At 40.8% G+C, this 1,153,433-nt stretch overlaps 14 protein-coding genes, 4 long non-coding RNA genes, 6 other non-coding genes and 1 pseudogene across 39 annotated transcripts; 15 read left to right on the forward strand and 10 right to left on the reverse strand.

Annotated features, from left to right (window-relative positions):
* Window positions 1-79,363: 79,363 nt before the first annotated feature.
* On the forward strand, window positions 79,364-89,604 carry LOC122425514. The gene is made up of 3 exons (XR_006264889.1): window positions 79,364-79,508; window positions 82,742-82,931; window positions 89,381-89,604. It is a non-coding gene; the product is annotated as an uncharacterized LOC122425514 (long non-coding RNA).
* A 73,811-nt stretch (window positions 89,605-163,415) lies between these two features.
* Window positions 163,416-260,591, reverse strand: MIB1 (MIB E3 ubiquitin protein ligase 1). The gene is made up of 21 exons (XM_043444356.1): window positions 260,233-260,591; window positions 243,241-243,412; window positions 241,227-241,356; window positions 233,086-233,190; window positions 231,585-231,651; window positions 230,080-230,284; window positions 223,092-223,275; window positions 221,668-221,812; window positions 219,857-219,990; window positions 216,025-216,132; window positions 207,701-207,898; window positions 206,717-206,868; window positions 188,644-188,776; window positions 186,612-186,698; window positions 184,805-184,966; window positions 182,519-182,700; window positions 180,589-180,781; window positions 175,987-176,065; window positions 172,995-173,108; window positions 171,546-171,646; window positions 163,416-168,819 (listed from the first exon to the last, which is right to left on the reverse strand). The coding sequence occupies exons 1-21, from the start codon at window positions 260,459-260,461 to the stop codon at window positions 168,679-168,681; spliced, it is 3,021 nt and encodes a 1,006-aa protein (XP_043300291.1). The 5' UTR covers window positions 260,462-260,591; the 3' UTR covers window positions 163,416-168,678.
* On the forward strand, window positions 196,877-202,947 carry LOC122425758. The gene is made up of 4 exons (XR_006264990.1): window positions 196,877-197,192; window positions 197,649-197,757; window positions 198,894-199,125; window positions 202,906-202,947. It is a non-coding gene; the product is annotated as an uncharacterized LOC122425758 (long non-coding RNA).
* LOC122425754 (non-histone chromosomal protein HMG-14) lies at window positions 238,465-239,667 on the forward strand. Its single transcript, XM_043444358.1, has one exon. The coding sequence runs from the start codon at window positions 238,593-238,595 to the stop codon at window positions 238,896-238,898; it is 306 nt and encodes a 101-aa protein (XP_043300293.1). The 5' UTR covers window positions 238,465-238,592; the 3' UTR covers window positions 238,899-239,667.
* TRNAG-CCC lies at window positions 256,126-256,198 on the forward strand. The gene has a single exon. It is a non-coding gene; the product is annotated as a tRNA-Gly (tRNA).
* A 6,725-nt stretch (window positions 260,592-267,316) lies between the features above and the next one.
* On the reverse strand, window positions 267,317-295,503 carry LOC122425757 (putative 60S ribosomal protein L39-like 5). The gene is made up of 4 exons (XM_043444360.1): window positions 295,493-295,503; window positions 294,011-294,013; window positions 291,846-291,865; window positions 267,317-267,633 (listed from the first exon to the last, which is right to left on the reverse strand). Exon 4 carries the CDS (start codon window positions 267,618-267,620, stop codon window positions 267,465-267,467), a length of 156 nt encoding a protein of 51 aa, XP_043300295.1. The 5' UTR covers window positions 267,621-267,633; window positions 291,846-291,865; window positions 294,011-294,013; window positions 295,493-295,503; the 3' UTR covers window positions 267,317-267,464.
* LOC122425755 (40S ribosomal protein S29-like) lies at window positions 281,830-306,089 on the reverse strand. Its single transcript, XM_043444359.1, has 4 exons — window positions 306,079-306,089; window positions 295,493-295,505; window positions 283,483-283,493; window positions 281,830-282,022 (listed from the first exon to the last, which is right to left on the reverse strand). The coding sequence occupies exon 4, from the start codon at window positions 282,007-282,009 to the stop codon at window positions 281,839-281,841; it is 171 nt and encodes a 56-aa protein (XP_043300294.1). The 5' UTR covers window positions 282,010-282,022; window positions 283,483-283,493; window positions 295,493-295,505; window positions 306,079-306,089; the 3' UTR covers window positions 281,830-281,838.
* ABHD3 (abhydrolase domain containing 3, phospholipase) lies at window positions 288,197-344,958 on the forward strand. Its single transcript, XM_043444357.1, has 9 exons — window positions 288,197-288,486; window positions 288,969-289,132; window positions 290,373-290,555; window positions 309,148-309,193; window positions 334,708-334,820; window positions 338,674-338,847; window positions 341,093-341,141; window positions 341,221-341,386; window positions 344,093-344,958. Exons 1-9 carry the CDS (start codon window positions 288,325-288,327, stop codon window positions 344,269-344,271), a joined length of 1,236 nt encoding a protein of 411 aa, XP_043300292.1. The 5' UTR covers window positions 288,197-288,324; the 3' UTR covers window positions 344,272-344,958.
* A 12,977-nt stretch (window positions 344,959-357,935) lies between these two features.
* SNRPD1 (small nuclear ribonucleoprotein D1 polypeptide) lies at window positions 357,936-369,603 on the reverse strand. Of its 3 annotated transcripts, none has more exons than XM_043443888.1 (5): window positions 369,465-369,603; window positions 362,185-362,261; window positions 360,492-360,683; window positions 358,251-358,355; window positions 357,936-358,080 (listed from the first exon to the last, which is right to left on the reverse strand). In XM_043443888.1, exons 2-4 carry the CDS (start codon window positions 362,252-362,254, stop codon window positions 358,279-358,281), a joined length of 339 nt encoding a protein of 112 aa, XP_043299823.1. In that variant the 5' UTR covers window positions 362,255-362,261; window positions 369,465-369,603; the 3' UTR covers window positions 357,936-358,080; window positions 358,251-358,278. The 3 variants fall into 3 exon arrangements, with proteins under 3 accessions (XP_043299823.1, XP_043299821.1, XP_043299822.1); XM_043443886.1 differs by lacking the exon at window positions 369,465-369,603 and adding an exon at window positions 365,567-365,725; XM_043443887.1 differs by lacking the exon at window positions 369,465-369,603 and adding an exon at window positions 365,567-365,725 and having other exon boundaries at window positions 357,936-358,096.
* Window positions 369,604-369,840: 237 nt separating this feature from the next.
* On the forward strand, window positions 369,841-410,177 carry ESCO1 (establishment of sister chromatid cohesion N-acetyltransferase 1). 8 transcript variants are annotated; one of them, XM_043443881.1, is made up of 14 exons: window positions 369,863-369,990; window positions 373,443-373,550; window positions 376,166-376,222; window positions 377,564-377,665; window positions 379,169-379,271; window positions 379,708-381,806; window positions 384,897-385,011; window positions 386,512-386,572; window positions 387,495-387,609; window positions 393,779-393,910; window positions 402,317-402,406; window positions 404,245-404,388; window positions 407,292-407,479; window positions 408,697-410,177. In XM_043443881.1, exons 6-14 carry the CDS (start codon window positions 380,274-380,276, stop codon window positions 408,842-408,844), a joined length of 2,526 nt encoding a protein of 841 aa, XP_043299816.1. In that variant the 5' UTR covers window positions 369,863-369,990; window positions 373,443-373,550; window positions 376,166-376,222; window positions 377,564-377,665; window positions 379,169-379,271; window positions 379,708-380,273; the 3' UTR covers window positions 408,845-410,177. The 8 variants fall into 8 exon arrangements, 6 of the variants coding, with proteins under 6 accessions (XP_043299815.1, XP_043299820.1, XP_043299816.1 ...); XM_043443882.1 differs by lacking the exon at window positions 376,166-376,222; XM_043443883.1 differs by lacking the exon at window positions 373,443-373,550 and having other exon boundaries at window positions 369,917-369,990.
* A 777-nt stretch (window positions 410,178-410,954) lies between these two features.
* Window positions 410,955-415,745, forward strand: LOC122425584. The gene is made up of 2 exons (XR_006264917.1): window positions 410,955-411,761; window positions 412,725-415,745. It is a non-coding gene; the product is annotated as an uncharacterized LOC122425584 (long non-coding RNA).
* A 440-nt stretch (window positions 415,746-416,185) lies between these two features.
* Window positions 416,186-660,796, reverse strand: GREB1L (GREB1 like retinoic acid receptor coactivator). Its single transcript, XM_043444069.1, has 34 exons — window positions 660,690-660,796; window positions 533,534-533,641; window positions 522,594-522,753; window positions 522,185-522,382; window positions 510,600-510,776; window positions 503,008-503,184; window positions 501,044-501,166; window positions 484,040-484,162; window positions 480,523-480,639; window positions 479,803-479,922; window positions 478,644-478,781; window positions 476,908-477,093; window positions 472,211-472,537; window positions 470,947-471,075; window positions 470,266-470,400; window positions 467,430-467,627; window positions 451,415-451,595; window positions 450,014-450,206; window positions 446,349-446,482; window positions 442,036-442,375; window positions 437,892-438,007; window positions 436,565-436,809; window positions 433,235-433,806; window positions 432,700-432,802; window positions 430,039-430,194; window positions 429,403-429,542; window positions 426,996-427,157; window positions 426,663-426,867; window positions 422,056-422,221; window positions 420,649-420,876; window positions 419,596-419,737; window positions 418,015-418,215; window positions 417,578-417,716; window positions 416,186-416,379 (listed from the first exon to the last, which is right to left on the reverse strand). Exons 3-34 carry the CDS (start codon window positions 522,748-522,750, stop codon window positions 416,216-416,218), a joined length of 5,892 nt encoding a protein of 1,963 aa, XP_043300004.1. The 5' UTR covers window positions 522,751-522,753; window positions 533,534-533,641; window positions 660,690-660,796; the 3' UTR covers window positions 416,186-416,215.
* LOC122425891 lies at window positions 488,364-488,465 on the forward strand. Its single transcript, XR_006265045.1, has one exon. It is a non-coding gene; the product is annotated as a U6 spliceosomal RNA (small nuclear RNA).
* Window positions 494,241-494,370, forward strand: LOC122425936 (annotated as a pseudogene).
* Window positions 616,069-616,655, forward strand: LOC122425583 (60S ribosomal protein L17-like). The gene has a single exon (XM_043444070.1). It carries the CDS (start codon window positions 616,101-616,103, stop codon window positions 616,653-616,655), a length of 555 nt encoding a protein of 184 aa, XP_043300005.1. The 5' UTR covers window positions 616,069-616,100.
* A 67,985-nt stretch (window positions 660,797-728,781) lies between the features above and the next one.
* LOC122425545 (proteolipid protein 2-like) lies at window positions 728,782-729,174 on the forward strand. Its single transcript, XM_043444019.1, has one exon. The coding sequence runs from the start codon at window positions 728,782-728,784 to the stop codon at window positions 729,172-729,174; it is 393 nt and encodes a 130-aa protein (XP_043299954.1).
* A 16,626-nt stretch (window positions 729,175-745,800) lies between these two features.
* ROCK1 (Rho associated coiled-coil containing protein kinase 1) lies at window positions 745,801-864,764 on the forward strand. Of its 3 annotated transcripts, none has more exons than XM_043444541.1 (33): window positions 745,801-746,832; window positions 778,449-778,530; window positions 798,677-798,777; window positions 799,300-799,437; window positions 802,424-802,599; window positions 803,400-803,484; window positions 804,773-804,917; window positions 805,233-805,371; window positions 808,568-808,659; window positions 815,572-815,731; window positions 817,832-817,892; window positions 821,400-821,488; window positions 823,873-823,921; window positions 830,568-830,703; window positions 832,117-832,208; window positions 832,303-832,549; window positions 836,404-836,510; window positions 837,949-838,099; window positions 840,084-840,244; window positions 841,221-841,405; window positions 842,913-842,982; window positions 844,761-844,855; window positions 847,997-848,162; window positions 849,808-849,901; window positions 850,575-850,663; window positions 853,210-853,398; window positions 854,001-854,160; window positions 859,655-859,725; window positions 859,919-860,007; window positions 860,995-861,073; window positions 861,230-861,491; window positions 861,806-862,013; window positions 863,206-864,764. In XM_043444541.1, the coding sequence occupies exons 1-33, from the start codon at window positions 746,740-746,742 to the stop codon at window positions 863,207-863,209; spliced, it is 4,065 nt and encodes a 1,354-aa protein (XP_043300476.1). In that variant the 5' UTR covers window positions 745,801-746,739; the 3' UTR covers window positions 863,210-864,764. The 3 variants fall into 3 exon arrangements, with proteins under 3 accessions (XP_043300476.1, XP_043300477.1, XP_043300478.1); XM_043444542.1 differs by having other exon boundaries at window positions 746,521-746,832; window positions 821,403-821,488; XM_043444543.1 differs by lacking the exon at window positions 778,449-778,530 and having other exon boundaries at window positions 746,751-746,832.
* LOC122425949 lies at window positions 792,665-792,771 on the forward strand. Its single transcript, XR_006265091.1, has one exon. It is a non-coding gene; the product is annotated as a U6 spliceosomal RNA (small nuclear RNA).
* Window positions 818,067-818,139, reverse strand: TRNAG-ACC. The gene has a single exon. It is a non-coding gene; the product is annotated as a tRNA-Gly (tRNA).
* An 8,155-nt stretch (window positions 864,765-872,919) lies between the features above and the next one.
* USP14 (ubiquitin specific peptidase 14) lies at window positions 872,920-909,389 on the forward strand. 2 transcript variants are annotated; one of them, XM_043443905.1, is made up of 17 exons: window positions 872,920-873,221; window positions 878,133-878,278; window positions 879,738-879,770; window positions 887,903-888,007; window positions 888,901-889,004; window positions 893,108-893,166; window positions 893,732-893,862; window positions 894,767-894,847; window positions 895,225-895,310; window positions 895,968-896,082; window positions 898,570-898,635; window positions 898,779-898,871; window positions 899,810-899,938; window positions 905,022-905,082; window positions 905,441-905,548; window positions 906,413-906,590; window positions 906,909-909,389. In XM_043443905.1, exons 1-16 carry the CDS (start codon window positions 873,206-873,208, stop codon window positions 906,562-906,564), a joined length of 1,485 nt encoding a protein of 494 aa, XP_043299840.1. In that variant the 5' UTR covers window positions 872,920-873,205; the 3' UTR covers window positions 906,565-906,590; window positions 906,909-909,389. The 2 variants fall into 2 exon arrangements, with proteins under 2 accessions (XP_043299840.1, XP_043299839.1); XM_043443904.1 differs by having other exon boundaries at window positions 872,921-873,221; window positions 906,413-909,389.
* On the reverse strand, window positions 909,273-948,656 carry THOC1 (THO complex 1). Of its 2 annotated transcripts, none has more exons than XM_043443903.1 (21): window positions 948,036-948,656; window positions 945,543-945,616; window positions 945,389-945,449; window positions 944,099-944,165; window positions 940,154-940,272; window positions 939,665-939,713; window positions 939,158-939,253; window positions 931,965-932,047; window positions 930,960-931,033; window positions 929,409-929,517; window positions 928,059-928,190; window positions 916,570-916,670; window positions 915,155-915,221; window positions 914,907-914,957; window positions 914,750-914,820; window positions 914,314-914,409; window positions 913,670-913,735; window positions 912,129-912,212; window positions 910,964-911,111; window positions 910,213-910,237; window positions 909,273-909,681 (listed from the first exon to the last, which is right to left on the reverse strand). In XM_043443903.1, the coding sequence occupies exons 1-21, from the start codon at window positions 948,087-948,089 to the stop codon at window positions 909,386-909,388; spliced, it is 1,923 nt and encodes a 640-aa protein (XP_043299838.1). In that variant the 5' UTR covers window positions 948,090-948,656; the 3' UTR covers window positions 909,273-909,385. The 2 variants fall into 2 exon arrangements, with proteins under 2 accessions (XP_043299838.1, XP_043299837.1); XM_043443902.1 differs by having other exon boundaries at window positions 910,162-910,237; window positions 948,036-948,652.
* On the forward strand, window positions 947,701-982,163 carry LOC122425481. Of its 3 annotated transcripts, none has more exons than XR_006264866.1 (4): window positions 947,701-947,866; window positions 977,677-977,860; window positions 978,357-978,407; window positions 981,928-982,163. It is a non-coding gene; the product is annotated as an uncharacterized LOC122425481 (long non-coding RNA). The 3 variants fall into 3 exon arrangements; XR_006264864.1 differs by having other exon boundaries at window positions 977,677-977,823; XR_006264865.1 differs by lacking the exon at window positions 977,677-977,860.
* Window positions 972,631-1,152,578, reverse strand: COLEC12 (collectin subfamily member 12). Its single transcript, XM_043443901.1, has 10 exons — window positions 1,152,424-1,152,578; window positions 1,137,650-1,137,700; window positions 1,013,668-1,013,790; window positions 1,004,179-1,004,277; window positions 1,002,063-1,003,109; window positions 988,283-988,771; window positions 987,296-987,432; window positions 985,987-986,096; window positions 975,639-975,784; window positions 972,631-974,085 (listed from the first exon to the last, which is right to left on the reverse strand). Exons 1-10 carry the CDS (start codon window positions 1,152,428-1,152,430, stop codon window positions 974,066-974,068), a joined length of 2,229 nt encoding a protein of 742 aa, XP_043299836.1. The 5' UTR covers window positions 1,152,431-1,152,578; the 3' UTR covers window positions 972,631-974,065.
* On the reverse strand, window positions 984,258-984,330 carry TRNAR-CCG. Its single transcript has one exon. It is a non-coding gene; the product is annotated as a tRNA-Arg (tRNA).
* TRNAG-CCC lies at window positions 1,130,532-1,130,604 on the reverse strand. Its single transcript has one exon. It is a non-coding gene; the product is annotated as a tRNA-Gly (tRNA).
* Window positions 1,152,579-1,153,433: the final 855 nt, after the last annotated feature.

Genomic DNA, 1,153,433 nt, shown 5'->3' on the forward strand with positions numbered 1-1,153,433 from the left:
ACCCCTGAGCCAAGAATGACTCAAGCCTGATGAAGCCTCCTTCTTCAGTCACAGTGATGGCTACCCCATGTTCACATTCCACCACACACACACACACGTACAGAGGCAAAAATAGCAGTCATTAGTTGCTCTAAGAAGGGATATCGGACTAGAATGGAAAGAGTTGTAAAATAAGAACTTGGACTTCCAGTATAAGATGATAAGTCCTGGAGATGTAACATACAGCACGGTGACTGTAGTTAACGATATAGCTATTCGATCTGAGATCCAAATCCTATCATAGAGTGGCAATTATAATGTTACCTGAAAATAAAATGGTAAACGATGAAGTCCCTATGACCACATAACTGCTGCTTCCCCCTTGGCGTCATGCCATCCATTTTCTCCAAGGGTGGATGCTGGGCAAATGGACAACCCCACCATTCTAGACAATGGCTTAGTCATTATCTACCAGAGATGCAGATGTCCCCTGGCCTTTTCCCCAAATCCTGGGTCACTCATGTGTATGTATTTTTCTATTGCCTCTTGCACTCATACATAAATAATAGTATTACTTACAAATTTCATTTCAGGAAAAAAAAAACTTAGGCATCAGATTTTCGTTCTCTTCTTCCCCCATGTGCCCCCATACACTTTTCCATGGTGACTGGTTGATTTTGTTTACTTTTCTATTTTATGAGCCTTTCTGCCGCCCTCCAGAACACGGCCACAGTATGGTTCTCCTTCTGCATTTCCTTATAACAAGGATGTATTAGTTCCCCTCTTGTAGACACCTCAAACCACCAATGACCTGTTTCATCATGAGGGCTAACACTTTTATTTCCTCAAACTATCTTCTTGGGTTTGTTTTTTAATACTTCTTAAATCACAAAAAATTGAGTTACTAATCCTAGACATACTGTTCCTGGTGTCTATGTGTCATGTACCCAAAAAAGAAAAGGAAAAGTGGAGAGGGAGCAGATAGTAAGAGAAGTTTAATACCTAAGCACGAATGGGGTGTCAGCTCTTCTCATGAAGGGTTTAACATCTTGTTTCCAAAAATGCGTTCTCAAAAAAAAAAAAAAATGTGTTCTCAAGGGAGGTTAGCAGTAAATTGTCAAATACTTTTGATGCTCCTCTTAGTTAGCAAGTTCCATAATTAACCAATCGTATCAGGAGGGTTTATAGCCCACATTTGTTGCTTTAACTGTAATTTGGTTATTTCACACAAGTCAATGGCTCCAGTCTGCAAAGTCGACGGAGAAGAAGCAGGCAGCCATCAGTATCCCCGGCACCATCTCAGTTTGCTGTGTCACTCTGAGTAATTCACTTAGCTCGCTGGGTCTCCATTTCTTCGTTCAAAATGTGCTTTCTTCCTGCCTACCCACAACTTAGGGCCATTTCAGGATTAATCAAAGAGTGCTGACAAAGGAATGCTGCTTGAAGAAAGAAAAGGAAATCACTCATTCACTCGTTCAACCAGTGTTTCATGTGGATGCAAGTTGTGTGTAAGACATGTTGCCTGGCATAGGAATAAGGAGCTGTGTTGGGTCCTGGAGCCCTAGACGGTTTTGCTGAGACATCAAATGGGCCCCACACGTGCAGGGGGACAGCCACGGGGAGGAGCAAGGTAACCATCTAGCATGAGCCCAGTGATGAAGACTTGTGAGCAACAGTCCTGGGTTTAAACCCTCTGACTTTGTCCCTATGAGCATGCTTGTCTTGTCAAATGATTATCAAATAAAAATCCTCATTATCAATCTTAGATTGGGAAAACTCAGGCCCCGCAGCCTGAGAGGCGACTGTTGTGATTGTGGGGCCAGTCACCTTTGTAAGCCAAATGGAATTGATGACAGTCTATGTGGAATCATCTGTCAAGTTCCTCCTTACAGTCCCAACCTGTCCTGTGATGTGAAATAGCACACTTCTTGCTCCAGAGAAGAATTTGACTTGGAGAAGATGCTGTAAAAGATCCTCTAAAGTTATGATAGAGACTCATGGAAAATGCTTTTTTCATAATCCAGTGGGATTCTTTGCTATTTTTTTTTAAGTGATAAACTCTTTAATCATCTCTACTGGTGCATTTAATAATAAATCTAATCCACTACCAGTTATGGCATAGGTTTTTAGTTATGTCTACGAAGAGACTTTAAGATGCATTTAGACAAAACTTGGAAAAATTCCTTGGTGGTCCAGTTGTTAAGACTGAGTGATTTCACTGCCATGGTCCTGGGTTCAATCCCTGGTTGGGGAAATAAGAGTCCACATTTTTTTAAATTAATTAATTCAAAAAAAAAAAGAAGAAGATTTGGGACTTGCCTGGTGATACAGTGGCTAGGATTCTGTGCTCCCAGTGCAGGCAGCCCAGGTTCAATCCCTGGTCAGGGAACTAGATCCTACATGCTGCAACTAAGACCCAGTGCAGCCAAATAAATATATATATATATATAAGAAAAAACTTGAATAAAACATGGATGCTAGGGGTGTGCATGGGGGATCCCTTCTGACTGCTCATGAGAGGATTACTCCTAGCTGGTGTTGGGGCATGTGCACCGTCTCTGACCTGTCACATCCAGATTGAGCACACAGGCATGTGGGGAGCCAGGGAGAAGTTTCCTTTGGTCAGATCAGGGGGTCTCAGTACCCCAAGACCAAGGCAAAATTAGGAGGAATTTTAAAACATCAGGGGATTCCCTGGTAGCTCAGACAGTAAAGAATCTGCCTGCAATGCAGGAGACCCAGGTTCAGTCCCTGGGTCCAGAAGATCCCCTGGAGAAGGGAATGGCTACCCAAATCCAGTATTCTTGCCTGGAGCATCCCATGGACAGAGGAGCCTGGTGGGCCACAGTCCATGGGGTTGCAAAGAGTTGGACGCAACTGAGTGACTAGCACTTAAAACATTCTAGCATATTTATTCTGATATTATCTATCTACATATGTCTCCCCCCACCAGACTATCTCCTTGAGACTAGACCCCTCCTTCCTTCCTTCCTTCCTTCCTTCCTTCCTTCCTTCCTTCCTCCCCTCCTTCCTCCCTTCCTTCCTTTCTGCTTTCTTTTGCATTTACCTCTAATGTCTCCCTCTATTCCCAGGCATTCAGTAGCTGCTCAAAAATCACTAAGATGGACTGAGCCCAGATGGTCCCAGCAGATCTCCACGTCTGTCTTCCCTTTCCCCTCTCACTGATGCTGTAAGGAAGGGGCTGTCACCTCCCTACAGAAACTTAACTCCTGGCCATCCTGTGTCCCTCCCCCACCCCCACCCCCAGCCTCTCTAATCACAAGGGTTCGGCTGAGCTCCTGGAGAAAGGACTCACACCTCCCTGGCTCTGTGCCCCTACTCGTCACTCTGAATGCATGAGAGACTGTGGCCTCTGAAAGTTCTCCCCTCCTTTTTCTTCTGAAACAGATTCCGGTGGACACAGTGAGAAGCCCCATAACCTCAGTGCCCCTGGCAGGGCCGGCTACAGAGCTGACAAGGACCCCAGGCCTGGTTCCGCGCTCTGCTCTCACTCTCTTGAAACTCTTTTTTTTTTTAATTGTTTTTTAAGATTTCTTTTTTTTTTTTTTAATGTGGACCATTGTTAAAGTTTTCTTTGAATTTGTTATAATAGTGCTCCTGTGTTGGTTTTTTGACCTCAAGGCATGTGAGATATTAGCTCCCCAACCAAGGATTGAACCCATACCCCCTGCATTGGAAGGTGAAGTCTTAACCACTGAGTCCCTCTGCTGAAACTCTGAATAATTCTTGAACAGAGGGCTCTGCATTTTCATTTGGCACTGGGTCCTGGGGAATAGGTAGCTGTCCTGTCTCTCAGGCACAGGGCACTTACAAGGAGAAAATGGAAGGGTGAATCAAACTGTGTTTATCAAATAATGTCTCCCAGAGTTGGGGGAAAAAAGGCTCCATGTTAACTTTCATCATTGGTTAGCTTGTAAACAGGAAGTACCTGTAAATGTAAATTTGGGGCAAATGAGCCTTTTCTTGTTGGAGGAAAGGTGTTGAGGACAGAAGTCACATTCTTTGCTTCCTGTGACCCTTTCTGGGTTTGACTCAGAGGTTGGTTGGCAGGAAGCATGAAGAAATTTAAGTCGTGATGTTTGGGAAGTGGGGTCAAGGGAAAAACCATTTTACCTTAATTTTTTTTTTTTTAATTTACCCTAAAATCTTTTAAACCCTGAATTTAATGGTAAACAGACATTTTGGTGGAAGAGAATCCTAGGCTTCAGAGAGGAATACCTTACATAAATGGATGTTATCATACAGTGAACCTGAGCCTATAGATTCTTCCTATCATATTTTATCCTCTTCAAAGAAGAAAAATAAAAGATGATTATAGAGATGAGGGTCTAGGAAAACTTGGTTAGTTATATCTTTGCATATGTGGATGCTAAGTCACTTCAGTTGTGTCCAACTCTTTGCGACTCCATGGACTGTAGCCCACCAGGCTCCTCTGTCCTTGGGATTTCGAAGGCAAGAATACTGGAGTGGGTTGTCATACCTTCCTCCAGGGGATCTTCCTGACCCATGTCTCCTGCGGCTCCTCCTTTGTAGGCAAATTCTTTAGTGCTGAGCCGCCGGGGAAGCCCAGTTTTATCTTTAACCCTTATATTTTTAACCATTATCAAAAGTATTTTAAAGTGTTACAAGGAAAAATTACTTGAAATTTCTGGATGGATTTTGTTAAGATGTTGTTGTATCCACGTGTTCCCCCCCCCACCCCGCCCCGCCCCGGGTTAAATTTCTAGGCTACAGGAAAAAAACCACAACTTTCAATATCAAATAAAGGGAGATGGGAGCCAAATTATTGGGTGTTCAGTGTAAGAATTCTTTCTAGTCAGCCTCTTCCTTATACCTGTTCTTGTGGAGTGCCTTCTGTCAAAATCACCATAGAAATTTTCATCCCCTTCAATGGTGAATTTTGCAACATGTACTCATCTTCTAAAGTGAAAAAGTCACTCAGTCGTGACTTTTTTTTCGTGACTTTGCAATTATACAGTCCGTGGAATTCTCCAGGCCAGAATACTAGAGTGGGTAGCCTTTCCCCTCTCCAGGGGATCTTCCCAACCCAGGGGTCGAACCCAGGTCTCCCACATTGCAAGCGGATTCTTTACCAGCTGAGCCACCAGGAAAGCCCAAGAATACTGGAGTAGGTAGCCTTTCCCTTCTCCAGGGGATCTTCCCAACCCAGGGGTCGAACCCAGGTCTCCCACATAGCAAGTGGATTCTTTACCAGCTGAGCCACCAGGAAAGCCCAAGAATACTGGAGTGGGTAGCCTATCCCTTCTCCAGTGGATCTTCCTGACCCAGGAATCAAACCGGGGTCTCCTGCATTGCAGGCGGATTCTTTTAACATCTGAGCCACAAGGGAAGCCACCTTTTAAAACTTTGTTTGTAAAATAAACTTTTTAACGTTAAAATTATCTTTTTAATTTTAATCTGTATTTTTAAAAATTTAATTAATTGATTTGGCTGAGCTGGGTCTTCATGGCTGCACGCGGGCTTTCTGTAGTTGTGGTGAACAGGGGCTACCCTCTCGCTGTGCGTCAGCCTCTCACTGCAGTAGCTTCTTCTGTTGCAGAGCTCAGGCTCTGAGGCACCAGGGCTTCAGCAGTTGCTAGGCACAGGCTCCGTTTCCTCCCTGCATGTGGAATCCTCTCAGACTAGGGATGGAACCTGTGTTCCCTGCTTTGGCAAGTGGATTCACTGGACCACCAGGGAAGATCCTAAAATGGTTGTAGACTTACAAAATCGTTGCAGAGGTAGTACAGAATGTTCCCATGTACTTGGCGCTCAGTTCCCCTATTGGTAACACCCTCTGTCACCACGTACTTTTGTCATAACTGAGAAACCAACTGGTTTTCCCCCACATTTTGTATGATTCTATTTATATGAAATGTCCAGAATAGACAAACCCTTAGAAAGCAGATTAATGGTTTCTGGGAGCTGAGGGCAGGAGAGAATGGGGAGTAACTGCTTAACAGGTACGGAATTTCTTTGGGGGCACAAGGAAAAGCCTCAGAACTTATACTGTGAATGTACTGGAAGCTCCTGGTTTATGTGTTTTAACATGGTTCACTGTATACTGTGTAAATTTTATCTCAATTTTAAAAGAGTGTCCAGACAGCAACCTAGAAATTCTGATTTCACAGTTCTGGGACAAGGCTTTTTGAAAGCTTTCCAGATGTTTCCAAAGTGCAGTCCGGATTGACTGAAAACTACTGACTAACTGGGAATTCAAATAACAGTAACAGAGATAGGTATTACTGAGCACTCCAGGTGTGGTTCACACAAAGGGGATGGAACTTTGAAAGATGAAGGACCAACCCCACACTCTGTCACTTTGCTGCTCAACATTTGTGTTTCAGCAGCATCAGCTTCGCCTGGGAGCCTGTCAGAGAGAGGCTTTTCAGCCCCACCCGAGCTCCTGAATTATAAAGCTGCCTTTTCACAAGATCCCCATGGCTAAGAGGGCTTCCCAGGTGGCACTAGTGGTAAAGAACCCACCTGCCAATGCAGGAGACCTAAGAGACACTGGTTCGATCCCTGGGTCCGGAAAATCCCTTGATGGAGGAAATGGCAACCCACTCCAGTATTCTTGCCTGGAAAATTCCATGGACAGAGGAGCCTGGTGGGCTCCATGGGGTCGCAAAGAGTCAGACATGACTGAGCGACAGAGGACACGCACACCGTGGCTAAGAAACCAACATTGGTGAATTACTATCAACTAAACTTCATGCTTTTATTCTGATTCCTTTAGCTCTGTAACAGGATACCACGTTGCATTTCATTGACACGTCTCTTTAGTCTCTTCTGGTCTGTGACAGGTTATCAGACTTTTCTAGTTTGCCAATAACCTTGACAGTTTTGAGGAGTACTGGTCGGGTATTTTGCTCAAAGTCCCTCCATTTGGGTCTATCTGATAGTTTTCTTATGGGTGTATGGGTTGTGGGTAAGACCACCATGGAAGTCAAACATCCTTCTCACCACATCACATCAAAGTTAAAGCCATCAGCATGATATATCGCTGCTGATATTGACCTTGATCACCCAGCCAAGGTAGTGTTTGCCAGATTCCTCCAAGGTGAAGTTACTCTCCCTTCCCCTTCTACCCTTTGGGAGGAAGTCAGAAACAAGCCACTCTGCACAGCCCACACTCAGGTGGAATGTGAAGGGAGCTTAGCGCCACCTCCCAGTGGAAGCATCTATATAAATTATTTGGAATTCTTCAACAAAGATTTGCCCCTTCTCTCCTCATTTATTTATATCAGTATGGACACAGGGATATTTATTTTATGCTTTGGGTTATAATCCCATTTGTGGTTTATTGTTGTTCAGTTGCTCAGTCATGTCCAACTCTGCAACCCCATGGATTACACCACTCCAGGCTTCCCTGTCCTTTACTATCTCCCAGAGTTTGCTCAAACTCATGTCCGTTGAGTCAATGATGCCATCTAACCATTTCATCCTCTGCCACTTTCTTCTCCTTTTGCCTTCAGTTTTTCCCACCATTAGGGTCTTTTCCAATGTGTCAGCTCTTCGGATCAGATGGCCAAAGTATTGGAGCTTCAGCTTCAGCACCAGTCCTCCCAATGAATGGTGGTGGTTTAGTTGCTAAGTCGTGTTGACTCTTGCAATTCCATGGACTGTAGCCTGCCAGGCTCCTCTGTCCATGGGATTCTCCAGGCAAGAATACTGGAGTGGGTTGCCGTTTCCTTCTCCAGAGTATCTTCCTGACCCAGGAATCAAATCTGGGTGCCCTGCACTGCAGACAGATTCTTTACTGACTGAGCTATGAAGGAAGCCCCTTTCAATGAATATTCCAATCCAATACTACATGGTTTTATTGCTCAAATTGTTCCAGCTTTGGCCACTGGGAGCTCTCTCAGATTGGGTCTTGTGTCCCTTTGATGCGCCTCATCATTTTGTTTCATTTTGTTTTACTTCTTTATTTTCTGACACTGCAAGATGCTTCAGGCTTCTCCTGTATTTCTCTGCTCCAGCTTTCAGTTCAGTTCAGTTCAGTCACTCAGTCATGTCAAACTCTGTGACTCCATGGACTGCAGCATGCTTGGCTTCCCTGTCCATCACCACTCCCAGAGCTTGCTCAAACTCATGCACATTGAGTCGGTGATGCTATCCAACCGTCTCATTCTCTGTCATCCCTTTCTCCTCCTGCTTTCAATCTTTCCCAGCATCAGGGTCATTTCCAATGAGTCAGTTCTTTGCAACAGGTGGCCAAATATTGGAGCTTCAGCTTCAGCATCAGTTCCTCCAGTGAATATTCAGGGTTGATTTCCTTTATATTTGACTGGTTTGATCTCCTTGCAGTCCAATGGATTCTCAAGAGTCTTCCTCAGCACCACAGTTCAAAAGCATAAATTGTGTGAGGGTGGCAAAGTTATTAGGAAGCATCTATAACTCCATTTTCCAAAGAGAGAGGACCGAGGTCCAGAGCAGCAGACCATCTTTCCCAAGGTGACCCAGCAGTATAAATTCTGCAACCCTGCCATTCCAGACAGTTGCTTAGCAACCCATGCCCACCCCCCCACTCCCCGCCTCTCAATAACTTTATTCTCACACGACACACACAGGATGCATCTAGATAAGCAGGCAGTTCAAATATAAGATCAAGGAGTGATCAAATAAAAGATGGAAACTAGACTGCAGATTCCCAGAATCGAAGGTGTTCTCATGACCCAAATGTCACCACAACCCACTATTTACCATAAGAAGCCAAACAACCGTGCCTCTCAGTTATCAAGGCATGCACAAGTCACATTTCTCAGTGACCCCCTGGGGGAATTCATAACCTGCTAATCCCAGCCAGAACATTCTTGGAAATGTCACCTGCCAAAGCCAGCCGTTCTGAGAACAGAGGGGTGGGTCGCAGTCGTCGGTGAGGGAGCTGGAGAAGTTATTTAGGGAAGAGTGTTTCTGCGAGAACATTGGTGCCTGCTGAGCAACACCCTCCCCGCCACCACCACCAAGGGAGTGTTGCTCTGTCTGCACTTAGCACAGGCTTGGCAGCATCTCATATCCTGCTCTTTCCAGGACCTTGGCCTTCTCCCCTTGTCCTGTGGCTTTCTGGTTTTCCAAGAAGGAGGAAGTCCCAAAGCAGAACTTCTGACCCCTGGGAGCCAGAGTGCCTTCTCGCTCTCCCCTGCTCTGCTCTGACTCTTCGGGGTGTGGACAGTGGTTGGCCCTGCAGGCTGTGGTTCCCAGGATCTGAGTCAGCTGGCTTCTGTCAGACAAAACTGGGTCATTGGTAGTGAGGTGGATGTACCTAGAGTATGTCGTACAGAGTGAAGTAAGTCAGAAAGAGAAAAGCAAATATTGCATATTAACACGTATGTGTGGAATCTAGAAAAATGGTACAGATGGACCTATTTGTGGGGCAGGAATAGAGACGCAGACATAGAGAATGGGCATGTGGACCCAGGGGAAGGGGCAGGGGAGGGTGGGATGAACTGGGAGAGTAGCCCTGACATATATACACCACCAGGTGTGAAACAGATAGCTAGTGGTTGGGAGGGAGGCTCCAGAGGAGGGGATACGGGTGTACTTACAGCTGATTCACGTGGTTGTACAACAGAAACTCACACAACGTTGTAAAGCAATTATATTCCAAAAATAAATACATAAATAAAAATTAAAAATAAAACATTGGCTTCTGTCTGGGTTCAGCAAGGGCCCATGAGAGTTTCCAGTTGGAAATGGGAAGGAGGACGAGCATTTCTCCCCACTTCCCTCTTTGCCAGTAAAGGAGGCATCTCTCCCGCTCCACCTCCTACAAGATGGACTCACTGTGGTCCCAGCTTCTGCCAAATGACCCAGCCCTGCACTCAAGGAATGCCAGCTCCTTCTTTGGTCCCTCCAGCCTGGAGCAGTGGGGGCTTCCTGCTCCAGCTAACCGCTTGGCTGTCTCACTGTCCCCTCTTAGGCGTCTCAGCCGTTCCTTCACCCACACAACTGATTCCTGGCACTGAAGTCTATCAGCTGCAAATGCTCAGGATGGGTCCTGTCCTCACTGGCTGCACATTCTCCTGACAGGAATGGCAGATACCATCTCAGTGACCTTCTGTCTTGTTTTCATTGCAAAGGTCCAAAAGTGGGAAGAAATTGGTCTGAACGGAAAGAAACCATGTTGCAGACAAGCAGACCTTCCAGTGAAAATTTTCCTCACAGCTTCTGGCCACGGCTTCCCCAGGACAGGGGCACTGAGAACTAGCCCGGGCTTGTGAGCACCTCTGTTGTGCTCACCTCACACATGGCGTCATTTTATAACCCACCTGTGAGAACACGTGGCAAAACGTGTTCCATAAATTCTGTCCAGAAAGTCTAGGAAACCTGGGCATGATCAGTCCTGTGGCTGATTTTCTAGATAGTGTTAGTGTTAGTCGCTCAGTCATGTCTGACTCTTTGTGACTCCACAGACCATAGCTTACCGGGCTCCTCTGTCCATGGGATTCTCCAGGCAGGAATACCAGAGTGGGCTGCCATTTCCTTCTCCAATTCTAGGGAGACTTTCCCCCAAATTTAGTTCCTCCAGTATCCATCCCTGAGGAATTCCCCAATGGGGAATCATCTTCCCAAGGGATGGGTCAGACAGGGTTTGGCAAGTGTTCAGGGTGACCTCATGGAAGAGGAAGGAAGAGAGAGGACCCAGGGAGCCATTCACGACAGCAAGAACACTCCAGAGCCTCTGGAGGAGGGAGCAGGGCCACCATGGCATCTTCACTTTGCAGCCTCGAGAGCTGGACCTGAAGGAGGCAGGTGGCCCCGAGGCCACACTGGCGGCATGCAGGGAGACGGGCAGAGGCCTACCTGGTGGCCGAGGATCCCCTGGCCTGGGAGGAACAGGATCAAATGAGTTCACCTCCTCCAAAGTGCTCTGCTGAGTGAAGATGTTTGAAGCCAAGGCCCCAAGGGCACATTTGTCAAGCTCTCAAAAAATAGAAACCGGGATCAAAGCAGAAGCACTTTCCAAATATAAACATTTGTCACCTACATTCACTTTTGATGTGCTCCATTTTGAATAGTTTTCTCCTTTATAAGAAGGACAGCTTAATCTTTCCGTACACACACTTGGGTCCTTCAAACGAAGCCCAGGGACAATTTGGGGTGAGTGGGGGGAGGTGAGAAAGGAAGTGGCAGCCAGGCAAAATAAAAGACAGGAGGAAGGAGAGCCCCCCAGAAGAGAGACAGGAAGGAGAACAGGAAACCACGATTTATGGGGCCCCCGACATCCCGCGTGTCACTGCATATTTTCCTGCAGACTAACTCTGGGAAGAGGACATCAATAGGCCCACTTTATAAAGGGCTGCTCTGGTAGCTCAGATGGTAAAGAAGCTGCCGACAATGCAGGAGACCTGGGTTCAATCCCTTGGTTGGGAAGATCTCCTGGAAAAGGAAATGGCAACCCACTCCACTATTCTTGCCTGGAGAATTCCACGGACAGAGGAGCCTGGCAGACTCCATGGGGTTGCAAAGAATTGGACACAGCTGAGCAACTTTACACCACATAAAAAGTGTTAAGTCATGAATCCGAGCTCATAAGATTGGAGTTAGAATCTCTTCCCAGCCGTGTCTGACCCCGTGGGCCTTGCTGCCACCTGTAATAAGTGACCTCAGCTAAAGAGAGGTAAGTGGCCTCAGGTTGACGTACCGTCCGTTGGGCATTCAGGGCCCACTCACGGCTAGCTGTGCATCTGGAAGGGACCATGTTTTAGAGTTGAAAAGCACCCTCATGTTTCTCCAATCCAGCTCTCACCCAAGATCTGCTTGCTGCCCAATTTCAGAAGCACAACTTTTCTGTTTTTAATTTTTTGTTTTTGCCACACAACATGTGAGATCTTGGGTCTGCCGTGGTGGCTCAGTAGTACCAGGTAAAGTCTCTGCCAAGCAGGAGACTTGGGTTTGATCCCTGGGTCAGCAAGAATACTGGAGTGGGTTGCCATTTCCTCCTCCAGGGGATCTTCCTGATCCAGGGATCGAACCTGCATCTCCCGGTGTCTCCTGCACTGCAGATGGATTCTTTACCTGCTGAACCATCAGAGAAGCCCCTACATCTTACATTTGTTCTATAATAATTTTCATGGGTTAGCCCTTATTCTTTAATGGGATTGTACATGCCGTAAAGCAAGTGCAGCAAAGGGAACACTATTCAGCAAGGCACATGGGCCATTTTCTTCTCAGCATCAGGCTGTGTGATTAGAAGCCTCTGGAGTCACCATTAAAGGGACAGAACAATTAAGAGGGTGAGTGGGACCTCCCTGGTGGCCCAGGGGTTAAGATTCCACACTCCCAATGCAAGGGCACAGGTTCAATCCCTAGTCAGGGAATGAGGTCCCACACACTGTACGACTGGCCAAAAATAAATAAAATATTTTTTAAAAGAGAGTGACTGGTGAGGGGTCTGGCCCTCCTGTGAGTTCAATGGAGTCACAGACAGTGACTGGTTTCTCCTAGTGACCTAGGCAAAAGAAAAAGAGAAACTAGTGGTCTCTATCATAAGCCACGGACTTGAAAAGCCTCACTTTCCAAAAGCCACAGAGACAAGGAATTAGGATCCGGAAGGAGGAAGGTGGGGCAGAGGTCGGGAGGAAGATTCTTCCAACCGTCTTAACTGACCCAGCAGCAGTTTGGGTTTCCACCTTCCCAAACAAAAAACCTTCCCTGAAACTAGGAATCGGCCTATAGACTCGTTTTAAAGCCAACCTAGAGGGAGATTTACACTCCCTGAGTTGATCTAGTCCTTGAGATGAAACTGTGAGATATATAATGATATTAATAGCAAGAGATCAAGTCCAATTTAGAAAATTTGGTCATTGTTGAGCATGGTAAATCATCTTTCAAGCAAACACACTTACAGTCTCAGAGATAAAGTTCATTCCCCTGTGATGAGGTCGCTTGATGGAATGCTAGTAGGTCCCGGGCAGGGTTTCAAAGCCGTTAAGTGAGCCTAGGTGAGATAGAGCTGCTGGGATTTATGGGAATGTTGGCACCCAGGGGACACGCTGGATAATCTTTAACAGAGGAAGTCTGGCTGGTGCCTGCTCTTTGTTCCAGCTCCGCTTTCATATTTGAGAACCCTTGTGATATACTTGCTATTCACGGCGCATTTCAGTCAGTCACGAGCGTGGTCTGGCGTTGGATGCTGAGCAAATAAAGCCCTCCCCCTCCCCTGGCCTGAGTCTCCCTCCCAAAAGGCGGAGGGCAAGGGCAAAATTTGCTCTCCACCCAGTAATATTTTGCAGGGGGTAGTGGGGTGCATTTTCCAAAATGTATTTTGTAACTATTGCTTATTTTCTTAGATAAAGTAAGCATTTGGGGCTCCAAACGTGTTTTGTGGGTTTGGCTGCTGGTGTCACATGACATATCTATGGTATAGAGCAGTTTCTCCAGGGGCTTCCCTGGAGGTCCAGTGGTTAAGACTCCATACTTCCACTCCAGGGGGCATGGGTTTGATCCCAGGTCCAGGAACTAAGATTCCACATGTTGCACAGCCAAAAATAAATAATCTTAAATACATAATATATATTTAATTAACAGCCAAGTGTTAGCAGCCTAGGGGCTTCCCTGGTGGCTCAGATAGTAAAGAATCCACCTATAATGCAGGAGACCCGGGTTTGATCCCTGGGTTGGGAAGATACCCTGGAGAAGGGAATGACTACCCACTCCAGTATTCTTGCCTGGAGAATCCCATGGATAGAGTAGCCTGGTAGGCTACAGTCCGTGGGGTCACAAACAGACAGACATGACTGAGTGACTAACACACATCACTCACTATACACACACACACACACATATATATGTATGTATGTATTTTAAGAGTAGTTTCTCTTGGAGGATATAAACTTTTGTCCAGACAATCTTCTGAAGATTATTAATAGAGAAGGAAGCAGGAGATGAGTCAGTGTTTTCATAATCAATAAAAGACTTCGGAAAAGAGTGTCTAAGAAACCAAGAGATTTGACTGCAAAGTGTTGAGTCTTTCTCTCCCCTGCAGAGAGAAGCTCTTTGAGATACACATAGAGTATACACAGGAGAGGGTGGTTAAACCAAGAATGACTAAACCAACCATTGTGTTTCACCTATGCATTACCTAATCCCAGCTGGACATTACCAACTGCAACAACAATATCGAAGATGACTCTGAGGTCATTGACTTTCTCCCAATGCCTGCTGGAGAAGAAGAGTGTCTAGTCGCCATCATGGGGCCACTGGCAAGCACGCTGGGGTTGAATGACTCCCTTCCGTTTGTCATATTATTAATAGTTAACTGGAAGCTGAGATTCCAAGACTCCTTGGCACTGGAGTAGGACAGGTTCATTTCCATTTACTAATAAGTGATCAAAACGAAAGGCATGGTTTGGCTTGGTTTTGTTTTCCACAGACTCAAATGACCAGTTAACATCACTTCTTGCAACAAACATCTATTAAGTACTCACCGGGGGTTAAAGACCAGGATTCAGAGATAAATGAGACACAGTAACTGTCATCCAAGAGCTCCATGGGGGCAGGCAGATTGGGAAGCAGCTCTGAAAGAATTGCTAATAGGAAGTCCAGGCAAGGAGCCGGGAGGATGGCCGGACCCCTCTGCCCACTGGGAGAACATGGAGAAACTCACCACTGTGTTCTGGGGCTGAAGGGGGCTCACCCATCTCACAGAGGCGCCTCCGCTCACCCCCCACCCCCCCACCCCCAGCCAATCCCTCGACAGACAGCGTTAACAGAGCCTGAGGTTGGCTGCTGGTGCCAGTGGACAGAGCCAAGTGCTGTCAGCAGCCCCAGAGCCGACTGGAGCAGAAGTCTGCCCGTCACACTGAGTGTGTAAGCCCACAGCCTCGTGCCCTGAGCCCCTGGAAGCCAGCAGCATCAGTAGCACCCCCATGAGGCTCACCAAACACTCTCCCATGGGGTGAGACTTCGGGCAATGAGGGGGCAGGGACAAAACCTAAAAGTAGAATACCTCCAATGGATTAACTGCGCTTCCCAGCTGGCCCAGCACTTGCCAATGCAGATGTGGGTTCAATTCCTGGGCTGGGAAGATTCCCTGGAGGAGGAAATGGCAACCCACTTTAGTATTCTTGCCTGGGAAATCCCACAGACAGAGGAGGCTGGCAGGCTGCAGTCCATGGGGTCGCAAAAGAGTCAGACGCAGCTGAGCATGCGCGCATGAGGGATTAGCCACACTGTGAGACTCAGCATAGCCCAAGTTCACTAGATGTTGAACTGGACGCCTGGGGGGGAATAACAATCTTCCCCCAACAACGAACTTTCCATCAGTGACTGACTTTGCTACCAAAGGCAATGCAGACAGTAGAGGTCATTACAGAGGTGACTGAAGGATTTCTTTCCTAAAGGCATTTTCATTACAGCACCACGTTGCTGGAAAAATAAGTGAATTCCTTAATGTCTCCTGACACAGGTGAATCCTGAAATGGTATGAGATGAGGCTTTAGCTTCAGTGCCTTATGTGCAAAATGAAGGATTGAACTGGGTGATCTCTGAGGTCTCACATTTAATCTATTAGCTTCTCTGCCCGAACAAATCATTTCCCCAAACCCTCGATCAGCAAAGCCCGACACTGGCTTTTCATTCAACCACTATTTGTCTTCATCACGAAAGGCCTTTCTCAAAGACAAAGAAAACTTATAGGAAAGAAAAAGGAAGGAAAAAGGGGGAAAGACGCAATAATCTCACCCAGGTATTTATCCATCACGGTGCTTTATGTAGAGAGTGATTTTCCTGTTATATTTAGATTACAATCAAACTGTAAAAGAACTCTTATCTCCCTGGGCCTGCTTTTTACTTTAAACTCCAAGACCTTTGTCCCCCGACATTAGAGAAGCTGTAAATACTACAAGAGAATGTTTACATTTTAAAAATCCATTTTCCTTGATCATTTGTAGAAGGAAGAAAAAAATCTTTGTACTAACATGCCAATTCATCTTGACTCTGTAAAAACTGTTGCCCACAGAAATTAGGTTTTGTACAAACTCACCTGAAGGCCACCCTTCTACACAGCAACTTCATTCCTCCCAGCTTTTGTCATAGTTTTGCTATGTGCCTCTCTCTTTTCTTCTCTTGTCCTTGACAAGTCCCTGAGAGCTGAAAACACTCTCTGAGTTGGGAAGGAGGAAGGCAGAACCTGACCTTGTAAACTTGGGCCAGACCTTGTAAGGGACATGGAGCTTGGGTTTGTTGTATTCTAAATCTGCAGTTAATGTGAAAAGTGTTAGTCGCTGAGTTGTGTCCAACTCTTTGCAACCCCATGGACTGCAGCCCGCCAGGTTCTTCTGTCCATGGAATTCTCCAGGCAAGAATATTGGAGTGGGTTGCCATTTCCTCCTCCAGGGGATATTTCCAACCCAGGGATCGAACCAGATCCTGCTTGGCAGGTGGATTCTTTACCACTGAGTCACCTGAGAAGATCAAAATCAACTATACTTCAATAAAAATAAATATGGCTTGTGGTTTAGTCTCTAAGTCGTGTCCAACTTTTTCGACCCCGTGGACTGTAGTCTGCCAGGCTCCTCTGTCCATGGGATTTTCCAGGCAACAATACTGGAGTGGGTTGCCATTTCCTTCTCCAGGAGATCTTCCAAACCCAGGGATCGAACCTGGATCTCCTGCACTGCAGGCAGATTCTTCACCAACTGAGCTATCAAGGAAGTCTAAAAATAAATATATAAGATAAAAAATTAAAATCACTTCCTAACCTTCCATAGATATTGTGACTTACAGAGCCTTGATCAATCAAAATAGATCAATCTAGACTTTTATCCAGCAGAAAATTCATGCTGAGTTCACATTATTGAGAATGTTCTTAACAAGATCCAATTGTCACCTGGATTCTTATTGCACATGACCTTATGAAAAGTCCTATTCTTAGAATGAACAATAGAGGAGAGAGGAAAAGGAACAAGATTCAGCCATTTTCCTCAAGAAGAGAAAACAAAAATATAATATAGAATGAGATAAGTGAAGCTGGCACATATTTGGTGTTTAATAAATATTTACAGAATGAATGAGTGATTAAATAGTAAGAAAGTATCTTAGAAGCACAGATGAGAAGATTATTTCTGGTAGGGAACCTCCAGGAGCTGACATTTGAATTTGACCTTGGTTGGTAGACAGGATCTTCTCACTGGGCTTGGAATCCATTCCAGGTCAGGGAAGAGTGTGAGGAAAGAGTCAGCACTAAAAGATGTGCATGAGAGACTTCCCTGGTGGACCAGAGGTTAGCATTCGGCACTTTCACTTCTAGGGCCCGGATTGGATCCGGGGTCAGGGAACCAAGATCCCAAAAGCCACATGGCACAGTCAAAAAAGAAAAAAGTGCTTGGTCATAGCAAAGTGGCTAGAAGTCTGTTGAGATGGGATATTTTTAAAGTGGAAAATGGTGAGGGGTATGACAGCTGGTTCTCCGTTTGAACAAGGAAGCTTCAGATGCCAAAGCAATTGGGACTCGAGGAGACCTCTTTTTAAGGATAAAGTCTATGAGGTTCATGAGTTGATTGACTTTTTTGCCAGAAGTGTTCATTTCACCACTTTAACGTCTTCATATTTGTTGGCCTGGACCAGTCCAAGTGCATTCTAAGACCGTCAGAACAATCCTACAATTGATGTTTGTGTCCAACTGGACTTCCTGCAGTCAGTGTGAATGAGGAAAGGAGTCTAACTCTCTGACAACCCATCAGAATCCGAAAGCAGCTGAGGTTTCCAGGGCATTCAGTCTAATTAATAGTTATGAAACTCCCTCAGTACTCTGGGCATTCTGATCCATGCTACCAAGGGTAGTCCAGAAGCTGATGGCCTGGAGGAGACATTCATCTCAAATAAACATAATGAGCTGTCATGAGAGTGATCCAAACAGAGCACCACCCAGGATCACATGAAAGGACCATTTGGATTTGGGTCCCTCAGGAGAGAAGTTATGAAGTAGGTGGCACCTTTTAGGGAGGAGCTTGGATCCAGCAGAGAAGACTTTCTGTCAGGAGGAGCAGCAGAGGACTCAGTGATGGTTCTCTGCGGTGGCCGTGCATTAGAAGTAGCTGGGACACTCTGAAAATTACTCAAACCCAAACCCAATATGTGTACAAATGTGAGAGTTAGACCATAAAGAAGACTGAGTGCTAAAGAATGGATGCTTTCAAATTGTTGTGCTGAAGAAGACTCTTGAGAGTCCCTCAGACAGCAAGATCAAATCAGTCCATCCTAAAGGAAATCAGTCCTGAATGTTTATTGGAAGGACTGATGCTGAAGCTGAAGCTCCAGTACTTTGGCCACCTGATGCAAAGAGCCAACTCACTGGAAAAAACCCTGAAGTTGGGAAAGATTGAAGGCAAAGGAGAAGACGGCAGAGGATGCGATGGTTGGATGGCATCACCGACTCAACAGACTCGAGTTTAACCAAACTCTGGGAGATAGTGAAGGACAGGGAAGCCTGGCATGCTGCAGTTCATAGGTCGCAAAGAGTCGGACATGACTTAGGGACTGAACAACAACAAGAAGCCCAGCCCAGAAATTCTTGTCCAAATGACACCCGAGGCACCTGTATTTCTTAACCTCCTGGTGATTCTACATCACAGTCGGGGTGGAAAACGACTTCTATAAAGCAGGGACATGCTGATGACTTTGGGGGAGGCTAAACTGAAGCTGAGTTTAGGAGGCGAGTTGGGCAGGGCAGAACCTGCAGAGTTCAGGTCACACTGGCACCAAGGCCCTGTGATCCAGTCCGTAAGTATTGAAAGTGTTCTTCTCCTTGGACATGTCTCTTCCCTGTTGTCTAGGACAGAAAACAACAGCAGCTGTTTTATACATCTTCCACCCAGCACTCACAGTTAGGAGAGCAGAGAGAGAATGCAGAAGGATATTTCATTTTATCTTAGCAAAAGGAGAAATAGCATGCATTGAAAGGAGAGTTAGAGATGGAACTTCCCTGGCAATACAGAGGCTAAGGCTCCCTGCTTTCAATGCAGGGGCCACAGGTCTGTTTCCTGGTCAGGGAACTAAGATCCCACATGCTGTGTGGCATGGCCAAATAAAAAATAAAATAAAATGATAGAGGAGAGAGACGAGCATCCTGAAAAGTACTTTCCTCTCTCACTCACCCCCTGCCCCAACACCAACACCACCAAATAATGCATAATAGAGCCCATGTCCTCTCTTTCAAGTGGCTTGCGAGCCACAGACCATAGAAGTCAGGGATGTCTTCACTCAGCAAACATTACTGAGCATCCGCTCTGTGTGCCAGGCTGTGTTTTAGAGGCTTGAGGACATGGTGCTTGAGCAAGTCCTGCCTGCAAGAAGCTTGCCACCCAGCAGAGGAGACAGACATGTCCCAGACGCTAAGCTTCTCCTGGGACTGGGGAGCACAGGACTTCCCGTCACCAGGCGCGCGGGTGACAAACCCCAGCCAGGCGAAGGCGACCAAGAATTCGGACAAATGGGTGAGTGAGTGGGTGGGGAGGTCTTCATTCTCAGCAGCCAGAGCTAAAACATGTGAAACTGGCCAGAGGGGAGAACCAATTACAGGGACTAGGAGTTCAGTTAAAGGCAACAGAACTTAGAATTCCAAGGATGCGCTTATTTTTAAAAGCTGAGCCTGGAGAGAGAAGTGGAGTGGACTCTCAACTTTATCTGGGGCAGTGGGAGGCCAGGGGAGGTTTTCTAAGTAGGGAGATGATATGATCAAGGTTTGTGTTGGGAAATATAAGTCTGCGGTTTGGAGGATGGATGGAGACATGAGTGAGAGAGGGAGCAGTCAATCAGTTGGGGAAGAGAAGGAGGCACAGAGCTGACCGGCAGGGCTTGAACTGAGTGAGCACTTACAGGTGTGGGCATAGCGGGGATGCACAGGACCCATGGGGACTACTTTCAACGAGTCTACACTATGGGAGGAATGATTTGAAAATACTAAATAAATGATTACACAAGTAATTACTACAATTATGATAAATTCTAGGAAGGAGAGGTACAGAGTGTGGAGAAAAACAACCAGGTGGACCCAGCCTGGTGTGGGGTATCAGAAAAGGCTTCCTGAGTGGGACTTCCCTGGTGGTCCAGTGGCTAAGACTCCTCACTCTCAATGCAGGGGGCCTGGGTTCGATCCCTGGTCAGGGAACTAGATCCTACATGCTACAACTAAGAGTTCATATGCTGCAACTAAAGATCCTGCAAGCTGCAGCTAAGATGCATGCCTGTGTGCTAAGACCCTTCAGTCGTGTCCAATTCTCTGCGACCCCAAGGACTGTAGCCCACCAGGCTCCTCTGTCCATGGGATTCTTCAGGCAAGAATACTGGAGTAGGTTGCCATGCCTTCCTCCAGGGGATCTTCCCAATCCAGGGATCGAACACACGTCTCTTTACATCTCTTCCATTGACAGGCAGGTTCTTTACCACTAGCGCCATCTGGGAAGCCCAACTAAGACCCAGCATAGCCAAATAAATAAATACTTAAGAGAAGAAAAAACAGGCTTCCTGAGAAAGAGATCTTTTAACTAAGACTGGAAATTGGTTTGGGGCAAGATGAGGCACGCAAAGCAGTCAAGAGCCTGGTAGCAGGACCTGGTGGCCAGGTTGAGTGAAGACTGTGGTCTGTATTCTAAGAGCCAAAGGTGAGTTTAATGGAGGGATGGCCCAGTCAGATCTGGAGGTGACTTCTGCTGCTGGGTGAATAGAGACCCATGGGTCCTGGAGCTAGCTACTAAGGAACTTGGAGTTATCAGGGTAGGGGCTGGGACAGACCCAAGAAACAATCATACGGAAGGGACAGTGGGGAAGAGAAGCCCGTGAAGGAGACGGAGAGGCAGCAGCTGGAGAGGCAGGAAGAAAACCAGGCCAGAGGGAGAAAGTGTTAGTTGCTCAGTCATGTCCGACTCTTTGTGACCCCATGGGCTGTATCACACCAGGTTCCTCTGTCCGTGGAATTCTCCAAGCAAGAATACTGGAATGGGTTGCCATGCCCTCCTCCAGGGGATCTTCTAGACCCAGGGACTGAATCTGAGTCTCCAGCATCTTAGGCAGATTCTTTACCATCTGAGCCACCAGGGAATAGCCAGAAGGAGAGCCAGCCCCTAAAGGAAGAATATCACTGTGGAGTTAGGTTATTACAGGGACAGAAAAGCATCTATTTGAAGTTGCCCCAAGCAGGTCTTAGGTGACCTTGACCAGAGCAGTTCAATACCAAACTGTGGGTCCAAACCAGATTCCAGAGGTCTGAGGTGTAAATGGCAGTGAGGAAGAAAAGATTTGAGTGTAAACAACTCTTGCCTGAAGCAGGGAGATTAAAGGGAGGAGGAGGTAGTTTCCTGGCTCCTTGAGAAGGTCGAATGGGATACCCTGCGTGTGAAAGGGCCCAGAGAGCTCTGCTGCTCATTACAGGCTAGCTCATTAGTGTTGGAGCAGGAAGCAGGTTCCAGATCCACATGGCCAATCGCTGACTTCCTGCAAGCTGGGTAGAACTGAGTGCCCTGAGTAGGCCAGCCCCGTGAGATAGGGGCTATTGTTCCACTTTACTGATGACTACACTGGGGCTCAGAGAGGCATGGGTCCACATGGTATCAGTTTAGTTCAGTCACTAAGTCATGTCCGACTCTTTGCGACTTCAGGGACTGCAGCACGCCAGGCTTCCCTGTCCATCACCACCTCCCGGAGTTTACTCAAACTCATGTCTATCAAGTTGGTGATGCCATCCAACCATCTCATCCTCTGTCATCCCCTTCTCCTCCCACCTTCAATCTTTCCCAGCATCAGGGTCTTTTCCAATGAGTCAACTCTTCACATCAGGTCCAAAAGTACTGGAGTTTCAGCTTCAGGCATCAGTCCTTCCATGAACATTCAGGACTGATTTCCTTTAGGATGAGTGGTTTGATTTCCTTGCAGTCCGGGGACCCTCAAGAGTCTTCTCCACACCACAGTTCAAAAGCATCAAATTCTTTGGTGGCTCAGCTTTCTTTATAGTCCAACTCTCACACCCATACATGACCACTGGAAAAACCATAGCCTTGACTAGATGGGCCTTTGTTGGCAAAGTAATGTCTCTGCTTTTTAATATGCTGTCTAGGTTGGTCATAACTTTCCTTCCAAGGAGTAAGCGTCTTTTAATTTCATGGCTGCAGTCACCATCTGCAGTGATTTTGGAGCCCCCAAAAAAAGTCAGCCACTGTTTCCACTGTTTCCCCATCTATTTGCCATGAAGTGATGGGACCGGATGCCATGATCTTAGTTTTCTGAACGTTGAGCTTTAAGCCAACTTTTCCACTCTCCTTCTTTCACTTTCATCAGAGACTCTTTAGTTCTTCTTCACTTTCTGCCATAAGGGTGGTGTCACCTGCATATCTGAGGTTATTGATATTTCTCCCGGCAATCTTGATTCCAGCTTGTGCTTCTTCCAGCCCAGCATTTCTCATGATGTACTCTGCATATAAGTTAATAAGCAGGGTGACAATATACAGCCTTGATGTACTCCTTTTCCTATTTGGAACCAGTCTGTTGTTCCATGTCCAGTTCTAACTGTTGCTTCCTGACCTGCATACAGGATTTCTCAAGAGGCAGGTCAGGTGGTCTGGTATTCCCATCTCTTTCAGAATTTTCCACAGTTTATTGTGATCCACACAGTCAAAGGCTTTGGCATAGTCAATAAAGCAGAATAGATGTTTTTCTGGAACTCTCTTGCTTTTTGATGATCCAGCGGATGTTGGCAATTTGATCTCTGGTTCCTCTGCCTTTCTAAAACCAGCTTGAACATCTGGAATTCACGGTTCACGTATTGCTAAGCCTGGCTTGGAGAATTTTGAGCATTACTTACTAGCGTGTGAGATGAGTGCAATTGTGCGGTAGTTTGAGCATTCTTTGGGATTGGCCTTTCTAGGGATTGGAATGAAAACTGACCTTTTCCAGTCCTGTGGCCACTGCTGAGTTTTCCAAATTTGCTGACATATTGAATGCAGCACTTTCACAGCATCATCTTTCAGGATTTGAAATAGCTCAACTGAAATTCCATCACCTCCACTAGCTTTGTTTGTAGTGATGCTTCCTAAGGCCCACTTGACTTCACATTCCAGGATGTCTGGCTCTAGGTGAGTGATCACACCATCATGATTATCTGGGTCATGAAGATCTTTCTGGTACAGTTCTTCTATATATTCTTGCCACCTCTTCTTAATATCTTCTGCTTCTGTTACCAAGTGAGAGGCAAGATTCAAACCAGGTCTGTCAGCCCATGAGGCCTGTGCCCTTTCTATCACACTGCACTGCCTCTGTGTGTTATAGCATCTTCACACCGACATCTCCCCTAAACCCCCAGATTCCCATGCAACCGTGGCTACAGTGACTAGCTCTGTTCTTTGCTGTCTGCCCTCCAGGATTCGTGAACTTAGGCCATGGAGTGGTTACTGTTCAGTTGCTAAGTCATGTCCAACTCTTTGCAACTCCCATGGACTACAGCAAGCCAGGCTTCCCTCTCCTTCAGTATCTCCTGGAGTTTGCTCAGACTCATGTCCATTGGATCCATGATGCCTTCCATGGAGTGGTAATGCACATGAAATCTGGATACAACCAGACCTGCTTTGGGGCTTCCCTGGTGGCTCAGCGGTAAAGAGTCCTCCTGCCAAGGCAGGAGATACAGTTCGGTCCTTGGGTCGGGAAGATCCCCTGGAGGAGGACACGGCAACCCACTCCAGTAGTCTTGCCTGGGAAATCTCATGGACAAAGGAACCTGGCAGCGTACAGTCCAGGAAGTTAGGAAGAGTTGGACACGACTGAACAACAACAACAGACCTGCTTTTAACTCTCATTCTCTGTGAACTTTAATTTTTGTGTCACAGAGAAGGAAAATAAAGATTTTATTTTAATCTATAGGCTTCATGGATGAGAATTAATCTTGGCTTAGATGGGAGTGTGTATAGAAAGCGCCCTGTCTAAGGCAGACCCGCAAGCTCTTGTGAATGGCGGTGATTGGTATTTCCACATTTCTTCCCCCAGCACATACCTGCACATGAGCTCTTTCTCCCCAGTAGTGCGACAGCCGAGAATAATGTGTTGTTATAGAGCCTGAGACTCCTCAAATACAAGCTGCTGAGCCTCAGACCCACAAAGGCCATCTCAAGGTCACGTCAGGGAAGGCCCTGACCACGGGGCCATCACCCTATCCACTGCTGGGCTGTGACTTTGCTTCTTGGAAAACCTTCCCCATCTTCCAGAATCCCCTGTTTAAACACAATATAGGACCTCCCCGGTGGTCTAGTGGTTAAGAATCTGCCTGCCACATGCAGGGGACACGCGTTCGATCCCTGGTTCGGGAGGATTCCACATTCCACAGAACAACTAAGCCAGGTGCACTAAGTTCTGCAAAAAGAGAAGCCGCTGTGATGAGAAACCCCGAACCGAAACCAGAGAGTAGGCCTCACTCTCTGTGACTGGAGAAGGCTCATGTGCTGCAATGGAGATCACGCAGCTATAAATAAATTAATTAATTAATTAAAAAGGCAGGATGGTGACTGATACAGGCAGGCTGGTGACCGCAGACAGCCAAGGCAGAGAAGAGGCAGAGAAAAATCAATCATGTCAGTGCTAATAACGTTAGAGCTTTAAGGTCACTAACCCTATAGCGCCCTCAGTGGGCAGGGGTAATCCAGCACTCAAACCACTCCAAAGCACAGCAAGTAAAAATGACAATTCCTTCCACTCTTTTCTGTATCCCATCCCCAAGAATGAACCTGGTCTTCCATTGGATGTGTATCCTTCCAGATCTCTTCTTATAGACACTAAAAAGCTACATGCAATTTTTTTTTTCATTTTATTCATTCCCAATTTATTTATTTATTTATTTATTTATTTTATTAGTTGGAGGCTAATTACTTCACAACATTTCAGTGGGTTTTGTCATACATTGATATGAATCAGCCATAGAGTTACACATATTCCCCATCCCGATCCCCCCTCCCACCTCCCTCTCCACCCGATTCCTCTGGGTCTTCCCAGTGCACCAGTCCCGAGCACTTGTCTCATGCATCCCACCTGGGCTGGTGATTTGTTTCACCATAGATAATATACATGCACTACATGCAAATTTTTGAGGATTATCTCGTTCAGACTTTTATCCAAATCACTTTTTTCTCATCCAATACCATGGACATCCCATCATTGTAGACATACAAATCTACAGGCTACTTATAAATAGTTACATCATTTTCTGTGCTGTCAATTTCCCTGGATCTTTTGACCATCCATCTGCTCCAATACATTGTTCCCCAGACCTGCACTTAAGATAGAATCCTAGAGTAGAATTCTTCACTCAAACGCATCATTTAAAACTGTTAATACAAGCATGCCCGCTGAAAATCTTTTCTTTTCCAGGTCAGGAGTACAAGGACTTCAGGCCCCATGCCTTCTCCACAATACCCTTTATAGAAAAACAATTGAGCAGTTCAAAGATAGTTACATGTTGTCAAAACACTTTGTTTAAGAAGGTATATCTAATGCATACTGAAAGATTTCTACTTAAAATGACTGAGAAAACAATTACTGAGCACCTATATTTTGCCACCTCTGTAAGGTGCTGAAATAGAAAGACACATAAAATAATAATTTTTTTTTTAAAAAAAGAGACATAAGACATCATGCCTGCCCTCATTCACTCAAACTGGAAGAAAAGGCAGTTCTGGTCTCAGTAGAACAGTCATTCCAAGCTGTAGGATTGCGTAAGACAGCCAGAAACATGGAGCAAAGATAACCTGAATAAACTCGACATGCAAGTGGCACGGGATAAGGAAATGGGAGGGGGTTGCCAGATCCTCAAAGGCTCTGAATGTCATGCGATGGCTTTTTTCAAAAACTACAGTAAATTATCGAATCCTTCTCAGCTAGACATGCACCTTTTCCTTTCAGAAACTCACTCTGGCTGTGGGGTGGAGCCTGGCTGAAAGGACCCCTGACCAGAGATGAGGTGGTAGGCTGAGGTCCCAGAGCTCTGCATAAAGGGACCCAGGGAGGGACCTCTGGCCAAACTGGAGAGCTTGCAATGTCTAAGCAGGGTGCTGTGCCTTGCTGGGCTGGGAGTTAGGCGCTGAGGGAGAAAGATGTGAATGCTTGAAAGGATACTTTTTAGGTCACTGGGGAAGACACTGACTTCTCCAATGCTGTATGTCGCTGTTGATGAAGAGGATCAGGAAAGAGCTGTATCAGACTCCTGGGTTTGCTAAAAGAAAGTCCTGTAAGAATGTAGCAAGGAGCACCTCTTAGGGCAGAGCCTCAGGGTGAGCCCAGTTCCTGGAAGAAAGTGGGAGGGGATTTAAGAGTGACTCAGCTATTGAGCCCTTCGAGGGCACTGGCCTGGGGTCCTCTCTGACCTGCGGCTCTACCTCTGATCTAGCGTCTCTACTCAGTTTATAAGCCCTTTAGCCAGGTCAAAGGGCCTGAAATGCCCACAGCATTTCTGGAGGGGGAAAACTAAAACTTCAGCAAAACAACCGCTGGAGTTTTCCAGCATGAGACAACATTGCTATGATTAAAGTGACTTTGGAGAAAGGTGGGTTTCAGGCTCACAGATCTCGCTCTCAGAGGCATTTTGAAGGAACTCCTGAACATCATGCCCCTGCCCCCGCCCCCCACCCCCAATTTCCCAGGGACTTGGCTCTGAGAAACTCTGATCATCACAACTCATCACAAGAAAACCATAGGCTTCTCAATGAATCTGATGACTGAATTTTTCCCTCTGCCCCCCAGACCCAATCAGAAACTTGTTTTCAGAGGCCCAGGAATGAGCTCACCCACCAGGGATGTAACTCGGTATCACCCCAACCAAGGAGACTCACAGGACACCCTCAAACCTCTCGGCCCGGCGCTCCCCACACACCCCAGAGACTAACAGAGGCCAGCATTGTCACGCCCTCCCCCAGGAGGATCAGCGGGAGCCAGTGGCATAAACAGACCCTCCTCTGCTCCGCTGAGCCACACAGGAGCATCTAAAGGAACGGGAACAAGGATGCTTTGTGAGCCTACTGGCCGGGCGCCACCCAGCTTCTCACTCCCCAGAGGCGGTGCTCAGTGTGACTGCAGATCCAGGCGAGAACCTCACCACCCCTTGGGGAGGAGGCATCCACGAGCTATTCGAGCAGTTAGTTTGGGGCTGCAGGTTCACTCCAGGCCAGGATCAGAGTCCCATATTGTAGCCTGAGTGTCCTCTCTCTCCCTTACAAGGTCTCCCTTTTTTTTTCTTTTTTTTCTGTTTTCATATTCTGTCCTTTAGTAATACTGTGCCTCTTGAGTGCATGCATGCTCAATCATGTCCGACTCTTTGCAACCCTTTGGACTGTAGCCCACCAGGCTCCTCAGTCCATGGGATTTCCCAGGCAAGAATACTGGAGTGGGTTGCCATTTCCTCCTTTAAGGGTCTACTTTTTAATGCAAGTGAACTTGTGTCTGATCTGATGTGAATGAAAGGAAGCAAAAATGTTAGAGTGCAGTCAGGAAGCCTAGGAGGGGCGGCCTCCCGTGTCCCTTTCCACCCTACCAGCCTTGAGCCTGACACAAAGCCCCTCCTGTAGGCAGCTAGTCTGTGCCAAATGGGATCTGTTTTCACACCTCTCTCTAGAGATAAGAGGTAGTGCTTGGGAATCACATAACCGAGTTGCGAAATAAAGCTGATCAGCTAAAACTGACCATTTTAGGTGCCAAAGCGGGAGCTGGCTTGGTAGGTCCTCAATGGGGCCACTGTTTTCTTTCCTCCTCACCCTCAAGGAAGCCTCCGGTTGGCCGGCCCGCTGGCTACGGCTGAGGGCAGACAGGGACTTGTTCTCGGTCAAGTGCACTGATGCTCACGCACTGCCCTCCAGGAAGCGCTGGGGGCAGCTGACACATCAGGAAGCCCGCCCTCGGCCTCCCAGCAGCGCAGGCAAGTGCTCTGTTGGCAGGCGACACCTGTCAGAAGCTTGATCGCCTAGACTTGCGGGATTTTAGGGGACAAAGGCAAGATGGTGAAGGGCCCTGGGATCTCTAGCCTCCTAAGTACTGTCCACTAGGATGCCCACAACACAGAAAAGCATTATGTGTAAGAATTTTGTGCTCAAGACCCACTCCCATCCCTTACTTGGTCCACTTCTTGAAATAGGATGGGTGGGAGCCCAAATCCAGGTATATAAGCAGAAGCTGTGCGGAGCTACACCTCTGGGAGAGACCAGTGTCTCAGGCTGACTCTGCGCATGACTCTTTAAACCTAGTTATCCAGCCATCCCTCAACAGCACAGTTGTCTGCCCACCCCAGTCAGGCCCCTCTCCTCCTAATCAATCAGGGTTAGGAAGCTTGGTGGCTCAGATGGTAAAGCGACTGCCTACAATGCGGGAGACCCGGGTTGGATCCCTGGGTTGGGAAGATGCCCTGGAGAAGGAAATGGCAACCCACTCCAGTACCCTTGCCTGGAAAATCCCGTGGACAGAGGAGCCTGGCGGGCTACAGTCCTTGGGGTCGCAAAGAGTTGGACACGACTGAGCGACTTCACTTTTTCACTTTCAACCACTGGGACAAACACTGGTTAATTGCAGTTCGTCACTGTGGTTGCTCCAGTGTATAGTTTCATCATCCTGTCACTGCCCCTGAGCTGGTAGTGCAATGCTTAGGGCATCTTCCACTGCACAGACCTTGGGCTCAGAGATGGAGGACCCCAGGCCCCACAATACCTTGCACAAAGACATTTGTTGAATGACTGGATAAAATGGGTAGATGAAGTCTTATCATCAAAATTCAAAATTGAATGAGAGAGACTTCCCTGGCGGTCCAGTGGATAAAAATCTGCCTTCCAATGCAGGGGGCATGAGTTGATCCCTGGTCAGAGAACTAAGATCCCATATGCCTTGGGGCAACTAAGTCCACGCACCACAGCTAGAGAAGACTGGGCACTGCAACAAAGAACCAGCACAGCCAAAAAAAGAATAAATATCAAATCTTGATCAGAGATAACCTGAACGTGGCTGCTGTGGTCTGAGATTGCTGTGGGAGCAGGATGGGGGGGCGGTTCTAGGCTGAGGAGTTTGTACTTGCAAACATGTACATCGAGTGGGCAGGTTCCAACTGACACCAAATATAGAAGTGGAAGCCTGATGGAGACTCAGCACTCTTCCTAAGGTTGGTTACACATGGTGACTTCCACCCAAAGACAATCAGAAGTATGGTAGGACACCTCTGCCTTGCCTTCTTCTCTCCCAGATGCAGTGGTCTTGACTGTGACTCTTCCCTGGATAGAAGGCACTCGGCCAGGCTTCTGCCTCCCTCCAGTGTCTTTATACCCCACTACTTAGCAGAACTGCATTCTCCTTCAATTATTCAACAAACTTTTTATTTTTTAATATGTATGTCTTATAAATGGTCAGAGGATGGATCCTTTTAAATTAGAGAAACAAATTGTGAATCTAGAGCATTCTCATTATAAACAGCTTTTTTAAAAAATTTTTTTATTTTATTTTTTGTCTGCAATGTGTGGGATCTTCACTCCCTGTCTAAGGATAGAACCCATGCTCCCTGCACTGGAATCACAGAGTCTTTACCACTGGACCACCAGAGAAGTCCCTCAACAGACTTTTTAAAATAAGGGATCCCAATCTTTGTTCAGCCACTACCTTTTACTATTATTATTATTCCATGGACTCTATGTACTGAAGATCCTGCATACCAAACAAACTGCATTTACTAGGAAACACTTCTTTGCAATCAGCATAGATGGCCAGTGCTACCACCCTGGGTAGATAAAGTCCCTTCTCCAGGTTATCTTCCCAACCCAGGGATCAAACCTGGGTTCTCCATCTAACCCAAAGCTTATTATTCTTTATAATAAGCATCTTATCCTGGCTCAGAGCATTCATTTTTATGCAAATTTTGTTGCGACAAAATATTGAGAACTTTATATTTTTATATTCTGCCATTTGTAATATTGATATGATTTGGGGAATCCCCTCTCCCCCCACATCCATCCACCCAGGACCGTAAGTTAAAACTGAAGACATGAAGTTAAGGTTCTCTTTAAGGAGCAAAGGTTGTAGAGCTTACAAAATGGGAAGAATTCTTTTCTTCCAGTTTTCAGGAATCAAATAAGCTAATGGGCTGAGACAGATCTTGTCTCAACAAGCTTCTCAAGTCCCCAGCCTCAGGGTTGACCAAACCAATTTCTTTCATCCATCTGACTCCCTCCTGCTCATCCAACAAGGGCTGAGAGCTGAAAGGGGTCCCTCAGAGGTAGGCTCCTTCCACTCCTGTGTGCCCTTAAAGGGCCCCCTTTGCCCACTTCCTGTAGGAAGAATTTGTGCCTTGGGTGGGGGTAGTTACAGTAGCAGGGCTGTTAGCAACATCTAAGGCCCTCTTATCTGGCCCTAACCTACCTTCCCGGGGAGCTTATCTCTCCCCCACCCACACTACTTATTTTGCAATCAATGGTCTAGGGTTAGACAGTGGTAGGGAGGAGGGATTCCGACTTTCCGGGGAAGGGTGGGTGAAACTTGAAAAGCATAGTTTGTATGATAATTTTATGTAGGGGTGAGGTCAGGAGGAATGAAAACAAATCCCTCCACCCTTGTCCCAATAATAATTACAGAAAGAAAAACCGATAACATCTGGGTGAACGGAGATCCACAGAAGATAGCTAGGAGCCAGCCCCGATTCAGAGAGGTAAATGAATGTCTTCAGGACTGGTGTGTGGGTGTAGGGAGGGTATAAAGGTCTTCTGTTTATCCAAAGGGGGCAGGGTTGAACAAGATCACTTTCTCTAGCCATGGGGTCTCCTCCCAGTCCCTGGTCAGATCTTAGGTTCTCATCCCTCCAATGTTTATTCTGTTTATTTCATCCACACTTCCCTCCAGCCCTCCAACCTTCCTACCAGCCTCAGTTCAGTTCAATTCAGTTAAGTTGCTCAGTCATCTCTGACTCTTTGCAACCCCATGGACTGCAGCACGCCAGGCTTCCCTGTCCAAACCAACTCCTGGAGCTTGCTCAAACTCATGTCCATCGAGTCAGTGATCCCACCAGCCTACAGGCTACTTTCTGAGGCCCCTACCCTCCTCTGACCCCTGTATTGATATCCCGGCTGGACCTCAACATTCACTGGCCTGCTGGTGTCATCACTTCCACAAGCCATGAGAAGCTTGGACACTGTTACCCAGGTGTTCACGGTTGCTCTCAATTTGGCATCTACGTTTTTCAATATCTTAATCATCTCTGAAGTCCTATCAGTGAGACCCCATCTTAAGTCCTGAACTTTTCAAATGATCTGGTAGCACTTCTGTTACCTTTATTGCACTAATTTTGATAATTCAACTTTTTTTTTTAATTCAACTTTTTGGAACACTGATTTGTCTAAAGTTATCTCTTCCATCAGACTGCAGGGACTTTGTTTCAATCACCAGTATAGCAGAGTTAACAGTTACTGTTTACTATTAGCTAGCGTCAGTCACTCAGTCATGTCCAACTCTTTGCAATTCTATGGGCTATACCAGGCTCCTCTGTCCACGGGATTCTTCGGTCAAGAATACTAGAGTGGGTAGCCATCCCTTTCTCCAGGACATCTTCCCCACCCAGAGATCAAACCCAGGTCTCCTGTATTGTAGGCAGATTCTTTACCAATTAAGCCACCAGGGAAGCCCCACTGTTTAACCAAGCGCTTTCTATATAGACTCTGGATCAAGAAATGCATGCAAGGAGCTTTGCATACATGCTTCACACACAATCCTATTAAATTAATTAGATGTCACTTCCAATTTGTAAATTAGGAAATTTAGTCCTTAGAGGGTTAACCAAGGCCCCCGCCCCCCAGCAAATCTGTGTGGAAGAAGGACCAGTCCCCTGGCCCCAAAGTCTTTGCACCCCCCCACCCCCCCACCCCCCCGCACTATCTCTCATCCCCTTGGCTGTGTATAATGGGTTAGGTGACTGAGTGAATGAATGAAAGAATGAATGCTATGATGTTTAACAACTTACCACCCACATTCCCAGTGTGGACCATGGCACTTTCAAATTGTTTCTCTTCTTTATTTATTTATTTTTTTCAAGAATCTGATTCCAAATCATTTCCCCTTCTTAAACCTCTAAGGATACGTGTCTTTGTAAAATACATTGTGGTGTTTTATATACTTATTTTCTTCCTAATTGTTCTTATTTTTTTGGCTGTACCATTGGCTTGTGGGATCTTGGTTATCCGACAAGGAATCGAACCCATGCCCCCACCAGTGGAAACGCAGATGCTTAACCACTGGGCCCCCAGGGAAATCCCCATATTTTTCATCTATTTTAATTAATGATGGGAGTCTTAGAGACTTTGTTCTACTTCTTACTGTTTCAATTAACAGTATGCTTTTTAAATACATGCTGGTGTATCTATATCAAATTTCTCACTTCCAAAAGCCAGACAGAATTCCATAGTTTATATCCACCAGTGTTGACTTACCTTGGGCTTCCCTTGTGGCTCAGATGGTAAAGAATCCACCTTCTATGCAAGGGGCCCAGGTTCGATTCCTGGATGAGAAAGAGCCCCTGGCGAAGGGAATGACAATCTACTCCAGTATTCTTGCCTGGAGAATCCCATGGATAGAGGAGCCTGCCAGGTCCACGAAGTTGCAAAGTGTCAGACACGACTGAGCAACTAACACTCTCTAATTTACCTTGTCCCCTAGCGTTTGACACCTTGGTTGCCTCTGCTCCCCACCACCACATGTAACACACCGGCGCACTTTCAACCCCATAGGAGACAGGCTCTGTTTTTCTGTGAGCATGTCTAGTGGGTTGCATCTGGGAGTATGAGGCTGGGGACCAGGCTGCCCTCTGCCCTCTGACATCTTGGACTGTGACAGGCAACATAAGAAGTGGCCTAGCAGGGAGGGAGGTGGGAGGGGGGTTCAGGATGGGGAACACATGTACACCCATGGCTGATTCATGTCAGTGTATGGCAAAAAACACTACAATATTGTAAAGTTATTAGTCTCCAATTAAAATAAATTAATAATTAAAAAGAAAAAAGAAGTGGCCTATCAATTCCTTTTGGCTTTGAACTCAGAATCTGAGTCTCCAAGGACACCTTCATGAAGAATTTTCCATTACATGGTTTGATTTTTTTTACCTGTCCTATGAATACAAACCTGGCCTATATACTACTAAAAAGCACTATAACTTAGTAGTTATGTGGACAGATTCTGGAAACACATGACCTGGGCTCAAATTCCAATTTTACTACTTACCAACTGTACTCCATTTCTTTCTTTCTTTCTTTTCCTTTTGGCCACACTGCCCAGGGGGTGGGATCTTATTTCTCTGACCAGGGAACATTGGTCAGAGGAGTCTTACATTGGCGGCGAGGAGTCTTAACCACTGGACGGCCAGGGAACTCAACTGTACTCAGCTCCTGTGTCTCATTTTTCTCATCTATAAAATGGACACAGCAATATTAACGGTACCCACCACCCAGGCTATTACATTTAGAATAGTCTTGGCAGGAGTAAGTGCTTAATAAATGTGGGCCCTCACTATTTAAAATACACACAGGAAAAAAAAAAATACACACAGGATCTGAACCTATAAATCTGTCTACATAATTTCTGATACTGTCAGCATAGAAAATCTGGGATTTAAAAAAAATAAAGAAAATAAAGAGAAGCAGAGGATGTATCTGGCTACAGCAAAGTGATTCTCCTTGTAATCTCTAAGAGCCAGAGCTTTATAGGCTCATTTTGTTCTTCTAAGACCAAACAGCCATAAACAACAGAATCCACCCCCAACCCTCCACTCCCCCAGAAATCTGTTTCTTTCTCTAGGTCTAGCTCTGAAGGGTTTACAACCAACAAGTTCTGGCTGCAGGGGGACCCTGTTCCCTCCAGTGTATGAGACCTTATTGGTCACCATCGATTTTCTACTTCTTTGTCACTTTCCAACGCTGGAACCCGTAAGCATCAAAGCTGGAGAAGGAAGAGACAGGCTCAGCCACTGGGAGCTTGAGAGCTGACACCGTCTGTAGAGAAGAGCTTCCCTTTCATGTCCTTTGACTGCAGAGTGACTCAGTCCTGACAGCCTTGATTTGGGCCATATTTAGGAGCCAGCTCTGGTGGGGCTCAAGCCTGAAATTTATGGCTTGTTTGTCCTGGACCCATGCAATATTTTTTCCTGCCTTGAAGATGAAAGGGTTACTATTCTCCACACTTCCCCATCTCCTGCCTTTTGTGGGATGTGGGCTTCTGTAGTGTCTCTCTTATTTATCTGCAGAATTAACTTCTAAAGGATATACTCATCTCCCTCATCAGCCAGAGCTGAGGGCCTTGATATATACGACCCTAAATGGACCATTAGGCTTTCCAGGTGGCTCAGTGGTAAAGAATCTGCCGCCAGTGCAGGAGCTGTAGGAGACAAGGGTTCGATCCCTGGGTCAGGAAGATCCCCTGGAGGAGGAAATGGCACCCGCTTCAGTATTCTTGCCTGGAGAATTCCGTGGACAGAGGAGCCTAGCTGGCTGTAGTCCTTGGGGTAACAAAGAGTTGGCCATGACTGAGCAGCTGAGCATGCACACAAATAAGTTATTTAGAAAAGAAGTGTGCTCACAGGACCTGTCTTGAAGATGTGAAACCAGGATGGTCATGCCTGTGAGGGTACTCCAACACTTGAAGAGCTACACAAATATCTGCACTATTTTAAATCAGTAAACTTCCTATCTTCTCCAAAAACCAAAAGTAAAAAACCTGACATCATCCCCTTCAAAGTGCCTTATTTTTGTACAGGGCAATGTGATCCAGAGTTTGGCTAAATGTCAGGGCAAATGTTAGTCACTCAGTCGTTTTCCACTCTTTGCGACCCTATGGATTGTAGCCTGCCAGGCTCCTCTGTCCATGGAATTCTCCAGACAAGAATACTGGAATGAGTAGCCAGGGAGGTGATTTTGACGAGATGGACATTGGATACATCAACAGCAGCTCTGGTTCATATATTTAATCTCCATAGTCCATGATGACAAAAGTCATGTGAATCATGATGGAAGGGATGAGCGTCTTAAAAGTAGGTCAGATACTAGCCAGCCAAGAATAGAGAAAATTAAATACAGGCACAGAAGTCAGTGAATTGTTTGTGCTCTCCACCCTATTCAGTTAAAAAATAGTAAAGGAGGAAGGGAAGTGAAATCAAATGGACTTGCTAACATGCCCCCAGTCTTCTCCATTTCCTAATCCTTTTATAAATTCCATGGAGATGGGATTTGCTTTTAGACTGATTATGTGGCTTAAAAATCAGCATAATTACAAGATATTTGTTGAAAGGAAATTCCTCATCTTGGCTGTTTGGTTTCCTTTCCAGGTCTGAGAAGTGGATGACCTGGTTGGAACTAGTTTCATCTGGGACTTCCTCAAGCATCTCGGAGGTAGAGAGGACCTTCATGATAACCTCGCAGTTTTTAAATGAGGAAACCAGGGCTCGAAAGAAGGCAGATGATTTTCCCAGCCACTCATTGGCAAAGACAAGAATAGGGCTTTTTTCATTTGGTGGCTTAGTCACTCAGTGGTGTCCGACTCTTTTGAGACCCCATTGACTGTAGTCCACCAGGCTCCTCTGTCTGTGGGATTCTCCAGGCCAGAATACTGGAGTGGATTGCCATTTCCTTCTGCAGGGGATCTTGCCAACCCAGGGACTGAACCTGGATCTCCTGCATTGGAGGCAGATTCTTTACCGTCTGAGTCACTTGGGAAGCCCTTAACATTAATTATTGTTCATGTAAAGGTAGAAAATAAAATCTTGAAAAAACTAAGTTTAAATATAATATCACAGAGCCCGTATTTCAACAGTAACATGAGTCAGGTAATAAATCACCCCTTTTGATCAAGAATGGGGCTCTTGACCAAAGAATATTTTTGGAAATGAAAAGCACAGGCTTCCTTCATATCTCCACTTCCTTTTGGCCTCAGAATGGATCTTCTGGGATGTTCCAGGCCAGAATTTTTCTTGTTCTGCCTTTGGCCCTCCAAAAAAGTTCCAGAATTTCTGGTATCAATCATCATTATATTATCAACAACCACCACTTGCTGATTATCATAAGTGACCTTTGTAGGAATGAGATAAAGTAACCACTTTCACAGAGTTTGAGTCTGGAAAGAATGATCTGAGATTAGGGGAAACATTTATAAAAACAATAATAATAGATTTTATTAAGCCAACTATTAAAACACTTACCTGTTTGTCTCTTCTAGTGCTTTCATTAAACTCCCATACATTTTACAAATGAGCAAACTGAGGCCCACTCAAAAGTTAACAGAGTGTGAGTTACACATGTATATCTCACTCCAAAGCTTTTACCCACCTAAACGTTAATGATTAGGACCTCCCTGGCTGTCCAGTGGCTGAGACTCTTAGCTTCTGCTGCAGGGGGTGTGGGTTCGACCCCTGGTGGGGGAACTAAGATTCCCACATGCTGCACTGTGTGGCCAAAAAAAGAAAGAAAAAACAAAAACAAAAAACAAAACGTTAATAATCATCTGCAGGAGACTGGAATGCCTAAGGAAATGGAATAATATGTCCTTTTTCCTCAAGGAGAGTCCTAAAGTATTATGTATTATACATACTATTTTATAGTCATTATAATAATTATACCATCTCGTCTTATACCCCAGAAAACAGGAGTTTTTCTCAGCAAAGACACTTACTGGAAACAAAGCCTCTCTTCACAATACCCCTTCACGTTGATTGGATATTTTAATGTATTCATGTTCCCTTTGGATGCATAGATTCATCAAAGAGATGTTTAAATTTTCCTCTCATTCTGAACTAATTTATTGAATACATATAACATTTCTGAGTACCAGGCAAGCTTCTAGTCACATCATCCTCACAATCACAGTCAGGGAGGTACTAATCTTATGGCCATTGTACAGAAGAAGAAACTGAGGCACGGAGAGGTGGAACAACTTGTCCAAAGTTACACAGCTTCGCCATGATCCCAGATTCAAAGCCAGGCAGTCAGGTTCCTGAGTCCAGATTTGAACTATGACACCCTGTCACCTCAACCATACGGTACAAGTGCCTGAGAAAGATTGAGAAGCTAACTTGAGTTGATGCGGAATATGTCCCAGGTTTTACAGAGTTGTGTAGAGTTGTGAGAGATGCTTGCAGAAGTGCACAAGGGCTGGACTTCCCTGGTGGTCCAGTGGTTGTTGTTTAGGTGCTAAGTCATGTCCAACTCTTTGCAACCCCATGGACTGAAGCACATCGGGCTTCCATGTCCTTCACTATTTCCTGGGGTTTGCTCAAATATACGTCCATTGAGTTGGTGATGTCATCCAACCATCTTGTTCTCTGTCGTCCCCTTCTCCTACTGCCCACAATCTTTCTCAGCATCAGGGTCTTTTCCAATGAGCTGGCTCATCACATCAGGTGGCCAAAGTATTGGAGCTTCAACTTCAACATCAGTCCTTTCAATGAATATTCATGGTTGATCTCCTTTAGGATTGACTGGTTTGATCCCCTTGCTGTCCAGGGGATTCTCAGAGTCTTCTCCAGCACCACAATTCAAAAGCATCAATTCTTCAGCACTCAGCCTTCTTTGTGGTCCAACTCTCACATCCATACATGACTATTGGAAAAAGCATAGATTTGACTGTACAGACATTTGTCGGCAAAGTGATGTCTCTGCTTTTAATATGCTGTCTAGGTTTGTCATAGCATTTCTTCCAAGGATGAAGTCACCATCCACAGTGATTTTGGAACCCAAGAAAATCTGTTACTGCTTCCACTTTTTCCCCATCTATTTGCTATGAAGTGATGGAACCAGATGCAATGATCTTAGTTTTTTGAATGTTGAGTTTCAAGCCAGCTTTTTCACTCTCTTCCTTCACATTCATCAAGAGCCTCTTTAGTTCCTCTTTGCTTTTTGTCTTGAGAGTGGTCCAGTAATGAAGACCCTGCTTCCACTGTAAAGGGCATGGGTTCATTTGAGGTCCCTCAGGCCGCACAGTGAGGCAAAAAAAAGATTTTTTTTTTAAATAAAATATATATATTTAAAGTGACAAGGGCTATTGTTCTCACTCCTGTGGCCTCTCCCAAACCCCTTCAGAGTTTGGGTGTCTGGTTGGTTCTTAAGTAGCTTAGCTGAATGAGCCAAAATGTTGTGAAGGTCAGTGTTGAAAGAGGTGCCCTTGAGTGTTTCCTTTTACATGTTTCTTCTGGAAGTAAACAGATATTTGGGTCACAAAAATCATCTGGGAATGTGGACCAAGGACAGTCAGGGTGCAGAGAAAAACTCAGCATTGATGAGGTTGTTTTGGGTGGAAAACCTTTGGGGGTTTTCTTCCTTTTTTGGAGGAAAATTGCAAAATAATATACAAATGGGCCTTTTTCATTTTTCCCTTGTAATGCTCCAAATTTCCCACTTGATTTCTGGTCACTTCTAAAGGTTTGAAATCATTTCATCTTTATGGAAGAGGACTTTCTTATACATATTTTTAATCATCACAACTAACATATTTTTACACCTTAAGAAAACAACTTCACAGCTTCTAACAATTGGTAGACTGGGAAACTTTAAGATGATCAGAATATCCATGAACTGTTGAAGCAACATTTGAATACAATATTTTATGCACATTCTAACTCAAGTAGGAGAGGTGTGGGGACTTGGGAATGGCTAGTTTCCTTTCCATCTAAGCCAGAGACTGGGCGGAATGTGAGAGATAGTCATTTTCACCTATCCCCCCAACTTTATTCTCAGGACTCTGGAAGTGACTAAGACATCAGAAAGTAAAATAATACCTGGGAAGTTAAACAGTGACTTGTGTGTGCAGACTCTTATGAAAAATAGACAGCAGCACCCGAGAGGGAATTTGCTACAGCCCGGCCTCACCTTTTTATTGGCTTTTCAAAAGAAAGGTGTGGAATAGGGAGCGACGCAGAGGAATTCCAGCTTTAAGTGGATGCCTGACCATTTTCTCCCAGGGGAGAGTTGAATGGTGGAAGCAGGTCAGGACATGATGCACAGGTTAACAAATACGGGGAGGAATGATTTTTTTTTTTTTTTTTCACATGACATATATAATTGGGAGGGGAAAGAGAAACATTATGTTGAAGATGAAGGTTGGGATAGGTTTTGGCAAAAATGGCTGAGATAATTCCTCCATCACCGTCTTATACCTCTTTGGTTTGTTTTTTTGTTGTTTGTTTTGACTGCACTGGGTATTCATTACAGCTCAAAGTCTTCTCTAGTTGTGACTCTCCGGCTTAGTTGCCCCAGGTATGTGGGATCTTGGTTTCCTGACCAGGGATCAAACCCATGTCCCCTGCATTAGAAGGCAGATTCTTAGCCACTGGACCATCAGGGAAGTCCCAAGAAGTGTTTTCTCTGGAGGAGGGATATACTTGACTATGGCCAGAGTTGGACTTTAGTATATAAATCATAGGCCAAAAGTGGGCACAATAATTTCTCCCCCTCCTGCATGCACATCCCTTCTCAGAGGGACTTGGCTGTGTTTCACCATCAAGAGTTAAAGCCTGTTTACCTAGAGTCTGAATCTGATTCAGTTGTTTGTGGCAGAAGGGCAACATTCCAGTCTAGGCTTCAAAACGTCTTGCAGCTTCTGCTATTGCTTTCAGATAATGCTGCTTCCTTGGGGAGAACCTGGGCTTGTCTTCTAGAGGATGACAGACCGCAGGAAGAGACCCCTCACCCCACTGACCCACCAGCAGACCCAGACAAGACCAGGAGAACTGTCCGGCTGAGCCCAACCCAAATTACTGACCCACAGAATCACAAGAAAATAAAAATGGTTATTGTTTGAGGCCATTTGGAGTTGACTTGTTTCACAGTAATAGATAACTGATAAAAGAGGAAGCATCTATCTCAACACTAAAAGAAAACATTTTTTGGTAATCGAATTTTTAAAGCTAATTCTCTATTTATTTTTTGGCCACACCACCCAGCATGCGGGACGTCAGTTCACTAACAGGAATTGAACCCCTACCCCTCTGGAGTGGACATATGAAGTCTTAACCACTGGATCACCAGACAAGTCCCAAAAAGCTTTTTTTTTTTTTAAGTTTTCCCTCAGCATAATTTTTGGCTCACCATGAAGAGGGCAAAACCAGCCTGGGCTCTGGCCTGGGGTGGAGCTTGGATTCCTCTAACTCTTCCTGAAGGAGGGAGGAAGAGTAAGTCCTCTTGAGACCCAGGGCTTCCTCAATAGTGGGTAATAATAATGATTACAATCTGAGTACCTATTATGGTCAGACGCAGCACCCAGCATTTTCCTCGGATCATCTACTTTAACAACAGGCCCTATTGTACCTATTTGTGGTCGAGGTAAGTGAGCCTTGGAAAGGTTATCTTGCTGGAATTCAGACCTAGTCTCACCCTTGAGCCCTGACTACTGTGCTGAAGCTCAGACTTTGTTGGCAGGAGAATACGAATGTAGAGACAAATAGGAAATAGCGACTGGGGGTTCGGAGTTGCTGAACAGTGAAAATGGAAATGCTTTCAGACAGTCCTTAGCTTAGATCATCTCTGTTCTCCAGACTCCCATACCCCTAGCTTGATTATTTTACCAGTTTTATGCAACTGTGACATCTTACTTTGCACAAATTACTTTTAAAGCTTCCCTTCACGTTCATGAAACTCTGGGGATCCCCACTATAACCATCAGGTAAAGAGAATGCAAATCAGCCTGAACTGGCTCCAACACAAACTTCTCACCAAATCCTTATCACCCACTTGGCACTTTTGCTCCTGTCCAGCTCACCACCTGCTAGACAAATTGGCCATCATGCAAGCCTGCTAAGTCGCTTCAGTCATATCCAACTCTGTGCAACCCCACTGACTATAGCCCACAAGGCTCCTGTGTCCACAGGATTCTCCAGGCAAGAATACTAGAGCAGCTTGCCACTCTACTCCAGGGGATCTTCCTGACCCAGGAATCAAAACCACGTGTCTACCTCTCCTGCATTGGCAGGCAAGTTCTTTACCACTAGCGCCACCTGGGAAGCCCAAACAGAAAGATAGAAAAAGATAACCACCTCCATTTAATGAGCAGCTCTTAAAATCATGAGGTCAGTTCAGAATTTAGAACAGAACAAAAGTGGAGCCCGGGCACAGGTACTACAATAAACTCCACCAATCTCTCGTGCTGGCAGTCTTTATTTGAAAGAAACATGATATCTGTAATACTGATGCTTGTGGCTCTGCTCTAGGTAAAGATCAAGTTCTTCAGCTTCCAGCTTCCAGGAAGAGTAGCAAAGGAGAAAAAGATAAGAGGGAGTGAGAAAGTGTAATAGTGGGATGAGGAGAAATAAGGGGAAAATAAAAAAAGTAAAGAAGAAAGAGATGATGATAAGAAAATTAAAGAAGGTGGGAGCAGAAAGGAGCCATTTAAAGAAAATAGTGAAATGAAGAAATGAGAGAAAATGTGGAACACTGGAAGGTGCAGGAAGGGAACAGAAAGAAAACTTGTGTTTAGGTAATGTGATAACTTTAAAAAAAAATTTTTAATGAGTCATGGAGATGTAATGTACACTGTGGTTATTATAATCAATAATAGTACTGATTATACTAAATATACTCAGTATTGATTGTAATCAGTAATACTCAATACTCAGTAGTATATTTGACAGATGTTATGAAGGCAGATCTTAAAAGTTCTCATCACAAGAAAAAAAGATTTGTAGCTATGTGTGACGATGGACGTAGTGATCATTTCCCAATACACACAAATATTAAATCATTATGTTGTACACCTCAAACTAATATAATGTTTTATGTCAATTATATCTCAATAAAAATATTTTTTTTATTTTATTTATTTTTTGGCCACACCACACGGCATGCAGGATTTTAGTTTCCCAACCTTGGATTGAACCTGTGCCTCCTGCATTAGGAGGGCAGAGTCTTAACCAGTGGATTGCCAGGGAAGTTTCCAAATAATATTTTTTAAGCTTCTGTTGTCCACATTTCTCCCATCCCACCACAAGACGCAAGGCACAAGGCTCGATGAAAATATCAATCTCTACAGAATCAGCATCTTCCACTATCAACACCCACACACACTACAAACACTCCCCACCACCCACCCACCCACACACACAGTGCTGCCGGGACAGGAAGGGGTCAGGGAGCCAGATTCCGCAGGCATGTTTTGTGGTCTGTCCCTCCCTGAGTCCTCTCCAAGAGACCTATCGCCTTCCAGGCCTGCTTAGCAAAGGGCAGACACACCGGCCTCTGCTGGGCCTCTTCCCCAAACATCTTCATAAGATAGCAAGCGAGGGGCGAGTGTGTTCAAAGGGGGGATTTAGTTTATTTACAGATTTGTATCAGTGGGTGGCCAACTGAGTTTGAATCTTGTAAGGGGACAGGAAAACAAGAAAGCCGGCTTGCCTAATCAAAGATTTGCAAATACCCACTTGGAAAATATGGAGAGTTTTGAGGAAAATCCCAAACCTATTTTCAGCCGAGTCTGCCCCTCCACGGTAAGTTCCACATGACCCGCAATCCACCCCATGTCTCCTTCAGATTTGACTTTTCTGAGGCTTAGAACAAGTGAGAGAAGATTTTGCAACATTTATGAAGGACATTTTAACAACTATTTTTTGGTAATTTAAGGAAATATTTTTGTCCTTTGTCCTTAAAAAAAAAATTATTTTCCAAAAAAGAAATATAAGGACTTCCCTGGCAGCCCAGTGGTTAAGACTCCTCACTTCCACTGAAGGGTATGTGGGTTCAATCCCTGTTGGGAGAACAAAGATCCCACCTGCCTCAAGGTGTGGCCAAAAAATAAAACAACCAAAAAAAAATAAATAAAGAAATACAAAGATTTACATACTAAATTAGAGAGCTAAATACCAGCACCATCTTCTGACTTTTACTGTTGGCTTCATTTAGACACTTTTCATCAAAGAACAAGCCGTCAGATACCCCACTTACATTTTTTTTTTTTTTTTTTAACTTTCCAAAGGTCTGGAGGGGCTTCCCAGATGGCACTGGTGGTAAAGAATCTATTGCCTGCCAGTGTAGGAGATGTAAGAGACCTGGGTTCGATTCCTGGGTTGGGAAGATCTCCCGGAGGAGGAAATGGCAACCCACTCCAGTATTCTTGCCTGAAAAAAGTCCCATGGTCAGAGGAGCCTGGCAGGCTACAGTCCATGGGGTTGCTAAGAGTCAGACACAAAGAAGCACACACATAGGTCCAGGAAACACAGCAAACAAAATAAGAAACACTAACAAAAGAGCAATAAACAGTCTAGATGTCTTTATTCCACTGCCGCTTCCTCCCCCTGCCCCCATCCCCATCCAGGCTTCCCAGTAACAGACAGAGCAGGTCTGGCTGCTGAGTGAGATGCTGCCTTCGTAATGGAGCCAACAGGAAAGCGCTTCCACCATCTGGTTCTACCCAGAGTGGCCACTCTGCTGCTTGCGTGATGTCCAGGTTTGCCTTCAGCAAATCCGCTCACTCATTCACGCAAAGGCAGCAGAACTAGGTCTTCCTTTGCACAGGTGGAAAAACACAACCCTGGAGTCATCAGCAGCAGTGTTAAAAGTCACACACACAGTTGGAGCCCACACTAGTGGCAGTGGCCCAGACAGCTCTGGGGCCGGAACCCCAGGGTCCCTGGTACTGAAATGACCGCTTTCTAGCAGCGCTGAGATCCCCTGCTGCCTTACAAGTCCACACCCCGTGCCTCACCGCCCGCTCCATTTCCACAGTCACAGGGCAGTGGAACTTCAGAGTGCCCGGTAACTGAAAAGTACGAGAAGAAAGAAAGGGAGGGAGGGAGGGAGGGAGGGAGGCGCTGGCATCCCTCTGCAAGGCTTTTACATTTTCCCATGCCATATGAAACAAACGTTTTGTGTAATTTTCCAGTGGCCTTGATTAAAGATGTTATGTAACTCAATATAACTAAAGCTTGAAGAAACGAAAGGCCATGCCAGGCTTATCATTTGTTTGGACCCAGCCAGAGATCCAGATACATTAAGCCCTCCAAACGTGGCCAGTTTATTTCTGTGGAGTCTCGTCCTTCAGGAACTCGCCTCCTTTGCCTGATACTCAAGGCCTTTTATAATCTATCCCAGATCTCCCTTCTGCCCTGTCCCAGCCCCTGCCAACCCACACATGCCCTTCCCTCCAGCCAGGCGGCTGCCACAAACACCCAATAAGGGTCCTATACAGCCTTCCCACCCCATTTCCTCCTCTCTCTCATGCTCCCCACTGATCTGAATCTGGTTCTTTCTGGAGAATCCATCCACTTTCTGGGAGAAGACTTCCTTCACCACCCCATCCTCTGAACTCCAAACGCTTGCCCTGATCCAGGTCAGTCCCTTGGTGAATGCACGCATGCCAAGTAAGTCACTTCAGTCGCTTCTGAATCTTTGAGACCCCATGGGCTGTATCCCACCAGGCTCATCTGTCCATGGGACTCTCCAGGCAAGAATACTGGAGTGGATTGCCTTGCCCTCCTCCAGGAGATCTTCCCAACCCAGGGATCAAACTCGCATCTAGAAGGTCTCCTGCATTGGCAGGTGGGTTCCTTACCACTAGTGCCACCTGGGAACTCCCCAGTCCCTTGGCTAGGGAGTAGATTCAGGCAGTGCCACTTACCAACCCATAACTTGGGCATGACCTTGACCTCTCTGACCTACTTGTTCCCTAACATGAGCAACATGAGATTCTCCTGCAGGAAGTATTGTGTGAAGGTGACGTGAGACTGTTCACCTAAAGGTCCTAGCACAGAGCCTGGGATGTTGGGGGCCCCTATGAACACGTTTTCCTGTCCCTCATGCTAGACACAGCACCAGGCTGTGTCTGACATTACAAAAGCAAGTTTTCCATCTCCCTGAGCCTCACTTTCCTCAAAATCTTAAAAACGGGGCTGTTGGGACTTGACTGGCTGTCCAGTGGTTAGGACTCCGTGCTTCCACTGCCAGCGACACAGATTCCATCTCTGGTCCAGGAACTGTTACTAAAATCCTGCAAGCTTCATGGTGCAGCTGAAAAAAAAAAGGCAGGGGGCAGGGGGGCAGCTGTTGACGTATCTCCATTATAGTCTGTATTATAAGCTTAGAGGAGTTAATACCTAGAAAGGGCAAAGGTGCCTGGATGACAGTAAATGCTCAGTAAGTCTTAGCGATAATGCAGACGTGGGTAGAGGGGACCTCGTGGTGAACAAGACAGATGTGGTTTCTGTTTTCATGAAGTGAGTGGAAGATAAGACACAAGTTAGTTTGTCTACAATACAACTCTTCTGGCATTTGACATATGTTATCTCGAGTTGTTGGTTATCTATTTACATGTATGTCTTGTCTTCTATCAAGATGGTAAATTTATTGAGGGAGGAGGGCCTGGATCAATTCTGCCACGTCCCCTGCACTGCCCAGCACATCATGTATATAGCAGACACTCAATAATATTTATTGCTAATCACTGAAAAGATGGTTCATTCCTCTGCCATAAAAATTTTATTATGAAGCTCCTATTCATCAGTGAGGCTCTACAGCTCTTTCTCAGTGGTTCAAAACAATGCATGAAAAATTAACATATAAACACTATTCCCTGAGTACAGGTGCCTCCTACTTTCTTCCACCTGGAAATTCAGCATCATTTTGGTTCCCACACCTTGAGCACAGCCACTGTCACTCTACACCTAAGTTGACCATTCATGACCCAAACAAATCTTGCATTTTTCCAAGAAGTAGCAACCCCATGTGATCTCATTTCTCCCTGGCAACTATGAGGCAGGGACAGGTACCATCTACATTTTACAGGTGGGGAAACTGAGGCTTAGGGAGCTGAAGTTACCTGCTCAAGGCCACAAGTGAATGCTGGAGTTGAAACTTGATCCCAGACTGCCTGGCATGAGGCGGGGAGTGGGCAACCCTAAACCAGACTGCCTGGTGCCTAGCTGGACCACCTCTAACTGGAAGGCAGTGGCATAGAAGAGCTGGCAACAGGGCAGAGCCCTCTCTGCAGCCCCTGAAGGAAGATCTTTATGGCAGAGATGTCTTTACTCAGAGCCAGGTGAGAAAGACAGCCCGTGGGGCAGGTGGCTATTTTCTCATGGGGCCCGTGACAACTGGGCTGAGTCTGCTCACCTGGAGAACACCGTTCAGCCTCTCACCCTGGGCATTCCAAGGGACACCACCCCCAACTCTTCACCAAGGGGCTACCTACGGCCCTCAGTAGGCCCCATCCATGGCCCCGCTCCACAGGTCTCCTACTCAAAGCCGCTCACCCAAGACCCTCACCCAGGACCCCACCATGGCCCCCCTCTACAGCCCTCCTATCCAAAGTCCCCCTAGCCAGGGCCCTCACAAGCAAAGACACTGACCCACTTCTTCCCTCCTTCCTCTTACACTGCCTCTTGTTGGTGATTTTTTTTTTTTTAATTTATGATTTTCAGGCCAGCCGGTTGTTAGCCTGCTGTGTTTGGAAATGGTAGATGATTAAACCTCCTGGCCAGGTGTAAATGCAACCTTTGTCATCTGGAGGCTGGGAGAATCACCTCACTGGGCTGCAGCCTGCCTCTGGCTCCGAACTTTCTTCTCCAAGCAGACCCTCTTCCAGGCCAATGTCGGCGGGCCTCAGCCCTCCCCACTGATTTCCCTGCTCGGAGCCCAGCCCAGAAGCCAGAGATTTCAGAGGGACAAAGACAGCCACAAAAGTACTAGATAGATCCTTGAATTCAGGGGAAGCATCAAACCTTCTGTCCATCTCTCTCTCTCTTTTTTTTTAAGGGAATTTTTACCAGGTAAATAATAAAAATATGTAATCATTGACTAGGTCTTTCAATGTGAACCAAAGATATGTGTGCATTTCTGTTGCCAGGGCTTCCCTGGTGGCTCAATGGTAAAGAATCTGCCTGCCAATGCAGGAGACATGGGTTCGATCCCTGGGGCAGGAAGATCCCCTGCAGGAGGAAATGGCAACCCACTCCAGTTTTCTTGCCTGGGAAATCCCATGGACAGAGGAGCCTGGAGAGGCTACAGTCCATGGGGTCACAAAGAGTCAGACACGACTGAGCACTATTGCCAGCAAATTCTCCCATGACCCTTCCTTTGCCTCAGTACCACCCCCTGGCCCTCAGCATCCACTGTCCACATATCCCCTCAGATGTGGCTTCTGGTTTGAGCATCCATGCAGCTTCAGCCAGCTGGGGAGGGGCAGCAGTTGGAGCCACTTCTAGAAACAGGTTCCCAAGCCGCCTCCCTCAAGGAAACCCCAACCACAGGCCCGTGAGAAGGGGAGGCCGAGCCAGGATTCCCTTTACAATTGCTAAAGGGAGGACAGAAAGTCCCGGATGTGCGTTATGGGCATCAGTAGCCCGACGCTCCTGGGAAAGCAGCCAGAAGCTGTCTGTTGACTCTTTCAGGCCGAGTTCTCACCAACAGACATGTGCTTCAGGAGGGTTATTGCTGAGCAAACAGCACGTGGCAAGTGCACTTTCCGCACCACACGTCCCAGCTCTTGCAGCCGGGAGCAGCTTGAGGGGAGCTGGAGGCAGCCAGACCTGCTCTCCATCCAGCTGCTTCTGTTTGCCCAAGTTCCCTTTCAGGCAGGCACTGGAGGGCTTTAGCAGCATTTCAGTGCAGTTTGGGCAGAGAAGTAGGAGTCTACTTGGGAGTTCTCTGCAGGCAGTAAATAAATGTTTGTTGAAGGCAGAATGAAGAAATCAATAAATCAATTAAGGTGTGTTTAGTGAGCGGTCCCCTGAGCCCCACCCCAAGTCACACTCTGTGGGAGACCTGACGCCCCTCCGGCAGCTACAGACAGATGGGGAGGACAAAACTAACAACTGTGGGATCACTTGAAACAATCTGATGCTAAACTACCATCCCTGCCCTTAGAAATCTGCCTTAAGTTCGCTCCATTTGGATCTTTACAATTGATGTTACAGACCGCAAGCCTCTGTGAATTTTGCAAAGGCTTTTGGTTGAAAGTGATCTAGTTCTAACCAGTAGCAGGATGGTCACAGCCCAGAGCCAGGGCAGGCATGTTCCATGTGTAAGCAAAGCAGATGAGAGAATGTGCTGGATAGGATGGTTCATGGATGGTAGGTAGGATGCAGGCATGAGGACCGGAGAAAGGACCATCTCAGGTAGTGGAGGGGGCGGCTGCATGCAACGGGAACCCTCTGGAAGCTGCAGTGAAGGGATTCTTTCAGGGGGAGTAAGAACCCAGTGTGCAGAGTGAGAAGGAAGCACATCCCTGTCCCCCCCGCCCCGGCCCCCCGCTGCCGGGGGTTGACATTTCTTTAACCCAGGATGGGGCACCATTAGAGGGGTGTATTTGGAGGACTGGTGGTTACTAGAGGCAGAACCAATGCAGAAGAGCAAGATCAGCCTCAGTGATGGAAAGAGATGGGGTGGAAAAGAAACAGCTAATCTTAGAGACTTTTTTTTTTTAAACAGGTGAGGCAGAGGTTAATGACTCCAGCACTCTGGGTGGCCCCATGTTCTCTCTGCCTTCCCTTTTTTTTTCTGCCCGTCCACATATGGAATCTTACTTCCCAGACTGGGGATCCAACCCGTGCCCCTCTGCAATGGCAGGCCAGAGTCTCAACCACTGAACCACCAGGGAAGTCCCTTAGAGACATTTTGAAGAAGTAAGACAGAATGGTGACAGACGGGTGACAGGCAGGATGTGGAAGGTAGTGGCAAGGGGGAAAGGGGTGGCGGTGACCCCATCCTGAGAGATGGGCTGGGGGTGAACAGGATCAGGAGGGATGCAAAGGTCACCAGCGATCTGTTGAAATCTTGACCCCTGGGTTCCTCTGAGAGACTCCCATTTGTGTCTCCTCAGGATTTCTTTTTCTCCAGGTCCTCAAATTAGCCTCTTTTTGCCCCAGATTTCCCTCCTACTCAGTCTTTCTCGCTCCTCAAATGTCTGGTTGTTGATTTTTTGAGGAAGAGATGAAACTGTTGGGGAAAAAAAAAGATGTGCCTATGAGACCATTCTCCACATGGAAACCTGAGCCTTGGACACAGTGGGGAGGTTTGTCTGTGGAAGTTTCAGTGGTCTGTTTCCAGAAGGCCAGACTTCAGAGCACCTTGGGATTTTATACCGGGGAGTTCCTAGTTAAAGGAGAGAGAGGGTATTCTTTCTTAAAAACACATAATTTCTTTTATTTATGGCTATGCTGGGCCTCCATTGGTGCTCAAGGGCTTTCTCTAGTTTGGGAGAGTGGGGGCTACTCTTTGTTGCAGACCCTATGGAGCATGCAGATTTCAGTAGTTGTGGGACACTGTGGGCTTAGTCGCTCCGCAGCACATGGAATCTTCCCGGACCAGGGATCGAACCCACGTCCTCTGCATTGGCAGGTGGATTCTTACCCACTGCACCACTTGGGAAGTCCGAGAGAGGTTATTCTAAAGAAGAAAGGAAGAGGAAGGAAACACCCAAGGAGGTGTTCAGAAAGGAAGTCAGGGCATTGATGGCAAGCAAGAGAGTGGGCTAAGAATTTATGCTTGGCCCAGTCCCCAGGGATGGCTTCTGTCTGCAAAGTCGCTGCACCAGGTGGGAGACATTAGGAAAAACAGATACCAGCCTTGTAGCGAATGAATGAATGGAGGGAGGGAGGAGGGGGCAGCTTTACCACTAACTGTGCTGCTTGGGAGCATCTACCCAGAAAAAGAAGACAGAGACTTCCCTGATGGTCCATTGGTTGAGAATCCACCTCCCAGTGCAGAACACAAAGGTCCAACCCGCGGTCCAGGAACTTAGATCCCGCATGCCAAGGGGCAGCTAAGCCAGCGTGCCACATCTACTGGGCCCGATTGCCGCAACTAGAGAAGACCGAGCACTGCAATGAAGATTTGTGCATGTGTGTGTGATAAGTCGCTTCAGTTGTGTCTGACTCTGTGTGACTCTATGGGCTATAGCCTGCCAGGTTCCTTTATCCATGGGATTCTCCAGGCAAGAATACTGGAGTAGATTGCCTATTCCTTCTCTAGGGGATCTTTCTGACTCAAGGATCAAACCTGTGTGTCCTGCATTGCAGGCGGATTCTCTGCCACTGAGTCACCATGGTAAGCCTATGGGGTAGAGAGATGGTGGCAAAATAATGAATTCTGTTTGGAACAGACTTGTCTTTCATCACTAGCTCTTCATCCTCCTCCCAAAGCAGCCTGAATGACCCCCAAAGCCTTGTCACTTGATTTATCATAATTTCCAGACAGCAAAATGGTCAACTAAGCACAAAACAGGATTCTTCTCACTGATGGCATTTTCATTGACAACCGTTCTTCACTGCAGAAAATAACTCCAAGGTAGTCAGGATTCAGGCCTATCTTAAAACTCAGTCCTCCTGATCTTCAGTTTAAAATTATTAAGAGGCAAAGGGACAACAGGACATCCTAATATTGCTATAAATATGACATGTGATGGTGGACATTAAACAAATGTTTATCGAGTGAATGACCGGACTGCAGTGAGCTCATGCCAGGTCCTGGGCAATATGCTTCTATAGGCAAAATACAGGCCCTGCCCTCAAGCATGTCGCAGTCTAGTAAGGAAGACAGGTGTGTAAACATGCTGTTACAGTGAGATTGCGGTCAGACGGGAAGAGAAGCAGACATACAATAAGAGCCTTTTATTGCTAAAGTACAAGGGGCAACGGGGTGTGTAGCCCAAGCCTGTATCAGAACCCAGTGCCAGGCTGGAGTTGTTGCTGTGTTACTCAGTCATGTCCGACTCTTTGCAACCTTATGGACTCTGGCCCACCAGGCACCTCTGTCCATGGAATTCTCCAGGCAAGAATACTGGAGTGGGTAGCCATTCCCTTCTCCAGGGAATCTTCCGGACCCAGGGATTGAACCAGGGTCTCCTTCATGGCAGGCAGATGCTTTATTGTCTGAGCCTGCCAAGCTAGACAGTCTGATCTTAATCAAGGAGGCAACACAGAGCCACAGGAGTTTGAAGCTGAGAAGGGATGTTATCAAGACTGCATGCTGGAAAGATCACTTGGCGATGGTACAGGTGATAGATGGAAGATTGGGGAGAAGGGGAGCCACCTGGAAGGACATGTCCAATGTTCAGATGCTAAATGCTGCCTTTCTGAACCAAGGGAGTACCAGGAAGAGGTGAAAAGGAAGACATACGGTTAAGAGGGGCTGGGAAGGAGGATGCAGTTCAGCTTTGTGCTAAGCTGGTGTGGGACAAAAGGGAGGGCATGTCTAGGGGCTTCCTGGTTTCTTGTTTGGGCAGCTGGGTGGTTGGTGTTCAGTCGCTAAGTTGTGTCCGACTCTTCATGACCCCATAAACTGCAACACACCAGGCTTCCCTGTCCTTCACCACCTCCTGGAGTTTGCTCAACTTCACATCCATTGAGTCGTGATTCTATCTAACCATCTCATCCTCTACCACTCTCTTCTCCTTTTGCCTTCAATCTTTCCCAGCTCTTCTCTGGGTGGTTGGTAAAGCATTACTCACAGAAGATTCGAAATGGAGAGCAGTTGGGGACTTCCCTGGCAGTCCAGTGGTTAAAATTCCATCTTCCAGTGCAGGGGGTGCAGGTTCAATCCCTGGCTGGAGAACTAAGGTCCCACGTGCCATGGGGTGTGGCCAAAAATTAAAAAGAAACCAAAGAGCTAGAAGGGGTGGGGGGAAGTGAAGGGTGGGAGGGAGAAGAAGGAATCCCGACTTGGACACAGTGACTTTGAGAAGCTAAGAGTCCCGTCAGTGGACAACCTGGGAGGCAACTGGATATTCAACCAGAACACAGAATCAGGGTCTGTGGGACTCACTTGCCACATGACCGTGAAGAAGTGCCTTGGGCTCTCTCAGTCTTGCAGTCTCCATCTGAACAAGGAAGGAACAGATTTTTCTGTGATTCTGGGAGCACAGAAATGCATCCATGGGGTGCCGAGGGTGGCTGCAAACAGGCTTTCCTCACCTCCCACGCGGCCCTCCAGAACACCCTCAGTCTCAGGTGCCATCTTTTTTATTGTTTTTTAATCTTTTAAATTGATTTTTTTTTTTAATTTTGGAGCCGTGCTGCATGAGATCTTACCTGACCAGGGATTGAACCCACACCCCTGTATTGGGAGCTCAGAGTCTTAACCACTGAACCACCAGGGAAGTCCCTCAGGTGCCACCTTTACTGAGCCCCTGAAAGGTGCTCCAGGTGGGAGTCCTCCCTCTCAGCATCCTTCACTTCACATCTGAAGGTTGAGCAGGAGGAAGGAGGCTGGGCTCAGCATGACTTCCAAAGAACTAGAGACTTCCAGCAGCTGCCTCCAGGTCTCACCCCCCCTGCTCTCCAGCAGAAATAATTCACATTCCTTACTGATTTATTAAGTATCAGAAATCATAAGACATGCTCATGCTTCAACAAATAGAGCTGGAACAACTGAATATTCATAAGCCAAAAAAAAAAAAAAGAAAGAAATTCAACCCATCCCTTGCATCGTATACAGAAATTAACTCTAAACAGACCACAACCCTAAAGCTAAAGCTATAAAATTTCTAAAAGGAAACAGAAGAAAATATTTATGGCCTTGGGTTAGGCAAAATTTTTTAGGTAGGACACAAAAGCACAAACTGGTTTTCTTTTTTTTTTTTTTAAGTTCATAAACTGGACTTTATCAAAGTTTTAATGTCTTCTCTTCTAAAGACGTAGTTGAGAAAATTAAAAAACAAGTCACAGGCTGAGAGAAAAAGGCAGAGCCGATAAAGGATTGGTATCCAAAATGTGTGAAGAACTCTCACAACTCAATAATAAGAAAACAAACAACCTAATTTAAAAATGGGCAAAATATCTAAACATATACTTCACCAAAGAAGACATGTGAATAGCAAATGAACACCTTGAAAGATATTCACTGCTGGTGGGAATGTAAATTGGTGCTGCCTGTGTGGAAAATAGTATGGAGGTTCCTTTTAAGGAATTAAAAATAAGAACTACCATATGATCTAGCAATCCCACTCCTGGTCATATACAAAGAAAACTGCAATTTGAAAAGATACATCACAGCACTATTTACAATAACCAAGACATGGAAGCAACCAAAATGCCCATCAACAGAGGACTGGATAAAGTATATGGGGTACATATATACAAAGGAATATTACTCAGCCATAAAAAAGAAAGAATGCCATTTGTAGCAGACCTAGAGATTATCATACTAAGTGAAGTAAGTCAAAAAGAGAATGACAAACAGCATATGCTATCACTTGTATGTATAATCTAAAAATAATGGTACAAATGAACTTATTTACAAACCAGAAATACCTGTTCAAATGGCTAAACCAAAAAGAAAGGGGTAGGGGAGGGAGAGAAAGAAAGAAAAGGAACTTTGCCCATGTCAAGGGCTGATGAGAAAGCAAAGAAACTGGAATTCTCACACATGGGTGATGGGAATGCAAAATGACACGGTCACTTCAGAAAAGAGTTTGGCAGTTTATTATAAATTAAGCATACTCTTACCACATGACTTAGCAATTCTACTTCTAGGTATATACCCAAGATTAATGAAAACATGTTCACACAAAAACATGTGCAGCTGTTTATAATAGCCAGGGCATGGAAGCAACCTAGATGCCCATCAGTAGACGAATGGATAAGAAAGCTATGGTACATATACACAATGGAATATTACTCAGCCATTAAAAAGAATACATTTGAATTGGTTCTAATGAGATGAATGAAACTGGAACCCATTATACAGAGTGAAGTAAGCCAGAAAGATAAATACCAATACAGTATACTAACGCATATATATGGAATTTAAAAAGATGGTAAAGATAACCCTATATGCAGGTCAGAAAAAGAGACACAGAGGTATAGAACAGACTTTTGGACTCTGTGGGAGAAGGCGAGGGTGGGATGATCTGAGAGAATAGCATTGAAACATGTATACTATCAAGTGTGAAACAGATCACCAGCCCAGGTTGGATGCATGAGACAAGTGCTCAGGCCTGGTGCACTGGGAAGACCCAGAGGGATGGGATGGGGAGGGAGGTGGGAGGGGTTCAGGATGGGGAACACATGTAAATCCATGGCTGATTCATGTCAATGTATGACAAAAACCACTACAATATTGTAAAGTAATTAGCCTCCAACTAATAAAAATAAATGAAAAAAAAAAAAAAAAAGAAAAACATGTGCAGGAATGTTTATAACGGCTTTTATTCACAATAGTAAAAAGCTGGAAAGAATCTGCTCAGCTGGTGGATGGGTCAAATAAAATAACCTGTGGTATATCCAGGCTTACTGCCATGCTACTCCATCCACACTGCCCAGTGGTAAGAGGATGCACACAGCAAGGCGGTGAATCTCAGATGCTTTGTGTCAAGTGAAAAAATGTGCTCAGTCACGTCTGACTCTTTGCAACCCTATAGACTGTAGCCCACCAGGCTCCCCTGTCCATGGAATTCTCCAGGCAAGAATCCTGAAGTGGGTTGTCATTTCCTCCTCCAGGAGATCTTCCTGACCCAGGAATCGAACCTGGGTCTCCTATGTCTCCTGCATTGGCAGGTGGATTCTTTACCACTAGAGCTGCTTGGGAAGTCCAGGAGAAGTGAAAGAAACCAGACTCCAAAGGCTGCACAATATAAGATCCACTTATGAAACATCCCAGAAAAGGCAAATCCATGAGACAGAGCACAGATCAGTAGTTGCCAGGGGTTGGAGATGGAGCTTGATGACAGAAGAGCACAAAGGAACTTTTTTTTTTCTTTTTTGGCTGTGCCACAGAGCCCTAAAGACATGGAACCCTTAGTTCCCCAACCGGGGATCAAACCCGTGTCCCCTGCCCTGGAACCGCAGTGTCTTAACTTCTGGACCACCAAGGAAGTCCCTACAAAGAAACTTTTGATAGAAATGTCCTATGTCTTGATTGTGGCGGTGGTTACATGACTGCATGTGTGTATCAAAATTCAGAGAACCATATCTAAAACCGATGACTTGGCCTCTCACCTTCTGAGATGGTCCACACTCTTTGGAGTGTGTTTCTCTCAAATAAACTCACTTCTCATCTATCACTTTGTCTCTCACTGTATTGTTTCTGCAACAAGACATCAAGAACCTGAGTGTCACTCGTTATCGGCTATACTCCAATACAATGAAAAAAAAAGTTAAAAAATACATAAATTAAAACAGGTAAACTTTACTGTCTGTAAAGTGTATCTCAATAGACCCAACTTAAGGAGAAAAAATACACCAAAAAGCAGTTATATGTGATTTCTCTTTTCACTTCCAAGATAAAATTTATCCTGCGCATCGTTCTTCAAACTCCCCACTTCATTTGTAACTGTTTTGTATTCTTCTTTGCACAACAGGATAGACAAACGAAGAATGAAGGTCTAAGAGACGAACTTCAAGAGCCTGATCATAGCTCATTGTTCCTAGGTCTGCGCCTCTCTTCAGTTTATGAAGGCTCACATGTGAATGTGCACAGACACACAATACCGCACCAGTGATCTGGACCCAACCACCAAGAGTTAGCTTGGACCTCCTCTCATACACTGCCGTTGGAAATGTAAATGCAACTAGTATTGCGGAAGGCAATTTTGTGTTTAAAGTGCTAAAGTGCGAGGGACCTCCCTGATGGTCCAGTGTCTAAGACTCTGCACTCCCAATGCAAGGGGCCCAGGTTAGATCCCTGGTCAGGGAACTAGATCCCTCATGCTGCAACTAAAAATTCACATGCCACAGCTAAAAGAGCCTGCATGCTGCAACTAATATTTATTGGAGCAGCCAATAAATAAATAAAATATATATCCTTTAAATGCTTAAAATACTCATACACATTCACCCTGAAATGTTATCCTAAAGAATCAATTAAGTATAGAGGAAATAATAGTAAAGTCGTAACTTACAAGGTTAATTACAAGGGTATCAAAATGCCTAAAAGCACAGACTCAAGCTGAACTGGCTATCTGAATGCAACTGCATTGCTTATTAGCTGTGTGACCTTGAGGTTAGTTACTGAACCTCTCTGTGCCACGAAGTCACTATCTGTGAAATGGGGTTAGTAATAGTACCTACATCTTAGGGTTATTAAGGGATTAAATGAGATGACTTATGTGAAGCGCTCAGCACATTTTTTGGCCCATGGGAAGCCTTCTAAAAATGGGCTGGAGGATGTCCCTCACAATTTGCATACTGAAGTCATAACCTTCAGTATCTCAGAATGTGACTGTATTTGGAGATAGGGTTTGTTTTTTTTTAAACTTTTTATTTTGTATTGGAGTATAGCCAACTGACAATGTTGTGGTAGTTTCAGGTGGACAGTGAAGGGACTCAGCCATCCATATACATGTATCCATTCTCCCCCAAAACCCCACTCCCATCCAGGCTGCCGCATAACATTGAGCAGGTTCCCTGTGCAATACAGTAGGTCCTTGTTGGTTATTCATTTTAAATACAGCAGTGTGTACATGACCATCCCAAACTCCCTAACTATCCCTTGCCCCTGTCAGCCATAGTTTGTTTTCTAAGTCTGTGAGTCTCTTTCTGTTTTATAAATAAGTTCATTTGTGTCATTTCTTTTTAGATTCCACATGTAAAGGATGTCATACGATATTTCTCCTTCTCTGTCTGATTACTTCACTCAGTATGACACTCTCTAGGGCCATCCATGTTGCTGCCAATGATATTATTTCATTCTTTTTAACAGCTGAGTAATATTCCATTGTATATATGCACCATACCAACTCTATCCATTCCTCTGCCAACGGACTTTTAGTTTGCCTCCATGTCTTGGCTATTGTAAATAGTGCTGCAATGAACATTGGGGTACATGTATCCTTTTGAATTATGTTTTCCTCTAGATATATGCCCACAAGTGGGATTGCAGGATCATATGGTAGTTCTATTTTTAGTTCTTTTTAGGAACTTCCATTCTGTTCTCCATGGTGCCTGTACCAACAGCACAGGAGTGCTCCCTTCTGGAGACAGGGGTTTTTAAGGAAGTAGTTAAGTTACAGCAAAATCATTAGGGTGGGCCCTGATCCAGTATGATTTGTGTCCCTACAAGAAGAGGAGATTAGGACACAGACAGGACAGAGGGAAGACTGTGGGAGGACACAAGTTAAAGGCAACCGTCCACAGGCTGAGAACCAGAAGAAACCAGCCCTGCTGACACTTTCATCTGGGACTTCCAGCCTCCAGCATTCAGAGGAAACACATTCCTGTTGTTAAGCCACCCAGTCTGTGGTACTATGTTAAATCAGCCCTAGCAAATGACTGTAGCCATTAAATCACCAAATAGAGGAACTGGTTAAATGTATTTTGATACAGCCATTCAGGTGGCGCTAGTGGTAAAGAATCCGCCTGCCAATGCAAGAGACGCAGGTTCAGTCTCTGGGTTGGAAAGATTCCCTGGAGAAGGAAATGGTCACTCATGCCAGTATTCTTGCCTGGGAAATTCCACAAGCAGAGGAGGCTGGCAGGTACGCTCCACGGGGCCGCAAAGAGTCAGACACGACCGAGCAACTGAGCACACATTCAGTGATAATCTACACAGCCTTTTTTTAATTTATTTTTTGGCAGTGCCAGGCAGCTTGCAGGATCTTAGTTCCCCAACCAGGGATGGAACCCAGGCCCATGGCAGTGAAAGCGGGGAGTCCTAACCATTGGACTGCCAGGGAATTCCCTTTAAAAAGAGTGACCTTGGTATATATTAACTGGTCTATGATAAAATACTGTTTGAGGGAAACAGGCTATAAAATAATATGCACAGAATCATGCTTTTTTGCTTATACGTCTCTGTGTATGCATAAATAAAGTAAAATGTAGCAAGCATGATTATTTTTGAGAGAACCATGTAGGATTTCTTTTCTTTTTTCTTTTTTTTTTTTTTTTTTTGCTTGTTTGCAATTTCTAACTTTTCTGTCACAAACAAAGATTGCTTGAACATTACAAAAAAAGAAAAAGAGTAAGTGCTTTTAAAGTCAGTTCTGGTAGCTCAGTCAGTAAAGAATCTGCCTACAGTGCATGAGACCCAGGTTCGATCCCTGGGTTGGGAAGATCCCCTGAGGAAGAAAATGGCAACCCTCTCCAGTAAACTTGCCTGGAAAAATCCCATGGACAGAGGAGCCTGGTGGTCTATAGTCAATGGGGTCGCAAAGAGTTGGACACGACTGAGCAACTAAACGTCCACCACCACCCTGATGTGGGCCAGAGCTGACGTCAGTCAACAGGGATCTCCAGACTGAGCCAGAGGCAGACAGATGGGGTGAGTCGAGGGGTCAGTGCCTGACTTCTGGGCAAAGCTGTGGGCAGGTCATCGGCATCTGAAAAAACCAAATCCATCCATCCATCCCAGAGAATTCATTTCTGACCAGAGATTCCAGCAGAGACTCAAACCAGATCTACTCCTTATTGTCTTTTTTGCTGCCACCAGCCCCTCCCTACCCACAGCTCTTTCTGGGAAGCTCATGGGTTATAAACACACGGTGTGCCAGGCTCCAGGGACCAGGAGCAACCCCAAAGACATTTAGATTTGCCCCTGGGATTAATGACTTCAAGAAGCATTTGCCAGGAACTCTTCAAAGCTGGAAACAGAAGCCCTGGAGCATTAAATATAAATAAATACTCAGCCGATTGGTTTCTCCTTTGCTTTTCAAAGAGCAGTTTACTTCCTGGATTATCATTACAGTAGCCTGCTCTCCGGAAGCCAGGATTATTCAAGTGCGCAGCTCAGGGTTGGGGCAAAACGGAAAAAAAAAAGTAAAAATCCCCTTGTCAAAGATCTGCTTTCTGTTTCCTGGTTGTTCGTCTGCCTCTGGAAGCGCAGAAGGAGAAACATTATTATCTTATGCACCCCTGCCTAAGACCTGTCGCTTTCTTTCTTTTAAAAAAAATTTTATGTACTTATTTATTAATTTTTTGGTTTTGTTGCTGCACAAGGGCTTTCTGTAGTGCAGGCTCCTCATTGCAGAGTCTTCTCTTGCCAAGGAGCATGGACTCTAGAGTGCGGGCTTAGTAGTTGTGGTACACAGACTTAGTTGCTTCACGCCACGTGGGGTCTTAGCTCCCAGGCCAGGGATCGAACCCGTGTCCCCTGCATAATCGGGCGACCTATCCAGGCAGGTCTTGCACTGGACCACTAGGGGAGTCCAGGCCTGTTGTTACTGCAGAGCTTTTCTCCTTTTGAGGAATATAAATTCCATCTGAGAGGGAAAAACGTCCAGATTCTCTGTTAACAAGAAAGCAGTTGTCGCGATTTCCCTGATGGTCAAGGGCTGCACTAAATTTGAAAAATATAATCCTAAGTGGAACAAAATAAGGATTATTTGGAATAATAGCTATTCCTAAAAAACAACTACCCTAAGGGTTTCTTTCTCTTTTTTTTTCAAACTTTAAACTTTTTATTTCGTATTGGGATATAGCTGCGGTAATGCTGTGATAGTTTCAGGTGAATAGTGAAGGGACTCAACCACACATATACATGTATCCATTCTCTCCCAAACCTCCCTCCCATCCAGGAATCCACATAACATTGACCAGAGTTCCATGTGCTGTATAGTAGGTCCTTGTTGGTTATCCATTCTGAATATAGCCGTATATACGCAACCTTCCCAAACTCCCTAACTATCCTCATCCTTCCCCGCCCAACCCCCGAAACCATAAGTTTGTTTTCTAAGTCTGTGAACCCCTTCCCAGGGGTTTCTGATGACAGTAAATTCATCTGTGACAACTGTATGATGTCACCATCTACAAGAATACAACCGTCCTGTCCTGCCCTCTGGATGACATATCTTAAATGGAATGCTGGCATCTTGGCATTTTCCCAACAGAGGGTGGCTTAGGCTAGTGAGAGTCTGCAGACCTGACCAGTTAGAGAATTTTCATTCATTTGAATTCCATTCTATCCATTTGAAATGTCTTTGACCATTATGTGCCATGCTTTCAATCACAAAAACATATCATGAAAGGAGCACCAGAGTCACACCTGGACTCTAGAAGCCCTCATCCCTCTTCTACCTTTTCCCCATTTTCCACGCACTTATTTCCTTTTGACACACTATGTAATTTCCTTATTTGTTATGTTTATCGGTGTCAGTCTCCCCTTGCAGGCTTATCACCCCCATGAAGGCAGGGACCTTGGTTGGTTTCATTAACTGATGGAACCTGAGTACCTGGAACAGTATCTGGCATACTGTAAGGTACTCAATATATAAAGGGTAGAGATAACATGTAAACACATATGTCATATCTATACCATTTATATACACATATAAAACTGTATGAGCTCCACAGGTGGCGCTAGTGGTAAAGAATCTGCCTGCCAATGCAGGAAACAGCTGACAACCGTTCCATCTCTGGGTTGGCAAGATCCCCTGGTGGAGGGATTGGCAACCCACCCCAGTGTTCTCGCCTGAAGAATCCCATGGACAGAGGAGCCTGGTTACAGTCCATAATGCTGCAAAGATCGGACACAGCTGAACACGCACATACCTAACTCAAACACTATGACTGGAGTGAAGGAAAGAATGGTCAAGTCCATTAATACGGTGCCCACCAATTACACTATCTCCCCATTTCACAAAACTGAAAAGTGTGCCCTTCTGTATTTTTACCCAAGTTGCTAGCTACACTCTTGGAAAGTGTAGCACTAGAGATACACTGATGCACGTTTTCCAAGAAAGATGTTCAAGGCTCTTCATGGTCACAAGGTAGAATGTAGCAAAAGATTTATATGCACTTGTCAATGGATAGAGGTTCCTGTAATAGGTTCCTGAGTCTCATGCAGTCGTGTTTTACAAAGAATGAGACAGATCTATAGGTACTGATTTCACAGCATCTCCAAGATATATCAATAGATTAAAAAATGAATTTTCTTCTTTTTATGCCTGATTAAATCCTCCCTTTTAAAAAAAAATTAAAAAAATAAATTAAAAAAAAATAAAAAAAATAAAATAAAATAAATCCTCCCTTTTGCAGCAAAATGGATGGACCCTAAGGGCATTAGGCTAAGTGAAGTTAAGTCAGACAGAGAAAAGCAAATACTGAATGATCTCACTTATATGTGGAATCAAAAAGCCAAACACATAGAAACAGAGAGTAGGGAGGTGGTTACCAGGGGCTGGGATGGGGGAAGTGGGGAGACACTGGCCCAAGGGTACAAACTTCCAGCCGAGTAAGTTTTGGAGATCTAATCATGGCATGGTGACTATAGTTTATGACACTGTGTTACTTTAAAGTTGCTAAAAGAGTAGCTCTTAAATATTCTCACCACACACACACACATACATGTATGCACACACATACATGTACGCACACACACAAAAGTGATTCTATGAGGTGATAGAGGCGTTAACTGTATTGTGATCATTATTTCACAATGTATACGTCTGTCAGATCATCACGTTGTACACCTCCAATTTATACAATGTTGTATGTCAATTATAGCTCAGTAAAAGCTAGAGGGAAATGGAAAGTGCATAACAGCATTCATCATGCTTCCATGTGTTTTAAAAATCTGAAGGAAATTCTACATCAGCCTCACCCCTGCTTTAACTTTTTGCTTTGGTTTTGGTAGTTGCATTAATATTTATCTAACAGGTTTGTTTAGCAATCATTGAACCACCAAACATTACTTGAGCACCACAGTATTCCAAGCAGATGCTAGAACCGTCAAATACACTTAAATCTTAGGACATAGTGGTCACTGTTCCTATTTTACCACTGGGGAAATTGAGACCCGATGACTTGCCCAGGGTCACACAACTCCTGGATGAACTTGCCTTCCCATCTCAGCCCCTCTATCAAGGGCAGAGTTTGCCCACACTTTTCTCCATGTCTCCTCTGGTTACACAGATCACAGCCTTCAAGGCACTGTGGCTTCCTGGCTTCAGGGAGCCCCGCCTGCTCACCCCGGCCCCTGCAGAGGTGTGGAATGGCGAGGTATTGTCCCAGGCCTGTCAGCAAGCAGAAGCTCTGTCTCTCACCTGCCCAGGAAACAGAACCTTGCAGACAGGCTTGTCTGACTGCCCAGGCGGGAAAACTGTCACCAGCCTTGCGACTGCTGCAGGCGCGAGCCTGGCCCTGTGCAGTTCGCCCCCAGCCTCCCCGCCCTCGGCTGGGTTTCCTCTCCGCCTTCAGGGAGGAGAGGAGCCACATGCCCATCAGGAGGGCAGCCTCCGTATCAAGGCGAGCTCTGTTATGTCTAAGGCAGAAGGCCGGAATCTAGTTCATTTTATCATTGAGGTGATTCAACTGTTTTAATGAAGGGACCTTGGGGCTGGTGGCGTCACAGATAAGGAGTGTGGAGCGCGTCTGCAGATGGGTGACCTTGTTCCGCTTGTAACTGCCTTCCTTCCCTTCCCTCCTTCCCACCCCCCTCCCTGATTTCATTTTCTAGCCCAAGGTTTTAGCACCAGGAGGGGAAGGAATCATTAGCACAGCCAAGCGATGGGGGAAAATGCGGCTTCGGGCAATCCACAAGAGAAGAGCCAGCTCCTATGGCCGTCATTGGCCAGGCCCTGCGTCCCCAGGAGAGGAAGGCAGCAGCCTGGCTCCCCCAGGGAGGCAGGACAAGGCCGTCTGCTGGGAGCTACTAGCCCAGGTGGCTCAGGAAACGAGGAGGTGCTGCGAATTCTCAGAACTGCTAATTCAATCCAATTCGACACGTTTACTGAGAGCCTGTCAGGGACCAAATTCTCTGTTAGAGGCTGAGATTTGAAGAGGCTGAGATACATCCCTGCCAGTCACAAAACAGCCCAACAGGGGCCCGGACTGGGGTCAGAGGGAACTTTTTTCCTCTTTATTTTTTAAAACTGAATTGTAGTTGATTTACAAAGTTGTGTTAGTTTCAGGTCTACAGCAAAGTGATTCAGTTACATGTGTGTATATGGGTCTTCCCAGATGGCACAAAGGTAAAGAATCCACCTACCAATGCAGGACACACAAGAGACGCAAGTTCGATCCCTGGATTGGGAAGATCCCCTGAAGGATGAAATGGCAACCCACTGCAGTATTCTTGTCTGGGAAATCCTATGGACAGAGGAGCCTGCCGGGTTGCCAAGAGTCGGACACAACTGAGTATATACATATATATATTCTTTTTCAGATATTTTTCCATTATAGGTTATTAAACGATATTGAGTATAGTTCTCAGAACGGAATTATTGGAATAGATGAAGAGCAAGAAATGAGCCCAAGAGCCCAAGATGGAGAGACCAGGTGGCCCTTGGAAGCCCAAGTTTTGTCCAGACAAAGGGAAAAACCCGCATCAGGCAAGGACATGATTCAGGAAGTTCTATAGTGTAAATATCCTATTCCACTGCCCCCTTCAGGATATCGACACTTCTCATCTGATAGATCCTAATTTGTGGTTTGATAATAATGTTTTCCTGAGATAAGTGTCATGTGAGAGTATGTGTGTGCACATGTGTGAGTGTGTGTGTGTGTGGTGTGTTGTTAATATATTTGAAAACCTGATGTCTCTAACCGGTTCTGTCTTTGACTTACACCCTGAGAAGTTCATTCACCACCCACTGCAATTAATTCTACCCATCTCATGGGAAATTGTGCACAGTTTTAAGGTTCTGTACCCAACATGTTTAAAACATGAGATGACTTCATTGGCTTATATGTAAGGAGATTGTGATGTACCCTAAACATATTTAGCCAAAAACAATCATATCCCATGTGTAAATAATTTTTTAAGTCATCATTGGGGTAAACCCCTGGAACTTTTCAAATAAGGGAGTTTCATTTATCTGGCATTATTGGTTTATAATGTGTTTCATACAAGTACCTGCACAAAAACTTTGCTTCAGCTAAAATACACCTTTTAACAAAGTGTGCTACCTTGCCCCTGCCTGAACATTACCTCAATGACTCGGGGTATTATTAATTATATAATGGTTGTTCAACATAATGCCTCCAAGTGCTATGGAAGTGCACTGAGCTATTTTCCTTTACACCGACATGATTTTATTATTTTTAAACTTTATGCTTTTTAAAAAAAAATAATTCTTCCCTCTTTCTCTCAATGTTAGGCTGTAACTTTTAAAATTTGCTTTCAGCAGGGCAAGGGGGACATAAATCAGGAGATTAGGATTAGCATATGTACACTACTATATATACAATAGGCTTCCCAGGTGGTGCTATGGTAAGGAACCCACCCACCAATGCAGGAGACCTAAGAGGCACAGGTTCGATTCCTGGGTCAAAAAGATCCCCTGGAGCAGATGTCAATCCACTATAGTATTCTCACCTGGAGAATCCCATGGATAGAGGAGGCTGGTGGGCTACAGTCCATAGGGTTGCAAAGAGTCAGACACAATTGAAGTGACTTGGCACAAACGCATATGTAAACTAGATACCTAATAAGAATCTGCTATATAGCACAGGAAACTCTGCTGAATAGTCTGTAATGACCGATATGGGAAAAGAATCTTAAAAAAAGTAGATATATGCTTATGTGTAACTGATTTGCTTTGCTGTACACCTGAAACTAATACAATATTCTAAATCAACTATGCTCCATCGACAAAGGAGGCAAGGATGTACAATGGAAAAAAGACAACCTCTTCAACAAGTGGTGCTGGGAAAACTGGTCAACCACTTGCAAAAGAATGAAACTAGAACACTTTCTAACACCATACACAAAAATAAACTCAAAATGGATTAAAGATCTAAATGTAAGACCAGAAACTATAAAACTCCTAGAGGAGAACATAGGCAAAACACTCTCTGACATAAATCTCAGCAGGATCCTCTATGACCCACCTCCCAGAATATTGGAAATAAAAGCAAAAATAAACAAATGGGACCTAATTAAACTTAAAGGCTTTTGCACAACAAAGGAAACTATAAGCAAGGTGAAAAGACAGCCCTCAGATTGGGAGAAAATAATAGCAAATGAAGAAACAGACAAAGGATTAATCTCAAAAATATACAAGCAACTCCTGCAGCTCAATTCCAGAAAAATAAATGACCCAATCAAAAAATGGGCCAAAGAACTAAACAGACATTTCTCCAAAGAAGACATACAGATGGCTAACAAACACATGAAAAGATGCTCAACATCACTCATTATTAGAGAAATGCAAATCAAAACCACAATGAGGTACCATTACACGCCAGTCAGGATGGCTGCTATCCAAAAGTCTACAAGCAATAAATGCTGGAGAGGGTGTGGAGAAAAGGGAACCCTCTTACACTGTTGGTGGGAATGCAAACTCGTACAGCCACTATGGAGAACAGTGTGGAGATTTCTTAAAAACTGGAAATAGAACTGCCATATGACCCAGCAATACCACTCCTGGGCATACACATCAAGGAAACCAGATCTGAAAGAGACACGTGCACCCCAATGTTCATCGCAGCACTGTTTATAATAGCCAGGACATGGAAGCAACCTAGATGCCCATCAGCAGACGAATGGATAAGGAAGCTGTGGTACATATACACCATGGAATATTACTCAGCCATTAAAAAGAATTCATTTGAATCAGTTCTAATGAGATGGATGAAACTGGAGCCCATTATACAGAGTGAAGTAAGCCAGAAAGATAAAGACCAATACAGTATACTAACACATATATATGGAATTTAGAAAGATGGTAACGATAACCCTATATGCAAAACAGAAAAAGAGACACAGATGTACAGAGCAGACTTTTGGACTCTGTGGGAGAAGGCGAGGGTGGGATGTTTTGAGAGAACAGCATTGAAACATGTATATTATCTATGGTGAAACAGATCACCAGCCCAGGTTGGATGCATGAGACAAGTGCTCAGGCCTGGTGCACTGGGAAGACCCAGAGGGATCGGGTGAGAGGGAGGTGGGAGGGGGGATCAGGATGGGGAATACATGTAAATCTATGGCTGATTCATGTCAATGTATGACAAAAACCACTACAATATTGTAAAGTAATTAGCCTCCAACTAATTAAAAAAAATGGAGAAAAAAAGAAAAATAAATAAATAAATCAACTATGCTCCAATAAAAATTAACTTAAAAAATAAATAAATATTGCTTCTAGCGTCCCAATTTCTAGGATTAATTTGTTGCTGATATTATAATAATGACAACTAATGCTAATGTTAATAGCTATTTATTAGGCAGGTACCACACACCTGGCACTGTACTAAGCACTTCAGGATTAAATGAAGAAATTATTCCCCTATGAAGCAGGTATTGTCATTATCCTCCATTTACAGATGTGGACTCAGAGTCTTAGAGAGAAATCGACTTGCCCTTCCTCACACAGCTGGAGCCAAGAGGGGAAGTGATACTGTTGAATGCAGAGCTCATGCTATTCACCACTCTGCTTTACTGACTCCTGCTGTGGCCTGGTTACCAGACTATTAAGCCAGTTACCAATGTTTCTAAACTAAGAATTCCTAGGTTTCTAATGAGGACCTCTGAAGCTCTTCAATTTGGAAAATCCCTGAGTATCATTGGATATCCTTTCTTTGCTCACTTCTTTGTCCTTGACGTAGTTGAAATAGCTAAGACTGCTGAGAAAGTAAGGCTGACTAAGGTGGTTGGTTTTCCCCTGGAATAGCACCTTGTTTTTATAAAGCATCAACCCTAAAAATTTGTTCAGATATATACATGCTTATAAGTGAGGTTTCTCTAGTGGCTCAGCAGTAAAGAAACACCTGAAAATGCAGGAGACACAGGCTTGATCCTTAGGCTGGGAAGATCCCCTGGAGAAGGGCATGGCAACCACTCCAGTATTCTTGCCTTGAGAATCCCATGTACAGAGGAGCCTGGTGGGCTACAGTCCATGGGGTCACAAAGAATCGGACATGACTGAGCAACTAATAAACACACACATGTAAGTGAGCACCTTATTCATCTTTACAACATCTCTGTGATAAACTCTTGTTAGTAGACATTATTGTAACAGCTTCACAATTTTTTAATGAGTTGAAGACAGCAAACATCAAAACAAGACTCAATAAGGATCCTGTATGCTCATACTAGCCTCAACATTTCCTTGACCAATTGTCCCAAACTCTAGGGCCCTCGGCCCTCAGAAGCCCAAGACCTGCTCACATACCATTAAGCAAATGTTTGCTCTCCTTTTCTGCTCTTTTTCACCTTTTTCCATTGCTTCCACAGTGCTTGCTGACCACACTTGAGGCCCCATGCCAGGCATCAAAGATGCTTTCTTCCCTCCATCGCTTTGTGACTGTACCTGCTGTGGAGTCAGAAGGGGATGCAGACGTGGCCCAGGAGATGGTTTTGTATCTTCACGTTCTCAGCACATGGCTACTCCATCCAGCTAAATGTTCGGGCCGAGCTCTTGAAGTCATTCCTGCCTCCTCTCTTTCTCTCCTACACCACCTCCGATCCATGAGACAGCCCTGCCAGCTCCCCCTCCTCAAAATAGACCCAGAATCTGATCCTGTCTTACCACTCCATGGTCACCCCTGGTCCAAGCCATCACACCCTCCTATGCTATGGCGACGGCCTTCCAGGTGGCTCCCCTCCCCCGTCAGGACCCCTCAGTCTATCCTCCAGCAACAGCCAGAGCAGTTCTTTTAAAACATAAGTTAGATGGTGTCACGCCTCTGCTTAAAAGCTTCCCATGGCCCCCAGCTCATGCAGAACAAGAGCCAAAGACTTTTTGCAAGGTCTCCATCACCCTTAAGCTTGGCTCTCCCACCCAGTCCAGCTCCAGCCACACAGGTCTCCTCTAGGACACTCATTGATGACAGTTGTGTATGTATCTTTCTGGAGTCCAGGGTTTTGGTTTTATGGGTTTTTTTTTTTTTTTTTTTTTTTAATCTCAAGCTTCTGGCCTAAAAACAAAGAGGCCTTGGCAAGTGCTTGGCCTTCCTCATGGACCCAGCAGGGTGCCCAGCCTGGGTGCCCATCCTGGACACTGGGGAGTCCCCTCCATCAAGCTGGTGAGCCCGCCCCTCCCCTGCAGGCCACAGCAAGCATGGATGACAGCAGAAAGGACACACTTTCTTTTTCAATTCGCAGGAGGTGGCAGAATGCCTAGGACAGGCCCAGCATCGGCATTTTGGGGAGAAATTGCAGACTGCAGAGGCACCTAGAGAAAAAGGAGGCATAGAAACCCCTGCAGGTGTCAACACCTGCCGGTTTAAAGAGGCTGGGAACAGGGGAGGTTAACAGGAAGCTTGAGAGCTGGAGCAGGCCAAAGCAAAACCAATCAGAAACAAGGAGCTGGGCATTCACAGGCCAGCCCCCACCGGGGGTCAGTGTCTGGGTAGTTTTTTGCCTGACAAGGCCAACCTCCTCCTCAGTGACCAGGGTAGCAAGGGGACAGTCAGCGGCAGACCAGGGCTCCTCTGGTTTCCTGTCTTTCACACATCACATAGCACGGGCACATAGTAGGTGCTGGGCACACAGTAGGTGCTCCATGCCTGCCTGCTTCTGGGAGACGTGAGTTAAAGCTGGTTCTGCTTCCTGCCTCCCCGTCCGATCCCTTTCGTGTGATTGGGAATCCCGAGGCCCCACCTCTTCTGTGCTCTCCAGGCCCACTCGTCCAGCTCTGCAAACAGCCACTTCCCCTTCTCCCCTTGTCGGGGACACACAGGGGCTCTGCTCCCAGAAACCATGTCTCCTGGAGTCAGGAGAATTCCCGGAACGGGCCGGGACCTTGCTGGTAACAGAGAAAGGAGAGCTCTAGGTGAAGGCGGAGGCGAACAAAGGTAGTTCAAAGAGGGCCTGGATGGGGTCAGGGTAGGAGTGCTGGCAGGGAGACAAATGAGGCTGCTGGAGGGGTCAGCCGGGGGCCAGGCTGCCCGAGCACGGCGGCAGCGGCAGCGCAGGAGCCTCTCGGAGGAGACCGTCAGTGCAGAGGCAATAGATGGAGAAGATAACGGAAGGTGTAAATTAATGGAGAAAAGGACTGGCCAGAGATAAGGGGATCTCCCTGTAATTAAAAACGTACAGGCTTGCCATCGCCAAGGTTTGGGGGGATGGGAGGGAAGTCCCAGACTGTCCTGGGTCTGAGCTGGGGTGGGAGCTAAGGCCCGGGAGGCGCCAAACTCAGGCCAGTTAATGATTAGCTCCCAGCTGAAGGTTTCAAAGCTGACTCACCCTCATCACTGGGCAGGGGGAGAGGGGAGCCCAAGATGAGGGGAGTGACCAGCTTGGCAAGAGCCAGTGGGAACCCTGGGCTTTGACAGCGATCTACTTCTGAGGCCAGGATAGACCCCTTGCCAGTTTTTTAGGCTTTTGCTGTCTGATTGTTGTTGGTGGTGGTGGTGGTGATTATTTTTCATTTTGGCTCTAAAATTATTAGTTCTGTCTCAAATTTGAACTTGATTTTACCAGTTCCACCCCCAAATGGGGTGCTGGATAGCAATTTCAGTGAAGATCCATCTACCTACAGTCACAGAGCTAATCAAATAGTAGAATGGGAGAGACAATGAACTCTAGAGCCAGGCTGTCTGGGTCACATCATACCTAATCCACCTGCTACCTCGAGACTTAGGACAACATCCTTCCCTTCTCGTAGGGTATGGTGTGTTCCTGGCATGTAGTAAGCTCTCAACCAGTGCTAGCTGTCATCATCATTATTACCATTGTCATCATTTTAATTATTACCATCCTTGCCCCACAACCTGGAAGCAATGCTCTGAAGTAATGCTCTGTGGACCTTTTTTGAAACCGCCTCCCCATTTCCTGTCTAAGTGTCACAGAGCCTCTCAGTCCCTCCGCAGAGATGCACATGGACATATCCTAGGATGGCCAACACACGGAAATCAACATGCAATCAGATGCAAGTCGAGGGGGTTAGGGGAGGTGAGTACAGCACCCCCCATGGGTCCTGTATCCTTCTCCTTCACCCCCTCACACCCAGTCCTGCACAAATCCTGTCTAGTCTACCTCCCAAATAAATGCCAACTCCATCCACTTCTTTCCAGCTCCACTACTGCTCCCTCCAGTCAAAGCCACCCACATCAGGCTTCCCTGGTGGCTCAGTGATAAAGAATTGTCCTAGCAATGCAGGAGACACAGGCTCGATCCCTGGTCTAGGAAGATCCCACGTGCCTTGGAGCAACTAAGCCCTTCCGCCATAACTACTGAGCCCACATGCTGCAACTACTAAAGCTTGTGCCCTACAGCCCATGCTCTGCGACTAGAGAAACCACATCAATGAGAAGCCTGCACACCGCAACTAGGGAGTAGCCCTGGTTTCTATATATATAATATATATTAAATATATATTTTATGATTATATATTTATATATTAACATATATAAAAGTCAATAATTTAAAGTTATAATATAATAAATTATAATATAATATAAAATTGTAATATATAATAATAATATATATAATATAATGCACCCCTTAATCCGTTTTACACGAAACATGCACAGTGTTATTTCACAGTGTTATATTAAGCATGCACAGAGATTTTTCCAAGGCTGGACTATAGACACTATGTCACACTCCCCCAACCCCTACTCCCAATGGCTTTCTGTGCACTTCAGATAAAATGTCAAGATCTGAGCTGCCTTTAAAAACCCTGCAGGACTGGCCACGCCCACCCATGCAGTCTCATCCGGAGCCTGGCTCCTGCTTGTCCAACTCACTCCAGCATCAATGGCTTCCTTTCAGTTCTCCAAACACCCTTGCCTCCCCTTCAAAGGCCAACTCCATTTCAAATAGTAATGTCCATTTCTTCAGAGACGCCTTCCCTGACAACCCTCTCTAAATTCCTCCCAGCCACCCCCACCCCATTACTCTCTTCCTAGTATCATGTTCATTTCCTCCATCGTGTTTATTTCTATAACTAGAATATTTATGTGTTTGTTCATCTTTTCTCCTTTTTTTGTCTCTGTTACCATGCTGCACCAATATGAAAGAAGTGGACTTGCACAAACAAGAAAGAGCTGAGGAGGATAAATAATTAGATTTCCAATATTACTGGATTTTAATAAAGATAGGTCATAGGTCTACCTGGCCGTTAAGACGGTGACGAATCTGCCTGAAATGTAGGAGACCTAGGTTCGATCGCTGGGTTTGAAAGATCCTCTGGAGAAGGGAATGGCTACCTACTCCAGTATTCAGGCCTAGAGAATTCCATGGACAGAGGAGTCTGGCAGGCTATAGGCCATGGGGTTGCAAAGAATCAGACACGATTGAGCAACTAAGCACAGTTAAGTGATCTCTGTAAGACTGTTGTCTTCATATCCCATGCCAGAGTTTGAGATCTGCAGGAAGCTGGATGTGAAGTGGAGGAGAGCAAGGAACCCACAAGAATGTGCTAGAACCCATGAGGATGAGTTGAAACATGTCGATTCTCGCTGCCTCTGAGGCTGGCGTCCTGCAGGAGAAGCTGGAGCCCTCATTACACAGCTGAACACAGGATTCAGATTGGCTCAGAAGCCAGAAAATCTGAAAAAGGATCCCAAAGGAATGTGATTCACTGAGAGCAAGGCTGCAGCCCCACGCCTACGAGGGCAGCCAGCAGATAAGCAACAATATATTGAACTACCAAAGAGCTTCTGCTTCACATCCACCCTCCAAAGCTCACACAGTAATCTCTTTGGGGACCTACTGAATTGGAACGTAGAGGGAAAAAATTCTGAGAAATGTCATTCTGCCTAGCCAAGTTGACCCACTGCAGAGTTGCCAACCCTACGAAAAGGTACACAGTGAAAAATGGCTCCCTTGTGTGCTATGTCACTTCAGTCATGTCTGATTCTTTGCAACCCTATGGACTGTAGCCTGCCAGGCTCCTACAGCCTAGTCTTTCAATGTCCCTCCCCCAAGCAGCTGGTTATCAGCATCAGTCTCGTGTTTTCTTCCTGAATTAGCCCATGCACATACAAGTAGACACAAATTTCTAGCACTTGGTTTGTTTTACACAAAAGATCACATACTATACCCATTGGTTAACACTTTGCATTTTAAAATTATCATTTAATTAATTAATTTTTGACTGTACTGGGTCTCCGTTACTGTGTGAGGGCTTTCTCTAGTTGCAGTGAGCAGGGGCTACTCTTCACTGAGGTGCATGGGCTTCTCATTGCAGTGGCTTCTCTTGTTGTGGAGCACAGACTCTAGGCATGCAGGCTTCAGTAGTTGGAGCTCACAGACATGTCTTCCCAGGTCAGGGACTGAACCCATGTCCCCTACATTGGCAGGCGGCTTTTCAACCACTGGACCATCAGGGAAGTCTTTACTTTTTAATTTTTAATTAAACAATATGACTTGGAAATTTTTCCATATCAATATATGAAGATTTGAACTTTTTAAAATAGTTGCATTCTATTCTACTATGTAGATATACTATGATCTATTTACCTGATCCTTATTGATAGACATCGAGATTATTTTGAAATTTTGCTATTTTAAATCCTACAAAGAATAGCCTTGCACATGCATGAATGTCCTTATAATTAATGTTCATTGTCCATCTGCTGTGTGTGCTGTTTCTTTAGTCGTGTCTAACCCTGCAACCCCATGGACTGTAGCCCGCCAGGCTCCTCTGTCCATGGGATTCTCCAGGTAAGAATACTGGAGTGGGTTGCCATGTCGTCCTCCAGAGGATCTTCCCAACCCAGGGATCAAACCCACGTCTCCTGCATCTCATGCATGGCAGGCAGTTTCTTTACCGCTGAGTCACCAGGGGAGCCCGTCAATCTGCTGTAGTATCAGCTAAAGCTGAGGCCAGAACCGGAGACTAACGGTGCCTGCCAATCAGTTCACAGGGGCTGCAGTGGCAGTGCAATTTCTTTCGGATACTCAATCTATTTTAATGCCCACCATTTGTAAATTCATTTTACACCTGTTGTGCATCTTTGCCTTTTTCTGTCCCTGTCCTAGGTCATGGGCTGCATCCGAGACTGTTCCGTGAAGTTTCAATAAAGTAAGCTAACCAGTAATTTAGTATTTATGAGATAACCCTCTAAAATGCTCATCCGTAAATGCTCATGTTCTTAATAATATAGATGCAGTTTTCAAAAGCAGAATAATGTGAAAATTCATTGACAGATAAAACAAGTGGTTGACAAAGCTGAAAAGCCATTCACTGTTCTGCCATTTTAACATTACATTTTCCAATAGCAGACCTTGCAAATATCAGAGACAAGACAAGCTGTTTGAGTAAAGAAATTTGAGACCTACAAAGAAAGACAGATTGGCCAGTTTCTTTTCCTAAGGACATTTTCATTGATTTTTCCATTATTGAGTGTTTGCTTAAAGGCCCTTTCACCCTTCATTCCAAAGAGTTTTATAAATATCACCTTCACTCCATTCATGCTTTAAAGATTTAGCCCTCTCTAGAGAGGAAATAGTTTTGTTTCAGGAGTCATTTGTTTCAAAATATAAGCATAGAATGTCTTGACTCATAGCACAATAGGGGTGAAGTGAATAAGAACCATAACAAAAGTAGAAAACACAGAGTCACTTGAATGGGTGCCTGCATGCTAAGTCGCTTCAGTCGCTCCGACTCTGTGAGACCCCATGGACTGTAGCCCGCCAGTCTCCTCTGTCCACAGGATTCTCCAGGCAAGAATACTGGAGTGGGTTGCCATGCCCTCCTCTAGGGGATCTTCCAGACTCAGAGATCGAACCCTCAACTCTTAACGTCTCCTGTGTTGGCAGATGGGCTCTTTACCACTAGCGCCACCGTAGCACACCCCAAAGTCACTTGCTGTGTTGTCTGAAGAAAAACTCTCACAGAGCAGCAAGAGATCTGAGGAGGGTAACCTCACTGTCCCAGAACATTCCACCCTGTCTCCTTGAAGCGTCTCTGATCTTCCAGGTTCCTTCTGTCTCCAACAGCCTGTGATTTTGGGAGGCATTTATTGGAGAGTTTGCCCAGATTTCAGAAAGTCAAGATTTTGAGCCAGAAAGAGCAGTGTCAAACAATAGATCAGCGGCACTATTTACAAGAACCAAGACATGGAGGCAACCTAAACGGCCATCAACAGAAGAATGGATAAAGATGTGGTCTGTATACACAGTGGAATATTATCCAGCCATAAAAAAGAACAAGGTAATGCCACTTGCAGCAACATGGATAGACCTAGAGATTGTTATACTGAGTGAAGTAAGTCAGAGGAAGGCAAATATCATATGATATTGCTTGTATGTGGAATCTTAAAAAAGGGGGGGATGCAAATGAAGTTATTTTAAAAACAGAAGCAGAGTCATGGATGTAGAAAACAAATTTATGTTTACTAGGGGAGAAAAAGTGGGAGGCTAAATCGGGAGATTGGTATTGATGTCTACACACTACTATATATAAAATAGATAATTAATAAGAACCTACAGTATAGCACAAAGAACTCTACTCAATACTCTGTAATGGTCTATATGGGAAAAGAATCTTAAAAAAAAAAGAGAAAGAGAGCAGATGTATGTACGTAAGTGATTCACTTTTTTGTACACCTGAAACTAACACAACATTGTAAATCAACTAGACTCCAATAAAAAAAATTTTTTTAAACACACACACACACACACAAACGAAACACAGTGAAGTTCCTTTAAGACAGAACAAAATATAGAAGCATGAATATAGGAAGAATTAGGTTGGAGTCAGATAGGAGAGACTTTGAAATGCCAGATTTATAAGAAGAAAGTGAAGTTATTCCACACAAGCATAGTCCCCAAAGAGTGGCTGGATAGGAAAATACCTGATTAGGGACCTTGGGAAGGGACTCATTTTCATAACTGTTTTATAAATGGATACACTCACGTCTGGATGAGGAATATTAGAATCAGAACTTGAGAGTGGCTGATTTCCAGCTCTGTGCTTAAGCCATCTAGTAAGCTGGGCTACTTACAGAGCTCAAAAGATTTACAAACACATTAGGAAGGCTCAGCAGAGCCAAAAGCCAGCCATGCTCCCCAGCCCCAGGCTCGGGCTCCTTCATGGAAAGGCTGCAGCAAAACTGAACCATTGGACCCTGGCCACGCCATGAATCAACTCGAGTGAGAACACTTCATGAGCCAGGTCCAAACAAGCTCCCATTGGGGCCCCCAGACCAGCTCCTAATTAATAGGTTCTTGGCCTACAAGTACGAGAAAAAATGTTTGCAACAATAAAGGGAAGACAGTGATTACAATGGGGGAGGGGGTTAACGAAGCAAGCAGAAGGGAAAATTATGATGGGAAGATGGATCCAGGGCTAAAGTTAGCTGGCAAAGCAATAACTCAGACCCTTATTTATTTGTTCAAGTCAGATGTGAGCAACTACATAAATTTGATTCCTGGTTTTGAAATCCAGTCTGCATGGCAGGATATGAGAAAATGACAATGTTAAGAGGATTCAAAAATATAGACAAATCTCCATCTTTTTATATTTTGTGAGTGTCCAAATATTAATTGCTGTACTATTGGTGCAGTGACTGGGAGAATTCACACAATGGCCATAAATTGTAATTATTATTTTTTACATTTATATATTTATTTTTATTTTTGGCTATGCTGGGTCTTCGTTGCTGCACAAGTCTTTTCTCTAGTTGCAGTGAGCAGGGACTACTCTGGAGGTGCAGTGCTTGGGCTTCTCATTGCAGTGGCTTCTCTTGTCATGGAGTATGGGCTCTAGGGCATAGGGACTCAGTAACTACGGCTTCTGAGCTCTAGAGCACAGGCTCAATAGTTGTAGCACATGGGCTTAGCTGCTCCGAGGCACATGGGATCTTTCTGGACCAGGAATCAAACCCATGTCTCCTGCCTTGGCAGGTAGATTCTTTACCCCTGAGCCACCAGGGAAGCCCTATAGTTATTATTTTTTTAATCACAGTTATATAAATGTAGGCTTATCATCTTTAAAGTCTCAACCAAAAAAAAAATAAAGAAAAACAAAAAAATAAAGTCTCAACAAGCCAAATATAAACAAAGCACAGGAAATAAATTCAATTGTTAAAAGTTCTGACATAACTCTTTTACATGTTATATGGTATCCTAGGAAGAATTGTTGCAAAAATTAAAGTAATATTAGTAACAAAGTAGTATTAAAGGTAACAAAATGGATGTTTGGTCTTAAATGTAAATTCAAATGTAGAGTGTCTAAGATAACAGATCAAAGGGAAGTATATTTGCAATTTCTAACAGCAAAAATATAGTTTGTAAATACTGTATTCGTCAGTGAACTAAGGAAGAAGATCAAAAGTACAATGTTGGATAGCCTTATCAACCAGGTCACCTTTAAAGATAATTTTTCAGGATAGCAAAAATGAGCAACGATTAAGCTCTCCACATACAACTAAACCGTTCGTTGTTATACTAGAGCTAGTTCTTTTATTTGTAGAGTTAACAAATCAAAATGTAACAAGCATCAGTATCATAGGAATACCAAACATTATTTAACAACTACCACTCTTTACTTCTTCTCTGATAGACTAGGCTCACCAGATAGATGGAGAAATGAGTAGTCATGCCTGACAACAGGGCTTTTGAGCCCCTGATACTCTACAATTTCTACACAAGCCTTCTCAGAAGTCTTTTCTTCTTCTCTTCACTTTTAGAGAATGCAGGACCACAGAGGGGCTTGGGGTTGGTGTCTAAAACACTGGAAAATTATAGGAGAGAATGCCAAGACCACAGAAGATGACAGATTTATTGAGAATAATCAGGAACAAGACTTCAGAGAGTTTGGGATCTATCATCTGTTTTTACATTTGATGTGTTTTCCTGTTACTTACCTTTTAGCATAAATGATAGCACAGTCCAGCCTGATAATGCCCTTGGGTACCAGAGAAATTTACAATAAAGGAAGTCAGTCTTCAGAAATAGAAGTTGAGTCAGTATAGACAGCTACACAGACTTCTAGAGGCAACCTGTCAGTGCTCTTAAAATGTGTAAGCTGGCTTTTTGGAACCTATAACACCTCTAGTAACAGAAACAGTGTTACAAGTGGACTTTAAGTCCCAGCACTAGCTCACAAAGCCTATTTAATGACAAGTTCCTAAATATCCTCTGTGAATCTGCAAGAAAAAATATATAATACTGGAAATAACTTCTTGGCAAATCATGATGTTTTAACTATGGGTTACAGCTGAAGTAAAATTACAAAGGCTACCCTGGGAAATTAATTTGTTAAAGTGTTTTCAAGGCCAAAGGTGTTCTGAATTCCATCTTAGAACTTGGAACTTGGGAGAAAGTTATATACACACACAACATGTGCTGCTGCCCAACTTGCTCACTCAGGGAATACTTTTTGTTCTGGGGGATTCCAGGGGGGGAAAAAGCTGGTGTTTCTCATGTGTAGGATGTTTCCACATCAGGGATTTTTAATTTAGAAAAGAGCCTATTTCATTTCATAAGTGAAAAAGAACATTTTCTGAACTGATAACAGAAATTTTTTTAATTGATTTGTTTTTGGCTGTGCTGGACCTTCGAGGTTGTGTGCTGGCTTTCTCTAGTTGCGGCGAGCAAGGGCTACTCTGCATTGCAGCGCACGGGTTTCTCACTGATGTGGCTTCTCACATTGCAGATCTTGGGCTCTAAGGCACACAGGCTTCTGTAGTTGTGGCATGTGGGATCTTCCCAGACCAGGGATCAAATCTGGCAGGCAGATTCCTAACCACTGGTCCACCAGAGAAGTCCTCAAATGATAAAGGAAATTTTAAGTCAAATTCCTATCTTCCCTACATCAGTTCAGTTCAGTTCAGTTCAGTCGCTCAGTCGTGTCTGACTCTTTGCGACCCCATGAATCGCAGTACGCCAGGCCTCCCTGTCCATCACCAACTCCCGGACTCAAACTCACGTCCATTGAGTCGGTGATGCCATCCAGCCATCTCACCCTCTGTCGGCCCCTTCTCCTCCTGCCCCCGATCCCTCCCAGCATCAGGGTCTTTTCCAGTGAGTCAACTCTTCGCATGAGGTGGCCAAAGTACTGGAGTTTCAGCTTCAACATCAGTCCTTCCAATGAACACCCAGGACTGATCTCCTAAATTTGATATTACTGCCGTAGCAGCCAGGCTGACCCCAGGTCAGAGAGCTGGGTCCTACTCCCAGCTCAGCTCCTTGCCAGCTGTGTGACTTTGATGGGCACCCTCACCTCTCTGGGCCTTAATTTACACAAATTAAAAATGAAGATGGTAACAGCCAACATAGCAACCTCACAGAGCTGCGGTCAGCACAAAATGAAATAATAAGACAGCCTTCTTTCTGTGTAACCCTTTGGCTTTTTTAATGTGTTCACACATTTTACTCACTTGCCAACTCTGGCGGAAAACTCTTTAAAACCAACAAACTCCAAGAGGCCAAACCAGGAAAAAAAAAAAAAAATGTAAGACTCTCAGGGCATTTGGCAAGTCACACAGCCAACCCCACACCTCTGCCAGCTCCCACCCTTTGTGGCGCTAACACCAGCTGGTACCAGAAAACACCTTCTTTTTTTGCTTCTTCTTCACTCCTAATGAAAGTTCACAAAGGAGCCTAAAGTTTTGATAGTGGGGACAGTTAAGGGGAGTGTTAACCTCACTCAAATACTCTCAGAAATAAGTTTCCCTACATTTCTAGCGACACAAGTAGTATCTAACCCAGTTAGACTCATTCAGGTGTGTGTGTGAGTGTGTGTATGTGAGTGTGTATGTGAGTGTGTGTGTGTGTGTGTATGTTTAGTTGTGTCCAACTCTTTGTGACCTCACAGACTGTAGCCCACCAGGCTCCTGTGTCCACGGGATTTTCCAGTCGAGTATACTGGAGCGGGTTGCCATTTCCTTCTCCAGGGGATCTTCCCAACCCAGGAATCAAATCTGCCTCTCTTTCGTCTCCTGCATTGCAGGTAGAAGACCCATTCAGGTAGTACCTGTCGAATGGGTCCCTCTCCCCTCACTCGGAGACAACAATGCCCATCAGTCATTAATTTCTTGCCTGACTTTGTCTTCGGTCACTCTTGACTCACACCTCATGGAGACACACCAACCTCACAAAGGAGGCCTGACTCAAACAGCGGTCAGTGAGACCAAACTCAACAGTGTGGCCATTTAGTTAATCATAAATCATCTGTATTCTCTCCGACTCCTTCAGACCAGGGTTTGCCCTTCCCAAAGCACGTCCACGTCCTCTCTTTGAATAATGGGTTTGACAGTCCCAACTCAAACACAAGCCTGCCCCGTGCCCAGACTTATCAGAGCTGCTTGGAATGAAGGAGGCAAGGAGCAGAGGAGAAGAACAATGGCGCCCTGACTAGAGGGGCGGCGTTATCGGCCCGCCGTCGGAACAGGGCCGGCACCTGTTTTCCTTTCTGTGGAGCCAGCGAGCTGGTTCCAGGGTACAGTACCAGGTGGTGTCAAAGGCTGCTGCCGGGCCCCTCGGTTTCTGAGGGCTGTTGACGCAAGGTGGAGTCCATGTGATGTAGGCTGGTTCCCGCCCTATTTTTCTGATAGCTGTAAACGAGAGAAGCACTGTGGGTGGACCCCTTTGCCCAGAGCTTGGGAGTGGCATCTTTTTGGAGATGAGGCTTTGTGCATTGTGGGAAGAGCTGTGCTTGACCCTCTGGTGGAATGACACGTTCAGTCAGTGGAGAGAACACATTACAAAGACAAGATATTGTAGTGAAACATCACATACAACTGGTACCAAAGAAGAAAGGAAGGAAGAATTTATGGACTGTTACACAACTTGAGAAGGAAATGGCAACCTACTCCAGTACTCTTGCCTGGAAAATTCCATGCATGGAGGAGCCTGGTAGGCTACAGTCCATGGGATTGCAAAGAGTCAGACACGACTGAGCGACTTCACAAACAACTTGAAGTCTTCCCTGGTAGCTCAGCTGGTAGAGAATCCGCCTGTCATGCAGGAGACCCCGATTAGATCCCTGGGTTGGGAAGATCCTCTGGAGGAGGCATGACAACCCACTCCAGTATTCTTGTCTGGAGAATCCCCCTGGACAGAGGAGCCTGGTGGGCTCCGGTCCATGGGGTTGCAAAGAGTCAGACACAACTCAGCGCTGGCAACTAAGCATGCACAGCACACATCTTGAGGCTTATGGCTCTTCAGCCAAACCCTCATCTCATCCTGAGACCTAGCAGACACGGGAAGGGCCCGAAACCCGCCCCAGACCTTGCTTTGAAGGCCAGAAAGTGCCTTGAAATAGCCCCCATTTCCTATAGGGATTCACATGATCCATGGATTTGTGAGGGATCCAGCTACTTGGATTTTTCTGCTTTTAGTCCCTCTGGGAGTAATAAATATTCTACTTCAATTAAAGACGCCTCAGACCATTTCACCAGATTCAGAGCCCTTTCTTAGCCTAAACTTCTTTTTCCTACCTTAGTTTCCCATTGTCTTATAGTTCAGCTGATTCTATGTAAGCTACTTGAAATTCTTATTACAAAGGGATGAACCACAAGTCAAGAATAAATTAGGAGTTTTCAAGAATAAGACAGGAGTTTTTTTGTGGGTACCCTTCCAGGATAAGATTTCAGACAATTCTAGGGTAAGTTTCTTCAAATTATTTATAGATTTTTTTTTAAGTTTGTTAGGTTTATTTTCATTTCATTTATTTATTTTTGGCTGCACTGGGTCTCTGTTGCTGTGCATGGGCTTTCTCTACCTGTTGTGAGCGGGGACTACTGTTTGTTGCGGGACAAGGGCTTCTCACTGCGGTGGCTTCTCTTGTTGTGGAACACAGGCTCTAGGGCCCGCGGGCTTCGGTAGTTGCAGCTCACAGCCCCAGTAATTGTTGCTCACAGGCTCTGGAGCACAGGCTTGTAGTTGTGAGGCACAGGCTTAACTGATACATGGTATGTGGAATCTTCCCAGACTAGGGATTGAACACAGGTACTTTGAATCAGCAGGTGGATTCTTATCCACTGTGCCACCAAGGAAGTCCCTATTTGTAGATTTTATGATGGAGGATTTGGGGAGTGGAACCAGGGCTTAGGGACTTTAGGAAATTGGGAGGGGTGTAACTTTCCTTTAGGAACAAATACAAGTCATGAATCCAAGTCTTTTCTGAGCTTGCTTAGGCTCTGGTCTCAGGTTGAAATCCCAGCTCCTTCACTTAGTAACCTATAAAGTTGAACAAGTGGCTGAACCCCTCTGTACCTTAGTTGCACCCCCCTCCACCCCGTGAATACACTGGTCACATCCATGGAGGACCATGAACATTAATGAGATCATGTACGTGACTGCACCAGGCCCAACACACAGAGGGTTAACAAACATTCTTCCCCTTCTCCTCTCTGACTTAAAGCAACTCTCTCTTTATCTGCACCAGGGCTTTTTCTTTGAAACATACTAGAGAATCAGGCCAGAAAACAAACAGCATGTACATATGTTGCCACCCAATGGAAAGAACATTCTGTTCGTTGGTTGTTGAGCATGGAGCTAATGCAGAGTTTAAGAGAACAGTTTTCAGAGCACTTGGTCTGGATTCAAATTCCAACTCCATTTATAATCTCTGGGCCACAGGCCAATTACTAAATTCTCTAGGCCTCAGTTTCTTCATCTATAAAGTGGGGGTAGGACTAGCAACAACATATATGGTTGTAAAATCAAATGAAATAATCCAAGTAAAGTGCTTTATTTAGTGCTTGGCATATAGTAAACTCTCACTGTTGGCTGCGAGTGTTACTTATGACATCATATTATTGTTATGATTATTGTTTATTTGTTATAATAATCATCACCATTACCGAGATTGATAGCAACAAGAGATTTATTCAATTCCTAAAATCTTAAACTTTGTCTTTTTTTCTTTTTAAAATTTTATTGAAGTAGAGTTGCTTTACAATATTGTTAGTTTCTGCCTTATAGCAAAGTGAATCAGCTACACATATACAGATATCCCCTCTTTTTTGGATTTTTTTTCCCATTTTTTCCCATCTTTCCCATGTCATCACAGAACATTTAAACTTACTGTCTTAATATTTATTCATACTAGTAGTAGTATTGATGATGATTTTCCCCTCTTTACCTCCTGTAGGTCATTGGCTGTGGTAAAACTATGTGCTATTTAATTGGGAGCAGGCCTGTGCTAGGTACTATCCAAACCCTGAATCTGCATAACAACCTACGAATTCACGTATTTTTATTTTCTCCTTTCTACAGCCCAGAGAAAAGGTTTAATGATCATACTGCATGTGGCAGATGTGAAAATTCCTAAAACTATTGGGCTGCTGGGGCCACAAGCCTTAGACGAACGATGATCCCTAAAATTCCCTTCCAATTACAACATCTGTGATTCTCATCTGATCATAGTTTCGCTTTATTACCATCTCATGTATATGTGAAAATATCATACTGGATTGAGTTTAATGTATAAGCTATTGTGACTTTCATAAACATTTTGCTCTAGCAAATTCTGTGTGAGTAAGCTCATTTCAGTCAGTGTGTCTCCTACCTTTGCTCCCAAAGCCTCCAGAAAACTCTTCCTCCAGCTCACGTACCTCCCCTTTCTCATACCCTTCCTGCCTTTCCAACTTCTTCTTCCACCAACAGTCCACACAACCTCCATACCTACTCCCAGATCTGTCTGAGAATCTGGCTAAGGCTAAGTCTCTGAACCTTGAAAACTGAAGTGAAAGTGTTAGTCACTCAGTCGTGTCCAAATCTTTGTGCTGCCATGGGCTGTAGCCTGCCAGGCTCCTCTGTCCATGGCATTCTCCAGGGAGGAATACTGGAGTATTCCCTTCTCCAGGGGATCTTCCCAACCCAGGGACTGAACCTGTGTCTCCTGCATTGCAGGCGGGTTCTTTACCATCTGAGCCATCAGGGAAGCCCTCTCTGAGCCTCAAGACCCAAGTCCAACTAACACCGCTCTGAATCCAAAGACACCTCAGAAGGACTGAAAAGAACTCTATGAATGCTCTTCTCCTTCCCACATAGATCCATACCCTGATTATTACTTCCCTGAGAACAGGGATTCTTTTGAATTATCTGGGAATCTTGTTAAGTGCAAATTCTATGAAATGCAGATTCTGATTGTGGTTCTGAGGTGGGGCCTGAGAGTCTGCATTTCTACAAGCTCCCGGAGATGCTGCTGGACCCTGACCACACACCTTATGTCAATCATGCCTTTCAACGTCCCTTCAAGGAAAGCATACTGTCCATGTCTTACAGATGAGAAATGGGAGGTGAAGAGAAGGACCCACCGTCCCAGAGCAAGTGAGTAGCAGAGGAGGGATCTGAAACTAGCCAGACCTTTCTGACTTCATATAACAAAAAAGAAAAATGAAAGACAAGAAAAATAGATAAATATATGTATGTGTGTATACATGTGTGTGTGTACATGTGTAATGATACTGAAGATATTTCATTTCAGTAACATGAACACCCATAAACGGCAGGAGAAAACTTTAGAACCCTGCACATGGTTAGCACATAATAAACATTATGCCTGTAGGTGTGAGCAGGAACATTTGAGGGCCTGTTACATGAGAGGCCTGTTGCTTCTATTAAGAGCAGACCCCAGACAGGCCTTTCCAGAGTTGTTCCTTGGAGTTCTACACTTTACTTATGTCACTGATTAAACTTACTGACTCTAACACCTTTTCCCCTCTGGCAACCCAGTCCCATAGAGAACCTCAGAAAAACAGGCATTTCAGAATTAATTTGAATTATGAAAATAGGGTTTCCCTGATGGCTCAGTGGGTAAAGAATTCGCTTGCAATCCAGGAGACACAGGTTCGATCCCTGGGTTGGGAAGATCCCCTGGTGAAGGAAATGGCTACCCACTCCAGCTTTCTTGCCTGAAGAATCCCATGAACAGAGGAGCCTGGCAGGCTACAGTCCATGGGGTCACAAAAGAGTCGGACATGACTTAGCAACTGAGCGCGCATGAAAGCAAGAGTATGAATAATGGGGATCATGAATGGTGAGTCACCGATGTCTCACGGAGTAGGAGCAGGATGTCATAGAGTCAGCGAGAAAGGGACGCAGCCTTCACAGCTCTGAGGAGGAGAACATTTTAGCTGCCATAACTTAGTCTGGTGCTGGAGGCCTTTGGGGGCCCAATGACCTAGCTGGAATATGTGTGTAGGTTGGAAGGGAGGAACAGGAAGACACAATTAAACAGAACACTCAGTAGATAAAGCAGTGAATACAGCAAAAGATTGCCAGTGGGCAGCTGTCTAGAGGCCACAGGAGCCCAAGGGAGCAGGAATAATGAGGTTGGGAGGGAATGGTGTCCCAGACAAAGGCCCAGGGAATGGGGGAGTGAACAGAGGGTGTTCTCAGTGGGGAGAGGAGAGGGCAGGGGGACTCCCTGCCCAGGAGACAGAGCAGAGAAACGAGGTTGGTTGCCTTGCCAGGCAGAGGGCTGGTTACCTCGGGGTCTTTCCAAGCCAGGCCAAGAGTGTGGTCGCCATACAGTAGCGGAGAGGCTTAGGGAAGGCAGCAGACAGGGTGATGAGTAGTAAACGGGGCATCTACAGTCAGGAGAAGTAGCTTTGGATCCTGGCTTCACCATTTGGGAGCTCAAATCTGATGCTCTGTGACAGCCTGGAGGGGTAGGATGGGGTAGGAGGTGGGAGGAAGATTCAAGAGGGAGGGGACATATGTATACCTATGACTGGTTTATGCTGATATATGGCAGAAACCAACATAATATTGTAAAGCAATTATCCTTCAATTAAAATATATATTTTTTTAATGGAAAGAATCACACCTCTGTGAACCTTAGACACTTTTTTTTGGCAGCACCGCTCTTCTGTCTTTTGCATTGGCAGGCAGGTTCTTAATCACTAGCGCCACCTGGGAAGCCCATCTTTCTGTTGGCCTTGGTTAAAAATATTGCTATTGTTCAGTTGCCCAATCATGTCCAACTCTTTGTGACCCCATGGACTGCAGCATGTCAGGCTTCCCTGTCCCTCGCCATCTCCTAAAGTTTGCCCAAGTTCATTTTCATTGCATCAGTGATGCCACCCAGCCATCTCATCTTCTGATGCCCTCTTCTCTTTCTGCCCTCAATCTTTCCCAGCATCAGGGACTTTTCCAATGAGTCGGCTGTTTGCATCAAATGACCAAAATACTGGAGCTTTAGCTTCAGCATCAGTCGTTCCAACGAGTATTCAGGGTTGATTTCTCTTAAGATTGACTGGTTTGATCTCTTTGCTATCCAGGGGACTTTTAGGAGTCTTCTCCAGCACCACAGTTCAAAGGCATTATTAAAAATAATGATGGCTGAAAGTACTAAGTGAAGGGGATGCTAAAGGCGCAGAGGAGGGTGGGGTGACAGACAGCTGGCCTCCTGCCTGCTAAGACCCACAGGTCATTTTCAATGTGACAACTCACATCCTGCTCCCAGAGCTGAGCTGGAGACCCCCAGTTAGGGTCCCCAGGTCCAGTGTACTCCCAAGGGTGAGGGTGGGGAGAGGAGGTGGCAAGCTCTCCAGCGACAAGATTGGCCCAGGGCCTTCCTGGGTCCCGTCTGTACCAGAGAGGAAGGAACCAAGCCCATAGAGGCCTGAAGAGCTAGAGACATCAGACCCCTCTCCCCGAACCCCTGCCCCGGGTCTTCCAGAGCGGCCAGATAGGAGCAAGGCCAGGCACAGCAAACGGCCACTGCAGGAAGGACACGTCTTTTCTTTGTGGGACCCAAGCCAGGGGTTCAAGTGAAGGATATCCAGCTGTCTTTTTAGCTAATGGATTAGATGAACAAATACCACAAGGCCTCTCAGAACAACGGGCCTAAGAAAGGGCCCGGCCAGCAGAGATGGGAGTTTGTGGTTTCTGCTCCTAAAACACAAGGCCGAAAGGCCACCTGGATGGGAGTTCTGTGGCCAGGCTGGGAGTGACCTACTCCTTCCGGGTGGATTTCAAAGGCTGCTCTGGCCTCCAGGCTCAGAGCACTGTGAAACTTCAATGATTCATTATTCAGTACAGGGCAGATCCTATTTAGAAAACAAACATTTCCTGCATATCCATCCAAGCGGTTTGCATAATTACACTACCTACCATCACAGTGACCCTGTCATTTAGATATTTTTAATCCCCATTTTTACAAATGATGACATTAGGGCTCAGGGAATCTGCTCCAAATTCCAGGATTCATTCCCCAATCTCTCCCTAACCCAGCCCACCATTTTTTTTTCCAAAGACGCCACAGTCAAAGCTTTCTTCCTTCCCATTTTTTTTCATTGCCACAGGCAACATTTGGGAACTGGTACTCAGAGTCTCTGCTGCTGAGTTTGCCCGTCAGAACACACCTAACCTCTTTAGACTGTCCTCTGAGTTATTCCCAAGGAGAGCTATTACTACTTTAACCACAACTACTACTAAACATGGCTTTTATTCACTGAGCATCTACTATGAGCTCAGCACATGAGTTTATATATATATATATATGTGATCTTATTTATTTCTACGTTGTTGTTGTTTTGTTATTTAAACTAAGTCGTGTCCAACCCTGTTGCGACCTCACAGACTGCAGCCCACCGGGCTTCTCTGTCCATGGGATTTCCCAGGCAAGAATAATAGAGTGGGCTGCCATTTCTTTCTCCAAGGGATCTTCCCAACCCAAGGATTGAACCCACGTCTCCTGCTTGGCAGGCGGCTTCTTTACCACTGAGCCACCTGGGAAGCCCCATTTATTTCTATAATTATACTTATTTTATATGTTAGAATACTGAAGCACAGAAAGATAAATCCATTTGCTCAACATCACAGGGGTAGTAAGTTGTGAAAGTGGGATTTGAACTTTGAATCCAGAGTACACAATTTTCAGCACTGGACTTGATATACACACATACACACCCTAATCTGTCCTCCCTGTTTCCTTAATCATTTTGCAAATACTCACTAATAACAGGAGCCTGACATTTTGGAAACAATCAAAACAGGGAGGAAACACATGACAAACTTTTCCCAGGACTCTTCTACGGGAAATAGTGTTACCATCTACCCAGTTGCTCCAGCCAGATATCCAAGTCCTCCGTATTCAGTGTATTTTCATATATCTGTATATATTCTGATCATTAAGAAGCAGGGTCTTATTTAAACTAACCAGCAATTATTCTGTGCAACAGAATTTGAGTCCATTAAAATGGTGATTATTCTTCCTGAGCTCTGAACTATAGATATTAGTCCCTATTCAGTTTTCAGCCATGAAACTCATTATATACGTCATGAGAAATCTTAATTGTCTGCTGACAAGGGCCATCCCTCCTCTGAACAAGTGAGCTACCCAGCCTAAAATAAATAGAAACTTTTATGACTAGCCACATTGTTTTCACTTCTAAACAAACCTCCAGGAAAGAACCGCCCATTACCCGACATGTTTGTCCATTGTAAATGGCCATCATTAAAACCAACAAAGTTTAAACCTTTCCAGTGTTTGGAGTTCAGAATTTGAGGAGCTGGGCTGGGGGTTGAAGGAGGAGGTGGCATCCTTTAAAAGAGTAACTTTTAAGTTTAAAGGAGAAACTTCCCTGGTGGTCCAGTGGCTAAGACTCTGCACTCCCAATGCATAGGGCCTGGGTTCTATTCCTGTTTGGGGAAGACCACACATGCCATGGGGCAACTAAGCCCATTTGCTACAACTACTGAGCCCGCAATCTAGAGCCCATGCTCCAAAACAAGAGAAGCCCCCATCAATGAGAAGCCCAAGCACTACAACTAAAGAGTAGCCCCTACTCGCCACAACTCGAGAGCCCTCTTGCAGCAATGAAGATCCAGTTCAGCCAAAAAAATTAACAAAAATGAATTAGCAAAAAAAAAAAGTTAAAAGAGTATGAAAGGAAACTCCATCTAATCTAAGAATACTTTCCTAACCCTTTAAGGATCCATGTACGCCTTAGTGAGAAGAGTAGAATGCAAAAAAAAAAAAACCACTATTATCCTAAAATTTACCAGCATTACATTTTCACACAATGAAAACAGATGGAAAATCTGGCTCACCCCATCACAACTCAGATCCCCAGCTTGGCCAATTGGAGGTGCATTCCTGGGGTCCATGTGGTCTCCGTGGTGCGGATGGAGGCCAGCAGTGTCCACCTAAGAGCAGCGCTCACTCCACAGCCCCTCTGAAATCCCCAAGACTCACCCTCCACATCCTTTACAAACTGCAGAGCTTGATAAAAAAAGGACACTGTCTGACTCTCTAGTACCCTACTGCCAGCCCCACCGTGTTTACTTTTATCCATATTGTAAATATTCCCTTGACTTAGCCAAGTCCTTTCATTTTTAAGTGTTTGGAGCCAGGCAGCCTTCCGGTGTCAAAGACCTGAAGTGCTAGAAGAAGCTCCCAGCTTCCACTGAAACAAGCGTGGTCACGGTCTGATTTTGAAAAGCTCTTTGGCTCAGCGCTCAAGAAGCCCTCGGAGCCGAGGAGAATAGAGCTGCCAAATGGGATAAGAACAGTAGCTGTTCTGTGCTCCGCGACACCGCTGTTTGCTCTGTGGTTCGACGTGCCCATGAAATGGTCCTGGCCACCCAGAGTAACAAGAGTGGCTGGCCTTCAGGTGTGCACAAACCGGGGCTGCTCAGGAAGTATAGAAAGCCTTTTTCTCTGAAAGCAATGTCTTAAAGTATTCATCAAAAGACCACTATGAGTTCTTTCAACTGCACAAAGCCATTTTCACCTTAAGGAGATGTTCATGCTAACAGGGAAAGAGATGTTGTTCTATTAAATCTGTTATAAAATACTTGACTCTAACTTTTTTAAGCAAGTAAGTATAAGGGGCAATCTCAAAGACCCATGGCCAGGACTTCCCTGGTGGTCCAGTGGTTAAGACTTCACCTTCCAATGCAGGGCCCTCGTGGGGTTGCCATGATCCCACATGCCTCATGGCCAAAAGACCAAAACATAAAACAGAAGCAATATTGTAACAAATTCAATAAAGGCTTTAAAAATGGTCCACATTAAAAAAAATGTTAAAAAAAATAGCCATCTTCAAGAGGTGACAAGCACTCTAACCACAAATAATCAAAAGATCAGCAGGTTTTCCAGATATTAACATTTCTATCCTTTTCTTAATGCTTGTTTTTTTAGCTCAAGGTCTCTGTGTGTGATGTTCTATTAGCATATCGAAACAGAGTCCTTTGTTTTCTAACTTGCAGTGATGAGTTCTGCATTTTCATTCTTTCTGTAAGGGAGATATTTTGAGGATGGCACAGTGGAAAGAGGAAGGGTTTTCCAAACAGAAGGATGTTGTTACCTCTTGTTCACGTTTGACCATTTCATTCTTTGTTGCCTGGGCAAGTTAATTTCACCCCTCTGACTCCTTGTTGTTTTTCAGTGGCTAAGTCGTCCGACCCTGACACCCCCTGCACTGTAGCCTGCCAGGCTTCTCTGTCCTCCACAATCTCCCACTATCTATTTTTCTACAAACTGAAGTCCCAGGTTTGCACCGGTAGTAAAAACAAAACATAGCAGGGGCTGCCATGCAATAGGAGCCCCGACATTTTTCTAAACCTTTCCTGTGGTAAGCATCTCCAATAAGGAGTCACACCTAGTTCCCATTCTCCCCCAAACCCACGTGCCTCTGACAGGCGAACCTGGTTCAAGTGAGGCCCGAGGACTCAGGGAGATGCAGGTCAGGCCCCGCATTGCAGACATGCCTTCTGTTATTCCCAAATTCTTCTCATTTTTTAATGCCTTCTGTCCTTTCCCCTAGGTCAAAGGAAAGGGTATGATGGTTACAATAAAAAGCAGACACTTTGATTGGCCGGCCGGATGGCCCCTCTGCATCCTGAGAAATGACGTAAGCGCTGGGAAGAAATTCCTCCGCCAGCATTCTTACCTTTCCTGGCTGAGACCTGGGTTCGTCATCACAACTAATGACCCAACTTTTATGGGATTGTAAAATGCAAGATCTGAAAACAAACAAACTTCCCTGTGTTCCTGCTCCCCTCAAATTGTCATGATTAAAAAGAGATCATTGGTTTTAAGTTACATCTTCCCTGTATCCTATCCAGCCCTCTAGGGTTAGCATTCATATTTTGTAGACTTTGAGGTCCGACCTATTGACCCAGGTCCTGGAGTGCCCACGTCAAGCCGGAAGGGCCACCCGTCCCCCTGGCTTTGCAATCAGGCGGCTGACAGCCACCCAGCCAGCCACCCGTCAAAGTCCCTGCTGGCGACTGTCTCCCAGCAAGCAGCCTCCCTTCCCCCACTTTCCCAAACATCTTGGGCATCCCAAACAATCACAATTACACTCAGGTTGTTCAAACAAACAGCAGCCAGCAGCGCAATTCCCCAGCCCAGAGCCCCAGCGGAGGGATTCCCTTGAGTCCACTCTCACCGCCTCCTCCCCAACCCCAAGCCACTTTCAGGCAAGACAATGGCTGTGCGTTTGCAGTGGGTAGTTTTGCGCATCTAAATGTTTGCAGACACTTGGTTAAGTGTCCCTGGGCCAAGCTTCCAAAGGACAATACGCCCACGTTGAGTTTGTTTAAGCAGCGGATAATCCCAGCTAAGAGGCGGTTACCTTCCCTCTTCAAAAGCCAAGAATGCAAGACAGAGGCTAGGAGGGATGCTGCAGAAGGTTTGGGACAAATTCCACCGGATCAGGGAGTATCTGAGTCCCTCTCTTTACTCCCATTTTCTCTTCAAAGCCTGGACCTACGCTACAGAGAACGTGAAATTAGGGAGTTGGTAGGATTTTTTAAGTATTTGCCAAATAGACAACTGGAACTGGGAAGGGGGCTCCCCCGCCCCACACACACCACGTGGCATGTGGGATCTTAGCTCCCCCGACCAGGGATCAAACTCACATCCCCTGCACTGAACTGCCAAGGAAGTCCTGGGAAGTGTGCAACTTTCAATTCTGCAGCTGGGCTGGACCTAGGCGATCCACAGGTCCCTGTAGAAAGACTTACTATACCTCCCACTGTGCAGCCTAGGATTTCTCATGAAATGATTTCTCATTTTTCATGAATGATTTCTCATTCTCAATGTCCAATGCCTTGCGTTTCTGGTTGACAGGTTGAAAAGAAAAAGAACCTATCATTCTAACCTCCAAGTCTCTCCAGGACATTTATACAAGGGCTGTCCCAAACCTGTAAGGACCAACTGACAGACAGCTTGATGGGTACCATTGATAATTCATTTACTTACCCAACAAATATTTCTAGATTGTCTACTTAGACCGAATCCAGAATAGTACCGGGTAGGCAACAAAGGTGAAGCCTAGACTCTCACATGTGATAAAAGTGATATCTTAAGAGAGGAACAAACAAGGACACTGGGAGTTTATAGAAGAGATCACTTTGGCTGAGTGGAGGTAAATGGATCAGAGAAACTTCTTCAGGAAGGAGCCCTTTGGGTCAGTCTTTGAAGGCTTTGATCTGCTAGTAAGGACAGTTTTGTTTTTGTCTTTTTAATCTGTATGCCTTTTATTTCCTTCTCTTGCTTTATTGCACTGAGTAGATCTTCCAGCATGAATGAGTAGTCACAGCAGACATCTTTACCTTGTTTCTGATTTTAGAGGGAAAATATTCATTCTTTCATTGTCAAGTACGGGCTTCCCTTGTGGCTTAGCTAGTAAAGAATCTGCCTGCAATGTGGGCAACCAGGGTTCAATCCTTGGGTTGGGAAGATTCCCTGGAGAAGCGAAAGGCTACCCACTCCAGTATTCTGGCCTAGAGAATTCCATGGACTGTATAGCCCATGGGGTTGCAAAGAGTCGGACATGACTGAGCAACTTCCACTTTCACTATCAAATATAATGTCAGCTGGAGAGGTGTTTATAGATGTTCTTTATCAAGTTAAGGAGGTTCTCCTCTGTTGCTGGTTTGCTGAACAATTTTTATCATGAATGCAGAGAGACTTACCTGGTGGTCCAATGGCTAAAACTTGGTGCTCCCAAAGCAAGGGGCCCAGGTTCAATCCCTGGTCAGGGAACCACATGCCGCAACTGAGAGTTCACATGCTGCAACCAAGACCCAGCACAACCAAATAAATAAATAAATAATTTTGTTTAAAAAAAGAATGAATGTAGAACTCTGCCAAATATGTTCATTGATATAACTGATTGATACAATTACATGATTTATCTTCTCTAGTCTATTAATATTGTGGATTCCACTGATTAGTTATCTATTCTATACCAGATGAGTTGTGGTGGTCTGTATTTTTTGAGGAATTGGCATTTCATCTAACTTGTTATAGATATAAATTTATGGGTATAGAATGTTTATAGTATTCCCTATCATCCTTTTGATAGGTTCTTCTCTTTTCAGCTTGCCAACAGGATGTAATGGCAGTGCCTGTTTTACTCCTAGTATTGATCATTTGTATGTTATCTCTTCTTTGTCTCTCTTATTAGAGGTTTGTCAATTTTATTGACTTTTTGAAGAGTCAACTCTTTGACTTTCTCTACTGTTTTTCTATTTTCAATTTCATCACTTTCTGCTCACCTCCTCCCTTAGTTGTGAGTTTATTCTCTCTTTTTTTTTTAGTTTTTAGAAGTGGGAGCTTAGAGTATTAATTTGAGGCTTTTCCTCTTTTCTTTTTCTTTCATTTATTTCTGGCAGCACTGGGTCTTCATTGCTGCACTTGGACTTTCTCTAGTTGCAGCAAGTGGGGGCTGCTCTCCAGTTGTGGTGTGTGGTCTTCTGACCACAGTGGTATCTTGTTGTAGAGCACACATTCTAGGGCTTGTGAGCTTCAGTAGTTGTGGCCCACAGACTTAGTTTCCCGCATCATGTGGTATCTTCCCAGAGCAGGGATTGAACCCATGCTCCTTTCATTGGCAGGCAATTCTTAACCACTGGGCCACCAGGGAAGTCCTCTTTTCCTTTTCTTTTTTTTGGCTGTTCCACAAGGTTTGCGGGATCTTAGTTCTCCAACCAGGGATTGAACCCGTGGGCCCTGCAGTGGGAGTTCAAATTTCTAACCACTGCACCACCATGGAATTCCCTGTTCTTTTCTAATGTAATCATCTGATGCTATAAATTTCCCTCTCAGAACTACTTTAGCTGTATGCTTCCTAGGTGGCGCTAGTGGTAAAGAACCCACCTGCCAATGCAAGAGACTTAAGAGATGGGCTCAATCCCTGGTTGAAGAAGATCCCCTGGAGGAGGGCATGGCAACCCACTCCAGTATTCTTGCCGGGAGAATCTCATGGACAGAGGAGGCTGCTGGCTACAGTCCATGGGGTTGCAAAGAGTCGGACACGACTGAGTGACTTAGCACAGCACAACACTCAGATCTTGATATATTATATTTCCATTTTCATTCAGCTCAATATATTGGTCTTGTTTATTTTTGAGACTTCCAAAAAAGGAATTTTCTTTCTTTCTTTTTCTTAAAACTTAAAAAGGATTCTTCTCTTTGTGTTTAGCTTCCAAATGTTTGGAGATTCTCCTGTCACCTTTCTGGTGTTCATTCCTCTTTTGGTTCCATTATGGTCATAGATACTCCAAACGATTTCAGTTCTTTTAATTGCATCTTGATATGTAGCTCTACATGTATATTTTAATGCATTTTTAATGTATTTATATTTTGTAAATTGAGCTTACTTAAATGCTGTCTACCAATATTCCCAAGAGTTTATTTGTGAGTACTCCTAGCATTCTGTTTACTTGAAAACACTGTCCCTTTAGACTTTTTTTATTAGATAAGGTTTGTTTCCAGAGAATGCACTGGATCTTAGATTTAAAGGTCTTTTTCATCTACAATCTTGAAACCCAAAAATGCCATCAGCTCTAAACATTCACCATTTGATGTCACATCTTCTTGTGCCAGACTGTCCTCCAAATGAGAGAGAATTGGAAGGTGACTAAACTGAGGGGTCTATGGGAAGGTGAAGGTCTTTGCTAAATATAAGCTAAGGAGGTCTTAATACATACCCTCACTTTCACCTCTCTATCAATCTCGAAGAGCCATGCACAAGAAATAAAAAGTTTAGGATCATTCTTTTATAAAGCCCCTCTGTTGGTAAGGAATGTAAAACTGAGGAAATATTTTCCTGGAAAATTGGTAAGATCAAGAAGAGGAATAGATAGGAACAGGAAAAGTTTCCCATTGCTTCATTTTTTCCTAGTTTTGACTACCACAATTTCATAACAGTCAACTATTAAATCACTCTGGGCTCTGAAAATCCCTTGAAATTCCTGCAGCTCAAGTGAGCCAGGCCCCAAACATCTGTAATCTGTATTTCCAAAAGAACTTGTTCCTTAATTCCAATAAAAAAACAGAAGCCTGCATCCATACCTTTTACTGGATTACTCAGAGAGGGCTGGGTGCTGATTCATTTCCAAAGGCTCTCTGATGAGCAGGCCAGGGATGTTTTCCCAGTACAGACCCAGCCTTCGCCCACCCCCCAGCCCCTCCTGTTTCCCCCCTCCCAGGATAAACACAAAGCAGAGACCAAGCTCCCCGCAGGATGACCTATAAGTGACCCTTGGACTGACCTAACACTCTGGTCACTCTCACCGACAGGCTTGTTTATCTTGGAACCTCGGAGCCTCTGCACCCAAAAGCTTCGTCGAGAGACTCTAAGTCCTCCCAAGTGAGCTGTCAGTCACAGCTTAAGTGCGTGAGGGACAGTTGCACGATAGCCTGAGTTTATTTACCAAAACCTGGTGTTTATGCTGTTGGGCTACAGGGAGGGGCCACGGGATGCTGAATCTAGTAATGGGGTGACAACTAAACATCTCCATCAAGCATTAGTCCTCAGATTATAGAATTATCAGGGGACCTGATAGCGTCTCTCCCTGGGAGATTAAACGTTTCGAATTTAGCATCTCCAAAGGATAGGTGTGTGGTCAGGCCATGCCACTAGAGTTTATTTTATTTTAATTTTTTTGCCCACACTGCAACATGTGGGATCTTAGTTTCCCAACCAGGAATGGAACCCCCCTGCCCCCATGCCTTGGAATTGAGGAGTCTTAACCGCTGGACCACCAAGGATGTCCCTCTTAGAGCTTATTTTAAGGAGCCCACAACTGAGGCAAGGGGAAAGCTTCACAACACGATGTGGCTTGTTTGCTGGGACCAGGGGCAAGTTTACATTTGATAGTGGTATCTTGATATTTAACTGAAGGAAACATAACGGTGTCACTAATTTGGGCACTAGATGGAGGGATGACCAATAAATCCCCAAATAAGGATGGCTATAAAAATTCTACTAAATTTTTTAAGTAGTTTTTATTCTCCCAGATACAATCACTCAAGGAGTTCTGGCCTGAAACGTAGACGTCTGTACTCCTGCCCACATTTCAGTGGTAATCCCCAGGAGATTAAACCCATCCAGAGGACTGAATTCATTCTTTTTTATTATTATTATTATTTTTAATTTGGCTTTGCCAGGTCTTAGTTGGAGCATGTGGGATCTAGTTCCCCAACCAGGGATCGAACCCAGGCCTTTTGCATTGGGAGCATGCAGTCTCAGCCACTGTACCACCAGGGAAGTCCCTGAATTCATTCATGATCAGGTCCCGTCCTACAGTTTCTTTTCCAATAGTTCAACACAGCAAATATGAACTTTTAAGGTGAATGAGGCCAAATCAAGAAAGATGACAAGGTTGATCATAGAAACGGGCTTCCCCTCCTCCCCCTCCTAGTAGATTTCAAGTAGATCTGAATCTCCAAGGAATGCTTTTATTTGGTAGACCAGATGAGGAAAGCGAGACCGGTCCCTTCCAAGGGCGGTGCAGAAAGAGGACTCTCATCCCCTTTTATCCCATTAAAGCCCTGCTGCTCGGTCGAGAAGGCCCCTCTATTATCAGCCTTGGCTTAAGTAAACCTTCTGCCCCCGCACCCAGCCAGCTCCCTCGGTGCCGGAGGCCCCATCCATTACTGTCACCTTTGCAGAGCGGCTGCCATGACGGTTCACGATCATTAACCGGCCCTGGTGTGCTTCGCGTTAAAAGCTAAGACACTTCAAACGCAGGCGCTCCGCCGCTCCTTAAAGCTACAGGAGCCGGGGCTGCTCTGGGGCCGACGGCAACCAGGCTTGACGCCCGGTGTTGACAAAAGGTGAAAATGAGCCCTGGGTCAGAACTGCCTCAGTGTCCCTTCTCACCTCTCCCCAGTGCCACTCTCAGGGGCAGAAACCAGGCGGAAAAGACACAGCGTGAGGACTGGGCTAAAGGGCCCAGATAAAGAGAATGTGAGAGAAGGACAGAGCAACTCTGCTCCTTAAACCGCCCCTCCCTGCTGGGCTGGAGCCCCGCCCCCCCCTGCTGGGCTGGAGCCCCGCCCCCAGCGCCCCCTGCTCCCTGGAAGAACACCAGTAAAATCCCTCCCACTCTCCTTGGCACCCTGAAATGGCCTTCTGAACCGGTTCACAGACCTTCTTATTTATGGGCTCAAATCCCTGAAGCGAATGCAAATTGACAAGTGTCTCTTTCCATTCCACAAACATTTATAATCTATAAGTAACAGAGTGCACGAAAGGTATTTGTTTATTTGGGTGAGCCTGCTTACATTTCATGATTTTCTCTCTGGCCCCACTGTTGAACGAAGACATTTGCTTTTCTTATCAAGGGTTTTCTGCAACAAAGCCCAGCTTGGGGGAAATGACCTTGAGAGGAAGTTAGAGGAGGAAAAGGGAGCTGGCTCTGTCAACTAGTACATAAAAATTAAGTGACAAAAAAAGAAAAGAAATAAACAAGCAGCCCATAACACCCTGTCCTCAAAGCAAAGGAGTATGCAAGCAACTCTTTCTTCATTCAAACGACATTTATTCATTCAAATGACCTTTATTCTGTCCCTCCCATGCACCCCAGGGCTATAAAGAACAAAAAGTGGGCCATAATTCTTAAGGAGCTTAGAGTCTGTGAAGATAAATAAAGTATCTACAAATGGAGATAGATTCTGGGGGAGCAGTGCGGGGAGGAGAGATCAAGACAGGATGTCTCAAGAAGACCTTCCAGGGCATGTGGCCAATTCGGTTCAGTTCAGTTCAGTCACTCAGTCGTGTCTGACTCTTTGCGACCCCATGGACCACAGCACGCCAGGCCTCCCTGTCCATAGCCAACTCCTGGAGTTTACTCAAACTCGTGTCCATTGAGTCAGTGATGCCATCCAACCATCTCATCCTCTGTCATACCCCGCTCCTCCCACCTTCAATCTTTCCCAGCATCAAGGTCTTTTCCAGTGAGTCAGTTCTTCACATCAGGTGGCCAAAGTATTGGAGTTTCAGCTTCAACCTCAGTCCTTCCAATGAAGATTCAGGACTGATTTCCTTTATGATGGACTGGATAGATCTCCTTGCTGTCCAAGGGACTCTCAAGAGTTGTCTTCAACACCACAGTTCAAAAGCATCAATTCTTCAGTGCTCAACTTTCTATAAATCCAACTCTCACATCCATATATGACTACTGGAAAAACCATAGCTTTGACTAGGCAGAACTTTGTTGGCAAAGTAATGTCTCTGCTTTTTATAAGCTGTCTAGGTTGGTCATAGCTTTTCTTCCAAGGAGCAAGCATCTTTTAATTTCATGGCTGCAGTCACCATCTGCAGTGATTTTGGAGCCCAAAAAAATAAAGTCTGTCACTGTTTCCATTGTTTCCTCATCTATTTGCCATGAAGTGATGGGACCTGATGCCATGATCTTAGCTTTCTGAATGTTGAGTTTTAAGCCAACTTTTTCACTCTCCTCTTTCATTTTCATCAAGAGGCTCTTTAATTCTTCTTTGTTTTCTGCCATAAGGGTGGTGTCATCTGCATATCTGAGATTATTGATATTTCTCCTGACAATCTTGATTCCAGCTTGTGCTTCATTCAGTCCAGAGTGTCTCATGATGTACTCTGCATATGAGTTAAATAAGCAGGGTGACAATATACAGCCTTGATGTACTCCTTTCCCTATTTGGAACCAGTCTGTTGTTCCATGTCCAGTTCTAACTGTTGCTTCTTGACCTGCATACAGATTTCTCAGGAGGCAGGTCAGGTGGTCTGGTATTCCCATCTTTTGAAGAATTTTCCACGATCTGTTGTGATCCACATAGTCAAAGGCTTTGGCATAGTCAATAAAGCAGAAGTAGATGTGGCCAATTGGCGAGGTCTTAAGGTATAAGCAAGGTACTTCCCTGGTGGGAAAGGCTACCCACTCCAGTATTCTGGCCTGGAGAATTCCATGGACTGTATAGTCGCAAAGAGACATGACTGAGTGACTTTCACTTTCACTTTATGGTATAAGCTAAAGTTCACCTAAAAGAGGGAAGTGTAAGACATGCAAAGGTACCACATTGATGATAGCTAGCATTTACTAAGCGTGTACTAAAATCCAGACTACTGGATTTCAATAGTCTAAACTCCAGACAATTGAGCACTTGTTAGGAGGCTGTTCTGAATGGAGATTGTTAAGTTCCAGAGGGTTTCAACAACTTAGTGTAAAGAAAAGCATGTACGATATCTCAGTAATCACTTTTATATTGATAATATGTTGAAATAATCCTATGTTGGATACAGTAGGTTAAAGAAGATCTATCATTATTAAAATTAATTTCACCATCTCTCTTTTTTTAACAACACACAAATGCTTTTTTACTACATATACAGAAAATATTTTAAAAATTCTAACTCTCCTAATAAGTCAGTGTTTTTCTACTTTCTTTTCTTTTTTAAATTGAAATATAGTTGATAATGGTCTTCTTGGGTTTTTGTAATTAATTTTTATTGGAGTATAATTGCTTTTGGAGTATATTGGAGTGTTGTGTTAGTTTAATGGGTCAGCCTTACATATATATACGTATATGATCTTCCCTGTTGCCTCAGGTGGTAAAGAATCTGCCTGCGATGCAGAAGACCTGGATTCAATCCCTGGGTTGGGAAGATCCCCTGGAGACTCTATGGACTGTAGCCCACCAGGCTCCTCTGTCCATGGAATTCTCCAGGCACAAATACTGGAGTGGGTTGCCATGCCCTCCTCCAGTGATCTTCTCAAACCTGGGATGGAACCCCGGTCTCCTTCATTGTAGGCATATTCTTTACCACTAGCGCCACCTGGGAAGCCCCAAGGGAATGGCTCCCCACTCCACTATTCTTGCCCGGAGAATTCCATGAACAGAGGAGCCAGGCAGGGTACAGTCCACGGGGTCCCAAGGAGTCGGATATGACTGAGCAACTAACAGGCCCTATAAATATATCCCCTCCCTTTTGGACTTCTTTCCATTTCAAGTCACCCCAGTGCATTAGGCAGAGTACCCGATACTATAGGGCATGTTCTCATAGTTATCTATTTAATACATAGTATCAGTAGTGTATATGTGTCAATTCCAATCTCCCAGTTCCTTCCACCACCACCCCTCCCCCTTGGTATCTATTCGTTTGTTCTCCACATCTGTGTCTCTATTTCTGTTTTACAAATAAGATCATCTATACCATTTTTCTAGATTTCATATACATGCGTTAATATATGATCTTTGTTTTTCACTTTCTGACTTACATCACTTTGTGTAACACTTTTTAGGTCCATCCACATCTCTACAAAATGACCCAATTTCATTCCTTTTTATGGCTAAGTATATTCAACAATGGTCCTCTTGCTTTTTAAAGTGACTACTAAAAAAAATTGAAAGTACCTCACATTGTGGCTCTCCTTTGCGACCCCATGGACTGCAGCCTACCACGCTCCTCCGTCCATGGGATTTTCCAGGCAAGAGTATTGGAGTGGGTTGCCATTTCCTTCTCCAGGGGATCTTCCTGACCCAGGGATCAAACCCCGGTCTCCCACATTGCAGGCAGATTCTTTACCGACTGAGCCACCAGGGAAGCCCTTCTACTGTACACAGACTCTCTTTAGTCTTCCCAGCAACCATATGAGCTTTGTCTCTTCATTTTTCAGATGAGAAAGTGAGCACCTAGAGAAGTGAGCTCCGTTGCTATAGCCCACACCTGGTTACGTAGCAGGAAAGAGGAAGTTTGCAAGGGTTCAGTGCCTGTTGACAGTCTCTAGGGCTGGAAAGGGAAGAAAGCAAGAAAGAACACAGCAAATCAGCTTCCCTTGATACGTTTATGTGTGCTTGTTTAAAAATCTGAACAATATAAAGGAATAGAGCTGCATGTAAGGGTTCCTCCAACCCAATTCACTTGCTGCCGCCATTGCTTGATTTCCCTAAGAGGTACTCGAGACATAACAAGCATGTGTGAAACTTTTACTAAATCCTGTCTGATTCTTTGCAACCCCATGGACTGTAGCTCACCAGGCTCCTCTGTCCATAGCATTTTCCAGGCAAGGGTACTGGAGTGGGTTGCCATTCCCTTTTACAGGGGATCTTCTGAATCAAGGATCGAACCAGGGCCTACTACATTGCAAGTGGATTCTTTACCGCCTGAGTCACACACACATACATACATATATACATACATACATATATATATATATATGATATAACCTATAATACATGTTATACATATATGTGTGTTTAATACACATAGCAACTATATTAGTTCAGTTCAGTAGCTCAGTCATGTCCAACTCTTTTCGACCCCACGGACTGCACCACGCCAGGCTTCCCTGTCCATCACCAACTCCTGGAGTTTACTCAAACTCATGTCCACCAAGTCAGTGATGACATCCAACCATCTCATCCTCTGTCATCCCCTTCTCCTACTGCCTTCAGTCTTTCCCAGCATCAAGGTCTTTTCCAATGAGTCAGTTCTTCACATCAGGTGGCCAAATCATTGGAGTTTCAGCTTCAGCATCAGTCCTTCCAATGACTATTCAGGACTGATTTCCTTTAGGATTGACTGGCTGGATCTTCTTGCTTGAGAGTCTAAGAGACTCTCAAGAGTCTTCTCCAATGCCACAGTTCAAAAGCATCAGTTCTTTGGTGCTCAGCTTTCTTTATAGTCCAACTCTCACATCCATATATGACTACTGGAAAAACCATAGCTTTGAATAGATGGACCTTTGTTGGCAAAGTAATGTCTCTGCTTTTTAATATGCTGTCTAGTTTGGCCATAGCTTTTCTTCCAATGAGTAAGCGTCTTTTAATTTCATGGCTGCAGTCACCATCTGCAGTGATTTTGGAGCCCAAAAAAATAAAGTCTGTCACTGTTTCTATTGTTTCCCATCTATTTGCCATGAAGTGATGGAACCTGATGCCATGATCTTAGCTTTCTGAATGTTGAGTTTTAAGCCAACTTTTTCACTCTCCTCTTTCATTTTCATCAAGAGGCTCTTTAATTCTTCTTTGTTTTCTGCCATAAGGGTGGTGTCATCTGCATATCTGAGATTATTGATATTTCTCCCAGCAATCTTGATTCCAGCTTGTGCTTCATTCAGTCCAGAGTGTCTCATGATGTACTCTGCATATGAGTTAAATAAGCAGGGTGACAATATACAGCCTTGATGTACTCCTTTCCCTATTTGGAACCAGTCTGTTGTTCCATGTCCAGTTCTAACTGTTGCTTCTTGACCTGCATACAGATTTCTCAGGAGGCAGGTCAGGTGGTCTGGTATTCCCACCTCTTTCAGAATTGTCCACAGTTTGTTGTGATCCACATAGTCAAAGGCTTTGGCGTAGTCAATAAAGCAGAAATAGATGTGTTTTTGGAAATCTCTTGCTTTTTTGATGATCCAACAGATGTTGCAATTTGATCTCTGGTTCCTCTGCCTTTTCTAAAACCAGCTTGAACATCTGGAAGTTCACGGTTCACGTACTGTTGAAGCCTGGCTTGGAGAATTTTGAGCATTACTTTGCCAGCGTGTGAAACGAGTGCAATTGTGCAGTAGTTTCAACATTCTTTGGCATTGTGTTTCTTGGGGATTGGAATGAAAACTGACTTTTTCCAGTCCTGTGGTCACTGCTGAGTTTTCCAAATTTGCTGGCATATTGAATGCAGCAATTTCACAGCATCATCTTTTAAGATTTGAAATAGCTCAACTGGAATTCCATCACCTCCACTAGCTTTGTTCCTAGTGATGCTTCGTGAGGTCCACTTGACTTCGAATTCCAGGATGTCTGGCTCTAGGTGAGTGATCACACCATCATGATTATCTGGGTCATGAAGATCTTTTTTGTATAATTCTTCTGTGTATTCTTGCCACCTCTTAATATCTTCTGCTTCTGTTAGGACCATTCCATTTCTATCCTTTATTGTGCCCATCTTTGCATGAAATGTTCCTTTGGTATCTCTATTTTTCTTGAAGAGATCTCTAGTCTTTCCCATTCTATTATTTTCCTCTATTTATTTTCACTGATCACCGAAGAAGTCTTTCTTATCTCTCCTTGCTATTCTTTGGAACTCTGCATTCAAATGGGTATATCTTTCCTTTTCTCCTTTGCCTTTATTTTGTCTTCTTTTCACAGCTATTTGTAAGGCCTCCTCAGACAATCATTTTGCTTTTTGCATTTCTTTTTCTTGGCTATCGTCTTGATCACTGCCTCTTGTACAGTGTCACAAACCTCCATCCATAGTTCTTCAGGCACTCTGTCTATCAGATCAAATCCCTTGAATCACTTCCACTGTATAATTGAAAGGGATTTTATTTAGGTCCTACCTGAATGGTCTAGTGATTTTCCCTACTTTCTTCAATTTTTAAGACTGAATTTGGCAATAAGGAGTTCATGGTCTGAGCCACAGTCAGCTCCTGGTCTTGTTTTGCTGACTGTATAGAGCTTCTCCATCTTTGGCTGCAAAGAATATAATCAATCTGATTTGGTATTGACTGTCTGGTGATGTCCATGTGTAGAGTCTTCTCTTGTGTTGTTGGTGTTTGCTATGACCAGTGTGTTCTCTTGGCAAAACTCTGGTAGCCTTTGAATTGCTTTATTCTGCACTCCAAGGCCAAATTTGCCTGTTACTCCAGGCATCTCTTGACTTCCTACTTTTGCATTCAAGTCCCCTAGAATGAAAAGGACATCTTTTTTTGGGTGTTAGTTCTAGAAGGTCTTGTAGGGCTTCATAGAAAAAAATATATATATATAATATATATATGTAAATTTATATTACATATGTTTTAAACACTTAACAAGTGTATATATGTTTATGTGCATGTATATATAAAATCCCCCATCTTGTATAAATGGCCTGGCTCATTTTTTTTTTTTTTTTGCCACACCCCATGGCATGTGGGATCTTAGTTCCTCAACCAGGGATCAAACCCACACACTCTGAAGTGGAAACACAGAGTCTTAACCACTGGACCTCCAGGGAAGTCCCAGACTGACTAACTTTTCAGCTGTTTTATTAATATATATGGAACTAATAAGATTTGCTCGAAAATGGGTTCTTCTGCTTAAAAACCACTCTTAAAGCTACTTATTACAGAGCCTCTGAGGCCCCACTGAGCTCAAAACTCCTTTTGCTTTGGAATAGTATAATTTTATTGTTTGGTTCTGTTCTTTCACCATATTATCAGTCATCGGTATGATTTATTTGATGTGAAATTCTCGGCCAAGAGCAAGCCTCTTCATTGCAACATTGCTCCTGTGGGAAACGTGATTTACTTTCCAACAGGTCACTTTAAGATAGAGAGCAGCTCCTTTGAGAATAAAATGTTCACTTGTACTGTGTTTTTGCCTTGTATATCTATGAATACAATGGAAATTGAAAGAAAATTATTTCTTTTTACCCAAAAGGACAAATTAAGTTTCCCGTTGCTTAACCGAAGGATGACTTTTGCTTTACCCCATGCATTAACGTTTCAAATCTCAGCTTCAGCCTTTAATAGTTCAGTGGCCCTAAATACGTTATTTAACTTCTTAGCTGAGAAGTTAAATAGAACACAGAGATAATAATATCTGTCTTATGGGATGAAAGTGAAAGTGTTAGTCGCTCAGTTGGTCCAACTCTTTGCAACCCCATGGACTGTAGCCTACCATGCTCCTCTCTCCATGGAATTCTCCAGGCAAGAATCCTGGAGTGGGGACCCATTCCCTTTTCCAGGACATCTTTCCAACCCAGAGATCAAACCCTTGTCTTCTGCATTGCAGGCAGATTCTTTATCATCTGAACCATCAGGGAAGCCCACCTCATGGGATAAGGAGAAATAAATGCAATAATGTGTGTACAGATGCTTGGTTTAGCTCCCTGAATATAATAAATACTAAAGAAGTATAATTTACTTTAACTATTATTACTAGACTTATACTTATTGACCTTTACTATGTGCACGACGTGTAAATTGGGTAAATTTTACTGCCTATCTCATAGGACTATTTTGTCTCATAGGATTGAATGAAATAATACAAATCAAGCCCTCCTAGTACCAAGGACACACAAAGATTCAATATATTATATCTAACTTACATGGTGTAAACTATAACCTTTAAATTATAATGGTATGATGTTATAGTTGTATACTTAAAGTATTAAATGTAAAAATTAATTACATCATCAAGTTTACTTTCTTAATGTTTTTCTGAATTATTGCCAATTCTACTGAGATTTTATGCTCATAAAGGTGATATTTAATACCAAAGAACACGCACTATTTCTCCATCCCCCTCAGGTTTTCATGCCGAGCACCTCCTTAATTAAAAGCCTTGTCATGGGACTTCCCTGGTGGTCCAGTGGCTACATCTCTGAGCTCCCAATGCAGGGAGCCCAGGTTTGATCCCTGGTCTGGGAACTAGACCCCATGCACCAGAACTTACAGATCCTGCATGCCAAAATAAAGACTGAAGATCCCAAATGCTGCAACTAAGACTCGGTGCAGTCAAATAAATAAATAAAATAAAATATTTGTCATACCTAGGGCCAGATCAGTTCTTGACATTGTTTAACAAGCTAGAGAGACTAAGGGTCTGAGTCATCTCTGGACATATTTTAAATCTCCTTCAACAAGCCCTCAACCCAAACCTGCATCACCACAGGCCTCTAGGCCTGGAAAAGTGATCCTCAAACCCTGGCCCTGGTGTCACTGACTTCCAAGACAGCCTGCTTGTGGCTCTTGGTAGAACAGGGAAGAAACTGCCATCATTCAGGAGGTGAGCCATGGACCACACCAGGTCCAAGCTGGCCTGAGGAGCCACTGCCCAGCTCGGGGACCTGTGTATCAGCCTTGCCCATGGTTGTTGTTCAGTCACTAAGTCATGTCCGACTCTTGTGGCCCCATGAACTGCAGCACGCCAGGCCTCCCTGTCCTCCACTATCTCCTAGAATTTGCTCAAGTTCATGTCCATTGAGTCGGTGATGCTATACAACCACTTCATCCTTTGCTGCCCCTTCCCCTTTCACCTTCAATTTTTCCCAGCATCAGGGTCAAAAAGAGTTGGCTCTTGCCCAGGGTTTTGTGGTGCCAAGTGGCTCACACAATCACATCCTGACTTTGGACACTGGTATATTTTTACTTGGGGCTTCCCTGATGTCTTAGATGGTAAAAAATCTGCCTACATTCCAGGAGACCCAGGTTTGATTCCTGAGTTGGGAAGATTCCCTGGAGAAGGGAATAGCAACACACTCCAGTATTCTTGCCTGGAGGATTCCATGGACAGAGGAGCGAGGAGCCTGGCGGGCTACAGTCCATGGGGTCGCAAAGAGTCGGACACGACTGAGCGACTGACACACACATATTTTCACTTACCAGCAGGAAAACAAAATGCTCTAATTTCTATTCACTCTATTTTGAAAGGACAAAACAAGATCAAAGAATCAACTGCCCCAAGTTAGAGCCCCTGGAGCCAGCAGGGCAATGGGTGGACACTAGCTCTGCTTTCAAGCCCACAGAGGCTGGTACCAGGAGACCAGGTCTGCGGGAAGTTAGGGCCTCTCTAGGGTCCAGGCAAGTCAGTCAGGTGGGGCCACTGGCCAGCACTGAGGATGTCTGCCCCTAAATCTTAACAGAATTTACCCTCAGAGAGGCAAAGCTCTCTGTAGGAGTGATGAGCCAAACTTGATGAAAATGGTCAAGGTGGGACAGGGCAGAGTCTTCTTTTCTTTTTTCTTTTTTTTGGTCATGCCATGTGGCATGGGGGATCTTAGTTCCCTGACCAGGAATGGAACCCATGCCCCCTGCATTGGTAGCTAGGAGTCTTAACCATCAGACCACCAGGGAAGTCCCAAGAGTCTTCTTTTCTGTCATCAAGCTGCAAACACGGCTGAACGAATGAATGTGAGCTTGGGGAGGCAAGGCTGGGTGGAGGGGGCGGTGGACATAAGTTGCAGTCGTTTTGAAACCAAACCCTGGGAAGTTTGAATCTGAAAGCAGAGATGTCAAACTTCTGAATGAGTGACGAAGCTTTTATTGACATTGTGACTCTATTCCGGCCTCTCCCCGGTGCTATTATTTATGGAGCTGTACTTGTGAGCGTGAACTTCCGTATGTTTGCACCTTTTATCCCCAAAGGCATTTTCACAAATCCTAAGAACATCCACACAACTGGGGAGGAGACGGACTCTCTCGGGTTCCTAGCACTAAGGCCCTGCCGGTGGCCAGGGGCAGGGGGAGACAGTGACCTACTATTTCCAAAAGGAGCACAGAGTCACCAGCCAGGGCACAGAGGGGAGAGGTTAAAGGTTAGGAGTGAGCTGTACTCTCCCTTGACCCCTGGTCACAGAACCATTTCTCCTATGGGACCATCTCATGGAAAGCGAAGAAAGCATAAAAAGCTGGCTTCCTGGAACTTCCCTGGTGGTCCAGTGGTTAAGACTTCACCTCTCAGTTCAGGGGTGTGCAGGTTCGATCCCTGGTCAGGGAGCTAAGATCCTACATGCCTCATGGCCAAAAAACATAAAGCAGAAGCAATAGTGTAGCAAACTCAGTAAAGACTTTAAAAATGGTCTGCATTTTTTTAAAAAGTCTTAAAACAAAAGAACTGGCCTCCTGACATAGCTGACCATACCCACTATGACACATTTTGAGTGAGCCTGGAAACAGATATGCTATGTGAATGTCTTGTCAGTCACACCTGGGCTTCCCTGGTGGCTCAGACAGTAAAGAATCTGCCTGCAATGCAGGAGACCCAGGTTCTATCCCTGGGTGGGAAAGATCCTCTGGAAAAGGGAGTGGCAACCCATTCCAATATTCTTGCCTGGAGAATCCCACAGACAGAGGAGCCTGGCAGGCTACAGTCCATAGGGTTGAAAAAAATCAGACACCACTGAGCAACTAACACTTTGATTCAGCAGTTCTAGAAATTCACTCTCCTGGTATACTTACCCAAGTGTCTAAGAATATTCCCTATAGCATTTTATTTACTGTAGCATCTTTTTTGTGAAAGCAAAAGCTAGAAACAGTCTAAATGCCTATTCCTAAAAGAATAAAGTTAAATAAACTATGGTGCAGATAAATCCATGCAGCTGTTACAAGTAATGAAATAAATCTATAGAGAGAAGCTTGGGAAGGCAGTTGAGATGGTTCTAAAAACACATTCAAGACCCATAAGTCATAGCCTGTTGCTCCTGGGGTTGTATGTTAATAGAAGGCAAGGAAGGGTGTATGAAGCAAAAAGAAGTGGGTCTTGATGAGTGAAGTTTGCAAATATTCTCAGGCCAATATAACAAGCATCCTCAAACTCTCAAATTCACCATCTCCAATAAAAGCAACTCCATCTCCAAGCAACTGGACAATAACCCACATTTAACCAGATGCTTCTCTTCCTGTTCAACACACCCTCACTCTCCTTGTTGACTCTACAACAGTTCCTGATTTAACGGTGGTTGAGGAAGATCATATATGTATATTTTAAAGTATACATTTTTATTTTTACTATTTTTAGTTATTTTATTTATTTTTTTTTTATGATTTATTTATGTTTCATCTTGGTTTTCTTTTAGGAGTTTTATGGGTTTGGGTTATATATTAAGGTGTTTAATACATTTTGAGTTTATTTTTTTATATAGCGCTAAAATATGCTAATCTCATTCTTTTATATGTAACTGTCCACTATTTCCAGCATTATTATTTTTAGTTATTTTAAAAAGGCGTTATATTGTTTATAATCTTTCAGAATGTATTTCTTCACTTCATACATGCGAAGGTTCATGCACATTGTTACATATGGGTTAGTTCACACAGATGACTATTGGAGAATATGTATTCATCCGCTTTCCTGATGTTTCCTGTTTTCTGCTATTGCCAGCAGGACTGTTTGATCATTCTTGTGCATGACGGTTACTGTTACTGTTGTTGTTATGCAAGAATCACTCTTTGGTACATGTCCTGGAGAGGAACTTGTTCACAAAGTTTGCCAACATTCCACTTTAGGAACCAATGAAAGTGCACAGTTTTACTCCCACTTGCTTTGTATTACAGATCTCTCTTTAGATTTGCACCCTCTCCAACATTTAGTATGGGCTTCCCAGGTGGCTCAGTGATGAAGAATTCACCTGCAAATGTAGGAGATGTAGGAGATGTGGGTTTGATTCCTGGGTAGGGAAGATCCCCTGGAGAAGAACATGGCATCCCACTCCAGTGTTCTTGCCTAGGAAAACCCCATGGACAGAGGAGCCTGGTGGGCTACAGTCCATGGGGTGACTAAGTACACACACACACAGTATTTAGTAGTCAGACTTTTGGATCTTTGCCAATTGAAAGGATGTCTCAGTGAACTTGATTTGCATCTCACTGACCCCTGAGGATACTGGTTACCTCTTTATTTAAAAAAAAATTTTTTTTGGCCACATCTTGTGGCATACAGAATCTTAATTCCCCTAACAAGGATCAAACCCGAACCCCCTGCATTGGAAGTACAGAGTCGACCACTGGACGGCCAGGGAATTCCCTGGTTATCTCTTTAAATGGATCTTGGCCACACATACTTTCTGTGAAAAGTCAGCTTCTATCTTTTGCAGATGCTTCTCCTGGGTTGTTTGTGGTCTGAGTAAGCCTTGCTGGTGCCTGAAATGGAAATTCCAAGGGAAATATTTTTAAATGAAACTCGTTTTCACCTGCCAGGAGACAGGGCTGGAAGGACCCTGGGAATCACAGGAGGCTGGTTTGCAGAGGGCGTGCAGCGAGAGTCAGCGTGAATCCGAGGCAGCAGAGACCCCAGGAGGCGAATGAGGCTGGAAGCTGAGCCCAGCTGTCAATCTCTCCCCTTTCCTGCTGGCTACCTGCAGCAGCAGCAGATCCCCGGTGCCCTGGGCCAGGGGTTTCCCGCACTTTCCATGGCGCCTGCCAGGAGCCCTCAGCACGGAGTGTTTGCTCTCTCTTCCGGTGAGTGCAGAGCAGTGGGCTCAGATGACCACCCCAGTCATCTGGCAGCCGACATGATCACGGTAGATCTTCTCTCAGCCTTTAGGAAGCAAATTTCCCGAGGTTTCTGAGTAGTGAGGGAAGAACCTACGCAGACACAAATTTTCCAATTTGTACATCAGAAACCGCAGGCCCAGGTCTTTTAAGAAAATAGATTGAATTTCAAGAGGGGATAAATACATGGGAAGCACAGAGAGCATAGTTTCCAGGAGCGGCTGCCTCCAAGTTTGCTCTAGACCAAACCATTTTCAGCATCACAAATCACCCACAACCCACTCTGTGGTTGCAGTTTATCCACACTTCCAGGAGCCTTACAGAGCACCACCCCCACCCCACCCCCAACTCCAGCTGCCCTTGTTCAGGTGCAGAAGGGATCACTTCCTGTCCTTCTCAAGATCTCCTGTCCCAGTCATGTCTACCAGCTGCCATCTCTCTTTAATTATTGATTAATTTCTTTCTTATGACCTTGGAGGCCTTCCTCCCTGTCTTGGTCCCACAGACTCCCATGCTTATTCCTTCCCGCTTTGCCAACACCTGACATCAGCCCGTCTCTCTGGCCACAGATGAGCTGAGGTCAGGCCGACCTGCCTTTGACTTAGGTCCTGTGCACTGGGTCAAAGACCGCCTGCGATGGGCATGAGCCATTGAGAGGCAAAGGGAAGGTGAGGCTCAAGTTGAAGAAGTCTTTGGTTCTTCTAACTTTAAATGGAAATGATTGAAGAAAATGCTTTGACTAGTGATGTGTGTGTGTGTACATTTTTTTATTGCAGTAAACTATGCATAATGTATTTGGAGGAGGAAATGGCAACCTACTGCAGTATTCTTGCTTGGAGAATCCCATGGACAGAGGAGCCTGGTGGGCTACAATCCATGGGGTCGCAGAGTCAGACACGACTGAGTGACTAACACTTGCACTTTCATGCATAATGTATAATTAATCTTTTTTTCTAATTTTTTTCTTTTTTTGGCTCTGCCTTCTGACTTGCACGATTCCCTGACCAAGGGTCAAATCTGCACCCCCTGCAGTAGAAATGCAGAGTCCTAACCACTGGACAACCAGGAAATTCTCCCCCATTTTAACCAGTTTTAAATGAACAGTTCAGTGGCATTAAGTATTCACAGTGTTATGCAACGATCACCATCATCCAGCTCCAGAAATTTTTCATCGTTCCAAACTGAAACTCTGTCCCCGTTAAACATTAATTCCCTGTTCTCCCCTCCCTCCAGCCTCTTGGCAACCATCATCCCACCTTCTATCTTTATGAATATACCTCTTCTAAGTACATCATGTAAGTGGAACCATATGATACCTGTCCTTTTGCGTCTGGCTTATTTTACGTTTCCCACATTCATCTATGTTATGCATGTATTAGAATTTCATTCTTTTTTTTAAGACAATGATATTCAGTTGCGCATATATACCATATCTTGTTTATATATTCATCTGTTGATGGATATCTGGGTGGTTCCTACCTTTTGGCAATTGTAAACAATGCTGCTATAAACATGGGTATACAAATATCTCTTTGATGAGTAGGACTTTTAAACATTTAAAACCATATTTTTCTCCAAAGGCACAAACTACATTGTGCCTATCTAAAAAGCTAGCAAAACCTGACCAGCGAGCTAGGAAACCCCATCATAGTGAGATCAGTTTTAAGACAGGAGCCAGGGATTGTGAATTTTATGGGTTCTGCACAGTTCCCATCATGCTCAACACCTGGGGTCCACCCAGTCAGCATGGACTGTTGGCAACACAGGTAGTAGTTGTCACAGGGGTTCCTGCCAAGGCTAGACCTCACAAAGGGCCAGTGGGGCCCAGGTTATCAGTTTTTGCCAGGACTTGGCCTTATCAAAGGGTTATTTAGCTCTCATTTTGATTAGCCAAGTACTTTATAATCATTTACTAATATATATTTTCCATCATCATCAGCCATCACCCAGTATGTGGAAATATTTGGAGAGGGAGGGAGCCCATATCACTTTATTTATTTGCAAATATGGGCACAACCATAGAGACCAAATTTGCTTTGCTCTTGGGAAATAAGCAGAAATATTAAATTGGCTGTTCTGTTAGCCAAGCTGTAGTCCTGAGGCTGGCCTATGGACCTCTGCACCTGACCTATGGCATCCAAAAGGACAGCATTAGGAGCTGTGAGCCTTCACTAACTCCTCCTTATGCCCTTCCCAACCCTTAGAGCTTATAGTGGGAAGAGGACGGTAGGGTGAGAAGCGCAGCCCATAATAGCCGATTCCCAAGAAGGTAAACTCAGGTGATATAACTGCTGAGCAACCTACCACTGTGAACTCATAATACCATCTATCATTCAATAATGCCAACAGATGGGACTTTTAATTTAATTAATTTACTTATTTTTGGCCATGCTGAGTCTTCTTTGCTGTGCGCCGGCTTTCTCTAGTTGCGGTATGCAGGCTTCTCATGGCAGCAGCTTCTCTAGTCGCAGAGCCCGAGTTCTGGGCATGCGGGCTCAGTAGCTGTGGCCGACAGGCTTAGCTGCTCCACAGCATATGGAATCTTCCCAACCAGGGATCAAACCCATGTCCCCTCCATTGGTAGATGGATTCTTAACCACTGGACCACCAAAGAAGTGCGCATATGGGACTTTCAAATTCCATTCTAAACTGAAATTTTCACAATCTTTTACCAATCTTGGCTTGTGGGATTAACCAGAGTTTTAAATTCCATTTTCTCAAGTGAACATATGTTAAATGAAACAAATGTAGTGCATTTTATTTTAATTATTTTTAACACATAAAAGTCACTTGCACTGGTGGCCATATTCATTTTTATGCCACATATATTGCATCATACAATTTATATGTATAAAATATTTCACAAATTTAAGAGTTAATTTGCATGCATTAGCTGTACTTGTACTGTTATTTTTTATTGGTGGGCCCACAATATTTCCATTATACATTTTCATTCCTGTATCAAACTAGTGAATTTTCTGATGAAATCTGTTTATTTTCTTATTCATTCTCTGGCTTAAGAAATAGATCACCAGAAGTTAGTAAGCAGGTGCCAGAAAATTCACTTACACAAAAATGATGACACATTCTTATTCCCTATCTGAAACGGAAAACAAAAAGACAATAAAGAATAGTTACTTGATATCAGAGAATCTGCACTTTGCAAATGATGACTAGTCAAGTTTTTTTTTAATAATTGTACTTATTTATTTATTTATGGCTGTGCTCGATCTTCCTTGCTGTGTGGGCATTTTCTCTAGTTGTGGCGAGTGGGAATTACTCTCTAGCTGCAGTGTGAGGGCTTCTCTTGTTGTGGAGCTTGGGCTCTAAAGCGCAGGCTCAATAGTTGTGGTACACAGGCTTAGATGCCCCATGGCATGTGGGATCTTCTTGGGCCAGGGACCAAACCTGTGTTTCCTGCATTCGCAGGTGGATTCTTTACCATGGAGCCACGAAGGAAGCCCATGAGTAGTCAAATCTTAATGACCTTATTCAATACATTAATTTTTTCATTAAACATCTATCCAATGCCTTTTATGCATGAGATCCTGGAAGTGCTAAGGTGATCTCTTGGCTTGTGCGATCAGAGTTTTAAATTCCATTTTCTGGACAATGGAACTCTGCCCAAGGAACCTCACTGTCAACTGATTCTGTAAATTTGTGGTTGGCAAACACTGGTCCATGGAGCAAATTCAGCTCCAATTTTGCTTTTTGTAATTAAAGTTTTATTGGAACACAGCCTTGCTCATTAGTATTGTCTTTGATTGCTTTTATGCTGCAGTGACAGGGTAGAGTAACTGCAACCAAGACCATACCACCCATAAGCCTGATATTTTCTATCTAGCCTTTGACAGAAAATATTTGCCAAAAACCTTGCTCTTTTTTTACACATATTTATTTGGCTGCAACAGGTCTTAGTTGCAGCATGCAGAATCTTTAGTTCCAGCATGGAAACTCTTAATTGTGGCATGTGGCATCTAGATCCCTAGACAAGGATTAAACCCAGGCCTCCTGTACTGAGAGCGTGGAGTCTTAGCCACTGGACCATTAGGGAAGTCCCAACCCTTGCTCTTGAGGAAGAAAATAACCATGGACTCCTTACATTTTAGAAAGTTCTGAGACGACCTAGCCTCACTCCCAAATGCGTTGAGAACTCAGGAAAGACACTGCTGCAACTCAAAGTGTCATCAACAGACCCACAACATCAGCATCACCTGGGAACTTAGGAATGCAGAGTCTCAGGCCCCACCCCAGAACTACTGAAGCGGAAGCTGCAATTGAACAAAATCCCCAGGTGACTCACATAAAGAGTGAAGTTTGAGAATCACTGTTAGAGTTGAGTCAGGGTTCCCCAGAAGAACAGAACCAATAGGATGTGTGTGTGTATGTGTGTGTGTGTGTGTGTGTGTTTATAAATGGAGAGAAAGAGAGAGATTCGTCTTAAAGCTTTGGCTTTTGTGACCTTGGGGACTGGCAACTCTGCAGTCTGCAGGGCAGGTGGGCAGGCTGGAAATTTCAGTGAGAGCTGATGTTGGAATCTTGAGTTGAAGGCAATCTTGAGATAGGATTCTTTCTTTTCTCAAGGGCCTCAATCTTTTCTCTTTAGGCCTTCAACTGATGGGATGAGGTCCACTCACATTATGAAGGAAAATCTGCTTTATGCCAAGTATACAGGTTACAGTGTTAGTCACATATAAAGAATATCTTCTAGGACTTCCCGGGCACTCTAGTGATTAGACCCTGCCTTTCAATGCAGGAGATACAGGTTTGATCCCTAGTTGGGGATCTAAGATCCCACATGCCTCATGGCCAAAAAAAAACCGAACATAAACAACAGAAGCAATACTATAACAATTTCAACAAAAACTTAAAAAATGGTCCATATCAAAAAAATGTTTCAAAAATAAATGTAGAATAAGGCACATCTGCTCAGCAAGATCTAGACTGGCGTTTAACCAAACAATTGGGCATCATAGCCTAGCTGTGTTGACAGAAAAAATTAGTCATCACACCTTTCTAGATGGAAAAGTTAGAGGACTTGAACCATCACACTGTTCTAGGTGGAAAACTTAGAGGTCATGGAGGAAGAGTAGGATAGACCCATGATCAATATGTGAAGTTGGTGAAAGTGGGTCTTCTCTAATGGTGAAATATTCTTTCTAGAATCTACCTGAGCCATGTATGTATCCTCTCAGGCCGCATACCAGGTAGCTACACTGCCCAATGCCATAACCTCCAACTAAAAGTGGCTACTGAGTGCTGGACATGTGGCTAGGCCAAACTGAGATGTGCTCTAAGTGTAAAATACACACCAGATTTCAAATATTTAGTATTTTTTTTAAAAACTCAATAAAGCTTATATTGATTTTATGCAGAAATGAAAATATTTTAGGTATATAAGGTTAAAAAACTATTAAAATTTATTTTGCCCATTTCTCTTTTACTTTTTTTTAACATGGCTATTGGAAAATTTTAAATTATATATGTGATTTATATGTTATTTCTAGGGCCAGAGCTGCTCTAGACCCTTGCAATCTGTTATGGACAGATTATGAATTGTTATGAATTGTTCTGCTATGAATTGCTTCTTCCCTAAAATTCAGATGGTTTAGTTGCTAAGTCATGTCTGACTCTTTGCAATCCCATGAACTGTAGCCCACCAGGCTTCTCTGTCCGTGGAATTCTCTAGGCAAGAATACTGGAGTGGGTAGCCATCCCCTTCCCTTCTCCAGGGGAATCTTCTTGATCAAGGGATCAAACCAGGGTCTCCTACATTGCAGGCAGATTCTTTACCGATTGAGCCACCAGAGAATTCATATGTTGAAGCCTTAACCCGTCGTGTGACTGTCTAAGTCACCAGGGAAACTCAAGAATACTGGAGTGGGTAGCCTATCCCTTCTCCAGTGAATCTTCCTGACCCAGGAATTGAACCACGGTCTCCTACATTGCAGGCAGATTCTTTACCAGCTGAGCTACCAGGGAAGCCCCATACTTGGAGAGAGGGTTTCAGAGAAGTAACTGCAGTTAAATGAGATCATATGAATTGAGCCCTGACTTGATAGCATTAGTTTCCTTACTGGGAAAAAAAAACACAAAAAAGGAAGAGACACCTGATGCAGATGCACAGAGAAAAGGCCATGGAGAGAGTTCTTGCCAAAACCAAACCCTGCTCACATCTTGATCTTGGATTTCCAGTTTCCAGACTGTGAGAAAATACATTTTTGTTGTTCAAGTGCCCAGTCCATGATGCTTTGTCATGGCAGCTCTAGCAGGTTAATACACCACTCAAAGTGTGGTCTATGGATCAACAGAACTAGGATGACCTGGGAGTTTGTGAGAAATACAGAGTCACAGGCTCCACCCCAGACCATGGGAACCAGAATCTGCATTTTTCACAAAGTCCGCAGGTGCTTTGAGGAGCCCTGCCCTGGAAGATGTTTGTCAGGGGTTTCTAAGAAGGATGGGAAAAGGATATGGGGGAAGTGTGTGGTGGGGTGGGGAAATCAGAAGGCTTTGCCTGGTGACCTCTGCTCCTCAGGGAGAGCAAACATCTAAGAGCCTTAAAATTCAAATCCCCAGCCCAGGGAAGTTTACTCTTTTTGATCCCAATGATTAGAATCACTGTTTTCAGAGCTGGAGAGGATCCTTCAGAAAATATCGAGTTCACATCCTTAAGGGGTCACTGTGACTGATCCAAGGTCACTCAGAGGAGATGAGAGTCCTGGTGGCTCAGTGGTAAAGAAACTGCCCACAATGTAGGAGACCCTGGTTCAATTCCTGGGTTGGGAAGATCCCTGGAGAAGGAAATGACAACCCACTCCAGTATTTTTGTCTGGAGAATTCCATGGGCAGAGGAGCCTGGCAGGCTACAGTCCATGAGGTAGCAAAGAAGTTGGACATGACTTAGTGACTAAACACAATAGCAACAATAAAATAGGATCAGGGTCTCCCAACCTAAAGCCCTTTGAGAGCATGCTAAGTCACTAAGTCATGTCCAACTCTTCGAGACCCAGTGGACTGTAACTCACCAGGCTCCTCTGTCTGTGGGATTCTCCAGCCAAGAATATTGGAGTGTGTTGCTCTGACCTCCTCCAGGGGATCTTTCCGACCCAGGAATCAAACCCCTGGCTCTTACGTCCCCTGCATTGGCAGGCAGATTCTTTACCTGGGAAAGCCCTTTGCTACTGCTTAATTTAAATATGCATGAGAATTCTGACAAAAAGTTCCAGTTCCAAGAGGCTCATGGATCTGAGGGTGTTTGTTTCTTTGTTTGTTTAAATCCATAGAAGCCAGTCCTGAGCTTTCTGGAGTAAGGAGAGAAAGTGGACTGAGTCCTATGGACCTGCGGGGTGAACACACACTCTAATATCAACCACATGTTCTCTGCACATCTGATGCGGATCCCGCACTTCTCACCACGAGTTTTCTACTAAAGGTTACCATATGCTGTAGGAATGTTTCACCACCACGAACTGGCCATATAAGCTGAGCGCTTTAAATTACTGCACAGTCAGAGTGAGTTAATCTATGCCTTGATTATCTGTGTGTCTGGCTATCCAAAGACATCCCTGGCATGGAGCTGTAACTCATGACTAACTTGCTAATTTGAAATATAGATGTAAGCCTCCCTTGTAAACACACACACACACACACACACACACAGATGTACATTAGAGTGGAGTTTGCAAATGGATTGAATGCATTGAATCAAGTCTGTCCTCCATTAATTTCCATAGATGCATTGCTGCCTGGGAGCTGGAGAATTATCACGCGGTTGAAAGTAATGGTGGGGAAGCTTACAGAAAGGGAAAACGGGTGGAGAAGATGTTAGAGAGGGACAAATGAGAAATAGGTGAAAATTAAATAGCTATTGCAGCCTGAACTGTAAGTCATTTCAGAGTGGTCTGATTTCTATATAAATCTTAGCTTTGCCTCTTGAGTGAGTAAGCCTGGGCAAGCTGTTTAATCTCTTGTATACATGCTAAGTCATTTCAGTCATGTCCGACTCTTTGCGACCCTTTGGACTGTAGCCCGCCAGGCTTCTCTGTCCATGGGATTCTCCAGGTAAGAATACTGGAGTGGGTTGTCTCATTTTACTCATCAATAAGAATGGGAATAATAAGACTTTTCCTCTAAAATTTAGATGAGAAGATACAGAAAATGCACATGATATGGTCTCTGTTAATGCCCACATTCTTTCTTTCCTTCTGTCCTCCTTGTCCTCCTATTGAAACCAAGATGTTGGCAAGATGAGGTTCTTTTCACCTACCTAGTAAGAGGAGAGATTATGGACAGATAGAGTAAGATTGCCTTCAGGGACATTGATTGCTTTGATCTGATTGATTTATTGAGCTATTCAGCACTTCTCATGGTTATCAGAGTATATAATTATGACAAATGGTAAACAATGATGGTCTATTAATAAAAATCAGCAGAAGGAACAACAATAATAATATAATCATAGCTGTATGCTGGAAATACAAGCTGGTAACCTTTGTAGCTGAATGTTTCATATACTATAAATGGACATGTCAAACTCTAGCCATTTCTGTTGACATAAATTTAAAAGGTAGCACTTGCAGAGAACTTTAGAATCAGTAGGAGATTTCTTTTTCAAATCCCATCAGTATATTTTTAGAATGTCCTTGGCAAATGGGCCTATCCAGGTAAAGCATGTTAAAATATTGTTCTATTATTTCAGCTGTCAAGGACACTTAGATGAGAAATGAAGTTTCCCCCTGTATGAAGCGATCCTGCTGGATGGTAGTCAGCTTTGTAGCTCTTTGGGTTCAATTGAAGCAGTTCAATTGGACCAACAAGGGCCAAGGTCAAAGCCAGAGGAGAACCACTCGGCTGTGAGCCCATCCCTGGACTTGGGGATCCAGAAGGTCTCTCTCCAAGGAGTTTTCCATCGGCTTCTGCGATCTTGTCTCCTAAATTATCAGAAAATAAAAATTTCTTGTGTCTTAACTACATGCCAGAAATATATATCAACTCATTCAACCCTTGAAATAATCCTATAAACTAGGAACTATTGTATCATTATACAGGTTAAGAACTAAGACTCAGAAAGGCTAATTAACCTGCCCAAGTTCACCCAACAGAAAATGGTGAGCTGGGAATTGAACTCAAATATGGCAAGATGCTGCTGCTTCTGAAATCAGAGACATTTCCTCAGCTCCTTAGAGTTTTAGTTTGTATCTGGTTTACAAACTCATTCTATTTTCTTGGTATCTTCATTTCCTTCAGGTGAGAAAATATCCAAGATGCTTTTCAAAAGAGTATCAACATCTTCACCTAAATAAAAAATGACTATTCTCTTTTAGCTAAGAAACTTTGGTGATCTCATTCCATTTTGTAAACATTCTTGTATTTTTTTCTAATATATATATTTCATCCTCTTTCTCTCACGTTTCTAAACTCACAAAGCTGTTCCTTGGCCACCATCTGCTACAAATTCATTTCTTTGTTTGAATGTCCACTGAGGGTCTGCTCTGAGTCAGGGACTGTGTTCTTCCCTGGAAAGACAAATATTAATAAGTTCTCACTCTCAAGGTGCTCCCAGTCTAGCGGGATGACAGTCGTGCAAGTGGACAGTTTCAGTGGAGTTTTACACAGTTCTGGCCACTATTATACACTTCTATACACTCCAGTCAAAGTTGGAGAAACACATGGGATCCAGCAATGACATCAGTGTGAAGCACTGGTGAGGTATCAAGGTAGGAGGTGAGCATTTCAGCCAGAGCACCAAGAAGAAGAAACGGTAGGGCCTAAAGTATTTCAGCAATCACCTGTGTGACCCTAGAATGTGGGGAGCAGAGGGGCACAGGTGGTAGGAGAAGACTTAGAAGAAGTCCAAGGCCAGGTATGGCAGGCCTCATGTCCCCTGCTCGAGAGCCTAGACTCTACACTGTGGGCAAGGAGGTGCCACAGAAGTTTTGCAAGGGGGCTAACATGATAAGATTCTTCTTTTAGGAAGATCCCCTGGTCTCAGGAAGAGCTATTGTCTAGAAGAGAGAGATGAGAGGGAAACCGACAAGGCTATGCAGTAATCTATATGGAAGATGGACTTGATTTAAGACAATGAAGATGGAGCCACGTTTGAAAACATTTCTGAGTCAGCATTGTTAGGATGGAGAGTAGCCTGGATGTGCAGGGTGTGGGAGCTGAATTCAGGTGAACTCTGAACTGTCTTACTTGAGAATCTGTTGGATGGTGACAACAGTAAATGAAGCAAGGCATTTGTAGGAAAAACAGGTTTGGAAGATTGGGGAATGGGGTAAAGAGTGTAAAATATAAAAGAAAAAATGTAAATACTGATGCCTGGGTCCTACTCCCAGGAATTCTGTTCAATTTGTCTGGGATATAGCCTAAGGGCTTCCCAGGTGGTGCTAGTGGTAAAGAACCTGTATGTCAATGCAGGAGACATAAGAGATTCGGGTTTGATCCCTGAGTCGGGAAGATCCCCTGTAGGAAGGCAGGGCAACCCACTCCAGTATTCTTGCCTGGAGAATTCTATGGACAGAGGAGCCTGGCGGGCTACAGTCCATGGGGTCGCAAAGAGTCAAACACAACTGCAACAATTTAGCACACACACATAGCCTAGACATTTATTTAATCTCACGAGGTGATTCTAGTTTGAAGCCAAGTTGAGAACCACTGTTATGAGGAAATAAGAAAAGACAGAATTCTCAGAAATACCACAATTTAAAAGGCAAGAAAAATAGCTCAAGTGTCCCTTAATAGGGTACTAACCAAATAAACTATGTGATTCAAAACTCAGCCCCAGATTTCAGGGAAGATGGAAATCATACTCCACCTCTCTCTCCCCTTGAATGCAGCTATAACCTGAGCAGAATTCATGGAGCAGCAATGTGACTCTGTAAATAGTAGCAGATGGATTCAGAAGGAAGACCAGAGATCAAAGTACCTCTGAACCAAGGGTGAGTTTACCAGATTGTCAGTTTCAGCGTTGCCCAGTCTGGACAGAAGGTAGCCTGAAACTGGATATGGGCTCCTGGAGAAAGACTCTGGTTCTAGCTCAAGGAACAGGAAAGAGAAGTTTCGAAGAGAATGAGAGAATTTTCCTTTCTCTTTTCTGTTCTTCTTCTGGTTGTAGGACTGAGAAGGGAAGCCCAGGAACCAGAAGGTACTGAGGACATGGACGAGAGGAAGGAGTCTGGGGAAGTGACCTGATAAATTGCTTATAAATTCCTGGGCTCACTCTTAAGTGGCATATGTCTGAGCTTGACCCCAAATATTTGAGATGGAAATACACAGGGAGATGGACCACCACTCACATCCCACCCTGGCCACCAGGGGGCACACGTGCAGGAAGGCTCTGAAGGGCATTGGGAGACTGAAAGTGGAACTGACATTGAAACCAGAAACCGCAGAAGGCTGGCTGGCACTTGTGACCTGAACCTAACTGGGTCAGTTGCTTATTGAAACAAAACAATCAACATTTTCCAAAGGATTTAAGTAAGATCCAGAGATTCATAATATTTAAAATGTCCAGAATATGACACAAAACTACTTGTCATATGAAAAACTAGGAAAATCTCAACTAAAATGCTGAGATGACACCAATGTCAGAATTACCTGACAAAGACTTCAAAGCAGTTATCAAAATCCAAACATAGAAATAATTACATTAAATGAAAATAGTCTGAACAGATTAATTGGCAGAATGGATTTTTTTTTTTTTAAAGACTACCCATGGACTATAGCCCACCAGGCTCCTCTCTCTGTCCATGGGATTCTCCAGGCAAGAATACTGGAGTGGGTAGCCATTCCCTTCTCCAGGGAATCTTCCCAACCCAGGGACTGAATCTGGGTCTCCCACATTGCAGGCAGATTCTTTACCACTGAGCCACCAGGGAAGCCCCAAAATATAAGACATGACATCATAAAACTCCTAGAAGAGACCATAGGCAAAACATTCTCTAACATAAATTGTAGCAATATTTTCTTAGCTCAATCTCCCAAAGTAAATGAAATAAAAGCAAAAATAAACAAATGGGCCCTAATCAAACTTACAAGATTTGCACAGCAAAATAAACCATAAACAAAATGAAAAGACAACCTAAGGCCTGGTAGGAAATATTTGCAAATGATGCAAATGACAAGGGCTTAATTTCCAAAATATTCAAATAGCTCACACAATTCAATAACAAAAAAAAAAAAAAAATCAGAAAATGGACAGAAGACCTAAACAGAAATTTCTCCAAAAAAGATATACAGATGGCTAACAGGCACATGAAAAGATGTTCAACATCATTAATTATTAGAGATATTCAAATGAAAACTACAGTGAGGTACCACTTCACACTAGTCAGAATAGCTGTCATCAGAAAGTCTACACATAATAATGTTAGGAAGGGTGTAGAGATAAAACAACCCTCCCAAACTGTTGGTCAGAATGTAAATTGGCACAGCCACTATGAAGAGCAGTATGGAGGTTACTTTAAAAGCTAAAAATAGAACTACCCTATGATCCAGCAATCCCACTCCTGGGTGTATATCCAGAAAAGATGAAAACTCTAATTCAAAAAGATACATGAACCCCAATATTCATTGTAGCACTATTTACAATAACCAAGATGTGGAAGAAACCCCAGTATCCATCAATAGATGAATGGATAAAGAAGATGTGGTACATACATACAATGGAATATTACTCAGCGATTAAAAAGAATGAAACATGTCATTTGCAACATGAATGGACCTAGAGTTTATCATACTAAGTGAAGCAAGTCATACAGAGAAAGACAAATATTATATACTATCACTTATATGTAGAATATAAAAAAAATACACATGATCCTATTTAAAAACCAGAAACACATAATAAATTTATGGTTACAAAGGGGAAGGGAAAGAGAGGAATAAATTAGGAGCATGGGATTAACAGAAACACACTACTATATATAAAATAAACAACAAAGACTTACTGTATAGCACAGGGAACTATATTCAATGTCTGATAATAACCTATAATGGAAAAGAATCTGAAAATATATATATAGTTGAATCACTTTGCTATACACCTGAAACTAACAGAATATTGTAAATCAACTATAATTCAACCTGAAAAAAGAGAAAAAAGTAGATATGATAATGGGAGCAAAGGTCAAAGAGAGAGACTTGAAGGTGCTACAGTGCTGTCCTTGAAGATGAAGGACATGGGCCCTGAGTCAAGGAAGGCAGGCACCTTCTAGAAATGGAAGAGGCAAGGAAATAGAGCCTCCCCTAGAGCTTCGAGAAGGAATACTCTGCTGACCCTCTGAGTTGAAGATTTCTAATTTCCAGGATTATAATATAGTACATTTATTTTATTCTAGGCCACTGAGTTTGTGGTTCAACAGCCATAGCAAGGGCTTCCCTGGTGGCTCAGCAGTAAAGAATCTGCCTGCTAATGCAGGAGATGAGGGTTTGAGCACAGGTCAGGAAGATCCCCTGGAGAAAGAAATGGCAAACTGCTCCAGTATTCTTGTCTGGGAAATCCAGTGGAAAGAGGAGCCTGGCAGGCTACAGTCCATGGGGTCACAAAGAGGCCGACATGACTGAGCAATTAAACAAAAACAACAGCAAGCCATAGGAAACTAATACAGCCGCAACCTTTCTGCTCTCTCCAGTGCGAAGTATTGCCCAACAACCTCCTCATCGATGCTTCCCATCCAGGAAGCACAGCTGCCTCTCACATGTCTTCTAAATCGCTGTGGGGGGAAATGAACCACAGATGGCAGAGTTCCATTGTCCTGTGAGGTGTAAAAGATGTGCGTGGCAAAGTAACCCAAGATCTGTCTCCTCCGCACCTCTGGAGGAAATACTGAGTTCTAAGCCCTGTTGGATAAAGATACATGACAGAAAGGACTCGAAAGTCTTATAAAGGACGTAAGCAATCATTGCCCTTCACAGAGATTGAGCAAGATCTGCAGAAACCAAAGCCAACGAGCTTCCTCCTTATCCCCACTGGCAGTGTTATTACCTTTAGCTGGCAGCTGCAAGGCCGAGAAGTTTAAAAGCTGCCCCCCGCCTCCCACCGCCCCCGGCATGACCCCTCTCCCACAGCTTAGCGGTGACTGGCAGGACCTGCCCATCCACAGGTTATCCATCAGCCGAGATGTCTGCACGTGGTTTTGCTCCATGTCCATCCTCTTTCAAAGCCCCCAATATGCTTCACATCTAATACGTGTAATAGGTTTGCTCCAGTGGAGCTGGCCCACAGAGGGTAACTCCACGTGATAAAAGACCCCATAGCAGGTTGGGTGGCAGGTCCGAAGAGTTGAAGGTCTATAAATTTTTTCCAGCTCTTTCTACTTCAGATGGATGAGGATACCGCCATCACTATCACCACCTTCAGAGAAAAGACAGCTTTGGATCTCTGCCAGCTATGACATAAAAATCCACTTACAATTCATTGAAGAAGCACTTGAAGAATGTGGATCTCTGACTAGGGAACAGGTCGGAATAAAGCAGTGTAATATTTCTTAGAACCCCAAAGAAAATAGTTACTATTTAAAGCGGGAACTACTCAGGATCAGCTTCAAGTTAACATTCACAAAGGTGGGATTTCGTTATTGATAAGAGCAATAACAACAATATTTATTGGGCACCTGCTGCAGTGATCCTGTGGGTGTCTTGCTAACATGAGTTCTGTCCCCTTCCAGGCATGGAGTCTGGGTAGGATTCACCCGCCCCCAGCTCAAGGTGTGAGCCCTGGAGCCAATCGGGTTAGTTCATCCCCCACTTGCCACAGTGATTGGTTCATGGATAAGCCCCCCCCACCACCACCCCCCACCTCCCCACGCCCCCAACACACCCCACCTTGTGAGAAAGAGGGAGAAAGTCTAGCATGAGATCAACATCTTGGAGGGCCCCGGTGACCTGACTGGACAACTGGACAACAACCCTGAAGCCTGCCTGCTGGGTTTTCAATGATATGAAGCAATCAACTCCCTTGTTATTTAGGCCAGCATGTGTTGAGATTTTTTTCTGTTTACAGCTAAATGCATTTAAACCAATGTACCCACTACAGGCCAAGGGCTGTGTGAGGGATTTCTGAACGATCTGTCTCAGTTAATCTTCACCATGGCCCAGTGACAGAGGTGTCATTCTTCTCTCTTTACAGATGTCAGATGTTCTATGAAACTGCTGATGAGTGGTGGAGCCAGGATGCTCAGGTCTGTCCATCCCTCAAACCTCTGCTGTCTGCCAAGATCTCTTGGCTTCTGCTGTGATACCTGTGGGCACAGCTTTGGGGAGGAGTCTCTACAGTGCTGCAATAATTCCACAGATCAGCCCCAGGAGAGATGGTTCCTATCATCATACACGCTGCTATATTTTGTGTCTGGCATTATGGCTCAGTAGCTGGAAATTTCCTACAAGTATTGGTTGATATTCAGTGATTCAGTCGTGTCCAACACTTTGTGAGCCCATGGACTGTGGCATGCCAGTTCCCTGTCCTTCACTATCTCCTCGAGTTTGCTCAAACTCATATCCATTGAGTCAGTGATGCCATCCAACCATTTCATCCTCTGCTGCTCCTTTGGTGGATCACTGTAAAAACAGCAAATAACAAATCCTTCATGACAGAGGCACTGCAGAAAGATCTCAGCTCTCATGCACATTTTAGGCAGCAGAACTTAATTCCAAGATCTCAAAAGTAACCTTCTGTCTACTACGAATGGACCTAACCTTAAAATAAACATGCTATCTAAGAAGTCACTTAAAAATGACTGTTTTCCTATCTGAAAGCAGAGAGTTCATGACATGAATCTAATTCACAATGGTTCATTTCCTTTCCCTTTGAAGATTTTTTCCTTGTAAAAAATCAACCTTAATAATCACCACTTAAATTAGATCACTATATAATTTACTATTAATATTTATAACTCTTAAGGAAATTCCGGCGCAAAAGCTTATCAACTGTCTACTTTCTCTCAACCTTTTCATTCAACATTTCAAATATTAGCAGGGTCATATCTTGTCTTGGCTACAGTGGTAATGGTGGAGGATATGAATCGAGACTAAAACCGAATTCCAGGGACTTCCCTGGTGGTCCAGGGGTTGAGAATCCACCTTGCAATGCAGGGGATACCAGTTCGATTCCTGGTCTTGGAAGATCCCACACACCAAGTCTGCACAGCACAACTACTGAGCCCAGATACGGCAACTACTGACGCCCTTGTGCCCTAAAGCCCACGCTCCACGGCAAGAGAAGCCACCGCAACGAGAAGGCTGCACGCTGCAACTAGAGAGACGCGCCCAGTCTCCACAACTAAAGAACGCCCTCACACAGTAATGAAGACCCAGTGCAGCCGATAATAAATACATAAAATAAATAATAATTTTTAAAAAAACAACTGAATTCCAGGGACTTCCTTGGGGTCCAGTGGTCAAGCATCCACCTTCCAATGCAGGGAACTTGGTTCAATTCCTGGTCAGGGAACAAAGCTCCTACATGCTTCAGAGCAACTAAACCCGCACATCACAACCGCTAAGCCTGTGCACTGCAACAAGAGAAGCCCGTGCACTGCCGTGAAGACCCAGCACAGCCAATAAAAAAAATTGATTTGACTACTTTAAAAAGAAAACTGAACTCCACCTTCAAAGACTCCACTCAGTCTAGTGCAGTGGTCTCCTATCTGTTTCTGATCATTTGCTCCATCACTTTAAAAAGAGTCAGACCCAACTGAGTGACCAAGCATGAACACTTTATAGCACAGGGAACTATATTCAATATCCTCTGACAAATCATAATAGAAAAGAATATGTGTGCATGTGACTGAGACACTTTGCCGTATAGAATAAATTAGCACAACATTGTAAATCAACTATTGGTCGATAAAATTTAAATAAATAAATGAGGTATTTAAAAAAATCAAGCAGATACCCCCAGTTTATGTAAATTTATTAATCATATACATATCCTACCATATATAATATTGATCTGTTACATATGTGTATATATGTGTAAATGTAGATACACATATAATAAACATACTTATATTTATGTAAGTACATAAACTATTTGGGCTTCCCAAGTGGCGATCATTGTAAAAAAAGCTGCCTGCCAGTGCAGGAGATGTTAAGAGATACAAGTTCAACCCTTGAGTCAAGAAGATCTCCTGGTGGAGAGAACAGCAAGCCACTCCAGTATTCTTGCCTGGGAAATCCCATGGACAGAGGAGCCTGGAGGACTACAGTCCATGCGGTCGCTAAGAGTCGGACATGAATGAAGTGTCTTAGCACGCATGCACAAAATAATATATACTTCCACAAATAAAACATACACAATGTAAACAGGAGGCAATAAACAACATAAACAAAAATTATAATATTTTCTCCCCTTTCCCCACCATGAATCCTCTTCCTTACCCTCTGAGATGCTCAAATCTTTGGGGGTTTGGAAGCTATTGGGCTTGTGGATAAGAAAGACTTGTAAGCAAATAGTTTGCATACAATGTGAGAAGTCCTGTAATTGGAAAGTTAAAAGTGCACAGAAGTCAGGGCCTCTGCTGAGAAGGAGGAGGAGGAAGCCTTCATGAAGACGGTGACCCAGTGAGACTTGAAGGATGATGAGACTTTGCAGGCAGGCTTGGGGACTAAGGATGCTTTTCAGGCAAAGAAAACAGGCTTTTGAAAACACAGTATGATGAAAGAGGAAATAACGTCTGCAGAGAACCTGGAGCAACTGCATATGGTTTCAGCATAGAGTCCTGTTGGTAAAGGAAGAGTTAAATGTGGTGAGAAGAGAAGACTAGGAGTGCGGAAGAGCTGAAGCCCAGGAAACAATGCAAACCTGAACCTCGACCTTGTGCTCTCATTTACATATTAGCAAGGTCACTCTGATAGAGGAGGAAATTCTAAATGAAATCTCGGAATATTGAATTAAAGCAGTAAATTACAGTATAGATTAGTTTGTCCAAATAGTATGTGTTCTAGGATTACCCAGATGGTTTAACATTAGAAAATTTATTAACATGGGAATTTAGATTACTTTTTAATAAAAATATTCATCCCAAGAGATATTAAAAATCTATTTAATAGATTTCCAACTTAGAGAACTGGGACACTCAGACAATAAAGAGTATCTATCTTAAACACACAGCCCAACATCATATAAAAAGTGTTTCCATTAAAGTCAGAAATAAAAATACCAAACACTAGCATTATCATCTCATATTGATGGCTCAGCGGATAAAGAATCCACCTGCAATATAGGAGACATGGGAGACTCGGGTTTGATCCTTGGATCAGGAAGACCCCCTGGAGGAGGGCATGGCAACTTAGTATGCTTGCCTGGAAAATCCCTTGGACAGAGAAACCTGGCAGGCTACAGTCCACAGGGTCTTCAAGAGTCAGACACGACTTAAGCAACTTAGCAGGCACGCACACAATCTTGTTCAGCCAGCCCTTGCCCTCCGCTGCTGCAGACTATCTTCTGGAGAAGACCAAGGCCTTGAACAGGCATCTAAGTTTCCAGAGAGAAAATTCTTTGTGAGTCTTAACACATTCTTCAGACTTTGGGTCTGACACTTTGCCCTGATGCCTCCTGTCAAATGAGGGTGGAGCCTTGGGTACCTAAAGCTGCTGCAGTGGCTGGCACTGAGGGGAAGGCCCTAAACCCTCCTCGTCCCCATCTCAAAGGCCCCATCTGGGTGACATTCCACTCATGCCTAATTAATTCCAAATCTGTATTTGAAATCACCCCTTTGTTGAGGGCCTGACTTGGGATTTTGGCAACCGTTTCTGGTCATGAATTCTGTTTCTTCCTGGTCCTCAAGTCCCCGCGTGGTGAAGAACCTCTGGGGCCCTAATACCTGGAAGAGACCCAGTCTGTGGCCCTGGGTGTGGAACAGCAGCAGGACGGGTCTTAGGGAGGCGGTCAGACAGAAAAACATCCATCTCTTCCCCACCAGTCACTGTGCCTCCCGCCAGCCAGAGGCTCCTTGCCATCTGAGGTGGAGGAAGTGGGGTGGCCGGCAGAGTGACGAGCGGGAAAGGTAGACCAGAGGCCCCGGGAAACCAGGCCGGCTCTGAGGTGTCGCGGCTGGCTGGGCCGGGGCCAGCTCCTCTGCGCGGGTTTCAGGTCTCAGTGCCGCTGGCTCCTCCAGCAGGTGAGCCGGAATAATGGCTGAGGTGACTGCCCTGAGCCTGGCCGACCCTCTTCAGAGGGAAGTGGGGGGCAGGCTGCCTCCACTGCGAAGGAGCCTGTGTGACAGCCTCTAAGAGCACCAGCGAGCGCTCCCAACCACCTCCTCTGAGAAGGCCTCGACCCTCTGGGAGGCTCGGCGGGGGGCTGGGGGGGAGCCCCCCTCTACTGAGTTAGGGTTACACCAGCCGGAGAGGCTCGGCCCTCCCAGCCCCCTCCCCTGAGACACTGAGCCCATTGTTGACGATCTGGCAGTTACTCCAACGTGGCTCAAATCTGGCACATCCTCAAGACCTTTCCTGGTCAGATCAGGTGACCCGCTTCCCTGAGCCCACAGAGAAAGGAAGGATTAGCTGCCACCTCCCCTCCCCCTAAGCGGCAGGTGAGAGTAAATCCATTTAACTGACCAGTTTACAAATAAAACAGAAGCTATAAAAGCCGCCTTTGTTCCACTGAGGCAGCCAGCCTGACAGGGAGGTTAGATTAGCAATTTGCCCTTTGTCAGAGCCGTTAGCAGAGCCTCATTGTTTTCATGTTTATTTATCAATTTGCATCTTCTAACAGCTTCAGCCCAACTCCCAAGGCCCCAATTCTCCCGTGTCCCTGCTCATTTTACATCCTCTGCCAAGGGCCTAACAAACCTGGTTTAGGGCACCCCCCAGGGTGGAGCTCCAGCAAGCCCCCTACCTTTCCTTCTGTTCCTGTTCAAACTGTTTGGCCATCCCCACCACAAAGAGGAAATGACTGCCCAGGTAGAAAGAAGAAAAGATGGTTCATCTAGATAAAGGGACCCTTCTCCCCGTCTGTACACGTGCCATCTCTAATGCAGAACGCCGCTCTCAATCGAGATCGAGAATAAATAGAGTCCTAGTTTTGATGCCAGCTAGTCCCCGGGTGGCTGGGCAGGTATCATCACACCTGGGCGTTTCCTTTTGATCTCACCAAGGTTCTGGAGGACCTGAGACAGGGTGGGGAAGACCTCCGCAAAGCTGACACTATGCTGGACAGAGGTCTCTGGAGAGACTGACCAACTGTTATCACATCCTTCCCCAAAGATTATGTATTAAGTACCTAGTTGTACAGGGCTTCCCAGGTGACTCTGGTAAAGAATCCACCTGGCAATGCAGAAGATGTAAGAGACGCGGGTTCAATCCCTGGGTCAGGAAGATCCCCTGGAAAAGGAAATGGCAACCTGCTCCAGTATTCTTGCCTAGAGAATTATATGGACAGAGGAGCCTGGTGGGTCCATGAGTGGAAAGAGTCAGACACGATTGAGCACATATGCACCTAATTGTAGGTGAATCCTACAGGGAGAAATATACCATCTCAATACCTGCCCATCTAGGGTATTTTGGCCCAAGACTTTTACAGTACTACTATTTTTTCAAAGCTGTAAAATTATTTTTCTAAATGAAAGCTTACTCTGGGGGATAGTGAAGGATAGGGAAGCCTGGCATGCTGCAGTCCATGGGGTCAAAAAGAGTCAGACGTGACTTAGTGACTGAACAACAACAAGGGCCAAATTGCGTGAGATAAAATAAGCACCCTGTTCTCCCTGGTGCCCTCCCCTCACCCCCAAGGCATCTCAGAGGAGTGCTCTGCGCTGCAGGACACATTTGGAAACTTCTAGATGAAACTCTGGGGCTCTCCTGCTCTCCTCCACATCCTTCTCTCCTGCTCTCAGTCAGGTTGTTCCTCCTATACCCTTTTCCCCAACCTGCCATGAATCCCACAAGATACCAGTACTGGTCCCCTTTTCTAACCCCCTCGTTGCACTTTCTAAGCATCATCAGACATTCTGGGAAGACGTCTTTTAAGATTTTTATCATGTTACCTCTCCAGCTTTGGTAAGACTTTCAAAGTCCTTTAGAACTTGGCCTTAACTTAATATTTCAGTTTTATCTTTCACTGACTCCTAAACAAAACTTCCACCTCCTGCTAGTCTTAACCACTCACCATCCTTAAGCCATCCATTCATCACATTTGATGAATGAATGAACGAATAAAAGGCATCTATGTTCTCCCTTTCATAGAAAGATGACACTGCTTTAGAGTCACAGGGGTCAATTCTGACCCTCCTGATCCATCAGTCCTGTGACCTTGGGCAAACTACTTCTCTGCACCTCAGTTTTCTCAAGTGCAGAGTAGAGACACTCCCTGTTTTACATGGGCGTTGAGAGGAGGAATATGTCTTCCAGGCAAATGCCTGGCTAGTGCTTAGATATTATGCAGGTCTGGAGGACTCGCGGAATATTGGAGTGTTTTCTACTTAGTGATAAATCTGACACATTAAAAAGCTCATCTGTTATTAATTACAAAAAACCTTGCCAATATTTGTTAGCTCTAGACTAAAAGGAATACTTAGAGGAGCTACTAAGAGCCATCACAGTTTTTTTTTTTACATTGTATTTATTCATTATTTTTGGCTGTGTTGGGACTTCGTTGCTGTGCGAGGGCTTTTTTCAGCTGCGGCAAGTGAGGGATACTCTCTAGCTGTGGCTTGCGGGCTTCTCATTGCGGTGGCTTCTCTTGTTGCTGAAAAGAGAATCCAGGCACGCAGGCTCAGTAGTTGTGGCACACAGGCTTTGTTCCCCCACGACATGTGGAATCTTCCCGGACCAGGGATCAAACTCGTGTTCCCTGCTTTGGCAGGCAGATTCTTAACCACTGGATGCTCAGGGAAGTCTCACATATATTTTTAATTCCCTCCAAAACCTGATCATTCAAGTGTTACTCTTTTCTTTTCAGACAACTACATGGAAGGTAAATGACTCTCTAGGTTTACACATTGAGGCTAGATCTACTGGACCTGTGGCAGATACCATAGCTAGTTAGATGGAAGAAGTGTGTCAGTTACATCTGCAGATTCAACTCTGGCCAACTGGATTAGCCAGTCATAATGTGGAAATAAAAACAAAAGTACAACCGCAAAACTTCCCCCAGTCCAGGCCCCCTAGGGTTCACAAACATCCAGGCAACCTGAAGAACTCGAAAGCTGTGATAGAGATGGTTGTCTCAGCTTCTGCTTCTCTCAAAGATGTTGGCAAGGTATTTTGCCACCACTGATGGGAAACAAGAGAAAATGGAAGCAGAGATTAAAAAAAATCAGGGATCTGCATTTCCCTTGAAATCCAGACTAAAAAGTCAGATACCAGAATTAATGTACCACACTTATGATTAACCACATTAACGTGACAAGATGTATCAGCTCCCTAGTTAAGAGCATGGCTTCAGATGCAGGCAGCCCTGGCTTTGAATGCTGGCTCTGCCACTTTTTAGCAGAATGATCTGAGTTACTGAACTTCAGTGTCCTTGCCTATAAAATGGGTATAAGGATATTCATCTCACAAGGTCATTGTAAGAATTTAAGTGCAATATATGAGATGACCTTACTTGTGCCTGGCACTTTGTAAGCATTCAATGAATGGTAGCTATACGACCAACAATAATGATAGGGAACATAGGACATTTGAAGAACTTTGTACACATTACTTATTATTCACAGCATCCCTATGAAACAGACTATTATCGCTGTTTTACAAATGCAAAACTAAGACACGAAGAGGTCAGGCAACTTGCCCAAGATTACACATCTAAGCAGCAGAAATAGAATATAGACCAAGGATCCGCTGCAGAATCCCCACTTGCTAAATCACCTCCCAGTTCTGTCATTTGACCACTATCACGATCAGAGTCAATACCATTCAGTGGTAGTGACACTGAAGGAGCCAGAGACAGACATAGATGGGTTTTTAAGAGTTTTAAGTCCATCTGCTGGACTGAGGGAGTGCTCAGACTGAGCAGGAGACAGAATGAAAACCTGGTCACACTCAGTCAAGCCTCCAGAAAGTTCAGGGCCTCTAAGGCTGCAAAGAACCTACTTGCCCACAAATTAGATCTGTGCTCCAAAAAACATGAAACAGTTCCGAGCTCCAGAAGACTGCACAATCATCCGCATGCATTTGTGAGCAACCCCCTGGAGAAGGAAATGGCAACCCACTCTAGTGTTCTTGCCTGGAAAATCCCATGGACAGAGGGAGCTGTTGGGTTACAGTCCATGGGGTCACAGAATTGGACTTGCATGTGTCAGGTATTATGTTACACACCCTATGAGGTATCCAAAGATATGTATAACTAGGAGCTTCATCCTTGGAGGGGAAACATGCCATCAGCCATGAAAGTCAGTGCTCAGAGAAAACATCTTGGTGAAGATAGGGTCAAGCGGACCTTGAGCCTGGGAAAATAGTGGACCAATAAGAATGTTCGGTAGGCACTTGGCATGTTCCTTGTGAGCTGCCAGCTCACTGGCTTAGCTGAAAAGAGCTTCGGTTCACAGAGAGCTCCACTCAAGGCGGTAGCTGCAGGACAATGACCTTCGGCCTGTCCTGGCTCAGCCGAGTCCCCTGGTCTGAAAGAAATCCTATTTCTCACTCCCTTAAGAACATCCCTGGGAAATGCTCGGGTGAAAAGTTGATTTGGAATAGCTAGGTTTCTGGCCCTGGAATTTTTTGACAAGATGGGCTCAGGGAAAATAAATTAATCTGTGTAGCAGGGTCAGCTGTGGAATTGTGAAAGAATGTTGGCCTTCACTGCAGGAAGGGGAAAGTGCTCGAAAGCCACTTCCAAGAGGGCTCGGGGCTCCAGGAAACACTGTGTCTTGGCCTCTGCCCCTCCCCGCTCCGCCATGTCATTAAACTGGGGCGGGGGGTTGGAAGGAGGCCCCTCCACTTTCTCTCCTGCTCTGCTCTGGACAGCAGACACTCCTGTTTATGCTCACAGACGAAGTTGAGTCCTTATTCACCTAGAAAGAGTTAAGGTTGGAAATCTTTTGTTTCAGTAGAACTGAACCCAGATGTTGGCTCAGGCGGTAAAGAATGCAATGCCGGAGACCTAGGTTTGATCCCTGGGTCAGGAAAATCCCCTGGAGAAGGGAATTATACTTGGTTAAGGGCTTCCCTGGTGGCTGAGTGGTAAAGAATCCGCCTGCCAATGCAGGAGATACATGTTCCATCGTTGGGTGGGGAAGAGCACCTGGAGGAGGAAATGGCAACTCACTCTGGTATTCTTGCCTGGAGAATCCCATGGACCAAGAATCCATAAGGTCACAGAGTCGGACATGACTTAGCAACTGAGCACCCACAAGACACCTCATATAATTCTCCCTGCTAGACACCAGACAAGCTTTCACTACCTCCTCCTAATTATCCCCCCACTCGTTTTTACAGCCAGTCTTTTCTAAAAGTGTCCCCTTGCTTTCTCCACTTACAAATCTGCATATTATGCCTCTTGAAATTGATGTGTGAAGAAATCACAATTAACCTGAAATCTGAAGCCCAAGTACATTCTGCTAGGATAACAAAATCATTTAAATTGCGTAGGTAATTGAATGATCCATGTAAGATAGATTCAACATGTGTGTGAAATCAGTATTCCCCCTTTTTTTACGCTGTCCATTCCCATCCTATGTTACTTCTCCCTGCCCATATCTGTTCACTCAACAATGCCCCGAACACACACAAACATTGACGTTTGAAGGCTCAGGACTCATCATGTATAGCTGGGATGTTGCCTTGCAGATACTAGCTTTCAGTTTACTGTCCCAGAAAGCAAAACAAAGTGTCAGGAAGTGGGTATTGCCCATAAAATATCATATATTAGGACAGTATGAATTCTTTTTCTTTTTTTTTAAGTCAGTTTATTTTTTACTTTTTGGCTGGGCTGCTGGCATACGAGATATATTCGCTGACCAGGGATCAAATTTGCCTCCCCTACTGTGAAAGCCTAGAGTCATAACCGCTGGACTTCCAGGGAAGTCCCAGGACAGTATGAAATCTTGGGGGAAACAATGATTTTATTCCCAGTTTAAGTGCCTTTGAGACAATGCCTTTGGCCTTTGTCTTTTTCTGCCACCTACTGTTGGCAGCCTGGTTCACTATCAAGATAACAGCCCCTAGGAGCTTCCAGTCCCAGCCCTGCACTTCTTAACTCAGAAAAGTTACTTAACCTCTCCTGGCTCCAGTGTCCTTATCCATTGGTAAGATGACTAGAGCTAGATCATCTTTTTCTGATTAAATGAGATTCTGGTTTTAAACCTAACTTCAGAGGAAACATCCTAATTTATAACCATTGATCTTAGTGAATGAGGGCAATAAATGTCTTTCCAAAGATTTAAAAGAGTAAATGCTCTTTATTGTGCCAGTGGGCAAAGTAATACTTTCGTTGATCCATTTACAACTAATCAGAGCAAAGAAAAAAAAATCTGATGTCTGGTAACAGAGTACTGTTTTAAAAGGAATATCCAAATCTATTTTTGCATGCCAGCCACGGCTAAATTTTTGCTAACTAAATGCCAAACAGAATTCTAATTACTCTTTAATTCTTTTCGGTCATCACACCACCTCCATCCTTCATTTAATGAAATTTCCAAACTCCTCTCTAAAAGAAACTTCAACACACACACACATATATAAACACTTTAGAACTTGGAGCAGTATAAACTATGTAAACTTTTTCCTCATGATAATCTCCAATAAAGAGTTATTTCATAGGGTCTGTTCAATTTCCAGACTGCAGAGATGTGATTTCAAGAGACATAATTATTAGAACAAAATCCCATTACAACAATATCAGATATAGTTATGTAGTTATAGCTATATAGTTAGGTATAGATATAGTTACATAGACTTTGTATTAAGATTTCACCAGTCCTCATCAGACAAAATCCAGGACCTAAACATTTATTTGACCTTAGGATGACATGTAGAAAAAAGTTGAGCATTATCTGTGTTATATGAAAACATAAAATGTTAAAAATGTTTATATAATATATTCAAATCTGTTCACTTTTTTTTCCTTTATTATTTCCAGGTTTCCAAAATATCTTACATTTTCCCCCCTAACTCTGAAATTATATGAATGGTCTACTAACTTTTCTCCTGATATTTTAATGTTTACATTAAGTTATTGTAGCTGGAGATTACTTCTATACATGATATAAGAAAGGAATATAACTTTTCCCATACAAATATTACTAATTATGCCAGGATTATTTATTAAATAAACCACCATATTTGAGATATTTCTGGATTCCATTCATTGTAACAGATCCAAGGATATTTGTTGCAGTATCTTTTATATTTACAAAATCTAGAAAAAAACTAGCATGTCTATCAGTAGCAGAATGCATAAATAAATTATAGGATATTATCATTTACAAAACAAGACTATTTATTAGACAATAAAGGTAACTCGATAAATTCTATGTCTCCAACCATAATGTAATAAAAATAGAACTTAGAAACAACATATTTCCTTAAAAATACTATATGTATTAGAACTAAAGAGCATATTATAAAATAAAACTATGCTTTGTAACTTTTTTTACAGTTTTAAATAGCACTCAATTTTAAAGAAAATTAATAAATATTTATAATTAAAAGATAATGAAGCACCAAATATCAAATTCTGGAGGACACAGCTAAAGCTGTACTAGAGGGAAATTTATATTTTTAAACACATTTATCAGGAAATAAGAAAGGTTATAAGCAAATGAGATAAGACTTCAACTCAAAAAACCAGGGAAAGCAAAACAGAACAAATTTTATTTTAAAAAGCAAGAAGGAAGTATAATCTTGATTCCAATATCAGACAAAGACATAGTAAGAAAAAAAATTTATAATCCTCTTTCACTTATGAATATAGATGTAAAAATATTCAATAATATAATAGCTAATTGAATCCTGGTCAAATAAGGTTTATCCCAAGAATACAAGTATGATTCAGTTCATGCAAATTTATCAAGTTCATTCACCTCATAGTGGGCTACAGGAAGCAAACTGTATTATCTCAAATGATGAAGGAAAAGCTTCTGATAAAAATCATCAGTTGTGATTTTTCTTCACAAGCCTAGAAAATTGGGAAAAGAAGCAAATTTCTTAACTTTGTACATGTTATTTATATGAATGTCTTCAGTAATATATACTTAATTGAGAAACTGGAGATGCCTTCCCTTTAAGACAAGAACAAGATAAGGCTGCCCATTATCACTCGAGTTGTTGGTTATTATACTGAAGGTCTTGCCCAACCCCACAAGAATAAAAAAAAGGGATGAGAAAGAAAAAGGAAGATATAAAAATGCTATCATTTGCAAATGATCAGCAATGTACAAAAAACTAACAAAATAATCAGCAAAACCATTTGAAGAGCTGAAGCTCCAATACTTTGGCTACCTGATGCAAAGAGCTGATTCATTGGAAAAGATCCTGATGCTGGGAAAAATTGAAGGCAGGAGGAGAAGTGGTTGACAGAGGATGAGATGGTTGGATGGTATCACTGACTCAATGGACATGAATTTGAGTAAACTCCAGGAGATAGTGAAGGACAAGGAACCCTGGCATGTTGCAGTTCATGGAGTCACAAAGAGTCAGACGCTTAGCAACTGAACAACAACAACAACAAGCCATTAGAAGAAAAGAGCTCAACAAAGTTATAGAATAAACTGAAAATGTTAGTCCTTCATTCTATAGACTAAAATAGCAGCTCAGATAAATCAACAGCATTGTTCTGTGTCCAGAATTGGAAAACTAAGACCCTGAGGGTCTCAAATGCCCTCAAAAATCTGTTTTTATAAACCTTCACCAACTGAGAATAATTTTTACATTTTTTAAAGTTGTAAAAAAAAACAGACACACAAAGAATATTCAACAAAGATCTTATGTGACTACAAAACATAAAATATTCACCACCTTGTCCTTTATAGAAAAAATGTGACTATTACTGGTCCAAATCATGGGTAATCAGCTAGAAAAATCTAACTTTAAAAAATACAGCACAGGACTCTTCCCTAGTTGTCCAGTGGTTAAGAATCTGCCTTCCAATGCAGGGGACACAGGTTTGATCCCTGGTCAGGGAACTAAGATCCCACATTCCAAGGAGCACCTAAGCCTTTGCGCGGCAACTATTAAACCCGCACTCTAGAGCCTGCGCACAGCATTCCTCATGCCGCAGCTAATAGCTGACACAGCCAAATAAGTAAATAATAAAATTTTTTTAAGAGAATATAAAATTGCATGTTCAGGGGACTAAAAGAAAAGAACTCAGTTCACAACTGCCACAAAAACAGTAAAATATCTAAGAAGTAACTAAATCAAGAATCCATAAACCCTCTGTGAGAAATAAATTTAAACTCAAAGAATGCACAAAATTTTCCCCCAAATTAACCTACAAATTCAGTGTAACTCCAGTCAGACTTTTCAAAGAATTCCATAAGCTTATTAGAAAGCTTATATGGAATAAGTATCCACAGAAATGGCTAATGGCCTTTACACAGTATTAAAGAGTGGGATATAGTAAAGGGTCTAACATGTATTAGTGTAGTGTATGCACTCAGTCATGTCTGACTCTGTGCCACCCCGTGGACTGTAGCTCACCAGGATCTTCTGTTCATGGGATTTTCCAGGCAAGAATACTGGAGTGGGTTGCCATTTCCTCCTCCAGGGAACATATATTAAGATAACTTTAAATGCCAGTTTAATGAATGCAGTGTAATGTATGCATGAACAAACGGGCCAATAGAACAGAATTAGGCCAATGCATATGTGGGGACTTATATGATGAAGGCGGTCCCACAAACCAGTGGTGGAACACCTGGTTGTTATGTAGATGCCTGGGGAAAATTTGCTCACTATGGGGAGAAAAACAAAACTCGCCACCTAACACCACAAAGGTGAATTCAAGATGGATTAGAAACCTAGGTATGAAATGTAAAACTGCAAGTCAACGGAAGAAAATATGGGAGAAAATCTCTCTGACCTAGAGGCAAACCACTCTTTAAACAAAATTTTAAAACCATGTGGTATTAGGCATTGACAGAAAAATCAACTTAATTCTATCAGTATTGGCTTCCCTGGTGCCTCAGACAGTAAAGAATCTGCCTGCAATGCAGGTGACCCAGATTCAATCCCTGGGTCGAGAAGATCACCCAGAGAAAGGAATGGCTACCTACTCCATTATTCTTGCCTGGAGATTTCCATGAACAGAGGAGCCTGGAGGGCTACAGGCCATGAAGTCACAAAGAGTCGGACACTATTGAGCAACTAACACATGCACACACACATATTAGGGATTTCTGCTCCACCAAAGATACTATAGACAAAGTTTAAAGAATAATAAAATGGGAGAAGATATTTGCAGTGTCTCAAACCAACAAAGGATAAATATCTGTTTGCATGAGATGATATAAGGGAAGAATTAGATATTATCTAATATCTAAAATAAGATATTTATATCTCTTATCTAAAAAATAGAGATGGGCCTCCTACAGACCATGGGTGAAAATGTGACATTAAGCAAGAATTATGACTAACCTCACTCTGCATCTGAGGCCCATAGTAAACGAATACTGCATTTCACCAACTCTGAGCACTTTTAACTTGTAAGATGTCCCATCAGCTTATGAAAGGAAAGGAAAATTGCCAGTTTACACTATGACACAATGTTTTCTTATCATGTAAAATTTTATACTTTTGCAAGTGCTTCTAGACTTACTTAGGATGATTTTTTTTAATATTATCCTTGTCATACATAAAGAGAGAGAAAATACAAGTGAAATGAATTTGTTCAGGCATTGTTGAAACTTCTTTATATACTCAGAAGAGTCCAACTCTTCTGGATTTTTAATTTAGACTCATCACCACCCATATTTTGCACATAGTTTCCTTCTCATCAAGAATATTTGTGTTGCACTTTTCTTACAAAAGGAACCAAATGAAATGGCTGACATTTGACTGTAACCAAAATCGTGGCAATTTCATACAACTCAACCTTATACAGGAAAGCTCCATTACCTCCAGAATTTTCTTCCAAGTTGCTGATACTCATTCTGCAAGTTTTGACACTGGTGTTCTCTTGCTCTTCACAGAAGATATCAATGGAAGGAAATTTTTTCAGGCAATAATCAGGATATTACTTTTTCAAATGGTCCTTTTTGACTGGAAACATCAAGAGATTGCAGCTGTCCAGTCAGGCTACCAAGAATAATATTCAAGGTCATTCATGCACAGGGAAGGAAAACTCTATCACAACCACCAGCTGGCCAAGAGCAATTCAAAGATGGCCCGTGGATTATGAGTGGGGGTGTTAATTTTAGAAGTATAAGAATGAGCAGGCAGGGGTCTATCTTAGAATTGATGGGTACATCTTAGAATTGATGGGTACAGTAAAATACCAATAATAAAGAAATATTAATAGATTTATATCATTGTGTAGCCAATCTCCAGAACTCTTCATCTTGCAAAACTGAAACTGTCTCCATGAACTTCCCAATTCCCTCCCTACTCCTGTCCCTGGTAATCACCACTCCACTGTCTGTTTCTGTGAGTCTGACTATCATAGACATCTTATTGTCCCACTGTGATTGGCTTATTTCACTTAGCATAATGTCCTCAAGGTTCATCCATGTGGTAGCATGAGGCAGGATTTCCATTCTTTGTATTATTTCCATTGTATATATACCACATTTTGTTTATCCATGGATATCCATGGATGAATATTTGTGTTGCTTCCATGTTTGGTTATTATGAATAATGCTGCTATGAACATGAATGTACAAAACACTTGTTCTAGTCCCTGCTTTCAATTCTTTTGGGAATCCAGAAGTGGGATTGCTGGATCGTATTATAGTTCTGTTTTTGCTTTGTTGAGGAACCATGGTACTGTTTTCCATAGCAACTGCAGCATTTTACATTCTTATCAACAGTGCACAAGGGTTCCAATTCCTCTACATTCTTCCCAACACTTATTTTCTGTCTTTTTGATAGCAACCATCCTAATGGGTATGAGGTGATATCTGCCATGGACTATTTATTCTCTTCCCCACCCCCAAATTCAAATTCCTATGTTGAAACCCTAATCCTAATGTGATGGTCTTCGAAGATGGGGCCTTTAAGAGTTAATCAGAGACTTACTTGGTGGTCCAGTGACTAAGACTTCATGCTCTCAGTGCAGAGGGTCTGGGTTCAATCCCTGGTCAGGGAACTAGATCCCACATTGTGCAACTAAAGATCCTGAGTGTCACAAAGAAGATCAAAGAACCTACATGGCGCAGCTAAGACCTGGCACAGCCAAGTAAATACATTTTTTAAAAGAGAGGTAATCAGGTCATGAGGATGGAGCCTCACAAACGGGGTTAGTGCCCTCATATGAAGAGGCCAGAGAGCTAGCTTGAGCTCTTTTGGCTGTGTGCCAATCAGATGAGAAGACAGCCATCTGCAACCCAGAAAAGGACCCTCACTGTAATCTGACCATGCTGACAACCTAATCTTGGACTTCCAACATCCAAAATGGTGTGAAATAAATCTTTGCTGTTAATAAGCCACCCAGTCTGTGGTATTTTGTTAGGCTACCCTGAGATGACAAAGATAATACCTCACTGTGGTTTTGATTTGCCTTTCCTTAATGATTAAAGACGGTGAGCTTGTTTCATACGCTTGTTGCCCATTCTTCACATCTCCATGATTTTTGATAATTCTGCCCAACCACTGACTGGATTGCTACATGCATCCTGAGACATTCTGAACATCTCTGCTGCGTGTTGTCTTAGGAATAAAATCACTGGTTCATTTAACATTAATTAATTAAATTTAATACTTAAAAAAAAAAAAAAACTTGGGGGCATACCTCTTCTCCACCACAGATGGTCAGACATTATATAGAGAAACATCTGTTCCTCATAGCCCACACTGCAGTTCTTGGAGGCGCTGGAGGGAAAAGGAGCAGAGTTTGGGATGGGGAGCGATGAGAAGACTAATGGTGAAGAGAGGGGAAAGTTTGAGAGGTCAAAGGGAAGACTGGACAAGGAACAGAGGGAGAAGGCAGGAGAAGGCAACTTTGGGGTTCAAATCCTGGGAAAGAGGAGATCCACTCTTGGCGAGGACAGAAGAAAGAAGCTCGTGAACGCTTTGAGTCTGATGATGGCCGCACACTACAAGGTTCATAGATTGCAGCTCCCCAGAAGCAGGCACTGAAGTGAGGATTTGCGTCCAGGCGGTTTATTGAGGAGGTGCTCTCAGGAAGTGTCAGTCAGAGGGTAGAGACGAGATGCAGAGAAGAGAAGGAAGCCACTCTCGAGGGTGTTTGAGCAGGCTGTTGGTGGGGGTAGCTGGCCCTCCATCTCCCTGGGGAGCTCCGGGAGATGACGAAGACCTGGCCTCAGAGCTACTTGTCCTCCAACTCCCTCCACCCCTGGCTGACCGCTGCTCCCAGGGGTGTGAGCTCCTCACCATTTTTGGTCTGCCCTGTGCAGGCACAGACCGAACCCAGAATCCATCGGGAGGCATGTTCTGGAAAGTGGAGGGCAAGAAGCAATGGGTGCAACACTGACAGTGTCTACTGCACTCCAAAATTCTACTGAAAGCTTTCAAAATATATGATTTAATCATTTATTATTTCTGGGCTTCCCTGGTAGCTCAGCTGTTAAAGAAACTGCCTGCAATGCAGGAGATCCTGGTTCGATCCCTGGATTGGGAAGATCCCCTGGAGAAGGGAATGACTACCCACTCCAGTATTCTTGCCTGGAAAATTCCATGGACATAGGACCCTGGCAGGCTACAGTCTATGGGGTCACAAAGAGTCTGACACAACTAAGCGACTTTCACTTTCTCTTGAATAATACACTTGAAAATGGTTAAGATGGCAAATTTTATGTTGTATTTCACCATGATTTAAAATAAAAATAGGAACTTCCATGGAAGTCCAGTGGTTAAGACATCGCACTTCCACTGAAGGGGGCAAGAGGTTGATCCCTGGTTAGAGAATTAAGATCCTGCCTGCATGCCAAGTGGTACAGCCAAAAAAATAGAAAACAAACAAAACAAAAATAAATAAAGTAACAGAAATAAAAAAGCAATGACATTTTGTGAACTGGAAGAGGGGACAGGGAAACATTAAAAAGTCAAAACATTTCTTACCTTTTATTCTGTAATTCTGCCTTAATATTGATAGAAAAAAATATTAAATGAGCCATGAAATGCTCTCTGTGCGAGTTCTGGGCCAACATTTAGGTCTCAGTAGAAGCAGTAATGGGTTTCATTGGCAGCTCAGAAAGTAAAGAATATTCCTGCAATGCTAGAGACCTGGGTTCAATCCCTGGGTTGGGAAGACCCTCTGGAGATGGGAATGGCTACCCACTGCAGTATTCTGGCCTGGAGAATTCCATGGACAGAGGAGCCTGGCAGGCTACAGTCCATGGGGTCACAAAGAGTTGGACACATCTGAGTGACTAACACATACCCAGCAGCAGTAATAAAGCTCACAGAGCACAGAGCCCTTCTGAGTGGAGACTATTTCTTATGCTGGTTTTATGCTCCTGCAGCTCCTATGACTTACACACAATCAGAGGTGAATAAAGGTCACACAGGCTACTTTGCTTTTTTTTTCTTCTTTCTAACAGAAGAGGAAAAACTCATAGAGGAACAATGTCAAACACATTTGGTTAGAAATCTCTTATTAAAATAAAAGACTAAAGCAAACATCTTTTTTGCTATAATGATCCAGTAACATAAAAGGACACAAAATTAAAAGCACACAATGGCTTATTGGTGCCCCTAAGCCAGGGGTAGCGATGTGTACTGAATTATTAAATGAGCAATTATGATAACCTACGATATTGAAGACCGCTGTGTCAGTGAAGCCGGGTTTATTGTTTTCAAGGGAGCTGCCCATGAGGGTTGCCCTTATCCACCCCTTCACTGGCACAAATGAATCTGATCACACAGAAGAGCTTGTCCACAAGTGACATATTTAATACCAGAACAGCATCTATTTATTCCCAAAATTGTGTTAAAAAAAAATTAAAATGAAACAAACACTCTTGCATTTCCATCCCACCAGGGAATAGAGTTTTAATGAACCCACAAGCAACTAGGTGACACCTTTATCAGCCCTCATAAACCTTGATTGAACACACAGCGATAAGGCCTGTTTAAACTGTGCTCCTCCTGATAACAGGCCTGGAGTCCGCAACGGCCTTAGCAACCAGCCAGGAAAGAGGCCTCCCCCAAAACCAGAGCTCAGCCCTCTGGGCAAGGCAAGGAGCAAAAAGCCAGGGCTCCAGGCAGCTGATTGCTTTGGGGGTGAGGATAGAAGGGAGGGAGGTGTGTTAGGGCCCTTTCCCCCGGATTTCTCACAAGGGAACTTTCTCCCGAATCAGCTCTGGCCCCTAGGGCTGAAGAAGATGCTGGAGGGAAAAGGGTGCTTTAAACCCTGGTGACCTTTAGCATCTGCAAACACAGAGAACTCCAAAGGGCTGGTTTTAAAGGATTTGGGAAAAGCCAGCTCTGGTTTTCTTTCTACCAGCATCATAAATGCATGAAAGGTACAGACATCCAAAAAGGACCATAGAGCCCTGGGGTTTTGCTAAAAAGCTTCAGTCTGATTCCTACAGCCCTTCGCTTTAATGCTCCTACACACCCAATCACTACTGGCTTCTTCAGCCCACCCCTTTGCCTGCCCCCTCCAGAGAGCACAGTGACCCCCCACAGGCTGCCGCAGTCAGTGCCTTGATGTATAGTATATATGTATAGTATAAAGAATTCGCCTACCAATGCAGGGGATGAAAGAGACACAGGTTCAATCCCTGGGTCGGGAAGATCCCCTGGAGGAGGAAATGGCAACCCATTCCAGTATTTTCACCTGGGAAATCCCATGGACAGAGGAACCTGGCAGGCTACAGTCCACTCTGTGTGTGTGCTATGCTCAGTCAGGTCCGACTCTTTGCAACCCCATGGATCCACGTGTCTTACATCTCCTGCATTGACAGGCAGGTTCTTTACCATCAGCACCACCTGGGAAGCCCAAAAATCACCAAGAGGGCAAAGTATACAGTAGGTCATTTCCTCTATCACTAAGATACAAGTTTTCACAACAGCCTCCAAGACATGGGTGACTAAAGTTTCTCCTCTTCTCCTCTCGCCCCTCCCCTCATGTTGGACAAGCCTCCAATGGGGGCAAAGTCAAACCCCTAAGATGCCCTCCTGTAGGTCAGGAACCTAGAGCTTTGGCAGAACAAGGGTGGAAGGAAGTTTTTCAGCTGGGAAATTCCACTCTTCTGTGGAAAACACCTGGCCTCAGTGACATTCAGGGATTTGTATCTTCAGATGAGTTTGCAGAAGAACTCAAGCTCTTTTGACCCAGGAGGTAAATAGGAAGCAAGGTCATCTCTAGGGAAACTGGGTTTTAAGATAACAGCCTGTCTTTGGAGCTGTACCGAGCACATGCTCCATGCCAGCAATTTCCCTTGAACATTGGCATGGAATTTTATATTTGGAAAGTGGTTTTTCATCATTTTGCCAGAAGTCTACATTCCCAGAACAACACTATGGTTAATACTACTTGTGAGTTTGTTCTGTTTTGTTTTTACACAGAAAAGATTTTATGCACACACAGGGAGAAAAAGCGAGTGAAGTGACAAAACTAACAAATACTAAGACAAGGATTCTGGTCTTATAGGTGATAAACTTATACACATCAGTACACTGTGGATATTTTCCAAACCCAAAACTATCCATGAGATGTGAGGGCCACAGATGTGCTATTAAAAAAAAATTCATTTATTTTATTTTTGGCTGCATCAGGTCTTATTTGCAAAGCTTCAGCTCAGTTCAGTTCAGTCGCTCAGTCGTGTCCGACTCTTTGCGGCCCCATGAATCACAGAACGGACTGTGAAGAAAGCTGAGCGCCGAAAAATTGATGCTTTTGAATTGTGGTGTTGGAGAAGACTCTTGAGAGTCCCTTGGATTGCAAGGAGATCCAACCAGTCCATCCTAAAGGAGATCAGTCCTGGGTGTTCATTGGAAGGACTGATGCTGAAGCTGAAACTCCAATACTTTGGCCACCTCATGCAAAGAGCTGACTCATTGGAAAAGACCCTGATGTTGGGAGGGATTGGGGGCAGGAGGAGAAGGGGATGACAGAGGATGAGATGGCTGGATGGCATCACCGACTCAATGGACATGAGTTTGAATAAACTCTGGGAGTTGGTGATGGACAGGGAGGCCTGGCGTGCTGTAACTTTTTCACTCTCCTCTTTCACTTTCATCAAGAGGCTTTTTAGTTCCTCTTCACTTTCTGCCATAAGGGTGGTGTCATCTGCATATCTGAGGTTATTGATATTTCTCCCGGCAGTCTTGATTCCCGTTTGTGCCCACGTTTCTCATGATGTACTCTGCATATAAGTTAAATAAGCAGGGTGACAATATACAGCCTTGATGTACTCCTTTTCCTATTTGGAACCAGTCTGTTGTTCCATGTCCAGTTCTAACTGTTGCTTCCTGACCTGCATACAGGTTTCTCAAGAGGCAGGTCAGGTGGTCTGGTATTCCCATCTCTTTCAGAATTTTCCAGTTTATTGTGATCCACACAAAGGCTCTGGCATAGTCAATAAAGCAGAAATAGATGTTTTTCTGGAACTCTCTCGTTTTTTGGATGATCCAGCAGGTGTTGGCAATTTGATCTCTGGCTCCTCTGCCTTTTCTAAAACCAGCTTGAACATCTGGAAGTTGACGGTTCACGTATTGCTGAAGCCTGGCTTGGAGAATTTTGAGCATTACTTTACTGGCGTGTGAGATGAGTGCAGCTGTGCGGTAGTTTGAGCATTTTGGGGGATTGCAAAGCTTAGGCTTCTCTATAATTGAGGTGCCTGGGTTTAGTTGCCCCGGAACACGTGGGATCTTATTTCCCTGACCAGGGGTCAAAGCTGCATCCCCTGCATTGGAAGGTAGATTCTTAACCACTGGACCACCAGGGAAGGTCCCACCACGGATGACCTTCTGAGGAAGATGTGGCAGGATAACCCAAACTCCAGCTGCCTGGGTCAATCTCATGGAGTCATCAACACTACAGAGCAGACTTCCCTGGTGGTCAGTGGTTAAGAACCCACCTACCAATGCAGGGGACGTGGGTTAGATACTTCGTCCGGGAAGATAACACATACCTCAGGGCAACTAAGCCTGTGTACCACCACTCTGGGGCCCACTCTCTAGAGCCAGTGCCCAGCCACAAGGGAGGCCACTGCAATGAGAAGCCCGCTGGCAGCAAAAGAATTAAAAAAAAAAAAAAAATACAGGCGTTCTTGGGAAGCTAGATCCTGGGATTTACAGAGTAGAGACACAGGGGGCAGTCAGCACCCTCAGGTACAGAACCATCACAGCGTTCACACACAGAAAGGGAAAGGAGTTGACCTCCTGGGAGGACCAGTTAAGGAAATAGTGTCTGATGCGCCTCCTTGTACTCAGAGAGTCTGTGTCTTTTCACATCCTTTCTAGACTTACGGTGCTGATATCATTTACCATCCAAACGGGGCATTTGAAATGAGGACCCTATTAGTAATTATTAGTAATTACAGCAGGCATCAAGTAGGACCGGCCCAGGCCAACAGGACATCTGGTCACCCTATCAACACACCTGAAGGATCCTGGGACCCCAGTTCCCAGCCTATAGAAGTCATACCTCGCACAACTCAACCCAGATTACTTTTCCAGATTGTCCTCTTCTCGATGAAAATTTAATATGTCCAGGTCTGGACTACTCTATACATTTTTATTCACCCCTCCCAGGTGGTACTTGTGGTAAAGAACCTGCCTGCCAATGCAGGTAGAGCTAAGAGACACGGGTTGGATCCCTGGGTCAAGAAGATCCCCTTGAGGAGGGCATGGCTCCAGTGTTCTTGCCTAGAAACTCACTCCGGTATTCTTGCCTGGAAAATCCCATGAACAAAGGAGCCTGGAGGGCTATGGTCCATAGGTTTGCAAAGAGTCGGACATGACTGAAGTGACTTAGCACTCACACACGCCTCCAGCAAATATTTATTCATCCCCTGCTATAGACACTGTGGTATCTGCTGGTCTCCTCAAGGCTCTTGTAGTATAATGATGTGTAGACTGGGATTATAACCCTGCCTTCACCTTAAATACAGCACCAGCTTCTCTGAGCCTCAAGTTTCTTAATCTGTCAAATGGGGATAATAAAGTAACTACCATATAGGGTTATGGTGAGGATGAATGAGTCAGTATGTTACATGCCTGGCACAGAGGAAGTGCTATGTGTTACTACAATCCACAAAAGCCACGTGTTTCTGACATAACCATTTCGTTTATAGTGATTTTTCTCACTATAGATGTAGCTCAGTCCACAACATGCTCACCTCATTCATTCAGCTCACTTCGTAAGACCCTGGATGTGAGACCCTGGGGAAGACACAAGAAAGCAAGAAGCACAGAAACCTCTGCCTCTTGGGAATTTCACAGTAAATGGAGGATGGAAGGCATTCATGGATGGAAATGAAAAAACCATACAAGTATTACAAAATCAGTGCTTCCTAACTCTGACCACATATCTGGACCATATGAAAAGCTTTTGGAAAAAAGCAGGGGCCGGAGACTTCCCCGGTGGTCCAGTGGTTGAGACTCTGTGCTCCCAATGCAGGGAGCCTGAGTTTGATCCCTGGTCAGGGAACTAAATCCCTGCCAGAACTAAAGGTTCCACATGCCACAACTAACACCCAGTGCAACCAAATAATTAATTAAGTAAAATAAAAAAAAGAAATCCACTTTTCAATGCAGGGCACACAGATTTGATCCCTGGTGGGGGACCCAAGATCCCACAGGCCATGGGGCAATTAGGCCGGCTCCACAACTAGAGAGTCTATGCGCTGCAACGAAAGATCCCACATGACAAAACTAAGACCCAACATAATCAAATAATAAATAAATTAAAAAAAAATTTAAACAGCAGGGACCTTACCACTTACCAACTAAATGAAACTTTCTAGGAGGAAGGCAACACAGAATATTGATAAAAGAAGTTATCTCACCTGTCAGTGAATGGTACATGAATAAGCTGTGAAGCTTTTGTGATATCCAGTAACAGAGCAGCAGTGAAGCTCTTTTGAGCTTTTGTTATTTCCTGAGTATTGTATCAGGAGCTCCATGAGTTTCGGTTTGGTCCAAGACAGCTTCACTGTGAAGGATGGTAGGATTCAGAGAGAGAATGAAACCGGGCTTTCCATGATGCAAAGGACAGAATTTCAGTACTGGAGACGGAGTGTGCATTTTCAGATCAAGGACAAGTAAAACAATGAAGAAATTTAAAAGTAAAGCAAATTGTTTTTGTTTTATGTGTAGTGTACAAGTCTATCCTGTGTCGCTTGCATCTCCTGCATCAGCAGGCAGATTCTTTACCACTGTGCCACCTGGGAAGCTCTACTGAAAGGGATATTCACCCAAAAAAGAGACCATTTATATCTTGAACTGAAAAATGCATGGCTTCAAGGCATAAACAAGCAGGCCCACCTACGTTCTCACTTCACGGGGCTTTGTGTAACTGACTATATTCAAAACACAAGCTTCAGTGAAACTTTATGGAAAATAAAACAAGAGTGGATCTGAGTTCATTCCTTCCACTGTGCCTTTTCTTCATCCTGACCTCTGCTGTGTTCCATACAAAACCAGCATGGAGTTCTCAGGGATCAGCCTGGAAGCAGCACTTTGGAGTCTTCAATTTGACTTCGGGATAAACAAGAATAAAAGAACAACAATCAGAGACAGAGACAGAGAGATAATTAGATTTTCAGTTATAAAATAAAATCAAAACATGACTCCATGCAATGCAGACTCCCTTTCTCTCAGAGAGAACTGAACTGGGGTGTTACTTAGAAATGGAATGACTGCAGAAAAGCCAAGATTACACAGGTAGGAAATAAATTCATCCTGTTACTCCAGAGGATTTTAAAATAAAATTTCTTCATTGAGCTTTATTGCAGGGAATTTCAAATCTCCCTCCCCCTCCTCCACACACACAAGGCTGGATTAGACAGGTAGGCATTTCTCATTTTGTTGGATAGTTATTTTCCAGCCTCCTTCAATTATAAAACCCTCCAATAAGGCAAGGGGTGGAGAGAAAGAGACCAGCTTACATCCCTGTGAGATACTCTATCAGTTGAGGATTTGCATTCCTTTGGCCATTTTCTCCTGCAGCCTACATTTTTTTCCTACCATCTCACTTTGATTACAGTAACCCACTGGCAGTCCAATCCTTTGTTGATTTCACAAAGTTTGTGCTGATTCATAATTACCCTAAAGCCTCTATTAATAATGTCACCTCATAGATGACAACATCACTACATGGTCCTTCATCAAGCTGACAAATAAAGTATCCTCATCATCACCATTGTACCTGTGGGAAGACCGAGGATCAAAGAGGTTATGTGGATGGCTGAGGACCACTGATCAATTTGGCCCAAAGTTTTGATTTCAAATCCTACTTCTTTCTACTCAAGTATTTTTTCTTGCCTGTTTGGAGGAGCATTTCATTCACTCACTTTGGTGAGCAGGACAGAAAAAGAAGCCACATTTCAGGCAGTGCATTTTGTTACCATTGTTGGCTTCCACTAGCATCTCTGAAACCAGTACTAACAACATAAGGCATCTGAAAACTTTATCTCTGCTCGCATGCATCCATTCTTTCCCCAGCTAACATGGAGGATTGTGTCAGCTCTGCCTGCTAATCTCTAATAACCAAGCTTCCCCCAACTCTGGGGAGCAGGGCGGGGGTGGACCCTGTGGAGGTGATCCCTCGCCTCTCCCCACATAATGATGAATTGTCCCAGAGGTGCAATGGACCAATTTCAGGAGCCAAAAGAACAAAAACCCAGGGAATTTAGTAATCCTGCAACAACAACAAAAAAAGCAAACTCCAAGTATTATCAAGGGTCAGGCCCAAGCGTGGAGACACTCCAGACTCTTTCTGTGTGTTGGAATTCCCACTGAGACCTTCAGCCGTCCTCGCTGGGTTTTCAGTCTGTAATGCCTTACAGATTTCAGGCCTGGCCTCTGACAGCTCTGACATATCTGAACTGAGGCTAACCTCAGCTAGTTACTTGAAAGCCTGATAAGTTATACTGTACCTGTCAAAGCCTCTCTCCACCAAGATTCTCTCTCCTTCTCCAGAGGAGCAACCAAAAAAAAAGAAGAAAATGTATCCTCTTCATTGGACTGGCATAACCTCCTCTGTATATTACCACTGCTGGGAAAGATTGAGGGCAGGAGGAGAAGGGGGCAACAGAGGATGAGATGGCTGGATGGTATCACCGACTCAGTGGACATGAATTTGAGCAAACCTCGGGAGATACTAAAGGACGAGAAAGCCTGGTGAGCTACAGGCCATGGGGTTGCAAACAGTCAGACATGACTTATCAACTGAACAACAATAGTATCATCATTACTGTTCTATTACTGCAAACTCTAATTCATAAAAGAAAACATAGATCACTTAGTTGGCAGGGGGAAACATAACAACTTGATTTCTTTCAACTTTATAAGACATTGTTGGCTACTCTTGGAACATAAATTCCAGATTTGAGCTGGGCAGGAGACAGAGGAAGCAAAGTCCACATTGACAAGAAATGAGCCATGTCAATTTGCCCCTAAAATATTCAACAGGTTCTCTCTAATATTCCCCACAGTGGAAGTCGTTTCCGCATTTGGCACTGTGTCCACACAACATGTAACCGCAAATGCTTACCCACGACCCTAACACCACCCTTGGGGTCGTGACATTGGGGCCCCTGAGTCAGTCTCCAGTGAGGAACCCAGAGGAAAACACAGGGAATCTTTCTGTGAAGGCCCTAGAAGAAGAACCCGATTCTTCATGTCTCTGTCCCCAGTCCTGACTAGTAAAGAGGTTTCACTTTAGATTATGGAACATTTAGGAAAGTGAAGACTTACCCAGATCCCATCAGAGTTTACAACACTAAGGACTTTTGGAAAGGGCTTTCCTGGTAAAGGGAAGACAGTAAAGAATCCGCCTGCAATACAGGAGACCTGGGGTCGATCCCTGTGTCGGGAAGATCCGCTGGAGAAGGGAATGGCAACCCGCTCCAGTATTCTTGCCTGGAGAATTCCACGGACAGAGGAGCCTGGCTGGTTACAGTCCATGGGGTTGCAAAGAGTCGGACATGACTGAGTGACTAACACACACAAAAGACTTTTGGAAAAGCAACATATCACAAAGAACCTGAAAGCAAAAACAATTCCTAGCCTTTGCTAACTCTTTACTGTCATAAGACCTTGCAAAGATACTTTTCATCTTTTGTTTTAGTTCTTTACCTGTTTAAAAAGAGAGCAGGTGGCAACTTTGTCTCAAGGGTACTGAAACAGCAAGTAATTTTAAAGCACTGTCATAATACAAGGACCACATGAATGTCAATTCACAAAGGATACTGCAAATTTCAGTTCTCAGCAAATAAAATTACCCCAGTGAGACAAATACAGCTTCAAAAAGAAACCTGTCGAGAGGGCTTTCAGGCTGGGTCAGCACAAAAATACTGATGTACTACAGATATGGGGCTGCAGGACCCATCTCTGCCCTCTAGAAGCTTTGACTCAAGATACCTCACTTTAGGGGACTTCCCTGGTCATCAGGGGTTAGGACTTCAAGCTTCTATTGCAGCAGGCATGGGTCTGATCCCTGGTCAGGGAACTAAGAAGCCAGTGCAACCAAAAAGAAGAAAAAAAAAGACACCTCACTTTCATAATGCTATTTTATACTCTCATTTATACTCTCATTTAAAAAATTTAAGTAAAGAACTTTTTTAAAAAACACCCCACTCCTGGGACTTCCCTGACGGTCCAGTGGTTAAAACTCTGCACTTTCACAGCCAGGGTCAAAGGTTCGATCCTTTGCCAGGAACTAAGATCGCATGTGCCCATGGCACAGCCAAAATTAAAAAACACCCCACTCCCATACCTATTTTCTACTGGTCCCTTCCATCTTCCCAAATGTAACTCCTCTTAGCTATTTGCTGGGCTGTGTTCAGAGCATTTGCTTGCCTATGTGTATATTGTAACAGACTTTTAAATATACAGTTTCTTATTCAAGGATTAAGTATTTGACCTGAGGGACTTAAATATTAATGTGAACCTCTAGATTAAAACTTAATCTCTGTAGATTGATTGCGCCCTTTACACAATAGAAGCTAACTCCAGGGTAATTGTACAAGAAATCAGTATCGTAGTTAAATTTCAATTATCTGGGGACTTGATTTCCAGTCTGGGAACTCCTGAGTCCTCTCTGATGTTCCAGCTCCACCTGGGTAGCACGTTTGGGCTAGGTTATCTCTCCTCAGTGCCTAACCCAGAAAGTAAAATGGTTATAATGTAAAGACTCCGAGACTCGAGGCTGGAAGCGAGTGGATACATGTATACATATGGCTGAGTCCCTTCACTGTTCATCTGAAACTGTAAGACTGTTAATCACTACGAGAAGTGAAAGTGTCAGCTGCTCAGCTGTATCCGACTCTTTGTGACCCCATGGACTGTAGCCCGCAAGTTTCCTCTGGAATTCTCCAGGCAAGAATACTGAAGCGGGTAGCCATTCCCTTCTCCAGCAGATCTTCCTGACCCAGGGATCGAACTTGGGTCTCCTGCATTGCAGGCAGATTCTTTACCATCTTAACCACCAGGGAAGCCACATGAATGGCTATACCCCAATACAAAAAAAAAAAAAAAGAAAGAAAAGACTCTGAGTATAATTGTCATTACTTGTTACACTTTTCATTAGTGCATTCAAAAAAAAAAACAACCCAAAGAATTTGGAAATTAATTTTTCTCCAATTGCCTAAAATAAGGTTTGAGTTTATCAGCAGGCTCTGCTTACTCATGGCCCCACAGCACCCTTCCCCTCTGCCCGCAACCACGGACAATCAAGGTTTGGCTCTGGTTGAGATTTATAGGAGAACAGACCTAGAGTTCCCTCTCTACCCGGGCCTGCTCATGTCCAGTTGGCTGATGTTCAGGGCAAGGTTCCAGGCCTATATTTTGGGGAAGGATCATCCAGAGAGATAGAGGCGGATGTGATTTGGCGGCCGTGTGAGATCTGGCATGTGATTTTACGTGCTGTGGTGTTGTGTTTCTTAAATTCAGTACATGCACTTAGAAGGCTGTTCATCACCATCATGGAATATCCAGGCAGCATCCACTTGGCACTGGAGGCAGTCGGAATGTCTTTTTAAAACAACATTTTAGTGAGGGGCCCGGGAAATGCGCGATGGCGTGGCACCGCATGGTACTAACCTGTTATGCTGATGCTGGCGTTTCATGGGAAATTACGATATTTTCCTGTTTCTGACAATCAGCAAGAATTCTGGAAGGACATAGGCTACATTTTATAATTGTTTTCATTTATTCAGTGAAAGCAATGGCAAGCACATATTTTGAAATAAAACATTTCTAGAGTTAATAAAAATGAACTTTTATTAGAACTTTGTCTTCACTCTGCTTTTCTTGCTTTCTTATATAACTCACAAATAAGGAAGAACTTTTTTTTTTTTTTTTTGAATGGAGGAGAAGGATAGAGTTGCTCTATTACTTTGCCAGGCAAAGGGGGAACACAGTAGGCTAGTCCCTCAAGTACTGTGCCCCCAGAAGAATGCTTTTGTAAACGGATCTTCAGAACAAAGTTGTCTTGCCCATTGCCTACAATTCTCTCCAGAAATATTTTCCACCCTGGGTTGGGATTTCAGATTTGTGATGATAGATTCCACCCCCAGGTTTTTGGACGACCTACTCTATACCATACGGTAAAATCCCAGCACTTCATTTCACTGAGTATACTATTATTCTGCTGTCATCAGAACAGATACCCATGTATCACTCAAGGGAATAATGGGATCCCAAATATTTTTTAAAGGATCCAAGTAAAATACCTGAGGTCAGCTTTGCAGGAAGAAATTAGCAAAGGAAATGAGCGGTGGCCCCTTGTTCCTTAAAATCATCGCGTTAGCTAGCAGAGTTCAGGACATATTGATGAAGTGTATGGTTCATCTTCTGATTTGGGAAAAGGAGTTTGGCTAAGAGAAGCAATGTTGTCCCATCAGGAGACCGTCTTCCTGACGACTGAATGTCCTCCTGGGTCCAAAGAAGGGGGCCGGCCGATGACCCCAAAGTTCCCTTTGGAGCAGAAATTCTCTGCCTGCCAGCAGGGCTTTCCCTATTTGGCCCCTTTCCCAGCAATCAAGTTATTAGAAGATTAGGAGGGGAGAAGGGTGAGTGAAATGACAGGTCAGCATATTTCTGAAGGGCCCATTTACTTTACCCTGTGTCCTCGTGCAGAGCCCAGCCGAGTTCAGAGGAGTTGCTTCGGGAAAACAAGACACAAGTTTGACATCACAATGTCATGTTTTCAAAAAAAAAAAAAAAAGAATGACAAGTTCCTCCAGGTATGGGTTTATCACAGTTTAACCAACTAGTAACTCTATCTCCCTTCTTTCTTATCAATACCTATGCTACTAAGAAAACAATTTATTTGACTAAAACTCATAAATAATAATAGATCTCTCTTACACTGCTGTGCAAATGAAACAAGAAAATAATAGATACTAAACCCTTAACACCGTGGTTGGCAGTAGTAAACCATACGTAATTGTTAGCTATTGTTGCACTGGTGAAAACTCACTTTTGATAATCCCCTTTAATTTATGAAGCAATTTCATGTTATGGTATTCACTCCAATCTTTTAGCACATATTTAAGGAATGCCTACCGTGATGTGCCAGGCTCTGCTCTGAGAATACAGTTGTGTCCAGGATTGGCAGAGGCCATACCCTCCCAGAATGTATTGTTCTGGTTGCAGGAGAAAAACAGTAAACAAGAAAATAGGGTATGGGAGGGGATTTGCCCTCCCAGAAATGTGCCCTGAATCACAGCTGCTGACTGGTTTACTAGAGAAGGACAGTTGCCTCTGCTCTGAGCTGAGGAGTATGCAAGAGCCCATCAGCAAAGATGGGGGAAATACCATTAGAATTTCTGCAAGAGATAACACCACCTTCTCCACCCAGAGTCTCCAGTCTCCTTGGAGGAAACTGCCAAAAGGTTTGGTCCTCAGAGGGGAGACAGAACTGCATCAATCAAATGAGTATTTATTCAGTGCTGACATGCACAGAGAACTGGGATAGGCCCGTGAGAAACCCTCGTCCCTGTCACCAATTTGTTTATAATCTGGCTCAACCGAGATGGACTCACATAAAATGCTTTGTAAGCAGTACACGAAGGTTTACCCGAAGGCCATCCTGGAATGGATCCTTAACAAATAGTTGCTGCGGGAATTGCTTGTTAAAAGTTGTAGGAGGGCAGACAGAGGAGAGATTCAGGGCCTGGGAGTTCCCGGGAAGCTCCAGGGCTCTGGTTCAGGATGTGAGAAGTGTGCGGGGTGGACGTTTCAGGCCAAGGAGAAGCGCGTGAGCAGAGCTTTCACAGTGCGGCTCCTAGGAGAGTGGACCACACAAGATGGCGGCGCAGACTTACGTCTCCACCAGCGTGCTCACTTCCGCCATGCTTAGTGCGCGGGAGTCTCCCCTGACCTTTCTTCCTGATGTAATGACCCACAGCCTCCCCAAAATTACATTTCATTCCAATCAGAGTCTGCCAAGAGAATGGAAAGCACTTCAGGCATTCCAGAGGAAGATTTAATACAGGGAACCAGTTACAACTTTGTTGGGAGGGATGCAGGAGCAAGTCAGCTAGGGGCTGTCACCAAAGGTAAACATGTATAGAAAACGACCAAGTCCTTTGGGCTGCAGGACCGATGAGGGAGGGTGGTGCTCCCATTGCCTCTGGAACGCCTGGGGTCCAGGGTGGGGGTTGGTTTAGTCGTTAAGTCCTGTCTGCAACTCTTTTGTGATCCCATGGATTGTAGCCCGCCAGGCGCCTCAGTCCATGGGATTCTCCAGGCAAGAATACTGGAGTGGGTTGCCATTCCCTCCTCCAGGGGATCTTCCCAACCCAGGTCTCCCGCATTGCAGGGGAATCTTTACCAGCTGAGCCACAAGGGAAGTCCCTCTGTATATTTATGTTACTGCTAAGCCTTCCCAGTATGGTCATGGCTCCTAGGACCCTTCCCATCACTCTCCCTGCCTGGTATGATTGGAAAAGCAGGGCTGAAAGGAGTATCTTAATATTCCTGGGGCACTTGGTACCTAAGATACACAGACTGTGGAGGAGAAAAAAAAGGGGGTTGAAATGAATGCAGCCCTAGGCTGGCCTGTGAAAAATTCTTCCACTCATCAGACATGTAAATGGTAAACCAAAGATTTGGTTCTCATTAACACCTAGTCAAAATAGCCTGCTCTCCTGTCAAGATACTGCAGGAGTGAAGGTCAGAGGTCCCTTCAATAACAGAACGATCCTCCTGGCCCAGTGCTAAGTCCCATAGTGGTTAATGGCAGCAACGGGTCTTCAGCTCACTAAGAGGATTTTACTGACCCCTTGTGGAAGAGAGAAGGTGGTGCACTCATTTGTTTAGTAGCTCAGTCGTGTCTGACTCTTCGCGACCCCGTGGAGGGCAGCAAGCTAGGCTTCCCTGTCTTTCACCATGGGTGCACCCAGAGAGATCCCAGTTTGGGGAACTTCTTTTTCTACCGTCCTTCAGGGGAAAAAATCAAGGGGCAGAAAGGTGAGGTATGTTACTAACTCTAACTGCCCAGGTTCTTTCCATTCATCTTGAAATTCTGTTATTTCTCATATCAACTTTTTTCCCCACACACACATCAGGGCTCTCATCAAAGGCGGGAGATGTGTGATGTCAACTTGTGATGCTTTTGGTTTAAAAAAAAAAAAAAAACCACAACGATGGAGGGAAGGGTAGGGGGCAGATAAGAAAAAGAAATCCAATTTTGGATCCTAGCACAGCTACTGACTAAATCAAAGACTGTGAGCAATATGTTTCATGTCTCTGAGTCCCACCATCCTCACAGGTAAAATGAAACTCAGTGAATTTGATGTGCATGGTAGGTGCTTAATGAGATTTAGGCTGCTATCATTAAACTTAACGATGTCATATTTATTCATCATCTTTATGTTCACTGAACAGTCACTTCACACTCCTGTATAGAACATCTTTTAAAAAGAGAAGGAAAAAAAAAATCTAGAAGTTTCTTTTCAATGAACAATTTCCTCAGTTGGGACCAGGTCTGACAGAGCCTCTGACAATACACACAGAAAGAAAACACCTCTTGTCCAGGAAGCCTGGTTTCCCTGGTGCGAGCAGAATTCCAGAGCAGGGGGCACAGAGAGACCAGCCGCCCCCCACCCCCTGCCTCCCCAGCAGGGCCAGGAGGACTGTCCTGGGCTCTGGTGTGTGTCTGCGTTTATCTTCCCATAGGAAATGCCTGAGGTCCCACTCAGAAGTAAATGCTCTTTGCTGAAACTGAAAGGAGACTCCCCTGGCAGTGGGAGGGTGTGGGGTGAGAGGGGGGGCACGGTGCAGGACATCAGCTGGCCTGCTCTTCCCCCGAAGAAGGCTCCAGGGGCTGGGCGATGACTCCTCACCCTGCCCTTCTTCCTGGGGGGAGGGGAGATGAGGCTGGAGGATAAGATGCTGGATTAAACCAGAGTCTGGGGAGCGGGAAACCAACCTGCCTGGCTTAGGATCACTTGGCCAGAGCCCCAGAATAACGCCCACCACTTTCCAGGCCACTCTGACCTCCCACTCACTGAGCCAGGCAGCCCAGAAGCAGACTCTGTAGGCCACCCTCTCTCAGCTCTGGAATGACAGGCAACTTCTACTTTTCCTTTTCCTGTTTCCCTCTGCAGAGCAATTTTTCTTTTTTTGATCTTTTTATCTTGTATTGGGGTATAGCCGATTAACAATGTTGTCATGGTTTCATGTGAATAGCAAAGAGACTCATCCATATGTCAACATGTATCCATTCTCTATGGAGCAACTCTTTAAAAAGTCATTCTATATAATAAGATATTAAGTCATTTTTACTAAAATGTGAGAGGTTGGGCAGAGACCACACGCAGAGTATGCATATTTGTGTTTTTAAAAACAAGAGGGAACCAATATATATGTGTATTTTGTAGTATTAAAATAAAAACAGTGGAGGGAAAATAAACCATAATATTATTTATAGGAGAATGGAGGATGGAAGGGATAGGAAAGGAAGCTAGACTTCATGGACTATATCTTGCTTTGTGGAATTGACTTTGAAAAAATGTACACATTTCACGTAACTTAAAATGAAATTTAAAAAATTAATGATGAAGGCAATTCCTAATATCTGAAAGTGAGTTGATAGCGTAATGATATAGAGAGAGCTACTCCGGGGTCTTCAAAACAGTCATTTCACTAAAACAGCCCCAGTGGGATTTACTATAGTGTTTAAAAAAAAAAAAAAAACCTGCAAAAATATTTTAACTGTTTTCAGAAATTATACTGTTGGTGATAACACTGTGGCTGTGCAATAAAGCAAATACATTTATTAACTGGTTGAAAAGAGAACTAGACATAAAATCAATAAGGCTAAATAAACAGCCAGTGGTCCTGAATTTGAGATCCAAGATTCTTCCGTTTCAACTCATAGCATTTCTCTTAAAAATGTTCCTACCTCTTTCCACTGAAAAGGCCAAGAAGCAATGACCAACCCCAAAGCACTGACACCTCTAGCGCCCAAATTATGGCCTCTAGATATCACTTATCACTAAACAGAGTCAGGAGTCCTTGGAGAAATGTTCTATTCCACGTCTGTGCAGAGAATATACAGGACGAGACTGGAAACTTTGTCATTTCAGAAAGCAAGAAGACTCCCAACGAGGAACACATTTGAGTCAATAGAACTCAGGAGTCAGTTTGAGTAACTTTCCACTGACCAGAGATGGGACAGTGTGAGCGCCAATGAGTACGGTATAACTGCAATATACTATTAATAAAGCATATACAGTGTTTAAATCCATGAAATTAAAATATTGTTTTAAAAAAAAAAGAACAGGTCATCTTTGGAAGATGCAAAGAAACAACTCACTAATCAGTTTGTTCTTCGGTCTCTCAGTTGTGTCCAACTCTGCTACCCTATGAGCTGCAGCATGCCAGGCTTCCCTGTCCTTCGTTATCTCCCAAGTTTACTCATGCAATCAATCAATTATACCAGAAATAATTAGTCCCTGCCTTTCTTTAAACAGGTCTTCTGAGTAAATATACTGTGTCAAGGCAAAGTCTGGCTGCACTATAACTTCAGGGGGAGAGCAGCCATCTGATGGCTGGGAATGGGAGGAGCTGAACAAATCCTGGTTACCGGGTTGGAGAGGCTAAGATGATACTTAGACTCTCAAGCCAAACCGTCCGTTTCCTGGAGAAGAGCCTCAGCGAATGGGATCTCTACACGATTACTTATGGAGATCACTAATATTCTTTTCTAAAATAGAAATACAATTCACATATTATAAAATTCACTTCAAATTATTAAAGTTCAGTAGTTTTTAGGTAACTGTGCAACTCAATCCAGAACATTTTCATCTCCCCTATAAGAAGCCCCATTACAGAAGTCAGTCCCCCTTCACCCCTCTCCCAAGTCACTGGCAGTCACCGAAGTCTATTGTCTGTATAGAATAATGTCTGTATTCTGGGCATTTCATTTAAATGGACTCATACAGTATGTGGCCTTTTGTGTCTTGGCAGTTTCTCAAAAGGCGAAACATTTATGCTTGTTTGCCATATGTAATATATTCCTTACTGAGCTTTCAGTTCAAATCTTTGCTCATTTTTTTAATTGGGTTGCTTTGTTATGCTCAAGTTCTAGGGGTCTTTTAACATTCTGTATACAAGCCCCTTTATGTGTTTTGCAGGTATTTTTTTCCAACCTGTGGCTTACTTTTCATTTTTTCAAAAATGTCTTTTGCAAAGCATACGTTTTTAATTTTAAGGAAGACCAATTTAACAATCGTTTCCTTCATGTGTCATGCTTTTAGTGTGGTATCTAAAAACTTATAACTAGGGAGTTCCCTACAGGTCTAATGGTTAGGACTGGGCACTTTCACTCCCATGGCCCAGGTTCAACTCCTGGTAGAGGAATTCCTGCAAGCATGCAGCAAAAAAATAAAACAAAAAGGGATGGAATGAAATGAAGTAGAATAAAATACATAACACACTAAACTCAAGGTCACCTGGATTTTCTCCTGTTACCTTCCAGAAGTTTTGTATTTGGCATTTCATATTTAGCCCTATGATGCATTTTAAGTTAATCTTTGAGAAAGGTGTAAGGTCTGAATCTAGGTGTTTTTTTTTCCATGCATATGCCCAATTGTTGCTGAGGTTTTGTTTTTTTTTTTTTTGGTTTGTTCTAGTTACTAAGTCGTGTCTGGCTCTTTTCGAGATATCCCAGGCAAGAATATTGGAGTGGATTGCCATTTCCTTCTCCAGGGGATCTTCCTAACCTAGGGATCAAACCTGCTGACTCCTGCAGTGGCAGGATTCTCTACTGCTGAGCCAGTTGTTTCTGTACCATTTCTTAAAAAGACTACCCTTTCTCCTTTTCACTGCCATTATCAAAGATCTGTTGACTATATTTGTGTGGGTCTATTGGTGGGCTCTCTGTTTAATCAATCCACTTGCCCAATCTTTTGCCAATATCACAGTCTTGATGACGTCTTAAAAAACTGACATACAGTTATCTACAATGTCTTATTTTAGCTTTATAGTAAGTCTTTAGGCAGATAGTTTGTCCTATGACTTTGTTCATTTTTAATATTTTTCTAGCTATTCTAAGTCTTTTGTCTTCCCATATAAACTATAGTATTGGTTTGGTGATGTCTATAAAATAACTCACTGGGATTCTGTTTGGGACTGCACTGAATCTATAGATGAGGTTGGGAAGAACTGACATCTTAACAATACTGATTCTATCTATAGTCATGGACTCTCTCTCCATTTACTTAGATTTTCAAAAATTTCTTTTATCAAGAGTTTTATAGTTTTCCTCACATAGATCTTTCACGTGTTTTGTTATATTTATACACAAGTTTTTTTTTTTTTTTTGGTGCTAATGTAAGTGGTGGGCTTCCCTGATAGCTCAGTGGTAAAGAAATGTAGGAGACGTGGGTTCAATCCCTGAGTTGGGAAGATCCCCTGGAGAAGGAAATGGCAACCCACTCCAGTATTCTTGCCTGGGAAATCCCATGGACAGAGGAGCCTGGTGGGCTACAGTCTATGGGGTCAAAAGAGTTGCACAGGACTTAGCAACTAAACAAATATAGATGATATTATTTTAAATTTCGAATCTCAACTTTTCATTGTTGGTATATAGAAAAGCAGTTAACTTTTGTACATTAAGTTCTTATCTTGCAACCTTGCTATAATTGCTTATTAATTCCAAGAGTTTTCCTGTCAATTCTTTAGAAACTTGCAAATAGACAATTATGTCATCTACAGACAGTTTTCTTTCTTTCCAATCTGCATAGTTTTTACTTCCTTTTCTTATTGCATTAGCTAGGACCTTAGGAGGGGACCTCTTTGCCTCCTTCTCAACCTTATGGGGAAAGAGCACCTAGTTTCTAAGTCTCAGAGTAATGTCAGCTGTAGGTTTTTTGTAGATGTTCTTTATCAAGTTGAGGATGTTCTTTTCTGTTCCTAGTTTACTCAAAGTTCTCATCAATTCATTTGCCCGTTCATTCTTTTGCCATGGGCAAAAAAAAAATGGATTTTTTTTTTTCTTTTTTTGGCCATGCGGCATGGCTTGTAGGATCTTAACCACTGGGCCACCAGGGAAGTCCCAAGGATCCTTAAAAGTGGAAAATTTCAGGAAGCAGAAGAGGCATTGATTGTCAGCATGATGCAAAGTGAGACTCAGCTGGCCATTGATGGTTTTGAAGACAAACAGGGGCCAAGGAAAGTGGGCTGCCTCCAGAAACTAGAAAGAGCAAGGACATGGAACTTCCCTAAGAGCAACCAGAGAGCACTGACAACAGGTTGATTTGAGCCCAGGGAAACTCAAGTCAGACTTCTGACCTCCCAGACTCCTACTGTGTTAAGCCAAAACAGTCATGGTAATTTGCCACAGAGCAATAGGAAACTAACACAATACTCCTGCACTATTACATTCATACTAAGGGCATATAATCGTTGTGAACTTCAGTCTTTCTTCAGTGTGGTTTGGCCATGGTCAGCAGCCAAAGACACTCTGATTCAATTGTCTATTTTTGTATTAAATCAGGGTTAACTTCACCTATAAAGGCTTTCCCCAAACTGTACATCAATATTTCACTCAAGACATTACTTGTTGTTCTGTGGAAATAAAAGGAAGGTCAACAGTCTTAAATGTATGAGAAACAATATTTATACTGATTGAAAATCTGCCTTTCAAAGAGTTGCCATATCTAAGAGTGAGAACCTAACATGAAGGGGCATTTTGAGCATAAGTACATGGTATTTGATTATAACATCAGTGCAAAGGCGGCACTGCTCAGCAGCTACAGGGACATAGCATCAACTCTGGGACTGGTGGTCACTGTTCCAGGTCTTATCTTTTCATATAATGTTTATCATCTTTTTATCCTTAAGATAAAAATAAATCTCTCAACTAGTTTTGCTATAAGGAGAAAAAACTATTAGCCAGATGGTCATTCCTTAGCAATTAATTTATGGGAGAATCATTTTTGGTGTTCTACTTTAATCCATGCACTTGTTTTATCTTTTAAACTCCTATCACTGCCCTGCAATGTATCATTTAAAAGTTTTCATTATTAGTCAGTCTGGGAAATGCTACACTGTAAGACTAACAATTTTAATTTCTGTGAAGAACAAATACCTATCAATGATAAAAAGCAGAAATCAGATTTTCTAAAATGGGTTTATTTTAAAAACCTATACAGTTTCAATTTAATAAAAAAATATTGCCATGAAATGTCTAATTATACAGCAATAGAAATAAACCCCCAAATATAGTTAATTAGAGGTTATCCAAAAAAATTAATTCACAATTTTAAAGGTGAAATACATATGTTTTTCAAATAAACAATTTTAAAAGGTTTTTGTTTTAGATGGTTTTGCTCTTAAACATCTGAGTTATATACATACTTAATTTTTGAACTAAATTAGACAACCTCCCAGTAACTTCACAAATAAGTACTTCTATTAACTTGAAAAATAAAATAACCCACAAAACCCTTCTATTACTGATTTAGTCACAAAATGCTAACAAAGTCAAGTAAATCATTGTTTTAAAATGTGTACCTCTTCAAAATGAAATCTACATTGGAGTTGTGAAGTGTAATACACTTTTTATAGAAGAAGTTGAGTCTTTCATGACGAGTCGATTTATTTTCTTTCAAGTTTATCCTTTAGACTACTTTTACAATATCTCTTAATCCTGAGAATGTGAGGTGTTAAAATAAGAAAACCTTTGGCCCCATTGATAGAGAGGTACCTTAAATGTAAACAATTGCAATGAGAGCCTTCTAGACGTGGGCACCTTGTCTTGTATAGAGTTGGAGATGTATTTCCTTGTTTCTCAAAGACATGATAATTTCCTTCCCAATAAAAAGATTGATGTATTGAGATTTGTTTTCAAATTACATAAAGAAATCAAAATTCATGTATACATCTTTAAGGAATAGTTTCAAAAGATCAGCGAAAAGCATTATATAATGATATTATATCATATGCTTTATTAATGGTAAATGTTTGCATTTATTTTTAAAAGCTTAGCTCTCGCTAAGCATTTTTTAAGAGAAAGCTAATAAATGAGAATCATTTGCCATACAAAAACTATATTCACAAACAAGACTTTAATCAAATGAAAGCTAAAAAACACTGGAAAAAATACAAAGCAGAACACTGCTATGAGTCAATTAAACTGCCTTCTATCACTAAATGTAACGTATCTAGGATGACACAAGCGTACTGAACAGAACATTTTGTGAATTCAGTCTAAGTAAGACCAGCGTTAAAGAGTGATACTCAATTCATGATTTTCTTTAAAAAAAAGTTTTTTTAACCGAATCATTTAAACAAAAGGTCTTCTTTTCATTTGAGGGGAAGACAGTCTGTTTTCCAAATAGATTCTCCTTTTTTGCTAAAATAGCAAAAGGTATGAACTCTAGCTCCTCTTCCCAGGTGCTACTGATAACATGACTTGGCATAATGACTTAACATAGAAGTACTTTCCTGGTAACTGTGTCATGGCCATAAATAACCCATTAAAAAAAATGATCAAGTGCAAATCTAAAAAAACTTCCTTTAAAGAATTACCCAAACCCAGCACACAAGCAGTATCGCTATTACATGACTAAGAAATACAACTTATCAACGTGTGTATGATGATAAACGCACACCAAAGACCACCTTCTATAAAATTTTAGTAGTGTTGCCAAGTTAATAATTCTTTCAAGGCACTGAAGAATTATGTAGATGGATTTTCCAAAATATAACTAACAATTGCTTAAACTGTTAAAAAGCCCTGAGTCAGAACTTTCAATGACTTCCTGAAATTATTGATTTCAGACAAAATGGCACATTTGTTTATTCTATAGAAAATTACAAGACCATTTTGCTTTTTGGAGGGAAGAAGTCATGTTTATGAAACAAAACTAAATAGACTGCACAAGAAAAGTAATATATTCAGCAATATTATCTCTCTTACACATTTCATATTAATTGTAACTTGTAGTTACGGATTTAGGCACCAAATTGATGTGGCAAGTCACCTTTGCTTCCTCAACAAAATAAAAATCTCAATTTTAACCTCAGGTTTCCATCTCCTCCTTAGTCACAAATATGAATAAATGCTGGAAAATACTCTGACAGAAAAGGAGGTAGAAAATGCCAATGTAGCAACTTACAATTTTAATTCACCAGTTCTACTATCTAGTTCATATTTTTATACTCTAGTTTCACCACCAACCACTTACCAGCAAATTGAGGCTCAATCTAAAAAAATTTCCCCCTTGCTGTAGCAAAGCAATGTATACATGAGACAGCATTAAATAGCTTTTCCTCAATTTTAGTGTTTTAAAGAAGTACAACTGTTAATTAATACTGTTATAGTTTTACATATATGTAAAAGTTCCAAGGCTATACATGATTCATCAAGTAATATCAGTAAGCATTCCTATTATAATACTCAAGCAAATAAAATTAAGATGCCTTTTTGAGAGAAAAAAAATCTTGAAAACAGTTACAAGTAGACTTAAAGAAAACTGACATTTTCAACAACATGGCACACAAAATTTATGAAGCTCTAATACCTTCTCAATTTAGTATAAATTCAAAGCTAACCTAATTACAATGTTTAAAGTGTGTTTCTCCCCTCTGACTCAAAATGAAATAAACCCTTCTAATTAACAGATATTTAAAACCCCCTCAATTACGACTGATGATGACTGGGAGGGAGAAGAGAAATTCTGTCTTCCCCGAACTTGATTATTCACCATCACTGTAGGTCTTGCAAATACAAACTCTTAAGATATTCAGGTGTTTCTCCATTTATATTTAATCAAAATTCTATTCCACTGGAGGAGGGAGAAGAGGACTGCTGCTTAATGGGCATAGTTTCAACTCTTCTATATACATATATACTTCTATAGTTACCGCTTTGATAAAATCTACATGATCCCCATTTTTCTCTAAACTCAAAAACTGACTTTTCCTTTTTTTACTTGCTGCAATCCCTATCATCCCCTCTATCCAATTTCATCACCAATTCTCCAAGTTCATAAGTTTAAATAATTCTTAGTCCAAAAGGGTCCAAAATTCACAATAAACAAAAAACAGCACTGGACAACACATAACACTACAACACAAGACCGTCTATTTCTGCCACGTAAAAATGACCTAGCAAGCTTTGAAATTTGATTTGGACAAATCTTAAGCAGCATGCATTGCAATATGCTAAATGTTCTTACAGGCTAAAGCCATCAAAAACATAAATTTAAGAAAGTTATTTTCAACATTATCAATTAATTTTATGCCTCAGTAGCTAGATGGTCAATCTGCAATGTTTAAATTTACAAAAACCAAGCATAATTTGGCCAGCTAAACAAAAACACTTGTGTAATATAATATTCCAATACTAATACAACAAAATGATCTTCTCTTGAAAAACTTCCTTGCTCCCAACAAAATGAAATATGTTTATGGTATAAACAGTAAGAAGGTTAAATTATGGGAAAGAAAACTATTAGAATAGCACCATCTGGTTAAGTTGTATGTATGTTTTGGGTCACAAAGCTGACAATATTAGGATAAAAGAAAAATATGGTAGAGGTGAGAGGGTACAGAGAGGGAACCCTAATGACAGTTCTTCCAAAACATTAGGAAGAAATGTTATCAGTATCTTTAGATCCCTTCTTTTTGAAAAGAATACTTCAAATATGCAACGGCTGCATGATAAATTCTGTATGTGCTTAGAAGCTGACTATTTTTTCACTGTTGTGTTTCTTGCTCCTGAAGCCCAATAAATACATTTTTGAGTGAATGCATGTCAGTTTTGGTGGTTTCCCACCCCACCCCCCCCAACGATTCTTGGAAAAGCAAAAACTCCTTCGAGGCACAAGATAAAAAGATGATCATGACAAGGACACGTCCTAACGGGGAGCGCTGCTGAGACGTATGATAAGAGGTAGCAGTTTCATAGAATTAGAGGAAAGTCACTTAAATAATGAAGTTCTTAAACTTATTCTCTCTCACAAATCAAAAATAAATTTAAAATTATTTTTCAGGTGCTTAAAAACATGAATGAAAAAACATTTTCTTTTCACTAGACAAATTTCAAAGTGGTACAAATGGAGAAAATCCACAAGTGTACAACACTACAGTTACAGTGACTTTATGACTTTTATAATAGTTTACAGGTTATTATATTTTTAATATGGAGGAAATAAGCTAGTCTGGAAGTTGAAACTGCCTTTTAGGGATGTAAGCTTACGCACTGTAGCTCAGAAGATCTGTAACAAGAATTTAAGTGAAGTAAAGCTCCGGACTATACAATTCTCTGGTTGGTCAAGCTATGCACGAGTCAGCCAGGCGCTCCCTCCTTACAATTGACCTTGTGGAAAAGAGATGGGCAGCACGCGGTATGGAAGAGAAGAAAACCCCTGACTTACACTGTTTACAGATCTGAAAGAAAATAGTCTGTCTCTTTAAGCGAACATCACTGGACAGATGTGTTATCTTTTTATAACTTCAAAATATGGCTTCAACAACAGCCTCAGTAGCCTGTTATTAGGTAACTGAATAGAGTCAATATAAATTTTCAAATTTATAAAAATTTTTACTGTTCTAAATGGTAAGTCACTCCACTAAACACAGATATGGAATTACCAAGACTAGAAAGGCAGCAAAGTGCACCATTGCGCTCACCAGGACTTGCAGAGGCAGCAGCCATTAATGAGCCAGAAACATGATATTATGAGGGCTAGAGACCTTGTACTTTCAAATTTAATTGTTGCAGCAGGAGAACTGAAAGAAGAACCAGAGTCAAAGGGGAAAAAACCCACAAAAAAGATACTTATCCTTAGGAGTAAACTTATACACATATAGTAGATACTACTGTAAACAGCTGATATTTGTATAATCTAGCAGCAATGAACCCCAAAACACTTATGTGTATATTCATTCCAGATGTTGAAAGAGAAAAAAATAATTAGATGCTCCAGAGTAAAACAACACAAAAACACAGATAATCAGACATATTTCTGTAAATGTCCTAATCATTCTTTCTAAATTAAGTGTCTATCATCGGTTATTTACAAGGTCTTGGATATTGCCGACAGGTTAAATAATATCCCCATTGTTAGGTATGATGAGAGACTGTTTTCTTTATAGTCAGCTCTACTATCTGAAAGATAATGGAAGCGAGGCCTCTGAGGAAGATAGAAACAGTGACACTGGCAGAACTGAGGCAGAGGAGAAAGGACCATTGCCTTACTGAGGACAGTGCTTTTCCCTTCCTGGATTACTGCTACTCCACACATCGGAAAAGTTAAACTGAACCCCGGGGGCCCAAACAGGGTAATACCATTTCACTGGTCAGATCAAGCCTGAATAAGTAACCACAGGGGAAACTGTGGCCCATTTTTCAGAGTCATTTTTTTATAAGCTGGCTGAACAAAACAGTGTATAAATTAATGTAAGAAGGGCAATTATAACAGTTAATAGGCACCGGATGCCCCCACCTGCCCTGCCTTCACTTCCCCACTGTGATTGCTTATTTTTACTTTTCATGTCTCAGTCATTTTGAAACAAATGAAACAATTTTCCTCTGAATCCAGAAAATAAGCTAGATGCAAAGTCACTGTTCTCTCATTTTGTATTTCCATTCTCTGAGAACGTAGACAATCATTTGGATAACTTTATGTTACCTTATGAGGAGAATCCTCTCTTTAGTATTCCTTTAACCATGCAGAACCTGTACTATAATTTTATCATTTAACATATGAAACATAATGGTTTGATTTGCACCTTTCATATGATGTACCTCTCTGGGTACCTGTGTCAACTCACTGTAAAAATCATGATAAATTGAAAGACCGCTGACCATAAGGAAGTGTATCTTTTGAGGTCTAACAATGTTTATAAACTATGAGATAAAATGCAATGAAAACAAAAAATAAGAGGAGATCCTTAAAGGAGTTTCTCCCTTAGATGCAGAAGGCAAATTAAATATGAATTGCACGGATTTGATGTTTCAATTGAAAGGAAAACAAAAAACAAAATACACAGCTTCAAACACTGTTTTGTAGAGTTTTTTTGTTATAGTTGTTCTGGTATGTTTAGAGCCTAATTACACTCTAGTAAAGAAACTATGAAATTAAAAATTAATTCATTAGAACCTTCAACTAGCTTAAAAAGCTCACTAAGATCTCATGGCCAAAATATTTTAGCTAACAGAACACAGGGGGTTTCTTAGTTAATACAAAAGAATCCTCCGTTCGATAGCCTTTCGACAGATGGGACATTCACTCATCCGGTCTCCACATAGCTGGCACGTCCCATGGCCACAAAGGAAGATCATGTTCTTCAGACGATCCAAACACACAGGGCACATTGTCTGCAATGTGAGATAATAAACAAAGTAATAAATGCTGAGCTACTTTCTAGTTTGAAAGTGTAATCTGACAACTCTGTAACATCATTAATTTGGTTGTTGTTGTAGTCAAATAATCTTTGGCTGCTGGACATTTTTAAATTTTTGAATCTTTAAGATAGCATCCTTATAAAAATAGAAATACTGGCTGTACTGTCAGGTCAGTATAAAAGGCACTATATAAAATAAATAGTACATAAAATTAAAAATGCAAATGTCAAAATCTAATAGGAAAAGGATGAAAATAGCCCCTTCAGTCTGACCAGATTCTCCACCTCTAGGTACTAGGTTGTTCTTGTATGAAAATAACACAAAGTATTGCAGGAAGCAGTGGAGGATACTGCTAAGAACATACACACACACACCAAGCACTATGCTAGATGCGATCCAGGCCCAAGGCATATATCACTCTCATTTCAAAAGAGGAAACTGAGGTTTAGTGAGGCTAAAGGCATTAGCCTTAGTGAGGCTACAGATGAGCCAGAATGTGAGCTCGGGTGTATGTGGCCGCAGAGCTCTTGCTTTTAGAGATGAAGCTGCACTGCGCTGCCTTCAATACAGACCCTCTGGTTAAAAACAATTAACCTTAGCTATTGCTAAATGTAACTTCATCAACTTAGAAGAATTCAGGAGTATACTTCTATGAAATTTTCTAGAAAAAACCACACATACACTCACAAAACACATTTCACGTTTATAAAAACATAATATATCTTAATATTTCATTCTGAATTATACCTTTCCCAAATAACACAGAAATGAAATAATTAAATAAAAATGTACAGATTAATAAATCAGGCCTAAAATCTATAGGAAAATGTAATTACCAACTCTGACAATATCAGAAATCATCGTGAAGAAAACAATAGAAAAAAAGAACTACAGTATCACTTGCTGGCTCCATTCTTCCAAGGTAAATTTTCACATTTATCTTTGAAGTTTTGAGAAGAAAAGGGATAGAAAAATCAGTTTTTATTTTAAAAAGCCAAAGCAGCTTTTTAAAACTAAAATAGTTTCTTTTTCATTAAACTTCCCAGAGGTTTATGTAGTTAATTAATAACTCTTATTTCCAAAAGTAAACACATCTGTGCAATTGAGGGTAAGTTACTTTGGATTGATATAACCTTAATAGCATATAAAATAAATTTTTGTTTTTTAAAGAGACATTGGGGTAAGAGAGAGATTGGAGATTTAAAATTTAAGAAGAGACTTATTCAGATGCTTTCTCTTGGTAACCTTGAAGGGGTAAGAAACCTCAACATTCCCCCAAAAATGAGTTTTAACTATTTAAATACTTTAGTGATGAAATATGGCCATAAAGATTATTTAAAAAAGAAAAAACTTCAGATAGAAAAGACAAGAGTGGAACTCTTAACAACTGTATGGCAACACTGATGTGACTGCCAACTAAAGAATACCCATTGTGTTCAACCCTTTGAATTAAATCAGATTTAACTGCTGAGTCAAATGGTAAGATAAGAGGGAAAAAAGACTTTTTTTTTTTAACCAGAACCTATAAGTTTTAGGTAATTCTTCATTTTAATGCTGCTTTTATTAAATATTAAGCAGATATGAAAGAGCACTTCTGTTGGTACATATAATAAAGAAACAAATAACCACCACTCAGCTTAGGCATGAATATGCCCTTCCCACTCCTCACTGATAACCACTTTTCTGAATTTAACATTTATCTTTCCCTTGCCTTTTTTATGGAGGGCGTGTATGGGGGTGGTGTGTGTGTGTGTGTGTGGTGTGTGTGGTGTGTGTGTGTGTGTGTGTGTGGTGTGTGGTATATGTGTGGTGTGTGTGTGTGGTGTATGTGTGGTGAATGTGTGTGTGTGGTGTGTGTGTGTGTGTGTGTGTGTAGGGCGTGTATGGGGGTGGGGTGTGTGTGTGTGTGTGTGTGTTTGTGTGTGGTGTGTGTGTGTATGGGGGGGTGGTGTGTGTGTGCGTGTGGTGTGTATGTGTGTCCTTTTCTACTTTTCATTGAAGTACATCTATAGAGAAATGTGCACAGGTCATAATGTATAGTTTAATAAAAGCTCACAAACCAATCAAATGTAAGTAAACAACAGGTCATAAAACGGAACCATCACTACTCGTCAAACTGCCCCCATGTCCCAGCCAAAAACCACCACCATCCTTTGATTTTAAACACTATCTGTGTGATTATTTTTTCCAAGTTTTCATCCCCAAACAAAATCCTATTTAGTTTTATGCTGCTGCTGCTAAGTCACTTCAGTCATGTCTGACTGAGTCTACCAGGCTCCCCCATCCCTGGGATTCTCCAGGCAAGAGTACTGGAGTGGGTTGCCACTGCCTTCTCCAATGATGCCAAACTTTCCCAAAGTGTTTTTACTACTTAATATCCCCATCAGCACGGTGTGAGTTGCAGCTGCTATGTACTTTGCCTGAACACTAGATACTGACAGTTTCTAACACTTGCCTCCTCAATCTGACAGGCAGAAGTGTGATGGAGTGTTTTTTCATGTTGGGTGTGGTGCGTTTCCTATTTTGTCAAGTACTTGATGAAATCTTGTAATCAGATCTTGCTGATTGCAAATATTCAAATACTACAAGGGATACACTAACGTGAACCACGCTTGCTATAGACAACGCTAGTACTTTTTTAGAAAAAGAGGCACTGGTGGTCTTGGGAGTCGCTCTTCACCGTGGAGAAGCGCCATTACCTGTTCTTTGATGTCCTGTAGCTGCTGCTGCAGCTTTTGCACGTCCGCATTGACGTTGGTATTATCCTTGTCCTTCTGCAGCACCGGAATATTCCCACTGGCTAAAGCACACACAAAGAATCTTAATGTTATGACTGTTGTGAAGCAAAACTGATTTTTTTAATTTCAAAATTATTACTTTTATTTATTAAAAACATGATACTGTTATTCGAATGCTCTTAAAAAACTTTTTTCCCACGTGAACAACGGCTACAGCAGTGAATTCATGTTAAACTTCTTCATTTATAATCTTCAAAAAGGAATAGGTTTACACATTAATTTCTAATTATGTTTAACTCAGTGGGACAATAATCCACACTACGAAGAGACTTCCAGGTTTTCCAAGGCTCTCCTGTTGCTACTGATCTGAGATGAGGAACTCCGTGAAAAAAGGTCCATGATACCCACTAAATGGAGGGAAATTTACCACCTCACTTTTCCTCTTCTCCAGATACTTGGACTCATACTCTGGTTAATCTGTCCCCAGGATTTTTACCCTGCTCTATTGGTGATAAAAACAAAGTGGCTACGCTAATGTTATTCCTCATCCTACACAGAACAAAGAAATCAAAGAGACCAGTTTACGTCTTGTGCAGAGATGAAAACTATTTTTATACCGCTGTACTACAGGTGACCCTTGAACAACACAAGGGTTAACCAACAAATAACTTAGAGTGGCCCTCCAAATCCACGGTTTCTTCACATTACTGAACTCGACCAACCACACACGAACCATATAGTCCCACAGTATTTACTACTAAAAAATATCCACATTTTGGGAGTTCCCTGGTGGCCTGGTGGTTAGGATTCCAGGCTTTCAACTGCTGTGGCCTGGGTTCAATCCCTGGTTGGGGAACTGAGATTTCGCAAGCCACGTGATGTGGCCAAAAATAAGATTCACAGTGCAAATCTGTGATGTTCAAGGGTCAACTGTACAGAAACATTGAAGGTAAATAACTTACTTCTCATCTTTCCACTGTTCACTGGGTTACACTTCCGTTTATCTATAGTTACTCTGTCACAAATAAAGACTATTTCATAAAACAATTAAACACACTAGGTAAACCTATTACATAAAGGACTAAGGTTAATACATGTGTAAACTGAAAAAACAGTTTATAATACGATGTCCTCCTGCCCTGAGACACAATAAATTTCATCTTAAAAATAGCCAAAGTATCTTTAAGAACACAATACTTTTATAAAACACACAAGGATATTTCCTTAAAAGACTAATGCTTAAAGCTCCAAAATATTACAAGTTAGAAAAATACAATTTCAGGTTTCCTATAATATACCTGTTCCTTGTAGAGTCAAGTCATATACCTTCTGTTTTACAAGCAGACAGTACAATACACTATGAGAAGGCGTGTCTATGAAAGTCCCAACAAAGGAAGCAAACCCACTCACAGATCTCATCGGCGGCGTCCTCGGCGCTCTTCCCCCCACAGCACAGGATGAAGGGCACCCTTCGCTCAACCACCGCCCGACACTGCACACACTTCTTCATCAGACTGGCACAGTCTGCAAAGGGCAACACAGCACGTCTCACGGAAGAAAACATGAGTGGGGCCGCCTTGCTCCACTCATCTAACAGTGAGATAAACACTAAGTCACAGCGATACACGATTCTACCTTCTCAAGATGTCACCTACCGAAGAAAGCCTATTTTTCATTGGCAGCCTCTAAAGTAGAAAGCCCACCGTTATGAAAGTAACAGCATTTTCTAATGCACTGGAATAAACTGAGGGGAAGTTTCAAAAATTTTTAAAAATATGTAACATGAATATTTCAAGATCTCAAGGCTTAAGAATAAAGGAGGGAGAGACCTTTCATGAATTTAACTACTATAACAAGAATTATAAGGCTGCCAACCTTATTTTTAAAAACTACTTTCTTTTGTAAGTATTTTATCACTAGTCTCTTAAATTCCTAAAATATACTATACAATTCTCTTCCTCCTATCAAATTGATGCAATCTAACAAGGAAATTGCTTAGTGAATACTTTTTTAATGCTAGCAGTCAGGACAATTCATCATAATGGACTATCTTTCTAATACCTCTATATTAGAGGTAGAATGCTTTCCCATTCAAAGAAGAAATTCTCAGGCACAATTCTATGTTATGGACTATTAATGTTACACCTAAAGTTATTAATATAAAATAATACATAGTGCTTCAACACATTCTTTCCCATTAGCATTTATTATAAAAGTATACTCCATATCTTAGCCTATGGTACCAAGTATCTTTGTCAATTCAAAAACAGGAAAAATAACAAAAACTGTGGCAGGGTATCTTTATGATACAATAGTAAACCTTAAAGAAATAAAAAATCACCAGTGTGGACAAGGGGGTCATAGACTCTCAACCGTGCCGATGCTGGTGGACAGAGATGCTCTGTCAAGGTCGATCTTGTGCCAAGGCCTAAAAAGAGATGGGTCAGATGCTGGCCTAGGCAAGATGAACCAGGTAGGAGCTATTGCTAGCAGACAACTGGTTTGGGATTTGTCTTCAATCTGAGGACAGACTTTTTTCTCTTGAATTTATTTAACAGCCTGAGTATGTAATACGTAGTCACTATTATTTCAAATAGATAGCATCACCAAGTCAATGGGCAGGAATTTGAGCAAACTCCAGGAGACAGTGGAGGACAGAGGGGTGTGGCAGGCTACAGTCCATGGCGTCAAGAAGAGTCAGACACAACTTAGCAATTGAACAACAACAAATTATTTCAAATTCCCGTAACTATTAAGTTAGGTTGTCATATTATTGATAAAAAATCTTTCTTCAGCCTGTCCAAAGGGCTGTAGCTCCTCCTTCCTTGATTACTGTGCTGTGGAGACAGGACCAACTGCTGTCCTGCATACTCCTGGAGAAAGGGACATTTTTCCCGCAAGTCCAGCCTCCCTAGCAAATATATGTTTACCAACAATATATCTGTAAAATGGAGAAAGAAATCAACTTCTTAGGCTTCTTATGAAAATAAACGAGGAGATACCCAAAAAGAGATTACAAAGGTTGGCACAAATTAAGAACTCAATAAGATCAGCAGTTGCTCTCATTATATTCTAAAGCAAAAATAATGTAAAAACTTTGGGGAATTCCTGAGGGAAAATATTACACTAAGGCTCTAGAGTCCACATTACCAACTATTAACTATAACCAGCTTTATTACAGGGTCAGCAAACCACAGACTGCAGGCCAAACCCAACTGGTCACTAAGATTTTATAAATAAAGTTTTAATGGAAAACAGTCCCACCCATTTGCTTACATGCTGTCTAAGGCTGTTCGTGCACTACAACGGCAGAGGCAAGCAGCTGGAAAGGGTTGAGTTGTTACTGCAGAAATTACGGGGCCCACAAAGCCAAAAATGTTTTCTAGTTGACCTTTTACAGAAAATGTTGGCTAATTCCTGGGCTATGAAAACTTGCATAATCTGAGCTCTTTTTACTTAAGACAGAATTCTCTTTCTTCTTGGCCTCTGACAGCTGATAACCGCCATTATACCAGTCTCTGGTAAACAGAAACAATTAACTTGGAGCAGAATGTTACAGCAGAAAACCTTGATCATTTCTTAGTTGAAAAGCAGCCAAAAAAAAAAACCCTCAATGTTTATTTAAAGCAAATCTGTGCCAATGAGATTAATCTATCACACAGTTGTTACTTTGTCAGATTTTATATTAAAAACCAACACCTAAGTGACTGAACTATTTCATAAGAGGAAACACCATGTTTTAGCTTGGGCCCATTTAAGTATAAACTGTTAAACATGTTTAAAATCCTTCACTGACAAGTAAAAATTAAAAGGGAGAACATTAATACTAAATACATTAACTTGCAAAGAACAAGGAAGATATGTAAAAGCAAAGGTTAAAACGCCTCTTAAATTTTAATATTACCCCCATAAAGAAAAGATTCCTATAAGCTCTTTTGACATAGAGGTTAAGGAAGGTAAAGAAGGCCAGAAATTATTGCCCTGAATGGCTGCTGTGAGTGGTTCAGCAGTGGAGAGTGTACACAGGAGGAGGTTCCACAAAGGTGTAGAAAAATGAAGACGTGTTCATTTTATTCATGGAAAAAGGCCACACTAAATGTTTCAACGTTCATTTTTGGAAACAAATTTCTCCTGTATGTGAGAAGACGTCATTTTATTTCATTTGTGCTCACACACAAATGAAATAAAAAGCTGAGTGGGGGAATGCAGCGCATCCAGCCTTCGCTAACACTCAGGACTAAGGAGGGACAGTGGTGACACTTGTGCAGGGAACAAATGGAGAGTCCCAGAGGCCACCGACTCCTCTGTTCATGAGTTACTTTTTTAAAAAATTCAAAGGTATAATTTGTTTCGCTTTCTATTTTTATGATAATTCTGAGGAAGTTCTGTTTGGGCTACTTACTCTCACAAGCACACATGTGTCCGCACGGCTGAAAAAGAACAGCTGCTTTCTTGTCGGAGCATACCACGCATTCTTCAATCTGCGAAAAAGAGGGTACAGCATAAGCGTGAACATCTACAAATAAACTGAGTGACTCTAACAGCTCCTTTTGTATCCAAATGCATTGCTCCTCTGTAAGGAAACTCTTCCACACAGAGGAATTTACCACAGGCTTCTCCTTTGTCCTCTATTTGGTCTCTTGGTCATTTATTTTCACATTTTTTTAAACACCCCAGCTAAGCTGGCCTCGTCCCACTTCAGTCTCCCTACCTGTCCTAAAGAATGACACCGAAAATTCTACTTCCTCCAAGGTCAGGGAGAACAGACTAGACTTCAGTTTTCTTTTTTTTGCTTAAACTACTTTTGAAAGAAACATTAAAAGGACAAATGACTGAGATAAGATAGATATCTAACATTCATAAAAACCTAACCAGAATAGCCAGACTGCTAAAGCTTGAAGAGGAGGAGGGGTTTATTGATCCACATCCGAGGAATGCCACCTAGCACATCCTTTTCCAGAACATGGGCCCTCCCCACCCAGCCACTGGCTGAAGCCCAGAGCTCTGAACTAGTCTTTCCCCTGATCTCTAAAGCCACAGCCCTCCACAGAGTATTCATGATTTCCCTCAGTGTTTCTTCCTCTTCTCCACTTAATCTGCGTTCTGCATGTATAATGATTTCTTAAGCTTGCTCTGGTTCTCTGACCCCCACCTGCCCACCACCCTTGGCTCCACATTCACCTTTCCCTCATTCTCCTTCCTTCTGACACACATTCACCCCTACCTGTGTCACTTAACGATACTGTCCACCTCTTCACCTCAACAACTGAATACTGGACCGTCCCAACTTAGACCTTGCTGTGGACATACTAACTTCGTGGGAAGCAGTAAGACGTGGTTGGGCAGAATCTTAATGTTCCTGGATTCCAATTCCAGCTCTAGTACTAACAAGTTACTAACACTGTGGAGATGAAGCTTTTAAAAATTCTGAACAATAAAGAACAATCCTTCTTCACAAGGTAGTAAGAGTCAATTAGAAGACAGGGAGAGGAGTTAGGTGGCCCTTATTCAGGTATATCCTAGAAAAATTCTATCAGATTGGCAGCGGGGCGGGGAGCAGGGGGTGGATATCTGAAGTAAGACAGAATAAGATAGAGGAGAAGAATCAGGAGAAATATTTAAGAAGACTTGGTAACTAATAAAATGTACAGAATAGAGAAGAAGAAATCTAAGATATCTGCTAAGTTTCTAACTTGATTTAAAACAGTTGAAAGAAACAAATTTCAGCCTCCTACAGCTTATAAGATGCAAGACGAGGGTGGTCTTTCCAAGTCTACAATTACACATCTAGGCTTTAGGCCTGTTCAAGATGTGACTACAAAGAAGGAAACGATAACCTTAAGCCCCCAAGCTGCTAACACTATGCAGTACGTCAGCAGAACCACAGGAAGGGGAACAAAAATAGGAAGACTCTGGAAAAGTGGCTAACGGACCCACACCCTGGAGACAGGTATATTTTTCATAGCTCCCAAGAAAGTCTTTCGTTTCTCTAAAGGAAGGTGTGAGGACCATGGTAAGTTTCAAAGGTGTGCAAGTTAGCTATCTGCTGGCTGGTAAGCTAAAAAGAAAAGTAGGCACAATCTAGGTGAAAGAAGAAATGAAAATCCCAAACATCAGCAGCTAGAATTCTGACTGATACAGCCATCTCTATGTGAGGGGTATCTTCATATAAATATTGTAGGAATTATATGTGCTAAATAGTGGCCAAACATTAAAATGTGACCTTTGAAAAAAAGAGAATAAACTAGATACTATGTGTAAAGTGTTTAGTTCAATGCTTAATATATAATCAGTGCCTAACACATGATGATTCTCTGCTCCTCACTATATAAAAGATGTGCTGATTCCCAACACAACTGTCTATGTATCTGAATTGTTTATAAAGATGTTAAAATAATCTAGCAAACCAATGTAATAATCACTTACTTACCCATTCAGCTATTAGTTCTTTAAAAAGATCTTTGCAAGCATACATGTTAGCCCTTCTGGATTTTCTCCCCAGGTTACATTCCCAGGAGTGGAATCACTATATCAAAGCATGTTTATTGTAAAGGTTTGTATATATATTGTCAGGATGGTCTCTCAAAAAAAAAAAAGAAAAACGTGAACCCAGTGATTCAGCCAACTGCAGTGTTAAGAGAGTACTCATTTCCCACTTCCCTGGCCAGCAAATTTTGAAGTCTGTTTTTGCTAATTTGACGAGAATAGTTAATAATAGTTCATAATTTCACATTTGTATTTCTTTAATTGCTAAACAGACCAAGCTCATTTATTCTTCCTCATTCAAATATAGTTTTACAATTTATCTTCATGAAGATGTTCATGATCCTTTAGCCACTTGGGGTCACTATTTCCATATATTCAAAGGTTCCAAAACCAACCTGACAAACCTCTTGGGAGGGTATGTGTAAGTTTTTGCACTTTTGCACAGGAATGAAAATTCTGTAACTTAAAATACAAACAGAAAGCTTTCTGATTCCTGGAGTTCAGAACTGGACTAAAAAGGAATAACAACATATTCCTTCCTTTCTACCTTCCTGTTCTGTCAACCCTCTCTTGTAGACATTGTTTTTAATTTCGTTTGTATAGCGTAACACAGAGGAAAGAATAGGGACTTAAGAATCAAGAAAACTGAGTTCAAGACCCAAGTGTCACTGTACTTCTTTGAGCTTCAGTTTTTTCAACTGAAAACACCAGAGTGACTAGAGGATCAATAAGAGTTCTAAGATGAGACTCCGCTTTACACAACCCTGGGATCTGAGCTCACTTCACATCTCTCTTAAAGCACCAATGACATCCCTATACAGAAGAGTAGCTTTTACTCTTCAGTCATAGTTTGCCAAGAGATTACTAATTTATAGCAGGGAACTATCATATACATCTCTGTCTTGGTTATAAAACAAGTGCTCAAGAAACATTTTTGAAATAGGGTTTAATCTAACAAAAAGTTTCAAGCACAACAGCAGAATACACAGAATCTAAAAACAAGAGAATGGCTAAAATTTTTATTCTTTCAGATTCTTTCCCAAACTGTTCCTCTGTCAGCAGGTAACTAAAGCAAATTATAAATACCAAGTAAAGCGATTCAAATTAATTTATTAAAGCATTAATTTATTAAATTTATAAATTTATTAATAGATTTATAAATAAATTTAGTTAATTTATTAATTTATTACCGATGTAATGCATATGAAATGCCAACACAGTGCCTGGCACTCAGTGAGTGCTCCCAGTATATCCTCCTTCCCTTTATAAACAGATTAAACAAATGTTAAAATGTGTGAGAATAGAAAGAGAAATCTATCATAACCTATTTTAAGAGAGAAAGCTGATTAGTGTCCGTGTTCACTAAATAAAAATGTGTACACTAAATGCAAAAAAAATAAAATAAAATATAAAGATTAAACAATTACATACGTACTACTAATCCAATACCTCTCACCCAAAAATAACTCCTGGAACTTTTTCCTGTGCCTAAAATTTTACCAATGATATAGTCATTTGGATCATAAAAAACATAGTCTTAGAAGAAGCCCTATGAAAATGCAAGAAGCACTGACAAGATTTCACCTTTCAAGTCACTGCCAGCTAGTTCATCATGAGAATTAGTGCCAACTTGTTGCTAATAATGGATGTTAATGTATAGCTTAGGAAATATCTACAGAAAAATAAAAAGAATAACAACAAGGGAACGAGAAAAAGTGTATAACCTTCATAAATGAAGCCAAAGAAAACCACAGTATCTTTTGATTTAAGCTACCCATTTTGAGAGAAATTATTTGTAAGAACTTAAACCTCACTTCAGAAAAACTAAAGAAAATCAATTATTTCATAAACTAAAATGAGTAAGATGATAAAGCACTAAGTTACATGGGGAAAAAAAGAAAGAAACCAGAAACTCAGAAATGAATCTGCTTCTCAAAAAACAAAAGGAGTCAGATGAGATAAAGAATTACAGGATTATCAGACATCATCTGCCTAATGAAGAGTGGGACACAACATCAAATGAGTAGCATCATCTACAAAGTTTTCTTTCCAAAAATGTCCAAGTTGATACTAGTCAAGCCGTGAGATCTAACTTCCAGTTCAAAGAAATACAGAGGATACAGAAACAAAGAACACCATGACAACAATCAAATAAATCCAGACTATGTGCTTCTGCTGAAAAAAATCAACTGGTCTTCTACAAAGAGGAATACAAAACAATTCATGCACTCAAAAAAGGTGTAATATACAAGTAACTAAAACCACAAAGTGGAATTAAACACATCTTTAGGTGATTAGGGACTCTGAAAGCAAAATAGTAGACAACTTTATTTTTAACTCATCTTACATGTTTCAACTGGTGTCTTGATAAATGTATAAATAATACGTTCCCACGTTTAGATCTTGCTTAGGAAGAACAAAATTAAAACAGACACACGGCATCATATAATCTTACTTATCATTAATTGTAGTCTCAAAGATCAAAAAATAGTAAAATGTTGTATGAAAAACATACTACCTTGGTCCTGGACTGAACTTGCTCTTTACAGATGAGGCATTTCTTGACCCGCGGAGAACACAGGGAACAGGTAGCGATGTGCCCACATGGGCCAAACAGAGTGTCTCTCTTCATGTCAGAGCACACCATACACTCTTCTAAGGTTTCAGAATCATTACTAATCATAGAAGGACTTCGAGAACCCACCTGACCACTAATAAAAGAAAACAATTCTAATCAAACCTATCAGAATATGTTACAGATTCATTAATTAAAATGTTTTAAAACATTCAGAGCATCATTTGTTTGCATAAAAACTTTAGCTATGTTTAAAAACTAAGCTTTACCATCATATATGAAACACGGTATACATTACATTTTTCTACCTCTCTGCATTTTTTTAGTACATATAGCACGATTCAAATTTCAATTGAACAAATCCTCACCCAGTGAAAAAGGGTGAATCTTCTAACACAGAAGTCAAAAACATTAGCTTAAAAAAAAACTAACATGAACAGTTTCACTCAGAACCTTTTTTTTATCTACACAGAACCAGCTGAGGAAGACACAGGACATAGGAATAAAACAAAAATTAAAAAAAAAAACTAAAAAAAACAAAAATCCTACCTAGAGCCCATGTTAGTTGCCCTAAGTACAGACAGAAGGAAGCATCATCAGAGTCCACAACGGACAGGGAACTGTGAAAAATAGGTCACTGCAGCTGCTGTTTTGACATTTCTTTAAATTTATCCTTAAGGAGCATAAAGATTCTATTCCAGAAAGGCAGAACACATCCATAAATATATATATACGACACAGATACACATGCACAACCAACTACAGCTACAGAGGAGGGACATACTGCTTCTACTGCAATCTTCAGAAACTCATGAAAACGCAGGCTCACGTGTTCACACACAAAGTGGTTTCCCTTACAACCCAGTGTTTAAGTTATCACTGCAGTAATTACAGTGCCTTTACCTATATATTTTTAGATACATTCTCTTTCTCTAATAGAATTTTATGTTCCTTAAGAATATACTTAAAGATATGTATATACCTCTATGTACAACTACTTAGCCATTAAAAAAATAATAAAGTAATGCCATTTGCAGCAACATGAATGAACCTAGAGATTATCACAGTAAGCAAAATAAGTCAGAGAAAGACAAATATCATCTATCACTTACGTGGACTCTAAAATATGATACAAACTGAACTGACTTAGGAAACAGACATAGAAACAGACACAGAAAACAAACCTACAGTTACCAAAGGGGAAAGGGTAAATGAGAGGAGTTCGGGATTAGCAGGGACAAACTACCACATGTTCAATATAAAATACACAAGGTCATACTATCTATGGTGAAACAGATCACCAGCCCAGGTGGGATGCATGAGACAAGTGCTCCGGCCTGGTGCACTGGGAAGACCCAGAGGAATCGGGTGGAGAGGGAGGTGGGAGGGGGGATCGGGATTGGGAATACATGTAAATCCATGGCTGATTCATATCAATGTATGACAAAACCCACTGGAAAAAAAATAATAATAATAAAAAAATAAAAAAATAAAAAATAAATAAAATACACAAGGTCCTACTATATAGCACAAGTAACTATACTCAGTATCTTGTAATAAATCATAATGGAAAAGAATATGCATATTTATGTGTAAGTGAATCACTTTGCTGTACATCAGAAAATAACACTGTAAATCAACTATACTTCAATAAAAAATACTTCATTATATTAATTTCCCTATAACACAGCTCTGTGTATGGATTCCAAAGAGGTGTCATTTCATCACTACACATAAATTATGAGAAGAAAGAAAGTACAAGGTTCAAGGGACAACTACTAAAATGTTTAATGACAAGAACCAAGTCCTTAATTGTGAAACCACATGATACTTCATGCACAGATTAGGTTTTATGAAAATAAATAATACAAACCTGACTTTTTCTTTATGACACTTTGCCAAGGCTTTGCAGAGACTTGGATCAGGACAGAGATCAAGTGGCGACTGACCCTTCTTATTTCGGATGCTAAGGTCAGCACCGTTAGCCGCCAAAAAACAGGCAATAGATGCCGCACTCTTCTTCTCAGCCCCCTGGGTACCAAGGCCCATTATTAACTGAAATCATATGAAAAGAGTCATTATTCTCCCCCTGAGGAATCTGTTATCATTCCTTATCACCAAATATACATACGTACATATATGTGTGTGTGTGTGGTGTGAGTGCTTGCGTATATATGTATGCATGTATATATGAATATGTATGTGTGAATAAGAAAATGTCTGGGAAGAGCATACACACTATCGAGACGTGATGGACACTCATGCGGTGCAGTCCTAGTATCAGTCCCCTTCTCACCCATCCCCAGTGTCCTCAGGTGTACAGTATGAGGACTGACCCATCCTCCAGGTTCAGAAGTGAACCCAAAGAAGGTCCAAATCAGTCAGATACCCAGTTCATCCGTGCTTAGTTCAGGGGTGACACATAATCTAAATCAAGTCAATAAAGGCCCATAAGACTCAAGAATGGAACTTCTGATTGAGATATGAGGAAACAGTACTCCCTTTTCTAACAACTTGGCCCTGGAGCTGTTAGCAACCAATTTGAAACAATAAGGGGAGAGATAACTGAGAAAAGAACCAAGAGCTAGGAATTAAGACCCAAAGTGGAGAATGAGACAATTCAAGTTCTACTGTCATCTGAGCTACTGACTCACGCATCTTGTGTGAAAATAGTCATAATAATTGTTAACATTGATGGAGCATCTACAGTGGACTAAGAACTATTTTAAGCACTTTCCATGAACTAACTCATTTAATCCTTACAACCTTATGGAGGTAGTTACTCCCTTCCCCTCCTTTTAAAATGAGAAAAACAAGGCACATAGGAGTTAGAGTATTTACCCAAGGTCATACAGAAAGACAGGCAGCAATTAGCAAACACTTTGGTCTCAGAATCCTTTTACATTTTTAAAAATGATTCTAAAATTCATATGGAAAGATGAAGGACCTAGAATAGTAAAGCAACTTTGAAAAACAGGCTGAAAGTTGGACTGACCTCAACATTTATTATAAAGCTACAGTAATCAAGATAGTGTGTTGGCATTACAGAGCTAAAGACACAGATCAACAGAAGAGAACTGATTTTAGATAAAGGCACAACAAGCAATTCAGTAGAAAAAGAGTCTTTCTCAACAAAGGGGATTGGAATGATGATATCCACAAGCAAAAAAAGATGACCCATACTTCATATTGTGTATATAAAAATTAACTCAAAATCAATCACAGGCCTAAGTGTAACAGCTCAAACTTTATAAACTTCTAGTACAAAACAGGAAAAAACCTTAGTGACCTTAGATTTAGCAAAGATTTCTCAGGACACAAACAATAAAAGAAAAAAATTGCTAAATCAGACTTCATTAAAATTACTATTCTTCCACTCATAGACTTAGAAAATGAACTTCTGGTTGCTGGGGGTAAGGGATACTTAGGGAGTTTGGGAAGGTCAGGTACACACTGCTATGTTCAAAACAGATAGCCAACAAGGACCTACTGTATAGCACATGAATTTTGCTCAATGTCAGTACCAGACTGGAGGGGGGAGGGGATCTGAGGGAGAACGGATACATGTATATATATGGCTGAGCTCCTTTGCTGTTCACCTAAAACTACCACAACACTGTTGATTGGCTATACGCCAATTCAAAATAAATAGTTTAAAGTCTGGGGGAAAAAAAAAAAAAGCTATTGCTTCAAAAAATACCATTAAAAGAATACAAAGACAAGCCACAGACTGGGAGAATGTATGTGCATATCACATATCTGATATGGAACTTGATTCAGATTGGTAGTAGGAAAACAGCTCAACAACATGATAAATTAAGGTTTGAAGTGACAGCTTTGTCAAATATACATGGGTGGTAAACCTGCAAATGAAAAGATGTTCAATACCAGTAGTCATGAGGAAATGCAACCCCAAACCACAACAAGACACCACAGCCCTCCTATCCGAATGGCTTAAGTTGCATAAAGAGAACCAAATAACTTTTAGTAAGAATGCAAACAATACAGTCAGTACTGACTAGTGTTTAGCTCATAAACTAAATTCCTACATTTGTACTTCTGATGAAATATCTGATCAGATGCAGGTTCAGTGAGCCATAAATGTAAGACCTTGCATTAAAAGATGCTCCTCCTGGCACAGAAGTGACAATTATCTCACCGTGTTTTTGGATGGCTCCCAGGCAGCATCGACCTTCCCCACATCCTGCATATCTTGAAGCTGCCGCAGCTGAGACAGAGTGTGATGCCTCAGGGCTTCGTGCAGAGGAGTGTCCCCATCCTTATCCTGAATATCTAACTTGGCGCCTGCACGGACCAAAAGCTAGAAGAGAAAAATGTCTCTTTTTCCTAAAATATTCCACATACAAGAAATTATAATACATCTAAAGTAACAAAGTTTCAGTTACGTAAGATGAATTTGTTCTGGAGAGCACCCCCATTGCATGGTATTGTATCGTGTTCTTACAATTTGCTGAGAAGGCAGACTGTAAATGTTCTCACCACACAGATACACAAGCTCTGTGTGATGGTGGCTCTGTCAATTAGCTTGATTATGGTGATTATTTCACAATGTATACCTGGATCAAAATACGAAGTTGTACACTTTAAACGTATACAATTACCATCTGTCTATTATAACTTAATAAAGCTGAAAAAAATTAAAGTAACAGTATGAGAGCCCTATCTGACGGAGCTGCCACAAAAGTTAATTTATGTGTTTGCTTGCCACCACTCTGTATCCCTGTGACTCCTTACAAATAATGATGAGTTTGATTATTCAAACATACTGAATCAGGGACAGCAGAAAGAAACAAGAACCAATATGCAGCTTAATTATTCTACTCTAAGATCAAAATAACTGGAGGAAATTCAGGACATTTTTTCTCTCCTTTTAATTTCAGATATGTGAGTTGGTATATTTTAAGTATTTCCAATAGGACCAAATCACAATACTCAAAATTCTTCTATTATTTAAAGAAATATGCATTTATTTTTTTCCATTCCCTTTGGTCAATTTTCTCCAAATGTATGGTTATAAGGGTTGTAAGTCCAAACATCAGAGAAATGAAGAATTTCTGGCAAGAGAATTTTAAATAATTATAAATGTGAAGTGTTTGCTAAGTTAAAATCTCTTATGTACAATGCATAATTGATATACCTCAACAGACATTTTAAGCAGTAAACATAAAACTTTGCTTTAACGAGTTCCCTAACCTTTCTGCAAATGTTATCAGAGTTTGAGAAAAACACCATACAAAGAAATCAATCTCAAGCATACAGTCCTACCTGTTTTGGCAAATTACTATTTTGCTCTTTTTTTGTTCACTGTGTTTCAAAAAGATTATATAAAACGTCTCTGTAGGTCTGTTTCTCAAATTTAAATCTGCATCAGAATTACATGGGGGCCTGTAAAACCAGAGATTGCTAGTTCCCACCCTTGGGGGTTCTGCTCTGGTTGGTCTGAGATGGGCCCCAAGAATTTACTTTTCTGCCAAAGCTCTAAGTGATGCTATTGCTGCTGCTTCAGCCTCCAGACTTTAAGAATCACTGCTCTACAAAAAGTTTAAACAGATCATCTTTCAAGTATTTGATCTGGAATCACCAGATTAGTAAAATAAAAATACGTATGCCAGCTTCTTTGAAATGTCTGGCAAATGTCTAGCCAAAGCCTCTAATTACAGTTCACTCTCAATTATAAAAGTTAAAAGGGAGTATACTTTTTAAAAATGTATATGTTACTTTGAAATTCTCTGATTTAATATTCCAAGAATTTACAAATCTGACAACAAAATTATAAAAACTTTGAATGTAAGAGTTAAGATTTTTCCTATTAGAAATTAAAATCCTTTACCCAACTGATGTAAAATACTAGCCTAAAATCATAATTTTACCTCTAACTACGCCTTCTGAGAAGCCTAACAACATATCATTTAAAAGGGCAAGATTCACTTTAGTAGACACGTTACCCTCACAATCTGCGTGTGCTGCCGCTCCACAGCAAGGTGGAGGGCCGTCTGCTGGTTCACATTCTGGATGTCCAGGTTTGCATTTCCCTGAAAGAACAAGACTTACAGTTAAATGTGACAAGAGAGAAGCACATAAACTCTCTCTCTATGAGGAACCCATAACACTGGGCGCTGCAGACCACGCCCCCTCCAAGGGCTAGACCTTGGAATATATGGTAACAGATGTGGAGAGCAGGAAGAAGTGGTGGGACAGCAAACTTTCTGAAATAGAACGGCAAATTTAAAACTATTTTTACTGTGGTGATTCCACCTAAGGACAGTTATAGGACAAAGGACAATACAGAGTCAAACACAGCTCCCTTTTAATCACCATTACAGAGCCACGGACATAATCAGCTCATTTTAAGTAAGTACTTCCTGAAAATGTATTAATGAGTCTTCATATTGAATTTGGAAATTCAGAAGACCTAGAATGTTAAAGTAGGTCTGAGAAAACACAACAAAGTTAGAGAACGTACTCCAACTGATTTCAGTTACTGATTACCATAGTTACTACAGTTATTACTTCAGTTCAGTTACTGATTACTAGACAGCAACAGTACCCAAGACAGTGGGCTTCCCTAGTAGTTCAGCTGATAAAGAATTGGCTGATAAAGAATGCAGGAGATCCCAGTTTGATTCCTGAGTCAGGAAAATCCCCTGGAGAAGGGATAGGCTACCCATTCCAGTATTCTCTGGCTTCCCTGGTGGCTCAGCTGGTAAAGAATCCACCTGCAATGGAGGAGACCTGGGTTCGATCCCTGGGTTGGGAAGATCCCCTGGAGGAGGGCATGGTAACTCACTCCAGTATTCTTACCTGGAAAATTCCCATGGACAAGAGGAGACTGGCGGGCTGAAGTTCATTGGGTCACAAAGAGTCAGACACAACTGAGCGACCAAGCAAAACCAAGACAGTGTGGTACTGGCTTAGGTCAGTAGTTTGGATTTTGGATGAAAAGGAATTTATCATAGTTAACAACACTTCTAAGAGAATTAACTTTAATAATAAAGGCTTACAATGGCAGGGGAAAAGCAGTTTAGCTTTTGAACTTTCTTTCTTTAAATGTCTTTGTACAGACTGTCCATCTTATGATCTAAGACCTAATTACACATAATGTACTATCTACTAAATTTCCCTGCGACTTCATCTTCTTAACTAGACTGTAAGTTCCTTGAAGTCAGGAGTCACAGGTAATTCTTTGGAAACTTTAGAGCTTCCCTATGGCATATGCTTGGCTGAAGGATTTAAAAATTTTGCTGAATGTACCAAAACATCAAAATTGCAATCAATATGTTTCCCTCAAAATCCAAGCTCATAAAAATGTAGAGGTATCTTATTCCTAAGATAAATGAAATAACTAAGGTGAGCCTACCCCGCTATCCAGTCACAGGTTCAAGGGGTCCAGCAGTTGTTGAGAACTGAGTCCCTAGGTCCTAACTGCAGCCTGGTGTCACCTGGTAGCAACTCACCACACTGGTTTAGACATCAGCATACTGGTTCTTAATGATGTAGCTGAGTGACACTTCCACAACAGTGGCAGTGATTCTGGAAAATCCCTTTAAGTTGATGCCTATTTTGCTGGACCAACTCGGGAAGACTGTGCAGAGAGAATACTGGAGGCGTGAAGGATCCACACCCACCTTACCCACACCCCCACTACTACTTCCCTCCACTGAAGCACCACTGTTAGGCAGAAGACTAAATTCATACCACAGCTGAATTTGCATCATCATGGGATTTTACTGTAACCTACTAGTAAGTAGTTCAGTTCAGTTCAGTCGTTCAGTCATGTCTGACTCTTTGCGACCCCATGGGCTGCAGCATACCAGGCTTCCCTGTCCATCACCAACTCTGGAGCTTGCTCAAACTCATGTCCATCGACTCGGTGATGCCATCCAACCATCTCATCCATAAGTAGTTGATGAAGTAATGATAAACCAATGATTAGCAATGACCCAAAATTGTTAACAATTACTGAACTGCTTTTCCTACCTGATGCACCAACAGCTCAGCCACTTCTACATGATTATTAAGGGCTGCCAGATGCAAGGCAGTATAACCATCATCTTTCTTCTCATCCACAATCCACGGTCTCGGTAATTTAGACAGTAAAACACGCATTGCGCTGAAAGGCAAATTTATATTTATTTGATATTTAGTTAAATATTTTATTATTTTCTTTAAAAAAATATTCAAAAGAAACTCTAAAGAGCAAATGAAAAGATTCCTCTTTAAAGAAAATTATGCCCTTAAGAGACAAACAGAAATTCAAAATTTCTAAATCTCAAATGCACAACAGCCCTTTGACATTTTAAGAGGTAAACAAATTATCACTGTTTGGAGAGTAGAATCAAAATAGAATGGGAGTGCTACAACAGGGAACATTCTGAAAGGGAAAAAAAACAAAGGTGAAATATACCCTAATAAGGACATAGTTTGAATTTGTGAAATCTCTTAGGTTCAATTAGAGTAGTATATATTAATGAAAATGTTAATGAAGAACAACCAGGTAACAAGAGTTAACTGGGGAAAACAGTGTTAATTAAGACAAATTTTATGTGGTTGGCAGATTATCATGAATTCTGCAGAGTTAAAAACCTGATAAATGTCATTTAGTAGTGCTAAATCTAATTGATATCGAAACACACAAAATGGTACTCAAATATTTAAAATTTAAATATGATAACCAAATATCTCCAAAGCAAAAAAAGAAAAAGAAAGTAAGTTATCCTAAACAGCACCAAAGATTAAACCATAAACCATTAAACCATATTAGATCAGGGGAACTAATTACTGAGAAACCCTGCTTTGTAAAGAAAAGGCTAGCCTACCCTCAAAAAGGAAAGTAAAATAAGAAGCAACTTTTCTTACCATTCATCAGTAACTTCTCCTAACAAAGGTTTTGTGTAGACAACTCATAATTAGGAAAAAATCTAAAAATAATTTTTTTTTAATTTTTGAAAAGTTTGGGGAAAATTTCCCTTAATATCTGTCCACTAATTTTTTTTTTAAAGACTGACTCCTGAGATAATGAACGTCTTCTATAAACAGTACTGGACTTGGCACAGACAACACTGATATATGTATTAGATATTGAATGTTCCCCCACACCTAAAAAAGTAAATGCAGAAAAGCTTTTAAAATTGTGTCAATAGAGTATAAAACGGCAAGAAGTTAACAGTAAGGTACATATTGGGATAGTTTTTCCTAAGGTGACACACAGGAGAGAAAAATCTGAAACAGAAATATCTTAAACGTATGGAGAAACAGTCTGAAGATGCAGAATAAGAATGCGTGTAAAAGAAACTGTTGAATCTCTAAAATAATGAAACTAAAGTGAAAGTGAAAGTGAAGTCGCTCAGTCGTGTCCGACTCTGCGACCCCATGGACTGTAGCCTACTAGGCTCCTCCGTCTATGGGATTTTCCAGGCAAGAATACTGGAGTGGGTTGCCATTTCCTTCTCCAGCAGATCTTCCCAACCCAGGGACTGAACCTGGGTCTCCGGCATTGTAGGCAGATGCTTTACCATCTGAGCCACCAGGGAAGTCTAACGTGATGCAGAACATGTTTCCTTAATGGCAGTGGTCCATGAATCCCACGTAGGAGTCCAAGACATCTGAGAACATGCTTTGGAGGATCCACGAATCTCTAAAATTGTACTCATATCTGGAAGTTTATAGCTTTTATCAGATTTTCAAACAGGTTAATGACCCAAGGCATATTGAGAATCAAAACTTAAAAGACAGCCTTCAGTGGTTGTTACTGAAGTTAAAATCACTGTCCATGAATGACAGACTTTTTTGGAAATCTGTGAAAGGCCAGGAACTATTCCCTCCCCAAAAAATGCACATAAAAATCTCTACATATAATTTTGAGGGAATCCAAGTTCCATTCACGGACCTCATACAAAGCTGAAGATTCTTGCTTTAGTTCATTTTCAGTAACTGTAAGGACTTTAAACTTCCCCATTCAGTGGATTAAAATAAATTTTAGAAATTATGTAAATTTTGACTCAAATTCTTAACGGGGAAAAGTATATGGTACAACAATATACTACCAAGTGTTTTTGGATTTGGCACAACCATGAAGCTAAAGTCATACATTATCTACTACCTTACACAGCTGACCTTGTGAGAAACAGAATCTATAGTTTCAAGACTCTTTTGGAGTGTTTTGAAGATACAAGTATTAAATCATGTGAAAAAGTTGTATTAAAGACAAAATGTAACCATTAAAAATAATAAGGTAAAGGTATGGGGGGGCGCTTTTTTAGGTTCTTATTGTGGTTGAGCCCCATGGTATTAGAGATGAATCACAGTAATTTTTGATTTCCCATAGAAATAGTGTTATATTGGCAAATAAGGTGAATACACCAGATAATAATTAAGTAAATAAACAAATGGATAATTACAGAAAAAGAGATTTGTAGAAGAGGCGATCCAGAAGACAAATCGGGGTAATACATAGATAGAAAAATCATCAGAACAGAATTATAAGTAAAAAGATTAAAATCATGTCTTTTTCTTTTTTTGGAAAATAACTATTGGTTAAAAAAGAGAGTGAAGAATTATTCTCTATGAAGTCTGGAAAAAGAATGAGAAAAATAATCTATTAGTGTATCACCAGCTTTATCTGTAGAAAAAGTTCTGTGACAAGAACCTCAGCACCCAAATTTACCCTCCGAAAGAATCAGGAGAATGCTGTCAGTTTTCAGTACATCATCATATGAAAAATAATTTGACATTCTTATTAATGTTAGTGTTAGTCATCTCTATGGGCCTATATGAAAAGAGTTCTGTAAGCACTAAAATGAGATAATGTAGGTAAAATGTTTTAGTATAATCTAAAGCTCTTCAATATAATAGTGTTATTACAATTCTAAGTTTATAGATCTATGAAGTACACAATACAAATTTCCCTTTTCCCCTTCCCAAGAATTCCTCCTGTATTCTTGATTTTGGTTATTCTTATTATCATTTAACCAGCCACCCAAGTCAGAAATATGGGAATCATTCTAGACCCTCTCCTCCCTTCTCACTCCTGCATTCAATTTGTTCTGCTGACTTTCCCTTTTAAAACTATACTATTATTTCCTAGGGGCCCTAATATCTTTTATATAGACTTTCATTACCTTTCCTCTGAACATCTGTAACAGCCACCTTCCAAATCTAGCCCTTATACCCCTTTCATACAAATCTATCCACTTCACAATTTTCATAAATTCAAAGTCATCAGCATTCAAATAAAAAAAGGCTCCCTTTCACATAACTAAATCTTTTTAAGATTGGTCTTGACAAAATTTATTCTGAAATATACTTTTTGTTTTAATATACTTTTAAAAGAATATAAGACTAAACCTACCTTATGATAACTGAATTATAACAAAATCAACTCCTGATCAAATGCTGTAAGTTCTGGAGAAATACTGCAGATAGCGCCAAATCAAAATTAATGTGAAAGTCAACAGCTAGCTAGAAGTGGTCAGATTAGTTTTTGGTTTTGCCATTTTTAAACAAACTTTTAGAAAATTGTGAAGACAGTACAGAGTTCCTCACCCCTACTGTTAATACTGTACATTAGGATGATACATTTGTGACCATTAAGGAACCAGTACTGACAGTTATTAACTAAAGACCATACTTCACTCCAATTTCCTTAGTTTTATTTAATGTACTCTTTCTGCTCCAGAATACCACATTACACTCAGTTGTCATGGCTCCTCAGGCTTCCTTTCACTATGACAGTTTCTTAGACTTTCCTTGTTTTTGATGATGTTGAAGAGTACTAATCAGTACTATATGTTGAGGAGTACTAATCAGTAATATAATGCTCCTTATTTGTAATTTGTCTGATGTTTTCTGATGATTACAACTGGGATTATGAATTTTGAGGAGGAGGTGTCAAAGACAGTGTCATTTCATCACATCAAGGGTGAACACTATCAACATGACTTATCTGTCAACGCTAACCATGACCATCTGGTTGAGGTAGCATCTGTCCGCTTTCTCCACTGTAGAGTTGCTCTTTTTCTCCCTTTCTCTACTACAGAATAATAATCTACATTCTTTGGAAGGAAGTCACTACAGGTGGCCTACTCTTAACAGGTGGAAAGTTATATTCCACTTCCTTGAAGATAGAGTATTCACATAAATGATCTGGAATTCTTCTATACTGGAAATTTGGGGTAGCTTAATTTTAAGAGTGACCTATAACCTTCTCATCTTAATTAGAAAGCTGCTAATTAATGTTAGTTCTTGATCTACTGCCTTCACAAAAAGCAAACAAAAACAACACAACACCTCAAGAAAAGTCAATCTTTGGGCCCAGCCTGCAGTATGAGCTAAGAGGAAGGAAAGAACAGTCTCTGGTCCCCTCCCCTTCATGTCCAGAGCAGTTCTGAATGGTCTGTCTCCTTTCCTCCTATGGGGCAGACAATCTGAGGACCCCACAATATAACCAACGAAGGTCAGCTGTTCCCCACAGCACCTTAGCTAATTAAGAGGATTCTGTTGTTATGCTGCAAGCACTAAGGCTCTTAGAGTTGCTGGGATAAGGGTGTCACCAGTTCGATAAATCAATAATTTTACTAAGCCAACAGACTCTCACTGGTGGAGCACTGTATGAGGTTTGAAGATCCTTTCCCCAACGTTCAAACACTCTTCTTTATTTCTCAATCTGGTTGTTTTCCAAAAGGTTAAGGACATGGATGGTTTAAGGATAAGATCTTACTACCAGTTAAGCAGGCATTTGTGAATAGTGCCAAAGAAGCATTAAGTTCCGGAACAACTAATAGTGGTGCCGAGCATAATCCTTGGCACATGGTAATACTCAAACGTTTGCTGAATGATGAACAAATGAGTTCTAAGAAGCAGAGGGGACAAGCAGCTGTCTGCACTGGTATGTAACAGTCAAATGGCAATGGCTCCATTTTTAGGACCTGCCATGCTTTGCAATCTCTCTTCAGAGATGGGCAACATTTTTCCAAACAAACCACAGTAGCTAAACTGAGGAGGCCTTACATATTAGTATTACTGAATGTAAAAAAAGACATTGAAATAATAGCACATATTAGGGGTTCAATAAATTCTTTCTACTGAACAATCCCCCGAATATAATTTAAGCATGTTAGTACAGAATCCATAAAGGAACCTGCTAAGAAAGTTGGTAAATCTCAAGCAGAAGTTCTGTAGGCCACGCTAAGAGCAGGTTAATATCTAACAGTTTGAACACATCTTTATTCAATACACACCCACCCCAATCTAAATGGATGGAGACAAGCATGCTATCTGTAATAATTATTTTAGCAAATGAATATGGACAGTTTTTATTTTCTTTCATCTATTTATAGGGATAAACAGACATGACTCAAATGTTAAATTTTTTTGGTGTGCTTAATTTTGTTCCCCACAAACTTTTTTTTTTTGACAGATACTGTAATTAAAAGGTTCATTAATTTAGCTTAAATTCATTAACCAGGAATTTGGTAATGCAGTAGAAATTAGCTCAAAATGACAGATATGCAATGATAATACAGGCTGCAGGAGGGTTGTACAGGTGAGGACTCGATCATTCTTAAAATAGGACAACCAAAATTATCTCTTCTACACTGTAAGCCAGGGAAGCCATTTTACTCATCTTTATACCCCCTTTGTGCACCTAGTATGAGGTGCTCAAAATTTAGTTGAATGGAACAAAGGAAGAAACAATCAAATGAACGGTCATTTTTCTGCGCATACGGGGGCCAAGAATGCTCAACATGCCACATTTCTGGTGTAGGTTCCAGTCCCCTGGAGTCCAGGCCCTAACTGCTTGCATTATTCTAAACCACAGCAGTGTCAGACACAGGGGTAAAGATCTAAGTCTGAAGCCACAGCACCTGGGCTCACATTCTGGTACCAGAAAACAAAAGGGCTGGTGACTTGAGCAGGGTACTTACCTTCTATGCCTCAGTTTCCTCATCTATAAAATGTGTAAAGAATCACAAGTGCTATTTCATAGGACTATTACGGGGACTTTAAAGGCCTTAGAAAAGTGCCTGTCCTTTCATACACTATGTGAGTGTTTGCTTGAGAGGTGGGAAAGGAGGACTTTCACTGCTACAAAATGGTCAGGAAATATGAGGTAGTTTAGAAATTTTAAAATTAACCTTTCTTGTACTCTGAGATGCAACATTTTCTCACAATTGTCCAAGATTACTTCAGTATCTAGGAAAGCTGGCTCTATAAAACTGCCCAAATATCTACAGAAGCATGCTTTATGTCACTGTTTTAAAACAGCCATTCAAAATAATTAAACTGCTATGTTATAAAAAATGCTAAAGACCAAAAAGATGTCAAGGACGAACTTCCCTTGTAGGAGAATGAGCTCAGAAAACTGAAAATGGTTTTTTTTTGGTTCTTAACTGAATCAATGGATGTGAGAGTTGGACTATAAAGAAAGCTGACCGCTGAAGAATTGATGCTTTTGAACTGTGGTGTTGGAGAAGACTCTTGAGAGTCCCTTGGACTGCAAGGAGATCCAACCAGTCCATCCTAAAGGAACTCAGTCCTGAATATTCATTGGAAGGACTGATGCTCAAGCTGAAACCCCAATAATTTGGCCACCTGATGAGAAGAACTGACTCATTGGAAAAGACCCTGATGCTGGGAAAGATTGAGGGCAGGAGGAGAAGGGGACGACAGAGGATGAGATGGTTGGATGGCATCACCAACTCAGTGGACATGAGTTTGAATAAACTCCAGGAGTTGGTGATGGACAGGGAAGCCTGGTGTGCTTGGGGTCCATGGAGTTGCAAAGAGTCGCACACGACTTAACGACTGAACTGAACTGAATCAATACTTAAGAGGCTATATATGAATTAAGAACAAGGTATAGTTGGTTTCTCCTAGGCATTCTTAGGTTTGTTAGATCTTAAATTGTACTGCCATTTGTTTGCAGAATTTGATGTTAAATTTTTTTTTCTCCTTGGTTAAAAAAATAAATCTCAATATTAAAATTTATGGTGATATGCTAGTAAAGTTTAGAACAAAGGTATTTTCCCCCTACAACATGCGTTATGTGACAAAGTTACAGAAGGGCTTCCCTGGTGGCTCAGCAGTTTTAAAGAATTCATCTGCAATACAGGAGACACGGGTTCGATCCCTGGGTTAGGAAGATCCCCTGGAGAAGGAAATGGCAACCTACTCCAGTATACTTGCCCAAGAAATCCCATGAACAGAGAAGCCTGACAGGCTACAATCCACTGGGTGACAAAAGTTGGACTTTGTGACTGAACAGCAACAAGTTACAGAAAGGTTAATGACTATGTTGAATCTGTAACAAAGTGTGAAATGATCATGCCTAAATGCTATTTCGAAAAGTAAAGCAGAACAGCAATGTAGAAAGGAGAAAAAAACCACTTCACACTTGAAAATAAAGTAGAATTTAATTAATGCATTACAATAGTTATATAACTATAGTTTCAATAGAAAAGTAACACAATTACTAAAAAGCATTCCAGACCCTGTTTCTCACCTAAGCACTACTAAAAAATTTATTAAAACTGACACTGAATTAAAAGTTTTTTTAATTTAAAAGTTTTAAGTAGCGTTTCCAAGATTTCATTTACACATTCCTCCTTTCCTCCTGAGTGATCTCTTCACCTTCAATACACTGGTTCTACTTACCCTTTCTATGTATTTTTCCATTCAATTATTATTTATTAAATTTAAAAAGAATGTGTAGCAACGACGAGCCCTAAAGGTAACACTACAAAATCCCTTCAGGCCTTGAGCTATGTAAAATATCATTATCCTGCTTTTTTTTTCTTTGTTTACTGATTTAAAAAAAAAAAAAACAGGTTATGAAATATATTTTGGCAGCAGGGGGACTTTACTTGTCCCATATCTGTCCAAAGACCATCTTGCTACTAGCCAGGGTAATATTTTTTCTCTTTCCTTTTTTCGCTGCAGTGCTTCTAAGTATAGTGGCAGCCGCATCAGGCTTTCCTAGCCTCAGCGCAAGCTCAGTATAAATCTGGGATGTGTAAGTGGAAACATGAGAGACCGCTTTATTTGGCAGTGCTTTGAAAAAAAAAAAAATGCAGGACAAATGGCAAGGCAGTGTTTGGACCGCAGGATGAATAATCAATAGGCAGAGAGCAAGATAGAGGCTTCCTCAGCTTTTGGATCGACAATCGACAGCTGAGAGACTATTTTTTGCTATGGTTGACTAAATATGGTCAGGGAAGAGAGAGGCACAAGAGAGGCTGTTTGCCTGGGAGTGCATGTTTCAAATGCTTAGCTGCCTATAAAGCTGTAACAGTTCAGCCTGTGGCCACTGAGGGAAGAATATAAGTTAACCTCTGTAGTGACCATGTGGAAGTCCTGACCTTGCTTGCAGACTTGACCTCTGGATATGACAAGGTAGCTTCAATACAGATCTACCATCTAATCCTGGCAACTAAAAACAAACAAACAAAAATTCCACAGCAAGAAAGATGCAGAACATTTCCTGAGAAGTCAGAAGACCCCAATGTCCTCTGGTGGGCAAAGGAAACAGGGTGAATGTTTACAGTTATTTGGTGGGGGGGGAGTGAGGTGTGTTTTGGTTTTTGCTGGGTTTGTGTGTGTGTGTGCGTGTGTCTTTTTTAGATTGTAAAAGTAACCTCCTCTGCAACTTTTTCCCCATTTCTGAAGCATTCCATCTGAGCAATTAGTGAGGTGCATTTTCTTGGCCGTTGAAGCAACCTTTCCCGGTTGCTTCACTTTCTATACACCAGAGACAAGGTACTCATATTCATGCAATACCAGTAATAGGACATTCCAAATCAAATGGCCAACGCTGACTCAATTTTATTAAAGTTTTTTTTTTTTTTTTCCCTTAAGCATAAGGGAAGGCAGAGGGAAAAGATGGCTGATATACTTTGTTTGTTCACTTGTTTTCCAAATTTATATTAAAAGGTGGGGTCCTGTGTTCACTGGTAACTTCCCCTTTACTTCCCCTGGCTCATGAAAAGAAGCGCTGATTCAGCAAACAGAGTGAAGAGCCGATCAAGATGAGATGGCTGCTACTGGCGTGACTCTGGGTCATTCTTTCTCTCCCTGCTCATGACACTAAGCTTACAGGTAACAAACACAGCACCACAGGGCTGTACTTTAATGGAGGTTTACGGTTTTCTGCATGCTTACCTACTGTCGACTCAATACCTGCTTTTATTGTTAAATTCTACCTGGGCATAGCCGTTTTTTCACAGTTCAAGCAGAGACCTTATGCAGCGTAAAAAGGAATGCTGTTCAAATATCATGACAGATGACTCAATGTCAAACCTGTACAAGTCCATTCCTGTCTTTTACATTATTAAAGAGTCAGTCTTTACTGTTTCAGATTAAGTGCTGATTCTGTATCCCTAGGAAATGGCCACCTGCCTTCAGAGCAGGTTAAAAACTATTAACTCTTTCAAGGTTTAGTCAACCAAGAAACTTGGGAGATCACAAAATGGTTTTTAGTGCTTCCTCTGATAGCTGGGCACAAAATTAAACCAGAATATGGATGGTGAAACTCAAATGCTGCATTGCTGAAACTGCTGTAGTACTGGACCATCTCCTGCTACGTGGTCCTCTGCGCTCTATGAGCTACAGTCACTTCTTACAACGGGCTTCAGGAATTCTACTTTCCGTGTCTTTTATTACCCCTCCTCTCTCAGATCTGAAATTTTCTTATGGTCTTATAAATTAACTTCTTAATGCCACAATAATAAAAGGCAACTTTCATGCTAAAGGACGAAGCTAAAACCCAACTGCTCACTAGCTAATACCTTTCATTTCTTTTAAGTGTGACTTTGGAAAACTTGACTGTTCTGGTACTTATCCTTCCTATTAAAAAAAAAAAATCAAAGTATCAGAACAACTCAACTCACCAAAATTAGATATTAATTCCTCTATCTAAATTTATATTTAACCCAGACAGGACCACCATACTGCGAAAATCAGGTAAGTAACTAATAAGAAAGGAACAACACAGAGGTTTTCAAATGATCATGAGTTCTTATCTGTGACCTTTAAAACAAAACTAACAAAAAAAATAATCATTAAAAAAAAAATTCAGTTCATTCATACTCTAAAAAGATCCAGTTTTTCTCCTTGTTTTTTCAACTTTAGAGTCAACATCAGAAGTAGTACTAATTGGTTAATTATTAAGTCTTTAATAAGATATCTAGCTGGTAAAAAGAACATGCACCAAATTAATTACTGTCTACTTGTAGGTTCTAGAAGCAAACTAAAAAATAAGAAGAAATTTGCTCTGAAGACTATGAAGAAATACTAGGCTGATCTTACCAATTTCTGAAATACACTCTGTAAATCCCCACTGATTCAATGGATATCTCTCAAAAAGAACCAAACCAGGACAAAGTTCAACAGATAACTGGTCAATGTTTAGAAGTGTATGTCTACCAAGAACAAGGAACCATAAACGGCACTAATGCCATGCCTCAGGTAAATCTGTTATGAAGTTTAGTCTCTGATATTCTCTGCAAATGACCTACCATTGCTCTCCATCAGTAAGCTGAAAGTTTTACTAAAAAATGGGAAAATAAAACATGTCATGTTTTTACAGCTAACAACTTAGTAATACCTACTCAGAGTACATACTTCTTTATGTACCCATATGAACATACAATGCTATGGAATGTAAAGAAGTATGTATTTTTGGTAGGCAATAAACCACCATGAGGAAACTAGACTGCAGCTATGTGAATGACCTTCATATGTTCAATTGACCTATGAAAGAGATGACCTTTGGCAATACTAACACCAGAAAATGTACCTACTACTTTCAGATGGAAACTAACTGTTGCTGATTTATATATCATGAGGAAAAAAGTTCTACTGAAGTAGATTTAAAATTAACATGGAATTCCTTTTAAATCTTTTAAGTTTAAAGCATACTACATTTTACATTTTTAAATTAAGTACTCACATGATTAAAATTTGAATACAAAAGAGAAAACAGAGATACTAGTACAAAGAAATGATACACATGACCCATTTTCTGTCTCCACAATTTAATTTTAATGTATCATATTAGTAGGGCTGACATTTAACAAAAGCTGACTTCATTTGGATTTCAACAGCTATTCTTCATATTTTGATATGAAGAATAATTATAATTAACAACATAATTTAATTATAATTTAACAATATTAGAAGAATTCCTGAAGCAAGTTTCGGTGTTTTAAGTTTTCTTTCTGAAAGCTACAGACATAGCTATAATTTTTAAAGACTATCTTTCAAGTAAAATTCTACTCTCAAAGAAGAAAAAGTGGTCCCTGTCCTTCTCCCTAATCCAGTTTCCACTTTCAATGCTATGTAAGTATTTAGTTTAAATCAAGACATACAATTTATTCAAGAAAAATGATAAAATTCTGGGAGATAGGTATAAGTCAATAAGGCACATTGGTCACAGACTGCCAAATATTAAAATAAATTAACTTATTATCTATACTATCCTTGAATTTGCTTTCTCCAAAGAGGGCACATAAAATGAAACACTACAATCATGAAACCAATTTACACAGAAAGAATAACCATCTTTTATTGGTACTAGGCATACACTTCAATTTTTTATAAACATGATAGCCTACTGTTTATAGTATGCTAGAGATATTAAAATACATTTTACATTTTACGTGAAATGTATTTTGTACAATATATACTTATATAGATAAATATTATAAATGATAAAGCTCTTAGCAACAATTTATAAGTAGTACCTATTTTAAGCTACTATAATAGATTTGGAAAATAAATATTAATATTCATATATTCTAATAATTTCTTTTGATTAGAGTATTCAGACATATGTCATCACATGTCTAAACTTTTTGTCACAGTTGAATAGAAATGGTCATAAGGTTATTCATGAATTGTTAATTTTCTGTTTAATAAGACAACTAGATAATTGTCAAAAGGTGATTTTCATTTAATCAGCAGATTAAAAAGGAGAGAATGACTTACATATAAGCATAGAAGTTATAGAATATTTATTGGAAATTAAAGTTCATTAATTTTAAAATTTTACATTTTCAAAGAAAAAAAAAATCAGTTCAAAGCTTAACTCACTCAAGAATAGACCTTCTTCCTGACTATCCACAAAAAGGATGGCAAAGCTTCATATTCCATTCATTAAGTTTAACTATACATGCCCTAAACATCAAAAACTGACAATATACACCTCAAAAGTAGAGGTTCCTCTATGAAACTATTCAAAGGGTATTACTTTATCTATGTTTTATAGTAAGCAATTATATTCACCATTCTATGGGTATAAAAGTTTCTAATAATTATTTTAAAACATTCCAGCAACTAAGAATCTTGTTGCTACAATATTAAGAGCTTCCAAACCTTAGAAAATGACAGTATCTATTATTCATTTGAAAAAGTATAATTATACACTGATTCTAATGCTTACAAGTTAAACTTAACATATCTAAGAGTATTTTCAATCACTCTAAAATGTCACATCTATCACTTAGATCAGCTGTTCATTTTTAACTGAGTACATATTAAACTCTGGGCATCTGCTGACACTGGTGTAACTCAAACATTTCAACTGTCTCTCTGACAGGGATAACAGATGCTGACATTATCAAATGCTGTACTATTTTTTTTTTCCCCCCTGGCCTCTCTTGCCCCGATATGGCCAGTATATGAAACTGAACTGCCATCCAAAGCACACTTGAGCAACTGGATCTGCTAAACAGCTCCCATATAACTAGTAAAAATAGAAGTCAGTTTTATTGCTATCTTCAGCACTTAAGTCCAGGCAATTTAACACCTGTTTCTTTTCTATTAGAATAAATGATGGAAATAATTGTAGTTACATGAATTTCACCAGCAGCATGATACCCTTCAGCCAACAGATGTGGGATATACTTAATACTAGAAGTGTTTGAATATTGCCTGAATTAGTGTTGACCTTCTCCCAGTTTGGTTCAAAACACATAACTATTTTTTTACTAATATTTCAGTGAGAGCACTTACCTTACAGGCAAACTCTAACTGTTCAAAGTTTTATTTTAAAAAGGTATTTTCAGAAGACATCCCTTCTCAATACTGAAATTCCCTTATAACAAAAACTTGCTGTACTGAGTTTTAGCGGTAATTTTCATACTCAAATTCATGATTATTCCTAACCACAATGTATTATTAAGCAGATAATGAGAAGTAACCAGGCAATCTGTACCCGAGATGACAGAGAATTCAGTCAAGGAACTAGACTTTTAAGAGAGTTCAATTATTAACCTATGGTTAGTAACACTACATAAGCAAAAAGAAAGAAAAATAAGCTATCATGCAAGGCAGTTCCTTCAACACAAGTCTAAGCAATACACTGAATACACGTGTGATCTATTTATAAACCAAAGGGTACCAGAGGTACTTTTCTTAAGGCCATTCATCCTTCCCTCCCTGTCAGCAACCTGCTGTTAGTCTTTAAGCATTATGCTAAAAAAAGAAGTGGCGGTAGAAAAGTGTGACTGACTAGCAGTATTCCTCCCTAACCTATTTCACCTGCTTATTTGGTTTACGGCTCAAAGATAAATAGAAAACATTACTCTGATACACATCAAGGTCTATATGCTCTTTTTAAATGGTGCTGGTTTTGAAACAGGTCACTGTCTATATTTAAGAACTCACCAAAGTGTTAAAAAAAAATAAAGGTGTACATTGATAACTCCTTAATGCACTAACAATGTGCTAAAGGGTAAAGACTTCTGCACAACTAGAGTGGGAAACAGCAGGAGAAGTGCCTTCAGAAAATAAAGTTTTACAATTCATGGCTGAAATACTGATGTGAGATTCTCTTAACATTTGAGGAAGGATCATAATTTAAAATTCAAAATAAAAAAAATTTAACTGTTTTAGGTCCCCAGCTAGCAGCACGGCAATGCTTTGCTAGAGCTGGTAAAATGGAACCAAATCGCCTCTTCAATGGATTTGGTCCCCTTCAACCAGCTGTAGCTATGCATTGATTACTACAGGACAGCCAGCATTTTCATTTATCATTATCAATTACATGTCAACTAATTTCAACTTATTTATTCAAATTATGGTTTAAGTCAAATAATTTGTAACTGTTAATTCTACTTGAAAGAGCTATAGTAGTATATGATGTTAATAAACAGTTTTATGAAAAACTGTGTGAATGATGTAAGGCTTTCAAATAAAATTATTTTATTCATTTATGGTCTCTGTATTAAATTTCTTGTCCTTCAGAAAAGAAATGATATTGAAATGCAGACTGTGCCACAAAATTTTTAAAAAAACAAAACTTCTTTCAAAGGAAGAAAATATCTGAGAAGGTCACCTGAAACCGTAACAGGAATGCCACAGTGTGGACATGCACAATTTTAAATTAAAGAAAAGTATAACATTAAATGGGTTTTCCTGGTGGCTCAGCTGGTAAAGAATCCACCTGCAATGAGGGAGACCTGGGTTCGAATGGGTTGGGAAGATTCCCCAGAGAAGGGGAAAAGCTACCCACTCCAGTATTCTGGCCTGGAGAATTCCATGGACTGTATAGTCCATGGCGTCACAAAGAGTCGAACACAACTGAGTGACTTTCACTTCACTTCACTTCATAACATTATATAAAACAAAACTCCAGAAATGCCGAGTCACCACCCTTCATGTGATTAGCAATTAACTGACTGCTATTTATCAGAACATTGATAGGTAAGGTGGAAGAGGAGACAATGTAACTGTAGAGCCTTTGGCGGACAGACTTAAATGTAATTCTTCTGATACTGAACCAAAAAACTTTAATCCTCAAAAGAGGGACAAAATACTAAGCATTGCTACCTTTTACTTATATAGATATTTCAACTCTCCAAACCTGTTTCCTCAATTGTAAAATGAGAAGACCTTTTTTCTCTTAATTCTGAGTTTAAATGGTTCCTTCTGTCTTACGACATCACTGGTTAGTACCAGGAAAGAAAAGTCAATTTTAAGAATAAGAAATCTGATATAAAAAAAAAAAAACCTCAAAATAACCCAGTTTACAATTACAACAAATAAATAACTTGCAACATCTTCTCATATTCTTTCATGTTCAATTAAAATCATCCTTTATCTGACAATCTACAGTCACAACTGCATAAAATGTCTTAAGCAAATAGGAATAAAGAAATCATATACCTTTAACTAAAGCACCACTTTGTTGTAGAATCAAAGTGTTTATTTTTTTCTCTTTTTTTTATGTCACCTGACATCAATTATCTGGTTGGAGGAGTCACTGTTACAAATTTCCAGAGGAATTCTCAAGAATTAAAGAAACAGAAGTAGTATTTTTCCCCCTCCTTGGTTTAACATTATTAAATATACTAGCCTGCTCTCAATGTGCTCAATAAAGTTAAACAATTCAAAATATTTAAAAGTTACTCATCTCCTAAACACTTTAGTTTTTAATCTACCTTAAACTTTATAACTTAAAAATATTATATAACCTAAATTAAATTCCCTCAAGAAAATCTTTTTGTCAATTCTAACTTGAAATACTTGCTCTGTATGAACTCCTGACAATTTCTCTATAGAATTTTTATTTTAATCGATTATACACTCTTGTGATATCTAACACTGTCCTGTCAAATTAAGACTAACATGTATTGAGTCCTCACCTACAGTCAAGGCATTATGGGAGATACACAAATATTTGTGCCCAAAATTTTAACAGAAAGAAACATAAAAATGCACATACTAAGGGACAGCACAAAGAAGATAACTGCAGAAAACAGGAACACAGAACAAGGAAGTATAGGGCAAACGGAAAATAATTTCAAAGATGAAATCTAAGACCTCAGGGAGAAAGTCAGTTAAGGGCATCTTAAAGAAAGAAAATGTTAAATCAGTGAAGGAAAAGAGCAGAAACTTTTAGGGAGAGAGAGTAGTACAGTATAGCTGAAAGTCAAGGTGGGCAGAGAGATTTTAATTAGTGGGAGATAAACTTAAAAGATAGGCTCATGACACAGAAATCAGCTTGGTGTATTGGTATACTCTTGGTTAAATCATTCACTGTCCATGTGTTCTAGCCTTACCTCACATACAGCCCATAATACAGAGGAAATAATATAAGGCAGCTAAGATCAAATGACTCTAAATTCAAATAGACCATGCTCAAGTTCCAGCTGTTTCACTGGGCAGCTGCATGACCTTGAATACAAGTATTGATAAACTTCATTTCTGTATAAGCTTCATATTCTTCATCTATAAAATGAGGGTATTAACACCTGCTTCCTGCTTCAAAAAGCTGTTCAAGGGATTAAATGAGATAATGCATGTCAACTACTTGCATGTGGTAAATCTATCACCACCACCTTTTATTTGAAAGGCAGGGAACACATAATACTATTTTCTCTCCTTTACAATATCAACATTAAATATTTGGTGTGTTCAAATATTTAAAATCTGAAAAAACAAATCAAGACATAACCTAAAATATGGCCATTTATTTCATCCTAGATTATATATCTATTGTTACAGTACCAATAGCCAACTTCAATAAACTTCTTTTGTTCTCTGTGCTCACCCTCTAGTGGTGATCTTAAGAAGCTAAAAAAAACAGCAAAAAATTATTGTAAAAGGAAACATCTTGTAAAAATGCAATATGGAACCAAAGAATAAGAAATTATAGTGTCTACAATTAATAATATTGCATTGTATATTTGAAAGCTGCTGAGCAAATAGATCTTAGAAGTTCTTATCATAAGAAAAAAATTCAGAACTATGCATGGTGATGGATGTTAACTAGACATACTGTGGCAATCACGTCACAATATATACAAATATCAAATCACTATTTTTAATACATGATATTAATATAATAAAGTGAAGTGAAATGAATGAAGGTCACTTAGTCATGTCTGACTCTTTGCGACCCCATGGACTACACAATCCGTGGTATCCTCTAGGCCAGAATACTGGAGTGGGTAGCCGTTCCCTTCTACAGGGGATCTTCCCAACCTAGGGATCAAACCCAGGTCTCCCACATTGCAGGCGCATTCTTTACTAGCTGAGCCACGAGGGAAGCCACAAGGGACATTAATATAGTATCATATGTCAATTACATCTCAAATTTTTTTAAATTTTTAAATTATCAAAATAAACTTCCAAGTAAATATCTTCCTCAGTCAATACACGTGGCTTGATTCAACTATAAACACAAGACATCTAATGAAGAATTTTCTTTTTTTTAAAGAGTTTATTTTTTATTATTATTATTACTATTACTGTAATTATTATTTTGGGGCCTCAACACGAGGTAGTTCCCCAACCAGGACCTGAACCCAGGCTCTTAGCAGTTAGAGCAGAGAGTACTAACCACTAGATCCCTGGGGAATTCCCCAGAATTTTCCAAAATGCTTCTCAAGGTAAAGTTGTTTCAAAAAATTCATTCACAGAAAGTTCTTCATTAAGCAAAGCTAAGCAATTTTCTTTTCTGTGAGACTCTGCAGATCCTTTATGAATTTTATGACTTCCCAAAAGTCTTTCTCAAACTTCGCCAACAAGCACTTTTTTCAGTAGACCATTTATTACCCTAACAATGGTTAGAAGACATCTGTACTAGAAGTTCATAGTTAATTATATTATTAATAAAAAATTAGGTAACTTAAAAGTTTTTAGTCAAAAGTTTAAAAAAAAATTACTGTGCAAACAGACAACTTGGAATAAAAGAAAAAAAAAAACAGATAACATGAGGTTTTGGTAAGAGGACGCTTGAGAATGATCTTGAAGACACATAAATCTCCAGGTGGAATGCATTTTAATTAAACCTTTAGAATACAAGTATTCCTGATATTTTATACCCATATTTAACATAAATCTAAATAGTCATTTCATGATACTTGTATTAGTTTAACAAAAAAAAATATATAAAACTAATCTATTAAAGGCATAATTTCCTCAGATTTTAAAACAATTTAAAGTATTAAAATAAGCCAAAATCACTTCCTTATAAGCATCAGAAAAAGGGAGCCCGCAACAGAAACCTATTTTTAACTGCATAGGAAATAGTAAAAGGTGACATCTTTACCTGGGGTTTCCTCTCAGTGCAGCATGGTGCAGAGCATTAAACCCATTGTTGTTCGTAATGGTAACATCTGCTCCAGCTTCTAGAAGAACTGCCAGGATGTCATCACGTTTCTTACTTATTGCATCATGAAGAGGAGTATCGCCTTCCGAATCCTTTTTTTTTTTTTTTTCAAAGTTTTAAGAGATTTTCATTAGCTCTTCTTCAATTAATTATTATATGTAAAGTTAATTCTTATAATGATCTACTAAGCAAAGAAAAACAGAAGCCATATCCAACAACCAGTAGTAATAAAACATGCTGTGTGTTAAATTTCAAAATGCAGGCAAGAAATACTAGCCTCACTACAGTAAAGAAATTTCTAGTCAATCTAGATGGACAATACAATAAACATGCTAGAGTTTTCCAAAGAAAATAAAAGCAAGGAAGTATCCTCAAATACAATCAAAATTTTAATGAGACAGAAAGCTGACCCCCCCACCCAACTCATTAGCTTACAATGGGCCTCTATACCACACTCCTACCATTAACAGTTACACCCTAAAATTCCATATCTATTATAAAATCAATCCTAAAACTCCATATATATTTTCTAAATCAGAAAATCTTCCAAGACTAGATTAAGGACTAGACCAACGATCTAGGATAAACTAAGTTACAATTAAAATAATCTAGACTCCTCTGAAGTAACTATTATGAATTGCTAAAGCTCACTGTCATGGTCCATAAAGTTAAATCAACTCCTAGCTGATATTTTTACAAGTCCCCATCACCAACTCCCCCATACAAAATCAATTTACTGACACTTTCTTAACAAAGGCTTTTCTAAGAAGGAATAGCTGCCAATTTTATGGATACCTTTGGAATCATTCACTATGATCATACAGAAAGGACTGATAGCAAAGGAATGCTTGCCACAGAAACTAGTATTGCCATTTAAAAGAATCCTGGAAATACCTGCACAATATAATTCTTTAACAGTTTTACCTGAAGACTGGGATGACAGCCAAAGTCCAGTAACGTCTTCACCACCTGAAGGTGACCTTTATTGACAGCAATGTGAAGCGGTGTCTGCCTGCGCTTGTTTCTGGCGTTCAGATCAGCGCTGCCTCGGTGCAGCACTTCTATAACAGCTCCCTCATCTCCAAAAGCGGCATGGTGAACCGCTCTATCACCATCTTTATCCTAAACAGCAGCATTAAGTCTCAGTCAGGGAATGTTTCAGAAAGAAAAAAAAAGTGACGCTACTATAATAATTCATCAAGAACCAGATTAATGTAAGAAAAGGAAACAGAATGGAGCCAACAAGATAACTAGAAATTCATTTGACTAGGGATTAGCTCCAAAGATAAATTATGACCTGGATCATTATATCATGCACACACATACTAGACCAACAGTTAGATCAGAAGTAGTCTGATTCTTCAGTACTCCTAAATTATCAGCCATGATGGTAAGCCAACATTAGAAACATGTTAGATCACAACTATATGAAGTTTTTTCATCCAAAAAAATCTTACACAGACTTCTTAATAACATAGAAATTATACTAACCATTGAGTAATTTTTAAAAAAGAAGGAAGAATGCCAAAGAGTATGATCTCAACCAGCTTTAAGGGGGAGAAATACACCCTCATGTTAACACTGGTTATCTCTAGCTGATGAGCATACACTTTTCTATATATTCAAGAACAGAAAAAAGTTATTAAGCACTTCATTTAAAGATAAAAATGAAACACAAACAAGTGTAATTCTATACATACAAACTGCCAAAACTATTTTTGAGGGATCCAGTAGGTATGCCTCACCTAATGTTGGCGTATTTATGAGGAGAGGAGAGGTAGAAATTGCTTAAGTGTTTCTCAAATGTAAGAGACTGCTTTTTTAAAAAAAATGCTTATATTGAACCATAAAGATAATATATATAGTCCATACCAAAAAGAGTCTCATTGTTAGATGCAGATGGAAAAGGATATTATAAGGGTACTGCTTTACTCCATACGTATCTCAAATATTAACACCCAGAAGTAAGCAGACTCTCAGACTTTCTCCAACCCACGGTAGCCCTTGATGGACTCTAGTTTTTGCAAGTGGCTTGAAAATCCATATTGCACTTGGGCTTATCGGAACTACTTTCCAAAGATAATGCAGATAAATATCGTCATAGCTAAATACATTTTTAAAAAATGAACACAACAGTTGCTGAATTCAAAATAGTTTTTGGTCTTTGCATATTTTCTCAAATAGATACTATAAGTAAAACTGCTCAAGCAGGAGTCCACAATGGCTTGACAACCATTCTTAAAAGGCCAGGAAACCATAATTCAGAACCTCTCCTTTACTAATATTCCAGCAGTACAAGTTAGGAGTTTTTTTCACTTCTCAACCTTAAGCCGAAAGGAACCAGCAAACTACCACAGGAAAGATTAAGGATTCAACTCTTGTGCCTCTGAGCAGTATTATATCTAAAATTCCAGGAAAAAAAAAGCTTCTTACCAAAAAAAAAAAAAAAAAATATATATATATATATATATGTTTGTGTATATATTGTTAACTTCTCAAGTAACACATTTCAGTATTTCAGAATTTTAGATTTAAGATCTTCCTAACTTCCAGCCTAGATTCATTTTCTGTTATAATTTTTAAGCCTATCTAGTGGTACTCCTTCCATTAAAATGAGAACATCAATCCACTGACACTCACTGAATAAAGATAGGAACTATTTATGAAATGTACCATATATTGATGACTGTTGGAGAACTGCTACAAAAACAAAAATGCAGGTTCCATCAACAATTTGCTTATGTTAAATAAAAAAACTTAAAAATTACAACCCAAATATATATGTCAAAGGAAAATACATAAGGAAAATATAAAGATTTTGGAAAATACATACACACATAAGAAAACAACAATTAATTTCCAGATTTTTAGTCTAAATTAGAAAACCTCACTTGCACAAAGACCGTAGCTTTCAGGTTTTATTGCTTTCTTCCGAATTTATCTTACGTATTTCAAAAGGCTTCAAACAACGAGATATTTATTCTGTCTCTGATACTGCCACCAAACAAGTTGTTGAGGCCCAGCACAACAGCTCACTTCCAAAAGTTGATCTAAAGAGACCTGCAAAGGGGCCTCAAATTAAATCTAACAGTGAACTTGTTCCTTTCTACCCTCTTCCTCCCCTTCGCCTCCTCCTAACCTCTAAAACCTGCTCTTGCTCACCCTCCCCTCTACTGGCTGATAAAACCACAGGCTGTGCTGTCAACACATCCAGGACCCATCAGTCATGCTCATCTACTTCCTTTTGCTGAACCCCTACAAGCACGCACCAAATTTGATGGCTTTCACTCTTTAGTTTAGGCTCTATTCTCTCTTGTCCAATTCTACATCTAAGTGATTCAGGCCTTCTTTTATTCTCATTCACCTGACCTACTGCCATAGCTCACCCAGCCTTCTTATTCCAATCTATTTTTCATACAAAAAACAATTTTCTCTATAAAACACAAAATTTATGTTTAAAATTCTTTTATGTAACTCTATAAAGAACATTAAAGCCTACTTCTGTGGACCATTCCAGACTCATCTGCTGCCGTCTTCCCTCACACATAAAACTAACTCAACCAACTGACTTGACCCCATATGTTCACGTGCTGCTCTCAGACTTCAATGCTCTTGTTCATTATGTTATTGGCTCGAAAACACGCATTCTTTAAAACCCAGTTCAGGCAACTCTTCTCTTATGAAACTGCCCCTGACTCACAAAATTAGTTTAACTCTAATTTCTAATTTATTTTCAGAAATTATGTCAACTATTTTATTATTCTCAAATATAATAAGTAACATCACACCTCATCTTATTTTCTGTAAAACTCATTCAATTAATCAAGATGCTGCTAACCTGATCATACTTAAACCTAAACAGACTATGTGGATATGGTATATTCTGGTGTGTTCGTTCAATCATTCATTCAGTAATCATGGACTAGGCGCCCACTATGAACTCAGTGCTGTTCTGGACATAGAGATATAACAACAGGCAAGACAAAATTCCTGTCCTCCATTGCCACTCTAGTGGGATAAAGAGAATATTAAAAATGAAATATGTAAATAAAATGTAAATGTTTGGTAGGAGGAAATGCCAAGGAGAAAATATAGCCGGGAAGAAAGACAAGACAGCCAAGCGATGGCCCCTCCCAGGGAAGGTGTGAGTAAATAGTTGAGAGAAGTGAGAGAAAGCCCTGAAGACATCTGGGGAAGAGAAGTGCGAGGAGACAGCACAGTGGCAGCAGGAAGGATGAAAGTTGTGTGAATTCTGGATAAATTTCACAGAGCCAATGGGATTTAGTCATATTCCGAATAAGGAGTCTGGGGAAAAAAGAGGAGTCAGTGGCAATTCTTAAGACCCAACCTGTGCAACTAAATAAAGGTGCTAAAACTATGATATGGCCCCTTTAAAAATCTGAACTTTTTTGTTTGGGCAATTTCAGGTTGCACTCTGCCTTCCTGCAAAAGGCACCCTAAGGACTGTTTTCTGGGTCTTATATGAATAAATCAGATCTTTTCATGTTTTTAACAGTGTCAGTATTTTGGGGGAGGGGGAGTGTGTAGGGAAAGGGAAGTGGAAAAGCCTCTAGCCACAACCTGAACTAACATGGATCCCTAGGAAACCATGTATGCTAATTCCTAGAGTCATTCTAGAGGTTATTATTCTGAGTCCTGATCTGTTTTCCAAAAAAGAATTTCCTTGAATTGACTAGTCAATTATGATCTACCTAGACAGCATATTAAAAAGCAGAGATACTACTTTGTCAACAAAGGTCCATCTAGTCAAGGCTATGGTTTTTCCAGTGGTCATGTATGGATGTGAGAGTTGGACTGTGAAGAAAGCTGAGCGCCGAAAAATTGATGCTTTTGAACTGTGGTGTTGGAGAAGACTCTTGAGAGTCCCTTGGACTGCAAGGAGATCCAACAGGTCCATCCTAAAGGAGATCAGTCCTAGGTGTTCATTGGAAAGACTGACGCTGAAGCTGAAACTCCAATACTTTGGCCACTTGATGCAAAGAGTTGACTCATTAGAAAAAGACCCTGATGCTGGAAGGGATTAGGGGTAGGAGGAGAAGGGGACAACAGAGGATGAGATGGCTTAATGGCATCACCGACTTGATGAACATGAGCTTGAGTAGACTCCAGAAGTTGGTGATGGACAGGGAGGCCTGGCGTGCTGCGATTCATGGGGTCGAAAAGAGTTGGACATGACTGAGAGACTGAACTGAAAATCTACTTGCCCGTTCCTTTGCAGATTACAGTTAAATACAATGTTTTCTACAGTTTTGTTTTCATTAACCGGATAAACAGAATCAGATAGAAATAGCATCTGGGATTTGTTCATTGTTTTTGTTTTTTTTGAGAAACTGCTAGCCTTCACTGAAAAGAAAAGTGAAAGTGAAGTTGCTCAGTCGTTATCTGACTCTTTGCGACCCCATGGACTGTAGACTACACCAAGCTACTCTGTCCGTAGGATTCTCCAGGCAAGAACACTGGATTAGGTTGCCATTTCCTTCTCCAAACTTTCACTAGTTGGAGAGAAATGTTTAATAAGAACACAGATAATAATGAAACCTTAAATTTCCATGGTGTTCTATATTATAAGTGGTATCTTGTTTCCCTTACTCAACTCCCCACCCCTTCAAATTATTATCATAGATGATGAAACAGAAAGTTAAACCAATTAAACTTTTTGCCCAATATTATTTTAGACAGCAACAATACCATTCAAACTTGGGTTTTTTGACAAAGTCTAGTATTATTCCCTACTATTAATATTCTCCTTTCATTAGTCTTAAATAATAAAACCACTTAAAATTTGCTGATATCATCAGTATGTATTTGTACTATATTTGAAAAACTTATTGTAAAGAACTCACTTTTTAAAACTGGGCTTCCATTCAATCCTCCACAACTTTACTTATTATATTCATCAGTAGGAAAAAAAAAAATACTGAGTCCTTGGAGGATGAAAAATGAGCCCACCCAAATCGACATACCTAAGATCTCACAGTCCTCGGTGCCTCTACCTACACACTAAGAAGGAAACAGAATGTAACCCTACTGTATTCAGTAGGTCATACATGGAGACAACCAACTTTCCAAAATGGCTCTGAGTTTTCCCTAAGAAAAAGAAATAGGGAAAAAATGTAACCTTATCACATATTTGAAAGGTATAATATACAGCAAATAATTTAGCTTTCTAACAGCTTAAATCAACGAAAAAATCTGAAATAGTCATCTATACTAGGGGCCAGCAAACTTTTCTGTGAAGGGCCAGAAAGTAAATATAAGTTTTACAAGCTATATGATCTTTTATCACAACTACTCAGTTTTGCAGCTGGAGCACAAAAGCAGACTACACAATAAAATAAATGAATGACTGAGTTGTGTTCCAATAATACTTTTAAAAAGAAATGAAGGGCTGGACCTGGCCTTCGGGCTATAGATTGCAATCTGTGAGCTATACTATCCTGAGCTCACTTCTTGATGCAGAAGAATAAAATTAAAGGATGCAGAATGAGATTCCCACAGAACAAAATATACTATTCTCTTTATTCTTCAGCTAACTTCAAACTTTTAATAAAATTGGATTTAAAAAAATCATTATTAAATTATTGTGTCTAGGTGTGTTAAAGGTATAATAAAGGTTTTAAGAGAAGAGCACTTAATCTTCTAGGATACATACTAAAACTATTTACAGATGAAATAATATGATATCTGGATTTGCTTCAAAATAATTCAGTGGAGGAAATGAGAGTTAAGAGGGTACTGATAAGACAGACTTGGCCAAAAAAAAAAAAAGACAGACTTGGCCAGAAAAAATAACTCAAGTGGAAAAATGAGTACACAGGATTCATTAGACTATTCTATTTTTACAATTGTTTAAAATTCCCAATAATAATTAATTTACAAACAGATCGATCAATTTACAAATGATGAATCACAATTTTAAGTGCCTTTGAAAAATTAACATTTTCTCCCTCTTTTAAACCAGGATTTCCAGTCAGCATTGCTGACATTTTAGACTGGATAATTCTTTGCTGTGGGAACTGCCCTGTACATTCGAGGATGTTTAGCAGCATCCTCAGTTTCTATCCATTACACGCCTGTCAGTCGCCTGCTCCCCACCAAACAGTTGTGACAATCAAAAATGTCTCCACAAAACGTCCCCTGTGGGACAGAAATGCCCCCCAATTAAGAATCACTGTTTTAAGTAAATTATATTGCTATTTATAACAATGTTGAATCTCACATTCTAGAAATATGAAACTTTGCTGAACTTTTGCTTTATTCTTAGGCAATGAATTATATTTACATTTCAACCCAGTTTTTAAATGTAGTTTTCTACCCACTGGGAAACTGTGTTATTAACTTAATCAGATGTGTAAATACCCCTTTTTCACACTATCTCTACAAATTACATCTGCCTACAATGGTTTTTAAAACAGAAAATGCCCAGAATGAAAATACAAGAGGTGGTATGGTAGAAGGCCACACATATCTGTATAGTAACAGATGGAGTTTCCAAATTGAATGATGTTATTTACAAACTACTGACCTCGCCCCAACTCTAGTCTTACGTGGAGAGTAATAACTGTTTTGCTTATTTGAGTTCAATTAAGAAAGAAAAAAAAAAAGAAAGAAAGAAAGAAAGAAAAAAACCCTACTCTTGAAAAATAGTGCCAACTTCATTCCCAGCCCCCAGCTGCACCCCTACTCCACGCAACCTCTCATGTGAACAAGTCTATGGACAGTCTCACTTTGTAAGGTTTAGTAATGCTGAATCAGAAAGTATAGGTTTTTTTAGAAAACCAGACAAAAAAATTTTTGGTTTTTAAAGCCTCTCAGCTTATTTCCTTTAATCAGAAGAGTCTGGGGAATTCCTTGGTGGTCTAGTGGTTACTACTCGGCACTTTCACTGCCATTGCCCAGGTTCAATCCCTGGTCAGGAAACTAAGACCCTGCAAGCTCCAAGGCATGGCCAAAAAAAAAAGGTCAGAAGGCTTGTAATATTTTAGTTTGTAGTTTCTGGATTCATTAAATTAAAAAATGGGATGTTCAAAATGTAATATTTACAAAATATTACATTATACTAAGTCTATCTTGCATCACCAAAAAAAAAAAAAAAAATCCTTGTAACATATACTGGGCTCCTAAATTCACAACCAAGAAAGATGTGACTTAAAGTTACTCTGTAAACGCAAAGTCAAATTATATAATCCCATTCATAAATACATCACAGTAATAAAACTAGTGTACAGTTTACAAATGTCTAATATGCTAATTTAAAACTCAAGCTCTAGGCAAAAGAAAATGCCAACATCAAGGATGACCTAAAATACCACTGGTTCTTTAGTAGCTATTCATCAACTCAAGATATACACAAATGGGGGAAAAAAGCAAAAAGAATGTAAGACTTCTGTTTTCAAACATGTCTTTAAATTTTTATAATTAGTAAAAACAGACTGACCCACAAATTTCGCCCTCCAAAATTCAAATCCTTATTAAATAGCTTCCTCAGATGGGAGTGTCATTTGGACAAAATTGCAACATTTTGCCTAGTATGAATTTGATAGAATTGGCTTATTCCTAAGTAATCCTGCATCAGACTAAAACAAATACAATTCTAATATATTTTTAAGTGATGCAGTTATAGTTAACTGCAACAAAGGAAGCCCTCTACCCACACCAGCCAATGAAATTTCAATGCCAGTAAGAATCATTAATTTCTCCTTTAATAAGAACACGTTCTACATTAAATTAAGCACATATACACACATAGAGTGATAAACACACACTATAAAATCTTTAAAAACCCAAATTAAGGTTAAGAAACTGTAAGACTAAACAAATTCTAATTTACTGGTTCCCTCATGAAAAAACAAAAAAACAAGGAAAGCCCTCTGCGTGTCACAGATCAGGGAAAATCTTGCCCCATGTGATTTATATTCCTCTTTCCTCAATTTCTCCAGTATGAGTCATGGGTAAATACCACCGAGCTCTCAACAGCATAGTAGTCCTACCATAGCAAAAAGAAACTCAACCTTCTTCACTTAGGGTTATGCCTAGAATATCGAGAGAGCACAGAAATACACAAAATGCTTCATGCTGTCTTTTCTCAATTTTTTTCTTTTTAATCAGAAGAGCCTTGAGTTAATATTAAATTTCAAAATGAAAAAGCATCCATCTCAATGATACAGAAGGACCATTTCTAGGACATTAATTTTTACTTAAATATTTTTAAAACTCAGTTTAATTACCTCTGCTTCTACATCCACATTTTGTTTCAAAAGTAACTTCAAAATGTCAACATGTCCATTCTGACTAGCAGCTTGCATAGCTGTGTGACCAGCACATTGTCCATTCACCTAAATACAAAAAGAAAGGATGAAGAAATGTCACAAGAAGGAAAGAGCCAATACATACACATGGTGTAGGTTTAAACCCAACAAACTGAATGATTCTATGAGAACAATTTAGGTTGGTGTTCTATATATCCTGATACAGATCACCAGAAACTTGACCTGTATCACATTTCTAAGTTAGGGAGGGATTCAGGCACTCTAAGAGTCCCACTGTTAAAAGAGTTACAAAAGAACTTTTAGCCAATCTGCAAAGTTGAAACAGAAAAGGATGGGAGGGAAGGAGGGACAAAGGGAAGTTACATTTATTTTAAATATGTGTCTACTTTAAGTATTATTAAACCTCAGAGTCTGTTTCAATGAAAAAAAAAGTAATGAGGTGAATGGAAGACTTTTAGAAAAGATACTGTCCAGTATAGTATGCATAAATTCAACAAACACAGCCAAATGTCAATGCTAAGCAAACTACCACAAAGGATACGTAAATGAGTTACCAGAGAAGCTATACACATCTGTTCCACTGTTCTACTATAAAGCAGTAATATCCAATCTTTTCTTCATTTCAGATGTTGTGTAAATGGATATGGAAATGCAACATGGAAAAACAGACATTTTTTCCAAAGAAGACATTTCAAATAGCCGACATGAACATAAAGATGCTCAATATTACTAATAAACCAGGAAATGCAAGTAAAAACACAGTACCATTTACATTATCGCCCCCTAAAATTAAAAACTTAGGTATAACCAAAATGTGTATAAAATGTACATAAGGAATACTACAGAACTCTGATAAATGGAATTAAGAAACTAAATAGATGGAGCGATACTCCATGTTCATGCATAAGAAGACTCAATAATGTCAAGATGTCAGTTCTTCCCAACTTGATCCGCAGATTCAACATAATCACTATCAAAATCCCAGCGAGTTACTGTATGGAAGTTTAAATGGACAGGCAAAAGGCCCAGAACAGTCAACCCAATATTAAAGGAGAGCAACAAAGCTGGGGGACTGACACTACCGGACTCCGAGACGTACCACAAAGCTACAGTAATCACGACAGTGTGGTACTAGCCAAAGAATAAACAAACGGAAGAAAGGAAAAGAACAGGAAGCCCAGAACAGCCTCTCATAAATACACTCAAGTGATTTTTAACAAAAAAGCAAAGGTAATACAATGGAGCAAAAACAATCTCAACAAACAGAATACATGGAAAATCTCTGTATCTTTCAATTTCAGTTTATTAAAATCTAAAACTGCTCTAAAACTAAAATCTTAAAATTAAAAAATTATCCAAAATTTCCACATATGAAAGACATGATTTCCAGGATAAAAAGATCAAACATTAAAAGCAACAGATGAAGATAGATCTACATCAAGGCACAACACTGTACAAGTTCAGACATTGGTAAAAAAAGAGATCTGCATGCTTGAAAAAATAAAACAGATCACATGAAGGATCAGGGATCAGAATGGCAATTCTGAATGCTGGAAGAAAATGGAATTATTCTGAAGGAAAATGATATCTAAACTTGAATTCTCTTCCCACCTAAAATTTAACTGTAATGTTAAAAAAGTTATATACTGAAGGCCTATTTCTCACGTACCCTATTTCTGAAGAAGCTACTGAAAGCCATGCTTCACAAAAAATAGAATAAAATTAGAGACAGAAGGACAGAGGATAAAGAAAACAAGAAATCCAGCACAGAAGAGAGGGGAAAGGAACCTGGAGGATGATGACTAAGAGACATTCCAGATGGATCCCGTCAGAGGCACTAAGAGAAATCTCTCTCAGATGAAACGCATACAAAACCTGATGTGCTGAATGTCTTAAGAGATTACACAATTAAGAGAGAATTCTGGAGAAGAATTAATAGTAACAATACAGATTACTAACAAATGAAAACAAAAGTGTTTAGATTATGTCCTGGGGTTAAGAGAGACAAGTGAACCCTTTGGAACAATGGAAGTGTTCTACATCTGAGTAGGGCTGTGGATTATGTTGGTGTATGCATTTGTCAAAACTGACTGATCCATGTATTTCACTGTATGTAAATTACACCTCAGGCGGTTTCATTTTTTTTTTAAAGAACAATTATGAACACCAAGGAAAGCAAAAAGTTGTGCAAGAAAACACAATCAAGTATCCTCCACAGCTCAGATACGGATGCTATTTGAATGTAACATGCAAAATTAGTTCCAACATTAACAAAATTATAAAGCAATACCATATTAAGAACCTGGAAGAGGTATGCATGTGTGTGGAAAGGATGGGCTAAATGTGGAGAAGGAAAGTGGAATCCTCACCTTCACAGAGCAGTATCAAAACATAACTTCTAAAACCTACAAGTCAAGAAATAAACAATAGAAATTACTGAAAGATGAGGAGGTAACTGTATGAAGGAAATCAGCTCAAAGAGATGAAAACAGTTGCCTCTGAAGAAAAGGAAAATAGCACTGAGAAGGAGAAGCTGCTTTTCATAACAAATCTTGGAGAACTATTTTTCCCTTTAAATTTTTAGAATGTACTACATTCTAAAAAAACAACTGAAATAAATCTGTAATGAAGAAAAAATTAAGTGTAATAAAATGTAAATCTGCGTAAGTAAATATAAAAGAAGTCTGACTCTACATTCCAAACACAAAAAAACATTTGGTACTTTAATATCTGAAACTATTTGTGATATAACTCACAACCAATCAAGAAACTACTGTGCCATGCTGCTGCAACTGATCCCCAACAAACCTGAAATGCCACATGAAATCACAGGAATAAGATGTTATTTCAGGCTTCCCTGATAGATCAGCCGGTAAAGAATCTGCCTGCAATGCAGGAGACCTGGGTTCGATCCCTGGGTTGGGAAGAGCCACGGAGAAGGGAAAGGCTATCCACTCCAGTATGCTAGCCTGGAGAATTTCATTGACTGTATAGTCCATGGGGTCGCAGAGTCAGACATAATTGAGCATCTTTCACTTTCACCTTATAAATTATAGATCTGATCTCTGTCAAACTGTCCAGCATACTTACATACAAAGATATGGTAATGAAAGCCCTCCCTACACAGTGACAATGATTCAAAGTGACACTCAACCTACAATCCTTTGGCCAGCACTGACATCATATTGGTTCCAGAATAGTAGCGATGCTTAAGCCAGTGAACAACTAAGCAAGAACCAGAATTTGCAGTTTGAACCCATTTAAAATATGGCTTTGGTGAATGGTAACATTACAACATAAACTATTAAGATTTACAAAATGCATGACCCCTAATTCAACTGCATTATGAATCATGAAACAGTCAACTTTCACAAGGAGGAGAGGGGAAAGCTTAGGTTAAATGTTTTGAAAAGAAGGATGGAAAATTGCTTATAATTGCTTATATATTTTTAAAATATATTTTTAAAATATACTTTTAAAACATTATAACATTTACCACGAGAAAATTTCACTGAATTTCCCCAAAGGACACTAACTACTTAAAAACCTGAAAGTAAATTTTGACATCATAAAGTTCAAAAGTCAGTACTAAAATAAGAAAGTCAGTAATCTTCTAGAAATGCACAATGAAGAAATAATGCCCAGTGTCATCTTTAAAATACCTTAGGAAAACAAGGAAGAAGGAATAGATGAAGCACATGTGGCAATATCTTAATAACTGCTGTGTAAAAGGTTTGTTGTAACTATTCTATTTTTGCGCATGCTTCAAAATAAAGTTTAAAATGCTCACATCCACATCTGGTCTTTTTAGCAAATCTTCCACTTTAGCAACATCTCCATTGGCAGCAGCCTTAACTAATTCTTCATTGAGGTCACCAGATTCTTGGGTTTCAAATAATTTCTTCAAGAGTTGGGAGAGTCTTTCTGTAAAGCATCAAATAAAGCTGCTAATATAGGAGGATCTCAAATCGTAACTACTAACAGACAACCATTACCCACATGCCTGTAATATATACTTTTCCTGTTTTATTATGTCTGTCATTAATATTACTTTGGTACTAAGCTACAGATACTACCCATGCAAGTTACAATTACTACCATATAAAACTGCTTTAAATCTGAGCCCACAATTACTCCCGGTCTATTCCAATTCATGTATTTCAAGTTAAAATTTCAGAAAAAGAGAGTTACACACAAACTGTAATTCAAGACTTTGGAGTCATACCAAAGGTATTATAAATGAACACACTACCACAGGAGTATCATAATGATACAAATTGCCTTTCAGGTCTTGAGTGTATCTTACTGCTCTCAGACCTCAATGCAACAGATCAATGATTATGATACAAAAGCAATATAATCTCTATAGTCTCTGGGGAAATATTTTAGGGACAAACCAATTTTCAGTTGAAAATATTAAAATAAAATATTTCAAAGGTGCCAACTGACTGGTTCTGACTAAAACAAGAAAGAACCAGGTATGTGCTTATATAAATCCTTTCCTAAGGTTTGGTTTGGTTTTTTTCCCTCCAAATAGCATTGATCAGTAGAGAATCTACCCAGTTCTCCTCCTTAACTCTAGGATCTACTTACTGGAAAGCAAAGAGGTCACAAACTGAGACCCAACACCAAATCCACATTATCTGAGAGAAGGATATCAACAATTTTTCACTCTTTCAATATGTAACAGGTAGGCCAAAAAGTTCATTTGGGTTTTTCCATAAGATGTTATGGATGAAATTTTTGGCCAGCCTGATAAAAGTCAGCCTACTGTGATGCTATCTAACCACAAGGTAAGAATAAACACCACCTGATTTAACCTCAAACACATTAGCAAATTACAGCAGGAAAGATGGCCCAAGCAGAGGAAGCAGAAGGCAACACGAAATAAAACTGGAGGCCAGCCAATGTTTTCCTTCACTTTCTTACTGTGCACAGTTACGGCTCCATCTTCTCTTCTGGATGTCAGCTACATTCCTAGAGTAAGTTGTAACCAGTTGTCTAATGAACTGAGTGTGTACACAGAGCTGGATCATGAGAAGAAAAGCTCTGGGCCTGAGTCTACCCAAGCATCCAGCATACGCACATCTTAGCACAGCTCTCTCCACCCACTGTGGCCTGTACAATACCTCTCATAAAATGACAAGAGAAAAGGTGTGGCTGATACATAAAAATATCCAGAAAGAAAGCCATCTGCTAGCAATAATATTGGAAATTAAAAAAAATAAATAAGGCAGTCAAAGAGAGTGATGGTTCTGTGGCAGAAAACAAATGTTCTGACTAAAGAGTAGCATGTTGAATTTCAGGTATCTCCTATTTGACGTGGAGAAGCCCTTGATATATCTGAGAAAATGAACATGTTTATAGAATTTTCACAGGGCATACCTCAGCCAGTGCAAAGGTGGTTCGTCATATGAAAAAAGAAAAAAAAAAAAGACATTTAGCGCAAGTTTAAAAGGTAGTTAATATGCAAGTGAGGTAATGTGATCTTGGAGAAAATCAAGATCACACACAACATTATCTGTGTACCAGAACTGGAGAATGAGGAAGGGCTCTAATGTAAACCACATTGCTATTAAAGAAACACAAAACAGAACATACCACCAGACGCATTGCTAATGGCTGATCCTGCGGATGCCACCTTGGAAACTGCCGCTGGATTATACGTCCAAGATGTTCCACATACTTCCACCTTTAAATCGCTGTCTGAATAAATCTGCTGTACTCGGCCAACTTTACCTAAAGTCTTAAAAACAAGATTAGATTTATGTTTGATTTATTAGATTTATGTTTCCAAGTCTACACTATAGAAATCAATCATCAGTTTTTACATGTTTGAAGTATTAATTTTACTTGATTCCTAATTTAAAAAACTTTTAAAGGATAATCATATTCAAATGGATTATTTACTAGCGACAAACTTTACAGAGTATCTTTAAAAAATATTTTAATAAAACTATTACACTTCCACAAGAATATAAAAATAATCATGACAATCTTATTCAAAAAAGTAACCTTATAAGATACCTCTAAAAAACTTGTAACTCAAATAGTCCAAACTATCATTGATCTAGTCTAAAAAAAGAAAATCTGCTTTCTAAAAAAAAAAACTTAAACCAAAAAGGGCTCAAAGCTTACATCTATGTTTAAATCCTTTTTGGAATCAAGCCTAATTTCAAGACAGAAGTATGAAAGTCACTATCATCAGGAAGCCTCTTTGTCTCACCTTAACATTACATTTGCCACTAAAAGCTCTATCAAATTAGATTTATCTATCATATATTAACTATAGCCCTTTAGGGATCTTCCCAGGCTAATCGAAGGGCTTCCCTGGTGGCTTAGCAGTAAAGAATACACTGCAGGAGACCCGAATTCAATCCCTGGGTCAGGCAAGATCCCCAGAAGGGAAAGGCTACCCATATTTTTGCCTGGAGAATCCCAGGGACAGAGGAGCCAGGTGGGCTACAGTCCATGGGGTCACAAAGAGTTGGATACAACTTAGCAACTACACAGACATAGAGAATGGACTTATGGACATGGGGAGAAGGGAGGAGAGGGTGAGATGTATGGAAAGAGTAACATGAAAACTTACATCACCACAGGTAAAATGGATAGCCAACAGGAATTTGCTGTATGGCTCAGGAAACTCAAACAGGGGCCCTGTATCAATCTAGAGGGGTGGGGTGGGGCGGGAGATGGGAGGGAAGGTTCAAAGGGGAGGAGATATATGTGCACCTATGGCCAATTCATGTTGAGGTTTGACAGAAAACAAAATTCTATGAAGCAATCATCTTTCAATAAAAAATTAAATTAAAAAAAAAAAACTAAACAACAACAACAAAGTTACTCTAACTGAAGTAAATTTAGAAAATAAAAGGCATACAGATGCTAAGCTGCCAGTGTAGAGTACAGTTCTCAAAGGATTAAGCTAATTTATAGTTTCTAAAATTAAACTCATCAAAGCTTTTCAAAACTCCATAAGCAAGCTATAGTTCCGACTCCCAAAGGACTTTATACACACTTACTGGGAGCATAGCTTCTGCCCATTCTCCATGTCCTCTCTGTAGAAGTTTAATTCTCTCCAGATCAAAGCAAACTTGCACAAGATCACCCACTTGAAACTGAGAGGTGCCGCCCTCTGCGCCCTGCGCAGCATCCCCACTTCGGACAATGTTTGCTTTAGTGAGAACAGCAGGGTTGAAGGTCCACCTAAAAACCAAAGCAAAATTCAAAGTCGGTAAGTTTACTTAACTTCAGCACAACATTCATAGTTAACCACTGGAGGGAGAAAAGCATTATAACACATCCAAAGTGTAAAGCAATCCTTTATGATTACATCCTGAATGATCTGTATTTCTTTTTAGAATTTTGTTACACAAATTTGAGAGAAGAGTCATCCATAATCTCACCATACTAGTACGATACGCTTTTGTCTAGATTATCGCTTGCATGCTTTAAAAATTGTTATAAAAGTAATACACACTCGTTGTTAAAGATTAAAACATTTCAGAAACATGTAAAGTTTCATTGCACATAAACACACCTCGATCACCATTCTGCACCCCTCTACACAACAGTTAATATTCCATTGTATATGGAATGCAAATCTTCTATTAATATGCTGAGTGATGATTGTAACAGAGAGTTAATTTGCCCAGCTGAAATGATCACTCTTCTTTTGTACCTTCAGAACAGCCTGAATACTCACTTCTCAAAACTACTTACAACATTGCAATACAGCTATTTCTGACTTTATCTATCCAAATTTAAAGGGAAACTTCTTCAAAGTAGAAGACCATGTCTTAACTGTCTCTGTAATTCTAAAACTAATCACAGGCCCTAATACAGGATAAGTACTTAATAAACTGTTCTTAAATAAAGAATAATTTTTTTTTTCCCTAAAAGTCAAATGTTATGTTACTAATAACACTAGTACCCAAGAGAATTTGGACCAAGGAAGAATTCTGCAAGTAACAATCCTAACCTGTGTTAATTTACCATTTCCAAATAAGAGGCCATTTAAGACAACATATGTTAATACGTGCTATTCTGAATTTAAGATTTTTTTCCCTTCTTTATTAAGATGTAATTCACATACAATTCACTCATTTAATGTGTATAAATCAGTGGTTTTAGTATATTCAGTTGTATAACCAACCACCACTATAATAAATTCATTTTCATCATCACAAAAAGATACCCCCATGACAATCAGCAGTGACTGTGAAATCAACTCTCTCTTCCCAGCCTCTAACAGCCAGTAATAAACGCTTTCTGTTTCTATGGATTTCCTTATTCTAGACATTTTCTATAAATAAAATCAGATAGTATGTGACCTTTTGTGACAGGCTTCTTTCACTCAACAAATTTTTTCAAGATTTATCTATGTTGCAGCATATGTCAGTACTCCATCCCTTTTTATAGCCAAATAAAATGTTCCATTAGATGGATATACCACAACTTGCTTATCCATTCAGGAGTCAATACACATTTGGCTTATTTTCACATGTTGGCTGTTATGAATAATGCTTCTACAAACATCCATGTACAGATTTTGGTGTGGGCACATTGTAATTTTCTTGGATATAAACCTGGAAGTGGACATGCTGGGTAATACGTCAACTCTATATTTAACATTTTGAGAAACTACTGTTTTCCAAAGCATCTAGACCACTTCACCTACTTATCATTAATGTAGGAGGGTTTCGTTCCAGTTTCTCTATGCCCTCAGCAACACTTGTAATTATCCTACCTTTCTGTTCTAGCCATTCTAGTATGTGAAGTGGTATTTCATTGTGGTTGTGAACTGAATTTCCTTAGTAACTAATAACGTCCTGCATCTTCTCAAGGGTGAAACAGAATGGACTGACTCCCTCCAGAGTTCGCACAGTAAAGCTCTATGGCTCCAACGTAACTGTATTGGAGACGGGGCCTTTAGGGAGAAAAGTAAGGCTAAATGATGTCACAAAGGCGAGGTGCCACATGAGGACAATGAGGAAGCAGTCCTCTCCAAGCCCAGAAGAGGTCTCACCAGAAACCTACCCTGATGGCACCCTGATCTTGGACTTCTAGCCTCCAGAACAGTAAAAAAAGAATAAAAAAAGAAATATCTATTGTTTAAGCCACCAGTCTGTGATATTTTGTTAAGGAAACCCTAGCAGACTAACGCAATGCATTCATTGACCATTTCTGTACCTTCTGTGAGAAGCTTCCCTCGTAGCTCAGATGGTAACGAATTTGCCTGCAATGCAGGAGGCCAGGGTTCAATCCCTGGGTTGGGAAGATCTCCTGGAGAAGGAAATAGCAACCCATTCCCGTATTCTTGACTGGAAAATCCCATGGCCAGAGGAGCCTGGTGGGCTTCAGTCTATGGGGTCGCAAAAGTTGGATACAACTGAACAACATTAATATGTTCTGTTAAAAGATGTCTACTTAAATCCTTTGTCCATTTTCAACTAGGTTATTTACCTTTTATTGTTGAATTTTAAGAGTTCTTTACAGTGTATTCTAGACACAAGTCCCTAATCAAACATATGATTTGCAAATATTTTCTCCCATCCCACAGGTTATCTCTTCACCATTTTGACAGCCCCCTTAGAAATATTAAAGTTTTAATTTTGATGAAGTATAACTTATTCACTTTTTCTTTGGTTGCTTCTACCCTGGAGGTCATATCTAAGAAACCACAGTTTAATCCAAGGTCATGAAGATGTACAACTATGTTTTGTTCTAAGAGTTCTACAGTTTTACCTTTTGCATTTAGGTCTGTGATTCATTCCGACTTAATATTTATACATGGTGTGAATTAGGGGTCCAATTTCATTCTATTTCATGCCAATATACAACTGACATTGCATGATTTGGTTTGGGTGCTTTCTTTAACTGCAGCTTTATTTTTTAATTATTGCAAAATTGACATAAACATTAGTTAACACAAAATTAGATGAACATTGCAATAATTGAATATTTGTAAATACTGTCAGCACCATTTGTTGAAAAGACTATTGTTTCCCCCACTGAACTGTGCTGAACACTTATCAAAAATTAACTGACTTTAAATGCAAGGGCTTATTTCTAGACTCTCAATTCTACTCAACCAATCTATAAGCTGGTTTTAGAAAAAACAGAGGAACCAGAGATCAAATTGCCAACATCCGCTGGATCATTGAAAAAGCAAGAGAGTTCGAGAAAAACATCTATTTCTGCTTTATTGACTATGCCAAAGCCTTTCACTGTGTGGATCACAATAAACTGTGGAAAACTGTGAAAGAGATGGGAATACCAGACCACCTGACTTGCCTCTTGGGAAACCTATATGCAGGTCAGGAAGCAACAGTTAGAACTGGACATGGAACAACAGACTGGTTCCAAATAAGAAAAGGAGTACATCAAGGCTGTATGTTGTCACCCTGCTTATTTAACTTATATGCAGAGTACATCATGAGAAACGCTGGGCTGGAAGAAGCACAAGCTGGAATCAAGATTGCCGGGAGAAACATCAATAACCTCAGACATGCAGATGACACCACCCTTATGGTAGAAAGTGAAGAAGAACTAAAAAGCCTCTTGATGGGGACTTCCCTGGTGGTCCAGTGGCTAAGACTCTGAGCTCCCAATGCAGGGGAGCCAGGTTCAATCCCTGGTCAGGGAACTAGACCCCACATGCTCCAGCTAAGACCCAACACAGCCAAATAAATAAATAAAAAATAAAAAAAATAAAAACCCTCTTGATGAAAGTGAAAGAGGAGAGTGAAAAAGTTGGCTTAAAGCTCAACATTCAGAAAACCAAGATCATGGCATCCAGTCCCATCACTTCATGGCAAATAGATGGGGAAACAGTGGAAACAGTGCCTGACTTTATTTTTCTGGACTCCAAAATCACTGCAAATGGTGACTGCAGCCATGAAATTAAAAGATGCTCACTCCTTGGAAGGAACGTTACGACCAACCTAGATAGAATATTAAAAAGCAGAGACATTACTTTGCCAACAAAGGTCCGTCTAGTCAAGGCTATGGTTTTTCCAGTGGTCATGTATGGATGTGAGAGTTGGACTATAAAGAAAGCTGAGCGCCGAAGAATTGATGTTTTTGAACTATGGTGTTGGAGAAGACTCTTGAGAGTCCCTTGGACTGCAAGGAGATCCAACCAGTCCATACTAAAGATCAGTCCTGGGTGTTCATTGGTAGGACTGATTTTGAAGCTGAAACTCCAATACTTTGGCCACCTGATGTGAAGAACTGACTCATTTGAAAAGACCCTGATGCTGGGAAAGATTGAGGGCAGGAGGAGAAGGGGACGACAGAAGATGAGATGGTTGGATGGCATCACCGACTTGATGAACATGGGTTTGGATGAACTCCGGGAGTTGGTGATGGACACGGGGGCTTGGCGTGCTGCGGTTCATGGGGTCACAAAGAGTCGGACATGACTGAGTGAATGAACTGAACTCAACTGAATCTACATGTCTATTTTTAAGTCAGTAATAGACTGTCTTGATTACTGCAGCTGTGTAGTAAATTTTCAAATTAGGGAGTCCTCCAACTTTGTTGTTCATTTTCAAACTATTTTGGCTATTCTGGGTCCCTTCAGTTTCCACATGAATTTTAGGATCAGTTTGCCAATTTCTGTAAAAGAAAGGCAACAGGATTTTAATAGGGATTGTACGTATCTGTTGATTGAGGAATACTGTCATATGTTAAATGATGAATTATTTCCTCCAAAAACATATGCTGAAATGTTAATCCCCAATACCTGAATGTGACCTTATTTAGAAACAGAGTCTTTGCAGATATGATCAAGTCAAAATGAAGTCATGAATAATTAGCATGGGCCCTAAATCCAATGACTGGTGTCCTTAAAAGGTCATATACAACCATCTTTTCATCATTTTCTATGTAAAAGATTTTAGAATTTCCATGAGCTCAATTAATGTTCTTCTACACCTCCTTACGGTTCTTTCCTCATGGAGGGCTAAGCTACAAGTGCTGGCTTGATGAAAAGAAAATAGTGGGCCAGAGGATAGTTTATGTGGCTCTCAGTATCAGATAATCTCTGATACTGAACTTGACTAACCGGAGATTAATTTGAATGAATTTAAGAATAAAATGTGTGCCTCACCCCAAAAAAGAAGAAGAAGGTCATGTGAAGACACAGGGACACACAGACTCACTGGGGACAAGGTCAAGTGAAGACGGAGACAAAGAAACAAGGGATGCGCCAGCCGGCCAAGGCACCCCAGGGATTAGAGCAACTGTCGGCGCCAGGAAAGAGGCGCAGCACAGACCCTCCTCAGAGTTCCCAGAAGGAACCAGGCTTGCCAACACCTTGACTTTGAGCCTCCAGGACTGTCAAAGAAGAAACTTCTGCTGTGTGAAGCCACTCTGTGGTAATTTGTTGTGGCAATTCTAGGAAACTAATGCACCATCTACACAATATTAGATCTTCTGATCCATAAACATGAAACATCTTTCCATTTATTTAGGTCATCTTTAATTTCCTTAATAATGTTTTAGAGTCTTCAGTGTATATGTCTTGTACTTATTGGGCTAAATTTAATATTAAGTATTTTATTCTTTGATGCTATTATAAACAGAATTGTTTTCTTATTTTCATTTTCAGGTTGTTCATTGTAGTATAGAGAAATACACTTTTTATATTATTTTTCTGTATTAATATTATATCCCATGACTATGCTGAATTCATTTATTACTTCTAACAGTTTTTTTTGTTGATTCCTTAGATTTTTCTATGCACGAGATCACATCACATGTGAACAGAGATGGCTTAACTTGTTCCATTCTCTTACTTCTCCCTCTTATTTCTTTTTCTTGCCTAACTGCCACAGCTTGACCCTCTAGGACAAGATGGAATAAAAGCAGGGAGAGCAGACATTCTGGCTTTGTTCCTGATCTTAAAAGAGAAAGCATTCAGTCTTTCACCACTGAGGACGCTGCTCACTGTAGGATTTCATAAATGCCCTTTATCAGGCTAAAGAAGTTCCCTTCTGTTCTTAGTTTATTTAGTATTTTTACCATGAAGGATGTTGGATTTTGTCAAATGTTTTTTGTGCATCTCTTGATATGGTCACATATATTCTCCAGATCTGAAAACAATTAGAGTTAATTCTATACTTTGGATAGCAATTTAATGTTTATTTTTCTTATTCTATATATAATCCCTCCCCTAAAGAAATTTGAGAGAGTTAGTTTCTTTAAGTACATGGCAGTAATAAAGATTTGACAATTAACTATTGTTTTTTCTCTAAAATACTATAAACATATTAGTAAACTGGATACTTTTTGGCTCCTAGGGATAAATAAATAAAAGGCACAGGCCCAGTCTCCAAGAAACTTGAAACCCAACGATCAAATAAATAACCATTTTAGTGGATAATAGGAGGCTTAAACAGACAAATATTGTATGCATGTACCAGGGAGGGTAGCTGGAGAGAGGAGGCAAGCACATATTCAGTATTTACAGGAGGCAGAGGAGTTATCCGGAGAAGACGAAGACAAGGAGCATGGAAGGATGGAGTGTGCATGAAGGATGGTGTGTATGGAAGGTTACAGAAATGACTAAATGCACACAGTGCTGTGTTGCTGATACCGGTGAGTGTGTGGCAAGGGAGAGCTGCGTCACCGTGAGACAACAGGAGACAGAGACCAGAGGAGTTCACTGCTATTACCCTGTTCATTCAGGGTAGACTGATACAGTCCACCAGGAACAGAAAACTTGTTAGCTACACTTGGACCCAATACTGATACAATGTATTCTGCTCACTAAAGGGAGAAAAAAGTGCATAGAACATTGACTCATAAATACACACACACATACACAAAGTTCTTACTTGCTTCCTTCCACTTTACTAAGGTATTCTGGATTTTCTTCTACTACTGAAGAGTCAGCTGTAAGAAGTCTTTGTTATGTCACATTATTTGCTTTTTGTAAGGCTCAGAGTTCCTCTGTAGACAAATTTCACTTGCCATTACTGAAAATTAAGAAATAGAACCAACCTATTGCCGCTTGGATACTGTACTACAATGTCATGATCTTCATCAATTCCACAAACTGTTCCAGTTGTAGTCAAGGTCTCAAACATGCCATCAGTCCATCCGCCATGACCGTGCTGCAAAGACTGTACAATCTCAAGGTCCAGATCTATGTTGACCAGGTCACCAATCTGCAGCCCACCAGGATTCCTGTTGCCATTCTGCTCACCTGTAATTGCAGCGGGAGGTGACCAAGGGCGAGGAAACCACAGCAACAACAGGCAACTGCACTGTTCTCAATGTTTTTAAAAAGCCCCAGACAGTTGAGTTTCAGTTACTATCTAATCTTAAAATGGTTTGAGAATAAAATGTGAGTATAAAAATCTAGAATTATACAGCCTTAAAAAAGAAAGAAAAGAAAACAGACTCAAAAGCAGAAATAAAGTAATGATTTATAACAATGACTGAAGAGGAGCAGAATCTATAGATGACAAGGCACTGACTATCGAAACACGAAGCTCTGGGCGTTGGTAACTCACCTTTCTGCCTGGACGGCTTGTTCAAGAGTCAGGATAGCTAACTAAAGAATACCAAAGAGACTCCTGGAATTTTGTTATCTCTGAAGTGCTTACTATTATTATTTACCAAATGGTTTTTGTGATTTTTGCCTCAATAGCATTTTTAAATATTTTAAAAGCCCATTTCCAAGATTGTTTTCAAAGCTATTTCTGGGACAAAGGAGGCAAGATCATCAAACACTATGCTGAGGGATCCTAAACGTCTACGTTGATTCCACACTTTTCTTGTAAAGTCCAAATACAAAAGAAGAATATTTCTGAATGAAAGAGAGATGATCTCATCTCTCATCAAAACCATAAGATTTTCTTCCATATTCTCCTTTTTTCTAAAAAATTAAAGTATGCTGCAAGAAAACAGCACTTTGGGGCAGTAAGGGAAAACAAATGATTTGAAAAGAGGAACACAGAGTTCACACGAGAACAGCTAAATCAGAAGAGCCTAAAGGCTTAATTGGAAGAATGTGGCAAATGTCCATTGTAGCAACAATGAAGAATCTATAAAATGAAAGTAGTTTTGGTTTTCTTGTTCTTTATTTTAATCATACGTTAATTTATATTTATCATATTATCTTAATCTTGGAGCTGCTGTTATATTTTCACAGGAATTTATAAATATTAAATTGTTCGGTCTCATTCTCAGCAGTATAAGAGATATAACATTGGTAATACAACACAAAATTTTTCAACAAGTTCATGATTAAAACAAAAAAGTTTCACACAGTATTGGTATGCCCTATAAATGATGTATCAATTTAGCAAGACATGACAACTCTTTCAGAGATTAAATGAATCATTAAAAAAGAACAAATGCTTTTAAAACCAAACACAACCAAGAGCATGCCTTTAAAAATCTTTAATGGTAACTAATTTTCGTAAAGCCCAGTTGAAACGCTTTTCTGATTCCACGAACTCTGACCCACTATTCAGAAATTTTCTTGTCTGCTAACTCACCTAGCACAGGACAATGATCTCTGTAGAAAGAACCTCCTTTGGCATCCTGGACACACTTCAGATCAGACTACAAAAAAAGAAACCAAAAGAATCACCCTTAAAAGCTCCAAGTATAGCTCAATACCTAAAATAGGCAAAAATGTTCACTCAGAACATTATCCTCAACAGAAGTAGCTCTGGGTTAATAATCACACTAAACACTGCTTTCAAAAACACCCATCAAAAACTATAAACTTGATCTTCAGATACTTTAAGCTTTCTTTTATAGTTCAAAATTAAAATGTCTGGATCTTTACCACTGAAATATTTTCAAAAACACATGTTGGAAAAAAAGAACTACAACAAAAATCTTGTATTTAAAAAGTACATAATACATTCCATTTAAAAGATACTTTTACCAAAAAAGAGGTCATCTCATTTGATCTTTCTAACCAATTTTATCAGATATACAAGGTAGGCATTGATTCATTTAATAAAGGAAATTATCCAAAACTAGTCAGAAGGGAGAAAAAGAAAGTACCAAATCCAGTCTTTTGATTCTGTGTCCGTATAATTTCCTATTTATATCACTTTTAGTCCTTATTTTACCATAATTTAGTTAACTGAAGTTCCTTCCCACTTAGCTTTAATAAGAAATTATTTAAGTATCTATTTGAATGGGGAAGCAGTTGTGGTATAATGAAAAGTACAGAAAATGTGAAGTTAGATGAGAAACTTTGAGGGTGACTATGAAAATTCAGAACTAGATTACCTGAAAGTGCCTAAAAGTACCATATATATATATATATATATATACATACACATATATAGATGTATAAAGTGACCAATATACACTTACTGTATTAAGAAAATGAGCTCCTTTACACACATACACACAATCCAACTCTCTGTTACAGCCTCCTTTGCCACTGGAGTTCACATTTAGTTCAATCCTAGCCAAAGAGTCATGGGTCAAACTGTTTCAATGTGATACTTTAACCTACCAATTCCACTTCTAGGAATCTATCTTAAGAGAATATACTCATAAATGTACAAAGACATATGCACAAGGATGTATGTCACTGAAATAGCACTTGCAACAATGAAAAACAAAAACAAAAAGCCAACCCAGACACCCATCAACAGAAATTTCATAAACAATGGCATAACCATACAAGGAGTGCTACCCAGCCATCAAAAAAGAATGGGAATCAACCTACATATAAATACTACTCCTTAAGCACTTGAGTAATTCACAGTGTTTCTAGGTCAGTCATTTTCAATTACCAACAGTACACTTTAAAAATACAGGGAAAAAAACACCTTAAAAATAATGTTAACATCTATTATATTCAATTCTCACTTTACAGATGTTCCTTCCTACTGCCTACTCATGATTCAGATGACATTATGACAAAAGGAAATGACACAAGAAAAAATGAAAGATTACAATAAGGGCTATTTTTAATTTCCTTTCTTTCACCCACCCAATATTTTCATCTTCTATGGTTCTTAGACTTACCATGCCCTCAAAGCCAACTCTGTACAGGTTCTTAGCACCATTATCCCAGAGAACATAGGCTGCGCTATGCGGGCTTGATGCACTCCAGTCTTGGATCTCTGTTACCTAAGGGAAATTTTTGAGGGGAAAAAAAATCTTTAAGAAGAGAGGAGAGGCTGATTCTTTTAATTATATTCAAATCTTTAAAATTACTTCAGTTACAATCCTGTGTAACAGGATCATGAAAAACACTTACTTGCCAAATATATGTCACTTCTAACATACAATTGAATTAGAGATACTTTTCCAGAATATTATAAGGTTATTTCTAAAAGCACTGTAGAAATTTTATTTATTTGTTTTTGGCCACATTGCATGGCTTGCAGTATCTCAGTTTACTGGACCAGGAATTGAACCTGGGGCCACAGCAGTGAGAGAGAGCATGGAGTCCTAACTACTGGACCACCAGGGAAGTCCCTAAAACTACTGCAGAAATTTTAAATTGAGAGGCTTAGTGATTACAGTGATGATGGATTATCAGCAAATACATAATTCAAAATTTAAAATCTTTACTCTTAAAGGGTTCCTACTAACAGCAGTGTATCCTTTTAAACCTATTTTTTGATACAAAATTTAAAATCTTTGACCAAATACCCAGAACAATTCAAGATAACTCAGCTCTCTGGTCAGCTGAACGGGGATGAGCACAGGCTCAAAGGCCATGTTTAAAGAAGGCCTGAGAGATCTGGTTCCTCCAGCAGTGCCTCTCAGCTGCCCTGAAAAGCAGGCCATCCAAGCTAAAATGCCACGACTACAATGGAAACCCAGACACTACCTCCAGGCCCCACATGCCACCAGACGGATTCCTTAGAGCAGTCAATATTTCAAAAACAAAAAACAAAAAAAATAGAGTTGCTATTGATTTAGGGCCAAGAATCAACTACACAAAAATGACACACAGTGAGCACTGAACTTGGGGATTTTCAAGTGAACCAGTCTACAGCCCAGGCTGGGAGGCTGTGCATGTGCAACTCAGGACTCCTCCAACTTGACACTTTACCAACCACCCTTCATAGTTTCTCAGAATGCCAGGCTGATACTAAACATAATTTTTAAGGTATGCCCTTAAAAACAGACTACTATCTCAAATAAGATACATAATGATCACTTCATTTCCACCCTGTGCTAAAGAAACAGTTTTGCAAGCTACATATTTTACATAATGACTGCTTCATTTTCATCCTGTGCTAAAGAAACAATTTTGCAAGCCATGTAGTTTACAGTGCTTTTGTGAGATAAAAAGTTTTTATGCTTAGGATTTAATTAAATACTTGAATAATATTTCAAAGCATTAGTAAATGAGTTTATTCTTTCTAATTTTAAAATAAATTATGTTATAAAAATACAACACAAACTTTAAAAAAATAATTAAAAAATGAAATGAACATTAGACTAAGAAAAAGAAAATTACCAGTACTTTTAAAGTCCCCTGCATGCCTCTCACCAACCCCACCCACCTGCCTCCTAACAGAAGTAACCACCATCCCGACTGCGGAGTCCATTGCTGCCATGTTGGGTTTTATGATTTTCACAACTAACCACTGTATAATCTTCAAAAGCAAGAGTTTCTAACATTCTAAAGTGAAACACACAATTTGTAGGAAGGAAAAATCGCTTTTGATTATAATACAGTCAGATTCTATTTCATTTATTTTTAAAAATGCAGTACTAGATTAAATAAGCCTGTGTTTTTACGAGAGGGACAAAAAAGCATTTGATCAACTAAAAAAGACTACAAATTTTGTTTAAATTGAATTCATCCTAAATTTCAAATTACTTGGAATATAAGCAAGTTCATTACTCAAACTGTGAATCACTAAATGAAATCACTTCATTTGTTAATGTGATTCAGTTTGTCGAGTAGGAAGTAAAGTGGAAAGCATAAGAAAATAACTACATTAATTTCTTACTTTCGATTCTGATTAATAAATATGTGTGGAATGGCTACTAAAACATTAGGTAGAAGGTTGCTGAGAAATTCTGTGAAGATCAAACGGACAATATCTGCACTGATCAATCTTAACACCACTAGTAGTAGAATTATCAAGACTTTACATGCCTCCTTTATGTGCAATCTAAGTACACACACCAGTAATGAGGTACTCTTGCCAAAATAAACTTGAACCCGAATCTACTCATTTCTCTACATCTAACAATAGGTTTATAAGAAATACAACAATTAGAAGAACACGTTAAAGAATACCATAAAGAATCGATCAGAAAAATACAAAGAACTTGGTTTCTTCAACAAATAAATGGCAGTTTTTAAAACACTGATAAATTCTGAAGTTGGATGTTGGGTGCACGGGGATTTGTTATATTATACTTTCTGGTGTATGTTTGAAATTTTCCATAATAAAGTTTTTTAAAAAGAAGGAAATAGAAGAAGGAAATGGCAACCCACTCCAGTATTCTTGCCTGGAAAAGTCCATGGACAGAGGAGCCTGGCGGGCTGCAGTCCAAGGGGTTACATGACTGAGCATGTGTGCACGAGGGTGGAGGGAGATGGGCTGGTAGCAATAAAGTGGTAGGACTAAAAATAAAATAAAATAAAAAGAAGGAAATATATCTAGTGTATGTGTATGAGGCAATTAACATATATTTAAAGCATTTGTAAAATGAAAACAGTCTTGAAATACTAACATAGGTAGTTAAGACCATATTACACATTTCTATGATATCCTTACATCATGTCTGTCAAAGCCTGCACTTGACCTGCTTATTTGTGTGTTAACACTGTTGTCACATGCAAAAAACCACGGTACATGCAGGCATTTGACAGGCCATAGTAGGTGTCAGTATTAACACAATATCAGTCCAATTTGGAATCTATCCCTTAAAATGGCTCAAACTAACCATACAGTTGAGAACACATAGTAAGGAGAATGGGGAATCTTGAACCTCAAGGTAAAAAAGATAAGAATACACTACCACCTTCATGTGGGTTACACCAGGTTCATGTGGGTTACACCAGAGGACTGGGAGAGAGAAGCCAGCCATGAAGGAAAAGGGGAAATTAAAAACGTTATTCATTCACACACACAGTCAGAGTCAGACAAAAATTGTATTTCATTTCAAACATGTGCTTAAATAATGTTACCTTAAAGACTTCCTATTACATTAAGTTCCCTCACTCAGAGTCATATGTGCAAAATGGTTTCATTTATTTTTCTTTTTGTTCCTAAAATGTAACAAGTATTAAATCATAACAAACCAAAAATGTAATGCTGATGACTCAAAGCTTCAAAGTTGCTACTTTGCATTCCCCCTAAGAAGTGCCGATATAATACAAATCCCAGGAAGTACCATTTATGTGGCTTCAGGCTTTAGCAGCAACTGCTTTTGAAAAGGTGATGAAAAAAAGTTTTTTTAACCCTCTGACCACATAATTAAGTGTGAGGAAGAATATAAAGCTAAAACACTTTTCAGAATAAAAGTATTAAAAAACTTACTTCTCATGTACTCTTTCAAAAAACATTACTAGGACGTGTACTCCGTCAAAAGGAAGAGTAACTAAGGAAGATGATGTAATAGGATACAGAAAACACAAGATCCAGCCAGGAAAGAGACAAAGGCATCCATCAGAGGGGGCTGCCAAGATGCCTGCTGGGTACCAGGTGTCAAGGGCAATCCGACTGCAGCCACATGACTCACAGGCCAGACATGCTGAAGGCTTTCAATACCAAGATGTCCACTGCCATCATATTGCTTTATCGACCTAAGGACACACTGCCTGAGTGAGCCAGACTCAAATTCTCAACTGAACTTGGCTTACTAGACTATGTAATGATGAGGTTCCCACTCTCCCCTGCACCCCCCATTCCCTGCCACCTAAACCAGCCCACTCCATAGAATACTCTGCTTTGCCTTATTCCTAAAACTTTGAGGTGTAGCATGGTAAGTTTGGAAGCAAACAACACACGCGCTCTGACTACATTCCTGTCCAGCGTACAGCACGTGGTCCAGACTTCTGCCCTCCCTGGTGTCCTGCCCACGCTGAGCCCCATGTTTCCAGGACCCACTAGAGACCATGGCTACTGACTACCCCAGAAAGACTCTTACGAGCTCCCAGGGATGCCGTTATCCAGAGACTGAATTCAGTTTATCTTCTCCCTAGAAGCGTTCATCTAAAAGCACAGTTCTGCTGTCTTTACAAAGGCTAGGTTTCTGCTTGCTACTTGGTTTCTCAAAAAATTAAATACTAAATGTTGTAATACAGAGCACTAAGTCATACAATAATAAAGACAAACAAGGGAATAATGACAGGAAGAATTAGTTACCTTGCAGGGCTTGCAGCTGGGAAAGAGTAAACAGAAGGCTTTTAAAGGTATTCATAACACTCTTTTTTAAGCCGTAGAGTAGGAATAAAATTTACTTTTTAAAATTTCACTACTATTCTCCAAGCTTCAACATATGTTTTACACACCCCATGTGACACAGGATTGCTGTAAATGATTGCAGAAGCTGTTTACTGCACAAAGGGCCTTGCCAAAGAGGAAAGCAGAGGGTGACATCCAGGCCGAGTTCCACTCACCAAGACCCTCTGCACCGGGACAAGGCTGCCCCTGCTCTGCCACTGGCTTACCAAGCATGCCCCCACAGCACTCCATTCAGTCAGAGATGGTGCCTTCCCCAAACTCACACTGGTCTGCGGTCTAGTTTTGCTTCTAGAAACATGCTTCTCCTTATGGTTGCCCAGGGTAGGGGTGGGGAGGGGAGCTGAGGGATAGTTAGGGAGTTTGGGATGGACATGTACACTCTGCTGTATTTCAGATAACCAACAAGGACCTGCTGTATAGCATAGCACAGGGAACTCTGCTCAATGTTAAGTGGCAGCCTGGATGGGAAGGGAATTTGGGGGAGAATGGATACATGTATACATGTGACTGAGTCCCTTTGCCATCCACCTGAAACTTTCACAACATTGTTAACTGGCTATATATACTCCAATACAAAACAAAAAGTTTAAATAATAAAAAAGAAAGAAACGTGCTTCTCAAACTGTAATGTGCACCTGAGTGACTTAGGTATCTTATTAACGTGAAGATTCTAAATTAGAAAGTCTAGGAGGAAGGTGACCTATTACCTAGCATGCTTCTAACAAGCTGTCAGGTGACATTAATGCTGCTGGTCACAGAACTTAGATTTGGATTTCTGGTTCTCCATCTCCTCTAATGAGAACACAGGTCTCCGAAGAATAGGAGCTTTGCCTTTTCTGTTTATTCCTACAACCCTCACACCTGGAACAGAATCCTGCACCTAAGTGGTCAGTAAATATTTACTAAAGTTTTTCTTAAAAAGCATTGCTTCCTTAATAAAAATCAAAGTACTTAAAAGATAAAGACTAGGCGGGTCCCAGCAGCTCGGGCGGCGGGAGGAGCGGCAGCGGTCAGGCTACTCAGCTTCGCGAAGGCTCTGGGCGCGCCGCGGCCCTCAGGCACCCGGCTCTCGCCCGCCCCGCCGCCACGATGCCCAAGAGGAAGGTCAGCTCCGCCGAGGGGGCGGCGAAGGAGGAGCCCAAGAGGAGATCGGCGAGGTTGTCAGCAAAACCGGCTCCTGCAAAAGTGGAAACGAAGCCAAAAAAGGCGGCGGGAAAGGATAAATCTTCAGACAAAAAAGTGCAAACAAAAGGGAAAAGAGGAGCAAAGGGAAAACAGGCGGAAGTGGCCAACCAAGAGACTAAAGAAGACTTGCCTGCAGAAAATGGAGAGACTAAAAACGAGGAGAGCCCAGCCTCTGATGAAGCAGAAGAGAAAGAAGCCAAGTCTGATTAATAACCACACACTCAGTCCTGTCAGTGGTCCCTGTTTCCCTTCTTGTACAATCCAGAGGAATATTTTTATCAACTATTTTGTAAATGCAAGTTTTTTAGTAGCTCTAGAAACATTTTTAAAAAGGAGGGAATCCCACCTCATCCCATTTTTTAAGTGTAAATGCTTTTTTTTAAGAGGTGAAATCATTTGCTGGTTGTTTATTTTTTGGTACAACCAGAAAATAGTGGGATATTGGATATGGGAGGCTTTGATTGTCTTGGGTGTCAGCTTAACATTCCATAGATGGGGGGTAGCTTTATATCCTATAATACAAAAGCATACTAAATGGCAGTTTGGAGTCAGTTGTGCATTTAATGTCTTGAACACTTTAAATTACTTCTCTTCCCATTTTGTTTTGGTAGAATTATTTCCTACAGCAAACCACTTTTTGATCTTGGCTCTCCCGGTCAGAATTTTGTGCACTATACTATAACATCTTTGGTCGTGGTAGTCCAGTTTTCCTAGTAACTTGGTTAATGTGCTGTGAACGATTGACAGTTTGGGTATGTAGTGTATATGATATTAAATTGTGAATCAGTGGGACTTATGATGTAACAACATATCAATATTTGAAGATATTGGTACTTGATATCCTGTTAAGGAAAGTTGCTCCAAATTTTAAGCTGGAAAGTCACTGGAATAACTGTTAAGAATCACAACTACATGATATTTTAGATTTCTGGTACGTATGTGAAGAATTGTGTACAAATTGAAATGTCTGTGTAGTGATCCTCAAAACAACCAATAAAATCTCAGTTATAAAAGAAAAAAAAAAAAAAAAGATAAAGACTAAAATATTTGTCTGACTTTCAAACATTAAACATTAGACCTTATCATTTAAAAAATGAAATCAATACAGCAATACTCTGAATTTGGAAAACATCTTATTTGACAAGTGTTTAAAAATCTTAAATTCAAAAGAATCTATATAGCACAAAGTAGTACAAGAGGCCTTCAAGTTCCTAGGAGGAGTTCCTCAGAAGACACAGACTTTAAAGTCATCATTCCTTAATGCTAAGAACAATATTTTACAGAAGGTAACAGTGGAACAGGGACTGACGATGAAGTCTCAAAGGGAAATGCTGTTAATTTCAGCACACCGAGCAAAGCACCCAGAACACACACTTAGGACTTGCATATACACTCAGTACACCGAGCAAAACACCCCCAGAACACACACTCAGGATTTGAATATACACTCAGTACACCGAGCAAAACATCCCCAGAACACACACTCAGGATTTGAATATACACTCAGTACACCGAGCAAAACACCCAGAACACACACTCAGGATTTGAATATACACTCAGTACACCGAGCAAAACACCCAGAACACACACTCAGGATTTGAATATACACTCAGTACACCGAGCAAAACATCCCCAGAACACACACTCAGGATTTGAATATACACTCAGTACACCGAGCAAAACATCCCCAGAACACACACTCAGGATTTGAATATACACTCAGTACACCGAGCAAAACATCCCCAGAACACACACTCAGGATTTGAATATACACTCAGTACACTGAGCTAAACACCCAGAACACACACTCAGGATTTGAATATACACTCAGTACACTGAGCTAAACACCCAGAACACACACTCAGGATTTGAATATACACTCAGTACACTGAGCTAAACACCCAGAATACACACTCAGGATTTGAATACACATTCAGTTCACTGAGCAAAATACCCAGAACAAACATTCAGGATTTGTTGACTGAATCAATGACTGCATCACCAGCAGAAGCAACATGAAATCCAAAATAAGCAAAACCAACAACTCACTTACCCTGATATCTCTGGTTATCCCACCCCATTAAAGAGACTACAAAATTCCCTTCAGAGTAACTGCTGTAATTGACCCCCAGACCACTCTGCCTATGATCCCTCAGAAACACATGTTTGAGGGAATGGAACATAAAGCAAGTAAATTCAGATGAAATGTTAATAACAAGAAAGCCAAGAACATGAGATACTGCTTAAGAAGGACTGGCCCAAAGAAGATGTTCAGAAAGGCATTCTGAGCAGCAAAATGGCAACGCGAAGCCTAAAGGTGGAAAAGAAAAACCCACCCACCAATCTTCTCACCGAACACTAACGTGTACAGCAGAGAGGAACAATCATTTTTCTTTCCAGGGGAAAGAAAAATGAAAGTTTAAGAAACTGTTATTGGCCTTAAAGAAAATGGGCCACGAAATTCAATTACAGTAATTTTAACATTATCTGAATATACAGTATTCGAGAACAACATGATGGATCATAAACAACCTTTACCTTTCCCCTGCGTCCATTTCCTCCATCCTGATCTTCCCACTGCCAGTCCACTCCTCGTACCACTCTGGCACCTGCAAAGATCCCTCGGGCCGTGATCTTCTTCGATTTTCTACGAGACTCTAACAGAACCCTAAAAGAAGATTATCTATTTTCAAATTTATGTAAAAATAAAATTGGTAATGGGTGGCAATTTATTTTTTAAAATAAAGACTATATAAAAGGTTATTTTGAAAGTATAAAAGATTTTTCTTTGCTCTGGTTAACATTATAACAGCAAGTAACAGGAACACTTTCCTCATTCCCTAAGTTACACTAATGAAGACATTAGTAGTTGGAATAATAACAACACTTTATATTCACTTAGCTTTTCCTATACATAAAAATACTTAGAGATATAAACTCTGTTACCCGCCTTAAGATAAATGTACTATCTATTACATTGCTCATTTTACAAATGAGGAAACTAAGTCCCAAAGAGGTAAGCATCAATAACTTGCCCAAGGTCACAAAAGTTAAACGGGAATGGAATCAACACATGAATCCAGTCTAACCACTGCAGGGCGTCACTACAGCTCTTCACTACTTTAGAGATGGCATATACAAAACCCTCCAACTGCCAGGCACACACTACAAACGAGGGCCTGAGAGAGACTGCACCACAGCCATGACAAATGACAAATGGCACTTGACCTTGGGCAGAGGAAGACAATAAGGAGTGGTAGGGACTTTGGTGAACTCCAGAGGATGGTTTGTCCAAAGGGGCAGATGCTCCTGGGCTTCAGCCAACCGCTGCCAGGAACAAACGCAGGCCCTGTGTTGACAGCCTGGGTGGGGGCCTGGGCGGGGGGGAGTTAGAATTCAAAAACTTGATCTTTCTGTGAAATCACCTTTCACAGAAATTCACCTTTCACAAGTTTTACAAGGTAAGCAATTGTTCAAAAATTGAGAGCAAGTCAAGCAAAATACACCTGTGGACTGGATCTGACCTACACCAAACTGTCTCTAAAGCAGTATATACCTACAAAAGACCACGGACCTTGAAAAGGATGCTACATGCAGCTAGCTAGACAAGCATGATTCTCCAAGGCCTTCCATCCCTTATTTTCCTACAGCCTTCTCATTCCTAAAAAATCAAAAAGAATTGGGATTTTTAAATTCTACTTCATCTCATTATTCATTTTCAGAATGTCTTTACTACACTCCAACTTTAAAAGCTGTGAGCAAAAGACAAAACTAAATAATTTGTAGAAAATGACTCAACACACGGCAGGGCCAGGATTTGAACCAGGACAGTCTGACACAAAAATCCATCTTTCTATCACTCCTGTTGCCTCCCTTCACCGACTTGACTCTTGCTTCTCTGCATTAGTCACAGCTCCCTGAGAATACTCCATCAGCGAAAACTCTGCACTGACTCACACTCAACACTCCTCTCTTTGGTCCTAAGACACTTTTTACGTATCTCTATATACAGTCTGAAACATCACATGATAATCACTGCTGATCAAATAATCCCTTAACCTATAAACTGCTTAAGGATAACATGCCCTATTTATCTTCAGATTTACCCAAGTACAGTCTTAATGCTCTATAGTCTGAATAAATGTCTCTTGATTCCATAACTGTGACCTAGTGTTCACAGGACAGAATGCACATGGAGAAAACCATCAGCCTTCCTTGGGCCACCCTCACACATCCAAACACTGAGCAGGGCCAGGTCTCCATACGAGAGAACAAACAGCCCTGATTATCCTGGAAAACACACATAGCTCCTGCACTAGCTCTCTTCTCGTGATGTGATTATCCTGGAAAACACACATAGCTAGTCTGCACTAGCTCTCTTCTCGTGATGTGGTGGCCCTGGTCCTCATCTAGCCTGGTATCTGCTACTTCCCACTAAACCAGCTGTCAGAAGCTATTTCCTAGTCCTATGTTTAAGGCTGAATGGTACAAAAAATGTAACAGATACAAAGAATTGCAATTGGAAAAAAAAAAAAAAAATTGATTCCCATACCGCTCACTCCCTGGTGTGGTAATTCTATAAAAGCGATGCCTTAAATGATGTTTATCTCCATGATAACAAACGGTGCACAAGTCATAATTTGTACACTCCGCACACTTCCACCGAATGCCAATGATCGGCTGCTGGCGGCAGGTATCACACATGGTTCCATCGTGCTTGATGCCTGTTAAAGCAGAGATGCCATGCTGACATTAATTTCAAGTACTGTTTATTTTAACAGTAAAAAAAAAAAAAAAAAATAGGAACACAACATTTTACAAAATAGCTCAGTAAAGCAAGAAACAGTATTTCAAATGAACCATATACAGTTTCAAGCTAACAGGCAGCAAATATTCTAAAGAGTACAAATTACAGACTAAACCTTTCCTATTCCTTCTTTTCTCATTAGTAAGAACACTTCTCAGTAGCACTTTCCTTGCTCTCATCCAAACCTGAATGCAGGTTCAATCCAGAGAGAGAAGGAAGAATCCTTTATCATCAAGGAGATGTTTCAGACTAAAAACACACAAAACACTTTTTGAGGAACATGAACCTATTCTCCAGGTAAATAATTCCAAAGAAGAAGACAGTTTTATCCTCGTAATATCAGAAACAAGCTGTCAATTAACTTAAGCTTTTATCCCTAGGTATTGATAACTTATCGCTTCCCAGTTTAATGGGAAATAATACAGCTGAGTTTGTTGTGGGGTGTTGTGTTTTTTTTTCCCTTAAGGAAAAAGAAGTAATAAACACGAGAAAAATAAAACAAGCACTTGGTAAAACAATCTCCACCAAAAATACCACTACAAATTAACGAAAAAACTGGCACTGTACAGTAATAAGACAAGGGAATAATGCTCCTTTATTATTCTGTTACATTAAGACCACTTGTCCAAGTAAATTAAAACTAGGAGTTTTTTAAACAATGTGTGGCCTGTGAACATCAATGTCACTATTTCATGACATGCTGAATGGTCACACCGGATGATGACACACTCCTACATCAATTCTGGCTCTGTCAATAGCTTTCTCTGTGTCCACAAAAGTCATTTTAACTAAAATATTTACATGTAAAACTACAGTATTTATTTCAAAATACACAGTGGAGAGGGAAGGGAAGTATGGTGAGTTGAGATGAAACAAGACTGCTCACTTGAAGTTGGGAAACAGTTAACACAGGGATTCATTATACTCTCTATTTTGTATAAATTTAGAGATTTTTCCAATAATTAAACAAAAAATGAGTCCTATTAGTTCTCAGAACCTCATTCCCTTTGGAGCAAGTGATATGATCTTTAAAGGAAAGGTATGTTCTAAGAATAAAATGAGAATGTGCAGAATATGCAAGAACTATAAAAGTAGCACTTCTTAAAAAAAAAAAAAAGTAGCACTTCTGTAACTAAACAAGAACTAACACACTATTGCTACTTCCCGGAAAAAAGAAAAACTCTATTTAACTCATATCCATATCCAAGTTTAAAATCTCTATAAGGATGGTAACCAGATTCTAAATTAAGTGCCTAAGTTGAGATGGTTAAGATGTAAAAGGGAGGGAGGGATGGGGTGGGGAGAAACGAACACTGGAAGGAATGAGCCCTCACCAGGGAACCGAACTAGTCATCACCACTCTGGACCCGGACTACCTAGTCTCTGTGAGAAATCAATTCCTGATATTTACAAATCCCCCAGTCCCCCCAGTCTGTGGTAGATTGTGATGGCAGCCCAAGCAGACCAAGACAATATGGAAAGAGATATTGTAAAGCTGAAGTGATATAACAGGGGTAAACATACTTTGAAAGGCATTAGAGCAAAAAGGCAAATATAAGGAATTAGCACTTAACCTTAATATAGCTATATTAAATGTACTAGTCAACCATTTCTAACCATTTCTAACTTAGTGATCAAAGTTGTCATATATCCTTGGCAAATTCAGCAATACTTTATACAAAAATTAAAGAACAAATTTCTCAATTTCCCAGAGACTACATATGGAGAATAATCAATTAATTCATGTGTGGATGACCTTCATTTTAGCAAATTACCCGCCCTCTCCATTCACTAATTACTATTTTATCTCTGGTTTTTCCCCAAAGCTTATAGCTTCCCTGACCTATCCCCTGGGTTCTTTTCATTGTGTTCACTCCAGGATTGCAACAGAGGACACACCTGCCATCCGAGACAGGCCTACCCAAGGGTAGCTCATCCAGCCTTTCCCATCCTAGCCTACGGCTAATTAATTCTGACTGCATCAATCATGGAAGTGATCATCTGCCACAGGCCCAAAGGAGATTAGACTCCATCTTAACAGACTGTAAACTAAAATTAAAAACCAAGTTTATGGCTGCACAACTCAGAGCTACCAACATTCACCAGTACTACATGCTTTAGTGTTTTTAGGATATAAATCAGAAGGCCAAATGCAATGTGCATCTATTCTTTCTTTTGGGGTGTATAAGTGAGTACAGAGAAAAGGATTTGTTTGGTGTTTTTCAATCATATGAGGAGGTTTTTCTTTTTTTTTTTTTTATTCCCTAAGTAGCAAGGAATCCATAATCTGGCTAATCACAAGGGTTACTAAAAATCTGCTATATTTTTATTTAAACCAAAATATAACCTTTCCTTAAAGTGTTCATTTTGAAAACATAATTTTGTAAATATTCTTGTAATTATTATCTCCCAACACAAATAGCAAAAGTCTACAGAGTTAAGAAAGAAATTATGCTGGCTCACATTAAGATTTTAAGGTAAATTCTAAAACCTATCAACAGACAAAAGACTTTGAACAACTGTCATATCTGATGCAAGGCTACTAAAGTGAATTTTAAATTTTCATAAAAATCGCACTTTTTAATAAGAAACAGCAAAAATCATACTATGAGCAGTTTTTTAATTCATTGATTTTAATACTGAAATACAGATATACACCTGCTTTAAGATTTATATCAGTTACATTCCTGGAAAACTGAGTGTATACTTAAAATGGAGGAAAGGTGTGGCAGATTATTTTCTGAAGAAAATCTCACTGACTATATCCACCCCAAGTGCTCCCCTGACAACAGGACAATGAATGACAAGTGACCATCAACAGGCAGGTCTGTTTTCCTCCCCATGAACCAGAGGGGACATGTGCCTTGGCTAACAGAAGGCGGTCAGAGTGACACTGGGTGATTTCTGTGCCATTTGTCTGTCCATGTGTCTCTCTCTCCCCCTTTTAAGATTCACGCCGCCCGCCGCCCCCAGCCCGCCCGCCTTGGGAGCTCTTTCATAGTAAGTCTGGCTACCTGAAGCTGCCACAAAGGAGAGACCATTCGGAGAAGCCACAGAGAGGTGGAAAGACATGCCCAAGGAAGGCTGGCTGGGCCGGCCCCTCCACTGTTGACTCTTCTCACTGAAGCCCCAGACACTGGTGGAGCAGAGGCAAACCATTCCCCACTCAGCCTCAAGCATACAAATATTTTCCACAATGCAAAGTTTTGGGGTATTTGTTACACAACCATTGGAACTAAAACAAAGCAAGTTAAAAATAAGATACAATCTTTGTTAAATTATAGTTCTCTGCAGGACAGTGTAGCAAAAATAAGATTAATGAGCTAAATATGAAAAAAGAAAACCATAAAAGTGCTAGAAAAAACACCTGAACAGCATCTTTTATAATCCTGAGTCAAGTCTAAGCATGACACAAAATGTAGAAGTCACGCACATACCCATGTGAGCACACCCATGCAGAAAGTGTACAAACAGAGGAAACCAAGCCACTCCTCCCAACTGCACACAGTGGTCGAGGCGGCACAGATGAGGAAGGAGAGGGCACTTCCACATTTGTTTGCTGTTTGTACACTTTTGAATTATTTCATTTTTCGGTTTTTTTAATAATTTTAATTGGCAGATAATTACTTTACAATATTGTGATTTTTGCCATACATCGATATGAACCAGCCACAGGTGTGTGTCCCCCATCCTGAAGCCCCCTTCCACCTCCCTCCCCAACCCAATCCCTCTGGGTTGTCTCAGAGCACCGGCTTTGAGTGCCCTGCTTCATGCATCGAACTTGCACTGGTCATCTATTTTACATATGGTAATATACATGTTTCAATGCTATTCTCTCAAATCATTCCACATATGATAATTGTGCCTTCTCCCACAGAGTCCAAAAGTCTGTTCTTTACATCGGTGTCTCTTCTGCTGCCTTGCATGTAGGATCATCATTACCGTCTCTATAAATTCCATATATATGCATGAATATACTGTATTGGTGTTTCTCTGACTTTCTTCACTCTGTATGAGGCTCCAGTTTCATCCACTAATTTAAACTGACTCAGCCCCATGCATTCCTGTTTATAGCTGAGTAACAGTCTACTGTGTATATGTGCCACAACTTCCTTATCCATTCATCTGCCAACAGACATCTAGGTTGCTTCCATGTCCTGGCTACTGTAAACAGTGCCGCAATGTACACTGGGGTACATGTGTCTCTTTCAATTCTAGTTTCCTCAGTGTGTATGCCCAGCAATGGGATTGCTGGGTCATATGGCAGTTCTATTTCCAGTTTTTTAAGGAATCTTTACACTGTTCTCCATTCTGGCTATACCAGTTTGCATTCTCACCAACAGTGTAAAAGGGTTCCTTTTCTCCACACCCTCTCCAGCATTTATTGTTTGTAGACTTTTTGATGGTGGCCATTCTGATCAGCGTAAGATGATACCTCATTGTGGTTTGATTTGCATTTCTCTAGTAATGAGCAATGTTGAGCATCTTTTCATGTGTTTATTAGCCATCTGTATGTCTTTTTTGGAGAAGTGTCTATTATAATTTCATAACTTTAAAAAGAAAGTACAAGAGATACCAACTTTATCTTCCTGAATCAGCACACATTACAAATAACACATCTGTGTATGTGAAGATGGTGTCAAGAAAGTCAGTCAGCTGGATACTGTTGAGAGGGAAACATAAATTGATACAATCTCTACATAGAAGGTAACTGCAAAATGTTTTAAATGCGCTAAAAGATTCTGACCTCGCCTACAAAATTTTAAAAAGGTACACCCAATGATACTAAATTTTTTGTAGTAAATAAAAATTTAACATAACTGATGCTGAAAATATGGGACTATTTATGTGTGAAGTAGGGTAATCCATAGAGGAAAATTCTCTGCGGTTATTAAACTACATTGCAGAAGAAACATTACTGAGATGGTAAACAATATTATTATTTTATAAAGTAGTTTGCTAAGAATTACAATACAGCACTTTGGTAAATAAATTACATTATATGTATAACACATGTACATAGAAAAATTAGAAAGATAACCCCCAAAATGTGCTTGATGGGATTCATTCCCCTTTGTGGTTTTTCAAGTTTTCTACACTCAGCGTATATTAATTCTAGGAAGCAGCTTGGTAAGAAGGGGCATTTAACATGCAGTATAAGCATCAGAAATGCTGGTATATGTCCCTCACAATTAAAATAAAAGCTGAAAATAAAAATACGAGGAACTCCAATGATTTATAGAAACCAACTTTCAAATTGTTACATTAGCAATGTGGTACGTAACTACAACTCAAAGTTTTCTTCTTTTAACCCATAGTCTAACCTAGTTATTCCATGCTTATGAAAATAAAATGCATACCTAACACGTACACTCCTTAATCTGTCTTAACAAAGGAAAACACCAGGACCCAAAACTTCATAATATCAAAGAGCAGTAACAGTAAATGTCCACACAATAGTTACATTTCTGAACAAGGTCTAAGATAGGTCTCCTACACCATCACAAAAAGCCAAGCATACTAAACAAACTGGCCCACTACACGCTGAGAGGCACATCTAAACTATTGGTCCAGCTCTTCAAAGGAGTGTGGATTGATGAGAGGCAAAGGGAAAATGTATCCCCACCTGACCAAAAAAAGACAAGTCCAGGTTTCAGCTAGTTCCCTATTTACATATTTTTCATCTCTAAGTGCATTTTCCACATAGTACAATAATAACATTCATCAGCTCATAATCTGAGTACACGCTTTCTTTAAATGGAACCATTTAAACACACAATGATAACTGGTTAAAAACAAAAACGCTCCTACAATTCATGGTTTTAAGAATACTTCAGGAAAACCATTAATGCACACAAAAGCACATCCAAATCCTTTCTTGGTTCCCACAGTTCGAATGCCAACAAAGCTACTGAACAGCTGTGAGACAGACCGATGCTGAGAACTGGAGAAAGTCAACAAAGCAGCTGCCCCAACACCGAAATGAGCAGGAGAGAATTTTTAATGAGAATGCAATGAATTGACTTTAAAACAAAAGCTGATATTTAAAGAAAACATGAAAAAGGAGAAACAGCCTTAAATGAACAAGGCCAACATTTTACTGACCTCTTACTTTGGTAGCTGTTTTGTTTGCCCTTACTTCATCCACCCAATTCATTCTCACCTAAAACTGTTCTCTTCCATTCAAAACCTCCTCAGCCCTGGCCAGAGTTAGTCCTTAAAATTTCCCTTTCTTGAAATGTAATTCCTTAACTAAACCCATTAGTGCTTTTTCTCCTTATAGAATACCATATCACCCTAGAGAGTAACGCTCTTTCCCTTTGCTAAGCTTCATGAAGACATCTGCCACTGTTAAATGAACCACCTGACGCTAGCTTTTGACTCATTCTAATACTTAAATGACCATCTGCTCTACATTTAATGACATCTCGCCTAAACTCAGTAACTTAGAGAATTTACATAGCTTAAGTCTTTTTGTTGGCTAATTTTATGAGAACGGTAAAACATGCTAATTGGAATCAATAACCACAAGTTCTTAAAAGTGGCAAGGAAAACAGTTCAAATTCACAAAGCATTGATTTAAGTAAACTGCTAAATTTCTAGAGAGAAAAGATTGAAAGAAGTTTCTCACTATGAGCAGTTCATTATTTGAAGCAAAAGTAAATAAAATAAATGTTCATTAACAAGAGAGTGCAGACATATATTAGGTATATAATGGAGTATCTAAAATGAATCTTTAAGAGCCACACAATTTGACATGGATGAACCCTTCAACCATAAAGCTCCATTTTAAAATTATACAAGAATACAAAAATGTTGATTGTTTACAGATATATACAACATAGCATAAATGTAAAGAAATCCATAGGAACTACTAATTTCTACATAGTGGTAGCAGAATTTCTACATAGTGGTTACTTTAGGAGAGGAAGGGAATGAAATTGGGAAGAAGTACACAGTGTTTCAATCAGAAATGCTTTATTTTTTAGATAGGGGCGAAGGTATTTATTAATCACTCATGTACCTGGATACCTTAAATACTACGTAATAAACTTTTAAAATAAAAGATAAGCATTCCTAGTAGACTAGTACAGTGCCTAGTTAACCCTCCACTATCTTTTTGCCCTAATTAAAAGATTTCACCTAACAATAAAAAGTAATTTACAAGTTATCAACCAGTGTTTAAACACAATTATCTATTGTGGCGTAACTATTTGCTGATGTCATTCAACTAACCAGGAATTCCTATTTCTGATTTATGGATTCACTCAATTTTAACCCCAAATCAGTGTGACAAAAAGTTTACAGAGATTAAAGAGGGTTAACCAACTAGAATATGCATCTTAATCTCCCTGAACTATCAAAGTACTTATTGTTTAGAAATTGACTGAAGTGTAATTAAAATTCCTAATGAGGGTGAGGCCTCTGTGACCTGCCAGCTGCTTGGTATACTCCACATTCCTTACTCTTGAGAAACAGTAAATTAGTGAAAATAAGATTATTATTAATACTAACTACCACTTAAATCAGTACACCAAGCTAGGTGCTTCACATATATCACATAACCTTCCCAACAATATTAAAAGGTAGGCATTATTATCCTCATTTATAGATGAAGAAATTGAGTGGGCTCAAATTCAAACCATGTGAGTCTGATTACAAAGCTTGGCTTCTTATGCTCTTGACTCTATCTGGGTTTTTTCTTTACTTAGCTCTGATTTTGTCTGAAGAATAATTACATATCTAGGGCATCGAGTTTCCTATTTAATGTACTATACTCAAAATAAAAGTTATTGAATCCCATTCTAATAACCAAATAAATCTCAGAGAGATACATTTTAAAAACTGAAAAGACTGTCTGCATGCATGCTAAGTCACTTCTGTCGTGCCCGACTCTGCAACCCCATGGACTCCTCCCACCAGGCTCCTCTGTCCATGGGATTCTCCAGGCAAGAACACTGGAGATCTCCAGGGGATCTTCCCCATCCAGGAACCGAACTCTCGTAACTGAGGTCTCCAACACTGGCGGGCAGGTTCTTTACCACTAGTGCCCCCTGAGAAAATGAAAAAATTATCTATTTCTTAGTTAATTTCAATAGTGTAGTAGAGTGAAACACCATCAACTTCCAACCAACTCTTATTTTGAGTTAAGGAGATGTCTTTGAAAGTGTCTCACTCAAAATCTACGATTCTCTCATCTTTTCTGTTGGACAAGTTATTCTCTCATCTATTTTTTCTACTCTATTAAAAGCTTGCATAACAATCATGCCTCACACAGTTCAAACAAAAGAAACAAGGTAGGCAAACAACTAGGTACACAACTAGCAATTCCAGTAATATATTTGCTATTTTTAGCACTTGTTACACAAGAGTAGAAAATTAATGAAATCAAACAAAAATGAGAACTTTATCCACTTTTTTCCCTAACAGATAAAACTTCATTATTTCATTTTAGAAACAAAACAATCTATGTACCTTGACCTACTCCAACTTCATTTGACAGGCGAAGAATTAAAGTTTAAAGAGATTAATGTTATAAAGTATGGGGAAGGGGGGAAACTGACAAGCCTGGATGTGAACCTCAACCTCAACCAATTACTTATGAAATCTTGGGCAAACTTGTCCATTTCCCATAGCCTGTTTTCTCATCAGTAAAATGAAGGCTATCAAATAACACTTTTATGAGGACTAAATGAGATAAAGTATGTAAAAAGCTTAGCACAGTTTCTGACACGATGCGAGTTCAGTCAATGTCCGTCCCTCTAGTTAACAAGTCCACATGAGGAAATAGAGAATGAACAAACACCTTAACTTCCGTACTAACCCAGTGCATTTTCCACTACTCCATGAAGAGAGACTGGGAAAGGGAGGTAAGCAAGGCACCATTATGTAAAACATTACAATCTCAAGCTTTCATGATTTATTACTACTACTAGCCCTATAAAACTCCCAAAGTTCAAATAATGATTTTTTTTTTTTTAATATCAGAAGTTTCCACCCCATTTCTTGCTTTTTTAGGAAAAAAATTATCATCAAGACGATAAACCCACTCCTGGGGGAAAGCCATATACTCTTATCATGAGTATGCATACAGAATATAAACTAATCCTAACCACAGCAAGCATCTACAAAAGTAAATATGCTCCCAAAGTCACTCCAAGCCAGAAGTGAGTGAGTGGACTACCTGCTACGTTCCATTATCTCCTCCATTAGTTTAAACTCCACCTTATCTTAGTTGTGTTCTACAAGTTCATTTAAAAGCCAGTTGTTTAGAATTCAGGATCATTTTCCCTCAGAAATGAACTTATAAAAGTAACTTAGATACCAGACTATTTCATAAGAACCTATTTACACAGAGCTATCTATGGGGAAAAGATCAAATTGTTTCTGTGTTCCTAGTTCAGTCTGAGGAGGTGGTTTATTGCAATGCAAACATCCCAGTTTAAAAGGGGGTGGGGGGCAAGCTAAACTGGCCATGGGGACATATGAAAGTATATGAGCAGAGAAATGGGCTTAGGAGAATGACGAATGTTCTAAAAGAGCCATTTCCCTACAGATACTTAACATGCATAAGCTCTTGTCTGGTGACTCAGTACAACAGTTTCCAAAGTGAGGTACATGACCCAGGAAATACAGAAGAATGGTGCTTTGAAATGGAAGGGATACGCCCACAATCTCTTATCTATTCCAAAATCCCAAAAGTCTCAAGTTTTTTGTAAATGAGCGGCAATCCTGATCTGAATGAACAAAACGCTATGTTGTTGTTTTGTTCGGTCACTCAGCATGCCAGGCTTCCCTGTCCTTCACCATCTTCCAGAGCTTGCTCAAATTCACGTTCATTGAATTAGTAATGCCATCCAACCATCTCATCCCCTGTCGTCCCCTTTCTCTTCCTGCCTTTAATCTTTCTCAACATCAGGGTCTTTTCTAATGAGTCGGCTCTTCACATCAGGTGACCAAGGTACTGGAGCTTCAGCTTCAGCATCAGTCCTTCCAATGAATATTCAGGGAAAACCAGTAGCTTTGACATATAGTCAAAGACCTTTGTCAGCAAAGTGATGTCTGCTTTTCAATACGCTGTCTAGGTTTGTCATAGCTTTCCTTCCTAGGAGCATCTTTTAATCTCATGGCTGCAGTCACCATCCACAGTGATTTTGGAGCCCAAGAAAATAAAATCTGCCACCGTTTTCATGTTTCCCCCTTCTATTTGCCACGTAATGATGGGACCGGATGCCATGATCTTAGTTTCCTGAATGCTGAAGTTTTAAGCCAACTTTTTCACTCTCCTCTTCCAACCTCATCAAGAGGCTCTTTAGTTCTTCTTCACTTTCTACCATTTGAGTCATAACATCTGCATATCTGAGGCTGTTGAAATTTCTCCCAGCAATCCTGATTTCCAGCTTGTGATTTATCCAGTCCAGCATTCTGCATGATGTACTTTGCATATAAATTAAATAAGCAGGGTGAAAATATACAGACTTGATGTACTCCTTTCCCAATTCTGAACCAATCCATTGTTCCATGTACGGTTCTAACTGTTGTTTCTTGAACCACATACAGGTTTCTCATGAGGCAGGTAAGGTGGTCTGATATTCCTATCTCTAAGAATTTTCCACAGTTTGTCATGATCCACACAGTCAAAGGCTTCGGCATTATTCAGTGAAGCAGATGTTTTTCCCTTAGTATAATTATTCATACACTTTCTGCAGAAATACTGGGGTATCTGATATGACAGGTGCTGCTGTGGACCTGGAAGTGGGAGATATGTACTCTGTGGCAAATACTATATTACAGCTCTAAAATCCAAAAGTTTATAAACTCAGTCCCAAGCATTCTGAATAAAGGGTATGGACTTCCATTAAAACTTTCATATTTACGGTTTTTTCTAAAAATCTAAGAATGAAACTAGGTTAGTAATTATACATTACTCAGCTGATACTAGCACCCTCAGTGGGTCACTGAAAAAAAAAAAAAATCATATCACACACACAATACAAGGTGTAGTGAGGATGGGTGGGAGTTTGACAGCTGAGGGTCTAACACTGTTGCTCACTTCTGGCACACTAAGACATAGTTATGCAGACTTGCAGAATACATCTTACTGGTATAAAACCACATGTTGATTCTCTTGAGATAAAGTGCTTAAAAATCAAAATCAAAAATAAGTTTCTTTTTTTTCCTACAAAATAAGAGTAAGTATTCCCAAATTGCACACCTTTTCTAGAATGAAAAGTGGTTGCTAACAGTATGCTCCCTAGAAGACACATATACTTTTTTTAATTATACCATTTAATCTGTCCCTCCAGGTAAAGGTGATGTTTGACAAGAAATAAGAAAATAAATGCAGTCCAAAGGGAACTAGAGTAAGCAAGGTGAAAAGTGACATCTGGAGATACTTCCCTCATTATGTGGTCTTCAATGCTGAAACAATGTGTCACCAATAAACTCTAATATCTGCATCCATAAAAGAAAACCATTTTTATTTCATCTTAAATTCAGTGGATTCTGAATTCATTTATTCAAAATATAAAAGTGAAACACCTTCCAATTCGTTTGTAAGAAATGATCAGGATCAGAAAAGGTGGAAAACTACCAGCTAAATTTCAATAAAAATGTTTACTTAACTGGTAAATGAAATAGAAACATAAGACTGAGTTAGGTAAACACACTGCATTAATCAGGGTCCAGTCAGCAGACAGGAAACCACACCAATCCACCACTTCTAAAAATGGGAAAACAATGAAAAAACAGGATTATTTAAACATAAGAGGCTTAAAGGAGGGTCCCATAGGGCTGGATTACATGTTACATGTGGGATACACATACAGAAAAACCATTAATGTCCAACAATAGTGTTACACTAAGTTAATCAAACAACCATATCACAGACTAGAACAATTCATCTCAATTTTCTAGTCAACTTTCCCTCAGGAAAAGTAGTACAAACATTGATCATTTCTGAACTACTATGAACAGAAGAGAGAATGATGGGGAAAAGCAATGAATTCACTGAGTTTTCATCCCTATAATCTGCCATTCACCAGCTTTGGGACTGAACAAGTTTCTTCATCTCTCCAAGCCTGAGTTTCTCTTTATCTGTGTTAGGAATCCAACTGCACATCTAATGAGTTCAAAGCTCTTTGAAAAGAGCAATTTATTCAGAAAATACTCATCCAGAGCTATGGTTTTGCTAGAAAATGGAGATACAAGAACACACACACACACACTCCTTCCCCTCCAACTAATAATCTCATGCAAAAGCCAATCACAACCAGCATACCTGTGGCAGCAGAAAGGAGCATAGGGTACAGTGCAATCACACTGTCCAGCAGTTAGAGGAGGAGGAGGGAATCTGTGGGAGGCTACCCAGAGACACAGCCAGAAAGAAACATCTAATCTAACCACAGAGATAAGCCTCTAGTTGGTGGCTCCGTTGGTAAAGAATCTGTCTATAATGCAAGAGGCCTGGGTTTGATCCTGGAGAAGGAAACGGCAACCCACTCCAGTATTCTTGCCTAGGGAAATCTCATGGACACAAGAGCCTGGCAGGCTACACAGTCCATTGCAAGAGTTGGATACAACTCAGGAACTAAACCACCACCATATATTAAGACAGCATTACAGGGTACTTCCCTGGTGGTCCAGTGGCTAAGACTCTGTGCTCCCAATGCAGGGAGCCCAGGTTCAATCCCTGGTCAGGGAACTAGACCCCACATGCCGCAATTCAAGAGTTCACATGCCACAACTAGGGCTTCCCTGGCGGCTCAGACAGTAAAGAATCCGCCTGCCATGCAGGAGACCTGGGATCGATCCCTGGGTGGGGAAGATCCCCTGGAGGAGGGCATGGCAACCCACTCTAGTATTCTTGCCTGGAGAATCCCATGGACAGAGGAGCCTGATAGGCCATAGTCCACGGAGTCGCAAAGAGTGAGATACGACTGAGCAACTAAGCACATGCCACAACTAAGACCAGGTAAGCGTGTCCATGGGCCAGCATCATCTCCATCACCTGGGAGCTTTTAAACTACTCTTGCTGAATTCCACACTTAGTGAATCAGAATCTGCATTTTTAAAGGTTCCCAGGTGACCCGCATGCTTATTCTCTGACAAGTACTGATAGAGGGGTAGCTATTTCCTGAGAACTTCAAATTGATTTCTTGAGGTCCTCGTTCAACCAAGTTGCAATCTACAGGGAGTATTAATACTAGATGAAAAAAAAAAAACTAGATGGACTTTCATCATTTAAAACATCGCTTTAAAAAAAAAAAAAAAAACATCGCTTTAGTAGATGAAGATAAAAAAGGAAAAGGTATGTTACCTAAGTCTTCAAAATAGATAGCTGTTTAGGAAAATCAAGCTTTCCTTTCAGATGCCTTTGGCAAAAACCATCTCACAATATCTCATCCTTTCCAGGTCTGGCATCCTACTCCCCAAACACTGTTCATACAAGTCCTGTTTTTTCCCAAGGCTCTCTCCCTGGATAACACTCTTTTCTCCTGTAGTTCTAGAAACAGATCAGAAGAGAAATAAGGGGACTCAGAAAGGAAATGATGAGGCTTATTAATTGACTTCACTTTTTATCCAGAGTGAGCACTTCTAGGCCTTCAACTGAGTAATGACGTCTGAGGAGTTGGTCCACGTGTGACCAAAGAAGCACTCTTTGCTAGGGGTGGAAGAAAAGGACAAAGAACCACCCCAACACAGCCTGGACCAACAATACCAAAAGCTGATTTTAAATAAACCTAATAATTTATACTTCTTTCACTATCCATACTCAAGAGGGTAGAAAGAACTTTAATAGGCAACACAAATTATCTTCTCCAGTCTTTCTCTGGTAACAATACAACACTGAGGTCAAGTGACCAAAAAACGAGCACTGAGTAAAAATACATTTCTCCCCAATCCTATAAAGTCAGTACCCAAATGATAAAATGTTGACTATACATACTTGATTACACACTTCCCAAAATTAACTCCCAACGAATTCAGTAACATACATATTTCCACAATCCTCTTACTCACTATATAAATTAACCAAGTATATCTGGATACAAGAGAGAAATTATATCATTCAAATATACACTAAATGCTCCTCTTTTCAAAGCCTGACTATCCTAGCCATAAATTCAAACTTATCATATGACACCTGAAAGAAATAAGTTTGGCATTTATTATTACTTTTTGGTATACTTTTACCACATAAGCACATATCCTCAACTGGGGGCAATCCTGCTCCCTAAGAGGCACCTGGCACTATCTGAAATACTCTGGGTTATCATGTCTACAACCAGCGGGTAGAGGCGCGTGCACAGGGCAGCCCCCTCCAGTAAAGAATTATCTAATCAGTTGCAAACAGCAATAGTGCCAAAACTGAGAAACCTTGTCCCAAACAGTAAACAGGACTATTCTACATTTTAACATATCAGACGTTTTCTTCTTTAAGAAACTTTACTTTCTTGCTTTATTTGCTTAACACTAATTTTCTATAGGGGTTTTAAAAATGTTTGCTAACAGCATCCGATGAACAAGATGAACTGATACATACCAATAGATTAAATAATGTGTAAAATTATCTTGTAAACTAAGATTTTTAAACCTCTGAAAAATACCTGTTTTTACACAATATAACTATTTATAGGACAGATATATTCCATACTATAAAACATACAGGGAACAGGAATATCCCTTCAAAACCTGCTGCAGTACAGGATTTGATACACTTTACCTTTACCCTGGAGAGATATTTAAAATTCCCCATAAACCTATCATTACGGATCCCAAGATGTCTTCAAATTGTTGAGTTGTGGTCAAAGTTTAGCTTGCCCTAGCAGGATAAAATTTTAATTAAGAGTGTCCAGAAACAAGAATATGCCCCATACAGTGTTGTTAGGAGGGCAAATTGGTAAAAATGTCTCTGCAGGGCATTTAGTCAACATCTACCAAAATGTTACATATATGTACCCTTTAATGTGGCAATTCCACTTCTGAAGTGCTCCATACACCTGCATATACATGTTCAAGGACTTATTCAGAACACCATTGTAAATAAGACCTGGAACAATACAAATGTCCATCAACACAGCACTGGTTAAATAAAGTACTGCATACAATCATAGGAATATTATGCAGCTATGAAATAATAAGGTAGACCTATCTATATTTGCTAACATGGAACAATCACTAAGGGGCTTCCCAGGTGGCGCGAGTGGTAAAGAACCTGCCTGCCAATGCAGGAGACATAAGGGATGCAAGTTCGATCCCCGAATGGGGAATAGCCCCTGGAGAAGAGCATGACAAGCCGCTCCAGTATTCTTGCCTGGACAATCCCAAGGACACAGGAGCATGGCAGGCTATACAGTCCACAGGGTTGCAAAGAGTGGGACACGACTGCATCAACTTAGCATAGCACAGTATAACAATCAATAATAGGTACTATTAAGTTAAGAAGCAGAAGTACAGAAGAGAATAAAACAGTAGTTTCTTAACACTGTTTAAAAGGGTGGCAGATTTACAATACATTGATATTTACAAATGCTTGCAATGAGTGTTCTGTAGGAACACAGTGGTGGTCCCTTTCTGTACAGGGAAATCTTTTCTTTTGGCCCTGCACATAAATCTTCTGCAACATTTAAACAACCAGCTAAGAAACACAATTCCAGGCATTATCTATTCAATAACTGAATTGCCTTTGTGTTAATTTCCTTTCTACTGGCTGCTAACAATAACTATGCACCCATTTCAGGATCTGTTAGGTTTTGCAAAACTCAATCATAAAGCTTTAGAAATAGCTAAAGCATGCTGGAAACTATCAAATATGAAATCTGAAGCTATTTCCTACTGAACAGGGTCCCAAGGATAAATCTACGTGAAAATGAATTCGATTAAATTATTCTGAGAGCAAGCTTTCAGGTGATCACATTATAGAAAAATTCTAGAATCAGTAACCAACAGTTCCCTGAAACTTGGTGAATCGAGGACAATGACTCAGAGCCCTGTTAATGGATAAGTCCCTGCCTTAACCTTACAGATGCACTGAGATGTTAAAAGATACCTGGTGAGCCCTATGCCTATCTTCCACTTGAGAAAGTATTTAACACAAAGAAAGGGTTCAATATTGAGACTGTTTTTCCTTCTATTGCTATAAAGATACACAACGAAACAATTAAGATGAAAAAGCAGTCCACAGGGTACGAAGTGGCATTCAGCTACTGAACTCCACGTCTTTCTGCATGTCAGAGGAGGAAGAAAGGGAATCGCCAACAAAACCGAGGTACCAACGGCCCCACGGCAATTGTTACCGGCCAACGAAACACCATATGGCAAAGCAAGCCTCCCTTCAGACACTTATCACTCGGCGGCTGATTAATTTCAATGGCTTTACAGGACAGGCCTCTCCAGATCCCTTCCCTGGAGGAGGAGGGGAGGGGTCTGTTGTCTTCCCGGCGCTTTGTGCCTTCCAGGCTTGAAGGCATCCTTGTACTGGTGCAGCCATCATTTCCCTTGGGGACTGGGCGGAGGGAAGGGAAGCAGGGGGGTCTTTTCTCCTGGAAGTTTGTGTTTACCAGGTAAGGAACCTAAAATTCCCTCTGGCTCTTTCCCTAGCCGCTCCCTCCGGCCGGGCGCGGCGGGGGAGGCGTTGGACCTCGGGGCTTCGCCCAGGCCGCCCGACGCTCCCCGGCCCACCCCGCATCGCCCGGGCCCCACGCGCAGGCCCCGAGCCCCGGAGGCCGCCCTTACCCGTGGGCGCGCTGTCCAGGATGCGCAGATCGTAGGCCCCGGAACAGCGGTAGTTGGCGGCCGTGCCGTTGTCCCACACCACCACCACCTCCTCGGGGCTCTCGAAGCTCCGGACAGTGCCCACATGGCCCTCGCCGCCGTCCTGCTTCCCCCACTTCCAGTCCGGGCCGCGCACTACGCGGGCCCCGACCCCTTCCACCATCACCCGGTTATTCCTGGAGTTACTCATCGGGGCCCGAGCCGCGGGCTCCGCCGCCGCCGCCGCCGCCGCCGGGGGGCCCGTAAGGGAGTTGGGCCCAGGCCGGACTCTCGGCGCCGGCGGGGGCGGCAGCGAGCCCCGGGGAACGTGGGAATAACTCACGGGGGCGGCGCCGCGGTCCCCGCCGAGCCCGCAGCCGCTCCCTAGCCGTCGCCGCCGCCGCCGCGCCCCCCTCTCGGACTGGAGGCCGGACTGCAGCGGCTCGGAGGCTGAGGCGGCGGCGGCGGCGGCAGCGGCGGGCGGGCAGAGGGGAGGGGGCCGTGGGCGGGGACTCCCCCGCTTCCTCCGGGCTCCCCGGCCGGGCTACAGCGACGGCCGCCAGGAAACCACGCTCTCCCCCGACCGGGAGCGCGGGGAGCGGAGGGGACCGGGGGAGGCTCGCCCGGGGGAGACGGCGCGGGCGGCGGGGAGCAAGCTTAACTGCCGGCCTATCTTCTCCCCGGGGCCCTCGCCCCGGGGTGGACACCCGAGCGCCGGCGCCGCCTCCTCCCCCGTGGGCGGTGATGGTACCTCCCGGCGTCCGGCGAGTGCCCGGGCCCAGGGGCCCCCTTCTCTCTGCCCCCGCGCACGCCGCCGCGCTCCGCCCCGCCACAGAGTCCCCGCCGGGCGAGAACGGCTCCACATCCGGGTACTGGCACACCCAAGGCCGGAGCAGCACGTCCTTTGAGGGATTAGGAAAGGGACCCTCAGTAACACTGCGGTGTACGGCTTTGAGAAAGTCACGCAACTAGGGGGGAAAGGAAGAAGAAAATCCAGCCCTAATCGTCTCGCCCAGGCCCTGTGAGAGTGCGCGTGCGCGCAGCCTGGAGCAGGGAGGAGTAGACGCCCCGCCCCAGTCTGGGGCAAAGGAGGGGCGGCTCCCCGTGGTCGCGGCGGACCGGTGGTGCGGCGTGTCCCATTGGCTGTGACGGGAGGGGGCGGGGCACGACGTCTGGACAGCTTGGAGGTGGGGCTGGAGGAAGTGAGGCTCCGGATGCCGCCCGGGCTGCTGAAACGGAGTCTCTCTGGGTCAGTCTTAATTCATTAAGTTCTAGCGTGGCCTGATAGTACTACGTGTGAATTTGGGATTACATAACATTTTAGTCTTCCTTTTTACGAGGCGAGGAATAGGGCAGATTATGACACAGATTAAGGGAGACCTGTATTTTTGTTTATGTAAACTGAAAGCATTTCAGACCGCCGTGGGTAATCAGTGGTGTGTTTCTAAAATGAGCAGAATGGTTCCGAATGACGTGTGTCTTACCTTTATACGGAGTCAGAGGGGTAAGTAGACCCCAAGCAGCACAAGTCCCTGGAAAGAGTTTACAAGCACCTTACCCATTGTAACAACGCCTGTCCGTTACATAATTCGGCCCCCAGTCACAAAACACAGCAAAATAAGAGGGTTGTAAGAGTGGTCTGACCTGCCTCCTGAGAAACCTGTATGCAGGTCAGGAAGCAACAGTTAGAACTGGACGTGGAAAAATAGAGTGGTTCCAAATAGGAAAAGGAGTACATCAAGGCTGTATATTGTCACCCTGCTTATTTAACTTATATAGAGTACATCATGAGAGACGCTGGGCTGGAAGAAGCACAAGATGGAATCAAGATTGCCGGGAGAAATATAAATAACCTCAGATATGCAGATGACACCACCCTTATGGCAGAAAGTGAAGAGGAACTAAAAAGCCTCTTGATGAAAGTGAAAGAGGAGAGTGAAAAAGTTGGCTTAAAGCTTAACATTCAGAAAACTAAGATCATGGCATCTGGTCCCATCACTTCATGGGAAATAGATGGGGAAACAGTGGCTGACTTTATTTTGGGGGGCTCCAAAATCACTGCAGATGGTGATTGCAGCCATGAAATAAAAAGACCCTTACTTCTTGGAAGGAAAGTTATGACCAACCTAGACAGCATATTAAAAAGCAGAGACATTACTTTGCCAACAAAGGTCCATCTAGTCAAGGCTATGGTTTTTCCAGTGGTCATGTATGGATGTGAGAGTTGGACTGTGAAGAAAGCTGAGCACCGAAGAATTGATGCTTTTGAACCGTGGTGTTGGAGAAGAGTCCCTTGGACTGCAAGGAGATCCAACCAGTCCATCCTAAAGGAGATCAGTCCTGGGTGTTCATTGGAAGGACTGATGTTGAAGCTGAAACTCCAATACTTTGGCCACCTGATGCGAAGAGCTGACTCATTGGAAAAGACCCTGATGCTGGGAGGGATCGGGGGCAGGTGGAGAAGGGGATGACAGAGGATGAGATGGCTGGATGGCATCACCAGCTCGATGGACATGAGTTTGAGTAAACTCCGGGAGTTGGTGATGGACAGGGAAGCCTGGCGTGCTGCGATACATGGGGTCTCAAAGAGTCAGACACGACTGAGCGACTGAACTAAACTGAATTGAAGAGTGGTCTCTGGCTGCTTTTACTTAAATGACATTATGGTGTATGGGTTTTAAAATAAGTGGTTCACAGCCCAGCACAGATGTGAAGTCAGCTTGCTGTCACTTTTCCTGAGTGTCAAGGGATCAAGGAGTACTCCGGCCAAATCAAATAATGAGATGTAAGGTATAACCAATGAATGGTAATGTAGCGAAATAAATATTCTTACTTTTTCATGTTCAAAACAGGAAAATACCATATGGAATCCCAAAGACCAAACAGAGCTTATTTTAGAAAATTAACAGTTAAAGTGTTTGTTCAAAATAGACCAGCCTAATATCTAGTCTATTTTAAAGCATTTTCATCCTGAAAGTGTTAAATGTGCTATTCTCTCTCTGCCAACTCTCCTCTCTTGGGATCTTCGCTGGGTTCCTTCTTTTCTTTTTAACCAGTTAAATTAATCACATGACATGCATTCATAAGTTGATGAAAAGATTTTAGAAAAAAATATAGCCACAGCACAAGTTATACTGTGGTTGACTTTGTAAAGTAAGCTAACTCACGAAAAAGCCAACTGAGATGCTAAGACTCTTAATAGCACAACCTTGCATTTTACATCAAGTCCAATATATTGATAATGACTTTCCATATGTTTGATTGTGTTTATCTCACCCAGGAGTTTTATACTTATGAGGACATCATGTAGTATTTAGATAGGCATTTATTCTCAATACCAGAGATTAGTTATAATAGTTTTGAAATTTATTTGCCCTTAAAATGGAAATGGATGTTAAGAAGTGATCTAGCCCAGCGGTTTTCCTTTCTTCCTGTTCTTACCCTGTAGTATGACCTATAATGGGAGCTAAGTACCCTAGCTGACGTAATAGAGCAAGGCTGGAAGTCTTGTCTAGAGTCTTCCTGTAGTCTCCCTGCCTCCTACCTTTGCTCTATAGAAACTCATCAAAACTTTTGGAGTACCACTGAGCACAATTAATCAAATTAACCTAATCCCCATATTTGATAAGAAGAAATGAGACCAGCACTAATTAAATAACTCATCCAGGATTTCAGAGAAAGTTAAGAAAATAGCAAAAGCTATAACCCATGTAATACTAGATGAATTTCTATATATTAAACACTCTCCTATACATCCATTACCTTGTTAAATACACTGTGAATTTATAACACTATCATGTCACTAAGACTACTTCAAGGCCCTTAAATAAGTTTGCCAGTGGTCTCTAAATATTTTTGTTCATGGATCATTTTCAGTGCAAAATTTTTGAACATGTACTTCCAATATGTGTAATTATTACTGTATAACTTATATATGTGGTAGCATGTTATATGTTATGTAACATACTCAAAAATAGACATTACAAGAGGATAAGATACTGAATAAATAGAAAAGTTTTCATACTTTCTTTCACACCAGTGGATCATCTTCTGCATCCCTAGATGTTTAAATTAGTCTCCAAAGTAGGCACACCGCACTTCGGAAAACACTGTGTCATACATGTATTTGTCATGTTTAGAACATATGCACATCTCCAAATATGCCAGTCATTTTGCACATATGTAGGCTTATCTTCCCATTTGTTCAGAAACATTTAGGGTATTCAAAAATAGTACAATTTTTATTCCAACCATAAGTAAGGTAAACTAAATAAATCCTTGCTCCAGAAATGTAGTAATTTTGCCATTCACCTGCTGCTCTACTACTATGAATGCATTTGTGGCTGCTTTATAGTCAGCAAAAATGTATAATATTTGGAAAATAACTTTATCAGCTAGAGTAACACCATCTGCTATCATGGACACCAAAGCACATAAAGGTTCAAATACAATTTTTTGTTTCTCATTCATATAATAGCCTAATGCTTTCCTCCACATGGCCATCCAGAGACTTATTCTGTTATTCCACCATCCCCTGAAGTTATCTATGTCGCACTTAAGAAAGTGGAGGAAAAGTAGAGAGGGTTGCATACTCACTTTTCAAGTCTTGGACCCAAACAGCATATATCACTCAGTTATATACCATCACCTAGAAGTCAGCCACATGTAACTTAAAGGGAGGAAAAATGTAGCTTAGTTGGGTGCCCAAGAAAAGTGTATCAGCTAGTGTCCACTTAGGAAAACACAAAACATGCTAAATACTCAGACAAGGAATTTAATGAATGCAGTCAATTGTTTGCAAAAGTTTTCAAAGGGATACAGAAGCAAGATGAGATTAGACAATACTGGAGAACATTATCCCTCAGGACTAGAAGAGAAAATAATGTTACCAAGGACCCATGACCACTGTGCCATTGAAGCTATTGGTGTTGAAACAACTACTATTTTGCAGGAAGTCAGGGGCCCATGCTCACTGAAGCTGCAGGAGACCGGGAGCCCAAAGTCACCTACCATTGTACAGACACACTCTGCTGTTGCAATCCCTGAAACCGCACGGCTTGAGTAGGAACCCAGAAGCTGATGTAAGCTCCATCTCAGAAGCAGGAAACCAAAATGACTTCTCTCATCAGTGATCTCTCACAAATAATAATAGTCTACCCTCTGGGGTACTCAGCACTATTCTCACTCTACTGTACTTAAATACTTACAGGTAGCAAAGAAGTAACATCACACATCTGCCACACAGGATGCAACTATTCTATTGAACATGAAGATACCTGCACCGTCTCTCTCTCTCCCCCAAGAAGAGAAGACACAAATTCCCGTCTATTGCCATGTTTGTATCTGAGAGATATTAATTCCAGTTCAGCCACAGTTCCTCCTAGATAAACTGTAACCTACATTTTAATGTAAACAACCACCAATGAAATTCACATTTTCCTAGACAGACCAAGAGAAAAGAGAGAAGGCTCAGACAACCACCAATGCTTCCCAGGTAGCGCTAGTGATAAAGGATCCACCTGCCGAGACAGGAGACATAAGACACTTGGGTTTGATCCCTGGGTCAGGAAGATCCCCTGGAGAAGGAAATGGCAACCCACTGAAGTAGTCTTACCTGGAGAATTCCATAAGCAGAGGAGCCTGGTGGGCTAAAGTCCATAGGGTCACAAAGAGTCGGACACGGCTTAGCACATAGACCCAACAATACAACATGTGCTGTGCTTAGTCACTCTCGTGTCTGTGCAGTTGTGCAATACAACATAGCACAAGGTCAATTAATGGAGGAATGGATAAAGAAAATGTGATGTGTGTATACACAAACACAATGGTATAGTATTCAACCATAAAAAGAATAAAATCTCGCCATTTGCAACAACAAGGATGGGCCTTGAGAACATTATGCTAAGTTAAATAAACAGAAAGACAAATAATATGTGATCTCACTTATACATGGAATTTTAAAAAAAAAGAAGAAGAAGAACAAGTTCTCATAGTTACAGAAAATAAATTGGAGGTTGCCAAAAACAGTGATTGGAGGGTGGGTGTATTGAGTAAAGGAGGTCAAAGGTACATACTTCCAGTTATAAAATAAATGTCATGGGGATGTGATGTACAGCATAACAACTATGGCTTAATACCATATTGCAGGCTTCCCTGGTGGTCCAGTGGTTACGAGTGCACCTGCCAGTGCAGGGAACATGGGTTTGATCGCTGGCCTGGGAGAATCCCACATGTCTCAGGGCAACTGGGCCCTTGAGCCACAACTGCTGAAGCCCTCGTGCATCCTAGATCCCGTGCTCCTCAGCAAGAGAAGCCACCTCAGTGAAAAGCCCTCAGACCACAACAGGAGAAAGCCCACACGCAGCAACAATGACCCGGCGCAGCCAAAAATAACTAAATAAAATTTAAAAAATTTTTAAATATCGTGTTGCTTATTTGAAATTGTTAAGAGAGTAGATCTCAAAAGTGCTCATCACAGGAAAACTGTAACTGGATGGTGACAGATGTTAACTTATTTTGATAATCATTTTGCACCATATGGTCTTCCCAGGTGGCGCTAGTAGTAAAGAACGTGACTGCCAATGCAGGAGAATCAAGAGATCTAGGTTCAATCCCTGGGTTGAGAAGATCCTCTGGAGAAGGGCATGGCAACCCACTCCAGTATTTTTGCCTGGAGAATCCCATGGATAGAGGAGCCTGGAGGGCTACAGTCCATAGGGTCACAAAGAGTCGGACATGACTGAAGCAACTTAGCACACATTGCACTATCTACAAATATCAAATCACTAGGTTGTACACCTGAAACTAATATAATGTTGCATGACAAATAGACTTCAATAAAAAAAATTAATCTGGGAAATGAGAAGGAGGAAAATAATTGGTTTCATATGTAAGTGTTGCAGACTTAATTATGTCCTCCAAAAAGATAACCCCTGATACCTGTGAAACAAGCTTATTTGAAAAAAAGAGTGTTCATAGATGTAATCAAGTTAAGATTAGGTCATACTGGAATAGAGTGGGCCCTGAATCCAATGACTGGTTCCTTTTTTTTTTTTTTTCCAACGTGACGTATCATATTTATTACTGGTCTCAGACTGATAGTGAGGAAATAAGAAACATCAGGAGCCAAGCATTACAGTAGTGATGTTCTCACTGTGATATGGCTGCTTAAATAAGTGATCTTAACATGTGTGCCACTTTTTATGTGAGGCTTCTTATAGACCCAGTTTGGTTCTTCTCCAATGTCTTCTCTTGGAGTTGTACCTAATTTTATTGCCAGTTTTCATTCGAATCCATTGAGGAATGGGACGATTCTGCTTTTGCTTCTTGGCCAGGAATTGCTTGATCTTGAAAGTCTTGTGAGAAGACATGGTGCGGACAGAACTCAACCGCACATAGGATGGCGGAGAAGAGAAAAGAGGGACTGGTGTCCTTACAAGAGGAAGGAAAAGAAGATGTGGACACACAAATGTATGGGGAAGAAGACCATGTGACAAGAAACACAGAGGTTGAATGCAGTGATGCCCCTGTAAGACAAGAAGGTCAAAGGCTACCAGCCACCAGGAAGAAGCCAGCAAAGATTCTTCCCTACTGCCTTCAAAGAGAGAGCAGAGCCCTGACAACACCTTAATTTTGGACTTCTAGCCTCCAGAACTGTGAAAGAATAAATTCCTGTTGTTTTAGTCTACCAAGTTTGTGATACTTTCTTATGGCATCTCTTGGAAATTAATGCAACAAGCAAGGATGAAAATAAGCATAGCTGTTACTGTCCTCATTTCTGTTACTGGTCACAAGACCATAGTTGATGTTTATAACTCCCCTCTTTCCATTACACAGTTCATATTTCCTTTTCCCTCTGCCAACAAGTCAGCTGACTGTAGTCCCATACCTGGCAGGTGGTTCAAGTATTCATTTTTGAAGGACTTTGCTCTCAGTCCTCAGTGGGTCGTTTTACTGTGATAATTTTATGTGTCAGTTTGACTGTTGACAGGGGACCAGGAAATTTGCACAAACATTATTCTGGCTGTCTCTGTGAGGTGTGTCCAGATAAGACTAGCCTTTAAATCAGTACACTGAGATAAGCAGACTTCCCTCCCTAATGTGAGTGGGTCTCTTATAAACAATTGAAGACCTAAATAGAATAAGAAGTCTGAATAAGAGGGAACTCCTTTTGCCTTACTACTTCAGCTGCGATATTGGTTTGTTTGTTTGTTTGCTTTTTCCTGGTCCTTTAACTTAGATCAAAACGTCAACTTCTCTTGGGTTTTGAGTCTGTGGACTTTTAAACTGGACCTGACACATATCATCAACTTTCCTAGTTCTCAAGCCTTTGGACTCAGACTGAACACATTAACTGTCCTGAATCTCCAGCTTGCTGACTGAAGATCTCTGGGCTCCTCAGCCTCCGTAATCCATTGAGCCAATTCCTCATAATTGGACTCTTTATTACAAAGATGTGTATTTTATTATACATTGTCATATATTAATAGTACATTTTATATTTTTGTATATGTTATCTATATGAAGACAAATGTGTGTGTGTGTGTGTGTGTGTGTGTTCAGTCTCTCAGTCATGTCAAACTCTTTGCAAACCCATGGACTGTAGCCCGCCAGGCTCCCCTGTCCATGGGATTTTCCAAGCAGGAATACTGGAGTGGGTTGCCATTTCCTTCTCCAGGGGATTTTCCCAATCCAGGGATCAAACCCACGTCTCCTGCATTGACAGGCAGATTCTTTGACCCACCACACCCCTGAGAACTGTGCTATGTGTGTGTGTTTACATATATATACATCCTATTGGCTCTGTTTCTCTGGAGAGCCCTAATGCATGTAGTCTACCATTAAATTTTACTAGAATTTATGTGTACTATTTTGAAATATGCCTCAAAGAATCTCTTGATTCCAAACGCAGGTCTTTCTTAACCTTTTCTGTAGCAAGAATCCCATTTCCACTTGGAAATCGGAACCCATGACTCAGTCAACACAGTAACCCTCTTCAGTGCTTGTCAATTTGTTGTTGTTCAGTGGCTAAGTTGTGTCCGACTCCTTGTGACCCCATGAACTGCAGCATGCCAGGTTTCCCTGTCCTTTGCTATCTACCGGAGTTTGCTCAAACTCATGTCCGTTGAGTCGGTGATGCCATCCAACCATCTCATCTTCTGTCATCCCCTTCTCCTTTTGTCTTCAGTCTTGAAAATCCCCAAGTGTTCAAGTGTCTGTCTCAACCTCCAATTCAGTGGAGATATTTTTGGTATTTTCTGGTGGAAACATTCCTCACTTGAAAAATAAGTTCTTTCAACCAATAAAACACACAGATGTAGAAATGGGAATCAAAACAGTTTTTTGGGGGATGGTTATTTAATAGTGTAAAAATGAATAAAGCCATGTTGACACCTTGGTTCCTGAGCCTATTGAGTATGGGAGCACCATATGTTTGTCACATGTTCAAAGCATATATCTCGGTTTGTGTTCTATGGTCAAGCATTTCATTTCAACTACAACTCAGGATAAAGCAGAAGCTATTTCTCAAAAGGAAAAATATTTATCAACAGAAGAGGACTTAATTTTGACCTAAAACCTCAGAGTTTCGCATTGGGATTCTACCATTAACATTTTACAGAGGATCCATGTTGTATGACCGTCTGTGACGGACATGTGACAACACAGGCTTTGCTGGCTCATATGGCCCACGTGACAGAGAAGCTTGCCCGGCAAAGTTTTCTCTTGTTTTAGGAACTACTCAAGACTGGCTTATACAAAGCAATATAAATGTGATATATCTTGTCTAAAAGACAAAAAAGCTCAAGTGTTTCTCCCTCTTTTTTAGCAGCTAAAACTACCATTTGCCTTATATTTTAGACAGGATATTCTTATGTGCCGCAGACTACTAGACTCCTGGCAACTTCATTAAATTGATAAGATGTAAATTTTCCTAGAGATTATCTGCTATCCACTGGTAAGCATGTGTCTTACTAAGGCATCTAGGGTTCTTATCACTTCTGGCCCTCCAAATCAAATTAATGTAATGACATTATTGGAGTGGACCAGCACGATATTCTCTGTAAGGTGGTGAGACAATCAAGGTCTCTGTAAACTAGATTATAACAGAGAGCAGTAGACTTTACATAGCCCTGAAGAAAGATATGAAAGGGCTGCAGCTGCTCCTGCTGGATATGAGCAATGTGCTTGCAATGATGCTTGTCAAATGGTACCGAGAAAAAAAACTCTTTGTAGATCAGCAATAGTTGGAGTTACACAACGGTATGCTCCACTAGAGACCACATCTAAAACAGTAGCTACAGTTCAGTCACTACCTGGTTAATTTTATAATAATACACAAGAGGCACCTTCCTTTGCAGGCTAAAGAGCAACTTCAATAGAGGGGTGACAGGAATCACTGTCTCCGCCTTTTTTAAGTCTGATGGCAGCACTAATCTCTGCAGTTCCCCTAGGGATGTGATTTGCTTTGAGTTTATTGTTTTGACAAGGAAGGGCAGTTACAGGACTTCTGTTTGGACTTTCTTACTGTTATGTTGCACTCCATAGATCAGGCGGCCAATATGCATATTATTCCAGTCTCCAAGCCTGTCTGTTCCAACTATGTATTCAGGAACTAGGGAACGAACTATAGGTGGTTTGCTGACATATTTGTACAATGCACTCTACACAAGAGTGGATTAACCATGTGACATCCATAAACTACCGCTCTGATCAGTGGGTCCCAGTGTCCTCTTACTCATAGCCAATATATAGGAGTTCGTTAAAGAGAATTTTCCCTTCCCTAGTGCCCACTTGATTGGGAAAATGGCTGCTGGTTTTGGGAGGGGCAGTAGGGGAGAAAACAGTGGGGAGAATTATAAGATAAAATTTTGGCTGTTCCAGGGCTTTCTCAGGAAAATCCAACTTCCTCTTTATTCAAGAACCTGCAAAATGGCATATATCTGCACACTGGATGCAAGGCTGTGGCTTTTCACTGTGATGATTCATATCTGTGACTAGCAGAGCTAGAGACTCTCTGATTGTATAGATCTAGAAGTACTTAAGTGAGATTCCCAATCTATGCCCACAGAAGGGACTCTGGGCCCTCAGTGATGTGGTGTGATGAGTTAACCAACCCTTCCTTGCTTTTCTGCTTACACACTTCTTTTTCTATGAAGACATAAATATCTTTTTTGTTTAAGTTGCTTTTGGAACTTGAAGCTGAAAGCAACCCTAACTAATTCAAGCTCTTGACTCATAATTAGATACGATACTTTAAAATGTTATTCTCTAGTGACTTTCGTTCTCTTCCTTCCTAAAATTATTTTTAAACAATCAAAACAATGTTATATTAGTTGGGATCTTTTCATCTCAAAAGACAGAAAATTCAACTCGAATTGGCTTAACCAAAAGAGGAAATCTCTTAGATCATATTACTGGGGGGAAAAAAACCCACAAAAGTTCTAGACTAATATGTGTTTTAACTTAGGAAGTCAAACTACACCTTCCGAATTCAGTTTTTTCTCCAGCTCTCATTTTCTTTCTTCAGTTTTTCTCCAGCTCTCATTTTCTCCTTTTCTTGGCTTCCTCTGTAGTCAAAGTGGCCTCAAGCTCCTGTCTCCATTCATCCTTGCTGTTAGAAGTTCAGGCAGAAAAGAGGTTCCCCACCCCCTCCCAACAGTCTCAGCAAAAGTCTCCTTGTGGGACAATAACTCTATCCTTGAATCAAACACTGAGGTCATGATCCATCTGGGTGTCATGTCACTCATAAGTTAGATGTGGTGTCAGCCCTACCCAAAGCAATAAAAGCAAGGACACCAGTGCCAAAGAAAAATGGAATAAATACTCAAGAGAAAAGAGTGTTTTGGAAAATGAATACTAATGACTCTGTTGGAATGTATCATGCCAGTGCTTAAGCTGAAATGGTTTGAATTCTGAAACAGATTTAGAGGAAATCATCTGACATTTTAGATAGGGCCAGCCTTTTGAATAGAAACAATGTGATAGAATGAAATGAGCCCTGAACTCAAGGCACTGATTCAACCTTAATACTGAGGCTACCCGCTCTGTGAGCTTCAGTGAATCACCTAACTTCTCTGATTCAGTTACTTCACATGTAAGACAAAGGGGTTAATCATCTTTGTACATAATAGTGCTTTTGATTCTTTTTTAAAAATATATCCCAACATGCTTAGGTTTGAGAAGCACCAAAGGTAGGTGTCTGAGGAGTCAGCTCAAGTATTTCTGTGGCCAAACTTGTCGGAAATGCATACATATTAGGGACCATAATCCTTTTTTAAAATGTTTGATGTATTTATTTACCTTTTGCAGCGCTGTCTTCATTGCTGCACACAGGCTTTCGGTAGTTGCGGTGAGTGGGCTCAGTACCACACTTGTGGTGCACAGGCTTATTTGTTCCACAGTATGTGGGATCTTCCTGGATCAGGGATTGAACTCATGTCCCCTGCACCTGCAGGTGGGTTCTCAACCACTGGACCACCAGGGAAGTTCCAGGGAGCCAAAATCTTTGACCTGTGTGTCAGGCTGGGTTGAAGGCACTCTACTTGTGAGTCCCTACACTCACAAGTAGGGACACTATCAGCCCCCACACATCTGTTGCCAGTCAGAATCTGTCTTTGGGGGGGCATCCAACATGGTCCAGAGGTTAGGAATCTGCCTTGCAATGCATGGGACACAGGTTTGATCCCTGATCTTGGAAGATCCCACATGCCTTGGAGCAACTAAGTCTGTGAGCAACAGCAAAGACCCAGTGCAGCCAAAAATAATTAAAAAAAAAAGAAACAAAAAGTCTGTCTTTGGGACCTGAAGCACACTTGCATCTTTCCCAGGTCCCTTCCAATCCCAGCCAACAAATACCACTTCTTTTCCTTTGTCCTCCCACATTAGGTTCACCAACCGTGAGAACCTGAGTAAAGTAACAAGACTCTTGTGAAATCTTAAGATGTGTTTTGTTTTGCTTTTTTTCTCAGAAAGATGAGCGAGCAATCCTTACCTTCCTGTTGGCTTGGGAACATATAAATTCCAGCAATTCTTTGTGTTCCCATGAACCCTTTGAGTCCTCTCAAGCATTCCATCACAGAAAAAGTTGCCAATGGACAGTGAGTTCAATTATAATTCCAAGTGCTAAACTGTACAAACTTTGTCTTATCTGTTACTTCTCTACCTCCATGATCTACACTTACACTATTTCACTGGAAATTCTAACAGGAAGATGAAAATTCTAGAGGTAGGTGATGGTGATGGTTGAATAACAATCCAAATGAAGTTAATGCCACTAAAGTGTATAGTTAAAAATGGTTAGAATGAAAAAAAATGGTTAAAATGATAAATTTTATGCTATGTGTATTTTGACACAATAAAAAGAATTATAAATTGATAAACAGGAATTATAATATGATCCAGCAATTCCATGTGTGCGTGCTAAGTCACTTCAGTTGTGTCCGACTCTTTGCAACCCAATGGACTCTAGCCTGCCAGGCACCTCTGTCCATGGTTATTCTCTAGGCAAGAATACTGGAGTGGGTTGCCATGCCCTTCTCCAGGGGATCTTCCTGACCCAGGGATCAAATCCATGTCTCCCAACTCTCCTGCATTGGCAGGCAGGTTCTTTACCACTAATTCCAGCTGGGAAGTCGCCCAGCTATTCCACCTCTAGGTATATACCCAAAGAAATTGAAAGCCTTCACTCAAACAGATATTTGTATGACAATGTAATTTACAATATCCAAAAGGTGGAAACACTCCAGGTGTTCATCAACAGGTGAATGGACAAACAAGATGTGGTATACACATACAATGGACTATTATTTAGCTGTAAAAACAAGTGATGTTCTGATGCTATAACATGGATGAACCTTGAAGGTATTATAATGAGTAAAGTATGCCAGACAGAAAAGGATAAATATTGTATGATCCCATTTATATGAGGCACCTATAATATTCAAGTTAATAGAGATAGCAAGTAGATTAGAAGTCACCAGAGAGGTTGGTGGAAAAGTATTGAGGAGTTACTGCTCAGTGGTTACAGAGTTTCTACTCGGGGCAATGAAAACATTTGGGAAATAGAAGCGGTGATGATTTCATAGCAAATGAAATGTGCTTGATTACATGAAAATTAATTACATGAAAATGTAATTAATGTCACTGAATTTTACACTTAAAAATGGTTAATGTGACGAGTTTGTTTTATGTGTAATATATTGATAACAAAACAGCATATGTATTTACTATGTCAATTTATAATTTTTTCAAATTTATGATGTAATATACAAAAAACTATTGAGTTATACACTCTAAGTTGGTGAATTGTATGGTATATGAACTATACCTCAGTAAAACTGTTTTCGGCTCTCTAGGTAGCTTAGTGGTAAAAAATCTGCCTGTCAATGCAGGAGACTTGAATTTAGTCCCTGGGCCGGGAAGATCCCCTGGAGAAGGAAATGGCAACCCACTCCAGTATTCTTGCTTGGGAAGTCTCATGGACGGAGGAGCTTGGTGGGCTACAGTCCATGGGATTGCTGTAGGAGATAGATGGGCTCCAGGTTAGACCAACTGGCTTCCTGTTTACATTTCATGGAGCATGAATAAGTGGGTTTCACGCTGGATACTTAACGACTGTTAAAATTTTCTGAGGCAAGAGATGGGTAGGGTACAGTTAAGGCATTTTTGATCAGCCTCCTTTTTACCCTCTGAAATGGAAGTAACAACAGAAACAGCATAAATAGCCAGTGTTCGTCTCTTGTAAACACCTTAGGGTAATAGTTGTGGCAATAGTCAAGGAAACAGTCATGGCAAAGTCAAAGAGGGGCAAAACTCTGAGTAAAGGACTAAGGGATCTCCACTCCCCCCTCTTTGGGACAAGGGAGACACTACACATCCTCAGAAAGGATCCTTTTGGGTCAAAAGTGAAGGAATAATGCCAGGCCTTAATTGTCTTGCTCCTTGCCTTCACTTCGAGATCCATTTTTTGCTGAAGGATGCAAGCACATCCAGGGGAGTGTCCCGGGGAGGCGGGGTGGAAAAAGAAACCAGATAAGTGGCCTGAAGGAAGACAAAGACCCAGAAGATCTGCCCCGTATAAATGACTTAACCACCTCTTCACTGCACTCCTCCTCGCTGAGAGGGGACCCTTTTTTTCCACTGTGCATCTCTGCCTTGCTTTGGCCTTAACTAAAACTGTCTCTCCGCATGCTCTCTCACTTGTTATTGTGCTATGTCTCTAATCATAAACTTTGTACCTGCATTTACAGTTTCTGCCTCTATGATAAATGCAACCGTCCAGGGAAAAATAGCTTCTAGCCTCTAACCCTTGCTTGTCTGGAGGCTAGGATCCCTGGTTCTTATTCAGGCCTCCCAGGTTCAGTTCCCGGTCAGGGATTTAAGATCTCACTTCATACTACGGCTCACTACTGCCTCACTGAGATCAGGCTCACAAAGAGTCAGACATGACTTGGCAACTAAACAACAACAACAAAGCTGTTTTTAAAAACAAGACAGAGGTTGGCTGAGTGGAGAAAACAAACATAATCCACCTATAAGGGATTCATTTTAGTATCAAAGATACAAATAAGTGGAAAATGAAAGGATGGAAAAATATATTCCATGTATATTAGTTCTCTGTGACAAATTACCATAACCTGGGTTGCTGAAAACATTGGAAATAGATTCTCTTGTAGTGCTGGAGCCCAGGAGTCCAAAATAAAGGCACCAGCCAGGTTAGTTCCTTCCAGGTGCTGATGGAGACTCCATCGCATGCCTCTCTCGTAGCTGCTGGTAGCTCCTAGTATCGTTGGAATACCATGGCTTGTAGAGAAATCACATCAATCTGTGCCTCCACATCGCCTTTTTCTCTGTGTGTCTCTCACATTCCCTTCCCTTTCTCTTACAGGGACTTCTATCATTGGATTTAAGGCCCACCCTAAGATCAAAATGATCTTGTCTCAAGACCCTTAACCCAACTGCAGCAAAGACCCTATTTCTAGCTAAGGTCATGAACACAAATATCAGGACTGAGATAGATCTTTTTGTCATCATTGTTGAACCCACTACAACATATAAATAGTGACCAAAAGAGAGCAGAATAGCTGGACGAATGACTGACAAAAGCAAAACTTTAGAAAATGTCCTGGCAGTCCAGTAGTTAGGACTCTTTACTGTCACTGCTGAAGGCCTGGGTTCAAGCCCTAGTTGGGGAACTAACATCCCACAAGCTGCACAGTGTAGCAAAATAAATAAATAAAAACAAAAACTTTGAGTAAAAAATTATTTAAAAAACAAAGACATTTTATATTGCTGAGGAGGTCAGTCTTTCAAGAGGATATAACAATTATAAATACTGTTGTTGTTTAGTTGCTAAGTTGTGTCTGACTCTTTGTGACCCCATAGACTGCAGCCTGCCAGGCTCCTCTGTCCATGGGATTTCCCAGGCAAGAATACTGGAGTTGCCACTTCCTTCTCCAGGGAATCTTCCCTGACGCAGGGATTGAACCCAAGTCTCTTGCATTGGCAGGCAGATTGTATACCACTGAGCCAGCAGGGAAGCCCTATAAACATATATTCATCTATACAAACTAAATATATCAACCTAAAAGGTGGCAGAATTGAAGGGATAAACAGTTCTACAATAATCGAAGACTCCAATATGCTATGTCAGTAATGGATGGAACAACCTCACAGAAGATCAATAAGGATATATTCAACACTATAAGCCAAATGGACCTAACAGACATCTATAGAATACACTACCCAACAACAAGAGTGCATATTCTTCTCAGCTAAACGTGAAAAGGTTCTCCTGGATAGGTCTACATTAAGCCACAAAACAATCTTGATAAATTTAAAAGATTGAAAATCATACACAGTATCCTGTATGACCATGGAATGAATGGAATGAAACTAATAGCAGAAGGAAACTTGGAAATTTTGCAAATGTGTGGAAATGGATCACACTCAAACCTGTGAGTCAAAGAAATCCAAAGAGTAGAAAATAAGATATATGAAAATGTGTCAGAACTCATAGGAATACAGCACAAGCAGTGCTCAGAGAGAAATTTATAGCTGAAAATGCTCACATTAAAAAAGAAGAAAGATCCCAAATCAATGGCTTCCCTGGTGGCTCAGTCAGGAGAGAATCCGCCTGCAATGCAGGAGACCACCGCAGCACAGGAAACCTGGTTCGATCCCTTGGTCTGGAAGATCTGAAGAAGGAAATGGCAGCCCACTCCAGTATCCTTGCCTGGAAAATCCCATGGACAGAGGAGACCGGTGGGCTAGAGTCCATGGGGTCGCAAGAGCTTGACACTACTTAGCGACTAAACCATAACCACAACAATACCCCAATTAACTAAAAGAAAAGAGCAAGTTATACCCAAAGCTAGCAGAAGGAAGATAATAAAGATTAGAGCAGAGATAAATGAAATAAAGAATAGAAAAACAAAAGAACCAATAAAGCCAAAAGTTAATTCTTTGAAAACAAAAGGAACAAACATTTAGCTAGACTAAGGAAAACAAAGAAGATGTAAATTAACTAAAATCAAATTGAAAGTGGGGATCTAACAGAGGCAAAAAGTATTATTGAAATATACTATGATCAACTATGGGCTTCCCTGGTGGCTCAGCTGGTAAAGAATCCACCTGCAATTTGGGAAACCTGGGTTGGATCCTTGGTCTGGGAAGATCCCCTGGAGAAGGGAACGGCTACCCACTCCAGTATTCTGGCCTGGAGAATTCCATGGACTGTATAGTCCATGGGGTCTCAAAGAGTAGGACACGATTCAGTGACTTTCAGTTTCATGACCAACTATATGCTAACAAATTAGATAACTAAACAAAATGGACAAACTTCTAGGAAAACACATACTACCAAAACTGACTCAAGAAGAGAAAAATTGGGGGGAGTTGCTGGTGTTCTAATAGTTAGAATTTGGCACTTTCACTGCCCTGGCTAGGGTTCACTCCCTGGTTGGGTAATTGAGATCCCACAAGCTGCCTGGAGCAGCCAAAAAAAAGGAAGAAGAAACAGAAAAATGTGAACTGACTTATAACAAGTAAAAATTGAATCAGAAATCAAAAACTTTCTCCCCAAAAGAGCCTAGGGCCAGAAGGCTTCACTGGTGAACTCTACCAAACATTCAAAGAATTAACACCAAGCACTTCTCAAACGCCTACAAAAAATAAAAAAGGAAGAAGCATTTCCTAACTTACTCTGTGACCCCAGTTTTACCCTGGTACTAAAACCAACACAACAAAGGGCAAGTGAAAACCAATATCCCTTATGAATATGGATGAAAAAAATCTTCAACAAAATAGTAACAAACCTAACCCAGCAGCGTGCTAAGAGGAGTACACATCATGAACAAGTGGAATTTATCCCAGAAGACAAGGGTGGTTTAACTTAAGAAAACTATAGCACATTACCAGAATAAAGGGGGGAAAAAAGCACATGATCATCTCATTTAATGCTGAAAAAGCATTTGAAAATATCCAGCACCTTTTCATGATGAAAACCTTCAACAAACTAGGAGTAGAAGGGAATTTTCTCACCATGATAAGCGTCACTTATGAAAAACTCACTGCTAACATTCTACTCAGAGGTCAAGGCTGTACTTTTATCTGAGGCTTAAAGTCCTCCTCCAAGTTCACAAGGTTATTCAGAGAATTCCTTTTCTTGCCTCTTTAGAACTCATGGAGACTTGATTCTTAAAGGCCAGCAGAGGGACTTTCCTGGTGGTCCAGTGGCTGAGACTCCATGCTCCCAGTACAGGGGTCTGGGTTCCTTCCCTGGTCTGGGAACTAGATCTCACATGCCTTGACTAAGAGTTTGCATGTCACAACTAAGACCTGAAATGGCCAAATAAATAAAAAAAAATTTTTTAAAGGCCAGCAGAGATTTCTGACCCTCTTTTAAAAGGCTCATCTGATTTACTCTCGTTGTTCAGTCGCTCAGTTGTATAGGACTCTTTGTGACCCCATGGACTGCAGCATGCCAGGCTTTCCTGTCCTTCACCATGTCCTAGAGCTTGCTCAAACTCATATCCATCCAACCAGGATAATCTCCTCTTCAATTAACTCAAAGTCAACTGATTATAGACCTTGATTACATCTGCAAATTCACTTCACCTTTGCCATAGAATGCAACATAATCACAGAAATGACGTGCCATCATATTCACATGGGAAGGGAGTTATACAAGTCTGTGCACAGGCATACGTCATTTTATTGCACTTTGCTTTATTGAAACTTGCAGACCCTGAGTTCTTACACATTGAAGTTTTGTGGCAACCCTGCTTGTCAGGTGATGGTTAACTTTTTTTAGCAATAAAGTATTTTCTAGTTAAAGTATGTACATTATTTTCTTTAGACATAATGCTATTATTGCACAATTAATAGACGACAGTATGGTGTAAACATAGCTTTCATATGCACTAGGAAATCAAAAAGTTTGTATGACTTGCTTTATTGTGATATTTATTTTACTGCAGTGATCTAGAACCAAATGCAGTATCTCCAAGGTAAACTTGAACGTATGGGGAGGAATCTTGAGAAGAGGACATCCTAGAATTCTGGATACCATAGGTTATGATCTTTGATGAAGTAGGAAAAAAATCATTACCTTCACTTGTGTTTGGCTATCATCATCCCCCTCCTAAGCCCTCAAAGACTATCAATCATACACATGTGAATGCGTATACAGGTAAGTTTGGAGATTTCAACTAAGAAGGTAAGAATATACTGTTCTCTTTTCCTTTTTTTAAATTTAACTTAAATGAGTTGCCTTGCTCAAGGACTTATTTTAGCACATCCTTGCAGTGTTTCTCATGACCACTCCACACTTGCCTACTATGGGTACATTAACTTGTAAACAAGCTATTTGGGAATTAACAGGGCAGGGTGTTTTCGCAGATGTCAAGGTGGCCAAAAATATTTCTTTTTCCAACCACATGTGATCAGAAAGCTGCATCTTTGCATGGAGGGTAATTATATTGATGTTCTATTAAGATGATTTTGATTTCAACCATTTCTCTTGGAGTCCATACAATAATTTCTCTTTCTTTCTCTTTCTATCTGTCTGTTAGTCATTCTATCTTACACAGAGTGTGTCTTTGGCCTCCCCCTGGGGAAGGAGGAAGAAGAAGCATCAACTTTATGTTCCTCCAGTTAGGTTAGAGCCTGAAAATTAATCTGCTCCATAAGAAGGTATTCTCAAATGACTCTAGTTACCTTGGAGGAAGCAGGCTAATTCATCTCCCTATTGTGGATACTACTTGGCTGCCATTTTCTGAATCTAATAAACACAAATTAACCTTGAGGAAGCTTTAATCATCACAGTGATAAATCTAAACAGTACAGGCTGGGCTGTGGACCAGAGACTCATCTGCCCCCTTGACCGCTTCCTAAGCTTTCAAAAAGTGCAACTTGCTTCTTGCCTAGACCTCCACAGGGGGTCCCACGTGTCTGTTCATCCTTTCCAACACTTTTTGCCTGTTACTTAGCCCTTCCTTATTTTAGCTCCTTTTCTCATCCTCAAGTCTCCTGCTTCAGTTCCTAGGGGACAGCGCATCTCCCAAAGAAATCGATCACTTAGAAGTCAGATTGTTAGTGCTTAGGTTGGACTTTGTTAGTTTTAGGGATTGTTAGTGCTAAAGTTAGGGCTGCAATCAATGCAATAAAAATTAAAACTGAGGAATTTAGGGCCAGAGTGGTTTATTAATAAATAATTTGGCAACCATCTGCAATTTTTAATAACAATCGGTATAGAGCGACAATATTTTTTTAATTGAATGTAACCTAAAATTTTGTGTTTCATTAAATCTGTGTCTTATGATTTGCAATTCTCAAATTCGCTGTCAGTGTAAACCATTCTGTCCTCTGAGTTCTGTGGCTGAAATGCCATGTAATTGAGGAGGTTAAGGATTTATGTTGTTTCCGATTATAAGTAGAATTTTTGCTTTAACCAAAAATTAAAGGGGAAAAAAAAAAAACCAAGCCAGAGATATTGCTAAGAGGTTTGAAGTCGCTCAGTCGTGTCTGACTCTCTGTGACCCCATGGACTATATATATAGCCCACCAGGCTCCTCCGGCCGTGGGATTCTCCAGGCACGAATACTGGAATGGGGTTGCCATGTCCTTCTCCAGGAGATCTTCCCGACCCAGGGATCAAACCCGGGTTTCCGTATTGTGGGTAGACGCTTTACCCTCTGGGCCACCAGGGAAGCCCTGAGGTTTAAGTTCTCCTAAAACCATCAGGGAGTCCACATAAAAGAGTTATATTCTGAATTCACCTTTATCTTAATGTAAATACAGAGGGATAGACACAGAAATAACTGTATCTATCTATCTATCTACCTACCTATCTATAACCATAAACAAGGACCCAGATCTTGGTTTCTAAATACTGTTCCTTAACAACAGGTACAAGGCACATTACACAAAATTTGTGAAGATGCTTTCCTACTTATTTATTTTTTTTGAACTTTTGAAAACTTTTATTTTATATACAAAGAGCTAGTATTATTTCCACCTAAGGTTGATGTGCTGGATGAGCCATCTAGGAAGATGGCTCTAAGGAAGATGGCTTCTAAGGAAGTTCAGTTAGTCCAACTTAATGAAGCCAATGTCCTTCGCATACTGGCGGAAACACTGGCGGCATGTATTGAGGCCGTATTTCCGGATCAGACCGTGCCGGTTTGAGCAGACCCGGCAAGAGCGAGGACCCTGGCCGAATTTTCTCGGATGGCTCCAGTAGAGCTGCTGGTGACCCATGTTGCTTTCTCAGCTGCAACGAGGTAAAAGGGCGATGCTTTCCTATTTAAAACTTGTCTTCATTTATGTCTTAGAATGTTTTAGCCTATCTTACTTTTAGCTTTATATCTTTTCCTGTGAGTTACTCCTTTACAATTAGGTTCAAATTTAAATATATGTGTATATATATATATGTATGTATACATACATACCTACCTATGTACATAATATAAGTTTTTTAATGTTTAAAAAGGAAAATGCTCAGGGCTTCCCTGGTGGCTCAGTAGTAAAGAATCTGCCTGCCAAGGCAGGAGACAAGTTCAATCCCTGGTCCGTGAAGATACCACATGCCCCAGGGCAACTAAGCCAGTGGGCCACAGCTACTGAGCCTGTGCTCTATAGCCCGGGAGCTCCAGCTACTAAAGCCTGCATGCCCTACGGCTGGTGCTCTGCAACAAGAGAAGCCACAGCAATAAGAAGCCTGCCCACTTCAACTAGAGAGTAGCCCCCACTTGCCATAGCTAGAGAAAAGCCACCCAAGCAATGAAGACCCAGCACAGCCAAAAAAACTTTTTAAAAAACTTTTTAAAAAGTAAAAATTCATTGTGACAATTTTAAAAAGAGAAGTATAAAGAAAAAAAATCTTTCAGTGGGTTTCTTAGTTTTGACTATTGATTGAAGTAGCTGAAATCTTTATTTTAAACATTTCTACAATAAATAATGAGCCACTGATATTTATTCATCTTTGAATGATTTTTTAAGACCATTTTATATTCTCTACTTGTGTTCTATTGCTACATAACAAATTACTACAAAATGAGCAGCTTAAAAGAATATGTTTATTTTCTAACAGTTTCCTTGGTCCAAGGGTCCAAGCACAACTTAGCTGAACCCTCTGCTGGGGGCTCTCACAAGGCTGCAATGAAGATGTTGGTCAGCTGTGTTTTCATTTGGAGGCTGAACTGGAGAAGAATCTGCTTTCAAGCTCATTCAGATGTTGGTGGAATTCCTTTCCCTGAAGGTGTAGCTGGTTGTCAGCTAGAGGCTACCCATAAGCCCTAGAGACCATCACTACTTCCCTGTCATGTGGCTCTCTCTATGGGCAGTTTATAGGGCTGTTGGCTTCCTCAAGGTCATCAGGAGAACTTTTAGCTCCGGTATGCTAAGCTAGAGGCTTCCCTGGTAGCTCAGCCGCTAAAGAATCCGCCTGCAATGCAGGAGACCCCGGTTGGATTCCTGGGTCGGGAAGATCCCTTGGAGAAGAGATAGGCTACCCACTCCAGTATTCTTGGGTCCCTGGTGGCTCAGGAGGGAAGGAATCTGCCTGCAATGTGGGAAACCTGGATTCAATCCCTGGGATGGGAAGATCCCCTGGAGGAGGGCATGGCAACCCACCCTAGTATCCTTGCCTGGAGAAAGCCATGGACAGAGGAGCCTGATGGGCTACAGTCCATGGGGTCACAAAGAGTTGGACGTGACTGAGCGACTAAGCACAGCACAGTATGCTAAACTCAGTTCAGTTCAGTCACTCAGTCATGTCTGACTCTTTACAACCCCATGGACTGCAGCACACCAGGCCTCCCTGTCTATTACCAACTCCCGGAGTTTATTCAAACTCATGTCCATCGAGTCGGTGATGCCATCCAGCCATCTCATCCTCTGTCGTCCCCTTCTCCTCCTGCCCCCTAATCCCTCTGAGCATCACGGTCTTTACCAATGAGTCAGCTCTTTGCATGAGGTGGCCAAAGTATTGGAGTTTCAGCTTCAGCACCAGTCCCTCCAATGAACACCCAGGACAGATCTCCTTTAGGATGGACTGGTCGGATCTCCTTGCAGTCCAAGGATCTCTCAAGAGTCTTCTCCACCACCACAGTTCAAAAGCATCAATTCTTCAGTGCTCAGCTTTCTTTATAGTCCAACTCTCACATCCATATGTGACTACTGGAAAAATCATAGCCTTGACTAGACGGACCTTTGTTGGCAAAGTAATGTCTTTGCTTTTTAATATGCTATCTAGGTTGGTCATAACTTTCCTTCTAAGAAGTAAGCATCTTTTAATTTCATGGCTGCAGTCACCATCTGCAGTGATTTTGGAGCCCCCAAAATTAAAGTTTGCCACTGTTTCCACTGTTTCTCCATCTATTTGCCATGAAGTGACAGGACTGGATGCCATGATCTTTGTTTTTTGCATGTTGAGTTTTAAGCCAACTTTTTCATTCTCTTCTTTCACTATCATCAAGAGGCTTTTTAGTTCTTCACTTTCTGCCATAAGGGTGGTGTCATCTGCATATCTGAGATTATTGATATTTCTCCTGGCAATCTTGATTCCAGCTTGTGCTTCCTCCAGCCCAGTGTTTCTCATTATGTACTCCACATATAAATTAAATAAGCAGGGTGACAATAAACAGCCTTGATGTACTCCTTTTCCTATTTGGAACCAGTCTGTTGTTCCATGTCCAGTTCTAACTGTTGCTTCCTGACCTGCATACACATTTCTCAAGAGGCAGGTCAGGTGGTCTGGTATTCCCATCTCTTTCAGAATTTTCCACAGTTTATTGTGATCCACACAGTCAAAGGCTTTGGCATAGTCAATAAAGCAGAAATAGATATTTTTCTGGAACTCTCTTGCTTTTTTGATGATCCAGCGGATGTTGGCAATTTGATCTCTGGTTCCTCTGCCTTTTCTAAATCCAGCTTGAACATCTGGAAGTTTACGGTTCACGTATTGTTGAAGCCTGGCTTGAAGAATTTTGAGCGTTACTTTGCTAGCATGTGAGATGAGTGCAATTGTGCAGTAGTTTGAGCATTCTTTGGCATTGCTTTTCTTAGGGAATGCTAAGCTAGAATCATATAATACAATGTAATCACAGGAGTGGTAACATTGCATCACTTTTTTCCTATTCTATCAGATAGAAGTCAGTCACAGGTTGTATCTGTGCTCAAGGAGAAAGGACTATACAAAGGCATGGGCACCAGGAGGAAGAGATCACTGGGATTGTGTTGGGGTCTGAGCTTTCATTTCCTCATCTAAATTGGAAAAGAAAGAAAGAAAGTGAAGTTGCTCAGTCGTGTCCAGCTCTTTGCGACCCCATGGACTGTAGCCTACCAGGTTCCTCCGTCCATGGGATTTTCCAGGCAAGAATACTGAAGTGGGTTGCCATTTCCTTCTCCAGATCTAAATTGGAAGTAATAGGGAATTTCCTGGCAGTCCAGTGGTTAGGACTCCATGCTTTCATTGCTGAGGGTCTGGGTTCAATCCACGGTCAGGGAACTAAGATACCACAAACTGGGTGGTGGAGCCACAGAGAAAAAAAGGAAGTAATGGCTTTTTTTTTTTTGTAATTGGAGTATAGTTGCTTTACAATGTTGTGTTAGTCTCAGCGAAGTGAATCAGCTATCAGTCAGTCAGTCAGTTCAGTCGCTCAGTCATGTCGGACTCTTTGCGATCCCATGAATCGCAGCACGCCAGGCCTCCCTGTCCATCACCAACTCCCAGAGTTTACTCAAACTCATGCCCATCAAGTCGGTGATGCCATCCAGCCATCTCATCCTCTGTCGTCCCCTTCTCCTCCTGCCCCCAATCCCTCCCAGCATCAGGGTCTTTTCCAATGAGTCAACTCTTCGAATGTGGTGGCCAAAGTATTGGAGTTTCAGTTTCAGCATCAGTCCTTCCAATGAACACCCAGGACTGATCTCCTTTAGGATGGACTGGTTGGATCTCCTTGCAGTCCGAGGGACTCTCAAGAGTTTTCTCCAACACCATAGTTCTCTATACATATTCATATATCCCATCTTTTGGGGGTTTCCTTCCCATTTAAGTCACCTATACTACACAGTATAGGCACAGAGTTCCCTATACTACACAGTAGGTTCTCATTGTGTGTGTTAGTTGCCATCTCATCCAACCATTTCATCCTTTGTTGCCCCCTTCTCCTTTTGCCTTCAATCCTTCCCAGTATCAGGGTCTTTTCCGATGAGTGGGCTCTTCGATTCAGGTGGCCAAAGTATTGGAGTTTCAGTTTCAACTTCAGCATCAATCCTTCCAATGAATATTCAGGGTTGATTTCCTTTAGGATTGACTGGTTTGATTGCCTTGCTGTCCAAGGGACTCTCAAAAGTCTTCATGCTTGTATGTCTATCACCATCTCCAAACTCATCCCCCTGCCTCCCCTCCCCTCTTGGTGTACATACATTTGGTCTCTAGCTCTGTGTCTCTATTTCTGCTTGGAAGTAATGGCTCTTTTCTTAAGGAAGATTCTGAATGTGCTTCTTACAGGAAATGTTGCAGGGAGGAAGCCAGTTCTGACTCCACGGTGGAACTTTCTTTGACTTGCTTTTCATTGCTTTTGTTTTATAATGATACAGAGTGGTTTGCCTCAGAGAATCCTGCCCCTCTGCCTGACTGTCAAACTAAAGTGCCTTTGTTCAGAACCCTCTTCACCAGTGGATGACAGGAAAGAAGAAATTAACACATCCTCTGCCTGAGGCTTGCCATTCTAGGAGATATTTGCAAGATTAATGGCCTTTTTTACTTTACTTTCCTCACCTCCCCTCATCTCTAATATGTAAAAGAACCTGACATCCAGACCCCAATAAAATGGTTCTCTTGGGGCACTAGCCTGCCATCTTGTTGGTCGCCGATACTCCAATTATACTCTCCTCCTTGCCTCAAGACCTCCTCTCTTGGATTCATTGGCCTATTGTGCAGGGAGCAGAGAGTGAGCCTGGACTTAGTGACAGAAAGAAACTTGGGCCTCTTCCATTTCAACCATTTTATTTTAGAGACTAGACATTGGAGGCTCTGAAAGAGTAAATGATCTAAGCTTGGTGGATGAGTTCAGAATTGCTTACTTGCAGGTAAGCACCTTTTCTGCACACTGGGATGCCAATGAAGAATTTTATATTTTTCACTTCAAACTTTAGCAAAATGAAATACACATGTATCTATTGGTGGGGCAGGGTAGAAAGCAGGAACAGGCATTGCAAAGAATGCAGCAAGTAAATTGTCAAGTATGGCAACCATCATGGCAATCACCACATGCCTTTGCGTTTCTGGGTGTGTTCAAGCACAAGAGTCAGTGACTGAAAGAGAATTACTTACATTCAGGTGGAGGCCAACACATACATTATTTCATTTAGTCACCTTAATAACTCTATAAGGCAAAAATTACTGTTCTACAGACTGAAAAACGATAACAATTATTCTGAGTAATGGCAACCATTAAGTTGCAACGACCAAACCACAGCCAAACAACATAAACTGCTCATTCTTGCCCAATCCATTTCCCTCTCACTTATTTATACCATTAATTTACAATTCTGTGAACTCTGTCATAGTCTACACAGCCCTTGCCTTTTTCCCTTTGCATTCTTGGTACCTTCTGGTGCAAGGAGCTCATAACAACGGATTGTTAAAGCTTCTAATCCCTTTAGATGCATGTGAGCAGCTCCTGGCTTTAGTCATGTTGCCATAAATAAGCCTAGCAGGGGCTACTTCATAAATGGTTTCTCCTCTGTACATTAGGTAACTCTCAATTTCCATGTGTCTATAAGTTGAAAATGTTAAAGAACCACAAATAAGCTTTTAAAAATGTTGAATCCCAGTTTCTACTCTTGATCTCATTTATTTTCAAGAACCACTTCTCATTTAAGGCATACTCAGCTACTTAAAGGATTCAGGGAGATTTAAAGTCACTACGAGTGCCCTTACTGTTGACTTGTTTGTAGACTATTTTTTCTCTTTTGATAGTTTTCAGGAGGTAACACAGCTTCCTCGGGGGATGTAGGATTTTTTTTTTTCACTACGTAGGGCATTCTCCCAACATGCTTGAACTTCCCAAATCTTCTAACTCCAGGGTATCCTTCCCCGGCACCCTAAACCTGCTGGTTCATTATATACAGGGCTAACCAAGACCCTGCCGGAATCGGTCAAGGTCATCGGGGCAGGTGCCAGTCGGCCAGGACCTGAAAGCGCGCTTCCAGGCCCATGTCCATCTTCGCTCTCCCGCTCCCACCCCGACTCTGGGGGTTCGCTCCGGCTGACGGCGACTTGGTCCGGAGACGCCTCCTCCGCCCTCGCGGTGGCCCTGCTTGGCACCGCGCCTCTGGAAGCTTCCTGAGTGGCAGGCGGTGGGGGCGGCCCGGGGGAAACCGGGGCGGAGCCGGCGGCGGCCTGGGGGCCGGGCTACGCCTCCGTGGGTTGATCGACCGCGCCCGGAAGCCGCGCTCAGCCGGGCTGCAGCCGCTCGGGCGGAAGGTCCGAGGCATCCCCGCGCCCGCTGTCGCCGGCTAGCCGGCCTCCCGCCCCAAGACCCGCGCTCCCGCGGTCCCCGCGCCATGCAGCGCCTAGCCATGGACTTGCGGATGCTCTCCCGGGAGCTCTCGCACTACCTGGAGCATCAAGTCCGGGTGGGTTTCTTCGGTTCAGGCGTGGGCTTCTCCCTGATCCTGGGCTTCAGCGTCGCTTACGCCTGCTACTACCTGAGCAGCATTGCCAAGGTGAGCCGGGGGATGCCGCGGGCGCCTTGGCGCAGGGCCGCGGGCAGCTTTGCCGGGAGTGACAACAGCAGGCGAAGCCGGAGGTGCCGCTGCAAGCCAAGGGCGAGTGGCCGGGGCTGTCCGGGGGGCCCCTTTCCCCGGCATCTGATGGATGCCCTCCGAGAGCGCGGGACCCTGCTGACCTCGGCGCGGGTGGCGCTGCCCGGTCACCTTTCGCTAACCCGGCGGAGCTGCCCCAGAGATGCTCTCTTAACATTTTTCAGGGTGACTCCCGGGCGTCAACTCTCGCCTTTCCCTAGAGGGATTTAATAAACCGCTCTTAGGTTCGTTGTGTTTGAAGAACTTGCATCAGGCTTCCAAGAAGGATGTTAATCAGACTGGTCTCGCGCGCTGGGGGACTAGTCTGCGCTTGTTACTGGTTTACGGTTGGCAGAAACTTTGCTCTGTTCTGGGCCCTTCGCTGATACTGGCTCTCTCCACAGAAGCCCCAGTTAGTGACGGGGGGTGAGAGTTTCAGCCGCTTCCTTCAGGACCACTGTCCCGTGGTGACAGAAACCTACTACCCGACCGTCTGGTGCTGGGAGAGTCGAGGACAGACGCTGCTGAGACCTTTCATCACTTCCAAGCCCCTGGTGCAGTACAGGAAGTATGTAAATTTCCATTTTTCAGTCATTTCTTCAAAGTCACAGTGTTTTGCATACTTTCAGTGTTTGGTTCATAGAACCTCTGGCTTAGGAAGTATATAGAAGAGCAAGGAGGGATGTAGGTGGAAGGTATGTGTGCCACACACGCGCAACTGCAGGAAGATATTCACGTGTCACCTTTCATCACTGTGCGGGGGAGGTGCTCCGGTGTAAACGTTTGTTTCTAAGATGAGAGGTGCTTGGGACTTACTCTTTTCCCAATTTGCCCTGCATCTGGCTCTGAGAACCTAGTTTCTTTGATGATGTACATTGAGCTGGTGGTGGGGGTGAGATGGGTGCCAGTTAATTTGGACTTTCTGTGATGGACCCCAGTAAAGTGCTTATCATATTGATAAGCAAATGGGTTTCGATGCTAATGTCCTTAAGGTGTTAAAAGATGTGGTCCAGAATATATTAGTAACCAGGAGATTTAAATGGTGCCTATTATTAATTTTCCTGAGTCATCTATTCCTTTCTGGAATTTCTTTTGTTGCCTGGAACTTGCACTATTTATTTGGGAAAATTCTTCAAGGTTGTAGATACTGCGTGAGAAGTACTTTGAAACCTTTAAGAAGCCAATTTTGTAATATGCACTATGAGGAGACTGCATTGTAGAGTGAAGACAGAAAGAGCAGTGACCAGTTCAGCAGTTTACTTATTCATCATTTCCGTGTTGAATTATTTGGGTGACCTCAATCAAATAGGGGCTAAATGCTGGGTATTTCAGAGTAATGAGGAAATGATTAAAATAAGTATGTGAAGTAGTGGGCTAAATGCTGGGTATTTCAGAGTAATGAGGAAATGATTAAAATAAGTATGTGAAGTAGTTTGAAGTTCATTTTTATATACTACCTTTTACTCATCTTGCTGAAAATACTTATTGTAGTAATTTTGTGACATCCATGCAATGGAAGAAAGTGACGTGTGTGTCAGTGGATGCATAAAAAAGTTATTTTAAGATGACTAAATAATGTCAGGTATATATACAGAATTAAGAACTAACATTAAGACATGACTTGCGGGACTTCCATGGTTGTCCAGTGTTTAAGTGCCCTTCCAATGCAGGGGTTGTGGGTTTGATCGATCCCTGGTCAGGGAACTAAGATCCCACATGCCATGTGGTGTGGCCAAAAAAAAAAAAACAACAAAAAAACCATGACTTGAAACACTAAAGGAGTATATCTTTTATATTATTTCTTTCAGTGAACTTATTAAAACTGCAGATGGAGGACAAATTTCCCTGGACTGGTTTGATAATGATAACAGTAAGCGTTATATGGATGCCAGCACCCGACCTACTGTCTTATTGTTGCCTGGCCTCACTGGAACAAGCAAGGAATCCTATATCCTTCATATGATCCACCTCAGTGAAGAACTAGGATACAGGTACCCATGAATGATTTCTTTTATTTTTCACTTAATTCATTTTAAATGAGGCTTCACTGTGTCTACATGTTTGTTTCTGAAATACTTGTTATTTCTTCCATGGATTAAGTAATCCCCTAAATTATTATTTTTCCCTGCTTCTTCCTTCCTCTTTGTTCAGGAAAATGCGTAACTGAATCATTTCACAGAAAATAGCACTTCGTCACTGAGTAACAGATTTTGGCCAAACAAATGAATTAAATTAGAATCACCTAGGAATTATAGGACCTAGGCCTGAGAAGCAGTACGTCACAGTGAAGGGATTGCTAGGAGAACAGCAATTACAAACCCTTGAGAGACCACACAGGGGTCCTCATGTCAGACTTCATATTTGAACCCTGGGTCCCCTAGTCTTCTCTCATCAGATCAAATCGATCCCAATATTCAGAGTCAGCTTGTAGATCATCCTTATCTTTCCAAAGGTGATCTGTGCCTTTTCTGTCCACCTGAGTTTGCAGGTGCGCAAGGCCAGGGCCCAGTTAACGATGGTGCAGCATTTTTAAGTAATTATTATTCAACTCAGTCACCAGATACTATTTAATTTTTCTGAGCAACTTAGCAACTTTAAGTTTCTGGTTGAGCTCTAAAATTTTAAAGCAGAGTCATGTGAAAGGTACTGCTGTTTTGAGCCTTAGTCTTTTTTTGCCAATGATACTTATGGTTGTGGAACACTGTGAGTTGCAGTTAAAGTAGAGTTGTTATCTTTTCTTAAACTTAGAGACTTGTTTGTATAAAAAACTGATGTTGACTTTATATTAATAAAAACACTTTGATATAAAGAAGAAAATGCAAAAAAAAAGAGAGAAGAGAATACCATAATAGCTGATTCAATTTTAATAAGTTGACTCTGATTTTTTTTATAGATAAAGCTGATTTTGTTCATGAGGTGACAGTCTCTTGGAAGTTTTAAGATGGTATTCCAGAATTATGATTCCAATTAAATTTCCACTCAGAAATAGCAGGAATTTTATTATTATCCCATGTTTAAGCACCGTCTAGTTAGTTCTGAGGCTTGATTCCAATTTTCTTGCTGAAACAGTCATGCTGAAAAAGTACAGATCATAAAACCTTTTGTACATATTTAAATTTCTGATTCTATACTTTGCCTGAAGTGTCACCCAAGATTTAGAAAGTGCTTTTGAAAATAGTGACTTTTAAAAATGGTTTACATCAAAAAAATCTTAAAAAACTGGAATTAGAACTGCCATATGACCCAGCAATCCCACTTCTGGGCATACACACCAAGGAAACCAGATCTGAATGAGACACGTGCACCCCAGTGTTCATCGCAGCACTGTTTATAATAGCCAGGACATGGAAGCAACCTAGATGCCCATCAGCAGACGAATGGATAAGGAAGCTGTGGTACATATACACCATGGAATATTACTCAGCCATAAAAAGAATTCATTTGAATCAGTTCTAATGAGATGGATGAAACTGGAGCCCATTATACAGAGTGAAGTAAGGCAGAAAGATAAAGACCAATACAGTATACTAACACATATATATGGAATTTAGAAAGATGGTAACGATAACCCTATATGCAAAACAGAAAAAGAGACACAGATGTACAGAACAGACTTTTGGACCCTGTGGGAGAAGGCGAGGGTGGGATGTTTCGAGAGAACAGCATCAAAACATGTATATTATCTATAGTGAAACAGATCACCAGCCCAGGCTGGATGCATGAGACAAGTGGTCAGGCCTGGTGCACTGGGAAGACCCAGAGGAATCGGGTGGAGAGGGAGGTGGCAGAGGGGATCGGGATGGGGAATACATATAAATCCATGGCTGATTCATGTCAATGTATGACAAAACCCACTACAATACTGTAAAGTAATTAGCCTCCAACTAATAAAAATAAATGAAAAAAAATTAAAAAAAAAAAAAAACAGTTTACATCAAAAAAATCTTTGAAGAAAAAAAAATGGGGAGGGGACTTCCCTGGCACTCTAGTGGTTAAGACTTTGCCTTCCAGTGCAGGGAGTGGGGTCTGATCCCTAGTTGTGATACTAAGATCCGACATGCCTCTTGGTCAAAAAACCAAAACATAAAAAGAAGTAATATTGTAACAAATTCAATAAAGACATTTAAAAAATGGTCCACATCAAAAAAAAAAAATCTTTAAAAAATAAAAACAATGTAATTGTAGGGAGATGGGGAGGAAGAGGGATGGACTGGGAGTTTGGGGTTAATAGATACAAACTATTGCATTTAGAATTGATAAACAACAAGGTCCTACTATATAGCACAGGGAACTATATCTAGTCTCCTAAGGTAAGCCATAGTGGAAAAGAATATAAGAATGTATACATGTATGTGTAACTGTACACATAAATAGACAAAACACAATGTAGTGAAAACTCAAAGACTGAATCTCATCAGCTGTAGAGTTGCCAGTAGGTGTGGCTTTTTCCATCACGTGTAAAAATTTCCAAATTTTATTACCATGGCTATCATTACACTGTGCTTCAAAGCTGTGAATGTGAAAAAGTGAAGTTGCTCAGTCGAGTCTGACTCTTTGCGACCCCATGGACTGTAGCCTACCAGGCTCCTCCGTCCATGGGATTTTCCAGGCAAGAGTACTGGAGTGGGCTGCCATTTCCTTCTCCAGGGGATCTTCCCAACCCAGGGATCAAACCCGGGTCTCCTGCGCTGCAGACAGATGCTTTAGGAAGGTTCTAGTTTCCCTAAGGGCTAAAATCTCTTCTACTGATTTAGAAATTTATTGAGAATGTACAATAAGGAAGGCTTTACACTGTGAAGGGAAACAGAGTTATGGCCAATTGCCCTTATGACAAGGAGCTTAGAGAGGGACAGGCTAGACCAGTTCACTGTTGGCTGCTTGAAGACAGCTTATTTGGGTTTCAGGAACTCTAATGCTGAGTCACACTGGGTTGAAGGTAGCAGAATGTATGAATAAACAATGACCAGTAAACTTTTCAATAGCCTTTGGGCCTAACCTCATTTGTTTTTAACTGCAAGGAATCTCTGACCCTAGGTTGAGAGGGCTAGCTTTTGTTGTATAACAAATTATCCCCAAACATAGTAGCTAAAAACAGCAGCATTTCTGCTCACAATTCCGTGGGTCAACAAAAGTTTGAGCTGAGCTCCGCTGGGTGGTTCTTCTGGCCTTGGCTGGAATGATTCATGCATTTGTGGTCAGCAGCCAGGGAAACTCTGGACTTGGGAGTCATCTGCAGCGATGGCTTATGTCAGCTCCACATGATCTTTCACCCTCCATCAGGCTCACCAGTGTTCACTGGGTGGCAGAGGGTCCCAAGAGTCCAAAAGTCAGATCTCCCTGGCGGTCCAGTGGTTAAGAATCTGCATGCCAATGCAGGTGTCATGGGTTTGAAGAAGATCCCACGTGCTGTGGGGCAACTAAGCCTGTGCACCACAGCTGCTGAGCCCTGCTCTAGAGCCTGTGCTCTGCAACAAGAGAAGCCACAGCAATGAAAAGCCTGCAAACCACAATGAAGAGTAGCCCCCACTCGCCACAACTAGAGAAAACCCATGCACAGCAATGAAGACCCAGCACAGCCAAAATAAATAAATTTAAAAAAAATGTTTTTAAAAAGAACCTAAAGTGACAACTGCAAGTCTTCTTTAGGCCCATTCCCTGGTGGTGGCTCAGACAAGTGAAGAATCTGCCTGCAGTGCAGGAGACCCAGGTTCGATCCCTGAATCAGAAAGATCCCCTGCAGAAGGGAATGGTAACCCACTGCAGTATTCTTGTCTGGAGAATTCTATGGACAGAGGAGCCTGGCGGGCTGTAGTTCATGGGGTCACAAAGAGTCAGACATGACTGAGCAACCAACACTGCAGTTTAAGCACTCTCATAATATTGTTTCTGCCAGATTGTAGTCAAAACAAGTCATGTGGTCAGCCTTAAGTCAGAAGGTGGGAATTTAGACTCCACCTCCTATTAAGTATGTTTGCAATCTATTGGAGACAGTGAGGTGGTTTCAGTGCCACTGACATTAAAAAAAAAAAAAAAAAATGGATCCTGTTCTTTGGTACAAGTCTAGACTGAGTCCTTAGGCTGCAAAACAGATCTAAGTCACTGATGATCCCTTGCATGGGATGAAGCAGATAACAGAGCTTAGGGAAAGGTGTGTAACGTGGGGGAAAGTGCATGTGCTTTAAAGCCAGGTCTGGGTTCAAATGTTGGAACTGCCACTTGCTGAGGGACCCTGGGCAACTAATTTTTAGCTTCCCCAATATAGCTTCTCACTTACTACAGAGCTGAAATGAACTAGAGTGTATCAGGTGGTTTCATGCCTTGAACAAAGCAGGTCTGTAGATATGTTTGTCTTCCTTCATGAGCTTTTTATTCCCTGAGAACAGTAGAACAGTTTTTTTAATAGTTTAAAGATCAAGTACAAGCAAACCCGCTTCTTGGGAAACATCTAGTTTCCTCACAGGAATGCTTGTACATTATGATAATGTTTTCTATACAGTAGAGTTGCACAAGCACCCAAATATCAGGAGGGTGCATGTGCCTTCAAGCCTTAGTTACTATCTTATGTAAAGTTCAAGTTTATAGGGAGGGTTGTGCATTCTGTCAGGTCACCAGGGAATCACTGATGTTTCACTGGTGAGATATGATTTAGAGGCAACCTAACTCCTTTCATGTGTTACTCTTAAGTAGATGTCTTTTCCTGTACCCAAAAACTAAAAAAGAGGCAGAGCTTTTCTGTTAAAGTTCACTAATTCAAAATTAATAATGAAAGGAAACTAAGCTAAGGGTCATGTAAGGTAATTGTGAGCAAAGGAGGGCAAAGGTAAATGAAACTGAATGGGGAATACTTGGCTTGTCTTCACTGACAGAGTGCACCACGTACTCCCTGAATTAACTTGTCTCTGGGAGAAGAGAATTTGCTGAGTCAGACAACTCCAGTCATTCTTCCAAATTGTATCAATCAGAAAAGTCCATCTCCCAGAGAGCAAATAAGGTAAGAAGACCAGGAGGCCAAGAGTGTATTTAGAGAGAAGCCCTCTCAGAAACCAAAGTACTGAAGAAAAAATTATTCCCTATAATAAGTTATACCCATATAATTGATAAAGTAGCTGGAAATCTCATTCATTTCTCCAAGATTTCTTTTTTAAAAAATTCTATTCAATAACACAGCCTAAGAGGTATTATTTTGCATACAAGGATAATATCCTGTTTTCTTAAATCTTTTTCTCATTCTCTGAAGAAGTTCCAACACTTCCCCAGTGGCTCAGTGGTAAACAATCTGCCTGCCAATGCAGGAGACATAGGACATTCAGGTTCGATCCCTGGGTTGGAAAGAGCCCCAGGAGGAGAAAGGGCAACCTACTCCAGTATTCTTGCCGGGAAAATCCCATGGACAGAGGAGCCTGGTGGGCTATAGTCCACGGGGTCTCAAAGAGTCAGACACTATTGAAACAAACAGTATACTGTATACTACTTCAAGTAAGGTCAGAGAGAAAAATGGTAACTCTAAGAGCATCTTAATCATCTTCTGTTGAGACCGTTCATCTATTTTATGCCACCCCCAACTAATATTTAAAAAGAGTGACCCATCCAGAATTGTGCAATAATAAGTTCATTGACATCTAGGTCAGTTATTAAGTATTTTGGCACAATCAAGTACAGTATCAGAACCTCTGTTCTCAAAGAGCATAAGCACAGTCTAGTGGAACTGGCAGAGAATATTCAGGAATAAGGAAGAAATTCATTAGAGAGGACCAGGATTGGCTCCAAGTGACAGAATACTCAAAATAACAGTGACTTAAACAAGATACAGGTTTATTTCTCTCTCATGTGAAAATCTAAGAAGGTGAACTGAGATTCTGTAGCATCAGAAGAGCAAGTTTTGGGACTTTCCCAGTGATCCAGTGGCTAAAACTCTTTGCTCCCAAGCAGGGGGCCCAGGTTCAATCCCTGGCCAGGGAACTAGATCCCACATGCTGCAACTAAGAATAAATAAATACTCAGTCGAATGGCTGAGTCGAATAAATAAATGGCTCAGTCGAATAAATAAATACTTTAAATAAATAAATAAATACTTTTTGAAAAAACGTAAGTATCTTTTATCATGTTGCTTCATAACTTATGGCTGCTTCAGCTCCAGCTGTCACATCTACATTCCAATCCCCAAGAAGAAGAAAAAAGGGAGACTAGAGAAGGCACCATCTTTTTTTTAAGGATGCTTTGCAACACATGTGCTTGTCAGTTTTGCTTTCCTCACATGGGTCTGCTCTTTCTTAGCTGGAAAGGATGTTTGAGAGTAAAGTCTTTATTTGGGGCAGCTATGTGTACCCAGAGGAAACTGGGGGACTCTGTTACTGAGGAAGAAGGACAGGGTGGATATTGAGAGATCCGTGACAGCCTCCAGCACTGACTGATCAAGCATTGCAAATGCCAGGATTCTGTACTACCAGGAAGCAAGCGAGACATTTCATAGAGGGAAGAAATAGGTCAGCATGGTTGGATGCAACTGAAAGGGCCAGGAGAATGAGGGTAGATAAAGCACAGTTTGAGAAGATGTAGTAGGGCGGGAGGAAGGAAGCCCAGCTGCTGGGCAACAAAGGCCTCAGGAGACAAGAGTGAGTCACACATTTGTTTGTTTTTTTGGCTGAATGGCTTCCAGGAGCCTAGTTCCCTGACCAGGGATTGAACATGGGACCCCTGCAATGGAAGTGTGGAGTCCTAACCCGTGGACTGCCTGGAATTCCTGGGTCACACAGTTAAATTTTGACAGAGAAATGAGAGAAACAGCAGAAGAGGACAAAAGGATCAAGTGAGGAATTAGTCAAGATTGCAGGCTTATGTTTCAAAAAATTTGCTTCTTGCCACACTTAAAAAATACTCACAGGGACTTTCCTGGTATCTTAGTGGTAAAGAATCCTCCTGCCAATGCAGGAGACCCGGGTTCAATCCCTGACCCAGGAAGATCCCACATACTGTGGAACAACTAAGCCCTTGCACTGCAGGTACTGAAGCCGGTGTGCCCTAGAGCCTGTGTTTGGCAACAGGAGAAACCACAGCAGTGAGAAGCCCCCACAGTGCAAATAGAGAGTAGCCGCAGCTCACTGCTTCCATGGTGGTAAAGAATCTGACTGAAATGCAGGCGACCTGAGTTCAAAAGCCTGGATCTGGAAGATCCCCTGGAGAAGGTAATGGCTACCCACTCCAATATTCTTGCCTGGAGAATGCCACGGACAGAGGAGACTGGCGGACCATAGTCCATGGGGTTGCAAAGAGTTGGACACGACTGAGCACCTAACACCCCTAACACACAAGCTGCTCACTGCAACTTGAGAAAAGCCCGCAGCAAGGAAGACCCAGCACAGCCAAAAAGAAAGAAATTAAAAAAAAAAAAAAAAAATTTAAAAGATCATTAAAAAAATAAAGAAAGCCTGATTTTCTTCTGTGGTTTGACAGGACTGACATCTCCTGTCCTTCATGGCAGAGCCCACTTTTGGGAGCAAGGATGTCAGTGTCCATCATTTATCTTTCTGAGATATTTGAAGTGGGCGATGATTTATTTTTTAAATTTTAAGATGTTTAATAGATGTATGAAGTGGACAAAGAAGTAAAGGTCAAGTGGATCAAATGCTTCAGCAAATGTCTTTTCAACATGAAGGTAATGCAGAAATACAAACAATTTCAGTGTCAACCTTTGACCATCAATAACTCTTTTACCTATCAGAAAGAAGAAAATTAGAGATATTTGTTTCCTAGTTTAAAACTTGCCATTATTGTAACTCTTTGAGCTATAAATGTTTCAGGAAGAATAAATACACATCACATGCAGAGAACTCAGAATTTCTTGATAACACCACATAGTTGCTAATATAGATACATCAACCTAATATTTATGTTATCTCCTTTTATCACTTTTTGAATTTTTTCTTTTTAATTTTCTCTATTAGCTACTGTAGATTGTTTTAGCCTAAGAGCTACTCCTTTATTCTCCTTTCCCTTAAAGTGGGAGATGACTTTAAAGAGGTTAAAATTTGACTAATTGCAAATGTTCCTTCTCTTTCCAGTTTGGAGTTTGGGCTTGCACATTTTTTTATGTAGAGGAAGTAGCACCAGTGGAGGTAGATGGTTAGCTTTTCCTGAAGCATTAAGAGCACAGTGGAGGGCTCTCCGAAGACTCTTCTCGAGGGAGGAAGGAAGAGGAGAATGAACTATTGAAAATCAGGCACAAAAACGAAAGGATGAGTTTGATTACTAGTCAAAGCTATGGTTTTCCCAGTAGTCATGTACGAATGTGAGAATTGGACCGTAAAGAAGGCTGAATGCCAAAGAATTGATGCTTTTGAACTGTGGTGCTGGCGAAGACTCTTGAGAGCCCCTTGGACTGCAAAGAAATCAAACCAGTGAATCTTAAAGGGAATCAACCCTGAATATTCACTAGAAGGACTGATGCTAAAGCTGAAGTTCTGGTACTTTGGCTTCCTGCTGCAGAGAGCCAACTCGTTGGAAAATACCCTGATACTGGGAAGGATTTTGGGCAGGAGAAGAGAGTGACAGAGGATGAGATGGTTGGATGGCATCACCAACTCAATGAACATGAGTTTGCGCAAACTCATGGTTTTGAGCTTTTGAGTTTTGAGCAAACTCAAGGAGATGGTGAAAGACAGGGCAGCCTGGCATGCTGCAGTCCATGGGATCGTAAGAGTTGGACACAGCTTAGTGACTGAACAATAATCTAAAAGCAGTATCTTAGATAAGACATTGTTTTAAATTAACATCAGAATGTTTTTTATCTGAAAGTATGTTTATGATCTGTTGTTAAAATAATTTCATTTTTGAAGTTTTGAGAATGAGTCAGTTAACTTGATTATTCATGAGACTGGCTAGATGAGATAATGCTAAATGTTAGAAAGCACTGAATGAGGTACTTAGCTTGTTTAATGGCAATTCTGAGAAAGGATATGGTGGATGCCAACAAGTAATCCTGTTCTCTAGGGAACTCGCTGTTAGATGTTCCACTATAAAATGATACCTTAATTAACAAACTCTCAGGGACAAAGCTCTTTTTATCAGAGCTGACGTGCCCTCAAAGGGTACTCTGTGTTCAGAGCACCCATCTTTTTGGAAAAAGAGACTTTAATGTTACTAGCTTAGATAGCATGGGGCAGCATAGTGAGCTGGTTAAGTGGATCACTAAGTCAAATCTGCCTGCATTCAAATTCCAGCTTTGTCACATACTACCCGTGCTTCCATGACAAATTATTTAGTTAATCTGTGCCTCCATTTTCTCATCTGTAAAGACCACCTATACTTCATAGGGTTATAAGGATTGCGTGTAATGTGTATGAAGAACCTTGGCCCATGATGAACATTTGTTAAAGCATTAAGCTAGGAAAGTTAAAGGAGTGAATCAGGCCATGGTCTGGCTTAGAAAAGGCCCTCGGACTTCCCTGGCGATCAAGTGGTTAAGATTCTGCACTTCCAGTGTAAAGGGTATGGGTTCCATCCCAGGTCAGGGAATTGAGTTCCCACATGCCTCACATTCTTTTAGTCTGTTCAGATGGAAATGAGGTACTTACTGCCTTGGCCCTATTACCAGCTGAGAAACCATCCTAGGAGAGCCCAGAGACAGCAGTGTGCCTGGCCAGGCAGTGGGAGGAACAGGGAGAAGGAAGGTGAGATCTGGCTAAGGTGGAGCAGCCGTTGGAATCTACATCTTAGAACACATACATGTCTCTGACTCGGTTTGGGGAGATAAAGTTGCCAGTAGTGAGCTGTGATGTAGAGTAATTCCTGTTAGTTCATTATTATTTTTTTTTATTAAGTTATTAATGTAGAACTCTTTTGTTCTTAAATAGGATTTTCTGTAGGTTAGTTCCACTGGGTCTTAAGTTGACAGAAATATCAAAGAGACCCAGCTAGAATTCAAATGAGTAAGATAAAATATGAGAACGTCAGAAAACAACTGAGTAAATGTTGGGGGAAATGGGAGCACTAATGGGGAAGAAAGATTCCAATAAGACATTTTCAGAGTTTGTTGAAAGAGAACTCTTGACACTAATGGTATAATAAGGTTTTCAGCTTCCTCACATCAAAGATAACTGACGTTTTCCCCTTGCGGCCCTGGTTTTAAAATATTTAGCCTAATAAATTGCATTTAGCTAAATGTTAACTTGTTGGTCTTTTTTTGTTTTAAATTCACAAGGGCACTTAGAGCTTGTGATCAGCAAGAAATAATTAGAGTTGCTATTTTTGTTTACTGTAATTAAATTAAGCTTTGTTGAGTGTCTGCCACATAATAGGTGCTATACACAAGTTATTTTATTTAATATGAACTCAATTGCAAGATATATATTACTAACCCCATTTTACCAACCAAAAACAGAACTATGGTGTTAGTAATTTCACCAAAATTAAACAGTGTGACAGGGTTAAGTTCCCACTATGCAGCCTTGCTGCAGAAAAATGCATGAATTCAGTTCAGTTCAGTTCAGTCACTCAGTCGTGTCTGACTCTTTGTGACCCCATGGACTGCAACTCTCCAGGCTTCCTTGTCCATCACCAACTGACTTCTGTTAGGCTCTTTGACATCTTGGTCATTTTTGAAAACTCTCCTTTACTACATTTTCACATGGATGTCTCAGGCTCCCAACTTGGGAACAATTAGCTCCTCAAGTCCCGTGACTTTTGCTTATAGAGATAATGTAGACCTGTAATATCATAGGATTCAATTTTATCAGGAAACTGAAGACACGACAGGCAAATAAGTCATGTTTCCTACTCAGAGAATAGATTTTATAGGGAAAGAGTTGAAACAAGAGAGTGAGAGAATGAGGCTCATGATTTATGAATTAACTTTCATTGTTCTCCATTACCATGTGATAATCAGCAGCTAGGCATTAATACAGTCAGTAATATAGTCTTGTTAATTATGTGTTTGATTTCTGATGCTTCATATTCTAGAAGAAAGTATATGAATTATATTTGTCTGTCTTGATGTCTTTCTGATCTCAGTGAGGCTGGAAATATTCAGGTATTATCATTTTTTAATAAGAATGTATTATGCTGTTGGATGTAATGTTATACAAATGTAAATTGGGTTAAGATAGTTGATTAGGTTATACAAATGTGAATTAGGCTAAGATAGTTGTTAGTGTTATTCATATACTTTATATCTTTACTAGTTTTTTTGTCTAGCTGATATGAGGATCTTAAAATCAACTATGATTATGGATTTTCTATTTTCCCATTTAATTCTATCAATTTTTATGTCATGTATTTGGAACCTCTGTTATTAGTCACATGTACATTTATGATCGTTAATCTTCCTATGAATGAACTCTTACATCATTATGATATGTCCTTCTTTGTCTCTGGTTGTAACATCTATCTGATATTACTGTATCCACTCTGTCCTACTTAGGCTTATCATTTATGTGATATATCTCTTTTTATACATGAACTTTCAAAGTATCTGTGTTTATTTGCAGGGCACTGCTTGTAGATAGCATATAGTTGGGTCTTGAAGGTTTTTATCCAGTCTGACAACATCTGCCTTTTAATTAGAGCTTTTAAGTCCAATCACATTTAATGTCATTATCAGTATGGTAGATATAGATTTTACTGTTTTACTGTTTTATGATTTTTTTATTCCCTCCTTCCCCTGTCACTTTTCTCTCTCTTTTTGAGTCTATGAATTGTGTCTTTTAAAATCAAATTTGTAAAAATTTTGGCCATTATTTCTTTAAATATTTTTTCTGTCCTATTCTCTCCTCTCCTTCTGGATCCAAAATTACAGGTATGTTAGATCTTTTGATAATGTGCCCAAATCAATGAACTTTTATTCATTTTTTCCCAATCTTTTTTTTTCCTCTCTCATCTTGAGATTGGAACTGCAATTTGTAAATCCAGTGAATATTTTTTATTCCAGTATTGTATTTTTTCAACCTAGGTTTTCCATTTTTGATAGGTTTTATTGTTCTGCTGATATTTCCTTTAAAAGAAAATTCATTACAAGCTAATTTTCATCTATGGCTTTGAGGATAGTTTTCAAAACTGCTTTAAATCCACACCTATTAATTCTAACACCTTGGACTGTCTCAACTTCAGTTACGTTGATTATCTTATCTCTTGAGTTGGGCCACATTTTTCTGTTTCTTCAGAGTATAGTAATTGTGGATTTTGTTCTGAACAGCTTGAATGATCCATTGTAGAGACTCTGGATTCTGTTATGTATTTCTAAAGAGTTTTCTAATGACTGATTTTTGTTTTTCAGGGAGATAATTTGGGTAAATTCAAACTTAAAACTCCGTCCCAGCTGCAGTAGACAGCAGCTGAAATCTCTGTACAGGTTTTCATCCTTCACTGGGCTGCTTGGGACCCATGTCACAGAAAACTCAGTCAGAGCTTTGCACCCAGTGTTTTTATACAGAATTTAGGCCTCTGCCTCTGTATCTTTCTCTTTTCTGAGATTTCCCCCCTCATTTTCTCTTATAGTTGCAGCAAATTCTGTTTTCTGATTTTCAAGCCCACGAGGCTGAACATTTTTTTTTTTTTTGAGACTGAACATTTTTATTTGACCTTTATCTATTACTGGATAATGCCAGCTGGTGCCTCCCCTCAGGCAAAAAGCTGTGAAAGGAGACTTACCCAATGCCATTTTTTTCCTTCCAAGTGTCAAGTCCCATTTAGTTTCTGCCTGCTTTGGTTGTTCTCCATTGCCTTTATAATTTATCAAGCATTTAATTATTATTCTATGGAAGGACTGGCCTTGCAGGATCTACCATGACATTTCTGGAAGCAGAACTTCCTTGTCATCTTTCCTTAACCTGGCAGTCTGCACCCTAAGCCTATTTTGATCCTAACTTATTTTTTTTTTAATTTTCTTTAGTTTCTATCATTAGCCTAGTATATAGTCATGTTTCAGCTAACACGATCTATTTTCTCATCCCTTAGAAACTTTTATACATTCCTACATGGTGGCTCAGATGGTTAAGAATCTGCCTGTGATGCAGGAGGCTTGGTCTTCCCGATCCCTAGGTCAGGAAGATCCCCTGGAGAAGGGAATGGCAACCCACTCCAGTATTCTTGCCTGGACAATACCATGGACAGAGGAGCCTGGAGGGCTACAGTCCTTGGGGTCACAAAGAGTTGGACACGACTGAGCAGCTAATACTTTCACGTTTTCTTCTTGAGGCCAGGAATCTTATATCTTTATTTTGTTTTTCTCCTACAAGCACTAACTGAATCTTTAATTCAGTAGCTTGTCTGTTCAATAAATTTTTGAATGAACGAGTCATTCCAATATTAATATTCATGTAAAATGCCTAGAAGATGATCTAGCACACTGATAAATATTATCTGTTGTTATTACCTAAAATAAAAATGATGATCTCTGAATATTCTTCTCACTCCAGCCTTTGCTGGTTATTCTTTTCATTCATAGACTTAAAGACTCGTGGAATCTTAGAACTGAAAAACAAAGTTATATGATAAAAATTCCTTTGTTCTTGTGGATCACTGGGCTTGAGCAGATTCAAGGCTGTCTGACCCATTTCATTGTAATAGTGGTTCTCAACCAAGTGGTTCTCAATAGCCCCCCTACAAAGAGGTACTTGATCCAAAATGCCCATGGTGCCTAACGTTGAGAAATCCTGCCTTGCGGGTAGCTCTCTGCCTCTTAGTTCACCTTCATTAAGAGCTTTCCTAGTTAATGTGGTCTGTTGTCATAGAAAATTCTCAATCCCAGATTTTATTTATTTAGTGTCTCCTCTTTATTTGTATTTTACCTGTTTTAAGAAGAAAATTTATATAGTTAAAATGCGTAGGAAAAATAAGTTTTACAGAACAATTTCCCTCATATACATACCCTTTAAAATTACTTGGGGGGGAACTTCTCTGGTGGTCCAGTGGCTAAGACTCCATACTCCCAATGCAGGGGGCTTGGTTTGAATCCTGGTCAGGGAACTTGATCCCAGATGCCACATCTAAGAGTTTGAATGGATCCTGCATGTCACAACTAAGACCTGGTGCAGTCAAATAAATAAAACTTTAAAAATACATAGATAAATAGTTTGGGAGAAATTGTGAAAATAATTTAGATAGAGCAGTTAGAAAGTTAACAGGGGCCTATCAAATGTCTTACGAAGAGTAGTTCTTTTTCAACCAGTCCTTTTCATTTTGCTAAAGTGTCCCCTGACGATGGTGAAGGCAGAAAAGGGGTTAAATGAGAGCAGCTAACTGATTGTCACCAATTGGATGGGAGAAGGGAGCCATGGGGAAGCCTTCAGGCTTCCTGCCTCCAAAGCTGCTCTGTCTCATCCTCCTGTATCTCTCCACCTCATTCCCAAGGCTAGAGGTAGATACAGTGTTGAACGCATATCTTAATCCATAGAAGTACATACAGATGATTGAACAGGGTCAAGAACAAAGGCCTGTGGAGGAGTCAGGACACTTTCTCCTCTAGTGAGAGGTATTGGAGCTGTGAGCCACTGTTCAGAGTTGCCTAAAAGAAAGTGCAGACATCTCTGTCTGCAGTTTGGAAGAAAATCCCAGGTTCGTAGGCTGCTCTTGCCAGAGTGTGCAGATCATCACTTTCTTTTCTCTCACTAGCTCTGTCCCCTTCTCTCAGGGGACAGTCACATGATGATATCTTACCCTGGAATCCAATTTTTATCCTGAAGTCATGTTTACATGCTGAAAGTGGTTCTTTTCTGAATGATGGAAAGCTTCAAGGTCATAATTAAATTTAGCCCCAATTCCTGTGTTATTTAGGTGCTTATGCAATAAATACAAGTGGCTGTCTTGCCATTCTTTTTTAGCAAAGACTGACCATGCAGCATTTTAACTTTCCTGCGGGTTTTTGTAGTATATTTAAAATCTTTCTCTGAATAGTCAGTAAAATGTAATATTTCTAGCTTTTTCTCAAATCAGAATTTTGTGATTTTAAAACATATGTCTTCTTTAAGTTCAGTTCAGTTGAGTTTAGTTCAGTCACTCAGTCATGTCTGACTCTTTGCAACCCCATGGACTGCAGCACTCCAGGCTTCCCTGTCCATTACCAACTCCCAGAGTTGACTCAAACTCATGTCCATTGAGTCAGTGATGACATCTAACCTCTGTCCCCTTCTCCTCCCACCTTTAATCTTTCCCAGCATCAGAGTCTTTTCAAATGAGTCAGTTCTTCGCATCATATGACCAAAGAATTGGAGTTTCAAATTCAGCATCAGCCTTTCTAATGAATATTTAGGACTAATTTCCTTTAGGATGGACTGGTTGGATCTCCTTGCTATCCAAAGGACTCTCAAGAGTCTTTTCCAACACCACAGTCAAAAGCATCACTTCTTCGGCACTCAGCTTTCTTTATAGTCCAACTCTCACATCCATACATGACTACTGGAAAAACCATAGCTTTGACTAGACGGACCTTTGTTGGCAAAGTAATGTCTCTGCTTTTTAATATGCTATCTAGGTTGGTCATAACTTTCCTTCCAAGGATCAAGCATCTCTTAATTTCATGGCTACAGTCACCATCTGCAGTGATTTTGAAGCCCCCCAAAATAAAGTCTGTCACTGTTTCCATTGTTTCCCCATCTATTTGCCATGAAGTGATGACACCAGATGCCATGATCTTCGTTTTCTGAATGTTGAGTTTTAAGCCAACTTTTTCACTCTCCTCTTTCACTTCCATCAAGGGGCTCTTTAGTTCTTCACTTTCTGCCATAAGGGTGGTGTCATCTGCATATCTGAGGTTATTGATATTTCTCCCAGCAATCTTGATTTGTGCTTCATCCAGTCCAGCATTTCACATGATGTACTCTGTGTATAAGTTAAATAAACAGGGTGACAGTATACAGCCTTGACCTACTCCTTTCCCTATTTGGAACCAGTCTCTTGTTGCATGTCCAGTTCTAACTGTTGCTTCCTGACCTGCATACAGATTATCAAGAGGCAGGTCAGGTGGTCTGCTATTCCCATCTCTTTCAGAATTTTCCACAGTTTGTTGTGATCCACACAATCAAAGGCTTTGGCAGAGTCAATAAAGCAGAAGTAGATGTTTTTCTGAAACTCTCTTGCTTTTTTGATGATCCAGTGGATGTTGGCAATTTGATTTCTGATTCCTCTGTGTTTTCTAAATCCAGCTTAAACATCTGGAAGTTCATGGTTCACGTACTGTTGAAGCCTGGCTTCGAGAATTTTGAGCGTTACTTTGCTAGCATGTGAGATGAGTGCAATTGTGTGATAGTCTGAGCATTCTTTGGCATTGCCTTTCTTTGGAATTGGAATGAAAACTGACCTTTTCTAGTCCTTTGGCCACTGCTAAGTTTTCCAAATTTACTGGCATATTGAATGCAGCACTTTCACAGCATCATCTTTTAGGATTTGAAATAGCTCAACTGGAATTCCATCACCTCCACTAGCTTTGTTCATAGTGATGCTTCCTAAGGCCCACTTAACTTCGCATTCCAGGATGTCTGACTCTAGGTGAGTGATCACATCATCATGATTATCTGGGTCGTGAAGATCTTTTTTGTATAGTTCTGTGTATTCTTGCCACCTCTTCTTAATAACTTCTGTTTGTGTTAGGTTCATACCATTTCTGTCCTTTATTGTGCCCAACTTTGTATGAAATGTTCCCTTGGTAGCTCTAATTTTCTTGAAGAGATCTCTAGTCTTTTCCATTCTATTGTTTTCCTCTATTTCTTTGCATTGATCACTGAGGAAAGCTTTCTTATCTCTACTTCTTATTCTTTGTAACGGTGCATTCAAATGGGTATATCTGTCCTTTTCTCCTTTGCCTTTTGCTTCTCTTCTTTCATAGTTGTTTGTAAGGCCTCCTCAGACAACCATTTTGCCTTTTTGCATTTCTTTTCCTTGGGGGTGGTCTTAATCACTGCTTCCTGCACAATGCCACAAACCTACGTCCATAGTTCTTCAGGCACTCTGTCAGATCGAATCCCTTGAATCTACTTGTCACTTCCTCTGTATAGTCGTAAGGGATTTGATTTAGGTCATATCTGAATGGTCTAGTGGTTTTCCCTACTTTCTTCAACTTAAGTCTGAATTTGGCAGTAAGGAGTTCATGATCTGAGCCACAGTCGGCTTCTGGTCTTGCTTTTGCTGACTGTATAGAGCTTCTCCATCTTTGGCTACAAAGAATATAATCAATCTGATTTCGGTATTGACCATCTGGTGATGTCCATGTGTAGAGTCTTCTCTTGTGCTGCTGGAGGAGGGTATTTGCTATGACCAGTGGATTTTCTTGGCAAAACTGTTAGTAGGGCCTTTTAGTAGGGCCTCTTCTTTCAGTAGGGCATAATAAAGCTGTCTATATGACCTTTCAGATGCGAGAAAGAATTCCTTTGCAAAAACATCCTGAAGTAAAATCTAAACCCCCTGAGTCCTTCCAAGTCATGAATATTTATTAGTGAATATTCAATTCATTGGTGCTAGAACCCATACGGTGATCAACAGTGCTTTGAAAGAAGGCAATTAGAGTACATACAAAATTGCTCTATATATTCTTAATTATAGGCTTTTTGTATTTATTTCTTCTGTGTTAAATACATCATGAAAACAAAGATAGTAAATGCTTTAAATACGCAAAAGGGATGTGGGGTTAAATTAGAACCTTAAATAATCTTGATTGATTAGTTAAGTCGATAGACAAAAAGAAAATGAATTTTAATTGACATGAATATAGATTCGGTAAGCCAAAGAGAACCCATGCAGACACAAGTCAGGATTTTGTTTGAGGATGGCAAAAATACATATTTGGGGTTATGGTTGATGGAAAGTTTTGTCAGTGCAGAATGACTGTGTAAAGGTAGCGTGGTGCTGCAACTACCATTGCTACTGATTAGCTAATGGTCTTTGTATAGTTACTGTGAACCAGTGGTACTCTAAAGCCCTTCACTTATGACCACCCACCCAGGACAGGCAAACAGGACTGTAGGACACAGAGCTATTCTTTCCTCCCCTAGGTCAGCCGAACACCAAGCAGTAGCATAGTGGGGACCCAGCCATCCAGCTCAGGTCCCATGTCCCTCGCAATTCTACCTGCCGTGATGTTTTCACCGCAGGTAAAATTCCAATCTATTTGCTGAGCTTTAAGGGGACAAGAGCTATTTCTCAGGATAGGAATAGATGCTCATTACCTGGTGGGTCAGATGGTAAAGAATCTGCCTTCAATGCAGGAGACGTGAGTTCAATCCCTGGGTCAGGAAGATCCCCTGGAGGAGGAATTGGCAACCCATTCCAGTATTCTTGCCTGGAGAATCCCATGGACAGAGGAGCCTGGCAGGGTACAGTCCATGTGGTCTACCTAGGAAGAAGTTGTAAAGATTCTGGCTTTGGTAGGAAAATTTAATACCATTTTGATACATAGTTTTCTGGTTTGAATCCATATGTTTACGTTAGAGAACTAGAAATGTATTTTAGTGCATTTAATGACGTTATCAAGCATCCTTGTTTCTTTGGAACAGATTTCTAAGAACCTTTTAGTGCTCTAATACAGGCCCAAGAAGAGGATTTGAATATTATATTGTTAAGATCATGCATGAAAATAACAAAAATTATTTTCTTGGTTTTTAGATATGTGGTTTTTAACAACAGAGGAGTGGCGGGAGAGAATCTCTTGGTAAGTAAATGTAAGTTAATGACAGCAGCTTAATTTTTAAGGAAATCATTTCCAGCTTTATAACAAAAAGATACTCTTTTTGATTTAAGATAACTTTTTATATCAATAATACAAGTTCATTGTGGAAAAATACGGGTAAGGGGAGAAAAAGGAAACTTGTAAAACCCATAATTATTCAACCAGGGGAATCCTCTTAGTCTGTGTTCATCCAGATCTTATATTTAAATTTTAAAATGTTACATATTTCTATTTTTAAAATAAGGCTTTATTTTGTAACTTAACTTTTATGCTTACTGTAGGTTAGCATCAACAAATATTTATCAACATCATTTTTAATGAAAAACATATTTTCTTTAAAAATTAACTAGTGCCAAAAAAAATTAACGAATAGAGTAATACTTGATTTACTTAAGAAATTTATTGTTATTGTGAAACAGATTGACTGCATGTTATATGCTTATTTGCCTGCCAAAGTTTACATAGAGGAGATATTATTTTAAATCAGTTTTTTTCCCCTTTTCTAATCCCTAAGCTTTTGCTAGGATAGAATTTCTTGCATCTCTTGGAAAATCATCACTATCTGGTGTTTTACCTGTGAGCTGGAATGAGAACTATTACACTCACTGAAATTTTCTTGAAGCTTTTCAACTGTTAGTCCCTCACCGCTTCCAACAGGTCAAAGGCAATTCTATCAGAATAGAAAGAACCATTTTTTTTTGAATCATTGCTAGAGAATGATATTAAGACTATAAATAATTAAGTCATGCTGGAAATAAAAATTTACGATCATGTCACTATGTTGGTACATTATGAGAATGTGGGGGGAGAAAAGAGCTCTTGCACTTTGCTTGATAAATCCTGGCGGGGATCAAGATCAACCTGATTGCGAAAGCTAAAGTTATAAAGTGTTTACGGTCTTACTCTAGTTCCTTGTGAAGGGGAAGATTCTGCTTTCCTTATTTGGTCCAGCCCTGTGGGAATCTCATAGGTAAGTTTGTAGGTACTCTAAAAGGAAAGATTTGAACCTGTCACTGGCTCTGGACCAAGCCAGTCATTTCTGAGCAGCTCCTGTCTGCTGTGTATCCTTCCAGATGCTTCCAGGACACAAAGCTGGGAAAGGCATGGTCTTAGGCTCTTAAGAAAATAATGCGCTGAAAAGTAAAGGCCGTTTGGTCCCATAAAATGAGAACAAAGGATCTGTTTGTTCAGCAAAGCTGTGTTGTATGCCTATTAAATCAGGTACCTGTACAAGGCCATAGTGAGGAGTGCACACATTATTACACACAGCCCTAACCCTTTCTTAGGAAACTTGAGTTGCAAGAGATATATAAAAACATATCCAGTACGGTGCTAATTGTGACCACAAAAAGGTGTATTAAGGCTACAGATATTAGAGGGAAGGAGTAACTGAGTCCCGGGGAAGGTGGGAGAACATGACAGTGGTGGTGGGTTTGAGCTGCATCTTAAAGGTTATGGTGTTGAACCAGCAGAGGGGAGAGAGAAGCTTTCTCAGCATAAAGAACGAGATGTTAAAGAGCGCAGACAGCAAGTCCTTATTTGTGGAGAGATAGCGATGGAGATCATTTTCTCTAATGTTTATTGAGTCCTTAGAATATATCAGTTACGTCTTTTCCTATTGATGTTCAGCAATAGAGACAAGCCTGTGATTTAGGTGGGCATAGCCACCATGATCCCCATTTTCCAGATGAAGAAAATGAGGCACAAGTAGGCTAAGCATGTGCCCTCACCAAGAAATTCAGAGCCAGGATTCAGACCAGGTAGGCTGACTGTGTGCTTATGTTTTTACGTTTGTTCTGTACTCCTTCTTATTGCTCAAGGAGTGCTAGGAATTCTCCCAGAAAGGGAGGGCGAGATTTTGAAGAGTCATGTGTAAAACCCCAAGGAACCTAGTGTTAAACAATTGACTCTTTCTAAAGTTTCTTTTATGGATGTATAATTGACATATAAAATAACTTAGTCATGTTTTAGAAAGAAAACCACAGCAGAAAAGTGACGGAGGGGAAGGAGGCTTGGAGGCTTGGCAATTACTAAAGATCTATCCGGAGTGTGAAGGGCTTCCCTGGTGGCTCAGTGGTAAAGAATCCGCCTGCCAGTGCAGGAGATGCAGGTTCGATCCTTGGGGGTCGGAAAGATCCCCTGGAGAAGGAAATGGCAACCCACTCCAATATTCTTGCCTGGGAAATCTCATGGACAGAGGAGCCTGGTGGGCTGTAGTCCATAGGGTCGCAAAAGAGTTGGACACCAAACAAGAAATGTCAAGAACATAAGCACACAGTCAGCCTACCTGGTCTGAGCAACCAAACAGCAACAATCCAGAATGTAGAGGTGAATGTAGAGGTAGGGGAAGAGAACAGAAATGAAGGGTTTTTCTGGGGCAGAAAGAAAAGTATTCATTGTATTGTGGGAAGTGGAGAGAAGGGAGTCAACGTCAGCATGTCTAGTTTTGCTGAATTGTAAAAGGCTAATATGGTGAAGAGTAATATTTGCCGAAAGAGGAAATGTAGGAGAATTTACAAGATTTTGGTGTTATCAAAATAACAAGTTCAGTTTTAGATGTTGGGGGTGCTTTGATGTCATCCAGGTGGAAATTTCTCATAAACACTCAGATGTACTAGACTGGTTATCAGAAGAGACATACAGGCTGGAGAAAGGCACCATGGATTATGGGTATACAGTGGAACCAGGAGGTCAGGAGTGGATGACATTGCTTAGGAACCGTTGGTCTAGCAAAGGATAGACTCTTAGAACACGACAAACAGGAAGGAGGCGAGAAAAAGGTGAAGAGGAGGAAGCTTGGGAAAACTTCTGCTCTGAGCATTTACATTTAATTGGAAATTTACTTTGAAAGAGGGCAGCAACCCAGTAACGTTGAGCCATAAATTTGCATCTACATGCTCAGTCATGTTCGACTCTGCCTGCCAGGTTCCTCTGTCCCTGGGATTTTCCTGGCAAGAATACTGGAGTGGGTTGCCATTTCCTCCAGGGGATCTGCCCAACCCAGGGATCAAACCTGAGTCTCCTGCATTGCAGATTCTTTAGCAAAGAGCCACTGGGAAAGCCCCATAAACTTGCATAGATTTTTTAAAAAAATCTCCACAAGAATACTTCAGGAGATTTTACAAAGGGATAGTAATTAGATATTTTTTTTTTTTTAACTTTTAAAGAACTCACTGAGTTCTAAACAGGAGGATGAGAGAAGCTTGGTCTCTGGCATCTTTTACAGTGCTTTGGTTGAATTCTGATGAACTGATACCCCCAGCAAATATCTGTATCCTAAAGGCTAATTTGATCTAACTTTAAAAAGAATAGGCTATCAAATGACTTAAATGTAATGACTAAGATCATGGCATCTGGTCCCATCACTTCATGGCAAATAGAAAGGGAAAAAGTGGAAGCAGTGACAGATTTTATTTTCTTGGGTTCCAAAATCACTGCGGATGGTGACTGCAGCCATGAAATTAAAAGATGCTTCCTCCTTGGAAGAAAAGCTGTAACAAGCCTAGACAGTGTATTAAAAAGCAGAGACATCACTTTGCCGATGAAGTTCATATGGTCAAAGCTATGTTTTTTCCAGTAGTCATGTATGGATGTGAAAGTTGGACCATAAAGAAGGCTGAGCACTGAAGAATTGATGCTTTCGAACTGTGGTGCTGAAGAAGACTCTTGAGAGTCCCTTGGACAGCAAGGAGATCAAACCAGTCAGTCCTAAAGGAAATCAACCCTGAATTGAAAAGATTGATGCTGAAACTGAAGTTCCAATACTTTGACCACCTGAGGAGAAGAGCCAACTTATTGGAAAATACCCTGATGCTGGGACAAATTGAGGGCAAGAGGAGAAGGGGGCAACAAAGGATGAGATGTTTGGATGGCATCACTGGCTCAATGGACGTGAGTTTGAGCAAATTCTGAGAGACAGTGAAGGACAGGGAAGCCTGGCATGCTACAGTCCATGGGATCAAAAAGAGTGGGACATGACAGTGATTGAACAACAAAAAATGAAATATAATTTAATATATATTTGTACCCAAATGGATCACAAAAATGCACTGCCAATATTGATTGTTAGAGCTGGCTTTGATATTGAGAGCTCTTGAGAGCCTTTCTTCTTTCTGCCTTAGAGCTACAAACAATGACTGTTTCATACTAGAGGAACTCTATGAGTATTTATACTTCCCCTGTTCCAGAAAGGACTGAATATAGCCCAGACCCAGAGTAAGACTTTAAGGGTAGTCATAATAAAGAACAAGAGATGAATCAGCAAAGATCAAACAGGGAGAGGAACTGACTCGAACTGAAATTAATCTAAGAGAGCTAGCGAAGGTGACATGGAATTTAGGGTAAGCCATTCTCTTAGGGGTGGAAGAAAAGCAAGAGGAAAAGATTTGCTGAAATAAGTTGGTGATATACTTAGAATTTATAGGGGTGGTTATGGCCCCTGCAAAGCAGAATAAGAAAGTAGAAATCTTCCAGCACCATATTGTCCTTATTTCTAGTTAGTTTTTGCAGGATTGAGAGAAAGCCAGAAGCCTTGCTTATTGGGAAATGAGAAGCCTGCACTTTGCCCTCTCTGGGCCTCTGAGCTGTGGAAGACAGAGAATCCCAGTCTTAGTAGACTAATCCTCAGATATCCCTGCAGGCACCCTCAAGGTGGATGGTGCTTTTTCTTGGTTTTCTGCAGGTTGGTTTTCAAGGTCAGGAATCCAGGAAGCCAAGTTATACACGAACTTCCTCACCTTTTGATTACTTTGGGAACTGTCAAGTTTCCTGCTTAGTTTAGGAATGATGATTTAGAAAGAACTCAGTGAAACCTGATTTGTTAAAGGTTACACTCCCTCTCCTTTGATTTACAGAGTTATGCAGGTTTCTATGTCCCTAAACCCAACCAGAAAACCCTCTCAGCCACTTTGGAACATATTCTGGCAGTTTCTCAAAAACTTAAAAATTGAGTTGCTGTATGATCCAGCAATGCTGCTCCTAGGTACATATACAGGAAATGAAAATATTTATTCATACAATAACTTGTACGTGCATATTTATAGCAGCATTATTCATAATAACCAGGCTTCCCAGGTGTCACTAGTAGTAAAGAATCTGTCTACCAACGCAGGAGACACAAGAGATGAGGGTTTGATCCCTGAGTCGGGAAAATCTCTTGGAGGAGGAAATGGCAACCTAGTCAGTATTCTTGCCTAGAGAATCCGATGGAGAGGGGCGCCTGGTGGGCGCATGGGATCGCAAAGAGTCGGACACGACTAAGCACACACACACATTCATAATAACCAAAAGATGGAAGGAAACAGATGTTCATCAACAGACAAATGGATAAATAAAATGTGGTACAGCTAGGTCATGGATTACTATTCAGCATTAAAAAATGAATAAAGTGCTGATACATGCCACAATATGAAAGAGACTTGAGAACATTATGCTAAGTGAAAGAAGCCAATAAAAGATCACATACTATATGATTTCATTTATACAAAATATTCCAAATAGACAAATCTGTAGAGATGGTGTTATAGCCACGCTTTCCGGGAAACAGACTCACTCAGAAGGACAATGCAGACAGTGAAGTGCAGTTTATTACGCCGGCGGGCCCAAGGCAGAGTCTCCTCTTAGCCAAGGACCCCGTCCAGCATTTGTGAAAATCTTTTATACCCCATGTGTACGTGTCCAAACCCACTATCCCAATTCCCTTGAGACTTACATAAACAAAGGAAGGGTAAATACAACTACAATAACCCCATCATTCACGTGTTATGTGTTCAAACAGTCAATAATCAATAAGCCCGCAGTTACATTCCAAATAGTTAATAACCGATAAGCCTGTGCTTACATTCTGATAGATAGTGTCCGGAGGCAGGGGTGATTAGTGTCTGTTTTCTCTTCTTCAAGATTCCCCTGCCCAGAGAGGGGTCTTATCCTTCCACTGTCATTCCCACAGGCGCTAAGCACAAAGTTCAGAGTCCACTGGAGAGGTGGCCACGCACGATCAGCACAGACAGGCCTGAGATGGAGTCCAGGCCCTATGAATTCCTTCTTCAATGGAAAGTAGATTAGTGGCTGCCTTGGGTTGAGGAAGGGGGAGTGACTGCTAATGGTGGAGGGTTTCTTTGGGAAGTGATGAAAATGTTCTAAAATTGTGATGATAGTTGTACAATTCTAAATATACTTAAAAAAAAAACCCACACATCTTAAATGGGTGAATTGCATGGTAAGTGAACCATGACTCATAAAGTTCTTAAAAAGAAAAGCCTTAGGACTTTCCTGGTGGTCCAGTGGTTAAGACTCTTTTCCTATTGCAGGGAGCCTGGGTTCCATTCCCTGGTCAGGGAACTAGATCCTAAGTGCTGCAATTAAGACCTGACATGGCCAAATATAAATAAATATTTTAAAAAAAAAAAGAAAGAAAGAAAAACCTCCTTCAAGTACTTTCCAGTTCAAGTTAGAGCTGGTTCAGTGGGTTTGGGGGAGGGTCAATGGTGTAGCAGAAGCCAGAAAATACTTTGAAATACTTTGAGTGAAAGTCATTCAGTCATGTCTGACTCTTTGCGACCTCATGGACTGCAACCTGCCAGGCTCCTCTGTCCATGGGGATTTTCAGGCAAGAATACTGGAGTGGGTTCCCATGCCCTCCTCCAGAGGATTTTCCCAACCCAGGTCTCCCGGGTTGCAGGTGGATTCTTTACCATCTGAGCCACCAGGGAAGCCCAGAAAATGCTTTAAAACCATGCTACTCCAAATGTGATCTCTGGGCCAACTTCCAGTTTTCAAACTATCTGACACCATCGCTGACAGGATGAGAGAGTGTGAGCCAACTTCAGCTCCAAGCACACTGCTGAGGTGAGCTGATTGTTTTTTCTTTCTCATAGAAACACTCTCCTGGTGAGAGAAGATTTACATTCTGACATCAGCCCCTTATCTCACCCTGGCCTGGCACTTTAAGTAGCTCTGCTTCAGGGATCCTCTAATCCAAAAAAAAAAAAACCAACAACCCTCATTTAATGGATGAGGACACCTCTGGAGAAGTGGGCTGACAGGCCTGAGGTTGTAAAGCTGATTAATGGTCTTAGGGCAGGAACTCCGACTGTCCAGTGTCTTTACATTTCAGCTCTGGCTTTTGGTCAAGTCAGGCTGAAAAGCTGGGGGTTGAGATAAAGAAGGTTTTCAAAGAGAGGGGTCTTGCCTCAATCTCCGATGCTTTGGGTGGTTAATTAAGGACTTAGATCTAGGGAAATCTGCTCTCGTTCCCTGCTGAGCTTTTCCACCTTGGAAGTTAATCGGGTAGGGAGGGATTTAGGAAATTCACAAGGGATAAAGGACTTGCTGGTCTGAGGGAGGAGGAACATACAGTGCAGGGCTGGCCAGGGCACAGTTCAGACCTCAGAGTCTCACCTTCAGGCACCGCCTTTCCCATACCCAGCCATTGTTTGCCACCCACGTTTGCTCTTTCCTAAATGCTTCCCCAGATAGCCTCTCCCGCTAGCTATCACAACAGCCCCAGAAGGTCATCAGTCACCTGTGGATATGACTGTGTTGAATCCTTTAGAATTTCCTTCTAGCACTGATAGGTGCAGTTCAGTAATATCTTGTAATATCTCAGTATTATCTATGTTATGAGGTGATATCACTCACTAATATCAACTCTTGGTGGGTGTGCAAAAGACTGTACACTTCTCTACATTTAAACAATTTTCAGTAAAATATCTAGAGGGAAGTTGTATAACACAGGGAGCTCAACCTGCTGCTCTGTGACAATCTGTTGTTCAGTCTTTTTTTTTTTTTAATATTAGTTGGAGGCTAATTACTTTACAATGTTGTAGTGGTTTTTGCCATACATTGACATGAATCAGCCATGGATTTACATGTGTTCCCCATCCTGAACCACCCCCCCACCTCCCTCCCCATCCCATCCCTCTGGGTCATCCTAGTGCACCAGCCCTGAGCACTTGTCTCATGCATCAAACCTGGACTGGTGATCTGTTTCACACTTGATAATATACATGTTTCAATGCTATTCTCTCAGATCATCCCACCCTCACCTTCTCCCACAGAGTCCAAAAGTCTGTTCTATACATCTGTGTCTCTTTTTCTGTCTTGAATATAGGGTTATCGTTACCATCTTTCTAAATTCCATATGTATGCGTTAGTATACTGTATTGGTGTTTTTCTTTATGGCTTACTTCACTCTGTATAATGGGCTCCAGTTTCATCCACCTCATTAGAACTGATTCAAATGTGTTCTTTTTAATGGCTGAGTAATATTCCATTGTGTACATGTACCACAGCTTTCTTATCCATTCATCTGCTGATGGGCATCTAGGTTGCTTCCATGTCCTGGCTATTATTAACAGTGCTGCGATGAACACTGGGGTGCACGTGTCTCTTTCAGTTCTGGTTTCCTCAGTGTGTATGCCCAGCAGTGGAATTGCTGTTGTTGTCTCTTAAGTAGTGCCCTACTCTTTGTGACCCATGGACTGCAGCATGCCATGGCCTGCAGGACTGTGACAACCTAGAGGGGTGGGAAATCCTATGGACAGAGGAACCCGACGTGCTGCAGTCCATGGGGCTGCAAAGAGTCAGATACGACTTAGCTACTGAACAACAACTAAGAGGAGTGGGATGTGGGGGTGGGATGGGAGGAAGGTTCAAGAGGGAGGGGATATATGTATACTTATGGCCGATTCATGTTGTTGTATGGCAGAAACCAACACAACGCTGTAAAGCAATTATCATCCAATTAAAAATAAGTTTAAAAAAGAATTTTAGGAATGGTATATCTTTAAGGAATAACAATGATAATTTTAGGAGTAACAATGATGTGACAACCCACTACCATTTATTGAAGGCTTCATCTGTGCCAAGTGTTCCCTTGTGCCGTGAGTGTTAGTCAGTCGTGTCTGACTCTGTGACCCCACGGACTGTAGCCGGCCAGGGTCCTCTGTCCACGGGATTCTCCAGGCAAGAATACTGGAGTGGGTTGCCATTTCCTTCTTCAGGGGTTCTTTCTGATAGAACCCAGGTCTCTTGCATTGCAGGCGAATTCTTGGCTGTCTGAGCCGGTTTTGCTGTGAGCAGTACTTCGTGCGCTGCAGGCGATCCCTGTAGGACTAGACGTTCCTCTTCCCCTAGGTAGGCTTTGTCATTCTTGTCACTGCCGCCGCCTCCTCTCTTGGCTCGGCTCTCACCCTGGTTCTTTATTCCCTTTAAGCAGTTGGTTCTCAGCCCTGGCTGCACAGCAGGATCCTCTGGAGACCTTCGAAAAACCTCTGATCCCTGAATGCCATCCTCCAAAGATTCTGATTCATTTGACCTGGGGTGGAGTCCCCGGGTCTGGTCTGCGGCCATACCACCCTGAATGCGCCCAATCTCGTCTGATCTCGGAAGCTAAGCAGGCTCGGGCCTGGTTAGTACTTGGATGGGAGTCCCCGGGTCTGTTTTTGTCCTATGGCCCTCTTTCTTGTCTGTAGGCCGGGCTGAAAATCGTGGTGAGGTGGTGGGGAGTCCCAGGTTTCTTAGGATCCTGATCTGAGAAGTCCTGTCTGTGAGACTGGCCTGCTCTAAGCCACTAACAAACTGTGCTCATTTATCGGAGTCGCTTTGCAGCATGACTACATAAGCTTGTGCGATAGCCATCCAGAATGTTAGCAGGAACACGGCATACAGGCTATCTTGGCCTCAGAGTTGGCCAGGATATTTCCCGGGGCCCTTTGTTTTGTGGTTGGTTATTTTAAATAATTAACGAATTCTCAGGCATATTTAGCTACCTGGTCATTTTGAATGTCTGTCCATGGAGGCGAAATGATTATTCATTACAGAGCTGGTTTTGCTTAGAGATGCACATACATTTGTTTTTTCTGACTCCTTATTTAACAAACTCAGCTTCCAGAAATAGGGTCAGTTTTCCTAAGAATGATTTGGGCAGCTCACTAAGTACTGGACTGGGAGTGGGTTGAGTGAAGACAAAAACAACACAACAACAAAAACCTGGAGAGCAGTTAAAAAGTGTCAACTAAAAAAGATGTACAACTTTAGAGTTGTGAGTTAAGTTTTATTTGGGGCAAAATGAGGACTGCAGCCTGGGAAGCTGCATCTCTGAGAGACCGCTCCAAAGCAGCTAGTGGGGGAAAGTCAATATATAAGGTTTTGGTGAAGGGGGAGTTTAATACAATGAAGCACTCATTTTACAAAGGGTTTTTTGTTAGTCATGAGGCTCTGATATCACCATGAAGGGATTTAGTGCTTCTCTAGATATGAGGAGATGCAAGGATTGAGATCATAAAATCTGTTTCTAAAAACATCCAACTATCTAAAGTCCTGTCCCATCAGATTCCCTGGAGCCCAGAGGGCCTCACTCCACCCTGACCTCCCTCAGGGGGTGTTGAAGGTCAACAGCTATAGCAGCATGGGGTTCAATCTCCATAGAGGCAGTTGGCAAATGCTTTTGTTGTTCAGTCATTGGCAATGCTCTTGGTAAGTGCCAATTTGTAGTTGACAGAAGCATAGTTAGCCCTATTAGAAATGGATTATCCCTTTGGGGGTAGCCTACATCCACGCAAGTTTTCACAGAGTTTATTTAAGCATCATCTTATCAAATATTTAAGTACAGACCTTTAAATACTAGTAAGAAGAAGACTGTAAAGTGAAATATTTTAAGCTCTTGATGTTTATCAAGACATTAGAGTAAATGTGAAATGTAAGTGATTTTTAAAAAGATATTTGTGTATCTTTTCCAGTTTTATTTTTTTCTGGACAGAAAACTGAAATCTTTTTATGAGCTGGCCTGGTTCAGTGTAGGATAGGCAGCAGGCATTGAGAGAAAGGTCCCGGGTTATGGCTTTTTCTGCAGATTAGCAAATTAATCTGCTCCCAGAATAGCTAGGGAGAGTCAGGCTATCCGATTAACAGGGTGAATTTTAATTTTTTCTATACTCCCCCATTTTTAAAATGAAATTTGCATTTTATAAAACAAATAAAACAAATGACTTCTAAATCAGGACAAGAAAATTCTCTTTCGGGATAAGGAGAAATCACTGTGTCTACTTTTTTGGAAGTTATGGGTAAATTAGATATCATTCATAGATAAATATAAAATATATGCTTTATTCTTTTCTGATCTATTATGTGTAAATAATTTAGAATTAATTTTACTACATTTTTCTCATCAAAGCTTTTTTTAAAAACTAACTTCTGACAGTCATGTACCCACTGCTTTATTTAAAATGGATAACTAACAAAATCCTATTGTATGGCATATGGAACTCTGCTCAGTGTTATGTGCCGGCATGGATGGGAGGGGGTTTGAAGGAGAATGGGTACTGTTTACATATGGCTGAGTCCCTTCCCGGTTCACCTGAAACTATCACAACATTGTTAATCAGCTATATCCCAATATGAAATGTTTTGGTATTTAAAAAGAAAAAGAAAATTAACTCTAATAGCCATTTAAGAAATTACTATTGTTTCTCTACTACTTAGTTTCAATACTATTCATATTGAACCATATGAATAATCTTGGTTTGTAATTATCATCAAATTATTCTAACTTGTAAAAATACTTATGTCCAAAAAAAAAAAAAAAAATACTTATGTCCAATGTCCGCTTGAAGGTTATCTCTCCTTTAGATTTTTCTGCATTTTTTAAGAATACCTTTCTCATCCTCTTTTTACTATAAAAGGAGATCATCACTCAATTGAATCCTACCAGGTCATTCTTCCTTCCTTTAGTGATTAGATGTGGCTTACTTTACCTCTGTTCTGGAAGCATGAAATAAGGCAATGATTACTGCAATATGATAGTCGCTAGTGATAATATTAATAGTAGCCCCTAGCAACTGGGGCTTGCCTGGTGGCTCAGATGGTAAAGAGTCTGCCTGTAATGCAGGAGACCTGGGTTCAATCCCTGGGTTGGGAAGAAGAGGATTAACTAACATGTTTTATCTAAAAAGATGTTAATATCATTTATTAACACATATATGTGGAACCTAGAAAGATGGTACTGATGAACCTGTTTGCAGGGCAGTGAAGGAGACAGAGACATAAAGAGCTGACTTGTAGACACAGAAGAGAAAGGAGAAGGTGAGGCAGATGGAGAGAGTAGCACTGAAACGTATACATCATCATATGTAAAATAGATAGCCTGCAGAAATTTGCTGCATGAAGCTTGGAGCTCAAATCTGATGCTCTGTGACAACCTAAGGGTTGGTATGGGGTGGGAGGTGGGAGGGAGGTTCAAAAGGGAGGGGGCATGTGTATATTCATGTTGATGTATGGCAGAAACCAACACAATAATGTAAAGTAATCATCCTCCAGTTAAATTAATTAAAAAGATGCTATAAAGTTATATCTTCAAATCTGAAGAAAATTTCTGCCAGACCTACCAATTTGATGTATTATCCCCCCATGTCTTCGTTGTGTGTCCAAGATGAATTCTTTCTTTAGTGGGACTGAAGTCCTATGAAGAAAGCATATGATGTTTCCTGTTGGAGCCCTGTCAAGTAGTGAGAGGTTGTGTGATATACAGTTTTGCATATCTGAAGTTACCAGGTCATCTCACTTTCCATCCTGTGTGTTTCCATGTAATCTAACAAGTGTTTAATGACTGTCCGAGATGGAGAGGAGCAAGATACTAAGAGAGAGAGCCTTACCTATATCGTAAGGGCTGGGAGCAGGCTGGCCGGGACAAGTCGGGATAGAATTGGGAAAGGCTGTGAGTTCCTCAGTCTGACCTTTTGTCTGATGTTTATTGAATCAGTTCAAGGCATGATTTCAACAGGCAGAGCTGACCGTGCAGGCCACGTGGCAGAAGTTTACACAGGTGACAAGGGTATTGAGAGACTTAGTGGACAAGAGATGGGCAGGATCCATGGACCAGAATCCATACAGATGGAGGAATAGTGACACAGGGCTGGAAAGGTGACTGGGCATATTATGAAGGGCCTTAACAGGGAACTTTGTATTTAATTCAGTCAGCAATGGAAAGCTAATGGAGCGTTTTAATCAGAAACTCTGTCCTGATTAGAGCTGGAAATGTTATCTATTAATCTCGCAGTGAGTGGGATGTGTGATTATAGATGGTTATTAGCAAAGGCTGGGAGTTAACCACATCAGAGGGTATCACCTCATGGTCCAAGTGAAAGGTACAAAGGTCTGGGAGCTGAGAAGGCTGGTGCCACACCCCTCCCACGACTTTTTCCTGTTGACACGTACCATGCCCATCTAGCCTACCTGATGGCTTCCCACTACAGGCACTCACATCTCCAATGGGGGTGGTGGGGAGGGCCTCCTCTAGCCTCAGAAGGCTGCTGAACCTGTATGAGGACAGACCAGGTGCCAGGGGGTTAATCTCCACGATGCCTTCCACCAATGGTGAAGTTAACTGTGCGTGCTTAGTCGCTAAATCGTGTCCACCTCTTTGCGACCCCATGGACTGTAGCCTGCCAGGCTCCTCTGCCCATGAGATTTCCCAGGCAAGAATACTGGAGTGGGTTTCCATTTCCTTCTCCATGAAACTAACTGGTGGATCAATAACCCTTGCCACTCGGTTGAGATAACTTTGAGCTTTGTTCAACAGTCTCCCAAAGTGCCCCAATGGGATTGAGTCCCAGTCATGCACAGCCACAAACTGCTGGCTGACATTCTTGATTGCTTCCTACCCTTCCTGACTCACTCACCACTACCCTGCTCCCACTTGCTGCTATACTTTCAAATGAACCACTCATCTTTGTCCCAGGGGCCTTCTTAGAGAATCTAACATACCAGGTCTTTACTCGAGTAGAAAGAAGGGCTTGCCTGTGTGTCCTGCAAAGATTCTGGAGAGGAAGAAGCTATAGGACTTAGAAGTGTATTGACTGTGGGTTAAGGGAAATGAAGACGGCAATGTCACCTACAGTTTTAACTAAGAAAATGCAGACGTCATTCATAGGAAAATGGGAAGTTAGGGGAAGCATTAGGAATTTTCATGAAGAGATAAAAGGGTTTGCTCTGGGGCATTTTGAGTTTGAAGTACAAACAGGACTTTACTTCTAGAACTTTGGAATTTGCATCTGGAGCTCAGAAGAAGGAAGACCATGGAGATTCAGGTTTAGTTGCAGCTGAAGGCAACAGGAGAAGGGGCAGCGGAGGATGAGATGGTTAGATAGCTTCACCGACTCAATGCACATGAGTTTGAACAAACTCCAGGAGATAGTGAAAGACAGGGAACCCTGGCATGCTGCAGTCCATGGGGTCAGAAAGAGCTGGACACTACTGAGTGACTGAACAGCAAGAGGTAGTTGATGAAGCTGTGAAGGTAAACAGGACCTCCAGGAACTGGGTGTGGACCAGAGAATGAGCAGATGCAGGCCTATGACAGAACTTCCAGAACTGAATTCTCCCTTTTGGGGTGGTAGGGAGAATGACAGGAACTGGCAGGAAATGGAAAGCCAGCAGCCAGAGGAGGACGGGACACAGTCATCATGGGAGCCTAGGAAAGGGCTGGCACCAGGCAGGTGATGCCAGAAAAGCTCTGGGTGTGCTGAGTTTCAAACTGCTGGGAGCTTTGATCTGTTAGGGGAGTGTAATTTCCTCGGTTTTGTCTCATCACAACAAAAATTTGAAGTGATGGACGTTAAAGCCGTTGGCGCATCACAGCTCTCAGATAGTGTTACAGCACAGTTTTATTTAGATAAAGGAAAATATATCCTTGAGGTGTGAGGGCATGCATACCCAAAAGATGCGCAGAGAGGAGAGAGAGAGAGAGAGAGAGAGAGAGAGAGAGAGCATGCATGCGTGGGAGAGAGACCCCTGGCCCTTTGGCTCCTCTTTTTATATGTTTTTTCCTCCCCTTGGGCCTGCCCTATGTAATTGGACTAGCCAGGAGTGCTGTTTGTTCTACCTGAGGTCCTCACTCCGGTTCTCGGACCTTCCTTTGTTCTATTTTCACGGGCTTTTCCCTTCCTTGTCTTTTAGCCACCACCATTCTGGACTCCTTTTTTCTATTCTAACTACCTAACATTCCCCCCTCAAGAGATGGGAGGCCCAATTCTTTGGGAATAGGGGCATCTAGGTCTTTCTGGCTACTTCCTGCTGAACTGGGATGGCGAGGGCCATTGGACCTCCCCCTTTTTCTAGTCTCAGGCCTCGGAGTCCTTATAGTGGTGTCCATCTAAGGGTCAGTGATATTTTCCGTGGTCAGCAGTAGTTTTATATATCCTTGTTGAACTGGCACTGCATGTTGTAGCTTGTTGACCTGGGCAGAGACAAAATGGGTTAGACAATTGATAATACATGGAACAATCATAAGCAGCATCAATATGGCATAACAAGGACTAGTAGGGGCATTAGTCAACTCCAAATTCCCATTGCCAGGATGGCTCAAGTCCCTTCTTATTCAGGGATCAGAAGATCTATCTGTTGTCTGTTTTGGAGTACAACCCCTGCCAAGCTGTTGGCTCTTTAGAGCTGTCCTGAGAAATCTTATCCCCAGAAACTAGATTTTGGGGGTGTTCATCAGAATGGCACTCATTTGTAGTTCTGAATAGGTATCTGAGATTTCCCAGGGACTCACAGGTGTATTGAGTGTCCTCTTCTGTTTTCTTCCACGGCTTGACTCGTGAGTAGTGAATCCAGGAGTCATGTCCTGGTACTTTGACTGCTGTAGGGGTAGAAAGTATTACAAGGTAGGGACCCTTTCCATGTGGGTTGGAGTTGAGCCTTTGGGGACCCATCTTTCCAGACTTTAATTAAGACTTGAGTCTCTGGAGCATATAATGGTGACTCCTTAGAATCTTTTGGGTCCTGGTTCACACCCCACAAGTGTATATCCTGTTGGAATTGACCAATGGCCATGGTATAAGACTGGAGAGTCTGAGCCTCTGGACCTAGGAAGAGGTCATTGACATAAACAAAAGGTCTCCCATATAGCATTTCATAAGGACTAAGACCAACCTGTTCCTTAGGGGCAGTACAGGTGTGGAGGAGAGCTATTGGTATGGAAGCTCCCTTCCATCCCAGGGAGGTCTTCTGGGTTATCTGTTTTATCACTGATTTTATGAATTGGTTGGCTCTTCCTACTTTTCCTGAAGACTGAGGCCTCCAGGCACAATGGAGATAATAAGTAATGCCCAATGCTTTAGAGACCCCTTGGGTAACCTTAGAAGTAAATGATGTCCCATTGTCACTTTGTAATGACCTGGGCAGACCAAATCTTGGGATGATTTCATGGAGCAAATTTTTTACCACCTTCCTCAGTCCTCTCAGTCTGGGTGGGAAAGCCTTCAATCCATCCTATGAATGTATCTATCATGACTAGTAGGTATTTATACCCTTGAGAAACTGGCATCTGGGTGAAGTTTGTCTGCCAGTCCTCTCCTGGGTAGGTCCCACGTCATTGGATGGTCTGGGCCAGCTGTGGTCTTTGAGCTCCTTGGGTGTTGTTTAATTGGCAAGTGGGATAAGAGGAGACCACTTGCCTTATAGTCATATAGTTGGACTACCTTCAAGTCTAAGGATTTGATCACCATATTTGATTGGGGACCCTTGGGTGGTCAAGTGGCCTCTTTCTTTCCAAATAGCAGCATGTGCATGTAGCACCAGAAAGGGATACTTGGAGTCAGTGTAAATGGCTATTCTTTTTCCTTTTCCCAGCTCTAAAGCTAAAGTCAGGGCTATGAGCTCAGCTAATTGGGCTGAAGTACCTGGTAGCAAAGGTTTAGCCTCTGGTCTCAAAATTGGAGACTACTGCATATCCGGCTCTTCTTTTTCCATCCAAGACAAAGCTGCTTCCATCAGTGTACCAGATTTCCTCAGGATTGGTCAGAGAATATTCTGACAATCCCTCTCAGGGTTTTGTCCATTGGTCCAAGGTTTCTAGGCAAGAGTGAAAAGGGAGAGAGCCCTCGGGGGTAGGCAGGAGGGTGGCTGGGTTAAGAACCTCACAAGGGGATATAGTGAGGCCTGGATTTTCCATCAGTACTACTTGATATCTGAGGATTCTTTGATCAGACATCCATAAATGGCCTCTCCCATTTAGGAGTTGTTTCACTTGGTTGGTGGTAAAAATAGTTAGTTTGCCCTCAAAAGAGAGTTTTAAAGCATCTTCTATCAGGACTGCAATAGCTGCAAGGATTCAAAGGCAGGGAGAGATTTCTTCCCAATAAGGGAGGAGGACAGTCAGGGACCACTAGAAACTGGTGGGAAAATATTTGTTCGTCCCAGCAACAAAGTGCTCAGGTGAATCTTTTTGTAACTGTTTTTTCTGTAGCTCCCAAAATGGTACAGGTTTGGGAGGAGAAGGCTCCAGAGTAGGAGGTCAGGACAGAGTAGGCGGCCCCTGTGTCAACCAAGAAACTCTCAGCCCTACCTGCCACATCCAGCTGCACCCTCGGCTCCAGCCCCGTGATGGTTATCTGTGACAGACGGGCTGGTTGGAGCAGGCCACGTCAGTCCTGTTGAACCATCCTGAGGGAAGGCTCGTCACTTGACCTTGAGGCTCTTGGGTCCCAAGGGCAGAGTGCTGCCCAATGTCCCAGTTGATAGCATTTATAGCACGCCGTTTTAAGAGACTTGTCATGGTTGGGACACTCTTTGGCCCAGTGCCCCGTCTGCCTACAGATTAGGCATTTGCCTCGTGCCTTGTCCTTCAAGGACTCGGGGTTTGCCATAGGGTTTCCCTGGAAGGCAGCCAGCATGTGGGCATGCCTTGCTCTTTCCTTTTCTCCCTCTCCCGAGCCTTAGCCTCCTTCTCCTGTTCTCTGTTATAAAAGGTATTGGTGGCTGTCTGGACCATCTCATCTAAAGAGGCAGCAGAGTCCTGCTGCTGTAGCTGTTATAACTTTATTCTGATATCTGATGCACATTGGGACAGGAATTTGTCCTTTAAAATCACCTGTCCCTCGTAAGAGTCTAAGTCCAGATTGGTAAACTTTTGGAGGGCCTCTTTTAGCCTTTCCAGAAAGGCAATGGGGTTCTTGTTGGGATCGTGGGTTATTGCTGAGACTGGGCACAGTCCTACAAGTAATAGGCTTCCTTCTATTTCCATGGGTGGACTTCCTTACGGGTGAGTCTTTCTGAAGCTTATCCTACCCAGTACTGTTGCAACCTGAGAGCCAGGCGTCCCTGGGTCAGGGTGCAGATCCCCAGGCAGACTGAGGCATGACAGCCTCCTGGAGACTGAACCCCTGGGCAAGGTTGAGGCAGGTTGGTGCCTCCTGAGAATTGGGTCCCTGGGCAGGTTGAGGCATGAAGACCTCCTGGGACCCCTGAACTGGCAGATCCCCAAGCAGGTTGAGGCGTGACAACCTTTTGAGACCCAGATCCCTGGGCAGGTCAAGGCAGGTTGACCTCCTGGGACCTCCAGGCTGGAGTTGGGCATCCCCAAGGTCTCCAGTGTGACCAGTGCTGGATAAGATTAAGGGGTTGTAATTTTAACTCATTGCCAGTTTGTTCACCACAGATGGGAATAGGTATCATGATGTAAAGCAATCCAAGCCTGTGCCCTGAGACTCGGAACCTGGTGAAGCAGTCATAAGCCTTATCCTCTTACTGCTCTAAGGGATTGTAAGTCACTGATTTCCTGCCCCCCCACCCCCACCCCAGTCCTCCATAAGAGCAGGTTAGAGTGTCTCCAATGGTAAACATTTCATTGTCATAGACCCACTTTAGGTAATAACAGAAGTAATGACAAAGGAATGGGTTATCTGGCCCTGTTAGGGGCATTAAAGTATTTTAATAATAGGCTGGGTGGAGCGATGTTGCCTACAGGGGGCAGGGTCCTGGTTGTAGGAGTTAATAATTGGCTTAAGAACAAATTGGTAAGAGGCAACAGACCAGATGTTCCATAAAAGTGGAGTGAAGATTTGATCTGGAGGTATGTTTGTAACTTTAGGAGAAGGGTGGTAAGGGTTTGGGCCCAAACGGCTTGCAGGGTTAACTCCCAAAGTGGCAAACATTATCCTGGGAAGCCCAACTGCCTTTGAAGGGATGCCAACTGATGGACTTCTAGCAGGCATTGTGTGCCTGTCGCCTGCCCTAGCAGGTTCACTGAGAGATGCTCATGTTGCACATGTTGTAGGAAACATGGAGGATGAAGGGCTGGAAGATGGAAGGTGGAAGATGAATATCTAGAGGGATTGGATATTATACAGTATTTCCCTCCCAAGGGTCAGCTATCTTCTCCAGAAGACTGTAGAGGCAACATTGTGGGCCTGGACGGGGCTCTGGAAAAGAGTATGAAACAGCAGGGAAGGGGTCCGGGCACAACTTTTGAAAGAATGACATAGCACAAGGGCATAACATCAGTCAGTCAGTCAGTCAGTCAGTCGCTCAGTCGTGTTCGACTCTTTGCGACCCCATGAATCGCAGCACGCCAGGCCTCCCTGTCCATCACAAACTCCCGGAGTTTACTCAAACTCATGCCCATCAAGTCGGTGATGCCATCCAGCCATCTCATCCTCTGTCGTCCCCTTCTCCTCCTGCCCCCAATCCCTCCCAGCATCAGGGTCTTTTCCAGAGAGTCAACTCTTCACATGAGGTGGCCAAAGTATTGGAGTTTCAGCTTCAACATCAGTCCTTTCAATGAACACCCAGGACTGATCTCCTTTAGGATGGACTGGTTGGATCTCCTTGCAGTCCAAGGGACTCTGAAGAGTCTTCTCCAACACCACAGTTCAAAAGCATCAATTCTTCGGCACTCAGCTTTCTTCACAGTCCAACTCTCACATCCATACATGACCACTGGAAAAACCATAGCCTTGACTAGATGGACCTTTGTTGACAAAGTAATGTCTCTGCTTTTTAATATGCTATCTAGGTTGGTCATAACTTTCCTTACAAGGAGTAAGCGTCTTTTAATTTCATGGCTGCAATCACCATCTGCAGTGATTTTGGAGCCCCCCAAAATAAAGTCTGACACTGTTTCCACTGTTTCCCCATCTATTTCCCATGAAGTGATGGGACCGGATGCCATGATCTTAGTTTTCTGAATGTTGAGCTTTAAGCCAACTTTTTCACTCTCCTCTTTCACTTTCATCAAGAGGCTTTTTAGTTCTTCTTCACTTTCTGCCATAAGGGTGGTGTCATCTGCATATCTGAGGTTATTGATATTTCTCCCGGCAATCTTGATTCCAGCCTGTGCTTCATCCAGCCCAGCGTTTCTTGTAATGTACTCTGCATATAAATTAAATAAACAGGGTGACAATATACAGCCTTGATGTACTCCTTTTCCTATTTGGAACCACTCTATTTTTCCATGTCCAGTTCTAACTGTTGCTTCCTGACCTGCATATAGGTTTCTCAAGAGGCAGGTCAGGTGGTCTGGTATTCCCATCTCTTTCAGAATTTTCCACAGTTTATTGTGATCCACACAGTGAAAGGCTTTGGCGTAGTCAAAAAAGCAGAAGTAGATGTTTTTCTGGAACTCTCTTGCTTTTTCAATGATCCAGCGGATGTTGGCAATTTGATCTCTGGCTCCTCTGCCTTTTCTAAAACCAACTTGAACATCTGGAAGTTCACGGTTCACATATTGCTGAAGCCTGGCTTGGAGAATTTTGAGCATTACTTTACTGGCGTGTGAGATGAGTGCAATTGTGTGGTAGTTTGAGCACTCTTTGGGATTTCCTTTCTTTGGGATTGGAATGAAAACTGACCTTTTCCAGTCCTGTGGCCACTGCTGAGTTTTCCAAATGTGCTGGTATACTGAGTGCAGCACTTTCACAGCATCATCTTTTAGGATTTGAAATAGCTCAACTGGAATTCCATCACCTCCACTAGTTTTGTTTGTAGTGATGCTTTCTGAGGCCCACTTGACTTCACATTCCAGGATGTCTGGCTCTAGGTGAGTGATCACACCATCGTGATTTTCTGGGTCATGTACATCATTTTTGTACAGTTCTTCTGTGTATTCTTGCCACCTCTTCTTAATATCTTCTGCTTCTGTTAGGTCCATATCATTTCTGTCCTTTATCGAACCCATCTTTGCATGAAATGTTCCCTTGCTATCTCTAATTTTCTTGAAGAGATCTCTAGTCTTTCCCATTCTGTTGTTTTTCTCTATTTCTTTGCACTGATCACTGAGGAAGGCTTTCTTATCTCTCCTGGCTATTCTTTGGAACTCTGCCCTCAAATGGGAATGTCTTTCCTTTTCTCCTTTGCTTCACTTCTCTTCTTTTCACAGCTATTTGTGGGGCCTCCTCAGACAACCATTTTGCCTTTTTGCATTTCTTCCATGGGGATGGTCTTAATCCCTGTCTCCTGTACAATGTCATGAACCTCTGTCCATAGTTCATCAGACACTCTATCAGATCTAGTTCCTTAAATCTATTTCTCACTTCCACTGTATAGTCATAAGGGATTTGATTTAGGTCTAGTGGTTTTCCCTACTTTCTTCAGTTTAAGTCTGAATTTGGCAATAAGGAGTTCATGATCTGAGCCACAGTCAGCTCCCGGTCTTGTTTTTGCTGACTGTATAGAGCTTCTCCATCTTTGGCTGCAAAGAATATAATCAGTCTGATTTTGGTGTTGACCATCTGGTGATGTCCATGTGCATAACATAACATAAACCGATTAAAATCATTTGGGTCCAAGATGACAAATCAAATTCAAGTAAACCTTAATCCCCAATCTGTAAGCTAAATGACACACCCAGAGGTGGCAGGACAGCTCCAAGGCACTGTCAAAAGACAGAAGAGTGGATGGTTCCCCAATGGTTGGGGTGATCCTCCCACTCATTAGCATATGAATTCACCTAGCTTGCAGATCCTCGCCAGACTGAATTCCATGGTGGAAGCACTTGCTGTCTGCAATGGCCCACACTCTTTAGAGTGTGCTTCTCTGTGAATCCTAACAAATCCACCTCTTACCTATTGCTGTGTCTCTCACTGAATTTTTGCAATGAGACATCAGAGCCTGATTTTCATTAGGTCCTGAAGCCAGGCATCATAGGTTTCGGCCAGGTTCAAGTCCCAGGAGAGAGGAGCTGAGGAATGGGAGGAAAAAGCAGTGGAAAAAACATGCCAAGGAATCCCCTTCACAGCCTGCCAGAAAATCTGCTGAATACCTGACCTGTGCTCAGTTTTCATTGGCTTGATCCTTGGCACAAAGAAGATTAAGGACAGAAGAACCCCCAACAGCTTGGGTACCAGCTTCTGGGGCTCAGCAGAGAGTGGAGCCTTTGGGACATACTGAGAATTAGCCTCTCCAGAGTCCCTCAGTTATGCCCACTGCCGCTCGCCTGCTTGCGGGGGGTTTCGAGGAAACAAGGAATGAGAGATTGTAAAGGAATTAAGATTTCCTTAGGCATATGTCCCTCCCGCCACAGGAGCGAGGACCTCCTACCTTAACCGGAGGTCTTCTGGAATCTGAGACTGAGCCATGTGAGCTTTCTGCTGAGTTCGTTTTTCACTGTTCCGGTTTCCAGCTCGCTGGGCTTCTTGTCCCCTGTGCTGCGTTTTCTTCGCGTTCCGCTTCTACCGTGGGAGCTTTTGCCAAGTTGGGCTCCTGCTTTGCTTGGCCTCCTCCTTGTGGGGCCGTGCCGAGGTTGTTTCAGCCAGGTTAAATCCGAGTCATGGCACCATAGATGTTAGGGGAATGTGTAACTTCCTCGGTTCTGTCTCATCACAACAAAAATTTGAAGCGACGGACGTTAAAGCCCTCGGTGCATCACAGCTCTTGGACAGTGTTGCAGCTCAGTGTTATTTAGAAAATAAAGGAAAATACATCCTTGAGGTGTGAAGGCATGCTGACCCAAAAGATGTGAAGAGAAGAGAGAGCGCACGTGCACAGGAGAGAGAGAGAGAGAGAGAGCATATGCTCGTGGGAGAGAGATCCCTGGCCCTTTGGTTCCTCTTCTTATATGTTTTTTCCTCCCCCTGGGCTTGCCCTATGTAAATTGAGCTAGCCAGGAGTTCTATTTGTTCTACCTGAGGTCCTCACTCCGGTCTTCGGACCTTCTTTTGTTTTATTTTCTCAGGCTTTTCCCATCCTTGTCTTTTAGCCGCCACCATTCTGGACTCCTTTTACCTATTCTACCTACCTAACATTTCCACACCAGGGTTATTGGTTTCCAACTCAGTGTAATCCATTGGGAGAAAAACATTAAGGGAAAAAGAAACTCCTATCTCTGAGGGTCCCAGATATCAAATTGATTATTAAATATCTCATGGAATCCTAGTGCTTTATGAGAACTAGTTTACTTACTACAAACATAAACCCTGAGCTTTGCTACTTTGTGACTTTTAGCAAATTTCCCAAGCTTACCAAGCTTTGGTTTTCCCACTTGTAAATAAGGAAGCAGCTGCTATCCACAGGCATTCCTGGCACTAAGATCCTAATAATTTTCCCTAGGCCATGTTTATCATACCCTAGCTCCGTGTGTGCTTTCCTGGTGGCTCAGTGGTAAAGAATCCACCTGCAGTGCAGGAGATGTGGATTCGATCCCTGGGTCAGGGAGATTCTCTGAAGAGGGAAATGGCGACTTATCCTGGTATTCTTGCCCGGAGAATTCCATGGACAGAGGAGTTTGGTAGGCTACAGACCATGGGGTTGCAAAGAGTCAGGCATGACTTAGAGATTAAACCACCCCCACCAACTCTGTGTGTATGTTCATGTATCTGTGTGTGCAAGTGTATATACCCACTTACACACTTACTTCACTTGAAGCCTGAATAACAAGAATATGTGTTGGTAACTGTTTATATTAAATAATACAGAAATTTTAAAGCTATGCAGTGTGAATAAACACAAATACAGTGAAAATGCTAAAGAAGGATATTTTTTTCACCTGAATTCTTTTGACAAATTCTGCAGTTACTATGAATAAGCATGGTAGTAGACATTGGTCTGTTTAGATTTTACATTGAATTTATGCCCCTCAAATGCATTTAATCACAAAGTATTTTTGGAAGTATCTCAGCTTCATCATGTGTTAGCTGTTCATGAGTTTACAGGAATTATTTAACCTCTCTAAACTCAATTTTCTATTAATAACTCAGTTTCCTAGATATAATAGGATCTTCCTTGGGGTTTTGTGGGCACAAATTTAATTATTCAATGAATGTTAGCCATTGTAAATACTGTCAGGTTAACATTTATCTTTTGGAGAGTTTTATATTTGCAGATCTCAAAAAGATGGTAGTAGGCAATAGGAGTGTTTTAACCTTGAGTTTAGTTGGAGGGATTAGTGAAAATTGCAGTTTTCTCAGACTACACATTAGTGATTGAATGGTGGGTGACACATAACCTTCCAGTCATGTTTTATTGGAATGTTACCATCCGGTTTGTACAGATAACTGGTTTCAGCATTTTTTATTAGGGCAGTTACCAGATTTATCTCTTTGTTGTTAAATTTCTAGTTATTTTATCTCATGCATACTTTATTCATACACACACTCACACATATATTGTACACACAGGATTGCCCTCTGCTCCCAGATCTCAAATAAAGCATCTGTGAAGCTTTTCTGCTGGAAACAGAGGCCTTATTGATGGGGTTCACATGAAAATCATTTGTTTTAATGCATTATGTATTGAGGCATAATCAGCTTTACATATTTTAACATTTTAAGTGTCTGTTTTCAGTGTAGCGCAGCTGGGGTTATATGGAAGTATTATCAAAAAAGAAAATATCTAATTAATAAAGCAGACTGCATGTTGCTTGATCTAGAGTGAAGGCAGTGTCAGAAAAAAAATCACACTCCTTCACTGGTAGACAGCACTCAGGTTATACCCGAGCAGAAAGGAGTTCCGGTTTAGATTTTTTTGTGGATTATTGAAAACCTTTTTTTTGCTTGATTGTGTGTTTTTTGTTTTTTTTTTTTTTAAATAAGAATTACTTTGGGGCTTTCCTAGTGGCTCAATGGTAAAGAGTATGCCTGCCAGTGCAGGAGACAAGGATTTGATCCATGGTCCAGGAAGATCCCACATGCCATGGAACAGCTAACCGCGCCCCCCCCCCACCACTGCCGTATGCTGCAGCTACTGAAGCCTGCACGCACCTAGAGCCTAGCCAGATTAGCCCCTGCTCGCCACAACTAGAAAAAAGTCTACACAGCAACGAAGACCCAGCACAGCCAAAAATAAAAATAAATAAAATTATATATTAAAAAAAAACAATTGCTTTGGCTTTGTCAGGCCTAAGTTGTTGGTTTCCTATAAAAAAGTGTCATTCTCCACTTTTTCTTCCTAAATTGACTCCGTTCTTTAGTTAGAGACACATTTGAATAGAGTACTGCATATCTATCTAATTTAAGGTATTTATATTGGTCTTGTCCCGTTTCCCTCCAGGCTTCCTTCTGTGATCAGAGTCTTTTGTTAGTGCCAATTCGGGTAGTACTGACTCTAAATGGCATAAATTTGAACTGCAAGACAGAAATTGAAAATTATCCTGACTCATATAGTATGTGCAAACAAAGGTCATTTTCTCCTAGTTATGACTTTTTGCTCTTTTTTACATTTCTGTGTTATACAAATGATTCCCCTCCCAATTTTAATTTTTGTGCTTTACCTGTCATTGCTTGCAGACGCCAAGGACTTACTGTTGCTCAAACACTGAAGACTTGGAGACAGTCATTCACCACGTCCACAGTCTGTACCCTTCTGCTCCATTTCTGGCAGCAGGAGTATCAATGGGAGGGTAAGATTTTTCCTTTCTAAAATGTCCTGGAGGGAAGTGGTCCTAGTGCCTGCCTCTTTCAGATGACCATAAGCTACATGGACATTTAAAAGCAAATGTTTGTGTTTCTCATATTTCATCACATGTGGTTGGATGAAATGTTAGTCGCTCAGTCGTGTCTGACTCTCTGCGACCCCATGGACTGTATGTAGCCCACTAGACTCCTCTGTCCATGGTATTCTCCAGGCAACAATACTGGAGTGGGTTGCCATTCCCTTCTCTAGGGGGATCTTCCCATCCCAGAGATCAAACCTGGGTCGCCCTCATTGCAGGTAGATTCTTTACCATCTGAGCCACCAAAGAAGCCTAGCCTCATTTGTGCTAATTTTTTTTTGTGTTTTTTGTGGTTTTTTTGTTGTAGTAATAGTGAGCTTTAATAAAAAACAAAATTTTTATTTTATGGCATTTTGCTGTGCTTCGAGGACCTAAACCATTGTCCAAAATCAGCAAACACATGGAAACAAAAAATATTTTTTCTTAATTTTGTAGTCAATTTATCTGTCAATTTTCAAAAGGTCTTAGGAGCGTGCTTACTTGAAAATGAACAGCTTTACAAATGATAGGCACTGAAAAATTGGCTCGAACCATAGTTTTTTAGATTCTGATAAACATAAAACTAAGAAGGAAAGAATACGTTTCTTACATTAGCATGGAAGGTCGGACTTGACCTACTAAAAGGGAAGAAATCTGAATCAGTGCAGAAAACCCAAACAAAAATCTGTGAATTGTGCTGAAAGGAAAGTATTTCACTTTTTCCTTTGCCCCATAATGAGAATCTTAAAGGACAGGGTGGCAGCTGAACTTTCTTCCCTTAATCATATAAATTCTTGAATTTTTAAAAAGCCAGACTTTATGTAAACAGGCCCTGATTCTTTATTCAGAGGCTCCTGGGAAATGCCTATTCTTGTCGAGATGAAGTCTCATTGCCTGAAGGCAGAACTTGACCATTAGCCTTTGCAGCTGGTTGAATATTAATGTCTTGTAAATTGTTGAAAGGGAAGTCCCCTTTCTAGTTGCCTAGCACTGTGACATGTTCCCAAGTGGGTTTACCACTCTGGGATGTGGTTTACAGCTTGACACATTTTTTTTTCCTTTTGGAGATGCAGCAGACAAAAGCATCTAAGACCCTTATGCCCAGACTGGGTAATCCCCACGCCTGTTATGCCTGGGACCAAGCAGCGGTTTGAGCCAGAACTAAGTCTCACCAAGGAATCCACACTGCTCGAGACTTGGTCACATTCCAGTCTCCTAATGGGTTCCTAGACTAGCTTTAAAAATGTTCAGAAATTTCCAAGTATATATAAGAATAGAAAGAGTATAATGATTCCTCATATATATTCATCACCCCAGCTTCAGTGACTGTCAACTCAAGGATAATTTACCCTCCATTCCCTCGACTCTGATTACATTAAGATAATTTTTAGACATCATTTATAGAGATTTCTGTGTCTCTGACAGGTACAGTCTCTTAAGAAACAATAACAACCCATCATAGTATATTATTACACCTGAACAAAGCTAACAGTAATTCCTAAATGTCATCGAATATTCAATGTCAGTATTTCATTTTACTGACAATCTGTTGGCTGGTTTTTACAGTTTGTTTGAGGCATAAGCCAGATAAAGTCCACATATGGACAGATTATGTCTCTTAAATCTCTTAATCTGTGAGTTCTTTATTTTTTTTTCTATCTGCCTTTTTTTTTTTTTTTTTGGTGAAAAAATGGAGTCTTTTTCTTATCAAAGTGACACGGTCTTTTTATGGGGTAATAACTTGACATTATTTTACTCCTGAGTAATAACCAAGAAATGTCCCACCTACTCGGTCACAGTTATTCCTGGTGTCTCCTGCTCCTGTGAGGTTCATTTCCAGCTCTTTCAATTTGCCCATTACTCCAGCCTCACAGAAACCTCTGACTGCCAGCCAAAGAATTGGGCCACCACAACTAGACCCTGGAATGACCCCATTGCAGGAGAGAAGCATTATCCCTTAACTAGCTTAGGGAGCCATGTACTATAAAAAAGAGAATGTAGTCATTATGAAGAGTTGTTCTCAAAAGGGAAATCTCCAGCCTAAGGTCTCTGCTCTGGATCAGGAAATCACTGAAGGAGATTCTGACATGATGGAAATGCTGAAGCTCTTGGTTTTTGGCATCTGTCCAGCCTGCAGGTCACTCAGCTATAGCTGGGATGAATTTCAAAACACAGCGTGGAGCCATTTGTGTCTTTCTGCTGTAACATTTCCAATAAACCTCGTCCAACAACAGCAAAAATACCCCCCAAAAACAGCAAACCCTGAAATCTCCATTTTTGATCTAGTATCTTATCTCATTCACTCTGTAAGCCATCTGGGTTGGAAAAAAAAGAATGAGAGAGAATTTTTACTCATTTCAGAACCTGGGCAATTGGAGAAATAAAGAATGGAAAACAGGAGAAAGAGAATTTATACTATTATCCTTTCTCGTAGTTGTCAGTGTCAAACTTGGATTTCTGGTGTCCTGTGTTAAATTCCATTCTTGTCCCTTTTACCAAAGTAAAACTAGAGTAGAATCAGGAAAAATGAGAACAAAAGGAAATGAGGAAAATATGTGAAAGGAGATAAGGAAACAAACAGCAGGAGGGAGTAGGAAAAGAAAACAAGTGACTTTAGGGGTTGATTGTGCTGCCACAATTCAGGCAGTCTGACTCTGGACAAGGGGCCCCGAGGCACTGCTGTAGGGAGCAAGGCGTGCCTGTGTGCCCAGTGGCTTCAGCCGTGTCCAACTCTGCGTGACCCCAGGGACTGAGCCCGCCAGACTCCTCTGTCCATGGGATTCTCCAGGCGAGAATACTGGAGCGGGGTGCCAAGCCCTCCTTCAGGGGATCTTCCCGAACCAGGGATCAAACCTGCAGCTCTTAAGTCTCCTGCATTGGCAGACCAGTTCTTTATCATTAGTACCACCTGGGAAGCCCAGGGAACAAGGATGCATAGACAATTGGAATGGCCACCCAGACCAATTACTCCAAATCTCCAGGTGAGACCCAGAAATCAGAGTTGTTAAAACTCCTCAGGTGATTTTGGTGTGCCAACACATTTAAAAACCACTCCTTGTGATCTCTCCCCTGTGCCAAAGCATTGGCAAACCACAACCCGGAGGCCAAATCTGACTGTTTTTGTGCAAGAGCTAAGAATGGTTATTATATTTTTCAATGGTTGGAAAAGAAGAATTATTTCACAACATGTGAAAAGAATATGAAACTCAAATTTCCATGTCCATATATAATATTTTATTGAAACACAGCCATGTCCATTCCTTCACGCATGTCCACGGCTGTTTTAAAATACAGTCACAGGGTTAAGTATTGATGGTTGTGACTGAGATTTTAGGGCCACCAGAACCCGTTTGCTTTGTGGCCCTTTATAGAAAAAGCTTGCCTGAAACACCCCTCCCATAGTAAGTTAAATACTCAGCTAGGGGGTGGGGGGCCAGGGAATTGCAAATTTTTAATAAACCCCAATATAATTTTCAAAAAAGAAAACTACTCTTACGATGGGTTTTCCTGATGTTTTACCTCAAAGAAAGATACACATTTAACTAACAACTGTATGCTTTGTCCCGTTCTCAAATTCCCAATCCATATTTATCCATTCTCAAGATAAATATGTGAATAGAAGGAAAGAAGGAAGATATTTTCATGGTTTTCCAAGATAACAGGGGTTAGACAACACTGGTTTCTATGTTTATTCTCTGTAGTTAAAAGTCCACAATTAGAAATAGGATGTCTTGTGATATAGAACAAATTCATCACTGTGTTTTGTTTTTCCTCATTTTAGAATGCTGCTTTTAAATTATTTGGGCAAAATTGGACCAAAAACTCCTTTGAAGGCAGCTGCAACTTTTTCAGTTGGTTGGAATACCTTTGCTTGCACGGAGTCACTGGAGAAACCACTGAACTGGCTGCTTTTTAATTATTATTTGACAACTTGCCTCCAGTCTTCCGTGAATAAGTAAGTCATTTTAAACACCTAATGTCACCAAATTTTTTGGAGTACGTGCCACAGTAAAATGTCTTAAAGGACAACACTGCTAATGTATATATATATATTTGTTATATGCACTATTATGTTATATACTGTAACAAAATAATCCTTCTATTGTCAATATGTACAAAAATAAAAAGATTTTATGTATAAGCTAAAAATATAGATAAGAGCTCTGATGTTTTCTTTCTGTACCACGAGGTAGCTTGTACAACCTCTAGGCTCTGTGCCCCATTTTGAAGATCATCATTTCATCACTGTTCTAAGTTATTCTAAAAGAATAAAAACATTAGTATTGAATGTGTTGAATAACTATGGGCTATTTCCCTGGATTTTCTGCTTGTCGCTAATCTTATTAGTACCTAATTCTCCCCTGGGTAGTAACTAATGTGTTAAAGTGTTTTCAGAGCTGAATACTATGTTTTTTAAAGCTTGTGTTATGAACATAGTATGTTTTAGAGATTTAGGAGCATGCCCATAAAATATGGATATTCTCAGCCCCCACAGTTCTTGACATTACCAAAATATTATCTGTGAATTAGTTTCTTGCGAAATTGTTTAGGTATCTTCTAACAGTTAAACAGTATGATAACAAAGAACATGGGATGTTTCTGTTTATTTTTTGATGACCATTACTGGGCATTTTAAAGTGAATTGACAACTTTAAATAAGAAGTAAATTTGCACATAACTTAATTGAAAACCATTGTTATCCTGAAAGTTGACATGAGACGTCGTCAACTTTTTGGGGAGTTCCCAGGCAGTCTAGTGGTTAGGATTCTGGGCTTTTACTGCTGTGGCCCAGGTTCAATCCCTCATCAGGGAACTGATATCCTGCATGTCTAGTGGCACAGCTCAATTTTTTTTTTTTTTAAATGAAAGAACAACGTACATACTTTAATTAAAAATTACTTTATTTAAAAAAAAAACTTAACCTATTCATTTTTTTTTTAATTAAAAAAATTTTTAAAGAACAACCTCTTTGTTACATCACAGATGTTGACTATAAAATATTGCTAGGAATACTACAGAATTATATTTTTATTCATGGTCACTGAAACGGAGGACAGTAGCAAGAAAAGTGAAGAGGAAGATTTGGATTAAAATAAGGGTTATACAAGAAAAATGACCAACATTTAAAAACAGGTACACAAAAATATAAATCCTAATTTTCAGTACACCAATTTAAAGAGGACGATAAATCTTCAGTTGATTTACCCAATTGAAAGCTTCTGGCTTCAGTGGGGGCCTTTTTGGCCAAATTGGCTTCATGGCATCAGTGTACAGGTACAGTTTGTTATGAAACAACACTTTTGTTTACTATTGCACAACTGGTCGCTTCTTCCATAATTAAGAAAAAAGTACCTTTAAAAAAATGTCTTCAGGTGCTTCAGATGCTGTATGGTATCACTTATGTACAGAATCTAAAAAATACAACAAACTAGTGAATAAAACAAAAAAGAAGCAGACTCCCAGAGAGAGAACAAACCAGTGGAGAGAGGGGCGGACGGAGGGGCAATACAGGGGTAGTGGACTTTTAAAAAGATGCAGGAGACACAGGAGACGCGGGTTCAATCCCTGGGTCCAGGAGATCCCCTGGAGGAGGAAATGGCAATCCACTTCAGTATTTTTTTCTCAAAAAATCTCACAGGCAGAGGAGCCTGCAGGCTACAGTCCAAAGGGTTACAAAAAGTTGGGACACAACGGAGTACACACAGTATTATGTATAATGAAATCATATGTATGAAACTTTTCAAAATGGTAAGGCACTATAGAATTTAAAAGACTCATTCAATAAAAGAAATAATCTTTAAACAAGAGTCTTCAGAACAAATACCAATATATTCCTGTTATGTCTGATTAAGTAAATATTAATATTTTGTTGTTGTTTATTGTTATTTAGTTGCTAAGCCATGTCTAATTCTTTGCAACCCCCTGGACTATAACCCACCAGACTCTGTCCATGGACTTCCCAGGCGAGAATACTGGAGTGGGTTGACGTGCCCTCCTCCAGGGGATCTTCCCGATCCAGGGATCAAACCCATATCTCCTGCACTGGCAGGCAGATTGTTTACCACTGAGCCACCAGGGAAGGTCAATAAATATTTTATTGAGTAACAACTTTATGTCCTGTGCTAAGTTACTTATTATTAGGTGTGTTTGAGATGGGAATGACCTTAATTTTTTTATTTTTGAAAAATTTTTTTTTCCAGGCACCGGCATATGTTTGTAAAACAAATTGACATGGATCATGTCATGAAGGTAGGAGAGAAACTTTATGTAATACTTTTATTTCCTCTTTTGATTCCAAGAACATATATAGTTGGTTTCTGTTTTTCAGGCTAAATCCATAAGAGAATTTGATAAGCGATTCACTTCTGTCATGTTTGGCTACCGGACAATTGATGACTATTACACCGATGCCAGTCCAAATCGTAGACTGAAGTCAGTAGGGATTCCAGTGTTGTGTCTGAATTCTGTGGATGATGTTTTTTCACCCAGTCATGGTAAATTAACATCTTTGTATACATTTTGACATGAATCAACTGTTTAAAAATAATGTTCTTTGTGGGAAGATACAGTAATAAGAAACAAAATGTCACTCATATACTGTTTTACACTGTGATAAACAGAAAAAAAAAATAGCTTGATACTCATAATTTAGTATCTAAATGTTTCAGATCACAACATTTTCATATATTCTTCTCTAGTCTACTGTGAGAGCCTCAGAACAAATTATGGCTCTCAGTATTTTGCTTGTATTCATTCTTACAACCTTTCCTTCTTATCAAATACCTGTTCTTTGGACAGGCTATGTTACAGTATCTTTACCTCAAGAGTACATTGACATTGTTTGCCTTTTCTTCCTGAGGTTCTTAATCAGAAAGCTTTGGAATATTTCTTCCCTTTTAAACCTAGAAGAGAGGCTTGAGACTTTATTAGTAAGATGTCCTTGGATAACTCAATGAATGTAGCACATTCAGACAATAAAGTCATATTCGAAGGGAAAGAGTTTGTTTCCCCCCTGGATACTGTATAGAAGAAAATTATGCCCAAGTTAACTTCCTCACTCTCTTAATTCAAGATATATAGAATTTTGTAACAAAGATATACGTGCCTGTGTTCATACATTAAAGCAATGTATGATGCCTAGCAGTAATCACACCCTTCTTAAGGATCAATAGATTTGACCTCTAATTTTTTTCTAATGAAATTTCACAAAGCTTTTTATAAAACTTTTTCTCCTTATTTCTCCCCTAAATACTTTAAAAACATTTCCCCCAAGTACTTTATTAAAATAAACTATTCTGAGTAAAAACACAGCACATATGTATTGCCAAAATTTCATAAAATCCCCAAAGTTTTTTTAAAATGTCACTTTACCATCTCTCTAGGGGATATCATTGTGTGATTTATGATTAAACCACAAGTGGTTTTAGATGGCTGGAACTCTTGGTCTTTGACCACAAATCAGAAAATTAAACTGTGACCTTTTTTTTTTGGCTAGGTTGTGCAGCCTTATGGGAATTTAGGTCCCCAAACAGCAATTGAACCTGGGTGCATGGCAGTAAGCACATGGAGTCCTAACCACTGGACTACCAGGAAATTCCCTAAATTGTGAACTTTAATATATCAGTTGAATAACATGGAGATTGTTTAGTTTATTTTCATTGGATTAAGGAAGTCTAGTATTTCTCCATCTGTTTTTATATTTCACAGGTCCTTCTTCCACCAACAAAAATTTCCCAGCATTTAACTTGTTTTGACCTTCCTGGTTGAAGTTTAGACTCATTATTTCTTATTCTTTCCCAAGCCACACTGAAAATAGTGGACAATTGTCTGCATTCTTAGAACACAGGCAGCCAACATCTTTCACATGACTCCCATGGCCCAGCCTTTTGTTCTTCTGACATGACTGTAACTATCAGTGTGTTAGAAATTCCTGAGTGTATCCAGAATGTGAAAGTGGGGCTCTTAATAATTCCATCAGAGATGAATGAAGCACTTTAAATCTAAGCCCTTAATATAAGATGAAAAAGGAAAACCAAAAATAGTATCAAGTCATTTCATCTGCCCCTCCGCTGAAGTTCTCACATCTGATCCCAAGATAGATGTTCTGTTTTAGGTGTAGCTGGATGGATAAGGATCTGAGTTCAGGACCCATTTAGGACAAGGACTTGGCTTCCTAGGCCTTGATTTAGGGTCTCTAGGTTTATTCTTCAAAGAATGTAGTGAAAGGTCGGTTTAGAGCATCACCTAAACAGGCAGTTGGGGTCCTCCGGCAGCCCTTTCTTGAACTGGTCTCAGTTGTCCCCCAGTAAAATTACCTTCTGTTCCACTGAATTTCCCTGGTGGCTCAGACGGTAAAATCATCTGCCTGCAATGCAGGGCACCTGGGTTCGATCCCTGCGTCGGGAATATCCCCTGGAAAAGGAAATGGCAACCCACTACAGTATTCTTGCCTGGAAAATCCCATGGACGGAGAAGCCTGGTAGGCTACAGTCCGTGGGGTTGCAAAGAGTCGGACATGACGGAGTGACTTCACTTTCACTTTCCATTGAAGAGTGTGGAGTAGGGAGAGCTTAACTATAAATAAAAATTCAGAGAAGAAAAAATATAATCACCAATGTTTTACCACCCAAAGATAAACACTGTTACCACTGGGGAGTATTTTATGCCATTGTTTTTTTGCTATCTATATATGTTTTTATAAATCGTATCTATAATTTTGGATTCTTAACAGAGCCACCAATTGGCCTCAGGAATCTAACTTCATGTAAAGTTAACCAAAGTCATACATAGTGAATTTATAACTCTCACAAAGGTGATAAGATTTGTTTGTTTTTTTCCCTTGGTGTAACGCCTAAGTGGGAATCTTACAATGGAAGTATTCACAATTTCCTGAATTCTTTAATTTCTCAAAAGAAGACTAGGCCTGTACTTTTGTTATAACCAACCGATCGATTCTTCCAAAAATGATCCAGTACATGAAGGTGAACATGAACTGTTAGAAGAATATGGGTGGTTGATATTAACGACTTATTTGATTAGCCATACTCATTATGAGTATTTGTTTAATGGTGTTTTGGTTTAAAATGATTAGAAATGATAAAGGTGCACACTTTTCCTGACAACACTGTTAACATATGTTTTTCTCTCTCCTTCCCTTCTCTTATCCACCCTCCGCCCGACCACCCCCCATTTCCATCAAGCTATTCCAATAGAAACTGCAAAGCAAAACCCTAATGTTGCTTTGGTCCTTACTTCTTATGGAGGCCATATTGGTTTTCTGGAGGGAATCTGGCCAAGGCAGTCCACCTACATGGACCGAGTCTTCAAGCAGTTTGTGCAGGCCATGATTGAACACGGACATGAACTCTCAAGCAAGTAGTTCTTCAGGTGCTCTTTGTCTGAACTACCGTATGTAAGGGCAGCTCGGCTTAGTGCACAACTCTTGACTACTGTATATAAAGCAAATAAGCCAGCAGGTGGTGAAGAGGTCCAGAATGACATGCAAAAACTACTTTTTTTGAGAAACAAACAACTTTCTCGCAAGAAATAAAATATAGATTTAGATGGTAACTTACGTAGATTTTATTTTTACTATGCCTTACCAAGTATGACCTTAAATAAAGTAGTACAAACATGGAATTGCACTTAACCAAAACTATGGTGTATGTAAAAAGATTTTAATTCCTCAGGGTTTTAATTTAGGCTAGTATTTTTTTAGATTACTTATTTTAGGTGATTTATCGTACTTTAATAATTATAATAGGACTTTGATTATTTGAATGTAAGTTATAAGTTGGCACATTCCTAAGGGTATTTATACCTAATGATGGTAACATGAAAACTGAAATAAGATAAAATACAGTGTGCTAAATCTTTTATGTATCTTAACTTTGAAAGGCAAATGCAAAAATGTTAGACTGACTTTACATGCTCTTTTACTCTGATAATATTAAATTAAGGCTGACTTATGTTTTATAATGATTATAGTTCACATGATTATTTTTTAAATAGTATATGTGCATACATATATATCATTATATGAAATAAATTCTACCATTTTAAATTGTTCATTTGTGAGTTTTTATCCAAAGAAAAGTAATCCCTAGAAAGTAATTTATGGTCATTTCATAAGTGTGTTAGTAACAAATATTAAAACTGTTTCATTTCACTGATTCCAGAATATTGGGCTCCCATCATTAGTTCCAATTAAAAGTACTTTCAGCTACAGGAAACCCATCTGACACTGATTTGGGAATAATAATATTTAATTATCTTGCATCACAAGAAGTCTCCAGGTAAGCAAGGCAGGGCTGATACAGATGTTCATCAGTGTCATCAAAAAAAACAGGCTCCTTCTGATGCCACATCCCTGGCAGTCAGGATAGCTAGTTATCTCCTAGACACAAGATATAAAATGAACTCTGAAATTCATATGTAGGCAAATGACTGCGATACACTCAAGCTACCAGACCTTAATGTTGGGCTTGCCAGGTGGCACTAGTGGTAAAGAACCTGCCTGCCAATGCAGGAGATGTAAGAGACACAGATTCAATCCCTGGGGTGGGAAGTTCTCCTGGAGGAGGGCATGGCAACCCACTCCATTATTTTTGCCTGGAGAACGCTATGGACAGAGGAGCCTGGCGGGCAATAGCCCATGGGGTTGCAAAGAGTTGAACATGACGGAAGCAACTTAGCATGCAGACACAAGATGGCAGCTCACACATCACGTTTGTATTCTGAGAAGGAAAAGGCAGGAGCAGGGCCAGACACATTAAATTACAAGAGAGACCATGTTGAGGAATCTATCCTATAGAAAAGCCAGCACAGGTTTGTAAAGATACAGACTTGCTGCAGCTTTGGACATTCAGGATAACCTATTTCGTAAAGGAATGGACAAATTATGACATCCACACGGTCAGTATCAGTTCAGTCGCTCAGTTGTGTCCGACTCTTTGCGACCCCATGAACAGCAGCACGCCAGGCCTCCCTGTCCATCACCAACTCCCGGAGTCTCGGCAAACCTATGATGCCATCCAACCATTTCATCCTCTGTCGTCCCCTTCTCCTCCTGCCCTCAATTCCTCCCAGCATCAGGGTCTTTTCAAATGAGTCAGCTCTTCGCACCAGGTGGCCAAAATATTGGAGCTTCGGCTTCAGCATCAGTCCTTCCAATGAATATTCAGGACTGATTTCCTTCAGGATCCACATGGCAGAGCCATCAAAAAATATGAGGTGGCCCTATATGTAATAATTTATAAAGATATTTCTGACAGGTTATTTGTGGCCAGTCCAATATAAACAAAAATAAAATATAGCTCTCCATGCCTGTGATAGTGTGTGTGTGATCATAAAGAAATGAGCCTTTTTAAGTGCTGATCTGGAGGGTAACATTCTCCCCAGTTGCTCCACACTCTAATATGCTCTGAGAAAGAAAGGCTGTCATTTATTTCTACACGCCAAGCACTTAGCATATTGCCTGGAACAGAGCAGGTCAACAATAGTTGAATAACAGAGGTTTGTATAAGAATGAAAATAATACCTTCTAAGCCAGATCTCTGATTTGAAAAGTTAATTTGAAGTATACCCTGGAATTTTTTCTAGCCGTCTCCTCAGTTTCTGTTGGTTATTATCATCATTAAACATTTATTCAAAGCCTCACAGAGCATTGTTTTAGAAATGGGGATACAGAGGATACACTGACTTTTTCTTTCATTTCTGACAATGTCCTACACTACACATTTTGTTACATATTGAACCCAGTGCTAACACATATATTTTGTTACAGATCCTCCCCAGCTGGTCCCCAAAAAGGTACCTTCTGCCTGGTGTCTTTTGAATCAGTAGATCAAGACCGAGTGTGGTTCAGTTTGCTGCCAAAGAAAAGTTTTAGTCTTTGATTAGAGAGCCAAGAGATGAAGGTCCTGGCCCTGACAGAAGGGTACATTTTACATACAGATCAGGTTGGAAAAAAAAGGGGGGTTTTGCAACCTCATTCCAAATCAGAACATCTATTAAAGCAGTGTCTGTTTCCCCTGCAGACTTCAGTGCCAAAATGGCAATAAAAAATCTCACTGTTGCTCTGAACCTAAGAAAATGCTGGTCATGAGGTAAGCAACCAGCTTCTTGGAACTTAATTTGGAGTCAGTGAGGCCAAACTGCAAGGTCAGGTAATAAAGAATACTTAGGAAACATGCTATTTTAATTCCAGTTCCCACTTAAAAGACAGTCTTTCAGTCCTAACCTTTTCTATAAACAGGCCAACATATACAATAGAAGCTGGTGTTTCTTGTCCTAAAACATGTTATATAATCTTGTCCTAATGATATATTGTTGATATCAATACTGATACCTAAAGAGGTAAAAATTATTGTATATTTGATTTTATTCTTTTAAATTTTATTTCTAAATATTTACATATTTAGAATATATAATATTTACATATTTTATTTCTTGAATATATATTCAAGGCCTTGTGATAAAAAAGTTTTCACTTTTGTCATATGCATTATCAAGCTGTAAGTTATTCAACCGTGGTGTTTATCTCTATTCTAAAATTAAGAGAAGCTTCTTCCAGTTCTATCCTCCAACCACTTAAATGTGGGAACTACTTTGAAAAATGTAAATGGTAAGAATTTGACAAGACCAATTTACCTCACTGAGTATCTCTTTTAAATAAAGACAGTAATTTGGACCAAGTAAGAAAGACTTCACTGTCAGTTAAGACGATGACTCACTATTAACTTATTACAGGACAACTGTTTATTTGTGCCCTCTATAGAGGGTTGTCTTCCCCCGGAGTTAGATGCTGGTACCCAAATTTTGCAAGCAGTACAATGATCATATCTACACCATCTGTACTTTCAGCTTATTGTTAATTATATTATCAAGCATTCAGTACCAACCGCATATGAATAGACAGGCTGTCAGTATATTAACAGAGCAGAATGATCACAAAAGAGCATTACTCTCTTTTAAACTGTCAACTTACTAACTGGTTTCTGCAAGTTTTAAATATCTTATCTGCTTTACTCTACCTATGGGCAGACAGCTTCAGATTTTTTCCCCCTACTTTTCCAGCCTCAAAATGGAACATGCATAGTGCTTAATTCCTGGACTCTGATGGTGGTTTTTTTCCTTCTAATGCCATACAGAAGCGATGGCTTTTGAAGCCTCTAGGTTTTCTTACTAGAATTAAAGGGACTCTGAAAAATATGATGAACAATAAACTATCATATGTTTTCATATATATATTCTAGAATATATGAATAGATATTATAGATAAGATATATAAATATCAACATATGAAGTAAAAATGCCTAATATTCTCTATATTTACCTTGAACTCTTTACAATCATTAATCATCAGTTCAGTTCAGTTCAGTCGCTCAGTCGTGTCCGATTCATTGCGACCCCATGAATCGCAGCACGCTAGGCCTCCCTGTCCATCACCAACTCCCAGAGTTTACTCAAACTCATGCCCATCGAGTTGGTGATGCCATCCAGCCATTTCATCCTCTGTTGTCCCCTTCTCCTCCTGCCCCAAATCCCTCCCAGCATCAGAGTCTTTCCCAATGAGTCAACTCTTCGCATGAGGTGGCCAAAGTACTGGAGTTTCAGCTTCAGCATCAGTCCTTCCAATGAACACCCAAGACTGATCTCCTTTAGGATGGACTGGTTGGATCTCCTTGCAGTCCAAGGGACTCTCAAGAGTCTTCTCCACCACCACAGTTCAAAAGCATCAATTTTTCAGTGCTCAGCTTTCTTCACAGTCCAACTCTCACATCCATACATGACCACTGGAAAAACCATAGCCTTGACTAGATGAACCTTTATTGGCAAAGTAATGTCTCTGCTTTTCAATATGCCATCTAGGTTGGTCATAACTTTCCTTCCAAGAAGTAAGCATCTTTTAATTTCATGGCTGCAATCACCATCTGCAGTGATTTTGGAGCCCAAAAAAATTAAGTCTGACATTGCTTCTACTGTTTCCCCGTCTATTTCCCATCAAGTGATGGGACCAGATGCCATGATCTTAGTTTTCTGAATGTTGAGCTTTAAGCCAACTTTTTCACTCTCCTCTTTCACTTTCATCAAGAGGCTTTTTAGTTCTTCTTCACTTTCTGCCATAAGGGTGGTGTCATCTGCATATCTGAGGTTATTGATATTTCTCCCAGCAATCTTGATTCCAGCTTGTGCTTCCTCCAGCCCAACGTTTCTCATGATGTACTCTGCATATAAGTTAAATAAGCAGGGTGACAATATACAGCCTTGACGTACTCCTTTTCCTATTTGGAACCTATTTGGAATCATTAATCATAGTTCCTACTATTTTAAAGATCATTTCTTGGGAAAGAAGTTTGGGCTTGAATTCAGAGCATATAAGTTAAATAAGCAGGGTGACAATATACAGCCTTGACGTACTCCTTTTCCTATTTGGAACCTATTTGGAATCATTAATCATAGTTCCTACTATTTTTAAGATCATTTCTTGGGAAATAAGTTTGGGCTTGAATTCAGAGCACTTGAGGTTGATTCTTGGCTCTGCTATTAATTTACCATTTGACCTGAAGGAAATCATTTGTGCTGTCCAGACTTTGATTTCATCTAGAAAATGCAGATGGTTAAAAAAAAAAATGTAGATGGAAATATCAATGTTACAGAGTTATTATGAGAATTAAAGAAATATTAATAACATGTGAAAATACTTTATGAACTGTGACAGTGCTATATATAAAGTACCATGTTGCTATGAAAAGGTGTTCACTATTATAAACCAAATCAAAACCAAATGACATTTTATTACTAATATAGCTTTCTCTATCTAAAACGCATTGGGTTTAGGGTAGGGGGAAAAGTACATGTTGATCTGTGTGGTGATGTTAACTTTGATCCCTTGGCTGAGGTGGTGTCAGTCGGGATTCACCACAGAGAAGTTACTAGTTTTTCCTTTGTAATTGATTCAGGAGTGGGGTAGGGAGGGGAGGAGGGCCTATTTAGAGACTATGCAAATACCCTGTTGGTTTAAATTTCTTTCTACTCATTGGTGGATCTTATCTTGCCTGTAGCAAGGTACTGTTGTGTTCTGATGGTCTTTTTCTATTTCTCACATTCCTTCTGTGTTTATAACTGAAATTCTTATGAAAGAAAATGCCGTCACTTTTCTCCCCCACTGGCCCCATTTCTTTGTTTAGGTGTTCACATCAGTATAGATTCATGACTATTTTTCTTCGGCTTGTAATTAAATATCAATACCATCCTTATTTTATTGTTCAAGTTGTTTCAGTTTGGGCATTCTGGATGGCTTCTATGTCCCTTCGATATGCCTTTTTTTTTTTTTTTTTTAAAGTGGGTTGGCACCACCATCTTTTATTTTCTCCACTCCAGTCCTGGAATCAATACAGTTCTTCAAGGAGTCCTGATTTCTTTTATTAAAGAATGGCATTTAAAAACCAAGATATTGGAACTTTCCTTAGCGGTTAAGACTTTGCCTTCCAGTGCAGGGGTTGTGGGTTTAATCCCTGGCCAGCGAGCTAAGATCCCACATGCCTCAAACTGCCCCACTGCCAAAAAAAAAACAAACCCAAAACATAAAACATAAACAATATTGTAACAAATTCAATAGACTTTTAAAATGGTCCACACCAAAAAAAGAAAAAACTTAAATAAAAAATAAAAATGAAGATCTGGATATAGATATGCTCATTGCCACATTGCTTCTAAGCCGTTTTCAATGGAGGTAGGAAAAAATTATATGTAAATATAATGCATGCACATGTCTATATTTATCTATCATCTATAAGTAAAGGAGTCCATCCATACTGACACCTCTGACTCCAATTCAGCAACAGAATGAATTACCATTTCTTATTTGTAATTTCTTTCTCTAAGTTAGAAACCTGGCTCTGATAGTCTACAATATATTTACTTATTTACTGAACAATACAAATAAAAGTAGATAAAGTCGTTTAAGAATTTCTAACCTATACTCCTGTGAGAAATTTACTTAACTTCACTCAGTGTGGTTATGTGACTCACTTGTAATACACTTAGATTCATTTGTCATTATCTGTATTCCATCCTTCTTACCACATCCTAATGGATTTATAAAAATTTATGTAAAGTTTACTCTTTGTGTTGAACAAGTCCATGAATTTGAACAAATGCACAGAATTGTATGTCCACTACCACAGTTCCCTATTCAAACTTACTATCACCTGCCTAATTCCCCCATGATACTAATAGAAACCCATTCTCTCCATCCTCACAGACTCTGCCAACCACCAACCAGCTAATATCAACTAGCTGTGCTTTCTGAGGACCAAAGAAAGGAATTTTTTTTTTTTTTTTCCAAAGAAAGGAATTTATAGTAACTTTTTTTTTTTTTTTTTTTTGCCATGACACACGGCTTGTGGGATCTTAGTTTCTTGACCAGGGTCAAGGCAGTGAAATGCCAAGTCGTAATCACCAGGCCTCCAGTGAATTCCCTAAGATTTTCCCCTTTCAATCACTGAGTCATACTGTTTAAGAAGCTGTGAAAAACATAGCAATGAAAAAGAATACCATCCATGAAAAATTGAGAAAAAATTAAACTTGAAGCAGGTGAACTTCAAACCCCCAGTTTATAGGAAGTTCAGGGGTCAAAGAAACATGTTAAGAGACCAAATGGGGTACAATCAGTAAAATGAAGAAGTCAGGAAACGTTACAAGTTGCATGGAAAAAAAAATGGGGTAAGAAAACGTATCAACTGCAAAAATATCATTTATAAAACTTTATTATTTTTTTGCCACACCATGTAGCTTGTGGGACCTTAGAAACTTGACCAGAGTTTAAATCTGTGTCCTTGGCAGTCAAAGTGTGGAGTACAACCCTAACAATGATCCTGTGGTTATATTTTTAAAAACTGCCCTTATTTTTCAGGAATACACACTGAAACATTTATAGATGAAATAGCTCTACTTCAAAATAATCCAGTGGGTCATGGCAGGGGGTGAAGGTGGGGAGATGGGTGGCAGTATAGATGAAACAAGTTTGACCATAGCTGACAACCGTTGAAGACGGGTAGTGACTATATGGGAGCTCAGCGTACTAGTCTATTCTGCATATGTTTGAAAGGTCAAACAGAATGAAAGTGGAATATAATTCCACTACCAAACCACTTCAAAATCCTGCTGAGAGTAGTCAGTACAGCAATACATTGCAAACTTTTAATCAAGTAGAACATTCCCGGTTTTTACAGGTGCCTCATTCCTGAAAGCAATGGAGGATACATTGTGACAACCAACTTGCCCGGCTATAAATTCATAGGCTCTTTGTCACATGTGTAGACTGGCCAAATTCCATTTTAAACCTCTAATAATATGTAGAATTGTTACCTTTACAATTCATCCTGTCCTTACCAAGTCAACTGAACAAAGCAGGAGTAACATTGTAGCACAGGGGCTAAGTGGTCTCTTTCATTAGAAACTGTATCCCACAGGAATGGCATTTGGCAACAGATAATACAAAAAGCAGTTTACTATAGTTTGTTCTAAAGGGGTATTTTTTTCTTGCAGAACAGTAAGTTCAGGGGAAGACAGTTGGTGGCCCTGATTAAACACCTTAAGAATGTGAAGGTCTAGGTCTTTAATTCTCTTGGACTTTTCCTCATTATATAAAATAGCTGCCTTAGCTGCAGTTATCCAGGGAAGAAGGTGGAAGGGATATAGAATAAAAGACCCAAGACAGATGATTCTGTTTTTTATCTGAAAAGAATGGTTTTTCAAAAACCCCTGTGAGAGATTTCTATTTACGTGTCATTAATCAGAACTAGGCCAAATGGATCCTGATAAGCCCAAATTGAGTGAGAAAATAAAGCTTTTAGAGCTCAACTCATTTCTATTCCCCTGAAAACTGGGCTCTTGTAAGAAGAGAGCGTGAATATTGAGTTGGTGACTAACCATGTATGCTACCAAACCGATTTAACTTGAGGTCTTCAAAATTTCAGATTTTTTAAATTTCAAAGATGACCATACCTCATCTTTGGGTTTTGAATAAAACTGAGAAGATGGGTAGGTTCAGATTACCTACTTTATTAGTGGTTAAGAGAGATTAAAGAACATAACTTGGGTTGGAAGATAAAATTAATGCTTTTCTTCCGCTGAAGCACACTTAGAACAAGCTTATGGGAATAAAGAGCACTCTTACTCAGTCCATGGATCACAAATAGAAGAGGAAGTCATAGGGTGGAGGAACTCTTAGAAGATGCCTCTAAGGGATGTCAACAGAACAGTCTTCCTTGGGGAGGTAAACAAAACGGCCAAGCCTCTTCAACCCTCAATATCTGATGAAAGTGTTGCTCAGTCCTGTCTGACCTTTTATGACCCCATGGACTGTAGCCCACCAGGCTCCTCTGTCTATGGGATTTCCCAGTCAAGAATACTGGAGTGGATTGCCATTTCCTTCTCCAGGGGATCTTCCCAACCCATTCCTCCCCAAAGCAGGAGGATCAAACTCCTGCATTGCAAGTGGGTTCTTTACTATCTGAGCCACCAAGGAATCCCAATGGCCAATATTTTATGGACTCGAGCAGGAACATGGAGAGAGGAAGAGATACCCTACCCCTCTATGAGAGATAATCTTTAGGTTTTCACTTTCAGGGACACTCCCTGAGAGTTATTTATGAGAACACTGAGTAAAGGTTGGCAGCCTATTATAAAAATATGATTAGGAAATTTAAGCACATTATTTCTTACTGAAAGATAAATCTGAAGTAAATCACAGTATAAGATCCTGGTTTAAATAAACCTGCTTCTCACTGAAGCACAGTATGTTCTAAGCAGACTATTTGGTTTTTCTAAGCTGTGTGCCAACAAGAACATCAACACATGGACTGTATCAATGTTACCCAAAAGAAGTATAAATATACACAGAAGATAACTCCAAAAGGGAAGACTACAGCTTAATGAATGCGAGAAACTGGATTTGAGGTGAAACTGACTAGCAGAAAGGCATAAATACAAAAGTGAGAAGAATAAGACAGATGTAAAGCCCTGTTCTCATGAGGCTGATTTTATGCTCAAATTGACTGGGTTATACGTGCACGGGTATTTGCCTGAACATTACTTCTGGGTGTGTCTGTGAAGATGTTTCGGATGACAGTAGCATTTGAGTTGGGGGATTAAGTAAGGCAGATTGCCCTGTCCAGTTCAGGTGGGAACCATCCAATCTGTCGAGGGTCTGAACAAAAGAAAGTAGAGAAAGACAAGAGTTTGCTCTGTGAACTGGACTGATTGATATGAACTCATCTTCCGCCCTCAGACTGGAACTTCCAACCATCAGCTCCCTCAGTTCTCAGGACTTGGGACTGCCACCGTTGATTCTTAGGCTTCGGGCTCAGATGGGAACTTTCTTGGGTCTCCAGCTTGCAGAAGGCTGATCATTTCCGGTTTTCTCAGTCTTTGTAATTGTGTGAGCCAATTCATTGTAATACATCTCTTTGTATATGTAAATATCTTTTAGTGGTTCCATTTCTTTAGGGAACACTAATACAGTTTCCCAAGAAAGAGGAGTGCTTCCCTTTCACCTATAAATGCATTAAGATTCATATAAGCCAAATCCCTCAGGTGATGTTTGCTATTTCCAGCAAGGAAAAACAAAAAGCAATTCTCATAAGCTTTATTTGTGTACAGTTAAGGGGAAAATACCCAATAAAAACAAATGTGAAAAAAAAACAAAACAAATGTGAGACCCCAGCTCAAATCTTAAAACTACAGAATGAAATACACATTCAGATTGTGCAAGCTGTAGATCAGTCTGTGACGCAGAGGCTCTTATTGGGCAAAAGCAGCAGCCAAGGGAACATTAACCTGCCCACGGGCCCAGACACAAAACCGAGGCCCCCGTCTTGGAACTTCTTGTCACTTGCCTTTGAATATTTTATTCTGGCTTCTTTGTTGTTGTTTAGTCACCAAGTTGTGTCTGACTCTTTTGCGACCCCATGGACTGTATGGAGCCCGTCAGGCTCCTCTGTCCATGGAATTTCCCAGTCAAGAATGCTGAAGAAGGTTGCTATTTCCTTCTCTAGGGATTGAACCTGGGTCTCCTGCACTGCAGACAGATTCTATACTGAGCCACCAGGGAAGCCCTTTGTAAACTAAATCTCATATTATATACTAATCTTACTCAAAATATAGGAAATACACAGAACTTTAAAACTTTTACTTAGGGGAAAGACTGATTCAGATAAATGGAACACTACCATGGTCCTGCACAGAAAATTTTTTAAAAATGCAAAATTTCTCTTCCTTCTCAAAAGTACACCTCTCATTTTGTGAATCCACAAGAATTTTCACATTAAATAGAGACCAATATTAGACATATTCTTTTGTTTTACTTGGCATGTCTCTAGAAATGACTGTTGTTGGTTAAAGATAGAAAATTCTTCCTCAACATGATAAGCAAAGTCCATTTTAGGTTTTTAGGAATGACAATTGTGTTAAATGTTATTCTGATATTATGGAAGACCATGTGAATTTTGACTACTAAACAGATTATTACATTTCAAAATACTAAACCATCCTTGCTTAACCAATCTAGTTGTAGTGAAACAAAACATGCTGTGAAATATAATTTTTCTATTAGCTCACTTACAGTTTTCTACCTAAACTCATTAATTTCTTTAAACAAACCCCCAAATTTCACAAAATCTTAAGCTTTAAAAGATATCAAATTGGGAATTCCCCAGCTGTCCAGTGGTTAGTGCTCTGTGCTTGCACTGTTGATGGCTTGGGTTTGATCCCTGGTTGGGGAATTAAGAACTCACAAACCAAGTAGTGCAGCCAAAAGGAAAAAAACCCACTCCAAAACATAAAAACAGAAGGCAATCCTTTTCGTAATACCACATGCCTGGTGAAGCCTGCCCTTGAAAACCAAAGGGAGTAGGACAATGAGCAAAGTTCTGAGGTCCAACAGGCCAGCTTTGCTTGAACCCAGTTACTTCAAACATCTGGAGATGAAACCATCTGTTGTCCCCTGGGGAGCCCAGCCAATCAGAAACTGTAGTTACCCAACCAATGAGAGGCCTTTTCCTGCAAAAGACTCTGCTTATTATTGCCCCTCCCAAGGCCTCCCTGCCTCCTTCCCCCATGCCCTATAAAAAAACCAAGGCCCGCTTCCTGGTTCTCTGGATTTGCCTGTGGTCTGCCACAGTTTGCACTGTCAAACTGCAATTCTCTGGCTATTCTCAAAGTCACTTGTGCTGATAAAATAACTGGCTATTATTAAAGTTGACAAATTCAATCCAGTACCCACTAGGTTTAGCCTTACATTTAATCTGTGTTCCCAGACTGGTTTCACACTACAAACTTTGAAACATTAAAATTCACAAAATAAGACACAGTTAAGGGACTTCTCAGGTGGTCCCGTGGTTAGGACCCCACACTTCCACTGCAGAGGGCACCGTTTTGACTCCCTGGTCAGGAAACTAAGACCCTGCGTGTCATGTGGCTAAGCCAAAAAAATTAAAAAATAAAAAGACACAGTTAAAACATTTTTTTGTTATTGGCATTTGAAAAGAGCTTCCACAGCTTTTAAAACAGACAAGATAATACAAAGTATTATCAGAGTATTCACAATTTGCAATTGTATATATGTTTTCCTTTCGGCCTGTTAGTACCATGAGGTCTGGAGTCATCTTATGTTTATTCACAACTTGTGCTTTACCGTTTGTCCCCTTCAAATCTCCCCACCTTGAGGAACACTGGGTCCCTTTGCCTTCTGCTTGCATTCAATTAACAGGAACAAAAACAGAGGATGGAAAAGAATGAGCACACATACACACATGCCACACACAAATGCTGTGGCTATCTCAATTTACCTAACCTCCCAGAAGGCCTAAATCTCCTTGTTTGGTAACAATCTTTGCAGAATATCTCTTTCTTGTTAAATAAACAAACCCACATACATGATTAAATCAAAATACAGAATCTAGTTCTCTCCAATCCTCGGTCAGGTTTTTGTCTTAGTATGTAAACAGACAGCAGTAAACTAGCTTTATAAGAAAACTCTGTACTGAGAGGTACGTTCTTTAGGGCTTCCCTGATGGCTCAGTGGTAAAGAACCCGCCTGCCAATGCAAAAGACATGGGTTTGATCCCTGTGTTGGAAAAATTCCCTAGAGAAGGAAATGGCAACCCAGTCCAGTATTCTTGTTGGGAAATCCCATGGAGAGAGAAGCCTGGTGGACTACAGTCCACAGGTCTGGCACAGGAGTCACATAGCGACTAAAACATTTTTCTCTAAATCTAATCTATTAAAACAATTCAATAAATCCTTATTAATGATAGGAAAGAGTCCAGTTATGCTGGCAAATAAGTCAGTTGCCTTTTTTTCATTCTTAAAGAACTCCTTATAAAAGTATTTGGTATAGGAGCCAATGATAGGTACATCACACATTTACAAGTTTCAACACTGCTCATAACAGATATCTAGTGAACACTGTTTACAGTTTCAACACAGAGAATGTAAAATAGAGACTTCCCTGATGGTCCAGTGGTTAAGACTCTGTGCTTCAAATACAATGGACATGGGTTTGATCCCTGATTGGGGAACTAGGATCCCACACATTGTCTGGCAACCCCCCCAAAAAAACCCCCACTAACAATGACAACAAATCAACGACTCCCGAATTAGAAGATGAGCATCAACTTTTACTAAGAAACTACGTCTCCATGGACCAAAACTCAGGAAAAGGAGAATCGATTTTAGACCTCATTCCACAGGACCTCAGTTTCTGAAGTATCAAAAAGGACTTATTTCACTTGTAGGAAGGTTCCACGGAATGGAATCAAGGTAAAACAATAAAACACGCCAGTGCATGTGAAATAAAAAGGTATATATTCTATATACATTCATAAAAGAAATATTTTAGTTCAAAAAATTAAAAGCCTGATCTAAGACTAAATTACTGTGGGACTACCTAGCAGTAATGCTTGGCTCTTACTGTGCTGATATCAAGTATATACACATGAACTTTAAAAACTTAATATGATATAGTCAACAGACAAATGTGTTACATCTATGTTTATTAAAAACTGCTACAAACAAACAAAGCCTGTACAAAAAAGCTCCAGGTACATTATCGCTTAGGACCTCCAACTCCTCTGCCACAGCCACAGTCTTCCTCTGTCATGGATTAGTCTTCCTTCCCCTCCTGCCATAAACAAAACCAGGACAAAAAATTCCCGTAATTCTTATCATTCTGAAACAGTAATCGTGAAAGACATTATCACTTAGGACTCCCTCTTTCTCTGCCTTGGCCACGTCCTCTTCCTTGGCTGCCATAAATGAAACTTGTACCAAAAAATACACCGTAATACTTACTACTTTGAAATAGTAGTCTTGAGAGACATTATCGCCTAGGACCCCCTCTTCCTCTGCCTCGGCCTCGGCCACGTCCTCTTCCTCGGCCTCGGCCTCTTCCTGCAACTGAGGGAAGAGAAAAACAAGGTAAAGTAAATTCTCTTCTAAGCTGACGTGACCTGGACACCACCAACAGCACCGACAGTAAAGAAAACTTTGACTCAGCTTCTCTCAAATGTAACCTCAGAGTCACCTCTTCCGATACTTTATCATACGGAACCAAAAACTACTGGCCTAATACCTTAATATTTGTTTCATTTGACTTTATTTATTGAGAAATTCATCAAGGTTTAAAATATTTTCTTTGTATCATGCTGCAAATTCACCACAAAATGAAACACAAATGATCTGAACTTCACGTAAGATGAAAGAGATTTCGTACTAAAGGAACAGAACACAAACACTATGTGCCAGTTTTGTTACTGAAGAGCATCCAAGTAAGTTAATTCATGTCAAGAAAGTTTAAGATACACTGCATCAAACAACAACCTCATGATTTTTCCGAATCTTAAATCATCTGATCCAACCATAATCTAGTAGTTTAATCCAGTAACAATATCCATGTTAACCTAGTCATCCTAGCTCTAAACTTCCTATTTTCAGTTATCTATGAATATTTTTAAAACCCTGACATTTCTACTCATCATTCCGAGTCTTATCATTCAAAGCAATAGAGTAAATCTACCATGTCTCTTTAAGCAAGGCAGATTAACCACACTTATCTCCGATTTGCTTTGAGGTACTATTTATGATAGAAAAGGAAGAAAAATGGCAAATATCCATGAAGGGAGGGCACAGAAAAAACACAGTAGTTTAAAAATTTCAACAAATTTCTAAGTCAGAAAACCAACTGAGAACAACAAATGTTTAGTAAAGGAAGAATAACCTCAAAAAGACCTAGGACCTTGGAAGCCAGGGGTAAGATGAGGCAGGAGGCTGAAAACATAGAGGTAAAGGCGGACAACCCTTACGTAGCAGTAGGCTGGCTAGTCCTCTTCCCATCCTGCAAAGATAATGCTTATTTCCCCGACAGCTAGGTAGGAAAGAAAAGATAAAATTAACCGAAAGACCTTGAAGCAAAAAGGGTTTGGATTTGAAAACAGTTGCAAAGTGGATGGCAGCAAAAGTCATAGCGCCAGAGAGAAGAGAGGGATCAAGTCAGTGTTTTTCGAGCTACGTGGTACAACCTGAACTTTTTTTTTAACTGGAAGAGAAGAGGACAGGAAACTTAAGGGCATCTGCACGTATTAAACTGTTCTAACAAAGACTAAACAGTTCTTTGTGAAACTTTGAATGAAGAGGTCATGATGCAAAAAGTGTATTTCTTACTGTGGGTGGGAGGAAAAGTCTCAAAATCATTGTGGTTAAGTTCAGTACCAGTCCCTTTCTCCTGTCCTGCTCCTACGATGCTGGTTGCCAGACATGTCTCCCATCTGACTAGAATCTGTTTCTGAGGAAACCAGCTCCAGAAAAGATTTCCAGATCCTAAAATTTTGGGTCGCCTTGGTGAAGAAGCAAATTTATTTTGAATCCACCAGCTAAGGAGTTCAGCCTCCCTTCCCAGAAATTCTTTTCAGGGTCCTTCTGAAAAAATGGATGCCAAAGTGCAAGATATACTACAGTAAAGCCTTCAACATAAAGAGCATATTAAGAAATTAAATACGAAGAGAAACCAGAGACAACACCACCAAGTTCAGAATAAAAGAGAGAAAACTAAGAGAAAAGACTCAGAAGGAGTCAGTCAGAAAACTCAATTATTAAGAATTCAAGGAAGAAAGACCAGAATAAGCAAAACAGAAGAAATTTATCAAAGGTACACAAGTAAATTTCTTAGCTCTAAAACACAAGAATATCCATACTGAAGGGTCTGCCAAGTACCCAGAACACTGAAATGGACAAAAGGCTAAGTCATTAAGACATTTCAGAATAGCAGGAATGAAGGGTTCATCCCCAAATGTTCCGAAGTGTGCAAGGAATGGGGGACCGGGCCGTGCGCAAAGGACCAGCAGGTAAGAACGAGCAGCACTGGTCTTCTGAACAGCAATACCAGGAACCTAAGAAACACCGGGTGTACTCACAGCGAGTACAGGCAATGAAAAGAACCAACCAACCTGTGTTGTTTGCAGATTAAACATATTTTGAAAAATGGATTAGGGTATAAATATACCATACACAAAAATGTTTATAATCCTTCAAACTTACCAGCTTCCCTTTTCTTAGACTTCACCTTCGGTTCCACATCCACGAGCAGGGTGTCCAGAGGTAAGCTGTCTGGCAGAATGAAATACCGGATGTTATTTCCTCGGATACTCAGTGTCTCCAGCTGTACTGGCTCTCTGTTCTTCAGGGTCATTTTCACTGCTTTAAGATGCGTATTCATACTGACATCTACACCTGGAGGGAAAAAAGAGGGCAACTATTAGCATAAAAAGCAAGGCAACCAATTTATCTATTAGGCCACAGTTGGTACCATATCAGATTTACGAGCTCTCTGTTCCAAGAACGTTAGGCTAAGGCATTTTAGTTTACTCCTCAATGCCCCTCTGGTGAATGGTACGATTATCCCTACTGTGAGAGCTGAAGTATATAGCCAGGATATAAAAAACCTAACAGTGGTTGTCAGTGGGGGGAGAGAACTGGATTTTTACTAGAGTTTGCTCCCCCAATTTACTAAAATTTATTAAGTGCCTACTATCTGTGAGGCAAATCTTTCATTGTACTACTTTTGTCTTCCATCATTGTATCTTGAATTTGTAAAACCCAGGAAGAACACTAGGCCTCCTCCACAACATGCAGCACAAAGCCCAGAAGTGAAAGTGAAAGTCGCTCAGGCCCGTCAGACCCTGAAACTCCACGGACTATACAGTTCATGTTTCTCCAGGCCAGAACACTGGAGTAGGTAGCCTTTCCCTTCTCCAGGGTGTATTCCCTACCCAGAGATCAAACCCGGATTCTTTACCAGCTGAGCCACAAGGGAAGCCCAAGAATCCTGGAGTGGGTAGCCTATCCCTTCTCCAGCAGATCTTCCCAACCCAGGAATCAAACCAGGGTCTCCTGCACTGCTGGCGGATACTTTATTAACTGAGCTAGAGCAGACTAAATCATTGTTTAAAATCACAGAATTTTAACAGCGAAATTATACTTCCTTAGATACAATCAGTCTGTATCAAAACCTTATACTACATGGATCTCCTCTCACAGCATTGGTGTTGCAAAGTTCTAGCAAACCCACAAAAATCACCAGTTATGTAAATATTTCAGCGAGTAGAATGGGGCCATCTGCCAAGATAGCATGTTCTTTCATCAGTTCTTTTAAAAATCTGCCCTTTGGTAGGGGTGGAGGGGTGTAACATCTATTATTAGTGAAGAATCATAGTGGCTTTAAATATAAAACTACATATCATACATCTTATATCACTAAAGCAAAGAGACATCTAAGAAAAATAGACAAAGAAAATATTCAAAAATGTTATGCTTAGGTAAAATTATGATTCCTTATCACCCCCTCCCCATTTCCCACATATGTTTTACCCAAGATAATCAGATATGGAAACCCTGTCCTCTATCTTCAAAGACTTTAATTTACCATTGAACAGGGGACACAAAATTCTAATAAAAGTAATATGTGTTTTAGAAGATGTAACACTCTAGAGGGCACATACAGGCAAAAGTGGAAAAGGCATAAATCAAGAAAACAGTGGTTACATATAGAATAACCTGAATCCAGTCTGGTCTTAGCACAAGAGCTTAAGGGGAGACATATGTAAGAAGGTGCATGTGATACTCCAGACAAAAGGAATGAAATCTGTACTATATAAAACGTTATTAACCAAATAAAGAATTCTGGCCTGCAGGTCAAAGAGACAGGGGGAAAAAAGTGTTACAACCTCCATACCTGTGATTGTTCCATGGACCTGTGTTCCATTCTTTAATTCAATGGTTACAGTTTCGTGACTCAATTTCATCAAAAATCTATAAAGACATTAAGAATAAACAGTAAGTTTTTACTTTTACTACTCCAAAAACATGTTTATGAAATCAAAGTGGAATTTCTAGATGTAGAAAACGTGCTCTGGATGCTGTCTGCACCCATTCCCCTTAACAGTGTGCATTATAATTTCCCTAGTTGTATAGAAAGGTGCCTCAATAACCTTTACTGAATAGTCATCCATTCTTCATTTTATCTATTCTCTTCTCCAACTTATTATGAAACATTGCAGAGGAAGTTGAAGAGTTCACAAATTCACAACCACGTCTAGGAAAGTGAACAATAATCCTACAGTATGATCTAATATGCAACTCATATTCAAAATTTCTGGTCTATAGTATAGTATGTACTCTGTATACCCTACCACAGCATCAATCACAACTGCAGGATTCCAAAAACTAGAGGATTCCCTATGTCCCCACACCTAGTCTATTTGAGTGGGAGGATCAGGAGCTTTATATCTAATCCTGGATTGTAACAAGCACTAACAGTTGGCCAAAATGTTTCCATGATTAAAGGCAAGTCAGCCTTAAAAATGCAACTTTTTAAGTGACAATGATAGCCATCAAAAAAGCGGAAACTACTTGATCTTGTATAAAAGCAAGTCTCAAACCTACTCTCACATAAAGAAAAACCCATGTGCTAAATCCCTTCCCTTTCCATATTTGCTGTCAAGGAAAAAAGTCTCTCTTAATGAACTGAATCCGAATACATTTTATCCAATCCAAGAATATTTCTTTGATAAATAATATGTGCCATTCTATATTACCTGGTACTCCCTGTGCTTAGTAATGAGTGTTAAAAGTGAGCAAGACTAAGCCTCCAAGGAGTTCAAACTCTAGGAGGAAGAAGAGACACATAAATTTTTTTTTTTTTAAGTAACTACATAAATTTAAAGCACAATGGAGATACGTACAGGTTTTTATCATGAATATACTGTAGCATGAGTAAGAAGTAATCAGATCTTAGTGGACTTCTAGTAAGAAGTCTGAAAGGTTGGTAATATATGCAGCAAGAGAGATACAAGCAAAGATATAGTAAGAAACAGCGCGATATACACAGAAACTATAGGTATTACTGCTGGAATATTAAGTCTAAGAAAATGAGTAGAGAAGAGCTGCCTTTCAGGGAATGTCCAAGCTCTGTTAAAGAATTCTCCTACAAGAATAACTGAAGGGTTTTCATCAATGGAGTGGAGCATCACATTAGATGACAAAGTAGGTGTCTTCTAGAGAATATAGAGATTAAAGTTTACACAGCTGAGAAACAGAAACAACAAACCAACCAATGAAACAGATGAGAGACCAGAAGTTCATTAGCCAGACAGGGGTGTGGATTTCACAGGTGTATACGTTTTTCAAAATTGGGAAACGCATGCTACATTTCATTGTATGAGACATTTACCTTTTAAGAAGTGAGATTAAAAAAAGTGGGTGGGAAAAAAGGAAGTCTGAACAGCTTAGTGGTGTGACAGGTGTGGCAGGGAGGGTTTAAGGAGGGCAGGAGAAATAAACACTACCATTCAAGCCAGGAACCAAACAAATTAAATTTTTTTGATAAATCCTTCACTATCTGAATTCCTTCTGCTTACTAAAATTCAGATACTCAGATAATACTTAAATATTCAGGTAGAATGGGATCCTTCAGTATACCAATGAAATGGCATCCAAACCCACACTATTAAATTAAAAAAAATCAAAGAGAACAGAATAGTGAAAGATACTTATTAGGTACTTAAATCTGCCAAAACCTGGCAATTTTGTCAGATTATTAGGATCATCAAGAGGAATAAGTCATGGATGACTCCCAGGTTTGTGACCAGGGTGACAGTAAAATAATAATAGTGTCACCAACTGAGATACTGAAAGAAGTCAACCAAATCTGCAAACCACTCAAGACAAACTACCATTTTTCCTGGGGCAAAATACATTCTTCAGGTATTAGAAATTTTGTTCCTATAGTCTAAGACATGGAATAGGATTCAGTACCTCCATTAAAATTTATAGGACTATTCTGTCACAACACGGACTATCTTTAAATGAGACAAATTGATTTCAAAGAGTATTACATAAAACTTAACTGTAGATTCAGGTTGGCAGCTATTGACCACACACCAGTTATATCTCAATATAACTGGAAGGAAAACAATATACAAAAAGTAGACCTTAAATGCTCTCTCTAAAATGCCACCCTGAATATAACAATGAGCATTTTATATGTTATTTCAAATGTACTAGAAACTATCTACTTGTCTGCCTTCACCACAAAACATAAAACTTCAACAAGGTAGGGACCCTGCCTTGGAAAAAAAAAAAAGAAAATAATCCATTATGAACGTACAGTGTAACAGGTGGCCAAAAACTAGTCGACGCTGACAATCCTTGACTGAACAGACAGGAAACTAGCTAATTTAGTTCATAACTGTCTGCTAAGACATAAACTTAGTTATCAGAAACCTCTATGTTCCACCTCTCAGTCTCAAGCAAAACCACCAAACCCAATCTATTTGCAGGGAGTACAGAATGAATTACTTCAATCAATAAGTACGTCTTCAGTATGCAAAACTAACCCGCCAAATTTAAACACAGATACAAACCAGAAGAAATCTCCAGTATCTGTGTAATTAGTCAAAAAATACAGCAAAGAGATTCTGTCCCATGTTGGGAGATTCTTCCTAAATCAAAAGCTTATTCTACAGGGAAATAAATGCTGACTGTATAACGTAAAATCTAGGGAGTAACAAGAGGGGAAAAAACACACCAAGGGGGAAAAAAAAAACACACCAAGAAAACTTACGAAATCAAAACAGTCCATCCCTGACTTGAAACATTTCGGAATTGGGTTTTATTACTTCTTGATAAACCTCTGCAGCTTCTAAGTACTCTTTTGCCGGCTCTGCATGCTGAGACAAGGCAGAAAAGTAACCCAGACTAGAGCACAAGTTCGACGCCAATCAAAGTCTATCGACTTTCACCGAGAGTTAAGCGCTTGGGAGCCTGGCGCTGCACCTCTAAGGCCTCTACGACTCTAGGTGGGAACACCCGGTACGGTCTTTATTTCCACCTCTAGGAAGACAGGCAGGACCCCGCCACGAGGCAGTCTGAAGCCCAGGCCCGAGCGCCTACAGCGGCGCGGGCCAGACCCGGCGGGAGCGGCGGCTGCCGGAGGCCGTTGGCAGGCCGCGCACGCACGCGGCTTTCGCGCCTCCTGCATCGGGAGCAGCCCGGCCTCCCGCTCCGGGCCCAAATGGGCCCCTCCCAGCCCCCACTCAGCTCGGTCACCTCCTCACCTCACGAGCTTCATCCTAGCGGTGCCGTCACCCTTTCGGCCCGATAGTACACAAAATCCAACCACCGACAGCCGAGGTCGGGCGTATGAATGGCCGGAAACACTTACTCTCTGGGCTCCGACGTAGAGACCGCGCCGAGCGCAGGGACGCGCGGCGGAAACGCCGCGGCTGCGCTTGGGCTACTCTCCCTTCCGGCTGCGTGAAGCGCCACTGCGGCCCCTGGCGGTTGGAGGTGTGCCTAGCAACTGCTGAGGGTGTTTAGGGCGGGTTTAGGAAGAGACTTTCTGTGTGAAGGAGATTTGAGGAGATTACATCCCCTTAACCGGCAGGGCAGGGCTCCGCGTAGTATGCAGCACCAGATGTACTCGTTAATGAAAGTTAGTTCTGGGAGAAGTCCAGAGGATTATGCTAATTCTGCTCCAACAGCAGGAACCTCAACATTATGTGCCTGAAGAAAATCACACAATTTAACTGATTATTTTTACTTTAAATTATGGTCACAAACCTCAAAAGGTGCCCAGAGATCTAGAGATCATGTTACGCTTCTCTAATGGATACTTTCTCCTTTAGTCCAGGTGATCTCCAAAACTAGGGCTTTAATTTGTATCGCCAGCTTGGACTTCATCCCTGGTCATCAGAATTCTTGAATATTGTGAGGTATTGCTCATCAAACATCAATGTCGTTTGGAGGAAATATTAGAATGAAATTCTGATTCTGTCAGCATGGGGTCTGAAATTCTGCACTTCTAACAAGCCTTCAGTTGATGAAGATGCCCCTAGTCCATGGATCTCAATTTGAGTAGCAAGACTGTAATGGACTTATGTGTGCTACCTTCTCAACATCTATCCCCCTGTCTTCCCAACAGCTCCTAATAATCTCCTGGCGATTCAATGTGGACCAAATGGCCATCATTTTTATTTTCTAGCTTGAAATTTTTAAAGAATTTTTACTCTCTCATAGTATAAAACCATCAAGAGTCCTGAAATAAAGTCAGCAAGAATGGAGCAGCAAAGAAAAAGCTTTTATTTGCTGCTAGCTGGAGGGTCAGTCTGAAAATGAGACTCCTCTGTCTTCTTGGAGTTAGCTGAGGTTTTGTATATTACAAGTATTTAGATTAGCCATGAGAAAGAAAAGAATAAGGAAATGAGAATGCAACCAGCAGGGCAATACAACTGTTCCATTATTTTTTTTTTTTTCAACTGTTCCATTATTAATTTTTAGAGGCAGATGTCTTAATGATAAGGGCTTCCCTAGTGGCTCAGTGGTAAAGAATTCATCTGCCAGTGCAGGAGGCTCTGGTTCTATCCCTGAGTCGGGAAGATCCCCTGGAGAAGGAAATGGCAACCCACTCCAGTATTCTTGCCTGGGAAACCCCATGAACAGAGGAGCCTGGCAGGCTACAGTCTTTTGGATGCAAGAGTCAGACATGACTTAGCAACTAAACATTCAGTTCAGTCAGTCAGTCGTGTCCGACTCTTTGCGACCCCGTGAATCCCAGCACGCCAGGCCTCCCTGTCCATCACAAACTCCCGGAGTTTACTCAAACTCATGTCCATCAAGTCGGTGATGCCATCCAGTCATCTCATCCTCTGTCGTCCCCTTCTCCTCCTGCCCCCAATCCCTCCCAGCATCAGGGTCTTTTCCAATGAGTCAACTCTTCGCATGAGGTGGCCAAAGTATTGGAGTTTCAGCTTCAGCATCAGTCCTTCCAATGAACACCCAGGACTGATCTCCTTTAGGATGGACTGGTTGGATCTCCTTGCAGTCCAAGGGACTCTGAAGAGTCTTCTCCAACACCACAGTTCAAAAGCATCAATTAGTAGCATGCAAACCCCCACCAAATTCACTTATGCAAATCTTCACCAACACTAACTGTCACCAATCTTTTTATGGACAATTTGATAGGGGCAAAATTAGACTAGCAGGCTACAGTCCATGGGGTTGCAAAAGAAGTGGACACAACTTAGCAACTAAACAATAACAATGAATTCCTTATGTATCAAAAATAAATACACATGATTTTATACGGTGTAACCTTTGTAAGGATTCCCATGTTCCTGACTGTGGTCAATACAAATACAGTGAATAGAGAACTCAGAAGCAGAGGCTCTGGAAATTCCCTGGTGGTTCAGTGGTTAAGGAGCTCCATGCTCGTAATGCAAGGCTCAGGGAACTAGACCTCCCGTGCAGCAGCAAAAAGATCTCACATGCTGCAACTAAGACCCAGTGTGGCCAAATAAACATCTTTTTTAAAAAACAAAGGCCTATTTTAGCCAGGACCTGGAAGCAACCTAGATGCCCATCAGCAGACAAATGGATAAGGAAGCTGTGGTACATATATACCATGGAATATTACTCAGCTGTTAAAAAGAATTCATTTGAATCAGTTCTAATGAGATGGAAGAAACTGGAGCCCATTATACAGAGTGAAGTAAGCCAGAAAGATAAAGAACATTACAGCATACTAACACATATATATGGAATTTAGAAAGATGGTAATGATACCCTATATGCAAAACAGAAAAAGAGACACAGAAGTACAGAACAGACTTTTGAACTCTGTGGGAGAAGGTGAGGGTGGGATGTTTCGAAAGAACAGCATGTATATTATCTATGGTGAAACAGATCACCAGCCCAGGTGGGATGCATGAGACAAGTGGTCAGGCCTGGTGCACTGGGAAGACCCAGAGGAATCGGGTGGAGAGGGAGGTGGGAGGGGGGATCAGGATGGGGAATACGTGTAACTCCATGGCTGATTCATGTCAATGTATGACAAAACCCACTGAAATGTTGTGAAGTAATTAGCCTCCAACTAATAAAAAAAAGGCCTATTTTGGGGGAATGGAAACTTATAAATATAGTTTATGTAGGTGTGTATGTCAGAATGAGTTATTACAAATAAAATGGTTTACACACAAAATTCCACCAATTGTCTTGACAATCTAAAGGTGCAGGTAAATGTATTAATAAGTCAGATATTTTATCAGTAGTAGATAACCAGCTTTAATCAGGTTGGCAGTCTACTCCCTGGATTAGGGGCACAGACCCTCTGCTAAGTGGAAAATCCATGCCTAATTTACAGTTGCCCATCGATATCCTGGATCCTACAAACTCCCAACAATCAATTGATGAAGACTGTTTAGTATTTACTACTGAAAAAAAAAATCCCCATATAAATGGGTGTGTTTAAACTTGTGTTGATCAAGGGACAAATGAATGTGTCAAGGATTGAGGATGTGGGGGTGAGGGGTGGCAGACAGGTTTTTGCCAATTATCACAAGATATGGTGATGTGGCCAATGGCCTCACCCACCAAGACCTCTCGTTTTGGTTTTTAAACCATAGCACCTCTCCAGACTAAACTGACAGGCAGCTCTATAAAGTTTTATGGAAGATGATGAAAAAAAATCAGGCTTCACCAACTTAAGAGGGTATTTTGGGGTGGACTTGGCTTCAAAAAAGGAGGGCAGTAAGAAACATAGGGAGAATCCACTTATGATCACCTCTTCAGATTCTCAAAGGCAAGAGGACTCATTTACCCATGCTCACAGTCCTACAAATAAGCAAAGAGAAGCACAGAGGGCGTGTTCAAAAGCAGTGTAGAATCAAGAATCCTAGGATCCTGGATTCAATCTTTGGAGGCTTCTAAGAGCCAAAGCTTTGTCTCAACACACGCCGTGACTAAATTTGGTGAAACTTCCAATTTCTTGTCGACTCTTGTGCTCTGATGCCCAAGGAGGAAAGTGTGCAAGGAGATGCTGAAGCCCTGCATTTTGGGGAGATGCTGGAGTGCAATGCCGGGAAGGAGGGAGAACGGATCAATCGCCTCCCCTTTTCTGTACATTGGCCCGTGTGGAGGATGAGAGGTATCTGAACTGGAAGTCGCCGAGAGCGGTACCTGCAACCAACAGAAGAACGGCTGGCGACGGATCTTCAAGACAAACCTCCACCGCTGGGGGCGTGGGTGGCTTTATTCCGAGACGACCGGGGGGAAAGAAGGGAAGCGGCCGCTGCTTGGGGTACAAGGCGCCCACCCGTGGAGGCGCGCACGCGAGGCCTCCCACCGCGCCTGCGCTGCGGCCGGACGCGGGTTCGCCTCTCCCAGACGCCCCGCCGTCCCGGCAGGGGTGAAAAACGGCGTGACACGCAGCGAGCGTGGCCGCCATCTTCAGCCTCTGGGCACGTCAACGGAGCGGGTTCGGGCAGAAGAAGAGCGTTGCGCAAGCGCGCCCGAGACGGTCTCAGGTAACTCCCATCTGACGGGCGAGGCGTCGCCGTCGTCGCCGGAAGTTTGGCGTTTCTGTGCCGCGGGAGAGGAGGCGGCAGCGGCAGCGGCAGCGGCAGAAGCAGCTGAGTGTCTGCCGATACCCGGATGTGAGACGGTCTGCTGGCTCGCGTCGGACCCTCGGCCGGGAGCGAGGAAGGTAGGCGAGCGTCCCGCCCGCCCCGCCGCCTCTGTCGTCCTCGTCTCCCTGCTGCCAGCCCCTCCAGAGAGCCGAACGCCTCTCCCCTTTCCCGTCCCATCCTCTGGGTCGCGTCGCCTCGCACGCCTTTCCTCCTCCTCGGGTCCCGGCTCCGGGCGCCCCCGGGAGGGAGTGGGCGGTTCCGGGACGCGGTCGCCTGAAGCAGGCAATCAACCTGCGCGGCTCGGCTGCTCGGCCGCCGCATCACCTGCCGCGGCCCGCTGGGCGGTCGGAGGTATTGAGGGGCCGTGGCCAGGGTCTCGCCTGGGCTTCTGGAGCCCCGTGGCGGCGTGCAGCCATTGCGGCGGCCGGGGCGGTGTCGGCCCGCAGGTAGCCGGGCCTCGTTCCCGTCTTCTCCCCCGAAGCCGCTGCTCCAGCCTCGGCGGAGCTGCGGTCCTGCGGCTCGCTCTGCTGCCCGCAGCCCACCCGCTGACCCGGCGTGAACCCCGAGGCCTCTGCAGTCTGCGGTTGGGCTGTGGGGATCCCGGCTTCACGATCCTTAGCCTGGGAGGGGAGCGGTGGCCCTGGTCCAAGGTCAGAGAGGGATTCTGGTTGGAACCGAGGATCTGGGCGCAGGCCGGGCTGCTCTGGAGTAGAAATTGGGTTTGTTGAGGGCCATCGCGAAGTTTGTAGAGATAGATGCGAGCAGAAAGGAGTTGGGTCCTCGATTTTGATCCCTGTTCATGAGATTATTTTACAACGAGGGTTTGTTTTCCTCGGGCAGAATGGGAGAGATAGCAAGTCCAAAAACTGGAGAAGACTCCCTCTCCCACACCCTCAAGCTTCCCCTCCCCCACCCCCAAATGTTTTGTTATTGAAAACCCACCTCATACTGTAGGGCTTCTCTGGTGGCTCAGATGCTAAAGAATCTGCCTGCAGTGCAGGAGACCCAGGTTCGATACCCGGGTTGGGAAGATCCGCCGGAGAAGGGCATGGCAACCCACTCCAGTATTCTTGCCTGAAGAATCCCATGGACAGGGGAACCTGGCGGGGTACAGCCCATGGGGTCGCAGGGTCGGACACGACTGAGTGAGTAACACACGCACAGTGTTTTCCAGGAGAGGGGGCGGGGGAGGGGGAAGGAGTAAGCTTTGAGGTTTGACAAGTACTGTGAACCTTGTTTTCCGGTAGCCTTTGGATGGCTGAAAAGGGATTCTTTCAGCAGGAAGTAATTGCAGCACAGAGTATTTAGATAGTGTTGTCAAACGCCGTTTCACTAAATAGCCTTTGCAGAAACCAACAGAAGAATGCTACTTAGCAGAACAGTAGGATGTGGGTGTGTTTTGCTTTCTTACCTTCTCAACATTTTTTTAAAAGCTGGGTAAAGCACGAGTTCAGTTTAAAACATTTTGAATGCTGTGAATTATGCTATATTCAGCGACTTCTGATCAGGTCTTTAGTATCTGCTGTATGCCGGGCACCAGCAGCAGTGGAACTGTTTTTAGTTTGAAAAACTTAAAAAACCCATGGACAGAGGAGCCTGGGGGGCCGTGTCCATGGCGTTGCAAAGAGTTGGACACGACTGAGCGACTAACACCACTAAAAAATCTCTCCGTGGAATTAGACCTGAGAGTAGGATGAAAAGTGCTTAATTTGGAAGCTGCAAATTCAGGCCTAGAGCATGTGCGGAAGTGAGAAAGCTGTAACACAGACACTTCCCCTTTTTAGGCAGAATGCAATATATGCCCCTACGTCAGATGTGTGAATTTGAAAGTACCCGTCTTAGAAGAAAACTTGCCCTACTTTATGCACATCTGCCCATCTTACTATTTCTTGGGTAAAGAAAATTCGTTGATTAGCATTATGATTTTGTAGTGAAAAAGTAATTGTTTTAACATCAGCTCCGAGCAAGATTTTGTGTTAGCCCTTTAAATCAATACATTATGCTTCCAGAAGAACTGGGAAAAGGCCCTAATTAATGAATGTCATTAACCCCTTTTGCTGGGTGGCCCTTTTTAGCTTGGTCATTCATTACAGCACAAAGCTGACTGTAATTATTCTAATAATGAAGGAGACTGGCATTGCACAATGGATTTTTTTAATAGTTAAATGTTTCTCATGAGTTTTGTTACCTGATTTATATTACACTTTGAGTAATTTGAATAGCCTCAGCTGAAGGTGACCAGAAGTTGAGATGGTGGTTAGAAACTAACACCAGTGAGATTTTAACCATACATCATGTGCTTAAGGACTCCTTTACACCCCTCTCCCCAAGCCCAGACTTTAATGTTTTTCTGTGCATCCTTTTTTCTTGGCACAGTAAAAGTTCTTTGGCTCGCTTTCCGCCTAAGTTCTGTATATCAACTACTGTGGTTACTTTTGACAAATAACATCATTCTGTTGACCTGACCGCCCTGTCTTCTTTTTTTGAGAAAGCTACATCTTATGCTTAGGTGCATTATAGTACACCCGAAGAAATCAAGATTTATGTCATCTGCTCTCTTCAGCTTAACTCTAAAGATTTTTGCTGTGTACGTGAAATTCACAAGAGATAAAGCTCAGTATATAAATTAAAATGGGGTTTAAGATGTTACTTTTTAAATTTTTTTTTATCGGCCACATCCTGACCAAGGATTGAACTCTGGTCCTGGCTTTGAAAAGGTGGAATCCTAACTTCTGGACTGCCAAGGAATTCTCTTAAGTGTTACTTTAATTATAATGGTCTCGAGCTTTTTGGTCAGGATCCCTTTACATTCTTAAAATTATACAGAACTCCAAATAGCTTTTGTTTTGTCTGTTATATCTATTGGCAGTTACTATATTTGAAATTAATTTAAATATATTTAATTATATATATATAGTATATAATAAATAGCAAATAATTACAGGTTAATACAAATAACTTTTTAGAAATTTATTATTTTATTCTCCCATACATATTGTATATGAGAACCTTAAGCATAGTATCTTTTTTTTCAAACTTTAAACTTTTTCTTTTGTTTTGGGGTACAGCCAGTTAACAGTGTTGTGGTAGTTTCAGGTGAACAGTTAAGGGACTCAGCCATACATATACAGGTATCATTCTCTCCCAAACTACCTCCCATAAATAACTTTTTAAATGCAAAACTACTATTCCCCATGCCCCCCCCCCCAAAAAAAAATTAGGGAAAGAATGGCAACTGTTTTACATTTTTGTAAATCTTATTGTTTGACCTAATAGAAGACAGCTGGATTCTCCTATCAGCTTCTGCATTCAGTCTTTATGTTGTTCTGTTTGAAGTGTATATTCAGCTGCACAAGGATGTGATGGGAGGAGTAATTGAATAACATTTTGAATGTGATACTCTTCTTTGACTTTACAATAAAACTCAACAAGTGGTAATTTCTTAACAGTTAGTTGTGGTGTGGAGTCTGAAACTATACCTATATCCTTTTCATACACTGTTCCTTTAATTTCATCGGTCTGTTTGCAGTTTGAATTGATCTTTTACTGGTATATGATTGTAATCTCATGAGCCCTTGAAAGGGTCTCTGGAATCTGCAGGATCCCTGTACCACACTTTGAGAACTACTGCTTTAAGGTAAATAATTTAATAGTTTAGAATTAATGTAATTACTGAAGCTGAAAGGGATAATGGTAATATGAAAAGAGTTGACAAGTAGTTAAGTGAAATGAGGCATAATTAAGATAGACATTTTCTTTTTCATGCTTTCTTTTCATAAAAAATGTTACATCAGTACGTTAATTATTACAGCTAGTTATTATTATAACTAATACTTAACTGCTTATGGTTCTAGGAACTTTCTAAGGACTTGGTATTAGGAAATGAAATGTTACTGTTGTCATTGTTGCTGTCATATTAATTTTTTTTTTGGCTTTATATTCTTGATGTGGGTAGATGGTAGTATAATAAATTGTGGAGAATGGCAACAGTGGAATGACTTGACTGACAGCTGAATTTAAGCTACCTTTAAGACATCAGGATGTATATGTCCAGTATGTTGTTGGATATCTGAGTAGCACTAGGGATGGAAATTGTGTTGGGCCTATTCATTTGTATGTTAGTGGTCTGCAGGTGGTAATCGAAAGTATGAGTATAAATGAAATTAGTTAATGTGTGTCTTTTGTGGTAAGAGACCAGACCTTGGGGAATACTAATTTGTAAGAGACTGGTGGAAGAAGAGAATTTAAAAAATGAAATTGTCCATGTCTGTCTTAAGAGTTTTAACTAATGATGTTGAGAATAACATTGTTTTACTGAATGTCTATTATAAATCTAGTGTAATAAAGGGATTTTTGTCTTTGAATGTTTGGAAAAATTTATTAGGGACAGTACCTTGTATTACTGTATGTTTCTGTTGCATTCTGTGTTAATGGTTTATTGTTGCTTTGGTTGTAACATTTTATATGTTTTGGCTAGTAGTAATTCATTTAATTTTATGTTAAGGAAACATGTTTTTTTAATTTCTAAGTATTTATTGGGCATTTTAGAACATGAGAAACACTTGGATTACCCTAAATAGGGGATAATGAATGGATTGGCAGGATACACAGGGAAATAAGGACAAAAAGACTGTATTTGTAGAGCCAGATCTTGTGGAAGGAGAAAACAGGAATCACCAACACTACGCCTTACAGAAATCAGAAGTTAGTTCAGGACTCAGAAGGTTGCTGAGAAAAGGTGCAGCTCTGGCATTTGGCTTACTTACAAGGTAAGCCAAATGTTCATCCAGGGGTGATTTTTGCTTTCCAGGGGATATTCAGTATTGTCTGAGAATATGAATATATTTGATTGTAAGAACTGAGGGCAAAGTGCCACTGGTATCTAGTAGGTATAGACCAGGGATCCTGCTGCTAAAACATCCTCCATGCCCACACCCCCATACTCCCTGTCAAAGATTTTTATTTGCTCCAAAATATTAGTGGCAAGATTGGAAACCTTGCATCATAGTGACTGTATTGGCTGCTTTGGGGTCAGGAATCTGCTGGGGAGCATAGGGACAGGAGGTTCAGAATATAACTATTTATGAACTCCCTAAAGGCCCCACCTTTGTTTTTTAAAGCAGGTACTTGCAGACATGGTGAATTTTCAGAGGAGGTTGTGAACTTGACAAGCCACTAGTCTTAGACATAGAGTTTCCATATCGCCCAGCAGTTACATTCTTAGGTATATACCCAAGAAACTTGAAAACACATGTTCACATGATAACTCATTCAGGATTACTCATAGCATTGCTCATGATAGCCAAAAGGTAGAGACATCCCATTAAACAACTTATCTCCTGATGGATAGGTAAATAAAATGTGATATATTTATACAGTGAAATAGTATCTGCCCATAAAGAACAAGATATTATAGATACATGCTGCAACCCTACTGAATGGAGAAGGAAATGGCAACCCACTCCAGTGTTCTTGCCTGGGAAATCCCATGGACAGAGGAGCCTGATGGGCTACAGTCCATGGGGTCATAAAAGAGTCGGAAACGGCTTAGCAACTAAACAACTCTACTTGAGCCCTGAAAACGTTAATGTTAAGTGAAAGAAGCCATCCACAAAAGGCCACGTGTATTGATGGTTTCATTTATATAAAACAACCAGAATAGTGAAATCCATATCCACGGAAAGTGGATTTGTAACTGTCAGGGACTGGAATGGGGTTGGGGATAGGGAATGACTACAGATGGGCTTGGGGTGGTGAAAAGATTCTGGACTTAGTGACAATTATTGTACAACTTTGAACATACTAAAATCCACGAAATTGTATAATTAGGTGAATTTTGTAGTCCATCTCAAATTATATCTCAGTTAAAATTTTTTTTTTTATTCCTGATCACACTGCTTGTGGGATCTTAGTTCCCTGACCAGGGATCGAACCTGGGCCCTTGGCAGTGAGAGCTTGGAGTCTTAACCACTGGACTGGCAGAGAATTCCCAATTGTAAAATGATTTTTAAAATATCACTTTAAACTTAAAATATATTGGGTGATATAATCTAAATGTTTTAATGATTAAAATTTGAATATATTTTATTATAATGTACAATTCAGAAATTGGATGTTCTCTTAAATTCTCAGGTACTTTCTGACATGTGTCTTGTAAATTATCTTTCTATATAAGTGTTGTGGATTTTCTGAAGTGATCGTTTTATGTTAAGTTTGATTATTGTTTTTTGGCCCCAATATTGATTTTATTAGAATTCTATTAATAAGCTTGCTTTGGCTTGTGGAGGGATCTTGCCAATTTGTTAACAGGTGAGAGAATGCATTTTTACAAGATTTTATTTAATAGAAAGGGATGTTATTAAGATATATAATGCTAGGTTAATAATGATTTAACATATAGGGCAAACTAATCCTTAGCATACCTGAACAGGTGAGTGACAAATACTGTAGATTTGTGTATCCATTAACCTCTTTGTTCTGTTAGGGCCCAACTCCCAGATGTTAAAATATTTAGAAATTGGGAGGAAAAGGTGTAACTCATAATTTTTAAAATTAAAATTTTTGGTGCTTAAGTAATAAAGGACATTAAATGAGTTTTTTCAAGTTATTGTACCTCAGAGGTTTGTGTCTGTGTGTGTGCATGCACAGTTGCTCAATCTTGTCCAACTCTTTGCCACCCCATGGACTGTAGCCTGCCAGGCTCCTCTGTCCATGGTATTTTTCAGGCAAGAATACTGGAGTGGGTTGCCATTTCCTCCTCCAGGGCATCCTGACCCAAGGATCAAACCTGTGTCTCTCTGCGTTTCTTGTATTGGCCGGCAGATTCTTTAGCACTGTGCCACCTGGGAAGATAAACCTCTGAGGCTTAATCTTGGGTAAATCTGGGGCCTCCCAGAACATTTAACTATAATATGTATTAGTCAGTCATTATTGTATGAGAAACTCCCCCACAACTCAGGGGTTTAAAACCGTGTAAGCAGTTGTTGTTGATTACACATCTATAAGCTGCTGTGGGTTAGGTGATTCCCGTTGAAGTGTCTTGAGTTCGGCTTTGCTGTGGGTGTGGGTGGGCGTGCTGCCTCATTAGGGGTTTGGCTCCGGTTTACTGTTTGTGTTTCTTCTGGAGCCTAAGCTGAAGAGGCCGCATCTACCTGCTGAAACTCTTCTGGTAATGGCAGAGTTAGCAAGAGGGCAAGACCAATTGCACAAAGACATTTTAGATCTCTCTGTATCTTTTCTGCTAACATCCCATTGGCTAAGTCATCAGATGGCAAAGCTGTAGGGGCAGGGAAGTATGCTCTGTCCACTATGAGGCCAAAGTAAGACATATGGTCAATCTGAGCCTCTGATGGGAAGGAAAATAATATACTCCTTCCATGGAGGTGGGATTTGGGGTGGAAGGTAGTGATTATTTTAAGAGAAAAACCAAATTTATTATATGGTATAAGAAAACGAGATGTGACCATATTGAATTGCAAGATTTTTTTACATCAAGTGAAAAATTATCACTAAGCCATTGTTAGTCTAGCTTAGTCCAAGTTGTTCTAATAGTTAACAGACAGTTAATAGATGATACTGTTTTTGTATTCTCATGTTTTTTAATGGATTGTTTTACTTTAGCTATATAGAATTCTTTTTTTTTTTTTTAAGATTAACAGCCAAACACATGGAAGTTATTAGAAGCATCATTCATTAGAAGCATCAACTATCAACTTGAAGAAAAAAATTATATGTAATTTTCATTTCAATAAGGTAAGTAGCTTATATTGTTATAATTTAGTGCCTTCAAAGATAATTGGTCAGTATGCCAAATACACTTAAATATTCAAAGAAATGTAACTTTTTTGGACAAGATTATATGTTCACATAATAAAATGGAGTATATAGTGAAAAGTACGCTGTTTTTTCCCCACACTTCTTGCACTCGGTCCCGTAGTTCTCTTTCCTAGAAGTCTTCACTGTTACTAGTTTCTTGGACTTCCTTCCAACCTATTGTGTGCACAGGCAAGCAGACGTTTCTATACCTTTCCTTCTTCCCACTGTCTTCCTTTTTTCTTTTTATGACAAGGGGAAGTCTGCCCTGTTATGCACCTTGCTTTATTTGGGTTAACAGTGTTTCTCGGTTGTAGGTCCATATCAGTTACTTACAGTTCTATTTTTTGGGCAGACTTATTAAAGCATAATGTATGTATAATAAACGGCAGCCTTTTAAAGTGTACAGTTTGGTGGATTTTGACAGATTTGTACATTCTTGGAACTACCATCACAACCATGATAGAGATCATTTCCATTACCTCCAAAAGTCTCTCTCTCCCTCTACTCCTACCCCAGGCTGTGACTCATCTATTTTCTGTTAGTGTAGATAAGTTTGCCTTTTCTAGAATTTCATAAAAGTAAAATACTTTATGTACTCTTTGTGTCTAGCCTTTTTCATTCAACATCATGATTGTGAAGTTCATTCATGTGGTTCCAAGCACTTTGTTCCTTTTGATTGCTGAGTGTTCTGTTGTATTGAACCACCATATTTATCCCCATTCACCCGGGTAATAATTGGGATGGCTGTGTGGGGATCTTTCCCCTTTTGTGAGTCCCATTTTCTCCCCATCTCGTGGTACTACCCATTTCTGCTTCTTGAGGGATTCTCAGGTTTAAGTAGAGTTGCTTCTCACTTGGCTTTCCTCAATTTCCAGTTTAGGATCAGGTTTCTTTCGAGTTTGGAGGTTATTTGTCCTTCTTTGTAGCTTCTGTACTTTTAATTTTTATCATCTACACTTTTGTTCTTTATCCTTTGGATTTATGGTTTTGTCTTGCTTCATTTTAATCTATTGCTTTTTTTTTTAAGTATTACATGAGAATAGACATAAATGTTGTGTATTTAAATCTGTCTTTTTAACTGTGTCACTATTTTTCTATGAATATAATTATTTACGTGCACTATTTTTCCTCAGAGTAGGATTTTGCTTTACTAGCTTAACCACTGTGTGTCTGTATTACGATTTTTTTTTTTTTTGTATTACAAAGTTTTTCTAAAGTGTAAAATTGAAATAGAAGAGCTAACTTCATTGGATGCATGTGCCGTAATTTACTTCAGATTAGACATACTATACTTAAGTGTTATGTGTAAGTGGAGCTCTGAAAACTAATGTTAGGACAGGGTAAAATTATGGAGTATTGATTAATATATCAATTAATAGATGAGATGTAAATAATTCCATCTTTGTACTTTATAAACATTTTTCAATATTTTACTTTTAGGTGCTGTATAATGTGTTAAAAGGAAATTATAAGGAATGATTTTGTCAAATTCTTATGAGTTATGGTGGCTGAAAGATCAAATGTTTCTTGTGGGAAAGGAAATGTAAGTAACCTCAAGGAGTAGATTGATTTTCAGCTATTCTCTGTTTATTTAAGACAGGTTTTTGATTTATAAGACTATACTTAGGATACTTTTTTTCTGTTAACCTTAAGTATGCTGCCCCTTCAGCTTGGCCCCAGAAGAAACACAAACAGTAAAATGGAGCCAAACCCCTAATGAGGCACTGTGCTACCCACACCCACAGCAAAGCCGAACCCAGGTCACCTTAACATCAATCACCTAACCCACAGCAGCTTACAGATGTGTAATCAAGAACAATTGCTTATACAGTTTTAAAGTGTATTCTAAGTATACACACTAAGTAATTGAAAGAGAGAAGTAACATTTTTTGTAAGTTGTGGTCATTTCTTTGTAGTGTTAGCATTGCCAAATTTCTTGGGTTGTACAAAATTTAATGTTTGTTTTTTTATTTTTCCAGAAATGGCAGCACAAAAGGAAATCTGTATTAATAGAGTATTTTATTAAACGGAAGTGGTTAAATAAGAACTTTAAATCAACAGACTCTGCAAACAAGGAAAGAAACGTGTTAGCTGTAAGACATGTTTCTGATGAATCAAAGTCCAATAACTGTAGACTTCAGAAGAAAAAAATTTTCAAAAACTTTGTCAAAACAGACAGGTCAGTGATAAATAACTTCTCCAGTCATAGGGCTAGGCCTGAAAACGAATTTAATTGAAACATTAACAAAACAGATCAAACTTGAATTAAAATTTTTGTCATAAAAAGTTCTGGAAATATCAGCTTAGATTTAAATTTTCCTCAAATATCTATTGCCTTGTCCAAAGTAAAGCAAATATCATTCAGCCTTCATGCCATAAGGATGACAGAAATCTTAGCAGACTAGTACTTTTGTTGAAAATGTGTGTCAGTATCAGTTGATTTTTTTTAGACCTGCTCAGTAATAATACTAGACATTCAGCATTTATTATTTACTAGGACACAAAAATTTCGAAAATACTCAGAAAAGGAGGACCTTACTCAGGAATGATGTCCATTCAGGAGAAATCAAAAGAAAATTCCTCCAGTGTTATTAAAAAGAATGAAGATAAGAATTTAGAAACACAAGTTCAAGGTTCTCAAAAGAATCTAGCAAAAAAATCAGATCCAAAGGAAGCTATAAAATCACTGGTTAAATCTTCCAATGAAAGTAAAGTAAATCAGCCTGAATTAGGAACATGCATGAGCACAAGGTCAGCATCCAGTGATCAAAAAGCTAGTAAATCTATTAATAAAACTATGGTGACCGTAAAGGGACATTCACAACAAGAATCTACAAAACAGAAGAAAATATCTCAGAAAAAATCAGTGCATGAAACCCCTAAATCAAATGAACACCTGAACCGGAGATCACAAAGACTACAACAGTTAACAGAGGTTTCAACAAGATCTCTGCGTAGTAGAGAAATTCAGGGTCAGACTCAAGCAGTTAAACAGAGTTTGCCACCAACAAAAAAAGAGCACTGTAGCAATACTCAGAGTAAATCTAATAAAGCTAAAACAAATCAGAAACATGTGAAAAGAAAAGTATTGGAAATAAAGTCTGATTCTAAAGAGGAAGAAAATTCTGTAACTAATGAAGCGATCAATTCCCCCAAAGGAAAAAAGCGCAAAGTGGAGCATCAGACGGCTTACGCTTCTAGTTCTCAGTGCACAAAAGGGTCTGAAAAGCGTCTGCAGAATACCAGGAAAGAAGAAACAAAGTCTTCTTCTGAGATAAAAAGATCCAAAGTGGCTACTTCAGTGGTCTCTAAAAAGAAGGAGATGAAGAAGTCAGTTCCCACACAAGTGAATACTAGTGCAAAATCCCAAAAAAGTCCACAGCCATCAGTGCCTGAACAAACTGTAGACAATGGGCTAGAGCAAGCAGGAACAAGCAAACGGGGGAGCATTCTCCAGCTCTGTGAAGAGATTGCTGGTGAAATTGAGTCAGATACTGTAGAGGTAAAAAAGGATTCTTCACAAATGGAAAACATAAAGGAGGAGAAGCCTACAGAAATAAAACCGGAAGAGACAGAGACTGAAAGACAAACACTTCATCAGAAGGAAGCGAATCAGGACGTTCAGTGTAATCGTTTCTTCCCCAGTAGAAAAACAAAGCCTGTGAGATGTATACTAAATGGAATAAACAACTCAACTAAAAAGAACTCCAACTGGACTAAAATTAAACTCTCAAAATTTAACTCTGTGCAGCAAAATAAATTAGACTCTCAATTTTCCCCTAAATTGGGCTTATTACGAACCAGTTTTTCACTACCTGCGTTAGAAACGCATCAGCAAGTGACTCAAAGTACATTTTTAGGGTCAAAACCATATGGTGATAAAAATAAAGCTTGCCAGCAGGAAGAAATGAAAGAAGTTAATTCTGAAGCTGTTAAACCTAATGATATTGCAGTTGAAATGAATAAAATCCCCAAAAAGACTCCTGAAAATTGTCATTTGGGTAATCAGATAAAACCACCTTCTGACCAACCATTGGATAAGCAGAAGAAAGATTCTTTTGAATCAACACCGGATAAGGTAATCTATTTTCATTATGTACCTGGAGGTGTCTGAGTATTTTCTGATAAGAATTAAGTGTTTATAACATACTTTAGCTTAAGAATTAAGTTGTAAAAGTTGGAAGAGTCATTTGGTAAGGAATTAGCGAGAATTTCATTAACCCAGTCTTGTAGTGAGTGATAGAACTTACTGACTCCTTTAGATGGCTCATATTTACATGAATGCTTGTCATTGTTTCCTTATTTTCACCCTTCATTTTTATTTTATGTGAAGCACAAACCTGTCAAACTCTAGCTTTTCATTTTCATTTAACACACTGGTTTGTTTCCTTTTTCTATTAATTATAACTGAAGAAACTTTAGTAAATGACTAAAATGTGGAACTTGAAATTGGGCTCAGTTCTGATCAAGTTGTTAAAATAACTTCATCTGGCACAAGTCAGCTTTTCACCACCTGATAAAACTTGAATGTTTCTAGCAGAGATGCCTTTTGCTTTGACTTGTGCAGCCATTTTGAACAGTTGGCAAATAAAATGCCTGAGGGATGTAAATAATTCAGTTCTCAGGCTAAGAATAAAATTGTAGTGGGCAAAAATTTTGTAAATGGGAAAGTAAATTGAAAAATTTACTAAATAGAATCTAAATAGCTGGAAGAAACTTGATTACCTAAGAAGTAGTTTTGAAACTTTATAAAAGCAGCTGAACCATTTCTTTCCAAATTAAGATGTAGTTAAAATATCAATATATAAAATCAGTAGGCAGAACTTTAGCACTCTATAATACTGATTTTTAAAACTCCGCCAATTTTGTTTCAATTATTTAATTTTATAATGAGAAAGCTGAAAGCAGTAGAAGAATGTGGGTTAGGCCATGTGTTTGGGGACACAAATAGATTTGAATTCAGGTGTCCCGATTTTCAGTCCTTAATTCTTTCTACAGTGACATACCCTGGGTATAAGAAGATCATTTGAGAAAAAAAATCATGAATAGAGGAAAAACAGTCACTTTAAAGTTTTACAAGTGATTTAAAGTTCTCTTTCGAGGCATTTAGGTCTGGAAGCAAATTTGAGTGAGTGAGGAGTCAGGGTTTGTGTCAGAAGCCCCCAAAATAGATTGTTGTTTATTCTCATTGATACATGGGTATATTAATAGTTGTAAAAAAAAAAATGCCACACTTTATTTATGATTTCCTCTGTGAAAGTCCTTTTACGTTGTTTCCAACTTTTTCACTGATACCAACAATGTGATTACTATCATAAGAGTCGTTAGATGTGGTGGTGAACATATCACTTCAAGACATATCGAGTGCCTGCTGCATTCGAGACACCGTGCTAATAAGGCTATATAAGATGGTTTGTGTCCTGCCTTTAGTGAACTTACATTGTACTAGGCACTTAGAGATTTCTATTCTTCCGATAAATACTGTTTAGTGAAGCCATCATAATAGCTTTTGTTTAATGAACACCGCTTCTTTATTAGGCAAAGGAGAGCTTCATATAATTGTCACCACATTCTACAGCATGAGTTCTATTACTCTCCACGTATTACAGGTGAGGAGAGTGAGGCTTAGAAATTTAAGTGAAGCTTAGAGATCTGTGTAACATGTAAGTGATGGAGCCAGGCTTTAAACTGAGATTGACTGGCTTCAGAATCTAGCTGGATTTATACTTAGGGAAGTAGAAGAGTGTAAAAAAGCAAACCTTACACCATTTGAAAACTTTTTCTGTGGCTGTCTGTAATTTTTCTTCTTTTTATTACATGGTGTCAGTCTCAAAAGTGCTGAAAAATGATGATGGTAAGGCTAAGCATCTGTCTGATAGGCCTGAATTCTTCAGGCCGAATTTAAAGTATTTGGATTTTACGAATTTTAAAGCTCAATTATTTTATGATTTTTTTTTAAACTAGTAATTCTAGCTTCCTAATGGAGATTGATTACTAATGTCATTATTTTTATTGTTTTTAATTTTTCTGCCTTTTAATGACAAAAATGTTCATATTTCAAAAATGTAATGTTCAAGAATAATGTTATGTGTTCTTTGTAACAGTTACAGTACAGATAGATACAGACACACACACAAAAGTTATCTGTTCACCACCACATTTCCATTCCTCTGAGATAGCTGATGTTTGAGTTTGCACTATTTTCCTTTGTTAGTTATTGAGTATCTACTTTGACAGAGTTTTGATTGAGGAGTTCTTAGAAATACAAGGATAAATATAAAAAGTCTTTGCTCTTAAGAGTATTAGGAGATATACTTGAAACTATATACTTAAGTATATATATACAACAATACACTTGCATATATACATATGCATATGTACTTAAGAGTATATAGTAGATTAATAAAAAATAAGTAATTCAAAATAGAAAGTGATAAGAGCATGAAAGATGGATGAGGTAATTGGGAAACTTGGGGAAAGGGAATGGGAAATTTGGGGAAAAGAATGGAAAACTTGGAGATTTCATGGAAGGGGTTAATATTTAATGACTTGAGTTTATACAGGGGTAGCGTGTTGTAGATTAGCACTGTTCAGTAGAGATACAGTGTGGGCCACATAAATTGTTCAAAAATTTCTGCTAGCCACATTTTAAAAAATTGGTAAAGTTAATATATTTTACTTGTCATGTAAAAATAATGGTTCAATGTGTCATGAGTTTTAAAAATTGAGGTGTTTTACTTTTTTTTTTTTTGGTACTAATACCTCAAAATCTGGTAGGTGATTTACATCTGCAGTAAATCGCAGGTCAGTCATATCACATTTTAAGTGCCCAACAGTGAGCTGTGGCAGTGGCTATTGTAATGGACAGTGAGACTTAGGTAGATGAAACCCAGAAAAAGCATAGAGCCGGCAGATATGGAGTGTATCTGTGGGATAGGTAAAGTTTTCAGTCTAGCATGAAGGGGAATAATATGAGTTGATGCTGAGATGGAGGGTAGCTTGTAGGGAGATCATAAAGAGACTTTTTTAAGGCATATCTTGTGTGAATTACTCCATATATGCTCTTAAATTTTCTTAGTATAGTGCTAAAATTCACTGAAAATATTGTAGTAAGACCCAAAGGTTGATACAAAAGTGAATATTAACATTTTGAATTATATGTGCTTAGAATTGCAGCCTATGTTTGGAATCTAAGCTTGAAAACAATCCAGTGGAAAATGCCACTACTGTCTCAACTCTGCTCAGTCAAGCAAAAATCAATACAGGAGAGAATAAATTTCCAGGTAATACTTTGAAAGTATTGTTTAGATTTCACAGTGGTCAGAGATTTTTTTGGTCAGTATAACAGAAGACTATATCCACTATCAAATAAACCTGTTAAATCCTTCTTTTAACCATTGCTTATGTTTTTCAAATGTTTGATGATAACTATTCTTTGAAGGGGGAGAATTGCGTCTGTTGATTGGGTTGTGTACAGTACTTAGGGTGATTGTCTGACTCCCTACCAAAACTACTTTGCTTTTAAATCATTTATTTTGTTTGTGAACTTACTTTCTGGAGAAGTGTTATTTAATGAATTGCTTAAATTAATGATTACAGTTTATTTCTCAAGTATAAATGACTAGTTTACCAAGTTCTTATCTTTAACCCTTAATTACTCAGTTTTCCATCTTAGTAATTGTATCTTTGAATTAAATCAGTTCTTACATTCTGTTCACTTTTACCATAAAAAACTTTATTTTTGTAACCGAATGAATATTTTGAGGGTAATTCCCTGGCAGTCTAGTGGTTAGGACTCAGCGCTTTTTCTGCAGCGGCATGAGTTCAATCCCTGGTTGGGGAATTAAGATCCCACAAGCTGAATGGCGTGGCCACAAAAATTGGGCAATATGTTCTTTGAACTCTTGAATAGGGATTTGTTCACCTATATCAGATGAAGCACCAGGAGATACAGAAGAGAAATTCCTAAATATTGAGTTCATATAATTGATTCACTTAGGAGTGCTTAGTTGCTAAAGTGTGTTTGACTCTTGTGACCCCATGGACTGTAACCCACCAGGCTCCTTGTCCATGGAATTTCCCTGACCCACCAGGGACGCCCTTAGTGGGGAAAGGGGAAGTATAATATGAATACCAGAAATGCATTTATTCGTTAGAAAATTGTTATTGCGTTATTTGATTAGTAATATGATTAAAGGACTTCCGTGGTGGCTCAGAGGTAAAGAATCTGCCTGCAGTGCAGGAGACTTGGATTTGATCCCTGGAGAAGGAAATAGCAACCCACTCCAGTAGTCTTGCCTGGGAAATCCTGTGACAAAGGGGCCTGGTGGGCAACAATTCATGAAGACAAAAGAGTCAGACACTGTTTAGCACTTGAACCACCACCAATGTGATTAAAACTCCAGAGACTACAGGTTTTTTTAAGCTAATGTTTTCCTTTATTTCTGTTTAGAGACTGAATAATTAATTATGAAAGCCTTATTATGAATAATTATGAAAGCATTTAAACAATTTCCTTTATTGTCCAGTGCTAGTAATTATTGCTGAAACTAGAGACACACTGTTAATCTACCATTAGATCTCTCTGCAGCTCTGTAGAGCTTTTTTGCCTCTTCTCTGAAGAGAAATTCCTAGAAAGGTGACTCTAATTTTATCAAATGGTATTTATTAAAAATAAACCATTTAGTGCACTGAGGTTGTTTTTCTTTATGATAATTTTTAACTGTTAGGTGGAGGGCTAGTACAAAGCTTAGTACATAACCCATCTTTTTATTAAATCACAGGTTCAATTCCCCAACAGCACAGTATATTCTGTAATCAGACATCTAAGACAAGTGATAACAGGTAAGGTATTAGTTTAATTCAGGTATAAATATGAGAACTTCAGGATTTTATACTTGTAAGTTTTGAGTTTGGGGAATTTTTTCCCTTGAAAGGTTGCATTAGTAATCATGAGTTTTTCACACAGATGTGATAGAAATTCTGTTTTTAGTGTACTTTTTTTTTTCTGTGTCCACACAGTGTTTTGCAGCTTTTAGTTTTTTCTCAATGTGTTATAGAAGATAGAAAAGACGTTTTCTACCTTCCTTCCTCATTCTTTTAAATTCTGTATTAGATTTCATTGTGCACATTTTCCATTGTTTATTAACAGTTCTCTATGAAACCTTGGTTGTTTCTAGTTTATTTCTATCAGAAAAAAAGTCCTGCAATAAACACTTACCTTTGTCCACTTAAGTGGCTCTATCTAGGATAAATTCATAGCTATAGGATTTAACCTGCCTTGCCAAATTTTCCTTGCAAAGTGGTTGCGTCTTATACTCCCAGCAACAATATATGAGAATGCTCCTTTTGCCCAAAAAGCCTCATGATATATATTAGCAACATGTAAAAGTATTTCAGTAGATTAAAAGCTTTTTGTTCTGTCTTTACTTTCAAAATAAATTAGTATGACTTTTTTGCTTTACTGATTACTGAAAACAATATTTAGGACAAACTGTAGTGACTCAAATTGCTGAAACTATGAAACTTAAAACTTACTCATACTATAGTAGGTACTACATTTTTTTATTTTTATGTTGCAAATGAGTTGTTTCTTTGGGTTTCCTTTTGGTTTTTAAAAGGTTATTTCCCTGCCCCCACACCCCTTGGAATTTTATTTGTCATAGTGTTGTATAGAAAAGCCTAAGTATTTTTCTGCCAGTGATTTGAAGTGATATGGATCTATAACATTTAATAGTTGTCTGGTTGGTTGGTTGTTTTTTAAAAGGGAGATATCACCAAATCATTCTTGGCCCAAGTGTAATTCCCATTTGGAGATAACAATTCCAAAAGACTTGAAACTAAAAGAAGCAGAGAAAGCTGATGAAAAACAGTTGATCATAGTAAGTATACAACTTGACCTTTTAGCTAAAATGTTGCTACACCATCTTATTTATACACATTGTCCAGGAATAAATTCATTTTTTTCCCCTACAGAGCCTTTTTGTCACTGTAATTCTTCATTATGGAAATATTCTTGGTATTATGACAGCCACTCTCTCAGTGATTCCATCCTGTAACAATAAAAATTCAGATTTCCTTCTAGTTTTATTTACAACAGATTGATACTTTATTTCACATATTTTCTTAAATGTGTCATTTGATCACTACCTTCTTTTAGTAGTTGGTTTAAATTTTAAAATAACATGGAGCTTAATAAATACAGATGATTTTAAATATGTGTATTTTAGTATATGTTGTAATTGTAAAACTACATTTTACAGGAAGATAAACCAGTAGTTAATTTGAAATAGAAAATAAGTGCAGTTTGGTGGCAAGGTAGAAAACAGAGGGAGATAGTTTGACTGATGAAAAATCGAGTTTGAATGAGTGAGCACAATATAAAAAAAATGAAGAAACCCAAAGTAATAGGAACATTTAATGTAGTTCCAGTTGACACAAGTAATCAGATTTTTTTGGTACTGGATAATTGGTTCTAGCTTTAATCAGTTCAGTTCAATTCAGCCGCTCAGTCGTGTCCGACTCTTTGTGACCCCGTGAATCCCAGCACGCCAGGCCTCCCTGTCCATCACAAACTCCCGGAGTTTACTCAAACTCATGTCCATCGAGTTGGTGATGCCATCCAGTCATCTCATCCTCTGTCGTCCCCTTCTGCTCCTGCCCCCAATCCCTCCCAGCATCAGGGTCTTTTCCAATGAGTCAGCTCTTTGCATGAGGTGGCCAAAGTGTTGGAGTTTCAGCTTCAGCATCAGTCCTTCCAAATGTTAGGTAGTTAGAATAGGGAAAAGGAGTCCAAAATGGCAGTGGCTAAAAGACCTGGAAGGGAAAAGCCCTCGAAAATAGAGCAAAGGAAGGTCCGAGGACCGGAGTGAGAACCTCAGGTAAAACAACACTCCTGGCTGGCCCAATTTACATAAGACAGGCCCAGGGACAGAGAGACATATAAAAAGAGGAGCCAAAGCCCTCTTTGCTCGCCCGCTCTCCGGCGCGATGGGGCGATCTTCTCTTTGCATCTTTGGATCGACGTGCCCTCATGCCTCGAAGATGGATTTTCCTGCTATTAACTAAATAAATAGAGCTGTAACACTGATTTATTTAAGAGCTATAACACGGTCTGTCCTCCAAGAGCTGTGAACCTGCTGAGGGGGCTTCAATGTCCGTCACTCCGAGTTTTTGTTGTGACGAGACAAAGAACCAAGGAGCATACACTCGTGTCACACAATGAACACCCAGGACTGATCTCCTTTAGGATGGACTGGTTGGATCTCCTTGCAGTCCAAGGGACTCTCAAGAGTCTTCTCCAACACCACAGTTCAAAAGCATCAATTTTTCAGTGCTCAGCTTTCTTCACAGTCCAGGTGTCACATCCATACATGACCACTGGAAAAATCATAGCCTTGACTAGACGGACCTTTGTTGACAAAGTAATGTCTCTGCTTTTTAATATGCTATCTAGGTTGGTCATAACTTTCCTTCCAAGGAGTAAGCGTCTTTTAATTTCATGGCTGCAGTCACCATCTGCAGTGATTTTGGAGCCCCCCAAAATAAAGTCTGACACTGTTTCCACTGTTTCCCCATCTATTTCCCATGAGGTGATGGGACCAGATGCCATGATCTTAGTTTTCTGAATGTTGAGCTTTAAGCAACTTTTTCACTCTCGTCTTTCACTTTCGACAAGAGGGCTTTTTAGTTCTTCACTTTCTGCGATAAGGGTGGTGTCATCTGCATATCTGAGGTTATTGATACTTCTCCCAGCAATCTTGATTCCAGCTTGTGCTTCTTCCAGCCCAGCGTTTCTCATGATGCACTCTGCATATAAGTTAAATAAGCAGGGTGACAATATACAGCCTTGACGTCCTCCTTTTCCTATTGGGAACCAGTCTGTTGTTCCATGTCCAGTTCTAACTGTTGCTTCCTGACCTGCATATAGGTTTCTCAAGAGGCAGGTCAGGTGGTCTGGTATTCCCATCTATTTCAGAATTTTCCACAGTTTATTGTGATCCACACAGTGAAAGGCTTTGGCGTAGTCAATAAAGCAGAAATAGATGTTTTTCTGGAACTCTCTTGCTTTTTTGATGATCCAGCGGATGTTGGCAGTTTGATCTCTGGTTCCTCTGCCTTTTCTAAAACCAGCTTGAACATCTGGAAGTTCACGAATTGCTGAAGCCTGGCTTAGAGAATTTTGAGCGTTACTTGACTAGCCTGTGAAATGAGTGCAATTGTGCGGTAGTTTCAGCATTCTTTAGCATTGCCTTTCTTTGGGATTGGAATGAACACTGACCTTTTCCAGTCCTGTGGCCACTGCTGAGTTTTCCAAATGTGCTGGTATATTGAGTGCAGCACTTTCACAGCATCATCTTTCAGGATTTGAAATAGCTCAACTGGAATTCCATCACCTCCCCTAGCTTTGTTTGTAGTGATGCTTTCTAAGGCCCACTTGACTTTACATTGCAGGATGTCTGGCTCTAGGTGAGTGATCACACCATTGCGATTATCGGGGTCATGAAGATCTTTTTTTGTACAGTTCTTCTGTGTATTCTTGCTATCTCTTAATATCTTCTGCTTCTGTTAGATCCATACCATTTCTGTCCTTTATCGAACCCATCTTTGCATGAAATGTTCCCTTGGTATATCTAATTTTCTTGAAGAGATCTCTAGTCTTTCCCATTCTGTTGTTTTCTTCTATTTCTTTGCACTGATCTCTGAGGAAGGCTTTCTTATCTCTCCTTGCTATTCTTTGGAACTCTGCATTCAAATGGAAATATCTTTCCTTTTCTTCTTTGCTTTTCGCTTCTCTTTTCACAGCTATTTGTAAGGCCTCCTCAGACAACCATTTTGCCTTTTTTCATTTCTTTTCCCTGGGGATGGTCTTGATCCCTGTCTCCTGTACAATGTCACGTCCATAGTTCATCAGGCCCTCTGTCTATCAGATCTAGTCCCTTAAATCTATTTCTCAAGTCCACTGTATAGTCATAAGGGATTTGATTTAAGTCATACCTGAATGGTCTAGTGGTCTTCCCTAGTTTCTTCAGTTTAAGTCTGATTTTGGCAATAAGGAGTTCATGATCTGAGCCACAGTCAGCTCCCGGTCTTGTTTTTGCTGACTGCAAACAATATACTCAATCTGATTTTGGTATTGACCATCTGGTGATGTCCATGTGTAGAGTCTTCTCTTGTGTTGTTGGAAGAGGGTGTTTGCTATGACCAGTGTGTTCTCTTGGCAGAACTCTATTAGCCTTTGCCCTGCTTCATTCTGTACTCGAAGGCCAAATTTGCCTGTTATTCCAGGTGTTTCTTGACTTCCTACTTTTGCATCCCAGTCCCCTATAATGAAAAGGACATCGTTTTTGGGTGTTAGTTCTAAAAGGTCTTGTAGGTCTTCATAGAACCATTCAACTTCAGCTTCTTCAGCATTACTGGTTGGGGCATAGGCTTGGATTACCGTGATATTGAATGGTTTGCCTTGGAAACAAACAGATCATTCTGTCATTTTTGAGACTGCATCCAAGTACTGCATTTTGGACTCTTTTGTTGACCATGATGGCTCCTCCATTTCTTCTAAGGGATTCCTGCCCACAGTAGTAGATATAATGGTCATCTGAGTTAAAATTCACCCATTCCAGTCCATTTTAGTTCGCTGATTCCTAGAATGTTGACATTTACTCTTGCCATCTCCTGTTTGACCACTTCCAATTTGCCTTGATTCATGGACCTAACATTCCAGGTTCCTATGCAATATTGCTCTTTACAGCATCAGACCTTGGCTTCTATCACCAGTCACATCCACAACTGCGTGTTGTTTTTGCTTTGGCTCCATCCCTTCATTCTTTCTGGAGTTATTTCTCTGCTGATCTCCAGTAGCATAGATTTAATATGGGGAGATTATTTTGTAAGAATTGTCTAGAAATCTTTTTGAGAAAGATTAGTGAGGGAAAAAGTTGTTTCATCAAATTTAATACTGTTTCTGTAGTCAAATCAGTATGATAATGAAACAAGATTAGACAAGTAGAATCTAAAGCTACACCATCTAGTGTTGTAGCCACATATGACTGTTGAGCACTTGAAATGTCACTCACCAGAATTGAGGTATGCTCCAAGTGTAAACACACATGCTGTGTTTCATAGATGAGTACAAGAAAGCATGTAAAGTATCTCACTAAGTTTTACAAATATTGTATGTTGAAATTATAACGTTCGGTATATGTCTTGTTAAATAAAATACATTATTAATTTTACTGGTTTGCTTCTGCAGTCTTTAATGTGGCTACTAGTAAATTTAAAATTACCTTTGTGGATCACATTTCTGTTGGATAGTGCTTGTCAAGAGTTGATGGTAATGATGATGTTAATGATCACGATAGCAGCTAATATTTTTCAATGCATTGTTCCATTTCCTCCACTTATAGTAACTAAGTTAAGCCTTAGAAAAAAGTATGAGATAGGTACAACTGTTATTTTCCATTTACCGGTGAGTAAAAGAAACTGAGGTAGATACTTAGTCATTACTAAGAAAACTGCCTGCTTGAAGAGGTTGTTTGTACATCTGTGTTTATTACTCACAATAGCCAAAAGGTGGAAGCAACTAAAGAGTCCACCAGTGGATGGCTGGCTGAACAAAATGTGGTGTGTATGTAGATGGTGGAATATTATTCAGCCTTAAAAAGGAAGGGAATTTTGACACATACTATAATATGATTGAACCTTGAGGACATTATCTGAGTGAAATGTCAGTCACAAAATGATGAATACTACATGATTCTACTTATGAAAGGTGCCTAAAAGAATCAAATTCATAGAGATAGAAAGCAGAATGATGGTTTCCAGGAGCTGGGGAAGAAGGAGGATTGGGGAACTGTTTAGTGGGTATAGAGTTTAAGGGGTTTTTGTTTTGTTTTGTTTTTTTCACCACTCCTCACGGCATGCGGGATCTTAGTTCCCTGACCAGGGGTCAAACCTGTGACCCTAGAGGTAGAGGTGTGGAGTCTTAACTAGTGAACCACCAGGGAAGTCCCTAGAGTTTCAGTTTTGTGAAATAAAAGTCATTCTGTGGATTGGTTGCACAACAGTGTGAGTGTACTTAATACTACTGAAATGTACACTTAAAAATGGTTAACATGAAAAAAAAATGGCTAACATGGTAAATACAATGTTTTGTATCTTAACCATAACTCAGGCAATTTTTTTTAACTCCCTGAATTTTCAGGTAATATTTTGTCAATAGTTTCAGTCTTTTAGAATGAGCTTGCCTTTAGTTTTATATGAAATCTCTCATTTACCATTTGATTTCATTTTGGTCTGTGGCCCTAGCTATAAGACACTAGGATATAGTTATCTTAGAGTCTTTTTTTTTTTTTTTCCAGTAATTAGTTGAAATTTCCCAGTTTCAGAGCAGCAAGAATAAAGGAATTGTGCTTTTAAAATTAATGTTAAAGTTAGATCATATTGCTGTAATTTGTCTTTTTAAATGAGGATAAGTATAGAAAACCTTTTGTAACCAGTTACTATGCTACAGCGCAAGTATGAATTACTGGAGTATAGGTGATCTTTCATACTTACTTGATATAAGGAAAATAGAGAATATTTAATTTTACCTTTGCTCAAGAGTTTCTGGTGACATCAAAATACTCTTTTTAATATAACTAGAATAAAACTATTAAAGAGAAAAGAAGACATTATAAAAAAAGTCTATGAAGCATTTCTTCTAAACTTCAGTGGTGTAATTATCACAGATACAAAATACATACTAGTTCTCATTTATAAGTATTTGCCATTTGAGGCGTTAGAACTAAGAGTGTAGTGTTAAAGATACTTTCTCAGTTCTTTTCAGTTGTTATTAAATGGTGTGGAGTGGATGATTACTAAAATAGAAAACAGTTCTTCATAAAATTACATACAGATTTCGAAAGTTAGCATCTTCATTTTTGTCATCAACATGGAATGTTGTTTTAAACACTTCTCATTCTATGTTCACCTTATAACTTTAGAGACTGATATTCTCAAATTATTCTTTTGTGGGGGGAAAAAACCCTTCTGTTTGTTTTTTATAAATAGGATGCAGGACAAAAAAGATTTGGAGCAGTTTCCTGTAATGTTTGTGGCATGCTTTACACAGCTTCAAATCCAGAGGATGAAACACAGCATCTGCTCTTCCACAATCAATTTATAAGTGCTGTAAAATACGTGGTAAGTAGAATTCATGACTTCTAAAATGCAGAATCAGATCATTAGAGATGAATTGTCAGATTCAAGTCATTGAAAAAATTTTGTCTTTAGAAAATAGCACCATATACAAAGCCCCTGTAGTATATATACAGACTTACTTTAAAACAAAACCAAACATAAAACCCAGCAAATTCGTTCTGGCTGGTGTATGTTGTGGGATTTTTAAAATTTTAAATTTAACTTAATTTTCAAATTGTTATATTTTTAAAGTGTTGTTGTACCTCTTCTAACAAGTGATGCTCTTCAACTTGAGTATTTTTTTAAATTTCCTTTGATTTTAATTGTTAACTAGTATTCATAGTAGCTTGACACAGCTTTTTTGGTGGAATTGATAGTGGTATATATTATACCAAATAGATTGTGTGGGGATTTCCTTTACCTTCTCTTTGCTAACATAAGAGTTTTTCTTATTAAAGTTAAAGAACAATTCCTGATGGTTGAAACCTCAGACTTTGTAGTATACTTAAAAAAAAAAAAATCCCACAAAGTAAATATGTTTTAGTATATATATTTTAATGTATGTGCAGTTGAGGCATAATGGGTATTATTTATATTTGTTTTTGGAAGTAGCAAAATTTTAAATAATTTTGAACCATTTCAGATATCTTGTGAAAATAGTAATTTAATGTAATTGCTGTTTACCCGTATCTGAAATGGAATTTATTTTATACATGTTACCTTCAGTACTGTACACTCACATTAATAAGACCTCCAGGATATCTGAACTGAGATCACCAATTCATTTCATATAGGCACTAGATTTTTTAAAGATTTTTATTGGCTTCAGTTAAATTTGTATCCTTATCTTTGGTTGAAGAATTCATATTTGTGGTTTTATTTATTCAATTACTTCTTCCCAAGATAGGTGGGGTTTTCCTTTTTTGGTTTCCTGCTGTGGTAATCCTTTGTATTCCTTATTTCATCTGCTTTTCCCCACACATACCCTTTTCCCACTTAACTAAATAAAATATAAGGTATGTGGATATAGAATATCTGTAGCTAGATATTTATTTGTCATTTCAAATTTGTCCTTTTCCAGTTTGACTCTGCTAATATCCTTACAACTTGAAAAGAAAAATAGGCCTATCAAGTAGCTAAATTATGGAATACTTCTGGGGCAGAAATATTTATTTTACATCCATCAATCTGGTAGAATTGTATTCTGCTCAAGTTACATTATTTGATTCTTGCAGCCAATTTCCAAAAATTATAAAGAAGTTTGCTTTAAAAGACTTAATTATTTTAAGAGAAGTTCTTAATTTCTGAGACCAACTGTAAGGAAATCAACCAGGAGATAATGTACTCTGCTCTTCCACAACACCAAAGGAAATTAGTTTATGGAACAAGGTGGAGGCATCACTTCTTAACAAATCCTTCTTAACAAATCCTGGCTCTTGCAAGTCCGTAAAGCAGCAGAACAACTTAAGGAAGACTGATTCCTGCCCCAGACCTCTCCCCCCACCCCCTGCCCCCTTCTTGATGGGACAGAGCTACAGGTTATTTTATTTACTTTTGAAATAAACTCAAGAGAAGGAATTGAGTTTAGCAGTTGGCCATCCTTTGCTAACATCAAAGTTAACGTTCTTTTTGTTTTTTCAAACATAGATATACATAGACTGTAAGGTAGAAACTCCTCCAGAACTTTGTAGCATTCTTTTCTAGTGTATGGAGAGGATAAAAAAGCACACCCACATTAAAGATGTTCTGCTGTGATCACAGCTCTGGATTCTGGGTTATCACTTAGTGAATCTTCCATTGGGCACCTAGTGGTGTGCCTTTGCATTAAGTACTCGTGTTTGATGAAACACTTAATTTTTTAAATGCCAGTTTATCTGTCGTGTCTGTTTCTTGGAGAGAAGCACATAGAACTAAGAAGTCATTTTGTGCTGTGGCTTTTGTGTATATTTTTAATTTTAAATGGGCAGTGTGCAGGGATTGGGAATACACTTCTTTACTGCTTAATATAGAATTAATTCTGTACTGCTTAAAATAGAATAAATTAGAATAAGTTTTACTTCTTTTATTTTAATCAAACACTGCCTACAACGTAAGCAGTTTTTCTTTTTTTTTCTTTTTTAATTTAAATTATTTATTTATTTTACTTTACAACATTGTATTGGTTTTGCCATACATTGGCTTGAATCTGCCATGGGTGTACATGTGTTCCCCATCCCGAAACCCCCTCCCAACTCCCTCCCTATCCCATCCCTCTGGGTCATCCCAGAGCAGTTTTTCTTTACAGTAGAAATTTTTTCTTATAATTATTTCATGATGATAATCTATGACAGGTAAAAATGTCTGAAGTCTTCTTTTCAGAAGATTAAAATAATACATAAGTTATGTAGTCATAGTAGAAATTGATGCCACAGAAACTACTTTTGGTTGACTAAAATACTTTATCCTTTATGTATTCTCTTTGACTTGGGGTAGGGGAGAAGAATGACTCTGCTCTCGTTGTGTATTCCTTCGTTGTACTCCATCTGCCTCATTGACCCCATTTGAGGAAATGTATTTTACGTGGCCTACTCGAAACTATTTAGGAAGGAGCCTTTTAAAGCTTCCTAGGGATTCTGGATTCTGGTTTAGACCTAGCTTCCCTTCAGTTTCCCTTCATGAAGTGTTTTCCTAAAGGTGTGAGGAGAAAACAGGAAAAACTCCCCCAAGAGCATTCAGCTTTGTTGCCAAGCAAGGAACTATCCAGAATTCAGCTGTATTATAAACTTTCAGTAATGCAGAAGAGGAATAATGTTTGGGTTCTTTGCAGAAAAACTCCTGACTTAATCCTTCTTTACCTCTGTCTTTCCCTTACCCTCCTTTGAATTGATTATCTGACTGAATGTGTTGTGGAGGACCATACATTCAGGGTACTGGATATGCCCTTGGCCTGCAAATTTAGGAACAAAGCCTGAAAAAAGTGAAAAGTTAACAATAAAAGATTTAAACAGCTATTAAAGCAATAAATCAATATTAACTATTTAAATTATAAATTAACTTTTCAGTTTAGAAATAATTACTTTGGTAGAGCTGTAATCAGAAGATGGGTTGTTTTTCCTGTCTTGGTGCCCAGAGACGCTTTGAAGAAAGGTTGGACCAGTCCCTAGTTGGCTGTATAGTTGCACTACCCAGTTTGGTGACACCAGACCTCCGAACATGAGAAATGCAGGTCCTCATTCACACCAACCAGTGCTCTCTCGTCACATGTTGCTAGGTGCTATGTGTCACTGTGGAGGTAGAATATTTGAATTGTCATAAGGAGTTCAGTTAGTGCTGCTACAAGTAGATTTATCAAAACAAATAGCTTTAGTGGAAGAGGAAGGGTTCTAGCCTCTGTTCAGTTCAAATACTGCAGAGAATGAGAGAAAGTACCCTGAAGGAGATCCTGCTGTCATAGCACACCTACAAAATGAAAAGTCTTTAAAGCATCTTTAAAATTGAATCCGATTTTTCTAAAGTAAAACTTAAATTCTTGTGTATATTCTTTTATTCCTGACTTGACTCAATGAGTGAAAAAACCACTATGTCACAGGACTTCTGTTTTTATGAATACCTTCTTTCAAACTATGAAAGATTAACTTAAACAGGTTGGCTTGCTTTTAGTGGTTAAGTCATTCAAAATGGGAAACCATGAATCTTGAAATACTGTAGTGATAATAAATAAAGCTAACAGATATGAAGGTTAGCTTCAGAAAGTGTTGTGCTTAATTATGCTTTAATAGACCAATTATATCATTCATGTCTTGTTAGCTGAACATGAGTGAAAGTCACTTAGTCGTCTTTGTGACCCCATTGACTAGAGTCACTTGGAATTCTTCAGGCCAGAATACTGTAGTGGGTAGCCTTTCCCTTCTCCAGGCGATCTTCCCAACCCAGGGATCGAACCCACGTCTCCCACATTGTAGGCGAATTCTTTACCACAAATTAACATATATAAGATTTAATTATTTTATTTTAATTTCAGTTATTTGTGTGTATAATTAAATTTAGTTCAGAAATAAATTGACCTCAGTCACTTTCAAACTAAAGTTGTCTCAGATAATCAGCTTCAGTGCTTGTGATACTGTGATTTATGAGAAAGATATTTATTTAGTTCCTGACTCACAGCTCCCAAAACCTTTGAAATTTCCTAAGAGATGGGATACAATGTGTTTTGTTATGTTAATGAGATGACCTTTGGAACTAGCCTAAGGATGGGAGCCAACTACTGAGGGTTGGAACTTTCAGTTCTCACTCGGTGATCCTAAGAGGGAATAGGCACTGGAGATTGAATTCTGTTACCAGTTGTCAATGATTTAATCAGTCCCACCTCTAGTGAAACCTTCAAAAAGCCAGGACAGGGTTCAGAGAGCTTTTGGGTTGGTAAACACATAGAGATTTGGAAAGGTGGTATGCCTGGAGAGAGCATGGAAACACATCTTTAACAGTATTGTTGTTAATACAAAATTATTTTTGCAAAGTAACCAAATGTGAAATTAAAACCTTCTGCTTGGGGGTAGTTAAGGTATATTAATTACTTTTATTATACCATTTTATTAAAGTAGAAAAAAACAGGAAATACAGATAAGCTGAAAGGAAAAAATTAAATCACATAAATAACCTCAATTTATAATTTGGTATATAGTCTTACTGACTTTTAAAATATTCATAAGTACATGTTTGCTTTTAAAAATCATTTCAACAGAAATATTTTTACGTATTTCAAGAGTCTGTAATTTGTTTCTCTTATGCAGTTTTTCTGCAGTTTTTTATGCTGTGTGCCATGGGTACTGTCAAAAAGAGCATGTGACTGAATTTTGAATGAGCTAATTTTAATTTACTTTTGTTTCTAAAGATTTAAAATTTTTTAAAATTGGTATTTAGAGTATGTTTATTTAAACAAATAACAACTGTTAGTCTTGCTGTTGAACTAAAATGTGTTTCTTAAATTGCTTTAGTAATTTAAATAAAATTTTAATTGAAATACAACTTGTAAAGAGAAGTACACAAATAATGAACAAGTGCACAGCTTAATGGTGTGTTTTTGCAAAGTGAACACCCACATGACAAACACCACTAGTATCTCAGAAGCCCCTTTGGGCCCATTGCAGTCAATGCTTGTCTCACCCTCAGGTCTAATCACTGCCAACTGGATTCATTTTACATTCATTTTTCACTTCTGAGTAAATGGTATTTGCGTAAGCCTTGGACCTTTGGCACAGTTTTGACAGTTGGGTGATTTGAATTTTCCAAAATAGAGTTCAATCCCCATTCCCCCCACTACCACCAAATAGCGAATCCCCATGTATTTTTCACTCAGCTTCAGCTTAGCAATAAACAAGATTTTAAGTGTATAATCACACCTTTAAATTTTAATTCCTTAATATCAGCTATTCCCTCAGGGGTCAGAATCTCCCCAAATATCTCATAATTTTCTATACTGTTTGAATTAAGGTCCATATATTGCATTGGTTGGTATGTCTCTTAAATCTCTTTTAATCTAAAGATTCTCCCTCTAGGTTTTTTTCCCTTGCCATATTTGTTGATAGTCTTTTTGAAAAGCTAGTTATTGATTTTATTTCTCAGAGTATTCTTTCATGAATATTTCCATTCAACCTTTAATGGAAGTGATTAGTAGGAACTTTTACAGTTGGATATAATTTTAACACACAGATCTTAAATGTTTGATTGATGAATTTTGACAATTGTATAAACATCAGTGTATCTACCACCCAGTGTATTTTGTTTTCAATTGTAATCTTGTTCAAATAGAAAAAGAGGAAAACCCCTTCCAATTCTTGAGAAACTCTAAAGTCTAGAATAACTAGAACAACAAGGGACAAAAAAAAAAAAAGATCATTGATTGTTATTAGCAGTGTAAAGCTTTCTGCTTTTCAGCAACCAGATAGGTGAATTAAGAATGGGATTTGGAAAATACTACTTGCTAGCAGAGGGCTGTGTGTAACATCTTAGAGCTAAAGGTGGAAGGTGTAACAGCACTGCATTGAAATTTATATCTTTGGACAAAGCTGTGGCTATTTGGTTATTCCTCTAAATCACACTTACCCTTCAGCAAACAGCATCTCCCTCAGTTTCAAGCAGCAGACTTCATCTCATCTAAATTCTCTAAAGATAGGATCATGTGGTTATTGACTCCAGGAAAGAGTTAACTGCAATTGAGGTGTATAAATGTCTTTAGTATCTTATTTGACAGTTTTTAGCCACATTGGGTCTTTCATCTTTGCCTTGTCCAAGGTTTGAACTTATTTTTGCATGTAACTTTGGGGGCTTTATTAATTGTGTTTTCTTAAAGTAGTACATTGACTGTAGTTTGACACCACTAGGAAGGTAGAGTGGAAGTTACTGAGAGTTCCTGAGTAGCCCCTCTGTGAGAAGAATCATCTTAAAGCAGTTCTCTAAACTGCTAAGTGAGGTGGGTGATGACAGCTATTTTATCCATAGCCTAGGTCAGGAAACAGAATGGATTGCAGTGATTTGCCCAAGATTATATTGCTAATAACTACCAAGAAATGGGATTTAAACCCTGAACTTTTAATCCAGAACTCTTGAAGTTTTCTCTGAAATATGCTGTCTTCATGGGTATTAGAAACTTAAGCAGTAATAATTCTGCCCTTTGCAGTTCCTCCTGCTTATACACTTCCATGAAAAAACTATCACATTTAAAACATTTTAAAAAATTGTATCAAATCCAATTGGGAAACATTTTCTGCATGAACATGCAAGTCTCAACTTGTTTCAAGAGAAAATTATACATAAAAGTCAGTAAAGCAAAATAATTTATATAGTGCCGAATATATAAAGCAAAATAATTTATCTAGTGCCAATGGTGCAGTATAATGTTGGCCAGTAGTTTTTTTTAAAGACAACAGGAAAGTAACTTGTCAAATTATTTTTAGATAATTCAGCTCAGGAAACTATGACTTTGTTATAAGTTGGAGTTAGTTCAATTCTAGCTCTTCATTGAAATTGTAGCTTAGTTTTTAAAATGAAAAGTCTCCATTTTCATTTTATGCAAAATAGGTTTATTTTAAAAGCTTTTCCCAAAATAACATTAATGTAAATTTGTTTTTTAGAGAGGATGATATCTCTTATGCCTTTTAAAAACATTTACCTATATTCAGGTCTGGATATGATTCAAATTTTGTTTCTGATTTGAAAAAAATGACTTCTGTGACTATTGTTTCTGCTCCTTTTTTCTTTTCAAATTTTGGGAACACATGACCATCCTAATTATGATCATCTGAATTTGCTTTACTTTTGGGTGCTCTATTTTTTAAACAAATTCTGGTTTTAAATACTTAAAACAGTTGTTTATACCAAGTTTGTTACTAGACTTTTTGTCCACAACTAAGAAACCACCCTTTCCCAAAAGACCATTCTGGATCATTTAAGAAAATCAATCTCCTTTCAGACCTGCTGTAGTGTTTTTTAAAAATATAGTTGCCTTTTTCTTGGTTTCATTGAGCTTTAATACTCTGAAACAAATCTCAGAAAGATGCTGGTTTTCTTTAAGATAAATACATTGCTTCTTGAAAAACCTTTTTATTTAAAGTTGGTTGGGTAAGACAAATGGAACAACCAGTTAAGCTCATTCCTTCTGTACTTATTTTTAACCTCAAAGCTCCTAGTTTTAACCTCTGGTTCAGTCCCATCTTACTAGATTTAAGTGGCTTTTGTTTTGTTTTTTTTTCATGCAGGTTCTGCTCATTAATCACCACGAGTGTGGATCTGAAGAAGAGTTTATTACCTCTCTTTTTTTGAGTATGTTTAACTTCAGATACACACAACGTAGCCTCTCCTTCCCTATTAGATTCTTAGAAGGTAGTTATATTTTTATAGTATCCTTCTTGTGACTTTTGATAGTTGTGATCAATAAGAATAAAAACTATTCCTTACATATTGGGCTCCTGCATGCAAATCAGTTCATTTACAACCTCCTGGAGGTCTTTGGCATGCCAGACATAAAACCACGAGTTTTTGTTTGTGGAGGTAACCATGTTCCAGAGAGATTTAAGACTTTAATGCTCTTATCAAGAAACTGGGAGAGTTATCCGTTAGGTTCTGGGAGTCACTGACTTTAAGGGGCTTGCTTTTGCTGTGTGATTTTCAAAATTAATTTAAAATGGAAAATGATAAATTAGACATGCTTTTGTGGTCTTAGATCACTGAATGAATAGTAGAGAGAAATTAGCTTACATTGTACCTGTGTGTGCTTAACAGATAGCTGATTTATCATGTCTTTTTAAACATTAACGAGCATATATACTTCTCCATGTTTGTAATTTTTAGACACATTGATGTATTTTTTTATTGTACATGAATATGATGTATGAAATGTGGTAAATAAATTTCTTTTTTTTTATATGTATCTAGGGTTGGAAAAAAGAAAGAATTCTAGCTGAATATCCTGATGGCAGGATAATAATGGTTCTTCCTGAAGATCCAAAATATGCCCTGAAAAAGGTAAATTTCCAGTGAAATTTCACACAGAATGAATAATTTGCAGCTGATTTTAAGAGTATAATGTATTACTGGCAGCACATTTAAATACCCCATTCTGACAACAAGAAATAAGCATTTAGTCACAACCCAACTGAAAAATTAATGCTTTAACTTTGTAGTGTGTCATTTGTTGTTCATTTTTTAAGTTATGTCTGACTCCTTGCGACCCTATGGACTGCAGCAAACTAGACTTCCTGGTACTTCACTATCTCTTGGAGTTTGCTCAAACTCAATCTCCATTGAGTGAGTGATGCCATTCAACCACTTCATCCTCTGTCCCTGCCTTCTCCTGCTCTCAATCCTTCCCAGCACCAGGGTCTTTTCCAATGAGTTGACTCTTCGTATCAGATGGCCAAGGTACTGGAGCTTCAGCATCAGTCCTTCCAGTGAATATTCAGGGCTTATTTCCTTTAGGATTGACTGGTTTGATTTCCTTGCTGTCCAAGGGAGTCTTCAAGATTCTTCACCACCACCACCACAGTTCGAAAGCATCAATTCTTTGGCGTTCAGCCCTCTTTATGGCCCAATTCTCACATCCTCACATGACTACTGTCTAGCATATGTGAAATGAATTTTTAGTGGAGTGATTACTGTCTCATATTGTCAGTAACTTGAGTGATGATATAGAAGGCATAGTAAATGCCACATAAGTGATTTCAAGAATCAAAATACAAATCTGAATCATAATTTATAAAATTGAAACTAATAGATGTCATTTTATTCTGAGAGTAAATTTCTAATATCCTTGTTCTTAGTAACCTACAGTTCAGTATGTTACTGGTTAGTAACCCATAATAGGCTAAAAATTAAAATCCAAAGAATTGTGAGTCATTTGCCTTTAGGAACTGAGTCAGGTGTTGCATCGTGGGATATTTTTCTAGGATTAAGAGGACTTGGGTTTTCATCACTGAATAAGGAATGTGTTACATGGTATTCTGCAGTTCAGAAGTGTGAATATTTAACCCCCTTAGGTGTCATTTGCATTTTAAAGTTAGTGTCACAGATGAATGTTTATTGGACTGAATATTTGCAGATTTTTTTTTTTTAACTGGCAAAGGAACTGATGTTTGAGTGCCTATAAAAATCTTGACTTTGAATACCTACAAAAGTTTGAGCTTATCGTATGTGACCTTGACTAGGAGATAAAGTGGTAGAAGCAGTTTGATGCTATATTAGCATAATGGGTTCAAATCCCAGAAAACCCAGCTCTTTGGTTCCCAGTGTCCCATATCTGACACGGGAAAGGTATTTAACCTCTAAATTTTATTTCTTCCATATGCAAAGTGAGAAACTATCAGCCTGTAAGAGGTGTTGGATTTAAATTAGATAGTATTCATAAAGTGCTTTGCATAGTATCTGACCCTATAAACTTTTGATAAGGAGTAAACATTAATGCCTTTTCTCTGGGCTCACTTCCAGTCCACTGATGAGAGTACTAATTAAGGCTTGCGAAGAACAATGTGGCCTGCCTGGCTAAGGTTCCAGTGAAGTTCTCTCCAGTGCTCCATTCTGTGATGCTTACTTACACTGGGAAGCCTTAGTGTCCTTATTAGCTATCAGAGGAGCTCTCACACTTGTTCCCAGACTGCTGGGCTTGATATTATTCTCCATTCTTTCTTCCTTTTGTAGATTGGTCCACAGAGCTTGAAAAACATTTAGTGATCAGGATAGTCATTCAGAAGAACTCTTCAGAGGATGTTATGCTTGGAATAATATGCTCAATTTATTGACCTGAAATAGCATATTTTTACATATATAAAATGCTTTTGTTTAAAAAATAATTTTTCTTTATTTGGCAGGTTGACGAGATTAGAGAGATGGTTGATAATGATTTAGGTTTCCAGCAGGCTCCACTCATGTGCTATTCCAGAACAAAAACACTTCTCTTTATTTCTAATGACAAAAAGGTAGTTGGTTGTCTAATTGCAGAACATATCCAGTGGGTAAGTGATTTTTAAAGAATGGTCGTATGTAGTTTGGTGTTTAAAGAGTTACAGCAATAACATCATCCTGGTAAATTTTTCAGCATTCTGTGTAAGGAAGAGTATGAATGCGAGAACTCCTGTGCATAATTTTTTTACTACAGTGAAGTTGTCTTGCATGGGAACTCATTTAAGTCAGTGAATGTAAGATAAAAATTCTACAAATCAAAAGTACTGTTAAATTTTGTTTAGGAAGTTTCCTTGTTGGCTACTAATGAAATGTCTGTCTCAGTCCCCTTCAGCACTGAAGTAAATCAAGGGTTGCCAGATTATAGTCCAGAAGGCAAATTCTCGCCTGTTTTCTACAACATTTTATTGTAACATTGCTATGTCCACTTGCTTAAATGTTGCAAGAAGCCAGTTATGCTACACAGCCTGAAATACTTATTTCCTGGCCCTTCATGAAAAATTGCCCACCCCTGCATCAGGTCACCACTTCTTTGGGTGAGCTCTAATGAGGACTTGGCTTGTATTTAAGAGCCAAATGTAAACAAATAATAGAATTATAGTAGAAGTGGTATGTTCATATTGTAAAATGGTCCCAAGTTAGACCAATTTAAGAAAACAGAAGATTTTGAACTTCCTAATCATGCTCACCTTGAGGTAGACCTCCTGTGAATTCTGTCTTTTTTTCAGCTGAGTTCTTGCTCATGAATTCAGTGTGCATTGGATTTGACTTTTTGTTTAGTTGATGTCTTTTAGTATATTAGTAGTTGCCTACAAGTATATATGCTTCATCATAAAATTTCCTAATAAGGTGCAAAGTTGAAACAAATATGTGTGATTAATGTCTGCATGTTAAGCTACATAAAAAATTCAATCTGAAAAAAAATTCAACCTGAAATTGTGTAAGTTTATGAATTTTGCTATTTGTAATCACAGATTTGATTTAAATAAATAGCTGACAAGGTAGTTTGGAGATATAAATTTGATATAAAAGGACTAACTCATAGAAGCTTGCCATCCTGTAACTGAGTTAATTTTGCGTAGTGCACATCTTGTGGCTTTATTTTTTCATTGCCCCAGATTTATTCTTTATCATTTGTCCACTTTTATAGGTCTCTGAGTCTTGATTGTCCCATTTTTAAAAGATATCAGCAATGTTGTGCTTGATTTACCAATCAATATATCAAAGTGCTTTCTGTGTGTATCAAATAACTGTGTTATGTGTTTGAGGATTGTCCTTAGCAACTCATCCCCCTTAATTCCAGTCCAGCTAGCATGATTTATGACTCCTGAGGAGGGTTAATAGTAAGGTACCCACTTGAAGGAAGTATCACTTTTTATGTGGGACATAACTTCAGACAGAATTGATCATTGAAACAAATGAAGTTAATTAGATGAGGGGAAAAAAATACTTGAAGTCAGATTTTCACAGAAGTGACAAGGATATTTGCAAATTTTATATAGAGTATTCTTAAATTTGTTTGGCAAATGACTAAGCATTCAGAGAAAAATTGCAGACATCTGTCTTGTTTTTTGACTGTTTCTTGCAGTGTTTTTTTTTTGTTTGTTTGGTTGTTTATAGTGAATGTTCTTTGGTAAACTCTTGTGTGTTGCGGGGATTTTTGGCCCTGCCAAGTGGCTTCTGGGATCTCAGTTCCCTGACCAGGGATTGAATCTGGGCCATGGGAGTGAAAGCACTGAGCCCTAACCACTAGACTACCAGGGACCTCTGCACCCTTGTGTTTTTTTTAATTTCTATTCTACCTAGTTCCAAAAATGACTTGTTGCAGTGTTTAGATTAGAACATAGCCATGCGATACTTGCTTGTTTATTCTTTGTTAACTCTCAGTTGTGTTGTCTAATTGTTTTAACTTTTGTACCTCATTCTGTCAAAAGGCTGATGGTGTCCCTTTTTTGGCCACTAGACTGGCAGAAGAGATGTATGTTTTTCAAAGTACTTTTTTTTTTTTTTAAGAGATAGGAGTGTAGGGAAAGGATTTTCCTAAACTTTTGATTCCTCTGTCATCCTGAGTCCCAGTTCTGCCCAGCTGTGAACCCTATAATGATGATAGCTATCACAGAAACAGTTGTGACTGCTGAGTTCTCCACATATACTTTCGCTGGTCCTAGAACATGGGAGGAGAAGGCAATGGCACCCCACCTCCAGTACTCTTGCCTAGAAAATCCCATGGACGGAGGAGCCTGGTAGGCTGCAGTCCATGGGGTCGCTACGAGTTGGACATGACAGAGCGACTTCACTTTCACTTTTCACTTTCACACATTGGAGAAGGAAATGGCAGCCCACTCCAGTGTTCTTGCCTGGAGAATCCCAGGGACGGGGGGAGCCTGGTGGGCTGCCGTCTATGGGGTCGCACAGAGTTGGACACGACTGAAGCGACTTAGCAGCAGTAGCAGCAGAACATGGGAGGTGGAGAAAATTAACATTCACTTCCTATTATGTGCCAGCCGAGATGGCCAGGTGCTTTGTATTTCCTTATTTAATCTCTCAGCAAGTCTCTGAAAGAGATGGCAGAGAGTTCCAGTTTATAGATAAGGAACCCAAAGCTAAATTAAGTAACTTCATCTCATGGTCACATAACTAATAAGTGAGTTAGAACAGAATGTAGATCCAGGTCTGTTTATTTCCTAAAATGAGAGCAAAAGCCTAAGTGGTTCCTACAGTTTGTTAAGAAGCCAGATGGATGTAGTGATGACCTCATGAAAGGTCAGCATGAGACAATAGCTTAATAATCGTCTCACTTTATAAACACCCTGTCCTGCCTGCCCCCCAAGAATGTCTCTATGTGTATAACGGACTCACTTTGCTGCATAGCAGAGCGTAGCACAACATTGTAAATCAGCTATACTTCAATTTAAAAAATCACCTATGAGTTTCCCCTTAATTTTACTGCATATAGGGCTACAGAGTCATAGAAGAAAAACTTCCAGTTATCAGGTCAGAAGAAGAAAAGGTCAGATTTGAACGGCAAAAAGCCTGGTGCTGCTCAACATTGCCAGAGCCTGCAATCTGCGGGATCAGCCGCATATGGGTGTTCAGCATGATGCGTCGGAAGAAAATTGCTTCTCGGATGATTGAATGCCTAAGGTAACTTGGATGTAATCCTTCAAGTCATTATCAGTAGTTTAGCATTTTAAGCAGAGTTTTATATAAAGATCAACATTTAGTTCATTGTAAATGTATAACTTTTATTTATATTAATTTAAAATTTGCGTAAGATTGTCAGTATGTAAGAAGTATGGGAAATTTCTTGGGAGTTTAGCTTTTAGGAAAAATTTGTCTTAATTTAAGAATAGTATTTGTAAATAATCTAAGTCTCTCAGTAGTTTTTCTTGATTTTATTCCTCTTTTTTTCTTAAAGTATGAAATTATGATAACACATTTATAGGAGGTTTGGAAAATACAAAACAAGGTTACATATATATTGCTTGATTTTTAATCAAAGGGATAGAGAAGATTCCAAAAATTATGTTTGTTTTTTTTGTCTCTTGCATTTGCATATGAATTTTAGGACCAGCTTGTTAATTTTTGCAGAAAAACTCACTATAGATCAATTTGAGGAATAATGCCATTTTAGCAATATTAAGTCATCTGATTCATAATCATGGGATGTCTTTCTGTTTACTTAGGTCTCCTTTAATTTCTTTCAACAATGCTCTATAGTTCTCATTTTTTAGGTCTTGCATGTCTTTGTTAGATTTAATCCTAAGTATTTACTTAGGTTACTGAGTATGTACTATGTATTTCAGTGTTGTTTTTTAAATTTCATTTTGAATTGGTCATAGAAATAAAATTTTTTAATATTTTATAATTTGCAAACTTGCTGAACTCATGTTTTATTAGGCCTATTATTTTGTGAATTCCTTAGAATTTTTGTATATAAAAGATCATGTCATCTGTGAAAAGATAATTTTAACTTCTTCCTTTCCAACTTGGTTGCTTTTCATTTCTTTTGCTTGTCTAATTGTCCTTGATAATAGAAGAGTATGAGCAGATGTGGCCTTACCCTGTTCCTGATCTCTGAGGAAGTTTTTAGTCTTTTTTTTTTTTTTTAACTATTAACTTTGATGTCTTTTGATGCTCTTTATCAGGGTTGAGGAAGTTCCTTCTATTCAGAGTATTTTTATCATGAAAAGGTGTTGGGTGAATGTTTTTATAACCATTGTTGCTTTTACAAAACAGTTATTTTTAAGTTTCTAGAATATACAACATTATTTGACAGGTTTTTCCACTTTTAATGATTAAAAATAAATTAATTTTCTTTTTTTTACCTTCCACACCCCCCCTTTTTTTTTTTTAAACAGGAGTAACTTTATATATGGCTCATACTTGAGTAAAGAGGAAATTGCTTTCTCAGACCCTACTCCTGATGGAAAACTGTTTGCAACACAGTACTGTGGCACTGGTCAGTTTCTGGTATATAATTTTATTAATGGACAAAATAGTACCTAAAATAAACTCATGCCTACAGTATCAGAAGACATCTACTGATGAGAATGGATTGGTGGTTGACTTAAACCAGGAACTAGGGCCATTTTTATTACAATGAACTCAGGACTGGCAACAACCATAAGGTTGTTCCATTTTCATAAAATTGGGGGAAAAAATGAAGTAATTGCTTATTGTTGTTTTGTTTTTTTAAAGAAGATATTTTATTATCTTTTACAGAAATTTATGATTGATGTATTTTATCTATAGTTATTTAGACATGTTTACATGCAGCAGATAATTGTTCATAGTGGACTGAAAACTAATGCAAGGACTATGGTCTCAGTGATAAGTATATTTTGAAGTTCTTAATTGTGGCAATATACCAGTGTAGCTTGGTACTGTATTTTTTTTATACTGATCTGCTGATACCAGTTATAGTTTTAAAGATTGTATTATCAGAGTGGAAACCAGTGTTTTTACATTATTATTCAAGAAGGGTGTGATGTTACGTGTTGAGGAATCAAAACTAATTCTTAAAGGGTATGATACCTACTTTAAAGGAATCATCACCAAAAAAGCAAAGCTCCATTAGCAAGAGAGAATTTGAAATACTGAGTTTTTTCTTCTGTTTCTCTTTTTCTGCTTCTTGCTGCCAATCAAGAAGCGGAAGGTGGAAAAGAATTGAAGCTTTCCTTCTTGGAGAACTATGAATGACTCGAGTTAGAATGGTGCCCTTTATTTATTTTTTCATTCTGGTTTCACTTTTTAAAATAAACGTCAACTTGGCACACTTTGGCTATTAACAATCCCAAAGAGGTTTATAAAAACCTGTGGAATAGTTGCAAGCTAAACATGTATGACTTGGTATCTGCTTTGTTACTCCTCAGAAATACTACACTGGGTATATGCCCTCGTTATTGGACTTCATTTTGATACTTGTCTATCCTTCATAGTGCCCTCTACTTTTAAAGGGTTTATATGTTGAAAAACTGCTGTGGCCTTTGATGACTTGTATATAATGTAGAATAAAATAATAAAATACTTGATAGCTTTTTCTAAGTGATAAATGTGATAATGGTATGTTGTTATTGTGCTTTTTCAGGAAGTCTGTTAGGTTTGATACCTTGAAATAAGATTAAAACAGTGGCTTTTGAAAAGGTAGTTTTCACCAGTTTGCTGCAGAATCTGTATGTCAGTAACATCTCCAAAAGACAAAATCCTAACATGGGATTTTTCTGGTCTTTCAAAGAAATAAAGAGCCATCACCCACGTATGAAATACCACTATGATTTAATACAGGTGAATGTTATGAGCTGACATTAAAACCAGCTAAAAACTAAGACTTTTAAATTAAGATTACAGGTGTGTGTGTGGGTGTGTGTGTGTACACACACATTATCACTCATAGATGTGTACTTTTAAAATTAATCAAGTGGTGTAAGGCTCTGTACCTGTCAGTAGGGTGGAATGGTAAGGCAGTGTGACTATTTCTTCTCATTCATCATGATGGTCCAACTCTTGACACTGCTTTTCTTTTTGGTCTTGAGACTCTTCTAGTCATCCCTGGTCTCAATGTTTGCCTGACAGGGAACCAATGATTTTTTAAAAACAGGATGAAAACTTGAGGTGTAGCATAGATGTCCTAGTAACTGTTAAACTCATAATACAGGCCCAGTTCCCATATAAGCAATAGGATTCTTTGGGGAGCTATACTTGGTTGGTTTCAAAGGGACTTGGAAGTAGACAGGCTGTATTTATTGGTTGGTTTAAAGATTGTCATTACCAGGAAGATTGTTTCTTTTTGTGTTTATATTAAAGACACAGCCCCTCAAATAAATTTTACAATCCAGCTATTTCTCCAAGAATAGAATTATTAATAATATTTAACATTTGGGTGTTTGCCATGTGTCCTACCTTGTGTTTGTGCTGTGCTTAATCTCTCAGTCATGCCTGACTCTTTGTGACCCCGTGGACTGCAGCCCACCAGGCTCCTCTGTCCATGGGATTCTCCAGGCAAGAATACTGGAGTGGGTTGCCATGCCCTCCTCCAGGGGATCTTCCAGCCCAGGGATTGAACCCAAGTCTCCCACATTGCAGGCAGATTCTTTACCGTCTGAGCCACCAGGGAAGCCCAAGAATACTGGAGTGAGTAGCCTATCCCTTCTCCAGGGGATCTTCCCAACCCAGGGATCAAACCCCGGTCTCCTGCGCTGCAGGCAGATCCTGTACCAGCTGAGCTACCAGGGAAGCCCCAGTGATGCCTTATTTAATTATCATGACAGCCACATAGGTAGAGTTTACAGATGAGGAATATAGAATTTAGACGAGCTTATAGTAGCAGCTGCAGTGTTTGTGAAAGATATTGCAAATTGAACTAAAGCTATGATGTGTGGGTGAAGACTAGACAGATGAACTTTGAGAAGTTAAAACTGAAGAATTGATGGAGTTGATAACTGACTGGAGAAAGATCATGACAGGAGAATCTGGGTAATTTTGGTTTAGGTAGTGGAGTAGGTGGATTTTTGGCCGAGAAGGGCATACTGGAGAATTAGGTGGGAAGATTGAATGGGGAAGGATGAATTTGGTTCTGCTCACAGTTTGAAGGTGGTTACTGAATCTCCAAGTGGAGATATCTATTTGGTGTATATAACTGAACATGTAGACCTACAGTTTGGGAAAAGTTTGAACTAAACTAATTTATTTAGTTATTTGAAGATTTAGAGGAGATCTCCACCCTGGGGTTTATAAAATTAGAGGGGAGAAGAGACTGTTGAAGAACTTGTGAAAATGCTCATGCAAGGGAAGAACCAGAAGAAAGTGGTAGAAACCGAGACTCAAAAGAACCGTCGACATTGTCACACCACAGCTGAAGACTGAAGAGCGACGACAGAAACAGAATCATGGTCTCTGTGGAGTTGTGGAGGTACCAGTGGATACAGTGAGTAAACTCTAATGGTCACAAACATCAAAACAGATTGATTTTGTAATTGCTAATTATATAAAGGTGCCTATAAATGTTTTCTCAGCTACCCTTGAATAGTTGGTCTATTATAAGAATGTCTAGTATATTGACATTATAGGAATCACCAGTGTAGACAGACACCCTGCGATCTTATGCGTTATGCTCATGTTTACGTGGACATGCAATGGTTTTATTTCATTTTGTCAGTGTTATAAAAATCAGCATTTTATCAATTTATAATGTTCAAGAGTGAACTTGATATATCTACTAAAATCATGACTATCATAAGAACAGTAAATACAGTAGACATACAGTGATATTTTAATTGTCACTTACTTTGCATGGCTGCCCAGCTAGGGCATCTTGGTACAAACACAGCCACATTCCTTCCTGGCTGTAGTTCACTGGCGGTTAAGGTGGTTAAATTGATTTCTGGGGTAGTGACTGCAGACACACATATGCCTTCTGCCTGTTCTCATGGCTCTTGGGCTTTCTAGCAGACCAAGGGAAGATTCTGTCTGAGAACAGCAAAGAATTGGTAAGAAAACTTAATTGTTTTGCTTTTTCTAACTATTCCTATTCCATTTGGTGTCATAATCACTGAAGTAAAGTTGACACTTGAACAACGTGGGGGTTGGGGTGCTAACCCCACACGTAGTCCGGAATCAGGTATAACTTTACAGTCAGCTCTTTATATTAGCGCTTTGTATCTATAGATTCAGCCAACCATGGATTATGTAGTACTGTAGCACATTTTTTTTTTTAATTGTGTATAAGTACACCTGTGAAGTTCAAACCTGTATTGTTGAAGGGTCAACTGTAGACTCCTTCCTCAGCTTAATACTTGACAGCTAAGACGTAAGGAATTTACAGTGTTTCCTTGGCCCCAGAGGTCCTTCCTGCATCTTTAGTGATGATTTTTTGTTTTTGTTTTTTCAGGGAAGCCAGGGTTTCATTGTTTTATCAATATTCTCTTAGACCCAGAGGGAGCTTATGAGCCAGCTGCCATGACTGAAGACAGACCTGAGGAATGTGTGTTCTCTGGGTATTGTTCAGCTCTACGTAGTTGGAGACAGAGGTACCGCAGTCGGTTTCACAGCTGTCAGTCTTTCCAAGGCAGCTCCAGTGGAGTCCGTAGTGGGACACTGGCAGTTTCCTACTTGCTCCTGAATCTGTCAGCATACTTAAAATAGTCACTGCCCCTCCTGAGGTAACAGCCAGGGACCTCTGACCCTGAAGAATGTTTTTACGGTTCTGTATCAAAGGCTGTTATTTTAGCACTGTCAATATAATAGAACTGAAAGGCATTCCCCCCCCCCTGGAAAAATGTTAATTCTCCAAAGTTGGTGAAATTAGAATTTAGAAATAAAATGGAGAGTAACCTTAGGTTATACTACACAATTCTACTGTCCCAAAGTCTGCTGCTTGGGACATGGAAATGAATATAGTTGCCATCTATAAAAGATTGGGGATGTACCATGGATATTTCTGACATCTCTTTAATCATTTCTAGATCTGTTATTCATAATTATGTGGCACTCTGCAAGTGGGCATGGTGTGTAGATACTTTATATGTATGTATCACTTTGGATAAGCTATAGATTTTCAGTCCACAAATACTTACTCAGCACTTTCTTGCACTGTTAAGCCAGAATAGTAGAATCTTAAGAGTTATCCAACCTATGGCATGTGGACTTGTGGCCTTTCTTGGACATTGTCAGAGCCAGTTCATTCCATTTTTGAACATACCAGAAAATGTAAAGAAAACACACTTTCTTTTTAGGGGGGTGGGGGAGAATTTAATACATTCACCAAATTAAATGAAAGGACAAGAACGTACTGTCGACGCAACTTAAGACAATTTAGAATCATAAACAAAATGTGAGGTAGACTGACTAGTGAAATTAACCAAATTTTGGTTAAGAAACTTTACAGTAATAAAGTAACACAGGTGCCTCCTTTTCTAAAAATCACAAGAAGCAATTGCATAAATTACAGCCCAAAAAATTGAATATAGCAATTCTCATTGGAAGTTTACATTCAGTATTAACCTGTGTGAACCCTCACATATCGCAGGGTTTAACAGGTCTATAGGTCAGTTATTCTGCAGGCCAAGTGAACACATTTCACACCACAATATTCTAAGGGCTGGCGAGGCTCAAAGTGGAACACACCAGGGGTTGTATTAACCAAATCATGGTGTTCTGTGCTTGTGCAATTTTATCCTTAAAGGAGAATGACCTAACATTCTCTAAAGAATTATACTGATAAGGTGATTTTAAAAGATCCAAGCCTTAGTAAGACAGACACTGAAAAGAATAGGCAGGTCAGTTTAAAAATCTCCATCATCAGGGTGATGATCTTTTGGCTTTATTCTGGCATTTCTCTTCCACAGAGTTAAACAGCATTTAAGAGATCATAATCATCTGATTTTTTCAGAGTATAATCCTAACAAATATGGAGTCTCCACAGCTCAAATAAGGACTTAAAAATTTTTTCCTTAGACTGAAGCCATAAAGCCAGAAGAAACCCTGAGAGGCCATCTGCCCCAGGAACAGCTGTTTTAGGATTATTTCAAGTATTTTATTTGCCCTATATAGTAAATTTTGGAATATTGCACAAACAGTGGGTTTCATCATCTGCAGTAGGCCCTTCAATAAAACAAGTGAAATACATTCATATCTAAATCAGCCTGCTTCAGAACGTACCTCTTTGCCAAAAGTTCTGCTGTACTAAAATTAACAAGTATTTTTAAAGCATATATAAGGCAGGTCCTCTTTAAAGATCAATTAAAAATGGAATTTTTAAAAGGAATTGTTCATTTTAAGATACATATAAAACAAAAATAGCTATTAAAACCGAGAGATCTGAAATCATTTTCAGATTAGTACATTCCATCTTTTCACTCTCTGTAAACTCTGTATCACAAACTTGTAAAGCTGGTCAGGTAACACTATTTGTTCTGAGTGAATGCAGACTTAGCAGGCCCCTCTCAGTAGTTTCAGGCCATAAACAAGACATCTATTCAAGTAAAAATGGCTATGTAAAGTGGAGATAAAGTGAAAGTGATATATGGGCTAATAAGAAAAATGTCAAGCCATCAATGAGAACTGAAGTAATTCGGAAGAATTAACTTCCAATAAACTTAGTATGTTCTAGAACATTTTCTAGAAATCCGTTTTTGATTAAAATATGTGGTAAAAAAAAAAGTCTGTATAAATTTATGCCTCCTACTGTTGATACTGAACAAAGATCCCCTGCTGATTTTTGAGTCAAAAAGACTTAAATGGAATTCTTTTTTACTGCACACGCACACACGCACGCTCACTCACCCACTCACTGGTAGAATTAAGTAAAACAGCCTCTCTCTCTCTATGGCTCTGTTTCCCATTTCAGCAGTTTCTGTGGTATTGTCAGTATAAGGCAGCTCATTCAGTGTATCTTTGAAAGGAAACTCTGCTCTAGTCTTTGAAAGGAAACAAACTAGTTCCACTCCACATAGAAGCTTAGCCTGCCTGACATTTAGCTTTGCTGGTGCCAACTGCTTAATTCCAACCCAATGGAGTGGGTGTGGGGTGACTGCTGAAACCTTCTTAATTGGCTCAACTTTTGAATCAGGTTTTCCTTGTACAATATTAATCACTGTTCATATTCTCATAGGCATGATGTGCTTAAGAGACTGGAAACATTTTTAAAGAATGGATAAAGCAAAAGAACCGAAGCCAGGAGAAGCTGCATAAATACACACAACGCCTGCTCTGCATTTACTAATGTGTTTGTTCAGTTTAAATAGTAAACTTTCAACTCCTGTGGAAATTTTGCCAAAAGTTTCAATACATACAAGATTATAAATCATAAACTAACACTGCACAGAGAAAGACAAGGCTACTTTTTTTTTTAAATACAAATATCTTCTACATTCTATCATTTCAGACCCCTGAGTAATACTGTACCAAAGTACAGATCTGAAGAGAAACTGAGGGCTCAGGCCTCAAACATTAATCTTCAGTTAATTCCACACCAATGGCGTGAGTCTTCACGTAACACATTCAGGCTAGCTAACGCCAAGAGTCAGTTTTCCCCCTGACAGAGCATAGTAGAAAAAAACAACGCAGCGTCCGTGCGGTTTCTCCAAAGTATTTCTTCTTCAGCTCCCGTGGGTAGACCACATCTTGAGTTAATTGCATAACTACCTAGGGTGAAGTTAACCTGAATTTTAAGGTCCTGAAACTGGAAGTGAAGGAAAGTGATGCCCCCCAGAGATCTGGGTCAGATTTGGGGGTGGGGGGTTTCTTTGGAGAACAGACAAATACATGTTGCACTTTGCTCCACAGTGATTGTACTTTAAGGGAAAAAATAAAATCCTCAATAATTATTTCTGCCCCACCCCATCTAGGCATCCCTCTGCTAGTTTTGGTCTCTTCAAAAGGTCATACGTGACGTCCGGTGAGAAAGTAGAGCGGCTTGTCGTCGCTGCTATTGGCGGTCTGGAACTCGTCCCGGAGGCGGAACTGCCACTCGTCCTCCAGCTCCAGGCGGACAATTGTCTGGCGCAAGGAGCTTCTGTCTTGGCAGACGACACACAGGGTAGCACCTTCACGGGAAAGCAGGGACGTGTCTTAGGCTGAGGGGTGAAAGGACTTACAGAGCTTTTCTTACCTCCCTCTGATCATGTCCCCTAAGCGAACACGTGAGAACCAACGTATAAAAGTAACCTGTCAGGACTGTTCATTTGGTTATTTACTTTGAATAAAGAAGCTATTACAAATGCCGAAGTTTGAAAGAGTGTAAAGTGAAAGTCCTCCCAACCGCACCCACCCCTTCTGCTGTGGTGTGTGTGTGGGTTGGTTGCTCAGTCGTGTCCAACTCTGCAACCCCATGGACTTTAGCCCACCAGGCTCCTCTGTCCATGGAATTCTCCAGGCAAGAATACTGGAGTGGAATGCAATTCACTTCTCCAGGGGATCTTCCCAATCTAGGGATTGAACCCAGGTCTCCTGCATTGCAGGCGGATTCTTTACCGCTGAGCCACTGGGGAAGCCCTTCTGCTGTGGTAACCAGCATTAAAACCCACGTTATAAGGTTTTGTGGGTCCCGCTAAGAGCAGGGGTTCTCAACCTCGGCACTGGGGGCCACGTAACTATTGTGGGGGCTATTTTGTTCTTGTAGTATGTTTACTCTGTGCCAGCAACACCCCATCCTGTGACAACATGAGATGTCTCCAGATATTGCCAAATGCCCCAGGATGCTTCCTCCTGTTCCCCCCCCCCCACACACACACATGCACACAGCTCCAGATGTGTTTTATACACACACATAAGTAAATACAGTTTCTCCTGTTCCCATAAAAATGGCATGCTGTACACAACATACTGAACCTTTTTTCACCAACCTCAGGAGTCACCTTATCAAGATTATCTGTGATGCTTAATCTGCACTTTGTTTTTAAGCAAACCTCTGTATGCTCCATACCTGTTGAAGCAACTTTGGCTTCTATTCCAGAATTGTAATTCACTAATTTTTATTGAAATTAGATTTATATGAAAGCATTTGCATTACATCATTCCTATGTAAAATTAATAGTGGTGACAACATCTTTAAACCTGGCTATATTTATCCGCATTTAGCCTAACCTCCCTTGTTTGAAAAAGTCAATGCCCCAGTTTCAAAGGAAGGTATTCAGTTTATTGGCAAAATGATTGTTAAAGTGCTGTTTTTATAATTTTTCACCTCTGCATTTTGTCCAGTGGGAACTAATAGCACTCACAAGCAAGATACTGAATTTGATTTACCTTTGAGAAACTTAAATTTCTTAAGAAGATCAGCACCTACAAAAGAGTCACAGAGGTACAAGAGGAGTCCACCGAAGCACACCCCTTCACAGGTGACGTTGCTGGAGTGGGGTCTGGAGCTGATGTAGCATACGGCCACCTGCAACCATCAAGCACAGAGCACACACACTAGCATTTCAAAAGCAAGCAAAACCTCTGCATGGTCAGCTGAATGATCGTGCCTTCCGTTCTAGCTGTCCATCTTGGGGTCAGGTAACGGAGACATGTCTTATTGGAACTTAAAGGGGCTGCTTATCTGAGCTTTGTACTCTGTGTGTGTCAAGTTTTAACCTACCTAAAGCTTCTCTTATTTCTCATAATAAAGGGCAGTTATGAGAGAAACTGCCAGATGCAGAACAAGCCCCTCTACCTGAGAGCCCTGGCCCCTCCCCCTTTACCTCTGGTCCAATGTTAAGGTAGCAGTCGATGGCCAGCACGGGGCTCCGAAAGTTACGGATAGCTTTGGGGAAGAGTTTGTAGGAGGCATGCTGCAGGAACTTCTCCAGGAGGAACTGTGCAGGGGCTGCCAGAAGGGTGTGCTCACTGTCGGGAGCACAGACGTACTGTAGGGGCAGGATGGGCGCCACGCTGTCTGACACCTGGAATCAGAGCCAAGGGAGTGATGGGAAATGTTTCCGCCAGCACTGTGTGACCCCCGCGAGGAGAGCACGCCTGCATCCTGACAGCCCGCAGGAAAGGCAGCGGCACCGTCTGTCATCCTCGGGTTCTGAAATTCTTCCTTTGGATTTAACATAACTTATACCTAGCAAGGGCCTGAGCAAATGTTAAAGGAGGCTTCTTTGAAAGCTTGCACATTTAGCATGTACTTTGTAAGGACCAGAGATGGCAATGGCAACCCACTCCAGTACTCTTGCCTGGAAAATCCCATGGACAGAGGAGCCTGGTGGGCTGCAGTCCATGAGGTTGCGAAGTCGGACATGACTGAGCGACTTCACTTTCACTTTTCACTTTCATGCACTGGAGAAGGAAATGGCAGCCCACTCCAGTGTTCTTGCTTGGAGAATCCCAGAGACGGTGGAGTTTGGTGGGCTGCCATCTATGGGGTCGCACAGAGTCGGACATGACTGAAGCGACTTAGCAGCAGCAGTAGCAGTTGTAAGGACCAATAGAAACCTTTTTACAGCACTGCAGGATGTGGGTGGGTTAAATCCCATCCCGTCAGCACCAGAAAAAAAAGCAAGGAGGTCTTTAAGCTCCACTGGATAGTCCACATGCTATAAATGATTGTGCATGCCCAGTCAAGTCCATCTTTTCCAACTCCATGGACTGTATCCTGCCAGGCTTCTCTGTCTATGGGATTTCCCAGGCAAGAATATTGGAGTGGGTTGCCATTTCCTTCTTCAAGGCATCTTCCCAGCCCAGGGATCAAACCTGTGTTTCCTGCATTGCAGGCAGATTCTTTACTGCTGTGCCACCTGGGAAGCCCTATAAATGATTAGCTACCAGTAAGTCTTTTAAATGGAAAAGGGTAGGCTCATAGAATTAACCCTTAACAGGTTTTGATCTGCCTTACTTTAAAAATAAAACTGGCAAAGGACCATGCAAGCAAGCAATTTGATTTACATTTCTCTCACCTGTTATGTAAAGAATGTAAAAAATGTTAACTTTGCCAGTTTATAGAACACATCTGAAACTAAAGCTTTGATGGAGTTAAGCCTTAAATCTAAAGAAAGGTAGTTCTGTTGAATTTTCAAGACTTACATTTGGCTCTAGATGAGTCCTCAGGGAAACCACGCTCCAGATTTGACATTAAGAGTGGCCTCCCTGTTCCAGAAAAACCACTACAATATTGTAAAGTAATTAGCCTCCAACTAATAAATGAGAAAAAAAAAAAAGAGTGGCCTCCCTTGTGTTACCTCACTCTCCAGTCAAGTGGCACATACTTAATACCAGTACCAGACAACAGATATTGAGAGATCATCTAATTTTCAGCAGGAGACTCAAGCTTGCCAACTTACCATGATCTTTGGTTTAATGATAAAGTCCCTCTGCCCGCCAACTTGCACATGTTTCTTCATGAGACTGAAGTTGTTAAAGCGGCAGATGAGCAGTCCACTGCTGTTCGTTCTCAGGTTAAAGTCAACATCTTCACAGAAATACCTAAATTAGAACCACAACGGTAGGTTCCCTTGACTGACTGTCACCTCTCAGCTGTGCTACCTACAGAGACGGCATCTGTGGCAGATGTTAGGTGGCCACCTTTCCCCCACATGGAGCTGGCTCTGTGAACACTGGCTTATGTTGTAATGCCCTGATGGGGGCACTGCAGTCGTTAAGGAAGGACTTAAGGAAGGTGTGACTGGTCCCAGGCATGGCACAGCACTTACTTAGGTACCCTTGAACTGAAACGGACCACACACTCTGTACACTTTCGTGGGACAGGAATGCAATGCAGAGCTGCTCCCGGTGTTAACATCCTGGCTGCAAACAGGATGAAACATCTGCCAAATTTAAAACAAGTGAAATCGCTACAGAATATTCTAAGAGCTGCAGCTCGGGGTTGACATGAGAGGGACTTGACGGTCTCTGACATTCTTCCTTGGCCATTTCAGATTTTCTGGGGCATGTGCATAGTTCATTCAGGAGGCAAGGCCAGGGCTAACTGGCTTTTCCCTACAGGATCCAGATCTCAGGGTCTTGCTGACATCTCAGGAAGTGACTACCTCTTGAGTTCTGAGGGCAAGTGAAAGGTTAATCATGAATAGGTTTATGGGTCCACACATTGATTTCCATTGATGAAACAATTCGGTCCCTATTTCAGTTCTTGTGGAATAATAAGATGGCCGAAATATGTTTCCTAAGCATTTCACGTTGCAGCACTCGTGACTTGAGTCTGGGTTAGTTTGAACAGTGATGAAGGGGCACTTGGGGGCTTGTGATCCCCCATTCTCTGTCCGTATAAACAGAGTCGTGGTTTCTCAGAGACAGGAATAAACACGTTATAGAGGCTGGAGCTGGGCAGAAAGAGTCAGTGACCGGCAGGATGATGTGCGTCCAGGAGCCCACCTTACCTGTTGAAGTCATACTGCACGTTCTGAGTCAGGTCTATGTTGAGGAGGATGAAGTCGTGCACGTGGCACCTAGAGAACGGGACCTTGAGGCTCCGAGAAGTCAGCCTGCTGCTCCACTTCTGGATGCCCAGGATCGCGTAGTGCACGATTTTCGGTGTCGCCTCCATGTGCTGCAAGACACTCTTCAAGGACACATTCTTACTGGAAACTCCTGTTTCCAAGGGCTGGCTATGAAATGCAGAGTTCATTTACATAAGAGATCACTCAGTATCACTGAAGACATGGTCACTTGCAAAGAGCTGACACTACTGTACAGTATTAATATCTGTAAAGGACACAACTCGCTGGTTGACTTTCTCTTCGTCTGGAGTGGACAAGGATGTCAAGCCTGGTTTTCACAAACGCTACCTGTCACTGCTGATCTAGAGAAGCTGCCTTCCAGAGGTGAGCGTCCTTGTGTGTGTCTGACTCTGCTACCCCGTGGACTGGAGCCTGCCAGGCTCCTCTGTCCTGTAATTTTCTAGGTGAGAATACTGGAGTGGGTTGCCATTTCCTCCTCCAGGGGGTCTTCACGACCCCGGGATCAAACCTGCACCTCCTGCACTGTCAGGCAGGCTCTTTACCATGGAGCCACTGGGGCAACCCCTTGGGGTGCAGCTGACCCCTTAAAGGCAGAGAAGGAAACCTGGCCCATTTTCAAGGTGAGTAATGAACAGGGAGTTACCAAAGAGAGGTAGCCAGAGGTTAGAAGCATACAGGTACTCTCCCCAGTCCTGGTGATTATAGTATAATAAAGGAATATTTCTCAATGTCCCTGGCTTCAAATCCACCAGGGAAATGAAGGCACAAGACCACAACGTCTGAGCTGGAAGGGCCTCGAGATCATGTGGCACAGTGTTTCACTGGGGCTGTGAACATCTGGGCTCATTTACTGCATAGGACGTCTCCAGCTTTAGCATTTCATGGTCCTCATGGATCTCCTCACCACTGCCCCAGAAGGAGAACCATGGGTTTTGGCCCAGCCATAATTTTACAGGGAATGGAATTGAGACAGAGATGGAATAACTTTCCCTCTTCATCCAGACAGGAAGCAGAGCTGGGGCTAAAAACTGGTCCAATTTAGAAGCCAGTGGTCTTTCTAAATAAACCACAGTGTCTTTCAACAGACTCTTACAGCAGCGCAAAGCTGTGATAACACACAGTCCAGGAATTTAATGGCATACCAAGTGTCTAGATTAAAAAATTCCTCAGTCACCACAGAACGTGCTGCTGAGAGTAAGTGGTCTTGGTGGTGGCTCTGCTCTGGGAAGCTGTGCCCCTCGTTTACTTTGCCGTGCCATGATGACCGAGGAGAGGACTGCTCAGTGGCACGTGTCACATCCTAGAACTGCACAGAACCGCTCCTACCTGGTCTGCTCCTGAACGCTGTGAATGTTCCACAGGACACACGAGTCATCCATCACGACGATGAAAGGCCAGACACACTGGCGTTTAACTCCCAGCTCTTCCAGGCGGTTTCTCTCCAGCTCCAGGTTGTGATACGACAGCTCCTTAATGAGGAACCTGGCAGCACCTGGAAGGCAACACCAAAAAGGCTTGGACATTCCCCTCTCGGGCTTGGCGGAGGCCCCACAGACACATCGCATTCTCTCCACACGCATGCGTATTCGCCTTGTGACTGTACACATGGGGGTTGACCAGACATCCAGGGCAGTGATTCCCACACATCAGTGCAGGCAAGAATCATCCAGGAAATTGTTTAAAATGCAGATTCCTGGAACCCACCACCAGAGGTTCACACTAGTGGTGTCTGATGAGGGGCCAGAGACCTTTTCACAGGTGATGATGAACTGCACTTTGAGGTGTGTTGCTAGAATCCAGTTTTCCTGCCAGGACAAAGGCTACCACATAGAGGAAATACTGCTCGTTCTTCAGAGCCAGGATAAGAGGCTCCCCCAGTCTCAGCAGCAGCCAGGGCTGCACTATGGGTATGTCACTTACACTAAAATGTCCCCTGTTGTAGGTCCCTTTAGGAAACTGGCAGCAGTGTCTTTTAAAACTCTGGAAACTGGTATCCTTTCCCTGGTGTGTAAGAGGCATATGATATAGTGAATAAGAGAGAAGACTAGAGCCAAGCTCTTAGGTTTGAATTCCAATTCTACTATTTTATAGCTGTGAGATGGTGAACAGGTAACTCCCCTGTGCCTAGACTTCCCCTCCTGTAAGAAGGCGATGATAATGTCTACTTCATAGGACTGTTGTATGGTGCTCAGGACAGTGCTGCACATGGTAAGTGAGTACTCAGTGAGTGTTAGCAATTAAGATGATGACCATCAGGAATTAGCCAGGTTTTATGAGTGGGCCACCCTAAATTGAGGCTTCCCTAGTGGCTCAGACGGTAAAGTATTTTCCTGCAATGCCAGAGACCTGGGTTCAATTCCTGGGTCAGGAAGATCCCCTGGAGAAGGGAATGGCAACCCACTCCAGTATTTTTTTTTTCCCCACTTCATTATTCTTGGAGAATCCCGTGGACAGAGTAGCCTGGTGGGCTACAGTCCATGGGGGTCACAAAGAGTCAGACACAACTGAGTGACTAACACAGACCCTAAAATGAAACAAAACATAGAAATAAGCTAAAAAAAACCCCAATTAAATCTATGGAGGAACCAGGAAAACGGTTTGAGTAGATGGAGGGTAATGTTAGGGTTTAGGAAAATCTATTGATACCTTTCAAGAGCATTGTGTATAATACTTTGCATTATAAGGGCCATATATGAAAAAGCCCCCAGCTAACATACTCAGTGGTGAAAAACTGAAAGCTTTTCCTTTAAGATCAAGAATAATAAGACGAGGATACTTAACTTTACCACTTTAACATAGTATTGAAAATCATAGCCAGAGAAATTACACACACACATAAAAGTCACCCGAGTTGGCAAAAAGTAAAATTACCTGTAGACATGACCTTATGTGTAGAAAACCTTAAATATTATACACATACACATGTTAGAATAAATTCAGCAGAGTTGCAGACAAAAAAAAACACAAATTAGCTGTGTTTCTATATAATAACAATAAACAATCTAAAAGGGGAATTAAGAAGTGCTTCATTTTCATCAAAAAAGAATACTTGGAATACATGTTCAAGCAAGGAGGCTAAAGACCAATACACTAAAAAGTACAAAACACTGCTGTAAGTGTTTCCAGGTAAGTGGAAAGACAGGTTCATGGACTGGAAGGTACAATACTGTTAACATCCCACAAAGCAATCCACAAATTTAATACAATCCCTGTCAAAATATCAGAGTTTTGTTAGAAATAGAAAACTTCATTTTTAAATTCACATGGAACTTCAAAGGACTCTGAATCACCAAAACAATCTTCGAAAAAGAACAGCAAAGCTGGAGGTCTCACACTTGAGTGATTACAAAAGCAAGAGTCATCAAAACAGTGTAGCAGTGGCATAGAGATAGATAGAGACCAATGGAACAAGAACACAGAGCTCAGACACACACTTGCATATACAGTCAAATGATTTTTGACAGAGGTGCTAAGACCATTCAAATGCAAAACAATGAAGCTGGACTCTCACCTTATGCTGTATAAAGAGATCAAAATGGACCAAAGAGCTTTTATAAAACTCTTAGAAGAAAACATGGGGGAAAGCTTAATGATACCGGTTTTGGCAATAGTTTGTTGATTTGTTGGCTATGACACTAAAAGCATAGGCAACAAGAGAAAAAATAAATTGGACTACATAAAAATTTTTAAACTGTGCAAAGAACACATTCTCCTATAGAATAGGAGAAAATATTTACAAGCCTTATCTGATAAGGGGCGAAAATCTAGAATATACAAAAACTCCTACAAGTCAACAACAAAAACCTCACTAAAAAATAGATTCTCCAAAGAAGATACACAAATGGCCAGTTAGCAAATGAAAATATGATCAACATCACTAATCATTAGGAAAATGTAAATCACAAGATACCATCACACACCCATTAGGTTGGCTACTAACAACAGCAAAAATTCCCAGAAAATACAAGTGTTAGTGAAGATATGTTAAAACAAACCACTTTACATTGTTGGTAAGAATGTACAAGCCATTATGAAGAACAGTATGTCAATTCCTAAAAAAATTAAAAGTGGAATTACTACGTGATTAAGCCGTTCTACTTTGGGGTATATGCCCACAAGAACGGAAAGCAGGGTTTTGAGATTTGTGTTCATGTCCACAGCAGCATTACTCACAATAGTCGGAAGGTGAGGAGCAGACCAACGGTCCATTAGTGGATGAATGGTAATAAAAATGGGGAGTTAAGCTTTGATGTTACCGAGTCGGTTTTGCAAGATGGACAAGCGTTCTGGAGACTGGTTGCACAACAGTGTGAATGTACTGATGAATGCTGAACCATACACTTAACAATGGCTAAATTTTGTGTTTATAAATTTTTTTAAAATGCTGCTTCATTTGCATATATTGGTTTCTCTTCCCAGATGATTACAAAAATGGCAAAACTGATACTAAACAAATTCACTCAAATCTGGGATAAGGAAATATTTTCTTCTAAAGGTCAGTTGGGCATGGAAAGGTGTGAGGGTCAGGTAAATATAGAGAAAGATTTTAGTTAAGTTTGGGGATATGTGTTTTGGGGAAGGATAAAGGACCAGAAATATGTGAAAGTCTTAAGTCATTTGATGTTAAGTGATGGGAAATAAAATTGCATTAAAAATATAAACCTGTTTGGAAAATATTTTAATCGATATTAAGGCTAAAACTTAAGGAAATGAAAAGGAATGAAATGGAGAACAAGAAAGGAAGAGTCTCAAGAAGGAAAAGGGAGAGAGACCTGGAGAGAGGCCCATGTGGATCCAGGGCACTACTCGGGTCTTTTCTGCCTTCACTCCAGCAGTGGGCTCTAAAGCTCTTGATCCTCCTCCCTCCTGAAGCTCTGCCTCGAAATTCCCACTGAAGCCGATGGGAAGTGAGTGAGATGCAGGGAGTGGGCAGACAGCAGAGCTGTAGGACACTGGATCCAGTTGGAGGTCTCCTGCCTTCAGGGGCAAACGAAGGAGCTCTGGACCTCTCTCTCTAGTTCCTCCTCCTGCTCTGTCAGTACACTCAACAGCCAGGTGTCCCCTTGAGAAATCAGCCCACTGACCTTACACCCCGAGGGGAAAAGCAGGAAAGACCTCCAGGAACTTTTAAGATGACTGCCATCGGCAGTGATGACGCCTCCAGTCCCCAGCTGTACAGAACCCCTGAGAACTTGCTGTGTGCCTTTAAGATCAGCGGTGACCCCCAGAGATCCCTCCAGACCTGGGTCTGAACTGCTAACTCCCCTCCTCCTCTGACTGTCCTCCTCTCTGTGAGGTCCCTGCTGCCAGCTGGGAGCCAGCAACACCTGCAGCCTGTGCTGCCCAGAGTCCCAAGCCCTCCCAGGGTGCTCAGTGTATCAGTGACTTCTTTGGATGCTAGTCCTCAGAAGTTAAAAAATTCTGCAAAACTGCAGATAAAGAGAAATGAAAACTCATTTAAAGAGGAGTCAAGGGCTTCCCTAGTGGCTCAGTGGTGAAGAGTCTACCTGCCGACGCAGGAGACACGGGTTTGATCCCTGATCGGGGAAGATCCCACATGCTGAGGAGCAGCTAAGCCGTGTGCCGCAACTACTGAGCCTGTGCTCTAGAGGCTGGGAGCCCCAACTACTGAGCCCATGTGCCGCAACCACTGAGGTCTACATGCCCTAGAGCCCATGCTCCGCAACAAGAGAGTAGCCGCGGCTCACCACAACTAGAGAAAAGTCTGCACAAACCAAGAGCCAGCCCGGCCAAAAATAAATAATTTTTTTTTTTAAGAGTCAAAAGTTCTTAAAAAAAAAAAATAGAGTCAGAAGTTCTTTGGTCCACAGAACAAGACACTTTCCAGGGTCACGGGACCCTCTGGAAGCCTGAGGAATGGAGCTTGGTATTTCTCTTCCCAGCCCTTGCCCGGCGTCCCGCGCGTCCCTTACCCACGCCTGCATTATTGAACATGCCAGGAAGCACCAGCATGATGTGGTTGGGCCAGTATTTGCGGTACAGCGGCATCTCGTACTCTTTGACCACCAGCAGGTGCAAGTGGCTGATGCCCTCCATGGCGTGAAAGAGGTTCAGAAGTCCGTGCTCGTGGCGACCGCTGGAGGGGGTGAAGATAGGGCTCTTGACCACGTTCAAATTCTGCTGAAAGGAAAAAAAAAAGCATCAGAGGCCAAAAAGAGAAATTAGAACCCTTAGATACTAGCCGCTTCTAAAACTGGCTCTAGGACCTGAGGCCGGCCGGCCTGCCTCCAGGCACCGTGACCCACCTTGTCTGAGACCAGGGGCAGCCGCATGCTCTCCAGGTGCTTGCCCTGCTTGCTGAAGACAAAGTGACTCTCTTTGGATTTGGGGATGATGAAGTAGAGCTGCACCTCTTCTCCCAGCATGGAGGACGAGAACGTGAAGGCGTGGAGGGTGGAGTCGGACATCTACGTTTGCAGAGAACAAAGCGAGGGCGTGTAAGCTCACAGTTGGCAAGCTTCCAGGCTGCGAATCTCAAGATGGTTATTGATAGAGGCCAGCTATCCTGGACTTCTACCTCCCGCCAGACCTGGCTGTGCAGGCAGAGTCGGAAAAGGCAAACGCTTCATCTTTTAGTGGCTGACACGAGATGCAAGCATCTCACCCCAAACAGCCTCTCTGAGGGTGGAGCAGTGACTGCTGCTGAAAACTACGCTTTCTCACCTTCTTAGAACCACTACTGGTCAGCCCTGCAGAGGTCCAGTATACCTCTGGGAGGTCTTGCTATGCAAACACTCCCAAAGGTGCCCAGTTACGGGGGAAAACACTGCTCTGTGCATGCGTATGTGCTCAAGTTGCTTCAGTCGTCCCCAGGTCTGCGACCCTTTGGACTGTAGCCCACCAGGCTCCTCAGCCCATGGGATTCTCCAGGCAAGAATACTGGAGTGGGTCACCATGCCCTCCTCCAGGGGATCTTCCTGACCGAGGGATCCTCTTCTGAGTGGGTCAGGTCAAATGATATTTTTCCTAAATAAACTATTAAAACTGACATCATTAAAACACCCCTGTGGGCTCATCTTTCCTGGCAACACTGGAAACAGAAGATGTCTGAATGGTCACTTACCCTAGAACTCTGGCTTCCAGAAGAGACCTTTGACTCATCCAAGCCACATACAAATCTAATCTCTTTTTTAAGTTGCTGGAAAGTTCACACACTCTCATAACCCACCTCAGTGAATAATTATATAAAGGTCTTTACAATGCAGACAATATTTGGCCTAATGAAAAGAGTGTGTCACTAGTCAGCAGGATCGAGAAGAATCCAGGTAGCCTTCCCAAGAGGTTCAACCTAAGTATTACATTTCATAGAAAAATAATATTGTAATACTCCCCTTAAGATCTCCTTCATTCTGCTTCACAAGTATCAGGCAGTACTGTAATCACACAGAAACTAAGTAGAAGGTTTTCAATATATTGTCTAAAAAATGAATTTTCTAATGATTTCTAGATCAGGGGCTTGTATCATCTGTATTCCATAAAGCATTGTGAGCTGATTTCAAACAGTCCACTCAAAGTTTTCAATGACACAGGAAAACATTTGGGGTATGAAAGGTAAATTCTATCAGAAGAGCAGAAAGACCAGTACATCCTTCTGAGTTCCCTGGGGGAAAATGAAGAAGACCTGATCCTCAAGAGGAGAAGCAAGTCTAGGGAGGAAGCGGGGCATCCACCCAGCACATCCTATAGAAAGGAAGAGTGGTTCCAGATGTTCAGGGCCAAGCACTAAAGGTCAAGAAGATAAAGTGGGGAAGCAACATGGCGCTCAGCCCCCACACAGGCACTGGATACAACCGTCACTGGCTGCCTTTCCCATCGTCTGTGCTCAAAGATGCTCTGGCCAACGAGAAGCTCAGTGGGACGGGGTATTTGCTCACCTTCCGTGTTCCACCTCTCAGTGCTCTCCAAATAAAAACACACACATTGACTCCTCTGTATGCCTAGTGGTCAGAGCCACCCCACACTGGAGTAACAGTGAGACTGGGTCTGTGCAAATCACAGCTCACAGGGCACACCCTACGGACTTGCAGATAATAACACCATCTTCATCAACAACCCGAAGGAGGGGAAGAGACCCTTTTGCCAAACATTACTGTAATATCCAGCTTTTTCAGAATCACAAACATACCAGTTACTTTCTAATCTAAACACATGGAACCATTTGATGAACTGACTTCAGACACAAATTCCATTTCTTTCTCTCCCCTGCCCAACTCCCCTGCCTATAATCCCAATAAACCCAAAGTCATTTTATCAACTGCTTCATGCATTCATGCAGTGGCTCCATCTCATAAATAAGCTATCCTTGCAAGTTCCCTGGTGACCCAGGGGTTAAGAATCCGCCTTGCCATGCAGGGGACGGGGGTTCGATTCCTGGTTGGAGAACTAAGATCCCACATCCCTCAGAGCAGCTATAAAGCCCCTGGGTTGAAACTACTGAAGCCTGCACTCTCTGGAGCCCATGCACTGCAACTTCAGAATCTGTTCATAGCAATGAAAAGATCCTGCATGTGGCAACCAAGACCCGACGCAACTAAATAAATATTTTTTAAAAACCAAACAAGCCATCCTTTGTCTAGGGCTTGAAGCTGGGGCTTTCCCTCTCTCACGCACAGAACCCCGGCCGGGTAACGGGCAGGAGCACAGGGGCGGCACCTGGGAGGCAGAGGTGAAGTCCATGTACTGATGGCACTGCTCACAGTGGTGGAAGGTGTTGTAGGCCGCATACTTGGTCAGCATCATGGACATAGTTTCTCGTTTCCGGGGCGCCTCAGCTTTGGGTTCCTTTATCGCTTCTGTGTAAAAAGAGACAAAACACCTTCCCATGCTGTGTGTGAAGACCCTATGCCTGGGCAAAAAGTACCCCACCCCCAGAAGGGCTTTTCCTAGGATTTTGCAGTTTATGCCCTGATAGGCAGATCTGAAAATTACAGCAAGGTGACCTTGCTGTTGTTTAGTTGCTAAGTCACGTACAACTTTTGCAAACCCATGGACTATAGCCCACCAGGCTCCTCTGTCCATGGGATTCTCCAGGCAGGAATACTAGAGTGGGTTGCCATGCCCTCCTCCAGGGGGATCTTGCTGACCCAGGGATCAAACCCACGTCTTCTACATTGGCAGGTGGATTCTTTGCCACTGAGCCACCCAGGAAACCCAAAAGGTGACATTCATGTGAATAAAACAAGACATGCAAAGGAATATGATTTAAGCTGCTCTCAAGGAGTAAACTGCCCCAGGTTTCCTGCCCTCATTTAGGTCAACCCTCGACCTTCGGGCTCCACGTGCACTGACCTTGTTTGACCCCTGCCAGCTTCTCAGTATATACCAGGCTCATCGAACTGTACTTGGGGTCGTGCACGCTGACGTCAAAGGGCATTTTACTGAAGCTCTCGATGTCAGGCCAGGGTTCGCCCTCTGACTGGCTCACTTCACTGCTTTCGCTGTGATCTAGGCCAAGAAGGGAAGTGCACAGAGCAGCCTGATCAGACTGACTGGCCACACTCCCTCCCTCTCACCCAAGTGTCAGGGAAACATACAGCCCAGGTGGGTGGACAAAGGCCTTTCTGAGAAATGAGCTCCCGAGTCCAGGGGAGAGGGGTGCAGACTGTCCTTCAGACCTGCTGGGAGAGATGCTGGCCCTCACTGGTCCCCATTAGCTTCTACACACCCAGCCCCAAAACTCCCAAGTCTAAGAGATCTACTAGTCTCCCACGCCCGACCCCCAAGTGTCCTTAAAATCTTATTTAACTTTGGATGAACTGAATCCTATCACAAGAGTTTTAGTCGTGGGGTTTTAGGATGCTGACAGCTGAAAGGATTTCAGGGGCTCATTGAGCAAGATTCACAGTGTCTGTTGCTTATTAGAATATCCACTGGAGCTTGTAAAACCCCTGTGCTCAGGCCACATGGCCCAGAACCACCTTCCTTACTTAGGCACTTGTGTTTAAAGCTCCTTCAGTGGTTCCGACGTGCAGACCAGGTTGAGAGCCTGCGGCCTTCGGTTTGAGTCCAGGCCACAGCCCCTGCCAACCTGGTGACTTCACACCTGCCGGCACCTTCATTTCTTCGGGTTCCCTGATTGTTTTAAGAAGTCCAGATGGCATATTGAAAGTGCTAACACCATGGCAGGCACATGGTGTGTGTCTAATAGGTGATATTTGTTATTAATAATAAAAACTATAAGATCAGCTTAAGACAGTGTAAAGGGAGTATGTGTGTGTTAGTTGCTCAGCTGTGTTCGACTCTTTGCAACCCCATGGACTGTAGCCTGCCAGGCTCCTCTGTCCGTGGAATTCTCCAGGCAAGAATACTGGAGTGAGTTGCTATTCCCTTTGCCAGGGGATCTTCCCAACCCAGGGATCGAACCCATGTCTCATTATGTCCAGATTTTTTAAACCTCATTATGGCAGATTCTCCACTGTCTGAGCCACCGGGGAAGCCTTCAAAAGGAGAAACAGAAAAAACTCCCTCCTGACAAAAGCCTAAAAGCTAGAAGTGAAGCTATTACCTTTTAAGCACAACACTGTTTATTTTTACATCCTGGAACATTTTAAAGTTTAAGTTTCATTTAAAAATATGCAGTTTATTTAAAAGTTAGAACTTATTCCTGTTTAATAAAAACACATCCCCACGCCTCTGCAGTGCCCCACTGCATTCCCCGGCACTAAAATGAGGGTGAAGGAATAAAGCCAAACTAGTAGTGCCGCTTATCACAGAGGCCAGGTTTGACGCTCACAGCTGTAGGCCCTGTAGTGGAATCTGAGATGAAAATTAAAAGCATCGTTCTTCCGAGGAGCCTTGGAGGTGGGGGTCAATGGGATGATGGCCCCTCACTCCTGGTCAGCTTGGCTCTGCCTTTGCACTGTAGCCCCGTCTGCTCTGGGCAGCCCCTGGGGTCTTTCAGCCCCCTCTGTGGTGGCCTGGGGTCTGCGACAGCTCAGCCAGGAACACAGACAAAGAGAGGTGGATGGGAAGACGGGACTGTGTGTGTTTATCTGGAATCATGCATGTAAACTGTGGAGGATGGAAGTTGAATCAAAAGCCATAGGAAGATGATTAAACATGGTTGATTTTACCTAGTCCGGCCCTAAACTAATCTATCCCTTGGGCTGGTCACAGGACAGGTCCAACTGTTTAGGAAAAGCAAGTGAGTGGAGGTCTCCAAGGGCTAATGTGATGGACGATACAAGGCCTTTTTCTTCTCTGGCTTCATCTTTCAGGGGCTTGGGAAGAACGTCTATCCATGACTGCTCCTGCCGCCCCCCTACCCGTTTCCATCAGCACACAGTCCATCTGAGATGCGAAGCCACCCTCCCCTGGCCCCAGGGCTAATACTGGCTGACCCCTGCTCATGTCCACGCTGCCGCCCTGCTGGACAGGCTGCAGAGGGGAACCGCCTCCCTCACAAGTGACAGCAGGGTGGCAGGGCCAAGAAGGGGGGCAGGAGGTGCAGGCTGGGGATGGCCTGTCAAGCACCAGCCCCTCCATCCTTCTGCCAGTGCCAAGGGGCTGCTGAAGGCGCCAGGGTTCTGTCCTGCTCATGGAAGTTTTCCTTTGGGTAGTAATCCACATACCTTCACTTGCAGCTAGCAGGCAAAAATAAGGTTACCCTGATGGAGTATAAAACGTGCCCTGGCCCCTTAAGCCGTAGAACACCGCAGTCTACGAATTTTAAACCTGAGCAGTGTCACCATCTGAGCAGCGGACCCACCTGACGGGCTTTATAAGATGCCTCTGTGCCCAGCGACTTGGGGGACACAGTGGAGATCGGGGCTCAGAGGAGGGGAAGTCACACCCCGACCTAAACGGCCACTTCATCTTACAACTCTTTGCTAGCTCCTGGCCTCTAACTTCTCAATAACCCTGCACAGGAACGGGTGTAGACCCCCCGGAGGCCGCGGACAACCCCAGGATGTGGCGGTAATAGCCCGCACCGCCACGCCCGGCGCTCACCGGTGTTGATCTCCGCCTCGTCGTACACGTCCACTTCCAGGAGCCGGATGAGCATGCGGAAGAGGAGCCTCAGGAACTGCAGGTAGGAGCCCGTCTTCCCCACCTGGGGCGGGGGTTGAGTGTAGGGGGGGAGGGGGAGGAAAAGAGAAGAGAAATGTCACACCTGGGCTCTCCAACGACTCCTTCCATCTCTGAGTGGGGCCTCGACGCCCCCCGACCCGAGACACCCCCACCCCAGACCCCGTGCCCCCACGCCCTACCCCCGACCCCTCCAGCCCAGAACCCCTGCCCCCGCGGCCTACCCCCATCCCTCAATCCCAGACCCCTGCCCCCGCGCCCTACCCCCGACCTCTCAAGCCCAGAACCCCTGCCCCCGCGCCCTACCCCCGACACCGCAACCCCAGAACCCCTGCCCCCGCGCCCTACCCCCATCCCTCAATCCCAGACCCCTGCCCCCGCGCCCTACCCCCATCCCTCAATCCCAGACCCCTGCCCCCGCGCCCTACCCCCGACTCCCCCAACCCCCTGCCCCTACCTGGGGGGGCCCACTCAGTAGGAGCCGGCGCGGGTGGCAGGCCCGCGCGCCAGAAGCGGGGTCGGGCGGGTTGCCGTGGTCTGCGTGGTGCGGCCGCGCGGCCGTCCAGCGGCGGTAGTAGAGCGACTGCTCCTCGGGGCCGGCGTGCGCGGGCGGCGGCGGGCGCAGCGGGCTGGCCCAGGCCACGTCGGGGTGCGGCAGCAGGGCCGCGGCCGCCGGCAGCTTGCCGCCCCGCCGCGCGCCCAGAAGGCTGTAGGCCGCCTTGGACAGGATGACCACCGGGGGCAGCCCCGCCTGGGGGGGCCGGCCGCCCCGGCCCGGCGGCCCGGGCCACGGCAGCGCCCCGGGCCCCGATGACGACGGCGACGGCTTGGCGGTGGTGCTGCTAGCCAGCGGGGGCCCCAGCGAGTCGCACTCCTGCTTTAGGGCCTCCCCGGGCCCCCCAGGGCCGGCCGAGAGCCCCTCGTCCAGCCCCGCGCTGGGGGCCGGGCTCCGGAAGCTGGGCGTCGGGGGCGGCTTCTGGGACTTGTCGGCGGTGCTGGACGAGCTGACCCCGTTCTCCATGATGGAGCCTGAAAGAGGACCCACACGCCGCGCTGTCACAGCCGCCCCTGCCCCAGGGGAAGGCCCGGGGTCCATCCAGGCGGCGCTCGGGCTTCGGGCCGCCCCTCGGCCCCTGGCGCCCTGCCGCCCCCCTCGCGCCCCTTCTCCCCCGCCGTCCCCTGGCGCCCCCTCAACCCCCGCCCTGACTGCCGGGTGGGCTCGGAAATGGGCATTTATTCCCGGTTTCCTCCGGGCGGCCAGGAGAAACCTCGACCCACGCCCCACCCTCCCCGCGTCTTCAGCCCGCAGGTAATCCCGGCGCCCTGGAACCGACCACCCCGCCGCCTCCTGCTCCTTCTCTCCATCCTGCCCGCGTCTTTGTACATCGCGGGTTATTAAACTCTCCTCTGGTTACGTCTTTTGGCTAAGCCAACCATCCGAATCACTCCAGAACCCTGACCAACACACGCTCTACACCCAAGTCCTGTCCAGTGGCACTTGCTCCTTCTGGGGTCCCAGGCCCCACCCTCCTGGCTGTGGACAGGCTCCCCCGGGGGACAGCCGCTTCCGTAGATGCCTGGACCAGACCGGCGTGGGAAGGCGGGGCTTAACCTCCTCCCTCCCTACCCGCCAGGGCTGGAGATCTGCTCACCTGCAGCCAACTCACCGCAAATGTCCCCCACCCCCACCCTTCCCTGGTGGCTCAGACGGTAAAGAATCCGCCTGCAATGAAGGAGACCTGGGTTCCATCCCTGGATTGAAAAGATCCCCTGGAGAAGGGCGTGGCAACACACTCCAGTACTCTTGCCTGGAGAATTCCATGGACAGAGGAGCCTGGAGGGCTACAGTCCATGGGGTCACAGAGTCAGACAGGACTGAGAGACTAAGTGGTTTGAAGATAAATCAGAATCGCATTACAAGACCTTTTCTGCTCGGACTGGTGCCTACCAGGCATGTGGGCAAATCCCAACCTTGGGAGCTCCTAGGTGAAGGCCCAGTAACCAGAGGCTCCTGACCTCATCACCGCTGCCCAGCTGACTTCTGCTTGAGGGTTTCCTTCTGCCTCGAAGGCCCTTGAGTCCTCTGGCCTGCATGCCTTGGGCGATGAGCACCCCCTGAGGACCCTGAAAGTCAGCAGGAGGCTGGTGGGGTGGTGGGTAGGGTGGTGTGTGTAGGAGGGCAGCACCTGGGTCCTCCAAGATTGGGGAGGGGGAACTCCATACAGCAGGATTCATGAGAGCAAGGCCAGAATCTGGAATCTGTGGGGCAGCTCTCCACGTGTAGGGGAGGGAGGGGGCTGATTAAGGAACCCAGGAAGGAAGAGGACTCTGATCACCCCACCCCGCCTTCCTCCTCTTCCCTCACTGATGCTGGCTGGTGTGGAAAAGCTTCTAGGTGTGCTCTTCCCCTCCCTTCTGTTACCCTTTACCATCCTCCCAAACTCCCTCTTTTATTCTGAATTGGTCTGCCAGGCAGACCCAGGGAGCCTATCGTTAGGGGATGGGGGTACAGCCCTGACCCATGACTGAAGCACATCCTGGTAGGACAATCCTTGTGCTCTTCCAGGCACAAGATACCTGCCTCTTCCATTCAGAAGGGGTGTGTGTGTGTGTGTTAGTGTCATGAGGTAAGAGAAGGGAAACACGAGGCAGAAGGAACGTGAATGGTGGTTCCCTCTATTGTGGGATTTTCATTTTTCATCTCTTCTCTATACTTCATTACATTCTCCAAGTTTTCTATATTAAACTCTATTATAACTTTCACAATCAGAAAAAAAAAAAGTGGAAATAATGCTGTGTGTGCGGGGTAAGTTGCTTCAGTCCTGTCCAACTCTGCGACCCCATGGACCATAGCCCACCAGCCTCCTCTGTCCATGAGATTCTCCAGGCAAGAATACTGGAGTGGATTGTCATGCCCTCCTCTAGGGGATCTTCCCTACCCAGGGATCCAACTGACGTCTCTTATGTCTCCTGCATGGGCAGGCGGGTTCTTTACCACTAGCGCCAACTGGGAAGCCCTGGAAATAATGCTGCATTTGCTTAATACTATTTAGCAGAAGAAAATTCATGCCAGGCACTGCCATCAGCCATACAGTAACATAATAAGAGGACGGTTGGTAGGCTGTAGGCTGGATCATCCCAATCAACCAGTGGTCTCAGAGTAGCCTTCAGTGTATAAACACTTGCCATTTAGGTACTTGGGGGAAAAGTCACTCATTCATTCAAACACACACTTAGTGCCAGGTACTAAGCCAATTAGCACAAACCACTTCAGGGTCTGGAAGGAAAAGAAGGCCTTTGTGCAAATATCAGATGCGTAATATCGATGAGATGGTACAGAGACTAGGAGACGTGGTGTTAGTGAGGGTTAATGAAATTTACTTATTGTATTTAGCCTACTGGTCAGGAAGATCCCCTGGAGCAGGAAATGGCCACCCACTCCAGTATTCTTGCCTAGAGAATCCCTTGGACAGAGGAACCTGGCGGGCTACAGTCCATAGGGTCGCAAAGAGTTGGACATGGCTGAAGTGACTTAGCATGCAGCGTGCACGCATGCATTTAGCCTATTAGCAAGCTCTTCATTAAGTGCTTCCCAGGCAAATGTCTTGTGGCTGCTCAAGACTCACGTTTGTCAACTATGTCTCCCCAGGACTGAGGTCTGGAGGGGATGCCCAGGTCAGTCACCGCTGCTCTGAAAGCCGGGTGGGAGTCAGCAGGTGCCTCTGCCTTCCCTACTTCTACCCCTTCCTCTCTCCTGCCCCAACCCCTGGAGAGAGAAAGTACTGACCTGAAGTTCCCGTGACGGCGCTGCTGTTACTCTGGGGTCTCTCCAGGTCGATCAGCAGCTCCTCGGTGTCATTCTCGCTGGCCACGGCTCGCTCCTGCTCCTTGCCGCTGAGGTCCAGGGCAGCAGTGGGCCCCCGGATCACCTCTTTGGACACATAGCAGCAGGCCAGCCCCATCTCCTGCTCCAAGGCCGTGCGGGTTAAGTAGCTCGAATCAATTAACCGGAGGTCACAGTACTTCAGAGACCTGCACAGAGTAACGGTGTCTTTGGTGAGGCATGCAGCGTTTACGAGTGGCTGACAGCAGTCAAAATGGTGAGCTTCGGTGGCAGGTAATCCTTGATGTAAACCTCAGCGCTGCCACCTCCTAGCTCTTAGGACCTTGAGATGGTCACTTCACTTTCTCCACATATAGAACAGAGTAACAGTGCCCAGCTGACAGTTATTGCAAGGAATGAATGGCGTGGCACAGGTAAGGTGTTTAGAGCAATACCCAATGGGCTTCCCTGGTGGCTCAGACGGTAAAGAACCTGCCTGCAATGCAGGAGACCTGGGTTTGATCCCTGGGTCGGAAAGATTCCCTGGAGAAAGGAATGGCTACCCACTTAAGTATTCTTGCCTGGAAAATCCCATAGACAGAGGGACCTGGTGGGCTACAGTCCATGGGATCGCGGAGAGTCAGATGTGACTGAGCAACGTTCACTTCACTTAACTCACAGCAAGCACTCAGTGAATGCTGTGACTATTCTTGGGCTTTCCAGGTGGCTCAGTGGCAAAGAATCCGCCTGCCAATGCAGGAGACTCAGGTGTAATCCCTGGGTTGGAAAAATCCCCTGGAGAAGGAAATGGCAAACCACTCCTGTATTCTTGCCTGGAGAATCCCATGGACAGAGGAGCCTGGCGGGCTACAGTCCATTAGGGCCCCAAAGAGCTGGACACAACTGAGCAACTAAACAACAACAATGACTATTCTTGCTATTGCCTTCCAACCCACAGGTCTCAGATCCTTGAGGGAACAGCAGCCTAACAGAGACATTTCATCCAAAAAGCTCCTCATTGGGGGCAATGCTTCTGCTCCCTGCCTCTCTGGCTGCCTAGCTTTCAGGCATAAACACTTCTCCTCCAGGGCTTCTCTCTCATTCCGCAAATTGCTAGGCAATCTCTGGAAAGTTGAAAGAATCCAAGAAGGCTAAATTTCTTATATCCCCGAGTAAAACAATTGCCTTCTCACTTGCCAAGTGAAGGAAGTGGGTGAGCATCAGCTAAATTTTAACCGTCAGCTCAGCCAAGCAACCAATGGAAAATGAGAATTAGTGATTCGCATCATACCTGGGAAAGGTTTCTCCAAGAGGATCTTTGCCAGTTAATATCACAATACAAGGCAGACCTTCTAGATCCTGGTACGTCCGAGGGACCCACTCTTCCGCTTCATTTCCCCTCCAGGTCTGTAGAAGGGGACCCATACAATAAAATTAAAACCCCTCATTGAGTTTCCACCTTTTTTGTTTCTACAATCAGATTTTCCACACATCTGTGCTTCCAAATGACTTCCAATAAGTGTGTTTGTGTGTGTACATATATTTTAATTGCTACTGAAAAGAATACACCAAGTACTCTAGAAGAATGTGGCCTTCCACTTTATCTCAATAAGGTAAAACAGGAGGTCTTAATGAATATATCATGTATTAGGCCATGCACATCAAAGAAATACACAATGTGAAATATCCCACCAATGGTGCAAGCCTTACAGAAACCCTACTTAGACTACGTGACTCAGTGCTCTTAAGTACAACACTTTCTTTGTATAATGGAAAGATTCTTGGGACTGATTGATTGAAAAAGACCATTTCGGTTGTAAATGACTAATAAAATAATCACAGCAAAACTTATATATAATCACCTCTATACATTAACTGAAATATACATATACACACATATGTATATCTTTAATAAATGGAACAATCTCAAATACAGGAATTTACCAAGAGGAAGAAAATCTCAACTTGAAGCATGCTCGAAAGTGAAAAGAGCTTATAGTTTTTTTTCTATTTTAGAGCAGAAAGAAAATAAACCATCTCTTAAGTGGATAAGGTGATTTCTACTACTTTTTATGAAGTGTGTATCATCTAATTGTGCTTTATATCAGCTTTCTAGCAGGAGTTATAAGAAATGAACTGACATTTCTCATAATGTTTTAGGGAACAAAGACTAAGAAGTGAGGTATTAAGAGATGCATATAATGTTATTTTAAAATAGACTGGTATTTCCTTTGCTAAAACCAAAATGGGATAAAAAGAAATATATCAGGCAGGATATGATATGATATAATATAACAGAATTTGGTTACTGGTTTGTTGATGTCTATAAAAGCCAGTCTTGGAAATAAATATACCCACAATTACTTCAAGTAAAATGCATAGAGTTTGTAAAACTGGAAGAACCCCCAAACCTAAATCTTTTGTCATATATTTTTATGCCAAGGAGAACTCAGTGGATCTACATAACTATTTATAAGTTTTAGAGACTTTCTATGTCTTAGAAAATCAATCTATCAAAAACATTAAGACATTAGCAGAAAGTTTCTCCCCACCCCCAATTCAGTTTTCCATATATTTTCATGTCAAAGGGAACTAGAACATTACCTAAATCAAAGCAAATAATTCCGCAAATGAGAATCATTTTACTCATAAACCCTCTCATTGGACTTATGAGAACCCTGACTCTGGGGTCTCCCCAAATATATTTCATGGTTCTAGCAAGAATGAGGTTGAGTTATAATGATGGGAGAATAGATGTCGTGTTTTATAAGGAGAATTATTTTCAAAAAATGATTAAACAGATTCCACTTTTACTCTTGACCAATCAGAGTAAGGCAAACCCACTATATAGTTTTTCTGCCACATTGTTACTTCCGATGATGGATGGCTGCCATTCTTCTATGGGTCTATCATGCCCTCAGGGTGCTTTTCCTACAGAAGCAGTTAAGACAACACAAAAGACTGAGACAGCATTGACTTAGGGGCTTATCTGGGGTTCAAGGTCAAGGAAATCTAATGAAAGCTTCACAGGCCTCCTGGACAGACTAACTTATTCGGATATAAACTTATATCCTTCCCAAGTACTTATTATCACTTAGAAGTTAACAACAATACCTAAAGGATAATTAGAAGTAAGCACAAAAATAAGGCCCCCTAATGGAAAAAGAGGCACTGGATATTACCCAAGGCTAGAGGCAAAAGGCACACTGGTACTTTTCGTCAGTGGCAAATGAAGTTGGTATTAATAATTTAGAAATCAGCAGGTGAAATAGAGACCACCTGGCAAGTGTCAGTCTTACTAAGGATGCAAACATTTCAAAGTTTCACTTCCACACCAGTGGAAAATAGGGACTTCCATGGTGGTCCAGTGGTTAAGACTATCTTGCAATGCAGGGGGCCTGGGTTTGATCCCTGGTCAGGGAACTAGATTCCACATGCTGCCAACTAAAGATCCTGTGTGCTGAAACAAAGACCCGGTACAGACAAATAAAAGTAAATATTTTTTAAAAATAAAAAAGGTGGAGTATAAAAAGGATGGATCAATGTGATTGAGGGATTTTGAACATATGGAAATCTCTCTTTTTTTTTAGCCACCCCCCACAGCATGTGGGATCTTAGTTCCAAGAGGATCAAACCTGCACCCCTGCATTACAGGGCAGAGTCTTAACCACTGGACCACCAGGGAAGTCTCTGGAAATCTCTTCCGTGTAGCTGCTGCTTGGCCACTTCTCATGTGAATTGAGGTGTAACTGCTTGAGAGGTAATTACTTGACATCTCTTCATGGCACACCCACAGCAGCCCCTGGAAGCCCTGCAGGTGATTCTGATGTGCTTGCAGCCAGGCAGGAACCTCAATTATTGACTGTTTTTCAAACTATGGCCCACGGGGGCAAATTATTGAAGACTGCTGATTTACACTGGCTTAGTATCTGAACAAACGACCTAAGATGCTTTAAGCAGCTTCACCCGGTCAATGCCAATGGAGACCCAGAGAAGACCTTGCAGCCTCATAGCCTTTTAGAACATCTCCCTGCAGTAGGTGTGTGAGACCTTGCAGAGCAGTGCTGATTACCTGCCTGTCCGGATTCCTCATCATTAGCATTATTCAAATTGTCTCATAACTAACAAGTTATATTGTAAGAAGAGTTTCAGGATTCTCATTTCTTACTTATCCCAGGAATACTGCTATATTGTAGTCTATATCTTTAATTCAAAACTGTGAACATTGTATCTATATATCCATATGTGAAATGTAAATGTTACAACACCCACTAAATATAGGAGCTTCTATGTTTAGACATTTATTTGTTCCAGCTGTGTATCAAGCTAATACAAGACATTTTGTTTGCATTTTGGATTATTTGAGTTAGGTAGTAGAACACAATACAAAGGTTTACATTTGCAAAATGCTCTATGAATATGAAATAATAATCCTCAAATTACAGCCCTTAGAGACCATGCAGTCTAATGCTCATTTTGCAGTTGGTAAACTGCAGCCCAGATGGAAATGTAAATCCTCTAAGACTGCATGGCTTCTTTTTATACAATTCGTGTCAAACTAGGCTTTTCTTCATCCAGGTTAGCTCAGTATTTAGTTTCTGCAAGGTTCAGAAACCATGTTGATCTAACCCTGACATAGAGCGCCTTGCTCAGTACCACACCTATCTGTGTGCAGAATTTCATTAAATGCTGTCAGAGGGCTGGGACACATTGGATTAGAAAAGTCCCCAGAAAAATCTGAGCAGGGCATGAGGTAGGGACTTAGGTTAGTTGATCAAAGAAGTCTCGCCGGCCCACCACACCTGACAGGAGGGGTTCAGAAAAAGCAATGCCTTCCCCGTGCAGAGCGGTGGGGGACTTAGCCATGCACAGGCTTGGAAGAGTCTCAGTCCAGCCCACGCTTGGGGCCAAAGCAAGTACAAAGAAACAGCAAACTGTTGGGGAATCCACATGCAAGAGGGTGGGCAATCATCCTCTGTGAGCCCTGAAGAGAAAACAAGATACTTTACCGACTCTGAGTGGACAGAAAAGATTCAGTGAATGGATGATATTGAAAGGCGTGCCCCCACGGAGGTCCAAGAGAACAACTTACCTTTTTTTTTGTTTTCTGAGAAAACAGATGGCCGTGGGCTAGATGAATCTTGAACAAGGTCAATAAACAGGGGGTGAAATTGGGTCATCGCATTTTTTTTTGCACCTGCAGTCGGAGAGCATGGAAGACCAACTGCATGCATGCACTAGCACCGGGGACCCAGACCGAATGTTAATAAACTAGGAAGGCGGACACGTCCCTTAGCTTAGCCTTTACGTTGTCACAAAGATTGCGTGACACTTGTGCGAGACTCTAGCAAACTGCAGGCCTCTGAGCCGCCTACACGGGGTGGGGGTGGGGGGGTGGTCCTAGAAAACGGAGCGAAGGTCTGTCCATTGCTAACCTTTAGTCGCGCCACAAAGTGGGCTGCCACGCTGAGTTCAGAGGCGGGGTTCCCCAGGACCACCTCGAAGCGGTACTGGAGCCCCAGCTTGTCGCGCACCTCCTGCAGCCGCTCCTTGGCCAGCATCGCCAGCTGCACGGAGGGCACCCTGAGGATGAGCATGTGTCCGCGCCCGCTGCGGTTCTTCCCCGGGCAGCTGAGGAGGTCATCCATGATGTTGAGGGTCTCCGGCGTGCTGTGGTCGCGCAGGGACGCCACGGTGGTCAGGGCCATCAGCGCCTCCGAGTACTGCTGGATGAGGAGGTAGCAGCGGACCACCATGCTATGCAGCCTGGGGTACCTTCAACAGAACACAGGGGGCGCTAGCATGGGGCGGGGGCCCTGGGATCGAGGGCTGTGCAGTGGGAGTGGAGACCAGCGGGGTGGGAAGGGGAGAGTGCTGGGTGGTAGGCTTGAGCTCAAGAATGACCTGGATTTGAGTCAGTTCTTACAAGGTGGATGAACCTAGAGCCTATTATACAGAGTGAAGTCAGAAAGAGAAAGACAAATATCGGATATTAACACACATATATGGAACCTAGAAAGATGGTACTGATGAACCTATTCGTAGGGCAGCAGTGGAGATGCAGAGAACAGACTATGAACACGGGTCGGGGGGGTGGGCAGGAAAGAGAAGGTGGGACGACTGGAGAGAGTAGCATGGAAGCATATATACTACCGTTTGTAAAAGAGCCAGAGGAAATTTGCTTTCTGACTCAGGAACTCAAACTGAGGTTCTGTAACAACCCAGAAGGGTAGGACGGGATGGGAGGTAGGAGGGGGATTCAAGAGGGAGGGGACATATGTGTACCTATGGCTGATTCATGTTGATGTATGGCAGAAACCAAAGCAATATTGTAAAGCAACTATCTTTCAATTAAAAATAAATAAGTTTGTTAAAAATGAATGCACTTGGGGACCTCCTGTAGAACACAGGGAACTCTGCTCAATGTTATGTGGCAGCCTGGATGGGAGGCAAGTTTGGGGGAGAATGGATACATGCATATGTATGGCTGACTCCCTTCCTTGTTCACCTGAAATTATCGCAACATTGTTAATTGGCTATACCCCAATACAAAATTAAAAAAAAAAAAAAAAAGAATGACCTTGGAGTCATAACTAGAAGGAAAAGCTAAGCTCACAATACCTGCTGGGATAGGTACTTCAAGTTCAAGAGGCTTAGGGACAGTCTAAGGATCCTAGCTTCTCCCAGAGTGGTCTCTGAACCAGCAGCATCACCACCTGGGAGCTTGTTAGATATGCCAAACCCTCCTACCCAATGTGTACTGAATCCCAAACAGCCTGGACAAGGTCCCCAGGTGATTTGTACCACACTGTATCTTGAGAAGCACTGGTCTGCTCAGACTGTCCACAGAGTTGTAAAGGATCATCCCTAGATTCTAAGCTCTTGCTGCTGGCCTGGGGTTAGAATGCTTGGTAGCTTATTTCTATGATACTTAAGATTATAGTTGGGAAACCGATACATTAATGTAATGTCTGTGAAGTATAAGTTGTAAAAAGAGTAATTATTATGGCTAATTTGAGGTCAGCTCCCCTGTAGCAATAACAATTGTTATTGCTCAGCCACTAAGTCGTGTCAGACTCTTTCCGACCCCAGGGACTGCAGCACATCAGGCTTTCCTGTCCTTCACCATCTCCTGGAGTTTGCTCAAGCTCATGTCCATTGAGTCAGGGCAATAACAGAATCTTCTCATAAAAATGGAGGAAGCTTGGAGCCGGCTGGAGAAATAGCATCCCCTAGTGGTGTGGTCTCCCATCCACCTGGGTGAAAGGAGCCTGGGGAAATAGCAGGGGTGTCCTTGACTCACCCCAACATTCCCTGCTCTCCACCTTCCACTGGACCAACTCGGCTGTTTTTTTTTTTTTTAACAATTACAGAGCAGGCAGAAAATAAACCTCTCATTTACAAGCTATTCCTCATAAGACCCAACCAGAAGACAGAAGGAATACACATGGGTAAAGAGGACCCACTTGCAGACATGAAGAGGTGCTGGTCAAGAAAGCAGGCCTGGGGAAAGCAAGGCCTGGACCAGAGCTTGGCTGGGTCTCCCGTGGAGACTGGAGAAGGATGGCGGGTCTATGAACTTTCTTCCTGGATGCCGACTTCCAGGCAGCCGCCTAGCAGCTGGGTAGACCAGAGGGGAATTTCACCTTTGCTCCACTTTATAATTCTATTTAAAGTGAAACAGTCATCACCAACCTCGCACAGGAAAGCCCAGGGTCAAATACCAGTTCGGGTCAGCAAATGACTACTGTGGTTTTGAAGTACCTAGAGCTGGAAAAGACGATGGATTGATTCCCTGGGTTCTGATTCACCTTCTCATGGAAAGATGCTGATTTAAGGGCTGGGAGAAATTCAGCTACTTGCCTAAGATTATCCAATCAGTCAGAGACAAGAGTGTGTATTTTATTCAGTGCTTTGACAATGTCTTCTCAAGTGGTAAAGATTTAGTAGACTGGGGAAAAGTAAAGAAATCCTTTAGTTTCATCGGTTCTCCTGAACCAATCCATTCAAGTGTTCAATAAATCACAGCTATTATGAGCCTGGGGGACCTGGGCTGGAGGAAGTGAGCACAGATGATCCAAGTTTAAGGCTTACTGTTTGTTTTGTTTTTTTTTTTGCTGGGGCATGTAAGAAAACCAAAGTTAGATCAAAGGTAACTTTGACGTGAAAAGTGAAAGTGTTAGTTCTTCAGTTGTGTCTGACTCTTTGTGACCCCATGGACTGTAGTCCACCAGGCTCCTCTGTCCATGGAATTCTCCAAGCAGGAATACTGGAGTGGGTTGCCAATCCCTTCTCCAGGGGATTTTCCCAACCCAGGAAATGAACTCAGGTCGCCCGCATTGCAGGCAGATTCTTTACCATCTGACATGCAGGCATTTAAATTTTACACTGAAAGAGCTATGAACTTAGAAGTGAATAGTTTTCCCAATTTTTTTTGTTTGTATTCAATTGTAATCATAGTTTTTGTAAGGATTACAAAAGTTGTACAGGAGCTGATGGGACTGTCCATTAAAATACGAGTTATAAAACTCCCAGATGTTACTGGAAGAAAAGATAGGTTCCAAGCTGGTGGATAGAACAGGAGGAGGCTGGGGAGGTTTTACCCTCATGGGGTGGTTTTAGAAATCTCAGATCACAGGTGCCATGAAGGGATCACAGTGTCTGTTAAGTCTTCTCAAACCCAACAGCTGCGAAAGCACAAAATCCCACTGTAAGCCTGTTCCTTTTCCTGACACCGCCCAATAACTTGCTGGGTTGGATGTTTCTCCCTGATCATCTTTATTTCTCTTTCTTAGCAGCTGTATAGGGCAGCTTTTAAACAGATGGTTTGTGATCGATGAGAGACAGTGTTAAGAACTAGAGCTACTAAAAATGAGAACGTGTCTCATCACATAGAGCCCGACTGCCCCATCACTGGATGATCAGACAGAATATTATAGTGGAGGACAGGGAGGAACCTCTATTAGGTTAAATTCTTCTTTTTTTTTGGCCATGCCCGGCTTGAGGGATCTCAGTTCCCCAACCACAGACTGAATCGCGGTCCTAACCACTGGACTGCTGTGAAATTCCCTATTAGGTTAAATTCTTATGCCTCTTTTTTTGAGTCTATAGTTCAAGATCAGAGAGGGGGTAAAAAATGAACAAACAAAACAGAAAATCCCTTTGCTGTTCCAGCGTTTGACCTGAAATTGAGGAAGAAAAATGAGACAGAGTCATAATCCTTTACCCCAAAGTCAGGGACTGGAGGAGGGCCACTTGGAACTGAGCTCAAACAATCTGATTATTTTTTAGTGTTCTCCAGTTTACACTTCAGGTCTCTCAAAGTAAAGTTTCATTTCTTTACTGAGGGTGCTGGCCTGTGGTAGACAGAGGAGAAAAGTGTGGGGTGCACGGTGGGGAGGGGGAGGCCATACCCCAGAGGAATGGCTTCTAATAAGCCAATCCCTCTCTGCCCGCATCATCTCTGGGTACAGCTGTGAATGAACCTGCCTGGGAGATGATTCAGAGCACGGAAGGTGGTTCTCCTTCCCGCTTGGGGTCACCGGATTCCTTTGCTGGTCCTGGATGATGATAGAAAACCCAGCTGAGTGAAAGGTCATCTCAGGAAAGGCTATTTTTATTCTGCTCTTGAGTGTCATTTGCATAGCCTGGGCTCCACCAAAACTCCCTGTGACTCTGACCAAAAAGATGTTTGGCATGTTCAGACAAACAAGAACAGCTAAAGATGAGGTTGAAGGTCCTTATTTACCTCTCCAAGAGCGTATTCACCATTTTTTCAAATGTCTCGTCACATCTCAGAAGGGGGCTCGTGATTCCCCATTGCAGAGATTTACTGTACTCATTCAGGCCGAAGTACAGCTTCTCCTCGCAGCTCATGTCCTCCTGGTTCAAAACAGAGCAAAACCCAGTGAGGGCAGGACACAAGGTGTCTTATTTTCAGGGTTAGGGGAGAAGGGACCTGTAACAGGTTATTGCCTGAAAATTAGAAAAAACTGTGAATAAGCAAGTGGGACTATATCAAACTAAAAAGATTCTGCACAGCAAAGGAAACAAAATGAAAAGGCAACCTACTGAATAGGAGAAAATACTTGCAAATCATTTACCTGATGAGGGGTTAATACCCAAAATCTATAAAGAGCTCATATAACTCAACAGCAATCTCCCCAATCCAATTAAAAAGTGAGAAGATCTGAATAAAATGCTTTCATTTTTTTAAATTTCATTTTACTTCTCTTTCTTTTTTCTTAGCAAAATGATAGGGGCAGCTTGTTAAATAGATGGCTTAGAATCATCTGGAGCTAGCAGGGTTTGAAGAACTAGAGCTCCTGGGCTCCTCCAGTATCACAAATCATAAGTGACATGATTTACTGAATTCTTGTATCTTTGGGGAAAATGTTCCCCTGCTTAAAAAAATCTCCGCTCCCAGAGTCCTGCCCTCTCAGTGACCCTGAGCTCACCACCCGTCTTTGCTCTGCCATCTCTGCTTTTCCTCCAGTCCAACCCTCCGCTCTGTGGACGCTGTTCCCTGGAAGATCACCAAGGACTCCTGAGGCCAAGCCTCAGTCCTTGGCCTTGCTGCCTGCTCAGCCATTCTCTTCATTATTTTCTTCCAGATTTCATCTACACCAGCTGCTCTGGTCAGTGATCAGCGTTCCTGAAAAAATATTCCAAATCCTCATCCTAAAGTCCCAGTTCCTACTCCCACTCCGTGTTTGCCATGGTGCACTTGCCTGGCCTCAACTCAGTTCGAATCTGTCTTGTCTGCCTTCCGCACGCAGGTCTACTGCACTTCTGTCTTCTCTTTTCCCACGAAAGGCATCACCTTAAAAATATCTCTGCCTTTTCCCTCTTCCTCAAAAAACAAATCCTAGAAAAGTTACCATTTCTTCCATTCTTTTTATTGCCAGCACCTCTATTCTGATTGAGGTACTTGTTCATTCGAACCTGAATTATCAGAAAAGCCAGATGACTCATCCCCACCTTTCTAATCACTTTGACTTGACCTCTTATAGTTAATAAATTGCCTTGAAATGCAGCCTCTTCGTATCCACTAAAGCTGAACTCTGCACTCAGCAATTTCACTCCCAGATACATACCCAACAAAAGTGTATACAGATATCTACTAAAAGGCATGAGCTAGCATGCTCAGAGCAGCATCTGAAATCAGTGAATAGGATGAATAAATCAACTGTGGTGAGTCACTCAGCATAACCTATATACAACCAAAAGCACGAGTGTTTCACGACTCATGTAAAATATAAAAGAATCTCACAAACAATGTTGAGCAAAAGAAGTTATAACAGAGCGCCTGCTGCATGTGTGCATGACTTCAGCCGTGTCCGACTCTTCATGACCCCATGGACTGCATGCAGCCCACTAGGCTTCTCTGCCCATGGGATTCTCCAGGTAAGAATACTGGAGTGGGTGCCATTTCCTCTTCCAGGGGATCTTCCCAACCTAGGGATCAATCCTGAATCCCTTCCGTCTTCTGCATTGGCAGGCAGGTTCTTTACCACTAGCGCCACCTGGAAAGCCCATGCCTATTGTACCATTCCATTTATATAACATTCAAAATGAGGCAAACCAAGCCAGAAGAGTGCCTCCCTCTGGCGACAGAGTGCCTGGCCTCGAGCGAAGCTCATGCTCTAGTTTTTCATCTAAGTGCTGGTTCCATGGGTATGTTCAGTTCGTGACAATTCACAGAGCTGTATATTAACATTGAATAATTGTGAATTATGAATAATTGTGAACCTAAAAAATATAAGAATTATGCATATTCTGGGAGTTCCCTGGCGGTCTGGTGGTTAGGAATCAGCACTTTCACTGCCATGGCCTGGGTTCAATCCTTGATTGGGGAACTAAGATCCTGCAAACTGCGTGCACAGCCAAAAAAGAAAAAAGAGTAGGTTCTGCTATCTCTAATAATACTGTGCCCTTGCTAAAAAATTGTTCGAAGTCATGTAACAAGTGTAAGCTCTCCCAGCCTGGTCTCAAAGATTCCACATGTATGTTTTCAGTTTTCATTTAATCCCACTAAGTTTTCTCTGAACAATGCCTGATGCTTCCTCCTCTATGGCCCTGCCCTGCTGTCTGCTGTCATCAGTGTCTGCTCCCATCCCTCCTCTCCTCCAGAGCCCACCCCATGCGCTCTGTCCTCCACATCGCCATTCCTGATGCTCTCAAGTGGGTGGGACTTTCCCTCCTTCAACCCACAGAGCACTTTGGTTTTTTGCAATTGTCTTATTCTACTTTGTTTTTATTTTTTTTTTCTCATGTTTGTCATTTTGTTTTTACAAATAAAAATTGTATTTATTTAAGGTGTATATATTGGAGAAGGAAATGGGAATCCACTGCAGTATTCTTGTCTGGAGAATCCCATGGACAGAGGAGCCTAGTGGGCTACAGTCCATGGCATCATAAAAGAGTCAGACACGACTGAGTGACTAACACACAGGGTGTGTAACTTGATTTTTTCTTTTTTAAAACTACTGAAATATAATTGACATGAACATTACCTTAGTTTCAGGTGTACAACATAATAATCTGCTATTTGCATGTGTTGTGAAATTGTCACCACAAGAAGTTTAGTTAACATCCACCCATCACCACACATGGTTGTAATTCTTTTTTTTCTTGTGGTGAGAACTTTTAAGATCTACTCTCTGAGCAACTTTCAAATGTACTGAACAGTGTTATGAACTACTGTCACCTCTCTTTTTTTTTTTTTGATGTGGACCTTTTTTAAAGTCTTTATTGAATTTGTTACTGTATTGCTTCTGTTTTATGTTTTGGTTTTTTAGCCACAAGGCATGTGGGATCTTCACATGCCCTGCATTGGAAGGCAGTCTTAACAACTGAACCACCAGGGAAATCTCAGAATGAATCATTCAAAAGCACAGAACTAATCCAGGATATTGATGGTTATGTCAGATCACATTACATTTTAGGGGGACAAACTACACAGGTGGATAATTTTGTATCTGCACGATAACCTAAAGTAGAAACCACTGAATCAAATTTATAGAGAACACTTTTTCACTGGCTTTTGTTGTTGTTATTGTTTAGTTACCAAGTCATGTCTGACTCTTTACGACCTCACGGACTATAGCCCACCAGGCTCCTCTGTGGACGGGATTCTCCAGGCAACAAAGCTGGAGTGGGTTGCCATTTCCTTCTCCAGGGGATTTTTCCAACCCAGGGATTAAAACTGAGTGTCCTGCATTGGCAGGCGGATTCTTTACCACTGAGTCACCTGGGAAGCCCATTCATTAGCTTTTAGTGAATACTGATTGTAAGTATATGGAACTTTTAGAAGCTAAAGCACACGTTAGACTTTTGATCATATTTTATGATGCTACTCTGCTCCCGAGGGAACTGAGAACATGACTGTCAGAAGGTGGGGAAGAGACTCACTGTGCTGTCCAGCTGTATCCAGTGTACCTCGTTGCTGGTGCTGATTCGGGACTGTTGGGTCTGCAGAGTGTATGGACAGGAGGTGACCTGGAGCACCAGGAGGTTGAAAGCTTCCAGAACCTCTCTGCCGTTAATGACCCTGTCAGCCAATCCATGGCTGGGCTCACCATGTGACAAAGAGCCCGACATGACGCTGTAGAGACATTGAAAGCCACATTAACACCTCCTCATCTAAGTGACTAGATGCACAATCAGAGAGCAAAACAGAGGCCATGTCGTAGCTCTTATTTTTTTTTCAGTTCTTATTAACTGAGAGCAGCAGTGGAAACAACCAGCATTTGATGTGGAAGAGCAAAAATAACCCTCTTTCTTACCCCTTTCAGACAGCTTAGAACACAAGCAGTAACTGAACAGGATGTGGGCAAAATTTCTTTTCTTTACCTTTCCTACCCCCTTCTCGCCCCTCTTTCCTTCTTTGCAAATCTAACAAGTTATGCAAGATCTTACACCTGCACAGGGCTCTAGACCAGATTATGGAGTACCAAGCACATTCTAGCTTCTGAACAAGTGCTTTTGTGATTCTAACATCTCCATCACAGATCAAAAAACAAAATCCAGATGCCTAACCTCAGTGTGTCCTGAGGATATAAAGTCTGTGAGCGCTTGAGGATGCTAAAATTTCCCTCTCCTGACCTGGTTTGGACAAACCATGATATGTAATATGTGACAGCTATTTTCCCTTAAAAAAAACTTTTTGCTTTTTTCAATCCATAGCAACAAAGATACCCCCTACCAGATAAGTACTGTGATTTGATCTGACTCCTTCACACCACACCTACTACTCTTTCATTTAAAATGCCCATAAAGAGAATGCTCTCTTGTTTAAACTGGTAAATTGTGGAAGATTCTGAAAATGCTCTCAGATCATTGAAGTGGCATCTCTACTGCTGTTAAAGGGGAGAGGGAAGAGAGAAAGATAAGGAGGAGGAGAAATAGCAGGGGAGGAAGGAAAAGAGGACCCGGAAAAGGAGGGAAGGAGAAGAACCAAGGAGGAAGGAGGTGACAGGAAAGCACGTGGACCTTCTGGGAGGTCGCTCCCCACCTCCTCCTTGCTGTCACGCTTTCCCAGGAGCAGCCAAGTCCCAAGATGCTCTTATGATGGAATTTTAACAGGAACTTGAAATTTTGAATTTGAAAATCCACCCACGGTATAGTTAACATCAACATTAAAGCAGTAAGAAATATTGGGAGAGCAGGGGAAGGGCGGGAATGAGTCACCCGTGAGACGATGCCGAACGGTGGGGTCTCTGGGCTTTCAAATTACCACCTTTGCAATCATTTATTATATAACCATTACTGTTGGAGAAGAAATATTGTATTTGCTCACTCTGAAGCAATCACCTCGTTAGTTCCACATGGGAGTTGTCATGAACTAGCACAAACAGCGTGTACGGGTTCTGTTTCACCCTTCTCATAAAAACTTCAAACTTGGTTTGTATCTCATTGTCTAGACGAACAACATATTTCTCTGCTCTCTGATAGGCTGTCCCATTTTCCTCCAGACCCAAGTCTACAAGGACACCTGCCAAGAAGAAAACAGAGATTATCTTTTTTACGTACATATCTATGAGATAAACTTAAGTTTAGTGTCAATGGATTTACTGAGTACTAACCTAAAATAGGAAAAGGAGTATGTCAAGGCTGTATATTGTCACCCTGCTTATTTAACTTATATGCAGAGTACATCATGAGAAACGCTGGGCTGGAAGAAGCACAAGCTGGAATCAAGATTGCTGGGAGAAATATCAATAACCTCAGATATGCATATGACACCACCCTTATCGCAGAAAGTGAAGAGGAACTAAAAAGCCTCTTGATGAAAGTGAAAGAGGAGAGTGAAAAAGTTGGCTTACAGCTCAACATTCAGAAAACTAAGATCATGGCATCTGGTCCTATCACTTCATGGGAAATAGATGGGAAAACAGTGGAAACAGTGGCTGACTTTATTTTTTGGGCTCCAAAATCACTGCAGATGGTGACTGCAGCCATGAAATTAAAAGACGCTTACTCCTTGGAAGGAAAGTTATGACCAACCTAGACAGCATATTAAAAAGCAGAGACATTAATTACTTTGCCAACAAAGGTCCATCTAGTCAAGGCTATGGTTTTTCCAGTGGTCATGTATGGATGTGAGAGCTGGACTGTGAAGAAAGCTGAGTGCCAAAAAATTGATGCTTTTGAACTGTGGTGTTGGAGAAGACTCTTGAGAGTCCCTTGGACTGCAAGGAGATCCAACCAGTCCATCCTAAAGGAGATCAGTCCTGGGTGTTCATTGGAAGGACTGATGCTGAAGCTGAAACTCCAATACTTTGGCCACCTCATGTGAAGAGTTGACTCATTGGAAGAGACCCGGATGCTGGGAGGGATTGGGGGCAGGAGGAGAAGGGGACAACAGAGGATGAGATGGCTGGATGGCATCACCGACTCGATGGACATGAGTTTGAGTAAACTCCGGGAGTTGGTGATGGACAGGGAGGCCTGGCATGCTACGATTCATGGGGTCGCAAGGAGTCGGACACGACTGAGCAACTGAACTGAACTGAACTGAACTGAACCATATATAGAGAGATTTACAGAGTAGATAGCTTTCCTTTTCCATATTGCCCACCACCATTTTGAGGAGGAAATATCAGCTTTCCTTTTGTTTAGAATACCACACTTGACCTCCCATACCAAGTACAGATGACACCAGGGACCAATCCAATACATTAAGGAGACGCTTGAATAATGAGACCTCTGTCCAATCAAATTCTATTTATATGTGAAGTGCTCTGCTAAAGGCTACTAAAGGCCACTGGGGGGAAAAATGAAGCTTTGGGCTACAGCTCTTGGCAAAATTGATATAACAGTGCAAGTTTTCCTTACCCCAAATTTAACAACATAACACATATAAGAGAAAAGGAAAAGAAAATGTAATGTCCAAAGATACCACAGGCAGATCACAAGATTCTTTAAGGTGGTATTTTACTCATTTTATACAGTGAAAATGTTGCACAGTATACAAAGTATGGGAAGACCTCAATGAATGTGGGATTGTGTACCAAATCAAAAGAATGAACTGAATTACTCAAGAAAACTATATTCTCAAAATGTTAGAAACTGTACAACTTTAATACTGTACCATTATCTCTGCCTATAGTAAAGTTATTTCTATATACAAACATCTAAAATAGGTCTAGGTGCATGAAGCTGTTGTAATTAAAACAACAAATCCTCCTTTAAAATGAATAGACAAAGTGGCAATTATGTGAGGTGAAGGATGTGTTTACTAACCTTACCATGGTGAACGTTTCACAATATATACATGCATTAAAACATCACATTGTATACCTTAAACTTACACAATATGTTTATTATGGCTCAGTACAGCTGGGAAAAACACTCCCCCCAAACAAGGGTGCACAGCACTCCGTTGCCCACCCCCAGACACACAGCCCTCTGACAGGAGGATCTTGTGACTCAAGCCTATGACCCTCTGAGGAGGAACCAGAAGACTGATTTGGGGTTAGATATGTCACATTTGCGGGTTAGATATGATCTTCCAAGGATATTCATTTAACATTCAATATCAGCCACATCCATCAGTCCCAACTATGTGGAAAAAAATTTTAAATTAAGAAAGATAAACAAGTGAAATGAAGAGACATTAACAAATTATGTTGACTTAGTTTCATCATTTTTTTTCATATAAAACCAGCTCAATTAACAACTACACGTACTTAGCATCTAGATGCCATAATATTAACAGCTCTAAATGGTATAAAGGAAAGTAAGAAAAATGTTTTACAATATAAAACACTCACTATACTGGAAAAGAACAGAATGGTAATTTTGCTTTCAAAATTGTTTCATTAGTCAAAGATCTTGAAACTTTTTTCTAACTTTTTTCTTTACTCAGAGATTGTTTTCAGTTTCCACCCAAATGTAGTCAAACACTGTTGTGAATATTTCCAAAAGCCATCAATCAGATATTTAATTTGGCAGGTAGCCTGATTTCTTGGAAAGTGAACTGCTTATAAAGTGTATTTACCATTCAGTAGAGGTTTATTCAACATCTATTATGTATCAGGTACTACATCAACTACTGTGCTAGGCTTGTGCATACACAGGAGGGCAGGACAAAGATCTTAATCTCATGGATCTTATGATGGAGAAGACGGATATTTTGGACAAGTGTCATGATGAGAGACAAAGCCCTTTGAAGGGAGAAGCTGAGCAGAGGCACAGAGAAAGGACCTACTTAATCTCTGGGGGCTTCTGTTTCCTTTTTGTAAAAATGGGGAGAGTAGAGCCAGTTGAAAATTAGCCTGTATTTCCTAAGTTTACTCTTAGGAAACAAGCAGTGCAAGTTAAAAATCTCTAAATATGAAAATGTGATAAATAATTCACAAAAAAGAAAAATATATTTTTGTGGATAATTGAGTTGATCACATTTCAAAACAAATGAAATGAAGACCAATTGTATATGGACTTTTTCACATCAGGTCCATACACGCCCTTAACGGAAAGGTAAAGTTGCACGAATCTCCGAGGTCGTTCTGTTAGATATAACATGGTGTGTTAGTCTACATAGCCAGCTGGCTCTGCAGCGGTGTGTCTGGGTGGAAGGAGGCACATCAGATGTACTTGATTGTTTTAGCTCTAACTGGACATTTTTAGTAGATCATCCTTACCTTTAAATTTTGTTTTAGACTTGCTTTTAGTTTTAAGTTTTGTTTCTTTCATGGTTATGAAAGTGATGGATACTCATCTTGGGAAAACTGGAAAGTGTAGAGATATATTAAAAAAGAAGAAAAAAATCATCCATGATTCTTTAACTCAAAATAAGAACTGCAAACGTTTTTGTGCATTTCTTCCTGTTTTTTTAAAATGGATATTCTTCTACCTAGCTCATGTTTTGTAATTATATATCCTGACCTTTTCCACCTATAACTGCAAAGTGAGAAATAAAACCATTCACAACCAGTCTAATGATACAGTATTTATCCTTTCATAGAACCTGGTGGTCTTACACCATGTATATTAAAATATAAACAATATTATTTAATATTCCAGTTTAATTCCTTTCTCCCTTCATAGCTTCTCCTTAGTAAAGGAGAACAAAAATGTAAAACAAAAATGGGTATGGTCTCTTCCTTCAGAGGGTCTCTTTCAAGAGGTGTTAATGGCACCATTACAAGCATTTTGTTTCAACTCAATAAAAACATCTTGTGCATCTACTATATTTAGAAATAAATGGAACAATCAATTACTTCAAAAACAAAAGAGAAAGAAACAAGACTCATTCTTTACTAATAATATATCTTGGTAGAAAACACAAAATCATCCACAGATAAATCAATTAATAAGAATTTAGTTAAGTTGATGGATTCAAAATCAATTTATAAAAATTAGTTGGATTTCTATATACCAAAACAAACAGGAAATGTGTTTTAAAAAAAACCATTTTCAATGATGTAAAAAAATACTGTCTAGGAATAAATCTTATAAAAGATATATAAGAACTTTGTGGAGAAAATGAAACTATTAATGACATTAAATAAAACTTAAATAGAGCTATATCATAAAATATAGTTAAAATTATTTTTTAAATGTATATGGCAGAGCAAAGAACCAAGGATAGTCAAGACAGCTCTGAAGTAGAAGAGGTGGGAGAGATTTATCTACCCAGAGACCAAGAATTATCAGCTGTATTAACAAGACAGTGGTTTTGGCATGGGGCAAACCCTGAAAACAAACCCCCATGCATGTAAAAGCCTGATTTACGATAAAGCTTGCAGTGTACATCAGTGGTAAAGAATGGGCTCTTTAATAACCAGCACTGAAGAAAAAAGAATATTGGCTCTTACCTTACCTGATATAAAAAGAAAAGAAATTCAGGTGGATTAAATGTGAAAGACAAAACTCTAAAACTTTTATGAGACAATGAAGGAGAATAACTGTGTGACCTCATAGAGAATTTCTTAAACACAAAAGGCCAAAGGATAGATAAACTTAAGATTCATTTAAGTTTATTCATCAAAGATGTTATAAACAAAAATACAAGCCTTCCAAATCTGTAACTAGTATTACTAAAAAGGATTAGTATTTAGAAAACAGAAATTGCTCCTATAAATCCAAGAAGGGCGAAAGAACTTGAGAAGAAATCCAAATGGCCAATAAACATCTGAAAAGATGTTCAATGTCATTAATAAAAAGGGAAATACAAATAAAAAGCATATAAAATGGAAGCTTATAAAATTAATACAATTTTTTAAAAAACAAGATAATTATAAGGAAGAAGTAGATGAAAGACAGACTTATGTATGTTAGCATTTCTGCAAAACAAATTCAAGAAGGATAAACCAGAAACTAAAGAGATTGGTTACCAGTAGGAGAGTGGGTGGGAAAGTGGTGTAAAGAAGTGAGAATGAGAACCAGTAAGTATGAGGAGGGAAAGGACGCTTCTCTGAATGTACCACCTTGTATAGCTTTGGCTCTTAGAACCACAGAACAAAGTTAATCAAGGATGGAGTGGGGGATGGGAGAAGGGCGTCAGAAGGGAGGAGAGGCAGGCAATGTGGAATCCAAATGGCAACAAATGAAACCCATCATCACCATCCTGAAAAGGTGAGCATGAAAAGAGCAAGCCTAAGTAAAACAAATCAGTGTGGGTTGGCAATTGCATAACTTCTAGGAAAAAAAAATCAAAGAAGTGAATATGTACATTGTAGATAATAAGAACTAGGTTCCCCTGTCAGAGAAAGAAGTCACAAATAAAGACACAAGAAGGACTAAAAGGAACCTTGCTTCACTCTGTATGACAGACCCCAGGTCCATCCACACCTCTACAAATGAGCCAGTTTTGTGCCTCTTTATGACTGTGTAATATTCCATTGTATATGGGAGGGAGATCCAAGAAGGAGAGGGGATATATATATATAGATATATATATATGTATGTATGTATATATATATAGCTGATTCACTTCTTTGTACGGCTGAAACTAATACAACATTGTAAAGCAATTATACTCCAATAAAAATATAAAAAGCATCTTGCAGTGTTCATATGGAATTGGCAAGATCAGTATATAGATAGATAAATTAAGAGGTATCTGAGTCTATACATAGGGCTTCCAGGTGGCGCTAGTGGTAAAGGATCTGCCTGCCAATGCGGAAGACCCAAGAGATGAGGGTTTGCTCTCTGGGTGGGGAAGATCCTCTGGAGAAGGAAATGGCACCCCACTCCAGCATTCTAGCCTAGAAAATTTCACAGACAGAGGAGCCTGGGGGCTATATATATGCCTAGGTTAATACACATATATATATTTTTTCTACCTCTGTGTGCTGAGCAATTAACAATAAATACAGTTTCAGTTTCTCTTCATTTTACTTGTTATCCTCTCTGTTTTTGCTTATAGCACTCTTAGTGGGTGTGAAGCAGTATTCATTGTGGTTTTGATGTTCATTTCTCCAACTGCCTAACGGTGTTGAGCATCTTTCCATGTGCTCATTGGTCATATGGATATCTTCTTTGGATATTTGCCCATTCAGATCCTTTACCCATATCTTAATTAGGCTATTTGTCTTTTCATTACTGAGTTATAATAGGTCTTTAAAGAGTATAAGTCCCTATCACAAATATGATTTGCAAATAATTTCTCCTATTTTGTGGGTTCTCTTTTCATTTTCTTGATGGTATCCTTTGAAGCACAAATATGGTTAATTTTTTTTTTAATTATGTACTTATTTAGGCTGTACCAGGTCTTAGTTGCAGTACTCGAGATTTTCTATCTTGGTTGCTGCATATGGGATCTTTTCTTTTGTTGTAGTTGTTGCACCCTGTGGGAACTTTAGTTGCAACATGAGAACTTAATTGTGGCATGAAGGATCTAGTTCCTTGACCAGGGATCGAACCCAGGCCGCTGCACTGGGAATGCAGAATCTTAGCCACCGGACCACCAGAGAGGTCCCCAAATGTTTTTAATTTTGATGGTGAAAGTGACAATTGCTCAGTCATGTCCAACTGTTTGCAAGTCCATGGACTATACAGTCCATGGAATTCTCCAGGCCAGAATACTGGAGTGGGTAGTCATTCCCTTCTCCAAGGGATCTTCACAACCCAGGGATCTAACCGTGTCCAGTCTATCTGTTTGTTGTTGTTGGTTGTGGCGGTGGTGATGGTGCTCTTGGAATCTTATCTGAGAAATCAGTGTTTGATCCAAAGTGATGAAGATTTACACCCACATGTTCTTCTAAGAATTTTATTGTTTTAGGCCTTATATTTAGGTCTTTGATCTGTTTTATTGCTTTTTGTTTGTGAGGTAAAGGTCCAACTTCATTCTTTTGCATATGGATATCCAGTTGCCCCAGCACTATTTGTCAAAAAGATCACTTTCCCCATTGAATGGTCTTGGCCACCTGGTAAAGATTCAGTTGACCATAAATAGGAAGATTTCTTTTTGGACTCTCTCCACTCTACCCATTGACTTATATGTCTATCTTTATGCCAGTACCACAATGTCTAAACACTATAGCTTTGGATTAAGTTTTAACATGGGGCAGTCAGTCTTCCAACTTTGTTCTTCTTTTTAAATATTGTTTTGGGTATTCTGGGTCCTTTGAATTTCCACATGAAATTTAGAATCAGCTGGTTAATTTATGCAAAAAAGTCAGCTGGCATTTTGATAGGGAATGCATTGAAGAGGGAAGAGCTAAGATGGCAGAGGAATAGGACGGGGAGACCACTTTCTCCCCCACAAATTCAGGGAATACATTGAATCTGGAGATCAATTTGGGGAATAATGTCATTCTTAAAAATATTAATGAGACTTCCCTGGTGACAGAGTGGACAGGAATCATCTGCCAGTGTGGGAGATATGGGTTCAATACCTGGTGGTCTGGAAAGATTCCACATGCCGCAGAGCATCTAAAACCCATGTGCCACAACTACTGAGCCAGCGGGCCTAGAGCCTGTGCTGTGAAACAAGAGAAGCCACAGAAATGAGAAGTCCATGTACCACGCGAAGATGAGCCCTTGCTCACCGTAACTAGAGAAAGCCCTCATGGCAACAAAGACCCCATGCAGCCAAAAATAAATAAACAAGTAAGAAAATATTAATGTCTTCCAATTCATGAACATACAATGTCTTCCCACTTATTTAGGTCTTTTAAAATTTCTTTCAACAACATTTTCTAGTTTTCAGAGTATAAGTTTCATACTTCTTTCATCAAATATACTCCTAAGTGTTTTATTCTTTTTGATGCTATGATAAATGGAATTCTTTTTAAATGTCAGTTTTGGATTTCTTGTGATGTTTCTGTGACTTTTTTTATAGTATTTTAAAATTTAAAAAAAACTTAAAAAGAAGCACAACCATATAAAATATTTGCAACTGACACACTGCTTGTGGGAATGTAAAATATAACCAACCACCTTGGGAAAAAATGTAGCATTATTTTAGTAAGGTTGATAAGCGTACACAATCTATGCCCCAACAATTCTACTCCAAGAAACTGTTGTACTTGTGTACCAGCACTGCTTGAAATAAAAATAGAAACAACTTAAATGTCCATCAGTAGTAGAAATGAATTTTTTTAATGTGTATTATATTCATATAATGGACTACTAAAAAGCAGTAAAATTAGTAAATTACAGCTACACACAACAACAGGATTAATCTCAGAAACATATGTTGAGTATAAAAAGGAAATTACAGACAAATGCACTTAGAGAAAGATTTAAATTATACAAAATTAAACAATATACTATTTAGGAGTTTTGTACAGTGGCAAAACTATAAATGAAACAAGGGAATAATAAAGACAAAACTCAGCATAATGGTTACTTTCAAAGAAGATGAATGTTAGCATGGAGAAGGGAACAAGAGTAACACATTTTGATGGGAACATGGTGTGTTCCGTATATTATGATTTTTAGTATCTCTTACAAAATTTATAAATTTGATATGTTCAATATTTAAAATTTCTTAAAAGGGGGAAAATAAATATATACCTCTGTTTTAGAAATTTTAAAAGACATTAATAGCCATACAAAATCTATTTGATGACTATATCATCAAAGTACTGTAACTATTCCATCACTTTCTACTTTGACTACTATAGAAAAGTTGAAAGACTAGTGCAAGAAATACCTATCTACTCTTCAATGAGTATCACCAATTGTTAATATTTTGCTATATTTGCTTTTTCTCTTCATTTTTATCCATTGTTGTTATTCTTGCTGAAAAATTTGGAAGTTAAGTAACCTGTAATATTCAACCCTATATACCTCAATGTGTACTTCTGAAGAGCAATGGCACTCTCCTACATAACTGAAATATCATTATCATGTCCAAAGAACTGAACTAACATTGATATAATACTCTCTAGTACACAGCTTAGATTTGTATTTTTTTTAATGAATTTTAATTGTAGTATAGTCATGGTATCCAGTCCCATCACTTCATGGCAAATAGATGGGGAAATAGTGGCAGACTTTATTTTTGGGGGCTCCAAAATCACTGCAGATGGTAACTGCAGCCATGAAATTAAAAGATGCTTATCCTTGGAAGGAAAGTTATGACCAACCTAGACAGCATATTAAAAAGCAGAGACATTATTTTGTCAACAAAGGTCTGTCTAGTCATGCTATGGTTTTTCCAGTAGTCATGTATGGATGTGAAAGTTGGACTATAAAGAAAGCTGAGTGCCAAAGTATTGATACTTTTGAACTGTGGTGTTGGAGAAGACTCTTGAGAGTCCCTGGGACTGCAAGGATATCCAAACAGTCCATCCTAAAGGAAATCATTCCTGAATATTCATCGGAAGGACTGATGTTGAAGCTGAAACTTCAATACTTTGGCCACCTGCTGGGAAGGGCTGACTCATTTGAAAAGACCCTGATGCTGGGAAAGATTGAAGGCGGGAGGAGAAGGGGATGACAGAGGATGAGATGGTTGGATGGCATCACTGACACAATGGAGATGAGTTTGGGTAAACTCTGGGAGTTGGTGACGGACAAGGAGGCCTGGTGTGCTGCAGTCCATGGGGTCACAAAGAGTCGGACACGACTGATCGATTGAACTGAACTGAACTGAACTGATTTACAATGTTGTGGTAGTTTAGGCATACAGCACAGTGAATCAGTTACACATACACATATATCCACTCTTTTTAAGATTCTATTTCCATATAGGTCATCATAGAGTACTGAATAGAGTTCCCTGTGCTATACAGTAGGCTTGTATAAGTTATCTATTTTGGATATAGTAGTGTATATGAGTTTCATTAATTGTCCCAGAGCTGTGTTTTTTTTATTTTTAGGTCTAAGATCCAATCAAGAATTAAGCATTGTACTTGGTTGTCCAGTCTATTTATTCTGTATAATTAAAAGAGCCCCCTGTTTCGTTTTGTTTTTTCTTTTTGCTCTTTTAAAAAACGCAGGTTAGGTGTTTTGTAGAATGTCACACACTCTGGATTTTCCTGAGAGTGTTCTTAGATGATTAGATTCAGTTAAACATGTTTGGAAATTATACTTCATGGGTGATGTCATGTACTTCCCTTTGTTCATAATGTCAATCTGTCCCATAACGGGAGACGCAAAGTTTGATTGCATGGACTCTATGCAATCCTATGGACTGTAGCTCACCAGGTTCTTCTGTCTCTGGGACTCTCCAGGCAAGAATACTGGAATGGGTTGTCACGCCCTCCTCCAGGGGATCTTCCTGACCCAGGGATTGAACCCACATCTCTTATGTCTCCTGCATTGGCAGGCATGTTCTTTACCACTAGCGTCACCTGGATAGCCAGAACTGGAGGTTTACTTAGGGTTAACAGAGGCTTGTTCTGTCTCTGAGATAGTGGGGCAGCTTAAGACTGATGGGATCAGCTCCAGGAGGGAAGGAAATGGAAGGTAGCAATGAGAGAAAAGAATCAATAGTGAGGGGAAGGCAGCATCCAGAGCCAGGTGGGAGCATCAGACTTCAACAGAGGAGGGCAGCTCTTCACTGATCGGGAAGGGAGGGGAGAGACGGGTGTGTATGCAGTTAGGTTGCCAGATTTAGAAGGAAGTTTTTAATTTAAAGTGGTGAGGGAGGGGAGAAGCAAGCAGCATGGCCATTTGCTAAGAGAAGGAGGAGGTCAGGGGTGTGAATGAAACGGAGTCTGCGACAGCCAGTCACTGCGGAGGGCAGGAGCGAGAGCCAGCTAAGGAACCAGAGAGAATTTATGAGACATCAATCAGGCAGGCTGATTTCTAGCCCCACACTGTGTGTTGCAGAGGCGGCTGTGGTCTGATGTTGGAGACCTTGGAATTTACAGTTCCAGGATCCATAGGGCCTGGGATGTGACTAGCAGCAGGTGACCAAGCAGGCGTAAAGGTGATGGTGGTTCAGATGAGAGCGTAAGAAGAGAAACTAGGAGCTGATGAGGCAGAGACTGTGAGCCAGCCATAGTGTATAGCATCGGCTATACACTAGAGGTGGGCACTGGGCGGCTACTGCTCAGTTGGAAACTGACTGCACAGATGCTGACTTTGGGTACTTGTTCAGTTATACCTGTATGAAGGAGTCTTGGTATTTTTCCACTTCATCTCAGGACAGAGTGGTTTCCTTGTATTTTTTCCCTGGATCTCACTCCCTGCTGCCTTTGTCACTGCCTTTTTTTCTGGCTTATGTTTCAGGTGATGACAAGGAGATCTAAGGTTGATGATATCAAGAAAGTACCTTTTAGAAAGTGAAAATGCCTTCTCTATCTCTCTCTACCTCTCTCCTAATCTCTACCACTGTCTTAAAGCTTCCTTAAGTTCTTTTGGTTGGAATGACCTTTCTACATATCAGCAGATGACACTGTCTCTCTGGTTCTTTTCTGATCCGGCATGTACTGAGCTGTCAAATTTATGTCATTCCCCTGCACATGATGAAATTTCCCTGATTGGATGCTGCCAGACCTGATCTCGGTTGCTGGGGGCTCCCACCAATACCATTCTAAAACCAGGGAAGAACACTTCCCTGTTGGCACAGTTGATAAGACTCCACCTGCTAAGGCAGGGGACACAGGTTCCACCCCTAGTCTGAGAAGATTCCACACGCCAAGGAGCAACAAAGCCCATGTGCCACAACCACTGAAGCCCTTGCTCTGCAACAAGAGAGTAGCCCCCCACTCTTTGCAACTAGAGAAAGCCCGAGTTCAAAGCAGCAAAGACCCAGTACAGCCAAAATAAATGAATAAGTAAATATCCCAAGGACTATTTAAAAAAAAAAAAAAAAGCAGGGAGAAGGAAAATATGGACAGTCACCAACCCTTCCTGTTTTCATCCTATCCACGTTGAGTTGAAAGTGGCTTACAGCTTGATAACCTAATTCTCATTTATAGAATTTGGAACTTTTTGAATTAGGAGAATCATACTACAGTAACAGCCTATTTTTAAAAAGACACTAAAACAGAAGTACCTCCTATAGTCTAGAAATCCCTTAGGCTGCTTCTCCATGGATTGCTGCAGCACTTACAAGTCCTTTTAGGGCAAGCATAATCCCCCTGAGGAGGACATGGCAACCCATTCCAGAATTCTTGCCTGGATGATTCCCATGGACAGAGGAGCCTGGTGGGCTACAGCCCACAGGGTCGCAAAGAGTTGGACACGACTAAAGCAGCTTGGCACAGCACACACAAAAACGATTAACCCATTCCATCTTTTTTTCACCTTCCAATTCTTTCCTTTTCTTTCCCTCCCTGCCTCCCTTCCTCAATTAGAAAGTGACTTGAGGTATCCGTGGGTCACCTCAGTGCTGAGTCGGCAGCAGCGTGACGGTTTCTATTTCCACCTTTTTCTTTCAGCCACACAAGGGCTGCCAAGGAAGTGGCCTTTCTGCAAGTCCTGGCTGCTTCTCCCTGCCCGGTGCTTTTCCTGGCAGGTGGGCCCCAGAAACACTTCCTTTAGGGAAAGGCAAATGGAACCAGAGAGCGAAGCACTTGGACACTGGCGCTCCCTCTGCCCATCTCGCCCCTTCCTCTCCCCAGCACCACCCTGCCCTTCAAGCAGTAGCTGAGCCCCTCCTGGTGCCAGGCCCAGGAGAGGCAGAAAGGAGGCAATGGTCACACAGAGATGAGAAAACAGTCCTTGTCCCCAAAGCACTGCCCCCAGACCTTACACAAATGATGCTCTCCTTGATTCACAGCGTAAAATACGAGGAAACTGAGTCAGATGACTTCTTGAGACTCCTTTCTGTTTTCATAGCAATGACTTTCAAGAATTGTTTTAGTGGAGAATCTCTGCTCTGGACAATCTCTTTACACCCTAACATGCTTCAGGTCCTTTGCATTCTGTCAACTGTTATGAATCCCAAGAATATGAAGGTATCCAAATAAAAAAGTGAATAAATTGTGGTGTCGTTATGATACAGAATATCATATACATTCAGTAAAAATGATGCTTACAGGGGACTTCCCCAGTGGCCCAATGGTTAAGAATCCACCATGCAATGCGGGGGATGCAGGTCTGATCCCTGATCAGGAAACTAGGATCCCAGGAGCCCTCACACTATCCTCAGGTAAAAGTCTGTGCTCTGCCAGGAAAGATCCCCAGTGCTGCAACTAAGACCTAATGCAGCCAAAATAAATATTTTAAAAAACAAAAAACAAAATAAGAATGATACTTACAAAAGCTTAATGACATGGAAAAATGGGCCAACTATAATATCTGACACAGGCAGAGAAGAGAGCCTAGAACATTAGGTATTAAGTCATTGAAAGTGATTATCCTTGAGTGGCAGGATAATAAGTGTTTAAAACTTCCTACTTTTATTTTTCCAAGTTAAATAACTTTTTTCTATAATAAAAATGAGTACAGTTACTTAAAAGTATCTAGAAGTGATTGTTGCTGCACCAAGTATTTTCAGTATACATGCCAAGGCCAGATATGAATACTTTAAAAAATATGCTTTGCCTTGAATTTTCTGAATCTGTCTATAGCACTGATTTTCTTTTAAGTCTAAGCTACTGTAACTAGTCAAATTCCAGCACCTTTCAGAGGAATGATAATCTCAAAATACTCACTTTGGAAGAATCCAAGGGCATTGAGAAGGGGAAAGGAAGGGCCAATGAAATTTCTCTAGCTGTCAAATGTGCAGGGTTTTATTTAAGGTCTTACGCTGATAAGCTCAGTTGGTAAAGAATCCGCCTGCAAGGAAGGAGACCCCGGTTCGATTCCTAGGTCAGGAAGATCCACTAGAGAAAGGATAGGCTACCAACTGAGTATTCTAGGGCTTCCCTTATGGCTCAGCTGGTAAAGAATCCTCCTGCAATGCAGGAGACCTGGGTTTGATCCCTGGGTTGGGAAGATCCCCTGAAGAAGGGAAAGGCTACCCACTTCAGTAATCTGGCCTGGAGAACTCCATGGACTGTATAGTCCATGGGATCTTAAAGAGTCGGACACGACTGAGCGACTTTCACTCACTGATTAAGAAAGGTGAAAGCACAGGTCATCAAGAGGTTATTTAAGGAAAAGGCTCGGGGTGGGGGAGTCCGACCGCTGGCCACAGATGACTTCACCTCCTGAAACAGGTGCTCAGATACCCTGGCTGGCGTATGACTGAGCTATTGGATAACAAACTCGGCAAGGCCACAAATGCCACTTGGTACAAGGAAAACACCTATAAGAGAAGGTGCTCCCTCCATGGTAAAGAAGTGGAAAATCCACAAGAAGTAACCAAAATCTGGTTAATGCTTGGTGCAATGAAAGCCCCTCTGCTTCCCTCAGTAGAAGTGGGCAGAGAGAAAAATGCAGAATGGTCAGTAGTGGAGGATGCCTAGAACTCGCTCCTGCCTTTGGAAGAGCTGAGAGAGAAGGCATCTGACCATTTCTGGCCAATTCACTTACAAGTCAGTATTTCCAACTGACTGTGGTGTAACTTGTCAATCAAAATTTTAGAGCCTAAAGCGAAGATTGCACTATTAATCGGCTGCTTGGGTCTCCAGAAGCCATGGACAGACCTTCCATGTCTCAGGCACAGCCACTAAGAGATGTTAAAGAGGGAAAAGGCTATGGTTAGCTGGCTCATCTAGCCCATGGGACTAGCAACGAGAGATTTCATGGAGAGCTGTGCTCATCAAAGGGTGCTTCTCTGACGAGCCGTCTGGTCTCCCCTGGGAGCTTGCTGGAAGCCAACCCAGTCCTGCTGAAGGGAATGTGCTTTTCTTTTTTAATGATTTTTTTTTTTTATGAGGACCATTTTTTAAAGTCTTCATTGAATTTGTTACAATATTGCTTCTGTTTTATGTGTTGGGTTTTTGGCCATAGGGCATGTAGGATCTTAGCTCCCGGCCGACCAGGGATAGAACGCACACCCCTTGCACTGGAGGGCAAACTCCTAATCACTGGACCACCAGGGAAGTCCCAGGAATGTGTGTTTTATTAATAACAAGGCCCCCAGGTGCTCTGCATGTAAAGTTTAAGGTGTAGTAAATGACAGGTGCAGAACATCTATAAACTGTATTTCAAGCTCTTCTGAATTTTCCTGCTTCCCACCTGTTTCCAAATATATAGAAAATAAATTTTTTTTATACTGTGGCAAAAAGATTTATCCTCCACTTAAAAATCTCTGTGAGTGTGTTTGTGTGTGTTTGCCCTCAGCTAAGGTACTCAGAAGCAACTTGACATTTATAATTTCCTTTTCAAACCTAGTTAACAAAAGCAGGCATTTTCCAGCAGTCTCAATTTTCCAAATTCCTTATTGCTTCTTGTAATTCTAACCAAATGTGATGTTTGAGAGGGATGTTATTTACCACGGACTACTAAAATATTTGCTCCTTTTTACATTTTCTGGAAAAAAATTTTTTTTCCTTCTCGGCTTATTCTCTTAGGAGATGACTCTCTCCTAAGGTCATCAGGAGAAATTCTAACTTTGAATTTTTAAAATGAGGTTTCTCATTGCTGACACAGGGCGGGGTAGTGTTCTGGTTTCTAGGTTGAAAACATGCTGGTAGTGTGCTAAATGTATAATAAAAGTCCTCAGCGATAGAAAGAGTTCAGGTAGCTCAGACCCCACCACCCCAAGCAGGGTTATCTTTGCCCTGAGGGAATTTCTCTTCATAAATGAATGTCCAGCTTCCAGGCCACTGATGAAATCACAGATTTAACAGAATCGGGCAAACATGCATATCAATTTACCCTTGACCTAGGAGGGACAAGGTCAGAGTACTTTGAGGACATACTTACATATGAATTTAAAGTAATATTTAAAGTACTCCTGTGATATTTATTACTGTAAACAAAAAGACGGAAGTGCCCTAAAAATGTTTGGATTAAGCCAAAGGAAAAAGCAGAGTGAATCTAAGACTGGATCTAGGTAGGGCCCTCCTTGAAAGCTCCATCTTACCTGATTGTCGAATCCGTTGAAGAGTTTGCTGCACCAGGACTTCTGACCTTGGGACAATGATGATGAAGTCCACTTTGCTGAAGTGGCCAAGGTCCAGGCTCTGGCTGCCGCTGTCCGCAATAGCACACACCTGGGACAAGAGTTTTCTGGCAACTGTGAGCTGTGGCTGATAAATCTGGAAGGTTTCATTCCCTAAATCTAAAATGTGAAAAAGTCATAAAAACACGATTAATTCACTTCTGTGATGGCCTCTATGAATCTATACAGGGACAAGTAATACACCCAGTGTAAAGTGATGCTCTGTCACCAAGAACCTTCACTTCCTACCCTCTCTCTCTATTGACTTTTAACAGATTGCCCACTTTCCCTGACAACTCAGCTGAAAGGATGTGCTCAAAAGTGAATGTGCCAATTTCACAAATGTATTATTGTAAAATCGATCATCTCACAAAGTACAAGCTCAGCACCCCTCCCTTGCCCAGAAACAAGGCCGACAGACCACATCCTTGCAGCTGGAGCCAGGACTCATCTCTGGAAAGGGGACAAGCTTCCTGGTTTCTTTAGGACTGTCAGCACAGGTCAGGTGCCCGAGCCCAGACCCAGAACAGAGGCAATGCCATAACCATAATCTTGCTGAGTTCCTTTGAGCTTTTCTGGATGGCACTGCAGTAAACACTGTCTCTCCAGCAAGTCAGTTGCAACATGGTTTGAAATTCTCCTCCCCATGACACTAACTTCACCTTTCTTTCCACTTAACTCCACTTTGCCAGTGTGTGTGACCTGGCAGGTCTGGGTGCCTGTGGTCAACTCTGGTGCTGACGCCTGTACTATCTGAAGAGACCTGATTCATGACACATCCAGCTGGCTGCTCAACAGGTGACATACTAGAAAAACATTGCCCAGATACTTTAAACATGCCAGTAGCTTTTTATTACAAGTTACGACCAAGTGATCAATCTCTTATACGTGCGTGCGTTCACACAGACACGAGAAATAGGGTTAGTTGGCTAAACACCTGAGCAGGAAACATTAAATGCTTCTTGAAAGGACTGCTTTTTATTAGGAACACATGTGGAAGTCTGAGCGGCACACACAAGGGCCCAATTAACCTGTGCTAATAAATATTTTTTAAAACCAAGCTGCAATACAGCCCAGGCAAAGACAGTGGTCACATGACCACCAGCCACCATGGAACCCTGACAGTGAGTGGGTCTCCCTACTGGCTGAGACAACCCACTAGAAAAGCCCCAAACTGCAACTTTTAAGAACAGCCCATGTATTTTTTGACCCACAAAGGTAATCAATCAAAATAAAAAATCCATCTTTGGATAGTTAGTCTGTTATATTTTTCATTTCACAGGTTAGACAGCTGGGGACTAAAAGAGGAGGCATAACTTTGTAGACTTGAACTTAGCAAATTTTGAAGTTGGAGGAAAGCTAAAAATATGTTTAAGCAGTGTTTCTTTTCTTTTTCATCATTAAAATCTCTTATTTATTTATTGTGTATTTTAGGCAATGTTTCTTAAACAGGGAATCAAGGGTGTGAATATGGGAATCTGTAAGTATTCTGAGAATTTTAAAATTCTAACTTGGTTCACATAATACATTTTAGATTATGTGGATGATTACTTTACCACCATATACTGTCCAGGAGTCAAAAATCTTTATTGCCTTCAAATTCATTTTTATGCCTGGGGTGATGCCAAGCCACGCTCCTTTTCCTATTGTGGTCATCCTAATGCCTGAAGGATGCATTCCCACCAAGCATTAATAGAAGCCAAAAAGCTGTCAGCAGCTGCTCATACGGATCTGTTTCATATCCATCCTTCTGTTCTTTGTTCTGTCCTTTTTGACACTGTCCCTATCAAATAGGGACTTAGGGAAGGAATCTGAACCTAACGGAATCCAACCTAGAGATCCAACTCCTCACCCTGGTCCCACCGTCCCCCTTGGCATCCTGCAAGTCCGCTGTAGGACACACGATGTGTCAGTGTTTCTGCTCCAGCTTCCAGGAAGGCCTCACTAACCCTGAGATTGTGTGCTTGCTAAGTCGCTTCAGTCGCGTCCGACTCTTTGTGACTCTATGGACCGTAGCCCGCCAGGCTCCTTTGTCCTTGGATTCTCCAGGGAAGAATACTGGAGTGGGTTGCCATGTCCTCCTCCAGGGAATCTTCCCAACCCAGGGATCAAACCTGCACTTCTTATGTCTCCTGCATTGGCAGGCAAGTTCTTTACCACTAGCACCATCAGGGAAGCCCTGAGATTATGTGTGTTTTACATATTGGAAGGTAAGTGCAGGCAGTGGAGAGCCAGAGGCCCAGGCCAGACTTTTGTCCAGATTCTTTCAGGCAGTTCTCTAAAGCCCTGTGTGAGCACCAAGAGCTGGTGGGCCCAGCTATGGAGCTAAGGAAGGTACACCAAGGACCCCAGAATCTTGTGAGGGGAAAAAAAGAGAGAGCAGTACTGTTTAAAATAAAATCTTTGACCTAATTCTAGGTGACATTTACTAAGAACAAAGGCATCAGACCCAGGCCACAGGGTAAGGGCGAAGGAAATGGCAACCCACTCCACTATTCTTGCCTGGGGAACCCATGGACAGAGGAGCCTGGTGGGCTGCAGTCCATGGGGTCACAAAGAGTCGGACATGACTGAGCATGCATGCACGCACAGGGTAAGGCGTTTTTAACTTGAGCCAGACGTCTCAAGGAGATAATGAGGAAAGACCTGTCACAGTCCATGACTGAAAGACAAGCCCTCAGAACCCTCAGAATGAGTCAGCTTCTATGTCCGTCCTGAGGGAGGGGGGTTCCCTCCTTTTGGCCTGAGGTGACATTACCCAGGTTCTGAGTGGGGATCATAGCAGCGGCCTCTTGAGGCGACACGTATTCGTTCAGATCTCCGTTGAAAGGGGTCACCACACTATCTCCTCGTCTCTGTTGCATTTTGTCTAGCAGCTTGTCTAGGTCATCACCTGTTGCAAAATGGAGGGGAGATGAGGAAGTTACCAGGAAGGATGTGTTTGTATGAGATGTTGGGCAGCTAGGCTGGGTTTCTGTCGAGATCTGCCGGCCATCCTACTTCTCACATCAGAATTCACACTCAGCCACCCCCGTACAAGGGTCCCCGGAGGCACAGCTGCCCTTGTTTGTATCATGCTTTCAGGGAGCAGGCTCTCACATACTATTGCTAATTCTCTCTCAACCCTGTCATACCCAGAGCAGGCAGGATGGGACCACTGCGTCTCCATTTGACATATTAGAAAACTGAGGTCCGGGGAGGCCCGGTGTTGCCCAAGGTCACAAGACAAAACAGTGGCTGAACTGAGGCCTCCCATCCTAGGGCCCGCACCCCTCTGCTGTGTCAGGAACAAAATGCTTAGCAGAAACCATTCCACATGAGGGAACATAAGTCGTCGAGCTTAAGTTCCACTCTCAGCTCTTGGACAGGCTAAGATTTAGATCCAGAAAATCACACAGCTGGGGACCCAGAAGCGTTGCTGAATCCGACAGCCACTCACCTAACGATGTGGTTTTGAAATGCGATGCCAGGAAACTGACCTTTCCCGTGATGAGTTCATAACTAATTTCTTTCAAAAACTCACTTGTGGTGAGCATGCTCTCTGCCAGAGCCCTGGACTGGTGCTGACCTGCAGAACAGAGGGAGAGATGACGTGCCAGTGGACAAATGCTCACCGGGACATGATTTATAATAAAACAGCCAGAACTGAAAATGCAACCAGAGTCTGTGCCTAGAGAGACTTGGAAAAGGAAAGTCTGGTGCATCCAAAGGTAATGCTGGTGATTACCCAGCATTTGAAAGGATGATTCCAAAACTTCATTTGAAATGAAGTTTCAAATACAAAGTTAGGTGATTAAGAGAAAAAAATAACATCCCTTATGTGTATAGCAACCACTCCAGTATTCTTGCCTGGAGAATCCCGTGGACAGAGGAGCCTGGCACACAGGCATGCATGTTTGTAACTGGGAAAACATGCCATGGATGTGTTTAAAGAAGAGAGGGATGTGAAAAAGCTTTAAAACATTGTCTGCGTGGCTATTATGAATATCAGCCTTAAAAAAATGTAAACTTATGTTGTTTTTTTAACAAATGAAAATTAGAAAAAATGAATGTGTTACACTTTCTGATGAAGCTTGTTGAAAGATACATACATCACAGAGAGATAGGCAGGTGGGTTTCGTCAAAGCAAGGAGGCTTGGCCCCTTTGTTAGGAAGATGTGAGAGCCATTCACAGAGAGGAGAAAAGCAAAATTTAGTCCAAATGGCAACTCAGGATGGCATCTGATAGAAAATCAGCACCAGAATCAAAAACGCATTTTGTAATGTACCAACTTTCTGAAGCTTTTCTTTACGGTCAGTGTTACAGCATTAAATACCCTCTCCGGCAAAGAGGTGAATCTATGAGTTAAGTCCCTGGCAGATAATGATGAACTGGCTTAGGCCACCTGTGGCAGTGGCTTTATCACATGCTAGAGTGGTAACATTTCCAAAACCTTTTAAGGACAGAAGTGACATGAGACAAGGGTATCTGTTACCAGGATGTGCTTTGAAATAATGCTCCCACCACCAGCTGACAGGGATGCTAGCCAAACTGCAGGCTGCAAAAAATCTGATCTGAGGAGCAAAGGAAAAGTTAACTTTAGGAGGAAGAACCCAAGCTGAGGCCCTCGATCAGAGATTAATGGCATGGATTGCTGTAACACTCAGTAAATAGTTTTCAAATGGACAGATGATTGAATGAATAGATTTTAAAAATTACTCACCTAATACGACCACGCAAAACTCATTTCCTCTGATTTTCGAAGCACAAATGGTTACCACATAATCCGGTAGTTTTTGATAGTGCCTCATTTCACTGAGCGTCCTCAAAGTCTCTGAAATGCCCTCTGCCAAAGAGTTCTGGGTCACAATCACATGAACCAGGTCTTGAGACACGCTGGCAATTAATCTAGCCAGCCAGGGGAGTTGTCCTGGTGACACTGGTGTGCACTGAGCACCCATCTGCAGGGCTCGCTCTCTCAGAGTAAATTCCTGCATAGCTTTCAGCATAATTTGTTCAAATTCTTCCCTGAGAGGTATCTGATCAGGACCTAAATTGAAGAGAATTACAGCTAGAATTTTTTTTTTTTAAGATCACAGCTAGAAAAGAGAGACATACACATATACACACAAATACACCAGTATGCTGTGTACTCTGGCTGGCAAGTAAGCTCTTTTTCCTGTAGTGGCCTTAAGTATAGTACATCTACTAATCATTTTTGTGAAACTATCTTCTCTTCTCTGTCTGCCTTAGTATATATTTTTACAATGCAGACTTCTGTTCCTGTTATCTTTAAGAAAAAAGATGTGCTCAGAGAGTATCAGTTCCACTGTATGCCTTGGGAGATGGTCACTGAGGGTGGTAATTTTTTAAATAATATCAGAAATATTATTATATAATATTGTTGTTGTTGTTGAGTTGCTATGTTGTGTTCAACTCTTTGCAACCCCATAGATTGCAGGACACTGAAGGTAGTGTTTTTGTTGACATATTAAACTTGGCATTATGGAAATAGTTAATGACTAATGAGGCAAGACGCTAACCCACTAGTGTGTATAATCAGCTTCAGGCTTCACGCAGTTCTCATTTTATTCATAAATACTTTAGAAAAACATTTTCATGTGTAGCTTCTGTATGAAATTTTGAGAATACTGTCCACAAGGAAAATTAAGTTATTTTTCACTCCCAATTTATATTTAGACAGTTTCACACTTTCCCCAGATAGAGAATGCTCTCATCAGTGAGTTATGTCCCAGAGTTCTGGGGTAAAGATGGCCTTTGGCCCTCCTCTCTGACTGTGGTTATGGCTAAGCTTTCACAGTTGATCCATCCACCCTGGAATTAGGGGTATTTTGTTTCTCTTTAGAAACTCAACTAGGCTTTAGGACAAAATAAGCAAGTCAATGTCTGGCATCCAAGTGACACAAATGAATTCTTACACTTAAGGTGAAACTGTAGGGCTGGGTTCACTGCTGCTACGCAAAACCCCTTCTTCTGTGCAGAACTGAGCTTTGAAACTCAGGCTTCTAAAACGGATCTAGAACCCCTCAGTGTCTGTAATCTGAGATCAAGCAATTGCCTTGGAATCCAGAGTCAAAAGCCCCTTGCAGAAGAAAACAGGGACAAGGGACCTGACTTCTGTATGGGAAGGAGGCACCTGAACGAATCAGAAATCTCTCCTTCCTTTAACAGGGATTTAAGTGGCCTCCCTGACCCTGCCCGTCGTCTCTGGGAAACTAAGAAAGTGAAAGTTTAGTAATGTTTAGGACAAGCAAAATTAAATAAAATGTTATCGTTTTTTTCTTTTTAAATATGTTTTAAAAACAAACAATTTTGGATAACCACAAGTGCACCTGTTGTCTAGCACAGGGAACTCTGCTCAATGTTATACGACAGCCTGGATGGGAGGGGAGTTTGGATGCATGTATTATGTATGGCCGAGTCCCTTTGCTGTCCATCATGTGATTATGCTGTGAAACTGTCACAACATTGTTAGTTGGCTATACCCCAATACAAAATAAAAAGCTAACAAAAAACAATTTTAATTTGGAAAAAAACCCTAGTTTTTTCCAGGATTGGCTGGAGCCAGAGGGAAGTAAAAGAGTGACGTCCTCACAGATTTTTCCCTTCTGTATATAGAAAGAGGGCGAAGAATTGGCAGTGCTTACACTGGCTTTGTGTTTCTGTGTCTTCCCCAATTCTTTACTAGGGGAGACCTTTTTTAATCACCTGGGAACCACCAAAGTTTCTGGTCTTCATTTAACTTTACGGAACTAGCACCATGGTTCGCGGCCATTAAGCACACAGTTAGTAGTGAGCTCAAAGTGCATACAATTGTATTGACTGTATGAGGAGAAGGGAAGGTGGTCGTCTGTTTAAAGATTTCTCCCATCAGAACAAACCACAGTTCAAAAAGCATGTGGCTCTGCCTGCCTCCAGGTGCCTCCTGCTTCTCATGGGCCATCTGAGGAGGCTGGTGAGCAGGTATGTCATAGGACCCACTCCAAACCACAATGGAGTTAACATGTTCTATTAGGCAGCATCATTAATCCCAAACACAAAGGCATTCTGGGAAAATAAAATCTCAAACACATTCATGGCATTCTTGGTTGCCTTAAAATTCACTTCTATAGAGTTTTGATGGAATTACTGTTGATGGAATTGAGAAATGGAAGAAAAAGTATTAAAGTTTAAATGAAGTAAGAGACTTTTTTTAAGAATAAATTGCCTTGTTTCCAATCACCTCCCGTCATTTCTTCATCCTTAGCCTTTATGGCTAAATTGCAGGAGCCTTTTTTCCACTTGATTATGGTCATTTTTTCCCCCTTCAAGTACTGATCTCCAGTTACTCAGCCCAGACAACAGGGCTGAAGACTTTTCAGTTAGAGCTGCCATAATAGGACAGAACAAGGTTCCAACCGACTCAGGGTCCTCCAAGACTCTGGATTTGCTGATTTCATCATCTACTTCAAAAGACTTTCAAATTGTGAAATAACTGAGACTTATTTTTTAAAAAGTGACTGTAGTGGAAGGATCCATTCCTTCTGAAAAATCTTGCTTTTCTTCTTCTCTGTTAACATCAGGTAACTGAGCCATCTGAGTATTAGCCCTGTCCTCTTAGGAGTCTGGATTTATTTTTTTGGATGTCTATGTATAATCTATACAATACGTAAAAATATTCTTGCTGCCTTCTTTGAGACTTTTGAAGGCCAAAAAAAAAAAAAAAAAAAAATTAAGGACTCCAGAAGAGTTAGTTGAGAAGTGATATCTCAATGTTTAAAATCTACATTAAGAAAAAGAAACAGCTATTTATTTAGGACATTGAGAAACATAATTAATTGGTGGCAAGTAAAACTCTGGAGAGAATTGATCCTGAAGGGCAGAGAAGAGTTTTGTCTAATAAAGAGTGTTCTATTTTTTAAGAAAAGAGCTTTTAGTAATTTAAGGGAAGATATTTTGTTTTGACCATGTAGTTCATTTAATTAACTTGGACTTTGACTACTTAAATTGTTACTGAGATTGAAAAAAATGCTATACTGATATGTTTGGTTTACCATAATAGCATTAATTCATGTGGCCTTGTCTTACTGATCCTGGAAGCATCTTGAAGCTCCTTTTTCATCCTGAAATATGGTTGAAAGTCAGTATGTATCAATTAAAATTATGATGTCAAATGTCAGACCCAGGAGATTTTTTATAATTTTGCTACCTGCTAATAAAAATGATCAGCAAGTCCCAGATTTATCATGAAACTGGCTCATGAAATACCTGAAGCCTTACCAAATTTCAAAAGCCCATGTCACGGCAGATCCTATGTCAAGGCTCTTGGGGTACTAAGAGGTATAGCCAAGACTACAAGCTGATGCTCCAAAGGCTGAAGGTGAAGTTTGTGTGTGTGTGTGTGTGTGTGTATGTGTGTGTGAGTGTGTAACATTGTTTAGCATTGTTTAACATGTTTAACAATTGTGTAACATTGTTTAACATGTCTTTTTATCATTTAACACCAAAGTACTTCAAAACATTAAAAAAAATTCACAAGAGTACAGATAACATTTTTAATCTGTAATTTTACACCTCAAACATTTTCCCTAAGTAAATCAGTGGTTTGAAGTCATGGAAAGAGTGTATAATTAGGCTGCATATTAGATGGGCCACTGCAGTTTGCAAAATAAAGGACATTGCAATGTAAATGCTGTGGAGCCACTGCAGTATTGTCAGGGCGCTTGCATACACCCACTATGGGGCTCAGGAGGAGAAACCAAACAGAGGAAGTGAAGGGTTCATGACCTACGTATCCCTTTACCCTAAAGCCCAGAAGACCTTCCAGGGAGTTTCAAGATGCTACCTCAAGGAAGGGAAGCGGTCTGGGACCACATCAAAGGGATGAAGCTAGAGAAGAAAAAAAGAAATGGGTGTAGGGACAGTGGATGAACAAGATAAAAAGGTGGAAAATCAGAAAATAACTGTCTAAGGCAATGGCTACATTTGCATTCCAGATGGGCGCTGCACTTTCAGAAAGGTGGCTTGGCCTGAGTCCCCAAGGGAGGACTTGTCCCACAGCTCTCGGGGACAGTCTGCCATCAGCTGCTTTGGAGATCTTAGATCAACAAGGGACTGGACACTAGGTGGAGCAATTTATCTCTTCTAGAACCCGAAGAAGCAAAGCGAGGAGCAAGGAAGGCTAGGTCTGAGAAATGAGGAGAAAAAAAGTAGGGAAGAGAAGGAAATGAATAGGAAAGAAATGGAGGAAAGGACGAGGAAAAGTCATAGTGAGTGGGGTTGAAGAAAAAGAATGTTAGAAGCGAAAAAGGAGAAGGAAGAAGTGGATAAATGTGAGAAAGTAGGTAAGAAAGGAAAAAAACTATGTTACAAAACAGAATAAAAATCATCACCATCAAACGATTATGGAAAATAGCTTACCCAGCCGTACGAGATACTGTATTGTCAGAAGAATCATGTTTTCCACGCTCAGGAGTTGGCTGCCAGTCAACCCTAATTGTTCCAAATCCTTGTTTTCCAACTGTGGAATTTTGTAGCAGTTCACCAGCAGAGGACTGACAACAATGTCACCAACATTTCCATAGAAATAGGGTAAAGTGCCATAGCCTGCCCCAACAGAAGCAGGTCAATAAAGTTTAACATTTCCTCCTGAGGTCCAACCAGGTATATTTGTTCAACTAGGATCAATGATGCCTACCAAAGTTCCCTGCCCTCTGAATGGCTACCAGACAAATTACTCAAATATATCAATCCTAGAGAATTCACTCGAATGCTCTAAATTCTACCCTTTTATTAAATTAGATGAACAGGAAACAAAATACTCAAATTATATTATATAGGGACATGCTAATTAATATCTCTGCCATAGAGGATTGATGAAAGTTTGCAAAAACATCTCTGTATCCTTTGTAAACCTGCAGGAATAAAATATTTTCAGATAAAATTCCTGATCAGATAAGAAGTCAGAGAACAGACAGACTACCATAACATGCTTACTTCACTTCTTGAGGTTTTCTTTTAAAAAGTTTAAGCTAAACTCATAGATCAACAGCAATATTCTGCCAGTCACAAGTATTAATACTCAGAGGGTCTTACTCTTTGCTCTCTTAGCTATTTTTGTTATGTTCTCTTCCTGAATGTCAATAAAAGTCTCAAATCATCTTAGAAGTAGATAGGACAAAATGTGTTGAAAATACACACAGTGTTGATGGTCTGGTGGAGAGAATATTCCCTCCATGAGTCTTTCGAAAAGGCAGACGCCAAAGAGTCCTAGTTTTACTTATCCTTCCAAGGCTTAGCTGTACTGTGCATGTAACTCGAATGCGCAGTAAGCACTTCCTAACTGTATGGAATGTGAACAACTGGATTTCCCCCAGTGCCTGTAGGTCCAGGGGCCAGCCTGATAAAGAACAGGGCTCAAAGCAAAACCATCCATGTCAGTAGGCTCAAGCCAACTGCAAGAAACAGATAACACCTCACATAGACATACCATAAAGGCCCACTGGGCTTAAACACCCTATCTGTTTAGTCCCAGGGGTAAAGTCAGCAGTCTTCTTCTGGCCTCGGCTAGCCACCACCCCCACTGCCCTGCCCCGGGCAACGAGGGGCCTCTTGATGTAGGTATGAAAGGCACCTCCACTTATCGAGAGCTTAGAAAGGCTCTCAGTCCTACAACTTCCCATGGTTGAGCTCTGCGGCTCTGGGGCCTCTTGGTCCTCCTGAGAGGGGCCTCTTCGCCAGCTCAGCTTGCTCCTTTCTCTGCAGCCTGGCCCCCTCTGCCTGAAATGAGCCCCCCTCAGCTTTGTCCGCTCTCACCCACCCTTCACTTCCCCAGCTGAAAGGTGACCTCTGAGAAGTCTGCTCGGACCCCTCCAAGCAGAGTTAAGCTCCCTCTCCTCTGAGCTCTTGGGAGTTCTTGGCTGTGAACTCTAGACTCCTCCCACTAAACAGTGCTCTTTGTGGGCAGAAAGGCTGCCTTCTTCCTAACTTCTAGTCCCTTGTTTAGTATAGCTTGAAAGAGCTGATCAATAAAAGCTGAAACAATTCATAGAGGCATCAATGAATACATTCATGAATACATGAATAAAGACACATTGAAATGAAGGCGTGCTTCCAGATTCCAGGGGACACAGGCAACTTGGAATTCCTTTCCTTACCTATCAGGATAACTGGTCTAACTCCTGAGTTACTCAGCAGATTTTCAGGAACAATTACAGTTTCCCCTGCAGGAATGGGTCGAGGTTGTAAAATTCCAGTTAATGGGGTCTGTGGAACTGGGGTAGATAAAAGGGACTCTGGAAAAAAAAGTTGTTTGACAAGAAGGATTAGATAGGAAGGCTAAATGAAACAGTTGAAATCAACACAGTGTGACTACCTTTAAATGCATGTTTCATAGGTCTAATGGCTGTTTTATTAAAGATATTCATGCTTACTGTATAAAATAAGAAGTGAGAGGAACAAACAAATATATCAACCAATATCAGATCACCTGGAGATAGCTACTGTTTAACATTTTGGCAGTTTTTCCTTTTAGTTGTTTTCCCATATATAGTATTTTGGATTCTGTTTCGCATTTTATCTTTTCCTGCCCTAGATTATCAAGGCATATCTAGTCATTACAGAAAATGTGAAAAGTATAGAAAAATGAGAATAGGGATAAATTCATCATTAGTCAGTATACCTAGAGGCAATCACAGTACCATGTTGGCATAATTCTTTTTGTATGTATCATTTCTACATAGCCTTTAGAATTACTTTTTAAGCAAACAAATTTTTAAATAACCCCATGTCCTAGAATTGGTATGTTTACATTTGTCTGTGTTTTATACAGCAAGGTAGATGGGCATTTGAACATTTTAACTGGAGGCATCAAATGGCCACAGTTGGGTATTATAAGGGAGAATCAGTTGGATTTCAGGATTCTAGTCACAGACTGAACCGTTCAATTCAGAAACAGTCAGTATAGGTCATGTAAGGAACCAGATCACAGGAGAAGACATCTAACACCCCTGCTGGTAGTGCACGTTCAGTGATGCTCTGTGACGGCGGACTGGTAGCCTCATGCCCTCTGTAAAGAATGGTGTATGGATACTATGGGATACAACAAAGCCAGATGGTAACTCAAGGTCTTTCATGATGGCACATGTGCTTGTTTGGATGGCAGATATGATGGGGACAAAATATCAGCTGCTAGAATGCTGGACGCAAGAGTTGGTAAAGGAAATTTATCTTCCAGGGTTCATGGAAAGAACAAGATTAGGAGATACCTCTGCTAATTTAAGGAAACTTAAAATCCATCTTCTGTTGAAATCTTACCAGTTCTTGAAAGAGGGCGAACTGTAGGAATAGGTACAACTAAACCAGGTTGGGGGATGGGTGACCCAGGATACCATCCTCGGTGTCGCTTCTTTGGTGGCCCAGAAATGAACATGGTAGCTGAACACAAAGAGAAAGATGAGGCTTGTCCTTAGTGACGGAAGAAAGGAAAGAAGTCAAAGTAACAAAGGACCTTTACCGATTATACTCAGAAAGTCGAAGTCACTTTTCTAGAGGTAAAGATAAAATTAGAAAAAGTCACATACTTATAATACCATCTAACAACTGCAGGCTGTTTTATGATGTATCGTTTTACCCAAATTATTTCATCTGATTCTATCAACAACTCCATGAAGTTGTAGGATAACTACACTGTTATACCCATTTCACAGTGAGTGAAAGGCTCACATTTACCCAAAGTCACATAGCAGAGATGAACTTTGAACCCTGTAATTTGGTCATCAAAGCCCATGACTTTTAAAGATACACCTTATATATTTGCTTCAATGTTATTTCCTAGGTAGGCCCATCCTTGTAGAATTACCAAGACACGCAACTGTAATTGTTCATACTAATCATAAACTTTCAAAATATTGCATGAGAAGCTAAGGGAAAACTGGGAGTGCCCTGCCAGACAGTTCATCATTATTCCAAACTCTTTGGAGCACTTCTTCCATAACTGAGTTGCATTATTTCAAAACTCTAAGATGGGTATTATACCTTGGTCTCCCGAGGCAAAGCTAGGTCTTGGTGACAACGAGTAATTCCCTGGGCGGGCGGGCGTGGAGCTAGACGCACTGCTCTTTCCTCCATGGCTACTGTTTCCATTAGCAGCATCTGTGGTACAAAAGAGGAGCCACTCAGAACAGAGTCTGAGCAGGACACTGCTTTCTGTGACGCTGCAACCGTACAACAAGCCACACAGCCTAGGATTCAAAGACTTCCCACTGACAGGACAGCTCAGCTGCGCAAAGCCAACTACAACCATCAGAGTGGACCTTCAGTAACGGGAAACATCACCCCAAATAATTTTCCAGAACCCTAAACGATCTTTTTTATTTATTTATTTTTTTGGCTGTGGGGCATGCGGGATCTTAGTTCCCCAACCAGGGATGGAACCCATGCCCCCTGCAGTAGAAGCGCCGAGTCTTAACCACTGAACCGCCAGAGAAGTCCCCCCAAGAGATCTTTTAGAATCATTTTCAGTGACGTCTTTGGAGACGGTGGGTGGAAAGAAAACTTTTAAAAAGACTTTTATCATGGAAATTTTCAAACATATATAGAGAAAATAGTATATGAACTAGGTACCCACCACCCAGCTTCAACATTTATCAAGGTATGCCCAAGCCTGTTTTATTTATATTCCCTCTCTCTCTCCCCCACCCCACATGTGTACATATGGGCTCTGGATTATTCTGAAGCAAACTCATTTATCATATCAGTTCATCTATAAATACTTTTGTAGTGTTTCTAAAAGGACTCTTAAAAAAAACACAACTCTGATATTGCTTTATACTTAAAGCTCAAAATAATCAATAATTTCTTAATATTAAATATCCCATCAGTATTCAAATTTCCCCCAGTGATCTCAGAAATGGCTTTTTACACTTCTTATTCAAACTGGGGTTCTAAAAATATCCACACATTGAATTTAGTTGCTCTGTCCCTTAAACCTCTTTTAATCTATAAGAGTCTCCTTTCTCTTTTCTTTTTTTTGCTTTTCCTTCAAGACTTTTTTACATTTATTTTTATTAGAGTATAATTGCTCTACAATGTTATGCTAGTTTCTACTGTTCAGGCGATAAATATGTATACATATATCCTCTCTGTTTTGGATTGCCTTCCCATTTAGGTCTACACAGAGCATTGAGAAGAGTTCCCTATGCTATACAGTGGGTTTTCATTAGTCATCTATTTTGTACATAGTATCAATAGTGCATATATGTCAGTCCCAACCTTGCAGTTCCGCCCACTCCCTTTCTTTTCCTTTCTTGGCAATTAGTTTGCTGAAAACATAGCAGAATTCCTCATTTTCTGTATTTTGCTGACTGGATATCCATGGTGTAATTTGATGTCTCCTCTAATTCCTAAATGAATCATCAGATATAGATGCTTGCTCAGATTCACTTGATTTTTCTTTTTTTTCTGCCAAGAATACCTCCTAAATCTTGTATACTTCGGTTAAGAGAGGCACATAATAGCTGGTTTGTTCACTTCTTGTGACGCTAAGATTCATCAATGGGTTTAAGAGTTGTTAGCCTAATCCTCAAGTTATAAGTTGTATATCAGTCTTTCATGTGATAGTTTTAGCAACCATGATGATTACCGCCAAGATCCATAATTTTATTAGTATTTCCTTTAGCTGTAAAAACTTGGATTCAATTTTGTTCCAGTCTATAATCTAACCAGAAGACAGATTCTGTAAGAATTGTTGGACCAAAGTAAGAATAAAAGTGGTCTGGATAAATTATGATGCCTTACTGTTGGAAAGTTGCCAACAATAGGTTCTCTTTCTCCTCATTTTTCTTCTACCTCTCTGACCATTTCTTTTTGTTAAACACTGCCATTTTCTAGGGTTCTACCTTTATTTAGTTCACAGCTTGCCTTACTCTACATTTCTCCTTGACTGATATCATTTACCGTGGCATGCTGGTGGGTCAGCTTTATACCATTAGTCCTGCTTTCTCTCTATGACAAATTAAATTACTGTTGAGTGGTTCCATTTGGATGCCTCATCGTTATTCCAAACTCAATATGTTCTAAATTGAACTCGTCATCTCCTGGGGAGCTGCTACCCCTCTTGTATTCCCAATGTCAAGTAATATAACCAACCATTAGCTGAGAAAGATGGACGTCAACCGAGACCCCTTCTTCCACTTCACGCTCCCATAAATCAGTTGAATTTGCTCATTTCACATCCTGAGTAATTCTCCAATCTATCTCCTCCCCCCCCTACCTATTTTCACCCTGGTCAAAGACCTCATCATTTCTCACCCAGACTACTGAAAGACCTGCAACTTGTATTTTCATCTCTTTTTGCGGCCCAAATGATCTAACTAAGTTGAAAGAAGACTGTGTCACTCCCCTGTTCCATAAGTTACAGAGCAAAATCTATGCTTCTGAGTCTGAGCTCCTATGACCTTTCCCTTGTCTGAAAGTGAAGTTGCTCAGTCACGTCCAACTCTTTGTGACCCCGTGGACTGTAGCCTGCCAGGCTCCTCCATCCATGGGATTTTCCAGGCAAGAATACTGGAGTGAGTTGCCATTTCCTTCTCCAGGGGATCTTCCCAACCCAGGGATTGAACCTGGGTCTCCCACATTGCAGGCAGACTCTACCGTCTGAGCCACAAGGGAAACGTCCCTTGTCTGCATCATGCTTACTTCCTGCTACTCCTTGAGTTTTATATTGTATGTTTTTAACAAGTCCCACCTGCCAGAAGTTCCCGCACGTGTCATGTCGTACTGCTTCTCTCCTTTTCCTTTCAAGCTTTGCTCCTGCTTTCCCCTGAATATGAAATGCCTTTCCCCTACTCCTCGATGCAGTGAACATCTCCTCATAGCTCAAGACTGCACTCCTCTAAGAACTCATTCTTAATTTCTCCCTAAAAGGCTGGGCTAAACACCCCTCCTCTAGGAGGTGCTCCCCTTAGAATATTATGTATTTACTGTAACCCTATGGACTGTAGCCTGCCAGGCTCCTCTGGCCATGGGATTCTCCAAGCAAGAATACTAGAGTAGATTGCCAGGCTCTTCTTCAGGGGAGCTTCCCAACCAGGGATCGAATCCATTTCTCATTATGTCTCCTGCATTACAGGTGGGTTCTTTACCACACGCACCACCCGGGAAGCCCTGTATTTACTGCAGTATACTGAAAACATCTCACAGGTCAATCTCCTCTGCAAGGTTACAAGCACACAAGGTTACAAGTCAGGGATTGAGCATTATTTATCTTAGTATTCCCAGTTCCTCATCATAGCAGTACCCAAGAAATGTATATTGAACGGAATCAATCTGTTTTGTCTCCCCTGTGTGCCAAATGTCCACTGACTCTTTCGGATCTAACAGAGAAAATGCAAAGCTTTGCATAATAATGCATTATTGTAGATAGCCCCATTTTTGCCTGCATCTGGCAAAGAAGGAGCTTCTGTTTTCTTCTACCAAACTGCTAATTAAACTTCTCACAAGTCTTTTGTAGACTATGTATTCACCAAAGAAATATAAGTGAGGAAAACATCACCTGCAGCAAAAGTCTTCCCTACAACCTGCAAAGACAAAGCCAGTGGCTTCACAACATTCCGGGTCAGGTCCTGAGCTCCACTTAAATTGATTGCAGAATTAGCTGGACTGAGAACCGGTGAATCTTTAAAATGAAAGAGGTTGTTCAAATTAGAAACTAGTTATATACACAGGAAGGAAGTTAATTCAACACAAGTGAGTTGAGAGAGAGTAGACTAGAATTACAGTTTCCCCTTGATCTATTTTAAGAAAGCCCATTTCACTGTACATCAGTTTTATTTTCTTTTTATGTATTTAACAAACAGTCACTAACAGGTACAGTGTGCTGGGTGATAGTCTAAGCACTTTAAATATATCAATTCACCTAATTCCTATATGAACTCAATGAGGCTGTTACTATTACTTTAGATAGTGGTAGCCATTTAATTTGGCCAACATCACATGATGTGGCACTGAAGATATGATCACGTGCCATACTAAAACTGTCTCTACAGTTTTCCTCAAAGTCATATTTTTATGAGATATATTTATCCAGATAAGTTTTTCATTTAAAAAGTATTATGCAAGCTAAGTCATTGTAATGTTGGAAAAACAACTTGCCTTTGAAGAAAAGTTGTGTTAATATTTGGAAATAAACTAGAATTTCTATCTATGTAATATCAGGGACATCCAAAAAAAAATCCCTCTTTGGATTCACAAAATAATTCAGCACAGAAAAATCAAATGCCATTTCAGAGGCAGGCTATGTGAGAGAGAAAGACTCCAGCCAACTAGAGTTTTCTGAAATGAATATAACAGACCCCAAGTCCCTATCTCTCTCTATGGGCTTCCCCAGTAGCTCAAAGTGTAAAGGGAAAAAAAAAGTGAAAGTGTTATTCACTCAGTCATGTATTTGCTCAGTCATGTCTGACTCTTTGTGACCCCATACACTGAAGCCTTTCCAGGCTCCTCTGTCCATGGAATTCTCCAAGCAAGAATATTGGAGTGGGTTGTCATTCCCTTCTCCAAAAGATCTTCCTGACCAAGAGATCAAACCTGTCTTTTGCTTGGCAGGCAGATTCTTTACCATCTGAGCCATGAGGGACCTGCAGTGCAGTAGACACAAGAGACACGGGTTTGATCCCTGGGTCGGGAAGATCTCCTGAAGGAAGAAATGTCAACTCACTCTGGTATTCTTGCCTGTAAAATCCCATGGACAGAGGAGCCTGGTGGACTATAGCCTATAGGGTTTCAAAGAATTGGACACAATTGAGCAACTAAGTGGGAGTGTGAAGTCCCTGACTACACCAACAGAACAGTGTAATCAGGTAACACAGGAATGTGTCAAAGGAACTACTAAAACTCTGAGAGTTTAAAAAACAAAGTGTTCTGAAGAGCAGGATTCTGACGATGCTATGTTAGAAATTTTCTAAAAAATTAATGCTCATACCACAATGTGATTCCCGATACATCTAACCAGTGCTTCTCATAAGAACTCAAAAGACCAAAATGGTCCCCTACTGGTTCAGGAGAGTTCATATTCCTCTCTGCAGGTCTAACTTACACCAGGGAGTGATTTTAATGTCTACAGGAAGAACAGAAGCCAGCAACTGCACACACAACATTATAGAGTCTCAGGAAACCGAAGACAGCCCAAGTTTTTCAGGTATTAACAGAGAACCATTCACGACAGGAGTCCCAGGTAGCTATGCCATGTCACTACACAGGTTGGTCATCATGTTCCAGGCCACAAATATATTGTTTGGTGCAAGACGGGTTGTTTACTATAGCAGTTTATACTTATTTCTAACAGTCCAGGTAAGCACACAGGTGAAATCTGGTTAATAAATTTTAAGTGGTGGTAATTTTTTCAAGTCAGTGAATTCAGATAAGCACAGACCAACAGGTACAAAATGAATGTACAGAAATATGCACAAAAATAAAGAAACTGACTAATAAAAGCTCTTCCTTACACCATATACAGAAATTAACCAGAAATGGATTATAGATCTAAATGTAAGATAAGAGCTAAAACTATAACACTCTTAGAAGAAAACACAGGAGTAAATATTCATGGTCTTGGCTTAGGCAGTCATTTTTAGATGTGACACCAAAAGTACAAGCAACAAAAGAAAAAATAGATGAATTGGACTTCATCAAGATACAATAATGTTGCGCTTCAAGAGATACCATGGAGAGACCATTGAGAGACATCACCAAGAGAACAAAGAGACAACTCAGGGGAAATATTTGCAACTCATATATATGGTAAAGGACTTGTATCTAGAATGTATAAAGAACTCTTAAAATTCAGTAATAGAGAGATAAATAACTAAAAAATGGGCAAGTTGTTTGGAATAGACATTTCTCCAAAAGAAGATACACAGATAGCCAATTAGCACATGAAAACATACTCAATATGATTACTCCTTGGAGAAACACAAGTCAAAACTATACTACAAACATACACTAGGATGGCTAAAACAAAGTAAAACACAACATAGCAAAACAATATTAAGTATTGACAAGGATGTGGAGAAACTGGAACCTTCACACATTGCTGGTAGGAATGCAATATGGTGCAGCCACTTTGGAAAACAGTTCCTCAGGGACTTCCCTGGAGATCCAGTGGCTAAGCCTCCATGCTCCCAAGGGCACGGGACGTGTGTTCGATCCGTGGTTAGGGAGTTAGATCCCACGTGCTGCAACTAAGAATTCACATACTGCAACTAAAGATCCTGTATGCCACAACTAAGACCCGATGCAGACAAATAAATAAAAATACATACATTAAAAAAAAGAAAATAGTTGCTCAAATGGGTATACACAGAGCTATGACCCAGCAATTCTACTCCTAGGTATAAAATGAGAGTGAAGTGAAAACATATGCCCGTGCAAAAATCTGTACACAAATGTTCATAGTAGCATTATTTACAACAGCCCCAAAGTAGAAACAACCTAAACATCCATCAACTCATAAATGGATAAACAAAATGTGGTATACCCAAAAAATGGGATGTTATTCAGCAGCAAAAAGGAATGAAATACTAATATACGCTACAATGTGGATGCATCTTGAAAACATGATGTCAAGTGAAAGAGGCCAGTCACAAAAGGCCACATGTTGTAGGCATAGAGTCAGAAAGCACAGCTAGGCATTAGACAAGGTCAGAGTGAACATGAATCCTTTTATGTTATTCCCTACTCTCTACCATTTTGCCCATGCTTGTATTCTTGAACTTATCAGGTATTGGCATATTCAGTGTTTAACAGTGGTTTTGATCAACTGGGAGCAGCCCCAATGTCCAAAATGCAACAGCCTTTGTGATCTTGCTCAGAGGTGAAGCTGAACTGTAGGCTGCTGTGCAGAAACTGGTGCTTAGACATTGAGCAAACATCTGATCACCTGGCCCGATTGTCACCAAGACCGATTATCTTTACCAGTGAACTTGTAAACATGGGAGCATTTGAAAACTTGGAAAATTCCTTGAACAAGTCACAGCTCTGCTCTTTATGTTGCAGGATTTTATAATTTCCTGTTTCTCCCTTCAGGTCATGAGCTCCTTGACGGCATTCCCAGCTTCTGGCACAAGGTCTGCCACATCATGGCTAAAGAAATAGAGTGGAAAAAAAAGCCACAACAACTTCCTTATCCTCTTTATGCAATAGTTCAATCTGTTAGCCCAAGAACACTGGGGGGAAAATTTTTTTTTTTTAAGGGAGTCATTTAAGTAGCAAGTAGAAAGACTGGATTCTGATTTTGTCAACTACTCTTTTTTTTTTTTTTTTTTGCCAAATATTAACCTTTTCTGAGATTCCGTTTTGTGGTTGGCAAAATGATCCTAAAACCTGCCTAACTGTAGCAATTAACATGGTTAGCAAGTGCCTAGAACACAGCAGACATTCAACAAATACTTGTCTTGCTCAATCTTATTAAGGGGCTTCCAGATGCTTGAGACTTTAAATCTTTACAAGCCCTCTTTTTGCCCTTGGTACCTGTATTAAACAGACCGTACAGACTTCCCTGGTGGTCCAGTGGCTAAGACTCTGAAGTCCCAATGCAGGGGGCCCAGGTTTGATCCTTGATCAGGGAACTAGATCCCAAATGTCACTGCAACTAAGGCTTGGTGCAGCCAAGTTTAAATAATGTTTACTACATAATATGCTTCTTTCCTGAGTATAGTACTCTGAACCTATTTTCACATTCACACTAGCAATTAGAGTAATATTCTTCTAATAAGACACAATATTTCCACTAATGCACACTGAGGCTGCATCATTTATTTATGTCAGTCATATTTTACTTCTGACTTAACAGGACTAGCATTTAATTAAAACACAATCCTTTGCTCATGTCAGCAGCACATATACTAAAGCTGGAACGATACAGAGAAGATTAGAATGGCCCCTCTCAAGGATGACACATACATTTGCGAAGCATTCCATTTGGGGGCTTTTTAGTATCTTCAATGTCTGCTTAGCTTCTTGAGCATATGAGATATGTTTAATAACTGTTTTGATGTCCTTTTCTGCTAATTCTGACACCTCTGTCAGTTCCGGGTTGGTTTTGATTGATTAATGAATCTCCTCAATATTAATCATGTTTCTCTGCCTCTTTCAATGGGCTTCCCAGGCAGCTCAGAGGTAAAGAATTTCACCTGCCAATGCAGGAGGTTCTGGTTCCATCCCTAGGTTGGGAAGATCCTCCGGAGGAGAAAATGGCAGCCTACTGCAGTATTCTTGCCTGAAGAATCCCATGGACAGAGGAACCTGGCAGGTTACAGTCCATAGGGTCACAAAGGGTTGGACACGTCTGAGTCTGCACACACTCATGGGGATTGTATAAGTTCAACGTGTACAGCAAATATTTGACTTACATACATCATGAAATGATTATCACAAGAAGTTTAATGAACAGTCATCATCTCATATAGATACAAAATAAAAGAAAAAGAAAAAATTTTTCCTTGTGATGAGAACTCTTAGGATTTACTGTCTTGACAACTTTCATATACATTATACAGCACTGTTAATTATGTTTATCATATTGTACGTTATATCCCTAGTACTTATTTATCTTATAATTGGAAGTTTGTCTATAAATATTCTTGAGCTTTATTCTGAAATAGTTAAATTGCATGTGTGCATGCTAAGTCACTTCAGTCATGTCCAACTCTGCAACACTATGGACTGTAGCCCACCAGACTCCTTTTGTCCACAGGATTCTCCAGGCAAGAATACTAGAGTGATTGGGTAAGATACATATTCCTACTTTGTTCCTTTGTTCCCCATCTATAAAAACAGGCAAATGACCTACACTTGTCATCGGCTCTCCATGACATCAGAAAGGCAGCCCACTGTTCTTGGTGTGACCCCCACTCTAATAAATTCTACTTTTCTTATTTTTTTTTAATTAAAAAAAACTAAAGAATACCAGAGTGGGTTTCCATGCCCTCCTCCAGACAGTTAAATTGCTTGGAAAGAATTTGATCCTTTTGGATTTTGTTTTTCGATATTTTCAGGCTGTTTTGAAGTAGTGCTCAGTCTAGAGTTAAGTATTCTTCATGACCAAGACAAGACTTTCCCAAGTACTCCATCCAATACCTGATAAATTCTGAGGTATTCCCACCTAGCTGGTGGGAACAGCCCTCGTTCCTGGCCCTGTGTGAATGTTCCCTCCCACTCTTCTGGATGGAACTTTTTACCAGCCTTGGTGGTGTTGTTCAGTCACGTCTGAATTTACACAATGTCCATGAGTATGTGCAGTCACGTACACTCACTACATGCTAACCACTCAACTGAGGATTTTCTAAAGTAATCCTAACAACACTGTGGAGTGGCTGTAGTTCACACTTTTGTTCTGCAGATGAAGAACTAGACTTAGAAAGATTAAGTGTTCTCAGTGTCTGCCACATAGCAATAGATACACATGGAACTTAAACCCTAATGGGCGAATTCCAAAGGGTACATTTGTAGCACCAAAATATTTAAATAAATAATGAGTGGGGATAAAAGAAGAATTTGCTTTAAAATTTTTAACCCACTTCTCAAAGAACTGGATAGATTCTCCTGTTGTCATCGTTCAGTCACCCAGTCATGTCCGACTCTTAGCAACCTCACGGATTGCAGCACACCAGGCTTCCCTGTTCTTCACCATCTCCCATAGTTTGTTCAAACTCATGTCCATTAAGTCAGTGATGCTATGCAACCATCCCATCCTCTGTCATCCCCTTCTCCTCCTGCCTTCAATCTTTCCAAGCATCAGGGTCTTTTCCAATGAGTCGGCTCTTTGCATCAGGTGACCAAAGTATTGGAGCTTCAGCTTGAGCATCAGTCCTTCCAATGAATATTCAGGACTGATTTCCTTTAGGATGGACTGGTTGGATCTCCTTGCAGTCCAAGGGACTCTCAAGAGTCTTCTCCAGTGCCACAGTTCAAAAGCATCAAATCTTTGCTTTATGGTCCAACTCTTACATTCATACATGACTACTGGAGAAACCATAGCTTTGACTATACAGACTGTGGTAGTTTCCAAATATGCATGCATCAACTGACCCTACACTGACCATTTCAGGGAAGTTTTTGCACAATGCTGGGGATCTCTCTGTGCGGCTCTCTACCTTCTGGTACTTGGTCCAATGAACTTTACCTGCTTTGGTCTTCTTTTACTCTCAGATCCTTCCACTCAATTTAGCGGACCTATTGGGCTCCACCACAGTTCCCCTCTCTGGATCATGGACTGGAAACTGGCAGGTAAGCTGGGGCAATGCTAAGACTCACATTATTTGCTTCCTATTGCTCAGGAATCAATGTCATTTGTTGCCTGAAGGACAGTGTCCTAACAACTATTTTTCATGTAGTTTTGTCCCTTTTTTCCTGGTTGTTTCAGGTGGTATGATAAACTTAGTTCCTTTTTATGCATTTTGGCCAGAAGTGGATATAGAATTGATCTTTACGGATTTTTTTGGGGGGGGGGGGGAATGCTTTTTTTAATTGGAGTATAATCGCTTTACAATGTGTAGATTCTGCAGTATGACAAAGTGAATTAGCTATAATATACACATATCCCCTCCTTCTTGAGCCTCCCTCCCTCCTCCCCACCCCACCCCTCCAGGTCATCACAGAGCACCAAGCTGTGGCCCTGTGCTATATGGCAGGTTTCCACTAGCTATCTATTTTACACGTGGTAGAGTATATATGTCAATGCTACTCTCTCAATTCATCCCAGCCTCTCCTTCCCTGTCTGTGTCCACAAGCCTGTTCTCTACATCTGCATCTCTATTCCTGCCCTGCAAATAGGCTCATTAGTACCACTTTCCTAGATACCATACATATGCATCAGTATGTGATACTTGTTTTTCTCTTTCTGACTTACTTCACTGTGCATGGTAGACCCTAGGTTCATCCACATCACTACAAATTACCCAATTTTGTTTCTTTTCTTCATGGATTTTTCAACGTTAGCCCTCCCCTCTTATCTTCCCATTCCTCTTGCCTTTTACTCTGTTCTTAAAATTTGAGGTAATTTATGAACATTATACAGAATTTGAGATAATATCATCTTTGTACAACCCAGCAATTGCCTAATAAAATTGTCAATAGTGAGCAGAGAAAGTTTAAATTTTGGTTCTGTTACCTTCTACCTAACTGTAACTTAGATGCCTCTGTGTTAGGTACTGGTCCTTATTCCTACACAGAATGCTGAAGAAAGATCAGTGAAAACCAGGTCTTTCTACTGACCTGTACATTCGACTTCATCCTGAGAATTTTTAGTGCTTAATTATGAAAAATATAACATAAAGGAAAACTCAGAAATAGAAACAAACATGTTAAAATACCACTTCTTTAAATACCGTACGACATCCCTTATATGTGGAATCTAAAAGGAAATGATACAAATGAACTTACAAAACAGAAAGAGACTCACAAACTTAGAAAATGAACTTATGGTTACCAGCGAGAAGGGACAGTTAGGGAGTTTGGGAAGGTCATAGACACACTGCTATATTTAAAATGGATAACCAACAAGGACCTATTGTATAGCACGTGGAACTCTATTCGATGTTATGTGCCAGCCTGGATGGGAGCAGGGTTTGGGGGAGAATGGATACATGTATATGTGTGGCTGAGCCCTTTCACTGTGCATCTGAAACTATCATAACAGTGTTTGTCAATTAATTGGCTATACCCCAGTATTTTTTCCATGATACAACAAAAATACCTATAGAGTTTAATACCATTTTTAATAATTTTATTTATTTATTTATTTTTGGCTGTGCTGGGTCTTCGTGACTGCAGGGGCTTTTCTCTAGTTGTGGTGAGTGGGCTTCTCATTGCCGTGGCTTCTCTTGTTGCAGAGCGTGGGCTCCAGGGCACACGGGCTTCAGTAGTTGTGGCACGTGGGCTCAGAAGGTACGGCTCCAGGCTCTAGAGCACAGTCTCAAAAGTTGTAGTGCCTGGGATTAGTTGCTCCGTGGCATGTGGGATCTTCCTGGACCAGAGATCAAAACCATGTCTCCTACATTGGCAGGCGGATTTTTTAACACAGCCACCATGGAAGCCCTATTATTATTATTTTTTAACTTAATAGGATTATTTTTTATGTGGTTGGACCATGTCCTAATTTTTTTTTTTTTTTGACATCTTTGTCCTGTGAATATGCTATGATTTCTTTGTTTCTATATTAAAAGGGTGCTTCTTTTCTGTTCATCTAAAGAATAACTGCAGTGAATATCTTGAGTGTCATTTTAGGTTATTTTCTTGGCTAAGGCCTCTGAAGTGAGACTACTAAAGTAGAGGATATAAATATTTTTAATGGTCTTGTTATATACTGCCAAATTGCTTTCTTAAAAGGTCATATTGAGGCTTCCCTGGTGGCTCAGTCGTAAAGAATCCGCCTGCCAACGGAGGAGACACGGGTTTGATCCCTGGGTTGGGAAGACCCCATCTGCCTCAGAGCTAAGCCCATGCGACACAATTATTGAGCCTGTGCTCCAGAGCCCGGGAGCTGCAGCTGCTGAAAGCCAGTGAGCCCCAGAGCCCGTGCTACGAAACAAGAGAAGCGCGACAGTCATCCCCATTCTCCGAACCAAGAGAAAAGCCCTCTCAGCAACAAAGATGGGGCACAGTCCCCAAAAAAATTATGCATAAAAAAAGAAATCATATCTCTCTCTACCTCCATCAGCCTGTCTGAGATTGTCAGTCTTATTATATGCTTGCCAGCACTGTACATTATCACTTAAGATGGGATACTGTGGCTAATATAACTGATGAATGACTTTTCATTGTCATGACTCGCAGTTTCTTTATTTCTACAAACTGCACCGCTCCTCCTTATACTTCCTAAAGAGTTGCCTTTTCTCTTTTGTGAGCAGGAGTCTCAAAAGCACTATGGCCCTGTCTCAGAGGAGTTTCATTGTTGATTTTCTTCCCTCTCCCTCCCATTCACTCTTTGGATGTTTATTGAGAAGCACTCCCTCTTTGGATATTTATTGAGCCACTTCAGCAGGCCAGACATGATGCCAGGCTCTGGGGATAGACTAGGGGAAGAAGGCAAAGATACAGTCCCTGCCCATGGAATCTACAGTGGAAAGGAAACGCCTACATGTTCCCGGGATCTCGTTGGGAGTGGGCAGATCCGCCAGCCCAAGGGTGCTACCACATGTGGAAAAAAGACACTGTGTTTTGGTAACGGGATAATTTGAATATTCATGAGGAACCAAGCTTAGAAAAACCTGCTAGAGGAACTTTGCTTAGTCTGACCTTAAGGAAGTTTAGTGGCTAACGGACAAATCGGAAGAGGAAAGGTACACTTAAATGATATAGCACTTTTGGTCTCTACATTTAAGATATCTACAATATCTCCTTAAAGCTTGACAGTTCTGCCTGTTGCATTTAGATTCTTCAGCGACCCGGAATTGATTTTTGTGGATAGAGGACAATACAGGTCCAGTATCATTTTTTTTCCACATGGGATATCCAACTTCTGAGCATCATTTGTTGAAGGGAAAGGTTCTGCTGATCTGCAAGTCACTCTGTTAAGTAGGAAACACCCACATGTCCTAGGAATCTGTTTGGGGACTTTCTAATCTCTTTTGCTGCTCTCTGTCTATCCCTGCACTAACTCCATGCTGTCTTTATTAGGAAAGCTTCATGAGGCTGGTATATGATAGGGCCAGTCCTTTCATTTGTTATTGTTCTGCCTTCTTTAATACAGAAACATAATCACTTTTCAGCCTTTTGGCTAAGATTAAGTGTAGTATCTGTCCTTATCAGTTTAATACACAAGCATAAGACAGTAAGGGGTTTACATTATGTTGAGCCATCAGTTGCTCATCTAGAGGAAAACTCCATTTCATGGACTGTACATCCATCTCCAATAACAGGGCTAACTTCTCCACTAGGCAGAGAAGGCACAGTGCCTCAGGTACATTAACACTTTTAGGCGTTCATGAAAATGTTTTAATTTCTTTTAAAATTAGAAGAAAAAGGTGAACTTTTGGTCAAAGAAAGTGTCTTAACATTTTATGTTAATATATTCATCTTTGGGGCTTCCCAGGTGGCGCTAGTGGTAAAGAACCCACCTGCCAATGCAGGAGACATAAGAGATGCAATTCAATCCCTCGGTCGGGAAGATTCCCCTGGAGGACAACATGGCAACCCACTCCAGAATTCCTGCCTGAAGAATTCCATGGACAGAGGAGCCTGGCAGGCTACAGTCCACAGGGTCGCAAAGAGTCGGATATAACCGAAGTGACTTGACACACACGTGGCAGGCATGCATATTCATCTTTATATTAATACCAACGCAGCCATAAAACAGAACTTTAAATACTTTAGGCAAATGTATCCAGGGCCTAAGACAGTCACAGAGTCATATCAGGTCCTGCCTAATAGCATTTTCTTAAAAATGACACTATCAGTCCCAGAGGCAGAGCTTAGGTGGCCCATCTCTATCCCACCTTACAAGCTAATTTTTCCTTCTAATGGTAGATAAGCATACCATCTTCAGTTGGAAAAAGTACACATGAGCAAATTAACAATCCCACAAATGCTAATTTAAAATTTAAATAAAAATGGAATTCAAAAATATTTATTTCTAGGCATTTGCCAGGTACTAGGGTGTAGAGGGATAAATAAAATGAGCCTACAGTTTCTAGCATATAAAAAAATATAGACGAGGACTTCTCTGGTGGTCCAGAAAAGATCCACCTTCCAATACAGAGGACATGGGTTCTATCTCTGGTCCAGGAAGACTCCACATGCCGCAGAACAACTAAGCCCACAGGCCTAGAGCCCATGCTCCGCAACAAGAGAAGCCATTGCAATGAGAGGCCCACACACCACAACTAGAGAAAGCCCTCTTACAGTAACGAAGACTCAGCGTAAGCCAAAAATAAATAAATAAAAATTATTTTTAAAAGAATATAGATGGTTAATAAATCACAATTGGGAGAATGGCACACAGTTCAGTTCAGTTCAGTTGCTCAGTAGTGTCCAACTCTGTGACCCCATGGACTGCAGCACGCCAGGCTTTCCTGTCCATCACCGACTCCTGGAGCCTACTCAAACTCAAGTCCATCACATCAGTGATGCCATCCAACCATCTCATCCTCTGTCATCCCCTTCTCCTCCCACCTTCAGTCTTTCCCAGTATCAGTGTCTTTTCCAATAAGTCGGTTCTTCACAACAGGTGGCCAAAATACTGGAGTTTCAGCTTCAGCATCAGTTCTTCCAGTGAATATTCAGGACTGATTTCCTATAGGATTGACTGGTTGGAACTCCTTGCAGTCCAAGGTACTCTCAAGAGTCTTCTCCAACACCACAGTTTAAAAGCATCAATTCTTCAGCACTCAGCTTTCTTTATAGTCCAACTCTCACATCCATACATGACTGCTAGAAAAACCATAGCTTTGACTAGACAGACCTTTGTTGGTAATGTCTCTGCTTTTTAATATGCTGTCTAGGTTGCTCAAAGCTTTTCTTTCAAGGAACAAGCATCTTTTAACTTCATGGCTGCAGTCACCATCTACAGTGATTTTGGAGCCCCCCAAAATAAAGTCTCTCACTGTTTCCATTGTTTGCTGATCTATTTGCCATGAAGTGATGGGACTGGATGCCATGATCTTAGTTTTCTGAATGTTGAGTTTTAAGCCAACTTTTTCACTCTCCTCTTTCACTTTCATCAAGAGGCTCTTTAGTTCTTCGCTTTCTGCCATAAGGTTGGTGTCATGTGCATATCTGAGGTTATTAATATTTCTCCCGGAAATCTTGATTCCAGCTTGTGCTTCATCTAGCCCAGCATTTCACGTGATGTACTCTGCATATAAGTTAAATAAGCAGGGTGACAATATATAGCCTTGACGTACTCCTTTCCCAATTTGGAACCAGTCTGTTGTTCCATGTCCAGTTCTAACTGTTGCTTCTTCAGATTTCTCAGGAGGCAGGTCAGGTGGTTTGGTATTCCCGGCTCTTGAAGAATTATCCACAGTTTATTGTGATCCACACAGTCAAAGGCTTTGGCGTAGTCAATAAAGCAAAAGTATATGTTTTTCTGGAATTTTCTTGCTTTTTCAAGGATCCAGCAGAAGTTGGCAATTTGATCCCTGGTTCCTCTGCCTTTTCTAAATCCAGCTTGAACATCTGGAAGTTCATGGTTCACGTACTGTGGAAGCCTGGCTTGGAGAATTTGGGCATTACTTTGCTAGCATGTGAGATGAGTGCAATTGTACGGTAGTTTGAACATTCTTTGGCATTGCCTTTCTTTGGAATTGGAATGAAAACTGCCCTTTTCCAGTTCTGTGGCCACTGCTGTGTTTTCCAGACTTGCTGACATTGAGTGCAGCACTTTCACAGCATCATCTTTTAGGATTTGAAATAGCTCAACTGGAATTCCATCATCTCCACTAGCTTTGTTCGTAGTGATGCTTCCTAAGGCCTACTTGACTTCGCATTCCAGGATGTCTGGCTCTAGGTGAGTGATCACACCATCGTGGTTATTGTGGTTTTGACACACAAGTAGAAGTATAATAGCAAGGCTGAGTTAATCCTTAGTTGCAAAATAGGTATTATTTTTAGTTTTACAAATGAGAAAATCCAGACACAACAACTGAGTGGCGTCTCCCAAACCTCAGCCAATAAACATCAGGGAGAGTATTTGAACACCAGGACTCGGACTCCAAGCCCTGTGCAGTTTACTGTTTGGTCAGAAACAGTGCTCATTCTGTAGAAGACACTCAGTAAATTAGACTGGATTCAACTGAGGGAGAAATGTTTCCACTCCAAATGACTTCACCTTTGTCTTAGAGCAGCTTTTTAATCTCCCCTCCCCAGCTTTTCTGAGGTATATTTTAACTATCATAAAGCTTACTCAATTCAAGTGGACAGTTCAGTGATTTCTAGTAACTTGACCAAGTGGTGCCACCATCACCATAAACCAGTTTTAGAACATTTCCATCCCCCACAGGAAACCTCATGCCCACTTTCAGTTAATTTTCATTCCCTCCTTGCCCCAGGCAACCACTAATCTATTTCCTATCTCTAGTAATTTGCCTCTTCTGAGCATTTCATATAAATGAAACCATATAATACATGGTCTCTTTTGACTACTTTCCTTCACTTAGCACAGTGTTTTTGAAGTTCATTCATGATATATGATAGCACGTATCAGTAGCTTGCTCTTTATTATTGCTGAATGATATTTTATTTTATGGATACACAATTTTGTCTATTCATTCATGAGTTGATTGACATTTAAGTTGTTTCCAGTTTTCAACTGGATGAATAATGCTGCTATATGAACATTTGTGTGCAAGTTTTTGCAAGAACACGTCTTTATTTCTCCTGGGTAGATGGGGGTAATATTAATATTAATATCTCATTACAGTTTTGATTTGTATTTCCCTAATGACTAATGATATTGAGCATCTTTTCATGTGATTATTAGCTATTTGTTTATGTTCTCTGAAGAAATGTCTGTTCCAAATCTTTTCCCCATGTTTTGATTGGATTGTCATCTTGTTACTGAGTTGTAAGAGTTCTTCATAAATTCTGGATACAAATCCTTTATTAAACATGCGTTTTGCAAGTATCTTTTTCTAGTCTATCACTTGTCTTTTCATTTCCTTAATATTGTCTTTTGAAGTGTAAAAGCTTTGAATTTTGAGGAAGTCCATTTTATCAATTTGCCCAGAAATAAATCCTTTTATTTATAATCAACTGATTGTTGATAAGTGAAATTCACTGACAAAAAGATAATCTGTTCAACTGGTGATGCTGGAGCAACTGGATATCCACATGCGAACAGGTGAACTTAGATGCTCAACTCACATGACACGCAAAAATTAACTCAAAATGACTAATGCAAGAGATAAAACAATAAAACTTTTAGGAAAAAAAATATGGAAAATTTTGTGTTAGGCAAAGATTTTTTTCCATCTATTCTTTATTCCCCCCTCTTTATTTCTGGCTACACCACACAGCTTCTAGGATCTTATTCTTGAATTCCTGTCCTTATTAAACACAAAACACTTATGTGTGTGTGTGTGTGTGTGTGTGTGTGCAGTAAGTACTACCTAAATATAGGTAGTAATTATGTAGCCCCCTTCAGCCAAAACCATAAAATATTTTACCAGGATTGTTGGCTAAAATTTGAATTATCAATGACACAAATATGTTGAAAGAAAATACGCAAAAGATAAAGCAGCAAGTCAGCCAGAACAGAATGTCCAGAGCTTGGCAGCTGGAATGAAAGACAAAGCTGTGTAAATAGTAAATTAATCCCATCTTCAAATACTTTCCTTATTTGTGTGCTTTAGCAAATACTTTGCTAAAATGTGTGCTTACATTTCAGGCTAAGAAATGCTGATTACAGGCAGTCATTGATTGCAGATTAAGAAGGCAATCTCCTATAGGAGGGTAAATCTCTATCAGTTAAGGAGATGCTGCATACTCTTCATGTTTGAAATGATAATATAGTCTGGTATAAAATTCTTACAGTCTACTACTTTCAAAATACATCAAAAAAATTATTGTTGAAGACTCCATAAATATTATTTGTCAAGAAGAAAATTTTAGACACAAAGTTTTACTCTTAAAGGCACCATTTTCTATTAAATTCTCTGGATTGCACCTAAAATTAATAGCTAATTTCATGGTCAAATTACCATTCTTCCCTCAACAAGGGATACACAAGAATATTGACAGGGCACTTGGTCACTTGTGTTCACTGTAAGTCAGTTGTGACAACTGAAGGAGACTTTGCTAAATAAAGCCTGAATCTTGAATTCCTCTATTTGGAGCAATTTTCATTTTCAAAATATATTTCTGCATAATTAAAATGCTAACTAACATTTCACTATTTATTATTAACATTTCAGTATCTTTTCATTATTTTCAGGTATGACTAGTTATTTATATATATTCACCTCTCCCTTATGAAAGGTAACATGTTTTATTGCTTTTATCCCTTATTTGAGTGATTTTTAAATCATTGGAGTCAACGATCAAGTACTGGAACCCTGCCTTATAGCATCTGACAAGGGTCTGGGAATATAATAAACACAGGGTAAGTTTCTGTTGGAATGAAGTAAGTATTCACTACTAATGCTGTAGTTTTAAAATTGCATTTCATTAGACCCAAGTTCTAATAGCAGAAAATATACTGCAGAATCAAATTACTAAAGTTGTAGGAGGAGACATCATTGTAATGAAAGCTAATATTTTAGTGCCAAGAGCCAAATGCCAACTTTTTTCTTACTTGAATACCTAGTGACATGATGTTCTCTCATTTATTCTAAGTGAGAATTTAAAATATTCTCTTCTCTCTTAAATGATAGCCTTTATACAAATCTCCTGGACAGTTTAAAGGCTAGACTTAAAATCCAGGATGAAATGGTTTTTGCTGAGTCCAGATACATAGCAAGAAATGTCCCCAAATAAAGTCATCTTCATCATCACTGCAGTTGTTACTAACATATTCCAATAATCACTTCCATCTTGAAAATAAGTGGAAACCATTTACCAGCTCATCAAAATTTCACATACATTTGGAAAAGAAATGCCAAGTAGCACAGTGAAGACAGCCTTTTTTCCCACTTATTGTGGTTGAGTGAACCCTGGCAGAACACATATGCTATGAGGTCTGTGGGTAAAATAACACTTTCCAAAATACAAGTGAACTGAAAAAAAAATTCACTCATACTTTTGAAATACTTTTTTTCTTGCCTAAGATACAACCTAGGCTGGTTCTGAAAAAATTTCTCAAATACTATCTGCAGCGATCTCTTCAGTTACAGCCCTCCAGCCCTTCGGCCACCTAGAAACATTAAATCCCCCTGGAGTGTTATCCTGACCTGAGTGCAGACCTCCACACTAGAGGAATTCTCAGAAGTTTTAGACTAATGGCTTATCTGATCAGTTATCAGATCAGCCATTCTGTTGACCCTGCTCTGATACTGTAACATGGCTTCAGGTACTAAGATTTTATCTGGTTATTTGTAACCAAGTTGCAATCTTGCACTACCTGAAACTAGATCCTAGATTCTTCCATTGTGATCTTCAGTCCTGCTTTGGGATTTTAGTTTGTATCCAGGTTGGTTTGTAATACTCAATATAATGTTGAGCAAGCCTAGTTAGAGCCCTACCCTAGCACCCCAGTCTTCATGAGAATGTCCTCAATAAATGCCACCTCATAGCTATGACGCAAACTTCTCCCATGGCTGTATTTCTACTCACTGCCTCCTGTCAGACTCCCCTAGACACAGGTCCTAAGCTTGAGCTAAATTCTCTACCAACTGTCAGTTCCTGTCTCCATGCCTTGCCTGGCATTGGCAGTGCTGTTTGGGATGTGGGGTCCTGGTCACCCACAGACTGACCCATCTCAATGCTGAGTTCTAACAATAACTCAAGTAATACCTCTGTTTAAAAAAAAAAAAAAATCTCTGTTCAAATCAGCCAAAAGTAAGTTTAAAATGCCTCAATAAATATACATCTGCTGCTTGAAATTGCAAAAGAAAATAACCTGTACCTGTCTGAATGATTCCTGATTTGTATCCATTTGTTGTGCCGTTTTCTGGGGTCACAGTTGATGACACTGAAGAGTTTGGTTTAATGGAGTGGCAAGTGGTAGAGGATTGTCGGCTTCTACATTCTAGAAAGGAGTAAGAATCATAGAGAACAATATTCTGTTAAAACAAGTGATGGAGCCACAATCCACAAAATCTCTAAAATAAACTCCTACTCCTCAAGGGGAAGCCACTTTCTCTAAGAGACCCCTCTTCCCCAATCCTGATTCCAACAGAACGTCCAAGCTGGTGAACATAATTTGTCTTCCTAGGGCCATGTTTGGAAAACAAAAAGATGATTTTGTTCCTTAGAACAGTTTGACTTTTGTTATGCACACACTAGTTCCCAGGAGAAAAATTACTCATAACCAATATAGTCGTGCTAGTTTTATGGGTAAGACTGAGGTTAAAATATCAATAATTTATAAAAACTCAGTAAGCTTTCAAGCACCAGTTAATCTCCTGTCCAGGACTGATTTCAGTGCAGAACAGTAACCTAGATTTGGTAGGCTCCCTTCAACCTTAATTTATGTTCAGAAACAGAAGCAAAGAAAAATTTATAAGCAGAGGAGAAAAATCAGAAATTCTCAAATTCTTACTATTCTCAGTTCTTATTAAAAGAAATTGGCAGATACTATTCAAAGTAATTACTGATCATGCAACTAAGCTTCATTTTAAATGAGCCAATATTAATTGGGCTTTGGTGTAGTATTTTAATAATACTTTGTACTGATTCAGGTAGACAGCAAATATTGTGACACCCTGTGAGGCTGTAACTTCCAACCAATTTATACTATATGTTGTACCGTATTAGTATTTAAAGATAGCAGGTGAAAAAGAAATATAAATATAAATAAAATATAAATAAATAAATGACAAAGTTAATTATAGTGAATCCTTTAGAGAGCTTCCAAGCTTATTGGAGACTTGCAAAAGGTAGATGCAGTTTTCTTCAATCTTCTACACCATGACCTTCCTTGAAGAGCTACTATATTTTGGCCAAAAAGCATATCTCCATGTTAGGTATATTGTATGCAAATATGTATTTGACATTATATACATAAATACAATTCCAAAATAGCAGTGGCTATAAATGTGAGGTTCCAGAAGTCACCCAGGATCATTGAGTCACAAACTATTTCAAAAACGTTCCTTACTAGAAAGATGAATTGTCACTGAACACTAAATAAGAACTTAAAGATACTTTATGCAACCATAAAAGAGTCATCACTCGGTGTCAACACAAAGTGTCGTCACTTTGCCAACAAAGGTCTGTATGGTCAAAGTTATGGTTTTTCCAGTAATCATGTATGGATGTGAGAGCTGGACTATAAAGAAAGCTGAGCACCAAAGAACTGATGCTGTTGAACTGTGGTGCTGGAGAAGACTCTTGAGAGTCCCTTGGACTGCAAGGAGATCAAGCTCATCAATTCTAAAAGAAATCAACCCTGAATATTCATTGCAAGGACTGATGCTGAAGCTGAAGCTCCAATACTTTGGCCACCTGATGCAAAGAGTTGACTCGCTGGAAAAAACCCCGATGCTGGGAAAGATTGAAGGCAAAAGGAAAAGGGGGTGCCAGAAGATGAGATGGTTAGAGAGCATCACCGACTCAATAGACATGAATTTGAGCAAACTCTGGGAGATAGTGGAGGACAGGAAAGTCTGCCGTGCTGCAAAGAGTCGGGTTGTAAACATCTTAGGGAACTAAGATTCCACAGGCTACGTGAAGCCGCCAAAAAAAAAAAAAAGCCAAAAACGAAGCAAGTCAAACAACCTGCCAGGGGCTTTATATTTTGGCATAGTCTTCTGAACTTGGGGTATTTATCTACTCCACACCTGGATTCTGAACCCTATATGGGTCACAGGTCACTTGTCAATATTCTAACACTCACATTCCATTCCCACCCCCAGAAACTGGTGCTACCTTTCCAACAGATAAGAGGTCCCTTCGACAGTACACCCTGGGAGCTTCTGACTAGGTAGTACTTTAAGTGCTTCTGCTTCTTTGGCTGGGTGGTGAGCTTCAAGTTTATGTGGTTGGAAAATTCCGTGAAATACCTAAATCCTCTTTCTCCACAGCCGATACAGTTTCCAGAAAACCCTGAAATGAAGGAAAACAGTTACTGGTGGCTTTGCATGTTGTTATAATATTTAAATTTTATATACCAAAAGGACAGAAATACTCTTTGGCCTGTTAACTTCCTAATTTCAAGGAAATAATTCAAAAGAAAAAAAAAATAGGTGCAAAAAATTTAGCAATTATAACAGTGAAAGACTCCTGAGGAGTTGGAGAAGACTCTTGAGAGTCCCTTGGACTGCAAGGAGATCTAACCAGTCCATCCTAAAGAAGATCAGTCCTGAATGTTCATTGGTAGGACTGATGTTGAAGCTGAAATTCCAATACTTTGGCCACCTGATGTGAAAAGCTGATTCATTTGAAAAGACCCTGATGCTGGGGAAGATTGAAGGCAGGAGGAAAAGGGGATGACAGAGGATGAGATGGTTGGGTGGCATCACCGACTCAATGGACGTGGGTCTGGGTGGACTCTGGGAGTTGGTGATGGACAGGGAGGCGTGGTGTGCTGCAGTTCATGGGGTCGCAAAGAGTCAGACACGACTGAGTGACTGAACTGACTGAACAGTGAAAGACGAAATAATTTTAAAATGCTCTAAAGGGATAATGATTAAGGGAATGGAATGGATAATATCATATGACAGAATTTATATAGCTGACACAAAAATATGAAAAATATTGGACCTAGAGATACCTATTATTTCCTCCTTACAAATTCCCTTCTTTTTTAAAAATTTTATTTGTTTTTGGCTGCGCTGGGTCTTTGCTGCTGCACAGGCTTTTCTCCAGTTGTGGCGAGCAGGGGGCTACTCTCTAGTTGTGATGCGCACGCTCCTCATTGCAGTGGTTTCTCTTGTTGTGGAGCACGGGCTCTGGGCGCACAGGCTTCAGTAGTTGCGGGTCCTGGGCTCTAGAGCACAGGCTTAGTCGCTCCCCAGCATGTGGGATCCTCCCGGCTCAGGGATGAAACCCGTATCTCCTGCATTAGCAGGTGGATTCTTTACCACTGAGCCACCAGGGAAGCCCCATACTTCCTTCTTAACCTACTGGCCCTGGTTCTCCATCCTACCCACCATGTGGACTTGACTCCGCGGCCACAGCCGATTAGACTGTGGACCATTATCTGACCGCATCTTGGACAGTCAGTCTCTCTCCTGGGGCTTTGAAATAAATACAAAAAGAAATCAGTCAGATGATACCAGACCCTGGATATATAAAGTTTCATAAAATTTGAACCCAAGTCAGGGCTATGCCAGCTAGGGTGTGGGAGAGAGCAAACTGGAATCGTGAAGAGGAAGCTGATCTCCAAATAGGAGAGCACGAACAGAGATGTATAAACTCAGGGCATTGTTTATGTCCTAGTTTCTATGAGATCCAGTTGTACTTTTTGGCACAAGTTTCCGGAGATTCCCATTTCCTCTCTATTCAACCTTTCTTTATTCAAACTAGCTCATTATCCCTTTAGACTTAACATCCAAACAATTCTCACTCAGGGTAATCAAACAGAATAAGACTTTCAATGTTGTTCCTGGAACAGAGGACATGGAAAGAAGAAGAAATGGAGAAGGCTGGGAGGATGAGAAACCATGCTTTGCTTGATTGGAAATCAATGTTTCAACCTCCCTCACTACATAGAAGAAAAGTGGACAGTTAGAGAGTGACTTCTGCTTGTGAGTTGTGAGCACATCACATAGGTTTGGTCATATTGTCAAACAAGGGCGTTCCAAACTGGGTAAACAAAATGTTTCTCTATATAAATAAATAACTGAAAATAAATTCACTGATGGAATAATACACTCTTTAAATCCCCAAATGAACCTGTTTTATAATTAACAAAGGTATATAAGAAGAGAAGAGAAGGACCACAGGATTCAAGACAGACTATTTTATAATGTCCCAATCTCAGAATGTTGACAATTCAGAACATTTAGAAATGGGCAGTCCAACTTATTATTATTTATTCAACGATTATTTGAGCACCTACCTATATGCCAGGCATTGTGCTAAATACTGGAAAACCAGTGGTGAATAAAAGACAATCACAACTTCTGGTCAGTTACATGAAATTAGTAATTCTATATAATTAGTTTCTTATCATCACTTATAGAAATAAAAATATTAATATAATTTCACAAATTATTTAAAACATATTCAGAGATGGATTGCGTTAGAGAGCATTTAGCTATTTGTCTAATTCCTTGGAGCTGTAGACCAAAAAAATAAAGATGTCAATGATTGCTGCATTCACCAAATTCCTAAAGTCAACCATCCATCTAACCATTCATTCATCCACGTATCCATGCATCCATCCACTAATCCATGCATCTATCTACCTGGCCATCCATCCTTCCAGCAAATATCTGTACTCTACTGTGTGCTGGCACTATTTTGGGTACCAGGTTTTTAGCACTGAACAAGGAAGATAAAACCACGGCCTCCATGGACCTTTCTTTCTGATATGATCATTATGCCTTGATGGAAAATTGACTGACCTATGAGGCAGATGCAACAAACTCAAAACACAATAAATATAAAAATCTTCAGCTGAAATAAAAACAGTGTCAAATATGAGGCTTATCTCAAAGGTCCAAGCCAAGTGGTTCATAAAAGATTAATGTGAGAATTAGAAGTAAAAAATTATTGGGGCTAGAGTTTACCTCTTTTCCTCTACCTGTTTCCTGAGGTGAAAAGCAAAAGAGAGTGACGAAGAAAAGCAATGGAGCTGGATAATCTTCAAAGAAGAGAAACTTCATACTAATGATGAGAATTAGCAATATAAAAGAGTAAGACTGCTACAGTCCATTTTTAAAACTCTGTATGGGTTTCTGTTTAACTTGATTCAAGAGAGAATCAAAGTTCATGCTGTCACTATCACAAAAAAATAATATCTCTTACAGCTAAATTACCTTTCTAGTTTTTCTAGCAATCAGATCTTTCAATTGCTTGGGAGATGTGGGGCATATGCACCGCCTAGTGGATCAATTCCCCCATAGTCTTTGGAATCTGCATAATCTATATAAAAATTTAGACAAATTGCTACTGGAGTCCACAAGGACTCTAGAATATTTTAAGTTTTAAAAAAATTTCCCACTAAGTCTTTTAAAAATTTTATTTATTTTTATAATTTTTTTTTTGGCTGTGCCACATGGCTTGTGGGTACTTCCCTGACCAGGGATTGAATCTGGGCCCTTAGCAGTGAGCGTGTAGAGCCCTAACCACTCGACTGCCAGGGAATTCCCCCCACTATATTTTAATGCTACTAAAATCATTCATCTTAAGTAAGAAATGTTAGATGAATATTAACTTTTCCACAATAGAGTAATGAACTTATAAAAATCTCATTGGGCCTGTCTGAGAGAAAACTTTTACCATTTTGTGGCACTACACCTTTACTTGGAGTAGTGGTTAATAAAAAATTATTAAACAAAGTCCCATGTCTATAAGGGTATTTAACAAATATGACAGAATGGCAGAATAATTACCATTTAAAGAGCAAGTATGTGCCGGGCACTGTGCTGTTGGGTACCTTATAAATATCACCCCTTTGATCATTATAACCCTGCAAGGTAGGCATTACTGGTTTCTTTATATGCCAATAAATGAGGACTCTGAGACTTCAAGAATATAAGTAGCTTGCTCAAGTTCTTTAAGTGCTAAGTAGCAAATTTGGGATTTAAACCCAGTTTTAATTCCAAAGTCTTTGGTTTCATATTCCTGATTACAAAGGGTTATAAAATCTATTATTCTGATGGTTTTTCTGTGTCCTTTCCATGACATTCTGAGAGGATTCCTCTAGTCATGAAGAAAAGGCATTGAGCAAAAAGGCATTATAAGAGATTTTTCTGTTTGTAGTCAGAACCACATATGCACTGTTCCACTTGATAAAACTTTGATGCTTTTAAAGTGCTGAAAAGGTTTCCAACAACAAAAAGGTGTTCTTCCAGAACCAACTAGGTTCTTAGCTCTGTGATGGAAAAGACTGTGTCTTATCATTCTTGTGCCCACATATCATAGCCTAATGTGATTTTTTAGAACAAATACTGTTGAATGAATGAATGAACAAAAGAATACTTGGATCTTCTTTGCTAATTTAGTCCAGTGTACAAACTTTACCATTAGGTGTCTATATTAAATCTGCTCAATATCACTAAAAGAAGAAAATGGATATTTTGAAAAGTTAAAGCCCATGAAAATGAAAATTATCACTTCTTTTTCTATGAATTAAGAGTGGGCTTTGAACTGTAGTTTAAGGAAACTTCACAAAGCATGTGCAGGATCACTTTCTGACTCAAGATATTGACCTATGTACTCCTAGACTTCTCACAGCAAAGGAAACCATACACAAAATGAAAAGACAACCTATGGAATGGGAGAAAATATTTGCAAATGATATCACCACAAATGGGTTAGTATGACAAAATACACAAACAGCTCATACAACTCAGTATTGAAAAAACAAACCACTCAATCAAAAAGTGGGCTGAACACCCGAATAGACATTCTTGCAAAGAAGACATACAGGTGGCTAATAGGCACATGAAGAGATGCTCAACACTGATGATTATTAGAGAAAGGCAAATCAAGACAACAACGATATCATTTCACACCTGTTAGAATGGCTATCCAGAGAAGGCAATGGCACCCCACTTCAGTACTCTTTTTTTTTTCCCCACTCCAGTACTCTTGCCTGAAAAATCCCATGGACGGAGGAGCCTGGTGAGCTGCAGTCCATGGGGTCGCTCAGAGTCGGACACAACTAAGCGACTTCACTTTCACTTTTCACTTTCATGCATTGGAGAAGGAAATGGCAACCCACTCCAGTGTTCTTGCCTGGAGAATCCCAGGGACGGTGGAGCCTGGTGGGCTGCCGTCTATGGGTTGCACAGAGTCGGACACGACTGAAGCGACTTAGCAGCAGCAACAGAATGGCTATCATCAGAAAGTCTACAAATAACCAATGCTGGAAAGCATGTGAAGAGAAGGAAACCTTTGTACACTTTTGGTGGAAATGTAAATTGGAGCAGTCATTATGGAAAAGAATAATAGGGGTTCCTTAAAAAACTAAAACTAGTACTGCTATATAATCTAGTAACTCCAGTGCTGGGTATAAAACCAAAGAAAATGAAAACACTAAATTGAAAAGATACATGCACCTCAAAGTTCATAGCAATGTTGTTTACAATAGTTGAGATATGGAAGCAATGTAAGTATCCATCAACAGACAAATGGATAAAGAATATGTGGTATGTATATATATGTATATATAATACATCATATATATATCCTGTGGATTTAAATATATATGTGATATATATATAATATACAAACAAGTTCCATTCCAAGAGTGTGTTCATAAATCCAACTTATTCATAAGCCCAACAGGGTTAGCCTAGGTACCCAACTAACACAGTTGGCTATATGATACTATACCATAATAGGTTTATAATACTTTTCACACAAATAATACATGAAAGACAAACAGAAAAAATAAATAAAACATTTTTAATCCTACAGTACAGTATCTTTTAAAAGTGCAATAGTACTGTATTGATACTGTACTATTGCACTGTATTATGTATAATACTGTATGTATTGCTGGCATACAGGGCCTGGCATCCAGTGAACAGGCAAGAAGAGTTACTGACTAGAGGAGGGAGAAGAGGTGGGAGATGGTGGAGCTAGAGGACTGTCAGCAATAGGAGATGGAGGGCAAGCGGCAATTTCACTCACACCTTACATGTTTGGACATGCAGATATACATTCACGTCTTTGAAAGCCTGCAACTTGAAGGTTCGTATGTAGTGGCCTTAATATATACATATACATACACACATGTATACACACAGACACATGCGCACACACAATGGAAGATTACTCAGTCATAAAAAAGAATGGAATTCTGCCATCTGTAACAACATCGATGACCTCAGAGGGTATTATGCTTAGTGAAATGGGTCAGATAGAAAGAAGAAAACTGTATGATGTCACTTACTATGAATCCAAAAATAATACAAATGAATGATATAGCAAAACAAACAGACTCACAGGTATAGAAAACTAGTGCTTATCAGTGGGTAAAGGGAAGGAGGGAGCACGATAGGTGTAAGGGATTAACAGATACAAACTGCTAATATAAAATAGGTAAGCAACATGGATATATATTTCAGCACAAGGAATTATACCCATTATCCTGTAATAATTTTCAATGGAATACAGTCTGTAAAAATACTGAATCACTTGAATCAACAATAATTCATGCCATTCATTTAAAACTAATATAATATTGAAAATGAACTATAATTCAACTTTAAAAATAATAATTAAAAAGTAAATCCACTCTTTTGCCATTTTCCATGATGTAGGGAAGCTATGTTGTGAAAAATGGGCCAGATTTAAAGTAACACTAGAAAGTAAAAAAATTCTGAGATAAAAGTTACACATTTTACAACATAGATATATTCCTATATATCTTGGTTGAACTAATGCTAAATATAAAATGAGAACCACATCAATGAAGTATAATTAGAAATAATGGATGGTATAGAATAGCTATCAATAACTTACAAAGTGGATAATCCACAGTTGAATAATTGAGAGTTGATTTTATATCAGGTCCAGCCCAATGACTCTATAGAGAGTGAATCCTATTTTATTTCACAAAATAATTATTTTTGATAAATTGCATAGCATTATTTAATGCCTGGTTTTAAAAATCTCTTCATTAAGATGAATATTTTGAGAGTTAGTAAAAAAGTGAAAGCTAACTTGTGAGAAGTTACTAGATGACAGCATATTAAAATGCAGAGATGTTACTTTGCCTACAAAGGTCCATACAGTCAAAGCTGTGGTTTTTCCAGTGGTCATGTACAGATGTGAAAGTTGGACCATAAAGAGGGCTGATCGCTGAAGAATTGATGCTTTTGAACTGTGGTGCTGGAGAAGACTCTTGAGAGTCCCTTGGACTGCAAGGAGATCCAATCAGTCAATCCAAATGGAAATCAACCCTGAATATTCATTGGAAGGACTGATGCTCAAGCTGAAGCTCCAATACTTTGGCCATCTGATGCGAAGAGCCAACTCATTAGAAAAGACCCTGATGCTGGGAAAGATTGAAGGCAGGAGGAGAAGAGGATGAGATGCTTGGATGACAGAGAATGAGATGGTTGGATGGCATCACTGACTCAATGGACAAGAGTTTGAGCAAACTCCAGGAGGTGGTGAAGGACAGGGAAGCTTAGCACACTGCAGACCATGAGGTTGCAGAGTTGGACACAAATGAGCGACTGAACAACAACTAATGAAAAAATGTTTCTTACTTAAACTAAACTATATATAGTCCCCAGCTAATTCTGTGATTTTTAAAAATTCTGTGATAACTTAAAATAAACTCGTATTTTAATTCCTTTATCTCAGAAGGAACTTTGCAGGTATGAAATACTCACCTAAAAGTGCATTTTTCCCATGATCATCTGGTAGGAATCGCTTGTCTACAGCACACACTAGGATGTGTTCAGGAAGGTTGGGAGACTTGGCCCCCACCAGGAGGAATCCTGCTGGGATGTCAATCTGTTCCATACACAGAGATACCAAACGCAAATCCTTTCCTGCTTGACAAAAACCTAGAAACCAGTAAAAAAAAAAAAAAAGAAAAAGGACACAGTGGAATGTTTAGAGAGGTTATAACTCTGCATCACCCATCTGGAGACTAGATTTGCCTGTGGGAATCACTATTAAGGACTAAATTTAAAGTTCATAGACCTCTCTAATACACATCTACCACATGTGCTCCCCTGAGCAGAGCTAAAAAGATGCTCATGCTCAGTTGCTTCCATGTCCAAATCTTTTCAACCCCATGGTCTGTAGCCCACCAGGTTCCTCTGTCCATGGGATTTCCCAGGAAAGATTACTGGAGTGGGTTGCCATTCCCTGCTCCAGAGGATCTTCCCAATCCAGGGATTGAACCCATGTCTCCTGCATTGCAGGCAGATTCTTTACCCACTGAACCATTAGGTAAGCCCAGAAAGGTACTAAAAGGAGATATTTCCAACTGTTTTAGCCAACACTGATGACTTCATATTTTCTGATCCACAAGAAAATGATAAATACACAGGAAACTGACAAACATACATAACTTTATATGCACATAATATAGTATTCTTAGTTTCAATGCAAATTCACTTCTCTAAATCAGATTGATCATAGAACACAGATATTTTCTGTTTCACAGAGGAAGAGACTGAAGCTCAGAGTTTAGTGAATCATAAATGAATGGGTTAGAACCAGAACTCAAAACTGTTTAGATTATTTTCACTAGATGAGACATCATAAGAAATGACAAAACCTTACATAACAACTTTGTAACCATAAATGATTACCTTAATTCATTAGTTCATAATTTATTAAAAATGATCTGTGGATTTCCCTGGTGGTCCAGTGGTTAGGAATCTGCCTGCCAATGCAGGGGGTGTGGTTTCAATCCCTGGTCTGGGAAGATTCCACATGCCACAGAGCAACTAGGCCTGTGTGCCACAACTACTGAGCCCATGAGCTACAACTACTGAAGCGCATGCAACTAGAGTCTGTTCTCCACAAAGAGAGACACTACCACGATGAGAAGCCTGCCCAATATAGGGAAGAGCAGCCCGCTGTCACCGCACCTAGAAGCCTGCACACAGCAACATAGACCCAGCACAGACAAAAATAAAGAAATAAAATTAAAAGAAAATGATTTGCAACAAGTGCTGTCCTTGGCCTGGGGATAGAGCTGAACAGAATGTGTCATCCTCTAAGAACTCACTTGTAGTCAACTGCAAGGATGTATAAGGAATTGGCAATTACAAAACAATGTAACAGAGGACAGCTATGCTCTGCTACAAAGCTCCGATCTCCACGTCTTCTGGGAAATGATCCTCCCAACACTCTGGTTATGGGATTCCCCTGGACAGCTGTGGTATTCCAGACTGAGCTGGAGCTGGCACCTGGTCCAAGCTGGGCCCCTGGAGCATCCCACCTTTCTGGCCATAGTTGGGCACCTGACAGAAACTGGACAATGGAGGATGGATGGCTAATTCTCACACACAACCCTAGGTAGAGCGTCATCATCATCGCCCAAAATATAGAGGGCCAGAACCATGCTAGGCTCTCCCAGAATCAATGCATATTATGATATTAGCCAAATGCCAACAAAAATTGAATGCCATCAGTGAGTATATGAGAAATAAATGAAAACAACAACCAAATATGGTATGAAGCTATGGTGCACAGGAATCTATTGTATGGTTTGGATCATTAAACCTCAAAAGCAGACATGATAAAATTAGAAAAAAGTCAGGAAATAAAAGGCTAGAATGATAAAGACAATGGGGTTCAACCATTTCAAGCTTGTAGATCCTCTTTTAAAACTAAAAACTCAAATGTAACTTCCAGTGTTTACAATATGAGAAAAACAATATCAAATGTTATTGTGAATTCTTTAACAATTTGAATGAATTTGTATTTTATTATTCACAATATCATTTGTATTTATTTGAATAAGGTGGCTCAGATGGTAAAGCGTCTGCCTGCAATACGGGAGACCCAGGTTCGATCCCTAGGTTGGGAAGATCCCCTGGAGAAGGAAATGGCAACCCACTCCAGTACTCTTGCCTAGAAAATTCCATGGACGGAGGAGCCTGGTGGGCTACAGTCCATGGGGTCGCAAAGAGTCGGACACGACTGAGCAACTTCACTTTCACTTTTATATATGGGGTCATATTATTTATTCAGTTTACAAATATATTTTGGAGCCTATAGATGCATAGAACCCTTTAAAGAATCTGCTGTCTCCCCCTCCATTAAGGGATAAAACTCTCAAGTTTGAAAGTTGGGAGCTGATGATACGATATGAAAGGCAGTTAAAATTTATGGAGCACTTAACATAAGCCAAGTGGAGTGCTAAGCACTGCAGAGACTTTATTATTTAATCTTCTCAACAATTCTAGCTAGGTATGACTATATCCCTTTCACACATGGAGAAATTGAGTCTCAGAAAGGTGAGAGTGTTTGTCCAAGCTTACATAATGAGTCCCATAATGTCCAGTGATGGGAGACGTGGAGTTTGTTATGTGAGATAAGGGCTTCCCAGGTGGTGCTAGTGGTAAACAGCCTGCCTACCAATGCGGGAGACACAGAAGACGTGCGTTCGATCCCTGGGTTGGTAAGATCCCCTGGAGGAGAAATGAGTCCCATAATGTCCCGTGATGTGAGACATGGAAAGTTTGCTACATAAAAACAGGCATAAAATGTATTAGTCAACTTGGGGGGAAAAAGCACTAAGAATAGTTCTACTCCAGAGCCAAAACCATGAGGGGTTAACACAAATGTCTTTACCAAATTCTAAAATCCTAACCTTAGGAGGCTAAAAAAAGAGACTTCATGGAGGTCAGGTTAAGTTAGAACACTACGCTTCTGTTGCTGAAGACACTGGTTCAGTCCCTGGTGGGGGAACTAGGAACCCACATGCTGTGCAACCAAAAAAATAAGTCCTAAAAGGAGCAGTAATTTTTTTAAATCAAATAAATTATTAATTCGTGTATAGACAGCAAATCTATCCCTAGTAGGTAGCACCATTATTACAACTTTCTCCAAAGGGCAAAACATAAACACCTTCCCAAAGGATGTAGATAATTCAGTGATGAGAGGTTTACGATTACTGATTGATGGAAACAGGTTGCTTGAGGAGATTTCTCTGTCACTAAGAAGTAGTACTACAAACTTTCGGAACTTTCAGTCACTCCATATTAGAAAGAATATAGGAGTCAGTACCAATCTGTACCAATTTGCAAATTATTAAAAAGCAGAGACATCACTTTGCTGACAAAGGTCCATATACTCAAAGCTAAGGTTTTCCAGTAGTCATGTACGGATGTGAGAACTGGACTATAAAGAAGGTTGAGTGCCAAAGAATTGATGCTTTCAAACCGGTGCTGGAGAAGACTTTTGAGAGTCACTTGGAGAGCAAGGAGATCAAACCAGTCAATCCTAAAGGAAATCAATATTCAGGAATATTTCTTGGAAGAACTGATGCTGAAGCTAAAGCTCCAATAACTTTGTCCATCTGATGCAAAGAGCCAACTCATTGGAAAAGACCCTGATGCTGGGAAAGGTTAAAGGCAAAAGGAGAAGGGGATAGCAGAGGATGAGATGATTAGATAGCATCAAACTCCAGGAGAGAGTGGAGGACAGGGAAGCCTGGAGTGCTGCAGTTGGAGTCGGACATGACTTAGCAACTGAACAACAAGACTTTTAGAACACCAGAGCTATCTGGAATCTCAAGGTCATCTGATACAGGATTTTCCAAAGGGGAGTTATCAAAGTCCTGGAGATTCATAAAGGTTCTCCATGATATTGGAGAACTATGCTGCTGCTGCTGCTAAGTCGCTTCAGTCGTGTCCGACTCTGTGCGACCCCATAGATGGCAGCCCACCAGGCTCCTCTGTCCCTGGGATTCTCCAGGCAAGAACACTGGAGTGGGTTGCCATTTCCTTCTCCAGCTGTAGAACTATACATGAAACTAAAATAGATAACATTACCAATTTCTAAAAACTAATAATTATTCTAATATTCTACCTTTAAAGCAAATGTTCCAAGGACATTCTATGCTATACATGTAGGGATAGTGGAAATCAGCTGAGCGAACTCAGCACTCACTTGATTGAAGCCCATATCAATGTGTGGCTTTGATTATCACACATTTTAAGATTGGTTTTTATTATCAGTCACATATATTGATATGTTGCTTAATTTATACCCATAATAGGCTAGTGGTTAATAATGGGAAGCTTGGGGAACATAGATTGTGTTTGATGGACACAGTCATTTTACAAACATGCCTAAGGTGCTCTTTGCTAGATATGAAAGTTAGAGTCAACCTCACCCTCATTGATCAAATTGTAAAATTATATAAAATGCACCAATATGTTTCTAGGGCACCAAAAAAAAAAAAGAGCAATGTTAAGGTAAAATTTTGGTGATTATAATCCAATTTGGGGCTTCCCCGGTGGCTCAGTGGTAAAGAATCCCTCTGACAATGCAGGAGATGAGGGTTCAACCCCTTGGTCGAGAAGATCCCCTGGAGAAGGAAATGACAACCCACTTCAGGATTCTTGCCTGGGAAATCCCACGGACAGAGGAGCCTGGCAGACCACAGTCCCTGGGGTTGCAAAGAGTCAGACAAGGCTTGGTAACTAAACAACAACAACAATCCAATTTGGCCTTTTGTGTAAGAGAGAAAAACCTGTTTCTTTCAGCAGCATATTATTTGCAGACAAATTCTGCAAAGAGCAGTCTGAAACTTTTTCATCACGTGGAGTAAAAATTATAAAAATAAATTAGTACATCCTGGTAGCTTAACTGGTAAAGAATCCGCCTGCAATGCAGGAGACCCTGGTTCGATTCCTGGGTCAGAAGATCCGCTGGAGAAGGGATTGACAGCTCACTCCAGTATTCTTGGGCTTCCCTGGTGGCTCAGATGGTAAAGAATCTGCCCACAATGTGGGAGACCTGGGTTCAATCCCTGAGTTGGGAAGATCCCCTGGAGAAGGGAATGGCTACCCACTCCAGTATTCTGGCCTAGAGAATCCAATGGACAGAGAAGCCTAGCAGGCGACAGTCCATGGGGTCCCAAAGAGTTGGACATGACTGAGTGAATTTCACTTTTAATCCTAAAAATGTAAAAATTCCAAAGTTTGGGTAATAAAAGTGGATCTTGCCTATTTTTGATGCTGGGAAACATATACATACACTTGGCTTCCCTCCTCTGCCACTCCCCGTAAAGTCAAAAAACACTTTAACATTTTATTTTTGAATTTGTCAACAAAATATGCTTTTCCTCACACAATCAATTTAAAGTAAATTAAACAGTAATTGCTATGTGCTCAGTCATGTCCAACTATTTATAAACCCCATGGGCTATAGCCCACCAGGTTCCTCTGTCCATAGACTTTTCCAGGCAAGAATACTGGAGCACGTTACCATTTTCTCCTCCAGGGGGATTGTCCCAACCCAGGGGTCAAACACACATCTCCTGTGTTTTGTGCACTGCAGGCAGATTCTTTACCTGCTAAGCCATCAGGAAAGCCCCAAACAGCAACTAACAGATAAAATGTAGACAATTTTTTCTCATGCATGAATAATATCAAAGAGTAATTAGTATATTGATCTAAAATAAGTATTTTCTACTTAAAATTGATTCTTTATCACATGTGATAAAAGAATTAGTACATACAGTGAAATAATTGGTTTTTAAATTCCTAAGGGGTCCAAAAATTATATACTACTGTAAGAGAAATTTGTGAGTCAAAGATTGGGTAACACTAATCCATCCCTATCCCTTTAGTTTCTAGATGAGGAAACTGGGACCCATTAAGGTTAAAAAAACAGTCTAAGGTCAAATACCCAGAAACCCAAGAAGTTGGGACCCTGGTCTCTTGACTCCAGGTTAGAGAGTTAACGTCACTCTGACCACAGAATAAAGGTTACTCAGACCACGAGACTGTCCCTGGTCTGATGTAGGACACTCTCCTATGGCTTCTCTGTTGCCTATCTTTACTAAGTCTCGTCACCTAGCTTTCTAGGCTGAATCCTTGGAGCACTTGTCAGAGCAGTCCCTGCCAGCCATGGGCTCTGTCAGCATCCACCTATCTCACACCTACTGCAAGTGAATTTGTTAATTGCTCAGTCGTGTCCAACTCTTTGGGACACCACGATCTGTTGCTCACTAGGCTCTTCTGTCCACAGGATTCTCCAGGCAAGAACACTGGAGTGGGTAGCCATTCCCCTTTCCAGGGAATCTTCCCCACTCAGGGATCAATCCAGGGGTCTCCCGCATTGCAGGCAGACTCTTACTGTCTGAGCCACCAGCGAAGCCCTGGTAAATCCTCAAAATTCAGTTCTGCAAGCCACAAAGGTGTCCTTTTCTAATGAGCTTTCTCAAAGCAATACATCACAGCCAAAGGGAGATTAAGGAGGAAAAGTACAATTTTAGTTTGGGGCTAAACAGGAATAGAGTAGAGAAGACACAGTTCGTGTGCAAAATATCCGAAGAAATCAGGATTTGCTCTGGAAGAAAGATGATTTCAATGTGATGTCTGTGGTATAAGGAAAACTACACAGTCCACTCAAAGTAAGAAGCACTAATAGCTTTCAGCACTTTAGCCTTTGAAGGTTTTCCCATTTATGACATGAGGAAACCTAGAGGTGAAAAGTTATAATTATTAAACAATGACTGGATTCTAGGAGAAAAATTTTTCTCATAGAAGGAGGAAGCAAACCTTTTCCTCTTAAATTTTTTTTTTTCCAAAAAGTGCTATGGGTTTCCTTGTTGGTCCAGTGGTTAAGAATCTACTTGGCATTTCAGGGGACACCAGTTCGATCCCTGGTCAGGGAAGATCCCACATGCTAAGGGGGAACTAAGCCTGTGAGCCACAACTGCTGAGCCCTCGGCCCCTAGAGTCCGTGATCCACAACAAGAGAAGTCACAGCGATGAGAAGCCCATGCACCACAACTACAGAGTAGCCCCTGCTCACCACAATAAAGTCCACATGAAGCAACAAGGACTCAGCATGGCCAAAAATTAAAAATAATAAATACAAATTTAAAATAAACAGCTGCTTGTTATAGTGAAAAGAGAAAATTTTCTATTTTGTGTTAAAAAAAAAAAAACAACTCATAATGATGGCAGCATATAAAAGGGGCACAAGAACCAACTGAAATTGCTACCAAGGGCTAACACTGAAAAAAGTTAAACAAGAAAATAAAATAATATTGGATTATAACCCCCAAATAAAATAAATATTCATGAATGAATATAAACAAATGACTGTGTAAATTAATAAACGAGGGAAAAGGGACAAACTTCCATGCAGTAGAATTCCAAAAACTGTTGTAGCTACTCTGCCCTCAAGGATGTGGAGTGTAACTCCCCATTCCTTAAAAAGTGTAGGCTGAGTGTAGGGACTTTCTTCAACAGTATGGGGGGAGGGTGCAGCAGGGATGGGATACTCATGGGGAATGGAGATAACACTATCTCAGCCAGGTGATCAAAGTCAACATCACCACCCATAAATCATCTGCAAGTATGTGCCCTTGATACAGTAAGATGAAAATGACACTTTATCTCTGTGATCTTCCTCCACCAAACCCATATATAACCCCAGTCTCATCAAGAGAAAAACATCAAATTCCAATAGAAGGTCTAGAATACACCTGACCTATAATCTCTGAAACTATCAGAATCATAAAAAACAAAGGAAGTCTGAGGAACTGTCACAGCCAAGAGGAGCCTAAGGAGACACAACAGCTACATTTAATGTACTAATAGTACCCCAGACTGGATCTATTGATCAACCTAGACAGCATATTAAAAAGCAGAGACAAAAAAAAAAAAAAAAAAAGCAGAGACGTTACTTTGCCAACAAAGGTCCATCTAGTCAAAGCTATGGTTTTTCCAGATGTGAGAGTTGGACTATAAAGAAAGCTGAGCGCTGAAGAACTGATGCTTTTGAACTGTGGTGTTGGAGAAGACTCTTGAGAGTCCCTGGGACTGCAAGGAGATACAACCAGTCCATCCTACATGAAATCAGTCTTGAACATTCATTGGAAGGACTGATGCTAAAGCTGAAACTCCAATACTTTGGCCACCTGATGTGGAGAACTGACTTATCTGAAAAGACCCTGATGCTTGGAAAGATTGAAGGTGGGAGGAGAAGGGGACGACAAAGGATGAGATGGTTGGATGGCATCACTGACTCAATGGACACGAGTTTGGGTAGGCTCCAGGAGTTGGTGATGGACAGGGAGGCCTGGCGTGCTGCAGTCCATGGGGTCACAAAGAGTGGGACATGACTGAGTGACTGAACTGAACTGAACTGAACTGAAGACCGGTTCTGGATATTCCCAGGCTGAAACGGTAAAGCGTTTGCCTGTAATACAGGAGACCAGGGTTCGATCCCTGGGTTAGGAAGATCCCCTGGAGAAAGAAATGACTCCCCACTCCAGTATTTTTGCCTGAAGAATCCCATGGATGGAGGAACCTTGCAGGCTACGGTCCAGGGGATTGCAAAGAGTCAGACATGACTGAATGACCACTTTCAGATGGGTTCTGGAATAGAAAGAGGACATCAGGTAGAAACTAAAGAACCCAAATAAACGATGGACTTTAGTCAGCACTAAAATTACTAATAATGTAACATGTTCACAATAGGGCAAACTGTGGGGATATACAGAAACTCTGTACTGTTTTCTCAATTTTTCTGTAAATCTAAAACTGTCCTTAAAAAAAAATAAAGTCTAATAAGGAACAGATCTGTGGTTGCCAAGGAGCGGAGGAGTAACGCTGGGAGTTGGGGTTAGCAGGTGCAAACGGGCATGTAGAGAATGGATAAACAACATCCTACTGTAAAGCACAGGGAACTATATTCAATATCCTGTGATACATCATAATGGGAAAGAATACAAAAAAGAATGTGTATATATGTATAACTGAATCACTTTGCTCTACAGCAGAAGGTAACACAATATTGTAAATGAACTATACTTAAATTCTTTTTAAGTTCATTTTTTAAATGTCCTATTTTGTCTTTTTGCCTTTCAGTTAATCACCAACACAAGACTAGAGATCATTTAATTAAGAGGAAATAGGTGAGGAAAAGAAGGCAAGGGTGAGTCCAGGGAAAGAGTCAGGAAGAAACAAATCAATCCAAAGCCAGAAAAGGTTGTGAAATCAAAGAAAAGTTCCTGAGTTTACTTCATAGTTATTTTGAGAAGACGCTCACAAGAGTCTGGACTATTTCCTACAAATCTTCACTCTTGGGATTCAGATCAGCTAATTATATACAAAATATATCATCAGGGACCCCCAATTAAGAAAAATATATATTATGCAAAGAGCAATATTTAATTTAACTTTTTTAAAAAAAGATTGAAAATAAGCTCTGTGCATCTGTAAAGAAGTAGCTAAAGAATCTACGAAATGTGATTCTATTTCAAGATTTATAGGATCCAGATATCTGGTGTAGCAGATAGCTCTATTCCTTCACTGTTTGAAATATGTCAGAATGTTAATATGATAAATATTGTTGTTTTGTTCAACTCTTTGTGACCCCATGAACTGCAGCACGCCAGGCTTCCCTGTCCTTTGACATCTCCTGGAGTTTGCTCAAATTCATGTCCATTGAGTCGGTGATGCCATCCAACCATCTCATCCTCAATAAATCTCAATTAAAACATCAAATAAAATGGAGAAACCTTAATACGCCCCTCTAGGGTAATTTTAAATTTCTTCTGGACTAATCCTGAAAGAAAGATAGGATTTTTCTTTTAGAAGCCACTAGATGATCTGGGGGAAAGTACCCTAAGGATGGTGCAAGCCTGATTACTGTACACAAGGAAAGAAAGATACGGAATGGGGCACAAATATAACAATTTCTTGGACACACCTGCCGCTAAATAGTTTCATTTTTTGAAAGTAATACTGACATGCTGTCTTAAAACCAAGACTCTTGTAGCAAATGATTTTAATTTTAAAGGAGTCCTAGTACAGAGCACTTCTTTGTAAACCTCATCAGCATTTTCCTTAAGAAAACAGCCAAGGTTTTCACTTCACAGAACCAGGATTTGCATTCTCCAATTATCTCCAACTTGAAGGTTACAGAGTAATCTAAGTGGGGGAGGGGAAAGTTTACTGAAACAGCTGTAAACACAAACTCAAGTAATCAAAGCTGTATTTGGAGGCTTAAAATTTGGTGGCCCTTTACCCCTTTAGACAATCAACTGCTTCCCAGTGGGGTAGAAACCTACCAATAATTTACATAAGAAATTAGCAACCAAAATTTACATCTGAATGGCAAACCCCAGAAGCCCATCAGGTGTTAAGTATCTGCTTATCTAAATTGCCTCTAAAAATAGCTTTACCTTCCTGTGAGTCTTAGGTAAATAGAAGATTTCCCAAGAAGGGAAGCTGGTCTGCTGACACAAGCCCAGGTACTATATTGCCCTATTCCACTGTCAATTTCATTACGAAAATGTCAGGGCTGCTCTGCCTTTGAGTGAGAGGACTCTTAGAACTGCCTTAGAATGAACCACGCTGAAAGAGCTGTGGACAAACTAAAGACTATCAAGAGCTTGCGCTCAGCCATGTCCGAACTCTACAGCCCCCTGGACTGGAGCCCACCAGGTCCTCTGTCCAGGGAATTTTCCAGGCAAGAATACTGGAGTCGGTTGCCATTTCCTTCTCCAGGGGATCTTCCCCACCCAGGGGTCAAATCCACGTCTCTTGCGTCTCCTGCATTGGCAGGTGGATTCTTTACCACAATCAGATTATGAACTAATTAGAATGGGATAGCCAGGAAGCGGGACCATATACCATTAATGGAGGGAAGAGAGTATAATTTGTTATGTGACCAAAAACATGAAATATTGAAAATGTTTAAGTAGGATTTTCTTTTTTAAAAGTGTGGTTAAAAGCCTTTCTAGAAGAGGAGGCTGACAAGATAAATAAAATGGGATGATAAAAACATGTTCATTAAAAAAAAATGTTCATTTTCATCTTCTATTGATAACAATATACTGGATGAATGTTCAAAATACATGAAAAAGGTAAATATTAAAACACATGATATCTCTGTTGTTGTTTTGAGTGGAACAGAAAGAAGTAGAAAGAGATCACTTTGGAGCAGCATTCTTGCAGGAAGTTCGTGAGGCACTGAAAAAGTCCTGAGCTAGGCCTAGGCTTGTCTTTGCCACATACCATCTCAGAGAAGTCATTCAGAGGCTGTCTCTCTCAGTCTCTTGATCTATAAGATGGGGTGATAATGCTTGTCTTTCTTAATAGACACCTGCTATGAAGTCACAGGCAATAATGTGAGTGAAAGCATGATTACTCCTCATTCCTTTCTATAATTACTGGTTTCCAGCCTTAAGCACCCAATCAATGATTAGAAACTAGCCAGACAATATTAAAGGAGTTGAAAAATCAAAAAGGAAACCCACCGTCTGTAGTGCAAGACCCTTCAGGGGCAGGTTTCTGTGAATAGGGAATTGGTGGGCTATTTGAATCTGACATGTCTTCATCATCTTCATCATCTTCCATTTCATTTACTGTGAGGTTGTTAGAAAAATCCAGACTTCCATTTTGGGTGTATCGGTGTACTAAGTCTTTATCCAGATCCTCCACCTTGGGTTTTACGTCTGGGAAAGCAAATAAATCATAGCTAATTTAATAAAAAGATGCATATTGGGAGATAACCAAAAGAAAAATTCATAGTTCTGAAAAGATATCTGAGGATGGGGAGGCAGGCATTGGCTTAACATTTAACCCACATATTTCAGAGATCCCCAGATCTAGAATTCCCACTTCTTTTAAAAGGCATGCAGAAATGTGTGGAATTGAGAAACTTACCTGCAGAGGAGAAAGGATGCTGGTCAGGATCCAGGTACAGCTGGGAAAAAATTGGTCGTGGTACCACACTACTACATCTCAGAGAGGCTTCAATGGAGTTGTGGAGAGCTTCTTCAAATCGAGCAGATTTCAGTTGCCCAGCATATGAATTCCCCATGGTCTATACCACCCCCACAAAGAAAAAGAAAAAGGAGAAAGTTGACATTAGTAGAGGGTTATATGTCTGCAAAGTACACATAGAGCTGATATAAACTATACGCACATATCCTGTTACAATAGAAGCTATATGAACTATACATTTCTTGAGATAATTTATCAATTTATCTATTCTATCACTTTTGCTTCTTGTCTTCAGAGTCCAAAGGGGCTTTCAAAAAGTCCCTTTAAGGGATCTTGTATCTAAGGATCAAACCATAATAAGTGCTTTAAGCAAAGTTTCTCCAACTAGTAAATCAAGATTAACCTGTCAATCGTGAAGCCCAGCACAGTGACAAGGGCTTCTCCCTTAAACTGGTGAGTGGTGGGCTGCCATAACCCAAAGGAACGCTATCAGTGGTTTCAGAGGAAATATCAAATTACTTCTCTCTCTACTAAGATTTTATTACCCTAGGAGGATTCTTCTCTGGAAAAGGAAAAAAAAAAAAAGAAAGCTTTGTGATAATATATTTAATTGGTGAATTCCTAAAAGCAAGATTTGAGCCTTTTAAAATTCAAAGAACTCATTCATGTATTATTAGTATTTATTTGAAAAACAATGCTGTTTCTTTTGCTTAGTTTGAATCACAGTCTTATTTGGGACCTCAGGAAAGCATAGAGTAAGAAGTTTTGATGCAATCGCCTTTACTTCTCATCGATAGCTACAAAAATTTCCATATATTGTAATAATAACTAAATTTATTGGGTGCTAATTATTAGCTATGTTAATGATTGGTCAAGGTCCCCAAGACCCTTTCTGGGTTCCATGAGGTCAAAAGTCTTTTCAAACTATTATTAGGATATTATTTGCCTTTTTCATTTATTTTCCATGTATAATGGGTTTATTGTTAATTTTTAAAATTAATAAGTATTTTTAAATTTTCTTAGTTTTAATTTCTAATAAGTATAACATATGTAAAAAAACCTCAATTGTTTTTAAGAGTATAAAGAGGTAATGAGATGAAAAGTCTGAGAATTGTTGGGCTAGAGAGTATACCAGGCACTTCCTAAAAATTATTTTATTTAATCCTCAGTATTCTGAAGGAAATGGCAACCCATTCCAGTACTCTTGCCTGGAAAATTCCATGGATGGAGGAGCCTGGTAGGCTACAGTCCATGGGGTCGCAAAGAGTCAGACACAACTGAGCGACTTCACTTTCTTTCTTTCTATAGTTCCTTTTGGAGAAGGAAATGACAACCCACTCCAGTGTTCTTTGCTGGAGAATCCCATGGATGGAGGGGCCTGGTGGGCTACAGTCTATGGGGTTGCCAAGAGTCGGACATGACTAAGCAACTAACACACACACACATTTTGAAGTAGGGCTTCCCAGGTGATGCTTGTGGTAAAGAATCCATCTGCCAATGCAGGAGATGCAAAATTTGTGGGTTTGATCCCTGGGTTGGGAAGCTTCACTAGAGGAGGAAATGGAAATGCACTCCAGTATTCTTGCCTGGGAAATCCCATGGACAGAGGAGCCTGGTTAGGGCTACAGTCCATGGGGTCGCAAAGAGCTGGACATGACTGAGTGACTAAGCACACACATATATATCAAAAAATTATATTGTATACCTAAAACTAATGCAATGTTATATATCAACTATATCTCAATAAAACTGGAAAAAATAAATTACTGGGTTTTTCTTATAAGTACATGTGCCAAAGTATACATATAATACTCAATTACAAGTTGTAAGTTGGAGAAAATCAACAAAGCCCCTCAAGTGAAATTTTCCTAAAATACCAAGGTTTCTTTTTTTAAGGCTTCAGGAGTAGTATTATGATATTCTTAAAGAATTTAGTTTACAAATTTTACAATTAAAACATGAAATTTTAATTTTATGTTTTCTATCTTCTGAAACAATTTGAAGATAGGATTCAAACAGGAAGTACTAAATATATGAAACAGGTAGGTAATGAAAAACCAAGGTTTTGTTCAAACTTGTAAAACCCTACCAGAACAAGTATAAACATTCAATTTTTCTACAGCAATCTATTTTTCAACAGAACCACACACAGTCAAAACAGAGTGGAGGTTGAAAGAGAAACACACCATGTCACTAGCCCATGCGTCTAAAGAGAAACACACCATGTCACTAGTCCAAGCGTCTAAGGAGAAACACACCATGTCACTAGTCCACGCGTCTAAAGAGAAACACACCATGTCACCAGTCCACGCGTCTACAGAGAAACACACCATGTCACTAGTACATGTGTCTAAAGAGAAACACACCATGTCACTAGTCCACGTGCCTACAGAGAAACACACCATGTCACTAGTCCACGCGTCTAAAGAGAAACACACCATGTCACTAGTCCACGTGCCTACAGAGAAACACACCATGTCACTAGTCCACGCGCCTACAGAGAAACACACCATGTCACTAGTCCACGCGCCTACAGAGAAACACACCATGTCACTAGTGCACGCGCCTACAGAGAAACACACCATGTCACTAGTCCACGCGCCTACAGAGAAACACACCATGTCACTAGCCCATGCGTCTAAAGAGAAACACACCATGTCACTAGTCCACACGTCTACAGAGAAACACACCATGCCACTAGTACATGTGTCTAAAGAGAAACACACCATGTCACTAGTCCACGCGTCTACAGAGAAACACACCATGTCACTAGTCCATGCGCCTACAGAGAAACACACCATGTCACTAGTACATGTGTCTAAAGAGAAACACACCATATCACTAGTCCACGCGTCTACAGAGAAACACACCATGTCACTAGTCCATGCGTCTACAGAGAAACACACCATGTCACTAGTACACATGTCTAAAGAGAAATACACCATGTGACTAGTACATGCGTCTGAGTCAAAATCCAATGGCCATTTGACCTTTCTTCCTCACTGAAGGGAGAAAAATTTGAGGAACTAGCATGGTCACCCAAGAGATTTCTTACTGCGGAAAACAATAGAATAACTTCAAAGGTGGACCTTTAGCCTTTCTCAAGAGCACCAAATGCCTGAAAATCTTGCCTCTTCTTAATCTATTACCTGCTCAACAAGTTATCTTCCTTTCATCATTGAAAACCTACATTCTCCAAGGGACCTTTTTAGTTGAATAAAGAAGTACTCAAATATACATGGACGATTACATAGTCTTAATCCCTTCAATTTATACGTAGATTAAGGAGTAATATGATAGATATAGCAAATAAATATTGTGCTGGTTAAACTATTAAATCAATATAAACAGGGGTGATCCAGTTTCACCATCATAGAAGATACACAGAATATAAGAGCATAACCCTGGGAAATGCTCAGATGAAGACAACAGTAAATTCCCATGGAACAGCCTTGGGAGAGCAAAAAGAAGGGGCTGATATTCCAGATGAAAACACAACCAGGCAGTTTTAAAAATGATAATGATAAGGTGAAGAATGACAAAACTGACCCCAAACTTCTTTGGTGCTGAGTGTCAAGTTCTTCATTGACAGTTCAATGCTACCCAAAGAAGGGAAGAGGTCAAAACAAGAAGAATTTTTAGTGCAATGTAGTCTTAATATCTTGGAGAAGAAAATGGCAACCCACTCTAGTATTCTTGTCTGGAAAATTCCATGGACAGAGAAGCCTGGTGGGCTAGAGTTCATGGGGTTGTAAAGACTCAGACACGACTGAGCAAATGGGTATTCTTAATATCATATGCTGTACATAATATTTAGGATCACTGATATCATTGACCTTATCCACCTAGACTACTGAGTCTCTTCCTCCGAATCTCAAAGAGCCCCCAGGCATAACATCCCACTGAAAGTGAAGAAGTTGTAGTCACTTCAGTCGTGTCTGACTCTTTGCAACCCCATGGACTATAGCCCACCAGGCTCCTCTGTCCATGGAATTCTCCAGGCAAGAATACTGGAGTGGGTAGCAATTCCCTTCTCCAGGGGATCTTCCCAACCCAGGGATCCAACCTGGGTCTCCCACATTGCAGGCAGATTCTTTACTGTCTGAGACATCAGGGAAGCCCGACATCCCATTGAAAGTCAGTGTAAATAAATCTAACTTCAGGTCAGAAAATGGAGAAATGCTTTTTCAAATCAGTTGTTAAATGAAATACAACAAGAACAGACTGTGACTTCCATACAAAGGCACGTATTTTATGTCTCTGACTGTCACTGTCTGGGAGACTGTGCTATATTGCTTTCCTGTGTTTCCTTTTATTGTTGTGAAATTACACGGGGAAAACTATGCTAACTGTCTTGGCATAGCACCACAGACCTCTGAAATGCGAATAGGCACTCTTTGGGTAATCTCTAAAAAAGGTATGGTACCCTATAAAGCTCTTTCAGCACCATAATTAATTGCTGCAAATGCAAGTGGGATCAAGTGCAAACCACCAGGACAGTGTGCTTTGGTGTCTTTCTATTCTTCCTTTACCCCTTCTCTACAGAAGGACAGAGGCTTCCCAGGTCCAAAAGTGGTAAAGAATCTCCCTGCCGAGCAGGAGACACAGGCTCAATCCCTGGGTTGGGAAGATCCCCTGGAGAAGGAAATGGCAACCCACACCAGTGTTCTTGCCTGGGAAATCCCACGGACAGAGGAGACTGGTGGGCTACAGTCTATGGGGTCGCAGAGTTGGACATGACTGAAGTAACTAGTATGCATGCACATCGTTATTGTATCACAGGGAATGGTCACAGTGGTGGTCATGGTGGTGATGGTAGTAGCAGTAATTGTCATCACTCTCATTGTCAAGAAATCTGAAAGGAAACATTCTTTGTCAAACCACAATAATAACAGGGGAACTTAGTAACCACCAGGAAAATACAATTACTGCCTCCATTTTTAGGATAACCAAGGTCTAGAGAAGTTCGGGAACTTGCCCAAGGTCATACTATGAGGAAATGGCCAAGACAGGAGTGGAATCTAATCAGTTTGTCTATGGCAGCAGATGTCTTAGGCTACCTAATCATGTATGCCATTCTGTAGTTAAAACACCTACAATAATAACCCAATTGGGAAAAATTCATATTATGTAAACACCTACTAAATTGTGAAGCCAAGCCAAAATAAATAAATAAAAGCCAAGGAAAAAGAGCTTTGTTTGCTGATTTTTCCTTGTCTACCCATGTGCTCAGATGCTCACTCATGTCGGACTCTTTGCAACCTTGTAGACCACAGTCCACCAGGCTCCTCTGCCCAAGAAATCCTTCTGGCAACAATACTGGAGTTGTGTGCGATTTCCTCCGCCAGGCAATCTTCCGAACCCAAGGATCAAACCCAAGTCTCTTATGGCTTCTGCATTGGCGGGTGGATTTTTTAAAAAATAGTGCGTCTACGTATTCCCGGGCTGCAAAACAAGGCTGAAATGCGAGTTTTAACATTGGGTACTGGACAAACAGCCACAAAGACAAGCAACGATTTACAAAATTGAAATAAAATAAAAACACCACCTCTGCTCTCAATGAAAAAACCCAGACCTCACTGTAATGTTTGATGAAAGACAGATATGAACAGAGAGTAAAGTTACTTCACAAAGAATAACAGAATTGCCCTCGGTGTCTTTAGGAGTTTGGTTCTAGGACTCTGGTGGAGACTAGTATCCACGGATGCCTGAGCCCCTTACATAAAAAGACTAGTACAGCCTTCTGAACCAATGATCAAGTTTAGCATCACTTTTTTTAGTATCAAAAGTGAGGCAATGAGACATTGTGGGCCTCCCCATGGGAACCAGCATGAAGCATACACGAACCACCTAGGACTTATTCCTGCCAGAGGGGGTAAGGAATGTAGGCAAACTCTAGAGCTAACTTCCATTTATGGGATGAAGGACTAAGTTAAATGAAACCACATGGAAACAAGCAGATTCAGAAAGAGGAAAAGGAGACAGAGCAGTGGTCCGGTTTCTGAAGGAGCCAAGGTTATCTAGCTTGTAAGTGATGGAACTAGAATTCAAATTTAGGCTCAAAAGCCTGTTTTTTTTCCCCTGCTAAACCAAGCTATTTGAAGTAGAAAAAAATGTGAGTGAAAATGATACATTCTGTTCTATAGAGGTTGTCACCTACTTTCCAAAGTTTAACAATCATCCACCCAGCCAGATGGCATTTGTAAAAATCCTACCATTGAAGTAGTTAAGCACACAGGGTCTGGAGTCACATGGCCTTCATTCAAATCCCGTACCCACTACCCTGTATGATACTGGGCAAGTTAACTTAATCTCTCATCTGTAAAACGGGGCAATACAATCAGTATCATAGATTTCTGTGAGGATACATAGATTTTATGTTTTTAGAATAGTGCCTGGCACAAAATAAATGTGCAGAAAATTTTAGAAGTACTATGTAGTGTTTTGTTTTTTTTTTTTTTTGTAAGCTTGGTGCTACGTTGAGGATACTAAGAAAAGTTGAGATGTATCTCCTTGTATATTTTGGAGGCAGCGTTCTAGCAACAAATGACAATGTACAAGTTCCAAAAACCGGTCTTTGGTGATATATACAATTCACTTACTAAACTTTACAATCATATATACACATCATTACTGCCTCTTACAGCTATCAGATTCTTTGGCTTCATATAAAAAATTCTTATTTAAGACATTCCTGTTTAATGCCTTGTTTACTGCCTCTTGTTTAAGGCATTACTGTTTAATGCCTGTTAACACACCCTTGCTCTGTTAAATATATTCGCTGATGAGAGAGATACTATGTGATTATTGGACCAAGAAATCAAACATGGTTCTTGCAAGTTCTCAAAGAGTCTATAACTCAAAATTAAAAACAAGCATATAGTTACAGTTTTCTTATGCTCTTTTCTCATTTTATGTATTCTTTTAAATTGTTATTTGTTGCTCTAGTATCTGTCTTTCCCATTAAACTGCAACCACTTGGGGCAAAACACTGTGTTTACAACTGGAGTTGAATTTAAACAAAAAAGAATACATTGAGTTTTTTTGTGTCTTACTCAATTATACAGTAAACAGGTTTGAAGAGATATTATGTCTTGTCAAGCACATTCCAAAAAAGGCACAAAATTTATGATGCATTCAAAACAAAAGTGTTCTATTTCATTTTTAGTCATTCTCCTTGCTGAAAATCTTTAGAAAATGCAAACAAAAGACAAAATTTTGAGCCTCCTTTAATAGTTCTGTACATTTAAACCTGGGTGATTCTCCTTGGATAGTTTCTGAAGCCAAAAGCAATTTAACTACTGAAATAAAAACCTAGCCCTAATTACTTTATTTTCTAAGATTAACTGTTTTTAACTAATATACTTAGGGATATGTAATATGTCCTGAATTGCCATAGAAATGCTCATTGTTATATATGAACTAATTTCATAATGATTATATAAAAGCTGTCATAATTAAAAGATAAGGGACAATGCTATCTTTTCCCTTCTGACAGGGAGTTACATGTTACTACTGGAAATTTTTACTTTCTTCCTCGGAATACCAGAAATTCTTCTGTAAAATAAACACATCTCATCAAGACCCTCTGGAACTAGTATAATTACCAGAGGCAATTGCTGTGTCAGATCAAAGAAACAAAACAATAATAGGCAACGTGTGACCTCTACCATGTCGCCAGAGACCAATTTTTCAACAGGCAGAAGAGTCAATAATCCAGAACAGAAAACATTAAATAACCAGAAATGCTTCCAAAGTGTGGCTTAGCACATCCATCAAGGCTGCCACATTCAGAGGGTTCAGAGTCTCTGTGGTTTCTGAGAACAAACTTCTGGGGATTTATCACAACAGTCATTAAAATCTGCATAAAGCACCAGAGGCAAAAACCAATTTCCCAAATGCAGAGTAGAATTTCAAGAGATATTACAATAATTTTCCAAATGTCATAGGATGCTTTAACCAGTAGAGTGAGAAGAACACAGATGATTCAATAATTTCCATATAACATTCACCTAATTTTTCTTATTTACTTGTCCCCATTCTGTTTGGAAAGCAGGCAAAGAACATTAACCCGATAAATATAATTAGTAAGAACACATTAAAGACTTCTGCAGGGTTTTTGTTTTGTTTTGGTAATACTGGGTCACTAAATCCAAAAACAGGGCTTTGGTCTCCTTTGTAATGTATGTAGTTGACTGATAAGAATCATAAGGGTACAAAGAGGGGTAAAGAAATTCCCATTCATGTAATGACAGAGAGAAATACATTTAAAATGCACTTTTAAAAAGCACCACGAATAAAACCGTGCCTTAGTAAAGCAAAATCTGATTGATTTTCTTAGCCGTGACTGCAATGTCTTCTTTCAAAATCAGATGTGAATTAGGGACTGAACACACGTATCTGAATTGTTTAACTTGCAAACACTCGTTCTGCTGGTGACTTAGAGACTAATAAAAGAAGGGCTTAGCATAAAGGAAAAAGCACTGGAAATGCACGTTCAGTTCTTGTATGGATGCGTTACTCTTGCTACCTTCATCTTTCCACTCTGTCATTTGCCCTATCTTTATCTTCTTATCTTATTAACATTGTTAATTCTATTTGTCAGTTTTGCCACAATTTCAGCACTACTTAAACAGCTGTGGGTTTTCTCTAGGCAATTATCAGTCACTACACTTAGGTTTCTAAATTAGTTGTTGAAAGGCACTTTAACCTTGAGAAAATAGACACAGAGCACACTGCCTCATTAAGCCTTACATTTATATGCATGTGGCTTTAAAACAAAAACTTATTTTAAAGCATTAAAAAATCACACACACAAGTAATTCAAACTTCTTGTAAAGTTATCAATGAGCAAGAAAACGCTTAACAAAGCCTATTGTGTACTACTCATCACTTTATCTTTTCCCCTTTACAATACAGATGGCAATACACACACTCTATGTCTATGTACATGTATAGAGTATATAAACTGGGACATCAAAATATTGCAGAATTCCTCTAACTTTTACTACCTGTCTGCCAGGTAGCAACACCTTTGGAAAGTCTCCACAATCATGTAAGTGGTATCTTGAGGTCATGGCAAGAAAGTTCTTCCCACATACAGATTTCCACACCCCCCCCCTTCTCCTTTTCCCTCCAAAGAAAATTCTGTATTTCTATTCACTTTTCTTCTTCTCTCTTCTTGACTCTGACATTGGTTTTCTCCTTACTACTATGAAATGTACCAGGATCAGTAAGGGAGAAACTCCACACTTAAGGTTATTCATCAGCTGATACCCATTTCTATGAAATACAACTAAATAAAAAAAAAAATTCTGTAATCCAAAAATAAATGATACTTCATGAGCCGTTTATTCCTTTTATGTTAAAATAAACTCAAAGAACTTTCCAGAGTTAAGTTTTGGTGTTTTTAAAGGTTTATATTATTCTGCTTTGGGGTCAGTCAAAAGCTTGTTAGAATGATTTTAAAATTAATGTAAACTAGTTGCTTACCCACTTCTCCCCACCCCCAACTCCTGCCACTTTCTGCTCCAAGGAAAGGAAAAGGTGATATTTCAACAGTGTAAAATTCTTCACTGAGAGACAAACATTAAAATGATAAACATTTTGGAAAGCAAAGTACACTTCAAACCCTAACTGTTCTTTCAGACCTATATTGACTGTTATAGTCGTTGCCAACATTTGGTAAGGATTATCCTTCCATTAGGCAAAAGCAAGCATTCCTTAGATAAATCAGGAGTTTTTGCCATGAGACTCATAAAACCTTTTCACAACACAAGATTTTCAAGAGAATCCTTGAAGGTTTTAGGAGGCTGCTCCTTTTACTCAGTAACAAAATACACCCCATGGTGTCTCACTGACCCCACTCAGCTGTCCTTTGACCTCTTCAATTGTTGAAGCCTAACTCCAGGGCCCACAGAATTTGCCTCCCATATCAAAAAGGCGAATGAGGCTTCCTCCTAGCACCTGGTGTAACAAAACCCAACAGTGTCTCCCTCTCTCTGTCCCCTGCGCTCCCTCTCGGGCTACTTTCCAGATGTTCCAGGCCCAAATGTTAAGCCAATACTAGGTTTCAGGATCTGCGTGGTCACCACGAAGGAACACAGGAACCGAGCTGAAGTGGCAATGACCCTCTTGTTCTTTTTGGCCTCAAAAGGATACGATGGGTCATAAAAGAGGAAAAGATCTTTGGCCTCTCTTGGAAATGCCAGGCTATTTAAGCACATTGTAACTTCCAAAGGGAGGGAGCCAGTCTTGGTCATTCCCTGACAGTCAAGAGTTACCTAAGCAGTGTCCCTAAACTCCTAATTCTAAGAGGATTTTTTTATTTTCTTTGTCATAGAAGGGGAAAAGGACAGGATCACCTTTCTCCCCCTCCTTGCATTAAAAGGCTTCCAAAATTAGAAACAGTAAACTTTTATAAAACTTTTAAAACATACATTTCAGGGTATATGAGTAAAAAATGTAAATACATGCAGTCACTAGATGCTGTTTGGTCTTCCCTGCGGAGGCCAATATAATCTGACGTCTCCCTTGTTAGACAAGTTGAAAGATAAAACCACAATCAACAAAGAACCAAGAGCTGAATTCTTATTGTCTTAATTTAGGTATGCAGGAAATATAACACAGAGGCTGTTATAAGAAAAAAGAAAAACCTTAAAGCTGAGAAAGTGTTTTGTTTTGGGGTTTTTTTTGGTGGCAAGGATGGGGGAGGGGAGGGGAAAGCAAAGAGGAGAGAACAGGAGAGGAGCACATAGAAATATCTGCTTCATCAGTTTAAGTACCAAAGACAGTAGCTTTATTTAGAGTCTAAAATGTTCCCCCCAAAAATCTGACCATGAAAGATTTGGATGGGGGGGCATATTATAATTGTACAATACCTTGGTTTATTTATTAACATTTTTGAACCATGTTCATGATTTAGTTGGGCTGTCAACACTTCAGGGAGCCTGTTGCCTAGATTTTACTTGATTAAAGCTTTTTTGTACCTGTAAAAACAAAAAATAACATATACATAAAGACATGAACTAATTTCCAAACGCATTATATTCCACAATGCAGTAACTTAATATTTACAATTCTACAAATATTGCAACCAGAAAATTTATCAGTCTTACATAATTCCATATAGATTATAAAGGGCAAATACAATATTCCTCTTTCCCCAAATGATCACTCTTTATATACCTGGAAATAATTTCTTCTTAAGATTTCCCCCTACTAAATGTAATTGGAATAAATCTGTTAAGTCTACATTTTGGACAGGTGTTACCATAATGCTTAAAGCCCACAGATTATTTTTATTTTTAGGAGAGAAATTGGTGAAAGATAATTTCCTTACTCAAGGGAGTTTGAGTTTTATAATTTCTGGTGCTAGACCAAAATTTATCATCTTAAAGAAGTATCAAAAATTTAAGACATAACCAATATTGATTAAAATTATTTTTCTACTTTTTGAAATGAACAGTTTAATAATTTCCAACAAAGAAAGCCTTCAAGAATAAAAGCAACTACTGTTTCCTATCCTTTTGATTAGTGTATTCCTAGAAGAAATTAAACTAAATAATTATAATTGCATATAACTGGTTGAAAATTACAGTGAACATATTCTTCTGCTAAGTAGATTATAGTCAATATACAAGAAAATATAGTCAGAAGCAGAAAATGAAATAAGAACTATTTTTCACTGATTTTTATACACAACTTAGAAGTGTTTCTACTTTGTTATTATGTCTGAAGAGAAAATAAAAGTGGATTTTTTTAAGAATATACTAGTTCCAATGCATATTTATGGCACTAAAATATGTAAAGTAATATCAATGTATATTTTCTTTAAAAAAAGCTTTCACTTTATTTTCCTTTTAGGCCAACTTGAAAGAGAGAAAAGAACCGCTTTAGATTTTGAAATAAAAATATCTTACCTCCCTTACAGTCAGAAGAATGTCTTCAGGCAAAAGCACAATTAAAAATGCAAGACCTGGATTCTCCATCTCCTGTGTTTCACACCCACCCACCCACCCACCCACCAGTAGACATCTTTTTGTGAGTCAAGAGTCTTGTTCCCTCCATCCAAACCTAAGATTACCCCATATGGTCAGCAAGGTCAAACTGCATTACTGCCAATGAAACTATATGACTCCACAAGGACCTTAATGATTAAAAAAAAAAAAAGGTCAGTAATCCAATTCCAGTTGCTTCAGAGTCTAAAATTGCTAATTTTTGGCCACGTGCTGCACACTTCACCTGCTAGTAATGACATTTTTGTATTTTCTTCTAATTACACTCAAAGCTAAGACCTTTGGCCCCAGGCCACAGACCCCTATTCACGCTGCACACATTCTCTTAAACGACCTGATCCTTTGTTGTCACTCTTTCTCTTTCATCTATTATTTACACCCGTAGAGAAGGAAGATACTCCACCATTTGTATAGCTTAAAGCTTCTAATCATCTTAATTTCTTTGCCTTTCAACCTATGGTTTTTTTAATAGATGAATGCCAAAAAGTTTGACAAAATCATTTTTTTTAACCACATACTTTTCCTTCCTTCCCTTTTCTTACTCCTTGCCAACCTCCTTCCTCACCCTCCTCTACCACAGAAGGTACTCTTGATCTGCCGGCATTCACAAATTTTGACTTTTACCAACAAAACGAATTTCTAAATATAATACAAAACCTCCATCTTGCTCTCACAGATTGATAACAATTATATTTTTTCTCCTCAAACAACTGATTAAAGTGGAAGTTTACTTAAAGTAACTTACTATCTGCCCCAGACTCCCTAAGGCATGAGCATAGGATTTTCAGAATTCCCCTACAAAAATGTCAAAGAAGCTTCATTGAACAGTTAGGATGTTAGTTATGTAGCTGAAACTTTTCAAACATTTTATTATCTGCAGATGCTCAAATGCTCACAAGAAAGGGAAAAAAAAAAAAAAAGAGGAAGGAAAGCATAACAAAAAATACATATAAAGAAAATTTTACCAATAAAAGAATTTGTAAATTACTACCACATCCAAACAGCAAAGTCCTTACATAAAACAGTCTATATCATTGTAATTTCCCAACATTTTCCCCACACTTAAAAAAAAAGAATATCCAAACACATTTTGAAAATCCAAAGCACAGAACTGTTTACCATGTCGCAAATGTCCCCTTCAGATCACGGCAGCCACCCCAAGACTGTGATTTCCAAGATGTTTATAAAAGGACACACGATCCATCTTTGCTCTCTCTTCCTCTATTGCTCAGCTTACTCTTGATTTCTAGCAGTATTTCCTTGTTGTCTGTCCTCTCTGCAGACCCTGAAACCCCTTGTCTTTTCTTATTTTCACCATTTGCCTCAACCAGCAGTTCACTGGAGACCCATCCATCTTGTAATGCCTAAAGTGACAGATGCTCCCAGGAATGACCACACTGCTGAGTGAACAAAAGATAACATCACCTCTAGGAACTCCAGAGAGAAATACAACTGCAACCTTAAGACAGGGTCTGACTTGACAGACACTGGACCATAAACCTCTTCTAAGCGAGAAAGAAAACAATTGCCACACACACAAAAAAATCTGACACAATCAAAGGCAGAAAAGAGTGATTATTTGTGGATTGCCTTTTCACTCTGCAGCTCACTTTTCCCCCCTCAACGCTTTTATATTGGGGCAATTCACTTGCCAAGAGGCAAGAGAAGTTCTTGCCGTGGGCGGGGGTGCGGGGGGGGAGCCTTTCTCAGTATCTTTCATTCAACAATATTCAAAGTGAAATTCATTCACATGTGTGTTTCAGTAAATCTAAGGCTTATGATACAGCATCCTTATGCCTGACCCACCTTGTCTGCATAAAGCAATGTCTAGATTCTGAAATGCTGGCTCAGTGTTACTGCTGTGAAAGGATACACATACTTTGCAAATTAAAAACACATTAGAAATTAAAAAGCAGTGTGACACAATGTCAACAATATGTGTAGCTCATAAAAGAAAGCTCACCATTCATTCATCGGACAACCTCCAACTTAGGTTAAAGAGACTATTAACAAGAGGATTCTGGGAAAGACTACAGCTCTCTTTTTTAACAAAGAAAAGGTCATATTAACATCTCCCAGCAACAAACTAATGATATGGATGCTGTAGATGCAGGGGACTCTGCTTGATACCATCTAGGTTGGGGGGGGGGGGGGCGGGCGGGCGGGTTGCTTTTCATTTTTAAAAGCATCTTATTTAAAATCTTCATGCAAAAAAAAAAAATCTTCATGCAGCAAAAGGCAAATTTAAACTCTAACATTTAAATTTAATTTTAAATTTACTCTAACATTTAGATAAATACAATGAAGGGAAATTTTAGAACAGAAAAACAAAAACTGACTTAGAGAGCAATTAAGAACATTGTGATCAATGTCAATTATGAAGATTAACAACCCCTTTTTATAATAGATATCAAGCAACACAGAACTCTGCTGCAGCTAAATGCATTATCATTTTCAAGCAGGGTAAATGATACAAATACCTTTGTTAAATCTAAAATAAAGAGCCAAATGCTCAAGAAAAGTCTGTCAGCCTTATTTCTAAGAAGAAATGTCAGCATTTACAAATTTTTTTTTTTTTTTAATTGCACAAAAAACTTTTAAGTTACACTTCTTTTTCTTTGGAGAAACTAATAACTCATCCCTATTTTACTAGAAAACATAAATTTTAAAAGATATTTTATCTCTTTCATGTAGAATATTTGTGGGGCAAAAGAAAACTTTTTAATTTGATAAATCAACATATCTTTTTCTTTAACATTATCTTATGTCTCCCTTATTTCCTCAAACACTTCAGAGTATCTGCACAAACAACACAAATATTTCACAATGTCAGAATTTTCTGATCCTTATTTTAATACTGGAAAAACATATCTATATAAAATAATTAAATGAATGCACACAATTAGGTAGATCAATGGGAAAAAGATTAAGTAATTATAGACTGTTTATCAATATGAAAGGACTTGCTCTAATATGGACTTGATCTTTAACTAGACAGCTTTGTTTAACACACGCTGACCCTAAGTTGTCCCCCTAGAACTCCTGATCCAAAAATCCACCTCATTCAACACTCTCAAATTTTGGCATTAATATCAAGAGAGAGATGTGACCTTGAAATGACAGTTCCGTGGCAGAAAGAAAAAAAAGAAGACCCAATTAAAAGACCTACTTTAAGACACAATAGGATCAATACTGCACACAAGAAAAGTACACCCCCGTGGAAAGTTCTTATTGCCTGATTGATCAAAAACAAAACAAAACTTTTCCTTTTTTCAGGGCCTCTTCCAGATCACAGTCAGTGCCAGAAATCCACACAGGAAAAAAATCCATCAAAATGAAACCCTAAAAGGGTTTACCCTTCACCATCCCATTTGCACTTCAAAACCCTGTAAGGCCTTCAGTTAAACCCCAGGGCTGAACCATTTCAATAATAAGAGAGGTGGCCAGCAGTGATTTATCTCCCATTTGGCCTCTGGACAGAGCTGTAACGTCTAGGAAGCTTCCCTTCCCTGACTCGAACCCGCCCCCCTAAGTCTCAACCTTCATTTCTGCAGCTTTGGATATTCAGTACCTTGTAAACAACTCACATGCCCTTTCCAATCAGATGGCAAGAACAGTTTGTAACTCAGGGTTTTCTTGGCAATATTTTCACAAAACGGAATGCTGTTGTGATAATCAGAGCATTGAAAATACCAGGTTAAATTTCAGGTTCTCTTTGCTGTAATAAGTTGAAGAAGAAAGAAACTTCAACTTAAGCCTTTTTCTTCTCACACATGTTGATTGTTGTCAGAACTTCTTAAACTTTTCCCAATTTATACCCCGATATCCATTACATCTTGGGCTACATCAGCCAACTTCCTGTAGTGATGTTCATGTAAATTTAAATCCTTGCATTGTAAAATGTCTTAGCAAATCCAAAAATGTGGAGATTTCACAGGTCACAGACTCCTGGGTCAGAAAGACCTTAAGAACAGATAGCAGACCACTATGACTCAATTGATTTATTCTACACTTGTTATCAAATTTGTTCTATAACTGACATCACACACACACAATTTTCCTCTAGTTAAATAAATACCAACAATGTCAACAGTTATTTAAGTTGAAATAAACGTACCAGAAGTTATCATATGGGAAACAGTGAAGCTACTTCTTAAACATGGAGAACATTTTGTCACTGGGCATGAATTTCCTATTTCAAAATTATGTTCATATGCTTGCTAATATACAGAGAAGATGAAAAATATATACACTCTTTTCCCTATCTATTCATTGCTTTCTATTTCATTTCAGTGACAGGGCTTTGTTCTTTTAATTGATTCTGATAAATTCCATCTGAATGCCACATTAACAACTTGCCCTAAATGATTCCACTATAGTAATTCTGATTTTATAAGATGAGAACTTTCAGGTTATTCATTAACTTTATAAATTTAGAGACTCTATAGGCAAATATAAATGTATTTCATTTAAACCTAGTATCAGTTAAGAGAAGTTTAAAAGAATAAAATTAATTATATGGCCCTGATAGTTAAAAATACAAGAAATACAAATTTTTGTTAATTCAAAGAAAAGTTATTCACACTTTTGGAGCTATTTATCAATAAAAATATCTAACTATCCTTATACCACATTAGCAAATAGTTTTCATTTTCAGAGCTTCAAATACCACAAATTCTAAAAGCAAAAAATAAACCAACTTTTACAGCAAATGACTTTATTGCATGCTACCAGGTCAATGTATCTCAGATTTGTGTATGAGATAACATAAAAATTCAAACTGCATATATAAATCAAGAAGAACAGATAACTGAGAAAACCAAAGGGACATGACTTTTTCTATCACTGAAACAAACTTTGTCACTAATAACAATACTCCGAAAAACAAATTTCTTAACCTACCACACAACATTAAAAAAAAAAAAAAGCTTTCCTCAGAGAGTCAGCAAGAGTAATTGATCCACCACAGAGGAAATATTCAATCTTCATTAAATATTTACTCAGTGCAATAGGTTGTTAGGTCTATTTAGACCTCAAAGAAGAAATAGTTCCTGTTTGGTAGGAATCAGGTCTTGGGAGAATTGAATGGAGATGAACTGAAGTTCCTCAAGTCATGACACTGTATTTCAAAACAATGATGCTAAAAATTGGAGGTGTGCTATGAAATGATTGCTGCTACTTTGAAATCTGATACAAAGAAACTAACAGTTCAGGGAGTCCTAATTTTAACAAGGTATGACCGGATAAGTAAGCAACTTGATTTCCTGGTAACGCAGAACAATACAATTTGTATGTTTAAGATCTGTGGTTCCCAACCTTTTCGCCATAGCCAAGTCGCCAGTCTTTTCTGGGTCTCTTTCCTTATCCATAAAATGAGAGGTAAAAGTAATACATTTCCAGATTGAAGACACTACAGCTACAATGGGGGAAGGGAAAAGATCCCATTCACAACTGGAACAACATGAAGAAAGCACAGGACTCGTCTTAATGACAAATCCGTGATAACATCATTTTTTCAATTGCCAAAGGTGAGTTGGATGATATAAGTGAAAATTTACACACAGACAAATATGCTGCGTTTCTTATAGAGAAGTCTAATTGTAAAACTACTTGTTTCTCAAACAAAGTAATAACACAATTCCAATCAAAAGAACAGTAAAATTTGGGGGGAACATAGTGAAAATATTCATAAATTCATAAGGAAGTTTATCAGAGAAAAGATGGGGAAAACATCTTTTTGAAAAATGTTACAAGGGGAGGTGAGTCAAAATAAATGTTAAATTATAGTACGAAGAAAGAGCTTTTTGTTCATTGTCACTAAATCCAGTGAATGTTTTTTTTTTGGTTCTCGTCTAACATGTCCTCTGACCCTATTTCTTGAAATTTCCTTTCCGTCTGCTGGGTTTCATCTCACAGCTCTCTGGTTTTCCTCCTTCCCTATGCTTCTCCTTGGTTCCCTTTGCACTCCCATAATACTCCGCCCAGCAATGAAATGTGGTGGTTCTGCAGGATCTAGTATGTGGGAGCCATCCTCCAATAGGCCCCATGGTTCCCACCTCCTGTGTAATCCACTCCCACATCGAATCAGGGCTGACTTACACGACCAGTAAAATATGGAACAAGTGACAATGTGTGATTTCCAAGGTCATAAAAGATATTGTAGTTTCTTATATGTAAAATAGAAAACTAATAAGAATCTACTGTATAGCACAGGGAATTCTATCCTATACTCTGTAATGGCTTATATGGGAAAAGAATACTAAAAAAAGAGTGGATATACATAGATGTATAACTGATTCACTTCATTGTACACCTGAAACTAATACAACATAGTAAATCAATTATACGCCAATAAAAATTAAAAAAACAAAACAAAACTGGGAAATACTCCAAATCAAGTAACCATTTGAATTCTGGAATTGTTGATTCCCTCTACCATGTTTCACGTGGAGTTTACAAAAAAAAAAAAAATATTGTAGTTTCTTCCCTGACCTCTTGGATCACTTGCTCTAAGAGAGGGCAACCACTGTGTTATACAGACACCCAAGCCGTCTGTAGAGAGGCCCTCATGGGTAGGAGCTGAGGCTTCCTGCCAAGAGACAGGACCAACGTCCCTAGCTGCTCTCCTTGCCTCCCCTCTGACACTCTCCAATCACTACTCTGCATCAAGTGAAACACAATCATCAACTCTTTGCTAAAGACTCGAAGTTTTATACTGTTGAGGATAAAAATCAATATTGTAAACATCCCTTCCTACCTCTCCAGTCTTATTTTGCAATGTTCTCTTCCTAAACGCTGGGCTCCAGAAACGCTGACCAATCTTAGACATTTCTGTTCCCTCTGCTGTGAAACCACTCATCCTTTCACTTCTGCCTACTGAAATTCCCTCTTCCTTCCAGATCCTCTCTGAAGCACTGCTTCCCTAATTCTCTCAGCCCTTTGCTGAAAGCTTTCAAAGAACCCTTTTTCATCTCCTTCTCAACATTTCATTCACTTTTGAGCTATGTAATCTATATGATGAATTGTTTTAATGCTTGTCTTTCTTCCTAAATTTCAAACTACATTGAAAGTAGGGACAATGTTTTTTGGGTTTTGCCTGTTATTGAAATCACAGCACCTATTGTGGTGTCCCCTGGTACTCAAAAATCTTGTCTGAATAATTTAATAATTTAAAATATAGGACTGGCACAAGAATGAGAAGCTCATTGGTGACAGTCCAAAATTTTCTATTATCTGTAAGCATTATTGTATGATAATTGAGGCATTATAAAACAATAAATTGTTTTATATATTTACACATGGACATCACCAGATGGTCAATACCAAAATCAGATTGATTATATTCTTTGCAGCCAAAGATGGAAAAGCTCTATAGAGTCAGCAAAAACAAGACCAGGAGCTGACTGTGGCTCAGATCATGAATTCCTTATTGCCAAATTCAGACTTAAATTGAAGAAAGTAGGGAAAACCACTAGACCATTCAGGTATGACCTAAATCAAATCCCTTACAATTATACAGTGGAACTGACAAATAGATTCAAGGGATTAGATCTGATAGAGTAACTGAAGAATTATGGACAGAGGTTCATGACATTGTACAGGAGGCAGGAATCAAGGCCATCACCAAGAAAAAGAAATGCAAAAAAGCAAAATGCTTGTCTGAGGAGGTCTTACAAATAGCTGAGAAAAGAAGAGAATCGAGAGGCAAAGGAGAAAAGGAAAGATATACCCATTTGAATGCAGAGTTCCAAAGAATGGCAAGGAGAGATAAGAAAACCTTCCTCAGTGATCAGTGCAAAGAAATAGAGGAAAACAACAGAATGGGAAAGACTAGAGATCTCTTCAAGAAAATTAGAGATACCAAGGGAACATTTCATGCAAAGATGGGCACAATAAACATGGACAGAAATGGTATGGACCTAACAGAAGCAGAAGATATTAAGAAGAGGTGACAAGAATACACAGAAGAACTGTACAAAAAAGATGTTCACAACCCAGATAATCACGATGGTGTGATCACTCCCCTAGAGTCAGACATCCTGAAGTGCGAAGTAAAGTGGGCCTTAGGAACACCTCACTACAAACAAGCTAGTGGAGGTGATGGAATTCCAGTTAAGCTATTTCAAATCCTAAAAGATGATGCTCTGAAAATGCTTCACTCAATACGCCAGCAAATTTGGAAAATGCAGCAGTGGCCACAGGACTGGAAAAGGTCAGTTTTCATTCCAATTCCAAAGAATGGCAATGCCAAAGAATGCTCAAACTACTGCACAATTGCACTCATCTCACATGCTAGCAAAGTGATGCTCAAAATTCTCCAAGCCAGGCTTCAACAGTACGTGAACTGTGAACTTCCAGATGTTCAAGCTGGATTTAGAAAAGGCAGAGGAACCAGAGATCAAACTGACAACATCCATTGCATCATTGAAAAACCGAGAGAGTTCCAGAAAAACATCTACTTCTGATTTATTAACTATGCCAAAGCCTTTGACTGTGTGGATCACAAAAAACTGTGGAAAATTCTTCAAGAGATCGGAATACCAGACCACGTGACCTGCCTCCTGAGAAATCTGTATGTAGGTCAAGAAGCAACAGTTAGAACTGGACATGGAACAACAGACTGGTTCCAAATCGGGTGAGGAATACATCAAGGCTGTATATTTTCACCCTGCTTATTTAACTTCCATGCAGAGTACAACCTGTGAAATGCCAGGCTGGATGAAGCACAAGCTGGAATCAAGATTGCCGGGAGAAATATCAATAACCTCAGATATGCAGATGACACCACCCTTATGGCAGAATGCAAAGAAGAACTAAAGAGCCTCTTGAAAGTAAAAGCAGAGAGTGAAAACGTCGGCTTAAAACTCAACATTCAGAAAACGAAGATCATGGCATCTGGTGTCATCACTTCATGGCAAATAGATGGGAAACAGTGGAAACAATGACAGACTTTATTTTTTGGGCTCCAAAATCACTGCAGATGGTGACTATAGCCATGAAATTAAAAGACACTCCTTGGAAGAAAAGCTATGACCAACCTAGATAGCATATTAAAAAGCAGAGACATTACTTTGCAAACAAAGGTCCATCTAGTCAAAGCCATGGTTTTTCCAGTGGTCATGTATGGATGTGAGAGTTGGACTATGAAGAAAGCTGAGTGCCGAAAAATTGATGCTTTTGACTGTGGTGTTGGAGAAGACTCTTGAAAGTCCCTTGGACTGCAAGGAGCTCCAACCAGTCCATCCTAAAGGAAATCAGTCCTGGATGTTCATTGGAAGGACTGATGCTGAAGCTGAAAGTCCAATACTTCGGCCACCTGATGTGAAGAGCTGACTCACTGGAAAAGACGTTGATCCTGAGAGGGATTGGGGGCAGGAGGAGAAGGGGACGACAGAGGATGGGATGGTTGGATGGCATCACCGACTCAATGGACATGAGTTTGAGAGAACTCCAGGAGTTGGTTGTGGACAGGGAGGCCTGGCATGCTGTAGTCCATGGGATCGCAAAGAGTCCGACACGACTGAGCGACTGAACTGAACTGAACTGAAAATAATAAAGGGAAGGAGCAATTGTTCGTTTAATTATACTGAAATAAGGATCAACAATACAAAAAGTGACATCTAACAAACAATTTAGACACTAAAAATAAATGCCAGAGAGACAAAAGATTAAATTTAAATATCTATAGCTAAATAGATTTATATGCCCACCCACATCAGACCATATAAAAACTGAGGAAACAGAATTAAATATTTTTTACACTGATATTTATTGTGTACCAAGATTTATTATGGTGTCATAGTGAGAATTTAGCTTTCTAAGCCTGGAAATCACAAAGGATAAGACTGACAGATTTGACTAGTAAACATATACAACTTCCATACATTAATATTTAACAGCTAAAACAAAAAGAAAAACTTTTCCAGCTAATGAAAAGAGTTAAAGTCTACTATATACGTAAAGGAACTAAAAGAGGTAAACTAAAGATAGTGAAGGACAGCGAAGCCTGGTGTGCTGCAGTTCATGGGATCGCAGAGAGTCAGACACAACTTAGAGATCGAACAACAACAGTGTACATGATAAAGTAAAACATTAATACCTCCACTCCTGAGCACAATTTAATATTCCATCCATAGGGAACTGCAGCCTGCCAGGCTCCTCTGTTCATGGGGATTCTCCAGGCAAGAATACTAGAGTGGGTTGCCATGCCTCCCTCCAGGGGATCTTCCCAACCTAGGGATCAAACCCAGGTTTCCTGCATTGCAGGCAGATTTTTTACCACCTGAGCCACCAGGGAAGCCCAGGAATACTGGAGTGGGTCGCCATTCCCTTCTCCAGGGGACCTTCCTGATCCAGGGATCAATCCCCGGTCTCCCGCATTGCAGGCGGATACTTTACCACTGAACCACTGGGGAAGAAAAGAGTAACTAGAAGGAGATGCTTGCAGGATGAGATTCTTCCCTCATCCTGAAAAGGATGAGGCGATGGTACAGAAGAGAGGAGATGGGCAGTGGACTCAAGTACTAGAGGCTGTAGAGAACAGACAGAGGAAAAGGATGGAAGCACCCATACATGGCAGAACCACAAAGCAGGAGCCAGTGTCCTTGCTAACAGCAGTGCTGCTTTATCAGCCTTAGACAATTACCTCCAAACTCTTTTTACGTGGGAAAGAAATAAACTACTAACTTGCTCTTTAGAGTTTTCCTGTCAATGTAATCCTAACTGATACAGGAGAGGAGAGTGTTGAAAAAATACGCAAGCATCACTCAAAAGCATGAAACAGCGTAGTGTATACAGAGGACAAGGGGGCTTCTCTGGTGGTTCAGTGGTAAAGAACCTGCCTGCTTATGCAGGAGACAGAGGAGATGTGGATTCGATCCCTGGGTTGGGAAGATCCCCTGAAGAAAGAAATGGCTACCCACTCCAGTATTCTTGCCTGGGAAATTCCATGGACAGAGGAGCCTGATGGGCTACAGTCCATGGAGTCACAAAGGGACTGTGTGACTGAGCACACATACACATACACAACCCAGTCCTAGAAAGTTTAATAACTTGCTCAAGGGCACATGGCTGGTTGAAAAGTGGTCACATCAGGAATCAGACATAGATTCATCTTATTTCAGCATCATGTTTTTAATCACTTTACTAAGTTATCTCTCATGCAATGGCATGACATGTATGAAATAGTATGGCAGGCAGTACAATGGTTTGGATTCTTGCAACCTCTTAACTAGATGCTCTTTCAGCATTTGAGAATGTTCGGGCCCAAAGCAGTTTTTTAAAAATGCAAACTGGGGAGGATGGTGGTGTCTTCTCTGATTAAGGGCACTTGGGAAGAAGATGAGGCTTTGAATGGAAGATGATGCTTTCAAGTCTTAGATATACTGGTTTTGAGATGGCTGTGAAATATCCAAATGGAGATATCTAGCAGTAATTTGATAAGATGCTTCTGAAGTTTAGGGGGAAGCAGGTTGGAGATAAAGCTCTTGGCATCAGTTGTTCTTAGAGGTCAGCTAAAGTCAAGGCAATTACAGGGACTTTTCAGGGACTCCCAAAAGTGAGAAGAGCAGTCTGTGGAGAAAAGGGCAGTGGGTACAGACTTGAAGAGAAAGGAGTATATTGAAATAATTACTTAAGAAGAAGGAGACCGGCCCAGTCAAGGACAGTCAAAGATATCACTAAGTTGTACTTAGGGTTAGGGACAATGAATTTATAGTGATATCAATCTGAGTGGTGGGAGGGTTTTCTACTGTAGCAATTACTAACTCAATAGTAGGAAAACTTGCTAAAATTTCATTATTTTTCCAGTTCCTTTCTTTTCTCCCAATGTGAGTTGCCTGAATTGACCTGAGCACTTGACCTATTATTTAAATTCATCTTCGCTTCAGACTCTGAAATCGTCAAAAAGTCTGTTGAGACTCTGAAAATCTTTTTTAAGAATCATTTTTATTCCCAGCAACTTGCACAGCAATATCTGTATTGTTTTATCTTCTGGTTAGGCTGTCTGTAAGGGCAGGAACTGTCTCACAGTTGTTGTTATTCAGTCACTAAGTCCTGTCTAACTCTTTGCAACCCCACGGACTGCAGCACATCAGGCTTCCCTGTCCTTCACCATTTCCCAGAGCCTGCTCAAACTCATGTCCATTGAGTCAGTGATATCATCCAACCATCTCATCTCTGTCATCCCCTTCTCCTCCTGCCTTCAATCTTTCCCAGCATCAAGGTCTTTTCTAATGAGTCAGCTCTTCACATAAGGTGGCCAAAGCATCGGAGCTTCAACATCAGTCCTTCCAATGAATATTCAGAATTGATTTCCTTTAGGATTGACTGGTTTGATGTCCTTGCTGTCCAAGGGACTCTCAAGAATCTTCTCCAAGTTGGTGATACTGTCTAGCCATCTCATTCTCTGCTGCCCCATTCTCCTTTTGCATTCAATGTTTCTCAGCATCAGGGTCTTTTCCAGTGAGTTGGCTCTTTCAATCAGGTGGCCAAATGATTAGCACTTCAGCTTCAGCATCAGTCTTTCCAATGAATATTCAGGGTTGATTTCCTTTAGGATTGACTGGTTTGGTCTCCTTGCTGTCCAAGAGACTCTTAAGCATCTTCACCAGCATCACAATTCTAAAGCACCAATTCTTCAGTGCTCAGCCTTCTTTATGGTCCAACTCTCCCATCTGTACATAACTACTGGAAAAACCATAGCTTTGACTAGATGAACCTCTGTAGGCAAAGTGACGTCTCTGCTTTTTAATATGTTGTCTAGGTTTGTCATAGCTTTCCTTCCAAGGAGCAAGCATCTTTTAATTTCATGGCTGCAGTCACCATCCACAGTGATTTTAGAATCCAGGAAAATAAAATCTGCCCCTACTTACACTTTTTCCCTTTCTATTTGCCATGAAGTGATGGGACCAGATGCCATGATCCTAGTTTTTTGAATGTTGAGTTTCAAGCAAATTTTTTCACTCTCCTCTTTCACCCTCAATTAGAGACTCTTTAGTTCCTCTTTGCTTTCTGCCATTAGAGTATTATCATCTGCATATCTGAGGTTGTTGATATTTCTCCCAGCAATCTTGATTCCAGCTTGTGCTTCATCCAACCCAGCATTTCACATGTAGAAGTTAAATAGACAGTGTAATAATATACAGCCTTGCTGTACTCCTTTTCCAATTTTGAACCAGTCCGTTGTTCCATGTCTGGTTCTAATTGCTGCTTCTTGACCTGTATACAGGGTTTCTCAGGAGACAGGGAAGGTGATCTGGTGTTTCCATCTCTTTAAGAATTTTCCACAGTTTGTGATCCACACAGTCAAAGGTTTTTTGCATAGTCAATGAAGCAGATGTTCTTCTGGTATTCCCTTGCTTTCTCCATGATCCAGTGAATGTTGGCAAATTGATCTTTGGTAATTCTGCCTTTTCTAAACCTAGCTTGTACATCTGGAAGTTCTTGGTACACATACTGCTCTAGCCTAGCCTAAAGGCTTTTGAGCATAACCTTGCTAGCATGTGAAATGAACACAATTGTATAGCAGTTTGAACATTCTTGGGCATTTCCCTTCTTTGAGACTGGAATGAAACTGACCTTTTCCAGTCCGCTGGCCACTGCTGAGTTTTCCAAATTTGCTGGCATATTGAGCACAGCACTTTAACAGCATCACCCTTTAGGATTTTAAATAGCTCAGCTGGAATCCCATCACCTCCACTAGCTTTGTTTTTAGTAATGTCTGCTAAGGCCTGCTTGGCTTCACACTCCAGGATGTCTGGTTCTAGGTGTGTGACCCCACCATTGTGTGTCCTCACGCACAGTATGTTCTTATTAAATATTTGTGAGATTGGATTGACTTTAACTTGTAAAACTCAGTATAGAAACTAACCAACTATCTAAAATTACCAAGCAGTGATTTTTAAGATTGCAGACTTGGAATAAACAGTCTCCTCTCAACCTTTTATTCTGTTTTTCATCAAGAGGTGATTAGGACACCTTCACCCTAGTATGTGCCATGTTGTCTTTGGAGTTTGCATGGGCCCTGCTGGCCACTCTTTAGGTTCTGTGACCATGGATGAGTCACCAAGCATTTCCCTGTCTCCTGAATCCTTGAGTGAAACTCAAGTGATTGGACCTGATGACTGCTGGTGTCCCTTCTCATTCTAAAATCCAGAGATCCCATAACCCCCGGAAGACCTTTAAACCACACCTGAGAACCACTGCCTTATAAACAGCAATTAAAACATGACCTCCAGGGCGTCTGTGGTGGTCCAGTGGTTAAGAATCCACCTGCCAATGCAGCGGACAGGGGTTTGATCCAAGGTCCAGGAGAATCCCAAATGCCACAACAGAGTTCACACGCCGCAACTACTGGAGCCTGTGATCTAGAGCCTGTGCTCTGCAACAAGAGAAGCCACAGCAATGAGAAACCCACACACAGCAGTGAGAAGCAGCCCCTGGTTGCAGCAACTACACAAAGTCGGTGCGCAGCAGCAAAGACCCAGCACAACCAAAATAATAATAATAATAATAATTTTTAAATGGGCTCCATGTTTCAGTATTGGAAAATGGGTGAATGAAACCCTCTCCCTATAAAACTGGGTTATAATCTACAAAGCACATTACTCTTAAAATTAAGACCCTGATGCATGCGGGCATGCTAAGTCACTTCAGTCATGTCTGACTCTCTGCAACCCTTTAGACTGTAGCCCGCCAGGCTCTTCTGTCCATGGGATTCCCCAGGCAAGAATACTGGACTGCACTGCCATGCCCTCTTCCAGGGGATCTTCCTGACCCAGGGATCGAACCTGCATCTCTTACATCTCCTATATTGGCAGGCAGGTTCTTTACCACTAGCACCACCTGGGAAGCTCAAAGACACTGATGCTTTATATTTTATTACTGCTTCGATCGCTGGTAAAAACATTTTTATCAGATGCAAATTTGTTTTTCAATGTAGGTTTACCCCAAAACCAAATGAAAGGGCACTTCAGTAGTAAAAAAGAGAAGAAAGCTAGAAGAACATGAGACACCATATTGGATCTCATGTGTGCTCTGGTAACACTTTCATTTTTTTAAATTTTTCAGATGAGAAATGAAAGGGTGTAAGTGACTCAAGATTGCAGAAGTAGCAAAGGGCAAGGCTGGTACTAAAATGCAAGGCTCCCTGCATACTTAAAAAAAAAAAAAAAAAGGAAAAATGAATTGGTCAAAATTCCTGAAAGACAAAAACAGATGAAGGTAAAATGCCAGCTGGTTGAGTTTAAACAGAGGTTCCACTTTGTTCTTTGCAGGTTTGAGAATAAACAATTCTAGTGATTAACATGAAGGGCTGCCAGATGAAACATTCTGACTCCTAAACAAAAATACTTGTAATTTTGTACCACAGTTAGTAGATCAATTGTAAAAACTCAAGTAAATGGAAAACAAGGAGAATTAGCAAACCCAGAATACAATTTTCCTTCACTCTTTCAGAAGACAGATTGAAAAAAAAATAAAAATAAAAATAAAAGCCCGTACCTCCCTTCATTAGCAGCCAGGGTGGTGAGTCCCGTTGTAAATCCCACATATAAAGGCTCAGGGCTACCTGCAGAGCCTAGGAGTACCAATCACATTAGTGAAGACACCAGATGACCAAAGGAAGCCGTGAGGGTCTGGGAAAGAGAATAAACAAAAGGCAGCATTCCAAATGAATGCCATTGCTAGAGGCCGCATTGTAAAATGCCTGGGTTTAAGAACCCTAAAGCAGATTAGTTTAAGGCAACAAAAGATTCAAGTAAGCTACAAATAACTCATTTTGACACATTAAGAAATTGTCTTCATTAGATCATCAGGTACTTAAGTGCAATTATTAAAAAAATAATTCCACCTAAATTGTGTTTCAGGCACTGAGGCCTAGAAGAACGGGGTTCAAAAAAATGGTTCATGACCAAAATTCATGAACCAGACACACGGGCCTTTTCCCTTTGAGTCTTCCTGACATTTGAAAGGTCTATAATGACATTAAAATTTGTTGTACACAACATTTTGATTTTTATCACTCTATTTAAAGGTGCTACTCTAAAAATAAAATAAAATAAAAAAGGTGCTACTCTAAGTACCAACCAGAAAAGCTCAAATCTCTCCAACTGTATAGTGACTTTTCTTCCACACTGTTACCTCATTTACAAAGAAAATAAGCAACACTTTTGGGGTATGAATGGCCAACAAGAAAAGAAGAGAAAAGTTAGGCCTTGGTGTAACTTTCTGAACATTTTCTATCGCTTTACATGCTTGTTTCACTTTTGTTGCAAAGTTTAAACTCAGATACAATTTAGATACTTAAATTTGAAAATGTGGAAGGGAGGCTTACTTCCATGTGGGGAAGGCTGAGATTTGCTGCTATTTGTTTCTTATTGGGGAGGGGGACAACTAAGAAATTATGCTAAATAAATTTAATGACCTCCAATATTGTTTGCCATTTTGCTCATTAAAGAATCCATTTTGTTAAGACTAATAATACTGATGTAAAATAGAAACAATTACTTATCTAAAGTCCTGTAAAAAGACATGGTCTCATGTGTGTAAGAGTAGATAAAATGGCCTTCCACTCAACATCTTCAGGTGTTCAAACCATCAGTCAATCTGAAACTGTACAAATGTATTTAGAGACTCCCTTTCTCACTAGCAAATGAGCAGATGGGCAAACGTGGTTCTGATCATTTAAATAGTCTTAAAATCCTAAGGCCAAAATTGAGATGTAATTATGATAACCTTTCCCCCTAAATTTTACTTTTCAAAAATTAATTTCTTATCATTGGTTTAATTCTAATAACACCCCTCACCAAGAACAAAAACAGTCCAGCTCATACTTTCCCTTGAAAAGGTGCACCCATCGTTTTATCACGCACTAATAGGGTCATGAGCAAGGCTACACAAACACAGAAGGAAATACTTTACAGCTAATGGGCTGACGTTACCTGAGGCAGCGGTCCCCAACGTTTTTGGCATTAGGGACCAGTTTTGTGGGAGACAATTTTTCCGTGGACGGGACAGGGGGATGGTTTGGGGATGATTCAAGCATATACATTCATTGTGCACTTTATTTCTATTATTATTACATTAGCTCCACCTCAGATCTCCAGGCGTTAGATCCTGGAGGCTGGGGGCCATTGACCTGAGGCTTTTAGGTCAGGTGAAAACTGTTGATTTCATTTGTGTTCAAGTGAAAAAACACTAGAAAAGTCAATGAGTCTGAATTCCAAAAGCTTTTTGACTTCCCCACTCTTCTAGGTTTAAAAACTATCATCACATAATAAAATTATAACAAGATTTAAAATGAGTAAATATGTATACGAGTAAATAATCAATCACTCTTGTTTCAGAGAGAAAAGATGTGTATATATAGAGAGGGACTTGTGGCAGAGCCACGTTCCAAGCTGTTTGTGGATGGTGACCCCTAACTACAAGCTCTTAACTGAAGAAACCCTCACCATTACTGTGGCCTCTCTGGCCTTGTCTCAGTTTTGTCACATAGACAGTGGCAGAAAGAAGCCCGGTCACGTCAGTGACGGTGTATTTTCTCGGACAGCTCCCTATTTGCTGGAGAGGCTCCTTCATTTTCTCATCTACTCCTTTCTTCTCTCCTTGACAGTCAAGAGGCAGGACCAAGAGTGGCCTGACCCATGCTGCTTCTAAAGAAATAAAGATAGGCAGAGCGATGAGCGAGAAATCTGACCCAAATCATGCTCTTCTACTCTACAACTGTGTGGCCTGAGGCTAGTTATCTGCAAAACAGGAAAAGTATCTTCTACTTTACAGGGTTAAAACAGAGAAGATAATAAATGTGAAGCACTTGGTATTTATTAGACATACAATAAATGTTAATACACTTCCTATATAAATCTGTAACCACAGGAAGAATAATGCTTCAGAGTTCTTTCATGCATGTATATTATCTTAGTTAATCCTTGTATGATCGCCACACTCGTAAAGAGCCAAGTACTCAAACGCACGACCTCTGACTCCAGAGCTACTGTATTTTTTTCTATTGTGCTGCTACATAAGGTGCTGTGCTGACGGAGGCCACATTCCATTCCTCTATGTCAGCCCCTGTGATGGGTTAAGGAGTTTGGGAGAAATCTTAGAAGCAAGCAAAGGAAATTAAAAAATCACAGTCAAAGCCAGCCAACTCAGGGTAATTCCAGAAGGATAGGCTGCCCTATCAATAAAGTATCTTTTATTGGTAAAAAGACAATGAAAACAAAAGTAAGACCCAATTATAATGTCCTAGGTTCTAGATCTCAATAAGAACATGATTATTTTAGGTTGGCCAAAGACAACTCATGAAATAGACCTAAAAAATCTTGCCTCAGCCTCAGGTGGACAGAGGTTTCCTACTTGTCGTTAGATGTAACCAACAACTAAATCAACCCCACATTTCTAAACACCTCAGAACTGTACAGGGAACTTGGACACACTTTATTTCATTTACTCCTCATGGTAGCATTCTAAGGCACACGTTGTGTTCACTGCATGAGGATACAGACTCCAGAACCTCCCTGATGATCCAGAGGTTAAGAATCTACGAGCCAATGCAAGGGACACAGGTTCAATCCCTGGTCCAGGAAGATTCCACGTGCTGTGGGGCAACTAAGCCCGTGCTTCACGACCACTGAGCCCACACTCTAGAGGCCACAAGGCACAACCCCTGAAGTCCAAGTGCCTCAGAGTCCGAGCTCCACAGCAAGAGAAACCACAACAATGAGCCCGCAACTAGAGTAGCCCCTGCTCACCACAACCAGAGAAAGCCAACTCGCGACAAGGAAGAATGTTTTTGGCCAGTGCAGCCAAAAATAAAATGAGTTAAAAAAAATTATTTTAAGTAAACATTTTAAAAAAGAGTACAGATTCCAAATGATTGAGCAATTTGTTTGAGAAAATCTGCAGTGCTGAGATTCAAGCCTACATTCTTTAAACCCCATATGATGTGCTCTTCAAGCTAAGATACACTATGTTCTCTACAGCAACAGAAGAGAATATGTGAAATGACCCAAAATGATAACAAAATTGTTAATTAAAATTCAAGAGAGAACTAACAGATTTTAACTGGTTAAATGTGAGTTTACTTACACAAATTGTGAAAATCCCTATTTAGAGAATTGTGAGGTTAGGATGACATCCATAAAGAATTGCTTTAGATTTTAAAAGAATTTAAAAAGCTATTCCTGGTTTACTTCAGAAGTCAGACTGAAAGAAAATGGGCATCTTTCACACTAGACCATTTACATTTGGTGTAATGGATTCTACACCATTTACATTTGACTCTACTACTTGTATTTTTTTAAACATCAAATTTTCTAATAAGCTAAATTTAAAACAACCCAGAATGACAAATTTTCATCCAGAAATATGATCTTCTCTCTCCCTTATAACTTTCATTCTATTACCTACCCTGAGAAAATCTATGTTGAGAGGTAATATATATGAACTCCCTAATGGACCTCCCAATGGCCTAGTTGGAAGGCACAGTGCTCTTAATTTTTGATATAATGTAAAGAAACCAAGAAGAATCCTAGGAAGACACAGTATAGAGAAAAGTGATCACAGCTAATGATGAAGGAAACCAACAGCCAAGTGAGGTAGAAATGAATCAGTCCTGCTGACCTGGGCACCCAGAGAGGCTGGTCAGATGGTGATGGGGGGTGGGGGGGAGTGCTGAATGAGAAATCAGGAGTCACAGTGAGGAAGAATAAAACAGATGTGCCCATTTGTTTCAGCAACTGCTGCAGCAAGGGCTAGATTTAACCTGAATGTCACAAAATAGAAAACCTGGTTGGAGTGACAACTGATTTTTCCTGATGATACCAATGTGGCCACCAAGATGCCCTTTAAGCTCAGAACTCTTTAGATCAGTGTTTTTCACAAAGTCTAGTTCAAGGACTACAACAGAAGCACTCGAAGAACACATTTACTGTGTGCATTCCTTATCTTCTCCCTCTGAGATTTACGAGTCATGATTCTAGGGATGGAATGAGGAATATGAATCCTGAATACCCCAGAGAATGTTGCCAGATTTAGCAAATAGGCAACCCTAAGCCCAGGAAATCAATCCTGAATACTCTTTGGAAGGACTGATGCTGAAGCTGAAACTCCAATATTTTGGCCACCTGATAGGAAGAGTCAACTCATTGGAAAAGACCCTGATGCTGGGAAAGATTGAGGTTAAAAAAGAGAAGGGGGTGGCAGAGAATGAGATGGTTAGATGGCATCACCAACTCAATGGACCTGAGTCTGAGAAAACTCCAGGAGACAGTAAAGGACAGGGAAGCCTAGAGTGCTACAACTCATGGGGTCACAAAGAGTTGGACACGACTTAGCAACTGAACAACAACAGCTCCATGTTATTGTATAATAATAGAGCTTGAAAGCCACTTATTTGGATTAAAAAAGAGAGATCAAAAATATGTACGATTGTTAAATGGTATGCTTACTTGTACCGGTTAGCCAAATACATTAAAACAAAAATTTAAAACCTTGCTGCCTGGTCTGAGGACTGGATATCAGACTGCTCTGTGATTCAGTCTCCTCCTTTGGAAAATGGAAACACACTGATGATGGTGCCTACTAAACCCCGTACCATTCTGTGGTTATGCTCAGAGGAGGAACCTGAGGACAGAAGAGAGTTAGAAAAGGCCATTTCATCAGGACAACATAAAACTCTTCCCAGGGGTGAGCATCAGGTCTGCCCCCCACCCCCGCATTTTCTTGGATGCCTGTGGCATTTGACCTTTACTGTTTCCTCTCAGGCTGGCCTCAGCAAGGAATAAAAGCATTAAAAATAAAAAATTTTAAACATTGTTTATTCACTAGGTTTTTAAATATAAAAACCTAAAAAAAGTAATCAACTGGAACCCTGAAAACAAAATAATCCCACAACATCCTGGGAAATATTGTTCTCATAAGTGTGAGTGAAGTCGCTCAGTCCTGTCTGACTCCTTGTGCCCCATGGAATGTAGCCCACCAGGCTCCTCTGTCCATGGGATTTCCCAGGCAAGAATACTGGAGTGGGTTGCCATTTCCTCCTCCAGGGGATCTTCCTGACTCAGGGATCTAAGCCCGGTCTTCCACATTGCAGGCAGACTCTTTACCATCTGAGCGACCAGGGAAGCTATAAAATGTCACCAAAATCATTGGGATGAAACATTACGCTTAGGATCCAAAGGAGAAAACCCAACTCCCCTAGGTTTTGTATTCTACCTTTCCTTTCAACATGGCTTCGAACCAAACTTTAAGTAATGATGACTGGATTCTGCATTAGATGAAGGCTATGTTTCTAAAGAACACTGTGGGATGTTCAACTATGAAACAAGAGGCATCAAGTCTGTAGCATTCTGAGGTAAAGGAAGCTGCAAATGTTACTCCTGTCTCATGGAAAAGTTAGAAAAACTGCAAATATTAATGTCATGTGCACACACGTTCAGTTGTGTCTGACTCTTTGTGACCCCATGGACTGTAGCCCACCAGGTTCCTCTGTCCATGGAATTTTCCAGGCAAGAAGGCTGGAGTGGGTTGTCATTTCCTATTCCAAATATTATTAATACCAATTATTAAATATTAAAGTCTTTAATTACAGAAAGAATGCCAGAAAGAAGGAGAGTTCTCAGAAAGTGTTCCAGGAGCATAGAAGGGCAGAGGTGGGAGTAGAAAGGCATCTTGGGGGGCTGGGGGAGGTCTGCAACGATAAATCTTGGACTTCCCTTATGATCCAGTGGTTGACAGTCTGCCTGCCAATGTGGGGGACATGGGTTTGATCCCTGGTCCAGGAAGATTCCACATGCTTCAGAGCAACAAAACCCACATGCCACAGCTACTGGGCCGATGCTCTCGAGCCTGTGCTCTCCAACAAGAGAAGCCACTGCAATAAGAAACCCGCGCACCGCAACTAAAGAGAAGCCCTCGCTTGCCTCAGCTAGAGAAAGCCCACACAGAGCAATGAAGACCCAGTGCAACCCAAAATAAGTACATAAAAACAAAATCTTGAAGCCCTGCAGTCTCCTGATGGTTGGTAAACGCCAGTGTGCCTCAGAAATCTTCCACTGCTGCCTCTGACATGTAGGTGCATGCCATAAAGGGAAACAGATTGAAAAACGAGTCACATCAAGTTAAGCTCATGCACACAAATAAGTATAATCCGACTCAATGTAAGGGATACCCAGCAGAATTTGTTCGCTTACTGAAGATTTCTAGCCGTAACACCATCCAAAGGTCCTATCACTTTACTACCAACAGGTATGTGGGAGGCTGGGTTGAACATTGTCTGATGTCATTCCCAGCGCTGAGGGCTTTATTGTGTTTGTTTCTATATAGTGATGCTCTTGGACAGTGAGAGCACCCAGGGTCTTCCCTTATGAGAGCGACACAAGTCATTTTACAGAAGACACCTGATTCACATGACCGGGGAGCATGTGAACTTTGAACACTGAACAAAAGAGGAAGCTTTGTGCCAGATGTGAAGAAGTGGAGTTTATTTTTCCATTTAGCTTGTTTATTTAAGTAAGAAGGAAGGAGACAGTGGCTGCTTCCCATTCCAAACCTCTCAGAGAATGACATTCTTTTTTTTATTTTTTTAAGAATTTTATTTTTTTTCTGGGGGTGCTGTGGACCATTTTTAAAGTCTTTACTGAATTTGTTACAATATTGCTTCTGTTTCAGGCTTTTGCTTTTTGGCCGCAAGAAATGTGGGTCTTAGCTCCCTGACTAGGGTTCGAACATGCACCCTGCATTGGAAGGCAAAGTCTTAACCACCGGACCACCAGGGAATTCCACCCCCCCCCCTTTTTTTTTTAAATAAATGAACAAAGTTGGCTATTGCAGCCTCCAGAAGAGGAAAGGAGACAAGTCACTCATGTTTATATTTCATCCATAGTGAGTTTAAACTTTGAAACCTGCCAGTCAACAGAGGAGACAAAGAGGGGAGGTCAGAGCAGCCTTGTTCATCTAGCATTCTCTGTTTACATGGAAAATTACTTCTTAGGGAAATTATTTTAGGAAATGCAAAGTGCATGATAGAGACTTTATTCAAGACCTCACAAAATTTTTTTTTTTCATGATACAAGCTTTTTTATTCAAAAATTAGGTAATTATTTAATAGTGTACACAATTGTTTGAAAGTATCTGCAATTTTTTTTTTAATTTTTTTTTATTTTTTTTTTTATTCTTTGAATCAGCCATGGATTTACATGTATTCCCAATCCCGATCCCCACTCCCACCTCCCTCTCCACCCGATTCCTCTGGGTCTTCCCAGTGCACCAGGCCGGAGCACTTGTCTCATGCATCCCACCTGGGCTGGTGATCTGTTTCACCATAGATAGTATACATGCTGTTCTTTTGGAATATCCCACCCTCACCTTCTCCCACAGAGTTCAAAAGTCTGTTCTGTATTTCTGTGTCTCTTTTTCTGTTTTGCATATAGGGTTATCGTTATTACCTTTCTAAATTCCATATATATGTGTTAGTATGCTGTAATGTTCTTTATCTTTCTGGCTTACTTCACTCTGTATAATGGGCTCCAGCTTCATCCATCTCATTAGGACTGGTTCAAATGAATTCTTTTTAATGGCTGAGTAATATTCCATGGTGTATATGTACCACAGCTTCCTTATCCATTCATCTGCTGATGGGCATCTAGGTTGCTTCCATGTCCTGGCAATTATAAACAGTGCTGTGATGAACATTGGGGTGCATGTGTCTCTTTCAGATCTGGTTTCCTCAGTGTGTTTGCCCAGAAGTGGGATTGCTGGGTCATATGGCAGTTCTATTTCCAGTTTTTTAAGAAATCTCCACACTGTTTTCCATAGCGGCTGTACTAGTTTGCATTCCCACCAACAGTGTAAAAGGGTTGCCTTTTCTCCACACCCTCTCCAGCATTTATTGCTTGTAGACTTTTGGATAGCAGCCATCCTGACTGGCGTGTAATGGTACCTCATTGAGGCTTTGATTTGCATTTCTCTGATAATGAGTGATGTTGAGCATCTTTTCATGTGTTTGTTAGCCATCTGTATGTCTTCTTTGGAGAAATGTCTGTTTAGTTCTTTGGCCCATTTTTTGATTGGGTCATTTATTTTTCTGGAATTGAGCTGCAGGAGTTGCTTGTATATTTTTGAGATTAATCCTTTGTCTGTTTCTTCATTTGCTATTATTTTCTCCCAATCTGAGGGCTGTCTTTTCACCTTACTTATAGTTTCCTTTGTAGTGCAAAAGCTTTTAAGTTTCATTAGGTCCCATTTGTTTATTTTTGCTTTTATTTCCAATATTCTGGGAGGTGGGTCATAGAGGATCTTGCTGTGATTTATGTCGGAGAGTGTTTTGCCTATGTTCTCCTCTAGGAGTTTTATAGTTTCTGGTCTTACATTTAGATCTTTAATCCATTTTGAGTTTATTTTTGTGTATGGTGTTAGAAAGTGTTCTAGTTTCATTCTTTTACAAGTGGTTGACCAGTTTTCCCAGCACCACTTGTTAAAGAGGTTAAGACCTCACAAAATTAATTTAAACATCTAACAGCTGAGAAACTCTCAAGTCTTAGTCTATTTTCCCTTTTAATCATCGTGTACAAGAAGCACAGTGATAGAGCTTTTACATTTAAAATAAAATATCCAGAGAAAAACATCTTTCGTCCTTGATTCATCTATCTTTTCACAGTATTTTTGTCAGGCACGCCATGTTTCTAAACTAAAGATCTTGTTGGTACATATGCAAAGACACGCTTTTTCACAAGTTGTTGAAACATTCCTCCTAATGCTGAAGGTATTACATGTTACTAATACATGATATAAAATACACCACACAACAATCATTAGTATTTTGATCATGTATTCCCAGGTGGCGCAGTGGTAAAGAATCCACCTGCCAAAGCAGGAGACGAAGGTTTGATCCCTGGGTTGGAAAGGTCCCCTGGAGAAGGAACTGGCAACCCACTCCAGTATTCTTGCCTGGAAAATTCCATGGACAGAGAAGCCTGGCGGGCTACACTCCATGGGGTCATAAAAAGTCAGACACGACTGAGCATGCACACACACACACACACACACTCCTTAGCAAAAAAGGCCAGGCTACAAAATATTAAAAGACTTTCCACTATTAACTATTTATGTATTCATTTTTTAAAAAAGTTTACCTCCTCTCCATCCCCCATAGCATCCTCTCACCCCACTTTTTGCAGGAAAAGAAAGAACATCATCACAAAGATTAATGGAGCATCAGTAAAGTATTTTAGGTACAAATGACCCACTTTTATGTACTGCCAGAAAAACTCAGCAAGGGTTTGAGAAGAAGAAAACCTGAAGTTCTTTTCCATTGAATTCATGTAGCTGGTGGTGATGAATTGATTGTTCTCTTTTAATGGCAGGGTCAGAAAGACAGAGAGGAAACATAGCTGGCTATATTTTTTATTAATTAGTAAATTGTTTTTTTCTTCAAATGTTCTATGTCATTGAGATGAATTATCTCCAGTTTTAATTAAAGCGCTTTCAAAGGATAACTCATCTTTCTAGAAGAGAGGGCAAGAGGGGCATAACAGAATGATTTTTCTTTCAGGAAGACAAAACATAAAATGTTCTCTCTCTATAAAGGAAAGAGGAAAGGTATTGTATCTACTCCCCTCCCCCAGATTTTTATTCCTTGGAATTGTTTCTTAAACATACGTGTTCAAGAAAATTATCACTAGCTTCAAAACTCAAACTGAAAATAGACTGGTAACAAATCCAATATTAGATCCTGCCTGAAAGTCGAGAATCTCAAATTGTGAACTTATAGTTATTTATCTAAGTATCACTATCAAGTGTAAATTAAAAGTCACTTACTCAGTCTTGGCTATGAATTCTCACAAAGACCTGAATCTGGTCCTGTTATAATACAATTACTAGTTATTTCCCCGGTGACTCAGTGGTAAAGAATCTGCCTGCCAATGCAGGAGGTGCAGGTTCAATCCCTGGGTAGGGAAGATCCCCTGGAGAAGGAAATGGCAACCCACTCCAGTATTCTTGCCCGGGAAATTGGACAGAGGAGCCTGACGGGCTACAGTCCATGGGGTTGCAAAAGAGTCAGACATGACTTAGCGGCTAAACACCACCACAACAAACAACAAAACTTACAATTACTAACATCAGCTAATATGTAATGTTCAGTATAAAGATATTTTTCCCCATGCAATCTAGTAGCCGATTTTTATTTAAAACCTTGGCGCAGCTACCATTTGATACAATTAGTAGGTAAACATTTATATTTGCATGTGTATGCCTGTGTCTATGTGTGTGTGTGTGTGTGTGTGTGTGTGTGTGTGTGTGTGTTTGTGTGTGTATGTGTGCGTCTACACAGTAAAGCCTCCCTGTAGACATCAGACTTCTGGGAATCCTCAACCACCCAGCCTAGAACCAATCAAGTGCCCAGAAACAAGAGAAAAATAAAACTTTACAGCAATGTAATGAAAGGAATGTAACTGGCTTGTATTATAGGTAGAGGTTACCCTCAGGTATAAAGCAAAATAGCAGTTTACCAGCCATGTGACACACAGATTCCAAGGAGAAGTGGTAATTTATCTGAAGGGAAGAGACTCCATATCTATGAAAAATAGACAGTAAAAATAAAAATATGGCTGCTCAGGCCATTTAGTGCAGAAGCAAACAACTCTATGAAATATTTCAATAGTCACTGAGAAAATCACTGCATTTCAGGGTAGCACAACAGTGGGACTTTATAATTAGGACCCTGAGTAAGTGAATGCCCATTATTTAAGAGTATTTTAAAAGATAGTATTAAGTGATATATTTTAGGAAGTTCTTTCACTGAAACTTTTTTTTTTACTTTCAAGGCTCCAGTTATCTGGAAAATAAAGTTATCTGAAACAACTTTTGTATTGTTTTACTTCATGCAGTGTATTTTGTCTCTAACTTTCAAAGGTTTTTCTGAATACTGATTTGTCATGCTCAGAGAAGTTTCAAGGAAAGGAGATATCTTAAACGGTATCATTATTTACATGCAGATTAAATTACACAATAGAGTTGATTTTTTAAGGATACCTTTTCAGATTATTTGCCCTATTAAAAACTATATTTATTAATCTGTTGTACAAGTTTTACACTATATCACAGGGTCTCTTTCTCTACATTACTATAAAGAGGTGCCATTCTTAGCTTGTAATAAGTTATCCCTCATATTATTGTTATGTTATTTTAAAATCTGATGCACAAATGGGTATTAAGGCCTCCAAAGGGATCTGCATAAGGAATGGAAGGAAGAGTGGCTTGAAACAAAAACTCCTGATTCATTAATTACTTGTTGAGCATCACAATATCGTGGATGTAATCCAACGGTTCTGGAATATGCTTAGAAGACAACAGAATAAGAAGATTTTGGAGTAGCTGAAATCTTTAACTCTTTTCCTTTGAAAATCTTCTGTCACAAGTCAGAAGGATAATGTCTCTTTTCACCCAATGAGAAAGCTGTTCTCACACGAGCATAATTAATCTTCTGACACGACGACAAAGAAATTCCTTAAAAGGATTTCTCTGATTTCCTCTCAAGACAGAAGATTGTCTTTATCCATCATCTGTTCTTCCTGATCCCTTCTTTTTGAATATCCACATCAGCAGAATTGTCCATCAGAAAGGACAGCAGGAGGGAAGTCTCTGCATGATGGATAGGGCTCAATGCTCCGCAGGCCTATTTAAGTGTGAGCATCTATTGTTGCAAACTTACTTTACAGCAGTTAAACAAATATAATAGTCACCAATTCAACCATTGTGCAGCTTAGACTTGACTAAAACTAGTAAGTGAGGTTGGCTAATGACAAGGCACTGAGTTTGAAGCCAGATAAAATTTTGCAGTTAGTCTAATGTCTACTCAGAAAAAAAGAAAATTCTCCAAGTTATGCAATGACATGCATAGATTAGAAAGTGTTACACACTATTCTGTATGTAGATGGCCATTCCCATCAAAAAATAAGAAAACTCAGGGACTTCCCTAGTGGTCCAGTGGCTGAGATTCTGCTCCCAATGCAGGGGGCACAGGTTCGATCCCTGGTCAGGGAACTAGATCCCACATGCCACAGTTAAGACTTGGCACAGCCAAATAAATTAATTAATTTGAAAAATACATATAAAACACCCAAGAAAACTCTGATACTTGTTATCCTAACAGTCACTTGGTACTTCTTACCTGCATCATGGTTATCTGGAAAGAACTCCCCCGAACTACATGTGCTGTTATCCAAAAACTCATGTGTGGCAAAGAAAAAAGGACTACAAACATGCCTCTAAGAATTGTTTTTCAAGCTCATCCTAGTAAAGTTGTTTCAAGAAGAGATGCAGGTATGCCTGTGTGTTCTCACTCCCATCTGTGAAAGAAAACCAAAGGCCTTTTGAGGCTCCTTGTGAGCACCCGCTATAATACTTCCTTGGGAGAACTAACGAACCATTGTTGTCCAGAGCACCACGGGTCAGTTCCAAGGAGAGGAGCGAAGCATTCTGGGCAAAGAAGACCCCACCAAGGACAATGCAGGCCTGGCTCCACTTAGAAAGCAACCTGCACGAAATGGAAACACGTCTAGAAATCTCACTAAGCTGTAAGAGGACACCCGATATCAACAGCAGAGGTTACAGCATGCTCTGTGTTCTTTATCGATGCTGCCAAGAAAGGCCACTTAAGCCCAGACACCAGGACACACTGACACCGTATGTTCTGTTTGCACCACGATGACCTTGACTACTCAGTTCTGGGTGCACCCTATGAAAATATTTGTTTATCCTTCCAATTCCCAAACAGTGAGGCCAGTCCACAGGCCGGGGCCTGGCTCACTGGTGGTCTCCTGGCACTGTTAGAAGGACACTGTCTGACCCACCGTGGGGCTTCTTCTCTAGCTGAGCTGCCTCCTCCAGTAATGGAGAGCAACTGACAGCTGATTCAAAGCCAGGACCCACGTGTTCTGCAAAGAGTGGTTTGATTTCAGTTTTTCTTAAATTATAGGTTATATTCAGGACCAGTTATCCTTTTGAAGATCTAAGAAAAATGACTTCTATCCAGGATAAAGACTGAGGAAAAACCTTACGGATAAAGACTCTAAGAAATCTGAATAGAGAATATGGCCCAGAGTCTGAATGTAGAGAAGCTGGAAGCCAAAAGAGGTAGAGAAAGTCACCCCGAGAGAAGGCCAGATGGGGAAGGCAGGCAAGCAGCCCAGAGGGGACTCTGAAATGTCCTCTCACCAGCCGAGGACCTACATATCTCTCAAGGGCCCACATCACCAACAGCTAGCTCCACTTTGTTGGTTAACAGGTCTTTGGTGAACAACTTGTCTTTGCAACAAGACTGTGTGTGTTGGAGTGGGGGGTGGGAGGCAGGGAAGGTAGCCAAGAATCAGTCCCCATCATTTTCATTTGCTAATTATATCATACAGCATCTTCTCAAGATCAACAGACACTAACTCGTTTGAATGGAAGTTGAATGCCAGGTCATTAGTTCTGCTCAAGGCCAGGTATGCAGGACCCAGGAATGGGACAGGTAAATCCTTCCATATACGAGGGGTGAAAAATCAATGAAGTCTTTGAGCTGAAGTTCAAGTTCAAGACAGAGAAAACAAACTAGTGGTTACCAAAGGGTAGAGGGAAGACACAGGGCCAGTTAGGGGTATAGGATTAAGAGACACAAACTACTATGCATAAAATAAATAAGCAACAAGGATATACTGCACAGCACAGGGAATTATAGCCATTATCTTGTAGTAACTTCTAACGGAGTACAATACACATAAACACTGAATCACTATGCTGTTCACTTGAAACTAACATTATAAATTAACTATTACTGTTTCTTAGTTGCTAAGTCATGTCCAACTCTTTGTGACCCCATGGACTGTAGCCCCTCCAGGCTCCTCTGTCCATGGGAGGAATACTGGAGCAGGCAAGAATACTGGAGTGGGTTGCCATTCCCTTCTCCAAAGGATCTTCCCGATCCAGGGATCGAGCCCAAGTCTTCCACTTGGCAGGTAGATTCTTTACCACTGAGCCACTCTGGAAGTCCTTAAATTACTAAGAACTATACTTCAATTTTAAAAAGCCCAAGTGCAATAGGAATATCCTTTTCTCTATAATGAACCTTAGAGCCAAATCCTTGATGAGAAGAACCTACCAATGTAGATGGGAGATCTCTGCGCCTTCCTCTTAATTTCACCATGAACCTAAAACCGCTCTAAAAAAGTAAAGTTTTTTTTTTTAAAAAGCCAAAAACAAAAGAAAACCCACCAGTGTTCACAGAACTAAGGGGAAGTCAAACATTTCATTCTTTTGCCTTTCAGACATATCTTTGTTAAGACAAGGATCAGTTATAGACTAATTATGTTAGAACTGCTTTTAGGGGAAGAGGTGCATTGACTGGATCTGAGCTCCCCCACTTCCAAGGGTGTATACGATTCAGTCTCTCTTAGTCTCAATTACCTCATCTGTGAAGTAGGAATAATAATGATGTCTACACCTTTCAGGGTGTTGTTGTGAGGATTAAATGTAAATCCTGATACTTGGCAAACACTCTACACAAAACAATGGGTGCTTTGATGTTCTTTATTGCTCTTTTTCTCCCCTCATCCACACAACTCTCTAAGTAGGCACAGCCAACTCTATTTCTGGAATTTTTTACACACACACACACACACACACACACATGATATAGTGGCCTTTAGTGCCGAGGAAGGAGCAGACCCAATAGATAGAGCTAGATGAACACTTTGGAGCTATTGAGAGAAAGGAATGAGGAAATTAGGCAGAAAAAAGCAGAGAAGAACAGGGCAGGCCAGGGTGACATGGAGCTGGCAGCAGACAATTTCTCAGGACTCTGTCTGAACCACTGAAGGCCAGTATGTGCCTCATTCTGCCTCATCAGCTCAGCATCACCACCTGGTTTCCTGGTTCTCCTGGCCCTGTTGTCAGGCTGGGGTCTCCCTGGGATACATGAAGCACATTCTGTGCTTGCTTTTATTTCCACTCAATTCAACAAATAATTATTTTGTTCTCATAGTTGCCAAGCATTATGAGAGATGCCAAGGATAATCTGTGAATAAAACTGTACCATCGAGAAGCTCACAGCTCAGAGAGATTGACGATCACAGACAAAGAGAACCTGTCCAGTGTCCAATAAGCCTGGAGGGAGGGAGGGAGGGAAGGAGGGAGGGGGAAGCACTGGGTGAGGGCTTCTCAGATGAACAGCAGTTCACATAACAGAGAAGGGGGTTTTCAAGTCAAGAAACTGTGGGTGAAAGAAGTAGGTGTCACTTTGAATGTGTATCTGAGTCGTAGAGCCTATGAAGGCAAAATGCTGAGAGGTTAGGCTAGAGTGGAGCTAGGTTAAAAAGGCAATTAGGCTTTTAAAGAAAAAAATTTTTACAGATATAGGGCACCCTTAAAGATGGTTGGCAAAAGAGTGACATGATCAAATTCATTTTTTTGGAAAGATAATTCATGGAACCAGATGGAAGGCATTGGATCGGGAATAGGAAGAGGAACAATAAAAAAATGGAGAGTCTGGGAAGGACAAGATTAGAATGGTCTGGCAGAGGACCGTGAAGGGCTGACAAGGAGAGTGGAGATGAGATGTCATTTACCTGAGACTGAGGTAGGATGCTGAGCGGATGGGATTCAGTGCCTCACTGGACACAGAACGTGAGAAGGGGAGGAGAAACCTCAGATAGCTGGGAAGTTTCTAATCTGAGCACGTGAGTACACGTCATGCCATTAGAGGCGGTAAGGAATCACCCTGTCTCTGTGTATGTGAACTTGCAGAACACCATGCCTGAAGGCCTTCTGCTTTTCTTATTTAACATCACGCTGCAGATTCATTGATTAATTAATTTTGGTTTTTGTGTTTTTATGGGTTCAGTGTGGATTCAGGTTTTCTCAGTTAATCTTTAATTGAATGTATTTGACATAACTGCATAAATGTAAGGTATATGATATGTTAATTTGATACATTTATGGACTGTCATATGATTGCCTAAAGGCTTTTTGCCTAAAGGTTTATGCCACTAACACCTGGATTCCCCAGGAGAAAAATTTAAGAATAGATTGAAACTTCAGGAAACTAACATTTTCCAATTTGTCTTTAATAAGGTATTCCTCTACTTCTTCATCCTTTCCAAGGAAATCCAATTACACCCACTAAAATAAATTCTAATGTCAATGGTTGCCCCAGAAATTCAACTTTCATGGTTTATTTCATAAACTGAATGGCTTGATGGATTTTGTGGCTAGACCAGTCTTTAAGGATGAAACAGCTAGGTGAAAAAAGAGCCAAATGGGAAATGAGAAGACATTTGGAGAAAGAGGAAAACAGAACAACAGGCTGGTTGATACCTTCATTTTACTGCTGGGAAGTTTTTAAAGGGGGAGAACTTGCTAAATGATCAGTTTCAAACATTAGAGGTCCGAGTCAAACAAAACATGGATACTTTTTAGAAGGTATCAGCAGGCTTAGTCTCACATCATTGTTTTATGGGCATCTACATCAGATTAATAGATGATTTGTATTCACAATTCACTAACATGTTACAAATGTAAATAAAATGAATGATATTTTAATGAAAAGAAATTTGGTTTACTCTCTACCCTAGAGAACTGATGCTTCTGAATTGTGTTGCTAGTGAAGGTTCTTGAGAGTCGCTTGGACTGCAAGGAGGTCAAACCAGTCTGTCCTAAAGGAAATCAACCCAGAATATTCATTGGAAAGACTGATGCTGAAGCTGAAGCTCCAATACTTTGGCCAGCTGACACAAAGAATTGACTCATTGGAAGAGACCCTGATGCTGGGAAAGACTGAAAGCAAAAAAGAGGCGGGTGGCAGAGGATGAAGATGGTTAGATAGCATCACTGACTCAATGGACATGAATATGAGCAAACTCTGGGAGACAATGGAGGACAGAGGAGCCTGGCATGCTGCAGTCCATGGGGTCGCAAAGAGTTGGACACGACTCAGCAACTGAACAACAAACAACAACAAAGCATTATTTCCCAGCATTCATTTTGATAAAAAGAATATAAAATTATTACTGAGAGTGGGAATGGATTGTGGACTGGATGACTGGACCTCCAGCACTCAGCTGTCTTGGACCATGAGGTGTCTTTAGGAACGGAAGGCATACCCAGTAGAGCAAAAGATGGAAAAAGCCTGGGACCATCTCGGGCCCAGATTGTTTCCCCTGGGAGTTCCTAACCATAACAGAGAGATGAATTCTATTTTATTTAAGCCACTATTTCTTAGCTCATTGTAAAACAATTCCAACAGAAACAGTTTCTCTTAATATTTTTCCTACATAGTCTTAGGGTTTGTTTTTTGTTTGTTTAGTTTTTGATTTGTCTGTGCAATTTCTCTCACAAAAAGTAGGTATTATATTGTACACATTGAGCTTTTTCTGAATCAATTTATGATGTTATGCTAAAAATAATCTATGACATAATCGTTGAGGATTACCATAGAATTCTTCTATATGAATGTGCCATTATTTATATAATGAATTCTCTGTTTGAGGAGATTTAGTAAGTAGTTTTACTTATCAACAGTCTCACTCAATTTATTGTAATTTATTGAGGATCAAAATTTATATGGCTATATCTTCACAGCAAGCAAGAACAATAAATACTTGCTGTCATATAAGGTTGAGCTGTGTGGCCATTATTTCACTCAATTCAGTTTTTAAGTTGGATTCAAGCATAGAAGAATGGTACAGAGAAAAATCCAGTAGATATTGAGCTATTTGTCCACCAAAGATGGAGAATAGCAGAGACTGCTGCCAATCTGAATAAATTTATGATAATATTTTATCAAAAAGCCTCAGAACTAGAAGGTTCACCCCCACAAAACACCGTCTTTATAAGCTCAGTAGCAACTTCTCTAGCCTAACTGGGCAGCAATCTGTAAGATTTAGATAGAATTTCTCTACTAATTAAGTGACATCAGGAAACTCAAAAACTATAAAATTATGTCTAAACTTTAGACATAAAATTATGTCTAAATTCCCTTATGTCTAAAGATCGGCAAAACACACCGTTACCAATATTTTTATTTAAAATCATTCTCAAATCCCACTGAGTGTCCTGAGAGTGATGAAAAGTCAGTCTGTGTACTGAGTCATCAGAATCTACAAACCTACCATGATGTGGTGGCAAGTGTTGTTGAGAACCACAACCCTGGAAGCCCCGGGGAGTCCTCATATGCACCAGCTAGCTTATGTCTGGTATGGCCTCCTTCTAGAGCAAGGAAGTGGACTAATTCCCCTTGGACATATTTTCAAAAGTAAGTGTTGAAACAACAAAAAAAAGGTCTTCTGCTTGATTTTATACAAAAATCTCCAGTTACCTAAAATTTCTAGTTACTTGTTATTTTAGCATATGAATAGTTGCTGTTGTCGTTCTGTCACTAAGTCGTGTCTGACTCTTTGCGACCTCATGGACTGTAGCACTCCAGGCTCCCCTGTCCTTCACAGTCTCCCAGAAGCTGCTCAAATTCGTGTCTATTGAGTTGGTGATGCTCTCCAACCATCTCATTCTCTGCTACCACCTTGTCCTTTTGCCTTCAATCTCTCCCAGTATCAGGACTGTTTTCCAGTGAGTCGGCTCTTCGCATTAGGTGGCCAAAGTATTAGAGCTTCAGCTTTAGCATCAGTCCTTCCAATGAATATTCAGGGTTGATTTCCTTTCGGATTGATTGGTTTGATCTCCTTGAAGTCCAAGGGACTGTCAAGAATCTTCTCTAGTTGTCTAGATTTGTCATAGCATTTCTTCTATGGATAAAGTATCTTCTAATTTCATGGCTGCAGTCACCTTCTGCAGTGATTTTAGAGCCCAAGAAAATAAAATCTGTCACTGCTTCCACTTTTTCCCCTTCTATTTGCTATGAAATTATGGGACTGGATGCAATGATTTTATAGGAATAATATCTTTCTTATTTAATCAAGATTTAACTTTTCCCTAGGACATTGTAGAAATAGGAATGGATCTGCACTCAACCTCTCACAAACCAAGTTCTCTAACGCAGCTTTTTGTTCTTGCCCAGAATGGCTAGGATAATACAGTGCTGTTTCCATTAGGCTCAGTAAACATGAACTGAGCATCTGTGCGCTGAGTGTAGAGTCATTTCATTAAACAGCATTTGTAAGAAGCATGAAGTATGTACACATCCAAATTTTCCAACAATTCAAATACAGTAACAAATTCTCTCTCTAGGGGTCACTGACCCAAAATTATCAACTACTGGAAACATAATCCAGGGTCTACAAGTCAGCAAACAAGTATACAAACAGATACAACAGATAACACAAAAGTTCACATTCTAAAAGCATTTCCACTTCACTCAAGGGGAGCCAGTCAGGCACTCACTCAAATTCATTTCCTCTCATTTTAGACCGTTGGAGGAAATTTGCTTATATGATTCCTAGCATTTGATAGATTAAAAAGGAATAAGATGCCAGGGACAAGGATAATGACAGTAAAAGAAAACAAGAGGTAACCCTAAATCTAACACTGACAGTGAAGACACAAGAAAATAATTTCAAAAGAAGATGAGGAGAACTTAAAATATACAATAACCTGGAGCCATTTAGTTTAGGAGTACATGTTTCTAGTCTGTTGCTTGGCCCAAAACTAAGATGTTGAAAATAATCAAAATAATCAATAAAGTAACACTTATTAAGCAATAAATAATCTATAATAAACTTTTCAAAGAGGACCATAAAATTGTTATTTCTTTTTTTTTTTTTAGAAAACAAATTTATTTATTTAACTGCACCAGGTCTTAGCCGCAGCATGTGGGATCTAGATCCCTGATCAGGGATCGAACCTCGGCCCCCTGCCTTGGGAGCGCAGAGTCTTAGCCACTGGACCACCAGGGAAGTCCCTGTTATTTCTTAAAATTTAAGAATCTCATAAAATAAATTATAAAGGTCCTTTACAACTAAAAAACTCTCTACATTCATGATTCTCTGGAAAAATCAGGAAGTACTTTCCAATAATGTGGGCTATATACATTTAAAAATTTAATACTAAACAGATCACCAGCCCAGGTGGGATGCATGAGACAAGTGCTCGGGCCTGGTGCACTGGGAAGACCCAGAGGAATCGGGTGGAGAGGGAGGTGGGAGGGGGGATCGGGATGGGGAATACGTGTAAATCTATGGCTGATTCATATCAATGTATGACAAAACCCACTGAAATGTTGTGAAGTAATTAGCCTCCAACTAATAAAAAAAGAAAAAAAAAAAAGTTTTAGCTACTGTAAAAAAAATAAAATAAAATAAAAAAAATAAATAAATAAAAATTTAATACCATGTGTTTTTGTTTTTTTCCTTTTCTCGCTAATCTGAATAGTACCTTTTCTTCTGGTATGTCATCCAGTTATTTGCTTGCATATTCATAAAACATTACTTATTTCCACTTCTAAGTTATATGGAAGCCCACAATGATGATAAATCAAACTGATAATAGTGACCATCTTTATTTTGAATGCTTCTAATATTTCCCCATTAAGCATGAGGCTGGTTTGGGGTTGGACACATGATATCTCATGCAAAGGAACAGTGTATAATGCATTGGATATATCCATCTCTTGTTATTATTTTAGGAGTTTTCAACCAAGGCCATCTGTTGAATTTACAAAGAACTTTTTCAACATCTGTGGAGAAAATAATATACTATTTCTTTGAGGTAGAAAAATTTTTGAACAACTCTAGAATTCCTAGAATACGCACCACTTGGTAACATTATATCATTCTTTTAGAATGCTTTTGAATTACCTGTAGTTATCCATTTTATGCTATCTTTTGGGGGTTTTAATACCACTGTCATGATAGCATCATGAAAATAATGAAAAATAAAATAAGTAAAAAAGCTTTTCTTCTTTCAGATAGTTTAGATGTAACTAAAGAAAGTCACTGTGTGTGTGTGCCTACTCAGACATTCTGTTGTGTCCCACTCTTTGCGACCCCATGGACTGTAGCCTACCAGGCTCCTCTGTCCATGGGATTTTCCAGGCAAGAGTACTAGAGTGGTTTGCCATTTCCTTCTCCAGAGGATCTTCCTGACCCAGGGATTGAACCCAGGTCTCCCACATTGTAGGCAGATGCTTCACCATCTGAGCCACCAGGGAAGTCCTACAGTATAAGATTACAAGGCCTTCAGGCATAATTCCCTCACATTATTGGTGCAGTGGTAAATACTCCACCCACCAATGCAGGAGACGCAAGAGATATGGGTTCCATCTGTGGGTTGGGAAGATCCTCTGGAGTAGGAAATGGCAACCCACTCCAGTATTCTTGCTTGGGAAGTTCCATAAACAGAGGAGCCTGGAAGGCTACAGTCCATGGGGTCAAAAAAGAGTTGGACAGGACTAAGCACATACAGACACGCACAAAATCCTTCCTGAGAAGATTTCAATGTAGACAGCAGAGTTAATAACAATAGAATCTCTTTTCATTGCAATGACTGGAATCCCTGACTGTCAGGTTAACTGAAAGAAGCAGTTAAATAGGGTGTGCAGAATTGGACTTCGCCAATTTGGTTAACCCAGGAAATATGTTGGGCTTTCCTTGTGGCTCAGATGGTAAAGAATCCTCCTGCAGTGCAGGAGACCCAGGTTCAATTCCTGGGTCAGGAAGATCCCCTGGAGAAGGGAATGGCAACTCACTTCAGTATTCTTGCCCTGGACAGAGGAGTCTGGCGGGCTACAGTCCATGGGGGTCACAAAGAGTCGGACATGACTGAAACACTAACGCTTTCACTCTTCAGGAAACATGTTTCCCCAAATCCTCTTCTCCGAATGGTTCTGGATTAGGGTTGGTGGATGTGGAAGATGGTGTGAGATTCTGGAGTGGAAGTGAGGAAACAGCCATTACCGGTGGAAGGTTGCTGCAGTCAGAAACCATGACAGGCGGGTGCCAAAGCAGGTCCTCACTCGTTCTCCTCTCCTCTCTTCCACATCCCGCTTTTTGTCCTCACTCCTGGCTGACAGCAGCTCCAGGCCCACCAACGCTGGCTGCTGCTCCTCCGAGGCAGCGACACTGAGGCTACAGCTCCCCACAGACCTCTCCCTGAGGCAAGCTCCCACCTCAGAAGCAGACCTAGCCTGGCACACGCTCCTGCTCGTCCACCCACATCAGTATTTCAGACGACTGGTCAGAGACTCCATGAGCCTCTGCTCCCCCGTTGAGACTCTCTTTCCCAGCTCCTTCCACATTTGTTCAATTTCTAATTGCTAAAATAAACTCCTTACTCCATCACATTCTGGAGTAGTTCTATTTCCCTGATTGAACCCTGACTGATAAAATGGGGCTACACACACACATACTCACAAATCCATTTATACATTTAACTTGAAACATACAAATATCAATTCTTTTGTTAATCTTTAAATGAAGGGTGGGGGTTTTATTTTGGTTAAGAGTTAACTCTTTGCAGATTGCTTTAAATAAGTCAAAGTGTAGTCAGTCAGTCACGTCAGACTCTTTGAGACCCCATGGACTGTAGCCCACCAAACTCCTCTGTCCATGGGATTCTCCAGGCAAGAATACTGGAGTGGGTTGCCATTCCCTTCACATCCTTAATTCTGTACCTATCATTTCCAGTTTGCATATGGTTAGAGTAAAATATGAAAAAATGAGTCCAGAATACTTCTGGATTTTTAGGGCCCCTCCACCAATATCTTTTACAGTACTGTTTCAATAGGATTTGTTTTTGGAAATTCACCTTTACCAAGTCTGTCCAAACTGTTAACCTACTTTTCACAGAAACAATAACTATCTTTGTTTTTTTAATCTATATGTTATTGGTTATTTAACATTTAATTAAAACATGCATTTATAGTAACAACTGGCAAATACATGTTTGGGATCAAACACATAATCCCCATAAGGAGAAATGCATGGGCTACCAGATAACAGCCATGATGGTTCAGCTATTGGTGTGCTATCTGTGGGCATCTGGTGAGTGTGTTTTACATATGGAATGAAGAACCCTGGTTATTCCTGTGAGGTGAAAACTGTTTTTCCTATCATCTGAATGTGACACATCCCACAAACTATTTTTGGAATAAATCTCTGTCATGTTTACTTATCATTTACTACCTCATTACTATCATTTACTACCTATGAAGACAGAAGCCAGAATATGCCCTTTTGATCTGAGTGTCTGAGTTTCATCCTCATTAGAACTACATTATTCTGAGTTTTTTAAACTTTAGGGATTAGAAGGTAAGACCGATTAGGACTGAGTTTTGACCCATACATGTGGCCTTGTTAAGATCACACTAAGTTCTCTGGAAGAATTTGACCAGATTCTTTAAAGAGGCACTTAATTAAAAGAATGTAGAAAGGATAAGATATGACTTTTAAGGTCATTCTGCTGTCTATATTTGGAGGGGAAAAAGTGAAAAACTGTATAATACACTCTAAGTATCACGAAGTTTTTCATCTGAATTTATGGATTGTTACTGGGTTTTGGTCCTTTTTTTTTTTTTTTGCTGTGCCAGGCAGTTCATGGGATTTTAGTTCCCTAACCCAGGATTGAACACAGGCCCTCAGCAGCAAAGGTGTGGAGTCCCAAGCACTGGACTGCCAAGAAAATTCCATACTTGTATTTAGTCTTAACTTTCTTCTTTTGCTGTGACCTGATCAAACCGATCTGATCAAACAGATAAATCTAAAGATTCTCTAGACATTGTTGAACACTTAATACATACTAAGTTCTGAAATGGATATTTTCGCAGGTACCCATCTCACTTAACCTTTACACTAACTTGGAGAACATGCTTTATTCCTATTTTCTATATGACGAAGGAGATCAGCAGGGTTGGGGACTTAACCAAGGTTACTCAGATATTAGCATCAAGCTGAAACTGACTCCAGGTCCGTTCAATGGCTTTTTGCTTCAGAGTAGAAAGAATATGACTAAGAGATCACATATCTTAGTCCCACAAATAACAACTGCAAAACTTATATTTGTTTTCCAACTACAAAATTACTATGTAATGAATTTGCAATTATTTTTAAATGTTACATAACTTGGGATAGGGGAATTCTTTAAAGTGTTATTAGGAAAGACAAGGCCTATCTCAATAAACAGTCTAGTTGCCAAGAAATGGTAATAACAAGATAAATTTCAAAACAATTAAAAAAAATTTTTTTTGACCCTGCCATGTAGCTATTCCCCAGCCAGGGATCAAACCTGCAATCACTGCATTGGAAGCGTGGAGACTTAACCACTAGACCACCAGGGAATTCCGAAGATAAATTTTTTTCTTTAAGTGATGTAAGTATAACTTTGTATTTCTATTCTCTTTTTCAGCAACTGAATTTCTAGAGACGTTGCCTCTTATCTTTCACAAGAGCCCAGTAGGAAGAAGTGTTTGTTACTGCCGGTTAACATGGGAAGAAGCAAACTCAGAAAGTCTCAAGAACATATAAGTATGTGGCCAGGGCAGGAGTAATCATTTCTGAGCCTGGTATTTGGTCCATTAATGTTGGCTACGTCTCTTCAGTCACCATAAAAACCAGCCATCATCATTTGGCAGAGACAAAAAGATCTGGGAGACAAATTTCAACTATAATCTTGATTATTCTAAACATAATATTACACCTTTTCTGATTTTCTCTAATTTGAGCGAGACCTCTCTCTTCCATCAACTTAGGCAATGATTGGAACAAAAGGCAATTGTTCATGTCCTAGTTTTGCTGAAAAACACAAATGCTAAAGGTGGCAGATTTGCTTTTTGCTTATCACAAATCCATGTTTCCCTGATCTACTACAATAAGCAGGCTATAGCTAGGAACTTACTCTGCAGTAAAAATTAATAGCTACATTCTCCACAAAGCCTCTAAGTGAATTTTGAAGAGATGGATGTGGATAGAAAGAGATATTCCTTTCTATCCAGTTAACAAATATATCCAAGATCATGGATACGCCAGTCATAGACTCTGGGGAGTTCTAGGTTTAAATCTTCTGGTTTAAGTGATATTAACACCTATGCATAAACATCATTTATTTGGGTGAAACTCCCACCAGACCCAGAAAAAATGAATTACCAATGATTCCCACCACCTCCAAACATGTTCATCTTAGCTTCACTCTTTGTACTTAGATTTTGTTTGGAGACAGTTCTCCAGCTGAACATTCTATGCTTTATATGTTCTCTTTCCCATTGATTGGCAAACATCCCAAGAGAAATCCATCTCAGTTCTGCTCCTAGCTCACAGGTCACAGAAAGGGGGAGAGTTAGTATAGACACAAAAGTAATGCTGATGGCTCACTGCACACCAAGTCCTCTTTATAAGTTATTACTTTGACTCCTCACAAACATCTTGTGATTTAGCTATTATTATCACCATTTTGGGCTTCGTAGGTGGTGCAGTAGTAAAGAGTCCGCCTGCCAATGCAGGAGGCACGGGTTCAATCCCTGAGTTGGGAAGATACCCCTGGAGAAGGAAATGGCAACCCACTTCAGTATTTTTGCCTGGGAAATCCCAAGGACAGAGGCGCCTGGTGGGCTACAGTCCATGGGGTCACAAAGAGTCAGACATGACTGAGCACATGTGTACTGGCAACTATACCCCAATTAAAAAAAGATAATTAAACTACCAGTAAAAAAAAAAAAAGGAAGAAAAGAAATTAGTAGAGAGTATAAGCACCTTTACTGTAGCAACTTGGAGTTTGAACTGCAATAATTAAGCCACCTTGGTGAAAAATCCCTGATGGCAGACATGGGAAGAGCAGGCAAACAGGCAAAAACAAACAGCCCCTGTGTACCAAGTAATTCCTCCTGCAGAAATTCCTTTGATGTTTCTGCCTTTGCCAGTCAGGGAAAAGAACTGCCCACTTTCTGACATCAGGATGAGCAAGACATTGGTAAACTGTTATTTTACTTAAAAAATTAAAATTCCTATTTATGAGAAAAAGCTCATACATGTATAGTGAGCAAAGAGAGAAAGAAAAGAAGCCAGCACGTTTGTTTTACTCACCATAAAGACGGGGGCAATCACAGAGCACTCTAACTTGGGGAAAAGACAAAACCCTGAGCCAAGTATTTCAGAGGATTCTAAGGAATGCGATTTGGATCCAAGTTTGAGGGAAGTATTTTGTGAGTTTTAATGGGCAGAAAAAAGGAAGAAATTATTTTACAACCCAGATACTGTCTCCCTTTCTGTTGGCACAATTAATTTGTCGTAAAATTGCATTAGACCAAACTCGAAGCAAGTTTCTTGAATACTCTGTCGTGCTGGACCATCACTGGTGCTATCCTACATCACTGGGATAAAAGGCAGAAGAGTGAGTGTCTGTGGATCTGCTCTCCCTTGCCTCTTATTAGCTGGTCAGCCTTGTGTAAGCATCTTCTCAGAGCCCCCATCCTCTGTGAAATGTTGATAAGGTGGTGGTTTAGTTGCTAAGTTATGTCCGACTCTTGCGACCCCATGGACTGTACAGCCCACCAGGCTCCTCTGTCCTTTGGATTTCCCAGGCAAGAATACTGGAGTGGGTTGCCATTTCCTCCTCCAGGAATCTTTTGTGACCCAGGGATCGAATCCGCGTCTCCTGCATTGCAGGCAGATTCTTTACCACTGAGTCACAACAGAAGTTGGGTCTTCTTACAGAAGAGGTAAGGTAACATGAGTCAGCTATTGCCATGTATTTGGTGCTGAATAAAATATGCTTCTGTTGTTGTCATCATAATTTACAACATATAATAAAGCCCCCAAAACAGACTTCCCAGAGTTGGTGGAGTAGATGTTTGTCTCCACTGTTTGCCTCAGCAATTACCTGCCTGATTCTTCTTCTTTTTTTTTTCTCAGTCTCTAAAATTCTACTAACAGAGATGTCTTCCTTTGGCTATTGAAATCTTCTCTCCCATTGAAAGTGGTCAGCAAAAACGCGTATGCTTCCGCATACTTGACATCCTGACATGTTATCGGCTGAGCCCTCTCTGGGGATTAGGTGATATCTAGCTGAGCATAATGTCTTTAGGATAAAGTTCTCTTGTTAAGCAACATATGTGCCTGGAGAAGGGAAAGAAATATTTAGCTGGCAGGTGTGTAGGTGCCACTTGGGACATAATTTATCCTTTTGTCAAAGATTTATCTCCAATGGCTTGTTCGTAGAAATATGCTCATTTGCCAAAAGGAATACCCATTTGGAAAAGGACAGGCCAGTCCTCCTGGTTCACAGCAATTCAGAACCATCAGAATGACTTGTTCTGACCTACTTAGAATAAACAAAGCTCTATGCAACTATTAACTGTTCACATTGCCTGACTTCTTATAACTGTGTTATAAAAACACAGTTCTCAGAATATGTCCAAAGTATTGGCCAAGGTCTCGGTTTGTTGATTTTGCTCTTGTGAGAGAAGTCAAAGACAACTAATATTTGCATTACTAATTGGCTTCTGAAAAGTGTCTTGATTATTACATTCTTCTTTCAAGTGTTTCAAGTGTCCTTCCACCTAGTCTGTGCTGACCAAGAAAATCAATTACTGTCCTTCTATCCCTCACCAAGTGTTAGGCCAGTTTGTCTTGTTTTCCTCACCTTCTACCACTCCCTCTATGCTCCTTGTAAATGTTACTTCCATATTCACAACTTTATGGATTTTGCTTTCTTAACTTTTGCCCCTCTTTGAGAGTCCTCAAACCCAAAGGACTTATGTCCACCTTAACCCTCTACAACAATGTGTCTCTAACAAGCTGTGTGCTATGCAAGACAGCACTTGGGGTGCAGAAAGAAAAAAATTTAACTTTTATTGACATTTAAAACTTTTATTTTGTGTGTGTGTGTGTGTGTGTATATATATATATTTTTTTTTAACAGAGACTCCTGAGGGCATCTGAGATCCTTTCAGGGCATCTGTAAGGTCAAAACTGTTTTCATAATAACACTACAATGGAATGTATCGTTTACAGTCACTGACTCATGAGTGTACAGTGGAGATTTCCAGCGGCTACATGACACAGATATTGCAACAGATTGAGTGAGGAAGCAGATATGAAAACTCAGTTGTTGCTATTAAGCCAGATATGAAAAGGACTTTTAAAAATGTAAAACAATGATGTTCTTGTCACTAGATTTTGCCCTGTTTTAGATGAGTCACTTTTCATTAAAATGTTATTCATATTAACATGTAATAAATGATTATTGCTTTATGTAAGTGAAATAGTTTTAAATCCTGGTTTTGAATATCAGTATGGTGAATATCAGTAGATATACAATGATGTATTGGTGCTGGCTCCTACTACCTTGCAGAAGAGCAATTCATTGCTTAAAATAGTTCATGGTGAGAGTTTCCACCACAGAAATCGGCATTTGCCATAAACTAAGGCTTTTGTTTTGAAAGACTGCTTTACCAGCACACCACTGGCCATGTCATTTAAAAATTCTTTGGGATCCTCAATGATTTTTAAGAGTGTGAAGACTTCCTAGGCTTCCCCAGTGGTTCTGCCGTAAAGAATCCACATGTAATGCAGGAGATACAGGGGACACGGTTTCAGTCCCTGGGTCGGGGAGATCCCCTGGAGGAGGAAAAGGCAACCCACTCCAGTATCCTTGCCTGGAGAATTCCATGGACAGAGGAAGCTGGCGGGCTACAGTCTGCGGTGTCGCAAAGAGTCAGACACGACTGACTGACTGAGCATGCATGCACACAGGGTTCCTAAGGCCAGGATGTTGGGAGCCTCTGCTCCACAGTATTCAACAGTGTTAACAGCTACATCCTTGAAGTTCTTTTCATGCCCCACCTCCCTTTTCACGCCGGACACAACATACAAAGCTCTCTGGTCATCTCATCCTTATTCTTCACTCCTCCCATTTCCCCTCAAGCCCTTTAGAGCACCAGTCAGTCTCCTAATTTAGTCTCTGAAACATCCCTCTGCTAAAATATATTGCTTCTCAGAGTGCCACAAAATCACTTAGGGTGCTTATTTAAAATGAATATTTTAGAACAATTATACTGACCCAAACCTACATCTCTGGAGGGAGGTAGTCATCAACTTCTTCATATCCAGGGGTGATTCTTAGTATGACCTGAAGTTTGAGAAACCTCTCATCCTCTCTCCTTTGGGAATCTCACTCATTTCTAGATCCTAAACACTTTTGTCTTCTAGCCTCAGCCACTCTCTTGAGCTCCAGACATACATCTTTAAATGCTCTTGTTACATCTCCATAGATTGTCTTGCCACCACTTCAAGTTCAACATCCCAAGCAAATCTGCCACGCATCCTTCTGTCTTCCCTCAATGACACAACAGTTATCTCCATGACTCAGATTTGGACTACTGAAATGATGCTACCTTTTACTTCTCCACTGCTCCTATGTCTATCTAGGTCCCCAGGCATCTACATCCTATCTTTGAATCATCACTTGCTTCTCTCCCGTCCATTTCCAGCCTGGTCTTGCCTTTCTTAACTCTGCCCTTGATGATTAAATCACCTTTCTCTTTTGTCAAGAAGTTCAAACTCTCAGTGATTTGAGAGCCATCTTTTAGTGCCCCTAGGAATTCTAATGCCACCTGCTGCCAGGTAAATAATGTATGACATTCTTGGAAAGGTCTTTTTGGAGTTTGTTGTGTAGTCACTCATCATTCACTCCATCGCTGGGTACAACTGCATGGTTTTCTGCACAGAAAAACTAACCTGAAGATGGACAGAAGCAAGGCTTTGGTATGGGAGTGAGTCTGGGATCCCACAGCAAGGCAGGCAGAGCGGAGACACTGAGGGGCCGTCCCAAAGAGTTATAACACCGATACTACACACGCACTTGTGGAAAGGACAGACTGGAGTTACCAAGAGAAGGCTGAGTAAAAATGGGAGGAAAAATTACATGGAAGGCCAGTGAGAAGGGAAAAAGGTTGACAGAAAAAGAACAGATGAGGTGTTTTAGGTATTCCGGCTTATCCCTTGATCCATTCTCTTTTCATTACCCTGCTCCATGCCGGGAGGCACACAGCCGCAGAGGTTACCTGTGCTCTGCCTTCTGATTAGGATTAGCCTAAGGGAGATCTGGAGAGGAGAGTATAAGGAAGGGGGAAAGTGAAGTCAGAGTATTTCCCTCCAGCCAGATCACCTGTGGCTGCCTGAGACCTCTGCTAAAGGTTGCGGCTCCTCCCAGGCAGCCTTGTCCACGGTCCCCAAGTGCTGGGTCCCAGTAGGGTGCCCTTCCTAGCACCTTCTGTCTTGTCCACAAGAAACCAGCACTGCATTCAGTCTCATGGCTTCTATGAAGGCATCCACCCCCTTAGAGATTCCTCTAAATTTCCCCTAAGGTACCAACCTTTTCTGCCCATCACTTTTGTAAGCCAAAGTTTGGACAGGGGACCCCAGATTTGCACTGTCTGGTGTGGTAGTCTCTAGCTACAACGTGGCTATTAAAATAAAAAATTCAGTTTCATAGTTTCATTAACCACGTGTCAAATGCTCAATAGCCACATATAGTAATAACAACTATATAGAATATTTCCATCATCACAGAAAGTTCTGTTGGACAGATTAGAATCTAGACTAGGGCTTCTCAAACTTAGAAATACTGACATTTGGAGCCAGAGCAGTCTATGTTGAGGGGTTCGGAGGGGCTGTCCTTTGTATTGTAGGACATTCAGCAGCATCCTTATCCTCCACCCACCAACATTCTTCCAGCTCTGACAACCAAAAATGTCTCCAGATGCTCCCAGACTCAGGTTTAGATGAAACCATTCCACTATAGATTGTGTTTTGCTTATCCACAGAGAAGGGCAAGATAAGTTAAAGGAAAAAGAGAAAGTTAAGATACACTTGGAGCAGGAGATGGAGTAAGGAAAGGAGGCAAGAGAGGGGAAGGTTTCCACAAAACCCTGTGCGGTTTACTATCACTTTTTCATAACAGGTCCCAGTCCTTCAGTAAAGTGCATTGAATTTTCTTTGACTGCTCCCCTGGCAGTTGGAACACTCAAACAGGGTGGTCATAAGGTACAACACCCCCACCGCACACCCTGAAAATATCAGGGAGAGTTTTGGCTGAAGTGTCAATTGACGATATCTCCCATTGGGAGCATGAAGGGCAGGGCGGCCAAACATTATCATGTAACAAAGTTACAGACAACCAGGAGGCCTCACTAACTGGACAGGGTCACCCACACACATCCCTCCTCCTCAACACAGGAAGGGAGTGTTGTGTCCTCCTTGACCTGCCCAATCCTGTGTTAGGATCTTCAGGGTTAGCAGGCATTGAGAGCAGAAAAGTTCCTACGGCCTGGGATTCTGGTGGCTACAAGTCCACTGTGCAAATCAGGTTTCCCTGAAAAGGGAGCCACCAGTTCTAAGGGACGTTGTAAAGTGAAGACACTTTTTAAAGACAATGGCCCACATTTAACCAGAGGCCCCTTCTTCTGAAATACACCTACTGGTTTTACCCAATGCTGACACAAAGAAAAGAAGACTTGTGTTCAACCTGAAATCTTCCATCTGCCCAGAAGGGTTTCCTCGAGACTCTAAAATATCTCCATCCAGCAAGACGAAGGCACAAAAGAGGTCCTGTTGTGGGCTCAGGAAATGGTCACGCTTGAGAATCACAGAGGTCACTGGATGGAACTAGGAGGTGGGAACTAAACATCAGGCACAGCCAGAGAGCTGGCGATTTCCTGCTTTCTTATCAAGCTCCCAAGGCAGGGGCCACGGACGACTCACAAGGTCTACAGCACCTGGAGCTGGTGTGACTCAGACAGTAAAGAATTCGCCTGCAAGGCAGGAGACCCAGGTTCAACCCCTGGGTCAGGAAGATCCCCTGCAGAAGGAAATGGCTACCCACTCCAGTATTCTTGCCTGGAAAAATCCCAAGAACAGAGGAGTCTGGCAGGCTACAGTCCATGGGGTCGCAAAGAATCGGATATGACTGAGCGATTAATGCTTTCACAGCACGTGGGCTGGAGGGACGCAGAAAGCAGAGTGACACCTTCCCTCTCAGTTCAGGGCCACAAAGAGCAGTGACAGAGGGTCAGAAACTGGCCATTAGAGAGGTTTAGAGAACTAGGGGAATAACTCAACCAAACAAAGTAAGTCACAGGCTGAAAGTCTTCTGCAGGCTCCAGTCAGGCACCATGTGGTACTAACACTCTAACAATGAATAAATCAAAGCTCATGCCCTCCACGTGCTCACAATCAGCCCCGACGGACAGACACCATGGTGGTGTTGGTGGTAGTGGTGGTGGCTGGTGATGATATCCTGAACCTATTGTTTAATCCTGGCAAATGTGTGAGGCTGGGAAACGGAGGAACTGCCTAGTCCAAGACTGTGAATTATAATTATCTGAACGCTAGAATGTTCTATAAATACAGTTCAAGATATAAAATGGCAGGGATTAAATAGTGCTCACCTTTGAATTCACCTCAGATCCATACACCATGTCTGGTTTACAGAAGCTAGTCAATAAACATTGACTGAATACTGAATGAGGTAAAGGAGAGGCTTGTCTATCTCACATGATAGATTTCCCCAGAAAGCAGTGACTTTTTCTTTTATTTTGTGTCCGCTCCATAGGCTGCTCAGGTGATATCTGAGTAGCAGGTACTTAATCAGGAATAGTTGGGCCTTCCCTGGTGGCCCAGAGGCTAAGTCTCTGTCCTCCCAAAGCAAAAGGACCCAGGATCAATCCCTGGTCAGGGAAATAGATACCACATGCTGCAACTAAGATCCAGCGCAGCCAAATAAACGAATAAGTAAAAATAAGTATTAAGTATGTTTGAAAAAGGAAACATAAGAGGATACCATGAACACCTATATAATAACACATTGGACAACCAAGAAAAATGGACAAATTCTTAGAGTCATACAACCTTCCAAAACTGAATCATGAAGAAATAGAAAATGTGACTAGGCTGATCACTAGTAAAAAGATTGAAACAGTCATCCAAAACCTCCCAAAATACCACGCCCAGGACCAGACAGCTTCCTAGGTGAATTCTCCCCCAAATTAAAAAAATAGCTGATAGTATACAAAAAAAGATAACCCTTGCATCAGAGAGGATCCCAACAGGAAACAGATGGCACATTTAAGTTAGGATGGTTTGCAGAGACTTATTTGAAAGGGACTATTTGCAAATTTCTGGGTGCAGGGTTGGGAATAATGTTGAAATTCAGGACTGTAGCAGTAGCATTGTTACCAACCCTGGAGGGAAGGGGAGAGAGGAAGGATTGATGGCAGGAACCTGAAAGGAGAAAGTCTGAGAGTGGAGAACCATGACCTCAGGTCGAGGGCCACAGGCGGCGCAAGGCAGCCCTGCAAGCAGGGAGCCTGGAGAATAATTAGCCTGAGCTCGCCCTCGCGCCCTGCCTCTCCTACGGGGACTCCGCTGTTGTTGGAAGGCAAGGGGCACAGGAGTCCTTGGAGAGTCCTCACAGGCAGCCTCCCCGGTACAGAGAGGGAGGGAAGAGAGGGAGACCGCAGGATGGAAGCGGCAAAAGGAAGATTCCCTTAACAACAGGTGATGGCTGTCCCTGAACTGGCGGTGTCTGGAATGCTTGAGATGCCATAATCAATCTTTCCATGATGTGATGAGAAAGAATTAACTTAAAACTCTTACTCTGTAGTCATGGTCAATAACTGAATGTTAAGACTACCACTCTAACTGAAAAACAGGATTTCATCTAGGCTAAAAGTCAAGTCCCATTTAAGAGAAATGTTAAGTTCAAATAAAAGTATGAACCTCAATTCTGTAAGACCTGCAGGTCAGCCACAAATACACCAATTCCAGATCCCTGGCTAGAGGTGAAGGGCTGGTGATTCCTGTCAGGAAAACTAGTTACAAGAAAATATGTTGCTGCATATAACTAAAGCTTCTATTGTTAGGGAATATAGCACAACTTAGTATTGGGCAGTTGTCAATGGAAGAGGGGGAAGGCAAGATGACCAAAACTCCTAAGGGAAAAGTTACTACTGTGCAGTAGAACACAGACAGTTGAGGACTGGGAAATTCATGAAGAAAGTCAGTGAGAAAAGCTCTTTACCTTGAAGGCTGCTACTCTTCCTAAGAAAGTGGAAAGGAAAACATCCACCAAATGACAGAAAATAACAAAATGCAATATTGGAAAGAAGAGGCTAAGAAGAATTCTTATGTGGTCTTAGCAATCAATAAAAGAAACCAAACCAAAACATCTTCATCATCTTTTAACTTTGATGAGCCTGTGGCCTCCAGCCTATTCACATATACCAGCAAACTATAGGCAGGGAAAGAAAAAGATTCTTTAGCTTTCTCCTCTTTTCTGCCTTAATCATAGGCATACATCCAACTTGTTATACTTGATTTGCAAAGATTTACAATCACAAAATAAATACATTAAGTGCTCATTATTTCCATATTCATTAGTTCCTGAAAAATCATAATACATTCAGAATCTTGATGGTTAAATTAATTGCTGCTTATCACACTCAGTCTGGAATTTGATGTTTTCCTTCTAAAGAGAGAAATATGCATGGCTACGACCTGTTCAGTGCAAGCTGTTCTCATCATAATGAGCACTTATCACAATTTCAGACTCTTACCTACAAGGAGTACACCTTGTACTGTTCTTCAAGCATATAAAACTCACAGCAAGTTGCAAATACAAGATATGCACAACTGATAAATGATGACTATATGCACAGATACGGCAAGAGAAGACGCCAAGTGACTGCAATTGCCAATCTCAGTAGCTTTGCCACAAATTAATAGAATAACCAGAAGAGAAAGATCTATCCCCTTGCTTTGGGGCCACTCATGAAGATTTGGCAGCAGTATTATCACTAAAGTATAATCTATAAGTATGTTTATGGATTCAATAGTTTATATTCTTAATGGACCTAAATATTCTTATTCACTAATTCAACGGCAAGTATTAATTGAGCACCTACTGCACATATGAAACAGTGCTGGTAGTATTAGGGATACATCGGCAAACAAGGCCAGGCAAGGTTCCTGCCCACACTGAGCTTATTTCAAAGGTAGGTGGCAAATTACAATCAATAGGTAAATAAGTAAATAAGGATTTTAGACAGTGACCTTTCATCCAAGAGTAAAATCAAATATGTGATGGGATGAAGAGAAACAGGGAAGGGAGGATTTAGGTCTCTTCGAGGAACTGACAGGTAAGGAGTTTATGTGTGAGTCACTTAGTCATGTCTGACTCTTCACAACCCCATGGACTGTAGCCCACCAGGCTCCTCTGTCCATGGAATTCTCCAGGGAAGAATACTGGAGTGGGTAGCCATTTCCTTCTCCAGGGGATCTTTTTGACCCAAGGACTGAACCCATGTCTCCTGCATTGGCAGGCAGGTTCTTTACCACTAGCGTCACCTGGGAAGCCCTAAGCAGTTTATAGGTAAGTCTTGAACAACAGGACTAAGTCAGCACGTGGAGCCACAGAGAAACAGCATTCCAGACAAGGAAGAGCGAAGGTATAGGCCCTGAGGAGGGAATGAGCTGAGAATGCTTGAGTAAGAAGGTCAGTAAGTGAGAGGGAAATGATAGGAGATAAGGTGGCCTGGGTAGCCAGATACCAGACCTCAAAGCTCCTTGGAGGGCAAGGAATGTGAATTTTGTTCCAGGAGTTAATGGGAGGTTGCCATAGGGTTTGGGGACAGAGAGGGTATGATCTCTGTTAAAAGGATAATTCTGGCTCTGAATGGAGAACACATTCTAGGAGGGAGAAGATCATTGCAGTCATTCAAGTGAGAAAAGATGGTGGCTGGAACTATGGTAGGAAAATGGACAGATTGGAAACCTATTCTGGAGACAAAACCTAGTGGCAGATTGAATGGGGATATGCTCCGGGAAGGGCTTCCCAGTGGTAAAACGGTAAAGAACCCACCTGTCAATGTAGGAGATATAAGAGACGTGAGTTCAATCCCTGGGTCAGGATGATCCCCTGAAGTAGGAACTAGCAACCCACTCCAGTATTCTTGCCTGGAGAATCCCATGGACAGAGGAGCCTGGTGGGCTACAGTCCTTGGGGTCACAAAGAGTCGGACACAACTGAAGTGACTTAGTACGTATGCTCAGGAAAAGAAAAATATTAAAAAATAACTCAGGTTTTCGACTTAAGCAACCAGGTATTGTCATTAACTGAAAGGGGGAAGAAAAGGAGAAAAGCAGGTATGAGGTAGATGGAGTGGTTATATAGTAGAATCAAGAATTGCATTTTATACCTATTATATTTGAGAAAACTATTAGATATCCAACCGAAGGTAAAAAAGCAGATAGTGGTTATGTACGAACCTGGAATTCTGAGGAAAGATCAGACATACTTTTTTTCATCTAAATGAAACATATTTTTAGAAAAGTAAATGCAAGAGCAGTGGGGACTGTGTCCTTAAATTTACTCTCACATTCTAAAGTGTTGAAAAAACACAGGGTGGTGTGTAGTAGTAACTCCAAAACCCCAAACTGAAATATCATTTTTTTTTTGTTTGCTTGATGTTCCTACCAACTCAGCTCAAGTATTCCTCCACCAAAAAAACACAGGACTGCCAACTGCTTGTAGCAGAGAATGATCACAATCAGGAAAACTATAGTATGGGCTAAGTTAATGAAGATTTGAAATACTGTATGGATTTGGAAGCAGGTGTGTTGCTTCACTAGCTCAAGCCTAAACACAAGTGTCCCTCACCAATGATACATAGACAGAAGCAGCCTTGGGAAGGATCTGTCGGTGCTGCTGCATCAAAAGAGCAGACTCTATGAGGGGCAACTGACTAAACGGTGTTAATAATGCCTTTTACAGGGGTAGGGGGAGCTAGGTCAACAGAATTTCATAGAGACATAGACATCTTCTGACTGGTTGTTCCTCAATATAGTCTCAGCTTTGGATTGATTGGCTTTCTTACTCAACTACACATTCATCCATTCATCTTACTCAATCATGATTCGCCCTGGATTCAGAGAGGGAGAAAAGGGAGGCAAAAAGCATTTCAGTTCTTATAAATGGAACTCTTGAAGTCCCAGGAAGAGTGTGTGTGTGCTCAGTCATGTCTGATTCTTTGCAACCCAGTAAGTTTCACATTATAAATTATATAATAAAACAGGCTCATATAAAAAGCCAACATGTTGAATTTAATAGACATGCAAATATCAAGAATTTTTACTTGGGCTGATTTCTTTACAGTAGTAAGGTCTAACCCCACAAAACCCCTTTGTAAGATCAATAGGGCAGGAAGTGGCAAAGTCATAATCGGTGACCTTAGATCTTTTTGAAGTGCAAAGAAGCAGAGTAACAGCCTACAGGGGAAAACTAACATCACACCTTTGAATCAGTAAGTGAAGAAAGACGATCATTAACAGCTAACATGTCCTTTAGGGATACTTTCAAAACCAATTAGAAAATCTCTGAAAAATATATTTATGGTTAAGAGTTTAGCCCTTCTAAGAATTTTTTTCCCTAGATACGTTTCAGAATTAAAAAAAAAAATCTACCTGTAATTTTCCATTTGGGAACTTCTTTTTCTACTTTTAATGTAAATCTGAGATTATTTGGCAGTTTCTATGCAAGTCCAATAAACGACAATAACTGCACATGGGGGTAAGAATGCGGTGTATATACACTTTGAGTTTTATCTTAAAAGTGCCCACGTGAAGACCTAGCCTTTAAGAACTTGTTGCATTCAAAACACTTGGAGACATAGATTGAAAGTGATCATTAAAATCCTCTGAATATGGAACCCACTTCCTTCCAACAAGTATATTGCTGCAATTCAAGTCTGAGACATCCTTCGGGCAGTGAGGTATGTTTCTTCAAATCTTCCAACAAATCCTACCCCACTCCCGGAGGGGGGAGAAAAAAACAAAACTTGTGCATCTTATATCTTAGTCTGTTTTTCTTTAGTTTCCACATATTTATATCCACCTAAAGAGGACAGGAGGAAAAAGAGAAGAAGAAGAAAGAAGAAAGCAAAAGGCCATCAATATTTACTTTAATATGGCAGAGTTAAGAAATGGTAGGTACTATCAAAAGCATCTGGTCTACCAAGGCATCCATGCTCTTAGCTACTCTTCTCAAAGTTCCTCCTCTTCTGTCTCCCTTCCTCAGTTCTCTACCTTTTAGCACTAGTCTCTACTAGCCCTCCCACCCTAGTCTCTACGCCACCAATGGCCACACCATACAGAAGCGGGGCAAAAAGTAAATGATGGGTATGTTTCAACAGTCATAATAAATCAGTATAGCATGATAGAGTTAGCCAGTTTAAAAATTTGGTAATTGGTTTGAGCCAAGCTGAGTAAGTATTCCAAATTAGTGATTCTTCTAATCACAGCTAGCAATAAAAGGTTGATAGAATTTATCTAAGACATGTAATCAAATTATGTCCTATAGCTATTTCTAGTCTTTCAATAGGAAAAATGACCCTGTTACTGTTGTGTGTTCAGTTGCTCAGTCCTGTCTGACTCTTTGTGACCCCATGGACCATAACCCACCAGGCTTCTCTGTCCTTGGGATTCTCCAGGGAAGAATACTGGAGTGGGTTGCCATTTCCTTCTCCAGGCGATCTTCCTAGCAAACCCATATCTCCTGCATTGCAGTCAGATTTTTTACCACTGCACCACCTGGAAGGCCCCTAAAATGATCACAGGAGACCTGATTAATATTTCAGTTCCACTACTTCTAGGCTTTTTCAAAAAATTTCACCAATATTTGGGATTTGAGAGCATGAAAAGAATTCAGGCACCTCAAATGCTTTTAATTCATTGGTCTAAAGCTCTCAACAACAAAATTCTCCAGGAACAAGGTGTACATGGATGTTGTTCGGTTACTAACAAGTTATTGCTGTTTAAGGTAGGACTACAAACTGCCATTCAGTCGCTCAGTCATGTTCAACTCTTTGCTACTCAACGCTATGGCCTGCAGCACGCCAGGCTTTCCTGTTCTTCACTATTTCCCAGGTCAAATGGACATGCTCAAATTCATGTCCATTGAGTTGGTGATGCTACCCAACCATCTCATCCTCTGTCACCCCCTTTTCCTCTTGCCTTCAAACTTTCCCAGCATCAGGGACTTTTCCAATGAGTCAGCTCTTCACATCAGATGGCCAAAGTATTGGAGCTTCAGCTTCAGCACCAGTCCTTACAATACATATTCAGGGTTGATTTCCTTTAGAAGTGACTGGTTTGATCTCCTTGCAATCCAACGAACTTTCAAGAGTCTTCTCCAGCACCACAATGTGAAGGCATCGATTCTTGGCGGGCTGTCCATCTTGGATGGCCCTGCATGACATGGCTCATAGCTTCATTGAGCTATGCAAGCCCCTTTGCCACGACAAGGCTGTGATCCATGAAGGGGTGTGTACATGGATGCTATTTGCTAAAAGGAGGAACTGAGCTCCCAGGGAGGGGGCAATCTGCTAGGAACCAAGACATTCTGTGACAAAAGACCCTTCTCTGGGAGGGAGTTTCTGCACACAGACTTCACCCCTAGGACACCAGCGGCCGAGGATGTGCTTCCTCCTGTTAAGTGCTACAAAGCGAACAAAATGTCTTGTCACCCTCACTCCAACAATACACACAGATAAGGGAGGTCCAAATTCCTTTAAGAACCAATGAAATAAATGGCAAATTATCTCAATTACACTAAATGATTCTACGACAATCTGCAAGAACACTGACATTTTCCTTTGTGAATAGCCTTCTGCCAGATAGCAAACACCCTCCAAATACCAGCCACATGGACGGCATCACAAGTATGGAATTAAACACAGGCTCTACATTCCAAACACTAGAGGACACAGGAAAGAGTCAAACTTCCTTTGGGCATATGTTAGGTGTGGCTGTATCTTGGGTAACCCTTACAGTGCCAGAAAGGCCTCCCTGAAATTAAGCTGGAGAATAATCCTCTGAGAGAGTCTAACTATAGGATAGTGTGACTTTATTCAAATAGACGGCCTTTCTCCTCCCTAATCAGGAATGGTGTATGTTCTGGAGGGTAGGAAATGGTGGGTATTTCAAGATAATATTTCAAGGAAAGATAATAAGAAAGGGAAGAACATAGCATAATAATAGCAAGAATATAGCAGTGAAAAAGTTTTCCAAACTAATTTTGTGTAATGCCTGGCCTGTAGGGGGACATATGAGTTAAAAGATATTCCATTCTTCCTGCTTATTTTGGCTGATTTTATAGAACAAAACAATGTAACTACATCCAAGCATCTGCAGAGATAAAATCTAGGGACTTTTCAAAACCCAAGCATGTTTGGAGAGGGGGAGGGGAAGGCGAAGGGGGAACAGAAGTTAGAGGAGGACAGAACGGTGACAAAACTGGCTTTTGAACAAAAGCAAATAGGAGCATAAAACATTTATAGTGTTTTCATTCATACTATTTCTTCCTAAGTCAATCAATGAACACTTTGGCTTATGATGGATTGACGCCACAGTGAAACTCTTGACAACTTCAAAATCAACTTCATGTTTGGGTTCCATTCTTTCAGGTGATGAATAGTGGGAAATCAGTGAAGGAATGCCACTTGAAGTCAGTCATTTATCATGAACCAAAATGGCTAAGTGCCCCATAAACTGCAATGATCCATTTCCTATTAGCATCATACAACAGAAGGCAGCCTCATCTGCATTAACAAGTCTTACCACCTCTGCAGGCAGAGAGGCTAATGTTAGGAAATAGGTTATTTTTGTTCTGTTACAAATGCTCATTATTATACCATAAAAAATTCTTTAAGGATATAAACTACTGATTGATACATTAAGGAATTCTTTGAAAAGATCTTCCCATGCTTAGGTTTTTATTATTATTATATTTTTAAAAATTTAAACCTGGTAAAGTACTTTTACTATTTTCACTCAGCCTCCACCTGGATTTCTCTACATAATACAAGCTTCTTTTACCATAATGTCAAACATCATGACAGACTACAATTAAAATAATTTCCTGCTCGCCACAACATTTAGGTGACACTGACACATTTTCAATGTCCTAAGTTTGGCAAATACTAGGTTTCCTAATTCCAAGAAAAGGCCTGGCCATAGCACATCATGACTTAAACTAAGACCATTAAAGTGTTAAGTTCGATACTTTTCCCATACACACAGTCTAACAGTTTAAATGTGTTAGCGGCTCACATCCATATGACTAGTGACACTCTTGCCTACAAACATGGTCAGGAGTTACCTTCCTCCAACAAATGGCATCACTTCTAAACAGAAAGAAAAAAGAAAAAGAAACCCAAATGGCAAGATGAGAAAAGTAACGAAGGAGAATGGGTATCATTTAAAAAGATGAGGAAAACAGGACTGTTTACGAAGACAGTACGCATCTATACCTTTTTAAAACCCTCTTTTGAAATGAAGGACTGAAAGCCCAAAAAAAGATTTTATCTGATAGTACAATTTTGAGTTAATTTTTAACTGCAGAATGTAATTTAAAATACAGAAGGTATTTTTACTGTCTTTGAAGATTCTTCGGCCTTCCCTCTACCCCTTCATTCTATTCTTCAAAAGAAACATCAACAAAGTTGGAAAACAAAAAAGGATTTGGCAAACTACTTTTTATCATTAATACTCAATTATGAGCACCCTGAGAACAGTTATTTCAAAAAGTGACAAATTCCCAAGAGGACAAAGAGGAAATAGACAAGGTCCATGTCCTCAAGATGCTTATAATCTACTGAGGAATATAGGATGTGTGTGTTAGTCACTCAGACGTGTCTGACTCTTCATGACCCCATGGACAATAGCCCACCAGGCTCCTCTGTGCATGGAATTCTCCAAGCAAGAATACTGGAGTGGGTTGTCATTTCCTTCTCCAGGAATATAGGACACCTTCATAAATAAGAAAAATGTTTTAAAAGCCCTGCAGCAACATGGGTGGGCCTAGAGATTGTCATACTGAGTGAAGTAAATCAAACAGAGAAAGACAAATACAAATGATATCACTTATGTGTGGAATCTTAAAAATGGTACAGATGAAAAAAAAAAAGGTACAGATGAACTTATTTACAAAGCAGAAACAGAGTTGTAAATATAAAAAAAAATCTTATGGTTATCATGGGTGAATGTGGGGGATAATCTGGGAGACTAAGATTGACATAAACATACTTCTATATATAAAATAGATAACTAATAGGAACCTACAGTGTAGAACAGGGAACTCCACTCAGTACTCTATAATAACCTATATAGGAAAAGAATCTAAAAGAGTGGATATATTGTACACGTATAACTGATTCACTTTGCTCTTCAGCAGAAACTAACACAATATTGTAAATCACCTGCACTCCAATAAAAAAATTCTTTAAAACCTTGAGTTAATTATTACAAAATCAGTATATACAATAATACTTTTATTTATTTATTTTTTTTTATTTATTTTTTCAGTGGGTTTTGTCATACATTGACACGAACCAGCAATAGATTTACACGTATTCCCCATCCCGATCCCCCCTTCCACCCCCCTCTCCACCCGACTCCTCTGGGTCTTCCCAGTGCACCAGGCCCGAGCACTTGTCTCATGCATCCCACCTGGGCCGGTGACCTGTTTCACCATAGATAATATACATGCTGTTCTTTCGCAACATCCCACCCTCATCTTCTCCCACAGAGTTCAAAAGTCTGTTCTGTACTTCTGTGTCTCTTTTTCTGTTTTGCATATAGGGTTATCGTTACCATCTCAATAATACTTTTAAAATATCAGAACTAAAAAAAAAATACTTGATGACTCATTAAAAAGGATTTTTGGAAATAGAGAAAGAAAGAATAGGGGTGACTATGAGCTGGGGTGACTCAGGAAGAATTCACGGAAGAAGACAGCTTAAGCTCGGCGTCAAAGAGTAAGCAAGTTAGTGGACTGGTAAGTTCAATATTTTTTTCCAAACAAAATAATCTCCGAAAATATACAGGCTCCCCTAAAAGTGTTGTCCCAACTAGAATACATCATTCTGAGTCTCCACAACAGCCTGCCTTTCATACTTGGACTTTTAACCTCTCCATTTCCTGAAATTCTCCCTCACTGCCCATTCACCAAATGATGACCATCATTGTTATCCTTTCTCCTTTGAAATCACTAATAACCCTCAAGTCAGAAGATCCCACCCACCAAGAACTAGAGGATCCTGCAGAATTAGGGTTGCCTGTTTATGACCTTATTTATGTCAAGTAGATTTTAATCATCAGAAACTTTCCTGACTCTCTGAGAGGATGCCCTACAAGGATAAACTAAAATAAAACAAAAAGTTACAAGGGGTCTCCAAAAAGATGTCTCTTACAATTTCTTCCAAGCTCTGCCCTGGAGATTTGGGGACAGGTATTTACATGTTATACAGATTCCTAAAGCATTATCAAGCTCTGAACTCTTGGCCTTTCTCAACTTTCATGGGAATTACTGGAACACGTAGACCATGTCTTCCCCAACCCTAGAACACCCCCGGCTCAGAGCATTCCATATGCTTCTGCCAGGAAAATCTTTCTAGACTACGAAACACTACACAGAACCCCTTTGGATAAAAAACCTCCAGGGGATCACCACTACTGATGGAGTGCAGTCCAGTTCTTTAGCCGGTGCTGCCCTGCCTTTTTCCCCCTCAAGGCACCCAGAGAGAACGCAAGAATATTTATAGAGCACATAGATAACCAGAGATGTCTTGCAACAAGAAATACAAGCGTCCCCAGCGGCTTGAGGGCAAGGTAGTATCACTGCCCACCTGTAATTCATTCCTAGCCCAGCACAAGAAAATCTGGTTAGGTGATCTGCCCTCTTCAACCATATCTCTCATTTCTCCTCTACAGCAGGGAATCTCAAACTGTACTGTGCATACAGGCCACCAGGGATCTTGTGAACATGAAAATTCTGATTCGCTAAGTCCGAGACGAGACTTGAAGTTCAGCATTTCTAACAAGCTTCCAGGTGGGGATGGCTCTGCTGGTCCGAGGACTGCACTTTGAGTGAAGGAGATGTTGGCAGTGGTTCTCAACTCAGGCTGTCCACGAAAATCACCTGTGAAGCTTAAAAAAGTCAGCTGCCTAGGTTACAACTCAGACCAACCAGAATCTTTAGGAGAGCTACTTTTAAAGCTCCCTAGGTAATTTTATTATTATTTATTTATTTATTTATTTATTGGCTGCATCACACAGCATGTGGGACCTCAGTTCCCCAGTGAGGGATGGAACCTGTGTCCCCTGCATTGGAAGTGCTGAGTCTTAATCACTGGACCACCAGGGAAGTCCCTCCCCAGATGATTTCAGTGTACAGCCAAAGTTGCATTTTCTACTTGAGCCAGACCATTCTCTCATTATTCCCCGCTCCCTGTATCTCTGCCACTTCTCTGCTCAGCTAAGTCCTACCCTTCTCATAGGGCCTGATGTTAGTCCTCCTCTGGGAAGCTTCTCCAGCCATGGTAACATCAGCCGCACCCCCTCAGACCCTCTAGACTGCCTGTCTCGTCCTTGTCCTCTGCCCTGAATCAGCAATGGAGCGTGCATTGCTCCAAACAGGTGCTGCTGATTACCCGTCTTCACGCACTCAGGCCTGGCAGGAACAATGTTAGATGCACCTTGGTATGACTCCGAGATGCACTTTTGGGGAAATTCAGCAAATAACAGCAAGGGAGTTCTTTCACGTCTGAATTGAAAAACACACGTACTGTCTCAGTCAGGAAGGAATATTTTCAGGCCTTGACTGTGCTTGCCAGTTAACCTCAGTTAGGCTCCTCTCAGTTAAGGATAGCAGAGCTTCTATCCAGTCACTAAGATCTGCTCTCAAAAAAGGGTGAAAAGGAAGAAAGAAGCTGGAGCCCAGGGTCATGACCTTTAGGGTAAGATGTGGAGAGGCTCAAATAACAAGCCATTCCCCCCACAGGGAAGCAAGAATTCTCTGGGAATGATGGTCATGGGAGCCCATTCAAATTTGGGAATGAATGCACTGGCTCCTCCAGTTTAACTGACTAATTCCCTAACTACTCCAATTTAGGATATAAAAGGCTCCTAGTGCCATAAATATACAGAAAAAGCAAGAAGTTGTCAATTCAGGTATTCTCAAAACCTGAGTTCATGAAACGCTTAGTTAATGGAACAGACGATCTCGTAATATCAGTCTATTTGCCAGAAAAACATTTTCAATATGAAACTGGAAAATTTTTAAAACAAAAGGAGTAGACCTCAAGTATTGGGAACATGTCACAAAAGACAGACCAAGGGAAATCCATCATAATTCCAAACTGAGAAGAATTGAAATGAGAGATGGAGGGTCACTGATGAAGATATTGATCTCTGAAGTAACAGGCCTGGATTCAAATCCTGACTCTGTCCACTTTGTGTCTGCAGGCAAATTCCTTTACCTTTGTAGGCCTCAGTTTTCTCTCCGTGAAATGGGGATCCTAAGGGCAACTCATGCGTCTGTTTTACATGATAAAGGGGGACATTTCATACCATACATATAAGTATGGTATGCATTGTTTTATTTTAAATACTTTTTTATTTTAAATACCGTACATATTCAAAATGTTAAATTGTTTTTAATCTGTTCAGTTAGGCCTTTACCACAAGAGCTATGTCACAGAGTATAGCATTGCAGTGATCTACACTTGGACCTTACCAAGCCACACTTACCAAGCCACCTGAACATACATACATACATGTTTTTAATGCTTCAGTGCTTCTGCACTCTGCCAAAATAATTAAAATAATTACTCCTATTATTATTACTTTGTTTCAAAGTCTCACTCCCATGCAATCTCCTCTCCTCTGGGTTCGTTCCCTGTCACCTCCCCACTGGAGGCTGTCTCCCATGCTCCTTGTTTGTTGTTTAGTCGCTAAGTCGTGTCGTGCTCTTTGCAACCCCATGAACTGCAGCACGCCAGGCTTCCCTGTCCTTCATTATCTCCTGGAAATGTTTGCTCAAACTCTTATCCATTGAGTTGGTGATGCCATCCAACCATCTCATCTTCTGTCAACCCCTTCTCTCCCTGCCCTTAATCTTTCCCAGCATCAGGCTCTTTTCTAAGTCCTATGCTCCTAGAACATATCATAGGAACCTATATTAGAGTACATATCATACTCTGAGTTGTGAGCACCTATGATTCTTTCTCTCACTTGTGAATTTACAGAGCCATGCTGTCCAAAGTGGTCACCACTAGCCTCATGTGCCACTATTAATATTTAAATTAATTAAACATAAATTAAAACTCTCAGTTCCTCAGTCTCATGAGCCACATATCAAGTGTTTGAGAGACACATGCAGCTATGAATACCATATTGGGCCATCATCACAGAATATTCTCTTGAACAGCAATATTCAAGAGCTTCCCTGCTGGCTCAGTGGTAAAGAACCTGCCTTCAATGTGGGACACCCGAGGGCACTCCCTGGGTTGGGAAGATCCCCTGGAGGAGGAAATAGCAACCCACTCTAATATTCTTGTCTAGAGAATTCCATGGACAGAGGAGCCTGACGGGCTACAGTCCATGGGGCCACAAAGAGTCAGATACAACTGAGCGACTAAACAACAACAAATTCATCCTCTTGTGCAGAGATTGTCTTGTTTATTCCTAGTGCCTCATACTTACTATAATGAGTCTGTAAATGCAAGGCAATATCAACAAACACAGGCATGTCTATACATACCCTTTTGGCTGAAAGAGAAAGGATTAATTATTCATTCATGTTTGAGCCTATAAGAGAAAATATAAATATCTAGCATCACCACAAGGCAGGCAATGAATAAAGGATGTTTAATCATGCTTCCCAGGTGACGCTAATGGTAAAGAACCTGCCTGCCAATGCAGGAGACATAGATGTGGGTTTGATCCCTGGGTTGGGAAGATCCCCTGGAGAAGGAAATGGCAACCCACTCTGGTATTCTTGCCTGGAGAATTTCATGGACAGAGGAGCCTGGTAGGCTACAGTCCATTGGGTCACAAAGAATCGGACACAACTGAGTGACTTTCAGCACAGGAATCATATGAATGAAGTTGGGTAAGAAGTCGAATTCCTTGCCTTCTGTTATAAGTCATAGTTATTCAACCAGACAACTATTAAAATTTTATTTTAAGGGAAATCAGTACAATGGCTGAGTGGTCCGTCCTGTTTGGTGGTTTGGTTGCATCTTGCTTGCCTCATCTGGCCAAGTCCATATGCTCCTTAATCTTAGCCCCAGTGTTTATCCCTCTCACATGAAAGCCTGTAAAGCACCTCTGAGATGTCTCCAACAGACTCAGACCAGGTCAACAGAAAGCATTTCCCCGCAGGGCAGAGCAGGCAGCAAGACCATTCCTCTGAATCCTGCTTGCTTCCCAATGATCTCCCCAGCCTCTCTCTGTCCCTCGACCACCCTGAACAAAGATGCTGAAATACCAGTTACTAAACTGCCCTGCTTCAGGCCATGATGCCACTCAGTTCCGTGTTGGTCATCTCTTCCCTTGTCCCTCCAAAAAGCATTCAACCAAGTCCAAATCCGACAAAAAGATCTGTGTTTTGCTTGCTGAATGCCTCAAAGTACCCCCGCTGTGCTCGCTCCTTGCTGTCTCAAGTTAAATTTAACTGTGATAACAGTAGCTTTCCTGCAGTCTTACCCTGTGACCAAATTTCAGGACCCAGCCTATCATGGCATTCATTGTGTGCCACCTAATTCTCCAAGAAGAAAGTAACAGAATATTTTTTGCTCATTGATTTGCTGATCAAGAGCCATGTTTCTGGTCTTCCTTGGTGGCTCAGTGGTAAAGAATCTGCCTGTAAAGCAGGAGACCCCGGTTCAATCCCTGGGTCAGGAAGATCCCCTGGAGAAGGAAATAGAAACCCACTCCAGTATTCTTGCCTGGGAAATCCTATGGACAGAGGAGCCTGATGGGCTACAGTCCATGGGGTCACAAAGAACTTGACACAACTGAGCGACAGAGCATGCATGCACACAAGGAAGCCCGACAGGACATATTCAAGCTCTATGCAATGTGAGATCCACTTTCAACTGGAATTACAAATAGGAAGTGACATTTCCCTCAGAGATAGCTTAAAACACCCCATCTACTGCCATGCCACGCAGAGCACATTCATCTCACAGAGAAAATAAACAGGCGTCGCATCAAGAGACTGCTGAAAAGAAAAGGCACAGAATGGCAGCACTGTAAATGAATAATGTGAATAATCAGCAAAAGCAAAGACTATTCACAGAAAGAACAGCCTTGTATAGAAACCAAGCATGCGAACGTGGTATTTGAGCCTGCCCTGGAACACGTACATCAGTAAAACACAAGGACCTTTCTCCTCTTCTGTGACTTGGAATTAAGGTTCTCAAGCAAGGGGGCAGACCTCATCCCCACACACAAGCTGGAGGACAGAGAGAGTTCAACCCAGATCAACCCAGTTCAACCCAGATAGCAAGGCATGGTGCCTGGCTATCACCAGCTTCCCAGACAGGAAGAAACGGAAAACCCATCCACACACTTACAGTTCACACCATAGAATATTCAGAGTAAACTATATAGACCAGTGATTCTTACTTCACAAGGGTGGCTTCTGTTAGCTCTCAAACATTTTTCAGGCTTTCAGTGTTGCCGCATAGAGACACCTGCACACACGGGGTGCGGTAGTGGTTTCAGGGCTCCCAGAAATTCCACAATCCACCCTCTCATGCCCCAGAGTAGTCTCTACCGCATGCATTCTCTTTCTTTAAGGTTTGAGGCCCCAGGGAAATGCATGAATTTAGCCCTACAAGGAAAGCCCAGGGGACTAGTTATTTCTCCCACTTCACAGTTCACTCCAAGGTTGGCTGATTCATAAGTTCAGCATGTTGTTTAACACAAAGCCATCATGTTCATAGTATCTTCGGGAAACATGGTCCATCTCTGCTTCTCTCCATTAGTCGTATAAAGGAATAAAAAAATAAAAATACAAGCTTTCTCTGACCCTGCACGCATTCACCCAACACACACTGCATGCCAGGTAGTACCCCAGGTCCTCAGGAACACGAAACAGAAAAAGCACTTACTCCGTAATGGTGAAATCAACACATGCTCAGCAGGGAAATGCCCCAGGTGTCCCTTTCACGGGCTGACAGTGAGTCAGAGAAGGCTTCACCACAGAGGTAACACGGAGCTGAATGAAGTCAGGCTTTCCTCAGGCAAATGCGTCCGTGAGATCGGGGGCAGGGGAGAGCATTCCAGGCCAGCCGAGGGGACAGGGCATGCAAAGTCACTGAGATGTGAGAACGCCTGGGTTTCAGGAACAAACGGGCAAGTTCTCAGCGCAGCTCGGGCACAGCCTGGGCAGGTGGGAGAGGAGATGAAACAGCCAGATTACAGCGTGTAATCACCTGGCTGAAGAATATGACAGCATGTTGGCCTAGGAATCATTTTTAGTTAATGATACCAGTGGAATGATAAAGAAAACTTCAGAGAATGACCTGCTTGCCTGGAAAAACATTATGCAAGCAGTAGGACAAGTATTGCTCGCTATGAAGTTAGGAAGTTTGGGATGGACATGTACACATTGCTGTATTTAAAATGGATAACCAACAAGGACCTACGGTATAGCATAGGGAACTCTGCTCAATGTTATGTGGCAACACAGACAGGAGGGGAGTCTGGGGGAGAACTGATATATGTACATGTATCTCTTGAGTTTCACTTCCATTTTTCACTTTCATGCATTGGAGAAGGAAAAGGCAGCCCACTCCAGTGTTCTTGCCTGGAGAATTCCAGGGACAGGGGAGCCTGGTGGGCTGCCGTCTATGGGGTCGCAGAGTCGGACACGACTGAAGTGACTTAGCAGTAGCAGTAGCATGTCTTGAGTCCTTTCGCTGCTCACCTGAAACTATCATAACATTGTAAATTGGCTATACCACAGTACAAAATAAAAAGCTTTCTTAAAAACGGAAAAAAATATTTTAAAAATAAATGAATTGTATCAATCAAAAAAACAGAAGTCTCTTTACTTAAATGACAGCTACTAACACCACTTATACAGGTCTGCTAAGCCTTGCACACTTTGAGCCTACAATAAAGGTTTGCCATAAATTTGAGATGTTTTGTTTCAAATGAGCTGAGTTTGGGGAGTTTGAGGGGGAAATAATATCTAAACGATGATTTAGAAAGAGAAATGGAGCCACCTGCCCAGTAGTTATGGATTAGATAAGTATTTATATAAGATGTAATTTTTTTTAAAGTAATAACATTCATATTAGAGTACTGTGATATCAAGATAAAACAAACTTACTGGTTTTAACACCAAAAGATGAATCATCCATTTCATACAAAATAATAGCAACTTATCTGAAATATACCCATTTGAATGCAGAGTTGCAAAGAGGAGCGAGGAGAGATAAGAAAGCCTTCCTCAGCGATCAATGCAAAGAAATAGAGGGAAACAACAGAATGGGAAAGACTAGAGATCTCTTCAAGAAAATTAGAGATACCAAGGGAAGATTTCATGCAAAGATGGGCACAATAAAGGACAGAAACAATATGGGCACAACAGAAGCAGAAAAGATTAAGAAGAGGTGGCAAGAATACACAGAACTATACAAAAAAGATCTTCATGACCCAGATAACCACGATGTGATCGTCCACCTAGAGCCAGACATCCTGGAATTTGAAGTCAAGTGGACCTCAGGAAGCATCACTAGGAACAAAGCTAGTGGAGGTGATGGAATTCCAGTTGAGCTATTTCAAATCCTAAAAGACAATGCTGTGAAAGTGCTGCACTCAATATGCCAGCATATTTGGAAAACTCAGCAGTGGCCACAGGACTGGAAAAGGTCAGTTTTCATTGCAATCCCAAAGAAGGGCAATGCCAAAGAATGTTCAAACATCCACACAATTGCACTCATCTCACACACTAGCAAAGTAATGCTAAAAATTCTCCAAGCCAGGATTTCACAGTACGTGAACTGTGAACTTCCAGATGTTCAAGCTGGATTTAGAAAAGGCAGAGGAACCAGAGATCAAACTGCCAACATCTGCTGGATCATTGAAAAAGTGAGAGTTCCAGAAAAATGTCTACTTCTGCTTCATTGACTATACCAAAGCCTTTGACTGTGTAGATCACAACAAACTGGAAAATTCTTCAAGAGATGGGAATACCAGACCACCTGACCTGCCTCCTGAGAAATCTGTATGCAGGTCAAGAAGTAACAGTTAGAAATGGATATGGAATAACACACTGGTTCCAAATCGGGAAAGGAATACGTCAAGGCTATATACTGTCACCCTGCTTATTTAACTTATATGCAGAGTACATCATGAGAAGTGCCAGGCTGGATGAAGCACAAGCTGGAATCAAGATTGCCGGGAGAAAAATCAATAACCTCAGATATGCAGATGACACCACCCTTATGGCAGAAAGTGAAGAACTAAAGAGCCTCTTGATGAAAGTGAAAGAGGACAGTGAAAAAGTTGGTTTAAAACTCAACATTCAGAAAACTAAGATCATGACATCCGGTCCATCACTTCAAGGCAAATAGATGGGGAAACAATGGAAACAGTGAGAGACTTTATTCTGGGGGGCTCCAAAACCACTGCAGATGGTGACTGCAGCCATGAAATTAAAAGACGCTTGCTTCTTGGAAGAAAAGCTATGACCAGCTAGACAGTATGTTAAAAAGCAGAGACATTACTTTGCCAACAAAGGTCTGTCTAGTCAAAGCTATGGCTTTTTCCAGTAGTCATGCATGGATGTGAGAGTTAGACTATAAAGAAAGGTGAGTGCTGAAGAATTGATGCTTTTAAACTGTTGTGTTGGAGAAGACTCTTGAAAGTCCCTTGGACAGCAAGGAGATCAAACCACTCAATCCTAAAGGAAATCAGTCCTGAATATTCATTGGAAGGACTGATATTGCAGCTGAAACTCCAATACTTTGGCCACCTGATGCGAAGAACTGACTCATTGGGAAAGACCCTGATGCTGCTGGGAAAGACTGAAGGCAGGAGGAGAAGGGAACAACAGAGGATGAGATGGTTGGATGGCATCATCAACTCGATGAACATGAGTCTGAGCAAGCTCCAGGAATTGGTGAAGGTCAGGGAAGCCTGGTGTGTTGCAGTCCATGGGGTCACAAAGAGTTGGACACCACTGAGCAACTGAACTGAAATGGCTGACTGATCTGAAAAATAAAGGCTGAAAACTTACTTTATCCTTGGAATATGGTACAACTACTAGATTTCATGGAAGCCTCCTGACTCTCTTTTTTGGCTACATCTGGAAGGTAATTAAAAGGATCCATTTGGTAGTTGAATGAAGAAGGAGGACAGGAAACCGGGTGTTCATGCTATTATATTTTTTAACAGAAACACTCCAAGGCCAAAGCTCACTTTTGTTGTTGTTGTCTAGCCACTAAAGCATGCCTGATTCTTTGCGACCCTATGAACTATAGCCAGCCTGGCTTCTCTCTCCATGGGATTTCCCAGGCAAGAATACTGGAGTGGGGTGCCATTTCCTTCTCCAGGGGATCTTTCAAACCCAGGGATTGAACCTGCGTCTCCTGTTTGGCAGGTGGATTCTTTACCACTGAACCACCAGAGAAGCCTAAAGCCCACTTTACCTTCTCCATTTCCCAAAAGCCAAGTAGCAACACAGCATTTGTCACAGCCACAAAGACAGGGCAGGCAGTCACTAGAAGCTGTTACAACTTGTCTTTCTCAGTCGTTATAGCCAGTGAGCTGTTGGTTATGAATAAGTAGTTCGGATGGAGCCCTTTTTGCATTTGTCCCAAACACTCTGCATCTTCAGCAGGGAAACCTTCTTTTTGCTGTCATAATTCTGAAAGCAATTACTAGCAACCCAGAATGGAACCTGTTGCTATGGTAATGGCATACCACCAGCAACTATCACCCATGGTCAAATATATATATATACCATCTAATGAAAAATATGTATCTAATGAATCCACCTGCAGTGCAGGAGACCCCAGTTCGATTCCTGGGTCGGGAAGATCTGCTGAAGAAGGGATAGGCTACCAGCTCCAGTATTCCTGGGCTTCGCTTGTGGCTCAGCTGGTAAAGAATCCACCTGCAATGTGGGAGACCTGGGTTCAATCCCTGGGTTGGGAAAACCCCCTGGAGAAGGGAAAGGCTACCCACTCCAGTATTCTGGCCTGGAGAATTCCATGGTCTGTATAGTCCACGGGGTTGCAAAGAGTCAGACATGACTGATCGACTTTCACTTTGTAGCTTAATTACCTAGATAAAGCAGGAAAAAAAAAAACAGGTTATCACAGTGACTGTATTTTTCTCATTCAGATAAACAGACTGTTCCCATCCTACACAAAATCAAGGGCAAGACTGAATGCAAAGTAAACTGGAATCAACCAGCACAAAATTATTAATTACTTAAGCCAGTGTCAGCAAAATGGTAGTTTACATTCCATACAAACAGGTATGTATATTAAGGATAAGACTAAAAAGCATATTTTACTGAAGGTCCCCTCTGGTGAATCTTCACCATCGTATACTCCAGGGAACTAGAAAGAAAGAGATGACGGTTAGCATTTCCTTTCAATAAGTCAGAGTCCCCTGCATGCATTGGGCAGCTCCATCTGTAATTCGCAATCTTCATCTTCCCATCCTCAGGCCTCAGAGGGTGAGCAAGAAAGAGAAAGAAAGGTGATGACCTTACAAAATTTATGCCACTTGTTTCAATCCCTCAGTCAAGAAGTCACCATAAACTAAGTCTGTACAGAACAACAGGGTGACCAATATGCTCAGTGACAAGAGGAGTCATATCTAAAATCAGAGCAAGCGGCTTAAATCGGGGGGCGTCCCTGTATTTCTTGCTAGCCATGGCCTTGGAAATGCAAGGAAGAAGACTGGGAAGAAAGGTTCCAACATCCAGTGCCTGCGGAAAGAAGAAAGCGTAACAGGAGATGTGGGAGAGTGTGCCTTCTGTTTCAAAAGTATGTCTCTCTTCTGGTCTGTCTCAGACTTGCTTTTCTTTGCTACCACATGGCCCCTCAACCTCCTCATTACACCAGTCTTAGGACACACACAGTGTAGGGGTATGTAGGTGTGTTTTAATGAAAGGGCCTGGTTACCATGACTATCATTGCTGTTAAAGTAACTTTCCTCATTTCAAAGTGGGAATAGTAATATCTACCTCACATGGGTTGTTATGAGGAATAATTTAAAGGAAATGACTTTATAAGCTGGAAAGCATTGCCTCAAATGTTATTTCCAAGTATAACAGTGCCTTACAGCAGACATTTATCATTTCCTTATTGGCAATGTATTTTATCAACCTCCCAAAGTATATATTATGAAGTTAAATAAAACATTTCTGTATCTCCTTGCTATCTTTCACTATTAAAAAAGAGCTACATGAGGGACTTCCATGGTGGGCCAGTGGTTAAGAATCTACCTTCCAATGGAAGGGATGTGGTTTCAATTCCTGGTCAGGGAACTAAGATCCCACATGCCTCACAGCTAAAAAACCAGAACATAAACAACAGAAGTAATATTGTAACAGAGTCAATAAAGACTTTAAAAATGGTCCACATCAAAAAAACTTTTCTTTAAAGGCGGGTAGAATGTCACCCAGAGAATGCCAGAAAAATAGAAGAAAGCTGTTTTCCTTAAATATAACTTTCCACATTTCTTTGGAATTTGAAAAGTATAGGTTATATAAAAGGAGTATTTTTAGCTCAGCTCTCAAAAATCTCCTAGATGTATGCTCAGAGACAAACTATGAAAACAACAATATTTAATTAATATGAAATGCAGCCTTTTCATTTTTATTTACTATTGATAAGGAAGAAATAACCCTGTTCAAAGCTGAGCTCACCACCATTCATTAATATGCAGTGCAAACTGGTCAGCTCAGAGGAGTGGTACTTGGTCCAAAATCAGCAAGCTGGTTGCAGCCCCGCAGGGTTACAAACACGTTCACTGCAGAAATGAGGGACTGGAAAACTGTGCTCCACAGACAGACACACACCTATTTTCCCCAACTGGGATGAAATGTTTCTCTGGATAGACTTCTTATTTATCTGGGGGGAAAAAAAGTCCTCATAGCCTGTTTTCATCTGTGTGTGTGTTTGAGTTGATCAATCATACCCGACTCTTTGCGATCCCATGGACTATAGCCCGCCAGGCTCCCTGTCCATGGGATTCTCCAGGCAAGAATACTGGAGTGGGTAGCCAGTCCCTTCTGCAGGGGATCTTCTCTACCTGTGCATCAAACCCAGGTCTCCTGAATTGCAGGCAGATTCTTTACCATCTGAATTTTCAGCTCACACAACCCAAAATGTCTTATGCACAACAAATAAGCAAAAAACAACAACAAAGGCAATACTATTACACTGACTTTAAATAACTTAAAATAAGTTTTTAATTTATTATATGCAGGTGGGTTTAAATTGATTTTGATATTCTTTTTCTCTTACCACAGCAAGCTTGCTAAAATCTTAGCAGGAGGACTCTTCTTCCTCTTCATTAGATTAGCACCTCTGCTCAAATGAAAAGATGGTAAATTTAACTCTCATGCTTGGTTTAGAAATATATTCAAGGGTAGTGTTTCTCTTGTTAAAGGTAGGAGTAAGTCCAAAGATATTTGGCTGCCACAGGGAACAAATGTATTGGGTCTATTTTTTAAATTAAAATTTATTTTTAGTAACATGAAAAAAAAAAGATAACTTCCAAGAAGCACAGGTGACAGGGTTGAATCTGAATGTCTGATAATAAACAATCACAAATTTTCAAGTCATGTATTAGGGAATATGTATTTCAAATAGCAATGAACACTGTACTCCATTTTTAAAAATATTTATTTTATTATCTGGCTGTGTGGGATCTTAGTTGCAGCATGTGGGATCTCGTTCCCTGACCAGGGATTGTACCCAGGCCCTCTATATTGGGAGTACAGAGTCTTAGCCACTGGACCACCAGGGAAGTCCCTGTATTCCATTTTAATTAAAGAAAACTCCCTCTCCTCCCCCAGGAGTTACTTTTACTGAGTACCAATAGTGCAGTGGAGTGTGCAGCTCTTTAGAACAACGTGTGCAAGTTCTTGTTCTAAGTTCTGCCGTGGGGAAAAAAATAACATCCATGACTAATTACACACTCTATTCTATTTCTTAAGCAAACAAATAAAACACTCAAACTCCTAAAAAGTTTCAGAGAATTAATCTTTTAGAGGGTAAACTCATTTGGAAAGCCATGGCACTAACCGACTTAACATCAGTTCAGTTCAGTCGCTCAGGCGTGTCTGACTCTTCGTGACCCCATGGACTGCAGCACCCCAGACTTCCCTGTCCCTCTCTGTCTCCCAGAGTTTGCTCAGACTCATGTCCATCGAGTCAGTGATGCCATCCAACCATCTTATCCTCTGTGGTCCCCTTCTCCTCCTGCCTTCAATCTTTCCCAGCATCAGGGTCTTTCCAATAAATCAGTTCTTCGAATCAGGTGGCCAAAGTATTGGAGCTTCAGTTTCAACATCAATCCTTCCAATGAATATTCAGGACTGATTTCCTTTAGGATTGACTGGTTTGATCTCTTCAACATAGCTTACATTATACTTAACATAGCCTAGATTAAATTCTTTATCCTATGCAATGGAGAGACTACAGAACTACATGACTAGAATTAGATTTATAGGGTTTCCCTGATGGCTCAGTAGTAAAGAATCCTCCTGCCAATGCAGGAGACACAGGTTCGATCCCTGGTCCAGGAAGATCCCACATGCCACGGAGCAACTAAGCCCTTGCACCACAACTACCGAGCCTGTGCTCTAGAGCCTGGAAGCCGCAAATACTGAAGCCCACGTGCCCTACAGCCTGGGCTCCGCAACAAGAGAAGCCACTGCAATGAGAAGCCCATGCACCGCAACTAGAGAGTAGCAACCTCCACTCACTGCAACTGGAGAAGGCCTTTGCAGCAGCAAAGACCCAGCACAGCCATAAATAAATAAATTAAATTAATAAATATTTTTTAAAAGCATTAGATTTATAGAATGCCACCTAAAAATTGGAATTGAGAATCTCTGGCCTAGTGTTATCACCCACCCTAGGTTGAAATCTACTTCACAGAGTTATTTTGCTTCAGCCATGACTATAACCCTCAGAACTGTCTTTCGCTAAACCACTTCATCTCTCCTGTGTGTGTGTGTGCTCAGTCACTCAGTTGTGTCGGACTCTTTGCGACCCCATGGATTGGAGCCCGCCAGGCTCCTCTGTCTGTGGAATTTTCCAGGGAAGAATATTGGAGTGGGTTGCCAGTTCCTACTCCAGTTCATCTCTCCTATTCAAGGCCAAATCTCTAAAAATTTATACAAAAGACAGTTGAAGGACTAAAAAGAGTGGCTAATGCGCTATCTGGTATCCAAGGACACTGATAATCCTCAAGTCCATGGCTGAAAATGCTAAGCAAGATTTGCCAAAACCTCTCTATAAAGACACTCATTTAAGAACCTAAGAAATCTAGGTTCTGGGTTACACACTCCAACCATCTGACAATCAAGCCATTCATCTGACGTGACCTTGGGGCAAGTTACTCAATCTTTTTTAGAGCCTGTTTCCTCATCTGAAAAATGAAGTTAATAGTGCTACTGCACAGGATTCTTGTAAAGATGAAACGAGATAGCCTAGGTAAAGAGCTTAGTACTATATTTAGTACATAATGGTATTCAGTAAATAATTCTGCTACTGTTCCATCTTCACTTCTGCAGCCTCAGGTTTGAGTAGGTATTTATTGTTTGTCTTTTACTTAAACTCTCATGACTTAGGTCTTGAAAGTCTCACTGTGTTTCATTTTACCACTAAAATCAATCTTAAATATGAAAGCTATTTCCAAAGATGCCATTTCAATTATATCACAAACTCCCCCTTCCTTCTCAAATCTTTTCATTCTACAGAAGAAGAAGAAGAAACTCAAAACATCAGGATCTTTTTTTACCCCTGAGCTTTCATTATAGTCAAACAGATCTTCTAGTGGACTCCATGGACAGATGATCCAAGCCCCTGTGTGGGCAATCATGACAGCCCACCCTCTACTGTATCCAGTGCTACTCAAAGTGTGGTCCAGCAATTTGACTAAGTAATTTTAGTCTGTTGGATCTAATTTTTTAAATGGAGGTTATATTTTGTATGTTTTTTTTTGTATGTCTTTTTAACTTTCATTTTTCTCATTATTTATGCTTGTCACATGTTACAAAATTGTTAGTCAACTTGAATTGAAAAGAAAGAAACTGGTGCTTCACCATACACAGTTTGAGAAGCACTGCTTTAATGTACTGTCCTGTTCGATTAAATGCTATCTTCCGAGGCTCCTAGAGCAAACCTAGTCTCCTTTTCCCAATATGGAGGGTTCCAGGTAACCTGACCACTGGAGACAATACTAAGCTCTAAAGAATCCACTCTATCTGAGCGACTCATTGGAAAAGACCCTGACACTGGGAAAGACTGAGGGCAGGAGGGGAAGGGAGCAACAGAGGACGAGATGGTTGGATGGCATCACCGATTCAATGGACACGAGTTTGAGGAAACTCCAGGGGATAGTGAAGGACAGGGAAGCCTGACATGCTGTAGTCCATGGGGTCTCAAAGAGTTGGACACAACTTAGCGGCTGAACAACTACCTCAGGAGCAAACACAGTCATCTATTATATACCCGTGTAGTTGTTTTGCACAGGAATCTAGCTAGATGACAACTTACTATGGCAAGGCATTTAATATAGGATTAATCCATCTGGGATCCCTTCTCAAGACATTCATTTTTTTCACTCTCTGAATGAGATGATTCAGTTAGAAAAATATTTAAATAAGTGCTCCTACTGCATGAACGCTGAGGACAACATTGTAAGGAAGGTCTAGCTGGTCTGCTTTTTTATCAGTAGTGTACAGTCATCAACGTCATCTCCTTATCTGTAAGGGGACTTTTACCAGTGCCTTCTACATGAATCATAAACCCCAGTCACCATATACAAAGCCAGTACAGGAAGCTTCTGTTGAAATTTTTTGATGATCAAGTACACAAAAATGGCCACCTGTTTAAGTGGATGTCTAAGTTCCTTCTATATTGAGTCAGAAATTTAATTTAATAAACATGTTCAAAGAATTATACGAGGAGGTATTAACAATACACAGAGTCCAGACTCAAGGAGCTTACAACCTAGTTGAGGGATAACATAAGTATGCAAATAATTGTCATACAAAGTGACACCTAGTAGGTACTGTGTGAGATTTATAAAACTCTGTTTATATAGAAGCTCAAACAAGATCACCTCACATCTTTTAAAATGGAGGTTATATTTTGTATGTCTTTTTAAATTTCATTTTTCTCATTACTTATACTTGTCATATTTTACAAAATTATTAGCCTACTTGAACTGAAAAGAAAGAAACTGGTGCTTCACCACACACAATTTGAGAAGCTGGGAGGGTTTAGATAGGTTTTTTGGAATATGGTCCATTTGAGAGAAACTTAAGAGGATGGATAAGGCATCAACAGCTCATAGGATAAGGCAGAGAATGAAGAAATGAGCATGAGATTAGTTTTACATACACACATACACACAAACTCCTTTGCTTACTGCCCATAAACACCCTTCTCAAAGTCTATGGAAATTATATGAAAAACTAGTCTGTCATTTGTAAAAGCTGTAAACTGTTAAGGAAATCCATTCTCTCATCACTGGATTATACTGTATTTTATGGTTGTTAACTCAAAAAAGTGAACATAATAAATCACATTTCCAAAGTCAGGAAAAGGACAGTGGCTCCAAGAGGTGTTCAGTTTCCATTTATACTATTAGCAAGGTTCTTTAGCTATAAGATATTAACAGGGATGTCTTTAAGTTAATCAGAGGTGCAGAAGCCCAGAAGAGAACTTGTATCACCTAGGAATTTTCAAGACACTTGAGGAGGGGGCTGAACTGAGGAACAGACCAAGTTGGGTATTAAAGGGAGCAGACTCTTCCGGCAGGCTGGAGAGCATGTGGACATGGAGATCACAATCAAGTAAACACACACAGTCTCTACCTGACACTTCATCTCAGCAGACCCCCAGGGTCTCCTTATCTGTTAGTTCCTGCCTGGCTCTAAGTCATGAGCATCCCAGTTACCAAGACCAGGAAATGGAATTTCTTAAGGATTAAAAAGATATGTTCTAAGAGTTGTTTCTTTACTCTCCATTTCCCTGGAGCCTAGAAATGATTCTTCTTTTCCATTAAAGTTTTCTTAGTGAAAAATATCCTTTTTGCTACATAACATTAATATTCCTCTTATTTTCTGTTTTAACCTATCAAACATTTGCAGAGGAGGCTGGAAGAACATGGGCTTTGGAGAATCAGATAGATGCAGGTTTTCCTGGAGTACAGATCACACCTGAGACAGTAGTAGGAGATAAAGCCATGGATGAAGGATTGGAGAATCAATCTAGATGCAAAAATGCCTGGAGTATAGTTGGTTCTATTATGGATTACTTATACTCGATTATTTATCGAGTGCTTGTTGGGCACATCACATGGATTCTCTCATTTAATCTTCACAACATCTTTAGACAAAAATACACTTACTAAACCCACTTTACATGAGAGGAAACTGAGAAAAACACACTTAATTGCTAACATTTATATGAATGCTAACATCTACATGAATGTTTACATGAACTTTTCTCCTTTTCTCTCAGGACTAAGGGCAATGATAACTTCATTGACTGGGAGAAGAATAAGAAAGGCAGATTCCCAAGATGCCATTTCGGTGCCCAAAGCAAACACACAAAACAAGATCTTGAGACCTACAAATTCAGTGTAATCTCTATCAAAATTCCAACTGCTGTTTTTTTTTGTTTTTTTTTTTAATGGGGGGGGCACAAATTAACATGCTGATCCTAAAATTCACATAGAAATTCAAGGGATCAAACTTTGCCAAAACAATTTTCCAAAAGAGCAAAGTTGGAAGACTTACACTTCCCAATTTCAAAATTGCAGTAAGCCCAAAGCTATAGTCATCAAGACCGTGCTGTTGGCATAAAAATAGACATACAGGTCAATGGAACACAGTTGAGGATTCAGGGGAAAAAATCTTATCTTTATGGTCAGTTGATTTTTAAAAATATTTATTTGGCTGCACCAGGTCTTAGTTTCAGTACCTGGGATCTAGTTCCCTGACCAGAGATGGAACCAGATCCCCTGCATTGGGAGAGCAGAGTCTTAGCCACTGACCCACCAGAGAAGCCCTCCATGGTCAACTGATTTTTGATAACGGTGCCTAGATAATTCAATCGGGAGAGAAGAATCTTTTCAACAAATGGTGCTAAAACAGCTACATATCAACATACAAAGAATAAAGCTTGACTTTATACTATACATAAAAATTAACTCAAAATGGATCACAGACCTAAAATGTGGGAGTTGAAACTACAGAACTCTCACAGAAAAACAAGGTGTAAATCTCTAAGACTTGGATTAGGCAACAGTTTCTTAGCCATGACACCAAAAGCACAATGACAAAACAGGAAACAGACAAACTAGACATCATCACATTAAAAACTCATAGGCTTCAAAGGACACTACTAACAAAATGAATGCTACAGCATGGGTGAATCTTGAAAACATAAAATGAAAATATGAAATACCTAAAATAGGCAAATCTATAGTGATAGGAAGTCGATTAATGATAGGAAGTAGATTAGTAGATTAGTGACTAGGACCGAGGGATTTGGGAGGAAATAGGGGTAATTGCTAATGGGCATGGGTTTCCTTTTGGGGGTTGACAAAAATTTCTAAAATTGATTGTGGTGATGGCTGCACAACTCTGGATATGCTAAAAACCCACTGGATTGTACACTTTGAATGAGTGAATTTTATGACATGGGAATTATATCTCAATAAAGTTGTTAAAAATAATAGGCCCTTGAATCAAATAGAAGGTGAAAGGCTGATGGGCCCACACACAAAGGGGAAGAACTGGAGTGCTCCCTGCCCCTCATACTGAGTGTTCCTGGCCACTCAGGGTCTGAAAGGGGAGACAGAGAGAGAGAGAGAAGTAGCTGTCAATGAGGGAGCTAATTTTACAACTTGGACAATCTTTTAAAATTACCCTTTAGAGTGTTGGTGGGTCTTCCCCAGTGGCTCAGCGGTAAAGAATCCACCTGCCAATGCAGGAGATGCAAGACTCGGGTTCAGTCCCTGGGTTGGGAAGATCCCCTGGAGAAGGGAATGGCAACCCACTCCAGCATTCTTGCCTGGAGAATCCCCATGGACAGAGGAGCCTGGCGGGCTACAGTCCGTGGGGTCACAAAGAGTTGGACACGACTGAGCAACTAAACAATGACTACAAAGTGGTGGTGAGAAGGTTTCAGGTGTCATGCCCTGGTTATAGGATAGAGGGCAATGAAGTGGAAGTTGCAGAGAGGACACGTTGTTTCTCAGGAGCCAACTTGACCTTGGGCTTCCTGAGCCCCTACCATCTAACTCATTCACTGAGCACAGCATCCTAGACAGTGAAAGCAGGTGGCTGCTTTCTATCTCTACAGACATAATTTATAGTTTCCACACAAACTAAAAATAAAAATGAATCACATGTTTATGTATCATCCACAAAAGTCAGAATGAACGTGTACCAAAATTTTATAAGTGGTCCATTTATAGATAATTAATTTATAGGTTATTTATAATATATAATATAATTATAAATTAATTTACAATTATAGATAATTAAACTTTAAAAATATTTTTTCTGAAGTTTTAAACCAATTAACATCTATTGCCTATAGAGGAGGGTATTAGATTTCCTTTCCTCTTTAAAAAAGATGTATAAGGACTTCCCTGGTGGTGCAGTGGATAATAATCCGCCCGCCAATGTAGGGGACACAGGTTCAATCCCTGGTCCAGGAAGATTCCACATGTTGCAAGGCAACTAAGCTCATGTGCCACAACTATTGAGTCCTCTCACCAAGAACCTGTGCTCCACAAGAGAAGCCACATCAGTGAGAAGCCCACGCATTGCAAGGAAGAGTAGGCCCTGCTCATTGCAACTAGAGAAAGCCCGTGTATAGCAATGAAGACCCAGCGCATCCAAAAATAAATAATTCAAAAACAATCAATAAAAAGGATATATGAGAATTTCACATAAATGACAGATTATACTTCCATTTCTATCAAAGCTAAAAGCACAGCAGAGGGTCTTTAAAGATATGAAATCATAAGGACCAAAGAGAACAGAAGCAAAAGAAACACAACAAAAGATTTCAACTGGAAAGCAAATGGATCAGCAAATGACCACACAGAATTGAGAAAGCTGAATCCCATGTTAAGTTTTAGAAACAACCAGTTTACACAGTAAACCACATACCTCCCCCAAAGGCACTACAAGGTTGGGTTCCAGGTATGAGGATAAAGGTGAGGCTAGAAACAGGAGGATTAACTGAAATTCTCTTTTAAGAATCAGATAAGTCGCAGAGCCCTTCCCCAAGTCCAAGCAGGTAACTGTATCTCCTGCATCTGTAGAAAGCTGGACAGCCACAGTTGTCCCGGAGGGAGTGGGGCAGGGGGAGGGGTAGGGTGAGGGGAAAGCCCTACCAGTCTGCAAACAGGGGGATCAGATGAGCATTTTATATACTGAATCCACCCACTGCCAAACAGCTTTTCCAGCTCAGGTGCCGAACAAATGGTAACCCGTTTTCCACCATCAAGAGAGAAGGTCAGAAGATTTTTCTCTGGAGAATCTAACCAGCCCAAGAGGAAAGTCTTAACATACCAATACTGAGCACTCCTTAGTGAAATGGCCCACAGGTGGCAGGCCTCACCATGAGATCAGAGCTTCTTATCAGATTTATGGGGCATTGCTCTTAGTAAGACCAGACAACCAGGATCACCAGACAGCTGAGGAATATCTCAGACTCAAAAGATAGGGACCGAAAAAAAAAAGAAAAAAAAAAAAAGATAGGGACCGAAACAAACAAACAAATGAAAAGCAATCTGGAGAAAAAAAGAGTCTCTAGAGGGAGAAAAAGGTGTTTAAACATATGTTTCATTAATATATTGTGAGACAGAGGAGAACACATGTCTAAATCAATAACAGGCAAATATAAAAATATATTTTACCTCATGAATTGAAAACTTATGTCCATACAAAAAAATCTGCATATACATGTTTTTGACAGCTTTATTCATAATTGCCAAAACTGGAAACAACCTAGATGTTCTTCAAAGGGTGAACAGATAAACTGTGGTATATCCTTACAGTGGACTATCATTCACTGATAAAAAAGAAACAAGTCATTAAGCTACCACAAGACACAGAGGAAATACAAACGTATATTGTTAAGTGAAAGAAGACAGCTTAAAATGACTACATATTTATATGATTCCAACTATATTAACATTCAGGAAAAGACAAAACTACAGAGACAGTGTAAAGATCAGAGGTTGCCAGGGGCTTGTGGGGAGGAAGAATGACTAGGTGGAGCACAGGAAACTTTTAGGGCAATGAAACTCTTCTGTATGATACAGTCATGATAGACACATGACATTAAACTTTTGTTAAAACCCATAAAGATGTACAACACTAAGAGTGAATCCTAATGTTAACTATGAACTTTAGTTCGTAATAAAGTATCAGTGTTCATTCATGAATAACTTTCATTCATCAAACAAATATACTACACTAATGCAAGATATTAAGAAAAGGGGAAACTATGGGGGAGGCAGAACTACAGTGGGTATCCAGGAGCCCTCTGTACTTCCTGCTCCATTTTTATGTAAACCTAAAATTTCTCTAGAAAACAAAGTTTACAGTTGTGTGTGGGTTTTTTATTTTGTTTCTGCTTCCCTGCACAGTATATGGGATTCTAGTTCCCCAACCAGGGATCAAACCTGTGCTCCCTGCAATGGAAGTGCAGAGTCTTTCCAGTGGACCACCAGAGAAGTCCCTAGAAAACAAAGTTTATAAACTAAAATAAGACAAAACAAACAATGAAGATGAAGTACTCTTTAAAACACCTGCTAAATTAGCAATGAAACTGCTACTCTTACACTTCAAGGGGAACTATTATTGGAAGACTCCTCTGGGAAGTCATTATGAAAGTATAACTTTCAACTGAGCAATTTTACTCTTGGAAATCTACCGTAAGAAAAAAGCACAAAGTATGATGGGGAAAAATCCACAGTACCAAGTGAAAAAAATGGATCTCATCTAAATTACCCAATAGGCAAATAGTTAAGTAAATTATGGTATATCATCAGATGATATCAGGTGAAAGTGAAAGTGTTAGTTACTCAGTCATGTCCGACTCTTTGTGAGCCCACCAGGCTCCTCTGTCTATGGGATTCTCCAGGCAAAAATACTGGAGTGGGTTGCCATTTCCTCCTCCAGGGGATCTTCCTGGCCCAGGCAGTGATTTTATTTTATAAAAATTACCATCATAACTATTTAGGAACATCACAGAAAATTTTTCATGAGAGAAATACTAATTTTAAAAGCAAGATACAAAATTATATATGCAATTATAATTATTAAAAAATTTCTGGCTTTTCCGGTAAGCGGCCTGAGCTGATCCCTAAAAATGGTGTGCTATTCACTCGACCCAGAAAACCCCACAAAATCATGCAAATCAAGAGGTTCAAATCTTCGTGTTCACTTTAAGAACACTCGTGAAACTGCCCAGGCCATAAAGGGTATGCATACCCGAAAAGCCACCAAGTATCTGAAAGAGGTCACTTTAAAGAAGCAATGTGTGCCATTCCATCATTACAATGGTGGAGTTGGTAGGTGTGCACAGGCCAAACAGTGGGGCTGGACGCAGGGTCGGTGGTCCAAAAAGAGTGCTGAATTTTTACTATACATGCTCAAAAATGCAGAGAGTAATGCTGAACTTAAGGGCTTAGATGAAGATTCTCTGGTCATTGAGCACATCCAAGTGAACAAAGCCCCCAAGATGCGGTGCAGGACTTACAGAGCTCACGGTCGGATCAACCCCTACATGAGCTCTCCCTGCCACATTGAGATGATCCTTACCGAAAAAGAACAGATTGTTCCTAAACCAGAGGAGGAGGTTGCACAGAAGAAAAAGCTATCCCAGAAGAAACTGAAGAAACAAAAACTTATGGCCCGGGAATAAATGCCGCAGAAAATAAATGCAAATAAAAGTAAAAAAAAAAAAAAATTTCTGTCAAATGCTGTGTGAAGTTGATGGGATTATAGATTCCCTTTTTCCTCTATTTTTCAAACTTTCTAAAATGTTATATTTGATTTAAACAAGGAAAGAGTTTGAAGTGATAAGGCAATTTGCATTGTGGGAATTACTTTAATGTAATATTGGATTTAGTAATGTCCCTTGGACTGCAAGGAGATCCAACCAGTCCATCCTAAAGGAGATCAGTCCTGGGTGTTCATTGGAAGGACTGATGCTGAAGCTGAAACTCCAATACTTTGGCCACCTCATGAGAAGAGTTGACTCATTGGAAAAGACCCTGATGCTGGGAGGGATTGGGGGCAGGGGGAGAAGCGGATGACAGAGGATGAGATGGCTGGATGACATCACCGACTTGATGGACAGGAGTTTGGGTGAACTCCGGGAGTTTGTGATGGACGGGGAGGCCTGGTGTGCTGCGATTCATGGGGTCGCAAAGAGTCAGACACAACTGAGCGACTGAACTGAACTGAACTGAACTGAACTGAATATCTCAGTGATACTTTCTTACCCTATGGAAGACTTAAACCTTAAAGGCTTACTTTTACAATAAGTTTTTGTCAGAAGAATTCGAGAAATATAGAGTTAGTTGTAGATAATTGACTTTATAGGACATGTGTTCAGTTGTACAGGAACTATTACTGTTACAAATGACTATTGGGATATTCTTTTTGGGGGGGGATATTCTAATGTTCATTAATTTCAAATTTCCAAAAGTCTTGAATTAACTTAAAAAAAATCATTAGTCTTGGTACTAAGACAATCTGAATTTACAATAATATAACTGATCAGTTTCTGGTCCGAGGGTGACATACCTATCTTTTTTATATGACTTCTGACTGCCACTCTATTCATTCAAATCTAGGCTCTGAAGATCATAATTCCTCTATGTTATAATACAATGTGACTGGTGTTTTCTCCCTTGCCTGTTTTTGTAGTTGGTGTTACAAATTGCTCAAGGCTTAGTAATCTGACTTAAACATTCTCAGAACACTTGATACTAGAACATTTTAACTTAGAACATCTCACACTGTGTTCTCAGTGCTGCCAAGAACCAAGAATTCAGGTACTAGCTGAAACTGTGCTAAGTGCTAAATGTAAAATCTTCAGTGGTTACTGCTAAACTTCACCTTTTGAGGAGAAGGCTGCTGTAAGCTCTGCAAACTACACTCTACAAGCCTAAAAGGCATCAGTACTAAATAAAAAGTCATCTGTCCAAAAAAAAAAAAAAAAAGTCCTCTGTCATAGCTACTTAATGAGTTTCAACAGGCCTCATGAGTTTTTATTGTTTTAGCAACAGACCCTAGAAAAGGAGAATGTTTTCTGCACTTCATTATCCAGCCAATTTCCCATCCTCAGTTCACTTCAGTGGACAACCTATTGACTGATTAGTCGTGATTTCTGTCGGGAACACTTGAATCCCAAATAGGTTCCATCCTTTCTTGTTTTCCCTCATCTTCCTTACTTCCACTGTCTCACACGTTTATTGAGCAAACTCAGTGTACTGAATGCAGAGTTACAGAGATAAAATAGGTTGTCCCTGCTCTTGAGAGGCCCAAAACAGAATTAGGCAGAGACCAGTCAAGGAGCATAATGGCCCAGAGGTTCACACAGTGTGACAAGGGATAGGGTGGTACCATGTGGAATGGCATGATGGAGGTAAAAGGGAGCTGAGTTTTGTGGGATTCAGTTTGGGATGATCTTAGGACATCCAGGCATGTGGAACTCCTTGTAGGCACTCCTAGTAGGCACTCTGAGGCGTCTGAGAAAAAAGGTCTAGAGTAGGGGTAGAAATTTGTGAGTCAGTGGTATAGAGGTAATGAGATCATCGAGGAGAGATGAGTGGCCCAAGGACAGAATTCTACGTAAGGTGGGGGATGAGTCAGTCAGTCAGTCAGTCAGTCAGTCAGTCAGTCGGTTCAGTTGCTCAGTCATGTCCGACCCTTGATGAGTAGCAGCAAGCAACGCTCTTGAGGGAAAGGAAAGAAGAAACTGAGGAGAGCAGTACCTACAAACAAAGTGAAGCCAACTGTAAGGAGGAGGTCAACTGTACGATAAACTCAGATGCGTCCAATAAGACGGGGATGGGAATGGGACACTTTGCATGGAGACTTGGCCAGAGCACCCTCATGAGCTTCATGGGAGGTAAATCATATGACACTGTGAGGAAGTGGTGACAAGCCAGGAGCATGTGCTCAAAAGCTTAGCTGTGAGGGGAAAGAGAGATGTGTGGCCACAGTGGTGAGGCGTGTAGAGTCCAGAGAATCACCATCATCTCTTCTTTCTTTATTTTTCTCTCCTTCCATCCTCCCCTTTGGCTTTATCTCATCTTCTTTTCTCTCCCTCTCTCTCTTTATTCTTTCCTTCTTTCATTTTTTTATAGGAAGACCAGAGATGAAATAGGTTTAAGCTATCGGCAAGGAAAACAGTTTAGAGGCAAATGTTGAAAATAGAGCAGGAGTGGACTTCCCTTGTGATCCAGGGATTGGGAATCTTCATGGCAATGCACCCAGATTCGATCCCTGGTCCGGGAGGATTCCACTTGTCAGGGGCAGCCGAGCCTGTGTACCACAACTACTGAACCTGAGCCCTAGAGCCCAGCTTCTGCAACAAGAGAAGCCGCTGCAATGAGAGGCCCGTACACAGCAGAGAGTAGTCATCAATCGCCACAACTAGAAAAAAAAGCCCATGCACAGCAACAAAGACCCAGCACAGCCAAAAATAAATAATAAACTAAAATGTGGAAAACAAAAAGAAAGCAGGAAGAAGGTATCACAAATGAATTCCTCATCTCAGGAATCAGAAGAGGTTTGGATCTGGTATTCACTGCACGAAGCCTTCTTTTTTTCCTTTGTGATGTCGAAGCAAGTTCATTTTCAGATAACTAAGAAGAGAACAGGAATGGTAAAGTGAGAGAAGAAAGTTTAGGGAGGGCAGCCTTGAGATGTACTTGGAGAGGAGCCAACTTGGGGTCATGTAGGAATTCAGAAGAGAGTTCCTAGCAGAGGAAAGAGATCATGAATGTAGTTATATCACCAATTGCTCTAGTTGTGTGAATTTTTCCAGCAAAAGCCAACAACCTGGATGCAAGAGGAGAGGAAAGTAGATGGTTGGAGGGTCAGGTATTGATAAAACCCAGAGACTGTGTCTTGAAAGCACTGAAGATGCTAGGGTGTGTTTCCCATGGAAGAGATAGGGCTGCAAAGGAAGGTAAGGTTAAGAAAGACAGGTCAACAGGAGGACTGACTCAGCAGGAATAAGGACATAAAAGAGGACAGATGCCTACAGGCATTCAACCCAAGATGAGTTCAGTATCAAACAGGATGGAGGTGAGGGAGAGACCTCAAGAGCCTAATCAGACCACCCAAAGCCATTCCAAATGGAAGAGACTCTCTCTTGTCTTTCAAGACCACCAAAAGGGGTAGTCCACATCAGAGGTCAGGGAATCTTTTCTGTAAAGGACCAGATAGTAAAGAGTGCAGGCTTTGATGGCACAATTATTCAACTCTGCCACTGTAGCTTAAAAGCAGCCACAGACAATATGCACATGAATGAGCATGGCTATACTCCAACGAAACTTCATTTTCAAAAACAGATGGTGAAAATGGATTAAAGATCTAAATGTAAGACCAGAAACTATAAAACTCCTAGAGGAGAACATAGGCAAAACACTCTCCGACATAAATCACAGCAGGATCCTCTATGACCCACCTCCCAGAATATTGGAAATAAAAGCAAAAATAAACAAATGGGACCTAATGAAACTTAAAAGCTTTTGCACAACAAAGGAAACTACAAGCAAGGTGAAAAGACAGCCTTCAGAATGGGAGAAAATAGTAGCAAATGAAGAAACAGACAAAGGATTAATCTCAAAAATATACAAGCAACTCCTGCAGCTCAATTCCAGAAAAATAAATGACCCAATCAAAAAACGGGCCAAAGATCCAAACAGACATTTCTCCAAAGAAGACATACAGATGGCTAACAAACACATGAAAAGATGCTCAACATCACTCATTATCAGAGAAATGCAAATCAAAACCTCAATGAGGTACCATTACATGCCAGTCAGGATGGCTGCTATCCAAAAGTCTACAAGCAATAAATGCTGGAGAGGGTGTGGAGAAAAGGGAACCCTCTTACACTGTTGGTGGGAATGCAAACTAGTACAGCCACCATGGAGAACAGTGTGAGATTCCTTAAACTGGAAATAGAACTGCCATATGACCCAGCAATCCCACTCCTGGGCATACACACCAAGGAAACCAGATCTGAAAGAGACACGTGTACCCCAATGTTCATCACAGCACTGTTTATAATAGCCAGGACATGGAAGCAACCTAGATGCCCATCAGCAGACGAATGGATAAGAAAGATGTGGTACATATACACTACGGAATATTACTCAGCCGTTAAAAAGAATTCATTTGAATCAGTTCTAATGAGATGGATGAAACTGGAGCCCATTATACAGAGTGAAGTAAGCCAGAAAGATAAAGACCAATACAGTATGCTAACGCATATATATGGAATTTAAAAAGATGGTAATGATAACCCAATATGCAAAACAGAAAAAGAGACACAGATGTACAGAACAGACTTTTAGACTCTGTGGGAGAAGGTGAGGGTGGGATGTTTAGAGAGAACAACATTGAAACAATATACTATCAAAGGTGAAACAGATCACCAGCCCAGGTTGGATGCATGAGACGGGTGCTCAGGGCTGGTGCACTGGGAAGACCCAGAGGGATGGGATGGAGAGGGAGGCAGGAGGGGGGATCAGGATGGGGAACACATGTAAATCCATGGCTGATTCATGTCAATGTATGGCAAAAACCACTACAATATTGTAATTAGCCTCCAACGAATAAAATTAAATGGAACACAAAAACAGATGGTGAACTGCATTCAGTCTAGGACCAGTTTGTTAACCCCTGCCCTAGACTATTTTCTTTGGGGGGATTTGTTCCTTTTTATTGATTGTAAGAATGACTTATACACAGAGTATTAACACTTTGTCTATTTATATACACTATCTTATTTGTATTTTTCATTTGGGATATTTAGGGGAAATGTAGAAGTTTAAAAAATACAAGTTCATGTAGTCAAATCTACCAATCGTTTCCCTTGTTTTTGACTTTATAATCAGGATTAGAATGGTCTTCCCTATACCAATATCACATTTTTTCCCCTATAACTTTTACATGTAGTATGTGTGTGTGACAGATTAGAACAGAGACCCTGGAGCCAGGATGCCTTGGTTTATAGTGCCTGTGATGGTGGTGGTGGTTTCGTCCCTAAGTAGTATCCGACTCTTTGCGACTCTCTGGACTACAGCCTGTCAGGCTTCTCTGTCCATGGGATTTTCCAGGCAAGAATACTGGAGTGGGTTGCCATTTCCTCCTCCAGCGCATCTTCCCAACCCAGGGATCGAACTCACGTCTCCCACACTGCAGGTGGGTTCTTTACCACTGAGCCATACTGCCTGTAGTCCCATCATTATCTTTCTAAGCATCCATTGCTCTAACTGTAAAACTGCGGGGGGGCACTCACTCCTAATTTATAGGGCTGTTTCAAAGACTGAATGAGTAAAATCTGTGCAGTATAATAAAAAGTGCTTCAATTGGGGCTTGACACATAGTACAAGATAAATGTTAGCTATTGTTATTTTGGAATCTTTAATTCATATGAAATTTCTGATTTAAAAAGTGAATCTGAAGTCAAATTCTATTTTTCCCTCCACTTATCTAACTCCACCTCCTACCACATTTTCTCAATCTAACTTCCAAAATGTAACCAATATTTTCACGGTTTTTCTTTCAACTCTTGTTACAGGGTGGTATTTTTTTTAGTTTACAAATAAAAATTGTACTTCACTGAATGTATACCCTTGGTGTTCATATTTTAGTCCTTGGCTAAAAGGTCAAGCTAAAGGGTTTGTTATATGTTGTCATCTAAACAGCTAAGTTCTGAGACTTCCCTGGTGGTCCAATTGTTACGACTTTGCACTTCCAATGCAAGGGGTGCAAGTGTGATCCCTGGTAGCAGAGCTAAGATCCTGGTGGTGCCTGCCAATGCAGGAGCTATGGGAGATTCAGGTTTGATCCCTGGGCTGGGAAGATCCCTTGGAGAAGGGAATGGCAACCCACTCAAGTATTCTTGCCTGGAGAATTCCATGGACAGAGGAGCCTGGCAGACTACAGTCCATGAGGTCAGAAAGAGCTGGACACGAATGAGCAACTGAGCTTGCTTTCAGCAGTCAAAAACCCCCAAAAAACAGCTAAGTTCTTTTTTCTCTTTTACTGAGTCACATGAGCTAATGTATTAAAGCAAGGGTCCAGTGAGGTCCATGAGGTCTGGGCACATCTAACTCTGGGCCTGTCCCCCTCCAACCTAATAACCCTGGTCTTTTTCAGGTCCTCCCAGCTATCAGCCTCCAAGAACCTTCACATATTCTCAAGTGCACTTTCCCAATTCTCCTCTAGCTTTGTCTCACTTTTTCTTTTCATCTCAACACAGACAGTACCTCCTGAGGAACATTATTAAATCTCCAATATAAATTATGTGTTCCCCGTTACTCTTTGCCTTTCTGGTGTTCATCCCAATTATAAATCATACAGTTAATTAATTATAGTCTAGTATGTTTATCAGTGTCTTCTGTTTGAGTAAGAACTGACTGAATATTGGTTGAGTTAATGAATAGAAAATTTAAATAGTAAGTATTACAAATATTACTAGTGAAATAAAAACATCACCAACTTGCTTTCCACAGATGTGAAATTTAAGGTCACCCAAATGGAAATATGTTTAATCTATTTATGAAAAAATGTTAAGATCTTTTTTTTGGTCATGCACGTGGCATATGAGTGTCTTCCCTGAAACCATGCACCCTGCATTGGGAGCTCGGAGTCTTAACCACTGGCCTACTAGGGAAGTCCAAAATTTTAAGATCTTTACCTCAGAAGCATTTGTATGAGCATAAACCATCATTTGAATGAACTGCTGGCAAATAATTAACATGTAGTAATAGCATCTAGTTGTATACAAGTATATATATATAGAAAGAAAATATACATATATATATATATAAAGAAAAAACATATCTTTATAAATATTCTATAAATCAACATTTTCATGAATTCAAAACTAGCCTTTTCTCCCTTTAGTCTGCTTTGAAGTTTTACTATTGTCAATACATCATTCACGCATTTATCTATTACTGGTCTGTTCCTCCGGAAATTTACAGCCAAGTGAGACACGTGCTAACTGGTTATCATGGCCAAGGAGCAGCACACACAGAATTAAAAACAGCAGGCTGCCTGCTGTCTTGAGAAGTCAAGAAGGCTTTTTGGAAATGATGTGCTTAGGACTTTGTGTGTTAGTCGCTCAGTCATGTCCAACTCTGTGACCCCATGGACTGTAGCCCGCCAGGCTCCTCTGTCCTTAGAATTCTCCAGGCAAGAATACTGGAGTGGGTAGCCATTCCCTTCTCCAGGGGATCTTCCCAACCCAGGGATTGAACCCAGGTCTCCTGAATTGCAGGCAGATTCTTTACCATCTGAGCCAGCTGAGACTTTAATTCTCCATATTTTAACTATCTATAAAGAGGAATGTTTGGTGAAAAGATCTTGAAAAAATATCAAAAGATAGTAAATCTCATTTATTTATAACTTCTTGTGAAACAAAAACTTTGACATTTGTAAAGAATGCTTTTATTCATTTTGTCAGCTGTCTTCCGTGATAACTAGACTTGAGTTGACTGCAGTGTAGCAGAAGCTGACTAGAGGCTCAGCAAACCCATCTCTCTCCCTGGAGACGTGGGAGAACATTTCCTAGTTCTCACAGTAGAAGGTGCCTGACCCGATGGCCAAGACAGTTAAGGGGTGTGTGTCTTCCCTGTGCTCTTCTTCCTTCTAGAGCAATCTTGGCAGCTGGAATCAGAAGATGGCAGTTGAACAAGACGAAAGGAGACCGGATCCCTGGGCAAATGTGAAGACCTCACCACGATGGACTGAAGTGTCAGCAAGTAATTAATGAAGCCGCTGAAAAGTTGAGGATATTTGTTAAAGCAGTCAGCTCATTTGGATGAATCACGACACTATGAGGGTAGCACACAGTCACTCAGACTGTAAAGAAGACGATGATGACAGCTACCCTTAGTCCCTTAGTCCCTTTTCTAACACCCACCTCCCTTCTTTGCTAATAGGACTCTGATTCTGTTCAGCATGCTAATAAAGACAGCTCCAGCCAAAGGATTTTGACTGCTCTAATGTGTTAAGTCACTTGAGTCGGGTCCAACTCCTTTGCGACTTCACAGACTGTAGCCCGCCAGGCTCCTCTGTCCATAGGATTCTCCAGGCAACAATACTGGAACGGGTTGTCATCTCTTCCTCCAGGGGAGCTTCCTGGCCCAGGGATTGAACCAGTGCCTCTTCTATCACCTGCACTGGCAGTGGGTTCGTTACCACTAGCACCACCTGGTCTAAGCTCATCTTGAAAACCCTGTTCCCCACCTTTAGCCTTCCCAGCAGTGAGGCATGGCCATGCAGCCAAGGTTACCTCAGGGGAGTGGGTTGCAAGGGTTCCTGGGGAAGGTTTTCCCCTCCTGATAAAAGTGGGCCTACACGGATGACACCACTCTCATCCCTTCTTCCTTCTCCTTCACCCACAAAGTGACCTACATTCTGAACTAAGATAATAAAATGCATTCTGAACTAACAGAGCATGTTTGCCAATGCCATAAATCTGTGGGCTGATATGGGATAGTCATGGAAAGGAGAGTGCGTACCCCATCTAAAGGCATTCAAAGATAATTTTTTATTTAAACGTTGACATGACAAAATGAAAGCCTCAATGGACCATGGCCACTCAGATCATGAAATCTGAAACATAAAGGGCTATTAATTTAACACTAACTCTTAATATTTTTGTCATCATTTACTGCTTCCCAGATGGCTCAGTGGTAAAGAATTTGCCTGCCTGCACAGGAGATATGGGTTTGATCCCTGGATCAGGAAGATTCCCTGGAGTAGGAAATGGCAACCCACTCCAGTATTCTTGCCTGGAGAATCCCATAGTCAGAGGAACCTGGTGGGTACAGTCCATGGGATCACAAAGAATTGGACATGACTTAGTGACTAAACAACAACTGAATATATTAATAGCTTATCCGTCACACTTTGTTCACGTGCTTCTTTAAATCAGTATAATGCACTGGCTAAAAGCTTAGGTTTTGCAGTCAGACTACCCAGATTCAGATTCTGGCTCTGGTATTTACCATGTGAACCTGAAAGTGTTAGTCACTAATTCGTGTCTGACTCTTTGCGACCCCATGGACTGTAGCCTGCCAAGCTCCTCTGTCCATGGGATTTCCCAGGCAAGAATACTGGAGTAGGTTGCCATGCCCTCCTCCAGGGAATCTTCCTACCCCAGGGATCGAACTCCAGTCACCTTCATCACAAGCAGACTCTTTACTGCCTGAGTCACAAAGAAGCCCTGTGTGAACTTAAATGCTAAGCTTTGTCCATTTTTTTCATTATTAAAATGGAGATAATAATAACATGCTTCTGAGGATGGTGATACGGATTAAATGACACAGTTATTATCAGGTTCTGAGAAGAGTACTTGGCACATATGCTTAATAAATAAAAGCTTTTATCTTTACTCCAGGTTTCATCTACACAGCTTCAAGCAGTGAAATAATCCATTTTCTGAGAGGGGAGATCTCTGCTTCTTCTGAGTGCAAGTGTGCTTTATGTTCAGGGCCTCCTGGTGAGTGAACTAAAGAATAATTAAGATTGTGTGACAGCCTTTGGACTGCCTGGGTTTTAGCAGGGTTAAAATAACATCACAGCTAAGTTGTTTTAAGTCGAGGATTAGAGTCAATGACTAAGAGTCAAGGGCGGGCTGAGAGAGGACAGCGGTGGCTGCGCCCTCTCATCCCTGTGAACTCTTCGGCCCTGGACGTGTGGACTCTGGAGCCTCACCCTGACAAGATGATAAAGAGACAAGAGCAAGTAATGGCCACAGATGATAATCCTCCCAGCGGCAGCGAGTCGGGCTCCACTCCCACCCCTCCATTCACCTCCCCCATGCTTCTCAGAAACGGATTATCCACCATTACAAGGACACAGTTCACCTCCACATCTCGGCAAGTGCTACTTGCTTCCCTAAAAAATCTGTCAGCAGGCAAGAGAGACTCCAGGTCATGAAGATGATTGCAGTACAGAGACACTAAAAAAAAAATTTTAACTTGCATGCCCTTGGACTGCAAGGAGATCAAACCAGTGGATCCCAAAAGAAATCAATCCTGAATATTCACTGAAAGGACTGATGCTGAAGCTGAAGCTCCAATACTTTGGCCACCTGATGGGAAGAGCCAACTCAATAGAAAAGACTCTGATGCTGGGAAAGATTGTGGGCAGTAGGAGAAGGGGATAACAGAGGATGAGGTGGCTAGACAGCATCACCAACTCAATGGATGTGAGTTTGAGCAAGCTCCGGGAGATGAAGGACAGGAAAGCCAGGTGAGCTGCAGTCCATGGGGTTGCAAAGAGTTGAACACTGAGCGACTGAACAACAGGAATATATGCTCTTACTGTTGTCACTGGAATCAGAACAGGTTGACTGATAAAAACGTTTAATGTGTGATAATAGCCCAGGTTTCTTGGCAGACGAAAGATCCTGAACAAAATTCACCTATAAACATGGCTTTCCTTCTGAAACTGGAGGAGGAAATGGCAACCCACTCCAGTATCCTTGCCTGGAGAAATCCATGGACAGAGGAGCCTGGTGGGCTACAGTCCATGGGGTCGCAGACAGCCAGACACTACTGAGCGACTAACACACACACTTCCTTCTGAATAAAGGCAAGTGGAGTTTTATCTTTATGTGCATTCATATTCAGTATATTTATTGTCACTATACACAGTGAATGTACCCAACAGGAAAAACAAACAAACAAAAACACCCCATCAGCCTGTCAAAACCCTATTCACTTCTGAGTCTAGCATTAAGTCCTCCTCTTTCAAGATAGCATCTCTAGTCCCCCTCTCAAATAGTCTCTCTGACTTCTCTCTGACTTTTCTGAATTCTTGCTGAACATTCAAATACTTTTTAATACCTACTATGAACTTGGAATTATTCCATGTGCTGAGGGGACAGGTCTTCTGAGTCTCTCGCTTAGCAGGTGGATTCCTTACCACTGAGCCGCCTGGGAAGCCCCATCACATTGCTACTAGTAGACAATTTGGGGCTTCCCAAGTGGCTTAGTGTTCAAGAATCTGCCTGCCAATGCAGGAGATGCAGGAGACTCAGGTTCGATCCTGGTTGGGAAGATCCCCTAGAGGAGAAAATGGCAACCCACTCCAGTATTCTTGCTTGGGAAATCCCATGGACAGAGGAGCCTGGCGGGCTATAGTCCTTGGGGTCACGAAGAGTTGGACACGACTGAGGGGACAGCACACACACAGTAAACAATTCCTTCCCAGATAAACTGAGTCTGGTACAAGTTTATCTCGCCTTCTCAGGCGGGCAGATGTGGCATTCGGGGGCAGTTCTGGGTCTATAGAGAGATTAAGGGATGTTGCCATCCACAGTTCTAATTTCTTTCAAGAGCTTTATTTAGTCCCACTATTTCTTTTTTTTTTCCCCTTGATCATTTACAAATTTATTTTTTTTTCTTTTTTTTTCATTTATTTTTATTAGTTGGAGGCTAATTACTTTACAATGTTGTAGTGGTTTTTGCCATACATTGACATGAATCAGCCATGGATTTACATGTGTTCGTCATCCCGATTCCCCTCCCTAGTCCCACTATTTCAAACACGTGCTTTTATCTGAATCTCCCTCATCATGTCAACTTTAATCTAAAATCAAGTTTATCACCTCACTTCCCAAAACACTGACTTCTGTCTTCCCTATTTCTGTTAATGGCACCATTTTTCTCCCAGGCAATGGGGCTTGAAGACATGGAGTCATCAGTTGCTCATTCCTTTCCCTTGACTCCAAAATTTAATCAGCAATCACAAATCTCATTTTATTTTTTTTATTCTCTTTTCTTTTTAACATCAACACTAATATTGAAGTCGGTTTTACCCTGAGCCCACATTTACGCTATAGGACAGACTCACTTCTCTAACACAGCACACGTGTCACACTGCCGTTCAGAAACTTTCAGTGGGCTCGTCACTCCCTAAACGCAGACTGCCCTTCAGAGCCTTGAATTCGCCTGCTCCGTAACACAGTCTCTATTCCCTGTCAACTTCTTAAGACCCCCACTCCTTTCATACTGCCTTACCCAGGGTCCCCGTAGTCACTTTCATTGCTCCTCAGCGCCCGCCTACTCTGCTTACCTCTTCCCTGTCAATTCAAACTCAACTCTTCAAGGCTTAAGCACAGTTCCACCTCCATCAACCAACCAAGCCTCTCCATCCTTCACTTAACTCATAGTGCTGGCTGTCATCTACCTGGATCATTCAATACATATTTGTATATACAGCTCTGTGATATCATTAATTGTGTCTTATGGAATTTTTCACACTTACACCAATGGTGTATATATTAGCTATGGCTAAAGACCCTGATGCTGGGAGGGATTGGGGGCAGGAGGAGAAAGGGACGACAGAGGATGAGATGGCTGGATGACATCACCGACTTGATGGACATGAGTTTGAGTAAACTCCGGGAGTTGGTGATGAACAGGGAGGCCTGGCGTGCTGCAATTCATGGGGTCGCAAAGAGTTGGACACGACTGAGTGACTGAATTGAACTGTCTTTTAGTATACTAAATAAAATGTATACTATTATTACATTATTCTTACACAAGTATGAGTATGCTTATACATCTTATTTTTAATTGAAATGTAATTGAACTACAACATTATTTTTATTCCAAGTGCACAACATAGGAGGTTGATACCCCTATACATTACAAATTGATCACCTTAAGCCTACTTACCATACAGAATTATTACAATATTATTGATATATTTCCCACACTGTACACTTCATCTCTGTCCTTCTTTTATTTTGTAATTGATAGTTTGTACCTCTTAATCTCCCTCACCTATTTTACTCATTTCCTCCTCTCTGGCAACCACCTATTTGTTCTCTGTATCTGAGTCAGTTTCTGTCTTATTACATTTGCTCATTTGTTTCACTGTTTAGGTTACACATGTAAGTGAAATCATACAGTATTTGTCTTTCTCTGATTTATTTCACCTAGCAGAATACCCTCTAGGTCCATTCATGTTGTCAGAGATGGCAAGACTTCATTCTTTTTATGGCTGTGTAATATCCCACTGGGAAAACAGAGAGGAAATATAGAGATACCACAACTTCTTTATCTGTTCATCTATTGGTGAATGCTTAGGTTGCTTCCATATCTTGGCTGTCGTAAAGAATGTTGCAGTGAACATAGGGGGTGCCTATATATTTTTTCAAATTAGAGTTTTGGTCTTCTTCAGAAGACTACCCAGAAGTGTAACTGCTAGATCATATGGCAGTTCTATTGTTAATTTTTGATGACCCTCCATACTGTTTTCCATAGTGGCTGCACCAATTTACATTCCACCAACAGTACACAAAGATTTCCTTTTCTCTGCATCCTTCCCAACACTTGCTATTTGTTGTCTTTTTGATAATAGCATTCCTGACTGGAGTGAGGTGATGATCTGATTGTGGCTGTGGTTAGTGATATTGACCATGTTTTTTGGTGTTTGTTGGTCATCTATATGTCTTCTTTCAAAAAATGTCTGTTATGCTTCTTTTTTAATCCATAATACTCAGCACCTAGCCATCACTTAAATATATCCTAGAACTTGAGAAAGGAAGCCCTGGAGTTCATCTATTGCCAACGCCTACGCAGGATAAGAATCTCTTTGACACTCCTCAGAGCCGATTCTCCAGCCTTTCTTGAACACTGGAGTAACACTTCTTAGTTACATCATAAGACAGTCTGTTCCACTGCTGAAGAGCACAAATCAACAGAAAGGTCTTCATCAAACTCTGAAATACAGCTGAGTGAAAGCACAACATACTCAACAGTATATTCAGCATGCTTCCCTATGTGCACCTAGATGCCCAGAATATTTCAGGAAGGATATTCAAGGAGCTGGGGTTATCATTGGACAGAGAATTCGGGTGGCTGGGAGACAGAAGGCCTAATTTTCACTGTTAGACTCTTTGGTATAATTAAAAATTAACAAGTAAAATATGATTTAAGTTCTTTCTTGTTGTATACTTATATCTTCCTCTGTGAAATTTTCATCCTGATCCTATCTCTGATCTCTGGAGCTGTCCACCATAACTCAGCTATGCTGATGGATGGATCAACATTTTAATAAACTGTTGCTAAGAATCATGTAAATAGGTACATTCAACTGAGGTTTATTAAAGCCTTCAAAAGTAGAATATTCTCTTATATGAGTTTAAAACTGGCTCCAGCAGGCTTTGTAAAAATTTCTTTTATTGAAGTATAGTTGATTTACAGTTCAGTTCAGTCGCTCAGTCGTGTCCGAGTCTTTGTGACCCCATAGACCACAGCATGCCAGCCTCCCTGTCCATCACCAACTCCTGGAGTCTACCCAAACTCATGTCCATTGAGTCGGTGATGCCATCCAACCATCTCATCCTCTGTCGCCCCCTTTTCTTCCTGCCCTCAATCTTTCCCAGAATCAGGGTCTTTTCAAATGAGTCAGCTCTTCGCATGAGGTGGCCAAAGTATTGGAGTATCAGCTTCAACATCAGTCCTTCCAATGAACACTCAAGACTGATCTCCTTTAGCACAGACTGGTTGGATCTCCTTGCAGTCCAAGGGACTCTTAAGAGTGTTCTCCAACACCACAATTCAAAAGCATCAATTCGTCAGCTCTCAGCTTTCTTTATAGTCCAACTCTCACATCCATACATGACCACTGGAAAAACCATAGCCTTGACTAGACGGACCTTTGTTGGCAAAGTAATGTCTCTGCTTTTTGATATGCTGTCTAGGTTGGTCATAACTTTCCTTCCAAGGAGTAAGCGTCTTTTAATTTCATGGCTGCAGTCACCATCTGCCGTGATTTTGGAACCCCAAAAATAAAGTCAGCCACTGTTTCCACTGTTTCCCCAGCTATTTGCCATGAAGTTGATTTACAACATTGTGCCAATTTCTTTTGTACAACAAAGTGATTCAGTTATACAAATATATTTCTTATATTCTTTTCCATTATACTTTATTACAGGATATTGAATATAGTACCCCATTCAACATGCTTTAATATGCTTGTGTTATTAGTCACTCAGTCATGTCCCACTCTTTGCAACCCCATGGACTGTAGCCCGCCAGAGTCCTCTGTCCATGGAATTCTCCAGGCAAGAATACTGGAGAGGGTAGCCATTCCCTCCTCTAAGGGATCTTCTCTACCCAGGGATCAAACCCAGGTCTCCTGCAGTGCAGGCAGATTCTTCACCACCTGAGCCACCAGGGACTTATTTTTTGCAGAATTTCCAAATTGGTTGTCTTAATTGTCTTAAATTTTTTACATAGGCCTTCTATTGTCACCCATATTAGCATAAGAAACTTGTTGCCTAAGGCATTATGATGTTATCTTATGTATTATGTAAGCAACTTTGTGATGTTCTTGACACCTGCAGTGCCCTCTTATTACCTGAAGGCCTAAAACATGGTTAGTAGCTCAAAGGCTAAATTAACAGCTTTCAGATTTATGCATAATCCCCAAATCTCAAAGTAGTCTTGAGAAGAAAGACCACGTCTAAATATTATGAAAAATTTACAGAATGAATAAAGATATTCTTTCAGCATTATGAATAAGCATTTATCTCAGAAATCAAACAACCTATGTTCTACTCCTGGCTTTTCAAGTCAATCTGGGCCCTCTATTTCATCTCCATCAGTATCACAGGTGTGGGTATTAGACTATTTTTAAGAGCCTTTCTCTATGGAGCTTTCTGTTTATGACATCTTCGCTGCAGAAGGTACTCAGAAATTACAATACACAGTTTGGGATTTCTAGCTATTCACCTAACGAAAGCACCTCTGGGGGTATAGCAAGGTTTCCTTAAGGGGGAATCACTACTGACTCTAGGCATTCCCCTTGTCAATTATCAGCAGCAAACTTGGACAGAGATCCTTCACAAGTCTGTATTTTCAGACGTGACCAATTTCCCCATTTGAATTATAAGATATTGACATCCATGATGGCTGTCATCCTGAAACTCAGGTCATGAGGTTGCAGAGGTATAGTACAGACAGATAGCAATGATGTCAACTAACAACAGCTACCGTGTGGGCTACAATTAGTAACTGGCTATGAAAATCCCATTAATAAAATTCAGCTCAATTAAATAAGCACTTGTTGAGTGTCTACTAGGCCCAAGGCAATGTGACCCTGCTCCCGTCCTTTGCCACCCAGTACAAAGAGAAGAAATACAAAAGCCCTCTGTGAGTGAAAGGGCTTCTTGAGATGACACTGTTCATCAAGCACATGCTTCCCTCTATCAATTCTATCACGATGACTAGATTCTAATCTGGCATCTAGAAAGTTCTAGTTCTCATAATCTCAGAACCCACAGAGTCATGAGGCAAAGGAAACACACACACACCTGAAATCCAGACTAGTGATGTGATCCTTTTACAATGCACTCCCCTATCTGTACTTGGGACACCTGCAGATCTCATATTGCCCTCCCACTGCATCTCAGTTTGGATGGAGAGCCATAATTTCCACATTCCAAGTTTCACCTGTTGGTAACCTCTCCCAGGAGGTGGGGGGAGAGAAGGGAAAGGGGCGAGATCATGTTCACTTTCTCAGACACAGTAGGACACAGTAGTATTCTGGCGTGTGTGTGTGTGTGTGTGTGTGTGTGTGTACACATATATACACGCTTATCTTAAATCTCTTTGGTCATTTCTACTATTCCCAGAGGGTAGAAAGCAATAGTAGAAGCAAAAAAAAAAAAACTTTCTGCAAATACCTTCCCTTATCACCCTTCATAATTGGAAGAGGTCATAAGGCAAAGAAGCATGTGCTTCTTGAAGTTATTCCTTGTATCAATAGGTATTTACAGATTCCTCCATCCATGCTGGGATCTGAAGAATCCAAAAGCAGTGAAGACACTGTCCCTACCCTCTGGAGCCTTATGATTGAATGGGGAGGTGAGGTTTACCCAAATAACCGATTGAGAAGAGCTAAGTGCCAAATCGTCTGATACTGACAATAAAAAAAGGAATTAGAGCACAAACACTATAGGAAACCTAGGGAGGATCCAACACAGCTTCTCCCCATAAGCAGAGATCTTCCATCACCCTTGTCAGGGCCACTGAGCTTCTGACTTAACGGTGGAACTTACATTTCACGAAAGCAGTCCATTTAATTTTTCAAAGCCTCTTACTGCTGAAACGTTTTGTCCTATATTGAACCAAAACTCTCACCTATTTTTTTTATTCTACACAGTAATGATTTTTCAAAACTTTAGCTTAAGTGCCTTTAAAAGAAATAGTAGGCTAATAAGCCCAATAAATAAAGCAGTTAAACGTGGAACTCTTCTGTTGGGAGCTGCAGGGGGCCCTCAGCATGTCCCCTAGGGTCCCCATCTCCTCCAGGCAGGGTCCCCTCAGCCCAAGGCATAGCACATAAAGCCTGCTGCTCTGCAGAGCAAACCACGGCTTTAAAGGTAATTAGAGGAAATATAACTTGAGCCGTGTTTGCCAGACCTCGAAGACAGCTATCTTTTCTTTAAATTTTCTTGAATTAAACTTGCCCCCCCTTTCAAACTGTCTATTCCTTTTATATTATTTTCCCCCATAACTCCCTCATCCTGCTCACTCTTCTAAAATGCAGAAACCATATCTGAACACGGTTCATTACTGACTATGATCAGCTAAGGGTAGGGTCTCTCTCACACTCTGGACAGCAATAGAAGCAGATGAGGGCTTAGTGGGTGAAGAAGGACCTGATCTGGACCCTGAGAAATGTGGGATTTAGATGAAGAGAAAAGAAGATAAAATTCCAAGCTGGGTGACCAGCATGAACAAAGACACAGAAATTAAAGTGAGGGCCTCTAGACACACTTTGAACACTTCTCTTCCAGACCCTTTCAGTTCTTCTTCATTTGGCCAGTTGCCCACACTCTTGTATTTCTCAGAAGAAAATTAGCCAGATCTTACCCCCATGAATTTAGGTTTCTATTGTGTTGATACCTGCGCACCATGATCTAACCCATATTAAAACTAGATTATTTCAATATTATATTTAGTGCCACAGGGAAAGAGTACTTGATGAACATATTTAATAAGCCTATAAAAACAAACACTCATCTTTTCAATGAGTCAATATCTGGATAAGAAGATTCATAAAGGCTATAACACTACTGGGGAACATTCCTGGGGATTCTCAAATCTAAAGCAAAATAAAGAACATCTTGCCCCTAAGACATTATCTTGTTTATCACTTATCACACCATAGGTAATATGTGCCCCAAATGGTCTCTTGCCTATGAAAAAAACAACAGCTTTTTCATATATAGGAGTGCTAATCCACCAAGGCAAGACATCCCATGAAAACAAATATTAAAAGATCAATTTGTGGGGCAAATATTTAATATGTTCATCAGTCTACCTTCTCATGTTACTTAATTTTCAGCACATCAGTGTTTCATATAATCTGATTTATTATTCAGGTAGTAAGATCTCAAAGGAAGGATTTCACTATATAAATCTTTTTCCCATAAAAATGTATTTGTTAGTGATTATATGAATATTTGCTATTTTACATTACAGAAATGAAACTTTCACATATACACAGCACTTACAAGACTGAGGAAATTATCTTGTCCTAAATTTTAATGTGTGTTATGAATCTAAAAGTTTTAAGGCATTAAGAAAAAAACTGATATTACTAGCATTCAGGGAAATTGATTCCAACGTTTTATTTCCATTATTTTTCTCTTTCCCTTCATCTCGAAAGAAGATAATCTGAATTGCTCTAATCTGAAAAACAACAATAAGTGTAGCAAATACTTGACAATGAAGATAGAAAGCCTCTAAAAATCTGTTACCTTAGTAACGGCAAGAATGTGGAAGAATAAGAATACACTGTCAGGACATCATTTCAGATTCCACAGATTTGAGGCCTAAATACAGTCAGCTTTCATTAGCTTTTTGTTTTTCCCAGCAGGTCCTTGGACTTTGAAACAAAACCTGAATGACAGCTATGAGCAATTCCAGCCTGGCTCCTGATTAGCTATGCCAAACAAAACAACTCTCAGCAGTGTAAACTTCCAGGCATCCGCAGTGTGGAGACGAGGAGTCCTCAGTGAGATCTGAAGGAGAGTCAGAGGTTGGGGGGTAAAGGGTGAATGGGATGGGGGAGGGGGAGAAAAGGATAAGACCTTCCCCTCTACCTCGAACTAGTTCCATGAACTAGCTTCTGATTAAAATGAAGTAGTAACTAGTCTTGGCAGTATTCTCATTGTAGCTTTATAATCCCCCCTATTCTACAATTTAACCCATCAGTTCGTTAAATCTGAATATTCCCTTCCAATTAACACCCATAACATTCTCATATTCCAAACCACCCATGCTTTTAAACCAAACAAGCAATTCTGAGGCCCTATTGGCATCAAATAGAGCAAGCAGTCGATTAAAGAGATTCTAAAGAGACCGGAGCAAAACATAAGAATAGACAGTGCCCCATATGGATGCAAACTAAGATTGTGTGCCATTTGTTGTTATTCACTTTCGCTGCAAGCGGACCTAAAATTAATTACACCAAATGACAGTGTGCTGTGCTGTGTGGTCCCAGCTGCTCCATAATTACATCCCAGCGGAACTAACTATTAAAAAGCTTTTTTCTTACCATTGATTCTACCTAAAGAACATTCCTTTATCTACACAAAAGCATTACAGATTAGATCTCAAAGAAGATCAGATTTCCTTTTGGTCAGATGCTTGATTTTTAAAGTTATAAGTGGTTTCAGAAAAAGTTGTCTGGAGAAAATTCTGTATTGGATTGCTAGATGGCAATTCAGCTGTAAAGAGAGGAGTCAAACTAAAAGGTTGACTCCACTCTGCCAACAAGCCTCTTAACACTTCAGAAGTTAAAAGTGAGTATTTTTATATTTCTTGGTCACATAGCAAAATGGTAGCCACTGACATTTCCTCTTGTCTTCTGAAAAAGTGACATTTAACCACACTCTGATCACTACTGTTTCTGAGATAACCTACAATAACTGATGGTTGATTTACTTATAATGCTGGGCAACAAAGGACCCTGCTTGTAATCTGTAACCACTTTTTTTTTTTTTTTTAACAGTCTTGTGATGATTTTGTAGCATGTAAAGTAAGGAAAATAGCTCTAACACCCTAAGATGTAATTTGCAGATATATGGTAACAGATGCCTCAGAAAGCTTAACCGTTTACATAACCACATCATAAAAGCCCAGCCTGGATTTGGAACATTAAATTTAAATCATCAAAGGTTCAAGTGGAAAATTCAAGTTCAGACACAGAGAAGAGAGAATATATAAAGATTCATCAAAAATCACAATCAGGGAGAGAGATTAATTTTGAAAACTAAGAACCAGGAAAATTTCCATCTTTGATATAGGTAGTATCAAAAAACCAGAAAGCTACACTCCCAATTATTTTATTTGACTTGTCTGCAATCCCACCAATTTATTAAACTTATAGAAAAGAACCTTAAGAATATTTTTGTAATAAATGAAGACAGTTAAAGCTGTCAAAACAACAGAAATCCCCTCAATATAAGTCTATGCTTGAAATCCCAAACCAAACCTGCTGATTCAGCACAAAGTCATCAAACAGAGTTCTTATCAGTAAAAGGAACAATCCATTGTCTGGCTGAAACAAAGGGCAATGCACAGGAAATCAGCCAAATCTGGGCCAGATGGTCACTGATTCAAGTTTCATTCTCCCCATCCCCCACTCTGCCGGGCACTACAGAAATACATTCAGACGGCATTTTTGGTTACCAGGTAACATCCCAGGGTGTAAGGTATAAACCTCTTATAATGACTATACCACCCCCCACCTCAATACCATCTAATTTACCAAAAGAGAAGGTCCCTATAAAAAGTTAAAAGAGGAAGTTACTGTGTAGCAATTGTTGAAAGGAAAATACCTCTGAAAACCCAGTGCCTATATCTTAGGCATGGCATGGAGGTTTACTACGTGGGATAATTTAAAATATTCACACTGATTTATGCTCATCTTTTTTTTTTTTTTCTTAAACCATGACACAAAATAGAAATGAACCCAGAGAAAACTGATTTCTTACACTCATTTTCCCCAGGTTGACCACTGGGCTATCACCTTGTAGAGTCTTGTGGTTTGTAACCCAGGAACACTTTTTACCAAGGACAAACTACCAACAAAAGGAATCACTGATTCTGATTATAAATCAATATATCTGACCTCATATCACAGAATCTGTAAGTTAGGATACTGCTGTGAATACACATTTCACACCCCTACTAGGGTTTAAATTCTGAAGATCAACTATTAATTAAAGGAAAACATGCAGAATTATGTCTTAAAATTTGCAAGTACTCTATAGAAACCTGCATATTAAAAATGGCATAAATAAAAATTCAAGCACTCTCAATTAAAATATTCAAAAAACACTACATTTCCTAATTGTATAAAAGAAAGATATTTAGATTAAACAAAGGTCTTTCCTTTGAAGAGAAACCCATGACTATAGTGATTTCTTGGAAAGTAGTTCCATTTATGTGACCTAAGTAAATTTTATCAACCAACGAATAGCAATTCCTTTAGTAAACTCCATCATCCTTTGACAGCGTTACTTTGGAAATGTCAATGAGTGGTATGCCACTCTTTCAAAATTTACATATAGAAAGGTTAGGGTAGATCAAAGAGTTTTTTGTCTATTTGTTTGTTTTTTTCTTTTTACACAAGATAATCACAGGCTGGTAATGCCTTCGAAAAATGACTTCAAAATGTGCAATCAACAGCAACTCACACAAATGGCCTGTTTTATTGTAGGGAAGTAGAAAAAGTCAGCACAAATAATCTCCATTAAGAGAGCATTCATGGTAGCTGACACAATAAAAAAATAGGTATAAAATGAAGCCAAATAACAGAACTTTAAAGCTTGACCTTCTGTCTTAAAGTGAATAATAATAACTAGAAACTTTTTCAAAAACTTGTCCTCAGAAATTGTTCCTGAAAGTTGAGTTAAAATTACAGTATCAGACTAAGTTTTCAGCAGACGTTAAAAATATAGTCTAAATATATGTGTGTATTATGCATGTGTATGATTACATATGTCAGTGTGCTTCTGTTAACTTCAATAGTTTTTTTTTAACATCTCAGATTTATTTGAAGTGTATTTCTACAACTTGTACTACAAAATAATACTCAACATCATACTGAAAACTGTTGAATTATTGCTGTATGTGCTTTTAAAACATATAAATTAATTTTCCTTCAATAGGATCATAAATTAGAAAAACTGCTGAGAAAAATTAATAATCCATTAAGAAACTTTAAAATAAGCTAGTTGAGTATTGTCTATTTAACAAATTTTATTTTCTTTAGCATAAAATGGGAATTTATTTCACTATTCATGAAAAAAGAAATAAATGACTATTCAAATTAAAATCCTCTACCTTCTGAGCTCATCTTTAGAGTCTCTAAGATAAATTTACATTTAAATGAAACACACACAAAGACAGCTGGACTATCTATCATAACTATCCCACACACTGAGTGTTTTCAGAGATTTAAATCTCTAGTTCTCAGCAGAGAGAAAATTGTGACTTACAACTATTTTCAATCAGTCAGTTTTATTTCTACATCATTGCAATAGGATTTATATGCTAATGCTTTAACTTAATACAAGAGTTACGGGGAAAGTATCTCTCAACAATTCAAAACAGAATTCTACCAACAAAAGTCGACTCTGAACAGACTTCTCATGCACAGAAGTTTCTGGAAAGCTAGCTTCTAAATAAGATAAAAACAAAAACTGTATCAACAACAATAAATACAATGTGTCAGAATTCAGCAGACTAATAGGCCCTAATATAAAGGAGTAACAGAGTTTAAAGCCAAAATATTAATATGTAAGTAATAAGTTGTAGCTGTTCTTTAAGTCCTTTCTTTTTTTTTTTCTTTCTTTAACGTATATCTTCTTTATCTTGTGCCCCATAAATCAGGTAGAAAATTTAACTCCATTCAATTTTAAAAAATTGTTGTCTTTTCTAAAAAGACAACATATTTATGATAAATATGGCACTGATTAGTCTTATTACTTTTTTTATTACTGTACCTAATAAGAAACATGGGCTTCCCTGGTGGTTTAGTGGTAAAGAATCTGTCTGCCAATGAAGGAGACATGGGTTCGATCCCTGGGTTGGGAAGATCCTCTGGCAAAAGAAATGGTAACCCACTCCAGTATTCTTGCCTGGAAAATCCCATGGACGGAGCCGCCTGACAGGCTATAGTCCATGCAGTTGTAAAGAGTCAGACACAATTTGGCGACTAAATAACAATAAGAAACATATATCAAGGGCCAAACTTGAGTGTGCATAGCTTTCACTGATGAAAAATTGGCAAGAAATCAAATTTCCAGAGCGAAATTTATAAGAAGATATATTTTTAAGAAAATGCTCTTTGATCCGATACTTTAAATGCTTATCATTTTTCAATATAATCTATATGCATTATAGTAAAATAGTAGTTTATTACACAAATGAGTGTGTGTTTTAAACATCGACTGAAGGTCAAAATAAGCTTTCACTCATTTTCTAAATGATAATTTCTTATACCTTATATTTACTACATAAAGAATCTCTAAAAAAGGAACTTATTTACTAAAATTAATATTTGTTCTACCAAAAAAAAAAGAATATGAATTGAATGCTTAATGTCCATGAAGTTTTACTAACAAACTTAAAGCTCATACCAGGATTTCTTTAACATCACTAGCACTGTTTCGAATTTTACATTCAATACTTCATGAACAAAGTTTAAATGTCTTCTAGTTTAAAAAATGGACACTAAATTTTCACTAGATATCAGTTCAACTGAATTGTTATTATAATTTTGGTATTTGGAAACAGAATAAATAACATGCTTCCGTATTATGTTATATAAATCTTTTACTATATGAGTAATGATTTGAGAAACATGATTTAAATAAAATTAGATCTGAATCTACAAAACCACAAGCCACAAAACTGTCTTAACTAGATTGTAGGCTTCCCCAAGGTGAGGAATAATTCTTTATTTTCCTCTCTTTCTCTCTCTCTAAGGCACCATTCTAATTATAGGTACTTGGTGAAGACTTATTAGCTTGACTTTTATTGTTAATTTCCTGCCCAATGGAGATTTCTGTTAACCCCACTGGATATTAACTTCTTGCTCAGTAGGAAAACTGAAGAGAAAAATTATTTTTAAGGAAATGACAAATACATTTGATGCAGTAATTAATATTTATCCAAACGAAAACTGAAAAGCAGTGTGATATTACAATTGCTGCTGCCAGTTATTACTTCAAAGCCTTAAAAAAATAAGTACCAGTCAAACACAAACTTTACGGTGGAATTATGGTGTCTGTTTGCAATACATGAACTTTAGCTTCCCAAAGGTAAACAGCTATCTCGTAATCTCCCACGTAAAAGTATCTAAAGTGCATGCATGCTAAGTCGCTTCAGTCGTATCTGACTCTGTGACCCTATGGACTGTAGCCTGCCAGGCTCCCCTGTCCATGGGATTCTTCAGGCAAGAATACTGGAGTGGGATGCCATGCCCTCCTCCAGGGGATCTTCCCAACCCAGAGATGGAACCCATGTCTCTTTATGTCTCCTGAACTGGCAGGCAGGTTCTTTACCACTAGCACCACCTGGGAAGTCCTGGTTTCTAAGTAAGTCCATGCTATTTTGATTTTGAAAGCCTTATAAATTTAAAATCAAATAAGCAAAATGAATTGTAATATTTAAATGGTAGGAAAGATTGGTCCCATTTTTCAAAACACTTTTTTCAGACTTCCAATTCCATGGTTCTCTTCCACTACACAGTTTTATCCTGGAAACAGATGGCTTCAATTATTTCTTATTAACTAGGATATTTATTGACAAATTTAAAGTTCATGTTACCTAAATTACATAAGTAAATTTGTAAATAAGTAAATATGATGATAAACTGAACAGGCATGAAGGATGCATGTTCATCCTTCATGCATTAGAGATGCATACAGAGACATCATTATATTGTAAAACTCAAAAAGAAGAGAAAATCAAGGGCATCTCCTTTTATTTCTGCCATAGTATTGTTTCAGTTTTATTTCTCCTTATTAGCATCCTTTATGCAGAAGATAATGCTACTGATCTAGCTTCTGTAGTGCCTGGGCCTCATCATGGTATTTCCAGTAGAAGTGATAAGCTTATGCTGTTCCATCTACCCTCCCTCTTCCAGCTCCCTTGAAGTCAGTGACTTAGATCTGAAAGAAGCTTGACCCAGGTGAAGGACAGAGTCCACAGCCATAGAAGAAAGCTCACAGGTCCCTACAGAGGTCATGCATTTATTCATCGACAAATATTTATTGAGGAACAACTAAGTGCTTGTTCTAGGTGCAGAGATAGAGTAGTGAGCAAAAGAGACAAAGCGCTTCCATTCACAGAGATTTCAAGTTTGGTGAGTAAATCCAAGACCTGACCTCCATTATGCTCCTCAGGAACCAAGATACAGCCTTGGTACAGTCTGTTTCTCAAAAATTAGGTACTGAATGGTCCCACCCTTGCCTTCCAAAGAAGACATACAGATGGCTAACAAACACATGAAAAGATGCTCAACATCACTCATTATCAGAGAAATGCAAATCAAAACCACAATGAGGTACCATTACACGCCAGTCAGGATGGCTGCTATCCAAAAGTCTACAAGCAATAAATGCTGGAGAGGGTGTGGAGAAAAGGGAACCCTCTTACACTGTTGGTGGGAATGCAAACTAGTATAGCCGCTATGGAGAACAGTGTGGAGATTTCTTAAAAAACTGGAAATAGAACTGCCAAATGACCCAGCAATCCCACTTCTGGGCATACACACTGAGGAAACCAGATCTGAAAGAGACACATGTACCCCAATGTTCATCACAGCACTGTTATAATAGCCAGGACATGGAAGCAACCTAGATGCCCATCCACAGATGTATGGTGTTTTTTATTAAAGGTTATGTTTTGTGCCTATGCATGTTATTTTTGTGCTCAGTCACGTCTGACTCTTTGAGACTCCATGGACTGTAGCCCACCAGGCTCCTCTGTCCTTGGGATTCTCCAGGCAAGAATACTGAAGTAGGTTGCCATGCCCTCCTCCAGGGGATCTTCTCTGACCCAGAGATTGAACCTGCATCTCCTGCATTGGCAGGTGGGTTCTTTACCCACCAAGCCACCTGGGAAGCCCTCTGCATACTCTCTGACATACACATACACTTTCTCTCTGATATCCAGATACATAACTATGGGATGCATTTCACTGTCCCGCCACATTTCCTGTTCCTGGAGGCTGAGTTGAGATAAGGCCTATCACTGACTCAGGACTCTTTATGATGGCAAAAAACCTCAAACACTTAGAATACCTGAAATACCATAACTCAGACACTACACTTCCAGACTCCAAAAGAGCTTTAGCTTTAGACTGTGCTTTTAATACCTGCCAATATCCAACAGCTTCTGTACATCTTTTAACCAAAATACTATGAAAATATCTCCCCTAATATTAGATTGCTCCACTTATATGAACAAAGGGCGGAAAGGTGATTTTAACATAGTCTAACTTTTCTAGAAAAGGGAAAACTTGGTAATATTAGTTGCGAGGCAAAACGTTTAATACTAATTGCTCTTCTGGCATTAGTAGTAAAGAACCAACCTGCCAATGAAGGAGATGCAGGTTCCATCCCTGGGTTGGGAAGATCCTCAGGAGGAAGGCATGGCAACCCACTCCAGTATTCTTGCCTGGAGAATCCCATGGACAGAGGAGCCTGGTGGGCTACAGTCCATAGCGTCACAGAGTCAGATACGAGTGAAGCGACTTAGCATGCATGCACTTTAGATACCTTTACATGGGAGGTTACGAGATAGCTGTTTACCCTTGGGAAGCTAAAGTTCACGTATTGCAAACAGACACCATAATTCCACCGTAAAGTTTGTGTTTGACTGGTACTTATTTTTTTAAGGCTTTGAAGTAATAACTGGCAGCAGCAATTGTAATATCACACTGCTTCTCAGTTTTCACTTGGCTTCCCTTGGTGGTGCTATGGTAAAGAATCTACCCGCCAATTCAGGAAACGCAGGTTTGATCTTTGAGTCAGGAAGATCCCCTGGAGGAGGAAATGGCAACCCACTCCAGTATTCTTGCCTGGAGAATCCCATGGCCAGAAGAGCCTAGCGGGCTACAGTCCAGACAAGAGTTGGACATGACTGAAGCAACTTAGCACACACGCACACACACATGATGAAGTCTGAGGCATGTCATTCAGAAAGTCTGATGAGGAAAAAGAACTGAGATTTCCTGAGGGATGATTGTGTACTAGGCATCCTGCTTGGTGCATTGATCCATTATCTCAGAAAGGTGACTGCTTTGGAATCCAACAAATAAATAAATCCAATAAATAAATTAACTGTCTGAACATCAAAAATATATCAGGAGTCTCCAGTGGAAAACAGTTCAATAAAGATTTCATTTCTTGAAAAATAAATTAGATTAATTTTGTATTGTAAAGTGGCTTCCCTGATAGCTCAGTTGGCAAAGAATCTGCCTGCAGTGCAGGAGACCCTAGTTCATTTCCTGGGCTGGGAAAATCCTCTGGAGAAGGGAGAGGCTACCCACTCCAGTATTCTTGGGCTTCCCTTGTGGCTCAGCTGGTAAAGAATCCACCTGCAATGCAGGAGACGTGGGTTCAATCCCCAGTTTGGGAAGATCCCCTGGAGAGGGGAAAGGCTACCCACTCCAGTATTGTGGCCTGGAGAATTCCATGGACTATATAAGACATGACATCTCAAAGAGCTGGACACGACTGAGCGACTTTCACTTTCAATTTGTATTATAAGGTAATGAGCCGACCAGAGAATGCTGTTGTTTGTTTTCATGTCAACCCATAGAATGATACAATCTGTGAAATTATGCACAAAAGAATGTAAGAGAAGCATTCCTTACATTCAGTCTTTATATTAAATGAGATGCTGCTATTCATGACTCCCATTGCTAGTAATATTACTAATATTAATTATTAGTCTAACTTGATCCTTCACTGGGCTGCAACTTGCAAAGATATGTCTAATATCTCTAATATACCAAGACCTTAACTTCCTCCTCCAATAATTTTCATGTGATTATTAAATCACTAAAATAGAGGAGAACAGTTACTGGATTCTCTAGATAGGAAGTAAACCCTGATTCATGTGGGGAGTTCAGTTGCAACAAGAAGTTTTCTCTATCAGCTATCACTCCAGAGGTTTGATTAGTTTATGCTCCATAGGAGAACCAAGGGGATCACAGCATGTTTAAAATGGCCATTTAAAAAAAAAGATGCTGCAAACCCAAACTTTTATAGGGAACATCATCATATAATATTTGTTAGAAATCTAAGCAGAAAGTTTTCAGGTTTATTTCTAACAAATGAAATTGAGGAAAAATATTGTGGAAATACTTTTACCATCATCTATCATCTTTCCCCAATACCACAGACAGTTTTATGACATTTCAAAGAATCGCCAACTAAATACAGACTGTATATGTCAATTCTGTAGAATGTAATTAATCAGTGAATACTTTGTACTTACTATGTACCCAACACTGTATTAGACATTTTGGAAAATGCCATAGTGTGTCTTCTCAAGGGGCTTACATTCTAACATTCAGAAAAAAAATCTTTCTGAAATAGAGAGAATAAATATCTATAATGAAAATCTAAAACTTTGATACATAAACTACAAGTGTGTAAAAGTTTAGAGAAGCAGAAAATTAATAAAAACTCCAATATTTAGGATACTTCCATAAAGGAAATAAACTAAAGTAGACCTCATAGTGATCTAGTTTCTTCAACTTTTGGAGGCATAAAAGTGGCCTGGGGCTAAACACTTAGAATTTGGTATCTACATTTAAACAGCAACTTCAAGTATCCAATAAGTAGTTAATATCCAAAATATACAACGAACTCATACAACTCAAATTTTTAAAAAAACAACCTGATTAAAAAATGGGCAGAGGATCTGAACAGAAGTTTTTCCACAGAAGACCTACAGATAGCCAACAGGCACATGAAAGATGCTCAACATCACTAATTATCAGGGAAATACAAACAAAAACCACAATGAGATATTCCTCACACTGTTAGAATAGCTACCATCAAAAAAGACCATAAAAAACAAGTGTGGGTGAGCATGTGGAGAAAAGAGAACCTTTGCATAATGCTGGTGGGAATATAAATTGGTGAAGCCACTATATAAAACAGTACAGAGATTGCTTAAAAAACTAAAAATAGAACTACCATACAGTCCAGCAATTCTACTTCTGGGTATTTTTGTGAAGAAAACAAAAGCACTATTTCAAAAAGATTCATGCACATCTATGTTCACTGCAGTAGTATTTGCATCATCCAAGGTAAGAAGCAATCTAAGTGTCCATCAATAGAAGAATGGATAAAGAAGACATAGGAGATATACATAGATATAAATACAATGGAATATTACTCGGGCATTAAAAAAAAACATGAAAATTTGCCTTTTGCGAACATAGACGGACAAAGAGAGAACTATGCTAACCGAAATAAGTCAAACAGAGAAAGACAAATACTGTGTGATTTCACTTATATTTGAAATGTAAAAAACAAAACAAATGAACAAACAGAAATAGTCATCCATACAGAGAACAAACAGGAGGTTGCCAGAGGAGGTGGGAGGAAGAGAGAAATAAGTGAGGGAGATAAAGAGGTACAAACTTTCAATTGCATAATTGCATTATTCAATTGCATAATTCAATTGTGGTTCATAAATGAACCACAGATATGAAATGTACAGTGTGGGAAATAAAGCTGATAATTATGTCCTTTCTTTGCATAGTGATTGGTGGTAACAAAACACTGAGGTGATCATTTTGAAATGTATAGAAATATCAAATCACTATGTTTTATTACAGGAACTAACATAGTTTTGGTCAATTATACTTCAAAAACAAACCAACAAACAAACTCATAGGAAAAGAAACAAATTTATGGTTACCAGAGGTAGGGAGTAAGAGGATCAGGAATTGAATGAAGGTAGTCAAAAGCCACAAACTTGTAGTTATAAGATAAATAAGTACTAAGGACATGATGTACAACATGGTAAATATAATTAACACTTCTGTATGTTACAAAGGTTGTTAAGACAATAAACCCTAAGAATTCTGACCACAAGGAAAATAACTTTTTTTTTCTTTAATTTTGTATCTGTATGAGATGACGGCTGTTCACTAAATTTTTCTGGTAATCATTTCATGAGGTCAAATCAGTCAAATAAGTTAAATCTCTATGATGTACACCTTAAACTATAGAGTGCTGTATGCTCAGTAAAACTGGGGGAAAATTACACATCTTTAGTTGATTCTGATATAAGTGGCCTATAGTTTGGCAAACACTGTTCAAATATGATTTGCAAGAATCTTTAGTGTTGTCCGGACAGAACTTTCTAAAGTGGTGGAAATAGTCTGTAACTGTGATGTTCAGAACAATAGACACTAGCCACATGTGGCCATTAAGCTCTTGAAATGCAATTAGTATGCCTGAAGAACTGAATTTTTAATTTAACTTTAATTAATTTTAATTTAAATAGCCACAGCCAGCACTAGGGAATAGGAAGAGATTTCTAAGAGAAATGTGAGCCAAGCCACAAGTAGGAACACGTATGAGAAAGGCAGGAAAGACAACTGATTGGCTTGTTTAAAACAGAGGTTTTATATTTGATTATCATGAGGTCAGATTATAAATAGCCTTGAATGGAACTGAGGAAATTGGATTTCATGACACATACTGCTAGTTGTATAACTGAACCATTTCCTGATCTTTTTCCATATTAAAATGTGTGGGTTATTCATGGTTACCTCAGAGAGGAGACTTTTCCCCAAGATCTGCAGTGAATCTTCGTTATTCTACACCAGTCATGGTATTTCTGTTTTCCTCATCAGTGACTAGCTGACACATGTCATTCAGTTGCTAAGTCTGATGCTTTGCGACCCCATGGACTGCAGCATGCCAGGCTTCCCTGTCCTTCACTATCTCCCAGAGTTTGCTCAAACTCATGTCCATTGAATCGGTGATGCCATCCAACCATCTCATCCTCCATCGCCTCCTTCTCCTCTTGCCCTCAATCTTTCCCAGCATTGGGGTCTTTTGAGAATGGGATTCAGTGAGAATCCATGAACAGTATGAAAAGCTTACCCATGAGTATGTGATAAATTCTAACCAATGGGATTTGGGACATCTATATATGTGGGTAAACTCTTTAGAAAGTTATTTAGCTTGAAGAAATAGAACCTTTTCCTGACTCCAGTCAGAACCTTGCGAGGCTTGAATGTGCTGCTGACACCTGAGTACAATGAAAGGACAAAATAGAAAACAAACACCAAACAAGTAGGTATAGCAGAAAATGACGGAAAGAACCTGAGTCCTTGACGATACCATCAAGCACCAAGAAGTGCTCCCCCCACCCTCTCCCCATATATTTTAGAGATATAAGGAATTAATTAGTTTAACATCTTTAGTTTTTTGTTCTCTTCCATGCATTAGAGCAGAATACTAATATTTAGCGGAAATGCTAAGGAAGGCATCTGATCCAGGTTGAAGCTGATATGAAACAAAGTTCAAGGCTTAGAAATGACAGGCATGAAAAACAGGTCAGAAGAGAGGACCAGAGTCAAGCAGACCAGCATGAAAGCCCTGAATGTCAAAGTTGCCAAAAGATTTTGGAAATATTAGTGAAATATTATCATTTGTGAAATCATTCATGCATATAGGCAAATACTTTAGGTAAAGCTGGAAAAGCAGTTCATTTTGTAAGGGTAGTAGGATTGTAAATGATATGTGTCTTTGCTGATTTTTTATACTGTTCTCATATGTTATTATTTCTATTTAAAATCTCCATGACAATTTAATTTAAATGCTGTATATTCAATACTTTTTTGAAAATGTAAACATTCTTGAAATGTGACTTCTCTATATTAGCTGCAGCTAAAGGCATGAGACGATTCTGAGGAACAGGACAGCAAACCAGAAAGGCTGAAGGAGTAGCCAGGTGACCTTGGGAAGTCAAGTAAAACCCTGTTTTCCTCTTAGGATTGATCTCTGGCTCTAAAATCCACAATTTCTGTTTTCAAATTAAAGAAAACTTTTTGGAAAAAAAGAAAGTCCTACAATTGATCTCAAAGGTCAGTTTTCTGAGCTCTATTGTCATCTCTTGTGCTATGTTGTTGCTGCTGTTTGTTGCTAAGTTGTGTCTGACTCTTTGTGACTCCATGGACTAAGGCCCACCTGGCTCCTCTGTGCATGGGATTTCAAGGCAAGAATACTGGAGGGGGTTGCCATTTCCTTTTCCAGGGCCTTGTGCTATGAGTTAAGTCTAAAAGGGAATAAAAGTCAATCTCTCCTCAAATTCTCTGAGCAAATGAGAAACCTTGGAAAATAATTATGCTTTATAACTTTAGTATAACTTTTGAGAAAAAAGTTTCTGCATAGATTTTCAGTGAATAAAGAAACTGATTTTGGAAACTGTAATGTGAATTAAAGATCTATATTAATATCAGGTAAGTATCAAGTGCAGCTTACTATTATTTTTAACTTGCATTTCCAAATAACTGATAAAGTTAAGCATTTTTCATTTTTTGACCATTTGGAATTGTGCTTCTGTGAATGACCTAATCACAGCATTTTTAAACTGTTTTAAAATTATGCTTTAGAAAATATTTTTAATTATCATTTTGTGAAGACTTTCTTATATATCAGATGATAATTTTTTGTCTGCATATGCAATGATTTTTTTTTCAGTCTAACAGATTCACAATGGTGGGATCACTGACCTAGAGCCAGACATCCTGGAATGTGAAGTCAAGTGGGCCTTAGAAAGCATCACTACGAACAAAGCTACTGGAGGTCATGAAATTCCAGTTGAGCTATTTCAAATCCTGAAAGATGCTGTGAAAGTGCTGCACTCAATATGCCAGCAAATTTGGAAAACTCAGCAGTGGCTAAAGGGCTGGAAAAGGTCAGTTTTTATTCCAATCCCTAAGAAAGGCAATCCCAAAGAATGCTCAAACTACCGCACAATTGCACTCATCTCACACGCTAGTAAAATAATGCTCAAAATTCTCTAAGCTAGGCTTCAGCAATACGTGAACCATGAACTTCCAGATGTTCAAGCTGGTTTTAGAAAAGGCAGAGGAACCAGAGATCAAATTGCCAATGTCCGCTGGAACATCGAAAAAGCGAGAGTTCCAGAAAAACATCTACTTCTGCTTTATTGGCTACGCCAAAGCCTTCGACTGTGTGGATCACAATAAACTGTGGAAAATTCTTCAAGAGATGGGAATACCAGACCACCTGACCTGCCTCTTGAGAAACCTGTATGCAAGTCAGGAAGCAACAGTTAGAACTAGACATGGAACAACAGACTGGTTCCAAATAGGAAAAGGAGTACATCAAGGCTGTATATTGTCACCCTGCTTATTTAACTTATATGCAGAGTACATCATGAGAAATGCTGGGCTGGAAGAAGCACAAGCTGGAATCAAGATTGCTGGGAGAAAAATCAATAACCTCAGATATGCAGATGACACCACCCTTATGGCAGAAAGTGAAGAGGAACTAAAAAGCCTCTTGATGAAAGTGAAAGAGGAGAGTGAAAAAGTGGGCTTAAAGCTTAACATTCAGAAAACTAAGGTCATGGCATCCGGTCCCATCACTTCATGGCAAATAGATGGGGAGACAGTGGAAACAGAGTCAGATTTCGTTTTTTTTGGGCTCCAAAATCACCGCAGGTGGTGACTACAGCCATGAAATTAAAAGACGCTACTCCTTGGAAGGAAAGTTATGACCGAACTAGACAGCATATTAAAAAGCAGAGACATTACTTTGCCAACAAGTCCTGTCTAGTCAAGGCTATGGTTTTCCAGTGTCATGTATGGATGTGAGAGTTGGACTGTGAAGAAAGCTGAGTGCTGAAAAATTGATGCTTTTGAACTGTGGTGTTGGAGAAGACTCTTGAGAGTCCCTTGGACTGCAAGGAGATCCAATCAGTCCATCCTAAAGGAGATGCAGTCCTGGTGTTCATTGGAAGGACTGATGCTGAAGCTGAAGCTCCAGTACTTTGGCCACCTCATGCGAAGAGTTGACTCACTGGAAAAGACCCTGATGCTGGGAGGGATTGGGGGCAGGAGGAGAAGGGGGCGACAGAGGATGAGATGGCTGGATGGCATTACCGACTCGATGGGCATGAGCTTGAGTAAACTCCGGGAGTTGGTGATGGACAGGGAGGCCTGGCGTGCCGCGATTCATGGGGTTTCAAAGAGTCGGACACAACTGAGTGACTGAACTGAACTGAACTGAACATTTGTCTATGGTATTTACAGTTCTTTTTTTGCTTTACAAAAATGTTTTAAAATTATATAATCAGATATGCCTGTCATTTAGTATACAACTCTGGTTTCTTGTTTGGTGTAAATAGATATCCTCTGGTGAAGTTAATGGTTGTTTAACTATGGAATATGTATGTCACATATTATGCAGTCATTGAAATGAATAAACAAGAGCTATACCATCTGACTTATAGGTATATCTTGTGTTTCATTAAGTATTAAGAAAAAAGAAATTATATAATTATGACTATATATATATAAAAAATACAACAGTATAGATAAGATGTTGAAGATATACAATATATATATGTTTCCATGATCATGGAAAAAGTTTAGCAAAATAAAGAACAGACTGGCCACACTGTGGAAGTGAAAAGGGAGGTTAAAGAGGTAATTCAGACTCCCTGAACCCAGATGACTCAGTGGTGAAGAATCTGCCTGCCAAATTCAGGAGACACAGGTTCCATCCCTGAGTCAGGAAGATCCCTTGGAGAAGGCAATGGCAACCCACTCCAGTACTCCTGCCTGGGAAATCCCATGGACAGAGAAGACTGGCGGCCTACAGTCCATGGGGTGGCTCAGACACAAATAAGCAACTAGGCACACACAACAACGAATTTCTTAAATGATGTGACTAGTTTTTTAAAAAACATATGACCCTATTATGTAAAATTATTTGTGTTGGTGAATATATATAAATATGCATAGAAATGTGTAAGAGAATGGTGACCAAAACATTAATGGTGTTTAAAATAGTTAGATTTCAAGAAGAAGGGAAGAGGAACGAGAAAAGAAACAAGAGGCAGAGAGAAAGAGAATGCAAAAGAAGAAAAAAAGAAAATATGATTTTAAACAATCAAATAAATTGAAATTCACCCTTTAAAAAAAACAAACAGATTGGATGAGGAGAACCCTCAAATGAAAAGGTTCTGCACCCTCTGATATGGGTAACAATTATGACAAAAATCTTACCATCCAGGAATACATCAACAGAGGTATACACATAAATTTACTATAAGTAGTACCAATTTAGTCAGTTTTAAAATGCAGGAAGTAAATGAGACACTGTATCAATTACATTTTCTCATTATGACCTCCACAGGCAGTGGTGAGAATTTTTGACACACCTCCTTTCTAGAAGCTAAACTTGCACAATGATAAGTGTGAGGAGTGGTTCTCAGACTTGTGTGTCCATAAAAACCACCTGAGAAGATCGTTAAAACACACATTCCAGGTTCCCAGCCTAGAAACTCTTAATTCTGCAGGGACAAGTAATCCGCATTTAACAAGCACCCCAGGCGAATAAGGCAGGTGTCGACAGATCACACTGAAAAACAGTGAATTTAAGAAGGATGTCTGATCTCATTACAAACTGATTAACCAAAGAGTTCGAGGAGTGGGGTACACTAGAGAGAACAAAGAATTCTGAAGCCAGAAGATCTCCATGGCTGCTCTGATCTGATCCCCCTCACTCCCTCACTTGCCTCTGCTCTTCCGGCCATGGCCTCCCAGTTACCCCTCTGAGGATTTGAGCCCTGCCAAGAATGCTCTGCCTCCAAATTTCCAAGAGTTCCGTCCCTCCCAGCCTTCAGGTCCTCACTTAGATGTCACTTTTCAGTCACACCCTGGAGAGAATCTCAACTCCCATCTCACTTTCTAAGTCCTCTTTCTGCTTCAGTTTTCCTCCCCAGAGCTTGTCACTACCTAAAAGACAACAAATTTTACTTGCTTATTTCTTTTGCTTATTGTTTGATTCCCATCAGGACAGGGATGTTTGTTAGTTTTCTTCACTGCCACCCCTGAAGCACCTCAAACAGGGCCTGGATCGAGTTCAAGGAGATCGCACTTGGCCAAGATAAAACAAATAAAGCTCCAGAGATCAGTGATAGGAGGCAGATACCGGCAGGAAGTAGAGGGCTTGTTATTACACAGATCCCCAGGCCCTTCGAGAGATTCTGATTCAGGATGTTCGGAATGGAGTCTGAACCTCTGAATTTCTAACAGGAATCCCAGTGATACTGATGCAGCCTGCAGAATCGTCAAGTGTCTCTGCTTGCTCTTTTGTGAAAGTCAACCAAGTCTAATGTGAGAAGAGCTACAGGCTAAAAAGGCCGAACTTTGTCATAACTACAATCATTTGCTGGAGGAGAAATTTGTTCCCCTAATCTCTACGTGGGCTTCCCTGGTGGCTCAGACAGTAAAGAATCTGCCTGCAATGCAGGAGACTCAGGTTCAATCCTTGGGTTGCGAATGTCCCCTGGAGAGGGAATGGCAACCCACTCCGGTATTCTTGCCTGGAGAATTCCATGGACAGAGGAGCTTGGCGGGCTATATAGTCCATGGGGTTGCAAAGAGTTGGATACAAGTGAGCAACTAACACTTAACTTAATTTCTGTGTACCTAAGCTATCTACCCAAATAAATAAAATGATTCTGCAACAGGGATATTGTCACATAACAATATATCATGGGTATTTGTGTGTGTGTGTCCCCAGTCGCTCAGTCATGTCTGATTCTTTACAACCCCATGGTCTGTAGCCTGCCAGGTTCCTCTGTCCATGAAATTTTCCAGGCAAGAATCCTGGAGTGGGTTGCCATTCCCTACTCCAGGGCATCTTCCCAACCCAGGGATCGAACCCTCGTCTCCTTCATTGGCACGTGGATTCTTCACCACTGAGCCACCTGGGAAGCTCATGGATGTTTAATACAACCCAGTTTTTAGTAAAATATGATGCTCAGTTTGTTTCTAATTTTTTACTTCTATAAATAATGTTTAAGATGACGTTTTTACTACATGCATTTGTCTAATTATTTCTTTCTAACAAATTCCTAGAAGGGAAGTTTCTGACTCAGAGGTTCGACCAGTGCCATGCATAAGAACTTTCTCCGATAAAGAAAAAGTTCCACATCATCACAGTCCAATATTGTAGCCACCCACCACATGCAACTAAAGAGCACTTGAAATATGACTAGTGTAAATGAGAAACCAAATCTTTAGTTTTATATAATGTTAATTAATTTAAATTTAAATAGCTACACATAGTGATGGACTACCACATTGAACAGTATAGGTACAGACATTTAAAATCTTGACACATGATGCCAAATTGCTCTCCAGAAAAGTTGTAATTGTCATTTTATAGTGTATAACAGTAACCATTTCTTTATCCCATTGCCAATGCTAGATATAATTGATCGACTAAATCTTTATAACCTGAAAGTCGAAATATGTCTATATGGTTTTCATGTGCATTTCTTTATTAATAATGTTGAATAGAGTGCTTTCTTCTGTCATCCTAATAATCCAAATGCAAATATTTTCACCCATTTTGGGGGGCTTGTTTTCTTGTTTCTTGGGTCTTTTTTTTTTTTTGCCACACTGGCCAGCATGCAGGATCTTAAGTTCCCTGACGAGGAACTGAACCTGTGCCCCCTGCAGTGGAAGTAGGGAGTCCTAACCACTGAACCACCAGGAAAATCCCCACCCATGTTAATTAATTGAGAAGTTGGAAATTATCTGGCTTCCAGATTTGTTTTCCTGGATCCATATGTTTTCTTTAAAAGGTATTGTGTGTGTTAGTTGCTCTGTCATGTCCAACTCTTTGTGACCCCATGGACTGTATCTCTCCAGTCTCCTCTGCCCACGGAATTCTCCAGGCAAGAACACTGAAGTGGATTGCCATTCCCTTCTCCAGGGGATCTTCCCGATCCAGGGATCAAACCTGGGTCTCTCACACTGAGGGCAGATTCTTTACCATCTGAATTTACTGCCATCACTTAAATTCATATAAAAATATGAATTTCCAATTCCACTTGAAAGAAATCAAATGATCTGGTTAACAGTGACATACAGGGCAAACATCAGTGCAGCCTTAGAAATCATGCCACCTTCAGTCTTTCTTGCCCACCAGAACTCGGCATACCCTATTATTTTACAGGTGTCCTGCTTCACTCAGGCAAACTACCTGCTCCAAGGCACCTGAGTTTACAATTCCTGCTCTGAATCACATTCTGAGAGGTTAAAAGGTGAATGATAACAGCTAACTTTCATTTCATACTCAGCACGCAAAAGTGATGTTATATTTCTGGATTATCTTACAACTAACATTTAACAAGAAGAATACTATTCTAGGGATTAATTGACGTTTACTACTCCCAACGGGAGTGGGTCAGTATCAGAAATGTTGTTAAAATGCAGCAACAGGCCCCACCCCCACGATCTGGGTTGGACCCCAAGCATCTTCATCTAACCCCATGCTCCCAGCACAGCTCCACACTGGGACAGGGGTTCCTCAAAGACACGGACCCTCCTGGATGTGCAGTGATAATGTGTAATTATGACGACACATCGTGAACTCATACACCCTTTTCTTCTAAAACATGCCCACATTTATTAGTTCATTCTACCTTCACAACAATTCTACGCAGAAGGTGGATAATTAGAGCAGTCCTTTAATTGTTCATCCCATTTTACAGAAGAAAAGAAAGACACAAGAATTAAGAATCTCCTCTAAACACACAAGAAGTTCAAAGGGCCAAAGCAAGCAGGTTCCCTAACTCCTAACCTTGGTAGTATAGGCAAACACAGCAATCCAGCACACAACCCGAGCTTGTTTTCTATTTTTACCATAAAAATAGCACCATGCCCAGGAACAGAGAAGACCATACGAGATATGGTTCACAGCAACAAACATTTATCCAGTACCGATTAAGCGTTAATCTATGTTAATCACGCTTACAGTTTCTACTGTAGGGACTGTTGAAGACACTCAGAAAGCACAGAGATAAACTGAAAATAAAATCTGACACCACAGCCTTGAAAAGAGTGAATTCCCTATGTCAGAGGACAAAAGCAAAGGCACTGAAGGGGTGGCTGGTGGGGATAAACAGAGCCAGGCTGCAGAGAGGCAGCCCTGTGGGGACTTCACATCTGGACTTGGAGGAGCTGCTATCACCAGCCAGTCAAGAATGGGAGGCAAGGAAGAGCACACAATGGAAAGCCCTCCTGGAGCCCAGGAGCACAAAGAGCTGCTGTTATCCACGTTGGGTGTGTGTTTGCCAGAAATATCAGGGCTGCTGGAACTCCAGAACTAACAAGGGCATGCTTTTGTGGAGTCTAAATTACCTTGACTGTATAAGAACTCAAGTCAGAGGATGTAACTTCATTACCCACTGGTAGCCAAAAAATAACATGATTAGCGATCAGGAAACTTTCTCTCTCTGATCTTTTCGCCCCCCCATTTTAGGAAGCATTCCTAGCCAAAATCCACCAATTTGGATCACAGTAATGCTAATTAATAAAAATCAGTCCTTCGAGGGAAGAGAGGATTGCATTTTCACTTAAATGGGATTGATAGAGAACACTATCCATTCATTTTAACAGCCATATTTTTAAGAATAATGGATAAAATCCACCATCAATTGAGAATACAAGAAAACTACAACTAATCTGAAAGAAATCATTGGAAGATTTGGTTCACTCATTAGTGTTGTAACTGACCTGTCCTATTGGCCTGTCTTGTTCAGAATGGCTGAGGTGATGAAATTTCCACCTCTCCAAGTAGAAAACTGTAGCAATACAGTTGAAAAAAAAATTACCTCTCACCTCACAGAAAATCAAAGAAATGCAAATCAAAACAAACAGATACAATTTTACACTGATCAAATTAGTCACAATAACATAAATGTTTAAAATAAGTACACATAAATAAGTATAAATTTATGTAATCCTTCTGGAAAGTAATTTGGAGATTACAAGAAATCAGGAAATTTCCTAATGAAAAAAGAGCTAACATTTACATGTGTAAATGCTTTTTACATGTATTACTGCTTTTTTATCTTAACCATATCAAGAGCTATTTCTACACCTACTTTACAGATTAGGAAGCTCTGAGAAAATAAGTTACTTGCCCAATATTGCCCATAAGGGATGGAGCTATGTTTTGGACACAGAACCTTTAATTTTGGACCCCAACTATTTAGAACTACACTGTATTACCTCTCTAGGGAAACAATTTAAGTTTGTTTGTTTGTTTTAAAGAAGAAGGTCACATTCATAAGGGTAGCCATTATATTTTTTAAAAAACTGGAAAATCATGAAACAGAGAAAGAGCTAAGTAGATTATGATACAATAAACTAATTGTAAACAGTAGAAAGTAAATTATAGAAAACTATTTATAAAAAATCAGAGTAAACATGTACAATATGATAAAACATTTGTAAAAATACATATTCACATGGTAAGGATGGGAAGGAAGCTGGACAAAACCAAAAACAATTCCATCTTAGAAGAATTTCATTTCTTTTGCTTTTGTTAGTTTTGTCAATAAAGATTACTTTCAAAAAAAAAAAAAAGATTACTTTCAGCACCCTTACAAATCTAACCTTCTAGTTCATATTCTTATCACCCCAATTGAACAACTCCTAAAACTTCACTATAATGTACTTATATTACAGATATTCAAACTAAATATATCATATCCTTTGTTGTTGACTGAATCTTCAAAGTATGAGATCTCTTTCTTTAACAAGAATGATTTCTGTAATCGCCACTTACAGTGTACTTTTGAAACCCTTAACTGAGATGATATGTAGTGACTAAACTCACCTAACTCTTTTACTGTCATAACTTTGAAATCACTCCTTGGCTCCCTGCACCCCTCTAGGAATTTGCAATTGCAGGTGTCTTAGAGATTAGAAAAGTTTCCTACTAAGAACATGATCTCTAAGTGAATATTTATAAAGTCACTAAAATAGCTTGACTATAAGGATTATTCATATTCTAAATACTTTTGAGAATCGCTAATTAAATTAGGTAAAGTTCCTTTGAAGTAGGTCAATGAACTTTATTTCCACTTTACAAAGAAAAGTAAGAGTCTAGTAAGAGTAATTTCCCTAAAAATGGCACCATGAGCTGTGAAGAAAATTCACTCTCCTTAGCCATACAAGGTGATACACAGAGGGCCACTCAGGGTTCGACCTTTTTCAGTAGCATAAACAGACATTTTGTGGGAAAATAAAGTAGCTGTTCTCCAGATATCAATCTCATAAAAGCAGGAATGTTGTTTAAACATCTCAACTTCTTTATGAATCTACCATTTAGGATTTTTTTTTTTTTTTTTTGCCACTCCACTAATACTCACAGATCCAACTGGTTTATCCTTACCCAGTCTTAGGACACCTACAGAACTACCATTTTACCAAAAATCACAGAATTTTGGAGTTAGAATGAGGCTCAGAAGCCACATGGTTCAATTCCTTTATTTAACTGGGGGAGGAAACAAAAGCATTTCTTAGAAAGTCAGTTGATTTAGGTAGTTTATGGCAAATCCAAGCCTGAAACTAACAGATATGACCAAATGTCTTAACCTTGGCCTTCATACTATTGAAATTTTTATACTATCTCGTGTCAGCGGCAGTATTCATATGTCCTTTCAGTGTCTTCAGATATGTGCTGTGCTGGATAGAACAGCTATAGTTCTCATTCTCTACTTCATAAAGAGCTCCGAAATGGAAGAAAAATCAAAGATTATAAATAACAAAGCTTATAAAAACCAAAAGAAACTGGTGATGGAGGTAACCGTTTAATAGTTCTGCTTTGCACTGAATGCTTGTTCTAAGATTTTTAGCATTCTAACTGATAAGTGCCTTAGGCCAAATGAAAGGGTCTAACATCGTAAGTGAATATCAAATTAAGATTCATCACCACTGAGATGCAGTTCAGTCTTACATATCCAGTTCCTTTCATCCTCTATTTCCACAATGTAATTCCATTCTAACAGAAGGTTTATAGAAAGATGTACAACAGAGAAGAGTGGTTGCATCTGGATGGAGGGAGGACTACGGCATTAGGGGTATGGGTCTCTGAGACAGGGCATATTTTACACTGGTGTTTGAAATTTTCATCCTACGCATATAACTTTCCAATATTCATTAATTAAATCTTTCCCTTGAAACACATGCCTACATGCACGTAAATTCTAATACTATTTTAATAAAACAATTATTTAAATTTTTCTCTATCTGAAGTTTTCAGTATTGCGATTTGTAAAACTACATAGAGATATTCCGAAAGGGAAAAACAAACAAACACAGTTCCAAAACTCAAAAGAGAATTCCAGGATTTAAAGTACCCCTCCCCCGCAAAAAAAAGATGTACAGAGGAAGGGAAGGTTTCTACAAGGGGCATTTCATTCAAAAAAAAAACCTTTTGAGGACAAACTCTTCCCCATCTTTAAATAGCTAGATTTTTTAAAAATGAGATTTCAGTGGGATTTCCCACCTCCCGGGCGAGGTGGAGGGAGGACAAATTAAAACGTGGTTTCTGTCTTCTCCACCGGGGCCAGAGGGCCGCGGTGGTGAAGGACCTTTCATCAGTCACGCAACCGGAGGAAAGGAACCGATCGAGGAGGTGTTTCTCCGGGTTCCCTCCGCCCTCGCGGGCGAACCCGGCTCTGGACCGGACGTGGGCTCCGGCGGACTGATCCGCCCCATGAACTGCATCGGAACCGAGCGTTCCTTTTTCCCGGAAGACGGACTGAGGAATTGATGAACTTTAACAAACCGCCTCCGCATCCCTCGCGTCCCTCTCCATCCCCGGCCCTGCACACACCGCTCCGCGCCGTCCGCTCGCGTCAGGTCAGCTGTCAACACAACCCTTTGTGTCTCCGTCAGCACAAGAGGGGTCCCCAGCCCCTCACAGAGAAATTCGAACGTTGGCCGGAGGACACGCGCGCGCGCGCCCGTGGCCGAGTGACATTTCGTGCCGAGCCGCCCGGGCACCCCGGGCAAACGCCCGGCCATCGCCGGACGCTCCCAACTTTCCCCCCGGGGCTCGGCTCTCTCCATCCTCGCGCGTCACCTCAGTGCCTCCCTACCTGTCGCCCCCCACCCGGAGCCCGGGAGAACCCCCTCGGCGGCCCGCGGGCTCCAGGAGACGCTCCCGAGGGGCGCTCGCCGCCTCCCGCAGCCCCTCGGCTCGGGCTCCCTCTCTCCCGCCACAAAGGCGGCGGTGACAGGCCTCTGGCCTTGGGGCGCGGACCGCACGGGCTGGGTCTCCTCGTGAGGCTGGGGGCTGGCACGGGCGCCCGGCCTCGCCGCACAAACGCAGAGGCGCTCACGCCCCGCGCTCCGCCCGGCTAGCCCTCCGGAAAAAGTCAGCCGCGCGCCGGCCCGCGCAGGCAGGGTGTGCACAGCCCGCCAAAGGGCAGCGCCGGCGGGGCAGCGGCGCGCGCTCGCGCCGGGCGGGCCACCTCTCATCACCCCCGCCCCCGCGCCCCGCCGCCTCCCCGCGCCCCGAGTCCCCGCAGCCGCTCACCTGGCCCTGGCAGCGCGCGAGGACCGGGGGTGGCCCTCGCCTGGGTCGGGGCTCGTCTCCCCACCCCCAGCCGGGTGGCGGCGCCGCGCTCCGCTCGCTCGGCCGCGCTCCTCCGAGGAGCTAGCGCCGCCGCTGGCTGGCGTCTGTGTGTGCCGGGCAAGCCGGCCGCGCGCCCAGGTTCCTGGGGCGGAGCGAGGCAGCGGCCTCCGCGGCCGGAGGCGGATTCCTCAGGTGCGGCCCCTCCCGCTTCCCCCGGACCTCGGCGGCGGCGGGGACCCCCGGCCCCCCCCCGCTCCGCCCCGCCTATCGGCAGACCGCCCTTCCAGGCGCCCCCTTCCCTGACCCTGGCGGAGTGCAGTGGGGAGTGGGCGCGCGGACCCCCGCCCCGGGTGAATCCCCTCGCCCCGGGGGCTCGCGCCTCCATTCCCAAACTCGTACGGCTCCCGGGGCGGGACGTGTGTGGCCACTGCGGGGACGTGTATGTCCACTGCGGGGAGCGAGGGGTCTTCTCGGGAGGAGGACTGTCCCCCACAAACGCCCCCGGGGCGGCTGACGGGCTCAGCTGAGAAGAAAAATTATTTTCTCGCCGATTCCACCTTCATTCACAGAGTGCTTTCGCCTCGCTGCGGGATTGCTTTCTCTGTCCGCTGGACGGCGGCGAAAGGGCCCTAAGCGTGAGCTCGAAGTGGGCGATCGGGGGTCGAAACCCTTCGGCCTTTTGCTTGAAGTGGGGCTGGGGGGTGGGGCGGGGACGGGACGCGCACAAAACCCAAGTGACACCCGCCCTCCGCCCGGAGCTCCGGCCGGATCTTCCTGGACACCTCCCAAACAAGCATGCTGCCTCCGGCCTGCTCGCCCCGGGACCCGAGCCTTCCCGGGCCTCCAGGGCTGCTCCGACCGACCGCGGGGCCTCGACGGGGCGGCGGGGGCAGAGCTTCTGCAGAGATGCTTGGGCCCCGCGGTGACAGATGTGGCTCCATTCTTCACAGCTGGTGGGTTTTGTGATTAGAGCTGGAGCTCATTTATTTTTTAAACGATCATTGTGGCCAGAGATGGGCGATCAGACGCCTTTGCTGGATGGCCCACACTGGAAGAAGCCGCTCCAGGCTGGATGTGATGGGAGAGTCTAGCTAAAAGCTGATCTATTTGCCGTGCCTTTGGGGCCAGCATAGCCCGGGGTAGGTCAACCGATCGGTGGCTGTGGGGAACGGACCGCGGTGCCAGGCCCCAGGCGGGTTGGTTATCAGTCTCGAGAAGGTATTATTGTCAGTCACAGTTTAAAGACAGCTTCAATTAAAGCAGATCTCATACGATCTCTAAGTCAGTACGTTTTGTTTGCTCGTCTTGCCTTTTTTTTTTTTTAAGAACCGAAATGCATTTCCTCCTCCCTCTCCCCATTTCTCTTTTTGTCCATACAGAGGGGACTGACTGGAAGTCTGAAGTCACCAGACAATAACTCAAGGGATAGTTCAGTTGTGGCTTGCAAAAAGTAAGCGATTTGTTTGTGATTTGGATTTGTCTTCTCTTCCTCCTCTACTGGGAACACAAGCCCAAGTACCATTTTTTTAAATCGTTTTGTTCCATGTGGGAATAAGGACTAGATATGTTTTTTGCCTTGCTTTACAATTGAATCCTCATTGTCCAGTCTTTTAAAACACATAAGAACACTTTTCTTTGCCATGAGGGTAGGAGCCATGTCTCTCTCCGTCACGGTCTGTAATGCCACTGTCCTAGATCTTGCACACAATGCAGGCTTAGTGAATGAGATCAATGCGGTTTTTAAATAACTACAATACAGAAAGGTGCCGCTGATTAGCAGCATTAAAGCTCAAGGTATCAAACAGGAATCAAATGTTCACAAACTCAACTTGAGAACTGGCCATATATGTGGGAAAGATTGTGAGTAGAAACTTAAAATTTCAAGTTCACCTCCATGCATAAAAACTAAGCTCATGAGAGGTTAAAGCAAGTAACCATCTTTTGAAAAACCCAGTCTGTCACAGGGTTGGTAGAGTTGAGGAGGGAAACACCTTCCATTTTAAAGATAAGGAAACAGGGAACAATGAGCAGCTTTTATGTAAAACCACAGTGCAGTTTTCTCTTAGTTTAGTTCAAGGACCATTTGTTGAGCATCACACACACTAAACTCTGAAGATGTGAAGGTAAATTTGGCACAGTTGCTCAAGAACCTTAGACCAATATTACAGAACTCTGGTATTCATTCTCCATTCTTTCAACAAATATTTATTGAGCACCTACTGTGAGCCAGATGGCGAAGTGAGAGCTGGTAATTCATCAGTAAACAAAACAAGTCCCTAACAAGGTTAAAAAGTTAGTGATGGTAATCTATCTATATTCTGGAAGTTTGAAAATGTTTCAGTATCCCTTTCATTAAATAACACTCCCTTGCTTTGAATTTATTTGTGTATATGTCTTGTCTCCTTTTTGAGGTTTATGTATTCTTCCTCATGTCCAGTAGACTTCTGTGATTATAAAATATGACAGAATCAGAACTTCGCTGGTGGTCCATTGGCTAAGACTCTAAACTCCCAGTATAGGGGGCCTGGGGTTCTACCCCTGGTGGGGAAACTAGATCCCACATGCCACACTGAAGAGTTTGCATGCCACAACTAAAAATTCCACACACTGCAGTGAAAGATTCCGCATGTTGCAACTAAGACCCAGCACAATCAAATAAATAAATAGATTTAAACAAAAAATTGTTAATAAAAATATGACAGAATTAAGGGTTAACCCTTTGGAGTTAAGGTGAACCCTTTGGACCCATGGTTTTGAATCCTGGCTCCAAGGCTTACCTATTATGTAACCTTGACAGTGTTCCCATTTGTAGAATAGCATCATGATAGTACACACCTGAGGGAGTAGCCGTGCAGATTAAGACAATGCACAGTGTTGAGCTAACTATAAAATGTTAACTCCTATCATCTGTGAATCCCTCCTCTTCTCTGTAACAATGATTCCCAAATGCGTCTGCAGAGATTCACTGCATTAGAACCAAGTTCAGTGAAACACATGACTCATAGCAGTCAGGATTCATAGAAGTGACGGAATCCTTCTTAGTGATGATTGGGAGGGTCCTCCATCTGAACGATGGGGGGCATTCCATGATTACATCCTGGTTCTGCTCTCAAGAATGAATACCCTTTTGCATTAACTTCTGTGGCCCTTGGCTCACAGTCTCTGCCTTGTTCATTATCCTTTATGCCCACATCTGAACTGGTCCTTGGGAAGTAAGCTCTCCTTGAAGACCTCAGTTTTCACAACCCATTTCCTGTTGGTACAAGTTTGGGGTCCTGAGAGCTTATTTACAGTTAGTTTTTTACAACTGGATTTGTGATTTGGCCACACAATTCCCTGATACACTTAGTAGGCTGTTGGTTGATTTTAGTCACTAAGTTGTGTCCAACTCTTTTGTGACTCCATGGACTGAAGCCCGCCAGGCTCCTCTGTCCGTGGGATTTCCCAGGCAAGAATACTGGAGTGGGTGGCCATTTCCTACACCAGGGGATCTTCCCAGACCAGGAATCGAACCCATGTCTCCTGCGTTCGTGGGTGGATTCTTACCACTGAGCCACCAGGGAAGCCCACACTTAGTAGACGTCATATTTATTTGCTTCCATTGAGTTCTATGTGCCAACAGTTCCATGTAAAGTTCTTTTCTGGACATAGTTTCAAATAACTGATTTCTTTGCTTCCTCACCCTGATCCTTTCTCTCTAGGTTCAGGTTTGAGACTTGGTGGCTCAGCATCTTGTGTACCATCATAACCAGTATCTTCCATGAGGACAGGGGATGCTACTTGGCTACTCAGTGCCAGATCACTGGCTTCACTACCTAATCCCAACCTCCATCGTCCTCAGAGGGTCAGACCACTATAGGGAATTGAACAGTGGTCTCTCTAATTCCAGATGGGATGTCAGTTACTGATGCTGAATGATATAGATCTCCACTTTTAATATGAACAAAATCCTTACTCTGTCATATTTTATGATCACAGATGTATACTGGACATGATGAGGTATACATAAACCTCAAAAAGGAAACAAGACATACACACAAATCCGCTAGTCATGAAAAGAGGATTCACTATTGGAAAGAAGAGGACCAAATTAGAGCAACTCTCACTCACTAAAATGGAATTAATGCAGGAAATAGGAGAAAACTTTTTTTAAAAAATCCTGTTCAGGTTCTTAACTGAAATTTAAAGAGTGACAAGGGCAAGTAATTGTGAAAATGGAGCATCTAAGAGCCAGAATATCCTCAGAATTTTTTTTTTAAAAAAGGTGAATGTTTAAGTTGAAAAGCTTATGAAAGAAGTTAATAGGAAAATAGACTCTACTGAAAATTGAATTAGTGAATTATAAGACCATATCAAAAAGTCCTTCCAGAGTGCATAGCAAAAAGATAAAGAAACAGAAATTGTGAAAGAAAAGATTTTTTTTAAATATTAAAAATATATCCAGGAGATCTAATATTTATATGTTGAAAGTTTTAGAAGCAAAAAATAATGGAATAGATATTGTATTTTACAATACTTACTTTGTAGTATATGAATACTACAAGATTATAAAACATCACTCAAAGAAATTAAGGCTTAAATAAAGGGAAACACAGTGTTGTTGGAATTTAAGAGTTAATATTGTTACGGTAGCAATACTCCCCAAATTGATTTACAGATTCAGCACAATTCCTGTCAAATTCCAAAATTGTTCCTTTCTTTTTTGAAGGAATTGAAAAGTTGATCCTATAATTTATGAATTATATGGAAATGCAAGGGATTCAGCCAAAACAATCTTTCATCATTTTTTTTATTGTGGAAAAAAGCACATAATATAAAACATACTATTTAACCATATTTAACTGTATGGTTCAGTGGCAGCAAGAACACAAAATTACCTTTAAAAAAAAACCTTTTTATTTTGTATTGGGGCATAGCCGATTAACAAACAATGTGATAGTTTCCGGTGAACAGCAAAGGGACTCAGCCATACATGTGTACATCTATCCATTCTCCCCCAAACTCCCCTCCCATCCAGGCTGCCACATAACATTGAGCAGAGTTCCATGTGCTATACAGGAGGTCCTTGTTGGCTACCCATTTTAAATATAGCAGTGTGTACATTTCCACCCAAACTCCCTAACTATCCCTTCCCCTATTCTTTCCCCCAGGAGCCATAAGCTCAGTCTCTAAGTCTATAAGTCGAAGTCTGCTTCTGCAAAACCATCTTTTTAAAACATAAAAAATTCAGACTACAGTTTCCAATTTCAAATCTTATGACAAAGCTATAGTAATCTAGATAGTATGGTGGTGGCATAAGGACTTAAATATAGATCAAAAGGATAGAATTAAGAGTCTACAAATAAGCCCATGCATCTATGGTCAATTGGTTTTCAACAGGTTGTCAATACAATGGGAAAAGACTAGTCTTTTCAACAAACAGTGCTGGGACAACTGAATATCCACAAGCAAAAGAATGAATTTGGACATCTGCCTTACAGCAGCTACAAAAATTAACTTAAAAGGTATCTTAGATCTAAATGTAAGAGCTGAAACAACAAAATTCTTTTCATAGAGTTCTTTGACATTGGGTTAGATAATGGTTTCTTAATATGACACCAAAAGCACAAGCAACAAAGGAAAAACTAGATACATTGATTCATAAAATTAAAAACTATGTGCATCAAGGGACAGCATCAAGAAAATGAAAAGACAACCCACAGTATGAGAGAAAATATTTTCAAATCACATATCTGATATGGACTTGTCATCTAGACTATATAAAGAACTCTTGCAACTCAACAATAAAAAGACAAATAATCCAATGAAAGATAGACAAAGGGTTTGAATAGACATTTCTCCAGAGAAGGTATAAATGGCCAATAATCATGCAAAAAGATGTGCAACAACAACAACAAAAAAATGTGCAACATAATTAGCTACTGGGGAAATAGAAATCAAAACCACAATGATATATCATGTTATATCCACTAAGATGGCTACATTTTTTTTAAAGTAACAAGATATATAGAATGGAATGTTATTCAGCAAGAAAAGGAGCAAAATTCTGACACATATAACAATGTGGATGAACCTTAAGATGTTATGCTAATGGCAATAAACCAATCACAAAAGGACAAATACTGTATACACAAATATAAATACACTTATATGAGATACCGAGAACAGTCAAATTCCTAGAGACAGAAAGTAGAATGAATGGTAGTTGGGTTGGGGATGAGGACCCTGAAGCAGGCACGAGATCATGGTGGGTTGTTTAATGGATACAGTTAGGTTTAGGGCTAAGGTTAAAGTTTCAGTCTGGAAAGATGAAAAAATCTTGGGATGGATGGTGGTGGTGAATGTACAACAATGTGTGTATCCTTAATCCCACTAGAATGTACACTTAAAATGTTTGAAATGGTGACACTGTTATGCATATTATACATAGCATACCGTAATATATGCATATTAACCGTAATAATAAAAAAGAGATGTAGAACATTTTTTTAAGCTGTAATAACATGTTGGTTAAGCTATAAAGACAAATGGAGCCCTTATACGTTGCTGGTAGGAATGTAAAATGATGTAGCTCTGTGGAAAACAGTTTGGCAGTTCCTCAAAATAGAGTTATGATATGATCCAATAATTCCATTCAGAGACGTATACCTCAGAGAATTTAAAACATATATTTGCACAGAAGCTTGTACATGAATGTTCACAGCAGCGTTATCCATAGCAGCCAAAAGGTGGATACAGTGCAAATGTCCATCAAACCAATGCATGGATAACCAATATGTGTCCTATCCATGAACACTATTCAGCAGTTTTTTTAAAATGAAATATTGATACATTCTCCAAAATGGATGAACCTTGAAAACATGCTAAGTGAAATAAGCCAGGCATTAAAGGTCATATATTGTATGATTCCACTGATGTGAAATATCTGAAATAGCTAAGTCCATAGTGATATAGGAGGTAGACGGGGCTTCTCAGGTGGCTCAGCAGTAAAGAATCCACCATTAAAGAATTCACCTGATGTAGGAGACGTGGGTTTGACATTGGTATATAAATACATTCTTAGCATTAATAACAATGAACTAAGTGAGCTAGATTTCCTTAGTGAAAGGCAAAAATCTTTGAAAAAAGAAAATTTAACTATATTCTCTTTATACATTATACCCCAAATAAAACAACATAGAAATATTGAAAATAAATGGACGGCCTATTAAGGTTACAAGCACATGTAGAGAGGGAAAAAAGTAGTAATATAAAATCAAAGTGAAATTCATGATTGAAAAGTAAATATCAAGCAGGACAATAAAACCAATTTACTTGGAAGAATAGCAGACATTTATTATACACTCACGACGTGCCAAGCACTCAACTGAGGATTTCCTAAAGTACTCCTTACAACACTATGGAGTGACTGTAGCTCACACTTCCATTCTGCAGATGAGGAAGTAGGCTTAGAAAGATTAAGTGTTCTCAGCGTGTGCCACACAGCAATAGATGGACATGGAACTCAAACCCTAATGTGCTAATTCCAAAGTGTACATTTGTAGCACCAAGATGTTTAAATAAATAACGAGTGGGGCTAAAAGAAGAATTTGTTTAAAATTTTTAACCCACTTCTCAACGAACTGGATAGATCTCATAGACCAAAAATAAATAGAAGAAACATTTGAGGGACTTCCCTGGCAGTCCAGTGGTTAAAATTCTGTGCTTCCAACTGCAAGGGGGCATGATCACTGATGAGGGAACTAAGATCCCTCATGCCCATGCAGTAAGGATTTGGGTAATGTAAGAAAACACATACCTGGGCTTCCCCAGTGGCTCAATGGTAACGAATCGCCTGCAATGCAGGAGCTGCAGGAGATGAAGTTTCCATCCCTGGGTCGGGAAGATCCCCTGGAGGAGGGCTATGGGATCCCACTCCAGTATTCTTGCCTGGAGAATCTCATGGACAGAGGGGCCTGGCAGGTTACAGTCCATGGGGTTGCAAAAAGTTGGACACAACTGAGCAACTAATATGAACATGACGATCTCAGGCATAGAGTCATAATAAGGGCTATTGAAAACTTCAAGGGATTTCTTCCTTTCATTTTCTGTTTCTTTCACCAATACAATTTTTTGGGGGGAGGTATAATTTACATACCACATTACATTAGTTTTAAGTGTACAACATAAAGATGCCATACTTTTATATGTTGTGAAATGATCACCACAATAAGTCTAGTTAACATCTGTAGGGAATTTCCTGGTTAGGACTCCATGGTTAGGACACTGCTAAGGGCATGGGTTCAGTCCCTGGTCAGGGAACTAAGATCCCACATGCCACGTGGTTCAGCCAAAAAAAAAAATATTGTCATTGTACATATTGACAGAATTTTTTTCTTGTTAAGAGAACTTTTAAGTTGTACTCTCTTACCAACTTTCAAATATGCAATACAGTGTTATTAACTATAGTCATCATGCTGTACATTATAGGCACATTGCTTATTTATTTTTTAACTGGAAATTTGTATCTTTTACTGATTTTATCCATTTTAAAATGGATCCATTTTTTACCCATTTTATCCCTTTACCCATTTTATCTACTGCCCCCCTCACCTCCCTTCCATGGAAACCATCAACCCGTTCTCTATATTCACAAGCTTGTTCTTTTGTGGGGGTTTTTTTTTTTTTTGGTCTTTTTTGTTTTGTTTTTGTTGTTGCTTTGTTCTCAGATTACACATATAAATGAGAGATCATTGATATTTTGTTTTTGTCTGGCATATTCCACTTAGCATAACACCCTCAAGGTCCATCCTTGTTGTTGCAAATGGCAAGATTTCCTTCTTTGGGCTGATAATATTCCATTTTATATAGATATAGATCACATTTTCTTTATCCATTCATCTGTCAATGGACATATATTATTTCCATATATATTTCCATATCTTGGCTCTTGCAAATAATGCTGCAACAATGAATGTGAAAGTATATATATTTTTTGAAGTTAGTATTTTCATCTTGTTCAGATAAATACCCAGAAGGGGAATTGTTGGATATGTGGTAGTTCTATTTTTAGTTTTTTGAGGAACCTCCATATTATTTTCCATACTGGTTGTATCAATTCATATTCCCACCATGAGTGCACAATGGTTCCCTTTTCTCCACATCCACGCCAGTATTTGTTATCTCTTGTCTTTTTGACAACAGCCATTTTGACAGGTGTGAGGTAGTGTCTCATTGTGGTTTTGATTTTCATTCCCCTGATTCGCGATGTTGAACATTTTTTTCATGTATCTGTTGGCAGTCTGTATGTGTTCTTTGAGAAAAAGTTTACTCAGATCTTCTGCCCATTTTAAAATCAGAGTATTCATTTTTTTATATTAAATTGTATGAGCTTTTTTCATAGCCTGTGTATTAGGAATTTCTTAACTTTGTCATTTCTCTATATTTGTTAGATTCTTTAGTAATTAACAGTAAACTCCATAAAACCTAAGCACCAGGTTGTTGGCCTTTGGGCATCTGAGGACGAAGGAATTTATGGAAATTCCAAGACTCCACAGTCAGTATTGTTAAAGAAAATGACAGAAGAATGCAGGGACAGTGACAACATAAAAAAGGAAAGACAAGAAGGTTACCCTTGGGGCCTCCTCCCCTCCCCCACACAAGAAAAGGAGAAGATAGGGAGCTGCCTGGGCCTAACTAACAGCCTAGAAGTTTCTCTGGTTTCCCAACACCTGTAACTCTTCTTGTTCAGACAACTGCAGCCATCTTTTTGCCAGTCTCTTAGATCTCCTGTCTTTGCTCCTGCGGTTTCTTCAGCCAATGTGCTCATTTACCTCATCTTGGAGTAGCAGAGCCGGGACCACGGGGGACTGAGGCCCTGGGGTGCAATGTGTAAGGAAGCGCCACTTTCAGGTGCCAACCCTGCCTCTCCCCATCCTGGGAAATCTTTCTTAATTCTGCACCCTGGGTGTACACAACACAACACGGCTATTCAGTCCTAGTGCATGCATGCTAAGTCGACTGAGTTGTGTCTGACTCTTTGCAACCCTATGGACGGTAGCCTGCCAGGTTCTCTGTCCATGGGATTCTTTAGGCAAGAAAACTGGAATGGGTTGCTGTGCCCTCCTCCAGGGGATCTTCCTGAACCAGGGATCGAACCCGTGTCTCTTGGGTCTCTTGCCTCTCCTGTATTGGTAGGTGGGTTCCTTAGCACTAACGCCATAAATGGCCTTACCTGAGACCAGCTCTCCAACCTGACTTCCTATTGCATCCCTCTTTCTCTCTCCATTCCAATCATGTGTATTACCCTCCCTGGTGTTTCCCCAGGCCATTCCTGCCTCCTGTCTTTCCCATTTGAGCTCCCTAGAAATCTGTTCACTCAGAGAGGAGCATATTTTACTTCTTAATCTTTTTTAGTTCTCTGTTTAAACAGCACATTCTCAGAAGCTATCTAAAATAGCACCCTCATCACTATTGTACACTGTTTATCCCTTCATATTGCTTTGTTTTTCTTCAAGGTACTTATTACAATCTGTATTTTATTACTTATTTATTTATACATTATATGTCTTCTCCACTAGAATGTGTGCTAATGACAGAAAGGATTTTTGTCTGTGTTTTTCTAGGTGCTTTATCTTCAGCACCTAGAACTGTGATTGGCTTAGGGCAAGAGCAAAATATTCATTGGATAGACTGATGAATTCTGCTCAGTTTTATAGCTCATCTTCATGATCGTCTTACCCATTACAAGCCTTTACGGTAACTGTCAAGATTTCTGCTTGTATTTCCAAGGCATCTATCATAATGCTCTGCATTTCATACAAACTCCATAAATGTTAAATTGAATTAAATCTACCTCTCTGTAACTTCTTCTCCCTTAACTCTTATCCACCACACATAATTCTATAAGATTAAGCTACCTAAAATCTGGATCTGGTCATGTTTCTGTACTATTATTATAAAACCTCCAAGGAATTTTTTTTCTGAATTTTTCATGAAACTATTGTTTTGGGAAATCTTCTATTTATGAAATACAGATAGAGTTCAAACATGTAACTTAACCTTCACAATTACCCATAAGACAAATAATACTCTTGTCACTTGACATATGAGGAAACAGAGCCTCAGAGAAGTTGAGTACTTTTTCCAGGGGCAGTTATCTAACAATTGTCTGATCTATTTGATTCCAAGAATGCAGCTGTCACGCTACATTTTGCTGTAATTTCTTTGGTATTCAAAGCCTTCCACAATATGATCCTTATCTGTCTTTTCAGTCTTGTTCTTCTTCTTTAGCCAGAAACTAATATTAAACCATAGAAGTGTAACCTTCCTATGAGGTCTCATGTAAGCTAGTGGAAAATGACAACTGAGCAATCCGTCAATAACAGGGACATAATTTAAAAGAAAATATTATTTCACTCCAAGGACTGTTTATGAAATTAATATCTATACGTTTAATTAGAAATACATCAAAAATAAGATGGACTGATAGATGGATAAGGCGATATTAATAGATATGTGACAAAACATATATAGTAAAATGTTAACTATATTTATGAATATAAGCGATGAGAATATGGTTCTTCATAGTAAAGTGTTTTTGACTTATGCTTCAAAATTTTTATAATAAAATCTTGTGAAAACATATTAAACATTAAGGAAAAACTTTATAATGACATAGTATATTTTAAAACATGAGAAAATTGTATATAAAAAGAAACTCTGTCCCTCCCCCCAAGAAAACTAATTTACTAAATTATTACTAATAAATGTGTTTAGAAACTTTAATTTTTCCCTTGTGTACTTTTTAGCATTTTACAAATGTTTAATGAACATGTTATAACATTCAAATTTAAAAAATAAAGCATTTTAAAAAGTAAAAATGCATAGTAAATTGCACTTTACAGTCCTACAATAAAATTAGCAGGATTCATGAGAAAGAATAGGAATCAACAGATAGAAGCAGGTAGATCAAATGGAGAATTGGCCCTAAGACTGCCTCTCTGCTTTGATAAATATTACCTGACTTATTTATAGGGCTTCCAGGTGACGCAGTCGTAAAGAATCCACCTACCAGTGCAGGAGACACAAGAAACTTGAGTTTGATCTCTGGGTTGGAAAGATCCCCTAGAGGAGAAGTGGCAATGCTCTCCAGTGTTCTTGCCTGGGAAATCCCGTGGTCAAAGGAGCCTGGCGGGCTACAGTCCATGGGGTCGCAAAGAGTCAGACGCAACTGAGCAACTGAGCATGCACGCACCAGTTATTTACAGGATCACTCCCCTCCCTTTTCCAAAAGGTATCTGCCATGAAAATACACTTATTTTCTTGTTTTCCTTGATGATCAAAAGGCCATTTCTACTGGAATTCTTTCACACCCGTCTAGGTCCTACTGCTTAGAGTTAAACCATATCCACATAGGCCTTGCCAGCAACCCTTCACCAGAACCCACTCTCTGTGTTAATGGAGGCTTCTCAGTCATGTGGGGGGTGAAGATTGGGCAAATGCATCTTGGAGATTTTTGTAAGAATGTTCCTGGAATTCTGACTCCCTACTGTTAACATAAATAAATTCTCTACATCAGCATGCCAGAATGGAGTTGGGCTTTAGAGCTAAGGTCAAGGGTAGGGTCAGTCAGCAGGGGTCTGACAAAACCTCAGAGGCTGTGACATCTCAGTGTAGGGTGAGTTTTTTTCCTAACATAAAAGTGTTTGCAGATTCTTGAAACCAACAAACAAATGTGACTTCACTTTTTTTTTTTGGGGGGTGTCTGAAAAAAAAAAAAAGAAGCTCTCTTGCAGTTATCAGATGACAAACTAAATTAAATAAAGCTCTCTAGGCTTCATTTAATTAAAAGATAACTTTTCTTAGACAGCTATTATTTTAATCAGGTTTTCCACCATATATCAAACAGAATCCATTTAATGGGCAGATTTAAGCACAAAAAGTTGTCTTTAAGGCAGGATCTTTGGAGAAAACACTAGAGAATCAAGAAACTATAAAATTAATATCAAAAAAATTATTGGGTTTCAATTATGTATTTGGCACAATTTCAATGTTCTAGTACCATATAGATTTACCCATAACTACAATTTGGTTTGGATTACCTGAGGATGAAAGTGAACATGTTCTTCAAGTTTGCAATATATAAAAGTCACATGATTGGCTAATTAACCCTAGCAAAATAATTGTTTCATATAGATCTACAAATACATTTAATTTACAAATGAGGACTCATAGCATTTTTTAAGCCAGAAAAGGCATTCTTATTTCAAATTAAGTTTTCAGAACACAGTCCTATGTGACATTTCATGAAAAAACAATATCATTTTAGAAAGAATAGAATATTTGCTGAAGTTGAAGCTCCAATCCTTTGGTCAACTGATGCAAAGAACTAACTCATTGGAAAAGACCCTGATGCTGGGAAACTTTGAAGACAAAAAGAGAAGAGAGCGGCAGAAGATGAGATGGTTGGATAGCATCACTGACTCAATGGACATGAATATGATCAAACTCCAGCAGATACTGAAGGACAGGGAAGCCTGGCATGCTACAGTTCATGGGGTCGAAAGGAGTCAGACACGACTAAGCAGCTAAACAACAATAACAAATGGAGGATAAAACATGAACATGATCCAGTCTCTCAAACTATTCATTGTCAAGTTGGGGCAAGAAAGATATTCAGCTCTTGTGTAGAAGACTGAATGTGATATGTGCTCTAAGAGGTTAGAACAGAAAGCTGTGGGAACCCTGAGGAAAGAGAAGATACGGGCTTTAGAGAGAAACAATTTTTTATAAAGACTTTTAGTGTCAGATCTGGAAGGAACTGGGAGAATTTTAGCAGGTAGAGGTTTTAGTGTGGGGGTAGTCCAGGTAAAGGAATTGTGTGACTTAAAGGCAGACAGGCAGAAAAACTATGTCCTTATCCAGGAAGAAAAGCATAATCTGATCTGATGGCGTATGCAGTGCAAGCAAGGAGTGCTGAGAAATAAGGCTGGGCAAGGAAGTTGAGGACATATCTTTGGATGACCTCGAAAACTCCATTAAAGCTTTTGGAAGACAATGGGAAATGGTGAACTTTTTGGAGCTGGGTACTGGTGTGACCTGACCTGCACTTTAGGAAGATTATCTGGCAGCCATACATGAGTTGAATTGGAAAGAGAGAAAAAGAAGGCAAAGAAATAAAGAAGAATTGAATTCAATAATCCAGAACAGAGATGTAAGGACCTGAATGTGAACAGGGTTGATGGAAATTGAAAGGTAGGGATAGATAAGAGACATTTCAGAGATAATAGTTAAACTGTCTTTTGTATTATTTGTTTTGGGGGGACTTCCCAGGTGGCTCAGTGATAAAGAATCCACCTGCCAATGCAGGAGATGTGGATTTGATCCCTGGGTTGGGAAGATCCCCTGGAGAAAGAAATGGCAACCCATTTCGGTATTTTTGCCTGGGAAATCCCATGGACAGAGGAACCTGGCTGGCAACAGTTCATGGAGTCACAAAAGAGTTGGACACTACTTAGCAACTATTATTTGCTTTTACTTTTCTTCTGTTGGAAATTCTTGATGGGAACTGTGGCTTTAATTGGCTGATGTGGGGAAACCAGGTGACAAGTAAATCATATTGGTTTGTAGCTTATGTATTTTTAAAAAGCCAGACTAGTTAATAAACCTTGGAACATCCTGATCTTGGTACAAACATTTGATGTGCTCTTATTTTCTAACATTATAGTTATTTCAGTTAGCTTTTTTAATGTGTAGCTACTATGTGGTTGGGGGCTTCCCTGGTGGCTCAGTGATAAAGAATCAGCCTGCCAATGCAGAAGATGTGGGTTTGATCCCTGGGTCGGGAAGATCCCCTAGAGAAGGAAATGGCAACCCACTCCAGTATTCTTGCCTGGGAAATCCCATGTACAGAGAAGCCTGGTGGGCTACAGTCCACGGGGTAGAAAAAGAGTTGGACATAACTTAGAGAATAAACAACAACAACTATATTGTTAAGGACTTTTAAAAAGAACTTAAGTATGGTTTATGTTTCATCATCTCAACATTCTCATGAGCCAAAATTATTTTTAAATAAATTAAAAGACAAGCCCACAATTAACATCACACTCAGTAGTGTGATGTTAAAAAATCAGGAATAAGACAGGGATACCCACTCCTACCACTTTTATTCAACATAATATTTGAATTTGTAGCCAGAGAAATTAGGTAAGGAAAAGAAAGAAAAGGCATCCTCATTGAAAAGAAAGAAGTATCACTATTTGCAAATGACTTAATATTAGGGAAGTCAATATTACATATAGAAAACCCTAAAGACTCCATCAAAAAACTATTAGAACTAGTGAACAAATTCATTGAAGTTGTAGGATACCAAGTGTGTTAGTCGCTCAGTCGTGTCTGACTCCCTGCAACTCCATGGACTACAGTCCAACAGGCTCCTCTGTCCATGGGATTCTCCAGGCAAGAATATCTGAGCGGGTTGCCGTTTCCTTCTGCAGGGGATCTTCCTGACCCAGAGAATCTTCCTGATATTCTATTCTTTCTAAAATGAGTTGTAAAATACCAAATCAATATGCAAAAATCTGTTGCATTTCTAGACACTAATGATGAACTATCAGTAAGAGAAATTAAGAAAACAATCCCATTTACAGTTGCATCAAAATGAATAAAATACCTATGAGCAAATTTAACCAAGGCAGTGAAAGTCCTCCTAATAATAATAAAGCAGATCTATTATGCCAATTATGTTATGGCAATAATTATGTTATTATTATGTTTGGGGCTTCCCAGTTGCTCAGTGGTAAAGAATCTGCATGCCAATGCAAGAGACACAGGAGACAAAGGTTAGATCCTTCAGTTGGAAAAATCCCCTGGAGGTGAAATGACAACCCACTCCAGTATTCATTTTTGCCTGGAAAATCCCATGGATAGAGGAGACTGGCAGGCTACAATCCATGGGGTTGCAATGCAAAACAATTATATTTAACCACTACAGTGGCTACATATCTAGTCACACTGACTTCAGTGTCTCCCATGTTCCCAATCTGCCCATTCATTCATAGCATTGTCAGATAAATGTTCCTGTGTAATATTTAATCACCACTCAGATTTATATAGTGATTCCTTAATGCCTACCCTCTAAAAACTACAGATTTTCTGCTCAATATTCAAGGCCAACAACACCTGGTCCTGTTCACCTATGCAGCTTTGCTATAAGTGACCTCTGACCCTAAACCTCCATTTCACTTTGCCTGATCTTCTTATCCTCCACTCTCTACTTGCACCGTTTGCAGTTTAGGGTTTTGCCTTCAGGCTCTTCTTACAGAGAATTCCCTCCCTTGATCTTTTTTTCCTTATTCAAATTCCTACCTGTCTTTTAAGGCAAGCTCAGTTTCTACCTCTCCATTACCTCCTCTCCCAGGGACTTCAAAGGAAGTTGATCTCTGCATTTGCTAAAGTGATACAGCATTTAAAGTCTGCACCATCTGATTTGACATTTAAATATCTGCTTATTTGCGTATGTGCTGGCTACCTCTCCTTTCCAAGCAGATTGTCATTTCCTGGAGAACGAGTTAACTCTATTACGTACTTCTGATTCACTCCATCTTTACTCTCTGCGTTTTGTGTGTGTGTGTGTGTATGTGTTAGTCACTCAGTCGGGTCCAACTCTCTGCAACCCCACGGACTGTAGGTCACCAGGCTTCTCTGTCCATGGCACTCTTCCTGGCAAGAATATTGGAGTGGGTTGCCATCCAGGGGATCTTCCTGATCCAGGGATCAAATCCCAGTCTCCTGTTTTACAGGCAGATTCTTTACAATCGGAGCCACCAGGGAAGCCCTTCTCTCTGCGTAGTCAGAAATGTTTTGGCTGAAAGCAATAGAATCTCAATTCAAATTCTTAAACAAAAAGATTTTTTTTTCCCTCAATCTAGATAAAGAAGCTATGGATACAGCAAGATTTGGAAGCACATTTAATCTTAGGTGCTTAGGTACAACATCATCACAAGTTAGTCTCCATCTCTTGGCCCTGCGTTCCTCTGAGAGAATGAGTTCAGGCAGTTTTAGTGAAGGTGGCCAGCAACAATAAAAGGTACATCTGACCAGCTTGGTAAACTGGGCAGAAAGAATGCATATTTTTCTCCATTGTTTTAGAAACTACCCAAGGCTGACTCCTATTGGCCTGGAGAGGGTCATATACTCACTCCTGAACCGGTCACAGCAACTCTAATTAGGCGTAGGTCATGTGATCAAGTCTTGAACAGGAAAGAGGCAGAGACAGGGTCGCTCCTTGCTGGCAGACCACGCCCATTGAGAAAGGTACAGGGATGCTATTCCAAAGGAAAATCGGACATGGTTACCCACAGAAGTGTTAATGATTCTAGGCAGGCAAAAATAGCCCATGTCTGCATGAGTGTCCTACCTGCTTTGTCCTTTAGACCCTTATAAAAGAGCTTTCAAATGTGGTCAACTTTCTGAGCTGTTAAATTGTATTTATTTTTGATGCACTATGGTAAAGATCTGGATGGGCAAAATGTGATGTCTAAGAGAGTGGAGGGTCATCTTTTTATTCTTATGTAAACACTGAAAGTCATGACAAGCATAACCTGTCGTGAAATAGCATCACCAAAAGAATTCTCCTTAAGCTTTGCTTCAGGCAGATTTGAAAGGGCTGATTAATGTGCTATAAACCATCTTATTGAAAGCTAGATTTTATTCTTGTTTCTTGTGCCATTAGAGTCTGATGAACTTCAAGAATAAAGACCTTCACATTTTGGAGAATTTTAAATGGAAAACAAATTTAATGATAAGTCATAATCATTTTGGGGTCCAAAATCACTGCAGATGGTGACTGCAGCCATGCAACTAAAAGACACTTACTTACTCCTTGGATGGAAAGCTATGCCAAACCTAGACAGCATATTCTGTCTAGTCAGTTTTCCAGTAGTCATGTACAGATGTGAGAGTTGGACTATAAAAAAGGCTGAGCACTGAAGAATTGATGTTTTTGAACTGTGGTGCTGGAGAAGACTCTGGAGAGTCCCTTGGACTACAAGGAGATCAAAACCAGTCAATCCTAAAGGAAATCAACCCCAAATATTCATTGGAAGGACTGATGCTAAAGCTCCAATACTTTGGCCATCTGATGTGAAAGCTGACTCATTAGAAAAGACCCTGATGTTGGGAAAGATTGAAGGCAGAAGGAGAAGGGGGTGGCAGAGACTGAGATGGTTGGATGGCATCACTGACTCAATGGACATGAACCTGAGCAATCTCTGGGAGATAGTGAAGGACCGGGGAACCTGGTGTGCTGCAGTCCACAGGATCACAAAGAGCTGGACATGACTTAGCAACTGAACTATAAACATAATGACTTAGTTATAATAAGTAACAATTATTTAGCTTTAATGTTTACTCACCATTACAGAAGCAAACACTTTTATTTCTATTCTCTCCAGATGCTGTTTGCATCCTCCTCAGAGTCCCCACTCCCTCCTCAGGAAATTAGACACAAGCTGAACACTAACTTTGGTGGCTGTCACCATGGGAGAAGTTAGGACATCGATGATGGGGGTGAACTTGGTAGTCTTGAATGGTAAAGTGGATGGGGTTGTACAAGTCAGTCATTAAACGGGTAAGATGACAGTTGGTTGAGAACTGCCTTATAAACTGGAGAGAATCTAGAATCAAAAGTTCAGCTTGGGTGAGTCCGTCACCTCAAAAGAAAAATACAGGAAAAAAAGGCATCAAGTAGTATTTCACTAGAAGCTGGAAGCTAGAAGCCAGATGATATGATGGGTGGTGACCACAGGGCAACACAACACACTAGCCACATGTTAATTAAGTGAATAAGCAACTGAAAGTATTTATTAAAACCAATCAACAAATATGGGTAATCTGGCCTGGAATAGGAATAGAAATGAACGTGATAGCCCCCTCAGAGTAATGAAAAATCCCAGATTCAACAGTTCTGTTGAAGAGCTACATGACAGAAAAAACATCTGTGCTAATTTTAGAGTATAAAATAGAAAGAAGAGAAAATTTGGAACCTTGAAACCAGATACAAATTCAATTTTCTACCACTTAATAGGCATAACCTTGGCAAAGTTTTGCATTCTTTCCAAGCCTTGGTCTCCCTTTTTGTAAAATAGGGAATAGTAGTGACAGTATATACCTCATAAATTGTTCTAAGGATTAAATGAGAAAGTGCATGTGAGATATTTAGCACAATACCTAGAATATAATATGTACTAATTAATTGTCAGTCATTATTACTATTATTTTCATTTCTAAGGTGAGTTCTTTGAAGAAAAGGATGAACCATCAAAATAACTTTGTTTTGTGGAAGCAGGATTAGAAACAAACTGAGTGGATTTAAAGGGTTCAAGCTCTTGACAGTACATTTCCAAGTATAAAGCCAGATGGCCAGATGTTTCTGACTAGACTCTGCAGCAAAGAGATTGTGGTGTCTTGTTCACATTTGTATCATGCATGCCTGTACCCAGCATACACTTGTGGAATAAATGGAAGAATGACTCTCAGACACACTCGTGAGGACATATGTCCCCTCAGAAACCATGAAATGATTCTATATGTGTCAGAATTTAATAGGCAACTCATAGTTCAACCCATAGTTTCTAGACAGGGGCTTCCCTGATGGCTCAACAGTAAAAACAAATCTGCCTGCAATGCAGGAGACATGGGTTTGGGTAGGGAAGATCCCCTGGAGAAGGAAATGGCAATCCGCTCCAGTATTCTTGCCTGAAAAATACCATTGACAGAGGAGCCTGGCATGCTATAGTCCAAAGGGTTTCAAAGTATAGGACATGACTGAGCACATACACAATTTCTTGAAGAGGAGAGATCTTGATAACAGTACCCACTTCCCTAAAGGATTGTTGTGTGTGGATGAAACGTCCTAACATAAGGAATCCTAGAAATTGTCATTGTGTTAGCCTCAGTTTTTATGCTGCTGTTGCTTCCAGAATATTGGAACTTTGTGCAACGATAAGGCAGAATGGGGTCAGATTTAAAGTATGATTCATCTTCAAATTCAAAGTAAATGAGTGTATACTCAAGTCTCCATTAATTAAAGCTACTTTGAAGTACCTGGGCTGCTTTACCTTATTGTTGCCTTTGTTGCTGTTTAGCAATTCTGCAGTGTACCTTCTCTCCATGTTCAGAGCTCCTACTGGCTGCCATCTGGGAACATGAATTAAATGTGCATTGACACTGTTTTCAAAGAAAACAACAAACTTTAACCAATCTACTGTAACATCAATAAAGATCATATACATTGGGAAAGCAGTATACAAAAACATTTTTAAAAAAGTAAATTAGCTTTTAACACACAGCTAAATGCTGTCTAAATAAAGTTTAGCCATGGTTAGTGATTGAAACAGCTATAAAGTTCAGTAGGTCCCAATGACATAGCTATCACATGATTTTTTGCTAATGATATGCAGGAAAAATGACATCCTCTTTTAAATGCACAGCCTATTCTGTAACTACTAAACAAATGTGGGCTTAAAATTATTGGGAAATAAAAGGATAAAAGAGAATATAGGTAAAGAAGACTAATATGATGAAAGGAAAATATATTACAAATAAAGAAACATGAAATTGGAAGAAATATGGTTGACCAAAGGAAAGAATAAAGAAAAATTGAATGCGTTTTTGCTGAACCTGACTTTTGGGTGAGAAATGATGAGATGAAGGGTTTGAGGAAAGGCAGGGAGGTTCCTCTAACCTTCCATATCAAAGAGAAACCGAGATTTTAAGCCCAGAGCCTGGAATTCTCTTGGGACTTTATACAGACCAGCATCTGCCACCGTAATTACAAAAGGTGTCATCTGACCAACCTCAGGCTGCAATGTTAGGCTAGTGGTGTGAAACAAAACAAAATTTTACTTTCTTAACATCCTTTAAACAGGTGTTACTTCCCTTAATAGCACTGCCATGCTTGGTTTGAAGGGAGGAAAACCTACATCCTCATTCAGTAGCTCGTTCCGACTATTATTTTTAAGCCTATGCATTTTCCCCTCTAAAATCCTGACTTCTTAAAGGGTTATAGGTTTACATAGTTTTTTTTTTCCTTCTTACTTAGATGATTAACAGAGTATTTTTTCATTTGTTTCATTGGAAACACCCAATAGTTATTAAAAGTTCTATAGAGCTTGCCTTTAGGATGCATAATTTATATAATTATAAATTTAAGCTGTCTTATAATCAGAACAAAATCAATTTCCCTTTCATTTGTGTGGTATCTAGTTTCCAGGGTGCTAGTTGTTGCTGTTTTTGGTTACGAATGAATCTCACAGCTGATGTTGGGGGGAAGAAAAAATATATTTAGTGATCAAATCAAAATTTAACTTTAACATTTTCCCTGGGGGTAAAATAAGGGATGAAAAATTAAGTTATACATGTCTTTAATTCTGGTGACAGTTTAAATGAATTATATGTCACTCTTTAGTGAAACTTGCATCTCATATCCAACGTTTATTAAATAAGTAAAGCAAACCTTCTAGAGAATAACAGGAATGAAGACTAACATTTGGCAAATAAAGTAATGAATTAACCATTGCTAGTTACATTTATGTTTATTCTTTTTTTTTAAAATGTTAGCTACAGTCATAAATTGACTCCTATAGCACATCAGTGTAGCACCTCTTTGGGACTTCCCATGTGGTCCACTGACTTCACTTGTGATCATCTGTCCTTTCAGACCTTTCAAACCTTTTGTCTATAGCATATCTATCCAACGTAAACTTTCATAGTTTTCCCTAGCAGTCTGGGCAGAGAACTAACAGTCCTTGAGGTTTGTTAGGCTCTTCGACATCTACAGGATTCTTCCCTACTTCACAATAAAAATTGAGTTCTTTATCAGATTTCGGCTTTTATATCAACTCTCATGAACACAGAATGTAGCTAACGGGGAAAGACTTTTTTTTAGTACTACAAAGGGTATCTAATCTCTCTGGTTGATTTTGTATGTCTGTTTCTCTTTGTATTTTAAAAGACAATCTGGTAAGTGATTTCTAAAATTGTCCACTCGACTCAGTTGAATCCTCCGCGTTTCATTACATTTTAGACTAACCCATTGAAAGTGACGGAAAATGCCATTGATTCAGAATCTCCCAAATACTTGAAGGTTGTTAAGTTATTCATGGCATTATCTACTTGAGGATATTTTGGGGGAAGAGGCATAAAAGGAAGTACAGGGTAGCTAAAAGCAAACAAACGTACTTTGGATTCAGAAAAAACTGGGTTTGAGTCCCTGTCATGACTTGAAGTGGTTATTTAACATCACTGACCTCCATCTCCTCACCTGAAAGAAGAGTAAAACCTAGCTCATAGGGTTGATGTGCAGACTAAATAAGTTAAATGAGATAGCACAGAAAATGTCCAACTTGGCAACTGACATATAGAACATATTCCATAAATGGTAACCAATATCATTATTTTTTAATATTTATTTTTATGCATTTATTTGGCTGTGCCAGGTCTTAAGCTTCGGCACATGGGATCTTTGGCAATCTTCAATCTTTGTTTGCCAAACAACGTATGTGGGATCTAGTTTTCCTGACTAGGAATTCAAACCAGGCCTTGTGCACTGGGAATGTGGAGTCTTAGCCACTGGACTGCCAGAGAAGTGCCAGTAGCCAATATTATTAAAAACATATTAAGAGCTTCCCTGATGGCTCAGTGGTAAAGAATGAGCCTACCACTGCAGGGGACACGGGTTCGATCTCTGATCCAGAAGGATCCCACTTGCCATGGAGCTGCTAAGCCTGGGCCCTAAAGCCCAGGCTCCACAAGAAGAGGAGCCCCTGCAATGAGAATCACATGAACTGTAACTAGAGGGTAGTCCCTGCTCGCTACAACTAGAGAAAAGCCCGAGCAGCACCAAAGATCCAGAAAAGCCAAAAAGAAATAAATAAAAATTATTTTTAAAAAATACTGAAAAAAAAATTTTTTTTTAAATACTGAGAAGGAAGAACTGTCTAAGTGTCTGTTTATAATGTGTTTACCATCAACTGGACAGTTTTCCCCATTTCTTTTATCCAGTCTTGGAAAAAAAAGAAAAAACATTTGGAGTAAGGATAAAAGCTTTCTATGCCTGTATATATATAGTTTTACATAAACGTTAGAAAAAATTAAATTTCATTTGGGAACAAAACAGTCTGTGCATTAAAAGTGGTGCCTAAATCTTATTTTCAGATAGCTCTATGTGTTTAATGTCCCTTCTCTGTGCTAAACAGAGAATGAAGGAAGATATTGGATCAAAGTACATGGCGCAATATAACCAGAATCAGGAGACCCTGAGCGACAAAGGAACATTGAAGAGCACGGGAACATGCCATTCCAATACCCTAAAATATGAATCTTAGTTTCCCTCTTACGTCAGGCAACAAAACACAAATGTTGTCTAGTTTCAGCTCAAGGTTGATCTCCTAAACTAAACTAATAATAAATGATAGGAAAATTTAATAGATTAGCCAACCCTATGTTGTACCCAGTAAGGATTATGGGAGAAATAACCTCTCTTTGAGGAAAGAAGGAAAATGTCACTCTAACTCGATCACTGAAAATCACCTTGGAACCAGAGGCTTGTCAAATAGATGTTTGTCGACAAAATGAATTGCAAAGAGGCTGAACTGCTTGGTTAAAATAGGAAGATGAAATTTTCAATTATTTGCAGAAGTTGCATTCACAGTATAATAGAACACATTATTATTGTTTTAAATATTTTAATGTGTTAAATAATATTTTTAAATATTTTATTTTAGAAAGATGGTAACGATAACCCTACATGCAAAACAGTAAAAGAGACACAGATGTACAGAACAGACTTTTGGACTCTGTGGGAGAAGGCGAGGGTGGGATGTTTCGAGAGAACAGCATCGAAACATGTATATTATCTAGGGTGAAACAGATCACCAGCCCAGGCTGGATGCATGAGACAAGTGCTTGGGCCTGGTGCACTGGGAAGACCCAGAGGAATTGGGTGGAGAGGGAGGTGGGAAGGGGGATCGGGATGGGGAATACATGTAAATCCATAGCTGATCCATGTCAATGTATGACAAAACCCACTACAACATTGTAAAGTAATTAGCCTCCAACTAATAAAAATAAATGAAAAAAAATAATAATAAAATAAAATAAAAACAATGCATGATCCAATCAGAAAATAAAAAATACAATTAAAAAATTATTATTATTAAATACTTTCTTGTTTTTCTTTCCTTTTTCTTTTTTGGCTTGCAGGATCTAAATTCTCCAACCAGGAATTGAACCCAGGACCTTGGCAGTGAAAGCATATTGTTCTAACCACTGGGCCACCAGGGAATTTCCCCCAAAACATTATTGTCACAAGAGAAATGCTTTCAAGACTTGGTTTGGGAATTCTCTGGCAGTATGGCACTGGCACAAAAACAGAACTATAGATTAATCGGACAGGATAGAAAGTTCAGAACCTGTGGTTACTTAATCTATAAAAAGGAAGCAAAAATATACAATGGGGAAGACAGTCTCTTCAGTGTTGGGAAAACTGAGCAGCTATATGTGAAAAAATGAAATTAGAACATTTTCTCACACCTAAATTCAAAATGGATTAAAGACCTAAATGTAAGTCTGGAAACAATAAAACTCCTAGAAGAAAACATAGATAGTCCACTCTTTGACATAAGTCTTAGTAATAGTTTTTTGGATGTGTCCCCTCAGACAAGAAAAACAAATGCAGAAATAAACAAATGGGGCCTAATTACACTTAAAAGCTTTTGCTGGATGAAGAAAACCATGAACAAAATGAGAAGACACAATTTTACAACGCAGTATCAGTGGCTGTTCATTTGTTCAAACAAAAGATATGAGTGACATCTAGTGCTCACTAAGGGTATCTGCAACTTTTACCACTATTTTCATGCATTCACCCCACCTGCAAGATACTGAATGCAACATAAATATGAATGAGAGGTAGCAAATGAAAAAGGTCACTGTAATAATCAGTTCAGTTCAGTCACTCAGTCGTGTCCGACTGTTTGTGACCCCGTGGACTGCAGCATGCCAGGCTTCCCTGTCCTTCACCAACTCCCGAAGCTTGCTCAAACTCATATCCATCGAGTTGGTGATGTCATCCAACCCTCTCATCCTCTGTCGTCCCCTTATCCTCCCACCTTCAATCTTTCCCAGCATCAGGGTCTTTTCCAATGAGTCAGTTCTTCGCATCAGGTGACCAAAGTATTGCAGTTTCAGTTTCAGCATCAGTTCTTCTAATGAATATTCAGGACTGATTTCCTTTAGGATGGACTGGTTTGATCTCCTTGCAGTCCAAGGGACTCTCAAGAGTCTTCACCAACACCACAGTTCAAAAGCATCAATTCTTCGGCTCTCAGCTTTCTTTATAGTCCAACTCTGACATCCATACATGACTACTGGAAAAAGCCATAGCTTTGACCAGCAGACATTTGTCGGCAAAGTGATGCCTCTGCTTTTTAATATGCTGTCTAGGTTGGTCATAGCTTTTCTTCCAAGGAGCAAGCATCTTTTAATTTCATGGCTACAGTCACCATCTGCATTGATTTTGGAACCCCCCAAAATAAAGTCTGTCACTGTTTCCATTGTTTCCCCATCTATTTGCCATGAAGTGATGACACCAAATGCCATGATCTTAGTTTTCTGAATGTTGAGTTCTAAACCAACTTTTTCACTGTCCTCTTTCATTTTCAATGATAGGCCCTTTAGTTCTTCTTTGCTTTCTGCCATAAGGATGGTATTCTCTGTGTATCTGAGGTTATAGGTATTTCTCCTGGCAATCTTGATTCCAGCTTGTGCTTCATCCAACCTGGCATTTTGCATGATATACTGTGCATGTAAGTTAAATAAGCAGGGTGACAATATACAACCTTGATGCACTCCTTTCCCAATTTGGAACCAATGTGTTGTTCCATGTCCAGTTCTAATTGTTGCTTCTTGACCTGCATACAGATTTCTCAGGAGGCAGGTCAGGAGGTCTGGTATTCTCATCTCTTTAGGAATTATCCACAGTTTGTTGTGATCCACACAGTCAAAGGCTTTGGCAGAGTCAATAGAGCAGAAATAGAGCAGAAATAGTTTCTGGAACTCTCTTGCTTTTTCGATGGTCCAGCGGATGTTGGCAATTTGATCTCTGGTTCCTCTGCCTTTTCTAAATCCAGCTTGAACATCTGGAAGTTCACTGTTCACATACTGTGAAAGCTTGGCTTGGAGAACTTTGAGCATTATTTTGCTAGTGTGTGAGATGAGTGCAATTGTGAGGTTGTTTGAACATTGTTTGGCATTGCCTTTCTTTGGGTTTGGAATGAAAACTGACCTTTTCCAGTCCTGTGGCCACTGCTGAGTTTTCCAAATTTGCTGACATATTGAGTGCAGCACTTTCACAGCATTATCTTTTAGGATTTGAAATAGCTCAACTGGAATTCCACGACCTCCAGTAGCTTTGTTCGTAGTGATGCTTCCTAAGGCCACTTGACTTCGCATTCCAGGATGTCTGGCCTTAGGTGAGTGATCACACCGTTGTGGTTATCTGGGTCATGAAGGTCTTTTTTGTACAGTTATTCTGTGTATTCTTGCCACCTCTTCTTAATATTTTCTACTTCTGTTAGGCCCATATCGTTTTTGTCCTTTATTGTGCCCGTCTTTGCATGAAAGGTTCCCTTGGTATCTCTAATTTTCTTGAAGAGATCTCTAGTCTTTACCATTCTATTGTTTTCCTCTTTTCTTTGCACGATCACTGAGGAAGGCTTTCTTATCTCTCCTTGCTCTTTTTTGGAACTCTGCATTCAAATGTGTACATCTTTCCTATCTCCTTTGCCTTTCGTGTCTCTTCTTTTCTCAGCTATTTGTAAAGCCTCCTCAGACAACCATTTTGCCTTTTTGCATTACTTTTTCTTGGGGATGGTCTTGATCACTGCCTCCTGTACTATGTCACAACCTCCACCCATAGTTCTTCAGGCACTCTGTCTATCAGATCTAATCCCTTGAATCTATTTGACACGTCCACTGTATAATCGTAAGGGATTTGATTTAGGTCTTACCTAAATGGTTTAGTGGTTTTCTTCAATTTAAGTCTGAATTTTGCAATAAGGAGTTCATGATCTGAGCCACAGTCAGCTCCTGGTCTTGTTTTTGCTGACTGTATATAGAGCTTCCTCATCTTTGGCTGCAAAAAATATAATCAATCTGATTTCGGTGTTGACCATCTAGGTGATGTCAATGTGTAGAGTCTTCTCTTGTGTTGTTGGAAGAGGGTGTTTGCTATGACCAGTGTGCTCTCTTAGCAAAACTCTACTAGCCTTTGCCCTGCTTCATTCTGTACTCCAAGGCCAAATTTGCCTGTTACTCCAGGTATCTCTTGATTTCCTACTTTTGCATTCCAGTCTCCTATAATGAAAAGGACATCTTTTTTGGGTGTTAGTTCTAGCAGGTCTTGCAGGTCTTCATAGAACCATTCAACTGGTTTGATCAGGATCCTTGCTGTCCAAGGGGCTCTCAAGAGTCTTCTCCAACACCACAATCCAAAAGCATCAATTTTTTAGCACTCAGCCTTCTTTATGGTCCAACTCTCACATCCATACATGACTACTGGAAAAACCACAGCTTTGACTAGACAGACCTTTGTTGGCAGAGTAATGTCCTTGGTGCCGGAGCTAAACACACATCCGTCCTGGAGTCAGGAAGCTGATGGGGCTGCAGGGAAAGATGGGGCATTTGCAGACCCAGCTCTGGCCCCAAGCCAACCACGTGGGGCAGCACAAGTGCCTGCCCAGACTGCTGAGCACAGACACACAACAGTGGCAGCCCCTTCACCTCTGCCTTTCAAACACCATTGAAGATGCCCCCTGTGGCCTCTCCTAACTGGAAACCTCTGGGGAGTGAATTCTGGGACATATAACCTAGCCCCCGCCCTACTGATGTATCACCAACCCACAACCTTCCTTCAGCCTTGAGTTGCTCAGAAGGAGAGATTGTGTCTAGCTCAGTACATTACATTTATTCAGCAAATTTGTATTGGGCATATACTATGCCCTGTGCCAAATGCTAGCCACACAGAGCTGACTTGGACCTAAGCCTGATCTGAGGACCAACCAGAGGGAGCATCGCTCTGGTTTCAGGGCTGGATTCCCTGCCTTGATCTCGCTCTGCTCCTTGGAGAGGGTGTGTGTCCCTGGATCAGGCACTTCTACACTCTCCATGCAGGGACTCTGTGAGGATTAAGTGAAGTCTGAGCTTGAGCTGTCTTGGAACTGCGTCTGCATATGGACATTGCTCTGACCTGTTAGACACTCTGATTTCTTCAGCATCAGATTGACCTCAGATCCCAGCAGCTTGAAGGTGACTATCAAGGAACTGGGTTTTGTTTTTTCTTTTATTGTTGTTGTTGCTCAGTTGTGTCTGACTCTTTTGCGATCCCATGGGCTATAGCCCACAAGGCTCCTCTGTCCAAAGGATTTCCCAGGCAAGAATACTGGAGTGGGTTGCCATTTCCTTCTCCAGGGGATCTTCCTGACCTGGGAATCAAACCTGTGTCTCCTGCATTGGCAGGCAGATTCTTTACCACTGAGCCACCAGGGAAGTACCCAATACTTCCTTTCTTCTTTTACCAATTTTTTTTTAAACAAACTTTCTGTGTATGTGTATATGTGATAAATTATACATAATATAAAATTTGCCATCTTTGGGTATACAGTTCAGGGCATTTAAGTACACTTACATTGTTGTGCATGCATTACCACCATCCATCTCCAGAACTATTTTCATCTTGTAAAACTGAGACCCTGTCCCCATGAAACAATTCCCGCTCCTCCAGCCCCTGGCAGCTACTTTCTGTCTGTATGATTTTGGTGACTCCAGGTCCCTCATGCAGGTGGCATCATGTACTATTTTGTGTGTGGGTGTGATTGACTTGTTTTGCCTGGCATGCTGTCCCCCAGTTTCATCCATGGTGCAGCATACTCAGAATTTCCTTCTTATTTTAGGGCTGAATTGTGTTACATTCAATGTATATATCACGCTGTGCTTATCCATTCACCCCCTGATGGACACTTGGGTAGCTTCCCCCTTTAGGCTGTTGTGAATAATGCTGCTGTGAACTTGAGTTACAAATACATATGTGTGTATATATATATGTGTGTGTGTGTATATATATATGTGTATATATATATATATATATAATCACATGCTGGAAAATAGCAGTTCTGGAAAGGAAGGGTTACAAGGCAGACGAAAGTAATAGATGTTTACTTTTAATGCTTTTAATTTTCTTGTTCCCTAAGAAAAATGAATAGACCAAACCAAATCTCTACACATTTTGAAACTGGTTTGCACTTTTAATATCCTAAAAGAGAGACTCATGGTACTTGTAATTTCTTTTAACATTTTAGATTTTAAAGTTACAAAAATAGTTCAGAAAGTTTCCTTATATCCCTTCACCCAGCTTCTGCTAATGTTAACTTAGAAAGCTCAGCAAGACCAATGGTTTCCTTGAGACCAAGTCAACCAGCAGAGGCGTCCTTGGAACCACTCTCAGTGTTTGACTGGAGCAGTCCACAGCAAGTGTGGCCTCAGTACAAACACGTGATGGATTTCAGAGAACAGCAGCTCAAGCCTTCAGTCCAGTTGTGCTCCTGAGAGCTGGTAGCCTGGGAGGCAATTCTCATGACCACCATAGTCACTGAACTTGAAGAGAGAATATTAGAAATGCTACATTCTGCAAAGTGAAGGGAAATAAGATTGCAAATAACGAACAGAGCCTCTTCAGTCTGTAGGACATTTGAAGTGGTCTAACACAAGTATAATTTGAGTCCCAGAATGAAAAAAAAAAAATCAAATGAGACCCAAAAAGAGCTGGAAAAAAAAATAGCTGAAATTTTCTCAAATTTGGTGGAAATAATCTACTTACACATCAGAAGTGAAAGTGTTAGTAGCTCAGTCATGTCCAACTCTTTGTAACCCCACGGACTATAATAGCCTGCCAGACTGCTCTGTCCATGGAGTTCTCCAGGCAAGAATACTGGAGAGAAAAAAAAAAAAAGAATACTGGAGAGGGTTACCATTCCCCTCTCCAGGGGATCTTCCTGATCCAGGGCTCTAACCCCAGTCTCCTACATTGCAGGCAGATTCTTTACCCTCTGAGAAGAGGGTCACCAATTTCCAAACGAGATAAATACAAGAAAATCACCACTAGGCACTTCATAGTTCAACTACCAAAAATAAAAATAATAAAGAAATTACATTAAAGCAGTAAAAGGAAAACATTACACATTTGTTGTGGTATATGATAGCATTCCATCAAGGGAAATAATATTTCATGAGAAACAGTAGACAGAGACAATGGAAATGTTATTTTTAGAGTGTTTCTAGCACACCCACCAATATGGTCACAAGCTAAGCCACAAAGCAAGTCTCATGAAATTTCAGAAATATTGAAATTTTACAGAGTAATTTCCCTGACCACAGTGAAATTAACAAATAGAAGGGAAGAAGTAAAATCACCTCTATTCACACATGATATGATTATTTATAAGAAATAACAAAATAAAAAATTTTTTTAAAAAAGAAATAACAAAATAAATGTGCAAAAAAGCTAGTAGGTCTAAAACCTGAATTTAAGGTCATAGTATGTAAGGTCAATATACAAAAATCAATTATATTTGTTTACTGTCAAATAATTTGAAAATTAATGTTTAAATACTAAATATAGTAGCATCAAAAATATAAACTATGTAAGAACAGACTTACAAAAATTCTGTAAGACTTCTACACTGAAAAATACAAAACATTAATATGAGGTATTAAAGAAAAACTAAGTAAATGGAGAATTGTATCATGATCGTGGATTCTAAGACATAATATTAAGACAAACAATCTTACAAAAGTGATCTGTAAATTCTACATAATTCCAAACAAAATCCTAATAGATTTTTTCTAGAAACTGACAAACTGACGTTAAAAATTGTATGGAAATGCAAAAGACGCAGAATAGAACAAGGCTGGGAGACAAGCACTATCTTACCATAAGGCTCTGTGTAGAGAGATAGAAATTAAGATGACATATAAGGATGTAATGACTGATAAAAAGATAAAGGGAACTGAAATTGAAAGTTGAGAAAAAGACCCACAGTGAGTTGATTTGTGACCTAGGAACAAAGGTAATTTGATGTGAAAAGTAAAGTCTTTTTTTAAATGGTGCTGCCTTAGCCTCACCAAACTCTGATCTCTGTCTCTTCAATTCAGTAAAACCTCCACAATATACTTGGATTTCTGCTGCCTGCAAACTGCCTCAGGTAACCAGGACAACCGTATGACTCCCCTTATTGTTTCCTTTGTCTCAGGGATAACGGTCCTAGGCATCCAGTTGTCTGATGTTGTCCAATCAATTTCTAGTTTTCCGTTTTCTGAAATGGAAAACTGAAAAATTTTCCAGTTTTCTAGTCATGGGGGAAGGTAAGTCTGCACCTTGTTACACCATTATGGCTGAGACAGAGCTGGTGTGCACTTTTAAAAGCGCTCTCTGCCTGCTCTGTGAAGAATGGGTTGTCATGGAGCAAAAATGGAAGAAGTGGAAGCAAAGAGTCTATTCAGGAAGTACTGCGGGTGTGCAAGTGAGAGGCGAAGGTGCTCAGTCCCTAGAGCTGCAGTGGCAGGGACTGGTTGACTGCTGAAGGTGCTCTGGAGTTAGACCTGGCAGTAACTGCTGATGAGTTGGATTTGAGGCAGAAAGGAACAGACAGATGTTGACACTAATAGACATCTGGGGCCTGAAAAACGACCTGCATGCCATTTACTGAGAAGAGAAGGCAGAATATGAGAAGATTCCGGTTTGTTTGGGAGAATGAAGGTGGGACAGTGACCGAGGAAGGACTCTGAAACCTCCATTCTTTGGCTAGAAGCAAAAAAGAGAAAGTTTATATTCTCCCTATAAGACTGAATCTTCTGATGTGTTTTGCTTATATTTTTCTTGTATATTATAGTTTGAAGTCTCTTCTCTAGGCCATGAACTCTTTGAAGAGAGCGTGACTGTCTTATTCATTCTGCTATCATATACGATGCTCAAGGTGGTCTAATAAATGTGTTAGAGAGAGAGAGAGATAAAGTAGGGGATCCGATCAGCTTGGTGTCAGAGGTGAGGAGCTGGATGTTCTGGGTTGGAGGAGAGAGAATTCCGCATCTCTGCAGAAGATCTGAAATCTTCTGCTCTTCTTTTTTGGAAACCAACTGAGCCGAGTAAGGATAAAGAATGTGTCTTAAATCATAAGTACTGCATATGGTTTACATAACCTTAGATGGAGATAATCTAGAGAAGATGCCTTGTGATTTTGATATCATTTGTCTCCATGAAGAATAAAATTCCTTCTTTGAATTGAAAAACACAAGGGCGAAGTGGGGAATGGGCTCAAGTATGTGTCTAATAACACGCCAACATATCTAAGTACACTGCTTAAAACCTAGTCTTTCTCGGTTACAGTTTATAACATAACCTCCACAGAACTATTCACGGTCATAGATGGTTTTATTTTTATAATCTTTAATCACAGTGTTAAAAATGCCAAATCGATGCTGCATTCTGTGAGCATGGATGGAAGAAGTTAACCCTAAATGGCAGTGAAAGACGTTTTTGAAATTTTCACTATTCAGGTTAAAGTATTGTCTTGAAAAATAGCCGCTAAAAGTTTTTAATTCCTCATGGTGTTAGTTAGCACAGTAAATACTTTTTCATATAGGGAGATTCTATGTAGCGGTTAAAAGCTGTTACACTATAGACCCTCTTTGACTTTGTAGTCTTGTGATCTTGAGCAAGGGTGACTTAACCTCTCAGTCTCAATTTACTCATCTATGAAAGGGGACTAATAGTATCCCTCACATCAGGTTCTTGTAAAGATTAAATTAACAATAAATGTAAAGTTCGTCTGAAATAGTTTGTGGTACCTTTTGTTAGCTAAGAAAGAACAAAGAATAGTGAAATAAGACCCTGGAGAGGTAAGTTTTGATATGACATATGAGGTCAGAAAAGATGTAAGGTGAGACTTTCCTGGCAGTCCAGCGGTTGGGACTCCACACTTTCACTGCACAGGGGACAGGTTCGATCCCTGGATGGGGAACTAAGATCCCATATGCTATCCTGTATGGCCAAAAAAAGAAAAAGTTGAAGGTATACAGAGATACCATTGAAAGAAAGAAAAGGCCTTGGCTGAGAATGTTAGTGAACAGATACCATCATGGGGATTCTGAAAGGCAATGCGGACACGCTGGAAGGAGAGCTAGGACTTATCACCAATAGAAGACTAGGAGCTGGCACCAAGAAAGCCACATAACTCCTTGGCCATCTTAAAAATTTGCACTACCTGGAAAAAGGCCTTTGCACTACCTTAAAAAATTGCACTACCTGGAAAAAGACTACTTAATTTTGGAAACAATGAGAGAAATCAAACACACAAGGTTAATTATGTTTGCTTTTTAAAAAAACCTCAACTTCTGTACTTCAAAAATAGGATGAAAGGGAACTGCATAAACAGAAGTTATGATCCCACAGAAGGTCTTCCAGGTAAAGTTAGTGGATTATACACAGGCACCTGCTTTTGCTCCTTTTCACAACCCACTAAAATGACAGCAAGGTGATTATCATAAAGGCATAAACCCACAAGGATAAAGAGAAAAGGGAGAGAGGCGACAGAAGTAAGATTTTGAAGGGAGGAAACAGATTGGGTAGTAAATGACCTAGGAAATCACTCCAAAACAGGATCTGAAGTCAGCAGTGGGAAAGCTGATGCCTGCCCCAGTTTACACAACAGAGTGTCCAAGGGGCTTGGGCAGGGGCAGTGTGGGGAAGCAGGAAGGGAAGTGGGGAGAGGCTGAGGACAGGACCATCGCTTTGAGTGTCTGTTAAGTAACAGGACCCCAGGTCTCCTCCCCACTCTACAGCTGGGCCACTGATGAGACCCAATGAAACCGGGGAGGTTAAAACAGAGGACATCAGGCATGACTGAAAGCAGGGCATATGGTACTGAACAGAGATTAAGGAAACCTCTATATCTGCATCCTCAGACACGTTGGCTTCATCTCCCAGTCAGCAAACCACAGTCCCATCCCGAAGAAAGGAGATCAGAAGTTCCCTTTGAGGAGTTTGACCAGCCTAATAAAACAGTGTACTCAGCTCCCCAGGTGGCGCTAGTGGTAAAGAACCTGCCTTCCAATGCCGGAGATATGAGACAGGGGTGGGGTGAGGGCGGGTTTCAATCCCTGGGTTAGGAAGATCCCCTGGAGGAGGGCATGGCAACCCACTTCAGTATTCTTACCTGGAATAATTGCACAGTCAGAGGTGCCTGGTGGGCTATAGTCCCTGGGGTTGCAAAGAGTCAGGCATGACAGAGCACTGAGCACTCAATAAAACAGATCTAAACAGACTGACAAGGAAGGTTCCTAACTCTGTGATCAGGCCAGATCGCCCTATTGTGGAGGTCACATTCAACACATACTCCCTTCCCCTTCCCCTGTCAGAGCCTGCAAGCAGCTTTTTAATTCCCTACTCCTGAAGATATGAAAACAGCCGAGATTTACTAGACGTCTGAGGGAAGTCCCCAATGTGAAAGATAGAAGCCAAAGAAATAAACAGAAAAAAAGCAACTTGGAGGATACAAAACTTGCAAGAGAAATAAGCACTCTTTTAAAGAAATGATGCCATTAATATCCTGAGAGAGATAAGAAAAGGTATGGCTGCATAAAAGTAGAACAGGATACTGTTTTAAAACAAGGGACAGGTCTCTCAAAGGAAAAATTCTTGAAACTAAAATTTTATAGAAAAAATTAACACAATAAAAATATTGAGAGAAGAAAATTAAGGAAATCTTCCAGAAAACAAGGTAAAAGACAAACAGCTGAAAAATAGGAAAAGCAAATAGAAATATTAGAGGCCCAATGAGAAGGTCTAAAAGCCTAATAATAGGAGTTCCATAAATACAGAACAAAGGAAATATATAAGAAAGTATTCAGAGAAAAGATTCAATACAGTTTCTCAGAACTCAACCATGTGAATCTGCAGGTTAAGAGTCCATTGAGAGCACAGTGCAATGGACAAAAATAGGTCTGCTCCAAGGGTCACATAATGAATCATTTTGTTGTGTCAACTTGGATGGGTCAGATACCCAAACAGGATATTCTGTCAAACATTATTCTGGGAGTTTCTGTGAGGGTATTTTGGATGAGATTAACATTTAATCAGTGGATTTGAAGTAAAGCAGATTGCCTTCCATAATTGAGGTGGGCCTCATCCAATCAGTTGAAGGCCTCAGTAAACTAAGGCACTGCCTGGCCCACCCGGCAGACTTCTTCAACACTCATGAGGATTCTCCCTAGGCTTTTACTTTCTTCATGGTCTCAGTTCAGTTTAGTGGCTCAGTCGTGTCCAACTCTTTGCAACCCCATGGACTGCAGCACGCCAGGCTTCCCTGTCCTTCACCAACTCCAGAGCTTGCTCAAACTCATGTCCATCGAGTCAGTGATGCCATGCAACCATTTCATCCTCTGTCATCCCCTTCTCTTCCCACCCTCAATCTTTCCCAGCATCAGGGTCTTTTCCAATGAGTCAGCTGTTTCCATCAGGTGGGCAAAGTATTGGAGCTTCAGCTTCAGCATCAGTTCTTCCAATGAATATTCAGGACTGATTTCCTTTAGGATTGACTGGTTTGATCTCCTTGCTGTCCAAGACTCTCAAGAGTCTTCTCCATGGTCTGACTCATGGGATATTTTTGCTCCACCCTTGAGTCCATCAAACTTGAATGAGTCCATTCAATTGTGAAGAGAGTTCAACTCCTTTCCCACAGGACTCTTCAGACCCATTCAAATGTTGAAATATCTCTGGGCACATGTGTGAGAGTCCTCAAACATCCCACTGAGGGCAAGCATAAGGGAATTCCCTGGCAGTCCAGTGGCTGGGACTTGGCACTTTCACTGCTATGGGCCTGGATTCAATCCCTGGTCTGGGTAAGATCCTGCAAGCAGAGCAGCCAAAAAAAAAGAGGGCAAACAAAAGATCCTTGAGGAAGGTGTTTCCTAACATCTCAGGCTAGCCTTTCTCAATTTCAACTCCCTTCGGCCAAGATAACTTATTATAAAATACAATTATTACATGGCGTTTTATACTCCTGGTTTCCTAAACTTTGAAACCATTTTATTTTTACATAATTATATTCGAAGATAAATGATTTTTTATCAACTAAGATGCTAGTGCTTGTACCAAAAGGAAAAAAAAAAGTATGTTCTTTAAAGAGAATCATCAGAATGAAACTAAAGTCCAAAAGCATTAAAATTATCATGATTTTCTGTGAAAAAGGTTATTATAATTTTTTTTAATGTACCCATTTTGACTGTTTCAAAATACACACAGACCTTTGGTATTTATTACACCAAGGAAGACCTACCCCATTACAGGTGGCCTGAGCTGGTGACATATTGATATAATCCTGCTCATGTTCTTTGTACATGTGTTAAACAATCAAGGTGAAAATTCTGCTAGTATCAAAGATAGCAAGTGAAAAGAGGCAATTATAAGCAGCTGGAACCAGAAAAAAAAATTGTGATACTCACCATCATTTTGCATTCAAGCTTGTTTTTCTGCAAGTACTTTTCCTGCACATGGGTTGCACGGCCACTAGATGGCAGTGCAGTGGCATTTTGATGGTCTTTAAACTGCGTGTCTATCACAACCAGGAAATGGGCTTGAAGACTCCCCCCAGCCTGGCTGAAGCTTAGAACTGAGACTCACACTGGCTTCATTCACCCACCCATCTGTCCATCCATCCAACCACCCATCTATCCAACCATCCATTCATCCTACAAATATTCACTGCCTTTAAAAAGAACTCTTGATGAACTTCCCTGGCAGGCCAGTGGTTAAGACTCCGTGCCTCCACTTCAGGAGTATGGGTTCACCCCTGGTCCAGGAACTGAGATCCCACAAGCCGCAGCCAGATATATATAAATCTCTTGATACAGACAGAGTTAAGTTTAAAACAATATTACCAGAACCATATTTTAAAATAACCGAATAACTGGTTGATTAATTGATTGATTGGCAGATTGAAGGAGCCCAGATAGAAAAGGAACAGATTGATGTACAGAGTTCCTGCACAATTGGTACAGAGGAATAAATAAAAATGTAAGCACTGGATGTTTTAAAGCACAAGGGGTCAAGCATTAGATCTGACTCAAGGAGGGAGCCTTGAGAGCCATTTCTTGCACTCAGAAACCCCAAATAATTCAAGGTCAAAGCTTTGGAACCAGAGGAAGTGAATCATGATCAGAGTCAGGATAAGGTGATGTTGATGAGATTTGGCCACTGTTATTTGTGAACCCAGGCAATTTTATAAAGGTGCCACCCTGTTAATTGCTGACAAATAACTTGGTAATTATTTGTACCAAACTTAGCAGTTTGGTACCAAGTTTACCGATTTTTAACCATTACTATTTTTCTTGCATGGGCTTCCCCCATGTTTCAGAGGTAAGGAATTTACCTGCAATGCAGGAGACACAGTTTCAGTCTTTGGATTGGGAAGATCCCCTAGAGAAGGAAATGGCAACCCATTCCAGTGTTCCTGCTGGGAAAATTCCATGAACAGAGGAGCCTGATGGGCTATAGTCCTTGTGATTGCAAAAAGGACATGACTGAACAACTGAACACACACATATTTTTCTTGCACACTATCAAAGAGATTCCTTTACTTACATATTTGCCACTTGTATACTTCATTCCGGCCCTATTTTTACTAGCCTAAACCTCACCTACATCTGGCAGGAGATTTCTCTTCTCTACTAAGTCTTACTTTGTGTAACTACTCCAAAACTAATATGAGAAGTAGGTGAGTCTCCCAATTCAACTTCCATAGTTCAATCTGCCTTTTTCAAACACACCAAACAGGGAAGCATTTGGCATCTTCTAGTGGTCCAAATTGTGATTTTATTTTGTATTTATTTTGTTCTTTGATATAGAGAGAATAGCATAAATTAGAGAATAGCTTTGCCTGGTGGCTGAGACGGTAAAGCGTCTGCCTACAATGCGGGAGACCCAGGTTCGATCCCTGGGTCAGGAAGATCCTCTGGAGAAGGAAATGTCAACCCACTCCAGTACTCTTGACTGGAAAATCCCATGGATGGAGGAACGTGGTAGGCTACAGTCCATGGGTTGCAAAGGGTCGGACACAACTGAGCGACTTCACTTTCACTTTGGCCTTCTAAAACAATGGGCTTTAAACTTTTTAAGAGCTGACCTTCAATCAGAAATACAGTTTTATTACACAGCTGTTCCAATCCCTGGCCTTTTCCCTCTCAAATCCGTTTCCTGTTCTTCCTCTGCTGTGTCTCAGGGATGCTAATCCCAACAGGCTATGTTTCTGAGGCTTCCAGGTTATGTATGTACTTCTGGCTGGGTCTGATACATGGGCAGCCCTGCTATGATACTGGAGGGTGGGAAGAATGGAAAAGCAAAGAAGATTCTCCCCATCTTCTCCTGCCTGTAGTGCATCTTTGACAGATGTTCCAGTTCCGGCCAAATCACCCTCCTGTGACTTCAGCTTCTTCTGGATAACCCCAGCTCCAGGGTCTATCAACACTGCCCCCTGCCTGGATCCCTGAGTATTATGGTTTCTGCCTCTGCTTATCACTGAGTTGCCTCACCTTCTTCTGTTTTGCTTCTCAATTTTTTTCATCACTTGTGTAACCTGTTTCTTGTATTAAATTCCCTATATTTTGACAATGGTTTATATATATATATATATATATATATGTGTATATATATATACACACACACACATATATATATATATAATTTTATTAATTTAGCTATTTTGGGCTGTGCTGGGTCATGATTGCTCCGCGGGCTTTTCTCTAGTTGCAGAGAGATGGGGGCTACTCTCCAGTTGTGGTGTGAGGGCTTCTAATTGCAGTGGCTTCTCTAGAGCACGTGGGCTTCAGGAGTTGTGGCTCCCAGACTCGGACATTGTGGTGCATGGGCTTAATTGCTCTGCAGCGTGTGGGATCTTCCCAGACCAGGGATCGAACCTGGATCTCCTGCATGGGCAGGCGATTCCTCACCAGGAAAGCCCCTGACAATGGTTTCTGTTTTTCTGATACGTTAATTTCCTGAAGCAAATGTTTTGTTAACAGTTTTCCTTTTTTTGACACCTTGTACATTGGTTCTGATATTTCCTATTCTATCTCACTTTTATAAAATGCCAGCCACAGCCTCAAAACTGAGTCCACAATTCACTGATGGGTTACATCTCACCAGAGGAGATTGAAAGTTGCATTTGAGACTGTATTTATTCATTTATTATTTAAAGGTTGGTTTACTGAATTATAATTTGTGCACAGTAAATTCACCTTTTTAGGTGCACAAAATAAGAATTTTTGACAAATATTTACAGAATATTTGCATCTCCCCTCAAAGTTCCCTGCTGTCTTTTGCAGTTAACACATCCCTCCATCCCTAATCCCTACTAACCGCTGATGGGTTTTGGTGGGTTCTTCTTTTTGAGGGTGGTTTATTGTTTTATCTTTTGCAGAAAATCATATAAATAGAATTATACAATATGGGATCTTCTGAATCTAGTTTCTTTCACTTAGTATAATGCTTTTTACACACAGAATTCACATGTGTTCTTTATCTATATTGCTGAGTGATAGTCTATTATCATGTTAAACCTTAGAGACTTTTTTGAGGTCCAAAATGTATATTTTACATTTGCTATTTGTTTTGTAAGCTATCAGTCTGAAACCGTACAAAGCCTTTCAGAGGTCGCAACTGCTTGGCCCAGTGATTGAAGCCACGGAGGTGGGAGCTCATCACAGAACAACCTCGACAATGCCCACGTTCAAAGGCAAGAGAGTGAACAGCCTGGACTCTGGCACTTTACTCTCTGGAGTTGAATTCTGCATCCAACTTTTGCTTCCTCTTGATCTGGAGCAAATTGCTTAACATCCTTTAAGTTACAGTTTCCTCATCTGTAAAATCAGATGATAAGAATGGTACATGTTTCCCTGAATTATTGGTCATCCCTGGTCATTCAGATGGTAAAGAATCCACCTGCAATGTGGGAGACCTGGGTTTGATCCCTGGGTTGGGAAGATCCTCTGGAGGAGGGCAAGGCAACCCACTCTAGTATTCTTGCCTGGAGAATCCCCGTGGACAGAAGAGCCTAGAGGGCTACAGTCCTTGGGGTCGCAAAGACTTGAACACGCCTGACCAACTAAGCACACATTGTGAGGATAAAATGAGATAAATGTATAAAAATATTTAGCACATTGACTGGCCACAGTAAATACTCAGTAAATTAGCATATGTGCTATGAAAGCTGGTATGATTGTAGTCAGCCTAAAAAGCCAGGAGGAATAACTTTCTCCAAGACTAAACCAGTCCCTTTAAGCCTCTATTGCTCACTTCTGGGTGTCTGGGAGCAGTGTCACTACCAACCAAGGAGGAGCAGATGCCTGATTCAGTCCATGAGGTCAGGAAGACATGTCTGTGAAACCCAAATGTGGGGACTTCTCCTTTACCTGGCACCTCACATCATTAAGTTAGATGATAGTTCAGTTTAGTTCCGTCGCTCAGTCATGTCTGACTCTTTGTGACCCCATGGACTACAGCATACCAGGCCTCCCTGTCCATCACCAGCTCCTGGGGTTTATTCAAACTCATGTCCACTGGTGAGCTGGTGATGCCATTTAACCATCTCATCCTCTGTCACCTGCTTCTCCTCCCACCTTCAATCTTTCCCAGCATCAGGGTCTTTTCAAATGAGTCAGTTCTTTGCATCAGGTGGCCAAAGAATTGGAACTTCAGCTTCAGCATCAGTCCTTCCAATGAATATTCAGGACTGATTTCATTGGTTGGATCTGGTTGGATCTCCTTGCTGTCTAAGGGACTCTCAAGAGTCTTCTCCAACACCACAGTTCAAAAGCATCACTTCTTCGGCGCTCAGCTTTCTTCACAGTCCAACTCTCATATCTATACATGACTACTGGAAAAACCATTGCAAGATGGACCGTTGTTGGCAAAGTAATGTCTCTGCCTTTTAATATGCTCTCTAGGTTGGTCATAACTTTTCTTCTAAGGAGCAAGCATATCTTAATTTCATGGCTACAGTCACCATCTGCAGTGATTTTGGAGCCCTCCAAAATTAAGTCTGTCACTGTTTCCATTGTTTACCCATCTATTTGCCATGAGATGACACTAGATGCCATGATCTTAGTTTTCTGAATGTTGAGTTTTAAGCCAACTTTTTCACTCTCCTCTTTCACTTTCATTAAGAGGCTCTTTAGTTCTTCACTTTCTGCTGTAAGTGTGGTGTCATCTGCATATCTGAGGTAATTGATATTTCTCCCGGCAATCTTGATTCCAGCTTGTGCTTCATCCACTCCAGCATTTTGCATGATGTACTCTGCATATAAGTTAAATAAGCAGGGTGACAGTATATAGCCTTGACGTACTCCTTTTCCTATTGGGAACCATTCTGTTGTTCCATGTCCAGTTCTAACTGTTGCTTCCTGACCTGCATACAGAATTCTCAGGAGGCAGGTCAGGTGGTCTGGTATTCCCATCTCTTTAAGAATTTTCCACAGTTTATTGTGATTGACACAGTCAAAGGCTTTGGCATAGTCATTAAGGCAGAAGTAGATGTTTTTCTGGAACTCTCGCTTTTTTGATGATCCAGCAGATATTAGTAATTTGATCTCTGATTCCTCTGCCTTTTCTAAATCCAGCTTGAACATCTGGAAGTTCACAGTTCACGTACTGTTGAAGCCTGGCTTGGAGAATTTTGGGCATTACTTCACTAGCGTGTGAGATGAGTGCAATTGTGCAGTAGTTGGAGCATTCTTTGGCATTGCCTTTCTTTGGGTTTGGAATGAAAACTGACCTTTTCCAGTCCTGTGGCCACTGCTGAGCTTTCCAAATGTGCTAGCATGCTGAGTGCAGCACTTTCACAGCATCATCTTTTGGGATTTGAAATACTGGACTCTAAATCAACAGATCTTTATGATCTCTTCAATTCATATGACTTTGAATCTCCAGTCCATGTCTTGAAAAGATGCAGGCAGCACGGTGCAATGGGTTTAAAGCCAAATGTGCTTGAATTTAAAGCCAAACACTTTGGTACCAGCTTGCACTTTGCCACTTTTTACTGATGTGACCTTGAGAAAGTTACTTAGCATTTCTGTGCCCCGCCTTCTTCATCTGTAAATGAATATATGACTATTTGCCATAAGTGTTCCTGAATCAATTGTCACTTGCTACACTTTCAAATTGAACATTTCATTATTATCTTATATAGAAAATACATTTTATTTTTCAAATGTGGCCATTCAGATTAGAATTATATGAACTCTCTGTGATATGATGACTGCATTGATTATTTCTGTGAAAGTATTTGTTATTGCTTCTGTAATAAAGACTGTGTTTAGAAAAAACTGTTCCACCTGACCCCTGAATGCCCGTCCTTAATACTCACCAGGCATGCACATTCTAACAGCCTTTGTGTTGGAATAATGGACCAGCAAATTCTATTTTCTGCTGGGGATTCGATCATATCCTACAAACAAAGACAGATTGTTTTGAATTAGTGTCTGTTGGCAAGGATGTTCCATTGTTAAATTACTTTATGTGTGAGTTTTGATCACCTTGAACCTATTTACCTTACAAATTACATTTCTCTACAGAATAAAATTTTTCTTTATGAATTAGATAAACTAGCTTATTAATGTATTTCTATTATACTAAACTCAAACAGTGCCTAACCCAATAAGGTTGTAACTTCTGTGTCAAGAAAGAATAAGCCACATATTCACATGCAGTTACTGGATATTGCCTTTACTATTTTTCATTTCCACCTGTCAAATAAGTAGTTCATGCAATGCTGGTATTTCAAAATGTTCTGTTGGACCCTTGTACATAACTACCACTCACATAGGTGAGAATGCAACCACTGAGTCAAGAAAGACAATGGAAAGGAAAGAAAAGGAGATAATGGTGGTTGTGATATCACATACAGAGTGCAGCTAACCTCAAGGAAATTTATAGACAGAAGTAATTTTAAGTCCAGTGGGCTGGAATGTAGGATTCTTGAACTTCTCCAGTTATATACCTTTTCTCAGATTTAAAAAGCAGATCTTTTAATAAAATTTGAGCTGGACTTCATTATGAGTCAAAGCACAGTAAGTAAACTAACTGTTCCTTTTGAGTTTCGAAAGCAGTCTTCCACCATGTATCACTGGTAGCAGCCCCTAAATTATAGATCCTAAGTTTGATCCATGACTGGTATTTAGCATCATGATTTCTAAAACTCTGTTTAAATATTGTTTTAATGTGATGTAGTCAGTCACTTCTATTGTCATGAAATTCACAGACTGAATATCTCAAGTTAGGAAATGTTTGTGGAGATGACTACTAATTATAGTGACTCTTCATTTATTTTGAATTCATCTCTGTTGCCCTTTGCTCTTCCTTAACATTCCAAACCTCAGCTTCCTTCTAAATGTTATTTTTTTTTTAGTCTTTACTGTTTCCTCCATACTTTTTAAGTTTCTCCTAAATTATAAATTCTCAAACTGAAGGAATTAAAATAGGATTCCTGGTAATATACTCTAACGTTATCTTAATACTTTTATTACATACTCGAGGCTCTGTGAAAAATGTGTTTCCTTTCCTTCTAACACAAGCTCATATGCTTTGATTACTAATGCCTTAGCCACCCCTCCCTGGTGATAACATAGTTCAGATCATCTTTCTAGTGTGTTGAGGAGGCTGTCATGTGGAATGGAATCAAAGCCTCAAAGAGAAAATTATATTGACTTGCTCTCCCATACAAGACCCAGAAGGAAATTAAACTGCTTTCATGTGGCTTGTATTCAGAAGCGCTTTGGCATAATATGTTATGTTGCCAATATATTCCCTCTTTTCCATGTGAATACAAATAAAAATCTTCCTGGGAAGACAGACAAGTTTTGAAACCAAAAAAAGAACAGACTTCTAACTTCTAAACATTGCATTTACCTTGCAGAATTTTTGTAAGGCCAGAAATAATTTGGCCAAATCTTATTGAGGATGTGTAGACAAGCAGTCCCCAAAACTTAACACAAAAGCTTTTCATTTAACATAAATGCTTTTCATCTTTTGGATGATGACCTGAGAAATACAGCACCATGCTGAGAAAGATGTCTCATGCTGAGGTTTTAAAAATGTTGTGTTGTGGAAAAGTGGTATAGAAATTTTGGAACACCATTGGAAGGGCTGAAGTTGAAGCTCCAATACTTTGGCCACCCGATGCAAAGAGCCGACTCATTGGAAAAGACCCCGATGCTGGGAAAGATTGAGGACAGGAGGATAAGGGAATGACAGAGGATAAGATGGTTGGATGGCATCACTGACTCTATGGACATGAGTTTGAGCAAGCTCCAGGAGATGGTGAAGGACAGGGAAGTCTGGCGTGCTGCAGTCCATTGGGTTGCAAAGAGTCAGACACCACTTAGTAATTGAACAACAACTACAAGGCATTAAAAAAAAAATAGTGTAAAAATTAGGCCTGGGGAGGAGGAAGGAGAGCAAAATCCCAGCCCCAATATCAGAACCGCTAAGATAGGGTAAATAAATTTTGAAAAAGCAAAAAATAATAAAATAAATGTAAGGCATTATCACTAATGTAAGATTTCAAGATTATTACTAACATGAATGGGGCTTCCCAGGTGGCGCTAGTGGTAAAGAGCCCTCCTGCCAATGCAGGAGGAGAGGTTAGAGATGCAGGTTCAATCCCTGGGTCAGGAAGATTTCCCCGGGAGGAGGGTGTGGCACCCCACTCCAGTACTCTTGCCTGGAGAATCCCATGGACGGAGGAGCCTGGTAGGCTACAGTCCATGGGGTCTTGAAGAGTCGGACACGACTGAGCGCCTTCACTTTCATGTTTCACTTTCATGCATTGGAGAAGGAAATGGCAACCCACTCCAGTATTCTCGCCTGGAGAATCCCAGGGACAGAGGAGCCTGGTGGGCTGCCGTCTATGGGGTCGCACAGAGTCGGACACGACTGAAGTGACTTAGCAGCAGCAGCAGCAGCAAGCGACTTGGCACGCACGCACTAACGGAAATAGTAGAAGAGCGAGGAGCTGGGGGCACGGCTGCATCAGAAGCAGTGTGGGTGCTCGCCGGCAAGAGGTTTCATCTGTCCTCCACGAGAGAATGCTGGTCCTCACAAAAAGACAGCTCCAGGCAGATCTGTGAAGGAGACCGTGTCTACTTGACATCAAGAATCTCCGCCTCCCTCCTACTTTTTCATTCCAACAGTCTCTTCCTTTCTGTTCCCAGGAACATATCAGATATTTCCCCAGCGAAATACAAATGCCTACCATGGCTTCATCTGTTTCTTTCCAGAGGTAATTACAGAGATCAAAGCCTAAAGCAAAATCAGTGTAGTTGAATCACAGGTCACAGGGCTGGGCAGGTGATGTAAATAAGCAAAGCATGTAGCAGTTAAGGAAAGCAGGAAGGGGTGACCCAGACGGGGAAGATCACTGGCCTCTGGCAAAGATGGCCTCCAGCTCCCACACTCTTTTGTCAAATGGGTTTGTGGGCTCCAGCCTTCCCAAATCTTCTGACATTTCATTTACAGTTCAGATTTTTGTGGAAACCCCCAGTTTAAAAAATTTCAGACTTCTACTGTTTGAGGGCTAAACTTAACACACCTGACAGCTGCCTTTCTCTGTGGGCTACCTGTTTGTATATTTGGCCTGCAGGAAGATGTTCAAACCTTCGAAAGGCTACATGGACCAGTGGAAAGAGATTGGAGTGCCCCACGCCTATTGAAATACCAGCTTTATCTCCCACAGTAAGTGAGAGCAAAGTTAGTTAACATCACTGAGCTTAACTCCTTATTTGTAAATTGGGGATAAATCATTCCTGCCTCACAAAAATTATATCACATATAAAAAGCAGGCATCAGAGTCTAGCACACAGTAATTGTTTCATATGTGGTCACTGCTACCTCCACTGCTTACGTTTAATATAGTGGGATTGTAGGCATCCACCAACCCATGGGGAAGGTACTCAGAGGGCTGCATTCCCTGGAACCACTCAGACACACCATGAAAGAGGGTCTCCTATCTGTATATAAAATGATTCCTGGCTGTCAGGTTTGATGTGGATATAGTCTGATCATGGATGTGCCAAAAAGTCCATGGTGGTAGGTTATTGGATCATTAACATGAGACATCAAAATATACAGCTTATATTTGAACAAAGAGGCGACGTTGCTACATACGTTGAAATCAATAAAGAACAATTTTATTTTAAACAGGTTCTAGCTTTTATTTTTTAAGAAACTGATAGCTTTAGATTTTTTCTCAAAAAATCTATAGTGTAATATCTAGATAGATAGCTTTGATATCTATAGTATGCAAAGTTTGTAGCAAAACTTCATTTACGTAATAATTCTATGGAGTGAGAGAGATGACAAAAAGATGGCATAAAGGCAAGCTTATGTGAAAGTGAATTATAATATATTTGTAATCTCATAATTTCAAGTCCCAGTCCATAGTGTAAAGTCCTTGTAAATAAATAGGAACAAGTCCTAATAAGGAAAATATAATTCAAACTAACTTTATTAAAGTAGACTAGAACAGTCCCAGTTATCTCATTTCTTTCCCTTTAATTTCAGTCTGGATTCTGCCAAAACTGGAAGACCTTTACCATGGATTCTTCCCTTTAAAAACACAGGGGAGAAACAGACCCAGAAATGCACAGGATAGAATAAGGCAAAGAATCTGATATCAGCCATATCTATTCTGTCGGACGGTAAGGAATTGGTAATAAATGTGCTGAGTCTGGAATCTGAGAACACCAATACAGAGATGTTAGGAGCAAGATTCCTGGTGCATGTGGGTCCAATAGGTAGCATCGGTGGTGGTGGTAGTGGTCTGGCTTAGTCGCTGAGTCATATCTGATTCTTTGTGATCCCATGGACTGTAGCCTGCCAGGCTCCTGTTTCCACGGGAGTTCCCAGGCAAGAATTCTGGAGTAGGTTGTCATTTCCTCCTCCAGGGATCTTCCTGACCCAGGTCTCCTGCATTACAGGCAGCCTTCTATATTGCAGGTAGATTCTTTACTGATTGAGCCACTGGGGAAGCCATAGGTAACATTACTAAGGATTAATCCTTTTGGGTCAATTTCCATGAAATAGGTCTTCAAATTTTCTTTTATCAACCTTCTTCCAATCGTTCTCTCCAACTTTATTAAGTGACAACATTCTCAAAGTTCTGATAATTCTTTTGATAAGACCAGTTTGGTTATCCTTGGATGAGACAAGGAAGAGGGAGAGAAAAAGTGATGTATCAGCAGTTGTTCTAAGTTAAAACAGAAGAGAAAGATGACTGTCAAATAATTTATGACTATGATAATCAAGATTGCTGGTTGGTATTCTACATAAATTTTAAATGATGTCAGCATACACGATTCATCTGTTTACTGCTTTAGGACAAGCTTTGTTTGTTTTGGTGGTAACACCATTTTCACCCATTTCAAAGGAATTTGCTTTCAATCATGCCTTATTTTTATATTTAGTTTACATAGAACAGTCATATTTTCTTGGTTTTATTTTTTCCCTAAGAATTTCAGTTCAGAGCAATACTATATTTGAAGTGGTTTCTGTGAATTTCTTTATGTTTGTTTTGATATCTGATTAGGACAAGGTGTGTCCTTCTGTAGACTTTCTGGTTTCTGGAAATAATTTTTTTCTTTTTCATGCCATAAATCAGATGGTTAAATAGGTCCCCTTACATTTTCTTTTAGAGTGAAAATATCTTATGGAAAAAGGGAAGGAAGTCTGAGTGAATATGATAGTAAGTTTTAAAAAACCATCATCCTCTTTTCTCCTCCCCTTTTGCACAGCTAAATAAATTCTGATGCGATGAAAAACACCAATCAGTCATTTTCTCTTAATTTGTCTGCCTCTTCAGACCCTGCTGCCCCATGGCCTCTAATAATAGAACACTATAAAAAAAATGTATTCAAGGGCAAATTATAATACTAGATTTTATATTTCTAGTATTTGTGATGGTAGAATATGAAATACAGTAAAGCTGGGCTGCCAAGGAAAAGCCTAATGTAGAGATCTAGGAAGCAAGAAATATGCCATAAAGCTCTTAACCAATTTTTTTTTAACATTTTTTATGTTTGGGAACCCTGCTGACCACTGGTGAAATTACAAAAGTGTGTAAAATGCAGTCCTTACCTTTGATGAACTTACATACCAAAATCATCAGTCAGTTCATTTGCTCAGTCATGTCCGACTCTGCGACCCCATGGACCACAGCACGCCATGCCTCCCTGTCCATCACCAGCTCCCGGAGTTTACCCAAACTCATGTCCTTTGAGTTGGTGAAGCCATCCAACCATCTCATCTTCTGTTGTCTCCTTCTCCTCCTGCCTTCAATCTTTCCCAGCATCAGGGTCTTTTCCAATGAGTCAGCTCTTCGCATCAGGTGACTAAAGTATTGGAGTTTCAGCTTCAACATCAGTCCTTCCAATGAACACTCAGGACTGATCTCCTTTAGGATGGACTGGTTGGATCTCCCTGCAGTCCAAGGGACTCTCAAAAGTCTTCTCCAACACCACAGTTCAAAAGCATAAAATTTTCGGCACTCAGCTTTATGGTATAACTCTCACATCCATATATGACTGCTGGAAAAGCCATAGCCTTGACTAGATAGATATTTGTTGGCAAAGTAATGTCTCTGCTTTTTAATATGCTATCTAGGTTGGTCATAACTTTCCTTCCAAGGAGTAAGCATCTTTTAATATCTTGGCTGCAGTCACCATCTGCAGTGATTTTGGAGCCCCCAAAATAAAGTCTGACACTGTTTCCACTGTTTCCCCATCTATTTCCCATGAAGTGATGGGACCGGATGCCATGATCTTAGTTTTCTGAATGTTGAGTTTTAAGCCAACTTTTTCACTCTTCTCTTTCATTTTCATCAAGAGGCTCTTTAGTTCCTCTTCACTTTCTGCCATAAGGGTGGTGTTGTATGCATATCTGAGGTTAATTGATATTTCTCCCGGTAATCTTGATTCCAGCTTGTGCTTCTTCCAGCCCAGCATTTCTCATGATGTACTCTGCATATAAGTTAAATAAGCAGGGTGACAATATACAGCCTTGACGTCCTCCTTTTCCTATTGGGAACCAGTCTGTTGTTCCATGTCCAGTTCTAACTCTTGCTTCCTGACCTGCATACAGAATTCTCAGGAGGCAGGTCAGGTGGTCTGGTATTCCCATCTCTTTCAGAATTTTCCAGTTTGTTGTGATCCACACAGTCAAAGGCTTTGGCATAGTCAATAATGCAGAAATAGATGTTTCTATTTCTATTGCTAATCCAAAATCATAGCAATACTGAAATCATAGCACAAATTATAAGATATTTGAAGATGACCTCAGGATTATAGGGGTGTCTACAGAGTGTGTGTGGCCTTTTGGTTGTTTGGTTGTCTTTTGGTTGTTTGTTAATACCTTTATTGAGATGTGATGTATATGGGATAAAACATTCCCACTCAACATGCACATTTCAATGATACTTAGTAAATTAACACAGTTGTGTGGTCATCACCACAATCCAGTTTTCGAAAATTAGCATCACTCCAAAAAATGTCATTGTGTGCCCATTTGCAATAAATCTCGCTCTCCCACCCCCTGCCTCAGATGCTCATTGATCTGTCAGAACAGCCTTGAATCTAGGGCTAAACCTGACCTCACTACTGAAGACAGTGACCTTCTGGGGACTTAACCCGGCACTGGTGGGAACGTGAACCGCTCTTAGCCATGGGAAGATAATCCTTTAGGGAATTTTCCTCCTACCCCTTTCCTGTGGCTCTTTCCTCAGTCTCATTCATTCTCTTATCTTCGGACTTAAATTCAAGAGGGCCTAAAGGACCTACTGGGCTTGATGTGTCCTCCTCCTCCCTGCCTTAGGGCCTGTTGGTAGGGTGGGGTTCATTACTGGGCTTTCGGTTCATTTGTTCTCTTATCCCAGGGACTGCTGTACTGCGCTGCCTGTTGTCCAGTGTCTGGAGACATGTGGTTATATATATTTTAAACAGCTTCCTGACTCTTTAAAGTGGGAGGGTTAATCTAGTCTCTATTATTCTATTATGAGTAGAAGAACAAGTTTTAGGTTTTTTTTGTCTGTTTTGTTTTTAATTAATTATTTATTTTTGGTTGCACTGGATCTTCGCTGCTGTGAGTGGGCTTCTTGTTGTGGTGACTTCTCTTGCACGGGCTTAGTTGACCCATGGCATGTGGTATCTTCCCAGACCAGGATAGAACCCAAGTCCCCTGTGTTAGCAAGTGGATTCTTAACCATTGGACCACCAGGGAAGTCCACAAGTTCTAGTTTCAAGGGTTTTAAAAATGATTCCCATATGCCCTCTACCTGTGGCCAGTTCCATATAATAGAATTAATTCTCAATAAGTTAGCAGTGGATTAATCCAATTTTGAGAGCAAACATAGTAAATATACATAGACATATATACATACTCAATAGATGTGTGTGTTTATACTTAAAAAGCATAAAAATAAGGGTGAATCTGTGAAAATCTCTTTATATTGTTAGGAACTACAACGCTTGCCACGTGGTCAACTTAGCAGCAATCTATCCTTTCCCAGTTCACATATAGATAAATGTTATCCTGAATTTCATGTGGAATGGGGGTCAGACGATGACTTTGTTTTTAGATTTAAAAAAAAATGAATTTATTTTTCAACCTCTTGCATGAGCCCCAGGTTTGCTTAGTGGAGAAGAGAATGTTAGTAATAGAAGAGTGGAAGCACTCAGCACCACAGCCAGTACCCTGCATGATGTACTTAATAGTATGTTCTCATTCAGACAACTGTGTTTGGATCCTTGCAATAATTTTTAAAATATTTATTTATTTGGCTGTGCTGGGTCTTAGTTGTAGCATTCAGGATTTTTAGTCGTGACATATGGGATCTATTAATAGTTCCTTGACCAGGGATCAAACCCAACCCCTGCATTGGGAGGGTGGAGTCTTAGCCACTAGACCACCAGGGAAGTTCCTCTTGCCGTGTTTTTGAATGATATTTACAGACTGATAAATGTATTCTTTTCTCAGGATATTATGGTTCTTAGTGACAGAAATCCCCACCCAAACTAGTTAAACAAACAAAATCTTGCATGGCTAGCTAAACTTAAGGTCTAGTTTCAGATGTGGCTGGATGTGTGTATGCATGCTAAGTCACTTCAGTCATGTCCGACTCTTTGCAGCCCTATGGAGTGTAGCCTACCAGGCTTCTCTGTCCATGGGATTCTCCAGGTAAGAATACAGGAGTGGCTGGATATAGGACTCCAAAAAATGTTATTAGCTTTCTAATTTTCTCTCTCCAACTCGGACTCTTGTTTCCTTTATCCTGACTTCATTCTCAGAAGATTCTTCCATCCTAGTTACAAGATGGTTGCCTGGGGCTGCCTATTTCCACTTCATATTTCCACAAATGCCAAGGAAAGGTCCCAAGATCCACCCTGGATCAGCCGAGGTCACATGTGCACACTGACCACTTTGGCAAAGGAAATGTAATGCTCCGACTGGTTTAAGCCAAGGTCATATACTTTCCTTGAGACTCTAAGATGGGGAGGAAGGTGGGAGGGGGGTTCAGGATGGGGAACACATGTACACCCATGGCAGATTCAAGTCAATGTATGGCAAAACCAATACAATGTTGTAAAGTAAAATAAATAAATTAATTAATTAATTTTTTAAAAAAAGACTCTAAGAGGGTAGAGCTGTTCTCAGATCATGTGACCTGAGGCTGGAAATCAGACTGTGGTTAGAAGTTGGGTGAATGATTGCTGGAGAGGCAAGTAATAAATGTGCTCTCTGCACACAAGATGTAATCATAGCCAAATATGTTTACACTACTCCACTTCAAACTGTATTTTGACTATTACAGATTGTACTCCTTGCCCCCAACACACATCTAGTCCTATTACCCTAAATAGCTGAGGGCTGATTATACTTACATACATTGTGCAAGAGGGGAATAGACAAGGAGAATATATAATCAGACAATGGAAATCTCGAAAGACCTCATAAAAGGGGGAAGACTTTCATATCAAGGGATGGAAGGTGATGGACATTCCAGGAGAAGAGAACAGCACAAGGAAAACAGGCAGGAAAATAGGAAACAATAAGTAGGTCAATGAAAGTAAGTGTTGGGATCCAGGGTGAGACTATAGAGTTTAAGGGACGGTCTTGCTGGTTCTTGTGCCCCAGGCTACAGGTTTGAGTGACTCTGAATGTGCTTACGTCAAGGCTGAATATTGTCACCCTGCTTACTTAACTTATATGCAGAGTACATCATGAGAAACACTGGGCTGGAAGAAGCACAAGCTGGAATCAAGATTGCCGGGAGAAATATCAATTAACCTCAGATATGCAAACACCACCCTTATGGCAGAAAATGAAGAGGAACTAAAAAACCTCTTGATGAAAGTGAAGGAGGAGAGTGAAAGAGTTGGCTTAAAACTCAACATTCAGAAAACTAAGATCATGGCATCTGGTCCCATCACTTCATGGGAAATAGATGGGGAAACACTGGAAACAGTGTCAGACTTTATTTTTGGGGGCTCCAAAATCACTGCAGGTGGTGACTGCAGCCATGAAATTAAAAGATGCTTACTTCTCAAAAGGAAAGTTATGACCAACCTAGATAGCATATTTAAAAGCAGAGACATTACTTTGCCAACAAAGGTCTGTCTAGTCAAGGCTATGGTTTTTCCAGTAGTCATGTATGGATGTGAGAGTTGGACGGTGAAGAGGGCTGAGCGCCGAAGAATTGATGCTTTTGCACTGTGGTGTTGGAGAAGACTTTTGAGAGTCCCTTGGACTGCAAGGAGATCCAACCAGTCCATCCTAGGGGAGATCAGTCCTGAGTGTTCATTGGAAGGACTGATGTTGAAGCTGAAACTCCAATACTTTGGCCACCTCATGTGAAGGGTTGACTCGTTGGAAAAGACCCTAATGCTGGGAGGGATTGGAGGCAGGAGGAGAAGGGGACCACAGAGGATGAGATGGCTGGATGGCATCACCGACTCGATGGACATGGGTTTGGGTAGACTCCGGGAGCTGGTGATGGATAGGGAGGCCTGGTGTGCTGCTATTCATGGGGTCGCAAAGATTCAGACACGACTGAGCAACTGAACTGAACTGAAGTGAAAGTACTTAAGGCCTAGGTCAGCAAATTTTGTCTGTAAAGATCCAGATAGCAAATGTTTCAGCAGGTCAAGGGCAAAATCATAGATATAAGGCATGAACTTACACAGTAAGAGAGAAATCAAATTTGCATAATGAAGTTCAAATTATAATAAAAATTATTATTATTTTTTGTATATAGGCCTGCCATATGAAATTCTTTGTGGGGGGATCACATTTTACTGCATTGAGGTTCAAAGTGAGCATGCCCTATGAACAAATGCATGAATGCATGCATGCTCAGTTGTGTCTGACTCTTTGGAACCTTATGGACTGTAGCCCGCCAGGCTCCTCTGTTCATGAGGATTCTCCAGGCAAGAATACTGAAGTGAGTTGCCACACGCTCATCCAGGGGATCTTCCCAACCCAGAGATCTAACTCAAGTCTCTTATGTCTCCTGCATTTATTGCTAATGCCACCTGGGAAGCCTGAATGCATGAATACACGTGTAAAAACCGTTCTTAGTTCAAAAACCATACAAAAACAGGCAGCTGGATGTATCCCATGGGCCATAGCTTGTTGTGTCTGCACTAGGGACTCAGTTCATGCTTTTGAGAAGGGGAGGTTATCTGGTCATAATGTCGTTACATCAGCATGAGACACACTGGAGGCAGTGGCATAGAGGCAAGAGATAGTGAGGACCTAAATTAGACTGTCTTGGGTTTGGGTGGTCTTGTTCAAGTAAGTAGCTGACATGAGAGGTAACAACTTGGGGTCAAGTCAAAATCAGATGGAGCAGCATTAACCACTCAGATCATAAACCCTTATCATAAGGAATGTCGGCTCCCTTTTCTGTAACCTCCTTGACCTGTGCAGGACCTCTTATTCATATTGGGAAAGGAGTCCAGATGCCTTCAGGCAAGTTTTGCCCCTGCTAGAAGCAGGTGTAAGAAAAGCTAAAAGAGCCTCCAGAAATAAAACACTGGCAAGATGACTGACTGAGAAAGAAGGCCAACTCTTTGAGTTCTGTTATCAGGGGCTGCAGAGATCCTTTGAAAGAAGAATCACTTCTCTCCTAAATAATTTTGGCACTACAGGGAGTCGTCATGTCTTTGGAGCCCAACCTGTCTGGTTATATAATCTTTTTTTTTAATTTATTTTTATTAGTTGGAGGCTAATTACTTTACAATATTGTAGTGGTTTTGCCATACATTGACATGAATCAGCCATGGGTTTACATGTGTTCCCATATAATCTTCTTAATTGGGTCAAACTCTCAGTTATCTAATACAAATCCTAATACTCAACAGTTTTTAAGGCCACATTAGATAGATACTGTATCAAGTAAAACTGTTTTCCAAAAAATGGAAATTACGTGCTATGTTTCATCTTGAACTGGAACCTTATTTACCTAGAGTCCAAGGTGAATATGCACGCGTGTTTCAAGAAGCAGTTCTGGGCCATAGAAGTCTGTTTATAGGGAGGACCAAGAATCCTGCTAGGATAGTCAGTGTTGTGGGAGAGGGGCGGTTCTCAGAAGGTGGTGTCTGTCAAGTCAGTTCTCTAATTCGGTTCCCATAGACTTATCTCCAATCTTAGAGTACTGGGGAGACAACAAAGGAGGGAGTTAAAAACCGCACTGAGAACTATTTACGATGGCCAAGACGTGGAAGCAACCTAAATATCCATCGACAGAGGAAAGGATAAAGGTGTGCCACATATATACAATGGAATATTACTCAGCCATTAAAAATAATGAAATAATGCCACTTGCAGTCACATGGATGGCCCTAGAGAGGGTCATACTGAGTGAAGTAAGTCAGACAAAGAAGGAGAAATACCATACATATGACGTCCCTTATATGTGGAATCTAAAAAGAAATGATACAAATGAATTTACTTAAAAAACAGAAAGAGATTCACAGACTTAGAAAACAAACTTACGGTTGCTGGGGGGAAGGAATAGTTAGGGACTTTGGGAAGGTCATGTACACACTGCTATATTTAAAATGGATGACCAACAAAGACCTATTGTATAGCACATGGAACTCTGCTCAATGTTATGTGGTAGCCTGGATGGGAGGGGGTTTGGGGGAGAATGAATACATGTATATGTATGGCTGAACCCCTTCCCTATTCACCTGAAACTACCACAACACTGTTAATTGGCTATACCCCAATACAAAATGTTTCTGTTGTTTAGAAAAACAAAGCAAAACAAAACTGCACTAACAGATTAAGAACCCTTGGAATTCAACATTTCATCAGTAACAGGAGACTGCTTCTTGGCACAAATCTCAGTACCCTTGATTCAGGTATTTACCATCTTTGGGTAGATGTTGGCAGCAGGGCCCCTGCATGTCCCTGAAAGTGAAGGGGCTCCCTAAATTTTGTTGCTTAGTACCTGGTCCCAGCCCTGGTTAGCAGTCATAGACAGCAAGATGGCAATTTTGGTGACAACAAGATGCTAGTAGGTGGGTGGGGGTGGAGTGGTGAGTTGCATAGGAGGCCATTGTGTGCAGTCTGCAAAAAATCCATGATGAGAGAGTCACTCCATGAGCACATAGGGGGCAAATGTCAGGGTGGCCTCAGAATATGATTGTTGCCTTACATCCTTGGAGGTATTAACATATGCAGACTTCAGTGTTAATGGAGAGATGTGAATTCCTCTTCCACACATTAAAATGTATTTGGTGCATTTCATTCCTCCTGGAAAACTACAGAGAAGTTCTAGCGATGCAACTGTGTTATTTCCCACTAAGTGTTTGCTTTATAATGAAGGAAAACAGGCATATTTCTTAAGGAACAGGTGTAGTGCTAGTGGATAGGAGAATAGCAAACAGTAGGGGCCCGCTGCCTTGGCAACAGTCTGGTGTCCTAGCAACAAGCATATTCATTTGCCTGGCCTGCCCTGTGGAGTTCTGTCAACAGAGGTAAAGGGCTCACCCACTAAACTTAAGTGGCAGGCTTTCTGTTCCAGGGTGAAGCTAGGCCAGTAAGTGTAAACTTGGAAGTGGAGGAGAAAACGAATCATTCTGCCAAGAAGCCAGTGGTTTGGAAGCTAAGAGGTCAGCAATGTAGGAGTTAAATTGATTCACATCTACTCTTTATCTAGATGTGTTGGACATAAGCTTCTTTCTTTATTTGTTCGCTCTCCTAAAGGAAAGATAAAAAATATGGTGGTGGTGGCTAAATTAGTCATGACTATGGCTCTGCCCTCCAGGCTTTCTTTGGGTTTAGAAGTGTGTTATTTTCCCCAAACTTCATTTGACCTGTGCCTCTCTGTTTGAAGCCACAAACACTAGGAGAAAGAGGACAGGACAGTGGCAGTAATTTAAATGTGGGAGCTTCCCTTTTCCCACATAGTTTCATGGTAATCGTTAAATTCTGTGAGAATGATTGAGAAGATTTTTGATCTGGAAAATGTCCAAAATATTTCATGAGACCCATAGGAAATTTCAAATGATTGGAACTAGCTATGGGATAGGATAAAGGGCAAATTTTCTGAAGTTGAGGCCAGGGCAGAAACTATATATATATATATGTATATATATATATACACACACACACACACACACTTTATGTATAATTTCAAAGAGTGCATCAAAAGGAATTAAATACTTAAAACTCATATTCCTTTAGAATGGTTTAACTCTTATTAGTGGGTGTCATAGTCTAGTAGGTTATATACACACATACACAAAGTGTTTAAAAGTCTTTCATAACTAAATCAACCAGAAGCCAAAAAGAAAAAATATCGTTAATAATGAATCTTAGGGAATTCCCTGGCGGTCCAGTGATTGGAACTCTTGTGCTTTCACTGCCAAGGGCCCAGGTTCAGTCCTTGGTCAAGGAACTAAAAGCCTACAAGCCACATAGTACAGCAAGAAAAAAAGTTTAAAAAAAATGAATCTTAGCTGTTAGTTTCTAAAAGAAATTCAATCTTTCATTTTGACTCAAAATGATATCATAAAGTTCTAGTGAATTCATATTTAAAAAAATAGCAAAGAGAGTAATGAAACAAATTATAAAGTTAGTTTAAAAATTCAAGTGGATGTCTGAAAAATGTCTTTGGTAACTGTGGAGATCATTGTTCATAACAAAGAACATGCTGAGTAACCATGCTTGGATCATTATGACAACTTAGGCTTTTAAAATGAATTCTTACACATTTGAAATGAATTCCTTACATCCTGGTGACTGACCAACCAATTTAGAGATTGAAACTGCAAACAGATGGTATTATATTTCAGATGATTACCTGTAATTGATTAGTAAAAGTAAAGCACATAGAGATGAGACTATATTTTGGAGTATGATGTCAAGAAAAAAAACAAATTATACTGAGTGAAGATATAAGGCAAGTTTCAGCAGAGCATTAGGAGAACCTGGAAATAATCACAGGTAAAGCCAATCATTAAAAAAAAAAAAAAAAAAAAAAAAAGCCAATCATATAAGGCAGAGTCTTGAAGAAGTTAGGGAAAGAAAATCTTTGTTAAATGTGAACCAAGAGAAAGTTACGTATGTGTATGTTAATGGTTTAAATAAACACCCAAATATATTTTACTTTAAGCAATTCCTTTAATTAAATGTAAACAGCAAACTCAATCATGTCAGCTTTTATTTTAGTAACATGTTTAAAGGAGGTTACAAATCTCCTAGTAACGATGTAGCTAGCCACAGTTTTTCTTAGGAAAAAAATTTATTTCTCTAGAAGTTTGTTCTAAAAGACAATGTATTTATAGAAAATGAAATTTAACACCAAAGAGGTACTATTTTGCAAAGTATGTGACTGTTGGCTTGAGGTATGCTCATCAAAATGCATTTAGTTTTCCAAAGGACAATTCTATACAAGGTTTGACCAAAGGTTTAATAAAAGTTTCAAAGTCCTGTTAAAGATTTCCTAAGAGTCCCCATCTCACTTGCTTCCATTTTACTTCTGCTTTTCTGTGGTCACTATGAATGCGCAAGAAGCAATTTTGCAAGCATTTATATGGCTGTGAGCCATGTATGAGTCAATTAGATTGCCTATTTTTTAAATCTCTCTAACAGTTTATAAAACAGACTAACCCCTTCTCTCACACTGCATCAGGCCTGGATTCTGCCCTTTTGAGGAAGAACACATTACACCAAAAAAAAAAAAAAAAAAACCACGGTGAGATCAGGGCAGAACGTCAGTATCAAACTCTTTTCCTTTTAAAAGTGATCTACAAATTCTTGAGATCTCTTTGAAACACATGTGCAATGCTCAGAAAACAGCGATTCTTTTTTTTTTTTTAAACAGCAATTCTTTGGTAACAGGGCCCCACAGATTCCCAGGCCCTAATCACCCCACCCCCAACACCTTATTCTTCTAGATTTGTTTGTTTTAGATGGACTAAACCATGTTGCTTATCAAAATTGCAAATAACTTCCCATGAGAAACCCACTTTCCATGAATACAGGTCTCTAGAGATAGACGTTTCAGGGATGTGAAACACAATCTGTTCAATATTACTCTAGGCCGGTATTAAATGTAATGAACCAATGAAAAGAGTGGCATGGATAAAACAAAAACTATTCATGTTATTTGTATTTCAACAGGAGGTTGAAAAAATGTTTTAAGTGCCTTCGAGGGCAGCAGACTTGCCTTCCTTCCTCTTTTCTTCCTTCCTCTGCCCTTCATTCCTGGGTGCTGATGCAGCCAATATCGGCATGAGTTTGTATTCTCTGACCCCAGGGTAGATGCTGAGGCTACTAGTGATGCTCCTGCTGCTGCTGCTGCTAAGTCGCTTCAGTCGTGTCCGACTCTGTGCGACCCCATAGACGGCAGCCCACCAGGCTCCCTCATCCCTGCGATTCTTCAGGCAAGAACACTGGAGTGGGTTGCCATTTCCTTCTCCAATGCATGAAAGTGAAAAGTGAAAGTGAAGTCTCTCAGTCGTGTCCGACTCTTCGCGACCCCATGGACTGCAGCCTACCAGGCTCCTACTAGTGATGAGACGTGGACTAATAGTGTGCTGAAAAAAATTCAACCTGGAATTTCTGCTTCATGGACCTACTTGACAGGCCTTGGTGAGATAACTGGATGCTATTTTATCCTACATATACATTCTGTATTTGGCAACACAGCACTTGATGTGGGCCATTCATTAGTTACATTGCAACAGGAATGGACCTCTGCTTGTTCATTATTTAGAGCCCAAGAATTGAGAGGAGCATGGGGTACAATACATAGAAACACCATGTGCTCAGTCGTGTCTGACTCTGTTGTGATACCATGGACTGTAGCCTGCCAGACTCCTTTGTCTATGGGATTTCCAGGCAAGAAAACTGAAATGAGTTGCCATTTCCTTCTCCGGGGGATCTTCCTGACCCACAGATCAAACCCATGTCTCTTGCATTGCAGGCAGATTCTTTACTGCTGAGCCCCTGGGGAAGCCCATGGCATACAATAGGCACTCAATTCACTGGAAAGACCCTGATGCTGGGAAAGACTGGAGGCAGGAAGAGAAGGGGATGACAGAGGATAAGATGGTTGGATGGTATCACCGACTCGATGGACATAAGTTTGAGCAAGCTCTAGGAGTTGGTGATGCACAAGGAAGCCTGGCGTGCTACAGTCCATGGAGTTGCAAAGAGTTGGACATGACTGAACGACTGAACTGAAAGTGGCTTTGATTTGCTCTTTCTGAAGATTTCCAAATGCAAATAGAGAAAGAAAACAGTCATGCTAAAGCTATTTGTCCTTATCCAAACACACCATGTTCTCTACATCTCCCTGTATTTTGACCCATTGCTTACTCAGTGTAGAATGTTTTTGAACAGCCTTTTACTTACAGATTACTTCAACCTTCAGATGGAGGGATAACACTTCTGTGATGCTTTGACTGACTCCTCTGTTTTGTGATGTTTCTTCCTATGCACATAGCTTCTTATACTCACAGTTCTCTTATGGCATTGTGATTGTTTATTGACCTAATAGGATGTCCTCTCCCTAAGCTATGAATTCCTTAACAGTAAGGAATATACCTTTTCATCATGGTAGTCCCAATTCTAGCATGGGTCTGTTTTGTTGGGATACATGCTGTGTCCATTGAATAAAAAGTGTTTCCTTTCACATCCCAACAGGAAAGTCAGACACCTGACCAAGCAATTTGGTTATAGTATAATGCATTTTATAGTAGAAATATGATACAGTGAGAGAACAAAGGAGGGGAAGGTTACTTTTTCCTAGAGTTTGGGATTAGAATGCATAGAGAAGATAACATTTGGCCTGTCCTTGGAACATGACAAGGAGTTCACCAATGGATGACCTAGAAGAGAGAACACAATGAGCAAAGGCAAGAAGATTTAAAAGTGCACAGTATCAGGGCCTTCCAAGGTGGTCCAATGGTTAAGAGTCCCCTCTTCCAATTCAGAGGACATGGATTTGATTCTTGGTTGGAGAACTAAGATCCCTCAGCACCAGGGCCACTAAGCTCTTGCACGCAACTACTGAGCCCACAGGCCACAGTGAATGATCTCATCGGCCACAGCAAAGATCCTGCCTGCTGCAACTAAGACCAGACGCAGCCAAATAAATATTTTTTAAAAATAAAAGTATTGCGCATGGGGCTGGAATTTTGCTTCCAGACAAGGTGGAATTGCAAGAAGCAGATTTATCTTCTCATCTGAACCAACTGTAAAACCAGAAAAAGTATATGAAATGATGTTTTCAAGATCTTATACACAGGTAAAAAAGGACAGTGATGGATGCCAAATAGGAAACGAGGAAGATGAGCCCTGTGACTGTCCCAACTTACCTGGAATTTTCAGGCTATGGTTTCAGGAGAAGGAAGCCAGGCAGGGCTCACTGGCCTGCCCAAGTCACGGAGATGAAGCTGGGCATCTCAGGAAGCTTCATTTCCTAGAACCTGAAGAGATTCCTTTTGGAATCTTCAGCTGAATGCTGATTAAGATATTCATGTGAAGAAATTAACTGACACTGGAGAAAGAACCACCAAAAGGATGAAAAGGAATAATCCCTGGAGTTAATCCATTGATGAAATGGCTTTGGTTCCATTTCCATCAGCTGGAATGGAAAATCTCCTCATTCACAGAGATTGAACAGATAGGGTTTGCACCAGTAGTAGGACAAAATTAGGCCTAGACTCAAAGTTGTTCTAGTTCCCTCTAATGAAGCTGGAAAGCAGAAACTGTGTATTGGTTTTTTTATTACTGTGTAACCCAGGCACACAAATGTAGCAGTTTAAAGCAACACTGAATTTATCTCACAGTGGTTGTAGGTCAGGAGTCCAGGTACAGGCTAGCTGGTTCCTCTACTCAGAGCTCATCAGGCTGAAACGAAGTGAGCCTATTGGCTGGACTGAGTCTCATCTGAGTCTTGGAGTCCTCTTCCAAGGACTGTTGGAAGAGTTGTTGGCAGAATTTACCTTCTTGCAACTATAAGACAGAGATCCCTGTTTTATTTGGATTAAAGGGCTACAAATAGGAGCATGGTTTCTATACTTTATTTAAACTGATAAATTGTCAACACCAGCAAACTGTGATAAGTTCTACATATATAAAATGTCATACTTAAAAAAGTATACAAGGTGATTTATGCAAACAAACCATAGATACATAACAATGAAATTGTAAAATGGTTCAAATAACCCACTGGAAAACAGGAAAAAGAACACAGAAGCAAAAAAGAGAGAATGAACATAAAACAAAAACTGGCACATTCAACTCCTAAAATAATAATAATGACATTAAATGTTACTGGTCTAAAGTACCAGTAAAGACTTACTATAAAGCTAAAATAATCAAGACAGTTTAGTATTGGTGGAAGAATAAAAAAATAGATCAATGGAACAGAAGAAAGAGCCCAGAAAAACAATCACATAGTCAACTGATCTTTGACAAAAAACCAAAGTCAATGAGATGGAGCAATGACTGTCTTTTAAACAAATGGTACTGGAACAATTGGACATCTACATGCAAAAAAATTGATTTGGACAGAGACCTTATACTTTTCATAAAAGTTAACTCACAATGGATCACAGACATAAAGTGCAAAATGCAAACTGTAAAATTCCTAGAAGTTAACATAGGAGAAAACCCATAATCTTGAATATGTAAAAACTTTTTAGATATTATGATGACACCAAAGTCATGATGCATGAAATGAATAACTGATAAGTTGGATTTGTTAAAATTAAGAACTTCTACCCTGAGAAACACAATGTCAACAGAATGAGCAGACATGTCACAGAATGGAAGAAAATATTTGCAAATATTTTTCAAAATATCTGATAAAAGACTGTTGTCCAAAATATACAAAGAACACAAAGCTCAACAATTAGAAAATGAACAACCTGACTTTTAAAAAATTGGCAAAAGACCTCAATGGACAACTCACTAAAGAAGATATAGATAGCAAATAAGCATATGAAAAGATGCTCAATATCTTATGTCATTAAGAAGTTGAAAATTAAAACAATAATGAGATACCATTACCTACCTCCTAGAATAACCATATGTTTTTGTTTTGTTTTTAGAATAACCATATGTTTTTGAAAACCCTTAAAAATTATATAATAATTTGGTCTCTTATACTAGAGAAAAAAATTTTCCTAGCTTCTTCTTTTAATACAGTGAAAATGGTACAGAGTCATTACTTGTATATTAAGACAGACACACACTCAGAAATACATAGAAACACATGCAAATTAACAGACTACAAAGTCAGAGACCTTGTTCAAAATTTGTTTCTGTCATATACTAGCTTCCTGATATATATAAGTTAATTCATGTTCTGAGGCTCAATGACTTTATCTATACAATGGAGATACATCAGAGGGTTATGATAATTTAAAAAAGATAATCAAATAAAATTCTATAGAGGTACAAGGCACTTAGTAAGGACTTAATAAACATTTATAAATAAATATTCATTAAAATTATAAATTTTAATTATTATTAGTAAATTCACCCAACACCTTTCTCTGACATTATATTTCATATAATGTATGAAGTTTAAAATTAATAAATCTTACTATCTTAGTGAAATAGCTATGTCTGTTTCTTAACCGTGAAAAAATACAAAAGGCATTTTTCATTAATTTTTTAATCTTTTAGGATGCTTCAATTTGAAAATCTAGTCATTAGATTTTAATAGTGAGAAACTAAATAATGAAATGAACAATCCACTTATTAATTATTGTGTTTTTATATTTCACAAATGCTAGTTCTTAGTCATTATGAACGCATTTTCCCTTTCCCAACTGCCTATTTAATGAAAAATACACAAAACTCCAGTTTATTTAGAGTGCAAGCAATTGAGATAATCAAATAATTGAAAATTTTCTATACTTCATATTTTGAAAGAAAATCCCAATCAAAATTAATTCCAAATAGGCAAGCTGATTTGGAGAACTTTTTATTTTATTTATTATTATTTTTGGCCACACTACTCACCTTGTGGGATCTTTGTTCCATGCCCAGGGATTGAACCCCGGCCCTCAGCAGTGAGACTGCAGAGTCCTAACCACTGGACCACCAGGGAATTCCATTGGAGAAATGAAAAAAAAAAAAAAAAAAATTTCCATGTAGCTTCTATGAACAGTCTGGTTCCTATTGATACATGATGTTAAAAAGGATGAAGTTGAAGTTCACTAAACATCTTTGAATTATTGGTATAATCTGTGCTAATCGAATTCTTTTAGAATAAAATTTATTATGTATTAATTACTTTTGTCAGTCTCACACATTTCAAAAAGCACAAACACTGTGTGCAGAGTGTGTAAAAATATCCTTTGTGTAGACTAAAAGAGCTAGATTACACAATAAAAATATATTCTAACTGACCTTATCTGAAATAGAAAATATGTATATACATGTTGAGCTGTAATGAAGATTGGATATGAATTCTGAGAACTTGAAGACTTGTATTTAGGGGCAAAGTATTTTAGAAATAGCTGAGGAAAGATTTTCAGCTTTTCAAATTTAGTCTTTAAAAGATAAGATGTATCATGTATATTTGTGGGAATATTTTGTATCCTTAAAATACCTTTAAATGAACATGGCTTCACTGAAGATAATGTGGACAGACTGAATCATCTTGTTGAAAATAGAAAGCGGGGGAATTAGTATAAAGGCTAAAGGACTTTTAAAAATACTTTGCTTGTAGTATAAGTCAAATCATGATGCCTTAAACTTACAGTGATATATGTCAAGTATATCTCAATAAAACTGAAAGAATGAAAATTGCTAAAATGCTAGCTGCTTTTCTCCATAAAGTAAAATAAGAATTTGAAAGTATCAACTTTTCCAATTAAATTAAATTCTTTATGTGATAAACCTTATAGGTACATATAAAAGGCAATATTAATAACTGACATTTGCTTAGAATTCTACAGCTTATTATTTCTTATTGGTTATCGTTTTGTTTTTCACAACAGCTGAGGCAGGCATTATCAAAATCTTCATATTCCAGATGAAAAATCTGAGACGCAGGAAGCATACTTTTCATTTTCATCATTCAACTTTTCTACCAAATCACAACAAAGATAGTTTTCCCTTTCTTTAGACAATGAGGACTGTTTTCTGGTTTTGTAGTGTTCATTTTGTTTTTTTTAAAGTCCCATGACAGGGAAATGACAGTCATAAATAGTAAAGAGAGGTTGCTATTTTCTCCACCATTGAAACAGCAGCTAATGCTGCCTTCTTAGGACTAAAAACAACCCAACAAAACTCTGCACTATTCTAAGACCCAGAAATAGAGATCAAGTCGATCTTGGCTCCCTCTGGAATTTAGGTTGGCATTTAGGGAGTGGGAGTGTGTACTCTGGCATTAGGGATCACTCTGATGCTCAGTCCCTCTGGTGTTTACGAGAACATTAGTTTTGGAGAACACAGGGCCAGGAAACGGGCTAGAGGTCCTAAAAAGTAAGGAAAAAACACAAGCAAGTTTTCATACAGGACTTCAAATTTCATTCAGTCTACTGTTTCTACTACCATCACAGAATCCATTCTAAAATTTTACTCTTTTGCTAATGTGAAATTATCTTGTTTTTGGAGGGCATATGTTTCAGTCACTACATAGCTCTCAACTTGTTCCATAAGCCAAATAGTTCTGTTTTTAGAAACATATAAACTACTGTAGTTACCAGAAAAATTAGATTTAGACATGTGAAAAAGTGAAAGCAGTGACAGATTTTATTTTCTTGGGCTCCAAAATTACTGTGGACGGTGACTGCAGCCATGAAATTAAAAGACACTTGTTCTTTGGAGGGAAAGCTATGACCAACCTTGTTGTTCAGTCGCTCAGTTGTATCCAACTCTTTGCGACCCCATAGACTGTAGCATGCCAGGCTTCCTTGTCCTTACCATCTCCCAGAGCTTGCTCAAACTCATGTCTGTTGAGTCAGTGATGCCATCCAACCATCTCATCCTCTGTTGTCCCCTTTTCCTCCCGCCTTCAATCTTACCCAGCCTCAGGGTCTTTTCCAATGAGTTGGTTCTTCTCATCAGGTGGCTAAAGTATTGGAGCTTCAGCCTCAGCATCAGTCCCTCCAATGAATATTCAGGATTGACTTACTTTAAAATTGACTGGTTGGATCTCCTTGCAATCCAAGGGACTTTCAAGAGTCTTCTCCAACACCACAGTTCAAAAGCATCAATTCGTCGGTGCTCAGCTGAAATAAAGATACTGTGCTACTGGACTCTATACAGTACACAAAAGCACAACCACTTCTAGAGGTTACACACACGTGACAGTGTACACCAGACGCTTGAACCAACTTATGCAACTGGACATGCAAATGTACATTTGCATCTTCGAATGTTCGCAACTTGAAGGTTCGAATGTAGGGGACTTAATATGATGTGTATATGATGTATCATTTTTCCTTAGCTGCTTGTAAGACTTTTTTTATATTTCAATTCAGTTCAGTCGCTCAGTCGTGTCCGACTCTTTGCGACCCCATGGACTGCAGCATGCCAGGTCTCCCTGTCCATCGCCAGCTCCCAGAGCTTGCTCAAACTCATGTCCCTTGAGTCAGTGATGCCATCCAACCATCTCATCCTCTGTGTCCCCTTCTCCTCCTGCCTTCAATCTTTCCCAGCATCAGGGTCTTTTCCAATGAGTCAGCTCCTTGCATCAGGTGACCAAATTATTGGACTTTCAGCTTCAACATCAGTCCTTCCAAAGAACACTCAGGACTGATCTCCTTTAGGATGGACTGGTTGGATCTCCTTGCAGTCCAAGGGACTCTCAAGAGTCTTCTCCAACACCACAGTTCAAAAGCATCAATTCTTTGACACTCAGCTTTCTTTATAGTCCAACTCTCACATCCATACATGACTACTGGAAAAACCATAGCCTTGACTAGACAGACCTTTGTTGGCAAAGTACTGTCTCTGCTTTTTAATATGCTGTTTAGGTTGGTCATAACTTTTCTTCCAAGGAGCAAGTGTCTTTTAATTCACGGCTGCAGTTACCATCTGCAGTGATTATGGAGCTCCACCCCAAATAAAGTCTGCCACTGTTTCCACTGTTTCCCCATGTATTTGCCATGAAATGATGGGACCAGATGCCATGATCATTTTCTGAATGTTGAGTTTTAAGCCAACTTTTTCACTCTCCTCTTTCACTTTCATCAAGAGGCTCTTTAGTTCTTCTTTGCTTTCTGCCACAAGTGTGGTGTCATCTGCATATCTGAGGTTATTGATATTTCTCTCAGCAATCTTGATTCCAGCTGGTTCTTCATCCAGCCCAGTGTTTCTCATGACATTTAGTTAACAATAGTTTGATTATAATGTGTCTGGGTTGTGGTTTTCTTTGAGTTTATTCTGTTTTATGTCCTGTGAAATTCTTGAATCTGAAAGTTAATGTCTCTCACCAATTTGGAGTTTTCAGCCATTGTTTCCTGAAATATATTTTTCTGAACCAATTTCTTTATAGGACTCTATTACAAATGTTAGACTTGTGATATAGTCCCTTGACTCCTCATATTCAGTTTTTCTAATCTTCTCTTCTTTCTTCAGATTGGAGAATTTCTGTTAATCTGTCTTCAAGTTCATTGACTTGTCATCTTCATTCTGTTTTTGAGTTCATTAGTAATTTTAAATATCAGAGAATGTATGTTTTAATATAATTTTGTCCTTTTTTTATAATTTATTTTCTTTGCTAAGACCTCCTAGCATTCCATTTATTTTATCTCATATGTGTTTACCTTTACCTCGTGAAGTCTCAGTGGTAAGAAATCTGCCTGTCAATGTAGGAGACAGCAAGAGATGCAGGTTCAATCCCTGGATCAGGAAGATCCCCTGGTAGAGAAAATGGCAACCCACTTCAGTATTCTTGCCTGGAAAATTCCACGGACAGAGGAGCCTGTGGAATTGTAGCCCTGGTGGGCTACAATCCATGGAATCACAGAGTAGAACCTGACTAAGCACACACATGCATGAAATTTATTATAGTATCTGCTTTAAAGTCTCCTTCATTATTTCAACATATGTGTCTTCTTGGGGTTGGCATCTGGTGATTCTTTTCTCTTGAAAATTAGTCGTGTTTTCCTGGTCCTTTGCTTACCAAGTAATTTTGGATTATATTCTGGATTCTTTGACTATTGAATTGTGTGGATATGAATCCTGTTAAAATTCTCTAAAGGATGTTATTCATTATTATTATCTCTATTACTGTTTCAGCAGGTGACTGGACCAGTTAGCTTCGGCCTACAAGTTTTGAAAATCACTCTCTAGACGGCTGGCAAGACAGCTGGTGTGCACCAGCCTTGAACCTGCAAGCAGACTCTCCCTGCCCCCGGGGACTCCAGCCCTGCCATGGCAGATTTTCAGCGCAACAGCTGCACTAACTTCTTGTGTACCCAAAAGGGAATGCTTCTGTTTGTTGAGATTATATTGTGCCTTGTGATTCTGACCCTCTACGGTGCCTCAACATCAGGCTACATCTCTGTGTCGCTGATTGAATTGATCCTAGCGATCATCTTCTTTATAATCTACACATGTGACCTGCACACCAGGATACAATTCATTCACTGGCCTTGGACTGATTTCTTCCGATCTCTCATAGCGGCCATCATCTACCTGATCACCTCCATTATTGTACTTGTTGAGAGAGGAGATCGCTCCAGAATCGTTGCCGGGATACTGGGCCTAATCGCCGCGGTCCTTTTTGGCTATGATGCCTCTATTACTTGCCCAATGCGACAATAAAGACACACAGCAACACCTACTGACCCTGCTGTTACCCAGTGTCCGTGAGCTGCCTTCATTTCTCTCTGTGATCTGCAAATAAATTAACTCCTTTCCCACCCCACAACACTCTCAGCCAACCCCGAGCCCCTCCGGTATTGAGGTGCAAGTGCCACTATTTAGAGAATTTATCTTCCAGCCTGCCCACCAGCCCTCCTGGGTGTGTCTTGGTCCCCTTTCCTTATACAGTATCCAAAAGGAGATGCCAGTTCTGTCTGGTCTATACCTAAAGCACAACATGGGGCTTCCCTGGTGGCTCAGTGGTAAAGAATCTGCCTGCCTATTCAGGAGACACAGGTTCGATCCCTGGGTCGGGAAGACCCCCTGGAGGAGGAAATGGCACCCCACTCCAGTATCCTTGCCTGGAGAATCCCATGGACAGAGGAGCCTGGTGGGGTGCAGGCAACAGGGTTGCAAAGAGTCTGAGATAACTGAGCCACAGGGAGAGAGAAGAGTGCCTCAGGTTTCATATTCCAGGCCCCAGGCTGTGGCTCACTCCAAATAACTTCCTCAATACGTGTGTGGGGAGGGGTGGGGGTGGGGGGCTGGGGAATGTGGTTCTATGTGGGAATAAACAAATAACAGATTGTTAGAATAACAACCAAAAATGCACTTTCTGTGGGCAGTGGTTCTAATCTCAGTTCAGTTTCCTGACCTTGCTGATGCTCCTTCAACCACATCCATCTCTAAGAGGTTAGTCTGAGATCTGGTTGGTGGTTTAAATCTTAATTCAAGCCCCAAAGCTTTTGCTGCTTTATGTCTGTCCCATGCATATGCAGCTTCCCTGGTGGCTCAGACAATAAAGAACCTGCCTGCAACATAGAGAACAGACTTCTGAACACGGGGATGGGCAGGAAGGAGAGTGTGGAATGAATGGAGAGAGTAGAATGGAAACACATACACTAACATTTGTAAAATAGCTGGTGGGAATTTACTGTAGGGCTTAGGGAGCTCAAGCCAGGGCTCTGGAACAGCCCAGAGGGGTGGGGTGGTGTGGGAGGTGGGAGGAAAGCTCAGAAGGGAGGGGACATGTGTATACCTATGGCTGATCCGCATACATGTATGGCAGAAATGAACACAATATTATAATTATCCTTCAATTAAAAATAAATTAAAAATTAAAAAAGAATCTGCCTGCAATGTAGGAGACCCGGGTTTGATCCCTGGGTTGGGAAGATCCCCTGGAGAAGGGAATGGCTACCCACTCCATATTCTCTTGCCTGGAGAATCCCCTTGGACAGAGATGCCTGATGGGCTACAGTCCATGGGGCCGCAGAGGGTCGGACATGACTGCCTGTGTGTCTATATGTGCCTATATAGCACAAGGGTAAGCCAGAGTCTTGTCTAGTTTCTGATACAATTTTGAGACATCCTCTTCTCCAGCTCACTGCTCTTCAGGATTTCTCCTTCACTCTCTGCCCCAGAGAGGCCCCCTTCCCAGTCCTTCTGTGCAAAAAGGCAAGAGTTTTAGAGTAACTATCAATACTGCTGGACAGTTCTGCACTTCGGGCAAAGTCACAAGAGAAAAGAGCAGAAAAAATGGAAAACTCATTTTCAAATGCATTGCTCCTTCAAGTTTTGACTCCACTCTGCAATCTGCCTGATTTCATTTACTTTAGAGTCCTCAGCTAATTATTTTTGTGTGTTTTGTCCAGAGTTTTCATGGTAATCAGCAGGAGAGATGAGCCATAGTCGATACAGTCTTAACATGGTCAGAACTGGAAGTCACATCCTGATATTAGAAGAAAACAAATTTTAAGGATGTTTGTAAAGATGTGTAAAATGAACATAAGGAAGAGTTAGGGTCTTGGTGATCACACGGGCCAATGGAGTTCCTCAGTAGTTGGAGTAGGAAGGGGATAAGAGTGCTAAGTATAGACAACACCAATCAAGTGAATTCTTGAAAATAAAACACCACGTCAGAGTTCAAGCATTCCAGTTATGGAGAGACCTCTTGATGCCCTTTCTCATATTCTTCTTTAGTGGGTAGTTCGCACAAACATCCTTTAGTGATGTCGTGTGTGTGTTAGTCACTCAGTCATGTCCAACTTTTTGTGACCCCAGGGACTGTAGCTGTGACCGTCCAGCTGCTAGGCCCATAGAATTCTCCAGGCAAAATTACTACAGTGGAGTAGCCATTCCCTTCTCCAGGAGATCTTCCTGACCCAAGGATCTAACCCAGATCCCCTGCATTCAGGCAACTTCTTTTCTGTCTGAGTCACTAGGGAGGCCCCTAGTGATGTTTAGGGTAGTGATTTAGAAATTATGCTGCTCAGAGCTTTAGGCATTCCATGGAGCCCTTTCTCAGCCAAAGCAGTGGGGAGAGGGTAGGTGTCCTGGTACTACTATTGGCTTCAATTATAGCAGCCTATTTTTATCTGTTGTTCTTATTGGATGGTGTTGTAAGATGTCATAACAACTAAGATTTGCACTGGTTGAAAACAAAATAGAGAACCACTTGTTTACAGTTGAGAGCCTGTCTTGATCATGATCAGTCCAGCAGTAGCATCTGTATGGTGCTTTCCAGTTCTTCTCTGATGCTTGTAAAACAGCTGAGATTTCTAGGTAAGAAGTGCGTGCCAAGTCACTTCAGTGGTGTCCAACTCTTTGTGACCCTGTGGACCATAGCTCACCAGGCTCCTCCGTCCATGGGGTTTTCCAGGCAAGAATGCAGGAGTGGGTTGCCATGCCCTCCACCAGGGAACCTTCCCAACCCAGAGATCAGGTAGGTTCTTTACCACTAGTGCCACTGGGAGGCCTAAATATTCATGTAATCATATGAAATGATGAAAATGCACAATCACTCCCGAAATAAAGAATAAAAGTCAATCATGAATGAGATTGCTGGAAGTACTTCTAGTATTAAATTTTCATTAGTGTCAAACTAAGAAACAGAATTGATACCTGAGGCATACCGCAATTTTTTTTTTTTTTTTTTTTTGCTACCATGAGGCTTGCAGGATCTTAGTTCCCTGATCAGAGACTGAACCTTCATCCTCGGTAGTGAAAGAGTGAAGTCCTAACCACTGGACTGCCAGGGAACTCTCCATAACAACATGTGTTGAATCTGGAAAGCACAGTTGTGAATTAGTTAGAAGGAACCCTGTCTCATGACTCCCCTTGATTCCCTTCACTGACCGCCCACCATTTGGGAACACAGTGGTTCACTAATGAGAAATCTAGACACCCACGGCCTTAACTGTGTGGAAACAGGTCGGAATGGTCAGAGTGTCCTTCCTGTCATTCACGGCCCCTCTTACTCAATTCAGTTTCTACAATCCCCAGAACACACTAAGGTTTAGGATGAAGAGGCTTGAGATCTTGGGATAGGTAGTCTTCTCAAAGATAAAGAATTTCAGGTGCAGTAATACCTTAATCTTTTAGAGTGCTGTGTGTCAATTGTCTCATAAAACTGGGAGGAAAAATTCGGGGAAAATGTAATTGACAAATTATGGGAGAAAAAAGAATTTCAGGTAGAGAAACAGTGAAAGTTGAGGGCAGGGGTAAATTTGTCCTTAAGGAAGAATAAATATGGTTAAATTCTCGAGGTTAAACATCCTCTTTCTAACAGAGAATCAGGAAGTAATTCCACTTCATTTCCAAAGAACTACACAAAAGAAATGCTTACTAAGCAGAAAAAAGAAAAAACTAGAATAAGTCCTATGGATATCAAATCACAGAATATTAGAGAAGAGAGGGACTTCCTTGGTCATCCAGTGACTAAGACTCTGCACTGCCAACTTGGGAGGCTCAGGTTCAATCCCTGGTCAGGTAACTAGATTCCATATGCCATGACTAAAAGTTTGTGTGGTGCGGCATCTAGAGATGTCACATGCTGCACCAAAGATCAACTATCCTGTGTGCTGCAACCAAAAAAATAAAAAATATATATACTTTTATTTTAAAAAGGGGGACTTCGCTAGTGGTTGAGGGGTTAAGACTTCCCCTTCCAATGCTAGGTGTCTAGGTTCAATTCCTGATCAGAGAACTAAGATCCCACATGTCTCAAAGCCAAAACATAAAGCAGAAGCAATATTGTGACAAATTCAATAAAGACTTTAAAAATGGTCCACATCAAAAAGTATATATTAGAGAAGAGAGTCCATCAGTACCTAAGCTAGATGATGAGGGAACTAAATAACAACACTCTGCCTTTAATTTGTTTTTAAATTCTGGGCCTAGATATTTTTCTCTCAAAGCTGAGAAAAGGGGGGTGAGGGTAGGGGGTGGCGAGTGAGAACTATGGAATAAATTTCTGCAGTATAAGATATAAAAATCTCCTAAGAACTTTTTTTGAAGTCTTTATCCAAAACTGGTTTATTACAGGAAGAGGAAGACATTTAGAAAGATGAATTTTTAAAAATCTACATGTCCATCAATGGATGTATAAATGAACAAAATGTGGTATTTCCATATAATGCAATACTATTTATCCTTAAAAAGGAAGAAAATTCTTACACGTTACGTGGGTGAACTTGAAGATATTATGCTAAGTGAAATAAGCCAGACACAAAAAAGATAGATTGTGTGACTCCACTTATTTGAGGTACCTGAAATAGTACCTCATTCATAGAATACTATGAATAGTACCAAAGCCATAGAGATGAAAGGTTGCCAGGGGCTGGGGTGCGGGATGGGTATGGGAAGTTGGTGTTTAGTGGGTACAAGATTTCAGTTTGGGAAGATGGGATGTTCTAGAAATCACATCCCATCTTCCCAAACTGAAGATGGGTGGTGATGGTTCTACTGCAATGTGAGTACAGTTAATACCACTTTTCTGAACACTTACACATGATGAAAGTGGTAAATTTTAGGTTATATGTATCTACTTCAATTAAAAAATGTTCCCCTAATCTATTTAAAAAGTCAAGAAAGTACATAGTATATGATTTCATTTCTATGAAGTTCTAAGACTTGTAGAACTAATCTATGGTGATAAGAATCACAATATAGGTTAATCTATATTAATGAGCTATTTATGGTGAGCTAATTATGGGAAGAGGGATGAGAGACTTTGGGAATGTTGAAAGTGTTTTAAGTAATTGATCTGGTGGTGTTCACACAGGTGTGTACATGTTTTAAATTCCACTGAGTTGTACCCTTAAGATTTGTGCATTTTACTAGATCTAAGTTATACCTTTTTTTTCAAACCAATGTCTATGAAATACAAATAGGGTATTAAAAAGAGAGAGCAGGCTAAATTGAAATGAAAACATATTGAGGGCAAAAGGAAAAAGAAAGTCTTTAAGGAAAATAAATTTTTTAAATGCAGTAACTCAAATAAAATCCATTCTGAAGGTCATATGTAGCAGACATCTCAGTGCAGCAAATCAAATCAATGTCTCAGAAGACAAACTTCAGAAGCTTTCTCAGAATGTAGAACAAAAGAAGAGAAAGAGAGATAGGAAGACAAAGATGAGACCCTAAGTACTGATAATAGACATTCCAAAAGATGAGATAAATGAAGCATATGCAATAAACTAACAAGAAAATTTCAGTGAGGTGAAGAAACTTAGTCTTTTAAAAAGTTCCCTCTTCCAGAAAAAAAATTATGATAAGAGATCCACCCCTGGGATTATCCCAGTGAAGTTTTTGAATTTCAGAAATATGAATTTCAGAAAATTCTGAAATTTCAGAAATTTCAGACAAAACACAGATTGGTCTTTTTCTTTTCCTCAGTAGCATTAAGTCTAAAGATGATAGTGGAGCAAATCTGAAGAATTTTTAGGGCAAATATTTATGAACCCAAAAAACTGTGTCTAGCCATGTTGTGAAGACAACAGACACTCTTAAAGATGTGCTAAACCTCACTTAAGTATTCTTTATTTTTTTAATTATTTAAAGTTTTAAATGAGTTAGGGGTTTGAAATGGACAGTGTGGAGAATACAGTCAATAACTATGTAATATCTTTGTATAGTGTCATATTGCAACTAGATTTATCACGGTGATTGAATGAATAGAAATATTGAATCATTATGTTCTGTAATGGAGATTAACATAGTGTTTGTAGATCAATTATATTAAAAAACCAACCAACCAACACAGAAAAAGAGATCAAATTGTGGTTACCAAAAATAAGGCAGGTGATGGGAGAAAGAAGTGGATGAAGTCAGTCAAAATGTACAAATTTCCAGTTATAAGGTAAGTACTAGGGATACAATGTACAATACAATAAATATAATTAACACTTCTGTGTGTTATATATGACAGTTAAGAGATTTTAGGTGAGATTCAGACAAGGTTTTAACTATGCTGAGAACATTATTGCAATTTTCTTTGTAATCTGATTACTTCCAGGAGAAAGTTTCAATTTTTCATGTTCCTTCAATACTTGCTAATATCCTTTTTTCTTTTAATAAGTCGGAGTTGGCATTAGGCTTGGAGCCTTAAGCAAGCAACAGTAAGTAAACAGAATATAACACTGTTTTGTTCTTTTCAAAAAATTTTATGGTTACCTCCCGTTTATGGAAAGTGATTCTGTTTTTCCATCTTCTTGTTGTTCTTTTTGCTTTTCTTTTTCCAACTTCTATAATGATGGAAAGTTTTCCACTTAATTTAAGTTAATTTACTTTAAAATTTACATTTAAAATGTGACACACTTTAAGAAAAATGATAAGTAAATAAATGCACAGCATAGAAGATATGAAATTGGTATTTGACTGATATCCAGTGAATGGAAAGATATTGTCCTAAAATGATGAAGAGTATGTATTTTAATCGAAAGTTAACATCAGGCTTATAGATGAATTATTTCTCTGGAAAACTGGTGAAGGACGGGACTGCCTGTCATTTGCCTCTATTGCTCTGGCCAAGACATGGAGACCTTAAATAGATGTAAGATATGATTACTGGTGAGAAAGAAACCCAATCATCATCATTTAGAAATCTATATTTTATCAAATCTATGGCTTGCCGTTTTCCACATTTTAACCTCTCCAAAACTGAGATATATCTCAGAATTAGTGATTTGTCACAGTTTGTTATGTGCCCTCTTTGGAGGACATTGAAAGATTTTATAGACCCAATAGTAGTTCAGCAAAATGGCTTGGTAAAAGGCCACTATCTATATCAAATTCAACACTGCTCCTTTATACCAATAATCATGAAATAATCAGAACATAGGTCTTATTCAAGACAGCAACCAACATTTTAGAATCCCAGAAATAATCCCAATGAGAAATATGTGTTGCCTAGGTGATAAAATCTATAAAATTTTGTCAAGAAACATTTTTACAATTTTTGAATAAATAGAGTTTACTGATTTTTGAACTGGAAGATGGAATATCATAAAGTATTCCTTCCAAATTAAGTCATAAAATATTTTCAGTTAAAATAGTAATGTAATGGAATGCAATACAGAGTGAGGAGGTACATGAAGAAATATTCTTAAAATCATATGGAAGAATAACTGGTTAAAATAGTTTGGGAATATATTTTAAAAGAAAAGTAACAAAGAAGGAATAACTTTTTTGGGTTATTAAAATAATCACATTAACTACCATTGTATTATTATGTTTGTAGAATTAATATATCTGCAATGAATTACAATAGTTCAAGAATAAATATAGATATTATAATTAATGTATAATGAGAGTAACATAATCAATAAGGAAAGTTAACTTAATAAACAATGTTGATAGAACTGTTCAGCAATTTGAAAAGATACAAGTAGATTCTCAACTTATTCAGTATATTAAAATGAATTTCAGTTGGAATTTTAAAACTATGTAGAAAGCAAGCCATAGCAAGGGTGGGGAAAGGAGACAAAAAAGAATAGAGAGAGATATATATATATCAAACTTTTGGAAGGTGGGAGGAGTTTCTAGGCATAAAACTAGTAAAACAAATTCCTTTTAAAAAGTCATTGACAGAATTTTTGAAAGTATGTATTTTAATTGATAAAAATACATTCAAAATGTTTAAAGAAATAAAAAATTGGCAAAAATTTTCAATTTTAAGACAAAACTTAGTATCCTTAAGACATACATATATATGCATACCTACATATATACAGATACATACATACGTCCATATTTATACTCATATAAATCAGTAAGAAAAAAATCCCAAGGCCCTCATATAAATCAGTAAGAAAAATCCCAAGGCCCAACTGATGAATAGGCACAAATCATAAATTATTTCATAGAAAAAGAAAAACAACTAATTAACAACAAATGGCAAAATATTCAACCTTGTAGTAATCAAAGATATGCAAATTAATACAACAATGAGCTAAGATGTTAATAATGACACATTCAGCACCAGCGAGGAGATATTAAAAGGGACATAAATGTCTGCAGCCAGGGACTTCCCTAGTGGTTGAGCGGCTAAGGCTCTGTTAGAAATGCAGGGGCCCAGGGAACTAGATTACACATGCCACGACTAAAGATCTTGCATACAGCAAGAGTTGCTGCAACTAAGACCTGTGCAGCCAAATAAATAAACAGTAAATATTTTGTTTATTTTTTTGGTAAATATTAAAAATAAATAAAATAAATATAAGTAGCTGGAGTATAAACTTGCATCACTATCTGAAAAACAATTTGGCAAAATACATCAAAAGTGTTTAAAATACTTTGGCCCACTTCTGAGAATCATTTTGAAGGAAATAAGTTTCAATTAAGGAAAAATTTTATAATATAAAATTTAAAAAAATTTTTTTAAAGGGAAAAACATCCAAAAAAAGAAGGGAAAGAAAATAACTTTATGCACAAAAAAACTTAGTGAAAACTTATGCACAAAAAATCTTTATAGTAGCACTATTTATCAGTTCAGTTCAGTTCAGTTCAGTCACTCAGTCGTAGCACTATTTATAGTAATGGTTAAATAAGCTATGATAAATTTCTGGACTGGAATATTATGTAGGTACTAAAATATATTTAAGGTAAATATGCTTATACAAATCATCATGTAAACTGAAAAATAACCATTATATAAGAACTGTACATACAGCATATAAAACAAACAAACCTCTGCAGGGAACTAAATAATTACAAAAAAACTGCAAAATTATCAATAGTGATTATAGTTGAGTGGTGGGAATATGGGTGAATTTTGTTCTCTTACTTTTCCATATTTCCCAAAATCTTAAAAATAAGCATGTACTATTTTTATAAGAAAAAAAAAAAACCATGAGTATTGCTTTTAAAGGCCTAGCATATGCCCTAGGGAACACATGAAGCAGTAACGGCAAGAACACATAAACAAGAGCATATGTATTAATTCAACTAGCAGAGCACTAACACTGCCTGCAAATAAAAAGCAAAGTTTATAAAGGGTCATGGTTATTAGGAAAGAATATGCAGGCAGCACAGATCTTTGCTACCCCATGGACTGTAGCCCTGCCAGGCTCCTTCTCAGTCCATGGACTTTTCCAGGCAAGAATATTAGAGTGGGTTGCCATTTCCTTCTACAGGGGATCTTCCTGCCCCAGGGATCAAACCGGAGTCTCTTGTGCCTCCTGCATTGCAGGTAGATTCTTTACTGCTGAGCTACTGCGGAAGCCCCAAGAAAGAATCAGTTCAGTTCAGTCGCTCAGTCATGTCCGACTCTTTGCGACCCCATGAATCGCAGCACGCTAGGCCTCCCTGTCCATCGCCAATTCCCGGAATTTACTCAAACTCTGGCCCATCGAGGGTGATGCCATCCAGCCATCTCATCCTCTGTCGTTCCCCTTCTCCTCCTGCCCCCAATCCCTCCCAGCATCAGGGTATTTTCCAGTGAGTCAACTCTTCGCATGAGGTGGCCAAAGTACTGGAGTTTCAGCTTCAACATCAGTCCTTCCAATGAATACCCAGGACTGATCTCTTTTAGGATGGACTGGTTGGATCTCCTTGCAGTCCAAGGGACTCTCAAGAGTCTTCTCCAATACCACAGTTCAAAAGCATCAATTTTTTGGCGCTCAGCTTTTCTCACAGCTCAACTCTCACATCCATACCTGACCACTGGAAAAACCATAGCCTTGACTAGACGGACCTTTGTTGGCAAAGTAATGTCTCTGCTTTTTAATATGCTGTCTAGGTTGGTCATAACTTTCCTTCCAAGGAGTAAGCGTCTTTTAATTTCATGGCTGCAGTCACCATCTGCAGTGATTTTGGAGCCCCAAAATATAAAGTCTGACACTGTTTCCACTGTCTCCCCATCTATTTCCCATGAAGTGATGGGACCAGATGCCATGACCTTAGTTTTCTGAATGTTGAGCTTTAAGTCAACTTTTTCACTCTCCTCTTTCACTTTCATCAAGAGGCTTTTTAGTTCCTCTTCACTTTCTGCCATAAGGGTGGTGTCATCTGCATATCTGAGGTTATTGATATTTCTCCTGGCAATCTTGATTCCAGCTTGTGCTTCTTCCAGCCCAGCGTTTCTCATGATGTACTCTGCATATAAGTTAAATAAGCAGGGTGACAATATACAGCCTTGACGTACTCCTTTTCCTATTTGGAACCAGTCTGTTGTTCCATGTCCAGTTCTAATTGTTGCCTCCTGACCCGCATACAGGTTTCCCAAGAGGCAGGTCAGGTGGTCTGGTATTCCCATCTCTGTCAGAATTTTCCACAGTTTATTGTGATCCACACAGTCGAAGGTTTTGGCGTAGCCAATAAAGCAGAAATAGATATTTTTCTGGAACTCTGTTGCTTTTTCGATGATCCAGCGGATGTTGGCAATTTGATCTCTGGTTCCTCTGCCTTTTCTAAAACCAGCTTAAACATCTGGAAGTTCACGGTTCACGTATTGCTGAAGCCTGGCTTGGAGAATTTTGAGCATTACTTTACTTTAGTGTGTAAAGTAATGAGTGTAATTGTGCAGTAGTTTGAGCATTCTTTGGTAGAGTATATAGGGTAATATTTACATGTTGATGGATAAACATTAGGAATCAGTGCCTCTCTTCAAGTTACAGGGATTTTAGAGATGTTACGTATCAACTGGGCTTTGAATGAAAGGGAGGGGGAAAATGGTGAAATCTCAGAAACAGACATTTTTCTGTTTCTACATGTTTAGCATGGAAGTCTTTTAAAAAAAATTAATTGGAGGATAATTGCTTTACAACATTGTGTTTGTTTCTGCCATACAGCAACATGTACCAGTCATAATTATAAATATATAAATATATCCCCACCCTTTTGAGCCTCCCTTCCTCCTCCCATCCCACCCCTCTAGGTCGTCACAGACTGCCAGGCTTGGCATGGAAGTCTTAAAGTTGAGACAGAAATGAGTGATAAAAGTTGTTATGAAAAAAAAAAAGGGAAGTAGATGTTGAGTGAAGAGCCTGTCACTGCCAAAAAAGGCAATTCACCAATTACAGGCCCTTAAGAGGAAGAATATAAGTGCCTAAAAAGCAGTGGGCCAGGAAGCTCATAACTGGGACTCAGTGGAGGGCTGCTGGGTGGGACTAGGGAAATATGGACAGGAGGCTCTTGGAAAAAATGAAAGAGTTTGTGACCAACCATGCGTATCTGTTATTATCTCCTTGATCTGGCCTTTCCTCTTTCACTAGGGTCATGTATACACCATCTCAGGGGTTCCATAAACACAAACTATTGTGGAACCCACCTTTGGAATGAACTTGCAACATCAGAAATTTACATGCTGGAGCTTGTGAGTGTGGTAGCAGAAGGGTCCCCAAGATGGCAATAACATAGAGCAGGGAAATAGCTGTTTTACAGAAATCTGTTTCCTTCTATTTCTCCATTCTGTTTCCAGGGTCAGTGCAAGTATTTTTGCAGTTGAATGGAATAGCAACTTCTAAGAAATAAAAAACAGATGTTAGAGAAAAGCATTCCAGGGTGAGTCAGGAGAAGCCCTTAAGGGCGCCCTGTGCTCATGGCTGGCTCTACACTTTTTCTTGCAGAATCTTGATAGATGCCGAATCCTCAACTTTCCTAGGCAGCACTTAGGCTGCCTAGGATGTAACCATGTTACTACTACCGTTCACGTAAAGGATGTAAACATGTACATCTACTGCTGTACACCTAGTAGATATAAACATGTCAAACTACACTGACTCCCAAGCTTGAATGTTCTGTAGAAAGAAAAGAAAACCTTGCCTAATCTCAAGAGCACTCCTGAGTAAAGTAACATATTCTTCCTGATTCACATCATAGATCTAGAAAAACGTGTACATATAAACTACTTTGTGGGAAAATATTAATCATATAAAACCAACTTCCTAAAACAGAACTGAACGTAAATTTTCACAACTTTGAGTTTACTAAAGTTGTTCAGAATCAATTGAAGCTCTTCTAGACTAAAAAAAGAAAAAAATAATGCCCTTTTGGAAAGTTACATGAAACATAATAAGTATCATACTTTTTTGGAAATGTAGCTATAGTTTCTGCAAGAACTTAGCCACATAACATTCTTAACACATTTGTGGTATGCAATTTTGAAATTACATGCAATTTATGGCACTGAATTACAATTGATAAGTAATTTACAGTATGTACCTGAATTTTTGGTATGTTTTTAAGACAGACTAGACATTGCACTAAATTGAGAAAATATTAAAATACAGGTGAAAATGTGTTTATATGGGAATATGATAGCTTTATAATTTTTTAAAAAATCTGGAAGCATTCTTTAATGTGATTAAAAAGCTTTTACATTTCTTTTGTACAAAGGTTTTATTGAAGTAAAGGCAATAAACATCAGTTAATTTGTCATTCCTTTGTGTGCATGTGTGTGTGTGTGCTCATTCGCTCAGTCGTGTCCGACCCTTTGCAACCCTGTGGACTGTAGCCCACTGGGCTTCTCTGTCCACGGGATTTTCCCAGCAAGTACACTGGAGTGGGTTGCCATTTTCTCCTCAAAGGATCTTCCTGACCCAGGGATTGAACCCACATCTCCTGCATCTTCTGCACTGCAGGCAGATTCCCCACCAGGAAAACCCTGTCATTCCTTTATAACACTTTATTGTGGACCACTTCCTTGTGTCATGGTTAAGATAAAAAAAAATATAAAAGGTACTCTCCATATATGTCTATATGCACATTTAACTATGAATTTTTTTTTTTTTTTTTTTTTGCTTGAAATCCAACTGTTGGGTCATCTCATGCTGAGAACTATCCCAAAACTTAGTGGCTCAAAGTAGCAAGCATTTTCTTATGTGTTCACGATTCTGATGTGTGGGCAGTGTGTGGGGGGATTAGCTTGTCTCTGTTCCCTGTGGCATCATCAGGGGCGTTACAAATGGCTAGGGACTGCTGGCATGGCTTGACGTGGGTCAGAAGTCTAGAGTCTCTGTTCTCTACGGATTCCTCAGTCATCTTCCATCTGATGTCTTCTTGTGGTTAGTTAGCTCGGGTTTCTTCACACCATGGTGATCTCAGTTTAGTTGGACTTCCCAGAGCACCAAACCGTTAGTTGCCAGGCAAACTCACATAGTTTAGGCTTGATATCGGCACACTGCCATTTTTGCTGCACTTTGCTGGTTAAAGCAGGTCACAAGGCCCCAGCCCAGATTCAGTGTGGGAGGGGCCTCCAGGAGGGGGTGAATACTGGGAGACAGGGTTCAATGGTGACCCTCCTTGGAGGTTAATTACTACATCACTGTTTGTGAAAGAAATTCTGTAAACATTAAAAGGAATCTATTTCCTACCAAATAACCAAAAGCAAAGGAATCTTGGACTTAATTGTCTTTCACTATACACAAGTCTACACCCAAATCTTTCTACTTTTTCCATGATCTCTCCCAGCTATGCCTCACTCAAATTCTTTTAGCACCGCAGTCTCTTCATTAGGTCCGAGCAAGAGTCTCATCTAAATTAAACATTTCCAGATGTTTGAATTCCAAAAACCAGAAAAATTAAAATATAACTAACTTGATACATTTGCTTAAGCTGCCAACTTTGAAATTTTTCAATTTCCAAGTGAAAACATGAAAAAAAACTGTACTATTTCCAGCTACTCTTTCTTCTTAAAGGAAAGTACATTTAGTTTTTTTTTTTTTTTTAAGTAGTCAAGAGAATTTCAGATTGAAAGACAATCTTAAAGTAGAACTGCTTACTTTACGAACATACCACCAAGGATGGCCCCTGGTTCCTGGACCCAGTGCTCGGAAACCTCTAGTCAAGTCACTGTTAACTGAATGTTGTCAAGATCCTTTTTATTCACACCTTGCTCTTTTCATTTCACATTTTCCCCTAGGGACTGAAACCATATTGGGTGTGTGCTAAGTCACTTCAGTCTTGTCTGACTCTTTGCGACCCCATGGACTGTAGCCTGCCAGGCTCCTCTGTCTGTGGGATTCTTCAGGCAAGAATACTGGAGTGGGTTGCCATTTCCTTCTCCAGAGGATCCTCCCAACTCAGGGATTGAACCTGGTTTCTCTTATGTCCCCTGCATTGACAGGTGGGTTCTTTACCGCTAGTGCCACCTGGGAAGCCACCACCACTTTGCAAGTTTTATAATTGCCTTTTTATATGGAATCATTTATCTGTGTGATGTAAACAATACAGCTGGGAGATAATTCTAGGGCCTCCCTGATGGCTCAGCTGGTAAAGAATCAGCCTGTAATGTAGGAAATCTGGGTTTGAGCCCTGGGTTGGGAAGATATCATGGAGAAGAGCATGGCAACCCACTCCAGTAATCTTGTGTGGAGAATCCCATGGAAGAGGAGCCTGGTGGGCTACAGTCCATAGGGTTGCAAAGAGTTAGACATGACTGAAGCAACTTCACACACACACACACAAACATATTGCCTAACAGATGGTAAGCACTCAGTATGTGTAATCAGTATTATATTCTTAATCTATTTGTACATGCTATCAATAGTTTGTAATTGCATTTAGGATTTTAATATATACTTTAAGGGTGATCTCAAATGTCCACAATGCTTTGAAGAAACTAATGACCATAGAATTTTTAAAGTTAGAAAGGAAATTTAATGTCATATAAGCCTATTCTATTACAGGTGAGGACTTCTCTATTGAAAAACAAAAACATTGATACAGAGTCATTCTATCTTATGGTAAAAGACAACTAGTGTAGGGTTACAATAATCAGATAGCTCTGTCGATCAATAAAATATATAGGCCCCACCTATATTTCTAGTAATTTAGCCAGATGGACTTTCAGTCCCACTTACATTTTATCAGGACCGCTCAAGTATTGTCTTAGCTACCAGCATTTTTTCATGTGCCCAAGTGGAAAGCAGCATAATGCTCACAGTTCTGAGAAACAACAAAATTCCTAAGACTACCTAAAAATGGTAATAAAAAAGAACAAGCAGGGTTTAGGAAATTTATTTTAGGGCAGCTGCCAGATTTATTTTAAGCTCTATGCTTAAAAATAAATTTAATTCACATGACTGGCTTAAAATACTGGAGCCAAGAAAAGTCACTGCAAAAGCATTTCATGAAATACCTGAAATTTGTCTAATTGTCTGTCTTTTGTGAGGACTGACTTTTATCTTCACTGATACTGTGGATTTTATAGTTCAATATTTCTTGCATCTAACACAATACAAACAGAATGCCATGTTTCAAACAATAGTACATTTTCCTAAGCTCTGACTCACAGCAGAAAGTTGGTGTGCTGTTCAGATGCTGTACGGTGCTTTTCATATAGAAAGACAATTGGTTCGTCTGCAGCCTTTTCCAGTGGAGGATAAAACATCCACATTTTCGATTTTTAGCAATCCTTTATTTGACCTATGAGTCAAACTGAACATTGATTGGAAATGAATTAAGGCAGATTTCCTGCTGAAAGTACCTTATCAGTAAGTAGGTTAGGTAAGGCGTCTCACTCTCTCCCACAACAGTCAATGAAGCAACTGAATTAGGAGGAAAGGCCCATTATTTTCATGTTCTACTTCAGTCTAGTAAAATCACAATTTTAAGTTTCACTGAATGTTTTTAAATCGAAACGGCAGGATCACACATCAAGACGATAACTAGAGTGGGAAGCTTAAAGGTGTAAGGGAACTAGTATGAATAGTTTACAAAATATTGATTTTTTTTCCTATGAGATTATTTTCCTTTTTTTTAAACTAAACTAAGCTTGACTTCTACTGACTGTATCTTCCGGAGTCCATAGTTTAAAGCTCCCCTGACACACACCCTGAGTTTAGAGGGTTATGTACTACATTGCTTCGTAATTTTCCCATGGAAGCAAAGACGAGTTAAAACGACGTGGGGTTCACGGAGGGCTGACGCTAAGGCACTACAGAAGACCAGCCTCCGCTGGTGCTAAAATGTTGGTTCCTATCGGCGAAGAGGCACCGTGCCTTTAAAAACAGAAAAAAAACGTATCTCCCAAATAACAATAACAAGCATCCTTTCTTGCCACAACTCTCCCGACCGCTGCAGCCCAGAGGAAGCAGAGCTGGGGCAACGGCCAGGACCCGACCGAAGGCGGCGAGAGCTCCTCCCCGTGCGGATCCCACGCCGCTTCCCGAGCCCTGCGTGGCTGCTCAGAGCCTGCCGGGCCCAGGGCGGTGCCAACCGCCGCACCCAGTCCACCCGTCCCGGCTGCCAGCCTCCCCGCCCGCTCGCGAAGCCCCGGGTGCGCCCCGCCTTCCGCCCCGCCCGGCCCAGCCCGGCCCGGGCGGAGGCGCCCAGCGTGCGCGCGCGCGCGCGCGGCGCCGGCCCGGTTCCCCTTCCGAACGTCCGCGCCCCGCATGCGCAGTGCGCGCCGGCGGTCTCCGTTTGTTTGAACAGGAAGGCGGACATATTAGTCCCTCACGGCCCCCCTCGCCCCACCCCCCTCCACCCGATCTTTCGCCGCGCGACTCGCCCTTTCCCCAGCCGGGGCCGCAGCGCCTCTCAGAAGCTTCCCCCAGCCGCAGCCGCCGGGACCCGACTCTCGTCTATCCTAGCCGCCCGCTCGCCAGCCCGTCCTTTCCGAACCTCCACAGGGCACCGACCTCGCCCTGCCCCACCGGACACCGCGGCAGCAGCCCCAGCAGCGTCGGGACAAAATGGGAGAGTGAGGCTGTCCCGTGGGGGACCAGCTCCTGGCCGAGGCGGATCGGGGCGTCGGGCCGGGCCGAGTGGAGCCGGGGATGCGGGGCTAGATCGCCTCTAGCGCCTCAGAGTGGAGCGGGCCCGGCCCGGGGCCCGAGCGGCGGCGGCGGCAGCGGCAGCTGGCACAGCTCCGCGCCCGCCCTTCGCATTCGCCTTTCCTCTTCTCCCTCCCCTGCTGCCCGGAGGAGTCTCCACCCTGCTTCTCTCCTCTCCCCCCTCCTGCCCGTCTCGGCACCGGGAACCCTCCATGGCGAAGGCGGCCGGGGCCCGCTAGGCTGCAACCCTCCGCCGGAGCGACGGCGCAGTCGGCCGTCGTGAGGAGCTGCCGGGTGGGATGCGACTTTTTGCGTCGGAGCGGCTGTGGGTCGCCGTCGCCCCCGGCCCGGGGTCCGGAGCGCGGAGATCCCCTCAGTGAGGGGGAGGAGGGGGCACCGGGCGCACCTGGTGACCCTGGGGTTCCGGCTCCCCCGCCCCGCGGCCGCGGACCCACCGCCGGAGGAAGTTGGTTGAAATCGCTTTCCGCTGCTGGTGCTGGTACGAGGGTATTGTCACAGCAGCAGCAACATGTCGACTGGGGACAGTTTTGAGACTCGGTTTGAAAAAATCGACAACCTGCTGCGGGATCCCAAATCGGAAGTGAATTCAGATTGTCTGCTGGTGAGTAGCCCTGTTCTCTGGTGCTTGTCTGAGTCTATATTTATTTCCTTCCTCTTGCTCTCAGTCTGGTTATCTGCGATAGAAGGTTTCAGGTGTACATCATCTTGGAAAACACCAGAACCTGGCGTTTTCCCTGAGGAATCTTGGAGTCCCTCTAAAATCTCCTGCCCTGGCCCGGTGTATCATTGGACTGGCTCTGAATTCCCTGAACTTTTAGTTCTGACTCAGTTCATCATCACACAAAAGATATTTATAAAACTCTGTTGCAGGCATCATATAAAAAGTTACCACGTCAAAGTTTACTACTACGTACGTAGCTTGTTGAACCGCGAGCTTAGTTATGAACTTTCCGATCGGTTTGACAGTGAGGTTGGAAAAGACTGCTTTCCATTTCCATCTGCTTAGCTCCTTAAGGGTTTAATTTTTAGACTTGTGACAATGGAGAATCGATTTTGAGGAAGTGATTTTTGAGCCAAAGTGTCATAGGTGATTTGAGTCAGAGGAACTTTTTGCTGGACTGTTAAGTGTAAAAACCCAAGCTAACTAATGATAGATCATCACAATATTAACGTCTTTTACAGCACTGTTGATTACAAAAGTACTGCACAGATATTTTGTCATAACTGCCTTTTTTGGTGTTGTGCTTAACATGATAGATTTTGTAGCATTCTAAGAAAGTTTTTATGATATGAAAGGCCAAAACACTATTTAAAAAATTCTTCAGTGTTTGATAGCATGCACAGTTATCGATAGATAATTGGAGTTCTTAAGTTTTGTCAATTTCCCCTAATACTGATAGCTGCAGTCTGTTCGTAAGCAAGTTTTTCCTTTATCAAACAACTAGCAGTTATATAATTATTCTGTTTTGGTCCAAACATAACCACTTTATCTTTAAAGTTGCAAGGAATATGTACGTGGGTAGTAATTTACAACCTTCTCAGGGAATTAATGTTATATGCACACAGTATTTGGGATTAAAGTTAGGTGAACTAGATGATGCCATTCAGATAAATAATAACCGTTTTAACATCTTATCTTGAATCAGGAAAATGTAAGTTAATGTATGAAATTAATATATGTTTCAGCTACTCAAAATAGCTATGTACATATATTTTTAAAAATGTGTGGGTCTACAAGAGAGTTTCTCTCCAAAGCTTTCTGAATGACTTTAAGCATCCTTGACTGAAATAAGAGTTGTGGGTTGTATGTTTGAAATATCTCACCCACATTGTGGATGCTCTTCATATTGAGAAACAAAAAGGAGGGTTGATGCTTAATACAATGGAAAACATTTTATTGAATAAGAGAAGAAATTAGAATGTATCTTTCTAGGAAGGATCTCTAGAATTTTTAAGAAGTCTCATTTTTCTTAATACTTACCCAGTTTTTGTATATCTTTGATTTTGCCTTGTTTTTTGATCTCATTCCATGGAGCAGTGTTACAGAGAATGTTTAGTAGGGGTTGTTTTGTTTGTTTTAGTGGTCTCTAGCCTCTTGTCATAGTTTCATTTGGTGGGAACTTCATAAGTTTATTGAAATGTGGAGGATATTGGGAAATGGAAGTCATGAACCCTGTCCTTGAAAATCTTAATCTCATAGATATACACACAAAAAAAGCAAAACACAGATTGAGAAAATATGTAGTAAGTTTCAAATGACTGGTATAGGTAGTATATGCTCTTGGATATTGAAAGGAAGAACTCTTGAGTTGATAGAGTATGTTGGATGCTGGATGGATAGGATTTGGGTAGAAGGTACTCAAAGGGGGAGTGGAAGATAACATGAATTGAGTGGTGGAAACATGACTGACTGGCACATGTTTAGGGGAAGAGAAGATAAAGCTAGAAGGATAGATTGGGGTTAGAGCATGGAGGATTTGATTGTTAGGCTAAGGCGTTTAGATGTTTTTCAGAATGTTGTGGCTATTAAGTATTTGTAAATAAGATTACGCCAGGATGAATGAAGAAGGTGAATGTGGTAGTTGTGTGCAGGATGGGTTGTGTAGAGAGAGACTAGAAATGGGGTGAGATTGGACATTTAAAAAAATTACTGTGATAGCTTAGAAATGATTGAAGCTCCAAGTTGGGTCATTTGGATGGGGAAGGAGAATTGATAGAATTTGACTGGCAGAGTTGGGGAGAAGGGACAACTGAAAAATTAGATGACTGTAAGCCTGGGTTATAGGGAAACTGATGAAAACATGGGTGAAACAAGTTAGGTTTGGAAATCACTTGGAAACAATTGGCAACAGATGAGTTTTAGGTTTGTTGTGTTTGAGGGGATAGTGGGACGACCACAAAGACAAGATCTGCAGACTATTGGAGATGTGAAACTGAGCTCATAGTTAAAGATAACATTTGGAAATCATCTGATAGAGGTGCAAGTTGAAACTGATGTAATGATTAAAGGGTGAAACAACAAAGAGGAAGAGTCAAGAAAGTGGGCAGGCAGGCAGGGCCTCTCAGAGTTAGGACCCCAAAGTGTCTTAGAGCCCACGACCTTAAAGAACCATAGTCAACAGACTTATTCCCCCACCCTCATCTTTCTGTTTAGTTCCATAATTATTTATTGTTAGCAGTTAAAATTTTATTATGTTAATCTGAACTTGGTAAAGATTGAATTTTTCTTTGGAGGCAAAATCCTTTCTCCAGATTCGTAGCTTCTAGCATGAATTTTCTATTTTATGTTTCTTATCAAGCATTCATTCTTTCATTCATTCAACCATTTAGAATGACCGACCAGGCGGCCTCATCTTTTTCAATGAGTCTGTTTTTATTCTTTCCTTTTCGGACTTTGGACATCTGATGTATTGTAGGAACAGTACCCTTTTAAAATTGATTGACTTTATCTATTTTTTGGCTTTTGTTGCTTTCTTTAGCTGGTAACTTATTGAGTAGTATGTATTACGTATACACATTATGTATTATGTGCCATGTGAAACACTGAAGTTCTGATATATTTTTGATAATCTCAGGGAAAAAAGTTGTTAAATTATGTTTCCTTGACTAGATCCCTTCTTCAGAAATGAAAGTTCCCACACCTTTTGCTTTTAGAAGAATTTGCTGGGGTCTTTTAAACCACCTCACCCATCATGAAAACAACTTTTTTTGTTGAGTGTTAGTGGTTATATGATAATGTAACTGGGAGAAGCCCTGATGAATGATTTCTTCAACCTTATCTTGAATACATAGCTTAAGAACTAGATAAGCACATTTTTCATGTTGCAAATGCTAGTAGAGTCTGCAGATGCTAAGGTAATATGGTACCCATTACCTTGTTTCTCAGATCATCCACATTGCTCAGTAATTTGGTTTTCTGTCTGTCAGATTCTTTTCAGTGTCCTAATGGTTCTCTTACTGTCCATGTAATAGTTTATGATTATCCAAGAGCTGTTTTCCTTTTCCCAACTTTTTTTTAAACTTTAGAATTATTTTATCTAAGGCTTGTTAGCAATTTCTCAAGTTGTTGAATACCTCTGAAAACAGTAAGGGATAGACTTTAATTAATGTTAATTTTTCCAGAGGGGAAAAATGTCTATAATTTGTAAATTAAAAAGGAAAAACAAAGCCTGGTGAGTGGGAAGGTTAGGTATATATTTGTCTTGAAGTTTGACATATATTTCTTGAAAATATAGCTATCAGACTGCAGCTTTTTTTTTTTTAAGTTATTGACCTTTTCCCTCCTAGTTTTATTTAGTCAGTGGAGGTGTAGCAATGAGTTGGTGGCATGAAGGGAAGGGAACCAATGATAGTTGAACAGTGCATACATAAACTAAGTTTCAACACTGCTGTTCGCTTTGTATGTTACTACCATCTTTCATTAGTCAGTTTTTCAGAATGTTGAAGGCAGATGTTTCAAGTTTTTGGTTTTGAGTTTTTTCTCTTTAAAGTCTCTCTTTCTGGGCTTTCTTGACCTACTGATTTCCTATCTTTTCATTGCTGACTGCTTTTTCTCTCATCATCAATCTTGAGTGCCGTAATACTTATCTTTCTCTTCTCCTTTCTTGAAGAATTCATCCATTCCTATATCTTTGACTGGTATCATCTCGTTACTCATGATATCCTGGTCTTCATTTTTCAGTCTTTTTGCTGTTTTTGAATCCTAAATACCTGACTGCCTATTTGGCATCTCTATGTGGATGTCATATTATTACTCAAATTACTAATATTCCAAAAATAAGCTTTGTCCCATGTAACTTACCTGTTAATACTGCTAGTATGCCTGTCACTCAATTGGAACTTTTGTTGTGTACTTTAACTTTGACAGTCCTAGGTCACATGTTGGATTATTTCAAAAGAGTGTGGCTAGCATTCCAGATTCTAGATTATTGCTGTATAATCCCTCTATGTGTTCTGCCAGTTGAATTGATCACATTTGGGTTCGTATTACTGTTGGAATGAAAAGACTTTGAGGTCATTGACTCTTTCGGCCTTAAAGCTATATGCTTGCCAGTGTTCATAATTTATGAGTTAATGAGTGTTACCAGTATCTGTTGCATATCCAGTTAGTTTTGGTCAGAATGTTTTGATAGTATGTTGCAAGATTAAAAAAAAAAAATTCTTTCGTTCAGCAAATCTTTGTGTAGGTTCTAAACCTGGATTCAGATGTAGGCTCTGCCATAGTACTTACCAGATGATTGTTGGTAAATTATTTTAACCTCTCAGAGCTTATTTCATCTTCAGGAAAGTGGGGGGATAATAGTACTAGATTTTCAGAAGGATTAAATAAAATAGACAAACCGATTATCACAACATGTGGCATTTAGTTAGCATTTGTTAATTGGTGACTATTATTTTTGTCATATTTACAGTATTCCTGTTACATGCTAGTTACTGTGCTTAGGCTGGAAGTTGATATTTATTGTGTTCTCTAAGGGCAGAGTAATTTATCTGGCACTTTCAAACCGTGCTCATAAATTCACAATCCAGCTCTACTTTATTTGAAGTGTCCAAGCCAATTGTTACTGAAAATGGAGACATTTAGATGAGATTCAGTATGGCGAGGAGGGGCTTTTGAAGAATGTTTATTCATTTAGTCATGATTTATAACATCCCTACTTTGTACCAAGGGTTTAGATTGATTAAAAAAAAAGACAGGTGGGAGCTGGTCTGTAGAGATGTAGTTTTCTTAGTCTTTTCCTGCATATCTTACACTTTCACTATTCTGTTAAACAGGCTTTTGCACTACAAGAACCCTGTGGGTGTACAGAGAGGTGGCTCAGAGTAACAGCTGAGACATGAATTGGGCCATTCATTAGTTTTTTGAGTCAGAAATGTTTTTAATCCAGAAGAAGGAACCACATATACTATTTTATAATGAACAAAAGAGTGAATATCCAGTTTTCAAGTAGATTTTGTATAACTCTACAGTTTTATTTCACAATTACAAGTTTTGATGTTGTTGTTCATGTAGTAAAAACTAGAGATTTTTCTTATGACATGTGACAGAAAGGCCTGCATATCAGAGAAGACTACATACAGAGTTCTGTTGCTGAAGATGGTCTGGTAGCTCCCCTTTCCCATTACCATCCCTACTAAAAGAGAGACACATCCATTTGGTTAAAGCCCAGAACATAGCTGATGAATACCCCACACATGTGTGTATAAGAAGGTGAATAGATACTACTATTTCACAATGGAAACATTTTTCAAAAATATCCTGTTAGCATAGTATAGTGAGAAGTACACTGGACTGGAAATTCAGAGCATTGGCCTGTCCTTGTTTTGCTGTTAACTCGCTGTGTAACTAAGCAGATCTTTTTTTCTTACCTGGGCTTCAATTTCCCCAGTGAAGAGTTGGGCTGGGTAGTTGCTAATGTCCATTGCGTCTCTAAAATTTTATAAGTGCTTATTATAATTCCTTAAAAACTTAAAAAGTTGTGTTATTGATTTATTATTAAAAAGAAAAAATTTAAAAGTTAAGTGATTTGGGGGTAGAAGTATAAGAATAGGGACCATCTTTGGTAAGTGCTATTTTTGCAGCTAGTTCTACATAGCCTCAGAAGATCACCCTAAAATAATTTTTGTTATATTTGGCAGTTATTCTTTTTTGCATTTGTGACTTGTGTCATTATTTTAGGGGATTGTGCTGTTTGAACAGAGAAAGCAGTAATTATGCTTTTTGAAACAGAGAATGCAATAATTGAGTTACTCATTTGTATTTCCATTAAAATGTGTACATGTGCTAGTTTACTTCTCTTAACTCTTGGTGCGTACCCCACCCCCCGTTTGGGATTGTGACATGTAAGAGTACACATTTTCATTATAGTTTCTAAACAATTAGTAGTAGGTTGGATGTTTAAATTAATGTCCCAAGTTTGATGTCTTAGGTGAGAGATTTGTCTTATACTTGTTTTTTAAAGTGTAGGCTAACCCCCTCTTTTTTCCTATGCTTATTTATTATTTTTTAATTTTATTTTATTGTTATTCCCAGACTCTTACTTATAGTCTTCACCATACTTCCTATACTGACTTTTGGCAAGAAATTGAGACTTTACCTCAGGTTGTTCCCTGGAACTAATTTTGAAATAGTGAACTGCAGTTAACTCTTCTTTTTTCTCTTTGCTGTTATTCATTCATTAATGAGTAATGAATTCATTTATTCAGCAAATGTTTATTTGATGTGTACTGTGTGCGAGGTGTTCTGTTAGGCACTGGGGACACCATGGTGAGTAAAAACAGAGGGCCCTGCCTTCATAGAACTTACAGTCCCAGGAAAAGGATAAGAGTGGGGTAAACCTTGAAGGGGGTTAAGAGATACGATCATGCATTTTCTTTAAGATGGGGTATGCTTAAAGATTTGTGGTGAAGTAGTCCGAATATATAATTTTCAGATACGAGCCTGTAGAGTTTGTACCAGATTCCCTTGAGGACTTGTTAAAAATGGAACCTGGGCCCGAGCCCAGACAAACAAAATCAGAATTCTTTGGGGTGAGTCCTAGGATTCTGCATGGGATATGGACTCTTAGACAGGCTCTAGTTTGGAAACTATGGTTGTAGGGAAGGAACATGAATTTTTGTTTCGTTTGGTAATTTTATAAATGAAAATTCAAACATTCACAGAAGTGGGGAAAATAGCATAGTGAACACCCCCTACCCAGATTCTGCAATTTCAAAATTTTGTCATACTTGCTTCATCAAACACCCTTGTTTCTTGCCAAAATATTATAAAGCAAATCCCAGACATTGTCATTTCACCCTTACATACTTCAATAAACATCTCTTAAAATTTTTTCTTACATTAACACAGTGGCCATTATCGAGTCTTAACAAAATGAAAAACACCTTGGTACCATTAATTTCTAGTTTATATTCAGATTTCTCTTGTCTAAAACGATGTCTGTTTTGCAGTTGTTTTGTTAGAATCTAGATCTGGACAGATTCTATGTGTTACATTTGTTTCCTAGGTCTTTTATTAATAAATCTCTTTTTCATGTAGAGTAGTCCCCTCCACCCCATCTCCTCTATCCAGCACCTACATTGTCTTGTTGAAAAAACTAGGTCATTGATACCATACAGTATTTCACATTCTGGATTTTTTTGTTTGTTTTCTTGTCATGCCATTTAACTTGCTCGTATAGCTTCCATGTTTCCTGTAAGTTGATAGATCTAAAAGCTTGATTTAATTATTTCACCTTTTAGTCAGTAGTGTTTCATAGATTGTGTTTTCTTTTGCATCACATCAAGAGGCACACAGTTATCTGGCTGACCCACCCTTTAGAATGCTAAGGTTGATCAGTGTGTTCAGGTGGTGACAGCCTGTAATAACTTGCTTTGTAAAATCCATTAGTATCCTTTCAGCTAATGGTTCCATCCATTTATAATTTTTAGCCGGAGCAGTTATTCATTAGGGAAAGCAAAATGATGGTTTTCTAATTGTATCATTCCTTTCAATTTTTATTGGCGTATAGTTGATTTATAGTGTTGTGTTAGTTCCACGTGTACAGCAAGGTATGAATCAGATGCACATATATCAACTTTTTTTTTTTTTAAGATTCTTATAGTCTTTCTCTTTATTTGCCACTTTTCAGAGTTAAGTATTTTAGAGGTTTCGTGTGCTAGACATGGCACAAATTGGATATTTAAGGGAAATTAAAGAAAGGGGCTATTTATAAACATACAGACAATATTTAAGGAAATCAGTAGGAATAGTGGAGTACCCTGGGACAAGGAGCACTGGGGAGAGACCTGCTACCACCTCTAGGCCTGAAGGGACAAAGGAAGAGAGCAGATGGGAAGGGCAGCCTTACAGAGGGGGCTTTTTCGCTAGGGCTTTTATGGTAGAGATAGAACCAGGGAAATATATCCCCTCCCACCCTATAGTCTCCTATTGTGGGCTCCCTTTACCTGAAAAGCTGGTATACAAAAGAACCCATTGCTCCAGGCAATAAAAAAGTAAAGTGTTAGTCGCTCAGTCCTGTCCAGCTCTTTGCGACCCCATGGACTGTAGCCCACCAGGCTCCTCTGTCCATGGGATTCTTCAGGCAGGAATACTGGAGTGGATTGTCATTCCCTTCTCCAGGGGATCTTCCTGACCCAGGAATTGAACTCGGGTCTCCTGCATTGCAGGCAGATTCTTTACCATTTGAGCTACCAGGGAAGCCCCTGTCCATAAAGGTCAGCAAATAAGATAGACCCAACGCTTATTTATTTCTCTCTTTTAAAAAACTTTTATTTTTGGCATCATTGTGTAAACCATTAAAAATGTGTTTATATACATGATGTGTTTCAGTTTTTGTCGTCTTTGCTGTGCTCAGTTTGTCTTGTCTTTGACTAGTGGAAGCCTCTTTGCGTTGACTCCTGTGTTGTTTGTCTATGATCCTTATAATCTCTGAGGAACTTCCTTGTTTCTTTGTGTAATAAGATGCTCAGGCTTCTCTTGTACCTTTCTTGCCCTAGACTTGGAAGTCAGCTGTTAGTGGGGAATGATATTCTGACACTGCAGCCTGGATGCTAGTAGCCTGGATGCAACCATTGCTGAATGGTTGGTGGGTGATAGTGGGGCGGGGTCTGAAATCCTGAATTTTACTCTGGTTGACACTGTAAATTGTAAATTGAAAAACCGTATGGCCTTGGACAGCTAATACTTACTCTCTGACCCTTGTTTTTCATTAGGAGTATAATACAAAATTCACTAATTGAAACCATCTCCAAATTGTTGTTAGATATAGGTTGCTTTAAATTCCCAACCTTATTAAGAAATTGTTTTAGATTTGTCTTCTATCCTTTTGTTAATTTTTTAAAATTGTTTTAGTTCAACAGTAGGACAAAGAAAATGTTTCTCTGATTTTTATCATCCACTCTAAAAGTATTTACTTATCTCACCCTAATTGTATTTCCTCTGCTTATTTCTAGTAATACCTAGTCATGGAGTCAGTGTTGTCTAGTGGTTGAGATCATGTGCTTTGGAGTCAGATTGTGTGATTTTTGAATCCCAACCAGATCAGCCACTTAGTAGCCTTGTGAGTTTCGGCAGAAGTCTTAACTTCCTTAAAACTCAAATGCATACATCATCCTCAAGTAAGATTACTCATAGACTCTTACAGGGCTGTTAGGAATATTAAATGGGGTAATGCTCATATATGTAACATGTTTTGCTTAGTTCCAGCATTTAGTAAATATTAGCTATCATTATCATCATTGTCATCATTATGTCTTCATAATTTGTCCAGGAGAAAAGGAATATATTCTTTCTTTTTTTTTTTTTGTTGATTGACCAAGTGCATTATTATCTACTGCCCCACTCCATAGACCATATTTTTACTTTCGTTGAGTGATCTTGGACAAGTTATCTCACTTCTTTGAACCTGAATATATTTAATCTGCAGAATGAGAATCATGATAATATTTCTTCATAGGTTTGATCATGAGGATTAAGTGAAATAAGTTATTTCCAAGTTCTGTAAGTCCATCCAGGTGTTGATAATAGTTACTCCTTTCTTTGCTATTATAGTTTTATATTACAAATTTGATGAAGGTTCCACTGTTAGAAACACTAGTACTTGGAAACTTGGGAGAAGAGTAGGAGATTCTTTATTTCAAATGTTTCTCAAATCTGCTCTTTGCTTTCTGTTACTGCTGCCCTACTTAAATCCAAATTTTCAACCAATATTCTTGGGTTTAGTGGAACATCCTTGAAATTTACCAGTATAGTCCATACCTATGCCTTTCTTTTTCTTTAGTGCCTTTGGTCATATGATCTTAGCTTGTGTATTTACTTAGTTTTAATTCCTACTCTTCTCCAAAACAGACTGTATGTTCCAGGTGGATTTTGTCTGTCTCCAGCATGTGCCTGCTCTTTTCCTCCCAGGCCTTCTCTTTCTCTCCCTTTGAGTTCTCAATGTCATCTTGAGTTCTTCTCAATGTGGTCTTTGCCAGTTTTCTCATCTTTGTAGTCTAACATAAGTCACAACTGTGTTATATTGTTATTTTCTCTTTTGAATTTCTATAAGTACTTGTAATCTGTCTCAGGTAGTTTAGAACTTGATCAAAACTATCTTTGAGTCTGTCTTAAGGTCTTAAGTGTTACTTTCGATTAATATTTGTTGTAAATAGTTGTTTGCCACCTGCCCCCTTCTTTCTCTATGAGTTAGTTAGGACTCTGTCAGTTATACATGATAGCTCTCAGCTTCAGTTTTCCTAGGCAAAAAAAAAAAAAAAAAAAATGTCTGGAGTCATGGGACCTGGTCTCATTTAAAGTAAAAGGTCAATTGAACTTCAGTAAGAATTGAAGCTTGGGCCTCAAATGCAGGCAAGTGTTTTTTCTCTTGCTTTGTGTTGTCATTCTCTCTTGACAGTGAACTAGTGTTAGTCACTTGTGGAGGATATGTTTGCCCAGAGCACTGGCTTTATATTTAACAACTTCAACTACTGACTGTAAATCTTGGGGTCTTAAACCCAGCACTCTGGAGCAAAAGATTCATCGATTCAGCTTGGGTCAGGTGCTCACCCCTGTTTTAAGGATCACATGAGGACCATGTGATTGGGGAGGCAGTTTGCAGGAAAAGAACAGTGGGGGAAGGCAGACTCTCACATAGTCTTCTCCCTTTTTTTTTTTTTTTTTTTTGATCTTGGATCGATTGAACTCTCTTCAACAAGCCATTTCCTCAGTCTGTGAAATAGAGTTAAATGATGACTTATTTCAGAGGGTGGTTGTAAACTTTAAATGTGATCATCTGTGAAGCAGGGGTTTGAAACCTCCGCACAGTTGTGAGAATAAATGGCTGCCCCTCGGTCCCTTTTGCCCCGTGTCCTGTGCTCCTCTGGCCTGGCCCCAAAGCCTTCTTGCCTGTAGGAGTTAATCCTGCCATTCTAGGTTGTTAGCGGTCTTTTGGCATTACCCGACTCAACCCAGTCCCCCATAGCTTTTCTCATCTTTTTGAGTAGAAGAGCATGAAGAAGTTATGTAAATATTTAATATAATTAAGTTAACTATTATAACTACAATCTAAATAAAAACAATAGGCTTATTTTTATAATTGTGTCATTCAGGCTCTGTCCCTGTGCCTGCCTTCCTTATGGTAGGGGCCAAGTACCCATTTAATTTAGTGATTGAAGGCTAAAAGGGCCTATGGAGATTCCACTCCTTTTACTAGGAATCTTTATTGTAACAGATTGAAAACTCAACCCCAATTAACTTTAAACAACAACAGATGTTTCTTGCCTCTGAATAGTTGATAAATAGATTCTAGCTTCAGAAATGTCCTTTCTGGGCCCAGGCCATGTGACTGGGAGCTAGTTTTCTGAATCAGCTTTTTTAGTATTGTCTCCTTTCTCAGATACATAACTCCTTGTGGTTGTAAGGTGCCTGCCACTAGGCTCCATGACTGCTTGTTCAGGTCCAGTGGGAAGAAAAAGTCTTCTTCTGACCTTTCAGAATTTCTAACTGATTCGTGGACTGGATCCTGTGCCTGTATCTTAATCAGTCACAGTGGTCTGAAGAGTGGTGTGATGATAGGCATAGGTTTCCACCATACGCTGTAGTCTCAGAACTGGGAGAGAGTCACCTTATCCCAAGATAAGTGTTGCATGAAGGCGGGATGGAAATTTCAGTTTCCAAGATAAAGGGAGATGATGACCTGCTAGGCAGTCCCAAAGAGCAGTAACTCCTCATCAAGAGAAACCCAAGTTATGATAATTTATTCTCCCTTATCATTTTTGGAAATACTTTTTTAAAAAACTAAATTGTTATCTGATGTTAGAGTTAAAAGAAGTATTGTCAGCTAGTTGCCAAAGACCGCCAGCTTAAGACCACAGCTGGGATAGCATTTGGTCCTTTAACGAAAGGATACGTGAATGCTGCTTTGCTTTAATGATAAGTCTTTGGGTAACTTAGTGAAAGATTTCCAAATGCCTGTTCATGGATCAACCACATCAAAGCCAAATACGGATTCTGACAGTCCTCACCACGGCCTTACCATATGAGAATTGGAGTTGGAAGATGTAGTATGCTTAAGAGGGTCTGGGTGACAGCATAGCCAGGTTTGGGAGGACTGACTCAGTTGCCCAGTAGCTAGACATCAAGCCTCCTGCATATGCTTGATTTGGTCTCTCAGAAGAGATTAGAAGTTTACTGTTCCTATGAGATTAATATTTTTTCCTAAGTGAAAACATTTAAATTGCTTAAATAACTCTTGACCTTCTGAGCTATTATATATTGAGATACTAATGCTCAAAATGTGAACTCCATGAGAGCAGGTACCCGATTGTCCAACTCACTGATGGGCCACTAGTTCTGAGAGCAGTGCCTGGCATATTTTTAAGTTTTCAATAAATATTTATTTGTTGTTGAATTATTGGAAAATATTTTTTGTTTGTTTCTGTGATGAAAGCCAGGAATGGCTGACTTGAGGTTAAGAGATAGGTGTAATTGGTAATTTATTTAAATCTAAGCTGTATCTGTTCTAGGGGATAATATATTTTAAAACTGCAAGTGGTATGTTTAAAGGAATAGGTGGGGTCCCCCACACCCCAGTATCTTTTACTTTTGGATGAGAGACCAAAAGCCAGTGATACTTATTTTTATAACTTTGCACATTCATTATTTTATTTAATCTTTACAACAATCCCATGGGCTGGCTGATGCAGATATTAATCTTTATAAATTAAATTAAACCTTAGAAAAAGTAAATGAATTTCCCAACATACAGCATATCATCAGTAAGTGGCAGGCTTTCTGATCCTTACTCTGTAGCATAGTAGAAAGAGCATCAAAGTTGGAGATAACACACCATCAAGAGAAGTGCTTCCATAGCACTTAGGAGAGTGCTTTGAACACAGAAGGTACAAAGTGAAAAACATTTAAATTGAAACGTATGGGGGTTGGTAAACAACGGAGTAGGGAAGGTGAGATACGTAGTAGTAGGGAAAAGATCTTGCTAAGTGTTTATTGACAGTGTTGGAGGGGAAGGTAAGTTCTGTAGTATTTTACCTCAGAAGCAGTCTTCTAGAACTTGATTGGATAAGGGAGAGAAGTCAGTTCTTTGATCAAAGTGCAATGTATTTATTGCAAGGTTTAGATAACTTTCTGCTAAAACATGTCTTTGTTGGATTTGACGTGTCTGGAAAGTGTTAGTAGGCAATCCAAGCTATGAAGCATGGCGATCTGAAGTAGAAGAAAATTATTATGATGGTGAAGATTAATGGCACCATCATGCATGATACTTTGACAGTAGACAGTAGTAACATTTTACTAAATTGGCATGAAATAAGATATAGGATGACTTTGGGAAAATGTTAAAAAAAGTTAATATCCGTGTATTTGGTGAAGGGATAACTGTCATGTAACAGAACTGAACATTTATCAGGGGCTGGGGTAGAGGATTGACTGCAGAGAGGTATGAGGGAACACCAGGTGGTGGAAGTGTTCTGTGTCTTGATTGAAGTGGTGGTGGTGGTTATACAGCTGTTGGTTTGTCAAAATTCAGTGAACTCAAGCCTAAAAGGGGTGGATGAATTTTGCTGTACGTAAATTATTCCTCGGTAAACTTGACTTTTTAAAAAAGAAAAAATGCTTATTTGGTGAAAGGGTTAGTAGTCCTGTGACAGAACTAACGTTTGTTTGCTACTGTCAGTAATATGGTCTTGGACTATGCAGGATGTGTCTGTGTATGGCTTCAGTTATGTGTATGTATGTGTCACTTGGGGAGGACCTGTGCTGACTAAATTTTGAAGTATGATTGAAAAACAACTGATGCTATTTGTGGCCAGTGATAAAATTAGGGCTTTTAGGTGAAAATTAGGATTTTGGAAAACTTGTGTTTGCTACTGTGAGCGTGACAACTTTCCAGTACCTAAAAACTTTTGTCATGTAGTTGGTGGTGACATTAATAAATGTGATTTTTCAATATAGTGTGATGAAATGTATCAACATTTGGAAGAGCTCATAATCTAGTGGGCCAATATTTTCTGAATTACCAATTATAAAATCATCCATTAGTACAAGATCTAAATAGTATAAGAAGTTCATTGCTGCAGTTTCAGATTCCATCTTGTAACTGACTTTCCTATTTTTTTTTTTTTGCCACATGCGGGATCCTAGTTCCCCAGCCAGGGATCAAACCCAGACCCTGGCAGTGAAAGTGCAGAGTCCTAACCACTGGACCACCAGGGAAGTCCCTAATGGATTTGTTTTTAAAAATCCTTTCTGATGATCTTTTAGTCAGTGTGCTAAAACTATTAACATTTAAAGTAGTATTAATGTGTTTGGTTTCTTTCCCATTTTCTTACTTATTTTGTACATTTTCCCTTTGTTTTTGTTTCATTTGCCTCTTTCTTGCCGCCTTTTGGATTATATATACATTTTTTAGTATCCATTTTAGTTTATTGTGTTTTTGATTATCTATTTTTTGTGTGTGGTTTTTTTTTAGGGGCTGCTTGCTATTCTAGGGATTTCAATATACATGCCTAACTTTTCACAATATGCTACCACTTCTTAAGGAATGTAGAAACCTTACCACTATAAATGCCCCTTCACCCTCCCCTTTGTGTTGTAGTCATCTTATGTATTTCAGCTATGTGCTTAGTCGCTCAGTCGTTTCTGACTCTGCAACCCCAGGGACTGTAGCCCGCAAGGCTCCTCTGTCCACACGATTTCCCAGGCAGAAATGCTGGAGGGGGTTGCCATTTCCTTCCCCAGGTTTCAGCTGTACCCATTTGTCTTCATTGGTCAGATGTATTTTAAATAACTCAGCAGGAGAAGAATAGATACTTATATTGGTTGCTCTTCTTTCTTGCCTCACATTCCAAGTTTCCTTCTACTGTCATTTTCCTTCTGTCTCAAGAACTTCATGAACTTTTTATTTTTTTTTTTTTTAAGTTCTTTCATAGCAGGTCAGTTTGCTATGATTTTTCATAGTTTTCCTTCCTCTCAGGCTTTTTAAAATTATATTGTTATTCCTGAAGGATATTTTCAGTGGCTATAGAATGTGGGTTGACAGTTCCTTCCTTTTGATACTTTAAAAATTGTGTTCCACTTCTTTCAGAGGTTTCACATAGTTTCTGGTGAGAAATTTGCAGTTGTCCAATTCACTCTTCCCCTGTAATTAATGTCATTTTTCTCTGGTTGTCCTCCAGGTATTTTCTTTGTTTTTGGTTTTCAGCAGTTTGATTATGATGTAGGTTCCTTTGGGATTATCCTGTTGGGTTTCACTGAGCTGCTGGAATCAGTAGTAAATATGGGAAGTTTTCAGCCTTTGTTTCTTCAAATATTTTTACCGCATCAAACTCTCTCCTTTCCTTTTGGGACTCTTTAAGAGCACAAATGTTCCCTTCTGCTATTTTCCCACAGGTCCCTGGGGCTCTGTTCATTTAAAACCTTTTATTTTTTTCCCCTGTGTTGACTAGATAATTTCTACTGATTTATCTTCAAGTACAGGCATACCTCATTTTATTGTGCTTTATTTTGTTGCACTTCACAGATACCGCATTTTTTACAAATCTGGGGCAACACTGTGTTCTGCAAGTCTAGTGGTGTCATTTTTTTCCAACAGCATTTGCTCACTTTGTGTCTTCAAGTCACATTTTGGTAGTTCTTGCAATATTTTGAACTTTATTTGTTATGGGGATCTGTGATTAGTAATACTTGATGTTAGTACCATGACTGTTGAAGTCTCAAGTGGTACATTTTTTTTAATCAGTAAGGTATTTTAAAATTAAGATGTGTACATTGTTTTTCAGACATAATGTTATAGCACCCTTAATAAACAACAGTATAGTGTAAACACAAGTTTTATGTGCACTGGGAAGCCAAAAAACTCGCGTGGCTGACTCTATTGCACTATTTGCTTCATTGTGGTTGTCTGGGGTCAGACCCACACTATCTCCAGGCTTTTCCTGCATAGTGGATCTTTCCTCTGTTATCTCCATGCTGCTGTTGAGCTTACTGAGAGTGTGTTTTTCTTTTTGGTCATTGTATTTTTCCCTTCTGAATTTTCCATTTAGTTCTTTTTCTTACTGCTTGCATTGTCTAACCATTAATTTTAAGTGCTTGCCCTTATTTTGGGGAGTGCTTTAATAATAGCTGTTTTTAAAAGTCTTTGTTAGATAATTCCAACCTTTGTGTCATTTTGCTGTTGGTGTCCTGCCATACATCTTTCTTCTAACTTTTACAGGATGTTACAAATTAGTGCAGAGAGGTCTAGTGCTCCCTTCATCCAGTTTTCCTCAGTGGTTTTATTATGTGTAACCTTGGTACAGTATCAAAACCAGAAAATTGTAGTTGGTTCAATGTGTGTGTATAGTTCTGGGCCGTTTTTTCATGTTGAGATTCCTGTAGCCACTGCTGCAATCAAATTACAGAACTAATCCATCACGGCAAAGATTTCCCAGTGTTACTCCTGTATAGATGTATCACCCCAACCTTCACATCCCCAACCCCTGGAAACCGCTAATTTGTTCTCCATCTCCATAATTTTTTCATTTGAAGAATGTTATTAGAACAAAATCATACAGTAAACATCTTCTGAGATTTTTTTTTTCTTTTTTTACTCCTCATAGTGCCCCTGAGATCCATTCCTGATGTTGGAGGAATCAGTAGTTGACTCCTTTTTAGTGCAGGGTATTATCCCATAGTGGGCTTCCCAGGTCGTTCAGCAACCCAATCCAGTACTCTTGCCTGGGAAACCCCATGGACAGAGGAGCCTAGTGGGCTATAATACATGGGGTTGCAGAGTCGGCCATGACTGAGCACTGAGCACGTCCTTGTGCCTCTCAAAGGGACGTTATTCCCTAGTGTGGATGTACTGTAGTCTGTTTAGCCATTTACCTGTTGAAGATAATTTTTGTTGTTTCCATTTTTTGGATGTTAGAGATAAAGCTGCTGTGAGCATTTGTGTGCAGATTTTTGCATGTACAGTGCTTTCATTTCTCTGGGATGAATGTCCATGAGTGCAAATGCTTGGTCATATGATTTGTTGTTGTTCAGTTGCTACGTCATGTCCATGTTTGTGACCCCGTGGACTGTAGTACACCAGGCTCCTCTGCCCTCCACTATTTCCTGAGTTTGCTCAAATTCTTGTCCGTTGAGTTGGTGATGCTATCTAACCATCTCATTTCTGCCGCCCCCTTCTCCTTTTGCCTTCAATCTTTTCCAGCATCAGGTCTTTTCCAGTGAGTTGACTCTTAGTATCAAATGGCCAAAGTTTTGGAGCTTCAGCTTCCGCATCAGTCTTTCCAGTGAATATTCAGGGTTGATTTCCTTTAGCATTGACTGATTTGATCTTGCAGTCCAGGGGACTCAAGGGTCTTCTCCAGCACCACAGTTGTTGTTGTTTTGTTGCTAAGTTGTGTCCGACTCTTTGCAACCCTGTGGACTGTGGCTTGCCAGGCCCCTTTGTCCATGGGATTTCCCAGGCAATGCAGGAGTGGGTAACCATTTCCTTCTCCAGGGGATCTTCTCAACCCAGGGATCAAACCACCACCACAATTAGAAAGCATCAGTTCTTCAGTGCTCAGCCTTCTTTATGGTCCAACTCTCACATCTGTGCACACCTCCTGGAAAAATCATAGCTTTGACTATATGGGCTTTTGTCAGTTATATGATACTGGTTACAAAACTATTTTTCAGAGTGAACTCTCCCATTTTATATACCACCCTGCAGTGTATGAGAGATTCTGTTTCTCTGCCTTCTTGTCAGCATTGAAATTGTAACTGTTTTCATGTTGGTTGTTGTAATGAGTATATAGTGACTAATGATACTTAATATCTCTTCATGCACTATTGGTCATCAGTACATCCTCTTTGGTGAAATGTCTGTCTATATCTTTTGCACATTTTCTAATTAGATTGTTTTTTATTGTTGAATTTTGACAGTGATTCAGGTATTCTAGTATGTTGGTTTGCAAAAAAATTTTCCTCAGTATTTGGCGTATCTTTTTATCCTCTTACCTGGATCTTTTGCAGAGCAAAAGTTATTTTTTACAAAGTTCAATTTATCAAAATTTTTAAAAATACTTTTTGTGTCATGTTTCAGAAACTTTCACTCAGTTTTGTAGTTCTCAAAAATTTTAGCAGTTGTTTTTCTAAACACTTTAACATTTAAATCAGTGATCCAGTATGAGTTAATTTTTGTGTGAGGTAAGAACTTTAGATTGAGATTCATTTTTAAGATAGATATTCAGTTTTCCAATACCATTTATTCAATTCAGTTCCTTCATTGAATTGCTTTTGTACCTTGTCAAAAAATCACTTGGCTATACTTGTGTGGGTCTATTTCTTGGTTCTCTGTTCTGCTCCATTCATCTACACAGTTGGCTCTCTTTATCCATAAGTTCCACATCCACAAAATCAATTTACAGCAGATTGAAAACATTAGAGAAATCCAGAAATATTCAAAGAGCAAAACTTGTATTTGCCTATAGTCAGCAGTTATGTACATAGCATTTACAGTGTATTTACAACTATTTATGTAGCATTTGCATTGTATTAAGTATTTTAAGTTCTCTAGAGCTGGTTTGATCTAGGATGTGTGGATGGTATATGCAAATGCTGTGCCTTTTTGGTTTTTTTGGTCGCGCTGTACAACTTGCTGGATATTAGTTCCCTGACCAGGGATCGAACCCAGCTCTGGCAATGAAAGCACTGAGTCCTAATCATTGGACTGCCAGGGAATTCCACTGTGCTATTTTATTTAAGGGACTTCAGCATCTGTGGATTTAGGTATTTGCTGGGGTTGTAGAACCAATCTCCTGGAGACACCAACAGAGGACCATATGTCTGTCCTTCCATGCATAGCACACTGTCTTGACTGTTGTAGCTATGTGAGTCTTAAACTTGGGCAGAGTTATTCCTCTAGATTATTCTTTCTCAAATTCTTTTAGCTTTTCTAGTTCCTTTGCTTTTCCATATAAATTTTAGAAAAATTTTGCCTATATCTACATTATCTACAAAAACTATTGCTGGTATTTGATAGGAATTATGTTAAACCTTAATGTCAATTTTGGGGAGAATTAATGTCTTTATCATGTTGAGTCTTCCAGTCCATGAACACTATATGTCTCTCAATTTATTTAGATCCTTCTAAAATTTCTTTCATCAATATTTTGTGGTTTTCAGCGTAAATTCCTTGCATATTTTGTTAGATTTATTCCTCATTATTCCTTTACCTGAGTAGATATAAATGGCATTGTATTTTACATTTTGGCTTCTCCATGTTTATTGCTAATATATAGAAATACAGTTGTTTTTGTGTGTTAACCTTATGTCTTATGACCTTGTGGAACTCACTTATTAGTTCTTGGTGTTTTTGCTTGTTTTTCTTCTGTAGTTTCCTAGTGATTTTCTGCATAAATGATATCAGTAAATATAAATGATTAACTTTCTTCCTTTCTGATCTGTATGTCTTTATTTTCCCTACTTCATTGAGCTGGCTGTAAGCTTCAGTGCTGTGTTGAATTAGAGTGGTGAGAGAGGACATCCTTGCTTTGTTCTTGATTTTTGAGGGATATCATCTTTTTTTTTTTTACCATTAAGTTTGATGTTAGTTTCAGGGTTTTTTTGTAAATATTCTTTATAAGTTGAGAAATCGTTCACCTCTATTCCTAGTTTCCTGAGAGTTTTTCTCATAAATGGGAGTTGGATTTAATCAAATACTTCTTCTGCATCTGTTGATATTGTGATTTTTCTTCTTTAGCTTGTTCATATAGTGAATTATACATGAAGAGTACTTTTAAGATTTGCTCTCTTAGCAACTTTCAGACACTCATACAGTATTGTTAACTGTAGTGACCATGCTGTGTTACATCCCAAGGACTTATCATATTATGCTGAAAGTCCAAGCTCTTATTTTACAACTAAGCCCTCTTTCCATTCTAGTCCAGTATCACTTCTTTGAGCAGCTGATGATGGTTGTTGCGTGTGTGTGTGTGTGTGTGTGTGTGTGTGTGTGTGTGTGTGTTGGAATGTGAACGGGGCTAGCCATCACTGTGACCGAAGAAGGAAGCCTCTTCAGGCTTGAGTCATTCTTAGCTCAGGGATCTTCATATAATGAGGTGACAGTCACTCTGCTTTCTCAACTGCTCACACAAGCTGGGGAGGCTTCAAAGGAAAGAATCCTTTCCAGTTGTAAGTCTGAGAGCTTTGGTAGACATGTGCCTCCACAACCTTTCTTTGACTCACAGAGTTTTGAAAAAGCCCCTTTAGACCAAACACCTGCATCATGGTGGTCTGGTACGTGGGTAGACGCCTCTGATTTTATCCTTGGCAACTTATGATGTAATCTTATGTTCCAGAATTAGAATTTAAAAATGAAAGTTCATCATATTCTTCCAACCAAGTGGTGGAAACAGGCTTCTTTATGTATAATGCTTTTATGTGTATTTCTTTGTATAGCTTTTTTTTTTTTTGGTTGCTGTAGGTATTAGACATGTATAATTTACAACATTGGATTGGTGTTGACATTTTACTGGTTTGAGGAAAGGGTAGAAATCTTTATGTTCCTTTACCCTCCTAGTTTATAATATATTCATCTTAAATATCTATATAAAATGAGAAACAATTAGGTAATATTAAAATTCTTTGCTTCAGCTTTCAAGAGGATGAAAATATATTGTATTTATCCCTATTTTTACTTTTTCATTTGTTCTTTCTGTTATCTGAAGATTCATTCTTTTATCATTTTTGATTTGAAAAATTTCCTTTATTATTGTACACCAACTATACTTCAATTAAAATTTTAGATTTTTAAAAAAAAATAAATATATAAAAAAATTTTCTTAAACTGTCACTTTAGGATAGATCTGCTGGTCACAAATCTCTCTGTTTTTTGTCATCTGAGAAGATCCTGTTTTTTTTTCTGGATATGGAATTCTACTTGGACAGGTTTTTTGTTGGTTTGGATTTCTTTGGCTATGTTCTATTAGTTTTTTCAGTTTAGAGGCTTAGGTCTTTTGCTGAATACAGGGAATTTTTAGCTTTTATTTATTTCACTCCTTTTCAGTCCCATTATCTTTCTTTTCTCCTTCTGGGCCTCTAGTGACATTAAATCTTATGATTACATAGGTCTCTGAGTCTCTGTTCATTTCCCCCACCCCCAACCACCTTTGGTCAAGGTCTGGCTTTGTGAAAATCTGTATAGGAACTTTAAGAAGATAGCAATGAACTGTGTATTTTTTTTTAAATTATTTTATTTTTTAATTCAACAACAAATGTAATCATTCTGAAAAACTATTCCACATTTTAACTACATGTGTTGATTAGGGTGACATGAAGCACACAGGCAAGTGACTCATTTTGCTGCCTCTAAAAGGAAACACTGCTTTGCATCCCTTTCCTCTTTATTAAATAGTCAAGATCACACACTGGTGCTTATTAAGATAACCAGTAGATTTGGCTCTTTGAAATGTGCCAACCCAGTGACAACGAGGACTGAAAAATGAAGATTCCACAAGCCATTTCTGTGACTCATCAAAAGGCTTCAGACTGGGAAGGAAAAGTGCATTTCATTTTTTATTAGTCAATATAGTTGGCTGGAAATCAGTTTGTTTTTCTCACTTTCATTTACAAATGAAGGTCTGGGTTTATTGGAAAATATTTTTATACTACTGCTAACTGAACATATGACGTGTTTTATTTTTCCCCAAAGAAACAAATCAGACACTTGCAGGAAAAATTTGAAAAGTAAACTCTCTTCCCCCAAAATAAAGTCAAATCATCTGAAAGTTTTCAGTTAGTCATGCCCACACAAAATCTAGCTTGTGTTCACCCATACCTGTAAACTGTTAAAATGATGGGGAGGAAAATCCTCTGAGAAATTACCCATGAATATATTGTTATGACTTATGATGTATCAGTTTCTTACAGTACAGCAGCCCTACATGGTCACATTTCACATGTGATAGTTACTGTTGTTATACTTATTTTACAGATGAGGACATTGAGGCTGTGAAGGGTTAGGTAACTTGCTTAAGATCACATGACTATCAAGTGTTCTCGGTTGGAATATGACTCTATGTGCTTATGACGTGATACTGTTTACATAGAAATATTTTTCTTTTTTAGAAGGTTGATGTCTCAACTTTGTATCTTTTTTTTTTTTTCAACTTTGTATCTTAATTCTGCCCTCCCTCAGATCTTTTTGGAACCTCACTTAATCATTTTTATTCTTTAAAAATATGTCTCCTCTACCTAAAAATATGTCATCAAATTTAAATTTAAATCATGCAAGCTTCTAATTTTTCTCATTTCTTTTGGCCATTATTTCATTTGTTCCTTTTCCGCTGGCCTTTCTATCCATTATAAGCTGGTTTATGCCCCTTCCATTCTGAGAAGCATTCTATTTAAGGTCGATAGTAACCTTTAAAAGAAAAGCTTCCCCAAGAGTCTCACCCTAGCTTCTCTGGGCCTAGGTGGTCTATTGTACATCTCTACTGTAACCTCTTGCCTCAGATGTCTGTGGGGTTTGTAGTTTTCTGGTAGCTTTTATGAGCTCTGCCCGCACTGCTTTGTCTGCCTGTATTCTTAGTTACACAGAACAGAAAGGTCCTTGTCTCGGTCCTTCAGACATCCCTCAGATAGGTTAAAACAGGCATACACAGCAGTTCACAAATATGGTCTCGCTCTGCTCCCTCCAGTTCAAGGTGGGGAAGTGGAAACCAACCTGTTACCTGCTCAAGACCAAGACCTTCCCCACTTTGGGAGAGAGTGGGGTAACAGTGAGGAAGCATGTCACAAATTTTCCTGCCATTTGAATGTGGCTTTTACTCCATGGGATGTTTGCTTTTTTCCCCGCTCTAAACCTGTTTTCCTGAACTCCTACAAATTTGGTTTACGGAGCTGCTGGTGGGTTTTTTTCTTCCTCCCCCCTGTAGGGGAATGAGAGTTTGTAGTTTCCTAGTCCACCACTTTGCTGATGTCCAGTAGTGACTTTAAAAAAAAAGTTGTAGCAAAATACATAGAATATGTAACTTACCATTTTAATTATTTCTAAATGTACAGTTCAGTGGCATTATGTTCTGCAACTATCATCAGTGACATTTTAATTACAAATTATTTGGCTCCTTTTGCATTTTTCATTTTAGTTGATCTCTCTGTTGCATTTTGCTCTTCTTTTAAGTTCCTTCTGCAGTTTTTTCAGCTTTCATGACACTGTTATGTCTTCCTTCTCCATCTCTCATTGCTCATTGGTCATGTTTGTTCTGCTTGTCTTTCAGATGTTAATGTTTCCCAGGAGGCTATTATTCACTCTTTTTCCATTTTCCCCTTGGTTTACACTTCCTGGGTAATTGCATCTGTTATCATGATTTAAATGTATTCTTGTGACTTCCAAATCTGTATCACAGCCCAGTCTCTCCGTTGAACTCAAACTCATATTTTGAACTGTCATCTAGTTATCCATAAAATGGTAGTATTCTACAGGGACATCAAGTTCAGTATATCTAAAATCTTTATCTTTCCTCTCCAAAATGTATTCTCTGCCTTGGTTAATGAAGTCACTCTCTACTCACCTAAACTAGAAGATACTCATTTTTAATCCTTCCTGTCCCTCTTTCAGTCATTCTTCAGATTCTTTTGCTTCTAATGCTCCATTCCTGTTGCCCCCATTTAGTGCAGACTTGGATCTTTTTGTGCTTTATTAGCACAGTATGCTCCTGACCGCTCCCTTTCCCACCTGTTTCTTCCTCTTCTAATCCGTTGTCTTTATCATTGTCAGACTTCAGTAAAATAAAAACTAGTCTTGTCATTCTTCCTCTCCCCACAATTCCTATGGTTCCAATAACAGAAATACCCAAATTCTTAGCATGGTATGTTATATCTTTAGTACACATTCTGTAACCCATCCTCACAGCATTGTTTCCCACACCACCTCTTCCTCATATCTATGGAACCAGAGCATCCTATTCTCATTCTTTAAATTTTTCTTGCCATTGTTCTTTTTAGATTGCTTTACCCCACTTCCATCTTGCTCTTTTCAAATTCTCTTCTTTAAAGATCAACAAGCTCAAACAGATGGAGCCTAATTAAACTTATAAGCTTTGGACAGCAAAGGAAACCGTAAACAAAATGAAAGACAACCTATGGTCTGGGAGGAAGTATTTGCAAATGATGCTGCCAGTAGCGGATTAATTTACAAAATATGCAAATAGCTCATACAGCTTAATGTCAAAAATACAAACAACTGAATCAAAAAAAATAGAAAACCTAAGAGGCATTTCTCCCAAGAAGACCTATAGAGGGCCAACAGGTTCATGAAAAGATGCTCAACATTGCTAATTAGTAGAGAAATGCAAGTTAAAACTACAATAAGGTATTCCCTTACAATGGTCATGGCCATCATTAAAAAGTCTACAGATAACAAATGTTGAAAAGGGTGTGGAGAATAAGGAACCCTCCTTACACTGTTGATGGGAATGTAAATTGGTGTAACCACTATGGAAAACAGTATAGAGGTTCCTTAAAAAACTAAAAATAAAGAGTTAGCATTTGATCCTGCAATTCCACTCCTGAGCACATACCTGGAGAAAACTAATTCGAAAAGATACATGTACCTCAGTGTTCATAGCAGTGCTATGTACAAAAGTCAAGACATGGAAGCATTAAATGTCCATCAACAGATAAATGGATAAAGATTGTGTGTGTGTGTGTACATACATACAGTGGAATATAGGATAGTGCAATATTACTCAGCCATAAAAAATGATTAAATAATGCCATTTGCAGCAACGTGGATATACCTGGAGATTATCATATTGAGTGAAGTCAGGCATTGAAGGACAAATGTGATATAACTTATATGTGAAATCTTAGAAAATAATACAAGTGAACTTATTTACAAAACAGACTCATAGACATAGAAAACAGGCTTTTGGTTATAAAAGGAGATGGGGGGATTAATTAGGAGTTTGAGATGAACTGATACACTCTACTGTTTATAAAATGGATAAACAACAAGGACAGGGAACTGTATTCAGTGTCTTGTGATAACCTGTAATGGAAAAGAGTCTGAAAAAGGATGGATACACATGTAACTCAGCCACTGTGCTGTGCATCTGAAGGTAATGCTAATGCAACACTGTGAATGGACTGTAATTCAATGTAAAGAATGGCTAAGGAGAAGTAACTGTCAGCTGATCCTTCATGTCCTTTATGAAGCTCCAGTTAAGCAGTCTTTTTTCTGCTTGTGTACTTTGTAATACTCAGGATCCCATATTATTTACTTTTTCTACCTACTAACCAGTGAGCTCCCAGAGACAAAGTATTTTACTGTTTTTATCATCAGCATTATTACTACTACTACTCTTTCTGTTTTCTGAAGGCAGACTTATAAATAATTATAACAAGTACAGTAATTCCTGAAGCAGGAAGTGCATAGGAGGTGTTTTATTTTTTAACATTTTTCTCAGAGTGTTGGGGAAGGCAGCACAAACATTTGAGGCAGTCTGCATATAAGAAAGGAGAAGGCAATGGCAACCCACTCCAGTCCTCTTGCCTGGAAAACCTCATGGACGGAGAAGCCTGGTAGGCTGTGGTCCACGGGGTCGCTAAGAGTCGGACACAACTGAGCGACTTCACTTTCACTTTTCACTTTCATGCATTGGAGAAGGAAATGGCAACCCACTCCAGTGTTCTTGCCTGGAGAATCCCAGGGACGGGGGAGCCCGATGGGCTGCCATCTACGAGGTCGCACAGAGTCGGACACGACTGAAGTGACTTAGAAGCAGCAGCAGCATATGAGAAATAGTCATGTTCCAGCTGGGGAAAAGAGCAGGTAAAAAGGCAGTGGGGTAGACTGAGCAATGGGAGGTGACTCTAGCACAGTATGACTCAAGGTTCGATACATGCATGTAGAGAAAGATGAGGCTGCAAAGGTATAGTTTGAGATTGATTGGGAAAAGCCATAGTATGTTTAATTAACTATTTGGAATACTAAATTTTTTGTTGTATAATTATCCTAGGACGCACTGCCATGTATATAGTAATGTCATGTTGCTTAAACATATTTTAGTTTAATATCAGAAGTTGTTAAAATTCCCTGCTGAAATTCTTTTTCCATTTTCACTGCTTAATTTTGAGAAATTTCTTATCTCTTTACCTAACAAAGAGATTAACATGAACCCAAAGTATTTTCTTTAAGTGGTACACCGCCTGTCATCAAATATTTGACAGTAGTCAAAAAAAAATGTTTTTGATTTTCAAAAGTCCTTGTTTTACTGCCTTAGTTTTAATTTTTTTTTGCGTGGGGGGGTAGTTTCTCAAAAAAGTCTTATTTAGAATAGTAATGATTTTGATTTTGAAATTTTACTTAAATATGAAATTTTTTATACATAGTATAGTTTTCTTTCCTAGTGCCTTTATATTCTTGTACTTTATAACAAGTGTATTATTACTAATGGACCTAATCTTAAATGATCTTTTACACTGGAATCTTACTTTTGTAATTCAAAACTATCCAGAGACTGAAGTTTGCAACGGTGTTAAGTTGAATAATTTCCTCCTGCTTCTCCTTTACTTAAACTCTGTTGTGAGATAACACTACTGGTGCTTTCCCCGCTTCTAATACTGGCTCTTTTTAAGACATGTGAAATGTCCATTCTTTAGAGTTTCTTATAAAATGTTATACGTGTCGTTAATTATGGATGCCTTTGTGTGTTTGTGTGAAACTATTCAATACTTCTCTAATGTGACTAGCCTCTTTCAAAATACACTGCCATAACTGGTCTACTATCATTGTTCAAATATATGTAGCAAAGGATTTAATTTTTGTAATTCTTTGACATTGACTCCTCTCCATAATAATTGATTATTATGGAAGGATAATAATTAATGTTAATTTCTGTTAAGGTTCTGAATTCTGGTACTAGAATATGAACTTTAGGAAGTGGCAAGTCTTATTCTCCATTATTTTACAGAGCTTCAGAGTATTGAATAAAAGTCAGGATTCTTGGTCCTACTCTAAGGTTGTATTACCTTGTGTAGCTTCTCTGCTCCATTAAAGTGGAAGCCTGCATCCCTGTCCCCAAACTCAGTGTTTTGACTCCCCTTATAGCCTCTGTTGGTATATACCTTAGATTATGCTAGAAGGATACCATCTTGCCCATTCTATTTCTCTGATAAAAAATATAATTTTGGCTTATGAATGATACTGAAAAACTGTATACCGTCTCCTGCAATTGTAAAATCAAAGTATACGGTGATAGGGCCAGACACCTAGTCCTAGTGACTGTGCACAAGTTAGTGGAGGCCATTAGTTTTCCATTAACAAATGCTTGCTAGAATTCTACTGTTAAGAATAGTCAGATGCATTATGTTGTTTTTTTTTTTTTTAAAAAAAAAAAAACTACTTGTAATTATATATGGGATTTCTACACTCAGAAGGGATTTAATATCATAAACTGAGATTTACTCTTGAGATTTTATGACCACATGACCAAAATACCTATTTTCTCTTTATGTCATTTCTGTCAGTAGTGAGACTAACTTGTAGAACTTCCAAATGTCAACTAGAGAAGTAAAGAGTGAAAAGTGGAACTGTTTAAGGGTTGAATACGTCACTCATTTAGCCTTTCTGAGTTGTAGTGAGTTATTTCCATTTCATAAAAGAGAAAACTGAGGCTCAGTTATACAAACAATGATTACCAAAGAGTGACACTTTTTGTCAGCCCCATCTTGCCCCTGGTCTCATTGTTTGAATGGATGATTCTCTCACCTTTTCGGTGCAACAAGTCCTATTTCTCCTACATTGGCATTTAATGAACTAGATGTATTTCAGGGTGCTCTAGGTCACAATAGGGGCTTCCCTGATAGCTCGGTTGGTAAAGAATCCGCCTGCAATGCAGGAGACCCCTCTTTGATTCCTGGGTCAGGAAGATCTGCTGGAGAAGGGATAGGCTACACCATCCAGTATTTTTGGGCTTCCCTTGTGGCTCAGCTGGAAAAGAATCTGTCTGCAATGCAGGAGACCTGGGTTCGATCGATCCCCTGGAGAAGGGAAAGGCTACCCACTCCAGTATTCTGACCTAGAGAATTCCATGGACAGTTCATGGGGTCATAAAGGGTCGGACACAACTGAGTGACTTTTACTTCATTTAGGTTACAAGAAGTAGAAGATCCAATGTAAATTGAGTTAAACCATAAGGAAAATGTATTATCTTGAGATAGAATGGGAAGGATAAGTTTCCAGAGTAGATTAATTCAGTGGTTCAAAAGCATCATTGTAGACTCGAGTTCCTTCCATCTTTGTCTCTCTTGTCCTCATTGTGTTTGGATTTGTCTCCTGCCAACTCCCCTTGAGGCCCCAAGGGGGCTGCTGTTGTTTAAGTGTCATGTAGAGAGATGACAGTTTCTCATAAAAGGAGAGACTATCTCTGACATGTATCTCTTTCAGGAGAGAAGAAACTTTTCCCCAGAAACCTTTTTGTAGGTTTTCCCCTCACATTTGATGTGCCAGATTATTACCATGTTCCTGTACTTAAGCTGAACACGGGCAAGAGTAATAGGCCTCCATGTTTAGCTTAAATTAGAAGTGACCTCCTTGAGTTGGGGAAGATCTCTCCCTTCATGGAAGCTCATAGTTGCATGGAGAAAGGTGGGTTGCCCGAACAAAATCAAAATTGAATTAGGAAGGTAGAAGGAGGAAATAGTTGTTGGGGTAGGAGAGTCTACAATATCTGAGATGCGGTGAGTAAAACATCATGCTCAGTTCTGGGGCTCAGTTTAATTGTTGCATCAGAAATCGAGCTGTGGAGATTAAAGTAAAAAATAACTCTAATACAAGGAAAACTGTTTGATTTCATAGGTAGTTTGGGGAAGGTCATGCAGAAGAGAATATGGTGGCGTACTAGAAAAGATGTAGTACTTTGACCCAGGATCCTAGGTTTGAGTCCTAACCAGTGTACTTTCTATTTTAATTAGAAGAATGACTTGCGATTTTTTATTAATTTTTGAACAGTGCATCTTGGACTTAAATATACATGTTTATCCTCAATTCCTAATTTCATTTTAGAGATACAGGGTTTTTAAATCATGTTTTTATCATGGTCATGTTATTTCTCTAACTATTAGACTAAGAGTTTGTATTTTGATTGTAACACAGCTTACTAACTAGCTCTGTGGTGTCGGACAAATCAGTTAATGTTTCTGATTGTTATTTGCCTTGACTATGGAATGTAGTGGTTAATTGAACAAGGGATCTTTTGAGGTTGTTTCCTAACATTTAGTAATTAAAAAAAATTATTTGGAGTAAGATTGTAGACAGTTTGCAGTATATTTATTGGAAAGGGTGTGTTGTGAGTAAAGTTTAATGCATTTCCCTCAGTTTCTAATGTTTTATTGGATATTAGAAAACAACTTAAATTGTCATAAATTTAGATATTCTGAACATTTTAAAACTGAAAAGTGTCCTTGGAAGTAGGAGCTCTTAAAATAGTACTTTTTATAAGACGTAATAATATGTTGATTTTTATTGCATTATGCCTACTTGTATTTCCTAGAAATGTTTATCAAAATTCAACCTAAAATGGTGGGCCTAGTATTATTTGCATTACTCTATAATCTGTGCATTTTTTTTGGAGTGACATGGTCTGCTGAAACTTACTATCTAATAAGGAAAGTGTTATTTCTTGAGTAATGTAATGCATTTGCTCTGGAGTGAAAAAATCATTGGTTTACTGTACATTTTATGCCCACTGGAAGATGCTGTGGGAGAAAATGAGATGTTAACTGTGGTTTCTGCTTTAAAGAGTTTAAAATCTAGTCAAAGGGGCATATATACATTTAATATACTTTGTCCCAGAAAATAGTGAATTAATATATTTATTGATTGGTTTTCAATACACCAAGTAAAGATTCTCATCTCTTTATTGTAAAAATCATTAACAGAAATATTCAAATGCTTTATGAGACTAAGAAATGTGTCTCAAGGATAGATGAACTTGCTCTGGTGGGGAGACTTTTTCTTCAGATCTGTACAAACCTCTGAATTCTGAAAAGCCAGCAATAGGGTTAGTCGGTCTCTTTAAGCAGTCCACAACATTGTTGGTATTACTACCAGTCATCTTCTCCATGGTCAGTTTCCAACCTAAGCAGTGATATATTTTAAAACCTATTAAAATTTGACTAGACTTTTCAGTTTCCTAGAGAAATATTTTAAGTGTTCTAAAATAGCTGGAGTTATTCAAACCTTTGACTTAACACAATGTATATCTCCCCTAGCTTTAATTTCTATTTCAGACTTTTATGAACATGACTGTTCATGGTCTCCAGAAGGTGTGTTTTCCTTTGCTGCTTTTTATTTTTGGGCTCTTTCGTAGCAAACTTTCCCCAGTTAAATAAAATGAAGATGACTCGGGACTGTCTGAATGCTTTCCCTTTGTCACATGACAGGATTTAATCTGAATAGATGCGTTCATGCTTGAACACTGATTGGTGCACCTCCGCATTGTCCTGCTCTTTCTTAGATAATACTTAAATGTCCCTGAAAAGTAAAAGTAAAAGCCCATGTTTGTCCCTTACTAGTGGTTGTTCTAAAAAGTGTTTGAAAGAAAGAGAACCCAATATATTTATATACACACCATAAAAATGGATCTAAATGCAGAATTTGTTTTATACTAAACTTCACATTTTAGGAACTAATACTTGATACTACCTTATAAAATATTTGTGGTCCAAAATGTAGGTCATTTGTTTTTTATGAATGTCTAGGAAATAAATAAATGCAGTAGTTAAAGGGAAGTGAAAAGTAAAATTTCATGCCCTTATATGGTGAAAAGGGCATGAGTTGAGGTCAGTTGTCGCCAGTTTGTGGTGATTTTGCTGCTCCTCTGCCTGGTAGAGTTAGAAAGTGAAAACTCTATTCAGTGTCCAACCTTTTTGGCATGAGGGACTGGTTTTGTGGAAGACAACTGCTTAACTTCTACTGTGCCGCCGGGTTCCTAGCAGGCCACGGACTGGTACTGGCCTGGGGCTTGGGGACCTCTGCTCTGTATGAAATAAAAATGAGTTTTCTCTTCTTCTAGTACTCATGTAACCTTGTGGAAGGTGTTAAATGAATGCAGGATGTGTGAGAGAAAGGCAGATTAAGCAGATTAAATGTTAAAGCATAAGTTTTACTCTTTATACTCATCAAAGAGGAATGTGTTCAAAGTGTGATCCAAAAACTAACTTTGTTTGTTTGTTTATTTGTTTAGGATGGATTGGATGCTTTGGTATATGATTTGGATTTTCCTGCCTTAAGAAAAAACAAAAATATTGACAACTTTTTAAGCAGATGTAAGTAATTTTTTGTGGAGGTTAATGCTAGACTATATATAATGAAATATTGACTTAGATAATTCAAGCCCCTTTTTTTTCTTTCTGTTTACTCTGGCTATTTCATCAATAATATCTACATCAGATGAGAAGGAAATAGGAAAGAAACTTTGTCAAGTTTGAGTGCTCATCAGGAAAATCTAAAATATCTTGCAGAGAAGGGAATAAAAAGTAAATGGTTAAAATAAATACGTTAAACATACGTGCACATTGAATTTCAATAATGTTTTATTTATTCTCTATTTTTCTTTTATAAATGAATTAGCTGTTGTATTTTAATACCTTCAGGTTAAGAATTGATTACATATGAAAAGCGCTCCTACCTGTAAGATATGAAATTTTCTTCATGAAACCTGGCATATACTTAAGTTTTACAGATGTTCTTTTATAAAAACATGTTTTTAAGATTTTGATACTAGATATTTTGTTTAAAATTTGATTAGAAAACTTAATAAAATAGTTTAAAATTTTTCATCTTAAATAATTGATAATAAGAATTTTGGTCATAAAATCTGCCCCACTCCATTTTTTAAAATCTATTCCTAAACCGTACATATTGATGCATTTAGTTTGAGTTTGTTTTAGTGTTATCTGCCAATTTTGGTTACGTATGTTTTGTTAGAAAAGTTTTATTCTTCTAAATAGTCAGATCTTTTTAACTTTAGATTTACTTTCTTTTATCATTTCTACACTTTGAAATCCTGCCCCAGAATTTTACTTATCAATCTTTTGGGTTTCTGTTTCTCTCTTATTTATAAAAATATTTTTTCAGCCTTAATTCTGTTTTGGAATATAGTGCCAGATTCTGAATAGCAAACTTTTAAACAAGTTTTCTTAATTTCTCACATCTTACTGATATTGCAGGAAAATTTTAGTGCTGTTTAATTTACTTTACCTCCTTACTTAACAGTACAGAAGAACTGAAAAGATGGAGAAGCTTGACCAGTTCTTTGATGGGAGGCAAAAGGATAAATGCTTGTTAGTACAGAGAGTAAGGGGGTGGTGGGAGAGTATAATTTGATCACAAGAATTGGAACACATTTAAAAAAATCTATTACTGGTTTTACTGTGCAACATTGCTGCTTTCATAATATTAAGTTTGCCTTTATATTATATTTTATAAATAGGAACATCAGTAACCATAGTAGAGATGTAATAAGTAAAATGAAGGTAAAAAGCTAAACTATTTAAACTGATTAACCTGTGTAGTTTAGTCTAGTTTTTAGATTGAAGAAAAATACAGAGAATAATATTAAAAGTTTTAGTGATTCATATCTAGCATTAGGTAAAAATTTTGACTGAGTAGGATTTATACCAGGATTGCAAAGTTTGTTTAAGGTTCAAAAATCAATTTGTATAATTTATCATATTAACATATTAAAAAGAAAATCCATAGTATCATCTTAGTAGATATACTAAGATATCTTGCAGATATCTCTCTGCAAACTTGGAATTGGAGGAAAATTTCTTATCCTGATAAGAGAGGCCATGAAAAACCTATAGTCCAGATTGTATTTAATTGTGTATGACTACATGCTTTCCTCCAAGAACTGGGAAAAGGCAACTCTGTCTTCTTTCATTACTTCATTCACTGTTGTCCTGGAAGTTTTAGACAGTGAAATAAGATAAGAGGAAAAATCATAGAGATTAAAAAGGAAGAATTAAAATTTATTCAGACAGCATTTTTTTTTTTTTGGTACAGAAAATCCTCAAGATTCTACAGGAAGACCTACAAGAACTTATCATTGAGATTGTAAGCTAGAAGGTTGATATACAAAAAGCAGTTTATTTCGATATTTTAGCAATAAGCCACCTTAAATAGACGTAACAAATACAGCACCACTTACAGTAGAAGCAGAAGCATGAAAAATTTAGGGATAAATTTGACAAAGTGTGTATAAGACCTGTATACTGAAAATGATTTCATATACTGAGACAAATGAAAGAAAACCTTACAAAAGATAGTGTTGATGGATAATTCAGTATTAAAATGTGAGGAATTCCCCAACCAGAGTCCATGTGGTCTCAGAACCTAAGCAGGCTTTTTTGTATAAAGTAACCATTAATTCTAACCTTCATATGGCAATATTGGGTCTGGAATAGCCAAAACAATTTTGGAAACTAAGAACAAAGTTGGAGGATTAACAGTTTTGAATTTTAAGATCAGGACAGTGTAATGAAATTAAAGAGTAAGCATATAGATAAATGGAACAGAAATAGATCCATACATATACAGTCAATTGATTTTCAACAGACTTGACAAGGGATTTCAGTTCCCAAACCTTACTTTACAATATGTGCAAAAATCAACTTAAAATGGATCATAGACCTAAATGTAAGAGCTAAAACTAGTAACCCTTCTAGAATAAAACATAGAAAATATATAGGATTTTAGTTAGGGGAGAATTTCTTAGATGGGACACAAATAGCACAAACCATTTTTTTTTTAAGATAGATACTATCAAAATTCAGAATTTTTTCTCTTCAGAATTATATTGCTAAGAACATAAACAGGTAAATCACTGACTGGGAGAATATAGTTGCAAAGACAAGTGAAAGGGGAAAAGAATCTTTTTAACAAATGGTGCTCATAAAACTGGATATCCATATGTGAGAGAATGAAGTTGGACTTCTATTTCACACCCCATATAAAATTAATTCAGAATGTAAAACTGTTAAACTCTTAGGAAAAAACATAGGCATAAATTTTTATGACCTTGGATTAGACCATTGTTTCTTAGATATATACCTAAAGTACAGCGGCAGAAAAAAAATCAATAAATTGGGCATCATCAAAATTTAAAACTTTTGTGCTTCAAAACTACACTGTCAAGAGTGAAAAGACAACTTACAGAATAGGAGAAAATATTAACAAATCAGATACAGTTAAGTCCCCTACATATGGACCTTCAAATTGCGAACTTTCAAAGATGCGAACCTGTGTTCACGTGTCCAGTCGTATAGGTTAGTTCACATACCTGGCATTCATTGTCACATGCATGCATCCTCTCAAGTGGTTGTGCGTTTGTGTACTTCACTGCACAGAACTCTGTAAGTCCAGTACAGTATCTTTATTTCAGGCTCAGCATGTCTGTAAGCAAGTGTAAAAGCAGCAGTAATGCAACTGGTACTGCTGTATTTTTTAAGGTACGGTTCTGTAAGATTTAAAATGTTTTATTCATTTTTTATGTATTATTTGTATGAGAAGTATTGTAAGCCTCTTACAGTACAGTACTGTGTAGTGGATTGTTTTAGTTGGGTACCTTGGGCTTACTTTGCTAGACTGATAAACCAGTCAGACTTATGAACATACTCTTGGAATGGAGCTCATTTGTATGTAAGGGTCTTACTGTACTTGATAAAGGATTGATATCTAAAGTCTTACAACTCAATAATAAAGAGAACCCAATTTAAAAATAGGCAAAGGATTTGGATGGATGTTTCTCCCCCTAAAAAAAAAAGCACACGTATGAAAAGTTGCTCAACGTGATTAGTCATCAGGAGGTTGCAAATTATGACCACAGTGAAATATCAGTACACACCTATTAGAATAACTAAAATTTTAAAACTGACAATATCAAGTATATGTGAAAATGGAGAGGAGCTGAACTCTGACACATTCCTGGTTGGTTTGTAAAATGGTGAGCCACTTTGAAAAACAGTTTGACCTTTTTCTTATAAAGTTATACATGCATTTATCACATAACCCAGGGATCCCACTGCTGGGTATTTACATAAGAGAAATATAGTATGTATGTATACACGCAAAGACCTATGAGAATGTTTAAGGACCCTTTGTCTATAGCTGTAAACTGGAAGCAACACAAATGTACATCAGCTGGTAAATAGATAAAATTGTGGTATATCATGTAATGGAGGATTCAAAAGTGAGAAAGAGTGAATTACTGATAAGTGCAATAATACTGATAAATCTCAAAAGCGCTGTGCTAAGTGAAAAAAACCAGGAACCCTGCCCCCAAAAAGCCAGGCACAAAAGGGTCCATAGTGTGTGACTCCCATTTGCATGACATTGTGACATTCACCTTCATCTCCTGAAGTTGTATTTATGTAATATTTCACAGAGAATAATAGGTTTTCATAGGATAGTATTCTTCATGTTGCTGAAATTAATTTATATGGATTTTTATAGTTTTCATTATTGAATACATCAGAATTATTTCTCTGAATGTAAATGTTTTGTTTTGAATTACTTTTTGCTGACAGGTATCTCATGTAGTGATCTAAGAATATGCCTGGAATATGGAATAAGATCTTTTTCTTTAGTAATTAAGCTCAGGTCTCAGGAAAGTATAGCAACTTTAAGGTATAGCAGCATGAAATATTTTAAACTTCAGTCCTGACTATATTACAGGCTGTATTTTCATCTTTTTGTGTTGAAGACTGTATGGGGACTGAAAGGGAAAAGATAACCTGTGACCATTTGACTGAATACCTAGTTAAATATGTAGATTTGTTTCTCTGGACTCTAAACTATAGTATCTCAATAATGAGGACTACAAAGAAAATATCAGCTTCACAAAACTGATAAAGATTTTAAGGTGAACTTTTAAAGTAGGGGTTAGAAAGATATCCAGATTAAATCAAACTATCTTGGTGACAGTCACTTTTTTTTTTTTTTTTAGTCAGTCACATTTTTGAAGAAACATATTTTGGGGGAGGCATGCAATGGAAGGAGGAGGAGGGGCAGATTTGAAAACAGTAATTTTTGGCTGTCTGTGTTTGTAAACCATATGAATTTAACAGAGATTTTGGGGTATAAGATTCATAATTATATGAATCTTTTAGAAAACATACTTATTAAACAAATCTTATCAGTCTACAAGAATGTAATGGAGATGGTTGTATGTATGAAAAAAAATCCATGAACCTGAAAGTAAAAATATGATAGAGAATTTGTTTGGATTAAAAAAATAAACCCAGCAAGGGAAGTTTACAGCTATACAAGCTTATCTCAGGAAACAAGAAAAATCTCAAATAAACAACCTCACTTTATGCCTAAAGCAACTAGAGAAAGAAGAACAAACAAAACCTAAAGTTAGTAGAATTAAAGAAACAAAGATCAGAGCAAAAATAGAAACTGAAAAACAATAGAAAAGATCTGTGAAACTAAAAGCTGACTCTTTGAAAAGATAAACAAAATTGATAAACCTTTAGCTAGACTCATTAAGAAAAAAACGGAGAGGGCCCAAATCAATCAGAAATGAAAAAGGAGAAGATAAAACCAACACCACAGAAGTACGAAGAATCTTAAGAGATTACTGTGGGCTTTCCTGATAGCTCAGTTGGTAAAGAATCCCCCTGCAGTGTAGGAGACCTCAGTTTAATTCCTGGGTTGGGAAGACCCCCTGGAGAAGGGATAGGCTACCCACTCCAGTATCCTTGGACTTCCCTTGTGGCTCAGCTGGTAAAGAATCTGCCTGTCATGCAGGAGACCTGGGTTCGATCCCTAGGTTGGGAAGATCCCCTGGAGAAGGGAAAGGCTAACCACTCCAGTACTTTGGCCTAGAGAATTCTATGTACTGTATAGTCCATGGGGTCTCAAAAGAGTTGGACACAAGTGAGTGACTTTCACTTTCACTTTTCATGAGCAACTGTATACCAGTAAAATGGACAACCCAGAAGAAATGGACAAATTCTTAGAAAGGCACAATCTTTCAAGACTGAACCAGGAAGAAATAGAAAATACAAATAGACCAGTTACCAGCACTGAAATTTAATCAGTAATTTAAAAACTCCCAACAAACAAAAGTCCAGGACAAGGTGGCTTCCCAGGTGAATTCTGCAAAACATTTGTAGACCAATTAATACCTATCCTTCTAAAACTATTCCAAAATTTTGCAGAGGAAGGAATGCTTCCAAACCCACTCTGTGAGGCCACGATCACCCTGATACCAAAACCAGAGAAAGATATCACAGAAAAAGAAAATCATAGCCACTATCACTGGTGAATGTAGATGCAAAAATGCTCAGCGAAATACTAGCAAACCAATTCTAGCAATGAAGTAAAAAGATGTTATACCATGATCAAGTGGGACTCATTCCAGGAATGCAAAGATACTGCAATATCTGGAAATCAATCAGTGTGATACACCACATTAACAAATTGAAGAGTAAAAAGCATCTGATCATCTCAATAGGTATAGAGAAAACTTTTGATAAAATTCAATATCCACTTGTAATAAAAGCCCTTCAAAGTGGGCATAGAAGGAACATACCTCAACATAATAAAGGCTATGTATGACTAGACCTTAACATCATACTTAATGGTGTAAATCTGAATGCATTTCTTCTGAGATGAGTAACGAGACAAGGCTGCTCACTCTTGGCCATTTCTGTTCAACATAGTTTTGGAACTCGTAGCCACAGCAGTCAGAGAAGAAAAGTGTTAAAAGGAATCCAAATTTGGAAAAAAGTAAAGCTGTCACTGTTTGCGAATGACATTGTGCTATACATAGAAAATCCTGAAGATGCTACCAGAAAACTACTAGAATTCATCAATGAATTAAGTTGCTGGATACAAAATTAATATACAGAAATCTATTGTATTTCTATACACTAAAAGTGAAATATCAGAAAGAAAAATTAAGGAAACACTCCCATTTACCATAGCATCAAAAAAAATAAAATACTTAGGAATAAACCTGCAAGCAAAGGACCTGTACTCTGAAAACTCTAAGGCACTGATGAAAGTAGTTGAAGATGACACAAGCAGAATGGAAAAATATATTGTGTTCTTGTATTGGAAGAATCAGCATTGTTAAAATGACCATCCTACCCAAGGCAATTTATGGATCAGTATTTTTCAGAGACCTAGTACAAAATATTTTAAACTTGTGTGGAAGCACAAAAGACCCTGAATAGCCAAAGCAAGCTTGAGAAAGAGTAGAGTGGAGGAACCAAGCTCCTTGACTCCAGACTATATGACAGAGTTAGACGAGTCAGAGCAGTGTGGCCTGGTATGACACAGACAGGGATCAGTGGGACAGTGTGGGAAGCCCAGAAAGAGACCTGTGCAATTATGGTAAATTAGTCTGCGACAAAGGAGGCAAGAATATACAATGGAGAAAAGACAGTCTCTGCAGTAAGTGGTGCTGGGAAAACGGGACTGCAGAACATTCTCTAATACCATATAAAAAAATTAACTGAAAATGGATTAAAGACCTAAATGTAAGACCAGATAATATAAAACTCTTAGAGGAAAACATAGGCAGAACATTCTTTGACATAAATCACAGCAATAATTAATTTTTTGGATTTTTTGCTTCCTAGATTAATGGAAATTTAAAAAATGAATAAAATGGGGCCTAATTAAACTTAAAAGCTTTTGCATGGCAAAGGAAACCTTAAAACAAAAGGACAGCCTATGGACTGGGAAGAAATATTTGCAAACACTGCTAAGGACAAGGGATTAATTTCCAAAAATATCAAGAAACAACCCAATCAAAAAATGGACAGAGACCTAAATAGACATTTCTCCAAAGGAGACATACAGAGGGCCAAAAAGCACATGGAAAGGTGCTCAACATCACGGATTATTAGAGAAATGCAAATCAAAACTACAGTGAGGTATCCCCTTTCAAAAGGTTCTGTTATTGTATTAAATCACTGCACTAAAGGCTAAATTACATGTATCATTGTAAAAAGATTGTATCCCAAGTGTTTATTTTTCCAAGTAATTATGTTTAGTAACCTACTGTAGAGTATTTTAATGGAGTTTCTCTTTTCTGTAGTGGCTACTTAAATTCCTTCCCGAAACAACATTTCATGATTATACACTTAATTAGATATTTATATGTATGTAAACAGGCAGTGATGATCATCACAAAGTTTGTTCCTCTTTCCCCCATCTTAAAGTCTTAATATTTCATTACTCAGGCTTGCTTCAAAATTTAAAATACTTATTTTTTAAACTTGTTAAAATCATGATACTTTTCTGCTTACTAAGTGGTATCTGCAGGGAAAATGAAATTGTCTCTACAGCTTGAACTGATGTAAAGACGAAAAAGTACTAGATGAAATTTTAAGTATTATGTGTATAATCTCCTAGTAGAGAATGACTTTTTAATGTTTTTTTGAAGCAAGATAACAGGGCTAGAAACTGTAAAGCAAACATTGACAGATTTTGTCATTTCAAAACTTTATATATATAAAGAAAACTGGAAAAAATGACAACATATGTAAAACAATTATATTCCTAATGTTTGAAGAGATCCTTCCAGTCCATAGGAAAAACAGAAACTATAAAAGTGGACAAAGTAACTGAAAATGTAGTATAAAGGAAAAAAAATAAAAATGACCAATGAGCAGTTAATAGATGAACAAATGCATTAATATGTCAAGAAATGTAGGTTAAAATAAGAACACCCTTAACCCCCAGCAATCTGAGGAAGAAAGATAATAATATCTAGGATTGGTGAGCTATATTGGAGAGAAGTTAGACAGTATATTTTAAAACTAATACTCTTAATGAGCATAACCTAATACTTAAATGTATCTGGCAAAATCAGGTCTGCAAATACTTTGGAATATCAATAGATTATGTTGTCATTTGGGCAAAAAGTTAGAATAGCCCAAATGTAAATCAGTAGGACATTTCTGTCAGCTATCCATAGCTTGTTCAGTGAAAAAGCACATTGTAGAGTGTCTTTTTATGCCAATGAGTATGGATAACACATATTTTTAAATGAATACACATAGTCTGATGAATAAATGTGCCATGATTTTAAAAACTGTTTCTATAATAAGTGGTTCTCAGGTTCCTCCCAGTTTTTCACTACTTAAGGCCGTAATTAACATTTTTGTACATACAACTTGGTATACTTGCTCTTCCTTTCTTTGGAGTAAATTCCAGGAATTTCTGAGTCAAAAGTTGCATCCAGCTTGCATTTTGGTATATGTATTGCCAAAATGCAGTTTTATAACAGAAAGTGGTATAAAAGTCAGAATTTTTTAGTGGAGCCATAAAATTGAATGTAGTATGCAGTCTAACTTAGGGTATTACACGATCTTGTTTGAAGTTATTACAAGTAAAATATTACTAAATCAGATTTTCATACACAAATGTTAAATATTCTCTTTATTTAGTTTTAAAATAAATTATTTATCTTGGAATAAACTCATGGAAATGTTGCAAAAATAGTACAGAGTATCCTGAAGCTGCCTTTCATCCAGCTTTCTGTAATGTTAGCATCTTATGTAGCCATGGTACATTGACAAAACTAAGAAATTAAAGTTGGCCTATTACTATTAACTGCATACTTAGATATCAGTTTTTGCACTCATCTCCTTTTTTTTTTTGGTTCCAGAATCCAGTCTAGCATATAGCATTGTATTTAGTTGCCATTTTTCCGTAGTCCTCTCCAGTCTGTCAGAGTTCTCAAGCTTTCCTTGTTTATTTTTATGACCTTGACAGTTTTGAAGATTATTGATAAAGTATCTTGTAGAACTTTCCTCAGCTTAGTTTTGTCCAGTGTTTTCTCATAATTCCACAGGGGTTATGGGTTTTGAGGATGGGTACCACAGAGATGACATGTGCTTCTCATCACGTTATATTTGATATATGTGATATCATCCTGATTTGTTAGTGATAATATTCACCTTTATCACTTGTTTTAAGATAGTGTCTGCCAGGCTTCTCCCTTGGAAAGTTACATTTTTCCTTTTCGTACTTGATTCTTTGGAATCTGATCTCCAGTCCAGTCGATGCTTAGTGTGGAGGAGAGTCAATAAGCTACATCTCCAGACTCAGAAGACTACATACTATCTTACAGAGCAACTGTTTTTGATTTTAACAAGCTCTAATTTATCATTTATTTCTCCTATGGATTGTGCTTTTGTTATTGCTTGTAAAAATCATTGCCAAACCCAAGATTGATTTTTTTAAAAACTACTTTATTGATATATAATTTATGTACTGAAGATTCATCCATTTAAAGTGTACGGTTCATTGGTTTTTGTCTGCATTTATAATGTGCAGTCATTACTTCAGTTACATTTTGAACATTTTATCATCTCATAAAGAAACCCCATACCCATACCCTTTAGCAGTCACTTCCCATTTCTCTCCAAGTTCCCCAACCCTGGGGATTGACTGTATAGATTTGCCAGTATGGATATTTCCTATAGCTGGAATCGTACAGTATGTGATCCTTTATGACTGAATATTTAGACTTAGCATGATCTCTTCAGGGTTCATCTATGTTGTGTAGCATGTATTTCATTCTTTCAGATTGCCAAATAATACCCCATTTATAGATAATGCCACATTTTATCTATCCATGCATCAGTCGATGAACATTTGGATTGTTTCCTGCTTTTGGGATATTATGAATAAATGCTGCTGTGAATGTGCACAGGTTTTTACGTGGGCATACATTTTCATTTCTCTTGGGTAGATGCCTGAATATAGAATTCTCAAGTCATATAAATTCTGTTTAACATTTTGAGAAACCCAAGATTGATTTTTTAATATTATAAAAAATATTAATTGATTTTTTTAATATACTTTTATTATTTTGGAGTAAATGTATGTGCCTGAACATATACGTTGTTCCTGAGCAGATAAGAGCAGTGAGTGAGTGTGGCCATTTGTAAATAATGTCATCATATGTTTCAATAAGTATCACTGAGCACATGCATACATCAAGGACATATTCATGAATGAAGTGTGGTCTCTACCCTTCAGGAAATGATAACATACAATCTAACAGAAGAAATACAAACAACCCCAGGCCATGTTGACAGATGAAACAATAGAGAAATAGCGGTGTCCCAGTGGAGGAAGGCAGGATGCAGTGGTAAAGAATCTGCCTGTCAGTGCAGGAGGTACAGGAGACACGGATTTGATCCCTGGGTCAGGAAGATTCCCCTGGAGCAGGGTATGTTAGCCTGCTGAATTCCATGGACAGAGGAGCCTGGCGCGCCACACACAGTCCATGGTGTTGCAGAGAGTTGGGGATGGACATGTACACTCACACACAGAGACACACACACACACACCGTCGAGTTGCAAAGGGTTGGGGAGGGGGGCACACATGGCGTGTGCGCAGTAGGCAGCCTATCAGTTTGAGGGGATCAGGAATGGCTGAGGAGGAGATGGATAAAGAATTAGATCTTGGTAGCGACTTGCTCAAAACACACACACACACACACACACACACACACCAGACACCACCGCCCCCCCCCCCCCTCCCAGACTGAGGGGATCAGGAATGGTTGAGGAGAAGATGGATAAAGAATTAGATCTTGGTAGCGACTTGCTCAAAACACACACACACACACACACACACACCAGACACCACTGCCCCCCCCCCCAGACTGAGGGGATCAGGAATGGTTGAGGAGAAGATGGATAAAGAATTAGATCTTGCTTGGTAGTGACTTGCTCAAATAAAGTGGGGCTAGTCATTTTAGATGGGTGATCAACATCTGCAAAGGACTGGAGATGTGAAGCAGCATCTCTGTGTGGAAATTGCAAGTAACTGGGCATTGCCAGAGCATTGTTGAGAGTATCTAGAAATAAAAGATGGGAGAATGAGATCTAACAGCCATCTTACGCTGTGTTGAGGAGTTTGGGGTTTGGTTTTGATTTTTGTTCATCTGTTTCTCAAACTAGATTACTCTTATGTGTGTTTACATCTGTGTGCACACTGGCAAAACATGGCCCATCTTCCTGGAGCTTGAATCCTATTTGAACATTTGGGCATAGAATAACTTATTATTATTATAAACTGTTGTATTGAAACAAAATCAGGATTTAGGGAATTGAATCTTACATTGTAGATTTTCTAGATATGTTTTAGATCATTTTAGAGCTTATTAGGACTGCTGTGTGACTACTCTAGAAGTTTGCAAGGTGTACTGGATTTCTTTATGCAACGTGTGGCAGTATACTGGACAAATAGTGCATTGTACACAGCCTTTATTGCCATACTTTATTCTGACATTTTCTTAAAACATTTTTTAAATAATTAGGGATGTCTTACAATCTATAGTGATACGTAAAATATGATGTACTTTATAATTGAGGACCCTAAACTAGGCAAAATATATCTTTTTCTCATTAGAAAGCAACAGAATCATAGAAAACTTGAAGTAAATGGAAAATGTGAAGAATAAAATAATCTCTAATCCCACCATACTTGGAAACTACTGCAGTTATTATTTTGGTATATTCCCTTCTGGCTTTTTTCTGTCTATATATATATACCAGTATATATTTATGTTTTTAGAAAATTGAGTTCATATACCACATGCAGTTTAATCTCTGCTTAACATCATATGTTGAACAACATTCTACGTAATTATTTTTCAGTAACACAATTTAAATGTTTTATAATACTCTGTTGTACGTATATGTATTCCTAGAAGTAAAATTTATTGTGTATAAAGTATGATTTTTTAAAAAAATACTCTAAAGAAAAACCATCTGTTTGCTTTCTAGAAAGTTTGAGAGATTGTATGTGATTGAAATATTTAATTTTTCATAACTCTGAAACTATAAATTTTCAATCTTGCTGCGCTCTCTTTTGATGACTTGTGTTTATTTAGAGGTGATTAGCTAATTCGTGGCCTGTCAGAACTTAGTGTTTTCTTGTGACTCAGTTTGCCCATTTCATCCTTGCTACCCGTGCTTCTCTGAATTTATGCTGCTGCTGCTGCTAAGTCGCTTCAGTCATGTCCGACTCTGTGCGACCCCATAGACGGCAGCCAAGCAGGCCCCCCTGTCTCTGGGATTCTCCAGGCAAGAATACAGGAGTGGGTTACCATTTCCTTCTCCAATACATGCATGGACACTAAATTGCTTCAGTCGTGTCCAACTCTGTGCGACCCTATGGACAGCAGCCCACCAGGCTTCTCCATCTGCAGGATTCTCTAGGCAAGAATACTGGAGTGGGTTGCCATTTCCTTCTCCACTCTGAATTCATACTTCTCTGAATTTTAGCTTTCTGCCAGCATCACCTGGCTCAACACAGCTGACAATCACAAATTGTTAAAAGGATCTGGTGGTCACACATTCCTGCTTATTGGTCTTAGAAGTAATAAGGGCTTAGCAGTTTTATAATTTTGCTAGTATTAAATTTCATAAGAAACAGATTAATGTTTACTTTGGGGAAAATGGGCTTGGGAGTTCTAAGAATTCTGCAGTTTTAGGTACAGTTACTGGGATAGGGTTCACTCAAAGGTGGTATTTGAGAAAAGAATTGAAGGAGTTGAGAGGGTTAGCCATGTGGATGTTTAAGGATAGAAAATGGCATACAGAGGAACAGCCAGTGCAAAGGCCATAAGAAGTGTACCTGGCATGTTTGGACAGCAGCAAGGAAGCCATTGGAGCTGGAGAGGGTTAAGCAAGGGAGAGAATAGTAGGAATGAGAATAGTAGTCAGAGAATGAAGGAAATGGGGAGCGTAGGTCATGTAGAGTCTTGTAGGCCATCGTAAGATTTTTGACTTTTGCTCTGGGTAAGATGGCAAGACATTAGAGGGTTCTGAGCAGAGGAGTGACATGATCTGACTTGTGTTGTAACAGTACTGCCCCGTGTTAAGAACAGACTGTTGAGAGACAGGGTTAGACACCAGAAATCAGTTAAGAAATGATTACAGTTTAGAAGAGATTGTAGTAGTCCAAAGAAGACATAATGGTGCTTGGGCCAGCATGGTAGCAGTGTAGAGGGTGAGAAGTTAGGTTCCAGATACATTTCAAAAGCAGAGTCAGCCAGATAGCATGTGGAGTAAAAGATAAAACAGGAGTCAAGAATGCCCCTAGGTTTTTGCCCCAAACAAAACTGACCCATCAGCTGACATGTTGAAATCCTAGATAGAGTTTTGAAGTGAGAACACCTCTTGAGTCAGATACATTAAATTTGAGATGTCTGTTAACTAGGTGGATATATTGTATAAGCAATTGAATATTTAAATCTTAAGTTTCAGAGAGAGGTCTGAACTGAAGAAAAAAAATTGGGAGTTGTTGATGTGTCAGTGCTTTTTAAAAGTCTACCAAATAAATGAGTGTAAACACAGAAGAATGCATCATGAAAGACTGAGCCTTGAGAAGATTTAGTGTTAAGAAATCTGGGAGTGCTCACTTCAGCAGCACATATACTAAAATTGGAACGATACAGAGAAGATTAGCATGGCCCCTGTGCAAGGATGACACGCAAATTCATGAAGCGTTCCGTATTTTTAAAGAGACACAGATGTACAGAACAGACTTTTGGACTCTGTGGGAGAAGGCGAGGGTGGGATGTTTCGAGAGAACAGCATTGAAACATGTATATTATCTAGGGTGAAACAGATCAGCAGCCCAGATTGGATGCGTGAGACAAGTGCTTGGGCCTGGTGCATTGGGAAGACCCAGAGGGATCAGGTAGAGAGGGAGGTGGGAGGGGGGATCGGGATGGGGAATACATGTAAATCCATGGCTGATTCATGTCAATGTATGACAAAAACCACTACAATATTGTAAAGTAATTAACCTCCAACTAATAAAAATAAATGAAAAAAATTAAAAAAAAAAAAAAAAGGGAAGAAGAAATCTGGGAGAAGAGGAGGAACCAGTAAAAGCAGCTGAGAAGAAATCATTTGATGTTGGAAAAAGATTATCCTTAGTACTGTTGTAGGAATGTAGTACCCTGGAAGTCGAGTAAGTATAGCAGGGGTCATCAGACTGTCAGAAGCTACTGATATATCAAGATGAAGACTGGGAATTTAGCAACATGGTGGTCACCTGTGACTTGCAGTTTTATTCTGGCTTTTTTGTTGTTTTTAATTTTGACCACACTGTGCAGCTTGTGGGATCTCAGTTCTCCAACTAGAGATTGAACCTGGGCCCTGGCAGTGTAAGCATTGAATCCTAGCTGCTAGACCACCAGGGAACTCCCTGACCAGCAATTTTGATAGAAAGGTAATGGCCAAAGACTACCCCAAAAGGATTTTAGCTGAAGGATTTAGACAGAGTACAGACAGCTTTTCAGGAATTTTGCCATAGTGGGGTTGAGTAATGGGGCAGTAGCTAGTGAGAGAAATGGTGTCAGGAGGTTTGTTTGTTTAAGATGGGAGTGAAAATGGCATGATATGATCCAGTTAGGAAGGGGAAAGCTAGTGACACAGCAGAAAGAGGGGAGAATTGCTGGATCAGTGTCCTCGAGCTGGTGAGGATGACATCACTGGTAGAGGGATTGGTGTGAGAGAGCAGTTTTCTCAAATAGTAAAAGTGAAGAAACCAAATATATGAGGGCACATGCTGGTAGTTGAATATGAATATATAATATAAATATATCTATTTAATGGTAAGTCTATGACAGTTTTCTTTTCATCATTTCAGGGTGGTAGCCAACACAGTCATTAACTATGAACAAGAATCAGTGGGAGGTTTGAAAAGAGAAAAGAAAATGTGAATTATGGTCTCTAGTAGAGTGGAAGAGTGAATATACTAAAGAAATGTATGATTGCCAAGCAGAATTAAGGGCACGCTTTATGTTTGCGATTATGGATTTAAAGTGGGATCTGTCAGTATGATTTTATGTATTTATCCAGACGTATTCAACTACATGGGTGCTGACATTGAGTTAGCTATAGAGTTAGATTTAGCTGAAATTATGGTTTTGCCAAACTATAATGAGGCAGAAAAGAGCCAAGGCATTAAAGGTGTATGCAAGTGAGTAATTATAATACTTGATTGTGTAATTTAAGCTGGGTAGATAAGAAAGAGAACCTTTCAGTGTAGTGAGGTACAGTAAAACCAGATAGGGTTAGTGGGTTGGGAGATCTTGGTGAGCTGGGGATTGTTGGGGTTGAGTTGTTGGAGGGAGTGAGCAGGAAAGTTGAGCGAGTGCTTAGAGAGTGTAGGATTTGAAATGAAGGGAGGACTGTAATTACTGATATTGATAAAATCTAGTATGTGGAAATGAGCGGCTGAGATAAAGTGGAGGACAAGTTCCTTGGAAGAGAGAAGTTAAAAGTATTGAGAGGCCAGGTTATTAGAAGTATCATCTATGGGTGTATTAAAATCCTGAAGAATTAGGAGAATACTGGAGAGAAGGTTAGTAAACCAGAAACCAGAATTACCTAGCAGTGAGATGTGATGAGCTGGGGGTGAGTAGATTACAGTGACAGTAAGAGGTAGTGGGAGATATAACCTTGTAAACATGAAAAGCAAAACTGGGTGAGTGTGTAGGGATGGCAGTGGGGTTCCCCTGTCCCGCTTCCAGGGCCACTGGAGGGTGAGCACGTGGAGGGTAAAGGGCACCAGTGTAGAGCTGATGGGAAAGTGGAGTCAGGCGAGCTGGGTTTCCATCGGAGCCGGGGTTGGCAAGCTACAGCCCACAGGCCAAATCTGGCCTACCATCTGTTTTTGGATGTCTTATGAGCTATGAATGGTTTTTATATTTTTAAAAATAATTTATAGAACGTCAAAAGATTAGTAATATTTCACGATGCATGAAAATTATATGGATTTCAGCGTCCGTAAGTAAAGTTTTATTGGGACATAGCTTTGCTCATTCTTTTCTATATTGTCTGTGATTACTTTTCTGCTACAGGACAAGTTGGAAAGTTGAGTAGTGACAGAAATCATACGCGGCGTCTTTACTGCTTCACACCATTGCTCAGCGTACTGTAGATCACAGTGCTGCAGTTATAACTCACGTGTATCACCATACCATAGCATTTTATTTTTTTCCCCATTGTCGGTGGTGCATGCCCATCATGTCAGAACAAAAAAGGAAAAGAAAAGTGAACTTGAATGTTGTTACTTTGCACCACAGTGAAGTGTGGATTATTTCTTCAAGTTAGAGGGTGAAGCGTTGTGTTCCTACACAGTGACACTGTGGCTGTGCTGAAAGGGTGCAGTGGGCATTGACAGGAGCAGAACGAGCACTCACCATAACGTTCCCAACTCACAGGAAAGTAACAGTAAGAAAAGCCCGGAAAATTTAAAAGAGAACATCCCATCACAGCAGAATTTTCTTTACAAAATAAAGGAAGAAAATGATGTTACAACCTTATGTAAGTTTACAAGTGGCTTATTTGTTAGCCACACAGAGCTGTTTGATGATCGATCATGAGTGTTTGCAGCAGCAGAGCAAATGTGTATAGAAAGAGTAACTTCCTTAAGATTGTTAGCTTCTTGGCAAGAACAGTAGTTGCTCAAAGCGTCAAGACTGTTGGGAACAGCAGCGATAGACAGTGTAAAAGCAAGATAATTTTGAGTGATTTTCCTTGACTCTTACTTATTTGAGCGATCAGTGCTGAGTTTGAAGTGACTAAAGAAAAAAGAGGTTAACTCTGTGTATAGTCTGCGTGGAACAAGTACAGGCAAGATAGTTGAGGAAACACTAAGTACGACTTGAAGTGGGGTCTGCTGAGACGTGTGACCAGGGTGGTAGTTAAAATTGTGTGCGGTGCAGGAAATGGCTTAGTTGAACTAACAGATCTTGTGAAAACACAAGATGTTTAAAATTTAAAGCCTGCAGTTTGTATTATACGTCAGCAAGTACTTTTTGGAAAGTATTTGGATCTATCATGTGTTACTGAACCACAGTATCAGTGGTAAACCTTATTCAGTCTTGTGGACTTAAACATTAACAGTTCTGTACATTTTTGACAGTAATTGAAGCTGAATATGTCCATTTATCTTTGCATGCAGCAAGTCAGTGTCTTAGCAGTGGTAACATTTCATTGTGATTGTTTATGGATTTGTGTACCTCCCAAATCTGTCTGTCGAATCCCTCGCTCCTCGGTGTAACTGTATTTGGAGATAGGGTCAAACAAGAGGCAGTTCAGGTTGAATGAGATCATAAAGGTGGGACTCTGATAAAATGGGATTGGTGACAGGGTTAGTGTCCTCACCTGCACAGCACACAAGATGTCCTGTGAGCTCACAGAGATGCTGGCTGCCAGCAAGCCAGAAAGAGAAATCTCACCAGAAACCAAACTCCCTGGCCCCTGATCTTGGCCTTTGAGTCTCTAGAACCAGGAGAAAATTAATGTCTGTTTAAGCCACCCAGTCTGTGGGATTTTGCGTGGTAGGAAGAACTGACCAAAATGAAGATTTTTCTTGATGAAGAGAACCACTCCCAACTGTCATTGAATTACCATTGAACACTGACTTTGGACATCAGTTTTTGCTTTAACCTAAAATTACAAGGCAAAACAGCACTTCTTTGCAAAACTGAGATGTAATGAAGTCATTTTGACAACTAATATTGTCTGAATCACAAGTAATGTTGAGCAGCTTTGTAAGTTGTGCTGTCAGAAATTAAAAGAAGCAGTGAAATCTCTACTTCCACATAAATTTGCAGCAGACATATTTTCAGGGCCCAAAACTACAGACTTAATATCCTGTTTATGGCTCTAAACCTCGTATAACCAGAGCCAGGGATCTTTCTCAACTCCATAGGCTATCATATAACTCATTATCTGGTTCATGACTTCATTATTTCTCATCTAAAGTATTACAGTATTCTTAAAATTCTATCCGCCCCCGCCCCCAGCCTTGCCTTTATTGAATTTTATCTTTTACATAGTCTTTGGAGTAGCTGAAATGTAAATTTGACTATATTGTTTCTATGCCTTCTTTCTTTTCATGGCTTCCCACACAGAGTGGTGGTTTTCAGGTGGTGGTTCTAGTTCCCAGCAGACCCCACAGGACTCTTCAGGGCTGTGGTAGAGAGGTGTACAAAATAATTCCTCTGCTACCAGCCACCACCACGATCCCCTTGAAGCAGAATGCTTTTATCTGTTTTCATATTGTACTGCTTTTAAATTTTAATGTGAAAAATATTTTTTGTTGATCTGCCTGTTAGTCTCTCTTTTCTTTTTCCCAACTAGCTAACTGCTACTCCTTTTCTTTTTTTTTTTAATTCTTAAGACTTGTTTCAGGTTCTGTCACCTCCAGAAAGCCTTTTCTCGCCATCTCCCTCTCAGGCAGGCTTAGGTTAGGTGTCATCCTTGGTATTCCACAAACTCTGTGCTTGTGCTTTATTTCCCTTTTTTGCATTTTTTGGTATTATTATTTGTTTCTGTTTCATTTGAAATGCATAAAAGCAGAGACTATATTTTTAAAGTTACATTTCTATATCTACAGTGATTACTATAGAGACTGCATGGTTAACATAAATGTTTCTGCAGTAAATTGATTATTGTTTATATCTTGCTGATACATTTGCAACAGATATTTGATCTAAAATTAAATGTACTTATATTATTCCTATGTGAAAGTTTACTCTCTGTTGCATGTGTTTATAGTCCATAAGGTATACAAACACGAGTTTAAATTGTGCATTTCAAAAGAAAGACAAGATATTATATGCAGCTTTTATTAGTAACTAGAACTTAAGTTTAACAGCTGCCCTGTATTTTGTACAACTCTGAAATGTGGAGCTTTTCTATGTAATCTCATGCCAGTGTTGACCCGTGTGGATTAAAATAGCCCTATTTTAATCTATGACCAAATTAGGAATTAGAATATCTACCCAGTGGGGATTTTAAATTATTGTAGTTGTAGTGTGACAGGTTTATATAAATAATTGCAGATTCCCACTGTGTGTTTTAAGTTAAAGTCTCCATTCAAATAGAGAAATGTAATAAGTATGTGATTCTTTAGCATGTTTATTTTACCTTTGATATTTTAAATTATATCTTTTTAAAAGGATGATCAAAACTGACTTGATAAAAAGAAGATTTGTTTAATTAATCTAAAATGTTTACCTGTGGCCCCTTGGTTCAAAGTTGATATATACTTAAAAAATACCAGGAACTAAATTAACTAATTATCCTCAGTATATGTGTGGTATAATGTTTGTTTTTTTTTTAAAAAACATTCTGGTCAAATTTTAATAAAATTATTTAACAGCTAGAGTGAAGTCATTTCAGAATTTGTTTTTTTTTTCTTTTTCAGAATTTGTTGAAAACAGTTCTAAGCACATTGAGCATTTTTCTCTTTTACAACTTCATATTTTACCTGTATCAAATAATTTTTAATGCATATCTTTGTTTTTTGTTGTTTCTCAAGAACTTGAATGTTAAATAAGCAGTTTTAGTTATACTGCTTCAGTGATTTAAAATTATAAACTTTCTCTTTTCATACAGATAAAGACACAATAAATAAAATTAGAGATTTACGAATGAAAGCTGAAGATTATGAAGTAGTGAAGGTGATTGGTAGAGGTGCATTTGGAGAAGTTCAATTGGTAGGTTATTTTAATGAGATTAAAAAATCTTTTTAAAATTAAAAAATCCACTTGTTTGTTTAACATATGATGTTTTGGAAAAGTATTGATTTTATAGAAGTCTTGCTTTAAATTGCTCTAGACTTTCTTGCCTACCAATATGAAAGCCTAGAGTCTCATTCAGCAGTAGTGTGAAATATTTTCCCCAAGCATTCAGGGGTAGAGAAGAGGTTTCAAGCATCAAAAGAGAAGCCTTTACTCCTGATACTACTCCATCTAAAATGCTGTGGCATAGTAAGTTTTTAAACAGGAAGTAGCATCCATAGCAGAGTGGAGAAGGGGATGGATGCCATAATATAGGGAATAAAGTTTTTTTTTCTAACATTACTTATGGTATTTAAAATCTTAACGTGATCTTACTGGGGTAATTCAGAAGAGACGTTAAAACAGCAAGACAATAATGTTAGATTATTTAGTAAATTGTTTGTGGAGACACTGATCTTTAAATGTTAATGAAAGATTCATTATTTTCCATTTTCAAAGGTAAGGCATAAATCCACCAGGAAGGTATACGCTATGAAGCTCCTCAGCAAATTTGAAATGATTAAGAGATCTGATTCTGCTTTTTTCTGGGAAGAAAGGGACATCATGGCTTTTGCTAACAGTCCTTGGGTTGTTCAGGTATGCTTTTGCTGTTGTTTCATTGTTGTTGTACTGGTTTGTAACCTAACATATCTGAGAAGCTGACTTTGTTTTTTAGTGAACAGTAAGAGAGAATTTATTGGCAGTTATAAAAGTATCTAATATGTCATTTTCAAAATCATAAAATTTAATGTTATTGAACCATCTCTAGGAAGGAAGTAAATATTTGTCTCTCATTTTATGGAATGGAAGAAAATGGGAGAAAGGAAGGAAAAAAAGTTAAGCTAGGCCTCCAAATAATATTGTATTGGCTTCAGGTTTTTCAGTGGACAGAAAAATACACCAGAAAGTTAGTAATTGTAAGTCCTGGTCTTGACTGCCACAGGCCTACCTGAAGTTGTGGCCAGGTTATTTCCAATGTTGAGCCTCAGTTTCATTGCTCAAAAATGTGCAAGTTGACTTAGATTGGTTATTTTCAACTGAATAGGTACCTCATTTGGAGTCATGGGAGCAAGCAGTTTTTTGGGTAGGTTATCATTCTGGGTTTTCTCTTGCTGCTTCAATTAGAGCAGCTGCATATTTTATGTGTCTTATATATTGGGATTCTTACTAAGATTTCATGTGAGGGGGATAAGATTTTCTGGTTTAAAAAATGGAGTAAAACTACTAAGCTAGATCATTTCTGAAATCCTAGCATGAATTCTGTATCTTCTTTATTTATACTATGTAATGAAAACTGTCCTAAATAAGCATAATAGTAATTGGTATAAAAAATATGAAATATGTTTAAGATTTGCATAATAAGGCTTTTTATACTTGAAATGTCTGTTCTTGTTTGTATCGGCTATATAGAGCAGGGTCTGTCAGCCTCGGTATTGTTGACATTTTCAGCCATATAAGGGCTTCCCTAGTAGCTCAGTTGGTAAAGAATCTGCCTGCAATGCAGGAGACCCAGGTTCGAGCCCTGGGTCAGGAAGATCCCCTGAAGAAGGGAATGGCAACCCACTCCAGTACTCTTGCCTGGAGAATTCCATGGACGGAGGACTTGGCAGGCTACAGTCCACGGGATCGCAAAGAGTTGGACACGACTGTGCGACTAACTCTCCTTTTCCTTTCAGCCATGTGATGTTTTGCTGCTGGGGGCTGTCCTGTGCCTTATATAGGGTTTGTAACAGCATCCCTGACTTCTGCCCAGGTCCTCCCAGTAGCAGCCCTCCCCACCCCACACACCAGCTATTAGCAACTAAAATTATGTTCGGACATTGTGGTGTGTTGGGGAGAGTGGGTGGGTGGGGGCTGTGCGACACCAACAGTTTCCCTTTCTGGTTGAGAACCACTGATATGGGGAATGTTCAATGTGTAAAAAGTTTAAAACATCACATAAATGTTTAAGGTTAAATTTACAACTTGTGAATTTGAAGCTTTATTTTTTCTTGATACATTGTCTGTAAATAGGGAAACTGCCACCAAATCAGCAATGTTTTTTTAATTATGGTCTCCGAGTGATTCACTGTACATGTTAACCTGGGATAGTCATGAGACACCACTTAGTTTCTTATCCTTCCCTCTAAATATATTTTATAATTAAAGTTACTAAGTGAAAGTGAAAATCACTCAGTCATGTCTGACTCTTCGCAACCCGATGTACTGTAGCCTGCCAGGCTCCTCTGTCCAAAGAACTCTCCAGGCCATAATACTGGAGTGGGTAGCCATTCCCTTTTCCAGGGGATCTTCCTGACCCAGGGATCAAACCAGGGTCTCCTGCATTGCAGGCAAATTCTTTACCAGCTGAGCTACCAGGGAAGCCCATAAATTACTAAATCCATAACTAAAATAACTAAAGTTACTAAATCCATAGTTAAAATCGTTAAATGCCGTTGAAAAAAATGAAATACAAAAAGAATTTAAAGATATAACTGCCTAGATAAATTATTTATAATTTATAATTTTTCTCTAGGGCTTATTTCATTTATTTTAGTTCTATTCTAATCTTACCATGTTTACTTAAAATGTCCTTTTGTATTCTCCCTGGTGGTCCAGTGGTTTGGATTTGGGGTTTTCAATGCCCTGGGCCCCAGTTTGATGCCTAATCAGGGTACTAAGATCCCACAAGCCGCATGTCATGGCCAAAAAAGAAAAAAAGAGTGTTCTTTTGTAAATTTGCTTTCCTCTTAACTTCAACCCTGGGCGTATAATATATTTCTGCCTGATACTATTGCCAATTTGATATTGATGGACCTTCCCCTTCCTGCTTTGACTCTGTTGCCCTCTTCCTGCTTCTCTGTTGGCTGTTCCTCCTCCTGACTGCAGTTGTTTACTGAGCACCTGTTGTAGAAAGTGCTTTCAGTATTCTCTAATCTCTTTTTAACAACCTGGAGAGGCAGTTAATCCCCATTAGCTACATCCTCAATTTATAGATTAAATTTGTGCTTTTGTTCATTGAACATTCATTAAGTACTTGCCAACTGCCAGGCATCTAGATGCAGACTGGGCAGCAGGTGTAAAAGTCAAATATGGTATAGTCCCAGCACAGTTCCATATAGTCTCCCAAAAAGGATATAATCACAGATAATTTGAGAGGTTATGTAATTGCCTAGTCACACAGCTAGTCAGAGACAATTAAAACTAAAGCGTAATTATTAGACTACTGGAAAATTGTGATATCAATATAAATTTAACATTAAACCCCACTATGCACAATTTAAATTAGAACTACAATATATCTTTGCTTAGAAGAATTGTATATCCTTTATTGAAACTGTTATAATTTTAAAAAATTCTCAGTATAAGTAATTTAATTAGTATAAAAAATGTAGAGAAAAAAGTCTCCAGCTCCTCAGAAACAACCAGTTAATAATTCCTTGACATATGCAAAGTTCTTTGTGCTATTTATGTTTGTATTTATTTCCTTTTTAAAAACAGTGCTTACAACTACTGCATTTGATTATTTTATTTTTGACAATTCTTAAATGAAACAGTTTTGCTTAATCTTAATGAATTTCTTTGTTCTTCTGTATTTGTGTAGCTATTTTATGCATTCCAAGATGATCGTTATCTCTACATGGTAATGGAATACATGCCTGGTGGAGATCTTGTAAACTTAATGAGCAACTATGATGTGCCTGAAAAATGGGCCCGATTCTATACTGCAGAAGTAGTTCTTGCATTGGATGCAATCCACTCCATGGGTTTTATCCATAGGTAAAGATAAAAATGTTTAAAATTTCTCATTTGTCAAAGAGAGAAGCTAAAACTAAGTACTTTATTTGGTTAACACATCCCACTCTGAGTCCACCTATTCTTCCATATGACATAAGTGGTATTTCAGGATTTAAAACTTTGAAATTTGTAGTTCTGACATTTCAGTTTAGTGTTAATATAAATATACTCTTTTAATATTTCTTAATTTGATTATAAGGCTTTTATATAGTGTCCTGAAAAGTAAAATGTATAAGCTATTTTTTTAAGGTATCTTCCAGGGTATTAAATGCTTTTAATTTTTATATTCAAATTAATTTGCTTTTGATTAGTGAATAGATCATATTTATTTGTTAGAAGGGTAGTTTAATTTGTTTTACAAACACCAGTTGAATTCTCTGTGTACTTGCTGTGCTCAGTGCCAGGGATACAAAAATGCAAGTGACTTAAGACCCTCTTCTAGGGTTATTTATGTATTTATCTATCTTGTGTGTTTCAGTTACTTTTTATGTTTGAATGTTACATTTTTTATAGTTATTCTCTCTCAAATGACTTGATTTTCCTCTTGGAAGAATCAAACTCTGCTTCAAAAGGAATATTATATGTCTTCTTCTGAGACATAACATATGAGAGAGTCTCCCTGATGAAGTTCAGTTTATAGATGTGGAGAGACAGCACATATAGTTTAAAGGTGGTCTTACCTAAACTGAGTGAGGATATCTTACCTAAAATCATTGCCTCATATCATTTTTATCAATTTATGACCTGTTTCAGAGATACTCTATTTTTTTTTCCCTCTTCAGAGATGTGAAGCCTGATAACATGCTGCTGGATAAATCTGGACATTTGAAGTTAGCAGATTTTGGTACTTGTATGAAGATGAATAAGGTTAAATAATTAGATTTTAATTTAGTTTTGCTAATTCAAGACCGATGCTTTTTACAAAGTGTTTTAAGAATTTAAGAATTACTAACCGTATCTGGCCATGTACAGAATTGATGTGCCCTGTCTTATTTGTTGTACTAAAATGCCATGGTTTCGCTGTTGTGTTTGTAACTTGTAAGTACTTTATTTTTTCCCCTATTTAGGGGAAGTGTGGATTGCCAGATTTACTGAATCTTTTAAAATAACTCTGTAATGTCCACTATTTTAACTAGAAATGGGCTTAGTTTAAATGGCACTAAGTACTAATGCCAGTGTTAAAATGCGACTTTCATAAAAACTGGATTTCAGTAATACATGTATTTTTTAGTGTCTTACTTAGCCTTCTATTAAACATGAAAAGATCTTACTACTTATTTTGGGAGTCGGTCATAAAAGATATCCATGCTCACTGTTTATATAATAAATAACATGTACATGGCTGAAGTAGCAAGTATGCTGCTTTATTTTCAGTTGAAACAGTTTATATTCTTTGAAACTTATCATAGAAGAATAACCGGAAAGTTGTATTTATTTCCAAAGGAAATTTACTGGTTAGGAGGAAAGCCCTATGTGAGAACTTTTGTGTAAACATTTATAATTCTCTTGCATTAATACCAGCTACAGTAAGTAACAGGTATATATAGTTTTGTTTTTATTTGGAGAGATGTTTAAAATGTATAGTAAACGGAGATCAGTGGGCTTAACGCTATTATGCCCTTTTCCCATGCATTTGCCTTCCTGTTTTATATGTGTACAGTCGCTTCTTAATGTTTTTTTCTCTATTTCAAGTATAGTTAAATTGAATGACTATTTTAGTAAAAAACAATTAAATCACCTTTTATGTATTAATGTTATCGAGTGATTTGTTGTCAGTTTCTCAACATATTTGCCTTGACTTACATACTTGTTCTCTGAAGTTGAGATCATCTTATTGTTTCAACTGGGGGAATAATAAATGGTGTAATAATAAAAGAATAATAAGTGGGAAATAATTAATAAATGCACTATGTCTTTCTAGTGAATGTTATTACAAAGTAGAAGTATCTGTAAACATGTATACACATGAATATATATGTACATAATATGTATATAGGATTAAGCTATGTATTACTTTTTGACAAGTTTGCATTAGGTTTTAATATGATCTTTTTATAAAGACTTAGAGTTCTACAGGTTATATTAAGAAAAAACTTGTGTTGAATAATTGACACTTTACATTTATATCCTAATTGAAAATTTGACCTCTATTTAGGAAGGCATGGTACGATGTGATACAGCAGTTGGAACACCTGATTATATTTCCCCTGAAGTATTAAAATCTCAAGGTGGCGATGGTTATTATGGACGAGAATGTGATTGGTGGTCAGTTGGGGTATTTTTATATGAAATGCTTGTAGGTGAGTAAAGGAGAATTTTATGTACCTCTAACAGTTGTTCATCTCCATACTTAGATTTGGCTTCTTCTGATAAAATATTAAGTAAGCAATGTTGATTTTGTTAGTAGAAAACAGATTGATCCAAGCTCTGATCCAAACACACATACTTTGTGTGTTTTGACAAACTTGATGTGTTACTTCTTTTTATGTATTTGGTGTATGTTTTTAATTTATGCATAGTTAATTATCATTAAGCAGTAACATTGACTTTTCCTTTGAAGCTTATTTCTCTAAATATATCTTAATTTGCTTTTGTTTTCCCTGTCAATTTGTCAGGTGATACACCGTTTTATGCAGATTCTCTAGTTGGAACTTACAGTAAAATTATGAACCATAAAAATTCTCTTACCTTCCCTGATGATAATGACATATCAAAAGAAGCAAAAAATCTTATTTGTGCCTTCCTTACTGACAGGTAAATAATTTTAACATGGAACACTATTCAAGGAAACTTTGATTTTGCTGCTCAGTTTTTAAGGTCTCTTTCTGAGCTCCTTTATTTGCACTATTGAAATTAAAATGTTAACCATTCTTCAAATCATTCATGACAGTGAAACCTGATATAATTTTCTGATTTTTCTGGATCTCAATTACCTTACCTAAGAAATTGGGATAGTAAAAGATTCTTTTCTGATGACTAGATCAGATTGTAATTTTTTTCATTGTTAAAATTTAACTTAAGTATAAAGATGATAGTATATTTTATTGAATCTGGTTTTGTTGTTGTTCTTTTGGCCATGCTGCATGGGCTTGTGGACTCTTAGTTCCCCAACCAGGGATTGAACCCAGGCAGTGAAAGGGAATTCCCTGAGGGTTTTAGTTTTTTTAAAGAGACATGTTAAAATTTCTATGATTAGAGTGCATCTTAAGATCAATGGCATGTACTAATTTAACTGAGGGCATTTTTTTTCCCCTAGTGATAGAAAAATAATGATGCGTCTTCCAGTTGATGCCATTTAATACTGTATTGTGTAGTTGAAATTTGTTGAGAGGCTAGAACTTAAATGTTCTTGCCCACAGCCGAAACAGGAAAAGTAAATATGTGTAGTGATTGATGTGATAATTAGCTTGTTGGGAGAATCCTTTCACAGTGTATATGTATGAATATAAAATTGTCAGATTGTAAGCTAAATATCTTAAAATTTTATTTGCCAGTTATACTTCAGTAAAGCTGGGAAAAAGATTTAATTATATCTGGCATATACTTTTTGAAATTAAAGAGATAGTGCAGAGCTATACAAAAAAAGTATTAGTATTTCCTACCTCCTTCCTTCATTGACATGGTCTTCTAGGTTCAGCAATCATTTTTTATAAATGTAAATGCATGTAAGGGTCTTAGAAACAGGAATGGCCTATTTTATATATATAAATAGATATATATATATCCTTGTCATTTACTTCTAAAATTTAAATATGAACCAGTTGACTTACTAAGATTACATTTAGGGTTTAAGGTTGTTTATGGTTAATTTAAGTACTAGAGGGGCTTTGTACCTTTAAATGTGTTTCAATTTCAGATTCACTTTAATTAAAGTTAATTTATTCTCCTTCAGTATGTCCTTTAGAACCTGAAACATGATAGTTTTTGAAATTTCTTTATTTTAATATAAGCACTGTATGAATGTAGTCTAATATAAAAATCATGCTGGGGTATAGAATTGAACAAGGTGCACAGCCTCTTCTCTACTATGTCCTAGCCCTTTGTGGGAAGCAGACAAGCAGGTGAGATACTTACTGTACAGAGATAAGTACTCTCAAGTATCATGTGCCAAAGAACCATGGAGAGGTTCCCTAATCCAGTCTGAGAGAGTCAGTGAAAGTCATTAAAAGTGTCTTCTTATATCTAAAGCAATTTCTCTTTTAACGCATGAAAAAGTTTGGGATTTTTGTTGTTTACAAGTGCTCTGCTAAAGCACACAGTGCTGAGTTCCTCTTTCCTACTCAACTAAAGGCACATTTTAAAATGCTTTTTTTCTGTGCCTACTGAAGAGGCCGAGGATCAGTAGCTTGTCCCATTTAGTTCAGTTCAGTCGCTCAGTCATGTCTGACTCTTTGCGACCTCATGAACTGCAGCACACCAGGCCTCCCTGTCCATCACCAACTCCCGGAGTCCACCCAGACCCATGTCCATTGAGTCATTGATGCCATCCAAACATCTCATCCTCTGTCGTCCTCTTCTCCTCCTGCACTCAATCTTTCCCAGCATCAGGGTCTTTTCAAATGAGTCAGGTCTTTGCATCAGGTGGCCAGAGTATTGGAGTTTCAGCTTCAACATCAGTCCTACCAATGAACACCCAGGACTGATCTCCTTTAGAATGGACTGGTTGGATCTCCTTGCTGTTCAAGTGACTCTCAAGAGTCTTCTCCAGCACCACAGTTCAAAAGCGTCAGTTCTTCGGCACTCAGCTTTCTTTAGGGTCCAACTCTCACATCCATACATGACCACTGGTAAAACCATAGCCTTGACTAGATGGACCTTTGTTGACAAAGTACTGTCTCTGCTTTTTAATATACTGTCTAGGTTGGTCATAGCTTTCCTTCCAAGGAGTAAGCATCTTTTAATTTCATGGCTGCAATCACTATCTGCAGTGATTATGGAACCCAGAAAAATAAAGTCAGCCACTGTTTCCACTGTTTCTCCATCTATTTGCCATGAAGTGATGGGACTGGATGCCATGATCTTAGTTTTCTGAATGTTGAGCTTTAAGCCAACTTTTTCACTCTCCTCTTTCACTTTCATCAAGAGGCTCTTTAGTTCTTCTTCACTTTCTGCCATAAGGGTGGTGTCATGTGCATATCTGAGGTTATTGATATTTCTCCTGGCAATCTTGATTCCAGCTTGTGCTTCCTCCAACCCAGCATTCCTCATGATGTACTCTACATAAATTAAATAAGGAGGTTGACAATATACAGACTTGACGTCCTCCTTTTCCTATTTGGAACCAGTCTGTTGTTCCATGTCCAGTTCTAACTGTTGCTTCCTGACCTGCATACAGATTTCTCAAGAGGCAGGTCAGGTGGTCTGGTATTCCCATCTCTTTCAGAATTTTCCACAGTTTATTGTGATCCACCAGTCAAAGGCTTTGGCATAGTCTATAAAGTTCTCAATTTTGTAGGAGGGTCAAGAATTAGTTGTCATTGGTGTTTGGTCAGAAATATTTACTAGAGGATAAAATGGAAATTTTATATTTAAAATATCTTTTGGAGTTTTTGTAAACTGCTGGTGTGACGTAAAGTTGTTAGTTACAAAAAATATATTTACCACTATTAAAAAACCTATCAAGAAAATTCGTTAGGCTAATGAAGCAAGGAGAGTGATTCATCTGGTTATTTGTTGTCAGTAGAAAAACCATGGAGGATCAATAAATCTGTGAGGTTTTTTGGTGTGTGTGTGTTTTTCTTTGGAAAAAATTCTTTAATATTCTCAGTCTTCAACTTATTTTTTATGTATGCCCAAAATTATCCTGATAGTCAACATAAGTTCAGGGTGACATAGAATTTTGTATTTATCATCTTGCACAAACTTTGCATTATGCCCATAAATAAATATGAACAGATAATAGTAATAAAATTAAATGATTAATGATTTTTCTCCTTTTCTCTCTATTCAGAGAGGTGAGATTAGGGCGAAATGGTGTAGAAGAAATCAAACGACATCTCTTCTTCAAAAATGATCAGTGGGCTTGGGAAACACTTCGAGACAGTAAGTTGTTTCCTCTTGCATGTTACAATGAATATTTGAAAGTAGTTGTGGTAAATAGTCTATCGGAACTGCCTTCCTAAAATAAGTGTATATCTGATGAAAATCCAAAGCACACAAAATCTGATGAAAATCCAAAGCTTATGTAAGTGTTGTCCTAACCTGGTTAGAGAGAGACTGTTTGATAATATTGGGGAAAATATACTGCTCCTTCTCTGATGTTCCATTCAGTATGCCAAGATGAAATGTTATGTACATGTAATGGAGTTGGGCTCAGCAATCATAATGTGATACTTGATCTTTGTTGAATTGCTTTGTTTAGACTTCAGTATCTCATTGTAGAGGAAGCCAGTAATTAAGAGGTAATATTTCTCATGGGGAAAAAAAAAAAGTTTATTGTCTTGTTTTTGCTAAAACCTAAAGCACAAGGAGGTTCTATCGGAATTTAAGTTGTGTCAGCAGGTAAGAAATTACGGTATGCTTGGTTCCGTCAGGCTTGCAGCTTGCAATAAAAAAAATAAAAATTTTTGTATGCAAGAAGTTAATTTTCAGTCCATTTAGACTATATCCCTCTTTTAATAACAGTTGAGATTATGACAGTTCACAGAAAACCTTGTTTAGTGTAACTGAATTGAAACCATAATGGCACCAAAGGTTCCCATGATCTTTGTGGATTTGGGAGACCAAGAATTCACCTTTCCCTTGCTGAAGTCTCAGGAATTGTTCCCTTTTTCACTTGGCAGAGAAAGGATAGTGTATGTCAGCCCTTAACTTCCTGCTGCAGCATCAGCAATGGACAGTAATTAGGCAATGAACTCAGCTGTTTTAGAAACAGTTACAAATTAGGTATTCCTCTTAAGATCTGCTTATCTAATTTAGATTGCAAGAGATGATTCTTTTTAATTTTGAAGAGATAGATCATGTAGGTTTGCCAATACTAGTGAAATATCCTTGTTATCATATATCATATTGCCTTCAGGTACAGTACATATATTGTACTAAGCTATAAAACTGACTACGGAGGGAAAAGGGGAAATAAAGTTTTCTGGAAATTAAGAAATGACACTGCTGCAGATACTGACATTGCTGTCTGGAGAAGCTGCAGGAGCAGCCTCACCTTGAGAGACTCTATTATTAACAGTTACACACTGGGAAATACCGAACTTCCTCCTCCTCATAAGTAAATGTGACATGATTATTATTTTTCTGTTGCAAGAGAAGCTTGCAAGACAGAGATGAGTAGAGTGAGATGATAAGTGGCTGCTTTGAAAAATTCTCTTTTTTATTCAAATATGCCCTCAGTAAAGTTTCAGAAGGCTGGAAACATACGTTTACAATTGTAAATAAGAGAAAATTTAAAAGAGAACTGCAGAAACTACCAAGTAATATCTTTTCTGTTGCTTCTTTTTCAAACTGAAGCTATGCATAAATAACTCCAGAGTAACCATACAATAATTCACTCTAAAAAGTAGGGAAGACATAATTCCTTTTGTATATTGAAAGTTGGTATTAATTAGGAGAGGAGGCAGGCTAGTCAGCAAGCATTGACCACCTGCTATATCCTGAGCACAGCTCTATTGCAGACACTAGGAAAACAGCTCATAGTCTAGTGGAATTGAGGCATCCACAGCAGTGGCATTTTTGATATTATACTTCCTTACTATAACTGTTTATGGAAAAAGCAAATAAGATGAATTGTGTCATTGATTTAAATCAAATGAACTGCATGTTTAAAGAATTTCTATAAATAGGTAGTATTATCAGTAGTTTTATTATCATTTCTGTATCTTTTCCAGATTTATATTTTTACCTATGGTTTTGCTACAGTCTACTTAGATTTAATGTACTTGAGCATTTTGAGAGCTCTCCCTAATCCTAATAACTCCTATTTTGTGCTTACTGTAAAAAAAGAAACAAAAATTGAAGTCTATAGAAGTTACTGTTCCCTTCTTCCCTTTCTCTCTTCCTACCCCTTCTTTACTTCCCACCCCTAAAATACCAAGAATACTTCTATTCTGAGCTGACCTCTCTGACCTGCCAAGATTTTAAAAATTATATAACAGTTATAGTTCTTTTTAATTTTCTTTTGCCTCTCTAATTTTCTTTGGCAAGATTTCTTGCTGTTTTGCAAATAATAGTTCTTTTGGTAGTTTTACTACTTACATGTCTGCAAGTTATAATGGCAATCTTCACCATCTGTTCTTTGGTCGTGTGGGAGCAGGGTACAAATACCAAACAGCTTGATTTTTGGCAGAATTTCCACAAGCTTCCTGATCTTACTCACTCTTAATTTAGAGGCAGTAAGTACTAAGACTGTAAAATTACTTTTTCCCACTCATTTGGGATAGAATTGAAGAAATGACAGATTAAAGACAAGAAGAAATGAGAAGACCTAAATAGCTTTCTACAGGTCACACTGCTGGCAAATGAGAGCGTCAGGACTCAAGTCTCAGTCTGTTTGACTCCATCATCTTTGATCTTGTGAAATAGCATGTACCATTTAACGATTTCTACTGTTCAGTATTATGTAGATTAGAAATGCAGGGGATTGGCACTTGTTGGCAGTTAAATTTTAAGGAAAACAAAATAATAACATTTATTACATATAATAGCACATTATTAATAATGCTATCTTATATATAATATGTGGTTACTTGAAAAACTTTGCCATTCATGATCTCATTTCAGATAAGATATTGCCATTACATAATCCACCTTTCAGTTGATGGAAGACACTTATGGTTAACTGTGGTAACTGTCAAAACATGTGATGAGTTTTCAGTTTAGTTGAAAGCAAACACAATTAACTGTATGTACATATGTGCTACTTTAGGTTCTGTTTTTTAGGACATCAGGTCAGGTGTCCTCTCTTAGGATTTTATATTTTCATGAAGAAGATAATCAATGTAGGCTTCGTGGATAAAAAATTCAGGAGCTAGCAAGTTTTAGGGTCTTAGAAGTGTAGACTTGCCTCAGCATTACATTGGGTCCTTTTTATTTATTTTTTATATTGGGTTCTTTTTAAAAAAATAAACTTTAAGAAAGATTGTCTCTTTTTTATTGTCATAAAGGATAAATATCTTAAAATTTACCGTTGTAATCACTTTTAGGTACACAGTTCAGTAGCATTATGCACCTTCAGATTGCTGTGTAACCACATCACCGTCCATTTTCAGAACTTTTCTATCACCCCAAACTAAGTCTCTGTAACACATTAAACCTTTAATCTCCATTCTCCCCTTATCCCACCCCCCAGTGGCCACTGTTCTGCTTTATGAATTTGACTGTTCTTGCTGCTTCAAACAAGTGAATTCATACATCCTTTGTCTTTTTGAGATTGACATTTCACTATCTTGTCTTCAGGGTTCATCCATATTATAGCCTGCATCAGAATTTCATTCCATTTTAAGGCTGAATAGTATTCCATTGTGTGTTTATACCACTTTTTTTTTAAAAGTTCGTTCTTCTCTTGACTGATACTTCAGAATGCTTGTCCTTTAGCTATGGTGAGTAATGTTTCTCTGGTCATTGGTATACAAGTATGTCAGAGTCATTGCTTTCTATTCTTTTGAGTTAATTTTTGTATATAGTGTAAGATAAGAATCCAACTTCATTCTTTTGCATATAGATATCCAGTTTTCCCAGCACCATTTGTTGAAATGACTGTCCTTTTTTCCTTACATAGTGTTGGTACCGTTATCAAAAAGCATTTGACCATATAATGTGAAGGTTTAATCTCTGAACTCTCTATTACACTCCACTGATCTATATACTTGTCTTTATGCCAGTAGTACACAGTTTGGATTATGGTAGCTTTGTAGTAGCTTTTGAAATCAGAAAGTCTGAATCTTCCAACTTTGTTCTTTTTCAAGATTGTTTTGATTACGGGCATACCTAGCTTTATTGCGCTTCACAGATAGCTGAAGTTTTTTACAAATTAAAGATCTGTGACAGCACTGTGTGGTCAGATGATGGTTAGCATTTTTTAGCAGTTAAATATTTTTTCGTTAAGGCCTTAATTTTAAATTAGGTTTTTAATTTTAACAGTTTTGAAAACATAATGCTGTTGCACACATAGCAGACTACATTATAGTGTTAACTTCTGTACACACTGGGGAGCCAAAAAAAAGTTATATAACTCACTTCATTGCACTGTTTGCTTTATTGCTCTGGTCTGAAACGGAACTCACAATATTTGTAAGGTATGCCTGTATTTGGGATCCATTTAGATTCCATATGAACTTTAGAATGGGTTTTTCCATTCCTGAAAAAAAAGACAGTGGAATTTTCAGAGCAGTCACTGAATGTGTTTCTAGTGAGGCTGCCTTTCCTTTTCTTTTCTTGCCTGTTTGCTCTGACTAGAGCTTTCAGCATGTTGTTGAATAGCAGTTGTTGAATGCTCCTTTTTTCTTATTGAAGTAAAAGATTTGCCAATTTGATTGATCTTTTTAAAGAACCAATTATTTGTTAATTTCCATGATTCATTTTCTGTTACATGTTTGATTTACTTGCATTTTGATCTGTATTTTTTCTTTCCTTCCTCTAGTTTTGGGCTTGATTTGCTCTTTTTCTAGTTTCTTAGAGTGTCAGTCTGGGTTGTGGATTTGAGATCCTTTTTTTTATATAACATAGGCATTTACAAATAAAGTGCTTCCCTAAGTATTGGTTTCACTGAATCCCATAAGTTTTGGTATGTTGTTTTCATTTTCATTCATCTCAAAGCATTTTCTTTCTTCCTTTCTTTTTAATTTCTTCACCTCATGGTTTAAGAGAATACTGTTTAATTTCCACATACTTGTGAATCTTCTAATTTTCCTTCTATTATTGACTTCTTGTTTCATTCCATTGTGGTTGGAGAAAATGCTTTGTATAATTTCAGCCTCTTTAAATTTATTGTATTTTGAACTAACATATAGTCTGTCCTGGAGAAGTCCCATGTGTATTGAGAAAAATGTGTATTCTGCTGTTGGTGTTGGGTTATGTTCATTATTAAGAGTGGGTTAATGAAGACACTCTTAGAACTGTTTCTTTTATGTCATTTATATGTGTATATGTGTATCTTTGGAACTGTTGTTGTATGCACATATGTTTATCATTGTTGTATCTTCTTCATAAATTAACCCTTTTATCAATATACAGTATTTTCACCTCACACTGGTCAGAATGGCCATCATCAAAAAAAGTCTACAGATAACAAATGCTGGAAAGGATGTGGTCTCTACCCACCAGATGTCAGCAACATCCCTCCCCCAGTTTTGACAACAAAAATTATGCACCCAGACATTTCTGACATTCAGACATTGCTGAATATCTCTGAGGGGCCAAAATTGTCCCTAATTGAAGACTTCAGACATTGTTGAGTATCCCTGAGGGCCCAGACTTGTCCCTGATTGAGAACTACTGTTGTAGGGTTAAATTTGTGCTAAGAGGATGTACTACATAAGGAATGACAATCCTTTTTTCCCCTCTTTCCACAAATTAGGCTGTTAATGTCAGGAAGCTAGAATCATCTAGTTGGGCAGTTCTCTTGGCCATTAAGGAAAGAAAATGGTGGGAAAGCTCTTTTCCTGTTCACTGTTAGAACTGCAGCTTCTTTTGATTAAATGTGTTGTTTCATTCCCAGATTTATCTGATAGGTCACTGTATCTGAGATGCACAACAGTAGTTATTTCTTGCCTGGAATACCCAGATGATTTAGTAGAGCAATAATTCAAATTATGTGTGAAACTAAGATTGTAATGTCAGTTACTTCTGTTTGCCCTTCATCTTTTTCTCTTAGGGAACATGAAATGACTGTATGTAAAATAATTATTGAATGTTTTGATGATAATATTTCAGTGATGTTTTATTATACTCCTGTATCTTTAAACTAGAAAATGTTTTTCCAAAAATTTATTTTTAGATGTACTTTCTGTGGCATATTTAAGCTCTAAAAGAAGACAGTGGTAGTACTTGTTTCATATGTTATTTTCATTGTCATGAAGATTTGCATTGTCACATACAGTTTTATTTTAAGTGTATGTGGGTCTTGCTTCCCTCAAGTTTAGAACTCCTGAAGAAGATTCTTTGTTGAGGTTTTGTATCCCTGCTCTCTTTTCCCAACAGCCATTTTATAAGACTTACCTGAGTTGTCCCCTAATCACTTAATTCAAGGAAGGTAACTATTAGTAGTCTGAAAATATAATTCAAAATAGTTTGCTCCTATTTAGTATATCATAATAATGACCAATAATGAAAAGAATCTGGGAAAAAAACAAAAATACACACACACACACAGGTAAGTGAATCACTTAGCTTTACACCTGAAACACAATATTGTAAATCAACATTAATTGGAGGAAAAAACAAAAAACAACTTTGCTCTTATAGAGCTATTGAGCCGGTGGGCAGGGGAATACTGATTATCTAGATTCTAGATAAGTAAAAATATTTCAATAACAAATGATTAACTATACCCAAGACTGCTAAGAGAGGTAACTGATTTCTCGTTTGCTGTAGAGCAGATTAATAAGTGAAATACTGTGTATGAAGCTAACCAACTTTAAGTGCAATCTGTTTTGCCTTATAATTTCTGAACAGTCTTTTCTGTGGTCCTAATTGCTTTTGCACATCTTATACTGCAGTGTATTTTAAAACAAACCTTAATAATACTTGACTTGTAATACTCAAACTTGAGGTATATATGATAATTATCATAATTATTTTTGAAAATAATTGATTTACAGAATTATATAATCAGTGATCAGTAGCTGCTGATTAATAATCCTAGTAAAGCTTACTGTAATAGAATTCAGCCCATTTAGAATTTGTGGTTCACAAGTTATTTATATGTAGAAAGTCATTAGTAGTTAGTGCAAAATCTTTGTTTCACTTGTTATTAAATTTGGAAAGAACTAATTTTGTTTCTGTTTTTAGCTGTAGCACCAGTTGTACCTGATTTAAGTAGTGACATAGATACAAGTAACTTTGATGACTTGGAAGAAGATAAAGGAGATGAAGAAACATTCCCTATACCTAAAGCTTTTGTTGGCAATCAACTACCTTTTGTAGGATTTACATATTATAGCAATCGTAGGTAAGTATGCTACACATTGGTTTTGGGGGTAGGCATTGATTTTGTTGTAGTCATATTATTTTCTTAGAGATATCTAAAATTCACCTTAGAACATTTAAAGTAGATTTAATGGTGTATAAAAAGATATATTAATACGTCACATTCACCAATTAATTATATTTCCAGGATTTCATATTTAGTGTCTTTCAAACTCATCCATGCTTAGGATATTGTTTTTCAGAAATTCTTTGCTGAATAACTTAATGTTTCTTCACATTACAGCTATTAATAGGTTAAGAGAGTCTTAACCTGTTGATATTTTGCTTAATCCTGTTATCCAAAAAGTCCTGGTTTTATAATGCATTTTTAAACAGTATGTAGTCTTCTAGCATTATCATCGCTATATTGATGTTACAAAAGGCCTATAGTTTTCAGTTCTTCAAAAATTAAGTGATTCCTCCCTAAAACTTCTCAGTGAATTCATCATATTTTACATTATAAGGCCTTGTGACCTTAGGCAAATGGCTTTGATCTTTTATACCTTCATTTCCTCAAAAATAGGGATGGTGGGGATAATAATTGTGTCTCAGGGTTGTTGTAGGGGTTAAATAAATCAAGACACAGTAAAACACTTGGAGCAATGCTCTCCATGGCATAAGCACTCAGTGTTAGTTATTATTATCATTAGTATGAGCTAATGTTAGTTTTAGCCTTTTCAGTGAACTTCAGATACAAGTTAAACATTTCATGTTATTTTTATATGCTGGGCATTCATTCAACAGACACATTTGACAGTCTACTCTTCCTCACATATAAGGATTAATAAGATACAGAGTCTTCTCTTGAGATGTTCATATCCTAGTGAGGAAATGGACAAGTTGTACACTGTAGGTTGGCGAATACTGCACAATAGAAATCTAAATAAAATGCTACACCAGTATATAAAAGTGAACTGAACTATATGGCAACATCAGCTGGGTATGTCAAATCTGCTTGATCAATTTATTTTAGAATATGTACTTCTAGTCAAATTATACTCCATTAAAATGGTAGTAGACATTTGAATTTCTTGGAGTAATGATTAAATTTGAGGTTATTATAGCTCACTTTCTTTTAAAGTGAAACATCTTGTCATTTTAGTTAAAACTTTTAATAGGTTAATTCAGGTCACGTTTAGAAAACAGGAATTCAGTTTAGTCCTGCTTTATGAAATTTCTCCAGTAATCCAACTATAAGACAATAATTTTGTTCTTTTGATACTAGAATACTTTCTCTGTATCATCAGACAAGTAGGTGATACTTGAGTTTTGACCCCTAGAAAAAGACAGTATTTTAATCTTTTCCCTCCCTAATTCTCTATGACTGTAATATTGGAACTATTTTATATTGAAATGCACAGAGACCCTGTAAAGTGGTATGTTGGTTCCAGCATTCTTTTTTTCTATTTTAAAAATTTTGTATTTTTATCAATTTTTCTCTGTCTTGAGTGTTGTAAAACACCCAAGATGTTGATGTAAACAACCCCCTAAGTGTTTTTATATTTTCTATAGTAGAGTTCAGCAGTTAATTACTTTTTCTACACAAAAGTGGTTACTTTTTCTACACAAAGGTAATCTTAAATAATCATTATATACACACATGCACTATTTGTACTACATTATCATACACTAGATTATGTTCTGTGATTTTTCCTTGTAGTCATGTCTCATGAAAGTGAAAGTGAAGTTGCTCAGTCACGTCCAACTCTTTGTGACCCCATGGACTGTATGTAGCCCACCAGGCTCCTTTGTCCATGGGATTCTCCAGGCAAGAATACTGGAGTGGGTTGTCATTTCCTTTTCCAGGGGGTCTTCCTGATCCAGGGTTTCAACCCAGGTCTCCCTTGTTGCAGGCAGACTCTACTGACTGAGCCACCAGGGAAGACCACTTCAGACCTAACTGTGGGTTTTATTTAATACACATGTTATTTCTGTATTATGTTTGTAAAAATAAAGAATTAAGAACATGCACTCAACTTTTAAAAGCAGAGCAAGTTCAAAAAATAGGCATATAATATTTGTTACTGGTTGCTACTTGATATTAGAATTTTTTTTTTCTTTTAAAAACTTTTTTTCTTCCCAGATACTTATCTTCAGCAAATCCTAACGATAACAGAACTAGCTCTAATGTGGATAAAAGCTTGGTAGGTATTTTCTTATTGTTATTTTTTTAAAAGCTGTTTTGTGGATAATGTATTTTGTATGCATGATGCTTATATATATATATTGCTTCCGAATGTGTAGTTAGTGAGCCTGATTTTTTTTTTAATTTGGCTGTGCGAAGTCTTAGTTGTAACATGTAAACTCTTGAGATCTAGTTCTCTGACCAGGAATTGAACCTGGGCCCTCTGCATTGGTAGCTCAGAATCTTAACCACTGGACCACCAGGGAAGTCCCGAGCCTAAATTTTTATAGCATCTTTTTTACCTACTGTCTCCTCTCCTGCTTGATTTTTTGCCTGAATATCAAATGGGATATTATATGTGGAAACAGTTAATAAACTACACGTTGCTACAAAGGTTGACAGAGGTGGTCTTTTTAATCTTTGGAATTAGAAATTTATGATAATTCAGTGCTCAGGTAGGATCTTGACAGGGAAACAGATGACAGATTCAGAAGGTTTAAATGAGAGTTTTCTGTGTGTGATAAAATTTATGTAACACAAAATTGACCGTTTTATTAACACCATTTTTAAGCGACATTAAGCACCCTCACATTGTTGATGCGGTCATCACCACCGTCGTCTCAAGAACATTTTCTTCATCCCAGACTAAAACTCTGTACCCATTAAAGACTGCATTCCACTCTCCCTCCAGCCCCTGATAACTGCTGTGTTTACTTTCAGTCTTTATGAAATTGACTATTCTAGTGAAATAATACAATATTTGACCTTTTGTGGTTGGCTTATTTTACTTAATGTCCTCAAGGCTCAAGCATGTTGTAAATGTATCAGAATATCATTCCTTTTTAAGGCTTAATATATTGTTATATCTATATACCACATTTTGTTTGTTCATGAAGTGAAGAGAGTTTAATGAAGGGACTGTAAATGGTGTTATGAGCAGGATCACAGGGAGCAGTAAATAAGGGTGTAAAGCAGCCATTTATTGACAGCAGTGGGAAGCCATTGCCCCTAGTCTGAAGGACGGGGAGAGACAAATCTTGTTGCCACAGCCCAGAGACAATGTGTAGAATCATGAAAGAGGAGCATAGAAGATAGAACACTGCCAAAGCCACAATAAGGCAAGAGGAGAGTGAGGAGAATGGATATTTCATTTCTCCCAACTGATCTCCAGCTGGTGGCACCTGTAGGCTGAAACCAACTTTAAAATCATGGGACAGAAGAGCCCACGTAATGAAGTCTGTAAATTTCATGACAAAGAAGGCAGAGGATGGATCTTCGAGGCTGAAAGGGAGAGGTGACCAGTGGAGAGTAACTAGTAGAGTGAGCATCATCTCATTTGACCCTGAAAAGTGAATTACTATAGGAAGTAAATATTAAAGACATGAGTTCTTTTCATTGTGAGAGTAGTTCATAAGAGAGTGGATTTAAATTTTTTTTACTTGCTTATGTTTGAGAAGGTCCTTTTGGGTTAACTGGAAATTTTCTTAAATATACCAAAAATAAACCTGGCCATCCTTAGACTAGTCTTTGAACTCTGTGTGCTGCAGCCTGTATTTTTAATTGAGACGAGGAATAGGCCGCGTTCATTTTTAAAAGCTGATAAAATTCTTCTCTTTCTCCTTTATATGTTTACTCTTAAATTTGAGAGAGCATGTGGTGGGAAGGGGAAGTGAGAAAAAGGGGAATGAACTATGTGGGTACCTGTTAGCTATTATGTGTTTTTTTCTTTTAAATTCTCATTCCAACAAAGTTATTTGCCAAGTTAAGTGGCTAACCAGGGCTCAGAAATCCTCAAAATTAAAGCACATTTGATCTGGAGAAGGTGAAAATGAGCTGTTATAACTCCACTCTCACTGTATTACTTATTTGTAAGTATAGAGGTACATTAGGACTTAAAAAAAATAATTCAGTGGCATCGTGTTTTCTTTGGGCTGATCTTGTTCGGTGGTGATTGCCATAAGTTTCTGTCAGTGACTCTTATCTTTCACTCTGTTTAAGATCAGAGGGGAAGAAGAAAACGTTTGTGTGCCTACTATTTCTGTTAACCTAGAACTAAGTATAAAAGTCAACCAATTTAATTTTCAACTCTTCCCTGAAATCCTTCTAGCAGAGATGCTAGTGAACAGCTTTGCAGTTGCCAAATATGATGAATATTTTTCATTTCATATCTTATTTTTCTTTTTTGTTGCATTTGACACTGAGCAATCCTTCCTCCTTGGAACTCTAAGAACTCTCATACTCATTATTTCTTGCCTTTTCTCCTTCTGCCTCTGGATTTTATTTTCAGTCCTCTTTTCAGTCTCTCCTTCTGCTTCCCCCTCCCCTTAATTATTAAATGTTTCTCAAAGTACTTCTGACCTTGGCTCTCTGCCCATTTTCTGTAATTAATCTCATGTGTGACCAACTTGTTTCTCTGAGCTCTATACCTGAAATCCTTTCTTCCTCTCTGAATAGACTTCTCTTCCTGCACAGCTTTCAGACCCCTCAACCTGGGCCAAAGCCAAACTCAGCCTTTCTCTCTTCATCCTCTCCCCAGCAATTCTTTTTGTCGCACATCTTTTGTAATGCTCTTCTGTTCTTATTTCTAATTGGTTGCTGGATCATAAATTCTGCCTTCTGATTGATGCAGTAATTCATTTCCTCTTCATTTCTATAGCTTCTTCCTTACATTAGAACTGTATACTCTTTTTTGCCCGGACTGTCTATTAATTGGTTTTTCTTTGTCTAGAATTTCTCTGCTATCTAATGTATTCACCTTCTTTTTTACTGACGTGATATTTCTAAAATGCCAACACTCTGTCATTTTCCCTTTTAAAGTGTTCACAGGTTAAAGTGCCCAACTCCTTTTCGGCATACAAGGAAATAGTCCCACTCACCTTTTCAGCTGTTGTGTGACTCAGTCTCTCTGTTATGTTCTGTCCTCTGGTTGTGATTTCTCCCCATTATCCAATCGTATTTTCTTTGTCCCTCTACTTTCGGACTCATTCATTTTGGCCAGAATGCATTCATTCTTTCACTTCCTCTGCTTGGTAAATACTTCTCTTCTTCCAAGTCTCATCATAAACATTCCATATTCCTGGCAGATGAGGTCTGTCCTCTTTTCTTGTGCAGTATGCCTTATGTGTAGTTTTATTTGTACCTACCACATCATAACATTTTGTGTATATGTCTGAGTTATTGTAGGTTCTTGTCCCCCTCCTATTCCCTGTGTCACACTGTTTAACTATTGGCTTTACGAGAACTGGGACCAAATCTTTTGAATTTTTATATTACTAGTGCCAACCACAGCGCCCAACATATTAACGTTAGAAGGAAATGCTTGTTGAGTTAATAAAAATTTCAGACAGAAGGGAAAAAGGTAAGATTGGATCAGATAATTTCCTTGTGAACAGCTATAAAATGGTAATATAAACTTACTAGTTTAAAATTCTCTATGAATATTCTTATTAAAGTGAGTTTTGAAAAATTAAAAAAAAAATAAAATGAATGGAAAAAAAAATAAAGTGAGTTTTGTTTTTAATTAAAGCAGGAAAATTTGCAGAAAACAATTTACAAGCTGGAAGAACAGTTACATAATGAAATGCAATTAAAAGATGAAATGGAGCAGAAGTGCAGGTGAGAATATGCTTTACATTTTTCCTATTAAAAGTTGCATAGCAAATGCCTATTTGCACTCTAAATCCCTAAAAGTGGATGGAAGTAAGGCAGGGATGTAAAGATTGCCACTGATATACATTTAGTACAGACTATTCACTTACTACCTGATTTACTTATTTTCTCTCCCATTTTAATTAGCTGACAGGGAAAATTAGTTTATATTGAATAAGATACTTTCCAAAATGTAAATGTTGTTGAAGATTAAAATTCACTAAATGTAAAAAATTCACTAAATTTTTGATGCAAACACTCTTAATTTCCACTTTGCTTCTCTAGGACAGTATTTTTTCAAAACTTTTTTGTCCTGTGAGTCTAAATTTAGTAAGAGCCAGTATATTTATGAAAATATAAAGTGATCAAGAGAATTTAAAATAGCCTACCATAATGTTGAGTTACTTATTACAGACTTTAACATTTTATAGTTACTGTTAGTGGATAGTATTGAATAAATAAAAAGTAGGTACTATGGAGATGAAGTATTCAAAAAATGGAATTGGTAAGACTAGCAATTTTGTGACTAGGGGAGAAGAAACTAGTAAATTGCTCTCTGCCTATAGATTAAATGGTGAAGCATTTAATACAGGCTTTTTTTTTTTTTTTTTTTTAAAGAAAAGCACTTTAATATAATCCTGAGCACAGGATTTGTAAGGGATTTCTGGGTGTAAAACATAGAAATAAGGAGAAAGAAATGGATAAATATTATTACATAAATGTTGAACAGTTTGTATAATTAGAGCTAGAAGGCAAATGACAAATTAGTGATAGTGATGGTGGTAGGGATCAATTTAATGAAGAAATTAAGAGTGGCCAAAGTGGCCAATAATTATACGAAAATGAGTGCATGTGTGGTGGGGAGGGAGGTGGTGACCTCAAATAGGTTTGGGTAGGTGGTAGGTTAAGAGAGTCTAAATCTTAGAAGACTGTTTTTGAAAAGATTGAAAGCTGGAATTTACCGTAAGGGTGATTGAAAGGCATTCAGTTCAGTTCAGTTGCTCAGTTGTGTTGCAGTGACCCCATGGAGTGCAGCACACCAGGCTTCTCTGTCCATCACCAATGCCCGGAGCTTGCTCAAACTCATGTCTATTGAGTCGGTGATGCAATCCAGCCATCTCATCCTCTGTTGTCCCCTTCTCCTCCTGCCTTCAATCTTTCCCAGCATCAGGGTCTTTTCCAGTGAGTCAGTTCTTCACATCAGGTGGCCAAAGTATTGGAATTTCAGCTTTACATCAGTCCTTCCAATGAATATTCAGGACTGATTTCATTTAGGATTGACTCGTTTGATCTCTCTAAAGCATTAAAAGTTATTAAACTTAAAGGAAAACAAAAGATCAAATTTGCTTTTTAAGAAACTCTCTGGTTAATAAGGCAGCACTTGATATTTATTCACTAAGTGAGAATGAGGGAGGAAGATGAGTCAGGGAGAATTCCCAGGTGGTGTCCTTGTTTGGGGTTAGCAGAGGAACAGCAGATTGGTACTGTGGCAGGGGTGTGGGGCAGAAGGAATAAGTTTAGCTTTGGACATGCTGAATGAAGTATTTGGTGAGACATCCAAGTGAAGCATTGCATATACAGATTTGAAGCTCAGAAATATGTTTAGAGCCCAAAATATGAATTGTGATGGAGATGATGCACTTTCAGTTTAATCTCATTAATCTCAAAGTTTTGCCCAAGTTGCCAAGTTTGCTTTATACATGCCACCTTTCCCTTCATTTACTTAATCTTGCATTAAAGTTTAAATGATTGATCTTCGTTGAGTAGCAAGTGTTGCCTGAGGAATTCAGGGCTCCTTAACCTAGAATCCTTGAACCTCTCCTAAAGCATCCATGCATGGAATTTAAGGTCCTTAAACTTGGGGGAGAATAGTGACTCTTTTCTGTAACCTTTAACTGAAATTCAGCATCTTTAATTATGAACATAGTAATCTACAGGTATTAGCAGTAGCTGTGAATTTTTTTATTACCAGTAAAAATCACAAATATTTTCCTAGAATGCAAATATTATCTCTAAATTCTACTTATGCTCATTACTACTTTAAAATTACTGCTGCTAGATTGTGTCATTTAATATATTAATAAAACATGTATATTAGTGAATCATACTGTTTTAAAAAGTTCATGACTGTATTTCACAATTTCTTTTAATCCTATGTATTTTATGCTTTAAAAATATTTTTGTGAAAAAATGCTATATGCTTCACCAGACTGACTTCAGAAGAGTCCACAGCATATGCACAAAAAAGGTTAAGAAATCTTAGCTAAATGGAAAAGTAAGGAATGTGGTTTTTCACCCCAGGCAGTAAAAAGTAAATGTATTTCTAATCCATATTGCTTTTACTTTTACAGAACGTCAAACATAAAACTAGACAAGATAATGAAAGAATTGGATGAAGAGGTACTTTTTATTTTCTAATCAGAGGTTGTCCTTTTTGAGAGTTTTTCCCTCTTTCAGATTGTTTTGTTTTCTGAGAATGTTACATCTGAACTTGATAGGTTGCAGCATAGAACAGGACCAAAGAATCATGATGAAAGCCTCACTTTGGAGCTACAAGTTCAAGTGAAATTAGATTATGCTTTAGTTTCTTTTGTGTGGTTTTATTCTAGAACCATGCTCAAATTTTAGTACATGAATTTCAGTTTACTGGTTCTTAATAGTTGAAAAGAGAGAAAGGAGCAGGAGATGAGAAGTTGAGTCTAGAACTGTAGCAGAAAGAGACAAATAGGAAAGAAGGAAGAATACAGCTTCAAAAGGACTTATATTAACATAATTTCATATGATCAAATGGGAATTATATGAATCTTGGAATCATTTTTTTCCATCATCACTTAGCAAGAACTTGTTACTATCAGGGAAACACTGCCTGAACATTTTGTGATTAGGATGTTCTTTTGCAAGTATGTAGCACATTTTTATTCCTTCTGGTTACCTTGTAAATATCTTTCCCAAGTCCTTCCTCTCATTGTTTACATCCTTTGTCCTTTTTAGATTTAACCTTTCTGATGATTTTTGTGCTGTCTTAATTTTCTCCTAAAGAACAGCGTATGTCAGTGATGGTGGATTTTTTTGTCTCTTCCCCCCCCATATTCATAGCCTCAAATATACATAGTCTGGACAGATTTATGTAATATTTTACCAAGTTGCCATTAGGCAATGTGGACTTGGCCTGGCACTGTAGTATTTGACACTTGAGTGTTTAAGAAATCCTTTTTGCATATCCTCTACTTTTTGTTTCATTTCTAGAACACAGATAAAACACAAATACGCTAGGTTTAAGGTACTCGGCTTTCTAAATTCAAGGTAAAGAGGGAAATATTAGTTATAAAATTAAAATCATCCTGCTTCTGAAAAGATGGAGTGAAAGTCCTTTCCCCTATTTCTCCCGCTAAATACAGCTTTAAAACCTGGGGCATTAAACAAAAAAAAAAAGATTGTGAAAGGTGGAGGTAAGACAGACCAGCTAGAATACTTGAACCTCCAGAAATGATACAGTAGTAAGTACTCTGGGTTTTTTGGGCTTTTGTTTGTTTGCTTGCAGTGTGTATTCCATGCTGGATACTGGATAAGCCATCAATCTGGGAACACCAACAGCACAGGTGAAAAAAAACACTCTTTAAGTAGAGGACCAGGAAGGCAGCAGGCTAGCAAATCAGAAAACTTACAGTCACTGCTGTACTCACCAAACACAACGTAGAAAATGTAACCCCATCCCCATCAGCAGAAACAGAGTTCGGAGCTCAGACTTCCAGCCCCATGACCAGGAAGGTCCATTGGAGGGACTTGCATCTCTGCTGGGCAGTGATGAGCCTTCCTGCCCCCCGCCCCCGCCACATATAGTGTCATTGGAGACCATGTGGGGAATCTCATCTTCCACTCTGGCAGTTAGCAAGGCCCCCTTCCTGCTCCCTGTTGTGTTGGTATCAGAAGAGGCCTTGTAGAGAGTTCACACTTCGGACACTGAAAAAATGAGCGCCTGTCCCCCCATTGCAGTGTCTGTGGCAGCAGTGACCAGGTACCCTCCCGCCTTCATGGTGTCATGCGAGGAAGCCTAGCGGGGTGCCAGAACTCCCCTTTCCACCAGTGGTGAAGAGGACCCACTCCCTCCCCCAACCTGTGCGTCATTCAAGACCAAGTGGGAAAACCTAGATTTCTACCTCTATTTGAGAGAAATGAGGCAGCACTTCTGTCACCCCACCAGAACAGTGACAGGAGAGGCCTGCTAAAACAGAAAACCTTTAAAAATCCCCCATATTGTAAGATAATACCCAGAATGTCCAGATTTCATTAGAAAATCACTCATAATAGCCAGAACTAGGAATTTCTCAACTGGAATGAGAAAAGACAATAAACAGATGCCAACAGTGAGATAACACAGATGTTTAAATTACCTGACACAGATTTGAAAGAATCATCATGTTTCAGTGAGCAACTACAAATATACCTGAAATAGATGAAAAATATAAATTAGAAAGTCTTTACAAAGACATAAAAGATACAAAGTAGAACCAACCAAAAGTTAAAAATACCTGAAATAAAAATCTCAGTGGATGGGCTCAGCAGCACAGTGAAGAATACAAGGAAAAGAGTCTGGGAACTTGAAGGTGGATAGAAATTACCTACTCTGAATAACAGAAAAAGTGACAGAGCCTCAGTGACCACTGGGGCTATAGCAGAAAGGTTCTTAGATTGTGTTTTTGGAATTGCTGAAAAAGAGGAGCAAAGAGGGCAGGAAGCAATGAAGGCTGAAAATTGCACAAGTGTGGAGAAAGATGTGAACCTGTAAACAAAAGACACAAGCCTACAAGAAACTGAGTGAACCACAAAAAGGATAAACCCAAAGATATCCACACCAAGACGTACAATAGATATGAAAACTAACATCAAAGAAGAAATCTTAAATACAGCAAGTGACACTTCCCTAAAGGGGAGAACTGTGCAGATGACAGATTTCTTAGCAGAAACCATGGAGAGCAGAGGAAATGTACTGCTTTTTTTGAGGGCTGTAAAAAAGCTGTTGACTGAGAATTCTGTGTTCAGTGAAAACATCCTAGATGAGAACCACAATGTTCTCAGATGAAGGAAAACCAAGAGAAATTGTCACCAGCACACCTTCCCTAAAATAATTGCTAAAGGAAATTCTCTAAATAGAAAGGAAGTGATTAAGAAATAGTGAAATACCAGGAGAGAAGAAACAACAGAATAAAACTATGGGTAAACACACTGCGCACTCCTCCTCCTCTTCGGTGTTTTATATTACATCTGACAGTTGAAGTGGAAATTACGGCGTTGTCCAATGTGGTTCTCCATATGTGTAGAAGAAATTTTTAGACAATTATAAATAGGTATCAGCAGAGGTACCATGTTGCACTTTAATCAAACTGGTCATAATCCAATACCAGTAATATAATGTAATACCTAGAGCAGCCACTGATAAGAATTATAGAGAGAGACACACTTAAAAACACTAGATAAAGCAAGTGGAATTCTAAAAAAAAATGCTCAAGTAACCTACAGAAAGACAAGAAAAAAACAGAACACAGTAGAAACAAAATGGGAGCCTTTAACTGTAATATATCAGTAATTATATTAAATGTAAATTAAATTCAGCAGCAATTAAAGCAGATTGTCAGAGTAAATTTTTTAAAATCACCTACCCATATGCTGTCTACCAGAAACTTCAAATATAACAATATAGACAACTTTAAGGTAAGAAGATGGAAAAATACATCATCTAAGCATTAGCGAAAAGAAGGCAGCGGTGGCAGTATTGAAATCAGGTAAAGTAGACTTCAGGGCAAATAAAATTATTACTTTCAGAGGGACATTGCAGAATGACAAAAATGTCGATCCTCTGAGGAGATATAGCATTCCTAAATTTGTATTCACCAAACAGAAGAGCTACAAAATAGGTGAAGCAAAAGCTAATAAAACTGAAAGGAGAATAGACGAATCTGTGATTACTGTTTAAGACTTTAAATACCACTCTCTAGACAGAGAATCAGCAAATGTATAGGACTCAGCCACACTATCAGCCAGTGGGACCTATTCAACATTTGTAGAACCTTCTGCCTAACAATAGCAAAGGACACATTCTTTTCAAGCACTCAAGGAATATGTACCAAGATAGACCACGTACCAAGCAAACTTCTACAGATTTCAAAGAATTAAAGTCATAAACAGCGTGTTCTCTGACCAAAATGTTACCAAGCTAGAGTGAATAACAGAAAAGTATCAGACAGCTCTGCAAACACATGGAAACTAAACAACACAGTTCTAAATAATGCATAGGTAAGAGAGTCTCAAAGGAAATGAAAAAATATATTACAATGTTAATTATATCTCATAAAGTTATGGGTCTTCCTCCTTTTAAAAATATTTCAACAATGAAAATGAAGATAAACATCAAAATTTGTGGGGTGCAGCTAACATAGTGCTCTAAGGGAAATGTGTGCATTGAAACATTTACATTAGAAAAGATGACTGTGTAGCCAAGGGAACTATAGTCAATATCTTGTAATAACCTATAATGGAAAGTGACTTCAAAAATAATATATGTGTGTATGTATAACTGAATCATCTTGCTGTGCACCTGAAACATTGTAAGTCAACCATACTTCAATAAAATATTAAGGAAAAAAACAAAAGATGAACTGTCTCAAATCAGTCCTCTAAGCTCCTACCTCAGGAACCTAAAAAAAGAAGAGCAAAATAAACTGAAAGCAAAGAGAAGGAGGGAAAAATAAGGAGCAGAAATAAGTGGAATTGGAAACAGGAAAACAAAGTCAATGATAAGGAAAAACCCAGCTGTTTGGAAAGATAAAAAAATTGACAAACCTCTAGCAAGATTGTCAAAGGAAAGATAAGACACAAATGATCTGTATCAGGAATAAGGCAGGGCATATTCCTACAGACTCTTACAGATATATTAAAAAAATTCTTAAGGAAATAATACAGTTCTAACCACCGAAGTGTGAGATATAGGTGAAATGGGCCAATGCCTCCAAAAATACAGGCTACCACAACTCACACAATGTGAAATACATTATAGGAATATCCCTATATAACTATTAAAGTGAATTCATAATTTAAAAGCTCCTCCAGAGGTAATCTTCAGGACCAGATGGCTTTACTAGAGGAAGCTACCAAGTGTTTTAAGAAGATTTAACACTGATTCTATATTGTCTTCTAGAAAATATAAACGAAAGGAACATTCCCCAGTGGATTTTATGAGGCTAGAATGACCAAGATAACAAAATCAAGCAAAGACAGTACTGCAAAGAAACTGTGGATCAGTTACCCTCAATTATAGCCAACTCATTTTTGATGAAGGTGCAGAAGCATTTCGGTGGAGAAAGGATAGTCTTTTTCACAAGTGGTACTGGGACAGTGAGGTATTCATAGGCCAAGATATGGACCTCAACCGAAGTCTTACATCTTAGGCACATATTAACTTAAAACAGACTTAGATTTAAATAGGAACATAAAAAATATAAAACTTCTGGGGAAAAAATATAGGGGAAAATCCTTAGGACTTACAGCTTGGTGAAGAGTTATACATTACACCACAAACGTGATCCATATAAGGAAGACAGTTCGATAAGTTGGACTTTGTCAAAACTAACAGTGCTTGCTCTGTGAAAGATTCTGATAAGAGGATGACATGATAAGCTGTAGACTGGGAAAATGAACCATTGTTATACACAACAACTTGGATGGATCGCAAAGATACATGTTGAGTGTAAAAAGCTAATCTTAAAAGATCCCTCCTGTATGATCCCATTAAGATAGCATTTTAAAAATGACAAAATTATGCAGATGGAAGACCTCCTGTTACTGGTTGCTAGGGCTGTCGGTGGTGGGAGAAGTGAGGGGTGCATGTGGCTATAAGTAGTGACTGGAAGGAGATCACTGTGCTGATGAAGCAGTTCTGTATCTTGGTTGTAGTGGTAGTTCTGTGAATCTGCACATGAGATAAAATGACATCAAACTACACATGCTGTATATCAGTATCAATTTCCTGATTTGGTTATTGTACCATTGGTAAATATAATGTATTCTTAGGGGAAACTGAGTGGAAGGGTACGTGTACTTACTGTCTGTGGAACTTCTGAAATGTATAATCATTTCAGATTTTCACAATGAAAAGATAAAAGTTAAAATGATAAAATCTTATAATTGAAAGGATTTTGGATGGTCTCTGTCAAATTTTACTGTATCTCTCTGGCAGCATCTTACTTAAAAGATGGATTTCACTTAGAGATGGGAAAGCCCAGAAAAACACACACTGTAAAAGGTTTGTCCAGTGTGGAGTCTTAAAGATAGAAATACAGCATTAAATGCAAGATATGCTGATAGGGGTAACACAGAAGCAGAAGATAAGTTGTTTTTTTTTTATAAGTTGTAGAATTTGGAGTATTTTTTTTTTCTTTAACTCTCCTTTCCCCTTAGTTTCATTTTCAAAAGTATCTTTTTCATTACTTTCTAATATACATTAAGTAGGTACATGCATACATAGAACATCTTAGGAAAGATAAATTGTTGCCAAAACAGGAGGAAAAATTAAGGGAGACCTCATATAGGGACTGGTGAACTTAAACCACAAACACTAACCTTTGGTATCATTTGAGTTTTGTACCATTTAGTTATCAAATAATAATAAAACAATTGTTACCTAATCCCTTGTGTATTTCATTTCTTAAATTTAGGATTGTAAATAAGCCAAAATATTGGTATTATTTGTGTTCATGTTAAACTGATACAATGACCTTCAGTCTGACAAGATTCATAGAGTTGTTTTTATGTTCATGGATTTTTTTTTTAAATCTGAAAACTTATATATATATAGTTAAAATAAAATTACTGTTTTCTTCTAAGGCAAGATAATTCTACTGTTGGCAGGGTATTGTTGTTAGGAAATACTTTGTGATTTTGAAGCCAAAATGTCTATCTTAATTAATTGTGTACTTTGTAAAAAATAACTGAGTATTCCCTTGAAGAAATGAGGAGTATTAATTGCAGTGGTTAACTTTTCTCATAATTTCAGGGGAATCAAAGAAGAAATCTAGAATCTACAGTATCTCAGATTGAGAAGGAGAAAATGTTGCTACAGCACAGAATTAATGAATACCAAAGAAAAGCAGAACAGGAAAATGAGAAGAGGAGGAATGTAGAAAATGAAGGTAAATTGTTGCTTTTCCTTTGAAAAACACTGAAATTTCTAACACTGTCTTGAGGTCTTTGTCTTCAGGTTGTCTTAAATTTAGTGCCTACGGTATGTTTTTGAAGACTCAGTCCTAAGACCCTTCATGAGCTAATACCCATGGCCCAAGATAAATTTATAACATATTTAAAATCAGTAGTAATGTTGTAGCTAGGGTAGTGATTTTTACCCTTGTGTATGTATTAGAATATCTTGGGAAACTTTAAAGAATACTAATGCCTAAACTCCAGAAGTTCTAATTTAATTCCCTCGACATGTAGACTGGGCATTGGTATATTTAATAAGCTGTCTCAGCACTTCTAACAAGTAGCCACATTTGAAAACTACTACCAAACTAGAATTTTTATGTGTCTTGATATTAGTGATACAAATTTAAAATAGCTTTCTACATCCTTTGATCCAGTTATTTCACTTCTAGTAATTTATGTCACATACATTTGTGCACATGCATACTGATACATAAACAAAGTTATCAATTTTAGAGTTGTTTAAAATTGCAAAAATTATGAGCAATGTAAATGTAATCTGTGATAAACTTTAGTGTATATGGTAGAGTACTATGCATTTTATAAGAATAAAGCATTTCTTTATAAACTTAGAATCTCTAAAATGTATCTTAAAAAAATACTAATTGTTTAAAAGAAAATGGTGTATCTATATATGCTTAAGTGCTTATATATGTATGTATATATTTGTGTATATATAATGCTTGTGAAAACACACATTTGTGTTCTTATATATTCGGGTATGGATACACAGACTATCTGAGGAAGGATGTGCAAGAAGTTAGTGATAGTAGTTGCTGAGGAGGAGAGCCAGAGGGGCTGGAAAACAATGTGCTGGGAGAAAGACTCGTGTCTGTACTATATACCATTTGGTACCTTTTAAATTTTGAGTCATATTGAAAGTAATTGAAGTAAGCAAAGATTTGTACTTTCAAAAATAGAGAACATTAAAATTAGCTTTGTATCAGGACCCCCCTGGTAGTCCAGTGATTAAGACTCTGTGCTTCCAAGAAGCAAGGGTGGGTTCAATCCCTGGTTGGGGAACTGAGATTGCACATGCCATGCAGCATGGCCCCCCAAAAAAAGAATACAGTAAAAAAGAAATAATAGCTATGTCATTTCACTAATAGATTAACCTTTATTAAAAGGATAGAAGAAATATAACAGTGGACACAAATCTGTTTTTGCATTGTGTATTATAAAACAGTACTCTACTTTTTAATAAATTTAAAATGTGAGTAATTCCAAGATGAAATTTAGAACTAATATAATGGGCTTTTATGGCCTAAGACAAAGTTTCCTGTTTTTTAAAAAGGGTTTTGTATATTCCTCAATGAAAACTTACATGTTATTCCTTCATTTTCTAGTTTCTACATTAAAGGATCAGTTGGAAGACTTAAAGAAAGTCAGCCAGAATTCACAGCTTGCTAATGAGAAGCTGGCACAATTACAAAAGCAGGTAAGTTTTTGGAATGAGATTTTTTTAATTAAAATAAATTTGTGTTTTGGTTAAAAAAAAACAAAACTATTTTCTTGCTCTCTTTTTTAATTAGCTAGAAGAAGCCAATGACTTACTTAGGACAGAATCAGACACAGCGGTTAGATTAAGGAAGAGTCACACAGAGATGAGCAAATCCATCACTCAGCTAGAGTCCCTAAACAGAGAACTGCAGGAGAGAAATAGAATTTTAGAGAATTCCAAGTCACAAATGGACAAAGATTATTACCAACTGCAGGCTGTATTAGAAGCTGAACGAAGAGACAGAGGTCATGATTCTGAGAAGATTGGAGACCTACAAGGTAATATTTTTTCTTATTGTGGTAAAACAGACATTAAAACTTACTGTTTTAGCTATTTTTAATTGTATAATTCAATGGCATAAAGTACATTCATGTGTTGTGTAACCATCACTACTGTCCATCTCCAGAACTTTTTTATCTTCCCAAACTAAAATGTACTCAGTAACAGCTCATTTCCCACTCCCCCACAGCCCCTGGTAACCACCCTTCTACTTTATGTCTCAATGAATTTGACTGCCTCATAGAAGTGGTACCTCAGTATTTGTCCTTTTATGTCTTAGTAATTTTTAAGTGTAAGGTAAAATATTTTTGATCATATTGTCCTGTTATAGTACACCTGTAACTGATATAATATTGTATATCTAGTATACTTCAATAAAAAAAGAAAATGACCTTGGTAATACTGGAAATGGTTAGCATTCTTTCTCTTTCAGGAGAATTCATATCAAATTGTAATTTCTTCCCTCTCTCAGGTACCCTTGTGATGGAGGTAATGTGGTTATTTCCAATCTTACAGCCAGTTTACTGAATCCTTAATTTTTAAAAGTGTCCAATTCACAGAAGTCTTACTCAAAGTGGAACTAATCCAGGTAGAGAATATTATCACTATTAAAACCTGGGATTCTTCATGCATTATTGGTAGAAATAGAAAGTAAACAGTAGAAAGAGAATCCCACTGCAAATAAAAAATTCAGTACTTGGAAAGGTTAGAACTAGAGATATCAGCAGTCTTTCTGAGTCTAAAAGGAAAAAGATGGAGTATAACTAACAGCGAGTAAAGGAATACTTTTGTCACAGTAATAAAATCGGTTTGTTTTCAACAGGATGCCTGGCTTTAACCATTTCTTACTTTTTTTTTTTTTTTTCTATTTTCTGTTTCTGTAAGCGATAGCGTCCATACTACCTAATGAAAACAGACACGCTTGGAAGTTGCCAGATCTTTCAGGGAAAAGTAGGGGGTGGGGTGGTGCATTTTAACCTAAGTCACAGGATGGGAACATAGTTTGGAGTCTCCTGGGACTTGACGATTAGCTCTAATTCTGTGGCCAGAGGTCAGGGTCAGTTTTTGGACTTTAGAAACAGAAATTAGGGTCTTCCATTGGTTCTCAGCTGAGGAGTGTTGCACAATCTTATTTCTCAGGGACTAGGCTTAAAATAGATATGAATACAACCAAGAAAGTATCCTCATTATGTGTATTAGAAAAGCCTCATATGCCACGTCCTTAAATTGCCGCTCTAGGCCTTCTTATATACAGCTTATTAGCTGTGTGCATGTCACTTCATCTGCCTTCTTTATCTGTAAACCAAGAAGATTGGGTGACTCCTATAAATTCTTGCAATTCTAAAATTCTTTGAGTCAGTGATTTTCCAGATACTACTGAGTTTGAAGTGCTTGCTTTTAAGGAAGAGACCATCATTACGCGTTTATCAACAGTGGTTTTAACTGACTGTTTAGATATTGGTGAAGTTAAGGAAGATCATAGCATGACTTATCGTTAATGTGTATCATTTTTCAGTGCTTCCTTGAAGGTTTATTTTTTGATTTACATGTGAATCAAGGCTCATACACATTAAAAAATGTGCAGAATTTATATGAGCCTCAACATGCATATAAAAAGTACATTGTGGTAAAACACACACACATGCACACATAAAATTTTTACACTAACTTTTTATGGTTCTTAAGACATTTTGGATCCCTCAGTATAGATCTTACAGTTTGAGAGGCTGGTCTTGTGGTAAAGTGATGGTTATTTGCTAGTTGAATGCTCTCCATGTACACTGATGAGCGTCTTCATGTGTGTGGGAAATGACTTCCCAAACATAATTGGACATTATATTCTTCAGGCTTTGTGGGCCACATATGATCTCTGTTACATGTTTTTCTTTTTTTGCTGTTTACAACCCTTTAAAAATGAAAAAAAAATGCTTAGCTTCATGTCATATATCATAGTGTAATGTACTTTTGTTTTTAACTGTTACACAGGCATTTGGAAACCGTGTAACCATTTTTCTCTATATGTTTTTGGATTTGACTTTTGGAAATAGTAGATCAGTTTTCTAATCTAACCAGTTTTTTAAGATTCCATTTATTCTTCGTCTCTTTGATTGGCCAAATTTTGAAACATGTTTGAAAAATAATCACTATGACTAGTTTTTTTTTCATTGCCCTGTTGTATTTCTAACTGCTTTTGTTTATTTTTTTTATTGAGGTGAAATTCATATAACCTAAAGTTAACCATTTGAGAGTGTACAATTCAGTGGCATTCAGTACATTCACAGTCTAGTTCCAAAACATTTTCATTAACCCAGAGGAAAACTTTGTGCCCATTCAGCTGTCCTTCCCTGTATGACCCTAGCAACCACTCATCTGTCCTATATTTCCGAATTTACCTGGTCTGGATATTTCATATAAATGACATCATATAATTTGTGATCTTTAGTTCAGGCTTCTTTCACTTAGCTTATTTTTAAGATTGGTTGATGTTGTACCATGTATCAATACTTCATTCATTTATGGCTGGGTAATATCCTGTTGTATGTATATATATATATTCCATAATTCATTTAGCTCTTCATCTGTTGATGGACACTTGAGTTTTTTCACCTGTTGACTGTTATGAATAGCACTGTTGTGAAACTGAGGTGCAAGTATTTATTGGAATACTTGCTTTCAAATCTTTTGGATACCTAGGAGTACAACTGCTGGGTCACGTGGTAATGCTCGGTTTAATTTTGAGGCACTTCCAGACTATTTTCCATAACAGCCACATCTCATTTTATTTCCACCAGCATTGTTTACCATTTTAAGTTTCCACCATCATTGTCTCATTGTGGTTTTAACTTTAATTTTCCTAGTGAGTAATGAAGTTGAGCAATCTTTTCATGTGCTTATTGGCTATTTGTATGTTCTTTTTGGAAAGATGTCTATGCATGTCATTTGTGCATTTTTTTTTTTTTGTCTTTTTGTTGTTGACTTTTAACAGGTACTAGACCTTATCAGGTATATGATTTGCTCATGTTTACACCTCTTTTGTAGTTTGTCTTTTCATTTTTCTTAATAATGTCCTTTGATTTACAAAAGTTAATTTTGATAAAGTCCAGTTTAAAATATGTTGCTTATGCTTTTGGTGTCGTATCTCACAATACATTGCCAAACTCAGGGTCATGAAGATTTACTCCTGTGTTTCCTGTAAGTTGTATGGTTTTAGCATTTATATTTAGGTCTTTGACTAACTTGAGGGCTTCCCAAATGGCGCTAATGGTAAAGAACCTACCAGCCAATGCGGAAGACGTAAGAGGACAAGGGTTTGATTCCTGAGTCGGGAAGATCCCCTGGAGAAGGGAATGGTAGCACATTCCAGTATTCTTGCCTGGAGAATCCCATGGGCAGAGAATCCTGGCGGACTCCAGTCCATGGGGTCGCAAAGAGTCAGACACAACTGAAGCAACTTAGCATGCGTGCATCTGTTTGTCCCATTACTGTTTGTTGGAGAGCCTGTTTTCCTTCGCTGGTTGGTATGGGCATCCTTGTTAAAGGCAGCTGGCTGTGGGTGTACACTTTCGTTTCTAGAGTCTCCGTTTTATTCGCTTGGTTGGTATGTCTGTCCTTACGCCAGTAACATACTGTTTTGGTCACTGTAACTTTATAGCAAGTTTTGAAATTGCAAGTTTGAGTTCTTCAGTTCCATTGTTCTTTTTCACTACTGTTATAGCTATTCCAAACTGCAAGTAATAAATAAATTTACTACTTGGAGATTTAAAGCTTTTTTTTTTTAATCTTAATGATCATGCTGGGGAAAAAGGATTTCTCTCTCAGTGACTGTGATTTGAACTTTTTTCTCACTTGACAGCTCGAATTACATCTTTACAAGAGGAGGTGAAGCATCTCAAACATAATCTTGAAAGAGTGGAAGGAGAAAGAAAAGAGGCTCAAGACATGCTTAATCATTCAGAAAAGGTAAATGATTTAATGTAGACCAATTATGAGATAGTTTTACTGATTACCAGATATTGTAAGGTGATTTTCTAAGAGACCATTCATTCCTAATCTTTATATGTTTACATTTCTAAAAATTTTTATGGTTGGTTGGTGTGTGATGTATGTGGACCTTATTTTGAGCTTTTTAGGGAGAAGGCAATGGCACTCCACTCCAGTATTCTTGCCTGGAAAATCCCAAGGACAAAGGAGCCTGGTAGGCTGCAGTCCATGGGGTCGCAAAGAGTCGGACACGACTGAGCGACTTCACTTTCACTTTTCACTTTCATGCAGTGGAGAAGGAAATGGCAACTCACTCCAGTGTTCTTGCCTGGAGAATCCCAGGGACGGAGGAGTCTGGTGGGCTGCCGTCTATGGGGTCGCACAGAGTTGGACACGACTGAAGTGACTTAGCAGCAGCAGCAGGGTGTTATTTATTTGTTCTTATCCTTGAAGGGTATTAGATATCTGTTCATCACAAATTGCGTTGGTTTGGAGATATCTCTCCATGTAGAATTTTCCCCCATTTTTTGTACATGGGAAAGATGAAAATATTGAACCTTACCAATTATGAAGAGGGAGAACAAAGGATTAGTATATAGCACTGTGTGTGCTTTTTCCATTTTGTTGGTAAGAGTTAGCAATATAGTAAAGAGTGTACATAAAGTATGGACCTTTGCCTGTAGAATTTTCTTTTCAAAAATGCCATTGGTTATCCTCTGTCCTTACCTTGCTAAGAAAAGGATTAAATAGGTAATATGCAGATTTAGCATACCTCCCTGAAATGTTGTAGGTTTACTGGATCCTCAGGTAAACTATCAGAAAATCCACCACTTACCTTGTCTTTTGGACATAGTTTGTGGCATTCAGAATAGCTGTTTGATGTCTAAGACTGGTATTAATTTGGAAACAGGATGAAAGAAGAAAGAGTAGAAGCCCCCAAACAGGAATGGAATACATGTTAACTCAGAGCAAGATAAATCTAGGTGTAAATGCAAATGTAAATAGAGATTAGTTTTTTAAGTGGTAGCAAAAAATTTTAAATGAACTGAAGAACTGTCCTGTTCGTTTCTGGTCCTCTCAGTGAACCCTCCTGAATATAATAGAAATCTGCCTTGCTATCAGCCATGGCTAATGATTCACATGGGAAAGGAGGGAGGAGGGCACAGAGAGGTGATATTTTGTTTTTAATTATATGTGCTTATTGTGATTTTTAAAGTAAGATATTATAGGTAGTGTGAAGTGCACAAGAAGTATAAACATAAAATTATGTTCTGAGTAAAAGTATTTAAGTACATATAGTATAATATTTCAAGCCAATATGATTCATATATTATCTCTTAGGAGATAAAATTAATGTAAGATTTAACGATTTGCTTTTTGCACAGCATAGTACTTGACTCTCATTCTCATTTTACAGGAAAAGAATAACTTAGAAATAGATTTAAACTACAAGCTTAAATCATTACAGCAACGGTTAGAACAAGAGGTAAATGAACATAAAGTAACCAAAGCTCGTTTAACTGACAAACATCAATCTATTGAAGAGGCAAAGTCTGTTGCAATGTGTGGTAAGTGTCAGTTTTAATATTTTCTGCATGCTTAGTTTTTAAATAATGACAACAAAGGTTTTTGATTTTGATCAAATTTCATTGTGTAGTAGTTTAAACTCTTAGACATTATAAATGATGATCTGGGAAAGGGGGGCCTTCCTTTTTTTCATTTTTGATGCATTCCTTTTTTTAAAATAAGTTTCACCTGCTAGTTCCCTTACTCCACCATGCTCTGCTCCCTATACTACCCTCCTCTCCCTGTAAAAGTCAGTGTATTTTCATTTCTCCCAGTTTTTCAGCCCCTTCTTTTGTTTTCTTTGAAATCCATTCTGGAGCTCATTGTCTGTTGATTCACCTTTCTTGCTTTGTATCTTCAACTCTGTTACTTCTTTGTATTTCCACTGAATTATGCCTCTAAATGCAACCCTCAATCAGACCAGCCAGCGGCTTTTCATTGCTTCAGCTAGTTCTTTAGATGGGTGTTATCTCATTGCATTGTCTGCAGCCTCAAGTGAGCTGTTGTTTTATATATGTCACTCATCAATTCCTTCTCCTAAATTTTTCTTTCTCTCCTCTAGCTTCCTATGCCATGTCTTTATCACTTTGCTTTTAGGTGAACATTCTCCTATTTCAAAAAGAAACTGTGAAGTCATAGACTTGAACTCCTCAGAATCTAATTCTCTGACTTGGTCAAGCTGTCCTGCTCCTTTACCATCTTCATTATCATCTCTCTCACCTTAGCAGAGTGTGATCCTTTTCCTTTCCTTGCTAATATGTTCCACCTATACTCAGATCCAGTCTCTTATCTCAACTTAATTACTTTTTCTTTCCTTTATTCTCAACCTTTTCCCTCCACTGAATCCCTTCTTGTTGTTAACATGTACATATCTTTCTCATCTGTTTAAAAAAAAAGGACAAACCATTGGAGCAACCCGTGGTCCTTCCTAATTGCCACTATTTTATTCCGTCCCTTTATAGCCAGATTTCTAAAAAGATGTCTTCCTTTTCTTCACCTTCTACTCACTTCTTAACCTGTTGTAAGCTGAAGTGTCACCTGTCACCTTAAATTCAGTTTATTCAAGAGATAAACTTGTGATCTTATCTGTCTAATGGTCTCTTCCCGCTATTCTTACTGTATTGGTTGATGATTATCTTGTTTTTATGAGCCCACGCTTGTAATCAGACAAATCTCCTTTGCCTCTTAGCTTCCCTTATGACTGTTTCAAAAAATTAGATGGGGAAAATGCACTGAAGTGCCTGTACACAGAAAGCTTTCAGTAAATGGGAAATATTATCATGACTATGGATGATAGTGATATTCATCCTCCAAGCTGGGAATCTGGGAGTTATTTAGAAAAACCCCATTCTGGTGGTTTCTATTTTGTCACCTAGACAGGACAGCCTGAAAGTGAGATAACAGACTTAATAAATTTGAATCCTGATGGTACAACTCAAGAGTTTCAGGACCCTAGTAAATTAACCTCTAGAACCTTAGTTCTTGATGTTGATCAAGAAAGGAACCTCACTAGAGACTGATATCTTCTGATAATAATTAAAATAAGTATTATACTGTCATGGAATCTTTTTTATATGCGTTGCAAAAATTAAGTTTATGTCACAGCCTTAAGCCTCTTGAAACTTTTGTGGAACAGTGATAGGTATACATTAATAACCACAACTTTATTTATTCATTTATTTTTTCACTTTTGTCTAACTACCTCCATTTTTCTCCTTATACACTCTACTTTTTTTCAAGCTGTACTTTCATATCATTGGGCAAGTGTTGGATTTGAAAGATTTGTTACATTTTTATGACTCTCTGCCTTTAAAGATCCCACTATACCGGTAATTCATAATGTTAGAACTTCAGTAATGAATCTTTTAGAAGATCCCAGGATGTTAACAGTAGGGCTTTTTGACACCTAGGTGTCTTATACAGCCCGTGAAAGTCTTAAAGTAGTCTTTTTCGTTAAATGTTTATTTGTAACTTTTTCTTTCACAGAGATGGAAAAAAAGCTGAAAGAGGAGAGGGAAGCTCGAGAGAAGGCTGAAAATAGGGTTGTTCAGATTGAGAAGCAGTGTTCTATGCTAGATGTTGATCTGAAACAATCTCAGCAGAAGCTGGAGCATTTGATTGAAAATAAAGACAGGATGGAGGATGAAGTAAGAAAAATAATTCTGACTTTCATTCATCTTATAAAGGAGAAAATCATTGTTATGACTAAAAAGTCAGTATAATTTAAACATGGTGGAGATTTAAATAAAATTACCTACGTATATCTATGTTCACTGCTATAAGGTACAGAATAAGATAGTTCTGGGCTTGACCTCCGTGGAACTTGCAACCCAAAGGGAAAGACAGATACTAACATTGCCATGACAAGCATGCCATACTTAAAAAGGGCGTACCAAGTTAGGAGTATCAGGGCTAATCATGTTCAGGAGGTTAATGGAGACCTCACCAACGGCTTGACATTTAAGAGCTGAAGAAGGAATAAATGAAGAGGGGAAGACAGAGAATAACCTCTGCAAGCACTGTGCAGTGGTGGAGAGTATATCACACTGGCAGGTCTGAGCAGTGCGGTTGGATTCAGAGAATGGCCGGGGACAGCGCCAGGAAAGTAAACAGCAGATCATGAGGGAAATTAACCACTGTAAGAATTTGGAGCATTTTAGTCCTTATGCCCAGCAAGTAGTTGATAAATATTTATTGAATTGAATTAAATATATGTTCAGTTTTGGGGGTAAACTTTGCAGGGCTATAGATTAGAGCACAAACATTTATGAATGAACTAATAAATTTAAGTACCATTTAGGAATGTCCCTCCAAAAGTAACTTTTATACTTACCTTCTCCTCCAGAATTTCCATACAGGTACCATACAAAGAAACCAGATTTTTTTTTTCCCCTCCAAGATTTCATGTCCCAAGATTTCATGTCTGAAATTTTGGAGTTAATTTGATCTAACTCTAAATTCTGCAGTAATAAATGCATAAAACAGTGGAGACTCTTTAGAATACAGTTATTTTCTGTTTGTATAAGGAAATAGTGTACTTGAGGTTTGATTAGTATTCCTTCAAATAATGTCTAATAAGTTATTAAACAGATTTACAATCCCAATTATTTTTCTTATTCATAGGTTAAGAATCTAACCCTGCAGCTGGAGCAGGAATCAAATAAGCGACTGTTGTTACAAAATGAATTGAAGACTCAAGCATTTGAGGCAGACAATTTAAAAGGTTTAGAAAAGCAGATGAAACAGGAAATAAATACTTTATTGGAAACAAAGAGATTATTAGAATTTGAATTCGCTCAGCTTACAAAGTAAGTCTCGGAAATTGCATTCTTGATTTCTTTTTTGTGTGTGTTCAGCATTTGCTTATGTGTTTGATATTTTATATGTGTATAGATTATGTACTTAGAGTTTGTGAAATGAAGATTTAGGAAAAAACGTTTAGAAAAAAATAAAAGAATTTATTTGCAAAGAAGGTTTGCAAGGGAGTTCAGGCTTTGGAAGGGCAGACTTACTTTAAAAAATGCAGTTATTACAGGGGGAAAAAAGATATTGTCAGGACTATTAACTTTACAATAAGTCTGTTTATGGTAGAAAAACAGTTTTTTTGTATGATTTCCATATCCACAAAAATCATCTGTCATCACACTAGAATTACAAAAATCAGGAGTATTTTATTATGGATTAGTACCTTACAGAAAATATTCAAGTTTTCTTTACTTTAGAGACTGGAATTAGACATGATGACCCCGTGTGTGTTTGTTTTCTTTGGTTCATCTCATCCTTTTTCCTCTGTTCTTGAGATGTGATGTGTCTGCTTACTTGAAATAGAGACTCACCAGGGTGTCACTGTGACTCTCAGAATTTGTGTAATTTGCCTTAAGCCAAGTCATGAGATTTTATTTCCTCCAAATTTATGTTATAATATCTTCATTTGCCAGCTTCATGTACAACGCTGTAACTCTTGTGTAGAATTGTCTCTCTTAATTTTGTTTTCTTTATGTTGGTGAAATTCTTTTTCCCCTTTAGAGCCACTGTTTTCACCAAGTAAGGTGTTTTATAATTTTCTTCTCCCACAGTAACTTGCACTCAACATTTAGCTAATAATTTCTGTCAACCATATGCTGAAAGTAAAAAGCTTTTACCATCTAATATGAAAACCCAGCAGCTGCAGATGGAAATTGTTCACCATTCAATAGCTGTGTGTTGGGTTGCATTGTGTATCTGACTTTTTAGTCCTTGCCTCTCTCTGAGCGGTGTTTACATATATGTATTCTATATATGTATATCTCACTTTATCTGTGTTACTCCTCCTCTGTCAGCTGTTGTTATTGCCTCCCTTCTTATTCCATATCTGAGTATTCATTTCCACCCCACCCTTGTGCTTGCTTAACCATAAAATATAGTACTAAATTTTTCTTATCATTTATTTAATATGTTCATGTTTTTAATAGTCTACTTATTGCATAAGACATTTTAAATATATCCCTAAGAAAGCTGTTCTCTACAAAAATTTACCAAAAAAAATATCATTTTACTTTTGCATTTGGATTCATCCACAGTTAATATTCTCCTGAAAGTGAACTTCAGTAGATAATGGTTTTCTCTACTTTTCATAGTATCATTTTACAAGGAGCAAAATGGCACCAGACAGTGTGTCCTAACCAAATATAGCTAGTTAAGTAATACTGAATGACAAAGTATGAATTTTTTAAAAACAGATTATTTTAGTAAACCTTTTTGTTTAAGCAACTTTTAAGAAGCAAAAGTCTAGTAAGAGTAGGGGCATTTGTTTACCTCTTTCTCTTTCGTCTGAAGGCAGTACAGGGGGAATGAAGGGCAGATGCGGGAGCTGCAGGATCAGCTGGAAGCGGAGCAGTATTTCTCGGTGAGAATCACTTTTAACATGTAGACTGTTTCCATAGCTGACTTAACAAGGGGTTTAGATGTTTAATGTGAGCTGTGATTCTATTTCAAATGACTATAAAGTAGTTTTCTCCCGTTGTATATCCCCTTCTCCACATTTCATTTCTGAATCTGTGTTGGTAGTCTGAGTTATAAAGAAATGACTTTTTGTGCAAATATTTCCAGAATTGCTTTCAAACTGGAGCTACTTAGAAGAGCCTGTTAAGAGTTCTGTCTGCCTGGTACCAAGCTCTGGTGGGTTAGAGTGCCCAGGATTATCACGTGTGGTTCATGTGTGCACATCACAGTGGCCTTCGTACATACATGTGTAGCTCTCACCGCATACAGTTGTAGGTATAACTAATGTTGAAGAGCTTTTTCCTATTTTGGCTCTGTGTGCACTTTATGAATCTGTTATGCTTTTTCTCCATAAAAATCATTTTCTTTTTTTACTACAGGCCAGCTTATTTTCATTACTACTGTCGATCAGCATTTATAGCTATTGCTTTGAGGCTTTATTGAAAACTCTGAATTTTTTGTTGCCAAGCTTGTGCCCTAACATTTCAGTTTAACATTTATCTAGCTGCTCCATTTCTGTTTCACTGGCAAGCCGCACTTAGCTGTGGGCTTTAAGCAGTGTAATTAAATGCACAGAGTTTGAGTTGTGTTGCTGAATATGCCCTAGAAACAAAGTATGAACAATATTGGAAGTAATGATTTCCTCAGTAAAAAATCTGGATACTGTTAGAGCTCTATGGAATTTTATGCAGTTACGAGTGGTGACTTTTCCATTTTTTGTCTGTTTCTTCTTGGCTTATTATACAATCCCTGGAATATGTTTTTAAATTAAAAAAAAAATTCAGGATTGTTGAAAACCTTTTTCCTGAATGTAAATTAGCCTTCGTTTTTTCAGTGTGTGGGGGTGACTTCTGCACACGTTCCTGTCCGTAGACTTCCACAGGGTAATCTTTCAGTGCCTCCATATTTGGGGATGGATGTCCAAGTGATTTGTGGTGGTTCTTAATGGATTCTTGATTTTTGCCTCTAAAAACAATACAAACTATTAACTGTCTTTAGTTTTGGTTTATTCTGTTGCTTGTGGGGACTGGGTTAGATGTTGCTAAATTTGATAAGTTATTATGAGCTGAATTTAAGATTTTCTTTAATTTTGGCTTTCAGATCAGGTTATTTTTATTTCTTCATTGATTCCACATATAAATTTCAGTAATTGAAGTCGGAGAAATGAGAATTTGGTTACTAAAGGCAGAATGGACTATTTCATTTTAGAAATTGTAAACAAACCGGAGCTAGCCATCATTTTTCTTTCAGTTGAATTCTTGTAGAAATGTATTTTTCCCCCAGAGAAGTGCTGTTTCTCAGAGGGATAATTAAGTATGCAGTGTAAAAGTCATACTCCACAGCTGTTTGCTGGTCCTCACTATTTTTTCCTTATCTTTTAAACTAAAAGGTGTTGTTAAAAAAACAGAAATTGACTTCACAATTGGAAGTTTATACTCTATAACCTCCACATCTATTACTGTAAAATAAAACTGTAATGAAAATTCATGTTACTATGAAATAAAACTGTAATGAAAATTCATGTGTAAGACTTTGTATAGATATATATTTTTACTTGTCTTCGGTAAATTCTTCAGAGTGGAGTTGTTAGATCATATGTTAATTGTTTAACTTTATAAAGAACTACCAAACTGTTTTTAACCCCATCAATATACTTACTTATTCTTTTCACTTGTTTTGCAGACACTTTATAAAACCCAGGTAAAGGAACTTAAGGAAGAAATTGAAGAAAAAAACAGAGAAAACTTAAAGAAAATACAGGAACTACAAAGTGAAAAGTATGTCCATTTTACTTTGGAACAAGAATCAGTCCTACAGCAAAGATTTCTTAACTTTTAAGTTTAAACATAGAGAGTAGATAGGTCTTTATTCTTATGGCAGTGGAATAGCAAATCTTACCGGCCTAGTTCAGAACAAATCAAACTAAATTTTGACTAAAATTTGCCTTTATGGTGAAGAAATAATTTGGTACTTTAACACTATAGGAGCTGTACAGAGATTCACTAAATTGTGACAGTAAATTGTTTTCAAAGGTCTCTTAATCTTCAAACATCTGTTTGTATATAAATAGTTCATGTAGTATTTGCAAGTTATAATTTTTATGTTAGGTAAAGATATTTAGGGTTTTCCTCTTAGTATTATAAGGCAGGTTAATTTCTATTGCATGTGTGCTTAGGGCTTTACAAGGAGGCAGTCTTATAAAGCTGTTAAGTTTAATAACTGCTCATAGCTGGATAGTATAAGAACAGACATTGAAGCTGGTTTTCTCACATTATTGTATTGTTGTATGTCTTATCTTTTCCTCCCTCCTGAAATCAACAACTTCTTGTTCTCATTCTCAGCAAATAGTCTTGTTTCCTGAAAGTCATAGGACATCTACTCTCTTCCACTGACAAACCACTGACCTGTCTGCAACTGTACCTGTAAACCCTACCTTCCTTTTGATTCATGAAAATAGACAAAATTAACATGAGTTGACCTAAAAGGCAGCCCTTTGATCTCATCCCTTTGTGCCTGTGACTCCGATTATTCTCTCATCTTTCCTTCATTTCTTTTTTTTTTTTTTATTTTTCTTGGAGTGCTGTTGATTTAGTGTTGTGTTAGTTTCAGGTGTACAGCCAAGTGAATTAGTTACACTCCTCCATCATTTTTTTCCTTTCTGTAGTCATTTCCATTGTTACATAAGCATAGAGGTAAACATTTTCTTAAAAAATAACCTCCTTTTCTTTTAACGATATATCTACTTACAGATAGCAACCTATTTTTTTGCTTCCTTTTGTAGCAAACTTCCTTGAAAAGTGACATACCATTTACCTTCAGGTTCTCTTCTCTTATTCTTTCTTGAGCTCATTCAAAACTGTGCACCCATTACTCTACCAGAATAACCGTTTTCAAGGTCACCTGGGGCTTCCTAATAGTTAAGAACTGTTGTCAGTTCTTACCTATTTATCTTATTTAATAGCAGCAGTTGGCATCATTGGTTACTCTGTCTGAATTTGCTTCATTTGGTTTCTGTGACACCGAACTCTTTCCACCTATTGAACCGTCTCCTCTTCCTCACCCGTCTTTGCTTCTTTGTCGTTTCCCATCTCTGAGACCTTTAAACTCTGGAGGGCCCAAGGGATCACTCTCTGCTTGTTCTCATCCAGCCTAATGGCTTTAAATAACATCAGTGTGCAAGTATATTCTTCCTTGAATTATAGACTTGTAAATCCAGCTGTCTGACATCTCCACTAGAGTGTTTAACAAGCATATCATATATAACATGTCCAGAAAAAATGCCTTACTCCCCAGCCTACTCCTTGCTGTCTTCCCCATGTCAATATTAGCTGTTTTGTTAGTCCTAGTTGCTTAAATCCAAAAGTTGGCGTCATCTTAGACTCTTCTTTTTTTCTTACATTCTGCATGCAATCCATCAGTATATCCTAGCTGTAACTAAAAAGCCTGTCCAGAATCTGATCATTTCTCACCGCTTTCCATCATTTACCAACTTGATCCAAATTGCCATCATCTCCAGTCTTAATTATTTCAGGTGTCTCCTTGCTGCTTCTGCCACTGTATTGCCGCTTCTGCCATTGTCCCCCTACTAAGTCTGATTTTAACCAGCAGCCTGAATGATCTCTTTAAAATGGAACACTCAGAATAAAAGCCAGAGTCCCTCTGTTGTTTTAGAAAGCCTTCTAACACTTGTTCTTTCTCCCCAATTCACTTACCACATCTCACAACCACCCCTGACACCCCTCACATTAGCTTCCTTCAGAACATTTCTTATTAGATGTTTCCTTTGCCTAAAAGCATTCCCAGATACTTGCGTGGCTCCTCTCTTCCTTCTTTTATTTTCTCAAATATCAGCTTAGCAAAGAGGCATTCTTGATTGCCCTCAATAGAATAGTGACCACACCTTAGAGCCACTTCACCTTTCCTTTTATTGTTCTTTGTGGTGTACTATATATCATTCATTTCTTTAAATTGTCTCACCTTGCTAATATATGCTTTCTGAGGGCAAGGAGTTTGTTACTGCTGTATGCCTTAAATCCCAGAACAGTGTTTGGCACATAGGAACTTTAAATATTTGTTGGACAAAAGAATGGATATTATTAATATTTTTTGTAGTTACTATATGTCTTCCTCTTTAGGCTTGAGGCAGAAAATTTTATTTGTATTACTTCCTTAATAGAAAGTAGGTGGAAGTCATTCATTTATTTAATAAACATTTATTGAGCACCTACTGTGTGTGCAGGTTACAGTTATGACCAAGATAACTTATCGAAGACAGTTTCTCTTCCTAGGAAGAGCAGGCAGACTGCAGTGATCTGGTTGTGGTCCGAATGTCAATTCTGAAAGGCTTTAAAGAGTTATTCCCAAGGAGCATTCCTAGAATAGTTATAGTAGTTTGCAAATCTATTTATAAATCTTCATAATCTCATTAAATTTCAGAGCTGGAAGGGACCTCAAAAATAATGTAGCTTAATCCTCTCATTTTATGGATTTGATTAAGTTGAGTTCTTATAAGTGTAAGGAACTTGCCTAGTGTCCCTACCCAGTGGAATAGAATGGGGATAGAAGGGGATCAGGGTCTAGGTCTGGCCTCTTGATTTACACGCCAGTGACTTCCACACTGTGCCATGCTGCCTTTCCTTCCAGACCCCAGCAAATTCCTTTTCAGGAGTAGACGGCTTGCCATTGTTCTATTACCTTTTCTTAGTTAAGCAAGATAACACGTACAAAATTTTAGCATCCTTTTTCAAAGTGTGAGAGATTACTTTTCTAGAAAGTTTGTAATGGGTTCAGGGTTTGTTTTAAGCAATAAAATACTTAATTCTTTTATCATTTAAATAGAATTGTGTTTTTAACCATATAGTTAAGTTGGAAGAATGAATTGGATTTGTTTATACTCATCTCTGTCTTAAATCTACCAGAGAAACTCTTGCTACTCAGTTGGATCTAGCAGAAACAAAGGCTGAATCTGAGCAGTTGGCTCGAGGGCTTCTGGAAGAGCAGTATTTTGAACTGACCCAAGAAAGCAAGAAAGCTGCTTCAAGAAATAGACAAGAGATTACAGATAAAGATCACACTCTTAGTCGGGTAAGTGATAGTTAGCTAAGTTATGTGATTAAAATTAATTGAAAAATCTAAACAGGCCACATTTTAAAGTGTTTGGGTAAGTGTATGTGCATGAGTATTTCCTTACACACAATGGTCTACTTGTATGCATATATAAAATAGTTTATATAATCTAAAACAATTGTTAATAATTTAAATTCTTACTCAGTATATTGGGTTTTTTCCCCCTTTCTGGTTATAGATCTTAATATAGTTTATATGAAGAAATACTTAACCTTAAATTCATTTGCTTTATTATCTTAATAAATTGCAACTGATTTCATGGCCAAAATCCTATAAAATTCAGAGATGCTCTTTTGGGATGTGGATATCCACAAAAATTCTTTGTGGATATCTACAGATCCATTATAGAGAAACCATTACTACTAACAGTTGTCTATTCCTGAAATGTATAGTATGGTCAATAGATTATGGGGCTAGAAAGGGGAATTAGAGTTTTCTTCTTGGTGGTAAAGCCACCATCAAGTGCTCTGTTGTAAGTAGATCTGGATTCAAACCCCAGCTTTGCTCCTAAGAAGTTACATCATCTTGGCAGTTTGCTTTGACTTCTTCAAGCCTCAGATTCTTCACTATAAAATAAAAATAATACCTATGTCATAGGATTCTTATGAAGATTAAATGCAGTCATATAAATAGAATGGGGAACAAGTAAATTACTGAAAGTAATTGTTGGAGGGCAGAGAGAATGAAAAGTGCCCACTGAACTGAGAAGGTATCTTTAGACTAAAACGGCAAGACAGGCAGCTCTGTACAGTCTTTGGACAGGTTAATATGGGTCCAGTACTCACGGAGTTTCAGGCAGACAATGATCTAGAAGCATTCCTGGCTGCACTCCACACCACCAAAGGACCATTGGGACAATTTTATAGTTAACCTAAGGTTTGGGAGGTATGTGCTTAAAGATAGAAAGTGCGTTCCTAAGTCAAGATTTATGAATGGGTCACTAGTCTTGTGGGAATCAGGAATATGTCAGCAAAAGTCTTCATCATTGTTTGGGGACTACAGAGCATAGAGGCCACTTCTGATTATTAAATAATATCTACTACCTACAAAGCCCTTGATGACAAAGAAGTGATTTTATCACACAGTGCAGTCTGGGTAGGGTCAGGGAAGGAATAAACGGGGAGGAAATATATGGGCCCACAGTGGTATCTTTTATGCTAATAGCCATTTGGTAATCAGTCAAACATTTTAAATTGTCCTTTTTGTCACCATTATTCAGATGAAGAAACTGAGGCCCAGAAAGCTTGTGACTTGCTGAGGGTCACAGAGACAGAACTAAATGTAGATTTCTTAGTTTTTAGTCTTATTCTTATTTCATTATGTTTTGTATTCCTTTCATTTGTATGACTATGTATGTATACATGCACATTGAAATAATTTTTGGAAGTTAACAGTTACTCTAAAATATTTTCAATTACTTCCACATATTTCAAATTGGAAACCAGACATTTTTTTTTTTTTGAAACCAGACATTTTTATAATTAAGCAGTGTCTGACCTGTCCTTGTCTGTGGAAAATGCAAGTATTTGTTTAAAGATTATTGTTTTCAATATGAGAGTAGCAAAGAGATTATACAACTTCAGCCTTTCTGTGCTTTGTTTAGCTTGAAGAAACGAACAGCATGCTAACCAAAGATATTGAATTATTAAGAAAAGAAAATGAAGAGATAACTGATAAAATGAGGAAGGCAGAGGAAGGTATGTATGATTTTTTAAAAAAATTGTAACGTTAAAATCAAGTTTAGAGGTAAATCTTTGTTGTGTGTTAGGGTTTTGAAGAATTTGTTTTCATATGTTAAATAACTTGTGTAGCCTTAAGTATTATCTTAAACAGAGTTAGTCACTCCGTTGTGTCCGACTCTTTGCGACCCCATGGACTGTAGCCCACCAGGCTCTTCTGTTCATGAAATTCTCCAGGCAAGAATACTGGAGTGGGTAGCTATGCCCTTCTCTAGGGGATCTTCCTGACCCAGGGATCGAACCCAGGTCTCCTGCATTGCAGGTGAATTTTTTACTGTCTTAAGTCACCAGGGAAGCCCCTCAGTATTATCTTAGGGAATTTAAATATTCTCAGCATCACTCCCCCCACAAAAAGGTAAATATATGAGGTGATGTATGTGTTAATTAAATTGATTGTGGGGGGATCCTTTCACAGTGTATACATATATCAGTTCTTCACATTGTACATTTTAAAATCTTAAAATTTTATTTGTCTGTTATACCTCAGTAAGCTGAAAAAAAGAATTATTTAATGAAGTCACTGAAAGTTACTATGTAGTATATACTAATTTGAATAATGAAGGACATTATATGTTAGTTTGCAAGGCAGAAATTAATGGCATATATGACATTTTATATAATTTGTTGACAGAATATAAATTGAAGAAGGAGGAGGAGATCAATATCCTTAAGGCTGCCTTTGAAAAGAATATCAATACAGAACGAACCCTTAAAACACAGGTATACATGTGCTCAGCCTTCCCCATATGTTTGTATTTGAGTATCATATATTCAGAAGTTAATATTTGCTCCTCATGTCCTTTTTCTTAAAACGGAGATTGTCAAGTCATTGGAACAAATAATGTAATACTCTTTCTTCGTTAAATGTAGAAGTCTTATTCAGGAAATAGAATTTCAGTTGAGTTAAGAAAGCTAATTTGTCTAGTTATCTGATTAGTAAAAAATATGTTTTAGATTGTATGGAGGACCCATAATTGACAGTAGGAAAACTTAATGAGGAGAAAGCATATGCTTGACTGAAGTCAAGAGAGAAGAATGACAAGAAAGGGAAGAATGGGGAGTAAGAAACTTAAAAGGGGTGGATGTATCATTTCGCTTTGTATTTTGCAGCTAAAACTTGGTATCTTATCATTGTACTAAGTCATCCAGTAGTTTTAAATTCTTCAAAAGGTACTGTGTACCTCAGTTGATTTTTTTTTTTAATTACAGTAAAGTATTTTGTACTTAGAGCTCTTTACCACTAATTTACTCTCAGTAATCCTTCAACTAAAGTAATTTTTCAAAAATGCACTTAATAGTCATTGAAAATCCTTCAGTGGGGATTTTACTTCTCTCTGTAAACATAGACCATGAAGAAAAGACTGACATTTATTCTTGGACATACTCCAAAAGAATGTAAGTTGAAAGAAAATGAACTAGGACAAGTATTTACAGCATATATCGATAAATATAAAGAGGATCTGCAAATAGGAAAAAAGACAGTTCAGTAGAAAAAAGAAAAAGCCAAGGGACACTGGAGAAAAAAGAAGCAGTGAAGATTGTTTTAAAAGGCTCAACCGTAGGGACTTACTGGTGATCCAGTGGTTGAGACTGTGCTTCCACTGCAGGAGGCACGTGTTTGATCCTCGTCACGGAACTAAGATCCCACATGCCTCAAGGTGTGACCAAAACAGAAAAGGTTCAACCACAGTAGTAAGGCAAGAAATAAAAATGGAAACAATAATGAGATATCTTTTTGACAATCAAATTGACAGGTTTTAATGAGATGTGATACTCAGCTTTGAGTATTATAAGCATATGGGGAAAGTTCATTCATACAAAAACAGTTTAACAGAAGAAAGCATTTGAATGTGCATATTCTGTGACCTAGTATGTGCTCATTTATGAATTTATCCTATTTAAATACTTCCATAAATTCTCAAAAGAAATATTCACAAACAAAATTGCTACAGCATTATTTTTAAAAGTGAAAAGCTAAAACTAACCCATACAATGAGATGCAAAGAAGCCATTAGAAATTAATGAAGTAGATCTACATGTAATGACACAGAAATAGTATTTACTGTGATATTTAATACAGTATTAAATTTAGAGAGCAAGTTGCAGCACACAGTGTACTGCAAAATTCCATTTAAAATGGAAACATTTATATATTATCTACTTATAGTTTTAGGAAAAGTCTAGAAGGATATATACCCAGTAGATTGAAAGAAAAGAGAAGGCTTTAGCAGAGATAGTCTTTGATGAGTGATAACTGTAATAGCTTTTCATGTTTTTCACATTATACTTCTGTGGTTTTTTTGGTTAGTTCAGTGAAATAAGCTTTTACTGCACTAAAAAAATTACTCAAGGGTTCTTTATCCTTGATGGGATCTAATCTACATGGAAATGATAGTGGTTAGGGATTTGTTCTATCTTGATGGGAAAATCTGATTTTTTTTTAAACTAATACAGGACAGATATATGCTAGCTTATGCTTTGTGGCTTATGTAGCTAATTTCCTGTGCTTTTAACAGTCCTGTCTTACTTAGAATATATTTTTTCCTTCTGGCAAAAGGGGTTAGCCTCAACTATATTTACAACCCCATTCACATTCAGGAGGGCCTGAATATGGTGCCTCGTTCCCCTGCTCTCCGACTTGTCTAAAAGAGAAAAATTATCTTGAGCCTTCTTGCCTGTGTACTGTTTCCTCTAATTCTTGTGTCATCCTTGGCTCCCCTCCTTAAGACCATTTCTTCTTTGCTCATTTGATTCCTGTTGGTCTTTTTAAGAAGCATGCGTGGACACAAATGCAGGTCCTTCAGGAAGCCTTCCGTGACTTCTCCGAGTCTCAGTTAGGTACTGCTGCTGTAGCACCTTGCTTGCTGCTTTCTCCTGATTTCCCACTCAGCACTGTCATGCTTGCTTTCCAGCTCCTCTGCCAGACTAGGATGTCTTTGGGGATAACTGTATTTTCTGTCCTTATATCTAGTGCCTATCAGAGTGCTTACATGCAGTATAGTAAGTGCTGAATAATTGTTGAGCAGTAACTGGATTTTTGTAAGCCTATCTGGTTCTTGTTAAACATTTGAACAATGAGATGAATCAGTAATAGTTACTTGTGCTACCAGTTATCATATTCCAACTTCATTAGGTTCTCCTAATTTTCACATACACAAAAGGTCCTGCTTCCTGATTTTGAAGGAAAAAAATTTTTTTTTACTGGAGGCTTAAATTGAATAGCTACAATGAAGAACCTTATTAATAACATTTTAATATCATAATAGGCTGTTAACAAGTTGGCAGAAATAATGAATCGAAAGGACTTTAAAATCGATAGAAAGAAAGCAAATACACAGGATTTGAGAAAGAAAGAAAAAGAAAATCGAAAGCTCCAACTTGAACTCAACCAGGAAAGAGAGAAGTTCAACCAAATGGTAGTGAAACATCAGAAGGAGCTGAATGAAATGCAAGCGGTAAGTTTGTGTGTGTGCATTTGTTATTACTGTATATACCTAGCTATTTATCTTGTTTAGTTTGTTTAGTATAAAAAATGCATATTTAGGTTTATATTCTTCCAGTTTGATTACTGTTACTCTAATATGAACCATGATCTTGACAAACTAGGAAAATACTCTATTAACTATAACTTGAGTAATTTTTACCCCTTAGCATCTGCTTGATTAGAAATGCTGCTTTTGGAGAAACCACCAAGGGTTTTCCTCTGTATCGTTTACACTTTCATTTGGAACCATAAAAGCATTTTCTATTGTTTTAACAGGTGTTTGGGTTTGGTTTTTAATGCTTTATGTTTTAGAAGAAAAAAAACAAAATACTTTTTTAAAGCAAAGAGAAAAGGAGCTTATGCACGCAGTGTATTCCTGAGGAAGAGAACTTGCATTTTTATAGTTGTATTACAATCTGTGGTAGTAAACATTCATGAAGTTCATAGTCAGTTTTTAGTATTAGCAATTCTAGGTTACTTATTTTATAATTCCGCTGATTCTTAGTTTCTAATGTTGGAGATTTGAACTTAATTCTTTATATTATCTTGGTACTTTTTAATTTTTTTAAATAGCAATTGGTAGAAGAATGTACACATAAGAATGAGCTTCAGATGCAGTTGGCCAGCAAAGAGAGTGACATTGAGCAGCTGCGTGCCAAACTTTTGGACCTTTCAGATTCTACAAGTGTTGCTAGTTTTCCCAGTGCTGATGAAACTGATGGAAATCTTCCAGGTAAGAATAATTTCTGTTACTTCATTCAAGCTTGCTAAAACATCATGGGAATTAATGTAGATGTCTTTTATTTGGATTTGTAACTCTGTCATTTTGTCCATGAATTCTTAAGAAGGGATTTATGTTTCTGATGGCCCAGAGTCTGATATTTGCATACTTAGTGCATTTTATAGTGTAAAAGCAGTCACAAACAATCTTAGGCTCTTAAAATAGATCTGAATGGCTCTTCTTAAATAGAAACCTGCAGTTTATGAATCAGTATTGAGCAGCCCATCCCTATGGTGAAAGTCAAAACTGCTGCTACAACTCTTAGTGTTTAAGGAAAATTGTACATGTTTTTATGTGTAGTAGCTGTTTAGTGTTTTATGTATTTTTGTGCTGAAACTAAGAACTGTACTTAATAATCAGAAACATAGAGGCTGTATATAGAAACCTGCCTAGTGCTATAGTGTTAAACTTCAACCAGACCTAAAGTTTCAAATTTGGAGAAATAGATAAAAGCAGTTGGGAAGTGCAGAGAGGCGGCAGGGAGTGAAGTAAACTCAAAACTGAGGAGCTACGATGTCAGACTTTTTCTTCTTTTTCCTTTTTTTTTTCCCAGTGGAGAATCAATTGAAAAATAAAATACTGCCTCATGTTTTGATACATTGTAGTGTGGATTAGAGTACATTTATGTCTTTTTAACAGAGATGAGCAGTACATATGATGCAGGTTCAATTTAGAAATGAATAGGTTATAAATATTAAATCATGCATTATGAATTTTAAAGGCATACATATACACACACAGACACACACATTTAATGTACTACATATTCTTAGTTCAAGGTCTTGAGAGTTTTAAGTGGTCTTAAACTTGAAGTAGATTTTAATTAATGTATTTCCTGAATAATGCATGAAAAGAAAGATACAGAACACCACATTTGATATGATAAGGATTTGTGTTAACAGATATTACTTTTTGTTGTTGTTGTTGAGAATTTGAAATAAGAAACTTGATAGACTACCTAGAAAATTTCATGTTATTCTTCTTAGTCAAGAAAGTGAAACTCAAAATAGGAAGTGAATTCACTTCTGATATGTATTCTATGTAATAGTCATTCTTTTGTGGCTTTGCTACCCCAAAATGAGATTTCTGGAAAGGGAAGGGCAGGGAATAAATGTTTCTTACTCCAATGATCAAAAAATTCGTTCTATTTTCCCATTTTTGGCTCTCTGAAACCTCCAAGAGAAGCCTCTTGAAAATCTTGTAGCTTCACTTCCTTATCAGAGGATCACTTTGGAGTTAATAAGAATCTCTAGCTTCAGCTGTTGTTTGAGCATCATTGTAAAGTTATGACCCAGTCATCAGTTAAGAAAGAGTGTGACATGGGAATTCCTGGCGGTTCAGTGGTAAGGGCTTTGTGCTCTCCCTGGAGAGGTCCTGTGTTCAAAATTTTTTTTGTCTTTATTCCATCCATTTCCCTTCAGCTTTGTTTATAATGTCTTACTATGTATGCCTTGGTTTTCTTTGTATTAGGTTAAACATTTCAGAGACTGACTTGGTGAATACTGTCTAGAGGATTTGAATTGAGAAATGAGATTGGGGGAAGGTAATGAGTTTTATTTCATCCTGGCTTATTCAGGAAGGCTAAACTCGAAGCATCATCAGGTGGTTTGACTGGCAGATTTAGGTGAGGTATCCGTTTAGATTTCAGAATCCTGATCTAATAAGCCCACTCAGGAGGGATCAGTCAGCAAAGAAATTTTTAAATGGTTCTACTGGTTCCATTCTAAGTATATTACTTAGTATAGCTGTGTATTTTCAAAGATTTTTGCTTTTTAAGGTTTTCAAAGTTCAAGTGGAGGGGAAAAAAAGGTGCTGGTGGCCATTCTCCATTGACCAGTCTGGGTATCTCTCTTATTACTGTGTTCTGAATTTGAAATTTTACAGAGGTCTCTACAGTGCTGCACCTTTTCATATCAGAGGCTGTGACTTGCATATTGGAGGTAGAAATTAATGGATAATTATTATCAAAGTTACTTTACCTCTGTATCAGATATCTTACTGCTTGCCGCTGCTGCTGCTAAGTCGCTTCAGTCGTGTCCGACTCTGTGCGACCCCGTAGACAGCAGCCCACCAGGCTCCCCTGTCCCTGGGATTCTCCAGGCAAGAACACTGGAGTGGGTTGCTGTTTCCTTTTCCAATGCATGAAAGTGAAAAGTGAAAGTGAAGTCGCTCAGTCGTGTCCGGCTCCTAGCGACCCCACGGACTGCAGCCTACCAGGTTCCTTTGTCCATGAGATTTTCCAGGCAAGAGTACTAGTAAATTGAAAATCTGTATTAAGTCTTATCATTTACTAGACCTCTGGCAAATAAAGTTAAGTTTTTGAGGTCATATCTAGAAAGAATTGTAAAAAGTTTTGGCGTTCATTCTTAATTTGAGAGTTACCTATCATTCACATGTCTGAAAGATATTTTGAAGGTAATGATTAATTTTATTTAGTTTGGAAGACTGATCAATGATTGGAGATAATCAGTACATCTGAATTCTTGAGCATTGGTTGATTTTTTTTTTTTTAATTTTTATATCACTTCTCAACTTAAATTTTTTGGAATGGTTCTCTAGCTGTGTCTCTTAAGCAATACATAGTTTATCCAAGTAAACTTTGGTAGTCTTCAGAGATTCGCCTTGATGTTTGAATTGGCTATTTTTGATAACTGATTTACACCTCTTTGTTACACCTAAGAGGTGTAACTCTTTCTTATATGAGTTACATATAATTAACTCTTAAAGGAGTTAATTGCTGATATTGCAATAATACATATCTAAATTTTTTTTAAGTTCAAATTGCTCTACAAATAAATGAAACCTGGGACCAAGTTTTTTTTTTGTACTTCTTTAGTATGTTACTGATAATAGTCTAGACTTAGAAGTCCTCAACATTTTTTATCTGGAGAAGCTGATTTCTGTTTGTATTATAAAAGAATTTAGAATATTATACTTTCAGGTTGCCACTTAGGTCACAGGTGGTCATAGTTTTAAAGGGGGTCCTTACATACTAAAAAAATTTTTAAAGAACTGAATAAAAAAACTGGTATATTAAGTTGCATATAAGACAAGAGTAAGTAGTTTTTTTTAATCACTGAGTTTGGTTTACCTGCTTCTCTGAAGGGAATTCACTGAAAGGAAAGACTAAAATTCTGTTATAACATTATTGTCAAAAACCAATTTTAAATTGGCAAAAACCTTCATATATCTTCACCTTTTTTGAGTTTCTGATTTCTTCATTTTATTTCAATTAGGGCAGATATAAAATTGGGCTCATTTAATTCATAAAATGCCTTTGATGTATAAAATTTCTATAGGAATACTGAAATGGCACCATACAACAATTCATTGAAAATATATTTCAGTCAGTATATTCAAAGAAAACACTGGCAAATTAATCCAAACTTAGAACCAGAAAGCTTAGCTATTTCTGGCACTTATTCTCATAGAGAAATAGCTTGGAAGGAGGATATTTTGGCATACACTGTTTTGTATAAATGTCAAGATTTCCATGGCTTTAATGTCTTTTATTTTTAGTGAGGAATTACTGGTATGAAATGGACTTTGGCACACTGAGGGGAACTTTTCCTAGCAATTACTTTTCCTTTTGTAAATGAGAATATTTGTGAATGATCAGCAGCCTTCTGTATGTTATTGAATATAAGTTAGCCCTGTGGTTTTTAAATTACAACCATTATTTAAATAGGGGGTGAGTTTACTTGGCTAATTAGGAACGAAGGAACTGCAGAATAATAATTTTTTAAAAGGTATATCAGGTACCTACTCTGTGTGTCAGATTCCTCGGGGTGTGTGTGTGTATGTATATATATACTTCTTTTTAAAGTGTTAGGATATGGTACCCTGCTCTCAAACTTTCCATGGAACTGCCTAATGGGACAGATTAATTATTGATGAACAAAATAATAATGCCAACTAAGAAAAAAGTTGGGAGAAGAGGATCTCTTTGAATTGAAGTTTCTCATTATTTCTTCCACTTTAACAATTAAATGAAGGAGAATAACAAAATCAAAGGCCATTAGGTACATGGAAGAAGCTGGAACAAGATCATCACTCCTGATACAGTTAACTGCAAAGCTTGTCTAAGGAAAAATTAGCACTGTGCTCTCGGAATTGAAACTCAGAATTAGATTGCCTGGGTGAACCCTGGAGCTTTGCCAGTTGCTAGGCTTACCCTAGGGCAAGTCAGTTCACCTTGCTAAGCCTTATTCTCTTCGTTTGTAAATGGAGGGTAGGAGGACCCATCTTATCTTATATTCCTGAGAATGTAATATCCTATGTTCATGAGGTTATACATAGATTATATATGAGGTATTACTTGCACTTGATAAATAATGAATATATAGTAAATGTTACCTATTATCATTACTTTAAGATCAAACTGTTTTACAACTTTTAAGTTCCACAGAGGAAGGTAATATATATTCCCCTTAGGGTCATGATTTAAACAATGGTATAATGTCACATTATAGCATTGTACCTTAAAGTTGGTTGCTTTTCTTCTCTGTTTCAAATATAATAGATCTAAAAAGCACAATTACGGTCTTATCTGTCACCCGATATAAAATAATAATTTCTAAATTTAATCATAAGCATTAATTATATTTAGTATGTATTTAATATACTTAAATGTTAACAATAATAATTATAAAATGCCTTGATTGAATTGGTCAAAGAGTTTCTGGTGGGCACAAACTGGTAAAAGATGAGCAATTTTACCTGCTGAATTCTGTGTTCTTTTACTGTTTATTCTGATACTACAAACTTCAAGGCTTTATACATCTTTAGTTTGCTAAGAATTGTAATTGGACTTACCACTAGAATTAGGGAACCCCTCCCCAACCAAATTTAGACACTTTTAATGAAATTGTTATAGATATTTTACCAGAAAGTTTATCAGAATATTGTACTGAGAAAACAAATAAAATGCTTGTCTCTTATTCTTTATACCTAGTTGGCTCTGCCTGCATTCCTTATTTATTTATCTTCTGTTCTTACCTTCTGTGAGTAATAGGACACTTCTGTACTTCTGCTTGCTCTTTCTCGTGTAAATCATGGCTCTGACTTGTTCCACTTGCTGCATTTTTTTTTTTTTTTGGCTCAGTACTTTTGTATCAATGTTAAATGATATTTAAAGTCTTCTGTATCATATCCCATTTAAGCTGCAATCCATTCCAGTCTTGCCTGGCTGTTAAGGGTATTGTCATTATTTCATACGTTTATGATTGGGTACTGAAAGTTAATTTTAAGGGGAAAGTGGCTTGGAATTTTTTTCTGCAATTTTTGTATGGCCATTAAAGTTGATTTGTGTGATTGAAGCATGAAAGAGCAGATTTCAGCACTTATTCATGTAGCCGTGTTCCAATGCCTGCTGCTGCATGCTGTCAGACAGCTTGTAATAGCTTTTCGTTTTGTGACAGAATACTATGTATTTTTTTCCTTCTAGAATCAAGAATTGAAGGTTGGCTTTCAATACCAAATAGAGGAAATATCAAAAGATATGGCTGGAAGAAACAGGTACCATATAACTCATTTTTTCTAGTTGATATTTTGTTGTATATTTTATTTTTAAATCATAGAACTTATATTAATTGTCATTGTTTTTAGATTGATACAGCATAATCTAGACATAAAAGGCAAGTATTATACTTACCACTTTAAACCAAGTTAATACTGCTGTTTTTTCTTCTCCTTGTTTTTTTCATTTTAGTATGTTGTGGTAAGCAGCAAAAAAATTTTGTTCTATAATGATGAACAAGATAAGGAACAATCCAATCCATCTATGGTATTGGACATTGAGTAAGTTGCCTTTTATTCCATCTTAAGTCTGTTGAGTGTTAAATTATTTTTAGACTTACATTTAGTTTATATTTTGTTATTTAAACTGTGTTATAAACTTCTTTCCCTAACAAATTTAAATAACACCTTTATATTAAATCCTACTTTTATCAAAACATGAGGGAGAAAATATTGCATACCTGATTGATGTATTCAAAAAGCATTTCTTGTAAATGTCAAGTATTCATTGGTATTACATTCATAGAACATCTCAAAAAGTATATAATTACGTTGGTTGTTAATGATAGGTCAAAGAGGCCCCAGCTAAAACACAGAGAAGTTCCAGCATGGGGATCCCTTACTGCCCTGTTGTGGCCATGGGAAGCATCCTTCCTTGCGCCCCTCTAATCCTTGGCAGCCACTCATCTGTCCTCCATTTGTGTAGTTTTGTCACCTCAAGGATGTTATATAACATCCTTGGAATGGAATCAAATAGTGTGTAACATTTGAGATATGCTTTTTCACTCAGTGTAGTTCCCTTGAAGTCCATCCAAGATGTAGTTTTTTTCTTTTCATGATTGAGTGTTCTGTTGTATGAATATATCAAGAGTTTGTTTAACCATTTATTTGAGTTTTTGCTAATTTTGGCCTATTAAAAATAAAGCTGCTTTGAACATTCATGTACCAGTTTTCATACAGATTTGTAAGAAGTTGCCATACCCTTTTTCCAGAGTGGCTCTGTAGTTTTACGTTTCTGCCACAGTTGTATGAATGATCTAGTTTCTCTGCATCACCACTAGCATTTGGTTTTATTACTATCTTTATTTTAAAAAGTCTGATAGGTGTATAGTGAAACTTACTCTGATTTTAATCTACATTTCTCTAATAACTAATCTTTTCCTATGCTTATCTGCCACCTCTGTGTTCTCTTCAGTGAAATACCTGCTTTTGTCTTTTACTGTAAATGTGTTTTTATAATTGCCTACATCTTATTTCTTTTCATTTTAGTAAATTGTTTCATGTTCGTCCTGTAACACAAGGAGATGTGTACAGAGCTGAAACTGAAGAAATTCCTAAAATATTCCAGGTAAAAATCTGAAGTTCTAATTGTAGAAGACCCTTTACCTAAGTAATAAGTGTATTTGTGAAGTAAACGTAAATACATCAATACTTTTATACATTTGAAACTTGAATGTGCAGATCCAGACTTTTTTAATCTTCTGTTTGCCATTTCTGAATGTAGATACTATATGCAAATGAAGGTGAATGTAGAAAAGACTTAGAGGTGGAACCAGTACAACAAGCTGAAAAAACAAATTTTCAAAACCACAAAGGCCATGAGTTCATTCCCACGCTCTACCACTTTCCCGCCAACTGTGAGGCCTGTGCCAAGCCCCTCTGGCATGTTTTTAAGCCACCACCTGCCCTGGAGTGTCGAAGATGCCATGTTAAGTGCCACAGAGACCACATAGATAAGAAAGAGGACTTGATTTCTCCATGTAAAGGTAAGGCATGAAAGTGATTCTTATACCATTTAATAAGATTACTTCTTCAAGTGTAGCACTTCCTGTAACAAGTTGAAAAGAGATAATAAGATGTAATATTTTGGCACTGGTGGAGCCACATATGTATTTCTGATTTTGCTTTATTTTTACTAGGTTATGACTAATGTTTTCCCTTTAAATTTTCACAATTAAAAAGAGAAGATACCGTCCAAGCTTAATTAAGCATAGTAAATCTTTTCAAATTGTTAAGAGCCTTTGAGAGGGCTCCTTTAAGTATTACGTGACTTTGATTGTGCTCTTTTTTCTTAAAATAGTAAGTTATGATGTAACATCAGCAAGAGATATGCTGCTACTAGCGTGTTCTCAGGATGAACAAAAAAAATGGGTAACTCATTTAGTAAAGAAGATCCCTAAGAATCCACCATCTGGTTTTGTGCGTGCGTCCCCTCGGACACTTTCTACAAGGTCCACTGCAAATCAGTCTTTCCGGAAAGTGGTCAAAAATACATCTGGAAAAGCTAGGTAAGGATTGAAGTGTTAACCTTTCTCACACTAAGTGACTGGATAATAGCTATCAAAACCCAAAATCAAATTGTTCTTTTCCCTGTAAAAGGCATCATTTGTAGTTGGGTCTTTATATATGACTTAAAATGACTTTACAAAGTAGTTTAACTGATTCCTGTTTAAAGCTCAGACTATTTATAAATATCGTATTTATTTAGTTCCATGTCAGGTTTTATTGTAATTGGTTGTGTTATACATGGTAGATATTTCACCCTTAATGTTTTAAGCAACTGTTTATCCCTTTTTAATATAAATAGGTTCATGTGAAACTTTGCTCATCTTATTTTTAGCTATGTTAGCATAAATTTAAAATCAAAATTATTTGACATCACTGTTACAAATAAACTTTTTGGTTAATTACCCTTTTTTTCTTTTTGGGGGAGGGTAGTTTAACTACTTTCGAGAAAATTTTTTAAAAGTTTATATGGTAAAATGAACAACTGCAGGGCATAATTAAACCCTTTCTTGAGAAGTGGCTATGCTATCCTCAAAGTTCTCTAATGCATGGAACCTTGGGACTCAGAGAAATTAAGCAGCTTGCACAGATCACACAGCCAATTTCTGGCATAGTCATTGGAACCCATTTTTATCTGTTTCTAAGCCTATGTTTTTTCTCCTATACCAAATACCAACTTTCCCTAGAGTGTTAACCCTCTACTGAGAGGGATATTTGAGTCTAGAACTGATTTGTCTCTGCTAATGTCACCCAACTCTTCCAAGCAGGCTTAAAACCCTCTTTAATTTATCCTGTTTCTTTCTTTCTGTATTATCAGTAACCAAGTATAATTCTTTGGATTGACTCACATCCATTCCTCCTTCTGTATTCCTCAGCTGCCATACTGTTCCAGTGCTTTATCCCCTCACTCTGGTCTTCTTTGTGTAGAACCCTGTATCAGCCTCTCCTGCACAGGATAAAAGCTGAATAAATGTAAAGTACTTAAAATTGGTTTACAGCTTTGTAGGGGGAATATTGTGTTTGAAACAGTAGAAGCAGAAAGGAGATTATGGTATATTTTTTCCCTTTTCGCCAAATTTTGTGTATTCCTTAATTATTATATATAATGTATATGTACATTTCCTTCTAAGTTTTGTTTTTGTATTTATCAGCTGAGCACATTACTTACAATTTCTTTTTTTTCCCCTTCAACAGTTAACCACATGACCTAGTACCTTGTGGAATTGTGTGGGATGCTACCTGATGAAGCAGGCGTCTCTAACCATGCAGAGCAGACAGGCTGTTCCTTTGACACAAATATCACAGGCTTCAGGGTTAAGATTGCTGTTATTCTGTCCTTGCTTTGGCACAAAAGCACACTGAGGATTGTTTGTTTGTTTTGTTTTGTTTTTTTGTTTTTTTATTGCGGGTTTGCCTATAGGTAGATTAGATTAATTATTACTATGTAATGCAAGTACAATTGAGGGAAAGCTTAGCTAGATATATTTTTTTAAAAAGGTGCTGCCTTTTTGAATTTCTAAGAAAACGCCTGTCAATCATGATAGAACACAGTTTTCCTCATACCAGTGAGAGGAAGAGACTTTCACTTTCAAGTGGAATGGCTGTCACTATCAAGATCAGCTCATGGAAGGAGTAAAGAAAATATCTCAAAATGAGACAACTGAAAGTTTTTTTAAAAAATAACTTCAGTTTTCGTGCTCTTGCAAGACTATACAAAACTATTTTAAGAAAGCAGTGATATCACTTGACTTCAGTGCCCTCACTGTAGAATTTAAAAGCCTTACTGTTGATTGCCCATGGTGGACTTGATGGAAAATAAATATCTTACATTATGCTTTACAAAATACTGTATGTGTTTCAGCAAGTTTGTAGATTGGGGAATGGGAGAAGGCAAAAAAAATTTTTTTTACATTTAATCTATGCATTTTTGCCAAGCCATATTGAGTTATTTTTTACTACTAGAGACATTAGGAACTAACTGTACAAAAGAACCAAGTTTAAAAGCATTTTGTGGGGTACATCATTTCTGTAATTGTATAATGTGTTTCTTTGTGGTTTTAAGTGATAAAGACATTAAGTTAACAAACATATAAGAAATGTATGCACTGTTTGAAATGTAAATTATTCTTAGAACACCTTCAATGGGAGTTGCATTGCCCTTTTAGTGCCTTAATTTGAGAGAATTATTTTACTGCCATGACTATAAAAATTTGAAAAAACATTTTCAAAAAATTATGTGTCCAGGGGGTTTTTCATTGATAATTGATTTAATTTAAAATATTTAGAGGTTTGTTGGACTTTGATAAATTGATACAATCTTTGCATCAAACTACCTGCTTAAATAGTGAATGACTTTATAAAACTCAGCAAAAATACGTAGAAGGTTGCACCCAGTATAAAAGAAAATTACGGCAATACATCTGTGATGTTTTCCAGTTAACATAGGAATTACCAGATAAATACTGTTAAACTCTTGTTCAATAACAAGAGTTGATTCATATGGGCAGTATGACTTATTGTTTATTTTTTTAACCAAATACCTCCTCAGTAATTTATAATGGCTTTGCAGTAATGTCTATCAGATAAGAAGCACTGGAAAACTGATTCGTCTCTAGGATGATATGCATGTTTCAAGTGGTATTAAAAGCCGCACTGATGGATATGTAATAATAAACATATCTGTTATTAATATGCTAATGACTCTGTGCTCATTTAATGAGAAATAAAAGTAATTTATGGATGGAGACCTTTAATAATGACTGCTATGGTGTTTTCTCATGGCTGAGATGAATAGAAACCATGTTATAAATTAGTCCCTGACTGCATACAAATGTCTATAAAATCTCATGACTAGATTAAAGTGAATTTTTAAAAGATAAAACTGGTTTGTGCTGTAAAATAAGAGTGGCTACAATTGAAATGAAAAGTTGGCTAATGTCTGTTAGAAACAATTCTCTGTCTGAGTCTCTTAAGTTTCTCACATCCAGAGAGTGGAAGCTTTGACAGCCTTCGTTCTACACTGTCTTTGTCAAGGAGATTTATATAGTGAACAGCCTTGGGAGATACTGTGTTTCCATCATGCAGAAGGCAGGTTTGTTTTCTGTTGTATAATACACATAATGTTTCTCCCCAGGGCAAAAGTTGGGCAGAGTTGCTTGTGCTTATTATAAAAGATTCAGGTACCCTAAACTTTGGACTCCTCAGCTGTGATGCAAACCCACCCCACTGCATGCTCAGCAACCCCCTGGACCACTCTGCGTCACCCCCGTGGCACTCAGAGGGCAAGGGGAACTGATGGGAACTTGCAGCTTGTGCTGCTTGCTGTGCTGTTCAGTGTAAAGTCATTTGGCTTCAACCCAGGATCCATGAAGTGATGGCAGGGCTGACTTGTAGCATGCAAGTGAACCTCAGATCCTTCACAGGTCTGGACAGTGTCCTTACCAGCTCCTCAGAACCGTCACCATCCCCTCAGTGTAGTATGTCCAGTGTAATAAGGTCCAGTAGAGTGCAGAGAACACAGTGAATTTTATGTATTTGAGAGGACTTTAAAAAAAAAAAAAAAAAAACAAAATATTAACTTGAGCATAAAATCACTGAGAACTGACAGAGCTTTCAGCAGTGACCTCAAATGCCACATTGCAAAACCAGGTCAACCAAGAGAGTTCCTTCTTTTCTAAGCTCAGGAAATCACTCAATCCTAAAGTACACCAACATGATGAAGGTCAAGGGAGTGTCGTGGTCAGGAGAACACCCCCCTGCCAGTGCTTTGCAGTACCTTGCCCTGCCTGCTGCATGCCTTCAGGGGATCTTCCTGATCCAGGGATTGAATCCACGTCTCCTGTATCTTCTGCATGGCAGGTGGATTCTTTACTGCTGAGCCTTTGGGGAAGCCCAGAAGTATAGCAATCACAGTGAAAAGCCTAATCATTCCTAGGACCTGGGAAATCCTCTTACTGCTGGAGTCATGTCCATCCTTGAGCCTATTCCTGTGTGCAGAGGCTGTTACTAAACCAAACCTGGGTCCACCTGCCCCATACACAGCAAGGCAATCTGCTGACCCTGGGCTGTAAGGAAGGGAAGTACAGTATTGATTGCAGGGCCAAGTGAGAAAGCCTCACACTTCCAGTGGCTATTATGGATGGGTAAAGACGGAGGGACAGTGTGTCAGGGTGTGTGATCAGCTTGTGCACAATTTGTGTGTGTGTGTGTGCACAATTCTTGACTGAGAACAAGATTGATGGTGATGGTACTAGGGTGACGTTTTGGGAATCTCAGTCAGCCTTCTGGTTCTGATTGCGTTGGGTCTATATACTGGTGGTCAGCATGAAGTTAACTTTCTCTTCTTTGGTGGTGATTTAGTCACTGAGTTGTAGCTGAGCCTTTGGGCCATATGGACCATAGCCTGCCAGGCTCCTCCGTCCATGGGATTTCCCAGGCAAGAATACTGGAGTGTGTTGCCATTTCCTTCTTCAGGATCTTCTTGACCCAGGGATCAAACCCAGGTCTTCTGCATTGGCAGGAGGATTCTTTACAGACTGAGTCATCAGGGAAGTCCAGGGGTTTTAGTATCTGCAAAACAAATCAAGGATACAGGATGAGGGACACGTACACCATGGCTGACATGTCAATGTATGGCAAAAAAAAAAAAAACTACAATATTGTAATTAGCCTCTGATTAAAATAATTTTAAAAAATCAAGACTATAGTTCAGGATATTACCTAGAACCCTTGAGGGGAAACTAAAGCTCCTTGACTTTATTTTATAGCTAAACTATTGTTACTTCATCTCCTTGACTGTTTTCCTTTGTTTCTGCATTTTTCTCACTGATTGAATTTGCTCTTTGGAACTCATGGAAGGCTTTGGAGACTAAAGCTTTTCTACACACAAGAGGTGGACGTGGGGGATCTGTCCTTGGGTAGGCCCTTTCAGGGGTCTGCTTGGTTTCAAGAGAAGTAGTGTTGTGATTGGTTACATGTGAGGCCAGACCCACACAAACCTTGACATTGAGAGAGGAGGAAGGGTTGGTTTGTAAAGGGAAAATCAGGCTTCTCTTTTCCAGTAAGGCTAGAGGCAAAAGCAACAAATGTTCCTTATAGTTGCTGGTTGCTCTGGTTCTCTAGGGGAAAACCTGGAAAATTTGGCACATTCTGTAATCTTTAAAACATTGAATAATAACCAGAAAATGGATTTGTGTATGGTGAAAGATAACATAGGAGTAATCACTATACGAAAAAAGGGCATACACGTGGTGAAGTTCTCTATGGAATCAAAGAAATCTGAATGTGATAATAAGTACTAAATTGGGGGTAAAAATACATGTGATTAAAAGATTGTTTTGCTTTGAAAAGTGTCTACATTATTTCCTCCTATTTTCCTCCCAACACAGTGCCCACCACCAATCTTTGTTAAAATGCGTTTAAGTTTTTAGGAGGAAGGAAATTTCTAGTTTGTTGCTCTGATTCCCAGGTGAGTTTTCAGAAGGAAAACACCACTGCTTTTTGTTTGTTTTGACAGAACGTCCAGTCACACTGAAAATTCACTTGAAGAGTACATAAGATTTTTAAACCAATATTTCTGCTACTACCACACAGTTCTCCACTTTAATTTTCTGCTTCAGTCCTCAAATATCTTGCTCCAAATTACACGCTATGCAAATTTTCTTGTAAAAAGCAGAAGTAGAGAAAATTAAAGTGGTCTTTCTGTCTTGACTGAAAGGGATCCCTATAAAAGATTTCTTGATATAGGTTAGCTCTTTGCTTTGGAATAAGGTCATTTGAAAATGTGTAGCACATGGAAGAAATTTCAATATTACACTTCTCATTTGTGCTGACAAGTGACTTTAAGAAGATAGAAAACTCTGCTTCAAGGAGACTAAACCTTTTATCCTGGCCCTCAGGCTTTCCCTAACTGCCTCCCGTATTACCCACCCTACATTATCTGTTGCCACAGCCCAGCACACATGTCCTCTGCTGTATTCTAGCTTCTCTCCTTCCTGTCCTCCACATGCATATTTACTTCTTACTGTACTAGTTTTTTCCCTACATTTGCTGATGGACCATTAGCATCTGCCAGGCAGGGTCCATGAGCCGACAATCAATACTTGTTGAATCAGTGAATTTGATTGCTTTGATGTTTTTCTGTCTCTCTAAAGCCTTCTTGCCCCCAACTGCTTTCCATTCGCCTCAATTTCTTTCTGTTCTGAATTCCTATCATCACCACCCCAAGTCCATTATTCAACAAATACATCAAATGATAACGCGGTGTCTTGGACCTCAGGGAGACTACATTTCCCAGACTTCCGTGCGGCTTGGCCATATGATTGTTTTCACCACTGAAATGTGAATGGACGTGATTTGCCCCCATCCCTCCTTTTCCTCTTTCTTAAAAGGATATTGCTGCCCTGTGCTTCCCGCAACCACCTCTCCCGTCCCCCGCTTATATTCTTCCTGTGGGCTGAGACCCAGTTACATTTGCAACCCATCTCCGACCAAACAGAAAAAGACAAGCTCTTTACTGCTTTGCTGCTCAAAAGGGTGATTTCCTGAGAGCTTGTTAGTATCTTAGGCTTCATCCGACACCTGCGGAATCAGAGTCTGCACTTTAACGGAATCCCAGGTGATTCACATCCACATTAAACTGAGAAGTTCTGCTTTAGGGGATAGCAGAGAACTTGTTGGAACAAATGTTGGTCTTTGTTGAAGGCCTCATAAAGCAAAGCTGTTGCTCCTCATATATGATTTGGGAATATAAAATGTATCCATATATGTTGTTTGCATATTCCCTGGGGTTTTATGGAAGAGGAAGCCTGTGGTAGACAGTGTAATGCTTCCCCAAAGATGCCCATGTCTGACTCTCCTAAATCTGGGAATATGTTACTTTATATGCAGGTGTGATTACTCTAGGGATTTTATTTTTTTAATTGATTTAGTTTATTTTTTAAAATTGGACTACAATTGCTTTACAATGTTGTGTTAGTTTCTGCTCTACAGCTACTCTAGAGATTTTAAATGAACATATCCTGGTTATCCAGAGGAGGCCAGTGTAATCACAAGGGGCTTTATAAAGAGGGAGGCAGAGGCTCTGAGTGAGAAGAGTTGCTGGGCAGATGGAAGCCGAGGTCAGAGTGGGGCCGCAAGACCAGGAATGTGGGGAACCTCTAGAATCTGGGGAAGGTAAGGAATGAATTTTTCTCTGGAGCCTCCAGAGTGTAGTCTTGCCAATACCTTGTTAAGACCCTGTCTGCCAGAAGTGTAAAGTGATAAATTTGTGTTTTTTTGTGTGTGTGCGGTTTCAAGCTACTAAATTTGTGGTAATTTGTTACAGCAGAGGTAAGAAATAAATACCTAGCCCTTTGATTTGGGGTAGCTTATGCCCCGTACCCCAGTGTGTTTGAGTTGGAAGTGCAGTCAGGCATTCCTTTCCTTGTCGTTGGTCAACTATGTATTCTTGCTCAGGACACAGAATTTTGAAGGAGTGAAGTAGGCTTGGGATTTGAAATTACTCACGTAGGAGTGGCCAGATTGTGACCCTGGCTATGTTCCCTGCTGCTCATGTCCCTGGGTTTCTATCCATGACCTATGCCTGGTTCCCAGGTTTTGCTAATGATTGTGTAAATTAACCCTGTATCACCCATGAGCTTCTTGTCTCAGGTTTCTGTTGTTTACAGCCAAGAGCTCTGATGAATTCAGAGCCAATTTCAATATTTCTAGTAGATTCTAAGTCTCAGGAGGGGAGAACCTTTGTTTGATTCATCTTTGAATCCACAGCTTCTACACTGAATGTCTTGCACTCAGTACATATTTGTGAATCAGAAGAGCAAACGGCTGTGATGTTGCTACTTGATAGAAATGGGGTAATTATAGGAGCAGACTTGAAGCAAATGTAATAGAGTTGGCATTCAATATGTTAGAGATGCATAGGATTTTCGTTGGCCAGATGATGGGGGGCATTCCAAGCAACAAACGGTAGGTGGTTCACCAACTAAAAGCCTTTCTGGTATCTGCCATCTTTTACAGGAACTTGTTTATTTATAAATGAACAGGTTAAGATATTACCAATATATTTATTATTTAAAGAAATCCACCTTAAGCAGAAGATTCCAGTAGACACAAGTAGATCAGGATTTAGGCATGTATATATAAGATGTGCGCCAAGGTGGCTGGTTATCTACAACTTCTGCAGACATCCATGGAGACCAGCCATGCAAATTTCCTTCTATGCCTCCTTTCAGTGCTAGCATTGTTTCAAATTCTCACTCTGCCCGCTTTGTCTTAAATTCAGGTCCCCCAGTGAGGCTAGAAGTTAGTTGTACCAAAATTTGGGGCTGTGTTGCAAACAAACTTATTCTAGAAGACTCCCTGGTCATGGATAGAACAAGCAAGCTCAAAAAAATTTCTCTTACATCCAATTCTCACAGCATCTGATAATTCCAGAGTGTCTACTGGGAAGCCACAATTCTGTTTTATAGTCTGGTGGGGGGAATACAGACGTTGAAGAAATAGATGTATGTTGAAAGATAGGAAAAACACACCAAAGGTTCCCACGTACCACAACTAAGGTCTGATGCAGCCAAATAGTTTCATTTTTTAAAATGGGAAGAAGATCTGAATATACATTTCTCCGAAGCAGACATACAGATGTCCAGAAGGCACATGAAAAGATGCCCAACATCACTGATTATTAGAGAAATTTGTTGTTGTTTAATCGTTAAGTCACGTCCAACTCTTTTGCGACCCCGTGGACTGTATGTAGCCCACCAGGCTCCTATGTCCATGGGGTTTCCCAGGCAAGAATACTGGAGTGGGTTGCCATTTCTTTCTCCAGGGGATCTTCCCAGCCCTGGATCAAATCTGCATCTCCTGCATTAGCAGGCGGATTCTTTTGCAGTGAGCAACCAAGGAAGCCCTATCAGAGAAACAGAGAAATGTAAATCAAAACTACAATAAGGGCTTCCCTGGCAGTCCACTTTAGGTTAAGACAGTGCTTCCACTGCAGGGGATGTGGGTTCAATCCCTGGTCTGGGAAGTTCTATGTGCCACACTTCGAGGCAAAAAAACAAACAAACAAAAAATGGAAAAACTCTACAAGGAGTATCCACTCACCCTGCTCAGAATGGCCATCATCGAGTCTACAAGTAATAAATGCTGAAGAGGGTATGGAGAAAAGAGAACTCACCTGCACTGTTGGTGGGAATGTAAATTGGTGCAGCCACTGTGGAAAATAGTGTGGAGTTTCCTTAAAAAGCTAAAAATAGTTACAATATGATCCTGCAATCCCACTCCTGGAAATATGTCTGGAGAAAAGTAATTGAAAAGATACATGCACCCCAATGTTGATTGTAGCACTATTTACAGTAGCCAAGACATGGAAGCAACCTAAATGCCCCAACAACAGATGAATGGATAAAGAGAGAGGGGATGTATATACACAATGTATTCCATACCTTCCCATTTAGCCATAAAAATGAATGAAATAATGGCATTTACAGCAACATGGATGGACCTAGAAATGATTACACTAAGACAAAGACAAATATATGTGGAATCTTAAAAAATGGTACAAGGGAGCTTATTTACAAAACCGAAATAGGCTCACAGACATAGAAAACAAACTTACAGTTACCATCAGGGAAATTGGGGCAAGGGATAGATTAGTTTGAGATTAACAGAGACTGCTATATATAAAATAGATAAGACCAACTGTATAGAATAGGAAAGTATATTAAGTATATTGTAATAACCTATACCAAAAAAGAATCTGAAAAAGTATATATTCTATACAGAATTCTTTGTGTGTGTATGTATATATATATATATCTGTTTGTTGTACACCTGAAAGGAACACAACATTGTAACTCAACTATACTCCAATTAAAAAAAAAAATCTGAATCTATGATGACTTAATATTACACATGTTACTTTAAATAATGTTCTACAGCATCTTCGTGTCCTTCTGGTCACATTTTGGGTCTTGAATAGTGAAATAGTGAAGGGTGAATAAGACTCCTGATGTAGACTGATGAAATCACTCTCCAACTGGGTTGAAATATGGCCCGTTTTAGTTTTGAGACAGCCACTATCCCAGCTCCTCTTTTGCAGTATAAAGGGTCGTTATAAAACCTCTATATTAGGCAGGAAACACCTTTAATTTGCACCTTTTCGAAATTCCTTCGTTCATTCACAGGTTCTGTTTCCTCTGTAACTCATCTAGAATGAAACTGATTTCAGTCATGACAACTGAAGAGTTTGAAGAGGCCTCAGAAACCACCCTGGAGAAGGAAACAGCAACCCATTCTAGTATCCTTGCCTGGGATTTCACTGACAAAGTAATCTGGCGGGTTACATTCCAGGGGTGGGGTCGCAAAAGGGTCAGCGGGGATTGAGCAACCAAATAACAACAGGAACCTTCTAGTCTAATTTGCTTCTTTTCCAGGAGCGGGAAAGAGGTGAGGACAATTAGGTGGAGGCTGCAAGTAAGTCTTCCGCGGGGCAGTCAGGGGCGCTGTATCTGTTCCTTTACTAGATCCAACCTAGAGTCCAAACAGGTGTTAGGAACAACAGTAACACGTTAAAACCAAGACAAGCCTATATGAAATACTCTCCAAGTACCTTGATGTTAATTTTTGTTGCAAAACCCTGAAAGGGAGGGCTAGACATTTTCACTAATAAGAAGACCAAGTTGAGGGGCGGGGCAAGGCTTTTCTCCTGGCTCCTTTAGTAGAAAGAATAAAGCCGCAGCTTGCACCGCCCCGCCATTCGGAAATAGAGGCAGAAGACTTTGAAGAGGCTGCCGTAGGGACACCAGGTCGCCCCCACTCCCTCTGCGGCCCGGCGGGGCGGGGCGGTGCCCGAGCCCTGTGGGCGCAGGCGGGGCGCAGTGCGCAGGCGCGCACCTGTGCGGCGCAGGGGCCGCGCGCGCCCCGCCTCTCCCGCCGCCCTCGTCTCTCCACCCGCAGGCCCCGCCTCGCTTCCTCCCCGCAATCGCCCGGTGGCTCGGCAGGCGGGCGGCGTGCTGCTGCGTCATCGCCAGGGGCCGGTTTGAATGAGTTTCTTGTCGCCCCGTGTCTGCCGCAACCACCACCGCCACCGCCGCGCCTCCGCCTCGGCCGCCACCGCAGGTCCTTCGCGGCCCCTTCCCTTCGTCGTCCTTGCCAGGCCCGGCCTTCCCGCGCCGCCGCGCCCCCGCGCCCCGCCATGCCGCTCTACTCCGGTGAGCTCCTCCTCGCCGCGCGCCCGCAGTCCCGCCCGGGGCTAGGCCGCTGGGTAGGCCCGGCCCGCGGGGCGGGCTCCCGGCCGAGCACGGGGCGGGGGGGGGACCGCGGCGCCGAGGGACCCCGCGCCCCTTCCTCTCTCGCTCGAGTTCCGGGCCCTGCGGCGTGAGGCGACCCGGGGGCCCCCGGCGCCGCCGGGTGGGTGGGGTGGGCGCAGGGGGCGAGGTGGGGAAGCAGCTCGCGTCGGCCCCTTCCGAGTGGTGACTCTGCAGAATAGTTTGCGCGGCTGTCCTCGCTTGCGGGTTGGGGTGAGGGTGGACCAGGCTGGAGGTGCGGTGCCATTTCCCGGGCTTCTCGAGAGGTAGCCTGGCCGCGGGAGGGAGGGGCGGCCAGGAGGGGAAGCCTGGCCCAGGGAGTGGTGGAGGGGCCGGGGATGGGAGGTTAGCCTTCGACGTTCTTGGGATTTCCCTCGGCTTACTTCTTGAGCTGCCACCGCCCCTTTTGTATCAATTTCAGTTTTATCCCGAGGCAGATGGCGAACTTACCTTTTTGCTTCGTTTTTGTTTCATGAAACATTGTTTTGGGCTTCCACGGCCGGAGCACAGTGTTAGCTTTTAAGAGGTGAAGGAAAACAAATATCCGCGGGCAAGGGCATCATTTCATTTTGATTGGCGTTTGACAGTTTCTCCCCCCCCACCCCCCACCCTTTGGCGTGATGGTAGTCCAGTGTGTGAGGCAGGATCACGTTTTTACTGGAGTTAATGGACCTTGCTGTCTCCCAGTCTTGATTCAAAATGGCACCTAAAACCTCTGTGGTGGTTCCAGTTAGCTATGGGTGTGTGATTCATTGGCTATGGTTGACACTCTATCATAATTCCTTTCGTGAACATTTAGCATTTTGAAAGAATGACATCAAACAAAAGAATAATATTTAAAACTCGAGGTGGATTCTTGATATTCTAGAATTTTGAATTAAATACTTTAATAATGATTTTTTGTTTGGGGGAAAGGTGGAGATGAAGTAGAAAAGAAGGGGGGGAACCACAGCAGAGTAATGTCCTCAAAACTCTTGTGTGCCTGAATGCTTTAATAATGATAGTTCAACCTCTTTCTGAAAGCCATAACAATTAACACTTGAAATATTCTATTTACGCAATAAAAAATTTAATGGGCATTAAGTCATGGTGGGTAAATATCAGTGCATGCTGCTACTTAAGCACACAGGTAGGCTCGCAATTAAACCAATCCCTGTCTTTGTTCCCCTCGAAAAATGCCTGTACTCACCAAACTTCCTAGCTTAAAAATTAAGTTCCATCTTAAATATCTAATCAGATCTTTTTCTTATTTCCAAAATGAGGGAACTGAAGTAGATTTCTAAGGTTTCTTCCTTTGACATCTCCATATTGAGAATCTGTTTATTTCCAGGTTCTGTGAAAAGCCCTATATTTAAAAAAAAAAAAAAAAATTTTTTTTAAGTACTGATTCATAAGATTTAGTAAAAAAGAATTAAATGTCCAGTCTCATATATGATGAAGGGTAAGTGCCGTAAATACGTTTGTGTTTGGTGCAAAGCTCAGGTTTTTATACATATTGCTTTGTTTTAATCTTGAACATAATCCTTTGGTACTGGTATAATTGTCCTTTATGGGTAGGCGAAAAGTTTAACTTGGCCACAGTGACATAGTTAAATAAATTTCAGATATATTCATCTTCATTTTTTCTCTTACTGTTTTGATCTTTTCCTCTCTCATCTTTTGTTTGTGCTATTGTTTTATGTTTCTGGCTTATCTCAGTGATTGTAGTTGTTCCGTCTTCAAACCTATATTTTCTCTGTCACTGCTGGAGTGATCTAATGTTCAAACCAAAGTGGCTTTTATAAACCTTTCAGGGACTGCGCATTTTGTGCAACACAAAGCCTGTACATTTTAACATGACTTAAGTTGTCCTCCCTGACTTGATCCTTGGTCCATTTCTCCTTTTTCAGCTGCTTCCCCATCACTCTGGAAATTACTTGTCTCTCAGGATACCAGTGCTGTTTTATGCTTTTGAGTATCTTTTCCAGGAATGCTTTTATTCTTATTTTCAGGCTAACACCTAATTTCTTCTTTCAGACTCAAAGTCGATAGTGGTAACTTCTAGTATCGCTTTCTCCAGGGTGTTCTTCCTCACTCATGAAGCATTACCTTGTGTTCCTCTGGCATTTGTAATATTCACATTGTTGATTGTTTTAACGTTTTTCTGTCTTTGCTTTATTAAATTGTAAGTTCATAGAGTTTCCCTAATGCTTTCTACCGGGTTTATCACTGAATGAATGCTAACATTGATTGAACTGGGATTTGGAGTCAGGGTCACACTTTTTTTTTTTTTAATGGCGCTGCATGGCATGAGAGGTCTTATTTCTCTGATCAGGGAATGAACCCAAGCCGCTTGTAGTGGAAGCATGGAGCCTTAATCTCTGGATTGCCTGGGATGTTGGAGGGTCACTTTTTTACATTCTGATTTTAGTAATCAGAGAAATCAGACAACTACTAGTTGTGGGATTCTCATTTTGAGTAGGTATAAAGGTTTCAGTGGAAACAAACTGTGTAGATCCTGGAGTTAGTATGTTTATTTAAATGGCAGCCCATGGGGCTTTGGGGATCTTAGTTCCTTGACCAGGGATTGAACCCAGGCCCTGGGCAGTGAAAGCGTGGAGTCCTAGCCACTGGAACATCAGGGAATTCCCTAGTTTATTTTTACATATTTCAAAAGTAGCTATTTTATGAGATTGATTGAATTTTTTATTATGGTAAAGTATATGTAACATGTTCTAAAGTATATGTAATTCAGTTCAGTTCAGTCATTCAGTCATGTCTGATTCTTTGTGACCCCATGAATTGCAGCACTCCAGGCCTCCCTATCCATCACCAACTCTCGGAGTTTACTCAAACTCATGTCCATCGAGTCGGTGATGCCATCCAGCCATCTCATCCTCTGTCGTCCCCTTCTCCTCCTGCCTCCAATTCCTCCCAGCATCAGGGTCTTTTCCAATGAGTCAACTCTTCGCATGAGGTGGCCAAAGTATTGGAGTTTCAGTTTCAGCGTCAGTCCTTCCAATGAACACCCAGGACTGATCTCCTTTAGGATGGACTGGTTGGATCTCCTTGCAGTCCAAGGGACTCTCAAGAGTCTTCTCCAACACCACAGTTCAAAAGCATCAATTTTTCGGTGCTCAGCTTTCTTTATAGAAGAACTCACATCCATACATGACGACTGGAAAAACCATAGCCTTGACTAGATGGACCTTTGTTGGCAAAGTAATGTCTCTGCTTTTTGATATGCTGTCTAGGTTGGTCATAACTTTCAATAGTTCTAACCATTTTTAAGTGTACAATTTTTTACCTTGAGTGCATTCACATTGCTATGCAAACATCACCATCCACCTCCGGAAATTTTTGATACTCCTAAACTGAAACTCTGTACTCATTTAGCAATAACTCCCCGTTTCCATTTCTCCCTAGCCTCTACCATTCTACTGGCACCCACCATTCTACTTTTTGTCTCTGTGAACTTGACTACTCTAGGTACCTCACATAAGTAGAGTCATATAGTACTTATCCTTTTGTTATCTAGATTATTTCACTTAGCATAATGTCTCCAAGTTTCAGACATGTGGTAGCATGTGTCAGAATTTCATTATTTTTTTAAGGCTGAATAACGTCCATTGTACGTATATACGACATTTTGTTCATTGATTCATCTGTTGATGGACGCTTGGGTTGCTCCTGTTTCTAGGCTATTGTTAAATAATGCTGCTATGAACGTGGGCGTGTAAGTATCAGTTTAATTCCCTGCTCTCCATACTTTTGAATATATACCTAGAAATGGAATTGCTGGATCGTTGAGTAGTGATTCTGTGCTTAACTTTTTGAGGAACTGCCATACTTCCACAGTGGTGGCACCATTTTTAAATTTCCATAGAGATGCACAAGGGTTCCAGTTTGCCTGCATTCCTGCCAACACTTGTTATTTTCTGTGTGTGTGTGTGTTTGTCATGTTGTTTTTGTAGTAGCCATCTGAATGGCTGTGAAGTAGGATTTCTATATTTTTTAATGATTCAGGTATATTTTTTGACTTCTCTCTCTTTTTTTTTTTTTGTTTTTTAATTTGGCCACACCATGTGGCATGTGGGATCTTAGTTGCCCAACCAGGAATCAGATGCAGCCTCCTGCAGTGAAAGCAGAGTCCTCAACATTGGACCGCCAGAGAATTCTTGGATTTTTCTTAATACTTGACCACCTCTTGCTCAGGAAGCAGACCTTACCTGATCTTAATGATTGTTCAAATAAACACATTTTGAAGCCTGTGAACCTTATTCTGGGAGGTGTTTCAGTGTCGTCATTTTTTGCATATATTATTGGAGGAGGATTCAGAAACCTTGAATATTTACTGACTAGTTTTGTGAAGTTAATAAATCAGTCTGTTTCTTTTAAGTCTCAGTTTCCTTATTTATCAAATGAGAGTTGAATTGAGTGAGTGAGTGAAGTCGCTCAGTTGTGTCCAACTCTTTGGGACCCTGTGGACTGTAGCTCCTCCATCCGTGGGATTTTCCAGGCAAGAGTACTGGAGTGGGTTGCCATTTCCTTCTCCAGAGGATCTTCCCAACCCAGGGATCAAACCCGGGTCTCCCTCATTGTAGGCAGATGCTTTACCGTCTGAGCCACCAGGGAAGCAGAGTTGGATTAGATCCAGTTCAATTTTATCCAAGATCTTTTGCACTCACTTCACTTCTGATTTGGTAAGCATTAGTAGAGTAAAAAGGTTAGTGACATAGTTTGGTGGTCAAGAACTAGCCTAATAGTTCTAAGGATCTTCTAAATCTTAAGCCTTGTTACTTTGTAAATGAAAACAAAATTATGGTTTGTTTGCAGTTACTGTGAAATGGGGAAAGGAGAAATTTGAAGGTGTAGAACTGAATACTGATGAACCTCCAATGGTGTTCAAGGCTCAGCTTTTTGCACTGACTGGAGTCCAGCCGGCCAGACAGAAAGTTATGGTGAAAGGAGGAACACTGAAGGTAAAATGTAGTCGAAATTCTCATTATGTACTTGTGAAAATAATTAACACCAGAAAATGTAACATTTGAGGTATTTTTATTTGGTGACAGTAGATAGTCTATGGGATTAAAACTTATTCATATTAAGAAAGGAACAGTGTAGCTGTTTCAAAACACTGCTGTTGAGCAGCAATAATGTTTTTATATTAAATGCATGGTATCAATGAATACAACTTACTTTTTCCTTTAGTTCATTTACAGTGATCACACTGTTTAAGAGATGAGGATTGGCTACCCCTGTTAACTGGGCAATAAAACAATATAAGAATACTTATTCTTTTGTTTTCAACTGTATGTATGTTAAAAATGAGGAAAGTAAATTATTTTATGTATTTGATAAACGAGGAAACTGATCACCAGAGAGGTTTAAGTAACATAATAAGGGCCCAAAGGAACATGGAATTTAAAGATCAAGCAAATCTGGGTTCACTTCCCAACTTTGTATGACCTTGGAGAAGTACATTATCTCAGGGGGCATATATAGTTACCATTGCTTTTGATTAGCAGTAATAGTCCTTAAATTGAGAAGGGATTTAGGAACTTACTTTTGCCTTCGAAGTATGATGTCTAAAAAGAGATAGTAGCACCACCCAAGGGTAGCATATGGAATGCCTGGTACCTTCTGTGGAAAGGAAGGAACTGATATGGAACTGACTTCCTGTGAAAGGAAGGGCTTAGCTGACAAAATATCTGTGCCAATCAGAGCATTTCAGAAAACATGGTTTAAAGCTCAGTCATGTCCGACTCTTTGCGACCCCGTGGACTGTAGGTTACCAAGCTCTTCCGTCCGTGGGATTCTCCAGGCAAGAGTACTGGAGTGGGTTGCCATTTCCTTCTCCATTAAATGAACATACAGAAGTTAAAGTATTTGTTAATTGATGCATAGGTGTGAAATTTAGGTCCTGAGAAATATTTGTGGACGCAGCAAGTGTTAGTAATGGTTAGTTTGCTTGGGTGGTCTTCTTTACTCTCCTGGTATAATTGGTAGGAGCACTTTCATTCTCCAGGTCTCTTGATTTGGGTGATTAGTTGTATAATCATCCTAATTGTGTAGACCTATTTCATTCCCTAGGTTGTTCTTTGTTCTTATCACGTAAATTGTTCTTAGCTCTGCTGGTTCCAAACATGCAGAAAGTTAGCATTTGTCATATGTCATCATCAAGTGTTTCAGTACTTCTGGTGCTGCAAGTTTACTGTCTTTTAGATGGTATCTTATGTAGTTTAAACAGTTGTTAGACCTATTAGTTTTAAGGCTGCATTATTTTTTTTGTTTCTTTAAAAATATTTTGGTTACAGTAATTTTTAAATCTGCATGCAGAAAATTTTTATTTTGAAGTAGAAGTCTAAAATTACTTGATTGTTAGATTATGTTTGGATTATACAGGGATGGTTAAATGTTTATTATTTGTCTTTAAAACAGGACGATGATTGGGGGAACATCAAAATGAAAAATGTGAGTATTATCTTAACAGTAATTGTAATGCAATTCCCTAATTATTACACAAAATTATTTTTAAGGCTTTTTTTTTTTGTCTGTATATCCAGTTGTTCCAGCATCACATGTTGAAAATATTTTCCTTTTCTCATTGATTTGCCTCAGAGTCTTTCTTGAAAATCAGTTGTTGGCCTATTTTTGAACTCTTGTTTCATTGATATATTTGATTAATCTTCTACCACATGGTCTTGCTTGCTGAAGCTTTATAATAAGTTTTGAAATAAGGTAGTGTAAGTTCTCCAACTTTTTTCTATTTCCTCAAGATTATTTTAGCTCCTTTGCTTTTCCTTATAATTTTAGAATTAGTTCCTACAAATGGACTCCTAGAATTTTGTTTTAGATTGCATTGAATCTGCAGTTCAGTTTGGGGAGACTGAACATCATAAAGGTATTAAGTACCGAAATCCTTAAATAAGGTATAGTTGTCCATTTCTCTTAGCTCAGATAACTTTTCAGTATGGAAATCTTGCATGGTTTTTGTTAGTTAGACTCTGGAACTTATTTCTTAGCTGTTAACAATACTTTAAAAATCTTTGTTTTCCAGTGATCGTGGCTAGTTTATAAAAATACAACTTATATTTCTCCTGTGACCTTGCCAAATTCACTTATTAGTTCCTAGTAGTTCTTTCATAGATTTCACTGGGTTTTCTATGAACATAAGCATGACTGTTTGCAAATGGAGGCAGTTTTACTTTTCCCTTTCCAGTCTTTATGACTTGCTTCTGTTTTTGCCTTATTTCATTGCTGGCACTTCTAATACAGTGTTGAATAGAAAGTGGTGGAAGTGGGTATCTTTGTCATTTACTAGTTCACTGAGACCGTTTAAGTTATGAATGGCTGTTGAATTTTAAGTGCTTTTTCTGCTTATTGAAAGGATCATATTTTTCTTATTCTGATAATCTGGCTAGTCTCATTGGTTTTTCACTGTTAAACCTTGCATTTTTGACATGCTGTTCTCAGATTTCTTAATCTTTGTGACCTCTTTACACCCTCAAATTATTTTTGAACCCCACAGAATTTCATATATATGGGTTATATCAATATTTATTGTATTAGAAATTAAGACTGAGGGAGTTTGGGGGAGAATGGATACATGTGTATGTATGTATATAGTCACTGTTCATCTGAAACTGTCATGATGATGTTAATCAGTTGGCTGTACCCCAATACAAAATAAAAAGTTAAAAAAAATTAAGGCTGAGAAATTAAAAATATTCATTTAAAAGTAGCAGTAACAAACCTGTTAACCTGTTAATTTCATTAAAAACATTTTTTTTCAGAACAGCAAAGAAAAGTGAAAGAATGGTCTTGTTCTACATTTTTTCAGGTCTCTTGACAGTCTAGCTTAATAGAAGATAAATGAATTTTTAGTTTTGTTTCTGCATTCTCAGTTTGTTGTGGTATATGGCTTTGGCTGAAGTATATGCGAGAAATCTGGTCTCATAACAGTTAAATATTTGGAAAAGGGAGATGTCTTTTCAGTTAAAATCGTGAACGTTCTTTGATAGTACACCAAAACTCAACACATGGTAGCTGGTTTATTGATTTGTTTGATGCTTTTGAACTGTGGTGTTGGAGAAGACTTTTGAGAGTCCCTTGGACTGCAAGGAGATGACTCATTGGAAAAGACCGTGATGCTGGGAAAGATTGAAGGCAGGAGGAAAAGGGGATGACAGAGGATGAGATGGTTGGATGGCATCGGCGACTCAGTGGATGTGAGTTTGGGTAAACTCCGGGAGTTGGTGATGGACAGGGATGCCTGGTGTGCTGCAGTCCATGGGGCTGCAAGGAGTTGGACACTGAGCAACTGAACTGAACTTAATGTTGTAGAAACCACATCAGTGACCTTTTGTACGTTAAAAATCTATGTTTTGCACTGAAGAATGGATCTTCCACTCATAAATGACTTTGAAACATCATATATTGGTCATTTGGAAAAATTGTTTTTCTGAGTTATTTAGATCTTACTTTCAAGTAAGTACTTTCATGAAATGCTCATGCATTTCATTATATAATTCTTCAAAATTGCATTTGTTAATATCACTACCAACCTCAGTAGAAAAGTCTTTAATTCTAGAAAATTGTCAGGTGCATAGTGACAGATGGAAAATTCTTTTCACTTGAAAGCTCTAATTTTGTCATTGGCAGCTATAAATATTGTCAGTACTTTGCCCTGAAACTACTAGCTCACTTTCTTCATTTTTAAGGAAATGTTACTAAATACTCAAGTCTAAAAACCCATAATTTGTCAGTTGTTTTAAGTAGAAATTGTATTTTGTCAAAAAAGGCAAGTAGACAGGTTTCCAACACAAATGTTCGTGCAAGCTTATTGTGAAGACAGCTATCATAAATTTGGTATGCAGAAGTGTTTTTTTTTTAACTTAATTGGTACTTTGTAATTTTTATTATACCTTCATGTGTGAATAGCTTTCTCCATTATCAGCATCCCCCACAGAGTAGCACATTGGTTAAATTGATGAACCTACATTGATACATCATTATCATCGAATGTCCATGGTTTGTTAGGGTTCACTCATGGTATTGTATGTTCTGTGGGTTTGGACAAATGTATAGTGATGTGTATTCACCATTTATAGTGTCATAGAAAGTTGTTTCACCATCCTAAAAATTTTCTATGCTGTACATGTTTATCTCTCTACCCTTGACAACTATGGATATTTTTATTGTCTCTGTAGTTTTGCCTTTTTCAGAATGTTGTATAGTTGGAATTAAACAGTCTGTAGCCTTTTCAGATTGACATCTTCAGTAATATGCATTTATGTTTCCAAGTCTTTTCATGGCTTGATAACTCAGTTCTTTGTTCAGTTCAGTCACTCAGTTGTGTCCGACTGTGAGCCCATGGACTGCAGCACGCCAGGCCTTCCTGACCATCACCAACTCCTAGAGCTTCCTCAGGCTCCTGTCCATTGAGTTGGTGATGCCATCCAACCATCTCATCCTTTGTTGTCCCCTTCTCCACCTTCAATCTTTCCCAGCATCAGGGTCTTTTCCAGTGAGTCAGTTCTTCACATCAGGTGGCCAAAGTATTGGAGTTTCAGCTTCAGCATCAGTCCTTCCAGTGAACACCCAGGACTGATCTCTTTTAGGATGGACTGGTTGGATCTCCTTGCAGTCCAAGGGACTCTCAAGAGTCTTCTTCAACACCACAGTTCAAAAGCGTCGGTTCTTTGGCACTCAGCTCTCACATCCATACATGACTACTGGAAAACTATAGCTTTGACCAGATGGACCTTTGTTGGCAAAGTAATGTCTCTGCTTTTTAATATGCTGTCTAGGTTGGTCATAGCTTTTCTTCCAACGAGGGAGCATCTCTTAATTTCATGGCTGCAGTCACCATCTGCAGTGATTTTGGAGCCCAAGAAAATAAAGTCTGTCACTGTTTGCATTGTTTCCCCATCTATTTGCTATGAAGTGATGGGACCAGATGCTATGATCTTCATTTTTTGAATGTTGAGTCTTAAGCCAGCTTTTTCACTCTCCTCTTTTCACTTTCATCAAGAGGCTCTTTAGTTCCTCTTCACTTTCTGCCATAAGGGTGGCATCATCTGCGTATCTCAGGTTATTGATATTTCTCCTGGCAATCTTGATCTCAGCTTGTGCTTCATCTAGTCTGGCATTTCACATGATGTTCTCTGCATATAAGTTAAATAAGCAGGGTGACAATATACAGCCTTGACATACTTCTTTCACAGCTATCAGTCTGTTGTTCCATGTCCAGTTCTAACTGTTGCTTCTTGACCTGCATACAGATTTCTCAGGAGGCAGGTCAGGTGGTCTGGCATTCCCATCTCTTGAAGAATTTTCCGCAGTTTGTTGTGATCTACACAGCCAAGGCTTTGGCGTAATCAGTAAAGCAGTAGTAGATGTTTTTCTGGAACTCTCTTGCTTTTTCTGTGATCCAACAAATGTTAGCAATTTGATCTCTGGTTCCTCTGCCTTTTCTAAACCCAGCTTTAACATCTGGAAGTTCAGGGTTCACCTACTGTCACCACATTTGAAAAAGGGAAATAGCATCTTGGTATTATTGAAATAGTTTTGACTTCACTGGCTCCGTGAAAGAAGCTGAGAGACCTCCGAGGTTCATAGACAACACTGTGAGAACTGCATACTGGGACAGACGCACTTGAATCATATGTATTTATCTCTTATTTATTGCTGGATTTAGTTTTCTCATATTTCCAAAGATATTTTTATGTGTTGATGAGGCATAATGTTTTGCATTATCCTCACTTTGTCATCAGAATTATGTGGACACTCATTTAAAAGAGTTGGGGAAGTATTTCCTTTCTGTTTTCTGAATGAGTTTGTGTGAGATTGGTATTATTTTCTGTAAATATTTGAAATAAGTTACCAATAATTACATCTGGATTTGGGTTTTCTTCATGGGAATTTGATATTGTTTCTATAGTAGGCACCAGACTATTTTGATTTCTTTTTTTTTTTAATGTTTTTGTGAGTTTTCTTTCAAGGAATTTGCTTATTTTAAATATGTTGAATTTATTGACATAAAGTTGTCCCTCGTATCTGAAATGGTTAGTTATCCTGTTATATCATCATCATTTATCGATGTTCCTTCTTATTCCTGTTATCAATAAAAATATTTTGATCAGTGTTGGTAAGGATCATAAGTCTGTTCGGTTTTTGACTGCTGATTTTACATGTTACCCATTTTCTATTTTGTTGATATTTACTCTTATTTTTTTCTCTTTGGAGTTTAAGTTACTTCATTTTCTTGCTTTTTAAGGTGTATGCCTAGATTATTGATTTTTAAAAAAAATACCTATTTTCTTCTTATAGACATTTAAAACTATTATTACTAATTTTTCTTTAAGCACTTGTAGCTGAATCTAGCGGTTGTGATATGCTGTGTTTTTATTATACAGTTAAAATATTTTCTAATATACCTTGTGATTTCTTTTTTGAGCCATGGATTGTTTAGAACTGTATTTCATTTCCAGTTATATGGGGCTTTTTCTAATATGTTTGTGTTATTTATTTCTAATTTGATTCTGTCATGGTCACATAACATATCCAGTATTATTTCTGTCCTTTGAAATTTATTGATAATTTGTTTTACTGCATTCATTTGAATGTTTTCTGTGCTCTTGAAAAAATAAAGGTATGCTGCTATTGTTGGGTAAAATGTTTTGTAAATGCCGGTTAGGTCAAGTTGGTGTATAGTCTTCATGTTCTTTCTATCCTAACTGATGTTTTATCTGTGTCTTTTATTAAATGTGTCATAGTCTCCAGCTCTTGTGGATTTGATTGTATCTCCCTTCAGTTGAATCAGTTTTGTTGCATCTGTTTTTAGGTGCGTGCATGTGTAGGATTGTTACAGCTCTGTGAGTTGACCTTTGATCAAAATGAACTGTTCCTGTTTATCACTGGTAATATTCTTTGCTCTGAGTTTTACCCATTGTAGATTGTTGGTTCCTTTTTTTTTTTTTTTTACAGATTATTTATAGGTTTTTTTATAGATGTTTATCAGGTTAAGGAAAGTTCTGTTTCTAGTTTGTAGAAAGTTATCATGAATATGAGTTGAGTTTGTCATATACTTTTTCCATATATTTTGAAATGTTAATTTTATCCTTTAATTTCTTAATGCAGTGAACTATGCTTCCTTTTTTGAATAGTTAGCTAATCTTAATGTATTTTCTTTTAAATATAATTCAGATTCTACTGGTAGTATTTTGTTAAAATTATTGTGTTTCTTTGTGTGAAAACTACAGTTTGTAGTTTTCTTGGACTGTCTCTGAGGCTTGCTGTCAGTGTAATGTTTGCCTTATAAAATGAGTCAGAAGCAGTCCTGTCTCCCCTCTTTTCTGAAAGTTCATATTCTGAAACTGTTGCAGAAAATTCTCCAGTGATGTTCTCTAGGCTTGGAGCTTTGTTTGTGGGAAGATGTTTAATTAAGAATTTAATGTCTTTAATAAATGTAGGACTCTTCAAATGTTACATTTTTTTCACACCAGTTTTGGTAATTTGTGTTTTTTAGGTAATTGGTCTGTATCAGTTGTTGAATTGATACTATACTCTTAATAACCTTTAATTCTAGACTCTGCAATGCTGTCATTTCAACATCCCCTTCTACCCTGCTCCGTATTGGCAAATTGTGATTTCTTGCTCATTGTCTCTGTCATCCAGGGAGAAGTTGTTCAGTTTCATTGATTTCTCCTGCTCCTCATAGAGTCATCTTCTGCTTGTTCATTTATTATTTTAATTGATTTTTCCCTCTTTGCTTTATTTCCTTTGATTTTAATATATACTTGTGCTAGCTTCTTAAGGTAGAAGCTTATTTGATTTATTAATTTTAGGCCTTTTTTGTTTTCTGCTTTGTCCATTTTTCTATTGTATCCATATACACTTGAGTTTTTTTTTTTAAGTTTGTAAAAATTTTGATTGTGGTAATGGGGAAGTGTTAAGATTTATATAGTTAGCGTCATTAGTCCTTTCATCTTTTATGTCAATTCTAGAAAAATCTTCCAAAATGGCAAAATTTTAAAAAAATTAACTTGGATGTTTTATACTTGTTTTATTTTATTTACATTTAAGTCCTCAATTTGTAATTCATTTTGGGCATGGCATGTCATAAGGTGAAGAACTAGAATATTTTCCTAAATTATTATCTTCAACGTTTCTTCATATGTAATCTGTTAATAATTTTAAAGATATTGTTTTAGTTTTCTTTTTCAGAAATTTCTTAGCTGTTTTCATGGGCATGAGTTTATTGCATGAATGAATCATTTTGTAAAGTCTTAGGAAGGGATTTAATTTATATGATAATTTGGAATCACATCTTTATAGTAATTTTTCCAGTCCAGAAATTTGTTGTGTCCGTCAGCTTATTTAGATGTTTTTTAATATCCTTATGTAAAGCTTTATAGTTTTCTTATTAAAATATTATATATTTCTTATTATGTTTACTCTTAATTTGGTATTCATTCTTTTCAGTTGTATTTTCTAGCTGACTATTGCGAGTATATTCTTCAAATGTTTGGTTTTCCTGAGACAGTTGTCTTTGGAAAAGAATTCTTTAGTGATTGCTTAGTACTCCTTTGCTATTATCTTATAAAAAGTATAAGTAAAAATAATAGGTGATAGAATGATTGTCATAGGTACTCATAAGGCTTGAGTTTGTTGACCTTATTTATTTCCTAATTTAATCCTCATCTAGATATTTTTATCTTATTGGCCTTCCTTAAAAAATACATTTTTCTGACTTTTCTCCCCTCTTTTTAAACCTCTCTACCCTCTTTTTCTCAGGTGTTCATGTCTTCCAATTAAGATATTGCATACGATGTCCACATTTCAAGATTATGAGTTTTAGGGTGACAGTCTTCTTTGTTCTGTTGTGTGGAATGTTACATCTGTATTGAATCAGTGTTTCCTTAGGATAATAATGTGTCGAATTATAAAATTAGACATTTTGAACTAATTTATATATTTGGCTTGATAATTTCCAACAGTGGAGATTTTTCTGTTCAGTTGTAAATAATGGTTACAGTTACAGAATAGACTTTCATAGGAAGAATATTATCACTGCTTAGTGTGTTAGGGAGAGAAGAAGTCTCTCCTTTCCGATATTGAAAACATTCTCAGCTTTCTTTGTGACAGTGTTTTTGTCCTTAGCTTTATTGAGGTATAAATAAAATATAGTATATAGAGAGTAAAATTCACCTACTTGAGAGTTTTCATGGATTTGGTTAATTTTACACAGTCATGTTACCACTCCCACAGTCAAGATACAGACGTTCCAGCATTCTGCAGGTGACCTTTGGCCTGAAGCAGCACGCTAGCATTTCATGATTTCTAGTGTATTTACAGAGTTGTGTAACCTTCACCACAGTCTGATTTTGGAATATTTTCATCACCCCAGAAAGAAATGCGTTCCCATTTCCAGACAGTCTCTTTTCCCATCTTCAGCGCTTGCAACCACTAATCTGTCTAGATTTACCTTTGCTGGCACACAGAAGCATGTGATATGTGTTTTTCTGTGTCTGACTTATTTCCTTGAAGATAAACATGGTCAGCTTTTGAGTTTTCATGAAAAATTTTTTTTTTTTAAACAGGGAATGACTGTACTAATGATGGGGTCAGCAGATGCTCTTCCTGAGGAACCCTCAGCTAAAACTGTCTTTGTAGAAGACATGACAGAAGAACAGTTAGCATCGGCTGTAAGACATATGTTTTATATATCTGATTATTACTTTTTAAGAAGTACAGTTAATCAGATGACTTTCAAAAAGTAGCATCTGCATATTTTGAGGATTTAATCGACATCAGGATGCATGTTATCAGCAGTAAACCAGAGTTTTGTTTTTGAAATTGGCTCACGGGATCCTTTTCTAATTGAACAATTCATTACAAAGTCATTAATATCTGTAATAAATGCGTCTGGCAGACAGTGCTGTTAAAGTGTTTACTGTTATTTTCCGGGAAAACAAGCTTAAAGAAGTTACATAGTTTAAATGCTGGGATATTTAAATTCTCAAAACCTTCCATGGTGAAAATACATAGTTTACCCTTAATTTAAGAATGCAGTGTTAGTTTAGAAACTGGCCAACACATTCTTGTCAAATATTATTATCGTTTTTATTACCCAGCATTTATATAGTACCATTTGTTTTTTGGAAGTGTTTTTTTTTTTTTTTTAAATTTGTTTATTTATTTTGGCTGTGCCTGGTCTTTGTTGGGGCATGTGGGATCTAGGTCCCTGACCAGGAATTGAACCTGGGCGTCCTGCATTGGGTGTGCTGAGTCTTAGCCACTGGACCACATGGGAAGTCTCCTTGAAGTATTTCTGTATATATTTTGTTACCCTCTTCTAGGGATAAACCTACAGAGGAGGCAGGACTGATAAAATTCTTTTTTTATTTTCAAGACGGGAATTAAAACACTAAATGATTGTCAGCATGATGCAAGTAAAAATTTTTTTGTTAGGAAAATAAAACGTTGGGGTGGAATATAAATTGGTATGAGTTGGTAAATTATATTTGCTTGAAAGTGTTTAGTGATTTATATTTGCAGTGTTATTTTATAAAATTGATTTACTCCTTTTCCTTATCAGATGGAATTACCATGTGGATTGACAAACCTTGGTAATACTTGTTACATGAATGCTACAGTTCAGTGTATTCGTTCTGTGCCTGAACTCAAAGATGCCCTTAAAAGGTAAGACAGAGGAGAGATTGTTTTATGTCTTTTTTGGGTAAAGAAGGTTCACATTTGGATGAGTAGTATTCTTTTGCACTTTGATATATGTTTATTTAGCAGCTAATTGTGATATAATTCATCCATCAAAAATTCACCTTGTTGATGTGTTCAAGTAGATGGTCTTTATTATATTCACAAGAGTATGCAAGTATCCCACAATGTAATTTCAGAGTACGCCCCTGCCCAGAAAAAACCCTCATACTCTCTTCTTAGACCTTTCCCACCTCCAGCTCTAGGCAACCATTAGTATACTTTTTGTCCTACAGATTTGCTGATTCTGGACATTTCATATTAATGGGGTCATACACTATATGGTCTTTTCATGACTGGCTTCTTTTACTTAGCATACTGTTTTCTAGGTTTATCGATATTGTAGCATGTAAGGTCTACCCCAGTGGCTCAGATGGTAAAGAATCTGCCTGCAGTGCAGGAGACCTGGGTTTGATCCCAGGTTGGGAAGGTCCCCTGGAGGAGGGCATGGCAACCCACTGCAGTATTCTTGCCTGGAGAACCCCATCGACAGAAGAGCCTGGCCAGCTATAGTCTGTGGGGTTGCAAAGAGTTGGACACAACTGAATGACCAAGCACATACAGCATGTGTCAGTACTTCATTGATTTAATGACTGAATAATATTCCACTGTTTGATTATCCAGTCATCAGTTGATGGACATTTAGATTGTTTCCACATTTTAGCTAGTATAAATAATGCTGCAGTGAGAGCATTCAAGCACAAGTTTTTGTGCAGATGAGTTTTCATTTCTCTTGGTTGTGAGTAGATTGCTTGCTCACATGGTAATAACTCTGTTAAGCATTTGAGAAACTGCCAAACTGTTTTCCAAAGTACCATTTTACATTCTCTGCAGCAATGCTAGAGAGCTCCCAGTTTCTTTACCTCTGTACTAGTCTTTTTAAACAATATTGAGGTTTATGAAACAAGTTTCTAAAAGCTTTAGGCCGTTGTGGGTAGTGCTGCTGTAAACATTGGGGTGCATGTATCTTTTTGAATATAGTTTTGTCCAGATATATGCTCAGGAGTGGGATTGCTGAATCATACGGTAGCTCTGTTTTTAGTTTTCTAAGGAACCTTCATAAAGTTTCCCACAGTGGCTGCACCTACTTACATTCTTATCAGCGATGAGGAGGGTTCCCTTTTCTCTACACCATCTCCTTTGTTATATGTAGACTTTTTAATGATGGCCAGTCAGACTGTTGAAAGGTGATACCCTATTGTAGTTTTGATCTGCATCTCTCTAATAATTAGAAAAGTTGAGCATCTTTTCATGTGTCATCTATATGTCTTTGTAGAAATGTCTGTATAGGTCTTCTGCCCATGTTTGGATTGAGTTGGCTTTTTTTTGCTATTAAGTTCAATGAGCTATTTGTATATTTTGGAAATTGATCTCTTGTCGATTGCGTCATTTGCAAATATTTTCTCCCATTCTTTTCATTTTGTTTATGGTTTTCTTGACTGTGCAAAACCCAAGTTTGTTTTTAATAATTGAATTATATAGAAACATGTACAAATGAATTATCTCAGAATGAACACATCCTTGTAACCAACACAATCCTGGATCAACAGAATCCTGTTAACACTCTGAAAATCCCCTCACCAATCCCTTCTAGTCCACGGACCCCACCCTTCTTTGTTGTACTCACTTGACCTCATAGAGTAAGTTTTCTTTTTTTGAACTCCTTATGAACAGAAACATACATATTATATATTATATTCATTTGAGTCTGGCTCATCATGTTTGACTTTTCCGTGTTTTGTGTGTGTGTTCATTTTTTGTTCGTGCTGTAGACTACACCATTGTATGCATATACTACCAAATAATTATTCTTTTTTTCTATTGATGAATGTTTGAGTTGATCTATGATTGATTGGTAGTGAATATTTCACAGATGATAGAAATATAGTCAAGACATCCTCTTTTTGTAGGTAATAAAGTATAATAAGCATTAAGTTTATTACATTCAGATTGTCTATATCATTTTTTATTTATTGACTTGACAAAGATTGGGAAAAGTACTCTATTGGTTCTTTTGTCTGTAAACACTCTCAGTATTTTTATCTGTTAAACCTCTCAGTACTCATGTCCATTCTTCCTCTGCTCTAACAGTTTTTCTTTATAAAGTTCATTATGAATGTTGTTTGGCTGATTGGATAGTCTTACCTTAATTAGGAATTATATGTTTTCTTGTCATAATATTGAGAGTTTTGGGGAGATGGTATTAAATTACCTATGATCTTTCTGTTTCTAGTTATTAAAAAAAAGATTGATAATTCATTAATATATCTTTTGTCATAAATGTTGAATAGTTACATCCTGTGTATGGCTGTGTGTATGCTTGTGTATGCATGCTCAGTTGTGTTTGACTCTTTGCGACCTTAGGGACTGTAGCCCACCAGGTTCCTCTGTCCATGGAATTTTCCAGGCAAGAATACTGGAGCACATTGACATTTCCTTCTCTAGGGGATCTTCCTGACCCAGGGATTGAACCTGCGTCTCTTAGGTCTCCTACATTGGCAGGCAGGTCCTTTGCCAGATGAGCTTCCAGGGAAGCCCCTGTTACCCTGTAGCTAGATGTAAATTCACAGCAGCGCCCGTCATGTGCTGACGCGGCTCAGGGACGTTACGGGACGCGCGTGCTGTAGGAGTGCTTCGTTTCAGCCTCAGGGTGCCCTTGACAAGTGCTAAAGTGTCTGACAGGAAAACTGTTACGATTTTTATTTTTTTAATGAACATATATAATTTAGGGGCCTTCCCTGGTGGCTCAGCGGTAAAAGAATCTGCCTGCTAGTGCAGGAGGTGTGGGTTTGATCGCTGGGTTGGGAAGATCCTCTGGAGAAGGAAATGGCAACCTGCTCCAGTATTCTTGCCTGGAGAATCGAATCCCATGGAACGAGGAGCCTGGTGGGCTCCTGGTGGGTTCATGGGGTTGCAAAGAGTTGGACACGATCGAGTAACTAACACTTTGACTTTCATGGGTTATTGTATATTAAACAATTAAGGATATAGTAACTAACACTTTGACATTCATGGGTTATTGTATATTAAACAATTAAGGATATTTTAGTTGTAGGAGTTTCCAAAAGATCTAAACAAACAAATGAAAAAAAACAAGACTCTTCAATTCAATATAACTGAACATTTTCTGTGACCTCTTTCATTCACTTATATAAGCACAGAGTTTTTGTTTTAATTGAACTATAGTTTATATCTAGTGAAAGGTATGCATCTTAAGTGTTGGATGTGAGCAGTTTTGTTAAATCCAAATTCTCTGTGACTCATTTTACAGTCAAATTGATGAAACATTGTTATCATCCCAGGTTGGTATTGTATTGTACCTTTTCCTGGTCAGCTACTCAGCTCTTCCCCATTGCCCGGTGTTTAATATTATTTGAATCATAATTTCTGATCCTTTGTCATAAAATATTTGTTTAAGTAGATATGGTGGTTTGAATATTTCCTTGGGTGACCAGTCATTTGTACTGCTATAAAATTAACTGAGATTCATAAAAATGAATTTAGAAATCAGAAACTCCTCGAATAGAGGAGCCTGACAGACTACAGTCTGTGAGGTCACAGAGTCAGCACGCGTGCGTGCGTACACACACACACCTCATTTTATAAGTGAGGAAAATGACTTGAAATTTATTTTGTGTTTATAAGAAGTTAGTGCTGAATACAGGCTTATTGATTTCCATTGAATGTTTTTGATCTAAAGCTTTTTTCTTTATTTCTGAAATTATATTTTGTTTTCTTTGTAATAATGGACAATGTGCTTTTTTAAATGCACAGTTTGTAGAAAATATTATAGATAAGTTAAGACAGGGGAAAGAATGTAAAGTAGGCTTCATTTACCTAAATTCTGCTTTTTCTTAGCAGTCCTTTTGGACCATATAATTCTTAAAGGAACCAAGACTGGAAGAGAAGTAAAAATGGTGGGGACAGCTCAGGGAAACTTACCGTTGAGGGTGTCAGTGTCATAATGAGTCTTTTGAACTTGTTTCTTCCCGTCTGAGTTTCAGAATCTGATTCTGTCCTACTGTTCATAGGTATGCAGGCGCCTTGAGAGCTTCAGGAGAAATGGCGTCGGCACAGTATATTACTGCAGGTCAGTATCTATATATTCTACCAAAAGCATTTACTGAATACTTGCCTTTGAAATCAAAGAAGGCAAGTTAGTTTTAAAAGTGTTCAGGAAGTATGTTTAAGGATTTAAACGTATTCCAGATTTCAGTATTCGGGAGTTCAGTACAAGACGACTAAGTATAGGCTGAAAGGGAGGAAGCTTTGGGAGTGGTTACCTGATGTCCTGATAACGGCTCATTTGTAGCAGTTACACCTGCTTGATTCCTGGGCAGAAGTTGTGTGTTCTCTGTATTGAATGAATATACACTGCTTTGTTAGGAAGGCAAAGGCTATCAAGGATAGAGAGACTTAGAGCACCACCCAGAAGTTGTTTATAGCTAGTTATTGCATTATGAAGTCTTCTGATGAGTTCTTTAAGATTTAAAAACAAAATTTTTTCTTATTAGGGATCCAGCAATTGCAAAAGGAATAGATGTACTTAAAAATAATTAATAAGCAGTTCTTTATTTGTATTAATTGAGAATTTACAGTAGCTTGTATTAAATATGTCATTATTTTACTAAGCAGGTGTTTGCTTTGTTTTTAAGCCCTTAGAGATTTGTTTGATTCCATGGATAAAACTTCTTCTAGTATTCCACCGATTATTCTACTGCAGTTTTTGCACATGGCTTTTCCACAGTTTGCAGAGAAGGGCGAACAAGGACAGTATCTTCAGCAGGTAATCAGGGCAAGGTTCTGTGGTTTTCATTTTGTATATGTAAAACTTAGGTGTCCTACACTTACTTACTAAGCTCTATTTGGAAATACAAATGCCAGTCCCCTCTAGTTAACGCCATCATTATCTCTTGCCTGGAGAGGTGCTATAGTCCGTTAACTGACCATCTTGCTTCTACCGTCTGTGGTGCTTCTCTACGCAACACTCAAGAATCCTTTAAAGAATGTAAGGTTATGTTGGTTCCCCTGTTTTCTGTTTCGGTCCTAAACAGTCTACTGCCTGTCTGCCTCTCTGAGCTCGTCATGTACCACTGTTCCCCTTGCAGTTCTCTCCAGATATACTGGCTTCCTTGCTATTTAAAAAAAGAACTCTCCACGTATCCTCTTTCTATAGAGCCTTTGCTATTTTTCCTTTGGCCGTCAGATAGGGATGTGCCTTGCCTCCTTACCTCATGGCTCACTTCAGGTCTCATGGCTCAAATGTCAAGGCATCAGAGAGGCTTTCCTTGACAGTCCTACTGAATAGCACACTCCTCTTCCCTTAATCACTTCCTACTCCCATATTGCTTTTTTTTTTCTTCCTAGCCCTCTCTACTTGAATTTGTTCTATTTTGTTTATTTATGTTCCCCACTAGGACTTTTTTCTATTCTGTTGACTGCTATGTAGTCCTTGTATCTAGGATGGTATTTAGCATAATGAGTTCACTAAACATCTCTTGAATGAACAGAGAAACTATTCTGTAACGCTTCCTTGTTTTGAAGGTCATAAAATATTTAATTTGGCTTAATATTTAAAACAAAACAACTTTCTTCCCCTTCCCTAAGGAAACTAATTATTTTAAAAGTATTTTGTAAATCAAACACTGTATCTACCAGGATTACTTACTGTGTCACTTTTTAAATTACAGGATGCTAATGAGTGTTGGGTACAAATGATGCGAGTATTACAGCAGAAATTGGAAGCTATAGAAGATGATACTGTTAAAGAGGTAATTGAAATATATCTGTGAATGTAGGCTTTGATTTTCCATCCCATCCCACCCTAAAAGTCTTGAAATAAGTTCATCTTAATAGATACCGACATGTCCTTGAATACTTGAGATACTGAATCTGTAGTTGGAATTTGACAGCTTGCATTTGATGCTTGAATTCAGTGTATTATTTACTAAATTTAATCCATTGAGCTTACTGAGCATCTGTAGTTTTTTGGTAATATTTTTAGATCAGTAGAAAGGTTTTGCAGACAGGGATTACATTAAAAAAAAACTTAAATATGCATTACTAAACTGGATTGTGTGGGAGGTGATGTACATTAATATCCATGTGAAGTAAAATTGGAATTTTTATTTCATCTAAATTTTTGCAGACAGATTCTTCATCTGCATCAGCAGTGACACCTTCTAAAAAGAAAAGTTTAATTGATCAGTTCTTTGGAGTCGAATTTGAGACAACGTATCCTTATGAGTCAAGATTCATATAGACTAATCATAACTTACTGAATATGAATTGGTATAAATAGTATTGTTGACTGGAGTGGTGGATGGGATATGAAGGAAAATTCTTTAGAGGTTTTTATGGTTAAAAAATATGGAAATTAGGAATTTGAAGAAAATACCCATTGGAGTGATCTTGAAGTTAAGGTAAATGGACTCTTTAAGGACATTCATTAGTTTTTCCTAAGAATATCTTTAACAGAATGGCTCATTAATTCACCTCATAGAGAATTAATTTTTAATTGTATGAAATGGGATAAATCAGCAAAACTATATACATGAAATGGAAGCAATTAATAAAACATGAATTTAGGAGAGCAGCATTTTCTAGATCATGGGTAGATTTATCTTTGAGTTATTAAGACCATTTTAAGACTATATAAATACCAAGTTATTTGCTGAGAGTTTATCCTTTTACACACATTTCATTAATCCATATTGTTGGTAAGTGAATGAGCATTTTTAAGTATTGAAATGAATCTCTGCTGGGAGACTGAAATGTTTTAAATACCATTGAATGATGTTATTTTAAAAAGCATTGGGATAACTTATTTTGTTAGAGATTATATAGCAAATTGAATGGCTGTTGGCATATTCCTTAACTTACTTTGCACAGCATGAAATGTACAGAATCTGAGGAAGAAGAAGTCACTAAAGGAAAGGAAAGTCAGCTTCAGCTTAGCTGTTTCATCAATCAAGAAGTCAAGTATCTTTTTACAGGACTTAAGTTGGTAAGGACAGTTACAGTTTATCCACATGGTTTGTGGATTCTTTTATTTACAAATATACCTACTTGCTCACTTTGATTTGTAACCCCAACATCAATACTCGTTCTTTCATGGTCACCTGTAGACATACGCAAGGTGGCAAAAATTCTGAGATGTCTCACTCACACTGTCGTCACCTGAGGTCCCCACAGGTGACCCTCTGCCGCCTTGTTTGAGTGGAAACTAGTATGCTTCTTGCAGTGATTTCAGTGCCACATTTCCTGAATTTTTGTGCTTTTTGTAGGCGATCTTGCTGTGGATAGTGGCCTTCTGGCATGCTGCTGAAGTGCTGTCTGGTGTTCTAAGCGCAGGAAGGTGGTGATGTGCCTTAAGGAGCAAATAACGTTGGTTAGAGCAGCTTCATTCAGGGTTGAGTTACAGTGTACTTGGCTGTGAGTTCAGTGTTATTGCGTCAACAGTGTGTGTTAAGGTGTCATTACACAGCAGAAAGACTCATAAAACAAGGTTGTATATTGATGGGTTGACAAAAATGTTATGACCAGAGGCTCGAAGGAGGCCTCTGGGGGCATTGCAGTGAGGATATATTAACACTGGCGAGATAGACACTGGGATTGGCCCGTGCAGATGAGGGCCTGTAGACATTCTGCTATTGCACTAGGATTGCAGTCGAGGCCCTAGAATTTAAGCGCTTTTTGTAGGCTTTTTTACTGGTTTGTGGCAAAGACAGATCTAAAACTTGCCTCTCTCACGATTCAGTTAGTTCTGTCTCCCCACTGCCATACTAAAGACCCTCTCTAGTGGGCACATTGATAAAGTAGAACAATTTTGCTTGCTTGTCATTTATTTGACAGTTTGGGGGAATATGTACATCTCTCTCAATTTTTTTTTTAACTTTGGCTGCACCGTGTGGCTTATGGGATCTTAGTTCTCCCACTAGGAATTGAACCCATGCCCGCTCGACAATGAAAGCTCAGAGTCCTAACCACTGGACCACCAGGGAATTCCTCAGTATTCCTAAATATGTACATCTTTTGAAGGATAGGCAGTGAATTGGGGCAAGTTTCATGGCATCAAAATGTTAATTGGAGTGTGTGGGATAGAATGTTTTGACAAGGACTTTCCAGGATATTTTCTTAATAATTTTATAAAATTCAATGAAAGCTAAGTATACCTGGAACATCTTGATGATGATGAATTGATGATAGTAATACATAGTTAACCTGATCAGTAAGCTCTAGTACATGGGGATGCAAAGAGTTGGACATAAAAAAAAAAAAAGAGTTGGACATAACTGAGCACATGTTAAAAATTTTAAAAAGTACCAGATATGCTTTCATGTTTTCATGAGATGTTAACATTAATTGTCTTGGTATTTTTAGATGCTTTGTCATCATTGGTTTTATCCTTGAGTAATTTTGCTCCACATTTCTTTATCTCTTCATTGCTGAGTAAACTTGGTTAAATGTTAAAAACCTACTCCGTAGTGATTCCTTTTGTAATGTGGTTAGTAATTTTTAAAAATCAAACCTGGAACAATTTTTATGCAAGTATAAGATGATTATTGCTGCTCTTGCTGCTTAGTCACTCAGTTGTGTCTGACTCTTTGCAACCATATGGACTGTAGCCTGCGAGGCTTCTCTGTCCATGGGATTTTCCAGGCAGGCCTATGGCGGGGGGTTGCCAGCTCCTGCTCCGGGGGATCTTCCCGACCCAGGGGTCAAACGTGAGTCTCTGGCGTCTCTGCATTGGCAGGCAGATTCTTTACCACTGCCGCCGCCTGGGAAGCCCCCAGCATGCTTACTAAACAGAGACTATGTACCAAATAGTTCTCCAGGCTTTCTTCATGTGTTAACTCATGTAATTCTGACACCAGCACTGCGACGAGGTGCTGTCACTGCCATTACAGGTGATGCCCAGAACTGCGTTTTCAGGGTCACACAGGCAGTAAGGACGGAAAGGCAGACACTGGTTAGAGGATGCAATGGCTGAAGGCTTCCCACATCTATTAGATTAACAGGTTTTCTGTGTTGTGACTTTTCTCAAATTTAACAGTAATTGATTGGTTCTGGAAGGCTTAGCTACATAAAACATAAAGAACAAGAGTTATTTACATTCTCTTCCTTTTTGCTCTAATAAGAATATTTTGATGATCCGTAAGTAGAGGAATACCATGAAAGGTTTTCTTATGTTGTATAAAACACAGTATAAACTCTCAGAATCTGAGCATTTGGGTCATAAATTAAAAGATCAAATGATTTACATTCTGAAGAGTTCATGCAAGTAAAGACAGATTATTTTGATGCCTGTTAAGAACTAAACCATATCTAAAAGCCTTCTCACTTTGTCGTCATTCAGAGTATTTCTCAGGGGTGTAAATCTGTTGACATACTGTATGTTATCTATTAAATAGTCCTAATTTTTAAAAGAATTAAAGGTATAATTCTATATTACAGAAGACATTTTTTAAATGTTTGGTCTGTTCTTTTCTAGCGACTTCAGGAAGAAATCACCAAACAGTCTCCAACATTGCAAAGAAATGCTTTGTACATCAAATCGGTAAGTTTTGGAATCCAGTTCCATTGACTCGAAAGGTTGTCGGTTAATTAATGTTACCCAGACTTTGTTTTTACCAAACCGAGGAATTAGAAACTTGGTGGCGTTTGCATGTTACAGAATTTCTTTCCATTTTCTTTCCTAAGTCCAAGATCAGCCGGTTACCTGCTTACTTAACTATTCAGATGGTTCGATTTTTTTACAAAGAGAAGGAATCTGTGAATGCTAAAGTTCTTAAGGTTAGTAATGAATTTCCTGTAATAATTATAATTTTTTGAAGGTAGTTCCTTATTTACAATAGATTTCTTTATTCTTTTAGAACTCACTTCAAAATACTGTAAATAGAGAATTATTAACATTAGACAAGTGGTTATTAATCAAGAATATATATTGGAATTGTCTGTTTTCCCTTTTCTTTTAACATACGCATGCCTGCCCTTCAGCCCTATCCAAGCATCTGATTAAGTGGGGCCTCGGGTCTTATATTTTTCAAGAGTCCCAGGTAATTCTGATGGATGCCCTCCTTTCCCCAGTAGTACCACTAGACCAGATCCTCAGTTGCAGAGATACCGGTCCAGTAGGTTTGGGGATGGGAGTGGGCTAAGCGGCAATATAACACACTGTATTCTATGCGATTCCTTTCTTCCAGGTGAAAGGAAAGTGTTAAATTACTGGTGACCAAACAATGATCATTTGAAGTCAGAGCCAGCCTTAGGACTTGTCCGTTTCAGTGAACTGTAGCTCTGCAGTGTACCCATAGAGTCTCTGATCCTTTGGGAAGGGGTATATAATTCTAATGTCTTGAGCTGAATTTCATTAATACATTTTCAGATATACTTAGGGTTGTACAAGCAGGTTAAATGTAGTTGAAGTAATCTGGTTGTTTAGTATTTCTGAAATGCTTCATTTGTTGTTTAATATTTTGGTAGCTCCTCTGTACTCTGTTTGATGGGTTAAAATGTTTACGGAAAAGTTGAAAAGAATTTTTGTCTTAAAATTAGGGCCAGATTGAAAATAAGCACTATATTTTCAACTGCATGGGTCTCCACATGAATTTTGCAGGTCTTATTTTCAGCTTTATTTAAATATGAAAATAGTAATGTAAAAGTGTGATAAATATTTTAAGTAACTATCTTTTTAATTCTGTTTGCACTTTTTATTTTTGGCTTGTAAATAGGATGTGAAATTTCCTCTTATGTTGGATGTGTATGAACTATGTACACCAGAACTTCAAGAGAAAATGGTTTCTTTTCGATCAAAATTCAAGGATCTAGAGGATAAAAAAGTAAATCAGCAGCCAAAGACAGTAGGTTCTTATTGTTCATTTTCTAACCGTAACATGTTTATCTTCACTCTGTGTTCAGTATTCACTTTATATTGTTCATCTGTTAGTAATAATGGGTGACTCTATATTTGGCATATATACAAATCCTACATGTATTGGTGAAGCCCTTAAAATTTTAGATATATTTTAGCATAAGGAAAAGGACTCTAGCTATGCTGAATGGGTCCTTTATGATAGAATGAACATATTTCCTTCTCCCCTAAAATCTGCAGCTTATATTCTTTTAAAATTTATTTCCTCAAAGCACTTCGCACAACATCTTGCCTTATAAAATTTAGTGTATTATTTTCCTTGTAAGACATGACGTTATCTCCATTTCTTAAAATGGATTGGTGTTACAGAATATTGCTTCATGCCCACTGTGACAACTAAAGTTATATCTTTTAATAAGTGCCTGTAACTCTTAAAAAATTATAACCTTAGCAACTTTATATTTAATAAGTTGTATATTTTAAATTCAGAGAAGGCACAGTTGAATTACATGTTTTCTTGAAAAGGGAAAAGATATTTTCTGGTAACTAGGAATATTTCCAGTGTGATATTACATACCAAATTTTAGAATTAGATTCCTCTGCAGGTTTTGTGTGTGTATTAAAAGCAATTTTTAAAATGAAACTTGAGATAATTGTAGAATCACATGCCGTTGTAAGAAATAATAGAGTTTCTCGTTTCTCCTAGTGGTAACAGCTTGCAAAACTATAATATAATGTCACAACCAGGATATTGACATTGATATGGTCTAGATGCAGGACATATTTATCATCACAAAGATCCTTCTTGCTGCCCCTTTGTAGCCAAGTCCACTTTCCCGCTACCCCCTTCATTCTTATCAGCAATGTCTTGCCAGTCTATTTTCTTTGAATTCTTGCCAGAATTTGGTAGTGTCACTATTATTTTAGCCATTTGTGTAGGTTTGCAGTGATACTTGATGTGGCCTAAAGGCTAATGATGTTGGGCACGTCTTCGTGTGTTTCTTTGCCATCTATGTGCCCTCTTTGATGAAATATCTCTTCATATTTTGTGTGTGTGTGTGTGTTAGTTGCTCAGTTGTGTCCAACTCTTTGTGACCCCATGAACTGTAGCCCACCAGACTCCTCTGTCCATGGAATTCTCCAGGCAGGAATACTGGAGTGGGTTGCCTTCTCCAGGGAATCTTCCTAACCCAGGGATTGAACCCAGTGTCTCCTGAATTGCAGGCAGATTCTTTACAATCTGAGCCACCAGGAAAGCCCCTTGTTTTTCTACCCATTTGCCATTTGGTCTTTTACTCTTGAATTTTGGGAGTTTTTATATTCTAATACTAATCCTGTGTCAGATACATGGTTTCTAAACATTTTCTCCCAGCCTGTAGCCTCGTCTTTTCATCCTATTAACAGGGTCTTTTGAAGAGGAAAATTTTTTAAATTTTGTTATAATTTAATCTGTTTTTTTCTTCAGTTACTCTTGCTTTTAGTGTTATATCTAAGAAACCTAGCCACAGGCCACAGGCCACAGGCCATGAAAGTTTATGCATATGTTTTCTTCTAAGGTTTTTATAGTTCCTCCGGTTAGGCTTTTTTGATTCATTCTGGGTTAATTTTTGTATGTGAGATGAGGTACAGGTCCAAATCCTATTGCATGTGAATGTTCAGTTGTCCCAGCACTTCTTGTTGAAAGGACTATTCTCTTCCCATTGAATGGTCTTTGCACCATTGTAGTGAATCAGTTGACTCTAGATGTGAGTGTATTTCTGGACCCTCAGTTTTTTTCTGTTGGTATACTGTCTGTCCTTAGGCCAATACTGCAGTCTTTTTTTTTTAATGATTTTATTTATTTTTGACTGTGCTGAGTGTTGCTCCCTGGACTTTTCTTTAGTTGTGTCAGGTGGGAGCTACTCTCCAGTTGTGGTGCACAGGCTTCTCATTGCAGTGGCGTCTTTCGTTGCAGAGCACATGGGCTCAGTAGTTACATTGAATGGACCTAGTTGCTGAGCGTCATGTGGGATCTTCCCAGACCAGAGATCGAACCCAGGTGCCCTGCACTGCCAGGCGAATTCTTTACCACTGAGCCACCAGGGAAGCCCAGGACTAGAGTCTTGATTACTGTGGTTTTGTAGTAAGGATTATAGCAAAGTACAAAACTTCCAACTTTGTTCTTCAAGATTGTTCTGACTTTTCTGAGTCCTTTTTATTTCCATATTTATTTTAGGATGAGCTTGTCCATTTCTTCAAAAACAACTGGAATTTTGATGGAGATTGCATTGAATCTGTAGATCGATTTGGGGAGTATTTCCATTTTAATAGTATTAAGCTTTAGAATCCATGAATTTACTGTCTTTTGATTTATGTAAGTCATTAAGTTTTTCAACAGTCTAATAATTTTCAGTGTACATTTCTTGTACTTTAAATTTATTTGTAGCTATTTTATTATTTTTGATGTCTTTAAATGGCATACTTTTTCCAATTTCATTTTTGCATTCATTACAATTGATTTTTTAATATATTGATCTTTATCCTCTACTTTGTTGAAGCAGTTTATTAGCTTTTTTTTTTCCTCTTATTTTTTTGAGAGATTGTGTATAGAATTGATGTCTCTTAAACATTTGGTAGAATTGTCTTGGTCTGATAATCTTATTAGCCTGGAGAGTTCTTTTTCAGGAGTTTTTTTTTTTAATTTAAAAAATTTAATTGTAAAACTTTAGTTATGGGCTATAGAAATAATTTATATCATATTTGGTTTGTGGAATTGTTCCATGTCATCAAGCTTGTCAATTTTACATTTTTTTTCCCTGTTATTCAGGTGTTTGCACAGTGTGTAGTGGTATCCTCTTACATTCCTGATATTGGTAGTTTGTGTCTTTTTTTTCTTGTCAGTGGTGCTAGAGGATTGTCATTTTTTTTGTTCTTAAAGAACTAGCATGTTTCATTTTTTTTTTCTTCTGTTTTTCTGCATCTAATTTGATTGATTTCCACTTTTATTATTTCCTTTCTTCTGCTTGTTTTGGCTTTATTTTCCTCCTCTTTTTCTAGGTCCTTAAGTTGTGGGAACTTGGGTTTTTTATTTCAGACTTCCTGTTTTCAAATATTAGTGGTGTAAATTTCCCTCCTGGCAGTGCTTTCAAATTGTGTTCTGCAAATTGTTGTATTGCATTTCTGTTTTCATTATGTTTCTTGTATTTTTAATAAATTTCCCTTGAGACTTCCCTTTGACCTTGGGTCATTTAGAAGTGTCTTGTTTAGTTTACATGTGTTTGGAAAATTTCCTGTCACCTTTTTGTTCCTGACTCTGGTTTGAGTCCATTGTGAGAAAACACATGTGGGTGATTTAAGTTCCTTTAAATTCGTTGGGCTTTGCTTTGTGGCTCGGGATGTGATCTGTCTTGGTATCTATTCTCTGGGCGCTTGAAAAGAACATGTATTTTACTGTTGTTGAGGCAAGTATTTTGTGATGTTGATTAGATCCAGTTGGTTGATGGTGGTGTTGGCTTTTCCTGTAACCTTGTTGTTTTTGTCTAGTTGTTCCATCAGTTGTTGAGACAGGAGTGGTGAAGTCTTCAAGTAAAACTGTGGATTTGTATGTTTCACCATTCAGTTCTGTTAGCTTTGGCTTTTCATGTTTTGTAACTCTGTTATTTGGTGTGTACACACAGGATGGCTGTTCTTGGTGGAATGATTCTTTGATTATGTAGTGTGTCCCTCTCTGTTCGTGGTAATTCTCTTTGTTCTCCAGTCTACTTTGTTTGATGTTAATTTTTCCATTTCTCCTTTCTGTTAGTATTTGCATGATACATCTTTTTCCATTCTTTTACTTTAAATTTGCCCATATTATATTTGAAGGTAGTTTCTTATAGATAGCATATAGTTGGGTCATATTTTTAGTCCTCTCTGTTAATGTTTAGGCTATTTACATGTAACATAATTATTGATATACTAATGATTAAATCTCTTCTATATTTTGCTGTTTTTTGTTTCTCTTTTTTCCGTACTGGTTGGTTATGTGAACATTTTTTAGAATTCTAATTTGGTTTACATATGTTTTTCTAATGTATTTCCTTGTGTAGCTTTTTTTGTAGTTGCTCTAGGTGTTATAATTATATAGAGGAGTGGTTGACCTAATTGCCTTTTTGTTGTAAGATGCTTTGGCTTCTTGTCATTTTAGCTGTCACTTAAACTGCTGGCATTGTCTTCATTATCATTATAGTTTTTAAGAACTTTGTGTCCATATGCCTAAATAAATTGTTTGAATTTGTATTACACACAGGAATGGGTTGAGGCAAGGGAGTTCCCACCAAAGATTCTTGTCTAAAGTTGTGAATCTTTTTAATTTAAATTTAATTTAATCATAAATACTTGCTGAATTAAATATTTAAGTTCATTTGAACTGAAGTGGCAGGTGGCCATGGCTTAGTAGAGTTAATATAAGTTGCTGTAATTCTGTTTTTGTGAGGCAGCTTTTTATCCTCACCTACATGGTTTGATATTGTGGGGGAAACGGCAGAATTGACTTTTTTTTCTACCCTGGAACAGTGTTTATCTGTACTCTGTATTCACTGGTGTGCTCTACGTTTAGTGGTTTGAAGTTGGTCCTGTAATCAGGATCTGCTGCTATACCTCTGAGATTGTATGTTACTAAACAGTAGGACTTTGGGACTCAGAGTTTTATGTTAATAATTGTTGTTGCTGTCGTGTCCACCTCTCTGCAACCCCATGGACTGCAGCGTGCCAGGCTTCCCTGTCCTTCACCATCTCCCAGAGCTTGTTCAAACCCGTCCATTGAGTCTGTGATGCAGTGCAAATACCTCGTCCTCTGTCGTCCCCTTCTCCTCCTTTAGTCTTTCCCACCATCAGTGTCTTTTCTAATGGGTTGGCTCTTCAGATCAGGTGGCCAAAATATTGTTAACTGTAGTTCTGTCATTTTAAGCACTGTGCAAGGGAGATCATATTTTTCCTTTGTTTTGCCTTGGTGATTTGTATTATAATAAATATTTGTGGAGACATATACTCATAAGAGAATATAAATTTTATTTCCAGTACCATGAAATTAAAAAAAATTTTTTTCCCCTCAGGGTGACAAAAACAGTAGTCCTCAAAAAGAAGTTAAGTATGAACCCTTTTCTTTTGCTGATGGTAAGTGAAATCTTCATTTCAACTGAGTTTTACTGTGTGTAGGCTTTTTTAAAAAAAATTATACTATCTTTCCACATAATCTGTTCTTTCAGATACCAAGCTTAAAAAAAGTTGTTTCTTAAAGTATTAATTTACCTTAGTATGAGATAGTAAAAAAATCACTTTTCAGTGAATATATGTTCTATAAATGATAGCATACTTATCTTTCATGAAGCTTTAAGTGGACCATAATCTTAACTGGATTTTAATAATAGGGTAGTATTCTGTAGGATAAACTTAAGTTGTTCTTCCTTGTTACTTAACTTGAGAAAGCACATATGTTTATATCTAATATTACTGGATTTATGTCTTTCTTTAGACATTGGCTCCAATAATTGCGGATACTATGATTTACAAGCAGTGCTAACGCATCAGGGAAGGTCTAGCTCTTCAGGCCATTATGTCTCATGGGTGAAAAGGAAACAAGGTAAAGATTGGTGTTTTTTTTTTCAACTGTTGCATACTGTTTTGACAAGTTTAAATTTTTTAGCACATTTATTCTGAAAACTTTTTGATCTCAGAACCTTTTACATTCTTAAAATTATTGAGGATGCCGAAGAACTTTTGTTTGAGAATTGTATCTCTTTAATATTTACTAAAATAGAAGACTGAGAAATTCATTTTAGACTGACATTAATGAAGTCATTACATATTAACATAAATAATTTTTTACAGATTGTTTAAAAAATACATTATTTTTCACTGCGCTGGGTCTTTGTTGCTGTTCAGGCGGGCTTCTCATTATGGTGGCTTCAAACAAGCTGTAGAGCGCATGGGCATTGTTGTCCCACAGCACGTGGGATCTTCCCTAACTAGGGATCAAACCCATGTCCCCTGCATTGGCAGGCAGATTCTTAACCACTGGACCACCAGGGAAGTCCAAATAACATTTTAAAAATAACAGTCTTTTCCAAAACAGAAAAATATTTAATGACGTCGATTTACATTTTTCTAAGTTAGGCTGAATAGGAGACAGCTGGATTCTCCTGCTTCTGCATTCTGTCTTCTACTGCTTTACACTGTGTAACCTCTGGAGAATTCCAAAGCAGTCTTCAGAGAGTGGTGGGGGTGGGGAGGCAGATGCTTTAGAAGTGTTATGAAAGTAATTGTAACCTTCATGGAAACCCCGAAAAGATCTTGAACGTGAGTAGTCTCTGGACCACACTTTGAGAACTGTTGGTATGGCAGATGGAATACTACTGTGCCTAAAACTACCCAGTACCTTTTTTGCAATGGAACTCTGAAAAAATCGTCAATGAGATAAATTTTGTGTTTCTGTCTCGCACTTTAGATGAGTGGATCAAGTTCGATGACGATAAGGTCAGCATCGTGACGCCAGAGGACATCCTACGACTCTCTGGCGGTGGCGACTGGCACATAGCTTATGTTCTCCTCTACGGGCCTCGCAGAGTGGAGATCATGGAAGAGGAAAGAGAACAGTAATCTTCATTTTAGCTATTTATGCTTAGGTGTGAAATAAATGTTATTTGTTGATCATTTCTATAACCCAGAGCTTTGGAGGAAGATGTTTAGGTGGTTTTACGTGTCTCCCCTCATGTGGAACAAGAGAGGGCAGAAGCAGACCACTCTGTGTTACCGACCTAAGAAATTACAGAAAAGAGAACAGAAAAGAAAAATTGCCTTTGGACTGTGCTGCCCTGTGTAAAGGTGGCAGGAAGAATTTTTTAAAAAGCTTATTGCTTGGATTGATTTTTAAAAATTATGAGTTGAAATGCCTTTCAACCATTATTACCTTCTGTGATAATTTTTCTCCCTGTCTTTTTCAGCCCAAGATTCAGCAATCAGATGTTTATTGCACACCTGTTACTCTATTATTTGTTGTTCTTGCATGGTTCAAACCACCCGAGATTCAGTAGCTGCCCATCCTTTGCCTTATCTAACACAAATGTTGCCAGGAAGGTGGAAAGGAAGTAAGTTTGATCTCATTGTGTAACTCAGTGCTGCGTCCCCACCCCCATGGAAACATGGGTACAATCAAGTATTTGTCCAGCCTGACTGTTGCTGGCTTTTCATGACTTTAAAATAAATTGTGATCAAATAATAGTACATTTGATTATACATTTGTTACTGTGTCTCTGATGTACTATGGTTTGTACATTGAACTTTGCTATGGTTTTGTAGTAATGAACCTTAAAATGTTGACAAGCTCCAGTTGCTTATTTTTAGAAAATGAGGATATTTAATAAAAAAAAAAAAGAGGGACTAAGAGCTTTTGACCTCAAGTCTTTCGTCTGTTGGAGCTTGGCTGAAGTTCAGATATATTTAATACTATTAGTTTCTGCAGATGGTTAATTATGCTCTTAAGCATCTATTTGAAAATACTACCTTCTTCACCTGCTAGCCTAATACTGTTTAAAGAGAAACACAAAGTTGTAAAAGTAATGAAGTTCTTTGGATAATGAATGCAACCATGTTTATCACATCTGTTCCTTGGCTCAGTTGGGTGTTTGTTTCTACTCTGTCAACTCCCAACTTCTTCATGTGTATCTCAAAATTTAATACCAGTGATTTTTAGTAGAAATATCAAGAGTGTGAGATACTGCAATATATAGTAGATTTTACAGTCTCATCAATTCATTTTTGTTTTATTGTGAGTGAAAGGATAGGATATCAGCTGTCTTATTTTCTTTTGAGTTAGATATTTATAATAAAGTTGTAGGGATTATCATGAAATCTTTATCCTTGCTTATGCTGTTTTAAAAGGCTCTACAGAGCACAGCAGTGACAAAAAAAAATGGCCATTTTCCTCTCAAGTTTGAACAATGTAATCTAAGAATACTTAGAGGGTAAAATAAGCGTTTCAGGGACACTTACCTGTAAATAGCTTCTTAAGCTAAGCTCTAATACTGGCAGCCAGTCCTCTTGCCTTGGAGAGCGTGCAGAAGAGGAAAGGGAGGTCGACATTCTTTTATATATTGGTATGATGCTTGTGAATTGTGAACTTTTTTATTCACTGTCTTATTTTCTGAACAACTCTGAGGACAAAAATTTAGCAATTAGGATTCAGATATTATGATTTGGAGGATGCTGTAGCTACTAGGTCAGGTTGGATTAGAAGAAACTATAGGAGCCTTTGTGGGATTAGCATTTTAAATTGTAATCTCTTAACTGTCATTACAAAAAACTTGACTTCATTTTATTTGATCCAAAAAAGCATTATTCCAAAGATTTCTTGAAGTGTAAGAAATTGGACTTCTACTAGTGTCTTTTAAACTGTTAAAGACTATTTTAGAATTCAGCCTTGCGTATAAGATCTTTGAAAAGGAGAATAAGGGAAAAAAACGGGATTCCTGAGCGTGCCTTACAGACTGTGCCCCCTGCCCCGAGGCCCTTTTGATACCAGAGCTGTGCTGGAGCACTGGGGGACTGGCAGCAGGCGCTCAGACCTCCCTCAGCATTGAAGACAGTGACGACCTAGCCTTTGAGCCCTGAAGGGTGCGCTGATGTGGGAACGGGGGGCAGACGGTCCGGTCCGGCTGTCACTGCAGGCTGTGCGGAGGTGCTGTCACACACATCTCATTGGAACTTCGCAGCAACCCCTGAGGCATGTAGCCCTGTTTTAAGTGACCTGAGACATAAGTTCTGTAAGGCTAAGAGAATTAGGTTTTATACTTCATCCCATTTCTTTCAAGGTTGGGGGTTGGCACATCTTTCTGTACTGGGCCAGATATTTTCATACGTTTTAAGCTTTGTAGGCCATAAGTCTTTGTTGCAACTGTGTACCTTTGTAGCGTGAAAGGAGCCCAGAGGTAGGCAGCACTTAAATAAGGATAGGTGTGGCTGTGCCGTAAACACCTTACTTATAGAAAGAGGTGGCAAATAGAAAGAGGTAGCAGATGGACCACTGTTTGCTGATCCTCTGCTTTAAAGCATATATGGCACTAGAGCAGTCATGCAGCTTCAGAAAGTATTACTGTGGGATTCTCGGCAAGTTAAATTCTGTAACTTCAGGGCATGCAGGAAACACCATGCCCTTGAACATTGCTAACTGACTTACACATATATAATTAACAAAAATACTATGTGACCTTGAGGTCACTTTATTCTGCCCATTTCCCCAACTTCTCCCCCTAAACCCTGAGGTCAAGAGCCAACATATATTCTGTTGTTCGTGGAGCACCAGCCAACTGTACAACTGTTATAAAAATGTTTATTGTTTACCAAAACCAGTGGACCTCTTATCAAATGCTGCTTGGTAACAAAACCTTATCACAGTTTTAATAATAATAATAAAAGAACGAAGCTAACTGTTTGTCTCATTGTCATTAGTTAGACTTTCTGCAAGGTCACTTAGCCCAGACTTGTTGAGCGCGTTGATCAGGTTCTCGGGCGTCGCGTGTGCCCCCTCCTGGTCTTGCCAGGCCACGAGCAGCTGCCTGGCTCTCATCTTCATGTCTTCGCTGTCACACTCGATCTGTCTAATTTCTGAGTCCTTCATTTCCAAGTAAGGAGCCAGGACCTTCCACTGTTCACCCAGTTTGTTAGCAAACACCTCTATCTGGTCCCCTGTTACAGGTTTGTCCCGCCGAACATCAGGACCTAGAAGACACAGGGAAGGTAAATTAGAACAGAGTACGAGGACGTGTGGGAGTCAAAGTCCATAATGGAACACGGGCCACTGAGACGCCAGTAAGTTTTATTTTAAAAGTAAAACAGTCCCTTTTCATGTTTCCCCTGGTTGAATTCTTATGATCATTAGGAATGTAAAACTAAAGCTGTTGCCTGTGTTACAATCATGAAGGCTTTCCCTGAAACCAGTGGCCCCCAATCTAAGCCCCGAGAATTAAGAGGTATGAGGTGCATTCAATGTAAGTGCTCTCCTTCCCAACACTTCCCAATATTATTGTATAAAATGCACTACTGGAAAAGTTATCAAGCAATGCTTTAGATTCCTCACTATAAGAAACAGAGCTGAGATAAACAGTAGAAGTTGAGAAGTAGATCAAATAACGTACCTCTCAACAAAGAACCCCAATCTTTTCCAATTTTGTAAAATAGCCAAGAAAATTCAATTCTTACTTTCATTTTCCTTCAGTAAAGCATCATTATCTTCCTCATCTTCATCCTCACCTGTTTTTATTTCTTCAGAAGGAGGCTACAATGAGTAAAAAGGAATGTCTTAGAGTTCCAACTTCTACAATCAGAGAAGTGGGGATAGTTTTGATCTTAGATAAGAGATTCCAGTTATGGGGCCCAGAACTTTCCTCCCAAGAATATTAAATGTGAACGTCAGGTAAGGATCATAGTGGGACAGTGTTAACCTGGAGAAGGAAGAACGGGGGACAACCAGAGGTTGGAAGGACTCCCTTCACCCCAGCCTGGGAAGAAGGGAGTCAGCAGGAAGCCTGGTGAGATGACCTGCACGCACCCAGCACATACGTGGTAACAACAATCTAGGGCCGACCAGGGGGCCATCCGTGTGCTTAACAACATGCTTTGAGTAACTCTTCGGTTGTATGCACACAGTATAGTTATTACCATACTGTATTAGAAAAGAACAGAGTGGGAAGATAGGCCAAGTTGCCTACCCCGACCCCATGGGCCCTGCCTGTGATAACAGAATGCACTGGCAAACAGGAAGAATAATCAAAGTATAATAACTTTATACAACATGTAAAGGTACTTCAATTTATGTATTGATACTTCCTATAAATGTATACTCAGAGGCATTATTTCCTCATTCTAAAACAACAGGGTTTGTGGATCATACTTTTTCCACATGATTAAAGTGAAATTCAGCTTTTAGCTCAAAGAGCAACAGCAGTTTTACAAAAGAAGAGAACGCCAACTGAAGGATAAAACACTCATCACTCCTACTTACTGGTAATTCCTTGGCTAGCTTTATTACCATGTTTTCGAGATATTCTGGCAAACTTTTAAACTGCTGGTTGGTTGGCTGGAAGAAGTGAGGGCTTCTGCGTGCTAACAGTCTTAGGGCTCTCCAACCATAATTTGAGTTGTTCACAGCCCTATAAAAAGAGATATCAATCTTGTGATTTACATAGTTACTTATAATTTTTGTATTCCCTTCTAGTTAATGTACTTAGTTCACCAGATGAAACTCTACGCTCAGATCAGTAGCTGAAGGCACCATTCTTCTCACTCTGACCGTAGCCCTAAAGAATGCATGCAGTTCACTTACAAATAGAAACCGGCAGAGTCCGAAGGGGCAGGTTCATATGCAGCAAACACACTTTAAAAGTGTACAGACACTTAAAGGTCAACTAGTACACATCCAGGACTGGCCAGGAGCTGTGTGTGCCGGACAGAAGTCCTCTGCCTCACCCTTAGAGAGAGACTCAGGCTCACTGCTCACTGCGTTTCTATCCACCCTGGCAGTGCCACCTGCAGGGGTGAGTTTCAGAATATTTTATAAACCCAACAGATGTCGTCATGTAACTTAATATCTGCTTTTTAAGTTTCATTTGCTCAGTATCAACCTTGGTGAATAAAAAATGACTCCAAAACTGAAAAGGACACAGCAGTAGCCTAGACTATAAACACTGACGCCAAGAACAGGATCTGCCAGATGTTCCCGTGGCAGGAACAGGTGGTGCACAGTACGGCAAGAAAAACCTCCGAGACTAGAGACCCTGTTCCAGAAATAGGTGGGCCACAGCGAACCCAGAGCACAGATCTGTTCCGTTTAAAATTTTCTGCAAGTGATCTGGAGGCCCCCATGAGGTCTTAAGAGTAGCTCATTATCAGTGGCCGTTGGACATACCGTGAACTGAAGGGGAACAGAGAAAAGAGGTGACAGATGGGTTCTAAGGGGATCTTTCCACTTGTGACACAAAGCATCGTTCTAAGTTGCTTGTTTGTCAAAACGGGAATGGTCGTTGCAATCAGGACATGGAGTAACGTGAAGCTGGCAGATAACCTCACCTAAGAAAAGTACTGCTCGTATCAGTGGTCTCCCTTAGTGTTCTGGTATATACTGCAGTGCTTAAGATAGAGGAAATCAGCTCATGAGAAACATTACTTACTTGTATTCACTTTCAACCATGTTTTCAGGGTCAGCCTGTTCAATGGCTTCTTCAAAGAATTCCTCCAAAGTTGGCATGTATTCCCTGGGTGTTAAAATAACTAGTGAAGATCATGTGTGTGCTTAATACTCATAAAATGGAGGCAATAAAGATTCTAGTATTAACCTCACTGATTTACAGTTAGATTACTTAGGAACTCAGATATTTTAAGGTGGTGATGCAAAACTAAACTTCTCAAAGGGGACAGTGGAGGGCAGTGTGGTAACCCCCCCCCCCTCCATTATATACAGTCTAGTCTGGAAGGGAACACACACAGCACTGTATACCGTCATGTGTGACAGAGAGCAGCCAGGGGGTTAAGAGCATTAAAATCTGACCAGCAGGCAGGAGGTTTTCACATCCACGGATAATTTTTTTTAAAACCAGAACCAAACTGAAATGATAACCAGACAATATGATTTAACACTGAGCTTAGTTTAGATTGTTACCATGGTAGCATGATTGGTTTTTAACTGCATCTTTCTTGAATTTGTATTTAGAAATAAAATTTGATACACTCAAGTAAGACCCAAGAATTTGATCAGATGACTATGACTAAAAGATGGGTCTCTCCAAAGAGATTAAATTTTGCCATATTGAAATGACAAGTGACTGTTTTCTTTTTTAAAAAAGACATCAAATCTTTATACAATTTTTAAAGATTATTTTCCATTTACAGTTACTACTAAATATTAGCATATTCTCTGCGTTGTACAAAATGGCTATAATTTCTTGTTGCTAGGAGATTTACTTGTTTTTTCAAATCTGCCTGGTCCTTTTTGAGACTGTCATCTCCCTTTTAGTTGCTTATTCTACCTATTGATTCTTAGTCATGGTAAATTGTTTTAGGTTTGGATGGTGAGCTTATCTTTAGACTTATCTGGGAGATGTGATTCCCCCTTCCCCTAGGAAAAGCTTTCTGCCATCAGCCTGGGAGTCTTTAGTGTAAGTTTCAACTCTGAGGCCACATAACAGCAGATACGGTTGTAATTCCTCAGGGAATACCTTTTTCTTTTTGCCCACATCTCAGCGGGGAGTGGATACGCTCCTTGCTTCAGTGCCAGTGAGCCAGGCCCTCTTCCTTCCGCCCTGCGCTTTTCTTACAGAGTGTGTTGAGGGCCTCAGCTTTACCCAGGGGCACTCAGTGACCATCTGCAGGCCTGAAGCCTTCCCTTCTGTCCCCTGTTGCTGTAAAACCCTCTGTTGCTGTAGAACCCGCTTTTGGTTCCCAAAGCGGGACTCAACCTGCCCTGCTCCCCAGCTACAAGTAACCAAGCTGCAGTTCTTACTCTGGTTTTTCATTCTCCCTTCTTTGGTGAATCCTTCTTTCTTATGATTTCTACACCTCTAGGTGTTTTATGGAAAGCTATATTCTGCTGAGCCGAAGTCAATGACGATAAATTTTAAAATTTCTTTCGAGCTCTGCTTATAGCTGACAAAAAATTCTATGCTAGTTAACATTTGAGAAAAGCAACACTTCATATGAAACGTTTTAAACTTGCCTTGTCTCTGATTTACAGGCTTCCATGTTGTCAGGACAGAGATTCCAAAGCCTTGTTAACTCATCACTACAAAACACACAAAAATAAATACGTTGTTTATTTTATTTTATTTTTTTTAAATATGTTGTTTATAGACACCATTCTCTTATACATTAAAGCTATAGAGTAAATAGTGAATTTTGGGATGGTGATGAGTTTTGATCATTACATTTTGTATTTAGCAAATTTTCTATTTGAGCATATATTTTATTAAGTAATAATAACCATTAATCTCTTTCTAAAGTAATCAAATGCAATGTAAAGCAAAGAATAGTTAACCGGAAGGTAGAAGAAATGAAAGGATTATAGTACCCTGCAACAACCAGAAACAGGCTGCATCAATCTAACAAGTGGATTGTCTGACATGGAAAATATGGCAGAACGTACAGCCGTGGATCTTGGAAGCCGGAGACAAAACAGAGGTTCTGTCTTGTATGAACCGCACAGACTAATCGGGTGTAGTTTGCTTTAGTCATCTATATACATACCAAACACAAGAAACTTGGAAATTCCAACACAAAACCTGGAGAGTTCTTACATTAATATTTTCACAATATAAAAGCTTCTATGATAACGTCCCCCGCTATGGAGGCAGGTTTACCTACTTTCCCATCAGAATTTTCTTGCTGGGCCCTTTCCCCAGGAAGTCTTCCGGCGCTGCTCTTTTCCGCACTGCTCTTGTGGGCTTGGCGTCTGATGTTCTGTGAAAACATGGATTTCAGATGGATGGCAGAGATGGAACAGCGTTAAACATGCAAGAAAATTTAGTTAGTTTTCTTCCTAAAGTACATGGATGCTTCATATTATTACACTCCTCAGAAGACAAAAATGCCACACCAGGGGACAAACTACAAGATGTGGGTACACAGCAAGCATTTTCCCCTCAATAATTAGTAACAGAAGCAGTTTTATTTTTATAGAGTACAGTTTATACTGTTACATGAATACATTTACACATATCTGTATGTCATGTAAAATAATCGTGTCAAGTTATATTCTGAAATGCCTTTCTCATACTGCTTGAGATGAGTATACATTTACCTTTCTTTCACAAAACTTGGGCAGCCTTCATTTTTCCATGAGTTCCAGTTTTCTTCAGTGTTTAATATATGCTGGGGAAAATAAAGTACATTTCCATAATGAAGCCTTTGAGAGTTTACTGGGTGCCAAAAAGACTATGTAAACATAAAACACATACCTCTACCATCTTTGAAAATCTTTCTCCATCAGGGGGGTTTTCAGATAGTAGCTGTGATTAGAAAGAATATACTAAGCTTTCAACAACTTTCTGCATCTTAGGAGTGGTTGTAGGCAGAGAACCAAGAAGTGTTTGTGGTCTTGTACCTGAGCTTAACTTTATCCTTATTTTCCTATTTGGGGCTGAAACAAAGAAAATTCTAAATTTTCATTTTGTTCAATCATGGGTTTGTTGCGTGATGAACTTACTTGATAAACTGATTTTGTAGTATCTTCAATCCAGAGTGATTGCTCATCAGTTAAAACATAGTTTGAACTAGGAAACAAAGCAATAAAAGCATGCTTGAGTTACAAGAATGTTTATTCAACTTTAAGATTTATCTACTGTCTGAAACATAAAGCATGTAACAGAAGTGAACTGTAAACAGTGTCAAAAATTACCAAAATGAGAACAATCACAATGAAATTGTAAGAGAAAAGTCTTGTATTTAATTCTTTAGAAAGATGGCTGAAATTGAAGCCATTAAAGTATATAATGGGGAATAAAATATTCACTGAATCAATCTGATTAACTATGAACAGAGCAATGACTGTTCTCTAGAATAAGTTCAATATGGCATAAAAGCCTCAGAGAAAATATTAACATACTCCTCCTCCAAGATGCAGTCAAATAACTCATACTGTGTTCCTTTAAAATGCGTTCTAAATGTAATAAATGAAATCCCCAAACCCTAGAGAAGGCTGAAGACAGACCCAAACTGTTAGTAGCTGCCCTCAGTTCAGCTCTCACTGTGTACTGGGTTCTCTGCAGTTTATAGCCATCCAATGAATACTGATAATGCTAGGATCTAAGAACTTCACATACATTATTCATTAAATTTTCAAAACGAGGAGATGTGCATATGTTAAACACACTACAGGGGCTCAAAGCTCAGGTCTGAAGCTTACCTTCAAACCCAGGTCTGCCCCTCGTTTCTACTATGCCATACCACACCTTCACAACAGACAAGGATAATAACACCTTTGAGTGCTCCCTATGTGTTACCTTAAAATTACAGGTCTGAAAGCTGAAGTGTGGCTAGTGAGTGAGGAAAGTAGGATCCAAAACCAGCAGGAAGAAAGCCACGTCTTTACACGACTGACGAAACACTGCCCTACACACTCCCACCCGGGTACGGGGAGCTCTGCCTCAGGGGTGCGTGGGGCAGGCGGGATGGGGCTGCACACAGGAGGTACGAGACAGCGCAGGTCCCGAGCAGCTTCTCTGAAAAGCCAAAGAGACCAGAACTCCTCCGTGCTTCAAAGACTTAATTCTTTTCAGTTGTAATGTCCTAGACAGTCCCACACCTGGAGAAAAACCATCATTGGCTGAGTTAGCAAATGAGGTTGGGACAAGTTCTGAGCGAGGTGAGGAACAGCTCCACCCACAACTGAGAATTCCGGGATGCCTGGCGCTCACCAGGAAAGACACTGACGGCCTTTTCTCTGAAACGAATTCCTTAGTGTCTTGTATCTTACAAAAGCCCTTGGTTATCCGGTTTTCAGGGATGTGAGCCTTACAAATAAAATGAGCCCAGTACATAAGAAAATACATCAAATACATCAGTAAGCAATCTTTCTCTTTGCTGACGTTTATAAGCCATTTATTACCCATGTTAACTCACCTTTTGAATTTGACCTGCCCCTTGAGATACTGAAATAAAATGAGATACTGCAACAAGATGTGTCGACGGAAGTTACTGTCACTCAGCTGTAAATCCATCAGCTACTCAAAAAACAAGCACAACACAGAACAGCACATTAAATTCAAGCTCTGCCCAAAGGGACACGTGACGTGACTACAGAAATGGAAGATTTCAACTCAAAAAACATGCAGAGAACTCACTGTACGTGAGCCCCCACACAAGCCCCAGGAGAGTGCAGCAAAGGCTTCCTTTAGAATTCTTAACCAGTTATGCCATGAGATTTATGTCGGTCATTAACAATGTTCTATCTGTGGTCCTGAGGTCAGAACAAAAGGAGACATATAAAAAAGTAAAGGCAAGAAAGAATGAGATATAAAGAAACAGTGGCCAAAGGAGGGTCCCCATGGATAAACAGTACCAAGAGATGCTGCTCTTTGTTGTCCTAAAAGTGCCTGCAGCAGGGTGGGTGCTCAATAAGAAAGCGAGAAGAATCAGAAGTGAAGAATCACCCGTGAATAAAACGGACTGTTGTATTTTAGAGAAAAGCATCACACCTGTGTTATCACAGGATTTTGAGGAGAAAAGACTTGAAGGTCATTTCTGAGGAAGCTCTTCAACAACACTGCCACCTAGTGGTCGCCCTGTAGGATGACTTCAGCGACGAAGGCATCTCTGATCAGTCCCTAGAGGCTGAGGGAGGGCAAGCTGCGGCTCTCTGTCCGTCGTCTTCTACAGGCGTAACCAGTGAGACACCTGACGGCCCTTGGAACCCGTCTCCAGCTCCAGGTTCCAAGTTCCCTGGGCGATGCTTCCATCTACTAACCGAGCAGCTGGGCTACACCCTCTCCCGGCAAAGCCACTCTGACCTAAAGATGAGAACACTCACTAGCTGGGGCCTGGGGGCAGCTGTGCAGGTCAGTCATGGGAGCAGATGAAGCAGGCATTGCCGGCAGGGGACGGACAGGGCAAGAGAACAGCATCCCGGGTGGCCTGCTCACGCGGCGGCCAACAGTCATTAGCCACATTACTCACCAGACACTTCTCCTTCAGGGCCGGCTCTTGTTCAAGCAAACCCATGTCTTTTCTGATTCTGTTATCATATTAACCACCCCTAACCAGTAAGCTGACTGGCATGCTCCCAGCCTTCCCTTCCTCCAGGCCTGGATGACTGTATCTCCACCTGGGCTCTCAGCTCCCTGACCTCAACTCCACGGACCGTCACCGCCCCTTCTACTTGGTCCCCAACTACCATGGCCCCAGCCGGGCCTGGCCGTCACTCACAGACGCCCCAGCTCTGAAATCTTTACTCACAAGCTCCTGTCCCTCCTGGTCTGCCACTCAACTGCCCAATGTACTTAATATTTGGACTTTATTGAGAATTTATGTTCCTTGAACCCTTACTTTCTACATATCTCTAAGTCTCGATCCTGTTTTTACTCTAACCCTATTTTAGTCTAGACAAAGGGTCAGGAAACGTTTCTTTAGAGTCCCAGAGAGTAAATACTTTAGGCTATGTGAGCCAAGAGGCATGTGATAGATAGTATGCGGGAACTTAATGTAAAAATGTTAAATGTTACAAAAACAAGCAGAAAGTGGGCCAGATGTGGCCTGTGAGCTGTAGTCAAGGGACCCCTGCTCTAGACCACATGGTCTAGCTCTTGAATCACCTTCTTGCCAACTTCCTTCACACCCTCATCCCATACTTCTGTCACATCTACCGGGCAAAAGGGCAACTTGCGTCAAACCAACCGTTGGTCACCTTCTCTATCCTAACACTGAGGTTCCCACCGAGGCTGCAGGTGGAGCTGCTTCAAAGAAAATACAAACCTCACAGCCATGCAGATGCAACCACCGCTCCACTACTGTCTCCAGTTGAGAAGTCTCCCTGATCTCCCATCAGCATCTTCACTCTCCAAGGCTTCTCCACAGCAACTATTTCAACCCCTGCACTGAGCAGAGCACTGCTTACTACCCGGCCCTCTCGCTCTCGGTGGGCAGCCGCCTCTACCCTCAACGAGGAGGAGACACTCCCTAAACGGGATCCTCCCACTGTGCCCACATCCTCGTGCGCCTCGTTCCTCTGCCACAGCATCCCCGCTGAAGCTGATCCTGTGTGATGTCCCATCACTAACTACCCTGGCGCTTGTCTTCAACCCTTTCTTCTTTCCCACTGAGCATTTAATAACTTCTCTCAAAAAGATCCCATAGCCTCACCTCATCTTCCCTGAAGAGCAAAACTTCTTGAAAGAACTGGCTACATTCCGTGCTCCCATCCAGTCCTCAGCCTGCCGCAACCCGTGGGGCACTGCGTCACCAACCCACGGGAAATGTTTTCGTCCAGATCACCGGTGACTTACTTGTTACATTCAGTGAACACTCTTCATAGTCCTCGTTCCGCCTGATATGCTCGGCTTCCATGAAGTCACACCTTTCTAGTTTTCCTCCAGTTCTCAATCTTCTCCCTCTCCTCTCCTTTCTTCCTTCTCCCTCAAGTGCTGATTTTCTTCAGGATTTGGTTTGTTGCATTTTTCTCCTAGTCTACACTCTTTTTAAATTACCACATATAAGCTGTTAACCAAACTATATACCAGATCTATACTTTCATCTCGATCAGCTCCAGATCTGTGTCCTAAGAAGCTACTCCACATCTCATCGGAATGTCCCACTGACAATCCATCAGATTTCCCGTCCAAAATAGAACACACCAATTTCCCCAACAAAGCCTGCTTTTCTCCAGTGTTGGCTATTTCACGGAGAGGCTCAACCACTCACCTAATTGCCTAAACTACTCCAGGAAGACTTTCTGGAAAAAGCAGCAACCATGAACCACAGGAGCAAACCTGAAGTTGGAGCACATATGTATGAGAAGAAAGAAATAGGAGGAACAAAGACTGAGGCAAGACCCTGAGGAGTTCAGTCTAGAACTCCTGGCTTGAAGAAACAGGCACTGTTTATGAACTTGAGCTTTAAAATATCATCTTTTCCACATTTACTTTTTATGTTGGATGATAATTTTTAATAAAAACAACAGATTGAAAACAGGGGTCAACAAGACATTGAATCAGATGGGAAAGACTAGTTTGATCATTTAAACTAACTGCTTCACACTATCCTTAAGAAAACAAGGCCCCAACAAGTTAAAATGACCCCTGCAAGGTCACACAACTATTAGTAAGAGGAAAGACTAAAACGGAAACACTCAATTATATTCTTTCTTCCACAATATACATTTTCTAGTTCTACTTTTCTTCAGTTATTTTAAAAATTACACATTTACATGATGCAATGGGTGAAATATTTTTTTGTTGTCTTTTTTTTGTGAATAAAGGGCCGTTTATTGCCCTTAGTTTTTACTGCACCTCTTAGGCTCAGGCCTGCCTTCCTGATGATTATCCTAAACCTAAAAAGGCTCAGGCTACTCTTCTTAGCTATTCTTATGTGCCTTTCTGTCAATAAACTGTACACATAAAAAATATCCCTTTCTGCACATTTGAAAATTTTGATAAAAAATTAAAAAGCAAAACAATACCCTCTGTAAAATTAAACTGAAATATGAAATCTTCCATTTCCGTTACTTTAGTACAAAATACTTAAAAAAATCTTTGCTAGAAAACAAAATATTAAGACATTCACTTTGATCAAATTCTTAACTAATTTGTCATTATTAACACATCAGATCAAAATACCTAATTTTCAAATTATGGAGTATTTCTTAAAGTTCAAAAAGGCACAGTTAAGTAATACAACATTCACATCTCACGATCCAGTTACATATCAAATCCTAACATTCTTACTTGTTCTACATTTGTTAAAGAAACAGAATATCATCGAAACCACTGACGCCCCTCTAGACACTCCTTTCACTATGGCAAGCACTGCCATGTATTTGGTGTTGATGATTCTAACGCATATACTATTATATATAGGAGGCATCAATAAGTGTCAAGGTATTTTGCATGTTTTCAAACTATACTACATGCATTACTCTGCAAAAAGCCATGTTTCATACATTATTTTGACATGTACAGCTTAATACATGGAACTCTAGTTCAGGGGTTGGCAAATTTCTGTTAAGGGTCAGTCTGTAAATTATTTCAGGCTTTGTGGTTGTACCATCTTCACCATGACTACTCTGTTGTCGCTGGGCAGAAGCAGCACTGACAACACGTTAAGAAATAAGTGTAGCTGGGAGTCAGAAATACTCATTTACAGAAACATGCAGTGAGCGATGTGCTGACCCCTGTTCTAAGTCATCCATTTTTGGTGCTTTACAGAACTCAATGGGATAAAAATTTAGCATAGTTTACCACCCACCCTAGATAGCATATTAAAAAGCAGAGACATTACTTTGCCAACAAAGGTCCATCTAGTCAAGGCTATGGTTTTTCCAGTGGTCATGTATGGATGTGAGAGTTGGACTGTGAAGAAAGCTGAGCGCCGAAGAATTGATGCTTTTGAACTGTGATGGACTGCAAGGAGATCCAACCAGTCCATCCTAAAAGAGATCAGTCCTGGGTGTTCACTGGAAGGACTGATGCTGAAGCTGAAACTCCAATACTTTGGCTACCTCATGCGAAGAGTTGACTCACTGGAAAAGACCCTGATGCTGGGAGGGATTGGGGGCAGGAGGAGTAGGCGACGACAGAGGATGAGATGGCTGGATGGCATCACCGACTCGATGGACATGAGTTTGAGTAAACTCCAGGAGTTGGTGATGGACAGGGAGGCCTGGCGTGCTTCGATTCATGGGGTCGCAAAGAGTCGGACACGACTGAGCGACTGAACTGAACTGAACTGAACCACCCAGTTTCCTACTTATGAACATTTGGTTATTCCCACATTTTCACTCACAAACACATAGGTTACAATCAATGAGTCTTGTGTGTGATTCTCTAGGGCCCACTTCTTGGAAAAGAAGTTTTCACTTTGCTCTTTATTATAAAATTGCTCTGCAAAGTGGCTGTTTCAATTTATAGTCAACTAGTGGTGTGTGCACTAGCTCTCTGCTCCCCACAATTCTGTCAATATATTTCTTGTTAGGATACTTAAATTTTGCCAATTTGTTAAGTGTGAAGTGATTATCTCATCATTTAAGTTTCTTTGGCTACTACAGATGTTTAGCATCCTTTCTAAGCTCATTAGTCATGCAGGTTCCTGTATCTGTAAGTTACTTATTTATACCATCTTTCCGGTTTTCCATGTGGTTGTGTTTTTGTCAAAGGAATATTCAGGATAGTAATCTTTCTTGGTTCTGGAGGTGGTGAATACCTTCTCCTTGTTTGTGGCTTGTCTTTTTACACTGTCTAGTTCTAGTTCTTTTTTTCTTCTTTATACCTCTACTGATACTCACTCTCTGTTTTAATTATTAGACCTTTATAGGTCTTAATATCTGACAGGGCAACTGTTCCCACCTTCTTCTAAATTTTCCTAGTTACTCTTGGCATTTTGCTTTTCCATAAAAACTTTAAGATCAATTATTCAAGAGCCTATTTGGATTTGATTCAAAACACACTGGATTTATGGACGTATTTTGAGAGAGGTAGCACTGGGTCTTCCTATCTATAAATGTCATCAGACCTCTTCATTTTTATCATTTTCTCCATGAATATCTCTCCCAGGTATTAGTTTTCACTGCTGTTTTATACAACATTTTGTCAACAGGAACACTATTGATGTTTTCCTTTTGTAACTTTGCTGAAGCTTCCTCAATTGAAACAGTCTGTCGGTTCTCTCAGATTTTCTTCGTAGACGATTATATTGCCTTCAAATACAGACAGTGCAGTCTTTTTTCTCTGAGGCATTCAACTCTCATTTATTTTCTGTTTTCTCTTACTGAAATGACTAGGTCCTCCATTATAGCACTGAACAGAAATATGGTTGGTAGACATCCGTGTCTTGTTCTTGAAATTACTGAGAATTCTTTTGAATTCCCTTCTGATTTGTTTTTGTAATAAGTATTAGTTATTATTTGGTCTTTATTTTTTAAAAATAACTACAGTTGATTAGTTTTTACAATATATTTTTCATCTCTATTCATAAGTGAAATTGATATATACATTTTTTCTCTTGTTCTGTCCTTATCGTGATTTCATTTAAAAGTTACATTAAAGAAAAAAGTTACATTAATCTCATATAAGAACCTAGGTTGCTTTTCCTTTATTCCTTGAGGTACTGATAATATCTACCTAAAAAAATACAGGCCTGATGTAATCTGAAAGGTGTCACTTTGGTTACTACTTCCTTGTTCTATGTTTATTCCGGTTTTTAATTTCTTTGTGAATCCATTTTGGCAATTAATTATTCTACGAAATTACTATTTCATTAGATCTAAAAACAGCAGTTCAGAATATAGTCTCTTACACATTTTATTGTCTCTTTTGACTTCCAATTACTCCTATTTTTATTGCTAACAATAAATTTATTGGTACCTTTTCATTTTTTCCTTGGTCAGGCTTGTTCTCTGAGAACTATTATAAAAATTCTTTTTATAAAATTTTTTTTTCAAGTTTTTGGTTTTGCTATGTTCTATAGCTTCTTATATTTCATTAATTTGTGCTATTATCTACTTCTCTCAAGGCTTATTCTGTATCTTTTTGAGCTTATTAAATTCTCAGCTAGTCATTCTTTCTTAAATTTTTCATTAGTGCATTTCAAGTAATATTTTTACCTCTCACTTTGTGACCCACACACGACATAAAATACTTTCAATCTGCTGTATAATAACGTATTTATAACAAACTTAGAATTTCCATTGTGTCTTCCTCTTTAATTCCTGGAGAATGCTTTTCATGTTTCCATACATTTGTATCTTTTAAAACTATCCTTTTTTTTTTCCTTTATTTATTTTTTCAGTGGGTTTTGTCATACATTGATATGAATCAGCCATAGATTTACACGTATTCCCCATCCCGATCCCCCCTCCCACCTCCCTCTCCACCCGATTCCTCTGGGTCTTCCCATTGCACCAGGCCCTAAAACTATCCTTTTCATAGTTCTAATTTAACTGCCTTGTAGACAGAGATTGTGTGTATTCCGTACAACAGTAAATCTCTGAAATATGCTGAGACTTCCTTTATGACCTAGTACACAAATTTTGTGAACATTCAATGTGTACTCAAGACATTATCTCTACTTGTTGTGTACAAGTTTCCATATATACATCAGGATTATTTTTTTATTATGCGAAACTGTCATATACCTGTTAATCTTGGTTTGCCTGAACCATCAGGTACTCAAGTTCATTACTGCTAAAATCTTCCATATACCTACTAATCTTTAGTTTGTTCAACCCATCAGTTTTTGATGAAGGCACTTAAAATATCCCACTGTAACTGTGGACCTGCCAACTTCTCATATTGTTTGAAGTTTTTTCTGATATATTTTGAGGGTATATTATTAAGTGCAGGTAAGTGTACGATATCTTCTTGGTGGCTCATTCCTTTAATATGCATTCCTTCATTCTACTTAACATTTTTTGCCTTAAATTTTATTTGTATTTATGCAGCTTTCTTTTTGTTGGTATTTGCCTGGTATGTCTCTTTCCACCCTGATACTTCAACTTTTTTTGATCAGTTTTTAGTCGTATACATCCTCCGTGGTTGCAAATTATTATGCACTTGCTCTATATTCCAGTTGTTAAATTCTCTTGTGTTCTCTTTTCCACGTAAGTTTAAAACTTCTTAGGTCTATTTTTATTGCTTCTTAATGCAAACCAATGGAATTACAAAGCTTAGCTGTGCACTGCAAGGAAACTAGAAGGGTAAGATTATAAAATGCAAAACTCTATAAAACACAAATCTCTTTAAAAGGAAACCACTATTCTCTGGAAAACAAACCAACAGCAATCCAGCACGTGAATCTATGATTTTCTCTTGGACCTTTGGTGATGTGGGCTTCTACCTGCCTTATCTGAGCTAGTTTAGAATGTTTCCTTTACTTCAAATGAAAGTGCTTGTATATAATCTCCAGTTTGCCTAATAATTTCTGATAAAAATAATGTCAATTTTAATATTAATTTTTTTCTGTTGATTGATTAGCCTTTTCTTTTTTGTGAAAGCCCACTGACTTGTCTGTCAAGGTATGGGGAATCGGACAGCAGTCTTTCTGATACAAAAGTAGTATTGCTGCAGGAGCTGCCTATTTCCCAATTAAAAAACTGTATACTGTATAAAACTGATACAGATAGTATACAGATCAGTATACTGTATAAAACTGATCAACTGTGTATCTTGAGAATAAAACTGATCAACTGTGTATCTTGAGAGATTTCAAGGAAAACATAACCTCTCTCAAGTGTACTACAGTTCTTTCTTAAATTATTTAAAGGGATCACCAAGTTCCTACATAATCCTGGGAAAGTTGTTTAAGTGGCAGTGACCGCCCTCGTGAACACTTCTTTTTTTTGAACATTTCTTTTCAAATGTCTACAGCACTTATAAATATACTGACTTATGTTTTTATCTAAATCCTGACTATGTAGTGCTCTCACTTCTAGAGGAGCTAACATTTTTGATGGTTCTTTTGCTACAGTTATTATTAATTTCTATTACTCTGGCTAATAATAGCCACGATGGGTCATTTCTCATTCCAGCTTTATTCTTATCTTTTTATCAATTAACCAGTCATCTCTGCCAATTCTTTTGGAATTAGGCTCCAGATCCAGAGCCTACACATGGCTGCTTGGCAGCCCCAAAGAATTTACTCTCTTATCTTGTTTGCATAACTATGGCTTGACTCATACACAGAAGGGATTCTAAAAACAAGAAAGAATGATGAGTATGTCCTAAACTTTCCACTATGTTCACTGATACTCATGGGGCTGCCCTGCATTAGACCCAAAGAGTAGAGTGTTAGAAGAAAAATGGCAGTTCAGGCCTCCCACCTTGAGGACCATTTCAGGTTGGTTTTATTTCATGTACTGATAAAAGGTTTAGTAATTGTGTTTGCCTTCTCAGATGAGTGGAAGCACACTCATATGTTAAAACTGGCATGACTGTCAGCAACAGTCTTCGAACAAACTGCACTTAGTAAAACTCTAAAGGTTCATCAATGCCTGCATTGTATGCCGGAAATACATGGGAAAAATATCAAGATTGCACAAGAAGGGTTCTATGTTGAAATTTAAGATTAAACTTGCTGCTTAAGAGGCAACAAATGGAAGTAAAAATGCAAAACATCACGCCTTACATTCTTTGCTGCAATTCTCTGTGCCTTTTTTTCTTTCCATACTATAAAGTTTTAAGCTTCTAAAAGCTGCTTTTACCTCTGTCATACTACCTAATGGGATTCCAATGCCTAACCCTGAAAGCCCTCGCTGTCTGCACCAGTGAAAACGCTCACAAAGAGTTGGTAAAGGAGACACTATTCTAGCTAAGTTTTTCTTTTTTGTTTTTTTTTTTTGACAGATTCTAGAGATGTTTAATAGGTAAAATCAACAAGGTTTGGTTATATATTAGATATGAAGGAGGTGACAGATCAGTGAGGTGTTTGGTTGAAATGCTTGAAAACCAGGTGAAGTTTTGATTGGACCCAATAAATAGTGAAAAGTTGCAGTACATTTTTGAGTAGGAGAAGGCCATGCAAATTTTAAGAAAGGTCAGTTTGTCAGCAGCATGCAGGGGTGGGTAAATTGGAAGTGATTGAGAATGTAGGCTGTTGTAATGGTCCAGGTGACATGATTGCTGTTACTACTGCTACTGCTAAGTCACTTCAGTCATGCCCGACTCTGTGCGACGCCATAGATGGCAGCCCACTAGGCTCCCCCGTTCCTGGGATTCTCCAGGCAAGAACACTGGAGTGGGTTGCCATTTCCTTCTTCAATGCATGAAAGTGAAAAGTGAAAGTGAAGTCACTCAGTCGTGTCTGACTCTTAGCGACCCCATGGACTGCAGCCTACCAGGCTCCTCCATCCATGGGATTTTCCAGGCAAGAGTACTGGAGTGGGTTGCCATTGCCTTCTCCTTCTTTTTTGTTTTTTTCCTCAGCAGAAATATTTCTCCCCTGTTTTCTGGTACCTATTGTTGGTATCTGTTAGGAGTCTGTTCCAGTATACTTGTGGGTTTTTTCCCCTCCCCTCTTTGGTGGCCTATTTAAGGTTTTCTCTTTGTCCTCGTAGGTAACAGCATAATGTACTGAAGTACGGATTCATCTTTCTTTATCCTGCTTGGCAGCTGCAGCATGCTTTCAATGTGAGAACTTGGGACTTCCTTCAGTCCCTTAGTTTTTCCACCATTCTCTCCCTTCTGTTCTTTGGAAATTCTCCTTAAATATATGCTGGAATTTCTCAGTCTATCTTCCATGGCTCCTAACTGCTTTCAGGTTAGCAAAAAAGTCTGTCTCTTTGTGCTGTATTTTAGGTGAACTTTTCATCACCCGTTCCTCTTGTCGCCTGTGTCCAATCTATTGTTTAATTTCTATGTGCTGTGCTTTCAATGATCATATTTTTCATTTTCAAGACTCTCACTTAGTTGTCATATTAAACTGCTCTATTTCATTTCTGCTCAAATTTTTAAGTTTCACAATTTCCTATTCTCAAAGGATGTTCCATTGTCAGTGATCTCTTTGATTATCCAAAACATACATATTTTAAAGTTTTGGAACATATACATCAATAGTTGATTTTGTAGGTGATCTTTCTTAGCACTGGATTTCGGAATTCATCAGAGTTTTGAATGGAAGGACAGCCTTTGGCAGAAGAATGGTAATATCTGTCTTAGCTTCTTTTCAAAAGTGGGTTAATTTCTACCCCAGTCTCTGGCTTCAAGCAGGTGAAAGTGGCTCCGGCTGCTCATCCCACATGGAACCCACCTGGTCTCACTTATAGCCAAACTCTTGGGTGCCACCTACTTGAAATATAGAATCCAGGAGGCCCAAGGCTTTCTTCACAGTGACTACTTGGCAGTTTGGGTCCATGAAGAGATATATCCAGCTCTGGATAAGGAAGCCCAGCTTTGTCTTTGTGGTTTTCTTTTTAGATTTTACCTATCACTGCTATGTGTTTGGAGCAAAAGGAGTGAGCTGAAACAAACTCAATGTGCCATCCTGACTAGGAATTTACATAATCCCTTAGCATTGTAAATGAAAAACACTCATTAAACTGTATAAATAAAATTAGCAGGGGATTTTAAAACCCCTTATTTGTACCTAAATGGCAAACTAATTACAAAATATTTTCATAAGTGCAAATTAAATCCTAACTTAAGGTTCAAATATATGTACTTGAAAGTAACTAAAACCCACTTATCCTAAAGTAAATTTACAAAACAGACAATGCAGAACAATTTCGTTTACCTTTGACATCAGTCTTACTTATACAAGAAAAAACAGGACTCTCAAAGTAACATTTATCAGTTTTAACAAAAAATAAAGTCAGAAACTTTTCTACTGTATTTAACTTACAAGGCTATCAGCTAAATAAAAAAAACCAAAAATATTTCTTACTGTGCTTCATGAAAAAAGGAGATTCATACCTTTTCACTTGTTAAAAACTTTGCAAAATATACATGCTCTCCTCCTGTTTTCAATTCTTCCATCTTTTTCCTTGAGGCCTGAGTATCATCTAATTTATAACTCTTAAAAACAGCTAGGACTTCTTCAGAATACTGCAAAATAAAAATGCTAATTAGTTTTATTTGGCACTGTTGCCCAATCACTTGCTTAGTGCTTCACTATATCAAAATAATCTACAATTTATTCCCAGTTAACCATATATGCATACTGAAGGCACATTAAGAAAAATTCTGACAGCAAAATAGGAGAAAACTATTCTGTGTGAGATTTTATGGTTACTCTAAAACTAGGAATAAGCTCTCTACTTCTGAAGATATGTGATTTCTTAAGTAGTTTGTGTAAGGAGAAAACAGAGAAGGGAATGTTTTGAGAGAATAAAGAAATTTGAGAGTAAAATTAGCTGTCTAATCAGCAGTGGGAACTCTCAAGCCTTTTCTGTGCTAAAGACAGCGACCAAATAAAAACATGATGTCAAACCCTATCCAGTTGAGGGACAATTCCAAGTGACTTCTCACTTACTATTTAATCTCAATTTGGACAGTTATGTGGAAAAGAAAAAGTACTGCATATAAAATAAAAACTTTATTGCACATAAAACTTTAAAAAGTAACAGAATACACACCATTCTCCTTTTAAAAGCTATACTTATTAACTTTAGATTCTGACTACAACAAAAAGGACAAACTGACCTTTAAGTACAAGAAAAGAAATACAGAGAATTCTTTGGGGAAAAAAAAGAAGTTCGCAAATTTTTCCTGCAAAAAGTCAGACAGCAAATATTTTAGACCATATGACTCATCAAATGGTCTCAATTACAACTGCAAAAGTTGGCCATTATAGCACAAAAACAATCACAGATAATATGTCAATCGTTGGTGTGGCTGTTTGCCAATATTGTATTAACTTTATTTACAAAAGCAGGCATTAGGCTGGATGTGGTCCAAGGCCATAGTCTGCAGAGTCCTGTTGTAACAGGATAGCCAAAATAATTCTGTGCAAAATAAAGGCAGAATGTAGTCTGCAAACAGTTCATCAATGCATGTTGACAATACTATGTAAAAAATCAAGCCAATATAAAAAACCAAAGCTGTTAACTACTAACCTTTAAATCCTCTAATAATTTATAAACTACTCTCAAAATCAATTGTTTACATATTAATCTACAGCTTACCATCTATATTATGAAATAGGTATAAAAACATAACAGGCAGAAGAACTAAATAGGGAAAAGTATGCTGGACAAGAGTCAAGTTCTGACTGCCATTAGCTATAAAATAATGGGCTTTTGGTACTTTGCAATGGCAACTCACCTTGAGAAAAGTTTTCCATGAGATTTTCTCATAGCATTGCACAGGGTTCCTAAAGTAATCCTGAAGTGACCAAAATTTTCGGTACAGGTTGTAATCAATTGGAATGGAGCTGATAAAAAAAATGTTACATTAAATAAATCATTTAAGTAATTTTAGAAATATCTAAATGCTTTAGTTTTCCTTGGGGCACAAATCCTTTTAAAAAGCTAATGAAAGCCATGGCCTCTTTCCCCAGAAAAGAATACAAATTCATAAATACTTATATAAACTTTACTATAAATAATTTCAGGGGTTCTCAGACCCTTATTCCGTCTTTATCTTCAGTAGTGGAACCCCTGAATTTTGGCTGGATACATTCAGAATTTAAGGCTATGTTCCCAACCTCTCTTGCACCAGGTGTGGCCACGTGATTAGATTCTGCCCAATCAGCTGGGAGTGGGAGTCACATGTCCTTTGTGGGCCATTTTTCACCATTTTCCCTTTTCCCTGGCTGGAAGGCAGATGTGATGATGAACCATCCAAGACTACAGGAAAAAGAGCAAATACCCAGGGACAGTGGACTAAGAAGTCAGAAGGAACCCGGGTCCCCAGACGATCTCCCTCAAGAGGGCTACTGCATCAGCCCTGAAGCACCTGTCTTCAGACTTTTACGTGAGAAAGAAATTAATTCTATGTGGTTTAAACTAATGTTCATTTGACTCTAATGTTAAAAAGTCAAAGGTGCTATATCCCAACCAACACACTAAGCTAGGGAGACCTAGAAGGGAATAAACACATTAGGTACATATCAGTTTAGGATTACAAAAATGGCACTACTAGTTCAATCTGGAAACATTACAAATCTTCAGTGTGAACACATATTCTTTTAATTTTTAATTTTGCAAGCAATCATTATGCTATAAACTGTTTCAACTTTTGATTTTAAAACAGACATTTAAGACCTTGTATCAGCAAATCCTGTTAAAAATGGTTGTGGTATCAACTATTTCATATCCTCCAGTATCTACAAAAATATTTCCACATCACCACTTAAAATTAATTCTGTCTGTAAACATAATTGCATACTAGCTTATTCCATTCTTCCTGAATAAACCTTAAAAAGTTGAACCTATGGATTATAGTTAGCATCTTTGCTAAGCTTCATGCCCATACAAATATTCCAAGAAACACTGTAGTTTTATACGGGAAACAGGAAGTAGGTTTAGTGATCCATACAGCACCATGATCTCAAAGCCATGCTGTGAGAGGGAGAAAGGGAGGAACTAGCTGCCTGCGGTTGGCTTGTCAAATCTGTGTAAGGCCGGCCACACTGAAACAACAGACTGCCTGCACACAATTTAGAAACCAACTGATTCAGTCCATTAATGATTCCGGAGTTAAAATTTTAAGACATATATATAAAGTTACAAATAAAAGGAATCTATAAGCATTATTTCCTTCCTCCTTGTCTACATTCTCCTACCTCCTTCCTCTCTGTACTATCTCAGTACTTGGTAAATCATTAAGGTATTTTCTATGTAAATCAAGAAATCTGAACTTCTAAACACTCACCAAGTTGTTGGAGCTTCATCATCTCCCATTTCACCTTCTTCTACATCCATTCCTTCTTCTCTGTCCTCTGTGTGCTGAATTTTAAAAAATGTACATCTGGTCATAAAGCAGTTGTCAGGCAGAAGAGAATTCTACATGACAGGGATCCAAGAACTCAAGAGCAGTATGACAATAAGATAATCATGAAGACACAGTGTAAAGTTTTAAACCAATACTTTTCCAAATATGGTCAGTAGATTCTCTCCACGAATAGAGAACCTATGGCAAAACATGATTTGGAAATACAGTACACAATGATCTTTTGTGAGAAGTGAGAAGATCATTAGTACACTAAGGACTCCATAAATCACAGTAACTAACTTTCAAAGGGAATTTAAGTAGTTTTTGTCCCCAACTTTCACTGAACTCTGAAAATCTTCCCCCACTCATACACATAACACTTATTATCTGGGAACACTTTAGGATATGCTTGGTGTCCAGCTCTATATTGAAAATTTTTAAACAACTAGTTTACATAGACTAGTCCAAGAAATATCTAAAAGATACATAAAGGAGAAAGGAAAAATCTTAAAGTCAGTATCATTTCCAAATTGACAATGATTACAATTTAAGGGATAAATTAAGTAAACTATTCTGATTAATTTAATGTGAAATATTAGTTATACCTAATTAAATAATTTTTAACCTTTATAACTTGCTCCTAAATGAAGAGCAGGTAACGAATGTCCAACAATTTGCCATCTCTGGACTGTTTTCAGTCCATGTATGCTCAGTCGTGTCTGACTCTTTGTGACCCCATGGATTGTACAGCCTGCCACGTTCCTCCATCCATTGAATTTTCTAGGCAAGAATACTGGAGTGGGTTGTTATTTCCTTCTCCAGGGGATCTTCCCTGACCCAGGGATTGAACCCATGTCTTTCCTTTACCACTGTGCTACCTGGGAAGTCCTAGCTATCTCAATAACAAACTTAAAATATGTTCTGTTGATTTCACATCAGCCTCACCTTCTGACCCAGTGTGCTCTCCTGCTCATTGGTGTTGAAAACAGTGACATTTTCCAGATTAAATTGACTCTGCAAGTTAAGACCTATTAAAAAAAAAAAGATTTTCAAAGCAAACCCAAATACCTAAACCAGTTTAAGAATACAACTTTGTTGTCATATAACTAAAATATATAAAATGATAAATAATTAAGCAAAAGATCAAGTCAGAAATTATATCACACTTGATTTTCAAATTCTTTCTAAAATTCATTTCTTGAAGGTGCTTTTAGAGTATGCAGAATTCTACACATACTAATACAGATATAGTTGATCTGTTATTTATGAATATTCTAGAACAATTTTACAGAATGCTTTATGTACTAATTTATGACTTTGCTGAAGCACAATCAGAAACTGTATTACTCAGATAGTATAAATGTGTAATAATGTTTACAAAAAAAGTTATAGTGAGAGCCGTGTTTCTCACTGTCAGGGAAAGAAGCTAGAAATAAGCAGGTCTATTGGTGCGAGATTAGACTCACAAGTTATCAGTCACTATGATATCACTGTATTGTTTTTGGTCATTTAAAAAAAATGTAGACAGATAACAGCAATAAAGATGCATATATATATGTTAGTATTTATACATATCTTTCCAAGCTCTGTGCACTGAGATGGCTTAGAAGCAGTGATATTCTAGTAACAATTAGCATATCTAGGGCCCAGATCTTGTCTTTTAAATACCATTTTAAAAATAAGACAAATCAGGCTCTTTGGAGAAGTGGCTGAGAAGGAAAAATACATGATGCACCTGGACTATCCTTTTATATCAGAAACGCATGAAAGAGAACCCAATGGGGAGAACTTGAACAATTTGAACAAATAATGATATTGAGATTATAATTCATATAAAATAAACATTCATGAGTTTCATTTTGAAATAGATGATTGAACTGATAAGTAAACAAGGGGGAAGACACAACTGCTTTTCGTTCTTTTTTGGCTGCATTGCATGGCTTGTGGGAATCTTAGTTCTCTGACCAGGGATCAAACCTGGGCGCTCAGCAGTGAAAACTTAGCATCCTAACCACTGGTCCGTCAGGGAATTCCAGAGACAAGTCTTCTTTAGAGAAGAATTCCAATTCATAAATGTAGAAGGTATGAGAGAGAGAGAAAATCACCACCGGGAAACCTAATAATAATTGCTATAGGCAAGATCCACTGATGAATGCTCCTCAACTCAGTGGGCAAAGATCTAAAGAGAAAAAGAATATTTGCATAGCCTCAAAGTATCTCCCTCCAAATATTTATTAATTACAAAGGGGAAAATAGTAGCTTTGTAGTAGAGAAATATGGAGATCAAGGATACTCTCTTAATTAGGTGATCAAAGATAACATCCCCAGTAAAAAGACACATCAACACCATGCTGAAACGATGCACTGAGAAAAGCACATCACCTCTGTGGTCTTCTTCCGCAAATCCACAACCGCAATCTAACTATGAAAAACACCAGACAAACATGAATTGAAGGGCATTCTACAAAATACCTGACCAGGACTCTTCAAAACTATCACGGTCATGAAAAACACTGCAAAGGCTGAGGAACTGTCACTGACTGGAGAGATTAAAATGAAATCACAACTAAATGCAGGATCGTGCACTGGATCCTTAAACAAAAAAGAAAGCAGTGATAAAACTGATACAGTCTAAATAAAGTACTGCACCAATGTTGATTTCTCAGTTTTGATAAATGCACATAGTATGTAAGAAGTTAACATTCGGTGAAGCTATTCAGGTACTTTATAGTATCTTTACATATACATATAGTCTAGACTTTAAGTCTAAAATTATTTTAAAACAAAAAGCCTTTTTTTTTTTTAAAAAAAAAAGAGAGGGAGAGCAAGAGGCCCACTGTGCCCCTAGGTCGGCTCTGCACAGAGGCTCCACAGGCCAGAGGCAGAACCCAGCATGGCCCCTGCCCTTGGCCAGCCTTGCCCAGACCTTCCTGGCCTCCAGGGGTACTGCCCCATGAAGGGGCAGGCTGTGGGGAGTGTGTCCAGACATGCCAGGGCGCCTCCCCAGGTTCAGCCCCGTGCGTGCCTTTCCCCTGGGCCTAGGCTCAGTTTAGGCCTACTTCGAGGGGAGGTGCTGGCAGGGGCTGTCTCCACACTGCAATGGCCTATAGGGCATAGGCCCTTGTCAGAGGGAAGGGGAGAGCAAGGGGGTGGATGCTCAAGAACTCTTTGGCCCAGCAGCCTCAGGGCAGCAGGGAGAGCAAGAGGCCCACTGTGCCCCTAGGTCAGCTCTGCTCAGAGGCCCCACAGGCCAGAGGCGGAACCCAGCATGGCCCCTGCCCTTGGCCAGCCTTGCCCAGACCTTCCCCGCCTCCAGGGGTATTGCCCCATGAAGGGGCAGGCTGCGGGGACTGTGTCCATACATGCCTGGGCACCTCCCCAGGCTCAGCCCCGCTAGGGCTTTTCCCCTGGGCCTAGGCCTCAGTTGATGCCTACTTGGAGGGGAGGTGCTGGCAGGGTCTGTGTCCACACTGCAATGGCCCAGGGGACAGAGCGCTTTGGCAGAGGGAAGCGGGAAGCAAGGGGGTGGATGGCCAAGCCCTCTTTGGCCCAGCAGCCTCCTGGCAGCAGGGAGAGCAAGAGGCCCACTGTGTCCCTATGTCGGCTCTGTTCAGAGGTCCCACTGTCCAGAGGCAGAACCTAGCATGGCCCCTGCCCCTGGCCAGCCTTACCAAGACCTTCCTGGCCTCCAGGGGTACTGCCCCATGAAGGGGCAGGGTGCGGGGGTGTGCCCAGACATGCCCAGGCGTCTCCAGAGGCTCAGCCCCACGCGGGCCTTTCCCCTGGGCCTAGGCCTCAGTTGAGGCCTACTTGGAGGGGAGGTGCTGGCAGGGGCTGTCTCCACACTGCAATGGCCCAGGGGTCACAGCGCTTTGGCAGAGGGCAGGGGGGAGCAAGGGGGTGGATGCCCAAGCCCTCTTTGGCCCAGCAGACTCAGGGCAGCAGGGAGAGCAAGAGGCCCACTCTGCCCCTAGGTCGGCTCTGCTCAGAAGCCCCACAGGCCAGAGGCAGAACCCAGCATGGCCCCTGCCCTTGGCCAGCCTTGTGCAAATATTCCTGGCCTCCAGCGATACTGCCCCATGAAGGGAAGGCTGCGGGGACTGTGTCCAGACATGCCCGGGCGCCTCCCCAGGCTCATCCCCGCTAGCGCCTTTCCCCTGGGCCTAGGCCTCAGTTGAGGCCTTCTTGGAGGGGAGGTGCTGGCAGGGGCTGTCTCCACACTGCAATGGCCCAGGGGTCACAGCGCTTTGGCAGAGGGAAGGGGGGAGCAAGGGGGTGGATACCCAAGCCCTCTTTGGCCCAGCAGCCTCAGGGCAGCAGGGAGAGCAAGAGGCCCACTGTGCCCCTAGGTCGGCTCTCCTCAGAGGACCCACAGGCCAGAGGCAGATCCCAGCATGGCCCCTGTCCTTGGCCAGCCTTGCCCAGACCTTCCTGGCCCCCAGGGGTACTGCCCCATGATGGGGCAGGCTGCGGGGAGTGTGTCCAGACATGTCCGGGCGCCTCCCCACGCTCAGCCCGGCTAGGGTCTTGCCCAAAAAAAAAGAAAAAAAAAAAAAAGAAAAACTAGTATGCTAGATGAAGTCATTAAGCTAGTGAATGAACTTGGCTCACCATTCTGTATTAATTACTTAAAACCATCTTTGTTTATTCTCTATTACTCGATAGCACATGACATAATTCTCCATTAGGTTAAAAATTTTAGTTACACTTAACTAAATTTAATGGATAAACTACATGCTAAAACAGCTTTCTAAAGGTCTTGGGATATATTCTACTGACTCTTCAGCATCTACAAACACAAAAAAGAAAAAGTACTACAAGAAGATATCCTGAAATGCCAACCTAGCTTATGTTAGTAAGGATGTTTGGAAACTGGGAGGCACTTGCGTCAATGATAAGACTGTAAAATGAAGCAGCCACTTTGGAAAACAGTCCAGTGGCTCATCAAGAACTTAAACACAGAGTTACCATGTGATCCAGTAATTCTACTCTTAGATATACCTCCAGGAGAAATTAAAACAGTTACTACATGACCCATCAATTCCATTCTATGTATATGCCCAAGAGAAGTGAAAACATACATCCATACAAACTTGCACACAAATGTTCACAGCAGCATTATTCACAATAGCCAAAAAGCACAAGCAACTCAAATGTCCATTAACTGAAAAATGGATAAACAAACTGCAGTCTATCCATACAGAGAATATCCTTCAGTTGTAAAAAGGAATGAACTATTGATACATACAACACAGATGAATCTTAAAGATGCTAAGTTAAAAAAGCTAGTCACAAAAGACCACATATTGTATTATTCCATTTTTTAAAATGTCTAGAATAGGAAAAGTCCACAGAGATGAGTAAGTAGATGACCTATTCTTCAGGGCCTGGGAGAGAGGACAGGGATGGGGGTAAGTGCAGAGTGACAGTTCGCGGGCACAGGGCTCTTATGGGAGGAGAAATGTTCTAAAATCAACTGCACAACCCTGTGAACATACTAAGAAAACAGAAAATCACACATTTTCAATGGAGAACTATACGGTATGTGAATTCACATCTCAGTAAAGCTGTTAAAAAATATAAAAAGTTGAGCTTCCAGTAACAGAAGGCCAATAATTAACTAGCTAATTAACAATTCAGATTAATCCTCTCACTAAGGACAGCTACAAACTTGGATCAATTAATTCTATAAATTCTTACAGAGTATAAACCCTGTTCACAGCATTGTTTTAGACAATGAAATAGAAAAATTGTTTTTTCGTAAAAACTGTAAAGAGCTCACGTTCAGTGAGGAATATATGGCAAAAACCAAGAAGGAAGAAAGGTAAGCAATGCAGTGTCAGCACTCAAAGCCATTTCTGTTTGTCAAACAGGAAGAATCAGTTGCAAAACTGAGTCACTCTTTAGCAGCTTCCTGAAGTAAGGATGTTAAAAACAAATGTAAGCAAAGTGCGGAATCTAATAAATCCTACCCCAACCATCTTCTAAGCTGGGACGTACAGGGTTACGTCCTCAGGTAGGGATGAACCAAACTGCAGCCCAGCGCCGAGTCTTCTCGATGACCTAAGCAATCACAGACCTCGAGCTGGGCTAGATGAAGGTAAGCTTACACTAGTCGTAGCCCCTTCTAGGGTGCCTGGCAGGTCATGAAAGCTCTCTCTGGAGAAAGGTATCTAACCCAGGCCTCCAAATTATTCCTTCTAATATCTTCTCAAACATAACATCAAACGCTAACCAGAAACACAAAAGAGGTAAGACACCATGAGTGAGAAACAAGCACAAGAGTGAGTGAGAAAGAGCCATGAAGACTTAAGACACTGGAATTATCAGACACATAAATAAGGTAACAATGCTCACCCTGGTGAGACAGTTAAAAAACAAGTTTGAAAACAGCAGGGAGTAAGACACTAAAAAGTGACACAGCAGACTTAAAAAAAGACTTTCTAGAAATGAAATGTACAGTTACTGAAATTAAGAACTCATTTTCAGCAGATTATTCATAGATGAACAGAGAAGTAGTAAACTAGAAAACATTTCTAAAGAAATCATACAGAATGTGATGGAAAGAGACAGAGATGAAAAATGCAGAAAGTGTAAGAGACAGACAAGGTATAGAATGTTAACTAGAGTTCCATAAAGAGAAAGCAGCACACACAATATCTGAAGAAATAGCAGTTTACATTTTTACAAAGTGGATGAAGGACAACCAATACACAAACTCAAGATGCCCACAAATCTGAAGAATGATAAATTTTAAAAATCCATGCTTATGTATATTATCTATGGTGAAACAGGTCACCAGCCCAGATGGGATGCATGAGACAAGTGCTCGGGGCTGCTGCACTGGGAAGACCCAGAGGAATCGGGTGGAGAGAGAGGGGGGAGGGGGGATCGGGATGGGGAATACGTGTAAATCTATTGCTGATTCATGTCAATGTATGACAAAACCCACTGAAAAAATAAATAAATAAATTAAAAAAAAAATCCATGCTTAGATACATTATATAAAACTGAAAAACCGAAAACCCCACAAACAAAAATTCAAAGAAAAAGAAAATTTCAAGAGCAGAGAAAAAAACAAAACAAAACTAGATTATCTTCAAAGGAGTTAGACTGACATCTGACTCCTCTCTAGAAGACAAAGGCAAAGTAATGATGAACTTCCACTAAATGAAATCCTATATCCAGTGCAAACCTACAAGCTCTATACTTCAACCATTCTATCTAATCTTCAACCATTCTTCAAGAGTAAAGAAATAAAGATTTTTCAGACAAAACAAAATTTGCACTAAAGTCTAAAGACTAATAGTCACAGATAGAGGATCAGAAATACAAGTTGTAAATACACTGGTAAATTGAAATTAATCCTGACCACATTTAAATAAGAAGAAAGAAAAAAAGCAGAGATACAGCAGGACAAAAAGAAAGTCACAGGTAATTTTGCCACTGCTAACACACACTATAGGTCTTACCACAAGCAGGCACTGTTGTAAGCTCTTCCATATTTTAACTCATTTAATCCTTACAACAACATGTGAAGTAGGTGGTAGATTAGCTGATATTAAGGAAGGGGTGACCGAGGCAGATAGACAGTTAAAATCTGTCATATCTGAACAGACTGTGGAGGGCTCTGTTCTCTGTGGAGAACACTGCCATGCTTCACTTTTGGACCTGAACAGTGGTTACCCAACTATTTGCTTCACAATTATTGTACTATATACTTAATTTATGCACTTTCATTCTACTGTTATATTTCACAATGATAAAAGAAATGAACAAAAGTAAATGTGACTAAACAGTAGTGACTGAGGAAGAAAATGGAAGCAGAAAAACTGGCAAGTATTAAGAAATGAAATAAAAACATTCATGGCTACATATTTCAGTGTGATTCAACTGTACATTATTATTAATAAGCTTTGAACTTGAACAATCAATGGCTTTATTTGAGTGTTACCTGTATTATACACTAGAACAGGTACAACTATTTACAAGTAAAAGAAAATCAAGCGACAATTTCCTATGCTATCTTTCAACTTTTTAGAACCTTTTTTTTAAAAAAAAAATCATCATGGTATATTCTAGTCCATGATAAACAGGTAAAAATTTTCCTGCAAAGCAATTCATGTACAAAAGCTCACCTGATTTCTCAGATAAAGGGAAAAGCCTGGCCAAAAAGAGCTGAATTCGTCCACAGAAGACTGTATTCTGGGATTTTGATAATCTTCGTAGGAGATCTAACAACAAATGGAAACAAAGGTTACACAGAAGAGATCATTCTATATTTATTACAATATACCCAAATGTCTTAACCAGTTCAAAAGTATTTTCCTAAAGCAGTAGTTCTCAAAATGGGGGTAGAAACTATTTTCTGTCACCAAAAAAGGACTAGAAAATTAAAAATAAAACGAGTTTAACATGAGCAAGATAAACTTTATTCAACTTTTTGGTTTTCATTAAGTTTATGCTTAGAACAGGAATAGATAAATTTAAAGCAAATGATCAGTTTTAATAAATCAGACTGCTATTTTAAAATGAAGATACAATCTACTTAAAAAAAAATTTATAACCTGTTTTTAATTCAACCACCTGGTTTCCTGGCCATATTTCCTTCTTAAAAACCAATCATTTACTGATGAGTTACTTACCATTGCACATACGTAGTAAATAATTTTTCCCAGCAGAATAGAATGTATTCTGAAATTAAGACAGAAATTATTATCATTGTTCTGAAGTTGGTGCACATTCTTCAATAGTAAGTCACAGGAAGTAAGATTTTACAGAACACTAATATGTGCTGAGAATCTACTATGTCGCTTTCACTTTTTCCAAGCAAATAACATTTTTAATGAAATATTTTCAAACATACAACAAATACAATTCTAAGTAACTTTTAAAACATGTAAAAGTGTGTGTTTTCAAGGTAACTGTTTCTACTCAAATTTTGTACTGTCATTTTTTTCTCCATGTGACTCTTACTTGGCTTTTCCAAGACAGCAGAACATATAATTCTCATAAAGACAAACTTTTTAGCAATCAGCAGTTAGAGATAAAAGCAAGAAACAAAACAAACTACCCTCAGAACTCTAGATCTATAGAAAGCTAAAGTTAGTGGAAAAAGAAACTAAGGCACTTACTGATTTCCAAGTAGCAACATTTCTTTCCACAAAAGTGAATATTGTGTCACACTGATCCAAAGGAAGACAGTCCAAAACATCTCCCAACAATACAAAAGGTGTAGATGCCGTACAAATACCTTCAAGTGGAGCACAAGCCAATTTAAAAGTTTAAAATACGGCTGAGTAAAAGAGCTCATGTAAAAAATTTTGAAGATAATCTTAAAGGTACACTTTGTCAATCCTAATAAGGCTGTGAAAGGCAAGAAACAGAAGCAACCTACAAGTCCCCAAGCAGGATATACTTAAGTTCATTTAAGTTTTGGTATGTGATGATATCATCACCCTTGATAACCCTTCTAGAGCATTTACTATATGTCAGGCACACTAAGGGCTACGCATACACTAACACGTGTAATCCTCATAACCCTATGAGGTAGGTAACATTATCTCCAGTTTACAGAATGGGAAAACTGAGACACAGAGAAGTTAAATAACTTGCCCAAGATCATAGAGCCAGTAAGCAGTAGAGCTGGGATACGAACCCAGGCAGTCTGGCTCCACTAAGCTATTCAAAAGAATATAATGCAGCCAATTAAAAATGATGGTTATGATGACTAAATAACTTGGAAAATGCTTATGATATAATGTCAAGTGAAAAAGGCAGGGTTCAAAACTGTATGGATATTATGGTTATAACAATAAAATCTATTAAAAAGACTAGAGAAACTAAAATCATATACCAAAATAAATGGTAGTTTTTTAAAGTAGAAGAACTGGGACTACTATTTTCCCCTTTCCTCATTTCCAAATGTTCTATAATAACGCTAAATTTAAATTGTCTTGGTCATTTGAAAAGATCTAGTTCAAAAAAGATAACAAAAAGGTTTGATACTAATTTCAGTTCTTACTATACTTTTAAAATAATACTGTTGTTTCAAAGGAAAAATTGGTAAAATAAAAAGTTATGTCTAAATTCCATCTTACTAAAGCAATAAACTAAAGACTTCAAGGTCATCTAAGCTAGTTAAAAATGCTTTTATCCCCCTGCTCATTCTTCTTTCTATTTTTAGGTAATAGATACCAAAACTTGTTAAGGGTTTAGGAAAAGTAGCCACTTCAGCATGGTATGTAAAAAAAGTATCTAGGGGCACTAATAGCCCCTAATACTGCATTCACACAGTGGTTCAGAAACTGGAAGTAGTATTTCCAGCCCTGTGCTGCACTGGAAAGATCATAGCTGGAATGTAGTATGAGGGATACTGCCTAGAACCAGTGAGGCATAAAGCAGCAAAGTTCAACTCAATGCAAAGGAAATCTGATCATCAGAATCAGCTAAAAGAAATCAAATGGTGAGCTTCATCAACAGGAGCAGAGGATGACCCCCTGCCCAGGATGTTACTGAGAGGAGACAGGACAGGTTAGAGACAAGACTGAACCAGATGACCTCCAAAGTCCTTTAACACTTAGATTTGTGATACTTTGTGTCCTGTACACCCAAGAGATTAGAGTGCATACTCCCTGCCCTTAGCTGAAGTATAATTTGGCAAAATAACACACTTTTAATAATTACAGAACTTAAGAAAATTACCTAGACTCCACTCTCAAAGATTCAATGAAACTGAGTGAAAGCCTGGCAGTCTCATTTAAAATGGAGATTCACTGGTGATTCTAATGAGCTGGGTGATAACATGATTCCCCAGCACTGTCACAACCTGTGTCCCAGCCTCTACGCTGCCCTCTGAGCTTCATCTTAACCTTGGCCACAGACACCTCCTCCTGAGTTCCCCACACCTTGCTATGTTCAAGCCTGCATAGTTTTGTTAATAGGCTTCTTCCTCTCTATCACATGGTAAATTCCTACTCAGTCTTTCAAAGCATAGAGTACATACTGCATCTAAAAAACTTTTCTGGTACTTTTGTGTAGGCTACCACATCTCTGCTTCTGAAAGCAAACTGTACATAAATTATAGTACTTATCATATCCAAACTGTTTATTTTTGTTATGTAGACTATAAGCTTTTTAAAGGTAGGCATTTTTGAAGGTTCTCACCAGTGGAGAGTCTGACACAACAGAAGGTCAATAAATATCTGCCAAGTTGAGTTTAACAAAACATGTTTATGGACAATTTGAAAATCTGTCACATAACAAACAATACAATAATATTGCTCTCAAGAAGAAATTTTTCCCATCAAATTAAAATAAAGAGGTATTTAAACTTTTATTCATGGCTTAACTGAGTTCTTAAGTCCCTATCTTTCTCAAATAAAGTAAAAGTTTTAAACACAGACTTTGTATAACTTCAAGTATTTGCCAGCAAAGGTCCGTCTAGTCAAAGCTATGGATTTTCCAGTAGTCATGTATGGATGTGAGAGCTGGACCATAAAGAAAGCTGAGCACCGAAGAATTGATGCTTTTGAACTGTGGTGTTGGAAAAGACTCTTGAGAATCCCTTGGATTGCAAGGAGATCCAACCAGTCAATCCTAAAGGAAATCAGTCCTGAATATTCATTGGAAGGACTGATGCTGAAGCTGAAGCTCCAGTACTTTGACCACCTGATGCGAAGAACTGGAAAAACCAATATGAAGAGCCATTGGAAAAGGCCCTGATGTGGGGAAAGATTGAAGGCAGGAGGAGAAGGGGACGACAGAGGATGAGATGGTTGGATGGCATCACCGACTCAATGGACATGAATTTGGGCAAACTCCAGGAGTTAGCGATGGACAGGGAGGCCTGGCGTGCTGCAGTCCATGGGGTTGCAAAGAGTAGGACATTACTGAGTGACTGAACTGAACTGACTGAAGCATTAAAAACATTACCAGTTTACAAGAGTATCATATCAGGATAATCAATGAATGAAGTAGATGCTGCAAACTGACAGAAACTGGCAAGGAACACTCCATTGCAGTACACATTAGAATATGCTTAATAAATGAATGATGAATAAGCATTTCATATAAGTTTAACTCCTAAAGCCAAAATTTATGAACTACTTAAGTTCACAAAATTGCTTGTGGCTACACTGGAAGATCACTTTTACCTGATGTGTTTCAGTTTTTGTAGGAATAAGTATCAAAATAATAAATATGCAAATAGTGCTTTACAGATTAAAAGGAACTTTTCACATAAACTATATGAATAAGTCAAAGGAATATTTTAACCAAACTAATTAAAAAAGAGTACTGATGAACTATTTTTTCATTGCTTCTTTATGCAAATATTTAATGAGCTACTACTGTATATTAGTCACTGTGTACTCACTACATGCCTTTTTAAAAGTCTGCTGAAACTATCTCCTACTAACCCTGGCCCATCTTAACCATCCTCTACCTAGTTTTCCTGCCAGCAGTTTCTCGCCATCCTGTACCTTTCCCATAGGTACTCTTTAGCACAGCATACAAAGTCCTTTACAAATGATCCTAACTTACCTTCCTGCTTCTTTCCTCATGGTTCTCAGCATTCTGCTCCAGTTTTTTTTTCACAGCCCTTACACCCCAGCTCCTATGTTACAGTTTTCTTTCTAGCCCATCCTGGTCCCTTCAGCGTCTGAAGTTTAAAGAACCACTTCAACTACACTTCAGTCCCACTTCAATTACTCCCAGTAAGATATTTACATGTGTTTCCTTCATGAACCACTAGGTTCCTTATAGGCAGGGAATATGTTTTATTCACTACTGAATCTCCAAGTCCTAGCTCAGTACCAGGCACATAGTAGATGCTCAATAAATAGGCACTGGATGAACGAAGTTAAGTGGAGAACAAAGACATGTCAGTGTGTACTGTATACCAGTGACAAGAAACAACTGTGAGTTAATTTCAGTGGGACTTCTTGGCAAGGGGGGCAGGTAGGCAGAATTTGAAAAATGAACAAAATCAACTAGGTAGAGAGGTATGGGGAGAATACGTTTTCAATACAGCATGTCATGTCCAGGATTATTTTAAAACCAAACCAAACCATACTTACCTTCAGTTACTCCCCCAATAGCAAGAGAAATAATAGCTAAAACGTTTTCACATGATGAATGATTTATCTACCAACAAAGGAGAAAACAACTTAATTTAGGAACCAGAATTTAGACTACTTTGATAATAAGAAAAACATACCCTCTGACATTAAATTGATTATCACAAACATTGGATAAGATATTTCTCACAGAGGATAAAATTACTAAGAATATTTTAAAAATGAATGATAAGAGCCCTAACTGTAGAAGTATATTAAATAAATAAGCAGCAGGTGATTCACTTAAAATCCAAGAGTCTTGGGAAGATGGTTACATTGCATGATTAAGCCTGTAAGCTAATCATGTAAAGATGCGCTGAGGCCATTAAGTCACTCAAAGGCAGCAGACAAAAGGCTGGGCCAGGAGGATTAACTGCACTAGTGCATCAATATGTCTTGGGGAGGGTTTTATTAATAATAGAAGAGAGATGATGCTTAGGTTTGATAACATCATAAAAAACAGCATTTATTGAGTGTTTATTAAGTGCCGTTTTATGCAACCCTGAAAAAATGGTGTTTCCTCTTTTACAAATGAAACTGAGGCTCAAAAAAGCAAGGTTACCTTGCCCAACGCCTAACAACAGGTGACTAGGTCTGAAGAAGAGGAAAGAATGAATACAGAACTGTCCTAAAGAAAGGGACACTGTTTTATGGCCACTGGAAAAGAATCTAGCTTCTTGGGATCCAAGCTTTGCTAAAGGAAGAATAAGCTGTTGGAACTTTTCCTTTCATTTGGGTGCTCCACTAATGGTACACAAAGTCAGATTTTTCACGTTTAAATTTCTGTACTGAAGTTGGATAGGCTCTTGTTATCTATTACTAACTGAGAAGGAGGATGCTGATAAGGAAAATGAGGGCCTGGAATCCATGCTGAACATCCTTGGACTAGACTTCTCATTCACTCCAGAATGTGTTGCTGTTTATACAGCAAAGACAGGGCCCATCTTCAAGTTCTAGTTCTTGCTCAGGAAGACCTCGTGTCAACTTTCCTTATACATATTCAATGGCAGAGGGCTCTGCTAATTTATTAAACCAAACTCTTAAATTGCACCTATGCTATCAAAACCCTTATTCATTATGTAACTCCTATGCTGACTATGACCAAGTTAGGTTTCACAGACTAAGAAGTTCACTCCAGAAAAAAACAGTCATGGTTAAATATCTATTCTAAGAATAAAAGCAAACGAAAAAATAATATTTACTAATCTGCCAGCAAAATTTTAACAATAAATAAAGGAAAAACATACTTACAATTTCTTCTTCTAGAACACCTCTAAAAGCCTGGTCAAGGGTACATTTTTTTTCATTTTCACTATTAAAAACAAAAAACACCTGCATTTTTAAAACAGCTCAGGGTAAGTATAAAGATTTCAATGAGCCCATGTCATGGATATTAATGCCTTACCTGCCAGGTAACTGGCTAAAGGTATTCAACAAGGGCTTGATATTTTTGTTGTTCAGGGCCTCTCTCGTAGATTTCTGGAAGAAAAAAAAAAGCACATAAGTTGAAGGATTTTTTTGTTCATTGAAAAACACACCACTCATTAATTGTATGTCTAACTAAAAAATGTTTCTGAGAAAAATTACCTGTCAGTCATTTCAGCAGTAATTCTCATTCAAATGCTACTTACTCATCACTTGAAGCTTTTCGAGAGCTTCCAAGCTCAGTTTTCTCATTCCAGGTTTTCCCTCCTACCTTTCGTTTAAATATGCTATTCATTCTGCTTTAAAAGTGGCCCCTTATTTACAAGTTTTGTTTCACAGCTTCCTCTAAAGGTCATTAATAATGTTATCCCAGTCAATCTATCCAACCTTATTTCCCAGTAACCCCAAACACATACTGTCCGCTAGGCTCTAGCCATTTTTCCATCATTTTCTATCAAGTTCACTCTAGTGTATCCATGCACATTGTTCTTCCCACATGCTCATGCAAATTCTATCCATTCAAGACCCAACAAAAGTCCCACCCCCTCTAGGTAGCTCGCACAGCACAGTCCCTGACATCAAGTAAACACTGATGTCTTAAAGTACTAAAGCTGCTGACTGTCACAAAGTAGTTGTAAGTGGAAAGGAAAAATACTGCCAAGTCATTCACTCTGTGAAAATTCACATACACTTGGAAAATCATCTTGTTACCTCACAGGAGTTACATTTATACTGGAAATGGTCCATTCCTGGCTCTGTGAGTAGGCTGTGTAATCTTGGTGCATGCAAGTTCAGTGGTGTCCGACTTTTCATGACCTCATGGACTGTACCCCGCCAGGCTCCTCTGTTCATGGGATTCTCCTGGCAAGAATACTGGAGCGGGTTGCCATTCCCTTCTCCAGGGGATCTTCCCCACCTGGGCAATGAACCCACGTCTCCTTTGCCTCCTGCACTGGCAGGTGGATTCTTTACCACTGCACCACCTGGGAAGTTCATAATCTAGAGCATACCCCTTTGTCTCTGTGATTCATTTTCCTCACCGGTTACATATATGGATTGTTGTAGATCCTTATTACCACCAGCAGCAGTGGCACTACCTGAGAACTTGTTAGAAATGCAGAATCTCAGGCCCCATTCCTACTGAACCAGAATCTCATTTAACAAGATCTCCAGGTGATCCCAACCCATGCTCAATCTTAAGAAGCACCGGGCTATATGATCTCCTATTAAATGGTCACTTCCAGGACTGAGATGACCTTGGATACACCTAACAGTTTCTCCTCTCAGAATTTCAGAAAACTAGGGACGAATACAGTCAAACGACTTAGAACAAGGTTCTTCATTTGGTGATGGGCCACATAAAAAGAATACTGAGTCTGAAGTCAGAAAAAACAGTGAAGCAAATCATTTAACTTTTATGCTTTCAAACTGTGGTGCTGGAGAAGACTCCGGAGAGTCCCTTGGACTGCAAGGAGATCAAAGCAGTCAACCCTAACGGAAATCAACCCTAAATATTCTTTGGAAGGACTGATGCTGAAGCTCCAAACTTTGGCCACCTGATGCGAAGAGCCGACTCACTGGAAAAGACCCTGATGCTGGGTAAGACTGAAGGCAGAAGAAGGGTGTGACAGAGGATGAGATGGTTGGGTGGCATCACCGACTCAATGGACATGAGTTTGAGCAATCTCCGGGACATGGTGAAGGGCAGAGAAGACTGGCATGCTGCAGTCCATGAGGTCGCAAAGGGTCGGACACGACTTAGCGACTGAACAACAACAAAGGCGGGGGCTGGGGGCCGGGCTGTCTCAGTTTCTATCTCATCTACTGCGGATATTTAAACACCCTACTTCACAGGGCTATTTTGAGTTAAATAAGCTAATATCAAAACGCTCTGTAAAGTGTTTCCCCAAATGCTTAAATTACTGTTCCCCAAGGCGGAAGAATAAAATGACAGCTGACAACCCTTCCCAAGCTGATCAGTTTGCCTCGCCCCACTTAGGACCGTCCTCAACGATCTCTAAGGAGTGAGATACAAAGGGTTAAAGGGTGATGAATAAGCGGCGAGAACCACCTGGCAGTTAGGAGGCGGGGAGGGAGCAGGTTCTCTGGACTAAAACCATTCCCGCCTTCCTCTAGAGCAGCCCCCCTGCCAGTTCTGGAAACACCCGCCTGACTAAGCGAGCACCGCAGAGGAGCAGGACCCAAAGGTAGTCTGCGGGTGAGCCCTCCACTCAGGGCGCAAGGTCCCGGGACCCGCCGGCGGAAAGGAGGAGACGGACCGCAGAGGACTCGTGGAAGAGGCAGGTAAGGCGCCTTTATCGCCTCCCCAGCCCACGACGGGGCCGGGAACCCGTCGCCGCGGCGCAACGCCTCTGTCCCCGCTTTACCCCAGTGCAAAATTCGAGTAATTTCAGGGAGAGGAAAGCAACAAATAGCGTTAGGCCGGGGCCGCGCCCACCCGCCCGCAACTCACCGTAAACCGCGTCCGCGCTTCGGGCAAACTGAAGAGCGGCGGCGTCGGAGACATCTTCTTGGCTGCGCGTGCCCGCCACTTCGTCGCGGCGCCCGGCGATGACGTCAGGCCGGGAGCAACGAGAGCGCCGGCTCCGTGCGCGGCTAGAGCGGCTTGTGGGCGCAGGGGCGGGTCCGGTGGCGGATGGGAGCTTCCCTGGTGACGGAGGTCGGACGGGGGTTGGGAGCCAGGGTGAGCCACTCAGCGCCCGATCCGGGTTCGTGGGTAACAACCCATGGGGTGACTGCAGCCGCTCGGCCTCGCCCTGTACAGGCTGCGGGTTACAAGCCGGGACGCGCGGGCTCTTGGCGGGGGTTTTCCTGGTTTGAGAAGTCGGGTGAATGGCGGCTGGTTACGGCTCGATGGGCCGCGAGGGAAAGTAGTCGCCGTCTGAGAACCCAAGTCAGGCGGCTTCTCCGGGAGCTCCGGGCTGGGGAGGTGACGGCAGTGGCCGTCGGATCAAAGTCCTTCTTCCCGAAGGAGTGGTCCCAGCTCCGGATTCGCGCATCTGCCTTGCAGGTCACGGGCCCTGTAGCTCAGGTGCAGTTCCATCTTCTGAGAAATAAAAATAATGCTTGTATCCCTGGGCTGTTGAGGAGCGTGAATGAAGTCATGAATGCAAGCGTGGCTTGTGTAGCAATGTAATGTGTGGGGATTTGTTCCTTTTGCTGGCAAATAGAGGGCTCTACTGAATGAGGAAGATCGTGGAGGAACGCAGTACTCGGCGCTGATTGGATATCCGGTGGCGCCAAATCCGGGGTTAAGGCACCTGTTGTAAGACCTAGTCTTCTGTCCGGTTTCCTCCCTCGTCTCCGCTCCCTTGGCCAATGAGAAGCCAAGGGGCAGTCGTCTTTCCGTTGGAATTATGCGGTGGGGAAAGAAGCACTGACCTAAACACTTCCTACCAGCTCTTACCACCTGCACGTGTTCCTAAATGAAAGCCTGGCGCGCAGTACCTGGCTCCCTTCATGGATATCCAGCTAGAGTAAGGAAGCTAACAAAAATATAGCTTTGCGTAATCTTGTCCCTAAGTGGGAATTGTGAACAGTGATGGTTACCTGGAACGTTGCAGGTTTTTTTTTAGAATCAATAGAATCGTTTAGGTTTGATTGTACAATGTACGTTGCCAAATTGCCCAAATCAACTGGTATTAACTGATTTAATAGGTAGCTGATGTAATCGGATTGTTATCATACTATGGATGATTATTAACTATGTGGAGCACAGCCAAAGTAAATAAAATTTACACAAGAGAAATGATAAATATATGTGTGTGTGTGTATATATATATATATATATATATATATATATATATTTTTTTTTTTTTTTTACAAAAATCCAAACGGAAGAAGAGCTTGAGTTTGTTGATGCATCCATCAAAGTCTATAATTTAAATTAGCCAAAGACTTAGAATTGTGGGTTTTTTTTAATCACACATTTGCTGTGCACCTGTGCTCTCTATAGGCAATGGACAGTATTTCTTGAATGAATAGTAACTATACATTTGAATGACCAAAATAATATAGATTAATTGCTGTTTTGAGGAACTGGCAATAAGATAAGGAAATAGGCAGTGCAATTTTAAAAGATACTCATCAAAAATCACTACCAGAGAAATGTTTTAGCGTTTAGATCATAAAAATGCCTTGTAATTCCCAAGCACTTAACGTGTAAAACATTTGATCCTCTAAATGATATTTTAAGGTGAGTAACACAGCTGTTGTGCTCATTTTACACATGAGGAAGCAAACTCAAAGAGATGGGGTTCCTGATAGAGGTACTTGGCCAAATGAGAGTACCCATGGGTTTTGATTAGGATTTTTGAACTCTTTACACTGTTACAGTGTCTGTAAGTAATAGTCAAGTTTTATTGAGTACCTTCTATGAGCCAGACACTTTTCTTGTATTATCCCGCCTCCTTAGCATGACATTATACATAACAGGCTTGTTTGTCCTGGGTCATATGTCTAGAGAAAGCTGTTTAGAATTTGAACCCCTAACTTTAATCCCAAAGCTTGCATTTTTCTTGAATCTTAACCCATAAATCTTTACAAAGCTATGGACCTGGTTAATGTCTCATAAATTATTCCTTATAATTAGAGAAGGGTAAGGATTGTGAAGAGGAACTAAAAAGCCTCTTGATGAGAGTGGAAAAAGTTGGCTTAAAACTCAACATTCAGAAAACTAAGATCATGACATCTGGTCCCATCACTTCATGGGAAATAGATGGGGAAATAGTGGAAACAGTGTAAGACTTTATTTTTGGGGGCTCCAAAATCACTGCAGATGGTGATTGCAGCCATGAAATTAAAAGACACTTGCTCCTTGGAAGGAAAGTTATGACCAACCTAGATAGCATATAAAAAGCAGAGACATTACTTTGCCAACAAAAGTCCGTCTAATCAAGGCTATGGTTTTTCCAATAGTCATGTATAGATGTGAGAGTTGGACTGTGAAGAAAGCTGAGCACCGAAGAATTGATGCCTTTGAACTGTGGTGTTGGAGAAGACTCTTGAGAGTCCCTTGGTCTGCAAGGAGATCCAACCAGTCCATTCTAAAGGAGATCAGTCCTGGGTGTTCACTGGAAGGACTGATGTTGAAGCTGAAACTCCAATACTTTGGCCACCTGATGTGAAGAACTGACTCATTTGAAAAGACCCTGATTCTGGGAGGGGTTGGGGGCAGGAGGAGGAGGAGACGACAGAGGATGAGATGGCTGGAAGGCATCACCGACTCAATGGACGTGAGTTTGAGTAAACTCTGGGAGTTGGTGATGGAGAGGGAGGCCTGGCATGCTGTGATTCATGGGGTCACAAAGAGTCAGACAAGACTGAGCAACTGAACTGAAGGATCATATTGTCATTCATAGCGTAAGTTTTCTAAGTATGTAATAATACCATTCCAAAGGCAGACATCCAATAATGCATAAACTCTTTAATTTAATTGGGCACCTCTTTTTCCTCTTATATTAGTGCACAATTGTATAAACAGTACTTAACCGTATAAAACTTCAAAGCAGTCTTGAGAAAGGATAAAACTGAAAGTATCACTTCCTGATTTAAAAAAAAAAATTACAAGCTACAATAATCAAAATAATATGGTGCTGGCATAAGAACAGATTTGTAGACCAATGGAACAGAATAGAGAGCCCCCAAATAAATATATGGTCATATGTTTTATATTTATATATGGGCAACGTATGTTCAATAAGAGTGCTCAGAACACACAATGGGAATAGGATAGTCTCTTCAATAAATCATGTTGGGAGGACTTCTCTGGTGGTCCAGTGGTTAAGACTCCACACTTCCAATGCAGGAGACGCAGGTTTGATTCCTGGTTGGGAAACAGGATCCTTTTTGCCGCATGGTGTGGCCATTAAAAAAAAAAATGGCGTTGGGAATACTGGACATCCATGTGCAGAGGAATGAAATCAAACCTTTACCTCACACTATACATTTTTAACAGAGAAGGCAATGGCAACCCACTTCAGTACCCTTGCCTGGAAAATCCCATGGACGGAGGTGCCTGGTAGGCTGCAGTCCATGCGGTCACGAAGAGACGGACACAATTGAGTGACTTCACTTTCACCTTTCACTTTCACGCATTGGAGAAGGAAATGGCAACCCACTCCAGTGTTCATGCATGGAGAATCCCAGGGACGGGGGAGCCTGGTGGGCTGCCGTCTATGGGGTCGCACAGAGTCGGACACGACTGAAGTGACTTAGCAGCAGCAGCAACATACACTTTAAAAAACCAACTCAAGTTAAAAAGGCAGAAGACATAAACAGGAAATTCATACAGAGGGGAAATATGAAAAGATGCTTAGCTTCCTGAGCAATTAGGGAAATGCATAAAACAATACTGTGATATTGTTTTCTCATCTATGAGATTGGCATGAGCTTAAAAGTTTAATGCATGTTGGGGAGGAGGTTCGGCACCTGTACTCAGCTGATGGAAATGGAATCTGTTGCAACCATTTTGGAAATGAATTGGCATTTTAGTAAGGTTGAAGAAGTAATACCCTTTAACCCCAGAATTCTACTCTAGGTATAAACACAAAAGGATTTCTTATACGTGCATACAAAAAGACATGTGCACGTATATTATTTTGGTACTGCTGGTAATGCCACAGAATTGGAAACATAAAGTGTCAATCAATGAATTGCTGAATAAATTTTTTAAAATACTCATTTGCTGAGATTTTAAGGCAGAGAAAATGAAAGAGCTAAATGTATTTGTTGCAGTGTGAATAAATCTCTTTTGTTGAAGTGATCATGTTTTACTTATTGAACCCGGGTCTCCTTCACTGTTCAGTTCAGTCGCTCAGTCGTGTCTGACTCTTTGTGACTCCATGAACCGCAGCACGCCAGGCCTCCCTGTCCATCACCAACTCCCGGAGTCCACCCAAACCCATGTCCATTGAGTCAGTGATGCCATCCAACCATCTTATCTTCTGTCGTCCCCTTCTCCTCCTGCCCTCAATTTTCCCCAGCATCAGGGTCTTTTCAAATGAGTCAGCTCTTCGCATGAAGTGGCCAAAGTATTGCAGTTTCAGCTTCAGCATCAGTCCTTCCAGTGAACACCCAGGACTGATCTCCTTTAGGATGGACTGGTTGGATCTCCTTGCAGTCCAAGGGACTCTCAAGAGTCTTCTCCCAATACCACAGTTCAAAAGCATCAATTCTTCGGCACTCAGCTTTCTTTATAGTCTAACTCTCACATCCATACATGACTACTGGAAAAACGATCGCCTTGACTAAACAGACCTTTGTTGACAAAGTAATGTCTCTGCTTTTTAATATGCTGTCTAGGTTGGTCATAACTTTCCTTCCTGCCATGGCTGCAATCACCATCTGCAGTGATTTTGGAGCCCAGAAAAATAAAGTCAGCCACTGTTTCCGCATCTATTTGCCATGAAGTGATGGGACCGGATGCCATGATCTTAGTTTTCTGAATGTTGAGCTTTAAGCCAGCTTTTTCACTCTCTTCTCTCACTTTCATCAAGAGCCTCTTTAGTTCTTCTTCACTTTCTGCCATAATGGTGGTGTCATCTGCATATCTGAGGTTATTGATATTTCTCCCAGCAATCTTGATTCCAGCTTATGCTTCTTCCAGCCCAGCGTTTCTCATGATGTACTCTGCATATAAGTTAAATAAGCAGGGTGACAGTGTACAGCCTTGACATACTCCTTTTCCTGTTTGGAACCAGTCTGTTGTTCCATGTCCAGTTTTAACTGTTGCTTCCTGACCTGCATACAGGTTTCTCAAGAGGCAGGTCAGGTGGTCTGGTATTCCCATCTCTTTCAGAATTTTCCATAGTTTATTGTGATCTACATAGTCAAAGGCTTTGGCATAGTCAGTAAAGCAGAAATAGATGTTTTTCTGGAGCTCTCTTGCTTTTTTGATGATCCAATGAATGTTGGCAATTTGATCTCTGGTTCCTCTGCCTTTTCTAAAACCAGCTTGAACATCTGGAAGTTCATGATTCACAGATTGCTGAAGCCTGGCTTGGAGAATTTTGAGCATTACTTTACTAGTGTGTGAGATGAGTGCAATTGTGTGGTAGTCTGAGCATTCTTTAGCATTGCCTTTCTTAGGGATTGGAATGAAAACTGACCTTTTCCAGTCCCATGGCCACTACTGAGTTTTCCAAATTTGCTATTGAGTGCAGCACTTTCACAGCATCATCTTTCAGGATTCGAAATAGCTCAACTGGAATTCTGTTACCTCCACTAGCTTTGTTCGTAGTGATGCTTCCTAAGGCCCACTTGACTTCACATTCCAGGATGTCTGGCCCTAGGTGAGTGATCACACCATCGTGATTATCTGAGTCATGAAGATCTTTTTTGTGTAGTTCTTCTGTGTATTCTTGCCACCTCGTCTTAATATCTTCTGCTTCTTTTAGGTCCATACCGTTTCTGTCCTTTATCATGCCCATTTTTGCGTGAAATGTTTCTTTGGTATCTCTAGTTTTCTTGAAGAGATCTCTAGTCTTTCCCATTCTGTTGTTTTCCTCTATTTCTTTGCACTGATCACTCAGGAAGGCTTTTTTATCTCTCCTTGCTGTTCTTTGGAACTCTGCATTCAGATAGGTATATGTTTTCTTTTTTCATTTGCCTATCACGTCTCTTCTTTTCTCAGCTATTTGTAAGGCCTCCTCAGACAACCATTTTGCCTTTTTGTATTTCTTTTTCTTGGGGATGGTTTTGATCACCTCCTCATGTACAATGTCACGAACCTCCATCCATAGTCACTCTGCCTATCAGATCTAATCCCTTGGATCTATTTGTCACTTCTACGGTAAGGGGTTTGATTTAGGTCATACCTAAATGGCCTAGTGGTTTTCCCTACTTTCTTCAGTTTAAGTCTGAATTTTGCAGTAAGGAGTTAATGATCTGAGCCACTGTCAGGTCTCGGTCTTGATTTTACTGACTGCTTATAGCTTCTCCATCTTTGACTGCAAAGAATATAATCAATCTCATTTTGGTATTGGCCATCTCATGATGTCCATGTGTAGAGTCATCGCTTGTGTTGTTGGGAGAGGATGTTTGCTATGACCAGTGGACTCTCTTGGCAAAACTCTGTTGTTTATGATAACACAAATTATCTTAAATTCCTTTGGAATGATACCCTCTTTGAAGTAACTGGTTCTTACCACACGAGGTCAGCATTTGCATGGAAATATCTCCTCTAAAAAGGAAGCGACAAAAGAGAAATTTTTGTGTTTAGATGTATTTCTATCTGAAGTATATTCTGGTACTGACCTTTAACTTCTTTAGTCAATGCAAATTGTAAGTCTGTTATTACTACAGAAAAAATGGTATGTATGTACGTTTTATGCTGTGTTAGAACAGTTCCTTTTCCTTAGTTTTGAGCAACTTGACAGCTCCATCCAGGCTGCAGGAGTCAGGAAGGCTCAGCTGGACTTTGTTGGTGTTTTTTTTCCTTAAGGAGTTCCTCTAATAGCTGTGTATGTCAATTTCAAAAAGAAATGAAAAAGACCTACATCAGGGGGAGTTACTAAGTCATGACTATTTCATGAGGTTTTGTGACCTTCACTGTAGCGTGTGCTATTTTTATTCATAACTCTTGGAGGAAAATGAAGCACTTTGCCCTTGGGGCTAGGCTGGTTCTGGTTAGACTTTCCACTACAATCTTTCTTTGCCCAACTCTAGCTTCCTTCCTCCCACTTTGTAAATGGAAAGTAGGGAAGAGTTTCCTGTTTTGAAGTCAGCACCAGACCCACACTAAATCCTCAGCGGTTGATGGCAGTGAAGCATAGATTGGGAGTCGAAGATAGTATTTGTATTCAAATGTGTCCCACTGTGATTAGCACACTGCCTTTTACTTGAGTATCTGCCTTGATGAAAACAGAAATCTGATCAGTCCATTCCTTCAGTGGCTCCAAATAGCTTTCAAGACCTCATTGGATTAGCTCCACATTCAAAACTATTCATAGTATGTCCATGCCCAACCCATCAGCTTATATATTAATATCTTCATATTTGGGCTTCCCTGGTGGCTCAGTGGTAAGAATCTGCCTGCCAACCCAGGAGATGCAGTTTCAATCCTGGGTCAGGAAGATTCCCTGGAGGAAGAAATGGCTACCCACTCCTGTATTTCTTGCCTAGAGAATCCCATGGACAGAGGAGCCTGGTGGGCTACAGTCCATGGGGTTGCAAAGAGTCAGACACCACTGAGCGACTGAGCACACACACATGATCATGTTCATAATAAGTTACCATATGCTAAGCATACATCGTTTTCTTTGCCATCATTTTTTTAATGCTTTATATACATAAGCTCATTGATTCCTTCCTTTTTAAGAAATCTATACAAATGAGAAAACCAAGACTCAGAGAATTTCAGAAATTCTTTACATGAGTAGGACTTGCGTTTGAGAGTGTATTTGACTGGAGTCATAATTATACGTTGTATTTCTTTTGTTTTGCCTCGCCTTCTAACCACATACTTTGCAGCCAGACTAAGCTACTCTCAGTTCCTTCTGTGTGTAATAACTTTTGCATACATTTTTGCTTCTTCCGGAATGCCTTTCTTTCCCGCTCTAACTGATCTGATCCTTCTCCCGCTCTAACTGATCTGATCCTTCTCCCGCTCTAACTGATCTGATCCTTCTTGTTTAAGATTCAGCTTAGTCATCACTACTGTGGTTGACCCTGATGTGTTCGACTATATTCATGGCCCCCACTCTGAGTCACAGAGTAGTTTTTCTCAACGTGTATGTGTGAGGGGGTGTGGCAGAGGACTTGGGACGTGACTGCTAATGTCATGCCACAAGAACCATTGCTCTGGTCCTGCAGAAAAGAACGTGTGGAAATCCATTTTTAGCCTGAACCCCAACAATGAGGTGGGTTCAAAATAGGGAATAAAATAAGTCCGTCTCCTTTGACACTGGGATATAATCACTAGGAGAGTACTGATTGAGCAGTAACTGAAATTTCAAGAGGGAACTCCCCAGATGGAGCTGCAGGACTAAGAGAATAGAAAAATATTACCCACGTGAACAAATAAAATGGGTGGCTGTATTTGAAGGTTAGACCTGAAATGAACTCTGAGCCTTTGCAAATATAGGAACCAAAAAGCCTTTCAAAGTGAAGGAAAACAACTTCCACCTAAACTACAGGAAGGACTTGGGTGCTCAGAACGGGCAAACCAGGAGAAGCAATGCTCCTTTCTTAAAATCCTTTCCATCCAGTAGCTTACTGCTATTCTGAGCGTGCTATGTGGAAACCTCAAAGGTTTGCATCGCCAACATTCCTTTTCATTTGTTTCTCAAGAACAGGGAGCTAGACTTTCACATACATTTGTAATGTGAGCATTGCCTTACCTATTTTGCAAAGGCTTCTTCCTCTTTTTTTTCTTTTTAATTGCATCTTGAACAGTATTCTCGCTGATGAGGCTCCGGAAATGTCCAGGCAAATTATGTTTCCATTTTCTTAAAAGGAAGGAATTCTTTAAAGACATGACCTTGTTAGTTTTGTATTTCAAGTAATTTCTTTCTTTCACTCAATTGGAAAATATTATGAGACAGGGAAGGGAATTTGTATTTACTGGGGATATGCTAAGTGCTAGACAAGTCTGTCACATGCATTATCTCAATTCCCAGCACAGTGACTGTGATGCATTGGTTTTATGCCCATTTCACAGAGGGGGAGGTAGGGACCAGCAAAGACTGAATAAACTGGTGGTTAAGTGGGGAAGCTGAGATGTGAATAGCATCAAGCCTGATTCTGCTACAAGGTTTCCCAAATTTAAATGAATAAACCCCCTTTTTTAAAAAGGATAACATTCCCACAGACCCCTTGTGATGAGTAAAAGTATTTTATGTCTCTTAAGTGAACAAACATAAAACTAATCATAAACATCTCATGTATATGATGTTTATGTAACTACAGGACTAAAAGCAAATATATGAGTTAAATAGCAAAACTTCCAAATGACATTCAGTTCAGTTCAGTCAGTCAGTTGTATCCGACTCTTTGCAACCCCATGAACTGCAGCACTCCAGGCCTCCCTGTCCATCACCAACTCCCGGAGTCTCCCCAAACTCATGTCCATTGAGTTGCTGATGCCATCCAACCATCTCATCCTCTGTCATACCCTTCTCCTCCTGCCCTCAATCTTTTCCAGCATCAGGGTCTTTTCAAATGAGTCAGCTCTTCACATCAGGTGACCAAAGTATTGGAGTTTCAGCTTCAACATCGGTTCCTCCAATGAACACCCAGGACTGATCTCCTTTAGGATGGACTGGTTGGATCTCCTTGCAGTCCAAGGGACTCTCAAGAGTCTTCTCCAATACCACAGTTCAAAAGCATCAATTCTTTGGTGCTCAGCTTTGTAGTCCAACTCTCACATCCATACATGACCACTGGAAAAACCATAGCCTTGACTAGACGGACCTTTGTTGACAAAGTAATGTCTCTGCTTTTTAATATGCTGTCTAGGTTGGTCATAACTTTCCTTCCAAGGAGTAAGCATCTTTTCATTTCATGGCTGCAATCACCATCTGCGTGATTTTGGAGCCCAGAAAAATAGTCAGCCACTGTTTCCACTGTTTCCCCATCTATTTGTCATGAAGTGATGGGACTGGATGCCATGATCTTAGTTTTCTGAATGTTGAGCCTTAAGCCGGCTTTTTCACTCTCCTCTTTCACTTTCATCAAGAGGCTCTTTAGTTCCTCTTCACTCTCTGCCGTAAGGGTGGCGTCATCTGCATATAAGAGACGACTGAGGTCAGAGTAATAACTACGAACTTACTGAGGGCTTACCTGTGTACCTTTCTAAGTTATTTACATGTTGTCTTATTTAATCCTCAAAGTTTTGTGTACTTTTACAGATGAGGAATCGCACAGACTTAATGAAAGTTATTGTTCCTCCAATCTCAGCAGTCACTCAGCCACCCCTTTGTTTCACTAATACTTGCTTGCTACTAACCCTACAATGCACAGCAGAAGGCACTCCTGCAAAAATGGATAAAAGGTTTACCTGCTTCCAAGCAGATGGTTAGCCATTCACCAAAAATATCCATTTTTTCCATTGGGCAGGCAGCTACATACACTGTATTTCTTACACCCTTGCAAGCAAGCACATAATACAGTGAAGTTCTAACCAATGGTTTGTGAGAAGTCTTGCCTCTCACTTTCAAGGTAGAGTTTTAAGAAGCAGGGGTTTTAAGTGCCCTCTTCATACCTGTTCCCCTTTCAGTGTCTCAATGCAGAAGAGGGCCCTAGGAAATGACACAGCCACATGTCTTCAGCCTGGGTTCCTAAATCGCCTTGTGGAAGAAAGCTGCCAAACAATATCTCCTTTATGCTAAATTATGGGAAAGAAACAAACGTTTATGGTCCTTGAGCCATTATATATATTTTTTGAGGGGCTGTTTATGATAACAGCTAGCGTTATCCAAATTAATATACTCTGAACTCTAACCATGATGGAATGCGTGGAAAGGGTAGGTAGTTGCAATCAAATACGTTGCCTGGTTGGATTCGAACCTTCAAGAGGGAGAGGATGGGGAAGAAACTAGAAAAATGGGGTCCTTTTTAAAAAAAAAATTTTTAATTTATTTATTTGGCTGCACTAGGTCTTCATTGCAGCCCATGGAATTTTTAATTGCAGCATAAAAATGGTTAGTTGTGGCAGGTGCGATACATTTCCCTGACCAGGGATTGAACCTGGGCCTCCTGCACTGGGAGCTCAGAGTCCCAGCCACTGGACCACCAGAGAAGTTCCCCATGGGATCCTTTTTTATCTTGTTTTTCTACTGAGGCCAGACCCTGCCCAGATCCTCCTGGTCTCCCTATTGTGTTTCACCCTGGGGAGTGTTTCCCGCCCCTCCTTTCTCCTCCATCATTTTCTTTGTTGTCAGAGCTTCCGGGCAGTCTCCTGGGCTCAGCCTTGAATGGCATCTACTAGCAGTGTGCTGGCCCCCTTTTTATATCTGGGTCATGCTTTGTGTGTCTTTGTGCATTAGTGTGATAAAGAGCTCTTCCTGACCCTTTGGCTCCTTTCCCAAATGATCCATCGACAGTTTCTACAGTGAAAGATTGGTCTTCCAACAGTCCATAAATAATCTGACTTACTCATCAAAGGAATTTCATAATACACAAGGCACTTAACCGGTTTCATTGAAAACAAGGTTTATTGTATTTGGGGAAGAAGTTGTAAAATTCCAGGTTAACTGTACATCTGTTTCTTGAGACAATATGCCTTCCTGTCAATGAGCACTTTCTAGAATGAAAGGCCTACGCCTCCACTAAATGGCAAAGCCAGCGGGTGGTTCCTGTAGTATTTGATCACCAACTTTCAACCTAAACTGTGGGTTTGACACAGTACAGTCACCCATTTAGCAGACCTGTAAATGCTCTGAGACTGTTCTATCCACAGTGGGCATGAGTGAAGATTGGTTCTGTGGGTGCTGCTCTGATTCTGGGCAACACAGGAAGGCCTGGCTTGGGTCAGTCCCAGCACGGTCCTGCTCCAGGCTCTGTCTGGAGGCCTCCCTAATGGGAGGCATGGGTGCTGTCCAGTTCTCTCCCTCCTTCAGGGCACTGCCAGCCTGCAACCTTGGCTTGGAAGCTGTAGTAACACAACTAAAAACAAATCGTAGGCACATTTTTACCTGCAGTTGCCAACTGTCCTGGATCAACTGTTCTTATCCAATAAGCAAGCCTGAATCTTGGAGAAAAATAAGCACTTCAGAAACTTTTGGAAATTTCTCTCTTTCTTTCTGTCTCTCTTTTAAACTCCCCAAACTTGAAACCAAAAGAAGGCAATACTTCTTAAGTTGCTATGGGTAGATTCAAGGGTCTACATTGATAATTTTTGCTATCAGGACTTCATTTTACATTTTAAAATACTATTGGAACTCTGAAAAAAAAATGACTCTTTTGGCAGGTTTTCAGGAAATAAATGCTTACTGTGTGAGATCTGAGAAAAAAGGACGGAAAATTAGTCACTCAATACGTTGAAACATCCAGTTAACTTCTAAGTCCCTGGAAAAAGCAACACAAGGCAGACCTCTTGCAGATTTCTTAATTTTTTGATTCTCCTAGAAATGCCAATCTCTCAGCTGCTGGAACACAATTTGTGAGCCAGGATTGGCCCAAACCAAGTTGTGTTTTTTTTTTTTTTTTTCATTTTTCTATAGCAGTAGCATTCAAAGCAGTAATAACAGCCACAGCGTCAAGTGTGCCCTCTAAAACTGGACAGAGTAGGAGTTGGCACGCAGATATTTTTCTGACTTGCTCTGTAGAGGGTGTCATGTTCTAGCAGTCATTAGAGGAGTAGTGACCACCCACTGGGTGAAGACTCTGGGATAACCTATGTATTCTCTAGCCCAGCGCTACTCCCTGGTTTGGCAGGACGGGGCACCAAGGAAAAGCACAGACGTTACTGCTCAAGACCCTCATTCGTTTCACATCTCTGCCCTGAACCTACCACAGTGGGAAAGTTAACCAGCCACCTACTATCCATTACCAGCACAGTGGAGAGAAAGATCACGCGATCTTGGTGCTAACTGGAGATGGACTGCTGCCACGCTGTAGCCCGACTCAGAGGGGCCTTATAAAGGCTCATTTTATAAAGAAGGAGAAGCAGCCCGAGATACAGGTTGATATGAATTCTTGGACAAGGGTAATGGCTCATCTGCTTGGTCAGGCCCCAGAAGGAACCAAAGTGGAAGGAGTAGGGTTGCTCCAACATAGTGAAAGCCTGGAGGAGTTGACTGGAACCCAGAGCGCTTGGTAAGGAAAGCTGGAGAAGAGGCATGAGCCTGAACTTATGGTTGTGGGCACAGAGTGTGTGTATCTTCGTATCTCACACTAATGTCCACTAGAGAACCCCCACTGAAGAGGTAGCTTTCAACCACAAGGTAGACAAGATATCTCATCTTGTGGATGTATATATACAGTGATGAACCTTGGGGAGACCAGATCATCCACTTGGTGGCCAAATGATTTCAATTTCAATCTGTCCTTCAGTTCAGTTCAGTCACTCAGTTGTGTCCGACTCTTTGCAACCCCATGGACATTAGCATGCCAGGCCTCCCTGTCTATCACCAATTCCCGGAGTTTACTCAAACTCATGTCCATTGAGTTGGTGATGCCATCCAACCATCTCATCCTCTACTGTTTCTCCTCCTCCTGCCTTCAATCTTTCCCAGCATCAGGGTCTTTTTCAGTGAGTCAGTTCTTTGCATCAGGTGGCCAAAGTTTGGAGTTTGGAGTTTCAGCTTCAACATCAGTCCTTCCAATGAATATTCAGGACTGATCTCCTTTAGGATGGACTGGTTTGATCTCCTTGCAGTCAAAGGGACTCTCAACAGTCTTCTCCAACACCACAGTTCAAAAGCATCAATTTTTTGGTGCTCAGCTTTCTTTATAGTCCAACTCTCACATCCATACATGACTACTGGAAAAACCATAGCTTTGACTAAATGGGCTTTTGTTGACAAAGTAATGTCTCTGCTTTTTAATATGCTGTCTAGGTTGGTCATAACTTTTCTTTCAAGGAGCAAGCATCTTTTAATTTCTTGGCTGCAGTCACCATCTGCAGTGATTTTGGAGCCCAGAAAAATAAAGTCTGTCATTGTTTCCACTGTTAACCCATCTATTTGCCATGAAGTGATGGGACCAGATGCCATGATCTTAGTTTTCTGAATGTTGAGATTTAAGCCAACTTTTTCACTCGCCTCTCTCACTTTCATCAAGAGGCTCTTTAGTTCTTCGCTTTCTGCCATAAGGGTGGTGTCATCTGCATATCTGAGGTTATTGATATTTCACCCAGCAATCTTGATTCCAGCTTGTGCTTCCTCCAGCCCAGCATTTCTCATGATGTCCTCTGCATATAAGTTAAATAAGCAGGGTGACAATATACAGCCTTGACATACTCCTTTTCCTATTTGGAACCAGTCTGTTGTTCCATGTCCAGTTCTAACTGTTGCTTTCTGACCTGCATACAGATTTCTCAAGAGGCAGGTCAGGTGGTCTGGTATTCCCATCTCTTTCAGAATTTTCCAGAGTTTATTGTGGTCCACACAGTCAAAGCCTTTGATATAGTCAATAAAGCAGAAGTAGATGTTTTTCTTGCTTTCTCGATGATCCAATGAATGTTGGCAATTTGATCTCTGGTTCCTCTGCCTTTTCTAAATCCAGCTTGAACATCTGGAATTTCATAGTTCACACACTGTTGAAGCCTGGCTTGGAGAATTTTGAGCATTACTTTACTAGCATGTGAGATAAGTGCAACTGTGCAATAGTTTGAGCATTCTTTGGCATTGCCTTTCTTAGGGATTGGAATTAAAACTGACCTTTCTCAGTCCTGTGGCCACCACTGAGTTTTTCAAATTTGCTGGCATATTGAGTGTAGCACTTTCACAGCATCATCTTTTAGGATTTGAAATAGCTCAACTGGAATTCCATCACCTCCGCTAGCTTTGTTTGTAGTGATGCTTCGTAAGGCCCACTTGACTTCGCATTCCAGGATGTCTCGCTCTAGGTGAGTGATCACACCATCGTGATTATCTGGGTCATGAAGATCTTTTTTGTACAGTTCTTCTGTGTATTCTTGCCACCTCTTCTTAATATCTTCTGCTTCTGTTAGGTCCATACCTTTTCTGTCCTTCATTGTGCCTGTCACAAGGACATCACTCTGTCCTCACCAGAATTGATTCCTACCTTACCCACATGTCTCTATCAATACTGTCAACCAAGGGCCTACAGAATTCCTGATCTATTAAAAATGGCAGCTTGCACACCATTGTGGCAATGGGCATATGACCACGAGATCCACTAGTGTCCCCAGATATCCGATCAATCAGAAGTAGCTAGTCTAATGGCATGGTGGAAGGACTATTGAAGGCTCATCTAGGGTTCTAGCCTTGGGCCAATAACCTGTAAGGTTACCATGCTATCCTCCAGGGTGAAGTTATATGCACTAAGTCACTGGCTATAGTGCTATGTTTCCCAAAACTGGAATTCACAGGGATAAGAACCAAAAGGTAGAAATTGGTGTGGATCCTCTCAGGATCCCTGCTTATCAAGCTTGCAATTTTAGACTCCACCACTTCAAAGGTTCTGGTTTCCACAAGGGGACCACCAGGCAGCAATTCAACTCGATGCTGTGGCCACTGGAGGCAGGTCATTTGAGGCTCCTCATGTCAGTGGAAGAACTGGCAAAGAAAAGAATTATTCCCTTGGTGGACAAAATTGACCCTAACTACTATGAGGAATAGGGTTACTCTTACACAGTGGAAGTATGGAGGAGTTGACTGGAACCCAGAAGGCTTGCATGGGTGTCTCTTGGTTCTTTCTTGCCAGGGGTAACAGTAAGTGGGCAGCTTCAACAGTTATGGCTTGATGAGGCCAAAGCAGCTAAGGACTCAGGACTGAGGTTCTGGGTCAGCCCATCAGGCTGGTAGCCTCCAGTGGCCAAGGGTGAGTGACATCTAGAATGGGTGATGGGGGAGGTAGATGAGGCCTTTATCTTGGGATCTGCTTTCCAGGCAACTCAAGAAAGATTCCCAGGTTTTCCCTGGTGGCTCAGTGGTAAAGAATCTGCCTGCCAATTCAGGAGACACAGGTTCAGTCTTCGATCCGGGAAGATCCCAACTAAGCGTGTGTGCCACAACCATTGAGCCTGTGCTCTGGAGACTGGGACCCACAACTGCTGAGCCCATGTGCTGCATCCCCTGAAGCCTGTGAGCCTCAGAGCCTGTGCTCCGCAACAGTGAGAAGCCTGCACCCTGCAACTACAGAGTAGCCCCCTGCTCACCATGCTAGAGAAAAGTGACCGTGACAAAGACCCAGCACAGCCCAAAATAAATAAGCAAAATTATATTTACAAATGAGTTATAGAAAAATATATAGAGGATCTGTGAGTGTTTAAAAAGAGAAAAGATTCCCAGCACCTACTACAGGATCTAGAACGTAGTAAGTTGGCCACAGAGGTTGACCATATGAATCTTTGATGATTGTCTGAATGAATGCAGTAAAGGAACTCAAGTTAATTCACATTTGAGAGTGCCGGGGTCTCTCAGGGAAGGTGCATTAACACGTGGCACTCCCAGCCTCTGCTCGGCATGGTTCACCCGCTGTTCCTCCCCCAGAATCAGGCCTTGTGGTGAAGGCTCACACACAGCTTTGGAAGGGTACCAAAGCCCCTCTGCACTCGCCTCCCCAAGCCAGGCTGTCACCAGCAGGAACTCATTATTCACTCAGAGTCAGAGTGACAAGAGAGAAACACAATCCTTCAGGCTTAACCATTTCCTTTCCCCCCAAATAGAAAGGCCAAGTCACACATGGCTGCAATTTGGACGCTATGTCACTTTCGCACTTTCTTGCTCCACACGTAAGCCAGCTGAATGTTTTTTGAAAGGGACCAAATGAATGTCGTTTTTAAGTGATCCCATGTACCTTATCCCAATAAATGACCTATATAAACAGCAAGCATGATATAATTACAACATTGACAGTGGTCTCAGGCTCAGCGCCATGAGAAATTACTTTCCCTCCACGCTTTCCTTTCTCTCTCCTGGGATCAGTTGGTGGGACATCAATTCTCCAACAAATGGGCTGTCTTCTTGGGACATAATCTTCGGCCTGGAAGGACTTGGAGATGTTTTTGCCTAGTGCGTGCGTGCTACGTGGCTTCAGTCGTGTCTGACTCTTTGTGACCCTGTGGACCGTAGCCCACAAAGCTCTTCTGTCCATGGGATTCTCCAAGCTAGAATACTGGAGTGGTTTGCCATGCCCTCCTCTGGAGGGTCTTCCTGACCCAGGGATCAAACCCACATCTCTTATGTTTCCTGCATTGGTAGGCAGGTTCTTCACCACTAGTTTCACCTGGGAAGCCCAATGCCAAAAGCAGAGGCTTTGCCGCTTGTTTCAGATATCTTATCAGTCTTTGACTCTATTCCCAACTTCTTTACTTTCTCTTAGTTTTGACATTTTGACAACCTGGCTCACTGATTCTCAACTCTCATATCTCTCACCCATTCTCGTTTGCTAGAATTTTGGTGGCATGTTTGACGAGACTGAAATACTGAAAACAACGGTAAACAAGTAAGCAATAAATGACCTGAAGTCACAGCTAGGGTTTAGCACTTTCTCCAGGTGTTGTGAAAACATCCGCAGTTACTGCCTCACTCACCTGGCAGCTTTTCACGCCGTTGTTGTTGTCAAAGGCCTCTTCATTGTCCTGGCCTTTTGTCCACATGATTAAAATAGCGTAAAATTTGCTTTTGGCACTAGCCTGATAAAAATATGTGCTTTATCTCCTTATCCCCAGGTTCCTCCCCATGATAACTAAGAGTCTCCCAAATAAATAAATAAAGTTATATTAAAAATGAGTTACAGAAAAATATATAGAGAATCCCGTGAGTATAAAAAAAGAAGAGAGAGATTCCTAGTACCTAGTACAAGATCTAGAACATAGTAAGGAGGCCATAGAGATTGACCATGTGAATCTTTGGTGAATGAATGAATGAACAACTGCCTGTGCAGTAAAGGTGCTCAATTTAATTCACATTTGAGAAATGCCGAGGGCTCTCATGGAACATCTGTAGGTTAACATGTGGCACGTGGCCTTTGGAGATAATGCTCCTTTGGGTAAAGTCTCACATTCCAGCCTTTCTACCAAGGCTTGTCTCCTTCCCTGTCCTTTCCTCTGTCTCTTACAGTAGTGGCTTTGGGTTTTTATTATTGAGATTTGGTTATTTTGGTGCCAACCACGAAGGGAGAGACTGGATCTTGTCTGAAGGCTGAGATCTCTGTCATGTGGATAACTGGAGATAGGTGTCCCCAGTGTGGACCCACAGATCTATACGCAAGAGAGGGGCACGTCAGGGGGCTGGATGCCCAAAAGGTTCTCGACAGAGGGCTTTCCAGGTGATGTCAGGTGGCACCCTGGAGCGAGGAAAGGAGCATCCAGGTGAGACCTCCCTGGCTGGCAAGCTCTGCTTGTCTAGCATCTGGATGCTCTCTGTGACTGTTTATCTTTTATTGTGCTCTAGCCTTGACTGTGAGCCTTCTTCAGAGCTTCTAACCTAGAGACTGAAAGGGAGGTGGGTGCTCGGGTGTGGGTCTTGACAGAGCAGTGTGCCCCCCGCCGCTGTGACGACAGCAGGGACCTGTGAGACCCCAGGAGAATGTGACGCTTAGGGACACGTCAGGCTGTGTGGTCTGGGACATTATCCTTCAAGTGCTTGGGGACTGGCTTATTTTCTTAAGGGTGGGGATATTTTCTTATATTATCTGTAACACTAAGTAGAAGATTATTTCTCAAAAATAGCAATGGAGCTAGACCAGTGGCTTCGGTCACGTCCAACTCTTTGTGACCCTATGGATTGTACCCCACCAGGCTCCTCTGTCCATGGGATTCTCCAGGCAAGAATACTGGAGTGGGTTGTCATTTCCTCCTCCAGGGGATCTTCCTGACCAAGGGATCGAACCCATGTCTCTTATGTCTCCTGCATTGGCAGCCAGGTTCTTTACCACTAGCACCATGCCTTGTCTGGGAAGCCCAGACCAGGCTAGACCAGAAAGGACGGGAATCTGGAGTTCATGCAAATGTTCAGACAGAAGATCAGCCTTGCCGGCTATTCAGAGGTGCCCAGCACCTTCCCGTGGGGGTCTCCGGTTGCAGGAACTGCCTGCCCCTGGCAGATCTGCTCCTGGGGAGGTTCGTCCCCACCTGGTGTTGGGTAACTTGCTGGGTCCTGGTCTCACGGGGTGTGGTTGTTTCAGGGTGTGTGTCACTGAGCTAAATCACAGAGGGAGGAAAACTCTTCCCATAGCGGGAGGGAAACAGCAAGCCCCGATGCCAGGGCCAGTTGACCCAGCTGCCCCTTCTCACTGCAGACTGTGGAAAAACACAGCGCAGGCGATGGAAAACGAAAACAGGAAAAGGCAATTCTGGGGCTCTAGGATTTCCAAATGCTGGAGCCACAGAGTGGAAAAGTGAGCACAGGTGATCCTGGGCAGATGATTTTCTCATTCCCTCAGAAGCGTGTGTGCAGTGGTGCTGGCTACTCCTAAGGTGTCATCGGGGGCGCGAGGGGGGAAGGTGGAGGACTTCAGTGGACTTTAAGGCAGTGCTTTTTTCCACTGAAAGAACTCTTTCAAATGGACTCTGGGATTAAAAAGAAAGAATAAATGGTGACAGCTTTCTCTTAGCTGATCTTCAATCTTCCTTTTTCTCTTCCATTCTATGCATCTGTTTATCTATCTATGCATCTCTGTTCCTCTCTCCTTCCTTCCCTCCCTTTTCCCCTACTTTCTTTCCATCTATCTAGCCATCATGTGATTTTCTTCTAAGTCCCTTTTTTCCTCTGAGAAATGCCAAGGTTTGTATGAAGGTACTGGTCATTATTCCTCATGCCTGTTGATCCAAGCTCCTTGGTATACTTCACCAAATGTACCAATGTTGTAGGTGTGGGGTTGAAATATGTGACATTCTGATTATTTCTCTGCAGACTGTCAATTAGGTGGCATCTTATGGGCCTGAAATCCTATTTTATGAAATGGACCCCAAACTATACCTTTCAAGTAAAAACAGCTTGTTTTCAAATAGTTTTGTCTGAATGGAGGCATGGGCTTAGTCGCTCAGTTGTGTCTGACTCTTTGTAACCCCATGGACTGTAGCCCGCCAGGCTCCTCTGTCCATGGGATTCTCCAGGCAAGAATACTGGAGTGGGTTGCCAGGCCCTCCTGCAGGGGATCTTCCCAACCCAGGGATCAAACGCAGATCTCCCACATGGCAGGCAGATTCTTTACCAGCTGAGCCACCAGGGAAGCCCAAGAATACTGGAGTGGGTAGCCTATCCCTTCTCCAGGGGATCTTCCCAACCCAGGAATTGAACTGGGGTCTCCTGCATTGCAGGTGGATTCTTTACCAGCTGAGTTACCAGGGAAGCCCCAATGGAGGCATAATAAATAGTTACTTAGAAACAAATTATTATTACCATCAAAAGCAGGGTAGTGTGTGTCTGCAGCACATATGATCGCTGTATATGCTGAGTAAGCAAGAGAAAAACCACTCATTTCACTACCCAGGAACATCATGGTGGATATTTTTGGGGGATTGGTGGCAGGATTATAGATTTATAAGAACATGTTAGCAAGTCCACTGGAGACTCTTTCTTGCTTTCTGTCTGTGTGAGCAGGATTTCCCACAGCCTCAGGCTTCTGTGTGTGCCTTTTCCTCCCAGGTCCAATGCTGATTCTGTCCATGAGCAGAAGGCCTGGTGGGAAAGAAAGAGACAAGGGGAGAGAGCTATTTGCCACTTGTGTGAGTATGTCTTATAACAAGGAGGTAGACAGCAGGGGTCAAACCTGGGTCTGTTTGGCTCTAGAGCCTCTTTTCATTTGAAACTAATTTATATCAGAGAACTCTGTGAGAGGTTTAGTTACTTTAGCATCTAGGGTGGTTTCTCCAATCTGGACCGCTTTGGACATCCATGGTATGGGTGCCAAGTGAATTTTTGCTTCTTTGCTCAGATAGCAAAGCGATTGATCTAGTACCTTTGTTTATTTGGCTGTACCAGGCCTTAACTGCGGCACACAGGACCTTTAGTTGCATCATGTGAACTCTTAGTTGCGGCCTGTGGGATCTAGTTCCCCGACAAGGGATTGAACCCAGCCCCCCTGCATTGGGAGTGTGGAGTCTTAGCCACTGGACCACCAGGGAAGTCCCTGGTGTAGGACTTTCATGTAAAGAGCTCAAATCAGGATTCATCCATTATCTCCCTGCTTCTGTGAGAGAGACTTGGTGATTTGAATGATTTCTTGTGGCAAAGAACAGAATACAACATAGAAAGCCGAAACTCTCAGGAGGGTTACTATGGGAGCTAGGTGGTGGTGGGTTCAAATCCCAGTTCTTAGGAAACTATTTAACTTGTCTGATTTTCAGTTAGTTTCCTTGCACAGTGGTTGGAGACAGTACATGCCAAGTTCCTAGGAGTCATGAGGTGTTATTACAGCTACTCTGCAGTTGTGCTGGTTTTTGTCAGGCCTGGCCTAGCTCCTTTGCTCTCAGGCACAGGAACTGGTTTTAACAATCTTATAATTCCTTGCAGCTTGCAGGCATGATTTAGTGGGTCATGGCAATAAGCGATGATTAAAGAATACAGCAAACTCTGGCACCAGTGGTTGGAACACTGGCCAAAGGACAATTCTCCATCCCTGGCCAAGAGGACTAAAGCCCCTTTGGTTAAGCCTATTTAATGACCTTCTGGATGAGCTGTTGGCAGGAGCTTCCTCGCTGGCAGCTGACTCCTGCCCAAGTTGCACGGGTGATTCCTGTTTTACAAACTCAGGGCTCGTAAGTCCTCAGAGGAAGGCTGGAGGCTGGGCCATCACCCTGGCTGTGGCAGGCAGGGCTGAACTGAGATAGTTCATTCATAAACTCATTCATTGAAAAATGTGAAAACCAGGAGCTCTGCATCTGGAGAATTTGTTTTCTTAAGCCTGCTTTTCTTTGGACTCTTGGCTACCTGTGTAACCTGGGCATGCTATGTATTATATTTATTTGGCAAGGGTATCTAGGAAGAGAAGAAGAAGGATGAATGGGTGGAGCAAAATCTCTACAACATCTGCTTTGTGATTTATAAAATAAGTGTGATCCTGTGCCACTAAAGGATGCTTTCCAGGAAAATGAAGTTATTGTATAGAAAAATTCCCTCTTAAAGAGATGGCCAAAGTTCACCTATACTTCTAAAACTGTTGAGCATAACAGAAAAGAGATACTTCCTTACACTCTCATTCAGAAAAGGTTTCGAAAGCTTTTCCCTGACTCGGGGCCATATGTTGCTAAGTAGAATAAATCTCTTTTGCCAGTTGATTCTCTTCACTCAGTCTTCCATTCCTAATAGGTATATTACACATATGTCCAATATAGTAGATGTATAATAACCGACTATCATCAACACGAATGCCTTCATTTCTCCTGACTGGCTTCTCCCATTCTTCAGTTCTCTTTAAGATTTTGTAGCTGACTGGCTCCATTCACCTTTCTCTTCTTAATTCAGTGATGTTTGGGCCTCTCAGCTGATCTGTAGATGGTCTTAACGCCGTGAAAGGGTTTTTCTTTCATAGTACCTGGAACACTTGTGGGTAGCACTTGCTTGACATGAAAAGAAGTCTCAGCTTCAGGATGCATATGCTGGGAAAGGATTCAGGCTAGAAGTGATGCTTGAGTGAATCTTAAAGAAGTTGAGAATGAAATCCAGGTAGAGTCTGGATTTCTAAGGAGGAGGAGCACAGTAAGAAGTAAGTAAGAAGGAGCACAGAGGAACTTTGCAGGTGGCTTGTAAGGCTGTTCCAGCTCAAGGCAAGGGAGCCAGAGGGTACAGCGGAGGGGAGGCTGGAGCTACAGCTGGGGACCTGGTCCCCAGGGCCCCTGCATGTATGTCCTGCAGGCAACTCAGAAGATTTTAAGCTGGGGTAAGGGTTAGGATGGACTTAGATTTAGGGAACATAAGAACGACGAGCCTGATCAGATATGCATGACTGGGATGTGGGCAATGAGCAAGTCTTCAAATTCCCCTCAGCGTCCTCATTCCTAAAGTAGAGAGAAAGGTTTTGCACCAAGATTAGAAGAGATAATGTATGTGAAAGTGCTAAATATATTTACTTTTTATTATTATTATTATTATTAGACTTATTATTGAGCCATGAATGAGTTAACATACTTTTCCAAGAAGAGATCAATCGGTTTTGAGGCAAAATACACTTGCTTTAGTATTGTTACCTGATTTATGGTGGAATGTATGACTGACGTAGCTTTCTACTTCCTTCAACGTCTGATTTTTTTTAAAATGAGAGCAGGTTGTACTCTTTGTTGTCTGATTTAAACTCTTAAGTGCTAAACTCAGATGGTTATGGGAAGAGTTGATCAAAGGTGAACACTGATTGCAAAAGAGGAAAAGAAAGGGTTTTATTCTTTCTGGTTGTGCAATCATTCTTCAAGAGCCATTTAAAAAGAAAAACAGGGACTTCTCTGGAGATCCAGTGGTTAAGACTGAGCTGCCATTGCAGGGGGCGGGGGTTTGATCCCTAGTTGGGGAACTAAGATCCCACATGCTGAGGGGTGGGGACAAAAATAAAAAGTTTCCATCTTCTCATAGCAACTCGTAACTTCTCATAGCCTGAAAACCTCATGACATTTTACCAAAACTCTCCTCCCAGAAGAGCATCAGTGGTGAGTAGGTGAATAGAAACCTGGTATATAAATAGCTAAATATATAGAGCAGTACATGAGGCATCTGATAATGTGTGATTTTCATCTGATTTTACTCTGTTATTAGGAAGGACCTTGCTTCTGAAAGAAGGAACATTTTTAAAAATTTTGAACATTTAAAAAAATTTTACTTATCTATTTAACACCACGTGTGGCATGTGGGATCTTAGTTCCCTGACCAGGGAACTGAAAGTGCAGAGTCTTAACCATTGGACCGTCAAGGAAGTCCTCTAGAACATTTTCAAAGCTCAAGTCTGAATCCTGCCTCACTCCTTGGTGATGATATGGCCCAGGAAATGATGTCACCTCCCTGAGTGTCTCCTTCTATAAAATGGGGCGAGTAAGTAGGAAGCCCCACTTCTTAGGGCTGTTGGGAGGATGACATGAGAGCATCTGATTGAAGCCTGAGAGATGATAAACCCTGGGTAAGGTATAAGGGCCAGGAGAGGAACACCTTCAGCTGTGGGAATCAGCAACATTCTCTTCCGATGATGGCATCAGATGTTTAAGTTCAAGTTGCATCCGAACATGATCTTAACTGACACCTAAGAAACCAGAAGAGGATGAAAAAGAGGATACAGTTTAGTCTATAGAAGGTCTTGAGCCTGAAAAGGTACCAGGGTCCAGGGCCTGTCTGGGATCGCAGGGCCCAAATGATGGCAGGTCTGGCCAGTCTGACCAGACCCCATGGGCGGGATAGCAGGGCATCCAGGTGCTGAGGAGATGGCCACTCTTGGGCTGCAGAGACAGCATAAACGGTGACCAGGGCAAGACAACACAGTCCACACAGCTGCAGGCGTCAAAGTCAAACTCTGTCTTTATTCTTTTACCATTGTACGTGGGGTAGGTAGCAGCATGGCTGGGGAGGTCCTGGGAAGGGAATCTGGTGGGTGGAAATCTTACCTTTGAGCATCAGTTACATTTAAGCCTGATTTCAGCACACTGCATGTTAGACTTCTCCATGGCAAGTTAAAGAGTAGAAGGCAGATGGACTCCGACATAAGGTTCTTTGCAAGAGTTCAACACAGTGGCCAAGGTTGTATTATTGCATTTCATCATGCATGTGCCTTGGGATTCTGTGTTTTTGGAATCTGACTCCAGAAAACATAAGATTTCCAGGTAGCATAGAGCTGTCCCCATCTTAGCATCTCTGTCTCTGGCCGATGTGATGTTATGCTTTCCTGACATTTAATATCTGCCCTGGTATGGGCCTGAAACCAAGTGTGTTCATGTCTCAGCCACAAAACAGGACCTTCTGTTAATAGCCAGATACAGGTGCTCTGTCCACCCTTCCCAACAGATGCCTCTCCACCACCCCTGACTCCGCCAAAATGAAGTAAAAAGCACATCCTGAGTTGACCATTCCTCTGAGCCTGGCAGACACACAGCAAGGGTGTTGGCTGGTGATGGGCTGGAGGTGTAGCCCACATGGCTGAGCCACGTACATGTTCAGCCTTGACCTCCACTGGCAAAATCTGCAGGGCCATTTCTAGACATTTCAAGTGATTGACTCCTCTGAGGAAATGATACATTAAAATATACATACACACATATATTTAATTATTTTTTTAAACCACAACTGAAAAAATTTCTTTGCCACTGCATAGAATTAAATCTGACAAGAAACCCTATGAGTTTTTATTAGTACCATTATTGTTTTCTTTGGCTTCATGTACTATATTGGTAAAATGACAAAAATAAAAAGAAAAAAATTGCAAAAAGGCAAATATTTTGTACAAAAATACAAAGTTTTAAAAGCTCTTTAAGTATATTTCATATTGTTACTAAGAGTTGGCCTATATATCTGTATGTCTGCATATTTTTCCTACATTTGGGATTTTATCAATAGAAATGTAAGGTACTGTTTACACAGTGTATGTTTTCAGTTATTCCTAAAGCTCAACAACCAATGATAATCTTTTTTCTGATTGGAGCATTCCATACTCTGGAAGACATGATTTGCATAACTGTACGGTTATTGGCTGAGAAAAATCTATATGATTCAGTCCATTTGCTTACTGACAATCCGTACATCACACTAGGTGAACACTTTTGTTCCAAACTTTGTCCTTGAGCAAGGTAGATGGTAGAGAACATGGGCTTTCAATGTTTTCAGTAATTGGTCTTCAGTGCTTTCCCCCTCAATCTAATGAGAAGGTGATGCAATCAGAAAGAAGTATCTTTTGCCTTTGAGAACTGTCGACAGTTTGCTCCTATTATGATATCATGGTCCATTATAATGTAATTGCTAATTCTAAAAGAGAGGAAAAAGAATGGGTGTTAGTTCTTCTTAAAGAACAATTTTAATGGACAATTCAGAAAAAGGAGTGTGTGTTTTTAAAGAAAACATTCCAAATACATCATTCAGTAATTATTTTTTTAAATAAATGCCTCGAAGTTCTTATTCAGATTCAATAAAAGGTAAAATTCACTTCAAAGGAGCCTGTTCTGGGGCGTCCTAGTCTCAACTCAAATCCCAAATGTAGTAGTGCTATTGTGCTCAGTCGTGTCTGACTCTTTGCGACCCTATGGACTGTAGCCTGCCAGACTCCTCTGTCCCTGGGATTCTCCAGGCAAGAATACTGGAGTGGGTTGCCATTTCCTACTCCAGGGGATCTTCCTGACCCAGGGATCAAACCAGTGTCTCCTGCATTGCAGGCAGATTCTTTACCCACTGAGCCATTGGGGAAGCCCCTTGATGTAGTTACACGTATTTATTTTTTCCTTTGTTTTCAGATCCAAAAAATCATTACCAAGATCACTGTCAAGGAGATTATTGCCTATGCTTTCTTCTGGAAATTTAATGGTTTCAAATCTTACATTTGAGTCATGCATCCATTTTGGGCTTATTTTGTGTAGAGTTAAGAGAGTGGTTTGGTTTCACTCTTTTGCATGTGGCTGTCCAGTTTTCACAGCAGCATTTATCAGAGACTGTCCTTTCCCTATTGTATATTCTTGGATCCTTTGTCATAAATTAATTGACCATATGTGCATGGGCTTATTTCTGGGCTCTCTATTCTCTTTCACTGACAGAGATATATGCTATTTTTATGCCACTGCCACACTGTTCTGATTACTGTAGCTCTGTAATATATTTTGAAATCAGGGAGTATGTCCAGCTTTGTTCTTCTTTCTCAAGATTACTTTGGCTATTTGGGGTCTTTTGTGGTTCCATACAAATTTTAGGATTGTTTTCTCTATTTCTGTGGAAAATGACACTGGAGTTCTTATAGAGATTCCATTGAATCTATAGATTTCTTTGGGTAGAATGGACATTTTAACAATACTCTTCCAATCTGTGAGCACAGAAAATGTTTCCATTTATTTGGGCCTTCTTCAATACCTTTCATCAATGTCTTATAGTTTCCAGTGTATAGGTCTTTCACTTCCTTGGTTAAATTTATTCCTAGATATTTTATCTTTTTTGATGCAATTGCAAGTGGTATTGTTTTCCCAATTTCTCTGATAGTTTGTTATATGAAAAGACTTTGACATTGGTGCCATATGATAAAGAACAACTGAGTGACAGTATTATAAGGTAATGACCTAGGCCCATTAGTCTAAAATTTACCGAGTACTTCCTCTACATTAGGCACATGTATTAACTTACTTAAGTCCTCACAAAAACCCCATGAAGAGGATTACTATTATTATTTTCCTGAGGTTAATAGCTTGCCGAGATACTAAGTGGCAGAATCAGGACTGGAATCCAGTTGCAGAACCTACTTTCAGAGCCCTTATACTCCTCTTGCCCTTTAATAAGATATAAGCTCTGCAGTGCTCTCTTAAATCCCTTCCACTGCTTACCTCTCTCCCTGTCTTGCTCGCAGATGTACTGATTCATGTCTTCACACTGGAAATCGTTCCACTGCCCAAAAGTAATCAGTCCAGCGCAATCTTCTCCAGGCCCATGGCCATGACCCCAGTTATCTGGCTGTCCAGCTTTCCAATTTCTTTTAAGAAAACAGAAATCAAGTGTTATTTGCAAAGTCACGCAGACGTTTGCTTGACCCAAGAGCAGCAGAGAAATGTAAAAAACAAAACCAAGGCCTGTCACGCATCCCAGAATGAAAACGTGCTGTTTAAAAAGCTGCACACGCTCTGATTCTGAATAAGAAGCAGCTGTTTCGCAGAGGAGCGTGTGACGCAGCCTCTCCCTGCAGACTTGTTATCTTAGCCACAGCAGAGTCAGCTCGCGGAGCTGCTTCATCACATTGCTGAGGAAGTAAATCTGTCTTCAACACAGCTCGATGAGCGACAGCTTTCTAATGTGTACTGGAATGCTGACTTCTGGGCTTGAGGGTGAATATATACATTCTGAGGATGACACACCCACACACAAACTTGCAAACACTTATGAGAACCCAGAGGGAATCTTTGTACATTCTGATATCTTGTCTCTAACACGTCAGAGTCAGGCAGAGAGAGAGTCACCTCCCCCCCTTTTTTTTAAACTTTAAACCTTTTATTTTGTATTGGGGTCGAGCCGATTAATAATGTTGTGGTGGTTTCAGGTAAATAGCGAAGGGACTCAGCCATACATATTCTTGTATCCACAGACTTAGCAAATGAACTTTATGGTTGCTGAGGTGAAGGGGAAGTTAGGGACTTTGCGAAGGTCATGTACACACTACTGTATTTAAAATGGAGAGACTGTTGATATCCACTTACAAGAACCTATAAACACTTGGTTGTGGTTTTCTGGCTAAGCTGTAGATAGCTAATTGCTTCAGAAAGAAATAGTAATTTAATCTTACTGAAGATGACTCATACATTTCACTGCCTTTTTTGGGAGAGAGATTCTTCAAAACAAGTTGTCTTTAAGATGAGCTCAACTTGGGGCTTGTTAACTTGTCTGCTGCTGCTCCCAGCACCCCGTCATCAGGGTTCACTGTTTCTGCCTCTCTTTCTAAGCGATCAACTAGATGTGCTTCCAAGAGTCAAAACTTGAAAGGCTACATTTTCTTTAAGAACCAGGTCCTTGAACAGAAGCCTATGGTCACCTCCTGAGAGGGCAAGTTTGCCTCATGCGGAGGGTCCGAAAAGAACATCTGCAGCAGGAGGTGCTTCCCATAAATGATGACTCATTTCCCAAGCAGCAGCATCAGACTCCATAATCATTCACTCTGGTCCATGCTTCATGTTTCTATCAGAGTGGCAGTGGCGTTGGCCACTAGAGAGAAATCTTCCACTGTACAAACTCTGATGGCCAAAGAAAGTTCTACAGTAAAGAAACACGTCTCACTACTAAGATTTTCCTATTTTGAAGCCAGGTTCTTACCAGGGTCACCCAGGGATAAAGACCAAATTGCCCTCCATCTTTTGATGACAAGACCAGCAAAAATCAGGGCAGTGGGAAAAGGCGAGTCGAAATTTACAGTCAAAGGATGGGAAAATGAGGTAGAACTGACTCCCCTGCACCAACTGTATAGTTAGGGTTTTTTTTTTTTTTTTTTAAGAAAATGAAAAGTGAGGGACTTCTTTGGTGATCCAGTGGTTAAGAATATGCCTTGCAATGCAGAGGATGTGGGTTCAATCCCTAGTCAGGGAACAAAGATCCCACATGCTGCAGAGCAACTAAGTCTGCGTGCCACAACTACTGAGCCCGCACACCACAGCTAGAAAGCCTGTGCATGTACCACACCGAAAGATCCCACATGACACAACTAAGACTTAACACAGCCAGACAGATGAATAAACAAATATTTTTAAAAAATGACCTCAGATAAATCTAGAGATGAAGAGATATTTTAGAGGAAACCATCAAGCAATGAGAGTATAAATGGGATGATACTTAGGTGGAAGAGTCAGAAATAGTTCATTCATTTGCTCATTCATTCCACAGAGGGTCTACTGCATACAAGGGCTAAAGCTAGCTGATGGCAACACAAGTGCTATAGAGAACAGACTGCCGGTCCTCCTAGAACTTCCATCCTAGGCAAGAAACGAAGCAGTTACAGATCTCAGACTGTCACAGTGATGCCAAGAAAAGGTGAAGTTGGAAGGAAACTTTTATGGAAGCTTTTTTGGTATGTTTCTCTCTTACCTTGACAGACCTTCCTAGAAATGGCAACGGTGCCCAGGTAGTTTGGTGGTGGTGTTGTACACTTGCTTCATTTCTGCAGTTGTATGAGAGGGTTCCATTCCAATTTTGCTTACCAAATTTGAGACTGTGATTCTGGATGCATTAATGATGGGATGTTTGATATTTTTTTTATCTCACAGTTAATTGGAAAATTTCATAAATAGGAATTCTGATAGACCATCTGTTTAGTATTTTCCCCTTGCATTTCCTTGCCCTTTTCAGTAGGTAAAAGGGGTTTACAGGGAGTTCTCTGGCAATTCAGTGGTTAAGACTCTGTTTTCATTGCTATGAGCATGGGTTTGATCCCTGGTTGGGGAACTAAGATCCCACAACTGGCGTGGCATGGTCAAAAAAAAAAAGGGATAGACAGATGAGACGAAAGAGAACAGATTGATAATGGAAGATCATTTTTATCACCATTTGCCATTTGTTTTTTCCAGGTCATGGAAATTCTTCAGTGTGGTGCTTGAAGTAATCCTTCAGGACTAAAGGTAGGACTTTAGTCCTAAAGGTGGCTAAAGGTGGCTGTGAGTGGAGTGACCCAGGTGAGACCAGCAGGGGTGGGAGATGGAGTAGCTTGAAGCCAGGCTGCAGGGGTAGTTTGTCTTGTACATGGTCTCCCAGCATCTCTTTGGAAAAGCTAAAATCACACAGAGTGATTTGTGGCCAATCCCTCCAGTCTGCATGCTTATAACAGCACAGAGCATGTCAGAGAAACAGAATGTATATGTTTTGGAGAAGAATTTCAGCTTAAATAGTGCCTAAACCTCACTCACAGGTAGCTTCTGGAAAGAGAAATGGCTGAAGCCTGGGTGCCAAATTCTTGAATCCCATATTATAACATACAAGTTGCAGAAGTGGTTGGATAGCAACATGCATTATGTGCTTGGACAGTGTATTCTGAGTACACCAGGGACCATGGAAGCACCTAGACTCACTCTTCCAGGAGCTGGAATCATGAAGCATCTCAGCTGGTGGGTGTGAAGCACCCCCTCCCCATCCCCACCCTCCCTGTTCTGGGTTTATCCTCATGGAGGTAGAGCACAAACTTTCAACCTTGGCAATCAGGCAACCCCAGGCAACCCTGGCAAACCCACCCAACCACACAACTTAGTACTTTCTCATCAGCCGCAAGATTGATGGAGGCTTCAGGGCTGAGAAAATTCTTCTGGTAAGAGCCTGGCCTCAAAACAGGAAAATCTTAGTAGCGAGTAGCATTTCTTTGCTATTGAATTTTCTCCTGCTATAGAGGTTTCTCTCTAGTGGCCAAAGCCAGAGTCACTCTGATAGAAACATGAAGCATGAAGAGTGAGTGATTATGGCATAAAATGAAGCCAAAGTTTCCCTTCCAGTGCTTTTTAATTTTTGGAGACTTGTTTGATGACCCAGCACTTACTTGACGATCTTGGTGAATGTACCATATGCACCTGAAAAGAATGTGTATTTGTGGCTGTTGGGTGAAAGTTTCCATAAATATCAATGAAGTCAAGTTAGTTGATTGGTTGGTTGGTTTAGTCCCTAAGTTGTGTCCGACTCTTGCAACCCCATAGACTGTAGCCTGACAGGCTCCTTTGGTCCACAGGATTTCTCAGGGAAGAAATGGAGTGGGTTACCATTTCCTTCGCCAGGGGATCTTCCCGACCCAGGGATCGAACCCAAGGATCAAACCCGGGTCCCCTCATTACAGGTGGTCTCCAGTATTGCAGGCGATTCTGTACCAATTGAGCCACTGGGGAAGTTAGTTGATAGTGTCTGCTACATTCCTCTCGGTTTTTCTGTCTACTTGGTTCTATTAATTAATGAGAAGAGAGCATTGAAAGCTCATTTGAAGCCCTTCTCTTCACCATATGCACATTTAGGGTCAAGGTGTCCGTCTTCTTGATTGTGACAGGGTCCTGAAAATCAGACTATTTTTACGTGAGTGGAACAGTATCTCTCACTCATACTGTGCCCAAAACTCTAGAAAAGATTCTCCGGGATGGCACAGGGGCTGGGTCATGGTGGACACTCCAGGATAATTCACTGAATGTTATCATGAGTCCATGGGCCAGTGGATCCCAATGTCCAGCCAGGGGACTGGTACCATGAAGTTCTCACAGGTCTGTTGTGAAAAGAGAAAAATGAGGACAACTCTGTGTGTATGTATGGGTGATGGCCAACTGTCTTTTTTGATCTTGTTTTTGTTGTTTTTGTGCTGAGATTTGTTGATAGGCGATTTTTGTCTTTTTGGCTGCACTGTGGCATGTGGGAGCTTAGCTCCCCAACCAGGGATTAAATCCATGCCCCCTGTACTGGAAGTCTTGGCCACTGAACCGCTGGGGAAGTCCCAGTAGGTGATTTTTAAAACCCATGTCCTTAGTTGACAAATAAAATCTTGGCAACATGGGTCAGCTCTCCAGTCTTTCTCTTGGAAGTGCATTGGTAGGTGGACCCAAAGCACTTGGAAACCTGTTCCTAGGCACCATCCTGAGACATCACCGATTGCTTCTCTTGCCCCAGTATTCATAGTCAGTGAATCAGGTTGTATGTTTTGCTGGAAATAAACCTTTGTTCAAGTCCACGTGTACCTTAAGCTTTCAGCATCCAATCCATGTCACTGTTGCTTTTTGTCTGATTACTCCAGCACCATCTTCCTCAACCAGCTCTCAGTATAAAAATTCAAGTAGGGGCAAGAGACAGAGGAGAGAGCCTTTCATCCATTTTTTCTTTCCTCCTTAATAGTACCCCCAACAGCCTGAAACAATTTCAGAGGGGGAGAAAGGGTAAGAGCAAAGTAGGGAGACTGATTTCTTCTGTAACCTGGGTGAGGCATGGGGAGGGGCCAGGTCCAGAAACCAGTGTGTATGGCAGGGGAAAGGGAAGTGATGGACCGTGCATGGAGGCCGCAGAAGCAAAGAGGAGGAGGGTGCAGGTGAGTCTGAGTACGTGGAGAGGTACCTGTGTTGGGTACCTTGTGTTGGGAGATACCTGGGAAATCCCATGGACAGAGAAGCCTGGCGGGCTACAGTCTATAGGGTCACAAAAGAGTCGGGACACAACTTAGCAACTGAACGACAAGAAAATGATGATGGCGATGACAACAGGAGGTGTTATTGTTCAGTCCCAGTTGTGTCTGACTCTTTGTGACCCCATGCACTGCAGCACGCCAGGCCTCCCTGTCCTTCATCATCTCCCGAAGTTTGCCCAAATTCAGGTCCGTTGCATTGGTGATGCCACCCAGCCATCTCATCCTCTGATGCCCTCTTCTCCTTCTGCCCTCAGTCTTTCCCAGTATCAGAGACTTTTCCAGTGAGTCAACTGTTGGCATCAGATGACCAAACTATTGGAGCTTCAGCTTCAGCATCAGTCCTTCCAACGAGAATTCAGGGCTTCTTTCCTTTAGGATTGACTGGTTTGATCACCTTGCTGTCCAAGGGACTTTCAGGAGTCTTCTGCAGCACCACAGTTCCAAGGCATCAATTCTTTGGCGTTCTGCCTTAGACAAGTAATAGGAGTAATAATATGAACACTAGCAGATAGCATTTCTTCAGCACTTCCCATGGGCTCACTGTCATTGTTGCTTGATATGTATCATCTCATAGAATGTTTACAATACCGATGTCGGTGCTTCCGTCACCTGCACGTCACCTGAGGGCATGGAGGTTCACGTGGTTGGGTAACTTACACAGGGTCGCGTAGCTGCTGAGTGCTGGCTGAAGGCCTGGAACCCAGACCTGGTGAACTCCAGGGCAGATACTCCCTTCCCTTGCTGCACTGGCTCTTTTTCTCGTTTGTGGCGTGTTTATTATTATATGGCAAGTTCAATTAGCCTTCGGCTATTGAGGCCTCATAATATGCCTGCCTAATTTATTCTTGCTTTTAAAATCTGATCCCAGGGATTTTTACGTCTATGCGTTCCTCTGGGTGGGAAACAAGAAGCAGAGTCTGGGCTCTGGCTGCGGTGCTGTGCAGTTGTGGCTGGGAACAGAGCGCCCCGAAGGTGTCTGGTGATGTGATTCTTTCCTGTCCCAGGTACCAGAGCTGGGCTGTCACCCCAATCAGTACTTCCTGCTGGAGCCTGGGAGACAGGAGAAAATTCCACCCTGGGAGAGCTGGCAGGGGTGCTACTGTTCCTGCTCAATCCATTCCACGTGGGCCAACCCAATTTGTGCTTAGAGGAGGGCTTCAGATTGAATTTCTCAGTGAGTCTAACCCAGACCTTTTTTTTTTTTTGCATTTATGACTGTGAAAAAAGTGGAGAAGACTGAAGTTATTTTTTTTCTTTTTTCTTTTTTTTTTTTTTTAATTTTTTATTAGTTGGAGGCTAATTACTTCACAACATTTCAGTGGGTTTTGTCATACATTGATATGAATCAGCCATAGATTTACACTTATTCCCCATCCCGATCGCCCCTCCCACCTCCCTCTCCACCCGATTCCTCTGGGTCTTCCCAGTGCACCAGGCCGGAGCACTTGTCTCATGCATCCCACCTGGGCTGGTGATCTGTTTCACCATAGATAGTATACATGCTGTTCTTTTTGAAATATCCCACCCTCACCTTCTCCACAGAGTTCAAAAGTCTGTTCTGTACATCTGTGTCTCTTTTTCTGTTTTGCATATAGGGTTATCGTTAACACCTTTCTAAATTCCATATATATGTGTTAGTATGCTGTAATGTTCTTTATCTTTCTGGCTTACTTCACTCTGTATAATGGGCTCCAGCTTCATCCATCTCATTAGACTGGTTCAAATGAATTCTTTTTAATGGCTGAGTAATATTCCATGGTGTATATGTACCACAGCTTCCTTATCCATTCATCTGCTGATGGGCATCTAGGTTGCTTCCATGTCCTGGCTATTATAAACAGTGCTGCGATGAACATTGGGGTGCACGTGTCTCTTTCAGATCTGGTTTCCTCAGTGTGTATGCCCAGAAGTGGGATTGCTGGGTTATGGCAGTTCTATTTCCAGTTTTTTAAGAAATCTCCACACTGTTTTCCATAGTGGCTGTACTAGTTTGCATTCCCACCAACAGTGTAAGAGGGTTCCCTTTTCTCCACACCCTCTCCAGCATTTATTGCTTGTAGACTTTGGATAGCAGCCATCCTGACTGGCGTGTAATGGTACCTCATTGTGGTTTTGATTTGCATTTCTCTAATAATGAGTGATGTTGAGCATCTTTTCATGTGTTTGTTAGCCATCTGTATGTCTTCTTTGGAGAAATGTCTGTTTAGTTCTTTGGCCCATTTTTTGATTGGGTCATTTATTTTTCTGGAATTGAGCTGCAGGAGTTGCTTGTATATTTTTGAGATTAATCCTTTGTCTGTTTCTTCATTTGCTATTATTTTCTCCCAATCTGAGGGCTGTCTTTTCACCTTACTTATAGTTTCCTTTGTAGTGCAAAAGCTTTTAAGTTTCATTAGGTCCCATTTGTTTAGTTTTGCTTTTATTTCCAATATTCTGGGAGGTGGGTCATAGAGGATCTTGCTGTGATTTATGTCGGAGAGTGTTTTGCCTATGTTCTCCTCTAGGAGTTTTATAGTTTCTGGTCTTACATTTAGATCTTTAATCCATTTTGAGTTTATTTTTGTGTATGGTGTTAGAAAGTGTTCTAGTTTCATTCTTTTACAAGTGGTTGACCAGTTTTCCCAGCACCACTTGTTAAAGAGGTTGTCTTTTTTCCATTGTATATCCTTGCCTCCTTTGTCAAAGATAAGGTGTCCATAGGTTCGTGGATTTATCTCTGGGCTTTTCTATTCTGTTCCATTGGTCAAAATGGCTATTCTACCCAAAGCAGTCTATAGATTCAATGCAATCCCTATCAAGCTACCAACGGTATTTTTCACAGAACTAGACCAAAGAATTTCACAATTTGTATGGAAATACAAAAAACCTCGAATAGCCAAAATAATCTTGAGAAAGAAGAATGGAACTGGAGGTATCAACCTGCCTGACTTCAGACTCTACTGCAAAGCCACAGTCATCAAGACAGTATGGTACTGGCACAAAGACAGAAATATTTTTTTTCTTTAGCTCTCTGCTGACTCCTTTAAAAAATGATCCATACTCTTGACTGTCAAAGTGACACATTTATCTTTCCCTTAGTAGTCTCTGCCTCCTGTCCCAACTGTCACCGCTCTGATTTTATTTTTTAAATTTATCTATTTCTTTGCATCAGGTTTGAACTGAGGCCTCCCCTCCCCACTTCCACTGCTCTGATTTTATTTGTTTAAAAATATTATTTATCTATTTATTTGACTGAATCTGGTTTTAACTGAGGTATATGGAATCTTTTGTTTCTTTTTTTCATCTTTTAGTTGCGGCACATGTGAACTCTTTACTTGTAGCATGTGGGATCTAGTTCCCTGACCAGGGATTGAACCTGGGTCCCCTGCATTCGGAGTACAGTGTGGTAGCCACTGGACCACCAGGGAAGTCCCTCCACTGCTCTGATTGTAGATGACAACTCTCACAACTGCTTTGAGTCTCCTGAAGCGTATCCTTGCCGCGATGGACGCCCTCCTTGGGTGTCAGCCACGTTTCCGGGGGCCAGGATGTGGTGTGGCTTCCTCCCACCGAGGAAGGGTGTGCAGGGAGCAGACTGGCGGTCTGCTGAGCCAGGAAAGAGATATCCGTTTGTCCTGGGGGCAGTCTGAGGCTCACCTTTGGAGCTGACCCCAAATCTTCAAATGTTCCACCTCAATGTTTGGTTGCCATTCTAAAAGAAATGGCCTGGGTGGTTGATTCCCTAGTGGGCCAGTGGCTAAGAATTCACCTTGCAATGCAGGGACTGTGGCTTCGATCCCTAGTTGGGGAACTAAGATTCCACAAGGCATGGAACAACTAAGCCCACTGGCTACTGAGCCCCCATGATGCAGCTAAGACCTGATGCAGCCAAATAAATAAATGCTTAAAAAAATCCTTTAAAAGAAATGGCCTTACTCTGGTTTCCATCTATATCCTCTGATCATGCTTGTCACATAGAGGATTTAAAAGCATAAAGAAGCCTGTCTACCCCCACACACAGGTACATGCATGCGTGTGTGCACACACACATACACACACACACACAGAAACTCTACCCGGCCCCTCCATCCCTTGAGCCCATCTTCTTGTCCGTGACCACGACTGCTCCAGCCCTGATGCCCGTGACATTGTCCTGGACCAGAAACACACTCAATCTCTCCTCTCCGGGGTCCAAGGATGCTGCGGCTACTGCAGCTCAGGACACAGTCCTGAAGCCAAGATGCCCACACGCCTGCTTGAGCCTCTGTAGGACATGTCTTCTGTCTCCAGCAAAGGAAAGGTGTTCACAGGTGGGTTTTTATAAATTCTGCCCTATTTGGTACAGTGTGTGTGGCACAGCTTCACATTTCCACATCCACTGGAGGGAAAGCAAGAGGAGGATGAAGAGGTGAAATGGAAACAGGCGCAATTTCATCCTCTTCAGACCCTGGGGTGGGATGAGGGCAGGAGTGGACGCTGGGGTCCGGTAAGGCGCATGGAAATTTCTGTGTCCCTGGGAGCTTTGAGAAGGTTCTATGAACTGCTTCCTTTCTCTGTTGCTGCCTTTACAGAACTAGGTCACACTGGATTTACAGGGACTCTTCAAACCTGCGGGAGATGGTCGTCCCACAAGTGCACTTGAACTTTCTGTGTGTAGGGGAGTCATCAACTTGACCACACTCTGGCCAGAAGCCCAGTGAGGGCTGGGACACCAACAGTGTCATCCTGAAGAGAGCGCCCTGCCCATGTTGGAAACACATCTGGGGAGCTCGACTGAACTGGGGGAGCCGGGCTTCCTTGGCTTTTGTGGCGGCACTTAAAGAGCACGCATAGCCATCTCTCTACTATACCACCCTGGGTGGTTTTATGAGTCTGTGTGTTTGTTTGTTTGTTTGTTTTCTTAGTAGAAATGAAGAAAAATTCACTCCATGAGAAGAGGAAAAAAACCTGACTTTTACCCCATATTGATTTCCCTCCATGGAAATAAACATGCAGCTGGCACTCAGAGGCTGAGTGTGAGGACTGCGCTGGACAGAAGGTTGTTCAGAAAGAAACACAGGCCAGCGGACGTCTCTGAGACTCACTCGTACTCCAGAAATGTCCCATCCAGCCACCTCCATTCATTCTCCCGCTGCAAGTCCGTGAGGCCAATCCAGTAGTTCTCTTTCGCCACCATCTGCTTTTTGATCCATTGCTGGAAAATAAAATCATAGATGGTGCGTCACTATTTCTTGAACAGATGTTTGGGGGGCTTTCAATATTTAGAAATGAGGGACACTTTCAAAGAGGATGCTTGTCATAACTTGTGCACTGCTTTTGCTGTCCTCTTTTTATTGCACTTGTTTGGCCCTGGGTTTTTTTTTTTTTTTTGGTGGTGGGCAGGGGGGAGGGGAGGGCTTTGACATGTTTTCCTCTTATATTATAAGCGATACTCCTAAACTATCCAGACCACTCATGCATCCCACCAGGCTCCACCCCTCCCACAACCCCTCCCTCTGAGGGGTAACAGTAACAGCCACGGCACCATCAGGCTCTTCCTCCTGGCCGGGTCCCACTCCAGTGTCACACATAACATGTCTTCGAGCCATTACAACCACCAACCTAATAAAGGTGACAAGTGGTTGAGCTGGGATCAGGCCCAGGAGCCTGACCACTGTCTTCTGGATGCTCATTTCCAGTCAATTACTGCAGAAGCATCCGTTTTCAGGGTCCTGTCTGCCGGAGACATGCAGGAGAAAGGAAGGAGGCCCCCGAAACAGTGCGGCATTAAACAGAAAGCACTGGTGGTGTCGCTGGATGGACCTCAGTTTCAGTCTCAGCTCTGCATTTACTTGTCTCATGTATTAATCATTCAAATTTTGTGGGGCCTCAGTTTTCCTGTCTGTAAGATGGGGATAATATTACCCACAGGCTCCTGGGGTGTGGTGAGGTTTATAGGAGAAAATGCCTGGAACACATTAGGGACCAAATGAGTGGTTATCATGTGTGGGCTCTGCCCCAGGACCATATATGCCCTTCCTGACCCTGTTGAGGCCACCTGTCTGGACCCTGGCATTCGGCCCCACCCCTCCAGTGCTCAGGGCTCTCTGCCTCTCCATAGGAGACTTGTACTGACCTTCAGGCTTCCCGCTCTTTCAATAGTCACTGGGAAAAGCCACACAGCTCCAGGCTTGATAAAGCAAGAGCTTCCAGATGCGAGCACAAGGACCCAATCCCCATGCCATGAATGCTTTCTGTCCCTGGATAAAGCCCAAATCTCAATCATGTGGCCCTCGGTGTTTCTGTGACTATGAATTTATGGTATCTTTGAATCCTTAGTAAGCATGCACTTTCCAGATGTCAGCGATCCTTAAATTACAGTTTTCTCCAACCCTAAGAATGCCACACACGTACCTGCTCCTCTTCTGTGTTTATGAAAACGAGATGTGAAGACATGCTTTCGCAGAAAAGTTTCGCATTCGCAAAAAAGTCTCTCTCAGACGAAAAAAAGTAGCATTTGTTTGCAAATTTCTTCCAGTGAGGCAGGCAGCCTAGGAATGCAAAGTTTAAAAATGCCGATGAAAACACATACACGCTGAAAACACTATGCCTTTAGGAGGCATAGCCACAGCCCGGCTTCCCCAGTGCCCATGTGCTGAGTCTGTGACTGATGTTCCCGAACATTCTAGGGGCCAAGACCAGTCTGAGGAAGTAGGTGGCCTGCAGGGCACACGGTGGTTAAAACCACTTAAGTGGGCCTTTGTGTCTGGATTAGTCTTTACAATGACAGAAGTAACAGACACGGAAATAACAAGCAGCACAGTGTGATCCCATCAGCCTGGGATCACATAGAACCTGTAAACAAGAGGCTGGGAGAGCTAGGCTCACAGAAGAAATGCAACTAAAGGGGACTGCAGGAAACCAAGTGGAATCGGCTGTGGGTCCAAGGGGAGAAAGATAGGCTTGGTTGCAAACCCAAAGCTTTCATTATCAAAGGATGAGAAGGTGCCATAATACCTTCTCAAAAAGAAATGCAAGCTGGCTTCAGGAACAGAAAGTTCCATCTGCACGTTAACCAAAGGTCGACCATCCCCAGGTGAAAGGCAGAGAATGAAGACAGGGACGGCTCTGGGGTGGCCAGCCTCAGATTTTCCTGAATTCAACGTCTGGGACCAGTTTGTCCCAGAGGACCTGACTTAGCTAATGATAAACAAGCACTAGAAGGGCTGATGCTGTTTAGGGATAAACACACATGCCTGAAGGATGCTGCCTGGCGAGGGGCCAGGCGAGCAACAAGGGCTGAGGCCCACCCTGTGTGATGCCTTCACTGCTAATAAGATTGGGTGTGTGGGGCGAACACGGGGAGCACCCCCATCCTGGGTGTGAGGGGCTCAGACTCACCGTTGTTCTCAGGCGCTGTGGTCGGCTCGGTCTTAAGGGCCAGGGGCACTGCCGCCCCTGCGGGGCCCGGGGGGCCAGGGAGACCCTTGATACCTGGCATGCCTGGCACCCCAGGGAGGCCTGGCAGCCCCCGTGGCCCGGGCACCCCAGGCTCCCCCACAGTGCCCTGCAGTCCCTGGAAGCCAGGGGGGCCCTGGGGGCCTGGGAGTCCATCCTTGCCCGGTGGGCCGGGGGGACCTGGGTCCCCACTGGGGCCCTGGGGGCCGGGCTTCCCAGGGGACCCTCGGGAGCCTTTGGAGCCTTGCAGGCCTTTGGAGCCCTTGCTGCCGCGCTCTCCAGGGGGGCCAATCGGCCCGATTGGGCCCCTCTCACCGGCTGGGCCAGGTGGGCCCGGCTCCCCCTTCTCTCCTTTCTGCCCCTTGTTGCCGGTGGGGCCTGGGGGTCCCTGCTGTCCTCGGTCACCTTTCGGACCCCTGGGACCAGGAGGACCTGAAACATAAAAAGAAGACAAAAGGCATAAGCATGAAATCCAGGACACCTCTGGTCATCTGGGACCATTTTTTCACCAGCAGGAAGGCTGTGTGGGTTAGGATAGCTGTGTGTGTGTGTGTGTGTGTGTGTGTCTGTGTGTGCATGCGTGTGTGCTCAGTCATGTTTGAGTCTTTGCAACCCCAAGGACCAGAGAAGGCAATGGCACCCCACTCCAGTACTCTTGCTTGGAAAATCCCATGGACGGAGGAGCCTGGTAGGCTGCAGTCCATGAGGTCGCGAAGAGTCGGACCCGACTGAGAGACTTCACTTTCATGCATTGGAGAAGGAAATGGCAACCCACTCCAGTGTTCTTGCCTGGAGAATCCCAGGGACGGTGGAGCCTGGTGGGCTGCTGTCTATGGGGTTGCACAGAGTTGGACACAACTGAAGCAACTTAGCAGCAGCAGCAGCAACCCCAAGGACTGTAGCCCACCAGGCTCCTCTGTCCATGGGATTCTCCAGGCAAGAATACTGGAGTGGGTTGCATTTCCTTGAGATGACCTCTCTCTTATTTCCTCCTCATTCCATCGATCTGATGAATATTTATTAACTACTTATTGTATGACAAGCACCATGTAAGGTGTGGGGTAAGGGGTTGAATTGGACTAAAAAGATGCCATGGAGTGTTGAGGGACTCTGTCCTGTAATTCCCCCATCGCACCAGCCTGGCCTCTCCTCTCTGCTCCTCCGCTGCGGTGCCCCTGTCCCTCCAATGGTGCTGTGGGAACACGGAGGTCCTCAGGGCCAGGCCTCACTATGGACCAGCTCACCGGGACGGGAGGTCTCTGTTGGGGGTGCTCTCAGGGCCAGCTGAGGAGGACCAGTTTCATTTTTCCCAGTGATGCAAACAGTGCATCAAATGCGTCTAATAATGCAAATAGGTTTTGGGCTTCCCTGGTGGCTCAGACTGTAAAAATCCACCTGCAATACAGGAGACCTGGGTTGGGAAGATCCCCTGGAGGGGGGCATGGCAACCCACTCCAGTATTCTTGCCTGGAGAATCCCCATGGACAGAGGAGCCTGGCGGGCTACAGTCCATGGAGTTGCAAAGAGTCAGACACAACTGAGTGCCTAAGCACAGTACACAGGGAAGGTAGACTAGAGAAAGAAATAGGTGCAGCATTTCACTGGCAAGGGAGGGAAAAAAATCGTTTTCCTCCAAAGGAGGAAAAAGCAGTTCCCCCTTAAAAAGGCAGGGAGGGGTTTGGGGAAAGGGAAGCAAATACCTGCTCATCTCTCCTTGCTCCAAAAGGCGGTTCACTTAACGTGGGGTTGTCCTGTTTTCTCTGAGTTCTCAAGAGTAACATCGACATCACACAATACATCACAACCAGGATTTGTATGAAAATGACAGGGTGAGGTACCTTCACATACAGTGTATCACGTGACCTTCGTCTATGGCATAGGATCCCCACAGCACATCTGAGGACATGCAGGGCCAGAGACACAAAGCTGTTTGTTCAGAGTCACTGAGCAACTCAAGACAGATCTACCCAGGGCAATGGGGCTTCCCAGGTGGCACTAGTGGTAAAGAATCCACCTGCAATGCAGGAGACCTGGGTTCAATCCCTGGGTCAGGAAGATCCCCTGGAGAAGGGAATGGCAACCCACTCCAGTATTCTTGCCTGGGGAATCCCATGGACAGAGGAGCCTGCCAGGCTACAGTCCATGGGGTCACAAAGAGTTGGACATGACTGGGCGACTGACATAGCACACGCATGGGAGTAAGATAGGTCCAGTTACCATCAGGGGGAGAAGCTGGGGCAGGAATTCAGGGCTTCTCGTGTTGAAATGAACACATCGTGGAGGACACTGTGCTCAAATATTCCGCTGCCTGGAATCTTAGAGCATCTGAGGTCTCGCTATTCTACAGGGATAAGTATAAGGGCTCCACACCCATTCTCTGGATGGAAGCTCAGAGCCTTGGAGGCTGGAAGGACCGAAGTGCGGGGGAGAGGCAGGATTGGTGGGACTCCCACACTCAGTTTTCCCTGTCCCCCTCCACCAGCACACCTCCCCACTGGCTGGTCAGGATAGAACGGTGAAGCAGCCTTTCCCACCTCAGTAGGGGGATCTCTGTTCCCTCCACCCCAGACCCTAGTGGACATCACTGCATCCACACACCATCCACGGCCACGGCCAGCCCTCCATCTCTGCCCTCCCTCTGCAGAAGCCTAGGTCCTGGGCTCAGCTTTGCTTCCTTGAGCCTACCCATGACATTGCCCCTGGACTTTCAGGCCGGACCCTCTACGGAGCTGTGAGTTTATGCCGAACTAGCACACGCTAATGCTAGTGCTGGCTTCAATGCGTTCCTTTTAGGGTTATCTGCCCCGTAAGTCAGAGACTTTGGGGTGAAACACCTTCTTCCTGAATCCATCTTACTGACTTTTGTCCATCTGCTCCTGTTGGCTCCTCCTTACCATCAGCTCTCCAGGCCTCTGGCTCCTCATCTCCATCCCATTAATGGATGGTCCATTTTCTCTGGGATGTCCAGCCAGCATCTCCAACCTGGTGTATCTACAGTGATCTTGTCATCTCTGCTGTTCATGCCCTCCTCCCGTCACCTCTTATCCCACTGCATCATCACAGACATCTCATCACCATCCTCCTGCCGCTGTTCTCTCTTCCTCTCTCACCCCTGTCCCCTCTGTCTTTCTGGTAGATTTTTACGGTTACCTCTCAACTGCTCTTCCTACCTGATCCGTCTCCATGCATCTCACTCTGCATCTTTCACACATTTGTCTTCCTTACACTCAGCTCTGGATCCCACTCGCCCCAGAAGACCCTCTTGGTCCTCTGGTGTTAAGGTTCCATAACCTGGTCTCACGTGTGATTCATCCTCCTCTGCACTTGTGCAAATTTCTTCTCTCAGAATTCCATCTGCCCATATCCATCTGGAAAATTCCTGCTCACCCACCATGTAATCCTCCCAGGTCACACCAGGTGGAAGTTTTCCCTCCTTCTGTGATGTTTAGTCCTTGCTTCTTCTTCGAGGACCCTTCCCCATCTAGTAGCTAGAATACAGGCCACAGTCATTATCCAGCAAGTGTTTGTCAAATCAATGTGCCTCATGGGTCAAAAAGCCCATTGCAGGCTTCCCTGGTGGTAAATAATCCACCTGCTAATGTGGCAGATACAGATTCGATCCCTGGTCCTGGAAGATCCCACATGCTGGGGAGCAACTAAGCCCATGCATCACAACTACTAAGCCTGTGCTCTAGAGCCTGGGAACCACAACTACTGAGCCCACATGCCCTAGAGCCTATGCTCTGCAACACGAGAAGCCACTGCAATGAGAAGCCTGCACACAGCAAGGAAGGGTAGCCCTTGCTGGCCGCAACTAGAGAAAGCCCTCACAGCAACAAAGACCCAGCACAGCCAAAAATACATAAATAAATTTTTATATATAAAAAAAAATAGAAAGCCCGTTGCATTAGTGCTAACATTTTGGGTCCAGCAGAGACTAGAAGGGAGAGATTATAGGGTAACAGTGTCCTGCCTGGTGACCTTCACCTCATTCTAAGAATTCACCTCCACTTAATCTCTGTATCAGGTTGACCCCGGCTGCCAGTACAGAGTGGCCATGGGGAGATGTCCTCCCAACTCTACTCATACTTCTGAACTGATCCTGTGATCTTTTATCCATAATTTGATTTTTTTTTTTCCTGTTTAACCTGAGGAGGCTCATTAAACAGCCTAGCCATTTAGGAAAGCCAGAGGGTGAGTTTTCAGTGCCAGATGGATCTCCTTTAAAAAGGTAACTTAGCTCCTTTGTGTAGTTGAGAAACGATGTCTCAGAGATTATTAGTGGGGAAGGTGGCCTGTGTGTTCCTCCGTAACGCATGCAGCATGATGGAAGGTTCTAGTGGAACAATACTGACAATAGGCCAAAACAAACAGAAATCTAATTTATTTGGAATAAAGGCAAAAATAAAAGTAACCCCCCCCCCCACACAACTACTTCTGTTTTGTTCATATTCTATGTTTGACCTTAAGAAATCCAAATAATGAGGAAGATCTGTTGGGAAATTCAAGTGCTTTAGAAATTCTTTATTCTCTTTATGGATTTGCCAACAACCAGTGTTGCTCTATCATGCATGACTGGGGTTGGTGTTGTACTCGCAAGTTATGGGAAATGAGTTCACCCATGCCCAGGAAATAGTGCCCATTCCAGGGCCTGTCTCCCTGTTCTGAATGTTCCGACAGACCCATGTGGCAGAGAGTTGTATTTCTTCCAGAACACCCTCCTCTGGTTGCCAACAGAATTCCAAAGACATATGATTCTCTCTTCCCCTCCTGACATGAATCCAAGACCTTCTTTACCTGGGGTGACAGCTTTTCATGAATCTTCTTTCTTTCTGGGATTGGGTAGTATATGGTGTTTGGCTATTTCTCTCTGAACTAAAGTTACACTTGAATATCCTCACCCCCTCCACAAAGAATCATGGCTTATTTTAATAATGGCATAAAAATGCAGACCTCACAGTCAACACAAAATACCAACTGATACTAATTTCCAGATGTTGAGAAGGAAGGGAATAAAATATTGGGAGGAGATGCAAGTTTTTGCCTTGGGTAAAGTCTAAAATCCTACTTGTGATGGATTTCCTAGCTGGATTAGGATAAAAACTGAATTTTTCATATGAAGCACTACATCCATCACAAGTAGATTATCTGTATATTCAAAGAGACACATGTATCCCAATGTTCACTGCAGCACTATTTACGATAGCCAGGACCTGGAAGCAACCTAAATGTCTATCAATTGATGAATGCATAAAGAAGATGTGGTACATATATATAATATGATGGAATGTTACTCAACCATAAAAAGGAATGAATTTGCGTCAGTTGAACTGAAGTAGATGAACCTAGGGCCTGTCATACAGAGTGAAGTAAGTCAGAGAAAAACAAATATCATATACCAACCCTTATATATGGAGTCTAGCACAAGGGTCTTGATGAACCTATTTGCAGGGCAGGAATGGAGATACAGACGTGGAGAACAGACAGAACTGGGAAAGGAGAGGGTGGGATGAATTGAAAGAATAGTACTGAAATATGTAAATTACCACGTATAAAATACATAGCTAGTGGGAAGCTGCTTTATAACACAGGGAGCCCAGCCTGACACTCTGTGACAACCTAGAGAGGTGGGGTGAGGGTGGGAGGGAGGCTCAAGAGGGGCGACCACCACAACTTTGTAAAGCAATTATCCTCCAATTAAAAAAACACACACGTTCTCTGTTACATTAAAAAGTTTAATATAATGTTTTACATTCATGGCTGTGGATAAACTCCTAGCAGGCACACTGCTAGGACCCACGTCTTCATCCGCAGCTGCCCCAGCCTTGGGAAAATATCACAGAGCTAGAGCCAGAGGCTGGAATTCTGCCTTCAAAACACTGGACTATGTGAAAACATACTCGTGTGCCCTGTACTCAGGGATTCATTCATTCATATACTTGGCTCATTAAGACAATACTTTGCTCACTCCTTAAGACCTAGATATTTGCTATTTATTTCTTTTTAAAAATCACTAAGAAAAAGAGCTAAAACCATTTCAAAAGTCAGGACTGGCTCCTCCTACAAAGCTGATCATGAATGCAAGGGGTATATCTTCCTCTAGCACCTGGGATGCCAGTATTGCTTTTGGCATCTGGATGATCCTAGGATTTTAGGTATTACTTGAATCTTTTTTTGGGGGGAGGGTGCAGCTGTTAAAGTCAAAATAAAATGAAATAAAATATAAGCCACTGATAGTGCCTTAAAAGTGAAAACTCTGAAATAAATGACAAGACAATATTCATGAGCCCATGCAATAACTTGAATTCAGAGTCAAGAAAATGGTGATGCTACATGTGGGGCAGACATGATGTCCTGTACAGAACAGCAAACTGGAGATTTGCTTTCGAGGCCATGTGGTTGGCTGCCTAGCTTGGGATTTTTTTTTTTGCCATGTGGCTTGTGCAATCTTAGTTCCCTGACCAGAGATTGAATCCATGTCCCGTGGAGTCCTAACCACTGAACCACCAGGCAGCTCCCGTGACTTGGGACTCTGAAATGCCAGGATACCATGTTGCTGGTAAAGCTGTTGAATGAAGGCTCCAGAAATGCTCGTATGTGACCAAGACCAGAACTCAGAACAGCTGTGTTTGCACTGCCAGCAAAACGTCCTCCCCAGGCTTCTAGGCTCCAGAGCCAGGAGCCTTAAACACCAGAATCCTTTAAACAAACATCTTAAAGAGGATAGGAGACTTTAATATTGTGCTGTTGCTGCTTTGGCCACCAAGCTGCAGGCTTTGAGAAGGGTCAAGCCCTGTGTCATACCCCTGAAATAACTTTACAACTTGTTTTCCAAAAAACTGCTCATGCCTAACGGAAAATAGAGAAACCACTTTAATCCTTACTGCCACTCAACCTCGTGGAGACTTTTATTTTAGAACCACAAGTGGTCAGGTTGGAAGATACAGAAAAATAGTAATCTCATCTGACATATTTTTCTTCTCATGCAGTGAAATGAGTCACATTTATTTAACACCCACATATGAAAAAGTCGTTCTGCTGTGCTTAGGTGAAAAGGGATATACAAATTAAAAGGAAATTTAAGACAGGATATTTGGCAATCGTTTTAAAGAATAATTTGATTCTTGACCTCATGTTCAAGATAGTCAGACATCTGGAAAGCCACGGAAGCTGTTTGTCCACAGAGGAGGATATATTTAAGCCACTGTTTCTCACCAACTGGCTACGGTGTGCTTCAATGCCTTCGAATGCTGCACTCAATAAACGTGGATCAGGATTTCCTTGGTGGTCCAGTGGTTAAAAATCCACCTGCCAACTGCAGGGGACGTGGGTTCGATCCCTGATCTAGGGAGATCCCACACTCCCCGGAGCAATTAAGCCCTTTTGTGCCACAACTACTGAGCCCACTTGTCCTAGGGTCTGAGTGCTGCAACAAGAGAAGTCACTGGGATGAGAAGCCTGTGCACCATAACGCAAGAGTAGCCCCCAGCAGAGCCAAAAATAAATATATAACGTGGATCAAAAATGAGTGAAAGTCAGAGACTGGCGGCACCCAGTCTGATTCCTCTCCAGGGCTGGGCACCGGGAAGCCAGCAGTAAGAACTTCTGAACTCTCATCAACCTTAAAGCCCGCGTCGGTACAACTGTGTTCTTTGTGGACATGAATGTTGTCTTCCACGGTGATATACTGGCTGGGGCTACAGCAGAGGGAAAAACTCGGACAGGAACCGAACATACTCACACTTGGGTATGAATATTGGCTAAACCTCTGCCAGGCACTGCACTGTTTTATTTACATTATCTCATTAAATCCTTATAACTGTAATAGGTAGACAGATACTTGGTACTCATCTCCAGGACTCTCTGGCTCTAGAGCTCTTGTTCTCATCACTAAAACTCATGGTCCTCCCAGAAGAGCAGGTGCAGAGAACTGTCTGGTTGTACTAGGGGGATGTGATTTACGCCTACATGTATTGCAGGAGTAGCTTAGGGTGTGAGGTGAACTTGCTGCCTAAGAGTGTGTTTTATGAAGTCTTCCATGTGCCAAATTAGGATAAAAAACATTACATTATTTGCAACAAAAAAAATAAGCCTTTCATAAGGTTCCGGTGTTTATGGAGATAGAGATCATTGTTGTCAGGATTCAATTTTGTTGTTCACTTGCTCAGTTGTCTCTGACTCTTTGCAACCCCATGGACTTCAGCATGCCAGGCTTCCCTGTCCTCCACTATCTCCTTGAGTTTGCTCAAACTCATGTCCATTGAGTCGGTGATGCCACCCAACCATCTAATCCTTTGTCACCCCCTTCTCCTCCTGCCCTCAGTCTTTCCCAGAGTCAGGGTCTTTTTCAATGAGTCAGCTCTTTGCATAACGTGGCCAAAGTATTGAAGCTTCAGCTTCAGCATCAGTCCTTCCAATGAATATTCAGGGTTGATTTCCTTTAGGATTGACTGGTTTGATCTTGCTTCCATGGAACTCTCAAGAGTCTTCTCCAGGATTCAGTACATGACTTCATATCTAGTTCCAAATGATCACCTTGCTCAGCCATCTGATCCATCAGCTTCACGTTTCAGTTCCTAATGAGGCACACGTTTGCCGTGGCTGAACTGTGCCAGAAGCATTAGGGTTTTTGGACTGCGAGTCACCAAGAATTTCCTGGAAAGCATCAGGGTATTCTGAATCTTGCAGAGGCAAACCTAACCTAGGCTGATATTAACCCCACCCTGCTCCTTCCTGCTCCATCCCATCTCTCCCTCATCCCCGGGGGTGAGATCTGGTACAGAGAAAGAGGGAAAGGTGCCAGAGATGAAGTGTGGGAGGAACCATTGGAATTTGGAAGCTGGATCCCTTTCCCAAGCCTCTGGTTCTCTTGGAATCGCTGGTGGGCATTCCCGTCCTGGAGGAAGTTGAACAGATTAAATAGAAAGGGGGTGTCTTGGCTTGAGAAGTTTCTCAGGTCAACTCATAGAAAGCACAGCTAATGAACAGACCAAGCATGAATGTTAGTGGGATGTAAGGAGAGAATAACATGGGAACAAACACATTAGCATATGTAAAATAGATAGCCAATGGGAATTTGCTGTTTGACTCAGGAACTCAAACTGAGGCTCCGTAACAACCTAGAGGGGTGGGATGGGGAGGGAGGTCCAAGAGGGAGGGGACGTAGGCATACCTATGGCTGATTCATGCTGATGTTTGGCAGAAACCAATACAATACTGTAGAGCAATTATCCTTCAATTAAAATGAATTTAATTACAAAAAAAAAGTAAATGGGAAAGCAAACGAGAAAAAGAAGATACCATTCAGAAACCTAGCTCTGGGGTCTTTCAGAGACAGAGCCAGAAATCCCATCCTAAGAGACATCTCCCACTTAATACGTCTAAACAGGCCTTTCTTTCTGCGTCTCCTGGTCAGTACCGCCATTCACCTCGTTGTCGTCGTTGTTCACCTGCTCCGCCGTGTCCGACTCTTTGTGACCCCATGGACTGCAGCATGCCAGGCCTCCCTGTCCATCACCAACTCCCAGAGTTTACTCAAACTCATGTCCATTAAGTCGGTGATGCCATCCAACCATCTCAACCTCTGTCACCCACTTCTTCTCTTGCCCTCAATCTTTCCCAGCAACCACCTTGTTGCTCAAGCTAAGTACTTGGGAGATGCCCATTCCTCCCCCCTGCTCATGTGTGATCCATCTATGAGCCTTGTCCAGCTCCTCACAGCTGGCCTGATCCCGTGTCCAGTTTCTGCCCACAGCACTCCATTCCATCAATGTACCGGTGCCTCTGGGCGGCCCCTTTGGGCTTGGGACACTTTGGGGAGGGAAATCCAGAGTCTTGCACACCAAATGTGATCAAGAAGGGATCTGGTGGGCTCTGAACATTCACAGCACCTCCAGCCCATGCGTTCCTCACCCTGCGGGCGTGGCCACAAAAGGCCAGTTAGGACTATTGTCTGGGGAAGGGCAGGGCTGCCCTTGATTCTCTCTTCAGGATTCCTCCTGACCAAGAAGACCCACTTTGGTCATGCATGCTGCTACCATCCATCCCAAGTCACCCACAATGGGTCCATCACCCCTCATTGGACCACTGCCTCCAGGATCACTTCCTGGTTATCTGTTCTTCCCCCAGCACCCAGGATTACCTTTCAAAACTATAAATCAGGTCATGTCACCACCTTCCTTAAAACTCCCTCTCACACTTAGAATGAAATGCCATCTCCTTGCCCTCATAGGCTCCCCTGGGGTGGCCAGGAGGGAGGGCATGTATTTTCTGTGATTATCTATGGGGTTTGCATCACAAGCTTTGCACCAGATAGTCTGGGCTTAGATCCCGTTTAGCTACTTATCATTTCTGTAAACTTAAGCAAGTTCCTTAAAGCCCTCGAAGGCTTAGTTTCCTTATGTATAACTGGCAATGAGTTTTTGAGCACCTGCTTTACAGAGTGGGTGTCACAGGAGTAATTCATGAAAAGCCCTCATTACACTCATACTTAACTTCAGTTGATAAAAATAATCAGAACAACGGAAACATTAACTCACTTAAAGCCAGGCTCTGAATCTATTTATTGTTAATAAATATCTGAATCTAGATATTGTTAATCTATTTATTGTCATTTATTATTGTTGTTTGGTTGCTAAGTCGTGGCCAACTCTTTACGACCCCATGGACTGTAGCCCCCCTTCTCCAAGGAAATGACATCTCCAAAGACATTTATAGCTAGAAACTATCCAGAATACCATGTTAGGATTGTTGAGGGTATTACAACTTTAAGAGACAATTAGAAAGCACTTATTTGTCTGCTGAGATTTCTCCTCATTCTGAATCTCAGTCGAGAAGGAATAGGGGGAAAAAAATAATAAATATAGGTAACAAATAAGTCAAGCACTGAAGAACTGTCTGGCCGTGTGAAAGCCCATTCTTTATTCAGAGTATGACTCTCACCTATAGTACCTCTGACAGGCATTGTCCAGCCCCTCTATAGCTGGGGCACACACACGGTTCACAGAACCCATTATATTTTCAAGCAACAGCAATTTTTATAAGGAACACTATATAAAAACTAAAACTTATTTTCCTTTAATGAGTACCCACTAGTCTTTGTTTCACCCTCTGGAGTGCCTCAGATGTCATTTAAAATCTCTTCCACATGACAGCCTTTTGAATAGTTATAAACAGCTGCCTTATTCCCCACTAAGCAATCTCTCCTATAGGTTAAAGTTCCAGGTTCTTCAATCCTTCTTCACAGCACATGGTTTCTAGACCCCATCACCCTGGTCCAATTTTTCTGAGCATGCTGGTCTGTGAGCATCCCCTGTTGATCGGACTCCCCAACATACACACTATCCTCTGGGAGTGGTTCTGCCATGCTAAAAGGAGGAAGTATCACTTCCCTCATTTTGGATATCATGTTTTTATTAATACAGCAAAAGATCATATGATCTTCCCTGGCAGACACATTGAGTTGCTTTACAGTCTACTAAAACGCCCGATGCTTTTCATGCACACTTCCTCTAAGTCATGCCCCCCACATCAACATTCCTGTTTGGTCTTCTCTATCTACAAGTGGGGATTTTCATGTCTCCCCCATCTATTTCATTTTGTTGGCATCTCTTTACTGTTTCAGCCTCTGCAGATCATTTTGGATCAGGATTCTCTGACCTGTTAGTTAGTGTACACAGTTTCACACACACGAGTACTGGATGTCATCCATGTCCTCATGCTAGTCCCTGCAAAGTTATTGAGCAGGTCCCTGCCATCTGCCACTCAGCTCTGCTTCCAGGCTCAGAGGGGCTCATTTAACTATCACTCTTTATACTCATTCAACTAGCATGGCAGTCACACCCAAGGGTGACTCCCAGTGACTCATGCCCTTGTATAATCCTTTCGCCTTAAGCATGGAACCTGTAACTTGCTTCTGACCAACTGTATATGGCAAAGGTGATGGGATGTCACTCCCTTGACCAGGTTACATTATATAAGATTCTATCTTTTCAGGCTGAAGCGGAGAGAGACTCCCTTACTGGGTGTAAAGAAGCTGCAATGGTTTGAGATGGCCACATGGCAAGGGGCTGGGGTGACCTCTAGGACCGGACAGCCCATCTTACCATCCAGATTCCCAACAGATGAATTCTGCCAAGAACCTGAAGGAGTGTGGAAATGAGGCTTTCCCTAGTCAAGACTCTGATGAAACCACAGCTCCTCACTGAGCCTGCATCTGGGCAAGACCCTAAGCAAAGGATACACCTATGCTGTGCCCAGATTCCTAACCACAGAAACTGTGAGATGAGAAATGGGTGCTGTAAGTGCTGAGTTTTTAGTAATTTGCCATGCAGCACAGAAAACGAATACAACAAATAAACCCATCTAATTGGTCTATCATCCAGCACTGATTGCTCCACCTTGTTCTGAAGGGTATCACTGCCAGGAGCCTCGCTGACGTCCGGATATGCTATTTTTCATTCTCCTACTTTAAACAATATACTATCTCTGTTACTGTCAGGAAATAAAATGAAGTTCACTGGCCTCCTTCTTAGTGAAATCATTCTGATGATTATTGCTTTCCTGAAAGCTCAAAAATGATCTGATCTGATCCAAGGACTTTCAGTTTATATGGATGACCTGGTTTGGAGCAAAACTCAGATTTTATATGTAAGTCACATCATTTCCCTCCTCTGTGGCTTACAGTTACTGTGATGGCCAATCATCCACTGTTCATGGCACTTGGAAGTAGGAACCTCTCAATGATCACTCCATGATCTAAAAGATTGAATCTTTCTTCCAAAAGAGCCCAATTTATAATGGCATTGAAATAGCTAGGCACTGAAAAATTCCAAATTAACAAGTCTTTCATTCATAAACATTTAATGGAATGTCTTTAAGCACTGTCCACAAATTCTTAGTTATGCTTCGCTTCCTTTTGAGAAATAGAACTTAATTCCCTTCTCCTTTGAGTGTGAGATGGACTTAGTGACTTGTTTCTAAAGAAGAGGATATGGTGGAATGATGGTATGTGACTTTTGAGGCTAGGTCATAAAAGACATCTTGGCTTCCTTCTTTCTGTTTCTCTTGGATCATTTGTTCTGGAGGCAGCCAGCTGCCCTGCTGTGAGGACATTCAAGCATTTCACATAATGAGGAACCAAGGCCACCTGCCAATAACCAACAAGCCCAAGAGCCATAAGAATGAGCCATCTTGGAAGCAGCTCCTCAGCGCCAATTAAAGCTTCAGAAGACTACAGCCCCAGGGCTTCCCTGGAGGTCCAGTGGTTAATTCTGGGGAGATGAGTTCCATCCCTGTTCCAGGAAAATTCCACATACCTCAGGGCAACTAGGCCCAGGTGCCACAGCTACCGAAGCCCCCAAGCACCTGGAGCCCATGCTCTGCAACAAAAGAAGCCACTGCAATGAGAAGCCGGTGCACCGCAACTAAAGAGGAGCCCCTACTTGCCGCAGCTAGAGAAAGTCTGTGAGCAGCAATAAAGACCTCCCTGCCCCAGCACAACCAAAAATAGGTAAATAAGAAGACTATAGTTCCAGCTATCATCTTAACTACAACCTCAAGAGAGATACTGAGCCAAAACCCCTGACTTACAATAAGCTACTCCCGAATCCCTGACACACAGGAACTACAAAATAATACAGGCTTACTGTTTTAAATTGTCAAGTTTTAAGGTCATTTGTTCTACAACCATAGATAACAATGTAAGTTCAGAATTCCCACTTACCTTGCAGGATGGTAAAATTCTTGATGAGCTGACCATGCTTGGAGTCCACCAGCTTCATTTCTTCCATAATCACTGACAAGTTGGCCACTTCCGTGTCCAACCTCGACCTCATCAAATCTTGCTGCATCCTGAGAGAAACAGAATCCAAACGGATGTTGGCCAGCGTGTTATTCAGGGAAGTCAGATCGTCCGTGTGTTTGGTCAGCGTGTCCGTGCACGTGGTCCTGACTTCGTTCAGGTTGCTGGTCAGCGTCCGCAGGTAGTGGGCTGTGTAGCTGATATTGCTGATGATGTTCACAATGTCTGACTCAAAGAGCTGGAAGCGCTCCTCGAGCTGGCTGAACTTGGCTGCCGTTCTGTTCTCCGCATCCCTGTGTACGTCCTGCAGGTCCTTCAGGTTCTGCTCGTTGGCTTGGGAGGCTGTGGTGATATTGTCCATCTGCCCTGCGAAGGAGCTGAGCTGGCTGTTCATGTCCTCCAGGGTGTCGTTGTTGGCTTTGGCCAAGGCGGAGTTATTGGCAGCCAGCGTCTGCAGGCTCTGCACCTTCTCCTTCAGCCAATCCGTGTCCTTCTTGGCTTGAAGGAAGACCTGCTGTAGGTTCTGGAAGTCGTTCTTGATGCGCTGGATCGCCTGGCTCGTGTCATCCACAGAGCGCTGCAGGTTCGTGATGAGGTTCCTCTGCTGCAGCTGGGTCAGGTTCAGGTTGTTGAGGTTCATGATGACCACGTTGTGGGAGTACATTTGGCTCTGCAGGTTGCCCTGCAGCACGCTCGTGTCCTGCTGAAGATTCGTGACGTAGCCGTTATACGCCTGCAGGGTTTTGTTGACAGTGGTGATGAGGAAGGAGTTATTCTCCAAAGTTTCCTTCAGTTGACTCTGCCGGTCCACCAGCGCGTCCCCACTTGCCTGTAACTTCTCCAGCGTATCTTTGTTCTTGCTGGTCTTTTCCGTGATCTCATGAAGCTGCTGACGGAGATCCAGGATGTCCGACCTGAAGGTGGAGAGTTCTGAGTTGGTGCTGAGCGCTTTCTTTCCCGTTTGGTCCCCTGGAATCAGACATGTGTGTTACTCAGGTTGGTGGGATGGAGATGTGTTTGGGTGAGGTCACAGATTCCCAAGAATAAAATAGAGTTTTATTCATAACTGGAATGTGCTCTATTTCGGACAGAAAACTTGTGTGATGTGCTCACTGCATGCATTAGTAAAATCTACATCTCTGTTAGACCTGGGTCCTCAGGAATTGGAAAGGGTGCAAAATACCAGCACAGATTAACCTGGGTGAACACTTTTCTCAGGAAAGGAAGGGGAATTTACTTGCTTCTAGAGCACTAGGAAGGACAACAAGAAGGCAACAACCTATTTGTTAAGTTCACCAAAATTATTCTTTTAAAAATTGGGGAAAAAAATCATCACATAATAAAATAGGCTAGAATCTTCTATTTCTTAAAATCACCAAAATTCTTCTTTAAAAAGTTGGGGGAAAAAAAATCACAGGATAAAATAGGCTGGAATCTTCTATTTCTTCAAATTAATTTCTACAATTATTTTGTGCAGTTTAAAATATTTCAAATAAGAATTTACCATGCATTTTATAAAAGAGCTTTTGATAAAGGGTATTTGTGGTTTTTTTCCATCAGGATTGATCTTCAGATTTTATTTGGTACACAATAGTATTTTTGAGGGGGGAGGGGATTCAACTTCAAAATTGGTCCTTAATTTTAAAATTTTAAAGCTTTTGAATTAAATCATGAGGAAAGATTAAGACACAATATGAAAGGTTAAGGTCTTTCCAGGTGAATGTGAGTTTAGAGCCCTGTCATTCTTAAAAAAAAACAAAACAAAACTGTGGTCATTTACATAGAGTTGAGTTAGGGCAGCTGTCCCCAACCTCTGGGATCTAATGTCTGATGACCTGAGGTGGAGCTGATGTAATAAGAATAGAAAAAAAGTGCACAGTAAATGTGATGCACTTGAGTCATCCCCAAACCATCCTCCCTCCCACCCTTGGTCAGTGGAAAAACTGTTTTCCATGAAATCAGTGCCTGGTAACAAGAAGGTTAGGGACCGCTGAGTTACAGGGATTCAACTTCATAGTTCATGTTCATTGCAGATTACCTAATTTTTTCAGGTCGCTTTCCACTGCTGTGAGCTTGTCATCATAGGTTTGGCGAGATGTCTCCATGCCACCTGTAACATTGTCCATTTTCTCTACAACTAAGATTTGGAAATCAATGGATTAATGCACATACCTGCTCACATTTTATCTTTCAGTTTCAACAAAAGATCATTTCATGATAGAATAAAGGAAACAGAATAAAACAAAAAGTATAAATGAAATCAAATCTAGGGGGAAAGCCATTCTTTTAGGAAAATAAATAACGTACTTGTTGCAAACCCCAATGGCAGTTTAGTTGGTTGAGAACTCTAGGTTCTTAGCTGTTCTCATGATTATGTTGTGCCTTGGGGACTCAAGAAATAGTTTAGAACTCACTAAATTTTTTTGTATTATAAAAGTCCTCAATTTGTATTATCATTTATATTCATTTCTATAGGTGGAAGCATAACACTGTAATTTATTTACAAAATTGTGTCACTCAGACTCCCTGCCATTCTTGGCAGGTGTGACTCACTTATCTGCAAGGAGATGCCACAGCAAAGAACATCTAGCTCAAGTTTATACATAAAGTCCTAGTAAAAGAGATGCGAAGTCAAGGGTGTTTGCCACTCTGTCCTGAGTTCACCACTAAGGCCTGACAATCTGCTTCTCTTTAGTGACATGCGAATCTTTAACAGTTCACAAGAAGACGACGCCCAAGTGGATTTCCAAATAATAATAATTTCCCAAGAAGACTTTTCCCCCAGCATTTTCCTGACTGTATATGATTGGAAAAGTTAGTGATGCAGTGTTAAATGAAAGCCACTGTTCTTATTCATTCTCAGAAGAATGAATGGTTATAAATTTATCATTCTAAAATGTCTAGGAACTGTCTCCTAAGGCAAAGGAAACAAAAGCAAAAATAAACAAATGGAACCTAATTAAACTCAAAACCTTTAGCACAGCAAAGGAAACCCCTGACAAAATGAAAAGATAACCTACCGAATGAGAGAAGATATTTGCAAATGAAATGATTCATAGGGGTTCTTATCCAAAATATATAAACAGCTTATACAACTCAACGTCAAAAAACAAGCCAATTTAGAAAACGGGCAGAAGACCTGAATAGACATTTTCCCAAAGAAGATATACAGATGGTCAACAAATAAGTGAAAAAATGTTCCACATCACTCATCACCAGAGAAACACAAGTCAAAACCACAATGTCAAAACCACAATGTCTCACACTGGTCAGAAAGTCTACAGATAACAAATACTAGTGAGGATGTGGAGAAAAGGGAACCCTAGTATACTATTGGTGACAGTGTAAATTAGTAGAGCCACTATGGAGAACAGTAAGGAGGTTCCTTAAAAAACTAAAAACAGAACTACCACATGATCCAGCAATTCCACATCTGGGTATGTACCTGAAGAAAATGAGAACATGAATTTGAAAAGATATGTGCACTTCGATGTTCATAGCAGCAATGTTGCAATAGCCAAGATAAGGAATCATCTAAGTGACCATCAGTGGAAGAATGGATCAAGAAGATGTGATGCTTATATACACAATGAAATATTAGTCATAAAAAAGAATGAAATTCTGCCATTTGCAACAGCGTGGAAGGACCTGGGGGGTATTGTGTTTAGTGAAATAAGTCAGACAGAGAAAGATGGATACTGTATGATGTCACTTATATGTGAAATCTTAAAAATAAAACAAGCTAATAAAGTATACATAACAAAACAGAGACAGACTCACAGAAACAGAGAACAAACTAGTGGTTACCAGTTGCAAGAGGGGAGAGACAAGAGGGGTAGAAGATTAAGGGATACAAATTATGAATAAAATGAAAAACAAAGATATATTGTATAGCGCAGGGAAATATAGCCATTATTTTGTAATAACTTTAAATGGAATATAATCTGTAAAAATATTGAATCAATTATGTTCGACACCAAAACTAATATAATATTGTCAATCAAATATCTCCAATAAAAATATAGAAACGAATAAAGTATACAAAGTGAAAAAAAAAAAGCATGTCAAATAAGAGTGTCTCTCTCCAGAAGTGACTCCCATGAAATCTAACCTCCAGCAGCTTGAGATCAAGGCTGACTGTCCCTCTTGGTATTGACAGCTTTTGAAAAAATGATGACTCATTTTCTAAAGTGTGGCTATGGTTTATATATTACTTGTGGGCCAATGGATCCAGTCTAGTTTATTCAGCAAGCCTTCCAGCCATGCAGGACCACGTGAGAAGATTCTTGGAGCTCTCGTCAGGGAGCAGATGTATGTTCCCACGCATCTGTGTGACCTAAAGTGAACCAGCCCCAAGGCTCCCGGCACCTTCCCTGGAGAAGCTGGTTGTGCTCTTACCCAGGCTTCTCCAGTCCAGTCATAATGAAATGTGTGGCTTGCATCAAACACTTTCTCCCCCAAGCCTTTCTATGCATGCTTCTCCCCACCTAGAACATTCTTCCCAGGCTTCTTCCCCAAGCTAAGCCCTCCCTGCTTTTCAAGACTCAGCTGGTCACAACCTGTGGGAAACCTATGCTGAAGCCTATCTTGCTGGGGTCTCTCTCCTGATCACAGGACTCCCATCATGGTGGTGTCATGGTTTCGCTACGTCACTTCAGTTGTGTCTGACTCTCCGCGACCTATGGACTGTAGCCCGCCAGGCTCCTCTGTCCATGGGATTCTTCAGGCAAGAATACTGGAGTGGGTTGCAATGCCCTCCCTCCTCCTGAGGATCTTCCCAACCCAGGAATTGAACCCAAGTCTCTTACGTCTCCTGCATTGGCAGGTGGGTTCTTTACCACTAGCGCCACCTGGGAAGTCCCCGATACCCCTTAGGGCAGGAAAATCGGTGCTGGTTTTATCCCCAGCTCTTAGCTCAGTGTGTGGCGCGTAGTAGGTATTCATCACAGATTTATTCATTACATTGTTTATTTAAATAAACAAGAATCTGCCTGCTGGCTGCTGAGACTGTGGAAAAAAAATCAACTGAGCTAGAGGTTATGCAAACAAATGTACAAACCAACCCAGGGAGGCCTTGGCATTGGCAATGAGCATGGCATTTAGTTGAATAATTATCTTTTTTTTTTTTTTCCAAAAAATTACTATATAGACCCAGAGGTACAGTTAAAATAATCTGAGGGTTGTCTGACAGGCATGCTTATTCCTAGAAACTCCAAGGAACAAAATGTTCATCTGCATTTTAGCAAAGCTACCCTTTAAAAAAATAAAACATGGCATGTTTACAAGTTTAGGTTCAGTTTTGATTCTCAAATCAAAACACAAGCCTCAGTCTGTCCTCAAACCACACACAGGGACCTTAAGTCCTGCCCCTTTTTCCTGGAAGCCAGAGAAACCTCTGAATATGCTGACAGGCAGTCATTTTCAACCCTCTCTAATTTGTCTTCCATTTTACTTTTTAAAAACACAGAACTGTCATAGACAGATCATTCAGGTTTGTACAGAGTAAAAGGAATAAATACATTCACTTAAAAAAAATCTGTTAGGTTTCTCTTTGGTGCTAGAAAACTCTTTGCCCCGCGCACAAGGGCTAATGAACTGGTTGAAGGCACCAGGGCGGTGTATCTGTGTTTAAAAATAGAATTTGGATATAAAGCTGCAAACTTGAGGATTGCAAAGCTGGCAGCTTGCAACTGCTTAAAAATGCTAGACTGATGGAGACCAGAAGCAACACTTGCTGTAATAACACAGCATTTTCACCAGTTTTTACTCTTAACTCAATAGCACAAATTCTCAGTCAGGAAAATAGTGGCAGAAATCCTCTCTGACCCTAAAAACTCCCCGTCTTTGGAAGGAGACCTCAGTGTATAGATTGTTCTCACATGAGGAAAACAAACAGGGAACACAGAAGGGTCCAAGCAGTCTGTTTTTTAACATGGTCCCCTTTATTAGAAAGTGTTTCTTGACAGACTTTTATCTTCAAAGTATTACTTTAAGTGTCATATATATGAAACATTGCCCCTTTTCAAATACCCAAAAAGCTCAATTCTCTAGGATAATCCAACAATAACACCTTTTCTATAAAAGTGCTTGGGTTTTTTTTAATTACTTTAAATTGAGGGATAATTGCTTTATAATATTGTGTTGGTTTCTGCCATACATCAACATGAATCAGCCATAGATATACATATGTCCCCTCCAGTGCTTTTTAAATTTTTTAAAAATTTATTTACTTTTGGCTGCACTGGGTCTTGGTTGCTGCTCAGTGGCTTTCTCCAGTTGCAGAAGAGCTTCTCGTTGCAGTGGCTTTTCTTGTGTGGAGCATGGGCTCTAGATCACAGGCTCAGTGGTTGTGGCACACAGGCATAGTTGCCCCACTGCATGTGGGATCTTGCCAGACCAGGCAAGATTGAACCCATGTCCCCTGCATTGGCAGGCAGATTCTTAACCACTGGACCACTAAGGAAGTCCTATAAAAGTCCTTGATCTGGGCCACTAACCTTTTCCTCCCTTGTCTTGATTCCACCCATTCTTTAAGGTCTACTCTGAATCTCATTGGCCCATTGTGCTAAGCTTTCCCTGATGATCCAATTCCATATCAACAGACCCTGTATCTGAATGGCAATAAAATCAGCCTCTACAAATTGCCTCCCTCTTTCCAAGGTATATCACATCATCATTGCGGTTAATCCCTAGGACTGTTATTTCACACATGAAAAAAATCAAGGCCCAGAGATGTCCAGTAACTTCCTTAGAGTCACACGGCTTATAAGAGACTAAGTGGGATGCCAGGCCAGGCGATCTAACTCCAACATCCATGTTTACTCTTTAATTCCACTTTGCCTCTCATTGAGTATTTCCTTTTCCTAAATATGGTTTCTTCCAAGAAAAATCCCTTGAGAAGAATTGTGTCTTTTTTCTTGTTAAGAAGACCAACTCATGGTCTGCTAGCCTTTTTATTTTTAATATTTATTTTTTATGGCCGGGTTGGGTCTTAGTTGTGGCATGTGGGCTCTACGTTGCAGCACACAGGCTTCTCTCTAGTTGCATTGCATGGGCTCTAGAACATGTGGGCTCTGTAGTTTGTGGCACACAGGCTCCCTAGTTGAGTTGCGTGGGCTCATTTGCTCCACAGCACATGTGATCTTAGCTCCCTGACCAGGGATTGAACCTGAGTCCCTGGTGTTAGAAGGCAGATTCTTAACCACTGGACCACCAGGGAAGTCCCAGGACTATGTCTTCTTTATCTTTCCTTTATACTCATCATTCTTAGAGGTCTACCAAGTACTTGTCATGTTTGGGGCAAACATGGACGTGGAGGATCCAGAGATATCGCTCATGACCCGGCCTTGGGGACAAGAAAGAATAGAGTGCAGAGGTCCTGCCTGGTGCTCAGGAGGACGTCTACCAGTTTGACTGTAGGAAACACAACCCTTCATTGGTATCTGGGACTGCCCAGTAATACCAGGTACTCTCCCCTGGGATCTAATAAAGACATGTCTACCTTGAACACTATCAGGTTTCATTACAAAATACTGTCTGGTGGGAGGGTGTTATCCTTGATTCTTGCAACATCTACACAGTGTGGTCTGATGCTCATTTGAAAGCCTGCTTACCCAGCTGTAATGCTACCTTGCAGAAGTGAGCAGCAAGGCAGACATCTGTGACTAGGGATGTTGTATTAGAGGAGGTTCTTACTGAGAAAGATTCAGATGTCTGTCTTTCTTCTTTATCTAAAATCCCTTAAGGTAGCATCCTGCTGGGCAGGACCACAGACTAGGATTTTCCTGTTCAGGAAATGGTCCAGAGAAAAAAACAGCCCACTGAACTGAGAAGGTGGCTTCTGCCTGGATGATAAATAATCCAGGACAGAGTGTGCAGCAAGCCGTAACCGTCCAAGAATGGGCTTTCTGTAAGGTGGCTGACATGCTGCACGGTCACCACTACTGTACTGACCTGTCTGGGTGACTCAGCAATCCTCTGACTTGTTCAGCAAATTCTCTGGAAGGAACTTAAGTTATATCCTAACTTGTATCCGCATAAGTGACATAAAAAGAGAACTAAAGAACAGTTGGGACTTCCCTGGTGGCTCAGATGAAAAAGAGTCCACCTGCAATGCAGGAGATCTGGGTTCGATCCCTGGGTAGGGAAGATCCCCTGGAGAAGAGAATGGCAACCCACTCCAGTATTCTTGCCTGGAGAATTCCATATACAGAGGTGCCTGCCGGGCCACAGTCCATAGGGTCGCAAAGAGTCAGACATGACTGAGCAACTAACACACACACACACACACACACACACAGAACAGTTTTGAAAAAAACGCTATGGAGATGACTTTGCAAACTCTGATAAATAATGGAGTTTCTATTTTATTTCCTTCCAACTTCTCCTTCAGAGAAACCTCTTCCTTCACTGAATATTTTTTGTTTCTTCCTTTTTTTTTTTTTTAAAGTGGAGAGAGTTTCTCCAGACTTCAAAGGGATGTGTGTGAAGGGAGAACTTATCTTTCTGCCTCTTATCATGTTGGGTCACCAGAATCTTATCAATAAGAAAGAGGAATCACTGTTCAAAGTAAAGAGAAAACACATCTGGAAAATATCAGTATTTGAGTTCATCAAGGCTGTGTTTAAAGACAAAAACTGCATGTTGTATTATCTTCTTTTTGTCAGTAGAAGCCTGAGGGATGGGGGCCTTGGAGTAGAGAAAGAGGAATAAGAACATGGTCTTGCCTCTAACTTGTCTCACCCCCTCAAACTCATCCCCCTTTATCCCGGTGCGATACACCCAGAGCAGGCCAAGTGATCTTTGGGATTTTAAGCTTTCAGGTAGGGTCCTGAGTTACAGCAATTGCCTTAGAGGTCACTGGGTATCGACTGATTGCCTTTATAGAAGTCAGTCATAATTTACAATTCAACCATCCCTCTATCTTCTCATTAATTCACTCAGTAAACTTTATTGGGTCCCAGTTATGTACTATGAGCCACATGCTAGTAGGAGATTTAATAAATAAAAGATAGCTTCTTGTCTTCTTGGAGCTTACAGTTTGGGTGGTGGGACAGACCCAATGGCCATAGTGATATAGTGCAACAGGGACTAGAGTGAGAAATGATGCCATGGGGACCAGCAGGTGGGCACCCAACTCAGCTTACAGGGACATCTCGCAGGACACGTGTCTGAGGGGGACATGAAAGGAAAGAAGGAGGAGAAAGTCATGAGAAAAAGGTGGAGAAGAGGGAAAATGTGTTCCAGGCAAATGGACCCACACATGCAGGCCAGAGCCGAGAAGGCCTTTCCACGCTCATAAAAGCAGAGGAAATATCTGTACTTTAAAAACAAACAAACCCCCTTCCTTCGGATCTATTTGTATAACTAAAGATTCTAGACTTTTTTTTTCAGAAGTAAAAATGACAAATACCACATAGAGGTATTTCTTCAAACCTTTCTCATCTCTGTTTACTTTCGTGACATCACATAGTGCCGAGCCTTAAGGATACCGGTTAAATGACAGTTTGATTTCAAGCCTCTTCTTTATCTGAGTTCACTAGGAAAAGTTGTGGAGAAGTGAGTAATGACCTCAATAATCCAGTAAAGGAAGACAGCCAGGCTGAATTACCTAGGACATAAAACACCCTCCTTTTCCCCATTAGGTTTCCTCCCCCTCATCCCCCTGTCCAGCCTTCACCATGATTTAATAGCCTTTCTTAACACTTGCTCTGTTAATCCTGGGTGAGATTAACTCATTGCAACTGGATAAAATGGCCTGGTAATTTTCCATATTTCCACTGCCCAAGTTCATCAGTCAACACACTATGGAAACACACACAATTTTCCATGGAAAGAGGTTTAGAAGTGGACTCCATAAGCCTTGATTATATTATTTTTAATATGTTTTGCTGTTCTCATGGCTAGAACTGTAAAAATGCAGTTATGAAGAAGCAAGGAAGAGAGTCCTTTGGACTGCAAGGAGATCAAACCAGTCAATCCTAAAGGAAATCAACCCTGACTATTCATTGGAAGGATTGATGCTGAAGCTGAAGCTCCAATACTTTGGCCACCTGATGCAAAGAGCCAACTCACTGGAAAAGACCCTGACGCTGGGAAAGATTGAAGGCAAAAGGAGAAGGGGGAGGCAGAGGATGAGATGGTTAGATGGCATCATCGACTCAACAGACATAAGTTTGAGCAAACTCTGGGAGATAGTGAAGGACAGGGGAGCCTGGCGTGCTGTAGTCCATGGGGTTGCAAAGAGTTCAACACAACTTAGCAACTAAACAACAAGAAGGAAGAGAGAGATTTAGCCACTCTACTGGGCCCAACCTCAGAACAGGTGGCTCCGTTATATCATCTTTGCTCATCCCAAGCACCTCGAAGAATGGCACCATTACTGTCATTTTACAGGTAAAAATTCAGTAAAACACTAAGAGGTTACAATTCATACCCAGGTTACACAGCCACACAAGGACTCAGCGTAATTCCTGGCACGTCAACGAGCACTTAATAAACACTAGCAATTGCTCTTCAAATGGTGGACTCAAGAACTGAACAGGGACCATTCTCATTCCAGTACATTGTGGTCTCAGGAAACCACTAACTCCTGGGAGAACAGTGGGGGGAGTTACAAGTTGGAGGGAATTCACTTTGTCCCCAGGTCAAATTGATGGGGCAGGGAACAGAGATGGGAATGTGTGGAATTCTCCACTGTTAACCTGTCAGGGTGAAGATGAGCAGACCCCATGTCTGCCTCTCTCACTGAAACCAGACGACACGTCTGTTTCACGTGTCTCTGTGAGGCTTCCATGGCTGTTTTCTATAAAAGGGTTTACATAGTTTGTGATTCTGAATCAGGACACCTTCACCTGTGGTGTCTGGAATGCCCATGGGGGTGGGGAGAACCAACCCACTTTATCTGTAAGTCTGGGGGATTTAGGCAAAAATCCTGCACCAATCTTAAACCAGACATGTTCAAAGAATGTCTGATAAGCCATAAAGCACAGCTGAGACAGTGGTACCATCTCTGTGGTTCACGTCTATAGCGCTGTGTTTTTCTGGAGCTAGATAAACAACAGTGACCACAGTAAATGTGCTAAAGAGAAAAAAAGGGAATTATAAGGCCAGTCCTCGGGTGACGTAAGCCATGTCTCTGGAGGTCTTATCCTCTGTCAACAGAGTTTTCCTGTGTGCTGACTCCAGGGTTTTTGTGGGGCCTCTTAGAGATAAGATGAAAAAAGGCAGAGGAAGAGGGAGTATCTGGAAATAAGTAGGAAAAAGCAACAAAGAGGGAAGAAAATTACAACTCATAAAAGGACCATGATTATGGTTGAAATGACTCAAGAGGAATTGCTCCTTCTCTCCTTTCGGATTCCACAGCTATAAGAAGCTCAAGACATAAAGATGGAGCTTCAGAGGTTTAAGTTTTGCATCTGAATTGTATTCATGAACTACTTCAAGCCTGCAAATGTACTTGTGTTTTCAGGTGTAAATGAATGAAGGGAAACTTGCTTTTTAGAAGGAAAAAGGAAGCAGTACTTACCTTTGTATCCCAAAATGGCTACTGTGATGGTAAGCAAGGCACACAAAATGTATAATAATATGATAGAAAGCTTCAGTGCCCAGTTATTTTTACATTTGGTACATTGTGTTCCTTCCTGAATACCTGTAAGAAAAGGCAAATCTTAACAACAGTAACCAAAAACACCATTTCAGAAGTAAACTTTTGCATTTTGGCTTAAATACTATAAGAATATAGTTTTCACATATGCCTTTCTATAGGTTGAGTGGTATTTTAAAATTAAACATACTCACTCCTTGAGCAACACATTTAACACAACTTAAATATTGCCATTGTGTTATTATAAACATATTTAATGACTTGAAAATAGCACAGACCTTTGTTTCATAGAACAGTTTCCAAATCACATTCCATTATGATAAGATCTCTATATGACAAAAGACTTAAAACACCCAAATCTACCTGTTTGAACCATTGTTGGACCAACAGTAATTCAAACACAACTAAGCAAAAAAAAAAAAGTGACTTTTCCCTTGACATTTGTTTCAGTGGTATGCTTGAGTTAATTCCTACTGCTTTCAAGAGTCACTTGTCAAATTTGTAGGAATTTGGGGAGCTGGTTGTTAAATTGTTGGCAGCTTGAAATCAACCCTGGAGGGACTATTTATACCATGGAAATTTGCAAACACTATACATGATGCCCTCACACATCCCAAATTGGTTTACCAGCATGCCACTGGCTATAATGTACTATATAACTTAATAATGTGCTATAATTTACCTTAGCAGAAAATATAGGTAATTTTAGGATTAAAATGTTCAATATATAGCCACTTTTGTACATTACACATATGCAGAAAACAGACAGCGACCCTTATTTAAGTTATCACAGTGATATGAATAACAACTAGGGAACAACCAGAAAAACCAGACATTTCTGATGAGAAGAGGTAAATTTTTATTGCTCACAGTTGAACTGTTTGAAAAACACTCTAAGTGGTAAACCACCATCACTTCTGCAAGGGACTCCAGAAACTAATGCATAAAAAGGGAACTTGCCATAGTTTTATTAGAAACACAGAAGACAAAGGCTCTGGACACTTTAATGAGAAAATCACATTGTAAGGCATGTCGGGAGAGTCCTCCTTGCCCTGACTGGTTTTCCTATGTGCATCTCACTAATAGCGTCCCCCAGGAGCAATAGCACATAAAGGACTGATCTCCTAGAATTGTGCTCAATAACTTTTGATGGATAAATTGTGAAGATTAAGCCACAGCCGAAGTTCCTACCCTTTGGTTTGTAATTTTACGCCTAGTGCCCTTCTACAGTGAAAAGAGTCCTTCAGCTGTGTTTAATGCAAAATGATGAGAGAAACAGCATAGAACAATGCCTCAAATTTAACTTCCAGGGTTTAACCAATCCCTCCAGTGTTCTGGGTTATACGCCCAAGGGGAGGGGGTTCAAGCACTCTGTTCCATGGCTTAGAGCAGTGATTCATGGCTTAGAGCAGTGTTTCTTTAATTTTCTTATTTCCATCCCTCAATACTACCACCATCCCATCCCACTGGATTCACTTGAAGGGCTCGTTAAAACACAGCCTTTCTAATTCAGGAAGTCTGAGAAGGTGCCTGAGAATCTGAATTTCCAACAAGTTCCCAGGGGCTGCGATGCTGCAGGTCTGGCCGCCGTGCATTAGAACAGTGCTTCTCAAAAAGTGCTCACAAATTACGTTGAAATGCAGATCTGATTCAGTAGGTCTAAGGCAGGAGCTAAGACTCTGCATTTCTAACTAGGTCTAGGAGATGCTTCACTGGAGGAACACATTTTGAGGTGCTAAGGTTTGTTTTAGGAGATGGTCGTGCTGGATCAACCTTTGGTTAACCAGTCCCTTGAAGGTGAACCTGTAAAGTCGGACTCATTGATCAAACAGACCTAGAGTTAACCAGCTTCTCAGTATCGTGTTTTTCTCGCTTCTTTTTCTCCTTTCCTTTCCATCCTCCTTCTTCCATTGCCACCTGGATGTTTCACTGCCCCCTCCTGTGTCCAAAACTGACATCGGTACCAGTCCTGCCAAACCAGATCTCCAACTTCCACCCAACTTACTTATTTCCATCCCTAAATACTACCACCAACCCAATCCTTCAGGTACTCACACTCAGACATCTTGAAGTCTTCTCTTAAAATTATTCTCTAACTCAATCAATGTTTTTAATCTTCCTACATATATTTTTGTCATGATCATCTCATCTACAGTTTATTGATGTTCACTTACTGGCAACCTGTCCCAGTATTCTTGCCTGGAGAATCCCATGGACAGAGGAGCCTGGTGGGCTACAGTCCATGGGGTCACAAAGAGTTAGACATAACTGAGCAACTAACACTTTCACTTTACTGCCTACATGGTGCCAGACTCTGATCTAGGGACTTCACATAACCACCCTTCAAGCAGAGAGCAAGAGCTGAAATGACATCCCACAGACATCATAGCTAGGATTTAAACCGGGGTCTGTCTGACTCCAAACGCCATGATATCTCCCCTACATCATGGTTCCAGTGTCTCTCTGCTTAAGCTTTCCTATCCATTTCCACAGCCCCAGTCCCTAGTGTGAGATCTTCTTATCTCAATGGAAGATTCCTCTTCCATTCCCACTGGAATCCAGCCTCACCCTGTAACAAAACACTGCTGACCTCATGAAGGTGCCAGAAAGAAAAAAAAAAAAAGAAAACTTTCAACGGTTCACTCTTAACTAAAGGATGAACACACACAAACATGTTCATCTGCTCTTAAACTCTCTGTAATCTTGAGAGTTTAAAATGAAACAAAGTCCCCTTATACCCAGGCTTCCCAGGCGGCACTCGTGGTAAAGAACGTGCCTGCCAATGCAGGAGATGTAAGAGATGTGGGTTCGATCCCTAGGTCAAGAAGATTCCCTAGAGAAGGGCATGGCAACCCACTCCATTATTCTTGCCTGGAGAATCCCATGGACAGTGGAGCATGGCAGGCTACAGTCCATAGGGTCCCAAAAAGTTGGACACAACTGAAATGACAGCACGCATGCAGAGTGAAAATATTTTTGGAATTGGGAGGGAAGAAGAACAGGTAGAAGGAAATCAACCCTGAATATTCATCAGAGGGACTGATGCTGAAGCTGATGCTCTAATACTTTAGCTACCTGATGCAGAGAGCTAACTTATTGGAAAAGACCCTGATGCTGGGAAAGATTGAAGGCAGAAGGAGAAGAGGGTGAAAGAGGATGAGATAGTTGGATGGCAACACCTATTCAATGGCCATGAACTCTCGCAGACTCCAGGAGATGGTGAGGGACAGGGAAGCCTGTCGTACTGCAGGCCATGGGGTTGTGAAGAATCAGACATGACTTGGCGACTGAACAACAGGTAGACCCACAGACTTGCTGAATCTCATGTTCAGAAAACAGTTAACACGCTTTGGTGGCAACTGTAAAACACAGGAGGAGAGTAGATCCCAGGCTGCTGTGGAAAGACTAGATGACACTTTTATGGCTGATGTGAGGTTTCATTCCTTTTGGGTTTTAGGACCCTGGGCGGGGGTGGGGGTGGGGTGGTCGGGGGTGAACTCTTCACATCTCTCCAGGGCTATTTCTTACATTCCATTAGAAGAGCCTCAGAAGATTTGGTCAGAGGGGAGATGACAGTAGATAATAGAATCTGGGGCTAGAGGGTTGCCTAGAGGTCGCCTGGTCAAGCATCGTCCTGTTACTGATGGGGAGAGTGAGGCCAGGTAAAGCAGAATCAGAAAGAATGCATCCTGATTCCTGGTGCAGGGGCCCTTCCCTCCCCTGACTGCCATGCCAGCCGGTGCTGGGTTTATCCCTGGACATCTTGGTCTGACAGCTCTGCTCCCAGACAGCTGTCACTGGCCCACACGCCGAAGAGCAGGGTCACTTCCTTGTGACATGCATTTCTCCTTGCTGACTCTATCAGCATTTAATCAACATCAGATGGCACCTCCCATCCCATTTGACACACTTTCTCTGTCTTGTTTTTTCTCCCTCCCAAGACTTATTTTTCATAAGAATTCTGTTTTATCTTTCCCTATCTGCCCTCCGCTGGGAGGACATCTGGCCAAACATACGGATGCCTACTACAAAGAGACCCTGCTGGCTCACGGAGCTGGGGGACCCCCTCCTCCTTGGACCTAGATGGTCACAGAAAACATTCAAGAGAGCTATCCCCCTGTTACCAGCCTTTGTAGTGTTTGTTTTCTTAGCATTACTTTCCAGAGATGGGGGACTTGATTCCCACTGCGAGGGGCGGGTAGGAAGGGCAGGGAAGGGATGGAGGCGAGCTGCAGAGAAGAGATTCTAGCTCAGGAAGTGAAACCTGTGTGCCCCTCACCACCGAGAGCCAGCTGATCACAGCCTGGCCCAAACAGCACATCTGCAATTCAGCAGCCCACAGACAGAATGTGTCTGCAGGATCCGTGCCCTCCCACAGGCTACCCGCCTTGCTCTAGCCCCACTGAACTCGATTCTAGGCTCCTGTTCTGAATGCATCTTCCAGTATCCAAGGCTGTATTATACAAAAAACACTGGGGAAGCCAAAGGAAGTCAGAATCCCTCTGGCTAACTCCTTGGGTATTCTGTGGAAGTTCAGAATAGACTGACAATTTGATCCCCAGTCCACAAACTCCAAGTTCCCTGATTCACCCTTGTTTCCAACAACACATTTGTTTAAAGTAAGAAGATGGGGGTTGATGGGGCCGCCAACCAGGAGGTGGTTAGCTGGTTGGAGAGAATACATTGAAACGCTGTGGGAATGATGGTGCAGAAGGCCAGAAAAATTCACCAGCAAAGAGAATTTCTTTCTGCTGTGGTTCTCCATAAAGAGCCCTCCCAAGTTCTGTGGTCCCAGCCCCAATCCAGTCTGTTTTTCTAATCTTTTTGGAAAACAAGAGTCTCTTTCCCTATCATATTTTTCGACCATCACCAAAGGAGGGCTCTCTGTTAACACGGATGCGTACTGATCAGCAAGTGGCCTTCCTTGCTACATGAAGGCTGGTGCCGTGGGCGAGTGTAGGGCACTTCCCAGCTGTCTTAATTACCATAGTGTCCAGAGCTCAGTGGTGTTGCCATAAAGATCATGTTACCACAGAGAAGCTTCAGAAAGCTGGTAGACGGCAAATTCAGAAAACCACAGGTTTTGATCTGAGTTTGTTTTTTTTTTTTTTTTGATCTGAGTTTTGTAGTAAGCTTTTCATGTGGTTTTTTTATAGTTATTAATCTACTGCCTGGTGGCATATATTCCCATAAGCCCATGAGAATGATTTGGCCCTAACAGTAAAACTGATGATTCAAATTCATCCCTATGATTAAAATGCCCTGAAAAGCAACAAAACAGTAAGAGTGAACATTCTAGTTAGTTACTTGGATGTTGGGCAATATCGGTAGAATAGAAGTTAAGTCCATAAAACATTTTATCCCATGAATAATTAGTTTTTCCTTATTATAAAGACTATTTACTAAATGATGGGATATGGATTTAGCTAGCATTTTTTAAAAAATTATTAATGAGTATTTAGTTTCCAAAATACAAATCCCTGATGACCTTACTAGGGGCTTCCCTGGTGGCTCAGATGGTAAAGAATCCTCCTGCAATGCAGACCTGGATTCGACACTGGGTTGGGAAGATCTCCTAGAGAGGGGAATGGCAACCCCCACCAGTATTCTTGCCTGGAAAATTCCATGGACAGAGTCTGGTGGGCTACAGTCCATGGGGTTGCAAAGAGAAGAAATGACTGAGCAAGCACATAGACACCTTACTATGCCAAGTTTCTTACACAATTCAGGGAATCATGATAACAGGAGGACAAGAATTAAAAACAAAATCACTTTCTGGGCAAAAGAAGTAAAAAGCCTCGCCACATCTCTATATTCATAAAGATGTATTCAAATCAGAAAAATAATTTAGAAGAGTTTTATGAATTTGAAATCTTCAGCATTCATCCTGAGCTTATATTAATATTCTACACATTTACTAAATGTATAGTTTCTTTCATTAACATTTTTCATGTATATGCATGGGGTTTCCCCATTGATTCAGCAGTAAAGAATCCCCCTGCAATGTAGGAGGCACAAGAGATGCTGGTTCGAACCCTGGGTCGGAAAGATCCCTTGGAGGAGGAAGTGGCTACCCACTCCAGTATTCTTAGTTGGAAAATCCCGTGGACAGAGGAGCCTGGTGGGCTATGGTTCATGGGATTGTAAAGAGCCGGATGTGACTGAAGTGACTGAGCACGCATATATGTATATAAAGGGCAGCCAGTTCTGTTTTGGTTTTAATGTAAAAGTTATGCTTGCATTATTTGTTTAAAATTTATAATGTATACCTTGTCTGCTAAAAAAAGAATTGTTAAAGCCAAAAGCCAGATAATGATGCCACTCAGAACATACAATGTCTGCCAGGATGTATAGTGTCTCAAAAGAATGCCATTACTTTCTCCTTGTAGTTTTATAATAAGAAATCCTTTATTATATGAACTGTAAACAAATGCCTTCAGTTCTGAGGAGAGGAATCCTCACCCCGGGGGGCAGTTCATCCATCACGTCTCTTACATCTGCCCCTCGCCCTGGCCACTTCCTCCTGGCCCTCTTCCTATTCATTTCATTCTATGGGCATGGAGTTTATTGTCAACCCTCCTAATGATACACTTCAGCAGCCCTGACTACTTCATTATCAGCCCCACCAAACAATGTCCTTCTGTGATCAGGCATTCAATCTTTTAATTAAAAGGACGCATGAAAATTCGGCTCCAGCTTGGGCCATTAGACCCTGCTGTATAATTGAGCTGGATGCTTGAACTGCACAGGTATTTGGAGGAAAGCCACGAGATATTTGCTTAGTGGATGAGAGTTTGCTCTTGCAGCAAACGTGAAGAGGAATTGCTAAGGATGGTGGCCAGTCTAGAGAACCTGATGTGTGCCACGTACCCCTGCCCAGCCACTTTGTTGTTGAATCGTGTCCGACTCTGTGACCCCATGGACTGTAGCCTGCCAGGCTCCTCTGTCCATGGGACTCTCCAGGCAAGAATACTGGAGTGGGTTGCCATTTCCTCCTACAGGGGATCTTCTTGATCCCTGGATCGAACCCTCAGCTCCTGCATTGGGAGGCAGATTCTTTTACCACTGAGCCACCAGGGAAGCCACACCCTTTAATAACCTTGCCAAGTAGGACTTCTGACCCCAATTTATAGATTTTTAGGGAAGTGGGGGTCAGTGAGGTTGAGTACCTAAGCCAGTGAGTGGCTGAGCTGGGAGCTAAACCCAAATGATCACAGGTTTCTCCTCCAAGGTTGCTGACTTCCAGAGGTGAAAGCAGAACAAAGCCAAGTGAAGTATGCCTAAAGAGAGAAATCAGAGGAGGCAAACAGGTTACACTGTGGGGTGTTCTGTTGAAACCCAGGGCTATAGAAACATCCTTTCAAGTGCTGAGAGATGAGCCTTTCTCAGAAATGAAGAAACAGGGAATGAGATGGTTGGATGGCATCACCGACTCAATAGACATGAGTCTGAGCAAACTCTGGGAGATAGTGAAGGACAGGAAGCCTGGCATGCTGCAGTCCATGGGGTCACAAAGAGTCGGACACAACTTAGCGACTGAACAGCAACAACAAAAATGAGCAGGAAAACTTTTCTCCAACAAGTTAACCATTACAGGCCTAAGGTTTCTACAGACTGTAATTTCTCTTCCTATTCTGTGGTGACATACTTGAGCAGAAAGTTTATTCCACTCTAAATAAATCCTCATCATCTCTTGGAGGGGTCAGGACTGGCTTGGAGGTTTGGCTGGTAAGGTCTGTTGGCCCCTCAGAGGAATCGTCCCCCAATGGTGGTGAAATTTCTGGAATGGAGTGGCCTGGGAAGAGAAGATAATTTTATTTTATTTTTTAAATATCTTTATTTATCTATTTGTCTGTCCTGGGCCTTAGTTGCAGCACATAGGATCTTTAGTTATAGCATGCAGCATGTTCAGTCAACTCTTAGCTGTGGCATATGGAATCTAGTTCCCCGACCAGGGATCGAACCTGGGTCCCCTACATTGGGAGCACAGAGTCTTAGCCACTGGATCACCAGGGAAGTCCCTGAGAAGGTAGATTTATACTCAGTAATTTCAAGGTAAACTATGAGGCATGCAGAGCCTTGAGCTTGAAACCAAAACAAGTTGGCTGCCTCTGTTGAGTTTTCTTCTGAAGTTCTAGTTCACTGAAATAGAAGCCTTAAAAGTCAATGGCTAACCCATCTATGGACCCAAATAGTTGCTGGTGGTTCAAGGCGGCAGGAGTTGGGTGAGATACGTTAGTGGAAAGGAAGGAAGTGAAATAAGCCTTTATTAAGTGGTAATAAAAAGTTAATGTATCAAGGGGGTTTCCCTGGTGGCTCCGTGGTAAAGAATCTGCCTGCCAATGCAGGAGACACAGGTTCAATCCCTGGTCCAGGAAGGTGCCACATGCTGTGGAGCAACTAAGCTTGTGTGCCACAAGCACTGAGCATGTGCTCTGAAGCCTGGGAGCCGCAACTACTGAAGCCCGTGCGCCCTACAGCCTGCGCTCCACAACAAGAGAGGCCCGCGCACCACAGTGAAGACTAGCCACCACTCATTGCAACTAGAGAAAAGCCTGCAAAGCAATGAAGACCCTGCACAGCCAAAAAATAAAATAAATACAATGATTAAAAAATTAATATATAGTCTCTTAACCCCCTCCTTTGGAAAAAACCTACTTGGAGTACTTCAGAAAAATCCAATTCTTTTTACAAATACCAGCTTGACCCCGTGGCTCAGAAATCCACTGCCACACTAACGGCTCCAGGTGGTTCGGAGTAGATCTTAAGATGCTCACTGCTAGCATCCTCTGACCATGCAGGTCCTCAGAACTTCACAGTCCAGAGGAGGTCAGTGGTTGACTCAGCCAGCATCCATCTTACTAGTGGGGGAATTGCAGCCCAGTGAACTTGACCGCCCTCCCAGGCTGGCCCTGGCTTCAAGACTCAGGTCTCTGAATTCTCCGCCTAAGTTCTTTAAATCCCAAAACACAGCCCACCATACTTCTTTCTTACTATATTGTATTTATTCAAGAAAAAAGGATGCAGCATCTAGTCTGTACCACACACTGGATATCATGGTGAACAAAACAGATGACAATCTCTGTCCTTATAGAACTTACACGAGAGTGGGAGGATATTTTAACAACACGGCTGTTGTTGTTTAGTTGCTAAATCGTGTCTGACTCTTTTGTGACCCCATGGACCGTAGTCCACCAGGCTCCTCTGTCCATGGGATTTCCCAGGCAAGAATACTGGAGTGGGCTGCCATTTCCTTCACCAGGGAAAGCAAGAAATGGACAGAGGGCGTGTGGACAGCAGGTGGACGGCAGCGGAAGCAGGTGGTCAGAGAAGGCTTCGGGGAGGAAGATCTGAGCACGAGCTGGAAGGAGCATGGGGTGTCTGGGCTGGGTGCTCACAGCGCGCCCTCAGGGTCTGCCTGTTTCCTTTCCACATCCTAAGATTGGCCCTCCTTCTCCCTGGAACACTCTTCTCTTACCAAATGCCTTCTTTTAAAGAAAACGTTCCTCACAAGTTTCCTCCTGGATGAATCCTCTCCTAGTAAGCCTCCCTCAAGCCCTGAACCCCCTCGGTTCTTCTGAAAGTCACATGATGTAAATCTATTAGGTTCATTCGTGTGGTTTTCAAATAATTCAAATGCCATCACCTTGGCTACCACCCTGGTGTGTGTGTGTGTTAGTTGCTGAGTCGAATCCGGCTCTTTGCGACCCCATGGACTGTAGCCCACGAGCCTCATCTGTCTATGGAATTTTCCAGGCAAGAATACTGGAGTGGATTGCCATGTCCTCCTCCAGGGGATCTTCCCCACCCAGGGATAGAGCCCGGGTCTCTCACCTTGCAGGCAGATTCCGGTGGTCTGAACCAGCAGGGAAGCCCACCACCCTGGCAGGGGAATGCAATTGTTCTGGAGGGCTGCTTTTGCATTTCTCTGAACAAACCAAATGCCTCCTGTACCCCCTACACGCCCTGCAGGTTCACAAACATAAGCCTGGAGCATAGAGCCCACCATGGACACACGTGCTGTCACCCCTCAGCCGGCCCCAGTCTCACTTGACTGGCAATAGCGCCACGTACAAGGCTTTCACAACCTTCTCCCCCACTTTGTGGCCAGCTTCCTGCGTGACAAGGAACACGCCGAGCTCGGTGTCCCAGAGGCCAGGGTGTAGACATCCTGGGAAAGGCATTCAGTTAAGGGTCAAAATACAGACACACAGGACACCTTCCAACCAAATAAGCAGGAACCCTGGGCTCCAGAGCAAGCATTTTCTTTTCACCCCTGGAGGGGAGGGCAGTGCAGTGGGATTTACTAACTAAAGAAATGCAAATCTATACACCCTTCTGGGTTGCAAGGCTGTGTCTGGCATCCCTCAGCTCTCACAGAACTAAACCCGCCAGAACAGAGGTGAGAAAGCAAACTCACAGCCCAACACTTGCCTTGAGCATGCTTGCTTTTACAGTGTCATTTGGGGGCAGCTGAGCTGAGCGGGTAAGCCTCATTTAATGATAGGGTGTTCGTTGTTTATCACTGAAGCAGTGTTGGGGCATGTGGAAATTATGCTTCAGAGCAGGTGCTGGAAAAAAATAAAAAAGACAATCCATGTTTCTCTCACAGACCTACTTGATTCTTTTTTTCAAACCAACAAAACGACTGCTTTGATGAAGAAGAAAAAAAAAAAAAAGGACCTCGGTGTTGGTGAAAATACCAATCAGCCTGACACACACTCTTCATTTCTGTGTGAATATGTGTTTTCCACTTCCTTCAAGTGAAGACGAGAGCTGAGGACACCTGAATTAAGGGAAAAGTGAGCCAAGACAGACAGACAGATTTTTACTGTCGGCATTTTAAAGGAATTATCTGTTCTGTGAGGAAGGCAATCTCTGTTCAGAACCTTGAAGAGAAGTTGATCGATTCGAAATGACCCAGATGCAGGGGGACGGGGGAAAACTGGTGAAAAATAAGTAATGAGAAAAATGGGAAGGATCTATTGTACAGACCACGGGATGAGTCGTGAGGGGGGTGTGGTCCCCAGATTTGGTGAAGAGCATCTGTTCACCAGCTTGGTATTCACAATTGTGATTAAAACTGGACAAAGGACATAAAGAGGAAGAAATCTTTGTATGGGGCATTCAGCCCTGGGTGTAGACGTCAAAGGAATGAAACTGGAAAATAAAAGTGGAAAGTCACTACACTAGAAAGTCAGAAGGCATGCAACCAATTACACGTAAATGTAAAGTAAGTGGAAAAGTACATGCTTATTAACATTGCCATGCCTTTGTAAACAGTTCATAAATGAGTGTTAAATTTAGAAATCTGTTTAAAACTGAAACAACTAGATGAAGAGATGGATAAGAACATGTATGTATATGTATACACACATATACACCCATGGACAGAGGAACCTGGGGGGCTACAGTCCATGGGGTCGCAAAGGGTGGGACACGACAGAGTGACTGAGTAGGCGCACACACACAGTGACTTTCTTCAGACAGTAGAGATGCTTTTTAAAAAGTATTTCCAAAGCGAAAATCAAATTCATGACTTCCCATCATTTCTCAGGGCTGTGCTGGAGCCAGCTTACCCCAACTGCATATATCTCCTCACATTTTACAGATGGCTCAAGAGTAAAGAAACCGCCTGCCAATGCTGGAGACACGGGTTCAAGCCCTGGGTCAGGAAGATCCCCTGGAGGAGGAAAAGGCAGCCCACTCCAGTATTCTTGCCTGGAGAATTCCATGGACAGAGGAGCCTGGTGGGCTGTATGTAGTCCATGGGGTCGCAGAGTTGGACACAACAGAGAGCCTGAGCACACCTAACATTATGTTCAAAGACTTCAGCAGGCAGCTTGAAGTTCATCACACTGGGAGTATTTACACCACAGAAAGTCAGCAAATGCTACAGATCAGAGCTTCTGCCTCCTGCAGAACTGGTTGCTAAAGTTGGCTAGCAGGCCCTTTAACCTGGTGCAACAGATCCACATCATTTAAACAAGTCAAACCACTGTTCTGTCTTTAGAATCCCATGAGAAGTTCAGGATCACTGACCCCGTCAAGCTGGACATGGTGGAGCCTGTCCTGGCCCATTGTTGCCTCTCTCCTTCAAGGGAGTAGAGATGGTATACACGCTCCTATTAGGGGTTTGTGCACATTAGAAGTTTTGAATTTAAAACTTGCGTGGAACGTTCATAAATTACCAATTCATAGTATCAGTGGGATGAGAGAGCCCTAGATTCTCAGTGAAACTGACACTATTTATTTTAGGGTTCAACTCTCACACATCTGTTAATTTCATACCACCAGCACAGGTTTGACTTAACTCTGACGAGCCCCCTGAAAACAAATTTCTTTCTCACGTGAAGGAAGGGATTCCAAATGACAGCCCTCAGTCTGGAAGATATTCTCTTGGCCTGCTAACATCATTCAGGAATTAAAACCCCACCTGCTAGGAAGGAAAAAATCCAAGGGTCCAAAGGAGCATGAAACCTCTGTACATTCCTGAGATGCAAAAATGTATTAAACAGAGATAAATGGATCCAGAAAGAGGAAGACATTATAAACACACCAGCTGAACCCCTCAGCATGGAGGCAGGATGCCTTTTGAACTTGACCTCCTACAGCAGAGAATTGCAAAGTTTGGTCGAGACCACATCAGCTCTGGTCCATTTATTCAACTTTATATACAATTTCATACAGTATGCAGTGCTTAGAATAAAATTATTTAATTGTATTTCATGCTCAAAGAAATGAATTTTATTGCCCAAATGGCCCAACACTCCTAAATAGGGTTGTAAATTGGTTAAACAGCCTGAAAGAATAACAGGCTTTGGGCAAGTTCCTCACAACAATGTCCAATCTGCACCCAGCACAGGATTTTCCCCAGTACTCCAGTGAAGGCGGAATTTGGAATAGCAGGATCACCCACCAAGGAGTCATTCATATATTTTATTTCTAATATGCAGCACCTACCGGTTTACATAAACTCCCAGAAACCTGTATATAGTTTAGAATATAGTGTGGGTTCATTGCTTATTATTCTTTAAAATCTCTTATTGTAAAACAGTCCCTGTTGGTTAAGATGTTGTTGTCTTTAGCGGCCACTATACAATGTGATATGGGCTTCCCTGGTGGCTCAGTTGGTAAAGAATCTGCCTGTAATGTAAGAGACCCAGGTTTAATCCCTGGGTCAGGAAGATCCCCTGGAGAAGGGAATGGCTACCAAGGCAATACTCTTGTCTGGAGACTTCCATGGACAGAGGAACCTCGTGGGCTGCAGTCCACGAAGTCATAAAGAGTTGGACACGACTGACAGACTTTTACTTTCACTATTTCATCATGTGATGCAGGGACGGGCTTGACTGGCAGACCAAGGATGCACCCAGCCACCTCCTAGAATGAGGCCTGACATTGCTCTTCCTTCTTAGGGGAGCAAAGCTTCCCCACCTCACTGTTGGAAAAGCCACTTGAACCTCTCAGGTCCTACTGATGACAGACCAGCAGTGTCACCTCATGAGCACAGAGAGAGCACTATTTCATTGACTTCACATTATGCATGGCCTTGGAGAGGAACTGGAAAAGAAGGATTCAGTGATTCACAAGACATTCATTGCTAAATGTGGAATCAGATGAAGTCTGGACTGAATAGCTCCAGCTACTTTCTGATGCTCCTTCCTGCTGGAAAGCAGTTGTGTTACAGCTGCAGAACTAGTAAAGACAACCAGCCGCCTGTAAATACAACCTACTGGTTGCCCTGAAACAATCTGTCCCATTATACAGCACCTAGGGGAAACACCACCTAATAAACAACACCTAGTAAGGAAGTAAAAGGAAAAATCCCACTTACAGCCATGGTTATGACAGTGCTTATAAAATTAGACATACTAATTTATTAGGGTAGACAGTGCACCCAAATGACTGTATGATTGCATTTTTACTCATTTTTATCCATAGGACTGTTACATAGGAGTAAATCTTCCCAACCTTGAGCTTGGTGGGAAGATCTGTCTGTTTCCACTCCTGCTTACTTCCCAGACACACATCCCAATGGGGCACGAAGCACTGAAGAGAAATGTTTATCCAAATGGAGTTGGAAAAGTCAGGGGCTCCAGGTGGACCCTGGGGCTCTGGGAACCTCCTTTTAATGGTTTCTGCTGAATAGGCCCAGGGGAGGATGGGAAGGATCACAGAGTAGGGGATGGAGACAAGATCTTTTTTTAAGAAAAGAGCAAAGGCTTGTGATTATCTAGACAGAACAGGTTGTCTGAGGCGGTATAGTCAAATCTATGGTCTTTCCAGTAATCGTGTACAGATGTGAGAGCTGGACCATAAAGAAGGCTTAGCACCGAAGAACTGATGCTTTCAAACTGCAGTGCTGGAGAAGACTCTTGAGAGTCCCTCGGACAGCAAGGAGATCAGAGCAGTCAATCCTAAAGGAAATCAACCCTGAAAATTCATTGGAAGGACTGATGCTGAAGCTGAAGCTCAAATACTTTGGCCACCTGATGCGAAGAGCTGACTTGTTGGGAAAGATCCTGATGCTGGGAAAGATTGAGAGCAGGAGGAAAAGGGGGTGACAGAGGATGAGATGGTTAGATGGCATCACCAACCCAATGGACATGAGTTTGAGCAAGCTACAGGAGATAGTGAAGGACAGGGAAGCCTGGCATGCTGCAGCTCATGGGGTCGCAAAGAGTTGGGCAAAAAAAGAAAGAATAGGAGAACGGGGAGAGCTGTGACCACAGGGAAATGAAAGTAAGCAATGACAGGCTTTCACAAAATAGACTGTAAGGAAGGTTCCTACCATCAATCATTCCTGTCCCAACAAGCTGGAAAACCCTAAGGTGGAGTGTCTATGATTTGCTCACTGGGGCACAGAGGGGATACAGATTATTTCTGTTGATGATGGAAAGTGGTTTCTAGAGAGTGAAGGATAAGCAAACTAGAACATAAAATGAGTGTCTGCACAACAGTCATGTAAATTCTTATATGACATCTAGGGCACATCAAACCAGCATGGCAGGCAGAGAAATGAGTGCCAGTCTAAGATCCACTGTCAAAATGTGGGGATTCTTATTTACCAAATGGCCAACCTGCTTCCAATACTAAGGTTTTACACCTGCACAGCTTCCCAGGTGACTCAGTGGTAAAGAATCTGCCTTCAGTGTGGGAAACCTGGGTTTGATCCCCGGGTTGGGAAGATCCCCTGGAGAAGGGCATGGCAACCCACTCCAGTATTCTTGCCTGGATAATCCCATGGACAGAGGAGCCTGGCGGGCTGCCGTCCATAGGGTCACAAAGAGTCGGACATGACTTAGTGGCTAAACGCATTCACTTTTCAGGCTTTAAGCTGGGTCAGATCAATAACTTTCTGTCTTTGCATCTGCACCTTCTCCTTGTAAGTCCTGCCACAGCTCCTGTCAGACAGAATGCTCTCAACCACTTCTGGTTTGGTGCCCCCAGAGTAGAATGGGTTTTTGTTCAAATAAACCCTTAACATTCTTCATATGCCTCAGTTTACCTCTGAACAGTTCGTTCAAGTCAGAGAGGAGCCCAGACCATGTCTCCCCTGTGACAAGGACAAAACCTGTTGGCAGTGGTGGTGGATGGGCACAAAAACTGAATCCGTAGCCAGGGCACTTTTCATTGGTTTCCTCCTCTTAACTTCCCATCTTGATGAAAAATGTGAAATTTCTCTGCATGCTTCTGACAGTCACCTCCACAGTGATCAGCAAGGAGGTCTGCGGATGCTTCCAGCCGAGACAGGAGGAGCAGACACCCAGCAATAGGAAAGGTGCGGGGAGGCGGTGTGGACATACAGCCGGAGTAAGACAAGACTGGGACTATTTCCTTAGCCGCACTGATGAAGGGTTTCTACCAGGTCCTTAGTGAGGAGCAACTGGAACCTGATATCAAAACCCACTGTATGCCCTTTCTAGTTTATTGTATATAATTAAGTACCACCAACTGTGCGGGCTTTGCATTCCAGGGCATGGGATCAGTCACTCTCGACAATCCTTTTGTTGACTTCCTTAAGTCCCAGCTAAGAAGCCCTTGAGGGCTTCCCTGAACTGGGAGGAACTGATTACCATGGTAGAACTCTAGTGCCCAGGAATGCCCCCCTACCCCCCCCCCACCCCATCCCCACCATCTCGGCGCAGTGTGCTTCATGGCGCACACACAGGGGAGCATCAGACAACAGACACACCAGGTGCGTGCCTTGCCTCCAACTGCAGAAGAGGCCAGTGCGTGGCCACGTGACTAGGAATGCATATTTCTACCACCATACTAAGCAAAGTCGCTAGGCCTCCCTGTTAAATCCCTCTCTTTGCTCCCCTTCTGAGCCTGGACCTTGTCTAGTTTGTGGGCCCTGCTCCACCAAGGACCCAAGGGAATTGGGAGGGTGGTCTTCCAAATACCTCAGGCCTAGGCTGCTGTTTCAAACCCTTGGCTCCTGTAAAGCATTGCTAGAATTGGAGGTGTTTCAAAGGCAATGAAGAGCATATGAGAACAAATGATCTAATATAGCGAGTGAATTCCTGGAGACTTAGTCACTGAGCAAGGAGGCAAAACAGACCTTGAGTGATGGTACACCTTGAGGTCCTTTAAAAGACACCTTCTCAGGGACCATAATTTATCCTTCTAGCTTGGGAACGCTATAAGCAATGTTTGTCAAATACAGATTTTACAGATTCTTAATATTTAGGGAATGAAAAGTTCCCTTTAAACCCCTTTATCCAATGTGTACATTTTCACATGCTTGCACACAGGTTATCCCATGCTGCAAATATGGCCTACAATTGTGACAAAGTCATTCAATGAACAAGCAACATGAACACTATGACCTAGCCCCACAAAAATGTGCAGATATCCATTTGGACAGGATTTCAAGAGATCCATGGGCTCCAGGTGCTACTCACAGACCTGGGGCTCAGAACTAGTGATGCTTGACCTCTCAGGGGATGTATAAGGATGTCATAGTCCTTTCCCACAAGAATGGATCGGTGTTGGTAAGTTATCAGTCATACAGACACACTTCTATCCCCTATGGAATAGGATGGAGGGGCAATTCCATTGACAAAAATCCTCTCACCCTTCCTCCCTGTTGATTCTCTTGATTGTGCAGCCCAAGCAATATTTACTTGCACGTCCCTGATCCCAATAACTAACTCAACACAGCAACATACGAATCACAAGTGTAGACCACAGTTGTCTATGCAGCCACTTAAGTAGCATCATCAAGACAACCCAATGCAGAGAGATAGCAAAGGACAGAATCATCTAGAAGAGAGGAGGAGGCTGGACGTGGATACAAGAGAAGTTGGGGAAAGTTCATCTGTTGTTGAAAATCCGTGAGTACATCATTAACAGTGGAGGGCCAGATGTCCTGTTAAGAAATGTCCTACTTAAACAGTCTCAAAAAGTTGGCAGCTATCCTCGTGGGAACCAACAGCAGGAGCAGCAGCTGTAGTGAATGAATCAGAAGTGTCTTTTCTACACATCTGACTTCATCATGATCATGTCTCTCCTCTGCTCAAATTCTTCTAGTAGTTTCTCACCTCACTGAGATGAAGAACCCACAAGGCCCATCTTCTCTCCAAACCCTCTCTGACCTTAGCTACTCTGCGGCTCACTCCCACTCCAGCCACACTGCACCTTGAACATACCAGACACATGGCCCCAGGGCCTTTGCATTTACTGTTTCCTCTGCCTAGGACTCCGTCCCTCAGATAACTTGCAGCTCTCTCTTTCTCTCTCTCTTCCTCTCTTACTTTTCACAGGTCTTTACTCAACCATCACCTTGTTAGAGAGGTTTTTCCTGATTAACCTTTTGAAAATTGCAACTCCCCATCCCCCTTTCTTATTTTATTTTTCTCTAGAGCACTTCTCACCATTTAACACACTATCTGATTTACTGATGTGAGAGTTAGACCATAAAGAAGGCTGAGCACTGAAGAATTGATGCCTTCAAACTGTGGTGCTGGAGAAGACTCTTAAAGAGTCCCTTGGACAGCAAGGAGATCAAACCAGTCAATCCTAAAGGAAACCAACCCTGAAGATTCACTGGAAGAACTGATGCTGAAGCTGAAACTCCAATACTTTGGCCACCTGATGCAAAAAGCTGACTCATTGGAAAAGACCCTGATGCTGGGAAAGATTGAGGGCAGGAGGAGAAGGGGTCGACAGAGGATAAGATGGTTGGATGGCATCATTGACTCAATGGACATGAGTTTAAGCAAGCTCCGGGAGACAGTGAAGGACAGGGAAGCCTGGAGTGCTGCAGTTCATGGGGTCACAAAGAGTCGGATATGACTGAGCGACTGAACAACTGAACAACAATAACAACAATCTGATTTACTTATCTTTTGCCACCCCCCTCCAACAAGAATGTAACTTTCATGTAGACAGAGATTTTGTGAGCTGTACTCTCTACTATATGGCTAGAATACCAAACAGGGTTGTTGAGGAGATTAAATAAAAGACACATAAAACACCTGAAAAGCACAGGGCATATAATAAGAATTATGTAAATATTTGCTATTATTTTATTTTTGTTTTAAACTCCATACAAACCTAATGAGTAGTTGGCATTATAATATGCATTTTTTAATTTTTTATTAAAATTTTTTAAAGTCTTTATTGAATTTGTTACAATATTGCTTCTGTTGTTTATGTTCTAGTTTTTTGGCTTTGAGATTTGTGGGATCTTAGCTCCCTGAGCAGGGATTGAACCTGCACCCCGTGGATTGGAAGGCAAAGTCTTAACCATAGGACCACCAGGGAAATCCCTATAATATCCATTTTACAGAAATAAAAAATTGAGGCTCAGCATAACCTTGAGGTCATACACTAGTGGTTGGCAGAACCAGGATTCAAACCCATCTGACTCTATGTTTTCTGCACTCACTTCCCTTGTTCTGCTTTGGAAGTCCTGGGACAGAAGAGAGGGCAGAAATCCATTCATTCTGGAATAAGCTCCAAGCCCGAGAAAGCTCCAGCCCAAGTGGGTGGGGAATAGAGGACCAGGTCTGCAGAATTCAGAAACATTTCTACTGCATGGATCTGAAATGGCGTGTGGCATTCTGTTTACTTCCTAACTTGACCAAAAAATGCAGCAGAGCCTGCCAATTAAAAAATGTTTTCATGACCCCAAAAAATCCGAGTATTGGAGACATTTACTTTAAACAGTCATTCCACCATAACAGGAAAAAGAGGCAGAGTAGAGGAGTTTATTATAACAGCTGCTTTCATACCCAAAACAAGGTTTGGCTGTTTTTGGCAGGTTGTACTGGAGTGGAGTTGGCAAGAAGCAGACAGACTGCGTGAGTTTCCTTTCAAAAGATCATTTTGCTTCCTTAGAAAAACTCACGACTGGACTATCTAGCGTGAACTGCAGATGTGTGTTCCTTCTCTGCTCCTCTGTCCGCCTGGGGTATCCACCGCACCTGGGCCTAAACGGGGCATGAACTTCCAACACAGAGAGGGTGTGGGCTTTGATGCTGCAAACACCTCCAGCTGCTTAACTCTGAGACTCAGTGTCCCTGTCCACGGGGCTATTACTAGGATTAGTGTGAGGCAAACGCAGCTCCTAACACATTGCCAAGTACACAGGCAGCTATTATTACGATGCAGTTATTAGCATGACTTTATTATTTTTTTAAATAAATTTATTTACTAATAAAAAAGCAATTATCCTCCAATTTTTAATCGGAGGATAATAGATTTAAAATATTGTGTTGGCTTCTGCCATACAGCAACATGAATCAGCCATAGGTATACATATATCCCCTTCCTCTTGAACCTCCCTCCCACATCCCACCCTTTCCCACCCCTTTAGGTTATTAAAGAGCATTGGTTTGAGTTCTCTGAGTCATACAACAAATTCCCATTGGCTATCTATTTTACATTCAGTAGTGTATATATTGATTGCAGCCATGAAATTAAAAGACGCTTACTCCTTGGAAGGATATTAAAAAGCAGACACATTACTTTGCCAACAAAGGTCCGTCTAGTCAAGGCTATGGTTTTTCCAGTGGTCATGTATGGAAGTGAGAGTTGGACTATAAAGAAAGCTGAGCGCTGAAGAATTGATGCTTTTGAACTGTGGTGTTGGAGAAGACTCTTGAGAGTCCCTTGGACCGCAAGGAGGTCCAACCAGTCCATCCTAAAGGAGATCAGTCCTGGGTGTTTATTGGAAGCACTGGTGCTGAAGCTGAAACTCCAATACTTTGGCCACCTCATGCGAAGAGCTGACTCATTTGAGAAGACCCTGATGCTGGGAAAGATTGAGGGCAGGAGGAGAAGGGGACGACAGAGGATGAGATGGCTGGATGGCATCACCGACTCGATGGACATGGGTTTGGGTAGACTCCGGGAGTTGGTAATGGATAGGGAGACCTGGTGTGCTGAGGTTCATGGGGTCACAAAGAGTCGGACACGACTGAGCAACTAAACTGAACTGAGTGTATATGTTTCCACGCTACTCTCTCCACTTGCCCCACCTTCTCCTTCCTCCTTGCCAACACTGCCCATGTCCACAGTCTGTTCTCTATGTCTCCGTCTCCACTGCTGCCCTGCAAATAGGTTCATCAGTACCATCTTTCTAGATTCCATATACATGCATTAATATACGATATTTGTTTTTCTCTGACTTACTTCACTCTGTATAAGGGGCTCTAGGTTCATCCACTTCATTAGAACTGACTCAAGTGCACTCTTTCTTATGGCTGAGTAATATTCCATTGTATATATATGTACCACAGCATCTTTATCCATTTATCTGTTGGTGGACATCTAGGTTGCTTCCATGTCCTACCTATTGTAAATAGTGTTGCAATGAATGTTGGGGTACATGTCTTTTTCAATTTTGGTTTCCTGAGGGCATATGCTAGTAGTGGGATTGTTGGTGGGGATGTAAACTGATACAGCAACTATGGAAGACAGTATGGAGATTCCTTAAAAAACTAGGAATAAAATTAGCACGACTTTAAGTGTCTACAGGCTTGAGTCCTGATTTCTTCTGAGGACCCTCCTGAGATATTCCTTTTATGAAATCTACACAATGTGAAATGCAACTACTTTCCTGGGGGCTTTTTAAAAACACTATATATATATATATATATATATACATACTATATATTACATATATGTTTTGGTTTCACCATGTCTTAGTTGTGGGATCTTTAGTTGCAGCATGCAGGATCTAGTTCCCTCACCAGGGGTCAAACCCTGACCCCCTGCACTGGGAGCATGGAGTCTTAGCCACTGGGCCATGAGGGAAGTTCTCTACTAGGGGCTCTTTAAAAAGTGACTTATCTGCACCCCTTTCCCTCCAAAACTGCAAAGTGGACAAGAACTGGAATGAAGAGAGAGGCCAGGTTCCCCCTGTAAGAGTCACTGCTCTTAGGGTCCAAGATGGGAGGAAAGGGAAGGGAGAGAAGGGGACCGGATGGCAGCCTGCAAGGCAGGGCTGCACTGGGGTTGATGCTGGAACTCTGACAGAAAGCCAAGGGCCCCTGGCTCCTAGGACCAGGACTGTGCTGGGCTGCGCCTCTCGCAACACGAGAGCATAGTGAACGACTGCAACTGTCCCAACACTAATGGTTTCCAGACGGCCGGGGAGCAAATTGCACAGGGCAGGCTTGGCACATGCGAGTCCACGGGTCTGATGCTCATCATTCAGGCCAGTGACCCAAACTCAGAAAGAACCCATGTGACTCAGAATCAGACATGCATGCAGCATACTTGGAGGCCAGACCGACAGTGCGTGCTGGAGAATCCCAGGTAAGGGACACACGCTCCGGATCCTGCAGGGTCTTCAAGGGCATGGAAGCCACCTCCCTCTGGCCATGCTTGCTTGGGGGCGTTTGAGTCTGAGACCCTCGGACAGCACAGACCCCGGGGCACGAAGGAAATGAGCCTCCCGCAGCATCTGGGAGCTTCGGGCTGGGCTGGGTTTGGGACCCATGCTCCAGGCGGGAAATCCTTGGCCATCGCTGGCAGCTTTGAAGACCTAGTTTTGATTTCAAAAGCCTTTAATCCTCTGTCTATTCAGAGCCTGAATTTGGAGCACTTGCCTTCCAAAAAAAGAGAGAGAGGGAAGCCTGTAAACAGCACAAGGGGTGTGGATTCCAAGGGGCACAACCAGCAGAGTGGGGGTGGGGAAGGTGTGTGAGTGGGTGGGACCTGTATTCCCTCCCCTCTGAGAGGGCCATGGTTAAATTCAGATGTTAAAACATCCTGCAGGGCCCCAGTTTGAGTTTCCTTGAGTCAGGCAGCAAATTCCCATTGGCTATGTATTTTACATATGCTTCCATGCAACTTTTTGTAACAACCAAGAGGGGTGGGAAGGAGGTGGGAAGGAGGTTCAAGAGGGAGATGACATATATATACCTAGGGCTTCTCTGGTGACTTTAGACAGTAAAGAATCCACCTGCAATGAGGGAGACCTGGGTTCAACCCCTGGGTTGGGAAGATCCCTTGGAGGAGGTCATGGCAACCCACTCCAGTACTCTTGCCTGGAAAACCCCCATGGACACAGGAGCCTGGCAGGCTACAGTCCATGGGGTCGCAAAGAGTCAGACATGACTGAACTACTAAGTACAGCACACGGCTGATTCATGTTGATGTATGGCAGAAACCAACACAATATTGTAAAGCAATTATCCTTTCACTAAAAATAAACAACAACAACAAAAAAATCCCACAGCCCAAGTACCAGCTCAATCAAAGGAGAAGCTGTGATCATGCACGTCTTCAGCCTGAACCCCACATCCAGGGGTGATAGTCCAAATATTTAATAAATGCCCTGGCATGAGCACTCATCAACAGGCAGGGATACCCCCATGGCTCTCCTGGCTGAGTGTCTGCCCATCCTGAAGAGACGTTTAAAAAACAGCATGGCAATTACTCGTGGGTGGAGCATCTCAGCACAGCCAACACACTTTCCACTGTTGACTCGCAGTTCTCCCTGCCTGGTGCTTTTACTGGAGGGTGACCTGCCCCACGGTAGCCAGGTTACATAGGAGAGGGGCTGCACGCCCCAGTCATGAATCAAAATAGGAAGAAGAGGGTGGGATGATTTGAGAGAATAGCATTGAAACATACATTACCATATGTAAAACAGATAGCCAGTGGGAGTTTGATGTATGAAGATCTGTCACAACCTGGAGGGATAGGGTGAGGTGGGAAGGGGAGTTCAAGATGGAGGGGACACATGTACACCTATGGCCAATTCACACTGATGTATGGCAAAAACTATCACAATATGTAAAGTAGTTATCCTCCAATTAAAATAAATTAAAAAAAAATAAAATAATAAAACAAAACTGTTATGAAAGCGGATGGGCAGAGGGCTGTTTTAAGTTGCTCCTCTGTTGACTCTTGAGAGTCCCTTGGACCGCAAGGAGGTCCAGCCAGTCCATCCTAAAGGAGATCAGTCCTGGGTGTTCATTGGAAGGACTGATGTTGAAGCTGAAACTCCAATACTCTGGCCACCTGATGCAAAGAGCTGACTCATTTGAGAAGACCCTGATGCTGGGAAAGATTGAGGGCAGGAGGAGAAGGGGACGGACGACAGAGGATGAAATGGTTGGATGGCATCAGCAACTCAAAGGACATGAGTCTGGGTAAACTCCAGGAGTTGATGATGGACAGGGAGGCCTGGCGTGCTGTGGTCCATGGGGTTGCAAAGAGTTGGACATGACTGAGCGACTGAACTGAACTCTGTTTAAAGAAAATAATTGTAAGGACAGGTCCCAGGGCTCAGAGAATATTCTCCCATCCCTGTGAAACTGGGTAAAAACCCCAAGTGCATCATTTCGTGAACCAAAAGGCTCAAACTGACTGCCGCAGGCCCTTGAGCTGGCTGAGCAGCACCGGGTCCTGCAGGCTGTGACTGATGGGGGAGAGAGAATGAGGGCACTAAGTTCCCCGCCTCCAGGAGCTGACACTGAGTCCCGGCAACTAGCATCAGAGTCAGATGTCCCGGCTCCCACAGCGTTGCGGTCTGCACCGCTCTCCACGGAGCCACTCTATGAGTGCCAGCAGATGTGTCAAGAGAACCAGAGCTGTCTTGTCTTTTTTTTTTAATTTATTTACTTTAATTGGAGGTTTAGTTACTTTACAATATTGTAGTGGTTTTTGTCAAACATTGACATAAATCAGCCACAGGCGCACACGTGTCCCCCATTCAGAATCCCCCTCCCATGTCCCTCCCCATCCCATCCCCCAGGGTCATCCCAGTGCACCAGCCCTGAGCACCCTGTCTCGCACATTGAACCTGGACCAGCGATCTGCTTCAGATATGATAATACACATGTTTCAACTCTACCCTCTCAAATCATCCCATCCTTGCCTTCTCCCACAGAGTCCAAAAGACTGTTCTGTACATCTGTGTTTCTTTTGCTGTCTTGCATATAGGGTCATCATTACCATCTTTCTAAATTCCATATATATGCATTAGTATACTGTATTGGTGTTTTTCTTTCTGACTTACTTCACTCTGTATAATAGGCTCCAGTTTCATCCACCTCATTAGAATGATTCAAATACATTCTTTTTAATAGCTGGGTAATATTCCATTGTGTATATGTTTCACAGTTTTCTTATCCATTTGTCTGCCGATAGACATCTAGGTTGCATCCATGTCCTAGCTATTATAAACAGAGCTGCAATGAACATTGGGGTACACGTGTCTCTTTCAATTCTGGTTTCCTCGGTGTGTATGCCCAGCAGTGGGATTGCTGGGTCATACGGCAGTTTTATTTCCAATTTTTTAAGGAATCTCCACACTATTCTCCACAGTGGCTGTACTAGTTTGCATTCCCACCAACAGTGTAAGAGGGTTCCTTTTCTCCGCACCCTCTCCAGCATTTATTGTTTGTAGACTTTTTGATATCAGCCATTCTGACTGGCGTGAGATGGTACCTCATTATGGTTTTGATTTGCATTTCTCTGATAATGAGTGATGTTGAGCATCTTTTCATGTTTTTGTTTTGTCTTGTCCTTTTTTTAAAAAGTTATTTATTTACTTTTAGCTGCCCTGGGTCTTAGATGTGGCGCTCAGGCTTTCTCTAGCTGTGGTGAGCGAGGGCGAATCTGGTTGCAGTATGTGGACTTCTCACTGCAGTGTCTTCTCTTGTTGCAGAGCACAGCCTCAATAGCTGTGGCCCACGGGCTTAGCTGCTCCAAGGCAAGTGGGATCTTCCTTCCTGGACCAGGGATCAAACCTGTATCCCCTGTATTGGCAGGCAGATTCTTAACTACTGGACCACTCAGGGAAGTCCTGTCTTGTCTTTTCTACACCTGCTGGACACCATGTGTTTCTTCTCAGTTGATTCTCCCTTCTTTCCACTCCCAGACTGTCATCCTCTCCATTCTCGTCTTTCTCTCCCTCCTGCACCCCTCCCCTCCGCTCTCCTCTGTGGTCCTTTTCATTCTGAGCTACTGTGCTTCTTCCTGTTCTTTCTTCCCACCAGTGCCCATGAGAACCTCACACCCAAACTGTCAGTAAGCGCCCACACACCCTTGGGTTAGTGTTGAGCAGGAACCTTGTAGGATGGTTCCAACAACTCCCTCGGTTGGGGAGACAAGGGCTGGATGACTTGTTCAACCCCCTCATCACAATACTAGATTTTCCTTAAGAGAAAAAGCTGCAACAAGCAGAAGGGCTCGCTTCTTCCTGACCAGATTCATGCAACCTACAAACTTCACAAAAGCTAAGCAAACAGCAAAGAAAAAAAAGCGGGGGTGGGGGATGAGGAGCAAAAAGGAAAGAAAGAAAAGGAACAAAGAGCAGAAGAGAAAGACCCAACTTCAGAGGATCACAACTCACTGAGGTCAAAGTTCAAACTACTAAAACTGTTTCTAATGTTCCGCTAAGTAGCGGCCTCTCAGTGCCTCTGACAAGTGATTGAGGAGGAGTGGTCTGCTCTCAAGGGGGCTCATGAATCTCCACGCGCGATGGTCCGCACAGAGGGGAAGGTGGCGAAGCAGAGGTCAGACAGACGAGGGCCAGGTCATCCATCAACCCCGACGCGAGAGCGTGCCCGGGACAGCGGGCGGGACGGGAGCCATCTGGCAGCTTCCCTTGCGAGAGCAGATTCAGAAAGCCCAGAAACCACAAAGGAGAAGATGAAGCTGTATTTCCGGAGGAAAAGCGGAGATGTCTCCCCAACGCTGAGGTAAGAGCTTTATTTTGTTTTTACTTGTCCGGTGATGAAGAAAAAAATCCTACTTCCCTCTGATTTGGGATTATTTTTAGCGTACATGCCTCAGCTTTGATGCCCCACAAGCCATGCCGTGTCTTTTCCCCAGCCTGAAACTGTTCAGAAGCCTCCCACTGCCTAGAGTATAAGACAAACAGGACGGCAGTGCACCCAAGGCTTTCCTGGTGGAACCCCCACCCACCTCTTTGCTTGTCCTCCTCCTGCATTCTTGGCTCAGACATCAGAGTACTCGCATCTTCCAGATCTCAAATACTGTCCCACGCTCCCGTGATACACATGCTTCCCTCTGCCTGGAACGCCTTTCCCAGTTGGCTTGCCTACCCACATTTTACACTCCCTTGTGCGGGTGTGTGTGCTCAGTCCTGTCTGACTCCTTGCAACCCCATGGACTGTAGCGCTACAGGCTCCTCTGTCCATGGGACTTCCCAAGCAAGAATACTAGAGTGGGCTGCCATTTCCTCCTCCCGGGGATCTTCCTGACTCAGGGATCAAACCTGCATCTCCTGCATTGGCAGGTGAATTCTTTACCACTGAGCCACCTGGGGAGCCTAACACTCTAGCTCCTCTGGGAAGCCTGACTTCTAAGTGTTCCCTCTCCTAGACCCCACTGCACTTGAAAGCCACCTTTATTATCTCTCACTGTAACAGAGACAAGAACTATATCTTTCCATCCTTTTGTCACCAGAGTCTAGCCCACAGGAATTGTCCCAAATGCGGCCAGCTGTTCCTGTAGCATTCATTTGGATTCTCCATGTGTACACATTTAGTTACACACACAAACACACATGCATACATATAGCCATCAACTGCATCTCTAAGGCTGCATGAACTTTCTGACCGGGGCCCCAGTTCGGCTGGACTGATGGAATGGCATGAGCAGTCTATCAGAAATCAAGTCTGACACTTGGAAACGCATGGCTTCATGTGCTTAGAAACGTCATACACACAGGCAGCACCTTTCAACTCAGGCAGAGTCTACGTGCTTTGCTGAAAGAGGAGAGCAGATCAGAGCGAGTGAGAGCTGAGGGATGGAGGTTCAAGGTCTTGTGCAGATCCTCACAGCTGGACCCCTTTCAGCCTCCTGGGAAAATAGCCCCGGTCAGGTCATTCTACTTAAAGAGCCATTTACTATTAGCATCCACTTTAATTCCATTTATAATTAGCCCTTTCCCAAAGAGCCACCCACTGTCAAAATTGCTGGGTAAGCAGTCGAGACTTTTATAAATGTCAAAGCCAGTGGAACCAGCCTCGGAGAAAGGCAGGTAAGTGCAGCAAGGGACCCTTTGCATTCCAAAGCATGTGCAGAAAAGTGCAGAAGTGGGTATTCACATGCAAAGGGATTTTTAAAAACAGTCCATTGTATTGAGACACAATTCTGCTCCAAAACGCTCCGTGCGTGAGTGTGTGCATGCTTTAAGTCACTTCAGTCATGTGGGACTCTTTGCGACCCTTTGGTCTGTTGCCCACTAGGCTCCTCCCATCCATGGAATTCTCCAGGCAAGAATACTGGAGAGGGTTGCCATGCCCTCCTCCAGGGGTTCTTCCTGACCCAGGTTTCAAACCTCCATCTCTTATGTCTCCTGCATTGGCAGGCAGATTCTTTCCCACCAGCGCCACCTGGGAAGCCCCCAAATGCTCCATGTGCTGTGCTGTGCTTAGTCACTCAGTAGTGTCTGACCCTTTATGACCCCATGGACTGAAGCCCGCCAGACTCCTCTGTCCATGGAATTCTCCAGGCAAGAATGCTGGAATAGGTTGTCGTGCCCTCCTCCAGGGGATCCTCCCAACCGAGGGATCGAACCCAGGTCTCCAGCATTGCAGGCAGATTCTTTACCAGCTGAGCCACCAGGGAAGCCCAAGAATATTGGAGTGGGTAGCCTATCCCTTCTCCCAAAGGGGGATCTTCTCCACCCAGGACCAAACCGGGGTGTCCTGCATTGCAGGCAGATTCTTTATCAGCTGAGCTACCAGGGAAAATGCTCCATAATGATCCTTAAATGCCAGGAGGTTTGGCATGCAACTGACAGGATGAGAAAGGAGTAGCTGCATCTTGAATGTACTGCAGTTCTGAAGTCTAGCTCTGCGTTCCATTAAAACAGTTCATCTCTCATCAGGAAAATAACTGCTGGATTTACGAATGTCAAGAACTCATTATCGGGCATGTTTAATGAACATAACAGGTCTGTGATCTTCCAGGGATCTAAAAAAGCTCTTTGCCACTCTGGGGGAAGACAGGAATACTATAATCCACAGTATACTCATACAGAGGTGGAATAGTATTTTTATCACCATTTACAGTATTCCACAGGTTAAAAAGGCAATGTAGATGGCCAGAAGAGAAAATATTGTTTTTAGGGCAAAATATATCTTTAAATGATCAAACATCTGCCTTGCAAATCACCTTGCCTTTTTCAAGCTGGAGACTACTTATATAAATCATCCAGACACACTCAGGGGAAAAAAAAAATCCTTTTTCTTTCCACTTTTCATGCAAAGGGTCAAGAATATAGGATCAATTAGCTTCACAAGCATATGGTCTAACTTACTACCTTATAGAGCAAATTGCTCAAAGACAGGATGAGTGTCTTCTAAGTGTTCTGCATCTTATCACAGGGGAGTAGGTTTTCCTAACCTAACAAGTGCACAGCTAGGTTAGAGGATTAAATATTTAAAAAGGAGTTGAAATGAAAGAAAGAGGATTTAGAATGACTGAAAGGCTGGAACTCCAGAGCGAGGCAACACAGTGAAATGCAATAGGAGGGAGGGCCTTCCTTACTTCAGCATTATGGTATGGTGGAAAGGGCATAACTCTCATTTTTATCCTGACACCCCACTGATCAGGTACCTCTGAGTCCCCATTTTCCTAATCTGTAAAATGGGCACATCACAGGATTATTGTATAGGTTAAATAAGACCATACATTGCCAGTGAATACCATGAATGTGGCACATACTAGGTCAATGTATTGCAGTTTCCATATAGTCAAATATATAGAGTCCATATAGTCAAGGTTACAGTCTTTTCAGTAGTCATATACACCTGTGAGAGTTGGACAATAAAGAGGGCAGAGTGCTGAAGAACTGATGCTTTCGAACTGTGGTGCTGGAGAAGACTCTTGAGAGTCCCTTGGACAGCAAGGAGATCCAACCAGTCCATCCTAAAGGAAATCAACCCTGAATATTTATTGCAAGGACTGATGCTAAAGCTTCAATACTTTGGCTACCCAATGTGAAGAGCTGACTCATTGGAAAAGCCCCTGATGCTGGGAAAGATTGAGGGCAGGAGGAGAAGGGGGTGACAGAGGATGAGATGGTTGGATGGTATCACCAACTTGATGGACATGAGTTTGAGCAAACTCCGGGAGATAGTGGGGGACAGGGAAGCCTGGCATGCTGCAGTCCATGGGGTTGCAGAGTCGGACACGACTTGGCAACTGAACAACAACACTGCAGTTTCCTCTTTTTCTCTCCTTTTAAAATGCAATTCGTTTTTGGAGGTGTCTGCAGAGAGCACGCTTTTTGGTCTGTGGCTCCATGCTGCACGTTTTATAAAACAGTCCTCACATGGGAAGTCAGTGGTTCTTCCAGTACTGTCTCTAGACTCACAGGTAAGTCTGGTTAATTCTGGAGTCCAGGATGGGGAAGCTCGATGCTGTAGCACACATAAGCCACATCCTCCCACCTAGCCTTTATCAGTATTAAAGGTGAATTTTTAATTGAAAAAAAAAAAGCAATTGCCAAAATATAAGATGGGGGTAATGGCTTAGAAATAAAAAGACCTTGGGGTTTAAATGTGTAGCAAATACACCACGCACCAAATGATGCCGCTCAAGTGTCATATGTGATGTGATGGAGGTGGGGGAGGGGAGTGATCTTTCAGGATGGCGACATACATACTCCTGCAGCCCATGTCCCCAGATGCCTCATGATGACATCCCAGAGAGCAAAATTAAATTATCTGCCAGAAACATGACAAATAAAACACAAAAACATGAGCTCAGCAAGCTCACTGTGAAACTTAAGTTATGATCATACTGGTTTTGTATCAATGTACAAAACTTCAGGATGAAAAATCTAAAACTCAAGAAACAAGTATGAGTTTCAGCTTATTGGAGAGACCCACCCATTCAACAACTGGCTACAGCCTCTCCTTGACCCTCACCACCATCCCGCCTTCTCATCCTTTCTCTGCACTCAGCTTGGGCAGCCAGCAATGCCTCTGGTTGGCACAGACTCCAGAGCAGTGGTTCTCAACCTCGGTTACATTTGGGATTTTCCCAGAAGTTTATACTAATCTTGGGGCTCAGGACAAACCCCAGGTCAATGAAGTCAGCATCTCCAAATTTGGGGCAGGGAGACGGGCGTCGTCCAGGTGATTGCTACGTGCAGCCAAGGCTGACAACAGCCGCTCCAGAAGGCAGTCCCATTCCAACCTGGTACCACTTTGGGGCCACAAACCTATACTTCTCCAGTGGCTCAGATGGTAAGGACTGCCTGCAGTGCAAGAGACCCGAGTTCGATCCCTGGGTGAGGAAGATCCCCTGGAGAAGGGAATGGCTACCCACGCCATTCTCTCGCCTGGAGAATTCCATGGATAGAGAAGCCCAGAGAAAGGTCCATGGGGTCATGAAGAGTCGGAGACGTCTGAGCAACTAGCACTTTCACTTTCAACCACTCTGGGCCACAAACCTGAGGAAGGCTGCTGAGTTAGGAGCCTGTTCAGACATGAGAGACCAGAATGGTGAAGAGTCTGACCTCTGACAGAAGGACACCTGCAAAGGACACCAAGTCAGGTGCTTAAAATACCCAAGGTCCTGTCAGGCGTGAGAGGAAACGATTCCGTTCTGTTTTCTCTGCATTGCTATCAAAGGGTATGAACTAGAGAGAGAGAGAAATGGATTTCAGCTTAAACTCCATAGAACTTTCGTGTAAGAAGAACACTGCAAAGACTACCTAACAACCTGTCCCTGCACAGGTGAGAGCTCAGACTATGGTGAAGCCCACTGGGCAGAGATTCTACAGAGAAATCAGGTATGGGACGGGGGTTAGGCCGGGTGACCCTTCAGGTCCGCCATAACACTGTGATCCCAGGTGTCTTTGATTCCAAGGGTCCAATGGCTAATATCAGACTAAATCACCAACTTTTGCAAAATGAAGGGGAAAAAATTAACACAAGTGAATGAATCCATTATAAACCTTGCATGCATGCATGCTAAGTCGCTTCAGTCATGTCCAACTCTTTAGACTGTAGCCCGCCAGTCTCCTCTGTCCACGGGGTTCTCCAGGCAAGAATACTGGAGTGGGTTACCATGCCCTCCTCCAGGGAATCATACGGACCCAGGAATTGAACTCTCATCTCTTAGGTCTCCTGCATTGGCAGGTGGATTCTTTTCCACTAGCGCCACCCATGAAGCCCATTATAAAACTTACCAAATGGATAAACATGAGTGGACTGGGACTTAGGAATAAACCCCAGAAGACTGAAATGCCCAGAAGTCCCTTCCACAATACCACAGTTCATTCCAACAGTGGGAAATAGAGCAGTAAGAGGCAGCTGAATGGCCACACTGTGGCAGCCCTCTGGGGGGGCTCTCTGCTGATTTAAGAAGATGGACACTCAAGAGGAGACCCCTGCTGTTTATATGGTTGTCCAAGTTAATTATCCCTATATTTTCAGATGAAATGAATGGTAATCTGTTTATCTAGGTCAAATATTTGGAGCTGTCTTTGTCCCTTGACGGTCATACAAAAATACATAGTGTTGTCCTTTCGGGCATTATAAGGAAAGATCAGGTTAAAAAAATAGTAGCCGCTTCTTTATAGGTTCAACACAGTAAGCCCTTATTTCTGAAGTACTCTAATTAGATCCAACTCTAAACAAGTGGTTTAAAAAGGGATTTTAAAAAAGACAAAAGAAATTCTGAACGCCTGCCATATTTTTGTCTTGAGTTTATACATATGTTTCCCCATAGAGATAATGAAATTCTGGCCTCTGGCCTCTGCAACCATTCCTAAGAGCAGTAACTACCTCCGCACAAGAGCAAAAATGCACAGAGCTATTGCAGATGGCTAATCAAGTGCTGTTTGGTTACCAGAACAAAGGGGGGAGTTGAAGTAAAGGAAGAAACTTTATATATCACAATATACATGTGATATATAATATATACAATATGCACGCTCAATCATGTCTGACTCTTTGCGACCCCATGGACTGAAGCCCTCCAGGCTCCTCTGTCCATGGGATTTTCCAGGTAAGAATATTGTAGTGGGTTGCCATGCCTTCCTCCAGGGGATTTTCCTAACCCAGGGATCAAACCCGCATCTCCTGCGTCTCCTGCATTGGCAGGCAGATTCTTTACTGTTGAACCACCTGGGAAGCATGGGAGGATGTGATTTTTCTCTGCAAAATAAATAAAAATCTTTGGAAGAGTGAGGTGCTGCTGAGTGGCTTTTACCAGGTGTTTGTTAGTTTGATCTCATTTTGGAACACGTCCATCAGTGTGAATTGTGGATTGATAGAGTTGGGGGCGGGGGCAAGCTCACCGAGGAGAAAGGATTCTCAGGGAATCTGCTGTGCGGGTGGGGGTGGGAGAAGAGGAGAACGCCAGGCTCTGGTTTGGCCTTTGAAGGATAGGGCTTCAGGGAACTACAGGATCACTGATCAGTCAAAGTTACAAATTTCCCTTAGCCGGTGTTCCTTTAAGTCACTCGTACTAACAAGATCCAGTGTCTGTAACATTATTGAGAACCAACTACACAAGGTATCTGCCAAACACGAGTCAGCAGCAGTGACTGGAAGACACAGCTGCTGTCTGGGAATCCCAGAGAAATATGCTCTACAACCTCTGCACTCAACCAGCAGCATTGGCATCACCCAAAGCTTGTCAGAGGCAGAACTGTGGGCCTCTCCCCAGACCTACTGAGTCAGAATTTGCACAGAACAAGATCCTGAGGTGAGTCCCGTGCTCATGAAAGTTGGAGAAGCACTTCAATAAGAAGCCTTTGGGTTTCTCAACTTTCATTTAAATTATTTTTAATGAAGACTTTATGTTTTAGATAAATTTTAAGTTCACAGTGAAATTGAAGGGAAGGTACAGAGATATTCCACGTCCTTCCTGCCCATCCCTCTGCATACACAGTCTCCCCCACTCTCAACACCCCCCACCAGTTGTACATTGGTTACAACTGATGAACCTGCATTGACAGGTCATCACCCAAAGTCCGCAGTTCACACTTGAGTTCATTCTTGGGACTGTGCATTATGTGGGTTTGGACAAATGTATCATGACCTGTGGGGCTTCCCTGACGGCTCAGTGGTAAAGAATCTGCCTGCAGTGCAGGAGGCATGGGTTCAATTCCTGGGTCAGGAAGATCTCCTAGAGAAGGAACTGGCAACTCACTCCAGTAATTTTGCCTGCAAATTCCATAGAGAGAGGAGCCCGGCAGGCTACAGTCCATGGGGTTGCAGAGTCAGACATGACCGAGCATGCGTGTGGGTGCATACACACACAATCACCTGCATCATTATTATGGTATACACAGGGTAGTTTCACTGCTCTAAAAATCCCCTGCTCTATTCATTCCTCTCTCCCCTCAACCCCTGGCCACCATGGATCTTCTCACTGTCTCCACAGTTTTGCTTTTTCCAAAAAGTCATAGAGTTGGAATCATACAGTATGTAGCCCTTTCTCGTTAGCTTCTTTCACTTAGTCATGTGCATTTAAGCTTTTTTCCATGTCTTTTAAGGACTTAACAGTTTATTTCTTTATCGTGCTGAAGAATATTCCATCATGCACTGGTACCACACTTTATTTATTCATTCACCTACTGAAAGACATCTTGGTTGCTTCTAACTTTTGGAAACTATGATTAAAAATGATATAGATACCCGTGTGTAGATTTTTGGGTAGACATGGTTTTCAACTCCTTTGGGTAAATACCAAAGAGTGTGATTGTTGAATCATATGGTAAGAGTATGTTTAGTTTAATAAAAATAACCTCTTATTTTTCAGATGCAAAGCTGAGGTTCAGGAAAGTTATGGAACTTACCCAAAGTCACATCGTGAATTTATGGCAGCCAGGTCTAGAACATGTATTTCCTTTTTTAAAATTTATTTTGATTTATTTATTTGCCTGTGCTGGATCTTAGTTAGGGCACACAGGATCATCAATCTTCATTGCAGCATTCAGGCTGTAGTTCCCCAACTAGAGATCAAACCTGAGCCTACTTCATTGAGAGCATGATGTCTTAGTCACCAGACCACCAGGAAAGTCCCTAGAACAAACTGTGGTGGGAGAAGAATGGATATGGGAATGAGGGAGACCTGAATTAGGAAGCTCTGTGTCTCAGTTTCCTCACCTGTGGACACTAAGATGCTTATATTTCCCTTGTTCAGTCGCTTAAGTCATATCCAATTCTTTTTGACCCCACGGACTGCCGTGTGCCAGGTTTCCCTATCCTTCACTATTCCTCGGAGCTACCTACAATTCAGGAGACTCAGATTCAATCCTTGGGTTGGGAAGATCCCCTAGAGATGGAAATGGCAACCCACTCCAGTATTCTTGCTTGGAAAATTCCATGGACAGAGGAGCCTGGTGGGCTACAGTCCATGGGGTTGTCAAAAGTTGGACATGACTGAGCAACTGTATTTCCCTAGCAGTGTAATGGTGAAAATTCAGTGAAATAACATACCTGAATATGCCCCAAGTGCTCAACAAATTTAACGTTCAAAATTTTTTCTGTTCCTACCAGCACCTTCAAGGGACCCAGTGCATCGGGAAGAGACCAGGTGTGTACCTGACTCAGGCTGGGGCTTCTCCACATAAAAACTTTTCCTGGACAAAGAATGTAGAACTTCATCTGCTGCAGGGTGGGTGGCATGGAGCTGCCCCTGTTGTTCAAGACTGGTGTCTATGCTTTATATAGATCCCTGGATGCCCCAGTCCTGGTTTCTAACAGTGACCTGCTCGTTTTTTGGCAGATTAATTGGTAGAGTTGTCCGCACAGCTGCCCTTTACTGCCAATAAACTTGGGTCCCTGTGAGCTGCGGCCTTAATGATTTGTTATTTCTTTTTCCAAGACAGATAAAGTGTGTCCTTCTTTAAGCTGGTATTGTCTTGTATCAGGACACAAAACTGAAGAGCACACCAGGAGCTGATCGTGTAGCAGTGATGAGAAGGGGTGCCTTTGTAAAAGTATAAAAAAGGAACTGAAGCTCCAGTACCCAATGAAGGAAAGTTACATGGCTCAAAATACCCTGGAGTTAAAACTCCCCTCCGGGTCCTGCCCACCATTCTATGCAAAACAAAGAACTCTCTCACCCAAAGGAAAAAAAAAGAAAAAGGACATTAAGGTTGATAACGCCCAGCTCCCAGCCAGTCCAGCCTCTGGCCAATCTCCAGAATTCCTTGTCCCAGCTGTTTAAGAAATAACTACTCCGAACAACCTTGGAGAAGAACAGGCCCCCTTAAGACAGTCAGTCAGTCAGTCAGTTCAGTCGCTCAGTCGTGTCCGACTCTTTGCGACCCCATGAATCGCAGCACGCCAGGCTTCCCTGTCCATCACCAAACTCATGCCCATCGAGTCGGTGATGCCATCCAGCCATCTCATCCTCTGTCGTCCCCTTCTCCTCCTGCCCCTAATCCCTCCCAGCATCAGGGTCTTTTCCAATGAGTCAACTCTTCGCATGAGGTGGCCAAAGTACAGGAGTTTCAGTTTCAGACTTAAACTGAAGAAAGTAGGGAAAACCACTAGACCATTCAGGTATGACCTAAATAAAATCCCTTATGATTATACAGTGGAAGTGAGAAATAGATTTAAGGGACTAGATCTGATATACAGAGAGCCTGATGAACTATGGATGGAGGTTCGTGACATTGTACAGGAGACAGGGATCAAGACCATCCCCATGGAAAAGAAATGCAAAAAGGCAAAATGGTTGTCTGAGTAGGCCTCACAAATAGCTGTGAAAAGAAGAGAAGCAAAAAGCAAAGGAGAAAAGGAAAGATATTCCCATCTGAATGCAGAGTTCCAAAGAATAGCCAGGAGAGATAAGAAAGCCTTCCTCAGAGATCAATGCAAAGAAATAGAGGAAAACAACAGAATGGGAAAGACTAGAGATCTCTTCAAGAAAATTAGAGATATCAAGGAAACATTTCAGGCAAAGATGGGTTCGATAAAGGACACAAATGGTAGGGACCTAACAGAAGCAGAAGATATTAAGAAGAGGTGGCAAGAATACACAGAAGAACTGTACAAAAAAGATCTTCACGACCCAGATAATCACAATGGTGTGATCACTCACCTAGAGCCAGACATCCTGGAATGTGAAGTCAAGTGGGCCTTAGAAAGCATCACTATGAACAAAGCTAGTGGATGTGATGGAATTCCAGTTGAGCTATTTCAAATCCTGAAAGATGATGCTATGAAAGTGCTGCACTCAATATGCCAGCAAATTTGGAAAACTCAGCAGTGGCCACAGGACTGGAAAAGGTCAGTTTTCATTCCAATCCCTAAGAAACGCAATCCCAAAGAATGCTCAAACTACCGCACAATTGCACTCATCTCACATGCTAGTAAAGTAATGCTCAAAATTCTCCAAGCCAGGCTTCAGCAATACGTGAACTGTGAACTTGCAGATGTTCAAGCTGGTTTTAGAAAAGGCAGAGGAACCAGAGATCAAATTACCCATATCCGCTGGATCATCGAAAAAACAAGAGAGTTCCAGAAAAACATCTATTTCTGCTTTATTGACTACACCAAAGCCTTTGACTGTGTGGATCACAATAAACTGTGGAAAATTCTGAAAGAGATGGGAAAACCAGACCACCTGACCCGACTCTTGAGAAACCTGTATGCAGGTCAGGAAGCAACAGTTTGAACTGGACAGGGAACAACAGACTGGTTCCAAATAGGAAAAGGAGTACGTCAAGGCTGTATATTGTCACCCTGCTTATTATTTAACTTAAGACAGTAGATGTCCACATATATACCTAGATATACTTACTCTTTTCTTGGGTTAGTGCAGCAGCTCACTAATCTGACCACTGCCCCTTCTCGCCTCATTAAAGGTGATCTGTTCCTGTAAAATTCCAGTCTCGTTCTTTTTCCGAACCTCGCCTTCTCTAACTCCCTTACCCTACACCCTTCTTGCCTTTTCTTTATCCCCTCAGCCCCTCTTTCTCACCATGCCCCCAAATCCATGCTTAATGGCAAGAGGCAGAGAAAGTTCTGTTTCTAGTCTAAGTCTCATGCGGAAATTCCCACCAGTAAAGCACTGTGATTTCTCTTTAAATGTTTGAAGGCTTCTACACCACAAAGCAGGCTTCCCAGGTGTCTCAGAGGTAAAAGAATCCGCCTGCCCATGCAGGAGATGCAGGTTCCATCCCTGGATCAGGAAGATTCCCCAGAGGAGGAAACGGCAACCAACTCCAGTATTCTTGCCTGGGAAATCCCATGGACAGAACAGCCTGGCGCGTTCTAGTCTATGGGGTCACAGAAGAATCAGACACGACTTAGCAATTTAACAGCAACAAATGCCACAGAGCAATGTCTTGGTGATGTTTTCCTACATCACAATGAAGAACTGATCAATCTCTCATGGCACCATTAATTCTGATGCAGTCATATATGTATTTTCACAGATCTTAAAAATAAATAATGTGCTCTAGGAAATTTCAGACTCTGCTGAAAAGTATTTACAGAGTTAAGCAAAGTTCAGTTTGATGAGTGTAACCACAGTACAAACCAAGTATAATTTTTAAAAGCTTCATTATCTTGTTGGGTTTATTGGTGTTTTTCCTTACATGTGACAAAATTAATGTCCTATAAAGCAGAAGTCTGATGACATTTTATTCTACCAAGAAATAATCAGTTCAGCTAATTATTAGCACTCTCCAACTTCAGGGATCCAGGGAAATCAAACAAAAATTTAACCCACGGGGAACACAAAGGTCTGCTTTAGCCAAGAGCTTCAGTATCTTCTCCACCAAACATAAAAGTTTATCAGATCTGGGCTAGGCAGATGGATGTGAGTTTTGCCTTCTTCATTCTACCTTCTAGTCAAGGGACTAATGAACTGTAAAACAGTCTCAACTGGACAGCAGGAGGCATAAGAAACAAAAAGAATTTGGTAATAAGCCATCCACATAATTAGTCCTTGAAACAAAAAGAATCAAGCTTAAATGGTAAGTTTTAAGGCTGTTAGTAACTCTCAGCTTACACAATGGCAAGACCCAGTAAACTACTTATTATACTATTTTACTATAGTCAAATACCACCTCGTTTTAAATAGAGGCCTTGTAAAATTGAGCTAGATTGATGTCTTAATCAGAGTTATCTGTGTAATCTCTAACTCCATCCGCCTAATTGGATCATCGGCAATGGCTCTTTTGGCCATTAGTCTTAATTAGCATGGCGCCACAATCACTGCGCATGAGCACACGGCTTCCAAGTGGGAGCACGCATCACCCACCGGCCTCTTTATAGAGTCATTTAGAGTTTTTGTATGTCTGTGGGTCTCCCCAAATGCCAACCACACATCCAGTGAAGTTCATAAACCCCAGTCTAGATACGCTTAAGTCATTTCATTAACTACGTGTGGCCACTCAAGTCTGTCGGTCATAGACATGGACTATTTCTGCCAAGTAATTAATGTGACATTAAAACTGTCTTTTGCCACAAAATCTGACTTCAGGGATACTTGAAGAGGAGTCGACACATCAGCAATTGCCATAACTGACTGTGCCTATAAAATTCTTCGTTATCTTTGCCTCCTCCCCCCTGCCCCCCCCCCCTTTTTTTTTGGCCAAAGAACCCTTGGGAAAGCATACAACTTCTCTCCCCAAACCAGGGTCAGCTTTGTCTACGTTTTCAATATGAGTACAAGTTTATCTTTGGAGTCCTCCTGCCCCTCTCTCTGCATTGCCCTTCTTTCTCTTGAGCATCCTTTCCCCCATTTCCATGTACTTGTTTACCAGCAACTGAAAATTCCTCACACGGAACCCTCCTTCCCAAATCTCCTTTGTTCCAAGAACCTCCTTCTCAGAGAGCAAACACTCCCTCCCCAGGACAGTGTGTAAGCCAGGTGTTAGAAGGAAAGTAACCTGATAGCATTATTCACAATTTAGTGTGAACACGAACCAACTCACCACAACTACCCTAAGGTTATCACCAATTGAGAAGATGAGCTTACTGTTATCCTTGCATTTATACTGATAGACTTTCAACCAGTATAACTTTGGAAAGGAACTTATTTTAGGGAGAACTGTGAAAGAATGTTTGAAAAGCAAGATCCACTTTGCACGTACCCATACACACAGAGAACCATGCTACAGAATACTATACAGCCAATTTTTAAAAAATGAGATAGTGCTATAGATACTCAGTGGTAAAGAATCTGCCTGCCAATGCCAGGGATGTGAGTTTGATCCCTGCGTCAGGAAGATCCCCCAGAGAAGGAAATGGCAACCTGCTCCAGTATTCTTGCCTGGAAATCCCATGGACAGAGGAGCATGGAGGGCTACAGCCCATAAGCGACTAAACAATAACACAGATACTAAAATGAAAATTCTCCAAAATACTGTAACAGTAAGCCCACTTTGAGTTTCGTAAACCCAGCCACAAGTCACAAGTCAAGTCATCCCTGGTCTTCCTCCACTAATTTGGGATAATCCTCCCCTCCCACTCCTTTTGCTCCTGCAGAGAATCACACTTGCTCAGTGCCACCCACAGACTCCAGCCTGAAGAATGGAGCTGGAAACTTGGCATGGGTTTGTACTTCTGAAAAATTGCTAATCCCCAAGTCCAGCCAATGGATGTGGAAATCTCATTCGCGGTCAGAATTACACTCACAGATCAGGCCGCAAATGCAAGTTCATTTTCTGCCATGCTATCCACAAACCTCCTCTACAGCTTTCTGATGAGTGGCTCCTCAGTGAACGGGCCAAGATAAGCTCCCAATAGAACTTTTTCTGTTAACACTAAAAGCACAAATAAAAACAAAACACTGAGTGAACACACCTCCAAACTCTTATTTCTTAGACGTCACCTCGACCTAGGGCAGTTTCCAGGATCCAGAAGTGCTTTGCCAAGCAGGGGGTCGACCCTGCTCCCAACCGTGCTCCCAGTCACGCCTGCATTTTCCAAGAGCAGGCCTCAGGTGCTCCCCAAATCTGGGAAGGGAAGCGAGTCCTGCTACCCACACGCTGGTTTGTTTTGGAAGTAGAGATGGCCTGTCCCTCCCCCTGCCTCGCCCCCACCATGAGCTATTTTTGAAAAAGCAGCAACATGAGAAACTTGAATTGGAATTTTTCAAAGTAAAAACCACTCTCTGGGACTCAGATGTTTTCGGAGATAGTCCATTAACCATCTCCTGGCACTAAGGATGATTCAGCAAAAACGACTCTTTCCATGCTTAAAGATTAGAAAGATAACGGAGGCATTCCTGGGGTGCAGACATTGTAATCTCCAACAGTGAAGAAGGCTCTGCTTTCCTGATGCTTTTGTCACTATTTAGTAGCACGTCTCATAAGGCACTGAGACACGCGTTGCACTACACTGGTGGGACAGACACGGTCCCCAGGGCAGCAAACTGGTGTTTGTCAGGAAGTAGCTATGCCGTGGGCTGTGGCAGCTGTGTCTCCATAGGGTATTTGGTTCACTCTTTCTTCTTTCACTGTTTTCTTTCTTTTTTTAACCTGAATTTCCAGTTGTACTGCAAAGCTGTTTCCAAACCGTGGGTTTCCCAAACCAGGCAACCTCAAGGTTAGCTGTCAAAGGGTTTTGTTCCCACTGAATTAACATAAAACTCTTTAACAAATTCGAGAGTTTGGAGAGAAGCAGGCTCTTTGATGAGCAGCTGCTCTTATCTTGTAGAATCAGTGAACGCTCACATTTTGAACTGAAAGAGACTCAGGAGATGATGTATTCTCTCATTAGGGGAATGTGTGTAGGTAACAAACGCAAAGAGATGAGTGGTAATGTGTATGCCCTAACAGAGAACAGAAAAGAGCATTCTGGAACACCTCACCCTGATCAATTTGGGGATAGGGTGCTTTGGGGAACCTCTGGCAAGTAACTTCTCAGTTTTTCAGTGAATATATAACATCCTGAGTTACCCGGTCTGCATGTACCAATCTGAGACTTGCAATCTCCTCCCTGGTTATAAATTGGAATATTTGGTGCTACATTGAGATTTTTGAGCTCTTGTGTCTCTCTAGTGTTAAGTATCTTTGTTGATCGGGAGGAAAGTGCCGTCCTTTGGGAGATTAGCTTACAATTTAATGTATTGTATCAGCACCGGCATCAATGTCTGAAATTTACCCCCTCCTGCGTGTAGCTCAGTCGGTAAAGCATCTGCCTGCAATGCGGGAGACTTGGTTTCAATTCCTGGGTCGGGAAGTTCCCCTGGAGAAAGAAATGGCAACCCACTCCAGTATTCTAGAATCCCATGGACAGAGAAGCCTGGCGGGCTACAGTTCGTGGGATTACAAGAGTCAGACACGATTTAGCGCTATCTTTCTTTTTTTTGTATTTTCAGGGAAAAACAAGTGAAAACAGTCTATAGCCACAAATTCTTCACTGCACACCAAAGTAACTAGGTGCAAGTTAGCTCTTAAAATGTTCAACGAAAAAATAATAGTCAGGAGGTGGCAATACCTGAGTATTCCGAAAAGTAATCATTATAACATACAAAGTTCAAAATCATCCTTATATTTACAATGAGTAAGTTAGCTTTGAGGAGCTTTAGTCACTGAATACCAACAAGTAAGACTAAAGTTTCTACAATGTTTGTGAAACTGCTCTTCCATTTACTGGGAATATACACATCCACAGACTCATATATAGCAACATGTGTGTATGTTTGGTAAATAGAAGGGTTAAAGAACAAATCCTTGGATTGTCTCTGGCCAGTGTATTTGTTGTTATTCAGTTGCTAAGTCATGTCTGACTCTGCGACCCCATGGACTGTAGGATGCCAGGCTCCTCTCTCCTCCACTATTTCCCAGAGCTTGCTCAAATTCATGTCTGTTGAGTCCGTGATGCTACCTAACCATCTTATATTCTGCCACTCCCTTCTCCTTTTGCCTTCAATTTGGGGCCATGTATGGGGTCCAGGAACTAGAGAGTACTCGTCCTCCCATGAACACATGCATTGCTTTAGCATCCCTGCCTCAGGAGCTGATTTTCTGAGTTAATTGCAGGGAGCCTTCTACACCTACCGTCTTTGGAATTCTTCTCAACAGTCACTATTCCAGCCTGGTGACTGCTGAGCATCGCTATCATGACCTAGAATTCACAGATCTTTTGGGTAAGTCTGTTGGGCCTCGGAAGGTAGAAAAATAACTAAGACCTGGGTTACCATCCTGGTTCTCTCCCCCACCCCACATCCATGCCAATTTGATCAAACCTCAGTTTTCCCATCTGTCTGATGGGATAATCATAATCAGTCCTGCTCAAGGTTTTCAAGCAATTCAAATTATATATGGGATGGGAATGATGGGAATACATTTTACAAGTTGAACAATGCTATGTAAATATGTGGGACTGATTTATGTTTGGTGAAATTTACACTTTTAGCTTTGATCCTACTTGGTGAATGCCACAGACCTGAGACCAAAGCAACATACCCACACCAGCCTTTTGGACCTAGGTTTGCATGCATGTGTGCTTGGTCATGTCCGACTTTACCCATGGACAGTAATCCGCCAGACTCCTCTGTCGATAGGATTCTCCAGGCAAGACTACTAGCCATTTCCTTCTCCAGGGGACCTTCTTGACCCAGGGATCAAAACTGTGTCTCCTGCATCTCCCACATCAGCAGGCAGATTGTTTTATCACTCAGCCACCTGGGAAGTCTCGGACCTAGGTTTGTGCTTCACACAATTACTTCACTGCTAAGGAAAAGAACCAAATCACAGAAGATGTTCAACCTATAGCTTTACTTCTGTAATGTGAAGACTCTTTATGGCACCATCTTCAACCCAGATTCACAGCAAGACACACGCCAGCAGGTCAAGGAAGTCAATTTAGCAACCCAGAGCTAATTCCAGGTCAGGTGGAGCCGAGCCATGGGATTACACTATTAGTTCCGGATAACCAATTACTTTCCTTCCATGATGAAACATCTTTGGAAAAATATTGTTTTTCTTTGTTATATAACCTGAAGTTCAAATTCTTTTGTTCTTCAGGTTTCTGCCAGTGAATGGAAGCTCAACTTCACTGCTCTCCAACACTTTTTAAGAGCCCTGTTGTAAGAAATAATATTCACGGATGATTGCCTAAAAGATATGAAGAACTTCAGTTTCTCCCAATACCCTCAATTGTATCCACACACCAAGCCAAACCATCCAAAAGCTGTAGGCTTAGGCTGAATCGCTCTGGCCCCGTGCTCAGCGGATTTTACTGAATTACACTTTGGCAGCATGCCATTGGCTTGCATCAAGGGACATTACAAGAAACAGTCCTATAAAAATTGCTAGTGTAGGGAAGATATTTCCACCGTATCCACACACTGAGCCTTTGATGAGAATCAATGGAGAAATTTCCCTTGGCTCTTAGTTCTAGCAAAAGCCTGTTTCTTTTGAGCAACTGGCTTTGTTCACATGGGTGCAGCAAAGTTCACATTTCCCTTTTTGCTTTGGCATCTAGGAAGCTCAGAGTCAAGTTTTTGTCCCACTCCTAACAAGTAACCATATGTACGTTTATATGAACTAACTGTTCATGGTATTATTTTTCATCCCTTACCTTTTCCTCACTTTAATTTCTTCACTATGGAAGGTGTATTTGGATGAACTCCCCTGAATCTTTTTGAGAGCAAATGTGTATTGAACCCATTGGTCCTGCATAAGACTCTTCCAGACCCCAGTCTGCCTTTTCAGCCTTGTCTTTGGCCACTTTCTCCCCTGAATCTGTGCTTCAGTCGCTCTGATCCACATCACGCCTTCACTATGCTGTGCTGTCATGTCGTTCTACACCTGCCTATGCAGGCCCCCTGCCTGGAATACCCTCTGTCTGTCTCTTGCGCTTAATCACTCAGCTGTGTCCAGCTCTTTGCGACCTCACGGACTGTAGCCCACCAGGCTCCTCTGTCTATGGGATTTTTCAGGCAAGAAACGCTGGAGTGGGTTGCCATTTCCTTCTTCAGGGGATCTTCCTGACCCAGGGATAGAACCTGCTGTGTCTCCTGCACTGCAGGCAGATTCTTAACCCACTGAACCATATGGGTAACTCTCTGTCCTTAGTCAAGCAAAATCCTGTCTCTTAGTCAAGTGAAATCCTGGCAGAATGCAGAGTTCCCATCTCTGCATTTCATCCCCACCAGCAGCATAGCACACACATTATACAGTAGACCAGGTATACCTCTCTGTCCTTTGAAAGTGTTAGTTGCTCAGCCATGTCCAACTCTTTGCAATCCCATGGATTGTAGCCCACCAGGCTTCTCTGTCCATGGGATTCTCCAGGCAAGAGTACTGGAGTGGGTTGCCATGCCCTTCTCCAGGGGATCTTCCTGACCCAGGGACGGAACTCAGGTCTCCTGCATTGCAGGCAGATTCCTTACCTCTGAGCCACTGGGATAGCTCTCTGTCCTTTGAGAGAGCATAAAGCCCTGGAAAGCAAGGCTATTTGTATTTGTTTTTGTATCTCCAGTGCCTGACCACAGTTCCAGATACACAACAGGTGCTCCACAAATGTGTGTAAAGTTAAGGAATAAATGGGTGCTCCTGTTCCAACACCAGCACGTGGGACCTTGTGATGCTTGTTACGAAGGTTGATAACAAAATGTATCTCAACCTGTGCATGTGGGCTTCGTGGCGTGATGGCTGGAGGCACAGATGCGGCTGATGCTGTCTTCCGGAGCATGGGCTATGTGTCCTCAGAGCAGACCCCAGCCCCCAGACTCTCTTCCAGAGACCGCAGTGCTTGGATGCTCCCCCACCCCCAACTCAGCTTCTGCCTGTGGCATTTGATACTTGGTCTGTTCCAACTATTTACCATGGATGAGGCCAACACAAGAAAAGCAATCACAGGAAGCCAGAAACAGAAAAAAGTGCAGCTGATTCTGCTTTGTGATTCCACAGGCCAGAGGAGAGGGACCAGGGAAGTCGTGGGTGGGAGGCAGCCTGGGGAACCAGGGAGCCTGGGGAGGGGGAACTGTCTATGCATATGAATCTGGAGGAAAGTTAACACCAGAAACCAATGAGTCAAACCGTTTTCCAAACACTGGAATGGAAATGATGCTTCTCCAGGCTCCCTGGCTCTTCCAGGGCCAGCAAAGTGTGTTTGTTTGCTTAAGAATCCAGAATATCCACAGGATGATAAAATACGACATGAAAAGCACATCACAGTGGCCTCAGTGGAATGCCGTCTCATGCCATAGTAAAAGGGCTTTGCACAGTAGTGTTCAATACAACAAGCACTTACTTTCCACCTTGAAGGTTTCCCATTTCTGCCTCTTGCTTTGGGGTTTGCTTTCCTTCGAAACCTGACAGTAAAACTAAGGGGATTATTACTGTTTCAACAGGAAGACAATTGAACCAAGACCTCCAATTAACAAATGGACAAGCTGAGGCCCCATCAGACACACTGACTTGACCAAGGCCACACAGACCAAGGCAGCAGAACCAATACTGGGCTCCCTGCCCACTGTTCCTCCCAGGACACCATACTAGCTGTCTCGTGGCAATCACCCAACAGAAACCAAAGTACAAATAACCAGAAGCTCCTGGGAGAATAAGCCAGTCCACTTGTTTCCACATTGATGCCAATGCAGTCCAAAAAAACCCTTGTATTAAAGGGCTAACAGATTCAGCTGACAGACCCAGCGAGTGACAAAGAGCACAGGGACTAAGGGTTGCAAAGAGAGGTGGTACCTTCAAGCTTGGCATCTGGGATGGTTCAGCAAACACTCTTAGAGAGCCTAGCATTGACCCAATTGCTGGAAGAAGGTGCAGGAAAGCCAAACGTGGAGGAACACAGCAGAAACCTAAGACATAGACCTCCTGCTCTGCTGACGAACATGTTCTGTACATCACCTGGCAACGGGACGTGGTGTGCATGAGCAGAAAGACACCTAGGGTTTCTGCAGTTGAGTGGGGATGGCAGAGGGCCCAACAAACAGTTCACAATTCAGTTGGGAGTGTCACAGGAAGGCAGGGGTAGAGTCTCAACTCAGGCACACTAGATCCTCTCATCTCGAGCTTAGGGAGCTGAGTGTCCCCAGTCTCCAGGCACACACAGAGCCAAGGACAGGCTCAGGTGAGGTGTATAAACTCAACCTCAGAAGGAGCACTAGACAATTTTGAGTTTCTGATCCCCCTTTTTTTTTAAACAATAAAAACAGGGATAATAATCCTTCCCAGAAAAATGTGAGGTTAAAAGTTTAATCTGAGTTCAGAGCACACACATTCCAAGGGGGCACCGTACTTGGGGAAATTACTCACCTAGAGTTTATATAAGTTCTGAGGTGATTAGAGTCAGCTGACAAATTGGAGACAGAACACGTTTACATTGAAGTCTTAAAACGTAGATTCCTCTTATGGAAAGAAAGAAGGGCTTGCGGGGGGATCACTCACCACCCCATGTTTCTTGTTAGGGGACCAGACTCCATGAACTGTCAGTCCATCATCTTGAGTGTGGAAGATGCCAAGACACAATCCCCCTCTGCTCGTCCCTCTTGAAACACACACGTCACATCTGCTTGCGATCAGCATTTATCTCGTGTCGTGTGTCTGACTCATTTGGAAAACTCAAAGCACATGTTTATTCCTGATGAGGCACCAGGCATTACTGTGCAATTTACAGGCTCTCTGCAACCCCGAGCCCACGGCCAGGGCGCTGGTCCGGGGCTATCAAACTGCTTGGTTTGAAGACTTTACCATCAGCTTTGCAAATGGAGGTGACATCCACTCCAGCCTCCACTGAACTCTTCTGTCACTTTCCAGCTGGAGTGGCAATGAACTCTCGTCCTTCTTTGGTGAGGACCCCAAAGAAAATGCATTTGGGAAAGACAGGTCTCATGCAATGAATGGGGAAATGTGGGTTGTTAGTTTCTGGAAATCAACGGCATTTGTGCAACCCCTCCAAAAGTCTTGGTCATAAAATGGATAACCAATAAAGACCTACTGTATAGCACAGGGAACTCTGCTCAATGCTCAGTGTTAGGTGGCAGGCTGGATGGGAGGGGAGTTTTGGGGAGAATGGACACTTGTATATGTGTGACTGAGTACCTTTACTGTTCACCAGAAACCATCATAACATTGTTAATCAGCTATACTCCAACATAAAGTAAAAAGTTTAAAAACAAAAGTGTTGCTCACAAAACAGAATCGATGTGCTTTCTTTTTCTGAATCCCTGTAGACTCTCAGATGGAGCTTGGTGACTGCAGCATATTATTTAACCTGCATTTCTCTCTGTTACCTAATCCTATTTCAAGGAACCTCTGTAACAGCACAGAAGGTGAGTGCCCTGCGAACCTACTTTACCGGAGCCTACCGCAAGCCAAAGGCTTCCCCTGTGGTAACGAATCCGCCTGCCACACAGGAGAGGTAGGTTCAATCTCTGGGTCGGGACGATGCCCTGGAAAAGGGAATGGCAATCCACTCCAGAATTCTTGCCTGGGAAATCCAATGGACAGAGGAGGCTGGCAGGCTGCAGTCGAGTCCACAGAGTTAGAAAAGAGACATGCCTGAGCACACACGCACCCCAAGCCATACTCCTGTTGGAAAGGGGAAATTCATCAGACTTAGTGCTTTGTCTGCTGGATCTTTTTTTTCCTTCTATTTCGGCTCTATTTGGCAAAAAAAGTCACAGCAAGGTCGTGGCCATGGCGGGTCCACATAGGTGACTTTGTGTGAGTTTTAAAAATGTGCCCCCTCCAGGCAGCTCAGCCCTTCTGGGAGCCTTTCTGCAAAGCAAAACCATCACAAAGGAATGTGGCAACACTGGCAGGAGATCATCAGCCTTTTCTTTCCAGAAATCTTGAAAAGTGATGGACATTCTAAACGTTGCTCATCTTTACCATCTGAGCCATCAGGGAAACCCTAAAGTGTGCTTGCCTTAACTAGAACAGGCCACACATACCAGTCTGATTAAAGGCAAGAGGCCAAAGGTTCGAATCAACATATACCCTAGTCTGGGTTCCCTAAAGGCTGGACCTCTGCACAGAGGCTGCCTTGAATTATTTGAGACTCAATGGGTCTCCGTGTGGCCAGGTGACCTGGAAGTATTCATTTTGCTTTGGACCCACCTGCTAGACAGAACTGTTCTTTTGGTGAGATGGCATCCATTTTCCTCGGGTACTTCCTTTGTTCTTCGTATCTCTGGAAACGTGGACGATTTCCCATCCTCCTGGTCTCTGCAGAATGTCCTCCCTGCTCTGCACTTTTCACCAGTGGCCTCCATCATCCCTCACACTTCGTGTGCAGCAGACCTGTCCTCTGAGGCCACTTCTACCTCTGGACATGCCACCAGCCTTTGACCAGCCACCTCAGGAGATGCCATTTCCTAGAGCAATGGGTTCTACTCATTTTAAACATATATCCTTACTCTGGACATGGTTCAACAGACTAGTTCCAAATAGGAAAAGGAGTACGTCAAGGCTGTATGTATATTGTCACCCTGCTTATTTAACTTATATGCAGAGGACATCATGAGAAACGCTGGGCTGGAAGAAGCACAAGCTGGAATCAAGATTGCCGGGAGAAATATCAATAACCTCAGATATGCAGATGACACCACCCTTATGGCAGAAAGTGAAGAAGAATTAAACAGCCTCTTGATGAAAGTGAAAGAGGAGAGTGAAAAAGTTGGCTTAAAGTCAACATTCAGAAAACTAAGATCATGGCATCCAGTCCCATCACTTCATGGCAAATAGATGGGGAAACAGTGGAAACAGTGGCAGACTTTATTTTGGGCTCTAAAACACTGCAGATGGTGACTGCAGCCATGAAATTAAAAGACGCTTACTCCTTGGAAGGAAAGTTATGACCAACCTAGACAGCATATTAAAAAGCAGAGACATTACTTTGCAACAAAGGTCTGTCTAGTCAAGGCTATGGTTTTTTCCAGTGGTCATGTATGGATGTGAGAGTTGGACTGTAAGACGTGAGCGCCGAAGAATTGATGCTTTTGAACTGCGGTGTTGGAGAAGACTTGAGAGTCCCTTGGACTGCAAGGAGATCCAACCAGTCCATCCTAAAGGAGATCAGTCCTGAGTGTTCATTGGAAGGACTGATGTTGAAGCTGAAACTCCAATAGTTTGGCCACCTGTTGGGAAGAGCTGACTCATTTGAAAAGACCCTGATGCTGGGAAAGACTGAGGACTGGAGGAGAAGGGGATGACAGAGGATGAGATGGTTGGATGGCATCACCGACTCAATGGACATGGATTTGGGTGGACTCCGGGAGTTGGTGATGGACAGGGAGGCCTGGCGTGCTACGGTTCATGGGATCACAAAGAGTCAAGACACGACTGAGCGACTGAACTGAAAAAAATATTTATGTTTGGGTGTGTCAGGTATTAGTTACAGCATGAGGGATTTTCAATCTTCGTTGTGGCATGCAGGATCTTTCAGTTGCGGCACATAGGACCTAGTTCCCTGACCAGGGATTGAACTCAGGCCCCTGGCATTGAGAGTGCAGAGTCTTAGCCACTGGACCACCAGGGAAGTTCCATTTTTTTCTGTTGTTTGTTTGTTAACATGTACATTATCTACACAGGCTACTATCATTATTTAACAGTTCAGTTCAGTTCAGTCACTCAGTCATGTCTGACTCTTTGCAACCCCATGGACTGCAGCACGCCAGGCCTCTCTGTCCGTCACTAATCCTGGAGTTGGTGATTTAATAGTTCAAGGCACAAAATAGACTTTGAGATTTATCCAAAGAGAGTTAGACATAACATAGCAACTGAAACACAAAATAATTATACAAGTAAATTTTCATCCAGATTCCCAGTGACATTTTCACAGTTTTGGTGGTTTTCTGGCCAACTGCTTGGCAAATCAAATGATTTTCTATCATTTGTTTCTATCTTGTAACACTGTTTCCATCTTGTAACACTGTGACCTTGAAGTGTGGTTGGCAAACATTCTGCAGTGGGTTCAGCAGGAGGGCTATTTCCACCATTTTTTTTTTTTTTTTTTGGTTTTCTTGGGAACTGTATCCTTAGAATGTTATCTCTAATCTCAGATTCCTTTATAGGAGTCTTTTCAAGCCAAGCGTCCATTTTGTGAAGGTTAAAAACTAGATAATACATCTGGTAAATCCACTTAACCGGGCACAGAACACTCTCTGCCTTTGAACTGGAAAACTTGGAGAAAAAAGACTAAAGATTAGGGACTTCCCTGGCGGTCCAGTGGTTAAGACTCCACCTTCCAACGAAGGGGATGCAGGTTTGATCCCTGATGGGGGAACTAGGATCCTGCATGCTGCAAAGCGTGGCCACAAATTTAAAAGTAAATAAAAACAATATTGTAACTCAACTATACATCAATTACAAAAAATATTTCCAAAAAGATTAAAGACTAGCCCAATCATTCACTCAGGGTTAATACCATGTCAGGAGAAAAACATAGAGGGTTTAGGGGCTGCCAGAAAAATGCTCCTTTCACAGTTGATTCCACATCTACATCATTTCTAGTTTAGCACCTTTTCCAACAAGGGAAGGGAAGCTACTGAACATGTCCAAATGTCTCAAATGCCTCCAAAGGGAAGCAGGTAAGGTATGTTATTGCTGTTGTCCAACTCTTTGCAACTCCATGGATTGCAGTATGCCAGGCTCCACCGTCTCCTGGAGTTTGTTCAAATTCATGTCCATTGAGTCAGTGATGCCATATAATCATCTCATCCTCTGCTGCCCCCTTCTCCTCCCAACCCTCAATCTTTCCCAGCATCAGGATCGTGTCCAATGAGTCAGTCTTTGAATCAGCTGACCAAAGTATCAGAGCTTCAGCTTTAGCACCAGTACTTCCAGTGAATAGTCAGGGTTGATGTCCTTTAGGATTGACTGATTTGATCTCCTTGCAGTCCAAGGGACTCTCAAGAGTCTTCTCCAGCACCACAATATGAAAGCATCAAGGTATGTGACCTAACTTTTTAGGTTAAAAAACCCCAAAATGGGTTTCCTGTCCCTACACGTCTTTCCTCCACAGAATGTCAGGGAAGCATGGGAACCATGAGGCACCGGAGGGTGCCTGCTGTTCCTCCAGCCACTGGCCCATACCTCCTCTCTTCCAGTAACAGTCGTATCTACAGTCTTCACACCTCCGGTAAACTGATTTTGTCAGACTCTTCTGGGTTTGAAAAAACAGACACATTCAATCTCAAGGGTCGCAATTTCTAGTTTTAGAGGAATGCTGCTACTTTATCCAAGAAAAGCAACCACCATGAAGATGAAAGGAACAAGCAGCAAATTCCCTTTCCACCCACTTCTATGCTAAAATCCCAAGATCAGCGGATTTCTTCTCTGTTGCCTGTGAAGACTTTTCTTTATTGCTTGAAAATAACCAGCGTGCCCCACCCAGTCTCCCTCAGAGAGTGGGAGCAGCTCTGCTCACTCAGTGGTCCTGATGCAGGAAGGACCTGGGGGCGAGGAGTGGGTAGCTGCCTGCAGCAAGGGCAGCCATGGGAAGACCTCAGAGATGGGAAAGGACGGCTCAGGCTGGGAGTTAGAGGAACCAGTTGGAAGGGAAGTCAAGGTGTTAGTTGCTCAGTCATGTCCAATTCTTTGCTACCCCACAGACTGTGCCACTAGACTCCTCTGTTCATGGGATTCTCCAGGCAAGAATACTGGAGTGGGTTGTCATCCCCTTCTCCAAGGGATCTTCCCGGTCCTGGGATCAAACCTGGGTCTCCTTCACTGCAGGTAAAGTCTTTACCATCTGAGCCACCAGGGAAGGCCCAGTGAACCATAAGCTGACCCTAAGTTAGCTTATACACAGAACTATTTGACTTGGTGGCGTCCACAAAGAAATTCACAGAAGTCAAGAATTATATAAAAAGAGACAGTGACATTGATGCCAATCAAAGATAGGAACAGAGATGAGGAAACCTCCACGTTTTCTGGGGCGGGGTGGGGAAGGGGAGATGCGTAAGCTGATGTCTTTGCCCTCATCCGAGTGCTGCCTCTTTTCTCTCTACTTGGACATGTTTATATACTCGCGGACTTAAATAAGACAAGAAGGAAAGAATCAAATTCCAGCCTAGATGCAATATCCAGGCCTGAAACCTAACTTAACATATCCAGATCCCTCTGATCTTGTTACCAATTTAAGACAACAGAGTCGGTCCAAACAACGCCAGGCATCTCAGGGCCACCCATAGAAACCGGGCTACTTCACATCAGCAGCTCCAGGTACTGTTTATAGAAAGCAAAACCAACCAAACACAACAACCCCAAGACAGCACACACGAACCCGAACCCAAAATGCCATGCTGGAAAATGCACCACAGGATTCTGAGGTCGGGGATGTGTTTTACCCTGCTGGTCTCAGGCCGAGCGTAAGATGCTACTGACAGAGTGAACTTCAGATGGCTTGGGGGGCGGGGGGTGGGAAGAAGGGATCTCCAGCACTAGAGACTGGGTGGGTATGCATGGCAGTGAAGTGGGGGCCAGGAGGATCCTTCTCCACCCCCCAGCTGCTGTAGCTGGAAACTAACAGTCCTTTCTTGCCAAACCAGCTCCAAGAGCAGGTGGTGCTCTGCACCCCCGGTCATGTCATTCACTCATTTATTCATCCATTTAGCAAATATTTACTGAACTCCTCTGAAGGGTCAGACCCTGGGGGATACACACATGAGCAGAACACACATGGTGACCACCTCCATCCGAAGCTTTCTCCAAGTCTCTCTGGCAGGTTATTGGCTTGAGTTTTAACCCCGGTGAAAAGACAGATGCTGTGGGGTGAGACTGGGCTTTGTGCTGTTACCAGTTGTTCGTTAAGTGGAGTTTTTCACTCCAGGCAGATGCCAGGTGTTGAGAAGGAGCAAGGTCCCCTGCCCCAGCCTGGGACGGATGTGTGAGGAGGAGCATGGTGGGAAATTAATTGTCATCTGCTTCACAGTTTACTTGGGACTAACCCAACCTAGATATACAGATGACACCATCCTTATGGCAGAAAGTGAAGAAGAATTAAATAGCCTCTTGATGAAAGTGAAAGAGGAGAGTGAAAAAGTTGGCTTAAAGTTCAACATTCAGAAAACTAAGATCATGGCATCCAGTCCCATCACTTCATGGCAAATAGATGGGGAAACAGTGGAAACAGTGGCAGACTTTATTTTGGGGGACTCTAAAACCACTGCAGATGGTGACTGCAGCCATGAAATTAAAAGACGCTTACTCCTTGAAAGGAAAGTTATGACCAACCTCGATAGCATATTGAAAAGCAGAGACATTACTTTGTCAACAAAGGTCTGTCTAGTCAAGGCTATGGTTTTTCCAGTGGTCATGTATGGATGTGAGAGTTGGACTGTGAAGACGGCTGAGCGCCGAAGAATTGATGCTTTTGAACTGCGGTGTTGGAGAAGACTCTTGAGAGTCCCTTGGACTGCAAGGAGATCCAACCAGTCCATCCTAAAGGAGATCAGTCCTGAGTGTTCATTGGAAGGACTGATGTTGAAGCTGAAACTCCAATAGTTTGGCCACCTGTTGGGAAGAGCTGACTCATTTGAAAAGACCCTGATCCTGGGAAAGATTGAGGGCAGGAGAAGGGGATGACAGAGGATGAGATGGTTGGATGGCATCACCAACTCAATGGACCTGAGTTTGGGTAAACTCTGGGAGTTGGTGATGGACAGCGAGGCCTGGGGTGCTGCAGTCCATGGGGTCACAAAGAGTCAGACACGACTGAGTGACTGAACTGAACTGAACCCAACCTAGGATAGAACCCTGTCTGGCTTGGTTCTCAGACAGCCCTAGTTAAAGGGTGTCTCAGAGTGGCAGCTGCAGTGGTGACAGTGTCGTGTCTGACTAAGCCGCGTCCGACTCCTGAGACCCCATGGACTGCAGCCCACCAGGCTCCTGTGTCCATGGAATTCTCCAGACAAGTATACGGAGTAGGTTGCCATCTCCTCCTCCAGGGTGATCTTCCTGACCCAGGGATCAAACCTGGGTCTCCTGCATTGCAGGTGAACTCTTTACTACTGAGCCACCAGGGAAGCTCTATGTATTCAGAGTCTATAGAAACTCATGACATGGTTTCAGCAAGGACTTGCTGCTCTCTCTTAGTGTAAATAGAGAACCCTCTTCATCTCCATCTTTGTCCCTACTTCAGGTCTGCCGGTAGTACTGGGAGGAATAAGATTGCGAAAAAAAGGCTGGAGAGAGTGGACATCTAGAACAGAGGTCCCCAACCTCTGGGATCTAATCCCTGATGATCTGAGGTGTAGCTGATGTAATAATAACAGAAATAAAGTGCACAGTAAATGTAACGCACTTGAATCACCTGGAAACCATCCCCACCTCCCCAGTCCATGGAAAAACTGTCTTCCACAAAACTGATCTCTGGTGCCAAAAAGGTTGGGGACCACTGCTACAAAAGATGGAAAAGACCCAGATAAGTCATAATCTGGATCATCTCTGCATGCTGGATAATGATAGGTTCGTGTGTCCTCAAAGCAGAGCGACTTAAGTCTAAATTATGCCAGTTGTACGTTCAACAGTTTATAGGCTAAATGGATCCTTTTGGTCTGTCATAAGTTCATGCACTTGGAAGGACCAATAATGTCGGCTTAAACATGCCATAAAACTTAGAGGAAACAAGGGTCCAGGGCGAAAGCGGAAATGAGCGATTATTCCCCTGGCAGGGAGAGGCCATTGTATTTCATGTATGATTTGACCATGCTTCAGGAAAGCAATTTTGGCTTCAAACGGCACATTTTCTTTCCTCTTTATGAGGCTTCCTGAAGGGTTATTTCACCCCCAGGTCCTTTCTTACACTGAGTAGTATTTCAGCTGTGTTGTGCAAACCCGGAGAGGTCCTGCCGAGATTTCAGGAATACTTGGATCATCACTAACGGTCAACAACCAGCCCACTGTGCTCCTGAAATCCTGAGATGCACCCTGAGATCTGTGATGGATGTTTACAACTCTCCAGATGTGTCTTCAATCACTGCAGAAATGCCTGAGCACGTGGCTGTTGCTTGTGCAACGTGAGACGTGCCTGACTGTGTTTCTTAAGATGGGCGCGTGTGTCATTATTTATTATTGTTCTGGTAACATTTACTCTTTTAGAGGGCTTGTTGTCCTGTTCTAAGAAATAATCATTTGAGTATGGATTTTTTTTTTTTTTTTCAAAATAAGTAGCTTAAACCCTCCTTTCCCTGAGGTTTGGAGCAAGGCAGCATCTGGGAACATATGGTTACAGCTTCCTGAAAAATAAACTGTCCTTCTTTATTTTGTTAAGATGCATTCTTTATCCCTAGTGAAACCAACAGGAGATTAGTTCGTGGAATTTTATTTCCTTGGGACTTATCTACATGGGGACACGGATCTCTTTTGAGCTTCTAATGGGACACAGACCTTCTTGCACTCGGATGTCTTGTGATCTCCACCCAGCAATTCTCACCTAGGAACTGCATAAGCTCTAGGTGATACTATCTGCATCCAGGTTGCTTTCAACCTCCCTAGTATTTAGGTTTGTTTGGGTTTTTTTTTTTTGCTCGTATGGGCTCTTCAGTCTGCCACGTGCGTGCACTTCTCTAGTTGCGGTGCCTGGTCTTAGTTGCCCTGAGGCATGTCGAACCCGCATTCACCTGCATTCCAAGGTGGATTCTTAACCACTGGACCGCCAGGCAAGTCCCCATATTTAGGTATTCTCGAGTAGCTCTTCAGGGACTTCTCTAGGAGTCCAATAGTTAAGACTCCTAGCCTCCACTGCAGGAGGTACAGATTTGATCCCTGGTTGGGGAACTAAACTCTGGCATGCCACAGTGCTGCAACCAAAAAAAATTTAAAACTAACTAAATAGATAATTTTAAAAAATAGTTACAAATGAATGAAATCAAATATTTTTATTCGCTTCAGATCTTTCATATTGTTTGCTCATATTTCATCTGCTCATATTGTCTGGTCTTTTCAGTAATTCCTCTGTAAAATCTCCAACAATTCTGTCAGTCAAAGCAATCCAATTGCTTTTGGCTTCCTTGTAGGAATGGACTTCCCTGGTTGCTCAGATGGTAAAGAGTCTGCCTGCAAAGCAGGAGATGCAGGTTCAATCCCTGGGTTGGGAAGATCCCCTGGAGGAGGGCATGGCAACCCACTCCAGTATTCTTGCCTGGAAAATCCCATGGACTGTCAGACTACAGTCCAAGGAGTCACAAAGAGCCAGACATGACTTAGCGACTAATTCTAACACTTTCCTTACAGGGATTCAAGCCTTATTGCACGGGAAATAGATCAGGTTTTCAAAAAGTGAAACAGTTCGTGACTCCTTAGTTGCTCATGAAAGCACAATTATTACCAACAGAAAAGATATTTTCTAATTGTCACCAAAGACTTGTCCTCAGTGTTCTGTGATGTCGGCAACTAAAAGTCTCCAGATGTCAAGGGAAGGGCCAGGGCTGACCTTAGACTCACAATGCATCCTCTTGGCATCCCATGTTCTGGTTTATAAAGTTGAGCCATTGTCTCCTTAGAGATTCTCTAAGAAATATCTCAAGAGAATATGCTAGGGACTTCCCTGGTGGTCCAGTGGCTAAGACGCCACACCCCTAGTGCAGGAGTTCCATCCCCGGTCAGAGAACTAGACTCCACATGCCACAGCTAAGACTTCACATGCCACAGCTAAAAGGTCCTACATGCCATAACTATAACTCAACACAGCCAAATAAATAAAAATAAATAAATAAATAAATAAAAGATCTAAGAGAAATCTGGCAGGGATCTAAAGGATCCAGGGAAGTCCTGCCTTGTGAAACATTTAGCCTTCACATAATAAGGGTCTCAGCAGTTGAATTAGGGCTGTCTCCATAGCTGATGTAACAACCCCACCCCTCCACCCCGGGCAGCCATGGAAGTTTGTTGATCCCTTTTAGGTCCATGTTTGGGAGCCTCTTGGAGGCTCAGGCACATGCACAAAAGTTAGACACATGTAAATTGGGCACACAGTGACCTGAGTGACCACTTCGGGGAAGCGTTCAAGGGCTTCACAGGCAGTATCTTATGGTGCCCCTGTTCCTGACAGTGAGCCACCAGCATTCACTTCTCCTTCAAGGGTTAAATTACTTTGTTCTTCAAAAGGTGTTTTTTTTTTTTTTCCACTTGGCATCTACAGTCTTAGCAGTCAGAAGAATGCTAATCCTACTGAGAGGAACTTGGACAGACTTGATTCCTAGGCTTTAAGAAATAAAGACTGAAAGCTGTGTGTGACTAGTTTAGGAGAGACCTTTGGAAAATTAAGAAGTACAAACCAGACCAAAGACGATGCAATCATGATAGAAAGGACTCATTGTGGCCCAGAGCCACTGGCTAAGGGTGACCAAGTGGTAACTAATCGCAAACCCCACTTTATCTTCTGTGTGGTTTGTTGTATCTACACATGAATGGCAAATTGCATAAGGCCTTTACTTATCACAGAGTGTGATTTCAATCACTCCCAAGGAATCCCTTTGTTGTCCTCCTACAGACCATGGGAGGCGGGGGGATCCCTTTTAGGGGCTGTTATAGATAGATGTGGACACAGGCAACTAGATTCTGATAACTAGAGCGGGAAAATCCAGATTAGCAGCACCTATCTGCCCCACCCTTGAGTACACAGAACACTGGGTGTGCTAATACTATACACACTTGCCTAGAGGCGCTAAAGAACAGTGTACCAAGCAAAGAGTGTTTTGTTGTCAGTATTTGTTTTATTTTCAGTGATGTTGTACTGTCCAACCTTCTGAAAAGACAGCTTTAACTGAAAACACATCCATCTAATTTCTTTTGGAAATCTCCATCCAAAAGATAAATGGAGGTGATTACAGTCACATTTCCATTAGCTAACCAGAGTGGAGAGCTAAGGGAATTATCCAGTTGGGGCAAAAGTAAGAGAAGAGTTATCCTTTCAGATCCAAAATACCCATACTGTCTCCACAGCCAATTTTACCAGGTTCTTGGGCAACCTTCTGATTTACCTGAAGCTAGGTAAGCATGGCAGCAGGTTGGCTCACCCATTGTTCTCACATACCTACGATATTTTAAAAAGTCAGAGGTGGGGGAAGAGGTTGTCTTTTGTTGCCCTGTAATTAGAAGAACTTTAAGATCCATCCTAGTTCGTTTTCCTTTTTTCCCAAATGTATTTCTAGTTGGTTTATTTTTAAAATACGAGAATAGCAAAACCATGTGAAGATTATGTATGAAATGGAAACTCTCATGTCTTCATCTTTATACATGGAAGCCCTGAGGTGCTAGTGTAATATATTGGGTTGGCCAAAAAGTTAAAAAACCCAGATGAAATTTCTGGCGAACCCAATAGTAACAAAAGCACTGTTAGCTGAACTTTGGTGTTTCTTTTGATCCCTTGAAATCTGTTTATTCCCTTGAACTGGAATATTCCTGTGGCTTTGTTTGTTTATTAGTTTGTTTTCAAAGCCTGGAAAAACATAGCAAAAAAAAAAAAAGACAAATGATAAAACAAGAGTATCATTCCTCTGCCTGCTATTTACAAGACATTAAAATGAATTAAAATTTACTTTAACAATATAGAATCTCAAAGCACCCTTCATATGTTTAAAGATATTATCAGTGTGATAGAAATTTATGGGGAACTGGATTATGGTGTTGTAAACCAAGGCTTCTTTTGACCAAGCCATGAACTTGTGCTCCTGAATAAAATAAAATTTTCAAAAGACAGAACGGAGCCACATATTGATTTAAAGTGGGACTGAGGATAGGGCTGTATAAACTGAAGGGAAAATCTGCCACCACTACAAAGACCTTTCAACCAAGCTGACCCATTCATGGCCACATGGCAGGTAGACACAGAAATGAGGTACAGAATGCAAAAGTGGGGACTTTTGGTCTATCTTCGCATCTCCCTTTCACCCCATCCCATCCTGGCTACCTCTGCTGGGCTTCTGAGCCTTTGACTTTGCCCTCCTCTCTGGCTCCCTGAGACTGGCCTGGGACACTGGCCTGGCCCTCGTGGCTCTCTAGAACTGGCTTGCAGCCCTCTTTGCTTCAATTTTCTCCAGTCTCTTTGGGTAATCACCTCCTCACTCAATGCTGGGCTCCAGACCCCAAGTTCAGCTTTATCCATCTGTTCAGAACCTTGAGCAGACTGACTCCAGATCCCCTAAGGGGTGAACAGATGATGTGAGTTGACAGTGGGCACCTAACAGTAAGCTGCCTGGACTCCCCAGGCTGCCCTTCCTGTGATGGGACCACAGGCATCTGAGGGGTGTCCATCCAAACCCCATTTCAAAAGTACTTTCCTTATGATGTCTCCAGGGCCCTAATGTATGAAAAAGCTCAGACACAGAGAGGTGTCTAGAAATCTTAGAAAGGAGTGTGTTAGGACCTTCCTGGTGGTTCCACTGGTAAAGAATCCACCGTGCAATGCAAGGGACACGGGCTCGATCCCTGGTCTGGGAAGATCCCACATGCAGCGGAGCAGCAAAGCCCGTGAACCACAGCTACTGAAGCCTGCGTGCCCCACAGCACTTGCTCCGCGACCAGAGGAGCCACCGCAGTGAGCCGCCCGGGCACCGTGATAGAGAGCAGCCCGAGTGCGGCAACGAAGGCCTAGCGCAGCCAATAAATAAATAAAATTTTTAAAAAAGAAAAGAAAGGAATGTGTTAGGCAGTGTTCTCCAGAGAAACAGAATCAACAGGATGCATAGGAATTGCTTTATGTGGTGGTGGAGGCTGAGAAGCCCCAAGAGCTCTGGTTGGCGAGCTGGAGACCCAGGATAGTGGACGGATGAGTCGCTCAGTCGTGTCCGACTCTTTGCAACTTCATGGATGGTAACCCTCCAGGCTCCTCTATCCGTGGGATTCTCCAGGCAAGAATACTGGAGTGGGTTGTCATTTCCTTCCCCAAGGGATCTTCCCAACCCAGGAATCAAAGCCGGGTCTTGGCATTATGGGCAGATTCTTTACCCTCTGAGCTACCAGGGAAGCTCACGCAGATGGGTTAGTTTCAGTCTGAATCTTAAGGCCTAAAAACCAGGAGAACCAATGGTGTAAGTTTTCGGTCTGAAAGTCAATGGACTCGAGACCCAAGAAGAGCAGTGTTGCAGTTCAAGTCTGAAGGCAGGAGGAGACCAATGTCCCAGCTCAAGGCAGTCAGACAGAAGGACCCTGTTGACAGAAGGGTCAGCCTTTCTGCTCTCTTCAGTCTTCAAAGGACTGAATGAGGTCCACCGACAGTAGAGGGCCATCTTCTTTAGTTAGATTTAAATGTTAATCCCACCCAGAAACCCCTCACAGACACATGCAGAATAGTGCTTGACCAATATCTGGGTGCAGTCAAGCTGACACATAAAGCTAGCCATCGCAGGGAATGACATCAGCAATCTGAGGGAGGGAAGAGACTGCGTGGATCAGGATCATCTGAGGGCTTTAAATGCTGGTCCCTGGTGACTCAGAAGGTAAAGAGTCTGCCTGCCATCCACACAGCTGTCTGGTCCCCACCTTGGGCTGATTATCAGAATCTCGGCGGTGTGGAGCCTGACATTTATTTTTTTAAAAGTTTTCCAGATGAGTCTGATGTGTGGTCAGAACTGTGAAGCTCTGGGCTAGAAAGAAGGAATAAATTAGACAGCTAGACCAATGACCAACAGGAGTCGTCGAGTGGCTGGGGCTAACCTAGGAAATGAATTTTTAAATAAGTCTTCTTCAGAATGCAAGAGGTTAATTCCTTGCTTTTTGACTTAAGCGGGTTTTCCAGCATGCATGAGGGAGGTGTCTTAGAAAGAGCACAGGCCTTGGGTTCTGAAAAACTTGTGTCAATCCCAATTCTATTACGCGATGATGTAAACCTCTTAGACTTCAGTTTCCTAATTGCTAAAGTAGGAATAATGACCACTGAGATGCTATTAAAAAGTCCACACAGTGCCTGGCTGCTTATAGGATCCCAGCAAATGTTAGTCTCTTCCAGTAACTCTGTAAGAATCAAGTCTATTAAAATCTGAGAAACAGAGACATTTGTATCACATGTGTAATATCATCTATATTGTCAATAAATAAATAATATATCACATACTGTACTTCTGTTAGCAGTCTTTCTTTTCAATCACTATCTTGTACTAGAAACTCCTGTAATTCACAAACAGAAAGAGAAATAAAAGATTTTGAACGTGGATTTTGAGCAGGATTAAACTTGAATTATCCATAGCTGTCTCAGAGTTGAAACTGTCCGAGGAATTCAAGTAGTGCCAAATATTGAGAAAATGAAAAAAAATGGGGAAAGGAAAAAAGAAGAAGGAAAGAGATTTTAACGTTATGTAAGTTAAATTTCAGCAGACAGGAAATAAGTATAAACACATAATGTGTACAGAACTCCTTAGGAAAGAATTTTGCCACAACTTCTTTCATACTAAAGTAGGAGTTGAAATCCCTGACTCAGAAAGGATTGTGTTCTATAATTATGACCACCTTATTACTAAGCTTAAATGAAATCAATGACTTTTCACAACTGAAAAATATTATCTGGATATTCTACATGCAGACAAATGTTTCAGGTTCTAAAAAAAAGTCTCATTCACCCCCAAAATACAAACATTCTTGTAAAGAGAGCCCATGAGTTGCTAGACTTATGATTCTGTAGATATTTATTTGCTTCTGGAATCTATTACACCATGGGCATGCTTGATATAGCAATACTGGACTATGTTAGCATTGCAGAATCTCACTAATTTGATCCTATTTGTATTTATTAATTACCTTCTATAAGCATAGGAAAACTATGACAAGATTTTAGACAGCATATTAAAAAGCAGCAACAGCACTTTGCCAACAAAGGTCCATCTAGTCAAAGCTGTGGTTTTCCCAGTAGTCATGTATTAGATGTGAGAGTTGGACCATAAAGAAGGTTGAATGCCGAAGAATTGATTCTTTTGGATTGTGGTGGTAGATAAGACTCTTGTGAGTCCCTTGGACTGCAAGGAGATCAAATCAGTCAATCCTAAAGGACATCAACACTGAGTATTCATTGGAAGGACTGATGCTGAAGCCGAAGCTCCAATACTTTGGCCACCTGATGCAAAGAGTAGACTTATTGGAAAAGACCCTGATGCTGGGAAAGATTGAGGGCAGGAGGAGAAGGAGGTGGCAGAGGATGAGATGGTTAGATAGCATCACCAACTCAATGGACATGAATTTGAGCAAACTCCAGGAGATAGTGGAAGGCAGAGGAGCCTGGCATGCTGCAGTCCATGGGGTCATAAAGAGTTGGACACAACTGAGCAACTGAACAACAGAGCATAGGACTCCTTCATGTTTATGCAATTTATACACATAGCGTATCTGAACAGGTTTCACCTAACATCCCTGGAGAAGGGAATGGCTACCCACTCCAGTATTCTGGCCTGGAGAATTCCATGGACTGTATAGTTCATGCGGTCACAAAGAGTTGGACACAACTGAGTGACTTTCACTTTTTTTCACTTTCACTTAACATGGGATTTACTAAGCACAACTGTACAAAAGAAGCAAGGAAGATCATCTCCGTGTCAGTGAGCCTGAAAGGTGACTGTGGTGGGAGAAAAATGTGGGCAAAACTGGCCCCAAATTCTGGCTCTGCTAACTACTAGCTGTGTGATCTGGAACAAGTTACTTAATTTCTCTGAACCTCAGATCTCACCTCGGTAAGTCAGGGTTAATAATATCCTCCCTGTGGCGTTATTCTGAGGATTAAGTGAAATGATGCGTAAAGTGCCAAGCACGTGGTAGGCACTTTTCTTCTTACATAAATCCTAGAAACAAATGTTTCCTGCAGGTGGTTTTATGCCCTTCTGGTTTCTTAAGTAATGCCGCATGTTCATAAAATACTGAGCCTGGGAAACCAAGCTGATAAAAATTAAACCTTAAGACTTCTGCTTGCAGGAAGATGAAGTGGACACATTCTTCCCCATCTCTCCTGTTAAGTATAACTAAAACCCTGGACATTAGATTTAAAACCAACTTAAGACTCTGAAAGGTGGAGAACAGAAGAAAGACTAGCTAGGAATCTCAGGACCCGCAGAACAACATGGTGGAGAGTCGTTCTTATTTCTTTTTGTTTTAGCCACCCCATGCTTAGTGTTGAAGCAAGCAACCTGGCAACACCAAAGGGGACAGATGAAAAAGGTCCCCCCATCAAGAGCCTGCTCTCTCAAGGAAAGGGGTAGCCTAGCAAGACAGCAAAAATCTGTGCCCCAGCCAATACCATGCTCAGAAAAAATGGTGGCCCCCATATCTACCCATCTCAGCAAAGCCCTGGTGGGGAGCCTAGACTTCTACCCAGTGAGGTCCCCCAACACCTCACTGGGGTGGTGTCACAACATGACCACTGGAGAGTCAGGACTGTCACCACTATCAAATGATAATGAGGCCACCTCCCTTGTGGTGTCAGAGGAAACCACCCACATGAAAAGCAGGAATATCCACCCCGGTCCGGGACTGATGCTTAGTAATCAGCTATGACTTCCCTGTTGGCTCAGGTGGTAAAGAATCTGCCTGCAATGTGTAAGACCCAGGTTCAATCCCTGGGCTGGGAATACCCTCTGGAGAAGGAAATGGCATCCCACTTCAGTATTCTTGCTTGGAAAATTCCACAGATAGAGGAGCCTGGTGGGCTACATACAGTCCATGGGGTCACAAATGGTCAGCCACAACTGAACGACTAACACTACTACCATGAGGATAATGAACAAGATACCACCCCTCAAGTGTCAATGGAGACTGAGTTGGGGACCTGAAATACTACTCACCAAGAAAAAGGAACGAAGTATTGATACACGCAACAATTTTTTTTTTCTGAATTGAAGTACAGTTAGTTTACAATGTTTCAGGTAAACAGCAAAGTGATTTAGCTATACACACACACACATATGTTTTCTTTTTCAGATTCTTTTCCATTATAGGTTATTATAAGATAGTGAATATAGTTTCCTATGCTATATAGTAGGGTCCTTGTTAGTTATCTATTTTATATATAGTAGTGTGTATTTGCTAATCCCAAATTCCCAATTTATCCCTCCCCCTGCCCCAGCCTTTTCCCCTTTGGTAACTATAAGTTTCTTTTCTCTTTTTTAAAAATATGTATTTGATTGCATCAGGTCTGAGTTGCGCCATGTGGGTCTTTCCTTGCGGTGCATGGACTGTCTCGTTGTGGCATACAGGCTCTGGAGCCCAGGGGTCAGCAGTTGCAGTGCGTGAGCTTAGTCACCTCATGGCATGTAGGATCTTAGTTCCCCAACCAGGGATTGAACCTGCATCCCTGCATTGGAAGACAGATTCTTAACCACCAGAAATCCAAGGAAGTCCCTAGATTTTCTATCTTCAGTCACTGCCGCCTCTTCCCCATATTGTTGTGATCGTCTGTTCTCCCGGATCCAGGGACGAGATGTACCTTAATCCTCACAAAGCTAACTCCATCCTGGATGGAATGTCACTCTCCAGACCCAAAGTTAGGCTGAATTCCTGACCATCCTGGCTCGAGACCTCTGCACCATCCATTCATGCTACGCAACAACATGCTCTTATTTTTGTGGCTAATGGAATTCCAATGATCTGTTCAACTCTTTTATACTAATCCTTGTATCCCCTACAAGAGATACCCACTCAAGTGACTCATTGGTAAAAGTCTCCTTTCTTGTCTTGTCTGTACACTGGGCTGTTTTAACTGACCTCTTTGAAATTTAAAGGCATTTGGATTTAAACTTCTAGAAGATTCCACAAGGCACTGGCAAGCAGGTTATATGTGACCAGAGAAAAGGAACTGGCTCTTCAGGAACTAAGAAACATGGAATAAATAGAGCTTTTCTGGTTACACGTGCAATAACATGGAGATTTATTCAGTTGCCTGTCACAGTGACATATGAACCTAATTACACTGTAATTCACGTCTGTCTTTCTTCAGCTACTCTGGTGTTGAATATGTTAGGCTTATAGTAAGCTGGAATGCAGAAAAATAAATGAGAAATGATAGTCAATAGCACTAGGTCCTGGTCAGGCTACTGAATTTCACTGCCCTCAAATGAGTTATCAACAAGCTAGATGTGGGTGAAGTATTTATAGGGTGGAGAGAGGACATTTAAACCTTTTTCTGGATTCTCCAGTTCCTAGATTTTCCTTTTCTTAAAGAAAAATATAAAGATCTAATAGATCAAAATTCAAACCTGACATGTTACAGGTGTGAACCCACAAAAAATTCAATGTGGGAGTTGTTTCATCAAAAAACCAAAAGCTGATGGAAAATAGCAAAGGCCAGCCAGGAAAATGGAGTGAAGTACTTATCACTCACTGGTTATGGTAGGTGGCTGAAACATAAAACAGGAGTGGGGTTTAGGGGATTATCTGATGTGGACGAAAGAAAGAAAAGAAAGATAAACCCGCTCAGAGGTTGAAAGGAGAGTAAAGGAAGAATGACTGCCATGATATTTGTAGGTTATGGGTCTCTCTAACTGCTCCCTCAACACTTTGATTAAATGTCTCGTTACTGTGTCCTAGAGAAATCCCACCACTCACTGCCGTGTCTCCTGTGCCTTCTTTGTGGTAGGGATGTGCTCCTGATGAGCAGGGAGGTAGCAAGTCTTTGAGATTCCTGCCCGCCGAGCTGTGCCTCCTTACACTGCAGGGATACTGTTCACGACTTCTCTTTTTTATTGGTGGGGGTTAGTGGGGGTGGGTCATGGGGAAGCATCAGCTCTAGGGAAGGTCAAACTCTGATAGGTCTCTGTACTTAAAGTTTTTAAAAATAATAACATTAAAGTTAGAAGACCTGTCTCACCCTAAATTCCTCTTTTTAAAAAAAAAAAATTATTTATTTTTGGCTGTGCTTGGTCTTTGCTGTTGCTCGGGCTATTTTCTAGTTGCTGTGCACAGGCTTCTCATTGTGGTGGCTTTTCTTGTTGCAGAGCTCTAGGGCTCGCAGGCTTCAATAGTTGCAGCACATGGACTTAGTTGCTCCGAGGCATGTAGGATCTTCCTGAATCAGGGACTGAACCTCTGTCCCCTGATTGGCAGGCAGACTGTCTACTACTGAGCCACCAGAGAAGCCCCACTAAATTCTTTTTTTTTTTTTTTAATTATTTATTCAGCTGCACCGGGTCTTGGTAGGAGCACAAAGGATCTTAGCTGCAGCATGCAAACTCATAGTTGCAACATATGAGATCTAGTTTCCTAACTAGGGATTGAACCAGGGCCTCTGCACTGGAAGCACAGATTCTAAGCCACTGGACCACCAGAGAAGCCTGGGAAGTATTTCTTAATGTTGCTTCAAGTTGAACCAAACTCAATTTATTTCCCAGTCTCTCTGTGCCATTTATGGATGTATATGAGATATTCCTGTGTGCTAAGTCACTTCAGTACTGTCTGACTCTTTGCGACCTCATGAACTGGAGCCCACTAGGCTCCTCTGTCCATGGGATTTCCCAGGGAAGAATACTGGAGTGGGTTGCCATTTCCTTCTCCAGGGGGTCTTCTCAATCCAGGAACTGGACCCACATCTCTTAAGTCACCTGCATTGGCAGGCAGGTTCTTTACCACTTGTGCCACTTGGGAAGCCCATATGAGATATTGGATCTACCCAAATATTCACTGATACAGGTTCAAACTCGGATTCCAAACTCCTGCCCTTGTCATTCTCTCCATCAGCCTGGCTCCCTTCCCCGCTGCATGACTACAGACAAGCCATGTTCCCAGGGCCACTGTCAACATGTCTATGAAGTGATGTGAGTAAGTCTTGCCCTACCTTCCAGCCAGGGGGAGATGATGGTAGGACGTGGATGTGGTAGCAGTGCTGAAATGGTGGAGCCAAATTCATTACTATGAGCCTCAGAAGCACGATTAACAGGGGAGAGATTTCATTCCTAAGGCCTGTTGCTGTCAGCAAGTTCCAAGAAACACTGGTTCATTGCTATAGCAACTGATTTCACATGCATCAGCAGAAATCATAACAGCGTTAGTTCTTCCTGGAGACAAGCTGAAACTGTCTACAATTAGTCTTCTCTAAAGATGCTGGTGCTGCCCCTGTCTTTTTGTCTTTCTCTAACCACTCTGGGTTATTCAGTCTTCTGAGACCTCCCATTTTCCTCCTTGAAAATGATTTTGTTGCCATAGATTACCAGGTAATATGTATGCTGCTCTGAGCCATCCAAAGCCAAGGAAACTGGGGTAGGGGTGTCAGGATCAGAGAGGGGGAAATCACAGTGCTTATTTAAAAAAAAAAAAACTTTTTATTTTATGTCAAAGTATAGCTGGCTAACAATGTTGTGATAGTTTCAGGTGGATAGCAAAGTGACTTAGTCTTACGTATACATGGATCCATTCTCCCCAAACTCCCCTCCCAGCCATCTGCCATATAACATTGAGCAGAGTTCCCTGTGCTATACAGTAGGTCCTTATTGGTCATCCATTTTAAAATATAGCAGTGTGTACGTGGTCAATCCCAAACTCCCTAACTATCTCTTCCCCCCAGTCTTCCCTTACTGATAACCTTAAGTTCATTCTCTGAGTCTGTGTTTCATAAATAAGTTCATCTGTATCATTTCTTTTTAGATTCTGCATATAAGCAATGTCACATGATATTTCTCCTTCTCTGTCTTACTTCATTCAAATTTATGCCCCTCTCCTTGGGTCTACAGGGTGGGAGTGACGGTGTCTCTGTAAAAACTTAACCATCAGAATATGGCAGCAAGGAAGCTGTCTGCTATGCCAATTTCCAGGCTAAGCCTTAAGAGAGTATCAGCTTCCACTCTCTGACACTTAAAAGACTTGTTTTTGGAGCCCTGAGCCAGTGTATTAGAAGTCTGACTCCTCTGAGGCCGCCATTCTGTGAGGAAGTTCAAGCTGCTCCCCAAGGGAGGTCAAATGAGGAGAGAGTGCAATTCTTGGTCATTCCCATCACCCCAGCTGAGATCCCAGGATGGTGGCATGGAGGGGAGCTACACCTGCTGTCTGGTCTAAATTCCTGACTCACAGGATCAGAAATATATGAAGGATAACTAAGCCATGAAGTTTTAGAGTGGTTTGTTTCACAGTGATAGATGACTAGAAAATCATCTAAACATGAAATAATATGTGATGACCATTTATGAAAATGTGTGTCACCAAAGTGAAATTTCAGCCCCAGAGTTGCTTCACTCTTAGAATGGGAAAACAGTTTCCGATGGCTAGCCGCCAGTGGGTGTCTGAGAAATTATGGCAAACTGGAGTGATTCCTCAGTATTTCCAAGAATACCGACAAGGGGGAAAGCCTCATTAAGTTTTGTCAAGCAACAAAATCTACATAAGCTTAATCTCTTTTGCAGAAATACAACAGAAAGAGAAAAAAAAAGTCTAAAAATCTGTAAAGAGTCCTCAGAAAGTTTTGGGATGAAGAGAAGGGTGTTCTGAATCCCCGTCCCCATCATGGTCTCCCAGTAGAGTTTAAACTTCTCATTTGATGATAACTTGAAGAGCGTGTAAGTACTGTCCCATGCCTTCAAAATCATGTACCACCAAAGACAAATTACTTCTAGAACATATTTGGCAAACGATCATGCAACTCCACAAGAGGTGACTAAGAAAGATTCAAATATGTTAAACTCATTTGTATTGAATGTATTTTTAATTTTCTGTGTCTTCTGATGTTTTGACATCTTAAATCTTTCCAGCTGGAGAAGGACTGTCTCCTCTAGGAGTGAGACAATCCATAGAGATGGCAGAGGACCTAGCCTGAAGCAGATCTTTGACAAGCAAATGAATCCAGAGCCACAGCTCCTCGGTCTGGTCTGTCCACCCCGGGAGGCAATATTCCTCTTCTGTAGTCATCCCAGGCCAGGTTCTACACAACTGAGAACACCCTATAGTCCAAAGCCCTCCAAAAATTATTTAACTAGCTAATGTTATGAACTTGGCTGGTGGTCCAGTGGCTAAGATTCCATGCTCCCAATGCAGGAGGCCAGAATTTGATCCCTGATCAGGGAACTAGATCCCACATGCATGCTGAAACTAAGAAGTCCGCTTGCCATAATGAAGATCCTGTGAGCTGCAACAGAGACCCACCTCAGCCAAAATAAATAAACACATGTTAAACAATGGCTCAGCTGGTAAAGAATCTGCCTGCAATGTGGAAGACTTGGGTCCGATCCCTGGGTTGGGAAGATCCCCTGGAGAAGGGAAAGGCTACCCACTCCAGTATTCTGGCCTGGAGAATTCCATGGACTGTATAGTCCACGGGATCTCAAAAAATCAGACACGACTGAGCGACTTTCACTTTTCAAACAACAACAACAAAGACTAGCTAATCCTAAGCCATTTACCCTGTCCTGCCTTACCTCTCCCTGGGAAACCCCAGGAAAGGTGGTGGCCTTATTTTACCACAGCACAGACATTCTAAAAGCGTCATTCAAAGGGTTACGGGATCAAAGACATAGCTGAAGTCAAATGTAGCTGGTGGGAGTTGGGGTGGGTGAGGGCCATGGGATTATGGAGAGGGTCTTCTCTGCTCCCAGACCTCACGGCACCTTGACTGGTGCATCAGTGTCATGACGCCTGGTCTCAGAAGACAGATGGTCAGCACGTCTCATGGGTCAGGAAACCAACCCAGAAACCCTGCAACATGAAGGGAGAATAGGTCATGATAATGTCTCCTTCCAAACGGGAGAGGAGGTGAGAGAGAGTAGAAGAGAGGAAACTCAATTGCTGTTTAGTCACTAAGTTGTGTCTGATTCTGCGACCCCCATGGACTGTAGCATGCCAGGCTCCCCTGTCCTTCACTATCTCTCAGAGTTTGCTCAGACTCATGTCCATTGAGCTGATGATGCCATCCAACCATCTCATCCTCTGTCACCCCTTTCTCCTGCAGCCTTCCATCTTTCCCAGAAACGGTCTTTTCCAAGGAGTCGACCCAGGGATAGAAGTCGCATCTCCTGTGTCTCCTTCAATTCTTTACCACTGAACAGGCGAATTCTTTACCACCTGGGAAGCCTGAAATTCAGTTGCTTTATTTCAAAATTCAGTTCCCCTTGGGACTTCGCTGGTGATCCAGTGGTTAAGACTCTTTCCTTCTAGTGCAAGAGATGCAGGTTCAATCCCTGGTTGGAGAACTAAGATCCCACATGCCATGTGGAGCAGCCAAAAACAAACAAAATTCAGTTTCTCTTGTAACCTAGCAGAAAAAAATGTTATGGAGCTTTATAAGCACTGACTTCAATTCACTCTTTTAAATAAAATATTTAAATTTCTGTGCAGAGCTTTAAATTGCACAGGGCTATGTATGTCCTGAAAAACGAAGCATATCTTTAATGCTGAGGTATAAAAGCCATGTATTAAGGTAACAAACATACACTTTAGCAGAAACATAAGATGCAATCGAACCTGCTTGCCTGGTGATATAAACTAAATATGCTTTATTAATAGCCCCCATGTTAACAGAGGGCAGATGGCGAAAAATGCAGAAAGGTATGATTCACTTCTACCTTGAAGGGGTTTGCTATTCTCTGGTATCAGCAGAAAAGCAGATTTCGTATTTTCTTAACTTCCAAACAAGGTACTTTAATTTTTCTGAGAAAGGCTACAGGGAAAGCGAAAGAATTCAGGTCTTTTATCCCTTTCCAGATCCTCTGCCTTCACCATTGCTCATCTCCTGCTGGCAGGTCAAAGAAGCAGGAGGCAAACATGAAGCATACGAAGGAATGTAGGAGGAGTCTGGAGGTGTAATTAAAAGAATTATATGTCTGCCTTTTCGTGCCTTTAATTTAGGAAGTCAGTGGCTTAAATCACCTCCTCCACAGCAGGAGTAAGGCCCAGCTGTCACCACATTTAGAAGGACTCTGCCACCCAGACAGACGCTGAGCAGCACTTTCTCCACTTAAAACCCTGAAGTGATTCCCGCAATCGCCAGCTGATGGTAGTTTTATCCAGACATTCCTGCCATTAGAATCTTTCTATCAGCTTCTTCAAATAAACTCTAAGCTGCATTCAAGCATTTTTACAAAGCACCGGCTCACGTCCTAGATGAGGGGTCAGGAAAGGGTTTCATGCATTTGGGTCATGTCAACTAGACTGGGGTTAAAAGCTCTCATTCATCATGGCAAATCTTGGACATCAAATTGTAAGACAGGCCTTTCTGGTCACTTCAGATGAATGACTGGCGGTTGAGCTGCTGGACTTTGGCCTCCCTCCCAGGATGGTCTCGCTAGTCCTCCAGATGACTTGGAAACCAGCTGCAGCCTGAACATGGCTGTGCGCACTAAGGCCATTCTGATCGCCATGCGTGTCCAAGCCGGTCAGGTGAGCAGGTCACCAGGCCTGGTGGCCTTTCTTGCCAGGCCATTGGCCTTTGTGCAGGCAGTAGACAAACCCATGGGAATACCAATGATTTTGTGTAATACTATGTTACTATACATAAAGCTCTGCTATTTTCCAGTAACGGTTAGGTAGCTAATTTGGGGCAGTTTTGTTTTTTAAAAATGGAAGACATGCAATTTAGCAATGGCAACCCCATTCCCTTTTTTTTCTTGGCTGCCCTGGATCTTTGCCGTGGTGCACAGGCTTCTCTTGTTACAGAGCACAGGCTCTTTAGCACACGGGTTCAACAGTTGTGGCTCAGGGGCTTTGCTGTCCTATGGCAAGTGGGATCTATGTTCCCTAACCAGGGATCGAACCCATGTCCCCTGCATTGGAAGGCACTGGAAGGTGGACCACCAGGGAAATCCCTATTCCCTTATTTCTGCTGGCTACTTCCAGCAACAGAGCTCGATGATGTTTTCTTTCCCTGGATCTTCAGCTCAATTTCTTTATCCTCATCCTGCCCCTAACTCACACAAAGTTGGGTTGTTGTTTAGTCGCTTAGTCGTGTCCAACTCTTTATGACCCCATGGACTGCAGCATGCCAGGCTTCCCTGCCCTTCACTATCTCTTGGAGTTTGCTCAAACTCATGTCCATCCTACTGACTGATTGACTTATGTATGTATTTAATGTTGACTATTTTTTAATATTTATTTATTTAGCTGCATCGGGTCTTAGTAGAGTCATTTGGGCTTCAGCAGCTCCAGCAAACAGGCTTAGTTCTCCGACCAGAGATTGAAACCAAGTCCCCTGCATTGCAAGGCAGATTCTTAACCACTGGACAACAAAGGAAGTCCCTTGACTGAATATTTGCTACAGGCAACACCATACCTTATAAATTGGAGATAAATGCTCATGATAAGGTTTCAACCAATGATAAATATTTAAGGTAAAAATATGAACACTCCCCCTATCTTTTCCAAATTTACTCCCTCCCATTGTACTCCCGGAATGTGTTGCAGATGGGTTTATCTTTATTTTCTATAGCTTTGAAAATGCATAAGGACTTCCCTGGTGGTCCAGTGGTTAAGAATCTGCCTTGCGGCAGGGACACAGGTTTGATCACTGGTTGGGGAACTAAGATCCCACACGCCACAGAGCAACTAAACCTACACGCCGCAACTAGAGATTCCATATGCTGCAACAAAAGATCCCGCATGATGCAGCTAAGATCTGATGCAGACAAATAAATAGTAACAAAGCATACATATGTGCACACACACACACAGTCTATATGTTATATTCCAAGCATATACACACGGGAGTGTTGGGGTGTATGTGTATCCATACACAATTTAGATATGGTACTCATGAAGTTAAAAGTAGAAATTATTGAAAATTATACTAAATGTTCTTTTAAAATTCCCACTCTGATCTTTTTGTTTATACACATTTTCCAGAGTTTGCAGAAGGAAGACACCACTGGACTCACAGCCAGCCAGCCCAGAGGCTTTTGTTCTGTAAATATTCTTTTCACTCCATTCATTCAAAAAATATTTCTTGGGTTTAGACCATCTTCCAGACACTGCGCTAACCAGGAGTACAAACTGAAAATGTGCCCTCACCCTTCAGTCCAGGCTGCTGCTGCTGCCTAGTCACTTCAGTCGTGTCTGATTCTGTGCGACCCCATGGACTGCAGCCCGCCAGGCTCCTCTGTCCATGGGATTCTCCAGGCAAGAATACTGGAGTGGGTTGCCATGCCCTCCTCCAGGGGATCTTCCCCACCCAAGGATTAAACGCGGGTCTCATGCATTGCAGGAAGATTCTTTACCACTGAGTCACCAGGGAAGCCCACCACTCCAGACAACACGGGATTACAATGAATATATCAACTATTTTTCCAAATAAAATTCTCACTTTTTAAGAAAATAACCCAAATAACCCTTTTGATTGTTTATTTTTTAAACTGCGTAACAACCAAGTGTTATAAATGATAGCTGAGAAGGGGTGACAGAGGATGAGATGGTTGGATGGCGTCACTGACTCAATGGACATGAGTTTGAGCAAACTCAAGGAGATACTGGAGGACAGGGAAGCCTGGCGTGCTGCAGTCCAAAGGGTCGCAAAGAGTCCGACATGACTTAGCGATTGAACAACAACAATGACCATTGTTCAAATGTTGGCCTCTGCAGGTAACAAGACAGGGTGATTCAGGACCAGTGGGTGTCTTCCCAGAAGAGCTTTGAGTGACTTTCTCAGGAAACTTGAGATACTGGGCAGCTGTCACATGGCAAACATGCTCACAGGCTGGCCTGATGGTAAGGGTGGTTTGGGGGCGCTGTGATTTTCCTTTGTTTATAACTGAGGTTGGTTTAGTCAGAGCAGGTCGACGTGCGCCCTGGTTCAGGAGTGGTGGAAGAAGGGCCCTGGAGATGGTGATGTGGGTTGAGAGGCTGAGGACTTCATTCGATGTCAAACTTTAACGCCATCTTTTCCCTCTTGCCTTACGTGAAGACAGCCTCTCGTTCCTTTCCTCCGATTGGGAAGGAAAGTGAGTTTGGAATGTGCTATAGCTGGGCTTTTTATGACTGCCCCTAAACTCTGTTTTAAGAACAGCATCTTCTAGTGAGAGAAAAGATCATACAACAAACATCCCTGATCATTTCCCTAAGGAGAGTGAAAGCCCAGTCACAAATGACAATGAATGCTTCAATCACGGGATGACCTACATGTGACCTTCTGCCTTCCCTCAGTCCAGCCAGGCTGGTGACTCCCCGCCACCATCACCATGGACGCCGTATCTCCGGAGGAGGGAAGGCCACGTGGGACTTACATAACTACAGACCTGCCTCCACCCCAGCCCTCTGCTCACACGAATGCTAAGCAGTGTGTAATTTAGATAGGGGGACAGGCGATCTCAGCTTTTGCCCCCACGCTGCTATGAAATTCCAAGCTTTTATGTGCAGGAAGCTCCATGTTGATCTTGGCCTCCCGATGGGTTAAAAAATCCTGTTTAAATGCTGCAGCCTTAGAATAGTCTTTGAGGTTTTTCGATGTTGTTTTATAAAAGACTCTGCCTGATTATTTACAGATGCTGTCTCTGAGAAAGCTGAAAATAGTCTCACTACGAATGCTGAAATCTGGACCCAGGCTTCCCTACTATTTAACAGGGAACAGTTCGTCAGAGCTGAAATCCAAAGCTCAACCAGCTTTCCAACGAGGTTCCAGTCAGCGCCTCTGGCCTTGAGGTCTCTGTTGACCTGATCTCAGCCCGTCAAGGAGTCACTCATCAATGCTCTCATTCAACAAGTATTTGCCAAGCCCTACTATCTGCCAGAGGCTGCCCTAGTGGCTCAGACGGCAAAGAATTCACCTGCAACGCAGGAGACCTGGGTTCGATCCCTGGATCAGAAAGAGCCTATGGAGAAGGGAATGGCAACCCACTCCAGTTTTCTTGCCTGGGAAATCCCATGGACAGAGGAGCCTGGTGGGCTACAGTCCATGGGGTCTTAAAGAGTCGGACACGACTGAACGACTAAACACACACAGCACACCTACACACCACAGCCAGGGGCTGGGGACACTGAGATGAAAACTAAGGCTCTGCCTTTGAGGAGAGGAAGTCAGTCAACCAACATCTTTTAACTGTGACAGACGAGCAGGGTGTGCTGGGTCACCTCCCGGGGTACAGGGCAAGGGGGGTGGTGAACTGGGAGGCCAGCTCAGAGGCTCGGGTTCCCCTTGCCCCCGAACTCCTACTCAACAAGGGCAGACAAGCAAGGTGTCTAGTTTTCTCCGTCTTTAAATCTGAACCAGGCTTCTGCCTCGAGGGGAACATGAATGATCTGCAATGCTCTCAATTAAAAGAGACCCGTTCTTGTTCTACGAAATCTCTAAAGAGCAATTGAGTACAGCCTTCATACATGTGTTGGCAGTAGTCACCACCACGGGCAGAAGGGTCTCCGGTCTCCACAATTATAACCCCTGAGCTGCTGCTGAAGTTCCCTCGTCCTGTCCCAGCCCTGGGGGAGGAGAGCTGGCTTCTAGAAACCTCTGTCCACACTCAGGGTCACACCCCCCGCCCGCTCCTCTCCAGGCCAACGGTCCCAGAGCCTCCCCCTCAGGACTCGTTCATCTTCAGTGCATTCAGTGTCAGGTCCTGGCCTCCCTCCAAACCCTCCTCATCCCTTCTCAGTTACAAAACCCAGAACCGGGCCAGGAGAGGACAGCGCTGGGCCAAAGATTTTCCTTCCCAATTCCTGCAAATTCCTGAGAGTCTCCACATGCTGGTTGAACAGAGTCTTCTTTTACACGACAGCTTGAGGAGACGCTGGGATGACAGCGCTGGGGGAGGGGTTGGGGAGAGTGAAATACAGCCCTTACGGGCTTCGTGAGGGACACGGGGCCCCACGGCCATCAACGTTACCATTCCTGGCGTGACTAGCTTCTCTCTAGGGCCCTTAGGACCTGTGGGTGACTATTGGAGAGGTGCTTTTGGGTTCACAGCAGGGCCGTAAATCACCGTGACGGAGTTAAAGCCTTCTCCCTCTGATTTACAACTTGCAGTAATAATGACCAGGAGAGTCTGAGAACTCATCACTCCATCTCTTATCCTAGAGCCTCTCCTTAAAGAAAAATGAGCCAAAATCTAAACTGAGTGCAATAATACAATCACATCTCATCTTGGTACAGCATTTTTTCTTTCGCCATGTATCACCTCATCCAAATTCACAGTCACCTTGTGCAGTGAATCTTATGTACCGACTTACAGCTAAGAAAAACAAAGGCACAAAGCTACAAAGTGACTTGCTAATGGTCATATTTAAATAGCAGAACTAATATAAATTATACATTCATTATAACTCAACTTGAAAAACACTTAAAGAAAGTGTCAGAGGTAGGTCTCAAAGGCAAGTCTACAGACTTCCCTGGTGGCTCAGTGGAGAAGAATCCACCTGCCAATGTGGGGGATGCAGGTTCGATCCCTGGTCCGGGAAGAGTCCACATGCCAGGGAGCAACTGAACCCATGTACTACAACTACGGAGCCTGTGCTCTAGAGCCCAGAAGCTGCAACTATGGAGCCCACATGCCCTAGAGCCCGTGCTCCGCAACAAGAGAAACCACTCTAATGAGAGGCCTGCCCACTGCAACTAGAGAGCAACCTCTGCTTTTCGCAACTAGAGAAAGACCAAGCAAAAGCAACAAAGACCCAGCACAGCCAAAAATTAAAAAAAAAAAAAAAAAAAGATCTACTTCACCTCTCTCTTTTACACTATAACTACTAGTATTTGCAAAATACATCATAGTCACAACTTTTCACGTACGTGATTTTACCGGTCCTCAAAACATTCCTAGGATGCAAATAAGCAATAATAAAAACTGGGTAGGAAATAACTGTGAAAGATTTTGAAATGCATCAGAAGGATGAATGAACATCGTCTTCTTCACGCTTCCGGGTTATCCGATTGTATGAGGACTTTGCATGTTTTTTGGTCTTTGAGTTGTTTTATAACTCATAAATCATAAGTAACTGAGAGTGAATGATTCTTGCCCACACACTCACAATTGTGTGTTGCCCCCTGGAAGTGCAATAGCTTTCCCTCTCCCTGTGGAAGGAGGCAGTTTCACATCTCCTAAGCCAAGCCACTTCAGCATCCCTGGTTGCCTATGTACTGATCCCTTGATTCTCCTTCAAACTGGTTGTAACATCTTATTGATTTGTCAATTATTGACTTAAATAAATCCTTGACACATGTTCATTTGATATTTGTATGAGACCATGACTTTTATCTTTTAAAATAATTATGTTTTAACAACAGCTAACACACTGAGCAGGTAGGTGGCTCAGTAGGCAAAGAATCACTTGCCGGTGCAGGAGACGTGGGTTCAGAGCCCTGGAGGAGGAAATGGCAATCCACTCCAGTATTCTTGCCTAGAGAATCCCAAGGACAGAGGAGCCTGGTGGGCTACAGTCCGCAGGGTCACAAAGAGTCAGACACAACTGAAGCAACTGATCATGCACACATATCATCTTTTCAAAACCCACAATTCTATACCCACTCTTATTTGCTCCCATAGAGGTGCTACTTAAAGAGATTTTTCCAACAAATCTCAATTGAATGTTTGCCATGGGTTATGCCTTGTCCTATACACTGGATGAAAACAGAGAAGGTCTCGCCTCCTATTGAGTTTATTTACATTTTAGGGTGAGATGGGGTGGTCTTGAATTCCAAAACTAAAAAATCTTGCAAGCAATAAAAATCCATACCTTTCATATTTCTCCAGGATGCGTTAAGTGATGCCAAGGAAGGTTGCTTTCCACATAGTTCTCTAGTACCTCCCATTTTCAGACAAACGAGAAATGGGATCTTTTTGTTAGAACTATTGCTAAGTAATTGGTTACTTCAAGTTACTCACTGAATTACTGAATCAAATGGATCAAACACACCATAGATTGCTCAACAATCTGTTATTATGGCTAAAAAAGTAATTGATTAGAAATTATATCCATTTGACACATATACATGCATGTCCACGGAGCTCATTAAAAAATAATTACTTTAAATAAAGTATTATTCCCCAAATGAAGCAGCATTACATTTAATTAGGTAACTAAAAACTTTTTTGACTTAAATTAAAAATTATAAACCAATTTAATTTGTAAGGATAATAATTAAGACACTACATATAAATATAATGACTTTCTATTAAGATTTCATTAATATTTTTCTCCCTTTGGATTATATTACCTCTGACCAAAATGAACTTGCCCCAGAGAAAATTTTGTCAGGAACAAATATAACATTTACTAGGGGACACACAGTTAAAAAAAATTTTTTTTTTAAGATATCTTTTAACCAGATGGAATACGTTACTTAAAAAATGTAAAAGGTCAGAAAAGCCCCCTTTGGGGGGATAGCCCTAATTTTTTAAACAAGTCGAAGTGAATATTATTAATATATAAGTGAGACTTTTAGTTCATTAAAATCCAGTGGGGAGTGATTTTCCCCAAACAATAAGAAGGAAAATCCCCCTGAGATTGTGAAGTCACAGAATTTGAGACTAAAAATTTGCTGATGTCAAGATGCTGTCAGTTAACCATCTGCTGTGTGTGTGTGTGTTTTCTTAATGAAAGCACTTTGTCTCCCCCGCGGTAATGATGCAGATTGCAAAATATTTAAACTATTGTTGGAACAATGTGTACCACACACAGATAATCCCTATACTTGGCTGATTTGATAGTAAACAAGGCAAGCTCTTTTCTCATGCAATTCTTTACCCACACGAGCTAGCAGAGAGCATGCAAGAGGGAAAGGGAAGTAGGACTTGTGATGGTAGACGTGGATCTGAATGCCTAACCCCAGGCTTGTGTGACTGAATGAGATCTCAGAGCAGAACCTCGGAGGCAGAGGCGGCACAACCCCTGGGAGAGTGCCCACCTATCTAATCTAGAGCCGTCTACTCTCTAGTCCTTACTGCCCTTGTTTTAATTCACAGCTTTCATCACTGCCTGGCATTGCAGGTGTACTGTTTATTGATTACTTTCACCCTCCCTCATTCCCCTCATCAGGGGAATCCCTGATGGCTCAGAGGGTAAAGAATCCGCCTGCAATGCAAGAGACACAGGAGACTCTGGTTCGATCGATCCCTCTCTGGTTTGATCCCTGGGTTGGGAAGATCCCCTGTGGAAGGAAATGGCAAACCATTCCAGTATTCTTGCCTGAAAAATCCCATGGACAGAGGAGCCTGGAGGGCTACAGTCCAAAGGGTCACACACGACTGAGTGACTAAGCATGCAAGCACACTTCCAATAGAATGTAACTGGATCCCATGGGGAACTGAAATTTGATTATGCCCATTCATTAATTTCATTAATTTAGTCATTTACTTACTAACAAATATATATTCAGTGCCAGATAATTATGTTAAGTGCCGATATTTACACTGAAGAGTTAGTTCTGAAATCTACGTAGAAACAATTAAGTACTAAAATCATGTTATCATCAGCAATAAAAATGATAGTGAGCGACAGTCGCTCAGTTGTGTCTGACTCTTTGCAACTCATGGACTATATACAGTCCATGGAATTCTCCAGGCCAGAATACTGGAATGGATAGCTAGTCCCTTCTCCAGGGGATCTTCCCAGACCAGGGATCGAACCCAGGTCTCCCTCATTGCAGGCGGATTCTTTACCAGCTAAGCCATGAAGGAAGCCCCAAAATGATAGTAGGAGTTTATAAAACAGCAAAAGAAGCAACAGAGACACTCCTACTGTAAAAGGAGCAGTGAAAACCACAGGCTGAGGGAAGAGAGAAGGAACGGAGGAGGGTTAAAGCCTACAGCAAAGCCTACGACAAACATCACTCACACCCCGTGAGTGAGTCATTACACACTTATGAGGCCATCCGTGTTATTACTAATAATATAACACTACTAAAATATTATCCATCAATCATTAAGCCCTTCTCATTGGGTGAGAAAAAGGGATAGGAATTATTAGAATATATGCGTTCTATGCTAACAAAATACCGTTTAAAAAGAACATGTCAGCAACTGTTATGGAGGTAAAAGCATGTGTGAAAATGTAAGTAATAAAAGAAGATATACAATATTTAAAACTGCAGATATTAAAAAATACATAAACCAATGATGGCTGATAATGATCCAGAAAGATAAACGCAGTACATGATCATTTCATGACAAATCATAACCGGGCTAACGTGTTGCTTCCATCTTCAGTTATACACTAGGTGTGGGTGGCATCTGTGTTTCTATCACCCGCATTTCCATGCTGTCTGAGCAGCCCCCTCAGACCCATTCTTCCGCATTGGCCACTCTCCCTCAGGCCAGGTCTTTGTCACTGTCCTGATCAGCTTCAGGCTGCCACCACCTCCTACCAAGCTCGACACCAGACTCTTCAATTCAGATCCTTATCTCAGATCACTCTCCAATCACTTCCCTCCTCAGACCGCCATCAAAACTATCTCCCCAAAGCTCCCATCTAAAGCTCACTCTTCCCCGTAATCACACAATGGCTTGTTTTCCTCATAGACTCCTTACGATGGCTTTTAATGCAAACATCATCCCCACTGCACTCCACTGATTTGGCCTAAACCATTTTTTTCTGCTTCATCTCTCATCAGGGTCATCAACACAACCCCCCGCAACTGAGCCAAACCATTTGCCATTCCCAGAAGTATCCCACCCAGTCCCTCCTCCAAGCCAAAGCTCACATCATTTGCTTAATTTGGAGTGTCAACCTCTCATCCTGGCCTATCTTCTCATTGACTTTCCTGATCTCCACTAGAAGCTTTTTGGTGTTTGACTTATTCCTGATATTGTAATTCTCTTCACTTATATTTTCCTAGCTAGAGTCTGAGTTTCTTAAACATTTTAGCAGCCAGTACATGCTCTCCAACATAATAAATAAGCTCTATTAATGTTCACTAAAATGTAATTGAGCTGAACTTCTAATTAGGAAAAACAAGAGAAGTTAGATTCTTTGCTATATACATGGCTGACATATTTTTAAAGTTTCCTTTTATACACTGGCTTTTTCTGAATATCCAGAGTAAAAGCATTCAGAAGTTTACCTACTTAAAAAAAAATTCCTTTGGACATCCAAAATCTGGATATCACATTATATTGAGTAACCTACACATAAGCTGAAGAAACTCATTTTTCTTCAAAATGCAAGAAGTGTTGAAATAGAAGGACTATTATCTTGCTGGGTCAGCCTGAAGAATTTCCTGGAATCTTTCACTTGTTTCTGATAACACACAACAGAAATTTGGACTGAAATCTAGACTCTACTTGCAGCAAAAGTTCACAAAAGACTGTGATTGTGTTTCTGGCCGTCAGATATTCTTAATAACTGTTCACCTTTCCCCTTTGGTCTTCCATGTGCCTCTGTTGTCTCTGGAGAGAATTTAAGTCAGAATCCGTGACTAACATGCAGAGTATGTCAGCCAGACTGTTTCTCCAGCTAGCCGTCAACTCTCTGTCATAACACTGCTTCTTGGTCAAGTGCCCTGACTGCGTGAAAAACCCAATTAAAATTGGGTTTAATTGATTAAAATTCTGCTCAAAAAGACCCTGTAGTGCCCGGTGAATAGCCAGAAAAATAAGGTCTTTCTCATCTACTGGAAAAACCATAGCTCTGACTATATGAACCTTTGTCAGCTAAGTCACGTGGCTGTTTTTTACTACATTTTCTCATTGTGATGCTGGAGAAGACTCTTGAGAATCCCTTGGATTACAAGGAGATTAAACCAGTCAATCCTAAAGGAAATCAACCCTGAATATTCATTGGAAGGACTGATGATGAAGCTGAAGCTCCAAAACTTAGGTCACTCGATGCAAAGAGCTGACTTATTGGAAAAGATCCTGATTCTGGGAAAGACTGAGGGCGGGAGGAGAAGGGGGCAGCAGAGGGATAGTTAGATGGCATCACTGACTCAATGGACATGAATTTGAGGTGAAATAGTGAAGGACAGGGAAAACTGGTATGTTGCAGTCCATGGAATCGCAAACAGTCGGACACAACTTAGTGACTAAACATGGTCCTGGATCCATACTAGGACTGAATATTTTCAGAGAACAGCTCCATTAAATATCGATGATATGACTGTGAAAGACCTGGAATTAAATTTGAATCCTGTTTTAATTTTATGGGCCATGCAACATAAAGAGCAAAGGAGAACATCTGGGCCACTGGGCCACAAGGCACATGTTCACAGCTGGAAGAGATCAGAGATGACCTGAGTTAAATTAGCTTCAGGGTGGCCACCTGCACCATTTTCCTTTCTCTAAAATTCTTTCCCCTGCCCATGCTGACCTGTCCCAGGACTCTCCATTTAAACTGGATTTTTTTTCAAATCTATTTCCGGAGCCTCTTCTCTCTTCTATGCTCAAGCTGGTTTGGGCTACATCCCTGGTGTGTGTGTGCACACAGAATGAGGAACTGGCCATTGTCTGCTGAGCTGATAGTGGGTAGGGTTCTCTCTCGTTCCTATATTCCCCAGCACAATTAGAAAGGACAGGAAATGACTCCGGGGCTAACAGTTTTATTCTGATTTGGATAAGTGGCTTGAGTCAACCCAGATGGTGATATTTCATGTGACGACGGCATTTGAGTCACATGTCTTTGGAGAAATAAGAACAATAACACACATTTGCATCAACTGAGCCCTCCTCAGGCGCCAGATATTCTTCTAAGCTCTTTTGCATCTATTAATTTATTTAATGGGCTCTTTGACCTACAGATTGGGTACCAAGAAAATCCCTAAAGTTTCTCTGGCAACTGATAAAATAGACTAAGAAAAGTAAAATGTAAAGCTTTGACCTGTCATCCTACATCCTACACATATTTCTAAAGAAACACATTTTTTAGAAATGTACAGTTTATATACATATGTTACATGTATACAGTAAATTATAATTCAGCTTTGAAGTCTTGGATATATCTTGAGTTTAATTTTTTTTAAATTATGAAAGGCATAAGGTGATGTATGTGCTAGAATGTAAGGTAAAAGCCATGTTCTTAAATAAATGTAACAAAGGGATTAATTTGGCCATACAGATACTATTGGACATAAAAAGGTGGACATGAGTGATTTCAGATGTAAAGTCTAGAGTGCCAGCTCAGACCGCCTGCTATTACAACCCGGTAGAGAGAAGCATTAATCACTTACTTTTCCTAACTCTTTTCTTCTAAGCTAATAGCTTAACCTCCAATATAAAGTGGTACTCTATCATAGAACTAAAATTCATTCAAATTTTAATATACTCTATATTTCTGCCAACTATTTATTAATTTTAACCATATTAAAATCTTCAGTGAACATTTTTCATTTTAATTCCAATACTTTGAAGGTTTATATATCAAGTTTAGCTGCACTTTATTAAAAAAGAAGGCATACAAGGGAAGATCAAAAGTTCTCATTCCTCAAAGCCCCAATCACACCACCCCAAATTTTCATTGCATCTCTCTGATTCGCCATGGAAGAAGGAAGAACAGACCTGCAGTTAGGGGAGGAGGCCATGATTATGGGAAGTCAGGTGCAACTGGCAGGAAGGAACAATAAATAAAGGAAGCAGGAATAACAATGGTGCGTAGGAACTGGCTGCCTTGAATGTCGCTTACCTCTCCAGGAAACGTTATCAAGACCCTACTCAATCCTCTCTTCCTTCCTCTGACAGTGTCCTTGCTCTGAGAAATCATCTGTACCTCAGTATTTGTACACACTTCTTTGTCCATACTTTGTACACACTTCTTTTATAATTATTTGCTTCCATGTCTGTCTTTTCCTCAAAACCATGAACAACTAACTTAAGAGATTTTTTGTTTTCTTTATATTCACTCTCCGTATGCCTAGATCAGTCAAAATGGTACATTCTCTTCTTTGCTTAGTATGTATTTGTTAAATAAATGAATGAATGAACAAACCATCTAGACATCTAGCCTAGACATCTAGGCTAGCAAGGGAGGAAAAAAACAAAAAAGAGAAGAGAGAATCACACTAATAGCCATAGCAGTTCAGATTTTCTGAAGCTCACCGTCTCCAGAAACATTAATTCTTTTCCCCGTCTTTTTAATTTTATCTACGTGTCTATCATCCATCTACCTACCTAACAACCTTTGTCGTTGTTGTTCCTATTGTTGCTGAATTGCTAAGTCATGTCTGATTCTTTTGCAATCCCATGGATTGTGGCCCACCAAGCTCCTTCATCCATGGGATTTTCCAGGCAAGAATACTGGAGTGGGTTCCCATTTCCTTTTCTAGGGGATCTTCCTGACTCAGGGATCCAACCCAAGTCTCCTGCATTGCAGGTGGATTCTTTACCACTGAGCCACCTGGGAAGCCCATTTGACAATCTTTATTAAGATATAATTCACATACCATCTATCTGGAAAACAGTGTGTGCAGTAGTAATTGAAAACAGGATGAATATATTACATGTAAATAAAGTTTTACATAAACGTACTTTCACATAGGGGCTTCCCAGGTGGCGCTAGTGGTAAAGAATCTGCCTGCCAACGCAGGAGGCATAAGAGACATGGGTTCGATCCCTGGGTTGGAAAGATCCCCTGGAGGAGGGCGTGGCAACCCACTCCAGGATTCTTGCTTGGAGAATCCCATGGACAGAGGAGCCTGGCAGGCTACAGTCATTAGGGTCACAAAGAGCTGGACACGACTGAAGTGACTTGGCATGCATTTTCACATATGTTAATGCATTGGAGTCTTTCAGAAGTTTTTTGAGCCACATACCATAGATTTTAGCATCGCCATTGTACATATCAGGTACATGATTCACAATTACAGATGATTCTGGGAAATGCTGAATTAGATCAAATTAATCAGGGTCCCTACAGTGGGGCTTCACTCTGAAGTGTTAGGCACCTGGAACATTCTCACAGAGTGCTACAGTAGGAGATTTTTCCTACGCTGATATGATCAAGGGACATTTTTCCAAGGATCACTTCTGAAGACTATTCCCACATTTATCACTTTGGAGATCAATGAGGCAGAATCTAGAAAAATCCCTAGCTAAGGGCTGGTTCCATGGAAAGGCTGTGGCAAACGATTGAAGCCGCACCTAAAAATAACATACCATCTGTATAGTTAATATAGTCATGTGGATAGAAACTATAACAAGCTCATATTTACATTTCAGTGTAAAACATAATAAGCAGTTTTGATATGAAATTAATTTATTTTTGAGACACAATATTTCCAGAAGTGGCTTCTAGTCCCGACACTAAACAATTTTTAGAAGGATATTTCTTTGTTTCTTTGGGACAGAGGGCAGGGTTTGGGGTCAGGAGATGGAATAGAGAGGGCAAAGAAAAGGTTAAAATATAAGTATAGCTATGAAAAATAAGAAAACTCTTGCTCAATGTGAAAACAACTGTTATTTGAAAAATATGTATTTATATGTAAATTAGATAGACACATGATATTTCCATACTGTCTTAAAGCAAGAAATTTAGAGTTGTCAGAAACCATATTCTGGGGACTTCCCTGGTGGTCCAGTGGTTAAGACTCTGCACTTCTACCATAGTGGGTCAGAGTTCAATCCCTGGTTGGGGAACTAACATCCCACATGCTCTGTGGCACAGCCAAAGTGTTATTAATTTTAAAAAAGAAGAAGAAAGAAAGAAACCATATCCTGAAATCATCTCACTGGGCCCCAAACCCACGGCGACCACAGTTCTCTAAGCGGTATGTGAGATTTGACAAGGCTCTTCCAGATCTAGGAAAATACTCCCTCTTGATTTGTTATGTTTTGTTTCTATTTGATCAGTTTAAGCTATTTTTATTTATTAAGATACTTTTCCTTAAGTATTATTTTACAGCAGAGGTCAAATCTGAGACACTGCTCTTCTTATATGACATTGACAGTTTGTTTCTTCCACTTGAAAATGGTCTTCTCACAGGATGTTTGTACTCTGGGGTGAACATATAATAAAGTAATCAAACCTGACCGGGGAAATACTTTTTCATTGTGACCAAGTCCATGTCAGCAAATTCCATTCAGCGCACATTTCAGAGCACCCTGGAAAAACCATTATCAGTCTCTCACAATAGAGCTACCGTTTCTCAACCTTGCTCCTCTTAACTTGCAGATGTTGTTCTCATTATATTGTGAGATCTTATTCACCTGAGTGCCAATTATTCTTTTTTGATGTTGTTGAAGTCTTTATTGAATTTGTTACAATACTGCTTCTATTTTATGCTTTTGTTTTTGGGGTTTTTTTTGACTGAGAGGCATGTGGGAACCCAGCTCCCTGACTGGGGATTGAACCCACAACCCCAGCACTGGAAGGCAAAATCTTAATGACTGGACCACCAGGGAAGTCCTGCCAAGTATTCTTGTTTATGGAAATTCTGATAGTGATGGACTGATATGTATCTTTTTTTTTTTTTTTTAACAGAACAGCGTTATTGAGATATATTCACATACCACATGATTCATCCGTTTAGAGTGTTCAATTTAATGATTTTCAGTATATTCACAGAATGGTGTGACTATCACAAGAATAAATTTGGTTATGTTTTCATTATCCCAAAAAGAAACAATACCCGCTAGCAGTTTTCTTGCTCCTGTTAACTGCCTAGCAACCATTAATCTACTTTCCCTCTCTATAGATTTGCCTATTCTGATGTTTCCTATAACTCTTTTGTGTCTTTGATTTAGCAAAATACATTCAAGGTTCATTCATCCATGTTGAAGCAGGTACCAGTACTTTCTTTTTATAGCTGAATAATATCCCATTTTATGATTATACTATATGTTACTGATCCATTCCTCAGTTGATAACATTTGAGTTGTTTCTAGTTTTTTGGCTATTATGAATAATGCTGCTTCAGACATTTGTGGGCAAGTTTCATATGGACATGTGTTTTCATTTCATATCTAGAAGTGGAATAGATGGGTCATATGAAAATCCATGTTTAACCTTCTGAGGAACTGTCAGATTTTTCTGACATTTTTCTTTTTATCTATGTAAACAAGTTGTTTGAACCATGGGTCTGGTAGATCCCCTGGAGAAGAAAATGGCAATCCACTCCGGTGTTCTTCCCTGGAGAATCCCATGGACAGAGAAACCTGGTAGACTACAGTCCATGGGGTTGCAAAGAGACAGACATGACTGAGCAACTCAGTACCAGCTAAACTAAACAAGTTTGAACAAATTCAAATGCAAATTACAAAAAAAAGTCCTGCCTCTTTTCAAAATGTTAGCACTATTTACATAAAATAGTTACTGTGTTAATTGCAAATTATTCCATTTTATCAGAGTAACTCCAGTTGATTTTGATGCACATTGCAATGTTTTGTTCACCGTTCATTTGTATTATTTAACACCTCAAAAAACAACCAAAAAGGCATTTATTTCATTCACATTTTCCATTTGACTTCTCCCTAATCATCCTGAATTACCTGACCCATTTATCCTCTAAATACAAGGGTCTAGGGACACACAGGCTTCTGAAAAAAGTATGCATTCCTCTTAGACAGTTTACACTGAGAGGGCAGTACCACCTTCAGAGCTCATCTTGATCATTACTGCTGGTTTATCCTGCCATGCTCAAGATGCTGACTCTTTATGGGCTCCTCTGGCACAGGTGGAGCTTCCCTGGTGGTTCAGACACTAAAGCGTCTGCCTACAATGTAGGAGACCCAGGCTCAATCCCTGGGTCAGGAAGATCTCCTGGAGAAGGAAATGGCAACCCACTCCAGTATTCTTGCCTGGAAAATCCCATGGACGGAGGAGCCTGGTAGGCTACAATCCATGGGGTCTCAAATAGTTGGACACGACTGAGCAACTTCATTTCACTTCACTTCTAGCACAGGTGATTGGAAGCAATGACTTCCTTCCAGATATTAATATACCTTTTAAGTCAGAGAGCCACATATTGAAACCCTCCCCGTGATAGGCAGTTCATGCTGCATAGATGACATATGTATTCAGGCTTTCTCCATGGCGCGTACCCTTGTTAACCAACAAAAACGGTATGTTTACACTTTGCTGTAGAGCAGAAATTAACACAACAATGTAAATCAACTGTACTTCAATAAAATAAATTTTTAAAAAATCCTCAAGTGCTCCATTTAGCATAGATGTGGGCACCATGGACAACCAGAGGAGGCCCAGCCTCAGGCAAGAGGTGCTGCTGGAGTGCTGAATGCTGTGATGAGCTAACAACGTTTGGGGAGAAAACCCGTCAACTGGTGGTGGTACTGCTGACGCTGTCATGCTTCCTGGAGTGTCAGAATCTGCACCGGGGTCCCCAGCCTCCGGAATCTAATGCCTGATGACCTGAGCTGGAGTTGATATAATAATAATAGAAATAAAGTGCACAATAAAAAAAAAAAAAACAACAACAACGGTATGTTTGAGTACATCCCTTTTCTCTACCCATACCTGGGGGTCAGCTATGATTGTACCATCTAAGAGATACACTGTATCAGAGATACCACCTCCTACATAGAAAGAGACCCTGCTCAGAGAAGGATCTGACTTCATCAGGAGGCAATTCCAGACCCCTTCATCTCCCCCTGGGGTAGCGGGAACCTTCTCCATTTCTCATGGAGGTAGAGACAAGGCAAGGCAGCCTACAGCTTCTGGAAACCCACCCACAGTTCCTGCCTGGCCTGCTGAATGGAGGCCACCCAGTCTGGCACATTGACTAGAATGTGATGACTTCACCAGACTAAGTGAAACAGACCCACCTGAGAGGCACTCCAGGAAAAACCTCCACGTGCTGAGAATCTGCTACACTGCTCCTTATGCCTGCTGCATGCTAGGTTGCTTCAGTTGTGTCCAACTCTTTGCGACTCTATGGACTGTAGCCTGCCAGGCTCCTCTGTCCATGGGATTCTCCAGGAGAGAATACTGGAGTGGGTTGTCATGCCCTCCTCCAGGGGATCTTTCTGACTCAGGGATCGAACCTGCATCTCTTATGTCTCCTGCATTAGTGGGCGGATTCTTTACCACTAGCGCCACCTGGGCCACTGTCAAAAGTGGGAGGGGTAACTCCAGTTTCTCCTGTTGCAAAATTCACCCCAACATGTGAACTGTACAAACTAGAAGCAATTTCTAGTACTTGGATCTCTTACTAATATGTAGGAAACAGACAAGTAATATCAAACCCAGGTCCCCTTCTCTCTGATTTCACTAAGTATAAAGCTACAAATCGCAATTTTTTTCCTCTAGCAAAATATATCAATAGTGTAATCACACAGAGAGAAAAAACTCCAACCTTCATTTCTGATAATTATCAAACAGTTTTAGAACTCTTTTCAAAAATAGCCAGCAGTCAAGGGACACTGTGATGGAGGTGGGGGTGGGGAATCTGACTTTGAGGGATACTGTGCATGAAAATATGTATCTTAAGAGGTCAGGGTGTCTCCACTGCTGCCTTGCAAATAACTTCATCAGTACCATCTCTCTAGATTCTATATATATGCGTTAGTACACAATATTTGTTTTTCTCTTTCTGACTTACTTCACTCTGTGTAATAGGCTCTAGGTTCATCCACCTCATTAAAACTGACTCAAATGCATTCCTTTTTTATAGCTAAGTAATATTCCATTGTATATATGTAACCACAGCTTCTTTATCCATTCATCTATCCAGACATAGACAACAGACTTACAGACATGGGGTGGGGTAGGAAGGAGAGGGTGGGATGTATGTAGAGAGTAACGTGGAAACTTACATGACCATATGTAAAATAGATAGCCCACGGAAATTTGTTGTATGACTCAGGGAACTCAAACCGGGGCTCTGTGACAACCTAGAGGGGGGTGGGATGGGGAGGAAGGTGGGAGGGACGTTCAAGAGGGAGGGCACAAATGTATATCTATGGCTGATTCATGTTGATGTTTGGCAGAAACCAACACAATTCTGTAAAGCAATTATCCTTCAACTTACAAAATAAAATTAAAATTAAAAAAAAAAGGTCAGGGTGGAATGCAGCACTACTGTGAGTGGAAAATAATATTTATGCTGCTTTCAAATATCCAAATGGTGGTCACAGAGTCTGACTTTCTCTGAAGCCTGTCTGTATCCATACCTTTTGTTTCTCTTGAACACATTACTTTGTGGAGTAATCTTCTTTTTAACCACTTTGTCATCATCACAGGATAAACACAATAGAGCTTCCAAGATGAATCGGGGAGATTGGGGTCGTCTAGATAAAACATGACTGATTCCGTTCTCACAAAGAGCTTGATCCAATCATCTTTGTGTTGGCAGAACACTGCTGTAGTGGAACTTGGTTTGGCAAACTATGTGTAAAAATAGGACCCTTGACTTAAGACACAGTGTAAACAGACTGACTTCCCTCAATGAGTACATGGTGAATGAATGCTTAGGTCCAGACTCTGCTATGCAAAATCAAATTAACTTGAAATATAAATTTTCTCTTCTCTCTATATTTTTCATAATATACGGGCAGCCCAATCTCCATCCCCTGCCAGGAACTTCACAATTACTGTCCAAAATTCTGTGGAGTTCAAAGAGGAGATGGGGATTGTTGTTCAGTTGCTAAGCCGTATCTGACTCTTTGGGACCCCATGGACTGCAGCACACCAGGCTTCCCTGTCCTTCACTATCTCCCTGAGTTTGCTCAAACTCATGTCCATTGAGTCGGTGATGCCATCCAACCATCTCATCCTCTGTTGCCCCCTTCTCCTTTTGCCTTTAATCTTTCCCTGCATCAGGCTCTTTCACAGTGAGTTGGCGTTTTGCATCAGGTAGCCAAAGCACTGGAGCTTCAGTTTCAGCATCAGTCCTTTCAATGAATATTCAGGGTTGATTTCCTTTAGGATTGATGGGTTTGATCTCCTTGCAGTCCAAGAGACTCTCAAGAATCACTGTTTATTGGCTTAAGGATCTGGTTGCTACTTCCAGGAACTGCCTCTACAGAATCCTCCTCCTCCTCCTTATTATCATCATAAAAAAACATTTCCTGCGAATCTTGGAATAAATCTTACGTTTCCAGGTATTGGCTCTGGCAGGATTCCGTGGGAGTGAAGATCAGCTGATATCACCCCTAAGCAAACCAAAACTTGCCCCAACCCACAGCAAGAACCAAAGACTGGATCTCCAGGGCTGACTTGCAGGTTTGTTTCTTTAAATCTCTGTGCCCTGCCGATGATACCTTGTTCTGCCTCATGTGTCTTTGTGGAACTTCATATCTGTTCCTCTTGCCCTACAAATACCTCAGGGCTTCCAACGGGAGCGCCAGGCTTCAGGGGAGGGAGGGAAGAACGCTGTCTTTGCTTCACAAAACAGTGTCACTTGGGGACGAGTCGTCAGAAGTCCTAACCCATGAGAATTTGAAGCTAACATTCTACAAGTGGAAAGAATGTAACCAAAAGACATCATCCTAAAACCCAGCAGGAAACTGGAGTTATTCTTTGTTGCACACGCCAAATCCATCTGCTGATACACAGAAGAACTGCTGGACAACAAAGAAGGTCTCTGGGGACTGCTGGCTTGTTTTTCTTCTTCCTCCACCACAAGTCCAATTCCCCCTACTTAGGGGAGGCAGTGGATTTAGCCAGCAAGAATTTTGAATTACTGACACATGATCAGCATCACTGGGTTTGTTCTGGGGATCAGCAAGGATCAGAAAGTGCAAGAGAGGCCAGAGCAAAGTCTGCTCCTGGCCAGGTTGAGGAACTCTAGAATTTGGGAATCAATCAAGAGGGGAAGGAAGAGAGAGAAGGAGGGGGGAGAAAGAGTGAGGAGATAGAGGAAAAGCAGAAAGATGAGGGGACTTCCTTAACAGTCCAGTGGTTAGGACTCCATGGGTACTGCAAGGGGTATGGGTTCAATCCCTGGTCAGGGAACTAAGATCCCACCTGCTGGGGCATGGTTAAAAAAAAATAAAGGCAAATGAGGAAGAAGGAGGAGGAGGAGGAAGTAAATAAGACCTGCCCCCAACACACAGGAAGAGTGAGAGGCTGGGAGTGACAAATTGGTGTGGACGATTTAGGTGTCAGCACTTTGGGTGTGGTTCAGATGGTAAAGAATCTTCCTGCAATGTGGGAGACTCAGTTCGATTCCTGGGTCGGGAAGATTCCCTGGAGAAGGAAATGGCAACCCACTTCAGTATTCTTGCCTGGAGAATCCCATGGACAGAGGAGCCTGGCAGGCTCCGCTCCATGGGATTGCAGAGAGACAGACACGACTGAGCGACTAACACTTTCACTTTCTTTCACTGAACTTTGCAAAACAGAACACTTAGTTCTTCCTCCTCTTCTCAACCTTTAATACCGAGGACCAGTCCTTAGCGCCCATCTTTCCTGTCTACATTCTCTTCTTACACAATTGCCCCTCATCCCCTGACTTAATGCTGAAGATCTCGATTTCTATCCGCAGTCACAACTTCTCCACCAAGCTCCAGACTCATGCAACTATGTATCTCCCTGGAAGTAGGATAAGCATCTCAAAATTGACAAGTTTAGGAGAAAATTCCAAACCTACTCCTTTCCTTAGGCTCCAATGCCAATAAACACACCGCTGTTCACCAAGATGCTGAACTAAACACCTAAACATCCTCAACCTCGCCCTTCCCCTTACACTCACATCAGCAAGTCTCTAAAACACACCTCCAATCCCATCACTTCCCACCACCTCCACCATCTCTCCATTCCAGTCCCAAGACACCCCACCCCAATCCAGTCTACTGACATGACCCCCTTCAAGCCTCCTGCCTTCATACCTGCCTCTCCATCCTCTGTGCCCCACATTCACCTTCCCATGGAGGAGTCAGAGTGGCTTACACAATGAGATGTAAGTCCGAGCATCTTCTCTACTTGAACCCACAGAGGCTTTCCATAGACCCCAAAGCCCTCCCCATGGACCCCAGGTCTTAATATATTCTAGCCATGACCCCATTTCTTAAGCTCACCTCCTCCATCTCCCCTAAACATATGGTTTAGTTCTGCTCCTTGTGGTAAGGAACTGTTCCTTGTACACTCCAGGTGTTTCCACTTCTGGCTATAAGGCTTTACACAAATCGCAACATCCATCACTCTATTTTTCCAGTCACCTCCTCCGAGAAGCCTTCCTTAACTACCCTATCCAGAACAGCATACATCGCCACTAGTCCTCATACTGGTGTTTCTCCACCACACCTATTGCTAGTTAAATTATTTTTATTAGCTGATTACCTAGCTCCCCTGCCTGCCTAGGAACAGGCACTCTCTATCTTGCTCTCCACTGGAGTCCCAGAGTCTACAGCAGAGTCTGGCGTATGACAGACATTCACTAAACACCTAAATTCATTCAATGCCTGAATAAATAAATGTTGAGTCATTGAGACTGGCCAGAAAGGACTTCCCAGAATCAGAATTTTGAGTTTGATTTTCAAAGAGAATGAAGGATACACAGTGGTTGGAATCATCCTTGATGATCCCTGATATTCTTTTTTTTTTTTAATATATTTTTATTTATTTATTTATTTATTTTTGGCCATGCTGGGTCTTCATGGCTGTGAGGGGCTTTTCTCGAGTTGCAGTGCGAGGGCTTCTTGTTGCAGTGGTTTCTCCTGTTGCAGAGCATGGGCTCTAGAGCCTGTGGGTTTCAAAAACCGCAGCACGTGGGCTCAGTAGTTGTGGCTCCCTGGCTCTAGAGCACAGACTCAGTAGTTGTGGTACACGGGTGTAGTTGTTCTGCAACATGTGGGATCTTCCCAGACTGGGGATCAATCCTGGGTCTCCTGCATTGGCAGGCAGATTCTTTACCACTGAGCCACCAAGTGGCTGATGTTCCTGGTCACACTTGATGTCCAAGCACCCCTCCCCCCAGCACCAGCAGGGGACCCTTTTATGATCGTAGATCACACATCACCGTTCAGACCACGCCTGTGAGCCAGACAGAAACGGTGTGAAAAATCACTGTGTCCCATCCCTGGATGGCATGACAGCTAAACTGGAAAGGCCTGCTGGAAGATAAACAGAAATGAAAGGCACGGTGATGGGATAATGTTGTAAAAATAGCACGACGTCTTTTAAATGACCCAAGACTTAAGTGTATCAGGCACATCCGAGCAGGGTGTGAAATCAGGCCATGTGTTAGCCCTCAGGTGGGATTACAGAGCACGTGGCTGAAACCTGGCTGGTTTCAGAGGGCCTTGCGATGCATTCTACGGAGCATTTTACTGCTTCTCTGAGTTGAATGTAGCCGCAGAGCTGAGAGAAACCATCTGACTCCCCCCCTTGTGTGTGTGTGCACTCACTTACTCAGTCATGTCCAGCTCTTTTCAACCCCATGGACTGTTGCCCGCCAGGCTCCTCTGTCCCTGGAAGTTTCCAGGCAAGAACACTGGAGTGGGTTGCCATTTCCTTTTCCAGGGCATTGTCCCAACCTAGGTATCAAACCCGGGTCTCCTGCATTGGCAGACAGATTCTTTACCACTGAGCCACCTGAGAAGCCCACATTGACCCCATCTCACAGAGGTGGGCACCACTGCACTGCTGCGCGGTCTGAATTCCCAGGGCAGAACTATGGGCTTCCATCCTGCACACAGCGGAGTTCTCTAACCTTCCTACAAAACACTCACCCCTCACTGGTCAGGAAGCACCAGGGGTTTGGACCAATCATGTTCCGTGAGCAACTTGCTCTCTGAGCCAGGCCCACACAGCGGAATCCTTCTGCACACGGAGACGCGCTGCCCAGAAACCTCCTCTGGAGAGCCACTCAGAGGTGGCCGGGCTCACCCCTCAGCGCCGGAAACAGCAGCGTGACTTCTGAGTTACTAGGGAATGGGGGCCTCCACACACCTCCGCTCAAGACGGCCACAAACCCACTCTGGGTTAAACGCTCTCATGGCTTACTGGAAACCCGCTGGCAGCCAAAACTGTGTTTTGAGAATAAACTGTGTAATCTTCAAGATTTCCAAAAAGGAACATTTTTCTCTTCCAACAGAGAGTAGCTTCTCACCGGGCTATGGGCTGTGGGCAGTGGTCACCCTGCAGCAACTCACCCTTTTGAGTCTGGAGGGATTGCATCTAAGGATCAAAGGCTGTTGGGAGGGGGCAAGATCAATTTCCTAGGCAGAAAGTAAAAATAAAGTACAGGTGGTTAGCAAGCACTGTGCCCACATAAGGCACAACCCTGAGAGGTCCCGCCTGCTGCTTCTCCAGGGATGAGCTTGAAAAGGCCCTCAGGTTCTGAGATAATTCACTGCTGCCTGGTAGTGTATTGTTGTTCAGTTGTTCAGTCGTGTCCGCCTGTCTGCAACTGCATGGACTATAGCCCGCCAGGCTCCTCTGTCCATGGGATTTCCCAGGCAAGGATACTGGAATGGGTTGCCATTTCCTTCTCCAGGGGATCTTCCCAAGCCGGGGATCGAACCTGCACCTCCTGCATTGGCAGACAGATTCTTTACAGCTGAGCCAACAGGGAAGCCCCTTCTGGTTGCATACGCACCGGCATTTGTGAGGATGGTGGCTTGCTCGTGTCTGTGCGAGTTTTCTCTTGGCAAGGATCAGTCCAGCTAGGTGATGTCTCTTCCTCCTAATGAGCCTTAATTAGATTATTTTTAACAGCAGGGACTGCACAGCGAGACCCGCTGATCTGCAGACCAGGAGCGGCTTACCCTGTAAATTAATAGGTCTGCCTGGGATTAGAGAAGCTGGCTGGGTATACGTGCTCGGAGCCCCAAGAGCCAACAGTCCTTGGCCTGCTGACACAGCTGCACCCGGGTACCCGTCACTGGAGCGCCCGGGGATATTCAGTTACAGTGAAGAAATCATAACAAAGACAGGAAACAGATCAGCACACTCTGGATTTAACACCCTCCCTGGGGAACTCTGCTGATTTCTAGGCTGCAGATGTTTTTAAACCCTGCCTTGAAGAATGGCTATGTCACATGCTCTGGCCAATGGAGGCAAGCACAGTATTTAAGCAAAGTACACATGGTCGGCAAGCGGACCGAGTTCTGTCCACCTGAGTTCCTCACCTCTGAAATAAAGGTGGGGCAGCCGTTCCAATCTGCCAAACTTTGATGGAGTTTGCCAATCTCCAAACTTTGATGGAGTTTGCTGAGCTGTCGAGAAATGGATGCCTGCCAAGTGCATGATTTATTTACTTAATGTAAGGTATTATTGTTGTTTAGTCACTAAGTCTTGTCCAACTCTTTGCGACCCCACGGACTTCAGCATGCCAGGGTTCCCTGTCCTTCACCATCTCCCAGAGCTTGCTCAAACTCATGCCCATTGAGTCAGTGATGCCATCCAACCATCTCATCCTCTGTCACCCCCTTCTCCTGCCTTCAATCTTTCCCAGCATCAGGGTCTTTTCCAATGAGTCACTTCTTTCAATCAGGTGGCCAGAGTATTGGAGCTTCAGATTCAGCACCACTCCTTCTACTGAATATTCAGGACTGATTTTCTTTAGGATTGACGGATTTGACCTCCTTGCGGTCCAAGGAACTCTGAAGAACTCTTCGTCCCTCCAATCAACGGGCTTCTCAGCTGCTTCCTCGTTTTGCTCCTCTCAGCACTCCATACCAAGGAGAGGAGAAGAAAAGCTTTCTTCACTCTGCATCTGGAAACATAACTGCCAACAAAAACGGGATCTTTGACCGTTTCAAGAATATGATTAAGGGGATGGCATGTCTTACTGGCAGGATATGGGTCGTTTTTCAAAAGTTACAGTAAATTTATCTTTTAAAATTCTTCCGAGCTACATAAATACATCGAAGGCTGCATAAAGTTGTGGTCGGCCAGAGGCACCACATCTTCTTTGGAGCAAAAGGAACCGGGCTAGACCTGCCAGAAAAGAGTTCAGACCAGAGGAGACTGTGGCTGAGATAAATCTCAAGCCCAAGAGTTGGGAAAAGGGAACAACGTTCAGCTTACTGCTGACCTTTTGGGGAGGGGTGTCCATTTGCAGGTGTCCTAAGTTTTCTTAGGCCTTCCTTGGTGGCTCAGTGGTAAAGAATCTGCCTGCCATGCAGGAGATGCAGGTTTGATCCCTGGGTTGGGAAGATCCCCTGGAGAAGGAAATGGCAACCCATTGCAGTATTCCTACCTGGGAAATCCCACGGACAGAGGAGCCTGGCAGGCTACAGTCGATGGGGTCTCAGAGAGTCGGCCACGACCGAGCAACTAAGCAACAATAAAGTTTTCTTATCTGTTCAATGAGTCATTTTTAAGAATGCTCTCAGGGAGGACTATGTCAGGACTAAAAATTCCATCACTAATTTCCTAGCTATCCCTGAAACATCCCTCTGAGGATGTATTTTTGTTTCTCATGTTAAGAAAGCAACAATCATTTCAACTCGACTGAATTCAGCCCCATGTTTGAGCAGACGAGAGATCTCTGCTAAGTTAAGGCAATTCTCCTTTCTCCATCTGAGTTTCCAGGTTTATCCAAACAACTGGGAAGACATGAGGATGGGCAGGGAAGGGGCGAGGAGGAGAGGCTGCCTGAATGACCCCGGTCGGCCCTCTGCCCTCGCCCTGGGCATCAGGGAACACGGCTCCTGACCACACAGCCCTTCTTTCCAAAGGCTAGTCTCAGCTTCAGTGAACAGGTGTCAGCCCAGGACCTGGGAGGTGAGGATGACCGAGGAGGTGGCCTGGGCCATTGCTGTCCAGTCCAAACTGTTAAAAAGCCCCTCCTTATTTTTAGACTTTTTCCGTGTAAGTTCTCGACCAGCAGAATTTATGATGCCAGACTGGTTCCTGAGATTTCCCTTTCCTGGGTGAAGCCTTTGCTCCCAATTTCCTCTCTGCTCCATCACCGCACCAGATGGAATTCCCACTTCACACACTGGGTCCTCAACGCCTTCTTATCTGACATCTAATTAGCTGGTGAACAGAGCTGAATCACCCAGACTTCGTGAGGAGCTTGGACTGGTTCGAGACAGGATGGCTCTTAGAGAATTCCCTCTAGGATAAGAAGGATGCCAACGAAACAGACTCTGTCCTGCCGAGCTGTCCTAAGTCTCATGAGTCGTGTGCTGTGTGTCCTTCCTTTGGTTTAAGCAGGGCTCTATGACAAAGGTCTACTTTTTCTTTTTGGCTGCTCTGGGTCTTAGTTGAGGCTTGCCGGATCTTGTTGCAGCAAATGGGCTTCTTAGTTGCAGCATGTGGTGTCGCCCAACTAGGGATCCAGCTCAGGCCCTCTGCATTGGGAGCGTGGACCAGCAGGGAAGTCCCAAAGGTCTACTTTTGAATGAATGATCACTTCAAAGACAGCAGGCACAGTGCCTGGTACTTACGTGCTAAGCAAGATTATGAGTGAAATCCTAAATCAGACAGCTTTTCTCACCGGGAAAGCTCGCAGGAGTGAAGAGATAGGTATGTAAAACCTGAGTGGAGGACACATGAGGGGCATTTAGCTAGTTGTATCTACCTAAAACTGTGAGCGGTGGTGCTGCAGAAGACTCTTGAGAGTCCCTTGGACTGCAAGGAGATCAAACCAGTCACTCCGAAAGGAAATCAATCCTGAATATTCATTGGAAGGCCTGATGCTGAAACTGAAGCTCCAATACTCTGGCCACCTGATTCTAAGAGCTGACTCACTGGTAAAGACCCTGATGCTGGAAAAGATTGAGGGCAGGAGAAGCGGGCAACAGAGGATGAGATGGTTGGGTGACATCACTGACTCAATGGACATGAATCTGGGCAAACTCAGGGAGATAGTGAAGGACAAGGAAGCCTGGTGTGCTGCAGCCCATGGGGTTGCAGACAGTTGGATATGACTTAGCGACTGAAGAACAACAAAACTCTGCTAAAGCCAGGTCCATGTGAGGAGACCCCAGACCAGCTTTCTCTGCACACCCAGGGCAGCAAGTAGTGTGCATGCGCCAGAATGCTTTTCTTTACTCCTTTCTCCACCTTCCAGAAGCTTCATGGTGGACATGAAATCAGGCAGAATAAAATTTCCCGATTCGCCCATGCCTCTCAACTAAAAGGCAGGAGAGCACAGGAGAAAAACAGGATGCTCAGGGCCTTCTCAAAAGATGCTCAACATCACTCATCACCAGAGAAATGCAAATCAAAACCACAATGAGGCACCATTACACGCCAGTCAGGATGGCTGCTATCCAAAAGTCGACAAGCAATAAACGCTGGAGAGGGTGTGGAGAAAAGGGAACCCTCTTCACTGTTGGTGGGAATGCAAACTAGTACAGCTGCTATGGAGAACAGTGTGGAGATTTCTTAAAAAACTGGAAATAGAACTGCCATATGACCCAGCAATCCCACTTCTGGGCATACACACCGGGGAAACCAGATCTGAAAGAGACACGTGCACCCCAATGTTCATCGCAGCACTGTTTATAATAGCCAGGACATGGAAGCAACCTAGATGTCCATCAGCAGACGAATGGGTAAGTAAGCTGTGGTACATATACACCATGGAATATTACTCAGCCATTAAAAAGAATTCATTTGAGTCAGTTCTAATGAGATGGATGAAACTGGAGCCCATTATACAGAGTGAAGTAAGCCAGAAAGATAAAGACCAACACAGTATACTAACGCATATATATGGAATTTAGAAAGATGGTAATGATAACCCTATATGCAAAACAGAAAAAGAGACACAGACGTACAGAACAGACTTTTGGACTCTGTGGGAGAAGGTGAGGATGGGATGTTTCAAGAGAACAGCATCGAAACATGTATATTATCAAGGGTGAAACAGATCACCAGTCCAGATTGGATGCATGAGACAAGTGCTTGGGGCTGGTGCAATGGGAAGACCCAGAGGGATGGGGTGGGGAGGGAGGTGGGAGGGGGGATCAGGATGGGGAATACATGTAAATCCATGGCTGATTCATGTCAATGTATGGCAAAAACCACTACAATACTGTAAAGTAATTAGCCTCCAACTAATAAAAATAAATGGAAAAAAAAAAAAAAGAGGATCATTGCTCATAAGGTTGGCCCCGAAATCAACCTGGAAACCCTACACAACACATGTGTCCGACACACGAATTCATTTATATGATTGTTATCTCTCTCTTAATGATCCTGTTTTTCAGTAAACCATAATGACCTCTCAGTACTTCCCAGGGGGACTGCCCTGAGGTTCTTCCTTTAAAACGAGCAAGTGTTGAGTGATAACTGATTAGCCTGCTGATTCCTTCCCTTAAGAACTCGTCAAGAGAAAGAAGAAGAAAATGAACTCCGTTGTTCTGATCTGGCCATGAGCTCAAGTAAGCAACATCAATAAAGAATGTTTTTGACAAGAGACATCATTTAAACACACGTGGAGTCCCTCTGCTGTCATCCAGAAATAAGGTCCTGGCTGGTCTGACCTCTTTGTCGTCTTCTTCTTCCACCATCACTTGGGATGGGCCACAAGAGAGATCAGATTTCTTCATTCACTCTATGCCCTAAGGTTTTATGGACTTTGTCTCACCTTCTGAATCCACTCCCACCCCAAGTTTCATTTTATGCATCAGCGAAAGTTTCAGCCAAAGGGGAAGGAGTTTTCTTCCTATTGGAGTGGAATTCAGGAATTTATCTGTCTTGAGGTCTGGAGTCAAGCTAAATTATGTTACCTGGGGAAGTTGCCAAAACACAGGTCTGTTCTGTTTCGAATCATGAAACCACTAGTCGTAACCTTATGTCCAGATACTTGAGATTAGAAACACCAGTACATATGTGTGTTTTACAAAAGAGGGTTGCCAAGGAGGTTATACCCTTCACATAACTTTCCTGGTAATCTGAATATTGATCTTCCAACAAAAGAGGCAGATGAGAAGCCCCTATCTGACCCTCTCTATTTAGGGTTAAGTGATATTCACACGTTAGCTGAAGGAAGACTCAGTGATCAACCTACCCAGCATCTTCTCCATCGTTTGTCACCATGTCCCATCTCCTTTTCTTTTTCAGTCTGGGACATCCACCAGGTTATATAACAGAGAGGGGCAGCATCTCAGGCCAAACCAGGAGTGGGAGGGTCAGGCAAGGAGCTGTATTCAATTATGATGGCCATGACGTTCATCAAGGTTTTGTCTTATTTTGTTGGGTAGGGATGGATTCACTTGTAAGGAAGGCTGGCTGGTTGGTCAGTTAAAGCCCTATCGCTAAAAGCTGACTGGCACTCATTTGATTTGCTGTTCTAACTCAAAGGACAGATTCTTGGTGATAAAAAAGTGATAGGAAGGGTTGCTAATAATCATCTGAGTTTATCCAAAGGATATTTAGATGACCTGTTTTTCTTTTCCAGTAGTTCAAAAACAAGCCTTGAAAATGGTATATAACAGCACTGTCCAACAGAAATGCAAGTCATGAGTCATTAAAAAAATGTCTAATAGCCACATTAAAAAAAGCAAAAAGAAAAACAAAGGTATATTAACATGTACATGTAGAATCTACAAAAATGGTACTGATGAACCTATTTGCAGGGCAGGAACAGAGACTCAGACGTAGAGAAAGAATTTGTGGACACAGCAGGGAAAGAGGATGGGATGAACTGACAGGGTAGCACTGACATATATACACAGCCGTGTGTAAAACAGACACTAGTGGGGGCTGCCGTAGGACACAGCGAGCTCAGCTCCGCGCTCTGTGACGACCTGGAAGGGTGGGGTGTGCGGGTGGGGTGGAGGCCTAAGAGGGAGGGCGATGTGTATACGTGTGGCTGATCCGTGTTGTTGCACAGCAGAAACCAGCACAACACCGTAAAGCCATTACCCTCCAATTTCAAAAAAAGGAAAAAGAAACAGGTGAGGGTTTTTTTTTAAAACAATGTATTTTATTTATCCCAAGAGACCCCAAATACTATCATCTTGATACCTATATAAGATATAACAAAAATTATTGTGAGATATTTTACATTCTTTCTTTCTTTTACATCTTCCAAGACTGTTCAAGCTATTCAGGACTCCTTCCAAGGAGTTCAGGCTGATCGGGTATCTCAGTTTGAATCAGCCACATTTTCAAGAGTTCAATAGCCACATACAGCTCTGGGCTGCCATGCTGGCCACCTGCACAGAGCGATGGTGACTTAAACTTGCCCCTCACTGACTTAAACAGGGACTTAGGAAAAGGGGGAGTGCGCTTCTGGTGGTCCAGTGGTTAAGTATTCGCCTTCCAATGCAGGGGATGCAGGTTCAACCCTGGTCGGGGAATGAAGAGCCCAAATCCTGTGGAGCAACTAAGCCCTCGAACCACAACTAGACAGTCCATGCGCTGCAAGGAAAGATCTCACGTGAACGCAACGAAGATTCCGCGTGCCGCAACTAAAACCCATTGCGACCAAGTAAATAATATATTTCTTTAAAAAAGAAAAAAAGGGAGGAGAAGAGAAATGTTAATGAGACCATCTTTTCCACATAGTAGAAAACTGAAGTGTATTAAAATGTACAAAGATTTAGATGTAAATGATACCATATCTAAAACCACTCCCAAGTCATTTCAGTTCTATTCCTTTTTTACTATATATCATCCCTCTAGGATAGCAAAATAACTCAAGCTAATTTTTTCTCTTTGGGGATAAAAAATAGGAATACTCAGTAATGGAGCAATGCAGCCACTTTGGAAAGTAATCTGGCAGCACCCCAAAAGGTAAACATAGGGTGACATGTGACTTGGCAATTCTGCTCCTAGGTAGCAGCCAAGAGAACATGTATGTCCCACACAAAAACTGGTACATGAAAGTTCACTATGATTCATAGTAGCCAGACTGTACCAGTGGATTATATGATAGGTGCACTCTGTCTCAATAAAACTACTAGGAAGATAAAATATCAAAGAAGCATTGCCGCCTGAGTCATAACAGCCAGAAAGTAGGAACAACCCAACAACACCTATTCGTTGATGAACGGATAAACGAAATGTGGGTAGAATATTACGTGGCTAATATAAGAAGGAACAGAGAACTAAGTCATGCTATGACATGGATGAACCCTGAAGACACTGTGTTGAGTGAAGCAGGCCAGCTGTAGAAAGACCCTATATTGTTTGATTCCATTGATATGAACTGTCCAGAGCAGGAAAATCCAGAGTCAGAAAGAAGCTTAGTGGTTGCTGAGGGATTTCGGGGAAGAGGGTTTGGAAGAAATGGAGATGGACAGCTAATGGGTACTAGGTTTCACTGTGGACGGATGAAAATGTCCCAAAATTGTGACGACGACTGTACAGCTGTGAATACGCTAAAAATGACAGAACGACAGACTTCAAACCAGTGGATGTACAATATGTGCGCTCTGTCTCAATAAAGTTATTGTTAAAAGAAAGCACTGAAGGAACACGCTGCCTGATGGCTGTGGCCCCTCCAAACCACATGCAACTTATCATCAGGTTCCTAGATGAGACTGAGCACATTACCGTGACCACGGGAATATGGGTAGAGAAGCATTCTACCAACAGAAACAATGGTTGGGATGTGGAAGCCAGTCTGTTTCTTTTATTAACAGCCTCAGGTTAATTTCTCCTCAGCTAGACTTTGTTAAGAGGCATGCTAAATCACTTCAGTCCTGTCAGACTCTTTGCAACCCCATGGACTGTAGCCCACCAGGCTCCTCTGTCCATGGGATTCTCCAGGCAAGAACACTGGAGTGGGCTGTCATGCCCTCCTCCAGGGGATCTTCCCGATTCAGGGATTGAACCCCCATCTCTTATGTCTCCTGCATTAGCAGGCCAGTTCTTTACCACTAGGGCCACCTGGGAAGGAAGGGATTCCCTGGTAGCTCAGACAGTAAAGAATCCACCTGCAATGCGAGAGACCCGGCTTTGATTCCTAGATTGGGAAGATTCCCCTGCAGAAGGAAATGGCTACTCACTCCAGTATTTTGGCCTGGAAAATTCCATGGATGGTATAGTTCATGGGGTTGCAAAGAGTCAGACATGACTGAGCGACTTTCACTTTGTTAAAAGGAGTCAAGTGTAATATCTCACATTTAAGCCTTCCTGGCAACAATGGAAAAGCCAATTCTTTCCATCTCTGCACTTTGGGGAGGATGAGGTGGAGAGGTGGGATTTGGAGCAAGGTTGGCAGATTCTGAAGCACTGGCTCCAACTGAGAGCCCCCCGCCCTTAGCCCTGAAACCCCACGGTCTTCCCAGGGCCTGGGGTTGGCTCCCCTCACTCACCACTTCCCTTTCCTTGACTTGCTTCCCAAAATGAGCTTCCAACCTCAGAGCTGGCTTTCAGCATCATCTCTTTCAAAAAGAGATTTGCTTACCCTTGGCAGAGGACAATCCTCACCGACTTATCATCTCATACTTCTTTCACAACGTCTGCTTTTAGGCTTGGTTTGTTGTTATTAAATTTCCCCCCAAATCAAAGATCCCTAACAACACACTGGCAGCAGCTGCTTTGTAAAAAGTGCCTATGAACTATGCCTGCTGATACACGGTTGCATTCAAGATGTCTGGCAATGGCCAGCCAAACCCAAAGACCTAATAAAATCGGGAAAGGAACAAACCACACATGCACCAAGAAAAATAATTAGTTGCCTAATAGTCTCAAGGCAATGAAAGGTGGCGGTGGCCCATGTCGTAAACACGGTGAGTGCCCAGCGGGGCCGGAACTTGCCTGAGCTGTGACTGCCTCCTCCCTCGCTGACCTTTGAACTCAGTGGCAGAGGCTATCAGTGACCACCTAAGAGTCAGAGACGTCCCAGAGTCACAGATCACAGCGACTCCCTCACTTCATTCCCATATCAGGAACACACCATCAGCTCACTCCCCCTCGCCTATAAATTCCACTTTTTCTTCTTTTTGTGTAAAACTAGGTGATAACGGCACATCAGTCGCACTCCATACTTCTTCTGTTACTCAGATGGTTCTGTTAAAACACTTTGAGACCAATCACTTTTTTTTACTATTTTTTATTTTTGACTGTGCTGGATCTTTGTTGCTCCCCAGGCTTTTCTCTAGTTGTGACAAACAAGGGCTAATTGTCAAGTTGCGATGTGCAGGCTTCTCATTGTGGTAGCTCCTCTTGTAGGAGAGCACTCGTTCTCTGGTGCATGGGCTTCAGTAGTTGTGGCTCCCAGTCTCTAGGGCACAGGCCCAATAATTGTGGAGCACGAGCTTAGTGGGATCTTCATGGACCAGGAATTGAACCCGTGTCTTCTGCATTGGCAGGAGGCTTCTTTACCACTCAGCCACCAGGGAAGTCCGAGACCAATTACTTTTAATCGGATCAAATTTAAATTCTTCTCCCTAGTTTTCAGCCTGGCCCATCTCCCACCCCACCCTCCAACAAGCCACCCCAGCTCTGGGCAGGAAGGTGTACTCTTTCCCTCCCTGGAGACCTTTTCCGCCCATCCCCACAGGCACATCCCTGAGCTAATTTCTGCCTCTCTTCACCCAGAACCCCAGACCACAGCAATGATTTTCATTTTCCTTTCCTGATTTCCCCTGGTCTGGACTCATCTTTGGCACAAACCTCTAGGATACACCAGCTGGGACTGTTCACTATTGTTTCATGTGAGCGCAACTTCTTGTCCTCTTCACTTGACTGTGTCATCCTGAGAGCACAGACCATGACTTACTATTCTGAATCCTTCAGGCATGCTCACTCAGTCATGTCTGACTCTTTGCAACCCCGTGGACTGTAGCCTGCCAGGCCCCTCTATCCATGGAATTTTCCAAGCAAGAATACTAGAGTGGGTTGCCATTTCCTTCTCCAGGGGATCTTGCCAACCCAGGGATCAAACCTGCATCTCCTGCCAGGCGTACCTTGCTTTTGTATGTGTGTGTGTGCGTCCCAATTGGTAATTGTGGCATCCTGCCTTGTCAGATGATTAGCATTTTTTAGCAATATTTCTAAGTTAAGGTATGTATCATGGTTTTTCTTTTTAGACATAATGCTATCGCACACTGAACAGACTACAGTGTAGGGTAGACATTACTTTTATATGTTCTGCAAAACCAAAAAACATCTTGTGACCCATTGTACTGCGAGTCTACCATCTTCCTCTCTACAACTGCCAAGTGTATGTATCTGCACTTCACAAGAGCTCTGTGATCTTAACTCAGTGTAAGCACAGAAGAAATTCAGATGAAGACAAAGAACTTTCCCAGGGTCTTTCTGAAGAAGCAAACAAGGACGTGGGCCCCAGGTAGACTCAGGTCAGTGTCTCTTCCTACGAGACCCCCCATCCCCACCACCACCCAGGGTCGGCTCTAGTTGGTCTTCCTCCTCTCAGCCCTAATCCCCTCCATGCACCTGTCCTGGCTTTGAGTCTCAGCCATGACTGGCTGCTGGATTTGGGGTCCACACCTCTGTCTCCCCAGAATTCAACTCTGGAAAATGTTCTTGGTCCACACACAGGCACCATCAGGGACATAACCCACCAGGTCATGAGCTTCTATATGATTTAAGAAAATCCCCTGAGTAAAACACACGGTATAAGCACCAAAGCATATTACTCTTCCTTTCTCAAATACTTGTGGAGCCAAGGCCCGTCCTAAGTCAGTGATGAACAAAACAGACACTATCTTTGTCTCTGCTGAGCTTACACCATGATAAGGAAAAAACGACATCTTTGAAAGGTAAGAAACGATAGGGATGCAAGGGTTTGCTCACTCCCTTTTTCTTGTGATTTAGTTTTTGGGAACTAAATCCAATTGCTTGAACCCCCATCCCCAGCCAGCTTTCTCTCTCTCTCTACTGTGGCTTTTCCTTCTTTCACCCCCAGGAACCCAAATCCTTCAGGTCACCAGCTACATACCTAAATCCACACAAGTGCCCAGTAGGTGAAAAAAGAAGACTCAATTTATCAAAATCTACCATTTCTAGGTGTTTGCAATCATAAACAGGGGAAAAAAAAGCAATATTCTTCCTTCTTTTCTTCCTTCCTTTCTTCTTCCCTTCATTCAAATGCTGTTGTTTTTGCTCAGTTGCTAAGCAGTGTCCAATTTCTTGCAACTCCACGAACCGCAGCATGCCAGGCTTCCCTGTCCTTCACTATCTCCCAGAGTTTGTTCCAATTCATGTCCACTGAGTCAGTGATGCTATCTAACAGTCTCATCCTCTGCCACCTTCTTCTCCTCCTGCCTTCAGTCTTTCCCAGCATCAGGAGCTTTTCCAGTGAGTCAGCTCTTCACATGAGGTGGCCAAAGTACTGGAGCTTCAGCTTCACCATCAGTCCTTCCAATGAATATTCAGGATTGATTTCCTTTAAGATTGACTGGTTTGATTTCCTTGCTGTGCAAGGGACTCTCAAGAGTCTTCTCCAACACCACAATTCAAAGGCATCAATTTTTTGGCACTCAGACTTCTTTGTGGTCCTACTCTCACATCCATATGTGACTACTGGAAAAAACATAGCTTTGACTATACAGACCTTTGTCAGCAAAGTAACGTCTTTGCTTTTTAATATGCTGTCTGGGTTTGTCATAGATTTCCTTCCAAGGAGCAAGTGTCTTTTAACTTCATTTCAATTTTCAAAGAGCGGTTAACTATTTTAAAGGCAGAGATGGAAGGAACCAACCTAGTAATTTCCCAGCAGGGGAAAAAGTCTAGCTCACAGGCTTTTTAAATATACATGCTCCCACTTTATATAAACATAATCTTAGAAGAAGGAAAAAAAACCCCAAGACACAGAAGACCACCTGGTGCTCTCTCTCTTGCTCTTTTTTTTTTCTTTTTTGGGGGGTGGTATATTCTAATACTTCATCAGTAACCCAAAAAAGTGAGAAAGTCACAGCTCCTGGAAGGCCTTCTTCTCAATAAGGGACATGGCTAAAGAGATACTTTCCATTTGTTGATAACTAGTAGATTTATGTTCTCATTCAGTATGTCTTTCATTAATAAAAGAAGCACAATGAAAAATTTCATACTATGATAAGTATAAACAGATCACTGAATTGAGAGAGACTGCCAATTTTTCTTGGGGATTATTAATGGAAACATTATGCTCCTTATTAAATTTGCAGACATGTGTATTTGAATAATTACCCACTGATTTTATGAAGCTTGGAGGGTATAGAATCTTTCCTTTTTGAGTGTAGAAATCTAGAGTAAAGTGAGTTCAAAACACTCAAGCCTAGAAAATGCTTCAATACATCTAAAGCTACATGAAAGGAACATACAACCAAATAGCAACCCCAATAATCATGAGATCACTGATATAAGGAACAAAACTAATGAGAAGAGAAGGTAGTTTTCCATCTGCCAATTTTGCTAAATTTTGTATCAGATATCTGGGGAAAATATATCTGAAATGAGGGTTGTTTTCATTGTTTAGTCACTAAGTCATGTCCATCTCTTTGTGACCCCATGAACTATAGCCCACCAGGCTCCTCTGTCCATGGGATTCTCCAGGCAAGAATACTGGAGTGGGTTGCTGTGCCCTCCTCCAGGGGATCTTCCCAATCTAGGGATTGAACCCGTCTCTTAGGTCTCCTGCATTGGCAGGCAGACTCTTTACTGCTGAGCGACCAGGGAAGCCCCTGAAATGAGGACATCAAGATACTTATTCTGAACTGTTGGAGTATGTAAAACGGAGGGTGAAAAATTATATATATATATATATATATATATATATATATATATATATATATATTTTAAAAATCGCATGTAGTAGCAGAAAAGAGTCTTGGATCCCATTACAGATGCAAACCCATATCATGATAAGGCCTAAAGAAGTCTTTGAAATCACCTACCTCAAAACCTTCTTCCTTTTAAAAGAGCTTATTTGAGACCCAGAAAGTTTACATCATTTTGCAAAATTCACAGCTAGTTAACTGCAGGAAAGACTGCAGCACTGAGGTCCATGCTTCTAGTTCAGAACTCTTCAAACACCCAGTGATGGACACACACGAGCACACACACAGAGCACATACAGATGTGTGTGCATGTGTGTGTGCAAACAGAGAGCCAAAGGAGTTCAAGAGAAGTACTGAGCTCACTTTTCAAAAAAGTCTGGTTCTCTTTCACTGATATGCATTTATGCAACAGCTTCTAAGGGTCAGGCATTGTGCTAAGCATTTCACTTCCATTAATTAATCTTCAAGCTGCCCTCTCACTTGCATAGTCTTGTTATCCTTCTTTCTGTAACAAGCAAATGAAGACTTTGTGGCAGAAATTTACATGTTGAAGGTCACTCAGGCCCTCTGATCCTTAGTCACTGTTTATAGGAGGTACATTTTGGTCCATCAAAAGGGGAACACATATGGGACTTGTCTGGCAGTCCAGTGGTTAAGACTCAGTGATTCCACTGTAGAGAGGGGGGCTGGGTTCCACTTCTGGTTGGGGAACCAAGATCCCCACATGCCACGCAGTGCAGCCTCCACCCCAAAAAGTGGAACAAATAGTGAAAGAAGCTCAACCAAATTATTTTACCCCACACTTTCTGAATTGTGTTTTAAACACAGAGAGCTGCAGTTAATAAGCACAGCGGGTTCACATGGCCGCAGTCTGGTAACAACTGGGTCCATGGCATGAACACCATCTGGAGACGGAAATTACTTTCCAACCTACTCTCACGGGCTTATACCAAACAGGTTCTCACACCTCGTTGTGAACCTTTTCTGGGGGCAGAGGACAGGGACTCCATGTATGCCTTCTTCCTGTGTACAGATAGGAGGGGCGGGTGCCAAGGAGCACCCCCAAGCTCATCCGGAAACCACTGAAGTCTTGCCAATTACTGAACTTAGATCAGCAGAAAGCCAAGGCGGCTGGCACTCCATCTGGCACGTGGTATCCTCTATTGTGCTTTGGAAATTCTGCGGGTAGGAGAGGAAGCAATGCCTAGGGATGGCTGATACTTTTCTTCTATGCAAACACCCTTGTTGGAAAACTGTCTGCTTTTCATTACACTTGAAAATTCCCAAAGGCAAAAGGTCACATCTTCCTTCTTTACTGTGCATGATGCCCAGCGCAGTATGGGTGGTTAATAAATGTCACATCACTTTCATTCCCCATTGACAGAGAATGATGTTTTCCAAGGAGTCTTGCTCACTTAAGTTTCTCAGCAAATTTCACAAACTGCAGACATTTCCCAGAAAGGGGGCACTGCTTAAGGCCACCATTCCCTTCTTGAATCTCTTCCCTAGATTCCATCCATGCTTCACTCGCCTTTACCCTGGGCCAGTGGATTTCCCCCTCCCAGCCCTGTTCCCCACCTATTTTACTCTCTTTTTCCATGCCCCACTGCAGAATTTACAGGTAAATCAGTGACACCCCATTTTACATCACTTCCATCATAAAGTAGCAGCCCTCTGTTCTATATCTATGATGCTTTTCGGAGGAGCCTTTGATGAGGCTTAGCAACTGGGCCATTCCCAGTGTAAACATTTTTAGGAGAAAAACTTGTTTTCATAATGACTTTTATATCTATTGTTTTCTAGAAATTTTTTTAAATGACTTATAAATGTTGGTGATAAAGAACAAAAGGTTCAAGAGCAGAGACCTTGTTTATTTATCTTTGCACCCCAGTTCATGGCACATAGAGGGCAGCCAGTGAATGCTTCTCACCCTGTGAAGCACTGCAGTTTCTTCTCAATTGTTTCCAAAAGTGAGTCAACAGCAGACTTTATGTAAAACGTGAGGCGGAGCAATCAATATATCTTGATGTTCCTTGTCAAATGGCCCCACATTTGACAAGTATTAAATGTGAGATACCACAAGGACGTCCTTTTACAAGCACAAAATAAAACCTAAAGGAAAAGAATATGGCGCTCTCTCATTTATATGGCTTTGAATGCTTGAGCTTAGGTTGAAGATTCAAAATTGAAAATGTCAGCAATGATGTTACCGAAACGGTTCCCTGCTTCGTAGAACAAAAAGGACATGTTAGAAAGATTATTTCAAGTATTAGCGAAGAAAGGGCATCTTTCATTTGGAATAAGAATGTAGTCTGGATATTTGCCAGAACTTCTGCAGAGTTCTAGTTCCATTCTCCTGTTTTCCTGACAAGTCTAAAATCCTTTATCTTTTGCAGTTTGTGAAAGAAATTGATCTGTGTATGGAAACATTTACACCAATGAAGAAAAAGCAGCCCAGTTATAAAAGAGGAGACTGTTTCAATCAGGGCCAAATGTCAGTTTTCTAAAACTTATAAAAAGGATAAAAATGAAATATCAGAAGAAGCAGAAAATGTTTATAGTTATGACTCAGAACAGAAGGCCAGTTTCACAATGCTTCCTGTGGTAAGAGTTGTATTCACTGAGATTTGGGACTTTCTCTTTTTTTTTTTTCTTTTTTCAAGTTCCTCTTCAAAAAAAAAAAAAAAGTTTCTTCCAAATCTGCTGAACACTACTGAGAAGGCTAAGTTCCCAGAAAGCAAAGTAGCTTTTGTTTACTCATTTATTCATTTCCTTCTCGATCATACTGATCTCCTGTCTTTTGAAATTTTCTCTTTTTTATAAACTGTCAAAAACTAAGAACTCTTGGTGCTTGAGAGTTCAGCACCTGGCAACTCCATTTATTACAAAATTCCAAATCATAAAAGGAAACTCAGAGCTATTTTGTGAATAGACTGAATTTTCAATGTGTTACATAAAACAATAATTTTATAAGTGGAACAAACTATAAATAAGAGTGGATCAGATTATACTTATATTATTTAATAATTAAGCATTCATTGAATAATTTAATATGAAATTGCAAATATAACAGCTTGTTGTTGTTTAGTCTCAAAGTCCTGATACGACTCTTCTGTGACGCCATGAACTATGGCCCGTCAGGCTCCTCTGTCCATGGGATTCTCCAGGCAAGAATACTGGAGTGGGTTGCCATTTCCTTCTCCAGATTTTCCCAACCCAGGGGTCTAACCCACATCTCTTGTGACTCCTACATTGGCAGGTGGGTTCTTAACTGCTGAGCAACCAGGGAAGCCCAAATATAACAATATTACATGTTACAATATAATATACATATTATATATTTGTAATGGTCTGTATTATGGATATTAATTTGTACATAATAATAGTGGCCAGAGTGTTAATTCCTTAATTCCTCATCATACATTGCACCCAAAGGATGAGCCCAAGCCACCCGGAGCCAGCCGGTTCCCTTTGTCTGTAACTGATTTATGAAAAGACTGACTCAGTGTTGGCCAGTGACACAGCGAAGGAAGGTCTATGAAGGGCTTCTGGGAAAGCTTCCCTGCTTCCAAAAAGACACAAGAACCCAAGACTGTCACCCATCTGGAATGGCCACAGCCACCTTGTAACCATTTATGGCCCTCCTCATGACGCACCATTTGTATCTTCCCATAAGCAAGGCGCTGCTCTAACTCCTTGAGTTCTCAGGACAGCCCGACAGGCAGATACTATAATTACCCTCACCTTTTAGACCAGCACACAGAAGCCTTGGGAGGTCAACTGGCCCGAGGCTGTCTCAGGGGTGGGTAAGTGGCAAGACTGGAAGCTGAGCCAGGCAGCCAGCTTTGGGGTACTGTCCCTCAGCCAGGAAGCTGCTACACTACTTCCACGGAAGTTGCTATTAACCCCCCCACCCTACCCCACACCGTTATGTGCCCCACCTTCCTTCAAATATATTCTTTGCTGGTGGCCGCCAAGCCTTTCAATTAAAAAAACAGAAAAAAAGCCCTGCAAGAAAACAGACTCTTCTGACATTCCCAACAAAAGATGGCCCCAGTGCAGGACAGAGAATGCAGAAGTAAGGGTAGGAAGATTTCTTTTTCTTTGTTTCCCCTCGGACAGGCTCTGTATTTTAATTTTTTAAATTAGTTTTTATTGGCGTAGAGTTTGTTTACAATGTTATGCTGAGTTTTTACCATACAGCAAAGTGAACCAGTTATATATATATACATATATCCACTTTTTTAAGATTCTATTCCCATGTAGGTCATTGTATTGAGTAGTGTTCCCTGTGCTACACAGCAGGTTATTATCTATTTTATATATAGCAGTGTGTATATGGCAATCCCAGTCTTCCAATTTATCCCTCCCCCAGTCTTTTCTCCTTGGTAACTATAAGATTTCAATACAGGGAGGGCAGATGGGATGATCAGAAAACGGAGACATTCCCTGGTGGCTCAGCTGGTAAAGAATCCGCCTGCCGTGCAGGAGAGCCCGGTTTGATTCCTGGGTTGGGAAGAACACCTGGAGAAGGGATTGGCTACCCTGGAGAAGGGATAGGCCACCTGTTCCAGTATTCCTGGGCTTCCCTGGTAGCTCAGATGGTAAAGAATCTGTCTGCAATGTGGGAGACCTGGATTCGATCCCTGGGTTGGGAAGATCCCCCAGAGGAGGGCATGGCAACTGACTCCAGTATTCCTGCCTGGAGAATCGCCATGGACAGAGGAGCCCCAAGGGTTACAGTCCAGGGGGCTGCAAAGAGTCGGACATGACTGAGCGACTAGGCAGACAGCACACACACAGAGCTGAGACTACACAAGACCGTGGAAGCTGGAGAGGGAGAAGGAGAGAGCAAGAGACCCGAGGGTGGTCAGCAGTCTAATGACAGACCTACCCCTCACCTGGCCCCTCATATATTTGATTTATAGGTTTTGCAATCCAGAGGTATTCTTGCCATTCCCATTTCACAGATGAGCAAAGTGAGGTTTCCATTTGCTGGGAAGGGACAGAGCCTTGCTTCCTAACCGGCCACTGTCCTGAACACCAAGGACCCCAGGAAGTAAGGTGAGAGAGGGAAAAGTCACTCTAGTCCACAACTCTGCTGAGGATCGCAGTCTTCCATCAAAATCGCCAGGGCATCTTTCCCTTTCCCAGGGCACCTCCCAAATTTACAACTCAAAACTTCCAAGGAAAGTTGCAACGTTCATCTGTTTTAAGTTGCTTAGAGTCGCTACCAAAAGGAGTAACTCTTTCCCACCCAACCCCCAGCCACTAAACATTGGAATCAACCTAATGTCTTCATGCTGTCTTAAAAGAAAAATGGTTGAGCAGATTTTTTTCTTTAACTTTTCCAAAAAATAAAAGCAAACTATTTTCAGCTTCAACCCAGTGGTAGGAAAAACAAATGATTCCCTCTCCTCTCTTTCCCCACCCTCTTACCAGGATTCACGAGTGAATGAAAACCAGAAAGGGGAGAAAAGAATTACACTTAAAATGGCTGACAATTTCAGCCCTCAAATATTCAAGTTCTGCATCTTATAAAATTGTGAAATGTGTGTGCTCAGTCGTGTCTGACTCTTTGTGACTCTGTGGACTGGAGACCACCAGGCTCCTCTGTCCATGGGACTCTCCAGGCAAGAATACTGGAATGTGTTGCAATTTCCTCCTCCAAGGAATCTTCCCTACCCAGGGAAAAACCCACATCTCTTGCATTGGCGGGCGGATTCAATCAGGTATTTTCCTACCAAAATCTTGGGATCCTCTGAGAAGGGACATACCTGTGAGCAAGAACAGTGGGATTGAAGTCAAGTCGAACTTGGACATGGGCAATGCCCCTCAGCCTCAGTTTCCTTATTTGCAGGTAATTCTCAAAGGATTTCTGGGAGAATTAAAAGAACCAGTGAGTGGAAACCCACTGACACATATTCAAGAAGGCATATGCAGGAAAAGATGCTTAATGCTTTCCTACATGAAAATAGAAAAAAAAAAGTCATAAACATGCAGGAATGTGGTGTTGAATGAATTTTTACTGATGAGCAAGATAGATGAAGCAGGGGGACGTCTTTAGCGGTCTAGTGGTTAAAAATCTGCCTGGCAATGCAGGGGACGCAGGTTCAAATCCTAGTCAGGGAACTATTAAGATTCCCCTATGCTTCGGGGCAATGAAGCCTGCATGCAGCAACTACTGAGCCTGCACAATGGAACCAGAGAGTCCATATGCCGCAACGAAAAATCCTGCATGACACAACTAAGACCCAACATGGCCAAATAAATAAATAAATTAAATAAAAACAGAAAACGAAAGATGAGGCAGGGAAGATCTGAGTCATCCATTGAGAAGTTCTTGATGGGAAGGAAAGAAGTGAAACTTGAGGGAATATTGTTGGCAGGGGAGACTGTGAGTATCATCTCTAACCCTAAAAATAGGGGAGAGGGGAGGAGAGGGTGAGATGTATGGAGAGAGTAACATGGAAACTTACATTACCAAGTGTCAATAGACAGCCAACGGGAACTTGCTGTATGGATCAGGAAATTCAAACAGGGGCTCTGTATCGACCTAGAAGGGTGGGATGGGGAGGAAGATGGGAGGGAGGTTCAAGAGGGAGGGGAGACATGCATACCTATGGCTGATTCATGTTGAGGTTTGACAGAAAACAACAAAATTCTGTAAAGCAATTATCCTTCAATTAAAAAATAAATTAACTTTTAAAAAAAAATTAGGAAACCTCAGATTATTGAAAAGAAACGACAGCCAGAAAACCCTTTCTCAGATCTCAGGAACCCTGATGCTTTCCTGGAAATGGGGGGCGGGGGGAGAGGTGCCAGGTGAACTATTCTGAATTTCTTTGCTGTGTCCACTTCTCCACATGCCATTTGACTCCAAACTCTTATAAAATCAGAAATATCAACTCCATCAGGACTTGCAAAGCCACATAAAGAAGACTCTGCCACTCAGGGAGGCAAACGGCTTTGAAGAGAAACCCCGCAGGGACACCATGTTCATCTCCCATCGATTGTCACTTATCTCTGCCCAGGGTCAGCGCTTTGCCTGCAGTTGTACCCTTTCCATTTAGAGATGTTTGGAAAAGGTGCCGTTGAAAGGACAGCCTCACGCTGGGCTCCTTTAACCATTCCCTACAGGAAATGATGGAAATTCCTGGCATTCTTATCAGGGAAAGGGGTGAACTCTGCTGGTCTGTGCTGAGAGGAATGCTAGATCCCTTCTTTTTACTGGAGGTTGAGGACTTCAAAGCAGCGCCTTCTTCAGATTGAAAGATGCAGCCAGGCTTCTGGGAAGACTCCCGGGAGGGCAGAGACAGGCAGCCTGGTCCCCGAGCCCAAGCGACCAGAAGTGGAGGCAGCCAAGTGTTTATCTTAAGCTGCTTCCCTGAGATAATTCAGCATCTTCTTGGTAAACTCTTGCAACCATCTTTTCTCCACCAAAAGCAGAAATTCGCCATGTGCTTTAGACAGCACCTTTCTTTCTGGCTAGCTGGCTAAGTATATCTGTGCTGCTATTTTTCAGAAGACCAAAGTGGTCCTCTGTCCTTTTAGACATTCAATGCCTCAAGCTCTTTTGTGAAGACACAGCTCCATGATTTAACAAGAGTCCCTGATTGGAAGTTTCATGTGTTATCTTGTTGAAGGATGGGTTGGGGTGGGGTGATGATGAAAAAAAGGAGCAGAGTAGGGGAAGCGTTCTGGGGCATGCATGCGTGCCAAGTCCCTTCAGTTGTGTCCATCTCTTTGCAACCCCATGGACTACGGCCCGCTGGGCTCCTCTGTCCATGGGATTCTCCAGGCCAGAGTATTGGAGTGGGTTGCCATTTCCTTGGGCCTGGATTCTTCTATTTTACACAGATCTCTCAGGCTGCTATCACAAGCCCTGCCCTGTGCAGATTAAACTGTTAAAAAATATTCTTGCTCATCCAAAATTATTATCCTAGGAAAGAATGGAAAAGAGGAAGACCAGGCTGTGTGAAACTACAGATAGAGGGAGGCCTGTGAAGTTGCAGGTAAACAAAACTCATTTTCTTCTTGAAAAAATCCAAGAACAGAGTTGGTAAATATACTTAGGAAAGGCAACTGGTACCCTTTTTGTTTGGGGGGGTTTTGTTTGTCTTTATTTATTCGGCTGCGCTGCATGTGAACTCTGAGTTACAACATATGGGATCTAGTTCCCTGACCAGGGATCGAACCTGGGGCCCCTGCATTGGGAGTACAGAGTCTTAGCCACTGGGCCACCAGGGAACTCATTTTGGACTGTTACCCCTCTGTAATTTTTCAGTAGTTCTCCGCAAATTTTTCCACTTAGATTTTACAAAAGACTTGAGTTCCTCTCCATAGCATATGCTTCCTTGTACTTCTTGCTATTTCCCAGTTTGCCATTTTTGCAATCTTTTTCTCTCACAGCTATTAATGCTCCCTATAACTGAGCCCCAAGGAAGCATCCTGGTCAAAGCCTTGTTTGTCAAACACAAACAACAAATATTTCCAGCTGTCCCCAGATGCTCACAGTCAACCCTTAAATCTACCCATGACATTCAAGGCAGAAGGAACCACGCAGCTCCGACTTCTCTATCAGTATAACTTCTGAAACCTTATGATTACACCAGGTCCTATTCCAGAGATGACACGAGAAAACCCGATGCAACCAACGGAACAAAGTCAGACTTGGTGCCCCACTTATGCCCAGCACAGAAAAGGGGAAAAAGTGAAAGTGTTAGTTGCTCCGTCGTGTCTGACTCTTGGCGAGTCCGTGGACTGTAGACCACCAGGTTCCTCTGTCCGTGGGATTCTCCGGGCAAGAATACTGGAGTGGGTTGCCATTCCCTTCTCCAGGGGATCTTCCCAACCCAGGGATCAAACCCAGGTCTCCTTCATTGCAGGTGGATTCTCTGTCATCTGAGTCACCAGAAGGAGGCCCAGGACATGCAGTGTGGAAGGCACTCATCACTAGGTCCCACACTGCCCACCAGAGTACTGGAGCATAGAGTGGTGTCCCCAAGTTTTCTCTCTCCCAGTTTTTAGCAGGAAAGTTGGGGGGGGCGGTGGCGCACAGGTAGGGAGGGTGTGATGGAGCCAGGTGGACATCAGAAGTTTCCAGGGGCCTACTAAACCCTAGTACCATATTCAAGCAGCAGGACAAAAAGGTTCAAGAACGAACCTGACAACAGGGGAACATTCAACATTTACAAGTCCTCACAGAGTGCCAGGCACTGTGCCAACCCAGGAGCATAGATTAAAAAAGTTTTTTTTGCTGTATAGTTGCTTCACAATGTTCACAATGTTGTGTTAATTTCTGCTGTACAACAACTGTCAGTTATATGTGTATATGTGTGTGTGTGTGTGTGTATCCCCTCTTTTTTAGAAATCCTCAAATTTCCTTCCCATTTAGGTCACCACAGATTCCTGGGTAGAGTTCCCTGTGTCATGCAGCAGGTTCTCATTAGTTATCTTATACATGAACTCAGTTGCTCAGTCGTGTCTGACTCTCTGCAGCCCCATGGACTGTAGCCTGTCAGGCTCCTGTCCATGGAATTTTCCAGGCAAGAATATTAGAGTGGGTTGCCATTTCCTCCTCCAGGGAATCTTCCCACCTCAGGGATCAAACCCACATCACCTGCGTCTCCGGCACTGGCAGGCAGTTTCTTTATCACTAGCGCCACCTAGGAAGCCCATTTTAAACAAAGTAATGTATGTATGGAGAAGGCAATGGCACCCCACTCCAGTACTCTTGCCTGGAGAATCCCATGGACGGAGAAGCCTGGTAGGCTGCAGTCCATGGGGTTGCAAAGAGTCAGATATGACTGAGCGACTTCACTTTCACTTTTCACTTTCACACATTGGAGAAGGAAATGGCAGCCCACTCCAGTGTTCTTGCCTGGAGAATCCCAGGGAGGGGGGAGCCTGGTGGGCTGCCGTCCATGGGGTCGCACAGAGTCAGACATGACTGAAGCGACTTAGCAGCAGCAGCAGCAGCAACATATGTATGTCAGTCCTAATCTCCCAATCCATCCCACATCCCCCACTTCCCCTTGGTATCCATAAATGTTCTCTACATCTGTGTCTCTATTTCTGCTTTGCAAATAAGCTCATCTGTACGATTTTTCTAGATTCCACATATAAGCAGTATCATACAATATGTTTTTCTCTTTTGAAAACTTCAAAAGAGAAGTTTTTTCACTTTGTATGACAGTCCATATGACAGTCTTTAGGTCTATATGACAGTCTCTAGTCTATCCACATCTCTGCAAATGGCACAATTTCATTCCTTCTTATGGCTAAGTACTATTCCATTGTATTCAGAGGCATATTTAACTCCACAACAGCCCAATGGAGTTGGCCTGTGATAACCCAGACCTAACAGGTGATGAACCAGACTTTATAGCTTTGGACAAGCATCTGCCCAAGGTCACACAGTTGGTGAGTATTGAAACGCAGATCCAGAACCACCCACCTGGTTCCAGCATCCACACACCCAACCACTGCACCCTGCTGCCTCCAGATGAGGACAAACAGCCATCAAATGGGAAAGATGATGCCTGGCCTGTTAGCCTTAGGGTGTCCCGGTGAAGGAAAACCACATCAGTACTTCCTTGGAAAAGATGAAAGTGATACACAAATGTGAGCTGGATTTGTTACAATCATTTCTAAAGTGGGTTAAAGCAGGATCAGGAACTCACCCCTCTTCCCACATGTCTCTCTATGGAACTGGGACTCATTTATTCCTTGGAGCTGAAATGACATTCTTCTTCCCTCCTACTCTATCATGGGGGGAAAAAAACCCTCTATTAATGGGAAAAAAAACTTTTTAACTTGAATGCACTCGTGTTAATCACATGACTAATCAGAAGGTTTCAGAAGCTATTTTTGGAGCAACTTACTGAAAATTCCAAATTTTATGAATTCATATTTGTCCTGTAGAGTAGGAGCAAATTCTCTTTCCCTTTCTGAGAACTATGCTAATTAAAGATCCTAGAGCCACGTGTGATATTTTTGAAGAAAACAGTAACTGGGAAATAAGTAGAAAGATATCATTGTAATATACATCATATTCTAGCCATAGAAAATAAAACCTGATATAGTGGTACCTCATGTTCCAGAGAATGAACCCTGCCAAGCTGTAACTATAGTTACATCCCAAATTAATTAACTCTGCACACTGAAGCCAAGAAACACTGCCCCACAGAATCCGATGAAAATTTGAAAATGCTCACTTCATTAACCTTTCAAAGCTTCCCCTCATCAGAGCTTTCATCAGAGGAGCAGATAAGTGGCAAACCCATCAAACTTAAATCAATCTCTTCTCTAGACACCTGCCCAGAACTTTGGGGAAGGGGCTAATAAAGCAGGACATGAAGACATATGGAAGAAAAACAGAAGCCTTGGTTGAAACCAAAATGTGACAATGAATCCCTGAATAGACAAGGGATGACCATTCCAAAATAATACCATCACATATGAGATTATTGGAGATGATCACCCATTTTGCTATTATAATTCTGTACTGAATTTGAAAAAGTACAATATTATTACGTAAACAAGCCTTGACTTTATGTAGCAAATGTTTCTGAATAAATATACATAAATAATTTTGGAAGCAAGCTACCAGATAACAATTTGCTAAAATAGTAGCCCCTACGTCCTGCAAATAATTAATCCCTGGTTCATCTACAGTCTAAATTCAGGTTTTAACCACTGTATTTGCACAAACAAGACTTACCTAAAATTAGACCATGTTTGTTAGTGGTTTAGTCATGTCCGACTCTTTGTGACCCCATGGACTGTAGCTCTCCAGGCTCCTCTTTCCATGGAATTCTCCAGGCAAGAAAACTGGAGTGGGTTGCATTTCCTTCTCCAAAGTTAGACAATAACTAACCCCTATGCACAGAGTCAAACACAACTAAAGCATACATGCATGCTTAGGTTATCAGTCTCTTTTGCAAAAATAAAAGCCAGTGATACTACTACCGTTCTCATCTTCACATCTCTTTTCAGGAATAAGATTTCAGACCTGTCACATTTCCATATTATGCAGTGTGTGCTTAGTCGCTCAGTGATGTCCAACTCTTTGTGACCCCATGGACTGTAGCCCATCAGGCTCCTCTGGCCATGGGATTCTCCAGGCAAGAATACTGGAGTGGGTTGCCATTTCCTTTTCCAGGGGACCTTCTCAACCCAGGGATTGAACCCAGGTCTCCCACATTGCAGGCGGATTTTTTTTTACCATCTGAGCCACCAGGGAAGCCCATATTCTGCAGCAGCTGGATTAAAATGTCCAGAAAGCGATAACAGCTCCAAATCCCAGGCAAGTGGTACCACCATCTTTGTTTACATAGCACTGCATGTTCAAAGCACTTGTCCATCTAGTACCCTTCTCAGTCGCACCAAAGCTTTGTGAGCTGGACTTACCACCATAGCAGGTGTCACTCTGCCCAGCAGGCAGATGCGGCATCTGAGACCCACAGAGTGTTAAGTGTCTGGTCCCAGGTCACAACAGTAAGTGGGGGAAGGGCTGACAGGACTGCCTAGTCTCTGGATGCCTCCCACTCACCATCTTTCACCAACTTTGTCTTCCTTTCATGGTTAAAATTGAATCATACCTGAAGGAATGGGTTCTTGGGTTCTGCTGCTTTCAATGACCAGCCACAGCCTCTTAGGAACTAAAAACCCATTTCCATGCATGCTGAGCTGCTCAATTGTGTCCAACTCTTTGTCCAACAACTACCCCAGACTGTAGTCTGCCAGGCTCCTCTGTCCTCTGGATTTTTTCAGGCAAGCATACTAAAGTGGGTTGCCATTGCCTCCTCCAGGGGATCTTCCTGACCCCGGGATGGAACCCACCTCTCCTGCATTAGCAGGCCAGCTCTTTACCACTGAGCCACCTAGGAAGCTCAAAAACCCATTTACCTTCTCTAAAACCAGGTCCAGAGTTTCAGGCACTGTGAAAGTGATAAGGCCTCCCTGGTGGGGCCAGATTGGGTATTTAGCTCACTCCAGGGTACCAGAACAGCAGGGATGCTTCCAGGACACAGGAGTTGAGAGGTCAATCTCAACCTCACTGTTGGACTTTCCTCAAAACTACGCTATCCCGAGAGTTCAAAGACCCAGCATCCAACCCAGCTCCAGTTAACCTGCCTGAGCAAGGACTTAATCTACCTGGGCCTCACCTTCCTTATCTGTAAAATTAAAGGCCAATACAGATCACTGCAAAATCTCTTCCAAATTCTACTTGACCCCAATGCTGGCTATCCAGCACTGTGCCTAACAATTGAACCCAAGAATTGTCAAACTCTGTATGTCTCTCTCACAGTCCATTCCAAAGTTTCCCGTTTTCCTTCCATCCCTCTGTTCTTCTACTAGTTCTGTGTAGTATCCGTCTCTCCATGTCTCCCTCGTTCTCCAGTATTTGTACGTTGTTATCACGTCTCCCCTCTGATTATCAGTTTGCAGTTTCCACACATCACTTAACCACCGTAAATTAAATCCCTTCAGCCACTTACTACGCTTTTGTGTCATCCATCAAACCCCTGCTCATCTAGCTACTTACAGAGTCACTAAATTTTAAATAAAATGTCTCTTCAGGTTGCTCTTTTCTCTTGGCTCTTCATGTTTCTACTGATTTCCACAATGGAGATCTGCAATCTACTGATTTCTAAAATATACAAGCATGTCAATATTTATTCTGCCTTATTTTTAAAAGTTTGATTTTCCTCCTTCTTTCTACCTTTTAATTTTTGTTTTGCTTTTCCTCTCCTTTATCACGTCTTGTTTCCTCTTCACTCCTATGATGGCCTTCAATGAACCCGCGATGGGAAAGCAGCCCAACACATGGTATTAATCCTGAAACATGTAATTGTGCAGATAAAGAACAGCAGTGGGGGGAAGGGGAGGGCATGGTGGGCAGAGCCTCTCTGCCAGCACATGAATTGAGGGGCCGTGGGCTCCATGCCACTGCATTCCCACATTAAACCCTATTTTATTCCCAGAAAGAAATACATAAGCACATATCCAGAAGGAAAAATGCTAAAGTGATGAGAGAGCCAGAGCAGCTGGGGGATGTTAACTTTAATCAAAGTCCGGCCAGGAATTTTTTTTTTAAGCAACAGGAAGTAGATTTATTCTCTTTCATATTCTCTCTCTTTCTCTCTCTCACACACAGATTCTCTTCTCATTCCTTTTTACTCTACCCTTCTTCATTTCCTCCAATCAAGGCATAGAAACACGCTGGACAGAAAAACCTCAGTTCCTTTGAACTGTCTTTGGAACTTCTGTCATGTTTTCATTGGCAGTTCGATGCCAAACTGCAGAACCCGGGAAGCGTGGTCAAAGACAGAAGACCATCCGTGAACAGCAGCCGAGGAACACAGGAGCTAGCATGTGTTTCCTGTGGCTGCCGTGACAGATCACCGCAAACCTGGTGGCTTAAAACAACACTGATGTCTTCTCTTCTAGTTTGAGAGGCCAGAAGTCTCAAATGAGCTTCAGTCAGCCAAAGTCAAGATGTTGGCGGGGCTGCACTCCCACCAAAGTTCTCGAAACAGAAAATCTATTTCCTTGCCTTTTTTAGCATCTAGTGGCCACCTGCATCCCTTGGCTTGTGGCCCCTTCATCCATCTGCAGTGCTCATCACACCACTCTCTGTTCCCATCATCCCATCTTCTCTCCACAGTCAAATCTTCCTCTCCCTCCCTTTTACAAGGTTACCTATGACTACATTTAGAGCCCACCCAGATAATACAAAATAACATCCCCTTCTCAATCTCTTGACTTAATCACATCTGCAAAATGCTTTCTGCCACAGAAGGCAACATTCAAGTTCCAGGAATTAGAATGAGGGTATTTTTGTTCAGCCTACCACGGAGCACTGGTGTCTAGATGGGTTCCTGGAAAAATTCTTCCTCTCACTTCTCCCTTAACAATGACTAAGTTAAGAGCATGGGCCTTGAGGAAAAAGGGAAAAGATGTCTCCTAAATCTCAAAATAGAGAAATGCCTGTCTTGTCACAGATTGACCTTCCCCACCATGTTGTGCCTGGTAGGCCATCTGGTTTGTATTCGGCGAGCCCCCTAAGCATCCCATCCCTTCCCCAACCACGCCTGGGTGCAACTACTGTCCCACGACCCTCCGATTTCGTGACAAATCACCTACTTGTTAATACAGAAACTCAACATGCAACCAGAACTGGGCCTTAGAGCCACACATGTTCTTGTGCATCAAAGGTCCGGCCACAGTCACATTACCATTTCCCAGATGGAGCACAGAGAAGGAACAGAGCTTTGTTGGAACTTACCAAACCGCTTGTAACCGAAGGAATGTACCTCCTCCTCCTCTGCAAAATCGTCTGCGGGGGGAGACCGGGAAGAGAAGACAGAGCGTTAACCCTGGTAAGACCGGAAGTGCTGGACTCAACTCCTTCCGTTTCCACCTGCTCCACCCTCCCCTCGTCTACCCTGCTCCTCACTCCAGGAGCACACCAGGAGAAAGACCAAAGGGTCCCTGCACTGGCTGCTCCCTCAGCCTGGAATGCTCTTCCTCCGGCTCCTTAGGCACCTCCTCCTAATTGAGGTCTCAGCGGAGGTATGGTGCCTGTGAGATGCCTTTCTGGACCACCACTCAGCCATTCTGTGTCAAATCATCCTACTTTAATATTACTCTCCGATGTCATTCTCATTTATGTGTACATGTGTGTTAACACACATCCCACCAGCAGAAATTTTTTTACTGACTTCATGAATGAATTTCATGTATCTAGAATGGTGCCTGTCACAGAAGTGTTAGTCACTCAGTCATGTCCAACTCTTTGCGACCCCTTGGACTGTAGCCCACCAGGCTCCTCTGTCCCTGGAATTCTCCAGATGAGAATACTGCAGTGGGTTGCCACTCCCTTCTCTAGGGGATCTTCCCGACCCAATGATCGAACTAAGGTCTCCCACATTGCAGGCAGATTCCTTACCATTTGAGCTACCCGGAAAAACCCTGTCACAGCACAGGCTGAATAGATTTTGGTGAATAAATGACTGAATAATCAACTGACAAAAGGGTCAAGTTATCATCATATAACTGAGCCTAGGGCCTTCCTCCGCAGATGCCAGGCTGTTGGGTCACCTCTTCTACCAACTGTGGCATCTCAGGAGCCCAGCATAACTCCTGCAAGGATAGCCAAATCTTTCCCCACTCTCCTTCCAATGGATAACTGGGACTGATGTATGGTTTTGCAGTAAATGGATTTCCTTGCTGTGGGGATTCCTAAAGGTGGGGCCACTGTGGAAACAAGGGTGATATTATATCAGCCACGCTTTCTACCAGAGGCCTAAATACTCCTCCTCAGGTGGTCATGATGCAATTCCTTATCACACTGATAATGAACTTCTCATTTCACACTTCTGTCAGGTATGGGTGTACCTGATTACAGGATACTTAAAAAAAAACTCCAATTTTTTAAAATTTTTTTATTGAAGGATAATTGCTTCACAGAACTTTGTTGTTTTTTGTCAAACCTCAACATGAATCAGCCACAGGAATACACATATCCCCGCCCTCCTGAACCTCCCTCCCACCTCCCTCCCCATCCCACTCCTCTAGGTTGATACAGAGCCCCTGTTTGAGTTTCCTGAGCCAGACAGCAAATTCCCATCGCTGAGCTACTTTACATATGGTAATGTAAGTTTCCATGTTACTCTTTCCATACATCTCACCCTCTCCTGCCCTCTTCCCAAGTCCATAAGTCCATTCTCTATTTCTGTTTCTCAACTGCTGCCCTATGAATAAATTATTCAGTACCATTTTTCTAGATTCCGTATACATGCATTAGAATACGATATTTATCTTTCTCTTTCTGACTCACTTCACTCTGTATAATAGGTTCTAGGTCCACCCACCTCATCAGAACTGACTCAAATGCGTTCCTTTTTATGGCTGAGTAATATTCCATTGTATATATGTACCACAGCTTCTTTATCCATTCATCTGTCAATGGACATCTAGGTTGCTTCCATGTTCTAGCTATTGTCAATAGTGCTGCAATGAACAATAGGATAAAAATACTCCAATTTTTTAAAGTCTTTATTGAACTTGCCATGATACTGCTTCTATTTTATGTTTTGGTATTTTGGTCCCAAGACATGTGGGATCTTAACTCCCCAATCAGGGATCAAACCCACATCCCCTGCAAAGGAAGGTGAAGTCTTAATCATGGGACCACGAGGAAAGTCACTAAAGGATACTTCTTTTTCTTCTCTTTCTTTTAAAAAAATTTTTTATTTTGTGTTGGGGTATAGCCAATTAACAAACAAAGTTGTGATAGTTTCAAGTGAAAAGGGAAGGGACTCAGCCATATATATACATGTATCCATTCTCTCCCAAACTCCCCTCCCTTCCAGGTTGCCATATAACACTGAGCAGAGCTCCTTGTGCTATAAAGTAGGTCTTTATTGGTTATCCGTTTAGCAGAGTGTACATGTCAATGCCCAGATCCCCTGACTATCCCATCCCCCCATCCTTCCCCATGGTAAACATGTTTGTTCTCTAAGTCTGTGAAACCATTTCGGTTTTGTAAGTTAAGTTCATTTGTATAATTTCTTTTTAAATTCTACACATAAGAGATGACATATGACATTTTCCCTTTTCTGTCTGACTTACTTCACTCAATATGACACTCTCTAGGTACATCTATGTTGTTGCAGATGGCATTATTTCATTCTTTTTAATGGCTGTGTGATATTCCTATATACATATATATATATATATATATACACACCACATCTTCTTTATCCATTCTTCTGTTGGTGGACATTTAGGTTGCTTCCGTGTCTTGGCTATTGTGTAACCAATTATTCTTGAGTTGGTCTCCACCACTGCTCCAGCAATCAGCTTCCCTCCACCCACATACAGTCCAGTTCAAAAGTGCTGACTCAGCACTCACTACGGCCCGGAGACTGCCAGGCAGTGGGGCTGCAGAAATGAGCGAGACGTGGTCCCTTCCCTCAAGAAGCTGATAGGCTTTCAAAGAAAATAGAAACATAGCAGGGAAATAAAGCCCCTGTGATTATCTTTTTCAGCCCACAATGGGACGCAGGACCTAGTTATAACTGAACCTTGAAATGCTGTGGAAAAACCAAGGCGTGTGAGAGATCCCACACAACATGCTGATCATCAGCACACTAGTCTGTCATGAAGTGTTATGAAAACACTGTTATGAAAAATGTAAGAGAAGAACTATTCCTAAGACCATGGAGAAGTCAGAGATCTCTGTGTTTTACCATGTTTCCTTATTTAGTGAACAAGGAAGAGACTTGCTTGGAATCTAGAAATCCTGGGTTTCATAATTCAAGTCATCTTCTTTTGTCAAGGATTAAAGCTTTCATTCTTTCTAGATGGAAGAATGTGCTTACAACCAAAAGAAGAGCACCTTTTTCTCACTGACTTGGTGATTGGTTAGTTCACCAAAGACATATGAAGCCCCTAGCCTGTGCCCACTTTCCTAAGTAATTCTCTCATTGATATCTGTAAGGTCTGATCTGGTTTCTAAAGGGAAACCCTTGGGAGACTTCCCTGGAGGTCCAAAGGTCAAGACTCCACACTTCCAATGCAGGCGGCAGAGGTGCCAACCCTCATCAGGGAACTAAGATCGCACATGCCATGTGGCACAGAAAAAAAAGAGAGCGAGAGAGAAACCATTACCTGCTGCTTCAGCTTAGAAATCCACGCACTTATTCACTCAGTCACTAAATAGGTGCTTATAGACCAGTGGAGCTGATGGGACATTAGTATAGGTAACAACGCCACCCAGGCATCAGTTTCCCCTGCCAGCTCCAGCACCTCTGCTATGGAGCCGTGACCACACAAGAATCCACTCACATGCATAGGTTGTGGGTCAAGGATCCACCAGTGACAACCTCACTGTGGAGACAAAAAAGCAGCTTGTGCTGTGCTTTCAGTAGCAAACAGCTTAAAAATTAGGGTTCTCCCCAAAGCATCTTTTCAGCAGACCTACCATTAGTTTGTTTGTTTGTTTTCTTTTTCCTCTCTGGTCTTTTTCCCATGCAGCATTTTTAGTCTGCCTGACTCCTCTCTCCTTCCTGAAATTTCCCTGGGAACTTCAAATGTCTCAGACTTCTATTATTAAAGCAATTCAGTGCTGCCTCCAAATTAACCTACTACAATCCATTAGCAGTTCAAGGAAACAAAGGCCTTATGGGCGACCCCTAATAGGACTCAAAGAGGATGTCCTGTTGCTCGACTTAACCTGCATCCCAAGAGGATGAGAAACTTTTTTTTTTATTAAAATTTTTAAAAATTTCTTTTAATTTTTAATTGGAGGATAATTGCTTTACAATATCATGTTGGTTTCTGCCATACATCAACATGAATCAGCCATAGGTATACATATGTCCCCTCCCTCCTGAACCTCCTTCCCACCTCCCACCCCATCCCACCCTTGTAAGTTGTCACAGAGCACCAGGTTTGAGCTCCCTGCATCACTCAGCAAATTCCCACTGGTTATCTGTTTTACATATGGCAATGTAAAGGATGAGAAATTCTTATGTGCTCAGTCACTCAGTCGTGTCTGACTCTTTGTGACCCCATGAACTGTAGTCCGCCAAGCTCCTCTGTCCATGGGATTTTCCAGGCAAGAACACTGGAGTGGGTTGCCATTTCCTATTCCAGGGGATCTTCCCACCCCAGAGCTCGAACCCACGTCTCATGTCTCCTGCATTGGCAGGAGGGTTCTTTACCACTAGCGCCACCTGGGAAGTGTCATAGCAGCTACCAAAAGAATATAAATCTCTATCTCATTCAACTCTACAAACAGGTACTAAATCATCTGAGATACTCAGGGTACAAAGTACCTAGAGAACAAATTACTGGGATTATCAGGGAAGGTATCTTGGAGAAGCATCTTAACCTTTCTTAACATTTGTTCTTTGGAGGGAAAAAGAGAGTTTGGGGGAAACACAGTATACCATATCCCTTCTTGAAAATTCATTGTGGTTTTGGAACTATTAGGCTCTGGGACGTGCTAAAAGAGACAGAAATGGTTCAACTTTGTTTCACTCGGTGTATTTTCAAGAGTTGACTTTTCACATCCTTAAAAGCTGGGTTGCATTGGGCAGGTGATGCTTCATAGACATTCCATTAAGGTGGGGATGGTGCAGAGGCCCTGTCCAGAGTCCCCAGCTGTGTCATTAGCAAACAGATGATTTAGGCTGGTGATGGAGTGATTCATTTTGGGAATTGAAAAGAGGAAGAAGCAGGAGCTGCCAGGGCTTGTGGCTGTGTGGATGGCCTACATTGAACTATAAAAGCCATAGAAGAGAGGAGGCAAGGTCAGCTGTCCCTAGTGCCTGAGCATCTGAGAGGGCAAAAGGCTACCACAGGACCCACATAGCTGGCAGATGGGTTTGAGGAAGACAAACAGCCTGATCTCATGTGCAAGGTTATATTTTGTGCTCAAAACCCTTTCCTCACACTCAGTGGACCCAGGCTAAGTGCATCCCAGATTTTCTTTTCTTTTAGAAAAGTCATCTTTATTTATTTATTTATTTAGGCCATGCCTCGCCACATGTGAATTGATGGCTTTCGAATTGTGGTGCCGGGGAAGATTCTTGAGAGTCCCTTGGACTGCAAAGAGATCAAACTAGTCAATCCTAAAGGAAATCAACCCTGAATATTCACTGGAAGGACTGATACCGAAGCTGAAGCTCCAATATTTCGGCCACCTGATGCAAAGAGCCAACACATTGGAAAAGACCCTGATGCTGGGAAAGACTGAAGGCAAAAGGAGAAGGGGGCGGCAGAGGATGAGATGGTTGGATGGCATCACTGACTCAGTGCACATGAATCTGAGCAAACTCAGGAAGATAGCAGAGGACAGGGAAGCCTGGCGGGCTGCAGTCCCTGAGGTCATGAAGAGTCGGACACAACTTAGGGACTGAACAACAACAACAACTGTGGCATGTGAGATCTTAGTTCCCTAACCAGGGATCACACCCTCACCGCCTGCATTGGAAGCTTGGAGTCTTAACCTCTGGATGGCCAGGGAAGCCCCTCAGATTTTCTTTACAGTCTCAGGGGCCTGCAGAGGTGATGGGTTCAAATAAGGATATTGCCTCTCGAGGATCTAGTCACCTTTACAACCTGCCACTTCTCAAAATCTGTCTCTGACATAATCTATGTCATGCAATTGCTACACTCTGACATGAGCAAGGATTTTGTTAAGATTTAAGGCCTCTCAGTTCTGCAATGGCCAGAACTCAATCCCTGCTTCTGACAGCAGTTAGCCTGCAGGGAAGAAGAAACCTTAACATCCTAAATAACAAAATGTGTTTAATTGACGATTTATATCTACAAGCACGTACTTTCTTGGCTGACACGGATGTACTACAGCATTTTTACTGCGATACCTATGGGCCACATGTCTTTTGCTTGTCTATTTCAAAATATGATTTTTATTTACTTTATTTACTTTCCTTGGTAATTGGCACAGATCCACGCTGGCCAGAGGTTTCGTGACAGAGAACACTGAGCAGAATTCTTGCTGACATTCTTTGAGCATCGCTGATTTCAGAGTACCATGAGTTCAAGTGAAGTTTAGTTTAGTTGGCTTGGAGAACTGAGAGTCATACATATTAAGATGTTTCAATCAATCTGTGGACCAAGTTGTGCAATATCCCTGTGGTTAGAATTTACCTCTCCTTGCCCTGCACCCGCTCTGTATCAGTGTGATGGCGATTATCTCCATCTGTCTTACATTCCTGTTCTGGTTCTGACTTCCCGCAGATGGAAAGCCCACTAAAAATGGGACATTTATCATGTTGTACCTGTATCATGTGCTAGCTGCTATCAGCTAGCACATCTGTGGCATATTACAGAAACTCAGATGGCACTAGTGGCAAAGAATTCACTTGCCAATGTAGGAGACATAGGAGACGTAAGAGACACATGTTTGATCCTTGGGTTGGAAAGAGCCCCTGGAGGAGGGCATGGCAACCCACTCCAGTATTCTTGCCTGGAGAATCCCATGGACAGAGGAGCCTGACAGGCTACAGTCAATAGGGTTGCAAAGAGTCAGGCATGACTGTAAGTGACTCAGCACACACAGACACACATCTTATTAATACAAACCCCAAATATCAATCTAGTCCACATTGTGATACAACTATACTGGGATGATGGGAGGCATCAGGAGGTATAGTAGTCAGGCAGAGGTGAAGGGTAGGAGGACTAAATCCTCATCTGCCATAAAGGGAAGTCAAGATATAACACCCCAAACCAAAATAATAGCAATAATAATTAAAATAATAAAAATGACTCTTTGAGACCCCGTGGGCTGCAGCCCGTCAGGCTCCTCTGTCCATGGGATTTCCCAGGCAAGAATACAGGAGTGGGTTGCCATTTCCTTCTCCAGGGGATCTTCCCAACCCAGGGATCATACCCATGTCTCCTGCATTGCAGGAGGATTCTTTACTGCCTGGGAAGCCCGATGACAATGAAGACTGCCATAAACATGTCACTTAAGGACATGGGGCTATAGGAGCTTGTCCACATTAAGAACTGCCAACAACTGTTTCCATCCCTCCATGTACAAGTTCATGTCCACTCTCTTGAATTTGGGAGGACCTTGTGACTCGCTGTGGCCGATGGAATTTTCCAGAAGTAGCAGAGGGTGACCTCGGGGCCTAGGTCTTCTCCAAGACCTCTCTTCTTTAGCTTCTGTTCTCGCCCCCTAGGCAGCTGGCGGCCTTGGGAAATATCCGGGCACCCTGCTGGACCAGAGGTGACCTAGTGAGAGGGGATCCCTGGGGAACGAGAGACTGTGATGGGGAGGGGAGAGCCCAGCCCGCCCTTGGCCCTTCCAGCCTCCCCAGGATGCTCTAGCCCAATCAATACCTCCGGAGGCAGAGACCAGCCTAAATCGCAGAGTCGTGAGCGAATAAACAGCTGTTAATTGAAGTGACAGAGCTTGGGGATTCTGTCTTCTAGGCATCGGTAGAGAACTGAAAGAAAAGCCGATGCCAAAATCAAATGCAAAAAATATTCTCAGGAGGTTGCCTCTGGGGACTGGAAAATGATGAAATGAAGTGGGCTGGGCAGGAAATTGCTGTTTTTCATAATAAATAGGATGTTCTTTGACTTTCTAAACTATGTGCATCTCTAACTTTGATAAACAAAAAAAGAAAGAACAAAAATCAAGCAAACAAAACAAGGAAATGTGTAGGGAAGATAACAGTCAGGTAGACTAAAAAAAAAAAAAAGCCCACCGGTCCAACAGATGCTGACAACCAAAAAAGGTCCCCGGGTCCAAAGAGCCGGCACGCAGAGTTCACCCTGGAGAGACCACACAGAAGATCTGGGCTCGCAGCCTTCATGGCTGCACTGGGTAGCTTCTGGCAAATGCCATGTTGATCAGAACAAGTTCAGGCACTTTGAGGAGCCAGGTTGAAGGACCGTGGACAGAGGCAAGGCTGAATGCAAACTTATCCTCCAAGCTGGGCTCAGCGCTGCCGTTCACCCTGTCCCGTCTCCACCCTGAGACAGGAGCCCCGGCTTCTTTAGTAGCATGATCACCGCTAGAACAGAACAGCGTGGTCCCCCAGGCTCTCAAGATCTTTAACTGCTTCCAAAAAAATTGGCAAGCACCATTCCTGCAAGTTGTTCTTGTGTGTCCCACCACCCACCTATGATGACTGGCCCAGAGGGGGAGGAGGGGAGAAGGGCACCCCTGGGGCCAAATACCCAGTGCCCACCCTGGAGTCCACAGCCACCCTCCACTGGCCACTGCTCTAGGGGAGTGGCTTTCATGCAGGCATTTGTGAGAACCATGGCCTCAATAGCGTGTCACCCGGGTTGCTAAATATTTTGGGTATCCCCTTGGATATTGGCAGGCAGATTCTTTACCGCTGAGCCACCAAGGAAGCCTGTATCACTTGATTAACTTAACATAAATGGTTCATAATTGGTAATTACGCTCCTGCCTGGAATAAGCAGCAAGTCATAATTATATAGTGTTCCAAAATCTAAAATATCTTGAGTTCTCCTTAAGTGCAAGACACCACTCTAAACAACTGAGCTAAACTAACCTATATAATCCTCAAAAAACAGAAAAAAATGGCATCCAATATATGTCATTATTATCCCCCCATTTGACAGATGAGGAAACTGAGGGGCGCAGGAGGTTAATGAGGATGCATGTGGTCACCAGGCCCTCTGGTTTCAGAGCCCGCACTCCTCACCACACTGAAATTGTCGGGTTCCACTCCTGGGAACACTACGCGTAATTACATTTTTTGAGATAGGCATATTTAAAGTATCAATATATATTAATACTTTGGATTATAAATCTAGAATATAAATGTGGATATTTTGCCTTTGAATAATGTCATATATACATATATCAGCTACTTTCCAAACATTTCTATGTCATAACTAAGTGACTTAGGCCTCAAAAGCGCAGATGTTTTCACAAACCAATGACAAGTTAGTTTTTGCACGCAGAATGTCAAATGTCCAACCTCTTATGCATATGACTTCACAAAACAAAGAATTTTCATCCCAAATGACTCAGGAAGCATAAGTCATATTTAATATGTCCAATTCCAATAAATTAATTAATTTTTAATCTTCTCCCATGTTGAAAAACATCTTTCCTTAATAATTTTTAAGAGTATCGATGGACTGTGATAAATTCAAGGGTTAAGAAAGTTCCTGGACTCTCTTTGGAATTTTAATTTGGGATTACTCATTTCTGCTTTCACTGCTATATAATTTCAAAGGTCCCTTAAGCAATCAGCAGGACCTGTTCAGGGTACTATTTTGGTTTGGGCCCTTCAAACATCATTCACTTAAATAGAAATCAAATTACTGCTTGATTGAATAGTTGCCTTCCCCAAGCTTTGGATGGCTGGTGTGATTAGAAACCATGCTATCAGTAGTAAAGAGTGAAGTTTCTATGAGGAATGTCAATACCTTCCTATCCTTTGTTAAGATGTTTATTGTTATTATCATCATCATCATTATTATTGCTGGTCATTGGTGGTTAAGTCTGTTCCTGAAAAGCAATTCTGACAATGCTACACTGTCTGAGGGCAAAGCTGTCAGCAAGACAGCACAGGGGCTGTTAGCAGAGTCAATGACTTCAGCAAGCCATTCACACTCATTCAATCCGTCACAAGAAAACCTCCCAGCAGATAAATTCTACAAAGGGCAGCAACCCTGGAATGTGCCTTATCTCTGCAGGAACTCCAGCCTAGAGAGGTTTCTCCAGTGATTGGCTGAGGAGCACAGCAATTTCTTCAGACCTTTGATGCCCCGTTATTAAGGTCTAAGGCCAGACAGGAGGGGACCTCTTCTATTCTGCTCACTCAGCATCCATGGACTGCGGCACACGGTAGGGACTTAACAAATGTTTTAATAAGTCCCTGGCATTTATCGTCCCACTCACAACCCTGTTCCCTGCCTCCAGGGTATAGACAGGAATTCTAGAATCTGAGAGAGCCTGTGCCTTCAAAATGGCATAAGAACAAAAGACGGAAAGGCAGGACCAGACTGGTTAGAGCTGACTCGCATTAAGGGTAGACGCTTTTCACAGATGATCACCTAAGTGACCTAGAACACTGTCCCCTGACCCCCAACTGCCTGATTCTTTTCACTCTGATTTGCCCCTCAAAAGCAGAAAGGCTACACTCTGCCACCATTCTGGGCTCCTTGTGCGTGCATGCTCAGTTGCTTCAGTTGTGTCCGACTATTTGTGACCCTGTGGACTATAGCCCGCCAGTCTCCTCTGTCCATGGGATTCTCAGGCAAGAAAACTGGAATGGATTGCCACGCCCTTCTCCAGGGGATCTTCCCAACCCAGGCATCGAACCTGCGTCTTTTATATCTTCTGCATTGGCAGACAGGTTCTTTACCACTAGTGCCATCTGGAAAGCCCTCCCAGCACCTAACCACTTTTTCCCTTAGTGGGAAGACATGAATCAGACTTCCTCCTGAGAGATCACTCACATACTGGGTTCACTCGAGGCATAACATTTTTCTATCACTAAATTTTAAATGTCTATTTTCTCATGTGAAAACAAACACTTTGAAGTCCATTTAACTTACTTTAGGCAGCAGCTGCATCAACAGTTTTGAAATAATGCTTCAGTAAAAATAAGCATGAATTCAGAAAGTTAGAATTATGCTGTAGCTTAGAAGTTATCATCTGCCAGCTTTTCTCATTCACACCATTACTGCTGAATGAGCCACATGGTTGGGGTGGGGGTGGGGGTCAGGGGATGGGAACAATCTGGGAAAATTGCATAGGAGACCACTGGGAAGATATATACTTAGCAATAATTAAACCTCAGATTAGGAATGTCAAGCATCTTCAAACTAATGAAAAGTCAAAAGTGTAACTGGGTTGCAAATTTGTCTTCCAGAGGAAAAGAAGCCTCAGTTCCCAGTCAGCGGAAGGAAAAAGGCCTCACTGTTTCCATTTTCCTGCAGAAAACATGATTCTTTCAATGTTAAAAGCAGCCAGAACCTACACGTGTGTTTGCTTATCCCAGTTAAGGACAAGACATCTTAGACACCTGCAAAGCCAAGAGACTGCCGGTCTGAGAAACAGGGAGTAGAAATACACTGCTTACTAGCACCTTTTAAAAGTATCATTGCCAGATAGCATTTCAGAAATGTTTACACACAAAAGCACACACATAAGCAGTTGGACACTATGTTTTAATGGCACTGACCTCCTCCCTGCGTTAAATTAGAACAGTGGTTTGAACCAATGCTGGTGGTTGTTTCAGGCCGTCTCTTAAGTAACAAGTGCTACTGCATTAAAACTCACCAATATTCCCAACTTCCAGAACTAGAAATGTGACTTCTTAATGGCACACCTAACTCTAGAGGAGTCAGATTCCTTCATAAAGAGTGTGAATATTAAAAACCATGAAATTTATGGTGCAGTACAGCTAATTGAAAATGTAATTAGAAATAAATTAAACCAACTTCATGTTTTAATCACTGTGGAACACTTAAAGTATTACAGCAACAGGGCAAGTAATTTTCTTCTGGAAAATGTATAATGATGTCATTATTTTTTTACTTCGGACTCCAGAGAAGGAAGAAATATTAAGAGAGACAGATAGTTGCTAAACGCAACAGATAGGTGGTGCTGTGGCTCACTGAAGCCTTGGAATTAGACTCCAAAGGCCTGGGTTTTTACAAAGGCTATATCCCAAGTTTAAAAATCAGAATTAGAAGTCAAATAAGTGCCTCAAAAAGGCGTCTGACTTGCATAGTAGCTGAATTTTTGCCTTGACAAATAAACTTCTGTAGTTTCTAAGATGTTCACTAATTTTCTATTTGGCTAAAGAATGTTTTGGGTTAACACTTCAATTTTAAGCATTTGCAAGGTCTGTCACAGACTTCTATCACTTAGAGAAATCAAATACTAATGATACATTGGCTTAAACATAATGAGTTCATTGCTTTATGACATAATTACGAACCCAAGGAAAACTGCGTTGGTTACCTATGACAAATTGTCCAAATAATTCTACTTGGTAAAGGCAGCTTTCTTTTTTGGCTAAAAACACACTCTGCTTGGCTTCAGGCTTGTGTCTGATTTCTTGGCTCCATCCATTCCTGGCTGCTGCACCAGCTTCGAGTTCCTTGGCTACTTAATCATCTGAGAATCACTTTTCTTCCAGTCCAGGGGTTCTATCTGGTGTCCTAGGTCTCTCCAAGACTCAAAGGGAACCTGGCAAAGCTTGTCTTTAGATGCCTACTACCCTCCTTGTTGCTGGTTTCTATTTCTTCTGGACTGTTTCCATATCTATGGTGTAGGAGTTAAAACGCCTACGTTATAGGGTGTTTGAGAGGGTTCCCTGATAAAGTGCTTGTAGAGGGTGGAGCATACTGGTGCACTTAGTAGGTACTGAAAAAACATTACAGTCTGCTCCCTTCCCCCCTCATACACCAGACAAACACAAATCCTATGGCAATTGTTGGTAAGCAAGCCTCTCACAGAACATTTCATTTTAAAAGAGGCCTTCAAAGTGACTAGCCTCCCCAGGAATTCAGCTCCTCAGTCCCCTTCACCTATTGGGACAGAAGGTAAGTGGGGTGTTGAGGCAGTGCTCAGACCACAGAGGATAAGCAATGAGCCTTCTCCCAGCAGTGTGCTAGCTGGTCTAGAATGTAGTGTAAATTATATATATATATTTCCCTGGTGACTGATTGTAAAGAATCAGCCTATAACAGAGGAGACTCACTCAGTTCGATCCCTGGGACGGGAAGATTCCCTGGAGAAGGGAATGGTTCCTCACTCCAGTACTTTTGCCTGGAGAATCCGATGGGCAGAGAAGCCTGGTGGGCCACAGTCCATGAGGTTGCAAAGAGTTGGACACAACAACTGAAGTGACTTAGCACACAGCATATATACATATAACCTGTAGGTATGTATTCCATTACAGATTTGAATTAACATTGAAAACAATACCCAAACTGCAGTAACAGTCATCGACCCAGTCAAAAGCATAAGGAGATTTTCAGGGTTTAGGAAGCCACATGGGAGCTGATGAAATGAGGAGCTGGCTTATCTTTCCAAAAGTTCAAAACCTCCTAGCCTCAGTGACCAGCAATGAGAAGATTAACTTCTGGCTAAAATGACGGGGACTGAGCGCCAGAGCAAAGTTTAGCCGCGTGAACGCTTGCCATTCTGGGAAGATCCCGTAATCAGTGCTGGCTAAGGAAAGTGCCCCTTTGCTAGAATGTAAATGAGAGAAGAGAAACTGAGATGGAGAGAGAGGGAACGCACACACACGCTGCGTTTTGAAATCCTGTCTTTTGTGTCTCTTGCGTTGTATCCTGTCTTTTGTGTCTCTGGCCCGGGGGGCGGGACCCTTTCCACCTGGCGTTTTGTCCCCTTCCTTCCCAGGGTCTCCAGAGAAGGACACAGAACTCCCCTGGAAGGAGAGCTAATTGGTAGGACATTATCGCTCCAAACTGTTCAGCGTGATCTGCCTTGCAGAGAGAAACCTAGAGCCAAAAGTTACTTTCCAAGTCTGTGGGGCTCCCGAGGCGCGCGCCTGGATCAGCAACGCTTGCAAGTCAAAGTGGTCGCCTCGCGCGTACTCGGACTGCTGGAAGCTCGGTCCTAGCGGTTAGATGGCATCTCGAACCGAGCCCCCTCACTCGGGTCCGGCCCGTGCGGGGACCGAGACGTGTTATCCTAGCACAAAGCCAGGATTCCAGTCTTGTGTAAACACCACGCCGGCCCATCTCCAAACGATTCCCTCAGATACCTCCTATGTGATTATCTCACATACAGAGAGATTCTGTTGACAGATCTTCGTTTTCTACTCAACAGACGGCTTCCCTGCGAAGCGCTTCTCCTCGCGATTCCGCTAAAAGGTGCGATAGCATCTGGCACTTCCCTAAACCCGCCCAGGGGACACCGCCCGGGGGACTGTGTCGCCCCTGTACACACGTGGGCACAGCTCCGCAGGCGGGCACATGGAAGGGACGCGAAACCCAGGGCGGTGATTTTCCAGCCAGTGGGGCTGATGGAGAAAGATGCCAAACGCACTTCCCGAGCCAACTGAACTCCGCGGGCACCTAATCATTGCCAGATGTGGGGAGGGCGCACCGAGAACATCCCCGAGTCCGGGAGAAAACACCCGTCGACTTCTCAGACGGGGAAGAGGCAACGGCGGGGAGGGAGAGGGACCTTGGAGAGAGTGGGGCGTGCGCCAGGGCGCAGAACGAACTAGGGGGGCCGAGGGTGGGGAGTGATGATGCCTCCACTCTCCTGGGAGCATTTTTTCAATTAAAAAGTTGGGAACTGGAATCCGTAAACAACGACTTGGGGCTTCAAACTACTTTGTTGAGACCCGGTGGGGAGGGCAGTACTTGCCGGCTTCAAATGACCACCCCCGAGATCTCCGGCGGTATCCGACTCCCGAGCCCCGGGAGCGACCCCCAGGTTGCGCGCACCAAACCCAGTACCAGGTCTCTCTCGGGTCTCCGCGCAGAGAAACTCTGCATCTCGCCCCCTCCCGCGCGCCCCGAAGCCCGCCCTACCTTTCATGGTGACCGAGGAGACGCACCGCCAGCCGGTGAGCTCCGCGCCGCCGAGGAAGTCCACGCTGAGCAGCGGGTCAGTGCGCGCCCATGGCAGCCGCGCCGCGCGTCGGCCGTCTGCGCTCCAGCCCTGCCTCCCCGCTCGGCGCTCTGAGCCGCGGGGCCGCCTCGCGCGCCGCTCACCCCGGGCGGGAGGCGCCGCCGCCGCCAGCGCCCCTCCCCCTGGCCCGGCCGCCGGGGCGCGCGGGCCGCCGCGCCCACGCCCCCCTTGCGCCTTCCCGCGCCCGCCCCGCCCGCGGGCCGGCCCCAGTCCCGGGCCAGGCCGCTTCCCCGCCCGCGCTCCCCGTGTTCCCTCTTTTTCGCGTTGGCTTGGAAGCGGGACGAAGACCGAGGAAAGCGGCTCCCGGGGTGATCAAGTGCTCAGCCTCGGGGTGCAGAGAACGTGCTGCCGCTGGGCTGGTTTTTAAACCTCAGGCTCCCCAGAGTGTGGGGCGAGCGGTCTGAGAGCAGCGGCGTCACGGGGACGGCGTGGCTTGCTTGTCCCTTCCCCAAAGGGCTCTGGGCGCGGAGCGTTAGAGGATCGGACAGGGGGCGAGAACGCCCCGGAGGCCCAAAGTTTCTAAGTCCGCTCATTGATTCCCCGAAGGGGCCCAAGGGTCGGTGCTCACTGTCACCTGGGGAGAACTGACGCTAAGTTCGAAGTCACCATTAGATGCTCTCTCTGCAGAGCTCGGAGCAGGATTACAACTCTTAGACCTTCAAGAAGAGAGAGACTGAAAAACCCACCACACTCCCCGTGGTTGGAGAAGCCCCCCTTCCACCCACCGCCCCTGAAATGATCAGGTTGACTCCGGTTTTACTAGGAAGGGAGGCTGAGCTGTTGAGTGGCTTCATAATGAGTTCCTTTCATTGTGGCCCATCAAGTTGCCCCACTGTGTTTATCTTTCCTTTTAGAAACCCTCCAAAGCAGACCCATTGCTTTATTACTTTACTGCGTAAACTAAGTGGTG

The sequence above is a fragment of the Cervus canadensis genome, chromosome 23, assembly GCF_019320065.1.
Source record: "Cervus canadensis isolate Bull #8, Minnesota chromosome 23, ASM1932006v1, whole genome shotgun sequence".
Lineage (NCBI taxonomy): Eukaryota > Metazoa > Chordata > Mammalia > Artiodactyla > Cervidae > Cervus > Cervus canadensis.

What these genes read in the sequence shown, in the direction of transcription:
- LOC122425754 (XM_043444358.1), top strand. Translation starts at nt 238,593, where the DNA reads ATGCCCAAGAGGAAGGTCAGCTCCGCCGAGGGGGCGGCGAAGGAGGAG.
- MIB1 (XM_043444356.1), bottom strand. Translation starts at nt 260,461, where the DNA reads ATGAGTAACTCCAGGAATAACCGGGTGATGGTGGAAGGGGTCGGGGCC. An exon ending in GAGTTGGCTTTGAGGGCATG is followed by an intron (nt 231,652 to 233,085) that starts GTAAGTCTAAGA and finishes CTTTTTTTGTAG; the next exon opens with TCTGATCTGAAGTGTGTCCA. An exon ending in AAGTTCAGTCCAGGACCAAG is followed by an intron (nt 176,066 to 180,588) that starts GTAGTATGTTTT and finishes TCTTTTTCGCAG; the next exon opens with ATTGAAGAATGCGTGGTATG.
- LOC122425757 (XM_043444360.1), bottom strand. Translation starts at nt 267,620, where the DNA reads ATGTCTTCTCACAAGACTTTCAAGATCAAGCAATTCCTGGCCAAGAAG.
- LOC122425755 (XM_043444359.1), bottom strand. Translation starts at nt 282,009, where the DNA reads ATGGGTCACCAGCAGCTCTACTGGAGCCATCCGAGAAAATTCGGCCAG.
- ABHD3 (XM_043444357.1), top strand. Translation starts at nt 288,325, where the DNA reads ATGCAGCGCCTAGCCATGGACTTGCGGATGCTCTCCCGGGAGCTCTCG. An exon ending in CCCCTGGTGCAGTACAGGAA is followed by an intron (nt 289,133 to 290,372) that starts GTATGTAAATTT and finishes TATTTCTTTCAG; the next exon opens with TGAACTTATTAAAACTGCAG. An exon ending in TGTTTTTTCACCCAGTCATG is followed by an intron (nt 341,387 to 344,092) that starts GTAAATTAACAT and finishes ATTTCCATCAAG; the next exon opens with CTATTCCAATAGAAACTGCA.
- SNRPD1 (XM_043443886.1), bottom strand. An exon ending in GGTCCATGGAACAATCACAG is followed by an intron (nt 360,684 to 362,184) that starts GTATGGAGGTTG and finishes TTTTCCCTCCAG; the next exon opens with GTGTAGATGTCAGTATGAAT. An exon ending in GTCTAAGAAAAGGGAAGCTG is followed by an intron (nt 358,356 to 360,491) that starts GTAAGTTTGAAG and finishes CTCTTCCCTCAG; the next exon opens with TTGCAGGAAGAGGCCGAGGC.
- ESCO1 (XM_043443880.1), top strand. Translation starts at nt 380,274, where the DNA reads ATGATGTCCATTCAGGAGAAATCAAAAGAAAATTCCTCCAGTGTTATT. An exon ending in AGGAGAGAATAAATTTCCAG is followed by an intron (nt 385,012 to 386,511) that starts GTAATACTTTGA and finishes ATTAAATCACAG; the next exon opens with GTTCAATTCCCCAACAGCAC. An exon ending in CGGATGATTGAATGCCTAAG is followed by an intron (nt 407,480 to 408,696) that starts GTAACTTGGATG and finishes TTTTTTAAACAG; the next exon opens with GAGTAACTTTATATATGGCT.
- GREB1L (XM_043444069.1), bottom strand. Translation starts at nt 522,750, where the DNA reads ATGGGGAATTCATATGCTGGGCAACTGAAATCTGCTCGATTTGAAGAA. An exon ending in AGGGTCTTGCACTACAGACG is followed by an intron (nt 510,777 to 522,184) that starts GTGGGTTTCCTT and finishes ACTGGTTTCTAG; the next exon opens with GTTTTTGTCAAGCAGGAAAG. An exon ending in TCAACGGATTCGACAATCAG is followed by an intron (nt 451,596 to 467,429) that starts GTAAGATGGAGC and finishes TCTTCTTGGCAG; the next exon opens with GTGTCCTTGTAGACTTGGGT.
- LOC122425583 (XM_043444070.1), top strand. Translation starts at nt 616,101, where the DNA reads ATGGTGTGCTATTCACTCGACCCAGAAAACCCCACAAAATCATGCAAA.
- LOC122425545 (XM_043444019.1), top strand. Translation starts at nt 728,782, where the DNA reads ATGGCAGATTTTCAGCGCAACAGCTGCACTAACTTCTTGTGTACCCAA.
- ROCK1 (XM_043444541.1), top strand. Translation starts at nt 746,740, where the DNA reads ATGTCGACTGGGGACAGTTTTGAGACTCGGTTTGAAAAAATCGACAAC. An exon ending in TTTATATGAAATGCTTGTAG is followed by an intron (nt 804,918 to 805,232) that starts GTGAGTAAAGGA and finishes TCAATTTGTCAG; the next exon opens with GTGATACACCGTTTTATGCA. An exon ending in TGAAAGAATTGGATGAAGAG is followed by an intron (nt 823,922 to 830,567) that starts GTACTTTTTATT and finishes TCATAATTTCAG; the next exon opens with GGGAATCAAAGAAGAAATCT.
- USP14 (XM_043443905.1), top strand. An exon ending in GGCACAGTATATTACTGCAG is followed by an intron (nt 893,167 to 893,731) that starts GTCAGTATCTAT and finishes TTTGTTTTTAAG; the next exon opens with CCCTTAGAGATTTGTTTGAT. An exon ending in TTTTTACAGGACTTAAGTTG is followed by an intron (nt 896,083 to 898,569) that starts GTAAGGACAGTT and finishes GTTCTTTTCTAG; the next exon opens with CGACTTCAGGAAGAAATCAC.
- THOC1 (XM_043443902.1), bottom strand. Translation starts at nt 948,089, where the DNA reads ATGTCTCCGACGCCGCCGCTCTTCAGTTTGCCCGAAGCGCGGACGCGG. An exon ending in CTACAAAATCAGTTTATCAA is followed by an intron (nt 914,958 to 915,154) that starts GTAAGTTCATCA and finishes TTCTAATCACAG; the next exon opens with CTACTATCTGAAAACCCCCC. An exon ending in AAGAAAATTCTGATGGGAAA is followed by an intron (nt 913,736 to 914,313) that starts GTAGGTAAACCT and finishes TGTGTTTTGTAG; the next exon opens with TGATGAGTTAACAAGGCTTT.
- COLEC12 (XM_043443901.1), bottom strand. An exon ending in CACAGCGCCTGAGAACAACG is followed by an intron (nt 987,433 to 988,282) that starts GTGAGTCTGAGC and finishes TTGCATTCCTAG; the next exon opens with GCTGCCTGCCTCACTGGAAG. An exon ending in CGAGCAAGACAGGGAGAGAG is followed by an intron (nt 974,086 to 975,638) that starts GTAAGCAGTGGA and finishes CCTCTCTTTTAG; the next exon opens with AATTAGCAATTACATTATAA.